Raw genomic sequence first — 1,133,336 nt, 5'->3', positions numbered from 1 at the left:
GTGGAAGGAGCCCGGAGTGCAGGGAGCGGCCTCTCGTAAGCCTCTGGCTCGAGATCCCCTGAGAGTGGGAACAGGGACTCTAGAGGTCAGAGGGCACAAGTGCCAAGTCAGTGATGGTGGGTATGGCCCTGGAGCTGGCGTCAGACAGCGGCGGGTGCAGGCAGGTGGTTCTGGAACAGCTGGTGAGCAGTCAGCGGCTGGCAGCAGGTGCAGGAGATAGTACAGGAACGGCTGGCAGGCGGGCAACAGGCAGCAGCGGTCACAGAAGGCACACTGGAGCGGCTGGCAGGCGGTAACTGACGACAGTGGTCACAGATGGCAGACTGGATCAGCTGGCAAACAGCAGGGTCAAACACAGGCCGGGTCGTCAACGGGCAGGCAGCAGAAGTACCGAAGGAGAAGGCAGAAGCGTGGTCAGGAAGTCCGAGGGTCAAGGCTGGCAGCAAGCAGGAGTAATCAGGAACAGGCCGGGTAGATCAGAGGCAGGAACAATCAGGTTAGCAGAGGTAACTCACAGGAACGCTGTAGACAGAACAGCACCGGGCCACTAGAATGGATTCCTTAAAAAGCCCTCTGGGCGCCAAGAACGGTCGCACGGCGTGCCCGCGCGCGCCCACGTGAAACCGTGCAACCGTTCGTGACCCCGCGCACCCGCGTGCGCACGTTCGCAACCTCGCGCACCCGCGTGCGCTCGTTTGTACCTGCTCGCACCCGCGTGCGTCCGTTCGCGCTAACGCGCGCCCAGGAAGACCTATTAGCGCTCAACGGACCAATTCTGTGAATAGGTCTTCCATGGGCCGCTGGATCTCGGGAACGACCATGACATTGCCCCCCCCCCAAGGGGCAGCCTCCGGATGCCCAATTGAGCCATTTTACTCGGATGGGCCCTCTCAAAGGCGAGAATCAGTCTTCTGGCATGAATGTTAGATTCAGGTTCCCAAGAATTTTCTTCGGGTCCATACCCTTTCCACTTCACCAGGAATTGAACTTGATTCCGTTTACGCCTACAGTCCAAGATAGATTCCACCTCGTACTCGACTTCACCGTCGATGATCACAGGTTCAGGTGGAACAACCCTCAAAGGGATCCGGGACGGCTGGTTTGAGTAAAGCTACATGAAATACGGGGTGAATCCGGAACGATTCTGGCAGTTTTAGCTCAAATGCTACGTCATTTATCTTCTTCACAATTGGGAAGGGACCCACAAACCTTGGCCCCAACTTTTTAGTAGGACAGGCCATCTTTAGGTTCAACGTGGAGAGCCAAACCTGGTCCCCAACTTTGAGTTCAAGTTCCCCCCTTCTCCTCCTGTCAAAGACTTCTTTATTATATCTTTGGGTCTTTGCCATGGTCTCCTGCAGCAGTCTGTTATTGGAGCTGAAAAAGTCAATACTCTCCTGGACCGCTGGTACCGGGCTTTCAGGCAGGTCTTGGGACAGAAATGAGGGATGGAAGCCGTAGTTAGCGAAGAACGGGGACTGACTTGTGGCAGAGTGGATGGAGTTATTGTAAGCAAATTCTGCTAACGGGAGCAAAGGAGCCCAGTCATCCTGAGAAAAAGACGAGAAACAGCGCAGGTACTGCTCCAGCGTCTGGTTCGTCCGTTCTGTTTGCCCATTGGTCTGTGGGTGGTAAGCAGATGAGAGACAAAGATCAATCTTCAAGGCCCTGCAAAGTGCTCTCCAGAATTTAGACGTGAATTGCACTCCCCGATCAGAAGTAATGTTTGCGGGAACGCCATGTAGCCTCACAATTTCTTTAATAAATACCTCGGCTGTTTCCGCAGCGGAGGGGGTGGCCTTCATCGGCAAGAAGTGGGCCATCTTGGTTAGCCTTTCCACTACCACAAAGATTGTGGAATAGCCTTCTGATGGTGGAAGCTCTACGATAAAGTCCATTGATATCATCCGCCAAGGCCTCTCTGGGACAGGTAATGGTTTCATCAGACCCCAGGCCCTGGACTTGTTGTTTTTGTTCCGGATGCAGATGACACATGCCTCCACGTACTTCTTACAGTCAGACTTCAACTGGGGCCACCAAAAGGTGCGCTGAACCAATTCGGTGGTCTTAAGGGCTCCGAAATGGCCGGCCAGCGGGTGATCATGGCATGCAGTGAGGACTGGCACCCGAGTCTCCTGGGGAACAAAAATTTTGCCTTCATACCAGAGAAGTTCGTCTTTGGCCAGAAGTGTGACGTTAGGTGGAGGAGTGGCACCAGCGGAAGCTTGCTTGATCAGAGACAGCAGATCTGTTTGAAGGAGAAGAAAGTTCCCTGAGGTCAGGATGGTATCTGGATGTGGAGAAGTCTCTGGCTCGTTGAACATTCGGGACAGGGCGTCCGGTTTGGTATTCTTGGACCCCGGGCGATAAGTTATATGAAATGAAAACCGGGAAAAGAAAAGAGCCCATCTGGCCTGACGTGGCCTCAACCTCTTGGCGGACTTCAAATACTCCAGATTTTTATGATCTGTGTAAATAAGGATTGGATGTGTGGCCCCCTCCAGTAGGTAGCGCCATTCTTCGAGGGCCACTTTAATGGCTAATAGCTCCCGATCTCCGACGTCGTAATTCGCCTCTGCTTCGGATAGCTTGCGGGAAAAGAATGCGACTGTGTGCAAACGGGACCTAAGCCCATGTCTCTGGGATAGAATCGCCCCAACCGCAATCTCAGAGGCATCGACCTCTAGAATATAAGGCCGGGTCGGGTCAGGGTGCTTGAGAATAGAGGCCGACACAAACAAGTTCTTCAGAGTAGAGAAGGCTTCCTGAGCCTCTGGGGACCATTGAAACTTCAGACCCTGCCTGGTCAGTTTTGTGATGGGGGCTATAATAGTGGAAAATCCTCTAATAAATTTCCTATAAAAATTCGCAAATCCAACGAATCGCTGGACCCCTTTTCTGTCAGTGGGAGCAGGCCAATCACGGATAGCGGAGATCTTCTGAGGGTCCATCTCGATGCCATCTACAGAAATTACCAGCCCCAGAAATTGAATGCTTTGTTGTTGGAAAGTACATTTCTCCGGTTTGGCATATAGCCCGTGAAGTCGGAGTCGGAATAGTACTTTCCTGACATGTTCCCGGTGTTCTGCCAGGGAGGAGGAGAAGATCAGGATGTGGTCCAGATAGGTAATGACGAACAGGTCTAGGTAGTCTCTGAAGATGTCGTTGATGAAGTGCTGGAATGTGGCGGGAGCGTTACATAAACCGAAGGGCATGACCAGGTACTCAAAATGCCCGAAGCGAGTACGGAAGGCAGTCTTCCACTCGTCGCCATCACGGATGCGGACCAGATTGTAGGCCCCCCGGAGATCCAGCTTCGAAAATACTGCTGCTGACCCCAGTCTTTGGAAGAGTTCCAGCACAAGTGGTAGAGGATAACGATTCTTAATAGTTATCTTGTTAAGGGCCTGGTAGTCAACGCAGGGGCGCAGGGTCTGGTCCTTCTTTTCCACGAAAAAGATTCCCGCTCCCGCCGGTGAAGTAGAGGGATGTATAAATCCCTTCCTTAGATTATCATCCAGGTAAGTCTTCAAAGCCACCAACTCAGTCTCTGATAGTGGGAAAATTCTCCCAAAGGGGATTTCTGCCCCTGGAAGTAATTCAATAGGACAGTCATATGGCCTGTGAGGGGGTAAGGTCTCCGCACCCATTTTACTAAACACATCCAGGTAATCATGGTAGGCAGGTGGTACAGCTTGGCGGTTTTCTGCGTCAACTTCCAGGCAGAGCAACGAAGAGGAGGCCTGGTTGGTTCCCGACAAGCAGTGCTGGAGACAGTAAGGTGAGAGGAATCTTAATTCCCCGGTGGACCAGTCAATAAGGGGGTTATGTGCCTTTAGCCAGGGCATGCCGAGAATGATAGGGAAGAGGGGAGAAGTAATAACATCCAGACAGAGCAACTCTTGGTGGATCCCGGCAATAGAGGTCAATAAGGGCTGAGTCTCCTGGGTTACAGGACCGGACTTGAGAGTAGAACCATCGGCCAGATGTATAGAAAGTCCCCTTGCCCTGGGCCGGAGAGGGATGTTATGTCTTGTGGTGAAAGATAAGTCCATAAAGCCACTGCAAGCTCCCGAATCAATAATGGCGTTGGTCTGGACGTTCCCTCCTGGTAGCTGCAAGGAAATGGACACAGTCAAATGGGAGGTAGTACTAGGACAGTCTAACGTAAGGGCAGGAGACACGGAGAGGCACTTACGGAGCTTGGCAGGGCAACTACGCACAAAGTGTCCAGACCCTCCACAGTATAAGCAGAGATTTCCCTCCCGACGGCGTTGGCGTTCTTCTGGCATTAAGGAAGGCCTAAGTAGGCCCAGCTGCATGGGCTCGGGGAGATCCTGATTCGGCGTGGTGACAGCGGGAGAGGCAGGATGAGGAGAGCTGGGGACCCGAGGAAGCATCCACACCGGACGAGGAATTGTTGAGGACCGCTCCAGACGGCGTTCCCTCAGCCTCCTATCTATTTGGATAGCTAGCTCCACCAATGCTTCTAAAGTCTCTGGAATGCCCACTCGGGCAAGCTCGTCCTTTAAGGGTTCCGATAGGCCCATACGGAACTGATAGCGTAATGCTGCATTGTTCCAATCTGTGTCGGAACTCCAGCGTCGGAATTCCGACACATAGTCCTCTACAGGTCGGCGGCCTTGCTGTAGTGAGTGCAGGGCTGCTTCAGCGGTGGCGGTTAATTGTGGGTCTTCATATAACCGTGACATGGCCCGAAAGAAGATGTCCAGGGTTTCAAGGGAAGGATCCTTCTTCTCTAGTAAGCGGTGGGCCCAGGACTGAGGTTTGCCAGTTAGTAGAGAGATGACATAACCCACCTTGGTGGCCTCAAGGGAAAAGGTCCTGGGCTGGAGAGCGAAGAAAAGTTCACACGAATTGCGAAAAGTCCGGAACTTTCCACGATCTCCAGAGAATCTCTCGGGTGTGGGCACCCTGGGTTCGGGGGGCAGCATCACTACAGAAGGAGTAGCAGAAGTCCCGGAAGCAGCTGGAGAGGCAGTAGACAGGGCCTGGACCCGTTGACTATAGCCCTCCTGTAAACTCTTCACCGCTTGAGTGAGTCCTGCGAGGTGGCGGCAAAGTTCGTCCATAGGAGAGGCTCCCTGCGTGGGCTCGGACATGGCTGTTCTGTACTGTCACGTACCTGGTGGAAGGAGCCCGGAGTGCAGGGAGCGGCCTCTCGTAAGCCTCTGGCTCGAGATCCCCTGAGAGTGGGAACAGGGACTCTAGAGGTCAGAGGGCACAAGTGCCAAGTCAGTGATGGTGGGTATGGCCCTGGAGCTGGCGTCAGACAGCGGCGGGTGCAGGCAGGTGGTTCTGGAACAGCTGGTGAGCAGTCAGCGGCTGGCAGCAGGTGCAGGAGATAGTACAGGAACGGCTGGCAGGCGGGCAACAGGCAGCAGCGGTCACAGAAGGCAGACTGGAGCGGCTGGCAGGCGGTAACTGACGACAGTGGTCACAGATGGCAGACTGGATCAGCTGGCAAACAGCAGGGTCAAACACAGGCCGGGTCGTCAACGGGCAGGCAGCAGAAGTACCGAAGGAGAAGGCAGAAGCGTGGTCAGGAAGTCCGAGGGTCAAGGCTGGCAGCAAGCAGGAGTAATCAGGAACAGGCCGGGTAGATCAGAGGCAGGAACAATCAGGTTAGCAGAGGTAACTCACAGGAACGCTGTAGACAGAACAGCACCGGGCCACTAGAATGGATTCCTTAAAAAGTCCTCTGGGCGCCAAGAACAGTCGCACGGCGTGCCCGCGCGCGCCCACGTGAAACCGTGCAACCGTTCGTGACCCGCGTGCGTCCGTTCGCGCTAACGCGCGCCCAGGAAGACCTATTAGCGCTCAACGGACCAATTCTGTGAATAGGTCTTCCATGGGCCGCTGGATCTCGGGAACGACCATGACACTGCCACTTATATAGGGACAAGGGGCGGTGTCACATGGCTTTATGTCACATGGGTTGGTGTCACATGGTGACCCCGCCCCCTTACGATGTCATAGTCCCCATGTGACATCAACCCATGTGACCAACCCATGTGACATAAAGCCATGTGACACCGCCCCTTGTCCCTATATAAGTGGCCGCGCAGTGCGTCCCTGGCATTCCGGCCGGAGAGATCGTCGAGGCAACATCTCCTGGAGAAGAAGAAGAAGAAGAAGAAAAAGAAGAACGGAAGGCGGCGGCGGCGGCAACAGAAGACCGGGCCACCGCCTGTAAAAGAGCTATAAGAAGGCGCGGTGGCCCGGCAGAAGAACCGAAGAGGGGGACAAGACCCCCGAAGTCGGGAGAAGAGGCCGGCGGCGAGGAAGAAAGCCGGACTCCTCCGCTAGCAAAAGAGCTACAAGAAGATAGCGGAGGAGTCCGGCGAGAAGACCCCCGAAGACGGAAGACCCCCGGAGCTGTGCAATAAAGTATTTTATCTCGTGTGTTGTGTTTTTTTTGGTACTTTTATTTTACAGGTGAATGGGTAGGGGTACATTGTACCCCATACTCATTCACATAGGGTGGGGGGCCGGTATCTGGGGGCCCCCTTATTAAAGGGGGCTCCCGGATTCCGATAAGCCCCCCGCCCGCAGACCCCGACAACCAACGGCCAGGGTTGTCGGGAAGAGGCCCTTGTCCTCATCAACATGGGGACAAGGTGCTTTGGGGTGGGGGGGCCGCGCGGCCCCCCTTCCCCAAGGCACCCCCCCATGTTGAGGGCACGCGGCCTGGTACGGCTCAGGAGGGGGGGGGCGCTCGCTCGCCCCCCTTTCCTGGCCGGCCGGGTAGCGTGCTCGGACAAGGGTCTGTTGTGGACTTGGGGGGGACCCCCACGCTGATTTTTTTCGGCGTTGGGGTTCCCCTTTAAGTCCATACCAGGCAGCGGGGCCAGCGACGTCTCCTTCGCAGGCCCCGCCTACCTGGATACCCGCTCAAAATGAGCGGACTTTTCTCCGGGCGGGAAAAGTCCGCTCATTTCAAAAGTATGGCGGACTGGCATACACACGGGCGGATTGTCCGCCGAAATGCGAGTATGACGGACAGTATTTCGAACATTCCGAAATACTTAGTCCGCCGTACTGCACGCTGAAAAAGTCCGCTGAAGCCCACACACGAGCGGACTGTCCGCTGAAATGTGTTTCGGCGGACTAAGTAGGCCATACAGTCCGCCCGTGTGTACGCGGCATCAGAGGCGCTGCTCAGCCATAGTCCGTAGGTGCACTGCCCACTGACTCCTGCCAGTGCCCAAGTTTCAGCTGGCGTATTGTGACTTGTGGTTGCTAGACGCGGAGCAGCCCTAGCTGAGCAACCAATTACTCAGGCATATGCAGGACACGGCTGCTAACGGGAACGGAGTTTCTGTTGTGGAAAAAGTACAGGAACTCCGTTCCCATACGTACAGTGCCTTGTGAAAGTATTTGGCCCCCTTGAACTTTTCAACCTTTTGCCACTTTTCAAACATAAAGATATAAAATTTAAATTTTTTGTGAAGAATCACCAACAAGTGGGACACAATTGTGAAGTGGAACGAAATCTATTGGATATTTTAAACTTTTTTAGCAAATAAAAAACTGAAAAGTGGTGCGTGCAAAATTATTCGGCCCCTTTACTTTCAGAGCAGCAAACTCACTCCAGAAGTTCAGCGAGGGGGGGCGTGACCGGAAGTCGACCCGGATGGCAGCCTAAGTCTCCTGCTCTCCCACCAGCCTCAGCTATACCGCACCTAAGGGGAGAATCCAGCTCCATCCGATGGGGAAATCTAGGGCTACACGGTCCTCCAGCTCCAGGGGACCTCCCGCACCGTCGTTGGGCACTGCCACGGACCTCCGATCCTTCTTTTCCACGACGGAGCTCCCGACCGACGGACCTCCCAAAATGGCGCCGGCGGCCGCAGCCGCGCCGGCGCGGGCTCCTTCTCCAGCCCGCAGGGCCCATCCGCACATCCAGCACGGACCGAGGGATCGAGGACCACCGCGGATGACATCCCCGGGCCCGGAGGCCTTCGGTGCGGTGAGTCGAACCCCGGTCCCGCCCGCCTCCGAGGCCGCCCAGCTAGGCCTGCGGCCTACCACGCCGCCGCCAGGGCACAAGACCAGGCCCTCCCTGGGACCCTCTCTATCCCCATGCTGCACGGCACCGCAGTCCCCCCACCGCACGTCCGCGGCTTTAGACGCCGGCGAGGAGTTCCTGAGCGGGACTGGACAGATCAGGGAGGGGGGTGGACTAGGCCTGGGGCCCTCTGGCAGTAGGTCCCCCCCACCTCCGGACACTCAGTGCTCATTGGCTTTGCCCAGGCTGCTCCGGACGCCCCCGGACTCCAGTGCTGGGTCCGAGGGGTCCCCCCTCTCTTTTGCAGCCGAGGACTTTCCTGCCCTCCCCCCCCCTGAGGAGCCCCTGATCTGGGCGTACCGGGGGCCCGGGGGAATGGACGGACCCCTGCTGAACCCTGACTCGGGGTCGCCCCCACCTAAGTCCCAGAGGCTGGGCACCTCGGGGCACCCCTCCCCCCCACGCGGTTGCGGGGAACGACCAGGGATGACGGCTTATCCGGGGGGGTCCGCAGCCCTTCCACCCCAGGACACCAGGGGACGACACCAGCCACCTCCCTTGGCCCATGCTTCAGAGTGGCCGGGGGTCTGGGATTCTCTCCCTGAGCATGCCCCCCCCTCACGTACTGCAGGCCCCGTGGACCCTAGGCCACTGTCGCCACGTCATCACACAGACCGGGACGACCCGGGAGACATGACCACAACACCACCGTACCCTCAGTGGCAATTATACTTACAAGCGATCCCTACCAAAGAGGATTTTAAACAACTGATTGAAGATGTCAAATCCACGTGTCGGGCGGAAATACAAACGCTCCATTCGGGCCTTAAGCACCTTGCGGACAGGGTGGAGATGGCTGAAGAGGAGATACAAGAAACCAAAATTGCGGTCCACAAAACCCAAACGCAAGGGGCTGAACACCATCTGCTCCTGAGAGATATGCAGCGCCATGTGGAGGACTTAGACAACAGGGGGCGCCGGCACAACATCAGAGTGCGTGGGGTTCCGGAGTCGGAGGGCCCAGAGGACGCTCAGATTATCTTGCAGGAACTATTCAACACTCTCCTCGGAGAACCCCCCACTAAATTTATTGAGATGGATAGAGCTCATAGGGCCCTACGCCCCAAAAATGCTACTTCTGGCCCCAGGGACTTTATTTGCAGAGTCAACTCGTTCCACCTCAAGGAGGATATCCTGCGACAAGCCCGTTTAGCCCGTGAGGTGTCTTTCCGGAACCACCCAGTGCAACTCTTTCCGGACCTCTCCTGGATTAAGCTGCAAAAACGTAGACTTCTCCAACCCTTGCTCCGTACCCTGCAAGACGCCCAGATCCAGTACCGCTGGGGTTTCCCATTTAGCCTCACTGCCAAACATCAGGGTAAATCGGCCTCTCTGAGGTACCCTGAAGATCTGCCGACTTTTTGTGAGGATCTGGGCATCCGCCCACCCCGGCTTCCCGATTGGGACCTCATCGCTACTCAACCCACCCCTCCGACGCTGTGGCAAAAAGTTCCCCCACGCCAACGACCCAGAAACCGGGAAACGCAAAACAAACCTAAGAGACAAGGCCCTGGCTGAGGATCCCGGCCCTTCATCCCCCTTTTTTCTTTTCCAAGTGACTCTTAACTTTTCTCATCACTGCCTGGTTGGCCCTCCGCGACCTGTTGCCGGTGGAGATGAAGATTTGCAGCGTCCCGGACCGCTCAGCGGCGTAGTGCTCAGACGTTGTTTTGCCCTGGTTCTAGTTGCACTCATTACCCTTTCCCCTTTGGTGCCTTTTCAACAATCTACCGCACTTAGGCTGCTGGTTGGGAGATTCGGGAGAGTGGGTTCCCCCTTGCTCTCACGACCCTCCCTCTAACCCTTTTTTTTTGGGTTGTTTTTCCTTTTTCGTTACTTTATTCATCTTATTTATACTTTAGTGATTTTGCTCCTGTTCAAGTTTTTACACATATTAAGCTCCTCTATTCCTCCTTAGGACCTGAATGAGGAGACCTGGACTCCTATGCGGCCGCCGGGCCCAGGCCTTGTGCGCTGGGTCCGGTGGCCCCCTGGGAATCCGTGTAGTCCCGGATAACTTTTTTACCCGGGGCCGTATATTGCCCTATGTTTGGTCCGGTTATGGGCCCATGTTTTCATTGCAATGCCTTTTTTGTTGTACTAATGTTTTTCTCCCTTCTCTCACTTTCTACCTCCCCCTCTCTTCTCTCCTCTGTCTTCCTTCCGCTGCCTGCAGGGATCGGACACGTAGTGGCGGGGCCCTACGACCGGACAGCGTCTGCTCCTGGCTCCTGGCGGTCCATCTTGGACGTGGTGGTCGGGTAAGATTTACTAAACACAGACCGCTCCCCTACCCCCCCCCCCACCCCCCCCGGACTTGACTGATGGCTAAGATTCTATCTATGAATGTTCACGGCTTAAATTCAAACAGGAAACGGCATCTGGCACTAAGGGAGTTTAAACAGTCGGGAGCGGATATTATCCTGGTTCAGGAAACGCACTTTGACAGGGGGGGATCTTTTGCCTTCGCCTCCAGGAGCTTTCCGCTTGTGTATCTATCCTCGGGGTCCCACAAGAGAGCGGGGGTGGCTGTCCTGATCCGACAAGGAGCACCCTTTACCTATGTTGATCACTACAGCGATCCTCGGGGGGGCTTCCTGATACTTAAGGGTACGTGGCAGTCACGGCCGATCACCCTGTGTACGCTATACGCCCCTAATGTCCATCAGCATAGCTTCCTCTCCAGGGTTTTTGCACGGCTATTTAAGGAAGACCACGGTTATTTGGTGGTGGGAGGAGACTTTAATCTGGCTCACTCGGCCACGGCTGATCGGCAGACAGCGCCCACCCGCGTGCCCTCGCCTAGAGCCCTCCGGGATTCGAGGCTTTTTCGGCAACTCACTCGCCGCTATGCACTGTTTGACGCTTGGCGAGCTCTCCGGCCCGGGGATCGGCAGTACACATACTACTCAGCCCCTCACCACATGCACTCTCGGATTGACTATTTTTTCACTAATAATGCTACATTTGCCGCATCTATCCTGCCGATCTCCTGGTCGGACCATGCCCCGATCTTACTCACCCTAGATTTAGGCCCCCCGATAACTCGGCCATATAATTGGAAGCTGAACACTTTCCTTCTTCAGCACCTTCCCTCTCAATCGGAATTAGCCTTGACCCTGCGTCACTATTTTGCTGAGAATTTGACCCCAGACGTCCCCCTCTCCACTGTGTGGGAAGCCCACAAGGCGGTGATGCGGGGTAGATGCATTGCGCTTTCCTCGGCCTTGAAGCGAGACGTCGCGGCCACCAAGCTTAACACCGAGAAGGAACTTAGACAGTTAGAGCAGAAACTGCAGGCCTCACCGACGGTACCACTCCTTAAGAAAATTGTTAATTTGCGAATGGCGCTGGCGGACCTGGCGCTTCGCCGTGTTGAGAAAGCCCTTCTGAGGATCAAACAGACATACTATGACAGGGGCAATAAAGCACACTCCCTTCTAGCGCGGAAGCTCAAAGACAAAACCCTTCTCTCTGCCCCACACCAGATAAAAACTAGATCTAATGCGGTTGTCTCCCACCCCAAAGACATAGTTGATACGTTTGCGGGCTTTTACGCGGAGCTCTATAATAGTCCTGACATCCCTAGCAACCCTGTGTCGCTGGAGGTCTCACAGCGTATACAGCAGTACTTGTCCGACAGCGCCATTCCCAAAATTAGAGATTCGGACTTGCTCATTTTGAACAAGCCCGTCACGGAAGACGAAGTGGGAGAGACCATTCAATCCCTCCCCGCACATAAGTCCCCAGGCCCAGACGGGCTGCCCTACGAATATTACAAAGCATTTTCCCCCCTCTTAACTCCGCATATGAGCAGACTCTTTAATGCTTTTCTACAGAAAACACCCGTCCCCTCAGATATGCAACGTTCCTTCCTTACCTTAATCCCCAAGCCAGATAAGGACCCCATCCACTGTGCGAATTATAGACCCATTGCGCTGCTGAACGCGGACCTAAAAATTTTTACTAAATTGCTATCTCTGCGCCTTAACAAGGTCCTACCCTCTTTGATCCATAAGGACCAGGTGGGCTTTGTCCCCCTCCGACAAGCGGGGGATAACACCCGGAAGGTGATAGACCTGGTCGAGGTGGCGAACAGGGAGGGAGTGCCGTCCCTGCTCCTGAGCTTGGACGCAGAAAAAGCATTTGATAGACTGGGTTGGCCCTTCCTCTTCGCCACCCTGACCCACATAGGGATGGAGGGACCTTTTCTGCGAGCCATACAACATCTTTACTCCGACCCGTCTTCTCAAGTGAAGACTCCCTTTGCCACCTCTTCCCCCTTTTCCATCTCCAACGGCACGCGTCAGGGATGCCCGCTGTCACCCCTACTATTTGCCCTCTGTATTGAACCCCTGGCGGCGTCTATCAGGCGGAACCAGGCTATAAGAGGGGTTCCGGTGCGAGGCCAGGAGTTTAAGATCTCGCTATTTGCGGACGACGTAATTCTCACTCTTACCCAACCCAGAATATCCCTGCCCAACCTGCATATGGAGCTGGATCGTTACAGTGCGCTATCAGGTTACAAACTTAATGCGTCGAAATCCGAAGCCCTTCCGATTAACATTCCACCGTTGGAGGTGGAACACCTACGATCCAACTTTCCCTACCATTGGAGGTCCACCTCCCTTCGATACCTGGGGGTAAACATCACCCCAACCTATACCTCCCTTTATCAGGCAAACTACCCATCCCTCTATGGAGATATTAGGCGTCTCTTGCTACAGTGGCGGAAACACCAGATATCTCTGCTTGGTAGAATAGCCTCTGTGAAGATGGCTATCCTCCCGAAACTCCTCTATCTTTTTCAGACCCTCCCCATTCCAGTCCCCTCCTCTCACCTGAAAAAATTGCAAAGGGACCTACTTCGATTTGTATGGAATCATAAAAGGCACAGGATACCTCGTTCGGTCATGACCGCCTCCAAATCGGATGGGGGGTTAGCGTTCCCGGACCTAGTCAGATATTATCAGGCTGCCCAACTCCGCGCGGTCGCCTCTTGGACTACCCAGAGGCCTCACAATCGCTGGTCGGAAATTGAATCCCGGTGGTTGGCCCCTACACACCCTAATAGTATGCTCTGGGGTGCGGCGGCAGTGATTCCTCAGTCCCAATTGTTGGGCCCTATGTCCCACCTGCAGAACCTATGGCGTAGGTCTTCCAAGGCATTTGCCCTGACCTCAGCTAAATCGCTCCTGACCTCTTTTATATCCAACCCTCGAGTGCCAGATAGCCTATCTCGCCAGATGCAACACCCCTGGTCCTCCCGGAACCTTTTCCAGCTGAGATCTCTGGTGGATCCCAGATCTAGGAGACTACTGACTTACACTGAAATCCAATCCCGGTTTGACCTCCCCCGGCAGAGCTTCTATAGTTACTTACAAATCCGTCACTTTGCCCAGACCATCTCCTCAGACCTCCGTTTCTCCCCGCCTACCATGTTTGAAATAGTAATCTCATCAGGTACGGCACAGAAGGGGATGATATCGGATATTTATAAAATAATTAACGCCTTTCCTATGGGTCTTAACGGCAAACATGCATATATGCTTAAATGGGAGGAGGCTCTGGGTGAAGTGTTCACGGAGGAGCAATGGCGGGTGATTTGGTCACAGGCATCCAAGAGCTCCATGTGTACGCTCTACCGGGAGAATGCATACAAAATATTGTTCTTCTGGTACATGACCCCAGATGTCCTGCACGCTATTTACCCTTCTACAACAGACCGGTGCTGGCGCTGTGTGGGGCATAAGGGCACCCTCTTGCATATATACTGGCAATGCCCTCGTATAGTCCCTTTCTGGACGGAAGTCCGTACGCTCTTGGCCAGTATCCTGGACCAACCCCTGGACTTACACCCAAAGCACTTTTTACTGGGAGTCCCTTTCCCCAAATTGTCCAAATCCCTACAGAAATTATCCCGCCATATCTTGACCGCAGCGAGGTGTCTGGTTGCTCTCCACTGGAAAAAAACACACCCCCCTACCCCGGACGCATTATACGCCCGCATTAGAGATGTGGAGCTTATGGAGAGGATGACCGCCAGGATACAGGACCGGCTGGAAGCGCATGACGTAGTCTGGAACCCCTGGAATCTTAAGGACGATCGACCCTGACAGGCAAGCGGAAGTTTTCGGATGACTACCCACCCCTACCCCCTCCCTTTCCTCTCTACCTTTCTTTCTATCCTTAGGTATCCCTTTCCTCTCTCTTTTTATCTATCTTCTCTCTTTTTCCCTTCTTCCTTTCTCTTATGCCTATCATTCTTCCAGACCCCCCCCCCCCCTGAGGGGGGGTGTTTGTTTGGGTTAAAGTGTATTATAAGTGTCTTACATTATTCGTTGCCACACGTATCCTCGGATTGCAACTCTGGATTGGTGGTTAAGTCTTGAGGATAGGTCTATTACTGGTTGGACTGTATCCCTGTTTTACATGTGTTGCAGAACATGCTGTCTGTGAATAGCTCTACCTGGCCTGGCTTGTACCTGCTCCAGGTGGCTGTATTACGTAGGCCAATATGCTTTTATGGTATGTTCTCCCCTGTAATTTTTCTGATCCCTTTCTTCCGCTCCCCCAATGCTGAACTGAAGTGTTTGACGTGTAATGTTTCACTTTAAAATAATAAAAAAGTTATTTGACCCAGAAGTTCAGCGAGGATCTCTGAATGATCCAATGTTGTCGTAAATGACTGATGGTGATAAATAGAATCCACCTGTGTGTAATCAAGTCTCTGTATAAATGCACCTGCTCTGTGATAGTCTCAGGGTTCTGTTGAAAGCGCAGAGAGCATCATGAAGACCAAGGAACACACCAGGCAGGTCCGTAATACTGTTGTGGAGAAGTTTAAAGCCGGATTTGGATACAAAAAGATTTCCCAAGCTTTAAACATCCCAAGGAGCACTGTGCAAGCGATCATTTTGAAATGGAAGGAGTATCAGACCACTGCAAATCTACCAAGACCTGGCCATCCCTCTAAACTTTCAGCTCAGACAAGGAGAAGACTGATCAGAGATGCCCATGATCACTCTGGATGAACTGCAGAGAACTACAGCTGAGGTGGGAGAGTCTGTCCATAGGACAACAATCAGTCGTACACTGCACAAATCTGGCCTTTATGGAAGAGTGGCAAGAAGAAAGCCATTTCTCAAAGATATCCATAAAAAGTCTCGTCTAAAGTTTGCCACAAGCCACCTGGGAGACACACCAAACATGTGGAAGAAGGTGCTCTGGTCAAATGAAACCAAAATCAAACTTTTTGCCCACAATGCAAAACGATATGTTTGGCGTAAAAGCAACACAGCTCATCACCCTCAACACACCATCCCCACTGTCAAACATGGTGGTGGCGGCATCATGGTTTGGGCCTGCTTTTCTTCAGCAGGGACAGGGAAGATGGTTAAAATTGAGGGGAAGATGGATGCAGCCAAATACAGGACCATTCTGGATGAAAACCTGTTGGAGTCTGCAAAAGACCTGAAACTGGGACGGAGATTTATCTTCCAACAAGACAATGATCCCAAACATACAGCAAAATCTACAAAGGGATGGTTCACAAATAAACGTATCCAGGTGTTAGAATGGCCAAGTCAAAGTCCAGACCTGAATCCAATCGAGAATATGTGGAAAGAGCTGAAAACTGCTGTTCACAAACGCTCTCCATCCAACCTCATTGAGCTCGAGCTGTTTTGCAAGGAAGAATGGGCAAGAATTTCAGTCTCTCGATGTGCAAAACTGATAGAGACATACCCCAAGCGACTTGCAGCTGTAATCGCAGCAAAAGGTGGCTCTACAAAGTATTAACGCAAGGGGGCCGAATAATTTTGCACACCCCACTTTTCATTTTTTTATTAGTTAAAAAAGTTTCAAAAATCCAATAGATTTCGTTCCACTTCACAATTGTGTGCCACTTGTTGGTGATTCTTCACAAAAAATAAACATTTTATATCTTTATGTTTGAAGCCTGAAATGTGGCAAAAGGTTGAAAAGTTCAAGGGGGCCGAATACTTTCGCAAGGCACTGTGTATATATATATATATATATATATATATATATATATATATATATATATATATATATATACAGTATATATACACACACACACACACATGCCTTTTTTCTGCAGCCTCAGCTGAACTGGGCAGTGAATGAATGGGAAGTTTTTTGTGCAGAGCGGCTTCCTGTTCATTCACAAATGGGAGCATAGTAAACTGTGTTTACTATGCTTCAGTTATACATGAACATAGTGAGTGTGTTAATTTAGAAAAGGAAGGTGCTGGTAAATGACATCTTTACTAGTCCCTTCCCCCACTCTACATCCTGAAAAATCCCCCCCCCCCCAGCAGCTAGGGGCAGAGGACAGGAGGGAAGTCAGCAGCAGCACTGCAGGGCGGGGGGGGGGGGGAACACAGGGGAAACCCAGCCAGGTCAGCGATTTTACCACCCTCAGACTGCGCCCCCTTAAACTAACACAGCGGCCAGAGGTCACCCTTAAACTAACTCAGCGGCCAGAGGTGTTGTGAACATTTCACATAATTGCAGGGCAGATGAATGGTTCACGGTTGGGGGGCAATACTGCCCACCAAATGCGATGAAGTTTATCATTTTTGAATAAGAGCTGCTGTTCTTGTACAGGGGTACATTGGTGATTGTTTTCCACTTATGCCCCATACACACGGTCTGAGATTCTGACCACAAAATCCGTCGGATTTATTCAGACGGATTTTGGCCAAAACTTGTCTTGCATAAACACTGTCGCACAAAGTTATCGGAAAATCCAATCGTTCAGAACGAGGTGACGTAGAACACGTACAACGGGACTATAAAGAGGCCAGTAGCCAATAGCTTTCATCTCCAAATTTTTTCTGAGCATGCCTGGCACTTTGCGCGTCGGAATTCTCTACACACGATCGGATTTTGTTGTCGGAAAATTTTAGATCCAGCTCTCAAACTTTTTCCATCGGAAATTCCGACAGAAAAAGTCCAATAGAGCCCACACACACAATCGGATTTTCCGACAACATAATCCGATCTGACTTTTTCCGTCGGAATTTCGGACCGTGTGTATGGGGCATTAGGTATGCATGAATTGTAATAAACGCAATACCATTAAAACGGGTTATTTTTTAGTAGAGTAGTGGCCCAGACAGCCATCTTGAAATTCCAGTTTTACATCACCACCCCCATGGCCATAACAACTCTCATTCAGCTTTATTCCTGCTGGTTGCATTCGCATACAGAAAGTTCCCGCACTCTAAAAGTACCCGGGGCACTCTACAAGTTGAAACGAGGTATATGCAGATACCTCCAGGTGTTTTCTTTTAGAATCTTCCCTCACATGCATAACTTTATCCGAGTGACATGGGACTGCTCAGCCCTCCACCTCCATACTGCACCAAAAATTATAAGAACAGTAGTAAATATTAAATAATTAAACACCATCCACAAATATGCCTTTTCAAGGCTGTGTCCCTTTTTTGAAGTTACGCTATAAAGTAAATAAATTGAACAGTTTAAGAACATAAAGCAAAGACCTAGCCAAAAAGTTCTATCACCAGTCCATACAACAACGTTGTCCACCCACCTTGTGGGGGACATTACCCCATAGAGAGTGCCACAGTGAAATATTGGAGGGAGAATGAGATGCTCACTGACTTGCTGACAGAAAATTCTGAGGGCAATTAACGATTATCAGAGAAATTATAAAGTCTTTGAAGTCTGGTCATTGGTTTATCTTCCTGACAAACATAAAGGGCCAATGACAGGTCTGTAAACGTGAGATTTTCCTCAGAAACAACCTTGCTTCTTAAGGTTCAGCCCATCAATTACGGTCTCACAATTAAAAAAAAAAAAAAGAGAGAGAGCGGGACATTTTTTTAGCCACAGCAATATCACCTCTTTCAAGGAAAAGTGTTAAACACCGGGACCCTTTCAGGAATACTTTGAGAAAACACTGTGACTCTTCCAGGAATATTTTAGGAAAGCAATTGAAATTACAATTTTTATTTTATATTTTTCTTCATTTTTGTGCCTTACCCACCAAATAATTAATCCCATCATTTTGTGATTGTCACAAATCAACCACTAGGACAGGGATATGCAATTAGCTGACCTCCGGCTGTTGCAAAACTACAAGTCCCATCATACCTCTGCTTCTGTGTGTCATGCTTGTGGCTGTCAGAGTCTTGCTATGCCTCATGGGATTTGTAGTTCTGCAACAGCTGGAGGTCCGCTAATTGCATATCCCTGCACTAGGAGATATGTTCATTATCTTCTCAATTTAAGGACTACTTTGGCTAGTAAAACTCTGCCCAAACATTATTTATCATTTTGGGTGGAGTGCAGCACGGTTTGTCTGCCCCAGGTGCATATCTACAGAAAATAGTGCCGAATGCAATCACTAAAATTGTGCCACTGTTCAAACACTTGACATGGACTGAAGGACATAGACATCTGCACTGGTCAACAATGTGACCCTCTCCTTGGCGCAGCAATGAAGTTCCCCCTTCACATCAGGAGCAACCCTTCACATTAGAAGCCCCCTCTTACATTAGAGTCGCCATCCCCCCCCCCCCATTCATATTAAAGCCCCCTTTGTGAGTTTGATATCTAGAAACTGCCTTGACTACCATCAATCCACCCGCATCCCCCTCATCCCTTTCCTTCCCATCATCCTCCCCCCTCTTTTCTCTCTTCGTTCTTTGTCACTCTTTCCTTTTATAACTCTATTGTGTCATTTGAATATCTATATCTTTGTTTACTCAAATGCTCACTCAGACCCAGGCCCTTACATAGTTTATTTGCTGTAGCCCTTTCAATTGAACTCCCTTATCCTGGAGGTCTACGGGTGTTAATTGTTTGCTTGAACTGATACGCATGTGAGCACATACACACTGTAACAATATTTTTTTCTGATTATTTCTGTATGTTCTGTTTGCTATTTCTCAAAATAAACAGATATTAAACACATCAAAGCCCCCTTTTCACATCAGAGTCCCAAAGGTCCAGGAGTCTCCCCTTTACATCATATCACATTCCCCCCTTAATATCACAGGCCCCCTTTAATACTCCCTTTACATCAGTGTCTGTAGTCCCCTTTTCACATCATGGACAGAGGGTAGGACCTGCACAACTATGCAAGATGACCAGTGCATCAGTGGTGTCTAGGTTGCAGGGAGATCCTAGGAACCAGAGGATGACAGTGGCAGAGGCAGGGGGAAGAAAGTTTTGTCAGTGAGGCCTGATTGAACCTCTCTCAGGTTTTAATTTATTTCTGTGTCCTGCTGGAGATCATTTCTGTCATCTTTGAAATGCTGTCTGTTTCGCCGTCAGGGTTCACAAATGAGACCCAGCCCCATACGCCAGGAGCTGTTTCCCTCCATTTTCCTCCTGCAGCTGCTGAAAGCCTGCTTCTCCTCCTCTCCCTCCAGCCAGCATTCGGCTTTCCTTGCCCATCCTCCCGTCAGCACATAACGGGTTAATACCTCCTGTTATGTGCTGACGTGAGGATTGGCCAGGAAAGGAAAATTACGGGTTATTTGATAACAATTTTCCATTCTCCTGGCCCATCCTCCCGTCAGCACATAACAGGAGGTATTAACCCGTTATGTGCTGACGTGAGGATGGGCCATGGTAGAGATAAGTTCCTGTATATGCCACCCCCTTCTTCCCTCCTGCCCAAGTTACTTGTTTCCTGCTGCCTAGGCCTCATGTGCTCCTCTTGTCCCCCCCCCCCAACCACCACAGCGCTGCTGGCTTCCCTCCTCTTCTCTCCTGCTGGCTGTTGAAGAAGGAGCCAGTAAATATGTTTGGCCTCTTCCGTTTCTCAATGAACACAGTGAGTGATCACTACCGATCGATCATGTGTCCATTCATAACAGAAGCATAGTAAACTGTCTGTTACTGTGTTTCAGGTTGTGAATGAACTAGAAGCTCTGTACAGAGCTATTTCTGTTCATTCATTCTGTGCTGCTGAATTTGCATAGATGGAGATTGAGAGCTGTGTTCTAAATCTCCTTTCTCTGCCTCAAAGGTGAAACATCAGAGGTCTGTTTAGACCCCTGATATTTCACCAAAGCCCCCCAACAGGGCTGCAAAAAAAAATTGTAAAAAAAATAAATAATAAGAAAAATAAAAAAACTACTAACACTCCACTGCCCTACTGACACCATCCACAAAGTCCACTGCTCTGCTGAATGGTGTCAGCAGGACAGATGTTGGTGTCAGTAGGACATTGGATAGTGGATGACACTATCCACTGTCCTACTGACACCAGTCTCTGCCCTACTGACACCATTCACTGCTCTACTGACATGGTACACTACCCTACTGCCACGTCCACTGCTTTACTGATGCCATCCACTGCTCTATTGACAGAATCAAATGCCCTTTTAACACCATCCACTGCCCTACTGACACCGTCCACTGCTCTACTGACTGACACTCTCCATTTTTAAGGTAGGCTAAGTTTATATTTTTACAGTGACACTTGTTTTATTATATTTCTCTAAGTTTTCCTATTTATTTAGGCCTTCATTTCTCTCTAAAAAAAAATAAAAAAAGGATGCCGCACCCGGTGATCTCTTTCATGAACAACATGATTTCTTTCATGTTGTTGAGGTAGATCTCCACCTCTCAAAGATTGCCTACCCCTGCTACAAGGTATTCAAAAGAATTGAAGAGGTATGTCAAAATGTGGGCACTTTCTCCAAAATCGTTTGTATTACCCTTTCAAAATGTAACTAAAGGTCAGAATTAACTCTTTAGCCACTAGGAGTATCTTGGCACATGTTGGAAGCATCAGGTGGTAGTGGGGGGCCCCAGGTCACATTTTGCATAGGGGCCCAGAAGCTTCAAGCTATGCCTCTGTCACGGTTTGAATTCTATGTTCGATTTTAGGATGTACATGAGAATTACGTATGATATTTCCCAAACCAAGACCGCAATCACAGTGAGAATTTCATTAATCCCTTCATCCACCCTCAATTTTCCTACTGTCAAAAGCTAAAATTGATTTGGCTACATTAGTTATTAGAAAATCAAGCAAACGTTCCAAAAATGAATCTTCTCAAATAATATTCTACTGGTGTATGATCATGTTTAGGGGGGAGAATATGGCACTTCAAGAGATGCAGATTACAGACTAAATGATGACGTGTCAACCAACAATCTTATTTTCCCACTTGAGAATTAGCTATAGTCACCCAGTGTTTACAGGCTGGGAGAAGGGCAGCGACACCATCAGTTCAATTGAAAAGCTGAGACACTCCAGGCAGTGCAACGTAAAAGAGGTGTGGAAATCACAAACGTTGCTGAAAAGAATCACAAATATTTTTAAAGTAGGCAGTCCATATTTTTTAGAATCTGCATTTTTTGGTTTTACAAGAGTTCAGCCTTAATATTCTCCCTAAGGGTGAGGAGAGTCACTGATCAAACAGGTTTGAAAACCTGTCCGAATGCTACTATTCCCCTTCCCCCATTACTATTGACCAGAACTGGAACAGTCAATCAAGCTGAACCTTTCCTGTCTATGGAGCACTTTGACATCAGTTACCAGAGGGTGGCCAGATTTTGCCAATCATCCTTCTACAGTATGGCTGTGGGCACCCTAGCTGGGTTGGTCAAGGGCGCAGTCTCTCAACTATGTATGTATCAAGGGGAACTTCTGCTAGATTATAGGGTACTTCAGATTGTTAAAGTGGAACTAAACCCTCCTGTAGCCAAGGAAGCTGCCATCTTAGCTTCTGTTTGATCTGAAGTTGCCATGGTGCTTAACATGTGATCAGCTATGACCAGAGGTTTTTCAATAGATTGACAGTCTGGTTGAGAGCACCAGAAAATGTGTCAGTTGTCAATCATAGCATGCCTTGAATGTAACTCTTTTGGGAAACCATTAAATCAATGGGATCAGTTCAGCTGTAAGGTAAATGTATCATATCAGCATACAGACTTTAAAAAAGAAAAATGTTTCTGAAAACAGACCTAGGAAACATTTAACAATTTAAAACCACAAGGACTAGTTGGACAACATTTAGTATGTACTGGCAAAAAGGCAGCCCAATGATGATTTTTTTTAATGACTTGAATGTATGAATGGGGGAATCCTCTTTTGAGCTTTTGCATTCTGACAGTGGGCAGTCCTGAGAATACACTGATCAGTGCCACTGGCTATAGCCAACAGCCCTGATCGAGCAGAAATTTTCCAACAGGGTGGTTGTACAGAAGCTGATCAATAGATTAATTTCTGTACAACCACCCTGCCCATACATTGATCAAAATTTGGCCAGTCCATGCTGAACCGACCAAATTTCTATCCATTTTTGGCTTCATCACAAAGAAAGGGTACATGAAATATATAATCACACACACCAGGGTTCATTTGATGTACCAATTTATATGGTTGAGAAACACTGGGAGAGAGGAATGCTTAAGAAAATAACACTATTGTGTCCTAAATACATGGAGCATTTTCTAGCAGTTCACAGAAGATAGCTTGGAAGATAAGATTGTTTGTGCTTTAGTTCACAAATGACAGGTATAGCAGCATTGGCAGTTCTTTTTTTTTTTTACTTTAAATGGATTCCAGACCAGGGGAATTTATACCCAATGGGGAGTATGGGAACAAAATATTTGAGGTATAGGCCTAGATCACTTTATAATTTAAAAGAAAACTGAAACAAGATTATCTACATTATTGAACCTGAATCAAAGTGGGATAATCAACTTGATGTATTATTACCTAAATTTATGGGCGTATATTTCTGTGCCCAGGATACAAATAGGGTTGCCACCTCATCCTTTTAAACCCAAACACATATTACACAGGTTCTGAGGCTAATTAAATGCAGATAAGGCAGGCATGTACTGGCCATTGGGACTACCGGGAGTTTCCCGGTGGGCCGATAGCTAAGTGGGCCACTCTGATGTAAGGGGGCTGGTGATGGGACACTCTGATCTAAGGGGGCTGCTGATGGGACACTCTGATGTAAGGGGGTGCTGATGGGACATTCTGATGTAAGAGGGTGGTGATGGGACACTCTGATGTAAGAGGGTGCTGATGGGACACTCTGATGTAAGGGAGTGCTGATGGGACACTCTGATGTAAGGGGGTGCTGATGGGACACTCTGATGTAAGGGGGCTGGTAATGGGACACTCTGTTGTAAGGGGGCTGGTGATGGGGCACTCTGATGCAAGGGAGTGCTGATGGGACACTCAAAATGTAAGTGGGTCGGTCTGGATGAAGTCCAGGGCCAAATTTCTGTCCCAGTCCAGCCCTGAGATAAGGCAACAAGTGAGTTTAATTACCACCTTAATCAGCCACAGAACCTGTGTAATTAATATGTGTTCAGGTTTAAAGGGATGAGGTGGAAACTCTAGATACAAAGCTACTTATTACAGCCGACCATAACAATGAATGGCTGTATGAGGCTGTAAGCGGGTTTATGCCACTACTTGTGTAAATTGGTGCATGTATATGGGCTTATAATCAGGGGGTATGTATGGCTTTACTATGGTCGACTGTACATGGCAGCTGTGTATTTTGAATGTGGAAATATGCAACTTATGCTATATGGCCTCAGGTGCCCGTGTACATGAGGCCTAATTGTATCCTAATTGCACAAAAACAGCAAAAATCTTGATAGTTGTAGCTAGTTTGTGGGAGGGGTAAAGAGTTAGATGATTGACACTTCTTCCATGTTCCCCTCCTTGTTGAGCACCAAGTATGGGTCACATAGGAGGGTGGGTTCTTATGGGCTATGCTAGGCACCTTGTACTGGGTCACTGCCTTGCACATGGGGTACCTTAATTTGAACAAAAGACTAGACTCTAGTTGACTCCCTCAATGTATAACACCATGGTCACTGATGCATTTAGGAGGGACTTCACTGAGCCAATGCCCTTTTCAACCTTTCCAGTGTATCTCCTTACTCCCAGTAATGGAATGCGGCCCTGCCATGCACCTAGCCCCATGCAAGCACTTAACCCTTCCTCTTCTGTACCTGTGCGCAGGCTGCGGTGCTGTAAGTGCACTTGTAGTGCAAAGTGGATTTGCCTTTCATAAATAACCCCCTATGTGTGCCAGTTAATTTGCAAAAACTTTACTGGAAATTTGTGGAATATATGGCAAAGTGCACAGTCTCTTCCTTACATCCCTAACTCAGGCTTTGTAGCTGCACCACCATACCTGCACAGGATAGAGTCCATTGCGGCATAGTCTATATTGGGGCTCTGGCTCTATGAATGACCAGGGCAGCAATGACGTCACGTGGGAGCTCTGAAGGTACAGCATGGGTATGCTGTCCCTTCAGAGTGCATGCACCAGTAAGGTCACTGCATGCTGTGTGAATATCTCCTAAACAGTGCAAGTTCGGGAGATATTCACTGTACCTACAGGTAAGCCTTTTTATAGGCTTACCTGTAGGTACAAGTTAAAAAGTGGACTTTACTTCCACTTTACTGCTTACAAGTTTGTGCATTCATAAAAATCTTACCACCCCTTTAGTTGTTCTATTCCTAGCTGTCCATATGTAAAGCAAAACTAAGCTACTGACATCTATAGAAGTCATTCTGGTACCCAATAAGGTTGGTGAGGAGAAGACATTCTGGGCACCCCAAAAGGGGCTTGTAATAATAAAAGTTTAGCAAACCCTGTGTGATACAATGTTTTTATTTTTTACAATTTCCACAGAATAATAGGTACTAAGGGAATGCAGTACGTTTTACACTGTATGAGCACATTCATTGTTTTACATTTTGAAACCTGTTGTACAACTTAAACATAGAAACAACATTTCTGTAGTTATGCAGGCCTTTGGCAATATTTCAGTTGCTGCAGTCATAAGCAAAAACTCTTGAGCTACTACATTCATCTAAGGAAGGAAATGTGAAGCACATTAGTGTGTCAAGACTAAGGAAAAAGTACACTATAACCATAAGCCACATCATTTCTATAATTTATATATGATATTGAAACGTTGGTATATTCCCTGCCCTTTTAATTTAGCAACCAGCCTAGAATATGTATTTACTTACTTTAGTCTCATGTGTTTTAATTGTTTAAGGCAGACCTCCAACCAAAACTGTTTTGATTTCATAAAGTAGGGAAGGGATACAACCTCATACAGGTTTTCACTGTTGCCTGTGTTCCTGTTTGGGAAATATACCCTTACTTCCTGTCCCACAGACAGCTGCTGCAGGAAAAGAAGGTAAGCAGAAATCTCCCAATGGCAAAACCTAACTTCATGACAACTAGTAACGCTGAATTTTACTATGAAGATAGTTTCCTTTCACTTCCAAATGTGTGTTTAGGACAGGACAGGAGAGAAGTTTCACCAGTGACACAGACAGCGGTTTTGGCTGTTGTTTCACTTGAATTGACTCTATTATTCTTTAGCTTTGTATATTGTTCAAACATTTATCTCCATGTAAATGCCAAGTTCTGCCCAACTCCTGTGACCATTACAAACAAAGGGATGGTGTTACACTTCCTGGGTGGATTTTCATTATGTAAAACTAGGTAAAAGTAACACCTTCATCGTGGCTTTGCAAGACAAAAGGAGATATAAACGTTTGAAGAAAATCTATCAATTGGCTCTCCAAAACATATAGGAAGCCTTTTACTGATTTACATCACCAATGCCCACAAAACCCAAAATTTCAGCTTTGAATAGAATTAGTTTAATGTAAGGAGCGACTGATAAATATAGATTTTTTAAGCTGAAACATTGTTCACATGGGTGTGCACAGTCAGGGCCTGAGGCACGAAGTGAAATGTTACTTGTCTCGTTTTACACATGAATATCCGCTCACATTTGTAGAAAAATTTTTTTTTTTTCCGTTTTATTCACTACTTTACCAAAGAGATAAATGATATTAGGCAAGAGTTGTGCATCAACAATCCGCTACCACAGAAGCCTCATGGTGACATACTGCCAACTGGCCAGGTATATAAACTGATTACTGTGTATTCCTGTCCAACACACATATACGCACCTTTATAACATATGGAAACATCCATATCATGTGGGTATAGGTTTGTGCATATAGAATTGTATTATTATTATTATTTTTTTTTTTTGGGTTGAACTAGATGGACTTGTGTCTTTTCTTTTTCTTCCTTGCTATAGACACTTATATAGTGGGGATTCCTTATCATTATCAAGAGGACTATGCTTCCCTCTGGTTTAAACCCCTCAAAAAGTGAAAACTAGTACATTGAGTATCTGCTATCATTATCAACAGGGTTTTGCTCCCCTCTGGTACGGAACCCTTCTGGGGGTAAAAACAGGAAGCCACCCTGATGGCTACAGCTATTCCACAGACAAATTATTCATGACAAGTGTGATCGTATGGACAGAAATATGTGAAATGTCCTGGAATTGATTAATAATCAATAGTTAAGCTGTCCATACATTATACAATTTTCCTATTAATTTTCCTTTAGATTTACTGTCAACTATGTAGTGCAAGAGATTGCCTGATTGCATAAAAATGTAAAGTGTTTAGGTTTGACCTCATATTATATGGTTTTAGAAAATCTAAAAGGAAATTGTACATGAAAATTGTATAATGTGTGGACAGTTACAATGCCATATTGGGGCTTACTGATGCAAAGCACCTTTAGTGATCTAATACATGTAAATTCATAAATGTCTGTCTTTAGGAATATTCAGTTGAAAATTTTAAATAAGAAAAGCCTGATCTTAAACATAAGTATCTACATTATTGTTCCATGTGTTCTTTGTAAAACAACTGATAATCCCACATGCCTATTCACGTTGTATAGATACATACTGTATAAGGACTAAAGAAGTCAATCGAAATAAAGTTTAAAATCTTCTTTATTGCACTCATGCATCCTTCCAAGGTTGTGTGCCCACAAAGGTATTCTGCATTGTTTATCAGATGTTAGTAAAGCAATGAGGATAATATCATTATTTATTTTTTTGTGGCGGGGGTGCATATTTATGGCTCCATTCCTCCAAAGACCATGCCAACAGTCTCTTTGGACTTACAAGGTCTACAACAAAGGATTGTCAAAGGGTATGTTTATTAGTGTAAAGAAAAGATAAATATACCTCGGGTTCCTTATACCATGATTTTCATAAATTGCCCCAGATTAATCCACAGGTATAGAATTTATGCAAGTTATGGTCACTGTACAATTGTACATGTAAATAGAGACTTGAATTCCCCCGTTGAATTTTGGAGAGATAACACCTATTTGACTGCATAACAAAGATCATTCAAGAGGACGCTTTGGGAAACACCTTGTGCAAATTCTATATTAGCAATTGTAGGCCTGAAAGCTGATAATAGAATTAACATACAAATAAAAACACTGCGTGGTGCTATTTTGTTGGTAAATACCACAGTCTGCACCACACAATCATGATGCTAATGGCACTTTACTAAAAACATTGGAACAGAAATCACTTTACAGTCTATCAACCATTTGTTGGTATGTTAGCAGACTCCTCATCCTGACCTAAACTTTAATTACATTTGAAACCATGAATATAATTTTACGCTGTCCCCAACTGAAAGAGATCATTAACTTGTGGAGCATAATGGTGTGCGACTCCTGTGCTACCACTTGTGCTCAGATTCAGCTAAACCATAAATATACATATACAAATATACAATACAATATAAATATACATATAAACTTGTGTGATATCAATAAGTTGCAGCATGGACTGTAAATGCATGTGGTATTCTCTTGTGACTATTTTGGTAATGTTCTCAAAGTAATGTAATTTTTCTTTTTCGCTGTATTTCGTGAAAATTCAATACAAACTATTTGGAAAAAAAAAAATAAGTTGCAGCATGCATCCAGTGGTGTTTAACCAATCACTGAAACTAAACATAACATAAAGATGCTGTCCATAGGAAGTGACATCATACCAGGAAGAACGGTAGCCTTGATATGCCTGTGTTATTTTTTATTGATGTAAGCAGCATTTTAACAACAGATAAAGCGGTTTTAAAACATATTACACTATTGGGCTATCCTCTCTGTCCCCAAATGTTATATGAGCACACCCCAATGTATGGGCCATATGTTCTTAAAGGGACCACAAACCCATTACTAAGGAGGATGATCTAGGTGGACAAGAATACCCTGGAGAGTGGAAGGCCTAACTATAGAGTCCTTTGGGTTCTTGGAACACCAGTCTGACGAGAAAAAAGCAAGTTGGATATCACTGTATATGCGTGTATACTACACCATTGAGGAGAGGGCACTGAAAGCACCAAGGTGTTTGGGAAGAGCCTTGAAGATTATTTTTAAGAGGAAGTCACATACATTACACGTTAATGAACTGTTATATAATTTTTCATTATTGGATTAACACGTATAAATTACTGTTTGGTACAATTGATTATTGCTGGTGATACACAGTTCATATTTTTATGTCATTATTTAGGTTAATTGGTAGCGTGGCATCTCTATGTTATATAACTCTTGGAGCATGTTAAGACTCTAATGCCCTGTACACACGGTCGGAAATTCTGACGGAAAAGGTCAGATCGGATTATATTGTCGGAAAATCCGATCGTGTGTGGGCTCTATCAGACTTTTTCCGTTGGAAATTCAGATGGAAAAAATTCGAGAGCAGGATCTCAAATTTTTCCGACAGAAAAATCAGATCAGACTTTTTCCGATCATTTGTAGAGAATTCCGATCAGACAAAGTGCCACGCATGCTCAGATCAAATTCCGAGACCAAAGCTATTGGCTACTAGCCTCAACGAAGTCCTGTTGTAACGAACGAACGTCATCACCTTCCGAACGATCGGATTATCCGACAACTTTGTCCGACTGTGTGTATGCAACACCAATTTAGGACAAAATCCGTTGGAAAAAATCCGACGGATTTTGTGGTCGGAATGTCCGACCGTGTGTACGGGGGCTTAGTCAAAACTAGCTATCAATATGTGACTAAGGAGATCCATGCTCAAAATTTTGTATATAATAATACTTTTCTTTAGCACACTAAGAAAATCAAATTCATTATGTCTTTGTATTAAATTATCAAAGAATTACAACAAAAAGTTTGGTAAAAGCATTTAAATGTGACAGGGCAGTGACAACTTCACCAAAGTACTTATACCCTTGCTCGGTGGCAATGGCTTTCCCTTCCTCTGCTCTCTATGGCAGGGGTCTCAAACTGGCGGCCCTCCAGCTGCTGTGGAACTACAAGTCCCATCATGCCTCTGCCTAGGGGAGACATGCTTTTAACTGTCAGCCTTACTATGCCTCATGGGAATTGTAGTTCTGCAACAGCTGGAGGGCCACCAGTTTGAGACCCCTGCTCTATGGGCATCGTGGCGGCTTCCGTTTCTTCCCCCCTCCTCGGTCGCCAATTGGGACTCTTCTCTTTTTGGCCAAATGGGTAAATATTTGCTTCTGATTGGCTGGATTGAGGATCAGTGTTTGTTCTACGTCACAAGCCTACCCAATTTTGAAGCCTATTAGAGCCAATGGCTCTAATCAGGTGCTTAAATTAAAAAAAACTGCCACTGTAATTCATGCGCCCAGCGTCCTGAAAGGGGCTGAATGCATGAATAGGGGGTGGCAGTGTCCTGTTAAAATAGCGACCGTGGATAGAGGCCGTCACGCTCCGGAGCCCCTAATGGATGGGCCACCACTGTAATATGTACTACAATTTCTATGAATCTTAGATTTGCCCAGATTTTAAATGGCAACATTGACGCTACAGCATTTGCATCATGCTATCCCAGAGAAACTCCTGCATTAAGGGCACTTTCACACTGAGGCGTGGGGGGCGTCGGTGGTAAAGCGCCTCACTTTTCGGCGTTTTAGCAGTGCTTTTTAGCCTCTAGCGGGGCACTTTTAACACCTGCTAGCAGCTAATAAAGGGGTTCTTAGTGGCGCTCATTCCTCCTCATTTGTTCCTTATTTTGGTCTGAGCTATATAGTTGTATATAAAATGCACTTTTTATCTATCAAAAAGTGTTTCCAGCACTAAACCTTTCATCTGATTTCTAAATTGCTGCATTTTTTTATTGCAAAAGCCAATATAAAGCAATAGTAGTGGTAAAAAAAATCACTTGTGGGTTTAACCAATCTTGTTTTTGTACAGTTCTCCTATATCTACGTGCATAGGGTGAATACAAAGATCTTTCCGTCTTTTTTGCTGTAACATTCAATTTGTTTGCTATCCTTTGTGTTCTCATAAATCCTAAAAAGCCTAATGTCTACTGATCTGGAAATCCCACATTGATTACGATATGTCCACAGGGAAGGTATATCAGAAAATCATTCTGCTAAATGAAAGTAGAAAAAAAAAAATCAAACCAAGGGTTTGGCTGGACTTCTGCTTCAAATGAGGAAATGTCTGCTATAACGGGACCCTATAGAGACAATAACCTTTTGGCAGCCAAAGTAACTTCCCTCGCTAGAATCACCTGTGTAAGATTTGATAATGTTCTTGTTTTACAGGTTCTAACCCAGCTTAGAGTTTAATGACAAGCTATAAGTAAGCTTATAGGGCAGTGATGGTGAACCTTGGCACCCCAGATGTTTTGGAACTACATTTCCCATGATGCTCAACCACAATGCAGAGTGCCAGAGCATCATGGGAAATGTAGTTCCAAAACATCTGGGGTGCCAAGGTTCGCCATCACTGTTATAGGGGATGGCTCATAACAGTACTGAGAAAGGCTGCCTCTTTTACGACTTGGCATTTTCCAGTTATAGCTTGGAAATTAAAGCACATAGTGCCCCACTATCAGAACTGATATTCTGATCAGTCATGCTGCTTATGAATTTTGCCTGCCCTTTGCCTTATGGGAACAGACAGGCAGCCTCTTTAGCCATCTTGCTACTAGTGATTTGTTTCCAGCCATTCGGAAATCATCTCTACATCCTTTGCATCACTTCACCTTCCCTTAGATTGTAAACTCTCTCAAGCAAGGCCTTCTCTGCCCTCTTGTAATGAACTGTATTGTTAAAGAGGAACTGCAGTCTGCTCACATAATTTGTAATAAAAACATCTTTGCCATTCTGAAGCTTCCTCCAAACACTTTGCATATTATATTATATATACTGTGATTCTGTACTTTCCAGATAGGTTGCAGAAATCTCCCTCCACTAAGTCTGGCTGCAGACATTGTAACTGTGGGCAGCTGAATCTGCTGCCTGTTCACTTCCTGGATTTACACACACAGCGGCATACCTCCAGCTCCTCTGCAGCCCTTCAGCTTTCATTGGCCCTCTTATGACTCGTTCCCGCTCGCTCCCTGGCAAACGCTCACAAGTGTGAGGCTGTGTTCTCATGAGCACGCAGCAGCTCACAGCAAGAATCCGGTGCGTCCTCATTCACCATTTCAGACGGAATTTTTGCCTGATTTCGGACCTGAAATGGACCAAAAGATGCACAAGGCTCCTGTGCAAATCACCCCAGAGCCGCTGTGGTGATATGTGAACCGGCTCCATAGAGAGCTGTCCTGCTGTGCGAATTAGGTGTGGGAAACCAACATACAATTCGCACTAGTGTGAACCCAGCCTGAGAGAGAGAGAGCTGTGCATGATGTCATAAGCCTAGGCTAATGACCGAAATAGAAACAAGAAGTGAGCTGTATAACGGAAAATTTACTATCAAATACTTACCGTATTTTTTCTCTACTGATAGACGCTATGGCAGCATACATGTGGGTTAGCCCCTCCTCCACTCCTACCCTATAGGACCCCTCTCCCATAAATCTTTTCTCCAAGTCAGCGACTGTGTTCCATAACTAGCCTACTCCAGACATTTGGGAGGGAACTCCTGTTGCCATGGAGTCTGTCAGGAAAAGAAAATTACAGTAAGTATTTGATAGGAAATTTTCAGTTTTCCTGACAGACTTCATTTTAACATACGTGTGGGAAATAACTCGCCATACACACCCGGGTGGGAAAAATGTTGAGCAAAGAAAGTTTAACACCATCAACCGACAGTACTTGTAAACCAAAATTAAATAAAGATGAGGCAGCTGGTTCAACAACATAATGGGACACAAACGTGTTCATAGACGACCAGGAAGCCACCCTGCAAATTATTTTGGGAGCTAGAAGCTGCCAAAGATGTAGACCCATTCCTGGTAGAGTGAGCAGGCACTACCTTCAAAGGAGACAAGTCCTTGGCTCTGTGAGCCTGTTGGATGACCTAGGCAATCCATGTTTGATGTGAGGTAAGTAAAGACAGCACAAGCCATTACTGTACAGAGGTCGTGTTCAGCACAAGCCATTACTGTACAGAACCCATGTTCATTGAATAATAACCATCAGGAAGAGGAAACACCACACAGGAAGTGAGTACAACAGAGATGCACCATAGAGTTACATTTAAAAAAACATAACATCAATGACAATCCGTGCCACAATCGCCCTAGATGAGGCAAGTTTCTCTGCCCTTTCTGGTAAAAGAGTGAACATGCGTTTTGAAGCCTGAAGGAAGGTGTATCTTGTAGATATGACTTCACAATATCTGAGGGATTCCTAAAATTGAAGGAAGGCACTGCTAGAAATCAAATCAGGATTCCCTGTTTTCTAGACATGCGCTTTAACCAATTAAGCCACATTGCGCTTTCTCCCACACAAGTTAGAACCCTAAGGTTGGCAGAACAATTTCTTGGCTTCCACTTAGACTGATGCACTCTTGGGAATTGAGCTAAGAGCATAGGTAATAGCACTGGTCAACTAGAAAGAATGCAAGAAAGTTCTCCATGACCAGTGAACCCTTCTCTAATGCCCTGTACACACAATCAGATTTTCTGACAACAAATGTTGGATGTGAGCTTGTTGGCGTAAAGTCCCACCATGTGTATGCTTCATCGAACATTTGTTGTTGGACTTTCCACCAACAAATGTTGGCTAGCAGGTTCTCAAATTTTCTGCAAACAAATGTTTGTTGTCTTTCTGGGCATGTGTACACAAGTCCGTCGGACAAAAGTCCATCATGCTCGGAATCAAGTACGAGCCAGAGATATAACTAGGGTTTGTAATGAAGATATCACATACGTCTTGTACGTCACTACGTTCATAATGGTTGGCCAACATTTGTGTGACCCTGTGTATGCAAGACAAGTTGGAGCCAACATCCTTCGAACAAAAATCCATGGTTTTGTTGTCGGAAAGTCCGATCGTGTGTACGAGGCATAAGGCTTTTTATGCCAAAGTGATAACCGGGAAAAGGCAAACTTGACAGGGAGGCCTCTAACTGATACACAGTCACTGGCTTGGAGCAAAGATTTATCAGAGAGGGGTCCTATAGGGAAGTAGTGGAGGTGGGGTTAACCCACATGTATGCTGCCATGGAGTCTGTCAGGAAAAGGTATTTACTGGCAGAAAAAAAAAATGTTCTACTATCCAAAGTTAAAACAACAAGGTCAGAGAAGAAAGTAAATGGAAAGTTGAAAGAATGACTGAAGGTCGGCTTTAAGCCTAGTACACACTGAGGGGCTGAACGAAAAAAAATGACAGCTCCAGACAGAGCCACTGTACTAACAGTCCGATGTTAGTACAGCAATGTCTCCCCCGTTGAGCTATTGTGTTCTTACAGGGGGATTCCTCTGGCTGAGAGCACTGATCAGGAATAGGGATGAGCTCAGGCGTGTTCGCATGGTCCACGTGTAGAGCCCGCCAGGAAGTCGGCACATCGCTGCGCTAATCACAGGCAGTGAGACATTGCCGATCTCTGCAGCCATGCATTGGGACAATGTCTCACTGATTAGTGCAGCGCTGCGCCAAATTCCTGGCGGGCTCTGCACTTGGACCATGCGAACACGCCTGAGCTCATCCCTAATCAGGAACCAGTCAGCTGCTGGTTTTCCAGCATGCTCATCGGACAGAAGATGCCGAATGGCTGTACACACGGGCCAATCGCAGGCTGCTTTTTATTGAAATAGCCGATGTGGCCAGACATTTGGCCCATGTGTACTAGGCTTAACTGTACTGTGTTGCTTTATTTTAAAAAGCACTGTGCAAACTGCTGGCACTATATAAATCCTGTAAAATAATAATTTAGATTGAATCAAAAAGTTACGATTCGTTTATCGCATTCTGTTACAGTGTATACTATTACTGTTGTAATATATACAATGAAAGTCAAATTTGAAAATGGCTAAATAATGTGTAGTATTTATTCCAATGCTTTAAAATGATTTCCTCTGATTTGTTTCATACTGTTTATTTAATATCTCTGTTTTCAAGAAAAATAAATAAAAAATCCTGGCACCTCACCTTATCGAGGTTTATGTGTGTTTTGTGTAACATTACTGATTGTGATGTAGCTGCAATTAGCATTTTCTTCCACAGACCCCATAGAGAGGCATATCTTACCTGGCTCAGGTGCGCTCAGCTGAGGTTCATTCACCAGCTGGACGTTCTCGGCCAATCACAGTGAAGCACATTCAGCGCGCTGCGCCTGTGATTTGCTAGTCCCAGCCCCGCCCCGCCCACCTGTGGACCTTTAAATCTCAGGCGCCGCATTAGCTGTTCTCTCTCTCCGCTTGCTCAGGAACCTTGCTTCTAGCAGAGCTGTCGTGTGTCCACCATGGGAAAGGAGAAGATCCACATTAACATCGTGGTTATTGGCCATGTCGATTCCGGCAAATCCACCACCACCGGGCACCTCATCTACAAATGCGGAGGCATCGACAAGAGAACCATCGAGAAGTTTGAGAAGGAAGCTGCGGAGGTAAGTAGCCGAGGGTTGTCATTCAGACGATTTCGGGCGGATCTGGTCTCCTGAGGTGTGACTGCAATCAGCTGGCTCTTGTGTTCTGTCTGTAGATGGGGAAAGGCTCCTTCAAGTACGCCTGGGTGCTGGACAAGCTGAAGGCTGAACGGGAACGTGGTATTACTATTGACATCTCCTTGTGGAAGTTCGAGACTGGCAAGTTCTACATCACCATCATTGATGCTCCTGGTCATAGGGACTTCATCAAGAACATGATCACCGGCACCTCCCAGGTAACTATGAGGACTCTTACATCAATCATTGAGAAGCTTTCACCCTAGATGAGGCTGGATCTCCTGGGTGGTATGCCTGAGGCTTTCATACCAGGTTGGCTTGTCCAAAATGTCCTGCAAAGGAATTCAGTTCTGATGGGGGGAGGTTTTTTTTCTCCAAACCCCCCCCCTTGAGATAACATGAGATCAAACCTTAAAGCCCTATATGCTAGCAGATTTTCTGATTTGTGTCTTCAGATTTACCAAAACCATGAGGTCAAACCTTAGGAGTTTCAATTTGTATGCAGTTGGCAGGCCCTTGCACTACATGGTTTTGGTAACTCTAAAGGGAATTGGACAAAATTGTATGAGGGTCTTAGGCTGGCCATACCCCCCCCCCCCCCCCCTTGTTTGGGTTTTGGTAAATTTTAAAGCAATTGAACAAGTTTGGCTAGCCTCAGCCCTTTTTTAGAACAAAAAATAGAGTGCAAAATCTGGTGCCTCTGAGCATGTTAACCAATCAGCTTGTTCAGTTAATCTTTTTCCAAAGAGTCTGGAAGCTGACTGGTTTCTATGTGGAACTGCACCAGAGTTTGCATTTCTGTTTTTAGTAAGTGTGATAACCAGGTAATTGCCATTTTCAAATGGTATGACCTGCTTCCTTTTGCTGAAGGTTCCCAAAAAACATACTTAATTCAAATCTGTTGAAGGACATTGGGATGATGGTGAATATCTAAGCTGGGCATGTATGGTTAGGTTAGAACTTTGTTCAGTCTTGCTTTGTATTGCAACTCTCAGAGAAAATTGAGTACTGTCCATGATACGATTTATTTTTTAATTTATATTTGCACTAACATACCCTGAAAGCTTGTCCTGAAATTGTATGTTCGTGCAAATAAAAAGTATCACGGACAGTACTCAATTTTCTTTGCCACAATTGCACTAATACGGCTACAATCACATTAAGTATTGCAATTCTCAAAATTTTTGAATGTTGTAAAGACTTTAGTCTTTGGGATGAAACTAGTCAAACATCATGTGAATTTTCCTATCTTGGGTTTTTTTTATATTTTTTTCTGGTCAAACGAATGTTTGACTCATGAATTAAAAAAAAAAAAAAAATTCCTTCTAGGAATTTGAAGTTTTTAGCACTATGGCCAACTTTAATCTGCTCACTTCCTTCTATGCTGCATATCTGCTTAAGGTGGAGGTGGTGTGGCTGTAAGGCCTCATACACACTGGATGACACCAGTAGCTTTAACTGTAGATTGCTGTACAAAAATGTTTAACTTTTTTGCAACACTATACGCCCCTAAAATTTCCCATGGCTTTTTTGGGTGTTTTCAGTTGAAACTCCTCTTCACACCCACTAGTTTTTTTTTATGGTGAAATTATACTTTTATATAATTGTGCTTAACTTTAAGCTTTTTTTTATTTTTTTTTCCCCCTTCATGCATGCAGCTGAGCCTGATCAGCAATGTGCATGAGAGCAGAAGCTGTCCTTGGTCTCCTTTATTGGCTGAGACATGGCAGCAGCCATTGGCTTCTGATGCTCTGTCCCCTAAGAGCATATATGAATGGCCCTATGGCAAGCTGCTTGCTGTGGGGGCCCTGGGCAGGGATCAGGAGTGCTAGCAGGAGACAAGTTTGGGGCTGCTCTGTGCAAGGACATTGCACAGAGCAGGTAAATGTAACTATTTTATATATTTAACTGCCTTTTCAAACTCTTTAAAATGGTATTAAAGGCATAGATTTCAGCTTGACAGTTCTTACCAGGTGTGGCATTTCATTTTTACTTGGTGATTCTGGCAAAGCAGCAGTTGGAGGGTAGAGTGCCATTAAAACCGACGGGTTGCTTTTATTAAACCTTTATCCCAAAAAACTGCTCTGTAACCACTGACTTTTTTTTTTTTTTTTTTTTTTTTTTTTTTTCTAATGTTATGCTTGCTCTGTGCAACAAAATTGCACAGCAGTTGCTTGCTACTTCATGGTGTCCCCTTCCAGCACGCTCTATGCTAAGGGACACCCATATAGGCTGTGCTTGCACAAAGTACAGGTAAACCATACCCCCATCCCTATGGATCCCACTGTTGCCTGTATCTCAGTGAATCCAGAAGGAGCAGGATTACAGCTGGGATAAAGGTCTCTATTGCTCCTCCAGTCAAGAGTAGGCACACTATAGCAGTGTTGCTGAAAGGGCCACCAGGTGAATATAGAGGAAGAAGCCTAAAAAAAGAGATGCAGCAGTAGTTTTAAAAGGCTCAAGTATTTGACCTTCATGCATTCTATACATGAAGGTAAACCTGTACAGAAATGCCTGCAGTGTTGCCTGAGCCTTGGTTCTCGCTGGCTGAGACAGTAGCCATTGGCTCCCACTGTCAATAACAGCCAGTGAGCTGTGGCAACAGGGCTGAGCTGCACTCCGTGTGAATGGACACACGAACGGTGGCTCTGGAGCAAGCCTGCTCAGGGGGATGAGACAGACCAGACAGGAAAGGGGATCAGTGCTACACTGTGCAAAACTATTGCACAGAGCAGTTAACATGTAGGTTTAAAAAATCACTTTAAATGTTTTGGGTCTAATGCTGCTTTAAATCTGAAGGTGGTGCCCTTAGTTCAAAGCCTACATGATAGAAGTTGAACCGCTTTGGTTTAATAGTAGGGGTCCATTTAAATGCACAACTAACTTGTAACGTAGTATTACTGTAAATTCAGCCAGATTCTCCTTGCACTGACTAGTAAAGAAATGAGCTTTGAATCAAATCTATTTTATTTCCTTTCCCTCCTAGGCTGACTGTGCAGTTCTTATTGTTGCTGCTGGCGTGGGAGAGTTTGAGGCTGGTATCTCAAAGAATGGTCAAACCAGAGAGCATGCCCTTCTTGCATTCACATTGGGAGTCAAACAGCTGATTATTGGTGTCAACAAAATGGATTCCACAGAGCCACCTTACAACCAGAAAAGGTTTGAAGAAATAACCAAAGAAGTTAGCTCGTACATCAAGAAAATTGGCTACAACCCAGCTACAGTAGCATTTGTGCCAATCTCTGGATGGCATGGTGACAATATGTTGGAGGCTAGCAGTAAGGTAAGTGTTTTTTTATTTATGGATAATCCTGTGTAATCTTTAAGCAGTCTCAATGGACAATTGGCTCACTTTCTACAGGCTTGACTGTAATGGCTACTATGGCTTATTTTTAGAGCACATGCTGGATGTGGTGGTCTAATGGCCATTGGGCCAAGCCTTTATCTTTAGCATGCTCTAATTTGTGTTGGGACTAATGACTAAGTCATTAGGTTTTTTTTTTTGTTTTTTTTTTTAATATGGATGGGTTAACAAACCCTTTACTTTTTAAACTATGCTGGCATAGTGCACTGTCAGTTTAAAGTGGAAGTAAACCCATCAATTTAAACCGTTAAAAAAAGGCTTGCTGGGAATGCTAACTGCACATTGGCTGTGCCCTCAGCCAAACTATCAAACCATCCAATGGCTGGTGTCATAAAGGGAGAATCACATCATAGCAGTTGAAGATTAAACAGAGGTAAAGATGGCAGCTTCCTTGGCTGAAAACGATGGAGTTTATTACCACTTTAAACGACCAGTGTAAATGCCTAGTCTGAGCTGTCTTTAGGCTGGTCACTCTGCCCTCTGACATTAGATGTGGAGGTCATGTGGCCATGTATTAGAGCTGTAAAGTGGCTGCAAGTGACATGACTGGCCTGAAGACAGTTCAAATTGGGTATTTACAGCACTTTAGCTGTGGGGGGAAGCACCCTGACAATGGTCAGAGCAGCACTGATTTTCAGTCTGTTTAGAGCCTATAAATGTTTAACCCCCAAACACTGAATTGTCAACCTTGGGACAGTAAGGTAGCACTCTTGTTAGTGGAAAGGGGCAATACTGTAAACCCAAGCTGCCATCAAGCTTTCAGGTATTAGTTTAAACCTGATGGGATTTCTGTGCAAACATTTCAGCTGCACATCATTGTAGCAGCTATCTGTATATCAAAACCTTGGGTTAAACAGACTTGCTCTTTCAGATGTCATGGTTCAAAGGATGGAAGATTGAAAGGAAAGAGGGAGGTGCCAATGGAGTTACACTGCTTGAAGCTCTAGATTCAATCTTGCCTCCCAGCCGACCCACAAACAAACCACTGCGCCTTCCTTTGCAAGATGTGTACAAGATTGGAGGTAAGTGTAAAGGAGAGACTTTAAAGTTTACTATCAAATACTGATCTCTGTGCTAGAACTCAATTCATCTCTTCTATAGGCATAGGCACAGTTCCAGTTGGAAGAGTGGAAACTGGTATCTTGAAGCCAGGCATGGTTGTGACATTTGCTCCTGGAAACGTGACTACAGAAGTAAAGTCTGTTGAAATGCATCATGAGGCTTTAACAGAGGCTTTACCTGGTGACAACGTAGGATTTAACGTCAAGAATATTTCTGTAAAAGATGTCAGGAGAGGCAATGTAGCTGGTGATAGCAAGAATGACCCTCCAATGGAGACTGGAGTCTTCACTTCTCAGGTAATTGTTCAGATTAGTGATGGGTTCCCCAATTGTGAAGGCATGCTGTTTTATATTTTAGTTGTTAAACCAAGGATGTTGGCTGACTTGCAGTCTGCTTTAACTGAACTTTCATTGAAATTGACTTCAGGCTGTGCTAAAATGTTTCTCAACTTGCATTCTACATCACATGTGGCCAAGATTCAAAGTATTTCCATGTGTTGGCTATTCCAATGGTATCTTGGTTTTACAAATGCAGACACTTCCTTCTGTGTTGGACCACACTAGAATGTGTGCAGGAGTGATGCAATATTAAGTAACGCTAAATGCAATGCAACTGTCCTTTAGGCTGTTCTGTACATTTAAAGTGTCAGTCACTCCATTACATTTTTGCTTGCTCTTATTGCTGTCACAAATGAACTGCATCCTTTTGATGGGTACTCTTTATGGAGAAATCTGGGGTCTAAGTCCCCAAACCCCTCAACATTTTGAATTCTCTTAAATGCAAATATATATAAGATTTGTGTATAATCTGCTACCATTTAAGGCTCCCTTAACTGACATTTTGCTTCAGGTTGCTACTTCAGACCCAGTCAGAGCAGATTCTGGCTTTGTTTGGGTTTTTGACTGGCTGATTGCTTGGCCCTCCCACTGCTTGTAATAGCAGAGTGGCTGGCCACATCAGTTAAGAGCCAACATGGGCTTTAAAACTGTATCGGGTGATGTGTAGCACCCCTTGATACAATATCAGTAAGTTGCGACTGATAATTCTTCAAGTGAAAATTGGCTTTTTTTTTTCTATGCAGCTAAACAAAACTAATGTTTAAGCCCCTACAAGAAATCTAACTGTATTTGAAGTGACATCTTATAGGAAAATGCCTATTTAAAAGGCTTTGAAACCTGAAATTGTTAATCTCTTGTGTCTTAAACTAACCAACTTTATCTTAAATTGTTTTTTTTTTTTTTTTGTAGGTGATCATTCTCAACCACCCTGGAACAATCAATCCTGGCTATGCCCCAGTCTTGGATTGTCACACAGCTCATATAGCCTGCAAGTTTGCAGAGCTGAAGTCAAAGATTGACCGTAGAACAGGAAAGCAGCTTGAGGATAACCCCAAAAGTCTGAAATCTGGAGATGCTGCAATTGTTGACATGGTTCCTGGAAAACCAATGTGTGTGGAATCATTCCAAGAATACCCCCCACTTGGTGTGTAACTTTATTTTTTTCCTGAAACCTAAAGTGAACTTCAAGTCTTAGTTTTGTTTGTGCCAGCTTGGCCCACCATTGCATAACATGGCAGGCCACTATTTGTGTGGCATAAACTGTGGCTACATACAGCATACCGCTGTTTTGGGTTCAAGCTGAGGCTTCCTGTCTGACATTCATAATACAAAGCTTCCTCAAGTCAGAAGTTGTGAAATTGGCCTGGCTCAGCCAATTGGAAAGCTCTCTGGCTGAGCATCAATCACTGTTTAAGTATGAGATGGGGTCTTGGTTTGCACCTGGGACACAGTGCAAACTACAGCCTCAGCTACATGGTTTACACTGAACATTCGGTGGCCTCATATGTTGGTGAGGAACAGTTTGTCTGGGCCATCTTGGTCTGGACAAATTAAGTGTCTCAAGCTGGAGATCTGGTTTAGGGGAGTGGGGTCTTAATATTGGACAAAGAATACTATTGCAAGCTCTGCAATACAATCTAAAAGTACTGTTAATTCCTTGATTAACATGACAACCCTTCTGGTATGAAGGTAAAGGCTACAGAACTGCTTCCTTACTGCATAACTTTGTCCTTTGTGGTGTTTTTATAGCATTTTTGACCTATTTGTAAATTCCCACAAACTACAACTTAAGTATAGTTGAGTTTCTTTGCATAGTAGCTCAATAAGGGCCTAAGTTTTATGTAATGTATCAGAACTTTTCAAATATCAAACCGCTTGCCAAACTAGACTAACTTTATTTATTTTTTTTGTCTCTACAGGTCGCTTTGCTGTTCGTGACATGAGGCAGACAGTGGCTGTTGGTGTCGTTAAAGCTGTAGAGAAGAAGGCAGCAGCTGTAGGCAAAGTGACAAAATCTGCCCAAAAAGCAAGCAAGAAGTGATCTTTTTCAATAGAGAAACAAATTCTAAGTTATTCTGTGATGTAAAAACGGTTAAATAAACAGGCAAAACTGTACATGGTCTTGTCTTTACTGTGTGGTAGCTTGGAATCTATAGGCTATAACTAGCTAATTCTAGAATCCTAGAAAAGATGCTTGGGACTTTAAAAAAGTTGGCTATGGGATGCTTAAAGCTGGGTACATTGTTCAAACTTTCAGCCAACGTATTTCCTGGATGCATGAATCTGCTTTTATGCTACAGATTAACATTTGGTTAACCTTGCTGAACCAGCCAATCACTTCGGTACTTGGCTTAACTGCAGCCCCTGATATCTCAAAAGCTGCATACATATTCAGTATGTATATAATGGGCGCTATGGCTTTAAAACTCATTGACCCACAATATAATTGTAAACTAAGCAGTCCTTGCATGTGATTGCTGCATTAATGGTGTGTGTGGGTTTTTGGTTTTCCCCCTTCCTCAAATCGCCTTTAGATTTACCAAAACTATTTGGACTCCTAGCTAGCCAAACGGGCAACTGTTTGTACAATCTCCTTTACACTTACCATCAGAGTGTATGGTGAGCTTTAGAGACTACCAGGGACACATTTCTGTCTTCAATATGACAGCTGTTACATAGGCTAATTGCTCAGCTCTAGCACACTAGCAAATGACTATGCAAGAGGCAACATACAAGCATCTTTTCAGACAAACTGGGGTTTGCTAAAGCTGCAGAGTGCAAACTCAGATCTACTTCATCGGCTTCCAGGTTTTATTACCAAACCTTTAAACAACTGGGGTTAGAAGCGGACTGGTTCCCATGCACAGCTGCCCCAGATTCTGAGTGCACCAGTTTAGTAAATTTACCCTACTGTGTATAGAGAACAGTGCTCACTGGCATTGGCAGATGTGGTACCTAGGTCAGATGGGGGAGGGGGGGGGGGAGGTGCCAAGTCCAGAATTAACTAACTTTTAATATCCCCAAATGAGATTAAAAACACAGAATCAAGGATAAGGGGCATAAAATGAATGTAGGAATCGGGTCATCAAAATGGGATGCGTTTTGGAACTATTTCCTGTTTGTGGTCCATGCTGGTTGTTCCCTCCCGCTGATGTAATTTCTGGGATTCATGCTCCACACTGACTCAGATGGCATGATTGCTTCACCAGTGTTCCCAGAGCCTGGGGTGTTCACCTACTGGTGGTTCTGGGACCTTCTGCTGCATATTGTTAGCCCCCTAGAAAGCTGATACACTGGGACCACCTGTTGCCAGATCACCTGCTTCATACATCCATGTTATACCTCTTATCCTTGATTCTGTAAGTGTTTTAATCTTGTTTGGGAATATTAAGTTTTTTTTTTTTTTTTTTTTTTTTATTTTGCACTTGGAGGCAGCTTTTTTTTTTTTTTTTTTTTTTTTTCTATTTGTACCCCTCTGAGTGCAGCCCTAAGTATTTAAAGACACTATCTGCCTGGTCCTGACATTCTGAGTGCCCTTGACATACTTTATATGTGGTAACTAGGTCATCAGCTGCATTGCTTATAATGGTTTTATGTCTTAAGACATGGTTCACACTATTGCGGGTGCAGGCATCACACTTGTTCCCACAGCCAAAATGCAGAGACTGCCATTTATTCCTAGTGGCACCCCGAACATGAATGTGGTGCAGGAGATCACATAATGCAAAAGCACCATGTGATTTCTTGGACCCTGCATTTTCAAAATGGTGCAAGTACCTTTTTTACCTGCTTGAATGGCGCATCTTGAAACCCAGGTCTGCTTTGGTATCTTTGCCTGGGAGAGATCTTGTTGATGCAGTAGAACTACCTTGTGTCTTGTTGCTATGCTCCATAGTACATGTCCTTTGACATGAAACTATCTTCCTCAACATGGCAGTAGTTTGGCTGTTCTCACCAGTTTTAAGCCTCCTGCATATCTGTTTTAGTTGGGGCCTGTTCACACCACACAGTGGGATGTAGTTGAATGCACTCAAATGGCATAGTCCACAATAAAACCAATCATCCTATGGGCATAGCTCACATTAGTGCAGTCAAAGGTAGAGCATGCTGTAAATTTTCCACATGCAAAAAATGCCTGGGCAAAGAAGGAAGTGACATCACAGGACAAATGCAGATAGGAAAAGCACATCAACTGCATGCAAACATGCATCAAATGCATGCAATTTCTAGTGTGAATAGGCCGTTAATGGTTTCAGCATGCATATAATTAGATTATACCAAGCACGTGTTGAGGATTAGAATCTGTTGTATGATTAACACGCAAGTGACTTGGCACAAATAATAATTTGAAGCCATAGGGTAGTCACACCAAATTGGTTTATTTTTCTTTTTGCTCACTTTGCATTTTATAAATTGGTAGATCAAAATATAAAGTGTTCTTTACAGCTTTTCTGCACACCTGCCTAAAACTTTTGCACAATACTGTACCTGTGTGAATGAGGCCTTAAGACAGATTACAAGATGTTAGCATATACTTGCATGAAGCTTATCTGACTTTTTGGCAAATGTTTACAGAGGCCTGTGCTTAAAGCTTCTATCTGAGCATAAATTTATTTATAAAAGTTCTGGTTAGATTTTAGTAAGCCACCTTCCAGTGTGGCAGTGCTTGGTCTTGTGCATGAAGTGAGCAGTCTACTATTTCTAATTGTGGCAGCATCACTGCTGCTTGAATTGTACACCCCCCCCCCTCATATCTGTGTACAGTGATGCTACATGGGGGGGCTTGGTAGGTCATATGATCAGACTCTGCTTCCTCCTTTCACCTGTCACAATCATCTCTTGGGCTCTAATCTTGGAAGATTCCAGTGTGCTTGAGCAGTTTTCATCCTCACAAACTGCTTATCTTGTCAGTATGTGTTGTGGAAGAATACAAGTTAGACAGCACAATAAAGAAGAAATTGTGACTGCAGACTGGACCTTTCAAGATGATACCCTTCTGCACAGACTGGTCAGGGAAGCTGTGTAGAAACTTGGGAAATAAACCTGCTAAAGAGGTTGGAGATAAAAATCGGCCAGAATAGTGCAATGCCTGCTACTTTATCCAGCTGTGACTGCTAATGGGGAGACCGAGCACACACCCCATGGGACAGTTAAAACATGCAATACATCATTAATTGACCTTACTAAAAAACATTAAAGGGGTTGTAAACCCTGGTGTATTTTCACATTAATGCATAAAGGTAAACTTTTAGCAGTGACCGCCCCCCGTTTATCTGAGCCTTCTAAATTTCCTAAGCAGAGACATGCTCTCCTTCTCTGCATGGGGTCATGGCTCTTGATTTGAAGATGGCAGCGCAGCCATTGGCTCCCGTTGCTGTCAATTAAATCCAATGGCGGCAGGGCCAAGTCCGGCATTCATGTCTATGTATGCAAATGCTGGACTCGGGTAGGCACCCGCAAGGTAACCCGCCGGGGAGAGAGCTTCTCCTAGGGGGTTATCTGATGCGAGGAGGAGCTGCCAAGGGACCCCAGAAGAGGATGATCGGGCCACTGTGTAAAATGAGCTGCACAGTGGAGGCAAGTATGTTATGTTTGTAAGGCTTCATGTTTTATTTTTCTAAAATGACATACTTTAATGTGGATCTAAACTCCATCTGAGCACCACAAACTGAACATCAAAAAATGAATAAATAGGGTTTCAAAGAAACTTGCACGTTCATGTATCCATTCTGTATTTTGTTGAGAAATCACTTTTAAAAATGCCCCCTAGAATTTCTGGCAGTGACCATCTTCAGTAAGGGCAATGGATTCCTGGAGAATTTACTTGCTAATCTGCCCTTAGCTCATGCAGGCAAGGATGGTGTTTAGATGAAGCCCTCCTCCAGATGAAAGAAAAAATCTCCTGGGATGTATCATTTTGACCTAAACCAGGAAGCAACTGAACAAATGTAAAAAATTTAATTAAAACAACTAAATCTACTTTCCTATCTACTAAAGCTAGTGTAAGGATTAAAAATAGTTAATGTTGGTTGAGCGTTTTTAGTTACATTTTTAGGGAATTAAGGATGAGCTACATTATTACTAGAAGGTCATTGTACCAGTGTGGAGGATGAGATTGTCAGCTGCGCTTCCCCCCCCCCCCCCCAACCTGTGATATATGCCCAGGGTACTCTGAATAGTCATAAAGCCCACTTGCAGCATATGAAAAATAGACTTTGTTACAGCTTTGGGTTTGACCAATGTGATTTTTATTTTTGCTCTACAAATTCACTAGAGATGTGCAGAATGGAAAAAATGTGTTTCTTTTCTAACAAACTACACATTTTCAGGATTCGAATTGGGTGAAAAATTTTCGATTGTTTCAAATTCTGTGTGAAGAATAGCTGGTTAAGGAGCTGGCTGCTGCATCCTTAACCAATGACTCAGCTGGCAGCGCATTTTCCTACTGACAGCTGAATGTATAAAAAAATTGCATGCCAGGCCCCCGGGTCTGGATTTTGAGGGGAACCCACCCAAAAAAAAAATCATACCAGACCCTTATTCAAGCATGCAGGTCAGATGTGCCCCATGTCCTCAACGTGGGGGGGGGGGGGTGCTTTTGGGCAAGGGGGCCCTGCCCAACCCAAAACTCTGTCCCAATATTGATGGGGACAAAGGCCTCTTCTCCACAGCCCTGGTTTGGCTAGTGGTTGTGGGAGTCTGTGGACAGGGGCTTATCTGAATCCTGCCCCCCCCCCCATGTGAATAAGTAGGGGTACATAGTACCCCTACTTATTCACCAAAAACGTTTAAAAAGAAATTAGTTTTTTACAATTCCTTTTTGTTAATTTTTTTTTAAATGTCCCTCAATGTAGATCCATCAATCACAATGCCCACCAGTGACCCAGAAAACCTTGGGTCCTGATGAAGGCTCCCACCGTCTGCCAGCTCTTAAGTAAGGGCCCGTCCCTTCTGGGTTTTTTTTTTTAGTTGAAACCACCATTTACTGTGGTCAGCACACATGGGGACACATGACCAGGCAGAATCAACCAAGTATTTTACAACGTAGATGGGGACACATTAGGCTGCAGAAGCACTATGCTATAGATCAGGCCTTAAAGAAACTAAAGCTTTTCCCTCCCCCTTTTTAAGGTTAAAACCACTTTAAAGGGTAATTCCACTTTTGTGGGAAAAAATAATAGGCAAATAAAAAAATATAATATAGCGTATACGATTGCGACATAAGTCATATTGTAATTGAATGTTATGAAATGACCTTTCCTTTTCAATTTGCAGCGCTGTAATTTTATGTAAAATGTAAGGCAATATGGTTTCCTGCAGGCGTTCTGTACACAGATGGTGTGCAGAACACCACCTAGAAATGTAATTTCCTGCTTGTGTGGCTCACTGACTTTTCATGAAGTCTGCACTAAGTTACAAGTCCAATTTTGAGCATCCCCTGCAACAAAAATGTCACTTTAGATGCGATTTCCCTTCGAGAGTATCTCACCAAAAGGAATGTAGACCTGGAAACTGTCCTCATTAGAGCCCTGCAGGTGCAGCAGCTGATTGATACTGTAATTATAAAACCACTCCCATACAGATTCACTGGACAAACCGCGATTTCTTTAGAATAACAAAAGGTAGGAATCTGCAAAACTGTTTGGGTGATCTGTGTACATTGCAAGGATTTTAACAGAGGGGAATGTGTTTTTTCTTTTCCTCAACAAAAGTGAAGTTACTCTGCATCCATCTAATCTTTAAAAGAGAAGTATGTTTTTTTGTCAAAGGCGTGCAAAACAAATTGCACTCCTGTCATCCATAGGAGAAGTACAGCCAAACAAATTTTGGCTATACATCTCCTTTTTAATGTTTTATGAGCATTACCCTAATTTGACCACAAGATGGCAATGTACGCAGGAATTATACATAGAAAATAACCCTCTTTCTAATCTTGCCCTTTTTTGTATAAAATTCCTTTTTTATAATAAGTGTAATAAATTCTACGTTAGATACATTGGTAACCTTTTTTTTTTTTTAGATTGTGTGGTGTGTTTTTTATTTATTTATTTATCTTTTATATAAAGGAATTCCTTTGTAAATAAAGACAGAGGTGGAATGTGTAGGATGGGGTTTGCGGTGATGTAACTTCAGCCATTTGGAGCGCAGGTGAAATGCAAACTGGCGTTCCTGTTTCTAGTCTTCTGTGGCTATTATGGAAGTTATAAATTGATTTGCATTTTAATTACTAAAATTAGCATTGGATCCCCTATCAATCAGTAAGATTACTGACTTCCGGGTGTCTTCTATACAGGTAACAAGCTGAGATTAGGAGTACTCTCTTTAAGAGAATGCTTGTAATCTCAGCTTGTTACCTGTATAAAGGACACCTGTCCATAGAAACAATCAGATTCCAATCTCTCCACCATGGCCAAGACCAAAGAGCTGACCCAGAATGTCAGGAACAAGATTGTAGACCTACACAAGGCTGGAATTGGCTACAAGACCATCGCCAAGCTGCTTGGTGAGAGGGTGAAGCGAGCGGTCGGTTTGATTATTTGTAAATGGAAGAAACGCAAAATAACTGTCAATCTCGCTCGGCCTGGGGCTGCATGCAAGATCTCACCTCGTAGAGTTTCAATGATCATGGGAACGGTGAGTAATAAGCCCAGAACTGCACAGGAGAATCTTGTCAATGATCTCAAGGCAGCTGGGACCATAGTCACCAAGAAAAAAATTGGTAACACTACGCCGTGAAGCACTGAAATCCTGCAGCGCCCGCAAGGTCCCAATGTCCCAAGAAAGCACATGCACAGGCCCATCTGAAGTCTGCTAATGAACATCTGAATGATTCAGAGGAGAACTGGGTAAGAGTGTTGTGGTCAGATGAGACAAATCAAGCTCTTTGGCTTCAACTCAACTTGCCGTGTTTGGAGGTAGAGAAATGCTGCCAATGACCCCAAAAATACCATCTCCCCCATCAAACATTGAGGTGGAAACATGCTTAGGACAGCTTCACTGTATCAAAGGGACAATGGACAGGGCCATGTACCGTCAATTCTTGGGTGATAACCTCCTTCCCTCAGTAAGGGCATTGAAAATGGGTAGCGGATGGGTATTCCAGCATTACAATGACCCAAAACACACCCAAAGGAGAGACCAAAGAAGAAACACATTAAGGTCTGGGTGCAGCCTAGCCGGTCTCCAGACCTTAATCCCATAGAAAATATGTGGAGGGAGCTGAAGGCTCAAGTTACCAAACTTCAGCCTCTAAACCTTAATGACTTGGAGAGAATCTACAAAGAGGAGTGGGACAAAATCTCTCCTGAGATGTGTGCAAACATGGTGGCCAACTGCAAGAATCATCTGAGCTCTGATTGCCAACACGGGTTTTGCCACCAAGCTTGTTTTGCGAAGGGGTCAAAACAGAAAATATCCTACCAAATACTAACCGTAATTTTCCTTTCCTGATGGGCTTCATGGCAGGATATGTGTGGGTTAACCCCACCTCCACTCCTCCCCTATAGGACCCCTCTCCACTCCTCCCCTATAGGACCCCTCTCCCATAAATCTTTGCTCCAAGCCAGCGGCCATGTTCCGTAACTAGCCTACTCCAGAAATTTGGGAGGGAACTCCTGCTGCCATGAAGTCTATCAGTAAGTATTTGATAGTAAATTTTCTGTTTTCCTGACAGACTCCATGACAACATACGTGTGGGAAATAACTTGCCATACAAACCCAGGTGGGCAAAATGTTGAGCAAAGAAAGTTTAACAATGTCAACCGACAGTACTTGAAGACCAAAATTAACTGAAGATGGGGCAGTTGGTTCAACACAGTAATGGGACACAAACCTGTTCATAGATGACCTGGAAACCATCCTGAAAATTACTTCGGGAGCTACATGATGCAAAGCTCCCCAAGATGTTTACCTACTCCTGGTCGGTGAGCAGACACTACCTCCAAAAGGAGCCAACCCTTGGCTCTGTGAGCCTGTTGGATGACCTAGGATATCCATGTTTGATGTGATGTAAGTAAAGACAGCACAAGCCATTACTGTACAGAAGCCATTCAAATATTTAGAAGGTGAATAAATCCTCACACTTACACCGTGTTAAATCACTATCCCCTTGTGGCGCTAAATGGGACAGATTAGTCCCCCAGTAAGAACTCCAAAAATATATAATGAAAGTATACAGAGTGGATTCATCAATCCCTATTCAATACACCTCAAATAAATATTGTATATATATACAAAAAAATCAAATCAATAAATGAAATATCAAGTGAACTTAATCACTCAAAAAGTGCAAAGACTAAATGAATATTTTCATATCCACTTAACATATGTGCATGTCCCCAAAGAAAAAAAAAAAAAAAAAAAAAAAAAAAAAAAAAAAAACTGTTCAAACAAATATGCATACAGTGTCTGCCCTCCTTTACATGTGTTTATAACATACAGCAAAAGCAGGTTAATTTAAAGTGAAAAAAGAAGAACAATTTCTTAACATATAAGTGAAAAAGTCCTCAATAGAAGTATCCCAAAGTAGAACGACAGGTGGTGATAAATGAACAAATCAGCACGCCCTTCTCCTATGTGCTTTCTTATCAGTGTCCCCAGACGATGAAAACTCCTTCACCACACCACTAGTGACCCCCTATGGATGGAGCACTCACCAAATAGATTGCCTAGTACTCTCGCACCAGGCTCAACAGGCGTTTCAAATAGCTTAATTGGGAATCACAGATGTCCAGCACACAATATCCAGAGAGTGTTACTTCCCTTTTGCAGATTCAAATAGGATTGACTCCCCAAGTTCCTCAAAAAGAAAAACAGAGGCTTCCCATGGTGTAATACTATAAACCACTTTAATAGCACACTTAAAAGCCACTTGGTAATGCACTCACATGTAAAAAGATTATAAAAAGCACTTCAAAGTCACTGCAATAATTCACATCAGCAAAAACTTCACTCAAAGGCATTGGTGGTTACAGTGGATACTGGTCACAGTTAGCAGTGTCAGTGGTATCTCTCACCCCTCCTTCAGCTGTGTGGTACCCTACAGCCAGACTCTCAATGACACTCTCTCTCCAATCCTGTTCCTCGTGTAAGAGGCACACACACTTCAGCCTTGTTTGCAGAGTTTGATACAATCAATGGTTGCCAGATAGCCACGCCCCCGACATGTTTCGTCACTAGGACTTATTCATGGGATTGGCTATCTGGATCTCAATACCTCCTTTTATTCTAATGGCAACCATCCCTAAATGAGAGTCACAGCTGCTCTTCACAAGGTGACTCCCAGTTCTCTCCTCCCACCAATCTGAATGCTCGGGTACACCCACCTCTCCATCAGAGTCCTCCTCCAATGTCCAGAGCCAATCCGGTTGCATTATATCCGAGGGGTTGTGAGCCAGCAGCTATAACAAATCCCAGCTCATATGCATCCGGCGGCGCCTGTACAAGTCTCCTCCCCCCTTGCTGTGCTTCAAAACACCCCACAAGGTGTCCCCACCCCCACTCCGATAATTCACCCCGCCCCCCATTACACAACCCGGTGTGCCGAACAAATAGTAAGCCCGCGTGTGCGCAAATGCTAACTCCCTCCTCACCATCCCTAAGCGACGTCAGCACGCACGCCCTAGCTCAACGTTCCACCCGCCACGGGGGCACTCATCGTTAGATCCGATCGTGCCACCACTGCGCATGCGTCGACACCTCACTCGCGCTTGCGCAGATACTGTCCACCTCCCAGATCATCAACTGACGTCAGCTCACAACTTCCAGCCCCTCGCTCCACCCACCGCATGGGCTTTCTACATCAGGGACAGCCTCGCCCCCCACTGCGCAAGCGTCACTTACTCCCTTTCTAAACTACGAAGTGAAAAAAGGTTATCAATACCGCTCGTCCTCCCAACCCTTCGGATCTCTCCCCAGACATCCGAAAACCTCCTCCTGTGTCACCGCGCACGCGCACCTCGGATGTCAATCCGACAGCATTAATTCACACAGCAGGGAGCTAGTATCACCTCCAATTCACAGATGTCCACTCGAATCACGGGATTCAGTCAGATCAATCAGTCATCCTTCATATAGTACAGCTGTAAAGTCCCTACCATTCCCATATAGGTGGCTATACCAAACCATATACTGACCCTCCTCCCAATAATTCACCAAGTGTTATAGTAGAGGTGAAAAAAAGGGGTGATGTTAGTAGTTATAACATAACTCTCATCTCCCTATCCCCATTAGGATGCCTACAGTATCTCTATGTCGCCATTGCCTTAGAGTTCACATAATACATGTTCCATCATTTATATCATGCAATCATAAATGCAAATGACAATAAGTTAATATGCATCACATCTTTCTAAAACCAATAAATTAAATATTTATCTATATTTGCAGCTGATTACAAAAGTTATCATATGTACCCCCATCAATCTGGTGTATGAACACCTATATACACCTCACCACTCCATAAATCTTGATCTCAGAGTACATATGGTTCACCTTATTCACCTATCCGCATAGTATAGACTAAAATTATCAATCTCAATGGATATCACTATTGGTCATTCTTCATCAAACCCATTGGGCCTATTGGGCAAATAATCCAGACGTTTCTATAAATGGTTTCCTATAGCCCATTTGTACTTAATAGATTACTCCAGACGTTTCTATAAATTATTTCCTATAACCCACATGATCTTGCAATCATTGGTGGGTTTTAATTCCCCACAAGCCTGTGATCCTACTAAATCAGAGAGGTCAATTCAAATGACAACGCGAAAACGCAAAAAAGGGAATCACTCCTTTCCTATCCTTACACTGCAGTATTATGAGTTATTGATAAAGCTATTCACATCTAATTCGATGTTCATACCCCTCGGCGTCAGGCTCTTCATCAGAAAGATCCATTTGGTTTCTCTCTGCGAGAGTTCCCTCACCCGATTCGAGCCCCTCCATGAGGGGTGTACGTGATCTATACCGCAGAATTGTAAAAGGCTAGGATCTTGATGGTGATGTTCTTTAAAGTGTAAGGATACGCTATGGTCTTGGTACCCCTTGCGAATGTTAGTCAAATGTTCGGAGATGCGAACTCTCAATAGCCTCTTGGTACGACCCACATAGTATAACTTACAGGGACACCACAATAAGTATACCACATATGGGATATTACATGTCATAAATTCCTCTATGTGGAAGGTTTCGCCCACTCCATTAGTCACCTCAGTGATCCCCCTACTCAGATTCCTCACGGTTTTACAACAAATACATCTCCTACATGAGAAGAATCCCTTCAATTCCTTTGATATTGTCTGTCTGATCGGGGGATCAATTATTTTTTTAACGATTTTATCCCCTATGCTCGGGGCCTTTCTGTAAATAAACTTGGGATAGTCTGGAAGGCACAAGCCCAAATGTTTATCTCTCCCAAGAATATACCAATGTTTGGCAAAGATGTGTTCAATTTCCTTATACTGATGATGGAATCCCGATAAAAACTTAAACTGATGCTGTGTGTCCCCTTCCTTCTTACGTGGCTCAAGGCAAACTTCCCTAGGTGTATTAGCCACCTCTTTAATGGTCATATCCAGAATGGTTGCACTATATCCTTTCTGTATAAATCTCTTTCTCAGGACCTCAGATTGGGTTAGATAATCCTCATCAGTGGTGCAATTGCGACGTACCCTCAAGAATTGTCCTCTCGGAATGTTCTTAATCCAAGAGGGGTGATGCCCACTTCTCGTAGATAAGAAACTATTCCGATCGGTGGCTTTAAAGAAGACCGTAGTTTTCATTACACCTCCCTTTCTTTCAATAATAAGGTCCAAAAAATTAACACATTTTGAACTGATGTTATAATCCAGTACAATATTATTGGGGTTGGAATTCAATTTCCTGATAAATTCTCTAACTGATGGTTCAGTACCCACCCAAATAAAGAATAAGTCGTCTATAAACCTACGATAAAATAATAATTGTTGAGGTTTGTTCTGAAAAACGAACCTATCCTCCCACTCAGCCATGAACAGGTTGGCGAGGCTCGGGGCATACTTAGCCCCCATTGCCACACCAACCCGCTGAGAGTAGAACATGCCCCCATACCAAAAGTAGTTGTGGGTCATGCAAAACTCCAAAGCATGACCCACAAATACCTTCCGGGAATGGGAGACATCCTCCCTCCTACTCATCGCCCAATTGAGGGCTAGTAGGGCATCCTCGTGTTGGATAATAGTGTATAGGCTGGATACATCAGCTGTTACTAGGAAGACCTCGGCCATCAGGGGGACAGAAATATCACCCAATGATTTCAAGAGATCGGTGGTATCCCTTAAAAAAGCTCGTGTGTCTCTTACACTAGGCTGGAGGAATTTATCCAAATATTCCCCCAGCCTAGCTGTCACCGAGCCAATCCCGTTCACAATTGGGCGTGGAGGCGGAGCCTCCAAATTCTTGTGGATCTTGGGTAAGGTATAGATCACTGGAATACGGCAAAAACTAGGGGTTAAATATCTAGCTTCCCTGCCACTCAGTACCCCCTTCCCATAACCCCACTGGATTAGGGCCTCCAACTGGCTTTGGTATTGATTAGTGGGGTCTGCATCCAACTTCCTGTAGGTGTTGGTGTCACTCAATAGGTCCCTCAATTGATTATCATAAAAGGCACTATCCAGGATGACAACCCCACCCCCCTTATCAGCCGGTCGAATGATAATTCCCTTCTTCTTTTCCAAGGATTTTATTCCATCTATAAAATGCCTCGCATTCACCCCTTTTTTTATGGGTAATTGTTCTAAATCATTCAGCACCAAATTTTTAAACACCTCAACGAAGTGATTGCTCACAATCTGGGGATTAAATAAAGAGCGGTTTTTTAAACCACTGTCACTCTGCAGAGGCCTTAAATTCGCCTCTGAGTGTGTTTTACTGGGGTGCATTAGAAAATATTTTTTAATATTTAAACTGCGTGTATACTTCTGAATATCCATGTACACTTCGAATTTGTTCATGATTTTTTTCGGGGCACATTTGAGACCCGTATTCAAAATGTGCAATTCATTAGTATTTAATTCTACCTCACTTAAATTAAAGATTCCATCATTCAGTTGTCCCTCAATCTCTTTCTTGGATTGTTTGCGCCTTCCTGCCCGGCATCCCCTCCGTCTCTTACAGTTGGTGGGTTTTGTTGGTAAGGTACATTCTTCAAATCTTTGTGTCCCCCTGATCCTCGTCCTCTCATAGTCCCACCTCCCCTGCCCCCTCTCCCCCTCTGCTCTGGAAAAGGTGGAGGAGGAGGGTGTTGAGGGGGATATGAATTACCACTATATCTCCTTCCCCTATCATCCTGTCTCAAAGGGGTAAATCTATTATACAATGATATAGGGGGATCTCTCGGTGTACCGTATCCCTCTTGCGGCCATCTCTGATCTATATAGGGTGCATAGTTTGTCGGGTAACCATACCCATCCATCTGTGGGGGCTGGTGGTCAAAATATCTGGGTGGGTACCCCTCCATTGGTGGTAATCTCGGTGACTGGTACCCCCCCTGAGGTTCCGACCTCCTCTGTTGGATATTAGTGTAAGTTGGTCTCAAGACCTGGGAAGCACCTGTTTTATTAACAGTATTTTTCATGGTGGTTTTTCCTTTCCCCTCTTGGGTTTTAACCCCCTGGGTCTGCCTTACACTTGATACATTACTATCCCCAGAAGATTCCTGCTCATTAGTTGTAGTTGTTTCCTTAGTCTGCCACGCATAAATTTTATTATTCTTAAAATCTGTTGTATCTCTATTATACTTTTTCACTTTCTTCTTCTGAATATCCCTATCCCATTTTTCCAATTTCTTCTTCATTATAGTATTGAATTCCTTCATTTGACTAGTATCGCCCAAGGGTTCCAATTTCACCTTCATTAATTCGATCTGTTCCTTTAATTTGACCAATTTGATTTCCTTTCTTTTTAAAACCAATAATTGTAGTTCCCTTCCCATTTTATTAAAAAAATTTAGCCATTCATCCATCAGGGACTGGTCATCCAGACCATCCTGTGGGGGAATGTCCCATCTCAAACTCCTAAAAATCAGCCCCTCCTTCAAGTACTGTTCAAACGTGAGCACATCCCACCAGGTTTTCACCTGCTTTTCTAATAGATGGTCAAGATTTTTGAGGAGCCCTGATAGGTCCTCTTCCTCCTCCATCATTTCGCAATTATTTGAAAACACACTCTCAAGATTAATTTGTCGTGATGCCAAATAATTAATGGCCTCCATCCTGCCTCAAAATGTGACAAAAATTATATTACACACTATCACCCACAAAATTGGCCAGTGATAATAATATTAAAAGGTGTAGCAAGTGAATAAATCCCCCCGGCTGCTCGTGTTTAAATTGAAATATAACAGAAAATACTACACACATCAAATACCGCCACCTAGTGTGTAAACACTGCGCCAGCACCCAACCTCCCCCCAGCTGCCACTTGTTTGTATATTATTCAAATATTTAGAAGGTGAATAAATCCTCACACTTACACCGTGTTAAATCACTATCCCCTTGTGGCGCTAAATGGGACAGATTAGTCCCCCAGTAAGAACTCCAAAAATATATAATGAAAGTATACAGAGTGGATTCATCAATCCCTATTCAATACACCTCAAATAAATATTGTATATATATACAAAAAAATCAAATCAATAAATGAAATATCAAGTGAACTTAATCACTCAAAAAGTGCAAAGACTAAATGAATATTTTCATATCCACTTAACATATGTGCATGTCCCCAAAGAAAAAAAAAAAAAAAAAAAAAAAAAAACTGTTCAAACAAATATGCATACAGTGTCTGCCCTCCTTTACATGTGTTTATAACATACAGCAAAAGCAGGTTAATTTAAAGTGAAAAAAGAAGAACAATTTCTTAACATATAAGTGAAAAAGTCCTCAATAGAAGTATCCCAAAGTAGAACGACAGGTGGTGATAAATGAACAAATCAGCACGCCCTTCTCCTATGTGCTTTCTTATCAGTGTCCCCAGACGATGAAAACTCCTTCACCACACCACTAGTGACCCCCTATGGATGGAGCACTCACCAAATAGATTGCCTAGTACTCTCGCACCAGGCTCAACAGGCGTTTCAAATAGCTTAATTGGGAATCACAGATGTCCAGCACACAATATCCAGAGAGTGTTACTTCCCTTTTGCAGATTCAAATAGGATTGACTCCCCAAGTTCCTCAAAAAGAAAAACAGAGGCTTCCCATGGTGTAATACTATAAACCACTTTAATAGCACACTTAAAAGCCACTTGGTAATGCACTCACATGTAAAAAGATTATAAAAAGCACTTCAAAGTCACTGCAATAATTCACATCAGCAAAAACTTCACTCAAAGGCATTGGTGGTTACAGTGGATACTGGTCACAGTTAGCAGTGTCAGTGATATCTCTCACCCCTCCTTCAGCTGTGTGGTACCCTACAGCCAGACTCTCAATGACACTCTCTCTCCAATCCTGTTCCTCGTGTAAGAGGCACACACACTTCAGCCTTGTTTGCAGAGTTTGATACAATCAATGGTTGCCAGATAGCCACGCCCCCGACATGTTTCGTCACTAGGACTTATTCATGGGATTGGCTATCTGGATCTCAATACCTCCTTTTATTCTAATGGCAACCATCCCTAAATGAGAGTCACAGCTGCTCTTCACAAGGTGACTCCCAGTTCTCTCCTCCCACCAATCTGAATGCTCGGGTACACCCACCTCTCCATCAGAGTCCTCCTCCAATGTCCAGAGCCAATCCGGTTGCATTATATCCGAGGGGTTGTGAGCCAGCAGCTATAACAAATCCCAGCTCATATGCATCCGGCGGCGCCTGTACAAGTCTCCTCCCCCCTTGCTGTGCTTCAAAACACCCCACAAGGTGTCCCCACCCCCACTCCGATAATTCACCCCGCCCCCCATTACACAACCCGGTGTGCCGAACAAATAGTAAGCCCGCGTGTGCGCAAATGCTAACTCCCTCCTCACCATCCCTAAGCGACGTCAGCACGCACGCCCTAGCTCAACGTTCCACCCGCCACGGGGGCACTCATCGTTAGATCCGATCGTGCCACCACTGCGCATGCGTCGACACCTCACTCGCGCTTGCGCAGATACTGTCCACCTCCCAGATCATCAACTGACGTCAGCTCACAACTTCCAGCCCCTCGCTCCACCCACCGCATGGGCTTTCTACATCAGGGACAGCCTCGCCCCCCACTGCGCAAGCGTCACTTACTCCCTTTCTAAACTACGAAGTGAAAAAAGGTTATCAATACCGCTCGTCCTCCCAACCCTTCGGATCTCTCCCCAGACATCCGAAAACCTCCTCCTGTGTCACCGCGCACGCGCACCTCGGATGTCAATCCGACAGCATTAATTCACACAGCAGGGAGCTAGTATCACCTCCAATTCACAGATGTCCACTCGAATCACGGGATTCAGTCAGATCAATCAGTCATCCTTCATATAGTACAGCTGTAAAGTCCCTACCATTCCCATATAGGTGGCTATACCAAACCATATACTGACCCTCCTCCCAATAATTCACCAAGTGTTATAGTAGAGGTGAAAAAAAGGGGTGATGTTAGTAGTTATAACATAACTCTCATCTCCCTATCCCCATTAGGATGCCTACAGTATCTCTATGTCGCCATTGCCTTAGTGTATCCAGCCTATACACTATTATCCAACACGAGGATGCCCTACTAGCCCTCAATTGGGCGATGAGTAGGAGGGAGGATGTCTCCCATTCCCGGAAGGTATTTGTGGGTCATGCTTTGGAGTTTTGCATGACCCACAACTACTTTTGGTATGGGGGCATGTTCTACTCTCAGCGGGTTGGTGTGGCAATGGGGGCTAAGTATGCCCCGAGCCTCGCCAACCTGTTCATGGCTGAGTGGGAGGATAGGTTCGTTTTTCAGAACAAACCTCAACAATTATTATTTTATCGTAGGTTTATAGACGACTTATTCTTTATTTGGGTGGGTACTGAACCATCAGTTAGAGAATTTATCAGGAAATTGAATTCCAACCCCAATAATATTGTACTGGATTATAACATCAGTTCAAAATGTGTTAATTTTTTGGACCTTATTATTGAAAGAAAGGGAGGTGTAATGAAAACTACGGTCTTCTTTAAAGCCACCGATCGGAATAGTTTCTTATCTACGAGAAGTGGGCATCACCCCTCTTGGATTAAGAACATTCCGAGAGGACAATTCTTGAGGGTACGTCGCAATTGCACCACTGATGAGGATTATCTAACCCAATCTGAGGTCCTGAGAAAGAGATTTATACAGAAAGGATATAGTGCAACCATTCTGGATATGACCATTAAAGAGGTGGCTAATACACCTAGGGAAGTTTGCCTTGAGCCACGTAAGAAGGAAGGGGACACACAGCATCAGTTTAAGTTTTTATCGGGATTCCATCATCAGTATAAGGAAATTGAACACATCTTTGCCAAACATTGGTATATTCTTGGGAGAGATAAACATTTGGGCTTGTGCCTTCCAGACTATCCCAAGTTTATTTACAGAAAGGCCCCGAGCATAGGGGATAAAATCGTTAAAAAAATAATTGATCCCCCGATCAGACAGACAATATCAAAGGAATTGAAGGGATTCTTCTCATGTAGGAGATGTATTTGTTGTAAAACCGTGAGGAATCTGAGTAGGGGGATCACTGAGGTGACTAATGGAGTGGGCGAAACCTTCCACATAGAGGAATTTATGACATGTAATATCCCATATGTGGTATACTTATTGTGGTGTCCCTGTAAGTTATACTATGTGGGTCGTACCAAGAGGCTATTGAGAGTTCGCATCTCCGAACATTTGACTAACATTCGCAAGGGGTACCAAGACCATAGCGTATCCTTACACTTTAAAGAACATCACCATCAAGATCCTAGCCTTTTACAATTCTGCGGTATAGATCACGTACACCCCTCATGGAGGGGCTCGAATCGGGTGAGGGAACTCTCGCAGAGAGAAACCAAATGGATCTTTCTGATGAAGAGCCTGACGCCGAGGGGTATGAACATCGAATTAGATGTGAATAGCTTTATCAATAACTCATAATACTGCAGTGTAAGGATAGGAAAGGAGTGATTCCCTTTTTTGCGTTTTCGCGTTGTCATTTGAATTGACCTCTCTGATTTAGTAGGATCACAGGCTTGTGGGGAATTAAAACCCACCAATGATTGCAAGATCATGTGGGTTATAGGAAATAATTTATAGAAACGTCTGGAGTAATCTATTAAGTACAAATGGGCTATAGGAAACCATTTATAGAAACGTCTGGATTATTTGCCCAATAGGCCCAATGGGTTTGATGAAGAATGACCAATAGTGATATCCATTGAGATTGATAATTTTAGTCTATACTATGCGGATAGGTGAATAAGGTGAACCATATGTACTCTGAGATCAAGATTTATGGAGTGGTGAGGTGTATATAGGTGTTCATACACCAGATTGATGGGGGTACATATGATAACTTTTGTAATCAGCTGCAAATATAGATAAATATTTAATTTATTGGTTTTAGAAAGATGTGATGCATATTAACTTATTGTCATTTGCATTTATGATTGCATGATATAAATGATGGAACATGTATTATGTGAACTCTAAGGCAATGGCGACATAGAGATACTGTAGGCATCCTAATGGGGATAGGGAGATGAGAGTTATGTTATAACTACTAACATCACCCCTTTTTTTCACCTCTACTATAACACTTGGTGAATTATTGGGAGGAGGGTCAGTATATGGTTTGGTATAGCCACCTATATGGGAATGGTAGGGACTTTACAGCTGTACTATATGAAGGATGACTGATTGATCTGACTGAATCCCGTGATTCGAGTGGACATCTGTGAATTGGAGGTGATACTAGCTCCCTGCTGTGTGAATTAATGCTGTCGGATTGACATCCGAGGTGCGCGTGCGCGGTGACACAGGAGGAGGTTTTCGGATGTCTGGGGAGAGATCCGAAGGGTTGGGAGGACGAGCGGTATTGATAACCTTTTTTCACTTCGTAGTTTAGAAAGGGAGTAAGTGACGCTTGCGCAGTGGGGGGCGAGGCTGTCCCTGATGTAGAAAGCCCATGCGGTGGGTGGAGCGAGGGGCTGGAAGTTGTGAGCTGACGTCAGTTGATGATCTGGGAGGTGGACAGTATCTGCGCAAGCGCGAGTGAGGTGTCGACGCATGCGCAGTGGTGGCACGATCGGATCTAACGATGAGTGCCCCCGTGGCGGGTGGAACGTTGAGCTAGGGCGTGCGTGCTGACGTCGCTTAGGGATGGTGAGGAGGGAGTTAGCATTTGCGCACACGCGGGCTTACTATTTGTTCGGCACACCGGGTTGTGTAATGGGGGGCGGGGTGAATTATCGGAGTGGGGGTGGGGACACCTTGTGGGGTGTTTTGAAGCACAGCAAGGGGGGAGGAGACTTGTACAGGCGCCGCCGGATGCATATGAGCTGGGATTTGTTATAGCTGCTGGCTCACAACCCCTCGGATATAATGCAACCGGATTGGCTCTGGACATTGGAGGAGGACTCTGATGGAGAGGTGGGTGTACCCGAGCATTCAGATTGGTGGGAGGAGAGAACTGGGAGTCACCTTGTGAAGAGCAGCTGTGACTCTCATTTAGGGATGGTTGCCATTAGAATAAAAGGAGGTATTGAGATCCAGATAGCCAATCCCATGAATAAGTCCTAGTGACGAAACATGTCGGGGGCGTGGCTATCTGGCAACCATTGATTGTATCAAACTCTGCAAACAAGGCTGAAGTGTGTGTGCCTCTTACACGAGGAACAGGATTGGAGAGAGAGTGTCATTGAGAGTCTGGCTGTAGGGTACCACACAGCTGAAGGAGGGGTGAGAGATATCACTGACACTGCTAACTGTGACCAGTATCCACTGTAACCACCAATGCCTTTGAGTGAAGTTTTTGCTGATGTGAATTATTGCAGTGACTTTGAAGTGCTTTTTATAATCTTTTTACATGTGAGTGCATTACCAAGTGGCTTTTAAGTGTGCTATTAAAGTGGTTTATAGTATTACACCATGGGAAGCCTCTGTTTTTCTTTTTGAGGAACTTGGGGAGTCAATCCTATTTGAATCTGCAAAAGGGAAGTAACACTCTCTGGATATTGTGTGCTGGACATCTGTGATTCCCAATTAAGCTATTTGAAACGCCTGTTGAGCCTGGTGCGAGAGTACTAGGCAATCTATTTGGTGAGTGCTCCATCCATAGGGGGTCACTAGTGGTGTGGTGAAGGAGTTTTCATCGTCTGGGGACACTGATAAGAAAGCACATAGGAGAAGGGCGTGCTGATTTGTTCATTTATCACCACCTGTCGTTCTACTTTGGGATACTTCTATTGAGGACTTTTTCACTTATATGTTAAGAAATTGTTCTTCTTTTTTCACTTTAAATTAACCTGCTTTTGCTGTATGTTATAAACACATGTAAAGGAGGGCAGACACTGTATGCATATTTGTTTGAACAGTTTTTTTTTTTTTTTTTTTTTTTTTTTCTTTGGGGACATGCACATATGTTAAGTGGATATGAAAATATTCATTTAGTCTTTGCACTTTTTGAGTGATTAAGTTCACTTGATATTTCATTTATTGATTTGATTTTTTTGTATATATATACAATATTTATTTGAGGTGTATTGAATAGGGATTGATGAATCCACTCTGTATACTTTCATTATATATTTTTGGAGTTCTTACTGGGGGACTAATCTGTCCCATTTAGCGCCACAAGGGGATAGTGATTTAACACGGTGTAAGTGTGAGGATTTATTCACCTTCTAAATATTTGAATAATATACAAACAAGTGGCAGCTGGGGGGAGGTTGGGTGCTGGCGCAGTGTTTACACACTAGGTGGCGGTATTTGATGTGTGTAGTATTTTCTGTACAGAAGCCATGTTTATTGAATAATAACCAGCAGGAACAGAAAACACCACACAGAAAGTGAGTACAACAGAGATGCAGCATATAGTTGCATTTAAAGAAACATACCATCCATTATAATCCTTGCCACAATCACCCTAGATGGGGCATGTTTCTCTGTCCTTTCTGGCAAAAGAATGAACAGGCATTCTAAAGCCTGAAGGAAGCTGTAACTTATAGCTATGACTTCACAATATCCTAAAATTGAAGGAAGGCACTACTTCAAATCAGGATCCCCTGTTTACTAGACATGCTCTTTATCTAACTAAGCCACAGCGTGCTTTCTCCCAAGCAAGATAGAACCCTAAGGTTGGCAGAACAATTTCTTGGCTCCCATGTACACTGATGCACCCTTGGGAAATGAGTCAAGAGCATAGGAAATAACACCACTTGACTGGAAAGAATGTAAGCAAGTTCTCCATGACCAGTGAACCCATCTCTAAGGTTTTTAATGCCAATGTGATAACTGGGAAAAGGCAAACTTGACAGAAGCCTCTAAGAGAGACAGCCCTAGAACACTCCGCTCCAATTCCCAAGGGGAATTGAGAACAAGAGGGAGAAATCCGAGGTCTGAGCCTAGCTGCCTCCTTGTTGGAGAATTGTTTGACAGGAAAGATGCCTAGACCGGAAAACACCTGTGAAGGCCAATAAAGCTGACACTTGAACTCTGAGGGAGCTGACAGATAGAACCAGAACTCAATCTGACTGGAGGAAGCCTATAATATTTAAAACGTCTAGATTACCACATGATCTGTCAGCAGCAGACATGTATTGAACAACTTTGACCAGATTCTCCCATCAACTTTGTCTGCGTTCATTCTTCTAGTATTCGAGAGAGAGGAGATATCTCTGGAAGAGCAGCCAAGGAGCTCCAATCTCGAGAACCAGACCATCAGACTCAACCATGCTAGACATGGATGTAGAATTATACTCCGTGACAGAATGCCTGGCCTGAGGAGAAGGTGAACTGGGTTCCAGAAGCTGAACTGTGCTAGCCAGGGGAACCATGACCTAATTGGTCGATAAGGCATCACTGCCACTAACACCACATCCTCTGTTCGGAGTCTTTGTAAAAAGCCCAAGGTTGACCAGGACTGGAAGAAATGCATAGGTCCTAAGGCATTTCCAATGATCCATCAGGGCATCTGCACCTCCAGTTGTAGAGAAAATTCATTGTGGACTCTGGAAAGAAAAGCCATTAGAACATTTTAGACTCTGGAAACATATGCCGCTGAGCTGTAGGCTTGATTCTTCTGACCCCTAGACATAATTGGCTCCGCTTCCTGTAATAGAGAACAGGCTGTGAGTCTCCAGGCTGTCTTTTAATGTAGAAGACCACCATAGTGTTAACTAACCTAAGAGCACTGAGGCTCCCTTTGTTATATGATAAAAGGGTTGAAATCTGCTTCCTGGCTCCCACTGCTGGAGAAACCCCTTCCAAAAAGGCTGCCATCTCCAGCTTCCACTTGATCCTCGGACAACATAGTGCCAATCATTTTAAACACTGAAAGGTGCGCAAGTGGGAAGAAGATCGGGGCAGGAGTATTCAAATCTAGGGATGAGCTGAAAACTCCCACGGTTCGGTTCACTGCAGAACATGTAAACAGGCAAAAAATTTGTGCAAGCACCGCTAAAGTCTATGGGACGCGAATGTGAAAAATCAAAAGTGTTCATTTTAAAGGCTTATATACAAGCTATTGCCATAAAAAGTGTTTGGGGACCAGGATCCTGCCACAGGGGACATGTATCAATGCAAAAAAAGTTTTAAAAACCAATCTTTTTTCAGGAGCAGTGATTTTAATAATGCTTAAAGAGGAGCTGCACCTAAAAAAAAAATATTAAAAGCCAGCAGCTACTAATATTGCAGCTGCTGACTTTTAATAAAATCACACTTACCTGTCCCAGGTTCCAGCGATGTCGGCGGCAGATGACGAGCGATCGCTCGTCTCGCTGCTGCCACCGCCGCCATCCTCTGTCAGGGAATCGGGAAGTGAAGCATTACAGCTTCACTGCCCGGTTCCCTACTGCGCATGCGCGAGTCGCGCTGCGCGTCTCTTATGGTCCCCCGCTGTGTCTCTGGGAACTGTGTGTTTCCCAGAACACAACGGGGGGGGCGGAGCGTCTGCGGGGGTCTGCGGCGGTCTGGCCGGAAGTGGGTGCAGTTACCTGGATTATCCAGGTAACTGCACCCCCCTCCCCCCTGAAAGGTGCCGATTGTGGCACCGGAGGGGGGGAGGGATAAGATTAGCGGAACTTCCCCTTTAGGGTGAAGAACCGCTTTAACTGCTTCAGATCCGTGCTATAGCCGAATGACGGCTACATTGCGGATCTACTTTGCCGGGAGTAAGTCTATTGACATCCTTCCCTTTGCAGGCTCGGCATGCGCGGTGTATGCTGTGATCACCTGAGTCAATGAGACTGATCACAGATCCGAGTAAGGGGTTGATCCTGGTCCCTTACCACGTGATCAGCTGTCAGCCAATGACAGTTGATCAAATGATGTAAACAGATCTGTTTTTTTTTCTTCTCACGCTGACAACGTGAGAGAAAAAAAAGCCGATCACCAGCTTTTGTTTGAAGGGACATCGGTCCCGAAGAGAAAGAGCCTCATATGTGCCCACCAGTACCGCCTGCCAGTGCCGGGAATCAGTGCCCACAGTATGTAAGAGCCACCTATCAATGTCCACCAGTGGTGGCAATCAGTGCCACCTAGCAGTGCTGCCTCAGTGTCACCTACCAGTGCCTATCAGTGCCCATCACTGCCACCCATCACTTGTGCCACCTATCAGTGCCCACCAGTGCCGCCTATTAGTGCACATCAGTGTAGCCTTGTCAAAATCACTAGGGTATGTAAACTTTTGATCAGGGTAATTCGGGTAGTTTCTGTTTTCATTATGATTTAAAAAGAGTAAACACAGTTGACTGATAATAAATGTCTTCAGCCAAACACTAACCATGAGTGAAAGAAAAGTTTTTGTGTTATCATTCATATTCTCTGAAAAATGACCAAGAAATCATAAATTCTGCCAGGGTATGTAAACTTGAGCACAACTGTGTATGTATATGTATATATATATATATATATTGTAATGTTCGGGGGACCAGGTAGACCGCAGGACACAGGCTTTTCATACAACAAACGGTTTATTAACTTAAATAGCTTTACAGCAGCCAAAAACAAAAGGAAAAAGATTTGTAGTCTCACCGACTTGCAAAGTCCAGAACAGCTGTCCTTATCAGAAACAGAGCTTGGTCTTGATGGCAGGTAGCTTCTCCTGCCAGGAGCCTTCCAAACAGGACACTGCTGTCCACTTCATTTGCTGCAACCCAAAACAAACGCCAAACACCATCCACCATGTGTTCTCCACTCCTCCACACACATCTACAACTTCCTGTCTTGCCTTTTAAAGACACTTCCTCTAACAGGTGGGTTAATCAATTTTCATTCCCTAAAGAGAGCACAACCCAAACAGAGGGGAAATATAGCGTCCTTCCAGGACCCAGCCACGGCGTCCATTACATATCCCCCCCCTGTGCCCCAACGCCAAGGAGGTGGAGGCAACAGTGGAGCTCAAACAATGGACTCGGGAGAGGGCATCTGCGTTTTGATGCAGTCTCCCGGGCCTATGCTCCACTACAAACTTAAATTCCTGGAGTGCCAGGAACCACCGGGTAACCCTGGCATTAGTCCCTTTTCCCTGTCTCAGCCATGTTAAAGGGGCATGGTCAGAAATCAACCTAAACTTCCTCCCCAAAAGGTAATATCTGAGGGATTCCAGAGCCCACTTAATGGCCAGACACTCTCGTTCAATTATGGCATAGTTTTTCTCCGCTGGTGTTAACTTCCTGCTGAGGAAGACTATCGGGTGTTCCTCGCCATGAATAACCTGTGACAACACCGCTCCCAATCCTACATCGGAAGCATCAGTCTGGACAATAAATTCTTTTGAAAAATTGGGTGCTACAAGGACAGGGTGTTGGCACAGCGCCGACTTGAGCTCCAAAAAAGCCTTTTCAGCGTCTGCATTCCACTCCACCATGACCGATTTCCGACCCTTAGTCAGATCGGTCAACGGAGCCGCCAACGTGGCAAAGTTGGGGACAAACCTCCTGTAGTATCCCACCATGCCCAGGAATGCACATACCTGCTTTTTTGTGAGGGGGCGGGGCCAATTCTGTATAGCCTCTATCTTGTTGACCTGAGGTTTCACTACCCCTCTACCCACGATATAACCCAGGTATTTCACCTCCTCCATTCCCAAAGCACATTTTTCAGGGTTTATTGTAAACCCCTCCTTCCAAAGAGAGTCCAGCACTGCCTGCACTTTGGGCAAATGTGATTCCCAGTCTTTGCTAAAAATGACTATATCGTCCAAGTATACTGAGGCATACTTCCGGTGAGGTCGTAAAATCCTATCCATTGCTCTCTGGAAAGTGGCTGGAGCAGTTTGCAATCCAAAAGGCATCCTTTTGTACTGAAAACTCCCCTCTGGGGTAGAAAAAGCAGTTTTCTCTCTAGCAGCCTTAGTCAACGGTATTTGCCAATACCCCTTGGTAAGGTCTAACGTAGTGATATACCTGGCTGGACCTAGTCTCTCGATAAGCTCATCTACCCGGGGCATAGGGTAGGCATCAAACCGGGAAACTTCATTAAGTTTCCGGAAATCATTGCAGAATCGCAGAGTCCCGTTGGGCTTCGGTACCAACACAATCGGGCTCGACCACTCACTCTGCGATTCCTCAATAATCCCTAGGTCTAACATCTTTTTTACTTCCTCTGAAACGGCCTTCCTTTGAGCCTCTGGAATGCGGTAGGGCCGGACAAAAACTTTGACTCCTGGTTCTGTGACAATATCATGCTCTACGACACTAGTGAGCCCGGGCAAGTCTGAAAATTTTTCTTTATTTCTCTGCAAGAACTCCTTTGCCTGCTGACTTTGGGTTTTAGACAGGGTATTTGCTATTTGGACACTCTCCACCCCAACCCGAGGCTCAAGTTTTGTACTAGCCAGGGAGGTCGCTGGTTCCCTGTCTGTCCAGGGCTTTAACAAGTTTACATGATATATCTGGAAGGGTTTCCTCTTGCCTGGTTGGTGGACTCTATAATTTACCTCTCCCATTTTTTCTACAACCTCGAAAGGGCCTTGCCATCTGGCCAAGAATTTACTTTCCACAGTGGGAATCAACACTGCTACTCGATCCCCCACTTGAAAGTTCCTAATTTTGGCTGCCCTATTATAGACCTGTCGTTGAGCCTCCTGGGCTTTTTGTAAGTGTTCCTTAACTAGCGGCATCACAGTTCGGATCCTCTCCTGCATTTGAGAGACATATTCAAGAACACTTTTATGCTGGATTGGTTCACTTTCCCATTCTTCTTTAACAAAGTCCAGTAGTCCGCGAGGTCTCCGCCCATATACCAACTCAAAGGGCGAAAACCCAGTGGAGGCCTGGGGCACTTCTCGGATAGCGAACAGGAGAGCTGGTAACAGGCAGTCCCAGTCTTTCCCATCCCTTTGTACCACTCTCTTGAGCATAGACTTAAGGGTCTTATTAAAACGTTCTACCAATCCATCTGTTTGGGGATGGTAGACCGATGTGCGCAGCTGTTTAATCTGGAACAGTTTGCATACATCAGCCATAACCTTCGACATAAACGGGGTGCCCTGGTCTGTGAGTATTTCCTTGGGAAAACCTGTCCGTGTAAACAACTGGAATAACTCTCGTGCAATAGCCTTAGAGGAGGTATTCCGCAGGGGTAGCGCCTCAGGATATCGAGTGGCATAGTCAAGGATCACTAGTATGTAAGAATGACCTCGAGCCGACTTTACCAAGGGACCCACTATATCCATGGCTATCCTCTCGAATGGGACCTCAATTATGGGTAGAGGGACCAACGGGCTCCGGAAATGGGTCGCCGGAGCGGTCAACTGACAGGTGGGACAAGAGGTACAGTATCTCCTTACCTCTGCTTTCAAGCCTGGCCAGTAAAACCGGTCGGCGATCCGTGCCTCCGTCTTTTCAACTCCCAGGTGTCCCCCTAACACATCATCATGGGCCAGGTCCAGGACCTTGCGTCTATATTGTTGGGGTACCAATAATTGTTCTACCACATTTTCTCTCACTTTAGTAACCCGATAAAGCAATTCATTACGTATTGAAAAATGTGGCCACCGCTCATTAGCACCTGGCTCTTGGGGCTCCCCATTTATTACTACAACCTGTTCCCGTGCCCTGGCCAAAGTGGGGTCCTGCATCTGGGCAGTACCAAATGCCCCCTGGGGAACACCCAAATCTGGCAAGTCAGGGGTAGAGGCCATTTCCTCATCATCTTCCCCCAGCATTACCTGAAGCGGGGAAGGTTCCCCCCCCTCAGTGTTCAGGTAGGTCTGAGAACCCCACATATTGACATCTTTAACAGAATCAGCACTATTTTCATCATTATTAACCAAAGTCTTGGCGTTTTTATCAACTGAGTCCATATTATGAACATGTGGCATCTCAGGGTTATTACCCTCTACAACAGGAACAGAGAGACTAGTTTCTTCCCAGTCTCTGGACCTTTCAGATAGTTCTCCTTGTCTCCAAAGTTTTGCAAATAATGGACAGTCTCGTCCTATGATAACGTCATGTACCAAGTTCTTTACCACCCCCACCTCTTGAGTACCAGTGCCACATGCTGTGGAGATGGACACCGAGATGAGAGGGTACTCTCTAGTGTCCCCATGAATGCACACAACCCGCAAAATTTTGCTTACCGGACCGATCTTCCCAATTACTCTAGGGTGAACCAGGGTTACCATGCTTCCAGAGTCCAGCAAGGCCCATGCAGGGTGGTGGTTCACTTGGACTTCACACTCAAAATTCCTCTCTCCAAGGTCAAGATGTGTTGTACACGATTTATGGGCATAAAAAGACCCCCTCCGAAGAACCCCGCATTCCATGGGTTCTTCCTGCAATGGGCAGTGGGCCCGGGTATGGCCCCAGGCATGACATCGCCAACATTGTACATCCCCTCCTCTCCGATCAGGAACAGGTCGCTGAGGGGGTAACGGGTGTGACTCTTGGCCTTCCGGGGTGTTGGTTCCAGGGCTCCTGGGGACATCCGTTCGAAGGGCGGCAGTTGATCGGAAGGGCCGTGGCAGACTGGGCCCTTGACGCTTGGTGGGGCCAAGCAGATCCTCCACCACCGTATATCGTTCCACCATCTCAACAAGGCCGTTCGCGGTTTTGGGGTCGCCATGACTGACCCACCGTTGAAGGTCATCTGGCAGTGACCTTAAGTACCGGTCCAGCACGATCCGCTCCACAATTTGGGGGCCAGACAACACTTCGGGCTGCAGCCATTTTTTTACTAGTTGCACCAGGTCATGCATTTGAGATCGCGGTGGCCGGTTTGAACGATACTTCCATTGGTGCACTCGTTGGGCCCGAACGGCCGTAGTCACCCCCAACCGAGCCAGTATTTCTGCCTTTAGTTTTTGATAATTTTTAGCATCTTCTGGTGGTAGGTCAAAATAGGCTTTTTGAGGATCTCCGGTGAGGAAAGGAGCAATTAAGCCGGCCCACTGGTCCTGGGGCCACCCTTCTCTCTCTGCCGTCCTCTCAAATGTTGCCAGAAACGCCTCTACGTCATCACTCGGGGACAACTTCTGCAAGAAATGGCTTGCCCTTATGGTCACCTGGTTGCCAGGGGCAACGGCCACTTGTTCACGGCCCTGAGAAAGCTGCTGCACTGCTTCTTTTAAGGCCGCCATCTGATCCTGCATAACCCCTTGTTGGGTCGCTTGCTGGGCTGCTAACTGGGCCACCAACAGGCGAGTATTTTCTTGCTGCAAAGCCAGTGCCTCGTTGTGCTGCGTTGCTAAGCGCTGATTAGCTTCCTCATGGCGGGTCTGCGCTTGTATATTCGCCAAGGACAGCTGTTTAATTAGCTCCTCCATGGTTTCAGCTTTCCGCAGTTGTGCAGCTTTAACCCAGGACATAAATTCACTGTACTGTCCCTTTAAATGTCAGTTCAAATCCACAAAAAAAAAAATAGCAAGAAAAAATGCCTGTTACTTTGTCCTGCCCGCATTAGAGCACCACTTGTAATGTTCGGGGGACCAGGTAGACCGCAGGACACAGGCTTTTCATACAACAAACGGTTTATTAACTTAAATAGCTTTACAGCAGCCAAAAACAAAAGGAAAAAGATTTGTAGTCTCACCGACTTGCAAAGTCCAGAACAGCTGTCCTTATCAGAAACAGAGCTTGGTCTTGATGGCAGGTAGCTTCTCCTGCCAGGAGCCTTCCAAACAGGACACTGCTGTCCACTTAATTTGCTGCAACCCAAAACAAACGCCAAACACCATCCACCATGTGTTCTCCACTCCTCCACACACATCTACAACTTCCTGTCTTGCCTTTTAAAGACACTTCCTCTAACAGGTGGGTTAATCAATTTTCATTCCCTAAAGAGAGCACAACCCAAACAGAGGGGAAATATAGCGTCCTTCCAGGACCCAGCCACGGCGTCCATTACAATATATATATATATATATATATATATCTCAAATACACTGCCACTAATTGAATAACTGCCTGCTTAATCTAACTCAAGCTATCTCTCTGTCCACGCCAACAACACTACACACAGCCGCTATGTAAGCAGCCTTATATAGTGTGGGGTGTGGACCCTGCCTTTGGCCAATTATGGCTCTCCCAGCAGAGTGCGATGTGATTGGCCAAAGCATGCAGGTCAGGTGCATGCTTTGACCAATCATCATACAGCAATGCAAGGCGACCCGGCAGTGCATTATATGGGGAGTTCCACGGCACGGCATTTCCTGTGAACGCTCCATATGTTCGATCCGTTTTAGAACAAACACCCGATGTTTGAGTCGAACCGCAAGCTCATCCCTATTCAGATCCAAAACATCAGGATCCAGAGCCAAGGCAATGATCCAAGATTATATTGAACTGAGCCCGAGTCCCATAAAGGACTGAATGGACTACAGGTGTCCGGTAGGTAGGCAGGCGTATGCTCCTTGTTGTGATAAAGACCATAACAACCCATAAGACCCTGAAAACACACAGGGTGATGTTGAAAGCCTGAATGGCTGGAGCTGAAGATGGTCTTGACCTACAGTGAACTAAAGAAACTTGCAGTAGTCTTCTACAATGGGCACATGAAGGTAAGCATCTTAAGTCTCTTGGAAACAAGCCAGTCACTGTGGGCTGGTTTCCGGTGCTATCCGGCTTACCAAAAGATGAAGCTCCCTAAAAGAGAATGCTACACTATGCCTATTCGAGGCAGGAACAGCAAGCCCAGGCCCCAGCCATAGCACTCACTTTGCCGTAACTGACAAGAGGATAACCCGCTTTGTGGCTGATGCCATTTGGAGTCTTATCATGGAAAACGGAACCAGCTCTGACTCCTGACCTATAGAGTTTCTGAAAATGCTCCTGAATACTGCGTCCACATTCTCCATCCACATTTCCATCCTTTTCAATATGGCCACAAGAGCCCATACCGACTTTCGAGTTATTCGATGCATCTTCCAAGGAAGAGCAACATGTTTGCTCGCCTCATCAAGGCCTCAGCCATTTAGAGAGGCAGCCTTTAGATGGTTCACATCCTTATCTCTAAAAGGATAGAGCTTGCCCATCTTGCTCAGAAGGGAGGAATATCTCGTGACCTTGCTCCACTTATCCAAAATGATGTCCCCTAGTTCTGTCAAGAATAAGAATTGAGAACACTATCTCTACAGCTATTTCTCAAAGTCTTGAGATTCAGACTGTGAACCCAATCCGACTCCGAGAGCAGCCCCAATCCAACTTTACAGTCTCTGGATCAAAGTTGCATCAAAAGTCGCATCAAAGTAGCGCAGGAACCCCTCAAAGTCGCTGCCACTCTAAGCTGGATAGATTGGAACGGGTGCCATTGAACATAGTTTCATAGTTAGTTAGGTTGAATAAAGACACCAGTCCATCCAGTTCAACCTGAGTGAGTGTCTACAATTGTCCCTTTTCCCTGTACATTGCTATACCCACATTGGTCCCTATCCTCAAGGAGCCCACAATCCAAGGTCCCCATTCATATACTAGGGCCAATTTTGGACAGAAGCCAGAAGCCAATTAACCTACCTGCATGTCTTTGGATTGTGGGAGGAAACCAGAGTACCCGGAGGAAACCCATGCAGGCACAGGGAGAACATGCAAACTCCAGGCAGGTAGCGTCGTGGTTGGGATTTGAACCAGCGACCTTCTTACTGCTAGGTGAGAGTGCTAACCACTACACCACTGTGCCACCCAACTCAATAGACTGTGACCCGCCATGCGACCTCATGTACCTATAGTTGCATGACAAGTCGCACTAGTGGAAACGGAGCCCAAAGGTGCTTACAGAACTAAAGCCGCGTACACATGGGCGGACTGTCTGTCCAACTTAGTCCGCTGAAACACATTTCAGCGGACAGTCCGCTCGTGTGTGGGCTTCAGCTGACTTTTTCAGCGTGCAGTCTGGCGGACTAAGTATTTCGGAATTTCCGTAATATTGTCCGTCCAACTTTGGTTTCAGCGGACAGTCCGCTCGTGAGTAGGCTAGTCGGACGGACTAAGTATGACGCATGCCCAGAAAGCATTTACAGGGCGGAAGCGCTCGGTCTTGTAAAACTAGTGTTCGTATTGAAGCTAGCATATTCGTCATGCTGCTAATTTTGTGTTTTTTTAATATAGCCCATTCTTTTCTTCTTCATAATGCAAGAAAAGTGAAGTAGCTTTGCTGCTTATATTCACACAGAGTTATCCCAAATGTTTTTTTATTCATCCTCATCCTATGATTAATATTGCAATTTGTAAAAAAAAAAAAAAATAATAAAATATATATATTTATTTATTTTTATTTTTTTGTGGGGGGGGGGGGTTGAAACAAGATGGACTTGCGTTTTTTTTTGGCCAAGCAGGACTATGTAAGTAGAGATAGATAGATAGATAGATACCCAAACCAGCATTTTAGTTTACACATGATTGAATGTTCAAAATCAGCAGAGCTTCCCCCTCATTTCAAATGTTAAGCCTCAAATTTACAGCGACTGCACTTCCAAGTGCACTTGCAGTGCTTTAAAAATTGCACTTGAAGTTAGCATATTTATATTAACATGAACGTGTGTTTTGTAAATAACCCCCAGAGTCTTTTGACATGTACCTGCCTACTCACAAATAAACTCTGTTTTTTTAAGCCAAAATAACAAATAAAAAAACATACAATATTTTTGGAAATAATAAATATTTATTTTTTGTCAGAACAAAACAAAATCAAGAGGGAGGCAACACTGGAGACAATTTTGAAGTTTGTGAAGCCTTTTGTCCCCCAGGCACACATCAAGTGAGTGGCCACCAAAATTCAGAACCTGTGTAACATGTAAATAGGGAGCACAACATGGTCCTAGAATCCCAAAGACCAGGAACAGCAGCAGATGAGATCTATGTCCCCAGACTGTGGTACTACAACAGCCTGCGTCTTCTGTCAGAGATCCTCCTCCTCTGTGTTGTACAGTCTGGTGGTCGGTATTAGCTCACCCGTCAGACCCCGTTGAATCGTGTCAAAAAAAAATGGCTTCGCACAAGTTGCGCTGTGCCTTCTCCATTTCTAGCAACTTGCTTGCCAAATATGTACCGTAGGCCTCCTCAGGATTGGGGGGTTTGCTCAGCACTTGGGTGGCTTGGCGTATAAGTGCCAATGACTCCTCCTCTGTCTGCGTCATCCTCCTGGGCCTTTTGCTGGCTAGGCGGAGGGGAGGGACCTGACTTTCGGTCCGACTCCTGCTGGGCCCAGCTAGCTCCTGTGTGTGGCTGGTCCCGGCCTCCTCCTCCATACCACTGGTCCCGGCCTCCTCCTGGGTGAGCTCATCCTGTGTAAAAAACAAAGAAATCAATAAATAAAATATGTCTATATTTTGAAATCATCAATCACTAACAATTTTACAGTTCTCACTTGCAAATACATTTGTCTTGAAATACAAAAGGCTATCATTTTGACACCATCATTTTTCCATCAGTTCACCAAGATTTGAGCCACATTTGTGGAAACTACTGTATCCTTATATCTAATTTAATTTGTGATGAAATCCTAGATTTGGAAGCAATTCAAACATTGAACTTTACATCATTAATATTTGAGCAATCCTAACTTTAGAAACTAAAATATACCTGGCTCCAGCTGGGCGCATCAACTTCGTCCAGCAAGGAAGGGTCTGGATCTTCCTGGGATGGCTCACCTGAGGTGGAGGGAAGGGTAGACGGAAGAGTGGAAAGTGACTGCCTGGCTTCTGACGGGTCATCCAGAAAACACAGCCTGTCGTAATACCACAGCCTAGGTACATAGATCTGATCTGCTGCTGCTCCTGATGTTTGGGAGTCTAGGACCTTTTTGCGCTCCCGCCTATACATGTTACGCAGGCTCTGAATTTTGGAGCTCACAAAGTTAAGGTCTGCCTGGGGGAGTCGGGTTTTCACAAACTGCAAAATTGTCCCCAGTGTCTTCCTCCGGCCAGGACGGTTGAAATATTGTGGGTGCTTGGAATCCCACAGGCTCCTGTGCATCTCCAACATATCGATAAATGTGGAGAGGAAGGCCTCCTCCTTAAAGGGGTCTGGAGTATACTTTTGCATTTTGCTTTCTGTAAAAAACACAAAAAAAAACATAAATACTAATGTCAGACCAAATGCACACTATTTATATTGTGACAATGTAGGCGAGACACACACTACACCCACACTACCACACACACTACCCCCCAACACACACTACCCCCCACACACACACTACCCCCCCACACACACTACCCCCCCCCACACACACCACCCCCCCCCACACACACCACCCCCACACACACTACCCCCCCACACACACTACCCCCCCACACACACTACCCCCCCCCCACACACACTACCCCCCCACACACACACTACCCCCCCACACACACACTACCCCCCCACACACACACTACCCCCCCACACACACACTACCCCCCACACACACACTACCCCTCCACACACACTACCCCCCCATACACCCACCCCCACCCCCACACACACTACCACACACACACACACTACCCCCCCACACACACACACACTACCCCCCCATACACCCACCCCCACACTACCACACAAAACACCAACCCTACTCAACCACCAACCCACATAAAAATCAATTAACCATCAACAAGGTGAAATCTCACTATATACATTCCTAACGCAGGCTTAAAATTAAAATAAAATATAAAAGATAACCATCTTACCGTCGCGTGTAGCACTCGCTGCTTCCGTTCGGACAAACGTACGGCCTCGCGGTAACGCTTTATATACAGCGCATGCGTTCAAGCTCCGCCTGCGTCGCCCACGTTGCCCGCCCCTGACGTTCCGTGTGACCGTATTTCCCCGCCCCTTTTACCCTCGTTCCGCTGTGGGAGAGTGATAGATGGAAATGGCGGACGGAATTTCAGTGAGCAGCGCGGAGGAAAGCCCTCAACCCCATGCTTCCGGAGCAAGGAAGAGGTATAAGGCCACAAACATGGCCTTTGAAGAGATGGTGGAGATGGTGGATATATTGAGAAGGGAGGATTACGATGGGGAAAATGGCCCGTATCCCAAACCCAATATCCGCAAAAACGGCATCATGAACCTAGTTGTCGAAACTTTGCACAGCAAATTTGGGGTCCGAAGAGGCAAGGATCAGCCCTGGAAACGATGGTCCGACATCAAATCCAGGGAGCCGGACCAATACAGGAGAATCAAAAAGGCCCTGAAAAAAAGTGAGTACTCCGCGCTTATCGTGACGGTCGGACATAATCGTTCGTATAGGTGTATACGATATATTTAATGAGCGAATATGCTTATTCGTATATGTGGACGTAAATAGCATGAATTTGTATATGGTGTAAATTTATCTGGTGTTGGATTAGATTTTAATTAGTTATTAATTTTTTTGTATTGTTCATGATAAACTGAATTGTCACACTCAGTTTAGGATATAAATTTTTAATAAAGTTTCATAAATTTATTCAGTGTAATGTAGTCTAAAGAAAAAAATGAGACAGATAGATAGATAGATAGATAGATAGATAGATAGATAGATAGATAGATAGATAGATAGATAGATAGATAGATAAAATGCTGGTTCAACATCTGGACTGGGAATCATTTAGTGTAGTTTGGGACATCATAGAACATTTTTTGACATAATCACACACAGGTACTCCAGGGGATGATTCGAGTGTGTCCGTCTGTGAAACTTGGACAAAAGATATAAAGTATCGCAGTTTGGTTAAAGGCTAGGTTCACATTGCTGCAATGTACGAGATCGAATGTGATTTGCACCGCACTGCAGTGCAAATCACATGTGATCTCTGTGTGATGCGATTTCAGCCATACATATAGTATGGCTGAATTCGCATCGCATCCGGCCCAAACTTGTACATGGCCCTTTTTTTAGTCCACAGCCGAATCGGATCACATGGGTGTTCACACCATGTGGTCCGATTCCTGTCCGAGTTTAAAGATTGCACTGTGATATGAGAAATAATTTGGAGGTGTCAATAAAACTTTACACTGACACTCCCAGCAGGTCACATAGGGCAGTGTGAACTGCCTCCGGGAGGCATGCGATGCGTGAAACCACAGTAGATTTGCAGCGTTCGCACATCGCAGCAGTCTGAACACAGCCTAACTAAAAAAAATGTAGTTTTAATGATGTATTAAACTAGGATCTTGTAATAACCAGCTAATAATTGTACACCACTTCAAACCAATGTTTCAGATTCCAATTTCTGAACTCAAATATCACTATGCTTAAAAGTATACCTTTTTTTTTTCTTTTTTTTCATTCTCATAGGGGAACAAAGACTCAGACAAGAGGCGGAGCAGCCCAGGACCCCCCGACCTCACCAGCCTGATTGGGCAGTTAGCCCAAGCCCAGTGTCCGAGATGGAGCTGCCCAGCCCAGTGTCCGAGAGGGAGCAGCCCAGCCCAGTGTCCGAGAGGGAGCAGCCCAGCCCAGTGTCCGAGCTGGATCAGCCCAGCCCAGGGCTAGATGTGGAGGAGGAAGAGGTGGTGGAGATACGCACCCCACAAAGTGAGTGTCTGACAACCCAGCTTAAGGTAAACAATTAATGGCTGTATATTTTAACCAATTTTTTATCTACACATGTTTTTAGGTGATGATCTGGTTGTGGAGGAACAAGCCGTGGAGCCATTTACAACTGATAGTGCCCAGAGACTCATTGGTCAGATCATGGCCTGGAATGGCAAGATCGATTTGATGCAGAACAACATGATTGCCATGCAATGAGAACTGGACACTATGAGGCAGGAAATGAAGAACATGATCAATGTTTTAGGGAGAATCTAAGCCCCTTTTCCCTAAAACGAAAGATCATGTTCTTCATTTCCTTGTCAAAAAGTTTTTAATGTTTTTAGAGGCCAAATTTTGAAGATGCACACGGTGTGTCAACATATGCTATGTGCCATCAGAGGATCGCAATGGACGCATTTTGTGTTTGCAAACCCTTCCTCATTCTAGTATGTGAGAGGAAGGGATTGCACCCACCAAACATGTCCATTGATCACTCATGATGGTAGATAGCACATGTTGACATTACCAATTTTTGGTGTGCATCTTCAAAATTTGGCTTTACCCCTTGTTTTCTGTAAATAGTTAAAAATTTGATTTTATGTATTTTTTTTATAATTTTATTTTATTTATATATATATATATATATATATATATATATATATATATATTTATTTATGTTTCCCAAAAAAAAATTTTTACAAAAAAAAAACAAAACAAAAAGAAAAATATCTAAAAAAAGAGGCACTGGTTGGAATGTGCACTATTAAAAATTAAAAAAAAAGATGTGTGTGTGTGTGTGTCTACTTCTTTCAATACTCAATACCAGTTTGGGAAGTCATTTTGTGTTTTCTGTCACAAAGGGCCTTATTTACTATTGGCAAAAACCACTTTGCAATACAAATGCACTAGGACAGGAATATGCAATTAGTGGAAATCCAGCTGTTGCAGAACTACAAGTCCCATGAAGCATAGCAAGACTGACAGCCACAAGCATGAGACCCAGAGGCATGATTGACTTGACTTTTGCACCAGCTGGAGGTTGGCCAATTGCATATCCCTGAATTAGGAGAATGTAGGAGACAAGCACCGTGAAAAGCAAACAAGAACCAAACTTAAAAATTTGAACAGACAATACATATTTCAAGAAAAATACATTTTTATTGGTCAGCCGGCATTGGAATAGCCCCCCTACCATTAAAATAGCTGACATACCGGTCACGCACCTCACGTGCTGTTTGGGGGGCTAAGCCAGGATGGGCATGATCCAGCCCTGTGAGTTCAGGTAATATTAGTCCGGCCTCAGGCCCAATTGGTTGCAGGTACTGGTTTCCTGAAAGTTTGCGTAGAAAATTGTGCAAAATGCAGCAACAAAGAATTACATAGTTCAGTTTATACTCTGCTAAGTTGATTGCTGTCATAAACAGACGGAACCGGCTGGCCATAATACCAAAGGCATTCTCCACAACCCTTCTTGCTCTGGCCAGCCGGTAATTAAAAACACTCCTCTCCGGGGTGAGGGTCCTTTGGGGGAAGGGTTTCATCAGATGGTCACTCAGACCGAACGCTTCATCAGCAATAAACACAAACGGTAGACCCTCAACATTCTCGGCATCTGGTGGCAAGTCCAGGCCACCAGTGATGAGACGGTGGCAGAACTCGGTCTGCCTAAAGACTCCTCCGTCAGACATCCGGCCGTTCTTCCCCACATCCACATACAGGAAGTCACATTGTGCTGACACCACCGCCATTAACACCACACTATGGAACCCCTTATAATTCCAATAGTAGGACCCCGAATGGGGTGGGGGCACAATCCTCACATGTTTCCCGTCGATCGCCCCTCCACAGTTGGGAAAGTCCCAACGGGCAGCGAATTGGGAAGCCACAGTCTGCCATTCCTGTGGCGTGGAAGGAAACTGAGGAGTCAAACACAGAAAAAAAAAAAAAATTAGTCATTAAATCCAAACAATGCATAACAAATAAAACTCAAAAACATTTTGGAACAACAGTTAAACAGAAATATTGAAAAAGTTTTTTATTAAACAAAAAAAAAAAAGACGGCCCAATTCACAGATTACTCAGCCCTCTGATGGACATAAGTTAGGTGGGTGAGTGGGGTGGGGGCCTAATTAATGAGTATACAATCCCTGCAACCAATTTGAGTGGGGTGGGGGCCTAATTAATGAGTATACAATCCATATATATATATATATATATATATATATATATACATACACACACACACACACACACACATACACACAAAGGGTGTATACAAAGAGTATACAAAGGGTGGGGGGGCAGTAAAATAGTACAATGGAGCTGACAATATGAATTAGAGAAAAACAGTCTCGGCTGTGGGTGTATAGGGGCCCAGGATTGCATGCTGGGGACGTTAGTGAAAGCAAATATGCACGTGGGACACAAAAAGGTAAAAAGCTCAAAAAAATGACACAAAAAAAAAAAAAATATATACATAAAAAAAAAAAAAAAAAATGCATGCATTCATATAAAGGGGACATTCACAGCATATTCCTGTCATGGATATTAAAAGTCATGATGAAATTAATACAAACATACAATGCATATAATGCAATATTAAAAGAACAAACTTACCTTCATATATTCCTTCTGCAGGACCCGAATAATGGCAGAACAGGTCTCTGGAATAATGATCCCCAGAGCCTGGGGGGAGATGCCTGTCGAGAACTTGAGGTCCTGAAGGCTTCTCCCTGTCGCCAAGTAGCGCAACGTGGCGATGAGCCTCTGCTCCGGAGTGATGGCTTGCTGCATGCAGGTATCCTGCCTGCTGATATAAGGGGTCAGCAAAGCCAGCAGACGGTGAAAAACGGGGTCCGTCATCCTGAGATAATTCCTGAAATCATCAGGATTATTCTCACGGATCTCACGGAGTAAAGGCATATGCGAGAATTGGTCACGCTGGCGCAACCAATTCTTTGTCCATGAACTCCTCCTCACCCTGTTCACAGACTGGGCTCGGGTCAAAGTATTAACCCCAACACCAAGCCCCAATATAGCACGAACTCGTTCCCGAGTACGTCCACTCTCCATGGCTTAGAAACGGTCGGCTGGACAAACAAGCTCAACTGAACGCACTGAAGAACAGCCAGACCTATGAAGAACGACCTGAAACCCAGAAACGAGCGGACCAGAAGCGCCTAACAATAGGTACCAACTGATCCACGCGTACCGAAAGACAGATACAAACCTCACAGGTAGACTGCGCCGCAGTAAACGGACAAATTAAGCTGAAGTCTGAAAAGCGCGAATCGTCTCTAACCAAACTTCTACTAACGCAAAGTCAGCAGAAGGAGCCCAAAGGGTGCTTTGCTGTGTCTTGGACTTCCTATTTCTAGTCCTGTCGTACGTGCTGTACGTCATCGCGCAAGCTTTCGGCGGACTGTTTGGCTATCCGTGTGTGGTCAAGTCCGTTCATTCGAAAGTATGACGGACTGTCCGTCGGATTGTCTGACGGACTTAGTTGGCCAGACAGTCCGCCCGTGTGTACGCGGCTTTACTCTTGCCAAGGAGACTCTACCTTGGTTGGGACAGTTCCAGTTCTTCCTGGTCATCCTAGTGGGAGAACACGCCACAATGGATGTTGGACTTTGTGTGTGGTTTGTATCCCACTCTTTAAGGGATTCTTGCATCACGTGCCTCACTTAGGGATTCAGTTTTCTGAAAAACACCACCGCCTGGGCTTAGCATGGCTCACACAGAGACTTGCCCTCTGGGACCAGAGTCCCGCACCCTCAGCAGGCTCCCTCCTTGGAGCAGCTGACATAGAGGTGGGTGCATAGAGGAGGATTCAGAGCTTCTGCTATGAAGGCTGGACCTTGATGGTGACCTTTGACAAATCCATCTGAAGAAAAATGTTGTGACCCAATGATGTCTTTATCATCTTGTGCTGTGTATTGTCAACCTTGCTTTTGACCTAGAAAGAATCACAAAAGCAAAATAGAATAGAAAGGAAATGGTTAAAAAACTGAAAAGCATACCCAGGTCAGCAAGGAAAGGAAAGGGTTAAACCCACCCTCTCAACCTGCTGCACCGGAGCAGGGCAGGGGGGAGGTGGTAATCAGTGATACATCCACAGTGTGAAACTGCATAGGTGATCAAATCATAGCAGAATCACACAGAGGCAGCCTATAAGGGTGTTAGTGCAGAGCATACACAGCATTTAAGGAAACTGCTGCAATCTGCCGATTGCTGATTGAATTTCTCCCCTGAAATTATGCCCCCCGCAGTGTGCATGCGCTGGGCCCATGGGCAGGAGCAACCCAGGGACACCCGGCTGGAAGAGAAAGCAGAGGCTTGGAACGCAGATGCGTTCCAGCTGCCATAGACTGGAGGACACTAGAGCCAGAGAAGTAAAACCCATCAGGGTTTACTTCATCTTTAAGAGTTCCCTTCACTGGAACTAAGAGGTCAAGCCCAACCCCAGAAAAACAACCCTGCACCATAATCCCCCCTCCACCAAATGATTTGGACCAGTGCACAAAGCACTGGGGTGGAGGACTGGCCCGTACAGAGTCCTGACCTTAACAAAACAGAACACCTTGGGGATGAATTAGAGCGGAGACTGTAAGGCAGGCCTTCTCGTCCAACATCACTGCCTGACCTCACAAATGCACTTATAGGAGAATGGTCAAACATTCCCATAGAGACACTCCTAAACCTTGTGGACAGCCTTCCCAGAAGAGTTGAAGCTGTTATAGCTGCAAAGGGTGGGCCAAATTAATTTTGAATCCTATGGATTAAGACTGGGATGCTATTACAGTTCATGTGCGTATAAAGGCAGGCGTCCCAATACTTCAGACAATATATTCTATATTGCTTGTGACACTGAGCATGGCTATGGAATTAGGGCTGGTTCACACCACAGAGATGCAGACAACATGTGTGAGGCTGCCCGCTGGCTAAGTGGTTTGCAATTCCATCTAGCAGCCAGGGGCGTAACTATAGGGGGTGCAGCAGTTGCGACTGCAACCGGGCCCTGTGATGCAGGGGGCCCATGCAGCCCCCTCTACATATGGCCGGCAGCAGCATAGGTAGCTAGGGGTACCAGTGCACCATGCACACGGGTGGCTGGAGGTGGAGGGTGACTAGCAGAGCTCCATGCTCGACTATCGCACTGGCTGCTCTTTAGTTGTGCATTCCCTGCATGACCTGTGTCCTCGGCCGGCTCCTCAGAGTACCCCTCTCCTGCCCCATGCATTGCCGCTCAGTCCGATGTCTGTTCTCCCCAGCCAGAGTCCCGCCCCCCCCCCGAGTCCGGCCCACACTGCACTGCATACTTCTCCCGGGTAAACAAACTTTAAGCACACAGATGCAGTGCATCCCTATGAGAGCTGTCTCCCCGGAGGACACTGCAGGCTTGTCTGCCAGCCCCCCTCCTCCCCCGTCATACACAGATGATGAAAGGTCTTTCTGGGAGATATGCTGATCGCCCATCCAGCACACTGGATGGAGCCCAGACCAACATGGATGAGTGCGTGGCCTACAGCTTGGTCATGGTGAGTGAGAGGACCCCATCCCCCACACACCATTACATACCCCCTCCATCTCCCCCTGGGCACAGGGACCCCTTCTCACGTGGGGACAGGGACCCCCACCTCCCCTGGGGACAGGGACCCCCACCTCCCCTGGGGACAGGGACCCCCACCTCCCCTGGGGACAGGGACCCCTTCTCACCTGGGGGCAGTAACTTCATCTGCCCTGGAGAAATGGACCTCATCTCTTCTGGGGACGGGGACCTCAACCTGCCTAGGGACAGTCCCCCAATGGGGCACCTAAAAATAAAAAATCAAATAATTTAAAAAAACTACTGATACCAGTGGTGGAACTACAGGGCTCACAAAGGTCATACCTGTGACCAGGCCCTGGAGTTCCACCGCCGGACTCGGAGGGAAGGGCCCTGGCTGGGGTTCAGGGGGGCCCTTCATGGTTTCTTGCATCGGGGCCCTGAAGGTTCTAGTTACGCCACTGCTAGCAGCACTGGGCTTGCTGGTTTACTGTAATTTCCCAACATGCTAATGTTTGTGTTGAAGTTTATATGTTCTCCCTGTGTGGGTTTCTCACCACAATCCAAAGACATACTGGTATTTTATTTGTCTCCTGTCAAAATAGTCTCTAATGTAAGAAAGTTAGTTTTGGACTTTAGATTGAAAGTTCATTGCAGCCAGGGACTGATGTTAATGTTTGTTAGCACTAATTATGCCCAAGGACTTGGACATTTAAAATTGTAGGGTTTACATTGCACAGGTACATATGCTTACAAAACTGTTGCTTTGTTTATGTGCATGCAAATGGACTTCTTTGGCCTGTAGTTGGAGATTTGATGCACATAGCCAAGGGCTAACACAGTTGCAAATAGCATTATGTGTTCCTGCCCATCAGGTGCAATCACTTTAGACATACACGAAGAGACAGATTGAAAGATACTGGTAGGCATGTACTTTTATTGGGCATATGTCAGTGTGCTAACAAAACAAGCTATCTTATATAAAGGGCTGCAGTGGGCGGGTTGGTTTTGGCCTGACAAGGCCAGGTTTTTTTTGCTGTGATTTGTGGGGGAGAAGAAATGATATTGAGCATATTGACAAATGCCCAACTAGGGCTGTTTGTTTGCTGAAATCCTTGTGCATTTTTTCCATCAAAAGTGGGTTTATGTGGCCATTCTGTCAATGTTGTGTGTGTGCATTGTTCCTGTCTGACCATTTAAGCATAATTTGGGAGCATCTGCTGACCTTCTACACTTTGATCTCATTGCTTAATCATGTACATAGAAATGCAGCTTTCAGCAGAACATGGTCACCTATGTATGTATGTGTGGATTGTGGGCTGGTGGTGGGTGCCCTTTTTAATATTATGTTGGAATGCTTTTTAAGAATTATTATTATTATTATACAGGATTTATATAGTGCCAACAATTTACATAGCACTTTACAATATAAAAGGGAGATAATCCAGTTATAATACAATAAAATACAAGAGGGCTAAGAGGGCCCTGCTCAGAAGAGTTTACAGTCTAGAATAGAATAGAATAGAATAGTGACTGCTGAGTATGGTTCTATAATCTTGCAGATAAAAATGTGGGCTTGTGGGAGAGTAGTTGTAGTATGAAATATTACCTGTTATATTCTGAAAGTAAAGCTGTGTCCACTCTAAAGCCCCATACACACTATCAGATTTTCTGCTGATTTTTTCCTTCAGATTTACCAAAACCATGTAGTGCAAGGGCCTGCCTGATTGCATACACAATGAAACTCCTAAGGTTTGACCTCATATTATATGGTTTTGGTAAATCTGAAGGAAAAAATTAGCAGAAAATCTGATAGTGTGTATGGGGCTTAAGATTTAGACAAATTTTAGATTGCAAGATCCTATGAGCATGGCCCTTAAACCCCAATTGCTAATGGTTTTGCTAAATGTAGCACCATATATCCTGTAGATAGCTAACAGATGAATGTACATCATTTTGTTTCTGCTGGCAAAATAAAAGTACATAATTGAGTGTGTGTGTGTGTTTTCCCTTTCTTTCTTCTTTTTAATTTGTTTTGGGGAAGTGCAATATCTTTATTTTATCTCTATATGTATTTGTGCATCAAAAAAAGAATCTCTTCCGCACACCTGCAAGTAAATGATAAAGGTGGAACCTTTATGTAGAACAACTGTGGAGAATTGCAGGTAATGAATTCAGCTGGTGGATAGGCAGTGTTGCATGTGTTAGCCCTTGTTCACATTGGTGCGATTTGACATGTAAAATCTGTGGCAATTGCGCCGTTCTAATTGGTGCCGTGCCACAATCTCCAAAAGTAGTCCCTTCACTACTTTGGTGTGACTTTCATGTGACTTGAGGTACACAGGGCGCAATATTACACAGGCATTCCTAGAAGTTGGGGCCAAGTTGCAGCAGCAAAAAAGTGTGACTTTTAGGTCTCTGCAGTGTGAATGAGATTCATGGATAAAACCTTTGAATTGGGCACTATTCTCACTTGTGCATCCTGCAAGTGGGTCAGATTTGTACCTGTACTACTTTGGTTTGAATTTAATGCGACTTGAGGTCCATATATCGTAAGATTACACAGGCATTGGTCACACAAGTGCAAATAGGGCCTAATTCAAAGGTGTTATCAATGAATCTCATTAGGTTCCCTATCATACTTGGCTTACTTTTCATATAACATGAGGCCCATAAATCCCCTTTCACACCTGACAGTCCCACGATTTTGCAGTGCTTTTTGCCACAAATTTGATGTAAGTTGAGTTGAGAGGTATCTTAATATAGCATGGTCTTACCCCGTAGGGTCCCGACACGCATAGCAGAGTTCCTGGCAAGAGAGGGAACAGAAGCAGCACAAAGCGGCAGAAGGGTAGAAGAGAGAGACTACGCAGGAAAAAGTCTGCGTGAAAAGCCAAGTCTTCAGTAGCCCGTGGAAGACCGGAATAGTGGGGGCCTCCTGCAACTCGACAGGGAGGCTATTCCATAGTACGGCACTCTGGTGGGAGAAGGCCTGACCACCACGCCGGATCTTCTTGGCACCGAGATTTAGAGGATTTCTCTACTGGTAGATCGGAGTGATCTGACAAGAGCTCGTTTATGAAAACGAGAGCAGAGATAGCTTGTGGCCAGGCCTCTCATAATCTTAAATATAATACAACCTACCTTAAATAAGATAGTGGACCAGCAGCCAATGCAAGGTGCAGAGGATAGGGGTGATATTATGATCCCTCAACGGGACATCCATGAGTAACCTAGCTGTAGCATTTTGAATAAGTTGAAGCTTCTTCACTAGCATATTTGGCAATCCCAGATAAAGAGAATTGCAGTAGTCTAGGCAGTAGGGATGAGCCGAACACCCCCCGGTTCGGTTCGCACCAGAACTTTCGAACGGACCCCCACGTTCGTTACGAACGTTAGAACCCCATTGAAGTCTATGGGACTCGAACGTTCGAAATGGAAAGTGCTAATTTTAAAGGCTAATATGCAAGATATTGTCCTAAAAAGGGTTTGGGGACCTGACTCCTGCCTCAGGGGACATAGGTCAATGCAAAAAAAAGTTTTAAAAACTGCCGTTTTGGCGGGAGCACTGATTTTAATGACGATTAAAGTGAAAAAAAAAGTGAAATATTCCTTTAAATATGGTGCCTGGGGGGTGTCTGTAGTATGCCTGTGAAGTGCCACGTGTTTCCCGTGTTTAGAACAGTCCCTGCACAAAATGACATTAAACGGAAATAACACCATTTAAAACTGCTTGCGGTTTTAATGTTATATCTGGTTCCTGCAATATGGTTGAAAAACATTGAGAAAAATGGCATGGGTAGCCCTCCCTGCCCATTATCAGCCTATTTGGGTCTTGTACGCATATTAAGGGGAACCCTGTACCCATATTAAAAAAAGGAAATGCGTGTGGCCCCCAGGCCCTATATACTCAGAACAGCAGTATACAGGCGGTGCAAACAAGACAGGGACTGTGTAGGTTTGTTGTGTTAAGTTGAATCTGTTTGTAATTTTCAACTGGTACATTTTTAAAGTGTAGCTCCAGTCAAAAAAACTATTTTTAAGCTTTTTGGAAAACATAGGGAAGGGTTATCACCCCTGTATAATTTGTTTTGTCGTCCATCTTTTTTCATCTCACTTGCTGCTGTCTCCTTGCGTTTGCAAGTAGGAGATGTTTGTAAGTTGGATGTTTGAAAGTAGGGGCCTGCCCTATATGCTCTGCAGAAATGGCGGAACAAGGTGTTGGTTTTGCCACAACATTGTAAGCCCTCAAAGTGACTCTTGGTGGGCGCTGGAGCGCCCTGCTGTGAACGATTATATCAAGAATTGTAATTACATGCCATTGTTGAACAGTGGTTGAAAAATTGACCTTTGGTGGTTGTGGTGCTGGTGCCACAACACTATAAGTCCTCACCGTTACTCTGGGTGGGCACAGGAAGGGGCCCTCCTGTGAAATATTATATCAAGAATTGTAATTACATGTCCCTGTTAAACAGGGGCAGAAAAATTGGGCCTTAGGCACTGGTGCCACCACACTGCAACCTCTGCCATATACTCTAGTTTTAATGCAGGAATTAGCCCTGCTGCAAAGCATTGCATCAAAAATTGTACTTAAACGCCCCTGTTAAACAGGGGCAGAAAAATTGGGCCTTAGGCACTGGTGCCACCACACTGCAACCTCTGCCATATACTCTAGTTTTAATGCAGGAATTAGCCCTGCTGCAAAGCATTGCAGCAAAAATTGTACTTAAACGCCCCTGTTAAACAGGGGCAGAAAAATTGGGCCTTAGGCACTGGTGCTGGTGCCACCACACTGCAACCTCTGCCATATACTCTAGTTTTATTGCAGGAATTAGCATTGCATCAAAAATTGTAATTAAACGCCCCTGTTAAACAGGGGCAGAAAAATTGGGCTGCTGGCATCACCCAGAACCAAAAATGTTCTTCCAACATATCAGCGGAGGAGGAAGAGGATAGACAATCAACATAACAGGACAGTCACTCAGCATCAGCATAGGCAGTCTTGAAGGGATGTGGTATTTCAAAAAAAATTATTCGGTTACATCAGCTTCAGGTGCTTGGTAGCTGTGGGTGATCCAAGACTGATTCATCTTGATGAAGGTCAGTCGATCAACTAATTCGGTGGACAGGCGCACCCTGTGATCAGTAACAAAGCCACCAGCAGCACTGAAGGTGCGTTCCGAAAGAACGCTGGATGCAGGACAGGCCAGTAGCTCAATTGCATACTGTGCAAGCTCTGGCCAGTGATCCATCCTCAAGACCCAGTAAGCCAGAGGATTTTCGGTGGGAAAGGTGTCCAAGTCTGACCTTGCCCCTAGGTATTCCTGCACCATGTAAATTAGACGCTGGCGATGGGTGCTGGAACCAATCATACCTTGGGGCTGCGGACTAAAAAATTGTCTGAAAGCATCAGTCAGACGGCCACCTTCTCCACCGCTCCTTCTGACCGATGCCTCAGCAACACGTTGTCCAGGACCAGGAGTTTGTAACCTCCCAGTCTCTGGGAACGCGTTGCACAGAGCTTTCTGCAAGGCCTCCCGGAGATGTCTCATCCTCTGCTCCCTCTGCGATGGCAAGATAAGGTCGGCAACCTTACCCTTGTACCGTGGATCAAGGAGAGTGGCCAGCCAGTAATGGTCCCTCTCCTTGATCCGAAGAATACGAGGATCCTTCCGCAGGCTTTGCAGGATCAGGGAGGCCATGCAGCGTAGGTTAGCTGAGGCATTCGGTCCGGAGTCCTCTGGGTCACTAAGGACAACATGATCCGCAGCTACCTCCTCCCAGCCACGTACAAGTCCACGTGTTTCTTGGGACTGTAAATCATCCCTATAAGACTGCTGCTGCTGCTGCTGCTGCTGCTGCTGAGTGCCAGCCTCCATCTCCATGCTGACACAATCATCCTCCTCCTCCTCTTCCTCCTCCTCATCCTCTTCCTGTGTGATGGGTGGCACAGCAGGAACACTGTCTGGATAAAGGGGGCCTTGAGAGGCAAGGAAGTCCTCCTCTTCCTGCCTCTGTTCTGCCTCAAGTGCCCTGTCCATTATTCCACGCAGCGTATGCTCCAAGAGGTGGACAAGAGGTACATTGTCACTGATGCATGCACTGTCACTGCTCACCATCCTTGTGGCCTCCTCAAACGGTGACAGGACAGTGCATGCATCCCTGATCATGCCCCACTGGCGTGGTGAGAAAAAACCAAGCTCTCCTGACCCTGTCCTGGTGCCGTAGTCGCACAGGTACTCATTGATGGCCCTCTGCTGCGTGTGCAGCCGCTGCAGCATGGCCAATGTTGAGTTCCATCTGGTGGGCATGTCACATATAAGGCGGTTCTTGGGCAGGTTCAACTCCTTTTGGAGCTCAGCCAGCCGAGCACAGGCATTAAATGATCGGCGGAAATGCACACAGACTTTCCTGGCCTGCTTCAGGACATCATGTAAGCCGGGGTACCTGCCCAAGAACCGCTGCACCACCAGGTTAAGGACGTGAGCTACACAGGGCACATGGGTCAGTTGTCCCTGTCGGAGGGCGGAGAGGAGGTTGGTGCCATTGTCGCAAACCACCATTCCTGGCTTAAGCTGGCGTGGCGTCAACCACCTCTCGGCCTGCCCCTGCAGAGCTGACAAAACATCCGCCCCAGTGTGGCTCCTGTCCCCCAAACAAACCAGCGCAAGCACGGCATGGCATCGTTTTGCCTGCGTACTTGCGTAGCCCCTGGAACGCCTACGGAGCACCGCTGGTTCTGAGGACAGAGCACTGGAAGAGGCCATGGAGGAAGAAGAAGAGGAGGGGGTGGAGGAGAGAGGTGTGTCACAACCAATAGTAGCATTTTGGAGGCGTGGTGGCGGAACAACCTCCAACACTACTGCACCTCCTGCATCCTTCCCAGCAGCCAGAAGAGTGACCCAATGGGCCGTGAAAGACAGGTAACGTCCCTGTCCATGCCTGCTGGACCATGAGTCAGCGGTAATATGCACCTTACCGCTGACCGCCCTGTCCAGCGAGGCAAGGACATTGCCTTCCACATGCCGGTAGAGAGCCGGAATCGCCTTCCGTGAGAAAAAGTGGCGTTTGGGGACCTGCCACTGAGGAACCGCACATTGTACAAACTCACGGAAGGGGGTCTACCAACTAAAAAGGCAGCAGTTGAAGTGCTAGCAATTTAGCCAAGCTAGCATTCAACCGCTGGGCATGTGGATGGCTGGGAGTAAACTTCTTCCGCCGGTCCAGCAGCTGGGGCAGGGACATTTGCCTGCTATAATCGGACGTGGGTGTACCACTAGCAGAGTTCCCGGAAGCACTTGTCTGTGACACACCTAATTCTACACCTTCATTCCTCTCAGAGCAGGTTTCAGAGAGGACTGAAGGTCTAGTGGGGTTGGAGATGCCAGCTGATGAGGAGCAAGGAGAGGTCCACTTTGTTCTTTGGTGTGGGTCTTTGAGGTACGCTTGCCAACGAGCTGCATGGCAGGTCAACATATGTCTGGTGCATATGTGGTGCCCAAGCGGCTGATGTTTTGGCCACGTGAGATACGCTTGAGACATATGTTGCAAATAGCAGCGGTGCGATCTGATGCACTCGTCTCAAAAAAGGCCCACACCAAAGAACTTTTAGAATAACGTGCAGAGGAAGCGCTCTGCGCAGGCGGAGCTCTGCGGTGTGATTCAATCGGTGTGCTGCCCCTAAGCTGGCCCCCGGAGGGCATCCTGCCTCGTTGGACATGTGCCTCCTCCTCCTCCCTCCTTCCAGGCACCCACGTGGAGTCAGTGCCCTCATCATCCCCTCCCTCTTCATCGCTGTAGCAAACCTGGCAGTATGCTGCAGCTTGTGGAACATGACTGCCAGATTGCTGTCCTTCTTGAGCATCCCCTCTCTCTGCGCTCACGCTACTGCCTTCCTCTAGCTGAGTGTCATCATCAGAGCCCACCAAACACTGGGCATCCTCCTGGAGCATGTACCCAACACTGTGCTCAAAGAGTTCAGGAGACTCCTCAGGAGGACGTGGTGGGTCTAGGGAAGGAGTCACTGATGATGACATTGAGAGGAGGGAAGACGATGCATTGGCAGCTGCTTTGCTACTACCCTGAGACTGGGTGAGAGAGGATGAGGAGGATGAAGAGGGCTTGGTCATCCACTCTACCAAGTCGTTGGCATGTTGCGGTTCAACATGTCCAGCTGCAGAAAAGAAGGACAAGCATGTCCCATGGCCACGTGCTGATGACAATGCACCGCGTCCACCACCAGCACTGTTGTCTCTAGACACAGAGCCTGCTTGCCCTCTTTTATCGGCTCGCGCCTGTCTGCCTCTCCTTGCTGGCCTTCCAGACATGGTAATGGCCTGAAGGGAGTTGGGTAAAACAGTAGTTGGGTAGTTTATATTGTGCTGGAGGCACACAACACCCACTAACTCCTGCAGATGCCTTTTTTTATAGAACAGCAGAGATAAAGGGGTATATACAGATGTATACTGTGCTGTGCTGGAGGCACACACAACTTCCAATAACTCCTGCAGATGGCAATTGGGCTCAAATAGAGAACAGCTATGTAGGTGGATTATAGCGGTATGTACTGGGTACAGAGCACGCAGACAGCACGCACTATCTCCTAACACTACTGACTGCAAGCTCTATTATTAAAGATGGACCACTAGCTATATAGGTGAGGTGAATATCGTGGTGTATACTGCGGTCAGGGCACGCAGACAATAACCAGAAAACAGCAGAGATAAAGGGGTATATACAGATGTATACTGTGCTGTGCTGGAGGCACACACAACTTCCAATAACTCCTGCAGATGGCAATTGGGCTCAAATAGAGAACAGCTATGTAGGTGGATTATAGCGGTATGTACTGGGTACAGAGCACGCAGACAGCACGCACTATCTCCTAACACTACTGACTGCAAGCTCTATTATTAAAGATATATAAATATAGTGAAGTGAATAGTGAATATAGTGGTGTATACTGCGGTCAGGGCACAGACAATAACCACTACACAACAGCAAGATAGGAAATCAGCCAAAAACGATCGGTGTGTACTGTGTTGAAGGTACACAGAACACCCACTGCTTCAGACGCCAACACACTACACGAGGCCGCCGCTATGGCGGCCTTATATAGTGTGGGGCGTGCACTACACAGCCTGAGCTATGATTGGCCACAGGCAGGATGCCTGTGGCCAATCATGGCTCTCCTCGCTGCTGGCGCTGCGATTGGCCAAGCATGCGGGGTCACAGTGCTTGCTTGGCCAATCATGAGCCAGCAATGCACTGCGCCATCGCAGTGCATTGTGGGCCGTGCGCGCCACACGAATTTTGACGCGAACGGACCAAGAGTTCGAATTTCGCCGAACGGACGAACAGCCAATGTTCGAGTCGAACGTACGTTCGACTCGAAAACGAAGCTCATCCCTACTAGGCAGCTACCTATCGTGGCTAGGGTGCCCACGTGTCCCGGATTGCCCGAGATTGTCCCGCAATGGACATCTCTGTCCCTGGTCCCGGGCACCTTCATTCCGGGACAATACAGTGTCCCGGAATTAAATAGTGAACACAGCCAGTGCAGCCATCCTACTAACTTCATTACTGGTTGCTAGGGCTGGCCCCGTCTGGCGTCTAGTAACCAGTGACGTCAGCACAGTGAGGCTGGGAGCGAACCCCGCGCCTAATGCTGCCCTGCTCCCTCCACCCACCTCGGCACCCGGCGGCATGCAGCAGGGAGTCAGAACAGTGTCTCCCGAGTCCCTGACCAGCCCACCCGCTGTGTGTGTCAGCCTGCCCCACTGCTGCTACTGATGGGGTGGCAGGCGGTGGGTCTGATTACCAGTGATGACAGTGCCAGGAAGCAGGAGTGGCAGAGGCTGCCAGGCTGACCCCAGAGGAGCACAAAGTATCCAGACTCCAGTCTCGGAACTCCTCCTCACTGCACTTTACCGCAAAGACTGAGAGCAAGTGGCACCGACAAGGAGCTGCAGTAAGCCACACAGGCAGGGGTGGTACAAGGAGTGGGTGGAAGGGGCACCTGCCCTGGGTGGTTTTCCAATATGCAGTGAGGGGGGCGCATTGGGAGCTTCCATGGTTCTCCTGCCTCATTGCCAGGAGTGACTGTTGTTCTCCCTCATTCTCGGCACTGTAACATCCTCACTCTGTCTTATCTCCCAGTCTCTTATCTGTGCAGTTATAAATCTGTCTCCTGTAGTCTGTGCCATGCCCACTGTGTGCTTCTACACTGCACATGGAGGAATGCCACCCTAGCTGAGCTCTCCTGGGGTCCTGAGCAGTGAATAGTGATTACAGAGAACCAATTGTTTAGCAGCAGCCGACAGAGACAAGAACAGCTGAAAGATCCATTCCCTTTAATCACTACTGCACTGCCTAAGATAGGGCTCTGAAATTCTGAACACCTCTGTGCTCCCCCTTCTCCCTCCAGTTATTGGATACTAAGTCCACTGTGGGTTCCTAACCCCCAGCTCCCAGAGGAGGACAGAACTTCCCTTGTTACACACTTGCTCCTCATCCAATCTCCCACTGTGAGCTACAGCCATGCTGCTTAAGGTAGAGGGCACACTAATGTAAAGGGGGAAGGAGGGGGACAAACTAATGTAAGGAGGGGGCGCTCTTATGTAGGGAGGGGGCACACTAATGTAAGAAGCGGGTCACACTAATGTAAGGAGGGGGCGCTCTTATGTAAGGGCGGGCACACTAATGCAAGGAGGGGGTGCTTTTATGTAAGAAGGGGGCACACTAATGTAAAGGGGGAAGGAGGGGGGCAAACTAATGTAAGGAGGGGGTGCTCTTATGTAAGGAGGGGGCGCTCTTATGTAAGGAGAGGGCACACTAATGTAAGAAGCGGGGCACACTAATGTAAGGAGGGGCACTTTTATGTAAGGAGGGGGTGCTTTTATGTAAGAAAGGGGCACACTAATGTAAAAAGCGGGGCACACTAATGTAAGGAGGGGGCGCTCTTATGTAAGAAAGGGGGCACACTAATGTAAGAAGCGGGGCACACTAATGTGCCCCCTTACATCCTCCAGAGAGTCCCCTTACAACCCTGGGAATGCCACTTAGTACAGTAGTACTAAGGGGGCACCCTGGAGGAGGATGTAAGGGGGGGATAGACCTGCTGTACTCCCTGCGGTAGTCCCTATGAAAAGTGATCCTAGTACCCACTTATGATCTTGCACACAGGCCCACTGATTTAATAATATGCCACTGCCCCAGCCTCAAAAATTGGCCAAAAAAAAAAAGTATCAAAAATTATCTTTTTTTTTGGGGGGGGGGGGGAATGGAAGTCTGGAAATGTGGTCACCCTAATCATGGCACAGGTGACAGTTTTTCTGTTCAAGATATCCAGATATTTAAACAGCCCCCTCAGGAGTTTTAGCTGCCAGTGACATTCACTGACAACCTTTTTTACCTGAGGAGCCAGGGTTAAACCTGAGTCTAGGTTGAATCCCAGATCACGGACCTGGGGGGCCACCTCCACAGCAGGATCAAAGGAGGGAGGTCAAGGTGGAATATCTGGGGGGGGGGGTGGCCAGATCGCTGAAGATGATTTGAAGCAATGCCAGTGTAAACTTGAGGTCTATGGATGCAGGAGTCGCAGGACAAGTCGCACAAGTGTGAAAGGGGCCTTAGGGCCGGTTCACACTGCTGTGCTGTCCGACATCGGATGTGATTTGCCTGGCACTGCAAATCAAATGCGATGTCTGTGTGATGCAAACTCAGCCATACAGATTGTATGGTTGAATTTGCATCACATTTGGACCAGACTCGCAAAGGACCCTTTTTTGGTCCTCAGCATAATCGGATCGCATGCGTGTTGAATTTGCAGTTCGCTTGCGATATGTGAATTGATTTGTTATGTCGTTAACTTTCTACTGACACTCCCAGCAGTTCGCAGTGTAGCCTGCGAGTTGTATGCGATGCGGGAACCCACAATGGATTCACAAGGTTCCCGCATCACTCCAGTGTGAACTGGCCCTGACCCTAGGTTCACACCAATGCATTTTTTAGTGCATTTTGCAGTTAGCAGAAACACTCTACAGTCCATTTAACATGGTTTCCTATGGTACTAGTTCACATCTATGTGTTTTGCGGCCAGTGCGTTTTTGGAAACAGCCAGGGACTTTTTTCACACGTAAGGCAATGGAACCACACCAGAAACGCAACTGTTGTGTTTGTGATGCCATTTTTGATGTGTTTTGCAGTTCTAATTTTAACACTGTATATAGCTGGTTGCTAACCAGGGAGCCGGGAAGCCAGCCGTCGTGTCCTTAACAACCAATGAGTCATCAGTTGTCAGCAGCTTCCCCATTGAAAGGAAAAAAAAATTGGCAGCCAAAAAAAATATCTTGCAAATGCATGGGGTCCCTCCCCAGGTCTATACCAGGCTCTTCGGCTCTGGTATGGATTCGGAGGGGACCCCCACGCTATTTTTTAAGCATTTTGGTGTGGAGGGTCCCCTCTGAATCCAAACCATACAGTATTTTTTTGCAATTTTTCTTTTTCTTTTTTTGGCTACCATTTTTTTTTTTACATTTAGTAGGGAAGCCGCTGACAGCTGATGGCTCATTGGTTGTTAAGGATGCGACAACGGGTTTCCTGGCCCCCCGGTTAGCAACCTGCTATATACATTGTTAAAATAAGAACCGCAAAACACATAAAAAATTCTATACCAGGCCCTTTGGGTCTAGTATGGATTTGGAGGGGACCCCTCACGCCAAAATTAGAAAAAGAATGGCGTGGAGTTCCCCCCAGGTCTATACCAGGCCCTTCGGGTCTAGTGTGGACCTGGAGGGAACCCCCCATGCCAAAAGTAAAAAACAAAATGGCGTGAGCATGCAACCTATCAGGTTGTAGGAAAAGAGGGAGGGTGAGCGATTTTGGGGGGGGGGGGCGGGGTTCCCCTTAATATTCATGCCAGGATTCCACAATACATTATAGCAGCAAGCAGTTTTGAGACATTTTTTCCTTTAGAAATGTCATTTTGCTGCGGTAGTGTTCTAAACATGAGAAAGATGCGCTACTTTACAGGCATACTAAGGACACCTCCCAAGCACAATATTTAAAGGAATTTTTAATTTTTATTGTTTCATTATTAAAATCACTGCTCCTGAAAAAAATTTCAGTTTTAAAAACATTTTTTCCAATTGATACATTTGGGGCATTTCCAATTGGGGCATGACCCAGGTCTCCATACACTTTTTAATGCAAAGAACTTGCATATAAGCCTTCAGTGAGAAATTTTGATTTTGCAGGTTCGAGCCCCATCGACTTCCACTATTCTCCCATATGTGATCTGACAGGCATGTTCGCCGGCAATAGCGCTGCTTTCCATTTGCATTTGTGCCTAGTTTCAGAGAGTTGAAGCCTTAATTGTGCGCTATTTTCCGGGACTGCAGGATCATTTATTGGCGCTATAATTAATGACCCCCCCATATTTTTTACTTTTTGCTATAATAAATATCCCACATTTAAAAAACAAAAAGAAATAAAAAAATGTATTCATCAGTTTAGGCCAATATGTATTCTTCTACATATTTTTGGTAAAATAAAATCTCAAAAAATGGATATTGATTGGTTTGTGCAAGCTATAGTGTCTACAAAATAGGGGGTAGATTTATGGAATTTTTTTCTTTTTTTTTTTTTTACTAGTAATGGTGGTGGTGGTTCTTAAAAGAGCTGCCGTACATATACGACGATTCGCGCAAGAGAGACATCCTGCTGCCATATATGTACAGGAGCCAGTCGGGAAGTGGTTAAAGACAAACCCACTTTCATAGAATTGTTAATATACAGTATTTCACAAAAGTGAGTACACCCCTCACATTTTTGTAAATATTTTATTATATCTTTTCATGTGACAACTCTGAAGTAATGACACTTTACTACAATGTAAACTAGTGAGTGTACAGCTTGTATAATGCTCCGTACACACAATCTGAATTTTGGTCGGAAAAATCTCTGATGATTTTCCAGATGGAATTCCGACGAGATTTCGCTCAAGCTGTCTTGCATACCCACGGTGATGCCAAATTTCGACTGTCAAGAATGTGGTGACGTCCAACAGGTACGACGGGACTAGAAAAAGGGAGTTCAATAGCCAGTATCCAATAGCTTCCATCTCGTATTTGAATCTGACATGCATGAGTTTTTGCACGTTGGAATTGCATACACACAAACGCATTTTCGGATTTTCCGACTGAAAAATTTAAAACATGCTCTCAAACTTTTGCTGGCCGAAAGAGTCCAATGGAGCATACACAAGATCGCATTTTCCGACCAAAAGCTGTCATCGGTCTTTTGCTGGCCGAATTTCCAATCGTGTGTACACGGCATTACAATGTAAATTTGCTGTCCCCTTAAAATAACTAAACACACAGCCTTTAAATAGGAACTGAAGTCTGCTCACAAAATTTGTAATAAAAACATCTTTGCTATTCTGAAGCTTCCCTCCAACCACTTTGCATATTATTTTATATATACTGTGATTCTGTACTTGCCAAATATACTGCAGAAATCTCCCTCCTTACACTAAGTCTGACTGCATTCATTTTAACTGTGGGCAGCTGAAGTTGCTGCCTGTTCATTTCCTGGATTTACACAGACACACCTCCAGCTCACATTGGCCCTCTTATGACTCATCCCCCCTCCCTTCCTGGCAAACTCTCATAAGAGTGAGAGAGAGACAGATGTGCATGGTGTCATAAGCCTAGGCTTTTTTCCAGGCAAGAAATAGGAAGTGGGCTGTATAAGGTATTTACTGGCACAATTTTTTTTTTTTTTATTATCCAAAGTTAAAACAACAAGGGCAGAAGATTTAATAGGCGGAAAGATGAAAAAATTATTGAAGTTCCACTTTAATGTCTAAACCGCTGAGTACAAATGTGAGTACACCCCTAAATAAAAATGTCCAAATTGGGCCCAATTAGCCATTTTCCCTCCCCGGTGTCATGTGACTCATTAGTGTTACAAGGTCTCAGGTGTGAATGTGGAGCAGGTGTGTTAAATTGGGGAGCAGAAGTTTGGAGTACAACAGCGCTTTATTGATTGACGCACCTATGCACAATATACATGGACGTTTTTCACATTTGATGTTTCTTGTCACTCATTATGTTGATTGCCTTATGATGTTATTGTGAGCGTTGTAATTATATGTTATCTACAGTTGAACCTTGTATTACGAGCATAATCTGTTCCAGGAGAAAATTCATTCCGCATTGATTTCTATTGCATGAAATACCGTATGTGGCCAGAGGTGAGGGGGCACTCTGAAACCCTTGGGAATGGAGTATTTCTGAGTGTTTCAGAATTGCTCCGGGTGTCACCGGTGCCCCCGCACCTCTGGCCAAATGCGGTACTGCACATCACAGAGGCTTGAATCCTGCTATTTTTGTGAGGCAATACTCGCAAACCGAGTCAGGATTTAAAAATAAGAATTGCTTTTGTTGCAAAACGTTAGTTAAACGTATTACTTGCAATCCGAGGTTCCACTGTATAACTTTTTCTTTCATTCAAGTGAATAGCACTTTGTGTACAGCAGCAGCTATCACTATTATATATTATATTTTTTCATTAATATTATTTACTTTCAGTGTAAGTATAAATATATATATATATATATATTTTTTTTTATATCTTTTTTTTTCTACATAAAAACCTAGGCTATAAGAAGATTGCCAAGTCCCTGAAACTGAGCTGCAGCATGGTGGCCAAGACCATACAGTGGTTTAACAGGACAGGTTCTACTCAGAACAGGCCTCGCCATGGTTGACCAAAGAAGTTGAGTGCATGTGCTCAGCGTCATATCCAGAGGTTGTCTTTGGGAAATAGATGTATCAGTGCTGGCAGTATTGCTGCAGAGGTTGAAGGGGCAGGGATCCGCCTGTCAGTGCTCAGACCATACGCCGTACACTGCATCAAATTGGTCTGCATGGCTGTCATCCCAGAAGGAAACCTCTTCTAAAGATGATGCACAAAAAAGCCTGCAAACTGTTTGCTGAAGACAAACAGACTAAGGACAGGGATTACTGGAACCATGTCCTGTGGTCTGATGAGACCAAGATAAACGTATTTGGTTCCGATGGTGTCAAGAGTGTGTGGCGGCAACTAGGAGAGGAGTACAAAGACAAGTGTGTCTTGCCTACAGTTAAGCATGGTGGTGGGAGTGTCATGGTCAGGGGCTGCATGAGTGCTGCTGACACTGGGGAGCTACAATTCATTGAGAGAACCATGAATGTCAACATGTACTGTGACATACTGAAGCAGAAGATCCCCTAACTTCAGAGACTGGGCCGCCAGGCAGTATTCCAACATGAGGACGACCCTAAGACCCCTTTCACACCAGGGCGTTTTGCAGACGCTATAGCGTTAGAAATAGCGCCTGCAATCTGCCCTAAAAAAGCTGCACCATTGTTTGTAGCCCGAGGGCTTTCACACTACAGCGGTGCGCTGGCAGGACGTCAGGGAAAAGTCCTGCCAGCAGCTTCTTTGGAGCCGTGAAGGAGCGGTGTGTTTACCGCTCCTCCTCCGCTGCTCCCCATTGAAATCAAAGGGGCAGCGCTGTAATACCGCTGGCAAAACGCCGCTATTGCGTCCGTATTGCCGGTGGTTTTAAAAAAGCGCAGCAAATCCGCCGCAAATCTGGCGGTAAAACGCTGCTAAAAATAGTGCAGTTTTACCACCCACGCTATGGGTGGTGTGGTGTGAAAGGGGTCTAAACACACCTCCAAGATGACCACTGCCTTGCTAAAGAAGCTGAGGGCAAAGGTGATGGACTGACCAAGCATGTCTCCAGACCTAAACCCTATTGAACATCTGTGAGGCATCCTCAAACCGAAGGTGGAAGAGCGCAAGGTCTCTAACATCCACCAGCTCTGTGATGTCCTCATAGAGGAGTGGAAGAGGACTCCAGTGACAACCTGTGAAGCTCTGGTGAACGCTTTGCTGGCGGTATAGCTGCGCTGCCCCATTGATTTCAATGGGTAGGAGCGGGTTAGGAGCGGTGAATACACTGCTCCTTCAACGCTCCAAAGATGCTGCTAGCAGGACTTTTTTACCGTCCTGCTAGCGTACCGCTCCAGTGTGAAAGCCCTCCTGGAGTGAAAGGAGCCGCTTTTTTCAGCTGCTATACAGGCGCTATTTTTAGCGCTGTAGCGCCTGCAAAATGCCTCAGTGTGAAAGGGGCCTAAATGACTTTAATATGTGTGGAGCAGCTGGTAGTGAGACCGAAGTCTAAAAAAGTGTAAAAGGAACTAGATAAATAATAATTTCATACCACGCTCTACAAACAATCAATTAATATAAGCATAGAAAATATATTATATGGTTAAATAATAGTGTTCATATGCAAAAATTCACATCAAATGTGTAATGTCCGTAAAAAACCCACCACCAGAAATCTTCAATTGGGTGACATAGTGAAGAATCCTTAGTTGCTAGGTGAGGTAAGTGCCATCTTCCACCAGAATCAAGCATACATCCTACTCACCAGACCATCGTGACACCCATTACAGGTACGATAGACACCAATGATCAGTAACATGGATCAAAAAAAGGGAAAAAGGAACTCCTCATGGTGTAGTATATAAAGATTTAACTGTCAAAAATGGCATATAACATTTAAAAATTGAAACCTCGGTTTACCCAGTAAAAAGACACGCAGGTACGCCGTTTGTGTTGCACCTGCGCTCCAACAAGCGGAAGTAACGCGTCATGCACTAAGCTCCCAACGCGTTTCATCAGCAACGTCTGACGTCATCAGGGATCATGTGATCGGACCCGTCACTTGCTCGTATTTATACAATGCTGCACACTGGATATCCAATCCACTCCCATCCTCGATATTCATTAAAACTATATAGAGAACTACAATGGATATAAATGACAATAAAAACTAGTCTTCACTTTACCTTACTATTAAATAAAAAAACTGGACATTAAAGACAAAATATAATGAAAAATCTAATAAATAAAAAGAAAATATATATAAAAACATCTGACACCCTCGAGTGGTGGCCTAAAGAATAGCAACTTGGAAATTCAAAATAGTATATGCACTCATCCTCCGAAACGCCATCTTGTGGATGAACAGAATATTGCCCCCACATTACTAAACCATATACTCAGGAATGGAGTAAGTTGAAACACCATAACAAATTAATAGTTGGAAATGTAACAATTCAGATATATATCCACATGAACGTTATCAGGTTTTAAAGTATTAATTCTGTAAATCCATTCCGTTTCATTTTTTGACACTTTTTGTTTCATATTGCCCCTTCCGTCAATGCGGCAGGACCCTATCAATAAAACAAAAAGAGACCAAACTAGGGTCCCGTTGTGGTAAATTCTAAATGGTTGGACAAGCTATGTTTTGGAAACCCATTCTTGATGTCATTAAGATGCTCGTTAATTCTAATTCCTAGCTTCTTGGTTGTGTGCCTCACGTATTGGAGCCCGCATGGACAGGAAATCAGGTAGGTAACAAAGGTGAAATCATATAAAATTAACTGATCGATATTAAATTGTTTCCCATTACTTAAAGATGCAAAGGACTCTATCTTTTTCTTTGCAATTTGTGTGGCCCTACAGACCTTACATCTTTTACAGTGAAAGAAACCAGTAACATCTAAACCGTATTAATCTTTTTGGGGGGGATTATAGAAGTTAGGTGAAATCCTATTTCTTACTATAGAGGCTTTTCGATAGATAAAGGCGGGTTCTCTACGGAGAATGTGTAAACGTATTTAACCTCTTGCTTGCTGGGCACTTAAACCCCCCTCCTATCCAGACCAATTTTCAGCTTTCAGTGCTGTCGCCCTTTGAATGACAATTGCGCGCTCATGCTACACTGTACCCAAACAAAATGTTTAACATTTTGTTCCCACAAATAGAGCTTTCTTTTGGTGGTAATTGATCACCTCTGCGGTTTTTATTTTTTGCTAAACAAACTAAAAAAGAACAACATTTTTGAAAAAAACGTTTTTCTTTGTTTCGGTTATAACATTTTGTTTTCTTTTTTACTGACGGGCACTGATGAGTTGGCACTGATGCGGATGCACTGATATGTAGAATTGATGGGCACTGATATGCGGCACTGCTATGCAGCACTGATGGGCACCAATAGGTGGCACTGATATGTAGCACTGATGGGCACTGACTGGCAGCACTGATGGGCACTGACAGGCGGCTGTGATGGGCACTGAGAGGCGGCTGTGATGGGCACTGACAGGCAGCCCTGATTGGCAGATAGGCGGTACTAATTGGCACTGACAGGTGGCACTGATGGGCAGCACTGATGTTGAGCTACTGACAGATTTTACTGCTGGGCACTGACTGGCACTGATATGGGCACTGATTGGCACTTTGATGGGCACTGTGAGCTGTGTTTTAATTGGGGGGACTGACTGACAGCTGAAGGGGCACATCAGAGGTGTTGTGGCACATCTGAGGGGGCTGTGCTGATAATCAATGTGCTGATTATCAGCACAGACCCCCCCCCCGACAGGGAGAGCTCTCCCTATCAGCACGAGCCGAGAAATTTTGTTTACCACACTTCGTGGTTCTCGCGATGATCAGCTGTGACCAATCCTCTGACAGAGGCTTCTTATCATGATCGGAGATGCGGGGTGTCAGACTGACACACTGCACTCGCGGGCGCGCGTCGGCATGTTGTCCTGCTGGACGTCATATGATGCCCAGTCAGGATAACACAACCACTTCCTGGACGTCATTCTGCATACGGCACGCAGGAAGTGGTTAAAAAAAAACTAAAAAAAATAAAAGTCCCTAAATCTTTCCCATAGTTTGTAGACGCAATAACTTTTGCATAAACCAATCAATATATGCCTATTCTGATTTTTTTTTAACCAAAAATATGTAGAAGAATATATATCGGCTTAAGCTGATGAATACATTTTTTTAGGTATATTTATTATAGCAAAAAGTAAAGAAAATTGTTTTTTTTTTTCAAAATTGTTGGTCTTTTTTTGTTTATAGCGCAAACAATAAGAACTGCAGAGGTGATCAAATACCACCAAAACAAAGTTATATTTGTGGGGAAAAAATATGTCAATTTTTTTGGCAACAACGTCGCACAACCGCGCAATTGTCAGTTAAAGTGACCCAGTGCTGTATTGCAAAAAATGCTCTGGTCAAGTGGTTAAAGAAAAAAATTAATTGCACAGCTAAAGTATTCTGGTTTGGCATCCTATCCAATTCATGCACCCCCACCACAGTTTCCATTGTATTTCCATTTTTTTTTTATATTCTTTATTTATTTCAATACTTTATCATTACAAAAAAAAAGAAAAGGAACAAAAGGGAAAGGGAAAGCGGTCTTGCCCTTTCCCTGCTACATTAGGTGAAAACCTATGTAAATTCTTTACTTTACAGATTTCCCTTTTCTAACCTCCCCCTTCTACCGCCCCCACTTATCCCCCCTCTTTTGAGAAGAGAAGTAAACACCTTCCCCACTGCCTCCCCTACAATCCAAACACCTCACTGTATTTCCTCGTTAGCTTAAATGTTTTCCATCTCTCCCACCTCCCGTGAGGCTCCCGACTTTCACTCTCCTCACCTGCCCTGAGCCCTTCCATTATATATATTTTATCTATTTTCTCAACCCATTCCCTTATTTTAGGGCCCTCTACTTCCTTCCATTTTTTCAGGATCAGACTCTTTGCAGCATTTATCAGATAGATTGTCAGGGAGTTGCTATATTCTTTTAATTGAGAGATAAAAAAATCTACCAACAATTCAAGAAAACTACCATCACATCCCAATATAAAAGAACCAATAGAAAAAGTAAAAGATGCCCCAAGGGATTGTATGGGTGGGGTTAATAAATTAATCAGTACAAAAATAATTTTTTATATATTAAAAATATAACATTTTATTCATAAATTACAATACATAATAACAACAAAGAAAACAATATATATGCAGAAACTCTTGCAGGATGTAAAAGGGTAAACTCTAAGATGTAAGAGCCTCATCCAATATACTACTGATATCCAACATGTTTCGGATTATTATTTATATGTCCAATTCCTTCTTCAGGGTAGGGATGAGCCAAACACCCCCTGGTTCGCTTCGCACCAGAACTTTTGAACAGACCGAAAATTCGTATGAACTTTAGAACCCCATTAAAGTCTATGGGACTCGAACGTTCGAAATCAAAAGTGCTAATGGCTTTAATGGCTAATATGCAAGATATTGTCCTAAAATGGGTTTGGGGACCTGGCTCCTGCCCCAGGGGACATCGGTCAATGTCAATTTTTTTTTAAAACTGATGTTTTTTTCAGGAGCACTGAATTTAATGACGATTAAAGTGAAAAGAAAAGTAAAATATTCCTTTAAATATCATGCCTGGGGGGTGTCTATAGTATGCCTGTGAAGTGGCACATGTTTCCCGTGTTTAGAACAGTCCCTGCACAAAATGACATTTAACGGAAAAAAAAAAGAAAATTGTACCATACTTACCGTAATTTTCTTTTCCTGGTGCCTATCCATGGCAGCATACCTGTGACAAGCTCCGCCTTGGCTCCTCCCTCAGGACTAGTGAATATTATAAAAGAAATGGTTAGCGCAGCCCCAGCATTCTCCGTAATATAGAATACCGAGGGTGGGATTGTATGCTGCCATGGATAGGCACCAGGAAAAGAAAATTACGGTAAGTATGGTACAATTTTCTGTTTTCCTGGTGCCTCCATGGCAGCATACCTGTGACAAATAACTAGCTAAAGATGGGTGGGATGATGCTTATAAATAATAATTTCTTTAAAATACCTTCTAAGAAGCAAAAGCTGATGTGACTGCCTATCTGCCAAACTCCACTGATGAGAGAGCTCCTGGGTCCACCCTGTAATGTTTCAGAAACGTATGTTGGAACGACCAAGTCGCTGCCCTACAAATAGTTTCAATTGACACATTCGCTCTTACCACCCAAGAGGCAGAAACCGCTCTGGTGGAGTGCGCCCTGACCGCCGAAGGGGGGTTCCAGCCCATTTGTCCTGTACACCTTGTGGATGAGTTTAATGATCCATGAGTCAATCGTTCTTGCTGATGCCTCCTTGCCTTTGTTTTTTATCCCAGGGAATTATAAACAGCCTGATGGATCCCCTGAATGATGCTGTGGCCTGCAGATAGCATCTCAAAGTGGAGGCAATGTCTAGCTCATGAAGAGAGCCAGAGTCCTGGTCCGAAAATGTTGGGAGTGCCCAAGGTTCCGACATGTTCAAGGATGATGCGACCTTGGGAATAAATCCTCGCACTGTTCTAAGTTCTACTCTGACCGGATAGAATATGATGTGATTATGATCTGTTCCTAAAGCTTGGGGCTTTGAAACCCGTCTGCCAGAGGTTATAGCTATCAGGAAGGCTAGCTTCAAGGTTAGACTCCAAAGCGATGCTGACTCCGAAGGGGCAAAAGATGGATTGGCTAAGGACGATAAGGATGATAGCAAGGTCCCAAGTGGGAAAAGATTGTTTAGTTGGCGGTCGGATCTTTTTGACAGCTTTGAAGAACTGGATTATTAATGGATCCTCGGCCCATCTTCTACTGGTTGCTGCTGAAATCGCTGATACCTGTACCTTTAGTGTACCTCTTGCAAGGCCTAGGTCTAGGCCTGCCTGCAAAAACTCAGGAATTTGAGAGGATGATGGGGAACCTGGATCACAGCTTCTGCCAAGCATGAAGGCCCTGAACTTGTTTCACACTTTATCGTATATGCCGTTTGTGGATGGTTTTCTTGCTTTGAGCAGGGTTGCGATCACTTTATTGGAACACCCTAGGGATTGGAACCTTTCCCTTTCAGCTGCCAGATGTGACGGTCCAGCCTGCGGGGATCTGGATGGGTGTGACATCCTTGCGACAGGAGAAGAGGTATTATTGGAACCTTGACTGGAGGCCGGGTACTCAGATACACTGCTGAGGGGAATTGGCCAGTACGGTAGGACCACTATCACCGTCGTGGTTTCCGTCATAAGTCTTGACAAGAATCTTGGAATGAGAGGCCGTGGAGGGAAGGCATAGGCCCGGTTGCATGCCCAGGGGGCTGAGAGGGCATCTATTGCCTCCGCCTGGGGGTGAGGAAGCCTTGAGATGAACCTTGGGAGTTTGGTATTGAATGCTGTTGCAAATAGGTCTAGCTCGAGGGGACCCCACTAGTTCACTATCCAGTCAAAAATCTCCGGGTGTAGAGACCATTCGTTGGCATCCACGAACCTGTGGAAAAGGCTGTTGGCCCTCGAGTTGAGATGACCGGGCAGATAGACTGCCCTCAGGCCCTTTAGATTCCTTTCTGCACAGAGGATTATGGGTTCCATCTCCTTCAGGAGGGACCTGCTGTGTGTTCCCCCTTGCCGGTGTACATAAGATACCGCAGCCCTGTTGTTCATTCGGAGGAGAACTGGTTTCCCTGTAATCTCGAACTCTAGGGATAGAAATGCAAGGTAGGCCACTCTTGACCTCCAGGACATTTGACACCAAGCCTGCTGTATGGAAGGACCATCTTCCCTGCACTGAGATCTGGTTGCAGTGTGCTCCCCAACCTGCTGCACTGGCATCGGTAGTAATTGTGATCCAGTCGACATGCCCTAACGGGCGCGGTTTCAGAAGTGTCTGTTTCTTCATCCACCAACGTAGACTCCTGAGCATCAAGGTCGTCAAGTGTATGGTTTGGGATAGATACCGTCTGTTCCGCAGTCTCAAGAACTCCAGTTGGAAATGTCTCAAATGCCAATGGGCCCAGGTGACCATAGGGATACATGACGACATCTGGCCTATCAGGCTCAAACAGTTTGAGGCTGTCAGGTAGGATCTCGTACTCACTTTCTTCATTTGTTGAATAATGGATGTCACCTTCTGAGGTGGGAGAGCCCCTGTTCCGTTCCTTTTATTGAACAGAGCGCCCAAATAAACCATCTCCTGGGTTGGAGAAAGGTGACTTTTCTCCTGGTTTATCTTCCATTCCGAATTCTGCTAGAGTTGTCAAAAGAATGTTCCTGTGTTCCACTAACTGGGCTGGATCCTTCGCCAGGAGTAGAATGTCGTCCAAGTAGTGGCATACCTGAAGCCCCAATTCCCTCAGAGGGGTTATGATGGCAATCAGGGTCTTTGTGACGTGCAGAGGCCAAATAGATCTCAGATACTAATGGAACGGAGGGAGTATGGGTATACGCAGGTAAGCGTCCTGCAAGCCTATTGACAACATCCAGTCCGCTGGTTGGACTACATGAATAATCATCTGTAGTGACTCCATTTTGAATTTTTCTAGGAAGATATAGCGGTTTAGTCTTTTTAGGTCTATCACGGGTCTCCACCCTCCATTTCTCTTGGGGACTAAAAACAGGGTGGAGTAAAAACCCGAAAATCTCTGTAATGGAGGCACTGGGACTACTGCTTGCTGTTCCTGCAAGGAGAGAAGAAATCGCTGTAGCGCTTCGGCTTTTTTTTTTTTTTGGGGAACCTTGACACCCTTTTCGGGGAGAAGAAGTCCTTGGGAGGTTTGTCTAGGAACGACCAGAAATGGCTGTATTTGACTGTGGAGACTACCCAAGGATCCCTGCACTTTTGTTCCCAAATCTTTGAGAAGTGTTTTAACCAGGCCCCCATAGCTTGGGCTGGCCTGGCGTCAAAAGGATTTAGTGGAATCCTGTGGGGTAGGCACTGGTCTCTGCCTTCGGGTCTTGAGGAACTTGGACTGTGTGCTTTTCCAAGAGCATTGCCCTTGCGGAGCAACGAATTGAATCAATGGCGGCTTCACCAATAAAGTCTGCTGAGAGCTTCAGCTCCTCCAAGGCCTTGATTATATCCTCCTCTGGGATTTCCTGTTGGACTGCCGAATCTATATTATTCATCCAGACACGTAGTGCATTTGACACTGATGTCAGAGCTATTGCAGATTTACAGGCGTTGCCTGCCATCTGGTAAGCCTTTTTGGATCGAGATCCATCCTTCAGTCCAGTGGGACCTTAAAGAAGTTGAGTCTTCCAGGGGCAAAGTGACATTCTTTGCCAACCTTACCACTGCTGCATCGACCACTGGAGAACCCTCCAGCATTGCGGAATCAGCCTCTGAGAGAGGGTATAACGTTTCCAACTGATTAATGGAGAATCTTTCTCTGTCTTTTTCCACTTTCCTCAATCACATCCATGATCTCGTCCATGAGAGGGAAAAAGGATATCTGGCATTTGAGAAAGGGGAAGTACGATTTAGACTTTTTAACCTCTATGTTGGTCTCTTCCCAGCCGATCTCTTGTTTAACTGCCTGTACAGAAGGCTGTACCGTGGCGAAAGCAAAGCCAGAGGCATCTAGGTCATCAGATGATTCCACTGAGATGGCATTCTCTTCCTGATGTTTTAGAGGAAGATGCAGGCGTCAGACAAGAAATTCCACTTGTGGACGGCCCGGGAATGGGAGCCTCAGCCGTTTGCTCCTGAGGAGGAGATGCTGGTTGTTGCATCGGCATTGTAGCTACCAATTCCGCAAGGGAATCCTTTACTGCTTTCTTAAGTAGGTCCGCCACTTGGAGACTTTCAGATTCTCTGTCCGTTGCATAGTCCCTGAGGCAATTTAGACAGATCAGTTTGTCTGGAAGTGGGGTAGCCCCACAGGCCTGACATCTTGGAGATCTAGGTCTCGGGGAGCATGAATGATGGTGCTTTTTGGCCGATGCTTTCCTGCCACTTCTATAATCCCCATGCCTGGATGACCTGTCTCTGCTGTGACTAGAGTCATCATCGTCTCCATGTTGCCTTGAGGTCCTCTTAGACGTCTTCTGGCATACAGGACTGAAATACATAAAAGTACCAGCCACAGTGCACTCTTTTATTTTTATTTTTTAAAAGTGTATCAACTTACCTGGACGTAGGTCCTTACCTCAGGTGTAGAGTAGGATCTTGTGCGGGTGGCAAATGGCTCATACTAGACGGATTAGCAGAAGCAGCAGCTAAGAAAAGAGTTTTAGAGGAGAAAAATCAACCCGCCATGTCCTGACTTGGTAAAAGTGAAATTACCTCTATAAATAATGGGTTCTCTACGTTTTGTCTTTTTTTTTTTTTTTTTTTTTTAGAACCCAGATGAACATCTATTTAAATAATTTTATTTATATAATAATTTAATATATTTTATATTATTTAATTAATTGCTCCCTTTTTTTTTTACATTTATTTATTTATTTTACCTAAAAGGAATGGGTATTTGCTCCCTGGAGCTCTCAGACGCAGTTCTCCCTGCAGCCACAGGCGTCCCACTTTGGCCGACAGGGAGATAAATAGTGGAACAGGAGAGGCCGGGCATGCCTCTATCCTGTCCTTAACGTTTTAATGGCATAGTTGTCACCATGCCCTTATCCAAAATGGCCGCGGCGGCCCCCGGAACTACTGCGCATGCGCTGACCGGCAGAACGGAAACCCGGAAGCCTCGCACCGCCGGCGTATGCGCAGAGCACGGCGGGGAACGCCGAGGGGGCGAATAAAGTGCCGGGGCTGAGCGCGCGTGGCTCCTACGGAGCTGACAATGGCAGGGGCTAGGAGAGGGGTTTTCCCTCTGAAAGAAACAACAAAAAAATAAAAGAAAAATGAGAGGTCAAAAGAAAGACAGAAATGGAAAGTTGAGGAGGGGAAGACAGAGAGGGAAGAGGAAAGAGAAAGGAGAAAGAAAAAAACAAAGATGTAAAACCTAAAAGGGGAAGGAAAGAAGGAGGAAAAGAAGAAGGGGAGAGAGAGGGGAAAAAAAAAAGAAATGTAGAAATAGCTGCTGCCTCTGTTACCATGAATGAGCTGGTGCCTGATCAACTTGCAGATAAAGCTCTTACTTAAGAGACAAACTGCTTGTCCCAAAAGATCCTACAGACGGGACTTCCAACCTTATAAGCGCCTTTAGCTGCCCAAGAGAAGGAACTGCGTCCGGGAGAGGCTTGAACCCGGACGGAAGCTGCCGAATGCAGAAGGTAAGGACGCCGACCAGAATTCACTGGTATGAGGAAAAAAAGGAGAATGCTGGGGCTGCGCTAACCATTTCTTTTATAATATTCACTAGTCCTGAGGGAGGAGCCAAGGGGGAGCTTGTCACAGGTATGCTGCCATGAAGGCACCAGGAAAATCATTAAAACTGCTTGCGTTTTAATGTCATGTCTGGTTCTGGCAATATGGATGAAAATCATTGAGAAAAATGGCATGGGTAGCCCCCCCTGCCCATTACCAGCCCCTTTGGGTCTTGTACGGATATTAAGGGGAACCCGTACCCAAATTAAAAAAGTAAAGGCGTGGGGCCCCCAGGCCATATATCCTCAGAACAGCAGTATACAGGCGGTGCAAACAAGACAGGGACTGTGTAGGTTTGTTGCGTTAAGTAGAATCTGTTTGTAATTTTGAACTGGTACATTTTTAAAGTGTAGCTCCAGTCAAAAAATCTAAGCTTTAAACTTTTTGGAAAACATAGGGAAGGGTTATCACCCCTGTTTTTTTCATCTCCCTTCCTGTTGTCTCCTTCCGTTTGCAAGTAAGAGACGTTTGTAAGTTGGATGTTTGAAAGTAGGGGCCTGCCCTATATGCTCTGCAGAAATGTGGGCCTAAGGTGATGGTGTTGCCACAACACTGTAAGCCCTCAAAGTGACTCTTGGGGGGCGCTGGAGAACCCTGCTGTGAACGATTATATCAAGAATTGTAATTACATGCCATTGTTGACCAGTGGTAGAAAAATTAGGCCTTTGGTGGTTGTGGTGGTGGTGCCACAACACTATAAGTCCTCGCAGTTACTCTCGGTGGGCGCAGGAAGGGACCCTGCTGTAAAATATTATATCAAGAATTGTAATTACATGCCCCTGTTAAACAGGGGCTGAAAAATTGGGCCTTAGGCACTGGTGCTGGTGCCATGACACTGCAACCTCTCCCAGATACTCTAGTTGGAGTGCAGGAATGAGCCCTGCTGCAAAGCATTGCATCAAAAATTGTAATTACATGCCCCTGTTAAACAGGGGCTGAAAAATTGGGCCTTAGCCACTGGTGACGTCACCCAGAACCAAAAATGTTCTTCCAAGCTATCAGCAGGATCATTGAGGAGGAAGAGGATAGTCAGTCAACATAACAGGACATTCACTTAGCATCAGCATAGGCAGTCTTGAAGGGTAGTGACATTTGAAAAAAAAAATATTCGGTTACATCAGCTTCAGGTGCTTGGTAGCTGGTGGTGATCCAAGACTGATTCATCTTTATGAAGGTCGGTTGATCAACCGAGTTGGTGGACAGGCACACCCTGTGATCGGTTACAAAGCCTCTAGCAGCATTGAAGGTGCGTTCCGAAAGAACGCTGGATGCAGGACAGGCCAGTAGCTCAATTGCATACTGTGCAAGCTCTGGCCAGTGATCCATCTTCAAGACCCAGTAAGCCAGAGGATTTTCGGTGGGAAAGGTGTCCAAGTCTAACCTTGCCTCTTGGTATTCCTGCACCATGTAAATAAGACGCTGGCGATGGTTACTGGAACCGATCATACCTTGGGGCTGCGGACTAAAAAATTGTCTTCACGCATCGGTCAGACGGCCACCTTCTCCACCACTCCTTCTGTGACTGACCGAAGCCTCAGCAACACGTTGTCCAGGACCAGGAGTTTGTAACCCGTTCCTCCTGTCCTCCAGTCTCTGGGAATGCGTTGCACAGACCTTTCTGCAAGGCCTCACGGAGATGTCTTATCCTCTGCTCCCTCTGCCACGGCAAGATAAGGTCCGCAACCTTACCCTTGTACCGTGGATCAAGGAGAGTGGCCAGCCAGTAATGGTCCCTCTCCTTGATCCGAAGAATACGAGGATCCTTCTGCAGGCTTTGCAGGATCAGGGAGGCCATGCAGCGTAGGTTAGCTGAGGCATTCGGTCTGGAGTCCTCTGGGTCACTAAGGACAACATGATCCGCAGCTACCTCCTCCCAGCCACGTACAAGTCCACGTGTTTCTTGGGACTGTAAATCATCCCTACAAGACTGCTGCTGCTGCTGCTGCTGCTGCTGCTGATGCTGAGTGCCAGGCTCCACCTCCATGCTGACACAATCCTCCTTCTCGTCCTCTTCCAGTGTTATGGGTGGGACAGCAGGAACACTGTTTGGATAAAGGGAGCCTTGAGAAGCAAGTCCTCCTCTTCCTGCCTCTGTTCTGCCTCAAGTGCCCTGTCCATTATTCCATGCAGCATATGCTCCAACACGTAGACAAGATATACAGTGTCACTGATGCATGCACTGTCACTGCTCACCATCCTCGTGGCCTCCTCAAATGGTGGCAGGACAGTGCATGCATCCCTGATCATGCCCCACTGGCATGGTGAAAAAAAAACATTGAGTTACACCTGGTGGGCATTTCACATATAAGGCGGTTCTTGGGCAGGTTCAACTCCTTTTGGAGCTCAGCCAGCTGAGCACTGGCATTATATGATTGGCAGAAATGCACACAGACTTTCCTGGCCTGCCTCAGGACACCCTGTAAGCCCGGGTACTTGCCCAAGAACCGCTGCACCACCAGGTTAAGGACATGAGCCACACAGGGCACATGGGTCAGTTGTCCCTGTCGGAGGGCGGAGAGGAGGTTGGTGCCATTGTCGCAAACCACCATTCCTGGCTTAAGCTGGCGTGGCGCCAACCACCTTGGCGCCTACCCCTGCTGCTGCCCCTGCAGAGCTGACAAAGTATCTGCCCCAGTGTGACTCCTGTTCCCCAAACAAACCAGTGCAAGCACGGCATTGCATCTTTTTGCCTGCGTACTTGCATAGCCCCTTGAACGCCTACGGAGCACCGCTGGTTCCGATGACAAAGCACTGGAAGAGGCCATGGAGGAAGAATAACAGGAGGGGGTGGAGAGAGGTGTGTCACAACCAGTAGTAGCATTTTGGAGGCGTGGTGGGAGAACAACCTCCAACACTAATGCACCTTGTCCTTCATCCTTCCCAGCTGCCAGAAGAGTGAGCCAATGGGCCGTGAAAGATAGGTAACCTCCCTGTCCATGCCTGCTGGACCATGAGTCAGCGGTAATATGCACCTTACCGCTGACCGCTCTGTCCTGCGAGGCATGGACATTGCCTTCCACATGCTGGTAGAGAGACGGAATCGCCTTCTGTGAGAAAAAGTGGCGTTTGGGAAGCTGCCACTGAGGAACCACACATTGCACAAACTCACGGAAGGGGGCCGAGTCTACCAATTGAAAAGGCAGCAGTTGAAGTGCTAGCAATTTAGCCAAGATAGCATTCAACCGCTGGGCATGTGGTGTCTGGGAGTGAACTTCTTTAGACGATCAAGCAGCTGCGGCAGGGAAATTTGCCTGCTACAGTCGGACATCGGTGTACTGTTATCAGAGTGCCCGCAAGTACTTGGCTGTGACACACCTAATTCTACACCTTCATTACTCTCAGTGCAGGTTTCAGAGAGGACTGAAGGTCTAGTGGGGTTGGAGATCCCAGCTGATGAGGAGCAAGGAGAGATTCGCTTTGTTCTTTAGTGTGGGTCTTTAAGGTAGGCTTGCCAACGAGCTGCATGGCAGGTCAACATATGTCTGGTCAAGCATGTGGTGCCCAACCGGCTGATGTTTTAGCCATGCGAGATACACTTGAGACATATGTTGCAAATAGCAGCGGTGTGATCTGATGCACTGGTCTCAAAAAAAGCCCACACCAAAGAACTTTTGGAATAACGCGCAGAGGCAGTGCCGTGCACAGGCGGAGCTCTGCGGTGTGATTCAGTCGGTGTGCTGCCCCTAAGCTGGCCCCGGGAGGGCATCCTGCCTCGTTGGAGATGTGCCTCCTCCTCTCAGGCACCCATGTGGAGTCAGTGACCTCATCGTCCCCTCCCTCTTCATCACTGGAGCAAACCTGGCAGTATGCTGCAGCTGATGGAACATGACTGCCAGTTTGCTCTCCTTCTTGAGCATCCCCTCTCTCTGCGCTCATGCTACTGCCTTCCTTAAGCTGGGTATCATCATCAGAGCCTTCAAAACGCTTTGCATCCTCCTGGAGCATGTACCCAACACTGTGCTCAAACAGTTTGGGGGACTCCTCAGGAGAACACGGTGGGTCTAGGGAAGGAGTGACTGATGACATTGAGACGAGGGAAGAGGACACGTTGGCAGCTGCTTTTCTAGTACCCTGAGCCTGGGTGAGAGAGGATGAAGAGGATGAGGAGGGCTTGTTCATCCACTCTACCAAGTCTTCGGCATGATGCGGCTCAACACGTCCAGCTGCCGAAAATAAGGACAAGCGTGTCCCATGGCCACGTGCTGATGACGATGCACCGCGTCCATGACCAGCATTTTTGTCTCTAAACACAGAGCCTGCTTGCCCTATTTTAAAGGCTTGTGACTGTCTGCCTCTCCTTGTTGGCCTTCCAGACATAGTAATGGCCTGCAGGGAGATGGGAAAACCAGCAATTGGGTAGCTTTAGGTGCACACTGAGCAGATGACACAGTACAGCGACTGTAATTACTGCAGCTGCCTGCCTGTGTTACAGAAACAGAACAACACCAGCAATAAGGGGTAGCTTCAGGTGTATACTGTGCAGGAGGCACACAACACCCACTGTAAATGCTGCAGATGCCTGTATTACAGAAACAGAACACCAGCAATAAAGGGTATCTTCAGGTGTATACTCTGCAAGAGGCACACAACACCCACTTTAACTGCTGCAGATGCCTGTATTACAGAACACCAGCAATAAGGGGTATCTTCAGGTGTATACTGTGCAGGAGGCACACAACACCCACTGTAAATGCTACAGATGCCTGTATTACAGAAACAGAACACCAGTAATAAAGGGTAGGTTCAGGTGTATACTGTGCAGGAGGCACACAACACCCACTTTAACTGCTGCAGATGCCTGTATTACAGAACACCAGCAATAAGGGGTATCTTCAGGTGTATACTGTGCAGGAGGCACACAACACCCACTGTAAATGCTACAGATGCCTGTATTACAGAAACAGAACACCAGTAATAAAGGGTAGGTTCAGGTGTATACTGTGCAGGAGGCACACAACACCCACTTTAACTGCTGCAGATGCCTGTATTACAGAACACCAGCAATAAGGGGTATCTTCAGGTGTATACTGTGCAGGAGGCACACAACACCCACTGTAAATGCTACAGATGCCTGTATTACAGAAACAGAACACCAGTAATAAAGGGTAGGTTCAGGTGTATACTGTGCAGGAGGCACACAACACCCACTTTAACTGCTGCAGATGCCTGTATTACAGAAACAGAACACCAGTAATAAAGGGTAGGTTCAGGTGTATACTGTGCAGGAGGCACACAACACCCACTTTAACTGCTGCAGATGCCTGTATTACAGAAACAGAACACCAGTAATAAAGGGTAGCTTCAGGTGTATACTGTGCAGAAGGCACACAACACCCACTGTAACAGCGCTAAAGACACTGTCCCTGCCTATCGTCCTCTTTCCCTGACCGCTGCAACACACTGGCGCTGGCGGCCTTATATAGTGTACTAAACCCCCCTGAGCTATCCTGCCTGCCTGTGGCCAATTATGGCTCTCCTCGCTGCCGGCGCTGTGATTGACCAAGCATGCCAAGCAGGGTCACAGTGCATGCTTGGCCAAAAAGTGGGCGACTATCACTTTAACCACTTCGCATCCAGGCCAATTCTGACATTTCTCTCCTACATGTAAAATTCATAATTTTTTTGCTAGATAATTACATAGAACCCCCAAACATTATATATGTTTTTTTAGCAAAGACCCTAGAGAATACAATGGCGGTTGTTGCAACTTTTTATCTCGCACAGTATTTACGCAGCAATTTTTTGAGCGCGTTTTTTTCAGAAAAAAAAACTGTTTCATGCTTAAAAAAAACAGTAAAGTTATTCAAATTTTTTTGCATAATGTGATAGATGAAGATACGCCGAGTAAATAGATACCCAGCATGTCACGCTTCAAAATTGCACGCACTTGTGGAATGGCGCCAAACTTTGGTATTTAAAAATCCCCATAGGCGACGCTTTAAACGATTTTACTGGTTACATGTTTTGCGTTACAGAGGAAGTCTATGGCTAGAATTATTGCTCTCACTCTAACGTTTGCGACGATACCTCACATGTGTGGTTTGCACGCTGTTTTCATATGTGGGCGGGACTTACGTATGCGTTCGCTTCTGCGTACAAGCTCACGGGGACAGGGGCACTTTCATTTATTTTTTTATTGCTAATTTTACTTTTATTTTTTTAGTTTGACACTTAAAAAAAATAAAATAAAAAATTGGATTACTTTTATTCCTATTACAAGGAATGTAAACATCCCTTGTAATAGGAATATGGCACGATTGGACCTATTTACAGTGAGATATGGGGTCAATAAGACCCCATATCTCACCTCTAGGCTGAGAAGCCTAAAATAAAAAAAAAATGATCAAGGCTTCCCAGCCAAGGTGGCGCCGTTATTTTGAATGCAGAGGCCGGACGTGACCTCATAACATCGCACCCGGCCTCCGAACGATCATAGAGACTCCGGGGACCATCTGGTCCACCAGAAATCTCTATGGTATCATCCGGGGGGCGGCGGATCCTGTGACCGACTCACCGATGGAAGCAGTGAGTCGGTAGAAGCACCGGAGGGTGGCGGGGGGACGTCCCCTCCCGCCGCCCGTAAGAATGATCAAGCGGCGGAACAGCCGCTATGATCGTTCTTATGGTGTAGGGAATCGCCGGCTGAAAATGCTGATATCTGAATGATGTCTGTGGCCTGAGGCATCATTTAGATATAACCACCGAAAGCCAAGGCCGTCCCTGGAAGTGGTTAAATCACGGCCACGGAACTTCAAAACTTCAATCTCACACACTATAGCTTGTGATATGCGTTGTAGCATTTTACCTGGGGGTTTTCGCTTACATGTAGCTGGTCCTTGAAGACACAGCGATTTCTTATTTCCATCTCCCTTGGCCGTGATTTCAAGTGATAGTCGCCCACGTTTTGGCTACTGTCTACATTACTGTGTTTCATCTGGTGTGGGGATTTTGCCAACCCCGTCTTCTGATGGCTTCAGAAACATTGTAGAGTCTATAATTAATTAACTCCCAGCTATTGACATTAATCTGGAAACCGAAGTTTTGGAGTTCTACCTGTTTTTAATGAATATTGTCCTGCCTTCTAATTTCTTAACCACTTGCTTACAGGGCACTTAAACACCTTCCTGCCCAGACCAATTTTCAGCTTTCGGTGCTCTCACAATTTGAATGACAATTACTCAGTCATGCAACACTGTACCCAAATGAATTTTTTGTCCTTTTTTTCCCACAAATAGAGCTTTCTTTTGGTGGTATTTGATCACCTCTGGGGTTTTTATTTTTTGCGCTATAAATGAAAAAAGACCGAAAATTTTGAAAAAAAACGCATATTTCTTTGTTTCTGTGACAGAATTATGCAAATTATTAATTTTTCTTCATAAATTTTGGTCACAATTTATACTGCTACATGTCTTTGGTAAAAATAACCCAAATTAGTGGATATTATTTGGTCTTTGTGAAAGTTAGAGCGTCTACAAGCTGTGGTGCGAATCGCACAAAATTGATCACATCTGATGTACTGGTGGCCTATCTCGCTTCTTGTGACCCGAACAAGCCAGGAAAGTACAAATACCCCCCAAATTACCCCTTTTTGGAAAGTAGACATTCCAAGGTATTTAGTAAGAGGTATAGTGAGCTTTTTGATGTTGTCATTTTTTTCCCACAATTCTTTGCAAAATTAAGATTTTTCATTTTTTTTTTTTCTCCACAAAATTGTCATTGTAATAGGTTATTTCTCTCACGTGGCATGTGTATACCACAAATGACACCCCCCAAAAAATTCTGCTACTCCTCCTGAGTATTACAATACCACATGTGTGGGACTTTTTCACAGCCTGGCCACATAGAGAGGCCCAACATGCAGGTAGCGCCATCATGTGTTCTAGGAACATAAGTTACACATCTAACTTGTTGACTATTTATTACACTTTTGAAGCACCAGGACAATGACACGTGACACTGATGACAGATGGCACTGATACGTGGCAATGATGACAGGTGGCACTGATGACAGATGGCACTAATATGTGGCACTGATGACAGATGGCACTAATATGTGGCACTGATGACGCGTGGCACTTATACGTGGCACTGATGACACGTGGCACTAATACGTGGCACTGATGACACGTGGCACTGAAACGTGGCACCGATGACGGATGGCACTAATACGTGGCACTAATATGTGCCACCGATGACAGATGGCACTAATACATGGCACCGATGACGCGTGACACTGATGACAGATGGCACTGATAAGTGGCATTGATGACACGTGACACTGACAACAGATGGCACGTGACACTGACAGGTGGCACTGATGACAAATGGCACTGATACGTGGCACTGATGACAGATGGCACTATGTGGCACTGATGACACGTGGCACTGACGGCAGGTGGCACTGGGGGCAGGTGGCACTGGGGGCAGGTGGCACTGACGGCAGGTGGCACTGGGGTGGATGGCACTGGGGGCAGGTAGCACTGGGGTGGATGGCACTGGGGGCAGGTAGCACTGGGGTGGATGGCACTAGGGGCAGGTAGCACTGGGGTGGATGGCACTAGGGGCAGGTAGCACTGGGGTGGATGGCACTGGGGGCAGGTAGCACTGGGGTGGATGGCACTGGGGGCAGGTAGCACTGGGGTGGATGGCACTGGGGCAGATGGCACTGCTGGGGGCGGATGGCACTGCTGGGAGCGGATGGCACTGCTGGGGGCGGATGGCACTTTTTATTTCATTTTTTTAATTTATTTTTTTTCCACAATCAGAACGGCTGCCGCTGCAGCCGTTCATCTCTCCCCTCTCGCACTGTCTGTGCGAGGAAGGAGAGCGGCGCTGCGAGATGATCTCATATGTTTACATATGAGATCATCTCCCATTGGACACGCCGATCACTCTGTAAACGGCCGCTGTGATTGGCCGTTTACAGCGATCTGTGTTTGCCTGTCCCCGGGGGACACGGCGAACACAGAACTTCCGCGATGCGCGCCCGCGGCGGCGCGCATTGCGGAAGTAAACATCAGGCCGTCCAGGGACGACCGCCCGGACGAACGCGCCTGCTCTACGGCCGTCATTCGGCTATAGGGCGGGCGCGAGGAGGTTAATATTGCAGTCTCTCTTTGAGATCCCTGTTGTTATTATGTATTGTAATTTATGAATAAAAAATCTTGTTATATTTTTAATATATAAAAAATTATTTTTGTACTAATTAATTTATTAACCCCACCCATACAATCTCTTGGAGCATCTTTTCCTATTGGTTCTTTTCTTTTAATGGGGTGTATCCCCATTGAATAGACATACCCAGGGATCTTCTGGAGTTGTAGTTCCATTTTAACCACTTACTGACCAGCTGCTGTAATTATACCGCGGCAGATTGTTGCGTTCCCGCGAACCGCCGTAGTTGTACGTTGGCCCCTTTTAACAGCTATAGTGGATGTGCACGCTGCACGGCGGGGGAGCTGATGCATGTGGCCAGCGGCCATGATGTCCACCAGCCACCCGTGATCACTCCACAGAGAGGCAGAACAGGGATCTGTCAATGTAAACAAACAGATCTCCGTTTTGTCAGGGGAGTAGAGTGCAATTGTCTGTTCCTAGTGATCAGGAACAGCGATCTCTCTACTTCCAGTCAGTCCCATCCCCCCACAGTTAGAAACACCTCCCAGGGAACACATTTAACCCCTTGATCGCCACCCATGTGTTAACCCCTTCCCTGCCAGTGTAATTTATACAGTAATCAGTGCATTTTTATAAAACTGATTGCTGTATAAATGTCACTGGTCCCAAAAAAGTGTCTGATCTGTCCGCCGCAATGTCGCAGTCCCACTAAAAATTGCTGATTACCGCCATTACTAGTAAAAAAAAAAAAAATTATAATAAAAATTACATAAATCTATCCCCTATTTTGTAGACGCTATAACTTTTGCCAAATCAATCAATATACGCTTATTTTGATTTTTTTTTACCAAAAATATGTAGAAGAATACGTATCATCCTAAACTGATGAAGAAATTTTTTTTATACATTTTTGGGGATATTTATTATAGCAAAATGTAAAAAAATATTGTTCCTTTTTCAAAATTGTTGCTCTTTTTTTGTTTATAGCGCAAAAAATAAAAAAACACAGAGGTGATCAAATACCACCAAAACAAAGCTCTAGTTGTGGGGGGAAAAAGACGTCAATTTTGTTTGGCTACAATGTTACACAGTGTCGTATTGCGTGGTCATTAAGAAGGTAAATCCGGTCTGTAAGTGGTTAACGTGCGCCTGCCACGATTATAAACTATCGGGCTTCCACAGGAGAACCTATCCCCTCATCCACTGAACGTTCAGTGGTGGAAGGAACGTTCCGCCCTCTGTTGCTGGGATACAAAAACTATCACTCCACCATTCAGCTTTTCCTGTCAACTCTTGGGAACTTCCGCCAATCACGTGCTACGACGGGAAGCTAACGAGAAGAGCGACTTCGCGCAATTACATCACAGCGCGGTATAAAAGGCAGGATCGGAAATCTCGCGATCTCTTCCCTTCTCCCAACATGGCGGTGAGTGTACGCGGCAACGGAGGATACCGGCTGCTGTAATCCGCTGCAATCCTCCCGCTGTGATAATAGCGGGCGGCTCGGCTTTGTGTTAGTGCTGTGTAGCCTCCTGCCGGCCTCGGGCGCCCTATTATTGTATGACTGAGAGTGAGGAAAGGGGGTTGTAGCGGTGGCTGGGCCTAGTGTGTCTATACATGTCACCTCTCATGACACTGCGACTAGCAATGCCTCCCTAGGGCTGCTCTGTTCTACAGCTGTCTTGTTGGCCTGCTAGTCTGGAATGAAGTGAAGGCTCTTGGAACATGTGTTTGTAGTGTTAGTGTCTCTAGATGAGAGAGGAAAGCTGGGCTTTATACATTGGAGATCTAATGATCTCATGTATAGCTATGCTGTATGTATGTGATGTAGAATGGTATTTAAGGGGCACCCCTAGAGAAAATGTGCTGTGCCCACATCTCAGATGTCCTGGACTTGCTGTGATGGTTGTGCTCTGCTGGTCCCCTGTACTGCTGATGTGATCAGGACATGATCAGACTTGTCCCATACTGCAGTCTGCATGTTGGCATTGGACCCTTCCTCTGGATGCAGCAGACCCAACCATGTTAGGATTAGTGTGTTTTAGTTTTTTTTTATTTTGGTGGTATTCCATTGATGCCAGATGCAGTGGGATACGATTTTGAATACATGCCCACTGCATGGGTTGTTTAAACACACACACACCACACACACCCATGCAAACTCCTAGGAGAACATATTGCAGTTGTGCATAGCAAAATGCATACTTTTTGCTGGAGATGGGTGCTTACTCTGCTCTATAAAGAGGATCTTGTCTTGTAAACGCAAATTATAAAAGTCAGCAGCTACAAATACTGTAGCTGCTCACTTAAACAAAAAAAGTATCTGTCCCATGATCCAGCAATGACTTCACCTGAGCTAGCTATTTGCTGATATTCAGGCGCAGGCATCCTAACTGTGGGAAACCAACTGACTCCTTGTGGCTTCACAGCCAACTATGCCCTGTGATGGGTCCTGCAGTCTCCTGTGACATGTCCCAGGAATATGGGGGGGCCTCGTCAATCTGTTCAGGAGCGGGTACCTGTCAAGATCGGTTACCCCCCCCCCCCCCCCCAAAAATACATTCCAAATATGGGAGAGGGGAAAAGCAGGACTTCCTCTTTTGGGAGAGGTTATGCTTTAATTAGATTACTCTTAAATGGTGTGAATTAAATTTATCTTCAAGTATACCTAAAGGCAACTTTTTTGTTTTACATATGGCAGGGAGAGGGATTTAAACACCTGTTGTGGTGTTTTTTTTTTTTTTTTTTGTGGTTTGTGCCACTGTTAAGGCCATTCCTCCTTTTCTCCTGCTTACCGTTATCATTCAGTGTAAATAAAATCCTTAATTTTGGGTTGTCTCTAGAAAAGTAAGAGATGTTCTAATGGGGGACGCTGGTTCTGGTGAGCAAAGTGATTTTCTTTGCAGAGATTTCCTTTCACTTCCTGATTGACTATGGGACAGGAAGTGAAGGGAAATCTCCAAAATGGCATACAGATGGCAAAAAACGGACACGTTTTTATAACCCTTGCTCTGTCCAAAATGAAGAGAAGTTTTGTCTATAGTTCTACGTTTTTAATATGGAGTTTCACCTAAAACAGGAAGTTCTACTTTTTCCCTTCTGTGCAGTACTTGGGGAGCAGTTGCATAATTCTGACAGTTACCAGCCCCTACCTCTGCTGTTCTTGCCTTTGTGAGGTACAGAGGTTCAGCCCCCTTCCCACCTGGGACACGTCCCAAGAGTCTGCGGGGACCATTTAGAAGGTACCGCATGTCTCACGCATGCGCAGTATAAAGCTGTTGTAAAAAAGTCTCTCCTGGCTTTCCACAAGCAAGGCAAGATGGTGGTGCCAGATACCAGCCCAGGGATCCAATGCTATCACCCAGGGCGGTTCACCAGTCCTGGGGTAAGTATATATGAAAATTCAGCAGCTGCAGTATTTTGGTTCTGCTGACTTAACTTTTATGTAAATGATTGTAGATCCTCTTTAATCTCAATTACTTGGAGCAGAGTGAGATGCCTGGTATACTAAAGCGGAGTTCCAGCCTGTAAATTTTAACTAGCTGCTGAGTTTTAATATGCCACTTGCCTGTCCAGGTTAACCCTCAATGTTGCCAATTCATTCATTGGCTTTGGGTGTAGGCACTGGCATCTTTGATATGGGGAACTGGAGGTAAAGCCTTGCAGCTTCAGATTTTTAACTGCAAATACACCAGTTGTACTGCGCTTCCTGAATGGTCCCACTGTCTTTTTTTTATTTTTTTTACTTGTCTCCAGGAGGGGGAGAGAGGAGCTGTATATTTTGTTGATCGCTGTGTGGTCTTACCCACAAGAGGAAGTTGGGTACCTGGTGCCAAATATAGCAGTGGAGGGTTCGAACAAGCTGAGCTCTACTTTATAACACTTTATTGATAATGCTAAAATGATATAAGCTGGCTTTCAATTATGTTTTATTCCACAGCTTAAGTGTGTTTTAACACTGATATGCTTTTCCCTAGGAAAAATCAGAGAAAGAAAATCCCATGCGTGATCTGCGAATCCGCAAGCTCTGCCTCAATATCTGCGTTGGAGAGAGTGGTGACAGACTGACCCGGGCGGCCAAAGTGCTGGAGCAGCTCACTGGGCAGACACCTGTCTTCTCCAAAGGTAAGCTACTTCCTCTGCAGGGAGGTCAGGTTTGCTTATGAAGTGCTGCACAATGGATGTGCAATACTGTTGGCCTGGTGTTTTTTTTGGGGGGGGGGGAGGGGAGGCGAGGCTATGTTCTGTGGCTAACATTTTATCTATAGTTCAGAGAAGTTTTGGGGTTTACCAAAAAACCTTTATGAGCCTGGGTGGATGCATCGATCTGAAACTGCACTGAGAGCTGAGCAATTAAATGCTGCTAATCACTCAAATCTCCCTGTGTTCTGAGCGGAGAGCCGTGACTGTCAATCGCAAACTTTGTTCTGCACCGCCAATGCTTACTCGAGTGTCAGGCTGGGGCTCCCAGCGGCACAGCCGAGAGGCTGAATCAGCTGCTGGTCCAGGCATCTGGGTGGGTAGGTCCCAACTGTAAAGTCAGGATCTTCCCCAGCCTGAACTAGATGAATGATGTCAGTCAACAGCAGGCTTAAGCCTGCTGTAGGCTGAAAATGGGTCATGAGTGCAGAACGAACTGCACTCCTGTGATCAATAGATTTGCTGCTAAAAAGCTTTGATCATCCTTCTCCTTGTAAGTAACCCTTCACTAATTCTCTTCTGCTTTGCCCTGGTCTGTTGGAGGCAATGTTTCAGTGTGATTTTAATCTTCCGTATACGGACATGCAACAGGTATTTGGCACCTAGCAGTGACCTGTGGCAATTGCGCATGCTATCATGCAGCTTAAAAATCGGTGAACAAGAGTTTCAGGATGGCGGTGTGGAAATGGGGGCGGCAAAGGAGGACTTGACTCCATGGGCTATAGCACTGTTTTTTTTTTTTTTTTTTGTTTCCCTGATCTTTGGCTGGCTTCACACCTATGCGTTTTTAGTACATTTTGTAGATTTGCACTACAGTCAGTACAGTTACTGTGGTGCAAAAAAAAGCACTAAAAATGCATAGGTGTGAATACAGCCTTTGAGGATATCCATCTGAAAGATGATTGGCTCCACCTTTTTAACAGGATTTACAAGCACAGAAATTGTTTAAAAGTAACTCCCCTGTCCTGAGTTTCATTGTATAGTGTATGAAGAGGACGTTTAGTTTTGCCTGGTTAGTTAAGGTCCTCTTTAAGCAGGTGTAATCTATCCACTAGAGGATCTCCCACTCCTGAGGAGAGATCTACAACTGATATGCTAAGTTGGCTGTATGGTGCATCAAGCCCTAAAAATGAGTTGCATTTCTTTTGTTTAAAAATAACATTTTATACTTGCCTGCTCTGTGCAGTGGTTTTGCACACAGCAGCCTAGATCCTTTGCTTGGGTCCCTCTTTGGCTCTCCTGGACCCTCCCTGCTGCTTGGTCCCGCAGCTTGCTATGGGGTCGCCTGAGCCGCAGATCCATGTCCATTCAGGCACCGAGGTGGCTTGGCCCCACGTCGCTGGATCGAGATGGGCTCAAATAAGTATTGGGTGTGGGGGGGGGGGGGGGGGGGGCTGATTTCATTTATCCACCTGATTTTTGGACAAATTACGATTGGTTTGCATGTCAGTGTAATTTTTTATTTATTCTACAGCTCGTTACACCGTGAGATCTTTTGGAATTAGGAGAAATGAAAAGATTGCAGTTCACTGTACTGTCAGAGGAGCCAAAGCAGAAGAGATCTTGGAGAAAGGGCTTAAGGTAAATCAAAATTTCAAATAGGCCTGCTGTGTTGTGCTTTAGTGCAGCTTTTGGAATTTCACTTAAATGCCAGCTAAGTAGGGCTGCAGAAGCATGGTTTTTCAGCTCCTTGCTGGACATCCCATCAGCTGCTGTCATGATCATCGTTTAGTGTGTTTTCTAGAACACTGCTTCTCAACTCCAGTCCTCAAGGCACCCGAACAGGTCATGTTTTCAGGATTGCCCTCAGATGAAACTGCTGTGGTAATTACTAAGGCAGTGAAACTGATCAAATCACCTGTCCAAAATGGAAAGCCTGCAAACATGACCTTTTGGGGCGCCTTGGATTGGAGTTGAGAATCATTCTAAGATCTCTAAAAGTGCAAAAAATCTAATTGGAAGTATCTGGTGCTTAAAGACAGATTTCCTTTTTTGGTAATGGTCATGACTTAAAGCGCAACTAAAGGCAGTTTATATTCTATTCCTAAAACAGTCCCGTCCACATCCAGTAGCTTCTGTTTTTCATCCATATTCAATGGCTGGCGTGGGATGACATCGCTGTGCAGGAGCTGTCATTCTGGCACATAGGGATAGGACTGTGCATCGACAGCTCAGTTTAAATGCCAAGGGATGCTGCAAACAGGCAGGTAAGTCTTTATTGCAGATAAGACCTTGCATGTCTCTTATGCAATAAATACCTGCCTGTAAACAGTGGAACTTATGAATTCTCCAGCCGTGGCTGAAAAAAAGCAGCTCAGATTTCTATACTCAGACAATCTCCCATGCTGTCACCATATCAAATGACTGAGCGATCACTTGTAAACCGGCGTCGTGACGCGGGTTCCTCTCTCCCCTCCCTGTACTCATCTGTACGGTGCAGCGGACAGAGGATGGAAGCAGCACCGTGGGCTGGATCTGTAGTGCCCATAGTGCTGCTCTGCGATGCCCAGGCATGCTCTGCGATTATTACAGTAGGGGAGATTGTGGATATTACACTGGGGACTATATGGTGGTGGAATTTTCAGGTTTTTGCAAATTCAATTATTTGCTGAACCAAAAAATGATCCGTTCCGTGAGTTGTGTTTTTTTGATCTGTTGACCCCTATCATTCACTGTAGTTGCCATTGCCTTACATACTACTTGCTAGTTCAAGACTGTCAGCTCACTTAAGCTATTCCCTAAGCAGAGATCATAGACTAGTGGGGTTTGTAAAAATTGTTAAATATGTTGGCTTTTCTATACATGAGTGTAAAATGTGGTATTTAAGTCTTAATTTCATTGGTCACTTTTTTTGTGTACAGGTCAGAGAATATGAACTGAGGAAGAATAACTTCTCTGAAACTGGAAACTTTGGCTTTGGTATCCAGGAGCACATTGATCTGGGGATTAAATATGACCCAAGCATTGGAATCTACGGGCTGGATTTCTATGTGGTATGTATAATTCAGTACACATCTATAGTTTTATCCTTCGTGTATGGAAGATGGCACTGTAGTTTAAAATAAGTACCCTTTCTCCCACTCATGTGACCCAGCTCTTTCCCAGCCTGTATGCAGGGAAAGTCCATCTAAATCTGCTAGTGCCTCTAATACTACCTCCTCCCCACATTGACAATACTTGCTGCCTGAAGGTCTCTTGCACCTTCATCTAGAGTGGAGATGCCCTTAGTCAGGTAGTGTTACTGATCTTATCACTAGGTAGGTGGTGAGCCATTAAATATGTGGGCAGCCACCACATTAAGGAATAGCAAGCTGCATTCTCTTTGAATTTGGGTTTAATTCTGCTTTCAGCAGTGTTGAGTTTTTTTTTTTTGTTTTTTTTTCCCCCAGTATAGGAGCCTGGGACCCACCGCACAAGGTTGGGCTGGCTGCCCCTTCCTCTTGTGCTGAATGATCCCAGAAGCTGTAGATTTAGCTACTTAAAGGGTAAGTTCACCTTTACAGAAAAATCTATGGTGAACTTACAGCAGCTTAATCTACAAAATGTACCCCGTCAGGAGGTATGTTTAGGAACATTGGTTGGCACCAACCAACTACAATCAGAACCCAGGTAGCCTGTCCTGTCGGCAGGGAAGCATGATGGCTGCAGAGATTTCTAAGCCCAGGACCCATGAAGTGGCTATAGCAGGGCTCAGAATAGGAGATTGCTGTGCTCCAGGTCTGGGGGGTGGCATTTCTGTAAAGATGAACTTGCCCTTTCAGTAGTTTAAAAGTCGTTGCCAGGAAAGCATCTGATTAAACTGATCTTTTGATCATCTTTTCTTAATTTTTTGGAAAGCATAGGGAACAGGGCTGTTTGATCCCTGACCTCTCAATGGAGTACCTGTCACACACAAGGGATGTTTATGTTTTGTCATGGCAATAAAGTTGAATCAAATTTTTGTTTTTTTAATTATAAAAAAAATACCCTTGCATAAGTAGGTCCTGCACACAAGTGAAAGGTGATCTTTTGTGTGTGAGGCATCTATGCGAATGTCAGAGCAATAAGTTTGGCTCATGTTTAACTCTAAACTAGTAACCCATACATTTTTAGGTACCATAGTTGGCATTTCAGTTGTGCACAATTTTAAACATAGCTTATTAATCGTCAATCGTTATCGCTTTATTTTTTTTCCCCCCCGTGGTGATCTTGATGTTTCACGATTCTTTCTATGCAGAGAATTGTCTGCTCTTCTGAAGCCATAGAAAAAAAGACCAGGCAGTCTGCCATGAATTGACAATGGTAGTGAAACTTGAGTATAGACATTGTAACAATTTGTCAAAGGAATAGACTTGTGTAAATGAGGAAAGTTTAACCATTTAAACACATATATATATATATAAAAAATTTGTAGAGCATAAAATGGTGGTTGTTGCAATATTTCAAATGTAATTTTTTGGAAAAACCTACTTTAATGAATTAAAAGAATCCGTAAAGTTGTCCCTTTTTTGTATAATGCAAAAGATTTTGTCAAGAGTCGTAATCTTCTAAGAAAAAAAATCGGGATTCTCATTTTGGCCAGAATAGTGCAGCTCTAGTATCTACTCAGTGCAACATAATCTTTATTATCCTGGGGATACTTGGATTGAGCCTAGTAGCCCCTTTTTGCTTTTTGATTCATATCTCTACCTGCTGCAAAACTTCGGAGTGCATTGAATTGATATTTGCCCTTGCTGCAAGACCTTCACAAGCCTATATATTATACGTTCACACATTCTGGTGACAATTGGCTATCGAATAATTTGCTGAAAGCCCAAGACAGCCTGCATATAAGAAATGCCACTCCATATTTGCAGGAGAGTGTCAAACAAGTTAACCACTTAAGTAAGCTCTTGTGCTCTTCATTGGAGTCTGAAGTTCACACTTTTCCTTTCAGATTGCAGTGATAGTGGAATGTAACACTGAAGTAGGCAGTGGCACACCATAGCCTTGGGGTGTCTGAATGCACCTTGTGAGGTTACTTTTCAGTGTGTATCTGGCTTAGCCACTTGCCGTCTTTATACGTTCGAATCGCCATACTTGTATGGGGGCTCGCACGGTTTCGGGCTTGTGCCAGTGGTGCTCTTGCAGCAAGTTTGCCAGCGGGTCAGGTGGACTCCATCTGCTGGTGTCCTGTGAGTGCCTAGTACAGAGGTAGAACGGGGATCTGCCAGTGTAAACAAGCGGATCCCTGTTCTGGTGAGACATGTCAGATCTGTTCCCAGTGATCTGTCGTGTCCCAGTGATCCTATTACTAGTAAAGACAAGAAAAATGTCCCTAAATCTATCCCATAGTTTGTAGACATGATAACTCTTTGTGCAAACCAATCAATATGTGCATGCATGCCCTAAACTGACTAGACAGTGGCCTACCAGTACGTTACTTTGCCTACAGCAGCTGCCTGTATGCAGAACAATGTGGACGTCAAGTCGTTAATGCAAATCTGTTACTTTGCCCATTGTAAACAGTTTCTTGTACAACTTTTTTGAATGTACTGGTGTTAAATGTTGACCTTGAATCTGACTAGGATTAACGTGGTTACCCCTATGTGTGAACTGACTAGGCTCAAATGATAGATGAAATAAACCCTACATAATTGGTATCTGTTCATCTGCATGCTTTTCTTTGCAGCTGTTCAAAGCTGAGCATTTATGCAGCTTGTCTGAGCTTTCAGGTGGCAGGGAGCCGAAGTTCCCTCTGCAGACAGAAATGACACTTGCTATAGAAGGTTTTTTTTTTTATACATGATCAGCTTTGGTCTCATCTGTTAAACTTCAACTCACAGCATATTCTGTAACAGCCCTCAATTCCCACTCCTGCTTGCATTTGGCAAGTGGAAATAACCGAGGGTGAGTGTGGGATGCCTCGGTGGGGGGGCTGGGTTAAATTGGAGCCGTTCTCCAAGCGATCGGCCAGGAAACTGGAGTGGAGCTGGCTGGATAAGAGCAGGGTTCTCCCGCTGTAACACCTTGGATCTGAAATGCTGGTTCTGTCAAACAAAATCCATTCCTCCTGCCCTGGATCCTATGATGCAGCACCCTCGTCCAATGCTGGGAAATATTAGTGTAATGTCTATCATGGGAGCTGTCCATGAGGCGGTACTTTGCCAGCGCTGGAGATCACCTCTGTGATGCCTGTGTGCTGAAGGGCACTGAACATTTATGTTTGTAACCTAATTCTGTATGAAAAAAGTTGTTGAGATAATTACGAGGGTCTGTTTAGGGGTAGGGTAGGGGGTAACTGGTGGCAAGTAACTGTAAACCCTTACAAATTACACTGTTTAGGAGATATCCCCTGTATCAGCATGTGCCAATGTCACCGACACTAAAGCAAAGGCTCGTTCATATAAAAAATAAATGTGGAGCTAACTGCAATAAGGAAAAGTGAGTGGTCAAGCTGAATAAAATAAACAAAAAATCAGCAGTGTAACATCACCAGACTGACTAAATCCAAATTTCACACTGCCTTTTTGTTTTCAGCTTGACCACTCACTTTTCCTTACTGCAGTTAGCACCACTTTTTTTTTATTTATTTTTTTTTATTGCTTTTTGTGTGGGAACACTTTTGGCAGCTTGTTGGTCTGCGTGGATTTGCTTTAGCTGTTCACTCTGGTTTTGTGCATTAGTCTGCCTTTAGTTTAATGGCTTGTTCATGCTGTTGCTTCAACTACTTTAAGACCTGGCTAGTAGCTCGGGACTTGAAATTTTGAGCCCTGTTCTAAAACAATGGAAGACTCTTCAGAAACATGGCCTCTTTATGGGTACAGAAGGATAGTTTGGAAAGCATTGCCTGTGACTAGGATAAGATTCTGGTTGGGTTCTTTAGGTACTGGACTATGCTTTTGGTCCTTGCATTTTTATTCAAATAGCCTTTTTTTTTTTTTTTTGTACACCACTTTAGTTTTAAATTTCTTGGCGGTTTTTACTCTTATAGGTTCTTGGCCGTCCAGGCTTCAGCATTGCTGACAAAAAGCGCAAGACTGGTGTCATTGGTGCCAAGCATCGGATTGGCAAAGAGGAGGCCATGCGTTGGTTCCAGCAGAAGGTAAATTGTAGAGCTTTTTAAGTTTAGACTGCAAGTATTGTATAGTCCTTTTTATAGATCTTCTTCTAATGTTTCCACTAAACTTTTTAAATTTTAGTCAAATTTATATGCAATTTCATCTCTCAGCCTGTGGATGGTGCTCTAGGCTTCCCTTAATAGCTATCCTTTGCTACTTTTCTGAAATACTCAGTTTACAGAATGTTAGTTACTGACAGTCAAACCCATTTAAATGAATATTGTAGATGCACTCCTCCACCCATGGGCCTGGGGAGGTGAACAAATTATGTGCCATGTATCACTATCTGCTCTGAAACAGCTGGCTTTAAAAATGGTGTCTAGTAAAAAAAACTTGCTTCAAACTGATGTATATGATATTGAACTGAGACTTTTTAAAGAACACAACTCTGTCCAAAAAAGGGCGGGGGGAACAAAGGACTGGCGTAAATGAATTTACTTCTAAATCCCATGTCAGATGAAAAGTCCCTTTTTTAAGTAAATCTTATTCTATTAAGTACACAATAGCTCACAAGGTCACAATTTTAGCTAAAGTTTTATTCCCTACTAGTATGGTCAGGTATTGCCAAATAGAAACACGAGCAGCAATAATTCTGACTTGTGCTACATAAAGTACAGCTTATTTACTTGGCTGTTTGGATGATAGTCTTGACAACTTTGTCCAATTCTGTTGGTGGGTCTGCCTGAGAATAGATGGAATGTGCAGTGTTAGTTTGTAAAAGTTTCCCATTTTTAAATGACATTTCAATGTTGGCAGCTTTTAGAACAATGCACTGAACTGATTAAGATTTGGTCAGAACGGTGCAGGCCCTAGTGCTGCGGAGATGCCTTAATGCTAGGCATGACTTTTGAAATGAGGGTTGTGTGTCCCTCTTATGAACTAGTTTCCTCAAATCACACTTTAATAGAAGGCAGTTCCAAGAGTAATACTGTTAATCTTGAGGGTTGCGTGCTTTCAAGGCTAGCCATACATATTTTTGAGAGCCCGCTCACATTGGGGGTAATGTGCAGTAAGATATGCACTTTCCTGCATCTACTACTGGTGTCATGCCCAGGCACCCTGGGGTTTTCTTTGTGGGTGCATTGCTAAAATTGTATACAAGCCAGCGTGTGGCTGAAGACTGCCTTTTAGTTGTACAAAGCCACACTGTTTCATTGTGCACCAAAACAGTGGCCATTGCTTAGTTTTCAGCTGGTGGGGGTTTTACTTTTACCCCCTTTATAATTACTATGTTTAACTGCCTCATGCCCACCATGACGTGACAGAATTTGAGCAGGTATATCTGAATGGTGCCTGTAGCTACAGATGTCGTTGAGATATTGAAGTTTTCAGTTGTTTATTCCCTACACCATAAGAACGATCATAGTGGCTGTTCCGCCACTTGATCATTCTTATGGAAGGTGAGAGGGGACATGTCTGAACCCTCCCTGCCCTTCGGAGCTGCTACTAACTCGCTGCTATGATCAGTGAGTCGGACAGAGGATCTGCCTGCCCCGCATGTTGCTCATAGAGATTTCCGGTGGACCAGAAAGTCACTGGAGTCTCTATGATCATCCGAGGCCGGGTGTGATGTTATGTCATGCCCGGCCTCTGCATTCAAAAAAAACCTTGCCGCTTTGGCTTGGAAGCGGTGATTGGTTTATTTTATTTCAGGCTTCCAGCCTAGTTGTGAGATGTGGGGTCTTATTGAACCCCATATCTTTCTATAAAGACCTATCATATCATTCTTGTTACAAGGGATGTTTACATTCCTTGTAATAGGAATAAAAGTAATCAAAATTTTTAGTCAAAATAAAATGTAATTTAACTTTTTTTTTTTTTTTTTTTTTGTGTCCGTGTGCTTGCATGCATATGTTCTGCCCACATGAAAACTGTTCAAACCATACATGTGAGCTATCTGTGAACGTTGGCATGAGAGAAATTTTGTCCCTAGACCCCCTGTAACTCAAAACATGTAATCAGTAAAAATTTCAAGCGTCGCCTATGGAAATTTTTAAGTACCGAACTTTAAAGCCATTCCACGAGCGTGTGCAATTTTGAAGCATAACATGTTGGGTATCTATTTACTCAGCGTAACTTCATCTTTTACAAAAAAAAATTGGGCTAACTTTTTAATTTTCTAGCAAAATATGATTTTTAAATGTAGGAGAGAAATGTCAGAATTGGCCTGGGTGGCAAGGGGTTAAAGTAGCATTTATTGCAAAACTTTCATTTTGGCTAGCATAAAGGAGGGCAGAAACCACTGATTTATTTTTTGCCATTTGTGTCCCATTGGGGAGATTTCCTTCACTTCTGTCAGCTACTTCAGTGATCGCCACTTGTCAAGTGGAGTGGGTTCAGTGTTTGGCTTGTCTGATGCATTTGTAAATGGGTCATCTGCTCAGCACAGGCACTATTCAGAGAATGCTTCTGCATTCATCCAGAAATTGCAAAGCATTCTGAGGCTGATTGGATGACGTGGAGCAGTAATGTCACCACCTCTACCCATTGGGGGAATTCTTTTTTTTTTTTTTTTTTTATTTATTTATTTTTTTTTTTCCCCACTTTCTTTCACAACTCAAAGCATTCAGACATCTGTGCCTGACTGGCTGACCATCTGTATTCACAGTGCATCAAGCTGGCCTCTTAGCACAGAACTCCGATGCAAGTGGTGATCACGGAAGTAGCCTAGTCTACCAGCTAGTGATTTTCCAATTCCTGGGGAATTGGACCAATGTAAATGTGTTTTACCTGACATTTTGCTTTTTAAACAGCTTCAGCTCTGTATGTAGCAAGATCCTGTTAGCAGTCTGTTCAAATTGGCAATGGTCTCTCCCTGTAAGATGTTTGACATCCCAAACTGGGGTAGAATGTTACTTTTGGGAAAACTGCTTGAAGTGTGTGCAGACTTAAATGTTGTAAAGAATGCTCTTATGAAAGCTAAATTTTTGTGTACAAGGTCTTAATGACTGGGTTTCTTTTGTACATTTGGATACCTGGCTTCTTGTATTGTCAACCCCGATTGTGATCAAACGACCCTTTGTTGCGCCATTTAAAAAAAGCCAGTAGCTATAATTGACCTTGCTCCAGCACTTTGATTAAGTTTGGAATCAAAAATCAGATTTTGAAATTGTGTGACTTCACTTGTTAGTGCGACTTGCTGACATCTGATTAATTTCATGCATGGTTGCCTATGCAAGTCACACCTGAAATTGCCAAAAATAGTGTCAGAACTTTTTCTAATCGGTGTGGCATAGATTTAAATGGTTCAATTGCCGACAATGCTGTGTGACTTGTCATGCGATTTGGAACTGCCAAATTGTATGACAATTTGCACCAGTGTGAAGGGGGGCTATTCAATGAAGATTTATGATTCAGAGTAGAATTTGTCTCCTGCTAAACAAAAGCATCTGACTGCCAGGTGACTCCCATTTTCAGACCACATATGGCAGCCTGTATTTCTCATGACAGGTTTACTTGGTGTCTTCTATTGGTAAGAGGTATAACCTTTAATAGCCATACATTTTAAATGTTCTGTTGGCAAATGTATAACTCGTTCTTGAGTCTAACAGTTTTCTTTTTTTTTTTTTTCTAGTATGATGGCATCATTCTCCCTGGAAAGTGAGCTGCTTCAGTTACTAAAAAAATTCAATAAAATTTTCTGACAAAACTTACCGTTGTCCTTTTATTTAAACCGGTTTTCTTTAAACAGTCATGTTTTAATGCAAAAGTTGGGTGATCTGTCATTTTTTTTTTTTTTTTTAAACCTGTCTCTACATTGTGACATTTTGAGAATGTTTTGTAGAAACATACATTTTACCTTTCAAGATCAATAACTACCAGTTGTTAGCTATACCTGGGGATTGCACTGTAATTATGAGTTGCGCTTGTTATAGTAACCAGTCTCCCACCTGGGATGAGAATAGGAGAAATAATTGCGGGTCTTGAAGTGCAAGTTCTGTCAAGAGGACTGCCACATGTTGCTATGGTGTCCCTTTCCCTGATGATATGAGATGTCACAAACCACTAGTAACTTTCAGCTTCAATTACTCGTGCCCTTCCATTAGGCTTATTGTATTTTTGGACAGATTTCCACATTTAAATTTTTGTAACAGCCAAACCTGCACAGAATCCAAGGAAAGTGCTGTTTTTTTTACCACTTGCCATCTGGCCAATTCTGACTTTTTTGCATGCATATAAAAAGCACTTTTTTATTTTTTTTCCTAGAAAATTACTTGGAACCCCTAAACTTTTTTTTTTTTTTTTTTGTAGACAAAGTTTTAAGAGTTACCAATTTAGCAATACACGAGGCCTGGTGCTAGAATTGTTCTTACTATTTCTTTTGTGGTGATACTTCATATCATTCTTGTAAAAGTGATTGAGTGGCTGCATAGCTGCTCGGATCACATTTACTTTGTAAAGAATCGCCAGCAGGAAAGTAATACCAGGGTCATGGTGGTAGCTGCAGCCACAATCTTGCTCTCATCTCCTGTGTATACTTATGGCAGAATGCTGTTGAAAAAAACAGTAATAGTTCTTTGCCTCTATATTAAGATGAAACATAGAAGCTGTCTTAAGACTCGTCTCTTGAAATGTCTTCCAGTGCTTATGCTGTGGAACAGGAATGCAACTAGTGCAGCCTGCTCTGCATACTTGAAGCAGAACTGTAGGTCCATGCATTTCTTGCACCATAATGGTCAAGTATGTTTAGACTTTTTTTTTATATTGGCAGACTTTTTTTCTTCTTGCAGTGCTTACAGGACAGAACTGTTACTCATCAGTCTATCTGCTTCTATCTTCTGGTCTTCTAGATTCCTTGCACTCCTACTTCCACTTTGTGGCAAATTATAAACTGCTGCACACATGTACTTGAGGTTAACACTCTAGTTCTAACAGATGCTGGGTATGGTTTGTGCTGCACTACATGTGTGCTTCATACAATGTACACTATTGAAGAGAATTTTTTTCCAGAAGATACTCCTGCTAAACGCTTGCCTTGTTTGTGTGTGTGTTTTTTTTTTTTTTTTTTTTTTTTTGACTGTTAATGTAAATACACAAATCTTCTCCTCTCCAGAGAGATACTTGACATATCCCTTGAAGAGCAAAGCTTGCTGGTAATTTGTGCTAGGCATACATTCTTACTGAATTTGGGCTGAGCCAGGTGAAATACTCTGCCAAATAGTGGCTGCATTCATCAGATGCAACCACTGGTCAGGTATTCAGACAGCTGCTGCACCCTAGATTAACTGCAGGAGGGGGGTTTCCAGAAGGCAATATGAAACTACCCATGCACAGCCTAAACTTTTCAATGACTGTTACAATTTCTACCTGGATGAGCTAAACCAGGACTACATCCTTTCGGTATTTATGTAGCTGTTGCTGTCTGAAAGAAATAGCTGGCAGTGGAGATTCCTGACCATGTGTGGCTAGAGGAATTTTTTTTTTTTTTTTCCATTCACCTTGGAGGCTGAGAAATTGAAGACTGGGTTCTCGTACATGGGAACCAGTGCAATTTTTCTGTGCGTCTCCCTAAATTGCATGGCTCGCTGTTCACCCCCCCCCCCCATGTGAACTGCTGTGGGTGTCAATAGAAAGTTGATGACCACCCCCAAATTGGTTTGTAGTGGGAACTGTCAAATGGTACAGGAATTGGGTTACATGGGTGTGAATGCCCATGCCATCAGATTCTAGTGCAGACCGAAAAAGTCCTGCACAATTGTGGTGGTAATGTGATTTCAGTTAGTTTGTATGGCTGAGTTCACATCGCATGGTATCTGCACAGCAATGTGGTGCGACTCACATGTGATTCTGTGTCACCAGTGTGAACCCAGCCTAAATGCTAAATCTAGCTTTAGTAATCCCAACTGCTTAGCTGTTTTGCTGCCTGGTCCCCTGCTGAGGTGCTTCTGCGAGCCCTTATGTTGTGGTATTCTGATGTGATGTAGGGGACTGGTGTAGAAAACTATTGTGACCCAGGGAACTGGGCATTTAGCACTCCTGCCAGTGTTAAGCTGCCCAATGCTTTTCTTTTTTCCTCCTGCTAGGTGATGAAAAAAACCTAACAAATGCCTCTGTCCATACTTAACAGCACTCAACATACAGTGCCTACATCTGATTGAATGCAGGAGCTGTTCAGTTGAGATTTTAAATCTGCCTCTTTCACTTTATCAATGGAAGGATGTTGGAGGGGCAGGTACAACAAGGCCACCCACAGTGACTTTAGGTGGCTCATTAGGAACTGGCACAACATGTTTAGTGTTAACCTATAACTGCTAGGGATTGACAGTTCACCTTTTGCAACATGTATGCCTGTATTTAGGATGTAACATGATGTAACTGTTTCCCTTTCTGCAAGCAGGTGCTGGACTGTTCCCCACAGCTACTGTTCCATTTAAATTGCAATGGCTATGTGGGGCTGCTCCTGCACATCTGTCACTTATTTACAGGGATCTGTGAACTAACTACGGGTCCTATTTGCCATGGCTTGTAGTTGGCAGGCTTGCTTGTTAAATTCTCCTCCAGGTCTTCAAGTGACAATCTGAACAGTGGTACACCTAGAGTTTGCAGGTGCCTGCTGTTGTACCAGTCATCCACAAATTGTGGATGCAATGAGTTACATGTTCCATTGGGCTCTGTTCACATTTGGGATCTTGGGCAAAATCTCCAACTCTGCCCATGACCTCATATATAGCAACTGTAAAATGTTAGGTTTTATTCATTTTCAGTAATACTAAAAAAAAAAAAAAATAACTTGTGGTTTTGCAAACTATTGTGCAGAAAATGACAATGCCAGTCACCCAAAAAAGTTCACTTTTGTTTTTAGGTGTTGAACTTCATGTTTGTTTTTTTTCTAATAATCACAGCACAACCTCACTACATTTTTAGTTACCATGGAATTGTGATTGCAGTGCAATTTTGAGCTTGTGGGTAGACCTTAAATGGCAAAAGTGAATGGGGCCTTTAATAAAAAAAAATGTATATGCCCTCTTTATATACCTTTCTAAAGTGAGCCTAGCTTTGCAAGGTTCTTAAACATATCTGCAAGCTTAGATTGGCTGGCTATCTAACCCCTTAAAACTGCTATTGGCTAAAAATGGCTAGGAGGTTAAAAAAAAAAAAGCAGTGTTTGGTCTTTATCGTAGAAGTTTTTAAGTTGAGACTAAGTAGTTATCTGTGTCTTGGCTAGCAATCAATGAATGAAACGGTTTCACAATAGAGTTCATTCTTCCTCGAAGGGCTGTTACCTGCTCTTCAGTGAGAACAGTCATGTCTAAGAGTCCAGTATTAAATAAAAAAATAAAACTGCCTCCCAAAGCATCTGTATTTAAAAATGGTTGACAGGTCCGCTTTAATGCTCTCTGTCAATGAAAAGGCTAGGGGGCGGTTTGCCAGTACCAAATATGGCAACCTGCACGCCTTCCCATTGCGTCTAGGATCAGACACGTCACGTCGCAAGTTCCGGTTCCATTAACTTGGATAGCTGGCGATGCTGGGGAATGTGGATTAAATGTAACTTCCGGTGCGCTTACCTGCCAGAACTAAAGATGGCGGAATCCGTGGTGGAAGTTGTGGAGAAGCTGCAGTCAAGACTCTCGGCCAGTGCTGACCCTAAGAAGGTACGATTTAGTATATGGACAGCAGCCCGAGTAAAGGCAGGGAGAGCAGGGCAGGATGGCCGCAGTGTGCGTGTGGATCGTGTGATCAGGATTTGTGTGTGTACAGATGATACACTGAGTGACCGGGGGGTGGGGGGGCTCGGAACACTCCAGCTAATGGTGTGCTGTTACCGGGTAGTGTGAGCGGGGTACTACATCCCTGTAAGTGTGTGTGGAGGCCCGGAGCCATGTCCTTGCACAGGGACCCTGATCCGGCCATATGCTGGAGGCTGACCAGACACACAGCTCCCCTGATGTGCCTGGTGAGGGCTCACTTACTAAAGTACCTTCATCAAACTTTATCAACACACAACTCTTCAGGACAACTCCCATCATCCTCTGATCTCCTAAACTACAAGATGTTAGCTCCAGCATTTAGATTTCTCTGGGTTCATGTAAAGTGTTGGCTCATTCACACCATAGTATATGTATGCAGCGACATGCGTTCTTACACTTGTACTGTAATGTTGTTTTATTTACTTTACACTGCTGCATTGCTTAAACCGTCATTTATTCATCTTTTGTTTACTGCTAACATGTGACACATTATAGTGCGTCAGAACGCCCGGCCCAAACAGACACTACTTGTCCTGTTTTATTTAACGCAAAGTGTTGCTTTGGGGTGAATGGAACCAGATTGCATTGGAACACAGTCGAGTGATGTTACAGGTCCAAAGCCCAACTCTAGAAAGCAATAAGATATGAATCACGTGTGTGTGTATGCTGAAGGAGGGCTGCGTTTACCAGCACTAGTGTTAATGCACCCCTGTGCAGGTGGTGCCATTCACTTCAGTTGGGACACAGCGCTGCCCCCAGTTTGACATCTGTGGTACACAGCCCCAAAGGCACGCTATCAGCTTGGGTCTGTGTTCCAATTGAAATGAATGGGACTGCCTGCACAGGGATGCATGGAACACGCTGGCATACACTATAGTACGCCTGTGTGGGTGAGACCTAAACCTTCCAAAGCCTCATTCCCTCCTAGTTTAAAAAAAAAAAAGTAAGCGTAGGTAAAGCCAAACTTTGGACTAAAGTCGCCCATGCCACCTTCTCTAACAAACAGGATTTCGACTGGCATGGCTGTGAGCTTGGGTCTGTGCAGCCTCTGTGTCCCAACTGATCCAGGGATGCATGGAACAAGTTGGCATACACTATAGTACGCCCCTGCGGATGAGACCTAAACCTTCCAAAGCCTCGTTCTCTCCTAGTTTTTAAAAATAATTTTCAGTGTAGGTAAAGCCCAACTCTGGGTAAAAGAAGTCCCCCATTTCACCCACTCTAACTAATGGAATTTCCACTGGCACAGTTATCAGCTTGTGTCTGTGCAGCTGCTGCATCCCAATTGAAATGAATGGGACTGCCTGCACAGGGATGTATGGAACACGTTGACTATAGTACACCTGTGTGGATGAAGTCTAAAACTTCCAAAGCCCCTTTTCCTCGTAGTTTAAAAATAAATAAATTTCAGCATTGGTAAAGCTCAACTTTGGGAAAAAGAAGTCCTCCCCCATCCCACCCATATTACCAAAAGTATTTGGATGCCTGCCTTTACACACACATGAACTTTAATGGCATCTCAGTCTTAGTCCGTAGGGTTCAATATTGAGTTGGCCCACCCTTTGCAGCTATAACAGCTTCAACTCTTCTGGGAAGGCTGTACACAAGGTTTAGGAGTGTGTCTATGAGAATGTTTGACCATTCTTCCAGAAGCGCATTTGTGAGGTCAGGCACTGATGTGGACGAGAAGGCCTGGCTCGCAGTCTCAGCTCGAATTCATTCCAGGTTGAGGTCAGGACTGTTCAAGCCAGAGTCCTGACATCAGCAAGAAAACAAGGTCTATAAAGATGTGGTTGGGGTGGAGGAACTTGACTGACCTGCACAGAGTCCTGACCTCAACCCGATGAAACCCCTTTGGGATGTGTTAGAGCGGAGACTGCGAGCCAGGCCTTCTTGTCCACATCAGTACCTGACCTCACAAATGTGCTTCTGGAAGGATGGTCAAAAATTCCCATGGACACACTCCTAAACTTTGTGGACAGCCTTCCCAGAAGAATTGAAGCTGTTATAGTTGCAAAGGGTGGACCAACTCAATATTGAACCCAACGGACTAAGACTGGGATGCCATTAAAGTTCATGTAAAGGCAGGTGTCCCAATACTTTTGGCAATATAGTCTAAGTACCTGTAATAAATAAAGCCTAGGTTGCATAATTGGGTCCCAAGTCTCCTCTCCTGTTTACAGGAAGCATGGACCTCCTTTGGCCCAACTCTGGGCAGAAGTTAAAGTGATTGTAAACAATCACCTTGTGAAACAACCCATTCAATTTAAAATGGAAATGAAAGGTGAAAAATCATTTTTGTATAGATATAAAAAACATTATAAGCATAAGCACTTTTCCCCCCTTAAATAAGTGATCTCATTCCCTCTGTTCTCAGCTGTATAAGAGCTGGTGGAAGAGGAGAAGGAGCATACTGATCATCTCTGTGAATGACTGTGCAGTGGGGGCATGTCAGGACAAGTCTGATCATTAGAGAAGAGCACACTGAGTTCCCAGCATAGCTAGACTACTGACCATGGTGTGCTCTCCTGCTTAGTGTGGTCAGTTAATATGAAAGAAGGGGGACTGGTAGGAACACCAGGGATGCCACACAAAGGTAGCAATACAAAGAGAACCAGATACGTTCCCATACAAGTACATAGTACAGCAGGCACATATCGGGTATGTGAAATTGTGGGTTATCATATTCTTTAAATCCCAATCACTAAAAGTCTCGGGGAATTTTGAAAATGTATTGGTTACATTTTAAATCTGCAATTTTTTATTAAAATGCCTGGTAATTTTACCATGACGTTCCTGACTCGGGCACCTCCTATTTAAAGTGACAACACTCTGCTCCTGTCTTCTAATTGCTCTGCTGCGTTGTCATCCTGCCACATGCCCTCAGGGAAGGCTATAAGTAGCTGTGCTAATGCACAATAATACTTGGCCCTTTTCACAGTAAGGAAGGCTGCCCTGAGAAATGCCATGCATCTGCCGGTGGAGTATACTTGTAGGCAGAAAGTGGTTGCAAAGAAGCTGAAAGAAATTGGTAAGATTGAGAAATTAAAAACAATGTTGTCTAAAAGGGAAAAAAAAACACAAATGGTTTTAGCAAACTAAATGTCATGCACTTAGGGGTGAGCTGAGCATTTAGCCCTGGTGCACGGGGCTCTGGCTTTTAGACATGGGCAGAGGGCACTGGTGCCTCGTCAAGCCCGTCAAACTCTGAGAGGCTGACAGCTGTTGCCACTGGATGGGGCAGCTAGCGGTACTTACTCCAAGAGCAGTATGTGCTCAGACATAAATGTCTAGAATGCAAGAAGGCAATAGCAGAGAGATAGACAGGCTGCCAGCAGCAAGGTTGGGCTAGACATCTGTGCCATCTGCTCATCCACTCACTGCTTAATGCCATCAAATAGCTGGTGTCATAGCTCACCACGTGCAACACCATCACTGGCTGAGATGGCAACTTCCTCGGCTGTAAAGGATTAGGAGGCTCCAGGTCTGCTTTTGGTTGGTCAGAGTGGTCACGTACCAATCAGAATTGCTCTGATCTGTCTCTGAATCTTTAAAGCGTTTGTTACCCCAGCACTTCATATTCCTGATATGTGCCTGCTGTACCACGTACTTGTATGAGAAAGTATTCTGTTCTCTTTGTATTGCTTCCTTTATGTGAAATCCCTGGTGTACCTGCCAGTCCCTCTGCTTTCCTGTTAACAGCTGACCACACTAAGCAGGAGAGCACATTGTGGTCCATTCTCTAGCTATGCTTGAAACGCTGTATGCTCTCCCGTATTGATCAGACTTGTCCTGAAACATCCCCCCAGATCCACAAGCATTCATGCTGTTTCTCCTTCCCCAGCTCTTATGCAGCTGAAAATAGAGGAAATGCGATCACTTATAAAAAAGAAAAAAGGGGGTGAAGGTATTTTATAATGTGTGTGTGTGTGTGTGTGTGTGTATATACACACACACACACACACACACACACACACACACACGTTTTGCATTTCATTTCTATTTTAAACTGAATGGGTTGTTTTACAAGGTAATCAATTACAATCACTGTAAGGAAAATAGGGGAGGACTAGCTGGACTTTCATATGCCCAGACCACTGCACCATCTGCATGGGAGGTGGTAGCTAAGTGCAGCAGGGACTGGCGGAGTGAAGAGTGTGTAGGGCAGGGATTTTGAACTCAATTTCATCACAGGCTGCATCAGCATTGTGCTGATGGTGCGTGGTCTGAAGGGGGACCAGAGGAGGCTGGAGTCAGCTGCCAGGGTCTGCTAAACGCTGATACCAGGGGAGGCAGAGATGAGGAGGTGCTGTGGTTGCACAGAGAGATGCAGGATCTGGAGGAGGAGTTCTGTCCTCCCCTCTGCTGCCAACTTCTGAGACAAGGGTGTGGGATGGGCAGGGATGAGGTGGTGTCACAGTGGCAGGAGAGGTGAAATTGCCTGGTGGCCTGGTTTTTGCACATGTGATGTAAAGTGTTATTTCACCTTTTCAAACTTACACTTTAAAGAACGAAAGGAATGAGTTGTAACCTATGCTATATACAGTAAGCCGTGTCCTCTTCTGGCAGTTGCTAGAGTCACTCCCCCTCTGTTCACTAAGCACAGAGAGACTTTTCTCTGCCATTCAGGAGAATCCTTTTCAGTGAATACAAGTGTTTTCTGGATGGCTTAGGCAGAGATTATTATACCATCAGCCCCTCCTCTCTGCCTCAGCCACCCAGAAAATGCCTTGTATCCTTTAAAAGAATACAAGGATTCTCCTGAATGGTAGAGGTGCAGGAGCAAGCATCTCTGTGTTTAATTCACAGAGGGGAAGTCGCTCAGGCACCAGGTGGAAGAGGATGCCACATACTTTATGTGGTATAGGGTACGACTGAACCACAGTGAGGTGGTATGTGCAAAATTTGTTTGAGCCAAGCTGGATGAAAGTAAGTGTTTAAACTAATCTCCTCTTTGGAAGTAGACCTTCTCTGACAGAAGCATAGGGTTGCCACTGCTGACATTCTTCTCGTCTAGCAATTAATACTTTAAGGTTGATTTACTATGGGAAAATAGGCTGTTCACTTTGCAAGGGAATTTTTAAAGCTTATTGAATGTGGTGAGATTTCACTTTGCAAAAAAAAAAAAATGGTCTTTTTATTTACACATGATTGGATGATTTTGTCAGAGCTTCACCCCATTCACTAAGCTCTGTGGAAAATCCCCTTGCAGATTGCAACTTCCCCTGCAAAGTAAACAGTCTATTTGCCTTAAGAAATCAACCCCCTTGAGTCACTACCATGGAACAGCTGTGAATATTGGAAAAGTCAGAGTACATGTAGGAGGGTAGAAGTCCATTTTTTGCTTACTTTTGCCAGGTCTTTGGCTCAAAGAATTGAAACCAGAAAGTCTGCTTTATGAGCATTCGACTAAATTTACAGAATGGAAAATGGCAGAGGCAACCTTCATAATTCTTTCAGAAAAGGTTTGTTAAAAGCCCAACTCTGGGCTCGGCTCCAGCCAGCCTCTTTTTTACAGGAGGGCTTCTGCATATATGTATTACTTTGTTGTTGTTGTTATATAATTGCCTTTTCCAGATATCTTCAGGCTGGTCATGTTATGGGCCGGTGTTGTGTCGAATACTGTCCCCCGTCGGATAGTGTCCACCCTGTACTTATGCAGTAAGGAGGACAAGGAGACGCCGAATATGAACTTGAGTCCAAGTTCAAGCCCCACCATCCAAATGGACATAGTTAAAATGAAAAATTGCAGAGCGAGGCCGTGCCCGAAGTGTGGCGAGCGGCCCTGTTACTAAGTGCTAAAGTATGTCCACTTGCATGGTGGGGCTTGAACCTGGACTCGGGGCAGAAGGTATTAGCAAGTGGGCAGGCGCCGCTCATCTTCAGAGACTTTTGGCGTCTCGTCCTCCGTGCTGCGCAAGCACTGCGCCTGCACAGTACGGGGTAGACACTATCCGATGTGGCGACAGTTTTTGGCAGAACACCGGTTCTTCCTCTTTACCTCTTCTCCAGCTTGGGGCAGTTCATTTCTGATGCAGAGAGTGGCGCTGAAGTAATGACATCAGTGATCGTCTCTATTTTTAATACACTTTGAAAAAAGGGCGCTTTGGTGTTGCCCTTAAGGGGGTGGGACCATGAAATACTTTCATAGTATATCCACATCTGGGTTGAATGACTCCCTCTGGGATCCTGAGGACATCTTGTGGTGAAAGAGAATTACTACAGCTCACTGCTTTTGATTAAAGGAGAGTATTGCAGTCTGAGCTGCCTTTTTTTGTTTTTCTTTTTTAAGCTGTGTCTGAAACAGTGTTTTGATTTATGTATATTCATTTTCATTTTGGACCTGTAGATGCCCTTTCCTGTGTTTTTTATTTTTTATTTTTTTATTTTTAGGCCATCACTTTCTGCTTTGCTGAAAAAAAGTCTATTTGTGGCGTTAAAATAGCTCGGGCTCCAATTAGCAAACACAGCGGAATCTGATCCCCCTTTCTGCCTGTTCTGTTCAGATGGACAGTACAGTTTCAATTGGAGAGAGGGAGCCTAAAAGTAAACTGCTGCCACTGTGTTTTTTTTAGAGCACCAATGCTTGCTCTGTAAATCCTGTGAATGCTGCACACTGCATTAAATTTTTATTTGTAAAACAAATAACTTATAAAATAGTTGTAATATCGTAAATGTAAATTTAAACATGTAACCTAAAAAAAAATCCTGTGAATGCTGCACACTGCTTTTAAGGTTTATTTGTAAAACAAATACGATAACTTATAAAATAGTTGTAATATCTTAAACATTTAAAAATGTAACCTAAAAAAAATCCTCCTATTCCAGCCAAGTGTGGGAAGGTAGGCAGGACTACGTCATATCAGAGCCTTCATTTCTCTCATGCGCTTGGCTGGGTCACTGAAATCAAGAGACTGCACAGACAAGAGTTGACATTGTGCCCTTAGTTGTCTGAATGACGATAGCTAGTGGGAGGGCTTGGGCTTGCTCGTTCCCAGGCTTCTGTGCACCCAGTACAAATATATCTTAAAAAAGCCATGTGAATATTTAGTGGGGGCACACAAAAAAGTTAATTTGTTTTGGAAAAACGTGCTCTGTCCTTGCAAATCAAAGAAATCTAAGAATAAAGGTGTTTTAAAAAGTAAATAAATGTTTGTGCAGTAAAAAAAATAAAAATAATAATTTAATGAAAAATAATGGTTAAAAATTTGAAATATTCATTAAAAGAAATCATCATAAAGTGAACAAAGTGCAAAGCTATTTTAGAGCAGAGTTAACTAATTTTTAATAAGGGACTATATTTAAAACATTACTTATGAAGCAAAGTAACAGTAATTTTCTTACATGGTATTTCTAACTAAAACAAAAGAATACCCTCCTATGTGAAAATTTCTTGCACCACTTTAAAATATACAAAATATAAAAAAAAATGAGAAATTGCACATATTATAAATAGCTACTGTTATACATTGCATCTGGAAAGTATTCACAGCGCTTCACTTTTTCCACATTTTGTTATGTTGCAGCCTTATTCCAAAATTAATCAAATTCAGTGTTTTCCTCAAAATTCTACAAACGATACCCCATAATGACAACATGAAAGGAAGTTTGTTTGAAATCTTTGCAAATTTTATTAAAAATAATAAACAAAATAAATCCCCTTTACATAAGTATTCACAGCCTTTTCTCAATACTTTGTTGAAGCGCCTTTGGCGCCAATTACAGCCTCAAGTCTTTTTGAGTATGATGCTAAGAGCTTAGCACACTTATTTTTGGGCAGTTTCTCCTATTCTGCTTTGCAGGAGCTCTCAAGCTCCATCAGGTTGTATGGGGAGCGTCGGTACAGAGCAATTTTCAGATCTCTCCAGAGATGTTCAATCAGGTTCAAGTCTGGACTCTGGCTGGGTCACTCAAGGACATTCACAGAGTTGTCCCGTAGCCATGTGGTCATTGTCCTGTTGAAAAATGAACCTTCGCCTCAGTCTGAGGTCCAGAGCACTCTGGAGCAGGTTTGTATCAAGGATGTCTCTGTACATTGCTGCATTCATCTTTCCCTCGATCCTGACTAGTCTCCCAGTTCCTGCCACTAAAAAAAACCCCCAAAGCATGCTGCTACAACCACTGCACTTCACTGTAGGGATGGTATTGGCCAGGTGATGAGTGGTGCCCGATTTCCTCCAGACATGACGCTTGCCATTCAGGCCAAAAAGTTCAATCTTTATTTTATCAGACTGGAGAATTTTATTTCTATGGTCTAAGTGTCCTTCAGGTGCCTTTTGGCAAACTCAAGGCGGCTGTCATTTGCCTTTTACTGAGGAGTGGCTCCGTCTGGCCACTCTACCATACAGGCTTGACTGGTGGACTGCTGCAGAAATGGTTGTTCTTCTGGAAGGTTCTCTCTCCATTGACAGAGCGTCAGTGTTTCTCTGAGTGTCCATTGAGTTCTTTGTCATTTCCCTGACTAAGGTCCTTCTCCCCCGATTGCTCAGTTTGGCGCGGCAGCCCACTCTAGGAAGACTCTTGGTGTTTCTAAATGTCTTCCATTTACAAATGATGGAGGCCACTGTGCTCATTGGGACCTTCAATGCTGCAGTCATTTTTTTTTTTGTTTGTTTATTTTTCATTTTTTTTATTATTAATTTGCAAAGATTTCAAACAAACTTCTTTCACGTTGTCATTATGGGGCATTGTTTGTAGAATTTTGAGGAAAATAATGAATTTAATCTATTTTGGAATAAGGCTGTAACATAACAAAATGTGAAAAAATTAAGAATTGTGAATACTTTATGGATGCACTGTACTCTTAAAGCGGTGTTCCACCTGGGAAAAAAAAAATGAAGTCAGCCGCTACAAATACTGCAGCTCCTGACTTTTAAAATGAGGACACTTACCTGTCCATGGCACAGTGATGTCCTCAAAAGGTGCCAAATGCGACACCTGAGGGGGAGCAATCCGGACAGTGGAAGTTCCCTTTTTGGGTGGTACTCCACTTTAAAGAATACAGTCATTCCTAGTGAAGCAGTACTAGTGGAGTTTTACTCCACTGGTACTGCCATACAGTTCACTACCTGGGAGGCACCATCTTGGCTATTGATGGGGTATCTGTGAGACTTGCATGAATTGATTTACATGCATTTTAATATTGTTACATTGCTTATTCCTTGTCTCATTGTCTGTTTTTTTTTTTTTTTTTTTTTTTTCCTCCTTCATATACATGTGACCTGGGTCATACGACCATGAGATTTGTATTGAATCTGCCAATGCTGGTTATTAGGCACTTTGGTACTGATACATTGGCACAGTGTTTTTCTTTTAATTGTTTTTATGTTTGCATTTCTTTGAGTGTATTATTGCACTAAACCTTTTATCATAGATACAATTTGTATAGTAACTTTTTATATATTATATGGTGGTGCAGTGTTTTTGTATAAAGGGTATTCTTTTGTTTCTGTGGATTGTGTTTCCCTCTGTTGCGTGCAAAATCACTCTTGCGGGTTTTCTGTAGAGTATACCGTACATGGTATTTCCAAATGAAGCTTGTGAATTGTTTAGAACACAGTTCAGAAGCTCAGTATTGCAAAGCAGTGTCTGCAGCTGCTGCTGTGATACAAAGCAAAGTCCCAGCTGTTATTCTGACAGCTGGGAGTTGCCTGCAAGAGTAGTGCTAAGTACATTTTCAGCAAGTACAGCAAATACTTGCTGATCTTGTTCAAAATCTTTCTGTGGACTAAACATAAATCTCAAAAAATCTCAGCTTTCCTTATCAATCTTTGAACTACAAAGCAATGCCCCTCCTTGTAATAGTGAGGAGGAAAGGATGATGTATAGTTCAAATCAAGAGAGCAATGGGGTGACAGGGACCTCCATAGAAACAGGGCAGAGAGTGATTGTCACCCTAGAACAGTGTGTGTATGTGTGTGTTAGTTATTGGCCAAAACAGGTGAAAATAAAGGAAATAAAATTCCTAAAAAGTGTGCTAATAGCGTTTTTCAAGCTTCTAGGAGCAGAAAAAAAAATGTTTTGGAGAGAGATTTTCCAATAGAAAAAAGCCGTCAGCTCCTAATCGCTGCTAAGCACTGGCTTCCAGTGTGTGTTTTATTTTTATTTTTTCTTTCTTTCTTCTATATTAACCAGGGGCCCGCTGGCATCCTTAACAACCAGTGTATAGCTGGTTATTCAGGAGTGGGCCAGCAAGCTGTGTCCTTAACAACAGATGACTCTTTAACTTTCAAGGTCAACAGCTGAATGTAAACTAAACCTTTGCCGTCAATAAAAAAATTGAGATAAAAACAGTGTGAGCCCCCATTCCCCTCAATCCATGCCAGGCCCTTTGGGTCCCCATGTGGAGGGAATATGGCCTGGTATAGTTCATGGGGAGGGGGGTGCATGCTCAGATAAGGGTTTGTTATGGATTTTGGGGGAGACCTCATACCATTGGAAAAATAAAATTGGCATGGGGTTCCCCTTAAAATTCATACCAGACTTGAAGGGCCTAGTATAAATTTGGGGGGGGGGGGCGGCACCCCATGCTGTCTTTTTCTCAATTTATTTTTTTATTGCTGTCAGTTGTTTTAGGTTTATTTTATAAAAAAAACAAATACCTGCTCTGTGTAGTGGTTTTGCACAGAGCAGCCCCAATCCTCCTCTTCTAGGATTCACCACTGGCGCTCCAGGCCCCTCCCTCCTGCCTAGTGCCCCTATAGCAAGCGGCTCCTGAGCTGCTGCTCCGTGTGTCCATTCACACATGGAGCGTGGCTCGATCCTGCCCCTGCTCTCTCCTCATTCAATCACTGCTTGTGATTGACAGTAGCGGGAGCCAATTGCTACTGTTGCTGTTTCAACCAATGAGAAGGGAGAGGATCAAGAGAGCCGAGGCATATTGATGGATCGAGATGGGGCTCAGGTAAGTTTTGCACATAGAAGGTTTTTTACCTTCATGCATAGAATGTGTGAAAGTGGTTGTAAACCCTCCCCCACAACTTTGTCCCATGTAAATCAACATAAAAAACCCCAATGAACACCACTTGTAGATATCTCCTTACTTGCTTAGTATTGTTGTAATCCTTTTTGTTCTTTAGAATGATGTCACTGAGCATGCCCAGATCTCCCCTGATTTACGGCACACTCTCTGTGTGCTTATCTATCTGTTACCAGGACTTCCTACAGCACACCACTGATATCCCAGGAGACTTCATAATCACTCAGAGCTTCCTCCTACACCCCATGTGACCATGTGACCTCACATGCAGTGTAAAGCAGGGCATGGGACAGCATTACTGCAGACTTATCAGCTGAAGCTGATAGGACTCACACAGGCAAACACCAGATAATCAGCACAAGTAAATACTATGAAATAAAACAAGTAAGCTATGAACAGGGAAGCAGGGTTGCCATAGAAACATTGGATTGAGAAGGAGGCTTGGTTAACAGTACAGGAAGTGCTCAATGTAAGGGTGGAAATACACTCCACTGTGGACTCAGAAAACAATACTTAAGATGGCGCTGCCTAACCCCTGGGAAAAAGTTTTTTTAAAGTTACAGTTACAGTAAGTAATATGCAATTTGGGCTGGATTACAGTGACTATAGTTTGATAATTACTTATTATAATGGACTAAGTGAAAAGAAGCATCAGAGTGGGAGAATTTACTTCCTCTTGAAGGCTAAAAACCTTGAGCCTTTACAACCTCTTTAACGACATTTGCGACCATGTGCAATAACACAATGCAAAGTGTGAATGGGCCCTGTATGTTTTCACCTGTAGCTTGACTAGTTCCAGCGATAGACAGTTCAAAGTGCAAGTGACATTGACCAAATGCTAAATGCACTCTTTTTTTTGCTTCATTTGCAGAACAGCTCATCATGTTGGAGAATCCCTGTGACTAATTTTGGATCAATCTCATTTTCATACATATGGGCTAGCAATATTTCTTCATGATAATATGTAGAGATTGGTTATTCACTGTATATTTGGCAACTTCTGGACATGTGTAACAACTACTTCCATTTTGTTTTCTTTTGCAGCTTCTGAAGACACTGAAGAGATTATCAGAACTGCCTATTACATTTGACATATTGGTGGTAAGGTTATTCATATTTTATGCTACTTTTTGTTATGTAATGTATACATTAGTAAAATAATAAGCATTGTATTGATTACGTGAGCTGTTAATTATTCCTCTTCATACCTTTCAGTGGGGACTGATGGTGCTGACCTCACTTGAAAATGCTATTTACCTGGTTGTAATGCTTATTCCCTGGACCCTATACTTCCAGTGACTAAGAACAAGTATGCAGGCAAGGTCTACTTGCTGCGGTCCCTTTTATTTTATTTTTTATTTTTTGGGCAGTGAAGCTTTTAGACACACCTAGTCAAATTGCATATTTAATAGTTACTGCTTCCATATTTATTTTAGTACAGTAAAAGTCTTTAAAGAGGAAGTAAACCCTGATGGGTTTACTTCCTCTTTGATTCCCTGCAAAGGTAAAGCATAATGGACTACTATGCATCGCATAGTAGTCCATTATGTGTCACTTACCTGACACAATCACTGCTGTCCCCTTGTGTACAAAGCCTCCATCTTCTTGGTGGGTCTCACTGCTCCGGCGATGTCATTCGACGGAGCCGTGATGACGTCACTCCCGCGCATGCGCACGGGAGCCGCCACTTGCGGCACATTTCCGTTAATAGCGGCGCTCTCAGTGCAGCTGCGCGCCGCACTGACATTTGGCAAATATCTCCTAAACCGTGTAGGTTTAGGAGGTATTTCTTGGACCTACAGGTAAGCCTTAATCTAGGCTTACCTGTAGGTCAAAGTGGTTTGTAAGGGTTTACCACCACTTTAACAGGGGACTTTATGTTTCTGTGATAAAACTGAAGTTTGAGAGGAGCATTTTATCCTATGTCTTGTCTGTTATGTGTTTAATGTAGGACACTGGGATAGGGAAGACGGTTAATGGACTGCGGAAACATGAGTTTGTAGGAGAGCTTGCAAAAAACTTGGTTGCTCAGTGGAAGAAATTAGTGCCCCAGGAGATCCCAAGGTAACACTGAATTATATATAAGAACATAACTACTATTCTGGTAGCTAAAGAATGCAAGGCTGGTTTTAACATCCATACTGTATAATTAATATTTACCTTTCTATACATTTTCATATATAGAACTGCTGAACCCGAGGAGCGGGAGTACATTAAAAGCAGTTCTAAGAAAAGACCCCGATCCCGTTCCCCATCTCCAGAAGAAGACCTCAATGAATATGAAAATGAATTTGATGACAGTTACAGGTCACCTAGTGGATCAGGAAAAGAACAGTATTCAGACCAAGAGGATTCTGAAGATGGCAGAGGTTATTCTCCCGAACCCACCTATAGTTCACCAAATGTATCCAGCGACAGAGTCCTCAACTTTTCCCACAAACTAAGCAAAGATCAGAAATCATCCCATAAAGAAAAGCACAAGTCAGAGACTAAAAGTCACAATCCAGAGAAAAAGAAAGAAAAAACATCTTTAAAGGAAATGCCTGACTTTCCATCTTATTCTGGAAGCAGCCGAGAGAAGCTGCCATCTCCAGAGAGCAGAGAGCACAGCCATAAAAAGGAAAAACATAGGCACACCGTTTCAAAGAACCAATCGGAGGATGTTTTAGATAGTAAAAAAATTAAATATCATGAAAAAGCAAAATCTGATAAACATAAAATGGACCATGAAAAAGGCAGAATGTCAGAAAAGGATCATGAGCCACCACACAGAGAAAAATCAGAGAAGAGTAAAAATAAAATGAAACCGAGTGAACAAGGATCTCGGGAAAAGAAATCCATCAAGATCTCTGTTCCACCAGCAGAACCAGGCTTGGATGAGGATTTTGAGAAACCAACTATGTCTTTTGAATCCTATCTGAGCTATGACCTTCCCCAGAAGAAGAAGAAAAAAAACATTCAGAAACCGGTATCAAGTGCACCTGAAAAGAGCAATAAGAAAGTGAGTGATGGCAGAACAGAACGTAAGGAAGTTTCCAAACATAAATCAAAGGCATCCTCTGACAGACAGGACAAAAAGGAAGCCTCATTAGCCTTTCTAAGCAAGGTCAGATATTATGTCTTCTTAAATACTACTTTGGTTTTGTTTGACAAGTACAGTAACAGAATCCGCTTTATTGGCCAAGTATGTACAGGCATACAAGGAATTTGCCTTTGGTTTAATTTTTATTTTTTTATTTTTTTGGCTCTTAGTGTATTTTGCATATGTGTGTGCCCACACACATACACTATATTACCAAAAGTATTGGGACGCCAGTCTTATTTTGTAGTGTTCAGTATTGAGTTGGCCCCACCCTTTGCCGCTATAACAGCTTCAATTTTTCTGGGAAGGTTGTCCACAAGATTTAGGAGTGTGTCTATGGCAATGTTTGACCATTCTTCCAGAAGTGCATTTGTGAGGTCAGGCACTGAAGTGAATTTGAAGTCCTGGCTCACAGTCTCCACTCCAATTCATCCCAAAGGTGTTCTATCCGTGTGTGTCCCAATACTTTTGATAATCTAGTGTATATACTCTTACGCATATTTACACACACACTGAAACAACTACCCAATATGCAAGTCTTAGTTAAACAAACAGTCATTATATAAATATCTCAGCACTATACAAACGGACAATGTCTATCAGTGTGAGATCTGTCAACATCTAAAAGCTGAAGTAGTACAAACCGTGAAAAATGGCAATTGAGCAGACAGGGGAAGTACATTTTTTGCTGGATTTTGACAGTGTTAGATGTCCACTGCAGGTACTAGGAAATGGGTCCTAGAAATCTTAAGCACATGCCAACCGACGCACGCCGATGTACGTTGGCAGAATGGCACTGACCGGCAAATGGGCGTACAGGTACGTCCCTTTAAATTTGCTGCCATGCCAACACGTGCGCGCTGGTCGGAACCTCCGTGAGTCCGATCGAGGGTCCCGTGGACTCTTTTGCCGCGGGGATACCCGCGACCGACTCACGGGGAGGAAGAACGGGGAAATGCTAATGTAAACAAGAATCTCCCCGTTCTGCCTTGTGACACTGTCGCTGATCTCTGCTCCGTGTGATCGGAGCAGAGATCAGTGACGTGTCATAGACAGCCACGCCCCCCCCCCCCCCCCCCCCCAGTTAGAAACATGCCCTAGGACACTTTTAACCCCTACACTGCCACCTCCTGGTTAACCCCTTCACTGCCAGTGTCATTTACACAGGAATCAGTGCATTTGTGTAGCACTGATTGCTGTATAAATGATAATGGTCTCAAAAATTTCCGATGTGTCCGCCATAATGTCGCAGTCACGATAAAAATTGCTGATCGCCGCCATTACTAGTAAAAAATAAAATAAAAATATTAATAAAAATGCCATAAAACTATCCCCTGTTTTGTAAACGCTATAACGTTTGCGCAAACCAATCAATAATCACTTATTGCGATTTTTTTTTTTTTGTTTTTTTTGTTTTTTTTTACCAAAATATGTAGAAGAATACATATCGGCCTAAACTGAGGAAAAAAAGTGTTTTATATATTTTTTGGTTTATAGCACAAAAAAATAAAACCCGCAGAGGTAATCAAATAACACCAAAAGAAAGCTCTATTTGGTGGGGGGGGGGGGAGAACGTCAATTTTGTTTGGGAGCCACGTCGCATGGTCACGCAGTTGTCAGTTAAAGCGACGAAGTGCTGAATCACAAAAAGTGCTCTGGTCTTTGGCCTGCAAAATGGTCTGGGGCTTAAGTGGTTAAAGGAGAAGTTTTGTGTTTAACCACTTGCTTACAGGGCACTTAAACCCCCCTCCTATCCAGACCAATTTTCAGCTTTCAGCACTGATGCACTTTGAATGACAATTATGCGGTCATACAACACTGTACCCAAACTACATTTTTATAATTTTTTTCCCACAAATAAAGCTTTCTTTTGGTGGTATTTGATCACCTGTGCGTTTTTTTTTTTTTGTTAAAAAAAATGTAAAAAGACAAATTAAAAAAAATAAAAAATTTTTATTTTTATTTTGTTATACAATTTTAAAACCAGGTAATTTTTGCCCGTCATTGATGTACGCTGATGAGGCAGCAGTGATGGACACTGATAGGCAGCACTTCTAGGTGGCACTTGTGGGCATTGATAGGTGGCACTTGTGGGCACTGTCAGGTGGCATAAATGAGGCATAATCGCCTCTTCCTCTTTGGGACCGATGTCCCTTTCAGATTAGCTGGTGATCAGCTTTTTTTTCTCCTGTCAGCGTGAGGAGAAAAAAAAACGATCACCGAGCTTTTGTTTTGATTATGTGATCAGCTGTCATTGGCTGACAGCTGATCACATGGTAAGGGGCCAGGACCGGCCCCTTAATCGGATCGGTGATCATCTGAGCCTCATTGACTGCGATCAGTGTGCGTGCACAGGGGAGGCCATCATATGATGGCCTCCCAGGAATTCAGATCTTGCTCTGTGGCCGTTATTCGGCTATAGCGTGGATGTCAAGTGGTTAACAAAAAAACAAATGCACATACTCCATTCTATGCTGCAGCATTGGTGTAATGCTGCAGCAGTCCCACACTGGCTCTAAGAGTGAAGAGAAGTGATCATCAGTCGCTCCTCCAGCACACTTGGCTGGGGATGAGGTAGATACAGCTGGCTCTGGTTCTCAGCTGTGTGCTGAGAGGCAGAGCCAGCTGTCATTCGGGCAGCTGGCTGGATCTTGGGGGGAACATGCAAACTAGGCAGGTAGTGTCGTGGTTGGGATTTGAACCAGCAACCCTTCTTACTGCTAGGTGAAAGTGCTTACCACTACACCACTGTGGTTTGTTTGTTCTTCTACCTGTTAGCAAATAGTTTTTTTTTTTTTTTTGTGACCCATACCCCGAGCTCTCACACAATGATCTCTCAGCATGGTAATCTTATGTTCCCTGTACTTCCCAATCCGTTTCAGCTTAGTAAATCTGTGTGATTAAAAAAAAAAAAAAAAATGTGCCATTTGAATATTGGACTGGCACAACACATCTTGAACATCTGATTGGTTCCATAGATTTTCCATGTTATGCCAGTACTGTTAGGGTGTCGTATGCCTGATAACGTTATGCTATTTTGTATTTATTAATCAATGTGTATTGCTATTCAAAACAGAAATGTAATGTATGGGTAAAATCAGCAGGTTCAGTCACTCAGCAGCTTCTGAAATTCTCTACAGCAAACCCAACAGTAAGCTGACCTTAACGTGTGGTCCAAGTGAGCTGCAACAAGAGGCTAATCCAGTACATTTCATATTGCTATATATCAAAATGTAGCTTTTGTTGCTATAGCTTTATATTCTGTATGTATTACAATGCAGATAGACGAGGTTCCGGTTTTACCTGACATTCCACTACCTATGATCCAGCCAAATTATCGTCCTCTTCCTTCAATCGAACCTGTTCTGTTCTCACCTCAGAAAAAGAAAGGTAACATAGAAGAATTATATAGCTAAATGAAAATAAGTTTGCATTTGTGATGGGTATATGTATTATGAACCAAAACCTAATTTCTGTGTTTCTTTTTAGCTCCACTTTTGTCCATTAGTGAAGAAGACGAGAGTACTGGATTTACTGGCCGTAGATTTAACTCCAAAATGCAGGTGTATTCTGGATCTAAAACTACCTATTTGCCTAAGATGATGTCCCTTTATGAACAGTGTATCCGTGTTCTGGCTAATAACATAGACTGTGAGTACCATGTGAGGTTATTTATGATGTATTGGAGCATTATAGAGTCTGCATACAGAGAGGCTTTTCTGGGAACGTAGATTATTTAAGTCTGGGAAATTCACGTGTTGTGTTTTATTTCATTTTTTTTGTCTATTTTTTATTTTTTTTCCTGAAGGCATGAGAGTGCCCTTACGTAAATGTGGTGATTTGTCATCTCTATGTAAACATCTGATTATCACTGTGATGAGCAGAGGTTACTGTAGTTCAGCAGTTCCTAAACTTTTTGGCATTGGGGACCGGTTTCATGAAACAAAACTTTGCCAAAGGGTGGTTGGGCAGTTGGGTTCTGATTTGCCGGGGCAATGGCTAGTGTTAGCGCTTAAATCATCACAACACCATGGTTGATATGGAGTCAGGATGATTGAAGTGCATTATTTTTTTTATAACCAAGTTTATTATGTCAAAGAAAAAAAAAACAAGAAAAAGTGCATACATATTATTACATACAGCCAAAGTGTCACTGATATCAGAAGGGTGTACAGTAAGTAGAGTACAGCCAGTTCAAAACTGGTGTCATGAATAAAAAACATTTGTAAAAAGCATCAAAAACAGGGAGAGAGCAATAGCTGGTCCCGACCATGTGGGTCAGCTAGACCTAAACCAAAACACACAGTTAGGGGCAAACCATCCAACTGGCAACATAGATTCAAAATGCCTTACGTACAAGTATCAGAGTCTTGTAACCAACGATCTCATATTCTGTCGTATTTAGCCGGGCATTCCGTTAATATACATAACCTTTTTATATGGCATTATTTCTATTATTACATTGTAATATAAAATGAAATCGTTCAATTCACCATAATTCATAATCAGTGGGAACCCTGAGTGTGTCACTTGCCATTGTTGCCTGCCACCAGATGCAGCTTGTCACTTGCCTGAAAGACTCACAACTTCTCTTTGCCTCCTCCTAGTGCAAGAGTGGGTAAACCGGCACATTAGAGCTGCAACTAACGATTAATTTGTCTGTTGACTAATCTGTCGATTATTTTTTCGATTAGTCAACGACTATCCGATTATTTTTATTTTTTTAATGAATCTAGTGGGTTTTTTTTTATTTAGTTAATTAATCCTTTGGATAACCTTTTTTTTTCTATGTACTTATTTTTTGTAAGATAAAACAATATAACTAGTACATAGATATATATATTATATATAAGTATTATATTCTTACCTTTTTTTTTATGTACTTATTTTTTGTAAAGTTAAGATAAAAGAATATATATGTACGGCTGGGTACGGCAGAGCATGGCTGGGTAGGGGACGGCAGAGCAATGAGCATGGCTGGGGACGGCAGAGCAATGAGCATGGCCGGGGACGGCAGAGCAATGAGCATGGCCGGGGACGGCAGAGCAATGAGCATGGCCGGGGACGGCAGAGCAATGAGCATGGCCGGGGACGGCAGAGCAATCAGCATGGCCGGGGACGGCAGAGCATGGCTAGGCAGGGTATTGCTGGGTACTTCAGTGTATGGAGGGATGGCTACTTCCATCCGATCTCTCCCCTCCACTGTACAGATTAGTACAGAGAGGGGAGAGAGGAACCGGCGTCATGACATGATGCCGTTTTGTTTACAAGTGATCGCTCCGTCGGAGCAATCACAGTGTAAACAGCCTGGGTGTAGAAAGATGGCCGCCGCTTCGGAGCTAGGCCGAAGCCGCGGCCTTTCCTAAGGCCGAGACCGCGGATCGCGGCATGCGCTGATCCGAGAGGGGTGACCCATTCGGATCAGGGATTGGTGACGGGTGCACCCCTAGGGACGGCAGCATGGAGGGGGAGAAGAGAGGGGGACGGCGGCACGGAGGGGGAGAAGAGAAGGGGACGGCAGCATGGAGGAGAGCTGTAGATACTGAGAGATACTAAGCACTGTGATGCATCGACGCCCTGCACGCACGTCGACTTATTTTTGTAGTCAACGTAATCGATTACGCCGACTCATCGTGGCAGCTCTACGGCACATGCTCAGTTTCTGGGTCCTATCCCACAGTGAGGGCGGAACAGCGATGATGCAGACGGCGAGAGATGATGTCATCTCTCTGCTTGCTCGCCGTACCTCATGCAGTGCAGCCTTTGCGGCCCAGCTGCAAAGAAGGTCAGCAGCCTGGGGGTTGGGGACCCCCGCTGTAGTTGATATGGGCTCTTGTATTAGCATACTAATAATACATACATACATTTTCCACATAAACTGTTACAAATTGCAAGTATTTTCTTTACTCACATCATGCATTATTTATTCTTTTTTTTTTTTTTTTTTATTATTATTATTTATTTATTTTTCCAGCTATCTATGAAGTAGGAGGTGTACCATATTCAGTGCTTGAGCCAGTTTTCGAGAAGTGCACCCCAGAGCAGTTGTATCGGATTGAAGAATGTAATCATGTGAGTGTTTTCTTGAGTACATTTTAGATTATACTATGTAAGCTTGTAAAAATTGGAAAACTTGGTAAAATACATTCAGATAACAGAGCACATAGAAGAATGGGTATAATGAAAGCTTTGGTTGAAGTTAACCAATGAACACAGAGGAAACAAATCTGAAAGAAAGCAAACTGGTTTGAGATGTATTCTGTATTTATTCCTTAGTTGTGTGGGTTTTTTTTTTTGCAATGCCAGGGAAATCGATACATGCACACAAATAGTCTCTGAGAGAAGTGGAGCACTGGGTTTTTATTTAAATACGCAGCTTAGAGCAACAAAAATGCCTTGACATGTTTAGCACTATGGTCACTTGCCATTGTTGCCTGCCACCAGATGCAGCTTGTCACTTGCCTGAAAGACTCACACCTGATCTTCAGGTCTGCTGTATAAAAGATTAACCTAAATTTCTAGCACCATTCTTATTCCTCAATCTTTTTTTTTTTTTCATCAAACTTGTCTACATTGCTGCTAGAGCGGCTTCCTTTGATTGCAGCTATCCAGCATAGCCATTTTGAGAATGGCCTTTTGGATGCTTAGGTCTTGGACTGGATGATGCAGGACTGGACTGGACGATGCAGGGATAGTCTAAGGCCGCGTACACACGCGGGGACTGTTCGGCCAACTTTGTCCGCTGAACAGTGTTTCGGCGGACAGTCCGCCCGTGTGTGGGCTTTCAGCGGACAGTTTCAGCGAACAGTCCGCTGAACAAGGTTTTTCGGAAATTCCGAAAAACTGTCCGCTGAAACTTTGTTTCAGCGAACAGTCCCCTCGTGTGTAGGCTTGTTCGTCAAACTAAGTTCCGCGCATGCTCAGAAAGGATTTACACGCCGAAAATTATAATGCAGTGTATAGGACGTCGTATTTTTCGTCCCGTCGTACGTGCCGTTCACGTCATCGCGCACGGTTTCAGCAAACTGTTCGTTCGTCGTGTGTGGCCATGTCCGTCCATGCTAATTTTGAGCGGACTGTTTGCTGAAACTGACGGACAAAGTTGGGCGAACAGTCCCCGCGTGTGTACGCGGCCTAAGAGTGACTTTCGGGCATTGTGATCTACATAGAGCATTCTCTAGACTCTGTTCTGGTAACACATTAGCTCCTGAATTGTTTTCAGAGCTGTTGGTTTTACCCCAGTGCTTGCCCTGTCTTTGAAGTCTCTCTCTCTGAGTAGGCCAGTCAGTTCGAGCATCGGGAGCTACCTCGTTTACCTTAATAGACGGGCCCCTTTTAATTCTCCACTTTCTGCCGGTTTCCATCACAAAATGAATTATTGTGTGGGAATGAGCACTGACATCATCCACAGGGTGCAGTATCATGCTTGAACGCTTTCCTTCCATACAGTGTCAAGGAAGCATATCTCCACTGCTGCTCCCGCTTGCAAAGAGCCACGTTGAACTCTGATGTTCTGTCTATTCCTGCTGCCTACCTACAGTTACTTTGGTCATCTGATCCTCATCTGCTACCAAAATCCTGGTGTATTCTGTCTTCTGAGTGCTCTTGGGCTCTGTCAGGTATGTCCATTTCTTCTGCGTTTTCACTACTGCCAAGCAGGACTTTTTTTGGCCCAAATAACCCAGTTGTTTGAGTCTGCAAAGGCCACAAGCACATTCCCTCGCTTTTCTCTGCAGATTCTGTTTCTGATTTAGACGTTTCTACACAGAGAATCTGATTTTGAGTCACTCTAGTCTTTGCCAGTCTAGCTTGTCCTGGATGAATTGCACTTATCTGCTAATAGTCCCAAATTAATAGAGACCGCCGTAGCACTTTTTGAAGCGCTATGCACAACTCTGAAACTGGATAATTCACCTGTTGCTTCTGCTGGTGCTGTTTCCAGTCTGGGCCTATCCCCACTGTGGATCCAGCAGTGTTCTTCCTTAATCATGCAGCCACCACATTGGTGGAAAATGCAGCTGTCTTTAAAGGACCTAACCTATAAGCAGTTGGAAGCCATTTTGTGAAAACTGCTCTTGCTGGTGGGTCCTGCTCTTCATCTCATCTTGGCTGTGATTTTAGTTTTGCAGACTATGGTTGACTGGTCAAAATCCCTTTAAAGTAATCTTACCACTGCTGTGGTTTGGTCTCAACTATAAGAATGCTTGGAGCAAATGGATGCACCCTTAAACTTCAGTTGTGATGGTTCTGGCTTATCTCCCGCATAGGTCTTGTGTCATTACACATTCATAGGAAACGGTTTAAAGTTCTGGATTGTGAAACCTGCATCTAAAAAGTGTCTCGTCCGCATGGTCTTTGAGAAACAAAGTCTGTTTGAATCTACGCTTGATATCATTGTTTAGGATGCTACTGGTGGCGAAAGCCACCATCTTCCTCAGCAGAGGAAGGCCAAGGAATAGACTGCAAAGTCGTCTTCTCCTTCCTTATCTGTTAAAGAAATTTCCTAGTAGTTAATCCGCTCTCAGGCCTTCCTCATCAAGACTACCCAAACTTTGCTCCCAGTCCACCCACATGGTGTGGGGCTCAAAATCTAGCAAATCCTCAGACAGTTAGACATGTCTTCCTCTACGTGAAGATACGCACCCTTTGTCTATAACGGAAGAGAAGTCTGTTAACTTTTGCGGATGCTTGGACAGTTTGCATTTTAGATGTACAGGCGATGGTATCTCAGGACTACAAAGTGTAGTTTTGTTCCATGTCCTATCCTCAGTTTCTCACTTCCAAAGTCCTGTGTCACTGAACAGATAAACATATTTCTATGGAGCCTTTTGGGGTCTCCTCAACCAAGCTTTCATTGCCCCAGATCTGTGATTGGTTTAAATTATTTCTCTATTGTTCATTGACAGACACAGCAGCTTTTCTTGACCTTAGGGTTATATCAACCCTTTAGGAGAGGACTAGACAGAAAGTGTTAAAAACAGCAACACTTGCACAGTACCACCCAGGGGGCTGTCCTACTGGCTATAACCCCTCACACTGCATCCAGCAGCTCAGTTTTTCTGCCTAGTATAGGAGAAGAACCTGGCTCCCGATGGGACCATTGGTCCTGGGAATTTCTTTCTTTTTTTCTACATTTTTGATTCCTGTGATCTTCAATCAACAGCCGGGCTGGGTGATAGGCTGGATAATATAGATCCTTGTAGTCTCCCCGGGCCTGGCCATCGAGCGCGGGCAGGCCCTAGCTACGCGCTGGGTCAGCCACGACATGCCCCATCTATTCCAGGAGTGGCCCGGTGAGCTATATGCTCCGGGACACACATATGACCAGGCTACTGCTGTCTGTGTCACAGTGTGCCGTGCCCGGCAGCCACCCTGTACTGCTTGGGTGATGGGTCTGTCCATGGAATGCGTCCTGCAGAAGTATGGTTCCACCTGTCTCTGCAGGATGGAGCAGCTGGGCATTCCCTTGGAGGTAGACTAGGGGGTCTCTCACTCCCTCTTTCTTTTCTCCCTGTCCTTTCCCTCCTCCCCATGCTAAGGGCCGCTGTTTGACTGGGCTCTTGGGGGTGTGGTGCATATTCCTGCCGGGAGAACCCCCGGGGGGGGGGGCTCTGGGTCCTGGCAGGGGGCTACGCTGGTTATTGGGGTCCACTCATCCTCTTCCCTTTTTTCTGGGCCACGGTGGGTGTCTGTACTGTGTGAGCCATGTGGGGAGGCCGCCATGTGCTGTGTGAGCCATGTGGGGAGGCCACCATGCGCTCCATGGCCATTTTCCTCGGGCAGCGGCCATTTTGTGGTAGCCAAAGTTAGTTTTTCACCTTCAGCTATTTTCTACTAGTTTGGCGGCCATTTTCTTGGCCCTCTCAGACGTTTTTTTGCTGAGGCAGCCGGCGGCCATTTTCTAGTAGCCTCAGGTGGTTTTGCCTCTAGCACTGGGCGCTTGTTTTCTTCTAGAACAGCGCGCTTCTACACAGACACCTTGTGGATGGCACAGGGGAGAGCGGGCAGCAGCACAGCACAGTACCTGGGTCAGGGTGGCGAACCCTGCGGGGGGGGGGCAATCAGTTTGTGCAGCTAGGAGGGTGGACTTTTGTTTGACTTTCCTTTGGTCCCTAAGTGGACAGGTGAGTGTGGGTCCGCATAGCGTCAGAAGCTGGTGCTTCTTTCCCAGACATCCCTATGATTGCAACTGGTTCCCCTGTACCTGCGATGCCTATGGATGCTCTGTCGGCAGTCCTGGAGGCCTTTGTTGCTAGGGTGGAAGTGGCATGCAGGCGCAAGGGGGGTAAAAAACGCCTCTCCCCCCACCGTCTTCTGGGGAAAGCTCTGATTCAGACTCAGGCCCTGCTGTGACAGGCGTCCACTGTTCTGATGTATCAGAGGATGCAGACCAGGACTGTTCGGACAGTGAGGATGACTCCATGTCCGGGTCAGCGCAGAAAAAGGTGCTTGTAGGAGCACTTATTACATCAGTGCGGGATACCCTAAAAATGGAGGATACGGCGGGTGCATCTACAGAGGTGTCGGTCCCTTTCGGGTCCCACAAGTCGGTCCGCACTCCTAAGGTGTTACCTTACCTAACTTATTTTGATACGTTTATTTACAAGGAATGGGGAAAACCGCAGCGGGCCTTTTCAGTCCCGAAACGCATGGCGGTGCGTTACCCCTTTGAGAAGCATTTCCTGAAGAAATGGACATCTCCTCCGACTGTTGACCCCCCGGTATCCAGGTTAAATAAGGTAACCACGATTCCAGTGGAAGGAACGCCTGCTTTCAAGGACCCTGCCGACAGAAGGGCCGAGGCGGTTGTCTGGTCCATGTTTACCATGGTGGGGTCAGCATTGCTGCCAGTGTTAGCCACGGCCCTGGTATCGCAGGCGCTGACTAAATGGGCTAAATTGTTGTACCGTGAATTGGAGAAGCAACAGACTTCCCCGGTCTGCGTGGAGCTGGTAGACCAGTTGGTGCAGGGCCTTAAGTTTGTCTGTGATGTGGCCTTAGATACGCCCCCCCCCTTGCTTTTTTTCCACTCAGAAGGGGATTTTTCATCCGTCCGGGTCGGCAGGTAAGCGTTCCCAGTCCAACAAGGTGCCTGCTGAGGGACAAAAGCGTCCCTCGTTTCGCAAGCCAAACAAGCCTGCAAGCAAATCTGTTATTGCATGAAGGTTTGCCTCTGCCCGACTCTTGGGTGGGGGGTCGCCTTCGGGAGTTTGCAGCTCGGTGGACCTCCCTGCTTTCCGACCAGTGGGTCTGCGAACTGCTTTCCTCAGGGTACAAGATAGAGTTTCTTTCTTGTCCGCCAAACAGATTTTTTTCTCTCCAACCTTCATCTTCTTCCGGCTCGTCGGGAGGCCCTGTTTGGGCCAGTACAGGACCTGGTGCTGCACGGGGTGATAGTTCCTGTACCAACACCCGAAAGGTTTCAAGGGTTCTACTCCAATCTGTTTGTAGTCCCAAACAAGGAAGGGGTCCGTTCGGTCCTGGACCTCAAGGCCCTTAACCGCTTTGTGAAAGTACAAAGGTTCAGGATGGAATCAGTTCGCTTAGTGGTCGCTGCACTCCATCAGGGGGATTTTCTAGCCTCCCTGGACATCAAGGACGCATACTTGCATGTCCCCATATGCATCAAGCATCAGAGGTTTCTGCGTTTTGCGGTCGGAGAAGAGCACTACCAATTTGTAGCTCTCCCTTTTGGGACCAAGAGTCTTCACCAAGGAGCTAGCCCCAATTTTGGCTTTGCTGAGGCAGCAAGGGATCGCAATCATGGGTTACCTGGACGACCTCCTTCTGAGGGCAGCTTCCGCCACAGAATTAAGAAAGGATGTGGCAATCGCCATGCACACTCTTTGGGAGTTTGGTTGGGTACTGAACCTACAGAAGTCGGTGTTGGTGCCGACTCAATGCCTGGAGTACCTGGGCTTGCTTCTGGAATCCTCAGAGGCTAGAATCTTTCTCCCTTCGGACAAGTTGCAGACTCTTAAGGCTGCGGTAAAGCTGTTGGCGTCCCGCAGGTGGGGGTCGCTGCGTTTTTGCATGCAAGTCCTGGGTCTAATGGTAGCCACTTTTGAGGCAGTAACGTACGCTTAATTCCAGACTTGAGTCTTGCAAAAAGAGAGAGAATTTGTCCAAATGGGACAAATCTCTGTTGTCCCTGGATTGTCAAATTCGGGCGAACCAGCTAGTCAGGGATTCCCTGCTCTGGTGGCTGAGGTCGCCAGCCCTTCAGTCCGGGAAGTCGTTCCTTCCTCTTCATTGGACGGTGATCACAACGGACGCCAGCCTGACCGGTTGGGGGGGGGGGAGTTTGGGGCGTACAGTCAGCCCAGGGTCAGTGGACCCAGGAAGAATCCCGCCTGCCGATCAATGTACTAGAGCTCTCCACATGGTCGCAGAGGCGTCCGGTCAGGATCCAGTTGGACAACACCAGGGCGGTGGCATATATCAACCAGCTCGGCTGCAGCACTGGAGGTCGCTCACATCCTGCGGTGAGCAGAGTGGCTCGTGACGGCTCTGTCGGGCGTAGAAAACTGGCAAGCAGACTACCTAAGTCGTCAGATGCTGGACCAAGGGGAATGCTCGCTACATTCAGATGTATTTTGGCTCCTTTGCATAATGTGGGGCACACCAGATGTGGATCTCCTGGCTTCTTGACTCAATCAGAAGGTACAGAGGTTTGTGGCCAGGTCAAAGGATCCATGGGCGGATGCGGCAGACGCATTGGTGGCTCCATGGGGACATTATTGGCTGATTTATGCCCCCCCCCCCCTCAAACTTCTACCACCTCTGCTTCGCAGAATGGAGGCCGAGGGGATTCCAGTGATTCTGATTGCCCCAGATTGGCCTCAGCGTCCGTGGTACGTCGACATAGTACGAATGGTGGCGGATGTTCCTTGGCGGCTGCCGATGCGAGAGGACCTTCTGTCGCAAGGTCCAATGTTTCATCCTGCTTTAACTGCATGGCTGTTGAAAGCCAGGTGCTAAGGGACCAAGGTCTGTCGGATTCGGTAATATACACTATGTTGAGGGCACGGAAGTCATCTTCTCGAAAGATTTATCATCGTACGTGGAAGGCCTACATCTCCACGTGTGAGGAGATGGGTGGCATTCGTGTACATATTCACTTTCCAGGATTCCTCTGTTTTTGCATTGAGGAGTGGATCAGAAACTTGCATTAAGCACCATTAAGGGGCAGATATCAGCTTTGGCTCTCTTTTTTCAGCCACCCTTGGAAGCTCGTTCATTGGTGAGTACGTTTTTGTTCAGGGGTTCGACATGTGGCCCCTCTGATTCGGCCACCGCTACCTTCATGGGATTTGAATCTGGTGCTCTAGGTGCTTCAGAAACCGTCATTTGAAAACATTAGGGAGATTCCCTTATTGACACTCTCTCAGAAGGTGGTCTTTCTAGTGGCCATTACATCTGTCAGGAGGGTTTCTGAGTTGGCGGCCTTGTCTTGCAAGTCTCCCTACTTGATCGTCCACAAGGAAAAGGCGGTGCTACGTCCGCAGCCTTCGTTTCTTCCAAAGGTTGTTTCGGCCTTTCATCTATATGAGGACATTGTCCTTATGTCCTCGGCTGTCACACCCTAAAGAGGCATTCCCTGGATGTGGTCCAGGCTCTGCGGGTGTATCTGTCCACTCTGGCTCCTTTTCGGAGGTCGGACAGGTGTTGTGTCAGTGGCTAGTCCAAAGAACTGATTGGCGGTCTCATCGGCCACCGATCAGACAGACTGTAGTTCAGACTTATGCCAAAAGGGGACGGGCGCCTCCCTTTCCTGCCACGGCGCATTCTACCAGGGCAATTGGTGCCTCTTGGGCTTTCTAACATCAAGCGTGTTTCTCAGGTGTGTAAGGAAGCGACCTGGTGGTCCGTTCACACTTTTACAAAATTTTACAAGGTTGATGTGAGTGCATCTTTGGATGCTTGCTTCAGCCGCAAGGTTTTGCAGATGGCTGTTTAAGGTTGCAACTCCTCCGTTGAGGAGCTCTGGCTGTTTTGGGTGGAGTTATTGTTGTTTGCTCTTCCCTCCCCTCGTTACTTTGACACTGGGGACATCTTTAAAGAAGATCTGCTGTGTCCGTCAATGAACGATAGAGAAAATAGGATTTTTGTACTCACCGTAAAATCCTTTTCTCTGAAGTTCATTGATTTCTGTTTGTACCTCATATTTCTGTTTGTACTGCTTTTGACGAACTGAGCTGCTGGATGCAGTGTGAGGAGTTAGAGCCAGTAGGACCGCCCCTCTGGGCGGTACTGTGCAAGTGTTGCTGTTTTTAACACTTTCTGCCTAGTCCTCTCCTAATGGGGCGATCTAACCCTAAGGTCAAGAAGAGCTGCTATGTCAGTCAATGAACTTCAGAGAAAAGGATTTTACGGTACAAAATACAAAGTACAAAAATCCTATTTTTACTCCAGTCTGGTCACCATTCCCAAACCCACATCTGCCCTATCTTGGATTCCAGTACTTTGAAGGTTTTTCAGCTTTGCTTTGCTGTGGGCACCCTATAACTACCAATTGATTGCCCTGCCCTTCATCCTCTTGTCTGCACCTCAAGTGTTTACCAAGGAGCTGGTCCTAGAATTAGGTCTACTGCACTCTCATAGTATCTCCATTGTGTGTTACTTATACGATAATCTGTTGAGGAAATAGTAGGTGCAGGCTCTGTTGGAAACATAGCCTTGACTGTCAAGATGATGCTGCGGTTTAGATGGTTTCTGAACCCTCAGAAATTGGCACTGGAACCTACTCCTTGTTCTGATGATCTGCGTCTAGTCCTAGACACAGTTCAGGTCAGTGTTTCTGCCACAGGAAAATCGACAGACTCTCTCTGATCTCAGGTTCAGGCTCCCCAGTCCAGGAGTCATGGGATTCTTTTTTTATGAGAGCCTTGGGCCTGATGGTAGCCTCCTTTTTAAGGCAGTCCCATTTGTGCAGATTCACTCCAAACTTCTACAAACATTCTTTCATCGGGGGGCAAGTCTATCAAGTCTTTGGACAGCCCAATATGTTTGGAACAGAGGGCCAGGTTTCCTGGCTTGGTGGCTCAGGAATCCTGCTCTGGAATTGGGGAACACTTTCTGTCCAATCTTCTGTAAGATTCTCTTGAAGGATGCCAGCCTGTTGGGCTAGGGAGAAAGGAGTCCTGGGCTCCCTGTTTGTGCAGGGTGAAAGAATACTACAACCTAACTTATAACAAGTTAATGGTACCTTTCTATTATTAAGGATGTACTGCTTATGTAAATTGGTATATAAAGTGTAGCGCTAAATGGGATAGTCTGGTTAGAATGTGCCAGGACCACCTACCGTATATACTCGAGTATAAGCCGAGATTTTCAGCCTCTTTTTTGAGGCTGAAAGTGCCCCCCTCGGCTTATACTCGAGTCATCGCTGTCTGCCCGCTCGATCAGCGTGTCGAGCAGACAGACAGCGGCCATTCTAGAATTCAAAAGCCGCGCCTCCGGCTCCGCCTTCGCCTGTGATAGGCGGAACACTGAATTTCCCAGCAGCCTGTGTTCCGCCTATCACGGGCATCGTCTCATCCTCGTACTACGGACGAGGATGAGACGATGCCCGTGATAGGCGGAACACAGGCTGCTGGGAAATTGAGTGTTCCGCCTATCACGGACATCCGATAGGCGGAACAGCAGTCAGTGGGAAATTGAGTGTTCCGCCTATCACCGACGGAGGCGCGGCTTTTGAATCCTAGAATGGCCGCCGACGAAGAGCTGAAGGACGGAGGCTCGGCTCGGGACGGGACGGGCCGGGCCGGGCCGGGACGGGACGCAGGCTGGACGGGACGCAGGCTGGACGGGACGCAGGCTGGACGGGACGCAGGCTGGACGGGACGCAGGCTGGACGGACGCAGGCAGGCTGGACACAGGTAGGCTGCACGGACACACACACACACACACACACACACACACACACACACACACACACACACGCACGCATGGACACACACACACACACACACACACACACACACACACACGGATGCATGGACACACACACACACGGATGCATGGACACACACACAGGGATGGATGGACCCACAGGGATGGACGGACACACAGGGATGGACAGGCATGTCTCACCCTCGGCTTATACACGAGTCAATAATTTTTTCCAGTTTTTTGGGGGTAAATTGGGGGCCTCGGCTTATATTCGGGTCGGCCTATACTCGAGTATATACGGTAACTTGCAAAAGTGCAAAAAAATATATTGATATAATAAACTAGTGACTTGTACTAGAGTGATATTAAATAAGATTACAAAAATATTATAATGCCAAATTCAAAAGCACAAAGAATGTGATCAGTGCAAAAAATGTAATTGAAAGATACATAATTGTAACCCATACAGGTATTAACATCTCACATGTATAAACCTGAAAATAGGCTGGTAGTGAACTTGCACAGAAAACTAAATTATTACAACATAGATGAGTATAAAACGTGCAGAAAAGTCTTTATGTGAAAAAGTCCAACATGCAAAAATCACACGTGGTTTGATTTTTGGCATTCCTCTGGACCCCAAAAGATGTATGTTGACGCGCAATCGCTAATGTGACAGTACCACCACCTGTAAAGATGTGAGCTTACCGAATAGCTCAGACCCAAAAGAACCTACGTTCTGTGAGTTAATAGAGCGTAGAAGTGTCAGCTGGCAACATAGGATGCGATATCTGGAACTGCTTCCCCAAACCTTTAAAAAAGGACCGTATCCACACAGGGGTCAAATTTCAACCGGTATAATGGAAAAGGATAGAGAAGACCATATAGCGTAATTCCATATGACAACGAAAAGTTTATTAAAAAGTAACACACTTACATTTTAAAAGTGTTTCAAGCGCTTGTAAAAGAATTTTGGCGGCAGTGAAGTCCATCTGACACGTTTCGTCTCAGTAGACTTCGTCTGAGGTGTCCCTCCACTGCAGCCTTACATTTATACAAATATTAGACCCCTCTAATGAGAATCCAGCTGATGGTGTACTGCTTATGTATAATACTCCTATACTAACCTGTGCTGGCACTCTATGTTCCACACTTCCAAACACACTCCAGGTACAGAAATCCTCCAGCAGAAGCCATAGATACACTGGTGGCTTTGTGGGATTGGTACACCGTGATCTATACTTTCCCTCCCCTGAAGCTTCTTCCTTGTGTGCTTTGCATGATCGCGATGGAGGGCATTATGGTGAATCTCATTGCTCTAGACTTTTGTGTTTTTAGGGAATGATTTACTTTGCTTCGCGGTTGCTGGCTTTATCAGCATGGATGTTAAATCCCAGGTTTTGAAAGACCTCTCTGATACTTTGATTCCTACAATACTAAAACCTAGGAGTATGAGTCTCCTGTTTTTTTTTCCTCTGACTCTAGGATTTGGATCTGGTTCTCATCTGTTCTTCAGAAACTGCTGTTTTAACACTTTTGAGACATCCATCTCTCTATTCTCACCCAGAAGTTGGTTTTCTTTGTAGTCATCGCTTCTACTAGGTCTGAACTGAGGCCTTATCCTACAAGGAACCCTTTCTGTTTCCACATTTTTCTGTTGTTGTCTTGTCTTTTCTTGGACTAGTTGGCATTTGTTTTCTATGTTGCCCACCCTAAAAGCATGTAGAAGCTGACCTAGAGGGGTGTGTGTTTATTTATTTTTTATTTTTTTTAATGCGGTCAACATTTACACCAAAGAGGTTTCTTATCGTACGTCATGGGACACAGAGCCATAGTACTTAGTATGTGGGTTTAATAGGCCACCTTCAAATGCTGGACACTGGCATGCCCTAAATTAAAAAGTGCCCTCCCTATATAATCCCTCCCACTGGTGGGGGGTACCTCAGTTTTTTTCGCCAGTGTCTAAGGTGTTGGTCACGAATAAAGATGTGCTGTGCTGAGCTCTGGAGCAATCCTTGCTGGGGCTAACCATGCTGACTGGATCCATTTAAAGTGTCTCTTTTGGCCAAATTGAATGGTATCCAGGCCTCGTATCCGAAGATACAAGGTTTTGCCTGTGAATGCTTCTCTTTTAGAGAGCTGGACCCTGGGATACAGTACTTTTTGGTAGTGAGGCCATGAAGTTTTATTGGCAGGGTGCTGTTGCAGGCCCAGGATAGTGGGTTTTCTCTAGGATCCCCTGCTCCTGAAGGTTTATCAGAACCCACCGTGAAGAGTGAAGATTGGGTCTGTTGGTTTACCACAGAAAACCCTGCGGCGGGAAAGGTAAGGGAAGTTTTCTAAGAAATTTTCAAATTTTCTTATGAATGTCTCCTTTAAAATTGTAGATGTTGTCATGCCTATGTAGTTTCCACTGGGAGCTGTATTGAGCGCTTCTCAGAAAGCCACGATGTGATCCAGGAAGCAGAAAGCTCTTCCTCCGAACGACAGCAAGCCCTGCGGTAAGCCTGGGGGGGGTCCTCTCCCCACCAGACACCCCATGTGCAGCCTGTTTTCCCCCCCTCTTCTGGGGGGGGGGGAGAGCACCATTTTAAATAAATAAAAATAAAGAACGCCATGAATGGACGCCGCTCAATGTCTTCCAGCTCCCCCCCTCACCATGCCTGTCTCTGCCTGGGATGCGCTATAGGGTCAGCTTCGTGGGGAAATCGCTTTTTTTTTAAAAAAACTGAGAGGGGCCGTGGATGGCGGGGGCATGGCTTAGCGTTGTGTGGGCATCCTTCAACGTCCAGTGCAGAAAGGGAGGCTTTTAAAAAAAGGCACCTTTGTGTGTGTTTATGTTGCTGGAGGGACACAGCAGCAGAGGGGGTTTTTAAAAGGTTTGGTGACACAGGCATTCCCTTTGACATATTTACGGCATCAGGCTGAGCATTAATAGCAGCGATTAAGCTGGACTATTGTCCATGCAGTTGATGCACTCCTTCTGGTAGTACCTCTGCTTTGTGCATCGGCTATGACCCGAAGGGGTGTAAAAAAAAACACCTCAAAAGGGCCTCTAGTAAGACTACTACAGTCACACGGCAGTCTAGAAACATCTAAAAAAAGATGTCCTTATGCCCTGAGAGTGATATGGCTGATCAGAGTGAGCGAGCCATCAGGAGGGTCAAATGTTGCAGCTGCTCTTGACACTGCAGCCCCTATGTATATTACCCAGGAGATTTTTTCTTCAACCATTTTAAGCTTGGAGCAAAAAATTGCTGCTTTAATCGCATCCCAGAGTCGGACTAAGCATAGCAGGTCCCCGTCCATTGCTCAGGACTCCCATTCTAAGTAGCAAGAGAAAATGATTTGCCTTCTAAGGACCAGGAAGAGGCTAATGTCTCTGCGTCTTAGGAACCTGATACAGAAATATCAGGTCTGCAGGAAAGATTGCTGGTAAATCTCTCACTGGGTTGTCTGCTCTACTTTTTCGCTGCCAGCAGCACAGTCAGTTGATGAGCCCACGTCTGGTTTGGATTCACTAAAGCCTCCCCAATCTGATCATTCTTTTCCTATCCATGCATGGCTATGGAAGCTTATGTATTCTGAATGGGAGCACCCAGATAAACAATTTTTCCCTCCAAATAAGTTTTCTATACTTTATCCTATGGAGGAAGACTTTTATAAAAAATGAGGTTCTCCAGCAATTGACGCTGCTGTATCCTCTGTAAATAAAAACCTGACTTGTCCAGTTGACAATGCTCAGATGTTAAAGGATCGAACAGATAAAAAGTTGGAATTCCCTTTTAAGAACTATATTTCTCTAATGCCGCGTACACACGATCGAAGTGTCCAGCAGGCTTGGTCCGGCAAACAATCCACCGGACTTTGTAACGAACAGACTTGGCCACACATGGACACTCGGAAAGTCCGGCGATTTCTAACGCGATGACGTACAGCACGTACGACGAGACTAGAAAAAGGAAGTTCAATAGCCAGTAGCCAATAGCTTCCTTCTCGTACTTGCTTCAGAGCATGTGTCATTCTAAGTCCGCCGGACTAGCACACTGACAAACGGATTGCCCGCTGAAAGTCAAGTCCGGCGGACAAATTTTGAGTCAAAACTACTTTCTAAGTCTGCCGGACTTTACGATGAAAAATTCAGCTGGAGCCCACACACAATCGAATTGTCCGGCGTACTGTGGTCTGGCGCAGTGTGTACGCGGGATCACAGGTTCAGTTGTTCAACCTGCACTGGCAGTGATCGGAGTATCTCAGTCCTTAATGGACCAGTTTACAGATGTACTCAGTTATTCCTGATCAGCAGGCCCATGATTTGGCCGGTATATCAGAAGAATTGTGTTTCACAGTAGATGCTATAAGAGATTCTATTCTGCAGGCATCACGGCTTATGCTAGGGTTGGTACATGTGCGTAGAATTCTATGGTTGAAAAATTGGTCGGCCAAAGCGCTATGCAAAAAGCTCTTGGCCAGTTTCCCTTTTCATGGTGGACGATTGTTCGGAGATGATCTGTATAAGTATATCCAAAGAATTTCTAATGGGAAAAGTTCCCCTTTACCGGTCAAGAAAAAGTTTAAACATTTTACTTTTAAACGTACTTCTTCAGTGCCAGGGGCAGCTGCCTCCAGGCAGTCTCGACGGCCTTCACCGTCAGATTCTAGAGGTAAACTTCTCGGTCAGCCCCGGGGCCAAAAGAGGACCCCCACAAAACAAAATACTAAAGCCTCCTTATGAAGGGACGCTCGCTCGGGTGGGGGGGAAGGCTTCTACATTTTTCAAGAGTCTGGCAGGAACATTGTCAAGACAGATAGGTGGCTTCCTCAAATTCTCTAGGTTACAAACTAGAGTTCCCGAGAGTTCCCGTATCCCCGTTTTCTCAGATCAAACTTTCCCAAAGATCCAATGAAAAATAAGTCTCTTTCTAGATCTGGATCATCTCTTATCTCAAGGGGTGATATCAGAAGTCCCTTTAGAAGGGCGAGGTTTGGGTTTTTATTCAAACCTGTTCATAGTTCCAAAACCAAACGGGCATGTCAGACCCATTTTAGATCTCAAACATCTAAACCAGTTTATAAACATCCGTTGGAGTCAATCCAATCTGTAGTCGTCTTCCTACAAGGATGACTTCTGGCGTCAGTCGACATCAAGGATGCTTATCTCCATGTGCCGATTTTCCCTGCTCATCAGAAATTTCTGCGATTCGAGGTAGAAAATCATTACTTTCAGTTTGTATCTCTACCTTTCAGACTAGCTACTGCACCTCGAGTGTTTACAAAGATCCTGGCTCCTCTTTTAGACAGGTTAAGGGCCAAAAGTATAACAATACTAGCCTACTTAGACAATCTACCCTTGATAGATCAATCGGTAGCCCGCTTAAACCAAACTTTGGTCACCACAGTCAGCTACCTGGAAGACCTAGGTTGGATTCTCAACCTAGAAAAATCCTCCTTAAAATCTTCAAGGAGATTGCAGTACTTGGGGCTGATCGTAGATACAGGTAAAAAGAGGGTGTTTCTGCCCCAGGAAAGGATCAGTTCCATAAAGGAACTGATCCAGGTGGTCAGATCAAAGAAGAATCCTTCTGTTCGTCTTTGCATGAAAAGATGGTGACTTCTTTCGAGGCCGTTCCTTATGAGCAGTTTTATTTGAGACTGCTACAAAACTATCCTATCTACTTGGAACAAGAAGATACATGCTCTGGACTTTCCAATGCATTTATCCCCCAGTGTGTTTCAGAGCCTCAATTGGTGGTTGATATCCAAGAATGTTCAAAAGGGGAAATCCTTTCTGCCAGTCACCTGGAAGGTGGTAACAGATGCCAACCTTTTAGGCTGGAGAGCAGTCCTGGAAGAAGCGTGGATCTCTTTGCGTCCAGGTTCAACAACAAGATCGACAACTTTGTGTCAAGGACAAGGAATCCGATGGCATGCGGAACAGATGCCTTGGTCTTTCCTTGGGATCAGTTCTCACTGATCTATGCATACCCTCCTGTTCTGCTTCTGCGGCTTCTTCACATGATCAAGCAAGTAGGGAAGGAGATGATTCTTGTGGCCCAGGATATATTGGTTTGCAGAGATCATAAAAATTATGGTAGGGGACCCTTGGACCCTAACACTGTGGCCAGACCTTCTCTTGCCTGGTCCGTTATTTCATCCTACCTTACAAAAGCTAAATTTGATGTTTTGGCTATTGAGATCCACATTCTAAAGGACATTGGGCTGTCAACTTCAGTAGTTTAATGCTGGGAAGCCAGCCTCTAGAATCATATACTATAGAGTCTGGAAGGCATATGTCTCCTGTTGTGAATCCAGGGGTTGGCACCCCAGAAAATATGTCATGGGTAGGATCCTTGAATTCTTATAAATGGGATTAGATATGAAGCTGGCCTTGAGTACTATCAAAGACCAGGTGTCAGCCTTATCAATGTTTTTTCAACGACCACTTGCCTCATATTCTCTAGTTCGTAATTTTGTTCAGGGGGTAACATGGCTTAATCCCCCAGTTAGATCCCCCTTGAACCATTGGGACCTAAATTTAGTCCTATTGGCTTTACAAATGCAGCCTTTTGAGCCTATTCGAGATATTCCCTTGTTCCTCTTGACAAGGAAATTTGTTTTCTTGGTTGCCATATCTACTGCTAGAAGAGTATCGGAGTTGGCTGCTCTTTCTTGTAAAGAGCCACATTTGATTCTGCATAAAGATAAGGTTGTATTACGACCTCATCCTAAATTCCTACCGAAAGTAGTATCAGGTTTTCATTTAAACCAAGATATTGTCCTGCCTTCTTTTTTTCCAGAGCCTCATTCTGTGAAGGAAAAATCACTACATTTTCTTGATGTAGTGAGAGTGATCAAGGTCTATTTGAAAGTGACCGCTCAGATTCGTAAAACGGATGTTTTGTTTGTTGCCAGACGGTCCTAAATGAGGGCAGGCCGTGTCGAAATCTACTATTTATAAATGGATTGGTCAAGTGATTGTTCAAGCCTATGGTTTAAAGAGGAAAATTCCTCCTTTTCAATATAAAGCGCTAGGGCTGTTAGTGCTTCTAGGGCAGTGCATCACCAAGCCTCCTTGGCTCAGATCTGCAAGGCCGCAACTTGGTCTTCAGTCCACACGTTTACCAAATTCTATCAAGTTGATGTGAGAGGTCATGAGGATAGCACTTTTGGGAGCAGTGTACTGCAGGCTGCAGTAGAAGTTCTCTGGCCTCTTTGTGCCCTAGTTTTGTTGTGTCCCCTCCCTTCAATTGGCATTGCGACGGGACATCCCACATAAGTACTATGGCTCTGTGTCCCACGATGTACGATAAGAAAATAGTATTTTTAAAACGGCTTACCTGTAAAATCCTTTTCTTTGAGGTACATCACGGGACACAGACGGTGGCCTATTAAACCCACATAGTAAGTACTATGGCTCAGTGTCCTGTGATGTACCTCAAAGAAAAGGATTTTACAGGTAGGCTGTTTTAAAAATCTTATTTTTTCCTCCCTGTCCCAGTGAGAGGAAGTGATAGGAAATCTCCCCCCTAGGGACAGTAGTAGTGGTAGAATGGGTAAAGTTTAGAGCCTCCTGTGACATTTTATTGCTGTATACAGTGCCTTGCAAAAGTATTTACCCCCTTGGCATTTTTCATGTTCTGTTGCCTCACAACTTGGAATTAACATGGATTGTTTGAGAATTTGCATAATTTAATTTACATAACATCATTTAATTTACAGAACATGCCCACAACTTTGAAGATGATGTTTTTTTTTGTTTTTTTATATTGTGAAGCGAACAACAAATAGGACAAAATAACTGAAAAAGTCAGTGTGCATAACTATTCACCCCCTAAAGTCAATACTTTGTAGAGCCACCTTTTGTGGCTATCACAGCTCCAAGTCACTTTGGATAAATCTCTATGAGCTTCCCACATCTTACCACTGAGATTTTTTGCTCATTCCTCCTTGCAAAATTGCTCTGGCTCCTTCAAGTTGGATTGTATGCTCTTGTGAACAGCAATCTTTAAGCCTGACCACAGATTTTCTATTGGATTGAGGCCTGGGCTTTGCCTAGGCCATTTCAACACATTTACAGGTTTCCCCTTAAACCACTCAAGTGTTGTTTTAGCAGTGTGTTTGGGGTCATTATCCTGCTAGAGGGTGAACCTCTGTCCTAGCCTCAAATCACACAGAGAGCGGTACAGGTTTTGCCCAAGACAATCCCTGTATTTAGCACCATCCATCTTTCCCTCAACTCTGACCAGTTTCCCAATCCGACTGCTGAAAAACATCCCCACAGTATGATGCTGTCAACACCATGTTTCACTGTGGGGATGGTGTTCTTTGGGTGATGTAATGTGTTGGGTTTGCACCAGACATAGTGTTTTCTTTGGCCAAAAAGTTAAATTTTAGTCTCATCAGACGAGAGCACCTTCCTCCATACATTTTAGGAGGCTCCCACATGACTTTTTGCAAACTCAAAACGTGCCATTTAACTTTTTGCTGAAAGTAATGGCTTTCTTCTGGTCACTTTGCCATAAAGCCCAACTCTATGGAGCGTATGGCTTATTGTTGTCCTATGAACAGATACTCAAGTGTCTGCTGTGGAACTCTATAGCTCCTCCAGGGTTACCGTAGGTCTCTGGGCTGCCTCTCTGATTAATGCCCTCCTTGCCCGGTCCGTGGATGAATACTTTTGCAAAGCACTGTATATCTTCCTATTTTGGTGACATCATTCTCTGGATTTCTTTACTGATGTCACAAAGGAGAGGAACTTAGTAGAAATCTTCATAATATGATTCACAGACAGCAATCAAAACCTGATTTTAAACTGATTCAAGGAAGCATCCTGAATAGTTCTAGTTTACCTTAAGCTGACTATATTTTTTTTTGTAGGTATTAGTGGAAGACACAGATCAACTCTGGAGGAATCATTGTCAGCGAGACTTCAAAAAAGAGAATCCAGGAGAATATGAGTCCTGGAGAGAATTGTACCTTCGATTGCATGAGGCCCGAGAAAAGAGACTTCAAACCTTAACTGAAAACATTCGCTCTGCCCATGCAAATAAACCAAAAGGTAATGAAGCTTATTCTAAACTATAGAATAAAATATAATCCGCGCAAATAAGGGCTAAAAAATATGTGCAAATATCCCACAATACTTCTTATTTGCCTTGTTTTTGTTTATTATTTTACTCGGTTACAATATGTATATGAGTGATTGCGCTGCACCTGTTATTTGCACTTTATTCTAAAATACTGCATTTAGATTCTGGCACTTTGGCTACAGCAGTTAATACATTTCTTCTTACACCTTTTTTACTGAATAAGCCCATGACCAAAGAAGTGTTTGCGTGCATGTGTGTGCAAGGAACAACAAGATACCAATGCTCCAAAGCACAAAGTATATGGAATACATAAAACATGCATTTTGACAAGCCATATCTCACCTTTTTTTTTTTTTTATCATTTTGGCTGTGCTTTACTGAAATGCCAGTCCTGTCAATTTAAAGAAAACTAGCCACAAATGGGCATTTTGTACCAGCTTGATTATTGAAGTTTGTATTCTTAAGATGCAGTGCAGCTTTAACTCTCAGGGGGATAGGTATTTTTCATATTATTTTGTTGTATTTTCTCCCTCAGTAAATAAGTTCCACAGCTCACTGTTAAGTTGTAAGGCCCCCACAGAGGCCGTCTTAACTGCTGCCTCAACATTGTGCTGATTTAATACTTTTCAAACTAAGGTACCATCAGGTTTATATGAAAGAAAACGAAAGGCTTTGTTAATCAGCAGTTTTTAGCTGGCCTTAGACTGCATGAATTTCAGCCGATTCCTATGACTCAGCTGACTTTTGCTCTGTGGTTGGCCCTACCAATACCGCCCACTTCGACAAACTTCAGTTGAGAAATCAAATGAGTCAGGCAGTAAAAAGGTGGCTGAACAGCCAATCCGATGCAATCACTGTTTGGGTACTCTGACACTTGCGGGTGCCTACTGTCAGAGTGCTTTAGCCATCAGAAGGAAATTCATCCATCCAAGCTATTTGGCATGGATGGGGTAATCTATGGATTTCTTTACATTCTGAAATCGGGCTGATAGTCATTTGTATTCTCAGCACAGAAATAATATCAGGACACACAACTATCCAAGAGAGGTGAGGAAGCACAGTATAACCATTTAAAAGAGGAATTTACTGGTTCTCTTTATTACCATTTGACCTACTAACTGGACAAGTTCCTCTGAATATGCATGCATGTAGATATTTTATCTCTATAGCTTCAGATCTAAATCGAGGACTCCTCTCTTACTCTGGCCGACACTAACAAATTATGTGTTTGATGAATTTGTGAACCTCAATTATGTATATGTTAGATGCTCTCATAACAGTGTCATGGGCTTCAAGATGTTAAGGTATACAAGAAGTGAAAGTGAGGAGATTGTTTGTTTGGCTTTTATTCTCTTTATTATGACTGAAAAGTATTGACCACAGGTGAGTATCTGGCCAATCTGTGGTTTCAAAAGTATGATTAAAAGTGATATAAATGATTACTAAAAACCACAAACGGCAAGAAAAAAAGTATAATATGGAATTAGCTGACTTGGTTGTCCCTGCTCCAAGTCATAATGAGTTAATATGAACCGCATACTAGCTTATTATGAAATACTTACTTTAGAACGAGGCCCCGACAGCTGGCCCGACCCACGCCGAGGGAGCTGACATGTTCCCTCGGCATGTCTTCCGGGTATCGCGGCTTCAGCACTGTGAGTGGCTGGAGCCGCGATATTGTCACTCACGCATGTGTGTGGGAGATGTCTTTCCAGCAGGGTCCGGCGCCTGCCAGACTTTCAGCCAAGAATCCCCTGTGCACATGCGCCGCTGCAGTTATTTTTTTTTTTACCTACAGGTAAGCCTTATTATGGGCTTACCTGTAGGTTAAACTTACCAAAAAGACTATACAACCGCTTTAAAGCCCAATTGTACTTTCAGATTAAGGCCGGGTTCACACTATAGCGATGCGGGAACGCCGCGAATCCGCAGCGTTTACCCGCATCGCACACCTCCCGCCGGCAGTTCACACTGCCCTATGCGGACGGCTGGGAGGGTCAATGTTATGTTAATGACACCCCCAGATCCGTCCGCATATCGCAGTGCGATCTGCCGACTCGCACAGGAATCGGATCGCATGGTGTGAACCCCCATGCGATCCGATTCTGTTGCGGACCCAAAAAAGGGTCCTGTGCGAGTTTGCTGCGGGAGCGCTGCGAATTCAGCCATACTATCTGTATGGCTGAACTCGCATCGCTACGGAGATCGGATGTGATTTGCTGTGCGACTCACATCCGGATCTCCCCCCCGCAGCGGTGTGAACCGGGCCTAAAAGTTTATATACATTTCAGGTGCCTCATAACAAAAAGGTTCTTTGTAAAGCAGCCATGCCCTGGCTTGAGTTGAAAAGCTTGTCCCCTGCTGGCAGCTGCAGAAGGGGACCATTACTTTTGTATGGAAGCTGTGGTCTTATTGTAGAGGTTCAACACAACACTCCCCCTACTAATTCAGACCTGTAGCTCTGAAATTAGCAAAGCTCACACTGATTGCAAAGCTCAGATTCTGACTTGGTAGGAGATGTGTCAGACCTCAGCAGAGAAAACAAACACGGTTTCTTCACAGATAGCAATGGTCCCACACTGCAGTATGCTGATCTTTTCTACTCAAACTATGACTGATTTTTGAAGAAAATAAACTGTAAGACTTTGCACAACTTTTCCTTTGTAACTGAAATGTATTTGGTTAAACTGAAAGTTCAGTTGGGTTTTAAATGCCAGGTAGTTCCGAGTTTCAGTAAGGCTCCGACGTCTTGTAGAGTCTGATGAAGCTTGCATATGTGTGCATGAGAGATAGATATTTATATCTATACAGCAGGATGCACTCAACTGATACTGACAGTGGTTAATAATGCACGAGACAGGGATGCCCAGGAACAGTCCAGGCAGGTCTGTTTTGGAATTTTATTCAGCAAGGCATATAAACATTTTCACTGCAGGAGGGCTTTGTATAACAAGCCCAGAGTATAAAACAAAACCTCTGCTCTTCTGAGCTGCTAACTAAATTTGTCAGTTCCTGACTTAAGCTGGCCATAGATGGTTCATTTGACAAGCAGATTCCTCCATCCACACAAACAAGATGGATGGAGGTTCCCTCCGCTGTGACATTCTGTCAGAATACACAGGGCTGCAGCCACTGATCACCAAAGTTTTCCAACTTCTCCATTTGACAGAAGTCCATTTAACAATTTTATTCTGTGGAACAGGGACAGCCACACTGATCGTAATTTGGGCATCCCTGCTGAACCAGCTAAATGTCAATCCATCTATAGCCAGCCCTCTTACAGGGTTCCCCAAAGCAAACAAGTGGGAGGGAGAGTACGAGGTCTGGCCAACAGGTTATATGTGGACCTCAAAATAGACTGAAAACTCTACAAAGCCTTCAGGCTCCAGGACATAGACCAGAACTTATTAACATTGCAGAAAACAAAATTACAATTTCTTAGTTGTACATCACAGGATTAAGAGGACTTAATATTTATGAGTACTTGGGTTATGTTGCTACCTTGAGGTGAGTGGGCACTTGCCAAAAAAGGCAGAAATCCTATTCAGGCATACCCCTCCAGCTCATTTAAATTTCAGGTTTTAGCTGGTGTTCTTGCGTGATGAATGTGCCTACAGATGTCTCTGGATAGCATCTTTCAGGGACTTGGTTCCTGATTTTCTGGCTTATTCCTAATATTCCTGCTGGAGTAGGGGAGGGCTTCACTAAGGTTGTTTGCTACAGTCAGATGGCCAATAAGGACTGTACCCAGACACTGCATGCAAATAATTGTGATGGCCTGTAATTTTGCCAATTGTCACTGACTCCTGCAGACAGCGTTCTCCAAGGTAGTGCACTCAGTGACTTTGCTGATAGGGTACTTTACAGGTCCAGGGCAGTGATCCTCCTGAAGGGAAGTAGAGTTCCGGACAGCCCTGCAGGGCATGGTTGTTGTGAAGTGTGAATATTAGCCCTCCTTGTGCTTCAGCAGGACTGGTGAACGCCTCTAATATAGTGGAGCATGTAGCAGTTTTTACCCAAGAAATTTATTTATTTATTTATTTATTTGTGCAAAGTGGATATAGTGTGTTAGTATAGCTCAACGGGGATGGACCAGTGTGGGCATTGGTCTCCAGGCCACAGAAACAAATGCAATCTGTCTCCTGGTATACCAGGGGTTTGCTGGCTGTTGACCTGGCCATTTTCTACTTGAATAAGACCCCGATGGTCCCACTGAATTAGGTCCTTAAAGACCCACTTTAGGACATCCACTCTGGTGGGAGCAGCTCTGTAGCTTGTGATGGGTGTTTGCCAGACCCTTCAGAGAATCTGACCTAAAAAGCCGGTAAACTACCAGCCTGCACGGCATTTATCTCTTTTGAAAAAAACATTAGTAAACTCAACTGCCTCTAAACTACTATAAATAACTGAGTGTACATGTACACATAAGTTAACATAGTGGAGAGTTCAGGGGCTGCTAAAAAAAAAATGCCCTAACTGCTCCTAAAGGTGAGTTTGGCAGCTGCAGTGTACATAAAGCCTAAATTGTTCAATATTTCCTTGTGTTAACCTATCCTATTGTGGGTTAATACCACAATTCCAGTGCTGTAAATTTAGTGCAAATACAGTGGGTAATAGCAGCAATTCTTGATGTGTCCCATATGGAGATTGATACCACACTCCTAGTGCTGTCAATTCAATCATACAGGTGCCTTTTTAAAGTGTCCACGGTTGTTCATTTTGTGTTGGGGGCTGCATTTTGGATTTTATTTCAGTCTGGTGTAGAGATGTTTCTGACTTTAAGTACCATAAAGGAACAAATTTTGGCCTTCGCTTTTCTGTCAGATTAATCACATCTCATTTCATGTCTCTGTAGGACCTTAACTTGGTCTTGTCTGTTTTGTAGACTTCTCCTTTTGAACCTTTCTTAAAGATTCCCTTTTAGAAAGGTTGTCTTTCTACCACAAGGCTGTTAGGCTGTTTCTTTTAGCTAAGTTCACCTCTGCTCACAGGATCTCTGAGTTGGCTGTGCTTTTATTTATGTATTTTTTCGTTTTTTTTCCCTAGGATAAGGTGGTGTTGAGGCATCAGTCTGCTTTTCTACAGAAGGTGGTTTCTTTGTTCCACCTCAATAATATTTTGTGTTGCCATATTTGTGTAACCAATCTTAAGAATCAGGGAGGCATTTTTGCTCTTTGAATGTTTTTCAAGCTGTTTGAATTTATCTGAAGTCTACAGCTTTGTTTTGACAGTATGATTCCCTGTTTGTTCTGCTTGAGGGTGCTTACAAGGTCAAGCTCGGTTCACACAGGGGGCGACACGACTTGCTGCGCCGCGACCTGCCGCGACCTCAGCGGCGACTTGCAAACGACTTCTGTATAGAAGTCAATGCAAGTCGCCCGAGGTCGCCCCAAAAGTAGTACAGGAACCTTTTTTCTAAGTCGGAGCGACTCGAGTCGCTCCTCTTAGAACGGTTCCGTAGTACAGAACGGGGGCGACTTGTCAGGTCTCGGCGCGGCAAGTCGTGTCGCCCCCTGTGTGAACCGAGCCTTAGGCTGCTTGTCAATCCACTATTTATTTTCAGGTGGATTTGTCAACTTGTTTATCAGACCTGATTGCCATGTTGCCCACCACTGATGTTCGGTGCTTTGGGACGTCCCAAGTAGTCATGAAAATGAAGTCATGTGATGTTCTTGGTGTACATCACAGGGCACAGATCACTTCCCTCATTGCTTGCTACAAAACTGAGGCTTAGTTGAGTTGGGAGGGTTATGGGTGGATATACCTGCCTTCACTTCCATTCACTTGAACCAAAGTTGTCATATGAAGTCCTCTGTGTCCTGTGATGTACTCCAAGAAAAGTAGTTTTACAGGGAAACAAAAATTCTAATATTTTTTCTACAACATCAGTCCATTCCCTGGAGCCTCTCGCCATCTGCAGAAGAGAAACCTACTGTAGGTGACACACATACCCAGGTGTTCACAATTCTGCAAGCCAGTTTCTCACAGCTATACATACATACATACATACATACATACACAATACAGTATTATGGAGTCAACTGTAAGTAATTCTCTGGGCCTCACAGTGATTTTGCCGGTAGTCATAATGCCCCTTTATTGTTTCTGAATACAGTACGACAAGCAAAAATGGCCTTTGTAAATACAGAAGTGAAACCCCCACGAGATGTGCGCAGAAGACAAGAAAAGTTTGGAACTGGAGCAGCAGTTGTCAATGAGAAGATCAGGTATGGGGTTAAAACGATTAGGTAATCAGATGTATTCAGACAGCATAAAGTAAAATTCCTGACCATGATATGTTTATCTCACTTTAGGATTAAGCCGTTTACTCCATTTAGCAGCAGCAGCAGCAGCATTAGTAGTAGTAACAACCATGTGACCTCTGAGGAGTCACGCTCATATGAAGAACCTAGCACCAGCTGTACCGTGTCACCACCACCACCGAGCAGTGTTCAGTCTGGACATCATGATTCACGTAAACCACAAGTCAAGAGTAAGTTCCTATGAGATAAGTAGTGAAAAAGCAAGTCCTACATAATTTGTTTTCACCTGTTTCTAAGAAAAAATGCATATTTTTAGATTAAATGTGTCATCATTCAGATTCCTGAAGAAAAAAAAAGTACTAAATTAAATGTACAGTATATCCTGCTCATTGACATTTATAGATTTTTGCTTTGATTTAGTTTCAGCTGCTTTTTTGTTGAATGCTTAAGTGTGTGTATTGTACCAACTTCTTTTCTTTTATTTTTCAGAAGTTGCTCCAATGATGGCCAAAACAATAAAAGCTTTCAAGAACAGGTTTTCACGGCGATAAAGTACAGGGAAAAAAAAAATGAACTTTGGTGTTGTGATGGGGGAGGGATAACACAGAATAGGGAGCTGTTGCTTTTATAAGATGGGGCTCCTGGAACGGTGCTTCCCTCCACCCTACCTTTCTCCTTTCCCCAGTTGCCGAATATTTTACGTCTTGGTGACACGTGTTTTACTACATGTTTCATTCGTCATATGTATAGTTCTGCGGAGTATCCAGTTATTCCATTTTATTGACTCTTGTTTAGACAACGACTTGTCCCCTCCTTTTGATGTGCAGAGCACAGCGATAGCTCCTGTTTTTATCTGGATTTTTTCACTCTTGGGCTTTATGAAGAGAGGGTACAAAGACCGGTTTATGTGCAGTATCATGTGAAATTCATTAGTGTGTCCCCTCAAAGCTTGGAAAATCTTGTTGCTCTGGATTACTGCATACCATTTCCCAACGGTCTTCAATATAAGCCCATCTGTGATTGCAAACTGTATTTGACAGATATCCACGAGTTGGTCAAATGTTTATTGGCAATGTCACTTCAACTGAGTCTATAATCCCAATAAGATAACTCATTTAAAGTCAGTTTCTGCACTAATTGGGAAAAAAAAAGTTTCAAAAGTTTAAACTGTTAAATCTGTTTGAAATGTCTTTATTCATCCCTGTAGATGATTTGACCTCTATCTTAGGTTCCTTTGTAATTTTTCAAATTACATTTTTTGGATACCCATGTACCGAGCATTCTTGTTGTGAAACAAATGTTTCAGTTTTGCAGTGTCATGTATTGATAAGAATTATTTTACAGAGACCTTTTCAGTGACATAGGATTTTATGACATGCATCCAATACATACAGTTGTATGAAAAGTTTGTGAACCCTTAGAAAGTTTCTATATTTTTGAATGAGTGGATCTTAAAATATGTTGTGATTTTTTTTTTTTTTTATTCCGGAACCTTATTTGATAAAAAAAAACAACAAAAAAAAAAAAACAGTTTACATGTAAAATCATTAAAGGGATTGAAGGGATTAAATAGATAAGTGACTCTGCCTCTTTGAAAGAAAAAACAATTAACACATATAATAACGTACAGGCACCAAGAGATGCCTGGAGCAGCTTTGAGTGTCTCTGCTGTCGCCAGATGGTAGGCTGATCTGATTGGGAAAAGCTTTGGGATTCCTGATAATGCTGGAGATAGCCTGCCAGTGGAACAACCCATCATAGTGATGGGCCAATAGGGAGTAATAGGGGTGGGAGCTCCTCTTTATTTTCTCCTCTCTCTGCTATATGCATGAATCACTTTTGGCAGTTTTTTTCTGACTCCTCAGGCTCCTGAGAGACAGTCCGCCCACCCTCCAGCACACAACAGGTGACTCCTAGCCCTATGGCTCTGTATATTTTTCTATGAGCTTTGTAAGCTTGTGTAGAGTAGGGTGCATACATTTCCTCCAATCAGCTCACAGATATCGGGGAACTCTATGCTCTAGCCCTGCAGTGTGTGTGACATTAGATCCCCGCCCCCTGCTGCTGGAGCTGAGAAAGAAAATCCTTTGATCTGTGTACAATCTACAGAAGAAATAGCTGCAGATAAATGGGTACAACGTATGTAGGAGGATTTGCATCATCTGTGTATCACCTGAGGCTAGTCACTTCACTGAGTATATATAAAGGTTTACAACCACACAAAGTGATGGGACTGAAAGCTGCTGTGTCAATTGTTTCAGCCACTTATTTGAATTTGTGGTTTCCTGCCATATAGGAACAAAAACCTCAACATTTTGGTTACCTGTGCGTGAGAACAGTTCATTATTTTTTATTTTTTAGTTCACTAGTTAAATAGAAAAGTTTTATTTATTTGTTCACTAATAGGATACCAAGGTAAAATTTCTGCATTTATGACTTCAGAAATCAAGAAAATTTCTAGGGGTTCACAATCTTTTTATAACCTACTTTTATCCCAAGTTTTGTAGCTTGAATAGATTTCAATTTTTTATTTCAATATTTTAATGAACTTCTTTTTTTTTATTTTTTTTAATAGTTTCCACGTCTCAATAATTTATTTTTACTGAAAAATTATTAAAAGGTATTGTGCACTTTGCATCAGTTTAAGTGCAATTGTATTTTCAAACAAAAAGATTTCAAGGGCAGGTTGACTACCATTTTGAAGCCCAGAAACTACACCATTGGCCTTAGCATCAGTAAATATACTGCAACTTTGTAGCTTAGATATGTCGATAACACAGCTTCCCACGTGCTGCCTTCTCTCCATAAATGCACATTTTCAATGAGAGACCCCAGTGCAGGGCTGCAGAAAGGCAGGTGCTCTAGAAAGTAATTAGTCCACACAGTTCCCATGCTGAAGTAATGACAGGACTAACATTTCTTTATATGGCCTTTCCTCGTCTGTATTGCCATGCATTTTCCGTGCTGAAATTAGTTTTTTATAGAGTGGGCTGAGCTGAGCAAACCAAACAATGCAAGGGGTATCTGTGTTATAGATGAATGCATGCAATGTTGATGCAGAGGCCATTGGTGGGTGGTTGCTGAGTTTTATCATAAAAGTGAATCTGCCCTGAAAGAGAAACGTTGGCCAAAACATATTTCCAACCATTTATCATGGACACTGCCTGCCTGTATAACTTATTTTTCTGTGCATCCAGTCTTTGGTTCAGTCAGTGTTCTTTGTGTTCCTTATCATGCTTTCTGACATGCCTGAATGCTTTCTGCTTCCTACAGCCCCTCCCTCATTTCTAACACTGTTTTTTAGATTTTTTTTGGGGGGGGGGGGGGGGGGTGTAGATCGGTACTAAAGAGGCCATTCACCATCTTCTGTCTTATTTCAGCAACCAAGACAATCCTTTCCACTATGAATCCAATTTAAAATAGAGGTTGATGTTCAGGAAATGACGTTAATTTATTAGGAAGAAGCATTACTTATTATTACACAGTACAGTATACACATATACGTCTCTTCTTCTCTGTGTATTCTAAACCCCCACTTTGGAAGTTCTTAGTAATATTTAGCAATTTCCTAGACCTAAATGGTCCATTAACCTAGGTCAGCTGTGAATTGATTCTGGATTCTGTAGTTTTCTTGACATTATACTGAAATCAATAGGGAGGGGCTGTAGAGGACTCTTGTATTTCATGTGAGCTCTTGCTTTATGTAAATAAAACAACAAAAACGTAAGAAAAAAAACTCTGGTCTATTGAAGGATACAGTAAGTCTTACCTTTAGGTTCACTGCCACCTACAGGAGACTGGACACCGGCAATAAAAACTGCAGGCCAGCACAGGATAACCCCTCCCTCTACCAGCATGCCTCAGTTTCTTGGTGCCCTGGGGGGGTGGATGTTTTTTTTTTTTGTTTTTTTTTTTGTTTTTTTTTTTGTTTTTGTTTTTGTTTTTTGTTTTTTTTGTTTTTTGTTTTTTTAGCTCTGTTGTGTAACTTGATTATACTACCATCACTTTGTTATTTTATTCAAGACTCTTTCAATTACTTCTAGAGTGCTGGTCTCTGTGATGCAGTTCTCTAGTGCAGCTTTCATCAGCCTGACTTTTGGAGTGCTGCAACCAGACCCTGCTAGACTGCATGTGCGGGTGGGTTAGCCTGGACACTGGGTTCTGTGTAAGGTGATTTCCAGGCTCCATTCTGGCACAACTTGGCTGCAGAGCCCTTTTCAGATCCAGAGCTCTTGGCACTGCCTAGTGCTTGGCCAGTCTCTGATAACCCACTCTGAGTAGAGTGAACATGCTGAGATCCAGGGGCTACCTCACTTGCTTGGATTGCCGGGTGCCTTTACTTAATCTGACTTATTGCCAGTTTCTATCATGGAAAGGATTAATGCTGAGAGGCTGAGCACAGAAGTTATCTGCTGGGTGGAGTGTCAAGGGAGCATTCCACACTCTTTCCCTCCATTCCGTGCCAAGGAAGCATCTCCCAGCTGCTGATCCTTCATTGCAATAAGACATGCGGAACTCTTTCCTTTGGTTTTGTTTCTGCTGCCTGTCTTTAGAAACCATGATCGCCTCCAGGAATTCAACCCTCATCTGCTACCAGCTGTTTGGGTTTCATAAGTACCTAAGGCCTTGCCTTGTATCCTGAGCTTACATTGCTTAAGTTCCACATGGTTCTTCTAGATACAGAGACTACTTTCACACTTAAGCGGCGGCCGCATAAGCGGTAAAGCACTGTTAGTTTTAGCAGTGCTTTTCGACCACTAGCAGGGCGCATTTAAACCCCGATAGTGTCCAGAAAAGGGTGCAGACTGCCGCTGCCGAATTGCTTTGCAGGCGCTTCAGCAGTGCTGGCCATTGATTTCAATGGCAGGGGCATTTTGGAAGCAGTGTATTCACTGCTCCTAAACTGCCCTAAAGATGCTGCTTGCAGGACTTTTTCTAGAGTCCTGCAAGTGCACCGCTCCAATGTGAAAGCACTTGGGCACTTTACAGGCATTTTGCAGGTTTTTAGTGCTAAAACGCCTGTAAAGTAACTCAGTGTGAAAGTGGTCAGAGGGAAACATACTCTACTAATAGCTCTGCAGTTGCTTGCAGCATGCCTAATGATGTGGCTAATATCTGCAGCCTTGGAATCATGTTGCCTTCTTTGGAATCTTCCTTTGCTTCATCGGATGTCTTAAGCTTTTTTTCCCTTTCACAAAATGTTTTTACTACAATCGTGCAAGATATTATGATCCGAATCACCCAGCCATTTACTGACTGTGATGGCAGAGGCCACAAGCATGCTTCTGCATTTTCACCAGTAGACTCTATATCTAATCTGCCCATGGCCTCACCCATTGGACACTGAGACTCTTGATATCAAGTCAATCCAATCCTTACTGGACTAGCTTGCTTCTGAACATTTACAGTCTTCTACATTAACACCCGAATTAAAGGACTGTTTTGGGCACTTATTGATGCAGTGCCTGCCACTCTGAAACTAGAGACCAGCCTGTTGCTTTGCCATGGCTATTCCCTGTCTTGGGTCTTTTAGAACCCCTGGGACTACAAAGAATTTCCTGGTGCATATGCTGTTCCAAGCCTTCCTCTGCGAAGATGGGAAGAACGTTTAGTCCTTCCCCGTTATTAGCCCTGTACTTTGTTGTACAGGACTTTGTTAAAAATTGGTCTGCAACTGCTGTGTGTTAATCTAGAAGTAGCCACTTTAACAAAGCAATTATTGTTCTGAAGGGGGATGGGCAAAAATGATATGCGGTTGGACACCTTCTCTAAAGTTCTGTTTATGCTGGCAGGTGTTGCTCTTCACCCTGCCTTAGTTTTGACTTTGCATTGTCAATATTTGGCTTTCTGGGTAAATCCTTTTCAAAAAGGATCTGGTCTCTGCTGCGGTTAATCCCTTGGTCATCTAACTATGGAGCAAATGATTGTTGCTTTAAGCTATAGTTGTGGCTGGCTACTGAAGATTTCCCAGATCATCTCCGCCACAGCACTCCTGTCATTATACCTGCAGAGGAACCAACATCTAAAAAATGCCAGCTACACATGGCCTTCAACAGACAATGTCTATTCAAATCTACTCAGGATACCATTATCAAGGACGCTAATAGCATTCATCTTCCTCAGCCAGAAAAGCCTAAGGCACAGCCTACGAGGAGTGATCCCTCATTGGAGGTTTGGAAAATTCCTTTTTTTACACTTACTCTGGCAACCTTTCAAGTCCAAGCCCCCTAGGCTTGGCTCCCTATCTACTCACAAGGTTTGGAGCTCAAAGTCTGTCAAAAACAGAGGAACCTTCTCAGTAGTTCCAGTTGGGGGGGGCTGGATGTTATTCTTGTGGACACTGGCAGCTTTCATCTCAGATGCTGGAGTGCAGTGAGGTTACCAGGGATAACAAGCTAGAATTTCGCTCCCAGCCCGCTCCATGGTTTCTCAGTCCTAACCTTTATGTGATACTGCACTGATTCGCAGATCTCCAGCCCCTGTTACTGCAACCTGTTCACAGCTCCCAAACACAATGTTCCCTATCTTGGATCTCCAAAGCACTGAATGTAGTCACCAGGAAAACTTTCTGGCTTCTGTGTACACTAAGGACACATACATTGGTTGTCCCCATTTTTTCACGCACACCAGTTTTTCTTACTTTGCTATGGATTTTCTGCACTTTCAGTTTGTGGCCCTGCCTTGCCTCACTTCTGTACCTTGGTTGTTCACGAAGGTTCTAGCCCTTTTGCACCCTAATGGCATCCTCTTTGTCAGATATTTGGACAACCTGTTAAGTAAATAGTTGCAGCAAACTCTGTCAGACAATGTAGCCTTTCCAGTCATTACAACAGTGCTTGGTTCAGATCATCACTTGGGAGTATCTGGGTCTAGGCCTAGGTGCAGCTCAGGCCAGAATATTTTTCTCTCAGTAGAAATTTAATTCTCCACTTCCAGACTCGTGCTTGCAGTTCAGGAGTCATTTAAGTTTCTGCTTTTGTGTGAAAGTCCTGGTTTAGATGCCCCCTAGACTCCTACAGTGCAATATTTTGTTGTTGAGAAAGGTGAAAAAGCCGATCCATTAAAAATTGAAGACCAGGTTGACCCTTGCTTGATGGCACAGGAATCCAGGAAGTCCTTTCATCCCATATTTCGAAAGATTCCCATGATCCATGCCAACCATTTGGGCCGGAAGGAGTCTTGGGCACCCTGTTGGTGTAGGAGACTTGGTCATTAAAGTTCTGGGACTTTGATTTCACCGTCCCCCTGTGTTGTTGGAACACCCTGCTGGAGCGTCACCCGATCCTGTTTGTGTCAAATAATACCACAGCAGTGGCACAAACAGAAGTCTCACTGCGACAGTTAGGGACAAGGTGGAGCTGAGGCCCAGCACTTCCCTCCTATCTAAGGTAGTAGGCGGCCTTTCACCTCAACCAGGACACCGCTCCATCCCTCCCTCCAGCTTGAGTTCACCAGAAGGACATTTCTCTCCATTGCCTGCATGTGGTTCAGGCCATCAATATCTATTTTTGTTACTGCTTTTTTCAGACAGGGCAGCACAGTGGTGTAGTGGTTAGCACTTTCACCTAGCAGCAATACGGTTGCTGGTTCAAATCCCGACCACGACACTATCTGCCTGGAGTTTGCATGTTCTCCCTGTGCCTGCGTGGTTTTCCTCCGGGTATTCCGGTTTCCTCCCACACTCCAAAGACATGCTGGTAGGTTAATTAGACCCTGTCCAAAAAAATTGGCCATAATATGTGTATGTGTATGTCAATGTTGTAAGTGTGTCGGGACTCTACAGGTTAAAGGACCGCATAAATAGCTGCAGATGGACACCGGTGGCAAGAAAAAAAAGCGCCCTGAGGCGATTCAGTTCGTATAGGTAGCGCTATACAAGTCATTCATTCATTCAGACTTATTGTCTTTTTGTCATCCCGAATGGTCCTGTAGGGGGGCATCATGTTCTCATTTCACCATCTCCGGGTGACTTAAACACACCATCATTCAAGCTTATGGATTTGGTGACACATGGTATCATGTTCTCGCTTTCTCTACCAGGTTGATGTTCTCATTTGATGCCAACTTTGGGTGTAACGTCCTTTTTAGATGGCTTTTTAAGCTGCAGCCCTTCCTTGGTCTGTGTTTTATTTTTTTGTTTTTACCCTGTTTTGACTGTTTTCTGTGTTGCCATCCCCACAGTTGGACCAATTTTGGACACCAGAAAGGTTAGACTTCCTGTGGCCCTCAATTGACAAGAAATAGGATTTTTGTACGCACCGTAAAATCCTTTTCTTGGAGTCCATTGAGGGACATAAGTCCCACCCCTCTGTGTTTTTTTTTTTTTTTTTGTTATCATGGTTTGTTACAAAAACTGACATATGATGCAGGGTTTATCCTGGGCTGGCCAACAGTTTTTTTTTTTTTTGTGAGTTTCCAGTCCTCTGCAAGCAGCACTATAACCAGATGGTGTAACACTTGCTGTGTTCTTTAATGGACTCCAAGAAAAGGATTTTTACGGTGAGTACAAAAATCCTATTTTTGTGGTTTCAAGGAGATTAAATATTTTAATTAGACTTCTGTATGCAAATAATTTTATCTGGCTCTTAATAAAATGTGAATACTGCAAAACGTATGTGTCTTCATTGTTTAGTAGTTTCAAGTTATATTTCTGTACACAAAAGACCTGAAGACCTGGTGCTAATTATGTAGATACTGTAATCATGTGACAGGCCAATCCAATGCAGTTTTTGCACCTTTTGACAGTAAAATAATCTGCCAAGGATAAAGGTGCCTATACAGCTATAAACTGAGTTGCCAAAGGTTTCTCTTTTCAGTGGTGTATGTCTCAGTGTGCATCAGATTTAACCTTTCCTGGTTATGGCTACATTTTGAGAGTAATGATTATTCCATTGTGATGGCAACAAGAGAAATGGTTATTTAAGAGCTACATAAAGTTGCAAATGCAGCTTTTAAACTGTTGCACTTTCCATCCTACTGAACAATATCCAATGTAATAGCTATAAGGGCAGAAATGCATTGTTATATGTAGTGTGCATGGCAGGGATCAAGCATGAAGTAGACATTTCATCATTTAGCACACCCAGTTTGATTAGTTTAGGAAGAGCTTTTAGTAGCTTAAAGATCCCTTTGTGGTGCTGCTTGTTGGTGACATAAGTTAGACCACTTAGGTATATTTTGGGATAGGTATGCTTTAAATGTCAGTCTGTTCTGTTGCATACCTCACTTTCATATTACATGGGCCTGTCCTGTAGTGAAGCTATATTGATTAGATGTCACTAATTTCCTGTGAAGTACTTGTTTGTCTACCTACAATTTGTTCCTTGTATTGGATGCAGTCCAATATGTCACTACAGGACACAGCTTGACGTGGGCCTGGCTAATAGAACTACAGCCCATGGTGGGAACACAATACCCAACAATATCATTTGTGAAGATTGTTATAGGCCATAATGCAAAGATCATAGGATTAGGTGGCAGGAGAGGTGAGTATTAAAGAGACTCCATCACCTTACCCATGTATGGAAAAGTCACAGTGTTTGTGTAAAGACCTCGAATCCTGGTCCCCCGGAGGACTCGCCTTGTTGGCACTCCCATGCCAATCATGCTTCTTTTGCCAGTAGAAAAAATCCCTGGTCTTTTCAGGGGCATGTGACCTCCTCCCCTGTGACAGTGCCCAGGTTAGACCTGGGCACTGTCACATGACTGAGGGAGTAATGTCACTTCTTCCCTTAGCATCCACCCCCACCAGCCATCCAGTTTTTTTTTTTTTTTTTTAGCGCCAGCCACAACAGAAAACATATGAGCAAATAAAGATTTGGATAGCCGCACTCAAAAAATAGTAGTTTCCTTTATTGAAGATAAAGTCCGTACAAAAACATTAAAATTGCAAACTGCTAACGCGTTTCACACCAATCTTACTGGTGCTTAATCCTAGCTAATGCAAACGTTAGCAGTGTGCAATTTTTAATCTGTTTTTGTACGAACTGTATCTTCAATAAAGGAAACAACTATTTTTGGAGTGGGGCTATCCGGATCTTTATTTGCTCATATGCTTTCTACATACTGCCAGCACCCTTAGCAAGGTAGGTGTTATTCAGTTACAGACGCCGCCTAGAGCAAGTTCTCTGATCAGGAAGGAAGCAAAGACAAGGTAAGTTTCAGGGGCGCAGGATGTGCCTTTTTCAGTTACTGTCACTTTGTCTTGCAAAGTCTCTTTAACCACTTGCTTACTGGGCACTTAAACCCCCCTCAGTCCCAGACCAATTTTCAGCTTTCAGCGCTGATGCACTTTGAATGACAATTGCGCGGGCATACAACACTGTACCCAAATGACATTTTTATAATTTTTTTCCCACAAATAGAGCTTTCTTTTGGTGGTATTTAATCACAGCTCGGAGTTTTATTTTTTGCTAAACAAACAAAAAAAGATGCAAAAAAAAAAAAATCATGTTTAATAGTTTGTTATAAAATTTTGCAAACAGGTCATTTTTCTCCTTCATTGAAGTGCGCTGATGAGGCGGCACTGATAGCTGCACTGGTGGGCACTGATAGGCTGCACTGGTGGGCACTGGTGGGCACTGATAGGCATAGTTAAGGCGGCACTAATAGGCACAGATAAGGCGGCACCGATGGGCACAGATAAGGCGGCACTGATGGGCAAAGACGGGCACAGATAAGATGGCATGGATGGGTGGCACTAAGGGGCACTGATAGATGGGACTGATGGGCACTGATAGGTGGCACTGCTGGGCACGGATATGTGGCACTGGGGTGCAGCACCTTTGTTGAGGCAGATTGAGGGCACTGTGGGCACTGCTGGGTGGCACTGACAGGGGGGACACATTTTTTATTAATGTGACAAAGCAGAGGGCAGGTGGGCACTGGCAGGGGGCAGGTGGGCACTGGCAGGGCTGGCCGTGATCGGGACTGATGTCCCGATCACGGCTGCCAGTGATCAGCTTTTTTTTTTCTCCTCGCGCTATCAGCGCGAGGAGGAATAATAGCCGATTACCGGCTCCGTTATATCACATGATCAGCGGTCATTGGCTGACAGCTGATCACGTGATAAGGGGTCGGGATCGACCCCTTGCACGGATCGGTGATCAGGAGAGTCTCGTAGACTCGCCGATCACAGAGCGCGCCGCGCGTGCCCCTCAGGGGGTGCGCAGGCCGCTCGTGCACGGGACTACGTCAATAGACGTAGTCCCGGCAAAGGAGACCCGCGCTGTAGCCGTCATTCGGCTATAGCGTGGGTCTCAAGTGGTTAAAGCCCAATTTACCATTTAGCTTAAGTTAGCTAAATAAATTCCAGGTACATCAAAACAAAAGTTGTTAAATGTCTTAAAACCCCATTCACACGGATGCACTTTTCAGGCTTTTTAGTGCTAAAAATAGTCCCTGTAAAGCGCCTCTCATACCTTCCCAGTGTGAGCCGAGTGCTTTCACACTAGGGCCGTACACTTACGGGACAGGAAAAAAGTCCTGCAAGCAGCATCTTTGGGGCAGTGTGGGAGCACTGTATACAGCGCTCCTACCCCGCTCCTACCCCGCCCCTGCCCACTGAAATTTATTGGGCAGTGCTTCAGAGTTTGACTTTTCTGAGCTGAAGGCTTATTCAAGGTCTGTGCCTTGAATTGTTTACCCCTTTCTTAGTGATATTACAACAGGAGAATGTGTGCATCAGAAATGTCTGTACTAGACATGATAACTACATATTCATTTACATTAACCTACAGAAAAGTGACTGTATAACAATCTTGTTGGGAGAGTGGGTATGATCTATTCGGCAGCAAGTAAACAAGTCCCTAAAGTTGATGTGTTAAAAGTAGAAAAAATGGTCAAGCGTAGAAATTTGAGTGACTTGGACAAGGGCCAAATTGTAGTGGCTAGATGATTGGGTCAGCGCATCTCCAAAACTGCAGCTCTTGTGGGATGTCCCCAGTGTGTTACCAAAAGTGGTCCAAGGAAGGAGAACCAGCAACAGGGTCATGGGCAGTCAAGGCTTATTGATGTATGTGGGAAGCGAAGCAATAGAAATTTCTGAAAAATATAATGTTGATTTTGATCGAAAAGGGTAGCAGAACAGACAGTGCATTGCAGTTTCTTGAGTATAAGAATGTGTATCCGCAGACCGGTCAGGGTGCCCATGCTGACCTGTGTCCACAGGCAAAGGTGCCTACAATAGGCACATGAGCATCAGAACTGGACGACAGAGCAGTGGAAGAAGGTGACACCCTCAGATGATGGCATTGATGATGAAACATGTCAGCTTTGGGCCAAACGACTGCTGGTTGTGACATCAGCGCGCAGATTGGGACATGGCTTTCGCTATCGCTAAAGAGCAGAGCAGCGTGCGGTAGGAGACACCGCCTGTGTTGTTCCCCCGTCTGGGTGTATATTGATTCCATTGATGTATTGCTGATATGATATGTGTTTGTAGTAAGTGCAATTCCTAAAAGGGGGCGTGTTTTCATTTAATAAAACATTTTAAATGGAATTACGCTATGGAACCTTCTTCTTTTGCTTTGGAATGAGCCAATTAGCATGAGATCCATCCCCTGGCCTGCGATTGCCTAATAAGCTGAAATCCATCCAGAGTGAACATCCCTGATTGGTGTTGATGCCTATTTTCCAGCATTGTTTGATAAGAGTTTAATCACAAGGGGATTCATCTAACCCCCCCTCTTCTCACTTGTGAAGTTGTTATATATTATAATTATGAGAGAGTTTGAAATAACCGATAAATTGCAGATCAGAACAGACTTTTTTGGCACGTGCACCTTGTATGATAAAGAACATCTGTATTGTGTTTATATGTAGCACTGCCTTGTTTATGTCGTTTTTATGTATGTACTTTTGATACTTGCTGTACAGCAGGTTGAGTAGTAGCAGCTTCAGCCTTAATTGGCCACGATCTTTTACCCATTAAGGGTTTTATATGTGTTTCACCTAATCCATAAGCGCTTGTGTGTTTGGAAGGGCTGGTTTTGGAAAGTGGAAGAAGGTGGCCTGGTCTGATGTGTTCTTCAATTTTTTAATTCAACAATGAGTTTGTGGCGTTAACTCCAGATCTCAGTCCAAAAGAGCTTTTGTGGTAGGTGCAGGAAAAACAAGTCCACTCCATGGAGGCCTCACCATGCAACTTACATGACCTATGGGATCTGCTGCTGATGACTTGATGTCAGATACCACAGAATACCCTCAATGGAGTTCATGCCTTGATGGTTGGTGGTCGTCATGCTATGGCTGATCAGTGTATAAACTTTATTAGGACTAAAAAATATTTTCTTTTTAAGGCTACTAAATACAAAATGCTGGATATTATATGAGACATTTGTATTCTCTGCCAGCAGGTTTAGCTTAAGGCACCGTTTCACACTTTCCAACTCTCCCCTTTTCTCTGTTCTGAGTAAGTGCGTTTTTTTTTTTTTAAAGCTAATTCCTGTCTACCTGCACTCCCTCCAGCATCGCCTACATATTATTGCTCTGGACTGGCTTACTGATAGTGACAGTTGTGAACCATGCCTGTGCAATGGGAGCCCCCACTAAACGCTAGTGTAAAAGGGTGGTTCCACTGAGCACTAATGGAAATTTAAGCTTTTAATAGGGTGCAAAAGGCAGCTAGCACCAATTTGCCAATGAAGGAGACTGCTGGTGGAATGTGGGGTTCCCTTTTTCTAGGGCCCTATGGTTTCAATTGTATCCTTGATTCCACTGGCACCATGAACAGCAAGGAGAGATCAGAACAATAAAAGAGAACTGTATCTGCACAATGGCACAGTGTCCGAATCTGGAATAGGGAGTGTGAAAGGGTGCTTGAGGGATGTTTGCTGAATATAGGCCAAAGTGACTGTGGTAATAATAGTGATCGTATTTGGTTGTAATTAGATGGTTTGAATGTGCCTTTGCTATTGTAATTATTAAACTATAGCCTTTTAAACTGCACTCATATGTGAGCCCCACCCACCTTATCAAATATGATTATATATTTGCTTTCTGGCTGTGCAGGAAAAGAAGCTTGGCCTTCATCATATGTTAAAAAATTCAGCAATCAGGATTATGTAATATGTAGCATTTATAGTTCTGCAGTCGGGAACATGTAGAGTGCAGTGGTCAGGAATATCTATAGTACAGCACAATTTACAGAGTTCAGTTGTCAGGAGTGTATATATATATTATTTAAAGTACAGCTTGCAGAGTGCAGTGCTAAGGGGTTTGTAATGCACAACAATGTTGACAGAGTGCAACAGCTAGAAGTATGTAATGTACAGTTTACAAAGGGCAGGGGTTAGGGATATGTAACATACAGCACATTTAACAGAGTTAAGCCATTAGAAGTACAAACTTACAAAGTGTGGTAGCGAGAAGTATTTAATGCACAGCACAGCTTACAGAGTTTAGAAGTCAGGAGTATGTGGAGAGTGTGCACTGTGCAGAGAGCCATACTATATTGATGGGTCTGTGGTATAAGCACCCTGTCACCCCAACATTGAAATAGCCAGTATCTCCCTATCTGATCATTTATACAAGCATCCTGCATCTTCATGCACCAAATTTCACAACCAGTGTGGTGTCTAGTAATGAGGGAGCAGAAACAGGCGTAAAATACAAATCAAGGGACTCCCCATGCCACAATTTTTCAGTGAAATCTCTGCAGTCCTAACAGGAAACCTCTACCTGCTGATTCTCTATGGCAGCCTTCCTTTTTTTCTTTTTCTTTTTTGTACCTCTTTACAGTAGCAGTTGGTGTACATCCCCTCTAATATAATCCTCATATATACTAGTTTCCAGTAAAAAAAAAAAAAAAACTCTCTAATAAAAGTTACATTATCTTCTTTTATTTATTTTTTTCAAAAGATTTTATCGAAAGGAAACAAACGGCAAATACAAGATAGTGAGCCAGCAGGAAAAATCTGCGCCACTCAACGGGTTACATTTTCCCAACAGGTGAAAATCTTATTAAAGAAAATAATTAGCTTATGGGGACAAGAGGATCCCAGGTGTCTGGGGGTAGGCCTCATGCAATTTTTGAAGACACAGGTGTGCCCAGCCTATTGCATTAGGGTGTGCACCCCAAAGCTCAAGCACGTGTGTGTGTGTGTGTGTGTGTGTGTGTGTATGTATATATATATATATATATATATATCGATATATATATATATATATATATATATATATATAATTTTTATTTTATTTATACTAGTTATGGCAGCGATCAGCAAATTGTAACAACAAGGGGCAGCACAGTGGTGTAGTGGTTAGCACTTTCACCTAGCAGCAATAGGGTTGCTGGTTCAAATCCTGACCACAACACTATCTGCCTGGAGTTTGCATGTTCTCCCTGTGCCTGCGTGGGTTTCCTCCGGGTACTCCGGTTTCCTCCCACACTCCAAAGACATGCTGGTAGGTTAATTAGACCCTGTCCAAAAAAGAATTGGCCATAATATGTGTATGTGTATGTCAATGTTGTAAGTGTGTCGGGACTCTACAGGTTAAAGGACCGCATAAATAGCTGCAGATGGACACCGGTGGCAAGAAAAAGCGCCCTGAGGCGATTCAGTTCGTATAGGTAGCGCTATATAAGTCATTCATTCATTCATTCATTCATTCATATTGGGGCAGATTGACACTTAAGATGCTTTGTGGGAACCAGTGACACTATTCCAGTGATCAGTGCTAAAAATATTCACTGTTAATGCACTAATGACACTGGCAGGGAAGGGGTTAAACATCTATGGTGATCAAAGGGTTAAATGTGTGCTTAACCAATGTTTTTGTGTGTACTGTGGTGATTTTACTTAAGGGTTGTGCTGGTTTTTATTCCCTGCTTTGCAGGGGAAAAAAATACAGCACATCCCTGCTGACAGGACAGAGCCCTGTCTTGTTTACATAGGCAGCTCTCTGTTCTGTCTTTGGCCTGGTTCACACCTATGCAATTTTTAGTGCATTTTCAGTTTTGCAGAAACACACTACAGTCCATTTAACATGGCTTCCTACGGGTCATGTTAACGTCTCTGTGCATTTTATGGAAAGGGCCAGGGACTTTTTCCTGTTTTTTTGTTCCATAGAATTCAATGGATCAAAAATGTGTATTGAAAAACGCAAAATGCACCTGGAATATGCAAACAGCAAACTGCATGGGTGTGAACCAGGTCTTTCCCCTTGCTGATCGGCTTGTGCTGTGAATAATCTCACCACAAGTTCCTACGCGGAAGAACAGACTCGTGTATATTTATGTGATTCGGCTCAGCCAGCCGTACTAGAAAAGTAAGGTTGCATTAACACCTGAGCATTTCAAATTTGTGCGTTTTTACAGCGATTTTGTTTAGGTCACCAATGTCTAAGGCAGAAAAACGCCTGTAAACTGCCTCAAAGAATCTCATGTTCTTTTTTGAGCCTAGGGCGTTTTTCAGGTGTTTTGCTTCAGGTGACACAATGCTCAGATGTGAACAGATGCCATTGATATGAATGGGATTTTGCTTGTTGGGCATTTTTCATGTGTTTTACGAGCATTTTATGAGCTGAAGATGCTCAGGTGTGAATGCAGCCTAAAGCTACCATGTGCGGTTGGCAAGTGGATACAGTTTATTCAGCAGCAACATTAAAGATGAGTTCCCCTTAAAATAAAAATAAAAAAAATAAGTCAGCAGCTACAAATACTCCAGCTGCTGACTTTTAATAATCTGAAACTTACCTGTCCCAGGGTCCAGTGATGCGGGGGAACGAAGCCCCCAGCCGGCATTCTAACTGTGGGCACTGTGAAGCCACAGCCGGGCACCCACTGCGCATGCGCGAGTGGCGCCGTGATTGGCCGTGCAGTCATCTGGGACCTGTCACGTGTCCCAGGTGACTGACAGGAGCGAGGGGGCAGAGCTGAGCCCTTCCTGTGCTGAGAAGAAGTGACAGCAAGAGCCCAGGCACTAAAGGAGGCAGACTATGAGGGACCCCCTAGCAACAGGCATTTAGAGGTGAGTTAAAAAAAAATCCAAATTTTTTTTTTTTTTAGGAATTTTGATAAATTTTTATTTTTTTCTGTGCAACACCACTTTAAGTAAAGGAAATAGTGCTGACTTCTATAAAGGTAATTATGTAAACAGAAGATCAGGGTGATGAGATATTTAGAAAATTCTAAAAGTAGGGTACTGCCGCCATGTTTGTAACAAAGAGAAAACAGATGCTTTTTGGAGAAATGCAATACAGTTCATTTAACATGGTTTCCTATGGGGCACGTTCACATCTATGCTTTTTTCAGCCACTGTGTTTTTGGAAAGGTTCAGGGACCTTTTTTAAATGCCAAACGGGGCTTTTTTGATTCACTAGACTTCAATGGAGAAGCTGCAAAAAAGCATGTAGTGTTTCTTCTGCGATTTGTGTTTTTTAATCTGCCCACCAACAAATTGGCCAAAAAAAAAAAAAAATGCATATTTTGAATTTATTGCATTTTGACCAACAAGATTTTTATGTTTGGGCGCTTCCACTACCTCTAGGTCCAGGGTGTTGCGATGGGGACTCATTGTGCCCCGTCGTATCCAAACCTGTACATGGAGGGTGGGAGCACAACCTGTTTTCTTGTGATGACCTGCACGATAGCCTGAACAAGGTACTTGTCTGGCACAAGTTTATAGATGCCGTTTTCATCATCTGGACAGGATGCAGAAATAAGGAACTCTCTTTTCTGGATATCCTTAAACAAAACAATTTCAATCTTAAATTTGCCTTGACCAGCCATCAACACAAGGGGCAGAATGTCTCATAGTGACGTCATGGGGCGGCCATGCCCCATGGTTATATAAGAAATGGCAGACAGTGGAAATGACATGAGTGGAGCCAGTGTCGGAGGAGGACCGAGTTGGCGGGGGACAAGACCAGAGGAAGAACTCACGTTGGAGCTATGACAGGGGACATTCTTAATTTTTAATAAAGCACTTGTCAAAAACCCCATACTTATTCACACGGGGGGGTCCACTTCTTAAAGGGGGCTTCAAGATTATGATAAGCCCCCTGCCCATAGAGCCACACAACCACCATCCAAAGTTGTGAGGAAGAGCTTGTTGTCCCCCCCCCCCCACCCACCCCTTTCCTGACCTGCCGGGCTGCATGGTCAGATAAGAGTCTGGTACGGATTTTGGGGGGGGGGGACCTCATGCCATTTTATTTATTTTTATTTTGCTATGGAGTTTCTGCTCAAGATTCATAAGACTCAAAGGACCTGGTATGGTCGGATCAAAGTCAAAACCCATTCATTGAAGTCGGACATGAAGCCATCTAGGGTTGTCACCTCATCCCTTTAAAATAAAACACATATTAATTACACAGGTTCAGGGACTAATTTAAACGCTTAGCGATCAGCCTTCATCATCCTGAGGCAGGTTGACATGGCTGCTCAAATCGCCGTAGGTGCACGTTGGCTGCTTTAAGAGCTATAGGGGGCGCAACACTGGAGCCGATGTGCGTGGCTGATGGCTGTGATGTCTGCTGGGGACCCGCAATTGCTCCTCAGAGAGTCAGAATGGGAATCTGTCAATGTAAACAGACAGATCCCCATTCTGTCAGGGAAGTAGAGAGAGATCTGCTGTTCCTAGTGATCAGGAGCAGCGATCTCTCTACTCCCTGTCAATACACTGTTCCCACCGTTAGAAACACCACCATTACTAGTTAAATAAAAAAATTATAATAAAAATGCCATAAGTCTAGCCCCTTATTTGTAGAACTTTTGCGCAAACCAATCAATATACACTTATTGCAAATTTTTTACCAAAAATATGTAGAAGAATACATATTGGCCAAAACTGAGGAAGATGTTTTTTTTTTTATATTGTTTTTGGATATCTATTGTAGCAAAAAATATATATATATTTTTTTTCAAAATTATCGCTCTTTTTTGTTTATGGTGCAAAAAAACAAAAACGCAGAGGTGATCAAATACCACCAAAAGAAAGCTTTATGTGTGGGAAAAATGGACATCAATTTTGTTTGGGTATAATGTTCACTACTGCACAATTGTCAGTTAAATCGATGCAGTGCCATATCGCAAAAAATGGCCTGGTCATTAAGGGGGCAAATCCTTCAGGGATTGGAGCGGTTAATGCAGGTAAGGCACTAAGACCCCTTTCACACTGGAGGCGTTGTTCGGGCGCTTTATTGCAAAAAAAAAAAGCCTCATCTGCAATCTCCGTGTGAAAGCCTGAGTGTTTAACACTGGGGCGCTGCACTGGCAGAACGTCAAAAAAAAAAAGTCCTGCAAGCAGCTTCTTTGCAGGGCTTTAGGAGCATGAATACACCGCTCCTAAAGCGCCCCTGCCCATTGAAATGGGGCGGTCTGTGCTGATTATCAGCACAGCACACCTGAGGATACCCACACTGGACCACCAGGTATGACACCCATGGCCACCAGGGATGCCAATCAGGCATCACTGATTGGCAGGCATTATTGTTTGGCACTGATTGGCATCCATCAGTGACCATCTGTGCCGCCTTTCAGTGCCATCTATGTGCAAACATCAGTGCTGCATATTAGTGACACATATTAGTGCCCATCAGTGCCACCTCATCGGTAGCGATCAGTGCTCATCGATGAAGGAGAAAACGCACTTATTTACAAAGTTTTGTAACAGAAACAAAAAAAAGATTTTTTTTCAAAATTTTCTGGCTTTTTTTTTTATTTGTTTAGCAGAAAATAAAAATTCCAGAGGTGATCAAATACCACCAAAAGAAAGCTATATTTGTGGGAACAAAATGATAAAAATTTAATTTGGGTACAGTGTAGCATGACCGCGCAATTGTCATTCAAAGTGCGACAGTGCTGAAAGCTGAAAATTGGTCTGGGCAGTTGCCCAGTATTGAAGTGGTTAAAGCGGTAGTAAACCCGCACATTTTTTTTTTTTTAAACCTGCAAAGCAAAAGGCATAATGAGCTAGTATGCACCGCATACTAGCTCATTATGAAATACTTACCTTAGAACGAGGCCCCGACATCTGGCCCGATCCACGCCGAGGGAGCTGACATGCTCCCTCTGCGTTTCTTCCGGGTATCGCGGCTCCGGCGCTGTGAGTGGCCGGAGCCGCGATATCGTCACTCCCGCGCATGCGCGCGGGAGATTTCAGTCCGGCCGCTGCCGGATTTTGACGGCGAGAAACCCCTTGTGCGCATGCGCCGCTGCAGTCAGCGGCGCATACCGAGGGGAATATCTCCTAAACCGTACAGGTTTAGGAGATATTTTTTTTACCTACAGGTAAGCCTTATTATAGGCTTTCCTGTAGGTAAAAGTTAAAAATGTGGGTATACAACCCCTTTAATAGTGTCCAATCAGTCCTCCCGCACCATAGATAGTACACCTGAAAGCTCAACTGGTCAATTGTACTAACCTGGAAACGCGTGCCTCCGCCACCTACTGGCTAACTGTTCACATTGTGACCAGGTTCTACATCGCTTCCTGCGAGTAGCAGCATGGCTACGTCGTGGATAGTTCTATGCATTAGGCGTACCAAGATGGCGGCGCGTTGGTTAGTTCTAGTATTAGGCGTACCAAGATGGCGGCGTCGTGGTTAGTTCTATTATGTATTAGGCGTACTAAGATGGCGGCGTCGCAGCTAACAGAGTGCTGGATATGTCACACGGGCACAGTCATGGCGGGGGCTGCTCTTGCAGTGCTGAGCGATCTGACGGCCCGGAACGTGGTTTGGAGTATGGACTTTATCAGAAGATTGACCTGGAAAAATTACAGTGTCTGAATGAGAGTGAGGAGGGAAGCGGCAAGACAGTGTTCAGAGCCTGGGAGGAGCGGGGGGACCGGAGCCGGGTAATGTCACCCATCTGCCTCTTCTTATGGCTGTTTGTTTATTAGAAGTTAGAAGGGAAGCTTGTATTACAAAGGCCTGATAGTTATTGTTTAGCATGTCTGGCCCACAAAGCAAACGTTTTAAAATACCATTCAAATTGTTTTCTTTATCTCTGAATGCAAAACAAGAAAAAACTACTTTTGTTCCTGCGAGCTGATAACTTCCTGTGCTGTCTGCATCTATCCATCACATTGAGGACTACAGAATGTCCTAAAAAATAGGAGATGGGAGGGTTCCATTGTCCTGATACAGTATGGTTGTCTTAGGCCTCATGCACACGAGACGCAGATGAAACCTCTGTTAAAAAAAAGCTGAAACGCGCGTTTAGAAACGCGCGTTTTGCCACGTTTGCATGTCGCGTTTAGACGCGTTTGCGTTTAGACGCGTTTATAAAGATAACATCATGTAGACCCTCCCCAAGCTCTCAAAGCATTTTTTTTAACTATTTCTGCTATTTTGATCAGAGTGAGCAGCAGCAGCATAGAGAGCAGTTGTACACTTGCATTTGCCGTGTCACTTGCCACGGCACCTGCCACAAGTTGTGGATTGTCCACTTGCCACGTCACTTGCCACAAGTTGGGGATTGTCCACTTGCCACATCACCTGCCACGTCACCTGCCACAAATTGTGGATTGTCCACTTGCCACGTCACTTGCCACATCACCTGCCACGTCACTTGCCACGAGATGTGGATTGTCCACTTTCCACGTCATCTGCCATGCCACCTGCCACAAGCTGTGGATTGTCCACTTGCCATGTCACCAGCCACATCACCTGCCACAAGTTGTGGATTGTCTACTTGCCGCGTCACTTGCCACATCACCTGCCACGTCACTTGCCACGTCACCTGCCACAAGTTGTGGATTGTTCACTTGCCACGTCACCTGCCACGTCACCTGCCACAAGTTGTGGATTGTCCACTTGCCACGTCACTTGCCACAAGCTGTGGATTGTCCACTTGCCACGTCACCTGCCACATCACTTGCCACGTCACCTGCCACAAGTTTTGGATTGTCCACTTGCCACGTCACTTGCCACGTCAGCTGCCACGTCACTTGCCACGAGATGTGGATTGTCCACTTTCCACGTCATCTGCCATGCCACCTGCCACAAGCTGTGGATTGTCCACTTGACACGTCACCAGCCACATCACCTGCCACAAGTTGTGGATTGTCCACTTGCCACGTGACTTGCCACATCACCTGCCACGTCACTTGCCACATCACCTGCCACAAGTTGTGGATTGTCTACTTGCCGCGTCACTTGCCACTTCACCTGCCACGTCACTTGCCACGTCACCTGCCACAAGTTGTGGATTGTTCACTTGCCACGTCACCTGCCACAAGTTGTGGATTGTCCACTTGCCACGTCACTTGCCACAAGCTGTGGATTGTCCACTTGCCACATCACTTGCCACGTCACCTGCCACGTCACTTGCCACGTCACCTGCCACAAGTTTTGGATTGTCCACTTGCCACGTCAGCTGCCACGTCACTTGCCACATCACCTGCCACGTCACCTGCCACAAGTTGTGGATTGTCCACTTGCCACGTCACTTGCCACATCACCTGCCACGTCACTTGCCACGAGATGTGGATTGTCCACTTGCCATGTCACTTGCCACGTCACTTGCCACGTCACCTGCCACGTCACTTGCCACGTCAGCTGCCACGTCACTTGCCACAAGATGTGGATTGTCCACTTGTCACATCACCTGCCACATCACTTGCCACATCACCTGCCACAAGTTGTGGATTGTCCACTTGCCACATCACCTGCCACGTCACCTGCCACAAATTGTGGATTGTCCACTTGCCACGTCATTTGCCACATCACCTGCCACGTCACTTGCCACGAGATGTGGATTGTCCACTTTCCACGTCATCTGCCATGCCACCTGCCACAAGCTGTGGATTGTCCACTTGCCACGTCACCAGCCACATCACCTGCCACAAGTTGTGGATTGTCTACTTGCCGCGTTACTTGCCACATCACCTGCCACGTCACTTGCCACGTCACCTGCCACAAGTTGTGGATTGTTCACTTGCCACGTCACCTGCCACAAGTTGTGGATTGTCTACTTGCCGCGTCACTTGCCACATCACCTGCCACGTCACTTGCCACGTCACCTGCCACAAGTTGTGGATTGTTCACTTGCCACGTCACCTGCCACGTTACCTGCCACAAGTTGTGGATTGTCCACTTGCCACGTCACTTGCCACAAGCTGTGGATTGTCCACTTGCCACATCACTTGCCACGTCACCTGCCACGTCACTTGCCACGTCACCTGCCACGTCACCTGCCACGTCACCTGCCACAAGTTTTGGATTGTCCACTTGCCACGTCACTTGCCACGTCAGCTGCCACGTCACTTGCCACGAGATGTGGATTGTCCACTTTCCACGTCATCTGCCATGCCACCTGCTACAAGCTGTGGATTGTCCACTTGACACGTCACCAGCCACATCACCTGCCACAAGTTGTGGATTGTCCACTTGCCACGTGACTTGCCACATCACCTGCCACGTCACTTGCCACAAGTTGTGGATTGTCTACTTGCCGCGTCACTTGCCACTTCACCTGCCACGTCACTTGCCACGTCACCTGCCACAAGCTGTGGATTGTTCACTTGCCACGTCACCTGCCACGTCACCTGCCACAAGTTGTGGATTGTCCACTTGCCACGTCACTTGCCACAAGCTGTGGATTTTCCACTTGCCACGTCACCTGCCACGTCACCTGCCACGTCACCTGCCACGTCACTTGCCACGTCACCTGCCACAAGTTTTGGATTGTCCACTTGCCACGTCACTTGCCACATCACCTGCCACAAGTTGTGGATTGTCCACTTGCCACGTCACTTGCCACATCACCTGCCACGTCACTTGCCACGAGATGTGGATTGTCCACTTGCCATGTCACTTGCCACGTCACCTGCCACGTCACTTGCCACGTCAGCTGCCACGTCACTTGCCACAAGATGTGGATTGTCCACTTGTCACATCACCTGCCACATCACTTGCCACATCACCTGCCACAAGTTGTGGATTGTCCACTTGCCACGTCACTTGCCACATCACCTGCCACGTCACTTGCCACAAGATGTGGATTGTCCACTTTCCACGTCACCTGCCATGCCATCTGCCACAAGTTGTGGATTGTCCACTTACCACGTCACCAGCCACATCACCTGCCACAAGTTGTGGATTGTCCACTTGCCACACCACTTTCCACGTCACCTGCCACGTCACCTGCCACAAGATGTGGATTGTCCACTTGCCACGTCACCAGCCACATCACCTGCCACAAGTTGTGGATTGTCCACTTGCCACGTCCCTTGCCACGTCCCCTGCCACGTCACCTGCCACAAGTGGATTGTCCACTTGCCACATCACTTGCCACATCACCTGCCACAAGTGGATTGTCCACTTGCCATGTCACTTGCCACGTCACTTGCCACGTCACCTGCCACAAGTTATGGATTGTCCACTTGCCACGTCACATGCCAGTCACCTGCCACAAGTTGTTGATTTTCCACTTGCCACGTCACCTGCCAAGTCACTTGCCGCGTCACCTGCCAGGTCACTTGCCACGTCACCTGCCACAAGTTGTCTATTGTCCACTTGCCACGTCACATGCCAGTCACCTGCCACATGTTGTTGATTTTCCACTTGCCACGTCACCTGCCAAGTCACTTGCCGCATCACCTGCCAGGTCACTTGCCACGTCACCTGCCACAAGTTGTCTATTGTCCACTTTCCACGTCACTTGCCACTTCACCTGCCACGTCACTTGCCACAAGTTGTGGATTGTCCACTTGCCACATCACTTGCCACCTGCCATGTCACTTGCCACAAGTTGTGGATTGTCCACTTGCCACGTCACTTGCCACAAGTTGTGGATTGTCCACTTGCAATTGCAATTGTTTAAAATATTTTTCTAATGGTTTTTCATCATTTGCAATCATTTTTGAGATTTTTAATGTAAAAAAAAAGGTCACCTTTAAAAACGCATATAAACGCAAACGCGGCTAAACGCGGTAGCGGCGTTTTGCCGCGTTTTACCGCGTTTTGCCGCGTTTTGCGTCTGAAACGCAGAAATTTTTGTTTCTGAACGCATTTTTTTGCTTCTGGAAAAACGAGATTAAACGCAACTGCATATAAACGGAAAAAAACGAGACTGTGTGCATGGACACATAGGATAACATTGAATGAGTTCAGGTGCAGTTGAAAAAACTGTCCAACTGCATCTGAACGCGCGTTTAACTGCTTCTCGTGTGCATGAGGCTTTAGGAGCAAACGTGTGTTGCCAGTGTCATGTCACATTCGGCTACCCATCACATTTTGCTACCCGCTGGAGTGTGCATGCGCAACGCCACCATACGCGTTCCAACAGAGGGCCCCTTGCGGGCTCGCTTTGCTCGCCACACTTCGAGCACGGCCTCACTTTGCTTGGAATAAATATAATCAAACTCTATGTCCACTTGGATGGTGGGGTTTGAATTTGGACTCGGGTGGAACGCATACGAAACAATGGCAAAATCAAAAGGGAGGGGGATCTGAATACAGGCACTACAGCTAGGACTCATTACCAGGACTGATAAGGTCTCCTGCATGCTGGGGCTCTTCTAAACTCTTTTTCTCCTGGCAGGAGGAAAGCTGCTGCAAAAAATGCTCCTTGTGCCCCTTTCAAACGGGCTGTCCAATCAGGTCCGCCTGTCAGTTTTTCAGGACAGACCTGATCGGACCGTCCATCCTACTCTATGGCGCGGCGGATGTCAGCGGTGACCTGTCCACTGACACCTGCCGCCATTTAATCATGCCCACAAAAAAAACAGATGGATGGAGGTCTTATTTTCCATCCATTTGATTGGATCGCCTGTCCGTTTCCATCCGATTTCCCCATAGAGGAGAGCGAGACTGTGTCCGCTCTGTAAAGCAGAGTAGACACAGACAGACCTGTCAGTTGGCTGCTTAGCTGGGATCAGTAGAGCAATCTGCTAAACAAGTGGAATCTGCCCATGTGGAATTAAGGCTAAGCCTTGTTTTTTTGTTTTTTTCCCCAAGCGTGTTAAACTCTTGTAAACCCCTATAGTGTACATGGATACATAGGGCTCATGCACACTGCAACTCAAAAAAAGCTGTTTTTACAGGCATTTGAACTTTTATTTCAGCTTGAAAAAGCTTGTACTTTTTTTGTGCTCCTTGTACACATTTTTATTAAGCTTCTTCAAGCTCCTTGTGAGCTTTTTTGAGCATAAGTGTTTTTTTTTTCCCCACAAGCCCTCATAGATAGTATTTTCTTAACCGCTGGAACAAATGTTTTCAAGCTTTTTTAGCTCTTTGGGGCACTAGCTTTTCCCCAAAACACAAGTTTTGTGGGTTTTTTCTGCCTGTATGGGTATATGCCTGAAAAAGCCATAGTGTGTATGGACGCATTTGCTAACCTGGAAGGGAGTTTCCAGGCAGAAAAAATGAGAGCTAAAAAGCCTGTAGGAGCCACTTGTTTGAGCTGCGGTGTACATGAGCTCTTAGGCCAGGGTCTGCAACCCATCGATCGCAAGCTACCTGTCGACCGTGGGTAGATGACAAGTAGACTGGGAACAGGTCTGCGCCACCGACCCTACCTCCTGCTGCTGGTCTCTCTGCCCTCAGCCTCCTCTGCTGAGCCTTCGGTCCTCCTGTCTCCCTCCCCCTCCTCCCTTCGCTGCTGTCATCAGTGCACAGGTAGGATGCTATGGAACACTGCAATGGGAGGAGGAGGGGGGGCATTACTGTGTGTGTGTGTGTGTGTGTGTGTGTGTGTGTGAAGGGGGCAGTGGACACTTCTATGGGCAGAGCCACCCCCATTGCAGTGTCCTCTACCACCATTTACATCACCCCCCCACCCCAATCCCTGCATTCTGAGCGTAGCGCACTCCTGATCCCTGCATTCTCTTGTTTAAAAAGTGGGGGGTGTGTGTATATATATATATATATATATATGTGTGTGTGTGTGTGTGTGTGTGTGTATGTATGTATATATAACATTTTGTGTAGCAATATGGACTACCATTGCAACGAACAGCTTTTCTTTTCCCTGCTTATCTGTATAGCATATTATCCCCCGAGTGCTCAGCGTTACTAGACTCCCATCATATTTGTGAGCCCAACCAAAGGGATTATTTCATCAGATGGCTGTTCCCCCTGCACGACTATACACCCGGACTACATATTCCAGGGATCTTTGCTACCACCAGGGAGATTGCTGGGGAAAGCTATAAAAGTAGCCAGAGACCCACCCCATGCTTTCTTCCTCCTGGGCCTCCTTTTTGAAGGATCTTTCCGTGCAGGGAGAGTAAGGTCATGGCATACTACGTGGTCCACAGATTTCCATCCTGACTGAGAAGGGGTCCAGCGTTGCCTGCTGCGCTTCTGACATCTGATCAGCACCACCTCCTACAGTGCTGCAACCTATGCTTTGTAACGGGTGATCATCACAAGCAGATCCGCAATCAGGGTGTCCATCCCAGATTCGCTAGCTGAAAAGCATCAAATTGGCCTGGTCGTTGGTGAGAGGGCCACTGCCCATCTTTGCAAACCTTTCCTTTGTTGTTTCACTGGAATGCTGTGCACAGACAGCTTTACCTTGGGTACACTTCACTGCACCTTTATTTGAACACTTGTACATAAGCATCTTTAGCTACAGTCATCACAAGATATACTACCACTCTGTTACTACACCTTATTGAATATAATTAACAAGCTCTGACTGCTGGTGAAGACCATCAGATCTGCAATGGGGACATTCTGTCATTGCTACTTAAAGCGGAGGTCCACCCTAAAGTGGACCTTCCGCTCATCGGAACCCTCCCCCCCTCCGGTGCCACAATCGGCACCTTTCAGGGGGGAGGGGGTGCAGTTACCTGGATAATTCAGGTAACTGCACCCACTTCCGGGATAGCTCTCTGCAGAAAGGGGCGTAACTTACGCCCCTTTCCGCAAGTGCCCGCCCCCTTCCCGCAAGTGCCCCGCTGCCTGCTGGGAAACACACAGATCCCAGAGGCAGCGGGGAGCGTCCTTATTGCGCAGCGCGATTCGCGCATGCACAGTAGGGAACCGGGAAATGAAGCCGAAAGGCTCCATTTCCTGATTCCCATACCCAAGATGGCGGCGGCAGGACCCGAGAAACGATCTACAGATCGGCTTCGGGTGCCGACATCGTGGGCGCGCTGGACAGGTAAGTGTCACTATTTTAAAAGTCAGCGGCTGCAGTATTTGTAGCTGCTGGCTTTTAAAAAAAAAAAAAAAAAAACGTGGAGTCCCGGTGGACTCCCGCTTTAAAGGGCCCTCATACCATTCTTGTTTAGCACCATCTTTCATTGGGATCAAAGGTTTAACAGGCTGGCCTGGGTTTGCTCTCTAGAAATATTGTCAGAATTGATGCTTAAAGTTTGTTTATCCCTTCAGGTTATGTTCCAGTGGTACTCTATTGTACATACGGTATGTCACAAAAGTGAGTACACCCCTCACATTTTTGTAAATATTTTATTACCGTATATACTCGAGTATAGGCCGACCCGAATATAAGCCGAGGCCCCCAATTTACCCCCAAAAAACTGGAAAAAATTATTGACTCGTGTATAAGCCGAGGGTGAGACATGCCTGTCCATCCCTGTGTGTCCGTCCATCCCTGTGGGTCCATCCATCCCTGTGTGTGTGTCCATGCATCCGTGTGTGTGTGTGTGTGTGTGTCCATGCATCCGTGTGTGTGTGTGTGTGTGTGTGTGTGTGTGTGTGTCCGTGCAGCCTGCCTGTGTCCGTCCAGCCTGCGTCCCGTCCAGCCTGCGTCCCGTCCAGCCTGCGTCCCGTCCCGGCCCGGCCCGGCCCGGCCCGTCCCGAGCCGAGCCTCCGTCCTTCAGCTCTTCGTCGGCAGCCATTCTAGGATTCAAAAGCCGCGCCTCCGTCGGTGATAGGCGGAACACTCAATTTCCCACTGACTGCTGTTCCGCCTATCGGATGTCCGTGATAGGCGGAACACTCAATTTCCCAGCAGCCTGTGTTCCGCCTATCACGGGCATCGTCTCATCCTCGTCCGTAGTACGAGGATGAGACGATGTCCGTGATAGGCGGAACACAGGCTGCTGGGAAATTCAGTGTTCCGCCTATCACAGGCGAAGGCGGAGGCGGAGGCGGAGGCGCGGCGTTTGAATGTTAGAATGGCCGCTGTCTGTCTGCTCGATACGCTGATCGAGCAGGCAGACAGCGATGACTCGAGTATAAGCCGAGGGGGGCACTTTCAGCCTCAAAAAAGAGGCTGAAAATCTCGGCTTATACTCGAGTATATACGGTAAATCTTTTCATGTGACAATACTGAAGAAATGACACTTTGCTACAATGTAAAGTAGTGAGTGTACAGCTTGTAAAACAGTGTCAATTTGCTGTCCCCTCAAAATAACTTAACACACAGCTATTAATGTCTAAACCGCTGGCAACAAAAGTCAGTACACCCCTAAGTGAAAATGTCCAAATTGGGAACAATTACCATTTTGCCCCCCCCCCATTTTCATGTGACTAGTTAGTGTTACAGGGTCTTAGGTGTGAATGGGGAGCAGGTGTGTTAAATTTGGTGTTATTGCTCTTACTCTATCATACTGGTCACTGGAAGTTCAACATGGCACCTCATGGCAAAGAGCTCTGAGGATCTGAATTAAAGAATTGTTGCTCTATGTAAAGCTGGCCCCTAGGCTATAAAAAAAGATTGCCAAGACACTGAAACTGAGCTGCAGCATGGTGGCCAAGACCATAAAGCAGTTGAACAGGACAGGTTCCGCTCAGAACAGGTCTTGCCATAGTCAAGAAGTTGAGTGCATGTGCTCAGCGTCATATCCAGAGGTTGTCTTTGGGAAACAGACATATGAGTGCTGCCAGAATTGCTGCAAAGGTTGAAGGGGTGGGGGGGATCAGCTTGACGGTGCTCAGACCATATGCTGCACGTTGCATCAAATTGGTCTGCATGGCTGTCATCCCAAAAGGAATCAAACCGTTTGCTGAAGACAAGCAGACTAAGGACATGGATTACTGTTGTCTGAGGAGACCAAGATAAACTTATTGAGTTCAGATGGTGTCAAGCATGTGTGGTGGCAACCAAGTGAGGAGTACAAAAACAAGTGTCTTACCTACAGTCAAGTATGGTGGTGGGAGTGTCATGGTCGGGGTTTGCATGAGTGCTGCCGGCACTGGGGAGCTACAATTCATTGAGGGAACTATGAATGCCAACATGTACTGTGACATACTGAAGCAGGGCATGATCCCTCCCTTCAGAGACTTGGCTGTAGGGCAGTACTCCAACATAACGACCCCAAACACACCTCCAAGACGACCACTGCCTTGCTAAAGAAGCTGAGGGTAAAGGCTATTGGGCATCTTTAAACAGAAGGTGGAGGAGCGCAAGGTCTCTAACATCCACCGACTCTGTGATGTCATGAAGGAGTGGAAGAGTAATCCAGTGGCAACCTGTGAAGCTCTGGTGAACTCCATGCCCAAGAGGGTTAAGGCAGTGCTGGAAAATAATGGTGGCCAAAATATTGACACTTTGGGCCCAATTTGGACATTTTCACTTACGGGTGTAGTTATTTTGACGGGACAGCAAATTTACATTGTTATACAAGCTGTACACTCACTACATTGTAGCAAAGTATAATTTCTTCAGTGTTGTCATATGAAAAGATATAATAAAATATTTACAAAAATGTGAGGGGTGTACTCACTTTTGTGAAATACTGTATGTGTATATAATATTCTGTTGCCATCTGTATTAACTGGCATTTAAAGAGGAAGTAAACCCCAATGGGTTTTACTTCCTCTTTTGCTTGCTGCAAAGCCTGCAAATGAAAAGCATAATGGGCTAATATGCATCACATACTAGCCCATTATGTGCTACTTACCTGCAAAAGAATCCAGCGTTGTCCTTTGTGTAGGCAGCGTCCATCTTCTGGCCCCTCTTCCTTCTGGGCCACGGACTCCGGCTCTGTGATTCGGCAAAGCCGCATGACGTCACTCCCACGCATGCACACTGGAGTCGCGATTAACGGCACAGGCTAGGGAAGAAATGGCACTTAGTTTTGTTCCTTCCCCGCGCATGTGAGATATTTCCACTACCTATAGGTAAGCCTTATTCTAGGCCTACCTATAGGTAGAAGTCCAAAAAGAGGGTTTGCAACCACTTTAACCACTTGCCGACCGCCGCACGCCGATGTACGTCGGCAGAATGGCACGGGCAGGCATAAGGGCTTACATGTACGTCCCTTGCCTCCCGCGGGTCGGGGGCCCGATCGGGCCCCCGCCCGGTGCCTGCGGCGGTCGGTATTCGTTCGGGAGCGATCCCGGACGAGGGGACGGCCATTCATTCATGGCCACCCCCTCGCGATCGCTCCCGGCGAATGAAATTGTCCGGTGACATCACTTCCTCTCCTGTAATGTAAACACAGGAGAGGAAGTGATGTATTCTCTCCTCCGTGTCGGTAGTTTTCGTTCCGGCACCGAGGAGAGAGCATCGGTGAGTTGCACAAGCACTACACTACACAGTAGAACATGCCAGGCACACTCACACCCCCCCTTTACCCCCCGATCACCCCCCAATTACCCCTGCCCCCCCAGTCACAGTGACACCAATTGCTTTTTTTTTTTTTTTTTGCATTGGTGTCATTTGTGACTGTAATAACTGTTAGGGCAGTTAGGGTTAGCCCCCTTTAGTTCTAATGTGCCCCCCTAACCCCCCCAATAAAGGTTTAACCCCGTGATCACCCCCCGTCGCCAGTGTCACTAAGGCAGGGTTCACATTGCAGCGGTTTATGAGAACGAATGTGATTCGCACCGCACTGCAGTGCAAATCACATCCGATCTCTGTGCGATTCGAGTTCAGCCATTCGCCGCACCCGCCGCAAATTCGCACGGGACCCTTTTTTTGGCCCGCAGCAGAATCGGATCGCATGGGTGTTCACACCATGCGATCCGAGTTTGCAGATCGCACTGCGATATGCGAACTGATCTGGGGGTGTCAGTAACATTTCACTGACACTCCCAGCAGTTCGCATAGGGCAGTGTGAACTGCCGCCGGGAGGCATGCGATGCGGGAACCCGCCGCGGATTCGTGGCGTTTCCGCATCGCTCCAGTGTGAACCCAGCCTAATAAGCGATCATTTTTCTGATCGCCGTATTAGTGTCACAGGTGACGCTAGTTAGGCAGGTAGGTATTTAGGTTCGCCGCAGCTTTTTGTAGCGCCAGGGACCCCCATATACTACCGCATAAAGCCCCCTGATTGCCCCCTAGTTAACCCTTTCACCAGTGATCACCATATAACTGTTACAGGTGACGCTGGTTGGTTAGTTATTTTTTTATAGTTTCAGGGCACCCGCCATTTATTACCTAATAAAGGTTTAACCCCCTGATCACCCGGCGGGTGTCATTTGTGACTGTAATAACTGTTAGGGCAGTTAGGGTTAGCCCCCTTTAGTTCTAAGGTACCCCCCTAACCCCCCCAATAAAGGTTTAACCCCGTGATCACCCCCCGTCGCCAGTGTCACTAAGGCTGGGTTCACATTGCAGCGGTTTATGAGAACGGATGTGATTCGCACCGCACTGCAGTGCAAATCACATCCGATCTCTGTGCGATTCCAGTTCAGCCATACAGATAGTATGGCTGAATTCGTGTCGCACCCGCCGCAAACTCGCACGGGACCCTTTTTTTGGTCCGCAGCAGAATCGGATCGCATGGTGCGGACCAAAAAAAGTGTGTAGCCATACTATCGCACTGCGATATGCGAACTGATCTGGGGGTGTCATTAACATTTCACTGACACTCCCAGCAGTTCGCATAGGGCAGTGTGAACTGCCGCCGGGAGGCATGCGATGCGGGAACCCGCCGCGCATTCGTGGCGTTCCCGCATCGCTCCAGTGTGAACCCAGCCTAATAAGCGATCGTTTTTCTGATCGCTGTATTAGTGTCACAGGTGACGCTAGTTAGGCAGGTAGGTATTTAGGTTCGCCGCAGCTTTTTATAGCGCCAGGGACCCCCATATACTACCGCATAAAGCCCCCTGATTGCCCCCTAGTTAACCCTTTCACCAGTGATCACCATATAACTGTTACAGGTGACGCTGATTGGTTAGTTATTTTTTTTATAGTTTCAGGGCACCCGCCATTTATTACCTAGTCTCACTAGTGTACCCCTAAATTTAGGGGTGTCTACTTTCCAAAATGGGGTCATTTGGGGGGGGTTTGTGCCATCTTGGCATTTTATGGCCTTCAAAACTGTAACGCCCTTAGAAAGCCTGAAGGCGGTGCTTGGTTTTCGGGGCCCCGTACGCGGCTAGGCTCCCAAAAAGTCCCACATATGTGGTATCCCCGTACTCAGGAGAAGCAGCAGAATTTATTTTGGGGTGTCATTTCACATATGCCCATGGCATGCGTGAGCAATATATCATTTAGTGACAACTTTGTGAAAAAAAAAAAAAAAAAGTTTGTAATTCTCCCGCAACTTGTGGCAAAATATAAAATATTCCATGGACTCAACATGCCTCTCAGCAAATAGCTTGGGGTGTCTACTTTCTAAAATGGGGTCATTTGTGGGGGTTTTGTGCCATCTTGGCATTTTATGGCCTTCAAAACTGTAATAGGTAGTGAGGAGTGAAGTCAAATATTTACGCCCTTAGAAAACCTGAAGGCGGTTCTTGGCTTTCGGGGCCCCGTACGCGGCTAGGCTCCCAAAAAGTCCCACATATGTGGTATCCCCGTACTCAGGAGAAGCAGCAGAATTTATTTTGTGGTGTCATTTCACATATGCCCATAGCATGTGTGAGCAATATATCATTTAGTGACAACTTTGTGAAAAAAAAAAAAAATTAAAGTTTGTAATTTTCCCGCAACTTGTGGCAAAATATAAAATATTCCATGGACTCAAAATGCCTCTCAGCAAATAGCTTGGGGTGTCTACTTTCTAAAATGGGGTCATTTGTGGGGGTTTTGTGCCATCTTGGCATTTTATGGCCTTCAAAACTGTAATAGGTAGTGAGGCGTGAAATCAAAAATTTACGCCCTTAGAAAGCCTGAAGGCGGTGCTTGGTTTTCGGGGCCCCGTACGCGGCTAGGCTCCCAAAAAGTCCCACATATGTGGTATCCCCGTACTCAGGAGAAGCAGCAGAATTTATTTTGGGGTGTCATTTCACATATGCCCATAGCATGTGTGAGCAATATATCATTTAGTGACAACTTTGTGTAAAAAAAAAAAAAAATTTTTTTTTGTCATTATTCAATCGCTTGAGGCAAAAAAATAAAATATTCAATGGGCTCAACATGCCACTTATCAATTTCCTCAGGGTGTCTACTTTCCAAAATGGGGTCATTTGGGGGGGTTTTGTACTGCCCTGCCATTTTAGCACCTCAAGAAATGAGATAGGCAGTCGTAAACTAAAAGCTGCGTAAATTCCAGAAAACGTACCTTAGTTTGTAGATGTGACAACTTTTGCGCAAACCAATAAATATACAATTATTGACTTTTTTTTTACCAAAGACATGTGGCTGAATACATTTGGCCTAAATGTATGACTAAAATTGAGTTTATTGGATTTTTCTAATAACAAAAAGTAGAAAATATCATTTTTTTTCAAAATTTGCGGTCTTTTTACAGTTTATATCGCAAAAAATAAAAATCGCAGAGGCAATCAAATACCATCAAAAGAAAGCTCTATTTGTGGGAAGAAAAGGACGCAAATTTTGTTTGGGTACAACATTGCATGACCGCGCAATTACCAGTTAAAGCAGCGCAGTGCCAAATTGTAAAAAGACCTCTGGTCATTTACCAGCAAAATGGTCCGGTCTGAAAGTGGTTAACCACTTCAGATCCGCGCTATTGCCAAATGACGGCATTAGCGCGGACCTACATTTTCAGGACTACGTCTATTGACGTCGTCCTGGCTACGAGCGGCCTGCGCGCCCCCTGAGGGGCGCGCGCGGCGCGCTCTGTGATCGGCGAGTCCGTGAGACTCGCCTGATCACCGATCCGTGTAAGGGGTCGATCCCGACCCCTTATCACGTGATCAGCTGTCAGCCAATGACAGCTGATCATGTGATAGAACGGAGCCGGTAATCGGCTATTATTCCTCCTCGCGCTGACAGCGCGAGGAGAGAAAAAAAAAGCCGATCACCGGCGGCCGTGATCGGGACATCAGTCCCGATCACGGCCATCAATACAAGGGACCACCTGCCACCTGCCTGTGCCCACCTGCCTCCCGCAGTGCCATCCTGAAGTAAAATAAAAGAAAAAGTAAGTGCCCCCCGTCAGTGCCCCCTGTCAGTGCCCATAGTGCCCACAGTGCCACCCACAGTGCCACCCACAGTGCCACCCACAGTGCCACCCACAGTGCCACCCACAGTGCCACCCAATCTGCCTCAAAGGTGCTGCACCCCAGTGCCGCCCATCAGTGCCCAGCAGTGCCGCCCATCAGTGCCCAGCAGTGCCACCTATCAGAGCCACCTATCAGTGCCACCTATCAGTGCCTATCAGTCCCATCTATCTGTGGTACCTATCAGTGCCACCCATCCGTGCCACTTATCCGTGCCACCCATCCGTGCCATCTTATCTGTGCCCATCTTTGCCCATCAGTGCCGCCTTATCTGTGCCCATCGGTGCCGCCTTATCTGTGCCTATTAGTGCCGCCTTAACTATGCCTATCAGTGCCCACCAGTGCAGCCCATCAGTGCCCACCAATGCAGCCCATCAGTGCCCACCAATGCAGCCTATCAGTGCCGCCTAATCAGCGCACTTCAATGAAGGAGAAAAATGACCCGTTTGCAAAATTTTATAACAAACTATTAAAACATGATTTTTTTTTTTTTTTTTTTTGCATCTTTTTTTGTTTGTTTAGCAAAAAATAAAACTCCGAGCTGTAACTAAATACCACCAAAAGAAAGCTCTATTTGTGGGAAAAAAATGATAAAAATTTCATTTGGGTACAGTGTTGTATGACCGCGTAATTGTCACTCAAAGTGCATCAGCGCTGAAAGCTGAAAATTGGTCTGGGACTGAGGGGGGTTTAAGTGCCCAGTAAGCAAGTGGTTAAAGAAAAGTCATTTGGATGAGCTTGTGCTGCTGTCCCAAACTAAGTTGAATTTTCACCTCTCTTGTACAACCACATCTTAACTGAGGGATTCCAGTAAAATTATCAGAATATAACAGTCTTGAGTGTTGTCTTATTGTTTAAAGTGATTGTAAACCCTCCCCCACAACTTTGTCCTATGTAAATCAGCATAAAAAATCTTAATGAACACTGCTTGTAGATATCTCCTTACTTGCTTAGTATTGTTGTAATCCTTGTTGTTCTGTAGAATGAAGTCACTGAGCATGCCCAGATCTCCCCTGATTTATGGCACACTCTCTGTCTTATCTATCTGTTATCAGGACTTCCTACAGCACACAACACTTAACTCCCAGGAGACTTCAGAGACACTCAGAGCTTCCTCCTACACACCATGTGACATGACATACAAAGTAAACCTGGCCATTACTGCAGTCTTATCAGCGAAAGCTGATAAGACTTGTGAAGGGAAACATTAGACATCAGCACAAGTAAATACTATGAAATAAAACAAGTAAGCTATGAACAGGGAAGCAGGGTTGCCATAGAAATGGATTGAGAAGGAGGCTTGGTTAACAGTACAGGAAGTGCTCAATGTAAGGGCGGAAATAAACTCCACTGTGAACTCAGAAAACAATAATTAAGATGGCGCTGCCTAACCCCCGGAAACAAGTTTTTTTAAAGTTTCTTTAAACTGTAAGTAATATGCAATTTGGGCTGGATTACAGTGGCTATAGTCTGATAATTACTTATTATAATGGACTAAATGAAGAGAAACATCAGAGTGGGAGAGTTTGCTTCCTCTTTAAAGGTGTTGCAATGATGTCTGAACCCAGAGTGTCAGGTGGGTTGGAATGTTCACAGGGTCATGGCGATGCAGATGAGCAGGTAAATCCAAGCAGTCCTCAAGGGAACCCTGGTATATATGAAGAAAGGCCATCAATTAGAGTCCTTTAGTGAATATCAATAATAATTAAAAAAAACAGGAGAGGGGGCGCCTCTGAGTATATATTAACAAATATTTATATAGAAAAAAATATCCACTCACATGGAAGACTGCAAAGTAATATCCACTCACATGGAAGACTGCAAAGTTGAGTTCAGGTGCATCTCTGGACTGAAGTGAAGGAGGAGGACTACAGGTCACAGTGAGTCCATGGAATGCTGGCACCACATCAGATCCAACGTGGATGGGGTGGGAATGGCTGAGCACAGCAAGTTATCTTTCAGTTGTCCAGGTGACGCGTTTGAGTTTACTCGCTATTGGTGGAGGAATAGCTGCATTCCTTTCAAGGCTTGAAAAAGGAGACACACACTGTGCCTTGGCTCCACCCTCCCCTCTCTCTGCTTGCATGATTTGATTGGCAGCAGGAGCCAATGGTTCCCACTGCCTCAGCAAAGTCTGGGAACAGGGAGAGAGCTACCACAGACAGGCACAGTGATAGTTCGAGTGGAGACTCGGGTAAGTATTTAGGGTGATGAGGGGGCAATAATGCTACTGGGACATTTTTTACCTTAATGCAGGGAATACATTAGGGAAGAAAATGTAGAACCACTTTAGCATCATCTAGTGGCCAAATCGAACCTTCCCTACCTCCCTTTTTCTTTTTTATAGCCCCACTCAGGGATAATCCCCAGGTAAAAAAACAACCCTATATAAAAGCCCTTTTTACTTCCTTGAAGCAGAGCTAAACTCTGCGATACTTCAGCTGTCCAATGTCCCTTGCCAGCAGCAGCATCTGTTACCCAGCTTCTTCCAGATGCAGGGCTGCAGCCATCTTTGTTTGTTGATGCAGTATGACATCATCCTGCAGGTTGTTCATCCCAGCATGCAGGGGCAGTGTTGGAATGTAAATGGAGCTGCTCTGTGTACATTCTGAAGACTGCATGCAAGCAGGCTTTTATGGTAGAAGAGACACGCAATAAGCTTCTGCAATAAACTGCCTTTACCCACCTGTTTGCAGTCTTCTCCAGTGCTGTAGACTGAGCTGTGCATGCGCAGCTCAGCTTACAGTGCCATGCCGGAAGCTCATCCTATACTGGCCAATGAAGAGGCCTGAAGACTGGCACTCAGAAAAAGATGCCGGTGATGGAACGTTGAACTGGTAGGTATTAATACCTTTAGTTCCGCATTAAGCCAGCAGTCATGTGATGATACAGCCCTGAGGCTTCTCCTCTTGCTTACCTCCTGCTTCACTAGTCCATGTTACTGCATGGAAGATGTCTACACTTTCTGTTGGTTGTCTGTCAGGAATTGGGGTCCTCTCAAGAACCAAAAGAGGACTAACATCAGCATTACATTGCTGAATTAGCAGTCCCTATCAGCAGAACCAGCAACAGCAACGGACTTGGATGGGGAACTTAGGGGAGTATAGTTGCCGATCTCGTCATTGAACTGCTCCCCCCCATCACAGAACACAATGCATTGTGTACATGTTCTGTGAATGGCGGTGGGTGGTTAGCACAACTTTTCTCAGTAGCAATAGCTACTGTTAAAGTGGTTGTAAACCCTTACAAACCACTTTGACCTAAAGGTAAGCCTACATTAAGGCTTACCTGTAGGTCCAAGAAATATCTCCTAAACCTATACGGTTTAGGAGATATTTCCAAAAAGTCAGCCACTGCCGTAGACAGCGGTGCACTGGTCAGGCCGCAGATCGCGGCGATATGCCGCGAGTGTCGGCTCCTGTGCGCATGCGCGGGAGTGACGTCATCGCTGCTCTGGTGAATCACAGCGCCGGAGCAGCGAGACCCGGAAGTCACTCCGGGATCCATGGCAGTGGCAGACATGAAGACGGAGGACCGCTTCGGGGGCTTTGTTCTCAGGTAAGTTATTCATAATGAGCTAGTATGCTATGCATACTAGCTCATTATGCCTTTGCCTTGCAGGTTGCTTCCCCCCCCCCCCCCATGGGTTTACAACCACTTTAACCTTCATAGCAGTGGAGTTAGCTGCTGAGGACATTATTGAGGAACTCCTGAAGGAGGCACTGAACAGAAGACTTTTATTAGAAGCAGCCTCCTACAGGTAATGGAATGCATGTTACTATGAACAACTAATGTATTTTGGTGCTATATCCCAACAGAGAATAAAAAAACTTCAGCTATAAAGTGAACTAACAAAAAAAAAAAAAAATTACTCCCATTTGGAAACAATGGAGAGGAGTTAGAACACCTGTCAGTTTTCATTGCTGGCTGTGTTGGGGAGATTCATTCTTTCTATTTGTCACGTTTACGGTTATCACCGAAAGTGAAAGTTATAGAAAATCTAAAATTTTGGGTTGACATCAGAACAGTAATAGGGGATACATCTTCCAATGGGGACACTAGTTCTAGTGACGCACTTGTATTTCATCTTGCTTCCTGTTTTTACTATGGGACAGGAAGTGAAGGAAAATCTCTTACTCTATCTCTTACTCTATCCATAATGAAAAAAAGTTTTGTCTTTAATTCTACTTTAAGCTGGTCATATATGGATCAAAATTTGACTGGTTCAGTAGAGACTGGCTGAATTTGCTTACTTTGAAAATATGAGCCTATCCCCAGTCTATCCCCGCAGTTGAATCTGCTGTTTTTTGGCTCTTTATAACAGTCAACAGGGGAAATGATGCATACGTTTGCTGCTGATTACAAAATTTGGGCACCCGTTAAATGTGGATGTTCCAGAAAGGTAGCTGTACACTGCATGGTGTAGACTTGAGTAGTCTGCCCATCCATTGCTTGATTCCATTCTCAGATCTGCTTTTGAAACCGTATTCAAGCAACTAATCAGCACAGTTAAACTCGGCACCATCCAGTGGCCAGCAAAGGAAAACATGCTTGCATAAAGTGTTGCCAGGTACATGATCTTTCACTCATCGTTGCTTACACTGTTTGCTCTCAGTGCATCTGAATGTGTGTCTACAATGGGATATTAAGAAAGCAGTATGAATTTTAGATCCAGGCATAAAGGAAATTGATGTGGCTGGAGATCTCTGGAATGATTCTAAAGTATTATGGGACTAAGTGTACACAGAATTGTAACAAAACCTTATAAAACAGCTGAAACTTGAAGCATTTACGACATGTTTGTTTTTTATCTACTCTTTAGTGTCACTGCATATAACGGCTGCCTTCATAGTGTTTGTCTCTTTTCTTTTTTTCTTCAGTTTGTAGAAAGTGATGAAGATGAGGAATTACTTTTCAACATTCCGTAAGTATGATTTATTACATTTCATCCTGTGTACCTTCCTATGTTTCCCACTTTTTAATAACTGCGGACGTTCTTGTTAGGTTCACAGGGAATGTAAAATTGAAAGGTATTATAATCATCGGGGAGGACAGCGATGCTCACCCTTCAGAGATGAGATTGTGAGTATCATAGCAAAAAATATATATTTTTATTCTTTCTCTGGATCAGTGTTTCTCTACCTTTTTTTTTTTTTTTTTTTTTTCATTCAAGGCACCCTTTAAAATTATGCACAATCTCGAGGCACACCAATTCAAAAATGTAGGACATTCTAGGACACCCGTCATTAGAGGTCATTTATTTTTCCAAAGAGAACACACCTTTGCACACTGGTACAGAAGACTAGTATCCAGTGTTTCTCTTCTCCCTCTGTTTCTCTCCCTTAGGGCCGGTTCACACAGCGAGGCGCGGCGAGGCGTCTCCGACTTACCTCGCCGCGACCTGCGGGGAGCTCAGCGGCGACTTGCAGAGGACTTCTGTATAGAAGTCAATGCAAGTCGCCCCCGAAGTCGCCCCGAAGTAGTACAGGAACCTTTTTTCTGAGTCGGAGCGACTCGAGTCGCTCCTCTCAGAACGGTTCCATAGTACTGAATGGGGGCGACTTGCGGGAGCGAGGCGAGGCGAGCCGTGTCGCCTCGCCTCGCTGTGTGAACCGGCCCTAACTCAGCTAATGTTACCTTAGTGCTGATAAAGAAGGGCAAACAAGGATGCTGTGCAGGCACCCGGGTCCCCCATATCAATTGACATCATTGGTTATTAGGACGCCAGCGGCTAGAAGGTTCTAATGGTGCACAAAACCTTTGGCTTTGTGTTACTAAATGGCAGGCTTGAGCTACAATCCTACAACAGTCCTTATGAATAAGACTGCAGCCTTGCTAATGGACTAGCAGTTAAAAGCAAAATTAAACTGCTGTCCTGTGATGTCATGCATAAATTGAGCACCAACCACAAGCCTGAATAAATAGCTGTAATATTTATGGACCAAGTCATTGAGCATGTAAAAACACTTAGATAAATAGGCACATTAACTATGCGACTTCTATTATTTTTCTTTTTTTGTAAGGCAGAGTTCTAGTCTTACCCTGTTCTGTCCCAACACTGAAGAAATGGCTGCTCTCCAAGATCCATCAAAATTCTTATTTAATAACGAACATCCCAAGTGTTACAGACAGTTCAAATGGTAGACGCGTTTCACACACTAACAGGTGCGCTTATTCATCAGTAATGAAGCAGCGCACCTGCTAGTGTGTGAAACGCGTCTACTATTTGAACTGTCTGTAACACTTGGGTTGTTCGTTATTACCGTATATACTCGAGTATAAGCCGAGATTTTCAGCCTCTTTTTTGAGGCTGAAAGTGCCCCCCTCGGCTTATACTCGAGTCATCGCTGTCTGTCTGCCCGATCAGCGTGTCGAGCAGACAGACAGCGGCCATTCTAGGATTCAAAGGCCGCGCCTCCGTCTCCGCCTTCGCCTGTGATGGGCGGAACACTGAATTTCCCAGCAGTCTGTGTTCCGCCTATCACGGACGTCCTCTCATCCTCGTCCGTAGTATGAGGATGAGCGGACGTCCATGATAGGCGGACCACTGACTGCTGGGAAATTGAGTGTTCCGCCTATCACGGACATCCGATAGGCGGAACACTCAATTTCCCAGCAGTCAGTGGGAAATTGAGTGTTCCGCCTATCACCGACGGAGGCGCGGCTTTTGAATCCTAGAATGGCCACCGACGAAGAGCTGCGGGACGGGCCGGGACGCAGGCCGGGACGGGCCGGGACGCAGGCCGGGACGGGACGCAGGCCGGGACGCAGGCCGGGACGCAGGCCGGGACGGGACGCAGGCCGGGACGGGACGCAGGCCGGGACGGGACGCAGGCCGGGACGGGACGCAGGCCGGGACGGGACGCAGGCCGGGACGGACACAGGCCGGGACGGACACAGGCCGGGACGGACACAGGCCGGGACGGACACAGGCCGGGACGGACACAGGCCGGGACGGACACAGGCCGGGACGGACACAGGCTGGACGGACACAGGCTGGACGGACACAGGCTGGACGGACACAGGCTGGACGGACACAGGCTGGACGGACACAGGCTGGACGGACACAGGCTGGACGGACACAGGCTGGACGGACACAGGCTGGACGGACACAGGCTGGACGGACACAGGCTGGACGGACACAGGCTGGACGGACACAGGCTGGACGGACACAGGCTGGACGGACACAGGCTGGACGGACACAGGCTGGACGGACACAGGCTGGACGGACACAGGCTGGACGGACACAGGCTGGACGGACACAGGCTGGACGGACACAGGCTGGACGGACACAGGCTGGACGGACACAGGCTGGACGGACACAGGCTGGACGGACACAGGCTGGACGGACACAGGCTGGACGGACACAGGCTGGACGGACACAGGCTGGACGGACACAGGCTGGACGGACACAGGCTGGACGGACACAGGCTGGACGGACACAGGCTGGACGGACACAGGCTGGACGGACACAGGCTGGACGGACACAGGCTGGACGGACACAGGCTGGACGGACACAGGCTGGACGGACACAGGCTGGACGGACACAGGCTGGACGGACACAGGCTGGCTGCACGGACACAGGCTGGACGGACACAGGCTGGCTGCACGGACACAGGCTGGACGGACACAGGCTGGCTGCACGGACACAGGCTGGACGGACACAGGCTGGCTGCACGGACACAGGCTGGACGGACACAGGCTGGCTGCACGGACACAGGCTGGACGGACACAGGCTGGCTGCACGGACACAGGCTGGACGGACACAGGCTGGCTGCACGGACACAGGCTGGACGGACACACACACACACACACACACACACACACACACACACACACACACACACACACACACACACACACACACACACACACACACACACACACACACACACACACACACACACACACACACAGATGGATGCACACACAGGGATGGATGGACACACACACACACACACACGGATGCATGCACACACAGGGATGGATGGACACACACGGATGCATGGACACACACACACACACACACACACACACACGGATGCATGCACACACAGGGATGGATGGACACACACGGATGCATGGACACACACACACACACGGATGCATGCACACACACAGGGATGGATGGACACACACACACACGGATGCATGGACACACACACACACACACGGATGCATGGACACACACACACACACACGGATGCATGGACACACACAGGGATGGACGACACACAGGGATGGACAGGCATGTCTCACCCTCGGCTTATACACGAGTCAATAATTTTTTCCAGTTTTTTGGGGGTAAATTGGGGACCTCGGCTTATATTCGGGTCGGCCTATACTCGAGTATATACGGTAAATAAGAATTTTGATGGATCTTCGAGTGCAACCATTTCTTCAGTGTTGATCGTATGCGGAGGCGGGCACCTGTGATATCATTAGGCTTCCTGTCTCACCTGGAGCAGCAAGTTCTTTTGTTTGGCTGTTCTGTCCCATCTGCTGGTGCTTGGGGGAATTCTATGCTGCTCTTTAATTGTCCCCTCCCTCCTGTCCCCATTAATCAAGATAAGGAAGGGAACAACACCTCTCCAGGCAGGTCAGCCGAGAATAAAACCTCTCCTCCAGTTCAGAAGCCACAGGTGCTGACAATGTGTATAGCAATGTAAATAGGGAGAAAATTCTGGACAGCCGCTCTCCAAAAATTGCCTTCTATTCCAAAAAAGTATCACAAAATACAAGCCACAGCAGGACGGATAAAAGAGCTGACACATTTCACACTACAAACAGTGCTTACTTATAGTGAGTAAGCATTGTTTGTATTTTTATCCATTCTGCTGTGGCTTGTATTTTGTGATCCTGTTTTTTTAATAAAATGCAGTTTTTGGAGTGCGGCTGTCCAGAATTTTGTCTTTCCTGTCCCCATTGCGGCCTCTGAATCTTCATTGGAGAACATTGCTCTGTCCTTTTTGGTGACAATGGAAAATTTCAGTGTTAGGCTATACTGTTATGTGGAACCACTTCACATTTTTGTCAGTTCTAAGTTCTTTTTTTTTTTTTTTTTGAATTCTTTATTTAGTTTTCTTTTTTTTTTCCTTACACATAGAATAAGACAAAAAATACAATGAAAATACATTCAATCCATATCTCATTCTTTTCTTAAAATCTTTTACAAACGTACAAAATAAACATTTCCTATCCCTCTTCCACCCCGTCCCCGTCTTGCAGTGGGTTCGGAGAGATATCCACCCTAGCCAACCCTATGTATATCATACCCGGACTTATTTTACCATTTCTTCTACATACCTCCATGATTTTTTAAATTCTATCCATGCTACCCATTTATCCTTACGCCCCTCTCCAGCTACCCATTCTTCCTCCTCTCCCTCTGAGCATTCCATATTCTGTATTTCATTTACCCTAAGTATCCAGTCCCGTATCTTAGGACTGTCCGTCTCCCCCCATTTTTTAGGGATTAGGCTTTTCGCGGCGCTGAGCAGAATGGGGATTAAAGAGGACACATATTGCCTCACAGAGCTTTCGGTCCCGTGAAACAATACAGTCCAGGGGTCTTCTGCTATGTCTTTATTTGTTACGACTTTTATTATCTCTAACACCTCCTTCCAATACTTTTTAATATTCGGGCAATCCCACCAGATGTGAGCCATGGTTCCTATTGTCTTGCACCCCCGCCAACACTCTGGGGATTGCGCGGTTACGAATTTACCTAGTTTGTCTGGGGTCGCATACCACCTTGCGAGGCACTTATAATTTAATTCAGTCAACTTGTGGTTAACCGTCGCACTGTGCGTTAGTTTCATTATTTTCTCCATTGTCTGTATACAACATCGAGTCCCCAGCTCTCTTTCCCATTTTTTAATGTAAGGCGGACCATCCCGACCTTCCCCCGCAGATAGAATTTTATATATTCGACCTATGTTATTTTTTGATTTATCTCTACGGCAAAGCCGCTCGAGAGGCCTATAATCTTCCTCGCTTCTAATTGGATGGGGCAATTTTAAAATAAAATGTCTTAACTGAAGGTACCTCCAAGTGTCTATACGCATAAGTTCCGTGTTCGTCCTTAGTGCTTGAAACGTGTTTATTTTACCTCTGTAAATAATATCTTTTACTTGTGCATTGTTATTTATTATCCAATTTCCCCCCACCTCCTGCTTCCCCGGCATAAAAAAATCGTTGTCTTTTAAAAAAAATCAAAGGTGAATTATAACTCCATTTGTTTTGTGCATGTGTTCTGTCCCATAATCTAAGAGCAATCCGTGTTATTTCATGTGTATTTGGCCCTACTGACCTATATTGAGGAGGATTCCAAATAATTCGTCCTAACTGTGCTTGACTCATTGCCTTTTCTACTTTTACCCACCTTTTGTTATTTACCTCTTTTCCCCATTCCACCACTCGAGTAAGTACCACCGCGTTATAGTATTTTTTGAAATCCGGAACGGCAAGGCCCCCCTTTTTTTTTTCTCTGCTCAGTACCGCGAAGGCTATTCTTGGTTTTTTATGTTGCCAAATATACCTTGAGATCAACCCCTTTAAAGTCCTGAAGAATACTGGGGGGAGCGATATGGTCAGCATTTGGAACTTATATAGAATCTTTGGGGTCAAAACCATTTTGACCGCATTGACCCACCCTAACCAAGAGAGGTGGCTTATTGTAATTTTTTTTAATTCTCTCTTGGTTTCCTCCAATAGGGGAATGTAGTTGTTAACATATATTTTCTTAATAGTGTTGGAGAGGTAGACTCCTAGATATTTGATCTCCTTTCGCCATGGAAACCTAAATTCCTCCTGGAGTCTTATCTTTTCCTGTCCTTCAATGTTGATATTTAGGACTTCGGACTTGTTGAGGTTAATTTTTAAATTCGAAAATTCCCCATAGCCTCAACAAGTTCGGAATCGTGATCCTTGGGTTGGAGATATAGAACAACACATCATCCGCATATGCTGCGAGTTTGTGCTCTTCCTCTCCAACCGTGATCCCTTTTATGTCTGGGTTCTCTCGGATAGAGGCCAGTAATGGTTCCATGGACAGGACAAATAAAAGTGGGGACAACGGACACCCCTGTCTGGTGCCGTTCTCCATTTGAAAAAGGGAGGAAGACATCCCATTCACTTTTACTGACGCCTGAGGGTGATTATATAACACCTTGATCCATTGGATCAATCTTGGTCACAGACCCATCACTTTCAGAGTTTCAAACATGAGTCCCCAGTCTACCCTGTCGAATGCTTTTTCAGCATCTATCGACAGGAGTAGTCCTGGGGACCCATTCGTTTTTAAGGCCTGTAGAAGGAGCACCGAGCGTACTCCGTTGTCCCTACCTTCCCTCTCAGGGATAAATCCGACCTGGTCCGGGTGCACCAGATCGGACATCCTGTCCTTCAGCCTCGAAGCTAAGACCTTGGCAAATAATTTGGTGTCAGCGTTTAGTAAGGCTATTGGCCTGTAACTAGAGCACAGTGTACTATCCTTGCCCTCCTTTAGCAACACCGTAATTGAAGCCCGCAGGGCCTCTCCTCCCATCCCAAAATCTTTACCTAAGCCATTCATATACTTACAAAGCTTGGGGACCAGGGTCTCTTTGTATTTTTTCAGATACGAAATCGTGAAACCGTCTGGTCCCGGGCTTTTCCCGGAGGCGGTATCTTTCAACGCCTTGTAGATCTCTTCTTCTGTAATGGGTCTGTCTAAGTTACATCTATCGTTCTCATCTAAAGTCGGTAATTTCACTTTGTTCAGGAATTCCTTAATTTTATCTATTTTCCCTTCATCTTTTGCCCCTTTCTGGCCTATGTTGTACAGAGCTTCGTAGTATTGCTTAAACACTTCCGATATCTCCCTGGATGTGTGGGTCATCTTCCCATTCTTATCTTGTATTTTATCTATAAAATTATTCCCACTCTTCCTTTTCAGCTGTCTAGCTAGATGTCTACTTATTTTATTTCCCAGGTAATACCTCTCTCTGGTTCTCCTATCCAATGTCCTTTTTGAGTCCTGTTCCATCATGTCTTTAAGTTCATCTCTCTTAGTCACCAATCGATGGAAATATTTCTGCTGTTGCCCCCCTGTTTTTTTATGGGCCTGTTCTAGTTTATAAACCTCTTCTTTTAGACTTTCAATTTTTTCTAGTCTTTCTTTTTTTTTCCTTGTGCCCATGGAGATGAGGATACCCCTGATGTATACTTTATGTGCCTCCCATAAAGTGGCACCTGAGATTTCTTCTGTATCATTAACAGAGAAATAAAATTCAATTTCCCTTAATACTGCCTCCGCAATTTTCTCATCCTGCAAGAGGCTCTCGTTCAGGCGCCACGTGAACGGTAGCCTCTGCATTCCGAGTATCCTCATCCTCACTGACACCGGAGCATGATCTGACAGTGTAACTATTCCAATCTTGGATTCCATCACGAGATCCAACAGCCTATGGTCGACCAGTATGTGATCCAACCGGGAGTACGTCCCGTGCACGGGGGAAAAAAAGGTGTAATCTTTTTTTTTATCGTGCTGCAACCTCCATACGTCCATCATTTGGTGTTGTTTCAACCAAAGTTTAATCATCTTCCGTGCCTTCATATTTAACCCCCTAGCACGGGACGTACTATCCCAAGATGGGTCCATACAAAAGTTGAAATCGCCTGCAAGGACCACATCCCCCATCTTAAAATCCTCTAACTTCCCCAATACTATCTTCAAATATCTTATAGGGTTTTTGTTGGGGCAGTATACATTTGCTAGGGTGAGAATCTTATCCCCTAATTTTCCCTTTACAAACAAGTAACGGCCATCGGGGTCTGTCTTCCTGTCCATCACTGTGAACTTTATACCTTTCTCAAACCCGATTGCCACTCCCTTAGCCCTCTTTATCGGCGAGTCCCCATATAGCCAGTTTGGATAATTAGCCGAGTATAGTTTAATATTTGAATCTTGCGACAAGTGAGTCTCCTGCAGAAATACCACCTCCGCTCTGTACTGCTGTAATTCCTTTAACAATTTGTGCCTCTTACCCACAGAATTCAGACCCTTTACGTTATAAGACAAGAAATTTACATCTATCATTTAAATTTTTCCGGTTAGAAGTGAAGCGAGATCTGTAATACCTTGGTTGACTCTGCAAGACACCTCCCCCCCCCCCCGACCTCCCCCCCCTCCCTACCTTCCATCATCCCCCCCTCCCAACCTCCCGCCCCCTGGCCAATTCCTGGCCTCTATTCTGCAGCTGAGGATCTCCTCCATTCTGCAGACTTCTCCCACTAGGGTGTGACTCCGACTAAGGCCCCCCGTGTCTGGGTCCCCCCGACCACCTTCCCCTAAGGGGGAAGTGGGTCCCCTCGCGGATGGGGTATGATGTCCCGGGGTCCCACATGATCCTTCCACCACCCTCTTGCCTCCAACCTCCCACCCCTCTCCCCCCCCCCCCCCCCCCTCCACCCCAGAGAAAAAAGGGGAAGAAGATAAGAAAAAGAGAAGCAGAAAACACACAGAAGTAAGCCGCAAGAAAAAAACCATCCAAATGTCATACTCCCCCATCAAAGTCCCCCACGTAAGTCCATTAGGGAACTTTGAGGATCGTTGGGACTGGGATCCCTAGATTATTGCAGAAAACCTCCAGCTCATCAAGGAATTTTAATCTAAATGTTCTTCCATCTCTTTGGACCAATAGGGCCGCAGGAAATCCCCAGCTGTATCTGATATTTGCCGCTCTCAATAGTTCTAATAAAGGTTTTAAAAGTCTCCTCCGGGCCAGTGTTCCTGCCGACAGGTCAGAGAAAATCTGTATAGAGACCCCTTCATATTGTAACGGGGGTAACCCCTTAATCCTACTCCATATCTTGGCTTTGTCTTCATAGTGGCAAAATTTTATGATTACGTCTCTCGGGACCTCTTCCCTCAGACCTGGGGGTTTCCTCACCCTGTGTACCCGATCGATCTTTAAGACCTCTCCTACTTCTTTTCCCAAAATGGGGTTAAAAATTTTTCCCATCTTAACCCCTAGATCTTCTCCCTGTTGTTCAGGCAATGCTCTGACCCTCAGATTTTGCCGTCTATTCTGGTTTTCTTGCTCGTCCAGTTTATACAGGGTGTCCCGCTGATCCATTTGCAATTTCTTAACTTGCGTTTGCAGTTCTAATATTTCCTGGGCCTGTTTTCCTGTTAGTTCCTCTGCCTCTTCCACTCTCCTCAGTAGATGGCCCATATCCATCCTGACATTTGAAATTTCTACTTTGATGGTATTTTCAAGTTTGGCGAACATTTCCAACATTTCACTTTTTGTGGGGATTTGGGCGATATCCCTCTGTCCCCGCAAATGACCATCCATTTCTGAGTCCGATTCCTCCCCTGAATTAGCTCCCGGGGCCCCTGCTGTCTTGGATCCTTCTCTCTTTTTCTCCTTTACCCCCTGCTGCTTTTTTTCTATTCCGGGGCTTTTTAAACTGGTTTCCTTCAAGTACTTCTGAATCGTACTTGTATTCAGGTTCTCTTTTGGTTCATGCACCTTTTGATTTCTTCCCCTCATGTTTCCCCCTTTTGTCCTTTGCCTCCCCAGGTTTATTAAGGCGGAAAAAACAACACACAAAAAAAAAAAAAAAAAAAGGAAAAAACAGTTCTTTGTTCTTTGTTCAGTCTCTCCTTAGTTGTGGCACCTGCCCTGCGCTGAAAGCTCCAGCCTCAGATCCGCTTTCACCTGCTCTGTGATTTTAAGCGGGGGGAACCCTCCCATCTAGCTTTTACTGCGATTTCGCATGCAATCAAGATAAGAATTGCAGTGCGCTTCCACAGCAAGGGCCACACATTGTCCCGCTTAGCATTCCGGCGATTGACCACTGTACTTTGTACTCAGGGCAGATACATCAATTTGTAGGTATATAACATCTTACACGTCATTTATAATCACATTCCGTTTAATCCTGTTTTACATCTTGATCTTTAATATATAATCCTCTGGCCTCAGTTCACTGAGACCCTGCTGTTCCACTCCTCACTCCCCAGAGTCTCACCAGCCCGGGTCTCCGTGGGCATTCAACAGGTGTTAATCAGATCAAGATCGGGTAAAGTTCTACGTATATTCAGCAACTGTAGTTCAGAGTAAACAATCAAAAAAGAATAAATACCTGGGGAGGGAGAGGAATCTTATAGGGTGCTTATAGGGTGCTCCATCCTTTAGTCGGCGTTCCGAATAGCGCTCCTCTGCCCACACCGCCTCCGAAGGGGAGAAAGCAGCGAGTGTCCGCTTAAAGCTCCGCTATCTTCCAGTGCTTCAGGGTTAACTTGAGGCTTTAATGTGATTTATCTATCCGCCTGGTCCTGGAGCATGGCTGAGCTCGTTTCCTCTTTGGGTCTTGTGTATGTACAGCAAGCGCTTTACCGGGATGTAGAGGGAGAAATCGGCGATTTCTTGCCGGTCTGTTAAAGCCCCGACACATTAAGGTTGTGCTCTCCTGCTCATACCCGCTGTATGCTTAGGGATGCGGGAGGGATGGGATGGTACGGACCGGGCGGCTTCATACATGGAGCTCGGCGTCCTTTCCCCTCGCGCTGCTCCAGCTGATCGGCGGGACCGCCCCCATCTGCTCACACTAGCGCCGTCATCGGGTCCCTCCCCTCTCTCACGGACAGCTCTCCATCACCCCCAGTTCTAAGTTCTAACCACTTTATTTTCCTGTACAGTAAAACCTTGGTTTGAGAGTAACTTGGTTTGAGAGCGTTTTGCAAGACAAGCAAAATTTTTAAATAAATTTTGACTTGATATAAAAGCAATGACTTAATATAAGAGTACCGTCATGTCACAACTGTGTATAAAAGAGAAGAGAGGCGCCTCCAAGTGTAGCAATATGGTTACATTTAATGAAGGTACAACATATTGGTACACTTAGACCCCTTTCACACTGAGCTGCCCAGGCGTCAGCGGTAGAACGCAGATTTACCGTCATTTTAGCGGCTCTATTCAGCCACTAGCAGGGCAGTTTTAACCCCCGCTAGTGTCCGAAAAGGGGTTAAATCCACCCACAAAATGCAGCCGCAGCGATGCTTTGCTGGCAGTATAGCAGCGCGGCCCCATTGTTTTCAATGGGTAGGGGCGCTTTAGGAGCGACGAATTCACTGCTCCTAATGCGCTCCAAAGAAGCTGCTGGCAGGACTTTTTTTTTTTTTTGATGCCCTGCCAGCGCAATGCTCCAGCCGCTGTTTTAGGGCGCTTTGCAGGTGCTATTTTTTTTTTTACGCTATAGCGACTGCAAAGCACCTCAATGGGAAAGGGGTTTAAGGTGCTTTTATACTCCTGTAGCTCCTGCTGGATTTTGCTTCTACTTCCCGTGTGAAAGCTGCCGTTTTGTGGATGGACATTTTACGGTTACACAACCTATCACATTACTATATTGTTTTTATATGGACTAGAAACTGAAGAACCTATGAATAAATGGTTTTGGAACAAATCATCTGAGTTTCCATTTTTCTTATGGGGAAATTTGCTTTGATATAGAAGTGCTTTGGATTCCAAGCATGTTTCTGGAACAAATTATGCTCGCATTCCAAGGTTTTACTGTATTAATGGGAAATGATGGTTTATTGCAATTAGGGACTAAGTTCATATTTATTGCATGTATCCTTTAGTATGCATTATACACTCTTACAATACCACTGGTCTACATTTGTTGCTGCCCAGCTTGTCCCGCATCGCATAGCCTCTATCCAAAAGCTTTTATGCTGTACTTTTGTTCACACAGCAGCTTCCATTCACTTCAGTAGGAAGCCCTTCTGTAGGTCTGCCAAGCTGCTGGTCTATAAGTCTGTAAGCCTATATAAACACTTGTCCCTATAATTTCCCCTAGGTTTAAGAACCTTCCTCACATGAGCTTTGATGACGCTGGAAGGGAGGCAGACCAGGTCTTTAACCTAAACATTGATACCACTGGAGATCTGGAGTATCAGACAAAGTAGGTATTGCCATCACATATGTGTATTAGCCTTGAAAGAGTTTTCTACCGTCAGCCTATGTTGTGGAAAAATCCTCTGCTGCCTTAGGTCAAATGACTAGCATCATTTTTACCCCCACCAAATATCCTTTTGCAGTGTGCCAGTAAGCAGCTCCAATCCTACTACCACTTTAGAGGTTTTTTCTTTTTGTGTGACATGTGACAACAAAACTTCAGTAAATATTGCTTTCATAAGGTTACTGATGCATAATACTGTAAAAACAAAAGATTTCAAATGGTAATAGCTACTGAGTTGAGTACCAGCTCAATCCAAAAAGCTGGTTGCTGTTTAGAAAAACACGATCAATACTAGTTATTACAGCACAGGCAGTGGAAAGGGCTTTCACCTCCTAGTCTGGTGATTTGAGTCTTAGAAATCATTGGATATAGAGGTTGTCTTCTAACCACTTAGTATCTACACACTAGGCCTTGGCCTCTTAAAGAGGTTGTAAACCTCAGACATGAAATACGAACAAAGCATATCCCCCTATAGTGTGTACTTGTCTCAAGAACACTATAGGGTTGATTTACTAAAGGCAAATCCACTGTGCACTACAAGTTCACTTGCTGTAGTTCTGAGCGGAAATCTGAAATGAGGGGAAGCTCTGCTGATTTATATAATTGAATCGCATACAAACAAAAATGCTGTTTTTTCTTTCCTTTGCATGTCCTCCTCAGAGCTACAGCGACTGCACTTTCAAGTGCACTTGTAGTGCACAGTGGATTTGCCTTTAGTAAATAACCCCCTATATGTCACTTTTGTCTTCTGCTTTGTTCCTCTATTGGCATGAATCACTTTTGTGTTTTCCTGACACCAAGAGAAAAATTGTGACGGGAGGGATCTCCAGATGATTGACAGCCTCACTCTGTTCCTGTGTGATGTGTGGAGGGGGGAGTATCCCTTCTACCAATCGGCACTAAGAGCTCTCCTTACTGAGCTATGCGGAGTAAACCTCAGCTCTCCAACTCCATTTTTCTGAAATTTCAGACAAGCTTTAAAAACTTTGAAAGGATGTAGAGAAGAGGAGACTGAAGATAAAGAAGTACAGCTTATGTGGGAGGATTTGTTTCATCTGTGTATCACCTGAGGCCAGTCACTTCATTGGTTTACAACTACTTTAAGACTAAAAGTGGCATCTGTCTTAATTTATGTTGAAGTGGAACTAAACCCCTCCTATTTTTACATCTGAAGACCGTGCCATTTTAGCCTCTGTTCTGGTCTGCAGTTGCCATGGTCCTGCTCACACGAGCATCTATGACACCAACCACTTGAGGGTTTGAAATTTGTTTGACAGTTAACATAAGCAGTGTGACAGCTGTCACCAGAGGCATATCTAGTATGTAGCATACATTGTGTATGGGTTAGTAGGCAGAATGTAAATGAAAACATTGGTATGTTTGATAAATAATTAAAAATATATATATATATATTTATCGTACTTTACGGGACACAGACCCACGGTAATTACTGGATGGGTTATATGGTACCTTCAGGTGATTAGACACTGGTACACACTAGACAGGAAGTTCAATTCCCCATATAACTCCTCCCCTTACCAGGAGTACCTCCGTTTTTTCGCCAGTGTCTTAGGTGTTGGTCACAAGTAAAGATTTGCTGTGCTGAGCTCCGCTGGAATATTCATTGCTGGGGTAAGCTATGAACCCGGATCCAAGTGTCTTTTACAGGCCGAATTGAATGGTACCTGGGCTTCATGTCGGAAGAAACAAGGTTTTGCCTGTAATGCTTCTCTTTTTAGAGAGCTGGACCCCGGGATCCAGTATTTGTTGTTTTTCAGCCATATTCCTTGCGGGGTGCTTTACAGGTCCAGGGGTGTGGATCCCCCGATACAAAGGGGCCTTGGTCCCTGAAGGTTTTTTTAATGGAGCCCACTGTGAGGGGTGAAGATTGGGTCTGTTTTACCACAGAACCCTTCAGCTGGATAAGGTAAGGGAGATTCCTAAGGAATTTTTCTAATTCTTGTGGGTTTTCTCCTTAAAGTAAATGTCATGCCTATAGTCACCACCAGGGGCTGTCTAGAGCATGTACCTGATTCCATGCTTGTCAGTCTCGCTCTGCACGCTTCCTTCAGCCCAAGCCCCAGCTAAGACATGGGAAGGGTTTTTTTTTTCTCCTTGGAATGTCCCCCCACCTGGATAGCTTCACTCCAGGAGGCAGAGAGAGCATGGCTCAGTCAGCGGTGTGCTGCCGCCATAACAGTGGTTCTCCATTGGAAGCTCTCCTCCACCCCGACCCTCCTCCACATGCGATCCGGTTGGACCGGAGCCCGCTTGCGCGGGAAAACTGTCTCTATTTTGAAAAAGATGAAGGGTGCGTGGTGGGTGGTCAGAGGAAGGGGGTGGGGCTAGTCAACATCAGTGTCCACAATGCAGGCTGTGTAAGCTATAAAGTGCACCTTTTTCAGGTGCATACAGCTGAAGGAGGGACAGAGCAGACAGGTGACATGTCAGTGTTGGTGACACAAGAATTCTCAGGGCACATTTACTTAAGCATCAGGCTGAGCTTAATAGTGGCAGTTGCTGGACTATTGCTCAACAGTGGGTGCAGTTTTTTTTTTTTTTTTTTTTTTTTTTTTTTTTTTGCAGTACCTCTGTGTTCGTGCTCAGCACTATGACCAGAGGGGGTGGGACAAATACCACAAAAACCAAGGGGACGCCCTAAGGACCCTCCCTCAGCATCACCACCCCCCTCTGAAAGATCGAGGGAGGCTGGTCAGAGTGAGCCATCTGGGTCATCAGGGGCTGCAATTGCTTCCGACACTTCAGCCCCTGTCTATATAACTGAGGAGGTTTCTCCTCGGCTATGAGTGGATTGGAGGAAAGGTTAGCGGCTTTAATCGCACCAGAGTGGAAGAAAACTCATTGGGTCCCTTTCTACCACCCAGGATTCTCAAACGGAGGAACAGTGGGGGGGGAGGGGGGGTGAATCCCCCTCAAGGGACCATGGAGAGACTGATGACTCCTTTTGTAAAGGATCAAGTGGGGAAAGACCTTCAGCTTCACATGCTGAGAAGTTGATGTGGCATTCTCATACTGAAATGGTCCGCTCCACATTTAAGCTACCCTTAACTGAGTCGGTTGAAAAACCCACTCCTTGTTTGGGTTCACTAAAGCCTCCTCAAGTTTTGCGTGCCTTTCCTGTCCATTCGTTGCTGGAAAAGCTTATGTATTGTGAGTGGGATCACCCAGATAAGCATTTTTTCCCTCCTAAAAAGCTTTTTAACACTTTATCCTATGGAAGAAAAATTTACTAAGATGTGGAGAATACCAGCAATTGATGCTGATTTATCCTCTGTCAACCGGACAAGTCAAACTTTTATTCACAATGCACAAATGCTTAGGGATCCAACTGTTAAAATATTGGAATTCCTGTTAAAACCTTTTTTCCTTGGCAGGTTCAGTGGCTCAACCTACAGTGGCGGCAGTTGGGGTATGTCAATCCTTGAGAGACCATTTGAAACAGGTGCTCAAAGTTTTCCCTGAACAGCAGGCCCAGGAGTTAGCCGCACTGCCAGCGACTTTGTGTTTTGCAATTGATGCAATCAGAGATTCTATTCTTCAAACCTCTCGCCTTGCGCTTGGGTTGGTACATATGCATAGAATCTTATGGTTGAAAAGTAGGTCAGCCGAAGCGCCATGCAAAAAGCTGTTGGCTGGTTTTCCTTTCCACTGTGAAAAGCTGTTTGAGGATTATTTGGACAGCTATATCCAAAAATATCAAGTGGGGGAAAATGGGAAAAGTACCCCATCATTCAGAAAAAGAGTAAATGTCCCTCATTTAAACAGGCTCTTTCTCCAGTGCCAGGGGCATCAGCCTCCAGGCAGTTATGACGGCATCCACAGTTGGATTCAAGAGGTAAACCTCAGGGTCAACCCCAGGGACAAAAGAAATCCTGGGGGAGGAAACCCACAAAACAAAATGTTAAAGCCTCTTTATGAAGGGGCGCCCCCGCTCGTTCAAGTGGGGGGAAGACTTCTGCAGTTCTCAAGGGTTCCGAGATGTCTCTCTTTCTAGTGTTAGACCAACTTTTATCACAAAAAGTTATCATGGTGGTCCCAATGGAAGAGCAGGGGTTGGGGTTTTATTCAAACCTTTTCACGGTACCAAAACCAAATGAAGATGTCAGACCTATTCTAGAGCTCAAAGATCTAAACCGGTTCCTGAAAATTCGCTCTTTTCGCATGGAATCAATCCGATCAGTAGTCTCCATCCTACAAGGAGGAGAACTACTGGCATCAATCAACATCAAGGATGCATACCTGCATGTACCTATTCTACTCGCCCACCAGAAATATCTGCGTTTCGAAGTAGAAAAACGTAATTTTCAGTTTGTAACCCTGTCTTTCAGTCTAGATACTGCACCTCGGTTGTTTACAAAACTTCTGGCCAGATTAAGGACTCAAGGTATACCGATAATAGCATACCTAGAGGACATGCTCTTGATAGACCAGTTGGTAGCCTGCTTGGACCAAAGCATGGTCACCACAGTCAACTTTAGTAAAAGGAAAAAACCACGCTGGAACAAAAACGAAATCTAACAAAAGCTGCAACACAACATGAGATACGCACAAATGCAAATAGAAAAACAAAAAATGTCTGCGCTCTAAACAAACTAAATAATGCAGATACTATTAAATAATATATACGAGAATATTGTAAAGTTAAAAATCTGTGAATGAACACCGATGAATCTAATAAGTGATCAATAAAGGTGTAAAAAATCCAATGTGAAAAAAACACAAAACTCCAAAACGTCTATCAGATTGATGCAGATAACAACTTATATTCAGTTCCAAAATTCTTGTGACTTTTCTGTTAAAACAAATTGTGACTTAATTTGTGAACCCACATTATGTGCTTACCAACTGGCAGGCAACCAATGCCTATAACTAGCGCCCAGCCAGGGCCTTTTCTTCAAAAGGTATCCAGTCCTGGTCCAGTCAGCATGTCTGTGGAGAGATTTCCCAACCTGAACAGCAGCAGACCCGGGTGCCAGATGCAGGCTCGAATGCAGCTCAGTGTATGGCGGATTGAACGTGGCCCAGAAAAAAACAATGGCAGACATCCATAGGTAAAAGCCGTAGGTAATTTATTCAAATTAAAAATACAAACAGTGCCAAATAAGCGAAAACGGCATAAAAAAAAGTGTAAATATATGTATTTTGCGGCCGGCCGGCTACAGTACACACGTCCGTGCTAGAGAACGGGACGTAGCGCTCTGTGACGTCAGTACGTCGCTCCTCCCACCACAGTCAACTACCTGGAATACCTAGGTTGGGTCCTCAACCTAGAGAAATCTTCTCGAACGCCAGTAAGGAGATTAGAGTACTTGGGTCTGGTTATAGATACAGCCCAGAAGAGGGTGTTCTTATCCCAGGCAAAGATCAGCGCCATAAAGGAGCTGGTTCATGTGGTCAGGGCAAAGAAGGGTCCTTCTATTTGCCTTTTTGTATAAGGTTGTTGGGGAAGACGGCTTCATTCAAAGTAGTTCCCTATGCTCAGTTTCATTTGAGACTGCTGCAAAACAGTATCCTGTCGGCCTGGAACAAGAAGGTCCAAGCACTAGATTTTCCGATGTGTTTGTCACCAAAAGTGCGCCAGAGCCTCAGTTGGTGGAGGACATCCGAGAATCTGCAGAATGAGAAATCCTCCTTACCAGTTACCTGGAAGGTGGTAATGGATGCCAGCCTTTCAGGTTGGGGAGCAGTTCTGGAAGAGGTGTATGTCCAAGGAAAATGGTCCAGAACCTAGCCCTAAGGGCCTGGACATTTAGGTTGCGGAATTCTCCTGTCAGGATTCAGTTCGAAAATGCCACAGCAGTGGCTTATAGCCATCACCAAGGTGGCACCAGAAGTCAGGCAGCCCAGGGAGAGGTAAACCATATCCTAACCTAGGCAGAAAAGCATGTGCCGTGCATATCGGCAATCTTCATTTCAGGGGTAGAGAACTGGCAGATGGACTACTTAAGTCGCCAGCAGTTGTTCCCTGGGGAATGGTCCCTTCACCCCGACATCTTTCTGGCTATATGCCAAAGATGGGGGATTCCGGACATAGATCTGTTTGCATCCAGGTTCAACAACAAAGTCGACAACTTTGTGCCAAGAGCTGAAGTTACATCAGTGAGGAGAGCTCTGAGAGCTGAATGGAGGGACAGGACTCCCCTCTTCACACAGGAACAGAGCTGAGGCTGTCAATCAGCTGGAGGTCCCTCCCCTGTCGTCATTTTTCACTTGGTGTCTGGAAAATTCATTAAGTGATTCATGTTGACAGCAAAGGAATGAGACAGCAGACACAAATGACACTTGGTGCTCTGGATTGAGACAAGCACACAGTATAGAGGGATATGCTTTGTTCATATTTCATGTCTGAGGTCTAGAAACACTTTAAAGCAGTTGTAAACCAATGTTAAAAAAAAAGATACCTGCAAGGCAATGGCATAATATGCTAGTATGCATTGCATAATAACACATTATGAAATCCCTTGGAACGAAGCTCTCCACTGCTGTAAAGTCACCACAGAGGGCTTACACGTTCCCCCTGTCTGTCAAGCTCCGGATGTGCTACTGGCCAGAGCCACGATGACATCACTTCCGCAAGCCACCGTTTCTGGCACAGGCTCTGAAGGTCAGGCACTGTAAGCCGTACCTTCAACGCGCATGTGCCAATTATGTCATCAGCTGCATTCACTCTGACTACCCCCTAAACTGTGCAAGTTTAGGAGATATTCGCAGTACTTACGGGTAAGCCTTATTATAGGCTTACCTGTAGGTACAAGTGGTAGTACAGGGTTTACTACTATTGTAAAGCAGAGTTCCACCCATATAAATTTCAGCAGCTACAAAAAGTGAAAAGTGTAGTCCCTGACTTTTAATAATCGGACACTCGCCTGTCCCACAGTCCAGCAATACAGGTGAACGAAGCCTCGCTCCTCTCCACGGCGTCGGCATTCTGACTGTGGGCACCTGGCTGTGGCTTCACAACCAGGCACGCACATCGCATGCGTGAGATGCGCTGTGATTGGCAAGGCAATCTTCTGGGAGAAGTGAATTTCCTTCTGGTGCCGTGGAGCCCTGGGAGGAAGTGGGAGCTGGGTGCCTCTAAAAAGAGGGTATCCGCGCCCCCCCCCCCTAAAAAATGACATGCCAAATGTGACGTGTCAGGGGTCACCTTCACTTAAAGCAAAAGTTTAATTTTTGGGTGGAACTCCGCTTTAAGTTAAGTGGATGGAAAATCACTAAGGTTAAATTCATCCAGGCACTGGGTGCAAAGGGCTTCCAAAATCAGTTTTAAGGCAACCATTTGGCCCATGCTGCTGTCGCTATCTACATTTTATTATGTTTGTCTGCCATGTGGTGCACTGAAAAAAGTACAGCACCCATACACAACCGCAACACAGTGGTGTAAACCAGGCACATAGACACAGGCATTTTCCCTTGTCTTGTCTTGAACCCCCTTCCCTTCTGGACCATTCTAGGCCACATGCCCTCAACATGGGGGGGATTAGGACAAGAGCCTCGTCTCCACAACCCAGGCCTGTAGGTGGGGAGGCTTATGTGACTATGTAAGGGGTACTCCTACTCATTCACAAAAAATGGACCCTAGAAATACACACAAACAAGTGCTTTAAAAAAAAAAAAAAATGTTCCACTATATATGTCCATAGTGCATAATGTTAAAAAGTGATACAGGTCCATGTCAATAATGAACAATACACGCCGACCCATTGACAGAAGGAGAAAAAAAAACACTGGCTGAAACATGTTTGATCCCATTGCTTCCATCTCTGGGTCAGGCAAAAGTAAACAGAGGTGGGGTCACTTGGGTGACATAATTGATCATTATGTGACAGGCACCTAGACAACCAAACTGAACATGCCCTCTCCACACAGCTAAGTTGGTGGATGTGGACAATGCTGGGGACTGAAAAAATTATTGGTGGTTGCTTATTCTGGGAAACAAATGCAGATGCAGCTTATCAGGCTTTTGCCATCAAAAGTCAATTGGCAGGGTTAGACCATTATTGCTTATTACATGCACCTCAAACATTCCATCCATGATCAAACATCTAGTGTGTGTATATCAGAGTCATATTTTTCCATGTAATTATTTTGTCGGTGTTAGAAATCTCGAGATTTTAAAGTGGTAGTAAACCCGCACATTAAAAAAAAAAAGGAAAAAAAAAAACCCTGCAAGGCAAAGGTATAATGAGCTAGTATGTAGCTCATTATCAAATACTTACCTCAGAACGAAGCCCCCGTATCTGTGCCTGGTCCACGCCGAGGGAGTTGACATCTTGCCCTCGGCGTGTCTTCCGGGTTCGCGGCACCGCCGATGTGAGTGGCCAGAGCCGCAATGACGTCACTCCCACGCACGCAGGCGTTTTCTTCCGGCAAGGTCCGGCAACGCTGCTGGACCTTCAGCTGGGGCATTCAGAGCATATGCGCCGCTGACGTCAGCAGCTGCGTGCATAGGGAAATGATCACTTAGGAGATATAAATTTTTCCTACAGATAAGCCTTATTATAGGCTTACCTGTAGGTAAAAGTGTACAATTTGAGTGTACAACCGCTTTAAGTGCTCACATCACACTTATTGTATTTTCTTCTGAGTTAAAAGCCAGCCATCTTATAAAACAATTTCTAAGTACTGTCAGGGTACCTATTTAAAATTGTCTCTTCATATAAAGGTAATGTTTCTGTGTTTTTGATTTTGTTTTAGAATATCCCGGTTTTCCAGTGTATCTCATTTGTCTATCCATATTTCTAAGAATTTTGGGGCTGAAAACACAAAGATTTTCTACATTGGCTTAAGAGGAGAATGGACAGAGGTAAAACATTTGCATGCATTTTCCAAAACTTTTGGGTAAATCATGGAATAGATTAGGCTTCATATTAAACGGTTAAAATCGCACATTGCCTGATCTCTGAAGGGAGCTCCATCCTCTGGGTAAAGATTACACGTATTATTCCCACCCCCACCATTCTCTCTCTAGAATAGACCACGTGTTTATGTTGAGAAAACATCCCCCCTTAGTGGTATCTACTTCTATTCTTGCCGCCCCATGGTCAGATCATGATCCTGTCTTGGTTGTTTGCCATTCTATTCTTGATAAACCTCAACACTAACCCTGGGTTATGAACGACTCGTTACTGTCCCTCAAGGAGGTCCAGTCCAATATCTTGAAAACTTCTATGGAATACTTCTGCATCAATGCAGGCTCGGTGTCCTCTCCTGTAACTCTCTGGGAGGCATACAAGGCAGTTCTCAGGGGCCACATTATACAGTTTGAGAGAGAGAACGCCTCCTAAAACAGGACCTAGAGGCACGTCTGGAGGTAAACTCCACTGCTTTTAAACAGGCCCCTACTCCCACCAACCGTAAAAACTTAGACCAAGCCCAATCATCAGAGCTGGATCTTTGTCTCACTGACGGGGCTGAGCATGTAATGCACTGGTTCCACCAGAAATGGTATGCTAAGGTGAATAGGCCGAATCAGATGTTGGCTAACAGGCTACGCACTCTCGCTCTTAAATGTACCCTTCTTACTCTACGTACTCAACATAATGTGTTCACTGGTAATCCAGTGCGAATCTTGGGGAGGAATTTCACCACCGCTTTACCACATCGTATACGGCCCCATCCCAGATGTGTAGTAGGGACACTGATACCTTTCTGAGTTGCGTTTCGCTCCCCACATTGTTGAAACTCATATGTCCCTAATGGACTGAGATATTCAAGTCTCGGAGGTCCTCCAATGTATTAAGGACCTGAAAGTGGGCAAACAACCTGGCCCAGACGGCTTTACAGTACTTTATTATAGGAAGTTAGTTGACGTTCTAGCCCCACATCTGACAGCTATGTATAATTCCGTTAAAAACGGCCAAAACTTTCCATCAGACCTCTTAACCGCTAACATAGTGATGCTTCCTAAACCTGACTGTGATCACTCTTCTTGGGCTAACTATAGACCAATTTCTCTTATTAATATAGATATGAAAATTCTGACAAAAATCCTGGCCAATCGCTTAAACGCTTTCCTTCTCCGTTTTGTCAAGAAGGATCAAGTTGGCTTTGTTCCACAAAGACAAGCAGGGGAAGCTGTTCGGCACATACTGCAGTTAAAGCATATAGCCCCTAGTTGCTCTTTGGAATCAATGCTTCTGTCTCTTAATGTGAATAAGGCATTTGATACTTTGTCCTGGCCGTATCTTATGTCTGTACTAAGCCATTGTGGTTTCGGAGCCTAATTTTTGCAAAGGATGACAGTGTGTTATATGACTCTCCCTTGGCTAAAATGAAATACTATGGATTTGAGTCATCTGTCCTTTTAATATTGGGAGGGGTACCCGTCAAGGTTGCCCACTCTCACCACTTCTGTTTTGGCTCTGGACCCCTTGGCGGAGGCGGTTTGTTCGCATCCATATATATTTTACTAAATTTAACTTCCCTCAGACTCTCCCTACCAAACCTATTCTCTTTTAGACACCTTTGCTTCCCTCTCGGGACTAAGTGTTAAGCCTTCTAAATCCAAGGCTTTGTCGGGCAAACCCTTTCCTCCAGTGCTGACAGATTTGAAATTGGCTTTTCCATTTCACTGGCTTTTCCTCCTTGCCCTACTTCAGAATTCGTCTAACCACCTAAACAAACATAAATGATCAAAGGTTTGGTGTTACCCCAACATCACCTCCATCCCGAATTCAGTACATATATACAAGGGGTTTGCCCTGGGACTTTGATTTAGGTGAATATGGCTAGTCAAGAAACATGTCATGGAAGTAAAATGTGTTTTTATTACAGTTGTTTCGCATCTGAAACAGCAATAACTACAGGCCGATAAAATATGCATATAATGTGGACAAGAAACAATCCACATACGTAGTAAAGCAATACATTATATACCAATATACAAACATCAAAGAAATTTTAAAGCATGAGGAGTAGTACCCAACAGCGCTTTGCGAGACCACGCTCTCTCTTCAGGGGTAAATGCTTTGCTAAATCTGTAATGCAAGTAGTAAATCAAATGAATGAGTGTATGTTGCTTCAAATAGACAGAAAGGTGAGTAATCACTGGGGTCAGGCTAGGGGCCCCATACTCACCAATGGGCTGGTCCAGGCCATCAGTCGCTGATTCCACCGGAGGCAGCAACAAACATCCAGCACGGGAGCTGAGGAAGAGAAAAAAGGGGCTGTATCAGGCCAACTTTCCACCCTTGCTCAAAAGATTGTCTATGTTATCCTCCTGGTCCCATTTTACCTTTGTCTTGGTTTGGTAGAATAAGTGCAGTTTGCATGTCTTACCTTCTGAAATTACTTTATTTTCCCTCACCATCTTTCAAGACAGCCACAATGAGAGACCTTGGCTTCTCCCCTTCCTAGGAAACACTGCTCCAGTCCCAGGGACGCGGTGGGGTACATACCTGACTGCACAGTCCACCACCCCATCTTCGCCGAGTGTGGGGGGAAGATGCAGGGGCTCGCCACAGGGAGGCAGCTCCATTCTCCCTGTACACGGGTGCAGGCCGCATTGGAACCAAGCAGGCCGAGTGACAGGCGATGTAATTTCTGGCAGAGGGTGATGTTTCCTTTTGACCCCCGACTTCCGGTTCCGGGTTGTGGTGCTGATAGCGGGCCAGGCGCAGACTGGAGAAGAGCCGGGAACGCGGCACAGGCAGCTTGAGACTCCACAGCAACCACCAGCGCGCCCATGTCTGAAGTGGATGCCCAGACAGCGCGCAGTGATGCTAGCTCCAGCCATCCAAAGGTAAGGGTTCCTCTTTATCTAGGATCCCCCCCCTCCCCACGGACGGTTTCTAGTAAGGGGGTGGTCCCTATGGGTGGTCAGAGGGGGTAGGCTCCGGTCCATACCTTTTTTATAAAAGGCCTGCAGCACTCCTCAGAGTTGTAACCTGTATGTACTAAGGGGTGAAAGGTGATGATATTTATTCTTACATGTATTCCAGAAAGCTACTGATAAATCAAGATCGTCTGAGAGAGTGCGTTTCTTGTAGGGATACCCTAAGGGAATCTTGGACAAAAGTATTATGAGAAGGCTGTATAGATGCATTAGTGAGAGAAAGGGCACCAGAGCAGGAATCTGGATTAGCAGCTTCAGTGAAGGTATGTTCCTCCACTTTTCAGTCGTTTAAATCCTTGTTTGAAGGGTTTCAGCTTCCTACAAATCCTTCACCTGCACCCCAAATTACAACCCATCCACAAGCACAGGGCTCTGCACCTTCCCAACCAGCCGCCCTTGCCAAGGCGAGACTAGGGAGGAGCCGGATAATGTGACCTCAGGTTCCCAGAAATAATCGGAGGGGGAGGACCGGGGCGGGGAGTCCAGGAAACCTTCAAGATATAAGCTTTCCCTAGAAGAGGTAGAGGACCTCTTGGGGGCAATCCTCATCACCCCTAATCTTCACAAAGGTCATGGCAGATGCCATAGCCTTTCTGCGGCTCAAAGGAGTCTCAATAATTGCATATCTGGATGACCTGCTCCTCTTCACAGCATCTGAGAGTTGAGAGTTTTACAGAAATTGGACAAGGTAGTGGCCTCTCTCTAGAAAAACCAGCAGGTCTGTATAAGGTCAGCAATGTCAACTCTGGGTCTGCTAACTTCAACCATCCCAGAAGTACAGTGGGCAGGGCTACATTTCCGTCCCCTTCAAACCTTTGTCCTAAAAATATGGGACCACAGACAGGAGTCGTTAGACGCCTTAGTATATATTCCACCTCAGGTAAAAAGATCCTCTGTTGCTGGAGAGAAATGGTAACCCTGTCACATGGTCATCTGTGGCTCATCCCGGTGTCCAGGGTGGTGACCATGGATGCAAGCGGCAAAGGCAGGGTGCACACTTAGGAACCCTACTGGCACAGGGCATCTGAAGGGGCGAGGAGCTCAAAAGGTTGTCCAATTGGAAGAAACTGAAAGCCATTGGGTTGGCACTCAGGTCCTTCAGGAGGGCATTACAAGGCCACCACATTCAAGTGCACTCAGACAACTCCTCGGTGGTTGCTTATGTAAACAAGCAAGGCGGCACGAGGAGAAGAATCCTGTTGACCCTGGCAACAGAAGTCATGAGCTGGACCGAGACCAACGCACTATCCCTAACGGCGGTTTATCTAAAAGGGGAAAAGAATGTAGTGGCGGACTTTCTCAGCAGAAAACAGCTGAGAGAGGGCGATTAGGTCCTCAACCAAAAGATGGGGATCCCCGGAGGTGGACCTCTTCACATCAAAGGACAACGCAAAAAACCCACTTTCTTTTCCTTAAACAGGTGGGAAGATGCGCTAGGGGTGGATGCTCTAACACAGAACTGGCATTTCACAAAATGTTCTGCCTTCTCGCCACCGGTCTTGCTACCGGCAGTGCTGAGAAAATTTCAAGCAGAACATCTCTCTGATCTCGGTGGCACTGCATTGGCCCGAAAGGTCCCAGTTCTCAGTCCTCAAACATTTAGCAGTAGAAACCGTGTGGTTCCTACCACTCCAATAGCAGAGAGGAGGAGATGCGCCCGATCTATAAAAAGGTCTGGGTATGCTTTAATGAATGGTATGCAGGAAACTCCTTCGAGGTGCAGAGCCCCATAGCAGTTTTGGAGTTTTTGCAGTGCAGGGGTAGATAAAGGGTTAGCCATGAGTACCCTAAAGAGCCAAGTATCAGCACTTGGTGACTATTTGGAAAGACCTCTGGCCGCCAACCCTGATTTTTCAGAGCACTAGGGAGGCAGAGGTCAGTTCAAGGCCCACCCTTCCCCAAGTGGGACCTATCTTTGGTCCTACAGGCCCTAACGGAGCCCCCATTTGAACCTTTAGAGGATTGTTCTCTAAAGGATCTTACTTTTAAGACAATATTTTAAGTAGAGGCCTTGTCAGTCAGAGACCCCCTTTTTGTGTTGTATTTCCGGACGGGGTAGTTTTCAAAATGGATCCGGGATTCTTACCTAAAGTGGCTTTAAAGTTTCATAGGAGATAGTTTTACCCACTTTCTGCCCTAATCCCTCAGGAGAAAGGGAGTTTAAATTCCACACATTAGATGTAAGTAGATGTATCCTGCAGTACTTGGAGCTGACGAAAGAAGTAAGGAAGTCCGATTCCTTGTTTGTTTTGTTTTCTGGGGCAAGAAAGGTGTATAAAGCGTCCAGACACACTATTGCCAGATGGCTCAGGGTAACCATTGGCCAGGCCTATATGTTAGCAGGAAAGGAAGTTCCTGTTGGTATAAAAGCACACTACTAGGGCAATGGCAGCTTCTCAAGCAGAAAAGGCTGGAGTGATGCCAGAGCAAATTTGCAAAGCAGCAATGTGGTCCAGTTTCGCCACCTTTTGTAAAACATTACAGGATGGATCTGGTGTCGGCAAATGAGAAAGCTTTTGGGTGAAATGTTTTGCAAGCTGTAGTCCCTCCCTAAGTGGTAAGTGCTTGTTTATCCTCTCATTGTGGCTGTCCTGAAAGACGGTGAGGGAAAATCTAAAGTTACCCTTACAGGTAACATCTTTTCCAATAGTCTTTCAGGACAGCACTAGTTACCTACCCGAATTTATGGGGGGCCTTGAGGAAGAACTCAACACAGATATAGTAGTAACATGTGATGGTATGTTATTAATGTGTTATTGTGTCTCCCCATCTGGCCAGAAGTGCTCTTAGGAAAAAACTGAAGTCCGTAGGGGGGAAGTCGGTATTTTATGGGCTGGCGGCAGTGTTTCCTAAGAAGGGGAGGGGCCAAGGTCTCATTGTGGCTGTCCTGAAAGACTACTGGAAAAGAAGTTACTGATCAGTGCAACTTTAATTTTTTTTTAGTTTTGCCCATTCTAGTCCCTTCATATTTTACGTATACATCAATGTAAGTGTCTACAATTTATATGAGGATCCACCCGTCCTCAAATTAGTAAACAAATCTTGTCACATACCGAGACAGAGGGAGATCAGAAGAGTGGGATAGGAAGGGGATGAAGGGGTTACAAAAAGGTTCTCGCAGTCAGTGGAAATGAATAAGTGGGTCTGCAGCTTCTGTTCACCATTCACAATTTACTCCTTCCTTTTTCTTCTTTCTTCTTCTTCTTCTTCTTCTTCTTCTTCTTCTTCTTTTTTTATTTTTTTTATTTTTATTTTTTTAAATCAGATGCTTTTTTATTGAAATTTTAGAAGCAGTAAATACAAACAACCCATTAACTCGCTAAAAGTAGTACATACAGAGATAATATGGAAGAGGTCTGTTGTATAGAAGTAGCATAATAGCGTACAATGCAGTGTTGCACGATTTGTTACAGACACACAATATTTTTCCCATCAACCCATTGTCATAAGTTCAAGAACAAATACGAGATATTCTCAGCATAATCTGATATACTAATAACCGAAAACCAACTTGTACATTTTCTGGTGCACTGGAACCATATTTATGCCTTTATAACTTGGCTCCTTCAGACTGGTATTATGAGAGGTCATTATTAAACAGCATTACCACATATAGAATGAACAGAGCGCTAGAGGTGGTACAGTAGAGCATGTTGTGCAGGTCGCCCCTAGACTATTGTAGTAATTTATTTAAATCAAGAGCTGTGGGGCCATGCCTGGGGTGGCTAATCACGTTCTAAATCTTTTTGAATTTTGCGAGGCAGTTTCTATGCAGGAATAAAAGTTTTTCTCTGGATAAGGTGTCATTTACTTGTCTTCCTTCCTCTTTTGTAAGAAGGGGAGGGATCAACCATGTAAAAAAAATAACGTGATTACTATGATTGGTCATTGCCGTGATTAGAAAGTAGTGAGTGTCATGAGAAGGGGAAACTTTTATTGTGAATAAACTACGATAAATTGAAAGAATATAAGTATAATAAAAGAGAATATATAAAGGAAAAAGAAAGCAAGAAAAGGAAAGGAGGAAAAGTATATGCATATGATGGTTGAGCAGCCCAGTTAATTTCACGTGAGTGGGATAATGAACAGGTGGCTAACCCTGGGCATGTATGCTTTAACTGGGGTAACCAATATAACAGATCGGCTGCCTACTGATGCATGAAAAAAAAAAAAGAAAGTAGTGAGTGTCTTAGATTGGTTTGGTACACTGTTTCTGTGTACACAATGATTAGTAGGCTCAACAATCACCTAATGGCTATCCAGTGCAATTTATTAGCCACCTTCCTCCTTCTGAGTGGACGTTCAGGAACGTCCCTCAGAAGGAGGGGGATCACGTGCGCCTGTGCAGCAGCGCAATCCAGATTTGCTTGTTTCACCCGAACACGGCGCATCTCCGATCGGCAGGAGGGCTCTGTGATTGGCCCTCCTGATCTCATGATGGCTGTGTCCAATCAGAGCCATCATGTGATGTAAATAGAGAGCTGGTTGCTAGGGGATCGGCTCTCTTCTCCTCACACAGAAGTTGTCAGTGAGGAGAGCAGATCGCTGCAGCCAGCCGGTGATCAGTGAGTATGAGCTTTTTTTTTTTACACACTGATCACCGGCCCAGTGTTCTCACACATGTAAACACACAATGTCCCCAAAATACTGTCCCCACATATGTACCACTAAAATCATATGTCCCAATGATCATCTGTGCACATCTGTAGATCACACAAACCAATTATTATACACTTAATGGGATTTTTTTTTTTTTTTTTACCAAAGACATGTAGTAGAATACATTTTGGCTTACATTTATGACAAAATTTGATTTTATTGGATCTATTTTAAAACAAAGTAGAAAATAATTAATTTTTATTTATTTTTTCAAAATTTCTGCTCACTTTTTTGCTTATATAGCACAAAAAAATTATGAATAAATACCACCAAAATAAAGCTCTATTTGTGTGAACAAAATGATAAAAATTTAATTTGGGTACAGTGTTGCATGACCGTGCAATTCTTATTGAAAGTGCAAGAGCGCTGAAAGCTGAAAACTGGCCTGGAAGGAAAGGGGTGAAAGTGCCCAGTATTGAAGTGGTTAGAAAAAAAAAAAAAAGCATTGGTTAAACAACCATTGTCCAATCTGCCAGGCTTAGGCTTCCAGTGAGACCCATAAGGGGGTAGCATGACTGTAATATTCATTCTCATTGAACTGGATGAAAATAACTGCCACTTCTTTTTTTTTTTTTTTTTTTTTAAATAAGATTCCTAACCCTGTTGCATTAGCTTTGTGGATTGACTATCATCATTTATTAGATAAAACATGTTTGGATTACAATTGTCTTTTGTTTACATTGCAGGCTCATCGACACGGAGTGACCATCTGTAACTATGAGTCTGCAGCTAATCCAGCAGATCACAAAGTAACCCAAATGAATCCTCAATCGCATTTTATTTCCTAATGTCATAATAATGTTCCTTGGCTTAACAAATTAGCTTTTATTTCCACATGATTTCTGCTGTTTATGAATTTGTTCAAATAAAAACGCCTCAAGTTGATACAATGTATGTGCCCTTATATTTATTATTTGTTACAGGTATTTATATAACATCCACAATTTACGTGATATATTATTAAACATGGCATGTAATAGAATACACTGCATTATAGCGTAGAGTTTGTTTGAACCATTCATCCTTGTACCAACCCCCTAAATCCTATCAATATGATGTGAAGCAGCCAAGCAAATTATACCCTTATGTATAAAGTCGTAAATGTGACATTCACTAAATGTTAACTGCAGGTGAATCTTCATGGGCACTTGTTTTGAACTCTCAGGGATAAATTAACTTGCTATGAATGTTTTTTGAATGTCACATTAAGGGCCCAGTCATACAACAAATGGTATGGAGCAATGCACTAAACATGTTTCTGTGTCCTCACTGTCTTTGGATGCCAAGCATAAAAACACAGTATAATTACTTGTAGACAGACACTAAAGAATGCAAAGGAATGTGAATACAAGGCAATAATGCCTTATAAATAAAAATGGAACAGCCATCTAGCATGAATTTATGAGAGTCTGAACCAGAGGAATGGAAAATGTGTATCTTAACTTCAACTGTGCGGCTGGAAAGGGGAGCAATAAAGCAAACCTGTTGCTTTACCCTACACAGGCTAACCACAGCTAAAGCAAACCTGCTGTTGCCCCTCTTTCCAGTAGCACGTGTTCACCTTACATTCTTTGTTACTGCACCAATTAGCCAAAGGCAAGAAAGAAAATACTAGGTATTTTGGGTATAGAGCTCTATATCACTCAGTACATGTGGCAGCCCCTGGTAGTTGACCCTGTGTTGTTACATGGGGGGTCGGGAGACTCCACATCCCTGTGTAAGCTATGAGTAGAGTGTGAAGGCGCTTAAAGCATTTGTTAACCCTAAAAATAAAGATCCTGTTCCCTTAAAGCATGTTATGCAGCACAGTGCTTGTGCTGTGTCATTTGGACCCCTCTATCGCCTACAATACCTGGCTGATCCTGCCTGGCTATAACCCTCCCTTCTGCAAACAAACCAGGATAATCATGGCTGCTGAGCCCTGACATCGTGGTTCGTTTGCATGATTCCGTCCTGTGTCCTTTTCCCCCCTCCCCTCCTGCTGCTCTCACTTCAGCTATTAAATGCTGCCATCCTCTCTAGCATAATTGTCCCTGTCCCGGTGTTCTGTAAAAAAAAAAAAAAACTGCACGATTGTACCTGTATGAGCTCCGTGAGCTCAGCTGATTGTCAGCGGCTCAGCACTCTCTCTCCTCTCTCCTTGGCTGACATCAGTGGCTGGTCTCGGCCCCACCCACTGCAGCCTTGAGCCAGAGAGACCAGGGAGGAGAGAAATCAGTTGAGCGGCGGGAGCGGAGCTCATACAGGTACAATCCTGCATTTATTTTTTTTATTTTTTTTTAACAGAACCCAGGCACAGGGACAATTATTATAATGCTGCAGAGTGGATGGCAGCATTTAATAAAAGTTAAGTTGGTTAACAACCACATTAAGTCAGCCATACATGGATCGAAATTCAGCTGGTTCAGCAGCGACCGGACAAATGCCAATCTATGTATGGAACCCTGGTTGTGCAGAAGTCAATATACAGATCAACTTTTGTAAAACCAGCCTGTCGGATAAATGCCAGTCGATCAGCACTGCTGGCTCACTAAAAAAGAATATATGGTGTTTTGTGAATGGACATAGGGGTGGGTAAACGACACAATTCCTTTTACTATATAAGAGCTGGTGCTATAAATCAGTGCCGGAAGAGCACTGTGTGCGTTTATAAAACTGTCCTTTTGTGAACTGCAATGCAAAGTGAACTGCAATGGTTTGTAGAAGGTGATAAAAGTTCCTTTGTCGTCTTGGTCTTCAGCTAGCTCAGGGTATTAGACTGCAGTATTTGTAAATCCAACAGAGAAACAAGTAGACAGCAGGCTATAGGATAAGTGATGTGCTGATAATTGTGTACTTGCAAAACAGAAGGCACTTGTAGTATTTTCTCCTTAGCAGTGGATGTGATGCAGCATTAACTTTATAGCACAGGGAAGGCAACCCTGAAGTTCCACTGTATGCAGCCTATGGATAAGTGAGATCACTCCTGTGGGATTACAAGTCTCACCAGCAGTCTACAGACAATTTACTTAGTCAACAGTACACTTTACGTGGGCAGGTGCCTTTTTCACCAAGTAGACCCAGAGGCTGTGAGGCTCCGTCCAGTCTCTCCTCCTGGTGTCTCAGTCTGATGAAAGATGGCTCTGCCACGCTGTATCGCTCTTCCGGAAAGCTGAGGTGCAGATGGCTTCAATTGCTCTGAAGCGCAGACCGATCCTCCTGCTCGATCAGCAGGGCCGTTCACAAGGATCCCTCTGGGGCAGACGATCCGCTCTCCGCTGTAGGCCCCAGGCGCTCCCAGACCTGGGCCCGCACACAGACCTCCTGCTGTGTGTTGAACGGTGTCTGGAAAGACCGAAAGCATGCCATGCCTATCCTTTTATCTGCTTACCTAGCAGGCTGTTCTGTGCCTCGGAATTGTGGGTAGCTAAACTGGGCATTGCGGGTCAGTAGTTCCCAGATTGATTTTAGCACAAGAGTGACTTCTTCATTAAACTATATCTCCCATAATGCTTTGTAACACTGCTTCACAGAAACTGTTCACAGAAACTAAACAAAAGTCTCAATAGCATTAAAAGGACACTAGAGGGAGCAAGAACATCACATTAGTTAGCATGATAACTTGGTCACTACCCTGGCGCTACACTTACCTCCTCTGTGCAGTTGGTTTTGCACAGAGCAGCCGGGATCCACCTCTTCTCTGGTCCCTCTTTGCTGCTCTTAGCCCCTCCCTCCATTGAGTGCCCCTCAGCCAACAGCTTGCTACAGGGGACACCCAAACCGAGTCAGAGCTCCGTGTATCCATTCACACACGGAGCTCCGTCCTGGCCCATCCCCCCCTCTCCCCTGATTGGCTGGCTGACTGACTTTGACAGCCACGGGAGCCAATGGTACTGCTGCTCTGTCGCAGGCAATCAGGAGGAGTGTATTGATGGCTGAGGGGATTGTGGACATTGCTGGAGAGAGGAGTAGGTAATGGGGGGGGGGGGGGGGGCTGCTACACACAGAATGCATTAAGATAAAAAAACTGCCTTTACAACTCCTTTAACCCCAAATAAAGTTCAGCTGTTCTAGTAGATCTTTCCTGACATTTTCTTAGTCGTATTCTATAGCAAAAGCCATGGTTCGCAGAGAGCTTCCAAAGCATCAGAGGGATCTCAATGTTAAAAGGTATCAGTCAGGAGAAGGGTACAAAATAATTTCCAAGGCATTAAATATACCATGGTAGAAGTGGAGAACATATGGCACAAAATTTACTTTACAAAGAACTTGACATCCTGTCCAAAATTTATGAAAAGATGAGAAGAAAACTGATTAGGGAGGCCTACAGCAACATTAAATGAGCTGCAGGAATATCTGGCAAGTACTGGCTGTGTGGTACATGTGAAAACAATCTCGTATTCTTCATATATCTGGGCTATGGGGTAGAGTGACAAGACAGAAGCCTTTTCTTAGGAAGAAAAACATCCAAGCTGGCTAAATTTTGCAAAAACACATCTGAAGTCTCCCAAAAGAATGTGGAAAAATGTGTTATGGTCTGATGAAACCAAAGTTTAACCTTTTGGCCATAATTCCAAAAGATATGTTTGGCACAAAAACAACACTGTGCATGGCCAAAAGAACACCATAACCACCGTGGAGCATTGTGGTGGCAGCATCATGCTTCGGGGGTGTTTTTCTTCAGCTGGAACAGGGGCCTTAGTCAAGGTAGAGGGAATTATGAACAGTTCCAAATACCAGTCAATATTGGCACAAAACCTTCAGGCTTCTGCTAGAAAGCTGAACATGAAGAAGAGGAACTTCATCTTTGAACATTAGAACAACCCAAAACCTACATCCAAATCAAAACTTCACCAGGAGAAGAAGAAAGTTTTGGAATTTCCCAGACAGAGTCCGGACCTGAATCTGATTTAAAATCTGTGGGGTGATCTGAGGAGGGCCCTCGCAATCTGACAGATTTGGAGTGTTTTTGCAAAGAAGAGCGGGCAAATATTGCTAAGTAAAGATGTGCCACGCTGATAGACTCTTACCCAAAAAGACCGAGTGCTGTAAAAAAATCAAAAGGTTCTTCAACAAAGTATTAGTTTAAGGGTGTGCACACTTATGCAAATATATTATTTTAGTATTTTATTTTTACTTTCCTCCACCTAAATGATTTCAGCTTGTTGTTTAACTGAGTTGTACAGTTTATAGGTCACAGTAAAAGTGGAAACAGTTCTGAAATGATTTATGTTTGTCTCATTTTTTGACATCACAGAAACCTGACATTTTAACAGGGGTGTATAGACTTTTTATATCCACCCTGTGTGGATCTTTGTTACACAGAAGGAAGCATGTTTAAGAGTAGTTTGATTTTGCAATGAATTCTACATTAAAGCATTTCTAAAGACCATATTTTTTTAAATAAAATAACAAACACAAACACTCACTAGCTCTGTGCAATGGTATTGCACAGAGTGGCCCTGAAGCGCTTGTTCTGGGTTCTCCCATGGGCAATCTCAGCTCTTCTTCTTCTGCTCCCATAGCAAGTCGCTTGCTGTGTGCACAGACGTGCAGGCTTGCCCCCAAGCCATGCTGTGTGCGTCCATAGACATGCAGCACGACACAGCTCCACTCTTTGTTCACAGGTTTTTACTGAAAGCAGCAGGAGTCAGTCTCAGTGAGAACATGGAGAGGGGAAGAGAAGACCGGCAGCTGGGCACAGCACTGGCTTGATGTAGGACTCGGGTAACTGTTTGGGAAGACTGCTGACATGTAGGAAACATGCACTGACCAGCCCTTGGAGTACAGTGCTGTCTTTTCTGCAGCCAATTTTTCTCAACACAGCAGATCGCTGGTTCTTTTAATCCCAGATTTAGGAGCTGGCTGTGACTTGCTGATGTCTCAATCTACACTGTGCATGGGTGAAACTTGTCAGTACAGTGAGACTAGGCCAGCAGCCTCCTGAGACATGTGATGTGTCCCAGGAGGCTGTGGGGAAAATGCAAGCAGATGTCTTTCTTAGGTCGAAAAAAAGGAACACATCTATTGCTTTCAATATGATATCTGTGTGGGTGTGGGTCCCTGGATGGAACACAGTGCAACCTGTGTGACTGAGGCCATAGTCGAGGGGGGGGGGGAGTGTGAGCAGTACTTTTTGGGTGATGGTCTGCTTTGACCCTTTTGCTGTCATTGATGCATGGTGTGTAAGTCTGACAAGCCTGTCAACCCTGGGGTGGAGGCAAACAGGGGGGGCTGTAAGCACCTCCAGTACATTCTACCTACTCTGTTTCCCCGAAAATAAGACCTAGCATGATTGTCGATGATGGCTGCAATATAAGCCCTACCCCCCCAAATAAGCCCTAGTTAAAGTCCTTGTAGGTCTTATTTTCAGGGTAGGGCTTATTTTCGGGGGAAACAGGGTAGGGCTTATATTGCAACCATCACTGACAATCATGCTAGGTCTTATTTTTGGGGAACCAGGGTAGTAGAATATGGTATTACATCACTTCTGTGTTGGGCTGTCACTTTCCATGGCTGCTGTGGCCATGGAAGAAGCCAATGCAGCACAATCAGTGCTCTATTAACTTTGATGAAAAGCAGGTGAGATTCTTGAATTGAAACAAACCCTGATGTCTCATTAAGGCCTCTTTCCATTGACCGATCCGTTCAGGTCCGCCTGTCAGTTTTTTTAGGCAGACCTGAACGGATGCTCCATAGACCTCTATGTAGCATCGGATGTCAGCGGTGACATGTCCGCTGACATCCGACCCGCTCCGATATGAAAAAGTGTGACGGAGGAAAAACCTACTTTTCCATCCGTCATCAGACCAGGTGACGACGGACTCTACGGTCCGTCGTCATCCGATCTCCCATAGGGGAGAGCGGTGCTCTGACAGGTCCTCCCTGCGCAGTGTGCAGAAACGGACCTGTCATCTTCCTGCTCAGCTTCCTGCTCCTGCTGAGCAAGCAGATGTTCACGGGGCGGATCAGCACAGATCCTTCCCATGTGAAAGAGCCCTAAAGAGAACCTGTCACAGCCAAATGATATCGCACATGGGATTTTTGGTCCCCTATATAATGAAAAAACAATAAAATCACACCCAAACACTTAACCCCCCCCCCACAAACAAACATAAAGACCCATGTGGGAGCACCTACAACATTGATTGCATTACACATCAACATGCATGTTGGAGTGACAGCAATACTTCTGAGTCCATTATGTATGGTTATCTCTAAACTGATGACCTGAAAGAGTTTAAGTGCTGCCTATGGAAAGTTCTGGGTACTGAAGTGTGCCACTGTTTCATGGGTACACACAATTTTACAGCTTGACCTGTTGTTGGGTATCTGATAAATCAATGTAACCAAATTTTTTTATATTTTAGCAAAGAATTACTGTATGTAATAAATTGCATGTGTGTGCCCTAAAATGAACTTTAGCGTATATTTAGTGAAAACCTGCTTTTGATAAGCTGTTGCGCTAATCTCATGTGGCATAAACATTTGGAACTACCACTATTTCATTCTCCAGGGTGTCCGATCTCAGAAAACAGATCATGTTTGGGGGGGGGGGGGGTTTAAATTGAACTTGGGGTCTAATATTATTTTTAACCACTTCCCGATCGTGCTATAGTTGAAAGACGGCTACAGCATGGTTCTCCAGTTCTGGGAGGGTGTCCATGGATGTCCTCCCAGAACCCCATCTCCCGCACACCCCCTCTGTGAAAGCTGTGTCTGTTGAAGCCAGCTGATCAAAGATTGTGGTTATAAGGGGCAATCACAGTGACCCTTTACCATGTGATCAGGTATGTCTATGTGAATAAAAGACAGCCGATAACTGGCAAGTCTGACAGTACATTTTTTACACTGATAGGCCTCTTGCACACGATACTCCTGTTTGAGCATCTATTTTTTCAGCTGTTTTTATTTTTAATGTATTTGTACATATTTTCGCGCATTTCCATGCGCATGCGCTCAAACATAATCTCGCATTCACAATATGTTAATCGACATAAGGCGTAAATTACTGACCAAAAATTGAAATTTTTCTATTTTTTTTATTTTTGTTTAACAAAGAATACATGGTGCTTGTTTAGGTGCCTGTGTGAATAGACACATCACAATTAATGGGCTGTATTTTAGCTCAGTGAAATATAAGCTGTACTGAGCTTTTTGAAGCTGAAGGCCATAATCAGGGCACTGATCATCTACCCATCAGTGCAGCCTCATTAGTGCCACTTCATCAGTACACACAAGTGCAAACTCATCAGTACTGCTTCCTCAGTACACATTAGTGCAGCTTCATCAGTACTCATCAGTGCAGCCTTATTAGTGTCACTTCATCAGTACACACGAGTGCAGCCTTATCAGTGCAACTTCATCAGTACACATCAGTGCTGCCTTATTAGTGTCACTTCATCAGTACACACGAGTGCTGTTACATCAGTGCAGCCTCATTAGTGCCGCTTGATCAGAACACATCAGTATAGTGCTGCCTTATTAGTGTCACTTCATCATTACACACAACTGCAGCCTCATCAGTGCTGCTTCCTCAGTACACATCAGTGCAGCCTCATCAGTGAAGAAGAAAAATTACTTATTTGCAAAATGTTATTTTGTGTGTTTAGCAAACAAAAACAGTGGTAATTAAATACCACCAAAAGATCGCTATTTGTGTGAAACAAATGATAAAAATGTCATGAGTACAGTGTTGCATGACCGCGCAATTGTCATTCAAAGTGTGACAATGCTGAAAGATGAAAATTGGTCTGAGCAGGAAGGGGCTAAAATTGCCTGGTATTGAATTAGTTAAACGTGTGTGTGTGTGGGGGGTCTGCAAGCAAAAAGGATTAAATTGTAATCTACAGTGGCCATACTAAGCCAAACAACAGGTTGACTTTACAGCAGGCACATTTGCCAGTCACAAGACCAGAGGCATGTCACGTTATAATAGGTAGAGCGTGTATGTACAAGGTAAAAGTTCTGCAGGAGAAGAAATAAAAAAAAAAAAAAAAAAAAAAGGTCGCCTGTCTACTTCCGCCACACACAACATGGCCGCTCAGATGCCCTCAATCACAGGGCCGTGACGTTGGGGAAAGCCGTGATCACGTGACATGCGCCGGGGTTAGATCCGCTTAGCGGCTGCGGCTCATTGTTTCTCCGCGAGAGGTCAGAGGTCACCGGGGCGGTGTGTGACATCACTCCGGTGCATGTGCGGAAACAACATGTCTGTGCCGTTACTCACCGACGCTGTGACCGTACCCGGAGGGGAACGAGAGACTGCGGCGGTAAGACACGTTAGTGGGCTGGGGAGCATGTGGGGTGAGCGCAGTCAGGGCGGCCTTATGTCCTGTGTATAATAAGTGTGTGAGGGGACTGCGCTCCTCGGTCACTGTGTGCTAATAGGACTTGTCAGGGCGGGGGCAGTGTTCTCATCATTCCCTAATACTGTACATGGACCCTTCTCATGACTGTACCCCTTCTACCAACAGGTGATCTTCCTGCACGGCCTGGGTGATAACGGGTAAGTGGCATGTCTCCTTCCCTCCTGCCTGTGATGGAATGGCTGTGTCATCCCTGTTGTATAGGGTTTTGGGTGTGTACATAATACAGACACTGCTCATCTAATCCCTGACAAACTCAGGGTTACACCATTGCAGTGGGAAATGTGCCTTCATCTAAAGCTTGGGGCTCATTTACAATGATATTAAACCTTTACCACCTCAATAGCGGGCACTTTCACCCCCCCCCCCTGCCCAAGCCAATGTTCAGCGTTCAGTCCTATCACACTTTGACAATTTTATGGTCATGCAGCAATGTACCCAAATTTATCATTTTTTGAGACAGAGCCTTCTTGTGGTATTTAATCGCCACTGGGTTTTTTATTCTTTGCTTACTAAACGAAAAAAAAAGCATAGAATAATAAGAATAAAAGAAATGAAAAACAGTATAGAATTAATAAGAATAAGAATTTTTTTTTCTCCTGTCCCGATGGGGCTGCCCTGATGAGCGGGGAGCCGGAGGTGCTGCACCGATGATCGCACACATAGGTTGGACTTGCGTCTTTTTTTTTTTCCAACCTCACCAGCTATGTAACCACTTGCAGACCAGCCGCTGTACTTTTACTGTGGTAGGTCGGCTCTCCTGCATGAACTGACTTACCTGTACTTTGGTCCGTACATGAGATTGGGGGCGTGGGTCCAGTGGACTCGATGGCAGCCCGCGATTGTTGTGCACAGAGGCAGAACAGGGATCTGCCTTTGTAAACAAGGCGGATCCCCCTTCTGACAGGGGACATGTCAGAGATCTTCTGTTCCCAGTGATCAGGAACAGTGATCTGTCATGTCCCTGGAAGCCCAACTCCCCCCCTACAGTTAGAACACACCCAGGAAACACAGTTAACCCCTTGATCACCCCTAGTGTTAACCCCTTCCCCTGCCAGTATCATTTTTACATTGATCAGTGCATTTTATAGCACTGATCAATGTAATAATGTCACTGGTCCCCAAAAAGTGTAATTTGGGGTCAGATTTGTCTGCCGCAAAGTCGCAGTCCCGCTAGAAATCGCAGGTCGCCAACATTGGCAGTAAAAAAAAAAAATGTCCATAACTCTATCCTGTAGTTTTGTAGATAACTTTTGCGCAAACCAACCAATATAGGCTTATTGCGTTTTTTTTTTTTTTTTTGTTTTGTTTTTATTTTTTTACCAAAAATATGTAGGATACATATTGGCCTAAATTTATGAAGAAATTTAGTTTTTTTTTTTTTTTTTTATAGTGCAAAAAAACGCAGAGGTGATCAAATGGCAGCAAAAGAAAGCTCTATTTGTTGGAAAGAAAGGACATAAATTTTGTTTGGGTACAAAGTCACACGACCGCACAATTTTCAGTTAAAGCGACTCCGTGCCGTATTGCAAAAAAAAGGCCTGGTCATTAAGGGGGCAAATCCTTCCGGGACTGAAGTGGTTAAAGAGGGATTCCACCTACAAAAAAAAATATTAAAAGCCAGCAGCTATAAATACTACAGCTACTGACTTTTAATAAATGGACACTCACCTGTCCCGGGTTCCAGCGATGCAGAGGCCGATCGATCGTTCGGCTCTCGGCTGCTGCCACCACCATTCTAGGTGAGGGAATCAGGAAGTGAAGCGAATCAGCTTCACTTCCCGGTTCCCTACTGCGCATGCGCGAGTCGCGCAGCGCAATAGGAATTCTCCGCGCTGTCTCTGAGACCCGTGTGTGTCCCAGCAGACAGCGCGGCAGGACAGGAAATAGCGTAGACTCCCACGGGATTCTATGCCCAGAAGTGGGTGTAAATACCTGTCTTTGACAGGTATCTCCACCCCCCTCCCCCCTGAAAGGTGCCAATTGTGACACCGGAGGGGGGGAGGGTTTCCGATCAGCGGAGGTTCCACTTTAGGGTGGAACCCCGCTTTAAGGTCACATGGTTTTCCAGCATAGTAAGAAAAACCATTTACAAGGCTACTCAGCCCCTTTAGACCTCCTGTACACTGCTGCTGGTAAACGGACATTTAGGAGAAGTTGTGCATTTTTTTTTCAGCTGCTCCGGAACTCTCCTCTGTTATCTTATCAGTTAATGTACACAGGGTCCTCTATAGTCCTTTCTGGGCAGTTAAGAAGCATTTTATGGAACGCAAAAAAATGCCTTCAGGACCGATGTTCAGAGGCATTTGAAACGCCAAACGCCTGTAACAGCTTGTAAACATGGTAACTCGTGATTAGCCTTGTTTTTGTTTAACAAGCATTTTTTATTTTTGACTATTTGAAAAAAAAAGGAAACTAAATGCAAATGCGGCAAAGTGTATTAAGCCTTATGTACACGGGACATTCTCCTGAATGATTTAACTTGACAGGTAGTAACTGTTTTTTGCTGCATTTAGCCACGTTTTTTTTTTTTCAAATAGTCAAAAATTAAAAACGCCTATAAACAAAACGTGGCTAAGTGCAAATTATCACATTTACAATCTGTTACAGGCGTTTGGCATTTCAAATGCCTCTGAACATCTGTCCTGAATGCATTTTTTTTTGCTTTCCAAAAAAGACTCTAAACTCAACTGCCTAGAAACTACTATAAACGACCCCGTGTACATGTACTGGTAAGATAACTATTGCCTTTTTTCCAGCGGATCGGTTTGGTTCGGTACGCTACACTATTTTGAGTGTTTCCATTATGAAAGCCGCCCTTACAATCGAACCACACCGCACCATTCAGGGTCCTGCTTCAGATGTGGGGCCATAGAAAATGGTCCGGTATGGTTAGAGCGGAGCTACTGGCATCACACAATACATTCCACTAATTGGCAGACAGAAAAACGTCAATGCTCACGTCAAAGGCATTTTTTCTAAACCCTGTATGGCCCCTGGTGGTCCGACTTGCAGTGGAAACACTCACCTGAATAGGCCGTACCATTCTAACCCTTCCAAACTGTTCCGACCTTAACCGTTCCACTCAGTGGAAATGAGGCAATAGAGGAGAGTTCAGGGGCAGCTGAAAAAAAATGCCCAACTGCTCCTAAACGTCTGTTTATCAGCAGCAGTGTACATGAAGCCTAACCCTTGTGGGTGTTACTAATAAATGCTATGTTTGGGCTCATCTCTTCTTGTCTGCTCCCATTTATATGTTGGAATCCCAAGTCCAGTGCATTGTAAACGAGAAGAAGAAGAGCAAGGGCACTCCTCTGTTACCACATGGAGGGGCCTTAAATAGGGATCAACCGATTATTGCAGGCCGATATTACTTCAAGGGGTTTTACTGAGGTGATGCTTGCACTTGCAGGCATCACCCGGGTACTGTTCTTTAGAGTGGCTGGTCGGCTTTATTGTAATAACCAGGGTGGTTCAGCAGCCGCTCAGCTGATATTACAAATGGTGGTAGGGGACATCCCTCGCCCTGGGCGATCCCATCCCATGATTCGTTCAGGTCTCGGATCTAGTAACCCGGAAGTGATGTCATGACCTCCCTTTCCCGGATTACTGGCGTCTTAAAAGCACCAGTTTTAAAGTATTTATAATCGCGGATCTTGACGTTTTGAATACTTTCAAGTGCAGTGGAGGGATTTGGGGTCTTATAGACCCCAGATTCCTCCATTAAGAGTACCTATCGCCACCTGTTACTGTCACAAGGGATGTTTATTTTCCTTGTGACAGCAATAACAGTAAAAATGTTTTCTTTTAAATATACAGAATATCGGTAAACAGTATTTGCCTGAGGGGTTGCCGAAATATTGTATCTGCACCGATAAAACAATATCAGTCGATCCCTAGTCTTAAATATTGGTTCACATTTTGCATTGCAGCGTACCTACATACCAGAGTAAGGGCTGATATGAAGGCCTTTGTTTTTTTGTGGGTTTGAAATGCCATCAAATGCAGATCTACAAAATCCTATCGATTTTCATTGGGCAGTACACATGGCAGTTCTGAGGCTGAATTTATGCTGCTTTGCCTACGCTGCCTGTCTGTTGATGCTTATCCTATTAAGATTTGTTTGAACTGCAGGAATAGCAGGTAAAACATGGCCTTCTCAAGTCAACCCATTTTTTTTTTTCATTTGAATGCTGCTGTGTTTATTTGACTGGAAGAAGGAATGTTTGACTACAGCACTCTTTAACACAAACCCCTAAAGCAGGGGTCTCAAACTGGTGGCCCTCCAGCTGTTGCAAAACTACTAGTCCCATGAGGCATTGCGAGGCTAACAGCTACAAGCATGACTCCCACAGGCAGAGGGGTGATGGGATTTGTACCAACCAACCAATCAAGCCCCCTTTTTAAATAGTTTTTTGCTTTACAATGATTTTGGGAAGTACATTTTGCAGTGGCCTTTGAAAAAAGGCCCATGTTATGATTGGTTTACAGTATGTGGGGAGAAATGATTGTAGGTGAATGTGTGATATATATATGAATTTGTTTGGCCAGATTTTGTTCAAATAGTACATTAATTTGCTCTTTTTTGCTACTACTTAGACATGGCTGGGCTGAATCATTGTCTGCCATTAAACTGCCCTATGTGAAGTACATATGTCCACATGCGTGAGTATTGTTTGTTTAATTTTTTTATGTTGCCGCTAATCAAAACAATTCTATATTTTGTGTATCGGAAGTGTACATTTGTGTTACTTTTAGTCTTATTCTTTTTAGGGCTGCAACTAACAATTATTTTCATAATCGATTAGTTGGCCGATTATTGTTTTGATTAATCGGTGAATAACCTTAAAAAAGAAAACAAAAAAAAAGTGGTGTATAATTTAGTTAATATGTAACGATTAAAAAAAAAAAGCCATTTATTCTTAAATATCTCTATGTAGTGGTAAATATAAATAACCAACTATATGGTTAGAGAGCAAAATCTCTAATCCACTCTGAGAACAACAGACAGAAGAGAGATACTGTATATACTATTAGAGGAGATCTTCCCTCAAAAAAAAAAAAAAAATTTTAAGAACATTTGTTCGATTTTCTAATCAATAGTGGGGTCAAATCGATATTCATTTTCAACCACAGTGACGGGTAAATTTGGAAAACTTCTTGGTGAAAGGAATTTTCAGACAGTGTATGTGAATTTTGTTCAGAAATGGCATTCATTTTAAAAACAGAATGTTAAAAACAAGTGAAAATTTCAAAGCAACATTCTTTCAGCGAATGTACAAAGATTTTTCGTCTGAAAATTGATCCGCGTGGCCAGCATATGCAGTTTGCTTTTGATCTGTTTCTGCAGTGCTTTTTGCTGTACGTTTTGATTTTTGCGCACGTGATTTTGCTGTGATTTGAGTTTTTGCATTTTTTTGGGCCGATTTGTTGGGCAAATTAAAAAACACAATTTGCTGCAAAAACCATTACATTCTTTTCTGCAGCTTCTCCATTGAAGTACATTGAACTAAAAAAGCGTTTTGTTTTGCGTTTAAAAAAAAAAAAAAAAAAAGTCCCCGACTGTTTCCAAATACACAGCGGCTGAAAAAAGCATAGATGTGAATGTGTCCCATAGGAAACCATGTAAATGAACTGTAGTGTGTTTCTGCAAAAAGCACAAAAAACACATAGATGTGAACCAGGTCTAAGATGTTTAGTAACATAACTGTGTTAAAAAAAAACTAAAAGTAGCCCTTTATACTACAACAAAAAGCAGATAATCACTACTGTAATGGGTTAAATTTTTTTAACTGTAGATCGGTGAAAGTGGTATCTACAGTAGCGATTGCTATTTTTGTACTATAAAGGGCTCATTTTTTATTTTTTTTTAACCCCATTATGTTACTGGCCGATTAATCGATTATGAAAATAGTAATCGATTAATTTCATAATCGATTTGTTGTTGATCGATTCGTTGTTTCAGCCCTAATTCTTTTAATACTTTAATGGTGCAAAATTAGGAATTACAGTACGCAAAATCTAAAAGTATACACACAGGTCACGATGAACAGTGGGTTTCAAAACAAAATTAGTTTAAAAGAGAAGTATGGGCTTTGCACCAAAAAAACAACAAAAAAACACGCCTTTTATACTTGCATAGGTGGATACATCATTGATCTGATGCTGCATCTGTCCCCAGTCGGCTCTGCAGTGAGTACCAAGCGATTAAACACTGCTGATTACTCAGTTCTCCCCCTCCACTCTAAGCAGGGAACTGGGACTGTCAGTATCCAGCTTCTGCTCCTCCAGCGCTCACTGGAGCACTGGGCTTTGGTTGGCTCAGGATCTTGAGGGGCCACTTAGTCTGAGCCAGGTGCCTGTCTAGACAGGCTTCTGGGTGGATCCTGACCATGTGGTCAGGATCTTTTCAGAGCCTGGACTGGCTCTGTGACATCAGCCAACAGTGAACTTTAGCCCGCTGATGGCTGAAAACTGTTCACAGGAGTGCAGAACATACTGCACGCCTCTGATCCATAGGAGAAGTACAGGCATAAAAGATTTAGCTGTACTTCTCCCTTTTAATGCTTTTATAAAACATGACTTTTGTTATAGTATTACATGCTTTACACAAATGATGGATTATGAATTATGTGTATGACCAGCCTTAGACCAAAAAGAACCAACCAGTGAATAACTCGATGCATTTTTCTACCTGCAGACCGCGTATTCCAGTAACTCTAAACATGAAGATGGTGATGCCAGCATGGTATGTATGTGTTCTTCACCAGTGCATCTCTAGCATGTTTGTAGATGTTTCTCATTCCTGAAGATTTGTTTTTCTATTACTGCAGGTTTGATTTGATGGGACTGAGTCCTGATGCCCCAGAAGATGAGGCAGGCATTAAGAAAGCTACAGATAGCAGTAAGTACAGATTCGCTGGCCCAAAACTGCTAATCGTCAAGAACAGATTGAGCGTCACGTCCCCAAAAAATGTCTAATAGGTTATGCATATACTTAAACATATTTGTTCCTCTGGAAAGCAATCCACTGCTTTTCAGAGGGACAGCAAGAGCTTCTGTGCATCTAAATAAGTCCTGTTTAAAGTGTTATGTGGGTGATGTCTTGTTTTGGTGGCATTTATTGAATGTTAATGTTATCTTTTCTGTTTCAGTCAAGAGTATTATTGAGCATGAAGTGAAGAATGGAATTCCTGCTAATAGAATTGTTCTCGGAGGATTCTCTCAGGTACTTGTCTGAGTGATAGAGTGGGTAAAAAGCTGTATATTTCCTCTTGTTGTATCAAGAACTCTATTCTTTAGTTTGTGAAAGTAAGATCGAAGCTGAATTTCAGGCACATACAAAAATGAATGCCATTGTGTATATCATTTTATTAATATTAAACACAAAACCAAAAATGTATTGTATTACAGCTAAAGATGAGGCGTTTTCACAAACGGCACAGCAGAGCCCGCCAGGAAGTCCGCAATGCACAATGCGCTAATTGCAAACAGTGAGATGTTGTCCCGATGCACGGCTGCAAAGATTGGGAAATGTCTCACTGCCTGTGATCAGCGCTGTGCAGTGCCGACTTCCTGGCGGGCTCTGCACGTGCTATTTGCGAACACACCTGAGCTCACCCTTACAGCTTACCAATCATTAGATGTGGTGGCTGCAGCAGCTTTTTTCTTTGGCTTTTCCCCTCTGTTTTCACCTGGTGATCTGACCAGTAGCACACCACCTATATCAGTGAGACAATTCTGGAGGAAGGAGCAGAAGAGGTAGAGAAGAACGCAGCATTGAAGCCAAACTCTGGCTCACAGTTTATAATCCGTTAAAGCAAACTGTTTTTTCCTTTTTAAGATGGTTTTACATGAATAAATAAAAGCTGATCATTTTAATTACCTTTGTCAGTTTTAAGTGGTTTGTCTTATCTATGTAAACTGATACATTCTGCTGGAGAGTTTGCTCTGTGAATAACAGACTTACTGGATTACCAGATGAAAATATAAAGCCTAAGAAGCAAACTAACATAGCCATCACATATAAGAATTGGTATGCTGCAACATAATGTTTGCTTTAGGCTTTAATACTACTTAGAAGTCCTTCTTCTTCCCCTTTTTTACATACAACAACAGTAAGTACTTGGCTCTGTCTTGATGTCAGCACTCGGATAGGGAAAATGAGGGGCAACGCTCGAAACTAATCTGGCTTGGCTGTTTAGACATGTCCTGACATGGAACAGAAGGAAAGACTACTGTATTCCTTAACTAAAACACAAAAGGTGTTTCAATCAGAAAAGTAGCCCAGAATTTTTTTTTACAAATCGTTCGATCTAAAAGACAGAATTTTTGAAAGGTAATAATGTGCCACAACTGTGAGTGTCGCATTTGGCTCAAAATTACAGGGCAGCTCCACTCACTTGAATGAATCGCGTTTAACATTAATGCTGCTGGGGTTGATAGGGTATTGTTTTTGCCACAACGCAACTGTCGCTGTGTATAGAGCTCTCAGGTCACCATTAGACAGTGTGGCGGTGTGAGGTAGAACAGCATAAACCACTCCAGGTTACATGTGATTAAAAAAAAAAAAAAGTTATTATACTTGTTCAATCTCTCTCTTTTAGCTATATTTTGAGATGAGTTGGACTACAGAACATGATAAAGGACTTTGACTGTTGCCAGCAAACGGGCTGCTTTTTTTTTTTTTTCCCAACTGCTTAAAGTTGTCTCTTTTTGCCTTTGTTTAGACCAGTGTTTCTCAACTCCAATCCTCAAGGCGCCCCAATAGGTCATATATTCAGAATTTTTCTTAGATGAAACGGCTGTGGTAATTGCTAAGGCAGTGAAAGGAATCCAATCACCTGTGCAAAATAATGGAAAGCCTAAAAACGTGACCTGTTGGGGCGCCTTGAGGACAGGAGTTGAGAAACGCTGGTTTAGAACCGTTGTGTTTTTTTTTTTGTTTGTTTTTTTTTGCCATCCTCTTGAAATTGAGCTTAACCACTTTAGGACCCTAATGAAATGTATGCACGTTCTTGTTCATTTACATGCATAAGTACCTGGTCTCTCTATTGGCCACCTGTAAGCTTCGGTCATACTGGGAGCAGACTTTCTATCAATCAAGTTGTGCTACATTGCACAGTACTGCTAGACTACCTTTCTGAATATGTGTACAGGATTGCAGAACAGAAGGATGAGCTCAATCATTTTCTGTTTCTTCTGCCCAGTCATTAGGCTGGGGTTGGGCGTGGATGAACAGAATTAGAATTAAAGCAGAACTACACTGCATCTGAGCACCACAAACCAAAAATGCTATTTAATTAATGTTTAATATCCAAAGAAAACCTACCTACCTACCCACCCATCCATGTCTCCATGCTTTAGTTTGCTGAAATCACTTTAAAAAACACCCTTTAGCATTTCTGATTAATGTTTAAAATGGGAAAATATATCATGTTTTCTTATCTATTTACTAAGGCTAGCAGCATAAGGATGAGAAATCTGTAATGTTGATTGAGAAAGTGAAGTTCAAGTTATGGTTAAATACAATTCTATGCATAACCCTTTCCTTTCTCGGTTGATAAAGGTGCAGAAACACAACTACTGTAAAATGTATGGCATATTATATTTCCATGTGTTCTTCATCAAAGTACCTTTCCCCCCATTTGTTTTTGTTCAGGGTGGTGCCCTGTCTTTGTATACGGCTTTGACCTGTCAACATAAACTTGCTGGTGTAGTTGGACTTAGCTGTTGGTTGCCTCTTCACAAGACATTCCCTCAGGTAATGCAGGATGTGTTTTTTCAGAGTGCATAAACATGAGTTTGTGAATACATTTATGAAAATATTTTATTCTACATAAAAATGTCTCCTAAGAGTATATAGGGTGGGGCAGGCAAAGAGATGTTGGAGCACATAGTTTTCTCTTGTCCACAGGACACCAAGGAACCTGACAACCATCTGATATAAAACCGGTGAATGCTTCTGCTTTGTTTCAGGTTTTAGGAGATTAATTATTTTGAAGTTCACTTACATGTGGATCCCAAAATACTTCCAGCTTTGCTTTACATTGTCTTCAGCTATCTTTGTTGGCACACAGAATGTAATGAGCAATTGACTATTCTTTCCACTCCATCTTTTGCTCCTGACGTAGGCTACCCTGATCTCTGCCAGTGCAAGATGCTGCTGCCCCCGTATTGCAGCCTACAAATTGATTATAAGTGACATTTAAGCAGCCTTGGCCAATCAGCAGCTCTTGAGCACTTTAAATGAATGAGTGAAATGAATCCCTTCTCATTCCTCACATTTTGTGAGTTTGTGTTCAACTAAGATATGGCCAAAGCTTTGGTTCTTCTGCACATTTGTTAATTTTGTTTAAAGGATGGACCTTCTGAGCAAAAACTGCTTTCCCTCTTGTTGATCTTGGCTTACACCAGAGTTGGGGTCGTTAACGCTTTCATGGTATGACATGCTACCTGTTTTTGACCGCGAGTTTGTGGCTAAGTGTAAACTCACAATTTTTCTTCTCGGAACATGGTGTTTTGTATTTTATGAAAACCATTTTCAGTTAACAAAGGAAATGTGCAGATTTCTCATTAAATGGATTGGGCCAGAGGTGCATGCACCAAGCCGTCTGAGCAGGACATGTCTGCCTAACGCTCCACATCTACTGGGACCCAACAGACTTGTATCCCAGAGTCTTGCCTGAATACAGCCTCATCAGCGTATCCAGCTCCTTGCTGTGACCCCCAGGAACAGACTGAGATGTACAGCAGAAAGAAAATGAAGCTGAAATCGAGAACGATCCAGGAAGCACTGACGAGAGCCGCCGTCTTCCTGATCTGAGCTGCCACACACACAGAAACAGACCCAGACTCCAACTACCAGACTGAACGGTGAGTCGGACTCTGAATTCGGGTTGAACCCCATAGCCCTACAGAATGCTTCATCCACATCTGACCTGCTAAGGCAATTTGAGTGGGTTCTCAATAAAGCCCTGCAAAACACTTCAGAGATCATTACTGACAAACTTGTGTGGGAGATTCGTGACGTGGGTCGTCACACTTCTATCCTAGAGAAAAGGGTAGATGAACTGGATATCATCACCAATAATTATGAGGAAGAACTGGAGACCTTATGGGAGGAAACTCCATCCCTCCAAGCCCGCCTCGAGGACTTTGGGAATAGGGCCAGGAGATCTAACCTCTGTGTCTGAGGTATCCCTGAGGCGGTAGAAGACCTCCAATCCACCATTACAGCACTCTTTCAGTAACTTGCCTCATCAATTCCCATAGAACGCCTGGAAATGGACAGGATTCCCAGATCTCTGCCCCCCCCGTAAGGAAAATGGACGCCCCAGGGATATAGTCATAATACTGCATTATTTCTAGGGTTGAAACGAACGATTATTTTCATAATCGATTAGTTGGCCGATTATTATTTAGATTAATCGGTCAATAACCTTTAAAAAAAAAAAATGTGGGTAAAATCAACGTTCATTTTCAACCACAGTGACGGGAAAATTTGGAAATAATAGAAAACTTCTTGGTCAAAGGAATTTTCAGACAGTGTATGTGGTTTTTGTTCAGAAATGAAGTGAAAATTTCAAACAACATTCTTTCATTCAGCGAATGTACAAAGATTTTTCAGCTGAATATTCTCACCAGAAAATTGATCTGGATGGCCAGCATGAGGCTCGGTACACACCTATGCAGTTTCTGCAGTGCTTTTTGCTGTGTGTTTTGATTTTTGCTCTCGTGATTTTACTGCAGTTTTTTGCATTTATTTTTTTGGGCAGATTAAAAAAACACAAATTGCTGCAAAAACGCATTACATTTATTTTTTTTTATTTTATTTTTTCTGCAGCTTCTCCATTGAAGTATATTGAACCAAAAAAGCACCATTTTGCGTTAAAAGTCCCTGACCCTTTCCAAATATGCAGCGGCTGAAAAAAGCACAGATATGACCGTGTCCCACAGGAAACCATTTAAATGAACTGTAGTGCGTTTCTGCAAAAAGCACCAAAAAACATATAGATGTGAACCAGGCCTAAGACGTTTGGTAACATAATGGGGTTAAAAAGACTAAAATTAGCCCTTTTTATAGTACAAAAATGCAGATAATCACTACTGTAAGGGGTTCATTTTTTTACCGTAGAACAGTGAAAGTGATATTTACAGTAGTGATTATATTTTTGTACTATAAAGGGCTCATTTTATTTTTATTTTTTTTTTTTTTTTAACCCCATTATGTTACTGCCAGATTAACAGATTATGAAAATAGTAATCGATTAATTTCATAATCGATTAGTTGTTGATTAATCGATTAATTATTTCGGCACCAAGGAACATGGAAGCAGCCTGCAAGAAAGACTCCCTGATGTTCCAAGGCCACTGTTGGCAAGTTTTAGAGGACCTCTCCCAGCTGACCTTCACCAAAAGAAAAGCAATGAAAATGCATTTGCTCATCCTCCAACACCACCGCATTGCATATCGCTGGAGTTTCCCCATTGCCATCCGCTTCTCCCACAAAGGAACCTCGTATATGTGCAAATCAGCAGAAGACCTCCGCCTGTCAACACCTGAAACCACCACAGAGGGATCCAAGCACTGGGCACCATCTTGCTCCCCCAAAAAGCTACAAGACTCTCCTGAACACCAGGCCCATTCTAGCATCCACAAGATGGGTCACTTCGCCTCACCAGCCCCGGAGGATCCAATTTGACTGACTCCTCTCTACAGGGTGATATCCTACTTTGACTGCCCCCTTGCTCGCACAGCAGTCCCATGGCCAATGCCACTTAAAAGTAACTATACTCAGTTTTTGAGTGGGGTTCTTATCCTGATGGACACACCAACCCTGTTTTTACAATATGTTATTGTCTTATGTTCAGAAGGGATTTGGTGTCTTAATACCTTCCGCCAGGCCTCCAGACCAGGGTAATTAGACCCCGGGTCTGAATGCCCAGGGTACCATTGCTTCACTTATTGTTCTCTGAGGATACCGATTTCCACCGTTCCCTTACCCATACCCATTTTTGGCGATCTGAATACTTTGAAGTGCAAAGGAGGGATTGGAGGTCTTTGAGTACCTGTCGTCACCTATTATTACTGTCGCAAGGGATTTTTACATTCCTTGTGACAGCAATAAAAGTGATCAATTTTATTTATTTTTGAAAACGCAATATAATAATATAAAAATAAATAAAAGTAAAAACAAAAAATTTTTTTAAGCGCCCCCGCAAGCTCGTACAGCAAAGAAAATGCATACGGGAGCCACGCCCACATATGTAAATGATGTTCAAATTACACGCGAGGTATCGCCTCGATCGTCAGAGCAAGAGCAATCATTCTACATCTCCTCCTCTGTAACGCTTACCTGGTAACCGTAAAAAAAATGTAAAGCATCGCCTATGGAGATTTACTGTAGTTTGTCACCATTCCACGAGTGCCTGCAATTATAAAGCATTACATGTTTGGTATCTATTTACTCAGCGTAACATCTTTCACATTTATATAAAAAAAATTGGGCTAACTTTACAGTTTCGATTTTTTTTTTTTTATTCATGAAAGTGTCCCATTTCCCAAAAAGTTGCATTTAAAACACTGCTGCACAAATACCGTTTGACATAAAATATTGAAAAAATCGCCATTTTATTATCTAGATTCTCAGATAGATAGAGATATACATGTATCTATCTATCTATCTATTATAATATAGTGTTTGGGAGTTCTAAGTAATTTTCCAGCAAAAAAAATACGGTTTTTAACTTGTAAGCACCAAATGTCAGCAAGGGGTTTAGGTGTGAAAGGGTTAACTATCCCACACCTAGCGCTTATTCTATCTCATTATCAACTTGGTCCCTCTCACACTGATTTTTTTTTTTTTTTTTTTTATAACAAACATGTTATACTTACCTCCACTGTGCAGCTCTGTTTGCACAGAGTGGCCCCGAACCTGCTCTTCTGGGGTCCCTCGGTGGCTGTTTGCCCCGAACCTGCTTCCTCCTGCAGGTAATTCTCACATTAATGCGAGCTCCCTTGCATGGTGAGAAGCACCTGCGGGCGCGCTCCCATGATACAGCCGGCGACTATAGCCGCTCGCTGTATTACACGGCCCCGCCCACGGCGCGCTGCGTCATTGGATGTGATTAACGGCAGCGCCAATAGCTGCGCAGCTTTCAATCCATCCACTCCAGCCGATCGGCGGCCAGGCTGAGCGGCGAAGAGGATGGCGGGGGCGAGCGCGGGATTTTCGAGGGGTCAGGTAAGTAAAACGGGGGGGGGGGGACTGGGGGTGCCGGCAGTGTGAGATATTTTTTCACCTTAATGCATAGAATGCATTAAGGTGAAAAAACATTTACCTTTATAACCCCTTTAAGTTAAACTATACCGTTTATTTTTCATTGTTGACAGATTTCGATCTCCTCAGTCTGAAGCACATCTCTTAAGATGTATATTGTATCACTTAACAGCCCTATAAGCTGTCACATACTAATAGTTCTACATTTTGAGAAGCATTGTTATCTCTGCTTATAACCATATCTTTATTACAAATGTTATTGGAACTAAACCTTTTACTGTACTGAAACAATTAGTAAAAAAAAAGTTTGAACACAAAATGGTTGGGATCTCCTTTGTTGCTTTTTGCTTTTTGTTTTGTTTTGTGTTCTGTGTTGCCAAATGTCAAACTGAGGAGGTATTTTCATTTTCCCACACTGCCTCCTGCTAGACTATACCTTTTTAACATATCTCCTGTCTTTCTCATGTACTCAAAAATATTTTTGATACACAAAATTCTACTTTTATGCCACTAATTTCTTACATTGCGTTGCTGTTCCTCGAACAGCCACCTCCTTTAATAATTTGTAAATGTTGAAGTTATTCCTCTTACAAGTAGAGTTCCTAATGCAATGACTTTGTCATTCAACTTATGACTACTGTCATCCAGATAGTACACAAATACTTAGTCCCCCAACACAACCGTATAGGTACAATTTATTATTTAGGACTGCTTTCCAGTCCTCTGCTTAGATCACGCAAAACACAATCTACAGATCATATCATATGTGCTCGTAATAAATACTCAGAGCCCCATAATTGCCTTTTCAGCAGGGTCAAATGATGACTAGGCAGCTCATATGGTATCTTGTATGACTTTAAGAATCATATGAAGAAAGCTGAATATGCTAAGTTGGTTGAATTGGCTAGTTGAGCTTTATTCTCTTAGATTGCTGTGCTGTCTCTGAAGATCTTTTTGTCAGGGAGCAGGTCTTGTGCTTTGCCTTGCCTATGCAGTGTAAAAGGCTACAACAGATAAATATACTTGCTTTCTTTTTGCTCCCCTGTCGATCCGATCGACTGCCAGGAATGGAAAGAAAGCAGATATGAGTAATGGCTACGGACCATTGGTGATTTACGTGACACCACTGAGGGCAATGCTGTCACATGAAGTGAGTCACGCTCTTCCATACCTTCATGTAATTGGTGTTTCTTTCCACTTCTGGCACTGAACTTGGTGATGGGGGTACTAAAGAAACATTAGCATATTCTGCTAGTGATGGGTTTAAAGTTAACCTGTGTTTTGCCTTGAATGGGAAAGGCACAAGTTTGTTTTATGGAATATGTATGCAGGAACTGCGAACTATCCAACAGCATCCAATATTCTCCATGTAAAAGGGGGTAGTAATTTTTACCATGTGAGTATGGCATTCACTGGCTATCCTTGTTAGAGATCTGCCTTGTAAGTACTGCCTGATCTTTTTTGACTTCATCACAATATAAATAAAGTCTGACATATATTGCCAGGTCATTCTTAGCCCAGATTATAACTACAGAATATCCTATTAACAGACAGTTTTTTTATGTCCGTTTTAATATAATTGTAGGCAGCATGCAGTGTAAATAAGGAAATCTCCATCCTGCAATGTCATGGAGAGGCAGATCCTATGATTCCCGTCCGCTTTGGAGCACTCACCTCAGAGAAACTGAAGTCTGTAGTGGCCCCTTCAAAAGTCCAGTTTAAAACATATCATGGAGTCATGCACAACACTAATCAAGAGGTAAGGACCCTTTTGCAGTATCAAGTAGTAGCATAAGCTCTGATCATATTATGAATGCATTGTTTACCTGCTTAGTTTTCTTTTCTGTATTTTTAATGTGATCTGGTTAGAGCTAACATGCTTGTATGTCGGCATCATGCCAGTCGGCAGTAATAATTTTTTTTCCTGTGATGCATGTTCAACCTGCAAGCCAGCCTTTTGAATTTTAAAGACTGAGTTCACCTTTTTGAAAAAATAAAAGGCAGGAAAAAAAATGTGCTTTTGGGTTTTTTATTTTATTTTTTTCAGAGGAGTCTGCAGAGCATTGCACTTGTCATCAGTATATTGCGGGTGCAATGTCAGACTCCTGCAGAAATGTTCCCCAGCTTTGTCTTCATATTTGTCTGCGATTTTTGAAATGTGACAGTGGGTGGGGAGGGGGTACCGACAAGAGCTGAAGCATGTTGCACCCTAAATATGGGTGTAACATGTCGCATGCTTGAAAAGGTGAACATATCCTTTCAATCCAAAAACACTTTTTATGTATTGATAATGTAAAATACACCATACTGGCTGGAAATATGATGGTCCCCTTCAAATTTGTTTCTTAGTACTACCAAAAACACTTTTTTTTTGTTGTTTTTGTTTTGTTATTTTTGCATATGGATAGTTTTTTGCACTATAATTAGAGCAATCACATGTTTAGATACACCTATTGCTGGCTAAGCGTGGCACAAAATTGTATTTATTTTGACAAAATGTAGCTTTGCCCTTCCTCTTAAAGCTTAATCTGCATAGCTTAGTGGCAGGGTTTCCATGAAAATATTTTGTACATGCTTATCTTTGGCATTAGGGGATTAACTAACACAAATTTCCATGAGAGACTAATATCAGGCAATCTGTCCTACATAACAGTGTAATAGAGTAAACGGGAAAATAGGCCAGCCCAAAATTGGCCTTAAAATCAATAACTACATTTTTAAATATAATAGGAAAGACGTAAATACATATGAAACCAGGGGGGAAACGCTTGAGCACGCAGAACTGTGGAACTAGATCCACATACTTTTAAGTTTTATTGGAGTTGCACTATAAAGGTCCATACATACGATCAGACATTTTTGACAACAAACATGCAAATTAGCTGTTTTGGAGCAACATCCGACCGTGTGTACGCTCCATCGGACAAACTTTTTTGGTTTTCATCTGACTTTTGTTGGCTGTGCGAACGGACAAACTTTCTGGCAACAAAAGTCCGATGGAGCAAAGTCTGATCGTGTGTACAGAAAACCATAGGACTTTTGTACAAAGTACAAACACACATGCTCAGAACCAATGCAAAAGATCAGACAACAATACAGAAGTTGACCAAAGGTGGCGGTAAAGAGCAGAAAAACCACGTGATTTGGTGAAAGTTGGCTGAAAAAGTCCTGCTGTGTGTATGCAATACAAGTTCAGGGCCGACGCCCTTTGTACAAAAATCCAAGGGAAAGTTTGTACAAAGTCCTATCGTGTGTATGAGGCTTAAAGTGAAATTTTTCATGGCAGGCCAACTTCTCCCATGCATCATTTTCTTTATTAAAAAAAAAAATTGTTGAAAAAAATCTCTGGATAAAAACCGCTGGTAATAGCTTTTTGTAGCAGCGTTTAGGAGTCCCACAAATACATGTTGATCCTACCAGTGAAGTCCATCTAAGGCTTCCTGTGATACTGCCCACCTCCTGAATTCAGAGCAGAGGGGCCACTCCTATGTAGGCTGCTATGTAGCCTATGTAGGCTGCTTGAACTACATAGGGATGAGATGATGTTACAGGGGGCATAGCTATCAGCATTGCCACCACTGATTGATTTACAAGCATGTAACCTGTCAGTCATTACTTGTCCGCACCTAGTCCTGCCCACTGCTTTCTGGATTGGTGATGAAACTCTCACACTGTGACGTAGTGTCTGGGAGGGGGTGTGTGAGACACAAAGGAGGATTTGGCTCAGTCATCAAAAGTAAAGGATGTTTTTGATTACATTGTAAAATTTTTGCATCACGTAGAAACTGGATTTGGACTTGTTTAGACTATCATACAGGGAGCCTTTAGTTGCACTTTAATGAGAAGTGGACATTTTTGTATATTTTCTCTGCAGTTGGTATACATATCTCTATAAATCGTGATGGTGAGGGCTCTTTATTTGACTCAACTTCATTGAGCCTCCATGCTTAACAACTGTAGAGATGATTTATCTGCTTACAAGGATGGTTTTCAGAGTACAACAACTCAGACTTGGAAGGAAGGAGCACTAAAACACAACCAGCATGTAGCATTTCAAAGCAAGAAGCTCAGCTTAAATTTGTAACAAACAAATGTGGCTGCCCCCATTTTTTTAATAATTGAGAGAGATATATATATATATATATATATATATATATATATTATTTTTTAGAGCAAGAGCATTCCTTGATAACAGTATTTACTTATTTTACAAGCATGTATAAAATGTAGTTGTACAGTTGTACAGTTCTTCCTAATTTCTATTTTTAAATATGGTTGTAGGAAATGATGGCAGTGAAAGACTTCTTGGAGAAGGTGATCCCACGAGTGTAACTCGGATGATTCCACTGCAGGAAACCGCTACTAGGCCTCACCTCCAGTGTTTCCTCCCTGAACCCTTGTCCTCTTACCCTCACACCCCCACTCTGTGCTGGTTAATGATACAAGTATTATCTGTCCTGTCAGATTTGATTGGAGCTGTTTAAGGTACAGGGTGGGGGTTGCTGCTCTTGCACCCATTCCATGATACCTGCCAAGGGCAGGCCTTGTCATTGCTGCTTCACAGATCCTCCTAGTGTTACATTTCATATTCTGTTGTCACAGTGGCTTACCTGTTGACAGCAGAAAACCATCATATACCTCAGAGGAGCAGCTGAGTGTGGAGATGTGAATGTACCTTAAACACTCCGTCCTTTCAGGAGCAGAGCTCAGGGCCACTACAGCTGGTACTGTGCCCCAATGTAGGTATTTTTCACAGTCATCTGTCCCTGCTCTAGACTGGTGTTATGCTTTTGGCCATTCATCCTTGCTCTCTGAGCTCTGGTCATGTATTTGTAAGGTTAAGCATGAACGGGGAAGAGAGTTTACCTTCCAAAGCAGCATTACCGTCTATATAAAGGTTTTTTTTTGTTCTTGTTTTTTTTTAAATTCACAATAAAAAGCCTTCTACCCATTTTGGTCTGTGGTTCATGCACATACTTTGATAACAAACATTTTCTTTGTAGCTTTCTCCCAAAGTTTGTGTAGCAAGCTGTGTATGTTTTGCTGGTTATACATATTCTGTCCCTTACTGATCCCTTGAATGAACTGGGGCTATGCTGTCTTCTAAATGATGATGATTTTCGCACCCTTTTCTGCAAGCAGCTGTGCTTTACCAATTGCATGGTTTGCTGAATTATGATTTGTTTTTTTTACTTCTAAAAGTGTTCCTGAAAAAAGTGAGTGATACAGGGACTCGTGATGAGTTAAACCTTGCCTGAATTTTTTTTATTTATTTTTGTAACAAATAGAGCTTTCTTTTGGTGGTATGTAATTACCACTGGGTTTTTTATTTTTTGCTAAACAAAAAAGACCAAATATTTTGAAACGGATGTGCGCTGATGAAGTGGATCATCAGGCACTGATCATCAGGAAACTGGTGAACAGTGTCCTGATAATCAGTGTAGATGGTTCCTCTACCCCTAGCCAGTTACCGACCTCTCCTCTCTTCGTGAAGAAAGGAATGCCAAAACCTGGCAAGTGTGTCTACATTTTTATCATCTGTGATTGGACGTGGTATTCTAGGGGGAAAAAAAATCACAAGCCTTTTAACCACTTCAGCCCTGGAATTTTACCCTCTTCCTGACCAGGCCATTTTTTGCAATACAACACTGCGTTGCTTTAACTGTAAATTGCGCAGTCATGCAACACTGTACCCAAATAAAATGTATGTGTTTTTTCCCACAAATAGAGCTTTCTTTTGGTGCTATCTGATCACCTCTGCAGTTGTTATTTTTGCGACATTTTTGAAAAAATAAAAACATTTTTTACTTTCTGATATAAAACATACCCAATCAAAAAATGTTAATTAAATTTCTTCATTAATTTAGGTCAATATGTATTCTGCTACATGTTTTTGGTAAAAAAAAAGAAAAAAAATCACAATAAGTGTATATTGATTAGTTTATGCAAAAGTTATAGCGTCTACAAACTATGGGATATTTTTATGGCTTTATTGTTTTACTGGTAATGGCAGCAGTCAGCAATTTCTTTTTTTTTTTTTTTTTTTTTTAGCAGGACTGCGACAGATTGGACACCTAATTGACACTTTTTAGGGACCAGTGACATTATTACAGTGATCAGTGCTAAAAAAAATGCACGGTTACTGTACTAATGACACTGGCAGGAAAGGGATTAACGGGGGAGATTAAAGGGTTAAGTTTGTCCCTAGGGGGTGCTTTCTAATTGTGGGGTATGTGCTTTGAATAAAGGAAAAACAGATCCATGTTTCTACTTGGCAGAAACACAAGATCTCCATTTTCCCCTCTGACAGAATGGCGATCTTTCTTGTTTACATAGGCATACCGCCGTTCTGCCTCTCCTTGGAACGATTGGTGGGTCCTGGCAGACATTGTGTCCTCCAGACCTGCTGATTGGCTCCCGCTGTGTCCAAAGGAAAAAACGCCTACAGGTATGTGATTTTGCACTTAAGAGCCGTCCTGCTGCAGTATCTGCATGTGGGGCGGTCCTTAAGCGGTTAATATCACTTTAATCTACATTTATTGATTAGATATACTTGACCCTGACAATCAGCATAACCAGCTGTGTAAAGACGCCTCTACTGCAGTTAGGTCATTCAACCAAGTCCTGTACCTACCCCATCCTGTGCAGACTGAAGAGCCTATTTCGGTCATTCTGATATACCTATCCATGTCAGTTTTTAGTACATAAGCACTATAGCACAACTGATTAGCTCTCAGTCTGAACTGTGCTGTATTGGGGACTGCAAAAGTTTGATATCAAGTCTAATTTCTTTTAATTTTATTCAAATAATACCTTGTGATCCTGTCATGAGGGTCCTTGTTAAGGCACTTTTTGTTATGGGGTAGCAACTGTGCTGCTGTGTTGTCACCTTGTCCTGTGCGCACCTTGTGGAGAATACAGCCATCCAAGCATACACCCATTTTGGAGACTAGTCCACTGTTGCCACTATGACCAAAACATTCCGGAGCAATGATGTGGAGCCAACACTGTAGTGAAAGAATGTAGACAAGAGGTGGGAGAGAAAGGAAAAAGAAGGTGAAAACAAGTATTTTATTAAATAAATACAAAGATGGCAATAACGGTACAGAGCAAACTAAATGGCATCCATTTATGGGTTTACAGTTGTTTTTTTTTTTTTTTTTAAGTAAGATGTGGTTTACTAAAAAAAAAAAAAAAAATAATCTGTCTTGTTTTTCTGCGCTTTGTGCACCAGACACTTCCTGTATGGCATGTGATGTTTGCTTTACTTGCATATCTTTTCAGGAAACTATGTTTCGTATGTTGCCGTGCTCGTCATGCTTTTTTCCTTTCTACTGGCTGTTTTTTGGCCATGTCTTCTGAAAGCAGTCATTTTAAAGATGCCAACCGATACTATCAGCAACAGTTTACTCTATTTTAAACTAAGTGCAAGCACAGTCATTTTTGTGGAATGGTTCCACTAAACCCAAAACAATATTTAAAGATATAGGGAAGAAACAAACAGGGGACTGGAGGGTAACCAACCCCCGGGACTTTTAAGATGGTACCCAATGTCACAAACAAAAATAAAATCAATATAGTTTTATTGAAAATACAAATATATAAAACATTTCCAGAAGAGGAAAAGGTGTATAAACATTATGTAGCAAACTTAATTGTAACTTAATTGTAATCTCCAAATTGGACAGTTTTGTTACTATCCGTTTATGCTCAAAATACTCAAGTTTATCTTAAACTCAATAATTTGTATTCATTTCTTGCTTGTTTATAATAATGACCCTGCCTTGATAATTTCATCCGATAAGGATTGTATCTGCCTTGACCAACAGACTAGAGCAGATACTGTAGTGGAATAAATCTATATGTGTTTCGAATTCCGCGGGATGCATTCAATACTCAAATTTATTGATTATTTTTGTATATTTTTCAGTTTTTCTATATATCTGTGCATGCTGCAATGTCCTGAAGAAGCTCAGAAGAGCGAAAATGTAGAGAGAAAAATGCAGCACATATAATGTACAAATTTGGTAATGTGTGGAGTTCCGTGTGATTCTGCACCAGTTTTTGTATGTTTAGATTTGCTATGTAATGTTTATACACCTTTTCCTCTTCTGGAAATGTTTTATATATTTGTATTTTCAATAAAACTATATTGATTTTATTCTCTGTTTGTGACATTGGGTACCATCTTAAAAGTCCCGGGGGTTGGTTACCCTCCAGTCCCCTGTTTGTTTCTTCCCTATATCTTTAAATATTTACTAATTGGGATGTGGTACCATTTTATTTTTTGATCAAACCCCATCTATATAAATCTTTTATATGTAAACCCAAAACAAGTTGTTGTGTTTTTATTTTTTTATTTTATTTTTTCTCCTGTGAGTTAGTTACTACTAATTGCTCTATTCTAAAATGTAGGTTTGTGTTTTTCCTGCCGTGTGTGGCTTTTTCGTGCTTGATGGTCTTGCAACACATACATTATTGTGTATGTAAACCTTTTAACAATTAACTTTTCCTGGTGCCTTTATGGCAGCATATGCATGGTTGGTTGCTCCACCCCCGGCCAACCCACAGGACCATTATAACTTTATAAAAGAGAGCGAGGCCCCCATTCTCTTTTCTGTCCTCAAGGCCACACAAGATCATGGATTCGTCAATCCTTGCCTCACCCAAAAAAATTGGTGCTGGTATTCCGGTTCATGCTCTCCTGAGATGAGGTCCCGCCACTTGGGCTGCTAAATGTGCAGAGGAGTGGGGGGAGCCATTTTTTCTGTGGATCTTTTTGGGGCAGTGTATGTAGGACTGTGTGATAGCTGTGAGTGATCCGCCTGCTTCTTTTTCTTCCTGGATGGTGCCTCCCACCTGCTGTACTGCTTGCTTGCCATCCTACTGCCTAGAGGAGCCAGCATGAAGAATTTTGTTTAGTAGTACATACTTTTTAAAGGGCCAGTGTGCTGCATTTTCTTTTTCTATGCTGACGCTCCGTTTTGCTCTCTGTCTTCCCTTAGCTTCTTCACAGTTTGCCGCCGCACTTCTCAGCATCCCTCTAGATATGGGGCTGCATACCTCATATTGGTGAGTAAAATAAAGAGCAGGGCACCAGCACTCTTCTTGCAGAAGATCCAATAGCTGTGGCCATCCACATTCTTTGTATTCTGCTCAAAGATCACATGACTTGGCACATCATGCTGCTAGGTGCTCTGGGTCTTCCCACAGTGTGTCCAGACCCCATGAGAAGGCCTGTTGGGCCTGCACTAAGCAGACGCTGCCCAACAAACTGGTCTGCGAGAGCTGTTTTTGGAAGCCTCTAGAGACCAGCCAGGAGAAAGAAACCAGAAACAATGGCATCTATGAAGAATATGATCCAAGACTCCATCAAAGAGTTGGCCTTTTCTCAGGGATTAATAGACCGACAGATACATCTGCTGACCAGGGGGACTTGGCTACAGCTTCAGAGAATGAAATAGCAGAGGATTCCTCTACATGCCTCGACTTTACCATTATTGACCCCTTTATAACTGCGGTGAAAGAATCTATACAATGGGAAGAATCTGAGCCTCCGCCAAAGTTGTGGAGATTCTTCCATCGTCTCAAAAAGAAATCTTCAACTTTCCCCTTGATAGATGAGATAAAAGACGTTGTTCTTTAAGAGTGGAGGAAAGTTGACAAGAGAACGGTACCATTCAACTGTTACCAAAAGCTTTATCAAACTAACCAAAATTTTAATTGCTGCCAATTCTTTTGTTTACATTCATGTCAGCTGATGTCATAGGTTGTTTAGGATGAGCCAGCCAACTTGCTGGCCTGCTCATTAACAACCAGTTAAACTGCGAAACGCCAGCACACAAAAGGGGCAAACGCCAGAAAACAATCTCATATCAAGCCTTTTTTTTTCAGCTCCTAGTGTGCATGGAGCCCAAATGACTTTTTGTGTTTAGATCCACTTTAAATGCATCTTTGTTGCGTGGACAAATGCAGGCCATGTTGCCAAAACCCCCTTCTTTTTCTTTTTTTTTCTTTTTTTCTTTACATAACGAGTTTGTGTGATATAGCCATATTGTAAAATAGAGGTTTCTCAGGCATTTGCTCTTGCTGTAAAATGTACAAAAATGCCTGATGTGTGGCCAAACCTTGGAAATAGATTCCTAAAATCGAACATAATCATATGGGCATCTACTCTTTCTGTAGCAAAACAGAGTAAAACATTACTGCGCTCCACAAACGAATGCATTCGTGTCCAGTCAAGCTTAATGAAAGAATATAGTTGTAAGGGTCGGGGCTGGCACCAGTATAAGGCAGCTACCTGAGGGCGACAGGAGAAGGGGGGGGGGGGCAAAGCCAGGGGTTCCCCATGAGGTGCTTATCTTGGTGCTGCTCGCAACTGTACCCAGTTCAGCATACTGACAGGCAGCACAGCCCGGGCCTGGGCGCTGTTAACTTCACCCACTTGCTCTCCTCCTCCTTCCTCCCTCCTCCTCCTCAAGATCTTGCCATACCTTCTCTGTGGAAGAGAGCTGCTTCTAGCTTTATGGTGTCAGAATCTGTCTGTGAATGAAATACTTGTATAGCGCACAATGCGCTGAATTGCCTCAAGGCGCTGTGGCGAGCTTTGATCATCAGCTAGAAGAGGAAGGTCTTGAGTTTTTTCCTAAAAGCCAGGTGATTTTCTTCCAGGCGGATGTTGATTGGTAGAGCATTCCATAGCCGAGGACCTTGAACAGCGAATCTCCGATCCCCCTTGGATTTATACCGGGCTTTGGGCACGACGACAAGGATTTTGTTGGCTGATCGAAGACTGCGGTTTGGTGTGTAATGATTTATTTTCTCCATTAGGTATTGCGGAGCTTCTCTATGCACGCGTTTGTGGGTGAGGCAAAGGGTCTTGAACATGAATATGATCTGATTTTTTTAACGTTAGCCAATGTAAGCCTCTCAGCGAAGGAGCGATGGATTCCCAGGGTTTTTTCCCTGTTATCAGCCTTGCCGCCGTGTTTTGGATCAGTTGTAATCGCGCAAGTTGATATTGTGGTAATCCTATGTAAAGCGAGTTTGCGTAGTCCAGTCGTGAATTAATGATTGTTCCAACTACCACTGCTTTGTCATTCTTTGGGATAAAAGGGATGAGTCTGCAAAGCAGATGGTGAGATCCACTGACTACTGCTCCTATTTGCGCATCCATTGACATTTGTGCGTCTAAAATAACCCCAAGACTCTTAGCCTTGGTCTTTGGGGGGATAGTCTGCCCAAAGACGGTGAGTGGAGACCAGGAAGTTTTGGTTACGGGCTTGTGATTTGGGTGTAAGATAATAAGCTCTGTCTTTGATTTGTTGAGTTGGAGGGAGTTAGTGGTCATCCAGTCCTCTATTGATTTGAGGCAGTTTTAAAGTTGTTGGTGGTGATCTTTTTTTCCGTTGATCCGTAAATAAAGTTGTGTGTCGTCAGCGTAAGAGTGGAAGCAGAGATCTGAGCATCTGATGATTTGGAGGAGTGGGCGGATGTAAATGTTTAAGAGAACAGGTGACAAAGGAGAGCCTTGAGGGACTCCGCAGGTGACTGCCCGGGATTCAGAGAGGAATTTTCCTAGTTTCACTGTCTGTGACCGATTTCCTAGGAAGGATGCGAACCATTGGAGATCTACGTCTTGGACTCCGGCTACTTCTGTGAGACGGACGAGTAGAGTATTGTGGTCTACTGTATCAAACGCTGCGCTTAGGTCTAACAGTACGAGAAGACACAGCTCTCCATCATCCGCTTCTTCGAGGGTGTCGTCCCAAATCTTAAGGAGTGCTGTTTCTGTTCCATGACCCGGGCGGAAGCCTGAGTGTGGCGGGTCCAGGAGTTTGTGATTATCCAGGTGGAGTTGTAGCTGATGTACTACAGCTTTCTCCATGATCTTCGAAATGGTGTTGAGGCTCGTAATTTGCCTACGGTTGTTTGGGTCTTGAGGGTCCAGGTTTGGTTTCTTGAGTAGAGGTTTGAGGATGCTGGGAACAATCCCTTCTTGGAATGATCGGTTTATGAGGTGGGTTATGGTTGGAGCCACGATGTCGGAGCATTCTTTCAGTAGTTCAGTTGAATAATTATTGTACCAGTCCTGCCCTTGTGCCATGCCCGCAGTCTCTGACCAACCATCTCTTGTGCCATGCCTGCAGTCTCTGACCTTCTTTTGTATCGTATGAAGGTAAATTGGGTATCTGGTGCTCCAGGAGGCAATGTCCTTAGTTTGTAATAATGTACATTTGATTAGTTTAGTCTTTAGGTAAAAACAAAGTTGAACCACAGTAAGTGGGTGGTTTAAAAAGAGGCAGCCATCCTTAGAGTGTCCATCAACTCTGCAAAACATATAAAAGAAACAAGAGGGGGCTCTCTAAGTGTAGTATTAAAACAGTGTCATTTATTGCACAAAATTAAAGAGGAAGTAAACCCCGATGAGTTTACTTCCTCTTTTTTTTCCCTGCAAAGGTAAAGCATAATGGACTACTATGCATCGCATAGTAGCCCATTATGTGTCACTTACCTGACACAGGAGCCAGCGAAGTCGCTGCTGTCCCCTGTAGTCCGCCGCATCCATCTTGCTGGTGGCGTCTCGCAGCTCCGCCGCTGTCATTCGGCGAAGCCGCGATGACGTCACTCCCGCGCATGCGCACGGGAGTCGACAAATGCGGCAGCTCCATTCTTGGAACTGCCGCGCTCAGTGCGCCTGCGCGCCGCTGTCTACGGCGCATGCGCCGTAGACAGCGGTGCCCGTTTTCTGGCAAATATCTCCTAAACCATATAGGTTTAGGAGATATTGCTTGGACCTACAGGTAAGCCTTAATCTAGGCTTACCTGTAGGTCAAAGTGGTTTGTAAGGGTTTACAACCACTTTAAAAACACTTACAAGATGTGAGTGGGAGTCATGCTCGTCATACGTATGTAGTCTTGGCAGTTCTACTGCGTCACACACGCTCCTCGCACGATCCGGGTAGCTGTGAAAGGTTCTGGTGTGATGTTGTGCTGATATACAACATCACACCAGAACCTTTCCCAGCTACCCGGATCGTGCACAACATCACACCAGAAACCTTTCGCACCTACCCGGATTGTGCGAAGGAGCATATGGGACGCAGTAGAACTGCCAGGACTACATACTTATGACAAGCATGACTCCCACTCATATCTTGTAAGTGTTTTTAATATTGCGCAATAAATAAATTAATACTACACTTAGAGAGGTGCCTCCCCCCCTTGTTTCTTTTATCTCTTGTGCCATGCCCGCCGTCTCTACCCATCTCTTGTGCCATGTCTGCAGTCTCTGACCAACAATATCATGCCATGTCTGCAGTCTCTAACCATCTCTTGTGCCATGCCTGCAGTCTCTGTCTCACAATAATACAGAACATATTAAAATTCTGTCCTATCCTTATGAATTTGAAATCTTAATGTGTGCTTTATTTCTCTGTTATCTCCTCGCCCATTAGAGAGGATAAGCCAAAATCGCTGTCCAATGAGAGAATGGAAACAGATAAGTGTAATAGTTAAATTTCTAAACCAGGAAGATACATATTTAATCATTAACTATGTGTCACCTGTTTGTGCAGTTTTTTTAAATGTGTCAAAATTACAAGATTGAGGAGGGGGGGGGAGAGGGGGTTGCAGATCGGTGTGTGTTTTTATAGACGTACACAGCCCTGCTTGGGAGCATCTATGCATGTGTGCTCCCACACACAGATGAGGAAGAATGGAGAGGGCCAGTGGGGGAATCCAGAAGAGAAGGTAAGAGGCCGCAATACCTCCTGAGTTTCTAAAAATCGCCAAAAAATTACTGGCCCTTCACTTGCGCATTTCATATTTTTGAGTATGTCCATTCATTTGCAATGGGTCCTCCATGCATATTTACAGTGCATTACTTTATTTTTCTTCTCAGGTCACTGCAAATTAATGGATGTGTTCCTAATGCATATGTTTTCAGTGTGGTGAACATCAGATTCATTTGTTCTCTCTATGCATGCGCATTGGGCTATGACTGACAATGGGCATACACTGCCATGCTCTGAGAAGTGTAAATGTGGCTTCTTTTTTTTTTTTTTTGCTTTCTTGCAACATGAGTACCAAAATCGTATCTCTCTTTAGATTTTCACTCACTGCTTGTGCCAAAGTCTGTAGAGTTAGAAGGCCAGTCATGCCCAGCTCTGTCCAGGGTTAATGCAATGGTCCTTCTTGGACCAAGGGTGCTAAAGAGAATGTAGGGTAGCATTTCTTGTGTTACAGTATTAAGACCGTTAAAATAGCAGACAGATTCCAGCACCAAACTCTTAGTTCAAGGAAATGAATAGCCATTTAACTGAGTTTACAGAACAGAGGAAAGTATACTACTGCCTGTTATAATGTTTGCTTAAAGTGGGGCTTGGTACAATGACATGATGATGTTATGTAAAATTTTAACTTGTTCACGTTTTTTGTGTTTAAGATGTCCGTTTTCGCTTTAAAAATGTACTTTTAAATCTTTTTATCGTTGGTTCTCATCTTGCCTGCGGGCATGTGAAGCCCACAGGCATCCTCTTCCCGGGATACAGTGCCGCTGATCGACCAGCATGCACTGCGCGTTGTATCCCCGAATTCGCGCATGCGCAGTAACTTTCATTAGAAGCGCCGTCAACAGCTTAGGTTGCCATCGCAACGGGCGGCATTGTCAGAAGTCCTGCCCCGTTGTGATGGCAACAGAGCTGAGCCAGGCTGCCGCACTGAATCCTGGGAACAATGACACAAGCTCCCAGGATCCAGTGCGGCTCTAAGGAAATGACAAAATAGCCGCAATATCCACGCCCATATCCGAAGACTACACATACAGGAAGTACAGAAGATTATAATCACAACTAAGGTACAGTGGAAAAAAAAAAGTTAAGTTTTTACATTATGACATGAAGTTAATGGTATAGGTCTAATGTGTTAAAATCGGGTGGAGCTCTGCTTTAAATCGTTGCAATGTATGTAACTGCTTTTGGAGGATATATGCCCGCAATGGTTTTGCACAGAGCAACCCTGGTCCTCTTTTTCCCCTTAATGTCTTTCAGGACAGCACCTGAGTGACTCTGCACATTGCCAATAGGAAACACCTCTTCTACCAATGTTTAAAAGGAGGCGCCTTTCTACATATTGCCAGTTTTTGTGTTTCCTCCGGAGGGAACACTTTGTGGGGAAGTCAGGGCTCGTAAGTGCTGTATTCAAAGCCCAGGTTTTCTGCTCCACCAACGGTGTGTGTTTTTTTTTTTTTTTTTTTTTTTTTTTTTTTTTTTTTTACATACCTTATGAGAGCTGTTGCTCCAATTCCACAGCTATGGTAAAGACTTCTGGCTGGGCTCCTTCTCTCCTTCCTTTGGGCGCAGGGAGAGTCTGGACTGCCGTGGGCGTCACTCCTAGGCGGCAAGGCACAGGTGGTTACCGTTCTTTTCATTTTTCCTCGGTACCGCTGCCTATTGCCTGTGATGCCGTCGCCATCTTGGGCAGGGTAGGCTGTGTTCTATCAGCCGGAAGTGAGGCATCCGGAGGGGGTGGCATCCACGGAGCAGGTGTATGGTGTCATTTCCACCAGAAATCACAGAGTGAGAAGGGAGGAACGGAGCTGGTGGTTCCGATCTGGTGCAGTGGTGATATTGGAGTCTGGAACCGGCATCTAGCCACACACAGCAGCGCTCCTCGATGGAACCCATGGCAGCAGCAAGTGGGACAGGCACCAGCAAGGGGCAGTTGGATACTGTCCTCCTTTTTACTGTGGGGTTTCTCTCTCATGGCAGGGGCCTGTCTGGGCACATGAGGCGGCTCTGGTTCTCACTGTGCACCTGTAGTGAACCTTCTTGTAAAAAAGGACAGGTTGTCTCACTGGGATGGTTTCCTTTTTCCCTTGTTTTGTCTCACGGCAGGCCAAGAGCTCTGATCCAGTGGCAAAATGAAATGTCCTTCGTGTAAAGCAAAACTACCTGAAGGATGGAAGAAGACTTTATTTCAATCCTGTATTGATTCGCTAGTTAAAGAAGAAGCTTCTTCCACTTGCAGCCATTTAATCGCATCTGTCAAGAAAGAACTTGATGCGACTATTCAATCTTTTCGCTCTTCTCTAGCAAACCCAGCCCTGAGTCGGTCTTCTGCCTCCCAGTATTCTCAGAGCTCACTGATAGTCCCGACAGTGGAGACTGAGGCATCTCTTACCCAAGAGGGACATTCCTCCTCCCCCCCTCTAGAGGAGAATCTGATGATGATGAGGAGGAGGAGGAGGAGGAAGGAGAAAATTTACCTACTAAGTATAAGTTGTCTTTAGAACAAGTAGATGGCCTGTTAAAAGCACTCTATACCACACTGGGACTAGAAGAGGAAAGAAAGGAGTTATCGCTGCATGACAAAATGTATGCGGGGCTCAGCGAACAAATAAAATCGCAGCTTCCCGGTACACTCAGTTATTTCAGAGGCTATTAAGAAAGAGTGGTCAGAGCCAGAGAGAAAACCTTTCTTAAAGCCTTTAAAAGGCATTTTCCTTTTGATGAGGACCCAGCGGCGGTTTGGAATAAAAGTCCCAAACTGGATGCCGCTTTCTCCCAAGTCTCGAGATCAACGGATTTGGCATTTGAGGACATGGGGGTTTAAGATAAGAGGATGGATCAGCTGCTTAAAAGGGCTTGGCAATCCGTCATGGGCAATCTCAAACCTGCTATGGCGACTACTGTCATCTCCAGGAATATGGAGTTTTGGTTGAATCAACTTTAAAGCCCATATTTCGGCAGACTCTCCAAAACAAGAAATTTTGGATTCCTGCTCGACCCTGTCAGCCGCTGTAGCCTTTATTTCTGATGCCTTAGTGGAATCAATCAAAATGACAGCTAGATCTGCAGCCTTAACTAACTCGGCCAGAAGGGCTGTGTTTGAAAACTTGGCCAGAAGACGCAGCAGCCAAAAATAAGGTGTGCGTGATACCGTTCCTGGGGGGACTTGCTTTTTGGTCCTGACTTAGATGCAGTTCTAGCTAGGACAGCTCATAAAAAGAAGTCTTTCCCTATCAAAAAGAAACAGGCAGTTAAGCGTTTTTTTTTCATTCCCTAAGGGCTCGAGAACAAAAAGAAAAGAAAAAATTGGTCATCAAAAAAAAAAAGGAAAGGGAAATGTCCTTTTCCATCCTCCTGCGGCCTCCGGTAAAATGCAATGACTTTTACCTTCCAGTGGAGGGAAGGCTTCAAAGTTTCCTCCCCCTTTGGGCCAGCATGTCAAAAAGTCAATATATTTTGGACATGCTGTCCCAAGGTTACAGAATAGAGTTTTCGGGATCACCCTCCAGAAAGATTCTTTGTGACAAACCTTCCAAGGGAGTTAACAAAGGCCCTGGCTATGAAGAACCTTTTAAAGAATCTGAGGCACCAGAGGGGCGTGATGCCAATATCTCCAGAGGAACAGGGTCAAGGATTCTATTCATACACATTTCTGATAAGAAAACCATCCGGAAACTTCTGTCTAATTCTCAACCTGAAACCATTAAACAAGTCAGTACTATACAAAATCTTCATGGTCAAGAACATGCTGACCAAAAAATGCTTTATGGCATCAATTGACCTGAGGGATGCTTACCTTCATATTCCTATAGCACCTCAATCCCAGAAATTCCTGAGGTTTGCGGTGAATATAGGCAAGGAAATTATACATCTTCAGTTCATGGCCCTTCCCTTCGGTCTGTCGTCAGCTCTGCATATTTTTACGAAAATAATGGCGAAAGCCCTCGTCCCTCTTTGTCTCCTGGGCATTGCGGTAATCCCATATGTGGACGACCTACCCCTTCAAAAATCTAATTTCATTCCAGCTCAGCAAGTACTTTTTCTGGGATACCTGATAAATTCAGTAAAACAAAAGATTTTTCTCCCAGAAGAGAAAAAGATCAAGGTCCAGAGGGTAGTAACGGCACTTCAAACAAATCGGCAGATTTCAGTTCGAAAGGTTATGTCGGCTTTGGGAAAATTAACCTCTTCTATGCCAGCCATCCAATGGGCAAGGCTGCATTTTCAGGCCTCTCCAGAGGTTCCTTCTGAGAACATGGAACAACAGGACAGAGAGTCTTCATGAGAAGATAAAGATCCCCACCAGAGTTAAACGTTCGCTTTGGTGGCTAAAAGTCATGTAGTACTAAAAAGAGGTCGTCTTTGGTCCTTTCCGACCAAAAAAGTGGTCACAACAGACGCCAGTATGCAGGGATGGGGGGCCCACATGGGTCAGGATTTGGCACAGGGGACATGGTCCCAGGCCGAGGCTGTAAAATCAGCAAATTGGAGAGAACTAAAAGAGGTCGCCCTAGCATTAGCTGTCTTCTCTCCAAACCACCTAGGTTGCCGCATCCAGATTCTTTTAGACAATGCCACCACCGTGGCCTACCTGAACAAACAGGGAGGCACAAGAAGCAGAACTCTTCACTTTCTGTCAGTAGAGATTCTGGAGTGGGCGGAAAACCCACTTACTATTTTTATTAGCAGTCCATCTCAAGGGCACTTTAAACAAAGTAGTGGAATATGTGAGCCGACAGAAGGCTCAGGAAGCAGAGTGGAGCCTAAACGCAGAGGTGTTTGCATTGATCACCAGGACTTCGGGCCTTCCACAAGTAGACCGATTTGCTTCAAGACAAAACACACAGCTCCCACAATTTTTCTCCCTTCAGAGAGACGATGGCTCTCAGGGGATAAACGCTCTGGCACACCCATGGAATATTTGTCTGGGGTATGCTTTTCCCCCTTTTCAGTTGATTCCACTGGTGTTGAGGAAAATGCTAAAAGAGAGAGTATCAGTAATCTTGATTACTCCTTTTTGGCCAAAGAGAGCTTGGTTTTCCACAGTTCTACAGTTGGCAATCAAACCATATTGGCAACTTCCGGTCAGCCAGGATTTGTTGATTCAGGGGCCAGTACTTCATCCGGATGTAGCCAGGTTAAAACTAACTGCCTGGTATCTGAAGAGCAGTTGTTAAGAAGCAAAGGCTTTTCAGAACAATAACCACGTTAAAGAGGAAGTAAACCCTTCCAAACAACTTGGACCTATAGGTAAGCCTAGATTAAGGCTTACCTGTAGGTCCAAGCAATATCTCCTAAACCTATATGGTTTAGGAGATATTTGCCCGAAAATGGGCACCGCTGTCTACGGCGCATGCGCCGTAGACAGCGGCGCGCATGCGCACTAAATGCGGCAAATCCAAGAATGGATTTGCCAAATTTGTCGACTCCCGTGCGCATGCGCGGGAGTGACGTCATCGCGGCTTCGCCGTATGACAGCGGCGGAGCTGCGAGGCGCGACTCCCGTGCGCATGCGCGGGAGTGACGTCATCGCGGTTGCGCCGCTGTGATTCGTCGGAGCTGCGAGACGCCACAAGCAACATGGATGCGGCGGACTACAGGGGACAGCGGCGACTTCGCTGGCTCCTGTGTCAGGTAAGTGACACATAATGAGCTACTATGCGATGCATAGTAGTCCATTATGCTTTACCTTTGCAGGGAAAAAAAGAGGAAGTAAACCCATCAGGGTTTACTTCCTCTTTAATTTCCAGTAGGAAACGGGTAACTAGAGCTATTTATGCAAAGGTATGGAATGTCTATGTTTCTTTCTGTCATTCAGAACATAGGGATGTTAAAGGCATTGGGGGTTACTTACTAAATGAAAATCCACTTTGCACTGCAAGTGCACTCGGAAGTAAAGTCGCTGTAGATCATGCAAGGAAAATAAACAGCATTTTAGCTTGCACATGATTGGATCATAAAATCAGCAGAGCTTCCACTCATTTCAGATCTACCTCTTAGATTTAGAACAACTGCACTTCCAAGTGCACTTTCAGTGCAAAGTGGATTTGCCTTTGTAAATAACCCCCATTGTCTCAGTACAGTATTGGAGTTTTTGCAAAAAGGTGCAGACAAAGGTCTTGCAGTCAGCACTCTTAAAGTGCAAGTGGCCACATTAGGAATTTATCTGGAGAGATCCTTGTCTTCAGAAACTCTGATCATGAGATTTTTCAAAGCACTTTCCAGGTCAAGACCGCTATCAAGGTGGGGAAATGTGTATTTTGTGTTTTTATTTTTTTATTTTATTTTTTTGGTTTGCAATGTATATATTAAGCAAAGGGGAGGGGGGGACAATAATTGATAATACTCTATACAATTTATACACATTATCTGTTTTTTGTTTTTTTGTTTGTTTTTTTTTGCTTCACTGAGATAGGACAGGAGGTGGGTTGATATAGAAGAACCCTCACGAATCACATTAATGTAATACACAGGTTCACCTATATTTTATGTATTTTTTTTTTTGCTGTTTGTTGGTTTTTTGGGAAAAAGGAGGAATTCAAGGGGAGGGCTATATTTCCCTCCTCTTGAATTCCTCCTTTTTCCCAAAAAACCAACAAACAGCAAAAAAAAAAATACATAAAATATAGGTGAACCTGTGTATTACATTAATGTGATTCGTGAGGGTTCTTCTATATCAACCCACCTCCTGTCCTATCTCAGTGAAGCAAAAAAAAACAAACAAAAAAACAAAAAAACAAAAAACAGATACTTATGAAAAGGAGAACGGAGGACCTGGAAGGGGGATGGGGGTGGGCATGAATTTGTAAATGCCAGGGATATGGAAACATAAAACGGTCAGATTGGGAAAGTTATCCAGTAAAGTAAAAAGAAACAAAGATGACTGACACAGCTCTAAAATATCTGGGCAACTACATTCCGCTGGACATCACGCACATTCTTGCTAAATCCCCCCCCCCCCCCCTTTTAACTAAGTTGTGCAATCTACTACACAAATGGCACTCAGGCTTCCACTCCTGGTCCGGGAGATGTAATCTCATTAAAATTAATATACTACCTAAATTTAATTACTTATTCCAAGCCCTTCCGATTCAGATCCCGTCTGCATTTTTTAAACAGACGCAGTCCCTGATCACTCATTTTATCTGGGCCTATAAGAAACCCAGACTCAAAAGACCACAGCTGCCGCTCTCTAAACGGCAGGGGGGATTGACACTCCCCAATCTAAGACGACATTACCTGGCCTCCCACCTTGGGCGGATCTTAGACTGGAACTGTAATAATACCACCAAACTCTGGGTTCAAATAGAACAGTCCCAAACCTGTATTCCTGTGAAGAGCGCCCTTTGGTCTTACAAGGATTTACCTTCAACACTGAAATCGCACCCTACTATAGGGACCTCGTTAAAACTCAGTTACTCGGCTGCTATCCAACAAGAACTAACTTCTTTGACTTCACCTCTGTTCCCTATCCTTGGCCATCCTAGGTTCGAACCAGGGATTCACTCTGCAGAGTATAACCACCTCCGAAACTCCAATTTGGACCATGCGGCTAAATTTGTTCTTGAGGGAATATGGCCCTCCCTTCCGACCCTGACTGATCCAGCGGGAACCTTTCAGTTACCTTTTTGGAGAGCGGCTCAACTACATAATTTTCTTCACTCCATTCCCAACCCTCAGAATTTTACTAGACAACTGATGGAGTTTGAGAAACTTTATACGGGGAAGGTCCTTTGGTCCATATCCTTTCTCAAACGTACACCTTGCTGAACACTCCGATAGACCACCCACATCTATCCTGCTTATCGAGCTGGGAGAGGAATCTTCACTGCTCTTTCTCCTTGGCTCAAAGACAACGTATCACTGCACTGTCTCTTAAAACCTCACTCTGCACCAGAATACAGGAGATGAATTTTAAACTTCTTACCCGGTGGTACTTGACACCATCCAGACTACATAGATACTTCTCCTCTTCCTCTGACAGATGTTGGCACTGTGGAAGATAGGAGGGCATGCTAATTCACATCTTTTGGTCTTGCTCCAAACTGACAGACTTCTGGAAAAAGGTCCGTCGTATAACACAAAATTTTACAGAATTCCCTGTCCCGGAGGAGGCAGCGTTCTTTCTGTTGCACCATTCACAGATCCTCATTAAGACATAAAGAAAGTCGCTCTTAAGACACTTATTAAATGCAGCCAAATCCTGCATTCCCCTCTATTGGAAACAAAGCACCACCCAGTCCATCGCACACTGGCTTAGGAAATTAGAGGAGATTAAGAAGATGGAGGACCTGATCCTCACGGCACAAAATAAGAGATTTTCCAAAAAACCTGGGATCAATGGAATATCTTTATATTCTCTTCTGAGGGACGCCGTCTCCTATCATCATAGTGCATTATTCATCAGCCCTTCCAGCCCTTGGGTAACAGCTACCATCGTGTCTCCTCCCCATCCCTCTCCGCCTTCCCATTCCTCCCCCCTTTTCTTTTCTCCCCCTTTTTTTTTCTTTTCTTTCCTCTCTTCTCTTTTTTCCCCCTTTTTTCTTATGCTCTTCCCCCTCTCTGCTCCTCCCCCTACTCCACCTTCTAAAGAATAGTAAAAAGTCGGGAAGGACGGCCCCCGACCCCCTTCGAGTAATGGGCCCGAGGCCTTGGGTCCCATGAGCTTCTTCTTTCCCTCATGATAAGCATTAAAGGGTTATGTTGTAATGGAATATAACCTCAATTGCTGACAAATGTGTAACGTGATTTGATTATGATTTATTTTGTTCCATTCATTCTCTACGTATAATGTGGGGACCGTCTTCCCCCGTTTGGTGTTGAATAAAGTTATATTTGAAAAAAAAAGAAACAAAGATGATGGGAAAGAATATATTGAGGTCATAAAACTGTGAAATGATAATTGTGGAGGGCACTGGGTGTGATCTGAATGCACTGACTCATACCTGCGTGCTTGACTGTACCCCCCCCCCATACTAAACACCTCTCCTCCGGGTGGAGGGAAAGCCGGTGGCGTTGGGGATTTTTTTTTGTTTTTTCTCTTATATTCACAGACCGACACAGCTCCTCTCTGTAACAAAATGGGTTGTCAGCCCTATCACTGGAGATTACTAGGCAAAGTTGTAATACAACACTTCAGAACTTTTAGTTCCACCCAGGGGGCGGTCCCTAGGCTACAACCCCCACAGCCTGCCCTAGCAGACTCAGTTTTATTTTGCCTAGTGAAGGAGGTGCACCTAGGAACCCTGCGGGCCCATAGGTCCATGTTTTTTGATGCAGAAGTTTGCTTTTTGCGCAAGATGAACGATCCTGTGATCTTCTATCAACAGCCGGCTGGGTGACAGGCTGGTTCACTTATCCTTTTAGTCTCCCCAGTCCGGCCACCGAACATGTGCAGGTCGCAGCTATGGCTTGGCAGGCCATGACATACCTCAGCTCCAGAGGTGGTCGGTGAGCTTTTATGCTCCGGGGCATACATGTGACCGGGCTACTGATGTCTGGCTCACAGTATGCCGAGGCCAACAGCCACCCTGTACTGATCAGTGAGTGGGTGTGTAATGGAATGTCTCCCAGCTCTTTAGGACTGGTAAGTACAGCTCTCTCTGCTTCGGTGGGGCTGAGCAGCTGGGCATTCCCTGGGAGATCGATTCGGGGGCCACCTCACCTCCCTCTCCTCTGTCCCTATCTTCCCTCTATCCCCCCTCCAGTGGGGGGGGGGGGGGTCGCTGCATGTGTCTGCTGAGCGGTGTGTGTAATCTATGCAGGGGCTCTCTGTGGACTTTCACCTGTCATGGGGGGGCTGAACGGATAGCGGTGGTCCTGGGTCCTGTGTGGGGGTCCCTGGAAGGTGCCTGTGAGGTTTTACTGTGTTGGGCCAGCGCTGTGACTCTGCAGGGGGTGTTTTATTTTCACTTCATGGTGATATCTGGCGGCCATTTTAGGTATGGGCAGAGCAGGTTGTCTGTGGGCTTCAGCTGCCATTTTCTGTGAGTTTTCCTATTCAGGACACTGGCGGACATTTTCCGGAGGCCTGAGTACGTTCGTTCAGTGTTCTCTAGCAGCAGCATGATATGTGCTTTCACAGCCTTGCTCCTGTGGTTCCTGTCTGTCTACAGGATGCCGGGCGGCCATTTTCCTAAAGCCTGAGCATGCTGTACAGATCGTGTCAGCGCTCATTTCCATGGCTGCTGCTGACACTGTTTTTTGTCCCTCTGCGCTTGGGAACCCCTGGGGGCTGCAGGCATCGCTTTGTATTCAGCACAGAACTCCTCAGGGTGGTGAGTCCGGAAGGTAGGAGCCCCCCAGTCAGTGGCAGCAGGAGGGTGGGACCTTTCACTGTCCTAAGTCCCCTTCAGGTGGCAGACAGGGTAGGGTCAGCATGGCTTCAGAAACTGGTGTTTCTTCCCCCGAAATCCAGGCAGTTGCAACCGGATCACCTGTGGACTGCGCAGTGCCCATAGACACCCTGACGGCGGTCCTCAATTCGTTGTTGCTAGGATGGAGGCGGTGCGTGGGAAGAAAGGTGCATTAAAGATGCCCCTGCCCCCCGTCCTCTTGGGAGAGCTCCAATGCAGACTCGGGTCCTGCTGCGGCTGGTGACCCCTGCTCTGTCCTATCGGATGACGCTGACCAGGACCGTTCGGACAGTGAGGATGAGTCCCCGTCCGGGTCCGTGCATGACAAAGCACTTGTTTGAGCACTTATCACAGCTGTGTGTGATACCCTGAAGATTCAGGAGCCAGCAGATCCCTCTGCGGATGTAACGGTCCCTTTTGGGTCCCGCAAGCCAGCATGTTCACCTAAGGTGTTCCCGTATCTGACTTATTTTGACATGTTCATTTACAGAGAATGGGGTTGAGCGCAATGGACCTTTTCGGTCCCCAAAAACATGGCGATGCGTTACCCCTTTGAGGAAAGCCTTCTTAAAAAATGGTCGTCTCCTCCAGTTGTGGACCCCCCAGTATCCAGGTTAAATAAGTGACCACAAACCCGGTAGAAGGGACTCCTGCATTTTAGGATCCCCCAGGACAGGAAGGCCAAGGCAGTGACTTGTTTCTTGTTTACGGTTGTGGGGTCCGCCATGCGACCAGTACTGGCATCCGCACTAGTGTCGCAGACACTGACTGAGTGGGCAAAACTTTTTCATCACGAATTGAGAGAGCAACAGGCTTCTCCTGTCTGCGTGGAACTAGCAGACCAACTAGTGCAAGGCCTTAAGTACGTCTGTGATGCGTCCCTGGATACTCTCCCGTTGTTATCCAGGGCTTCAGTGTCAGCTGTGGTGCTGAGGTGCCTAATCTGGTTAGAATGCTGGTCTGCCGACCAGGCATCCCAAAAAGCCCTGACGGATCTTCCCTTCCTTGGCGACAGGCTCTTTGGATGACATTATTAAAAATGCCACTGGTGGTAAGAGTACACTACTCCCACAGGCCAAGAAGCCTAAGGAGCTACGCCGTAGGCAAGGGCCCTTTTTTCCGCTCACAAATGGCTTTTTCATCCGCCTGGAGCTTCGTCAATTTGTCCCCAGCCCGACAGGACGGCCACGGACGGACAAAAGCGTCCCTGGCACCGCAAGCCTAGCAAGACTGTGACAAAAAGTGCTACCACAAGAAGGTTCGCCCCCACCCTTGTTTTCGGGTGGGGGGGGCAGTCTTCGGGAGTTTGCAGTCCGATGGTCCTCTCGACTGTCCGACTGATGGGTTTGCGATCTGATTTCCTCCGGCTACAAGATAGAGTTCCTCTCTTGGTCACAGAAAAGATTCATCCCCTCCAGCATACCCGGTTCGCCGGGAGGCCCTCTTGGGGGCAGTAAGGGACCTGCTGAGTCGCGGTGTGGTTGTACCGGTTCCGGACTCGGAACATTTCCAGGGATTCTACTCAAATATGTTTGTAGTTCCCAAAAAGGAAGGGGTACGTCTAATCTTGGACCTAAAAGCTCTCAATCACTTTGTAAAAGTGCAGAGATTCAGAATGGAATCAGTTCGCTTGGTAGTCGCTGCACTCCATCAAGGGAACTTCCTGGCATCTTTAGACATCCAGGATGCGTACCTGCACGTACCCAATTTGGGTGGCTGTTGAACCTAAAGAAGTCGGTGTTGGTGCCGACCTAGCGTCTGGAGTACCTAGGCTTGCTGCTGGACTCCTTGGAAGCGAGAGTGTTCTCCCTTCTGACAAACTGCAGACTCTCAGATCCCCGGGTACATTGCTGATGAACCGTCAGTGGTTGTCGCTTCGCTTTTGCATGCGAGTCCTGGGGCTCATGGTGGCCTCCTTCGAGGCGGTACCGTTTGCCCGGTTCCATACCAGAGTCCTGCAGTAGGAGATTTTGTCAAAATGGGACAAATCTCAGTTGTCCTTGGATCCCCAGATCCAGGTGAGCCAGTCAGTCAAAGACTCACTGATCTGGGGGTTGAGGTCCCCGATTTAGTCAGGAAAATCTTTCCTACCTCTGAAGTGGACAGTGATCACAACGGATGCCAGCCTATCCAGCTGGGGTGGAGTGATGGGGGTTCAGTCGGCTCAGGGCCTCTGGTCGATGGAAGAATCCAGGTTGCCGATTAGGGATGAGCCGAACACCCCCCGGTTCCGTTCGCACCAGAACTTTCGAACGGACCCCAAATTCGTACGAACGTTAGAACCCCATTGAAGTCTATGGGACTCGAACGTTTGAAATTAAAAGTGCTAATTTTAACGGCTAATATGCAAGATACTGTCCTAAAAAGAGTTTGGGGACCTGGCTCCTGCCCCAGGGGACATGGGTCAATGCAAAAAAAAGTTTTAAAAACGGCAGTTTTGGCGGGAGCACTGATTTTAATCACGATTAAAGTGGAAAAAAAAAGTGAAATATTCCTTTAAATATGGTGCCTGGGGGGTGCCTGTAGTATGCCTGTGAAGTGCCACGTTTTTCCCGTGTTTAGAACAGTCCCTGCACAAAATGACATTTAACGGAAATAACGTCATTTAAAGCTGCTTGCGGTTTTAATGTTATATCTGGTTCCTGCAATATGGTTGAAAAACCATTGAGAAAAATGGCATGGGTAGCCCTCCCTGCCCATTACCAGCCCCTTTGGGTCTGTCTTGTACGCATATAAAGGGGAACCCCATACCCATATTAAAAAAAGGAAATGCGTGTGGCCCCCAGGCCCTATATACTCAGAACAGCAGTATACAGGCGGTGCAAACAAGACAGGGACTGTGTAGGTTTGTTGTGTTAAGTTGAATCTGTTTGTAATTTTCAACTGGTACATTTTTAAAGTGTAGCTCCAGTCAAAAAAAATTTTTTAAGCTTTTTGGAAAACATAGGGAAGGGTTATCACCCCTGTATAATTTGTTTTGTCGTCCATCTTTTTTCATCTCACTTGCTGTTGTCTCCTTCCGTTTGCAAGTAGGAGATGTTTGTAAGTTGGATGTTTGAAAGTAGGGGCCTGCCCTATATGCTCTGCAGAAATGGCGGAACAAGGTGTTGGTTTTGCCACAACATTGTAAGCCCTCAAAGTGACTCTTGGTGGGCGCTGGAGCGCCCTGCTGTGAACGATTATATCAAGAATTGTAATTACATGCCATTGTTGAACAGTGGTAGAAAAATTGACCTTTGGTGGTTGTGGTGCTGGTGCCACAACACTATAAGTCCTCACAGTTACTCTGGGTGGGCACAGGAACGGGCCCTCCTGTGAAATATTATATCAAGAATTGTAATTACATGTCCCTGTTAAACAGGGGCAGAAAAATTGGGCCTTAGGCACTGGTGCTGGTGCCACGACACTGCAACCTATATTGTGCTAGAGGCACACAACACCCACTAACTCCTGCAGATGCCTTTATTATAGAACACCAGAGATAAAGGGGTATATACAGATGTATACTGTGCTGTGCTGGAGGCACACACAACTTCCAATAACTCCTGCAGATGGCAAGTGGGCTCAAATAGAGAACAGCTATGCAGGTGGATATAGCGGTATGTACTGGGTACAGAGCACGCAGACAGCACGCACTAGCTCCTAACACTACTGACTGCAAGCTCTATTATAAAAGATAGATCACTAGCTATATAGGTGAGGTGAATATAGCGGTGTATACTGCGGTCAGGGCACGCAGACAACAACCACTACACAACAGCAAGATCGAAAATCGGCCGAAAACGATCGGTGTGTACTGTGTTGAAGGTACACAGAACACCCACTGCTTCAGACGCCAACACACTACACAAGGCCGCCGCGCTGGCGGCCTTATATAGTGTGGGGCGTGCACTACACAGCCTGAGCTATGATTGGCCACTGGCATCCTGCCTGTGGCCAATCATGGCTCTCCTCGCTGCTGGCTCTGTGATTGGCCAAGCATGCAGGGTCACAGTGCATGCTTGGCCAATCATGAGCCAGCAATGCACTGCGCCATCGCAGTGCATTGTGGGCCGTGAGCGCCACACGAATTTGGCGCGAACGGACCAAAATGTTCGGACTTCGCCGAACGGACGAACAGCCGATGTTCGAGTCGAACGTATGTTCGACTCGAACACGAAGCTCATCCCTATTGCCGATCAATCTGCTCGAATTGAGAGCGATTAGGCTGTGCCTATCCACATGATCAATGAAACTGAAAGGAAGTTTGATCAGGATCCAATCAGACAACGCCACCGCGGTGGCATACGTCAATCACCAAGGGGGAACAAGAAGCTCAGCCGCTGCTCGGGAGGTCGCTCACATACTTCGGTGGACAGAGCGACATGTACCGGCCCTGTCGGCCATTTACACTCCCGCAGTGGAAAACTGGCATGTGGACTATCTGAGTTGCCAGATGCTGGACCCAGGAGAATGGGCATTGCATCCGGAGGTTTCAGGTCACTGTGCCTGAGGTGGGGCACACCAGACGTGGATCTTCTGGCCTCCCGTCTCAATCGGAAGGTGCCAAGATTCGTGTCCAGGACAAGAGATCCATGGGCAGACTCGTCGGGCATGCTGGTGGCTCCGTGGGATCAGTACTAGCTGATCTCTGCCTTTCCTCCACTAAAACAGTTGCCACGCCTGCTTCACAGTGTGAAGCCGAGGGGATCCTAGTATTACTGGTTGCACCAGAATGCCCTCAGTGTCCTTGGTATGCAGATCTGGTGCGTTTGGTGGCAGACGCTCCCTGGCGACTGCTGTTGCGGGAGGACCTTCTGGTTTAAGGTCTGATTCTTCATTCTGCTTTACCATCGTTGGTTTTAACGGCATGGCTGTTGAGAGCCAGGTGTTGGGGAACCGGGGTTTGTCGGAATCGGGGGATCCCAACCATGTTGAGAGCATGAAAATCTTCCTTTTGGAAGATATACCAGCGTACCTGGAAGGCCTATATCTCCATGTGTGAGGAGAAGGATGGCATCAGCGCTCCTTTTCCACATCCAGGATCCTGCTGTTTCTTCAGCAAGGAGTAGACCAGAAATTGGCACTGAGCACCATTAAAGGACAAATTTCAGCTTTGGCTGTCTTCTTTTCAGCGACCCCTGGCATCTCACTCGTTAGTGAGTACTTTTGTTCAGGGGATTCGTCATGTAGTCCCTCCGTTGCGTCCACCGTTACCCCCTTGGGATTTGAACCTGGTGTTATCGGCGCTTCAATAACCGCCGTTTGAAAATATCAGGGAGATTCCTCAGAAAGTGGTCTTTCTTGTGGCCATCGCATCGGCCAGGAGGGTTTCAGAACTGGTGGCCTTGTCTTGCAAGTACCTTTCTACTAAATGCAGTCTCGGCTTTTCATATCAATGAGGACATTGTGTTGCCATCTCTGTGTCCTAAGCTGAAACATCCTAAGGAAGTGGCCCATTACACTCTGGATGTGGTTCGGGCTCTTAGGATGTACGGTGGCTGGTCCAAAGAAAGGCATGGCGGTCTCGTTGGCCACCATTTCCAGGTGGATCAGACAGATTGTAGTACAAGCCTATGCCTTGAAGGGGCAGGTGCCCCCCTTTACGGTCATGGCCCACTCCACGAGGGCAATTGGAATGTCTTGGGCTTTCTGACACCAGGCGCCTGTCGTTCAGGTGTGTAAGGTGGTGACTTGGTCGTCTGGCCACACGTTTACCAAATTTTACAGGGTAGACGTCAGTGCATCGGCTGATGCCTGTTTTGGCCGCAAAGTTTTGCAGGCGGTTGTGTAGTTGCAATTAAAAATGCAAAATATTATTTTTCCTGGTTTTTCAATAAAAACACAGTACTTTTTTTTTGAGTGATCACTCCTGTTGAGGATACCCTGATTTTAATGCACGGTTGCATTACTTCCACAGTTTTGGTGCGGTTTTTGGGTAATCACTCCTGTTGAGGATACCCTGATTTTTGTGGTGGTTTTTCCATGCACTGTTTGGTGGGTAGAGTTTCACTAGTTCCCACTTGCCATGGTGGATGAAGTTTTATGCTGTTTTCCCACCCCTCGTTTGGCACTGCTTGGGGACGTCCCATTTTGTTACGGAGAGGAGCTGTGTCGGTTGGGGAATATAAGAGAAAATAGGATTTTTTTGTACTCACCGTAAAATCCTTTTCTCTGTAATTCACCGACCGACACAGCACCCGCCCCTCCTTTTTCTCTTTACGTTATACTGCTTGTTGATGTACTGAGTCTGCTAGGGCAGGCTGTGGGGATTGTAGCCTAGGGACCGCCCCCTGGGTGGAACTAAAAGTTCTGAAGTGTTGTATTACAACTTTGCCTAGTAATCTCCAGTGATAGGGTTGACAACCCATTTTGTTACAGAGAGGAGCTGTGTCGGTCAGTGAATTACAGAGAAAGGGATTTTACAGTAAGTACAAAAAATCCTATTTTTTCATCGTAAAAGACTGGTCTGTATTTACACTTAGTCAACTACGTACTTGGGGGTGGGGTGGGAGGAAAGGATTTTCTTTTTTTCCCCTCTCTCTCCTTGGGTGTCCCTTGGCCTCCCCCCTCCTCTACTCCCTGTCAGATTTAAAAGTACATAGAAATAACAAGAATTAATTTCACATCGTATAACGTCAAGGAGGGATTAAATATCCCAGAGAAACGGATAAGTGTGTTGGCGGAGTTGAGGAGACTTAAATCCCAAGTCATCTTATAAGAGACAAAATTCCATGGCATAAAAACTATGGCTTCCCCAATATATATCATAGTACTCACAGAATTCTAAATCTTGGGTGGTTTCCATTTTAATAACAGGACAGATACCATGAAAGGAAACGTAATTACTGATGAGGAGTGTCGTCTCCTTATAGTGAAGGATATGATAGGTTCCCAAAAAATTCTGAGCGATACGCTAAACGTCACCTCGTGTTTGTAACGGTTCCAGGAGAACGGGTCTGTCTGCGTGCGTCCGGCCGGCGCAACGGACTCAAGGCTTTCTGATCTTTTATACACTGTAAGTGCAATTTTATTTTTTTATCTCTGGTAATAAAGGGTTTTACACTATTTGGAGTTCTATCTCTCTTTTATGGCTTTGATGTCTCCACCCTGAGTCCTTTTGGATCTATAAGAAAGACCCCTGGGAGTATTTACTTTACAACCCTTATTTGGAGTGGTGATGCAGGGAGAGCATTAAGGACCCCGCCAGGCTGGAAGACGTGCTCATAGCTAAAGGCCTTCTGTGACCCTCTGTAGTGGGGGGTCATGCCCTTCTGGTAAGCGGCAAATTTAATTGTGTTTCGGTGGTGGCTCAAGCACTATTGCAATGGACCCAGTAATGGATCTTTTCTGAATCTTTATGTTTCATTTGTGGAGGACTTTTGTTCACAGTTTTCTATAAAAAGTAGTCTACTGTGACTTATACACTTGGACTTGGACTTACTGTTCATACACTGGGTGTGTGTTTTGTGCAGAGTTTTTTTTCATATAGGTATTTGTTATGTGATTCTATACTGCAAGGAATGAGTGTTTTTGTATTTATAACCTATATATGTTTTTGCTATCTAATACACAAGGGTACACTATTTTATGTGTAGAGGATATTAACTGTTCACGATTTTTAAATTTTTGCACTATTTGATATTTATATAAGTTAGCGCGGCTTAGTATATTTTTTGTTTTGTTTTCCCAAAAAATTACGTTGGTAAATCTATACTTACCAAACAAATTAGCTGGAAGACTATCTGCAACAACATAAGGAGGTAATTCTAGTGGTGCGAGGCGACTAAAAGCATCATCGGATCTTTCATATGTAAATTAAGAAAAGCAAAAAAATGTTTTTACAAGGGCTGCAACTGATAGATAGTTGGAGGACTGTTCATGCACAGGACAGGGATTATACATTTTTTCGGCACAATATAAGTCCTATTCCAGAATTGACTATATTCTGGTCTCCCAAAAGAAATATAATCACATCCTTAAAAAAAAGCTATGATTGGATCATTTACTTTATCTGACCATGCCCCGACAACTTGCATGGTTGAAATGGGGGAGGGAGAACCCAGAGAATGGCAACGAGGAATGGTTTTACAGGTGCAGGCCACTGATTTTGTTTTTCCCCTACTCATCTTTTCTGACTGTTTTTCACTAGTTTTGGCTAGGGTCAGTGTTACTACTGGTAGTTTGAGCTTCCAACTCTTCCAGCATGGCACATCAATACATGCCATTGCCAGAAGGTTTGCTGTGTCTCCCAGCACAGCCTCAAGAGCATGGCGGAGATACCTAGAGACATGCAGTTACTCTAGGAGAGCTGGACAGGGCCTTAGAAGGTCTTTAACCCATCAGCAGGACCAGTATCTGCTCCTTTGTGCAAGGAGGAACAGGATGAACACTGCCAGAGCCCTACAAAATGACCTCCAGCAGGCCACTGGTGTGAATATCTCTGACCAAACAATCAGAAACAGACTTCATGGGAAGTTGGCCTGAGGGCCCGACCTCTTCTAGTGGACGCTGTGCTTGCTGTTTGGCCCCATGGCATTTGCCATTGAACATCAGAAGTGGCAGATCTGCCACTGGTGCCCTGTGCTTTTCACAGATGAGAGCAGGTTCACCGTGAGCACCTGTGACAGACATTAAAGGGTCTGGAGAAGCCGAAGAGAACGTAATGCTGCCTGCAACATCGTTCAGCATGACTGGTTTGGTGGTGGGACAGTGATGGCCTGGGGAGGCATATCTAAGGAGGAACGCACAGACCTCTACAGGCACAATAGCACCCTGACTGCCATTAGGTATCGGGATGAAATCCTTGGACCCATTGTCAGATCCTATGCTGGTGCACAACAATGCCCAACCTCAGGTGGCGAGAGTATGCAGCCAGTTCCTGAAAGATGAAGAAATTTAATAGCCCCCACGCTCAGCTGCCCTAAATCCAATTGAAGATCTCTGGGACATGTGGGAACATGTTTTGGTCCATTCAAAGCCGCCAGGTTGCACTTCCGTCTGTTCAGGAGATGCCCTGGTCCAGATCTGGGAGGAAATACACCAGGACACCATCCATCGTCTCATTAGGAGCATGCTCGGAGGTTGTTAGGCATGTATAGAAGTATGTGGGGGCCATACAAAGTACCATTTTGAGTTGCTTCAATGAAATTTCAGCAAAATGGACTAGCCTGTTGCATCTTTTTTTTTTTTATTTACATTTTTGAGGTGTCTTTAAATTCAGCCCTCTGTAGGTTTTAATTTCTATCAAAAAAATGTGGCATCCTTTTGTAATATATTACCCAGTCCATATCAGTATAGATATCCAGCATGCTATTTTTTCCCCATTGAGATCTCAAGGGTTTTCAAAATGTTCCTTTAAATATTTTTGCGCAGTGCATATTTACTATGTTTTGTTAGTCATTCATCCCCTCCAGAAGTCAGCTCTGAATGACTGACTCTAAATCATGCATTTCCTCCTTCCCACATCCAAAGGCAAATTAATCCATCCTGATCACACCATCCCTCTCCTTCTCTGGTTTTCCAATATCTGACACTCCCACACAATGGTGATGATTTCACTACTGCACGCATCTTTTTGCCTTTTCTCCAGCCGCTAATTATTCTCTTTCAAATAAAAAAAAAAGGTAATAAGCAACAGACGTTTGCAATCCATCAGCAGCTCCCAATACCACCAATGAATACTCCATAAACCTCAAAGTAAGTAATCCAAAGCCATCACAAAGTACCATACTCGGCATATAAAAGGAAGATGGGACATACATCACTTCTATTAGCTATACCACTCAAGGCACATATGCCTTGGGTAGTAATTAACTACTTCAGTACAATGCACTTCCACCCCTTTCCTGCCCAGGCCAAACTTTCAGCTTTCACCTCTGTCGCATTTTCAATGACAATTGCGCGGTCATGCAACGCTGTACTCGCACAAAATTTTCCCCATTTGAGACAGATAGTGCTTTATTTTGGTGGCATTTAAATAATTTTTTTTTTTTTGCTAAACAAAATGGGAAAAAAAAAAGGCTGGTGGGCACCGATAATCAGTGCAGATTCCCATCATGAGCTGCTTATCGGTTCTCCTCTACTGACACCCTGTCAGCGTGGGCACTTCCTAGTTATGCTGTGATTGAACACAGCTGATCACATTGTAAAGAGCCTACATCATAGAGATCAGAGATGCAGTGTGTCGGAGTGATACATCATGCTGCATACCCCTGGGGGCCTGCCTGAGTAGCTTGTTCTGAAGGACAAGGACACACACAAATTTTAGTTTTCATTGCAGAGAGATCACATTGCAAAGACAAGTGCAACATTTTCCAGTCGCGGAAGACCCCTTTGTCAGGCATGTGATGAAGGGGTCCTGTGCTGCTCTGAAACGTTGCACTTGTCTTTAAAGTGATCTGTCTGCAATATAGAACCTTTGGACAGTGGATGTAGATCCTTGGTGTGCTGGCAAATAAATACGCTTTCTTGCTGTGTCCAGGATCCAGCTGGTAATTGCTACAGCCCCATACCCTTGGGGAGCCTGGTTTTCCAGGAATGTGTGCGATAGGAAAATAGACCAGATTTTTATGAAGGACGTCAAGCCAGAACGGGTGAGCTACCACCCGGCTGTTATTTTGCTATAGGCCAGGATGTGGTTTTTTTAAAAAAAAAAAAAAAAAAAAAAAAACAAAACACACACACACACACACACACAACACTCTACACCTAGGCTAATTGACCCAATTTGTGGTGGGATATACATTATTATGGAAACCATTTTTTTTACAATTATAAGAAATGTAGAAGGTATGGAAATGGTATCTAGGTTCAAGGAAACACTGGAATTTATCATCTGTTCTTGGTAGGACTAGAAGACAGTTTTTTTTGTTTTGTTTTTTGCCTGTATAACCCAGTTATCCTAAAAGCAAATCTTAACTGCTTTCTGATGACAGGCTTTACAAATATTGTGAAATGATCATTTAATAGCCAAAACAAAAAAAAAAAAAAATCAATTGTTTATAAATATTTTTTTTTCTACCGTCATGCAATTAGCATCATAACCATTCCTCAGGATACAATGTATTTGATTAAATTTTACAAGAATATGACAGCAGATGTTGATTTTAAAAGTTTCGTCATAACAAGGTTTTGTTTTTTCTTCCTTAATTACAAAAATGTTCATCAATCACAAAATGTCCAGATTATTGTTCCTTTACAACCGTTGTGAAATTACATGCAGGAGGTAGAAGTGATGTTATGAGCAAATGGCCCTTGTACTGCATGAGGTCCTGAGATTTGGTTTGAAAGTCTAGAAGTAATTTGTAGTACTATATGAAAAACTCTTGTCCAGATTATAAATAAGTATTAGTGAAGTAGGTAAAAAAAAAAAAATAGTAAGGGAGAAATCTGTAAACATTGCTTCTCATGATTCAGTGCTAAACCCAGTTGGATTGAAGGACTGCCACCGCCACAAATCTTCACCTGTAAAAAACAAAAAAAATGGATTAGCTTTTGGAAGATTAACATTCAATTTCGGTAGTCAAAATTCTGTTCTCTGCAGTTGAATATGACCTCAGATAAACCATATCCTGGATAGATAAGAACCTCCACAGACATTCATTTACAAAATCAGTACAAAACAGTGAGTGCTAGTTAAAAAGATACAGCTGGCACTGAAAGGTGAACAGACAATCCTCAAACAAGCAATTTAGACAAAAAAAAAAAAAAGTGCGGTAATGAAAACAAAGTATATAAATGAAAAAAGTCCATATCTGCACAGTCCCAGGTCAATAAAACTAACAAAGATGACTTTGTAGGGCTTCCAAACATCCACAAAGACAAGGAAGACAGTTGCCTCTCCCATCATCTATGGAGTTTCTCTAAAAACTACCAGCCATTAAATACTCATGCTGTTTCAATACCTTAGTATATAAAAAAAATAAAAGAGCCAAGTTCATATTGCAAAATGTTTTGGCCTAAATTAAATGTTTCCCCCCCCCCCCCCCCCCCAAAATATCACTGCAGAAAATTTAATACCAATAAACAGCATTTTATATTCATTTGCAGTTTTTTTGTAACTTACACATTCTGTCCAAGCCAAATTCTGCCTTCCAGCCAAGGTCATCTTTAGCCAGGGTTGGATCTGCATAGCATGTTGCAATGTCCCCGTCCCTTCTTGGTGCAATTTTATATGGAATCTTAGGACACAAGCACACATTGCATCACTTCTAAAACATTGTTTATGTAATACAAATAGTTTGCCAAAAACGATAAAAATAAAATAAAAAGTGCAGCTTGTGCTGCAATACTCCATTGGCTATATTACCAATAAAACCAGTGCCCTGCACTCACATCAATGATGCAGAGAGTGGTCCTAAAGTCATCACATCAGTGATGCTCTCTGCTTCATTGAGGTGCGCCCACTGCCAAAAAAGACAGGGGATCTTACATAATTGGCCTAAAGATACCTGAAAAAATAAATAAATACAGCCGGGGTAAAGGGGTGGATAAGTACTCAATTTGTGTATGTATAAAATTATATTTCTTTACAATGTCAAGGTTTATCAGTCAGCTTGAACAGATCAAGGTTTAACCGTCTGGTAATAAAGTTGTAAACAAAAAAAAAAAAAGGGAAGAAGAAATGAAATATAGCATGTTTGGCTACATAGAGACCAACCTTTTTGCCCGATGCACGTTCCATGGCCACCACCATCTGCAGTACAGAGTATCCTACTCCGGTGCCAAGATTATATACCTGCAAAGCATAAACCATAAGCAGTCTTCCAATTTAAAAATGTAAAGGATGCTCTGCTGTGGCTTCAAAAATGAACAACTGTTTTAAGGCAGCTGAATATGCACACTAATACTACATGATGTTGGGGAGTTATATATATTATTTTTTGACCAGCTGCCACCAATTTATAGATTATATTTTAATGCACACACTCTCCATGTGCCAGAATGGCCTGATGACTTAAACCCTTTAAAACATTATTTTCTTTAAGAGGAACTATAGCAGAGAACAATGCTAGCTGAAACTTTTGCACAGTATTAGCTCAACTGTATAGATACAATTGCATTAAAAAGTAATTTTGTAAAATAGAGCTATATCAGAATATGAAAACAAGATAATAGCCGCCATAGGCTTGTTTTGACCCACTAACACAATTGGGACACATTCTTAGCCATCAAAGGGCATTACATGTAAACCAGCCTCTTTTACAGGTGGACTAGTATGCGAGAATTGTGCCTCTACAATTACATTTCCATTTTTTCCTTCTTTTGTATGCTACTGTTCACAGTCAAATAGTTACCTGGGTGTGGCCTGGGACGAAGCTCAGGTAACCCATAGAAAATCAAGTCCAAATACCCAGGTATTTTGCACTGTAAAATTGTTCTGTACATTTCCTGCATTTAGTCATTGTTTGCCCAAAGCCTGGATGCAAGTCTCTTGTAATTCCTGTAGCATCCTGCTTGTGGCACCTGTACCAACTTTATTTATTTTAATATATCCATAGTTTGCTATTCGTACTTCTCCTATCCAAAATGATCTTAAATTTTTATTATAATATATATATATATATATATATATATATATATATATATATATATACACACATATATACATATACACACACACTTTTTTTTTTTTTTTTTTTAAAGAAATGCAGTATGGAAAATGAAGACTCACCTTACAGCTACTACTGGTCTGCAGCTTATTGAGAGCAGCAATGTGACCCTTAGCCAGATCTACTATGTGAATGTAATCTCGGACCCCTGAAAAAAAAAAAGACATCCAGAATGTATTATAGTCAAAATACAATAAAACTGCTGGGCTTTAGAAGGCAATCCTCATTACTACATTTTCTATTTCAATAATTTTTATTGTTTTCCAATAAATAAAAAAGGTTTTTATTTACTCCTTTATTTTTTTACAGAAATAGGTCATTACTGCATTTTAACTCTAAGTGGAGTACATGTGAAATGCATACATACTGTGCTTTTCGCAAAAAAATAAATAAAATAAAAATCTATTTCTTTCCATCCACCCCTGTGATCTGTGAGTTACACACCTCTGCCACACAGCATAGTTCTTCCTGACAGGGAAGGGGAACAGATTTTTCTACTGTCATTTAGTGCCGGGGATCTACTAACTGGGTAGTGAAAGGAGAAGAGACAAACTGACACCTGTATCTCTATTGCCCTGCTCTCTCATCCCATCAGCATGTTCTTTACTGTATATTGCAACACAATTTACTGGGTCCTTTGTGCTGCTTATCCCTCACCCAGTCTGAGGTCTGCTGTACAAAGGATTGCATAGGGCTAATTCAGGTACACAGTTTCTTGAAATTAATGAATCTAAATATATATTAAATGATTACAGAGCTGCATTCATTTGTGTATTTTATATCTGCCCAAAGTTCAACTTTAACTAATGTTACGCTATTTCATTAAAGCCAATCCAATATTTCAATTTATTTTCTAGTTATATAGACTAGGAACAATTGACTGAAATGTGATTTATTGAAAAAGGCAAATGAGGGGACACTGTGGTTAGGTTGCCTCAGAAGGAGGATCCATGACCCTGCATTCACAGATCTGCTCAGTCTTCCTAACAAAATCAGAGCTAGGCATCATTCAAACTGAAAGACTGAGGATATCTTATGGGGAAAAGGTATAACTGCAGGGACAGGACTTCTTGTTACAGGGCGATAGTCCACTAGTTGTGCTACTGAATCATCCTATCTGTATCCTATTCCTGGTAAATAATGCAAGCGGTCATTTTTGACACACATTGCAGACATGATCCACCGTTATCACCATCGGGAGGCCCATCAATGAAGTGCAGTCAAAGTTGAAGTGACTACATGCAGACAGGAAGTGGCTGAATGATACTAGAGGAGATCCGTAAAAAAAAAAAAAAAAAAAAAAAAAACAAAAAAAAAAGGAGGGGGGGGGGGGTGCAGAACCCATATTTCATTGCAAAGGCAATTCAGGATGCACCATACTTTAGCAAACTAAAAACATCACACAGGATGTAATCTAACCCATACTGCTTACCTGTCCCATCTGGTGTATTGTAGTCATTTCCAAAGACATTCAGGTGCTCCCGTCTTCCAACAGCAACCTGAATAACAGGCAAAATGTGGGTTATGCCCATTTTACCCCAGCTTTCTTGCAGACTTCAAAGCCTAAGATTTTTCACCAACATACATAAATATTTCTTTCAACTGTGTGCTGAACAAGGAGCCACTCTGCTTCCAAAAGTCCAGAGTATAAATATTACCGTATTTATTGACGTATAACATGCACCTTAACTTTAAGATGGAAGTTTTGGGGGGGGGGGGGGGGGAACCCTTTCCACAGCCCCTTGCGTAGTACACAGACCCTTTTCATTATAAAGGAGCCCCACACTCCCAGGAAACTGGCCTTCAGTCTCCTGTGACAGCACTGCCAGCATTCTCTAAAGTTGAGAAAACATCACTGTCAGCCCCTTCCACACTGCTCCTCCTGTGTTACTCATTGTAAATCAAGGCTTCTAAATACCTCAATTAACACTGCGCTTTCATCGACCCAGTCATGTGACTGCTCTCCTCCCTTTCACTGATGCTCATGTGACTGCTCTCCGCCTCCAAATAAAAAGCTAGGAGGAGCGGTATATGAGAAAGGACTGGCAGTAATGTTTTCTTAACTTTAAAGTATGCTGGCAGCGCTGTCCCAGGACCAGGAGAGGCGGGGTGGCCAGCCTGACCCCCCCTCAATGGGTGGCACCCAGGGGCGGACCGCCCGATCCCCGCCCCATGTTGGTAAAAAAAAAAAAAAAAAAAATTAAAAAAAAAATGATAATCAGTGTACAGGCACAGTTTTCCCTTCTATTTTCAGGGGGGTGTTTTATACACCGACAAATAAGTATATGATACAGGGAAAAGTCCACCAGCTCTTCTGCATTTCACTCCAGCAGGAGCTTAGACATGATGGTTGGTAAGTGGGATACAGAACTGATGATATTTAAATATTGTACGAGAAAAAATAAAATAAAAAAATTTGCTGCCATGTACAAAACATTGAAAATATTATTTTGATGTGTCAGACGTATTGGTTTATTGAACATATCTTAGCTATTAGTTTATTATACACAGCCATTGCTGAAATCACAGGAACATATGTTTGGCTGCTCCAACAACTCACACTGTATGTATTTCCATTACGTACAAACCTGCGAGACATATGGCATCAAATTATTTGGAATGCCCTGAGGATCTTCTCCAATACGACCAGATATGTGGGCTCCGATGGGGTTAAAATACCGCAGGAGAATGGCACTCCATTCCTAAAAAGACATAGATCATATTATTTCACCCATTGAAAATGAACCACACCACACAATTTGTTCACTGAAGCCAAACTTTGATTATATACTAAAAAAGCATAGGAGACTTTGGATTAAAATTTCAAAAAGGAGACGTTAGGCATGGTGAGCTTTGTATATTCTCAGTATAGGTTTCCATTAAAGCAGAAACACACACACACACACACACACACACACATATTCCCAGATAGCTAAAAAGGATATAAATCGACTTTGTGTGTACAAAGTGCCTTTGCAAACCCAGGTGTTAGCTTGTAAAGAATAATAACACACACACACACACACACACACACACCTCTGTCCTGCACATAGCAGGTCCCATCCACTACAGACTGCCTGCAGAAGACCAGTTACTTGATTTAAGGAGACAGCAGAAGTAGTGACTGGTCTTTATCACAGGAATCTCTTGCACAAAGGCAAAACACAGACGTGCTGTCCAAATTTGGACGAAATACACAAAGCCCACCAAGATTTAACTAAAAATGCACCACGTGACTTTTGTATTAAGACAGTAGTTGATAATCTGAGTTCAGTTGTAAAGGTTTATCACTCACCGCATCAGCTTTGCACTGATCCTGGATTATTTCCTCAATGAAATATTTTGTTTTTCCATATGGATTTGTGCACCCACCGACTGGGTGCTTTTCATCTAACGGAAGGTACTTGGGGTCACCGTAGACTGTTGCAGAGCTGCTGAACACTATTTTCTTTACACCATGAGCATTCATTATCTGGAAGCAGAAATTAAAACAATTCAATGATCTATTGTATCCTAAGAACTTAAACACTGGTCATTTTGCAACACGTAGGTATTCAGGACATGGCGATTGCCGTACCAATATGAAAAAACCAAAAAGATTTCCTTTAGACATACTTAAAAAAAAAAAGGGAGGTGGATATATTTGGTCTTTTTTTCTAGAATAATCAGTAAGCTCTTTTTATAGGATCAATATATGTAAATGTGATACAAGAAAAAAAAAATCCAAAATGGCCACAGTAGGTTTGTAGACCCCAAAAAGCTAAGCAGAGAGCCCTGGCCATTAGACTCTCTGAGAGCTATAACAAACAATCAGTGGACATAAGCCTCTAACATCCTGGTGCCCAACCTGTGAACTAGGGGCCCTTTGTCACTCTGACCATCTCATGTGTCTACATCTATATATTGTGGACTAACCCTTGAATACTACAGCGCTTGCGATTCAGGCTGGATTCACACCAATGCATTTTTAATGCTTTTCGCATTCTGCAGATTTGCACTACAGAACGTGTTCCATAGGAAAAAAATTGTAAATGGGCTGTAGTGCAAATCTGCAAAATGCAAAAAGCACTAAAACTGCACAGGTGTGAATCCAGCCTCACTCAGTATTACGCATCATAAACTAACAACTCTTAATTACTAAAATCAGCAAGAACTGCCTAAAAGGAAGCCTATATTTTATATTATTATATTAATCAACACAACGGCAAAACACTCACCTCCAAGAGTTGGATTGTGCCAGTAAGATTCACCTTATAATACATCAATGGCTTCTCCACAGACTCTCCAACTGCTTTCAGGCCAGCAAAATGCATAACAGCAGAGAACTTGTGCTGGAGAGAGGATAAAGCACACATATTACATTATCAAAAAAAGATTTTAAGCTCTCAAAAGCCAGGCTCACCTAACCCTCTAGTATTAAATTGTATTGTAACTGCACTTTGTGATATAAAGCAGCCTTTCTCAACCGATGTGCCGCCAGAGGTTCTCAGGTGTGCTGCGAGATCATGGTAGAGAAGGGCTGTTAGATGAGCCCGATCTCCCGATCCCCTGCCAAACTGTACAACGGCACTGTGAGGGAGCTTGGTCAGCCTCAAAGTGAAAGTCAGGCAGGGTGAGTGTTTGTCTGTCCAGCCATGTGGGTGCACATGTGTGTCTGCACGTATCTGTATGTGTGCATGTGCTTTTTAGGGCATGTCTGTGATAGCAGCAGGGACTGCAGCTCCTCTGAAAAGCAATGCATGCTCAGATTGCTTCTTAGAGGCATTTGGCAGGTGGTAGAGAGGCAATTTGTTGCCTCCTCACCACCTGTTTTAAGCCCGTAAATGCAGCACCACCCCACTTGCAACCGTGTAATGCACATAGTTGGGGGTGGTTGCAGTTACAGCCCCATTCACGCTTGGTATACCTCCTGCTGCAGCCACAGCAGGTAAAGGGGGAGCAGTTGGGGTGATAAATCAGCTCAACTATGTGGTTTTACCACCCACTCCCCGACATGTAAAACAAGCCCTTGGTTCACATCTGTGTGGATGTGTGCTGCATGTAGGGCAGCCCATTGATTGCAGTGGGCTTCCCTACCCACAGAAATGCAGGGAAAGAAGTCCCCAACCCTCTTTTTTATATTCACTGCACCATTTTTGCCAATGTGTGAGGTACCATTAAGCATTAATGGTAACCCTAAAGAGCAGAGCATTTGTGAATGTCTGGAACGAGTGTGGGTTTTTGCACATATTCCACAACACTAACGTGAACCAAGCCTTGAACATGGGTGCCTCAAGACTGAAAATATTTTTCAAGGGCGTCCCAACTGGAAAAGGTTGAGAGTTGAGAAACACCGATATAAAAGTGCTGCACAAACTGTTGGTGCTAAGTAAATCCTGTATAATAATAAACAACTTTTCTGTACACGTTTTCAAGGTAGTCTCCAAGAAATACTCACATTTCATTGGGGGAAAAAAATAAAATTAAAAATAAAAAACCACCACACACAAAATATACCAACTATTTATAGAAACTAAAGAATAAAAAATAAATTAAAAAAGGCATTTCTCCATTCAGCCGCCCCGTGAGATGGTCGCGGGTATGCCCATGGGGATAGAGTCTGCTGGACCCGCAACCGGACTCACTGGGGTCCCGACCGGCACGCGCGGTGCGCTCACGATGGCAGGGCGGCATTAAAGATTGGACGTACCTGTACGTCAATATGTCTGCCTGTGCCATTCTGCTGACGTACATCGGCGTGCGCCGGTCGGGAACCATTTAAACAGAGGCAAAGATAGCAGCTTCCTTGGCTGAAAACGATAGGGGAGTTTACTTCCACTTCAACAGAATCTAGCACATCTGTGCATACTTATAGTAGCAAATAAGCATCTCATTTTAGCTTGTTCAGTTAGGCTTTGAAAATGCTAGAAGAGGTTTGCCGTGCACAACTGCTCCAGATTCTGGCTGCTCCACTAAATTATCATCAGAGTGCTTTAAATACTACATGTACCTCCAGTAAGGGTTTTAATCTACCGTAAACACTGATGATTAAAAATGTACCTTGTCAAACAAACTGTTCAGGGCAGCCCGGTCTAGCATATCCACCTCTTCAAACTCAATCTTCTTGTTGCCTACAATTTCTTGCACTCTCTGCAGACTTTCAGGAAGACCATTGACCCCTTGCAGGAATTAAGAGAGTGATTATTCCAGATAGTCATTTATTACACCCTGGTTACAACTTCCCAGCTAGCTCCAATATAAAATGAAAAACTGTTATAATACATATTAGAAAGACAAACAGAATACGTCTACACAGTATTCATTAATCAATAAGATTATGTTTTTCATCACATACATATCTAGGATAAGGTTCAGGTTCCCTTAAATAAAATAAAAATTATATGCATTGTCATTCATCCCAAAGATGTTCTATGGGGTTGAGGTCAGGACTCTGTGCAAGCCAGTCAAGTTCCTCTACCCCAAACTCACTCATCCATGTCTTTATGGACCTTACTTTGTGCACTGGTTCACAGTCATGTTGGAACAGGAAGGGGCCATCCCCAAACTGTTCCCACAAAGTTGGGAGCAGGAAATTGTCCAAAATGTCTTGGTATGCGGACTCTTTAAGAGTTCCCTTCTTTGGCACTAAGGGACCAAGCCCAGCCCCTGAAAAACAACCCCACACCATAATCCCCCCTCCACCAAATAATTAGGACTCATGCACAAACAAGGTCCATAAAGACATGGATGAGCAAGTTTGGGGTGGAGGAACTTGACTGGCCTGCAGAAAGTCCTGACCTCAACCTGATAGAACACATTTGGGATGAATTAGAGCAGAGACTTTTTGTCAACATCAGTTCCTGACCTCACAGATACACTTCTGGAAAAATGGTCAAACAATCCCATAGACACACTCCTAAACCTTGTGGACAGCCTTCCCAGAAGAGTTGAAACGGTTATAGCTGCAAAGGGTGGGCCAGCTCAATATTGAAGAGTTCATGTAAAAGGCAGGTGTCCCAATTATAATATTATATATACACACACACATACATAAGCCAAACGTTGTCCACCTAAACTACCTCACAAATTCACAGTGTCCTCCTTAATCCCCATAATTAAAAACCTTTACACTACGGTGTCATCTGCGGTCTCTTAATTCATTTAGTAAAACACCAGTCCCTACTCTTTACTATTCTCTAGTACATTTGTGCCAGTTCTTCCACATTAAAAATGTCCTGCTGCTGGCAAAATTTACACTGCTGTATCCAGGGCAGTCTTTAAGGCAGGGCAAAAGGGGCAGCTGCCCTGGGCCCTGTCATTGTTGTGGGGCCCAAGGCAGCTGCCTCATACTTGTCAACTATCTCAGTTTACATTCCCTTGTCCATTGAGGTTTTAGCCCCGTGCTGTGTCCTGATATCTCAGTGTGAAGTGCTGCTACTAATGCTGCCCAGCTCTGCCCTACTGTTGTGTACAGATGACTCACCTGCCGACCCTGTGTTTACATGTAAATAACCGGCATTTATATATAAATAGCAGTGACATGCATATGTAAATAGCTGAGGCCAACGGCATTGATATGTAAATAAAGGCAGTATTCATATGTATATCATGCCCCCCCTGCAGTGAGAAGATGATGTGCTGTAACCTATAGCAACCAGTGAGCAGTATTACTGTACAGTAATCTCTAGCAGCCAATCAACAAGCAGAAATCATGTGCTGTAGCCTCTAGCAACTAAACAGTGAACCTTAAGGAGTGCTGTAACCTCTAGCAACCAGTCAGTAAGCAGTAATGATATGCTGTAACCTCTGGCAACCAATCGCAATCGCTGTCTGATCTGATACAGTAAACTGATTTTAAGTCTAGCTGCTATTTATTGTATGTCTCAGAGAAGGTGGAGAGCGAAATTGCATGGGGGGGGGCCCTAAGAAAATTTTTGCCCAGGGCCCAATCAATATTAAAGACGGCCCTGGCTGTATCATCTGCAGTCTCCTAATTTTTAATGAGAGCATGACAGAAATTAGCCAGTGGTAGGATGGTTTTACATCAGTGAGGACAGGGTGAGCCACAGCAAACTACTAGCCAATATTTATCCTGCAGTGAAACAAGTCTTCAACATTTTGATAAAAAAAATGAATACGTAACCCAAGCCAATAGTACAAGAAAATAAACAAACATTCTACAGCTAAATATGTGCTGCAAGGGATATGCTGTTGCGATATGCTGAGACTGCCTGCAAAAACTTTACTGTTGTGTATTTTCAGTCTTACCCTTGAAGCCACATGACAGACCTGCTCTACTGTGTTTTTGCCCTCAAAAACGCCAGAATTTAAACAAGGTTTACCCTTATAGACTTCAATAAGATTTGCCATTAAGTTCACGTTCACTGAATTTTGAGCAAGATTTGTTGGAACGCTGGGCAAATTGATCCCAGGCAGGACACAGAAAATCTCATGATTAAAAACCATTGAAATATTCCAATTATGCAAAAATAAAACATTAAAATTAAAAAATAGTTTGCTATGGTCTGGCTTACCTCGAATAGCATTGTGGAAATTATCAAGGACTACTGGTTCATATCCAGCTTCCAGCAGTTCCAGGACACAGTGACTACCAATGTAACCAGCACCTCCAGTCACCAACACCTTCCCAGTCATTGTACTACCTGTTTAGAAAACACGAGAGAAAAAGAGAAAAATGTTCTGTTAAAAAGGGGAGAAACTCACTGAATAGATTAACTGGCTCAAGATGCTGGCAGCAGAACCTTAATTAAAAACATGAATCTAGCTGTTGACTCCCGCACAGCCAATAAAATGCACAAAGAAGTAGTGTTCCTTGAAGAAACTTTTATAGAGATGGTTGACCAAATGAAAATCATGCCACATGGAGGATTAAAAAAAAAAAAAAAAAAAACTCAGCTTACTGAAACCAGCACGTACACCCTGGCCAAGTTACTTCTAAAATGAATCACCTACTGTATGCATTACATCCAGCTATTAAACCAGTGCTTCCAGAATATCAATCATTATTAAAAAAGGGAGGAGGATGCATTAAGAGAGCCTGACTGAGAACAGCTAAAAGAGCCACAATGGTGGTGTGCAATCCTCATTTGTAAGTACTCTTAAGATAATGACATATCCCTTCTTTGCTGGAAGGCACAATGTAAATACTAAAATCAACAGATTCATGGTATTACATTATGTTTAAAAAACACAACCAAAAACATGGATATTAGCAATTTGATTGTACAGCTGAAGAAGATTATACAATTAACTATGTAGTGCAAGGGCCTGCCTGCATTACATGGTTTGCTTAGGTGTGTCCTCCCATTACAAAGCTTTGATCAATCTAAAAAGGAGATTGTACAATCAGGTTGTACAGAGCATGGCCACCTATAACACCTTGGCAACATTAGCCCAGATGAGGATATACAGGTTATACTGGTAGAAGACGAACATCGTTAACAAATATAACCATGGTATTGTTGTGAATGCGTGGTACGTAAATTTTAATTTAAAAAGGGGTACATTTAAATAAAATATAATTTAGTGTTTGGCGAATGGTAAATTATAAATAAAAGGGTCGTTTCTGAATATAGGTACAGTGGATTTACAGTGCCTCTAGCCAATTACAGCAATAACTAAATAAAAATATGAATTTTGTTCAGACAATCAGTTGTAAACCACAACAATTTCCTGAGTTCTTAATCTATGAGGAATTCTTATCAATGTATAAATATCTCCCAATTAAATTAATAAGTAAATAGTTGCATTAATATACAAGTATAATTAATTATACAATGCCGGAATTTCTAGTAGATAATATTTCATAAACATAATCAAAGACATCAAAGCAACAACAAAACAAATTTTCTTAATATTTGAAAAATAACCCCGGGGCAGCCCCAACCAACTATTTAAAAAGGGGGTGGTTAACCCGGTTTTAAATAAATAATAATAAAAAAAATTATTATCTCTTGTTGCTTGTAAGACAATTTTCTGGACTTTCTCCGGCTGGAAGAAAGGCGGAAAATATCTATCTGTTGGCTCCTCAAGATATAGATTATTAATTTAAAAAGTCCTAACTTAAAAGGGGATATCAAATTGCAGTGGACAATAGACAATTTCTCAGGGACCACAATAGCCAATTTAGTTGCAATATATTTGTTTTGTCCAATGAGATAGGGAGTGGTCAATTATCGCCAAGCTTCGTGTTCGTTCAGAAAGTATTATCGTGTGGGTGGGTGTGGTCTCCCTCAAATCATGTGCGTTTCTGCTTTTAATGGGGTGCAATCCCATTGTTGAATTATCACCCATATTCGGAACCAATCAATCAAAAGATGGTAAACATGAGGTGGAGAGGTAACTGTCCTAATTCTCACCCGCCCATTTGTGATCACGGTAAATGTGTAATCAGAACAATGGTGTCTAGTATCATTATGAATTGTATTTTAATATGGTTCATATTCCTGTGATATGGTGATTGCTTGCCTTTATGACCTTTTTATTCCCTGCCCCATCCCGGGCACTGGCTAGAAGAAATTTAGACCTAACAAAATATACTGATATTGTCAGAGATTTATGGGATCAAACACAACCTTTCAACCATATTTATACAAGGACTTGATACCAGTATTATATGTGGATGACTCCAGTATTATTGATATTTTTGTATATCCAGGATAATACATGAAAATTATATATTTTTTTTTCTTGGTATATAATTTACTGGTGTCTGATTTTGTTCTATACGTCAGTTGTGTCAATACTATGTTCTTATTGGAGGTGCAACCTTGTTCTTGACACAACGGGCAGTTTACATGGACCTTCCTAGATATCCTGATCTCAAAACACCAGGTCACAGCATTGTCCATTGGGGTTGTGTAAAGTAGCACCATTGTTCAGGTCTCATATAACACACACACACACACACACACACACACACACACACACACACACGAGCTTGCATACTAAATTTCCACTTGAGTATAATTCAATCATCCTTTCCTCTGGTCTGGAATCTCCTTGACTGTGTAGATTTTATGAATTATAAAAATTCTTACGTAGCCACGCCATGACAGTATAGACCTGCCCACTCAATAGACAATTTGCATAATCCATCCTGAAACATTATCTCAAAGGTCACAGGGTGGAGCAGGTGCTACTGATGATTACATGTATTTCCTGCATATCCCACTTATTTCCTGCATGTTAATGGTGTTCTGCAATGCTGAGTCAGCCAACCATTCCCATAGGAACAGTTTTTAAGCACAATTTTGACACACACACACACACACACACACACACCAGAAGTTCTGCTTGTAGGAACCACTTAGTTACTTGCTATATATGTTTTTGCCTTTGGTACCAAAATCAAAATATAAAAGAGCTGAGCTCTGAATGGCTGCCAAGTGAGCTAGGTAGAACTTGCCTGTATACTTCTACCAACAATCCGTGTATAAAGTAAACTGGTCAGCATCAACCATGCTTTACAAATGGGGCAGGACAGTGGCTAAGTGGTTAGCGCTTCCTCCTAGCAGCACTAGGGCCGCTGGTGATGTGGACATATTGAAATACATATTTATATAAAGGAACCATTGTGAGGACTCCAATTATTTGTTCCCGAGAGGATGAATGCAAGCACTTACCATGCCCAGTCAAAATTATATATATTAATGGTATTATGAGCTATGGGCCTGGTTTGTGCTTACAAGAGTACAGAAGCATCTGCTGGGGCCTTCAACATTCAAGTGATATGCATTGCAATAGAGGTTATCCTTTTGTCTTTAGGGTTAATGGGCAGACAGTGTGTTAAGCAAGTATGGTGTACACCCATCCATTACAGTTGTGTCTCTTGGGTGAAGAAATGTAACTTGTATGGCCTCATGTGACCATGTGTATGAGGCCTTAGCAAGCATTTAACTTTGAGGCTGGATGTGCGTGTGAGAGATAGATAGAATAAAATTGGATGTGGGTTTCTCCACATCCAAATCGCATGACAGGAGACTGTCACAAGCTCTCAAAGGAGCTGATTCACACAGCTCCGGGGCCAATGGACGGGGCCGTGTATTGTAAAATCTTGGATGAGAACCTTCTTCACTCAGCAAGGACACTGAAGATGGGCCTTCCAGCATGACAATGACCCAAAACATACCGCCAAGGCAACAAAGGAGCGGCTCAAGAAGAAGCACATTGAGGTCATGGAGTGGCCTAGCCAATCTCCAGACCTTAATCCTATAGAAAATTTATGGAGGGAGCTGAAACTGAGTTGCCAAGCGACAGCCAAGAAACCTTAAGGATATCAAGAATTTCTGTAAAGAATGGACCAAAATCCCTCCCGAGATGTGTGCAAACCTGCTAACCAACTACAAGAAATATTTTGCCTCTGTGCTTGCCAACAAGAGTTTCTCCATCAAGTACTAAGTCATGCTTTGCTTGGGGGGTCAAATACTTATTTTACGTGCTGAACTGCAACTCCATTTAGAACATTTGTATTTATGAATTTTTGATTGATATTCTGTCTCTAGCATTTAAAATACACCTATGATAAAAATTTATAGGCCCTTAATTTCTTTACAAGTGGCAAAGCTCACAAAATCTGCAGGGGATCAAATAATTGGTTTCCCCACTGTACATATAGGGGGAGATTTAGTAAAACTGGTGCGTGTAACATTTTGGTGCAGCTTTGAATAGTAACCAATTTGTTTCCAGGTTTTATTGTCAAAGCTTCCATCCCGACACTAAAATCTCTGCATCTACAGACATCCACGATCTAACACTAACCTATCTGTCCCTATAAAGAAGGAATCAGTATACATACCTTTTCTGAAGCCAATCTGGTCCGGTCTCCAGTGGCGGAAGCTCTGCAGGAGGAGTTAGCCAACAACGGCTGTGAAATTAATGGGAAGTCATGTCACTCAGACTTACTATGGGGCTTCCATTATAGGCTAACTCCTCTGCACCCGCCTCCACAGCAAAGCCACAGCTGACAGCTCAGCGTAGGATCAGGTCAGTTTGGCTTCAGAAAAGGTATGTATACTGATTTCTTCTTTACAGGGCTAGATAGGTTAGTGTTAGATCGTGGATGTCTGTAGATGCAAGGATTTTAGTGTTAGGTTGACTTATACTTAGGCTCCTTTCACACATGCAGACCATTGGTCCGTTTTTTATCCATTGACGGATAAAAAAACAAAAAACAAAAAAAAAAAAAAACACATCAATGCATCTCCATGGAAAAACGGATGTAAATGGATGATCATCCGTTTACATGCGCATCTGTCAACACCTGTTTTTTTTAAATGGATCAAAGCCCTATTTTTCTTCCATTCGAAAAACAGAAGTAAACTGACAAACGGTCCGCACTTGTAATGGGAAACTAAAAACAAACAAAAAACAACACTGATGAGAAATGAATGAGCAGCTGATGAAAAACTGGATGAGCAGCTGATGAAATACTTCATGCATTTTGAAGCGACGTAACTGATGGAATGAATGGTCTGCATGTGTGAAAGGGACCTAACTGAATAAGCTGACATTAGAAGCTCATTGGCTACAATGCACAGCCTCACCAGATTATCAGGGCTCCAGTAAATCAATCCCACTGATCTCTTTTTTGAGGTCTCGTTCACACCATATGTACATGAAATCTGATGGGAAAAACGACAGCAGTTTTCATGCACGTCAGTTATGTGCCCTATTCACTCCAATGTTAATGTCAGGTCAGTCTCCCCCCCCCCCCCCCCAGAAAAAAAAATGCACTTGATACCAGTGTTGTGGTGTGAACAGGGCAGATAGAGAGCAATTTTTTTTTTTTTGTGCCCTTGTAGAACGCATGCAGAAAAACTGACGTCTCTGCACTATGGTGTGAATGAGCCCTAAATAATCACATGTCCACTGGAGCCCCATCCACCCATTCCCATATACTGCATGATACACAGCAGAGCAAGGAGGAAATGCTCTGCTGTCAATCAAGATCCCTGAGCCACCCTGAATCTGTCATGTCGGAATATCATGTGGGGAGGATCTCTGAAGGAAAGAGAACGTTCACGGCTTTCCTCTGAAAGAATCCAGAGCATGCCCAGAACAAGTGGCAACACAAGTGGGCAGAGCAACCTCAATAGTGCTGCCACTCTGAAAAAGGGAGCCGACTGAATCACCAGGTATTTACAGCACAAAAAAAAAAAAAAAAAAAAGAGAAGAAGAAGAAGACCAAACAACAACAAAAACCCAACAACAACCTAAACAATCTATGTATGAAGTCAGGCAGGCATTACATTATGATTACATGGTAGATCTAAAGGGGTTGTAAAAGTTCAGGGTTTTTTTTGGGAGGACCTCCGCTTTTAAGGTAAAAAACCTTTGAGGGTTTACAACCCCTTTAATTGTAGAGTCACTATAGTATGCAGCATCCAATATTAGGCACAACTCTAGACGTTGTATATTCACAGGTGTACCAAGCATCTGGATTAGATTGTCAGCTCCTTGTCCCAGGGATGTGATTTATACTGCTCAGAGGGGGTTTAGCTAGGTTGCTGCATTGTAACCCCAGGGGCCCATCTGTATGCCTTGCTATGACACTTCTGGGTCCCTTCAGTACAATTGGATTAGAGAATAAATTGTCGGTGCAGCCTGATTGGTTCAGAATCGTTTCCCCTGTGACTGTGATTAGGACTAATCAATGGAAGTTGCCTTCCACGGTAATCGGCTCCCTGTACTCATTACAATACAATCAGACATCCACTAACTATGGCTTGGATTATGATCACCCTGCTTCTGAGTACCAGGAACACAATGCCCGCTCTCACCCTCCCCTGTGTGTGGATGGTCGGCTCACCTGGTGTCAGGTCTACAGATTAACCTCTAGTCTGTCACTCGCTGGACTCTGACGGCTCAGTGCAGTCTCTTTAACTTCCCAGGGAGGCAGAGCGCGGATTGGCTGCTTTTAAGACAGTGGGCGGGGATCGGCATAGATTATGAATAAGAACAAAACGATCGTTCTCCTGGCTACAAATCCCCGCCTACTCACCGATCACCACGCCTCCCATTCATTCCGCCCGTCTACGTGGAGGTTACACGTTCCTATGCATCGTCATCCGCCTGCGTCCTATATCCTGATTCCTGATAGACGATTGTACAGCGGAGGGACAGTCAGCCATCTGAGCCACGCCTTTCCTTGTCATGTGACTCGTAGCTCTGTACTACACTGTACACCAGAGGTGGTCTGTTCTTTTGATAATGGAGAGTACATATAATATATAGGGAATATATTGCTACGGTAGGTGACAAGAGAATGTCAAACATTGCAGGCATGTTACACAAGATGGTCAGATGCAACAGGCATGCAATAGTTGTTGGACACAGTAATACACTGTACAATCTGATTGTACAACCTCATAGCTCTAGAGTAGGGATGAGCTCAGGCGTGTTCGCATGGAATATGTGCAGAGCCTGCCAGGAAGTCGGCGCAGCGCTGCACTAATCACAGGCAGTGAGATATTTCCCGATCTCTGCAGCCGCACATCGGGGAAATGTCTCCCTGCCTGTGATTAGCGCAGCGCTGCGCCGACTTCCTGGCAGGCTCTGCACGTGGAATATGTGAACACGCTTGAGCTCATCTTTACTCTAGGGTTGCCACATCATCCCTTTAATCCAGGACCCTACATAGCTCCCAACTGTCCCCGATTTCAAAGGAACTGTCCCTGATTTCAAGCAATGTCCCTCTTTCCTCCTCATTTGTCCCTCATTTTGATCTGATCTATATAGTTGTATATAAAATGTACTTTTTATCTATCAAAAAGTGTTTCCCAGTGCTAAACCTTTCATCCAATTTCTAAATTGCTGCATTTGTACATTTTAAAAGCCAATATAAAAGGAATAGTAGTGGTAAAAAATGCCCTTGTGGATTTAATTGACCTTTTTTTGGTTAATTCTCCTTTTTAAGGTGGTGTGGCAGCGGGCGTGTCCTGTGCCAACGTATGTTTGTTTAGTAGGTGTCCCTCATTCCCGTCTCAAAATGTTGGGAGGTATGCATTCCTCCTTTAGATATATTGTCAACTATGTAGTATAAGAATCTTCCTGATTAGAGACAACAGTTGTTTACATTTGTCTTCATATAGTTTTGGTAATGCCAAATGAGATTGTACAATCAGATTTTATACTGTATGGCAAGGTTAGATCTACTTTCGACAGAGTTATCCACTTCCCCCCTGGAAGATATAAAGTGCATTGAAAAAGTATTCATACCCCTTGAAATTTTCCACATTTTGTCATGTTGCAGCCAAAAACATAAATGTATTTTATTGGGATTTTATGTGATAGATCAACACAAAGTGGCACATAATTGTGAAGTGGGAGGAAAATGATAAATTGTTTTCAAAATTGTTTACAAATAAATATCTGAAAAGTGTGCAATGTGAAAAGTGCAAGTCAATACTTTGTAGAACTGCATTTCCCTGCAATTCTTATGGGGATGTCTCTACAAGCTTTACACATCTAGAGAGTGAAAATTTTGCCCATTCTTCTTTGAAAAATAGCTCAAGCTCTGTCAGATTGGATGGAGAGCATCTGTGATCAGCAAATTTCCAAGTCTTACCACAGATTCTCAATTGGATTTAAGAATGGACTTTGATTGGGCCATTCTAACACATGAATATGCTTTGTTATAAACCATTCCATTGTAGCTCTGGCTGTATGTTTAGGGTTGTTGTCCTGGAATGTGAACCACCTCCCCAGTCTCATGACTTTTGCAGACTGTAACAGGTTTTCTTCTAATGCCACATACACACGACCGGACATTCCGGCAGAAAAGGTCTGACGGTCTTCCCGACAGAGTTGCGACGGACTTCCGACTAAACTGACTTGCCCACACACGTCCGTCGGACCAGCATACAAACTGTTTTCCCGATAGCAATTGATTCCATCTGACAGATTTGAAACATGTTCTATTTCTAGGTCCATCGGAATTTTTGAAGAAAAAAGTCAGATGAAGCTTACACACGATTGTAATATCCGACGGAATGATTCCGTCTGACCTTTTCTGCCAGAAAGTCCGGTCGTTTGTGCGCGGCATAAGATTACCCTGTATTTGACTCCATCCACCTTCCCATCAACTCTGACCAGCTTCCCTGTCCCTACTGAAGAAAAGCATCTCCACAACATAATGCTGCCACCACCATGTTTCACTGTTGGGATGGTGTGTTCAGGATGACGTGCAGTGTTACTTTTCGGCCACACATAGCGTCTTGCTTTTAGGCCAAAAAGTTCAATTTGGTCTCATTTGACATCCATGTGTTTGCTGTGTCCCCCACATGGCTTCTTGCAAAGTGCAAATGGGACTTCTTATGGCTTTTTTTCAACAATGGCTTTCTTCTTGCCACTCCTCCATGAAGGCCAGATTTGTGGAGTGCACCACTAATAGCTGTTCACCCACCTAATTTGTGGATCTGTGCAGCTTCTCCAGAGTTACCATGGGCCTCTTGGCTGCTTCTCTGATTAAAGCTCTCCTTGCCCGGCCTGTCAGTTTAGGTGGATGGCCATGTCTTGGTAGGTTTGCAGTTATGCCATACTCTCTGTTTTCGGAATAATGAATTGAAATGAATTGAACAGTGCTCTGTGAGATGTTCAAAGCTTGGGATATTTTTTATATAACCTAACCCTGATTTAAACTTTTCCACAACTTTATCCTAACCTGTCTGGTGTGTTCCTTGGCCTTCAGGATGCTGTTTGTGCACTAAGGTTCTCTAACAAACCTCTGAGGGCTTCACAGAACAGCTGTATTTATGCTGAGAAAATTACACACAGGTGGACTCTATTTGCTAATTAGGTGACTTCTGAAGGCAATTGGTTCCACTAGATTTTAGTTAGGCCCTTTCTCACTTGTGCGACTTTTTCTGCGACTTTGAACATCAGAGTCGCATGACATGTCATACCCCCATGATTCCCAATAATAATCATTCATATCTCTGTGTCTTCAAGTCGCACTTCAAATTAGTCCCTGTACTACCTTGGTCAGACTTTGATGGGAGTTGAAGTCCATAGATCTCGAGTTTACACTAGCATTCCCTAAAATTGTGGCCGCAAAATCACACGACTTTCGAGTCAAGGCAGTGTCAAAGGGGCCTTTATGTTGGTCTATCACATAAAATCCCAATAAAATACATTTACGTTTTTGGTTGTAACCTTACAAAATGTGGAAAATTTCAAGGGGTATGAAGAATTGTCAAGGCACCGTATCCACCTTCATGACCAGGCCATTTTTTGCTATGTGGTGCTGCACTACTTTAACTGACAATTGCGCAGTCATGCAACTCTGTACCCAAACCAAATGTATATCTTTTTTTATTTTTGTCATGCAAATGGAGCTCTCTTTTGGTGGTATTTGATCTCCTCTGGATTTTTTATACAAGAAAAAAAAAATGACAATTTTGAAAAAAAAAATACGTTTTGCTATAAAACTTATAATTTCTCAAGTCATCTTCCAGGACGGCACACCTGAGAGATGAGAGGCTCCTCCCTACAGGAAACGCAATCAATCGACAGCTGTTTTAAGTCCCCACCCTTCCCCTTGATCCTCAGTTTTTTGATTGTGTTTCTCCCTACATAGCGAAACTGTTTGTTTTTTTTCCAAATGACCCGAAACCTGGGGCTGGTGGTCTCCCCCTGGGAGCCAGACCACAAGCTTAGGAAGCCTCTGGGTCTGGTAGGATATTCTTGTCCTTCCTGGGGGTTCCCCTATCTTTTCTTTAGGAGGGGGCAGCAGAAATTGGAAGAGCCCCCCCGAGAGCTGAAGGACCCTGGGTACAGTGGTGTACCCAGAACTTCAGGGGCCATTATCCTGTCTCCCCTCCTTACCTGTCCAGGTGGCTGTTCAGACGGGGGTGCTGGCCATCGGTTCTTTCCAGGGGGATCGTGTCCCCGACTCCTGGGCCCCCGGTAGCTCGTGTGGACTGCCGGAGAGGACGCAGCAACAAGCACCCGCGTCATTTTCAAATGGCCGCGGCGTTCTTACCCAGGAGGGAAGGCTGAAAGTCAGCAGGAGCAGGCGCCCACATCCTCCTTTCGCTAGAGCAAGGAGGCACCAGTTCACTACAGTGGATGTCTGCCTTAACCACCTCAGATGGGAATGAGGAACGGAAGGCATTGCCCCCCCTGTCAGAGATGCTGTATGGTGGACAGGTGGTGCAGAGGAAGGAGTGTGCCTAAACCACCTCAGATGGGAAAGAGGTGAGTAGGCCATTGCTCCCCTTCCCTTCCCCTCCCCTTCCTCGTGTATATACTGACTGGTGCAGTGCAGAACCTGGGATCGGGATACAAATAGCCCAGACGCCACTGCTAAAACCACCAGCCACAGCTCCCTCTTACAGCAGAGACACTGTGGTTATCACAGCAGTAGGTTGCCAGCCTCTCCCTACATGCCCAGTTGTGGTACATTAGTAGGGATGAATATAGCGTACAGAGGGGACCTGGTAGATATAAAGTTACTTACAGGCCAGGTATACCACTGAACAAGTTATTAATTGGGCAGTGGTTGGTGGATTCAGAAGCTCCCCTGGTTAGCAGGTGCACTAGGTTAGCGGCCCTATTAGCCCAGCTGCTAGGAATCTGAAGTTGCTTCAAGATGCTTAAAAGCTGACCTAACATTCAAGGATGGGCAGGGACCAAGCTTCTGTGTGGCACAGTAGGGGTTCCCTTGTGACAGATCCTCCTTTTTGGGGGTTGCTTGCTATAGGTAACTTTCACAAGCTCCAACCTCCCACTCCACCTTTACACTGTGGTTATATTATAGTGTAGGAGGTAAGAAAAAACTTTTTTGTTGGTTTGGGCTACAATCCACCCAGTGGTAGATCTAAAGGCGATTCACCATAGATCGCTTCCTACCTCCTTTTAATTGAGGATTTTCTGTGCAAACCTATGCAAGGGCTACATACTTGCTTGTTTGAAGCCTGCAAGTAGCTATTTACCCCCAGGCTAAATTGGTAACCACCTCTTCTAGAGGCTGTCTTAAACTGGTCTCTAGGGCTGAGCTCATTGAGACTTTAGTTGCTAATCAGCCCCACCTGGGTATGAGCTGGCTAGCGTTTGCTCAGTCTATGGAGGTAAGGTAGGACAACAACTACTATAGTAGGGTGTCCAACCATTTTAGGATTTGTTCCTTCACTGGTGGTAAAGGTTTAGTATCTACAGCCCATGCTATGCCTATGAAATAAATTGCCTGTTGGTTATTTCATAAAGGGATAGACCATGACTCCTCATTGGCTGCACACCAGTAGACCTCAGTAGTGAAGGTTTGTCCTTGCTGGGATGTTTTTGTGGCACAGCAGAAATACACATTGAGATTTGTGACATCTCTGCTCATAAGGGCTATATTGCTGTACATCAGAAATGTACTGCACTGATGCTTGTTTGCTGTCCTTTATATCCTAAAGCAGTGATGGCGAACCTTTTTGAGCCCGAGTGCCTAAACTGCAACACAAAACCAACGTATTCATTTCAAAGTGCCAACATATACAGAACTTGATGAGCGTGTGCTGTGATGTCTGGGGGTGAACATGGGACACATCAGAAACCGTTGTGCATTCACTATGTAGTCATAGCATTTTGTACAAGAAGATCTAAAACTAGAACACATTCTGACAAAAGTTAAATTTTTTGGAAGCTGTCCTAGCATTGTGCAATCAAATTCCAGGATCATTATTCTACTAACTATATATTAAAGAGGAAGTAAACCCTGATGGGTTTACTTCCTCTTTTTTTCCCTGCAAAGGTAAAGCATAATGGACTACTGTGCATCGCATAGTAGCTCATTATGTGTCATTTACCTGACACAGGAGCCAGCGAAGTCGCCGCTGATCCCTGTAGTCCGCCGCATCCATCTTGCTGGTGGCGTCTCGCAGCTCCGACCAATGACAGCGGCGAAGCCGCGATGACGTCACTCCCGCGCATGCGCACAGGAGTCGCGTCTCGCAGCTCCGCCTCTGCCATTTGGCAAAGCCGCGATGACGTCACTCCCGCGCATGCGCACGGGAGTCGACGAATTAGGCAAATCCATTCTTGGATTTGCCGCATTTAGTGCGCCTGCGCGCCGCTGTCTACGGCGCATGCGCCGTAGACAGCGGTGCCCATTTTCGGGCAAATATCTCCTAAACCATATAGGTTTAGGAGATATTGCTTGGACCTACAGGTAAGCCTTAATCTAGGCTTACCTGTAGGTCAAAGTGGTTTAAAGGGGTTTACTTCCTCTTTAATATTCAATACAGTCAAGTTGCATGACAGGTGCACTTTAAATGACTAGTTGTTGAGTAGAAGCACCGACTGGATGATAAAGAAATCCTGTTACAGGGGTGACATGCAACCAGCAACTCTCCAGCTGCAGCAGAACTTCCAGTCCCCCCATGCCCTGCTGGTACACATTATCCACTCTTTGCTTGCCAAGGTATGTTGAGATCTGTAGTTCTACTCCAGCTGAAGACGTACTGGTTGCTCTGTATTGCTGTAGCAGAAGACTACTTGAAAAATCTCTCATTCCTGACTATGTTCACAGTCCTATATGTCCAGGAAACATCCTTCAGAACGGAAACACTCAAGGACAACTGTAGCAAAAATGCTTTACCAATGTAGTTCACTCCACAATGCTGTGCAGTTCATTGCAGGTCGAATGCAAACTCCCAGCAGCTCTACAGCTCTTCCCTGTATGATGCCAGTGATTCTGGACTGTCTCATGTGACTTGTCTCATGAAATACAGGGGGATGGCAGAGACTAAAACCATATGTATTTACATCTCGCTGTACTGCAGTGGTCTTTGCTAAATCTAGCAGGCTTTCCCAGCCAGATAAACCTGAATAGCCAACACAAAGTATCATCAAAGCTCATATCCTACAGAAAATGCTTCCAACAGCTTTGATAGAGAGTAACACAGACAGCATATACACAACATTATTCTGACCATACCCTTCCATATTTTGTGGCAATGTTGGGAACAAGAAAAAAAAAAAAGAAAAGAAAGGTCCCCTTACTTTAACAACGCTTGCCACAGCACTCCAATAATACACCCATCAGCTGACTCAGTTCCCAGGCTCAAGAATGACCTGTGATTGGGCATCTTCCCCACCACAACCCAGAGCGACTCTTCATCCAGTCCACGCCCATCCTAGACACGGCCCCCCATTGGCTCAATTCCCACCTCATGTTCCACCTGCCATCCAACCCAGAGCAACCCTTCATCTCATCCACGCCCATCCTAGACACATCACTTCTGCCCCAGAGACTTGTGGGAAATGTAGTTCTATGGGGAGGGGAGCTGTGCACAAAATACACGTACAGGATTTTCTCACGTGCCCACAGAGAGGGCTTGGCGTGCCAGCTGTGACACACGTGCCATAGGTTCTCCATCACTGTCCTAAAGGTACTGCTTTGTTTGGCTACAGATCAGAAAAATACAACAGTGAAGGTGGTCTGTACTTTCTGGTTTTGTGCTGCACAGCAGAAACGCACATCATTGAGTCTGGTGGCGTTGTGCTCATTCAGACAGTGCTATTAACGGCAATGGCTGCTGAGTTTAAGCATGCGATTTGACATGTTGAGTCGCATGACAGATCATTTCAATATGGATGTGCTATCTCTATTCAGAGTGTTGTATTGTTGCACATCAGACATATACAGGATTAAGGTCTGTGGGGTTTTGTGTCCTATATTACTGCCTTATCAGAAAGGCAGCAGTGAAAATTGATGGTTCAAATTTGTTGGGCTACATAGCAGAAATACAAATGGAACCCCTGCCAGGTATAGTACATATACTGCCTTTGGTAATCCGTGTAGCACCACAAAGTGGTGTCATGCCGATTTTAGCCATGATATTTGACAGGTTGAGTCGCAAGGCCAAATCGCTTCAATATGGATGTGCTATCTCTATTCAGAATTGTTATATTGTTGCACATCAGACATATACAAGATTGAAGGTTGTTTGTCCTTTTTTATGTCTTGCATATACTGCCTTATTGGCTGCATATCAGAAAGGACACAGCAGTGACGGTTGCTTGTCCTTTTCTGATTTTGTTTTTGCTGCTCAGCTGAGACACACATTGAGGATGGTGGCATCTCTGCTGAGTATTGGTATATTCCTACACCTCAGACATACACAAAGATTGAATGTTTGTGTCCTGTATGTCCTATATTTACTGCCTTATCGCTTGTATATCAGGCACAGCAGTGAGCAGTGTTTCTCATTGGTCTACCTTTCTGCATCTTAGGGATACACAACAGGGGGTTGTTGGCTGCACACCTCCAGGGAGTCACAGCATTGGGGACCCCTCACTTGTTTTTTTTTTTTTTCCCAGCGACCTGTGTAATCTTGAGGTCTGTGGATCCAGGAATCAGGGACTGCTGGAGTCGCACAGACACAAATGGTACCCATTGGAAGCCGTAGTGTATGACTTCTCATGCGTCTTGCAGTCCCAAGTCGCAGGTTGGGTCGCACGGGTGTGGGAGCCCTAAGCTTATCTGTCCCTTCTGGTTGAGGTTTTGCTACACAGCAGGAATACTCATCATGGCGTTGTCTTATTTTGCAGCAGATCAGAAAGATTACAGCTATAAAGGCTGTCTGTCTTTTTCCTCAGTGTCTGCTTTTATGTTGTTGCACAGCAGGAATACTCAAGATTGAAGCTTGTTGGTGCTTTCTGTTTCATATTGCCTTACTGCTCTTCAGAAAAACACAAAGCTGCAGTTTGCTTGTGTCCTTTCTCAGTGTTGGTTCTATCTGAACTACACTACAGAAGTGCATGACAGAGAGGATTGTCTTGTGTTCCATATTTTGCCCTGTGGCATAGCAGAAATGCACAACACGGGAGTTGGTGTTCATATTGATCTTATAACTGTATTTGGTGGTTTGTCAGAAATACGCAACATAGAAGTTTGGGTCTTTCTGTCTTTATATTTATAGCCTTGTTTTGCTGTAAAACACAACAGTAAAGGGAGTTCCTGTCCTTTCTGTATTTATATATCAGTTATGACCTAGCTAGCTGCACTTCAGAAATACGCAGCATTTCGGGTTTGCTTGTGTCTTAATGTTTTTACATCTTGGCAGCACATCAGAAAACCAGACTGTGAGGACTGTTTGTCTACATTGAGGTTCAGATTTAGGTCTCTTCCCATATTTGATATATCGGTTTAGCTAGTCACACTTAGGTACACAACATTGTTGTCTATGCTTGTGTCCTTTCTGTCTAAATCCATTGTGCCGTGCCCACAATCTATGATCTTTTTATTTGTGATATTAATAATACATGTATCACTTTTTGTATTTTAGCCTTCTTTTCCATGGAGGGGCCAGGAGTTCAGGCTGCAGATGCCACATGTCAGAAAACCTCGACCCCTTACATTCAGGGATGCCAGAACCATTTCCTAGGGTTGAAGCCCTGTAGGGTTATGGGACACTGGAGGAAGGGGATAATGAATCGCCCTGTTTAATAAGAACTTGGAGAGTTCTGTTCAGAGGAGTATTAGGGCCTGAAGATGAAGTATAAAGATGTATACCCGATCGAATAGGTTCAGCTCGGTGCATGGCCTTCATTTCGCCCTTTTAGCAAAACTAAACTTAGCAATATGGGTAGTCTACTCCTTCTAGGGACTTTAATCTCTTGAAGTAGGCTCTCAGGTGTAAGTAAAGCCATAGATTGGGCATGCCTTAAACCCAGGGATCAAGCTTCTGTTAATCTATTACACTTAAAGTGGGAGTCCGCCGGGAGTGCGCGTTTTTCTTTTTTTTTAAAAGCCAGCAGCTACAAATACTGCAGCTGCTGACTTTTAAAATAGTGACACTTACCTGTCCAGCGCGCCCGCGATGTCGGCACCCGAAGCCGGTCTCTCGGGTGCTGCCGCCGCCATCTTGGGTATGGGAATCAGGAAGTGGAGCCTTTCGGCTTCATTTCCCGGTTCCCTACTGCGCATTCGCGAGTCGCTGCGCAATGAGGTTGGACCCGCTGCCTCGGGGATCTGTGTGTGTCCCAGCAGGCAGCGGGGGACTTTCGGAAAGGGGCGTAAATTACGCCCCTTTTCGCAGAGAGCTATCCAGGAAGTGGGTGCAGATATCTGTACTGTACAGGTACCTGCACCCCCCTCCCCCCTGAAAGATGCCAATTGTGGCGCCAGAGGGGGGGAGGATTCCAATGAGCGGAAGGTCCACTTTAGGGTGGACCTCCGCTTTAAGTAGGCTTCCCTTTAGTCCTTGGTGACGTAAAGATAAAAAGGAACAAAAAAGGTTGTCTGTCAGGGCCCCCCCCCCCCTTTTTTTGCAGTTTTATTTCCCTGTTTAGTATTAAGGCCGGGCCTGGACCAACTATTGTAGCATCTGCAGAGAGCGCATTTCAACCCGCACTCTGCTGAAAATGGGTCACCGGAGTGCAAAACAAACTGCACTCCTGTGATCCATAGGAGAAGTACAGCCAGACAGTCTAAAAATACAGATTATTAAATGTATAAGGAACTAACATGAGGAGCTGATAGATTTTCCAATTTTTGTTTTAATGCTTTTCGATATTTTCTTTGCAGTGCTTCCTTTGTGTGAAATACCTGGTGACCCTGCCAGTCCCCTTGCTTTCCTACTTCAAACTGATCACCCTAGGCATGACAACTCATACATCCCAGTATGATCAGTTTTCTGGGTGTGCTGGGAGCACAGCCTGCCTGTCCTCCGATGGTCAGACTTATGCTGACTCACCCCCTTACAGCCATTTACTAAAAGGATCGCAATACTGATGTTTTTTTTGCCTCTTGCTGACACACCTCCCTGCAGTCTTCACCCCCACCTCTCCAAGCCTAATATGCAGCTGAGAACAGAGTTCATATGATCACTTATAAAAAAAATACAAAAATGTTTGGCCTTTCATTTCTATTTTAAAGTAAATGGGTTGTTTTACAAAGCAAGGGTTCATATATACATTAAAAGCCTGCATACCCTTCTATTTCATTCTATTTTTAATGGTTGAGTAATTTAGCTTCAATAAAGATGTTACAACACATTTTGCCCGATTGGCCCCTTTTAAAATAGCGTGTCCCTGGTTCAGGAAAGCCTTGCAACAATTTCACAAAGCTTTCTGATATTTGCACCAAATTCAGGTATTTCTTACTAATTGCAACTCTTAGAATCTGTTAAAAGAATTACCACCAGTTTGCAGATAAGCAAACTGGTAGTAATTAAGACCAACTAGTGAGATGTTAGGGCCGGTTCACACAGCGAGGCGCGGCGAGGCGTCTCCGACTTGCCTCGCCGCGACCTGCGGGGACCTCAGCGGCGACTTGCAGAGGACTTCTGTATAGAAGTCAATGCAAGTCGCCACCCGAAGTCGCCTGAAAGTAGTACAGGAACCTTTTTTCTGAGTCGGAGCGACTCGAGTCGCTCCTCTCAGAACGGTTCCATTGTACAGAACTGGGGCGACTTGCGGGAGCGAGGCGAGCCGTGTCGCCTCGCATCGCCTCGCTGTGTGAACCGGCCCTTAGTGATCAGAGTGGGACACATGGTTGTTATGATGCCAGCAGCCACGAGCATTGTAGCAACTGATAAGTCATCCCCGGTCCAATTCAGCTGTCTGCCAAGAGATTCCCCAGCTGAAATCAGAAAGTAAGCAAAGGGGAAGAATGCTATTGACATCATTGTTCAGATATGGACAAGGACATGTCTGAATGGGGGTGACTCATGCGTTACTATGATGTTGCATACCTCCCAACCTTTTGAGATGGGAATTAGGCACACCTATCAGCAAAAGTATGCAAGCATAAGACACACACCCTGGCACGTCCCCTTAAAGGAGAATTGTACAAAAAACAAGATTGGTTAACCACTTTCAGACCGGACCATTTTGCTGGTAAATGACCAGAGGTCTTTTTACACTTTGGCACTGCGCTGCTTTAACTGGTAATTGCGCGGTCATGCAATGTTGTACCCAAACAAAATTTGCGTCCTTTTCTTCCCACAAATAGAGCTTTCTTTTGATGGTATTTGATTGCCTCTGCGATTTTTATTTTTTGCGATATAAACGTAAAAAGACCGCAAATTTTGAAAAAAAATGATATTTTCTACTTTTTGTTATTAGAAAAATCCAATAAACTCAATTTTAGTCATACATTTAGGCCAAAATGTATTCAGCCACATGTCTTTGGTAAAAAAAAAGTCAATAATTGTATATTTATTGGTTTGCGCAAAAGTTGTCACATCTACAAACTAAGGTACGTTTTCTGGAATTTACGCAGCTTTTAGTTTACGACTGTCTATCTCATTTCTTGAGGTGCTAAAATGACAGGGCAGTACAAAACCCCCCCAAATGACCCCATTTTGGAAAGTAGACCCCCTAAGGAAATTGATAAGAGGCATGTTGAGCCCATTGAATATTTTATTTTTTTGCCTCAAGCGATTGAATAATGACAAAAAAAAAATTTTTTTTTTTTTTTTACACAAAGTTGTCACTAAATGATATATTGCTCACACATGCTATGGGCGTATGTGAAATGACACCCCAAAATAAATTCTGCTGCTTCTCCTGAGTACGGGGATACCACATATGTGGGACTTTTTGGGAGCCTAGCCGCGTACAGGGCCCCGAAAACCAAGCACCGCCTTCAGGCTTTCTAAGGGCGTAAATTTTTGATTTCACGCCTCACTACCTATTACAGTTTTGAAGGCCATAAAATGCCAAGATGGCACAAAACCCCCACAAATGACCCCATTTTAGAAAATAGACACCCCAAGCTATTTGCTGAGAGGCATGTTGAGTCCATGGAATATTTTATATTTTGCCACAAGTTGCGGGAAAATTACAAACTTTTTTTTTTTTTTTTTTTTTTTCACAAAGTTGTCACTAAATGATATATTGCTCATGCATGCCATGGGCATATGTGAAATGACACCCCAAAATAAATTCTGCTGCTTCTCCTGAGTACGGGGATACCACATATGTGGGACTTTTTGGGAGCCTAGCCGCGTACGGGGCCCCGAAAACCAAGCACCGCCTTCAGGCTTTCTAAGGGCGTAATTTTTTGAGTTCACTTCTCACTACCTATTACAGTTTTGAAGGCCATAAAATGCCAAGATGGCACAAAACCCCCACAAATGACCCCATTTTAGAAAGTAGACACCCCAAGCTATTTGCTGAGAGGCATGTTGAGTCCATGGAATATTTTATATTTTGCCACAAGTTGCGGGAAAATTACAAACTTTTTTTTTTTTTCACAAAGTTGTCACTAAATGATATATTGCTCACGCATGCCATGGGCATATGTGAAATGACACCCCAAAATAAATTCTGCTGCTTCTCCTGAGTACGGGGATACCACATATGTGGGACTTTTTGGGAGCCTAGCCGCGTACGGGGCCCCAAAAACCAAGCACCGCCTTCAGGCTTTCTAAGGGCGTTACAGTTTTGAAGGCCATAAAATGCCAAGATGGCACAAACCCCCCCCCCCAAATGACCCCATTTTAGAAAGTAGACACCCCTAAATTTAGGGGTACACTAGTGAGACTAGGTAATAAATGGCGGGTGCCCTGAAACTATAAAAAAATAACTAACCAACCAGCGTCACCTGTAACAGTTATATGGTGATCACTGGTGAAAGGGTTAACTAGGGGGCAATCAGGGGGCTTTATGCGGTAGTATATGGGGGTCCCTGGCGCTATAAAAAGCTGCGGCGAACCTAAATACCTACCTGCCTAACTAGCGTCACCTGTGACACTAATACAGCGATCAGAAAAACGATCGCTTATTAGGCTGGGTTCACACTGGAGCGATGCGGGAACGCCACGAATGCGCGGCGGGTTCCCGCATCGCATGCCTCCCGGCGGCAGTTCACACTGCCCTATGCGAACTGCTGGGAGTGTCAGTGAAATGTTAATGACACCCCCAGATCAGTTCGCATATCGCAGTGCGATCTGCAAACTTGGATCGCATGGTGTGAACACCCATGCGATCCGATTCTGCTGCGGACCAAAAAAAGGGTCCCGTGCGAGTTTGCGGCGGGTGCGGCGGGTGCGACACGAATTCAGCCATACTATCTGTATAGCTGAACTCGAATCGCACAGAGATCGGATGTGATTTGCACTGCAGTGCGGTGCGAATCACATCCGTTCTCATAAACCGCTGCAATGTGAACCCAGCCTTAGTGACACTGGCGACGGGGGGTGATCACGGGGTTAAACCTTTATTGGGGGGGTTAGGGGGGTACCTTAGAACTAAAGGGGGCTAACCCTAACTGCCCTAACAGTTATTAGTCACAAATGACACCTGCCGGGTGATCAGGGGGTTAAACCTTTATTAGGTAATAAATGGCGGGTGCCCTGAAACTATAAAAAAATAACTAACCAACCAGCGTCACCTGTAACAGTTATATGGTGATCACTGGTGAAAGGGTTAACTAGGGGGCAATCAGGGGGCTTTATGCGGTAGTATATGGGGGTCCCTAGCGCTATAAAAAGCTGCGGCGAACCTAAATACCTACCTGCCTAACTAGCGTCACCTGTGACACTAATACGGCGATCAGAAAAATGATCGCTTATTAGGCTGGGTTCACACTGGAGCGATGCGGAAACGCCGCGAATCCGCGGCGGGTTCCCGCATCGCATGCCTCCCGGCGGCAGTTCACACTGCCCTATGCGAACTGCTGGGAGTGTCAGTGAAATGTTACTGACACCCCCAGATCAGTTCGCATATCGCAGTGCGATCTGCAAACTCGGATCGCATGGTGTGAACACCCATGCGATCCGATTCTGCTGCGGGCCAAAAAAAGGGTCCCGTGCGAATTTGCGGCGGGTGCGGCGGGTGTGGCGGGTGCGGCGGGTGCGGCGAATGGCTGAACTCGAATCGCACAGAGATCGGATGTGATTTGCACTGCAGTGCGGTGCGAATCACATTCGTTCTCATAAACCGCTGCAATGTGAACCCAGCCTTAGTGACACTGGCGACGGGGGGTGATCACGGGGTTAAACCTTTATTGGGGGGGTTAGGGGGGTACATTAGAACTAAAGGGGGCTAACCCTAACTGCCCTAACAGTTATTACAGTCACAAATGACACCAATGCAAAAAAAAAAAAAAAAAAAAAAAAAATGACATTGGTGTCACTGTGACTGGGGGGCAGGGGTAATTGGGGGGGTGATCGGGGGGTAAAGGGGGGGTGTGAGTGTGCCTGGCATGTTCTACTGTGTGTGGGATGTGTTGGTGCAACTCACTGATCCGCTCTCCTCCGTGTCGGAACGAAAAATACCGACACGGAGGAGAGAATACATCACTTCCTCTCCTGTGTTTACATTACAGGAGAGGAAGTGATGTCACCGGGGATTTCCATTCGTCGGGAGCGATCGCGAGGGGGTGGCCATGAATGAATGGCCGTCCCCTCGTCCGGGATCGCTCCCGAACGAAAACCGACCGCCGCAGGCACCGGGCGGGGGCCCGATCGGGCCCCCGACCCGCGGGAGGCAAAGCACGTACATGTACGTGCTTATGCCTGCCCGTGCCATTCTGATGACGTACATCGGCGTGAGGCGGTCGGCAAGTGGTTAAACCCACAAGTGCTTTTTTTACCACTATTATTCCTTTTATATTGGCTTTTGAAATTTTACAAATGCAGCGATTTAGAAATTGGATGAAAGGTTTAAAACTGGAAAACACTTTTTGATAAAAAGTATATTTTATATAAATCTATATAGATCAAACCAAAATGAGGGACAGATGAGGAGGAATGAGGGACAGGTGGACATTGCTCCAAATCAGGGAGAGTCCCTCGAAATCCGGGACATTTGGAAGCTATGATGTCAGCTACACAGCCAACATTGTCCTAGCTATCAGGGGGGTGAACATTCACTGAGATGGAGTGCCTATGGTATGGACACTCTAGTCTCAGTGCCTTCCCCTCCATTGGACATATTCAAGTGCCTGTTTCTGACAGGTACATGATTGTGTCACCTCTATGCCAACAGCCAACATTTCTAAACAATGTATATGACACTGTTTAGAAATTCTACTGACTGGGAGGTCTGACTCCACTCAGTCAAAAACAAAAAGCATTTTGGCATATCAACAGGTGTTATGAGCTAGAATACCTTTTAGAAATTACTTGAGAAGACAGTGTTCCAATGCAGGCTACACAGCGCTCTCATCTCCCAGCTATAGGAACAGGTTCTCTGTGGTCGTGAGTTGCTGAACATGCAGCCAGAATTTTGATTTCCAAAAGAAATAAAAAATTAGCTGAGTGGATGATTTCAATAACAATCTGGAACCATTCAGTGGGCAGATCATGGCACTTTCACACCCAGCTTCATATAATAGATCAGCCTTTCTCAACCTTTTCAACACAGAGGAACCCTGGAAATAATTCTCTGGTCTTTGGGAACCCCTGCTAAAAATTAAAATCTACACATTAGTGTGATGGCCAATGAGAAGGAGGCTTCTTACACTTGTAGTTATGGGGAATAATTACCCCCTTACAGATAACTAAAAAGATCAATGGTGTCCTTGAGAACTTGCCTTAGAGGCAGAAATTGACCATTGCTAAGGGAACCCCTAGCCATCTCTAGAGGAACCCAAGGGTTCCACAGAACCCTGGTTGAGAAACCATGTAATAGATGATCAAAAAGCAGTGAATCTCCCTAAGAGAAAAATATCACAACAAGCAAAAAAGTTAGATTAGATAGTTACAATGTTTATAATTAAAAAAAATTAAGTCTAATAATTGATAAATAGTGACAATATACTGGAAGTGTAAAAGTGTTTATAATACAACTTTCGTAATTCAAACTACTAAAATTATTTATCAACAACTTACTAAAAAAAAAAAAACTAATTACCAAAAATAAACAAAAATTGGACAATGATCCATCAGTAGTCAACCTTTTAATATTATTTTTTAAAAATCATTCTTTGCTTTTTATTTAACCCTTTCCTTTTTTTTTTTTTAAACATGAGTTCTTTTTATTGAAAAAGGAGGTACGGTACATACAGAAAAACAAATGTGGTCTTCATCAAATCATATTATAATCACAGGTGCACTCATCACACACAATGTATATACATGTCTCGCATAGATATTCAAGTCAGTATATGGTATGGAATGGTTACCGGATCCAGATCATCTCCTCCAGAAATCCACCCACCCCTCCCCTTCCCATCCCCACCCGCCCATACCCAACTCTTCTGCTAAGTCCTATCAAATAGTACCAAACAATACTCCGCAAGGGGTAGATTAAGTTATGCATGTTGCAGGGTTTTTAAGCCACCTGTCCCAGATCCGCTCATATTTGGAAGGGCATCCCCTGTGGAGGTATAAAAGTTTCTTAAAAGGCAAGACACCATTGATGTCCCCAAGCCATTGGGAGACCGTTGGAGGGTCAGATCTCATCCAGACTCTGGCAATCATTTTCCGAGCAGAAAATAGGGTTTCATGTAAAAATATTTTAGTGTATTTGTTCAAAGCCGTGTCTGGGAAAATACCCAAAAGACACAGCTTCGGCTGAAGTGTAACTGGGGAACCCATCGTATCATGGAGAAACCTCACCACCTGGGACCAATACGCTTGAATTTTAGGACATTCCCAGAGAAGATGAAAAAAGGTGCCAGACGCTCGCGCACACATAGGGCAAGTGCCAGGGCACGCGCGCCTGTACCTGGAGACCGTGAGCGGCGTGAGATACGCTTTGTGCGTTATAAAAATTTGAGTTAACCGGTCAGAAAGTTTGGGCGAAACTAGTTTACAGGTTTCCAGCGCATCACTCCATTCATCATCAGTGATAGGCCCCAACTCCCCCACCCACCTATTTTTAAGTAAGAAGGCAGCTACAGTCATGGAAGGGAGTGATAGCATAGCGTAAAATTGTGAAATAAATTTTTTGGGATCTGGGTTTTTAATTGCCGCCATCAATGGATTGGGGGGTACAAATGGGTCACCCATGGGGAATTGGGCACGGTAGGCATGTCGAATCTGCAGATATCTGTAATAAAAGTGATTCGGGAGCCCGTATTCTGCCTGTAGGGCAGAAAAGGGTTTCAGCTTTCCATCAGTAAGCATGTGAGACATGTAAAATATGCCCTTCCCGCACCATGATCCGCTATCCACAATCCGTCTGAATTCTGGGAGGCACCAATTATGACATATGGGGGTGTATTCATGCAGGGACGGAAGGCACAACTTCAGAGAGGCAATTCGCCACACCCTCCTGTAATGGTAAAGAAGAGATGTGGCAGACTCCCTCCCCCCTCCGGCCCCCCAACAATCGCCACCATCGGGTCTGAGGTAGGCCTGATCCATGACGGGCACAGAAAGTGTAAGAACCTGTCTTTGTCTGTTTTATCTATATGGAACATTTGCGACAACTGAGAAGCTATATAATAGACATTAAAGTCCGGCATTGCCAGTCCCGCTAGGTCAGTGGGTAGGTGTAATTTCTGCCATGCTAGTTTGTGCCTACTATTACCCCACACAAAGGGTTTCAAGAGGGCCTCTATCACCTTAAAATGTTTAAGAACCAGGTAGATGGGGGAGTGCCAAAGCATGTACAAAATTTTAGGAAGGAGAACCATCTTGATCAGATTTGTACGCCCCATGACCCCCAGGGGAAGGCGGGCCCAAAGCTGTGTCTTCTGTTTAATCAGGTCAAGCAAAGGAGTTATGTTAAGTTTAATATAATCTGACGGGGATCTGGAAGTCATGATACCAAGATATTTAAGCGTGTCCACCCTCTGCAAAGGAAGCAGAGCTCTGTCTCTAGGGGGCGGGAAACTGTCCAGGGGCAAAATCTGTGACTTGTCCCAGTTAATTTTTAGACCAGAAAACTTGCCGAAGTCTTCTATCAGTGTCAAAGCAAGGGGGAGTGATTGAGTCGAATCGTTCAGGTACAGTAGGGTATCATCAGCATAAGTGCTGATCTTCTCCACTATCCCACCCTTACACAAACCCACTATGCCCACGTGTTCACGTATTGCCATAGCCAATGGCTCCGCCACCAAAGCATACAGTAAGGGCAACAAGGGGCACCCCTGTCTAGTCCCTCTAGACAGGGGAAACTGCTCTGAGGGCCAGCCATTCGCCAAGACCTTGGCCACCGGATTCTGATAAAGCAGTTGGATCCACCTAATAAATTTAGGCCCTATACCGAACCGAGCCAAGCAAGACCATAGGTATCTCCACTCAACAGAATCAAAAGCCTTGGCGGTGTCCAAGGCGACTATTATCCTAGAGCCGGGATCGTCATGGGGGGTCTGGAGATTGATAAACAGTCTGCGGAGGTTAAACGACGTGTTTCTACCGGGCATGAATCCCGCTTGATCCGCATGGATCAGCGAAAGGATTACTTTATTGAGTCGGATGGCAAGAACCTTAGCGAGTATCTTAACATCTACCTGCAAGAGGGAAATAGGGCGATAAGATTCCGGGAGATGCGGGTCCTTTACAGGTTTAGGGATTAACACAGAAGTCGCCTCCGTCATAGACATTGGAAGTTCGGCGTGCTGAAATATGGACTCATAGAGCAGCTTAGGGGCCAGTAATTCTATGTAAGTAGAGTAAAATTCTATCGGTAAGCCATCTGAGCCCGGGGCCTTGGATGACGGGAATGTAGCAATAGCTGAAACTATTTCGTCCTGAGTCAGAGGTGCCTCCAGCCCAGAGACCTGTTCCTCAGTCAATTGGGGGAACTGCAGTCCATTCAAGAAAGATTCCATCAGGGAGGGATCGGTCGAGGCAGTAGAGGTGTACAGAGAGGTAAAGAAGTCATGGAACATCTGCGTGACCCGTATAGGATCAGTCTCAAGTACACCCTGTCGCGAGCTGAGGGAGATCACCACAGGAGGTCTCTCCTCACCATGAACTAAATAAGCCAATAGTTTCCCCGCTCGCTCACCATGCTCAAACGACCTCTGCCTGAGAAAGAACAGCTTCTGTTTGGATTTTTCATAAAGCAATAGGTCAAGTGTTCTAGAGCAAAGCCTAAGACTATCTGCCTTTTCTGCCGAAGGGTCACGCATAAAGTCCTGTTCCAGTGTCTGAAGAGTATGTGTTGCCTCAGCTACATTAGCAGCAGAAGATCGCTTTACCCGGTTAATTTGGGTCTGCAAGGTCATTCTAGCATGAAGTTTAAAAGCCTCCCAAACTACATACGGTCTGGCCGATCCCTCGTTAGCCTCAAAAAAAGCCCGCCATCCCGATTCAAGGTCCCCATCGTCAGGAAGGAGAGTTAGCCAGAAGGGATTAAGGCGCTAAGTCGTCAGGGGGTGAGTATGCCGTAGGGAGAGCGTCGCCCAGTAGGGACAGTGGTCAGAGAGCGATCTGGGGTGCAGGCCCACATCAGCAAGTCTAGACAGGAGGGATGTGGAGAAGAGTATAAGGTCTATGCGGGACATAGAGTGATGAGCAGCGGAGAAACGTGAAAACGCGTTGAGTTGGATGCCTAGTTCGCCACGAGTCCATCAGGTGGAAATCGCGGAGAAGTCTGGCAAACCTGGTCAGGGAGGGGCTCGGGGTGCCTCGAGAGGGGTCCGCCATCCTATCTAGGGACCTGTCTAACACATTATTAAAATCCCCCATCCACACCACTGAGGCAGCGGGATGAAGAGCCATATAATTAAATCCCTCAGACAGCACACCAAACTGGAATGGTGGGGGCACATAAAAAGCCATTATAAGAAACATATCCCCATGCAGTTTTGCCTTAAGAAATACAAATCTACCCAAGGGGTCAATGACCGAATCCTGGAGCTTAAAGTGTGTGTGTTTAGCTATCAGGAGGGAGACACCCCTGGAATGGGTAGTATGAACAGAATGATACCCCCAGCCTATCCAAGGACGCCGGAGCGCCCTGAGCATAGGACCCTCAGCATGTGTTTCCACTAAGGCCACCACATCTGCCTTCATTTTTTTGAGCTGCCCGAAAACGGCTGACCGCTTAATAGGGTCCCCCAGTCCCCTCACGTTCCATGTAAGGAATTTCAGTGTGGCCATGGGTGCTTATCAATCAGTGGTGAGACTCCAGGAGACTGATCAACCCACAAGGACAGAGCAACCAAGACCCGCCCCCCCCGAATAAAGGAGGGCCCCACCCCCCCTGCCAGACATACATTGTACCATAGAAAACAATCATAGTAAAACTCAAAAAAAACTTGTTTACCCCATAAAAACCATACATCCCCCCCTCCCCGCCCTGCACTGGCCCCAATTAGTGCGGGCATTGACCCCAAACTGCCAACAGGGCATAAACAATGTCCAACTCGGAAAGGAACAACACCGCAACTGGGAATCACCCATAGAGACAGGAGGAGAAAAAAACAAGGCGTTATGCCGGTTGTTCCAGTCCGAGAGGTGCATAGTAAAACGTAGGGCGAAACTTCGCTGTATTATGTGACACTATAGGACTGTGCTCACAGAGCAAAGTGAGCTTGCTGGTTAGTTGGTCCCCTCCGCCGGCCAGGAGGGCGCAGAAAAATACATTTCTATAATAAGTAGTAAAAAAAACCAAAGTTAAAGTTTCAACACAGACAGGTAGCCGTAGTACACAGTGAGAGAACACAGGGCTCCGCAGGAAGCAGGGGACTTCTTCCATCCAAGCCGTCAGGCAAGGTAACTAAAACTGCCCCATTACCATCCTGCATAGGACGCCAGACCAGAGTCAGGAGTTCCAGCACATACAGGGTGGGGGACCCTGCCCCCATTCTCTTAGGCAGCAGTATTATCCAGTGAAAGGTGTGTCTAAGCGGACAGGTGCCCCGTCACAACATGGCCGGTCCAGCCATGCGTGCACGCCAATGAGAATGTTAAGTCACATAAAGCAAAACGGAAACAGTCAGCATCACAACATTTTAGGTCTGGAAGCAGTGTGTCTAGTAAGAAGAACTGACAGGCCATTGCATAGTCAGTAAGGAGGTGTATAGACACGGCCCCAATCCAGGGAAATAAACACAGTCAGGAGTGTGTAGGTGGAAAAAGAAAGGGCATTTTCATCTTTGCACATATACTCATCTGCCAGCATCCCGACGCTCCAGCCACGACAGCACTGTCTCAGGATCCTCAAAAAAGTGGGCCCGGTCCGTGCCTTCCACACGCAGACGAGCAGGAAATAACATGGCATACTTTTATATTCTTGATGCGCAGGCGTCTTTTCACTTCCATAAAACTTTTGCGTTTTTTCTGAACTTCAGAGGAGAAATCAGGGAAAACCGCTACGGTTTTGTTTTCAAAAGGGATATTCCCCTTTTCCCTGCTGAGCCGAAGGATGGTGTCTCTATCCCTAAATTTTAGGAATTTGGCAATAAAAGTGCGGGGAGGCGCCCCCCGGGGGGGGAGGCTTACCTGACAGCCTATGTGCGCGTTCCACCGCAAACATGGGGGAGAATGAGTCCCTTCCATATGTATCCACAAGTAACTTTTCCAAATAAGTTGGGGGGTCTCTGCCCTCCACCCCCTCAGGCAGGCCTATGAAACGCAGGTTACATCTGCGAATCCTGTTCTCAATGTCATCCTGTTTCTGAAGGATTTGATGTACTTGGTGCTGCATGGCCTCTGAGGAGATCTGCAGGGGGGGGGGGGGAGTCTTCTACATTACTCAGGCGGGTTTCAACTTCAGTGACCCTCTCCCTAAGCTTCTGAAAGTCTTGCCGAACCAGCGATATATCTACCTTTACCTCCTCAATCCTGGCTGTGAGGTTAGTCTGGCAGTTCGTTACCGCTTCCTGGCAGGCCGTAATAGCATCGAGGAGCCTGTTCATGTCTGCGCTCCGCGTGTCCTCCTCCCCCTGTATGGCGGCACCATCTTGGTCTGCGGGGCCTGGTCCTTCATGCCTGAATTGTGACAATCTGGCGGCCGCTGCACTGTTCCGTTTCGTCGGCGACATGTGCCCCGCGGTTGTCCGGTCAGCGGAGCGATCAGAGCGGAGAAAAAAAAAGGCAATCTGCGTCTCAGGATAGGTGTTCAGGATATGCGGCCGGCGGAGCTCAGCTCACATGCGTCCTATCTCATGCCGCTCCAGGCCACGCCCTTTCCTTTTTTATTTAATATAAATGTATATATCAGAAGCTAACAGTAGGAAGGGGGGAAAAAAACCCGCACATACCCATAATAATGGGAAATAGCTCTGTGCACAACCAGAAAATTTAATTTTCATTCATAAAATACATAATTTTGTTCTGTTCTATTCTTTGTTACGTTAATTCATTTTCGGTTAATTCATTATTTCTGTAGAGTGTCAACATTCGTTGTACCGAATTGATTTGTTTTGTATGTATACTGATTCAATTTGATATGTATGTGTATATATATTTGTGATAATGATTTGTAGTTTGGAAAGTCGTTTGTTTATTGAATCCATTAACACACACAATGACAATATCTCTTCTCCTCTGCTCAAATACAATACAACACCTCTCATTCAGTTCTCAGGAATGCACTTTGCCAGTAATCCAACCTCAAGCACAAAATTAATTAGCTGATTGGACTGTAAGTGCCAGTTCACACAGGGGTGGCTTCAAAGTCGGGGCAACTTCAGAGCGCCTTGCAAAACAACTTCTGTATGGAAGTCAATGCAAGCTGCTCCGAAGTCGTAGTACAGGAACCTTTTTCTAAGTCGGAGCGACTTGATTCGCTCCTATTAGAACAGTTCCATTGCAATGCATGGAGCGCCAATTGTCAGGCGGCTAAGTCTGAGTTGACCTTTTGTTTCATTAGACCTTTAACGAATGAACAAATCATGTCATATAATTTGTTATTTTTCGCTATAATTTCTTTCTTATTAGTTGAAGTTAGTTATTTTATTGTTCGGCCCTTTGACTGCATCTGAATGTCCAAAAGATGCAAAATTCAGCCAAATTTTGATTAGTTACAAAACAGATTGCAAATGTCTAATGAGAAACATCCCATTCAAAGTTAGAACCAATGGGTCAAAAAGTAAATATTATTTTGGACGCCACCTCCAACCCAAAACGTGTTGCAAACCCTGACCTGAAACACTGGGCAAACACTTTTGCCTTAACAGAAACGTGGAGATGTAAACATAATGTGAACAAATCCTTTTTTTAAATTTATCAGCGACTCAAAAATCGAGCTCACGTATAGATTTAGCCTTTGGCAGTGCCCCGGTTATCTCTAAATTGTCAGGGGCCTCGTAGTTTCCTGCTGGACTGTCTGATCTTTCTCCACTGGAGATACGCTTCACTGTGGGGAAGCAGAGACATCCAGGTACTTAGAGATTAGCTCCTCGTTGGGTCCAGAATGACAGTCGATGAAGTTGTTTCCCCACTCCAAGATTCTTATTAGTCAACTAATGTCAACACTGCCTCCCCCCGAAATGCTGTGGGATGCCTTCAAAGTGACTACCAGGGGGCATTATATATCTGCTATCAAGGCAGTTAGAACTGAGTATGCTTTACTCAATACTCAGCCAAAGAGTGCTGAGGTTGACGTGGCCGAGTCCTTTGCAGGGCACCCCACATAGGAAGCCTATCTTCATCTGGCACAGGCCAGAAGGGATTTGAATCTCCATTACACTACTCTTACACAGACTGATGTTAACTTGTTAGCAGGCAAAATGTTCGATTCCAAAGATGAATTCACTATATATGACAAGCAAACCACACATATCTTGATAGGAGGCATATAATTCAGAGGTGGACTTGCTGATGTTTTTGTTTCGGATCATTGTCGTGCTTCATAACCCAACTGCGCTTGAACTTGAGGTCAGGAACTGATGACCGGACATTTTCCTACAGGATTTTTTGGTAGAGTGCAGAATTCACGATTCCATAAATTATGGCAAGTCATCCAGGTCCTGCAAAACAGCCACAGAGCATCACACTACCACCACGTTTGACTGTTGGTATGATGTTCTTTTTATGAAATAAAGTATATAAATTATTAGTGCGCTAAAATCAATCCTCAATGCTCAATATTAGGGCTGAAACGATTAATCGACATTATCGATAATGAAAATCGTTGTCAACGATTTTCATTATCGATTAGTTAGTCCACACCATGCGATCCGTGGAGCGGTCCGTAGCTGCGGCCTTAGGAAAGGCCGCCGCTTCGGTCTAGCTCCGGAGCTGGCGGTCACTTTGGTACACCCAGCGGCGGTGTTGTAAATTGTAACCCCGTCACTTCTGGTGCGGCTCCGTCACTGAAACAGCTGACGGCGGCCCTTTACCGCGCATGCGCCACTTAAATGCTATTAACAGCGCATGCGCAGGATATTTCTTTAGCGGCAGAGAAAAATTATGGACTCAAGTGGGCGGAGACTTGCAGGGGTGGGCGGAGCTGGACAGATGGTTAGAACATCAGCAGTAGCCCCGCCCACCCCACTAACATGCCTCCAAATCGTGCATGCGCCGGATATTTGTTTACTGTCGAGAAATTATGGACGCAAGCTGCTATTAACAGCGCATGCGCGGGATATTTGTTTAGCGGTCGAGAAAAATGATGGACTCAAGCGGGCGTAGACTTGCTGGGAGGGAGAGATAGAGGGGAGCGGGGCCCCGTGCATAGCACTGACTACATGTACAGTACATTGTTCTGCCAATAAATACGCCTCACTGTGCCCAGAAAGTACTGTACATGTAGTCAGTGCAGTGCTGGCCCTGTCGAACGCGTTTCGTCATTGACGTCTTCAGCGGCGGTCAATGACGAAACGCGTTCGGAGCCACGCACACTACGTCACTTCCAGGTTGTCTCGAGCGGTTGGAGCGCACGCTGCGCATCCACCGAGCGGGCCCCGTAGCAATTTAAGATACATCATTGGAGATGACACATATGGCTCTACCCTAGGGGTATTTTATAATTGCGCATTTTTGTAAACGGGACAGTCTCTAATGAGATAGAGTTTACCCAAAGCAAATTGATTTATCGATCACAACTCAGGACTGATCCTGACCCTTTTTGGGATAGAGAGCCATCTGTGCATTTTTTGTTTTTGGTTTTGATTTTTACTTTCATTTTCATTTTTTTGTTTTTATTAATTTTTTTCTAATTTTTACTCTGATTCTGGAGCTTTGTGTATGAAAAAGGTTTTCACTGATATATATATATATATATATATATGTATATATAATATTTGATTTTAAGAATGTGTATGAAATTTGTTTATATATAATTTTTTGTGGAAATAAACGTTTTTTCTGCTAAAGTAAATTACGAGTGCTCCTCTCGAATTACATTTACATACTACACTATGGAGACTATTTTTTTCCTATGAGGGATAAACGGAACCTCTTTTGGATACGAAGGACTACATTGTATGTGGGCCAAGGAGCTGGAATTGCATAAGGCTGATTTAAAGGCAAAGTACCCCTGTAGGGGTGTATCCTTCTGGTGAGTGGGGAACCTTGCGGGGGAGCACGCAAGTCACTTGAAGGATACACAGCAAGCACGAAAGTCACCTTATGAATATAAATTTTTTGCTAGATTTGCACAATAGAAGATTTCCTACTGTGGACATTTAAGACTTTTTTTTCTTGTCTCTTTTTTCTTTTTCTTTTTTCTTTTCTTTTTTTGCTTTTTATTTATTTTTTGAGGGGTGTTTTTTGGCTGTACACATATATATTTTTTGATACATATATATATTTTTTTATATATTTTGGGATTATTTTTTTCTTCATCTAGAACTTTTACATGGACTCAAGTTTTGTATCATATACTTATATCCTGTGATATATTTTCTCCTGTCTATGGTATTAGGAATTTTGATATATATCCCACATATATATACCTATATAGGGTGGTTTGCTTTTATCCCCCTGTTTTTGGACTTTTTTCTTCTTTTTTCTTTTCTCTTGACGGTTTTTGCACTATTATGAAATTTGGAGTATATGTTTACAGAAATTTGCACTTTATAACTTGATTCACTTTGGTACATATATTTTCTTTGGTTTGTTTACATATGAGGTTTTACGAGTTGCTGGATAAGTTTACATGTAAAAATACCTATGCGATTTCAAGCCCAAGTCGCATAGAGTATCACATTATTTATTTGTATAGAGCTTTTGCACGCAGTACCTTTTAGAAATATAGAACCTGGTTTCTTTTGATACAAGTGAATATTTTCTGGATAAGTTTACATTTCACAATACTTATGCGATTTTATAAATCGCATAGAGTCTCACTGTATTTATTTTGTATAGAAATTTTGCACTCAGCACTTTTTGGGAATATTGAATCTTGTTTCTTTTGACACAAGCTAATTTTTTCAAAGTGTAGAAACAAGATATCTGAGATAGTTAGTTAGTTAGTTAGTTAGTTAGTTATTTTAGACACAGAAGGGCCCAATTTATGAAATTAATGTAACATTAGGATTGTTGGTGTCACCAGGGTGTACTATTATTTTTAACTTTTTTTTAATAAGAGGTAGCGCTAGATACCCCGTGTTTCAGATCTTTAAGTATATATATATATATATATATATATATATATATATATATATATATATATCTTTTGTTTATCTACCTATTTTTCCCTATTTTTACTGCCGTATTGAAACAAATATATAGTCTTCGTTTGGGCTTTTACAAAAAAATAAAATAAAATTCTCCAAGACACGTGAAGTCTTTCTAGATTTGTTTGTCCAACACAGTTTTTTTTTTTTTTTTCTTTCCTTCAGATATATAGGGGCAATTCTGAGAACAACAAGCAGTCCAGCTTTTAATCTTACTCAGTGACCTCAAACCAATCGATCAGCCCCCCAAAATTTTCCAACCTCAACTCATCCTGGTGTCCCCAGCAGGCTATTGCTCACTCCTTTTAAGCCTTTAAGCCTTCTCTGTATCAATTTCAGTCTATCAAATTTTCAACAGTTTATACCGGTTAGCCTTGGCTTTGAAAAGGAAAAAAAAAGAGAGAGAGGGAAGCTAAACTTCCAAGCAGTTTCAACCACAGTTCATAAGCTTTTTGTTAGCTACTTATCTGGATCAGCCGCTTGTAGGGGAGGGATGAGACCGAATCCTGCTGTCCCGCTGCAGCCCGGGGAGCTTCCTCCCGCCGATGTTGAGACTCTGATGCCTCGGGTCTCCCCGCTCCTCTCCATATTCCTCCGGGGGGGCTTCTTCGTCCGCTCGGCTCTCCTTCGGCATTTCTCTGCGTCTCTCGGTTGTCCAAGCACCTCCCGCCGGTCCTCTCAGCTCCGCCGTGTCAGACCAGGAGCCACAGCCTCGGATTGCCTCACCACAGGTCGCTGCCCTTCCCGACGGAACCTCCTGGCCTCCGGGGGCCGCCGCTACCAGGCACCACCAGGTGTCTCAGGTGTATGCTACTTGTTCCAGGTGTATGAAGGCATCCCTTTTTTTTTTTTTTTTTTTTTTAGCATCCTAGACCGGAGGGGAGAGGAGAGAGCAGTTACAAGCCCTCACGGCGTGCAGGCTCTCGGCGCCATATCAGACTCCTCACTCAAATTTCAAATAGACAAGCACAGAAAATAATAGAAAAAGATAATAGAATATACTAGAAAGAATATAACAATATAACCATTTTCCAAAATTTGGATTTTGAAAAGAATTAATTAAAAACTAAGTTCACTTCAAATGGAATTCGGAAAATGCTAATTAATTGGAAATCGAATAAACAAAGCAAATTCCGATAACGAATTAAACTAATTTAACTAAATGTATGTAAATAACAAATCAGAAAAAACAAAAACAAACGTTTTCATTCTGCACATGTCTTCTTACTGCTATATCATGCCCTTTCCAGAAAAATAGTGCTACTTTGCATTCAACATGATTTCAGGTCCTTTCTATAAAAAAGGCTCTTTTTGGTAGTAATATGGTTGTGTTTTTCAGTTCCTAGCAGTCTGCAAAGGCATCCAGTTGCCAACTATACAATGGTTATTATTATTTATTTATTTTTTTTATTCACGCTTTACCCTTCTCTAGTAGTGTTCTGTTCTGATGTCCAGCTCTTCTTCTATTTTTTTTTTTTTTCCTCTCTTCTACAAGAAGCACTGAAATAACTCTATTTGTGTTGTGACAACCACTGCCTGATTAGTATACATCATCAAACCACAAGATGTCACTATTCCTTCACAAATATTTCATGTGTGTAGGGATGTATTATTATTATTATTATTATTATTTTTATATTCTCTTGTTCTATTTTGTGATCTGTTAGAACAGGAGTGTCCAACCTTTTGACCTCCCTTGGCCTCATTGGAAGAGGAATTGTCTTGGACCGCATTTGCTGGGACATGGCAATCCATTAATTTAAATAGGCTGCTGTGCCTTTGTTTCAGGCAGGAAAAAGCTACCTGCACCATATTTGAACTGCAGCAGCCAGGAGATTGCATCGTGCTTCTCCACCATGCAATTTCCCATCGGTTCGAGCATTGCATTTTTAGATGGGTGGGGGTGCCATTAAGAATGACTGGCAGCCGTGCGCATCTGTAAAAAGCAGCATGTTTTGGCTGCGGGTTGTTGTGGGTGCTGGAACAGCTGCGATTCCCTAAGTGCCGTGTATTTCTGCTGCTCCATTCCTCTTTTATCAGCAGAGTCACGTCTGACACCTTCTCCGACACACGAAATAACATGAGCTGAAAATTTGTGTCAGGTAGTGAGCTTAGAGGGAGATTAGCAGGGAACTTGTCTATTCAGACTACAGCTCTGCATGTTCCTTCGTTCCTCTACCTATGTGGGGGGGGGGGGGGATGTGCATTTATTCCAATCAGCTCCCATACAGTGTAAGCCCAGACTCCCCACCCACTGCGGAATGAGGAAGAAAGACTTCAAACATAATGTAGAAAGAGAAAGACAGCAGATATACAAGTAATACGTATGTAGGAAGATTTGTTTCATCTCTGTGTATCATCTGAGGCTACTGACTTCACTGGGTATAGGAGAGGGTTCACAACCATTTTAGCCGCCCTCCCACCGTTAAATGACGGAGGGGCAATGGCACTCTCGTTCTGGGATGACATCATATGATCGCGGCCACGCTGTGTTGATAGGGCGTGGCGAGACCAAGATCTCTGTAAAGACCGGCTGTGATTGGAGATCATGTTAACCACTTCAGCCCCGGAAGAATTTACCCCCTTCCTGATGAGCACTTTTTGCGATTCGGCACTGCGTCGCTTTAACTGACAATTGCACAGTCGTGCGACGTGGCTCCCAAACAAAATTGACATCAATGCGCATGACTGCTGCCCATCAGTGCTGCCTATCTGTGCCGCCTATCAGTGCCCACTAGTGTCGCCTATCAGTGCTCGCCAGTGCCACCGATCAGTGCCCATAAGTGCGGCATATTAGTGCCTCCTCATCAGTTCCACCTCTTCAGTGCCCATAAGTGCCACCTTTTCAGTGCCCATCAGTGCAGCCTATCAGTGCCGTCTCATCAGCGCACATCAGTGAAGGAGAAAAATTACTTATTTACAAAATTTACTGATAGAAACAAAGAAAAACTTTCCTTTTTTTTTGTTTTTTTTTTCTTCAAGATTTTCTGCCTTTTTTTGTTTTTGTAAAAAATAAAAAAAAAACAGCAGTGATTAAATGCCACCAAAAGAAAGCTCTATTTGCGTGAAGAAAATTAAAAAAAGGTCACCTAGTTGCAGTGTAGCATGGCCATGCAATTGTCATTCAAATTGTGACAGCGCTGAAGCTGAAAAATGGCCTGGGCAGGAAGGGGTTGTAAGTGCCCTGTATTGAGGTGGTTAATATGTGCCCACAGATACGACCTACCTATAGACTCTTTTTTCCTTTATTATGTACCCACAGATACCATCTACATGTAGATCCTTTTCCATTAATATGTACCAACAGATAGTCAGACACCACCTACCTATGGACACTTCTCCTTTATTGTGTGCTCACAGATACCACTTACCTATAGACTTTTCTCATTTAATATGTACCCACAGATATCACCTACCTATAAAATCTTCTTCTTTATTATGTGCCCACAGATACCACCTACCTATAGACTGTTCTCCTTTGTTCTGTACCCTCAGATACTACAGTGGGGATAATATTTTTTGATCCTCTGCAGATTTTGTAGGTTTGCCCACTGACAAAGAAATGAAGGGTCCATAATTGTTATCATAGGTTTATTTTAAATGATAGAGACAGAATATCAACCAAAAATCCTGGAAAAACACATGATACCAATGCTATAAATTGAGTTGCAGTTCAGTGAGTAAACTAAGTATTTAATTCCCTACCAATCAACAATAATTCTGGCTCCCACAGACTGGCTACAATATGTGTGTCAAGCAGATTTTCGGAAAATATGAGAATGTCATCCAGATAGATGACCACAAACTGGTACAGTAGATCTCTGAAGATTTAATTGACAAAGTTCTGAAAAACAGCTGGAGCATTACACAAACCAAAAGGCATAATGCCCGTCCCTAGTGTTAAACGCAGTCTTCCATTCGTCACCTTCCCGTATTCGAATGAGATTGTATGCACCTCTGAGATCCAACTTGGTGAAAATGGAAGCCCCCTTCAATCTATTGAATAGCTCAGATAGTAGAGGTAAGGGGTATGGGTTTTTGATAGTCACTGCATTTAAACCTCGATAGTCTATGCAGGGTCTCAGGGTACCATCCTTTTTGGCAACGAAAAAGAACCTTGCTCCTGCAGGCGATGAGGATTTCCAGATGTAACCTCTCTCCAGATCCTCGGCGACATACTCAGACCTGGCCTGGGTCTCTGGACTGGACAGAGGGTAGGTATGACCCCTTGGCAGAGTTGCTCCAGGGACAAGGGCAATAGCACAGTCAAAAGACATGTGGGGAGGAAGCACCTCAGCAGACTTCTTACAGAACACATCCCCGTAATCACGGTATGCCGTGAGAAGATCAGAAGATATGGGTGTGGTAGCAATGGGAAGTCTCTCCTTGGGAAGACAGGAGGAGAAGCACGAAGGACCCCAAACCAGGATCTGCCCAGAAACCCAGTCCACATGTGGAGAGTGGAGATGTAGCCAAGGAAGGCCCAATACAATGGGGGTAGAGGCCTTGGGTAGAATGAGGAAGGAAATCCACTCCTGGTGGAGTATCCCTACCGACATCCTAATAGGTAGCATCTGGAAGCAGATAGGACCCCCTGGGAGCACAGTGCCATCAATTGTCAAGACTACCAGTGGTGTAGTGAGGGGAGAAAGGGTAAGCTTCATAGAAGAAACAGTTCTCCAGTCCATAAAATTGCCGACAGCCCTGGAGTCCAGATATGCTAGGACCGATTGGGGAGAAGTGCCTACATGGAGGAACACCGGAAGAAGACGAGAAGGTAATGTTTCTGGGTCCAATACTCCACCTTCCACATGTATTGGACCCAAGCGTTTCCCGGACGAAGCGAGCAGGAATCACAAAAATGACCCTTGCCCCCACAATAAAGACATAAGCCCAGAGTTTTGCGCCTAGCACGTTCTTCAGGGGTTAGTCTGGTCCGGCTCAGCTGCAAAGGTTCCTCAGCAGGCAGAGGATGCTCCACAGGATGACTGGGGAAGAGCTCCGGCTGACTAGGGCCCAGGGAGTGCTGGTGCCTTTTTCCTAGGGACCTCTCCTGGAAATCTGATTGCACAAGGAAATTATGTCGTCCAGACCGGCAGGGATGGCTCTTCCTGCTAATTCATCTTTCACTCAGAGAGGCCATGTAAAAAGGTTGCGACCAGGGCTTCACTGTTCCAGCTCAATTAGAGCTGTGAGGATATGGAACTGAAGTGCATATTGTCCCACTGAACAAGATTCTTGGCAAAGGCGTAAAAAGGGCACTAGCCGCTGAAGAACCCCGAGCTGGCTCCTCAAAGATGTTACAAAAGAGCTTCAAAAAGTCGGACAGGCTGGAAACCGCCGGATCTTTCTTCTCCCACAGGGGGGAAGCCCAGGCTAAAGCTTCACTGGAGAGGAGAGAAATTATATAGGCTACCTTAGCCCGATCAGACAGAAAGTTTTGAGGCTGGAGGTCAAAATGAATGGTGAATTGGCTGAGGAAGCCCCTGCAGGCCTTGGAGTCCCCAGAGAAACAGGATGGAGCTGGCAGTAATAATGAATGCGTGGCTGCGTCTGGTGCGATAGGTGCAGCCATTGATTGTACTCGCTGCTGCGGGTTCGTGGTTCCCAAGGCCTGAAGCTGCTCGAAGCGGAAACCCAGATCTTGAAGGAATCACATCATCTGATTAGATTCCTGGGTCTCGAGTCTGCGAACTATGCCCTGCAATGGATCGGCTGCAGGAAGCAGCACGTCAGCCGGGTCCATGACTGATCAAACTGTCAGGCCAGGTGACAGATGCACACTGTTGGGATCAGGGATGCACCGCAAGGTAGTGGACCCTACGGCTGACTGCTGTGGATGGGAGTCAGGGTGGTAAAGGAAGGCAGGGATTCTGGAAGACCAACATGGATCCCACCAGGGTTAGAGTGTAAGATTCTCTAGGGCGCGGAGTCTAAGAGTCAGCAGGTGTTCACCAGAGCCTCTAGTGGTGAGGATGGACTGGGCTTCAACTGGTTCCAGGTCACGACCCCCAGGGTCCCCTAGCTCATGCCCACAGTAGGCAACAGGAGGATAGGGATAGTAAGGGAATAAGCGAAGGTCGGGGCAACTAGCAGACCAGGACAACAGAGTACACGGCAAAGGTTCAGGGTCACAGGCAAACAGGGATAGTTGGGGACACGCCAAAAGGTCAGGGTCACAAGCAGACAGGAATAGTCGAGAACACATCAAGGTTGGAAACAGAGACCAATGTAGAGCACACGGCAAGAAGGAAACAGGAAGCCAAACACACAATGTTGATCAGCAGGGCTGGCCTGCAGTGCACAGGTTAATATAGAGTTCTCTGATAGGAGCTGGTGTGGAGCCATGCTTAGAGGAGAGATTATAAAAGCAGTAAGGTGAGAGTGGCTGATCTCTAGAGATGAACAAATATTGAGAGGTAAGCTGATCGACAAACTCTATTGCATAACCATGACAATGTGCTCATGTGGTACACAGGTATTAGTCTTAACCACAACTCATTATGTGTACAAAAGACGCCTGTACATAGAATCTTTTTTCCATTCAAACCTCACCATCATGGGCAATACCAAAGATCTTTCAAAGGACGTCAGCGGCAAGATTGTAGACCTGCTACATGAATGGGGTACAAGCAGTGGTGGCTTGTGGTTTTTTGTTTGGGGGGTGGCAAACAACCAAACCCCCCGGGGCAACTCAAAGCCACCCCCCACCCCTGCTGTCTGCCAGTCGGTCCACCGGCATTTACCCCATCTAGGCGGCAGGCATCCGAGGAGCAGTGGCAGGGATCAGGCATCCAAGGAATGGCAGGGATAGGCATCTGAGAAGTGGCAAGGGGATTGGACATCCAGGCATCAGTGGGGACTGGACATCCAGGCATCAGCCAGTGTCTCTTCTCCTCGCTTCCACCATGCATCTCCTCCCCTCCTCCTAGGCTCCCAATAGGATCACCTGTCCTTTCAGCCAATCGGGTGATGGGTATCAGACCCATTCCTCAATTGGCCAGGAGGAGGATCAGTGTTGCAACAGTGAATATACATTTGCTGTTGCAACACACCTGGGTGGGCTCCGGTCGATCTTTCTGCATCCCGAGCCTACCCTATTTTTAAGCCTATTTGGCTTAATCAGGTGCTTCAAAAAAAAAAACTGGCCGCTGTAATTAATGCAACGGTGCCCTGAAAGGGGCCAGATGCATGAATAGGGGGTGGCCGTGGCGGCCATGGATAGATTCATGCTATGCATGAATCTATCCATTGCATATAGGTGGTGGCGTGGTAGAGAGGGGGTGACGCCTGAGCGCCCCTAATGGATGGGCCGCCCCTTGGTACAAGAGCTTAAGGAAGAATCTTGAGACAAATTTTAGAGCGTATTTTCACAAATGAAAGAAATACAAAAAAAAAAACATCAATCTCCCTCAGTTTTTGCCTCGTGGTAAGGATGATCATGAGAAAAGTGAGGGATTAGCCCATAAACTACATGGGAGAAGCTTGTGAATGATCTCAAGGCAGTTGGAACCACAGTCCCCAAACAAACCATTGGTAACACAATACGCTGCCATGGATTGAAATCCTGCAGCACCCGTAAGGTCCCCCTCCTCAAGAAGTCACATGTACAGGCCAGTGGTGGCTGGTGAGGTTTTTGGATGAGGGGGGTGCCAGACTCCGCCCATCATTTTTGACCCTTCCCACTTCTCATAAACCACACCCATTATATAATCCACCCAATCCGTCCCCTGTATTCCACTTCCTTCCACCCATAGTGTCAGGAGTATACAGCTCAGATCACAGGACAGAGTATACAGTCCCAGCATCACAGGACAGGTTTTTTTTGCTGGAAAATTACTTAGAAACTCCCAAACATTATATATTGTGTTTTTTTCTAACACCCTAGAGAATAAAATAGTGGTCATTGCAATACTTATTTTCATACCAGTTTTGGTCTTACAAGCGCACTTTTTAAAAAAAAAAAATGCACTTTTTTTAATGAAAAAATAAAGTAAATTGATACCCAATATGTCACGCTTCTAAATTGCGCCCGCTCGTGTAATGACATCAAAGTTTTACCCTCAAAAATATCCATAGGCGACGTTTAAAAAATTCTACAGGTTGTATCTTTTGTGTTACAGAGAAGGTCTAGGGCTAGTATTATTGATCTCACTCTAATGATCGCGGAGATACCTCACGTGTGGTTTGACCACCGTTTTCATATGCGGACGCTACTTACGCTACTTACGTATGCGTTCGCTTCTGCACGTGAGCTCGTCGGGGCACTTTAAAAAAAAAAATCCTTTTTTTTTTTATTTTATTTTTTTTAACTGGTGTCACTTTTATTACTATTACAAGGAATGTAAGCATCCCTTGTAATATAAAAAAAGCATGACAGGTCCTCTTAAATATGAGATCTGGGGTCAAAAAGTCCTCAGATCTCATATTTGGACTAAAATGCAAAAAAGGTTTGTGAAATCAAGATGTATATCAGCATGGTAAAAATGCTCCACACTCCCCTATGTATGTTAGCAAAATCATTTAGTCTTTGCCAGCAAATGACTTGGAGTAACAAGCAGCAGACCATTTCATTTGTTTGCACTTTGCTGATAAGAATACCGCATGGCATGTTACATTACATCTCCTCCTGCAAGCATTGTTATGTTACTCCTGCTCCTCTAAAACATTTTAACCAGTTGCCGACCGCCGCACGACGATGTACGTCGACAGCATGGCACGGGCAGGCATATTGGCGTACATGTACGTCCCTGCCTTCCCGCGGGTCGGGGGCCCGAACCCCCACAATAAAGGTTTAACCCCGTGATCACCCCCCGTCGCCAGTGTCACTAAGGCTGGGTTCACATTGCAGCGGTTTATGAGAACGGATGTGATTCGCACCGCACTGCAGTGCAAATCACATCCGATCTCTGTGCGATTCGAGTTCAGCTATACAGATAGTATGGCTGAATTCGTGTCGCACCCGCCGCAAACTCGCACGGGACCCTTTTTTTGGTCCGCAGCAGAATCGGATCGCATGGGTGTTCACACCATGCGATCCAAGTTTGCAGATCGCACTGCGATATGCGAACTGATCTGGGGGTGTCATTAACATTTCACTGACACTCCCAGCAGTTCGCATAGGGCAGTGTGAACTGCCGCCGGGAGGCATGCGATGCGGGAAGCCGCCGCGCATTCGTGGCGTTCCCGCATCGCTCCAGTGTGAACCCAGCCTAATAAGCGATCGTTTTTCTGATCGCTGTATTAGTGTCACAGGTGACGCTAGTTAGGCAGGTAGGTATTTAGGTTCGCCGCAGCTTTTTATAGCGCCAGGGACCCCCATATACTACCGCATAAAGCCCCCTGATTGCCCCCTAGTTAACCCTTTCACCAGTGATCACCATATAACTGTTACAGGTGACGCTGGTTGGTTAGTTATTTTTTTATAGTTTCAGGGCACCCGCCATCTACTTTCCAAAATGGGGTCATTTGGGGGGGGTTTGTGCCATCTTGGCATTTTATGGCCTTCAAAACTGTAACACCCTTAGAAAGCCTGAAGGCGGTGCTTGGTTTTCGGGGCCCCGTACGCGGCTAGGCTCCCAAAAAGTCCCACATATGTGGTATCCCCGTACTCAGGAGAAGCAGCAGAATTTATTTTGGGGTGTCATTTCACATATGCCCATGGCATGCATGAGCAATATATCATTTAGTGACAACTTTGTGAAAAAAAAAAAAAAAAAGTTTGTAATTTTCCCACAACTTGTGGCAAAATATAAAATATTCCATGAACTCAACATGCCTCTCAGCAAATAGCTTGGGGTGTCTACTTTCTAAAATGGGGTCATTTGTGGGGGTTTTGTGCCATCTTGGCATTTTATGGCCTTCAAAACTGTAATAGGTAGTGAGAAGTGAACTCAAAAATTTACGCCCTTAGAAAGCCTGAAGGCGGTGCTTGGTTTTCGGGGCCCCGTACGCGGCTAGGCTCCCAAAAAGTCCCACATATGTGGTATCCCCGTACTCAGGAGAAGCAGCAGAATTTATTTTGGGGTGTCATTTCACATATGCCCATAGCATGTGTGAGCAATATATCATTTAGTGACAACTTTGTGTAAAAAAAAAATATATATTTTTTTTTTTTGTCATTATTCAATCGCTTGAGGCAAAAAAATAAAATATTCAATGGGCTCAACATGCCTCTTATCAATTTCCTTAGGGGGTCTACTTTCCAAAATGGGGTCATTTGGGGGGGTTTTGTACTGCCCTGCCAATTTAGCACCTCAAGAAATGAGATAGGCAGTCGTAAACTAAAAGCTGCGTAAATTCCAGAAAACGTACCTTAGTTTGTAGATGTGACAACTTTTGCGCAAACCAATAAATATACAATTATTGACTTTTTTTTTACCAAAGACATGTGGCTGAATACATTTTGGCCTAAATGTATGACTAAAATTTAGTTTATTGGATTTTTCTAATAACAAAAAGTAGAAAATATCATTTTTTTTCAAAATTTGCGGTCTTTTTACGTTTATATCGCAAAAAATAAAAATCGCAGAGGCAATCAAATACCATCAAAAGAAAGCTCTATTTGTGGGAAGAAAAGGACGCAAATTTTGTTTGGGTACAACATTGCATGACCGCGCAATTACCAGTTAAAGCAGCGCAGTGCCAAAGTGTAAAAAGACCTCTGGTCATTTACCAGCAAAATGGTCCGGTCTGAAAGTGGTTAAAATGGCTCACATATTACTGCTCAATGTGACTCAGTCTCTGAGTAAAGGGTCGCACTTTAAAATAGATTTTAACGTGATTAAATAGTTTTTTCCTCAGTGAGAACATTTACATTCTCCCTCACGTTACTGCAGCTCCGCTCTGAGGAACGGAGCCACCGACGTCACTTGAGGCTGCTTCACGAAACCCGGAAGTGACCTGGCTGGGTTTTAACAACAATGCCCCCGTCCATAGAATCACAGTGATTTTACGGGCGGAAGCTATTTGGCGTTCTGCATTGCACTGCAAGGCGGGTTAAATATCCGCGAATGAAGCGCCATGGATGCAATCTTGTTATTGCATCGACGTGGCGCTTCCCATAGTGCACTGCGACTGGCGCCTCAGTGCACTATGTTAAATTACTTTTTTTTTTGTTTTTGTTTTTATGTCTTAAAGGGGCCGTTTAAAAAAAAAAAAAATTCTGTGACTACACCGGGGGTGGCGCCGGGGGGCCCCTATGGATGGGTCGCCACTGGTACAGGCCTGTCTGAAGTTTGCCAATGAACAGCTAAACATTTCAGAGAAGGATTGGGAGAAAGTGCTGTGGTCAGATGAGACCAAAATTGAGCTGTTTGGCATTAACTCAACTCCCCTTGTTTGGAAGCAGAAAAATGCTGACTATGACCCTAAGAACACTATTCCTTCAGTCAAGGTGGAAACATTATGCTTTTGTGATGGACGGATCGGCCTCGTGGGGGGAGGGGGGGGCAGGTAAGTGTCCTTATTAAAAGTCAGCAGCTACAGTGTTTGTAGCTGCTGACTTTTGAAAAAGAACACATGGTGGCCAGTGGCGAGTCCTCAAGTGAGTCCTCACTTAAAGCGTTAGTAAAGCCTGTACTACCAGTTTTATCTACAGGCAAGCCTATAACAAGGCTTTGGCTCCATGCACACTGGAGCTCATAAACTGCAGTTTATTGGAGGTTTTTTTTAGCTTTAATGAGCAGTGGAGTTTATGGGCTTTTTTTTTGAACGCCAGAAATTCTCGTTCAAAGTGCTGTTTTTTCACCGCCAAAAAACGACAAAAAAACGACAAACGCAGATAAACGCTCATAAACACGTGTTAATTAGTGTTCAGCATTCTATTTTTTTCAATGCATTCTGGGAGTTTGGAATGCACTGTGGGATTTTTGGAGTATCCTCTGTATATTTTTATTAAAAACGCCCATAAACGCTAGTACAAAACGCAAGTTTTTCAACCAGCGTTTTCTCCCAGTCCAGAAAAAGCTTTTTTGAGCTTCAGTGTGCATGGAGCCTTACCTGTAGGTACTGTAAATATTTCCTAAACCTTCACAGTTTAAGAGATATTTATCATATACGCTTGCACCAACGTCAACAACGTCGCCTGTGTTGTGACTGCCAGCTCCCACTTTAATCCAGTGCTGTGCCCATCTATAGTGGCCATTTGATCCTGCTGTCAATTAAGTCCTGTGAGGGGCGGTGCCAAGCCACACTGTGTGTGTCTATGGATGTAGGCAGTGCAGCTCAGCATCAAGCTTGCAGATGTGCCACAAAAGGAAGTGTTTTTTACTATGGTGGCAAACCAAGAAGAGGAGGAGCCAGGGGCACCAGCGGGGGACCCCAGAAGAGGAGGAGCAGGGTTGCTCTGTGTAATTCCATTGCACAGAACAGGTAAGTATATCATGTTTGTTATTAAAAAAAAAAAAGAAACTTTAAAGTCACTTTAAGAAAAAGCCAATTATAAATCTTTCACATTCTGGATTAATAAAGGAATTTAGCGGCCCACTGGAGACTATATTGATGACATGATAAAGTGGGGCTAATGGATATGAGCATTGTGCACCTGTGTTATAATAGCATGCAAAAATCTAAAGAAAATACTGTAACAAACGTCTGTGGCTTTAGAAGCGGTGCCCACACTTCTAGGGAAACAGGTGCAACCAGATCAAGTTTAGAGAAAAAACAAACACCTGGCTGGTGTCTGTCACCTTGCAGCTCTATCAGGCGGGAAATCAGGAGGAAAGCAAAGCTATCAGGCTGCAACACAAACAATTCACAAGGCTTATGCTAGTCAGGGTGACATAGCAAGTTAACATATACAAGGATGTTATTTTAATTACTCGACTACCCAGCCTATTCTGACACTTCTCATATACGTGCAAATCAACATTTTTTAACTAGGCAATTACTTAGAACCCCCAAAAATTATGAATTTTCTGATAGCAAAGGCCCAAGAGAAAAAAATGTTTGGTAGTTGCAATTGGTTATGCCACAGGATGTTTGTACAGCGTTTTTTCAAACGCAAATTTTTGGGGGAAAATATGTACTCTCACTCTGACATTTACAGAAATACCTCACATGTGGTACAATCAACATTTACACATACACTATATTGTCAAAGGTATTGGGACACCTGCCTTTACACGCACATGATCTTTAATGGTATCCCAGTCTTAGTCCATAGGGTTCAATATTGAGTTGGCCCACCCTTTGCAGCTATAACAGCTCCAACTCTTCTGGGAAGGCTGTCCGCGAGGTTTAGGAGTGTGTCATTGGGAATGTTTAACCATTCTTCCAGAAGCACATTTTGTGAGGTCAGGCACTGATGTTTGACAAGAAGACTTGGCTCGCAGTCTCTGCTCTAAGGCTCCATGCACACTGAAGCTCAAAAAAGCTATTTCTGGACGCCAGATTACTGGCAGAAAACGCTGGTTGAAAAACCTGCTTTTAACAGCGTTTTATACTAGCGTTTATGAGCGTTTATGAGCGTTTTACAGCGTTAGCGTTAATGGGCGTTTTTTATAAAAATACACAGAGGACACTCCAAAAATCCCACAATGCATTGAAAAATAGAATGCCGAACACTAATGAACGAGCGTTTATGAGCGTTTACAAGCGTTTATCAGCGTTTGTCGTTTTTTGGCGCTGAAAAACGGCACTTTGAACGCGAATTTCTGGCGTTCAGAAAAAAGCCCATAAACTCCACTGCTCATTAAAGCTGAAAAACGTCCATGTGTGCATGGACACATAGGCTAACATAGAGTGGAGTTTATGGGCTTTTACAAAAAACGCCCAAACTCCAATAAACTGCAGTTTATCAGCTTCAGTGTGCATGGAGCCTAAGGCCCCATTCACATTCGAGTGATTATCTGCTTGAAGATTGAAGCTCAAAAACGCTGGAGGAGACAAAAATCTATTATTCTCTACGGAGATGGTTCACATCTCCACTCCAAGTCGCATGAAGCTCAAACAAGTTCTGGAGCTTTTTTTGTCGCTCGAATCGGGCCAATTTGTGCGTTTTTGGTGGCGTTTGTATTCCCATAGAAATTAATGGAAACGCGCCATTCACGTGTTTTTGCGCGTTTCTGTGTGTGTTTTTGCACAATTTTCTGCTCAAATGAAAAAAAGTAAAAAATTAAATAGTATTAATATAAGAATAAACAAATGTAAAATAAATACACAACTAAAAATCATCATAAATAAGTAAAACAATTGAATATTAGTGTGTGGTGTGGGATAAGTCCCATGAAAGTAGGACTTTAATGGATGTAAGGCTGACACTGAGGTGAGCACACAGTTGAGTAAAAATATAGTTTAATAAGTGTAAATCATTTAACTCGCATACAGAGATCCATATATATCATAATAGCACATAGCATAACAGTGAAAATCTACGCTTCTTCAGCGAATTTAACAGTACATCTAGTAATCATTATCACATTATGCTCATTGATCAATACAAACATCAAAAATTAATTTATTTACATAATATACACCAACTCATATTCTAAACATGCTCGCCAAATATATATATTTGGTGCGAGACTCCTACGTATTCGTACATATGAATAAAAAGCAATGTTAAACACTTGATAGAGTGTTATAAAGTGATATCCACACAAAGGATGATCAAATGATGGCTAACAAGTTTCGAGAGTTTTCCTCTTCATCAGAGCCTTAGAGGGCCAAATCTGATCTTTGTGTTATAATATGTATAAATAGATACAGGAGGCTGGATGGGTAGTGTAGCATAATACTAGATTTGTGGGCATATTCACCTTTGCTCTAGAAATTATCCTTACTATTTGTGAGGAAAGGACTGGAGAGCTGCGCAACAAGCACTATTAAATAACCAAAATAATATTAATTCATATAATCATAAGATAAATTACATAAAAAATTAATTTGAATCATGTGATAAATGACTCTGAATCCTCAAAATATTCTCATCAATCGAAAATAGATTTGCTTAAAAGTGACTTTAAGGCAAACAGTTCATCCACAGGAAAAAGAAAAACAACTCGCAGGAATAAGTCCTCTATATAAGTTCTTATCAGGACACCACGGTGATTCCACACAAAAGCAAGCAAGTGCCCGTCACCGAGAAGAGAATGTGCTTACCAGACAGCAAAACAAATGAAGCTTTTATTGTGAACCATCCGTGTTATTATTCGTACACCAAAACTTATGGATCAGCCCACCACAGGAATCTACAGCGTCACTTAAATCTCCCAAGATCAGCAATCCCAAACGGATATTTGCACTTTTGATAACTCAAAAAGAGGAGGAGGCCCTCATAGTGTAAAACCGATTTGTATATTTTATTAAAACAAAGTAAATAATTGTACTTGCAAAAACTTGCATCAAAAACGCATATGAGAAACAGTCAGAAAGCCGGCCGGCATTCGTTCGGGAGCCCGTCCTCCCCTCGTACAGCGTGGTGGCGTCACTGCGTGCCTTTCCAGATGCGTTTTGTCATAGATGACGTTGTCAAGCGATATTTCGCGCTTCCAAAATGATCATCAAAGATATTAATCTCGACTATGAGTGCCCCACCAGACAGGAATCCTCAGGATGTGGACACCGCTCTCCTAGACTTGGAGAGTCTGTATTTAGAAGGGGCTTGCAAGGACGTCACCATGGATAAAGAACTTGCGGATTATATGGAAAAAGAGATTATACACATGGACTTCATGCCTAAGTCCTCATTTTAACCCCATTGGGAAAAGGGTAAACATATACCCACATTCTACGAAGTTGTGATGAATGAGATTAAAAAGATATGCCAGAACTGCCACTCCAACAGTAAATCAGGGTACATTTTGAGTAATAATCATGAGGTACCAAACAAAATCATCGCAAAGTTTAAGGACAGGGAAGGCATCATTATCAGGCAGGCCGACAAAGGAGGAGGCCTAGTGATCCAGAATAGAGAAGACTATTTGACGGAGGCATTGAGACTCATAGGTGACAAAGATACTTATGAGAAGCTCCCAGCCGATCACTTACCAGGATACACAAACTACTCAATCGAGCTAAAAACAATGGCGTTAACACCAAAAGTGTACATACATTTCTAAACAAATCACACCCACTAACACCTCACTTTTATCATATCCCCAAGCAGGGGCATAACTATAGGGGGTGCAGCAGTTGCGACCGCAACTGGGCCCTGTGATGCAGGGGGCCCATGCAGCCCCCTCTACATATGGCCGGCAGCAGCATAGGCAGCTAGGGGTACCAGTGCACCATGCACACGGGTGGCTGGAGGTGGAGGGTGACTAACAGAGCTCCATGCTCGACTATCGCACTGGCTGCTCTTTAGTTGTGCATTCCCCGCATGACCCGTGTCCTCGGCCGGCTCCTCAGAGTACCCCTCTCCTGCTCCATGCATTGCCGCTCAGTCCGATGTCTGTTCTCCCCAGCCAGAGTCCCGCCCCCCCTGAGTCCGGCCCACACTGCACTGCATATTTGTCCCGGGTAAACAAACTTTAAGCACACAGATGTAGTGCAGCCCTATGAGAGCCCCCCGGAGGACACTGCAGGCTTGTCTGTCAGCCCCCCTCCTCCCCTGTCATACACAGATGATGAAAGGTCTTTCTGGGAGATATGCTGATCGTCCGTCCAGCACACTTCATGGAGCCCAGGCCAACATGGATGAGTGCGCGGCCTGCAGCTTGGTCATGGTGAGTGAGAGGACCCCATCCCCCACACACAATTACATACCCCCTCCATCTCCCCCTGGGGACAGGGACCCCTTCTCACGTGGGGACAGGGACCCCCACCTCCCCTGGGGACAGGGACCCCTTCTCAGCTAGGGGCAGTAACTTCATCTGCCCTGGAGAAAAGGACCTCATCTCTTCTGGGGACAGGGACCCCATCCTACCTAGGGACAGTCCCCCAATGGGGCACCTAAAAATAAAGAAAAACTACTGATACCAGTGGTGGAACTACAGGGCTCACAAAGATCATACCTGTGACCACGCCCTGGAGTTCCACCGCCGGACTCGGAGGGAAGGGCCCTGGCTGGGGTTCAGGGGGGGGGCCCTTCATGGTTTCTTGCATCGGGGCCCTGAAGGTTCTAGTTGCACCACTGTCCCCAAGATCCACAAAGATCAGAAGAATCCACTTGGAATACCCATTATTGCTGGGATAGACAGCTCGACAAGCAACAAAGAGTTCAGCTTGACTCATAACTATTTCTCCTATTTGGGAGAATTCTACAGGCAAGTAAGAGGGATATCCATGGGACCCAGATTTTCTCCAAGCTACTCAAATCTATTCATGGGCTTCTGGGGGGACCTATCGATCTGGGCACTTTTATTTCTTTTTTTTTTTTTTTTATGTAATTGTTTATTTAATTTACTTTTTTTCATGCTGTTGCTTTAATTTTTTTTGAACAACATCCCTTGTGATAGTTGGGACAGTAACAGGTACTCTTTACTGAGACATATAAAGTGGTCTATTAGACCCCAGGTCTCTCCTCTGCTCTCAATAACATAACAAACAAACATTAGTTTAATTAAATGCTTTCACAAGACAAATAATGGATTAGGTGGTTGCTGTGCGTGCAGGGGGAAGATGCGTCCACCTCACAGAGAAGCGCTCAGCTGCTGACTCAATTTTGTAGCTGGAGATCTGACCAGCTCCCCGCCCGAATCTTCACCCGAGCACGGTACCTCCGCTTGAATCTACACCCGAGCACAGGGCAGAGGGCACTGAGTGATTGAGGAGGGATGGAATGGGGGAAAAGAGATGAGCCACGGAAGTGATCCCTATATATGATACCCCTGGAAATCAACTGTCTGGGGAATCAGTGTCCCATTTATACAAGAGGCTTGACTAGACCCGTGGGGGTCACTGTATGAGGTGAGAGGCTGGGGCAAACTATTGTTACACAACGGATAGTGACACTAGGATGAATTGGATGTCTTCCTTTCTTTTCTGCACAAAGCACTTTATATATATCTTTATTCACTGCCCTTGATTGAATACTATTGAGCGGATGGTGACAACACTTCAGATGAATTTAATGTTTCCTGTTTATTTGCACAAGCACTTTTTATATAATTTTTTGAGAAGTAACTGTTTTTTCTTCCCTTTTTTGATCGGACATTTTGCTTGAGTTACTTATCATTATCTTGATTAGGGATAAGCCGAACACCCCCCGGTTCGGTTCGCACCAGAACTTTCGAACGGACCCCAAATTCATACGAACGTTAGAACCCCATTGAAGTCTATGGGACTCGAACGTTCAAAATTAAAAGTGCTAATTTTAACGGCTAATATGCAAAATACTGTCCTAAAAAGGGTTTGGGGACCTGGCTCCTGCCCCAGGGGACATGGGTCAATGCAAAAAAAAGTTTTGAAAATGGCCGTTTTGGCGGGAGCACTGATTTTAACCACTTGCAGACCGGACCATTTTGCTGGTCAAAGACCAGACCACTTTTTGCGATTCGGCACTGCGTCGCTTTAACTGACAATTGCGCGGTCGTGCGACGTGGCTCCCAAACAAAATTGACGTCCTTTTTTTTCCCACAAATAGAGCTTTCTTTTGGTGGTATTTGATCACCCCTGCGTTTTTTTTTTTTTTTGCGCTATAAACAAAAATAGAGCACCAATTTTGAAAAAAAACGCATTATTTTTTACTTTTTGTAATAATAAATATCCCCCAAAAATATATAAAAAAAACATTTTTTTTCCCTCAGTTTAGACCGATACGTATTCTTCTACATATTTTTGGTTAAAAAAATCACAATAAGCGATTATTGATTGGTTTGCGCAAAAGTTATAGCGTTTACAAAATAGGGATAGTTTTATAGCATTTTTATTAATAATTTTTTTTTTTTTTTTTTTTTTTTTTTTTACTAGTAATGGCGGCGATCAGCGATTTTTTGTGACTGCGACATTGTGGGGGACCCATCGGACATTTTTGACACATTTTTGGGACCATTGTAATTTATACAGTAATCACTGCTATATAAATGCAGTGATTCCTGTGTAAATGACACTGGCAGTGAAGGGGTTAACCAGTGGGAGGCAGTGTAGGGGTTAAGTGTTCCTAGGGGTGTGTTACTAACTCTGGGGGGGTTGGGCTTTCATTTAGTGAACACTGATCTCTGCTCCAATCACATGGAGCAGAGATCAGCGTCACTAGTTGCTAGGCAGAATGGAGAAATGCTGTTTACACGGCATTTCCTCCATTCGGCCGCTCCGTGAGACGATCGTGGGGATGCCCGCGGCGATCGAGTCCGCGGGTCCCGCGACCGGACTCGCGGGGGTCCCGACCAGCGTGGGAGCGCGCCGCCGGTGGCGCGCTCCCGATGGCAGGGCGGCATTGAATATTAGACGTACCTGTACGTCGTGCGCTGGTCGGTAAGTGGTTAATGACGATTAAAGTGGAAAAAAAAGTGAAATATTCCTTTAAGTATCGTGCCTGGGGGGTGTCTGTAGTATGCCTGTGAAGTGCCACGTGCTTTTCCGTGTTTAGAACAGTCCCTGCACAAAATTACATTTAACGGAAATAACGTCATTTAAAACTGCTTGCGGTTTTAATGTTATATCTGGTTCCTGCAATATGGTTGAAAATCATTGAGAAAATGGCATGGGTAGCCCTCCCTGCCCATTACCAGCTCCTTTGGGTCTTGTACGCATATTAAGGGGAACCCCGTACCCATATTAAAAAAAGGAAATACGTGTGGCCCCCAAGCGCTATATACTCAGAACAGCAGTATACAGGCGGTGCAAACAAGACAGGGACTGTGTAGGTTTGTTGTGTTAAGTTGAATCTGTTTGTAATTTTCAACTGGAACATTTTTAAAGTGTAGCTCAATCTCCTAACACAGACTGAAAGCTCTATTTAAAACGAGCAAGATAGTTAGCTATATAGGTGGATATAGTGGTGTATACTGCGTTCAGAGCACGCAGACAGCACGCACAATCTCCTAACACTGACTGAAAGCTCTATTATAAAAGATAGATATATTGCTAGATATATAGGTGAATATAGCGGTGTATACTGCGGTCAGGGCACGCAGACAACAACCACTACAGAAGAGCAAGAATGAAAAATCGGCCGATAACGATCGGTGTATACTGTGTTGAAGGTACACAGAACACCCACTAACTGCTACAGACGCCAACACACTACACAAGGCCACCGCGCTGGCGGCCTTATATAGTGTGGGGCGTGTACTACACAGCCTGAGCTACGATTGGCCACAGGCATCCTGCCTGTGGCCAATAATGGCTCTCCTCGCTGCCAGCGCTGTGATTGGCCAAGCATGTGGGGTCACAGTGCATGCTTGGCCAATCATGAGCCAGCAATGCACTGCACCATCGCAGTGCATTGTGGGCCGTGAGCGCCACATGAATTTGGCGCGAACGGCCCATAACGTTCGGAATTCGCCGAACGGGTGAACAGCCGCTGTTCGAGTCGAACGTATACACGAAGCTCATCCCTAATCTTGATGCATCCTGCACTTTTGGAACTTTTTTCAACAGTTATATATACGATTTGTTATGAATTTCTTCTGATCACTGTACTTTTGAATATTGCACCTTGTAGTTAGAAATTATTGTTTATATTGAATATGCGCCACATTATTTTCCTTTATTCAAGTAGTGGATTGTAAACAACAAACCGAAACTGGAAGTGACAAAATCCTCATTGCTTCCAGTTTCATAGATCACAGAGATGATCAAGGAACTTCTGTTCCTCCCTCATCTCTATGGTCAGCTTGTGGAACCCCTGGTTTCAGTCCCAGGCTTCCCGGTGGAACAAGAGAGCCAGGAAAAGTGGGGGGAAAATGGGGGAATTATCTTCCTCCACACTTAAAAGCATTTTAGTGGCTATTTAGCTGCTCAGATCTTTTACATTATCCAGCATGCCCTGCTAAAAAAGGATACCAGGGTCATGACTGCAGCTGCAACCACAGCCCTGGTATAACCACTTAAACCAGGGGACATACGGGTACATCCATCTGGGGCAAGTGGTTAAAAAATGAAGTAGGAACAATCCTGTCTATAAGTCTAAAGCACTACACACTATCAGATTTTCTGCTGATTTTTGTCTTCAGATTTACCAAAACCATGTAGTGCAAGGGCCTGCCTGATTGCATACAAATTGAAACTCCTAATATATATACCTTTTATTATATGGTTTTGGTAAATCTGAAGGCACAAATCAGCAAAAAATCTGATAGTGTGTATGGGACTTAAGAAGGTTCTCATTGGTTCAGATTATAATATAGCTTATAGCTAGTAGTAGTTAGTCTCTTCCTTCCATGAGATTGCGAGAAGAACTTTTTTTTTGATACACAATAAAATTTGCTCTTCCTTTAATATCTCTAGAGATTTCTGGAAACTGTATACTTGGGTAATAATCACTGCAGTCAGTTGCTAGTGCTATGGTATGTCTAAATTATTTTATAAATAACCTATGCTACAATTATTTGCAAAGGCTTTCAGTGACAATATCATCTTTATTTTTTTAACTAATATTTTGACATTAAATATTTTTAAATTAGATAGTATAGCCTTCAAGGAGGAGTAAACCTAAAAAAAACACTGTCACTAGCAGCTCATCAACAATTCTGAATAGCTAACCCTTTCTGGGTTGGTTATAGGAGGTTAGCGTGAACGGCTACCCCCAATACCCCCACACCAAACTTCTTGACTTCTATGAATAGCTGATGTTTCAGACAGACTGAAGATTTCTTTGACCAATAGACCAGAAAACTGATTGTGAAATTTTTTATAATAAATGTAATTTCATAGTAAGCTAAAATATGACCCAGACTGCTTTGTCAGCATTACAAGTATGTGCAAATTGAGGAAGAGATATATTTATCACGTGGAAAAATATTAAATAGTCATTTAGGGAAAATTATAAATAAGCCCAGGTTCACACTAAGCTGTGGGAATGAATCCGTACGAGTTCAGCTGAACTTGCACAATTTCACTCCTGCGTGTCAGTCCCGATTTCGGGCCGCAATTTCAGAGACATCTGTGCATGTCAATGTAAATCTCAGCCCAAATCGCAAAAAGATGCGGCGTTGCACCGTTTATTACGGTGCCATTGACGGCAATTGCCGCCGATTTGACATGTCAAATCACATGTCAAAATGCTCCAGTGTGAACCAGGGCTAAAGAATACAAAAAAAATGGGGTGATGGGTGGGGCTGGGCCTGAGCTCATATAAAAGTTTCGCCTGAGCTAAAATTTGTGCCTTTTGAAGAACAGCGTCTGGAAGAGTTGCCCACCCTCCTGTCCTGTATGTGGTATGTCGCTTTATCAGCTTTTTTTTTTTACCTTGCCACCATTAAAAGTTGCTGTAATGGCCTATGCCCTTAAAGCGGAGTTCCACCCAAAAGTGGAACTTCGGCTCGCCTGTCTCCTCCACCCTTCAGTGCCACACTTGGCACCTTTCGGGGGGGGGGGGGGGGATGGAGATGGTACCTGTCCCCACTTTTGCTAGACCTTGCCGTGGCGAGGTACATCAGAAGTCCAGCTCCCTCCTCCGCTGCTGGGCCAGTAAGAGAGTGCAGCGTGCGTCACACATGCGCAGTATAGGCCTGGCCGTGAAGCCAAAAAAAATCTAAGAAAACTACCGCGCTAGATCCAAATACGTGAAAATGTTAAAGAAGCTGCAAATAAACACCATCAAATATCCTTATGGCTAGCATGAAATAATATAAAAAATAAAGTTGCGCTAATGAATATATAAATGAAAATCACAGTGTGAATAATAAATGACAATAAGAAAAAGTCAAAATAAACCAATCAGTTAAATTGCCCTTTTTTGGTTAACGTGCGATAAACCCAAATATTTGTGATTCAAATGTCCTTGATAGAAACACTGTAGATGGAAACAATATGCAGGTGAACCCCAGCATCAATATTCAGCAGGAACCAAATCCTTTCAATGATAGTATCTGAGGGTCCTTACCGGATCGGTTGGACTCTCATATGAGCGTAGTCAACTGGGCAGACAGACACAGTCCTCTGCAGGACACTAGGAGCTTCTGGAGACACAAATTCGGCACGTTAACCAAAAAGGACAATTTAACTGATTGGTTTATTTTGACTTTTTCTTATTTTCATTTATATATTCATTAGCGCAACTTTATTTTTTATATTATTTCATGCTGGCCCTGAAGCCGCAATGCTTCAATGGCAATGACAGCACCCAACAGTTGATGGAACAGTAATGTCAAATAAAGTAATGGCAAGGTAATTTTAAAGTATAATTAAAGTCTTTTTTTTGCTTTGGATGGAGTGCAGAGGGATTGGAACCTGTCAGATGTTATTGCTGTCTGTACCCTACGCTAAAGAATATGTAAAGGTTCAATTAAAAAAACAAAAAAAAAATGTCATAATTACCTCCTCTGTGCAGTTGGTTTTGCACAGAGTGGCCCTTATTTGGGATCCCACAGTGGTGCTCCTCTTCGAGTGCCATGTTGGAGAGCCACTCTCCCTCTAGCAATCCTGCAGGCACGCTTCCGTGTCCTGCTGCTGCATCTATTGACACAGACAACAGGACTCGGCCCTGCCCTCGGCTCCCGCTGCTGTCAATTAAATCCAATGACGCCGGAGCCGGGGGGCGAGGCCAAGTCCTGCTGTCTGTGTCAATGGATGCAGCAGCAGGACAACGGAGGCGTGCCCACAGGAGGCTGCAGTACTATCAATCTATCCAATCAGGACCTGAGACACCGGCTGGAGCTGGAGTGCAAAGAATTCCCTTAATTTGCAGAGATTTCCTCTTACTTCCTTTTTGGCTATGGGTCAGGAAGTGAAGGGAAATCTCCGCAAGGGGACAAACATGTCCAAAACAAAAATCTGACAAAAAAAATCTGACAGGATTTATAACCCTGCCTAAAAATCTAAAATGAAAAATAATTTTTTTTACCTATAGTTCTACTTTAACATGTTCTCACAGTACAACTGTGAATGGCACTGGTTAAAATTGTTTAAGTTGGAAAATTGTCTGTGTTTGAAATTAAATAAAGCTGTGGCCTTGCCCTTTCCAACCTAATTGTTCTACATGTGGTTTCTGTTATAACGTTAATGAATTATCAGTTGGTTTTCCAGGCCTATGCTCCTCAGCAGTCATGGAGGAAAGGAGCATTGATAGCGGTGAAAAGACATACAAGAAAAAAGAACCTTGATGTAGGCACAGCGGCATACGCATGTACAGTATTTGCAAATATGTGCAAACAAAACCTCCTGTTTTTTAGCATGAATTGTTAGACAGAGTTTTTTTTTTGCCAGCTAGTAGGTAAGCGTGCTGGGGAATCGTTGTTTATGATGTGTATTGGCCTTCCATGTGCACCTTACTGCAAAGGCTAATAAAAGGTTGGAGTGGTTTCTAATTTTTTCTACTCTCATGTAACGTGCCTTCTGTGCTAACCCCTGTGCTCTGCCCTGCTGGCTCCCTGCACTCTGTCCTGATAAACCCCTGTACACTGCTTATCTCAAGTTCAACCCAGAACTGAGCATCTGTGCAGAAAAAGGTAAGCGCAAGTTTCACATTAACCTGATGCGCACCGCCCCGCGAAAAATTTACTGCGGCAGGATCAGGTACAGGTATGGGATTCTGCACTTCCGGGTCTGGGGCGCGCCGATGGCAAATTACTCTCACTGTGATTGGACACAGTGGGAGCCAATCAGCAGGTCTGGCAGATGCGATTTCCACCGGGACACTCTGAACGTTCAAGGCACAAGCATGTAAAAAAGGCAAGTGATCTTATGTATCTTCTAAGGAAAAACAGCGGTCTCTGCCTCCCCACAGTACAACAATCACCCCCTCCCCCCCAGATGGAAAGCACTCCATAGGAACATATTTAACCGTTTGATCGCCTGATGTTAACACCTTCCGTGCCAGTGTTATTAGTACAATGACAGTGCATACTTTTTAGCACTGATCACTTTATTAGTGTCACTGGTCCCCAAAAAGTGCCAAAAGTGTCAGTTGTCTGATTTGTCTCCCGCAATATCGCAGTCCCACTATAAGTCTCTGATAGCCGCCATTATTAGTAAAAAAAAAAAAAAAAAAAAATCTATCCCATTTGTAGATGCTATAACTTTTACGCAAACCAATCAATATATGCTCATTGGGATTTTTTACCAGAAATATGTAGCAAAATACATATTGGCCTAAATTTTATGAAGAAATTCGATTTTTTTAAATTTTTTTTATTGGATATGTTTTATAGCAGAAAGTATAAAAATTGTTTTTATTTTTTCTAAATTGTCATCCAGGGGTCTCCAGACTTTCTAAATAAAGGGCCAGACTGTAGCCATTGGGAATAGGAAATGTCCTAGCATCAGTGGGTATAAACAATGCCACATCTTTGGTGTCAGTGAGAGAAATTTTGCGCCATCATTGGTGTCGTTGGGAGGAATTGTGCCCTATTATTGGTGTCACTAGGCTCCGTTATTGGTGTCACTGGGAGGAATTGTGCCCCTTCATTGGTGTCATTGGGCTCCATTGTTGGTCTCACTGGGAGGATTTGCACCCCATCAATGGTGTCCCTGGGCCCTATTGTTGGTGTCATTGGGAGGATTTGTGCCCCATCATTGGGTTTTTTGGGAGGAATTGTGATCTTTTGTTGGGGTCAGATAGGGGAATTGTGCCATATCATTGGTGTCATTGGCCCCATTGGGAGGAATTGTGCCCCATTGTTGGTGTCATTTGGTCCTATTGCTGGTGTCATTAGGAGGAATTGTGCCCCATCGTTGGAGTCATTGGAAAAGAATTGTGCACCTTTTTTGGTGTCAGATGGGGAGAATTGTGCACCATTGCTTGTGTCAGTGGATGAAATAGTGCCCCAAGGGCTGGATAAAAGCAAGCAAAGGGCCACATCTTCCCCCGAGCTGCATTTTTAGAGACCACTGATCTAAACCATTCCATTGTAGCTCTGGCTGTATGTTTAGGGTCTTTGTCCTGCTGGAAAGTAAACCTCCGCCCCAGTCTCAAGTCTTTTGCAGACTCCAATGCTGCGTACACATGACTGGACTTTCCGTCAAACTAGGTCCGACGGTCTTTCCGACTGACTTTTGGTGGAGTTGGCCACTCACGAATGGACTAAGTTTGTTTGAAAGTCTGTTCGTTTTGAACGTGATGACGTAAGACGGGACTAAAAAAGAAGTTCAATAGCCAGTAGCCAATAGCTTCCCTTGCATCGTATTTGGTCCGTCGGACCAGCATACAGACGAACGGTTTTCCCGATAGGAATTGAGTCCGTCGGACAGATTTGAAACATGTTCTATTTCTAGGTCCGTCTGAATTTTTAACGAAAAACGATCAGATTAGCCCACACACGATTAGATTGTCCGAATGTCCGACGGACTGATTCCGTCAGACCTAGTCTGCCGGAAAGTCCGGTCGTGTGTACGCGGCATTACAGGTTTTCTTCTAAGATTGCCCTATTTGGCTCCATCCATCTTCTCATCAACTGTGATCAGCTTCCCTGTCCCTGCTGAAGAAAAGTATCCCCACATGATGTTGCCACCACCATGTTTCATGGTGGGGATATTGTGTTCAGGGTGATGTGCAGTGTTAGTTTTCCGCCACTCAAAGCGTTTTGCATTTAGGCCTAAAAGTTCAATTTTGGTCCCCCACGTGGTTTCTCGTAAACTGTAAACGGGACTTCAGATGGCTTTCTTTCAACCATGGCTTTCTTCTTGTCACTCTTCCATAAAGGATAGATTTGTAGAGCGCACAACTAATAGTTGTTCTGTGGACAGATTCTCCCACCTGAGCTGTGTATCTCTGCAGCTCCTCCAGACTTACCATGGGCCTCTTGGCTGCTTCTCTGAGTAATGCTCTCCTGGCCCGGCCTGTCAGTTTAGGTGGACGGCCATGTCTTGGTAGGTTTGCAGTTGGGCCGTACTCTTTTGATTTTCGGATGATGGATTGAACAGTGCTCAAAGCTTGGGATGTTCAAAGCTTGGGATATTTTTTTATAACCTAACCCTGCTTTAAACTTCTCCACAACGTTATCCCTGACCTGTCTGGTGTGTTCCTTGGCTTTCATGATGCTGTTTGTTCACTAAGGTTCTCTAACAAACCTATGAAGGCTTCATTAAATGCATGCCACACTTTTCAGATATTTATTTGTAAAACTTTTTGAAAACCATTTATCATTTTCCTTCCACTTTGTGTTGGTCTATCACATAAAATCCCAATAAAATACATTTACGCTTTTGGTTGTAACATGACAAAATGTGGAAAAGGGGTTTAAGGGGTTTAAGGGGTAAGAATACTTTTTTCAAGGCACTATATTTACACATCTCCCATTTAAAAAGCACAAAATTAAAAAAAAACACTTTATTTCATTTGTAAATAACTTTTCAGTGATTTATACCAGAATCATAATTTTAGTGTCATTTTAAACAGGACAAATTACAGAATAAAATGTGGCCATTTTATGTGCAGTAACACATTTATTTTTAACCACTTCAGCGCCAGAAGATTTTAACCCCTTCCTGACCAGAGCATTTTTTGCGATCCAGCACTGCATCGCTTTATCTGACAATTGTGCAGTCGTGTGACGCTGTACCCAAACAAAAGTGACAGGCTTTTTTTCCCCACAAATTTCTTTCTCAGTTTAGGCTGATATGTATTCTTCTACATATTTTTGGTAAAAAAAAAAAAAAATCGCAATAAGAGTATATTAATTGGTTTGCGCAAAAAAGTCTACAAAATAGGGGATAGATTTATGGAATTTTTATTATTAATTTTTTTAGTAATGGCGGCGATCTGCCATTTTTATCATGACTGCGACATTATGGTGGAAACATCAGACACTTTTGACACTATTTTGGGACTATTGTCATTTATACAGCTATCAGTGCTATAAAAATGCACTGATTACTGTGTAAATGACACTGACAGGGAAGGGGTTAAACACTAGGGGGCGATCAAGCGGTTAAGTGTGTCCTAGGAAGGTGTTCTAACTGTAGGGGGGTGGGCTACCACTGACATGACAGCAATCGCTGCTCCCGATGACAGGGGGCAGTAGATCCCTGTCATGTCACAAGGCAGAACAGGGAAATGCCTTGTTTACAAAGGCATCTCCCTGATTTGCCTCTCCACACCGCAATCGTGGGCTGCGAGCGAACACTGAGTTCCCGGGACCCGCGGGCGTACACACACCTGATAGGTGGCAACTTCAAAGGGACGTACAGGTACGCCCATTTGCCTGCCTGTGCCATTCTGCCAACGCACATCTGTGTGTGGCGGTTGGCAAGTGGTTAAACTAACACTGTTCAATAAAAAAGAAAAAATTGTGTTTTGTTTAAGTTTATTGCATTTTATTGTTTAGAGATTGCGGGAAAAATAATCATTGCTGCAAGACAATATAATGAAAAGAAAGCCTTGTTGTCCTTAACCACTTGCCGACCGAGCCATAGCCGAAAGACCACTACAGCGAGGTTGGGTTTTTCTGGGAGGGCGTCCATGGACGTCCTTCCAGAATCTTGTTCTCGTGCGCCCCCTGGGGCATGCTCCCGCAAACATCCGTGACCATCAGGTCTTTATCACGGATCGCGGTAAAAGGCCGCTGGTAGCGGTCACTTAAAAACAAACCGGCATCATGTCATGACGCTGGTGCCTCCCTCCCCCCTCTGTACGGATCAGTACATTGTGAGAGGAGAGAGAGAGAGAGATTGCAGAAGCGCTGTGGGCTGAATGTATAGTGCCCATAGCGCTGCTCTGTGACAATACTCTGCCCATACTGTGCAATACTCTGCAACACTGTGCAATACTCTGAAATACTCTGAAAAACTCTGCAATACTCTGCCAATACTCACCAATACTCTGCAATAAATTTTAACAGAAACAAAGATTTTTTTTTTTTTTTTAACCGAATTTTCAGTCAGAACGATCGGATTTTCTTACAACTTTGTCCGAACGTATGTATGCAACACCAGTTTCAGACAAAATCCGTCGGAAAAAATCCAATGGATTTTGTGGTCAGAATGTCTGACCGTGCGTACAAGGCATAATAACGGGAATGGGGGCATGGAAGATAGTCGCTCTCTTTTATAGAGTTATTATGGTCCTGTGGGTTGGCTGGGGGTGGCACAGCTAACTATGCGTATGCTACCATGGATAGGCACCAGGAAAGGAAAATGACAGAAGGGTAAGTATTCAATTTTCTGTTATTCCATCTGTGGATAAAGGTGAAACGCCTTCTACATTCATAGGTGGGTGCCCACAAGTAATACCATGATGCTTAGCTAATGGACGTTTGGTGTCAAAAATGACTCCTATCAATATGGGTGTGAAGTAAATTAGCCTAAATCTGCAAATGTAACATTTGAAAAAATAAAAATATTGTGACCAATATCTTCCAATATTCAATATTGGCCCTTGAATATTTTCCTTTTTTTATTATTCACTGCCAGAAAATTGAATCTGCATTTTTTTCAATGTTCTCAGTAGATTGAGGGTTACCAAATATACAGTATTTATCTCTGTTGCATTTTCTCAGGTTTAGAGGATTATGATCAACCATTTATTTAACATGATGCCTTGAAGAAGGATGACAGACTCTAATTGGGACTCCTCTGTCTAAACACACAGAGGACAAATGTAATCTTGATCTTCAAAATAATCCTACAATTAGCATTGAATCAATTTTGCAGTGGTTTAAAGCAATCTAAAGCATAATCCATAGATGGATTGAAATGTTAAAACATCTATGGCTGTCCTTGTTTAAAAACTTCAAAAGAACAGGAATGTTGGAATATTTTTGTTTGATCAGCACTTCAGACAATTGGCTGATCAGTGTATTCTGACAGTAGAGGAGTCCCTGCTGTCAGAATTCAAAATAGCGCAGTGGGAAAGATTCCTCTTTTCACCTTGAATGTGTGGATGGAGAAATCCGTTATTTTTCTTTTGCTTGCTGATTAGGAAAAAACAAAAGAACCATGTTGCTTTTGGCACAATTCATTGTTAATGGCACCCCAAACAAATACAGCAGATGTGTTTTTGCATGTGTCAAACATTGTGTGAAGGTCAAATGCAAAAAAGGTGCAGGAACTTCTTACATACATAGAACAGCCAATTTAGAATACAACGCATGAAAAAACACAAGTTCATGCAGTGCTGAGATGTGATTGCAGCCTAATGTTAGATAGTGGAAGACATTTTATTGTGCAGCAAATTTAGAATCACATCAGGAAATTCCCTTGACAAAAGCAGAAGTGCATACTCATTACTGACCAGGGATCTCTGTGTCAGATCTCCACATTTTTGGGAATAGTGAGTATTGCGTATGTCAGTTCATACACGGTCGCAACATTTTGTAACCCCAAAAACGTACTTCATATACAATTTTAACAATTTGAACAATCTGTAGGGTTTTGGAGATATTCACATGCATGCAGCCGCTGACATCAGAGGCGTGTATGCTGTGAATGACCAGCTGAAGGTCCGGTACACTCTGCCGGATCTTGCCGGGAAGAAGACTCCCACGTGCATGCGCAGGAGAGACGTCATCGCGGCTCTGGCCATTCACAGAGCCGGTGCTTTGAACCTGGAAGACACAAAATGTCAGCTCCCACGGCGTGGACCGCCTGCGATATGGGGACCTCGTTCTAAGATAAGTGTTTTCATAATGAGCTAGTATGCAGTGCATACTACCTCATTATGCCTTTGTCTTACAGGTTTTTTTCTTTTTCTGTGGGTATACAACCACTTTAAGCAACTTTTTATCTTTTTGCCAGCAGAGGGGAAGTTGGAGGTTTGTTTCCAAGAGGATAATAGTACTTACTGTATGTAGCAAATGCTAATATAGTGTATTCCAGTGGCCAGGCTATTCTGGCATGGTAAAAAAAAAAATTAACCAAGATAGCCCAAACTACTTGCCCACTGGGCACTTATACCCCCTTTCTAATACAAAATAGAGCTTTCTTTTGGTGGTATTTAATCATCATTGGGTTTTTTATTTTTTGCGCTATAAAAGGTATTTAGTAAGAGGCATGGTGAATTTTTTTAAAGTTGTACATTTTTTTACCACAATTCTTTGCAAATTCAAGATTTATTTTCCCCACAAAATTGTCATATTAACAGGTTATTTCTCTCACATGGCATATGAATATTTGCAAGTACACCTGAAAACACATTCTGCTACTCCTCCTGTGTATGGCAATACCACATGTGTGAGACTTTTGCACAGCCTGGCCACATACAGAGGCCCAACATGCAGGGAAAACCATCAGGTGTTCTGTGGACATAAATTACACATCTAATTTCTTGACTACCTATTACCTTTTTGAAGGCCCTGGAGCACCAGGACAATGGAAATACCCACAAAATGACCCCATGTTGGAAAGCAAACATCCCAACACATAATCTCTGAGGCATAAAGAGTTTTTTTTCACTGTAGGGGCACTAATGTGGCACTGATGTAGCACGGCTGAGCACTGTGATGGCACTGATGTGGCACGGATTAGTGCTGTGATGGCACTGATGTGGTAGGGTAAGCACTGTGATGGCACAGGTGAGCATTGTGATGGCACTGATGTAGCATGAGTGAGCACTGTGATGGCACTGATGTGGCACGGCTAAGCACTGTGATGGCACTGTTGAGGCATGGATGAGCACTGTGATGGCATTGATGTGGCACAGGTGAGCACTGTGATGACACTGTAATGGCATGGATGAGCACTGTGATGACACTGATGTGGCATAGATGAGCACTGATGTGGATGAGCACTGTGGTAGCAATGATGTGGCACGGATGAGCACTGTGATGGCACAGAATAGCACTGTGATGGCACGGATGTGACACAAATGAGGCATGGATGAGCACTGATGGGAATGGATGAGGCATGAATTAGCATAGATGGGCACTGATGTGGCAAGAATGAGCACTGATGTGACATGGCCATCTTGGACACTCCTGGCTGCGGGAGGACATCAATAAACCCCTTGCACAGAGCAGGTAAGTATAACATGTATGTTATTTAAAATAATAAAAAATCTAACCTTTACAATCACTTTAAGAATGGCAGAATTACCCCAGTCCAGTTAAATTCGATGGGGAAGGAGAGTGTTGCAGAGATGTGGGTAATTTAATCCATATGACGTGGCACTGCCCCAAATTATTCAGGTATTGGAGAGATTTCACTGACATTATTTCCTCAGTATTCACAATTACTGTCCCTTTGGATTGTATTGTTTATCTCTTGGGTGTAGTAGATGAGGAAAGTTTTACGCCACCAACTCATATTGTAGTCCTTTGAATTTTGTATGTTGCCCACTCATTTTTGGATGTGGCCCCACATTTCAACTAAGAAACACTGGGTCAATCAAGTTAACTCCCTCCTGGTATGTGAAAATTGACATGCCAGCATAGAAATGCTCACCTGAAATTCTTTTCTATTTGGCAGGAGCGCATGGATACTGTAGGTCTAGCCCCCCCCCCCCCTGGTTCTTCATAGGCTCATGCAGGTGTGACAGGTCTCACACTTCTGGATCATATTTGTGTGTTGATCTCCTGTCTAGTGTCCAAGAGAGTGAAGAGGATGTAGAGAGTGTCATTATTGTTCTATTTTACTATTATTTTGTCTTTAAAGAGGAAGTAAACCCTGATGGATTTACTTCCACTTTGATTCCCTGCAAAGGTAAAGCATAATGGACTACTATGCATCGCATAGTAGTCCATTATGTGTCACTTACCTGACACCGCTGTCCCCTGTAGTCCGGAGCCTCCATCTTTTTGGTGGGTCTCGCTGCTCCGGCGCTGTCATTCGTCGGAGCCGCAATGACATCACTCCCACGCATACGCACGGGAGCCGCCACTCGCGGCATATCGCCGTTAACTGCGGCGCCCTCAGTGCGCCTGCGCGCCGCTGTCTATGGCGCATGCACCGTAGACAGCGGTGCCTGTCTTTCGGTAAATATCTCCTAAACAGTGTAGGTTTAAGAGATATTTCTTGGACCTACAGGTAAGCCTTAATCTAGGCTTACCTGTAGGTCAAAGTGGTTTGTAAGGGTTTACAACCACTTTGACATCTTCTATCCACAGGATAACAGATATACTTGCCATGGACTATTTGTTGAATACATTATTATTATATTTTTTGGTTGTTTCTTTTACTTTCTTTTACTTTTTTTATTTTCTCTTTTGTTTTGTATGACTGTGATGTCTTCTCTTTCCCATGTATCTTGGGAAAGCTCTACATACACTGAATTGGTATTTTAATTCTGATATGCTGTACACTGTATATTCTTTGGGAAGATGGATGTATACACTCGATCTACGTATATTGTCTTTTAACAATTCATGTATGGGTTTAAAACTTTTTTTCCCGATTTAAAAACAGAATGGCAGAGCAAGATGGTAGGCAGATCATCCCAATTTTGGGACAAATTAAGCACCAATTACTTTAGACTTGGTTCACACCTAATACCAATGTGGCTCCCAGCAGGGGTCCGGTGCATCCTGGTTCATCATTTCAGGTCCGATTTCAGTCTGAATTTTTGGCTGAATTCGGACCTGAAACGGACCAAAAGACCCACAGGGCTCCTGTGCAAATTCACACCAGAGCCGCATCGGAGATATGTGAACCGGGTCCTAAGAGAGCCGTTCACAATCTCTTGCTATTCGCAATAGTGTGAACCCAGCCTTAAGGGTTCATGCACATGGACTATTATAAGCATGTTTTATACCTAGTGTAAAAGAGAAACCGCCATCAGCCAGACTCCACTCCAGTTAGTCTAGTGAATGGTGCTGTGCTGCTTATAAACAAAATGAATGTAACCCACGTGCAATATTGAAAAATGAAATTATATGTGCAACTTCTGCAATGATGTATATATGTGTAAACATATCAATAGAATTGTGCAAATGAAGCAATCAATTAAACGTGCAAAAAAATGTGAAAATTCAATATATATACATAAAATAATGAAGTATTCACTAGTCTAAACCAAATTGTATGACTTCCTTTGATCTACCGTGCCTTGAAAAAAGTATTCACACCCCTTGAAATTTTCCACATTTGGTCATGTTGCAACCAAAAATGTAAATGTATTTTATTGGGATTTTATGTGATAGACCAACGCAAAGTGGCACATAATTGTGAAGTGGAAAGAAAATCATAAATCGTTTTTAAGATATGTGAAAAGTGTGGTGTGCATTTGTATTGAGTCAATACTTTGAAGAACCACCTTTCTCTGCAATTACAGCTGCAAGTCTTTTTAGGGATGTCTCTACCAGCTTTGCACATCTAGAGAGTGAAATGTTAGCCCATTCTTCTCTGCAGAATAGCTCAAGCTCTGTCAGACTGGATGGAGAATGTCTGTGAACAGCAATTTTCAAGCCTAGGTCTGGACTTAGACTGGGCCATGCTAACACATGAATATGCTTTGATCTATACCATTCCATTGTAGCTCTGGCTGTATATTTAGGGTTGTTGTCCTGCTGGAAGGTGAACCTCTGGCCCAGTCTCAAGTCTTTTGCAGACTAACAGGTTTTCTTCTAAGATTGCCCTGTATTTGGCTCCATCCATCTTCCCATCAACTCTGACCAGCTTCATTGTCTCCGCTTTAGAAAAGCATCTTCACAACATGATGCCGCCACCACCATGTTTTACGGTGGGAATAGTGTGTTCAGGGTGATGTCCAGTGCTTTTGTCTGCATGCAAATTGGAACTGCCAAAAATCACGCATGCTCGGAAACAATTTGACGCATGCTCGGAAGCATTGAACTTAATTTTCTCGGCTCATTGTAGTAGTGTACAACACCACGTTCTTGACGGTCGAAAGTTCACAGAACTTTTCTGGGACCGTGTGTATGCAAGGCAAGCTTGAGCGGAATTCCGTTGGAAAAACTATCCAAGTTTTTTCTGATGGAATTTTTGATTGTGTGTATGGGGCATTAGTTTTCCACCACACATAGCATTTTCCTTTTAAGCCAAAAAGTTAAATTTTGATGACATCTGACCAGAGCACCTTTTTCCACATGTTTGCTGTGTCCCCCACATGGCTTCTTGCAAACTGCAAACAGGAATTCTTATGGCTTTTTCTTTCAACAATGGCTTTCTTCTTGCCACTCTCGCATAAAGGCCAGATTTGTGGAGTGCACGACTAATGGTGCATACAAAAAAAAAAGAGGGGGAATTGGGGAGTGGGCACTTTCAATGAAGCCCGGATCACGATCGGCATTCTCGTTGGAAAAAGATATGACGGCTTTTCTGACAGGATTCCACTCAAGTTTGCCTTGCATACACACGGTCACGCAAAACTTTGTTGAAATTACAACCATCAAGAATGTGGTGATGTACAACACTACGACAAGCCGAGAAAATTGAGTTCAATGCTTCCGAAAATGCGTCGAATGGTTTCCGAGTATGCGTAGGAATTTTGCACGTCGGAATTGTCACAGACGATCGCATTTTCGGATAGGAACTTTTCCGGACCGAAAAATTTAGAGCATGCTCTCAATCTTTTGCTGGCTGGAATTCGGCCAGCAAAAGACCGATGGAGCATACACACGGTCGCATTTTCCGGCAAAAAACTCTCATCAGTCTTTTGCGGGCTGAAATTCCGATCATGTATATATGGACAGATTCACCCACCTGAGCTGTGGATCTCTGAAGCTCCTTCAGAGTTACCATTGGCCTCTTGGCTGCTTCTCTGGTTAATGCTCTCCTTGACTGGCCTGTTTGTTTAGTTGGACGGCCATGTCTTGGTAGGTTTGCAGTTGTGCCGTACTCTATCCATTTTTGGATGATGGATTGAACAGTGCTCCGTGAGATGTTCAAAGCTTGTTTTTTATTTATTTATTTATTTTGTTTTGTTTGTTTTTTAACCTAACCCTGATTTAAACTTCTCCACAACTTTATCCCTGGTCTGTCTGTTGTGTTTCTTGGCCTTCATGATGCTGTTTTTTTTTATAACTAAGTTTCTCTAACAAACCTCTGAGGGCTTCACAGAACAGCTGTATTTATACTGAGATTAATTTACATATAGGTGGACTCTATTTACTAATTAGGTGACTTGTGAAGGCAATTGATTCCACTAGATTTTAGTTAGGGGTATCAGAGTATAGGAGGCTGAATACAAATGCACGCCACACTTTTCAGATATTTATTTGTAAAACATTTTGAAAGCCATTTATCATTTCCCTTCCCACTTCACAATTATGTGCCTTTTTGTGTTGGTCTATTACATAAAATCCCAATAAAATACATTTATGTTTTGATTGTAACATGACAAAATGTGGAAAATTTCAATAAAAAGTAAGTGTGGATGAAAAGTCTCTTGTATTCTTTCTTTCTTTCCCATCACCTTTTATATGAATAATGCTTCTGTGTTGTCTGTGCATATATCTCACTACTGTGCTCACAAATCTCTCATATTCTATATACTTGTATTTAAAGCATGTACTAGTAATCCTCCAAAATGTCACTGTCCACTCCCCACTAGGGACCCTCCAAAGATAGCTCCTAGTTTCTTGGTCTAGGTCATGGGTAATTTATCCTTTAGGCTGGGTTCACACTGCTGCGGTGATGAGATCAGATGTGATTCGCACCGCACTGCAGTGCAAATCGCATCCGATCACTGTGCGATGTGAGTTCAGCCATACAGATAGTATGGCTGAATTCGCATCGCATCCGGCCCAAACTCGCACAGGACCCTTTTTTTGGTCCACAGCAGAATCGGATCGCATAGGTGTTCACACGATGCGATCCGATTCCTGTCTGAGTTTTCAGATCGCACTGCGATATGCAAACTGATTTGGGGGTGTCATTAACGTTTCACTGACACTCCCAGCAGTTTGCATAGGGCAGTGTGAACTTCCGCCGGGAGGCATGCGATGCGAGAACCCGCAGCGGATTTGCGGTGTTCCCGCATCGCAGCAGTGTGAACCCAGCTTTAACCACTTGCCTATGGGGCACTTTAAGCCCTGTCTTGCCCAGGCCAAGTTTCAACTTTCAGCGCTTTTGCAATTGCATGGTCGTGCAACACTATACCCAAATGAAAATTAAAAAAAAAAATTCACAAAATAAAGCTTTCTTTTGGTGATATTTAATCACTGGTGTTTTTTTTTTATTTATATTTTTTACTAAAAAGAGAAAAAAAGACCGATCATTTTGAAAAAAAAAAATTTTCTTTGTTTCTGTCAGTCATTTTTCTCTTTCCCTTATGTGCACTGATAGGCTGCACTGGTGAGGAGGCACTAATATGCTTCAGTGATAGGTGGTACTGGTGGGCATGGAAAGGTGGCACTGAAAAGCAGCACTGACTGGCATCACTTATGGGCACTGATTGGTGTCACTAAGGGGCACTGATTAGTGTCACTGATGGGGCTTTACTGTAATCAGGGAACTGATGATCAGTGTGTATCTAATTACCTATCCTGGTCTCCCCTGCAAGGAGATGCCGGTGATCGGCTCTCCTCACCACACACTCTGTCAGTGTGAGACGAGGAGAGCCAATAAACGGCACGTCCACATTTACATGTGGCCGTCTGTAATTAGACATAGTCGATCACATGGTTAAAAAGCCACTTCATTCAGCCACGCTGCTGCCCCTGCAGGCGCACAAGAGCGGCCGTTCTGGGGCACCGTCATATGACATTATCCCAGAACGAGAGCTGCACTGCTTTGCAGTCATTTGACGGTGGGCAAGTGGTTAAGATACTCTTAGAAGGAAAAAAATCAAAATGGAAGGTGAGCACACCTAGTGAATTACCAACGATAATTTCATAATAAAAAATTGTATAAAAGTGGATACTCGCAAAATGCAACTGCCAATAAGCTCTGAGAAAGGGGATGCGCCCCCAAAGCGCATCAGCTGTACCCCGTGTCCTGTGCATGTCCATACACCTTGTAAATTTATGGCTTATTGGCAGTTGTATTTTGCTGACAGCGCGAGGAGAAAAAAAAAGAGCTGATCACCGGCGGCCATGATCAGGACATCGGTCCCGATCACGGCCAGCTTACCAGTGCCCACCTGCCCCCTGCCAGTGCCACCTCAGTGAATAAAAAGTGCCCCCATCAGTGCCCATAGTGCCACCCATCAGTGCCCACAGTGCCACCCATCAGTGCCCACAATCTGCCTTAACAATGGTGCTTCACCCTAGTGCCACATATTCGTGCCCATCAGTATCATCTACCAGTGCCCATCAGTGCCGCCCAGCAGTGCCACCTATCAGTGCCCATCAGTCCCATCTATCAGTGGTACCTATTAGTGCCACCCATCCGTGCCATCTTATCTGTGCCCATCTTTGCCCATCAGTGCCGCCTTATCTGTGCCCATCAGTACTGCCTTATCTGTGTCTATTAGTGCTGCCTTAACTATGCCTATCAGTGCCCCCCAGTGCAGCCTATCAGTGCCCACCAGTGCCGCCTCATCAGCGCACTTCAATGAAGGAGAAAAATGACCTGTTTGCAAAATTTTATAACAAACTATTAAACATGATTTTTTTTTTTTTTTTTTTTTTATTTTGCATCTTTTTTTGTTTGTTTAGCAAAAAATAAAACTCCCAGCTGTAATTAAATACCACCAAAAGAAAGCTCTATTTGTGGGGAAAAAATGATAAAAATTTAATTTGGGTACAGTGTTGTATGGCCACGCAATTGTCATTCAAAGTGCATCAGCGCTGAAAGCTGAAAATTGGTCTGGGCAGGAGGGGGGTTTAAGTGCCCAGTAAGCAAGTGGTTAAGCTAAACTTACAATGTTAAAACCTATATAATTGCATAGAATACCAGTTACTGGATTACGCTTGCGTCACTTCCAGTTTCCTGTCTGCCTCTGCTCATGTCCTACACATTATCTTGATGTGAATTTATCAGGTCATACTGTCCCCTGATAAAGTCACGGTGATGTAACGCGTGGGGTGTATGGTCCCACAACCATAGTGTTACTCTGGCACCCCTAGTATGCCACACCCAGGGGGCACTTAACACTGTGGGCCTGCTGCCTTCCCAGCCCTCAGCCAAGCAAGGTAGCACAGTTCACATCAGGAAACACTGGGCCCTTCAGAATCCCCCAAACCCGGGAATTACTCCTGAACCCCACCTTACCCAGTGGGCACTTTGGTTTGTGTTTCCAAGTGAAGGAGCCCTCAGGATAGAGTAAGAGCTGGTTCACACCACGTAAATGCATTCTAGATCCGTTCCTGATGCCTTTTTTGCATACGTGTTTTTAGCATGTTCCGGTTTGTTTTTATGATGCGTTTCTGGATGCATTCCAGATGCTTTTTTCCTGTTTTTTTTTTTTTTTCACTGTACTGGAATCCGGTGCTTTTTCTTGTGTCCCACTACATTTTAATGTGTTTTACCACGTTCCGTTCCATACACAGTCCAGTGCAGGAAAATTGCAGCATCTTTTTTTTTCTGGCATTGTAAGCACTGGTGTGAACTATGCCATTGAAAGCCATATAACCTACTTTCCATGCATTTTTGATGCAGGAAAAAAAATGCACTGGACTGCATGTGGTGTGAACTGGCCCTAAAATGGGTTATAACCCCTGTCAAGTTTTGTTTTTTTCTTTTCCTATTTGTGTCCCATGGGGGAGATTACCCTTCACTCCCTGTCCTATAGCTTTTTGCCCTACCCACACCTAACAACTGTATTTTTATTTCCTCCATCAGCTCACCTCCCACAGTTATTACCTTTTGTTTCCACTTGACCCTCCCTTCTAGATTGTAAACTCTAACAAGCAGGGCCCTCTGATCCCTCCTGTATTGAATTGTATTGTAACTGTAATGTCTGCCCTCATGTTGTAAAGCGCTGTGCAAACTGTTGGCGCTATATAAATCCTGTATAATGATATAGCTAAAACAGGAAGTGGGAGGAAATCCCTGGCTGTCACCAGAACTAGGATCTCTATTGGAAGGTTTCCTTCATTCCTGTTCTGGTGACAATCTAAATTGTGGCTTTCACTATGGTGATAACAGTAAACGGCATTGGCACTCCCTAATTGTGAACATAGACAGCAATACAACCTGACAGGTGTTCTAATCCCTCAGCAATCTATACAAAACAACAAAAAAAAAGGTGTGCCTTCGGTTACACATTGTCTTTTTTATTCATTGTCTAGTATATGATTTACATTTCAGGTACAGAGTTGCTTTTATTGTTTTCTGTGTGAGCAAAGTACAAGCCCTCTAATGAATGATCACATAGAAGCAGACAAGGCTTGTTGTCGCCTATGTCCAGAGCCATCCAATGAGATGCGTCCATTGCGTACAGGGCGGGGCTTGGTGTATGATGAACACAGAAGGGCGGTGACTACAGGTTTAAATAAGAGCCGCTCTTCCGGTCCCATGACAGGCTCCGCAGAATCAGCTGAGACCCTGTTATAATGGGGATGGCTGCTGTTAGTTGTGCCAGCCTATTGGTGTGCCTGTGCGCCCTGCAGAGCGGGGTCGCCTCACGGTACACCCCTGATTGGGACTCCATAGACAAGCGCCCCCTGCCGGCCTGGTTCGATGAGGCGAAGTTCGGTATCTTCCTGCACTGGGGGGTGTTCTCGGTGCCGTCGTTCGGCAGTGAGTGGTTCTGGTGGAACTGGCGGCAGGAGAAGAGCAAGTCCTATGTGGACTTCATGACTAAGAACTATCCGCCCGGCTTCTCGTACGCAGACTTCGCCCCGCAATTCACCGCCGAGTTCTTCGACCCGGACGCGTGGGCTGAGCTCTTCCAGCGGGCCGGGGCTAGGTGAGTGTACTCTATACTATAGCCTATCAGGGCACCCGGCTCAGGGGATGTGGAGGAACTCTACCAGGAAGTGGTGTTAGGACTAGTCCCTGTATTCTACCTCTCACCGGCTCCGACATTGAGCAATAGTGTGGAGGCGTGGCTACTGCTTTCTCAACTTCCTATTGGTCAGTCTGAGGTGTTGAGCCAATAGGGATGCTGTACAAGGTGTGTTGGGATGTAGGTGAAATGGAGGATGCTGCAGGTGGTCCTCGTAGGTTTGCACTGTTGTTCTGCAGGTACATGCATTCCTACCTTGTGTTAGGACAGCTCCTTAACCACTTCACCCCAGAACATTAACCACTTTCAGACCATTTTGCTGGCCAAAGACCAGACCACTTTTCACGATTTGGCACTGTGTCACTTTAACGGACAATTGCATGGTCGTGTAATGTGGCTACCAAACAAAATTTATTTATTTTTTTTTCCCCCCACAAATGGCTTTCTTTTGGTGGTATTTGATGACCTCTGCAGTTTTTATTCTTTGCACTACAAACAAAAAAAAGCAACAATTTTGAAAAAAAAAAAAGTGTGCATGTGTTTTTACTTTTTGCAATAATATTCCCCAAAAATGTATTTAAAAAAAAAAAAAAACTGGGAGCAGAGATCAGCGTCACTGTTGCTAGCCAGAACAGGGAGATGCTTGTTTACTTTAGCATCTCCCCGTGAGACGATTGTGGGTATCCCCATGGCGATCGAGTGCGCAGGACCTGCAATCGAACTCACAGAGGTCCCGACTGGCATGCGTACGATGGCATGGCGGCAAATTTTAAAGGGATGTACTTGTATGCCCATTTGCCTGTCCGTGCCATTCTGCCGACGTATATCGGCGTGCGCCGGTCGGGAAGTGGTTAACCCCCCCCCCCCCCCCCCTTCATTACTAGGCCATTTTTGCAATATGGCACTGCGTTACTTTGTCGTGAATGATAAAATCTCATTATACAGGATTTATATAGCGCTGACCATTTACACATTCGCTTTACAATGTAGGCGGGCAGTACAAGTACAATACGCTTTAACCTCCTCCTGCCCGCCCTATAGACGAATGATGGCGAAGCACAGTGGCTCTTGTTCTGGGACGCTGTCACCCAGTTTAGCCACAACCCCCTTTTACCCATGTGATCGGCTGTGTCACGTGTAAACAAGGTGATGCCATTTATCAGCTCTCCTCACTTGACAGTGTGAAGAGAGCCAATCAGTGGTATCTCACTGGGGGCATGTGTAAAGGTAATCCAGGCACTGATCATCAGTGCTGTAATTACAATACAGCTCTAAAAGTGCCCATCAGTGAGGCATATCAGTGCCACCTATCGGTTTTAGGGTTCCCACCTCATCCCCAAGCCAAACACATATGAATTACACATGTTCTGGGGCTAATTGAATGCAAATACAGCACCATGTGAGTTAATAGCCACCTTAACCAGCCTCAGAACCTGTGTAATTAATGTGTTCAAGTTTAACCGCTTGCGGACCAGCCGCTGCAGTTTTATGGTGGCAGGTTGGCTCCGCTGCGTGAAATGGCGTTATATTACATGATATATTACATGATCTCATCAGGCTTGCATAGCAGACGCTCGCACACCGAGAGCTCTGTGAGTCCGACCGCAGGTCCCGCCGACTCGCTGTCCTCGGATACCCACGATCATTCTGCCTAGTGACAGTACACTGATCACAGCTCCCTGTAATCAGGAGAGGTGATTAGTGTTCTGTCACAGCTAGTCTATCCCCCCTACAGTTAAAATCACTCCCTATGACACATTTAACCCCTACAGCGCTCCCTCCTGGTTAATCTCTTCACTGCCAGTGACATTTTTACAGTAATCAATGCAATTTTATAGCAATGACAATGGCCCCAAAAATGTGTCAAGTGCCTGCCATAATGTTGCAGTCACAATAAAAATCGCTGATTGCCGCCATTACTAGTATAAAAAATAAATTTATAAAAATGCCATAAAACTCACCTATTTTGTAGCCGCTATAACTTTTGCGCAAACCAGTCAAATGCTTATTGCGATTTTATAAATTTTTTTTTTTTTTTTTACCAAAAATATGTAGAAGAATACGTATCATCTTAAACTGAGGATAAGTTTTTAGTTTTTTTTGGGGAATATTTATTATAGTAAAAAAAAAAAAAAATTATATATATATATATATATATATATATATATATATATATATATATATATATATATAAATATAATTTTTTTTTTTTTTTTACTATAATAAATATTCCCCAAAAAAAACTAAAAACTTATCCTCAGTTTAAGATGATACGTATTCTTCTACATATTTTTGGTAAAAAAAAAAAAAAAAAATTTATTATATATATATATATATATATATATATATATATATATATATATATATATATATATATATATATATATATATATATATATATATATATATATAAATAAATTTTTTTTTTTTTTTTTTTTTTAATTGTTATTTTTGTTTATAGCGCAAAAAATAAAAACTGCAGAGGTGATCAAATACCACCAAAAAAAAGCTCTATTTGTGGGGAAAAAAAGGGCGTCAATTTTGTTTGGAAGCCAAGTTGCACAAACGCGCAATTGTCAGTTAAAGCAATGCAGTGCCGAATTGCAAAAAGTCCTCCGGGCTGAAGTGGTTAAAGGGATGAGGTGGCAACCCTACTATTAGTGCCTCCTAATCAGTGTTCATCAATGAAGCCTCATCAATGAAAGAGAAAAATTACTTATTTACCAAATTTTCTGCCAGAACCAAACTTTTTTTTTTTTTTTTTTACTCAAATGTTTGATCTTTGTTACCAGCGGTGATTAAATACCACCAAAAGGTTCTAGTTGTGGGAAGAAAATGATAAAACATTTACATGGGTACAGTGTTGCATGACCGTGCAATTGTCATTCAAAGTGTGACCGCTAGAGATTTCATTTCATCTGAAAATGGTGTTATTGGCATTCAGGCGGCAATGGGCGCTAAGAGAAAAAAGGTGCCGATAATGGCACCAAAAAAATCACGTGATTTTGCTGCCAATTTGCAGTGATTTTTACTGTGAATTTGCTGTGACTTTTCGCAGCTTTTACTGTGCTTATGGTGTGGTCATGTGACTTTAAAACTGTAGCACGGGTACGTTAATAATGCATTCTTGCTGCGTTTTCAATGTATTTCAACAGAGGGATGTTTTGTTTTATTTTTTGATTCTTTTTTGTTTTTTTTTCTGACCAAAATTTGCAGCAAGCAGGATTTTTAACACCACAATGAATTTGCAGATGACACTAAGCTAAGCAGGGCAATAACTTCTCCGCAGGATGTGGAAACCTTACAAGAAGATCTGAACTAATTAATGGGATGGGCAACAACATGGCAAATTAGGTTTAATGTAGAAAAATGCAAAATAATGCATTGGTGTGGCAAAAATGTGAATGTAATCTATGGGGAAATCTAGGACTAAACTTGTTCTCTCTGGAGAAGAAACGCTTGAGAGGGGATATGATTTCAATTTACAAATACCATACTGGTGACCCCACAATAGAGATTCAACTTTTTCACGGAAGGAAGTTTAATAAGACATGTGGACACTCATTACAATTGGAAGAAAAGAGGTTTAACCTTAAACTAAGTAGAGGGCTCTTTACTGTAAGAGTGGCACGGATGTGGAATTCCCTTCCACAGGCAGTGGTCTCAGCGGAGAGCATGGATCGATAGGTCTCACTGCTCCGCCGCTGTCATTCGGTGAAGCCGCGTTGACGTCACTCCTGCGCACACGGGAGCCGCCACTCGCTGCATATCGCCGTTGACCGCGGCACGCTCAGTGCACCTGTGCGCCGCTGTCTACGGCGCATGCCTTTCGGCAAATATCTCCTAAACCGTGTAGGTTTAGGAGATATTTCTTGGACCTACAGATAAGCCTTAATCTAGGCTTACCTGTAGGTCAAAGCGTGTTGTAAGGGTTTACAACCACTTTAATTCTTTTTCCCATTCTTTGATAAAATAAGGTGTTATAAAATTCTGTTCGTAAAGACATTAATTTGTATATTTGGGATAATAGATGGCTACGTTTTTGATAGTGTCATACACATTTTCTGAAATATGGTTAGGGAGTTCTGAGATCTTGAGTTTCAATTTTTTTTAAGTTTTGCATTTGTTTATTTCCATCCTGCCAACCTCATGTTCCCCTGTGATGATACCAATGCTACTTGGGAGATTAATATGCCCCCAGGGGCAAATTTTATGCCAGGGACTTTCGGCGGAATTCCGATGGATTTTCCGAATGAACGGACTTGGCCACACACAATCACACCAAAGTCCCACGGATTCGAGCGTGATGACGTACGACTGGACTAGAACAAGGAAGTTCATAGCCAGTAGCAAATGTCTGCCCTAGTGTCGGTTTTTGTCTGTCGGACTAGCATATACACAAGCGGATATCTCAATAGGAACTGGATCCGGCGGAGTTCCGGCGAAAAAAAATTTGAAACATGTTCTATTTCTAAAGTCCGTCAGATTTTTGGACAGCAAAGGTCCGATGGAGCCCTCACAATATCGAATTGTCCGCCGGATTCGTTCCGTCGGCTCTTTGCTGTCAAAAAGTCCAGTCGTGTGTATGTGGCATAAGACATAGTATTCGCATGGACCAAATGCTCCCTTTTTTCCTCTCCAGGAGGAAACCATGGGTAACCTCCCAACGGGGTCAGTGGGGATATTCTCGGGGCGTATTTGCCATTTTTATTCTATCCCATATTGCCAGTGTATTTTGCGTTAATGGGGATGTCCATCTGGATCAGTCCTTTATCTTTGGTTGGTATCCATGGTGCTCCTGCTAGATCTGTCTGCCATATTTTTCTCAATCACAACCCACACTTTATTTTCAGTATCATGACACCAGTTTAAGATGCGTACTAACGACATTGCTCTTTTTTACTTCTGCATAAGTTGTTATATGCTATACTATACTTTATGTATGTTTTAAAAAAGATCTGGGGGAGTATTATATTCATTTTGAGGGTATTTATCCTACCAAACACTGTTGATTGCCCTTCCCTTCTGTGCAGGTCCTCTGTTATTTCAGTGAGCAGGGAACCGTAATTTCGTTCATATAGGAGTTTTTCTTCTGCGGTTACCGGTATATGTACTCCTAGATAAAATGTCTACACCCTGTTCCATATAAACTGGTAATTCTTTTGCATGAGGGTGGTAGATGACTTTTTTATTTTTTTTATTTTATTTTTTATAATGTCCCATACCTCCGTACTGCCTGCATCAGTACCTTTATGGATTCTTGCGGTTTTGAGAGAAAGAATAGTAGGTCATCAGCATATGCTGATACTTTATGCTCTCTTGGGCCAATTACCACTCCAAATATTCCTTTGTTTTCCCTTATTCTACATAGAAATGGTTCCAACACAAGGGCAAAGAGAATCAGGGACAATGGGCAACCCTGTCTCGTGCCATTCCATATGTCAAAGCAACCTGACAGGGTCCTGTTGACCTTGCCCTTGGGTCCGCGTATAATGCGGATACCCAGCCCATCACCCGTTCTCCCAGACCTATTCCCTTTTAGTACTTCCATCATAAATGTCCAGTTTACTCTATCAAATGCCTTTTCGGCGTCCATTGATGGCACTACTCTTGGTGTCTTTTTGGGTCCATTCTGAATCCAATGGAGCACATGAAGGGCTCGGATAGTATTATCTTTTGTTTCTCATCCCATCATGAACCCCCACCTATATTATCAAAATGTACTAGCTGTGTTACTTTGTCCTGCAATCTAGTTGCTAATATCTTTGCTAGTAGTTTAATATCTGAATTTAAAAGGGAAATGGGACTATAATTTGCACAGTATTGTGGGTCTTTCCCAGGTTTTGGTATTGTCACAAAAGCCAGTAATGCTTCTGGGGGTAACGGATTGGTAGCTGTAATTTTGTTAATTTACAGCTAAATAACGCATGAAACCGTTGGTTACAAGGTGACAACTGTATGCACACAATACCTGGTGACGCAGTTCCTGCCATAACCAGCCCCTTTTTTTTGAGGTGAGTTCAAACCCCTTACATTGTATATCATAATCTTCAATGAGTTGGCCATCATATTGCAAAAATACAAACAATTGTACACTTCTTGCCGTCTATCCTTTTTTATTTTATTTTTTTCTATTAGGGAATCTAAAAATCTTAATCCACCACAATATAACACTCTCTTTTTAAGAGTGCAGCAACTATTAGGATGATTATCCCTTCTGGGTTCGCCTTGACCCTCCCACCCATCTGCTTGGTGCAGATTTTCCAGTCCCTCGTCGGGACCCTCCTAATTATAATACAATGGGGTTTCTCATCCAGTATACCCCAGACCATTCTTTATAGATTCTCTTATAGGGCTGCTTCCTTTATCTTAATACGCTCTTATTTTCAGTTCTGTGTCACTATGGAGGGGGGGGGGGGCGCCATTTTATATAATATATCAAAAAATTATTTTCCCTCCTTTTGTCCACCCTTCTGTAATGTAATTATGCTACCCCCCCCCCCCCCCCCTACATTCTAAAGTGCTGCGCAAACTTGGAGATGTATAAATCGTGAATAATATAGTAGTCAATGTGAGGGATGAACAGATGGTGGATTAGGAGCTTTGTGGTGACACTGGTTAGGAAGAGGTGTATCTTGGAGATAGTGAGAGTCCAGAAGCAATGAAGTGGACCCTTATGGCCCCTTTCCATTATCCGTTATTCTACTCTTATTCCTTACATTTACCCATGACCCTTTTGATGAGGCTCATCTGCTCCAGACACCTCCAGGGAATGAAAGGGGGATGCCGATTGTAAGCAGGACACATACACCAGCAGAGCCGGAGACGCAATTATAAGATGACCACCAGGGGATCTATAATGGTTTCCATACCAAAGGCATATATTCACATGCTGTTACCTTACAGCAGTAAGGTAAGGGAACACCCATATATTAAGCTTCACGGAGGATAAGAAGTCACCCATTACCAGTATTGCACCGCAGAACACCAGCGATCACCAGCACTTTATTTTCGTTTTATACAGTCCCTATATATGCGGAGATAGCGTGTGTGTGTGTGTGTGTATATGTGTAATAAAAAAAAAAAAAAAAAAATATATATATATATATATATATATATATATATATATATATATATATATATATATATATATTACATTCTTTGGATTTTTTTTATTCTATTCTCTTTATTGTTATCGGTTTTACCTATTGGATAATATGTGACATCTGCACTTTATATGTTCATGTGTTTGTTTACCACAAGTATTGCCTCTTACGGTGCTTTTAGTGTTTCTCACATTTATTTATGTACAGCGCATCACTATCCTTTACTTTACTTGTGGGCAGTCCTTGCCAAATTTGGCCTAGGTCCCAAATTCCAAATATGGATCAAAATGTATGCCCCCCCCAGCTAGAGTATACACGAACACCTGCTTATCAGATCCTTTCCCACTGAATCAAGGCAGGGTTGCCCTTTCTCTGGTGCTATTCGCTCTGGCAATGGAACACCTAGCCGCCCTTTTCAGAACAGACAGAGGTAAAGGGTATTCGGTGGGGATCGTTGAAGAAAAACTTTCCCTCTATGCAGACGATGCTCTGCTGATCTAGCAGATCCGTCCATGTTACTGCGCAGAGCCCTAACCCTATTCGATCAATTTAGCGACCTCGTTTACCGATAAACTGGGACAAATCGGTGCTATTTCCCCCCCCCCCCCCCCCGCCCCATGATTGACTATCCAGATACCCAGATGCAACTCCTGTGGGTCCACCACATCAAATATCTGGGGGTCAAAGTTATCAACAAAAAAAGCTGACTATGCAACGCACAACCTGAATCCTCTAATGGATCAGTTCACCACTAAATGTAATGCCTGGCGCTCACCCTGGTAGGTAGTCAATTTGATAAAGATGTTTTTGCCCAAGTTTCTCTGCTTCTTTAGAAACACAATGATATACATCCCCAGGACCTTCTTTAGGTGTCTGGAGGGGATATTGAAGACCTTTGTCTGGGCTGGGAGGCCCCTCAGGGTGGCAACGCGCATCCTCTATCTCCCTCTTTTGGGTGGTGGGCTGGTGCTCCTTAACTTCCTTATTTATTAATGGGCTGCTGTGATTGTCACTATCCATTGGTGGTTTGCCCAGACAGAATCTAGCAGTTATTCTGGAAGTGGCCACGCTGGGGTCCAACGCAGCACTCGGTAATCTTGTCTTCTGAGGAAGACAGGCTTCCCCTTATATGATCGTGCCTATGCTGAACCACTGTTGGTGTTTGGCAAGAGTCCAGAACAATCTGCAAGAAACCCTCTCGGTCTCTCCCCACATGCCATTGTGGACCAATCCAATACTCCCCCCCCCCCCCCCCCCCCCCCCCACTTCAATTCCCTACAGGACTCCTCATCGTGGGCACGAAAGGGTATTCTCACCATAAAACCTATATCTAAATATGGCAAACTAATGACTTTCCCCAAACTGAGAGCCCTTTATCCAATTATCTCATTTTGCTAGCAAAAAATGATTTTTAACTTGTAAACGACAAGTGAAAAATACTTGTTTACATACTTGTAAAAAAAAAATGGGCTTGGTCTTAAAGTGTGTGTGTGTGTGTGTGTGTTTTCAAAGCCCTCCAACCGGGATGTATGTGAACCACATAAACATGCCACAAGACTTGCATCATGAAATGGACTTGACGTGTGCCCTGGTCAGTATATCAAAAAAGGGGGCAGAAACATTCAGGTAGGGTTCAAAGCACTTTATTAGTTTAGTGTTATTTTACTGTTTTTGTCTTGAACGGATTGATGTTGACCCCGGGGCCAGATTGCTGGGTTTTGGATGCTGTGAGGTGGAGAATGAAATTTATCTTTTGAAGCGAGCCAGGTAACGTCTACACAGTTCCTGGCTGGCAGGGCTATTATAGGTAAACTCTCTTGGGCCACAGAAACCGTAGTAGGCCAGGTAGATGGCTGCTTGAATGACCATGCTGGGAAGAAAGCCAAACTGGGAACGAGAGAAGATGGATGAAATGTCTCTGAAGATGGTACTCATGATGAGCAAGTTTATGGAGTTGGCTTTGGGCTACTGCTTCTGAATGCCACATGGAAATGGCTCGGATCACATGGGTTGCAAACAGTGATGGCTTTGTGAGATCCTGTAAGGCAAGGAAGTGTTGGATGTCGGTTAAGTATATTCTGATGGTGTTGTGTGAGAGCCAATTGTGTGATAATATGAAATGAAAGCTAGTATGTGCTTAGTGTCTGTGTTTAATGTTGCCACAGGGCAGGATGCCAGAAACTTGCAGAAGGTGTTCCAAGCTGTGTGGTAGGCCATCAGTGTGTTGAGGGATAAGGATTGATTGAGCTGGGTCATGCTGTGAAGGTACTGCTTTAATCCAATTTCAGCTGAGAAAAAGTTGTAATAAGAGATGATGTTGGGTCAGCTCTGGGTTTTTGCTGGAAAGATGAAATGAAGTTAAAACGGAACAGTGCGTCTGTTGCACATGCCCAGAATGTATGTGCAGTGCACATTGAACTTATGCTGCAGGTATAATTGTACCAGCCTTCGTAGGAAGGACATAATCGGGAGCAACTTGGACCTGTCCTTGTTAACGATATCAGCAGTGACCTGGTTGTTGGTGGTGAAAGTCACAGTTTGTCTGGCCCAGGTATGGGGCCCCAGACCAAGAGGCGTGAAATAAGATTGTCCCTGGGTAATAATTCTCATTTTGAAGTTGAGGATCCCTGAGAGGGATTGAAGCTATTAGTACACACCTGTGCACAGGTAAAGTCCATGAAGAACCTGATACGGGTTGGTTTGTTGGGAGGCAAGCTGGCCTGCATGGAACAAATGTCAAGGTTGACCCCCAAAGAAGGGGATAGTGTGCTGGGCCTTACACTTTGTTTTCCTATGGGCACATTGAGATACCCAAACACCTCTCTTAACCTATTTAGGTCTACCAGGGGCATGCTAGGCTGTTAAATTAGCAGGAAGTCATCCAGATAATAAATGACCCTCTGGCACTAGGCTTGGTGCCACAGCATCCATGTGAGGGACTGTGCGAAGGAGCCACAGGCTGCTTTTAGATCCTAAGGTCAGTTTAGTGGCAAAGTAATGACTCCATTTAATGCTGTGCCAGAACCAGAGGGATGGTTAGAAGCTTAAATGCGTCTGATATGTCTGCTTTAGAAAGCCAGGCGCTTGTGCCTATTTTGAGAATGGCCTGGATCGCCATGTCGACTGAAGCATATTTTGGGGAGAATTCTTCCTCCAAGGAATTCAAACCCTGGATGAGGGAAGAATGAGGCGCAGACAGGTCATACACCAAACAAATTTTATGTGAAGCTGAGAAATGACCGAGGACACTGACTGAAGAGACACTTGCTGGGTGCTGGACCTGTCTGTCACTGGTGGTGGGAAGAGGCGGCTAAAGAGCTCCGCTTTCCTGGCTGTAGCAGTGAAGGGCACGCCCCTGCGCCTTAGTTCCGCTGTAACTTGGATGGTCCATGCCCTGAGGGAATGCACGCTGCCACTCTCTGAAACTGGAGAGGGTGATAGAGAGGCAGATGTAAGGTCTTTGCTGCTGGCCTGTGACATGGCTCTGGCTGAATTGTGCCCTAGTTGCAATGTCCTGGTTTTTGAGGTTGAAAGCTGTCAACTGGAACCTGGGGGAATAACGTCCAACCTGGTGCAAGGTGGAACTACCTGAACTTGACTGGCCCAAGGGGAAATTACAGACAACAGTGAGTTTGGCTGGGCAATTCTAGCAGCTTTATTTTCTTTCTTTGAAACAAATTAAGAGTTTCCTTGGCTTGGTGTTTGGGATCATTGTCTTGTCAAAATGTCCACCCTTGTTTTCAGCTTCATCATCCCTTTTTTTTTATTTATTTTTTTAACACATAACATTTCTGAACTTATTTGTTTGTTTTCTTGTGGATTACCGACTTGGTGAAAAGTTCACGTCAATGGCACGTGTGTGTGTGTGTGTGTGTGTGTGTGTGTTCAGACGGTCTTGGCTTGGTGTTGAATGGCTTCTATTGTTTGGAATCAGTATAATCAGTTTATCACGTGACAGAGAATCGGGTTGCTGATCCTGTTGAACAGGACAGACCTTCCTAAAGGTAAAGAGGGGACTTGCCAAGCTTTTGAAAAACACCTGTCCTCAACAGCCTTGCATGAAACAAAGGAAAAGATTTCTTCCACCACCATACTTCCCCCCCCCCCCCCCCCCCTTTTTTATTTTATTTTTATTTTGCTAGTCACTCAAAGCTGTTGTAACTTTTACAGTGAAACAAATTTGACCTTGGATGAATGTACAGGTGCTTCTCAAAATTTAGAATATCATCAAAAAGTTAATTTTATTTCAGTAATTCAATAAGTAGAATAATCTATATAATATAGGCACACACTGTGATATATTTTCAAGCACATCTTTCTTTTAATTTAGATTACTACATAAGATCAATTTACTTTTTCTGTGTTTAAAAAAAAAAAAAAAAAATACTGAAAAGTGTGTCCATGTACAGTATAGCATGCACTTAATACTTGGTCAGGGTTCCTTTTGCATGCATTACTGCATCAATGCGGCGTGGCATGAGGTGATCAGCGTGTGGCACTGCTGAGGTGTTGTGGAAGCCCAGGTTGCTTTGATAGCGGTCTTCAGCTTGTTTGCATTGTTGAATCTGGTGTCTTATTCCTTTTGACAATATCCCACAGATTCTCTATGGGATTTCGGTCAGGCGAGTTTGCTGGCCAGTCGAGCTCAGTGTTACCACGATCATTAAACCAGGTGTTGGTACTGGAAAATGAAATCGGCATCTCCATAAAACTGGTAGTAAGCGAGAAGGGCTGCACTGACTTTGGACTTGATAAAACAGTGGACCAACACCAGCAGATGACATGGCTCCCCGAATCATCACTGACTGTGGAAACTTCACACTGGACCTCTTGCGACTTGGATTCCACTTTTTCTGCAGACTCTGGAACATTGGTTTCCAAATGAAATGCAAATTTTACTGTCGTCCAAAAAGAGGACTTTGGACCACTGCGCAACAATTCAGTTCTTTTTCTCCTTAGCCCAGGTAAGACGCTTATGATGTCTCTGGTTCAGGAATGACTTGACACAGAGAATGCATTGTAGTCTGTATACGTCTGTGTGGTGGGCTCTTGAAGCACCGACACCAGCCGTAGTCCAGTTCTTGTGAATCTCCCCTGAATTCTTGCATGGTCCTTTGCTTCACAAGCCTCTAGGCTGCAGTTATCCCTGTTTTTCTCCTTCCACTCAACTTTTTTCATTAAATGCTTAGATACAGCACTCTGAACAGCCAGCTTCTTTAGCAATGACCTTTTGTGACTTGCCCTACTGTCTTCTGGACAACTGTCAAGTCAGCAGTCCTCCCCCATGATTGTGTAAACTAGTGAACCAGACAGACATTTTGCAGCCATGAGTGGTTACAAGAATATGAGCTGTAGTCCTAAAGTGTCTCATTTGTCTCATTAAATTTTTATTTATTTTTTCTCACTTAATTACGGCTAGAGCAGCGGTCTCCAAACTTTTTACTTCGAGGGCCACATTCTATATTTTCCACACATTCGTGGGCCAGAAAAAGAATTTATAAATAAATCCACAGTAGAATAGAATTTTACTTTGCTGACAGCAGGACTGGATGGTGTTCCTGTATCTGCTGGCACCTAAATGCTGAAGCATCATGCAGTGGGGCTAAACTTCCAGCGTACATGAGGCTTTACATCCGGGTCCCCATCACTCATCAGGGTATCACTACAAATTGGTGGCCCCATTAGAACCCCCCACATTTGTGTCCCCATCCATCTGAGTCTCCCTGCACATTTGCGTCCTAATCACAGCCCACCCCTGCCTGCATATTTGTGTTTGCATCAGAGACATCACCTCTCCTTCCGCATGTTTGTGTCCCCATCAGCCCCCCCCTTCTCACATGTTGGTGTCACCATAAGAGCCACCAGCCCCCTCCCACGTTTGTGTTGCCATCAGCCCCCCCCCTTGCCGGGGGAGAATATGCAGCGCAGGTTCCACAACTAACAGGTGGACTAAGGACTCCAGCTGCGGGCCAGAGGGGAAGACTAGAACTCCTGTCAGATTTGTCTGTCCCTATTGCATGTTTCCTCATTTCCTGCGTGGTGAAACCATTATCGTCAGAACAGATTGAGGGAAATGTCGCTCAAATGAAATCGGATGTTAAAACATGTCATGAGTTCTAGTCCTTTCCTGCTCTTGACATACACTTCAATAGGAATCCATGGCCCAATTTTGGTCGACCTGGGTCAGGATAATTATGATTATTCTTCATCTCTGGTATTGTATAAAGTTAGGACATGGACAAGTGTTGGTCAACTTACAAGGTATAAGGGCTTTCAATTGTGGACTTGCCAAAGTAGTATATTGGGACTGAGTCTGCTGAAGCAAGCATATAAACAATATTTTAACAGCTGACGTAGATGTGCTTTACTTGTATCCTAAAAAGGAACTATAGACACCAGATGATGATCAGATAAATGTCCGCAATCTAGTTGCTGAAATATCATCTCAGGCATGTTTATTTCTGCATTGGCCAAATATACTGTATATGCCTATTCTTATGACGGAAGGAAGAGGAAAGTAGGACGATGGTACAGACCCATCTTATTCTAAGGGGGGGGGGGGAATCCAACAAAGTCCAACTTGTTGATGCTTCTCCTGAGCAGGTCACCCAGAGCAGTTAGTGTACAGATGTGACAGTATCCTGAGCTCACATATTGGTGGATGACCATGGGCAGGAAAGCCAGAAATTACAATAAGGTATTGCAAGCAAATCCATACTCTAAGGGGGTGTGGTCTGACTATGGAGGAGTGAAGATGTGCCACTCTCGAGCCCTGTCCAGTCTGCAGCTTAATTGGCAGCTACAGGGGTGATTCTCCTGCTGATAAAGATTTTTTTTATTTATTTTTATTTTTTTTTGCCACACCATCGGCAGGCATCCTCACAGCCACAACAGTCACACCGGGCTCACTAGAATCCTTCTTCCCAAAAGTCGTCGGCAGCAGAGTGGGAAATCCAAGATGGTGGCAGCATGAGCAGCACCATGAGGGTTCGCCTGCACTGTCTCCTAGAAATTCTCAATGGCCTCACAACATAAAAAAAATTATAATTTACAAATGGAACATTACATCATGCACCATCATCTCCATGGAATGTGAGATAAATCTTTGGAAAATCTGGTCCCCAACCAGAACTCTCAAAGAAAGGGGGGAGAACAAGGGGACTATTGCGATGCACGTCACAACGTATAAAGACAATAGAAGAACAATTATATAAAAATATATACATTTAATTATTTGAATATAAAACCATTGACAATACAAAATAAACAGAGGCTCCTGTAAGCGGTGAAGTATTTCGACTAGTTTCGCTTTTCATTATGCATTATATACACACACACAAAAATAATAATAATAATATTTAGGATTTATATAGTGCCAACAGTTTGTGCAGCGCTTTACATGAGTGCAGACAGCACACTCTTACAATACAAATCAATATAGGAGGGATCAGACACACACGTATACACAAACACACACCTACTATACCTAGCTTGGATGTGCTTTGTTACCAACATAAAAGACTAACAAAATAGAAGAAAAAATACCCCCATCAAGACTGGGTTCACACTGATGCAATTGCAGACGTCGCATGCGATTCCCACTGCATTCCGCATGCAATGCCTGTGCGCAGTGTGAATTCAGCCATACAGTTTGGCTGAAATCGCATTGCATTTCCACCAAAATGGTGGAAGCAGATCACAAGGGCGTTCAGACCCCGGCGATCGGATTTCAAAGTTTGCACCCCTGATTTGGTGGGGGTGTCAAACTTTATGTTGAAAGCTGCAGCGGTGCACAGTGTGAACTGGCTGTGATTGTGATGCGGTGCAGGAGCCCATACAGGACCCGCTGTAGTTCTCACAGCGCATCAGTGTATAACCAAGTGTGAGATCAATCTAAACCACCACTGTTTGACTATTAACATTAAACATGCTTGATTGTGCTCATATGAGTGGAGGTGGGTGACTGGTGAGATCAGGAGAGATGCTACATAAGAAAAGGGGGGGGGGGGGGGGACAAAAGAGAGGGGAAAGGGAGAAAGAGCCCTTTCTTTGCTTTGAGAGTTCTGGTTGGGGACCAGATTTTCCAAAGATTTATCTCGCTGCACTGTCTCCTAGGGTGGTAAGCCACTTTACATCTTGACAGCTGGAGAGCACTACATGCTTCAGACAGGGACTACAGCTATTACTCAGTGCATAATATTATATTCATTCAGTCTGTAGATATATATCTCTATGTTCTGTTTTCCAAAGTAAAGATTACATTAAACTGCATACCCTAAAAGGCTCCTAGGGAAGAGCATTTTCTTTCTGCGTATGCTGCAGCATTTCACTGGAAATGCTCCATGCTGTGGTGAGATTTTATAATTTTCATTATAAAAAAAATTAAGAGTGCAATATGGAGTCTCCGATGGTCTGTGTGTTCACTGCATAACACTTCACAAAACACTCGAGTAGAAAACATGACCTATGCCAGGTCATGTTACTGGTTTCCTTCTGTTCCAGGGAACAGGTTCCCACCCTACCAATTATGATGGGACCAAAATTTAAATATTTGTCCTAAAAGCAAAACGCTATGTGTGGTGAAAAATTAACACTGCACATCACCCTGAACACAACATCCTCAAACATGAAATGTGGCAGCATCATGTTGTGGGAAAGATTTTCTTTAGCAGGGACAGGTAAGCTGGTCAGAGTTGATGGGAAGATGGATGGAGCCGAACACGGGGAACTCTTAAGCCCCATACACACTATCCGTTTTTTCTTCTTCTGAGTCTTTCCTTCAGATTTACCAAAACCATATAATATGAGGTCAAACCTTAGGTGTTTCAATTTGTATGCAATCAGGCAGGCCCTTCTACTACATGGTTTTGGTAAACCTGAAGGAAAAACTCTGCAGAAAATCTGATAGTGTGTATGGGGCTTTAGAAGAAAACCTGTTGGTCTGCAAAAGACTTCACTGGTGTGGAGGTTCACCTTCCAGCAGGACAACATCCCTCAACATACTGCCAGAGCTACAATGGAATGGCTTGGATCAAAGCATATTCATGTGTTAGGATGGCCTTAAATCCAATTGAGAATCTGTGGCAAGACTTGAAAATAGCTGTTCAGATGCTCTCCATCCAACCTGACAGAGCTTGAGCTATTTTGCAAAGAATGGGCAAAAAGTCACTCTAGATGTGCAAAGCTGGTAGAGACATCCCCAAAAAAGACTTTCAGCTTTAATTGCAGTCAAAGGTGGTTCTACAAAGTATTGACTTGAGGGCTGAATACAAATGCGCGCCACACTTTTTTCAGATAATTATTTTATTTTTATTTTTTTACAAATGATTATTTTCCTTCCACTTCACAATTTTATGTGCCACTTTTTGTTGGTCAATCACAGCAAATATTCAGTTTGAGTTCAGCGCTGCTTTAACCACTTTCAGACCGGACCATTTTGCTGGTAAATGACCAGAGGTCTTTTTACACTTTGGCACTGCGCTGCTTTAACTGGTAATTGCGCGGTCATGCAATGTTGTACCCAAACAAAATTTGCGTCCTTTTCTTCCCACAAATAGAGCTTTCTTTTGATGGTATTTGATTGCCTCTGCGATTTTTATTTTTTGCGATATAAACGTAAAAAGACCGCAAATTTTGAAAAAAAATGATATTTTCTACTTTTTGTTATTAGAAAAATCCAATAAACTCAATTTTAGTCATACATTTAGGCCAAAATGTATTCAGCCACATGTCTTTGGTAAAAAAAAAGTCAATAATTGTATATTTATTGGTTTGCGCAAAAGTTGTCACATCTACAAACTAAGGTACGTTTTCTGGAATTTACGCAGCTTTTAGTTTACGACTGCCTATCTCATTTCTTGAGGTGCTAAAATGGCAGGGCAGTACAAAACCCCCCCAAATGACCCCATTTTGGAAAGTAGACCCCCTAAGGAAATTGATAAGAGGCATGTTGAGCCCATTGAATATTTTATTTTTTTGCCTCAAGCGATTGAATAATGACAAAAAAAAAATTTTTTTTTTTTTTTTACACAAAGTTGTCACTAAATGATATATTGCTCACACATGCTATGGGCGTATGTGAAATGACACCCCAAAATAAATTCTGCTGCTTCTCCTGAGTACGGGGATACCACATATGTGGGACTTTTTGGGAGCCTAGCCGCGTACGGGGCCCCGAAAACCAAGCACCGCCTACAGGCTTTCTAAGGGCGTACATTTTTGAGTTCACTTCTCACTACCTATTACAGTTTTGAAGGCCATAAAATGCCAAGATGGCACAAAACCCCCACAAATGACCCCATTTTAGAAAGTAGACACCCCAAGCTATTTGCTGAGAGGCATGTTGAGTCCATGGAATATTTTATATTTTGCCACAAGTTGCGGGAAAATTACAAACTTTTTTTTTTTTTTTTTTTTTTTTTTTTCACAAAGTTGTCACTAAATGATATATTGCTCACGCATGCCATGGGCATATGTGAAATGACACCCCAAAATAAATTCTGCTGCTTCTCCTGAGTACGGGGATACCACATATGTGGGACTTTTTGGGAGCCTAGCCGCGTACGGGGCCCCGAAAACCAAGCACCGCCTTCAGGCTTTCTAAGGGCGTTACAGTTTTGAAGGCCATAAAATGCCAAGATGGCACAAACCCCCCCCCAAATGACCCCATTTTGGAAAGTAGACACCCCTAAATTTAGGGGTACACTAGTGAGACTAGGTAATAAATGGCGGGTGCCCTGAAACTATAAAAAAATAACTAACCAACCAGCGTCACCTGTAACAGTTATATGGTGATCACAGGTGAAAGGGTTAACTAGGGGGCAATCAGGGGGCTTTATGCGGTAGTATATGGGGGTCCCTGGCGCTATAAAAAGCTGCGGCGAACCTAAATACCTACCTGCCTAACTAGCGTCACCTGTGACACTAATACGGCGATCAGAAAAATGATCGCTTATTAGGCTGGGTTCACACTGGAGCGATGCGGAAACGCCGCGAATCCGCGGCGGGTTCCCGCATCGCATGCCTCCCGGCGGCAGTTCACACTGCCCTATGCGAACTGCTGGGAGTGTCAGTGAAATGTTACTGACACCCCCAGATCAGTTCGCATATCGCAGTGCGATCTGCAAACTCGGATCGCATGGTGTGAACACCCATGCGATCCGATTCTGCTGCGGGCCAAAAAAAGGGTCCCGTGCGAATTTGCGGCGGGTGCGGCGGGTGTGGCGGGTGCGGCGAATGGCTGAACTCGAATCGCACAGAGATCGGATGTGATTTGCACTGCAGTGCGGTGCGAATCACATTCGTTCTCATAAACCGCTGCAATGTGAACCCAGCCTTAGTGACACTGGCGACGGGGGGTGATCACGGGGTTAAACCTTTATTGGGGGGGTTAGGGGGGTACATTAGAACTAAAGGGGGCTAACCCTAACTGCCCTAACAGTTATTACAGTCACAAATGACACCAATGCAAAAAAAAAAAAAAAAAAAAAAAATGACATTGGTGTCACTGTGACTGGGGGGCAGGGGTAATTGGGGGGGTGATCGGGGGGTAAAGGGGGGGTGTGAGTGTGCCTGGCATGTTCTACTGTGTGTGTAGAGTGTTGGTGCAACTTACTGATCCGCTCTCCTCCGTGTCGGAACGAAAAATACCGACACGGAGGAGAGAATACATCACTTCCTCTCCTGTGTTTACATTACAGGAGAGGAAGTGATGTCACCGGGGATTTCTATTCGTCGGGAGCGATCGCGAGGGGGTGGCCATGAATGAATGGCCGTCCCCTCGTCCGGGATCGCTCCCGAACGAATACCGACCGCCGCAGGCACCGGGCGGGGGCCCGATCGGGCCCCCGACCCGCGGGAGGCAAGGGACGTACATGTATGTCCTTATGCCTGCCCGTGCCATTGTACCGACGTACATCGGCGTGCGGCGGTCGGCAACTGGTTAAAGTATTTTCTCTAACCTGTTCCTTTATAGGAATTTAAGTGGATGGTAGGGGTAGCAAAGGCGGTATTTTTATTTCTGCCTACAAGTAAGCTTTATTATGAATAACACGCACGATCAGGAGATATTCTAGGGAGTAGCAGCCAATGTCATTGGCACATTCGCTCTGAAGAAATGGCATACCGGTGCCATTCCTTCAGAGCCCTTTGCCACAGCCAGGACGCCTGCATGCATGCAAGTGACATCATCGCAGTTTGGTCATTCAAGAGGATTCAGCCTGCGAACCCGGAAGGAAGACGGGTTAAAAAATGGAAGCCTCTGCAGCGGTGACCGCACACTGCTGAAGGGCTTAGTTTCAAGGGAAGTCTTTCATGATGTGTGCTATGCATACTAGCACAGGGGTGTGTTTTTTTTTTTTTTTTTTTTTTTTTTTTTTTTTTTTTTTTTTTACAAAGCCATTACTATTGCTTCAGGGCCTAGTACACACCACTTGTGTGCACTGATCGTGAGATTGTCGGCAGACAGTTTTTAGTCACAAAATGGCCGGCTTCTATCAGGACAGCTGCCATACACATGGGCCGACTGTTGGCTGATTTTCTATTGACCCGGCCAATGCCCATGTGTACTAGGCTTTAGATTCATTAACAAACACTAAGGCAGACTTGAGTGAGCCAGTTTGCAAAGGTGTGTGTGTGTGTGTGTGTGTGGGTGTTTGTTTTTGTTTTTTTTTTTTTTTTTTTTTTTTTTTTGTCCAGTGTTGGTTTTAAACCAGGGGTCTCCAAACTTTTCAAACAAAGGGCCACTTTATTGTCCTTCAGACTTGAGGAGGGCCGGATTGTGGCCAGTAGGGGCAGGAAAAATGTCACAGGCCCAGCATCGGTGAGAATAAATATGGCCTCAGGGTTGGTGGTCAATAAGAAGAGTAGTAGTCACCCTTATAGTAGGAGGAATAGTATCCCATCATTGGTGTCAGTGGAAGATATAGTACCTTATTGTTGGTGTCAGTGAAGGAATAGTGCCTCATATCAGTGGAAGGAATTGTGCCCCAAGGGCCGAATAAGGGCAAGCAAAGGGCCACATCTGGCCGCAGTTTGGAGACCTCTGGTTTAAACCATGAGAAAACAAGTGCATGATAGACACCGCCCCCTTATTTGCACTGTATGTGATGGTAAATGAGCTTTTGAAGGTTGATTTTAAAGCTCACTGTACAATCTCCTCCTTTTAGATCTATGGAGTACAAGGCCCTGCCTGATTTAATGATTTGATTTGAATGGTTTTAGGTATGTCCTATTGCCTAGTTTTGATAAGTGTAAAGATTTGTAAAGTGTGTGTGTGTGTGTGTGTGTGTGTGTGACCAGGCACTTCAGAGTGGGAGACTGACTGGGTATTCTGTTATGGTGCTTTGCATGTGCACAGAACAGGACATTTACTGAAAGTTTGCAGATATAAACCTTTTGACCACAGCCCAGTGTTTTTGTAATTTCCTTACCTCGGCTTCTCTGTAACCGTTTCTTTGAACCTTTTTGTGCGGCAGATGAGTGTTACAAAACGATTATTTATTTTTTCATCATTGTTCCTCATTCTTACTATTGGCATTACTTAACCAAATGTCTTCTCTTGCTTAGGTATGTTGTTTTGACGACAAAACACCATGAAGGTTTCACTAACTGGGGCTCTCCTGTTTCCTGGAACTGGAATGCTGTAGACACTGGTCCACATCGTGACTTAGTAGGAGACTTGGGAGGAGCATTGAAGAAGAGGTTTGTTTTGCTTAATAGAATTTGCTTCACGGCTTCTTGTAAACCACCACCCAACATCTGTTATTCAGTGGCTGGCATTGTTAAAGATAATAAAATAATTTATAATACTTTTTTTTTTTTTCCCTCCTAGAAACCTGCGTTATGGACTGTATCATTCCTTGTTGGAATGGTTTCATCCCTTGTATTTATTAGACAAAAAGAATGGCTTCAAAACACAGTATTTTGTGTTTTCAAAGACTATGCCCGAGCTGTATGATTTGGTAACAAGGTAACCATAGCTTTATAAGCAAATGCAATGTATTTGTTATTTTGAATTCATTTAAAGTAACGAAAGACAAAACTTATCTGCTTGGGACTGCATCTGTTCCACAGCTATCAGATTTTAACAGAGGGCTGTCTGTGCAGCCACTGCATCTGCCTTCGCTTCTATAGGCTGCCTGCGTGGAGCTCGGGGTTTATGCTTGCTACTTTATGCAAAATGGGGAGGGGGGGGGGGGGCAGTTCTACTTTAAAGCACCGCATATATTTTTAATAGCAAGATCTCTGAAACTGCAAGTAAAAAAGTGTGCATGCATACTTGCTAATCTGCTCAAGAAATATGTAAATTTAGGTGCTTGCAACTTTAAAATTCTATTTTGACAACCGTATATGTGCTCAAACGCAATAGTCCATAGACTAAGACTATCCATAGCACAAAGTTAGAGGTTTTTCCACACTTGGATAGAAATGTTTTTTTGTGACCGTTCACTCAAAACCAAATGCTGGTGCCACCACTTGAAGTGTGAAATGCTCACTCATTAGGAAATGATCAACTCGGGAAGGTCAATCCTGTGCTTTATATGAAAGCAGGAGAAATTCCACAGTTCTTGATACAGTCCTTTTTTCTTATTTGGATTCACTGCAATGGTTGCCAGTTTAAACCTCCATCGCTCCTCCACAGCTCACAAGAGATGCCAAGCAACATGAGAAATGCTCATAATGTAGTATATTTTATTACCATAAAAATCCCATTAAAAGCCAACATCTATTGCATTTATTCTTGCTGATAAGTGCACCAAAGTATACAGCCCGATGACCAATAATGGGAGGCCATTCTGCTCCACTCCTATGGGGAAGGCTTGCGTTCCAAGCGTGGGAAGTACGAGCCTGGACAGGACAGCGGTGATTACTGAAAGTGATGACCAAAGCCCGCCTCAACGCATTTACGCTGGAAGCTCTTGTGATAGAGGGGTTTTTTTTTTTTTTTTTTTTTTTTTTTTTTTAATAAAATTTTGTTTATTAAAAAAAAAAATTGTTTTCCAAAAAACACATACATACAACAAGAGCTGGGCCCTGTTTACATAACAGCAGCCCAACCAACTGGCCGCGCAGGGCCTAACATCTTAGTGATAACAATTCTCTACTAACTAGCCCCACCCCTCACCCCCATTTTGTCACAGCTCAGCCCCTCTATTATGCGGATTACAACCTTGGATCTAGGTTCCCTCAACCTCTGGTTAAATGATACCTGTATGCGTACAAGTTCAGTATCCCCGGCTCCAGTTTTGTAGTTATTTGTTACACTTTATTTATTGCCCACTTTATTGTCTCCACTCTACCATCTCGTTGGCTTCCTCAGTTCTGTGTTCCCATGCTTTCCCCCTCCAATGTATGGCCCCAGAATCCCAGGAATTCCTCACTCGGCCTACTGTATTTTCCGATTCGTACCAAGCCCTCCAGACCTTATCAAATTTCTTCCCACTTCCCCCTCACCCTGTTTGCGATGAAGGTTTAAACTGGGCAACCATTGTTGTGAACCCAAAGGAAAGAGTGTGGAATTTCTCCTGTTATTATAAAATGCATATGTGAGCACTTCATGTGGTGGCACCAGCGGTAGGTTTTGAGTGAAAAACTGAACCATTTGCATCCAGGTGTGGGGGATCCACTAACTCTTTGCTATGGACTTTTCTTAGTCTATGAACTATTGATCATACTGTTTATGTATAATTTCAGGTGTGTGTGTGTGTGTGTGTGTGTGTTTAAAATTTTGAGCAGGTTTAAAGTGTATTACACAAAGGGCAGCGGCAAATTCTTTTTCATTCTGTTTGTTGTCACTTTGCACTAAATTTTAGATTAGTTTTGTTATGGTGCCTTACCTTTCACCTATAATTTATACTTGCTAATCGGTTGCTGCCTCTTTTACATTGCTCGCATATGTTATTCACGTGTCATATTGCCTATTTTCTTCCTTTGCAATAAAAAAGTGAAGTGCTACCACCTGAGGAAAGTTATGTAATCATTGCCTCACAGAATGGTTCTTTAACCACTTCAGCCCTGGAGGATTTGACAGCTCAATAACCAGAGGACTTTTTACAACTTAGCACTGCGCTGCTTTAACTGGTAATTGCGCATTCATGCAATGTTGTACCCAAATGAAATATGCTTCCCCGACCCAAAATATTCGGCCACATGTCGTTGGTTTAAAAAAAAAAGTCAAGCGTATATTGGTTTGCACAAAAGTTAGTGTCTACAAACTGGGGTACGTTTTCTGGAATTTACGCAGCTTTTAGTTTGACTGCCTATCGCCTTTATTGAGGTGCTGAAATGGCAGGGCAGTACAAACCCCCCGACCCCATTTTGAAAAATAGAGACCCCAAGGAAACTGCTGAGAGGCATGTTGAGCCCATTGAATTATTTTTTTTTCTCGTCACAAGTGATTGAAAAATGCTGAAAAAAGGCTGTCACTAAATGATATATATTTCTCACACATGACATGGCTATATGTGGAATTACACCCCAAAATACATTCTACTGCTTCTCCTGAGTATGGGGATACCTCTTGTGAGCCATTTTTATTTATTTTTTATTTTGGAGCCTAGCCACGTGCAGGATTTCTAAGAGTGTAAATGTTTGATACCACTCATCACTACATGTCACGGTTTCGAAGGCCATAAAATGCCAAGATGGCACAAGCTATCTGATGAGAGGCATGTTGAGTATTTTGCATTTTTTTTATTTTTGGGGAAAAAAATAGATTTGAAAAATACTCACCATGCCTTTTAGCAAATACCTTATGCTATCTGGACATTTCAAGGCCTCCGTAACTGTGATGGGTATTGAGGCGTAAAATCACAAGCCTGAAGGTGGTGCTTGGTTTTTGGGGTCCTGTACATGGCTAGGCTCCCAAAAAGTCTCACAAAGGAGAAGCAGCAGAATATATTTTGGGGTGTAATTCCACACATAACCATGCCATGTTTGAACAATATCATTTAGTGACAACTTTGTGTGTAGTAAAAAATAATAATAATTTTCCCGAAAACTGTGGCAAAATATCAAATATTTCATGGACACAACATGCCACTCAATAAAAAGCTTGAAGTTTCTTCTTTCCAAAATGGGGTCACGGGGGGGGGGGGGGGGGGTTGTTTTATCATGACCATTTCAGGGCCTCCAAAACTGATAGGTAGTGGGGAAGTGAAATCGCCATTTTACGCCCTTAGCCTGAAGGTGGTGATTGGTTTTTGGTGTCCTGTACACTGCTGGGCTCCAAAGTCGCACATGTGGTATTTTGGGGTGTAATTCCACATATGCCCACGGCATGTTTGAGCAATAGATCATTTAGTGACAACTTTGTGCATTTTCCTGCAACTTGTGGCAAAATATAAAATGTTCCATCGACTCAACATGCCCCTCAAATAGCTTGGGGTGTCTACTTTCCAAAAATGGGGAGAAGATTTATTTATTTTTTGAACTGTCCTGGCATTTTATGCACAACATTTGTAAGCTTATGTCACACATCACCCATTCTTCTAACCACTTGAAACCAAGCCCTTTCTGACACTTTTTGTTTACATGAGAAATCTTTTCTTGCAAAAAAAAAAATTAAAAAAAAAATTAATTTGAACCCCCAAACATTATTTTATATAATTTTTAAAGCAAAGGCCCAACAGATTAAAATGGTGGGTGTTGCTTTTTTTTTTGGGTGGGGTGGGAGAGACTGTAAACTGAACGTTGTAGATTAGGATCTCTCAAAATGTGATGGCCATCACGTCTTTCGAGACCCTGTTAGTGTTCCTATGACTGTGTGGCGCTGAACCCTACGTTAATACTCAACTAGTGTGTGGTAGCGTTTGAAACAATTGCCAATGCAGAGACCAGGTTGGTCAGGACAGGAGGGACAATAAAAGCAGGTGTCGGGTCTAAATCCACATTTACTGCAGACCCAACATCCTCTTTGGGTAGAGGTACCAGGGAGGACATAAGGAAAATGCCTCTGGCTCACTGAATTTATGTTGGGAATTTGGGCAAGAGCACCGTCTGGAAATAGAAGGGCTCTGACGATCTATTCCTGGAATTTAAGGATCCAGTCCATCCTGAAGCTTTGTATAGCACAAAAGTGTTCAGAGCCAATTGAAATAAAATAAACAGACTTTTTTTTTTTTTTTTTTTTTGTGTACCAGTGTCTGGTCTTATGGCCAATTGGGTACGGCGCCAACAATTGGTTAAGGTTGTATTCGTGGACACAGAGTTGTTTCTCCGCAACACCAGTCGCCCTTCACTTCACTGCCAACAAGTTATTACACTTCAAGCAGGCTCTATCCCCGCATCTAAGTGGGGATTCTACAAGCCGCTGGGGGAAGCCCTGGTGATTATATTTCACAGTGCCACATACGCCAATTCCATAAACAAAAAAGTGACTAAAGTGTTACGCTCGTGTGATAATTGTCCACGTACAAGTGGTACCCCTTTGCGAAGGGTGATGCCAAGTCCCACAGTATCTTACCATAACTCCCTATGTAGTCTGGGCAGTTCTCTGGCTCTACGTGACTATCTTTCCCTCATTAACCATAAAACTATATGTATAGCCTGTTTCCCTGTCACAGAGCTTATACATCTTGACCCTGTATCTGGCACGCTTGCTGGGAAGATACTGTTTGCTAGACAAGCGGCCAGAAAGCTTAATAAGGAACTTCTCTACGCAGACAACTTGATCGGGAGTAAACAAGGCTGCAAAACGTTGGTTCAACTGGTTTACGAGGTGCCAAATTTTGTAGAGCCGATCAAAACACTGGCATATGGTAAATTGGGTCAGTGGACCAATATGACCAAAACTCACTCTTTTTAGTTATGCCCATGAGGGATAGGCCCAGAAAGGTCTTAAAATCGGAAACCATAATTGGTTTCCAATCTCTGGCAAGGGTCAGCTGGGGGTTAGCGGCGATGACTTGACCAGCATACAAATTGCTTTGATCCACAATAGATCTGTAGAGATCTTTGGTGAAAAAGGCGAATAAAAATCAAGTGACGTAAAATCAACTGTTTCTACCTGAATGTGGGAAGTACGGGTGCTGCAGAAGTGGTGCGCTCCCAATTAGGATTGGCGAATGCAGCAGGAAGGGCACTATGGGCTCGACAGGCCTGTGTTTTGTCTTCTTGGTAGCAGTGGGACACTAGTCGTGATTGCCACCTCGCCGGCTTGAACTGCACTTATGGGACTCTCCACGTCACCAACTGTTACTGTAGTGCTGGATGTACTAGACTTCTGATGTTTGCCAGTTCACCAGACAGATGAACGGCGCTAGTACTTGCTCTGCTCCATACGAGAACTCTGACCTGATCTTAACTCTGCCGACAGTTGTGGTCCCATGCCATCTGTCAGGGTGCCACTGCTGTCTACAGGTTCGTATTCTGAGCCTGAATCTGACAGATGAGTGACTTCCTCTTCACTATCTGTCATGCTCAGAAATATGTCGGCCTCTTCACTACTGTACCTTCGATTTGACATTTTGGTCTCTAGATGTACTGGTACAGTAGTAAGATACGCAAGGAAAAAAAGCACCTGACTGTCAGCGACTGTTTCAAATGCTGCCAAAAGAAAACTGTTAGCGATCAAAGGGATTAGGCCTGACTCTGCGAACGCTGCAGTTGTGTTTTTTGTAAGTGACAGTGATCGCTTTGAGGCTGGGATGGGCTGGGCTGGGCTGGGCTTGGTGGAGGGGCTAAACGCAGTTGCTAGCATGTATCTGGGCTGATCCCGCTAACGCTGCATTTTTGGGAACCCTAAACTGCTGGGGACGCTAGTATAGATCTGATCAGATATTGCTCTGTTCAGGCACTTTACTACTAAGGGAGGCATATCGTGCGTGGGTGTTAGCGCTACTGGCACTGCCTGGGGCGATGCAGACCCTATCTGACGCTAAAACGTAACTTTGATCACCCGCCGGGTGATCAGGGGGTTAAACCTTTATTGGGTAAAATACGGCGGGTGCTCTGACGCAGATTTGTCACTAATGGCACCAGTACAGCAATCCAAAAAAATTGGAATGCTGTACTAGATGATACAGTAACAGGGAGCGAAGGGGTTAACTGGGGCTTGACCTGGTGTCAGTGTAGTGCTGTGCACTTCCTCTGGTATGTCTTCTCTCCTGAGTCTGGAATGGAAAAGACTGACACGAGGAGACATGACATCACTTCCCCTGTCAGTGTTTACAGTTGTTCAGACAGGGGAAGGATCTCATTCACAAGGTCCAGGCCAGACTTCATTGGCCTGGGCCTAGAGATTGATCGGTTCTGGATCGACTCCGATCCTTATGGCCAGCGGGGGGGAGCGCACTACGACTCTTCGCACAGCAGGGCCAACCTGCCGCAGTATAGCTGCGGCGGCTGGTCTGGAACTGGTTAACTTTGCCTGTCAGGAACTAGGCATGTATTAGGACTGTTCTATCCTAATCCTTAATTTCTTCTGCTCCCATCTCATCCAATTGTTGATTTACTAAATGCAGCTGTCAACTAATTGAGATAACCGAACATCATTTTCTTGACAAGTGTATTGTTCAAATTGGGTGGGTGTGGTTTCATTAGTGCTGAGATTTAACTTTTAAAATGAATGGCATACTTTAAGCTGCTGAACTAGGCTTTAGGCTGGGTTCACATCTCCATGTGGAGCAGCTCACAGCAAGGGTCTGGTGCGTCGTCCCTGTTCACCTCTTCAGGTCTTATTTTGGTCTGAATTTTTGGCTGATATCTGACCTAAAAAAGACCAGAAGACCAACAGGACCCCTGTGCAATTAGCTCCGCAGCTGTCCCAGAGCTGTGTGAACCGGCTCCATTGAAAGCCAGTCACAGGCTCCTGACATATGAATTGCAAGCAGGGGAAACCCACATCCAATTTGTATCAGTGTGAACTAGGCCTTACTGTGAGTTCTGAGCCTCCAGCGTTTTGCTTTTTTTTTTTTTTTTTTTTTTTAATATGCAGAGTCTCCAATTTCGAAGTAATGGACACCGTTTTACTAAGAATGTTTATAGGAGGAGTGATGACTGACTTATCTTTATGAATTCCATATATTACATATACAATTTTTATTTATTTTTTTATTTTTATTTTTTTATTTAAGATACCAGCCAGATTTGCTTTGGTCTGATGGTGACTGGGAATCGCCAGATACTTACTGGAACTCTACTGACTTTCTGGCATGGCTTTACAATGACAGCCCTGTTAAGGTATGTGTGTTTGGTTTTGTTTTTTCCTGCCTATATTGCTTTCATTTTTAGGATATGGTCATCTCTAGAGATCCACATCGAACAATATGCCACATATATAAATGTTTCAGTTTTTTCACATTTTGCAATCTAGGTTATGAATATTTGATTAGTTGATGTGGGGAATCTGGCTACTTGAGGGTTATTTTAAGTATAACCTATATACTTTATGTACAGTGCTGTGCAAGCTGTTGGTGCTATATAAATCCTAAATAATTATAGAATCATAATTAATCAAACTGTCATTGATATTGTACATTTTTAGTTCTAATTTTATTACATTTATTTTTAGGACAAAGTTGTGGTGAATGACCGTTGGGGAAGTAACTGTTCTTGCCATCATGGAGGTTATTATAACTGTGCTGATAAGTTTAGTCCTTCTACATTGCCTGACCACAAATGGGAGAAATGCACTTCCGTGGACTACTATTCATGGGGTTATCGACGCAACATGCAGTTGTCTCAGATTATGAATGAAGCAAACATCATCTCTGTGAGTAAAATGCATTTTTTGTTTTTGTTTTGAGGAACACATGCATTTAAAAAAATTGTGTGTGGTTTGTATATATTATCTCCCAAAGTGAGTACACCTCTCATATTTTTGGTAGCCTCCTTGGCGGTATTCCTGAGTCTGGCTCGGGGTAAGATTTAAATACCATAAGCGGTATTCCCGAGCCAGACTCGGGACCGCATCGCTGGATCCATGGAGGGGTTTACTTACCTTGGTATAAAAAATGGTGAAAAGAAATTGTGCTATGGATAAAGCCGATGTGTTAGTGGTATGAGCTGCCTCTACCTAATATTACCACCCACTGGGTGAAAATATGTTGGATGTAAGGGAAAGAAAGCAAATCTGGCGCTATACCTTTTTTTTTAAGATTTAAATATTGGTACGGAATAGGGAAAAAATGATGCACCTATTCGTTCACCTATGGTGTCGCAGTGGTGCTAAAAGATTAAAAATGTGTAAACACAAGTGGGATTATAAATAAACATAAGTGTTTCATGAAGTCATATTGGTGAATAAAATGTTAATAAAAGAAAAATATATGCGTGAAAAAATATGTATATGTGAGAGAAAAAAAAAATATAGATATAGAGAGATGGAGATCTATCCGGTGAGAGTATATCCTTTGCAGTCACACTATACAATTCTTATGCGAAAGTGCATACATAAAATTGGTAAGTAACGATACAATTAGGGCTGAAACAACTAATCGATTAATCGACAACTAATCGATTATGAAATTAATCGATTACTATTTTCATAATCGATTAATCGGCCTGTAACATAATGGGGTTAAAAAAAACTAAAATGAGCCCTTTATAGTACAAAAATCACTACTGTAAATATTACTTTCACTGTTCTACAGCAAAAATTGAACCCCTTCCAGTAGTGATTATCTGCTTTTTTTTTTGTTTGTTTTTTTTTTTTTTTTGTATTATAAAGGGCTAATTCTAGTCTTTTTAACCCCATTATGTTAATAAACATCTTAGACCTGGTTCACATCTATATGTTTGTTGGTGCTTTTTGCAGAAACGCACTACAGTTCATTTACATGGTTTTCTATGGGACACGTTCACATCTGAAAGGGTCAGGGACTTTTAACGCGAAACGGTGCTTTTTTTGGTTCAATGGAGAAGCTGCAGAAAAGCATGTAATGCATTTTTGCAGCAATTTGTGTTTTTTAATCTGCCCAAAAAAATGCAAAAAAACGCAAATTGCAGTAAAATCACGTGCGCAAAAATCAAAACACACAGCAGAAATAGATCAAAAGCAAAAACCGCATAGGTGTGTACCGAGACTTATGCTGGCCTCACTAATCAATTTTCAGGTGAGAATATTCAGATGAAAAATCTTTGCACATTTGCTGAATGAAAGAATTTTGTTTGAAATTTTCAGTTAATTTCTGAACAAAAACCACATACATTGTCTGAAAATTCCTTTGACCAAGAAGTTTTCTATTATTTCCAAATTTTCCCGTCACTGTGGTTGAAAATGAACGTCAATTTGACCCACTTTTTTTTTTTTTTTTTTTTTTTTTTTTTAGGTTATTAATCGAAACAATAATCGGCCAACTAATCGATTATGAAAATAATCGTTAGTTGCAGCCCTAGATACAATCAACTATCAGAAAATGCAGGCTGTGAAAACATTCAATAGACAATCAAGTCCTCAGGTGTGCAGGTGCAAGAAAGCACAAAGTTTCCAAAAGTCCCAAATGATTGTACAGATCATTTGTGCAGGAGATGTGTAACTAATAATGAAGATCTTCCCAGTGCGCGTGACAAAAAGTGGTAATGCCCTCACCAGACACCCTGCCCCTGCAGGGGTAGTATAGCCTCCACAGTGTGAGCCCCTGTGCTGCTGTTTGGTTCTCTGGGGGGTTCGTTTGTCATCCGCTGGGGGTCATTTGTTTAAGTTCTCAATAAAAAAGTTTCCATAGTGTAAACCATTTCAGTATAAGGTACTTTATTGGGTAAATGAATTGTACTCACATTTAGCAAAGTAAAAACATGGCAAAAGCATAAAACCGTCCTATGGCTGCTACAGCTGATGGTGGATATTGCACATCCCGTGGCCATGCCCTACGCGTTTCGTCACACCAACATCATCTGGACCCCCCCCCCCGAGAACCAAACACTTTTTACTTTTAGCCACTTCAGTCCCGGAAGATTTCCTGCATAATGACCAGGCCATTTTTTGTGATATGGCACTGCGTCGCTTTAACAATTGTGCGGTCCTGCAACGTTGTACCCAAACTATATATATATATATATATATATATATATATATATATATATATATATATATATATATATATATATATATATATATATATATATATATACACACACACTTTCTTTTGGTGATTTTTGATCACCTCTGCGGCTTTTATATTTTGCGCTATAAACAAGTAACAATTTTGGGGGAAATAACAAAACTTTTTGCTATAATCTCCCCAAAAAACATTTTTAAACAAATTTCTTCATCAGTTTAGGCCAATATTTATTTATCCTCCATATTTCTGTAATAAAAAAAGTTTGGTTTGCGCAAAAGTTATAGCGTCTACAAAATGGGGGGGGATTTTTTTTTTAAACCAGTAATTGCGGTGATTTGCGGCAGACAGATTGGACACTTGACACAATTTTGGGATCAGTGCTATAAAAATGCACTGATTACTGTGTAACCTGGCAGGGAAGGGGTTAACATTAGGAGGGTGATCAAGGGGTTAAATGTTTCTTACTATGGGAGGAGACCTATTGCTGTTTTGTAATTGCTACAAACAGCAGATCTGGCTCTAGTGCCCATCAGCTATGCGCATCGGGTCCCCCGTTGTGCATGCCTGCTATGTCTTTTAAAGGAGCCGACTTGCCCATATGGTGATTTCACACGAATGTGCCACTTTGCCAATGTATATTGGCGTGAGATGGTCGGCAAGTGGTTAAGGCCTTTATTGGCTAGTAATGCAGTGGAGTACTTCAATGCCTGCGATGAAGCATTGTCCTGCATAAGTATCTTGGTCTCCTTGAAAGATGCAGACTTTCCTGTACCACTGCTCGAAGAAAGTGTCGGTCTAAAAACTGGCAGTAGGTTTGGGAGTTGATGTTTTTTGGGGGTTTTTTTTTTTTTGGAGTCTATCTTCAACCCAAAAAGGTCCAACTAGCTCATCTTTAATTATACCAGTAATACCCCACCTCCATCTTGCTGGCATTTGAGTCAAAGTGGAGTTCTGTGACCATTACTGAGCACTGAATACTTTGTACTGGGCACTCCAGGTAGGTTGCAGTTCTGGAATATGACAGCACTGGAGATGATAGGTTCCTGGCAGCTGCACATTTTGATTCTTCTCAAAACATTGACAGTTTATTATTATTATTATTTTTTTGGCCTATTTTTTTGCCTGAGGGAAAGAAGCTGCCCAATAATTATGCACACCTTGATTAGGGTGTTTGGTCTCCTTAGGCCAAACCCTCCCTCATTGCACAAAAATGCAAAAATTATATGCCTAAATCCAATAAGCATTCATGTTTGTTCATGAGCATTCATGTTTATACAGCTTGGAGTTGGACAACATGCATAAAAATTATGATTTTAGTCTAAACACTTTTGGGGTTTGAAAGATGAACACTTGGTGATAAAGATTTTCCACAAGACACAAACTTGTCTTTTTCTGCTTTGTGCCACGTTGAAATGAACCTCATCAAGTGCCCCCCCCCCTTTTTTTTTTTTTTTTTTTTTTAAGCCTTCTCTTTTGGAATATATCAGGCGTGCACAAACACACCTGTTGGACTTATAGTGAGGGGAAAGTATTTGAGCCCCTGTTTTTGTATGTTTGACCACTGACAAATGACCAGTCTATAATTTTAATGGTAGTTTTATTTTAACAGTGAGGTAAAATAACAAATATCCAGAAACTCATTTCAAAAATGTTTTTTTATATATTTTGATCTGCATTTTAATGAGTGAAATAGGATCAAATGCTTATCAATCAGCAAGATTTCTGGCTCCCAGGTGTCCTCTAAACAAGTACCAAGCTGGGATTAGGTGCACTCAGAGTGCTCCTAACCTCCGCTTGTTACCTGTTAAGACACCTGTCCGCAGAAGCAATCGTATTCCAATCTCTCCACCATGGCCAAAATCAAAGCCCTGTCCAAGGATGTCAGGGATAAGATTGCAGACCTACACAAGATCATAGCCAAGCAGCTTGATGAATGGGTGACAACAGTTGATGTGATTATTCGCAAATGGAAGAAACCCAAAATGACCGTCAATCTCCCTCTGTCTGGGGCTCCATGCAAGATCTCGCCTCATATCATTTCATTGATCATGAGGAATCAGCCCAGAACTACACGGGAGAATTTCTTCAATGGTCTCAAGGCAGCTGGGACCATAGTCGCCAAGAAAACACACTACGCCGTGAAGGACTGAAATCCTGCAGCACCCGCAAGGTCCTCCTGCTCAAAGTACATGTACAGGCCTGTCTGAAGTTTGCTAATAAACGTCTGATTCAGAAAACTGGGTGAAAGTGTTGTGGATAGATGAGACCATGATCTTTGGCCGCAACTTGCCATGTTTGGAGGAGAAATGCTGCCTATGACCCCAGGAACACCATCCCCACCGTCAAACATGGAGGTGGAAACATTATGCTTTGGTGCGTTTTCTGCTAAGGGGACAGGGCAACTTCACTGCACCAAAGGGATGATGGACAGGGTTATGTACCATCAAATCTTGGGTGAGAACCTCCTTTCCTCAACTAGGGCATTGAAAATGGGTTGTGGATGGATATTCCAGCATGACAATGACCCAAGAAGCACATTAAGGTCCTGGAGGGGCTAAGCCAGTCTCCAGACCTTAATCCTATAGAAAATAGGTGGAGGGAGCTGAAGGTTCGAGTTTCCAAACTTCAGCCTCAAAACCTTAATGACTTGGAGAGGATCTGCAAAGAAGAATTGGACAATTTCCTCCTGAGATGTGTGCAAACCCGGTGGCCAACTACAAGAAATGCTGACCACCTGTGATTGCCAACAAGGGTTTTGCCACCAAGTACTAAGTCATGTTTTAGGAAGGGGTCAAATACTTATTTCACTCATTAAAATGAAAATGAAGTCTTTAACTTTTTTGAAATGCATTTTTCTGGATGTTCTGTTTCTCAGTTAACATAAACCTACCATTAAAATTAGACTAATCATTCCGGTTCGGGGCAGAGAATTTAAAATATCACTTTTCGCAGACGTCGTCATCCTCACCCTGACCCAGCCTAGGACCTCACTGCCCAATTTACACGCAGAACTTAGCCGATACGGGGCGATCTCGGGTTACAAAATCAATGCATTCAAGTCAGTAGCCCTCCCACTTAATATACTGCCAGCTGAAGGGGCCCATCTGCGTTCGGCATTCCCCTACCGTTGGGAGAATTCTTCTCTTAAATACTTAGGGGTTCAACTTACCCCCTCCTTCCCCCCCCCCCCTCCTTATAGGAAGATCAGGGGACTTATCCATAAATGGAAGGCACACCATATCTCTCACGGGACGGATCACATCCATTAAAATGGTAATTCTCCCCAAACTCCTCTATCTATTTCAGACACTGCCTGTCCCGATCCCCTACGCGCACCTTCGTATGCTCCAGAAAGACTTGCTGAAATTTGTGTGGAACTTAAAAAAAACATCGGGTCCCTGGCTCGGTCCTAACTGCCTTGCGGTCGGACGGCGGTTTGGCATTCCCTGACTTGGTTAAGTACTATCAGGCGGCACAGCTTCGGGCTATAGTCTCATGGTTCCCACAACGATCGTATAACAAGTGGTCGGAGATAGAAAATTTTGGCTAGCTCCGGTACACCCGAACAGTCTGCTCTGGGGGGGCGAATGTAGCGATTGAAACTAATCGGTTGTTGGGCCCGATGGCCCAACTCCGTCAGCTCTGGCAGAAGCTGTCCCGTCAATGCAAGCTACACTCGGCGTCATCCTTGATGACCTCGTTCCTTTGTAACCCCATGCTCCCGGACAGCCTGACTCGCCAGATGTCATGGCCCTGGGCATCCCGAGGTCTATTTCACCTGGGACACCTGATAGACCCCAGTTCGAGAAGAATGCTTTCTTTCTCGGAGCTCCAGGCCAAACATGACCTCCCCCGACAGACGTTCTACAGTTACCTCCAAATCAGACACTTTGCGCAATCCATAGCCCCGAGACTCCAATTCTCCCCGCCTTCCCCATTTAAACTGATTATATTGGATGGATGGAATCGCAGGGGGTTAATTTCGGACCTCTACCACATTCTCAGCTCACACCACTCCCAGATGAGGGGCAAGCACAAGTACACGTTGAGATGGGAGAGGGAACTAGGCAAGGAACTCTCACCTGAGGATTGGCAGGCGGCTAAATCTTCTCTATGCACCCTTTATAAGGAAAATGCCTATAAAATACTCTTCCATTGGTACCGGACCCCAGAGGTACTCCACAAAATATACCCTTCCACCTCTGATCGTTGCTGGCGCTGCCTGAAAGCCAGGGGTACCCTGTTCCATATATACTGGACTTGCCCCTTGATATCCCCTTTCTGGATATTGACCCAACAGCTCCTTGTCTGTTTGCTGGAGGTGCCCGCCCCACTTGAACCCAAGTTCTTCCTATTCGGCCTGTCCCGACTTAAAATGGCTAAACCGTCCCTGAAGATTTTAAGACACATTCTCACGGCAGCCCATTGCCTGATGGCCCTTAATTGGAAAAGCCAAACGGCCCCAACTATGGAAGCCCTTTACTCTAGGATAAAGGACATAGAACTCATGGAAAGAATGACTGCCAGAATACGGGACAGGCTGGAGGAATTAGATTTGGTTTGGGGGAGATGGCGGCTGCTGGAGGACTAAGGGCGCACCGAGGGAGGTATGACGACGTGGATCTCTGGCTTTCTTTTTCCTATCTCTTTTCTGCCTTTCTTCTGCTTGGCCGACCAAACTATTGAAATCTGCTGTATGTGCCCGAGACCCGTTACCACATATAGCGTTTATCCCTGACCCTGCAATGTTTTGTAATTGCACTGCTGCTACTGGGCTTCTGTAATGCTTATTTCCCTATGCAACTACCGAAAAATAAATAAAATAAAAATTAGACTAATCTTTCCTTTCAGTGAGGAAACTACTACAATGTAGTAATTGCATATTTGAAAGGCCTAGCTTTTACCTGGCACTTCTGTACACCTAGAACATGCCTGTTTCCAATGAACAAGCACATTCTCCTGTGTTCCATAATAAAGGAATGCAATTGGTAAAAAAAATTAAAAAATCTTTACTCTGTGCTGTCTTGCCTAGGAGTTTGTCCAACTTTTGTTTTAAACACTAAAGTTTTATTATATTGACTCTTTCACCTAATAGCGCTTGATCTGTGACACCAATTTATCTTGGCTCTTAGTTTATATAAAACGGACCCTACCAAATTATGAACAATAGATAATCTAATGTAATATATTATGACCTACAATTTCTAAAATGTTCCTATATTGCCTCTCAGGACCTTGTTCAGACTGTGAGTTATGGAGGAAATTATCTCTTAAATGTGGGACCCAGCAAAGAGGGCTTGATTATGCCAATTTTTCAAGAGAGACTTCTCAATGTAGGAAAATGGATGGACATAAATGGCGAGGCAATTTATGCATCTAAACCTTGGCGGGTACAGCGAGAAAATACCACTTGCAGCATTTGGTAAGTGTTGTACAAACCATATGAACACATGTATCAGCTACTCGGGGGTAAGGATGCTAGCAACAGCTTGCATTACAGTCAAAAGCTGTTGGTGTATGGGGTACAGTATCATACATAGTGATGTTCTTATCTCAGAAAATACATTTGCTTCCAGGAATAGAGCTGTGGAAGATTTCAGTGCAGGATATGAGTTATAATGGCCATATTTACAGGTTCACCTTTTTAAATGCAGAATGACCATGCTTGACTGAAACTGTAAAATGTAACATGCAGTTTTTGCATTTCCGAATATTACTGGGTTAGTATGAATGCCCTATTTATCACAGACAAATCAAAGTTTTCCATCTCCATTTCTCAAATAGTATTGAATAAGGTGAATTTTTTTTAACAAGGTCATTTTTTTCTCAGGTACACTTCCAAGGGATCAGTTGTATATGGCATCTTTCTAACATGGCCTGAAGGAAATCAGATAAAATTGGTTTCACCAAAAGCCTCTCCAAATGCTAATGTGAGTATTTATATTTTATATGTAATATACATTTTTGGATATTAAAGTGGAGGCCCAGTACAATCTTTATCTTGGATAGTTGGTAAGGTATAGAAAATCTTTTGCATTTTTAACCTCCCTGGCGGTAATCCCGAGTCTGGCTCAGGTTAGGATTTTACTATAAGCGGTAACCCCGAGCCAGACTCGGGATCGCATCGCTGGATACAGGGAGAGGTTACTTACCTTGTCCCCTGGATCCAGTGATGTCCTCCGCGCTGTGTGATCGAGCTGTCCTCCACTCGATTCACACAGTGCCCGAATGCCGCCAAGCTTCCCGGCGACGTTACGGCGCACGGGAGCGGAGATCGGCGCCAAATTCAAAAAAGTTAAAATACACAAAACACACAGTACTGTAATCTTACAGATTACAGTACTGTATAAAAAAATACACACCCCCTTTGTCCCTAGTGGTCTGTGTAGTGCCCTGCATGCACTTTTATATTATAAATACAGTTTTTTTTCTGCCTGGAATTTGGAGATTGCCCATAGCAACCAAAAAGCGTCCCTTTATGTCAAAAGTGATTTTAGACCAACTAGAAAATAGCGATAATAAATTGGAATCCCTTGCAGAATTGAGCAATTTGTGGGGAAATTCGTCATCAAACACTAAATCTAATGACAGCGACAATTCTGCAAATGAGCAAATTTCAGTGTTTTTGTATTTGATTACATAGATGAATAATTTTTATTATTGTATTCTAAACTTTATCATACCCAGGATATCTGCTAGACTCTGGTTTGAACAGATTTAAGAGTTATTCCCAAGAATTACAGGACTATATCAATATAAAACGCCAAAATTCCATGCAAAGTAATTGTACCGCTTTCAGCACCTAAAACCAGAATGAATCGTACCGCCAGGGAGGTTAATTGAGATCATCCCTGTTAAGAGATCCCTTCACTAACAGTTGTATACAAAGTAGAACAGGAAGTACATCTTCTGCATTTCACTGGAGGAAGAGTGCAGTCAAATTTTTTTAAAAGCAGAGGTGTAAAAAAAATATATATATATATTCCAAGCTAGATCACCTAGAGATGTGTGTGTTCTGATCACAAGGTCATGTTTGTTTTGTATGTGGCTTTTGTTTTGCAGGAAATCTTATTTTCATAATACAGAAGTATATTTTTTATAAGTAATTTTGAGCTCTTTGGTCACCTTTTTCACTTGTTTATTGAATTGCTGCCTGCAGGTGACCATGTTGGGTCTCACTGGAGAACTGCAGTGGAAACCGGACCCAGAGTCGGGGATCATTGTTCAGCTGCCATCCATTCCTCCTGGCATCTTTCCTGTGGAATTTGGCTGGACATTAAGACTGAATGGAGTAAATTGAGTTTTTTAACGAAAAATAGCTGGTTGCATATAATAAGGGCAACTAAATGAAATCGGAGTATTTCATACAATCATCGAGACTGAAATTGTCGGTAAAGTGTCTTTTGCTGCTAAAGATGTGGTTAATCTGATCTAAAACTGTTTATCATTAGACTTGGATGTATTTTCTCACATTTCAAGGGAAATGTTGCTGCCTTCAGATTGGGGTGTTTTCTGGATCTAGGGAGTTATGAAGTTTTTTTATTGAGTCTGAATTAAATATGTACACTTTTTTTTATTTTTTATTTTTTTTATTTTTTAATATTCCACTATATCCCTGAATGGTTGGTATTCTTAATGTGAATTGCATTGTAAGACCTGATAGCCATTCTTTGTGGCTCATTCACACTTCTGAATTTAAGGAAAATTTCCAGGTGTAATTTGTAATTTTAAATAGTTAGGGCTGAGTTGATCCAAACAGACTTTCTATTAATGGATGATGCGGCCACTGTGTCTGCTGTAATATACTGTAGCAACTTTAGTAAGAGGCGCTGTGTTCCAGCTGCAGTACAGGCAACTTCCTGTCTGCTGCTGGCTGCGTGCTTCTCCCTTTTAAGGTGAAGCCTTGCATTTTTATTAAATACAGAGCTCCCTCTGGAAACTGATGTCTTCTGCCCACCTCTCGACCTTGGCCAACTGGAGTAAGGATTGTATTGATAAAAATACAAGGCTTCTTTTGAATAGCAAATAAGCACTCATCCTCACTCTTTAATTCCAGCTGCAGACAGTAAGTTAACCTTACTGCTCTGGAGACACAGCACTGCTTCTCTATGTAGCAAGAGCTACTACAGTCCATTAGAGCATGTAAAAGTGTCACATGCGTCACGTTCTTTAATGGAAATATATTTAGGCCAGCTTGGCACAAGCAAACGATTTACATTTTGGTAAAATATGCAGGCATTTTAATCTAGCTTTTGTGTATCTCCATATGCTGCAGTGTATTGTATTTTATTTTATGGTTCAGATATACTGAAAAGGTTAAAAGTTAAAAGCTATTTTATGAGTGTGAATGGCCCTTCAGACTTGCTAACTTGGAGTAAACCTGGGAGCAATATGGGGGCTGCCATTGATCGGTTACTTGGCTGGTAAGCTGATCCAGTAGCTTTAATCATTTCTGAGACACTGATTTAGAATAAATTTTCAGATTGAGAAGGTGAGCAAAAGGTGAGAACACCTTATCTGCTTACGTGTTGCAGGTTGAGGATTTAAAATGTGCAACAATGACAACTTGCATTTTCAGGTGCAGAGGTCTGCATAAATGCATTGTTTTTATGAGAGGTGTCTTGGTAGTTAAGTCGATCAGAGGAACAAGGAACAAAAGGCTTTATGTGATCTGTTCTTTTATGCCTTAAGGTGATTGCAGGTTGGTTCTGCTTACATAGAAGCCCCTTTGATACAAATTTTGATAGTAAATGACGTGGGTGTGTTGGCTGATCATTGCACATTCCTAAAGGTCAGCACATGTTTTTCAGGGTTTTCATTTTACATATTGCTAATAAAATGCCTATCTGGTTATCTTAGTATTTTTATTTTGTGTTCATTTTTGTGTTGTGCAGGACTGTGCAAAGCTAATGTACAAACTGAAACATTTATTGTTTTGTTTTTTTCATAACAATCTGTGAAAAATAAAATAAAAGCTGATTGGTTTGACTTGCTGTATTGACTTACTGTATTGACTTGCTGTACTTTTCTATCTTAATTCCCTTGTTGCTTCCTATGGGACACAGCAGACCTCCTGAAGCAGAAGCCTTTCTTCTAGAAGAAAAAAAGTTCACCCCCTGTGGGTAAACCTCTTGAACAGAAAGCTGAAACTTCAGTCTGCCCACTGGTTCCTTGTTGTGATGAAACTGAAGATTTTCAGTGCAGATCTTTTTTTGTTAACTACCTTAATCAGAACCTAGCTTTGCCTTGTGAGCTTAGCCAAAAGTTAATTGTACAACACATAACTTTAATCTTGGGTTAAATACCGCTACCTTCCGGTGATTAGATGCTGGCAAAATCCCAAAAATATATTGCCCCACCACAGTTGTGTTTTTTTTTTTTTTTTTTTTTTTTTTTTTTGCTAGTGTCCTCTCAGATGACACAGCTCTCAACTTACACATTTGAAGTGTGTGTGTGTGTGTGTGTGTGTGTGTGTGATATAGATAGATATATATATATATATATATATAGATAGATATATAGATATAGAGATATAGATATAGATATAGATATAGAGATATAGATATAGATAGATATATATCTCTATCTATCTAATTTTTACATACACGATTATTTTCATAATCTATTAGTTGGCCGATTGTTTCGATTAATAACCTTAAAAAAAAAAAAGTGTGGTGTATAATTTAGTTACTATATCAAGTTTTAAAAAGGCAATTTATTCTTAAATATCTCTATGCAGTGGTAAATATAAATAACCAACTATATGGTTAGGGAGCAAAATATCTAATCCCCTCTGAGAATAACCGAGATATACTATTAGAGGGTGAATCTGGTAAATATCATCAGACTCGGATCACTTTTTTAAAAAAATTTTTATTAAAGTCTTCCTTCAAAAAATTTAATTTTAAGAACCGTTCTATTTTCTAATCGTTAGTGGGGTCAAATCGACATTAATGTTGAACCACAGTGACGGGAAAATTTGGAAATAGAAAACTGCTTGGTAAAAGGAATTTGCAGAGAGTGTATGTGGTTTTCATTGAAATTTTCACTTTAACATTGTTTTTAAAATGAATTATTTCTGAAACATTCTTTCATTCAGCGACTGTAAAGATTTTTCATCTGAATATTCTCGTCTGAAAATTGATCTGTGTGGCCAGCATAAGGCTCGGTACACACCTATGCTGTTTGTTTTTGAGCTGTTTCTGTGGTGCTTTTTGCTGTGTGATTTTTGCACACGTGATTTTGCTGCGATTTGCATCTTTTGCATTTATATTTTTTGCCCAATTTGTTGTTGGGCAGAATAAAAAACACAAATTGCTGCAAAAATGTATTTTATGCTTCTCTGCAGCTTCTCTATTGAAGTATATTGAACCAAAAAATCAGTTTTGCATGAACGTGTCCCATAGGAAATCATGTAAATTAACTGTAGTGCGTTTCTGCAAAAAATAGATGTGAACCAGGTCTAAGACGTTTAACATAATGGGGTTTAAAAAAAACTAAAATTAGCCCTTTATTGATCCTGCCCTGGGGACTGGCATGATACCCTTTAATGGGGTGAACTTTACCTCGACACATGGCCACCATTAAATTTTTGACCTGGAACGTTCGTGGGGTCCGGGACAAGCTTAAGAGCATGGCAGTATTTGGTTGCCTCCAATCCTACCAGGCAGACATAATAATACTAGTCGAGACACATGTCACCGGCCAACTTCAGCTGGCATTGAGACGCCCGTGGATAGGGTGGGCATAGTATGCTACGCATACTCCCATGGTGTATCCATTTTAATAGCCAAGACAACGCAATTCAATCTATCTGTGCAAACGGATCCCCAGGGCCGGTTAATTTTTATTTTTATTTTTTAACATTGCACCATGTACGGTAAACAATATCACATCCTGGCCTTTTATATACCACCTCCATATACTCCTAGCCTGGTGACCGTGGGTTTGTCTTGTATGGCACAGCATCCTACTACCCCAGCCATCTGGCTTGGGGATTTTAATATGGTTCTGAACCCAACCAAGGACAGACTGCACCCAAATCTGATTACACCACTTCCCAATGCCTCTCGACTGGGCCGCACACTCACTGAATTCTCCCTGACTGACACATGGCACTATAAACACCCTGACGATCGGACCTTCTCATGTTTTTCAGCAAGACTCTACTATGTCCCAAATAGATTATATTATTGTCTCGGATGTGCTGCTCCCCCAGTTGGAAGATGCGGGATACCATGCGAGGTCACTGTTGGATCACGTATGTGGTGCCTTTATTGCTTTTGGTTGACAGCAGCGGGGGAGCAAGATGATATAGCGGGGGAATGTCAGGATTATTTTAACACTAATAGGGGTACGGTGTCTATGGGTATGGTATGGGAGGCATTCAAAATACATGCCTGATCTACTCTGTCTAGGCGAATTAACATTTTGAAAGTCCTCCAAATTGCTGCTCCAACAGGCGTCGGAGAAACTAGAATCCACAACACGTCAATTCTTCTCAAACCCTACACTGGCTAATGTCTCGTCACTCAAGCTTGAGACATGTATAGTTAACCAATTACATTACGAGCAAGCCAAACAAATTTTTTTTTTTTTTTTTTTAAATCGCATGTGATTGAACAGAGTGAGTGGGCGAGCAGACTTCTTGCCTACCTGGCTCATCACGACGCCAGGCCGCCTGTGGTGATATCCTTACTGGACTCACAGGAACAACATCTCAGCAACTGATGTTGGATCTGAAATGAGGGTGTTCTATTACGTTGGACCTTTACACCTCCCAAGTGGAGGTCACAGCACAGGAGACTCAGGCCTTCCTACAACATATATCATTTCCCCAACTATCTGAAACCCAGATTGCAGAGTTAGAGGCCCCTATCACCAGTGACAAGGTTGCTTTGGCAATAGCGTCCCTGGTGGCAGCTAAAGCTCCGGCCCAAAATATTAGGGATAATAATTGGATTAAGCCGGGTAACTAATTCACCCGGATCATACAGGGTTTATGCCCAGAAAGAATACAGCTATGAATAGCCGTAGGCTCCACATGAACATTCTGGCATGCCATGAGTCAGTGGGTAATAGGGCAGTGATAACATTAGATGCCGCTAATGCATTTGATGCTATGGAATGGGAGTATCTATTGGAATGCCTCAGGGGATTTGGTTTTGGCCCAAATTCAATAAATGGATTAGACTACTGTACTTTTTCCCAGAGGCCCAAGTGGCGGTGAATGGGCAGTTGTCTGACCCCCCCCCCCCCCCCCCCCTGGGGCAGGGGACTCGACAGGGCTGCCCATTGTCCCCATACTATACGCCAGAGCTGCTTGCCATATCCCTTAGAACAAATGCAAATATCCATGGTCTTCGGATGGGTTCCCTGGTAGAGACGTGAGCATATATGGGGATGACATGCTCCTGTATTTGGAGGACACGGGTCCATCCTTACAGGCTGCCCTCCAGACCATTGAAGACTTTTGAAAACACACTCAGGACTATGCATAAATTTGGTAAAGTCGCAGATCCTACCTCTGGATGTGTCCCCGCCTACACGCTGCATCTCTCTCCCACTGCATAGGGTTTCATCCATACAGTATTTAGGTATACAGATCACCAGAGATCCCTTAGAGCAGTGATGGCGAACCTTGGCACCCCAGATGTTTTGGAACTACATTTCCCATGATGCTCTACTACACTGCAGAAGGCACAAGCATCATGGGAAATGTAGTTCCAAAACATCTGGGGTGCCAAGGTTCGCCATCACTGCCTTAGAGTATCTCTCCAACAACATAGAGCCGCTGTTCTCCTACCTGAAAGCTAGGACGCAATCCTGGGTCCGACTCCCATTGGGAGTGATGGGGAGGATCAATCTGGTAAAAATGATTGTTACCAAAATTTCTCTATAAATTTTAGCACTTACCAATACTTATCCCCTTAAAAATCTTCAAAACACTGGATAACATCCTTAATACTTTTATCTGGGGCTCCAGTAGGCATAAGCTGGCATGGAACACTCTAAAAATCCGACTGATCTGGAAGGAGCGGCACTTCCATTCTTACTACATAGCTGCCCAGTTGTCCCATTTTTACCACCTACATAAGACGGATAGACCCAGGTAACAAGCGTTGACATGCAAGAGACCGAATAGCCGCACACACTCCCCTCTGCAAGTATTGTTTAGAGGTAGAGGGTGAGTGGAGGGTCAAAATTCTCTACACCACAAGCGTATATGGGAGATTGTACTTAAAATTACTGACTGGTGCTGCCTTTGTGCACTCGCACATGCCCCTCTGGCACAATCCTCAACTAAGGGAGTTGTTTGGTAAAAAAAATTTGCCTCTTATAGTACAAAAAAAAAAGCATATAATCACTACTGTAAAGGTTTTTTTTTTTTTTTTTTTACTGTAGAACTGTGAAAGTAATATTTACAGTAGCGATTATTTGCTCTTTTAACTAAAGGGCTTTTTTTTTTTTCTTTAACCCCATTGTTACTGGCCAATTAATCGATTTATGAAATTAATAGATTATTATTTTCATATCTATTAGTTATCGATTAGTTGGTGTGTGTGTATATATGTGTGTGTGTGTGTGTGTGTGTATGTATGTATGTATGTATATATATATATATATGTATGTATGTATGTATGTATGTATGTATGTATGTATGTATGTATGTATGTATGTATGTATGTATGTATGTGTGTGTGTGTGTGTGTGTGTGTGTGTGTGTGTATATAATATATACACACACAGCTTAAAGTGGTTGTAAACCCTTACAAACCACTTTGACCTACAGGTAAGCCTAGATTAAGGCTTACCTGTAGGTCCAAGAAATATCTCCTAAACTTATATGGTTTAGGAGATATTTGCCCGAAAACAGGCACTGCTGTCTACGGCGCATGCAGGCGCACTGAGCGCGGCATTCTCAATGACGGAGCTGCCGCGCGTGTCGGCTCCCGTGCGCGGGAGTGACGTCATCGCGGCTTCGCCGAATGACAGCGGCGGAGCTGCGAGACCCCACCAAGAAGATGGATGCGGCGGACTACAGGGGACAGCAGTGACATCGCTGGCTCCTGTGTCAGGTAAGTGACACATAATGGGCTACTATGCGATGCATAGTAGTCCATTATGCTTTGCCTTTGCAGGGAATGAAAGAGGAAGTAAACTCATCAGGGTTTACTTCCTCTTTAAGGTGACCTGGTCACACGTGGCCATTGCCGCTCCTGCTTTGCTACAAGTCTGAGTGCCCTCTATTGGTAATGTCTCTGTGCAGTAGCCTATGTTAATACTGTTGCACAGAGCCAGTAAACTCTCTCCTGCACGGCAATTGACCCCTGAGTAACCCTTGCTAGTATCTGCTCACTTGCATACTGTTTGGCCTACATCACAAATGGCCCCAACCCCCTCTGTTCTTCAGTCGGTTCAAAATAAACCCTGCTGGGACTTGGTCATAAAGCTATGCATGCAAGACCAAGCCCGTAAGGGCCAGTAATCCCTCCTAAATTGCAGTCAGTCGGTAAGTAACCCTTGCGCATGCTATTATTCGTATGGCCCTATCCTCTGCAATTGGTGTGCATGTATCCGTTGTGGCTATTGTCTCACTTAAATTCTGTTTGTATGCTGACTTATGGTGTCCTGGAAATGCACAGCCATTGGCCCCTTTTGATCTTAAGTCCGTATCAGCAGGGAACTCACTGACTGTGTTGCTTCCGTACTGGTTGTATGGTGGCCTATGATCTGTATTAACCTCCTGCCCCTTCTTGTAGGAGGGTTATGTGCATCCCCTTTTTCCTAATGTTTCCCTGGTTACTGTTGGTATAGAGGCCTATGTACCATTGACCGTTCTTGCTCAGCATTGAGTCTGTGTGGTTTGTAAGTATCCCTTGGTGGTACTATTTCAAGGGTTTACCATATATGAAGTGGCTAATAGTAATCTAATCATGACCAACAAATGTCGTCCCCTGCTGCACTGCAGTGGGTCTCAAGCGACCCCCCCCTGTGGTGTTGTCTCATGAGTATACAGATTAGGCCACTATGCTATGTTGACCTCGCTGTGACTGCCGTTTAACTCTGCCCAATTTGCAGTTGATCTGTGAGTAGCCCTTGTTTGTGATATCTCACTCGCACACTGTTGTTGACTTGGTTACAATGGCCATTGCTCCTCCTGCTTTGCAGTAGGTTCATGAGTGACCCTTGTGGGTACAGTTGCACTTGTATATTATTTGGTATGACGGCTTAGGATGCTTTAGGCACGTATGGACTTTTAACTCCTCCCGCTCTGTGGTTGGTCTGCACAACTCGGGCTGCTACACAAAAAACAAGGGAAAGAAAACCTAAGATGGCCTAATCACAAATGGCCTTTTAGCCCTCCTGTTGGCGGTGCATCAGATAACCTTGCTGGTATGGTTTATATACCATTCTCCGGACATACTAGGTCATAAACCCCTCTGCTTCGGAGTTGGTTAACAGTCACTTTTTTTGCTGTTGCTGACTCCTTTTCTCTGTATTTCTCGGCATCTCAACTCTGGAGAATTGTCTTCATTCTGAGGTATTTAACATCTCTCTCTGTCCAAGGTTTAGGGTGCCAGATGTGGATCTCCCCCCTCCTAGTGTCCAGGTTTAGCCACAATCACTGGATTGCCTCTGGCCCCTGGAATACCCTAGCTTTAGCATTGGATGCTATGGTACTGCCATGGGTTAAGTTCATCCTGACTTACTCTTGGGGCCCAACTTCTCAAAGTGTCTACAGTTTCCTCTTGCATGAATTTAGGTTGTGTTTTTTGTATGGTTGCAGATGGGGATTCTTTTCCAGGCTTTACTCTCTTGTAGGAATCAGGTCTTCTCCATTCTGGTCTGGATCAGTGTTTCGCCTCTCAATCACTTCAAAACTGAGCTAAATGTAAATGGTTTATGTTTTTTAACTTTTATTACTAGGGATGAGCAACATCCCTTGTGAGGGCATGGGCTTTGGCAGGCTCACTTTATGGAGCGATCTGGGGTCTTTTAAACGCCAGATCTTGCCTCTGACCTCCAAAGCATCTGATCCAACTGAGACCCCTTTCTACCACCTGTGGTTGAGTGGCTGTATAGCTGCTTGCATCACTTTTACCAGATAGGCAATCTCTTCCTAAAATAAACCATACTAGGATCATGGTTGTATCCTCACCTATGATCCTGCTATAACTTCCTCCAGTACGAGGCTGTATATATATATATATCTATATATATATCTATATATATATATATATATATATATATATGCAGACGGCAGTATTGAGGTGGTTAAGTACTATTGTGAGGCTAATTTTGGCCTAGCCTCTTCTTTCCGAGACTGCTTGCCCCGTTACTGTTTTGTGAATTTTTTTTTTTTTTTTTTTTACAGTATATTGCTTGCAGTTGTTCCTACTGACTGAGCCCAAGCTGGTTTTCGATCGGTTCCTAGGCAGAAAGCACGCTGCACAACAATACTGAGCTCTGCTACAGCAGGAGCCCATGCAACATGTATGTGTGGCTTTGGAATACGGCTGAGCACTAGCTCCTCTGATGTTGGAGGTGAGTGCCTAATGTATGCTGCAGCTTGTCAACTTTCCAGAAGGGGGGGGGGATGTTAGCAATATGGGAGTTTTTCTTCCAGGGCTTTGGGAGTGCTGCAAATGGTCTACAGGCTTGGCAGTTAGTTTTAGGTATTTTTTTCAAAACTGTTAAATATACTTTGAGTAGTTCCTGACTACATAGTGAATTTTATTAAAACATGCCTATAGTTTACATTCACATTTAGAAGCAAGTTTGAAACCCTGCATTTCATTGAGTTTGGGAGCAATTTGAAAGACAGCTGTGTGGTTCATGTACAGATATCTATTGAAATCACCCCTGAAGTTTTCAAAATGAGTTCCTGCACTACTTTTGGCAATCAGTGTGGTGCTGCAAAGAGATTCGGAAGGTGCTGTTGCCGACAATAGGCTGTGATTTGGTATGTGACATTACCCCGATGTGATCAAGATGTTAAAAGCAGTGGAGAAAATGGTCTACACCCTCTTTAAGATACTATCACCCACTGCCACCAGGCAGCTTAGTACTGAAACCCTCTGTGGTAAATATGCTAAGCAGGTCATCCTAAAGCCTCATACACTAGTATGTTTTTCTTTTCATTCAACCCAGTAGGGTTGAACAAAAAAAACCTGATCACTGAGGAGCTGCTGTACTGATGTTAGTACAGCAATCCCCTGCTGTGCTATTGTGTTCTGACAGGGGTATGGCCGTTGACTGAGAGCGCTGAGTGGGTCTCGGGTCAGTAGACTTTCTTTTTGATCATGTTCCTTCGAGAAAAGCCAGCTCGGCTGCAGTACACATGGGCTGAATGCTGCATGGCATTTGGCTGCTGTGTACTAGGCTCTGGTGATTTGATCTCCCACCTATCAAATGTTGATGCCATCTTCTGATGCAGAGCCAGTGGTGTGGAAAATTAACCACCAATACTGAGCTTTCTTCTTTTAGCTGGCCACCAACGTTGGGTCATTCTTTCTCACACTGTCCACTAATGCTGGGGCATTTAATAAATCCATTAATGTAGGTGGAGGGTGCATCTCTTGAGGATACTGGGGTCTGTGATGTTTTTCAAGTATATATGAAGCCTTTTTTTTTTTTTTTTTTTCAGTTTTGGCCACCATTTCCAATTGTAAAGACTTATATTGATACACATTTGTCCCTGTGACTGGTTACCTCATTGGAAGGGTTAGCCTCACATACTTTGCCCACTCAAATGAAGAAGAAAATGTTGGCTTTCCCATTACATTCTGCGCCAGAGACAATGGTCATCAGCTGAAACATAACAGCAATAAAAACCCGACAGGTTCCATTCGATCTAAAATGAAAAAGGTTGGCTTTCCCTTAAGCCACCACTCTTTGGAACATAAGTCATCAAGGACAGGAGTTGGCAGTTACTGGATTAGTAGACAGCCTAAGGTTTTTAAGTTCCTGCTGCATTCTCTACCTGACAGATCTTGGGAGAAATCATTGGACAGGTTTAATAACGTCATCTGCTAGGTGTGTTATCTCCTAGATTGGTTTGTGTTGCCCCACCTTTTTCCATAAGCAGAAAAACTTGACCAAGCTGTGATCATGCAACTGCCTTGTGATTGGGCAGCTAGACTTCATTTGGCAGGAATAGCTGCTTAAACAGAAACTAAAGGAAAACTACTTGATATAGAGCTATCCAGTGTTATACTGCATTCAAGGGTCCCTTTACATATTCAACCTTCCTATGATGGTCTAAATTAAAAGGAGCATACTGTACTTTTTGTAAAAAAATAATATTCAGATAAGCTAAATGATTCCTTGAGGTAATCGTTATATAAAACATTTGTAAATCACAATACATTTGGCTTGTAAATTTGCGTTTGAGAGTAGCTTGGAATCCAGTTGTCTCTACTGTAAAATACATTTATTCTGGTTTTCTTAAGTAGTTGGGGATATATAAATAATTGTTTTATTTGACATAGTCCTGTTCTATGTTCAGCCTTAACAACCATCAGATATAAGGTGTGATTGGAAGAGTAGTGAGCCAGCTTTATAAATGAATTTGAGTGTAGATGGTACTCTAGGCTCTTCAGTTCTATTTATGCCTGCGCAGTGCACTTAAATAAAAAAAAAAATCCAGATACTTGTAAATAAAACACTGTTTTTGGCAGTTCATCTTTCAGGTGAAAGACTAACACTCACATCCTCTGTATCCAACTATAAAAATGTGGCTTATTTGCCTGGGCTGATCTCATTACGTTATAGTACTCCAGTATCTAAATAATCCCTCCCCTCTTCATGTTCACAAGTCTGAACATGACGTCTAGGCCCAAATTTTGGACACCATGAAATCTTGCTCACTAATGCACCCGCAGTGGAAAGCAATACTATACCTGTACATGGCACCTCACTGATTAGCACAAATATTTCCAATTAAATGTTTCCAAGGCTGTTTAGAAACAAGCTCATTTTTACACACCTGCCCCATTGTTCATAGGATTTATTATACCTGTGTTTTTTTTTTTTTTTTTTTTAAACAGACCATTCCCTTGAACCTCTCCTTAACTTGAAACCATCGACTATCTCCAAATGCCAGTTTAGATGTCTGACAGCTTTGAAAAAAAATAGTGAGATATGGCTCTCCAACACTATAGATGTTGCAGAAGTTAAATCCAGGATGCAATTGACAGCCATTCTGCAAGGCACAATGCCAAGATTCCAAAGGGATTGGAACCATGGGCCACCTATTTTTTACCTGCAGACTTTGATCACTGTCTTTTTAACTTTACCAAACATGTTCTCTTTATCTTTTCTATACTACCTAGGCCTTTAAAACTCTACCTTGGCCAGATCCCACTTCCCATCCGTGACCTCTTCCTTTTTTTTTTTTTTCCTTCCCTTAATTATCTTAGGACCTCTCCTTTGGTCAAGTTCTCTTCCTTTAATAAATACTACTCTTAAAAAAAAAAAGTAAACCTTGGTTTGTTACAAAAGCAAATACAACTTGGATACTTAAAACTCTTTAATAAAAACTAACTGAACAAGGAAAAAAAAGTCCCAAATGCTGCACTTTTATCAAAACACATGTTCTATAGAGTTCACTGATAATGCACCTAAAACACATCTAAAATGGAATTTACCATGCAGATGTGATCTGGCCCTTAGGCCCGGTTCACACTTGTGCGATGCAAGAACCCTGCAAATCAACTGCAGGTTCCCGCATTGCACCGGACACGCACAGCAGTTCACACTGCCATATGTGAACTGCTGGGGAGTGTCATATGTTAACGACACCCCCATTTCAGCTCGCATATCGCACTGCGAATTGACAGTTCGGACATGAATAGGATCGCATATGTGTGAACACACATGTGGTCCGAACAGAAAAAAAGGGTCTTGTGTGTGTTTGGACCGAATGCTGTGCGATATCAGCCATACTATCTGTATGGCTGACATTGCACTGCACAGGCATCGCATGTAATGTGAACAGCAGTGCACTGTGAATTACATGCGATGTCTGGCATCGCACAAGTGTGAACCGGGCCTTCGTGTGTAAGGCTGGCCACGGATGAGAAACTGTCTCATGGAGAGCACAGTGAGATCACCACCAAATTGGAAATATTCTGTAATAAGCACTTCCAAATGTGATTTCTTCCTGCACAGTTGTCAGATTATAACCGTTTTGACAGAGTAATGTCAGAATGGTAGAATTTTTTTTAAAATAAATAAATATCCCTGCCCCCAACCTCTGATTGAATTGTAAAGGAGAAACAACATTAAATTAGCTAATCTGTCAGTCTCTATCTATCACAATGTTCCTTATTAGCGCATGAATAATGCAACACAACTTTTTGCTGCTTCCTGATACCAGCTCTGCTGTACAGAGGATGCAAAAGACAGATACCAAGTAAAAAAAAAATCAAATAATTAGACTACCAGTTGCATTTAAAGGAGAAGTCCAGCCTGAGCTTATTTAACTGGGCAGAGAGCGGGCTGAAGTCCGCTCTCTGCTGATGTCACAGGAAACAGTCCAGGCACTGCGTCATCATGACAAAGTCTGGATCCACCAGGTACCTGGACTGATACCCATCTTAGGCTCTCAGTGGGCCACTGTGAGCCTGAGATGGCTGCCCCTCCACAGCTCAGTGCTCCAGTGAGTGTGGGGCAGGGGCAGAGAGTTGCTGATTGACAGTCAGCGGCTCACTGAGCCATCGGTGATGTTTGATCATTCGGTTCTCAGTGCAGAGGTGGCGGGGGACTGATGTGGCATTCACCTATGTAAGTATGAAACTGCAAAAAAAAACATACTTCTCTTTTAAAAAATACACTTGATTGATTTTTTTTTTTTTTTTTATAAATACATGCAAGATTTGGTGTTTTGTGTGTTTTTTGTTTTTTTTAAAGTGATTGTAAAGTCTTGTTTTAAAAACGAAACAAACATGTTATACTTGCTTCCTCTGTGCAGTTGATTTTGCACAGAGCAGCCCAGATCCTTCTCTTCTCGGGTGCCTCTTTGGCACTCCTGGCCCCTACCCCCCCCCCCCCCTGTTGGATGCCCCCACAGCAAGCACCTTGCTTAGGGGCACCTGAGCCGAGCCACCAATCCCTGTGTCCATTCAGAAATGGAGTCATTCTCTCTTCATTGACTGGCTGACTGACTGACTTTAACAGCAGCAGGAGCCAATGGTGCCACACTGCTTTCTCAGCCAATAAAATTGGCATCCCGGCAGCCGAGACACTCCTGCAATATCGCTGGATCTAGATGGAACTCAGGTAAGTATTAAGGGGGCTGCTGCACACAGAAGGCTTTTTATCTTAATGCATTAAGATAAAAATCCTGCTGTCTTTACCACAACGTTAACTCTGAAAGTGGTCTCTCTTGCTAGGTATAGGGTAGGCACAGTGTTGTCTTGAACATGCCAGCGAAACTGCTTGCTAAAAACTTTTTGGGTTACAGTGTTTACCTCTGCCAGGGATGGCATAAAAAAACATGTCTCTAACCTTCAACCGAAAAATCTTTAAAAATGACTAAGATACAGTGGCTTCTTTAGCAATTAAATCTTGTCAATGATTCATTCCTTGGCATCTTCATCCACCTAGGATATTCAAAAAACAAAACAAAAACAACCAAATGTGACATTTTACTTCCTGCAAGCAGAGCTCCGAATACATTATTTTTACAGTGTTTGTCAGAACAACTTGAGAAATATTTCCTGCGTATGTGATTTGCTCATGGTTTTTCCTGGGAGACTGCACAGAACTTGATGTAAATTACGGGCATTCTCTGTCCTGTCCTTTTTTACTGTGATCCTTTTATCTCTGACAGTAGTTTGACAATAGAGCTGCAAGGGTTCTGTAGTTGTAATGTCTCTTAGTACACCACTAGGCTTGATTAAAAGATTACCTTATGCAGACTCTCCCACTTATCAGTGAGTTTTATTAGGTTGCTGGTTTGCCTGTCTCATTAACTCCAGGAATGAAGAATGTAATAAATCCTTGCAAAGCATATAATTGCCATGGAGAGAATTGTTTCAACAAAGGTGGAGTTGTGATTAAACTATGTCTTGAGATGTAAGCTTTGCTTTCTATATATAGATTGTAAAAAAAAAAGTCAGCTTATAACTTAAAGCTAGCACTTTATGAAGATGGGCCAAAATGTAAAACTTGATGGTGTTCTTAGGAGTCCAAGGCATTAGGTGAATGGCAACAGCAGGGAGAAGTCTTCAAAATCCTTCACATATTGACGTCATGCCATTTCACAAACAAGCTTGATCCCCATCTGCATATCATTACAGCAACTCCTTAAATACTTTACAAAATAATTTTTCTATTTTCAGTTTTGCTGCATATTCTGTCCCTTTTATAGTCATTTAACAATACTCCGAAAAGTCATCGTCCACATAATTTGAGGGGAACCAACCAACCTGGAAAAATAATGAAAGTCATGATATTAACAAATACACAGATGTTTTGCACAATTTTATGTTAAAGCTCAGCAATCTAGAAGTGATGGGGTTCAACCCTGCTTGAAAAGGAATATCATATTGCTAATTAATTTTAAATCAACTATAAATCCCAAGGATTGATGGTTTTACAAGATTAGTTAATCCTATGGGCAGTCCAGTCCTTGATAACCTATTTGGTAATACTAAAATTAGAGCAGACTGTGGTCTGGTGTTTTATTGAGTTTAGAAGGGGAAATAGTCTTGTTCATACTGAACATGGAGGGGACAATTGTCTGATGCATTCTGAGGGGACAATGGTCTAATGTCTATTGAAGTCAGTAGGGCTGGTGCATATGAAAACTGAAGAGGAAAATAGTTTGATGCATACTGAACTTGGAGTAGCTAGTGATCTGATGAGCACAAAATTGAAGCAGACAAGAGTCTTATACATACATAAAGAGGAACATAAGACAAGAGAAAAATAAATACTGTAGCTGTTGACTTTTAATAAACAAGTACTGGGAATTCAAGTGTGGGAAGTTGGCTGTGACTCTCCACTGGCTCAGAGCCAGCTACCTACTGCGTGAGTCGCGCTGCACTTTCTGAATGGACCTGCAGCCTCCTGGAATCTGTGTTGTGTCCCAGGAGGTTAGGGGCAGGGCGAACTTTTGCTCGGAATAAAAATAAAACCGATTTCCATTAAAGGCAGAGGGGGGTAGGAGGAGTAAAGTTAGCAGAACTTATGATGTTATGTGAAGTTCTGCTTTAAAGATGAATTTCAGGTAACCTGTGGTCAAAATGCAGCAGGGAGCCAGTACAGGACCCAGAAACTACTACAGTGATTTCCAGCTTCCAGAGGGATGCCACAGGTATGGCACATACTGTACATGTATATTGGCCCAAGCTGGAGCAATGTTAAAATTGCAATACCTGGAATTCAGCTTTAACTTGGAGGGGACAGTGGTCTGATGCACACTGATCAGGAGAGGACAATAGTCTGATGCATACTGAACTTAGAGGAGATAATAGTATGACACATACTAAACTTGGATGACAATAGGGGGCAGTGGTCTGATGCATTTTAAATGCAGAGGTGATAGTGGCATAATGCATATTGAACATGGAGAGGACATGCTAAACAGTGGTCTGATACCTGTTTACTGGTCATATTTAAGTGTGGTAAAATATAATTTACAATTACATATCCCTCTTCATAGATTGAGTACTAACTTAGCATTGAAGTTGATTGGTTAGGATTGATTACTATACATTGAAAACTAAAATATAGCCAAGTGATCCTCAGTCAACCACTAAAAGTATTGTCATGCATAGAAACTATCTTACCTTGCCATAAACTTCACCTTTCCACCATCCTTGGTGTCCTTTCTTGCTGAGAATCCTGATGACATCTCCTTCCTTTAAACTTAGTTCAGTTCTGTCTCTCGCACAGAAGTCATAACGTGCTCGAGCTGATCCAAAGTATTTCATCCTCTTATCTATTACAGGAGTTTATATAAAAGATGTTCTGAATGATAGCAGTCATCAATACACCTGTTCCCACCGCAAAACTAAGACAAACTAAGAAACAAATGTGCGCAAATGTCCATTTACATATAGTGCAGAGCAAAAATGCGAGAATATGTTTTTGAGAGTGCACGTGAAATTGCGCGCAAATACATAAAAAAAATTGAAAAAGTAGATACTCAAATGGGAGTATTGGGTGCAAGAGGCCTAAATATGCTTAAAGATGTTTACTTCACTACAGATGGCACTGTGTCCATTGAAGCCAACCCTCCACAAAAAGGCAACAATAATTTCCCATATTTGTGCCTTTTTGTTCTACAGCCAACATATTAATGTTGAATATGTCACCTACAACAGGCCTTCCGTTTACTGAGATTATTCCGTGTACCTTTCTCTGAACCTACAGTTGAATAAGGGCCATGCTTCCACTGCTAGGCTGTGTCCCTCTAAACTTATCACAATTTTTTAATAACATGGGAATTTCAATTAGTGATAAAAGTGGACAGGTTTTGAAACAACACTGAGAAAAAAAGTTGAGCTTGAAGTGTTACTAAATCCAGGGCCCTGCATTAACACTATCTGGTCTCCCACAGTACACAGGACATGAGAATGCAATTATTTTAGTAAATATAAACCGCTAAATACCTTTTATCATCAGCAGTTAATAGCAGTCTTGTGACTTCTATCGGTGTCCAGCCAAGCACTGGTTAAAGCTTGTAGGAGGAGACTTCTGACTGTCCTATAAGACTGCAAGACCCCTGACTCTCTGTCTGGGCAGTGCTGATTGGCCTTGTGGTGATCACATGCACCCTCCCAAGAAAACAAAAACCTCTCTAGCAATACACACCAAACTGAGCATGTGCGGCCTGACTCCAAAGACTCTGTGTTATCAGGAAATTATTAGGGGACAGTGGAAGGAGGATCAGAGAAGACAGGCTCAAACAGCCTTTTTACACAATGCAGAGAATTAACCCCTCTATTCCACAGTGAGTATAACAAGCATGCTTTACTGCATATACAGACTGATTTTACTGTAGTGGGTTTAGTAACACTTTAAATTAAACAAAATATCACATGTACTACACTGGGCCAGTAAATATAATGACTAAGGTGTTCTGTTTTTAACCACAAGCTGCATTTTGTACCCAAACAGCCTTGCCCCACACTCCAGGCATGAGAGGGAGGTTACAGAGCACAGAATAATGTGATAAAAGACTGCAGTTTTCCTCAGATCACTAGAGACGATTGACTAATCTACCTGCATGAAATTACAAAAAATCAAACAATAAAGCCCATGATAGTCTACTGATTGACTTGTTGTCTATAGTTGTTTTAAATAAGGATTACTCCAATAGTTTTGTGTCTGCTGGCTGCCTTCTCAGTTATCTGTCGTGTGAACCATTTGCCATAAATCAGAAATATGTTTTTACATACCATCTGCTGCCATTCTAGAGGTTTCTTTCCCTTCTGGTTCTTTGAAAGGAAACTGAAGCAGTGTATCCAAAAGCTTAAAGCAATCTTTTAATGAGTTATGTTGGTAAAACCCAACCAATTCCTGCAAGAAACATATACACATATCAGTGAAAGTAGTGTCTATTTAACAGTTTAGTCATCATGTCAACCTTACTGTTAGGCCCCTTTCACACGGGCGGATAGAATTGTGCTTTTAGCTGCAGACAGATAAAGTTATCTACTGCAGCTAAACTCACACAATGCTCTCCTATGGCCCCATTCAGACACTGCATTTAGCAACGGTTTCGTTACATGCGGTTTAGAAAAAAAAAAATTTGACTGCGTTCAGGAATGATTTAGCGCAGCTACCTGCAAATAACTGCACTATTAAAATAAATTTGAATGCGTCCAGGAACGATTTAGCGCAGCTATCTGCACACAACTGTACTCCTGCAGATAGTAGCGGCAACAAAGAAAGAAAAACAACAGGAAGCACATCAGAAATGGCAAGAATGTTACAACGCAGAGAAACGCAGCTCTGAATTTCAAAATAACAAAACATGATTTTAACAGCGGCAGAACAGCCCCCCGTCTGAAAGGGGTCCAAGGCCGAGTTACATAATGCAAACTTAAATGAACCATGTCTTCATGTTTAGACAGAGACACAGTATTTGTTAACCTCATAATGGTCCCATTTCATGTGATTGGAAATGCTTATATCTTGCACTGTAGCTGTACCACTAAGGTCGGCCATACACAGAGTGAAATTCTTTCCTGCAACCACAGTGTTGATGTGGGAATCCCTCCTGCAGGGCCATTCTCTTCTCCTGGCAGGTGGGCGGGCAAAAGAAGTGAAGAAGCCTATAGCTGCTGCTAGCAATAAGTGCAAAAGAATCCGGCAGGCTGGTTGTACCCAAGTTGATCAATTAATCAACTTGGTACATTCAGCCTGCCCATTAACACTTCAAACCTTGACATGTTCCTGCTGAACCGGCCAAGATTTGCACCGTCTAAGGCAGGCCATAGATTATGCAATTTTTCTTTCCTTCCACAAGTGGAAGGAAAAAAAAAATGCTTTATTCCATGATCAACACAGTCAGTGTTGATGGAGGAATCCCTCCGACAATGCTATTATGTTCTGCCAGTGGGGAGCCTACCCTGCCGGCAAAACATAATGATTAGTGTTGCTGGCTATAACCGACAGCACTAATCGATTGGGGAAAACTCAACAGGCTGGGAGTTCGACTTTTGTACAACCAGGGTGCCCATACATGGACTGAAACTCAGACAGTCTTTGCTGAACTTGGAAAATGTGAACAAAGGCTTGACTGTCAAACATTGTATAAGAATAAACTTGACTAATAACCTAACCGCATATGGCAGTGGCAAAGCTAGACATTCTTTCACCCAGGGCAAACACCCAAAAGAGTTCTCCATCTGGGTAGCAATACAGCCGATTGGCTGGCCGGTGCCCAGTATCGGTGAGTGAATGAGGACTGACATTTGACCTCACTGCTGAATGTGCTGTTGCACACATAGTTTGAAGGCCTACACAATCACCATATAGGTGAGGTTTGAATGAGGCAATTTCAAGCCTCACTTCCATAGTGGATTAGGAGAGGGGCACTGCCAGGAAAGGAGCAGTGAGCCAAGAAGTGTGCCTTTAATATGGTCAGCTTCTATGTGCTCTTTTCTTTCCCCGTGGCGCCCCTTCTAATCCGCCACGGAGTTGAGGATTGAAATTGCCTCATTCTACAGTCATGGCTGGCTTATTGAAGGCCTGTCCCACAGGGCTGTTTTTTTTTTTTTGTTTTGTGGCGAATGCAGCAATTTCAATCCTCACCTCCAGTCAGTGCCATCTTAATAGCATCAAAAGTAATGCACTGGGGCCCCTACTAGGGAGATGGTGACCTGTTGCGCATTACGTACACCGTGGCAAAAAGCTGGTGTGGGCTTTTTAGTCTGATTAGAAACAACAAAAACACAAGGAAGGAATTATACCAAATTAAATTCACCCCCTGCACACACTGTCTACACACTGCCCCTCTTATCCCCTGTATTCATTTTTTAATTATTTTATTTACATTTTTTTAATTATCTGTTAACATTTTTTACCATTTTTTTTTTCACAACGCTGTTGCGGGTCTTAGGTGAGACAGTTCCAAACAGACCCCCTATGTCTCACTTTTGCCACAGAGAAAGGGAGTGGGGACATAGATTATACAATCCCTTTTACTGCAGCCTCTTCTGCATTGGAGAAGAATGAATAGGAAGCGCTCCGAGGCTTCCTGTTCATTCACAAACTAAATACCCTAACTACAAGTGGAGTCTGCAATCTAATATGTTCAGACAATATTTTATACATTGTAAAGTAATATTCTGTGCTTAGTATAAATCTCCCTCAAATTATATCAATCTTCAACAATTCCAATAGCTGCAATCACTGTATTACACATAACAATACATATATATATATATATATATATATATATATATATATATATATAGGTGAAGTATGTTACGTTGTAATTTAAAGTGCATATAAGTGCCTTATATTCATAGTTAGTCTGGTTGAAAGAAGACACAAGTTCAACCAATAGAAGGAAAAAAATAAATAAATGATACAATCCTATATATACGCAAACTTTTACCCACAGTTGATCCGGTAGAAGGCAAAAAAAAAACAATAAAGCATGATCCAACTTGCTCCAGCAGGGGAAAATATTCCTTCCTGATCCCCCAGGAGGCAATCAGATTATTCCTGGATAAACTTTACATATAAATATTAGTTTCCAGTTATATTAAGTGTATCTAGGAATGAATCCAGGCCTTTCTTAAAGCGGAGTTCCACCCACTTTTGAGAGGTGGTCTTGAATGAAAGACCACCCCTCATTTTTGGATATAATTTTTTTTTTTCTTCTAACATACCTTTTTTATGAAGCTACAAAATTTGCGGGTGGAACACTGCTTTAAAATAATCTGAGTTGTCCAGAACCACCTCTTGAGGGAGCCTATTCCACATCTCTTACTGTGAAGAAGCCTTTCCATATTTGTAGATGAAATCTCTTTTCCTCCAGACGTAAAGAATGATAGGGCTATGGAATAGGCGGTGGGGGAGTCACAGGGGTGAAAATGGTTATAAAACTGTTGGATAGTGATTTACAGTGGACTGAAAAAGCACCTATATACCCCCTGAAATCCTCCACACCCCGCCAAGCCACAACCAAAAATGCAAATGTATCTCAATCAAGAAGTGAAAAATAAATAAATATAATATCAAAATATATACACACGTGACATGTAAATATACCTATAACCAATTCATCATAATATATACTAATTCAATAAATGAAACAATAATAATTCCAAATTCCATGTGCTGTAATATGGAAAAAAGGAGAAAAAATTATGTAAAAAAATCATAAAATGAATGGGGATAATTAAATAGGAAAATAACAGTGCACCTCCTAAGGCCTCATGTATACTGCTGCTGGTAAATGGACGTTGCAGAGGCAGTTGGCCGGCTTTTTTCAGCTGCCCCTAAACTCATCCAATGTCATCTTATGTGTACATGTAAACAAGTTTGTTTAATGTTGTTTTTAGGCAGTTGAGCTTAGAGGCCTTTTTTGAAAGCAAAAAAATGAGTTCAGACGCTGAGTTTAGAGGAAATTCAAGCGCCAAACGTTCTAAACGCGGTAACTTGCGTTTAGCCATGTTTCATTTAACAGTGTTTTTCATTTTTGGCTATTTTGAAAAAAAAAAATTTTTATTCAAACGCTTCTAAACACAAGCAAGGCTAAACGCGACAAAACGGACGTTTTAAACGTGGGTTACTATCTGTCAAGTTAAATCGTTCAGGAGAGGTTGTAAAAACATCCCATGTACATTAAGCCTAAGCCCTTGTACACACGGTCGGAGATTCCGACGGAATGTGTCCGATCGGACCGTATTGTCGGATAATCCGACTGTGTGTGGTCTCCATTGGACTGTTTCCGTCGGAATACCTGATGGACCAAGTTTTCCAACTTGTCTATAAAATTTTCCGACAACATGCTCCGATCGGACATACTCCGATCGTGTGTAGCCTACTCAGACGGACAAAGTGCCACGCATGCTCAGATCAAATTCCTAGACCAAAGCTATTGGCTACTAGCCTGAACGTATTCCCGTCGTAACGAAATAACGTCATTACGTTATGTACAATCGGATTTTCCGACAACTTTGTCCGACCGTGTGTATGCAACAGTTTCGGACAAAATCTGTCGGACAAAATTCAACGGATTTGGTTGTCAGAATGTCCGACCGTGTGTACAAGGACTAAGATTTGTGTGCTTCTAGTGATCACCCAACAGTGCTTCACTCAAAACAGATAAAATCGTCATCTTACCAGATAATATGACCTCATTACAGGTCTAACTTTAGCTTAGTGAGAACAGCCCTCACTTAGGGTATAGTCACATGGCTCCAATCCAAACATCACTCAAGGTTTTAGATAGCAGTATGACTTCTTAATGTAGATCCCCACAAACACCTTCTGTGGAAATGCTAGGGCAGCATGCTCATAACATATGGAGCAGGATTTACATAGAGAGAGGAAGAGGAATGCTCATTGTGCAATGCCCAAAAAAACATTTTATTATAAAAAGACATATGCTCACAAGCACAATATGCAATCAGGCATTAAGTACAAGAAATTGCCCAGCGCCGTGGTGGGCATGCTGACGTCACCACTACAACCTTTGCCCCTGCGTTAGTGGAGCACTGTTATTTTCCTATTTAATTATCACCATTCATTTTGGGACTTTTTTTTACATATTTTTTCTCAATATTATAGCACATGGACTTTATGAATATGGGATTATTATCATTCAATTCATTCAATTAGTGTATATTATGATGATTTTTTTATATGTTTATTTACAGGTCATGTGTGAATATATATTTTGATATATTTTATACATATATGTTAGAATAGAAGGTGGTTTACTTACTGGAAGTCCCTTGAAGCCTTTCTTTTCCGTGAGTCTCCAGATCCCTTCCTGAACAGTTACTTTCATGTGTTTTATTTCCTGGTTAAACCTAAACACAATAAAAAAAGTTAAAGGAGTTGTAAAGGCAGAAGGTTTTTTATCGTAATGCATTAAGCCAAAAAACACTTTCTGTGTGTAGCAGCCCCTCCCCTCCCCCCCGATCCCCTAATACTTCTGAGGTCCATCTCTCTCCAGCGATGTCCACGAGCGTATAAGCCGCCCGGAATGGCTGAGACACAGCAGTGGTGCCATTGGCTCCCATGGCCATCAATCAAAGCCAGTCAGCCAATCAGGGGAGAGGGCCAGGTCAGGACTCCGTGCCTGAATGGATACACGGAACTGCAGCTCGGCTCCAGTGCCCCCATAGAGAGCTACTGGTTGAGGGGGCACTCGATAGGAGGGAGGGGCCAGGAGCAGCAAAACCAACTGCACAGAGCAGGTAAGTATAATATGTTTGTCATTCTTTTTGTTTTTTAAAACAAGATTTTACAATCACTTTAAGAGGGCAAATGTCATTCTGTGTTAACTATATTTGGTGCCTTTGCAGTCTGTGCTAGGGCGCAAAAGGACAAAGGGATGCCACTGGAAAAGAAGAGATCATGAAATCAGCATATCTTGAACTTAATTGTATTTACTTATTTAATTCATTCATTTATTATTATTTAGGAGTGCAACATTTTTTAGATTTTTAAACTATAATCGTTATACCTTGGGCCCTTAATCTGGCTAGAGGAGGGGCCAGAACATTTGTAAACACTCAAGGTGCAGGGGAGGATGCCATTGTAGAGATGAGTAGGCTTTCCAGAGCTTGAGGGAGGCCCTTTTTTGGGGGGGTGTTTCAACCCCCCCTTCTGACTTTAGCCCGATGCACAAAGCAGCAGGTACTACCAGAAGAAATGCGTCCAGCCATTGAGCAACAGTCCAGCCACTGCCACTGCTATTGATGATCAGCCTGATGCTTATAGTGAATGTGTCGGGGAATGGCTGTGTCACCAACCTCTTATATGCCCCTTTTTGCTATTGTGTCCCTCCGACATCTGCAGCCAGTAAAAATTAAGCTTTTAAAAATTATTCCCACACTTGACATTGGGGGATGCTGTGCTAAGCCCCTTCCATCACATCACGGCCCCCTTCTCTTTTCAAAAGAGGGTTTTCCCACGTGAGCGCGGGCCTCCAATCCGATGGGATCGGCGTGTGTGTGGGGGGGGGTATGGTGAGGGGGAGACCTGTAACAAGCCGCTGTGCAGGGGCGGTGATAAAACGGAGTGGCAGAGGGGGAGAGCTTTGTCCAGGTGGGGGGTTTTTTGTGGAAGAAATTCCCCCCAAACTTACAGGAGGTTTGAGCTGCTTGCCAGAGGGAAGCCTGCTGCTTCTGTGACACAGCGTGATGTTTGAGGAAAGCATGACAAGGTACGCACTCTATACAGCCCCCAGTGGTGACCTTTTTAAAGGAGACATTTCATAAGAATATTTAAAAAATTCCTTAGAAACCTCCACTTACCTTTCCCGCCGCAGGGCTTTATGTGTTAAAAAACAAACAGACCTGATCTTCACCTTTCACGGTGGGCTCCGTTACAGAACCTTCAGGAACTGGGGACCCACGGGGAACCCACACTCCTGAACCCGTAAAACACCCCACCAGAAAAAAATCAAAGCTCTAGATCCCGCGGTCCAGCTCTCTTAAAAAGAGAAGCGTTACAGGCAAAACCTCGTTTCTTCCGCCATGAGGTCTGGGTACCATTCAATTCAGCCTGAAAAGACACTTTGAATGGATCCAGCTGCATAGCTGGCCCCAGCAAGGATTGCTCCAGTGGAACTCAGCACAGAACATCTTTACTCGTGACCAACACCTTAGACACTGGCGAAAAAACTGAGGTACTCTCAGTAGTGGGAGGGGGTATATAGGTAGTGGACTTCCTGTCTTGGAGCGTGCCAGTGTCCATCACCTGAAGGTGGCCTATAACCCACATAGTAACAACTATGGCTCTGTGTCCCGTGATGTACAATAAGAAATAGGCCCTGTGAGGTTCAAAGAAGATTAATGTTGGAGAGTTGGCAATTTGACAGGAAAGCTGGAACACAGAGCAACATTTAACATGAGATACATATGTAGAACAGTTTTCTTACTTGAGACTTATTGCAAATTCTCCTGAGTCTTTTGTTCTTTGTCTGACCAAAAAAGTCCCATCAGAACGACTGGCTAATAATACTTCTGCTTCTTTTCTTTCCATGCCACCAGCATACCTTTAAAGTACAGAAGATCATTTCCATTATATTTCCAATCAAAATTAATGCCAATCTGTCTTTAGCATCCAATATAAACAAAGCTCTTACCAAGAATATAATGAGAGATCAGGTAATGGATGCTGTTGAGAAAATATCAATATCTACATTAGAAGTAGTATAATACAGGCATACATGTTATTACAGTCTGCATTTACCCAATGGACCATAAACTGTATGTTAATAGGCAATGCCACAGTTAATGTATGTCATGTGAACCATATCATTTGTATAATTTGCAAATGTATGTCAATGGAACCTAACACATTGAAGTTGATTTACTATAGGCAAATAGACCGTGGGGGGGGGGGGGGTTTACTAAAACTGGTGCACTCGAATCTGATGCAGTTGTGCATGGTAGCCAATCGGCTTCAGCTTGTTTAGTTAAAGCGGGAACAAACCCGCTGACTTTTTTTTTTTTACAGACTTGTAAGGCAAAATGCACAATGAGCTAGTATGCACCGAATGCTAGCTCATTATGAAATACTTACCTTAGAAGGAGGCCCCGACATCTCACCCGATCCACACCGAGAGAGCTGACATGTTCCCTCATCGTGTCTTCTAGGTATGCCGTCACTCCCGCGCGTGTGCGTGGGGGATTTCTTTCTGCCAGGGTCCGGCCTCTGCCCGGCTTTCAGCCGAGAATCCCCTGTGCGCATGCGCTGCTGCAGTCAGCGCCTCATTGCGAGGGGAATATCTCCTAAACCATACAGATATAGGAGATATTTTTTTACCTACAGGTAAGCCTTATTATAGGCTTACCTGTAGGTAAAAGTTCAAAAAAAGACTATACAATCGCTTTAAAGAGGAAGTAAACCCTGATGGGTTTACTTCCTCTTTCATTCCCTGCAAAGGCAAAGCATAATGGACTACTATGCATCGCATAGTAGCCCATTATGTGTCACTTACCTGACACAGGAGCCAGCGATGTCACCGCTGTCCCCTGTAGTCCGGCGCATCCATCTTTTCGGTGGGGTCTGGCAGCTCCGCCACTGTCATTCGGCGGAGCCGCGATGACGTCACTACCGCGCATGCGCATGGGAGCCGACACGCGCGGCAGCTCCGTTGTTGGAAATGCCGCGCTCAGTGCGCCTGCGCGCCGCTGTCTACGGTGCATGCGCCGTAGACAGCGGTGCCTGTCTTCGGGCAAATATCTCCTAAACCGTATAGGTTTAGGAGATATTTCTTGGACCTACAGGTAAGCCTTAATCTAGGCTTACCTGTAGGTCAAAGTGGTTTGTAAGGGTTTACAACCACTTTAAGCTTTGACAATAAAACCTGAAAGCTTAACGGTTTCTATACAGAGCTGCACCAGATTTTGCACACTCCAGTTTTAGTAAATCTCCCCGTGTGTACTGTGCAAGCATAATTGCACTAATTTTCCCCAGAGCTTAGTGAATATGGCGAAGCTTCACTTTGTAAAGAATGCCCAATCAGGTACAAGGAAAATAAAAACTGAATTAACTTTAAAAAAAACTATAGCAGATCTTAACCACTTGCCGACCGCCGCACGACGATGTACGTCGACAGAATGGCACGGGCAGGCATAAGGGCTTACATGTACGTCCTTGCCTGCCCGCCGGTCGGGGGCCCGATCGGGCCCCCGCCCGGTGCCTGCGGCGGTCGGTGTTCGTTCGGGAGCGATCCCGGACGAGGGGACGGCCATTCATTCATGGCCACCCCCTCGCGATCGCTCCCGACGAATGAAAATGTCCCGTGACATCACTTCCTCTCCTGTAATGTAAACACAGGAGAGGAAGTGATGTATTCTCTCCTCCGTGTCGGTATTTTTTGTTCCGGCACCGAGGAGAGAGCATCGGTGAGTTGCACAAGCACTACACTACACAGTAGAACATGCCAGGCACACTCACACCCCCCCTTTACCCCCCGATCACCCCCCAATTACCCCTGCCCCCCCAGTCACAGTGACACCAATTGCTTTTTTTTTTTTTTGCATTGGTGTCATTTGTGACTGTAATAACTGTTAGGGCAGTTAGGGTTAGCCACCTTTAGTTCTAAGGTACCCCCCTAACCCCCCCAATAAAGGTTTAACCCCGTGATCACCCCCCGTCGCCAGTGTCACTAAGGCTGGGTTCACATTGCAGCGGTTTATGAGAACGGATGTGATTCGCACCGCACTGCAGTGCAAATCACATCCGATCTCTGTGCGATTCGAGTTCAGCCATACAGATAGTATGGCTGAATTCGTGTCGCACCCGCCGCACCCGCCGCAAACTCGCACGGGACCCTTTTTTTGGTCCGCAGCAGAATCGGATCGCATGGGTGTTCACACCATGTGATCCGAGTTTGCAGATCGCACTGCGATATGCGAACTGATCTGGGGGTGTCATTAACATTTCACTGACACTCCCAGCAGTTCGCATAGGGCAGTGTGAACTGCCGCCGGGAGGCATGTGATGCGGGAACCCGCCGCGCATTCGTGGCGTTCCCACATCGCTCCAGTGTGAACCCAGCCTAATAAGCAATCGTTTTTCTGATCACTGTATTATTGTCACAGGTGACGCTAGTTAGGCAGGTAGGTATTTAGGTTCGCCGCAGCTTTTTATAGCGCCAGGGACCCCCATATACTACCGCATAAAGCCCCCTGATTGCCCCCTAGTTAACCCTTTCACCAGTGATCACCATATAACTGTTACAGGTGACGCTGGTTGGTTAGTTATTTTTTTTATAGTTTCAGGGCACCCGCCATTTATTACCTAGTCTCACTAGTGTACCCCTAAATTTAGGGGTGTCTACTTTCCAAAATGGGGTCATTTGGGGGGGGTTTGTGCCATCTTGGCATTTTATGGCCTTCAAAACTGTAACGCCCTTAGAAAGCCTGAAGGCGGTGCTTGGTTTTCGGGGCCCCGTACGCGGCTAGGCTCCCAAAAAGTCCCACATATATGGTATCCCCGTACTCAGGAGAAGCAGCAGAATTTATTTTGGGGTGTCATTTCACATATGCCCATGGCATGCGTGAGCAATATATCATTTAGTGACAACTTTGTGAAAAAAAAAAAAGTTTGTAATTTTCCCGCAACTTGTGGCAAAATATAAAATATTCCATGGACTCAACATGCCTCTCAGCAAATAGCTTGGGGTGTCTACTTTCTAAAATGGGGTCATTTGTGGGGGTTTTGTGCCATCTTGGCATTTTATGGCCTTCAAAACTGTAATAGGTAGTGAGAAGTGAAATCAAAAATTTACGCCCTTAGAAAGCCTGAAGGCGGTGCTTGATTTTCGGGGCCCCGTACGCGGCTAGGCTCCCAAAAAGTCCCACATATGCGGTATCCCCGTACTCAGGAGAAGCAGCAGAATTTATTTTGGGGTGTCATTTCACATATGCCCATAGCATGTGTGAGCAATATATCATTTAGTGACAACTTTGTGTAAAAAAAAAAAAAAAAATATTTTTTGTCATTATTCAATCGCTTGAGGCAAAAAAATAAAATATTCAATGGGCTCAACATGCCACTTATCAATTTCCTTAGGGTGTCTACTTTCCAAAATGGGGTCATTTGGGGGGGTTTTGTACTGCCCTGCCATTTTAGCACCTCAAGAAATGAGATAGGCAGTCGTAAACTAAAAGCTGCGTAAATTCCAGAAAACGTACCTTAGTTTGTAGATGTGACAACTTTTGCGCAAACCAATAAATATACAATTATTTTTTTTTTTTTACCAAAGACATGTGGCTGAATACATTTTGGCCTAAATGTATGACTAAAATTGAGTTTATTGGATTTTTCTAATAACAAAAAGTAGAAAATATCATTTTTTTTCAAAATTTGCGGTCTTTTTACGTTTATATCGCAAAAAATAAAAATCGCAGAGGCAATCAAATACCATCAAAAGAAAGCTCTATTTGTGGGAAGAAAAGGACGCAAATTTTGTTTGGGTACAACATTGCATGACCGCGCAATTACCAGTTAAAGCAGCGCAGTGCCAAATTGTAAAAAGACTTCTGGTCATTTACCAGCAAAATGGTCCGGTCTGAAGGTGGTTAACCATATTCACTAAGCGCTGGGAAAAATGAGTGCAACTGCACATGCAAAGTGCACAGTATTTTTGCCTTTAGTAAATCAACCCCAATGCATGTATCGGCAGTGTTACAAATAGGTCTATCACCAATCATTAATCGGTTTCATAAATGAGGCTCTCGGATTCCTACTGTATTCAATTATATGTTGCAAAGTGCTGCATAAACTGTTGGCACTATATAAATCCTGTATAATAATGATCTCTGGGATGTGGTGCACTATTTACCTACCGACACCATTGTCAATATAAGCACACCAATCATAAATAAGTAACATGGTCCACCAAAAAAACCCCATTCACAATTGAAACATCACTTACAGATATATAGGGCTTGACATGACTGCATGGGAAGAAACCAAGCTCGTAGGTGGAAGTATTGCGACCCTAAAACAGATAATTGAGCTTTTTTAAGTTTGTGAAACCACAAAATAAAATTACAGTTATCCATAGAAATTAGAGTTTTCCTTTCATCTGCCTAGAATCTGGTGTTACAGATTCCTACATTTTTAGTGTTGTGTTCATCTCTCAGGTATGCTTTCCTGTGTGCTTTTTTTTCCAAGAGAAAACTATAAAGGTTTCTAGTAAACATTATGTTTTTTAACATTAATAAACTGTTTATTTTCATAGTTATGTGTAAAATTATTATTTTTTGTACCATTTTTTATAAGGTGTAATCATGGAACTGCTTACTAAGAATGCTGGGTTTGCTAATAACAAAGTGTGTAAAGCCTCGTACACATGATAAGAATATCGGCTATATGATCGCCTGTTTTGTTTTATATGCTAGTCTTATATTAAAAATGAAGGGGTTACTAAAGTTATGAAAATTCTCATATGACAGAATACAACTTCGGAAGTGATGTAATGTGTTGTATTGTATTGTAATATATTCTTTTGTTTCAGAGCATGTGTGGTCTTGGTCTTCCTATTTATTTTTCGGATGAACACTGTACTGATTAAATTAAAATCATTTGTTGAGGTATCGTACGAGATTTTTTTTTGCATTTGTCCCTTTGGATAATTTCACATGAGCTGAGCTGTTGTGATCAGCTCTCCAAAGCTATTTACTAACAATCAGATTATTATATGATTGCTTTGAAAGCGTTATTTTTATTCAGATTTTCTGATCATGTGTACTAGGCATTTATGGCTAACTGTATTGACTCATTGGTTAAGACACTGCTATCTGTTAGTAGAGAGGAAGGAATTGTTTCCCTTTTCTGAATTATCTGAATTATGTTTTTTTTTGAGTAATGAACATTATAGATTCCAATTAACCAACTAATCAGGGCTTAGCTTCCATCCTAACCTGGAAAGTTATATATGTAATCTTAGAGGATGCAGCCACCACCACTTCGCGCTTCCTTTGGACTATTGTTTGCACATGAGCACTTGACTAGATCAGATAACAGATACACAAAGGCTCTGCTTGAGCAACAGGTAGCAGCTACCCCCTAGTCTTCCAAAGGCGTCATATCAGTGCTAGTGTATCTGGGTGTGCTGCCGACTGCATGTGCCTCTCCCCTTTCACTTCACTCTCCCTATCGTCATTGTGCTGCAGCAGTTGCCTCTCAACCTTAACTTGCATGCTATGTGAGCAGAGTGGGCTGTGTGTGAAATCCTTCCTCCTTGTGGCAGTGGACTTGAGCCAATCAGAGAGTAGGAGAACAGTAGGAGCCAATGAGGGCATCAGAAAGAGGATTTGCTGTGCAGAGGTGGATCATGGGATATGTCATCTTTAAAGAGGCACTGCTCAATGCAAGTGACTGGACACTAATGGCTGCTTTTTGCTATGTACCACCACTTTAGAGAGGATCCGATTGCAAGGATCTGACTGTGAGGGGCCGGTTGTGTGGACTGAGACTTCTGGGACAACTGATCACTAAGTGGTTTGTACCTGATCTGTTGCATACTGGGAGCAGTGAGCAGAACTATCGAGCTTAACCCCTTGTTGCCAGCAGTTAATGCTTACTGAGATTGCCCCTTATTCCACAGCCCATCAGCCATCCTTTGTGTACAGCAAACATTGTCAATTAGATGCAAGGTACTTTACAGTCACCTACAGGAGTATCCCTTTGCCAGTAATGCTCCCACCTGCTATTGAGTGCTAAGAAATTCAGTGAGGTTTCTTTTATGCCAGTCATGCTTTCACAGGTTGATGCTATTTTTCTGGATACTGTGTGAATTAGTGTAATGAGGCTTAGTCTTATTAAAACTTAAGTTGATGGCAGTAAGTGAGGGTAACCTGCCTGTCAGTTCATCTGACGTATTCTGTTGTCTTGCTTATTTGTTTTATGCATTGCATTTGCTTACCCTAATAATACATTCATCTCATTAATTCTCAAGTTGTGGTCTATTTTTCTGTGTACCATCATAAAGCAGTAGAATATTAACGTTTATTCTACAGAGGTGTGAGTAACCTATAACAAGGTGTGATGGTGGGGCTTGAGTGGGTTATAGAGTCGTGACATGGAACAGAGGATCCATCGTGCGTAGCACCACATTACTTAGAAAATAATTTGATTTATAATGATAAATATGTGACACAGTCATCAAAAATGATACTCCAAAACGTGATGATACAACACAAAAATGCACACTGCAACTGAAATCAGAAGACGTACCTCCCACCAGTTCTGTTCAGCTTCTGCTTTTGTCAGTTCTATGACATCCCCCTTTTGCATTTTCAGCGGTGGACCAAATGCAATAGGCGGCGGAGGAATTCCGAAGTATTCTTGACATGTTTCCATCTTTGTAAGACCTGAAATTGACAGACGGACTCTGATGTATTGGGGAATCAGGTTTAGTTTATCTGTGAGCAGCCAAAACACCACCATTAAAGCTGGCTATAGCAAAGAACATTTAAAAAAAAAAGAAGAGTGATCTGCCTTTCCATTTAAATTATGGGCCAGAAGCTTTTACAGTCACCCCATTTGGGTCTGGCTAGTGGGACAAAATAGTTTATTCATTTTTTCTCCCAAAAAACAATATAGCAGTGTTCTATATGAAATACTTAAAGAGGAATAGGGATTTAAAATCCCCAGACCACTGTCCTGGTTGCTTGGGCACTGACAGTTCATCACTGATGGAGGTAAGTACAGTGAGAAATGGGGAGGGGGGGGGTGCTGTAGGGTATTAGTTCACCTTTTAATTTTTTCTGAAAGGTGAACTAACCCTTCAACTGATCTGTCAGTGGAAATTCAGTTAAATAATGCTTGTAACTATCCAGTTTTTATTTCTTTTCAAGCATTTTTATATATGAATTGCATTGCAGTTATTGTTCTCCTAAGTGCAAATAAACAACAGGGTATTATCACATATATATATTATCATGGTTATTGCAGTAAAGCATTTCAAAGCAGTTCACACATGGGCCAAAACTGTCCAGATTGCATTATGGTGTGATCCAACTATTTTACTTCTTAAGGACCCATGCACACTGGGTGTTTAGCCCCAGTGCATGAGGCTCTGGTGTTTAGGTGTGGGTGGAAGGTACTAGATTTGAAGGCAGTATGCACTTAGGGACAAATGCTCAGAACACAGACTGCTTGCATTCCGGGCAGTTGTCCCTGAGCGCATACTGCCCTAAGCATTAGTAGCACTATCCGTCCCTCATAGACTTTTACAGGCTGCCGGGAGCAGGGCTGGAAAATGGGCATGTACCTTCCAACTGGACCACACTGTTTCATCTCCATAAACCCACCTTGTGCTCACGCAGAGAGCACAGAAAGTTATCAGCTCACAAGATATCTAGTAAAATCAACAGGTATTTTTTTGTATTTATTAAACACATACTGTATAACAAAACACTTCAATTTTACATTTGACAGACTTTAGGGAGAAAATAAAGGGAGAAAACAAAGGGAGAAAATAATAGAAGTTTATTGTTAGGGTTTACATACACTTTAACACTAGTGACAACAAATACACAGGTCAATTCATGGCGGAGAAAGCATCTTTTACTGACAATAATTCACTTTATATACGGGCATCAAGATATTTTCTTAGCACACTACTACTGTGGAACATGCTAGTAAGTATAAAGTAAGTCATAAAATGACTACTTAATAAAAGATTTTTTTTAAACTGAATGGATCATAATTACCAGTATACATTTTGGTTGCAATCGAAGTGTACTATCTAGGCAGATGCGATGACAAACTATAAATTTGTAAATTTTTTTTTTTTTTTTTTTTTAATAACTTACCTGGATCTATTCTTTTATTTGATGGTCCACGGCCCTGTATGCAAATTACATATTTATGTTATTACTAGTGCCTTTTTCACAACACATCATTTCACTAATCACCAAATACAGTATATTACTTGGTTTTCTCCAACTGCTTACAAACTCCTTTTACGTTCCCATTTATTAACTTTGAAAAAAACATTCCATCAAATATGACATTCAGATCATTTATTTTCAGATTATTTTGTGTAACTATCTTTTATGCATTCTACTACTTCACTTATGCTGTTACATTCACATTTACATTTCTTCTAATGCTTTTGCTCCACTTATTTTTTTGTATTCTGCCTTTATTTATTGTAACCTCTTACACACATTCTCCAGTTCATCACACTTTGTCTTATAAGCACTATTGTGTACCTTTTTAGTAGACAATGGACCACTGTCTGCAAAAAAATAAAAAATAAAATAAGTTGTTTTAATACCTTAATTCTGTAATACAAATAATTACAATAATTATAAAATAAGGAACGAACATGAATCCTGCTGCCTGGCTGAGCCAGTTTAACAATTAAATAGATTGACTGCACTAATGATATTGTGCATATCATTTGCTGGGAATCTCCATAATCCTTCCAATCTTTGGTATCTGATTAAATGTATAGAAATGTATCTATCACAACTTAGCCCTTACCTTGCCTCCCACAGCATGACACTCGGCCCAAGCATTCCTTGTGTGCAGGAGCTCTGCAATTGGAACATCTGTATCCCTGGAAGAATATTCCCCTGTAGGTGCCAAAGAAGAACATGTAAGACTAGTTGACAATGGAGCAGTAAGTGCTCCATCACATATATCCTCTTCTCTTACCTTAATAGCATTTGACAGGCCTTGCACGTAGCTGTGCTTTCAAATGAATACATTTGAAAATCATGTCCATTTGCATGAGCATGGTCTGGGTGCACGTTGGATCTGTAGGAAAAGATATGCTAGTAATTCTCACATTTATTGATTCATAAGAAACAAACTACTGCTGAGCTATTTGAAAGCTCAGTTTCAAAGTCAGACATTTTCTATTTCATATTTCCAGTATAGGCTGGAAAAAAAAAAAGTAAGTAAGGTTCAGCGCAACCAATTATGTTTTTTTAGTGGCTCATACCAGGCTTTCATGGGCAATGCTGAATGCTTCCCACATCAGCATCCAGGTAAGGTACCAATAATAATACCTTAGAATCTTTGAGGTGGTTTTACTAAAGGCAAGTATACGGTTTACTAAAGGCAATCATGTGCAAGTAAAAATGCTGTTTTTTTATTTTCCTTGCCCCGATTATGTATTTTTTTACAGAGTGAAGCTGTAACACATTTACTAAGCTCTGGGAAAAATGAATGCAACTGCACTTGCAAAGTGCACAGTCATTTCAAGTAAAACCACCACATTGTGTGTGAACCAAGTTTTTGCTCTGTCAAGAATAATGATAAAATGTGTCTAGTATCTGTGCACAGCAACCATATTTCCTGGTGCCTCCATGGCAGCATACCTGTGATAAGCTTTGCCTTAGCTCCGCCCTCACGACCAGTGAATATTGTAAAAGACAAGGATTAGTACACTCCCAGCATTTCCCTTTTTTTTCTCTCATACCTCATGGTCAGTGAATGGTGGTTGAACATCCCTTACCTCTGCAGTCAGCAGCGTCCAGCTGGGTTCAAGCCTCTCCCAGGTGCAGCTAAATGCGCTGATAAGATAGGTAGTCCCTTCTGTGGGCCTTTTGGGACAGCAGTTGTCTCTTAACTAAGAGCTTCTATCTGCATTTATATACTGGCATTTGCTCAAGCCTGCAGCAGAGAAAGCAGCTATATCTATTTTTCACTTAGCTTTATCCTTCCATTTCTCCCTCCTGTCATCTATTCTCTCTCACTTTCATTTCTTTGCGTTCCTCTCTCTTTTTCATTTTCTTCCTCCCCACCACCTTCCCCTCCTTGTGATATTGTACCTTCATTCCTGGTTGCTAAAGTGGGGGGCATGCACCTCGCGCCAGCTTTTTTGAGTCCCTCAGTGTCTTCCTGCCCACTCTGGAGCCGGCTTGGTGGGCTGGGCTGAGTTGGGCGGGCTGCATAGGTCCTAGTGCCGCTGGCCGCACTTGCATGGTCTGGCCTGAGGTTGTGACAGCCATCTTGAATAGGGGCAAATTTTACATTTTTTTGCCCTTGTCAAAATTATTTTTCAGAGAGTTGTATCTTCCACAGATGTCCCTCCCCTCTCCATAGTTTATTACTGGGGGCTTTCAGCATGGCATCCTCTTGTCATCTGAGGAGGTTGCCTATGTGGTGATCTCTTGGAGAGGACCCTGTTTTTTTTTTCCAACGGTAAATGTAATTTCTTTCTTTTTTTTTTTACCCAGAAATACCTTTTTCTTGCTCCTGCTGAAATACCAGTCACTAACTCCTTTATCCTTCTCTAGCTGCTTTTTCTGTCTGCTGCCTAAAATAAGCATTACGCCACCTGAACAAGACCCTCTCCAACATTTAAGGTAGGGACCATTGTCCAGGTGAGAGAAAAAAAGAGAGCACTTATGCTGGTACGTTTATGTGTTTCAGCCTTGTACACCAGAAGAAGTCCAAGCGGACATCAAGATGACATAAACAAACCTATGAAGGCCCCAACCAGGGCACACCATCCAGATTAGAATACCATGCAATTGACGAGGGTTCATCCATGAAAAGACATAGTTCTTCACATTCACCAACTCGCAAATCCCTAAATGCCGAGCATGCGGAGTCATCCAATTACCAGCCAATTGGTCTACAAAAGCTGTTTTAGAGTCTGTGCAGCAGACAGAGAGTCAGAGGGTTAACAGGTAAGCTGTCCTACTCAAAAGATGGGCAGGAGTTACATAGCGGAATGAGCATCAGCAGTTCCATTGCAGCAATTAACTCAATCTCCTCCAGAGAAGTTAACTCTTCCTGGCCCATCCTTGAGAGAATCCTCTCACCATGCAGCAAATATCCCTCCTAGACATCTGGATGATAGTGGGCCATCTGAGGATGCCTCGGCCCTCGTACTTAAACCTTTTCCTAGTTCAGCCCTATGTCCAGGCTGTAAAGCCAGCTATTGGCTGGGAGGAAGCCAACACTACATCGGAGAAGTCAAAGATGTACTTCCTAATTTCTAAAGAAGCAGGTTTCCTTCTTTCGGCTTTGTTTCCACTAGTCCGACTTGTCATGCGACTTTGAACTTCAGAGTCGCATGACAGGTCTTACCCCATGATTTTCAATGAGCACCATTCATATCTGTGCGACTTTAACCGATTCGCACCCGCCCTATAGCCGAAAGACGGCTACAGAGCGGACACTAACTGCCGGGAGGGCGTCCCTGGATGTCCTCCTATTTACTTCCCCTCTAAGCGCCGCCGTGGGCGCGCATCGGGGAAGTTCTGTGCTGGCTGTGTCCCTCAGACACAGCCAGTCACAGATCGCTGTAAACGGCCAATCACAGCGGCCGTTTACAGCGTGCTCAGCATGTCCAATGAGAGACACAGACAGCGTGTGAGAAGGGAGAAATGAACGGCTGCAGTGGCTGTAGGTTAAAAAAAAAAAAAGTGCCATCCGCCCCAGTGCCATCCTCCCCCAGTGCCATCTGCCCCAGTGCCATCCTCGCCCAGTGCCATCCTCACCCAGAGCCATCCGCCCTAGTGCCATCCTCCCCAGTGCCACCTGCCCCCAGTGCCACCTGTTAGTGCTATCTGTCCGCAGTGCCACCTGTTGTCAGTGCCATGTGTCCCCAGTGCCATCTGTCATCAGTGCCACATATAAGTGCCACCTGTCATCAGTGCCACGTATAAGTGCCATCTGTCATCAGTGCCACGTGTCATCAGTGCCACATATTAGTGCCATCTGTCATCAGTGCCACATATTAGTGCCATCTGTCATCAGTGCCACATATCCGTGCCATTTGTCATCAGTGCCACCTGTCAGTGTCACATGTCATCTGTTGTCAGTGTCACGTGTCATCAATGCCACTTATCAGTGCCATCTGTCATCAGTGTCACGCGTCATCGGTGCCACGTATTAGTGCCATCTGTCATCAGTGCCACGTATTAGTGCCACGTGTCATAAGTGCCACATATTAGTGCCATCTGTCATCAGTGCCAAGTGTCATCAGTGCCACGTTAAAGTGTCATCAGTGCCATCTGTCATCAGTGTCACTTGTCATTGTCCTGGTGCTCCAGGGCCTTCAAAAGCGTAATAGGTAGTCAACAAGTTAGATGTGTAATTTATGCTCCTAGAACACGTGATGGCGCTCCCTGCATGTTGGGCCTCTCTATGTGGCCAGGCTGTGAAAAAGTCCCACACATGTGGTATTGTAATACTCAGGAGGAGTAGCAGAATTTTTTTGGGGGTGTCATTTGTGGTATACACATGCCATGTGAGAGAAAACCTATTACAATGACAATTTTGTGGAAAAAAAATAAAAACTAATAAAAAATCTTAATTTTTTGAATTGTGGGAAAAAATGACAACATCAAAAAGCTCACTATGCCTCTTACTAAATACCTTGGAATGTCTACTTTCCAAAAAGGGGTAATTTGGGGGGTATTTGTACTTTCCTGGCTTGTTCGGGTCGCAAGAAGCGAGATAGGCCACCAGTACATCAGATGTGATCAATTTTGTATGATTCGCACCACAGTTTGTAGACTCTCTAACCAAATAATATCCACTAATTTGGGTTATTTTTTACCAAAGACATGTAGCAGTATAAATTGTGGCCAAAATTTATGAAGAAAAATTAATAATTTGCATAATTTTGTCACAGAAACAAAGAAATATGTGTTTTTTTTCAAAATTTTAAGTCTTTTTTCATTTATAGCGCAAAAAATAAAAACCCCAGAGGTGATCAAATACCACCAAAAGAAAGCTCTATTTGTGGGGAAAAAAAGGACAAAAAATTCATTTGGGTACAGTGTTGCATGACTGAGTAATTGTCATTCAAAATGTGAGATCACCGAAAGCTGAAAATTGGTCTGGGCAGGAGGGGTGTTTAAGTGCCCAGTAGGCAAGTGGTTAAGTCACAGCGACATCAAAGTAGTTCCTGAAGTACTTTGGTCCCACTTTGATGCGACTTGAGGTCCAGAGACCTCAAGAGTACACAGGCATTGTTTCAAGTCGCATCAAAATCACGGCAAAAAATCCTGCAACTTTCAGGTCACAATAGTGGAAACATAGGCTTACTCTGATGGATGATGTCAGAGACATTGTGGAAGAGGAAAAAAAAATCCTCTAAATTGCTTAGGAAAATGTTATCCACTGTCAGAAACAAGATTCTGCAATGCCAGACGGTCTACCGGAGGTAGACACGGCAGTGGTTCGTATAACAAAGAATTTTATCTCACCAGTCAATGATTCAGCCTCAATTGAGGATCAGTAAAGCCCCATACACACTATCAGTTTTTCCTTCAGGTTTACCAAAACCATGTAGTACAAGGGCCTGCCTGATTGCATTCAAACTGAAACTCCTAAGGTTTGACCTCATATTATATGGTTTTGGTAAATCTGAAGGAAAAACTCAGCAGAAAAACTGATAGTGTGTATGGGGCTTCAGACAAACGAATAGTCCCCAACTTAAAGGAGATTACCAAATGGTGGGTAAATGCCTGCAAGTCAGGAATTGCCTTATATGTATCCAAAGCCCTGCGGGCATGAACCGAAGAGATGGAAACAGTGATTCATCAAAATGTCCCTAGGGAAAATATAGTCAAGGCTTTGGATGAATTATGGCTCTCAGCAGACTTCACCGGTGAGACGGTGATGATACAATTCGATACTTCACAAGATCAATGTCACTACTTGTGATAACCATATGGGTATGGTGGTCAGAACTACGGCCAGCTGACACTGTGTCAAAACAAAATTAGTTTAAATACAATTTTTTCAATGGTAAATCACTCTTTGAAGGAAGGTTACAGAAAGCCATTTCCCACATCACAGGAGTAAATTCATACAGAACAGCAGAATTAGACATATGCGGGGATTCTGGGATGCTTACTTGCAGGCACCCATACTAAACCTGTTACAGAAGTATCTGAGTTTTCAGTCGACCAGGTCCATCTACAATTCCAGTCTCCCCTTTCGACCCTGCACTTCCCTCAGAGCCCTCACAAGGGCTCTGATCACTATCCAAGCTTCTTTACAAGAGTTGGGTCTCAGTTCTTATCACTAACAAGACGATATCCTCCTTTTATCAAAAGATCCAGCCCAGCTAGTGGAACACAGGTGGATGCTGTGGCCTACACTATCAACATACGGTTGGATGGTAAATCATCAAACAGGTCATCTTTTCTCCAGTCTAGGTGCCTTATTCAACACCGCAAAAGGGACAGTGTCCCTGCCATCTCAGAAAGTGTGGGCGATCGTTCAGAAAGTAAGAAGAGTGAGGACATGGTCCTACCTAACAGCCATTAGCTAACTCAATTTAATAGGGATTTTTGTATATTTGTATGCAGATGGTCCTGTGGACACATTAATACCTCAGGCAACTTTTATCTAGAATTCCTGAAGCAATAGAACAAACCACCTATCCTAGTCTATATATCAAACAAGTTTGATGAACAGGGGTCTGCACTAGTGGACAAAGAGGGAGATGCCAGTAAAGACACATCCATTAAGGCATATCTTCTGGACCACAGTTACCACAGACAACAATGCAATAGGCTAGGATGCACATTGCAACCAGATGTTGGTTCAAGAGAGATGGGCGTTCAGTGTGGCAGACATCATCGAAAATATCTTGGAAATCCAGGCAGCTTATCTCGCATCAACAGCATTTTCTCTCTCTGATCAAGGACAAATCAGTTCTGATTCAGATAGCGCTGCAATATCATACATACATCACAAAGGCAGAACCCCCAACAGTTCCTTACTAAGGGAAGTGGAACCCATCTTCATTTGGGCAGAGGGGAATCTGAAGGACCTAAGAGTAGTCTATCTTCCAGCTCACTTAAACATAAACGTCAATCACCTATGCCAAGGATTCCTGGATCCCAACAAATGGTCCCTATAACCGAAGTTATTCACTTGGGTTGTGGGCCAGTGGACGTTTCCTGAACTGCATCCTTTTGCTACAGCAAGCAATACCAAGCTGCAGAGGTTTGTTTTGCATCTACCTCACCCTTGGGCAGAAGCAATAGATGCCCTGTCAAGTCCTTGGGCATGCAATCTAATTTAGGCCTCCTACCTCTAAAATTCTTCAGAGACTTGCAATATCGACAATAGCGGTAAAAGCAGTCCTGCAATATTTGCAGTGAGACCCATAATTCCCTAGGGCAATATATCTTAGAGTCCAGCCTCTGGTAAATATCCTTCTGATACCCTTTCTTCTGGCTTGAGGCATTACACCCATCAAAATCCTCATCGATTGAACCTTCACGTTAAAATGATAAAACACAGAGGCTTTAATCATTAGGATGTTCCTCCAGAGTTGTTTCAACTCTGCTCAAAGCACAGGAGCCTTCAACAAACAATATGTATGACAAGGTTTGGAATAAGTTTATCTATCTTTCGCTAATGGCAAAACTTCAATCCTGATGTATTAGGATTAAGCAATTTAAAGGTATAGCCGGTGGCAATCTCTGCTGTGACCACAGGAGATGGGCTGAAGATCCTTTAATAATCGAATTCTTCAAAACAGTCAAGAAGATAAGCCCACCCATTAAAACAAATCTTTCCCACTTGTGATCTCTCTATCGCTCTGGAGCCCTTTTCCAAACAGCCTTTTGCCCCATCTCATTCAACATCCTTGTGGATTCTCACTTGGAAACTATTTTTCTTTGTGGCGATTGCATCGGGCTGGGGAGTATCAGAACTTCAGGCTCTGGGATCAGAAGACAATAATATTATTTTCTGTACTTGGATAGAGTGGAACTTAGAACAGTACATGGATTCATCTCTAAGTTCTCCTCTTCTACTATCTCTGAGCCTTGGGCCCTGCCAATCTTTTCAGATCCAATTTCGACCTTCTTCACAAAGACGATATTACTTCAGTACTAAGACACTATATTCAAGCCACAACTCCCTTCAGACTTTCAGCTAACCTTTTTGTAACACCCCAAAAAAACCACAGGGGCGGAAGCCTCCAGAATGTGACTCTCCGGACATTCCGAAAACTGCAGTATCCATCATACCTAGTCATGTCTGTGAATATCAGAGCTTTAAAATACCTCATCGGACATGTGGTTCTGTGGCAGCTGGGAAGCCATAGTTTGCAGATCCCTGCTCGATTATAATAGTTTCATGGATAATCAAATTGGTTTATGAAGGCGTACAGAGCTAGGGGTCTAGAACCCCCTCTTCAGTTGGGCTGTATGCCATCTGGTTGTTTTCTGCTTCTTGGACAGTCAGAGCAGACGTATCCATCAAAACAATATAAAGGGTAGCATCATGGTCATCCCAACATGCGTTTACAAGACATTACAGAGTAGACCCAGCAGCTTTTCCACCTATAGAAACTGGCAGAGAGGCTATTAGGCCAGCATTTGGCTATTTTAAATCCTTTTTCAAATAAATCTTTTACTATGCATCTTCCCACCCATTTCAGCTAGTTATTTGTCACAAGTATGCTGCCATGGAGGCACCAGGAAAACAGAAAATTGTTTCATACTTACCGTAATTTTATTTTCCTGGTGCTTATCCATGGCAGCATACAGTCCCACCCTCGATATACTATATTATGTAGAATGCTGGGAGGAGCCAAGGCGGAGCTTGTCACAGGCATGCTGCCATGGATAGGCACCAGAAAAATAAAATTACAGTAAGTATGAAACAATTTTCTACCTTGCACTAGATTTCCCAAATCATTTTCAATTTATTAGGTTTTCATGAATATTAGACAATAAAGCGGAACTTCACTTTCTCAATCAATATTGACTATTTTTAATCTTCATGCTGTTTTTTTTTAATTTCTTCAGTTATTTCCTGGTTTCCAAGCCTAGATAAATGATGTCATACATCCGAGGATAATCCTTTAATATATCCAGTGACTGATCATAAAACAATGTGACAATCCTCCACCAGATAAAGTCCTTTGTGGAAAAATAAATGGGCTAATATCTCCTCACAACCCGATCAAGCGACTCCACTCCTCGTTTCCTCATTAATAGGATAATAGATTACGTCCTCACCTAGGCCCATGTGAATATGAAACAGGCTGATATCTCCTCATTACCTGGACAGACAGCTCCAATCCTTCTCTCCTGTTTCTTGTGATAAATGGTCTCGAACTCACAAAAAATAAAAGAAAACAACTCATATATAATAATAAATTCAGTTCACCACCTCCCTAGGTGAGACTCCGATGTACATCACTGAACTCTATTCCTCCCCTAAACGTGTGTCGCAACGTGACAGGCTTCCTCAGTAGGCGCCTACATTTATCACAAGAAATAGGCAAGCTGTCTGTCCAAGTGATGAGGAGATATCAGCCTGCTTCCTATTCACACAGAGATAATAGATCACACGTGATCTATTATCCCATTAATGAGGAAACGAGGAGTGGAGTCACTTAATCGTGTTGTGAGGGGATATTACTCATTTATATTTACACGGAGGTGAGCAGGTACTTTATCTGGTGGAGGATCGTCACATTGTTTTATGATCAGTCACTGGATATATTGAAGGATTATTTACGGAGGAATTTAGAATAATGAATTCACAGAGGACTTTACATATTTATTTATAGTTTTTTGGGATTTAAATTCACAATATATTAATACTTTTTATTTTTGCTGTTCTACACGGATTTATATAATTTATTTTGTTAAGTTGTTGTGAAATCCCTTACACAGTGGTTGGCAGGTCAGCAATTTTTCATATATATATATATATATATATATATATATATATATATATATATATATATATTTTTTTTTTTTAATATATAGATTTTTTGTCATCTCTTGCGCTGATTGTTACATTCTTTTTTTATACATCAGAGGAGTCTTCAGGAGGTGAGTAGGGGTTTTCTCAGCTAGGCACATCCTCCTGTCTTGAGTACCTGGTGAGATATCTTGGGTCCTGGGTCTGCACACTTGCTGATACTCATATGATGGGTTCAACCTCTTTTTGATAGATTTTTTGCTTAAAAATATGGGCAATGTCACAAGGGCACTGAAAAATGCAAAAGTTGGCAGGGGAACCTGGAACTCCCAGGTGAATAAGAACAAAGTCAATAAAAATGGCATGGGATTCTCAGTGCTGGGGTATTCTAGACATAAAAAAGCCAGGGGGCAGGGCATTTCACCAGGCTTCAACTCTATCACTTGAGTGGGAAAATAGGGTGCAATCCATGCACTTTTCTATACAATAAAATGCCTTGTTGTCATACACTTACACAGCCATTTCAAATTGCTCCATCCACTTCTTCTTTAAATCTCTTGTCTTGAAATAGAGTTCATATCCTAAGCAGGCTCGGGCATCAATCAGATAGAACATGTGAGCCCACTGAAAAAGAATTTTATGCAAGATAAGCTTTGTTTTATTGAATCACAGACTTCTTTTTTCAGTATGCTGTTGGTTCTGTGACATTCCCCCATCTAATGTATTTTCCTAACTGTATATTATGGCAAGCATTTTACAGTATTTCATATAAAAAAAAAAAAATACAAGCTTGTTACTCTACTACCCCCTTTTCTACTGGGCACCCTTTAGGTAATTAATTGGAATTGGCTTCCCATTGAAACTTGGTCACTTAATAAAATGCTGGCGAAAATAGAATTTCAAAAAAAATATTTTTTAAGTGAGAGAGATTGAGAAACTATATTTCTATAGAACCACCTTATTCTTGACTATTAAGCAATAAAAAAGATATAGTTGATGACGGTCTACCTTTTTATTGTCTCTGTCTCCAGAGGGGTCATCACGGATTTCATAATTTTGAAGTTTTATAAATTCCTTCAGGTCATATGTATCTCCTTTTCTCTTACATATTAACAGTGCCCGATCCAAAAGAAAGGCATACCTGAGAAGTCCAGAAAAAGATCTGAATAAGTAAGTGTGTTTGGCTATTTGATGAAATACACTCATGCAGAATATTATGTTTTGATAAACCAACAGACATAGATTTACATGATTCTTTACAGGTAAAAGGAGGCAGTAAAATACAAGTTGACTAAATAGGCTGTGGGCTACATTACAGCTTTTACTTTGCAGTATATTTCAATACAATCTATGCATTATTGAAATATGAATAATAATAATAGCTTAAAGGCTCATTTAAAAAATGTATTCTTTTGGATATGAACTGCACTTAAATGAACTGTATGTAAAAAAAATAAAAATCTGTTTTGTGAACAGCAACATCAGATTTGAGTTGTAATTTTCCAATGGAAGGTAGAAAGGGAGAAAGGGAGAAGAAGCATCTGATTGATTGCTATAGACGGTAGACTCTTGATGCAGCACTAAACATGAGTAGTATCTCCAGTCCAAAGGACAAACAGCACAGTTCATGGGACATATTCTGGTTCTGAAAAGGTTGTCTGATCTTTAAAAGGAGAAGTAAAACCAAAGCTCCTTTGGTTGTACTTCTCCTGTGAATCCCAAGAGTGCAGTTCGTTTTGCACTCCTGTGACCCATTTTTAGCAGACAGCAGGCTGAAGTCCACTGTTTGCTGAGGTCACAGTGCTGGTCCAGGCTCAGAAAAGATTGCGACCATATGGTTGGGATTCACCCATATACCTGGACTGATGTTATCTCAAATAGTGCCCTCTGTCGAAAAATGCCCGCTCCGGCCTGCACATGGACAGTACGGAACGACACAACAGCCGATTTCCTGATCAGCTGTTGTGACGGAGCATATGCAGTCAGGCGGACACAATAACCAACGAGTGCCGAGGGACAGAATTATTCTCCAATTCTGCCCCCGCACTTGCGGGGCATGTTCAGTGTTGTGAAGGGCGTGTTTTTTTGTGTTGATGGGCGGGTTCAGTGCTGCAAAGGGACAATGTTTATATAATTTGTATGATTCCACGCTTAGGTGTAGGCTGGGCTGCTGCCACCCCCAAATGGCTCCAATAATGGAGCAACAGTGGAATTTAAAAGATAGATAAAGGGGTAGGTGGCGCTGCCCATCACCTAAAGAGTGAACCTGCAAAGGTGAGTCACACTTCTCAGGTGAAAGTGCAAGTGCTGGATAGGGATTAAAGTGTATCAGTAATGTAAATATTATTGATTTGAACTCATCTAAACATTGACATTAAAACTTAATATACAGAACTTATAATGTGCAGGAAAATTTGTATGTGATACTCTTAATAAGTGTTAATTAGTGCTAATTCTCTGGGGTTTTCATATAATCACAAGCACACAGTACTGTGAAAATGAAACGTATATAAAAAACTAAATCAATGTATTTCATCAGAAAAATAAAAAAAATTTAAAAAAATTTAAAAGACAGTCCATATGTAAAAAAATACATATGCAAGTTGGAAGATTGCCAAGTGACTTGTGCAGATTTCCAAATTGACTTGTGCGTATACTTAATCACAGATCATGTGCAAGAAGTGAAGTGACATCTGTGTTCCCCTTCAGTTCCAACTGACCAGATCCTTGCACCCCTGCAGGGGTAAACTGCATAGAGTAGGTTTAGTTGTGATATCCAGAAAAATCACCTCCTCCGTGGCACATCAAAACCGTGGGGTAACCTCATATGCATAAAAGAGATGGGCACTCATAGTGTAAAACCGAATGGTTTAGATTTACTGTGGTAATGCATTAAAAGCAAGGCATACCATAGCCAAATAGCATAAAAAACTGTGACAGTTCAAGAGATCCAAGCGTGCGTGCGTTCCACAGGCCGCAACAACGCAAACTGGAAGTGACATGGGTATGTACTAGGCTCCACCTAGAGGTGGAGCCTAGTACGCCTAGAGGTGAAGTCTAGTACACACCCACGTCACTTCCAGTTTGCACCCACTGTGTTCTGATGAGACCAAGATAAACTTATTTGGTTCAGATGGTGTCAAGCGTGTGTGGAAGCAACCAGGTGAGCAAAACAAAGACAAGTGTGTCTTGCCTACAATCAAGCATGGTGTTGGGAGTGTCATGGTCTGAGGCTGCATGAGTACTACCGACACCAGGGAGCTACAGTTCATTGGGGGCACCATGAATGCCAACATGTACTGTGACATACTGAAGCTGAGCATGATCCCCTGCCTACAGAGACTGGGCCACAGGGCAGTATTTCAACATGATAACAACCCCAAACACACCTCCAAGATGATCACTGGCTTGCTAACGAAGCTGAGGGTAAAGGTGATGGACTGGCCAAGCATGTCTCCAGACCTAAACCCTATTGAGCATATGTGGGGCATCCTCAAACAGAAGGTGGAGGAGCCCGAGGTCTCTAACATCCACCAGCTCTGCAATGTCGTTATGGAGGAGGTAGGAACACAACCTCTTTCCAACATAAAGCCCAGTGATGCACCTTTCTGGACCCTCTGCTTCTTAAAAGCAGAGTGTGGGAGTCCTTATTGACCACTGAGGCTCTCACATTGGACTGTTAAATATGGTTCAACTCCAGAAAGGAGTGAAGCTTAAAGTATAATTGAAGTCAAAACTTTTTTTTTTTAGTTTTGGATAGAGTGGAGAGGGATTAGAACACTTGCCAGTTTTCTTACTGACTGTGCACCCATTAGGGAGAATCACCCTCTCTAGTTGTCATGTTTTGTCATTATTATTGGGTTGTTCCCAGAAAAGTAATAGAGGGGAAATCTTCCAATGGGGACACTAGTTCTGGTGACCTCGGGGTCCCCAAGGAATTCCCTAAATTTTTAAGGGATTTCTTCTCACTTCTTGTTTAACCACTTGCTTCCCCACCCATAGTCAAATGATGTCTGCATGTCGGGAGCTGATGCGCGTGCCTGGTGGCCGTGATGTCCGCTGGGCACCCGCAGGTAACATAGCAGGGATGTGGATCTCTGTGTGTGTTTTAAATTGGGATATTTATTATAGCAAAATGTTAAAAATATAGTTTTTTTTCAAACTTGTCACTTTTCTTTTTTTTTATAGCGCAAGAAATAAAAACCTCCAAGGGGATCAAATACTACAAAAAGAAAGCTCTATTTGCGGGAAAAAATTTGGGTACAGTGTTGCATGACCGCGCAATTGTGGTTAACTATAGGACAGGAAGTAAAGGGAAATCTCTGCAATGGGGCACAGATGGTGAAAAAATATCTGACAGGGGTTATAACCTTACCTTACTCTTTCCCAAATGAAAAAAATTCTTTGCCTATAGTTCCACTTTAACACCTTAGCTCATGTAGAAATCAAGCCCCTGTATAAAGAGTAAGGCCGCGTACACACAAGAGGATTGTCCGTCCAACTTAGTCCGCTGAAACGTGTTTCAGCGGACAATCCGCTCGTGTGTGGGCTTCAGCGGACTTTTTCAGCGGACAGTCTGGCGGACTAAGTCTTTCGGAATTTCCGTAATATTGTCCGTCCAAACTTGGTTTCAGCGGACAGTCCGCTCGTGAGTAGGCTAGTTCGACGGACTAAGTATGGCGCATGCTCAGAAAGGATTTACACGGCCGAAGGTTGCATTGCAGTGTATTGGACGTCGAATTTCTAGTCCCGTCGTACGTGCCGTACACGTCATCGCGCAAGCTTTCAGCGGACTGTCTGTTCGTCGTGTGTGGTCAAGTCCGTTCATTCAAAAGTAGGACGGACTGTCTGTCGGATTGTCTGACGGACTTAGTTGGACGGATAGTCCGCCCGTGTGTACGCGGCCTAAGCCTTAGATTCAAGGTGCCCCGATGTCCAAAGAAAACTAGTTGATTAACAAACCTACTTGAAGGCACTACAAACTGCTTCCATTTTGTAGCTATTGTTAATTTAATAACCTTTGATCACCTTGCATGTTCACTAAAGGGGCTGCCTCACTATAATGATAATACATGACGTTGTACATATTGCAACATGTCCCACATTACTTTGCTATGGTATCATCTGATGTGCATTTTTCTTTTGTATAGAGCTACATTTCTCCAACACTACCAATTACTATTTATCAAAGAAATTCCCAGACCTTTGTTTATTTCACAGCTTTTAGAAAACTAGCTGGCTTCATTTCATTCATTATTTTTTTATCTTGGTACTTCACCTCATCCTTCCCTTTACCGAAAACTAGCCACGTTTCTCTATCATGGATCCACTGTGAATAGAGAAATATGCGTTTACCTGTCAAGTTTTGACTTTTTTTCTGACGTAATAATCTTCAATTCACCATCTGTCTTTGGTCTTCCATATAGTGCCAGAGATTCTGTCTAAAGAAGCAAAATTACATTGAGTCAAAATGCTGACCATCTTCCCATGAGACAATAGTGAGGGCACTCATCTGACCTTTATTCGTTCTAATTCTACTGTTTCCTCAGATTCCCATCTCACTGATTAAATTCATTTTAACAAAACCATCACGGTTTTAAATTTAATTAACTAGGAAACTTCAGGCAATATATTTATGTTATATTATAAGGTTTCATAATATTTTCTGTGTTTAAATCTTCTATAGATATAGCCAATTTTCATTCAAGAACATACATTTCCAGGAGTGTTTGGCAAATTTCTTTCTGCTCAGATACCCTAATTTTAATGCCCATCTGTATTTATTAGCAGGATAAAAATACATTTTAACTAGAGCTTGAGTTTCGGCACCTAAATAAACTTAAAGCGAACCTTTACTTAAAGCCGATCTTTGAGGAACTTTACAAGTCTGAATGAAAAATTAATGGTGTGGCATAATGTGTTTGAACAGTTTAATTAAAAAAAAAAATCCACCTTTTGTCATAAAACAAAACAAAACAATCCAGTCAGTTGACTTTACCCAGACAGAGAATGTCATCAGTCTGCTGCAGGCATTTCTGCAGTCTCCCCCACCGATCAGACTTCAATATTGTAAAGTAAGTCAAAAGTCACAAGTTGAGAGGCTGCAGTAGAATCTGATCTGTGGCAGACATTTGTGAACACTAGCCATTAACTGCTCCAACACCAGAATTTACATATCTATGTCAACTCTGAACCAGCATCTCTAGGGAGCACATGATAATTTTAAATAACGATGATGTCATCCTTCTTGAGAAAAAAAAAAGCAGAAAAGGGCTTTTTTGGGAGGATGGGGTAATTTATGAGCTTTGAGAGAGGGACTAAATCTCTTTAAGTGTTATAACTACACAGTCCTTAGCATACTTAGCATGTATACACGTAATATGAAAAAAATATCTGACGTTAGGTCCATTTTAAGCTAAACTGTTTCAAATTTCTTTTTATTTATATTTTAAAACATACATCATCTTAACATTTATCTAATGATACATCATACATCATATTAGCATTTATCCACAATTCAACACTCGAACACTCCTTCCCATAATAGAAAAAAAAAATGTAAATTAAAAAAAAAAAAAAAAAATGTCCTCTCTTTCTCGCTCCATTTTTTAGTCGATTATCTTTATCTATTGCTATTTGTTCGAATTTAGTTATTTGTCTGTTAATTCTCGTTTTAATTGGATCAATAAACATTCTTAATTGAAGATATTGTAGCCATTTGTTTTTAAATTCTTGTCCCAGATCCTGGAATATTGGCATTTTGCCGTCCACCAAGATTTGTATTACCCGTTCATGCTCCAATATATTCCATTTTAGGTATTTTGTAACTTTTAGTGGTGGCTCAAATTCAGGATTGGAAAATAATGGAGTCATAGGTCCTATTATAGAAGATAGGTTTCCTTTTTTTAGTGTGGCATCCCAGGCTTTTAATGTGGTTTTTACAAAAATTGGTAATTCCTTTTCTTTCGGTCTTAAATTAGGTTTTATCCATGGTAGATGTTTTCTTTTTATCCCTACCATATCTTCCTCTAAATTAACCCATTGTTTATTGTTCGCATTGTGCTGCCAATCTATTATTCTCATCAATGATGCTGCTTGCAGATATTTAAAAAAAATCAGGTAATGCTAATCCTCAATTTTTTTTGATCTAATTAGTGTTTCTCTGCTTACTATAGGAGTTTTGTGGGACCATATAAAACTTCCCACCGCCTTTCTCAGGTCCCTCATAAGTCTTTTTGATGGTATTATAGGTACCGTTTGAAAAATATACAACATTATTGGCAATATTTCCATCTTTACAATAGTTATTTTCCCTAACCATGAATATGTTATTTTGTCATATTTTTCTAAAAAATGTTTTATCTTATAAACTGTCGTATTATAATTCATATCTTGCAGTTGCTTTAAATCTTTGGGAATATGTATTCCCAAATATTTAATCGCGTCCTGTTTCCATTTAAATGAGAAGTCCTTTTGTAGTACTGTTTGTATATTTTCCTCTAACATAATGCTCATCAACTCAGAATTATCATAATTTACTTTAAAATTACTCAGTACCCCAAAGCTATTCAGTTCTTTTATTAAATTTGGGATTGTTATTGTAGGATTAGTTACATATAATAGTAGGTAATCTGCATATGCAGCCATTTTATATTCCTTACCCTTAACCTTTATCCCTTTAATGTCCTTATTTTCTCTTATGGCTTCCATAAGATGCTCCATCACTATTACATATAGCAATGGGGATAAGGGACATCCCTGTCGTGTTCCATTTAAGATCTTTATATATTCTGATAAAATTCAATTTGTTCTAACTTTGCTCTTGAGTTATTGTATAATGCAATAATCCTTCCTAGCATTTTTGTTCCTATTCCTATCTGCTTTAATGCTTCTTCCAAGAACGAAATCTCTTTAAGTGTTATAACTACACAGTACTTAGCATGTATATACGCAATATGAAAAAAATATCTGACGTTAGGTCCATTTTAAGCTTAACTGTATTCCCGAGCCCAAGGCAGGCCATAAACAGTGTGAATTTCCTTCCTGCAACTGTGAGTTGCAGGAAAGTAATTCACACGATTCCCCCATCAACACAGACTGTTCTGACGGGGGAATCCCTCCTGCCGAGCCATTGTCTGCTCATGGAGAGGGCAGGCAGGGGAAGCCATCCCCACCAGGACAAGACAGTGATTATTGCTAGCGGCCATAGCAGCCACTAGCAATATTTGCAAGTGAATCCAGCAGAGTTAATTTTCCCTTTTCTATGTTCCCTTTTCATCTACCTAAACCAAGTTTTGAAAGGATGTTTGCATTTTCAATCAAAACAATATGATTTAATCATCACAGGCTTACCAAATGTTCAATAGATAACTGGAAGGTGGTAAGTTGCTTCAATGTCTCATTGTCCCTTTTAACCTCATTAACACATTGAGCCAAATCCTAGGGAGAAACCACATACATATTTTACATATTAACAGAATTTTTCATACATATACAATAGTATAGCTAAGAATTTCAGGTTAGTTGGTTAGTTTATAATGCTCCAGCACTGAACATTTTAGTTCAATATTCTATACACATTACATATATTCTTTACCCTCATGGCATCCAGTGCTTGCTTTAAATTCTCCTTCTCTGTTGGTTCCACTGTGTGTTTTACCAGCTCCTGCATGGAATAGGCAGAAATCTATGAGAACTTGGGCTATATAAGTACTGTAGCTCAGTAGACATTCATCATAATAAACAGATATTAGTACCTGCAGCAAAAGATGATACTTTAAAACTCGTTGCATGGGCACCATCAACAAATCCCGTAGAGAGAACCGACCATTATTTGCTCTTTGAGAACATTCCTGCAAAACCAGTGATATATCTGCTTTAGGTCTTTTGCATAAATGGAAATGTTAACTAGAACATTTATAAAATATGCCTGGTTGCATTGCTAACTGAAATAAAGTTACCCAATAGACATGAGATTATTGGTGCCCGATTCAGCTGATTATTGTGAGACCAGCCAGTGATTATACTGTATATCATACTATACATGTAGACAATACGTGAACTGCAGATACCACTTGGCTAACCGATATCAGTGAAAATCAGTTTTCTGGCATAGATTCCAAGATTCTGGGATTTAGTAGGACACATGTCAACTTTGCCAAACCACATTTCTTCAAGTACAAAGTTACTTCTTCCTTGCTATGGATAAAAAAAAAAACTGGTGTTTCCCAGCTCACAGTCTAGGCATCCTAGAACACATGAACTCTAGTTGCCAATCATAACTGCATAACCCCAAGTGTTTGGGACATTTCCAGAAGTATCAAAACTTCTATTTCTATGTACACAAATAATTAAATTTGTTTCAGATCTAAACTCATTTACAATACAAACAATGGCTTTAATTTATGAATCAGGAATATGCATGGATTTGTTTCCCCTATTGATTTTCTTTCACTTTGTATTTATTGGGGGGGGGGGGGAAATGAAGGCGTTACCGATACATAGTATACAGAAAGATACAAAAATAAAGATAAAGGAACAACACTCAATACAGGGGTCTCTCTCCCAAAACCAATAGCTGTGAAAAATAACCACTTCAGCCTTTGTAAAGAAAATAAACCAAGACAAGCAAATGGGTATGCAAAAATAAGGAGGAAGGGGGACAAACATTGTCCATTAGAACAGGAGTTACCCGATTGGTAAATGATAAGATGGTATCATAGGAAGACCAGGGAGATAACCCCCCACTAAAACTCATGCTCCTCTGGAACCTAAAAAGGGAGTCCTTAAAGATATAGACATTTGTGCTTATTACGTCTTCATTCCCTCCTCTGAAATATTAGAATATGCACCATTTGCTATTCAAGAGAGCAGAAAAAGAAAAATCCAAAAGGAAAAGAAAATTGGAGTAAGAAGAAGAGAAGAAAGGAAAGAAAGGCAGAAAGAGAAAGCCGGGAAATAGGGGAAAGGAGGGGAACAAGATCAGGAGGAAGAGGAGGAAAATCCCCCGTCTTGCTCCATCCTGCCCCAGGGGCCCATAAGATACATGACAGGCAGAGTGGAGCCTAATGTGTATCTAAAAAATGGGACCCCATTTATTTTCTTTACCCCAACTATGCTGCCTTTTCCACCCCCTCCACCTTTCATAGAAGACATACTACAGCTTAAGCATTACTACTCTACCCAAATAAAAAGGTTTTGCCATTAAATGAAAGTCAAACTCTATATTTTAATCAGAACTGTATTTTTCATGATCACTAGTTGGCTTTCTGTTGGCATTTAGAAACTGGAGTCCAGTTTAGAAAGAGATATCAAAGTCACTTCACATTGAAGAAAAATGGCATGGCCCCCCACCGGTCCATTACCAGGCCCTTTTAAAAAAACAATTGCGTGGGGGTCCCCCCAAAATCCACGCCAGGCCCTTCAGGTCTGGTATGAATTTTAAGGGGAACCTCGAGCCAAAATTTTTAAAAATAGTGTAGGGGTCCCCCCCAAAATCTAAGCCAGTGACATTTATACAGTAGTCAGTGGCTATTTTTAGCTCTGAACGCTGTATAAATGTCAGTGGTCTCGAAAAGGTGTCAAAAGTGTCCGATCTGTCTGCCGCAATCCCAATAAAAATCGCAGATTGCCACCATAATAAGTAAAAAAAAAAAATAATAATAATAAAAATGCCATAAATATATCCTCTATATTGTAGACGCTATAACTTGTACGCTTATTGTGAATTTTTTTACCAAAAATATGTAGAAGAATACATATCGGCCAAAACTGAGGAAGAAATCATTTTTTTATATTTTTTGGGGGGATATTTATTATAGCAAAAAGTTAAAAATATTGTTTATTTTTTTCAAAATTTCTGCTCTTTTTTTGTTTATAGCGCAAAAAATAAAAATCGCAGAGGTCATCAAATACCATCAAGAGAAAGCTCTATTTGTGGGAAAAAAAGGACATCAATTTTGTTTGGGTACAACTTTGCGCGACCGTGCAATTGTCAGTTAAACCAAATCGCAAAAAATGGTCTGGTAAGGAGGGGGGCAAATCCTTCCAGGCTGTAGTGGTTCAAAAAAAAAAAGTCCCACGGTGTCCATTCATCTTCAATCATATTGCCGACGACCTGAGAAAAAGAACAAAAAAAACCTGAAAAACACCACCTTGATGGGAGGCTCCCGCCGACTGGAGCCTTTTTGCACTGACAGCTCTTATATAGATGAGGGCAGGACCACCCGATGATGTAAGCAGGTGACCCCGCCCTTTCTGACGCCATGTGACGTCACATAACGTCAGAGGGGGTGGGGGTACCGTTTACCTCTCCAGATGGCCCCGCCCTCAGCTATATAACAGCTGTCAATGCAAAAAGTGTGCATTCGCGGGATGCCTCCCATCGAGTTTTTCCGTTTTTTTTTTCTCAGTCCGTCGGTGCTGTGATCGAAGATGGATGGACATCGCAGAACTTGTCCCAAACTGACTCCTGTCATTTTTACTTTTTTGACACTTTTTTGGTAAATGTACCCGATACCCATTCACATAGGGGGGCTGGGATCTGGGGGCTTCCAGATTCCGATAAGCCCCCCGGTCGCAGACCCTCACAATCACTGGGAAAGGGTTGTGGGGAAGAGGCCCTTGTCCCCATCAACATGGGGATAATGTGTTTTGGGGGACCCCAAAACACCCTCCCCATGTTGAAGGCATGTGGCCTGGTACGGTTCAGGAGGGGGGCTGCTCTCTTGCCTCCCCCTTTTCCTGCAGCCTGCCAGGTTGCATGCTGGTCTACATTTTGGCATGGGGTTCCCCTTAATATCCATACCAGACCTGAAGAGCCTGGTATGGATTTTAGGGAGGACCCCAACGCCATTTTTTTTTAAATTTTGGTGTGGGGTTCCCCTTAATATCCATACCAGACCTGAAGGGCCTGGTATAAATTTTGGGGGAGGGGGGCCACGCCATTTTTTTTAAAAATGTGGTGCAGTCTTCCCCTTAATAGCCATACCAGACCCAAAGGGCCTGATAATGGACTGGGTGGGGCCACGACTCACACTGTCTTTTTAAATTATTTTTAGCTATATTTCTGGGATCCAGCAATACATTACAGCCACGTGCAGTTTTAAATGACATTTGTTCCTTTACACATGTCAATTTGCTGCTCCCATTCATAAACCTATGTACGGCTGCTATGTAAGCAGCTTAACATAGTGTGGGGCATGGACAGGTGCATGCTTTGGCCAATCAGCAGCTGGCAATGCACTGCGATCTCACAGTGCATTGACGGTCTCATAGTTCTTTATGGGGCATTCAGAGGGCACTCAAATTTCCCACAAATGCCCCATAATGTTCTAAATTCGGCGAACGGGCAAACAAAAAAGACTTTTCAAAAAAGAGTACCCATCACTACCTATTGCTATCATAGGGGATATTTACATTCACTGAGATAACAATAAAAATGATAAAAAAAAAAATATATATATATATGAAAGGAACAGTTTAAAAAAAAATAAAGCAAAGGAAAAAAAAAAAGCACCCCTGTCTCCCCCCTGCTCTCAAGCGTCGGTCTGCCGTCATATGTAAACAACATGTGAGGTATCAGTGCGAAGGTCAGAACGAGGGCAGTAATTTTAGCAGTAGACCTCCTCTGTAAATCGTATGTAAAGTGGTAACCTGTAAAGGATTTTAAAGATGTATGTAGTTTGTCGCACGTTGGTGCGCAATTTTAAAGCATCATATATGTTTGGTATCCATGTACTCGGCCTAAGATCATCTTTTTTATTTCATCAAACGTAATATAGTGTGTTTTAGTGCATTAAAATTAAAAGTATGTTTTTTCCCCAAAAAATGCGTTTGAAAAATCGCTGCGCAAATACTGTGTGAAAAAAATGAAATACCCACCATTTTAATCTGTAGGGCCTTTGCTTTAAAAAAATATATATAATGTTTGGGGGTTCAAAGTAATTTTCGTGCAAAAAAAAATATATATTTTTTCATGTAAAACAAAGTGCGTCAGGAAGGGCTTTGTCTTCAAGTGGTTAGAAGAGTGGGTGATGTGTGACATCAGCTTCTAAATGTTGTGCATAAAATGCCAGGACAGTTCAAACCCCCCCCCCCCCCCCCCAAATGACCCAATTTAGGAAAGTAGACACCCCAAGCTATTTGCTGAGAGGCATGTTAAGTCCATAGAATATTCTGTATTTTGCCACAAGTTGCAGGAAAAAAATACACTTTTTTTTTTTTTTTGCACAAAGTTGTCACTAAATGATATATTTCTCAAACATGCCATGGGAATATGTAGAATTACACCCCAAAATACATTCTGTTGCTTCTCCTGAGTATGGGGATACTACATGTGTGAGACTTTTTGGGAGCCTAGCTGTGTATGGGACTCCAAAAACCAAGCACCGCCTTCAGGCTTTCTAAGGGTGTAAATTTTTGATTTCACTCCTCACTACCTATCACAGTTTAAGAGGCCATGGAATGCCCAGATAGCACAAACCCCCCTCAAATGACCCCATTTTGGAAAGTAGACACCCCAAGCTATTTGCTGAGAGGTATGGTGAGTATTTTGCAGACCTCGCTTTTGTCACAAAATTTCAAAAATTGAAAAAAGAAAAAAAAATGATTTTCTTTCTTAATTTTCAAAAACAAATGACTGCACAATTACCAGTTAAAGCAGCGCAGTGCCAAATTGTAAAAAGTCCTCTGGTCTTTAGGCAGCCAAATGGTCCGGGGCTTAAGTGGTTAATTAGCACTGAACTCTTATCAAATGTAAAGCTTTATCTATATCATAAACGCATCATTAGGCACAAAATATTATCCCCACAAACCTTTTAACAATACAATGCACAATAAAATCTGGAGAACATGTTCAGTTTGTCTTATCACAAATTACCTCAAGCTTCATCTTGACATCTTCGTGTTCATGTGATGTTTGATCCAACATTTTAGAGGCAGATTCTACTTGACTACAGTATGTACCATAAATTAGAAACCTGTTGGATGGAAATACCATATATGTAGGTGTTGCTTTTAAGGAATATATTTCATAATCCCAAAACGAAATACTAGTAAGTGTAAAGAACATTAGGATTGTTAAATTTGTGTAATGTACATAACAGTTATATGGCAGTCACCTAAATGTACATAGATTGGTTTAGAAAATAATCTAGCCATCAAAAGATCATCCATAAACCTGAAAAATATATAATCACAGTTTCATGTGATTACACGCTTGGGTTTATACCCATGCAGTGGTACATTATCTAAACGTTTCATGATATAAAATTACAGTAACTATTATGAGATGATACTCTGTTTGTGCTATCACAAAAGCTGAACAGCCCATGTAACTGTGTCCACTATGAATATGAAATACACATCTACCTAATATTCATATGTCGAAAAGGGAAGGAACACTTTCTGGTTCTTATGAAAGTTTACACAAACATAGACAGAAAAATAAATTATCAAAGCGTAGTAGAAGAAAAACAGCTTCAATTTTGAATGTTAGAATATATCCTTTTGACTATGATTTACACATTGTGGAGAGTCTACCTGGAGCAAAGCTTAGATGGGGTTTATTTAAAGTGTTTGTTACGGCAACACTTCAAATTCCTGATATGTGCCTGCTGTACCATGTACTTGCATGAAAAAGTATCCTGTTGTCTTTGTATCACTTCCTTGGTGTGAAATCCCTGGTGTTCCTGCCAGTCCCTTTGCGTTCCTATTAAAAACTGACCACACTAAGCATGATAGCACAGCGTGGTCACTTCTCTAGCTATGCTAGGAACTCTGTGTACTCTCCTCCAATGATCAGATTTTTCCTGACGTGCCCCCGCTTCACAGCCATTCACTGGCAAGCTCAGTGTGCTGCTGCTTCTCCACCCTCCAGGTCGTATGCAGCTGAGAACAGAGGGAATGTGATCACTTACAAAAAAGGGAAAAACAAATATTTATAATTTTTTTATATCTATACAAAAAGGCTTTGCATTTCATTTCTATTTTAAACTGTGTTGTTTTACAAAGTGATTGTTTATAAACACTTTAAAAAGGGAAATACCTCACTTTACAGCCCTCCCTACTAGGGCTCATTCACAAAGGTGGCAGCCCTTGCTGCACCTATGAAAAGTGATCCGAGGTGGATTGCTTTTCAGAGAGTGGTACAGGAGCAGCTGTTAGGCATGCAAGAAGCCATTCTGTTACCTCCTAAATGCCTGGTTATTTTGACAGCTGAATGGGCCTTTTGAATGCAAAAACCATATTGAAACTGCGAGCCTACCCCATCTGGCCGCTGTTGCATTTTTAGGGGAGAAGCAGTAAAATGGTAGTTCAACTGCCTATTTTTACTGACAACACTGTGAATGACAACTTAAAGGGGTTTTAAAACCTTCTGTAGTGATTCAGCCCTCCGGTGCCCCCATTTTACTTACCTGAACCTGGTTTTCTTCTCCCCGGGGACAAGCACACCATCTCTAGCTGATGTCTCATGTACTGATTGGATAGATTGATAGCAGCGCAGCCATTGGCTCCTGCTGCTGTCAATCAAATCCAATGATACAGGCGCTGGGGGCGGGGCAGAGTCCTGCTTCCTGTGTCAATGCACACAAAAGGAGGAATTGGGAGCGCGCGCGTTCTCCCCCAGAAGAGGATCGGGACCACTCTGTGCAAAACAAATTTAACAGTGGAGGTAAGTATGACACAGTGGAGGTATTTAAAAAACAAACAAACAAGGGTTTAGTAACCCTTTAAACAGTTGAGCTAAGAGAGACAGATGCTGTGGGTGCAGAGGAGAGAGCCATTTGTAAGCCTGGGCTCCAGACTCCTTGTGCAATAAACTTTACAAACTAAAGCACAGTTAGGGATGAGCTTCGTGTTCGAGTCGAACATATGTTCGACTCGAACATCGGCTGTTTGCCCGTTCGGCGAATTCCGAACGTTATGGGCCATTCGCGCCAAATTCGTGTGGCGCTCACGGCCCACAATGCACTGCGATGGCGCAGTGCATTGCTGGCTCATGATTGGCCAAGCATGCACTGTGACCCCGCATGCTTGGCCAATCACAGCGCCGGCAGCGAGGAGAGCCATGATTGGCCACAGGCAGGATGCCTGTGGCCAATCATAGCTCAGGCTGTGTAGTACACGCCCCACACTATATAAGGCCGCCAGCGCGGCGGCCGTGTGTAGTGTGTTGGCGTCTGAAGCAGTTAGTGGGTGTTCTGTGTACCTTCAACACAGTATACACCGATCGTTATCGGCCGATTTTTTGTTCTTGTTCTTCTGTAGTGGTTGTTGTCTGCGTGCCCTGACGGTATTATACATCGCTATATTCACCTATATAGCTAGCGATATATCTATCTTTTATAATAGAGCTTGCAGTCAATGTTAGGAGCTTGTGCGTGCTGTCTGCGTGCTCTGAACCCAGTATACACCACTATATCCACCTATATAGCAAACTATCTTGCTCGTTTTAAATAGAGCTTGCAGTCAGCGGTAGGAGCTTGTGCGTGCTGTCTGCGTGCTCTGAACCCAGTATACACCGCTATATCCACCTATATAGCAAACTATCTTGCTCGTTTTAAATAGAGCTTGCAGTCAGCGGTAGGAGCTTGTGCGTGCTGTCTGCGTGCTCTGAACCCAGTATACACCGCTATATCCACCTATATAGCAAACTATCTTGCTCGTTTTAAATAGAGCTTGCAGTCAGCGGTCAGAGCTTGTGCGTGCTGTCTGCATGCTCTGAACCCAGTATACACCGCTATATCCACCTATATAGCAAACTATCTTGCTCGTTTTAAATAGAGCTTGCAGTCAGCGGTAGGAGCTTGTGCGTGCTGTCTGCGTGCTCTGAACCCAGTATACACCGCTATATCTACCTATATAACAAACTATCTTGCTCGTTTTAAATAGAGCTTGCAGTCAGCGGTAGGAGCTTGTGCGTGCTGTGTGCGTGCGATGAACCCAGTATACACCACTATATCCACCTATATAGCAAACTATCTTGCTCGTTTTAAATAGAGCTTGCAGTCAGCGGTAGGAGCTTGTGCGTGCTGTTTGCGTGCTCCGAACCCAGTATACACCGCTATATCCACCTATATAGCAAACTATCTTGCTCGTTTTAAATAGAGCTTGCAGTCAGCGGTAGGAGCTTGTGCGTGCTGTCTGCGTGCTCTGAACCCAGTATACACCGCTATATCCACCTACATAGCTCTTCTCTATTTGAGCCATCTGCCATCTGCAGGAGTTAGTGGAAGTTGTGTGTGCCTCCAGCACAATATACACTACCCAATTGCTGTTTTTCCCAACTCCCTTAGGCCATTACCATGTCTGGAAGGCCAGCAAGGAGAGGCAGACAGGCGCGAGCCGATAAAAGAGGGCAAGCAGGCTCTGTGTCTAGAGACAATAGTGCTGGTCGTGGACGCGGTGCATCGTCATCATCAGCACGTGGCCATGGGACACGCTTGTCCTTCTTTTCGGCAGCTGGACATGTTGAGCCGCAACATGCCAACGACTTGGTAGAGTGGATGACCAAGCCCTCTTCATCCTCCTCATCCTCTCTCACCCAGTTTAGGGTACTAGCAAAGCAGCTGCCAACGTATCGTCTTCCCTCCTCTCAATGTCATCATCAGTGACTCCTTCCCTAGACCCACCACGTCCTCCTGAGAAGTCTCATGAACTCTTTGAGCACAGTGTTGGGTACATGCTCCAGGAGGATGCCCAGTGTTTTGTAGGCTCTGATGATGATACTCAGCTAGAGGAAGGCAGTAGCATTAATGCAGAGAGAGGGGATGCTCAAGAAGGACAGCAATCTGGCAGTCATGTTCCACAAGCTGCAGCATACTGCCAGGTTTGCTCCAGCGATGAAGAGGGAGGGGATGTTGAGGGCACTGACTCCACGTGGGTGCCTGGTAGGAGAGAGGAGGAGGAGGAGGCACATGTCCAACGAGGCAGGATGCCCTCTGGGGGCCAGCTTAGGGGCAGCACACCGACTGAATCACACCGCAGAGCTCCGCCTGTGCAGGGCGCTGCCTCTGCGCGTTATTCTAAAAGTTCTTTGGTGTGGGCCTTTTTTGAGACGAGTGCATCAGATCGCACCGCTGCTATTTGCAACATATGTCTCAAGCGTATCTCGCGTGGCCAAAACATCAGCCGCTTGGGCACCACATGCTTGACCAGACATATGTTGACCTGCCATGCAGCTCGTTGGCAAGCGTACCTCAAAGACCCACACCAAAGAACAAAGCGGACCTCTCCTTGCTCCTCATCAGCTGGGATCTCCAACCCCACTAGACCTTCAGTCCTCTCTGAAACCTGCTCTGAGAGGAATGAAGGTGTAGAATTAGGTGTGTCACAGCCAAGTGCTTCCGGGCACTCTGCTAGCAGTACACCCACGTCTGATTATAGCAGGCAAATGTCCCTGCCCCAGCTGCTGGACCGGCGAAAGAAGTTTACTCCCAGCCATCCACATGCCCAGCGGTTGAATGCTAGCTTGGCTAAATTGCTAGCACTTCAACTGCTGTCTTTTCAGTTGGTAGACTCGGCCCCCTTCAGTGAGTTTGTACAATGTGCGGTTCCTCAGTGGCAGGTCCCCAAACGCCACTTTTTCTCACGGAAGGCGATTCCGGCTCTCTACCGGCATGTGGAAGGCAATGTCCTTGCCTCGCTGGACAGGGCGGTCAGCGGTAAGGTGCATATTACCGCTGACTCATGGTCCAGCAGGCATAGACAGGGACGTTACCTGTCTTTCACAGCCCATTGGGTCACTCTTCTGGCAGCTGGGAAGGATGCAGGACAAGGTGCAGTAGTGTTGGAGGTTGTTCCGCCACCACGCCTCCAAAATGCTACTATTGGTTGTGACACACCTCTCTCCTCCACCCTCTCCTCTTCTTCTTCCTCCATGGCCTCTTCCAGTGCTCTTTCCTCAGAACCAGCGGTGCTCCATAGGCGTTCCAGGGGCTACGCAAGTACGCAGGCAAAACGATGCCATGCCGTGCTTGCACTGGTTTGTTTGGGGGACAGGAGCCACACTGGGGCGGATGTTTTGTCAGCTCTGCAGGGGCAGGCCGAGAGGTGGTTGACGCCACGCCAGCTTAAGCCAGGAATGGTGGTTTGCGACAATAGCACCAACCTCCTCTCCGCCCTCCGACAGGGACAACTGACCCATGTGCCCTGTGTAGCTCATGTCCTTAACCTGGTGGTGCAGCGGTTCTTGGGCAGGTACCCGGGCTTACAGGATGTCCTGAAGCAGGCCAGGAAAGTCTGTGTGCATTTCCGCTGATCATTTAATGCCTGTGCTCGGCTGGCTGAGCTCCAAAAGGAGTTGAACCTGCCCAAGAACCGCCTTATATGTGACATGCCCACCAGGTGGAACTCAACGTTGGCCATGCTGCAGCGGCTGCATACACAGCAGAGGGCCATCAGTGAGTACCTGTGTGACTACGGCACCAGGACAGGGTCAGGGGAGCTCGTTTTTTTCTCACCACGCCAGTGGGGCATGATCAGGGATGCATGCACTGTCCTGTCACCGTTTGAGGAGGCCACAAGTATGGTGAGCAGTGACAGTGCATGCATCAGTGACACTGTACCTCTTGTCCACCTCTTGGAGCATATGCTGCATGGAATAATGGACAGGGCACTTGAGGCAGAACAGAGGCAGGAAGAGGAGGACTTCCTTGCCTCTCAAGGCCCCCTTTATCCAGACAGTGTTCCTGTTGTGCCATCCATCACACAGGAAGAGGATGAGGAGGAGGAGGATGAGGAGGAGGAGGATGATTGTGTCAGCATGGAGGTGGAGGCTGGCACTCAGCATCAGCAGCAGTCTTGTAGGGATGATTTACAGTCCCAAGAAACCCGTGGACTTGGCTGGGAGGAGGTAGCTGCGGATCATGTTGTCCTTAGTGACCCAGAGGACTCCGGACCTAATGACTCAGCTAACCTACGCTGCATGGCCTCCCTGATCCTGCAAAGCCTGCGGAAGGATCCTCGTATTCTTCGGATCAAGGAGAGGGACCATTACTGGCTGGCCACTCTCCTTGATCCACGGTACAAGGGCAAGGTTGCCGACCTTATCTTGCCATCGCAGAGGGAGCAGAGGATGAGACATCCCTGGGAGGCCTTGCAGAAAGATCTGTGCAACGCGTTCCCAGAGAATGGGAGGTTACAAACTCCTGGTCCTGGACAACGTGTTGCTGAGGCATCGGTCAGAAGGAGCGGTGGAGAAGGTGGCCGTCTGATTGTTGCTTTCAGACAATTTTTTAGTCGCAGCCCCAAGGTATGATCGGTTCCAGCAACCATCGCCAGCGTCTGATTTACATGGTGCAGGAATACCTAGGGTCAGACTTGGACACCTTTCCCACCGAAAATCCTCTGGCTTACTGGGTCTTGAGGATGGATCACTGGCCAGAGCTTGCACAGTATGCAATTGAGCTACTGGCCTGTCCTGCATCCAGCGTTCTTTCGGAACGCACCTTCAGTGCTGCTGGTGGCTTTGTTACCGATCACAGGGTGCGCCTGTCCACCGAATCAGTTGATCTACTGACCTTCATCAAGATGAATCAGTCTTGGATCACCCACAGCTACCAAGCACCTGAAGCTGATGTAACAGAATAATTTTTTTTGAAATATCACATCCCTTCAAGACTGCCTATGCTTATGCTGAGTGACTGTCCTGTTATGTTGATTGTCTATCCTCTTCCTCCTCCGCTGATATGTTGGAAGAACATTTCTGGTTCTGGGTGATGCCATCAGCCCAATTTTTCTGCCCCTGTTTAACAGGGGGGTTTATTTACAATTTTTTATGCAAAGCTTTGCAGCAGGGATAATTCCTGCACTACAACTAGAGTATATGGGAGAGGTTGCAGTGTGGTGGCACCAGCACCAGTGCCTAAGGCCCAATTTTTCTGCCCCTGTTTAACAGGGGCGTTTAATTAAAATTTTTGATGCAATACTTTGCAGCAGGGCTAATTCCTGCAATAAAAATAGAGTATATGGGAGAGGTTGCAGTGTCGTGGCACCAGCACCAGTGCATAAGGCCCAATTTTTCTGCCCCTGTTTAACAGGGACATGTAATTACAATTCTTGATATAATATTTCACAGGAGGGCCCGTTCCTGTGCCCACCCAGAGTAACTGTGAGGACTTATAGTGTTGTGGCACCAGCACCACAACCACCAAAGGTCAATTTTTCTACCACTGTTCAACAATGGCATGTAATTACAATTCTTGATATAATCGTTCACAGCAGGGCGCTCCAGCGCCCACCAAGAGTCACTTTGAGGGCTTACAATGTTGTGGCAAAACCAACACCAACAACAAGACAACAGCAAGTGAGATGAAAAAAGATGGACGACAAAACTAATTATACAGGGGTGATAACCCTTCCCTATGTTTTCCAAAAAGCTTAAAAGTAGTTTTTTTGACTGGAGCTACACTTTAAAAATGTACCAGTTGAAAATTACAAACAGATTCAACTTAACACAACAAACCTACACAGTCCCTGTCTTGTTTGCACCGCCTGTATACTGCTGTTCTGAGTATATAGGGCCTGGGGGCCACACGCATTTCCTTTTTTTAATATGGGTACGGGGTTCCCCTTAATATGCGTACAAGACCCAAAGGGGCTGGTAATGGGCAGGGAGGGCTACCCATGCCATTTTTCTCAATGATTTTCAACCATATTGCAGGAACCAGATATAACATTAAAACCGCAAGCAGTTTTAAATGATGCTATTTCCGTTAAATGTAATTTTGTGCATGGACTGTTCTAAACACGGGAAACACGTGGCACTTCACAGGCATACTACAGACACCCCCCAGGCACAATATTTAAAGGAATATTTCACTTTTTTTTTCACTTTAATCGCCATTAAAATCAGTGCTCCCGCCAAAACGGCCATTTTTAAAAACATTTTAGGCATTGACCCATGTCCCCTGGGGCAGGAGCCAGGTCCCCAATCCCTTTTTAGGACAGCATCTTGCATATTAGCCGTTAAAATTAGCACGTTTAATTTCAACCGTTCGAGTCCCATAGACTTCAATGGGGTTCTAAAGTTCATACGAATTTGGGGTCCGTTCGAAAGTTCTGGTGCGAACCGAACCGGGGGGTGTTCGGCTCATCCCTAAGCACAGTACTATGCTGCTGAAAAGAAGCAGATACATGTTTTGTTTGCTCTGAAGAAAATACCAGTCTTGTGCTTTCTGACAAATAAAGCAGATTTTACGTTTATAGAACTGTGTTGTAGATGCATGTTTTCCAGTCTAAACCTGAAAACTTATAAAGATCTTACTTTTCCTTATTGCGGAGGAAGACTTGATACAAATTCTGTGTGTTCTTGGGTGAGATGCACGACTTCATTTCTGTCAAAAAGTCTTGATGAAGTTTTCGTAGATCCTGAAACAGAAAAAGATTAAGTATTTACTCACTGTATTGCGGGATATATTTAAATTTCATGCTCCAGGCCACCTGTTGATTGCAGTTGGTAGGTAACTTGTTTGCTGCACCGCCCCCCCCCCCCCTCCAATTAAACTTAACCTTCCATGTTCAGTCTCTTATGGCATGGAGTTGGTAGACCCTGAATGTTGGATGGTAAATCCTCCTAAAAACTGGGTGCCCTTTGTGCCAGGCCGCAGTCAGAATGATGCTTAAACTGAATTGACATTTACAGGTGTGGGATTATAAAAGCTCTGCAATGTCATCATTACCTCTTTTTTGGGGTTTTTTCCTGTCTTTTATATGCAGTGCACCACACTACTTTGCTGGCTCTATTGTCAGTCTGAGAACTCAGGCTGTGAATGATGTCACAGGGAGCGGAAAAATGGGCAGCACGGGATGGGAACCGTCAGTCATCCTGCAATGGCGCAAATGATCTTGGAGGTCTGCAGAAATAAGTGCAAGGGCTTTGTAGTGCGGTGGAGCGCTACATATGAGAGGATATGGAAGAAGTTAGTTTTGTTTGCTCAACAAAAGCTTTCTCTCCCATGTGCCCTGCTCTAGCCAATATCCTGGACATTTTGCAATCAGCACTAGAGGTTGGTATGGTATACAATTCACTTCAAGGTACAGATCTCTACCTTATCTTTCACAGGCTGCAGATGGGTGCAAAAGCCAGTGACCAGATGCTTCTTGCAGGTGACAAACTATATGACCTTGAGGGAAATCCTTGTTCCCTCTGTGGAACTTGGATATGAGAGCACCCTTTGCTCCAATGGTTTAAATTCCATTGCAGTACCTTATTGTAAAACTAGTTCTTCTGACACAACTACTATAGACAAAAGGATGTTGAAGATTGCAACACTCTCCTGCAAGGACCCTTCGGTGTCTTTTTTTCTTTACTTTTTTTACCAGAGATAGGGATTCTACAGTTATCTCCAAAATTAAATTTTAAAATGGTATCCAGTTTCCAGCAAAACTAGGAAGTAGTCAGTGGCAGCTGTTTTTTTGGGGGGGGGGGGCAGCAAACAACTGAACCCCCCACTGCAGAAACTCAAACCCCCCACCGGTCCCCCAACCCCCTCCCTCCGATGTCCGCCGGTCGGTCCACCAGCACTTACACCATCTAGGTGGCAGGGATTTGTCATCCATGGAGTGACAGTGGGGAACGGGGAGTCATAGAACGGTGGCTGGGATCGGACATCCAGACATCGGTGGGGACCGGGCGGCTCTTCTCCTCCTCGCTTCTGTTATGCATCTCCTCCCCTCCTCCTAGGCATCCAAAAGGATCACTTGTCCTTTTAGCCAATCGGGTGATGGGTATCAGTCCCGCTTCCCGATTGGCCGGAAGGACAGTTGGCGGCTGCGGCAGCCATGGATAGATTCATGCAATACATGAATCTATCCATTACTCATATAAGGGGTGGGGAGGAGAGAGGGGGCAGTGCCCAGGTGCCCCTAATGGATGGGCCATCACTGGAAGTAGTCCCTCTGTGTTTTGACACGAGAGTCACTGCAGGAAGACTTCAGTTCCTTACACATATCAAGTTACTAACAGTGTTCTTGGTCAAAAGAGGAAAGTGGACAATCTTTTTATTTAGCCATCAGGTCCTCAAGAGTCATCCACTTTTGGGTACCAGGGTCATTAGATTGGCATGCTTCCTGCAGGCCTTTCTGCTCTGAAACAATTGCAAGCTTATTTGACTAGAAGGGTGGCAGCCTTGGGGCACTTATGCCAGACTTCCATGGAAGCTATATGTAAGGGCTAGCTTGGAGGTCTTGTGCACTAAATGTGCAGTAAGCAAGTTTGGGACAAGATAGATAAATCCTTTTTGGCTTTGGCAGCTTTTCTTTGATTGAGTCTCTTTTCATTTGTTCTCTCCCATCCATTTATTCAGCTATGGTATATCCCATTGTGAGCTGACATGAGGTGGGCCAGGAAAAACGGAAAATTGTTATCAAATACAGTGGTGTGAAAAAGTGTTTGCCCCCTTCCTCATTTCCTGTTCCTTTGCATGTTTGTCACACTTAAGTGTTTCGGAACATCAAACCAATTTAAACAATAGTCAAGGACAACACAAGTAAACACAAAATGCAATTTATAAATAAAGGTGTTTATTATTAAAGGTGAAAAAAAATCCAAACCATCATGGCCATGTGTGAAAAAGTGATTGCCCCCCTTGTTAAAACATACTATAACTGTGGTTGTCCACACCTGAGTTCAATTTCTCTAGCCTCACCCAGGCCTGATTATTGCCACACCTGTTCACAATCAAGGCATCACTTAAATAGGAGCTGCTTGACACAGTAAAGTCCACCAGAAGATCCTTAAAAGCTACACATCATGCCGAGACCCAAAGAAATTCAGGAACAATTGAGAAAGAAAGTAATTGAGATCTATCAGTCTGGAAAGGGTTATAAAACCATTTCCAAAGCTTTGGGAATCCAGCGAACGACAGTGAGAGCCATTATCCACAAATGGCGAAGACATGGAACAGTGGTGAACCTTCCCAGGAGTGGCCGGCCGCCCAAAATTACCCCAAGAGCGCAGCGACGACTCATCCAAGAGGTCACAAAAGACCCCACAACAACGTCCAAGGAACTGCAGGCCTCACTTGCCTCAGTTAAGGTCAGCGTTCATGCCTCCACCATCAGGAAAAGACTGGGCAAAAATGGCCTGCATGGCAGAGTTCCAAGGAGAAAACCACTGCTGAGCAAAAAGAACATCAAAGCTCGTCTCAATTTCTCCACAACATGATCCCCAAGACTTTTGGGACAACATTCTGTGGACCAATGAGACAAAAGTGGAACTCTTTGGAAGGTGTGTGTCCAAGTATATCTGGCGTAGAAGGAACACTGCATTTCATAAAAAGAACATTATACCAACAGTAAAATATGGTGGTGGTAGTGTGATGGTCTGGGGCTGTTTTGCTGCTTCAGGACCTGGAAGACTTGCCGTGATAAAAGGAACTATGAATTCTGCTGTCTACCAAGAGATCCTGAAGGAGAATGTCCGACCATCTGTTCGTGTACTCAAGCTGAAACGAACTTGGGTTCTGCAGCAGGACAATGATCCTAAACACACCAGCAAGTCCACCACCGAATGGCTGAAGAAAAACAAAATGAAGACTTTGGAGTGGCCTAGCCAAAGTCCTGACCTGAATCCTATTGAGATGTTGTGGTATGACCTTAAAAAGGCCGTTCATGCTCGAAAACCCTCTAATGTAACTGAATTAGGACAATTCTGCAAAGATGAGTGGGCCAAAATTCCTCCAGGACGCTGTAAAAGCCTCATTGCACGTTATCGCAAACGCTTTTTTGCAGTTGTTGCTGCTAAGGGTGGCCCAACCAGTTATTAGGTTTAGGGGGCAATCACTTTTTCACACAGGACCATGATGGTTTGGATTTTTTTTCACCTTTAATAATAAACACCTTCATTTACAAATTGCATTTTGTGTTTACTTGTGTTGTCCTTGACTATTGTTTAAATTGGTTTGATGTTCCGAAACACTTAAGTGTGACAAACATGCAAAGGAACAGGAAATGAGGAAGGGGGCAAACACTTTTTCACACCACTGTACTTACCAGAATTGACCTATCCTGGCCCATCCTCATTTCAGCACAGGACTCCCTCTCTAGTGGCCTGTCGCAGGCTAGGTTATCGAACACCTTCATTGGGGGAGGGGTTGCCTTTTTTACAGTGCCTTGCAAAAGTATTCACCCCCTTTGGCATTTTTCATGTTTTGTTGCCTCACAAACTGGAATTAACATGGATTGTTTGAGGATTTGCATAATTAAATTTACAGAATAAGCAAACAACAAATAGTACAAAATACTTTGTAGAGCCACCTCCTTTTGCAGCTATCACAGCTCCAAGTCGCTTTGAATAAGTCTCTATGAGCTTCCCACATCTTACTACTGTGATTTTTGCCAATTCCTCCTTGCAAAACTGCTCCAGCTCCTTCAAGTTGGATGGTTTGCACTTGTGAACAGTAATCTTTTTTTTTTTAAAACATCTTTTTATTGATTTGTACAAAACAACATACACAACCAAACAGACATACTTTGGTCTTACACGGCAAGTTGGAGTCTTCGCAGGGATTCCATAGGGTAGTTCCTTACAAGAATAACAGGCACATAACCAGTATTATGAATGTCATACAACATCACAGACTCCCAGGATTCTGGGTGTCATGGCAACAGTTCATGACAGCAGTACAACCAGCCTTTTCAGTATACACCATGGAATTTGTGTGGGATCTACCTGGATCGGGCACTACTAGGCGACCTCCAAAGCAGTGGAGGGATCAGCCAACCATTTAGACAAGGTTTTATCATACTTGCTGGGGCAGCCTCTATTGGTGTAGGTATCCTTGTATAGCAGTAGGCTATTATTAATGAGTTGTTTCCACAGGGAAAGAGGAGGGGGGGGTTGGTTTGCGCCAACTGAGGGCTATGGCTTTGCAGGCGTAAAACAATAGGAGACCCACAAGTGTACGACCCACCACCGTGGGGATTAGTTGTTCAACTAGACCCAATAGACAAATTGCCATTGTTGGCTGCAGTGATATTGAAGTAACCTGTGTGATGAAGGCTAGAATCTCATGCCAGTAGCAAACAATTAGTAGGTAGGTCCAGAAGATGTGGGCAAAGTCCGCAGGAATTCCGCCACATCTCCAATACCCAGGAGGGGAATCCGGGTGCATTTTATGCAACCTGTGGGGAGTAAAGTATGCCCGGTGGACGATCTTAAATTGGATCAGGTGGTCTCTCAGAGAGACCAAGGATTTAAAAGGGAAATCCCAAACGTCATCCCAATCATCATTGTCCAGATCAGGGATGTCGCCAGACCATTTAGCTCTTAGCTTATCTAATGCCGGGAGATAAGTGATAAGCAGGTGGGAATACAATTGGGAAGTGGGTTTTTGTGCACAGTCAGCCCTAAGGAGATTCTCCAGGGAAGACTGAACTAGCTCAGGAGGGGAGCCGGAGAAATGGCTACTGAAGGCGTGGGAGAGTTGGAGATATTTAACAAAAATAGGACCGCTGCACATTAAAGTCTGAGTGTAATTTGGAAAGCTGGATCAGGGAGTGGTCGGAAACAATCTGCGAGATCATTTTAATGTGGAATTTGGTCCAGGCCTGAGGCTCCGGTAATTTATAAATGTGTTCCAGGGTAGGGTTTCGCCAGAGGGGGGCACTAGGCGAAATTTCCTGTTTAGGATATTTTGCGCATTGAAGGCATCAGTGGATAGGGGGAACCAGAGCCTCGAAAAAGCAAAAATTTTAGTGCCTCAAGAGTCCGGATTAAGCCACCAGGCAGCCATGACTAGCTGGGTGGCTAAGAAGTATTTATATAAATTTATATAAATCCGGGCACGCCAAGCCGCCTCGAGAGATCGGGCGCGTCAGTGTGGTCCAGCTATAGCGGGGAGACTGGGAACCCCACAAAAAGGAGGCGATGTAAACGTGTGAAAAAAGTTTTTGGTAACCACTGGGGAGAGTGGCGAAATAGGTATGTGAACTTAGGTAACAGTTTCATTTTAAACAAATTTATACATCCCATCAAGGAAAGTGGTAATGACTCCCACGCCTTCAGTCTTAGTCGAGCTTCCTGAACTACCGGGGAAAGGTTAAGGGGTATGTAATCCGAGGCCTGTCTGGAGACCACCACTCCCAAACACTTGAAGGATGCGACCCATTGGAGGAGAGTGTCAGGAGGAGCCGTGGTTCGGGCCACCGGGTCTATGGGGAATAAGAGGGATTTTGTCCAGTTAACTTTGAGACTCGCGACAGAGGAAAAGGAGTCAAGGAACTTTAGTGCTCCCTCAAGTGATGGACCCGCATCATTGAGAAAAAGTAGTAGGTCGTCCGCGTAAAGGGCGACCCTTTCCTCCAACCAACTGATCCGCAGCCCCCTAACACATGGGGAGATGCGGAGGGCCTCCGCAAGCGGCTCCATCGCAATGGCGAATAGGGCTGGAGAGAGAGGGCAGTCCTGTCGCCTACCCCTGGATAAACTGAAAGACCGTGACAGACCCCCCCAGCTTAATGGCAGAGGTGGGTTACGGTAAAGGACCCTGATCCACTCGATAAAAACTAGGGGAAATCCCATTCGCCGGAGGACCTCCCAGAGAAAAGGCCGCGTCGAAGGCCTTCTCAATATCAAGAGAGGCCACCACCCTGGACCCCATATTGAGATGTTGTGCGTGTATATTGGTGAACAGGCGTCTCATGTTGACATCCATTGCTCTGTTGGCCATAAAACCAGTCTGGTCAGTCTCGATAATAGTGGGCAGTAGGGGCTGCAGTCCCAGGGTCAATAATTTGGTGAGGATCTTGAAATTTGTGTTGAGTAAGGCAATAGGCCTGTAGGAAGCACAGGCCATGGGATCTTTAGGAGGTTTCTGGATGAGAACAATGTGGGCATGGCCCATGGAGTCCGGAAGGGCACCATCAGCCAAACAGTGATTAAAAAGTTGAGCCAACCTGGGAGCCAGCAGGTCCCCATGAGTCTTGCAAAACTCGATGGGGAGCCCGTGCGGGCCCGGAGACCTCCCATCTGGGAAGGACCCCAATGCCCTCAGTACCTCCTCTGTAGCAATCGGTCTGACCAGGGACTCCCTCTCCTCATCAGAAAGCCAACCCAATGCCAAGGGGTCCAGCCAGGGTGCAAGGTCTTGTGGCTGGAAATCCGATGGCAGAGCAGAGGTATAGATGGAGATGTAATATTGGTGGAATACCTCTAGTATCTCCGGCAAGGAGGAGGCCGATTCACCCAAAGGGGACACTACACTGGGGATTGCTGTCAAGGGTTTATCATGTTGCGCCAACATTGCCAGGAGGCAGCCGTTCCGGTCTCCCTGCTCCAAAAAAAGGCGGTCGAGTCCGGTAAAGGTCCAGTCTAGTCACCTCAGTAAGGTGGAGGTGTAGTTCACGTTTTGCTGCATTGAGGGAGTCAAAATTTGTATTTGAGGGGTCGGCGGCATACATGTCTGACTGGGATTGCGCTGCAGCCTGCAAGTTGGCAGTGATAGTGGTTTGCTCCCTCCGAAGCCCAGCAATGGAGGAGATATACTGCCCCCTGGTAAAAGCCTTAAAGGCGTCCCAGGTCACGGTTGTGGAGGAGGTCCCCGTGTTAAGGTCCCAAAATTCTGTCAGTTGTGGGGGAATGGTATGTGCGAGGTCCGCATGGGAGATCCAGTGGGCCAAGCGCCAAAGGGACGAGGAACGAGAGGACGGGGAACGAATGTTAAGAAGTAGGGAACAGTGGTCTGAGAGACCGCTGGACAAGTAGGAAGCGTCTAGTACATCTGTCAGCATAGTCGGGTTGGCAAAGGCTAGATCTATATGGGAAGAGGTTTTATGCATGTTAGAGAAATATGAGTATGCCCTGGTCATGGGATGTAGCAATCTCCACACTTCCGACACACCCAGTGTCTCTACCCATGTGTGTAGTTCAGTGGAGGATTGTTTTGGGGAGGTAGGCCTATTCAGGTCCGGAGCCAGAATGGAGTTAAAATCACCCATGAGCAGCAATTTGGCCGGGCAGTACGGGGTAATTTTATCCAAAATGGTGTAAAGCAGTGGTCATCAACCCTGTCCTCGGGGCCCACTAACAGGCCAGGTTTTATGTATTACCTTGGGGAGATGCAGACTAGAATTCTGCAATCACTGAGCAGCAAATGATATCACCTGTGATGTAGTTCAGTTATCTTGCAAACCTGGCCTGTCAGTGGGCCCTGAGGACAGGGTTGATGACCACTGGTGTAAAGGACAGAGGGGGAGAAAGGAGGGGGGACGTAAACACCCACCACAATGTATCAAATACCCCAGACAGTGAACACTAGGATCACATATTTACCCTGGGGGTCAGTGTGAACATGTTCAATTACACATGGGAAGGATTTACTAACTAGGATGGTGACCCCTCTGGCATACGTTGAGTAAGAGGCATGAAAGGCTCTCTGGATCCATGTTTTTTTCAAAGCGAGTAGTTTGCTGCCCATGAGGTATGTTTCTTTGAGAATTACAATATGTGGGGAGTGCAATTTAAGGTATTTGAAGAGCACCGCTCTTTTAAACTTAGAGTTAAGGCCCCGGACATTCCAGGACAGTGCACTGTAGGTGGGGGTGTCATGTCCCTTCATTGTACTGGGGTTTGGTGGGGGAAAAGAGGAGGGCTGAAACAGGGTAGTGTACACCCCAGGAGCAGCAATGATCCAGGGAACCCGCGCCAGGTTAAGGGAAGACCAGTGGAAGACCAAAAAAAACATATGAACATAAACAGTAACAAAACCTCTAAACAATACCTTTGATGACACCGAGGTGTCGAACCTGCCCTCATCTGATGACATCCCGAAAAACTGGGAAGTGATCAGATCAGGCCTATACCCAGAACTTACCAACATCGAACCCTTTTTACTAAGGTAGTAATGTCATGTCCTGGACCAAGAAACAAGGGAGGGGGGTGTCGCCGTAACCGGCAAGCGTCCTAGCCGGGACTTAGGTAAGGGAAGGGGAAGTACCCCGGAGAGGACTTGGGGGAGTCCTCGCTGGGGGTTGAGGACTAAAGTCCGCACAAGGGTTGAGGGAGCTCCTCAAGCAGGAGGGGTTGAGCTCAGTTCCATGGGCAAAGGGGTGTAGGTGGTAGGGTCAGGATGATGTCGAAGCACAGCAAGGAAGACAGTCATGGGACCTGAGAGTAAGGAGTGCTGATGGACAACAAGGGACCCGAAGGTAGATCAATAGGGGAGAGAAAGATACTCAGTTATACTCCACAGGATGTGTGTCCCTCACGGTTCCATTTGGCATCATGGCACTAGCGTGTGTCCAACCACGCTGCGGCAGCCTCGAGGGTGTCAAAAAAGCGGGTGTGGTCTCCATCGGTGACCCTCAGCTTGCTGGGATACAGGAGGCCAAAACGTATTCCCTTTTCCCGAAGGTGACGTCGGACATCAGTGAATGACTTACGGCGTTGCTGTACCTCCTGGGAGAAGTCAGGAAAGAACGACAGTTTGGTGTTTTCATACTTAATTTCCGGCATGGCTCGTGCCGCCGCCAGGATGTGATCGCGATAGGTCAGTAAACGCAGGAGGAAGGGATGTGGAGGGGCCCCCGGTCTAGGCGGGAGTGGCGGGACCCTGTGGGCTCTTTCAACCACGAAGGTGGGCGGCGTAGCACCCAAGTTAAACAGGGTGGACAAAAGCTGTTCAGTAAACTCAGCCGGCTTGGGTCCCTCAGCTCTCTCGGGTAAGCCAAGTGTGCGGATGTTGTTGCGCCTGAGGCCAGGGCCAGATTAAGAACATCATGGGCCTGGTGCTGAGGATTTTGGTGGGGCCTTTTATGAACAATAAATAAATAAAAATGCAAACTATTTTTTGTTATAACAAATTCAATTAAAGAGAGAGAGGGAGGATGAGAGAGAGAGAAAGACAGAGAGAGAGAAAGGGGATGAAGGAGGTGTGAGGGGTAAGGGCGGGAGGATGAGAGAGAAAGGGGGGGATAGGAGAGAGAGGATGCACATGAGCATGTGTGGGAGTGACATCAACGCAGCCTGGCCAAGGCAAGTGACCGAAGGCACAGAACCCAGAAGGAAGACCGGGTGAAGATGGAAGTGCCCGGGCCCCGCCAGATTGATCACAGCACAGCACTGGAGGGCTCAGTCTGACAATTTAAGTGTACCCTAATGTGCTAATATGCTGTGCATACTTGTACATTATGGCATAACCTACCCCAGGGCCTCTAAAATGTAGTAATGTTAGAAAAGTTTACTACTGCTTTAATATCACAGGAGCCTCTCATGGGGCCCCTACTTACCCTGTGGCCCTTGGGCAGTGCCTAAGTGCATAGTTGTCAACATTTGAAAAATAATTTCAGCGACACTTTTTTTTACAAGTGCTATATTTAGAGTAGCTGACATCCCCTATGTTCCTCTATACATCACAATAGTAATTGCAAAATGAAATAAGTACTAATAATGGGGAAGAACAAATATGAGAACTGTGAGATTTTCTTTAGTTGAACTGACAAAAGTGCCCATTCTAGAGCTGGTAACATTGAGGATATTCAGTATAATTTTAAAGAACAGTTTTTGTGGGTAAGAGGCATATTGGAGGAGTATGGATGGTATAAAAGGGGGAAGTATGTGCAGGTGAGGGAGAGGAATGTGGAGGGTCTAACAGTGGGCAGTATGTACATGAGAGGAGTGCGAAGGGTATGACAGTGGGCAGTATGCACAGCAGAGGAGTGTAGAGGGTATGACATTGGGCACTATGTATAGGAGAGGAGTGTGGAGGGTATGACAGTGAGTAGTATGTACAGGAGAGGAGTGCGAAAGGTATGACAGTGGGCAGTATGCACAGCAGAGGAGTGTAGAGGGTATGACATTGGGCACTATGTATAGGAGAGGAGTGTGGAGGGTATGACAGTGAGTAGTATGTACAGGAGAGGAGTGTTGGAGGTATGACAGTGGGCACTATGTATAGGAGAGGAGTTTGGAGGGTATGACAGGGGGCACTATGTATAGGAGAGAAGTGTTGGAGGTATGACAGTGGGCACTATATATAGGAGAGGAGTGTGGAGGGTATAACAGTGGGCACTATGTATAGGAGAGAAGTGTTGGAGGTATGACAGTGGGCACTATGTATAGGAGAGGAGTGTGGAGGGTATGACAGTGAGTAGTATGTACAGGAGAGGAGTGTGGAGGGTATGACGGTGGGCACTATGTATAGGAGAGGAGTGTGGAGGGTACGACAGTGGGCACTATGTACAGGAGAGAAGTGTATGACAGCGGGCACTATGTATAGGAGAGGAGTGTGTAGGATATGACAGCGGGCGTTATGTATAGGAGAGAAGTATTGGAGGTATGACAGTGGGCACTATGTATTGGAGAGGAGTGTGGAGGGTATGACAGTGAGTAGTATGTACAGGAGAGGAGTGTGGAGAGTATGACAGTGGGCACTATGTATAGGAGAGAAGTGTGGAGAGTATGACAGTGGGCACTATGTATAGGAGAGGAGGATGAAGTAATCTGGGAAGGAAAAATGTAAAGGTTTGTGGAAGGATGTTTAGGGGCTGTGTAGTGGTTTAGAGGGCCATACATGGATTTAAATTACACCAATTAAGCAGAGACCAGCCATAGTCGATCTATGTATGGGCTAGCTGGTTTTACACAAGTCAACCTATTAACTGACTTGAGTACAACCAGCCTGTCAGGTTTTCCCCAAAACAATCAGTGCTGCCAGCTATAGTTAGCAACACTAATCATTGTATTCACTGGCAGAACACAATAACACTGCGGGAGTGATTGCCCCATTCACAGGTCAGCAGGTGAGAGGGTGTGTGGGGACAGGCTGGGGAGAGATACTAGTCAGTCCCTGGGTAGGCACTGGTTAGTATCAGAGCCAGATATACACAGGTTACATACGCCACGATTGTTAGAGCGAGAGCAATAATTCTAGCACTAGACCTCCTCTGTAACTCTAAACATGTAACCTGTAAAAAAATGTAAAGCATCGCTTAGTACACAACAAAAAATCGTGCTAACTTTAGTGTTTTTTTTGTGAATGAAACAGTTTCTTTCCAAAAAAAACGTTTGAAAAATTGCTGCGCAAATATCGTGTAACATAAAAAGTTGCAAAGACCACAATTTTATTCCATAGGGTGTCTGCTAAAAATATATATAATGCTTGGGGGTTCTGAGTAATTTTCTAGCATAAACAATGATGATTTTTACATGTAGGAGAGAAGTCTCAGAATGGGCCTGGGTGGCAAGGGGTTAATTATCATAAGTAATATACAAATAATTATTATTAAGCACTGTGAGGTCATCCTCTCCGTCTGCTGCAGAGTGTTCCAGCTTGTATTTAAACTGGCCGCTCTGTATGTAGCTTCTGACAGGCTATGGAAGGAGCCCAGTATCTCTGGAACCATAAATGATAGAAGCCCCATATTTTAACCAGTGCTGGGGTTGGTATTTAGCTACCAAATTTGGGGTCTCTGTGACTCCTGATCGCCGAGCTACAATCCTCAAAGTCAATCTTTTTCTTTTTTGATTTTTTTTTTTTTTTGGGCAAATGGGCCTATCTTGAGAAAGGGGCCTGGAGCTGCAGCTCCAATAGCCCCTATGTTAATCCGGCCCTGCCTGAGGCGATTTTCAGTATCGATAGCTCGCTCTTGGAGCGCCTTCACCTCTCTCGAATCCGACCGAACCTGTCCTCCACCTCCGCTATGCGGCATCGAAACTTATCCATATCTTGACGGATGAGGCCGACATCCATAGTCAGGAAATCAATCTTAGTAGTTAGGGTCTCTTTGCATGCCGTGATGGCCACCAGGATCTCTGCTCCCGTGGGGGACTCCGCTGCCCCAGACTCAGCGGTCGTTGATGTCGCCGCCGCCATGGTGGCCGCCGCCCCGACAACGCAGCCACCAGGGAAGCCGGGTGAGAGTTCTTGCTTTTGTGTTTCGAGTGGGAGCAGTGGGTCTTAGGGGGGCCCATCCGCAATGCGGCCCGATCCAGGACTGGGCCTCACGTCTGGCAAGGGGCGGCAGGCGGGCACCAGGGTCTAGAAGGCAGAATACTTGGAATGCCGGCAGCCTCCCAGCCACAGAGCCAGGGCAATCCTCTGTGGCAGCACTATTGGGCACCAGGCTCCAGGAGGCAGGATAGACGGTGCCCCTGTGAAATCCTCAGTGAGGGGGTCAGAGCCAGCCCCAGAGAGAAGCTCTACTAGGATAGGGGGGCTCCCAAAGGAATAGTCCTGCTACCCCAAGTCACAGTACCTGTTATAGAGGATGTGCTGGGTGCCCCAGGCCACAGGATGCAGGGATGGCCACCTATACAGCTCTTCCGGAGGTTTCCAGAGTCCTCACACCGACCAATCGCTCCGCCGGGTTGCCGCCGCAGACTTGGATGGAGCAGCCGCCGTCCGGCCAGGTGTAGCCAGCACCCAAGCCCGGGGATGTTGGAGGCCCCACAGGCCTCAAGATGGCGGCAGCCGCGGTGGCAGGGAACGGCCCCGACCGGGCCTTTCGCAGTTCCCAGCCACTAGATGATGTCCCCGCCCATTATGGTGTCACAGTCCCAGAGGATGCTGGGACTGTGACATCATAATAGGCGGGGACATCATCCGGTGATGTCCCTATATAAGTCGCCGCACGTCGCGTCCGTGCCATTGTGAGCGGAGGATGCGACGAGGAAACATCTGAAGAGAAGAAAAGAACAGAAGACGGCGAAAGCGGCGACAGAAGACTGGGCCACCGCCTGTAAAAGAGCTAGAAGAAGGCGCGGTGGCCCGGCAAGAAGAACCAAAGAGGGGGACAAGAACCCCGAAGAGGGGGACAAGACCCCCGAAGCCGGAAGAAGAGGGCGGCGGCGGCGAAGAAGAAAGCCGGGCTCCTCCGCTAGCAAAAGAGCTAGCAGAAGATAGCGGAGGAGTGCGGCGAGAAGACCCCCGAAGACGGAAGACTCCCGGAGCTGTGCAATAAACTATTTTAACCAACCCTTGTGTGTTGTGTTTTTTTTTTTACTTTTTTCCACAGGTGAATGGGTAGGGGTACATTGTACCCCATACTCATTCACATAGGGTGGGGGGCCGGGGGCCCCCTTATGAAAGGGGGCTCCCGGATTCCGATAAGCCCCCCGCCCGCAGACCCCGACAACCAACGGCCAGGGTTGTCGGGAAGAGGCCCTTGTCCTCATCAACATGGGGACAAAGTGCTTTGGGGTGGGAGGGGCCGCACGGCCCCCCCTTCCCTAAGGCACCCCCCATGTTGAGGGCACGCGGCCTGGTACGGTTCAGGAGGGGGGGCGCTCGCCCGTCCCCCCCTTTCCTGGCCGGCCGGGTAGCGTGCTCGGACAAGGGTCTGATGTGGACTTAGGGGGGGACCCCCACGCCGATTTTTCGGCGTAGGGACTCCCCTTTAAGTTCATACCAGGTGACAGGGCCAGCAACGCCTCCTTCGCTGGCCCTGGCTACCTGGAGACGTGCTCAAAATGAGCGGAGTTTCCTCTGCGTGTGTGGGCGAGTCCGTTCATTTCAAAAGTACGGCGGATAGTCAGGCGGACTTAGTACGCCGTATTAGTCCGCTAAAAAAGTGCTGTGTGTGGGCAAGTAGCCCGTTCGGAAAGTCCGGCGGACAGTACGGTGGGAAGTCCGCCGGAATAAGTCCGTCCGATAGTCCGCTACGTGTGTATGCGCCATAAGTATTTGATAACAATGTTCTGTTGTCTTTAAATAATATGACCCTTTTTATTTGATTTCAGAATACTTTCTTGCAACCTGAAAAAGCTATAACAACAACTTGCAATGATTTCTAGGTAACCCTCACTGGCCAGGCATGTTCCCAATCGGTCAGTTATTGATTTGCCAAAGAAAAGTAAACGAAAATGCCAACATCGGACTTTGGTAAGCTACAAAGAACTCAAAGGCTTTCATCTGTGTGGGACCTTCAGCAGCACATTTTTCTATGCTAAAGATTGGTACCCACATGGGAGTAACTTGCAATTCATAGTCCTTTACAAAACCTACCTTTGGTCATCATCATCTTTTGAATACAAGCGTCAACACTCAAATATCAAAGCAGCCTACCGTAGCTAAATAGATTCTGACTAAACCCTCTTACACCAAAACCACAAATCTAAACCACTCTGCAGCTACTGACATCAGAAATATACATACATACACAGTATCTCACAAAAGTGAGTACACCCCTCATATTTTTGTAAATATTTTATTATATCTTTTCATGTGACAACACTGAAGAAATTACACTTTGCTACAATGTAGAGTATTGATTGTACAGCTTGTATAACAGTGCAAATTTGCTATCCCCTCAAAATAACTCAACACACAACCATTAATGTCTAAACCGCTGGCAACAAAAGTGAATATACCCCTAAGTGAAAATGTGCAAATTGGACCCAAAGTGTCAATATTTTGTGTGGCCACCATTATTTTCCAGCAGTGCCTTAAGCCTCTTGGAGTCAACCAGAGATTCACAGGTTGCCACTGGAGCCCATTTCCACTTCTCCATAATGACATCACTGAGCTGGTGGATGTTAGAAACCTTGCGATCCTCCACCTTCTGTTTGAGGATGCCCCACAGATGCTCAATAGGGTTTAGGTCTGGAGACATACTTAGCCAGTCCATCACCTTTACCCTCAGCATCTTTAGCAAGGCAGTGGTCATCTTGGAGGTGTGTTTAGGTCCGTTATCATGTTGGAATACTGCCCTGTGGCCCAATCTCTGAAGGGAGGGGATTGTGCTCCGTTTCAGTAGGTCACAGTACATTTTGGCATTCATGGTTCCCTCAATGAACTGTAGCTCCCCAGTGCCGGCAGCACTCACGCAACCCCAGACCACGACACTCCCACAACCATGCTTGATTGTAGGCAAGACACATTTGTCTTTGTACTCCTCACCTGGTTGCTGCCACACATGCTCAACACCATCTAAACCAGATAAATTTATCTTGGTCTCATCAGACCACAGGACATGGTTCCAGTAATCCATGTCCTTAGTTTGCTTGCCTTCAGCAAACTGTTTCTGGGCTTTCTTGTGCATCATCTTTAGAAGAGGCTTCCTTCTGGGATGACAGACATGCAGACCACTTCTATGCAGTGTGACCCTCCACCCCCTCAACCTCTGCATTAATGCTGGCAGCACTCATAAGTCTATTTCTCAAAGGCAACCTCGGCATATGACTCTGAGTATGTTCACTCAACTTCTTTGGTCGACCATGGCAAGGCCTGTTCTGAGTGGAGCCTGTCCTGTTAAACTGCTGTATGGTCTTGGCCACCATGCTGTAGCTCAGTTTCAGGGTATTGCCAATTTTCTTATAGCCTAAGCCTAATCTTTATGTAGAACAACAATTCTATTTTTCAGATCCTCATCTTTGCCATGTGACCAGTATGAAAGAGTGAGAGTGATAACACCAAATTTAACACACCTGCTCCCCATTCACATGAGACCTTGTAACACTAACGGGTCACATGACACCGGGGAGGGAAAATGGCTAATTGGGCCCAATTTTTCACTTAGCGGTGTACTCACTTTTGTTGCCAGCAGTTTAAACATTAATGGCTGTGTGTTGAGTTATTTTGAGGGGACAGCAAATTTACACTGTTATACAAGCTGTACACTCACTACTTTACATTGTAGCAAAATGTAAGTTCTTCAATGTTGTCACATGAAAAGATATAATAAAATATTTACAAAAATGTAAGGGGTGTACTCACTTTTGTAAAATACTGTGTGTGTACATATATGAGAAGCAGCATAAAAACTCATCCTAGCATAATGTTGACATTTCAAGTATGTGTCTCTCTGCTGGGTCCCAACTATCTCTCTGAAAAGAGTATGTGCAGCACAATGGTGATGTCCCAGCTACATTTACAAGGTAATATTGAGTCTGCAAAGGGATTTGGTGCACACCCAGTACATTTTATCTTTTGTGACTATTTAAAAATATATTTGAATAAACGTTTTTGTTCCTTGAGCTCACCTTTAAAAAAAACAGTCATAGAACTTTGTGGGTTTTGTGTCGTGCAATAGTAGAGGAGTCAGGGGCATACCTAGAGCATTTGGCACCCGGGGCAGATCCTATATCTGCCCCCCCCCCCCCATTTTAAATGAAAAAACACCCACGATTTATTTTCCATTTTTTCAAGAATATTTATTATATACACAGCACATATCTGCATTCTGTACCCTGTATACAGCACATATCTGCATCCTGTATATAGCACATATCTGCATTCTGCACCCTGTATATAGCATGCGCCTGTATTCTGCATTCTGCACCCTGTATATAGCACATATCTGCACCCTGTATATAGCATGTGCCTGTATTCTGCACATATCTGCATTCTGCACCCTGTATATAGCTCATATCTGCATTCTGCACCCTGTATACAGCTCATATCTGCATTCTGCACCCTGTATACAGCTCATATCTGCATTCTGCACCCTGTATACAGCTCATATCTGCATTCTGCACCCTGTATACAGCTCATATCTGCATTCTGCACCCTGTATACAGCTCATATCTGCATTCTGCACCCTGTATACAGCTCATATCTGCATTCTGCACCCTGTATACAGCACATATCTGCATTCTGCACCCTGCATACAGCACATATCTACATTCTGCACCCTGTATACAGCACATATCTGCATTCTGAACCCCCCCCCCATCAGGTCAGCTACACTATACACATGGCAGGGGGAGGGGGTGATGGACACAGCAGTCACCCTGACCCCCCCCCTCTCAGACCAGCACAGGGTAGACAATACTCCAGTCTCTTCTTACATCAAACCCCCCCCCCCCCCCAATCAGCTACACTATACACATGGCAGGAGGAGGGGGACACAGCAATCACTCTGACCCCCCCCCCCCCCCCGACCAGCACATGGCAGGGGTAGACACACTCCTCCAGCCCCTTCTTACATCAACCCCCCCAATCAGGTCAGACAGCTACACAATACACATGGCAGGGGGAGGGAGTGGTGGACATGGCATTCACAGTCACTGACCCACCCCCCCATCTTAGACCAGCACAGGGGTAGCCTCTTCTTACATCAATCCCCCCCCCCCCCTCTGCTCACCACCTCGGGCTCTCAGTCAGCTAGGGAGGACTCTGTAATCACTGTGTGGAAGCAGCCGCCCAAGCGGAGAGAGATGAGACAGACACACACAGGCAGCAGCAGTGGTGGGTGGAGGCGGAGCTAGCAGGAGGGAATACAGTCCCTCACTGAACAGTCTGGAACAGTCCATTGTGGCCATGGCACGGGGGGGGGGGGTGTTCTAAAAAAAAATAAAGTGAAAATGAGCAACCAGAGACAGCAGGGATGCCCTTGATATGATCTGACGTGTCACCCCGACTTGGGTGCGGAATTCACCCCCATATCAAAGTCACTTGGCCACTGACACCCCCCAAAAGTGTGGCACCTGGGGCGGACCGCACCCACCGCCCCCTTATTGGTACGCCCCTGAGAGGAGTGCTCTATTTTTCAATGTATGCTATGTGAGGTTCCCTAAAGCATAAACTTTTCTTTAATCAGATTTTTATTTTCAAATTTTCACTGCATTAATCAATGCTAAATGTTTGGAGTGTAAGTGATACCCTTACTGGCAAACTTATGTTTTTAAAGATGGAAGGTTAAGAAAGGGAAGGGCAATAAACCAACATTAATATGTAGAATAGGAAAGAGATACCAGCAAACATAAAACATTATCTTAAATAATGCAGTGAAAAAAAGGACAGCAGTTAGAATGTGTCATGCATTACGGTGAGTACCCTTTTTTGGAACATTGCTGTTCAGTCATGTTGTGATCACTTTACAAATACTGATAAAAACACAAACTAATTGCATGCAAAAATGTATAATGCTTTAGTGTGTAAAGATGTATTTTAATGGTAATATGAGATGAAGAACACACAAACATACACACACATTTTGAGTGATCATGCTTTTTCTTTCTTTTTATGATCCCACTGTTGGAGCAAATTTGAGGTACCATATCCCATTTTTTTGCAGTAATACTTTAGCAGTGGGTATGGAGCCCGCTTAATGTGGAAAACATAATTTAAAGGAACTGTCATTTGTGCTATGTAAAGCTCACGCAAAAATTGAAAAATATATACATTTCTAGCTCAGCATATAGTTACCTCTATGTTGATGAAGATACTGGTCTTTTCACTTTCAGTTAGGAATGTCTGAAGGGGCTTCATAAAGAACTGAAAAAAAGAACATTCTAGTTTCACTTTTACAAGATAGTAGCCATTTTACTATTTAAACAGTGATCTGGTTCTTGGGAGTGAAGGATGTGGGGAGGGCAGAAGTAAGACATGTGAAATGGTGTTGGCAAGTCTCAGGATTAGTTGTGGGCAACAAGGATCAAGAACATGATGGACAGAGGGAAGGGTGACTAGGTAGAGAGAAAAATATAAAAGAGAACTTGAACAGGCCATTTATGAAGCCTGTCAATTTTTTTTATTTTATTTTTAGTAGGCAGCATACTTCATCTACTGCTGTATATGTTGTTACCTGACAGATGGATCCAAGTGTATCTGAGTACTTTTCTTCTGTCTGGTACAGTTCCTGGAGGCAGCATCTTTTCATATCTTCTGTAGTCATTTTCTATTAAGAATCAGAGATCAGAAAGAGTCTCCCGACTATGGTTTCTTGCACTCTCTATACACCCAGCCTGCATTTCTTATACCCCCATAAAAACCATAGATCTATGCTTACCACATCTTTTTTTGGAGCAGGTTGGTCATCATTCATGAGAACCTCATATATTTCATTGCCTTCTTCTTCATCCATATCAACACAGTCATAGAGATCCTCATCTTCTTCTCCTGTGTCACTGTTTGAGATGAAAGAATGGGATTACTATGATGTAATGACAGAATTAGACCCCCCCCCCCCCCCGCCAAGGAACTGTACAGATGTAAACACCTGTACAGTGCCTTAAAAAAAGTATTTATACCCCTTGACATTTTTTACATTTTGGCATGTTACAATCAAAAACGCAAATGTATTTTATTGGGATTTTATGTGATGGACCAACACAAAGTGGCGCATAATTGTGAAGTGGAAGGAAAATGATAAATGGTTTTCACATTTCTTTTTACAAATAAATATGTGAAAAGTGTGGCGTGCATTTGTATTCAGCCCCCCTGAGTCAATACTTTGTAGATCCAACTTTCATTGCAATTACAGCTGCAAGTCTTTGTGGGTATTTCTCTACAAGCTTTGCACATCTAGAGAGTGACATTTTGCCCATTTTTCTTTGCAAAATAGCTCAAGCTCTGTCAAGTTGTATGAAGAGCGTCTGTAAACAGCAATTTTCAAGTCTTGCTACAAATTCTCAATTGGATTTAGGTTTGGAAATAAGACACATTGGTCTTGGCATGGACGTCCACACATAGATCTTTGGCATCTGGACGATTGTTTATTTGTTTTATTGTAATGTTTTGTGTCTGTTGTCTTGTGCTGTGTGTTGCCATATCTAGAGACTATTCGACACAGTAATCGCTGGATATTTGTCATGTTATCAGTGTCATAACTAGGGTTGTGCCGATACCAAGTATTTGCACAAGTATCGGTACTTGTGCAAATGCACTGATACCTGAAACCGATACTTTCAGGTTCTGCTCTTTGAGCTTTCATTGGGTCTCCCCAGTGTTAAAGATGTCCGATAATTGTAGCTGTCAAAAAAAAAAAAAGAAGCCGGCAATGTTTATTACATTGCTCAGCCCTAAAACACCAAAAAAAAAAAAAGAAACATTGTTTCTTTTTGGAAGAAAGGAGATCAGGCAGGGGAGTCTGATACAATAAAGCACCTCATCCCTGGATTGGTAGTTAGAAGGAATAGTATTGGGGGGATGGGATTATTACGGTGCCTATTTATCTAGCAAGCATAGCACCGTAATAATCCCATCCCCCCAATACTATTCCTTCTATTGTTTCTTTTTGTATATTTCTGTTTCTTCATCTGCAGATCAAAGGGATGAACAAATGTCTCTTTTTTGACCCCTTAATAATGCTCAATTTACTCTAATCAGCCTTAATTCCCTATTCTGCTCCATTTAATTATTATTTTCCTGCTTTTTTCTTTTGTTCACTGTTCACATCTATTTTATAAACGATAAACAATTAAAACTTTTTTTTTGTTTGCTTTGTTAGTAAATATTTTTAAGCAAGCAAACATTAACATATATTTACACATTGGAAAAGTGCTAAATTAAAAAAAAAATCTATTTATTTCATTTGTAAATAACTTTTCAATGCTTTGTACAATGGCTGACAGCTGAAGTTAAAACAAAACAGTACCGGTAGGTATCAGTAATTTGTAGCGGCGAGTACTAAATAGAAAGTATTGGTACTTGTACTCATTGTAAAAAAAATTGTATCGGTGCATCCCTAGTCATAACTATCATCTCCCATTGGGGAGAATAATTATATTTGAATTCATTCATAAATATATCATATTTTTCCCTACATTGTAAGCTGTGTCACTCATTTGGTCCTCTGGTTCCTTACACTCTTGATAAGGACAACTCAGTTTTTATATATATATACACGCAGCTTTCTTGACTAAAGTGACGCTATCGATACTCGGTAAACAATGTTACGTGGATATTATTGCACCTAAGTTAAAGACCTTTTTTCTCTTTTTTGGTTCATATAGACCTGGACTTTGGGCAATTCTAACACATGTATATACTTTGATCAAAACCATTCCATTGTAGCTCTGGCGGTATGTTTAGGGTCATTGTCCTGCTGCAAGGTGAATCTCCGCCCCAGTCTCAAGTCTTGTGCAGATTCTAACAGGTTTTCTTCTAAGATTGCCCTGTATTTGGCTCCATCCATCTTCCCAACAACTCTGACCATCTTCCCTGTCCCTACTAAAGAAAAGCATCCTCACAACATGATGCTGCCCCCACCATGTTTCTCGGTGGGGGTGGTGTGTTCAGGGTGATGTGCAGTGTTAGTTTTCCACCACGCATAGCATTTTTCTTTTAGGACATTTAGGGATTGATGTTATCGCAACTTGGCCATTCAAACAGCCAAAGCCCGTGAACACATAAGTTAGACAGGATGAAGATGGAAGCCCATCTTCAGTGCATCACTAAAGGACTTTGTTTTATGGTAAGTCTTTCATAATACGCTAACATGTGATGCATTATGCTCTTAACTTGCAGGGGGATGATTTTTTTTTTCTGTTTTCTTGTGGTTTACTATATGATAAGGCTTACTTACTCCATCTTATCGGAGAGACCACTGTAAATTTCATCGTCATTCTCTAGATCCTCAGTAGGAAATGGTCTGGCAAGAAAAATAAAAGGATATAATATTGGTAAATGAAATCCAGTTTTGAAAAAGCAGTTCCAGTGCAAAAAGCAAGACATCAAACCTGTGATACATACATAAACCCTTTACTCTGAGCAATCTGAGACCAGGATAACATAGACAGAGTGTTGATAACCTGCAATTGAATAACAATAGAGTGAGTATTTCACCTACAGTACAGTTTACTTGTTATAAACAACATATCCTTTTTACTAAAATCCTGCTGCAGAATTATTGCAGAATTATTTTTGTGAAAATATGCATGTCCGCATGGGTGAACACACATACTTTTGACAAAGGAGGCAGCAAGCTCTCACATTGGCTTCTTTTGAGGTAAAATTATACCAGTTGGGAAGAGAATAGCCACCTGGCCAATAAATCCTGCTACTGAAAAGGTATTGTTCAGGAGACATTAGGTTTAGCCTTATAGAGACATACAATCATTTTTCTTAAACTGTTGGATCAGGCATAAGTCTGTAAGCTCCTTAAAAGACACCAATAGTCTCTATAATTGCTATTGTTATCTATGTGAAATCGATTAACATAAAGCCAAATTCTAGGCTTTTTTTTTTAATGCCCCTGAGTAGGTTTTAAAAAGGAAGCAACACCCACCTTCAATCCGGAGCTGTTCCCTGACATAATCTCTTTTTGTCACAAGATGTCCTCAATCTTCTGGGCTAAATGATGCCTGGAGCCATTTTTATTCATAAGACTGAGGACATACTATGAGTTCAAGGTTTTGTGGGGTCAACACAGTCCCCTGCATTCACTGTGTGATAGTGTAGGGAGTGGCGCTGACATCATCACATCAATGTCACTTTCTGTATCATTGAAGGCCACCAAGCTTTGAGATGTGGTGAAGATGAGGAGGACCCTGTGGGATCACATGCCCAGCTTGAAGACACCTGGAAAATGTGAGTATAAATAGACCTGGGGGGCTTTGAGGAGTGGAGGGGAGCACTGAGTACATAAATTTAACCTTTTGAATTGTTTTACTTCTCTTCAGTAATGAATGATAACAAGTGAACATTTTATCTTGACAAAGACCTGGGGAATAGCTGTTTCATAATTATAAAAGTTTATTTTTCTTTCTTACTTTAGATGTTGATAATACAGTGATATGGTAATGCTGACACGGCCCTTTAGATTCAATGAGTGTGTGAATTTTAATGATTGACCCCTTTTTTAACAATGTGCAATTTGTTTATATGTTATTATTACAATTATTACTGTCTTATGAGCAATGGATACCTGCATATCTCATAGCACTAGGATTCTAGGCATAACCACGGGTTATATTCTGCTATCTTCAGGATGCAGGGGCATCCCCCATAAAACCCCTTCCACTCCCAACTATCATAATTTTCTTTTGTGTCCTTAGGTGATAGAAGTCTTCTGTCTCCTGAGAGAAGCTCATCTCTTATGTGGTGAGTGACTTCTTTTATCAAGCTTTCTGATTGTGCCATTACCTATGTGCCCTCCTCCTGCAGCTTCTGGATCAGTTAACTCCTCAGCTGAACCTTGGGAGGCTGTACCAGATCCTGCTTAGAGAAGATGCAGGGCCAGTGCTTTGGCACTGGCTCAAGCATGCGTGTCCACCTTGACTCATGGTTAAGCATTATGCTAAGAAATATCATATTGAGCAGGGTTTCCTACAGAAATAGATAGTCCTTGATAATGAACCAGCTATTTCTTCTCTTAATAACTAACATTAACAGTCCAGATAGAAGATAATCCTGTTTATGGATGCAGTGGACAGTAATAGAGGCGAAACCCTCCAATGGAGGCACTAGCTCTGGTGACCTGGGTGGCCCATAATAAGCAGGGATTTCCTCTTACTTCCTTTTTTGGCTATGGGACAGGATGTGAAGGTAAATATCCCCAATGGGACAAAGATGGCAAAAATAAATCTTACAGGGGTTATAATCCTTCCTTGCGTTATCCAAAATGGAAAAAGTTTTGCCTATGATTCTACTTTATGGATTATATTGCTACCCATTTTGATGCAGTATTCAGAATTGGTTCCCTAAACTTGCCCAAACCTACAAAGACTTTCCCAACCCACTTGCTCTCAGAGTCTCTCTTGTACAGTGACTGGTCTCACTCTGAAAAACTATTTTTTTTAAGAGTTTTGATCAGCAATATCCTATTGAGGAGGGTTTCCTACAAGAAATAGTAGAGATACAGATAGTCCTTGATATTGAACCAGCCATTTCTTGTCTTAAAGTGTTTGTAAACTTAAAACAAAATCCATTGCACTGGCTCTTTATTGTATTTATGTGTGTTTTTTTCATAAAATTATTAATAATTTTATTATTATAAATTATTTTAATCGTGTCTGTGGTTCTTACCTGGTTGATCCTGTCTGTGCCCCTCTGCCTGACAGTTAACTGACCACAGTAAGCATGGCAGCTGAGCTGTGTGGTCAGTTCATGTTTCTGTGCTCTTGCACAGCATCCCTGTATCTTCAGTGGTCAGTGTAAGACCACGCCCATTGCCCATCCTTCCTGCCTTGACTGATGGCAGCAGCTTCCCCATCCAGCCCATGTTCTTTGTGAAGAGGTTGGTGAAAGGGGGAAGTGATGTAATGCCGCCAGGTATCATTGCCTTGGAAATATGGACCGGTGGCAAATATAATTTACTTCAATGACTTAGATGTCACATTATGACACACCCACCTGCAGGTCTGTAAATCGCTCAGGAACATACAGCGATCATGTGACCTGCCCTTTGAAAACCAGAAAATTCATTAGAGGCAAGTTTTTTTTTAAAGAAACGTGGACTTATGATGAGCTTAGATTTAGCGACTGTAAAATGTTTTTTACACTGCTTAAATTTAGAACCACTTTAATAAGACATGACATTAACAATCCAGGTAGAACATAATCCTGTGTTTATGAAAGCAGTGGACAAAAGGTTAGATGCTCCTTTTAAGATCCTCTTTTCTTTGGCAGGCCCTATTACCTATGGTTGACTTTGTGGCTGCCTGCCAGCCCCTTGCTGTCTGGACTAAGTGTATGGCCTAGAGATTAGAGTTTTTGGACTCCCATCTCCTCCTTGCTTCATGCTCTCGAATTAGCCTCCATCCAAAGATAATCCTCTTGCTGTTGTTCAGCAGCTCTTTTCTCAGTGGACCAATTCCCCAGTCCTGAATAAGAAGCACTTTCAGGGATACTAATTGAACCTGTTCATAGTTCTCAAGGTAAATTGAGTCCTTCAGCCCATTCTGCATCTTGGTCTGGTGGTAGCCACCTTTTAGGCAGTGCCTTATGCCCTGTTTTATTCAAGGCCATTGCAATTCAACATAATGGAAACGTGAGACAGACAGGATCGGTCCTTGGACTACTTCATGCATCTGACTTATAGGTGCAGACTTTCCCTATCATGGTGGATTTCCAACCTGTGGATAAAGTCATGGAACCCTTTCCCCCAAAGACATGGAAGATTCTCATGATAGATGCCAGCCTATCAGGGTGAGGAGCAGTCCTAAGAAATCGAAATTCTTATTAACATTCTGGAGTTCAAGGCAATTCACCTGTCCCTTTAACGCTTGACCTCTCAGCTAGCCAGAATTCAGTCATCAATACCATGCTAGTGATCTACATTAATGAGGCACCAGAAGTCGTGCCATTAAAAGAAGTTCTTTAGGATTGAGATAGAAGGCGTTCAGGTGATTCTCTTTGTACTGAGCTGCCCCAGGTAGACAAAGTATCCAGAAATACTCAGACTCCTGGGCAGACTTTCCGATCCATCTATTACACCTAAAAGGCATACTTTGTGTGTTGTGAGGCAAGAAATTTCCATTATAGGAAGTACGCCGTGGGACGCATTCCTGTCCTTTCTCCAGTCTGGTCTGGATAACCATCTGAACCTGAGTACTATCAAGGGGATAAATCTCAGTTCTGGCCAATTTGTTTCAGAGACCGTTGCCCTCTTATTCCATTGTTAAGGCCTTTTGTGATGCACACATTTCTCCCCCTGTACTTTACCCTGGTTCTTTCAGTCCTTAAGGAATAGACTGGCCCTATTAGGGATATTCCCTTATCTGACCTCACTCGCTTCACTGGACTTTCACAATGTTTTCACCTCAGTAAGAAGGATCTTCGAGTTAGTAGCCTTATTCTGTAAAGAGCCTTTCCTACTGTTACACAGGAACAAGGCTACCCTGAGGCCTACAGCCTCATTTCTCCCTAAGGTGGTTTCCTCCTTGCACCTCTGCCAGGATATTGTCCTCCCATCCTTATTTTCTGCTCCAAAAATCCCAAGGAAATTTCTCTCCAATGTTGTGACATAGTGCGTGCAGTGAGAATTTTGGCAGGGGGCTCCTTGCGCCACCATTGCTAGGTGACTTGGACAAGTCATTATTTGAGCCTATAGTCTAAAGCAGGGATATGCAATTAGCGGACCTCCAGTTATTGCAGAAATACAAGTCCCATGAGGCATAGCAAGACTCTGACAGCCACGAGCATGACACCGAGAGGGATGATGGGACTTGTAGTTTTGCAATAGCTGGGGGTCCACTAATTGTATATCCCTGGTCTAAAGGATAAAGTTCCTCACTTGTCTGCTGATGTGCAATTGGCCATATCTGTTAATGCTTCATAGGTTCAGATATGCACAAGGGTTCATTGGTTCTTCTATTCACAAGCTTGTTAAGTTTTACCACATGGATGTTCAGGACTTCTCTGATGGAAGTTTCAGGTGTAAGCTGCTTTTCCCTCAGTTGGACTGGTTTTGGATTTCCCATGGTTATGACTAAGATCTTGTATCCTGTACTGTAAGACTAAGAAAATAGGATTTTTTGACTGACCAGTAAAATATGTTTATTGTAGTACAGTACAGGACATGGGTCACTCCCCTCTGTTCTTTAGCATCTTTTCTAATTGCTTATTATAAAACTGAGGCTTGCTAGGAGTGGGAGATATTTATATGGGGTTATGTCCCTGTAGCTTTCATTTTTGGCAGTGTCCAATCACCTTTTTTTATTGGTAAATCAAAAATCCTATTTGATTACTTGTTGACTCTGGCAGTTTCAGACCTTTCTTAGCTCTTCTTGTAATAGTGTGAAATCAACAATCACAGGCCCCTAATGGTGCCGTAACATTGTCCCCCTATATCAAGAGCTCCTGTACTGGGAGTACAGTACAACATGCTGACACACATTGTGTCTGCAATGACCCACTGGCTGTCAATCATTGAATACTGTGACCCCGCAATGGAAAATAAAAAAGCAAAGGAGCCTGGGAACTGTAATGATGAAGCCAACAATGGCATGATTAGTACCCAAGACCTGCTGTGGCTTCTTTCTGCTTGCAGTCCAGAAGAAAGCAACTCAGAGGTCACATGAAAAATAACTAAAATGAGGAAAGAAACGATTTTATTCTTTTAATTTTCTGAAGCTTTTTTAAATTGCCTTCACTGCAAAGTCATTAGTGTGGGAGGACAGGATTAACAGATGCTTTAAAGATGACTATATGACATTACTCTAGGGCCTGTGTCAACAGGCTTTGTTTGCATAAGAACTGCTTTTATACCCATACAACTCTATAAGAATACAACAGCAGCACAATTGCACCTGTCATCGAATTCTGAATGATCTCATAAGCATATGAAACTGATTAAAAGCGAACTGCGTTTGCATACTGAAACAGCCCAAAGTTTGTCAATAGTGGCTTTCATAGAGAGAATTATAGTGGCTGGTATTGATGTCCTCCTATTCAAAGCACTGGTTGCATGGATGTTGCTGGTTTCAGTACTTCCTAAATTACTGACCTGGAACATGCATGTAAAATGTTTTAGTTTTTTTGGTGGGAGGAGTGAAATCTAAGCAGTCTAACACACTTTGAAATGCTGTGCCCTCTTTCGTGATTGTTAAGATGAACTAAGCAAAATGTCATCACTTTGGACTGTTGAGCTTGTGTGTCTTCTCTATTCAGAAGTGATGCTGTGAGACGGAGTTTCCCAGCAGTAACAAAAAGGGTACGACTCAACAGGAAGTGAGTGAAACCCACACGGGAACTGAAACAGCCTGTGTCTCGCTGTAGGTTCACATAGCACATAAACCTCTGTAAATGTAAAACACTCCCCATGGTAATTTAAAGTGGTATAAAAAACAGAAGCAAACATTTATTGTATTGCAGCTTGACAATTCTTAGATGTAATGCTTACAATCATTTTATTTTTTAGGCTTTCTTTCTTCTATTTTCACCTACTGATCCAACCAGTAAGCCTGTTGTTTTTCAAAAGAATAAGCTCTCCAGCAGAATATATCAGTTACAAAGATGAGACAAACCATTTAACACTGACCGAGATGCTTACAATGATCAGTTTTTATTGATTTATGTAAAGCCTTCATCCAAAAAAAACTGCTTTATGTAACTGCTTATAAAATATTAGCTGGAGTTTGAGCTTCAATTTGTTAGTGTATTTAAATCTGCTAGTACATTTAACAATCCCCGCCCCCCAGACGGACATTGCTGCTGCTGAAAGGTGCCCCCTGTGCTCATTTATCCAGAGTGGGGGCAACTTCAATACAGGAGGTGTGTTACTGGCCAGATCACCAGGTGAAAACAGAGGAAAATAAAACCAATGCAGGAAACACATCTAATGATTGGTAAGGTGCAATATATTATATTTTCAGTTTTGTGTTCAATACTGCTTTAATGTACTGACAAAATAAGCAGACTAAAGTTTCAGGCATTATACAAATTCACCAACACTCTTTTATTAAAGTCATTTTGTTTATGAAATTCTTTAATCAGGCTAGATATGTGTAAAGTTATTATTTTTTTTAAATACTACATTACACTTATTTTCATATTTGTCAGTAATTGTTTTTTTTTTTTATTATTTATATCAGTGGTTGGTACCTGTCTACGTTTATGGGGCGTCCTGTGATCAGAGGCATGAATGTCCCTGACACCTAGGAATATGGTGGTTCTTGTATTATACCATTAGCTAAGGCTAGGTTCACACTTGTATGGCTGGGTTCCTACAGCAGGTCTGCAATTGTTCCCGCAACCACCCACACAGAAAAATGCAGGGGATCCCCACTGGGAACAGCACTGCACTTGCAGGCCACATTTTCAAAAAGGAAGTGGGACCCTAGCCTAAGTGGATGTGGTTGTTCTTTATCCTCAATGTCAGGTCTTCTGGAACCCTGACACTCAGGTAAAGCAAGAAAGGGGAAAAAAATAAAAAATAAGAGAAAGGAGAAGGGAGGTTTCACGTGCCTAAAAGCATGCCATGGTTTCCAATGTGTGTGGGTTTCATTAAATATCAATGGCACCCTCATGTGTTTGCTAAAGAGCAACATGTCTTGGCTACGGGTGCAGGAAGATGTGCGACTTACAGACTTCACCACACCTGCAATAGTGTGAACCTAAGACAGTGAAGCAGCATAGTCAAATAACACCACGGCTTCCTCCATACGCACAATCAATAAGCTGATACTTTGCAACACTTTCGCAATACAAAAAACATTTATTGCAAAGTTGACATGGGGCACTTAAGCTGGTCATACACTGTTAGTTTGTTTTTTCATTTTAGTCTGCAGGGGCCAAAAGAGCAGGCCACGGCGACAAATTAGTCTAGTTAATCAGAACCCCAGCAGAAATTTGCACAATATATGGCACAATGTTAGCAGGAGATCTGGGACACATGGCCTGGATTCCAGGGTCTAGCAACTCGGATTCATATTAAGGGAATCACTCTTTATTGGGGAGTAAGAGATGCTCACATCTGTATAAAATAGCCTAGAACCATTTTATTATTATAATATATATATATATATATATATATATATATATATATATATATATATACACTATTCTCAAAACTGTTTTATTAGTGTCTGTATTATTATTTGGTATGTTATTTATTTTGTATTTATTTTTGTTATTTTAAATTTGTTTTATCATTTTATTGTTGCCTATTGTCTTTAAGAACTCTCCATGCACAAACATCTTCCAAATAAACACTGCTATTTTCACTCTAACTTCCTGGCTTTACTATAGGGATATATTAATTTGGGCATAAACTCCCATGGTTGACATTTACCTATACAGTGCCTTGAAAAAGTATTCATACCCCTTGAAATTTTCCACATTTTGTTAAGTTGCAACCAAAGATGTACATTTATTTTATTGGGATTTTATGTGATAGAACAACACATAATTGTGAAGTGGATGGAAAATTATAAATGGTTTTCAAATATTTTTACAAATAAATACCTCAAAAGTGTAGTGTGCATTTGTATTCAGTCTCTTTACTTTGATATCCCTAACTAGAATCTAGTGGAACCAATTGCCTTCAGAAGTCACCTAATTAGTAAATAGAGTCCACCTGTGTGTAATTTAATCTCAGTATAAAATAAATCTGTTTTGTGAAGCCCTCTCAGGGGTTTGTTAGAGAACAAACAGCATCATGAAGGCCAAGGAACACACCAGACCGGTCAGGGATAAAGTTGTGGAGAAGTTTAAAGCAGGGTTAGGTAATAAAAAAATATCCCAAGCTTTGAACATCTAATGGAGCAGTGTTCAATCCATCATCCGAAAATGGCAAGAGTATGGCACAACTGCAAACTTACCAAGACGTCCACCTAAACTCACAGGCCAGGCAAGAAGAGCATTAATCAGAGAAGCAGCCAAGAGGCCCATGGTAACTCTGGAGGAGCTGCAGAGATCCACAGTTAAGGTCCACAGCCTAATCTTAGAAGAAAACTTGATGGAGTCTGCAAAAGATTTGAGACTGGGGCTGAGGTTCACCTTCCAGCAGGACAACGACCCTTAACATACAGCCAGAGCTACAATGGAATGGTTTAGCTCAAGGCATATTCATTTTGCAAAGAAAAAAAATGCAAAGAAGAAGGCAAAAATGTCATTATCTAGATGTGCAAAGCTGGTAGACACATACCGAAAAAGAATTGCAGCTGTAATTGCAGAGAAAGGTGGTTCTACAAAGTATTGACTCAGGGGGGCTGAATACAAACACATGTCACAATTTTTAGATATTTAAAAAAAAAAACTTTGAAAACCATTTAGCATTTTCCTTCCACTTCACATTTATGTGCCACTTTGTGTTGGTTTATCACATAAAATCCCAATAAAATACATTTACGTTCTTGGTTGTAACATGATAGAATGTGGAAAATTTCAAGGTGTATGAATAATTTTTCAAGGCACCATAGGTAAGCCTATAGTAAGGCTTCCTTACAGGTACATAAATATCTCCTAAGCATGCACCATTTAGAAGATATTTAAAGCGGTTGTATACTCTATTTTTCACTTTTACTTACAGGTAAGCCTATAATAAGGCTTAGCTGTAGGTAAAAAAAAAAATCTCCTAAACCTGTATGGTTTAGGAGATATTCCCCTGGCAATGAGCCACTGATTGCAGTGGCACATGTGCACAGGGGTTTCTCAGCTGGAAGCCCGGCAGACGCCAGACCCCGCTGGAAAGAAATCTCCCACGCGCATGCACGGGAGTGACGATATCGCCGCTCCAGCCACTCACATCGCCGGAGCCGCGATATCTGTAAGACACGCCGAGGGAACATGTCAGCTCCCTCGACATGTATCGGGCGAGATGTCAGGGCCTCGTTCTAAGGTAAGTATTGCATAATGAGCTAGTATGCCTTTTCCCGGGCAAGTATGAAAAAAAATAAAAAAAATTCAGTGGGTTTACTACCGCTTTAATTCTGAATGGGCCAGTGACCATGAGGCTCCTGCGCGCATGCGTCGTCATCGTGACACGGCCAATCAGAGGGCTGGAGGACATGAAACCAGAAGGAAGATGGGTGAAGAATGGAAGCCCTGTCACCGATGACAGTTGGTCGCTTGAGGGTTTTCGTTCTAAGGTAAGTTTCACATAATATGCACATTATAACGTTACCTTGCAGGTTTAAAAACAAAAAAGCATGGCGGTTTACTACCGCTTTAATGATCTAGTTCAGGCTGAAGGAAACTCACTATTTAACTACTTAACAACCGGACCATAGCCAAATGAGGGCTACAGGGCGGTTTCTTAACCATGGGAGGACGTACTATAACGTCCTCCCAGAATTCCGCTCTTGCGCACCCCCACAGGAACCGGCGCATCACGGATCACGGTAAATGGCTGCTCATCACGGCCATTTACCACGTGATCGCTCCATCAAATGATGTTATGATGCCGGTTCCTCCCTCCCCTCTCTGTACCGATCGGTACAGTGAAAGGGGAGAGATCGGTGTCAGCAGCGCTGCTCGCCGACAATTAACCCCGCAATTCCCTGCCAATACTCTGCAATACCCAGCAATGCCCTGCCAATGCTCTGCAATACCAGAGTGCCCACAACACTGCTCGCCGACAATTAACCCCACAATTCCCTGCCAATACTCTGCAATACCCAGCAATGCCCTGCCAATACTCTGCAATGCCCTGCCAATACTCTGCAATACCTAGCAATACACTGTAATAGCCTGTAATACCCTGTCAATACTCTGCCATAAATTGCCATAACTAGCCATACTCGGTGATACCCAGCCATACTCTGTGATACGGTGCAATACCCAGCCATACCCTGCAATACCCAGCCATACTCGGTGATACCCTGCAATGCCCTGCCAATACTCTGCAATGCCCTGCCAATACTCTGCAATACCCAGCAATACACTGTAATACCCTGTCAATACTCTGCCATAAATTGCCATACCCAGCCATACTCGGTGATACGGTGCAATACCCAGCCATACTCGGTGATACCCTGCAATACCCAGCCATACTCGGTGATACCCTGCAATACCCAGCCATACTCGGTGATACCCTGCAATACCCAGCCATAGTCGGTGATACCCTGCGATACTCTGCAATACCCAGCCATACTCGGCCATGCTCAGCCATACTCTGTGATACCCTGCAATACTCAGCCATACTCGGTGATACCTAGCCATGCTCGGCCATGCTCAGCCATGCTTGGATGTACTCGGCCTCTGTATGTTGCCAGGCTTTGGAAGTCTCGCACATGTGGTATCGCCGTACTCAGGAGGAGTAGGAGAATCTATTTTGGGGTGTCATTTTTGGTATGTACATGCTATGTGTTAGAAATATTGTATAAATGGACAACTTTGTGTTAAAAAAAAAAAAAAAAGAAGCATTTTAACCACTTCCCACCCGCCGGCTGTCATATGAAGTCCTTGACTTGTCCTTGACTGTGCGGGGATATCTGAATGATGGGTGTAGCTAAATATCAGCTTTTTCAGCCGGCGATTCCCTACACCATAAGAATGATCATATCGGCTGTTCCGCTGCTTGATCGTTCTTACAGGAGGTGAGAGGGGATGCCCCCCCTCCCGCCGCCCTCCAGTGCTTCTACCGACTCCTCAATACGATCAAAGCCAGAATCATTTTTAAATTTTTTTTATTTCATGCTTCCCAGCCTAGAGGTGAGATGTGGAGTCTTATTGGCCCCATATCTCACTGTAAAGAGGACCTGTCATGCCATATTCCTATTACAAGGGGTTTACATTCCTTGTAATAGGAATAAAAATGATCAAAAATTTTTTGGGGGGGGAAAAAAGTGTCAAACTAAAATAAATAAAGTAAAATGAACAATAATAATAAAAAAAAATTAAAGCGCTCCCTGTCCCCGTGAGCTGGCATGCAGAAGCGAACGCATATGTAAGTCCCGCCCACATATGAAAACGGTGTTCAAACCACACATGTGAGGTATCACTGCGAATGTTAGAGCGAGAGCAATAATTTTGGCCCTAGACCTCCTCTGTAACTCAAAACCTGTAACCAGTAAAAAAATTAAAACGTCGCCTATGGGGATTTTTAAGTAGCGACGTTTGGCGCCATTCCATGCAATTTTGAAGGGTGACATGTTAGGTATCTATTTACTCAGCGTAACTTCCTCTTTCACATAATGCAAAAACATTGGGCTAACTTTACTGTTTTGTTATTTTTTTAAGCAAAAAAATGTTTTTTTTCCAAAAAAAAAAACGTTCGAAAACTTGCTGCGCAAATATCGTGTGAGATAAAAATATGCAACGACCACCATTGTATTTTCTAGGGTCTTTGCTAAAAAAACATATATAATGTTTTGGGTTTCTATGTCATTTTCTAGCAAATAAATTATGATTTTTACATGTAGAAGAGAAATGTCAGAATTGTCCTGGGTGCTCCAGAACGCCTGATGGTGCTCCCTATATGTTGAGCTTCTGTATGTGGCCACACTGTGTAAAAGTCTCACACATGTGGTATTGCCATACTCTGGAGTAATAGCAGAATGTGTTTTGGGGTGTAATTTGTGGTATGCATATGCTGTGTGTGAGAAATAACCTGATAATATGATAATTTGGTGGACAAAAAATCCTGATTTTGCAAAGAATTGTGGGAAAAAATTACAACTTCAAAAAACTCATCATGCCTCTTACTAAATACCTTGGAATGTCTTCTTTCCAAAAAGGGGTCATTTGGGGGGTATTTGTACTTTTCTGGCATGTTAGGGTCTCAAGAAATGAGTCAGTACTTCAGGTGTGATAAATTTTCAGATATTGGCACCATAGCTTGTGGACTCTATAACTTTCACAAAGACCAAATAATATCCACCAATTTGTACTTATTTTTACCAAAGATATGTAGTAGTATAAATTATGGCCAAAATTTATGAAGAAAAATTACTAATCTGCTAAATTTTATAACAGAAACAAAGAAAATTTTATTTATTTTTTTACAGAATTTTCAGTCTTTTTTCTGTTATAGCACAAAAAATTTAAAACACAGCGGTGATTAAATACCACCAAAAGAAAGCTCTATTTGTGTGAAAAAAAGGACAACAATTTCATATGGGTACAGTGTTGCATGACTGAGTAATTGTCATTCAAGATGTAAGAGCAGCGAAAGCTGAAAATTGGTCTGGTTATTAAGGGGGTTTAAGTGCCCAGTGGTCAAGTGGTTAAGTAACCTAAATACGGCTGGTTAAAAGAAAAGCAGTTTTTGTGGAATCGTTTGATGAGGAGAGTATTCTCATTGGCATTGAATAATCAATTAAACAATTTTCTAAATTCTTATTCATTTCAAATGTTTACCTTGGCAAAGTCTTTCACATCAAATAGGTCAAAAGCCTCAAAAAGATCTACCCTACGCATCCCAAACTTTTCACAGCAGGTAGACAGAAATGTTCGGATATTCTTCAAACAAAGGAACTGCAAAGAGAAAGTCAATTTTAGCAAACAGCCACTAACATATAATATATCAATTCACTTCTAGTTACATTAAAGCAGAAATACACCTTAAAAACTAAAATGTACAAGCAGGGTTTGGTAGAACAGAATCTGGTATAGTGGGGGAGTTTATCAAAACTGGAGTAGACAGACTCTGGAGCAGCTGTGTCTGGCAACCAGCTCCTATCTTCAGCTTGTTCACTTAAAGGACAAGTTCACCTTTGTAAACAAATATTAAATGCACATAGTTTTAAAGGAACAAAAATTTGCTTTTTTTTTTTATTGGGAGCCTTTAAAAGCATCAGTAACATGTTACCCCCTGAATACGGATGTGACATGTTGGTGAACTTATCCTTTAAAGGGGTTGTAAACCCTTAGAGCCGGTTCACACAGCGGGCGATGCGAGGCGACACGACTCGCCTCGCCTCGGTCTCGCAAGTCGCCCCCGTTCTGTACAATGGAACCGTTCTGAGAGGAGCGACTCGAGTCGCTCCGACTCAGAAAAAAGGTTCCTGTACTACTTTTGGGCGACCTCGGGGCGACTTGCATTGACTTCTATACAGAAGTCATCTGTAAGTTGCCGCTGAGGTCGCGGCAGGTCGCGGCGAGGCAAGTCGGAGTCGCCTCGCCTCGCCTGCAGTGTGAACCGGCCCTCATGGTTTTTCAGTATGACATATTTGTTATTAAAAACAAATTTAAGTGTGACATATTTGTTATAAAAAAAAAAAAAAACAACCCCTTTAAGCTTTGAAAAACAGTTTTGACTATTTCTGCTCTTTTTGTATTTATGGTAATATAATTTGAGGTACTATTGCAATGCTTACTTTAAAATAAGTTTTTACGTGATTTAAAACTTTGGTTCGGTTTTCAAAATTATTACTACTGTATGAAATCTAGCAATACATAGATTGGCCACTAGAGGGAACATAGATACATTTTGTGGTAACTCTGCCTCTTTTCTTTACAACTGTTCAGATAAGATCAGCCACACATGGAGTGCATTGTTTTCAATTACGTATCCGATTTATAAACATGCACAACAGCATTGTGAGAAGATGCAGTAAAGTCCCATATACACAGGCAGAATGTCGGGAGACATTTGCCAGTTCAAAAAGAAACGACTGATATTCTGCCCATGTGTATGTCGGTCTGTCCGGATATGCTGCATGTGTATGCTGGAAAACCAGCAGCCGACTCAGTCAGAACACAACAGTTCAGCGGGGGAGATTGTTGGAATAACCTCACATACCGTATTTATCGGCGTATAACACACACTTTTTCCCCTTAAAATCGGGAGAAAATCATGGGTGCGTGTTATACTCCGATCCCCCCCGCCGATCTGCACTCTTTAGAGCGCCGCCGACATTTACCGAGCTGAGCCGAGTGTACTGTGTACTCGGCTCCGCTCTCAGTCACGCCCAGTCCCGCCTCCTTGCCTTTACGTCCCGCCATTGGCCCGGTGTTGTGTCCATCACAGGAGCCAGGACAAGGGGGCATTACTGCGAGCAGAGCCGAGTAGCCGAGTAGCCGAGTACCCTCGGCTCGGTCTATGTCGGTGGCGGGAGGAGCCGAAGATCTCGACGGCGGCGGTGGGAGGGGCCGAAGATCTCGACGGCGGCGGCGGGAGGAGCCGAAGATCGCGGCGGGAGGAGCCGAAGATGGCGGCGGCGGTAAATTTAAAACTAACCATACTGCAATTTTGTGGAAGGCTGCAGGGGGACAGTGTAGGGCTGCAGGGGGACAGTGTAAGGCTGCAGGGGGACAGTGTAAGGCTGCAGGGGGACAGTGGAGGGCTGCAGGGGGACAGTGGAGGGCTGCAGGGGGACAGTGTAAGGCTGCAGGGGGACAGTGGAGGGCTGCAGGGGGACAGTGGAGGGCTGCAGGGGGACAGTGGAGGGCTGCAGGGGGACAGTAGAAGGCTACATTGATGGGCATTTAAAATGTAAGGTTTTTTTCCTTAAACTTGCCTCCTAAAAGTTTTTTTCCTTAAACTTCCCTCCTAAACTTGGGGTGCGTGTTATACGCCGATAAATACGGTAGTTAGTACAGCGTCTCCGACCGGAGCTGTCAGTTTTTTTCATGCAACCTCCCCAAAAAAAAATAAAAAATCGTTTTTACCCAGCTCTTTAAGCACAGCTATTGAGTAGCATAGTAAATCAGGAAGTGAAAACTACATATAAAATGAGCAAATATGGCTGTGCTTATGTACATACAACATTACAGATTCTAATCGCTTTTTAACATTTTTTAAATACACATGAAGAAATTCATAAAACATTAACCAGCTTGCTCTTGGGGTTTTTTTTTTTTTTTTTAAGTGAATATTTATTGAAGTTAAAAAAAAGTTAAGTGCCAACTTAATGGAAAAGACATTAAGTTAATTAACACCATGTTTAGAATTTCTACTGAGACCATACCTCAGAACCATCCTGCTTTGTGATAAACTTTTTCTCAGAAGGCAAAAAATGGTTAGCCTGGTTGGCAGGGTAGGATTTGGTTTAAGTAATAGAGATTGTATACTGAAATGTGATAAATACACCAAATTTAAAATTGCCAAACATGGGTCAGTTATTGACAAGATATAGTACAAAGAGAAAGTATAGTATCTCACAAAAGTGAGTACACCTCTCACATTTTTGTAAATATTTTATTATATTTTTCCATGCGACAACACTGAAGAAATTACACTTTGCTACAATGTAAAGTAGTGAGTGTACAGCTTGTATAACAGTGTAAATTTGCTGTCCCCTCAAAATAACTGTGAATACACCCCTAAGTGAAAATGTCCAAATTGGGCCTTATTAGCCATTTTCCTTCCCCGGTGTAATGTGACTCATTAGTGTTACAAGGTGAATGGGGAGCAGGTGTGTTAAATCTGGTGTTATCGTTCTCTCTCTCTCATCCTGGTCATTCAACATGGCACCTCATGGCAAAGAACTCTCTGAGGTTCTGGAAAAAAGAATGGTTGCTCTACATAAAGATGGCCTATGCTATAAGAAGATTGCCAAGACCTTGAAACTGAGCTGCAGCATGGTGGCCAAGACCATACAGTGGTTTAACAGGACAGGTTCCACTCAGAACAGTCCTCACCATGGTTGACCAAAGAATTTGAGTGCATGTGCTCAGTGTCATATCCAGAGGTTATCTTTGGGAAATAGATGTATGCGTACTGCCAGCATTGCTGCAGAGGTTGAAGGGGTGGGGGGGGGGGGGGGGTGTCAGCCTGTCAGTGCTCAGACCATACGCTGCACACTGCATCAAATTGGTTTGCATGACTATCGTCCCAGGAGGAAGCCTATACTAAAGATGATGCGCAAGAAAGCCCACAAACAGTTTGATGAAGACAAGCAGACTAAGGACAAGGATTACTGTAACCATGTACTGTGGTCTGATGAGACCAAGATAAACTTATTTGGTTCAGATGGTGTCAAGCGTGTGTGGCTACAACCAGTTGAGGAGTACAAAGTGTGTCTTGCCTACAGTCAAGCATGGGGATGGGAGTGTCATGGTCTGGGGCTGCATGAGTGCTACTGGCACTGGGGAGCGACAGTTCTTTGAGGAAACCATGAAAGCCAACATGTACTGTGACATACTGAAGCAGAGCATGATCCCCTCCCTTGAGAGACTGGGCCGCAGGGAAGTATTCAAACATGATAACGACCCCAAACACACCTCCAAGATGACCACTGCCTTGCTAAAGAAGATGAGGGTAAAGGTGATGGACTGGCCAAGCATGTCTCCAGACCTAAACCCTATTGAGCCTCTGTGGGGCATTCTAAAACGGAAGGTGGAGGAATGCAAGGTCTTTAACATCCACCAGTTCTGTGATGTCATCATGGAGGAGTGGAAGAGGAGTCCAGTGGCCACCTGTGAAGCTCTGATGAACTCCATACCCAAAAGGGTTAAGGCAGTGCTGGAAAATAATGGTGGCCACACAAAATATTGACACTTTGGGCCCAATTTGGGCATTTTCATTTAGGGGTGTACTCACCTTTATTGCCAGCGGTTTAGAGATTATTGGTTGTGTGTTGAGTTATTTTGAGGGGACAGCAAATTTACACTGTTATGCAAGCTGTACACTCACTACTTTACATTGTAAAAAAAGTGTATTTTTTTTCAGTATTGTCACATGAAAATATATAATATAATATTTACAAAAATGGGGGCTACTTACGTTTGTGAGATACTGTATATCACCTTAGACATCTTGATACACAGCTCCATTGTAACAGATAAATGATAACTTCTACTTAGTCTAACTGATTTGAAATGGAAAAGAAAAAAAAAAAAACTTACCTATTCACATGCCAATCTGGTTTTCTGTGCTCTAAAGTGCACAATCTCTGTGCTCCACAATTTCGACTAGTTACCAAAATTAAGGTCAAACCATCATGGGACAAAGTTGTGTTAAAATGCAATTTTATTCTTTTAGTATTGTTGATTACAAGACGTTTTAAGAACAAAATTAAGTCTTAACAAAACTTTGTCTCAGGATGTGCAGGTAATTGTTTTGGAACCTTGTCTGACAGCTAATTAATTTTCTAGGTCCTCATCTAATATTTTCAAATGTTCTTTCAGCTGTTCAGCATAATTAAAATTGTTGATATGGCAAATCCTTCATATGAGTAAAAGAGAGCTGTAGAATGACCTTTGTCATTGAGTAGTAATGGTGAGATTCAGGGCTTTTTTTTTTAGAGACTAGGTGCAGGAACTCCCCAATTCTGAGCCATGCTTCGTTTCTGCCCCCTACTCACCTCTGAGCACCATCCCTTGGTTCCACCTCCTACCCACCTTCCAGTACCACTTTGATAGGACACAGAACCAAGTATCCTTTTTGTGCTACTAAGTGATTTGCATGGAATTTGGTAATGATAACAAGAAAGACAGTCAAATAGATCCCTTGCAGTAAGCAACAATACCCCACCTTAGCAACAATAGGTCCCCCACACAATAGAACCCCCCCAGCAACAATGGACCCCCTGCAACAAAATACCTCCCCAGCAGCAACAACAGAGCTCCAACAAAGCAGAATCATAGACCCTCCAGCAGCAAGCAACAATAGACCTTTCCCTTAACAGTAGATCCCTCTCAGCAACAATAGACCCCCTTGCAAAAATAGATGATCCTCTCCAGCAACAATATATCCCCAGCAGCAATAGACCCTCCAGCACACCTTGCCATTATTGTGTTCCTCCACCTTCCCGCTTAAAAAAAAGCCCTGGTGAGATTTAAAGCAGAGGTCCATGCACCACTGCAAAAATTAAAAGCCAGCAGCTGCACATACTGCAGCTGCTGACTTTTAATAATCAAGCACTTACCTATCCTGGAGTCCAGCGATGTTGGCACCACAGCTGATGTTTCCATCAGCTGTCGCGTGTTGCTGTCTCCATTGCAAGTAAGGGTACCCGGCAGTGTAGCCTTACGGCTTCACGTCTGGAACCCTACTGTGCATGAGCGAGGCTCCGCTCCTCTCTCCTACTGTCCCGCTGGCCGGGGAAAGAGGAGGGAGCCCCAGCGATGATGCAAATACCCATGGCTGAGGCTCTCAGAAGTGGGGGCAGGATACCTGTGAAAGACAGGTATCTTGTCCCCCCTCCCCACCGAAAGGTGTCAAAGGCACCGGAGGGGGGAAGAAGTACAATGAGCGGAAGTTCCACTTTTGGGTGGAACGCCGCTTTAATAAGTGTACATAATTTGCTTCCATCTTTTCGATAAGGCCTCAATAACTCAGACAACCTTAAAGTGGTTCTAAAGCCTAAAGGTTTTTTTTTTTTTACCTTAAAATGAATTTGCTGCAATAAGGTAAAAAAAACTTCAGTATGCAGCTCCCCTCTTCAGACTCCCCTTATACTTATCTGACCTTGATCTCAATCCAGCAATATGCACAAGAATAGAGGCTGTATGTGATGTCACATAGAAGCATCTGGAATGGATGTGTAATGATGAACTCAGGTCAGGGGTATTTTCTAAAAGGAATGGGCCGGTGTGCAGGATCATAAGTTGGGTCCCCGCTGCTGAGAAAAAGTGCGGAGCTCTGTGCCACAGGAACAATTGGGTGTGATTTTCACTGCGCTGAATACTGGGTGTGTCTTAAAGGGACACAGAGTGAAGGGGTTTAGTAGTAAGTGACGCAAAGGTTCAGGAATAATTTCAACAAAGTTCCCAGAAGCTTAACAGTAATTCTACAAACTGTCACCTGATTGGGGTTTTCTCAATCACAGTGAAATGCCTTCTTTCTGAGATTGGTAGTGGCAAAATTTAAGTGGGTCATCTTCCTCCAGATGGTGGGTGGGGCTAGCAGGACTGCGATTGGATTTAACAGGGGGCCATGACAGTCCTCCTTCTCCTGGAAACAAGGACCGCCCCCCCAGCAGAACTGCACCCAATCTCTTTCCCATCACAAAAGCAGACGATCGCAAAAGAGGCTTTGCGTGCCACTTGTGGCACCAGTGTCGGGGGTTGCCTACGCCTACCCCTGTCTTATACATTCTTGTTCAATAGATTTTTATGTGACTTTATACTTCTATATGTAGCATATGTATCACACATCAGTCTGTGAACTCTGATGGATGGCCACAATCTTTCATTAGCACCCATCACATGAATACGGAATATTCAAAAGCAGGTGTTTATATTACATACTTATGTTTCTCAACTATCATGGCGTGTGCCCAAGTTTAATCATGAACCATTTTCTCTCTAGAAAATTGCAAGGTAGATTTCAAACTAACAGGAAATTGGCAGGATATAGAGAACCAAGAGCTTTGTAAACCCCTAGATATAATGATTTATGGCTACTGGGAGCAAGGGGAGAGTCTTATTTTATTAGAAATTGCAGAGGCAACTATTCAAGGAAGAAAAGCACATGTATGGAACTAAAAAGGTTTGGATTTTTCTTGGATTTCTTTTATATGTGCACTAAGACTAAGTAAATTAAGCTTAGCTTTGATGGAAGGATATTTGCAATATTAGGTTTTCTGGGATTTTGGCAGTCATTTCCACAAGCATACTAAAACAATAAAAAGACTATGCTGTCTCTTTAATTTCAAGTGTTACTAAACCCAGGACCCTGCATTCACTATATCTGGTCTCCCATAGTACACAGAACATGGAAATACAAATATTTTAGTAAATATAAACTGCTAAATACCTTTTCTCATCAGCAGTTGAACACTCTTGTGACTTCTGTGACATCAGTGTCCAGCCAAGCACTGGTTAAAGCTTGTAGAAGGAGTTTTCTGACTGTCTTATGAGACTGCAAGACCCCTGACCCTCTGTCTGGACAGTGCTGATTGGCCCTGTACTGATCACATGCATCCTCCATGGGGAAAAAAAAACCATCTCTAGCAATACACACCAAACTGAGCATGTGCAGCCTTACTCCATAGACTCTGTGTTATCAGGAAATTATTAGGGGACTGTGGAAGGAGGGGAGGATCAGAGAAGTTGAGATGAAACAGCCTTTTTATGCAATGAGGAGGATTAACCCCTTAGGTTCCACAGTGAGTATAACAAGCATGCTTTACCACACATACAGACTGATTTTACTGTTGTTGGTTTAGTAGCACTTTAAATCAGCTTAAAGCGGCTGTATACCTGCAAAAGGCATAATGAGCACTGCATACTAGCTCATTATGAAATGCATACCTTAGAAAAGTGTTGGCATCGCATCCCGGTCACTGCAGAGGGAGCTGACATTTTTCTCTCTGCGTTTCTTCCGGGTTCACAGCTCCAGCCACGATGTCACTTCTGCGCATGCGTGCAGGGGTCTTATTTCCGGCAAGGAGCTCAGATTTTACAGCAGCATCCACTGGATCTTCAGAGCACATGCGCCGCTGACGTCAGCGGCTGCAAGGTGAATATCTCCTAAGCCGTATAGGTTTAGGAGATATTCATTTTACCTACAGTTATGTCTTATTATAGGCTTACCTGTAGGTAAAAGAAAATCACAAAGCGGGGTATACAACAGATTTAACCTAAAACTGGATTTTTATTTTGTGTGAATGATTAAGGATGTATTTCACTGATTTCCTATATAGCTAGGAACACTACACAATCTCATTGTACAATCTCTGTACAACCTTTTTAGAGTTACCAAAATTATGTAATGTAAACAAAATGTATTTAATTATTTACATTTATTTAAAGGGGATTTTAGTTTAAGATTGTATAATGTATGGTCAGCTTTAGTGCAACATCCTTGAAGCACAAAAAAAAATGTTTCCGGCTGAGACCCTGAGATTTATATACACACACACACACATATATATATACACACACACACACACACACACACCTATATATAGGTTCAGAAGCAGAGAAAAATGTGTGTGTATATGAAGTCTGAGGTTGCTTATACTCCTCTGCACTGTCCCCATTCTGATCAGTTGTCACATTGAAGAACAATGTTATATAAGTGGGCTGCCATTGACAGGCAGTGGCTACAGCTATGTGGTCAGTGTATTCAGTCCTTCCTGCACACGTAATAAAAAAAAAATTTCAGTTACTAATGTGGTTCTTCAGCCTTAAAAAAAAAAAGTCAGTAGCTACAAATACTGTAGCTGCTGACTTCTAATTCTAGGACGCCTGTCCAGGGGTCACCTGAACTGCTTCTTCATTGGTCTTTGGGTCCCAGCACCGGTGTTTCATCAGATTAGGCGACCCATCAGATTTTGAAATGGAAGTGACATTCCATCTCTCCATCTCTGCCATCTTGCTACACCCCACACTCGTCCACAGTAAGGATACAGTGAGAAGGTGACAAGCTGACATCTTGTTACACCCACCGGAGTCTGGCATTTCACACTTATTTTTACCACTAAACGGAGCTTATATAGTGAAATACAGTATTTGGAAATCCATATGACTGTTTTAATGTTGAATGATGCCACAACCAAAAGGAAACTTGAAACCATTCAAAAGGTGCAAAAGAGGCAAACAGTGGGAGGCTGCAAAAAATCTGGCAGCCTCCCCTGTGCCAGTACCTGTAGAAATGGAGGTCCAAAGAGTCTCCTGGAAGGCATTTAACCCCTATAAGGAGCAAACAGGAGATGTGGAAAAACTTTGAACACCAATGCGAGCTGTTGGAAGTTCCAAACGGGCCCAGTTCTGCATTTCCCCCTGCCTCCCAGAGACTTCTTTCAAAATGTTTGCGCACCACCCAACTGTCCATATTGTGTCCCCGATGACTAGCAGGGGGGGAAAGCAGCCTTCTGTGAAGAGATTATTCAAGTGATCCTGAAGGACCAGTTCTTTTTCAGATGTCCTCCTGAGCATCCAGCAGTGGGTGCATGAATGGAAACCGGCTACTCTAAAGGAAGAAAAAACCTTAACTAATGAAACCCTCATGATTAATCCTTAATGGAAGAAGACAGCTGCCGAGTTGCCCCAAGTTGCCAGGATTCCCAACCCTGCATGTATGCCCTATATGCCGCCCCCCCATTGGCTGAGACCCAAACAGCGCCCCCTCAGCACATGTTCTTATAAAAATCCAACCCCCCCCCCCCCACAGTGGGCATCCAGGCCTAGCATTGAAAGGCACTCTTATAGCTGTAGGCAAACCAGTCACCATCAGGCCAGTCTCCCTACTCTCTCAAACCGATACACTTTGTGGACATGTATCAGGCTCCTGAGGATCAGCCTTCCACCCTTCTGAACTGTAGCACCCCTCCCACTAACAAAGATAAACCTACAGGGTTCTTCGGCCTACAAACCATTGCAGTCCCCACCTCGATTCCTTATGGGAATCATATGGCAGCACAAGGTTATTGTGGTTGGGCAAAAGGCTGTTGGAGTTCAAGAATCAGGGTTTCCTCACTATTTTGGACCCACAAATGGTGCACCCTGGTGCTACCCAGCCAAGCCCTGGCTTAGTAATTGACATGGACTTTCACTGTATTGTTCATTTAAGCACAAGAGACTCCATTTTGTTCACGCTGTTAAAATGTGTTCTGTAACCTTCACCTAACACACAGACACATCTTCTGCTAGAAGCTCTCTCTGTCTCTACTCCCCCCCTCCCCTCTCAAGGTTTTACTTTTGCAATTGTTCTAGCTTTTAATAATATATTTCTATTTGTTAGCTTTTAATAACAGCTCACACCACACCTTTCTTATCTATGTATAAAATAACATGTAATAATAAACGTTGCCACTGAACAGACATTTTTAGCACAGTGATTGCGTCCTGTGAATCTGTTACTGCAGCTGCAGTATTACTTTCTGTTTTTAGAGTCCCAATCAGAACTAATTCCATAACAGTTGGTAAATCAACCAGTAGTTTGGCAGAGTCTGCAGACATCATTGGGAACGCAGACCTCTAAATGCCAGATAGGTAAGCTATCCTTAAGTTTGCTATACTTCTGCCTTTCCTATGTATCCTATCTGTCGGTTCTCATTGAAACCAGACCACTCTCGGACCTTTCTGGTTGGGTAACGTGCATGTGTGAATGTGTTTGTGTCCCCCTTCATGGGTTGGACTGTGTGTGGATAGGGAGAATCCTCTGCAGTTTCCTGCATTGACTCCTTGTGGGTGACCTGGGTCATCCAGAGGCACATGGTAGGGTCAGATAAAACCCACAGAGAAGAGACGAGGAGGGTCTCTTAATGAGTGTTTTGTCTATTGTCATAAACCCCTTCTATCCACATAGATAAGTGGAGACTATTCTTGTAAATCTACAGATTTGCTGTACTATTTGTTTTAGAGGCAAGACGGTATAGTCACAAGTAGAGAAGACTGGCCAGTCATTATGGGCATTAAATTAAATAAGGGAATGAAGGGTGAGAGGCCTTAAGAAAATGCCCAGCGCAAGATGAGCACTAGAGAATATATGAACCGAAGGTAGGGTCATGCCTATACTGAGCCCTTAGATAAATGGGTAGAATGGAAAAAAGGAACAGCTAAACCTTTAAAATCTGAAGGGACTTTTGATTTACAAGTATGGGAAACTTTTCTACACGATTATGGCTCACTAATATGCAGTGAAGGAACGTGGAGATTAGCCTGCACATGGGAGACAGAAGCTAAAGTAGCAAATCAAACTGGCTTGACAGAGATGTTTAATAAAAGTACTGCCCAAATTTACTAAGTTTGACCAGAAGACTCTATAGAGGAGGACCCCCCCCCCCCCCACCTTATCTGGCTGCCAGTTTGGCTTTAAGGGGTCCATCAGCAAAAGCACAAGAACTTACACATCAGATTTTCTGCTGATTTTTGTCTTCAGATTTACCAAAACCATGTAGTGCAAGGGCCTGCCTGATTGCATACAAACTCCTAAGGTTTGACCTCATATTATATGGTTTTGGTAAATCTGAAGACAAAAATCAGCAGAAAATCTGATAGTGTGTATGGGGCTTAAGTCTCAAATTAAATGGAATGCACCTTTTAGTCCCCAAGAATTGAGAGCCATATTAGAATCCAATTGGGTTTGCAAACAAACTTAGTGCTGCACAGGAAGCATATAAGGCTTCTGCTACTGACATTCATCAGCTTCTTATTAAAGCAATGGGAAGCAACATGACTGGCTATATACTTAAAGGGGTTGTAAACCTTCGTGTTTTTTCCTCTTAATGCATCCTATGCATTAAGAGGAAAAAACACCTGGCAGTAACCGGCCCCCCAGCCCCCCCGTTTTACTTACCTTAGCCCTGGAACTTTACCCGACAGAGACACGCTGTCTCTCTGCAGGGGGTTCTCTGCTCTAGATTGGATAGATTGGTAGCAGGGCAGCCATTGGCTCCCGATGCTGTCAATTAAATCCAATGATGCGGGCGCCGGGGGGGCGGGCAGAGTCATACATTTGTCGGCTATGGATGCCAAATGCTGGACTCGGGAGCACGCCCACAAGGGAACCCCCACAGGAGGACGGTTCCCCCAGGGGGTTATCTGATGCGGGGAGGAACCGAGGGAATCTCCAGGGGGATCCCAAAAGACCAGGTTCGGGGCCATTCTGTGCAAAACGAGCTGCAGGTAAGTATGATATGTTTGTTATTTTTTTTTTTAAAAACCCTCACAATCACTTTAAAGAATGTGGTGTAGACGTCACAAATCTAGATAAGATGGTTAGTGGACGGAAGGTATGTGAAAAATTTAAGGCAAAATTTCCCCAAATATATGGACAAACCAGACATGCTGAATTTATGAATGCTAAGCAAGGTAAAGAGAAAGCCACAGGGGCTTTTTGGAGGCAAGTAAAGCGATATGGCTGAGGAAGCAGGCCTTAAAATAGAGGAAGAGAGAAGAGAAGGCGGGAGAAACTGCAAGTCTATCTACACAGCTGGTGAAACAAAGCTTTCTTGTTAGTTTAATACCCCAGTTGAAAGAAGAGTTGTTCACAGCAAGGCCTAAGGCAGGCAATATGTCCATTTGAGACCTTCTGCCTATCCTGTTATCCATAGAAAACAGGATTAATCAAAAAGACAGAAAACCCAAGGTTATGTACATGGGGAAGCAGAGAGGAAGAGGCAAAGGCAACTTCAGAAATCATGGCAATCGGGAACCAATTATATACTACAGTTGTAATGGGGACGGACACAAAATTCTGCCATCTTCCTGACTGTAGACTGAAAAGGAGCTTAGAGGCACCTCACGATGATCCCAGTTCTCTGCAAAAAGCAGTGGATCAGGCATAGGAAAATGGCATGCCAGTATCATCATGTTAAATAGGGGAGACAATGACCCCACGGCCAGAGTAAATTTACTAAGTATTTTTACAAGAACTCCCCTATCCTGGAATTAACCTGTTTCAGAGATACTGGTTCAAGCCAAAGTGTTTTTAATATAGAGGATTCACCTCCAGGATTATTATCTACAAATGTTATCTCTCGTGTTGGCCTAACCGGGATCTCTACCAAGCGACTTAAACTCAGGCTAGGACAGGAAACAGAAATTGTCACTTAAGTGTTAGTTTCAGACACAGTTCCTACCAATCTTTTGGGAGCTGACATTTTGAACCAAATTTTTGCAAACAGACTGCACTTCTACAGGAGTCCAAGTGGTCAGTAGTCTGTCAGGAGTATTTTTAATTCAAGACTCCACTCCGCCATTTCCACCAGAATTAGAAGTGATTCCCACTGATTTATGGGCCACCAGCAAATATTATGTAGGTCTGCTGGACCGCACTCCAGTTATGATAAAAAGTAAACCAGGATCCCATCTCCCACAGATTAAACAGTACCCACTGAGTATTGCTCAGACTGAAGGGATAAAGGATCAGATCATTCAACTGAAAGCAGCACGGGTTGTACCCATTAAGTCCCAAGCCAATAAACCGCTGTTCCCAATTTCAAAGAAGCCAGACAAGAAGGGTGGGCAAGTGACATACCGCATGGTGCATGATTTGAGAGCCATTAATGTGGAAGTAAACTCCCCTGTCGTTTTCAGCCAAGGAAGCTGCCATCTTTGCCTCTGTTTAATCTTCAACAGCTATGGTGCTGCACATGTGATTTGTTATGACAACCAGCCATTGGATGGTTTGATAGTTTGGCTGAGAGCACAGCCAATGTACAGTTAGCATTCCTGGCATGCCTTTTTTTTTTTACCTGTTTAAATCGATGGGTTTACTTCCACTTTAACAATATAACTGAGGCAGATATCCCAATCGTGCCCAACCCCCGCACTTTACTAAGTGGAATACCTGCCTTCAGCACCTATTTTACAGTGATTGATCTTGCAAATACTTTATTTTCGATGCCCCTGCACCCAGATTGCTGGCACCTTTTTTTTATTTACCCATAATGCCCAAAAGTTAGCATGGACAAGATTGCCCCAAGGCTGTGTGAGCAGCCCCTCTGAATATAATACTGCGTTAAAACAAGTATTGGACCAATGGTCCCCCTCACACCCAAACAGTTTTGCTTCAGTATATAGACTATTTGCTTATTTGTTCTGATACAAAGGACATTTGTAGCAGAGAAACAGTAAGCCTTGTCATGTTTCTCTATAACAGTAACAACAAAGTTAGCAAAGATAAGCTACAATACTGCCAAGAGAAAGTGATCCTCTTGAGCCACTGCATTTCACATGCAATCCTTCACCTAACCCCAGAGTTAAAACTCTACAAAAATTTGAAAAGCCAAGAAATGTACGGCAACTATATGCCTTCCTGGGGTTAGTAGGATATTGTAGGGACTGGATTCCAAATGCATCAGAATTTATGGCTCCTCTATATGAGGCTACCCCTAGAAACCCTTTCAAACTCACATGGGACAATGAATTGCAGATGAAGGAGCTTATTAAAATTTTGTCTGAAGCTCCTGCCATTGGACTTCCTGACTATACTAATACTTTCTCATTGTTCTGTCATGAAGTCAATGCATTTGCTGCAGGTGTACTCACCCAGCTACATGGAGACAAACAGAGGCCTGTGATGTATGTGTATCAGCCTCATTAGACCCTGTCATCAAAGGCTCCCCCAGTTGTATGTGAGCCATAGCAGCCTGCAGTTTGCTGCTAGACAAAGTAACTGAGCTTGTACTGGATTCTGCTCTGACTCTGTATGTGCCACATGCAGTACAGGAAATCATGAATCAAGTAAATACCAGAAATGTGTCTGCCAGTAGATTTGACAAGTGCCAGTCTGCTCTTTTTGCTACATCGAATTTAACAATCAAATGATGTGTTACTTTAAATCCGGCTACTTTTCTTCCTATAATTGATGAGGATGTAACAAATGGTACTGATGTAGAGCCTATGAGTTTTTCTCACAATTGAATGGTTCTGGGGAGGTAGAAAGGGCCTCTGTCACACCAGTAAAAGATGAGCCTTTATCAGATTGTGACACACACTTATTCGTAGGTGATTCCAGATTTTACACTGATGGTCAGCCACACACAGGGTTTGCTGTAACCACTACAGACACTATTTTACATCGGGAAGCATTGATACCCCAGATGTCAGCACCGGAAGTGGAGTTGTGTGAGGTAGTCAAAGCATGTAATCTCCTAGAAAATCAAAGGGGAAACGTTTACACTGACAGCAGATATGAATTTAGAGTAGTTCAAGATTTTGAGCATATTTGGAAAGCACAGAACTTTCTGACTAGTGCAGGGAAGCCAGTGAGATGTGCAATACTAAATAGAGCCGCTATTCGAGGCCTCCCAGAAACCAGAAGTCATCTTGCTAAGGGCGCGATGGTGGCACTTACTGACTGCTATTGGATAGCACCTGGATTTAGTGCAGTTGCAGACAGATTTTATGTTTCTTGTCACACTTGTGCTCTGGGAGGCCTGTTCATGTTCCCCAAAAGCATTCTCCACTAAGCCAGATTTCCCTTTCCAAAGAATTCAAATAGACCACATTTAGATGCCGAGAATAGGCACCTATGAGTATGCTCTTGTGTTTTGACATGTTTTCAGGTTGGTCTGAGTGCTGGCCAGTAGCTAAAGTAAATGCAAAAACAACAGCAAAGACATTTTTGAATGAAATAGTTTGTAGATATGGAGCTCCTGAAACTATTGAGGGTGACAGAGGAACCCATTTTACTGGGGAAGTAATGAAAGAGGTAATGGAAGCCCTTCTCATACAGCAAGCTTTCCATACACCTTATCATCCACAAAGTAGTGGTAAAGTTAAGAGACTTAATGTAATTTTGAAAAACGTGCAAAAATTAAAGCAGTTATAGGAAAAGGATGGGTGGAAGCTTTCCTATTAGCCCTATATTCTGTACGAATTACCCCTATACAACCACATGGGCTGTCCCCCTATGAGATTTTATTTCGGGGGCCACCCAAAACAGGGCTATATTTTCCCCAACAGTTGCAGGCTTCTAACTTTAGTCTGTTAAAATAGGTTCAGATTTTGCAAACAACATTAAATAAAATACATGAAGGTGTTTATAAATCTATCCCCGGAATCCCTTTCAGGTATTCAAGAATCCAACCAGGTGACTGGGTGGTGGTCAAGCAACACGTCAGAAAGCCACTAGAACCAAAATTTGACAGACCACATTTGGTGCTTTTGACAACAATTCCGCTGTCAAGTTGTAAGGAAAGCCCACCTGGATTTAGGCCAAGAAAATCCTGAAGTGATAATACCCTTTAAAAAAAATATGATGATGTTTCTTTTCTTTTTGTTGTTTGAGAGAACTGAAACATGGGAAAATAACCCTTTCATCCAAATGTTAAAATTGTATGCAACCCATAGCAATGCTAGTAACTGCTGGGTCTTCTCACTTACATCCCCAAACAGGGACAATACCTATGATAGCAATGCCTCTCAACTTCACTGATCTAAACAGGACCAGAATAAATGGTTCATACCTAGTCTCCACAGCTAATGAGCAAAGATCAGTAACTTTGATGGTTTCAAAACAGACACTCCACAGATTTGTCTAAACATTACATGCCCGTTTAACACTAAATGTACATGGTTGGGCAATTCAGATTGCACTGGAGAAAGGATTACAGTTTATGGAGGAAACTATGGTCAATATTATATTCCAGATCCAGAACTAAATAGAACCCTTTAAAGTACAAATTGCTCACAGTTCTCAATATGTGAAAATATCGGTTACCTGAGATTCCATGTTATTGCTTCCAGTTTTTTAGGAGCAGGTATACCATCCATACGTAGAGGGTTATATTATATGTGGAGATAAAGCTTACGCATGGCTTCCTGCTAATGCAATTACAGGTACATGTTATATTGAGAAGTTAGCACCTACTTTGGCTGTTCACAAAGATACAGTGCGACCAGATCAAAGTCCAGAATACCCTTTAGTGTTCAAAAGAGAGCTGTTCACTGAAGGTGACAAGACATGGTCATGGTTCCCTTCCTGGACAGGATGGGGAATTGAAAAGAATAAATAATTGCACTAGAATTGTAGATGAGATTATTAACCTTACTACCACTGATATACTGTAAGTTTATTAAGTGAAGAAATGTCTCATCTTAAAGTAGTATTAGAGCATAGATTAATGCTAAATCATCTCACTGCAGCTGAAGGTGGGATGTGTAAGGTATTTTACACTGACTGTTGTATATACAGTACCTTGCAAATGTATTCACCCCCCTTGGCGTTTTACCTATTTTCTACATTACAGCTTTTAGTTCAATGTTTTTTTTTATCTGAATTATATGCGATAGATCAGAACACAATAGTCTGGTGAAGTAAAATTAGAAAAATATATACAACTATTTTTCAGAAATAAAAAATTGATAATTGGCATGTGCGTATGTATTAACCCCCTTGTTATGAAGCCCAGAAAAAGCTCTGGTGCAACCAATTAACTTCTGAAGTCACATAATTAGTGAAATGATGTCCATCTGTGAGCACGCTAAGTGTCACGTGATTTGTCATTACATATATACACACCTTTTTGAAAGGCCCCAGAGGCTGCAACACCTAAGCAAGAGGCACCACTAACCAAACACTGCCATGAAGACCAAGGAACTCTCCAAACAAGTAAGGGACAATGTTGTTGAGAAGTACAAGTCAGGGTTAGGTTATAAAAAAATATCCACCAAATCTTTGATGATCCCTAAGAGCACAATTAAATCTATGATAACCAAATGGAACGAACATGGCAGAACAGCAAACCTGCCAAGAGATGGCCGCACACCAAAACTCACAGACCGGGAAAAGAGGGCATTAATCAGAGAGGCAGCACAGAGACATAAGGTAACCCTGGAGGAGCTGCAGAATTCCACAGCAGAGACTGGAGTATCTGTACATAGGATGACAATAAGCCGTATGCTCCAAAGAGTTGGGCTTCATGACAGAGTGGCCAGAAGAAAGCCATTACTTTAATCAAAAAACAAAATTGCATATTTTGAGTATGCGAAAAGGCACGTGGGAGAATCCCAAAATGTATGGAGGAAGGTGCTCTGGTCTGATGAGACTAAAATTTAACTTTTTGGCCATCAAAGAAAACGCTATGTCTTGCGTAAACCCAACACATCACATCAGCTAAAGAACACCATCCCCACAGACAAACATGGTGGTGGCAGCATCATGCTGTAGGGATGTTTTTCAGCAGTTGGGACTGGGAAACTGGTCAGAGTTGAGGGAAAGATGGATGGTGCTAAATACAGGGATATTCTTGAGCAAAACATCTACCACTCTGTGTGTGATTTGAGGCTAGGATGGAGGTTCCCCTTCCAGCAGGACAATGACCCCAAACACACTGCTAAAGCAACACTTAAGTGGTTTAAGGAGCAACATGTAAATGTGTTCGAATGGCCTAGTCAAAACCCAGACTTCAATCCAATAGGAAATCTGTGGTCAGACTTAAAGATTGCGCATCATCCAACTTGAAGGAGCCAGAGCAGTTTTGCAAGGAGAAATGGGAAAAAATCTCAGTGGTAAGATGTGGCAAGCTCATAGAGACTTATCCAAAGTGACTTGGAGCTGTGATAGCCGCAAAAGATATCTCTACAAAGTATTGACTTCAGGGGGGTGAATAGTTATGCACATTGACATTTTCTGTTATTTTGTCCTATTTGTTGTTTGCTTCACAATAAAAAAAAAAAAACATCTTCCAAGTTGTGGGCATGTTTTGTAAATTAAATGATGCAAATCCTCAAACAATCCATGTTAATGCTAGGTTGTAAGGCAACAAAACACGAAAAATGCCAAAGGGGTGAATACTTTTGCAAGGCACTGTACATTTCTGATAATGAGGACATTATTAAAAGACATATTGCTAAGATAAGATAACTACAGAATAAGGCCAGAGATATTGCTAAAGGTGGATGAAATTATTTTTTAATAACACCTCACACCACCCCTTTCTTATCTATGTATAAAATAACATGTAATAATAAACTTTGGCACTGAATGGACAATTTAAACAAAGTGATTACATCCTGTGAATCTGTTCCTGCTGCTGCAGTATTATCTTCTGTTTTTAGCATCCCAATCAGAAATAATTCCATAACAGTAATACAATTAGCTGAGGGCATTAAGCACTTCATCTCTATGGCTACTGCCAACTTGAACTATGGGCTGGGGCCTAAACACTGCAGTTTGGGAGTAATGGGAGGATTACCAGCAGATGTACTCCTTTGGAATGATGTGGCAACCTCCAGTGTCACTTTGTTGGAACTGTCATGCAAAGCCAGGCCCACCCTGGAGCCAACAAGAGAGACAATGACCCTAACCCAGCAGGTGGAACGCTGACACCTGTGGTGAGTGACTCTTCCTCAGCTTCTGCTGCTAGTGGGGTAACCGGGACCAGGACCAGTTTAAGGAGGACTTGGTCATCTACCCTGCCTTGACAAATTTCTGTACAAGGGTAGGGCTGACTGGCCATGAAGCAAACAAAAATATAGTGCAGGACAATGGGTTGCTGTACCGAACTGTAGAGACAGCTTCAGAGGGCAGACAACAACTTATAGTGCCCTAGTGATTTTGTACCCAACTTTGCACAATGTCCATCACATTCTCATGGATGGCGTCAAGGGAAGCTATGGAAAGGGAAGAAACTAGCCCAATCCTTCTATTGGCCTAGAAAGTCCAAATCGGTAGCTCACTACTGTTGCATCTGTGATACCTGTTAGCACCAAGGGAGGACCAGCAGCCATTGAGCCCCATTAGAAGGGTAGGTAAAGATCCCATTAGTTCAGCTTTAAGTAGTGTTCATCTGGTACGTCTTTGGTACAGTGCACAGTTTGGATCACTTGATGATTAAGTCTAATGTGATTTTACAAGTCTCGCTGGCCCTCATAAATGGCTTGTAGTATTCCTTAATAGTTCCAGTAGTAAATTGAGGGCTCTCAGCTGCTAGTGCACTCCACCTTTCCCATCTGGCCAGCTATCTGGCACATGGGGATCGGACTGGAGCTGTAAATTGAGCAGCACATGCACAGCTCTTCTTACATGCTGCAAAATTCTGAGAGCATGCAGGCAAGCATATTTTAGAGAGACGGTGCATGTCCTAACAGGATAATTTTAGTCCTGCTTTAAGTATTTTTCTCTCTTACGGCTCATGCACAGACGTATAGAAACTCAAAAGGACTCAAGTTTAAATTCTCTGTGCTTTCCTGTGCCTGGAGAGTCGAGAGGTGGCACATACAGCCAGCCATACAAATTAATGGCTGTACCTGGCAGACGGTTGATGCACAAAAGCATCAAACAGGAACTGCAAGGCACTGTTTCAATTCTCCTGCACAGCTCCTCCAATCTTCAGATCAAATGTATGTTAGCCCTAACAATAAACTCATATACAGTACTGTGAAAAAGATTTAGACAGGCATGAAGAAATTCTGTAAAGTAAGAATGCTTTCAAAAACATATATCCAAAATCCATAGTAAACGAACAGAGGAAAAATGTTCAAACCAGTATCGATTCTTACACTAAGTCACTGATTTTGAAGGATTATAGTCAGGTGAATGATTAACCAATCATACCAAGCAGGTGCTAATTGATCATCAAATTCAAATGTATTTTGAAACACAGTTATTAACTGAAACAAACAGCTGTGCAGAAGACTTAAAGGAACAGCCAAACTCTGCTAAGTTGAGGTTATAGAAGTTTTATATCCCAGGTCATACACCATGGTAATACTAAGCACAGCAGCAAGACACAAGGTAGTTATACATTCAGAAATGCCTCTCTGAAGAAAAGATTTCAAAGCAGACTGGGGTTTCAGGATGTGCTGTTCAAGTTCCTTTGAAGTAGCACAAAGAAAAAGGGCAACATTGAGGGCCATGGACGCAGTGGTTGGCCAAGGAAACTTAAAGCAGCAGATGAAAGGCACATCATGTTTACTTCCCTTTGACACTGGAAGATGTCCAGCAGTGCCATCAGCACAGAACTGGTGGAAACCAGTGGGACTTAGGTACACTCATCTTACTGTCTGGAGAAGTCTGGCCAGAAGTGGTCTTCGTGGAAGAATTGAGGCCAAAAAGTAATACCTCTGACATGTGAACAAGGCTAAGTGACTCGACTATGCACAAAAACATAGGAACCGTGGTGCAGAAAAATAGCAATAAGTGCTCTGGACTTATGAGTCAAAATTTTAAATATTTAGCTGTAGCAGGAGGCAGTTTGCTTGCCAAAGGGCTGGAGAGCGGTGCGATAATGAGTCTGCAGGCAACAGTGAAGCAATGTGGAGGTTCCTTACAAATTTGGGACTGCATTTCTGCAAATGGAGTTAGAGATTTGGTCAGGATCAGTGGTATCCTCAATGTTGAGAAATATAGTCAGCTACTTATAATTCATGCCATACCATCAGGGAGATGCGTGATTGGCCCCAAATTTATTCTGCAGCAGCCCAAACATACAGCCAATGTCATTATGAACTATCTTCAGTGTAAAGAACAAGCAGTCCTAGAAATTGATTGTCTGGCTCCCACAGAGGCCTTGAAAAAGTGTGTGCAAGTTTACCTAAAAAAATGTATGCTGTTTTGAAGGTAAAGGATGGTCACACCAAATATTGATTTGATTTAGATTTCTCCACTTCATTTACTTTCCATTTTTCTTAATTGATAAAAAAGGTTATTAACACTTATATTTCAGAAAGCATTCTTAATTTACAGTATTTTTTCACACCTACCTAAAAGTTTTGCGTACTACCTTTTGCCCTATTAAACATATGATTCAAAGTGTTCTATCTGTGCAATAATTGCAAAGAAAACCTACCGTATATACTCGAGTATAAGCCGAGATTTTCAGCCTCTTTTTTGAGGCTGAAAGTGCCCCCCTCGGCTTATACTCGAGTCATCGCTGTCTGCCCGCTCGATCAGCGTGTCGAGCAGACAGACAGCGGCCATTCTATAATTCAAAAGCCGCGCCTCCGGCTCCGCCTTCGCCTGTGATAGGCGGAACACTAAATTTCCCAGCAGCCTGTGTTCCGCCTATCACGGGCATCGTCTCATCCTCGTACTACGGACGAGGATGAGACGATGCCCGTGATAGGCGGAACACAGGCTGCTGGGAAATTGAGTGTTCCGCCTATCACGGACATCCGATAGGCGGAACAGCAGTCAGTGGGAAATTGAGTGTTCCGCCTATCACCGACGGAGGCGCGGCTTTTGAATCCTAGAATGGCCGCCGACGAAGAGCTGAAGGACGGAGGCTCGGCTCGGGACGGGACGGGCCGGGCCGGGACGGGCCGGGCCGGGACGGGACGCAGGCTGGACGGGACGCAGGCTGGACGGGACGCAGGCTGGACGGACACAGGCAGGCTGGACACAGGTAGGCTGCACGGACACACACACACACACACACACACACACACACACACACACACACGGATGCATGGACACACACACACACACACACACACGGATGCATGGACACACACACACACACACGGATGCATGGACACACACACAGGGATGGATGGACCCACAGGGATGGACGGACACACAGGGATGGACAGGCATGTCTCACACTCGGCTTATACACGAGTCAATAATTTTTTCCAGTTTTTTGGGGGTAAATTGGGGGCCTCGGCTTATATTCGGGTCGGCCTATACTCGAGTATATACGGTATTAAAAAGTAGCTCTGTCCTGCGTCATCTTCACAGTTCCTGTGCTCTCTCAAGGAGTCCAATTAGCCCTCCCAATTCTTTTAATGAACTACAGAACAATTAGTGTCTATGTTGTAGAGATTAGAGGAGTGGGAGGATTTAAGTAGTCTAGGAAAGACAACTGGGCAAAGCGGACAACTCATTTTGCAAAAAAATGTGTTATCAGCCCTCAACATGACTTAAGAGTTGCGTGTATTTATGACAGTTATTTTTCTGTACTTGCAACATCTTTAAAGGAATAAAACTCAATTAAATGGGCATGCATGGCAGAGATGTACTGAATATGTTTTATTTCTATTTTGCCCGATATAAACTTTTAATGGTACATTTTCTTTATAGAGGTATATACAGCAGACCAACAAGTGGAACAACTAAAGAGGGACAGAGGGATTTGGCTTCAAATGGAAGCCATGAGGGAAAAAAAAACATTTTAGAAAAGCTCTTCAATGGACACTGCAACAAGTTATTATTATTTTTTTTCAGGAAAGTTGGGAAGTACTGGAACTTCTGACAAGTTATGCCGCGTACACACGAGCGGACTGTAAGGCATACTTAGTCCGTCATACAATCTGACGGACAGTCCGTCATACTTTCGACTGAACGGACTTGACCACACACGGATGCACAAACAGTCCGTCGAAAGCTTGCGCGATGACGTGTACAGCACGTACGACGGGACTAGAAATAGGAAATCCAATACACAGCAAAGCACCCTTCCGCCGTGTAAATCCTTTCTGAGCATGCGCCATTCTTAGTCCATCGAACTAGCCTACTGACGAGCGGATTGTCCGCTGAAACCAAAGTACGACGGACAGAATTTCGAAAAATCCGAAATACTTAGTATGCCAGACTGCACGCTGAAAAAGTCAGCTGAAGCCCACACACGAGCGGACTGTCCGCTGAAATGTGTTTCGACGGACTAAGTACGCCATACAGTCCGCCCGTGTGTACGCGGCATTATTCTTACTGTGTCTTTCTTTCCTGGTGAGAAATTGTCCCTACTTTGTTACCCTGCAGACAAAAAGAAAGTTGTAGCCCCAGATGATGTCACCCTCTCCTAGGCAAGGATTCTGGGGTATAAGGAAAGTCCTTTTTAATTATTTTTTTTTTTTCATTTCTTTTATGGACTTCACCAAATGTTTTTGCATTTGGAATGGTGGTGGTGGTTGGCTCCAAGTTAAAAAGATTTTGCATTTTTTAAGGGTCTTAGCCTTCACATTTTTCACACACTGGAAACTTTGCATGACCTGTCTTGTAATGATATGCACGGTCAATCACACAACACAAAAGGATAGACTACAGATGAACTCAAAATGAACACTATGTAAATAGAACATTTGGCAAGCATTGTGATCTCACCAGATCCTAGGAAACCAAGTTCTAATACACAATAATATAAAAAATAAAATAATCTCTCTTCTTAAAGAGAACGTATAATTTTTTTGAATATTGTTCAGAGTTAAAGAATGAAATAATTATGGTTTATAGAGTACATAGCTTAAAGCACAACTCCAGAAAATTGACAAAATCTACCTTTGCAGGCTCCCCGTCCCCTGCTCCTCCCTACTCTCCAAGTCCAGTCATGAAACCAACATGGATATCTTCAATTTTTTGTTTTCTTGGGAGACTCCTGCATTTGAGTTAATTAATTGAACTCTGGCCAAGGCAACTTTGAAGGGTTTTCACCTTGTTTTGATGTCTCGATTTTTGATAAATTACAAAGAATGCACAATAATCATTAGATGGCAGCCTGCTATGCATGTCTTATCAGGCCACAAAATAATCAACCTAATAAAAGATGTTTGTACAAACAAGAAAATTTGCGTTGCTCCAAGTTTGTGTTTGTGGAAGAAATGTGAAGACATCAGCCTTTTTAGAAAAAAACAATAGTGATGAGCCAGGGAAGTTTCATGCAAGAAAGTCTGCTTTCTCCTGAGCAGGCTAAGCCATGGAGTGTTGGCAATTGAGGTGCTTAAAAACATTTGAACCAACTATAAGCAACTCTAGGATCACAAATAGATAAAAAAAATCTCTTGATAACTTGTAAAAGCTACAAACTTATACATCTCATTGGATGATATTGCATCTAATCCTAGTTTCTGGTGACACTTGTCTCTAGGAATGTCCCAGGTAGGGTTGCCATATGTCCGGAATTCACCGGGACAGTCCTGGTGTCGGTACACCTGAAACCCCGACGCATACCCCCCAATAGTCCTCAGATTTCAAATGAATCTGTCCTGCAGACCTGGACTCAAGTCCTGGAGCAAGTGTAGGAGCAAGTTCTGGCACTAGGCTCAACTTGGTGAGATATCCTCAATGATTGCAACATGTGCTCTCACACAATGCACCCAGTAAGGATTCCTGTTGGCCGCGCCTGCCTGTCCTCTGGCTTCTCCCCCACCTCATTCACTTTTGCGGTCATTGGTTGCTAGGACTGCCATCATTCTAGCAAAAGGTGACTGTTCACAGTGGAAGGAAAATAACACTTTGTAGAGTTGCTTCACCTCCCAGCTCCATCCCCCAACTCCGGCTCCCACTTCCTGGCTTGCAGTGGCTGCCACCTCGTAAGGCGATCTAATGGTGGTCTTTAAGGGGCAGGGCCGCTGATATAAGGGGGTCCCTGATCTAATGAGGGTCTCTAAGGGAGGATTCTGATCTAATAGCTGGTCTCTATGGGTGGGATTCTAATATAAGGGGGCTCTGATCTAATGGGGGTCAGTAAGGAGGATGCTTCTATAAAGGTGACTCTGATATAATTTGGGTTATCTAAGGCTACATTCACACTGGCAATTAGGGCCAGTGTGAATAGTAGCTAGTGGCAGGAATCAGAGATTGCTGCTGTGGCTAAGTGCTGCCACCGGCCCTGTTCATTATGAAGGCAATTGCTGGCTATGTGGACAGTAGCAATTAATGGAGGTGGCCAGTGACCTATTATTATAATGAATGGAGCGGATGGCCGCACCTAGCTACTATTCTAACTGGCCCTAATCTCTGGCGTGAATGTAGCTATTGGGGGGGGGGGGGTGCTGATATAAGGAAACTCTGATCTAATGGGGGAGAGTATCCAAGTAGGGGTGCCTATGTAAAGGGACCATGATCTAATGGGGGGTACTATGGGGGGGGGGGGGAATATTTGGCCGTGCATCGATTAAGTGGGTTTGGCTTAAGAAGAAAATGTGGCAACCATAGTCCTAGTTTTTTTTTTTTTTTTTTAAGTGTTTAGACAATAAGATCTATTGGTTTCTGTATGTTCCTTGAATTGTTAAAATCTTGTAATGTTCTCTGGCATTCTGCTGAGGGGTGTTATTCTGAATATAAATATACTGCAGATAATGTAATAGGGCACATAATACTTCATGGCTCTCCAAGATGGTGTTACGAGCCTGGAAGTGCAGTCTCAGCTACAGTGTTCCTGAAACTATTTACAACATTGGTAATAGGAGTCTCATTTCCTATAACAGATTTGATAAATGAGCTATTTGAGGAAGTAGACAACATTAACATTCTTTAGGTTTGCATGGAATGTAAAATATGTTCACTACATGCTTTTTGTTCCCTCTTTGGAAGGGGGTTTGTGTGTTTTTTAAAACTGGGAAGTATAATAGTATAATTTCCTGATGTTCAACTCATTTGTGCTACCTGGCAGAGTAATGTATCTAATTTCATTCATTGCAATCAGAAGCTGCTGCCAATACACTTAAACACACATTCAATTCCAGCTCCATCCAAAAGTGCAATCTTCATGGTCCATAGTTAGTTGAATCACATAGCTGGAATATTATAGCTCTTGGGCACTTCATTGGGAAAGATACACTCAAGATATTCCAGTTCCACTAAATTACGACAGCTGATGATGACATCATATTTCCCTGTTTGAGCCTCCATAATACAAAATGAACATAAAAATTAAGCTTATAATCTAAACATAAAATAATCTCTCTTCTTAAAGAGAACGTATAATGCTTTGTATATTGCTCAGAGTTAAAGAATGAAAGAATTATAGTTTATAGCGCACATAGCTTAAAGCACAGCTCCAGAAAATTGACAAAATCTACCTTTGCAGGCTTCCCTTCCCCTGCCAAATGTAATACTCGTTAGGTCTAGGGGTAGCTGTTACTGCTGCATTACTTACCTTACACCTGCCCTGGCAGGTTCCAGCGCTCCCTACTCTCCAAGTTCAGTCATGAAACCAACATGGATATCTTAAATTTTGTGTTTTCTTGGGAGACTCCTGCATTTGAGTTAATTGAACTCTGGCCAAAGCAACTTTGAAGGGTTTCCACCTTGTTTAGATGTCATGATTTTTGATAAATTACAAAGAATGCACAATAAACATTAGATGGCAGCCTGCTATGCATGTCTTATCAGGCCACAAAATAATCTCCCTAATAAAAGATGTTTGTACAAACAAGAACATTTGCATTGCTCCAAGTTTGTGGAAGAAATGTGAGGACATCAGCCTTTTTGGAGAAAACAATAGTGATGAGCCAGGGAAATTTCATACAAGCAAAACCGCTTTCTCCCGAGCAGGCTAAGCCATGGAGTGTTGGCAAATGAAGTGCTTAAAAAACATTTGATCCAACTATAAGCAACCAGAGAGGTTGTATGTTCTCCATTGCCTGTAGGCAACACATGCTATGTGTGAAAAGAATGGAGAATTGTGGCAAGATTTGATAACTCTTGGATCACAAATAGATAAAAAAAATCTCTTGATAACTTGTAAAATCTACATATGTATAGATCTCATTGGATGATATTGCATCTAATCCTAGTCTCTGGTGACACTTGTCTCTAGGAATATCCCAGGTAGGGTTGTCATCTCTCCGGAATTCACCCGGACAGTCCTGGTGTTGGTCCACCTGAAACCCCGACACATACCCCCTAATCGTCCTCAGATTTCAAGTGAATCTGTCCTGCAGACCTGGACTCAAGTCCTGGAGCAAGTGTAGGAGCAAGTTCTGGCACTAGGCTCAACTCAGTGAGATATCTTCAATGAGTGCAACATGTGCTCTCACACAATGCACCCAGTAAGGATTCCTGTTGGCGGCGCCTGCCTGTGATCTGGCTTCTCCCCCGCCTTATTCACTTTTGCGGTCATTGGTTGCTAGGACCGCTAGCGTTCTAGCAAATAATGACGTACTTTGCCACTGTTCACAGTAGGATAGCAATTTGTAGAGTTGCTTCACCCCCCCAGCTCCATCCCCAAACTCTGGATCTCACTTCCTGGCTTGCAGTGGAAGATTCTAAACGCAAACGTGGCAAAACAGACGTTTTTAAACTTCGGTTACTATCTGTCAAGTTAAATCGTTCAGCAGAGGTTGTAAAACGTCCCGTGTACATTAAGCCTAATTACTAAGGCAGTGAAACTGATCAAATCACCTGTGCAAAATAATGGTAAGCCTGAAAACATGACCTATTGGGGTGCCTTGAGGACTGGAATTGAGAAACACTGGTCCAGCCTGTGGTATGTTCTATTATTGAACTGTCTGATATATAGCACTTCTGAATTGTTTTGCAGACACTAAAATGCCTGACCTGACATCATGAGGCATGCTATTAAAGAGGAAGGCGACCTAATGGATTCTGAAAAAGCTCAGAAGTTTGCTGTTCATCCCATCAAATTCAGGAACTGGCCACAGAGCTCACCAAGGTGCAATCTCCTTCCCCTACTACCACTGACAATACTTTGCCACCTGAACCTAAGATTCCTTTGCCGAATTGTTTTTCTAGTGATCGTAAGAAGTTGTGCAACTTTAAGAACAGTTGCAAATTATATACAGTAATAATAATAATATAATTATAATCCCCCCCCCCCAGACCTGGGCCTATAGTCTTGAACCAAACCATTCTGCCCTGTTAACTGTAGTTGCCTTTTTTGAAGCAGTGGGCTTGCTGTATGATGACCTAGATCAGTGATGGTGAAACTTGGCACCCCAGATTTTGGAACTACATTTCCCATGATGCTCATGCACTCTGCAGTGTATTTGAGCATCATGGGAAATGCAGTTCCAAAACATCTGGAGTGCCAAGGTTCGCCATCACTGACCTAGATCATGCTGCTGCTGAAACAGCCCTGCATAATTTACATCAAGGTGCCAACTCCACAGATATTTTGTTCAGAGATTTGCTGAATGGCCCCACAATCTTGATGGAATAACACAGTGATCCGCAGCCAATTCTGAATTGGCCTGAGGCAATTAAAAACCTTTTGGTTAACTACCCCTAGCCAGCTTCATGGGGGAGGCCATTATATTGGCCATCAGAATTGACTATCTTCAGCAGGAAAGGAGACTGAAACTTAGCACAGCTGAGGCAAAACCTGTGCCTTCTTTGACATCAAATTCCTTCCCCTTCAGTGCCATGTCTGAGGAGGAACCTGTGCAGCTAGGTTCCACTTGTTTATCTGCTCAGGAACACACTCGCCCTTGGGACTTGTGGCCTCAAGTGTCATATGCTTTGTTCTCGTTCCACACCTAGGTGATTGTGAAGAGGTCACCTTAGGCCTATTTTTATCTCCGCAAGAGGGCAATCACTATGGGTCTGAGTCTAATGAGCTACTGGCCTTTGTGGATTCTGCTGAAACTTCTACTGATCCATCTCTGGTCACCCGATTGCCTCTGAAAACTCATGCTCTGGATTGTCCTGCTCGCCTGATTTCTGTGGATAATTAGCCTCTCTCACAAGGCCAAGTGCTACTGGCCACTGAGCCAGCTACAAGTAGCTGTCGATAAATTTGTTTTGTTCGAAAATGAATTCGTATTTTGTAATTCGTGTCCGAAATTCAATTCCGATTCGTACGAAATACGAATTTACGTTGGATTCGTAAACTTTTCGCAAAATAACAAAAGTTCGTTATGATGAATTTATCATGAGGGGCTTCCACAATCACTGTGCTGACTTCCTGGGTTTTTAACCTTTAGGTTCGTTAACTTTTCGTAAAAATAACGAATGTTTGTTATGATGAATCATTAAGAGGGGTTCCCACCATCCCTGTGCTGTGCTGACTTCCTCTGATTGGTGAACAAAACACCAGTCACGTTTCTGTTGTAATGGAATTTGGACCGGAAATGTTGTATTTCCTATAAAATTCGTAAGCATAGAAATTCCTATAGGGTTCCCACCATCCCTGTGCTGAGTTCTCGGGTCTGAATGTACATCCGCTGTGCCCATTATGAGGGGTTCCTGCCATCTCTGTGCTGACTGCCTCAGATTGCTGAACAAAACACCAGTCACATTTCTGTTAATTTGGATCCGAAATTTGTTAACGAAATTTTGTATAAAATTCTTAAGCATAGAAATTCCCATAGGGTTCCTACCATCCCTGTGCTGTGTTCCTGGGTCTGAGTGTATACCCGCTGTGCCCATTATGAGGGGTTCCCACCATCCCTGTGCTGTGCTGACTTTCTGGGGTTTTTAACTTTTAGGTTCGTTAACTTTTCGTAACAATTGCGAATGTTTGTTACGAATCTGGATACCATATTTTGTATTTCGTACAGAATTCATATGCATAAAAATTTGTATTTCGGTTTCGTACCAATTTTCCATTTGTATGGAACTAATCGCACATGTCTAGCTACAAGTAGGTCCTTCATACTGGGAGAAGGTATTGTATACATGATCAAACAATCCGATGGAAAAGTCTGCCGTCTTCGGGGGTCTTCTCGCCGGACTCCTCCGCTATCTTCTGCTAGCTCTTTTACTAGCGGAGGAGCTCGGCTTTCTTCTTCGCCGCCGCCCTCTTCTTCCGACTTCAGGGGTCTTGTCCCTCTCTTCGGTTCTTCTTGCCGGGCCACTGCGCCTTCTTCTAGCTCTTTTACAAGCAGTGGCCCGGTCTTCTGTCGCCGCTGTCTTCTGGCCTTCTGATCTTCTCTTCTCTTCTTGAGCTGTTGCCTCTTCGCTGTCTCTGGTCACAATGACAGGGACGCCGAAAAAGTGCCGTGTGTGGGCAGGTAGCTCGTTCAGAAAGCCCGGCGCACAGTCCGGCAGTTTGTCCGCCAGACTAAGTCCGCCGGATAGTCTAATACGTGTGTACGTGGCATGACCCTATTAAATAATTACATTGGACCAGTGGGATTCTTCTCTTTATCTCTTACAGATATTATATTACCCTATCCATTACTTTATGAATAATCACCTTTGATATGTTTTATGTATGTTAACAATATATTTACTGTATGTAATAGGGTACTAGTGGCTAATCCTCTGGTAGGATCTCAAGTCTTATAGACTTGGGATCCTACCAGAGGATTAGCCACTGTATACTTTACATTTTAATTTTTTAGACATATTTTGCATTGAATAAAATGTAAAAACAAAACAGTGCTGGTGTTGGCATTCCTGAGAGTCTAAGCATCATAAAAATACCACCTTCCCTTTTTCTTTGTTCAAATAGATGTGGTCTGCGTTTACACCTAATGGCAGCTATATGAAATTAAACATTATTGATATTGTTCTGATGTTTGGTTGCCATGTTTTTCCTATGGTTTCGTACTTCCTCAATAACGATAAAACAAGCATGCAGAAGTGGAGCTCTGACTTCCCTTGGTAAATACTTATTCCAGGTTAGTGACTCAGCACCAAAGCCATCAGATCCCTGGTGCCCAACCTGTGGCCCTTTAGGCTGGGTTCACATATATGCGGCCACGGTTTCAGTGTGGTAATCCAGTGCATTTCTGTTCCCCCGGTTCAGGTGCAAATTTGTACCCGAGATCTCACCTGAATCAGAGCTAAAAATGCACAGGACCCTTTTTGAAATCGCACCGCACATGTGTGAACCGGGTGCATTAAAATTCGTTCACATTGACGTTATGCGGGGGGGAAAAATGCATCAAATTTGCATACGTGTCAACCCAGCCTGAATAAACAATGTGTGGTCCTCCAACCTCAGCAGTTTCTAGTGGGAGCACCTATTAGGGTAATAGCGGTGATCTTTACTAGCCACATGTAACATGTTCCCAGTTTCATATTGTCTTCTGCAGCATATCCCCAGTCATAAATGTATCCTGTCCAAACTCTCTGACCATCATTTCCTCTATTAGGTCTCCAGTTCCTGACAGTCCTCTCAAGCATTACATAAACTACATTACCAAAAGTAATGTTACGCCTGCCTTTACACGCACATGAACTTTAATGGAATTCCAGTCTTAGTCTGTAGGGTTCAATATTGAGTTGGCCCACCCTTTGCAGCTATAACGGCTTCAACTCTTCTGGGAAGGCTGTCCACAAGGTTTAGGAGTGTGTCTATGGGAATGTTTGACCATTCTTCCAGAAGCCCATTTGTGAGGTCCGGCACTGATGTTGGACGAGGAGTGGCTCGAAGTCTCTGCTCCAACTCATCCCAAAGGTGTTCTATGGGGCTGAGGTCAGGACTCTGTGTGGGCCAGTCAAGTTTATGCACCCCAAACTCCCTCATCCATGTCTTTATGGACCTTGCTTTGTGCACTAGTCAAAATCATTTGGTGGAGGGGCATTACGGTGTGGGGTTGTTTTTTCAGGGGTTTGGCTTGACCCCTTAGTTCCAGTGAAGGGAACTCTTTAGGCGTCAGCATACCAAGACATTTTGGACAATTTTATGCTCCCAACTTTGTGGGAACAGTTTGGGGATGGCCCCTTCCTGTTCCAACATGACTGCACACCAGTGCGCAAAGAAAGGTCCATAAAGACATGGATGAGTGAGTTTGGGGTGGGGGAAATTGACTGGCCTGCACAGAGTCCTGACCTCTACCCGATAGAACACCTTTGATATGAATTAGAGTGGAGACTGCAAGCCAGGACTTCTTGTCCAACATCAGTGTCTGCCCTCACAAACGAGCTTCTAGAAGAATGGTGAAACATTCCCATAGACACACTCCTAAACTTTGTGGGCAGCTTCCCAGAAGAGTTGAAGCTGTTATAGGATGGCCCAACTCAATATTGAACCCTACGGACTAAAGCCGCGTACACACGGGCGGACTGTATGGCCTACTTAGTCCGTCATACAATCCGACGGACAGTCCGTCATACTTTCGAATGAACGGACTTGACCACACACGGATGCACAAACAGTCCGTTGAAAGCTTGCGCGATGACGTGTACAGTACGTACGACGGGACTAGAAATAGGAAGTCCAATACACAGCAATGCACCCTTCCACCGTGTAAATCCTTTCTGAGCATGCGCCATTCTTAGTCCATCGAACTAGCCTACTGACGAGCGGATTGTCCGCTGAAACCAAAGTATGACGGACAGAATTTCGAAAAATCCGAAATACTTAGTACGCCAGACTGCACGCTGAAAAAGTCCGCTGAAGCCCACACACGAGCGGACTGTCCGCTGAAATGTGTTTCGATGGACTAAGTAGGCCATACAGTCCGCCCGTGTGTACGCGGCATAAGACTGTGATCGCATTAAAGTTCATGTGCGTGTAAAGGCAGGCGTCACAATACTTTTAATAATATAGTGTATATTGAACATTATTAGTGGCCCTTTGGTGATATCTGGGACACATTTGAGCCCCCCTTTAACTCATAAGTTTACAGCCGCTGCATTAGATCTAGTTCATACTTTTCTAGAAAATAAAATATTGAAAGTGGCCTGAACGTCGCACTTTAACCACTTGACCTCTGGAAGATTTACCCTCCAGCCCTTCATGACCAGGCGATACAGCACTGCGTTAATTTAACTGACAATTGTGCGGTCATGCGACGACGTACCCAAATAAAATCTATGTTCTTTTTTCTTTTGGTGGTATTTGATCACCTCTGCAGTTTTTTTTATAAACACAAAAAGACCGATAATTTTGAAAAAAAAATATATTTTTTTACTTTCTGATATAAAACCTATCCAATAAAAAAAAAGTCAAAAAAAAATTAAATTTCTTCATCAATTTAGGCCAATATGTATTCTGCTACATATTGTTGGTAAAAAAAAAAATCCCAATTAGCATATATTGATTGGTTTTTGCAAAAGTTATAGCGTCTACTGCTATAGGGCAGCCCTTAAGTCAGGGGTGCCCAACCAGTGGCCCAGGGGGCCACATGTGGCCTGTGGAGCCCTCTGATGTGGCCTGTGACCACCTTCTGTGGGATGGCAGATTGGCAAGCCCAGACCATAGGTTGCAGACCTGCCATCCCAGAGCATCTGTGTTGTTAATGAAGCCGGCAAAGCAAGCAGCTGTGGATCAGAGCTGTATAAGCTGATGCTTCCTGTATAGCGCAGTCTCTTGCCACAGGCGGAGTGATACCAAATGCACTCTGCCGGGGACAGCAACAGCAGGCGATACCTGAATGGAAGACTTATTAAAGGTCAGTTTATTACTAAAATTGCAGTGTATATATGGGCATATCTGCACATTGGTTACTGGGCTGCTTTCAAACTGATCCTCCGATGCAGTGCACCTTCAGTTTACCTGCACTGAGCCATAGACTTCTGTTATTACCTGTGGGTTTGGTGAGCTTTCAGAAAGTGCACCACACCTGCAGGATATAATAAGAAGTCTACGGCAAAGTGTAGCTAACCCACAGGAAAGACACGGGTGCACTGCGCTGCATTAGTGTGAAAGGGGCCTTTCACACAATCGGCCCAACTAAAATCGAGCCCTCCATTCACCTCTATGAAATTGCAGATATAAACAGATTTGTGTCCTCCTTTTACACCCGCCTACCTACAATCTGATTTGCTAAAAAAAAAAAAAAAAAAGTGTTAGCTGGCGTTTGGCTTCAATTTGTTAGTGTATTTAAATCTGCTAGCACATCTAATACTCCCCTCCCCCCAGATAGACAATGCTGCTGTTTAAAGGTGCCCCTTGTGCTCCGGCACTCTAATATAAGTGTGTTACAGGCCAGATCGGAAAACCGAGGGGGGAAAAAAATAAATAAATTTGAAAAGAAAACTGATGCAGCTACCACATATGATTGGTAAGCTGCAATATATTGCATTTTTAGTTTTGGGTTTAAATCCATTTTAACCACTCGCCTACGGGGCACTTTAACCTCCTTCCTGCCCAGGGAAATTTTTCATGTTTTAGGGCTGTCGCACTTTGAACAACAATTGCACAGTCAGGCAACATTGTACCCTCAAGAAATTTTTCGAGACAGATAGAGCTTTCTTTTGGTGGTATTTAATCACCACTGGGTTTTTATTTATTTTCTTGCTATACTAAAGACTGAAAATAAAATAAAAAATTTAAAAAACTTTCTTCAATTATGCAAATAAGTAATTTTTCTTCTTCATTGATGGGCACTGATGAACACTAATGGGGCTACACTGATAATCAGTGTAAACTGTCCCCCGTCATGGGGTAGCTGGTTATCGGCTTTCCTTTGCTCACACAGTGACAGCGCTGAAGAAAGGAAATGCCGATAACCAGCATTTGTTTACATGATCAGCTGTAATTGGACACAGCTGATCACATGGTAAAGGGCTGTGGCGTCCAAAGAACACAGCGATCACAGAGCGCGCCCCGAAGGGCGAGGTCCTTGGAGGATGTCAATAGATGCCCTCCCAGAACTGGACAGCCGCACTGTAGGCGTCTTTCCGATATAGCGCGGTCGGCAAGTGATTAAACCCAAAAGCATACAGTTATATTGCATCGTACCAGTTCTTAGATGTGTTGGTTTTCTTTTTTAGGGTTACTTTCTTCTATTTTCATCTGGTGGTCCAGCTAGCAAATGTGCTCTTTTTCTCAGCACAAAACTCACCAGAATGTATCAGTTTACATGGCTGAGACAAACCACTGACAGGGGTGCTTACAACGATCAGCTTATATTTATTCATGCAAAACCTTTATCCCAAAAAGGAAAAAGAAAAGGTTTGCTGTAATAGCTTATGAAGTGTGAGCTGCGGTTTGGCTTAGTGGTTCTTAATCTAATATATTTAACATTCCCCTTCCCCCAGACTGACAATGCTGCTGTGTCTTCTCTCCTCCAAAGTTGTGTCAGACTAATAAAGGAGGTGTGTTACTGGCTGGATCACCAGGTGAAAACGGGGGAGCTAAAGAAAAGAAAACTGATGCAGCCACCACCTCTAAATGATTAATAAGCTGCAATATATTATATTTTTGGTTTTGGGTTTAGTACCGCTTTAACAATTCACCGTAAGTCGATCCCTCTGTATAAATAGATGGGGTTTTCTTAACCTGTCTGTGGATGTGCTCCTTCTACTTGCTTGCACTGCTGTTGATTTTTAGGCATCTGTGGAGCTTCTGGGAAACACCTGGTGACACCATGCCAGTAGAACAGGAACTGATGGGAACCCTCCAAGACAGACACAGAGAGCAGTAAACTCTAGCGCCCCTGACAGCTTTTTACTGATTATACTAATCTTTGACCCTGTTAAATATTTTCCCTTCCAGGTGACAACATTGTGACCAGGATAGGAAATCTTCCTAGCAAGACCTCAGATATCATTACAACATGGAAGAGCCTTTTATCAATTCCTACTTCCAATGGATGAAGTTGCATTTAACAAAGTAGTCTACATTCACACTGGTGATTTAGGCCGGTTCAAATTGCAGTGCCAGGAATCTTCTGATTGCTGCTGCACGCTGCCAGCCCCGTTCAATATAACAGCAGGTCGCCGGTGACCTCAGCTATTCGTGGCCATCAGCCCAGCTAGCCATTACCTGTTGTGTGTCCAGCAGTGATCACTACAGGTAATCGCTGGCTGCGTGGACATCCAAAAATAGCTGCAGCCGCCAGCGAGCTGCTATTATGTTAGTGGATGGAGCAGTGGCTGCAGCTTTGATTCGCTGCTGCTGCAATCTGCATCGGCCTAAATTGCCAATGTGAATGGAGGCTAAGGGCCGAGGTGCTTTTGTCAAAGTGTATACTAAACAACCTGTTTATGGGATGTCCACAGATTTGTACCGCATATTAAAGAAAATTGATAAAAGAGAAAGTACACTACCAGAAGAAATGCATATTTCACAGAATTACACACCTAACCTTACCTACAGAGTGTAATTCCCCATATTCTGCACATTTAAAGCAGGTTTAACATCTAATTTTATTATACTAAACCTAAGTTATTTTTACCTGGCTCTGTGCAAGGTTATTGCACAGCAGCCCTTTACTTTCTCTTCTGAGGTCCCCTGTCTGCACTATACACTCCTGCAATATTCTCTACATCCAAAGTACAGAATTGAAAAAGCTTGTTTGAGCATTCAGAAAAAAGTGGGCGGAGAGCTGAAGTTGCACTGCAGAGCTCAGTGAGGAGAGCTCTGATTGGAGGAAAGGGACACACTCGTCGTCACACAGGAACAGAGCTGATGCTATCAATCAGCAGAAGCTCCCTGCCTCCCTCCCGTCAGCCCTTTTCTTTTGGTGTCAGGAAAATTTGTCAGAAGTGATTCATGATGATAGCAGAGGAGTGAAGCAGCAGACAGAAACGACACAAAGGCTGGATTCATCCTAGTGCGCATTGGATGCGGGTTTCCCAGCATCCAATTCGCACAGCAGGAGATCTGTGAACTGGCTACATAGAGAGCTGGTCACAATCTCGGCAGCGGCTCCAGTGTGATTTGCACAGGAGCCTAGTGTGTCTTTTGGTCCATTTCAGGTCCGAATTCATGCAAAAATTCTGCCTGAAATCAGACCTTACATGGTGAATGGAGCCGCACCGGACCCCTGCTGTGAGCCGCTGCGTGCTCAGATGTGAACCCAGCCTTACTGCTCTGGATTGAGAGAAGTACACACTATAGAAGGATGTGCTCTTTGTCCATATTCAAGCTAACCCTGATTTAAACTTCTAATTGCCGTACTACCGCTTTGCAATCACATGCATTGCATGGCAATCATGGGTTTAAATCAGATGCAGAAGTGGTAAAAACACATCTTAACTATGGGGTTTTACCACCCCTAAACTACAAATGTAAATTAACCCTTACTGTTGTGAGCCCCCTATAAGGCTGTTTTTAGATGGATGTGCTGCGGTGGATCTACACTGCCGGTGCAGAGCAACGCATCTGCGACCGTCCTGGGTTAGCTGTGCTTTGCCATAAACTTCTATTAAATCCTGCATCTGGAAAGTGCACTAAACCTGCAGGATCTAACTGAAGTCTATGGCTAAGCGCAGCAAACCTGCAGGAAAGCTGCAGGTACATTGCACCTGCGGTGTGGGTAAACTGCAGTCCATCAGTGTGAAAGCAGCCCTATACTACCATTGTGCCCGGTGTATTGCCTCACACTGATCTATAGATTTCTGCTATCCTGCTGCTGGCATCACTCTGGAGACTGCTATCCGGGGTAAGAGGTGGAGTGCAGTTGGTATCACTCTGCATGGGACAGGAGCCAGCACTACAGAGGAGGCATTGGCTGATGCAGCTCGTGTACCCTACTACAGCTCCAACTTTACAAGTAGTCCCTCTGCATTGCACTGTGATGCTCTTGGATGGCAGGTCAGCAAGCCCAGACCGTGATTTACCAGTCACATGTCCGTGGTCTATTGGTTGCTGACCTCCACATTAACACAACCTATTCATTTCAAATGGGCTGCTAGCACACAAACTATACCTTCAGTATACCTTTTTCCCAATGCAATGTACCACAAGGCAGAGATATGCATTGTACTGCACTGCCATTCAAGGCCATTGAGATGTGCTTACAAGGTGCACTGGGGTGCCACCGACAATAAAAGTTTTACTGCATGTACTGCAAAGCAAAAAACAGGGCCTCAGAGACTGCTTTCTAAAAACATGTCTACAAAGACAGAATAATTATATTCAGCAAATTTAGTCTTGATTTCCAACGGTAGAGGACCAGCTAGTACATATTGTTTAGCAATGTTCTTCCCCAAAGTATAACACAGTGATGAATAATAGTAGGATGTACAGTATTACATAAAAGTGGATACTATATTTTCAATAATATTACGCAAAAGAGGATTCCGTGCTTGTAAATTGTATTGCCACATCAGTGATATACCAAAATGTTGGACAGGGTATACACACAGTATGCATTTAAACAAAAGGTTTGACATACCTGTGACATTTGAGGCCGCACATTGATTTCACCCAGATTGACACTGTGAGGCATCAGGTTGTTGAGTAGCTGGCAGATTAGGACCCCATCTCGTAAGGCTTGAGCCAGGTCACACACCTGGGCAGTGTCTAGTGTCACACGATGATTAGGAGGGAGCACTCGGCACTCAATCAGCCATCGGGCACAGTGCCTCCACAACTCCATATCTGCCACTGCGCCCAAATGTGGGGGGGGGCAGGGCACAAAGGATAGAGAGATATCAGGAGACAAAGGCGGGTAATGTAAAGATGCACCTGATCAAACAGTGATCGAGCCAAAAAACAGAGGCTACAAGAAAAAGGCAGCACAAATTGCCTTCTGTAGAGGGAACTTTGCAGATTGATAGGAGATATGATGAAAAGAAGTCAGAGATCGCAGAGACGCAGTCAGGCTCATAAGACTGAAAAGACTGTTCCGGTATCTAAAGAGGAAGAACCTTCTGTTACTTCCTCTTCTGCAACTGTCATAATGTGCATGTGTAAACTGTGCAAAAAAAAAAAAAAAACTTTTTTCAAGTCAGTCATTTATAACACATTCTGTAAATGGGAACACATTTGGATCTATTCCGGCGTACAGTTTGCCACACATATACCTAGGAAGGCCCAAATGTGGAGTAGCTGTAACCCCTGGGACTCACTAGGAAATATACCAACAGTTCTTAATGCACATATATTCAGTACCTCTCTGTCAAAAAAAATGTATATAATAATGGTATAAATAATGCAGCACGGCAGCCCTTTTTGTGTTCTAGCACTTTTGTATAACAAAAGCTTATTGTTATAGGGTGCCATACATGAAGTGACAATGAGGTTGATCTTCTAGATTGTAAGCTCTGAGCAGGGCCTTCTGATCCCTCCTGTATTGAATTGTATTGTAACTGTACTGTCTTTCCCGATGTTGTAAAGCACTGCGCAAACTGTTGGCGCTATATAAATCCTGTATAATAATAAAAATAATTTACAGTACTAAAGAAGATTCACTTTGCAAAGTGAAAACCTCTGTGCAATGCGTGTCATTTCAGTGCCCTCTTGTGATAATCTGGGGAGAGAACACACAAAATAATGAAGTCCTATAACAATCAATGCAAAATTAAATGAAGCAAAAGGATCCAGATTATGGGATGCCTTCTACATAATTCATGCCAGTGCGTGTATAATACGAAGCATAATGTGTGCAGATTGGTATGAGCTGCCCCTAACAAAGTAATTCTGAACCCATCGTTGTCACCCATTGAGCTTGTATGTACAGGTTTTTTTCTTTGCTTTCTGTCAAGGAAGGACAGTGTCGATTTGTAACTAATTGGGAGACAAATTTTAACATCTTACTGTCCACATATCGCATATGTGCAGAGGCAGGATGGGTGGGCCTTAATGTATACATGTTGCACATACAGAATGCATCCATGGTGGATGAAGTTTCTGTGCTGACAGCACACACCTAGCATAGTGACTGGGCAGTCACAGACAGCTTCTGGCCCCCGTTTATGATCGAGGGCCAACTGGATGGGCTTCCAAACACGTGACCACCATGATAGCCAATAACAATGATCACGTGATCGTGAAATCTATCCTGTCTCCTGACATCAACTTAAAGGGCTGCTGGGAGGTGAAGGAGTTAAAGTAGATTTCCGCTTAAAGTCAAATATGAGAAAACTCTACGATAGGTTTCTTGTGTGTTCCCATTCATACAGCATAGGTAAAAAAAAATTCTATAATTCATACCTTTTAGATGTTTCTCAGGAGGTGTCATGGCTGACTCCAAAGGTTTTTGAACAATGAGAGAGTGAGCCTGTCATAAAACATGCAGTAAGCTAAGCCTTTACACCTTTAATGCTTTGTTAGGACAGAGAGTGTTCAAATCTAGTTACAATTGGTAATGAAGATCTGCTTGCACAATACAGACAGGGTTAAAATCATGACTTTCCAGTCCCCTCAAACAAAGAGCACTACCTAGTATTTTTCCTAGCTGGAAAGTCCAGAACAGGTCAAAACCTAAAAAAAGGTAAGCTGCTATGTGAAAGGGGACATGTGAATAATGCTCCAAAAGTGGAAATAAACTTTAGCCAAAGTTTTTCTTTACTTTAGGAAAAGAGGTTTACATCACATGATTAAAAACTGTTGTAAGCAGCCCCGTCAGCGTAATATCATTTTTCCCAATCCCTCTGTTATTTTTGCTGGACAGTTTGGCCTGTTATAAGAAGTAGAAAAATATCTTTTAGAATTTGTTTTGGAGGTTGAAAGACAAGTTTTATTTCAGTTTGTGACCCTATTAGAAAGGGTTTCTCTCTCCTTTCTCTGCGACACCTATACTAGAAATGTGAGGGAGCAGTAGTCACCCAGACAGGAAGGCACAGACACCAATAAATACACATTGCCAAAATATCTATCCCTTTACCACAATGCTAAAGGTGTGTTTCTGTCTGTGTTGGAGCGATTTCCTACTGCTTCTTGTCCTTACAGGAAAAGAGTAGTAATCTATTGTATAGGCAAACAGATGGCAATCAAAACGGAGCCTCTAACTCTTCTGTCCAAAATTGGATACATTTTGCCCTGTAGTTAAGCTTTAGGCATTGGCTGTTAATCCAGCTAGTAGCTCTGTTCTTTGGCTGGCGTTTCACTTTAATGGTTTCAACGTATTAGGCAGATTTAGACTACTGCGCTTTGGCTACTGATTTAATGGAGCATATAAGAGATTACAGAATAGGTCTGTAAATTGGGTTGCTGCTAATTATTTAGCAAACTCGTTTTTCTGGGATGTAATAAAGTACTTTCACACTGGAGCGGTGTGCTGGCAGGACAATAAAAAAAAAGTCCTGAAAGCCGCATCTTTGAGGCGCTTTAGGAGTGGCGTATACACCGCTCCTAAAGCACCACTGTCCATTGAAATCAAATGGGCAGCAGCGGCAAAGCACCACTGCAGTGGTGCTTTCCAGGCACTTTTAACTCTCTTTAAGCTCTTAAAAGCACCCCGCTAGCGGCCGAAAGGCACTGCTAAAATTACGGTTTACCGCCGTCGCCCCAGCGCCTCAGTGTGAAAGTGCCCTTAGTGTTTAGCACTGCTTATATATTGTTGAGCTAATCTAGGAAACAAACAGGAAAGTGAAATATTTAAACATGAATTAAAGAATAAGCACTTGATTAAATTACAAGGCAGTAAAAGCATTACTTTTTTGTATGAACCCGTTGTCAGTGGCAGACCAGGTAAAAAGGACAGATACCGCTAAGACAGACAGAAGAATGTTTTCAGGCAACAATCAAGAGTAGAATGTCTTAGGCTTACAAAATATTATATACAACCCCAAGTACAAAAAAGTTGGGACGTTTTGTAAACCTGTATTTTATTCACAATAGAAAATAGAAAACATATAAATGTTCAAACTGAGAAAACTTTACCATTTTAAAAGTAGAAAAATAAGGTCATTTTGAAACACGTCTCAAAAAAGTTAGGACAGGGCACCAAAAGACTGGCAAAGCAAGTGAAACTAACAAGGAAGAGCTGGAAGAACCATTACAACTAATTAGGTTGATTGGCAACAGGTCAGTAACATGATTGGGTATAAAAAGAGCATCTTATAGAGGCAGTGTGTCTCAGAAGTAAAGATGGGCACAGGTTCACCAATCTGTTAAAAGCCGTGTTCAAATTTTTTTGTAAAACCTAAAATCTTTCAATAAGAACTATATGGTCAAAAAAAAATCAACCTGTGTCTAAAGGTATGCAGTACATATCAAAAGATTCCAAGAAGGAATCTCTGGAGAAATCTCTGTGCTCAAGGGACAAGGCCTAAATGCAATATTGGATGCCTCTGAACTTCAGGCCCTCAGGTGGCACTGAATTAAAAACAGGCATGATTCTGTGATAGACATTGATGCATGGGCTAAGGAATACTTCCAAAAATCACTGTCTGCGAACATGGTTCGCCATGCCATCCAAAAATGCAAGCTAAAGCTCTATTATGCAAACAAGATATCTGAGTGAATATGATCCAAAATTGCTCCCATCTTCTTCAGGCCTAAGCTCATTTAAAATAGTCCGTTACAAACTGGAAAACTGTTCTGAGGTCAGGCAAATAAAAATAAGACATTCTTTTTGGCAACCATGGACACAGCATCCTCCAGACTAAAGAGGAGATGGACCTTCTGGCTTGTTATCAGTGCTCAGTTCAAAAGCCTGGATCTCTGATGGTATGGGGGTTCATTAGTGCGTATGAAATGTGCTGCTTACACATCTAAAAATACATCATCAATGCTGAAAGATATATCCAGGTTTAGAGCAGCATATGCTCCCATCCAGACAATGCCCTGCATATTTTAGCAGGACATTACTACTGCATACTGCATCTACGATAACAGCATGACTTTGTAGTAGAAGAGACTGGCCTGCCTGCACATCTTGAAACAAAAAATGCAATAAAGACCCAGGACTGTTGGGCAGTTAGAATGGGACAACATTCCTCTCCCAACTCCAGAAACTGGTCTCCTCAGTTCCCAGATGTTTACAGAGTGTTGTTAAAAGAAGATAGGATGCTACACTATGGTAAACGTCGCCTTGTCGTGTACCGTCACAAAGTACTTACCAGGAATGCAGATTTTTCTTTTACTCAAGAATATGCAGAGCTTGTTTACGCACCTGTGTGTACAGGCACATTTTAAACAATGAGCTGCATTTTAGATGAGTAGAAAAGAAAAAAAGCTGTACTGAGCTTTTTCAAGCTGCAGTGCGCAAGAGGCCTTATTTTCCAGGATCTAGCAACTGGAGGGCACTCAGACGTTTAATTGGAGTCTCTTTCAGTGAGAACTCAATGTGTATGTACATACAATTAGCTAAATGTCTTTATTCGCAGGGTTTGTAATTTTTGAGCTGCTTAAAAATGTTAGAACCAAAAAAGCTACATGATATATGGCACAGACAAATAAAACATAGTAGTCAAAGAGCTCCTGTTGTAAGGAGCCCTATGATTTCTAAAGGTAGCTCTGTAAATATGCACTTGTATAAGGATGTGCCCGATAGAGATGTTTACTGGACCACAAAACAGGCTGTACTGGCAATTTGAAAAATATACATATATGAAAAAGAAAAACAAAAAAACAACACTTACTAAAGAACCCAGTATGTTGTGTTATGCTTGAGATGCTAGTCTATTGAATGAATATTGTTTTGGCTTTTTTATGGCGACACTTTGTAACCTTGTGCTAAAATGAATAAAAAGAATTTAAACACAAAAGAATCCAGAACAGAAATAACCCTGGCTCTTATGTGCGAACAGTCAAAGCTGCTCTTCCAGGAGCATGTTTACATTACCAAAGTAGGAAAGTATTACTTATTGTCACTTGGCCAATGTGTTTAGAAGTTATCTACAATCACATTTGATGTAATCATGTTATATTTTAAACATAAAACCATTATAGATAGATTTCAGGGTACATATATTTTCAATGTATTTTTCATTACCCTTCTTAAAAGACAGAGAAAACACTGACACAAGGTATACTTGATGTTACTGCAAGCAATTTTAATACAAAATGTGTTGTTTATTTAACAGTTCATTGGTACAGCATTATTTTCTGTTGCAAACTAGTTGAGAAAATCACACAGCAGCCTGTTAGAACAGGATGTAATGACAGGTAACAGGAGGGATCCATGTGTGCTCTACCACTTCCACTCCACAGGGTTAGCCTGCCGGAGGGAACCCATAGACACATTTGAGGGAGGAACTTTACTGGTGAGTTCCATTTCACTGATGCACAACTGTGATTGTTTGTCTACCGAAATGAACATGTCACACAAATCCTAAGTGGAATGACCATTAAATAATAAATAAGAATATACTAGGCAGATAAATAAAACAAATGTAGTTTACAATAAGAAAAATCAAATGAACCTGGGATGAGTGCAAAATGGCTGTGAAGACGCATATGCTATTCTATGCTGCACCAGGATTTGGAATTTACTGTCACGCTAATGGCTGCTCCCAAAAGGTTAAATGTCCTTTTCAAAGGCAGTTGCTGTAAATGACTTGATAATTGGTACTGTAAGGTCAAAGCAGAGTGTGCAAGTGCTGTCAATTCAGAAAGCCCTAATGGTATTAAAAGAATTCTTTTGTCAGTCTCTGTTCCCTCTGCAGCTTAATAAAGTACTGTTCATATACAAAACAGAGGATTTCCCTATTAAAGTTTAGTAGTGTTGTCCTAGGATACCAACCCTAAAAAAAGGGTCTTCTACCCTGCAGAGTCAGAACATTAGTTGTCTACACTCCTTTCACAATCCATCTTTCTACGAGAGCCCCTGAATCTTCCCAGGAATTCACACAAGGCTTGTTTTATCTACAGAAATATTCACATGGAAGTATTAAGGTACAAAAACAAAAGAAACAGATAAGGCAGTTATAAACATCTTTTTCGTGTACATGTATAGACGATAGAAATTTCCCCACTTAGAACTAGCGTACATCCAGATGTACAGTGCATGTTATAAAAACAAAGCTTATGGTCTGCCCCACTGGCGGGCTTGTTGCTCTTGTGCCCAATGTTCTCTTCAGGTAGGACTATCTCTTTGTGCCCGAAGTTTTAGGAGTGCTGGTAATTTTCTTTGACATGGTGGGGATTTTGGAGGGTTTAGACAGTCCTCTGCGGGAAGGTCCACCAGTAGCACTGCTCTCTGAGGTGTCTGAGCAGGCTGACTGAGTCTCTAATAGGTCAAAGTCGGACGCGTCACTTCCTCTCCGACTGCTGGCTCGGCTTCCAGTTCGGCTTCCAGCGCGACTACTACTTTTCTTCGGGTCTAGATCAGAAGATTGAAAACATGAAACCAAAAATTGGAATGCAGCCAAGGACCAATAGACAAACTAGTTTACTTATTGTGAAAAAAAAGAGGAAGTTGGTATTCTCTGTAATATCCCTTTCTTGGATCCACTGAGGGATACAGGAATTTTGAACCTGTTGAGTTATACTGTAATCTCCAGGAGAATTAAACACTGGCTAAAAAAGTGAGTTTTAACCCGTTTGACCGTTTTGATTGTGACTACAGTTATACAAAAAGTCTATTTTATTATGTATTTGACCACTTTTTAACATTCAAACATGTTACATAGAAGCTCAATATTACACTCGGGAAATGGAGCGTGCTATTTGTGCTATCCTGAAGCATTTTCTTTATGACGTTCGTATTTGTTTTTTTACATTTTTGGCTTGTTTGTAATAATCTGATTGAAAAACAAAAAAAAGGCAAACAACTTGTGGTTGAGATCAATATACCCCCTCCAACTCCCGGTATGCCTCCGTTTTGTGGCAAGCCAGTATCAAGAAGCATGATTGTAGACACACAGGGGCGGGACCCAAGTACCTCAATGGATTTCAAGAATGGCATTTTTCAGCAAGTAGAAAAAAAAATATTTTTTCGTCCATTGGGAGACACATGAATTCTGAAACTGTTAGGACATTCCAAAAGCAGTCAAACTGTAGGGGTGAAAAAAGCAAACAAATGCTAACATGTCCAATGTAAAAAAGGGCCTGGGGGGACTGCCTGCTGCTCGAAAAGCTGCCTGAAGAACCTTACTCCCAAAGCTGGCATCTGATGAGGCCTGAACATCCACCTGGTACAACTTTCAGAACATGTGAACAAAAGAAGGTTGCAGCTATTCCAGTCTAAGAAACAGTAGCCTGATGCTGCAGAACTCAAGAGGCACTCAGAAGTCTTGTGGAGTGTGTCTTTACAGGAAAGTATAGAACCTGATCCTTAAGACCATAAACTTGACAAATGGACTGGTTGAACCACTGGGAAATAGTGGAAAAGGAAGCTGGTTCACCTTTAAGAGTAACCTCAGGAATGAAAAAGAGAGTGTCAATCTTTATGAAGGAAGCAGAGGCAAGGTAAACTCTCATAGCATAAACTACATCCAAGCAATGGAGGGGGCTATCCTTCTGATAAACTGGAGCTGCACAGAGAGACAGAATAACGATGCCTGGTTGAGGTGAAAGGCTAAAACTACGTGAGGTAGGTAGGAACTTCTGGGCCTAAACACCACGTTGCCCTTGTATAAAACTAAAAAGGGGAATATCCCTTTGGTCCAACAAAGAATTTATGAAGTGCAAACAGAATGAAATTTAGATCCCGAGGCTCACAGGGCAATGCACATAGGGAACCACGCTACGCAAGGGTCTTGGTCAATGAGAAGCCAGTAGTATCTGGAATAAAACTGCAAGAGACCTATCCCTTGATGGTGTTAAAGGTTAAATGCTAGTCCATTTAACTAGCATTTAACATTTAGCAAGGATTTGTCGCAAAGTGAATTTCCTAGGGTGCGGATTTTTCACCTTGCACCAAGCAAAGTGTGTCTATTATATAGGGTAATGCACCTTGTGGGAAGTGGCCAGGCTACTCTTGGGACTGAAAAAACAGTCTGTGAGCATTTGAAGTTTCTTCTGTGGAAGAGAATCTCTGTCTTGAACTGTATCTAGGAGCATACCCAGATATCCAAAGCAGTGAGTTGGTTCTAGTGGTGACTTCTGAAGTTTCATTACCCAACTGAACCTTTGTAGGGTTTGGGCTATGCTGTCTAACAAAACCCGCACCAACTGTTCCTTCTGCAGGAGGTTGTCTTGATATCTTTCCTTGGGCCTCTCTAAAGCTGGCTACACATTATACAATTTTCTTGTACAATACAAATCCTTTTCGCAAGTGAAATAGCTTTTATATAGACACATATTTCATCTATTTAACAGTGCAGGCGGGGTGAGGTTGTTGTCTTCCCCCCATGTTTCCCAGGGTCACCCGCTTGTAATGGGAGCCTGATACCATATCTACCTGCTTCAGTATGGAGAGGAGGAAACTGAGGAACACGTGTTTATTGATCTTTTTTCTGCACTAAATGAAATTAGAAGCAAAGGTGATTTTGCCACTTCCTGTTTTAGAGCTTCACTACAGCCAGGGAAGTATGCAACTAAGATCCCTTGCTTGGTTAGATGCTTTAAAAGGAATGTCTCCATAAAGAGTACCTGTCATCTGCCCAGTGCTGTCTCATGAGGTTTTGTTAACCCCTTGTTATAGCAATAATGTTTAATAAAAAAATAAAAGTAAAAAAAATAATATCAAAATGTATTCAATTAAAAAAAAAAAAAAAAATTATTCGCAGCCCCCATTGCCCCGCTCACACCCACAAACGCGTGCCTGGGGTGTGCACATGTATTTAAACCACAATTGCACCACACATGTGGTACTGCCATGAATGTCAAAGTGAGAGCAATAATCCTAGCACTAGAGCTCATGGATAACGCCAAACTGTTGAGCAGTAAAGGCTTTTAAATTGGCACAGATTTTGCAATATCACAGGCACACATACTGTTAAGACCTGACACGTCTGGTATCTATTTTACTCGGGGCAACCACATCTTTTATATTTTACCAAAAATTTGGTATTATATTGAATGTGTTTGCACTAAAATAAATTTTATTATATTTGTTCTTGAAAAAAATTAATTTTTGTCAATAATGAGAGGTCAAATTCCTTGTTTAACTTTGAGTGATCATTTTGGCCAACTGTACTGTACAGTGGATATGACAGCAACCAGTCAAATGCAACATATATTTGAGAGCAAGAACTGAGCTTAGCTGTGGTAAGCCAAATGGCTGTGATTATGTACTTGTAGCTTGTAACAAACCTGTGAAACCGTGTGCTTACACTTACCAGGTCTGCTTGATTTGGCACCAGAAGGTGTGGCTGTATCTCCTGTGAGGGATGACCGGCTTGTGTGGATGACTGCTTTCTTCATTTTACTGCTCTGAGCCGGTGTAACCTTAAAATATATATATATAGTAACAATTGTTAAAAGGTTTTGAAATGATAATGTAGACTTGACAGCCAAATTATTAAATCACCGTTTTTCATTTCTCTGCAGCCCTTCAGGGGAATTTAGGACTAATAATTTACCATGCTGGACTCAATTTCAAGTCTTTGCTACATCGGTCAAAAGAGACACAAATGTAGCTTGCCCAGCAGCCTCCCTTAAACCATTCACTATAAGGTCCCTTTCACACTGCTTAACCAACTGGGTCTGCCCGTCCGTTTTTCAGGCAGATCCGATCGGACCATCCTTTGCTCTCTAAGGAGCGGTGGATGGCATCGGTCATGTGTCTGTTTACACAACCCGACATCTGAGCCAATCCTGCCTACTAAAAACATGTGGATCAGACTGAATGCCAGTCGGATGGAAATGGACAGGTGGTCCGTTTCCATCCAAAAGCCCATAGAGGAAAGCAGACCGTGTCTGTATCAGAGGAGTGGACGCGGACCTGTCATCCACCTGCTCAGCAGGTATCACCAGAGAGATCCCATACTAAGCGGGCAAATCCAGTGGCGGACTCCACCAGTGTGAAAAGGACCATAAAGAACACTGCCAGCAGACAATAATTTAGCAGGAATACTATGGCATCTTAAAAACACAAGACATAAGATGTTAGAAAATACTTTTATTCTTCTACACATAGGGGACAAGTTGGGCATATCCTGGGCTGGCCTACAGTTTATATACAAATATATATATATATTTTTGTTTTTGCCGGTGTCCAATCCTCCTGACCTGAAGGTGAAAGACTTGCTATGTTTATCAAAAAAAAAAAAAAAAAAGTTTTGTTGCTAGTTCTAAAGTTATACCGCACACACGCCCATTTCTCCTCTCCACCATTCACAAAACTAGTATTACTATTCCACCACAATGCATCATGTGTGAGTGAGCAGTGGAGATACTGGCATTTAACTGCTTCTCCATTCACAGAAGGCGCTGTAGAAGCCTGCAGATAATCGGATACACACTATTGCACACTACTAATATTTTTGTGCTGTATCCACCCCCCCAAAATAATACTAAACTTCAGAGCTTTAAGGATAAAACCATTAGCGGATAGCAGTGTCCTTATCTGGAATCACAGACTAGAATTACCGTATATACTCGAGTATAAGCCGAGATTTTCAGCCCCTTTTTTTAGGCTGAAAGTGCCCCCCTCGGCTTATACTCGAGTCACGCAGATCAGGTAGGCAGACGGCGGCCATTCCACTATTCAAAAGCCGCGCCTCCCTGTCTGTGATAGGCGGAACACTCAATTTCCCAGCAGTCAGTGTTCTGCCTATCACGGACATTCTCATACTACGGACGAGGATGAGAGGATGTCCGTGATAGGCGGAACACTGACTGCTGGGAAATTGAGTGTTCCGCCTATCACAGACAGAGAGGCGCGGCTTTTGAACAGTGGAATGGCCGCCGTCTGTCAGACGAGGAGGAGAGGTGCGGCATGGCACACAGAGGCTGCAGATTGGCACAGGTAGGCTGCGATGGACACAGGGATGGACGGGACACAGGGATGGACGGGACACAGGGATGGACGGGACACAGGGATGGACGGGACACAGGGATGGACGGGACACAGGGATGGACGGGACACAGGGATGGGATGGACACAGGGATGGACACAGGGAGGGACACAGGGATGGACACAGGGATGGACACAGGGAGGGACACAGGGAGGGACACAGGGAGGGACACAGGGAGGGACACAGGGAGGGACACAGGGATGGACACAGGGATGGACACAGGGATGGACACAGGGAGGTATGCAGCTGCAGATGGGCATTGTTGACCCTCTTTTCCACTCTTTTAAGCTGTAACAGTAGCTGCTGCATGTCTCACCCTCGGCTTATACACGAGTCAATAAGTTTTCCCAGTTTTTTTGTGGTAAATTAGGGGCCTCGGCTTATATTCGGATCTCCCTGTCTGTGATAGGCGGAACACTCAATTTCCCAGCAGTCAGTGTTCCGCCTATCACGGACATTCTCATACTACGGACGAGGATGAGAGGATGTCCGTGATAGGCGGAACACTGACTGCTGGGAAATTGAGTGTTCCGCCTATCACAGACAGAGAGGCGCGGCTTTTGAACAGTGGAATGGCCGCCGTCTGTCAGACGAGGAGGAGAGGTGCGGCATGGCACACAGAGGCTGCAGATTGGCACAGGTAGGCTGCGATGGACACAGGGATGGACGGGACACAGGGATGGACGGGACACAGGGATGGACGGGACACAGGGATGGACGGGACACAGGGATGGACGGGACACAGGGATGGACGGGACACAGGGATGGACGGGACACAGGGATGGGATGGACACAGGGATGGGATGGACACAGGGATGGACACAGGGATGGACACAGGGAGGGACACAGGGAGGGACACAGGGAGGGACACAGGGAGGGACACAGGGAGGGACACAGGGAGGGACACAGGGAGGGACACAGGGATGGACACAGGGATGGACACAGGGAGGTATGCAGCTGCAGATGGGCATTGTTGACCCTCTTTTCCACTCTTTTAAGCTGTAACAGTAGCTGCTGCATGTCTCACCCTCGGCTTATACACGAGTCAATAAGTTTTCCCAGTTTTTTTGTGGTAAATTAGGGGCCTCGGCTTATATTCGGATCGACCTATACTCGAGTATATACGGTACGTGTAAAAACTTCTCCACGTATTCACAACCCTAGACAGCATTACTGTTATACTGTAGTCTTTTATTTAATAAAAAAACACCACTTACAGCAAAGCAGCAGAGAAACAAATATATTGCAGAGCTTACTTTATTAATTGATATGATTAGCAAAATAGGTGGCTAGCCTCTAATAATCTACAAGAACAAAAGAACAAAGCTGGAGGTTCTGACACACTTTACTGTGTTAAACAACCAGTTTTATTAACAAGCCAATTGTTTTCATTTTATTGAAACCCATTAATTAACATTTAGTAGTACAATGGGCATTTAAAAGAAAATCTTAATTCTATAGTGGCGTGTCACATTTTATTCTATACATTTAAAGTAGAGATTGTATTGATTGGTACTGTAGGTATATAAAAATAACTTTTTTTTTATTTTTTTTAGAGATAAGCAGAAAATGCCATGCTATCAGTGTTTTGTTACATGGATATGCTGCATACAGATAAAAGCTATTCACTCCAGCATGCACTGCAAATTGATTGCAACAATCTTAATCGCATGGTGAACACCACCAATCTGTTAGAATTAAGATGCAGAAAAACAGAATAAAATCGCAGTGTAATTAAAATCATGCATACATGTAAAGTGGAACAACCCATGGTAATTTTAGTAAAGACAGGCTTTTTTTTTTTCTTTTTTTTTTTTCAGTCGGTGCTTCTGATGACATGCCTTTAATCCTTGAATATTAGAGTGAAAATAAATCATAATAGAAAATCATACTAATTGAAGATACACAGTACAGTGTTTCTATTCATTCACGATGGTTAGCAGAGGAAACATGGTGATGGAACAAGGTGTTAACAGAGAAATGAATGATAGAAGGGAAATGTGTGGATTCTCCATGGGCTGGAGGACCATACTCTACCTCACATGATGAAATCTGGTAGTCTGAGTAGTCGGAGCCCCTAGAGGGCGTGCTAGCCTTGCTGTTTACAAGCCAGGGCTTCTCGTAACAGCGAGATATCTGTTGTGGAGTCTGTGAAAGGGGCAACACCACACAGGATGGAGTGGGGAAATGAGTGAAGATGAAGAAGGGAAATGAGTTTCCAATAGAAGATAAACAGTACAATGACAAAAAAAAAAAAAAAAAACACAAGCACAAATAAAGAAAAACAAAGCAAAAAATAAATAAATAAAAAATGAAGGCAGGCACAACCCGCCACAATATGGAAATGTTATACAGGCAAGACTGTTTATTATTGTATTTTTGATGTAATGTATCCCACTACACAACACCGTACATTTAATTCATTAGAACTATTATATTGCTCCTTGTAGGGGCCCATATATCAAAGTGATACAAAGTCAAGTTGCTTTCTACATGACCAGACTGGTGCATAGTGTGGTCAAGAGCTCAGAGTAAACTTCAGGTGGTTTTTGTACTAGGAAATGTCAGCCACTTTGTGTGTGTGGCTGAACCATAGTGTAGGGTGCAGTGTATTCCTAGTAACAATAGATCAAAAAGAAAAAGAAATACCGCGCTAAACCTAAATCTACACTAGTAAAACTAAAAATCGCTGCAGCTTAGTTTTACAAGATACACGTAAACGCAATAAGATAAAAGGAAAAAGCCGCGCACATACATAAATACTTTAAATAAATTAAATATAAACACCTTTGAGTGATTAATTGATTGCAATAATAGTTAGAAAAATTGATCTACCCCTCTAATAAACCAAACATAACATAATTTATAAAAAGAATTATAAATATTTTTCGAATTTCATTATTAAATACTTGTCATTTATAATTCTTTTTATAAATTATGTTATGTTTGCAGTGTATTCCTGCTTGTAGAAGCTGGAAAACAAGTTTAAGGATTTTACAGGTGTTTACAGGATGAAAAAAATAAACAAAAAAACATCACCAGCGCATTAAGAGGAGCTTTTTGGACATAAATGCGCATAAACACTAGATGTGTACCCTTTTGATATTAATATTTTAATACACTAGAAAGATAATAGTTCTCTCTTGGAAAAACCTACACCTCCCGTTGCTCAGGCTTGGAAGGCACTTGTCAATAAAGCTCTACCTCTGTATAGAGCCACATATACTAATAGGGGAATACCCAACAAATCTGAGAAGGTGTGGGTTGGGTGGACGAACAGTGTATCTACAGTGTGTGAATAATTAGGTATGATATATGACTCCTAGTAGTAACAATATCTTATACGTAAAAAGTTGATACTGTTATTGTGGGGTTTGCTTTGAGATTCCCTAGATGTAGGTTGGTTACTTATGCACTGAAGTCAGGGTCTATTGACTGAAATTGTTTGGATCCATTAAATACTATCAGATCTGGGAGCTGGTTGAAGTCACATTAGATGAAAACGAATCTGGGATAAATGTGATGTAGAAGCTCTGCTATTATAGATGTATAGTGAAAGCCTTGGACATACACTAATGACCTAGTGCTGAAGTGTCATATGTTGAGTGTGTTATGCATCGCCTGGAATCGGGCTGATTTTAAAAGTAGTTTTTTTTTCTTTGTATTGTTATGGAAACTCAAATAAAAAGAATTTTCCAAAAAAACAAAAACAAAAAACAAAACAAACAAAAAAACACCACTAGATGTGTTTAACCACTTGCCTACAGGGCACTTACACCCCTTCTACCCAGACTTTCAGTGCTATCGCACTTTGAATGACAAATTGCGCGGTCATGCTACACTACACCCAAATGAAATTTTTATAATTTACTTCACACAAATAGAGCTTTCTTTTGGTGGTATTTAATCACTGCTGTTTTTTTTATTCCCCCCCCCCAAAAAAAAGAGACCAAAAAATGTGCAAAAAATGTATTTTACTTAGTTTGTCAGCAAATTTTGTAATTAATTGTTCTCCTTCACTGACATGCGGTGATGAGGAGGCACTGATGGGCATTTATGGGCACTGATATGCCACACTTATGGGCACTGATAGGCAGCACTAATGGGCACTAATAGGTGGCAGTGATGGACAGCAGTGATGGGCAGGGCTGATAGCCAGCACTGACTGGCATCACTAATTTGCACTGATTGGTGGCACTTGTGGGCAGCGGTGGGAACTGATTGCTGGCACTGATGGTGCTAGTGTAATCAGGGCACCGATGATCAGTGCCCTGATTACATGTTTAGATGTCTCCTGTGAGGAGATGCCGCTCATTGTCTCTCCTCACTCTGTCAGTGTGAGGTGGGGAGCTCTGATTACCGGCATCTCCGTGTTTACATGTGACTGGCTGTGATTGGACACAGCAGATCACATGGTTAAAGAGCAACGGATGTGGCTCTTTACAGAGATCAGGGGTCGCACCGTGTCCTAGCAACACGGTGCAGCCGTGCGAGAACGAGAGCCATACTGCCTCGCTGTCATTTGACATCTTCACAATTGTGTGCCACTTTGTATTGGTCTATCACATAAAATCCCAATAAAAAATTTTTGTTTTTGGTTGTAACATAACAAAATGTGTAAAATTTCAAGGGGGTGTGAATACTTTTTCAAGGCACTATACAGTGCATTTTATATGAAAAGTAAGAGAGTGTATGGCTTGATCACTGCATTCCACAGGCACTGCACTATGTCTTGCCAGCTGACACACAAAACACAGCAAATATAGTTAGCAACAAGAAAGTTTATATACACGCAGTTGGTCAGAGAGCAGTACAAAGCTCACACTGGAAACACACTGTGTATCTTGTGTTATATCTCTATTTACATACAAGAATGTTTTTGCCCAGGGCACGGCCAGGCCTTACCTTTGAGCCACTGGCAGGAGTGGCAGGTGAAGATGGGACGGATGTACAGCTGTGGTTACTCTGGCTGGCACTGGAGCTGGACCGTGTTGGTGAGGCAGTCCTGGAAGACGGTTTAGACCTTCGCCCTCGGGACCTAAACGGGGTCATTCCTTGGGATACCCCTTCAGGAAGTATAAACTTCTCTCGCAGCTCTAGATTTGTCCTTCCCCTTGCTGTTCAAAAGAAAAGCAAAAAAAAGTAAGCATTTTCTGCATTACTCCTGTGGTCTTTTTTAAAAAGGCAAAGCTCAATCCGCATAGCAGCCAGAGATCATCTTTTATCAATTTAAATGATGAATGAACAGAGAAAGATGCTTTCCGACAGGTTACTGCATTTTGTGTATTGTTCTTTGCCTTAATAAATAAACCCATCAGTTTCATAAATTGGACACACAGAGCTTTTTCACAGGCATAGCACATAAAACAAGTTTAGTTCCGCAGCACACAAGATTATTAATAAGCACAAACCATAAGACCAAAGAGACTGTTAACTTAGTTTAACTGAAGCCATAAAGTATTAATCAAAGCCATATAAACCATCTTCATAATAAAGCAGACACAAAATAATATGTCAGCTGAGTAACTATCAGACATCTGGGAAAAGTATAAAATTTCACTTCATAATAACTACAAGACTAAGGTTTAAAAAAAAATCAGGGCACCTTGCAAATGGTCAAGAATGTGAAAAAACACAGTCATTAAACACAAGTCAATGACATGCTGCAGCTAAATGATATCTGTATAAAACTTTTGAAAACTATATGCAATGTAATATTGGATTACGGCCCGTGTGTAAAAAAAACAAAAACAAAAAAAACCACGGTCTTTTGTTCTTAAGGGGTAAGAGTAAACCCTTACAACGTTTCAATAACTCTGATCTACCTGCTTCCCGACCACCTCACGCAGATATACTGTGGCAGAAGGGCATGTACAGGCAGAATCACCTACCTGTACATTGCCCTTTAAGAGGCGGCTTGTGGGCGTGCTCCCACTGGGAGCGCCGTGAGTGTGATCGTGGGTCCTGTGGACTCTATGTCCGCTGGGATACCCGCGATCGTTTCACAGAGAGGAACAATGGGGAAATGCTAATGTAAGCAAGCATACTGCCACTAATAATGTCACTACTGACACTAATCACAGCTCCCTGTGATCGGGAGCGGTGATCAGTGTCATGTCACACACAGCGTGCGCCCCCCCAGTTAGAATCACTCCCTAGGACACACTTAACCCCTACAACGCCACCTAGTGGTTAACCCCTTCACTGCCAGTCATATTTACATTGTAATCGATGCATTTTTAATTGCACTGATCGCTGTATAAATGTGAATGGTCCCAAAACCACACTAAAAGTGTCCGATGTGTCCGCCATAATGTCGCAGTTACTAGTAAAAAAAAATATATATCAAAAATGGCATAAAACTATCCCTTATTTTGTAGATGCTATAACTTTTGCGCAAAACAAACGCTTTTTGCGATTTTTTTTTACCAAAAATATGTAGAAGAATACGTATCGACCTAAACTGGGGATATTTATTATAGCAAAAAGTAAAAAATAATGCGTTTTTTTCCAAAATTTACACAATTTTTTTGTTTATAGCACAAAAAATAAAAAGTGCAGAGGTGATCAAATACCACAAAAATAAAGCTCTATTTACGGGGAAAAATTTTGTTTGGGAGCCACGTCGCATGACAGCGCAATTGTCAGTTAAAGCGACTCAGTGGCGAATCGCAAAAAGTGCTCTGGTCTTTGGCCAGCCGAATGGTCCAAGTGGCTAGTTTAGTAATCTTTAAATGGTGTAACACGATTTTATTATTCTCTAACCAAAATCATTTAATACTAAAGTTGCATATGAGGCATTCGGTAGTTTTAATGTATGATGTCGTCAATTTCAATTTTTGCCACAGTCCGGTCATTTTGAAATGGTTTCTCTGGTTATAAAGACAAGCACTTCTACAAAAGTCAGAGCAATTACCCAAACCTATGGAAGAGACGGAATCGGTTCTCTTTAATTTAGTCCCTGGATGGTGAACTAAAAAGAATAAAAAAAAAGAGGTGCACAGGGAAAAAGGGATGAGAGGTAAGGCATGCAAAATGTATAGCTAAGTCCAGCCAATGAAAGTACCATATTTATCGGCATATAACACACACTTTTCCTCCCTGAAAACAGAGGGTAAACAGTGCCTGTGTGTTATACCCCGATGCTATGTTTTACCAATGGGGTTCGGGTGGTCCACACCAGGATCCACCCTTTGGGGGGGGGGAGGGGGGGGGGGAGGGGGAGGGGGAGGGGGAGGTGGTGTCAAGGTTGCCCGCCCCGCCTGCATATTCTAAAGTTAATAGAAAAAAAATCACTTGCCAGCCCCTTCTCCTACACGGCTCTTCCTGTGTCAGTGTCAATATAAAATAAAGCTTGTAAACCTCTCAATAGCTCAATTTTTATTCTGGCTGCTCTCCTCCTCCTTCTCCTAGCTTTAGATAGGAGGAGGAAAGCGGTCACATGACCATTTATGTAATGTCAGAGAGAGCAGTCATGTGACCAGGGCAGTGGAAAAAACTGAGCTATTGAGGTATATGGAAGCTTAATTTTACAATATGAGTGACACAGGAGGATCAGTGTGGAAGGGGCTTGCAGTGATTTTTTTCTTAACTGTAGAGAAAGCTGGCAGCACTGTCCCAAGAGCCTGGGGGTCTCCTGGGTGTGCAGGGGGTGGGGGGCTGTGAATTTTTTTCCCCTAAAGTTTCCTCTTAAAATTGGGGTGCGTGTTATAGGCAGATAAATACGGTACTTAAATGGTATACATGGGGATGTGATGCATAGCAAAGAACAAAGTCTTAGCTGGAAATATTGGATGTTTCATTAACATGTTATTAAAGTCAGCACATGCTGCATAACACCAGCATCAGCCTGTGGACACATGCACCACCACCGACAGTAAGAAAGGTAGAAAGGTACAAACATAAAGATTTATATTTCCTCCACACAAATATCTAGATAAATAAATAAATTATAACTACCTGCTAATTATAATTAACTACCCCCCCCCCCCCCCCAACAACTTACACCTTCTTTACTTTTAGTTGGTTTTACACTGCCCTCTTCTGGTATGATATAAAATGCACAGCTTGAAAGAACCAATGTTAGAACAAAAGAATAGTGTCCTTTTGTTTACAGACTTTTCTGTCCTTCCTTAGATGCAAAATGCTCCATCTTGGGGGCAATATAAATTCCTTCGATATTTATCATTTAAGACAAACCTGAGATCCGTTTACTAGGCAAAGTAACAGTGCTTCCCTCTGATACCACATCACATTTCCCCTTCTGCTGTAATTCTCTGAAAATCCATTGCAAATACTGACATAATGAGAGTGTATGACTAATAACTAGAGGTATGGAACTTTTACTAGAGCTGAAGTTGCAGAGAGTGGTGGGAACATATATAATGTATATATACACTCACCGGTCACTTTATTTGGTACACCTGTTCAATTACTTGGTAACACAAATTGCTGATCAGTCAATCACATGGCAGCAACTCCATACATGTAGGCATCTAGACGTGGTGAAGACGACTTGCTGACATTCAAACTGAGCATCAGAATGGTGAAGAAAGTGACCTTGAACGTGGCATAGTTGTTGGTGCCAGACGGGCTGGTCTCAATATTTCAAAAACTGCTGATCTACTGGGATTTTCACATACAACCATCTCTAAGGTTTACAGAGAATGGTCCGGAAAAGAGAAAATATCCAGTGAGTGGCAGTGGTGTGGACAAGAATGCCCGGTTGATGTCAGAGGAGAATGGGCAGACTGGTTTGAGATGATAGAAAGGCAAAACCCACTGTAATAACCACTCGTTACAACCAAGGTATGGAGAATGCCATCTCTGGACACACAACACATTGAACCTTGAAGAAGATGGGCTACAGCAGCAGAAGACCACACTGGGTGCTACTAATGTCAGCTAAGAACAGGAAACTGAGGCTACAATTCACGTGGGGTCACCAAAATTGGACAATAGAAGACTGAAAAAACGGTGCCTGGTCTGGCGAGTTTTGATTTCAGTGGCAACATTTAGATGGTAGGGTCAGAATCTGGCTTAACATGAAAGAATGGATCATGTGGGGGATATTTTCTGGGCACCCTTTAGGCCCCTTAGTACCAATTAAGCATCGTTTAGACACTACGGCCTACCTGAGTATTGTTTCTGACCATGTCCACCCCTTTATGACCACAGTGTTCCCATCTACTGATGGCTACTTCCAGCAAGATAATACACCATGTCACAAAGCTCAAATAATCTTAAACTGTTTTCTTGAACGTGACAATGAGTTCACTGTACTCCAATGGCCTCCAGTCACCAGATCTCAATCCAATAGAGTACCTTTGAGATGTGGTGGAACGGGAGATTTGCATCGTGGATGTGCAACCGACAAATCTTCAGCAACTATGTGATGCTATCATGTCAATATGGACCAAAATCTCAGAGGAATGTTTTCAACACCTTGTTGAATCTATGCCAGGAAGAAATGCCAGGCAGTTCGGAAGGCAGTTCGGAAGGCAAAGGGGAGTCCAACCCCTTTAATGCAACTTTGCCGAGTAAAAATATTACAAGTAAAAATGTAATTACTATTCTCTACGCTTATAAGAGATGGACTTTTTCCAGATAAGAATTTTTCTAAAAAATTATTTCCCCCTTTCACTGTATGTAAAATGTCCACGAACAACAATACCAAATGCTGACTGAAGAATGGAAGTCTGGAAGAATTTTACAGCTAAAGCAGCCCATAGATCAGTCACTTATTTTCATTCAACCAGCGGGTTGAACGAAAAAAAAAAAAAAAAGTTTCCACATCCAGACATTCGATATGGATTTGGGGAATTCTTTGTATTGTGACAGCCGGGAGACTTCCCTGCTGTCAGAATACACTGATAAGCGCCGCAGACTGAGCGGGGGAAAACCCAACAGGGTGCTTGTGCAGAAGTCAATCAGTAGAACGATTTCTGTAAAACCAAAGTGCTCATACATGGATTGAATTTTGTTCCTGCTGAACTGGCCAAATTTCGAGCCATGTATGTCCAGCTTAAGGCCTTTGCAATCACAGTGAAACTGCTTTATCGAGGTGCGAACACTTGAGAATACCAATAGACCCAGATGTTTAAACATTTCTAAAAGTATAGCTGCCTCGCTGTTCACATAGGCCAGGCTGAAGGATAAATTGTCTTCCATTAACTGCCACAATACCCAAAGTTGGGTTAGCACAGTTCGTGTTAAATGGTATAAAAAAGATGCAACTTAGAATATATGTCAAATAACTCTTTAAATGAAACAAATTCTATTCTTCCAACATAACATTTATAAGATTAGAGTCTCACTATAAGCAAATGGCCAGTTTCCAATAATGGTCTGCATAACAGAATATAACAAATTTGCTGTAATCTGTGGATTCTTTCCTTGCTTTGTTATTTATAGATTAAAGTTCTGTTTTTATTGCCTCCGAGGGGCAAAGAATGACACTGCTCATGTCAAAGAAGAATGCAAGAGCAGACTATATTGCTCAAACATTTAGTTCGAGCAATATACAGTTATTCTTCTGAACAGTTATTCTTCTGAACCTGCAGCATGTTAAAAAGGCATAAAACATGAAGAAATGTGCATGTACTGCTGAAATGTAGGAAAATAGGAATTTGTACCAACTAAAAATTGTTTTACTTGGAATCCATTGAAGGATACAGGAGTCTTTCACTTTCAGGTTATACTGCTGCCCTACTGGAGGTCTCGACACTAGTTTGGGCAACACAAACAAATGCCAACAGACCCAACAAAGAAACAGGAAATGGGGAACTGCCTGTAGCTCAAACAGCACCTTCAATGACCTTACACCTGAAGCCTTGCAAATAAGTGAAACCGTTGTTTGATGGCGAAAAGCCCAAAAAGTACTTACAGATCTAGTAACACATTTAGAGGAAGGGGTGGGACCCAATTCTTGAGACAATAAGCATACAAGCATGGATGATGGTGTGCCTGTGCCAACTAGACTTGATGGAATGAGAATCCGAAAAGATTTACAGACGTCCTGAAAGTAGGAGTATCTGAGATATAGACTCTCACAGTCTGAACTACATCCAGATAATGTAGGGAAATTTCTTTTGGATAAACTGGAGCTGAACAGAAAGCTCAAAAACGATGTGATGGTTTAGGTGAAAGGTTTAAAGGACCTTAAGAAAGAAGGAAAACCTAAGCCTTAATACTACCAGGCTCTAATGCAAAATCAGAAGGGGGTTAACTGCAGGGCAGGACAACAAGCTTAGAAACTCGCCTTGTGGAGGTAATGGTAATAAGGAATACCAACTTACGGGTCAGAGTAGAGAGAGGAAAATCTCTAATGGGTTCAAATGGTGGTTTCTGAAGCAAAAAGCGAACTGAACCAGATTTAGATTGCATACAGCCATGGGGCTACTACACGAGAGACTACCTGTACAAATGTCTTAATCAAATAGTAAGAAGCCAAGGTCTCTGAAACAAAACAGAAGGGGAAGGAACCTTATCGTAGAGAGAACGAACAGCCAAACGTTGGCCCAGTCTCACCTGCAACACAGGTCCTGGAACACCATAAGGAGGACACTCCCTGGTTAGCCTGCCAATTATCTGGATCTGAAGGTTAAAGATACATCTGAAACACTGTCATGTCTTCACAGTCAAATAATGTTGTCAGACAGAGCCTCCGCTGACTGTTGCCTCAACGGGCGGTCGACTAATTATGTTGCAATGGGCACAATGAACACCTGAGCTTTGGACAAGATGCTGAAGGGCAGGGCCCATGAAACTACAGTGTAGGGGTCTCACAGAGAAACGTAGTAAACACTGATGTGCTGGAAAGATAGCAATGATTCCTCAATTTAGAACACACAAGGGCGCTCAATGGAAACCTGCTAATCTGTGCAGTGACACTGGAAAGGTTGGAGGTGGGAAACCAAGGAAAGGGGCAGGGACCCACAAACTCCAGCTTGTAGCATTTGGATTACACCTTATGCACCCAGGTGTCTGAGATGCAAGCAGTCCAGGTGTCTGGAAAGGTTGACAAACATTTCCTCCCCAATTCTGTAAAGGAAGGAGTGTCCGATGATTTGGTGGACTTTGAGCCCTAGACCTTGCAGGTGGATTGGGAACCAAGCTTCGGGTGGCTGGACGAGGATGGTAAAGGAGTGGAGAAACAAAAAATACATTTCTAAACCAAAAAGAGGACAGGACTTTGCAGCAGGTCCCTTAGGCTTCTATCTGCTTGTGGCATCAGCAGTCAGAGTGAGCAAAAAACTGTGATCTGTGCTAATAAGTCTTGCATATCTGTAGTAAAACCCAAAGCTTAGAGGGCAGAGAAACTGGCCACATCAGACATAGCTACGGACTCTGAAGATGGAATAAGACTCTAGAAGCAGATTCTGCCACCTGTTCAGAATTATGTAGCAGTATAGCAAAATAAGGCTCAGAGATGACGCAAGGCCTCGGCTATTGCAAAACCAAGACAGCTAGTAACAAGTCAGGAGTCAGATAGGCAGAGATGACCAAAGTCAATTTAAGCAGTCAGTGGGAGTGGATTTTCAAACTGAAGTTCCACATGAGTCTTTGCAAAGCATGAGGAGCAGCAGTGCTATGCTCTGCACCCAGCAGATGATGTCAGTTCCACAGCAGTAACCTCTTCCATGGTAGAAAGCAGAAAGAATCAGGATTTTTTTTTAAAGGTGCCCAGCGGTCTAATATACTTCAAGAAAGCTCCAGGTGCTCAGGTGGACTGGCCCCACTGACAAAGTTTTTAGAGACAGTGCAGTAGGTGAAGAACCAGTAGCTTGACCTGAAAAAGCGCTCCAATGTTTTATTTTATTTTAACCTGGAGTATGGAAAGCACCCTATGCAGAGTTCAGTGCCTTAGAGTTATTTCCAGGCTTTGTCCACAATGTCTAGTCCAGCAGGATCCAGACACAACACTCTAAAAACAAGGCAGAGGACAGCCACACTGGATTGCTACAATCAGAGACACTCTTATCTACACTGCTGCTAGAGCTAGTCTTGACTGAAGAAAACAATTTTGGAGGAGGAAAAAAGGTGCTAGTAAATCTAGGTTAGCCTTTTTACATAACAGAGCTGAAGAAAACACATCTATCCTTGGATACTAGAAAATGCTGGTAGTAGGAGGGCTTATCCTGGGCTGGACTAAAGTTTTTTGTTTGCCAGTGCCCAATTCCCCTGCCGCAAAAAAAAAAAAAAAAAGTGAAAGACTTCCTGTGTACCTCAATGAATGAGAAAGAAATATGTTTTTACATTTGAACTTAATTTTTTTTTTTATTATATTCTTTTAATTAACGGGGAGTACTTTTTGTCAGGGGGTACAAGGCAATGTGTTCAGCCCCCTACCATGCAACCCTAGGGGCCCGAAAGGCCAATGGCTGGGGTTAGGAACAGCCAAGTGGGAGGTGAGACTAGCCTTAGCCCTGTGCAGGCTTTGACTTTCTCCCAAAGTATAATTCTGCATAGGAATATCCCACACCTGGTATCAAAAATATTTGAATTACATGATTTTTTTACTTTTACACTTATACTTTATTTTAAGCTATATTGAACAAACTTTATTAATAGTTTGTGAGAGGATCCACTTTCAATACAAAATAAAATAGCATTAATGACTACATAGATAATGTACCACAAAAGAAGTATATGTCATTGCGTCGCCTCTATCATTGCTGCTTTAAGTAAAACAGTCAGTAAAGGCTATTAAAACATGCTACTCACTTGCCCCTAATTATAAAATGGAGCACAAGTGTCTTACTGGTCCCACAATGATGTTGTATGTATAAGTAAATTGATATATACAGTCAATCATACAGAAAGTCAATATTGCCTAGTTAACATCATCTTCATCCCACTGAAGAAATGCTCACCTCGGCAAGGATCATTCTTCACCAAAAATTCGTCTAGAGCCATCCAGCCTCCACCAACTCGGACCATCACTGTGCTGCGCAGTATACGAACCAACCGTAACTGTTGCGAGTCTCCAAACTGTGAAACCAGGTAAAATATTTACTAACATAGAGACAGTCATAACATATGCATTAAAAGAAACCTGTCATGAAAGAAACAGGATGTCATTGATGACTTCTTGGCCTTTATCCTGGCTGTCAAGCTAATCCAACAGCTCAGGATCCTTCGCATGCTTGCAACAGATACAGCCACTTTAACCACTTAAGTCAACAATGTCAACTCCGGTGTACCTCACATGATAGGTTTCTATTAAGTAAACTATGTTACCCATACACCAATTCAGACATATATAAATTAATATATATGTAATCAATATGTGCGTCATGTAGATCCATGCGTGCACAGGCACATATTACTATGCTAGAAATGAGCAGATCTGAAGCAGCAGCATCAAGTATTTGACAATGAGCACTGCACTTTCAGGTGACACTCGTCTTACTCCTCAAATCTGCAAGGATGTGAATGTACTCATCCATATCTATTGAATCCAGACTCTAAAATTAGTTATGAAAATGGAGGTTAGCATCCACTTTGTGCATTGGAGGAATAATTCAGCCCCAATACTAAATCTTTGTAAAATTACTGCTGGTTACATGCTTTTGCAGTTGTCAGGCTAATGGGATCCACACTGGTAGAGCTAAATCACGAAAACCAAAAGTGACCATGGTTGGCATCAACAAGCAAAAATAGCCAACAAATCATTTCATTTCACATTGATGGATAAAACTCTGTACTTTGATGCAAACCGTTACACATTATTGTTTACAAGAGTCTAATGGTAAAATAATTTTAGCAGAAGGTATGTTTTTATTTGTTGTTTTTTTTTTTAGTCACTGATAGCTGGTCACATTTGCAAATTATTTAAAAGATTAGCTCACAGGTAGCTGCCAATCAGCCATCAGCTGCAATGATCACCACAAATGATATATGAAAATTTAATCCAAACACCTTGGAGAATCAAAGTCACTGTTTTGTCTGACATGCAGACCATTTCACTGTGTATGAAACATCCGCATTTAGTTTTGTGGGTTTGTTATTAGTGTGAGAGAAGGTCTGTATACAGTTCTTAAACAGCATCAATTAATCTACAGTGATTGAACAAATTAATTCCAGTTTATCACGGCAAGAGAAAAGAAATTAATTTAGTACACAGCATGTGATTATTTGGGAAGCGAAAGGCAGCAGTAGAGTGCACTGTACCTGGTTGCCTAGGAAGAACTACATGAAAGAGCACAAGGAGAAAGAAAGAAAACTCTTTAGTTTCATAAATACTGCAATTGCACACAAAGAACGGCATATTAGTATCACAAATGTATAAACAACTGGACAGAGTGGACTAGAAAAGGCAAAAAGCAGTTGGTTTTTAAGCATTTTTTTCAGCAAAACTATGCTTTGCACAACAGTGGGGGGTTTAGTTATCTATTTGAAAAATGTCTATAGTGCCCCAAAGCCACAAATCATATTTAACAACTTTTTATTCTATAGTTGTTATTTTCAAGTTTTAATTTAATTGGCTGCTCTGGGGCAATACTCAGAATTTGTTTGTAGGACATGATGGCAACTATAATTCTCTCTCTCTCTATATATATATACACACACAGTATATATGTTGATTTAATATTTTGGAATGCAAAATCTGATGCAGCTGTGCATGGGCACAAAACAAAGGACCATATAGCATACAATTGGGCCATATTTTATCTCCAGAGTCAGAAGGTGCATTGCACAGCTGCTGCTAGTCAGTCTGCACAAAATAATTGTCAGGCCGCTGTACGCATATATACACAAATCTGAGTGGGTATATGCATACAGGGAATACAGGGATGTATGCGCCTCCCCAACTGTAGACAGTTTAACTCGGGAAGATGCATAAAGCTCTGTATGCATGCGCAACCTGGTCATTTGGGGTGTGCACAAGAACACAAACACACCAAAATTCGTTCCACTACTACATGAGCTTGTGGAACATCCAATTGTTAAATTATGGAGCTTAAAATTGAACAAACCCTTCCCCTTCTGCATTCTTAAACTATTGCCATTGATATAAGCCAACATTCTTCCCCCAGCGATATAATAGTTTCCACACATCTCAGAAGGCTTTTCGCAATTTTTGAACTGTGTTTGTGGGAAAGTGTCCATTGAGCCAAAAAAAAAAAAAAAAAAAAAAAAAAAAAAAAACACACTCAATCCATATGTATGTTACTCTACATGGATTGAATATAAAACTATTAAAAGGAAAAATATTAAAAAAGAAAAACGTGTGATGATGATGATATACAAGACGACCTGGACTGCAATCGGAGGGGTGGCCATACACTTTTGGCCCAATAGGTAGATATGATGTCTGTTAACCACAAACTTTTGGCCATACACAAGGGAATAGCTGCCAGCTTTTTTCTTGAGAAGAGTGAAAAGCCAAATATATAATTAAACAGATAACACATATGAACGAATGGATTTATTTACACTCATCTATTTTGATACCAAAGCAGGGCTGTATAATCATACAGTGTATTATTTTTATTTGGAAACGAATTGCTGAAATGATAGATATACATTTCTGATATTGCAGTGTTCTACCCTGCTACCAAAGAAGCTAACGTCTGCTGGTTACAAGTGCCCCTATGCTTACAGAAGCTACTAACGGCTTTGTGTGGATTACTTGAACTGTCACTGTATGTCCGATTACCTTCTTTTTTTTGCATATAAATGTGCTGCTGTTGTGGCTGTGTGTTTACAACTAAAAAAGTTAATAAAAAAATATCTGATTTAAATAAAAAAGGAGGGGTGTACAATTGATAATCATCTGAAAACTGTCCTGAAGCAGAATGGGCTTCCTCAGTGTTAGCAGTATCATCTCTGATCATTGCAATAATGTAGCTTCTTATTTGAAGGTTCTCCCAGAAAATCTGTGAAAGGATAAACAACTAAAACAAATAAATAATACTATACTCACTCTATATTTATTCTCTCCAATCTGCTCCACCTGGAATCTCTTTGCACATTTGCACTGTGCAACTTGCCTGGTGACCTGAAAAGAGAATAGATGTAAACCTAAATATTTGAACAGGAAATCTAGGGGTGCTGTGGTAAGAGAAGTCACTAAAATACCTCATCCTCAATCTTATCTGCATCAGTAGTTGGCCGGTAGGCATCTTTGTTGGGATGAAGGGCAGCTACAAACTCATAATAATCTATGTATCCATCGCCATCCTGGTCAAAGATATCTGCTACTGCTGTCATTTCAAGTTTTGTAGTTGGAAATTCTGTGAAAGACATAGCACACTTAGAATAATCAAAGGAAACATAGTCCTGAAATACAACTCTGATAAAGTTTTAACCCCTTATGATCATTGTGCATGCAACATTTGTTATTGCTTAGCCACCTACTGGAAGCTAATATTCCATCAATAAATTCTTGTCTAGTAATCTTCCCATCTTGGTCCTTATCGATTCTTCGGAAGAAGTCCATAACTCGAGATTTTTTATGATTCATCCAACGCATGTACTTCTTTCTCCAGATGTCAAAATCAAAATTGGCAAATTCCTTCAACTAAGAACATAAAACAATGAGTTGTTAAATGGTACATCATTTTTTTGGTTAATATTTTCTGGTAGACAAAAATGGAAAATTCTGAAGTGCAGGACATATCTCCTACCTCCTCCAGTCTGTCCAGAGCATCGTTAAGCTTCCGCTGTCTGTCCAAGGCCAGCAGCCAAACCTGCTGCCATCGTGCAGACAACTGATTGATCCTCGGATTCTTGGTCTCAGATTGAGACAGGAGAGGTAATACAGGTGGAGTGGATTGCACTGGAGGTTTTCCTGGAATGAAAGTAATGTTAACAATGGTTATAACGTGGCAAATTTTTAAATGTACATACAAAAGCAAGATTTTCAAACTGAAATTAATAGTAAAATAACAATTGATCTACAAGATACTGTATGCATATGCCAAATGCTACCCAATTAAACACACAAAGTGCTTATTGGTAAGCATAAAGGTATATGTCACGACGTTGTTTGTTTTCCTCAGAACTAGGGTTTGGTCATAAATACTGAACATATGCGCCCGAAGCCATTCTACATTATTTCCTATTAAAGATTAAACTATCAGTACAAGATGTGCTTAGAATTAGCAATGCACACTCACTGCTTCGTGTTTTATCGTTGAATGATGCATGGTTAGGATCCGTTGTCTTTCTTTTGTATGTCTTTGTGACTCGATCTACATCGGGCTGCTTCTGAGTCATTTCCTCCATAAATAGCTGTCAATGAAAAGCAGCAATAATCAGAACGAGCATTATGAAGATATTTATTTCAGTGAAAAGTTTAGTCATAACCCTAGAAGCTATGGGCTACTATGCTGACATAAGTTTAGTTAATTTTCTCTGCTGGTTTATACATTCTAACACAATATAAATTCCATTCTAGAAAACTGAGATGAGTCAGGACTACATCACCAATACTCTTACCTGGTGTTCTGAAATTAGAGCCTTGACCTGGTCAATGTTTTGAGGCATAGGCTCTTGATCTCGCTGTATCAGAGTAGTCTCAGCCCATTGGATCCAAGTTAACAATTCATCAAGGAGGTCAGAATTGGCCAAAAGCTCAGAGAGTGCTGCCTGCAGCCTCTGTTGGTGCTGGTTACCCCAAGTCAGTACCTTTAAACAAAGCAAGGGAACAAGTAGTTTAGTTTAATACCTCTTTAACATTCAAAAGGTGCTTGTAAAAACTGCAATACAGTTAGGGCCATATATATTTGGGCACAATTTTCGATTTTTTCAGGTATTTACCAAAAAATATTCAAGCTATAGTTATATAATGGATGAAAGTGTATACTCTCGGGTTTAATTTGAGGGTATGTTCATACAAATCGGAGCAAGAGTTTAGGAATAACAGCTCTTAAGAATAGCCATCCCCCTTTTTTAAGGGACCAAAAGTAATTGGAAAATTGAATCAAAAGCGGTTTCATGGCCAGGTGTGGGCTACTTCTTCATTATTTCTTCATCAATTAAGCAGGCCCATGCAAGTGAAACAGGCCATTGAAAGGCTTCAAAAACGAAACAAATCCATCAGAGACATAGCAGCAACATTGGGAGTGGCCAAATCAACAGTTTCGTACATTCTGAGGAAAGAAGAACACACTGGTGAGCTCAGCAACATAAAAAGGCCTGGACGTCCATGGAAGATAACAGTAGTGGATGATGGCAGGATCCTCTCTATGGTAAAAAAAAAACCATTCACAACATCCAGACAAGTGAAGGACATTCTCCAAGAGGTGGACATATCATTATCAAAGTCTACAATCGAGAGAAGACTTCACAAGATCAAATACAGAGGGTTCACCACAAGGTGCAAACCATTCATAAGCCTGAAGAATAGAAAAGCCAGATTAGACTTTGCCAAAAAACATCTAAAAAAGCCAGACCAGTTCTGGAAAAGCATTCTTTAGATGGATGAAACTAAGATTAATCTACACCAGAATAACGGGAAGAAAAAAGTGTGGAAAATTCTTGGAACAGCTCACGATCCAAAGCACACAACATCATCTGTAAAACATGGTGGAAGCAGTGTTATAAAATGGGCATGCATGGCTTAGAGGGGCACTGGGTCATTGGTGTTCATGGATGATGTGACAGAAGAAGCCAAGTGAATTCTGCAGTGTTTAGAGATATACTGTCAGCCCATATTTCAGCCAAATGCAGCAAAGTTGATTGGATGGCGCTTCACAGTACAGATGGACAATGATCCAAAACACACTGCAAAAGCAACCAAGGAGCGTTTGACGGAAAAGAAATGGAATATTCTGCAATAGCCGAGTCAATCACCCAATCTCAACCCAATTGAACATGCATTTCACTTACTGAAGGCAAAACTAAAAGCAGAAAGCTCCACAAACAAAAAACAACTGAAGACAGCTGCAGTTAGAGCCCAGCAAAGCCTCAAAAAGGAGGAAACCCAATCTTTGGTAATGCCCATAGGTTCCAGACTTCAGACAGTCATTGCCAGTAAAAGATTCTGAACAAAATATTAAAAATTTACATTTTATATTATTTATTTGTCCAATTACATTTGAGCCCCTGAAAATGGGGGGACGGTGTATAAAAATGATTGCAGTTCCTAAAATTGTATTTGATATTTATGTTCAATCCCTTGAATTAAAGCTGAAAGTCTGAACTTCAAATTAATTTGGATTTTTTAATTTTAATTTTTTTCTGGTGGCATACAGAGCCAAAAGTATGAAAATAGTGCCTGTGTCAAAATATATATGGCCCTAACTGTATAAAAATACACAATTTAACTGCAAAATAAAAGCCAATAGTATGTGACAAATGCAGGTGTAAGTGCTGAAATCAATAGATTGTGTTTAGCAGAAATTGTTTCTAATTGATAGATTCTGGGATTGCTAAATACTAAAAGATCTCTTACCTCCTCAAATCTTGCCCGTATAATAGTAATCCAGTGCTTGACAGTGGTGATACAGTCTGGATGGCACACAGTCAGTATTGCCTCCCCCATGCTGACTGCGGTGTTTACATCTACTTGTTTCTCCTCTACTTTCTTCATGAACTCCTTAATAAAAATATGACAAAATGAGTTAGAAGATTAGAGTAACAGGTGAAATAGCCTTCTAGCAGGCATGCAATAAAACTGGACCAAATCGATTAAACTTGATCTAGTATATATAATATTTACTGTTTTCTGACCTTGTGAATATCAATGAGGGACTGCAAAGCCTCTGCATCATCAGGAAGAGCACCACGAAAACGTAAAGTCTGTTCAGCCTCTGAAAGCCACTCAAGCAGCATGTGAACAGTACTACGGAACTCCTCAGCCTAAAAAAAATTCATTCATCTCATTATTTTCCAGATTGTTAAAGGTGTGTGTAAATTTTATTTATTTAACGTGAAGTCACTGACCTGCTTCAGAGCTAGCTCCAAGCGGGTTTGTTTGGACACAGAAAGTTTGCATACAGTGTCCCATCTTGTGCTGAGTTCCTGGAGCTGAACCTTGACCCATGTAGTGTCTTCCCTACTGCTCTCCAGCAGTTCCTTGGCAGATCGCTTCAGAGCTTGAACACTGCTTGTTCTTTTCCCTAGTTCCTTCTGGAAGACCTATTGAAATAAAGAAATTATAAATTAGTATAGCATAAAGGCTGAAGTATTATTTTGTTATAGCTATACATACATGGGTGATGCATGGTGAATGTCAATTAATAGCAACTTTTGAATAGATTACACAACCATAACGGTTAAGAAGCATCTTAAAGAGAAAGCAAAGACAAAGTGATAGTGTCTGCTCATGGCCAACCATACAACACTGATCCCAAAAAATGTGAGATGCTGCATAAAATCAGCATAGAAATGGATTACAATGATTTGCAAATCTCAAACCCATATTTTGTTTATTATAGAAAAAAGAAAACGTATTGAATGTTAAAACTGAGTCAATGTAGCATTTTAAGAAAAAAAATAGGGTAATTTTGTAATTGATTGCAGCAACAAGTTTTAAAAAAACTAAAAAGTGGTAATAACAAGGAACAACTGGAAGAACAGTTCAGCAACACGATTGGGTATAAAAATGAGCATCTTAGTCCAAGTGTCTCAAAAGTAAGGATGGGCGCATATATATATATATATATATATATATATATATATATATATATATACACACACACACACACACACACATGATGTTTACATAAATCCCATATATATTTTTAGCATTGAATATCTTAGCATTTTATATGTAATATGACTGAAATATTCCATCAACTCCCCCTTAGTAACATATGCTATTGAGGAGCAATGTACAGTTTGACCATTTTGTTCCATTTTATATTTTTTCATTGATTTTAAATTCCTCTTTTTATATGTACTTTTGTGGTGTCCTGCTGTATTTGTCTTGACGTTTATCGTGTGCGGGCTGTATCCCGCAAGGTCTTTATGTTTACTGTGCAGTTCAATGCCCATGGATCATACTACTTCCTGGGCTGCTGCAGCATTGTTTTTCATCCCTCATCACTGCCCATAGCCCCACCCACAGCTCAGCCTATAGACTATAAGAAGCTTACTGTAGCTTCTATAAACCTGTTGTCATTGGCTTGAAGAAGGAACCAATCAGTAGTTCCGAAAAAACGTGTCCCATTTTGATAACATATTTCCTGTTTGCGGTTCACGCTGGCTGTCATCCCCTCCCACTGAAGTCATTTCCAGGATTCATGCTCCACGCTAAGACAACGCGATTGCTTCACCAGTGTTCCCAGAGCATGGGGTGTTCACCTGCTGGTTATCCTGGGACCTTCTGCTGCTGCATATCATAATCCCTGGAAAGCTGTGATACACTGAGACCTCCTGATGCCTGATCACCCGCTTCATACATCCATGTTATGCCTCTCTTATCCTTGATTCTGTAAGTGTTTTTAATCTTGTTTGGGGATATTAATATTTTTAATTCTGCACTTAGAGGTGCCTTTTTTTTTCTTTCATCTACATCTATGACAACAGCATAGCTTCTTAGTAGGAGAGTCTGGGCGCTTAAACTGGCCTACAGTCCAGACCTTTTACCAATTAAAATATTTGGCCCATCTTCAAAACTGAAAATATGACAAAGACGACCCAGGATTGTTGAGCAGCTAGAATCCTATATCAGGCAGGAATGGGACAACATTCCTCTCCCAAAACTCCAGAAACTGGTGTCCTTAGCTCCCAGATACTTAGAGTGTTGTTAAAAGAAGAGAGGATGCTACACCATGGTAAACATGGCCCTGTGCCAACTTTTTTGACACATCTTGCTGCCATCAATCTCAAAACAACTTTATTTTTTCCTAAAATGGTAGATTTTTTCAGTTTAAATTTATTTGATACATTTTTTTATTTCCATAATTAATTGTTATTAAAGTGGTTGTTAAGCCATTCTAACCTGTTTGCACCATCAGCACTGCCTTCTATTGTAGTGTCCCCCCCTCTGTGTGTAATTTTTAAAAATAAACGCTAAAAAAAAAAACTAATTTCAGAGCCAAGGTCCTGTCTCGTGTCTGGCCGAATCTTTCCTTTCCTCCTCTGAGAGATGCAGCGGGCAGGGCCAAGATTCCCCCACTGGTGGGGAGGAAGAGCGATCCAGCCGGCCATGTGATCACGATCTCCGCTCTGAAATTAGGTATTTGTAGCATTTATTTTTATAAATCATACAGGGGGGGGGGGGGGACAGTACAATAGGAGGAAGCATGGATGGTGCATACAGGTTAGTGTTAATCAGGCAGCAGGGGTGCTTTACTGTGAGGAGCTGACAGGCAGGGAGGGGATGGGGGAAGAGACAAGAGAGCAGGTTGCGGATGATGGAGGCACGTAAGCTAACCACAGTGCCGGGGCTTAGCAGTCATGATAAACCGTGGTCAGTTTACAGAGGGGAGGACATGAATCATGAACTATCCAGAGATAGGAAGGAATCAAACTATCCAGAGAAATCCATCATGGGGGAGCTTCAAAACTTGATATGTTTTCCATCATGAATAAAATATACAGTAGGTTCATGAGATTTGAAAATCTTTGCATGCTGTTTTTATATAGATTTTACAGTGTCTCAACATTTTTTTTATTGGGGTTGTACTTACTCAGCCACAGTCCCTTAATGTCTTTTTACTGCAGAATCCCACCCTGGCTAAGTTCTGGTGTCAGCTAGTTTTGGAGCTTAGATAGGTAGATGATGTCATGTTCCCCCAATTGTGACATTTGTTAGGCCTGGTGATTGGCTGGCTGGACGTCTTTTGCTTTCTTACATGCCGAAGCAAGGAAATAAGGAAGCCCACGTGATTGTGTGGCTCAGTAGGTATAACTGTCTAGGGGGATAGATCAATTGATACTACACTTTAGCCTTCACATTCTTACTTTATGAGCATCCATCAGGTTCATTACAAGATCCAAGTCTCCATGTACAGGTTGATCTTCAGCCAGCTGGGGCTCTACTTTATACAGCCAATCCACCAGGGCCTGCAGGGCATCCATAAACTGTCCAGAGAAAAGCAATGCTTCCTCCAGCTTATGCTGCCTGCAAAGAAAACCCAGGGAAAACTGTTAACTCAAGTAAGAATGCTGTTACAAAACAAAATTACTTGGCATATAATGGTCATGATAACTTCTATCAAGCATTAATTAGGTTTGCAGGTAATCTTTGCTAATTTCAGCACTGGTGAAAATTACCTTTCTACAGATTTTCCACACACAGTGTCCCATTTATCCCTCACTTCTCCAAGGAGGTGATCTAATTTCTGTACATCATCGTTTAATGAGGCCTTTTCTTTCAATGCACGTCCTGTTCTTACAGTTGTGTCATAAACAGGCTGTTTACTTCCTAAAGTTTTTTGGAATTCCTATAGTGTCAAAGGAAGAAAGGGAAATGGTCACTGATCCCTTGGGTGGCAACAGTGTATATTCAATTTTGTGAATGTCAAAGAAAAACAAGCACACATAATGACATATTATATATGCACACACAAACCAAAAACATATACAACACAAAGGACATCATTTTACTTTGTGCTTAGTAAGCTGTAGCTTGATTTTATCTGGATCATTAGAGATGTCCATGTCAGAGTCTAGGTGATTCTCTGCCTCTTCCAACCAGTCAACCAGTTTCTTCCAGGCTTCATGGAACTGAAACATAAGAAGCATGGCCAATTTAGCAACAAGAAACAAATAACATTTTAACCTGGTGACACAATAGGGGTCACCCGGACAAAGACCAAGTGTGACAACTTTCCCGTGATCTGCTGTAGTTTAGACAATGTACTCAAAACATGGCCAAGTAATAGTATAACATACATCAATATAATACATTTATACTTTTTCTATATACAGGAGAAGACAAAATAATACAACAGGTAAAATTTATTTTTCAAAATACAAACCTGTTTTGCTCTTTTTCTAGCATCGTCTAAAGATCTTCCTCTGTCCACTGATCGTTGAACCACCTTTTCCCAGCGGGACTGAACACTAAGCAGAAGGTTCTTAATCAGGACCACATCCTGCTTCTGGCTGAGAAATTTCAGCTGGTTCCCAGTTTTGTCCAACTCAATAATTTGCTCTCGATGAACATTAACTTCATTTACAAAAATCTGTCATGAAATAGGTAAAGAATAGTAGTTGTAGCATTGTCTACGCAAGCAAAGTGAGTAAGGGGCGTTTATTAAAGTTCCTTTTTGGCAAAGTGCGACCCTACTTTTATCCCTTCTCCACCTCCCAAACCCATCCTGCAGGGTTTTTATTTTCTCGTACATATAGATACATGGTTTATAAGGTTTAAAAAAAAAAAAAAAAGACACAAGGCCATCAAGGTCAACCTAGATGTGTGTGTGATTGTTATCCTCTAACAATTCCCATAGCTCCAAGTTCCCCACCTAGGTGTCAGGAGACCAATATTCATACAGTTAATGCTCACACTCATACTAATGCAGCCAATGCTCATATTCATATGCTTGTGTACATGTGCAGCTCTTCCGTTGCTGACCCAGCCTTATTTTGACCTCGCTTTGTGGATTCTGGACTCTGACCTTGGCTTGCTTCTGACCACGCTCTGCCGTCTTCCTGGTACTGAATTCAGCCTGCTGCTTGACTATGCTTGTTCCTGTTCCCAGTGTATGACTCTGGCTTGGCTACTGATTATGTGATTGCTGTTCATCTGTGCTGACCCTGACTTGCCATCTGACTACGTCCTTGAACTCGACTGGTACCCGCATCTATCTCTGCCTGCCCGTACATCCTTGGCCCTCCTCTGGTGTGCCTGCATTGTTGCTGACTACAGTCTGGAGACTACCGCTACCCCATTACCAGGGCCTGTACTTCTTTGTGTCCTGTGCCCCCTGTTGCCACACTCACGGGTACTTGCACCAGAGCTGCACGGGGAAGCCCTATTGTCACTTTGGCCTCCAACCAAGACATGGGACACCATGATTCTAACTATCACCGTTACTGGGTGCAGGGGCCACTGATATATTATTGCAGGTGGTCCTTTGCTAATGTCCCCTTGCACTAATGCCACTCCACTTCTGGATCCTGAAAAAACCCTCACCCTATAGACCTATAAAACCCCCTATAGACAGTCAGTAGTAAGTGTCCACATCATAATGACATGGACACCTAAAGAAGGACCCAACCTAATGTAAACTAAGAAAGAATACTTGGGGCAGGAGAATCACATGGCCATTAAATTTGGTAAGTAAAATTAGCATTTTGATAGGGTTTATTTTTATTTTTTAATGACAGAGATCAGTTAGAGAGAGGTTTGAAGGGATATAATATTACCCTGGAGATGGGGATGCGGACAGCGATTTGTTAAAGGGAGGTGGAGGGTGGGAATTTGGATCGTTTTATCCCAGAGATAGGCTTTAGGAAACCTACCTTATGTTCATCAATTTGGAATAGAACAGTGTCTAGAATGAGACTTGGGGGAGGTGCTACATTCAGGCTCTGCTCAGCTTGTGTCAGCCAGTTGATAAAGTCTTGTAATGAATTCTGGAAGTCTGTAGCCAAACTAAAAGCTTCTTCTAGTTTTCCCTGTGGGCAAAAATTGATAAGATATAACATATGCAGATTGAAGCTACAAGACCAAAGCCACCCATCATTAGGCATTTAATAGATTTCAATTCTGAAACATGTCCACGGTTGTGGATTACCTTCCTCTCTTCCACCTTATTGTTAATGTTTTGCCACTTTCTCTTCAGTATGTTCACAGTCTGCTCGGTGACAGAACTGGCTGCATCTTCCCGGCTGAGTAACATTAATTGTCCCTTGTCTAGAAGCTGTTTATATAGTTCCTCATTGTATTTGACCTCAGCATATAACTCCTATGAGAAAATATTTAACAAACTATGTTAGAATGTGAAACGTGCTTGAAGTAAAGAAAGACATAACTGAACATATGCAAAACCAAATGAAGCAAAAAAGAAAAACTGAGTACTTCAATTCAAAGAGGTGATCATAAAAGCAAATAGATGCACGCAAAACTTTGACTAGGTGCATGATAGGTAATAAGATAAAAGTTTTATGTAGCCAAAACAATATAGTGATTGATTACAATTTAGGTATATATATATATATATATATATATATATATATATATATATATATATATATATATATATATATATCGTACAACAAAGCATCAATACATTTTGCATGGCTTTTATGGAATTTTTAAACACTACAATGTACAAGAATACATGTTTAACCACTTGAAGCGCAGGGCAATTTTTTAAATTTTCAATAATTTTCACTTATTGCTAGAAAATTATTTTAAACACCCAAATAATTCTATATCTTCAAGGGCCCTGTAGAATAAAATAGCTGCAGTTAAAATTCATTATGTAGCATTTTTTCCCAGTTGTTTATTGATCACATACTTGTATTTTCATGCACACAAACAAAATAGAATACACATTTTAAAAATATAAAAAAGAGGGTTGTGTCTAGTAAATAGATACCAAACGTATCAAGCTTTAACCACTTGCTTACTGGGCACTTAAACCCCCTTCCTGCCCAGGCCAATTTTTAGCGCTGTCACCCTTTGAATGACAATTGCGTGGTCATGCAACACTGTAGTTTTGGTGGCTCAGAAGTTGGTTTTACCAAGATTGTATGGTCAGACTGAGTGACATAATGACAAAAGTGACAAAAATCTGCCTTAGCTGTTAGGCCACTTGTTGTGATAGAGCAAGAATCGGATGCAGAAGCCAGTCTTAAAATCAAGTCCTGTTCTGGTACAAGGGAAGCATCATCACTATGAGACTGACTGTTGTGCGGGAGCTTTGGCAGAGTGAATATTTCCACTTTGCTAAGGGTGAGGGTGATGTCTGAGAAGCAAAATGCAGTAACCTGTGTGGTGGCCATTCTGTAGCGAAGCCTTGGGCATTTTTATTTCCTTTGCAGCTTTAGGTACATAACTTATTAGTAATGAAATATGTCCCACGTTGTGCAGGCTGCCAGATTCCGAAGAAATCTTCACTGCAGGGCTGTCCTAACCTCTTCCTGCTGCTGACATTTTGGCACTGTAGATGTTAACAGTTTTCCCACGCATGCCCCCTCCTGCCCATTCCTCTATTGAGAAAAGTTCTTTCACTGATCACACTGCCTGTAACATGATCTGTAAATAGGGAAGAGAAATCTGGGAATGGTCACAGTCTGCCCTATTCACATATCGTGTTTTAAATTATGCTTGATTGCTGCTTTTTGGGCAGGGAGTAGCAGAATGACAGCTTTTAAACCGGAAGAGACAAAATGCTTGTCTAGTCCAAGTTTGTTAGTTGCAGGGAAGATTGGGGAACAGACTTCCTCTACTCAGCATCCTGACAGAACTGGATGAATGGGAGAGCCTAGGATCCAGCATGGGTGGCTGAAAAGCCAGTCGTTGGCTGAAAAGAACTAGACCAAGCTCACGGCTGTAGCCCTGTGCTTGTTTTAACCGCTTCAGCCCTGGAAGATTTTACCCCCTTCCTGACCACAGCACTTTTTACAATTTGGCACTGCGCTGCTTTAACGGACAATTGAGTGGTCGTTCGACGCTGCATCCAAACGACATTTGCGTAATTTTTTCCCCACAAATAGAGCTTTCTTTTGATGGTCATTGATAATCTCTGCGTTTTTTATTTTTTGCTCTATAGTAACAATTTAGAAAAAAAAAACAAGTTTTTTACTTTTTGCTATAATAAAGGTCCCCCAATTTTAAAAAAACTAAATTTTTTCATCAGTTTAGGCCAATATATATTCTTCTACATATTTTTGGTAAAAAGAGAGAGAAAAGGAAAAAGAAAAAAAATCGCAATAAGTTTATATTGATTGGTTTGCGCAAAAGTGATAGCATCTGCAAATTATGGGAAAGATTTATGGCATTTTTATAATTTTTTATTTTACTAGTAATGGCGGTGATCTGCGATTTTTAGCGGTACTGCAACATTGCGATGGACAGATCGGAGACTTTTGGGACCATTGGCATTTATACAGCGATCAGTGCTATAAAAACACACCGATTACTGTGTAAATGCCACTGGCAGGGAAGGGATTAACACTAGGGAGCAATCAAGGGGTTAACTGTGTGTTCCCTCACTGTGTTCTAACTGTATGGGGATAGGATTGACTAGGAAAGGAGCCATATTGTTTTTCCTACTTAGGAGTAAACTATATGGCTCCTCTCCTCTGACAGCACAGGAATGTGTGTGTTTACAAACACAAATCCCCGTGCTGGTGCCTGCGATCACCTGTGGCCGGCAGCGATTGGCCACGCGCATCCGGTCTTCCAGCATGCAGTGGGCACACGCCCTCTGGTGGCCAAAAAAAGGGTAGGACGAATCCGTACGGGATTTCGGCCAGGAGAGACATTGTGCCGCAGTATATCTGCGTGACACGGTTGGCAAGTGGTTAAGTACTTGAAGTCCAGGCCATTTATATGGGGCCTATGCATGGCAAGTGGTAAAAAATCTTTACAACAGTCGGATGCAGGGGGACAGCTCTGAACATATAACATGTAGGATGGATACAGCAACAAAAGACACTAGCACGTTCCAACACTAAGAACAATACTTACTAAACTCCTTACTGAAGGTTTGCATCAAATTGTTTTGACCACAAAAGAATTCTAGCTGTTCTGAAAACATTGGGGGTGTTACCTGCTCATAAATCAATGCACCTAATAAAATTACCACAAGGTTATTTCCTACATAGTGTCCTCACCATGTGCGCATGCAGCTGCTCTCGAGCTGTCTCTGGTAGTCCACCAGTGGGCTTTGCTGCCGATAGCTGGCTTTCTATTCTGTTCTCCCACTGGATGAAATCTTCAATTTCCCCTGTGAATCCTTGAGCCTAAAAAAGGAAGAATAACACGTCCCAGGTCATACCACAAAACTTTGCAGTTTTTTGTGCCTTATTATGGCTGCCACTGAATAACTGAAGTTGCACACACCTGCTGAAGAGCCATATCTAGTTGCTGCTCTCTTTCTTCTGTTTTCTGTAGTACAGACTCCCATGAATTGTCCAGCGTTACCAGCTTAGCTCTAAGGCTGTTAGCATCATCTCGAGCACTAGACTCCAGCAGCTCATTGCCAGCTTTATTCACAGTTTGCACTGTGCTTGCATGAGCAAGCACATCATTTTTCAGCACCTGTAAATTCAGAAAGGATGCGAGTAACAACAAACAGTGCTCGAACATAGGAAATTGGTTGCTATATCTAACTGAGTGAATCGTAAACAAAAACAACTTTGTCCCATGCTTTATTCTACAAAATCATTACATGATGCATCTTGCTTTACACATCATGCCCAATGTGCTTTGTATAAATCAATAAAAAAGGGGTTATTCTGTTGCTCTGTCAGTCATTGGGGCCAACTACCTTTGGAAGCTAGCTTAGCAATAGGGATGAGCTCAGGCCTGGTCGCATGGAACAAGTGCAGAGCCCGCCAGGAAGTCGGTACAGCGCTGCAATAATCACAGGCAGTGAGACATTGCCCGATCTCTGCAGCCGCGCATCGGGGCAATGTCTCATTGACTGTGATTAGCGCAGAGCTGCACCGACTTCCTGGCGGACTCTGCGCGTGTCCATGCAAACACGCCTGAGCTCATCCCTACTTAGCAGTGGTATATACAGCCAACAGTAGAAGGGAGTACTCAAATATAATACCTAGTCCTTTATAGGACAGGATTGTCCCTCTGCTACAGAAGTTATCATGGAGGAATCTGAATAGAGAACAGCACAAAGCACAGCTATGAAAAACAGGAAACAAAGGTCTTTTTGACAGGTTGATCTGACTAAAATGTAATGGTACATACATTATCCTAATGACAAATTTACTTTGAATTGTCAAAGACTTAACCACTTGCTTACTGGGCACAATTGTGGGGTCATACTACACTGTACCCAAATAAAATTGTTATCTTTTTCACACAAATCAAGCTTTCTATTGGTGGTATATAATTGCTAGGGTTTTTTTTTTTTTTCCTAAATAAAATGAAAAAGGACCAAAAAAAAAAAAAAACTTTCAATGTTTGTTATAAAATTTTGAAAACAGGTAATTTTTCCCCTTCACTGATGTGCGCTGATGAAGCTGCGCTGATGGGCACTGATCTGTGGCAGTGATTGTGAGACACTGATTGATGGGCATTGACTGACGGCACTGGTGGGCATTGATGGGTGGCACAGTGGGCACTGGCAGGCACAGAAAATGCGGCCGCGGCTGTGTGAGAGACCAATGCCCCTCTGACAGAAGCCGGTGATTGTTTTATCTTTTCCCCTCACGCTGGCAGAGCGAGGGGAAAAAAAAATACCGATTACCATCTTCTGTTTACATCATGTGATCAGTCATAATTGGCTGAGAGCTGATCACGTGGTAAGGGACCGGGATCAACCCCTTACTCTCATCTGTGATCAGCTGAGTCTCAGACTCGGTGATTACAGAGCACAACCCACAGACAGCGCTTGCTTGAGGGGGCTTCCATGGACGCCCTCCTGGCAATTAAGGCCTACGCTGTAGCAGTCTTTCGGCTATAGCGCAGGCAGTTAAACAAGATCATCAGCTGCATCAGCCACACAAACACTATTCACTGGACTAAACAAAAACAGGGCACTATTTACGCTATAACAGTAACATTAGTTTCATAAAGACTTACATGGTGCTTTGCAAGCTCAACCTCAATGATTTTGGGATCACCGCTAATGGGCTTCTGAGCATCCAGAAGTTCCTCTGTGTGTGTCAGCCAGGACATTACTTCAGCCAGCGCATGCTGAAATTGGCCAAGAGCTAGTAGAGCAGCCTCAAGCTTGTGCTATGGATACACAGGCACAAAGTTAGCAGAAATTACAGTTAACATATCCAAATACAACATCCCAATGAACTCACTCCCCACCTGTCTGTGTGTGATCTTCTCTCCAAGATTCTCCCATAAATGTTTCAACTCTGTAAGTGGCCCTTTGATGATGTCCCGATCGGTGTCGTCAATGGCTTTTTTCAGCATCAGTTCCCCTTGATGATTCAACTTCTCCATTTCAATCTGCTGCTGATAAACCTCCACCTTAAACTCCTGCCAACAAAAGCATCACATTTGTAAATACAAATTTTACATAAGCCACAGAAACCATAAAATATACTGTAGCTCATTTATTTCTACCAAGAGCTTTATATTAAAAGTCTAGCTTACCTTCATCTCATTGATCTGCTCTTTCACTGTACTGATATCAGTTCCCACAGGAGGCATATCACAAAGTTTTATAACAGCATTGTCCAGCCAGTCAAACATTGCCTAGAACATAGGAAAAAGTAGTTTTCTTACCATTCAGTATAATCTACCTTCTTCTCAGAATTATCAGATAGGGATACATATGAAATGGGTTCTGCTGTGCAGTGGAAAAAAAAAAAAAAAAAAACGGTACTACTTTCTAAATACTGCTGATCGCAGCCTGGCATATCTCTATGCTAACTTGTTAAACAGGAATTTCTGTTCTGCTAGTAATATGTTGTGTGATACAAGAAATACCATAAGGCACACCACTACTAAAAAGCTTCTAATAACAAAGTACAAACAGTATGAGAAACACAAAAAAAAAAAAAAAAAGAGCGATAAAGGACTCTCAAAGTTTATGTTGGCATCTTGATGTCATGAAAGTGTACAGTGCCTTGAAAAAGTATTCATACACCTTTAAATTTTACACATTTTGTCACGTTATAACCAAAAACGTAAATGTATTTTATTTGTTTTTTTGTGATAGATCAACACAAAGTGGCACATAATTGTGAACTGGAAGGAAAATTATAAATGGTTTACAAAATCTAGTGGAACCAACTGCCTTCAGAAGTCACCTAATTAGTAAATAAGAGTCAATGTGTGTAAATTAATCTCAGTATAAATACAGCAGTTCTGTGAAGCCCTCAGAGGTTTGTTAGAGAATCTTAGTGAACAAACAGCATCGTGAAGGCCAAGGAACACACCAGACAGGTTAGGGATGAAGTTATGGAGAAGTTTAAAGTAGGGTTAGGTTATAAAAAAATATCCCAAGCTTTGAACAACTCACAGAGCACGGCACAACTGCAAACCTACCAATACAGGGCCATTCACCTAAACTGATAGCCTGGGCAAGGAGAGCATTAGGTAGACAAGCAGCCAAAAGACCATGGCAGCTCAAGTGGGAGAATCTGTCCACAGGACAACGATTAGTCATGCACTCCACAAACCTGGCCTTTATGGAAGAGTGGCAAGAAGAAAGCCATTGTTTAAAGAAAGCTATAGGAAGTCCCGTTGCAGTTTGTGAGAAGCCATCTGGGGGCATAGCAAACATGTGGAAGAAGGTGCTCTGGTCAGATGAGACCAAAATATTACTTTTTGGCCTAAAGGCAAATTGTCATGTGTGGCAGAAAACTAACACTGCACATCACCCTGAACACTATCCCCACTGTGAAACATGGTGGTGGCAGCATCATGTTGTAGGGATGCTTTTCTTCAGCAGGGACAGGGAAACTGGTCAGAGTTGATGGGAAGGTGGATGGAGCCAAATACAGGGCAATCTTAGAAGAAAATCTGTTAAGCCCCTTTCACACTGCCGGCGCCCTTGCGGCAGCGGTAAAGCGGCACTATTTTTAGGGCTGCTTTACCGTTGTTTTAGCGGCGCTATTTGGCTGCTTGCGGGGTGGTTTTAACCCCCCACTAGTGGCTGAGAAAGGGATAAAAGTCACAGCAAATCGCTGCTACAATGGCTGTCCCATCGATTTGGCATCCTGCCAGCACACCGCTCCAGTGTGAAAGCCCTCAGGGGTCTCACATTAGAGAGACAGCAGCGGCCATTTCACGGCGCTTTTGCATGCGCTATTTTTAGCACTGTATTGCCTGCAAAGCGCCCCAGTGTGAAAAGGGTCTTAGAGTCTGCAAAAGACTTAAGACTGGGGCAGAGAGTCACCTTCCAGCAGGACGACGACAATAAACATACAGCTAGAGTTACAATGTAATGGTTTAGCTCAAAGTATATGCATGTTTTAGAATGGCCCAGTCAAAGTCCAGACCTAAATCCAATTAAGAATTTGTGGCAAGACGTGAAAATTGCCATTCACAGACGCTCTCCATCCAATCTGACGAGCTTGAGCTATTTTGCAAAGAAAAATGGACAAAAATGTCACTCCCTAGATGTCCAAAGCTGGTAGAGACATCCTCAAAAAGACTTGCAGCTGTAATTGCAGAAAAAGGTGGTTCTACAAAATATTGACTTAGGGTGGCTAATACAAATGCATGGCACACTTTTCACATTTGTAAAAAAAAAAATGGGAACCATTTATAATTTTCTTTTGACTTCACAATCATATGCCACTTTGTGTTGGTCCATCACATAAAATCCCAATAAAATACATTAACGTTACTGGTTGTAACATGACAAAATGTGGAAAATGTCAAGGGGAATGAAAACATTTACAAGGCACTGTAAAGGATAACTAAGTGTTGTTGAAAAAACATCCCCCCTCCTCTTAGATCTCTTCAGTTCCTCCAGAGTTACCATGGGCCTCTTGGCTGCTTCTCTACTTAATGCTCTGCTTGCATAGCATTTATAAAGTAGCAGTGGAAAAAAAGATTCTTTAATCTGCTCCAATGCAGTCACATGATTGAGAAGCAGCAGGTCTCCTAGGTCAGGGAGCACTTAACGGCTCTTAATTCCTACAGCTGTGACTTCACTTGCCAACTTCCATTGCAAATTCATTTTCAGAGTACCCTCCCCACCCCTGCATCCACCACTCTAACATATAGGAACCGAAGCTTAGGTGTCACGTGGCAGGACTGCAGCGCAATTATCTTTTATAGGCAGGGAAGGTTTTTCACACCACTTATAATAAAGCCTTTACTTTCACTTTAAATCTGTGTCGATTAGGGAACAGCATAAAAATAATAGCAATGTGTTTTTCTTTAAGGCTCTACTGAGAAAAAAGCTACAACTGCAATGCCAATGTCTTCAAACTGTGTACTGAGAGTACTGACCTACAAGAAATATCACAGGGAAGGTCTGTGTCCTTTATTTCCAATATCACACACATAAAATGTAGGCACTTCAAAAGTGGTTTATTCACACTTTGCCTCTGAAGTCCGGTTAGAGGCAATCCAGCGCATTGCATGGTTTACTCCCCCTCACCAAGTTTATGGATTAATACATTCAAATCTGTACACTACAGCCCTGTTCTGGTGTGAATTGAGAGACAATGGTTTTCTATGTGCCTTTCTGGTAACCTGCATTGATCCAGTGGATTACCCAGATCACTAAACACAGTGTAAACAAGCCCTTAACCTTGGGATTTGGGGTAGTATGAAGACTTTTGTGGCAAAATACCTGTAAAGTGTCCTGGTACTGTACTGAATGAGCCATTGCATCTCTAAGCTTCTCCAGGCGCTCTGTCCAAGTTTTCTTCAAATTTTCCCAGGCAGTGTTCATCTGAGGGGAGGGGGAGAAACAAGTTCCTTTAGAAAGGTGCCAGAAGATGTACAATATATTTAAAAAATAAAGACCATCTCTGCATAAGCGTTAAAAAAATATATTTATATTTACCTAGGATCGATGCTGCATATTTCCCCTTCCAGGTCTGCAGCGAGAACTGAGTGATCAAAGACCACTGATCACTCAGTTTTCCACCTACACTCTGAGTGACAGCTCTCTTCTCACTGGAGCACTGGGCTGTGAAGGGCCCAGGCTCTCTGTGCATCATTGACAGGCTGAGCCAGGTGCTGGTCCAGGCTGCTGGGTGGATTCCAAACACATGGTCAAATCTTTTCAGAGCCTGGACCGGCTGAGCGATGTCAGCTGACAGTAGACTTTAGCCCACTGTCAGCAGAAAACAGGTCACAGGAGTGCAGAACGAACTGCAAGTCCTATGATCCATAGGAGAAGTATAGCTAAAAAAAAAAAGCTTTGACTATATTTCTCCTTTATGTTTCAGAAAGTTCACACTAAACTAAGCATGATTTAAGAATGTTAATTATCCAAATGAGCAGGGAATTTAAGACATCTGCAAAGGAACTGTGTTAGTATTGAGACTGGACACCAACTGTCCCTGTAGGGACAAAGAATGTCTGGGCTGCCAGATGTTTTTAGCATTAAAGAATTCATTCCTGCATTTGGTTTTGAAACTATAAGTTTTAGTAAAAAGCATACATTAAAAAAAAAACTGAATATAAAGAAGTTTATGCTGAAAACCCCTTTAGCTAAAGGGTTTTGAATTGAATTTACATTGCAACTTCCTGTAATTAACCTGGAGATTGATAACGTTGCAAAGAAAGTAGCTCACAGCCAATTAACCATCTACATTTAATATCTAAAGATCTACAAAGCAAGTCCAGCTAAAATATATATTTTTTTGGTTTGATTCGGAAAGTTATGTTTTTATTGCCATGTATGTCCCTATGAGGAAGATTTCACCCTCATTTCTCCTATTGGCCACACAGGAAGTGAGGCGTTCCCCCCCAGTGGGTGCAAAGACAACAAAAATTTGGCAAAGTTTTCAAACTTCCACACACATCATAAAAAGTTTATTACGGTCTTTATCCTTGTTGAAGAGATTTTGCTCACAAAACAAAAAGAGAAAATCTCCCCAATTACTTTAGAAACAGCAGTAAAATCCTTGCAGCGTTGCAAACCCTTTTCCACTTTGTCCAAAAAAACAAGACTATATGCAATCATTTTTGCAGCAAATAGCATTATATTTGCTAATGACATAGGCAAGTTGTGCTTTTTGAGCATTAATGCTGTACAGTGAAGGTGTTTTACTCTTCTTTTTAAGTATAAAGCTGGCCATACATTAGCAGATTTTAGAACAAATATTCATACAAAATTTCTAATCACTACATTTGATGACATGACAAATGTTGTTTGAAAGTACTTAAAAAAAAACCTCTTGCTTTCACTTTTAGATTATTTTGGAGTAAATAGACTTTCAAAACATTTACTGTTAGAAATTTGAAAAACATTGCCCATCTTGTCAATTTGACCCCACCAACGATTAGAAAATCAAACGAATATTCCTAAAATGAACAAGTTCTACAAGGGCATGGTTTGCTTTGGTCTGCACAGATAGTTTGAAAGCAATGTATTATGTGATCTTGCATCTCAGCAGACCCTTCTAGGAATAAAGTCCATACATAGGCTTTGCCATGATATAAATATCATATAAGTAGAATAGAATGTCACACCTCCTCAATGCTTTTCTTGACTTCTGGTTTTTCTGTCTCTCCACAAGCAAATATGAGGTCTGCTCCAAGAATACGTATAAACTCCAGTTCCTCATGGAGTCCATCAGTCTCCTCTTTAATGGTCTGCAAACAAACATAAAATTGCATTTACTGCCTGCTGTGAGTCCTATATAGAAAGAAGAGTAAAAAGAACCATTTCCAGATGTTGCTTACATCTGCAGCCTCAATCTGCTGTTTTATCATTGATGGGTCAATACCGGGACTTTCCAGATCATGAACAATCTCATGAGTGTCTTTGATGGTTGTCAACAGTGCATTCATATCTAGCCAAAACTTTTCTGCCAACTCAAGGACGTCTAAGTATTTCATCTCCCGTTCATCTACTCTAGCTTTGATGTCCTCCCAGGTGAATACTAACTGGTCCAGTTTATCCTGAATGGCTGAAACAAACAGAAACAATATATTTATAAGTATTAAACAAGTCCAATATTTTACACCTTAGAGCAAAGTAGATGTATTAGTGATTTAGGTTGATACTTTTAAGATGCATGTAAAATGAAAGCAACTTAGTAATGATCAACTATGGCAAGCAAAACACAAATTCCAACTTGGTGACTCATATGTAAAGCAGAACCATACAAGATTTAAAGTAAAAGAAAGCCATGAAAGACACTGGGGTAGATTTACTAAAACCTGAGGATGCAAAATCTGGCTTCTATGCAGAGCTGTACCAATCAGCTTCCAGGTTTTATTGCCAAAGCTTAACTAAACAAGGTGAAGTTAGAAGCCGATTGGATACCACGCACAGCTGCACCAGATTTTACACTTTCCAGTTTTAGTAAATCAACCTCATTGGGTACAATTATAAGGAACAGTTACTATGTGCTTTACCAAAAAGCTCTATCTTAAGTTCATCTGTCCACAAGACATTTTCCCAGGATTTTTGGCTTACTCAAGTACATTTTGGCAAACTGCTTTCAGGTGTGATTTTTATATTGCCCACACCTGTTACTTGCCCCAGGTGAGTTTAAAGGAGCATCACATGCTTGAAACAATCTTATTTACCCACAATTTTGAATGGGTGCCAAGAATTTTGGCCAGACCATTTTTGGAATTTTGTGTGACATTATGTCCAAATTGCTTTTTTTTTTCTCCCTTTTTTTGTTTTGTTCCAATACACACAAAGGGAATAAACACGTGTATAGCAAAACATGTGTTACTGCAATACTTTTCTGTGAGAAATACTTGATTTTATGGAAAATTTTCTGCATAAGAATTTTTTTTAGTAAAGGTGAACTAACCCTTTAATGTGGGCGAAAAAGTTATAGCATTTATATTGCTAATGTAACAAGGGTGCTAGGCTTATTACAATATTGCATTTTTAAACAAAGGTGCAATTGTCCGTTAAATGGATTTATGTTATAATAGAGTTATAGAAGAACTTGCACCCACCCCCAATTTTGGTAACTGGCCTTCTGAATGAAAGGGACTAGAAGAACAATTTTTTTCTGCTCATAGGAACCACTCCATTTACCCCTTGTGCTACCTTAAAACCTTTCTGGTCATGTAAAAGGCCATTAAAATCTTCATGGCCAGACCAACTATACATAGGACAAGCTCATTTGGCGATTTTACAAATAATCAATATATTGAGTACTGAAATGCGTAATCTATTTTGTACAGTTAATACTACTCTAAATGGTTTTAAAAAATCATATTTTCCTATATAACCTGAATACAGAGCTCCCCATGTGTACAGTATGTGTAGGCTGTGATACACATCAGGGGTTTAGGGTTAAAAAACAAATGCCTATATAGTATATTTCTACATATGAAAGCTGAACTCCAGGATAAACAAAACTGTCCAAAGTCATGTGTATTTGTAATTGAATCTTTGTGTCCTTTGTGTATTTCTTCCAGATTTGTGTAGTGATCCAGTGTAAAACGTTGCCTCTGTGCAGGAGCTTCCTGTAATAAAGACCACTCACTGCTGCCCTCTATCCTTGCGCAGTAGGACTGGTCTGCTTGAGAAATCCACCTCCTCCCCCCTACAGTTTTCTGCAAGCAGCCTGCAGTGGGTGGAGTCTGGATCCCCCCTACAATTCTGCTCTTTGCAGAAACTACATACAGCAAAGGTGTCACTGCCACTTTAAAATATATCATCTGGGTTTGTAAAGGCATTTGAAGCACACAAAGTTGATTTATATTTGTGGCCAAGAAGGAATATATCTGAATAAAAAAAACGTAAGTCTTTGGTTCAGCTTTAAGAATTGTCTAGGATTGTATGGTCTTTGCAATGGCTGCAATTCATTGATGATTAGTTTGAAAAAAAAATAAAAAATTTACATAGAACACTAATAAATGAAACACTGATCTAACACTAACCAGTTACCTCAATGATTTTTTTTTTATAACTTTATTCATGTTAAACTTTATTTTTTCATCTAAATTTCTTCTATATACACTTTTTACATTGCATGTGACTTTCAAACAGGTCTTCACACATCACAACTGTGACTGCTTTGAGTGAGAGGAAAAATAATGTGACAGGCAGCATGGAAAGTTTATTTGACCACTTGAGCTCCGGAAGATCCCCGCCCCCGACCAGGCCATTTTTTGCGAAATGGCACTGCATTATTTTAACTGACAATTGCGTAGCAGTGTGACACTACCCAAATGCATTTTTTGTCCTTTCCCCGCCACAAATAGAGCTTTCTTTTGGTGATATTTGATCCCCTCTGTGTTTTTTTTAATTTTTTGCTATAAACAAAAAAAGTCCAACAATTAAAAAAAAAAAAAAAGTTTTTTTTACATTCTGCTATAAAAACATAGCCAATAAAACATGTAAACAATCGAATTTCTTCATCAATTTAGACCAATATGTATTCTGCTACATATTTTTGGGGAAAAAAACAAAAAACACAAATATAAGCATATATTCATTGGTTTGCGCAAAAGTTATAGTGTCTACAAACTATGGGATATTTTTATTTATAATTTTTTTTTTTTTTTACTATTAATGCCAGCAATCAGCTACTTATAGCGTATAAGGAAAAACCCTTAAAAATGTGACTTTAACGGTACTGGGTTATTGTTCTATCAAGTAAATGAGTATCGTTTCTTGGTAATGTAAAAGTTAACAAATCTTTATTAATACAAATTTTGTAAAACATTACAATACATTTTTAAAATTGATAGGAGGTTCTTGATACTGTACTCAAGTTGGAATCTACAAAAAACAAGAATCAAAATAGCTGGGTGTTTGGCAACTTCCATTCTTGTTTTTTGTCTATTCCAACTTAAGTACAGTTATAAGAACCCCCTTTCTAGCAATTTTAAAATTTTACTATAATATTTTACACAATTTGTATTAATAAAGATTTGTTAACTTTTACATTACCAAGAAACAATTCTCATTCCCTTGATATACCAATGACCCAGTACCGTTAAATCCCATTTTCTGAGGGCCTTTCCGTATACATGTAATTGAAGGACATTGGTATTCCATTAGATACCATTTCTATTTTGCAGTGACCTATAACGGGACTGTGATACTGCAGTGAACAAATCGGACATCTGACCCTTTTTGGGGACCAGTGACACTAATACAGTGAACAGTGCTATTAAAATATGCACTGTCACTGTCTGGGAAGAGGTTAACATTAGGGGCGATAAAAGGGATAACTGTGCCTAGGTTGTGCTTACTCACTGTGGGGGAGTGGCTTTGACCAGTGGAAGGCAAAGATCCGTGTTCATGCTTAGCAGATAGAACCACAGTCTGCCTTGTTCTATATAGGCAGACCGTCGTTAGGCTCTTGTCATCAGTGGGTGCTGGCGGACATAGAGTCGGTGGTACCCGCTGCTGGGCTCCCGCTGTGTACAATTACAGCGCAAGTAGGTTGCTGGCAGCATGCACCCCAGACCTGGAAGCGTCAGATCACGTACTATATATCTACGGTGGGCAGTCCGCAAGTGGTTAAATACTTTCTCTGTTCTGTACTCTGTGCTCACCAGGATTGGATAAACATGGTGATAACATGATTGATCACTGATGACACTAAATGGCCATGGACAGGGATCAAATTTTGTTGTGTGGCTGGCTCCGTCGGCACCGTCTGGCTTGACAAAAGTCGGTTTTTACATCAACTTTTTTCAAAGGAGCAGGGCACAAAATTCTGAGAAACAAACCAGGCCTACATAAATTCTGTCCAGTACTGTTGCTGTTAGCGTATCCTGGCAGCTGCGGGTGCTGGCTGTCAAAGCACAATAACTGGTACTACAGATTTGTCCAGCCATGCCATTTAGTGTAGATGAGGGAATCAAGTAATTTCTTTTGTTCATGCAGCAGCACTAAATGAGAAAAATCTTAACGTGTATGGACAGTTTAACAGGAGCATTTGCCAGTTACCCGTTTAATAAAGTAAATTATATCCCACTTTTGCATTTAATTAGTCAGTGGTATATCAACAGAAAATCTGAATATTTATCTATAAAGATGACATTTGCTGGCCAACGTGAAAATAACTATTTTTAGTTCCCATGGGGAACTGAATTTGTGATTAGCAAGTTAAGCAAATTTACAAATTATGTTTAACATCTCAGAAGCTTGAGACATACTGTGCTTCCATCAAAGTAGAGGAATATCCCAAATTGCAGTTACCATAGCAACCTGGCTTTCAGCTCTGTACCACTTTGACACACAGAAATAACAAAACAATTATATTTGTCATCATTATGGGGGTGACCAACCTTTGGCTGCAGGATCCGTGTCTGCTCCTTGTGAACGGCTGATAAGCTCCTCTCCACGATGTTTTAGGGCCTCAAATGATGGCTGCAGTTTTTCAAGTTCCATGAGGGTATTCTTGTTCTCACTAATGCAATCTCGAATTTTCTCCACTTCAGCAGGTATCAAAGGTGGCATATTTAGACGAGATGCCATGCTCTCCAGAGTTTCCAACATGGGCCCGATTTTGTCATGGAACTGGGAGGGAAAAAAAAAAAAAAAGCGGAATGAAAATGAAGATGCCCCAAAAACACATGGCAAAAGGAAAGCACAGTGTAGGTAGTCACTGGTAAGGTATAGGATAGAAGACTAATGAAGCGGGATGACACTTACCTCCACAATCTGAAATGCAGAGAAGTCAGGCCGACAAGGATATGTTACCATGGCAGCACAACAGAAAGTTAACACATTCCACAAGGAAAGGGAGGTGATGTGAATGAGAGGAGAGATGGGGGGGTTAGTGTAGCATGAACCACAGCAACTCAACAATGCAAACACGTTAACACATGAGCAAACCATGAAAACAAGCACATGTCTGATGTATGGAACTAGTGGGAGAGGAGTCTACAGAGGATGAAGAACAATATTGTTACGATATCAGATACAGGGCAAAGGTTAACCACCTATTCAATAGGCAACATCCAGAACTTGAAAATTTAATATATAGTTATTTTATCTCCTTACTATAATTATGCATTCTGTCAGAAAGCGTTGATAAGCACAAACATTTTGGGCAGCCAAGGCACTTTTGCTTTGCAGTTCTGGGGTCTTTTCACGCAACCTTTGTACCACATTAGTGTGTCCTACTTGTATCTGCATTGGTTTTCTTCCAAAGCTCAAAGACACACTTACAGTTTAACTGGCTTCTGGTCAAACTGGCCTTACAGTGGGAAGGGGCCATAGACTGTAAGCCCCTTTATAATCATGGAACGACAAAGTTTTAATGTACTCTCCAAAGTGATTTATGAACATGGGGAATACCCAGGCAATGTTTTCATTAGTATGCTATATTTGTTAACTGCCAAGACATTACAGGGGCTAGGGTTATGATCACCAGCATGCATGTACAGTTTTCCACTCACTCAAGTGATTTGATTTTCTATTTCACCTTGAAAACCAGGCTGCTCTATAGACCAACACTAAACCTAGGCTAATATTTAGTTTTAAGTGGCTGCAAGGACTATATTCATTGCAGGTAACCACAGCAGATCCAGGCACTGGTGTTAACTGCTAATCTATAATGACAAAACAAATATAGTTATATCATGCTAAAATACCTGAGAGGCTTGAGCGAGCGCGTCATCCAGTGTCATGGCCATTTTGCGCACTTCCTCCTTAATTGCCAGGTACATGTGCTCGGCTTTAGTGTATTTTTCTTGCACGGCTTCTCCTTCTTTAGGATTCAACTCACACAAATGTGGCCCAATCTTCAGCAGCTTATCAATGTGTGGTTTGTGTTCAGCCACTGCTTCTCTCAGTTGCTGTAATTGTAATAAACCAGTAAATGTAAAACATTTCTTTTCCCAAATGATTTTTCTTAAAGCATAAAATTCACCCATTGCCAAAAAATGAAAAAAGATGCCCCTTCTGAAAGCAGCCCAACTCCGTCTGTTTGCGGTGTAAGAGTTTTTGCTCGCTTTTTTACCTGTTGTGTGGTTTTCAGATATTGGCACCTCATCGCATACTTGAACTCGGTCCGTCCCTATGCCCCTTTAGCTTTGCTCTATGGGGTGTGGCGGCGTGTCGCGACCAATTTAGATGCTCCTATGTGACTATTTTAGGCCGGACACGAGTCCACCATTGTTATGTCCCTATGTAACTCTTCACATGTCTTTGTACTATTATTGGCAGATTTATGCTATCTTTGTATTGTCTCACTGATGTGAAATTTTTTCAATAAACCTTTTGTAAAAGAAAATGAAAAAAGATGAACTCCAAATATCCTGGTCGCTCCTGCTGCACATAGCAATTGTGATGCCCCATGCTGCTGGTGACGCAGCCTGTACGCAATAATACACAACCCCAGAGTGAATATTCATCATAATACTTTCAATGGCAGGGGCTCATTGGTCAGTGCAGCCATGTGGCCATGCTGACCGATGAGAAGCTGTAGGTGTCCCAGAAGAAAGAAGCGCTTTACATTGCGAGTATTATGATGGACACTTACCTTAGGGCTGTGTGTTGTGGTGTCTTCTACACCAGCAACAAGGTGCATTGCAGATGCTGCGTGCAGCAGGGTCTGGAGGGGAGGCCAGGATATTTGTAATTACTTAATCTTTTCATGAAACGGCAAACTTACCTTTTAACAACAACAAAAACTAAAACTTGTGTTGTATAGCTGTGACAAAAGGAAACAAGTTTATGGAAAGTTAAACTAGGCTGGCAGTCAATGTCATGAGATTGACTGCATTTTGGAGCCTAATCCAGGAGATATTATTGGTCTAATTGCCATCCTGTGTCTTGGGAAATCAAACATTGCTTCTGGACTGTCTTAAAAATAGCATATATTGCGTGGAGAAAAAAAAAAAAAAAAAAGAAGAAAGCTAAGGTGCCCTACCCTTATCTCTTCCTGCTGCTGCCTTAGCATGTCATGGTCAACAGCTGGTGGTGGCAGCTGAGAAATGGTGGTCTTCATTTCCTCAATCCAGGGATTTAATTCTTCATAAGTTTCCCAGAACTGATTCAGTAAGGCCTGGGCCCGTTCCAGACGTGCAGAGCGCTCAGAATTTAAGTGGCTCACATCCTCATACTGCTGCAGAAGTGACTTTGTTTTTTCCTAAAAGAAAAGAAAAAAAAAAAAAAAGAGGAAAAGAAAAAGAAAAGATTGATTCAGAGCAGATCATCCTTCAGTGTTGGAAAACAACAAGCCCTACAGGTATCATAGCGCTTACTTTTAAAGTGGCTTTCTGCTCATCCCCACAAGTACCCAGAATATCTTCCTGTGTACTGATAAGCTCATCAATGGAATCCTTATGGCGAATAATGTCAACAGTGAATGCCTGCATAGAAATAGTATTCAGTTATAAAGACATAGCATCACCAGTTTAGTAACAGTTACCATGCCCAAAATTCCTAAATCTTCTGGCTTATATTTTCATTGCATGCAACTCCTGCCAACAGAAATGAATGAAATATTGCACAACACTTCACTCATATCTTTCTTCGCAATGGTCCATTATTAACCATTTCATGCTAGAATGGAACACAAACCAGAGTGCCACGAAAAAAATCACCCCGACCTTTCCAAAAGGACTTCAAATCTGATCTGGGTTAATGTGTGCATCAAGATTATCTTTTACAACTTGCATAAAAAGCACCAAATAAAAAAAAAAAAAAAAAAAAAAAACTGGGCATGCCTACTGACACAAGATTGAAATAGCAGAACGTTTATGTACCTATTAGTCAAAAATGTAATTGAAATCTACATTCATAGGCTCTTCCAATTCTCCCCTCTTTCCTTACCACCACAAGACTATAAATTAGGATGCATAAAAGGAAAACTAGCAACATTATTGTTATCACATAACAATCATTACTTTATAGAATAAGACAATGTATGCTGCACAAGGTTTAAAATAATAAACATCTATGTGATGGATCAGCATGAATCGTACCTTCTGCACCTGGAGTTGGGCTGTGGTCTGATCCTGTTCCAAACAGACTGGACCAAGTGCCAAAAGTTTTCTCCTGGTCTCAGCCACCCAGGCTAACTCTGCGTCAGCAGCTTGCTCATACTGGCAGGAAAGGAGCAAAGACGGAGGAGGACAATGAAGCGCATACATTGCAGACACACTGGACAATTAAACTTGCAACAAAAAATGCTCTGGTTAAAGTGTGAGTCGCCTTTCAAATCACTTTAGTTTACCAGTCTACCGTACTTAAAATACAAAGACATAAGTTAACCATTCTAATGTCCTGATATATTCCTGCTAATCCACTGTATTGGAGCAACAGAAAGATTATATTCTGCTTTGTATGTAAACTGGTTCTATTTGTTCTATAAAATGGATGTGCTATAAGGGTAACAGAATGGTGTAGAGGTATCTGGAAAGCACAAGAAGAATCAGAAAGACAGTACCCTTAATACATTTGAGACAGCAACACCACCTATATTTATCAAAATGTCCCCCTCTCATTCACCCACTGCAACAGGTAGGTTGAAAGAGAATCTAATTGCTTGCTGTGGCTAAAGTGTATCTAAAGCCAAAACTATTAGGGGAGGGTAAAACGGCTCTCAGTTTTTTTTGCCATCTGTATACTAATAGCGATATTTCCCTTCACTTCTTGTCCTGTAGACTTAACAGAAAATTAGATGATATTTTTCCAGTATGAGGAATATCTCTAGATAGCTGTGATGGGAACAAGCGTCCCCGATTGAAAAATTTTCCCCTGTACAGTAAAACCTTGGATTGTGAGCAAAATTAGTTCTGGAAGCACTTGTATATCAAAGCAAATTTCCACATAACAAATAATGAAAACTCATGAATAAATGGTTGTGGAACGAATCATCCAAGTCCTTCAGTTTATAGTCCATAAAAAGATTACAGCAATGTGATAGGTTGTGTAACCATAAAATGTCCATCCACAAATGGAAGCCTCCACAAGGGGATTAGAAGCAAAATCCAACAGGAGCTGCAGAGTGTGAAAGAGAAGAGAGGCGCCTCTAAGTGTAGCATTATGGTTACATTTAATAAAGGTACAACAATTAGAAACTCACATGGTTAATGATTAAAACAGGCACATCTAAGTAAGCATTCATCCGGGGTAAAGCTTTCCACATAGACCATCCTCCTCACCACTGTCAGTCTGCAATCGTGACCGGGAAGACTACCCTGCAGTGGAGTGAACTGAAAGCGAGGCTTGAATCGCTCGTGGAGCTCAGTGACGAAGGGATGACAATGGTGCGGAGGATGGTCTGTGTGGACAGCTTTACCCCAGATGCCTGCATACTTAGATGTGCCTGTTGTAATCATCAACCATGTGAGTTGCTAAATGTTGTACCTTTATTAAATGTAACCATATTGCTACACTTAGAGGCATCTCACTTAGACTGGGTTCTGACATGACACTGCTTGTATATCAAGTCAAGTTTTATATATAAAAGTTATTGTCAATCCAAGGTTTTACTGTATTCTTGTTCTAGTGAAAACTCAATATTTAGGTTTACTCTTACTTCTCATTCCCAGTACTGGTGGTGATCAGGACAATCAAAGAGTATATCTCATTTGCATGGACACAGACAGCAAACAAAAAACTGACAATGGTTCTAATCCCTCAACACTGCATTCAATTCTAAAAAAAAGTTTTGCCTTTATTATACTTGAGCCAGACATTTCTCCTTCCTAGAAAATACATGCCCTCTAAAAACAGTCATTTCAAAAAAGCAGGTGTGGAATATAGGCATCACCATTCTTTTATTTTAATGACAAAGGTTTTACGGTATAATGAAAAAGGGTGTTGATCCTTGTCTTTCCTCTTCTTGTGTTTACTAAGCCCTGTCTCCACAATCTTTTTATATGGTGACTGTAAAGCTGGCCTTACATTAGAATAACTTAATTTGAAAAAAATGTGTTTCAGGACCAATTTTTTATTAAACAGTATGTGGAGTTAAACTGACACTCATTTTTGATCGCAGTGATGAGAACATTTTTAAGGAGCAAAATTACATTTTTTACATTTTTTTAAATTGATCTATAAATAGAGAATGGGCAAATGAATGAACTGTCTTCTCTATTCATAGATGTTATTGTACAGCTTCTATGATTGGAGGAGGTGAGGGGAAAGAGCGGGCATATTTAGCACTCTTGATGAGTGCCTGTCATAGGCTAATACAGGAACCAGCAGCACAAGGGACACATTCTATCGACAAGTAGTGTCCCTTGTGTTAATTTTATTTTTTTAAATTGAGACTAAAAACTTCGGCTTTAAAGTGATTGTAAAGGCTCATTTCTTTTCTAAATAACATGTCATACCTCCACTGTGCAGTTAGTTTTGCACAGAGTGGCCCCAATTATCCTCTTCTGGGGTCCCCTGGCGGTGCTATCAGCTCCTCCCCGGATCGTATAACCCCCTAGGAGAATTGCGATCCCTGGGGGTTACCTTACAGGCGTGCTCCCGAGTCCAGCATTTGTGTCCATAGATGCAGAATGCAGGACTCAACCCCACTCCCTGCGTCACTGGATCTGATTGACAGAAGCGGGTGCCAATGGCTACGCTGCTATCAATCTAACCAATCAAGAGCTGAGAGCCCGGGGCAGAGATGGTGAGCTCGTCTCTGCCGAGGGAACAAACAGATGAGTAAAATGGGGGCTGGGGGGATATTCACTGTCAGAAGTTTTTTCACCTTAATGCAAAAAACATGAGGGTTTACAATCCCTTTAAGTTAAACTAATTAAAAGTTTTAAACTCTCCTAGGAGTTGATAACAAGTGCATTCAGGTTCCATCACGCAGGTATAAGTTAGCTGTTTGAGCAGCATTGGAGTTCCAAAAGCAGAGGTGCTCTTTAATGCAATTGCTAACCTAATGTGTTTTACCAAACCTAATGCAGTTCAGTTTTGGGCCACGAGTTCACAAAAAGAATATGGGGGAACTGGAGAAAGTGCAGAGAAGGGCAACCAAACTGATAGGCATGGAGGAGCTCAGCTATGAGGAAAGATTAGAGGAACGAAATTCATGCTCTCAAGAATAGGCGATAAGGGGGATATGATCAACATGAATAAATACATAAGTGGTTCATATAGTGAACTTGATGTAGTTATTCACTTTAAGGTCATCACAGAGAACAAGGGGGCACTCTTTACTACTGGAGGAAAAGAGACTTAATCTCCAAATACAGAAAGCTTTCTTTACAGTAAGAGCTGTGAAAATGTGGCATAGACCAATTCAAGAGCTGGTTCAGTCCAGCTCCGTAGATTGCTTTAAAAAAGGCCTGGATTATTTCCTAAATGTACATAATATAACTGAGTACTAATAATAATAATAATAATAATAATAATAATAGGTAAAGTTGATCTAGGAAATATACGATTTCCTCTTGGGGGATCAAGATTTTTTTTCCCCTGCTGGAGCAAATTGGATCGGGATTTGCCATTTTTTTTTTTTTGCCTTCCTCTGGATCAACTGTGGGTAAAGAATTGTGTATATATGATTATATAATATTTTCCTCCTTTTATTGGTTGAACTAGATGGACTTGTGTCTTTTTTTCAACTGGACAAACTATGTAATTATAAGTCAGCACTTGGCTTCGGACCCTTCCATTCATCTCTCTTGACCAGTCATAGGTATGGATTAATACCGATGTGCAAAAGGCAAGGCCAAATGCTGACTTCAAGGAAAATGTTGTTATCTGCATAACAGAACCTCCTTGCTCTTGATGATCCAAAGCTGCTTAGGTAACTAGCTAAACATGTGAATGCACATGTAACTGTCTGTTGTTGACTCATTTTGGCAGGGTAAAGCATTTATTATAATATTAGTAAATCTATATACGTTATTGCAAAGAGGAGCGAGGACAAAAAGCTGCATGGAAACTAACCAAGATACATCTCTTATGCCGCGTACACACGATAGGACTATCCGGCGTACTTTTTCCGGCGGACAAACCGCCGGACTTTGAAGCAGAGGCCCGCCGGACTTTCTGAAGGAGCAGACCTGCCCACACATGACCGAACTTTTTCGGTGGACTAGGTGTGGCGGACAAGACGCCGGACTGTGGCGGGTATCCACTGGACTTTTGAAATGAACTGACTTGCCCACACACGGAGGAAAGTCCGTTAATTTTGAACGTGACTCTAGGTAGACAGGACTAGCGAAGGAAGTCAATGTCGCCGGTCCCATCACCCGGTATGGACTTACCCCCCCCTCCTGAGCCATACCAGGCCGTGTGCCCTCAACATCGGGGGGTGCTTTGGGGAAAGGGGGGCCCTTCCCATGTTGATGAGGACAAGGGCCTCTTCTCGACAACGCTGGCTATTGGTTGTCGGGGTCTGCGGTGGGGGTCTTATGGGAATCCCCAGATACCGGCCCCCCACCCTACGTGAATGAGTATTGGGGTACCCATTCACCTGGGGGAAAAAAAGTGTAAAGAAAAAAAAAAACACAACACATTTTTAAAATAATTTATTGCACAACTCCGGTGGTCTTCCGTCTTGGGGGGGTCTTCTTGTTGGACTCCTCCGCTATCTTCTGCTCTTTTACTAGCGAAGGAGCCCGGCTTTCTTCTTCGACGTCGCGGTCCGGGGGGTCTTCTTCCGACTTCGGGGGTCTTGTTCCCATCTTTGGTTCTTCTTGCCGGGCCACCGCTTTCTTCTTCCAGCTCTTTTACTAGCGGTGGCCCGGTCTTCTGTCACTGCCTTCTCCTCTTCTTCCTTGAGATGTTGACTCAATGCTCTCTATGGCTGCAATGACAGGTGTTTTGTGCGGCGACTTATATAGGGACAAGGTGCAGGGTCACCGGGTGATGTCATGTGGTGACCACGCCCTCTTATGTCACAGTCCCGGAGGATGCTGGGACTGTGACATCATAAGGGGGCGGGGGGTCACCATGTGACATCACCCAGTGATCCCGCCCATTGTCCCTATATAAGTCACCACACAACGCGTCCCTGTCATTGCGGCCAGAGAGAGCGTCGAGACAACATCTCAAGGAAGAAGAGAAGGCGGCAACAGAAGACCAGGCCACCGCTAGTAAAAGAGCTGGAAGAAGAAAACGGAGGGCCCGGCAAGAAGACCCCAAGAGGGGGACAAGACCGACGGCAGTGGCGACGAAGAAGAAAGTCGGGCTCCTCCGCTAGTAAAAGAGCTAGCAGAAGATAGCGGAGGAGTCCGACGAGAAGACCCCCAAGAAGGAAGAAGACCCCTGGAGCTGTGCAATAAATTATTTTAAAAACATGTGTTGTGTTTTTTTCTTTACACTTTTTTCACCAGGCGAATGGGTAGGGGTACATGGTACCCCAATACTCATTCACATAGGGTGGGGGGGCCAGTATCTGGGGCCCCCCTTATTAAAGGGGGCTTCCGTATTCCGATAAGCCCCCCACCCGCAGACCCCGACAACCAACGGCCAGGGTTTTCGGCAGGAGGCCCTTGTCCTCATCAACATGGGGACAAGGTGCTTTCGGGTGGGGGGCTGCAGGGCCCCTCCTTCCCCAAAGCACCCCCCACACGCGGCCTGATACGGCTCAGGAGGGGGGGGGCGCTCGTTTGTCCCCATCCCCTTTCCTGACCAGCCGGGCTGCGCGCTCAGATAAGGGTCTGATATGGACTATGGACGAACTGCAGAGTCCGGCGGACAATTTTGAGTTAAAACTTTTAAGTCTGCCAGACTTTTGGAAAGAAAAAGTCAGCTGGAGCCCACACACGGGCGGATTGTCCGGCGGACACTGGTCCCCCGGATAGTCTGACCATGTGTAGGCGGCATTACAGATGTGACCGCAGAAAACTGAAATCTATGCAGATGCCACAGATTGATGTACTTTGAACATGGTCACTGCTCCCTGCACTCCCCTCAATGTATATGCCAAATAATAGTAAACCTTTCAGGGCAAAGAAAAGTAGCCTTTAGACCCCTTTCACACCACACTGCCGATAGCGTGGCCGTTAAAACGCTGCTATTTTTAGCGGCGTGTTACCGCCAGATTTGCGGCGGTAAAGCGCCCCGCTAGCGGCCGAGAAAGGGTTAAATACCGCCGGCGTTTTTACAGCACTGCCCCATTGATTGCAATGGGGAGCAGCGGTAAACACACTGCTCCTTCACTCCTCCAAAGAAGCTGCTGGCAGGACTTTTCCCGGACATCCTGCCAGCGCACTGCTGTAGTGTGAAAGCCCTCTGGTCTTTCACATTACATACAATGGTGCAGCTTCTTTAGGTCGGATTGCAGGCGCTATTTCTAACGCTATAGCGCCTGCAAAACGCCCTGGTGTGAAAGGGGTCTAAAATGGAAGGAATGCATTTAAACAAAAGACTACGAGCATGTAGGCTATTAAAACAGAAGAGACATGCAATGTCTACAATAAATTACATCTATCTGCCTGCTCGAAGTTTTTTGCGGCAAGTAAACAGATGCACAGCTTACATTGCCAGGAGTGTCACTGTGTGCCAGGATGCCCAATTCCTGCACAAGAGTTATATTATTCCCTAGGTAGCCAATGGAGATGCCCGAATATCGGCACCTGGGGAGGAGATGTGAGAGACCTGGACCGTTAGAAAGCAGGTAAATTTAATGCCTATATTTAACAGTTTCCCAAAACAGTTACATGCATAGCATGCCTCCATTGATAACTGTTACAGTTACTAGTGTGCTTATGTTAGCTCTCAAACAAACTACCAAGCCATCAAATGGCTGGTATCTTTGATAACATGTATAGCACCATGGCAACTGCAGATCAACACAGAGGCTAAAATGGCAGCTTCCTTGGCTGTAAAAGATAGATGGGTTTAGTTCCGCATTAACTGTATGCCATTGAAAAAAAATGAAACACATATGCCAATAGATCTAAAAACACAAGCAAGCAGCCACACAGTTTACTGCACAAAGACTGCCTACTGCTTCTCAGCACCCTGTCATCAGGAAACAAATTTCAAAACAGCCACAACTACATATAAAGCTAACTAAATATGCACTCTATGACATTACAGAACATATAAAATACTAAACAAAAACAGTTATACAAGAAGCAAAAAATCGAAAGACATGTACATATCCTGAGGGCTGAGCTGGATGGAATCAACCAGTAATAATACACTGCTTATTGTTTGATTACATCAGTCAATCCTATGGCACATATTGCACTGCCCTTAAACACACTTACATACAGCGGTTAAAGCATTAAACACATCACCATTTTACTAGGTAAATATAGTTGTATACAACCCATGCAATCCATACATACAAAGAAACTAAATCAAATAAGTTCAGAAATTAAGTTACCGTATATACTCGAGTATAGGCCGACCCGAATATAAGCCGAGGCCCCCAATTTACCCCCAAAAAAACTGGCAAACTTATTGACTCGTGTATAAGCCGAGGGTAAGACATGCCTGTCCATCCCTGTGTGTGTGTCCGTCCATCCCTGTGTGTCCGTCCATCCCTGTGTGTCCGTCCATCCATCCCTGTGTGTGTGTGTCTCCATCCATCCATCCATCCCTGTGTGTGTGTGTCTCCATCCATCCATCCATCCCTGTGTGTCCGTCCATCCCTGTGTGTCCGTCCATCCCTGTGTGTCCGTCCATCCATCCCTGTGTGTGTGTGTGTCCATCCATCCATCCATCCCTGTGTGTGTGTGTCTCCATCCATCCATCCATCCATCCCTGTGTGTGTGTGTCTCCATCCATCCCTGTGTGTGTGTGTGTATCCATCCGTGTGTGTGTGTGTGTGTGTGTGTGTGTGTGTGTGTGTGTGTGTGTGTCCAGCCTACCTGTGTCCCGAGCCTTTGTCCCGAGCCTCCGTCCCGTGCCGAGCCTCCTTGCCTCCGTGCCTCGCCGCCGTGCCTTGCCTCCGTCCCGTCCCGTCCCGTGCCGTGCCTTGCCTTGCCTCCGTCCCGTGCCCTCTTCGTTCGTCGGCGCCTCGGCGGCCATTGTAAAATTCAAAAGCTGCGCCGCCGCCTTCGCCTGTGATAGGCGGAACACTGAATTTCCCAGCAGCCTGTGTTCCGCCTATCACGTACATCGTATCATCCTCGTCCGTAGTACGAGGATGATACGATGTCCGTGATAGGCGGAACACAGGCTGCTGGGAAATTCAGTGTTCCGCCTATCACAGGCGAAGGCGGAGCCGGAGGCGCGGCTTTTGAACTATAGAATGGCCGCTGTCTGTCTGCTCGACACGCTGATCGAGCGGGCAGACAGCGATGACTCGAGTATAAGCCGAGGGGGGCACTTTCAGCCTCAAAAAAGAGGCTGAAAATCTCGGCTTATACTCGAGTATATACGGTATGTGTAATAAAATGGAATGACACGGGGAAAAAAGTATTGATCACGCTAACCAATTTTTATTTAAATACTTCGTACAAAATCCTTTGTTGGTAATGATAGCTTCAAGATGCCTCCTATATGGGTAAACTAGTCACATGGATTGCTCAGGTGTGATTTTGGTCCATTCTTCCAAAGTCCTCAAATTTTAAAGGTTTCGTGGGCCTCTTCTATGAACTCTGAATCTTTAGTTCTTTCTATAGATTTTCTATTGTAGTTAAGTCAGGTGACTGGCTAGGCCATTCTAGCAGCTTTATTTTCTCTTTCTTTGAAACCAATTGATTGCTTCCTTGGCTTTGTGTTTGGGACCATCTTACTGAAATGTCTACCCTCATTTCATCTTTATCATCCTGTTGGATGGCAGCAGATTTTTAGCAAGAATGTCTTGGTCCATTTTTCCATTCATCCTTCCTTCAATGATATAAAGTTTGCCAGTACTGTATTCTGAAAAATCCTGCCACACCATGATGTTCACACCTCCAAACTTCACTGTTGGTGTGGGTGTTTTTGGGGTGATGTGCAGTGACATTTGGCCTCCAAACATGGTGTGTATTATGGCATCCAAAGAGTTCAATTTTGGTCTCATCTGACCAGATGATATTCTCCCAGTATTTCACAGACTTGTCTAAATGTTGTGCATCAAACTTTAAACAAGCTTTTTCTTCAGCAATGAAGTCTTGTGTGGTGAGTGTGCATACAGACCATAGCACTTGAGTGCATTACATATTGTTTTCTTTGAAACAATTGTATTTGCTAATTCCAGGTCTTTCTCAAGCTCTCCACAACTGACCCTTGGCTCTTGGTCAACACTTCTGATAATTCTTTTCACTCCTCTGTTAGAAAACTTGTGAGGAGCACCTGGTTGTGGCTGGTTTATGGTGAAATTTTGTTCTTTCCACTTCTGGATTATGGCCCCAACAGTGCTCACTGGAACATTCAGAAGTTTAGAAATCTTCTGTAACAATGACATCAGTATGTTTTGCAACAATAAGTTTGAGAAGGTCTCGAGAGATCTCTTTGCTTTTACCCATGAGATGTTTCTTGTGTGACACCTTGGTAATGAGACACCTTTTTATAGGCCATCAGTTGAGACTGAACCAGCTGATATTAATTTGTACTGATAAGGGGCAGGATTGCTTTTTAATTACCAATAGATTTCAGCTGGTGTTTTGGCTTTCCATTACTTTTTGCACCTCCCTTTTTCATGTGTTCAATACTTTTTCCCTGTGCCATTCCATTTTATTACACATAACTTAATTTCTGAACTTATTTGTTTTAGTTTCTTTGTATGTATGGATCGCATGGGTTGTTACTGACATGTGGTGAAAATTTCATGTCAATAGCACCTAGAAATAGATTTACCTAGAAAAATGGTGACGTGCTCAATACTTATTTTACCCACTGTATTACCAATTGCTTATCAAGGTTCGACTCCCTCTACAACTAATAAGTGTAAAACTTAGCCATGTTATTTGTATCTTATCATTAAACCCAATTCATCTTCTTTCTTTTTAGACTCAGTCTATTCATATTCAAAGACTGGAAGACTGTAAAACAGAGTTGTCTAAATGTGCACACAGCAGATAATTTATGTGTACCTGTGGGGCTAATAAGATGGATGCTGAGCTGTCAATGGACCTATGCTGTTTGACTGATGTCTCTAGGTAATAACAACGCCTCAGCTTATACATTTTCAAAAGGTTCTCTGGTGGTAGCTAGCACTAGGTTGATGATCTAATACTGTGCAGTCTTTGAGGGCAGTTTATAGCACAGAGTGATTTAAAAAATGTAGGTAAAAATAAATGCACAAGGACATATTAAATGGAAGAATGAATAGCATGGAATGGAGCGCAAGAGGCCACAATTCCAGCTGTGCCTCATATGGTCTGATAAGCTGGTGTGCATTTATTGAGAAAATGGTATCACTCTACCATTTACAAACATTTACATATTTTGATACACATGTTCACATTTATACCTTCACAAACATATGCTTAGCAAAAGAAAAAAAACATATTGACATATTGTAATGAGCAATTAAACACTATCACAGCCACCAGGTCAGCCCTGTTCTGCTCCATGTATTATATACTCAACTGAAGAGGAAAAGCCAGGATGCATGCTTTACATAGTTGGTTGAAAAAAGACAAGTCCATCCAGTTCAATATGTGTCCAACATGATCCACCTATTCTATAGTGTGGCAAGTACTAGATGCCAGCTCCTGTGATGTAGCAAGATAAGCTTGCCCCCTTCAGTTTAGCATACAAATGCTATCAATTGTCATCAATGGGGTGGCTGTATTGGAGTTGTAAGTAACATTTATTTTTATTTTTTTCAGTTAAATGTTTATTTTTAGGATGGGGCTTAAGTACTTACCTGTTGTGATCTTTGAATAGCAGCATCAATCTGATCCACTCTGTGTGCAATAGTGGAACTGACAGATCTATACTGCTCATTAGCATCTGAGACAAGCTTGTCTAAACCTTCCCTTGCTCTCCAGGGTACCAGTTCCAATAAGGCACTGCCAACTTCATTTATAGTATCAAGGACAATGCGATATTCCATAGCCTCTGTCTTTAACTCCTGAAGTAAAATGACATTTTATCAATGGTTAGCATAAAAGTACAAATAAGCAAAAGAAATATGTTAAATAGGTCTAAAAAAGCATTCACAATGCTTCTAAAGAAACGTGACCACATTTCACTAGAAAGTTTTATACCTTTTGCCTTTGCTGGAATTGTGGAATTTGATCTCCAGCAGGGGACTGTCCACTTGTTTGAGCAAGTTCTTCCTCCACCCGCCCCAGCCAGTTGGTAAGCTCCTCATGAGTGGTTTGGAACTTACTGGCCAACTGCAGGGCCTGTTCTAGTGTTTTGAGAGATTTTCCGCTTGATGCTATGATGTCAGAGTAACGTGTTTTAATACCATCCAATTTCTCTTGGATAAGGAGGACCTCTTCACCTACAATGAAAACATTAGAATAATAGCAACTGGAAACCTCACTGCCAGTCCATACAGTGATCATTAATATTGCACTCTTTCCTGGCTACATTAAAGTGAAACATCAGCCAAAACCCTTCTCTACCTACCTCACAAAAAAAAAAAAAAAAAAGAATGCTTTTTACTGAGGTCTGTCTCCCTGTACTGTGTCCATGCAGAAAGTAAGGGAACATCTCCCCTATCTACAGTATAAAAAAACATGCTTTATTGTGTGACAAAATATAAATCTAATAAAAAGATGCACTCACAAACGTCCACATAAAAAAAAAAAAAGCTTTGGCACAATCATCAGAATCTGTGCAAGGTTGACGCCAGTGAGATGACAAGTCTGCTGCAGCGGTTAGGGTGAGCTGCCATGAAGCCGTCACAAGGTGAACAAGCAGTCAGGGGAGCTGTCAGATGCCTGCGACGAGGGAGCCAATCTGAATTACGTTTTGGTGCCTAACTCCCACCCCCTCAGCCTCTGATGAAGGCGGGAGATTTGTTTTGTTACACAATAAATGGAATTTCACTATTGGCAGCTTGGCGCCTCTCTCTCATCACCTTCTTCTTTTGCAGTGTCCATGTTCCCAGCACGCTCCAAAAGGCAGCCTTGATAATCCCAATAGTGTTTGTTGTTGACTATCTAATACCCCCAAGCACATACCTCCGGGATGTTTTTTAAATGTAAGATTCACATTTAACGTCAATGAGTTTACATGCTTGTTATATGCACACCCGACAGCTTACTGATTAGTAGCCTCCTATTTGATTTCACCTCCTATACATCATTTCATTTTATACAATTATCCACAGTTATCAGCAAGTGCAGCACTGAGTACAAAGTGGTTTTCTAAAAAAATCCTTTGGCTATACATCCACTTTTAAACTTAACACTGAACCACTCATTACCTGTTGTTTGCTTGAGCAGAGCCTGTCCATTTTTAACTGCTTGGTCCACGTTCCTTTTTCTATTAACAATCTCTTCACTAAGGTTCTGGGCAAAGAAGAAAACATCAAATTGGAAACATCAATTGAAAAAGGACCAGTCTAGTAAGCTACATTTTGGTTAAATCATTAATTTGGGAAAAGGTGGCAAGTGTGTTACTTGGTAGTGCCTTCTGACACTGCTTGGTTGCTGCACTGCAAAAATCATTTCAATGATTTCCCAGCCACTAATCTAGAATAAGTATGCAATTAAGCAAACAGTTGTACATGACCCGGTTCTGCTCCACAAAGTGTGTGTGGGCCACAACTTAAAGGGGAAGTATAAGATGTAAATAAAAAAATACATACATACTCATCTATATGGCTGCAGCACTGATCCGATGCTGCAGCTGTCCCCCACTGGCTCTAAGAGCGATCACACAACAGATGATCGCTCTGTTCTTAGTCTCCACTGAGTGGAGAGCTGGTGACTGTCAGTCATCACTCTGCTCCCTCCCCGCTCACTGGAGCACTGGGCAGTGGAGGGGGCAGGAGCATCCGGCTCAGCCCCTCAGTGGCTCACTGAGAGGCTGAGCCAGGTGCCGGTCCAGGCATGTGGACAGATCCCAACATAACTGTGGCGATCTTGCTCGAGCCTGGACAGGCTCTGTAACTTCAGCCTGCTGTCTGCTGAAAATGAGTCACGGGAGTGCAGAGCTAACTGCACTCCTGTGATCCCCAGAAGTACAGCCAAACAAGCTTTGGCTGTACTTCAAACATTAGGAAAGCAAGTAGAAACTGACTGAATGATCATGATGGCAGATGTATACTGACAAAAAGCTATGAAAGCTACTGTGGAAGCTAAAAAACCTAACTATGTACTACAAATTTGCCTTGATACAAGGTCTGTAACACAAACGCTTTGTATAGTAAAAAACTGTATCTTTCTTTGACATCTACCAAGTGGCACCCATGGCTCATATTTGACCGATGTTTAAACAGTTGGAAACCCCTGCTTTGTCTAGTTCACTACGTAGTCACTTGTGCCAGACTTCTTAAGAGGGGATGCAAATGCTTGAATGGAAAATAAAATCACTGCATACGGAAACTTGCCTAAACAATGAAAGTGAAGATGAATAGTATATATAAAACTGAATATGTCACTCAGAAGTGAGATCATGAGAAATTGCACTGCCTGTCTATTGCTTGGTTAATGTACCAAGGCTCCCCAGCATAGCTAATATCTTCTGGTTAATGTACAGCTGCATTATGACTAATTAACCCAACAATTGGATCAGTGCTGGCACCAAAAAGATTTTTTATAGAGGATTTAATAATTTGTCAAGAGCAAAGCAGCTTAAAACAATGATGTAATCACATTGCTATAAAAAAAATATCAGGTCAGATGGAATTGCTCCAGAGAAACTAAAATCCAAAAAGCAAGCCTATTGAGAAGCAATAGAAGGTCAGCACAATTAAACTGACTTTTTCCCAATAGAAAGTGCAGTCAGTTAATAGCCCATGCAAACAAATTGTTAGAATAAATGTCAATGAAAAATGTGAAATAAAATATGCAAAATCATAAATGAATAAAAAAAAAAAAAAAAAAAACAGCAAAGAAATAATCAAGAGATAAACTTAAAATGGTGTACCCTTTGGTCAGTGTGTTGTTTCTGCAGGACCTCCAGCTTGTAATCCTTCACAGAGACAGAGCTCAGTTTGTCCTCTACTTCTGCCAGCCAGTTTAGGACTTCCACTTCGTCCTCTCCGAAAAGCCTAGCATTGCTCAGAGCTTGCCCCAATAAGGCACCTTTTCTACTGCACAGATCCTGCACCTCACTGTATCGAGAGTGCAGGAAGTCTAGCTTGCGTGCCAACCTATCTTGCTCAGCTTTGCAGCAGAGGGCAGAGAGGGAGTCCACTAGCCTTTCCGCTTGATGTACATCAGGCTCATGGACTGCTATGTCTTCCTCTAGGCTCTGTGAGTAACCCGGAAAGAACCCACCAAATGACAGAAGGGAAATTGGCAAAAAAAATTAAAATAAAAGGAAAACACAAATGAAAAAAATGATTACAATGAACCAAATTATAAAACTTAAAATAAACAAAACAATACATAAGAAAAAAAAAATGAACAAATGGATAAACAATGTATTAAACAGTCAATAAAAAAAAAAATGAAGAAATATTTGAACTATACAACAAAAAAAAGTCTATAATCGTATTTTCCCCCCCCCTAACTTGTTGATTCCTCCATTAGCACACCCCCCCCTACCTTGTGACGTAAGATCTGTTGTTGAATTTTGCCTGTCTGTGTACCGATTGGCTCAGAATTTGCCAATTTCTTCTCTGTGGTAGACAGCCAGTCAAATATAGGCTCGGTCGTCTCATGAAATTGTTTGGCTAAAACCAATATGTCATCAAGTTGTTTCTGCCTGTAGGAAGACCATAATACAGAGTCATTTAGTGGAATAATAGTGGTTTTGTATTAATACATAATCAGAAAAGAACATGTCATCAAGTTGTTCCAGCCATTATACAGACCACACAGCAATTATTTCCAAAAATGATAGTTTAATATTTATACCCATCAGGAAGCTTGTTAAAGAGGATAGTTGAGGTTCTTAGTTAGGGATGCTTTCCTTTTATGGCACTATTTTAGGTTTAAAATGGACAAAGCACTAAAATTTACACTTCACATGGTTCAAGAGGCCACAGATCAATGTTACTGAATAATTACTAAGGGCCAGTTCACACCACATGCAGTCCAGTGCGTTTTTTTATGCATCAAAAACACATGGAAAGTAGGTCATACGTTTTCAATGGCATAGCTCACACTAGTGCCCCACTAGTGCTTGCAGTTACAGTGCGCTCCAGTTTCAGAAAAAAAAGTAGAACACGTTGCATTTTTCCTGCACTGGAACGCTGTAAAACGCACCAAAAATGCACTGGAACGCACTTAAACACACCAAAAACGAACTGGAGCACACATGACCTTATTTAAGGTTAAAAAACTTGGAAAAAATGCACTGGACCGCATCAAAAACGCACTGGAACCTATCAAAAAAACGCCAAAAGCCCACATGTGGAAAAGCAACTGGAACGCACTTCTATGGTGTGAACTGGCCCTAAATCTTAAATATACAGTGTATATACATATATATATACACACACACACACACACACAGTTGTGCTCAAATGTTTTCACCCCCTGGCACAAAGCGTGAAATGTTGGCATTGATATTGAAACTATGACTGATCATGCCAAAAAAACACTGTCTTTTATTTAGGGTTAGTGATCATATAAAACAATTATCACACAGTTATTTGGCTCATTTTAAATCCTAATGATGACAGAAATCATCCAAAATGGCCCTAATCAAAAGTTTACATACCCCGGAATGTTTGGCCTTGGTACAGTTGCACAAGGTGACACACACAGGTTAAAATGGCAATTAAAGGTTCATTGCTCACATCTGTTGCAATTAGTGTCTGTATATAAATAGCCAATTAGTTTGTTTGTGGATACACTGAGCAGTCTAGATACTGAGCAGAAAAGAACTGTCAAAAGAACTGCGTAACAAAGTAATGGAACTTTAAAAAGATGGAAAAGGATATAAAAAGATATCCAAATTCTTGGATATGCCAGTCAGTCAGTCAGTGCTCATAACTTATTAAGTGCAAAATTTGATACCAAACCAAGCTCAGGTAGACCAAGAAAGATTCCAACCATAAGACCCCTTTCACACCAGGGCGTTTTGCAGGCGCTATAGCATTAGAAATAGCGCCTGCAATCTGCCCTAAAAAAGCTGCATCATTGTCTGTAGTGTGAAAGCCCGAGGGCTTTCACACTACAGCAGTGCGCTGGCAGGACGTCAGGGAAAAGTCCTGCCAGCAGCTTCTTTGGAGTGGTGTGTTTACCGCTGCTCCCCATTGAAATCAGCGGGGCAGCTCTGTAATACCACCAGCAAAACGGCGCTATTGCGGTGTATTGCTGGCAGTTTTAACCCTCTCTCGGGGGGTGGGGGGGGGGTAAAGGTGCCCCGCTAGTGGCTGAAATGCGCCGCAAATCGGGCGGTAAAACGCCGCTAAAAATGGCGCCGTTTTACCACCGACGCTATGGGCGGTGTGGTGTGAAAGGGGTCTTACTGCCAGAATAATTGTTCAAAATACAAAGAAAAACCCACAGGTAACCTCGGGAGAAATATAGGCTGCTCTGGAAAAAGACAGTGTGGTTGTTTTTCGGGAGCACAGTACGATACTTGAAGAAGACTTTACTGCACCAACGCCACAAAAAGGCCTGATTATAATATGCCCGACAACACCTTGACACACCTCACTTGGCTTTTCTTGTGGCTGCAATCTTTCTTGGCCTACCTGCCTTGGCATGGTATCAAGAGATCCCCTGAATTTTCCACTTAAGTGATTGAAAAGTACCGAGTGGCAAATTCAAGGATTTGCATGTGTTTTAAATCCTTTTCCACCTTTTTAAAATTTCATTACCTTCTTATGCAAGTCTTTTGACAGTTCTTTTCTGCTCCCAATGGCTCGATATTTAGAGTGCTCAGTGCATTCACACGAGAGCTAACAAGCTCATTGACTATGTATACACAGGCACTAGTTGCAATTAACTATAAGCCACTGATGTGGAAAATTAACCTTTAATTGCCATTTTAACCTGTGTGTGTCACCTTGTGTGTCTGTACCAAGGCCAAACATTGCAGGGTATATACATTTTTGATTAGGGCCATTTTAGTGATTTCGGTTATCAATACGATTTAAAAAGGAGCCAAGCAACTCTGTGATAAAAAAATGGCTTCATATTATCACTATCCCTAAATAAGAGACCGTTTTTTGTCATGATCAGTCATATTTCTAATATCAATGCCAAGATTTCACAGTTTATGCCAGGGTATGCAAACATTTGAGCACAACTTTATATTTAAAAAAACTGCTGTTCTGCGGCTGCCAATCACTATCGTAAAGTCTCTATTGTTTTCAATCAATAGTGAGATAATAGGAAAGAATACTCCATACACGAAGCAAATTATAACCCACAAATCAAAACAAGGCTTTATTATACAGACACATATTGATAAGCCCGCTACAAACACTTGAACTGCATTCACATACTTATGTAATATTAAAATTCTACAGTTCCACATTACTACTGCATAAAAAGTGTTATGACACTAACTGGATAGTAGGCAAGTAATGTACCAGATCATACCATTATTGCCATATTTGCTCCTTCAAAAAAAAAAAATATATATATATTTTCCAGTGTAAAAAAATAAAAAAAATAAAAGTAGTTGCCCACTGCCATGAGATAGAGCTTGGTGTCCAAACAACCTATAACAAGCTGCAGCAGTGATATTTAAAGAGTTGGGGCAATTTAAGAAAGTCTACTTTTGCACCAGAACGTCTATAGGCTCTGGTATCAACTATAAAGAGGATGCCTGTAAAAGATCCAAGTACAATTCAGCACCCTGTTGTTGCAGTTTCCACTATGCAGTGCAGGGGAAGTCTTTGGCCACTTTCACACCGATGTGCTTTTGCTGCTCTAAAACACAGCTTAAAGCGGACCTTCAGTCATTTTTTTCAACTTTCCATCTATTAAATCTTCTGCCCTTGTTTTAACTTTGGATAATAAAACATTTTTTTTCTGCCAGTAAATACCTTATACAGTCCACTACCTGTTTCTTGTCTTCAAAAAAAGCCCAGGCTTATCACATCATGCACAGCTCTCTTTCTCACTTGTGAGAGTTTGCCAGGAAGGGAGGGGGGATGAGTCATAAGAAGGCCAATAAGAGCTGCAGGGCTGCAGAGCTGGAGGTGTGCCTCTGTGTAAATCTAGGAAGTGAACAGGCAGCAGCTTCAGCTGCCCACAATTAAAATGGATGAAGCTAGACTGGAGTGGAGGGAGATTTCTGCACCATATTTGGCAAGTACAGAATCACAGTATATATAAAATAAGTTTGTAAATGGATAGAAAACTGGCTAAAAGATTTTATTCAGAGATTAGTGGTTAATGATCCTTTGTCTGAATGGTCTAAGGTTTTCAGTGGTATACCCCAAGGTTCAGTGTTGGGACCCTTGATTTTTCTAAAAAATCTTCATTAAATTTTCAGTTTCACATAAAGCTGTACACAACATGTCAAACACAACGTGTCGCGCCTATTAACCACTTGAGACCCGCGCTATAGCCGAATGACGGCTACAACGCGGATCTCCTTTGCCGGGACTACGTCTACGCCCTGAGGGGCGCGCGCGGCGCGCTCTGTGATCGGCGAGTCTACGAGACTCGCCTGATCACCGATCCGTGCAAGGGGTCGATCCCGACCCCTTATCACGTGATCAGCTGTCAGCCAATGACAGCTGATCATGTGATATAACGGAGCCGGTAATCGGCTATTATTCGGCTATTATTCCTGTCAGCTGTCAGCGCGAGGAGAAAAAAAAAAGCCGATCACTGGCGGCCGTGATCGGGACATCAGTCCCGATCACAGCCAGCCCTGCCAGTGCCCACCTGCCCCCTGCCAGTGCCCACCTGCCCCCTGCTTTGCCACATTAATAAAAAATGTGTCCCCCCCTGTCAGTGCCACCCAGCAGTGCCCACAGTGCCACCCAGCAGTGCCCACAGTGCCACCCAGCAGTGCCCACTTTTTTTGTTTGTTTAGCAAAAAATAAAACTCCCAGCTGTAATTAAATACCACCAAAAGAAAGCTCTATTTGTGGGAAAAAAAATGATAAAAATTTCCTTTGGGTACAGTGTTGTATGCCCGCGCAATTGTCATTCAAAGTGCATCAGCGCTGAAAGGTGAAAATTGGTCTGGGACTGAGGGGGGTTTAAGTGCCCAGTAAGCAAGTGGTTAATTAACAAGTCTCCATCTGCACGGGTTGGTGGTATCTTCCATTGATACCATTTTATATAATCGGATACAGCTGTAGCCCACGCAAGGGCAAGACCACCAGGTCACATTCTCATACAGCAGCATATAACACAAGAACCAAACAAAACAATCTACTAAGCTACTACCCCAGTGTGGGGAGAGGGTTCAGTTCAGGATTAGCTATGCTCAAACCTGGGATATCAGGATACAAATGTTTAAATCGGAGCTAAGTGAGTGGTCAGAGACTATGTTTTAACTAGAGTAGCCTTAATCCCCACTTGCTGTAGTGGCATAATCGAGCCAACATGCCCAAACCTTATTCAATTTATTGGGGCAACCCCTGTTCGCATAAGTGGCCTTACACAGGGGCAGAGTTGCATTTATCAGTCCCATCCAGAATTGGACAGGAGGGGATGAATGCTTCCAATTCATTGTGATGGCTTTGCGAGTGTAAAACAGTAATAGGTTGATAAGTATTCTCCAGGCCATGGTCACTGACAGTTGCTCAACCAGACCTAACAAGCAATATCTTGGGTTGCATGGTATGTGAAGCTTGGTTACACTTTTAATCACTTGAAAGACCTCTTGCTAGTATTGTTGTATTGCTGGGCAGCTCCAAAAGATATGGTGCGTACATCTCCAACACAGTGGGGAATGTGCTGCAGACATCCTGTGGAACCTGTGAGGTGTATAGTATGCTCTGTGCAAAATTTTATATTAAGCCATCTTATCCCTGGCTGAGACCGGGGGGATAATCACAAATCTCCCTCCAGTCCTCCTCATCCAGTTGCTCAGGACTAGCAGCCACTAGTAGGTAGCCATAGAGTTGAGATGTGGGCTTCCCCAAGTCTTTCACTCAGAGGGTAGATTCCAATTCTGAGTATGTCAAAGTTACCAGTTGACCCAGAAATTGCCACCTGAAGGCATGAGCAATCTGGAGGTATCTAAAATGTGCTTGTGTGGGTACATTAAATTTTGATTTCAGAGTATTGAAAGAAGACAACATAGTGTTAGTGATATGTTCTGGCTTCACAATTTGGTGTTTGGCCCAAGCCTGTGGGTCTGGGATGGTGTAGACATGTGGGAGATTGGGGTTCAGCCACAATGGGGTGTGTGGAGAAAACAAATTATGCTGGGGTGTCTGCAGGGCTTCACTCATTTTCCATGCTTTTATGGTGGTGCTCATGGAGGGAGTGAGGTGGGGAGCGGTTTTCTTGCCCCTAAACAACAACCCCTGTAAGGCCTCCAGAGATTTGACTATGGCTGCCTCCAGCACTATAGCAGAAAAGGTTAGATCAGGTTGAAGCCACTAGTGGGTAGTCAGTAGCTGGGCAGCCAGGAAATACTTATAGCAGTCAGGAAGAGCCAATACCCCCCATCCACCGGCCTAGTCAAGGTAGTATATTTGTATCTGGGTGATTTTAAACCCGAGCTAAAGGACGTGAAAAGTCGTTTAATGGAGTTAAAGAGTTTTTTGGAGAGCTACTGAGGAGAGTTCCTAAAAATGTATGTGAATTTGGGGAGGACCTTCATTTTTAGGAAGTTAATGCGTCACAGTTAGTGAGAGGGGAAGGTTGCCCAATGCTTTTCATTTGGTTTTATCCCCAGCTAGTACAGGATCCAGGTTGAGTCTCAAAGTCCTTACTATGTCTGGATATCACAATTCCCAAATAAGTAAAGTGGTCCACCCACTGCAGCAGGAGAGATGGGGATGAGGAAGATCTAGCCCCCTCATCCACCGGAAACAGTTGGGATTCGTGCCAATTCACCCGTACACCCGTGAAGGCTGATAAAGTGTTCATAATGCTGAGGGCACCCTGCAGAGAGGCTCCAGCATCATTCAAGAAAAGCAGCAAGTCATCGGCATAGAGAGGCATTCTCTCCTCCAACCATCCTACCTGTAGGCTGCGACTCTCAGATGAAATTTTGAGGGCTTCAGAGATGGGTTCCATGGCTAGGGCAAAGAGGGCCAGGAGAGAGGGCATCCCTGTCTGGTACCCCTATGCAGGGGAAAGGGGGCAGATAGCAAGCCGTTAAGCCTTATGCTTGCCAGAGGGCCTGTGTAGAGCATGCGTACCCATACAATACATTTTAGTGGGAATCCCTTGCTCCTCATCACCTCCCATAAATACGGCCATTCCACAGTATCAAATGCCTTTTCCATGTCTAGGGTGGCAATCGTTCTAGTGCCCTGATTTGTGTGGGGGGCATAGATATTGGAGAATAGTCTGTGTATGTTGATATCTGTGGACCTTCCTGGCATAAAGCCTGTTTCATCTGGGTCTACAGGGGATTTTATAACTTTGTTCAGTCTGGTGGCAAATAACTTGGTAAGGATCTTCAGATCACAATTGAGAAGTGCAATTGGTCTGTATGAGGCGCACAGCTTGGGATCCTTATTGGGCTGAGGTATTAGGATGATATGGGCTTCTTTCATGGAGGGGTTAAAGAGGCTGTTAGTAGACAGAATGTGAACAACTCGGCCAGTCTTGGAGCAAGCAATTTGGTGTGAGCTCTATAGAATTCGATGGCTAAGCCATCAGGGCCCGGGCCTTACCTGTTGGGAAAGACAGTATATGGCAAGTGTGATTTCTTCCAGGGGGTGGTCTGCAACCCGAAAATTCCTCTCAGACTTGGAGAGCCAGCCCAAACTTTTGTTGCAGTGAATAGACCCCATCACCGTGCTTTGCCTTTACAGCAGCCGCAGCAGAGATATACTGTCCCCTGCTGTGAGCCTTGAATGCATTACATGGCACCTCTGGGGGAGGTCGACTAAACATTAATTTGCATTAATACTCCAGCACTCCACCAAGTATTCCTTCAATTCAGAGGGGAGTCTGTCTTGAACCGACTCATGGGTAATCCAATGAGGTTGCAATCTCCAAAAGGCTCTATTGCGTGTTTTTGGGGTTCTAATGGTCAATTTCAGCGGATTATGATCTGGGAGGCCAGAAGGAAGAAAACATGCCTCTTGGATCTCATTAAGGAGGGCTGTATTTGTAAATGCCAAGTGCCTATACGTGACGAGGTCTTAAAGGTGGTAGAGAAACAGGAGTAAGTTCTGTCATGAGGATGTAACCATCTCCATACCTTTGTAAAAGTGAGGGCCTATCCAAATCTCTTGATAAGGTGGCGTTGAAGTCACCCATGAACAGAACCTGGGCAGGGCAATGCGGAGTCAACCATTCATATAGAGGGTACAAGGACTGCACCTGACTAGGAGAGCCGCCATGCCGCAGTATAACTGGGCTGGCTGGTTGGCAAGTAAAAAAAGGCCTGGATTCTTTCCAAATACATAGTATAATGTAGCCCTCTGGAGAAAATTGGATCATGCTTTGCAGGGTTTTCTTTTGCCTTCCAATGGATCAACTGTAGGTAGGATTATGCATATAAAAGTTTTCTATTTGCGTGCCTGTGTATTTATTTTTTTTGTGTTAGTTGAACTGGATGGATGTCTTTTTTCAACCAGATTAACTATGCAACATCAGTGTGCTGCAGGTGCAGTGAGTTTAAAAAAGTCCTGCATGCTGCATCTTTGGTGCCATGTTTCGAAAGTGCACCAAAGAACAAATGTCTCACTGAAATCAATGGGAAACGCATCAAAAAACACATCACAGTTGCATTTTTGGTCCGCTTTGTAAGCCACAAGTCCATGTTTTATGGGTGAAGGCTGGGAGTCAGGCAACCAGAAAACGCAACAAAAACGCATTAAAACACAATATTTGTGTTTCCAAAACGCATACCACATTTTAAGGAGTAAATGGGCTCTTCAGGAAGGCAACAAGCTTTTATCTAACACCCTAGAGAAAGATTTAATGCAGATATTCATTAAAACAAAAGATAATTATTGCTTTCAGTTGAAAAGATTAGTAACAGCTTCATTCATTTCTTACATGCATTATGTAATCAAAATTACATATATTATGAACCCTACCAATAGAATTGCCACAGCTGTTTTTATGAGTCCCCTCAAACAGTTTTATTGCCTGTTCATCCCATCACTTCAAAAGTAGAAGTTAGAGGGGACAAGCGATATAACACTGCCAATGGTCAGCTTCTTTTCATATGGTTGAAACACGATTTCCTAAAGAACTTTTTTTTTTCTGTAACTGGTTAGAAATAGTCAGCTGGAGTTGGGATTTTATTTTCTTATATTTTATTTACCACTTACCACCTCCTGAAGAATTTACCCCCTTCATGACCAGAACACGTGTTGCTATTCAGCACTACTCTAACTGGCAATTGCTCAGCCATGCAACACAACACTAAATTTATTTTAAAAAAAAATATTTTGGTGATATTTAATCACCGCTGGGTTTTCCATTTGTTGCTATATAAATGAAAAATCTAAATTTAGAGAAAAAAAAAAAAAGGTTCTGTTATAAAATTATGCAAACAAATAATCTTTCTTCATAAGTTTAGGGAATGTATCCTGCTACATCTCTTGTACATATAACCCCAAATCAGTGTGTGTGTATATTATGTGTATATTATGTGTATATTATGTGTATATTATATGTATATTATATTGAGAAAAAACATTACAGGGGCGGGCTGTACAGTGACTGATAACCGTGACGGACAATCAAAGGCCATCACAGCAACCAGGTGATCAGGCACTGGGACTTTAGTATGAGTCCTGGCACTCTTGGTGAGAGCCCCATCTCTGTGCTGGAGGCACTCTGGGCAGTGTGCTCTCAGCACAGACAGAGCTGCTCATAAATGAGGCCCAATGGATAAAAAAAAAACTTCCATGAAGCTTATTATATGAGTTTGGTTGTTACTAAGACTACCTTGTCCACATGGAAACAAGGCTTCTATGAGATTTCACTGCAGATTGTCACCCTGTTAAAGGAAAAATAAAAATATTGGAAAAATATTGGACCTAATGACGGGATCAATAGGTGATAAAACCATGTTAGAGACTTCATTATCTAAGACTAACAGCTTGTTAATTCAGAAAATGTCAAAAAGATTATATATCAATTTAAATGAACTTAAAGTGGTTCTAAATCCTAAACACCTTTTACCTTAATGCATTTCCCACATTAATATAAAAAATGTTTAGGCATCAGTTCCACCCCCTCATTACTACTTTCCCTTCCCGAGCCCTCACTCGATCCAGCGCTGTGCCCGCGTGTAGCAGCTTTCCCTGCGCTCACAGGCTTTGCTGAGGCAGTGGGAGCCAATGGCTTCCGCTGCTGTTAGTAAAATTATGTGATGAATAAGCAAGAGGCTAAGCCGAGCCATGCAGTTTGTGTCTATGGATGCATGCAGCGCAACTCAGGATAAAGCCCATAAGTGTGCCACAATAGGAAGCCGCACACCCAGAAAAGGAAGAGCCAAGAGAGCTGGCGGAGGACCTGAGAAGATGATGATTGGAGCCACTCTGCAATTCAATTGCATAGAGCAGGCACGTATACTATATTTTCTATTTTAAAACAAATACTTTACAATCTCTAACATACAGGAGGTAGCAAAACTCATATTTTGGACTTCACTATGGGCTAGCATCCCCCCCCCCCCCTTTGGAAGCATCAAGGTGGCAATATGATGCCTGTATTCGTTTTCTAATTCAAGGCTTTTTTCCCTTTGTTTTCACCTGGTGATCTAGCCAGTAACACATCTCCTGTATCAAGAGTGCTTCCACTCTGGATGAAGGAGCACATGGAGCACCTTTGAACAGCAGCATTGTGAATTTGGAGGGAGGGGAGTTGAAGCTGTACTAGAAAATTTAGATACACTAACAAATTTAAGCCAAACTCCAGTGCACACTGCAGTTACGGCAAGCTTATTCTGTTGAAAAACAATTAACTTACTGGCTGGATCACCAGAAAATAAAGCAAATAAAGCCTAAAAAGGAAAACTACAGCCATCACATCTAAGAATTGGTGAACTGCAATATAATAAGTGTTTGCTTCTGGGTTTAATACCACTTTAACTACTGGGGGGCCCACCTTTCCACATACAGAACATCATAGTAAAAACGAAATATACCGAAACTAACTATATTTTTGATGCAAAAATTTGAAGAAAAAAGGAGCCAGAGTAAAGAATTAGGTTATGCTTTTTTGGTTGCATAACAGGCTTATCTCGCAATATGAGAAAAGAGAGAAAGGTAACCTGCATATGTACTGAGCAGATCTGCAAAGTAACTGACTATACCTTGTTTGTGCCTTTTGCAGCAGGGAAGACCACCTCTCCTTGAGTGTTTCTAGCTGACGGCTTATCTTTTCCTTGTCAGCAGGGTCAGCTCCCTCTGCTATTCTTGCCCCTTCAGCCTGGATCATGTCCACAGTAGCCCTTCGGTCTTCCAAAAGATGCTGCAGGAGCTATTAAATGGAAAGAAAAAGGAGATAATCACATTACTAATTGACAGTTACTTATATGTTCTCGTGCCATAAGAAGTTGTGGATTCTGCTGCCAAATCAGACTTCAATTCTTCTGTGAGTATGGGAATCAAACAATTTTTTAATTAATCAACTGTAATAGCTGCTAAACATTCCCAGCAGTTTTTTTTTTATGTATGCAGGTTTGACAGTATTTAGTCATGTACCTTTTGCTCTTGGATTTGAGCTTTCACCACTTTGTACTCTGCAGATGGTGGTTTCTGGTTGGCAATCAGGTCTTCTGTGTCAGTGAGCCAGCTAAGCAGAGGTTCCAGAGCATCCTGGAACTTCCCACAATGCAGAAGGGCCTCCTGCAGCTGTGTCACCCTCTCTGCCACCTGTATAAAAATATTTTATTACATATTATTTATAACAGTTGATGAGGTAGAGGGTGAAAAAGGGGTCTAGCATTTTTTCATACATGAATGTGATTTAACAGTTGGCTTGGAAAAGCAGTTTCAAGCTGTACAAGTCAGATGGTCTCATCTCTTACACCCACACACTGTCTATCTCACTGGAAATTAAATCTAAATCCTCCCACCACATCTCTGTGCAATATAAGGGGTCTACTTTACTTCTGCTAAGATCGGCTGTCAGAACAAGAGAAATATTATGTGCTACTTGCACTTTTCATTTTCCACCTGCTGATTCACACAACAGCAATGCCACAAGCACACAGTACATATATGCTCACCTTCTTGTTTAGTGTGTTCCATCTTGCATTTAGTTCTTCGGTGTCGTGTTCTAATCCATGCACATCAGAGTTTTTGTCTGCACTTTGAATCAGACCCTGGCCAATGCCATTCACTTGTTGCAGCTTCAGCTGAAGAGAGTCCACCTTTTCCTTCTGGAAAACCTTAAAAAGAAAACAAAATAAACTAAATGACAAAGAATTGCAGTTGTGAATGGTCCTCTCAGATATGGTTACAATGCAAAAAAAATAATTCTCCAATAGCAATATTTGTCAGCAACACCGAAAAAACATCAGAAATACAGGCTGTCTTATAGAGGTGTAGGTTCAAACTATCTAGACTATGCAAAGAAAAAAAAAAGAAAAGGATGGTAATATACAGTAGACAATAAATGGCTATTTCTATTGCCACTGGGAAAAGCACTAAGGCTTGAAAGTTCAAAGCAATGGCAAGCTACTATTTTATTTTTCTTGGTTCAAGTTCATATAATGCAGCCCCATAATCTCTCTATATGTAACAGATTTAATTTCAGGGATAGTGAGTAAAAAAAAAAGAAAAGCCATTAATTTAAAATATTACTGAAAATAGATCATGCGCCACTTCACAGATTGCTACAATATAAAATCGCCAGATTTAGTATAGAAAAACTTTATTAGATATGCTCACTTTTGTAAACAGGACACTCGTGTTAATATCTATCAAAGTATTTGTTGAAGATGACCATAATACTTTTTACATAGCAATCAATGCATACAATCAATGCAGAATTAAATCAGCAGCTTGGCCCACCTCCTCCTCCCTCCCCTTCTGCCAGGCCAGTGAGAGAGTGCAGCGTGCTTTGTGAATGCGCAGTAGGGACTCGGTCGTGAAGCTGAAAAGCTAGACTGCAGGGTTCCCTTACCCGCAATGACAGCAGCAGCACCCGACTAGGCGAGGTGTGCCAACATCGCTGGACTCCAGGACAGGTAAGTGTGTCCTAATATTAAAATTCAGCAGCTACAGAATTTGTAGCTGCTGGCTTTTAATTTTTAACGGGGCGGGCCGAACTCTGCTTTAAAGTGAAAACTTAACACCAAGTTCACTATATGGACCACTTATGTATTTGTACATGTTGATCATATCCCTCTTGATCGTCTCTTCTCAAGAGGGAATAAATTCAGTTCCTTTAATCTTTCCTCATAGCGGAGTTCCTCCATGCCTCCTATCAGTTTAGTTGCCCTTTTCTGGACTTTCTCCAGTTCCCTGATATCCTTTTTATGAACTGGTGCCCAACACTATACTGCATATTTCCATACATTTCATGAGTGTTTTAACGCACTTGCAAAATGCAGGTCAGTGCATAGACCCATTAAAAACAATTGTTCTTACTGCAACACTGTATTGTCTTGAAATGCAACATGTATACATTTTAATGCAATGGAGGTCAAATGCAGCATTGCGGTGTGAACAGGTCACATAAACAATTGTGTTGTATGTGTCTATGCGTTTACTGGCAATTTTCAAGTGTGCTAAAAACACAAATCAGCATGACAAAACGTGCATAAAATGGATAGAAATATGCACCCATTTCCCAACTCAGTGTAAATTCAGCCTAACAGGAAGAAATGCTTGGCAACAAACTAAAAAGCGAATATCGCTATTTCATAGCACACACTCTCACTCAGCACTGCATGCTAATCTTTCACTGAAAGAAGGATGATATCACTTTAATGAATTGTTTAAAAGGCAGGGTCAGATCACAGATGACAGCAAGGATGACATCATGAGAGGAACACACAGGAAAGATATTTTCAGAACAAGATTTATGTCTACTTCAATCCCGAAGACAGAAACAGTGCCATTGTATGGAACAAAAAAATAACTGGATTTCTCTTCTCCAAAAAAGGACCCTCCAGGCAGGTTGTTCACAGAAAACGTTAGCCAGTGAAAGTTCTGCCTGTCCTTGTCTGCATAATGTTCTGCCAGAATACGCATTTTTTTTTTTGCCTAACTCAGCCCACTTGTAAAACACAACACACCTCTGTGTGATGAACTTTTGTCATTCAGAGGTTTTCTCCGCTATGCCCACCACTTTGAGTAGCCAGACACTGCTCCCGTTTATTTCTGCTGAATTGGACAACATTGGTGAACAGCCCTGTTGGCAGCATCCAGACCAACAAACTTCAATCTGAAAGTCAAAGGAGCCAGAGGGGAAATTCTTGGACATTCTGTGGCTGCGGCAAATCAGGTGCAGTTACTGTTCAGGTGTTCCAAGAGCAAAGAGCAGTGGCTTTCAGAATACTATAGCCAGCGAGAATGATTCCTCCAAGACCAGTGTAGGTAGTGAACGGTATAGCCTTCATTTATTTTTACATCTGAGTGAAAAGTTCACTGCTTAGCCCGGTTTTTTTTTTTTTTTTTTTCAAGGCACACAAACACCTTTAGATTATTTTCAGAGAATCGATACTTAATAGTGAACATGGATTTCTGTAGCCAAGGACATTCACAAGGTGGATGAAGGCTTGCAATGGATGAAAAACATACTAAATGGTATAAAAGCAGCATAAAGTAAATGTCTCTAGATCCCGATGCCCAATATGTGGCCTGTGGGCTGCTGGGCACCACATCGTCAGGTGAGTGGCAGCTCCAGCACCTACAGTGAAAGAAAGATGCTGTATTCTCTGCCCACAGTACAAGAAAAGCCCTGGCCTGGAGGGAAAGCGAGGTGAGGGGAGGTGTGAATAGATAGTCAATGGGACCAATAGTCACTAATGCAGAATGGAGGAATGGGGGGGGGGAGTTGGTTAACATTCCATGCCATGACTAACAATGCAGGGGGGGGGGGGGAAATGCTGGGGCTATTATTGCAGTCACTGACAGTAGTGTTGGGGGCTGTTATTACATCTGCTACATCAATATTGGGCGTTATTAACGCATCCACTGACAACAATCTTGGGGTTATTATTGCATCCGCTGACACCAATGTTGGGGGTTAATATTGCATCTGCTGTCACCAATGTTGGAGTTAATTATTCCAGGGTTAATAGTTCTAACACCAGTGCTGGGGGCTATTATTGCAGTCACTGACATTAGCGTGGGGGCTGTTATTGTATCTGCCAACACCAATGTTGGGTGTTATTGCTGCATCCACTGACACCAATCCTGGTGTTAAGGCCTTCACTGACAACAATGTTCAGAGCTATTATTACATGCACTGGCAGCAATGTTGGGGGGTTATTACGACATCCACTGACACCAGTGTTGAGAGTTGTGTCCACTGACAACAAAGCTGGGGGTTATTGTACTCCAACTTTTTTAATGTGCATTGGGAAATAATGCAGAACTCTAAGCGGTGAAGTGCTAAAATGCTCTACCATTGTGCAGCCCTCCAGAAGTGTTGAGGGCCGTACCTGAGGCCCTCCAACTTTCAAGTGGACCATCACTGCTCTAGATGCATCACCCAAAAACTCTTGTCTTCTTCATTATGAATTGTGACATGGACAGGACACAGTCCTGAAAGTGTACAGTAGGTTAATCTCAAGGACCCGGCAAAGCAAATCCTGTGAGACTTCCCCCTGCAGCAAAGAAAATTTGCTGTCATTGTCTGAATGTAACATTTCAAAAGGAAAAGAGAATGCCAGACAATGTTCACTTTTTAATGAATGCTTTTTATTTCAACACAAGCTACTATTTATATAATTAATCAGCCTACAATGGCATGCCTCTCTTCTCTGACCAATATGTGAGCCATTCCACAGGGAACCTTCATGCCCCCCCCCACCATGATACAATGAGTCACAAAGCGCCTGTCACACAGAAAACCAACAAATGCACATGTTATTTATAGGACATGCAGAGCTTGGAAGCTTTGTAGTGACACTACAGGCATCCGATAGAAAATTTGTACTTGCTAGTTTATAGTCTTGCTATTGTACATGTATGTGGACAGAATTCCAGAATGCCATAAGCAGCATGTATGATAAAAAATATTTTAGAATTGAATTGTTATTTACAGAATCAACAGAAAAAAGTGATTGGGTGGTGATCTCAACCCAAGACGGGTGAAGAAATTAACCCATTAGTGATTATCGGATACTTATATGAGACCTGGTAAGGCTATTTTAACTACTTCCATGACCAGGCCATTTTTTGCTATTCAGCACTGTGCTACTTTAACTGGCAATTGCGTTGTCGCGCAACACTGTATGCAAATTACATTTATATATATTTTTTCCACAAAAATAGAGCTTTCTCTTGCTGGTATTTGATTATGTGATCATGATATACAAGTGAAAAATATTTTATACGGTCTATTATAAAACAAATCTGATAAAATCAAGTTTCTTGATAAAAATATGCCAAAATGTATTCTGCTACATGTCTTTGGTAAAAAAAATCCCAATAAGTGTATATTAATTGGTTTGTGTAAAAGTGTTATAGCATCTACAAGATATCGGATAAATATTTTAAAATTGATCAATCCTGATGTACTGATGACCTAATTTCTGGAGGCCTTTAAAATGCCAGGATAGCGCAAATACCCCCCAAAATGACCCCTATTTGGAAAGGAGACAGTAAAAGTCATGGCGAGTTTTTGGGAAATTTTTTGAATTAAGAAATTCAATACAATTTTTTATATACTGTCATCAGTGCAGTACCATCATAATCATATGAATGGTAGGTATGGTATGGTAGTGATCAGGTATACTGACTGGTAACATTCTGTAACGTGTGAAGAAATGTTATAAAAAAAAAAAAAAAAAAAAAAGAAGAAGAAAACTTTTTTTTTTTTTTTTTTTTTTACATGGTCATTGCTTATACTGTGAAGATCACTGTATAAGCCATAGTTTTAGCCGTCATAAATGGGTTACCCAGCTTTCTTTTGGTTGTGATCGGTTATTGACTACAGCTAATCACATTGTACAGGTAGCCGGGTACTATGTGATTGCTGTGGGTCAATCACAGATCACAACAGGAAGAAAAGCTGCTTATGAATGGAAAAACATTCATGACAGGTTGTTTACATTGTTATGTGATTACTATGACTAATCATAGCGATCACATGATACCCGGTTACTGATTACTGGTAACTGTAATCCACTGTGTCTGGAGTAGGGGCGCAGTCCGTATCCCTAACCCAAAGCAGGCACAATAATGCACATGTACATGATTGTGCTGCTCCAACGCAGTATAATTACTGTGGCGGGTCGGCAAGTGGTTAAAAAAAAACAGTGAAATCTGTGTGTGTCAAGGTTTGTGTTGTCCACCAATATGGAGGAAAAGAAAACAGTCTCAGAAAAGTCCCAAAAACATCTTAAAATGTGTGCTCACAACAAATGTACGTATGGTGCTGCTGCACTATAACTCAACCAAGTAGGGAGGTGCCATCAGCACATCAGCTTGCTCAAAGCAAGTTATTTGTCATATGTCAAATTGGGAAAGAAACATTGTGGAGCCACCAAAAGATGCCTTCCTCAGACAGCAGTGACAATATCTATTGGTACAAACAGTCCTTAATAGTATACAAAAGTCGATAGCAAGAAACACCCTCCCGAATTATCAATGACAACTAGTACAAAATGAACAAACACAAAAGTAAAGACATAAAGAAGGAGTCCTTTGGTATCTTTAAAAAAATGCTATACCACATGTGACAAATAAAAACTGTCTGGTGGCATCTCTTTACTATGTTAGATAATATTTAATCCCCTACCCATAATGAGCTCCAGCTGCAATGGGCTTAACCTTTTTAACCAATGCAGATAAATTAAACTTGAAGGAATGCAATCTTCAAATACAAGGGAATGTAGGTAAGGTAATGCCTGAAACTTGCATGTAAGATTGTAATAACTTACATTCCTCACATTAAAAGTGTTGGGTCTGCATCCCACCTGTAATACAACCTATGTTAACTAGCAACTAACTAAAGCCTAAAACACAGGGCACAATGGTCACCATAGCTCATTCCTGTTTTTGGGACAGTTCACATCTTTGCATTTTTTTAAACCACTTTCTGCATTTATGGTTAATTTTCCTGCAAGAGTTTCAGCCACACATAAAAAATAAAATAAAAGGAAAAGAAGCGTATAGGGCTTATTCACATCATATCATGTCAAGGTCTATGGCAGGCTGCGGCTGGACAGGGATGAAAGCATTCTCTGATTGGACAAGGTAGAGTGTGTGATGTCACCGCCTTGCTTCTTTACTTCATCCATTCACAGAACGCTGTGCAATCATTAAGAAAACGCAAAGCGTTTTCTGATCGGAGCCTGTGTCAACCAGGTGACCACCTGTATTCTGTAAGAAACCGGGCAGCCACTCAGCATGGGACCTGGAAGCATGTGCCTACTATAGTGATTTCCAGCTTGCAAGGGAATAGACCAGCTATTGTATAAACATAGTTACATTGATCCAGCTTGGACCAATGTAACTATGCAAAATATCCATACCTGGAAATCCGCTTTGCTCCCATTCATACATCACCTAGTGGGAACCGTTGTTCCCGCTCACAATTTCCAAATTTCCGTGGGTCGCACATAGAATGGCCCTATACAAGGACAAACACGCCAAAGAAGCCCCTGAACCTTTTTGGGTGACTAGCTTTGCACTGTCAATTGTGGCAAATTGCACAATGTTTAGGGTGCCATTAAAGGATAAGTTCACCTTTGGGAACATGTTTGGCCCATTTTTTGGGTGTAACATGTTCCCAATGTTGCAGCGTCCCCCCCCAATCTGCTGCCTGTAGTGACAGCAAGCCAAGATCTGGTATCGATTTTAAGGGGAATCCCCAAGCCCAAAAAATGGCGCTGGGGTCCCCCCAAATCCATACCCGACCCTTATCCAGGTAAGCAGCCTGGTAGGTCAGGATAGGGAGTGGGGACAAGCAAGTGTCCCCCCCCCCCCCCCCGAACCATACTAGGCTACATATCCTCAACATGAGGGGGTGGGTGCTTTGGTGGTGGGGTGGCCACCCCCCCCAAAAGCACCTTGTCACCATGTTGATGGAGACAAGGGTCTCTTCCCAACAACCCTGGCTAGTGGTTTCGGGGGCTGCAGGCGAGGGTGCGTATCAGAATCTGGAAGCCCCCTTTAACAAGGGGGCCCCAGGATCCTGGACCCCACCCTATGTGAATAGGTACGGGGTACACACATAGGGTGGGGGGGGCAGGATTTTGGGGCCCACTTGTGAAAGGGGGCTTCCAGATTCCGATAAGCCCTCCCCCGTCCACAGACCCCAACAACCACCGGCCAGGATTGTCAGAAAGAGGCCCTTGTCCAAATCAACATGGGGACAAGGTGCTTTTGGGGGGAGGGGGCCCTGCCACAAAGCACCCACCCCCCATGTTGAGGGCATGTGGCCTGGTATGGCACGCTCGTCCCCACCACCCTCAGATAAGGGTCTGGTATGGATTTTTTTTTTGCCATGGAGTTTCCTCTGAAGATTCATACCAGACTCAAAGAGGCTGGTACTGTCTGGATCAAAGTCAGATTCTGTTCATTGAAGTCAGACTTCAAGTCACAGGGATCCACAGTCATATAACCGTCATGTCATACCAGTGTGATCCGAGCCATAAGAATGAATGGCACTCAAAACCGCATTATGCATTCTTTGCTGCAATTTTAGTGCGCTTTGGAATAGATAACAGTAAAGCAAAGTGTGACTGCAGCCTTCGTATGTCACTAGTAGAATCACCAGGTGAAAATAAAAGCCGACTAAAGTTTAAAAAAAAATGCAGCCATCAAATCTGAGGACCGATGAGCTGAAATATTCTTCTTTTGTTTGGATACGCTTTTAGCTTTAGGAATGGTAAACAATAGCTCACACCAATGATGAGTTACAAACAGTGAGAGTGAGAAAGCTACCAGCATATCATTTAAAAAGCAGGAACAGTCATGAAATATAAGAGCACTAAAACGTTTAACTCATTTCCATTAAAGGTAACAGAGGCAAGCAATATTGTGGAACACAGCAGTGCAGGGAACCATGGCCTGGAGCAGAAGCAAAAGAACATTTAAACAACTAAGATTACATAAACTGAGTGCTATGTACACAGATCTGCACTTCGGATAGGTTAGCTTTGTATTTAGCAACTAGCTTGTCATTCAGTGAGGAAGTGTAAAGAATTCAGATTTGTTTATTCACTACATATGAGGTACTTGACCTTGGTTACAGGAAAGGAAAATCCTTTACTAGAAGAAATATTGATAGAAGTTACATTTCTGCATTACCACACAGTACTTTTTAGAACAATGGATTGAAATGACAGTCTTGTGGACCTCCTTTTTTAGCTCAAATGCATGTTCTGTTATTCCATAAATCCAAAATGGCAAGCTGTTTTTTTACTGCATGCTTATTGATGAGAAGGACAATTGCCAACAGAATTATCTATATTGTTTAAATACAACAGTTATCTTGCTCCTAGACATTCTTGGAGCAGCAGATTATTCTGTACTTGATGTGCTGGAGCTCTCCGCCTACATCATGCTATGAAAAGCACTGTGCACTAGTGATCTATAATTAACCATTGGGTGAACAAACTGTATGCTAATCAGGAATGTAGTCATCTCTGCCGTTATGTAATCAGTGGGTCCTATCCATTTCTTGGAGGTTCAGGCAATTGATAAACTTTGGGCACTAAGCCTTCAACAAGATCAATCCCCTTTTATATTACAATGCTGGAGATAGTTTGAGCTGGTAAAGCTGCAAAGGTTGTCACGGGCCATCTAAACCAACCTTTAATTGCCAGCCCACTGAAACTTTGTAAATGTTACCCAAGTTATATTGGTTTATCTGCAGTCTTCTCGTATCTACATCCAGCAAAGTCCAGAATTTATAAAGCTTATCAGAGAGCTCAGAAAAAAGGGAGCGGAAAGCTGATTTTACACTCTGCAGAGCTCAGTGAGGAGAGAACTGACTGGAGGGAAGGGACATCCACCTCCACATAGCACACAGGAACAGAGCCGAGGCTGTCAATCAGCTCGAGATCCCTTTTCCTGTCACCTTTTTTTCTCTTGGTGTCAGGAAAAATTGGCAGAAGTGATTCACGCTGATCACAGAGGAATAAAGCAGCAGACAGAAATAACACTTAGTGCTTTCATTTGAGACAAGCACACACTATAGGGGGATATGCAGTGTTCATATTTCATATCTGAAGTTTTCAACCACTGTAGCATGGATCACTGCATGACACATATGGGTCCTGTATCACAATGCCATTGCCAGGGGCTGTAGTGACTGTCCCACAGCCACAAATTATTTAGATTTATTTAATGACCATTCTGATAATCTCACACATGAGTCTTAATTATTTAGTAATGCAGGGATGGAAAAAGTAGAATTCAAAGGCATATCTGGTACTCACAAAGCTCTTTTAAGGAACCATGTGACACATCTTATGCCTTTGAATGAAAAAGTTTAACATTTGGGGAGCCCCTGTAACATCTGCATTTACTACCCGCCCGCTGGGATTTCTACAGGACTAAAATATGTACATAAAAGTGCTGCAAAAACACAAACCTAAAAACATTCATATTTGTAAAATGTACTTGGTGTCAGTGTGATGTTAGTAGCAGCATAAATGAACACTTTGACACCTATAAAATATCTGTAAAAACACAAGTTAGGTATAGGTTTGTTACCTCTTTATCTGAAGCAGTTTCATCTGATGAGCCATAAGACAAAGGGCTTGAATCCACACAAACTTGTGAAGAGGTGGCATCTGTACAGGTGGCATCTTCAGACAAGTAGCCCACAGCCTGGAAACCCCCTCCTTTTGCTGGTTGCAGACCATTGTCTGTTGTATTTACAGACACAGAGCAGCTGTCACTCACTTCTGACAGCTGAGCGCATGCACATGGTCCTTCAGATGCAAGCTCTAGGTGGGTGTTGTTCTGATCTGAAAGAAGGAAAATTTGTGCCTCTGTCGCAGCCTCAGAATCACACAGATTTTCATCGGCCTGTGTTTTGCAGCTGGTGTCCATGCAGTAATTTTCACCTGGCTGTACAAACTCCTCATTTTGTGAATCTGCATAATGTATAGGTGACATGGAGTCGGGGGTACTTTCAGATGCTGTACTGTACTCAGAGCAATCTTCATGGGATGCATGAAGATCCAAGCAAGGCATATTGACCTGATGCTCAGTATCAGATGGAAGGAAGTCCTGGGAAGCTACAACTAGAGAGTCTTCAGTGTCTCCACAACTTCTTAAGGAACTGTCACCTAAAGCCAGATTGGAGGCACTTTCAGCCCCAGCAAAGCAATCATGTTCATCTGCCTGCCCCAAAGTACCAGAATCCAAGCTTGGATTAAGACCAATTAATGTTTCCGAATTCTGAATTTCAGAAATGGCATCATGTGATAAGGCAGATGGGCAATTTGTAAAAACAAACAACTGTGATTCATTTATATCATAAGGTGGACAACCTGCCCCTTCACATGTTGGAGTTTCATTTGTCTGAGAACAATCCCTTTGAGTTTCCATCAAGCCAGGCTCCAAGGGAAAATCCTCAACTGTCTCAGTACCTGAAGATTCCTGAATATTTACCTCTAAACAAGTGGTAACCACAGTTGACTTATCTAGAGCATCACAGACGGTAACTATATCCGAGTCCCCTGTAGCTGGTGCCTCTAGTTCTGTCATGCTAATCTCTTTATGTGTAATACCACTGTCAACAAGTAAATAGTGCTCAGAACAGTTTTCATAAACGGCTTCATCAACAACCCCCGCTATGTCGCTATCCTTTTCTAATTCTTGTAGTTTTTCTTCAGAAGTGAAAGTCTGCATACTGCACATACACGTTTCACTTTTTGCTACATCTGGAAGTATATTACTCCCTTCTGTGCTAGAGATGACCATTTCCCCACCATCTGAAACGTCATCACAGGAATCTGCAGAGATCAAATCGGTGCTCTGAAAGGATGCTTCACAGGTCCAAGATTCATCTGGCTGCTCTGAGCTGCCCAAACATGAATCCCGTTCTGTGTCACATACAGGTGAGTGCGAGTCGGTGTAATAAACTTGTAGAAGGGGCTCTGATGACTCCTCTTTCCCTCCTTTTGAAGGGAAATCAATTGCATCCTGGGAATGTAACTCCGGTTCTGAAAATTCAGTGCTTGGTTTACATTCATTACTACTAGATAAAGGTTGAGAAAGGGATGTTTCCAGCAGTGATGCAAAATGGTCCGGCAAATTCCCACAAGTATTTGTCCCTTCCTGATCTGTGTCGGCAGAGGTCACTACTTCCTCTGGATTATTGACAGAACACTGATCTGTTACATTAGCTGGACAAGTGTTTACTTCCACTTCTTTACAATCTGTTATAAAGTCCTGTGTTTCTGTGACAGGCACGTCAGCTACAATGGAAACCGTCTCACCAACGCAATCAACTTCTGACTGATCACTACTGTTGAGAACAAAGGTCATACATTCATCCTTGGTTAGGGAAGAGTTCTCTTCTACTCTATCTAGCTCCGGACTATCCCTGTCCTGAGTAGTTTTGTGCAAATTACTAGACATTGTATGTGGTACATTCATGGGATTTACATTGTTTTCCTCCAGCCCTGAAACGGATTCCTGAAGCTCAGAAGATTCCTCATCTTCTGTCAGACACTGTTGCTCCAGATCCAGGAACAACTGGTCAGAGTCGGTGTCTGAATCACTGTAGCTGCCCAGTTTATGGTAGCGCCGCCTTGCCATTTTTGCAGCACTAACAGCTGAGTAACAGCTGTACTCGTGGTTTGATTCTTCTGAAACAGGCCAGTGACTAGACTCTGAAGATATTTTATCATCAAGAAAGGCTGAGAGAGAATCAATATTGCTAGTCAAGCCTTTTATATCTGGCAAACTGTTATCAGAAATAACGGGGCTCATTTCCTTCGCTTTGCCCAACAACATATTCCTGGCACCGTCTGTTACCATAGAAGAACAAGCACCTTCCTGCTTTGTGTCTTCCCACTCCTCTTCTGCTTCCATGAGTATTTTCCGTTCATCCTCCTCAAACTTCAGTTCTGATTCAGTTTTCTGTCTCAAATTTGGCACAATAAGAAAATCGGAGGATTCATCCAACACTTCATCGCTTAAACATGGGGACAGAGGCAGAGTTTCAATGATGCATTCCTCATAAACCATTTCACTGGCTTTATGATGACTATCGCTCACACTTCCCTTGATAAAGCTCTTTAATGCCCTTGGCCAGGTGGCACTAGGGAAGCTATGCCCAGGTTTTGAACGAGTGCTTAGACTAGTTGCATTTTCTTGCGCTAGCAATGGATCATTTTCATACTCGCTGTCATTGTAATAATCAAAACTCTGAACATGCTGGCATCGGGAGTCTGAGGTATGTTCCAGGCTCTGGTTTGCAGACACAGCAGAAGAGAGTGGTGGAATTCTGCTCTGGTCAGATGTGGATGACACGGATCCGGTTTGTTCGCAAGAAGAGTGTTTGGTGCTGTCAGGTAGCAGCTGGCTGAACTCGGTTTTGTCATGCAGGGAATGGTTTGAGGTGCCTGCCTCTGATACCTCACTTAAAGAAGCTTCTATACGTTCTGAAAAGTCAGGGAAATTTGGTGGCATAAAGGCTTTCCAGGACCTGCGGTTAACATTTTCCTTTCGGTCGGGATTTGGCCTTCGGCGTGGTGGCACAGGTGCGGACTTCAGGGTATCGTTGCTCAGTTTAAGTGCATCAAAAATGACTCGCTCGTCTAACTTTTTTGTTTCCAAGGATTTGGCATCAGGGGGATTGGATGTTCCCAGGGTACCATTACTTGATAAAGTGCCTATTTCTGTTCTGTCTATGGTAGTCTTGGAGGGCTGACTAAGCTTGCAGCCCTGGTCAATCTGCTCATTTATCCTCATGGTATCATAGATAGACCTCTGAGGAACATAGCAGTCCTCGATATAACCGTCCTCCTCCTCTCCTTTCCCCAAACATGATGGGTTTTGGCGCAAACAGTCTGGGCGGCTAAGTGGTTTCCCCATCGTATGCACCCAGTTTTTATCGAAGTATCAGTCTTCGATTTATATCCATAAAATATATTGACTGATAGTCAAGATTTTGTAATCCATGGTGGCAGCATCTCTGTACACAAGTAGATAGAAATGTATAAAAGTATCAAGTGCAGCAGGAGACCATAGTGAAGGGCAAAGAGTCCCAAAAAAAAAAAAGAGAAACAAAAATACAATCCAAAGCGTTATCTGGGATGAATCCAGTAAGGAGAGGCCCGTGTGGCCCTCAGATGATAACCATTGGCAGAGGTGATGGCTGGAAGCTGAGCCATGGTGCTGTGCTGCCTGTGTGAGCCAGCCCTGGTCCAGCAGGGAGCCCAGGAATGGGGGTGTTATGATTTGAAATGAGCCTGTGAGCGGATATTCCTGGAAGTTCACACACAGGAAGTTCTTTAATAGGGGTAAAGTCGGCCGCTTCCTGTGAGAGGCACATCATGGCATTGTGTGCTGGCTGGAGGCACTCTCCCAGCACAGAGGACCCCAATCGCAGTCTTTCTCCCAGCCTCTTTGTGCACACACACGGTGACAGAGGACCGATCGCTCCTGTCACCCCTCCAACTCTCTGCGATCGGGCTTTGTCTGGCGCTGTGTAGAAGATAGCCGCCGATGTCCCCTCTCCCGGTGATCAGCTCCTTCAGCCGCTTGATTGAAGCGAGAGGAAAAAAAAAAAACTTCTGCGAACAAAGAGCTTGATCGGCGGCAGAGAGACTGGGGGAGGTGGTGGGGGCGATCCGAGGAGGGCGACGTGCAGATTCTTCCTCCCAGATGTCAGCGATTGTCAGGATCTTCCCCCCCACCAGGATGGATGTGTACACGGCGCTGGAAGAATAAAGTCTGCGGGAATCGGGATGAGAGGAGCCCCCCACTTCCCCGGGCACCGCCTCCACCACCCAGCACCGCCTTCACCATTGACACCGCCTCGAACAGCGACGATCGCCGCCTCTGGCTGGCACTGGCTGCACGGCGATGGATGGCAGACCCCCTAATAATCATCCAGGGAACAGCAGCAGCAGGTGTCAGCCCATTGTGTGCAGAGCTCGGCACACACTTTACAATCTCCGATCTGGGGGCACAGGATGGACACATCGCTGCCATGTGTGTACAGACATCCATGCAGCTGAAATAACACGCCTCACTAGACAGGAGTGTAGAGGAAACAGCTCCGATCCCTACTCCAGGAATGTCTGGAATCCTCCACAATCAGCCCACACACCATTCTTCCTGCACACTGCAAACACAGTCAGGGGCTACTAAACCACCAAACATGAGAACACTGCAGCTTACCAATTATCACATGTGGCTGCATTAGTTTTCTTTTTACCCTTTCATTTTCACCTACTGATCCGGCAACTAACAAATTCCTGTCTATGGTGTCCCCACTCCGGATGGAGGAGCAATGGAGACACCATTGCCAGTCTTGGGAGAGGATAGTGTTAGTGGAATTCTGGCTTAAAGTGATTGTAAACCTCACACATGAAATATGAACAAAGCACATCCCTCAATAGCAGGGGTCTCCAAACTGCAGCCCCAGATCCAGATGTGGCACTTTGCTAGACTTAATCCAGCCCTTGGCACACTATTCCTCTCACTAACACCAACAATGGGGCACTAGATCTCCCACCGATACCAATGATGGAATACTATTCCTCCTACTAATATAGGGGCACTACTTCTATCGACCACAATCCCCTGAGGCCATATTTATTGTCACTGATGCTGGGCCTGTACATTTTATGCTCTTTTTTTTAATAGCGTTTCACGAGCTGAAAACACTTAGGTGTGAATACAGCCTGAGTGTCTAGCATTTTAAAGAAGTAGTATACTTCCTCTGCAAACTTTTACCTATGTACAGTTTAGGAGATATTTCCAGTGCATGCAGCCAGTGACATCATTCTGAAGGAACGGTTCACGTCTGCCATTCCTTCCAAGCTCGTGCCGTGAACGGCGGCTCCGCACTCATGTGCAGGAGTGATGTCATCACAGCTTTGGCTAATCACAGCACCTGAGCCCGCAAACCCGGGAGAAGCTCCTGGAAAGATGTTGGCCGTGACAGCGGTGTGCAGGGACTGCTGCAACAGCTTCATTTTAAGATATTTCATAATGAGCATACCAGCCCATTATGCCTTTGTCCTGAAGGTTTTTTTTGGGGGGGGGGGGGGGGGGGGGGGGGGTTCAGCGGTTTATTTTTTGCAATTAATGCATTCTATACAAAGTGCTTGTAATGGTAAATTAAAAAAACAAAACAAAAAAACCCATGCCTTTATTACCTGCTCTGTGCAATGGAATTGCACAGAGTGGCCGCAAACCTCTTTTTGGGTCCCCCGCTGGCACCCCTGGCCCCTCCCCTCTGTCCAGTGCCACCACTGACACAGACAGCGGGACTCGGCCCCATCCCCTCATCACTGGCTTTGATTGACAGCACCGGGAGCCAACAACTCCCGATCCCCCAGCAAAGCCAGCGAGACCCATTAGTGAGGGGAGAGAAGAGCAGCAGACGTGCACGGCGCTGGATTGAATGATGGTCCATGGCTTACTATTGTGGGGGGAGGGTCAAGGAGCACAGGGAGAAGACCCCAAAAGAGAAGGATCAGGGCTGCTCTGTGCAAAACCCCTACATAGAGCAGGTAAGTATAACATATTTATTAAAAAAATACAATTTTATCCCTTAGAATAACATGATGACCATTTTGTTATATTAAGCCCACTGAACTAACAAGTTCCCCCATCGACAAAAACAAGGTGGGTGGAGGACTCCTCTACAACCCCCTCCCTGCTTTCTTACTGCACTGCACATGATGTAGTGTGCCAGCTTGGTAACTAGCAGGACAAGGCCTATGGATGGAGGAAGGTTTGTTGTATATCATTACATCCTCTGAACCCCAATTCGGGGATCCTCTGGGTCCTATTCTTGAAGGTTGCTCCCTTATTTGTCTTTCATGGACTATAATGCTAACCAATTTACCCACCACATATAGCAACTATGTTCTTGTATACTGAAATTAGCCCACCAAAAACTGACCTGCCACAAAGAGAAGACAATGTATCTCAAAGTGTCAATTAAAAAGTGTATCCAAATTGTTAATATATTACCAGTCCAGATGTGGTGGCTACATTAGATTACAGTGCAGAAATACCAGATGATCTTGCCAGTAATGTACTTGTCACTTCCTAGTGAGTCATATACCATGTTATTTCTCCTTTGTAAACTGCTAGTCCCATTAATCCACCATATTATGAAGAGGAACAAAAGCAGATACATCTAAATTTCAGCATGTGTGCCAACCATGGGCGCCTCCATAGATACCATGGAAAAGTGAGTGTAGACAAAGGACAGGAAGGGAAGTTATTCACAGGATAGATGGGTGCATATGAGGGTTGGGAAAAAACACCTAATGCAGGCACCACATCTCAGGACTAGTTTGGTTGCAATATGTTACCATTTTAGTTTATTTTTTTCTGGTTTAGGTGCGCTTTAACAACTCCAATGCATAGAAAATGATCTGTTACAGCCAAGTGTAGATGCCAGCAAGCTTTTTATATCCAAACCATTGGCAGAGAACAGCAGGTAACAAAAGCTCGGACTCCATAAATAAAGCGGAACTGAACCCAATGCTTTAAGGCAAAGTTCATACTGGCATTAAAAGCAGACGTTTGAGAGGCGTTAAAAATGCTCCATAAACGCCTATGCACAAGATAGACAGTGTTGTTTCCAATGCTGTATCCTGGCCTAGGGCAGCACTTTGAAGGGGGGCAGCACGGAAAGAGCCCCTGCCGGTTTGCACTGTTAGTGTAGCACCAGTCTTAAGGGGGCAGACTGGGCTGAGAGGCAAATAAGTCTAGCGTGCCCCTAAAAGTGGCCACACTGCTTCCGGTATGTGGGTGGCCAGCATTCCTCGACTTCTAATTTTGACTGTCCTATCATCCTGGGCCACAAACTTTCCTCACTCTGCTATATGTTTTCTGCTGCACCATTGGCATGGTTATATCTTCTTAGTCCTCTCCATAAAATTATCAGAAATTTGTTCTTAAAGTAGAACTATAGGCAACACTTTTATTTTTCATTTTGGAAAGAGTAAGGGAGGGTTATAGCCCATCAGTTTATTTTTATTTTTTACCATCCCTGTCCCATTGCAGGGATTTCCCTTCACTTCCTGCCATATAAACAAACAGGAAGTGAGAGGAAATCTATGCAAATTAAGGGAATCCATTGCCCCGCCCCCTCAGAACTAGTGTCCCCACTTGGAAATTTCAGGGCAGGTCTTAAACAGCAAGGGGTGGGTCATATTTAAATTAGGAGTGCACGAGTTTAGTCAGGCCTAGGGCAGCACAAAACCGTTTGAAGCCTTTCAACTCTATAACGCTTTGCAAATCCTCTGGCAGGCAGTTGCGGTGCTGTTGTGAGGCGTTTAGATTAGTTCATTAACTGTAACAGAATAGGCATTTGTGTAATGGTTTTAACATGCCTTAATGCTCAAACGCTTCAAAACTGCCCATAGGGCATTTGGGGAGCATTTTTAACTCATCATTAAAGCTTGTAAAATGCCAGTCTAATGCCTATACTGAAGCTCATTAACACGAGACTAACGGTATAGGAGCGTTTGTTAAGTGGCAGAAATGTAGCCAAGTGTGAACATACCCAAACTGTTTGGCAAAAGAAAATGTAAGTTGCAAATGTTTCTTAAAATGTTATTAAATCAATAATCAAACCTAGCAATGTTGTTTTTTGCAGTGTTTTCATTTCCATTCTGCCTACTGGTGCATGCAGGGTTTGTATGCTACAGTTAAAGTATGTCCCTGGTGATAACTGTCAGTTACCAGCGTGCTTATGTCAGCTCATAACTGATCTTTCAATTGTCTCAAAAGGCTGATTTCATAGCAGGTCATGTGAACAGCACAATGACAACTGCAGATCTAATTAGAGACTAAGATGGTGCCACCTTTGGCAAATAGGAGGGTTTAGCAACACTTTAAATGCTGACTTCCACTGATAGCTTGAATTTTGAATCTGGGCTGGGCTTTTACAGAGTGCTTGCTATACATGGGAGCTGTATTGTAGTTAGGAAAGGCTGAGGCGTGTGGCCAGTGCTGGAGAAGAGCTGCGTTGGGTTTCTCCAAGCAGTAGCTTTTTTTTTTTTTTTACTGTTTTTTTTCAATCCACATATAACAGTCTTTCAGAAGAACAATTTATATTCCACATAATCACCAGATTTAGGACCCATTGACTCTATCACATTATGGTAATACACATAGCAACACAATTTATATGCACTGGTGCAATGCAGTGCCATTCACTCTGGAATGGCAACTTAACACAATTTGCCAATAGACAAGTAGGGCAGTGCAGGCCAACACACAAATGTGCAGTGTGGTGCACTGCTAAAAATGCTGCATGCACAATTTTTTTATTCCTTTGTGGTGCATTGTTCAGCCCATTTAAATGTATGGTCTGCTTTAACACAATGCACTTTATCGAACCTGCGTTTAACACACCGCAGCAGACCAGGCTGATGAGCGTTTCCTTTGTTCTTGTGCAGGCCTAAAGCAAAGACAGCTGTGAAACAATGTGGATAATTCTAATGATATTAAACTACATTAAAATATGTTACAAATAAGTTACACAATCAAAGGAATAATCTGCCAGACATGTTTTCTTTCAAACATTTTTGATACATCTCCAGTAGGTCAGAGTTACAGGAAAATAGTCAGTCAGTGATTTCTACTACACACCGTCAACCATGCAAGCTCAGGCTAACCCAAGTGTGCATGTTTATGAAGGCGGTACGGAAAATAGCCAGGCACTTATGATGGTGGATTATCTTGGGACGCTAGTCAGTCCACCAAACAAGAACTTATTTTCTAAATTCTATGGACCCCAAATATTTCATTCTACAGAAATTTCAAAGTATGACATTCACACTACTTCTAACCAAAACAAGATTTCTACATAAAGTAATAAGATACGTATATGTGTCTTTAGAAAAAAGGCAGTGGAAAAACTTACCGTATATACTCGAGTATAAGCCGAGATTTTCAGCCTCTTTTTTGAGGCTGAAAGTGCCCCCCTCGGCTTATACTCGAGTCATCGCCGTCTGTCTGCCCGAACAGCGTGTCGAGCAGACAGACAGCGGCCATTCTAACTTTCAAAAGCCGCGCCTCCCTGTCTGTGATAGGCGGAACACAATTTCCCAGCAGTCTGTGTTCCGCCTATCACGGACATCCGCTCATCCTCATACTACGGACGAGGATAAGAGGATGTCCGTGATAGGCGGAACACAGACTGCTGGGAAATTGTGTTCCGCCTATCACAGACAGGGAGGCGCGGCATTTGAACAGGGGAATGGGCGCCGACGAAGAGCGGTGATCCTGGGACGGGACCGGACGGAGGCTCGGCTTCGGGACGGGACGGGACCGGACGGAGTCTCGGGACGGGACGGGACCGGACGGAGTCTCGGGACGGGACGGGACGGGACGGAGGCTCGGGACCGGACGGAGGCTCGGGACACAGGTAGGCTGGACACACAAGGCCACACACACACACACACACACACACACACACGGATGGACACACACACACACAGGGATGGATGGACACACACACACACAGGGATGGATGGATGGATGGACACACACACACAGGGATGGACAGGCATATCTCACCCTCGGCTTATACACGAGTCAATAGGTTTCCCAGTTTTTTGGGGGTAAATTGGGGGCCTCGGCTTATACTCGGGTCGGCCTATACTCGAGTATATACGGTACATTAGGTGAAATTGTCAGCAGGTAAAATTTTATTGGCAGAAAAGATAGCAATGGGAGGGAGAATGGACATTGTATTGCTGGAGGAAAGCCAGCCATACTGTCCAATTATGCGGTGTATACTTGCACATTTTGTCAAGTTTTCTGAGGGCACCAAGGGGATAGAGTTCAGCTTTAATTGCAAGACAGTACTAAGTAGGTTACTTTGTGGGTTACGCACTAAATCCACATCAAACAACATGGTCACAAGATATTACAGAAAACACTATTGTGATACGACAACACAATAAATGCATTAAAGTAAATTAAATGCATTAAAGTCAAGACTTTTTTTTTACCTTAATGCATTCACTGCAATAAGGTAAAAAAATGTTCCAATATTTGTAAATACCTACCCGAGTCCTCACTTAATCCAAGGCTGTGCCCATCTGTAGGGGCTCTCTCCCTGCATTCACAGGACAGAGTAGCTGCACGGGAAACCATTGACTCCTGCTGCTGTCAATCAAATGCTGTAAATCAGATGGGGGGGGGGGGCAAGCTATGCAATTGAGTGTCTATGGATGCACACAACCTGGATTGGAAGCAAGTCTGCGTGTCTGCCCCATAGCAAACAGTTTGCTATGGTGACAGACACTGAAGAGGGGGGGGGGAGCCAAGTGCGCCAGCGGGGGACCGCTGAAGAGGAACCGAGAGTGCCAGGGGAGGAAGGGGGTCATAGAAGAAGAGGTTCGGGGGTAATTTTTTGTTATTTGAAAGGAGAAAAAACAAACAAAAAGCCTTTAAACCACTTTGGTTTTGGATAGAGTGAGAAAAAATAAGAACCACTTGGGTCTTTATAGCTTTCTATATCCATTTTGGTCACCTGGGTCAATTTTCCCAGGTGACCATTGTCAATTGTTAAGAAAATGAAGAAAAACATAGAATTTAATGGTTGTCACTGCAATGGGAGTAGAGAGGATATTTTTTAAAGTGGACATTTGTTTCAATGAGAGCAGTCAGAGGTGGGATTCCTCCTTTTTTTTATGGGTGCTCGTACTGTTCTGTTGTGGAGCCAAGAAGTCCAAATCTCCCCATTGAGATCACTGACAGACATTCTAAATCTTCTCACTGTCCAAAACAGCAAAAACAAATCTATATTTTTATATATAAATATATACACACGTTATAACATATATATATATATATATATATATATATATATATATATACACATACACACACATATACACACATACACACACACACACATACATACATACATACAATATATATATATATATAAAAAATGGAAACTGAATATTTGATGTCACTGTTATTTCATTGTTAACAGCAATTGGGAATTTGAAATTTTATCTGATTCATATTTTATTGTCACTGAAAACCTTTCTTCTCAGATTCCTAGCATATCTTGTCTGAATATGTCCGGCTCAGAACCTATGTGTATGACAGCAGCCTATCCTAGGCTTGGACTACATGGCAAGTTATAAACAGCAATGTCACAGCTGCTTTGCTCCATACAAACTGACAGCTGTGTGAAGTTGGGTGTGTCAGGAATCCAGAGTCGGATACAGAAGCATGAACAAGCACTTAAATACACAATCATCCTCCTGTACAAAAAATCCTCTATATTCATACCCAGGATTCACAAAACTACTAAGCCTTATCCACCCCATAATAGTGCTTGGGTGTTAGAATAAAACAGCAATCCATGCATTTCACATTGGAATACAGTAATTGACAATTAATATCTCTAGTGCCTGTGTTTTGCATAGCAAAACATTAACACTTTAAAATGGTAGTAAAGTCCTTTTGTTTATCTTGTACCTAGAGGTAAGCTTATAATAAGGCTTACCTCTAGGTACTGTAAATATCTCATAAACGTGCACTGTTTAGGAGATAATTACTTGTTTAGCTACTGGTATCGTCACCAGCATACACGCACTGTGCTCTCACTGGACGGCATGCCATCTATTCAGAGAGCTGTGCCACAGCAGTGACTCCTGTGTGCATGTGCAAGTATGATGTTATCACAGCTCGGCCATTTAAACAGCTGGAGCGAGCGAACCTGGAAAGAAGACTGAATGATACCTGCTTCCTCAAGGTCCCTTTTGAGCCTTCCAAATGTAGACTTTCTAAAAGTTTTACAATTCTGTGGACTAGCAAGGTCAGTCATCACATCCCTATCTGAACACACATATATATATATATATATATATATACACACACATACATACATACATACATATACATATATATATATATCTCAGTTTAATGCATTGATGAATGCATTTAAAGTGTCAGCATTCATATTCACTCATTCATATGTAGTGGAAATGCTCCAAGAGCCTTAGATACTGGGTAGATATACTGAATACAATAAACTTGGCATTCGGAGCATCTCTCCCAATGGATAGTAAGTTATGTGTAATGGGGTTACGTGGAATATGAAGTTGTGCCTCCAGCTACACAGACAGCGGTCCAGCATTGCCCCCATTATGCTCAAACTTACAGCCCAGAAATGGTTATCTTCTTTACTATCATCTTATTTAGAATGGTTGAAAGATGTTAATATCACACTAGTGAGAGAGAAATGTACATGTGAGATGGGAACGTGTAAAGAAATTTGATAAATTGTGGAAACCTTGGCTAGATGCCCCAGAACTGGCACCTGGATCTTCTGCAATTATCGATATACTTGTTATATAGTTATAGTATTGTAGTATTGTTACCCTACTAAGAAAAAAACAGATCCTCTCCCCTCAAAAGCATGAACAACACTGTGCTTCTGCTGTATAATTTGGCCCTTTTCTTCACCTAAAAAAAACCTGGCTGATCCTGCCTGGTTCAGCCCTTCCCCGTAAACTGACCACGGTTTATCATGGCTGCTGAGCCCTGACACCATGGTCAGTTTATGTGCCTCCACCATCTGCAGCTCTCCCCCACCTCCCCTACCCCCCCCCCCCCCCCATCTGTCAGCTCTGTCCACTCCTCAGCCCTCCCTTCCTGCTGCTATCATAACTACACTATAAACATATAATTCCCTCTGTAAAATAAACACTCTGTGCCCCAGTGTCTGTGGTATATAAAACTGTACCTTATATTAGAGCATCTCCCAGCACTCATGTGACTCCTCAGCTCTCTCCCCTCCCCAGCTGATGTCAGTGGGAGTGCTTGGCCCGCCCACTATAGCTGTCAGCCGAGGAGTCGCATGAGAGCCGGGAGACACTCTGAGACCCTGGGGCACAATGTTATATTACAGAGGGGATTGTATGGTTATAGTGTAGTGGCTTAATAACCACTTTAGGTTTTTGTAGTATTTATTGCTTCGAGAGAAAATGGAAATATTGTGCCTTAACTTGGATAATATTGAACACGTTTATAGAAGAAATTTAGAAGGATTATAAAAGGATTTTATTTTTAGAAAAGTAGTTGAAAGCTATACATTTGTAAGTGTGATTTGGAGAATGATGGTTTGCTATAATGGTATATTTTTATAAGGGATTAGGAGATCAACAGTTGGGGGGGGTATCTCTTGGGAGAGTATAAATGTATACAGTGTGTGTGTGTGTATGTAATTAAAATAATTTTTTTCAAAAGAAAGGATTTGAAGAATATATGAACTACTAGCACATAGGATCCCCTCAATACCTCATCTGTACACACATCAAAAAAAAACAATTGTCATATGTTACACTGGTTTCGATGGTGGGGTATGGCGCTAGAACTCTATGCCTTTCCCAAATCAGGTGGTTGATCTATTTCACCGGTATTGCCAAGTTTGTTTATGTTATTATGGTAAAAGCAAAGAAACACATGGGGGTTATTTATGAAGGCAAATCCACTTTGCACTGCAAGTGCACTTGGAAGTGCAGTCACTCTAAATCTGAGGGGTAGATCTGAAATGAGGGGAAGCTCTGCTGATTTTATCATCCAATCATGTGTAAGCTAAAATGCTGTTTTTTATTTTCCTTGCATGTCCCCCTCGGATCTACAGCGACTTTACTTCCAAGTGCACTTGCAGTGCAAAGTGGATTTTCCTTTAGTAAATAACCCCCAATGTATAAACAGAATAGATTTTCATAGCAAAAACGACATATTAAGAACTCAACACGACACCTACAAAAGGCGCTAAGCCATATTTTCTGGGTAGATGGGGTTTAAGCCAGAGGAAGACAAGAAATAAATCACAAGAGGAAATCAAGAGCCAGCAGGATGAGCATTCTACTATCTTCTTTTGGAAACTACTAATATTAATAATTTTTGGAAATGGATAAACAGTTTCGCTATTGTGAGTATTAGCTCAGACGCTATATAATTATAGTATTTAATAATTATTAAATATATAAAGGCCTATAATTAGCCGGCAGTAGAGGACTCTTTTTATTACAGTTTCCTTTTGTGCACTCCATATACTGTATATCAAATAGGCACAAACAATGAAAGATATGGTATAGGAAATATAGGGTAATTCGGTATAACTTTATTCCATATTATTATTGGCCTTCGATCGAGTTAAACATCTAGAACATGTACTTACAGCCTTTTTTTTTTTTTTTTACATCACATATCGATTTTATAGTTCTTTAGGAAGATTTATATACTGGTTTATTGGCCCTAGTTACAGCTGTAGGATAGCCATATAATATCACACCCAAATTACAGATGCAGTGTCTATTCTATGTAATGGACATATTCATCTCAGTACTATTCACCATATTATTATAATCCATTTTTAAATCTTTCATAAAACAAATGCTCATCCTGCTGCCTATGGATACCCTCTTGTGACTCCCTTCCTACCTCCTGTGGGCAGGGAGGTCACACTTAGGCACTTTGGAATATATACGGTACAGCACCTTTGTAATTGTTAGGTCAAGTTAAAAATACTGCACATCATTCATATCATGCAAATCTATTCTGTTTATACTAAAATACGTTTCTTTGTTTTACACATAATAGTATAAGCAGACCTACCACTAATGATCACACAGATCAACCTGATCCGAGAAAGGTGTAGAGAGCTTGCCCTACCTAATCATTGAAATCCGTGTAACATATGAGATTGTTGTAATATGTACGGGTGGGATACTGTGTGGGGGCAGCTCACATATTCAAATGATTTTGATACTTTGGAAATGTATTATTCAACCTTTAAAAAAAAAAAAATAGAAACTTTTTAATAATTTGTGTGTCAGTCAATTTGATCACTGTAGCATCTGAGAGGTCCCAGTTATAAGTTTAGTTTAGATTGGAAGCCCCCACTGTCACTGCTTGGGCCTTGCTAGAGGTTATGAGCATATACCATACCAGACAGTTTTGGTTTCCCTGGAGACTGTAGCAGCACATTGAGAGGTGGACAGCATTATGGTAAATGTAGGTTATGGTGCCTAATACCGCCTCCAGTTTTGAGTTACGCCTGTAGCCTTCATATGTTCTAATTTGTGCAGGATATGGGTAATATGTCATATCTGTCATTCATTAGGCAGTATTTAAAAATAGAAGACGACTTGGATGAACGTATGAACTTTTGTCAACAACTGGTGCTTTCCAGTTCATGAGACAAATAGCGTTTCTATAGTAACAAATCTGCTATTTAATATTTTTTTTAAACTTGAAGATTGTGAATATGGACACTGAAGTGAGCCTTCCTTACATGGCGACCCTAACTATAGTCATTTCAGTGAAGGTCTGACTAATTTTGTGAGTCAGAAACTCAAGTTCTAACAGTAGGATATGCTTCCACATAAAGACAAAGAGGGAAAGGAAAAACCTGACACCATCATATGCCATTTTACTTGTATCATCTATTCTGTACAATCCTGTTTACAGAGGACAATATGCTGAACAATTCAGCATTGCTTCAAAAGCCACTGTCATTAACATTCACAGGAGCTGTCGCTATTGTGTTAGATCACCTAACCTAGATTTCTTGACCGTAGGCAGTCTGTAAAAGGCTGGGTCAAATTCACTTGCTTTCACTAAATGAACAACTTTCTCTCTGTCTAAAAGAAAATAAAGCGGCAGCAAGGTTGGATCATCAGCACGCTAGAATTGGGTGAATGCCTAATGGCATGGCATGAATCAACAATCACAGATGTCCTCAAGCAAACAGCTCGGGGTGTACAGTACTTCACAGTATATAAGCTCCTTCTTACTGCAAAACACTTATAATGGTTCTAAAGGCAGAAGGTTGTTTATCTTAATGTTTTCTCTGCATTAAGGTAACAAAAAAAAAAAAACCTACCATGATCAGCTCCCTCATTCCCCCTAAATACTTACCCGAATCCTCTTTCGATCCAGAGCTGCAAGTCTGCAGCTCTCTCCCTCTACACACAGGACACAGAGGTAGCAGTGGGAGCCATTGGCTCCTTCTGCAGTCAATCAAATCCAGTGAGGAGGGAGCGGAGGGACGCATCAAGCTGCCCTGTGTGCGTATATGGATGCACACTGCCCGGCTTGGGAGAGCTCCTGCATGAGTGCCCCCACAGCACCCAGAAGTAGAGGTAAGGGGCTGATCTGTGCAATAGCATTTAGCAGAGAAGTATACTATGTTTATTATTTAAAGAAAAAAAACACTTTAAAAACGACATCCCACAATTGTGGAGTACCAAGATGCCCCAGGTTTGTTCTAGCATATTATTCCCAACATACATGTTCCTGAATAAACGGCTGTGTGTTAGAGCTTCACATTTCTGGCCAAAATTAGTATCACTATTTTTTTTTTTCTTAAAATAAAGATCACAATTCTCGCAGCGTAGCATCATCTTTCATATTATACAAAAAAATGGGGCTAACGTTACCGTCTGATTTTTTAAAAATTCATTAAAGTGTATTTTTTTCCCCAAAAAATTGCGTTTGAAAGACCGCTGCGCAAATACAGTGCGACATAAAATATTGCAACAACCACCATTTTATTTTCTAGGGTTTCTGCTAAAAAAAAATATATAATAATGTTTGGGGGTTGCAAGTAATTTTCTAACAAAAATAATGATTTAAACTTGAAACCAACAAGCGGCAGAAAAAGGTTTAGTGTTTAAGTGGTTAACCACTTCTGCCCCAGAAGGTTTTGCCCCCTTAATGACTAGGCCATTTTTACGATACGGCACTGCATCGCTTTAACTGACAATTGCGCGGTCATGCGGCACTACTCAAAAAAAAAAAAAACTGACGTGCTTTTTTTTCCCACAAATAGAGCTTTCTTTTGGTGGTATTTGATCACATCGGCAGTTTTTATTTTTGGCGCTATAAACAAAAGAGAGCGACAATTTTGAAAAAAAATATATATATTTGTTACTTTTTGCTATAATAAATGTCCCAAATTTTTTTTTTAAAAACAAATTTCTTCATCAGTTTAGGCCAATATGTATTCTTCTATTTTTGGTTAAAAAAAATAAATAAAAAATTATTGCAATAAGCATATATTCATTGGTTTGTGCAAATGTTATAGCATCTAGAAAATAGGATAGATTTTTGGCATTTTTATAAATTTTCTTTTTCTTTTTACTAGTAATGGCGGCGATCTGCGATTTTTAGTGCGACTTTGACATTGTGGCGGACAGATGGGACACTTTTGACACCTTTTTGGGACCAGTGACATGTATACAGCGATCAGAGCTAAAAATAGCCACTGATTACTGTATAAATGTCACTGGCAAAGAATAGGTTAACACTAGGGGGCGATCAAGGGGTTAAGTGTGTCCTAGGGAGGTGTTTATAACTGTGGGGGCAGTGTACTGACTGGGAGTAGAGAGACATCGCTGTTTCTAATCCCTAGAAACAGCAGATGTCTCTCCTCTCTCTTACAGGACAGGGGGTATGTTTACATTGACAGATTCCCGGTTCTCCCTCTCTCAGAAGCGATTGCAGGTGTGTGGCGAACTTTGCGGCCGCCAGGCATGTTCATCAGCTTCTACGCCACATGGCGGGCGCTCGCCTAAGTCTATTTAAAGGGCCGACATACAACTACGGCAATTTGCCCAGGAGAGTCAAACTTTCCTCATTTACACAGAAGTTAATTCCTTTGATCTAAAGGACAATATGTTACAATTTTTATAGTTAGCTCAGCAGCTGAGGAATGTTGTGATACTTAGCAGACTGCCCAGTTTTTTTTTTGACAGCTGTCGGCTTCAGCAGAGAATTCTCTGCCAGAAAGAATCGTGAAAAATGCTTTGTCAAGATCGTGAGGGGGGGAAAAGATTGCGATCTCGATTCTTAACGATTAATCGTGCAGCTCTACTGTGTATGTAGACGGGTGCTGCAGCAACTGTCAGATGGAAATGAAGACAATGTGGAAGAATGTTGACAGCATACCGAAGACCTGTCACATGCCTGATGAAGAGGTCCTGCAAAGCTGAAAAATTTTGCTTCTGCTGTAAATATCTGATTGCGGATTAAAGCTTTGGACTCAATTTTGGAAATCTGTGCTGTTCTGGTGATATTCTTTCACCCCAGTATTGTTGCATTCTGCTCACACTTCTAAAGTGGAAAAGACACAAAAGTGCACACCCCCTCCGACAACAACAGTGCACTTTTCATTTGTCAGTTCACAGTGACCGCCTCTATACAGTGGGGAAAATTACTTACAAAGAAATTTAGGTGTATTTTAAATGATAAAGACAGAATATCAAACAAAAATACAGAAAAAAACACAATACAAATGTTATACATTGAGATCAGTGAGTAAAATAAGTATTTGATTCCCTACCAACAAACAATAATTCTGGCTCCCACAGACTGGCTACAGTATGTGCTCATGTGGTCCTGTCAATTTAAGAAGGTGCTCCCAACAACAACTCGTTACGTGTCTAAAAGACACCTGCTGACAGAAACTCTTTCTTCCATTCAAACCTCACCATCATGGGCAAGACCAAAGAATTGTCAAAGGACGTCAGGGACAAGATTGTAAACCTGCACAAGGCTGGAATAGGCTACAAGACCATCAGCAAGAACCTTGGTGAGAAGAAGACAAGTGTTGGAACGATTCATCGCAAATGGAGGAAATACAAAATAACCATCAATCACCCTCAATCTGGAGCTTCATGCAAGATTTCGTTTGTGTATGATCTCAAGGTAGTTGGGACCACAGTCACCAAACAAACCATTGGTAACATAATACACCACCATTGATTGAAATCCTTCAGTGCCCGTAAGGTCACCCCTTTCAAGAAGGCACATGTACAGGCCCGTCTGATGTTTGCCAATGAACATCTAAAAGGATTCCAAAAAATGACTGCTGTGGTCAGATGAGACCAAAATGTAACTCTTTGGCATTAACTCAAGATGTTTGGAGGAAGAAAAATGCTGACTGTGATCCTAATGCCGCGTACACACGATCAAACAAGCGGGTGGAAAAGTCCGACAAACTGAAGTCCGCCGGACAATCCCCCCCCCCCCGTGTGTAGCCTCCGGCATACTTTTTTGACCCGAAAGTACGGCGGACTTAGAAAGTAGTTTTGCACTCCAATCTTCCCACCGGACTCGCATTTCGGCGGACAATCCGAGCGTGTGTATGCCAGTCCGCCGTACTTTTGAAATGAGTGGACTTTTCCCGCCCGGACAAAAGTCAGCTCATTTCGAGCGGGTCTCCAGGTAGGCAGGGCCCGCGAAGGAGACGATGCTGGCCCCGCCACCTGGTATGGACTTAAAGGGGAACCCCAACGCCGAAAAAAATCGGCGTGGGGGTCTCCCCAGGTCCACATCAGACCCTTGTCCGAGCACGCTGCCCGGCCGGCCAGGAAAGGGGGGGACGAGTGAGAGCCCTCCCCTCCTGAGCCGTACCAGGCCGCGTGTCCCCAACATGGGGGGTGCCTTGGGGAAGGGGGGCCCGTGCGGCCCCCTCACCCCAAAGCACCTTGTCCCCATGTTGATGAAGACAAGGGCCTCTTCCCGACAACCCTGGCCGTTGATTGTCGGGGTCTGCGGGCGGGGGGCTTAATAAGGGGGCACCCGGATACCGGCCCCCCACCCTATGTGAATGAGTATGGGGTACAATGTACCCCTACCCATTCACCTGTAAAATAAAGTACAAAAAAAACCACAACACACAATAATAAAAAAATAGTTTATTGCACAGCTCCGGGGGTCTTCCGTCTTCAGGGGGTCTTCTCGCCGGACTCCTCCGCTATCTTCTTCTAGCTCTTTTGCTAGCAGAGGAGCCCGGCTTTCTTCCTCGCCGCCGGCCTCTTCTTCCGACTTTGGGGGTCTTGACCCCCTCTTCGGTTCTTCTGCCGGGCCACCGCGCCTTCTTATAGCTCTTTTACAGGCGGTGGCCCGGTCTTCTGTCGCTGCCGCCTTCCGTCCTTCTTCTCCTGGAGATGTTGACTCAACGCTCTCTCCGGCCGCAATGCCAGGGACGCGCTGCGTGGCGACTTATATAGGGACAAGGGGCGGGGTCATTGGTTGATGTCACATGGGTTGAGGTCACATGGCGACCCTGCCCCCTTATGATGTCACAGTCCCGGAGGATGCTGGGACTGTCGCCATGTGACATCAACCCATGTGACATCAGCCCTTGTCCCTATATAAATCGCCGCGCAGCGCGTCCCTGGCATTGCGGCCGGAGAGAGCGTCGAGTCAACATCGCCAGGAGAAGAAGAAGAAGAACGGAAGGCGGCGACAGAAGACCATGCCACCGCGCCTGTAAAAGAGCTATAAGAAGGCGCGGTGGCCCGGCGGAAGAACCGAAAAGGGGGACAAGACCCCCAAAGTCGGAAGAAGAGGCCGGCGGCGAGGAAGAAAGCCAGGCTTCTCCGCTAGTAAAAGAGCTAGAAGAAGATAGTGGAGGAGTCCGGCGAGAAGACCCCCGAAGACGGAAGACCCCCGGAGCTGTGCAATAAACTATTTTATCTTGTGTGTTGTGTTTTTTTTGTACTTTATTTTTCAGGTGAATGGGTAGGGGTACATTGTACCCCATACTCATTCACATAGGGTGGGGGCCGGGTATCTGGGGGGCCCCCTTATTAAAGGGGGCTCCTGGATTCCGATAAGCCCCCCGCCCGCAGACCCCGACAACCAACGGCCAGGGTTGTCGGGAAGAGGCCCTTGTCCTCATCAACATGGGGACAAGGTGCTTTGGGGTGGGGGGGCTGCACGGCCCCCCTTCCCCAAGGCACCCCCCATGTTGAGGGCACGTGGCCTGGTACAGCTCAGGAGGGGGGCCGCTCGCTCGTCCCCCCCTTTCCTGGCCGGCCGGGTAGCGTGCTCGGACAAGGGTCTGATGTGGACCTGCGGGGACCCCCACGCCGATTTTTTTTCGGCGTTGGGGTTCCCCTTTAAGTCCATACCAGGTGGCGGGGCCAGCGATGTCTCCTTCGCGGGCCCCGCCTACCGGGAAACGCGCTCGAAATGACCGGACTTTCCTCCGCGTGTGTGGGCGAGTCCGTTCATTTCAAAAGTACGGCGGACTTAGTACGCCGTATTAGTCCGCTAAAAAGTGCCGTGTGTGGGCAAGTAGCTTGTTCGGAAAGTCCGCCAGACTAAGTCCGTTGGATAGTGCGCTACGTGTGTACGCAGCATTAGAACACCATCCCTATAGTCAAGCACGGAGGTAGAGGTAAAGGCTTTGGGGCTGCTTCTCTGCTAAAGGTACAGGCCAACTTTGCCGCATTTACCAAACCAAAGTGTAGCGCTTAACAAAGTTATGAATAATCTAGTTAGTGCATCATCATACAATTTAACCCAAACACCTTAGGTGTGAAAATTCTTAAAAAAGTACATAGAAATAAAAAAATACACTTCCAAAAAAAATATAAATGAATTAAAAGTCTCTATGTAAAAAGTTGATCCAATCCAAACGTGAAATACGGGTCACCATCCACCTTCTTAAATGAGGCTAGCATGCAGACACCCTGTGATATTCCCGTCACCTTTAGAAGTAAAGGCTTACCAGATAGTATGGATCCAAACGAATATATATTCGAAGGATCATGCAAGCTTATAACTTAGAAGGCGAGATTTGCAGGTGTAGATTTTCAGGGAAGTAACAAGTCAGACTCCTCATATAGTTGTCCCAACTAGTTGTTAAATCCACATCGGTACACTCCAGCTCAAAATGTTGAACTCATACAAAGGAAAATAAGGAGCCACAATAGTGTAAATCCGTTTAAGAGAAAAAATTTAATAAAAAAGTAATGAACTCACATGTAACCAAAGAAATCAAGCGCTTATTCCATAAAAACAGTGCTACAGCAGTAGTCCCGACGCGTTTCGTCCTCTACAGACGTCAACTTTGCCGCATTGAGGGGGTCAAGAGATGGGGCCATGTATTGTAAAATCTTTGATGAGAACTTTCTTCCTTCAGCCAGAACACTGAAGATGGGTCGTGAAAGCGTCTTCCAGCATCACAATGACCCCAAAAATACCACCAAGGCAGCAGGAGTAGCTCAAGATGTAGCACATTAAGGTCATGTTGCCTAGCCAGTCTCCAGACCTTAATCCTATAGAAAAGTTATGGAGAGAGCTGAAGTTTTGCGTTGCCAAATGAGTCAAGAAACTTTAAGAATTTAGTGAAGATCTGTAAAGAAGAGTGGACCAAAATCCCTCCTGAGATGTGTGGAAACCTGGTAACCAACTACAAGAAAGGTCTTACCCCGGTGCTTGCCAACAAGGGTTTTGCTTGGGGGGTCAAATACTTATTTTATTCACTGAACTGCAACTCAATTGATAGCATTTGTATCATGTGTTTTTTTCAAAATTTTGTGTTGCGTCTCTATCATTTAAAATACACCTATAAAAAAAATTATAGACCCTTAATTTTTTTTTGTAAGTGGGCTAATTTAGAAAATCTGTGGGTGATCAAATAATTATTTACTGGCTATACTTCATCTTTCATGCAGTTTCCATAGTCTTTATTCCACTGACTATCTAAATGTCACCTGCAGCTGGCTTCCACATCCTGATGCTCTGTGGTCCAGTGATGACATCTGCGCCTCAATTCATGCACATGCTGCATCATTACACTCTTGCAAAAATTTTAGAAATCGTGCAAGATCTTAAGGGAAAAGGCTTTTTCCCCCCCCTTCAATAGACAAGTGTCTACGTGGTGCGACACATGTACAAAATGAGGCACTGGAGTCATGCACCTCATCTCGTACATGCGTTGCATGACAATGGCAATACACTCATCTGTCAGCCATTTTCTTTTTATTTAACAGATGTCGCACTTTAGAAACAAGAACTCACTGGAGGAACTTGTGATGTTGCCTTTCCAGGATGCACCTGTGAGGTCAAAGCTACATCACCAGTGCCTCAGGGAAACCAGGAAGTGTGATCAAGGCAATTTCAAATTTGGCCATAATATGTTTAGTTTTTAAATAAATGCAATGTGCTTTTAATTTACCAAGCAGATCTGCATGTATCTCTTTTTATAATGCTTAAATAGGGAAAGGTCCGCTTTATTGTGAATGCCCAGTGTGGCTCAGGTGTTGCAGGTGGTGTTTGGGCCAGAGCTGCAGGACAAACATGGAGGTAAGTACTGAACTAACTGGCTTAGCCTCAGACACGGGAAAATCTACCTTGTATCCCCTTTTTGCACACAAGTGTACTTAGCCTTTAGGGAACAAACGGACAATTGTTACCAAATCCAGATAATCAAATAGCCACCATTTCTAGATTTACTTTCACAGCAGACGACTGTGTTGCAGAGCAACGGTGTTTCGGAAAAGTAGCAAATGGACAGAATCAATTTTTTCATGTATCCACTATGGTTTCCCTAGTAATATGCTGGTAATAAGGAACATATGTACTATTTATTCTTTCCATTCAAAAGCACTTACAACAAGGCCTGATATGCAGTAAAGGTTCCAGGGCTGTAGCCTAAACATGCCCTCCTTTAGCTTTTTAAGTGTCTGCAATTCTCAACGTTCAGATACCAGATACTGGGCTTCCGGCTCTGGAGTCTTAGCTATGGCTTATACCCTTTTAATATGCACCTTTCTGTACTTAGGGGTAACTCCACTTTCATGAAAACATGTAGCAAACAAAAATAATATAGCGTATGTAATTGCTACACAAGCCATAATATAACTGGATGTTATTAAAAATTACCTTTTGAAAAAAATTACCTTTCCTTTTTACTCGCCAGCTTTGTAATTTTCTGTAAAACTCAAAGCAATATGGCAACCTAGAGGCCTTCTGTACACAGTTAGTGTATAGAACTTCGTCAGAATTGTCTTTTCCTGCTTGCATGATTGGCTCACTGACTTCCCAGATGTCTACGCTAAGATACAAAGTACAATTACTAGCATCCTCTGCAACAGAAATGTCATCTATAGTGAGATACTCCCTAAGGGTTAATCACTTCTAAAACAATGATACTGCAACGTTTGTAATAAGAACCATGAAAGTACATAAGCAGATTCAAATTAGCCAGTCACTCCCTTTCAGAATCAGTACCCAAAAGACAAGCAGATTTTTCTTCAGAGCAGAAACAGGTAGGAACCTTCAACATTTGTTAAAATCTGTGCAGTGTACATTGATCACTTTGAGGGGATTGTTTTTTTGTTTCTCAACAAAAGTGGAGTTCCACTTTAAACTTGTGCTCGAGAGGTGTGTGCATACCAGAGCTCTAACTTCAGGGCTGCATGTGTTTATCTCTGTCAGTGGTTTTTAATAAAAAGCACAGGCACATTTAACTTTTTTTTTACATATTCTTTGTAGTGCAGAAGTTTTCCTGCTCTCTGCTGCATCCCACACATTCCTACTGGCCCATCACTATGATGACCTGCCTCATCACCTAATGAAATGTGCATAATGCTCTTAGCAGGGCAGGCCAGCTTGGACACTACAAGAAAGTGCTGTAACCCTTAATATTCAGAATGGAGATGAGATTTAGGTATAATTTAGACCTTACAAAATCGAAAGTCACTTTAATGTCCACTATAGTACCTAGAGAATGACAGACTTCCTTTACCTTCTTTGTATAAAGTATTAATAATAAGGTCTCATGCATACCAGGATGTTGTCTCCCCCCCCCCCCCCCCAAGACACCTTTGCTCCGGGGGGAGTAAAAATCAGCTTAAAGATGCACCTAAAGCTGAGTTTTTCAAACGTGTTTAAAGAGTGTTTTGACAACTTTTGGCCATTCATTAATTCTATTGTCAAGAATATTAATTTAGGCAGGCTACTGGAATGGACGAACACTCAAGTGCTAAACATGCCTACGCGTTTAGGTGCATTCATTTTATTCTGCCCAGAAATGCTGCTCTCCTGAACACGCTGCGCTGGTGGTGCATTTTTTTTCTATTTCAGCTTCAAGTGCTACTCTTCTAATACGCCTGTAAACATCACCTATGTGTGCAGGGCCACATAGGCCAACACAGAGTGCGTTTAGAGGCTGTGTTTTTACCCCCTGTGTGCGTGAGGCCTAATAGTTTCACTAGACAGGATATTAGGGAAAATCAATGGACAACATTAAAATGCTGACAGAAGTTAAAGCCGATTTGTGTCTGTGACCCTGCTGAAAGGCTTACTTTCATTCCCTGGCCTAGTGAGATATTTTTAACAGGGGAAGAAGCGAGGAGAAATCTCCCCAAACAGAGTTCCAGTAAAAAATTGACAGATTTCAACTTTTACCAGTTGACAGCTTTCTTCTACTTTTGGATAGTGTGTGTAAAACGCTTTAACCACTTGCTGACCGCACCCTAGAGCAGTTTTACTGCTACAGGGTGGCAGCTGTGCACCAGATCACGTGTATATATACACGATACCGGACTTCCACCAGTAGGGCCTCCGGCAGGCCACTTCTCCAGAAGCCGATCTGTGGGTGCCGGGCACTCAATGTCCTCCGGCATCCCCTGATCTTTGGCAATACATAGAGAACTGAGATATGCCTATGTAAACAAGGTATATCTTAGTTCTGATGGGGAAAGTTATGAATTCTGTGTTCCTGCAAAGCAGAGACTAGAATCCATTACTTCCGCTAGTAAAAGTAGCACACAGTTAACACAAACACTGGCTAGGCACACAGTTAACCCTTTGATCACCCTAGATGTTTAACCCCTTCCCAGTGAGTCATTAGTACAGTGACAGTGTATATTTTTAACACTGATCACTGTATTTCTGCCACCAGTTCCATGTAAAGCGTAAAAAGTGTCAGAATGTGCGGCGCAATATCACAGTCCTGCTATAAGTCGCTGATCACCGCCCTTACTAATATAAAAAAAAATCCATAAATAGTTTGTAGACGCTAGAACATTCATGTAAACCAATCAATATATACGCTTTTTGGGCATATGAAGTAGAATACATATTGGCCTAAATTTACGAATTCGATTTTAAAACATTTTTTTTATAGGATGTGTTTATAGCAGAAAGTAAAACCTTTTTTCAAATGGCACAAAAACAAATCAACACAGTGTATTGTAGTGTTTGGGTACAGTGAAGCATGGCCACGCAATCAGTTAAAGCAACGCAGTGCCGTATAGCAAAAAAAATGGCCAGGTCATTAAGGAGCGTAAATTTTCCGGAGGTCAAGTGGGTAAATTTAGCAGAAAACTACTACTCACAAACAAAAGTTGCAGAAAAATAATCTGAAAAGGTATAACTGCTGCTCAGAGCAACAAATCAGATGTTTGCTTTTTTCCCTACACTGCAGCTAGAAGTGGGACAAGCACTGTGTAGAAGAAAAGCACAGCAGTTTCTTTGGCAGTTACCTCTAGGCTTTCAGCCCATTTACAAAACAAGAAATTATACAGATTAGTTTTCCCTTTTAGAAAGTAATCCAACTTATTTTACAGACAACAAAAAAAAAAAAAAAAAGGTTTATCACAAAGGTGGCAAACATTAAAACTTGTGGTTTATAGCACTTGGCAATGTATCACTGTGCAGAAAAGAGCAGCATTCATTTCCCGATAGCAATCTATCGGCTAGGAGCAGCCTGTACATGGTGATGTTGGCTATCAGAACGATCTGTTTCCATTATAATTTGTACGTAATAATGTGTTCTCTGCCCTCTCTTGAATCATTCATAGGTTATAGATTTACATTCCTGCTGTACATGGAGCTGTGTCCAGTATGTGTCTGTCTTGTCAGGGGAAACTATAGGTTTCCTTTAAAGGGCTAAGAAGTCACAACTTCCTGGCACCATGAATACATATATATCCATGGAGATTCATCTAAACATCTCTAGGTCTCCAAGTCTGCTTTCTGGCACAGCTTGACTTCTACGTAATCAATGTAAAACCACATTCTTTTCCTGCTATTGTCTCCACTTCCCATGAGCTCAGACGCTGCCCTCCCTAACTTCAAAAATGTAGACAGTAAGCCATGAACTGGGAAGTGCTCCTGAGCTAAACACTACAAACACAAAGCATATTTACTAAGCACGCATGGAAAACCACTTCTAAGTAGAGCTGCACGATTCTGGAAAAATTAGAATCACAATTTTTTTGCTTATAATAAAGATCACGATTCTCAGCGTAACATCATCTTTTTTTTTTTTATTAATTGAAGCTTGAAAGATCGCTGCGCAAATAGTGCGACATACAATATTGCAATGACCGCCATTTTATTCTCTATGGTCTCTGCTAAAATATATATATCATTTTTGGGGGTCCTAAGTAATCAGAAAATGCAGATTTTGACATGTAAGCAACAAGTGTCAGAAAAAGGCTTGGTCTTTAAGTGGTTAAACTGACCTCATTTACAGACTGAAGTTCATCCCTTTGAACTAAAAGAACAAAATGTTACAAATGTTTCCTTTTAACGTTCAGCGCAGAGCAATGTTGATAAACATTTGCTGGATAGGTGTGTTTTTTTTTTTTGACAGCTGTGAGTGAGCAGAGAACGGCTCTACACTTGTTACATGAATGAATTGTGGAAATGCCGGATTAAGATTGTGAGGGGGTTGAATCGAGATCATGTTTTTTTTAATGATTAAAAATCGTGCAGCTCTAATTTTAAGGCCTTAAAGCGTCAGTAAGCTCCTTAATGTTTTTACCAACAAGCAATCTTATAATAAAGCTTACCTGTAGGTAAAATGAATATCTTCTAAATTGCACCATTTAGGTTGATATTTCAGTGAGCAGCAGCCGGTGATATCACTGGCTCATGCATTCTGAAGGAATGGCATGCTCGTGCTGTTCCTTCAGAGCTTTGTGCCGTGGTGGAGACCTGCGCAGTGACATCATTGCAGCTTGGCCATTCAAGCAGCTGCAGCCCACGAACCCGGAAGCCTCTGCAGTGGTGACCGTGCACTGCTGGAGGGCTTAGTTTCAAGGTAAGTATTTCATAATGTGCTAGCATGTGATGTATACTAGCACATTATGGCCTTATCTTGCAGGGAGAACTTTTTTCTTTTTAGTTTACTACCGCTTGAAAGAGTTACTAAACCCAGAACCTGCATTCACTATATCTGGTCTCCCACATGCAATCATTTTAGTAAATATAAACTGATAATGTTTTTTTCATCAGCAGTATATAGCAGTCTTATGACATCTATCAGTTTCTAGTAAACCTTGTAGGAGGAGTTTTCATTCTACTCTGATCCTCTGTCTGGACATATCTGATTGGCCCTGTACTGATCACATGCACCCTCCCAAAACAAAAACAAAACAAACTTTCTAGCAATACACACCAAACTGAGCATGTGCAGCCCATCCACTGGCTCTGTAAATATCAGGTTATTTTTTTTGAAACAGTGGAAGAGGATCAGAGAGAGAGGATTAAAACAGAGGATTAACCCCTTAGGTTCCACAGTGAGTATAACAAGCATGTTTACTGCATATACAGACTGATTTTACTGTTGTGGGTTTAGTAACACTTTAACAGCATGACAGGGAGATTTACTAAAACTAGAGAGTGCAAAATCTGCACAGAAATCAATCAGCCGCTGGGTTTTATTGTCAAGGCTTAATTGAACAAGCTGAAGTTATACGCTAATTGGCTACCATGCACAGCTGCACCAGGTCCAGGGTGCTCCGGTTATTAAATCTCCCCCTCAATCAGATTTTCTGCAGATTTTTTCCTTCAGATTTACCAAAACCATATTATATGAGGTCAAACCTTAAGTGTTTCAATGTGTATGCAATCAGGCAGGTCCTTGCACTACATGGACATGCCTGGTTGGTTCCTTCTCGGCGAACCAGGAGAAGGAACCAACCGGCCCTGGATGCTGACCATATAGATTTCGAGCAGGCCAGATGATCCCCGGAGACTCTATGATCCTTCAGAGGCTGGGCGTGATTTACCGTATGACGTCCCGCCCGGCCTCGGCATTTGAAAAAATGCCGCCACTGTTTTATCAGAGTCAGCAACCTGTCAGAATTTGTAACGTAGGTAACGTTCCGTCACCGCCATCTTGCTACATCCCGCACTCGTCCACAGTAAGGATACAGTGAGAAGGTGGCAAGCGGACATCTTGTTACACCCACCGGAGTCTGGCATTTCACATTTACTTTAAGCACTAGAACTCATATAGTGACAGTGTTTAACTCCGTCTGACTGTTTTGATGTTGAATTGTAAAAGCAGCGGCAGGCCAGCTGATCTCCCAGTTTGCTGATCTGACAGAACAACGCTGATTTTACAATTCATCATCAAAACAGTCATACGGATTTACAAATACTGTAGTTCACTATATAAGCTCAAGCTGGTAAAAATAAGTGTGAAATGCCAGACTCCAGTGGGTATAACAAGATGTCCGCTTGCAAGGCCGGTGCTACCACTAGGCAAACTAGGCATCTGCCCAGGGTGCCCTGCTGCCTAGGGCGTCCAGCCATTGGTGTTCCTACTCTCTTCTCCCTGCAGCAAGCAGCTAAGTCTCAGCATCAACAGGTAGCCGCCACTCCATTTGCACAGTGTCAGAAGTGCAGAGCACTGTGTCTGTGTCCTGACTCCTGAATGAATAGAAACAAGCAGATTCATTGATGGGCGCCGGTGAGGCCGCATTTGGTGGGCGCCGGTGAGGCCGCATTTGGTGGGCGCCGGTCAGGCTCCATTGACGGGCGCCGGTCAGGCCCCATTGACGGGCGCCGGTCAGGCCCCATTGACGGGCGCCGGTCAGGCCCCATTGACGGGCGCCGGTCAGGCCCCATTGACGGGCGCCGCTCAGGCCCCATTGACGGGCGCCGCTCAGGCCCCATTGACGGGCGCCGCTCAGGCCCCATTGACGGGCGCCGCTCAGGCTCCATTGACGGGCGCTGGTGAGGTTTTTCGTTAAAAAGGTGGGGTACACATGGGCAGGGCAAAGAGGGTGGAGTCAGGGGTGGAGCCAGGGGGCGGTAAAATTAAGTTTTGCCTAGGGTGTCAAAAATACTTGCACCAGTTCTGTCCACTTGCCACCATTTCACTGTATCCTTACGGTGGACGAGTTCTGCGTGCAGCAAGATGGTGGCGACAGAACGTCACTTCCATTTCAAAATCTGATGGGTCGCCTAATCTGCTGAAACACCGCCTCGGCTGTGAAGCTAAGATCTTTTTTTGTATTTACATTTTTTTAGGCTTCCTAGCCTAGAGGTGAGATACGGGGACTTAGTGACCCCATATTTCGCTGTAAAGAGGACCTGTCAAGCACTCTGCCTATTACAAGGGATGTTTACATTCCTTGTAATAGAAATAAAAGCATTAAAAAAAACAATTTAAAAAGAAAGTGTCAAAATAGAAAAAAGTAAACTAACGAGAAAAAAAATTTAATAATTTAAAGCGCCCCTGTCCACGCATACTCGCTCGCAGAAGCAAACGCATCCGTAAGACGCTCCCACTAGTGTGAACAGCATTCAAATCACACGTGAGCAATAATTCTAGCTCTAGACCTCCTTCTGCAACATGAAAACATGTAATCTGTAAAAAATGTTTTAAAGCGTTGCCTATGGGGATTTTTAAGTACCGAAGTTTGCCGCCATTCCACGAGCATGTACAATTTTGAAGCGTGACATGTTGGGTATCTGTTTATTCGGCGTAACATCATCTTTCACATTATACAAAAAAAATTGGGCTAACTATACTGTTTTTTTTAATGCATGAAAAATTTCTGCGCAAATACCGTGCGAGATAAAAAGTTGCAACGACCGCAATCTTATTCTTTAGGGTGTCTGCTAAAAAAATATATATAATGTTTGGGGGTACTGTGTAATTTTCTAGCAAAAAAAATAATGATTTTTACATGTAGAATGTAAAATGAAATGTCAGAATTGGCCTAAGTGGCAAGTGGTTAAAGCAATTTTATAAAAATATATAAATTAAAAAAAAAAAACAAAAAAAAAAAAAAAAACTTATGTTACATTTATACAATGTATTAATCGCAGCCGTGTTTGACTTTGCATGTATGGTTTAGTGCGAAACAACATTAATAAATCAGAATCAATATGTGAGCAGTCTGCAAGCTTCAGAATATTGTAATTTGGTGAATGAGGCACGAGGGCCAATATTTTTTAATATTCGAATCCTGCTAGTTTTTAACAGCATGAATTTATGCTAAAATGTGAGATAATTCTGTGCGTGATAGAGGAAAAGAAGGGGGGGGGGTTCTAGCTATAGCAACCATTTAATGTATTATCACATAATACAAGCCATATACCAGCAGGTTGCTAGTCTCTCACATGAACTTCATAACAATTATATCAAGTACTGACATCACTACCAGTATTTCAATGATCAAAAAAGAGAAGGAGCAGAAAGAGGTTTAATGTGCAAAAGGAGCCTAGTTCTAACATCACCTAAATATGTTGCACACCCTGACAATATAAACTGGCCATCTAATCAAAATATATACATAAGCACAGAATACCAAATAACGAGATATAGACAGCTGAAATTATGTGCAAAGATTATGAAAAACTGATTATTACAGCAAAACTTCTGTAATAATCAAGCTTGGCTGCATCCCCTCCTACCAAATACATCTCCCTGTTGGCATATGTGGCTGTCCACCACATCCGCTCAGGAAAATAGAGCCGAACTTGTCTTTTACTGGCAAAAATGAAATTTGAAAATGAAATTTGCAGCTGTGTATATCTCTGAAAATAATAATTATTTTTCATGTATTTGTAGGAAGTGCTTAGACTGAATTCTCAGAAAATTAGCTCCTGATAGATCACTTCAGGCTCTCCCCTATACTGTTTAAAATCCAGGAATACATGGTCTCGCCCTGCTCTGCACATGCTCAGTTGCTCTCTATTTTTAGGCATTGTGAATAATTTTTAGAAGCAGATCTGATGACAGCCTAAAGATTTACTGCTGTCCAGGGTCTCAGAGCTTCAGCAAAATGGAAGCCTCCAGCAAGAACAAACAGTAGCGATGCTGAAGGCAATTTACAGCACACATGAATTTTGGTAGCATAATCATTAATGTGGAATGTATGTTCCTTGCTAAAGAACATTATTTTTATCAGGTTATGAGTAAAGTTCCACTTTAAGCAATTAGGCTGCTCTACTAGCCTTCTAAATATTTTAAAGGAAATCCAAAATATTTTTTTACAACATCTTAAAACTAATCAAAATTAGTACCTTAAAATCTTCCAACTGCTGCTTAATCGCTTCAACTTCAGTTCCAACGACCTCCTGCAAAGCATTGCTGCCCTCTGCTGCCACGATCTGATATATCAGCTCCTTCAGTTTAACGCTGAAGTCCTCCACTCTCCCTAGAGTAGCATCTAACTGCTCCTGTCTATTTTTGCCACGTTCAGACAGCTTAGCGCATTGCTTATTTAAATTTCCAAGCTCTCGCAATAATCCAATGAGGTCAGGACCTCCTTCGTTCTCTAACATATCTCTGCATTTCTTTTCTGAACATTCAATATCAAATTTTAGGCCATGGAGCAATTCTAGAAACTTCTGGACAACTTCAGTTTGAGATTTCAGGCTGTCTACATCCCGAGCTACTGGGCCCATGTTGTCAAGTTCATCATCCAAGTCAGCAAGATTAGAAAAAATTTCTCTAACATGAGCATGAAATTGACCAATTCCTTGCAGTTTTTGCTCCATACTGCTACAGCATTCATTAACTTCCTGTTTTACATTCTCAAAATTCTGCTGCACATCCTCTGCTTGATGTAAAAGACGAGAGGCATCTGAGCCTTTTGGGGCATCTTCTGTCAAACCTTGGATTAAGTTTTTCAAATACTGAACCTGTGTCTCTAAATTCTGCAGCATGTCCTGCTGAGTTTTCATGTTCTCTAAATTCTTACTGCTGCATGATTGAGGACCCAGAGCTGCATAAATTTCCAGGTGGTGTTTTGCTCCATCAAGTTTCTTATCTATATTTTTAAAACTATCATTTAGTTCCTTAAGTCTCAGTGACATTTCCTCAATGGACTCAGCTTTGATATGCAGCTGTTCCGTAATACTGTCCATCTTCTGATTTAGCCTGGCTCTTTCCTCCAAGATTTCTTGGTCATCGACCTCAGCCGATTCGATCAGAAGATCAGCTGTGCTGTTCATCATCTCCACCAAAGAACGTTTCTTGTCTATTTCACTTTCAAGAACCTTTGCCCTAAGAAGCTGGGCTTCAAGTTGGACAGGGTCAATAGTAACTTCCATTTCTTTCATTTGGGTCTCACAGTCTTCCAGCCAAGGAACCAAATCTTCCACATGTCTACCAAATTTTTGGGCTTTCTGCAAACAGTCCTTCAGTTTGTTTTGTCTTTCTGATGTCTTCTTTCCCAGCTCTTCCCAGTTTGCTTTCAGATTTATTAGTTGATTCTGTAGGGCAGTCTTCTCATCCCCAGGCTGCGAAGACAGGAGCAGAGATTCACCTTCAGCAACAATCATTTCATAAGAGCCGGTGTTCTGGTTAAGACTTTTTTGGAACTCCTCCTGGTCTTGAAGAAGTTTTTGTAACTTTTCCAGTTTGGATGACACTGGGGGGCTTTTGGCCTGTTGCATTGACTTTTCATCCAACCAATTTCTCAGTTCATCAAACATCTGTTGAAACTGCTGGGAACTGGCAAGTGCCGTCTGTAACCTATTCACGCGATCCGCTGCAAAACATAAGACTCAGGGTCACTTTCTTTACAAGCAATACTTTTATGGAATTTACCCTGCCCTTATTAAATACATGACATTACCTACAAAAAAATATTGGTTAAAAAAAAACAAAAAACAAAAGAAACACTCAATTATTATTAACCTGCTAAATCTTCCATTCCTTTAAGCGGAAGTGCCATAGTGTCAAGTCGTTTTTGAAGTTCATCTTTGAGGTATGGTTCTGCCACAAGTGCAGATAGCTCATTGCATAGAATTTGTGCTTCTGCAACTTCCTGAGTGAGGTTTTCCAGATCTGAGCGAATGCCACTAGTTTCCTGCAACTGCTGCTTTACAGCATCGGGCTGAGTGCTGACCGCTGGCTGTGTGCTCAGTTTCTTGCCTGCCTGCTTTATTTTGTCAGTTAGGCCTTGCAGAACCTCTTGATACTGCGCACTTTTCACTGCAGCTTGGTCAATGTGTTCAGCTCTGGAATTCAGACGACTGGTCAGGTCTGTCCATTTCTTATTAATTTCATTGAAGTCTTCCTCCACTTGGCTGGTGGATGGAGACTCATCACCAGGTCCTGTTAGGATACCATAGGCTGCATGCTTTAGTTCTTCATACTGAGCTTTGCGTGCTTCAAATTCCTTTAGCATAAACTGTAACAGAAATAACAACGCAGTGTTTGTATAAAATGACAGATCAGAATACACAAAGTTAAGAAACAACAGAGCAGAATTCATAAATCACTAAGCCACGTTCAAAAGAGGATAACACCTGTCTGCTTATAACTCAACCATTCAATCATCAATAAACCAGATAATATACAGCCCAGCTTGGAGGGGTCTTACTTGTCCCTTACTATAAATTACATGCGCTGGTAGATTGGTATTAATGATAGCAACTAAAAATTAATACATATTTATTGCATGCCAAGGTACAATGCAGACATTGTCCTACTCTCTAGCAACATTAAACACACTTCTTCTGGAATCTTACTGCGATAGGCCACTAGTCTAGACATAAACAATAAAGCAGATGCCCTTTTTTAAAAACATTTTTTTAACTGTACCGTTTTACATGGGCATATTATAACCGCACTATTTAATGTGCGTGTCTCTCTCTCTATATATATATATATATATATATATATATATATATATATAGATATATATATATATCTATATATCTCTCTCTCTCTATCTATCTATATATATATATATACACACACACACACACACACACACACACACACACACACACACACACACACATTATATACACTTGTGACTTGTCACACTTATTCTCACGTGAATTCATAATTGCTCTGGCATTTATTTAGGATCTAAAATCCATAACTGCTTAAGCTCTGTTATTTACAGTTCAAGAAAAGTCAAAGAAGTCTTGATTCAATGTGCACATTCACACAAATGAGAAAAACTGATTACTCACAAATACAGTTTTTATATAAAGCATTTTTTTCTGATATACTGATTATATAATGGCTAATAATGAACATCTGAAAAAAATCTGGAGTTACGAAGTTCCAACATGCTGAAAAAAATGTACTTGCATTTAAAAGACAATATTAATACTAATATTTAAAGCTGGACTCTGGGCTCCACAAAAAATATTGCCTGCATATGTAATTCCCATAAAATCTGTAATGGAGGGTGTGAAGTGCATGTGCAGCTACGTACACAAAATTACAGCCTTCCTCTGACTGCAGCTTTTAGTACTTATCTGCACTTTGCAAGTCTTATTTCCTACATGCCTCACTGCTACTCAAGATCACAAAGGAGGTGAGGATACGTTTTGTTTCATGTGGCTTCTAGAGGCATCACTGCAGGCTAATGCTAATCATTTTACCCTCCCTTCTGATGCCCCAACAAATACGCTCTTGTCCCGAGGATTGTGAAGGGCAGAACATGGGCCAAGATGAGGCTCTGTATAGTACCTCCCCATCCTTTTCCGGTTCATGAGAGCGCTATGGTTTATGGGCTATGTAGTTTGCATGCAGTGCAACATAACCCATTGCATGTACCTTATAATATTAATATTTTTCCAACTCCTTCTCCAGCTGGTATGACAATCATCACTTTAAAACATGACTACACAGTTTCAGAGGCTGTGTAACAGCTTCATGTGAGTGAGCGCAATGGTGAACACTCATTGGCCATAAAACTGCACCGACCAATGAAAATTCTTTTGAGGCCCTTTCTGTTCTGGGATGAAATCCAGGAAAAAAGAGATTCTAATTGTATTCACAAACTCCATTTTACATGGCACTTTTTAGGTACACTCAACAACTATTACAACAGTAAATATATCTTCTAAAGTGTAAGAGTTTTATTAATAATGCATCACATTAAGTATAAGATTGAAAACCAATCATTACGCCTGATTCTCAATCAATACATATTCAATTGATTACAATAGTCAGAGAGTTCATAACCAGCTTTCAATTTCATTGCAAGTTAGTTTGCCTTTTAATTTTTTGTGAAAAAGCAAACTAAATTTTAGGGATGATAGGTTTACAGGTATCAAATTACTATATACATTTTACCATGAAAAAATACATCTCAGGCTAGGCCCACGTTGAATGCTGTAGTCAACAGCAACCAATAAGAATTCACTCTGCTGAACTCAGGCTAGTACAAGATGGATTGGGATTGGTTGAAGAACTTCTACATTAACACCTTCAAAGGTGTTCTCTTTATTGAATACGGCTTATTTAGTAAAACACTCCAAAGACATGCTGGTAGGTTAATTAGACCTTGTCTTAAAGAAAAAAAAAATTGGCCTTAATATGTGTATGTGAATGTTGTATGTGTTTGTAAGCGTGTCAGGACCTTACAGGGTAAAGGACCACGCAAAGCTGCAGATGGACTCTGGTGGCAAGAAAGCGCCCTGAGGCGATTCAGTTCACATAGGTAGCGCTATACAAGTCACTCATTCATTCATTAACACAGCAGTGTTCAGGTGTCATGTTGGTGTCAATCTATGTTACACACCATTATTATCAGTTAAATCCTAGATATTTCCCTTACCTGAACCTGCTGCTTCTGTGCATTCAGCATGTTGGGATCAATGGATAGAGGTCCCAAGACACTCATCATCAGCTCCTTCTCTGTTAACCATGGACGCAGCTGAGAGCCAGCAGTTTGGAACAAGGCTAGTTGGTTAGCAGATTCTTCCAGCTTCTGCTGGCGTTCTGAGGTTACTTGGTTAGCTCGATCCCACTGACTGTCTGAATAAGGAAGGCAATACAGAAACCTTATATTCCTGCACAACTTGGCAAAAAGAATTGCTTAAACTTTTTCCACATTATGTGTAACATCAGTTCAAGAAGGCCCACACATTTTGATAAATGAATGAAACATACTGTCCACCAGGTGTGAACATGCTGCATTTGTAAAGCTTTCAATAGTTTAATAAAAGACCAAGCAAGTTACAATTCAAAAAAATATTCTAAAGTACAAAAATGCACTAAATTGAGCTCGGTTTCACAATACCGCAACTGTGGTTTGGCCGCAGTGTACTTGCATTTTTTGTGCATGTTACCCTTGGTTTCCCATAGATTTCTATTATGTCCCGTGTTTTTGGAGCATTTTTTAAAAGCACACCAAGGGTTCCGAATGCTGCATTTTGATGTGCTTTTAGAAAACGTGCCAAAAATGAAGAACGTGATAGAAGTCTATGGGAAACTGCAGATGACCTTCACAAAAACTGAGTACACTGCTCTCACCCATACTGCAGTGCGGTATTTCATTGCGATTGGGCTTCTGGTTTTCTGTTTTCTGAGCGGTTTTGGATCTACCTGGTAATTTACAAGAAGCTGCAGTCCCTCTGAAAATACAAGCCTATTAGAAATGATTCCTTGTTATGTGTGCCCTCATCTTAACTTATTCTTTGAACTTGGCTGACTGGAATTTGGCAACCTAGCACTTATGCACTATTTGTGGTTTGTGTTTTTTTTTTTTTTGTATAATTTTTGAGTTCTATTCTAAAAAAAACAAACAAAAAAAAAAAACAACTATTGGTTATATGGTTATAGAAGCACCTTAAGTGCAATGTTCATTAACCCAAATGCAGCTATTAAAAAAAAAAATTTAATTCAGAGCAGTGCGGTATGGATTTTGGATGATTACTGTGAATACAGCATGCCCAGACCTCCCAGTCGCTCTCTTTCTAGTACAGGCAGTTCCTGAGTTATAAGCATCTGACTTACATAAGACTCATACTTCGGAATGGAGGCAGTGTGACAGCATGCTGGTCCTAGAAATCGCCGGTGTCAATCTTGCTGCTCACTGCATTCTACCACCTACTGTCCGGCGGACCCGTCAGCAATCCCACATCAATGCATGGCCAGTTAACCCTTCCCTAAGCTATCCAAAACTTAAAAAGTAATATTTTGGCTGGAGTTGAACTTAAAAAATAATGTTTTACCTATTCCAACTTACATACAAATTCAAATTAAGAACAAACCTACAGAACCTATGTGTAACCCCTTTCTCCTGTATGTCTTTTAGGCCCCTTTCACACTGAGGCAGTGGGTGCATTGGTGGTAAAGCACCGTTATTTTTAGCGGCACTTTCCTGACAATTTTCCAGCGCTATACGGCCGCTAGTGGGGGTAAAAGCGCCCTGCTAGCGGCCGCGTAGCATTGCAAAATTGGCAGGAAATCGCAGCTAAAAATAGCGGTGATTTACCGCCGATACTCCCACTACCTCAGTGCAAAAGGTGCCTAAAAGAAAAAAAGACATACAGGAGAAAGGGTTAAAACCACCCGCACAGCGCTGCTGCAGCAGCGCTTTGCCGGCAATATAGCCGTGCTGCCCATTGATTTCAATGGGCAGAAGCGGTGGAGGAGCAATATGCACACCGCTCCTTCACCACTCCAAAAATGCGGCTAGCAGTACTTTTTCTAGCGTTCTGTCAGTGCACCACTCCAGTGTGAAAGTTCTTGGGGCTTTCACATTGGAGACACAGGAGCAGCTCTTTCAGGGTGCTCTGCAGGCGCCATTTTTAACGCTGTAGCACTTGCAACGTGCCCCAGTGTGAAAAGAGTCTTAGTGAGAAACAGTTTGATAACTTCCTGTGAGTGTGTGGAGAGGCTTTTGGAGATGAAAGCAGCAGTATGTTTGCAGGGAAAGAAATGCTGGATTGGAATTCAGTGCAGCAGAGGTAGCCCACTACAGGAATTTTAGGGCATATATTAGGTTTCTGGAAAATCTAAAGATATTCTTCTGCACATGCAGAATTTGTAAAAGGGATAAAGCATTGGGAATTATATTGCAGAGATATACTCCATACTTCTCAATAAAACATTCTAAAACAGAGCCAGTTGGCATTATGTGCAAATGTCACACTATACTAAACACAATCCAGAACTGCTCAGCTGCAGAGCCTTTTATTGCCATAAAATTACTCTAAACAGCAGCATAAAGACATTTTAATGACAGTGTGGCTCTCGACTCTGTTTCCTTCATACTTCTCTACCAACCACTCAATTACAAGTTCCCAAAATCAACATGACCCTGGACATACCCTTCTTCACTAAACATGTATATATAGTGCGCGTTCTTTTTGTTTCTCAGACTCTTCATTTTTGGGTACCATGTTAAAAGAAACGATACACAGTGCCTTGCGAAAGTATTCGGCCCCCTTGAACTTTTCAACCTTTTGCCACATTTCAGGCTTCAAACAAAGATATACAATTTTTATTTTTTGTGAAGAATCACCAACAAGTGGGACACAATTGTGAAGTGGAATGAAATCTATTGGATTTTTGAAACTTTTTTAACTAATAAAAAAATGAAAAGTGGGGCGTGCAAAAAATTATTCGGCCCCCTTGCGTTAATACTTTGTAGAGCCCCCTTTTGCTGCGATTACAGCTGCAAGTCGCTTGGGGTATGTCTCTATTAGTTTTGCACATCGAGAGACTGAAATTCTGGCCCATTCTTCCTTGCAAAACAGCTCAAGCTCAGTGAGGTTGGATGGAGAGCGTTTGTGAACAGCAGTTTTCAGCTCTTTCCACAGATTCTCCATTGGATTCAGGTCTGGACTTTGGCTTGACCATTCTAACACCTGGATACGTTTATTTGTGAACCATTCCTTTGTAGATTTTGCTGTATGTTTGGGATCATTGTCTTGTTGGAAGATAAATCTCTGTCCCAGTTTCAGGTCTTTTGCAGACTCCAACAGGTTTTCATCCAGAATGGTCCTGTATTTGGCTGCATCCATCTTCCCCTCAATTTTAACCATCTTCCCTGTCCCTGCTGAAGAAAAGCAGGCCCAAACCATGATGCTGCCACCACCATGTTTGACAGTGGGGATGGTGTGTTGAGGGTGATGAGCTGTGTTGCTTTGACGCCAAACATATCGTTTTGCATTGTGGGCAAAAAGTTCGATTTTGGTTTCATCTGACCAGAGCACCTTCTTCCACATGTTTGGTGTGTCTCCCAGGTGGCTTGTGGCAAACTTTAGACGAGACTTTTTATGGATATCTTTGAGAAATGGCTTTCTTCTTGCCACTCTTCCATAAAGGCCAGATTTGTGCAGTGTACGACTGATTGTTGTCCTATGGACAAACTCTCCCACCTCAGCTGTTCTCTGCAGTTCATCCAGAGTGATCATGGGCCTCTTGGCTGCATCTCTGATCAGTCTTCTCCTTGTCTGAGCTGAAAGTTTAGAGGGACAGGCAGGTCTTGGTAGATTTGCAGTGGTCTGATACTCCTTCCATTTCAAAATGATCGCTTGCACAGTGCTCCTTGGGATGTTTAAAGCTTGGGAAATCTTTTTGTATCCAAATCCGGCTTTAAAACTTCTCCACAACAGTATTACGGACCTGCCTGGTGTGTTCCTTGGTCTTCATGATGCTCTCTGCGCTTTCAACAGAACCCTGAGACTATCACAGAGCAGGTGCATTTATACAGAGACTTGATTACACACAGGTGGATTCTATTTATCACCATCAGTCATTTACGACAACATTGGATCATTCAGAGATCCTCGCTGAACTTCTGGAGTGAGTTTGCTGCACTGAAAGTAAAGGGGCCGAATAATTTTGCACGCACCACTTTTCAGTTTTTTATTTGCTAAAAAAGTTTAAAATATCCAATAGATTTCGTTCCACTTCACAATTGTGTCCCACTTGTTGGTGATTCTTCACAAAAAATAAAAATTTTATATCTTTATGTTTGAAGCCTGAAATGTGGCAAAAGGTTGAAAAGTTCAAGGGGGCCGAATACTTTCGCAAGGCACTGTACAAAGCAAGCTAAATGATCTTAGAAACGTATGTCTTTACAAAAGACAAGCAGTCTGAACCTGCTTTGTGCTGTTCATTTTGAAAATGTCCATAACCCATGTTGACAATTGGTGGGAGAGGCAAGACAGTAGCACAGTTTGTTCAGTAGGACCAGGACAAATTAATTCTAGTATGGAAGGCTGGCACATAAAATTAAACGGGAACTTCAATTTAAAAGCTAAGTTCATATTTTTTGTTTTGTTCTAAAATCTCAGCTTCCCTTTGTACCAATATACCATTAATGTACTTCGATTGCAATAAAGAAAAAGCCCTCTCTATATTCTAGAGTAGGCTTTACCTCAGCCTCCAGTCTGTTCTTTTATCCATCCTTTGGGACACCATTACAGTGAGGAAGTACTTCAGCAGCTGACCTCATTAACACACAACATGCACATACCCTCCCCCTCTAGGAGATTGCTCCTGCCCATCTCTGGAGATACATGCAGTCATCAATGAGCCCCATTCTCCCTGAGTACACAGTGAGTGTCTTCTGCTGATTGACAAATTTGGACATTACCTTCTTCTTGCATAGATTGTTCATTTGGCAGAGAGTGCAGGAGCTGAGCAGTCACATAACAGCCTATGTGGAGCAGAGCAGTAGTATTGACAATACTGTAGGAGAAGTTTTTCCCTGGAAGTCTAAAAAGCTCACCAAACACTATACACTCTGATTGTACAATCTCCTTTAGCTCTATTAACTATGTAGTGCAAGGGCCTGTCTAATTTTAGCAAATCTAAAGGAGATTGCACAATCAGATTGTATAGGTTATGGCCACCAAACTAGTCGTGCTTTCAGTGCCAATTAATTGTTAACGGCAACCCAAACGCAGAAGCAAGCGCACAATTCGCCACATGCAAAAATGTGTAACAAACTTGGCAAAATGCACAATAAAAAAATGTGCAAACTACAACACACCAAAATGCCACATGAGCTACTTTGCCACATTTTTTGCATGTTGGGCAGCCCATTGAAATCAACAGGCTTACCTATACGTTTAATGGGAAAAAAAATACTCCCACTACCCTGGATGTGAATGGGGTCTGAAAATTTAACTTGGCGGGTTTACAAAAGAACAGGTGAGTGTCCCCGCCCACTACTGCCTATGTACTTGTATAAAGTTGGCCATACACTATGCAATCGGATTATACATACTCTGTTCAATTGCCTTTAGATTTACCACAACTAAGGAAAAAGAGGACCATTCTGAAAAATCCATTCAATTTCTATCAAATCAGGTAGGTCCTTGTTGCTGGCAGATATGGCAACCTTAAAGGAAGTAGTAGGAAAATGGGTGGAAATAATAAAAAAGAGGTGGTCTTAGTAATGAGGTAGGTGTGGTCCAAAGAGGTAAACAACCTTATTCTGTAATGCAGTAAGATAGTGCAAGATGGGACATGGAATTTCCTGGAAGGTTACAGATTGCGCAGATTCAAAGCTGCCATGGACTAGGTAAGAGATAAGTACATTGGGATGGCTTGGGCAGAAAAGACATTGGATAAGGCTTAGGTGAACTTAGCATCCTGCAGCTATATAATAAAGGCTGAGTAAATATTAAACATGGTAGCCATAAAATCCATGGATTATCAACACTTAAGATCTTAACATCTGTAGTTTTTAGCAAACTCTGTTTCTTTTATACCTCCAAGAAGTATTTTTTTGCGCAGGAAAGGTATTTGGACTAATAAAAAGACCCAGATACAAACTCTCCATATTTCTATCATCAAAGTCATACTTACTAAGATTTTCCAGCATCTGCCTCCAGTTCTCAGCCTCAGGAGAGTTAGGATGTTTCTCTAGCAAATCTTTTAGCTCAGCTTTGAGCTTTTTCACTTTTTCAGAACTCTGCTCTAGTTCAGATATGAACTCCTGAAAAAAAACATTAGAAATGTGTCAGCCAGCTGACACCAAGCCAGCAAAGTTACACTGCATAACCACTAAAAATGCTGCCAATTACAACTGTTCTCCAGAGGCGATAAAACATGCATACTTGATTGAATAATGAATTTCACATTCACTGGAATGTCTTAATTCTAACATTCAACCCACTTAAAGGGGAATGCACCACATACTAGAACATTATGGCAGTCAAATGTGGTCCTCCAGTGCTGCAATGACAGTGCTCCCGCGTGTGTCCATCTTTTCCCGGTCTTATTTCTGGGTTTGGTCTGCTCAGCAGCTTGAATGGCCAGGCCAAGATGAAGTCACTCCTGCACATGTGCATAGGACTCGCATCATCATGGCATAGCGAGGTGCCATAAATGAATGCTGTTCTGAGCATGCGCAGCTTAGTGTACATTATTAACACTGATGGGCAGGGAGAAGTAGTTATGACAGAAGAAACCAATAACGTCTCTTCTGTCATAAAAACCCTAATTGTGAACCATTTCAAACGGTTTAGCCTTAATTTCACTTTAAACAAAACTTCTAATGGTAAAAGGTCTGTCATAACACATTTCAGTTTCTCAGTAACTTAACAAATACATTGACCCACATACAATATTCGTCACTAGTCATATAAAGGTAATTTAGCTATTTTATGTTAAACTTCACAATGTTTAAATAAATTGGCTTTACATTTATGTACTCCTATATATTATAGTGGTCTTTGCACAGAACCATATATCCCACTCAAGTGTTAACTCCAACCTTACTTTCAGTCTTGCACAGGCTCCTCTCCTGTACTGAAATTGTCCACTCTAATGTCACTGCACATACACAGTGTGTATTAGAAGCTGCAGAAAGCCAGACAGGGACTACCTAATTTCCTAGCTGGAGGACTTCCAAAATCACCTGGCTCTTCACATCCCTGGCCTACCCCATTCATTCACTAAATTTACACTTTTTGTCTTTTTTTCTTCCGATCATAAGGTTGAGCATCATGTTTTGACATTTCCTAGAGCAAGTTGCATCTGGGCTCAGTGCACATGAGAGCAGTACTGAGGTAGGATGCTAGCTCCTTCCACCAACCATGATCGGTCTACATTGCATAATGAGGCACAAAGACCTAGTCATGATATCTAGGTCTACATATAATGCATGTAATGAAAATTGAATGCAAAAACTCTGTGAGCCTCTACCCTGGAACAAGCATATGCATATCAGGGGTCATTATTGATTGATGCACATGCTTGTTCCAGGTCAATCACAGTCAGGGAGCCAAATGAGGAGAGCATAAAAGGTGGGGCCAAGCTTCCCAGTGTGTGTGAATTAACAATGTCCATTCACAGGAATGTAGCTTGGGAGTGAACTTCCTTGAGTGTCCCCATAGCAAAAGGCTGGTTATTGGGGGCACTCGGCAGAAGGGAGGAGCCGGGACCAATGGTAGGAGACCCAAAAGGGTGATGATCGGAGCTGCTCTGTGGAAAACCATTGCACAGAGCAGGTAAGCATAAGGCCCCTTTTATTTCATCAGTTCAGTCACGTCAAAACGGATAAAGTTTTCATCTGTTTTTCATCAGTGCTCATCAGTTGTTTTTTTTTACATCCATTAACAAACGCAAAAAAAAAAAGGATGAAAAACTGACCATTTTTCAGTATACATACGTTTTTCCATCGATAGAAAAATAGAGCTTTGATCAGTTTTAAAAAACGGATGACGGATGCAGATATAAACTGATGTAAATGGATGATCATCCATTTACATCTGTTTTTCCATAGAGATGCATTGCTGTCCGTTTTTCATCCATCAACGGATGGATGGATGGAAAACGGACAAAGTGACACCATGTGTGAAAGGGGCCTCACATATTTGTAATAAAAAAAATAAAATAAAAAAAAACTGGAAACCTTTAGAATCACTTTTGTTAGTCAAGAGCCAATAGAACCAAGTAAACTTATTTTAAGAAAAGTTTAATTGTTATATGTGATCTCTAAAGCAAGGGTGCACAAATTATTACCTTGTTCTGTTCAGCCTGGGCTCTAACTATCTCAGACTTCTTTGGTGACACATTGGCTGCAGTTATAATTTGTTCTTTGGACTCTAACCACTTCAACATCTGGTTTGTTTCTTGTTGAACCTTCTGTATTTTTTCCAGCATAGTGGACAACTGTTCTTCTCGATTTCTCAGTACCAATCCTAAATGTTCATACTTTTGGCTGATCTCAGAGACATCACACTGGATGCCAGTCAAATCTAGCAGAAAGGGACGTGATTAGTGAAGGCAGAATAATTTTTTCAGCATGAATTAACTCATTTTAAGACACAGCAGCACATAGACAATCTCACCTTGGCAGGTATGATATCCATTAACATTCCCTAAACTGCTCACTGAGGCCATCAGCACAGAACCTGAACAGGACAAGGAGGCAAAGCAAGCACATCACAAACACATTAGGATTACAGACACACAGCAAGAAAAGATTATTAAACAGACATTGCAAAAGCTTGGTATTTTTCATTTGGCATTGTCTTAACATTGAACCCTTCTCAGAAGGTTGTAATTAACAAAAATGACATACAGCAAACACCGCACAATGCAGAATCAACATCCCGATTCCATCACTATGCACTATACTAAAAATTTAAATCCTAATGTCAGTGTCAGGAAAGCAAAGCATGTAATGGATATTCTCAGGACACAAAGCATCTACACACAGGATCAAATAGGTAGACTGAGTAGCTCTATCAGATCTTAAGAAATGATAAACTGTAAGGAAATGTCAAGAATCTGCCAAGTAATAACACTCTCCCAATGACCACTAACTTAGGTAATCACTGTGACTATATAAACAATAGAAACCATAGGATGTCAACAAATATTTATGCACTGACAGGTAACCCTAAAAACAGATGATCCAAACCATACCAGAAAATAACACTAGTTGATTATTTCTTGTTTTGTGGTTAATTCTAGCTAGTGATTCTGACACCTTAAGTAGAAAAGATGTAGCTGGATAGCCGCACTCCAAATTATTCAACTTTATTTCAAAAAATTTGAAATAAAGTTGAATAATTTGGAGTGCGGCTATCCAGCTACATATTTTCTACTTCAGTTCCTGTTGCAAACAGAGCCAGCACCCTGTGGGATTGTGGAGACAGCTGTTTTGGGAGAAGTCATTACCTTAGAGCGGTAATTCTTTGATTCTGACACCTTGCTACTAGAATCCAAGATTTTCCTGGGAATTGCCAACTTCTATTCAAAAATAGGACTCAATTCACATGCAATAGCACAGATGTTATTTTCAGCCTAGCGATTGCCGTTTTCCCTTGTCTCTGGTTTACAGTGCTCAATAATAATGATCATTAAAGCAGTATTAAACCCAAAACCATAAATGTAATAAACTGCAGCTTACTAAACCTGACTTGTGGTGGCTGCATTCGTTTTCTATTTTTAGGCTTTTTCCCTCTTTTCTTACCTGGCGAACTGGCCAGTAACACACCTTCTGTATTAGAGGGTCCCCACTCTGAATGAAGGCGCACAGGGGGCATCTTTGAACACCAGCATTGTTAGGCTGGAGGAGGTGAGTGTTAGATGGACTAGCAGATTTAGATACACTAAAAAACAAATCAAAGCCAAACTCTAGCTCACACTGCAGTTACAGCAACAGTTTTTTTTTCTTTTGGGATAAAGGTTTACATGAATGAATAAATAAAAGCTGATTATTGTAAGAATCCCTGACAGTGATGAGACAAACCATTTACCACTGACTGCTACATTGTTTTTTTTTTTTTAACAGAACAAGCACTACCACCAATTAGTGGCTGGATCACCAGGTGAAAATAAAGAAAACTAAAACTAAAAAAGAAAAAGCAGCCATGATATCTAAGAACTGACAAGATGCAATATAATAAATGTTTGCTTTTAGGTTTAATACTGCTTAAAGAACTATCATTATAGCTGAGTGAATTGAACCTATAGTAATATATATATGTAAAACAGCTATAAAAACACAATTTCATCTAAAAGGTCAGATATTAGCCTGAAGTGGAAAAGGTGAACACTTGAAAGAAATAGTGGCTCTGTGCCACTATGTGGAGAGTTCAGAAGAAAGCAAATATATACATTTGTAAACACACCGTGAGGTCCTAGTAATCCAGTCTATAATTAGTACTGTGCTAAACTATCCCCATTTCTAATTTATTATTTAATTTTATTGACAAAATTGTTTATTTAGGTTATTTATTTAGATTTATTTGCAATGACAGCAGAAGCCCCGTAAGCGCAATCCGCACCAACATGATATTCCGTACTAAAAAAAAGGGTGATCTGCACATGTATACAGGCAGCCACAGCTTAATTAACAAACACAGCATATGCATAATATTTATATCAGCAACCATAAATTTAGGTAAAGGAAATCCTCTATAATTGACAGTTTATTAGCAGGAGTTTTCCTAGTTTACTGTAATTTGAATGAGTGCCATACAAAAGAAGGCACATAAAACTGTAATGGCAGAAGAGGTATGAGATTTTGCAGGACCAACAGATAACAAAATGAAACAGGCATTATACAAAGATAGCAGATTAAACAAAATAACAGACGGTATACAGAGTAGCAAGCATAAAAAATTTAAGGTAAGAAAAAAAAAAAAAAAGAGAAGTAAGCAGTTTCTACAGCTGGTGCTGGATTCACTGTGGTTTTTGGTGATGGATGGACACTGATATTGATTCATTATCACATTGTTTGTGGTCAACTTTACACAGATGAACATAATCCATATGGATCAATTTACGGACTTTATATTTATTATTTAGCATGATTCAAATTTTTCTTTATTCCTTTTTCTGTATATATACATATGTCCGTCGGGAAGTGGTTAAATCAGAACTTCAAACACACACATAAACAAATCATTTTATCAGCCATAAGATGTAGAATTCTGTTCAGTCCTGAGATTCACACACTGCTGCCACATGGCACAGCCACCAATTCCATGGTTAATTTCTACAGTGTTTGTTTACAGCCTCCTCATAGGACAATGAATCATAAATGTGGCAATGCTGCTTATATGCTATCCAATGATCAGGCTGGATTTGGAGTTGCAAGATAGTAAAATGTAAAGCTAACCCAAGAAACACCAGTGTCATCTACCTGGTTATGCTGTGTGTTACAGAGGATTAAACATGAATGCCTGATCAAAATGCCACTTCATGTACAACTGCATATCGAGGTGTTTATCTGGAATTTAGCTTTAAGAAATGAAAGCGAGAAAGGGATATGAGTGGTAGAGTGGAAGCATGACAAAGTGGCTGAAAGGAACCAGAAAAATGAAATGCAGAAAAAAATTGGATGGAATAAAAAAGCATGCCTTGAAACAAGATGTACAGAATTCAGTCAGCCCTCACCTTTCTGCAGTTGGCTTTCAGCTGCAGTGATCTCCACAATTCTGCTCTCAAGTTCAGATCCCTTTTGTGTGATCTCCTCTACAAGTGGGCCTTTTACTTTCCACTCTTTCAAGAGGTCCTGTGGAGTATACAATGGCAATATATTACCTGCAGTACATACAGACAAGCAGGGATTTTTTTTCCCCCTCAGAGAACAGGTGCAGAAACGCAACAACAAAGCCCTTCCCCCGTGCTACCTCAAAGGGTGGGTGTGACCAAATAGAAAAGTGAGAGGACCTTAAAGTAACGCACAGAGTTGGACCCCTTTCACACCAGGGAGTTTTGCAGGCGCTATAGTGAAATAGTGCCCGCAATCCGCCCCGTTCAGGGCTTTCACACTACAGTGGTGCGCTGGCAGGACGTCAGGGAAAAGTCCTGCCAGCAGCTTCTTTGGAGCGGTGAAGGAGCGGTGTGTTTACAGCTCCTCCACCGCTGCTCCCCATTGAAATCAATAAGGCAACGCTGTAATACCGCTGGCAAAACGCCGATATTGCGGCGTATTGCCGGCGGTTTTAACCCTTTCTCGGCCGCTAGCGGGGGTAAAAGCCGGCGGTAAAGCGCCGCTAAAAATAGTGGCGTTTTACCGCCCACGCTATGGGCGGTGTGGTGTGAAAGGGGTCTAAAGGACAATGCAGAGATCAAAAGTACATGATGCACAGAATGTAGGGGTAAGTAATGTAGAGAGTGCAGGGATCAGGAGTAAATAATGCAGAGTGTGCAATAAGTGATGCCCAGGCCACTGTACAGAATACAGACAAAAATGAACCCCTCTAGCCAGTACAAACCCCTCTCCTCAAGTCCATATCCACCCCAGCTCAGATCTTACCCAGCAGCCCCAATCCCCTCTCCACGTGCAGTAAAAGCTCCCCCCACAGCCCTAAAGCTTGATTCACATGGGTAATTTGATCTGTGCCCTGTTTACCCACACAGGGATGCACAGGTGTTCCATGCATTCCCATAAAAGCAGTCCCATTGGTGGCTGCATGGACACAGTCGCTGTTTCCCAATATGGCATCCACGTGGGTGCTTGTCCCTGGACTCACCCCGAGTGCTCCGGGGCTGTACACCTTGCACCAATGTCACATTGAGAACAGCAGCTGTGTCGGTAAAACCCATTTGTCCCAACAGATAATGGGACTTCTGGCACAGGAATGTATGGAACACCTAAAAATCCTTGTTTCAGTAAAACACTGCCCTGCATGAGGCACAGATAATCACTCAGTTTGAAACCCCCAGTCCACTCCCTGTGTAGAAACTATTATCTCCCAGCTTTCTGTAAAATAAAGTTAGTTCTAGAAGAAACTGCTGAGCCACATACACTAGGTCACACTGAAAAGTCTTACTGTACAAAGGGCTCCATCTTGCTCCCTCGTTCTTCTGCTGTGTGTAAAGCCTGCTATTTACTTCTACTCATTATTCTAATGTACCAGTATCAAAGAAAGTACCTGTGCACACTGGAGGGGAGAAGAGGCCACCAGCAGCGTTCAGCCTGTTGCCGCCCATTGGTAGGCATAACTAGAGCAGGAGGAGTGCAATGTCACATCACTCCGCCTCTCCTGCCTGCCGAAGCCCATAGTCTGCAGACCTCACTGAACACCAACGATGGGTTGCCGGTGTTCTGACAAAATATCAGCATCTACTGGATTGAGGTACCACCTCCTCACCTACTTTCACGGCCCGCCCCCTCCTCTGCTGTTATGGAGATATGCAGGACAGGGAGGATTTTGTGTGGGAGAGCTGCGCTGTCACTTGGAGACACAGGAACAGAGCTCCAGTGTTAGTGACAGCAGTGAGCGGCAGCACGGAGCCAGTGCCAGAGGTGGTGAAACGCTGTTCCGCCACATTCCGACAGAAAAAAAGGCCTGCAGACAAGTACTAAACAAAGCAATTAGGTGCCTAAATTATATACAATTATGCTCATAAGTTTACATACCCTGGCAGAATTTATGATTTCTTGGCCATTTTTTTTAGAGAATATAAATAATAACACAAAAAAAATTTATTTCGCTCATGGTGTTTGGCTGAAGCCATTTCTTATCAGTCAACTGTGTTTACTCTTTTTAAAATCATAAACACAACAGAAACTACCCAAATGACCCTGATCAAAAGTTTTCATACCCCAGTTCTGGTAAAGCTGATCAATCTTCTTGGCAAAAAGCCTCCAGTACCTGTAAATTCTTGGGCTGTCTTGCATGAACTGCATGTTTGAGATCTCCCCAGAGCGGCTCAGGAGATGGCCACTCCTGAACCTTCACTTTATTCTGCTGTAGCCAATGACAGGTGGACTTGGCCTTGTGTTTTGAATCATTGTCATGTTGGCATGTCCAATTACGTCCCATGCGCAGCTTCCTGGCTGCATTCATCATGCCATCAATTTTGACCAAATTTCCTGTGCCTTTGTAGCTCACACATCCCCAAAACATCAGCGATCTACCTCCGTGTTTCACAGTAGGAATGGTGTACCTTTCATCATAGGCCTTGTTGACTCCTCTCCAAATGAAGCGTTTATGGTTGTGGCCAAATGACTGTGCCAGAAGGTTTGAGGGCTGGTCTCTGTGCTGTTTTGTGCATTGTAAGCGGGATATTTTGTGGCATTTGCGTAGTAATGGCTTTCTTTCTAGCGACTTGACCATGCAGCCCATCTTTCTTCAAGTGCCCCCTTATTGTGCATCTTGAAGCAGCCACACTACATCGCTGCATCCTGAACAATTTTCCTGGCAGTTGTGGCTGAAATTTTAGTTGGTCTACCTGACCGTGGTTTGGTTTCAAAAGAACCCCTAATTTGCCACTTCTTAATTAGAGTTTGAACACTACTGATTGGCATTCTCAATTCCTTGGAAATCTTTTTATATCCCTTTCCTGTTTTATACAGTTCAACTTACTTTTCCCGCTGATTCTTTGACAATTCTTTTGCTTTCCCCATGACTCAGAATCTAGAAACGTCAGGGCAGCACAAGATGAAAAGATGTCAGGAGTGCAGAAACCCATTGACCTTTTATACACACACACTAATTACAAGCATACAGATTACAGGTGAAGATGGTTACCTTTTCTTAGTCATTCAAACCCCTTTGTGTCAACTTGTGTGCATTTTATCAGGCCAAAATCACCAGGGTATGTAAACTTTTGAACAGGGTAATTCGGGTAGTTTCTGTTGTGATTAGGATTTAAAAAGTGTAAACACAGTTGATTGATAATAAATTGCTTCAGCCAAACACAACCACGAGTGAAAGAAAAGTTTTTATGTTATTCATATTCTCTGAAAAATGGTCAAGAAATCCAATTCTGCCAGGGATGTAAACTTATGAGCACAACTGTACATAGTTTTTAAACCTATGCAAAAAAACAAGGCCAGCATTCTAGCATACCATTAAGGGCTCATTTACACTAAAATCAGTCAAAAACATTTATAAAGTACCAAGTGTACATCATTGCGGTGCTTTCATTTGCCACTCAAATAAGTACAGTATGCTGCATTTTTAGCATGTAAATGTACTAGAACACACATGAACCCCCAAACTCATGCAAACGCCACACAGTGAAATAAAGCCTTAAGGGCGTGTAATTAACCTATAGCATTAACATACAATTTGGATGGGTTGTACAGGCATTCATGTTCTGTCAGGCAACACTCTTCAAACGCCCTATGAGATATGTTTTTATTATTTTGTACAAGGCTAAAATAATCACTTTTAATGCGTTGCAACAGCACCATAAACATACTGTAAACGCCATAGGTGCGTTTACAGTGTGCATGTAGTGCGTTTCAATAGTGAATGGAGGCAGTTGCAAAGTGTCAACATCTGCCAAACTCTGTAGGCAGCAGTTTTTTTTTTTTGCCTCACCGCAAACCAAGGCAACGCTAACACTGCAGTGTGAACACCTTCATTCGCTCCCTATTTTAACAATTTTGAATGGCATTGACCACCTTTTTTCAATGCCTGTGTGAAAGAGCCCTAAAAGCACACTGCAAGTGCATTAAAAATCAATGTAACCACACATGCAGAACTACTGAATGCAGGCAATGTGGTGTAAATGAGCCCCAAACGTTTGTCAGAGATCTTCACATAATTTCAGATACAATATTTTAAACTGTTACTAATTAATGCAGCAACCTGAATGAAAATCTGGTAATCTGAAAAAAAAATAAAAAATTTGTGTTGTCAATCAACCCAAGTTGTGTCTCAAGTGTTACTCTTTTCACTGAGAAAAAACAAAACAAAAAAAACAACAACTTTGTGATGTCCTCTCTAGAAGATTATTTCTTACGGTAAGGGCTCTTTCACACGGGTCAGATCAGTGATGATCCGCCCCATGGACATCCGCTTGCTCAGCGGGGATCACTGTCGATCCCCGTTAAGCAGGAAGATAACAGGTCTGTCTCTGCACACTGTGCAGGAAGGGACCTGTCAGAGTGCCGCTCTCCCCTATGGGAGATTGGATGACGCTGGACCACAGAGTCAGTCATCACCCGATCCAATCACGGATGGAAAATTTGTTTTTTCCGCCGTCGCACTTTTTCGGATCGGAGCGGGTCAGATGTCAGCAGACATATTACCGCTGACATCCGATGCTCCATAGACCTCTATAGAGCATCTGTTCAGGTCCGCCTAAAAAACTGACAGGTGGACCTGAACGGATCAGTCGTGTGAAAGAGGCCTTTGGCTTCTAGCATCAGTGTACCTGACCTATTAGAGCATGGGTCTATTGCAGGGGTCTCCAAACTTTGTAAACAAGAGGCCAGTTTATTGCTCTTCAGACTTTAGGGGGGCAGAACTATGGTCAGCGGTTGTGGAAAGTTTTACTGGCATCAGTGGGAGAAAACATCACCACATTTGGTATTAGGGAGAGGAATAGTGCCTCATCATTGGTATCATTGGGAAGATTAGTGCCCCATTGTAGGTGTCAGAGGGAGAAATTATGCCCCATCATTGATGGCAGAATACAGTCTAGTATCAGTGGGAGGATAAATGAGTGCCCTAAGGGCCAGATAAAGGCAAGCAAAGGGCCGCAGTTTGGAGATTCATTCATCAATAATAATCTAAGAGGTTGCTTTGATATAATCAGAAAGCATCCTATTCGATCAAAGGTCTGATAATTTATGATAAAGTGCTAGTCCCACAATGGGTATTCACTATGGGAACTTGGTTTTATTGGTTGTAGAAAAACACTGTTCTAGTATAAAAAATTATTGACTCTCTGATTAACTGGCCATAACCTCAGGCCCATCTTTGCTAATCTCTGATGCAAAGACTACATTTTACACAATACCCATGCTTTTTTTATAGCTTCTTACAGACATTTATTAAATACCCAGACAAATTATCTGAATTGTACAAAGGATTAGTATATTTCTTAACAAGTAGCAATGCTAAAACAGACAAATTACTTAATAGTCAGACAATATTAAATTCAGGCAGTATACTGCATTTTGAAGCAATTAGATCTAAACCTGTACAATTCAGCAAAGACTTTAAATTTGTGTTACCTGGACTTGTTGTAGCCTGATCTGGATCTCCATTGATCCAAGAGATTCTTCTGTTGAAGGAACATTCTCTTCATTGTCTTTCAGCCATTTTCTCAGGACACTAACCAACCTTTGGAACATCTCTAATTCTTCCTGACAAGACAAGGCTTCCCTCGCCCTAGCATTAAACAGACTGAGTAAATGGGGGGGGAAAAAAGGGACCATCGCACCAAGGTAACAATTTGCTTTGGAAAATTACCTCTCGCTTGCAGCTTCTTGGAGATCCTGAAATTCTTTTTTCAGCAATTGCACCTTCTGTAAGTGCTCAGAGGAGTCCAGCAGCACAGGGCATGTACTCAGCTCTTTTGCAAGCTGTTCCAGGGTAAACAAATGCTCTGTCTGCTGCTTTATCTCTGCATTTAATTCCTAACATAAAAATAAAACTTTAGTCATTATCTGTGAAGTGGTTTTGCACAATATACACATTAATATGTTCTGGTACATATACATTACATTAATAAAAACAAACCTGGATTTGTTCTGAGAACTGGGCAATGTCCTTGTCTGGCTGGTTTCCTGAGGCTAGTAACTGGGATTTGGTTGTTTTGAAATCATGTAGTCCATCTGAAATCTGTTCATATCTTTCCACTTGTGGTAGGACCTCTTTAAGGGCAGTCTCCTGCTGAATCTGCTGCTCACATACTTTATTAAAACGTGCAGTGACATCAGCCAATTTGTTCTGAAGAGCAGTTGCTGCAGCACTGTCTGCAGTCTCCATAAATTTCACTACCATTTCTCCAGTGGCATCCAGGCTTCCCCTCCTGCTTCCAATGTCCTGTTTCAGTTTCTAGAAGGCATAACCAATGGCCAAGCATAAAGTACTACAATAACTTAGGACAATAATTTAGGAATAACTAAAGCAATTTGGGCCCCATTGGGGAGACTTGTCCATTTCTCTACATGTTTACCACATTATAGCAACTGACCGTACACCATCCAGTAAGGCATTAAAAGTACTGGTGTAAGACGGACAGTTGATTAACTAAAGCAATAAAAAAAAATGACAGGGGTTCTAAACCTTCACCACTCTCCAAAACAAAAAGTTTTAACTTTAAATACTATAATATATTTTTTTATTAAACTCCATTATGAAGTGCAATACAGTACATCTGCTTTAATATTTATTTCTAATATTTCTAGTTGGTCTGCTGTTTAAAAGTCTTGCATATTTTTTGATGGACAGTCAATGTCCTTGCCTTTGTGTTTTTAAAGGAGAAGCTTACCTTTTGAGGAAAAATAATATATGCACAATTGAATTTACAGGTAACCAACTTTCCTTATTCTAAAACATATAGTACAGGACACAGGTTTGTGATTCATTGACCTTGGGATATGCAATGAATAAGGATAGGCAACAAACAAGGCAGTCAGAACTGTGCCAACAAGCCCAACCGTTCCAAGTCCAGGATTTATACAGCTTGTCTAAGCTGTCAACAAAAAGGGGGCAGAGAGCTAAAGTTACACTCTGCAGAGCTCAGCAAGGAGAGCTCTGAGAGCCAATTGGAGGGAAGGGATACACCACTCTCCACACAGCACACAGGAACAGAGCTGAGGCCGTCAATCAGCTGGAGGTCCCTCCTGTCAACTTTTTTTCTCTTGTCATCAGAAAGACGTGCATCAGAAACCACTCTTGCTGATAGCAGAGGAACAAAACAGCAGACAGAAATCACACCTAAGGCGGTACTAAACCACAGAACCCCCACCCCAAAAAAATAAAAAAACAGCAAGACAATAGCATAATGTGCTAGTATGCATCGAGGCTCCGGCCACACGCTGTGAGTGGCCAGAGCCGCAATGACATCCTTCTCCCACATGCGCACGGGAGTCCTCCGTTCCAGCACGAGCCCCCGGACCATCAGCGGCTGCATGAAGGGTGAATATCTCCCAAACCATAGAGGTTTAGGTGATATTAATTTTACCTACAGGCAAGCCTCATTATAGGCTTACCAGTAGGTAAAAATGACCAAGCAGGCAATACAACAGCTTTAATGCTCTTAATGGAGACAAGTACACACTATAGAGGGATAGGCTTTGTTCATATTTCATGTCTGAGGTTTACAACCACTTTAATACCGTGTAAGTGAAAAAAAAAAAACATTCTCAATTTCCTTATAGCTATAACATATTGAATACCATTCAGGATACACAAATTGCTTAAAACAAATATTAGATATTTTGTCTTATATTTACTGGGGACTACAGTACAGTCAAAGAAAACAGGGTGACCCTTGTCTTACCTGTCCATGTCCCTGGCCCCTATATAGGGTCTACGCTTCACCCATCACAGTGGGCAGGGTCTGGGTTATATAGGGATGGACCACAGTTCTGGACCTATATAGCAGCCTGCAACAGACTATACACACACAAGTGCTGAGGTGAGTGCTCTAGCAGCATCCAGTTCCAAGCCATCCCCACAGCATAAAGTCCGGGTATGGCTTCCAAGGTTTTACTGAGGTTGCATGGATATGGATGGACAGCTTCTATGGTTGTATTAGAAAACAATGAAGTATTGATTGAAAAATCCAAAGTAACATTATAAACTAGTTGCACCAAGAGTGATTTTTACATAGGGGTCCATCACCTTAGGACAGTATCACACACTGAGAACTCAAAGAGAGGAATAGAGTTAAAGGAGGCATGTCCTCAAAACCTGTGACCATCCCATCACCCGAGGGTACTAGCCTATAACCTAAGCTCTATGAATATCAAGCCGGTGTCCTGTAATGTATGATTATAAGATTATTTTTCCATAACTGTGCATTCTTTTAATCCTTAGTACTCAACCTCCATGTCTTCGTAAATTCTGCAAGCTTAGTTTGGCAGCTGCCTTTATTACAATGCCAATGCTACAACAAAAACACTTTTGATACTCTATTATTTTAATATTCTATAAAAAACACTTACAATATTTTGTGCAAGAGCCTCCTGAATGGATGATGAGGACATGGATGCTTGTTTTTGGCTCTCTAGTGTCTTTTCCATTCCTTCCAACCAGTGTAGAAGGTTATCCAAACCTTCTTGAACACTCTGTGACTGGGCTACTGACTTCTGCAGTAAATCTGTGTGATCGGACATCTTGCTAGAAAGGCTTTGGAACCGACTTTCGATGGAGTCTATAAAGAACAAAAAAATCTCATGTAAAAATACTGTAAGACAGCATTTACCTTTTAAAGTTAGGATTTTTGGTTTACCTGTAAAATCCTTTTCTTAGAGTACATCACAGGACACAGAGGATTTAACAGTCATTATTAAATTGGATATGCTGCCATTTTCAGATGAATGGATACTGGCCCGGGCATAAGCTCAGCTAAGACTCAGTTTTGTAGCAAGAATTGAGAAACATAAATCCTAATTTCTTTATCCTACCTCACAGGACACAGAGGCGTTAATAGTCATTGCTACATGTGTTTTACCAAAACAATGAATTTGGGGGGAAGGCAATACAGAAACAAGTCCAACAAGCCAAAATCCCAAGGAAAAAAAGGAGAAACCCCTTACATATCAAGATCCTTCATCCTTAACTTGTGTCTGCAGAGGCAAAAAACATCAAAACATGTAAAAAGAAGCCCAGGTAATAGCCTTACAAACTTGAACAACAGAAGCTTGATGCCCAGAAAGCACTGACACGTCTAGCAAAATGAGCCTTAACTGGGAATGAAGGAACCTCACCCATGATCCCATCGACCAGAGAAATGAGCTGATCAATTCACCTAGAAATAGTGGAGTTGGATGCAGATTGACCTTTATGAGGCAAGGCAAAGCAAAGAGCCTCGCCCTTGATCCCATAGACCTGAGAATTGATCTGAAGAATACACCTAGAAATAGTGGATTTAGATGCAGCCTGACTCTTACAGGGGGCAAAACAAATAGAATCAGACTGTTGAAGCAAAGGCATAGACTTTAGATAAATGTGAAGAACTCAAAGCACCTTCTCTAGTCCTGAAAGGGGTAGGAATCACAAAGTCTAAAACATCAATTTCTCAGGAACTGGGCTTCAACAGCCATGCCGTCAAAGCCAGCAACTGTCAGGCAGGATGGAATACTGGACCCTGAGATAGCAGGTGCAGTTGATATTGAAGAGCCCACAGCTTGGCCTGCCATGAGGTCTACAATGTTTGCATACCAAAGTGAACCAGATTACCAGAAGGTCCTACACCCTTATCCTGTGTAACAGGCAAGAAAGGAGTTGAAGAGGAAAGGCATAGATCAAAAGAAAACCGATCCCAGAAAGTCACCTGTGCATCCACCGCCATGGCTATGATTCCTGGTATGTGACGCAAAGTTGTCCAGTTTGTTGTTGAATCTTGATTCCAAGAGATACACATCTCTTATTATCAAGAGACAAACATTCCCCATAGATAAATCTCTGCAAACACCTCAAAGATCCCATTCCCTCAGATTCAGTTGTTGATGGCTGAGAAAGCCAGTTTCCCATGTCTGGAATGTGCATGTTGGAGCAGGCCAGAATGTGACGTTATGCCCAAAACAAGATTGGGTTCCCTTCTCCCTGAGCAGCTTGACTTCTTGTCCCTACTTAATGTTTCATGTATGTCACCACAGTGGCATTGTCTGACAAGGCTTCTACCATCATCAGGAAGTTGTGTATCAGTCTTCATCGCAATTGCTCTCATAGCAAGTTGTCTGGTAGCCCACAATGGGAATCTCTCACAGAACAATCAAAGAACCGGAGTTGTAAATTTTCAGGACTTTATTGCGCCCCAGGATATCTACAATAGGCTAGACATGCCCAATTGGCTTGGGAACCTCGAAACAGGTTGGGTAAAAGCCTTGAGACATCTCCTCTACCAGCACAGGTGAAATCACCCCTATAGACAGTAGTTTTCCTAGGACATGAAGAGGGGAAGTAGTGAATTTCCGGCTTGGAGCGAGTGTGTCCCTTAATGAACAGAAGGATTTACCTGCAGGGACTGGAGGGCTTTGTGTTCCAGATCTTACAAAACTGGAATATGGGCTTTTATTTGGCACCTGAGGGCTGGTTGTTTACGAAAGGAGTTCCTCTTGGACTCTGACCTGTAAACTTTACCTTCCTTTTTGGGTGTAAGAGAGTACTCTTCTCCGCAGTCTGCTTGTTAGACCTTTTGAGAAGAAATTATATCATCTTTTTAATTTTTATATACAATCAGCCCCATGAGAGAAAGGTGAAAAAACTAAGAATCAACACTCGCTGAAAGGTGGAGGTGGAGAGCAGCAGGATCAACCAGATTTTTTCAGAATACAGAAAACGAATGTCATAGCGGTGGAGTGAATATGAACAGCATGTGTAATACAAGCATTTATTGCAAGTTTTTTATGATGTGGGTTTAGTGACACTTTAAGGGCTCGGCACACTCCTACAGCAGCCACTGCAGGCTGCAGAGCCTCTCCCATCGGAGAGAACAACAACTTAAAGAAACTTTAAACCTCTGATCTGTGGAATGTGTAAAGACCAGGACATCATCCACCAGGACTTTCAGCATCTTATTCAAATAGGAAACAGCTGGGTCAACGAGATGGTGAACCCCATATTTTGTAGAATTCATTTTCCATGGAGTTAAAAAAACGAAAAAAAAAAAAAATGTGAAGTGTGCGTTAAACCAAAATTATAACAAAAATTATACAGCTGCTAGCAAAAGGCAATATACAAAGTCCTTCAAATCAATAAACATACAAAATGTGCAAAAAAATTAATAAATTATATATATATATATATATATATATATATATATATATATATATATATATATATATATATATATTTTTTTTTTTTTTTTTTCTGTATTATTACAAAAAAGCACAAATCATCCAGTGATTCAACTTAGTAGGTGCAAGAATGTTCAGCCAATATAAAGATTGAAGGCTTACCGGAATTATTGGCTACACAATTAAATGTAGCATACACGCATGAATTACGCCAATCCTGTGGAGTTGGTGTGTCCTCTCCTCTATCCTTATTTGTGAAACTCCAAGTGTATCAAAAAAGAAGAAAAAACTTGTATGGTGCAATATTATTACAATATCGATAATTACACCCAAGTGGATATCACTCCATACAAAATAACAGTGCAAACTCCGATCACCAACCTTCACCGGTTATCACCCCCATACAATGCGCACTCACCAAAAAAGAATCTTTTTAATGCAACAAGGGCGAAGTTAGGAATATCTGCAGGTTCCAAACCAGAAATTCTTCCCAATCTTTCTCACTTTAACATGGCAGAGCTCCATTTCATATGTCCACACATACCAAAGGTAATAAACAAAACATGCCGCATAGTGCAGTATTTATTGGAACATTCAATTAAAAACAAAACAGGTATGATATATATATGAAATCAATGTGACAAGCCACTAAACTTACATCCGACACCGCCAACCGGACCTCCGATGTGGTGGAGCAACGTTCTGCCTCTAATGTGTATTGCAGAGGCCATACTTATGTGATCCATCTAGGAAGTGTAAATCACATGTCTTCCTTCATGGGGTACATGGGTAAACTATTTTGATGGTGAAAACACCTGCTCCGGGTAAGCACAATTTGAATAAGGCAAGTAAGTGTACACTGGAAAAAGGACTTTTCCTAAACACATTTTTTTGGCATCTGCCAGGACCCAAAACCAAGGAGATGATGATTCAGGTAGTGGCAACCTAAGGTTAATGTGACACATCCAATATGAGGCCCACTATGGCCTTCTGTGTCTGAGAAAACCCTGGACCCAGAAATTATTCTGAAGAGCCCTCATCTACAGCAGGATTCCTGAACCTCAACGGCTTCCACTTCTACGTCCTCTCCAGAGGAGCTTCCACTGATGCTTCTGTGATAAAAATGTGGATTTGGCACCTCACAAGGCTGCATGAAAGGCAACACTGCCATGTGTTACATAATTCAACCATGACCGTATACAATAATAGGAGACATAACAGTGAATCCCTTTACATCTTTCCAGGAAGGCATCTCATACAATCAAGTGACTTTTCAGAACATTTTTATCAGTCCACTGAAAGGACACCAGACCTAAACCATTAACCCTATTAACCCAATACACATTTCCATCTCACTCCGGTTGCACAAGAACAGTTTTTTTTGGGTTGCGTGGAAAAACAAAACGAAAAAAAAAAAAAACTGACAGGTCGGAGACACCGTACTAATCATTGATTTCAACATCCCTGCTAATACAAACACTCCTGCTACTTCTAAACTTCTTAGTCTAACCTCTTCATTTGACCTGAAGCAATGGGTACAGGCTTCTACTCATTCTGATGGCAACACCCTTGACCTTGTATTCTCCTACCTTTGCACTCCATGCAACTTCTCAAATAATCCTTCTCCTCTTTCCGACCATCACCTAATTAATTTCTCTCTCTCTCCCTGTCTTCCAACACCTTTCCCTCCAATCGTCTAACCATCACCCGTAGAAACTTTTGCACATTCAACTCTTCCCTCCTCTATTCTGCTGCTGACCACCTCTATGGCAAAATCTCTCCCCTGTCCTGCCCCAACCAAGCCACTTCCATCTACAATAAAACCCTGTCCTCCACCCTGGACAAGCTCGCTCCAATCACTACACGCAGAATCAGACCTCGACCCCTACAACCCTGGCAAACAGATGACACTAGAATTCTCAAAAAACTAAGTCGCTCTCTTAAGCGTCTGTGGCACAAGACCAAGTCTCTCAAAGACTTCAACCAATACAAATCTGCCCTCCAAAAATACTACTCTTTCCTCCACACTGCCAAGCAGACCTACTTTACAACTCTTATTAAAAAACCTTCTCGTCCAGTCCCCGTAAACTTTTCTCTACGTTCAACTCTCTACTCTGTCCTCCGCCGCCTCCACCCACTGACTTACTCACTGCCCAGGAGATTCTCTAACCCACATCTTCAATCTCTCACTCACCTCTGGCATTTTCCCCAATGCTCTAAAACATGCACTGGTCACCCCCATACTTAAAAAGCCATCCTTGGACCCTACCAATCCTAACAATCTATGCCCTATCTCCTTGCTCCCATTTTCCTCTCAACTCCTTGAGCGCCTGGTTTACAACCGAGTGACTACCTCATTAAAAACAACCTTCTTGATCCCCTTCAATCTGGATTTCGCCCTCAACACTCAACAGAAACTGCTCTTTTAAAACTCACAAATGACCTACTAACTGCAAAAACCAACGGACACTATTCTGTACTCCTACTTCGGGACCTTTCAGCTGCCTTTGACCACCCGCTCCTCCTCGAAAAACATTACTCCCTTGGTCTCCGTGACTGTGCTCTTCAGTGGCTCTCATCCTACCTATCCCAACGCACCTTCAGTGTCACTTACAATTCTACTTCCTCCACTCTTCTTCCCTTCTCTGTCGGAGTCCCCAAAGGTTCTGTTCTCGGACCTCTTTTATTTTCAATCTACACCTCTTCCCTGGGTCAGCTAATCTCACGGCTTTCAATATCATTTCTACGCTGACGACACACAAATCTATCTCTCCACCCCTCAACTCACTCAATCAGTCTCCTCACGGATCACCAACTTATTAACAGACATATCTGTATGGATGTCACAACACTTCCTTAAACTCAACTTGTCCAAAACCAAACTTATAATATTTCCTCCCCCACGCGCTTCTTCCCCTGACTTCTCTGTCAAGAGTAATGGCACCCCATAATAATAATCATAATAATAATAATAATAATCCCCCCATCCCCACATGTCAGGGTGCTAGGTGTTATCCTGGACTCTGAACTCTCCTTTCAGCCCCACATCCAATCACTTTCCAAAGCTTGCCGCCTCCACCTCTGCAACATCTCTAAACTACGTCCCTTTCTAACCAATGAAACCACAAAGCTGATTCACTCCCTGGTTATCTCTCGCCTTGACTACTGCAACTCCCTCCTCATTGGTTCACCTTTAAATAGACTATATCCTCTTTAGTCCATCATGAATGCTGCTGCCAGACTCATACACCTTACAAACCGCACAGTGTCTGCTACCCCTCTCTGCCAATCCCTCCATTGGCTGCCACTTGCCCAACAAATTAAATTCAAAATACTAACACTTACTTACAAAGCCATCCACGACTCTGCCCCCAGCTACATCACTAGCCTAGTCTCAAAATACCAACCTAATCGCCCACTTCGTTCCTCCCAAGACCTCCTCCTGCTCTCTAGCTCCCTCATCATCTCCTCCCATATCCGCCTACAGGACTTCTCCCGAGCCTCGCCCATCCTCTGGAACTGACTACCCCAATCTGTCAGACTGTCTCCAAATTTATCCACTTTTAGGCGATCCCTGAAAGCTTTCCTCTTCAGAGAAGCCTATCCTGCCTCCATCTAACAACTTCACTATTGTCTCCATTAGCTCCTTCCCCACAGCTATTACCCTTTTGTATAACTTGACCCTCTCTACTAGATTGTAAGCTCTAACGAGCAGGGCCCTCTGATTCCCTTTGTCTTAAATTGTATTGTATTGTATTGTATTGTATTGTAATGTCTACCCCAACATTGTAAAGTGCTGCGTAAACTGTTGGCTCTATATAAATCCTGTATAATAATAATAATAATAATCATGCGAGGTTAGTCCAGAGATCTTCCTTGCTGAGCTGTTGTGTTCTGGCAGGGGGGTGGCCCCCTGCCAGAACACTCCGCTCAGCGATCTGTTTGCAAATTGATTGGCTGCTGGTTTTCCAGCATGCACGGCTGGCTTCTGTCGGACAGACCACAATACACACACCATAACTGGCAAATGCCTCCTGACATTCTGCCCGTGTGTAAGGGGCTACGTTTAGTAATTAGGAGAGCATGCAGATAGCCTCTTCACTAATCCGCCGACCTAAATAACTTAGATAGGGTAGTCAGCAAATACACATTGCTTTCTATCTTTTCTAGCAGAATTAAAAACTTCAGTGAAAACTCCTAAACTGATAATGATACAACCAGAATAAGGACATATTTACCTGAAGCAGTTAGTAGAAGCATTTTAAGCAGATACACCACTATATTAGAAAATACGGAAGTAAAACAGGACACAATTCCTCTCTCCGCTAGTTGAAATAGGCACCCATCATAGTTGGATTTAAAAATAAATTCCATGCTAGACACCAATATACCAGTTTACAACCTGTACATATTCTAAGATATTAATATCTGTATAAAACAGTATTGTAGGGTGTGGCCACTGCATGGTTATAAATCTGCGACATCCCATGGGCCACTTGTCAGACCTCCAAATTGGTCAGATAACGTCTGTCAACACCCTCCTCTCAGACCTGAAAAGTGGGGCTGCATCCAGAGTCTTGAGCTCTCCTTCAAAACAAGGAATACCTGTCAAGACTTATGAAAGCCACTGTACCATCTTGCATGTTGATTGGACTTTGCTGAACCAGGATAAGTATTTTTAATTCTTCAACCCTTTGTTTTCTGCTGCATTAGTGTTTTTTTTCCTTTGTAATACTCTTTTTCTGTAAATATTTTATTTGCATTATTTTTTTCTTAATTGTCTTTTTGTTATGAAGCGATATTTCAAAATCGTTAAAATGGTCTCTAATGCACTAATGCAGAACTTAAAGAAGCCCCATCTCTGAAGAGCGCTACTATATGGAAAATCTCTGGATATACCTGTCTGTGATGACAATATGTGTTACAGATGTTTACTTAACATCACAATTGTCATTGCTGTTCTTGTGAAGGATTGATAGGCCAAAAGCTATCTGGTGGAAGCTCGGAGGTTAAAGGGTTAATTGCGTAGTTAACCAAACCCAGTGGCATTCTAAGTCTGTTGGCACTTAGATTGTGGACCCGCATGTAGGAAAATCTTTGTGCAAGGTTTGGCTAAGACTGGCATTGTTTCATAGCAGTGACAACATAGTGTAAGGTTGACAAGCCATTTCTCGTACGTTAGTGCTTACTCTATATAGTGATTAGCCTCATGCAAAGTCCCGCCGACCAAACTTTCTCTTTCTGTTCAAATTTGGGATGGAGGTCAATTACTTATGGTGCCTTGGACCACAACATTTTCTCTTACGTTAGTGAAGGTGGCAGTGCTCTGATTCCGCATCTGTCAAAGCCTCATCCTCCTGCAAAAAGGGAGAAGGAGAGTGCTCATGTTTGCATCATAGTCGTTCCAGGCTAGTAGGAACCTCTGAGAGCTGATCTCACCAGCCAGAAATGGTTGCAGAGAATTCCTCCCTAGACACAAAGGAAGGGAAGGATTGTGCCCCTGAAACAGTGATGATAACACATAAGGGCAAGGATTCAGAGCTAATCTGGCCCATAGGAGAGCCACTGCATAGCAAACTTTGCAGGGGGACCTCCCTACCAGAAATCTGGGAGCCCTGATTGTCCTCCATACCTCTCTGCCAGTAAGATGAAAAATAAGTTGCTGAGGGATAATAGGCTGGTAACTGAACAGGGAGCAGTCATTCAGCTGAGAGGAGTGCTGGCCTATGCAAAAAAAACTGAAGTGACAGCCCCTTTAATTGTTGTGCACTGATGGACAGAAGTAAGCACAGTTAGTGGTCATGGAAGTCAGGATGGCTAAGCTATCAGGTGGATGCTGTTTGAGTTGTGTGAGCAAGGATCCCTACAGGAGGGGATTGGGAGACAAAATTAATATCTGGCCTCTTTTAAACACGGACACAGCTTGTAGATCACTTCATTGGGGAAAAGCACATGTCCTGATGCAATCTTGTGCTCTAAAAAACTGCACACAGAACACTAAGCAGGGACATGCCACATTTCAACAGAGAGGTACTTACCAGTCCGCGCTGCAATGCCTAGTAGGCCCAACGTTCACCCAGCACAGTGGGAATTCCTCAAAGGCCTTCAGGGACTAGACCCCTCTTCTAGGCGTATCACTATGCTGGACCTATGGTGCACCATGCCAGCAAAATCACTGGGTACCCTCTACATCAGAGGTCAATGCCTGCACTGAAGGGCCCATTACAGACCGCCCCTGCTCTTTTATGCAGGTTCGGGTACAGCTGCTCATGACCTGCTGACCCTGTGATCGATCCAAACAGGTTCTACCTCCACTCCTACAAGATCTAAGGAACAGGTCCAGAGATGTAGGAACAAAGTCTCTGAAAAGAGAGACTCAGGGAAGCATCCATTACTTTCAGACACTAGCACAAAACTGAGGTGGGAGAAGTTATGCTTGGGCAGAGAACCTTTTTCATTTTTTTTTCTTTCTGGCCACTCTATTCATCTAAAGGTGGCAACATAACCCATGTAGAAATTACTATTAACACCTCTGTGTCCTGTGATAAACGATAAAGAAATACATTGTTGGTCAAGTTATGTACTAACCAGCTGTTGCCTGAATCTTTTTGCAGTCTGGCAGTGGATCTTCTTGAATCTCCAATAGACCACGTAGAGCCTTTTGAACTTTGTCAACCTGTACTTGGTGCTCTGCAAGATCGCACTGCATGTTCTGAGAAGAATGACAAAAGCACATCAAAATAAGTGATACCACCTAAAAGGCAGAATCCGAATGTCAAAGCCGTCTTTTGGCACGGGCATCAGTGCGGCAAGCGAGGGAAATAATTGGAACAGATCCTTTGGTGGCTCAACCTGCAGCAGCTGAAAGCTGCCATCACTTCCCCCTCCTTTCAGCTACTGCAGGATGAGCCAAAAAAAGATTGCTACCAGTAATTTCCCCTACCCACTGCATTGACACTATCTCTGCATAGGCCCCCTTGTATAGACCGCCACCACCCCCCCACCAGCAACAGCAGGCACACAAGGGTATCTTCAGAATCAAGTGTGGGGAAGGGGCCAGTAATGTAATTTACCATCCCCTTCCTTTTCTAAGTGAACATAGTGAGTGATCAGTACCGATCATGCACTGCATTTATTCATAAAAAAATATATAATAATGTTCTCTATGCTTCAGTTTATGAATTAACAGAAGCCTCTGTCTCCTGTTAATTCATCTGCAGTGCAGCTGGGGCTACAGAAAGGAACTGGGGAATGTTTCCTTAACCCCTTTCTCCACCTCAAAAGTAAGACTTCCTGATATCTCACCAAAGACCCCCTAACAGTGTTGTGAAAAAAAAAAAAAAGTAAAAAACATTATTAGCTTAAAACAAATTCAAAATAACTAAAAACAAAAATTAAATTTGTAAAAAAAAAAAAAAAAAAAAAAAAAAAAAAAAAAAAAAGAAAAAGCAGACCAAAATTTCTAATCAGACTATAAAGCCATACCCAATATGTATAATAATTTAGCCACACATACTGTTTGCATGGTCAACATCTTTCTGGTAGGGGACACCTTGCATTAGTTTACCCAGGGGCACATGGCACTGCCCAATGTATGTAATTTTCCTTAAAAATATACTAAACTATGGTTTAAAAAAACTAATTTTATTCATGTTTGTATTCTTAACTCACAGTACCTTCTATGGTGCTAAATTCCTTTTTTTTTTTTCAAGGGATAATGGGCTACGAACTATGGAATTTGCAGTGTACATGCCCTCAACTAATGTGCACTGCTAGTTTCAAATAAAGGGAGGGGAACATGGAGAAGCTTGGGAGCTCACAGAGGACAAGGAGGCAGAAAAACACACAAATCAAAAGATTTCATATAAAATACATTACTTAGCCACAACGTAGTGGATTTGTATAAATCCTTTTTGGAGAATAAGGATATTATTTACTGTTACTAGCGCCTGTGATAAGATATTCTTACCTTGGCCTTGTCTAGCTGGGCCTGTAAAGCTACTGGATTAGATGCTACTGGTTCAAAAAGCATCTTCTCCACAGTTAACTCAGTGTTTTGCAGCCAGTCTAAAGCTGCATCAGAGCCCTCCTGGAACTGCTGGTACCGGTTCAACAAAGAATTCAAGTGAGTTCCAAGTTTGGAGCACTGCAATAACACAAAGACAAAAAAGAGCATGGTATGCACAATTAAAAAAATAAAATAACATAAGCATATGTATAGTAATGGATAACGAACACTTGAAGAAGTCCTGTTTAACAGAATAAATGCAATGGTGGCAAAAGTAGGGTACACACTAGCTGAAAACTCATGCTAAATGGGCCGATCTTCAGTAAGAGTTTACAGCTGTCTGTCCGTCAGAAGCGGATCTAAGGACCGGCTTTTGTCGAAGGGACATGCTGGAAAACCAGTTTGCATTCAATGGCTTCCCCCTGTTAGAATACAAAGACAGAGGGGGGGGGGGACCAACATCGATATTGTTGGGTTATTTTTTGGTCAGGCTGCTGGGTTGAAAAAAAAAAAAATTAAAATTTGAAGTGTGTACCTGGCTAAACTGCTCTTACTGAGATCAGTACAGCCAATACTAAACAGGTTTACCTTGGAATGCAAGGCACTGTATCTCTTAGAGGCATCTTCAAGTTTGCTTTTCACCAAAGCTGCTGCCACTCCCACGTCTTCACTGGACTGCTCAAGAGCTGCTTTTTCTGCTTCAATCGCTTTCTGTCCAGCAATAGTAATATAGCGCAGATCTCCTTTGTGTGAGATCACATCTTCTGAAAAGTCTGCTTGCTGCTGAAGCAAATTACGCAAGGCTTCACAGTCTGTTTCACCCTTCTGCATCTTATCCAACTGCTCTTTACTTTGTTGAAGCCATGTCTCAAATTCTCCATGATCGTGAATGAAATTCTGCAGGTCATCTCGCAGTCCTTGTGCATGCTTCAGTTGTAACTGTGCCTGGGACAGAGACGCAGCATACTCTTCCTTCAAGCGTGCAAGCTGGTTTTGCAAGCGCTCGCGCTCTTCTGGTGTCAAAGTGCTTCCATGTTTATCCAAGAAATCTTGTGCGGATTGTATGGTCAGGATGAAGTTCTGCTGCTGGCCTAACATTTCTTGGTGGTGAATCTAAAATAAAAAATACAAAGAAATGTTGTAACATGTATATGCTTATCCAACTACCTACCATCCCCTCTCAGTGTCAGAGAGGCCCCTAACCTAGACTTTCATTATACAGGGCAGTTCCAACAGTCTGACATAAATTAAGTGCTGTATGACACTTTAACCAGTCGCTTCCAAAGCCTATTCTGACACATCTCACATAAGTGTAAATATCTGTTGTTTTTTTGCTCGAAAATTACTTAGAACCCCCAAATAGTATATATATTTTTATTCAGGGGCCCTAGAGAATAAAATGGTGGGTGTTGCAATTTTTTTTTATGTCACACGTTATTTGTGCAGCGATTTTTCAAATGCAATTTTTTTGGAAAAAATACACTTTAGTGAACTATAATGCACAAAAACACAATATAATACACAACTGTTTGATAAAATATAAAAGATGATGTTACGCCAAGTAAATAGATACCCAACATTTTATGCTTTTTAGCCACTAGGATGGATCTTACATGAAAAAACATTGATCATTGTAAAAAAAAACTATACTGGGATCTTAGCTGGAGTTGCAGTCATGGCCCCAGTATAACCACATCAACCAAAGGATGTATTAGCTATGTCCTTTTGGGGGAAGTAGTTATTCAAGACTAGAGATGGGCTCAGGCGTGTTCGAAACCCCACATGCCCGATCCCGCCAGGAAGCCAACACTGCACAGACATTTCCTGGTCCGTAGCTGCAGAGATCAGGAAAGGTCTCACTGTCTGATTAGCCCTGTGCAGCGTCAGCTTCCTGACGGGATCGGGTATGTGGGGTTTCGAACACGCCCAAGCCCATCTCTATTCAAGACTGAGAATTTATGAAAAGATACTTCCACACACTGGAAAATATATTGGTTACCAGCAGACCTGGGTTATAAATTCTAGTCCTTATTCCAACTATGTTGCAAATTGGAAGGGTGAACATCCTGCCCAGAACATGGAGGGCAAGTGTAGGAATAGGATTTGCCACTATAAAAAGTAGAAGGCCAGGTTTCAGATGTCATTTCATTCACTTATTTTATGATCCAAGAATTTTCTTCATATTATCCATCATAGCAGCATTCAAAGATTGGTTCAACAAAATCATGAGAACTAGCTATAAGCTGCTATTTTCTCCTCACAATGCTCGCACCTATATTTCGATTCAGAAAGATAAAGTTTTGCTCATAAGTTTACACACCCTGGCAGAATTTATGATTTCTTGGCCATTTTTCAGAGAATATGAATGATAACACAAAAACTTTTCTTTCACTCATGGTTAGTGTTTGGCTGAAGCCATTTATTATCAATCAACTATGTTTACTCTTTTTAAATCATAATGGCAACAGAAACTACCCAAATGACCCTGATCAAAAGTTTACATACCCCAGTTCTTAATACAGTGTATTGCCCCCTTTAACATCAATGACAGCTTGAAGTCTTTTGTGGTATTTGTGGATGAGGCTCTTTATCTTCTCAGATGGTAAAGCTGCCCATTCCTTTTGGCAAAAAGCCTCCAGTTCCTGTAAATTCTTGGGCTGTCTTGCATGAACTGCACGTTTGAAATCTCCCCAGAGTGGCTCCATGATATTGAGGTCAGGCGACTGAGATGGCCACTCCAGAACCTTCACTTTATTCTGCTGTAGCCAATGACAGGTATACTTGGCCTTGTGTTTTGGATCATTGTCATGTTGGAATGTCCAAGTACATTCCATGCGCAGCTTCCTGGCTAAGAAATGCAAAATGTTCCTCCAGTATTTTCTGATAACATACCGTATATACTCGAGTATAGGTCGATCCGAATATAAGCCGAGGCCCCTAATTTACCACAAAAAAATGGGAAAACTTATTGACTCGTGTATAAGCCGAGGGTGAGACATGCCCGTCCAGCCCTGTGTGTCCGTCCAGCCCTGTGTGTCCGTCCAGCCCTGTGTGTCCGTCCAGCCCTGTGTGTCCGTCCAGCCCTGTGTGTCCAGCCTACCTGTGTCCAGAGCCTGCGTCCCAAGCCTGTGTGCTTCTGCCATGCCAGGATCGCCGCTCTTCTCGTCTGACAGACGGCGTCGGCGCCTCGGCGGCCATTCCACTGTTCAAAAGCCGCGCCTCCGTCTGTGATAGGCGGAACACTCAATTTCCCAGCAGTCTGTGTTCCGCCTATCACGGACATCCTCTCATCCTCGTCCGTAGTATGAGGATGAGCGGATGTCTGCTGACTGCTGGGAAATTGAGTGTTCCGCCTATCACAGACTGGGAGGCGCGGCTTTTGAATAGTTAAATGGCCGCCGTCTGTCTGCTCGACACGCTGATCGGGTAGACAGACGGCGGTGACTCGAGTATAAGCCGAGGGGGGCACTTTCAGCCTCAAAAAAGAGGCTGAAAATCTCGGCTTATACTCGAGTATATACGGTACTGCATTCATCTTGCCAACAATTTTGACCAAATTTCCTGTAGCTCACACATTCCCAAAACATCAGCTCCATTTTAGTTGGTCTACCTGATTGTGGCTTCAACAGAACCCCTAATTTTCCACTTCTTGATAAGAGTTTGAACACTACTGATTGGCATTCTCAATTCCTTGGGTATATTTTTATATCACTTTCCTGTTTTATACAGCTCAACTACCTTTTCCCGCTGATCCTTTGACAATTCTTTTGTCTTACCCATGACCCGGGAATCCAGAAACGTCATTGCAGCACTGGATGAAAGATGCAAGGGTCTGTCAGGAGTCCAGAAACGCATTGACCTTTTATACACACACTAATTACAAGGAAACAGATCACAGGTGAGGATGTTTACCTTTAATAGTCATTCAAACCCCTTTGTTGTCAGCTTGTGTGCATGTTATCAGGCCATACTCACTAGGGTATGTAAACTTCTGATCAAGGTCATTTGGGTAGTTTCTGTTGCCATGAGGATTTAAAAAGAATAAACACAATTGCTTGATAATAAATGGCTTCAGCCAAACACAACCATGAGTGAAAAATGTTTTGTGTTATCATTCATATTCTCTGAAAAATGGCCAAGAAACCATAAAATTCTGCCAGGGTATATAAACTAATGAGCACAACGGTTACTTTAATATTTATGATATAAAAACAAATAAAATATATATTTATCTATGGGGTGTGTGTGTGTGTGTGCAGCCATCACATAACCGTTCCCTTACCCACCTTTCTCTTCTCATAAAGGTTATTGATGATGTCAGTGGCATCTCCCATGGTAGGACATTTGTCTGATAACTCATTACTACCAGAAACCCGTCCATCAGGAATGCTGCCTTTCTGCAGGCTACTTTTAGATGGCACAATAGGAAGCACCTGGCACAGAAGACTCTCAATCTTTCCCAGATTTTTTTGCAACTCCTCTGCCGTTTTAGACTAAGAAAAAACAGAAAACAAAGAGATTTTGTGAAACCCAAATAAACCAGACAAAACATGTAGCAGGCAAATATTTTACCCAAAACAGTCAATGAACCTGTAAAAAATCATTACCTTTTTGGTCTCCTCTAAAAGGGCTGTGCTCACTGCAGACTCTAACTGCCTCTCTGTCTCCCCTGTTTTCTGCAAAAGAGACTGATATTGTTCTTTAGCCTTCTGGAGTTTTTTCTTAAATACTTCAAGATCTTTAGGGTCCATCTTGTTCTTGTTTTCCTCAAGGAAGCCCTCTGCAGCTTTAATGATACTAGCAAACTTGTTTGCTTTAGTTTGCACATCATTATTGAGCTCCTGGTTTAGGGAAACAAATTTTCAGTAAAATTCTACTGAACTATGCTTTAAAAATAATTTGAAATTAAGAATCACATTCAAACTTATAAGAGCCATTAGGAGCAGAAATAAAAATAGAAATGCAAGGTGAGATATGATAGAAATGACAGGTAGAAAGTGAAACTGGTATTTAAAGCCAAGTTTAGTCAAAAACATCTAAAAGGACATATCAGTTTGATGCGTCTCTTGTGCTGCTGCCTCCAGTGTAGCAGAGGTTGAGGGACAGGCTAAGGAACCGGTCATTTACACTCTTCAAGAATGCTATGTTCCCCCTTTCCGCACACCTCCTCCATTTATAGAAGCTGTACTATAGCTTCTATGAATGAAAAACAATCTCTGAATGGAGGAGGCAGACTTTTTTCACCCACTTGACCTCCTTTCAGAGAATGTTTTTTTATTTTTATTTATTGACTAAGCATGTGGAGGATGGTCTATGTGGACAGCTTTACACCGAATGCCTGCATACTTAGCCTGTTTTAATCATCAACCATGTGACTTGCTAAATATTGTACCTTTGTTAAATGTAACCATATTGCTACACTTAGAGGGGCCTCTCTTCTCTTTTATACTCAGTTGTGACATGACGCGATTTGTATATCACAACATTGCTTCTAGATCAAGTCAAAATTTAGCTAAAAATTTTGCTTGCCTTGCCAAACGCTCTCAAACCAAGGTTTTACAGTACTCTTGGCCTTCACTTAAATTCTCTAAGGCCCCTTTCACACAGGACGGATCAGTAATGATCCGCCCCGTGATGATCCGCTTGCTCAGTGGGAATGGCTCCGTTGTCCCCGCTGAGCCGGCGGATAACAGGGCGGTCCCTGCACACTGTGCAGGGACTGCCCTGTCAGCTCTCCTCTATGGGGGATCGGATGAGCACGGACCGTCTGTCCGTGTTAATCCGATCCGCTCTGCAGACGGATAGAAAAATAGGATTTTCCTCCATCTGCAGAATCAGACAATTGCGGAGGCGGACGATATCAGGTGTCTGCGGATGTTCAGCCGCAGACACCCGCTATCCCATAGGAATGCATGTATGTCCATATTTCATCCGCAAACGGATGGATGAAATACGGACATAATGTCTGCATGTGTGAAAGGGGTCTAACACAAACATACTAAAGACTAATGCCATCCTGCAATCCTACAGGTTGCTTTACCATTCTGCACTTTTTACATTAGAACTGTTGTATTGTAATACTACATAAGCCTCACTGTGAACTCTATATACCGTTAAAGTTGCTAATCAAAATTATGAAGAAGATCATAAAACAGAACGCTGCGTTAGTGTGTAACCAACTTTATTTTAAGATTATGAAATTTGGGAACTGTATAACTATCACCATACCTGCATGCTTTTATACTGATCTTGAAGGCTGCACACATCTTGAGATCTTGGGCCGCTTTGGTGCTCATGTACAGCCTTTTCTGTCAATTCTGCCCACGAGCTCAGTTCGTCTAGTCCCTGAGAACAAGCCAACTGCTGCTCCTTTAGTGTCTAAAATAAAGGAAGGTTTTTAAAGCATTTAGCCATGTCCTCACAGACCAGTAAGAAAGCACAGAGGTGGAAGCACAGACATCATAGTTTCCAGATTTAAAGCAGATTTCTTTACAAATGTTACTAGTAAAAAAATGTTTAAAGGTGAGAAAATGTGTGCCTTAATATCCTGGGTTAATGATTATCTGGAGGTATGATAATCTAGTGCCTGCTCCTCTGTACAACAAAAGTCCCTGCCTGCTAGATGAGCACGATGTGTCCTTTCAATATATTACAAACACATCCTGGTCACAATTATTTGCATATGGATACAGCATTTGATTCTGAATTTAGAGGACATGCCAGATTCAGGCTCACTGCAGCCTGCAGAGAAATCCTTCACTGTTATAAGATATAAACCTAAAAAAAGCAAAGCAAACAAGAAGTTAAATACAGACACATAACAAAAAGACTGTAGACAATGTTAATACAAACATTAAAAAACGCTGAAAATTTTCTTACTGACAGTTATTGGCAAAGGGCTATGGACTTTATTGTGATTTAGGAAAAGGTTTAGGGCATTTGGTTTCTTCACCAATATCTTTTAATAAACACATAATTCCTTATTTGAAAAAGGGATAAAGAGGATGGGGATGCAAATATGGTGTAGTTTCTTACAAACATTTCACAGAACCAAAGGGGGCAAATCACACTGCACTATAGACAGATTAGCAACTGTAGCTTAAAGCGAAACTTCAGAAAATCAAGTCCTGCTAGATCTCTTCAGGCTGGCCTGTTTTGCAGGTATAACTATGAAAAACATAAAAAATAAGTGTCTATACTGTGTAAAATCCAGAATACACTGTCTCACCCTGTTCTGCACATGCTCAGTTGCGCTCTATCTTTGGGCACTGCAGTTTGTTGAGGCCTATCTGATAATAGCCTTAAAGCGGAATGCAACCCTCCTATCCTTTACACAGCCAAGGAAGCTGCTTCTGTTTGATTTTGCAGCACACGCCAATTCTGGTAGCATAATTATTAGTATGAAATGTATGCTCTAGAGGTCGACCGATATGGGTTTTTCTCTGGCCGATGCCGATGCCGATATTTAGAAATCATGGCGGCCGATAGCCGATATATGATGCCGATTTTTTTGGGCCGATATGTTAGGCCGATTTTATTTTATTTATTTCCTTTTTTATTATATTATTATTTTTTTTAATCCCCCTTGATCTAACACACCTTTCCCACTGGGGCGTTTTTCAGGCGCTTTTGGGCTAAAAATAGCGCCTGTAAAGTGCCTGCAAAATGGCTCCCCTGCAGTCTGTGTGAAAGACAGAGTGCTTTCACACTGAGGCGATGCGCTGGCAGGATCTTAAAAAAAAAAGTCCTGCAAGCAGCACATTTGGAGTGGTGTATACCGCTCCTCCACCACTCCTGCCCATTGATATGAATGGGCACCACTGCCGAAGCGCATGCAATGCGATTTGGCAGCAGTGCTTCATGGGCGCATTTAACCTCTTCCTTGGCCGCTAGCTGGGTTATATGTGCCCCACTAGCAGCCAAATAGCACCGCTAAAATGATGGTAAAGAGCCGCTAAAACTTGCGTTTTACCATCAACGCCTGCCCGCTCCAGTGTGAAAGCAGTCTTCATAAGTGATACAGAAAATTTCTTACATTTAATCATTAAACAAAACAAAACCTCCAATCAGTTTACTTGTATGTATGACTTAGATAAAAAAAAAAAACCTATATATTAAATAAAAACAGGTAGTCAAAACTTTTGGACAAAAAAAAAAAAAAAAGTGGGCTAACTTTACTGTTTTTATTTTATTTTTATTTTTTAAATAGTGTATTTTTTTCCCAAAAAAATGCATTTGAAAGACCTCTGTGCAAATGCCGTGTGACATAAAATATTGCAACAACCGCTATTTTATTCCCTAGGATCTCTGCTAAAAAAATATATATAATTTTTGGGGGGTCTAAGTGATTTTCTGGCAGAAAATACAGGATTTTTACTTGTAAGCAACAAGTGTCAGAAAAGATTTAGTCTTTAAATGGTTAAACTGAGAACTTCTACACACAGAGATAACTTCATTCATTCAAGTGTAAACATTGTATCATTTTGTTCTTTTCTTGGCAGCCTGCCCAGAGAGGAGGAAAGGGTTTCTATGACGACTCAGGCAACTTACACTGACTTCTATACAGAAGTCATTTCAAAGTCCTGCTGCAGTTCTAAATCGGCTTTTTATCAGCACAATCGGCCGATGCCGATTATTTAAAAAACGGCAAATATCGGCCGATATATCGGTCGACCTCTAGTATGCTCCTTGCTAAAGAACGTTTTTTTTTTTATCAAGTTGTTATGGGTAATGTTCCGCTTTAACTGCTCAACTGAACACTGAATTTCACAAAGTAAAGGCTTGTGAAATGCATTCAACTATCAGTCTGTAGCACCAAAAGTAAAAAAAAAAAAAAAATAAGATTATTTTCATTCAAATTCAGAGGTCGGATCAATGTAACTTTCTTCCAGGTCTGAATTACATGTTTTTCTGATGATTCAAGTCCTTCACATCACAGCCCCCCTCTCCTCTTATCACAATTCCATTCTTACATCAGTGTCCACTTCACAGTACTGTTCTGAAGGCACGATGAGTGATCATGAGTCATATTATTGCTTAGTTCTCGATCTTAGAGCCAACAGGAGACAGCTGCAGGATGAGACCGATGCTGCAGCATAAAGGGGAGTATGTTTTTTTTTATTTTTTTATATATTTAGACATATATCTATATACAGTATCTCACAAAAGTGAGTACACCCCTCACATTTTTGTAAATAGTTTATTATCTCTTTTTCTCATGTGACAACATTGAAGAAATGACACTTTGCTACAATGTAAAGTAGTGAGGGTACAGCTTGTATAACAGTGTAAATTTGCTGTCCCCTCAAAATAACTCAACACACAGCCATTAATGTCTAAACCGCTGGCAACAAAAGTGAGTACACCCCTAAGTGAAAATGTCCAAATTAGGCCCAATACGTCAATATTTTGTGTAGCCACCATTATTTTCTAGCACTGCCTTAACCCTCTTGGGCATGGAGTTCATCAGAGCTTCACAGGTTGCCACTGGAGTCTCTTGCACTCCTCCAGGATGACATCACGGAGCTGGTGGATGTTGGAGACCTTGTGCTCCTCCACGTTTGAAGATGCCCCACAGATACTCAATAGGGTTTAGGTCTAGAGACATGCTTGGCCAGTCCTTTACCTTTACCCTTATCTTCTTTAGCAAGGCAGAGGTCATCTTGGAAGTCATTATGTTTGGGGTCATTATCATGTTGGAATACTGCACTGCGGCCCAGTCTCCGAAGGAAGGGGATCACGCTCTGCTTCAGTATGTCACAGTATGTTGGCATTCATGGTTTCCTCAATGAACTATAGCTCCCCAGTGCCGATGTTGTGACATATTCAGTCCGGCCATCGAAAATTGTCTGCCAAGGACTGCGCAGGCGCAGCGCTTGTGCAGTATGGAGCAGAAGGAGATTCGGAAAATCTCCAAAGATGAACGCCGCATGCGCCGTGAGTCGAGGTGCAAGCCCCCCATCCAAGTGGACATAGGGCTGCACATATTACAGGGCTGCTCGCCACGCTTCGGACACAGCCTCGCTTTGCTCGCCATGCTTCGGGCACGGCATCGCTTTGCTCGGCTCTTTTTATTCTAACTCTATATCCACTTGGATGGTGGGGCTAGAACCTGGACTCACGGCGCAGGCGCCATTCATCTTCGGCTATTTTCGGAATCTGCTTGTCCTGTATATTGCGCATGCGCAGTACACAGCGGACACTATCCAACAGGACACCGGCAGCACTCATGCAGCCCCAGACCATGACACTCCCACCATCATGCTTGACTGTAGGCATGACACACTTGTCTTTGTGCTCCTCACCTGGTTGCCGTCACACACGCTTGACACCATCTGAATCAAAGAAGTTTATCTTGGTCTCATCAGATCACAGGAATATGGTTCCAGTAATCCATGTCCTTAGTCTGCATGTCTTCAGCAAACTGTTTACGGGCTTTTTCACTTAGGAGTGTACTCACTTTTGTTGCCAGTGGTTTAGACATTAATGGCTGTGTTGAGTAATTTTGAGGGGAAGGCAAATTTACACTGTTATACAAGCTGTTCACTCACTACTTTACATTGTAGCAAAGTGTCATTTCTTCAGTGTTGTCACATGAAAAGATATAATAAAATATTTACAAAAACATGAGGGGTGTACTCACTTTTGTGAGATACTGTATATAGATATATATCTATCTAGAGAATTCCAGGCAAAACTACTCTTAAAAATGCTCTCCCTCCTAACACCTGCTCTTTCCAACTGGTAAAAGAAAGATCTGTATGCGTACATATTTTACTTTCTGTCCGGCCACATGATCCACCTCCCCTCGGCCAGTCAGCAGTGGCTGCAGGGGAGAAGAGAAAGCACTGGCAACGGATTGACCATAGGAGCTTTTGGGTGACGTCACTGCTCCCTGGCATTACCAGCTGTTGTCGAGCACCTTTTCCTCTCCCTTGTAGTCGGTGCTGGCTGACACAGAGGAGATCATGTGACTGGACCAGAGCAATCTGGAAATGGGTAACTATACAGATCCTTCCTATACTGGTTAGTCAGAATAGGTGTTAGGAGGGGGTTAGGAGCACTTTTTTTTTGTATAATCTTTTAGTTTTACAAAAACAAAAGAGAAAAGGCACATACAGTGAGGGGAAAAAAGTATTTGATCCCCTTCTGATTTTGTACGTTTGCCCACTGACAAAGAAACGATCAGTCTATAATTTTAATGGTAGGTTTATTTTAACAGTGAGGCAGAACAAAAATGATTTGCATTTTAATGAGTGAAATAAGTATTTGCCCCCCTATCAATCATGAAAAACAAAGACAGAACATACCATAGCTCAACTTACCAACTGGTCTGCTAACTGACCAAATTAACCTGTCCAACAGTCTGCGTTAAAAACAGGGGTTTAGTTAGCACACATTTGCAAATGCATGCATAAGCTGCAAGGCCTCTTCACGGCACCCTGTGTATGCTTGTAGTCCTAACGCTAATGAATTTAGGTTTATAAGCGTCTCCACAATGGAAGCACATGCATTAAATTCATTAGCGTTAGGACTGCAAGTATACTCAGGGTGCCGTGAAGAGGCCTTGCAGCTTATGCATGCGTTTGCAAATGTGTGCTAACTAAACCCCTGTTTTTAACGCAGACTGTTGGACAGGTTAATTTGGTCAGTTAGCAGACTGGTTGGTAAGTTGAGCTATGGTTTGTTCTGTCTGTTTTTCATGTGTGTGCCCTTCCATGTGATCCTTGCTGTGAAGGCCAGTTATAGGTGGGGGCAGGGACCTTTTGGTTGTTACCCCTATCAATCATCAAGATTTCTGGCTCCCAGGTGTTTTCTATATAGGTAATGAGCTGAGATCAGGGGCACTCTCTTAATTAGAGGTCGACCGATATGGGTTTTTCTCTGGCCGATATTTAGAAATCGCCACGGCCGATGGCTGATATATAATGCCAATTTTTTATTTATTTTTTTCCCCCTTTTTTTCCCCTTCATCTCATAAAATCTAAGTTAGACACCTTTAACATTGGGGCGTTTTCAGACGCTTTTGGGCTAAAAATAGTGTCTGCAATTTGCCTTCAAAACGGCTCCCCTGCAGTCTGTGTGAAAGCCCGAGTGCTTTCACAATGAGGAGATGCGCTGGCAGGACGTTAAAAAAAATCCTGCAAGCAGCATCTTTGGAGCTTTGTAAACCGCTCCTCCACCACTCCTGCCCATTGAAATGAATAGGCACTGCTGCCGAAGCGCATGCAATTTGGCAGCAGCGCTTCACAAGCGCATTTAACTCCTTCCTCGGCCACTAGCTAGGTTATGAGGGCCCCGCTAGCAGCCGAATAGCGCCGCTAAAATGACGGTAAAGCGCCGATTAAACTAGCAGCGTTTTACCGTCCACGCTCCAGCGTGAAAGCAGCCTTCAGCAATAAGTGATACAGAAAATTTCTTACATTTAAACATTAAACAAAACAAACCTCCAATCAGTTCACTTGTATGTATAATTTTGATTAAAAAAAAGCAACTATATTTTAAATACACAAAAACAGGTACTCAACTTTTAGACGAAAAAAAAAAGGGCTAACTTTACTGTTTTTTTTTTTGTTTTTTGTTTTTTTAAATCAGTGTATTTTTTCCAAAAAAATAGTGTTTGAAAGACCCCTACGCAAATACCGCTTCTAATAAAATATTCGCTATTTTATTCCCAAGGGTCTCTGCTAAAAAAATATATATAATTTTTGGGGGTTCTAAGTGATTTTCTAGCAGAAAATACAGGATTTTTACTTGTAAGCAACAAGTGTCAGAAAAGATTTAGTCTTTAAATGGTTAAACTGAGAACTCTACACACAGAGTTCAGTCCATTGAAGAAGAAACATTGTATCTCTTTGATCTTTTCTTGGCAGACTGCCCAGAGAGGAGGAAAGTCTCTTCACTGATAAACTTCAGGCAACTTACATTGACTTCTATTACATTAGTCTTTTGCAAGTCACCCTGAACATATAATCAGCCTTTTTATCAGCACAATCGGCCAATGCCGATTAATTAAAAAATGACAAATATCAGCATCGGATATCGGTCGACCTCTACTCTTAATGGAAATGTTCCTAATCTCAGCTTGTTACTTGTATAAAAGACACCTGTCCACAGAACCAATCTCTCCACCATGGCCAAGACCAAAGAGCTGTCCAAGGATGTCAGGGACAAGAATGTAGACCTACACAAGGCTGGAATGGGCTACAAGACCAATCGCTAAGCAGCTTGGTGAGAGGGCGACGACAGTCGGTGCGATTATTCGCAAAGGGAAGAAACACAAAATAAATGTCAATCTTCCTTGCCCTGGGGCTCCATGATGGATCTCAACTCGTGGAGTTTCAATGATCATTAGGATGGTGATGAATCAGCCCAGACCTACAGGAAAGAATCTTGTCAATGATCTCAAGGCAGCTGGGGCCTTAGTCACCAAGAAAACAATTGGTAACACGTTACGCCGCAAACTACTGAAATCCTGCAGCGCCCTCAAGGCCCCCCTGCTCAAGAAAGCACATGTACAGGCCCGTCTGGAGTTTGCTAATGAACTGGGTGACAGTGTTGTGTTCAGATGAGACCAAAATAAAGATTTTTTACATCAACTCAACTTGCCATGCTTGGAGGAGGAGGAATGCTGCCTAAGACTGGAGGTGAAATCATTATACTTTGGGGGGGGGGGGGGGGGTATTTTTCTACTAAGCGGACAGGACAACTTCACTGCATTAAAGGGATGATGGAAGGGGCCATGCACTGTCAGATCCTGGGCAAGAACCTCCTTCCCTCAGCCAGGGCATTGAAAACGGGTCGTGGATGGGTATTCCAGAATTACAATCACCCAAAACACGCAACCAAGACTACAAAGGAATGGCTCAAGAAGAAGCACATTAAGGTCCTGGAGTGGCCTAGCCAGTCTCCAGATGTTAATCCCATAGAAAATACGTGGAGGGAGCTGAAAGTTCGAGTTACCATACGTCAGCCTCAAAACCTTAATGACTTGGAGAGGATCTGCAAAGAGGATTGGGACAAAATTCCTCCTGAGATGGGTGCAAACTTGGTGGCCAACTACAAGAAATGTCCGACCTCTGTGTTATTGCCAACAAGGGTTTTGCCACCAAGTACTAAGTTATGTTTTGTGAAGGGGTTAAATACTTATTTTACTCATTAAAATGCAAATACATTTTTAACTTTTTTGAAATGTGTTTTTCTGGATTTTTTTTATGTTATTCAGACTCAATGTTAAAATAAACCTACCATTAAAATTTATAATTTCTTTGTCAGTGCCAGTGAGCAAACGTACAAAATCAACATGGGTTCAAATACTTTTTCCCTCACTGTGTTCACATTGTCCTGTTAATAGACAACTGTTGTGTCACAGAATTCATAGAACCTGTCTTCTGAAATTCAGAAGGGGGAGCCAGTACAGGAATTACAGCTTGAACCAACACGGTATCAAAAAAAGAGAGAGGCAGAATTTACAATAGAATAGATTTTTCAAGTAAGCTAAAAATTGTTTGTACTGCTATTGCAATGATGATGTTATAGAATTATATGCGGTGACCATAGATTACATTTAAAGTCTATTCAAGCAGTGTACATAGCGGTCAATGAAGAAAAATAGTTGGGTAACCATTGCATATTTAGGACTACAGCCAGCCATGAGTCTGAATACTCAAAGCTGCACCTCTAGGTATGATTTATTTGCATAGTTAAATTTAGTTTCATAAAGATCACACAGGTATATCATGCATGCTGGACCAATGTAACCATGCAAAAAAAAAAAAAAAGTCTGCAATGCAGCTTCAAATGTACAATAGTGCTTGCTAAAAAGTTTCACACCCAAAACAATCTTATATTGATCAATTCTGTCTCAAAGCAAGCCAATGCTAAACAGGAGCAATGAGACAGTTCTTGCCACAGATTCATCGCAAGGTTACAGCTTGAGTCATAAAAGGTCTCCTTTAGCTGCTCTAAAGTTGAACTGCAACTGAATAAAACCTGACCCTTATCGCTTCTTTCTTTGTCTGCTTAAAATAAAAATATTGCTGGTCTTCAGTAATAAGTCTGTTGCAAAACTTGCAAATCTGTCACAATTGTCCACCCAGGAATTCAGACACAGGGACTATGAATACATTAAGACTTTGCTACCTGACAGGCAGCCTTTAAATTCAACTGTGTCACTAATTTAAACATTTTTTATTATTTACTAGTTCATTATGGGGTTTTTTCACTCATGTCAAACTGCTTACAGTGCCATGAGAGGCAGCATTTCTCAATATGCAATGGGCTGTTGCTATAACAAAGATTAAAAGAGATGTATGGGTTTTTTTTTTTTTTTATTCATAGTAACCCAGGTGGATGCAGCATCAGGCCAATGCTGCATCTGTCCCCCAGCACCTCTAACACTGAGAATACAGCGATCAAACATTGCCAATCGCTCGGTTCTCACAGCTCCTAGAGCAAAGAGCTGCTGACTGAGTCAGCAGCTTTCCGTTCTGCCCCCTCCTCGCTCACTGGAGTGCTGGGCTGTGGACCAGGCGGCAGTGGCCGGCTCAGGCTCTCAGTGGGTCGCTGAGAGGCTGAGCCAGATGCCGGTCCAGGCATGTGGGCGGATCCCAACTCCATAGCTCGGACCGACTGTGAGGTCAGCAGAGAGTGGGCTTCAGCCTGCTCTCTGCTGAAAAAGGGTCACAGGGCTGTACACTTGTGAGCTTTGGCTGTACTTCTCCTTTAAGCAGCTCGTCAGGACCCAAGTATAGTTTATAATGGATACAATTTGAGTGGAGAACTGATCTTGCAAGACTTGATTTTCTTTGAATTTTATTATTAATTTTGGATTGCATCATGTGTATGCATACAATTTTAGGGTGTAAAGGACAATAAAAGGATTGGGTTTGGATAAATGTTCCAGCACTTATTTTTTAATACACACAAACTCTGTTCTCACAAGTGATTTATTGATGATGTGGTCACTCCCACTACACTTTTTGTTAATAACCTCTTGTCGATCTCGGCGGTTTCATAAACAAACTATGCTTTCTACTGGTACTTTCTGTTCAGTTTCAACCCTTTCAATCCCATCAAGCTGATGCAGGCTGGGTAGAGTAGCTGAGCAGTGGAACACTACCGCGGATGCTTAGTTGTATATACGGACATGTCATCTGCTGTGCACACTCAAAAATGTAATGCAAAATGTTCTTATTTTAATAAGAAGTGTTCTCCAATATGGCCTAATGCTCACAGATATTATAATGCAGTGCACATAAAAACTTACTGCAGCAGCCACTGCTGTTTCCCATTCATACAGTAACAACTTCCATGGAGTAGCTAAAATAATATAGATTTGTTTTTTCATTAGGATTAGATCAGGTAGGGAAATGGCTCTGGAGAAGATCTACTGTCACGCAGGGGTAGAAGAAAGCAACAGTTTTCATATCACACACAGCGTGCTTGAGATGCTAATGAACTCGGTAAGCAGTGAGAGCTTTGCAGGATAGGAAATGTACTGTCTGACCTTGACTTCCATGCTGTGCTTCACCAGTCGTTCACGGGATTGCAGAATTTCATTTCTTGCCACCATTGTCTCAGAGAGCTCTCGAAAGGACCTCTGTAGATCATTAAGAAGACGAAGCAATACGCGACTTTGTTGAGGTGTCAAATCTTGGGCTTGCTCAGAGATAAATAACTGAATTTCAAAAGCTATGTTCTCCAGTTCTAGCTTGGTGTCTGCCACAGGCTGCCTCAGGCTCTGTAATATAGACAGATGTACTAATGTTAAGACACTGGATACATTTATCAATAAGTCGTTTGGAAGCACCACCTGTTTCCAAAAGCAGCCATTTTACTTGTATACCTCTCCAATATAGCTATAGAATGGAAAATGCTGGTTGCTATGGGCAGCACACCATTTTTAATTTTTTTTATGTAGTCATTCCCATTTATGCGCTAAAGAGAACAGATATAAAGGGGCACAGGCAGCTATAAAAACTGACAGGTATTTAAATCCCTCTTCACTCTATCCAAGACTAAAGAAAATGTTTTACCTTTAACACTTAAATGCCCTTTAACCCGTAGTGACTTACACTATGATACAAAACAAAGCATGTTTCAAAATTATAAATTTAGTCTTACTATACAACGCGCAAAGCGCTTACCCCAACTTGTTCATGCCCTGACTTAGTTGGGGTAGGCGGAACGCTTTGGTGGGGGTGGGCCAGCCAGATCTCTTGACATTTGACCTCTGCGGGACACGCCTGCTGACCTTTGGGGGAGGTCCCTATTCCAATCCCTGAGTCCTAACCTTGTTCTTCCAGGGAAAACCCTAACCCCCAACCCAAACCCCCAACCCAAACCCCCAACCCAAACCCCCAACCCAAATGAGCAAAAAAGTGCTACAGATGCACATAGTGCTTGTGGTACTGTTAATTGTTAAAGGCACCCAAAAACGAGTAACAATTGCGTGTTTTGTTGCACAACAAATGCACAAGACTCACTGCCTGAAAAAGGTACAGGAGCTTGATTGGCAAGAGTTTTGCGTATAGGGCAGCCCATTCAACTAAATGGGCTGCCCTAAGCTGTAATGCAAAAAATCTGAGAAAGAATGTGAATTGGCATAGAGCACTGATGTCAATAGGGCCTTAAGTAGAATTCCAGCAAAACTACTCTTAAACGCTCCCAACCCTTAGGCGCTAGCCAACTCCTCATTTTTGCAACTTGTCCCAGTGACCCAACGAACCTGAACATCTGAATCTTTTCCTGTCATTTTTCGATTGAGGAGCCCTCTAGTCTTCATATTTTATAAATGGATGTGATGGCAAAATCACGTGCTATTTAACGGTATTAACATCCTTTCTTCTTTTCACTCCTCCTACTCGTGGATATATATATATATATATATATATATATATATATATATATATATATATATATTTGTTTGTAAGGGGGAGGGTGTGTGGGGATAGTGTCAGTGTGTTTTTGTTTTTTTCATATACAATTTTTTTTTATTATTATTATTTATTGCAATTTTTTTTATCAGCCCTGTTGGGGGGGGGGGGGGGGCTATGGTGAGATATCAAGGGTCTTAACAGACTTCTGACATCTCCCATTTGAGACAGGGAAAGGGACTGGGGACAGAGATTCCCCAGTCCCTTTCTCTGCAGCCTCTGCTGCACTGTTAATGAATGGAGAGAAGACAGCGGCTTCTCTCCATTCATTAACTGAGACATCGTAATCACAGGAGGTTACAATGTTTCAGTTATGTAAATGGACAGTGTCAGCGGTCACTGACTCTGTCCATTCTGAAAACGAAGGAGCTGGGTTTACCGGCTTCTACCTCCACTCTACATCCTGAGATACCGAGGGGGAGAAGAGAGGGGGACAGATGCACGGAGGGGGGAGAAGAGAGGGGTACGGAAGCACGGAGGGGGGAGAAGAGAGGGGGACGGAAGCACGGAGGGGGGAGAAGAGAGAGGGACGGCAGCACGGAGGGGGGAGAAGAGAGAGGGACGGCAGCACGGAGGGGGGAGAAGAGAGAGGGACGGCAGCACGGAGGGGGGAGAAGAGAGAGGGACGGCAGCACGGAGGGGGGAGAAGAGAGAGAGACGGCAGCACGGAGGGGGGAGAAGAGAGAGGGACGGCAGCACGGAGGGGGGAGAAGAGAGAGGGACGGCAGCACGGAGGGGGGAGAAGAGAGAGGGACGGCAGCACGGAGGGGGAGAAGAGAGAGGGACAGCAGCACGGAGGGGGAGAAGAGAGGGGGACGGCAGCACGGAGGGGGAGAAGAGAGGGGGACGGCAGCACGGAGGGGGAGAAGAGAGGGGGACGGCAGCACGGAGGGGGAGAAGAGAGGGGGACGGCAGCACGGAGGGGGAGAAGAGAGGGGGACGGCAGCACGGAGGGGGAGAAGAGAAGGGGACGGCAGCATGTGGGGGGAGAAGAGAAGGGGAATGCAGCATGTGGGGGGAGAAGAGAGGGGGGCGGCAGCATGGAGGGGGAGAAGAGAGGGGGACACGGAGCAGGATGAGAGAAGCACCGCGCCTAAAGCCACGGTGGGGATGTGGACCTGCAACTCTTGCTGTGTGACGCATCGACGCCTTGCATGCACGTCGACGTATTTTCATAGTAGACGTAATCGATTACATCGACTCGTCATGGCAGCTCTACTGTGAGGGGGGGGCTAAAGCCCTGCTGTCATACCCACAGCTTGGGCGGCAGTGCGGAGGTTATACTGATTCTGAATAATATGGTATAATTTCAGTGTACTTAAAAGTTGTTTCCCTGTTGCTAGGGAACCTATGGATACCAGTAAGCATGCTTACAGTATGTACGTTTCTCTAAAGTGGTTTGTCTCCTTTTTCTATGTAATTTTCTACCACATGGAGTATAGCACCCCTTTTTTTGCATGCTAGCTTTGTGATTGTACACTTGAAGTTACTGAGATGTACGCACCTGTAATTCACACACTATTTGCATTGTACTTTACAGTGAGGGGGGAAAAAGTATTTGATCCCCTGCTGATTTAGTTTGGTTGCCCACTGACAAACAAAATGATCAGTCTATAATTTTAATAGTAGGGTTTTTTATTTCTTTTGCTTTTTTTTTTTTTTTTTTTTTCTCAACAGTGAGAGACAGAACAACAAAAATATCCAGAAAAACGCATTAAAAAAAACGTTATTCATCAATTTGCATTTTAATGAGTGAAACAAGTATTTGATCCTCTATCAATCAGCAAGATTTCTGGCTCCACTTCTATACAGCTACCAAGCTGAGATTAGGAGCACTATCTCAAGGGGAGTGCTCCTAATCTCATCTTGTTACCCGTATAACAGACACCTGTCCACAGAAGCAATCAATCAGATTTCAAGGCCAAGACCAAAGAGCTGTCCAAGGATGTCAAGGACAAGATTTTAGACCTACATAAGACTGGAATGGGCTACAGGACCATCACCAACAGTTTGGGTGACAACAGATGGTGTGATTATTCGCAAATGGAAGAAATACAAAATAACTGTCAATTTCCCTCAGTCTGGGGCTCCATGCAAGATCTCATCTCGTGGAGTTTCAATGTTCATCAGAACAGTGACAAATCAGTCCAGAACTACACGGGACAATCTTGTCAATGATCTCAAGGCAGCTGAGGCCATACCAAGAAAACATATTGGTAAAACACTATGCTGCCAGCGACTAAAATCCTGCAGCACCGGCAAGGTCCCCCTACTCAAGAAAGCATGTATACAGGCTCATCTGAAGTTTGCTAATGAACATCTGAATGAGTCAGAGGAGAACTGGGTGAAAGTGTTGTGGTCATGAGAGGAGACCAAAATCGAACTCATTGGCATCAACTCAACTCGTCGTGTTTAGAGGAATGCTGCCCCCATGAACACCAGTCCCACCGTCAAACATGGAGAGGGAAACCTTATGCTTTGCGGGTGTTTTCTGCTAGAGGAACAGTACGACTTCACTGCATCAAAAGGGACAATGGACGGGGCCATGTACCATCAAATCTTGAGTGAGAACCTTCTTCCCTCAGCCAGGGCATTGAAAATGGGTCATGGATGGGTATTCCTGCATGATAATGACCCAAAACACATGGCCAAGGCAACAAAGGAGTAGCTCAAAAAGAAACACATTAAAGTAAAGTTCCACCCATTTAAAATTCAGCAGCTACAAAGAGTGTAGCTGCTGACTTTTAATAATCAGACACTCACCTGTCCCACGGTCTAGCAATGCAGGCGCACAAAGCCTCGCTCCTCTCCCCCTTCTCTCTACGGTGCGGCATCCTAACTGTGGGCGCCTGGCTGCGGCTTCACAGAGGGGAGTGCACTGCGAATGGCCGGGCAATCTTCTGGTACCTGACACGTGTCCCAGAAGATTGCAGGAAGGGACAGGGGAGAGGTGAATTTCCTTTAGGCACCGCAGAGCCAGAGGAAGAAGTGGGAGCTTGGTGTCAGGAGTTCCATTTTTGGGTGGAACTCCAGTTTAAGGTCCTGAAGTGGCCTAGCCAGACCTTAATCCCACAAAAAAATATGTGGAGGGAGCCGAAGGTTCGAGCTGCCAAACATCAGCCTCGGAACCTTAATGAGTTGGAGAGGATCTGCATAGAGAAGTGGGACAAAACCCCTCCTGAGATGTGTGCAAACCTGGTAGCCAACTTCAAGAAACGTCTGACCTCTGATTGCCAACAAGGGTTTAGCCTTACCAAGTCACGTTCTGCTAAGGGGTCAAATGCTCATTTCACGCATTAAAATGCAAATCAATTTATAGCTTTTTTTTTAAAATGCTTTTTTCTGGATTTTTGTGTTATTCTGTCTCTCACTGTTAAAATAAATCTACCATTAAAATTATAGACTGATCCTTTCATTGTCAGTGGGCAAACTTACAAAATCAGAAGGGGATCAAATACTCTTTTCCCCCTCACTGTATGTGCCTTTTTTTTCTTTTGTTTTTGTTAAACTAAAATAAAGATTATACAAAAAAAAAGTGCTCCTAACCCCCTCCTAACACCTATTCTAACTAACCAGTATAGGAAGGATCTGTATAATTACCCATTTTCAGATTGCTCTGGTCCAGTCGCATGATCTCCCGTGTCAGCCAGCGCTGACTACAAGGGAGAGGAAAAGGTGCTCGACAACAGCTGGTAATGCCAGGGAGCGGTGACGTCACCCAAAAGCTCCTATGGCCAATCCGTTGCCATCGCTTTCTCTTCTCCCCTGCAGCCACTGCTGACTGGCAGAGGGGAGCTGGATCAAGTGGCCGGACAGAAAGTAAAATATGTACGCATACAGATCTTTCTTTTACCGGTTGGAAAGAGTAGGTGTTAGGAGGGGGAAGAGCATTTTTAAGAGTAGTTTTGCTGGAATTCTACTTTAAACATTGCTGACTATGCTGGAAACATGACACTTGTTTTACAGGAATTACCTCTATACGATCTATCGGACTTTGCAATGTAGATTCTAGTCCTGAATCATTTGTCTCCTCACAATCCAGTGATTCAGAAGTTTCCTTCACCCACTGAAGAAGGGAAATGAGCTTGCTTTCCAGCTCTGTGTGTTGTGCCAAGACTTTCACCTGTGAACAAAATATTTAATCTGGCTTTATCTTGACATTTACTTAAAAACACGCAACTCACAACATCCAGGAACCCAAGCATTTGCACCATAGCAAGTAACCATATAAGTATTTATTTAAAGAAAAACATTTGAGACAGCAAATAACTATACAGACCTTTTCTTGCTCCAGCATGGACTGCAGATGTTTGACACGCGTTTGTGATATATTTTTGATGGAATTAAGAGACTTTTCCAAATTCTTGGCATCTTTCTCTAAAGCTCGAAGAAGCTGTGCTGGAACATGTGGAGGCTGTTCAGCAACAATCTGACTAACAAATTCAAGCTCTTGGGCCACTGGGGACTCCAAATCCTTTAATTCTTGATCAAGCACCTGCAGACAGCAAGGAATGAGCACAATGCGAGTATGAAAAAAAATAATTAACAATATTAAGAGTTTTTGTCAAATTTTATTTTTGAACCACTTGCCCACTGGGCACTTAAACCCCATTCCTAACCAGACCAGCTTTCGGTGTTCGCACACTTTGAATGAGAATTACTCAGTCATGCAACACTGTACCCATATGAAATGTTTGTCATTTTGTTCACACAATTAGACCTTTATTTTGGTGGTATTTAATCACTGCTGGGTTTTTTATTTTTTGCATTATAAATCAAAAAATACTGAAAAGTCTTTGTTTCTGTTAAAATGTAGCAAATTAGTAATTTTCCTTCATACATTTTAGCCAAAATTTACACTGCTACATATCTTTGGTAAAAATAATCAATATTGATGTATATTATTTGGTTGGTGAGAAAGTTAGAGAGTCCACAAGCTATGGTGCCAATCTCTGAAAACTGATCACACCTGAAGTACTGTTGGCCCATCTCATTTCTTGAGACCCTAACAATACAGAAAAGTACAAATACCCCCAAATGATTTCCTGTCTACCCGGCGCTCAGTCACACAGTCCCGCCCCCTGGCCCAGCATTGGACCACTGTTCTGTTTATCATATGAGTTGGATGGGACTGTGAGTGAGTGTGGGGTACACAGAGATCACGGATCCGTATAATCCAGCAGTGGCGAGGCTGCACTGATCGGCAAAGGCAAGGACACTGCAGACTGAAATGATGAGCATATTAGAGGTTGTGGACACTAAACAGGCTGAAACGATGGGCATATTAGGGGCTGCAGATGGGCATTAAGAGGCTGCAATGATGGACATATTAGAGGCTGCAGATGGGCACTGATCAAGCTGCAACGATGGGCACTGATCAGGATACAATTATGGGCACTGGGGAGGCAGCAGATGGGCATTGATCATGCTGCATTGATGGGCATTGGCGAGGCTGCAGATGGGCAGTGATAAGGCTGCATTGATGGGCACTGATCCTTATTTTGCTTCAAATTTATGTTTTTTTCCTGAAACTTCCCTCGTAAAGTTAGGGTGCGTGTTATACGCCGATAAATATGGCATTTTTTTTTTTATTACTATATTTGACCCAGTTTTTCTTTAATAATAATAAAAAAATTAAAAATAAAAAAACCACAGGAGATATTTATTGCCATTTACCATCAAATGAAGGTCCAATTTATCATAAACATGACAAGGTATAATTCAGATGATTGAAAAGGCAAAGGTACAGTAGTTGCAATGATATGTATGGTTTTACTAAGAGCCTTTCACACTGAGGCAGTTTTCACGTGTTTTAGCACTAGAAATAGCACCTGTAAAAATGCACGCAAACTGCCTCAAATGCCGCCTGAATGTGAATGCCTAATGTGAAAGCCTGAGTGCTATCACACAGGGACAGTGCACTTGTGGGACATTAGAAAAAGTCATGCAAGCAGCATCTTTGGGGCGGTTTGGGAGCACTGTATACAGCGCTCCCAAAACGCCCATACCCATTGCAATCAATGGGCAGCATTTTGGAATCGCCTGAAAAGCGCTTCTGGAGTGCAACACAGGCATTTTAACCCCTTCTTTGGGGTTAAAAGTGCCCCTCTAGTGGCCAAAAAGCACTGCTTAAACAGCGGTAACGCACGGGCGGCCCCAGTGTGAAAGGGCTCAAACACATGCCAAAGATTCAAAATTGGTTTCAAGTATTAAGGTTTGTCCCTTTTGAGAGCAATAAAGTTCATAAAAAGGACAGTGTAAAAAAGAAAAAAATTCAATAAAAATAATTTTTTCACATTTTTTTTTAAAGCAACCCCATCCCCCTGTGCTTCGAATGCATGTGTAGCTCCACAAACACATGTACTTGACAATCACACATCTGCAGCGAATGTCAGAGTGAGAACAATGATAATGGCATCAGACTTCATGTGTAAGGCCTCCTGCATATGATACTCCCGTTTGAGCATCTACTTATCCAGAAGTTTTTTTTTTGTATGTACCTGCATGTATTTTTACATTTGTATAAGTTCACACAATCCTGCGTGCATTTTCGTGCAAACTTATGCTCGTGTTCTTGTTCTGCAGTATATAAATGGGCATATGCGCACATTTGTGTGCAATCGCACATATTTGCATGCATGTGGCATAAATTACTGACCAAAAATGCAGATTTTTCTATTTTTTTTAAGTGAAGAATGCACGACGCTTGTTTACACACCTGTGTGCAATGACACATTACAATTAATGGGCTGCATTTTAGCTCAGTAAAAGCAGGTGCTAAAGTAACATGTTACACCCTGAATATGGGTATAACTTGTTACAAATGGTGAACTTATTGTTTAGTGCAGAGAATGCTGGCACATAATTGTGAAGTGGAAGGAAAAATGATAAAATGGTTTTAATTTTTTTTACAAACAAATGTAAAAAATGGAAAATTGTATACTCACCTTTCCGTAATTTTCCTTTCCTGACGCATCTTCATGGCAGCACACACTGGGTTGTGACTCCGCCCCCACAACCTGACAGGATTAGATTAACTATAAATTTGAAGGGGAGACACCCTGCTGCATTCTCTGTAAATATCATCACAAAAGAAACAGGGAGGGCAACTGTGTGCTGCCATGAAGATGCGTCAGGAAAGGAAAATTACGGAAAGGTGAGTATACAATTTTCCATTTTCCTGACGCCTTCATGGCAGCACACACTGGGTAATAACTCGCCAGTTGGGTGGGTGCAAGTAAATAATATTTATTTCTTATAATGCTGAAGAATTGGCTCTAATGACGGATCTGCCGAAGTCGGCCATGGATAAATGAGCAGAATCCACCTTGTAGTGGGAAATAAAGGTATTCCTGGAGGACCACGTTGCTGCCCTGCATATTGTCTCTGGTGAGACCCTGCAATACGCTGCCCAAGAGGTAGCCACTGCCCTAGTTGAATGAGCCCTGATGTCTTCAAGAATCGCCGTATGCTGGGTGGAGTAAGCTTTTTTTTTTTTTTGCAAATATCTGTTTTATTGGTTTTATATCACATGAATACAGAAACAGAAAATAGAGGATAGACCCACAAATCCCGGTCCCAAGAGGTCAGATACAGAAACGTACATACAGAAAAAAAAAAAAAAAGGTAACTTCTACAAGCGAACACAGGACACCCTCTCTACCAGCTATAACACATTGGCATGTGAGTAATATTGTCCATAGTACAGTTCTCTTACGCCAGGCTCTCATATTGTCCACGCCCCTCTGACACGCAGATCCTAGAAGGTCGGCGATCCGTGGGCCTCACCGAAGAGGAAAGAGTAAAGACTGAGAAGAGAGTGAAGATGGGAAAGAGAGGAGAAGGGGAGAAAAGGCAGAAGAGGGAGGAGAGGGGGTGGGTGGAGACGGGATAGGAAAGATAAGTGGGGAAAAATCGGGTCAAGGGAGGGAGGGGGGGGGGGGGGGAAGGGGGATGGGAAACAATTCTGGACATGGCCCCTGAAACAGCCAGGTTCACAGAACCAGAGCTTATCCAATCCTAACATTAACTAGTTTGACCCAAACCAAGGAGGGTTTTGCCCTCTTCTGAATATTTAAAAATATTCCAGTGGGTCCATGTTTTCTGATACACCTCGTTTTTGTTATTCGCGGTCATTATCAGATCTTCCATTCTATTAATTTCTTCTACTTTTTCAGCCAGAGTGTTATAGTAGGGGGGTTTTGCTGTTTCCAGAGTAAGGGAATACAGGACTTGGCAGCATTCACCAGATGACGTAGGACAGCTTTTTTGTACGTTTTGACAGACATGGTAGAGACATGCAACAGAAAGAAAGCGGGATCCTCCGGGATTATGAAATCCGTAAACTTTTGAGAGATCGAGCGGACTGTCGTCCAGAAGGAGGTTAATTTGGAACATGACCAGAAAATGTGTAGGATCGTACCCTTGCTCGTCCCACACCTCCAGCATCTATCCGATGCCTCGGGGAAGATAGTTTGGAGTCTGCTGGGTGTCAGATACCATCTCGTCAAAATCTTATAGTTATTTTCCTGTGTTTTGGTGCAGATTGAGGATTTAAAGGACAAGTGGATCATATTCTGTATTTGTGTTGCCGTGAACTTACACTGCAGATCAGTTTCCCATTGTCTGATGCTGGGTAACAAAGGCTGGGTAGGGGGGGTGTTCAGCAGATTGTATGTCTTGGACAGCGTATGTGGGAGGGGTTCCACCTCTGAACATAACTCTTCAAAAGTCGTAAGTTGCCTAGCATATGCTTGCGGGTCCCTCAAGGTTTGAAGGAAATGGTGTAGTTGTACTGCCGGCCAGAAGGTAAGTCTATAAAGGCCTAAGGGGTCCATCAGTTCCGCAATGGTAGGCCATCTGTCCTGCCTCACGAAACCTGATGCCACGGTCCTGTCGGTGTCTCTTAAAGTCCGGAAGTGTGCGGTTGACATGCCCGGTGGAAAGCTAGGGTTCCCTAAGATAGGGGTCAGAGGAGAAGTCCGAGTGGTTTGCTGTGTCTTCAGGATAGCTTTTGCACTTTGTGTCAGAGTGTTTCCAATCAGGGGATGTGTCTTAAGGTCAGTTGGGATCCCATCCCAGCACCAGAGTGCCCTATTTAGGGGGATGGTGGATTGCTCCTGTTCTATCTGGGCCCACAGCTTCAGTGCCCCGTGCCGTTGCCAATCGACGACTCTGGCCAATTGAACCGCCAAGTAGTAGCCTCTGACATCCGGGAGGGCGAGGCCTCCCAAATGTTTGGGCGCAGTCAATTGTGAGCGCTTGATGCGGGGTTTCCTGTGGGCCCAGACAAACTCCGCAAACAAAGCCTGCACTCTTTTAAAGAATGTGCACGGTATAGCCACCGGTAGGGCCTGAAAGAGGTAGAGGTATTTTGGGAGTATACTCATCTTTACTAGGTTACATCTCCCAAACCAGGAGATTAGGTTCGTCTGCCATTTAGACAATAATACTTTAGTAGTTGTAAGCAGGGGCGGGAAGTTCAGCTCATATATTCGCGAAAGGTCGGCCGGAATTTTCGTGCCAAGATAAGTCAGTGCTGTAGATGTCCACTTAAATCGAAAGTCAGTTTGCATCGTCCGTAGAGTGTTTGGCGGTATCGCTATCCCCATCGCTTTCGATTTCGTGAAATTAATCTGTAGATTGGACATAGTCCCATAGATCTCAAATTGGTTAAGCAAGTTCGGGAGAGATATTGCTGGGTTTGTCAGTGTAAATAAGAGGTCGTCTGCGTACGCCGCAATTTTGTGTTGCATTTTACCAACCCGTATGCCCTGGACGTCGGGGTTCAGTCTGATCGTGGCCAGAAATGGTTCCAAGGAGATAGCAAACAGCAAGGGGGAGAGTGGGCAACCCTGTCTAGTGCCATTTGTAATCTGGAAGGAATCGGACAATATCCCATTTGCCTTTACCTGTGCCGAGGGGTTAGAGTACACTCCCGCTATGCGGCGCAACATCACCTCCCCCAGCCCCACCTGTCTCAGGACGGAGAACATGTACGACCAGTCCACCCGGTCGAACGCCTTCTCTGCGTCCGTGTTAAGAAGGACACAGGGTGTGCCGCTAGAGCGGGCTATGTGTATTAGGTTAAGCACCTTGGACGTGCTATCCCTTGCTTCTCGCGCGGGTATAAATCCCACCTGGTCTAGATGTACTATCAGTGAGACTTGCTGGGCCAGGCGGGTGGCCAAAATCTTGGTGTACAGCTTCAGGTCCGTGTTTAGGAGCGAGATGGGCCTGTAGCTACTGCACAACATATAGGGTCTTTCCCGTCTTTATGTATGACCGAGATGTGAGCTTTTAGTGTGTCCCTGGCGAAAACCGAACCCGAGTCTAATGCATGAAACAATTGTAGCAGACGGGGACCCAGAATTGGCAGCAGTGTTCTGTAATATTGTGTGGTGTAGCCGTCCGGCCCCGGTGCTTTCCCCGGTTTCATAGAGCTCAACGCTTTCTGGAGCTCCATTAGAGTGATGGGTGAGTCTAACTCTTCCCGGATTTCTGGAGGCAGTGATGGCACTTGGGACTCCCTAATGTAGTCCATGTCGGCCCGAGGCGACCCAGGTGACTGCAAATTATATAGTTGAGAGTAAAATTCACCAAATTCCTGAGTAATCTGCTCTGGGAGGGTCAGTTGTTGCCCGTCAGTCCTGGACACCCTGGGGATATAGGAGGAAAGTTTATGGTCCCGCACTTGTTTCGCCAACAGTCTCCCACACTTGTTCCCGGATTCATAATTCGCCTTACGGCAAAACTGTAACGCCGCTTTGGCCTTATACCACAGCAGATCAGTAATCTGTCCTCTAACCGTTGCCAGGTCCGCTTCCGTCGCTCGGGATGGGGCGTGTTTATGCCGAGCTTCTAGGGCGTCTAATTTTTGCAGCAGTTGGGTAAGATGTTTTGCTCGTTCCCTTTTAATACGGGCACCATGTTTAATCAGGATGCCCCTAATGACTGGCTTGTGGGCCTCCCACAGCACGCCGGGATCGCAATCCGGCCTGTCATTCGACTGGAAGTACAGGTCGAGTTCTCTGGACACCTCTGCCAATACCTCCGGAGTCTGTAGCAGACTCTCGTTGAGGCGCCAGAACCGTCGCCTAGGTGACGCGGTACCAACTAAGGAATAGGTAAGGAGAATAGGGGCGTGATCGGACCAGGTAATGTGTCCAATCGATGTAGCACTTACTGCATGCAATTGGCCATGGGGAATCATAAAGTAGTCTATTCTAGTATAGACTCTGTGCGGGGGAGAATAGAACGTGTAGTCCCTTTCACCAGAATGGAGTAATCTCCATACATCAATTAATTGGGCTCTATGAAATCTTTTGGCGATACGTTTAAGGTGACTTGGGGGAATCGAAGATTTACCCGTAGAGGTGTCCGTGGACGGTATTAATGGGACATTGAAGTCCCCGCCTAGTATCAAGTGGCCCTGCTGAAAGCTCTGTAGTTTGTTCAGCGTGGTTTCCAGGAATGCAGCCTGACCATCATTCGGGGCGTAGACAGTAGCTAGTGTTATTTGCGTTTCTCCCACCAGCCCCTTGAGAAACAGATAGCGTCCCAAGGGGTCTGCCATGGTAGCCTGGGTGCGCCATGGGATATGCTTAGAGAGTAAGATGGATACCCCTCTGGATCTAGCCGATGGGTTAGTAGAGTGGAAAGCCAAGGGGAAGTGGTTATTTTGTAAATAATTCAGTTTGTCAGATCTGAAATGTGTCTCTTGGATGAACGCGATGTCAGTAAACGTTTTTTTGAGATCATGCAATAACATCCGCCTTTTCTCCGGCGTGTTAAGCCCTCTGGCGTTGAGGGATAACACCCGTACAGCGTCCAGGGCCATGTCCAGGGCAGGAGGGAAGGGAGGAGGAAGAAAAGGAGGGAGGACGGGTGAGAGCAGTCAAGGGAAGGGGGGGGAGGGAAGGGGGGATATGGGGCAAGGGTAGCTGGTAGGTGGGCTTAGCTGAGATTAGGGAAGGGGTAGAAAAATCGGGAGGATGCAGAGGAGGAGAGTATTCCGAACAAGGGAGACGGAAAAGTACAGGGGTAGATAGAGGAGAGAAGAGTGTAGAGAAAGAGATAAGAGAAAAGGGAAAAGAACTACAGCCACTATACCTTGGCCCGGGGGCCTAAGTTCGTGCAACTGCACGGATCTAGCATATATCTTACTCAGGTGCATCCCGAGCGGATATGCAATCCTAATTGGGGGAAGAGGGAGGGCAGGGCTCCATAGATGAGCTCCCGAAACGCCCCCCCACCCGACCGCGTCTATTCGTACGACATTCAGTCAAACATACGCAGCAGCAAGGAAGAAACAATCAGTTTTACTCAGAATGTGACAGACAAGAAAAAAAACAAAACAAAAGAAAAAACAAAACTGCGAACTCAACTTGTAAACCTGAGCCTGCAAGCAGGGCACTGGGATCTAACAGATAATAAAACTGTACACCCCCACATTACCGCCACAACTCCTGCCCCCTCTCCCCTGACCCCGCACTCCCCCCAAATGTCCATCTTCACAGCAAAGTCCGTGTCGCTGCCCTCCGCCTGCACGAACAGTTCCAATGGATGGTAACTTGTAATGGTATACACGCTTCTCAGGCAAAGCTGAAGCTAGGGTTGGTCTCTGCCCGCAATTGGCACCCCTGCAGGTCTCCAAAGAACCTACTAGTACGTGAGTGAGTGAGGATCATCTGTCCGCCATGCTGGACAGACGGCAGCAGGCGACAAAAAACCAGTGAAGGGGGGCACAGGGATCGTGAGGCGTGAGAATCCTTCCCGTTCCCCAGCGCGGCTTCGGACAGACATCGCCCACAGGGAGTAAAAGAAACAGGGGGGTGGTAGGGGTCCACTGAAGCATGGCAGGGGCAAAACAATTGGCAATGCAACCAGGGAATGTACTTACAGCCTCATTGAGTTATGTTTCCCGACTTCCCTCCGCAGAGAGTGCTCTCGCACGACGGCGGCTGCTCGGCTGACCTGGGATAGGCCCTGCTCTCCGCTGGGCCGGCTGGTCTAGGCGCGCTGGGAACCGGGGGATGAGTGCCAGCCAGTTGGGGACTGTTATCGGCTCCACCTCCAGGAAGGCAAACAAAGCTGGGAGTGATGCAGGGTTCCGGAGTGTAAAGGACCGCTGGTCTCTCCGGAAAGTTACAGAAAACGGATAACCCCATCTGTAGGTGAAGTTCTGTCGCCTGGCGAGATCCAGCAGGGGCTTGAGAAGTGCTCTGCGTTGCAGCGTCGCGCGAGAGGGTCTGGGAGAATTTTAACTGCTGCCCCATCAAAGTCAGGAACTCCTGATTCCCACGCTTTCCTCACGATTTGCTCCTTAAGCGTGTAGTGATGGATCCTGCAGATCACATCTCTGGGCCGTTCTGGGTTGGGAGATCTGGGTCCAAGTGCCCTGTGTATTCGGTCCAGCGTCATTCTGTCAGGCAGCTCCACACCTGCGATACTGCGGAAGATGGCCAGAGCTGTATCGTTCAGGTCTTCCCCCCCCCCGTGGCCTCCGGGAGTCCGCGGAGCCGGACATTATTCCTCCGGCTCCGGTCTTCCAGGTCTTCCTGGTGAAGCTGCTGGTCGATTAACATCTCCATCTGTAGCTCTTGCCTCTCCTCCAGGGCCGCCACACGAAGGTCTATAGCTGCCACAGAAGATTCCCCCCCTGTCACCCTGGCCGCAAGATTGCGTACGTCCGTTCTCACCGCCGCCATCTCTGCTCTATGGGCCGCCTCCACCGTGTCGATCAATGCTACAATATCTGCTCTGGTGGGTAACGCCTGAATCAGGGAGCGGAGTTCTGTGTCCGCCTGGAGGGAGAGCGAGGAAGGTTGCTGGTAGCTACCCGAGGCACAGTGCAGGTCTGGCGGCGTGTCATGAAACGTGTCGTCCGGCTCCCTCTCTGACTGCGGAGAGCCCGGACAGTCCTCACGTGCGGCCGCCATATTTGCCTCCGGAGTGTGCCGCTGTGGGAGCTGGAAAAACCGTCTCAGGTCGCCAGGAGCCGGGGTTTTTGGCGAGGGGTGGCTAGGTTTGCTCTGTCGCTGTGAGGGTTTCTTCCTTGAGGAGGGCATGCTGCGATGGGTAAGGTATATCGGTCGGGTCAACCGGGAGACGGCCGGGAGCTCCAGACAACACGTCTCTACCCAGCCATGCCCAGGCCACGCCCCCCTAGCTATGGAGTAAGCTTTTTTAATGGTTCTGACTAACCAGGATGCAATAGTGCATGAGGAGGCGGCTTGCCCACGCCTGGTTCCATGGAGAATGATCAAAAGAGAGTTTGTTTTCCTAAAAGAGGTGGTAGCAGTTAAGTAGTTCATGATGGTTGTTTTGACATCTAGTGGATGAGGATTACCCTGATCGTCCGTGAAGGATGGAAGGATGATGGTTGTAATGGAAGGAAGTTGCCACTTTGGGTATGAAGTGTTCGGAAGGTCTGAGGACTACTTTGTCAGGAAAGAGAACTAACTTAATGCTTGGATCTCCGACACTCTCCTAGCTGATGTAATCACAATGAGAAAAGACAGTTTTAAAGTCAAGTCCCATAAAGAGATTGTTCCATTTGAAACTAACGGAGGAGAAGCGAAAGCATGGAGAACTATTGAAAGATCCCATAATGGAAAGACTGGCCTCCTGAGGGGTTTAATGTTTAGATAGGCTCTGTAAATTGGATTACCAATGGGTGGAATGCCCACTTAGTATCTGTTTTAGCTGACAGAGCTGATACCTGAACCTTTAGGGTACTTAAGCTTAGACCCTTGTTGACCCCCGACTGGAGGAATTCCAGGACCTGAGAGGGTTGCCGAGAAAGGGAATTCTATCCTTTCTGTTGTGCCATGAAGCAGAATCTTCCCCAAACCTTTGAATAGATGGTATTGGTAGTAGCTTTCCTGGCTTGCATCAGGGTTGACTTCATGAGAACAGCCTTGCGCTCTTAGTCTAGCCCTCTCAATCTCCAGGCCATCAGGTGCAATTTCTCTGATGCAGGATGTAAAAATTGACCTTGAGACAAAAGATCTGGAGTTATTGGTAGAGGAACTGGAGGTTGAAGGCTGAGCTGTAAGTCGTGAACCACGGCCTCCCCGGCCACAGTGGAATAATTGTAAATGCCGTCACCGAGGATCTCCTAAGCCTGGATAGGAACCTCACAATTAACGGAGTTGGAGGGAATATATACTCCAACTTGAAGTTCCATGGGTGAACTAGACAGTCCACTCCCTCCACCGATGGGAATGAACCTCTTGACAGGAATCTGTGGCACTTGGTATTCATCCGAGTGGCTGCTAAATCTACTTCCGGCGTTCCCCAGATTTCCGTAAGGAGGGAGAAAGTCAGAGGGTTCAACCACCACTCGTTGTTGGATAGCGTTTCTCGACTCAGACAGTCGGGTAGTATGTTCTGTGCCGCTGGGACATACACTGCTTTTAAACTTGTTAGATGTATCTGAGCCCATTACAAGATGGGCCGAACTTCTTCCATCAAGGTGGCACTCCTGGTACCCCCTTGCTTCTGAACATAAGACACTGCTACTTGGTTGTCCATTCGAATGAGCACATTCTTGTCCGTCAGAAATGGTGCAAATGCCCTTAAGGCATAAATGGCTTCCCTGAGCTCCAAAATGTTCGAGACCAAACCTTGAGCCTGAATATGCCACTGGCCCTGGGCTGCCTGGTCTTGATAGTGGGCCCCCCAACCGCTCTGGCAGGCATCCGAAGTGACTACTTCCGGGTCTGGAGGGACTATCGGTTTGTATTTCCTGAGATTGCTCGGGCGCGTCCACCACCATATCGATTGCTTCACCGATCTGGAGATGAAGATGGGCTGACGCATTGAGACTCCATCCCACTGCCTGAGGAATGAGTTCTGTAAGGTTCTCATGTGTCACTGTGCCCATCGCACCATGGGTATGGTTGCTGACATGGACCCTAGTACACTCAGACAGGCTCTGGCTGGTAAGTGATTCCTTGATAGCAGCTTCTGCATTTTCTGTATCAGAGGCCGGATCTTCTCTTGTGGGAGCTGTATCTTGTTTGTTTTGGTGTTTAGATCTGCCCCTAAAAATATCATATTTTGTGTGGGTCGCAGACAGCTCTTTTCCCAATTGATTATCCACCACTTCTGGAGGGTTGTAAGGAGGATCTCTCGGTGATGAATCAACGTCTCTTGATCCTTTGCTAAAAGTAGGATGTCGTCCAGATAATGGTGGACGCGTAATCCCTTTTCTTTGAGGAAAGCCACCAACGGTAACAATACTTTTGTAAATGTCCTGGGTGCCGAAGAGATGCCGAATGGGAGGCACTGGAATTGGAAATGATGTTGGTTTATGGCTAACCGGAGAAACTTTTGAAAGGCCGGATGAATTGGTATATGCAGATAAGCGTCCGATAAATCTATTGAAAGCATCCAATCGCCCAGATTTATTGCTAGAAGTATGGATTGAAGGTTTTCTATTTTGAAAGCCTCCACTTTGATATCCTTGTTGAGCATCTTGAGGTCTAATACAGGACGCAAATCCCCTGTCTTTTAGCAGAAACAAGGAAGAGTAGAACCCTCTTCCCTTTTGGCATGATGGGACCTCCAGGATCGCTCCCTTTTGTTTCAATTCTGCTACGTACTTTACTAGCAGAATCCTTTGGGGTACTGAGGATGGTACTCTGGTTGCCTGGAAATGATTTGGTGGGAGTCTGTTTTTGAATTTCCACCTGTGTCCGAATCGGATTGTGGACAATGTCCATAAATCCTTTATATGGTCTGACTAGATCTTGGTGAAGTTCCTTCTTTTCCCCTGCCGGGGTGGCCTTAGATTTCTGTATCCTTAGAAAAGAAGGTTTTGTGTTTTTCCAGTCCCTTCTAAATTCCCTACCAGGAGAGTAGGACCTGGACTCTCTATATTTGTCCGGAAGATTACGTCTGTAAACACGTCCCTTCTGCGTCTTGGGTCTCCTGTCGGAGGGGGATCAGGCCTGACTTCCCTCCTGTTACCTTGGATATGGCAGAGTCTAACTTGGCACCGAACAGATTTGCGCCATCATATGGAATTCTGCACCAATTTATTTTTGATGCTGTATCGGCCATCCACGGTTTGAGCCATAGCGCTCTTCTCGCTGTTACGGAGACCAGCATAGCCTTGGCTGAAGATCTTATAATATCTGCTGATGCCTCTGCTAGCTTGACTTCTTGCAGAGAGGAAATAATCTTTCCCATTTCAATGCCATCCTGTAGGTCTTTTTCTATTTTAGATGCCCATCCTGAGATGGCTGTGGCCACTGCTGCTGTGGTAATTGCTGGTCTACAGGCTCCCCCAGCCATGGAATATGCCTTCTTCAATTCTAGGTCCATCTTTCGGTCGAGCACATCCTGAAAGGAAATAGCATCCTCGATTGGTAGTGTGACGTGGCGGGTGAGGCACATTAATGAGGAATCGATGATGGGAGCATTAATTAAAGGCTTCACTTTTGACTCTTTTAAAGGGTACATCTTGGCTAATCTGTTTGTAAGACTAGATCTTTTGTCAGACCTCTCCCACTCGTCTTTAATGAGATCCTCCAGCTCCACTATAAATGGGAAGGATAACGGATCTCTTTTTAGGTTTGGAAAATATTTCCGTATTTTCTGAGGTTCCGCCGCATTATCTTGCCAGCCGAATGCTTCTTTAACGCCCTTTGCAAAGGGTTCCACCAGGGAAAAATCAAAGCCCACTGACATCTCCTGACCCTCATCTTCAGAGGAAGATTGTGATGCCTGAGTGAGATGGGGGTCTGCTGAAGATGTACTGGCAGCAGCTCTCTCTAATGCTGGTGTTGTTGTTTCCAGTATGGACTCCTGCACTGATTCTCTTATGAGGTCTGTAGCAATTCTTGCGTCTGCGACAGGCAAGTTATCTGGCAGTGCCAGAGCGCGGCATACCCAGCAAGCGTTTGCTGCAGGTTGGGTGTGGCGGCTTTGACATTGTGAGGAAGGAGATCTCCTGCGACTTGATCGACTGTGGCGTGAGTAGCTATGTTGTGAGTGGCTGTGTCTTCAGTGCCATGAAGGAGATCTTGAGTGGCTCCTGCGGGACATCCTGCTAGACCTATGGCTAGACCTTCTCCCATGGCTGGAACTTGCGCCTCTTGATCTAGACGGGCTGCCAAAAAAATGCAGCATTTAACGTCTGGCACTCTTTTTTTCTCCCCTTCAATACTTACCTTGCCCGGTAAAGCCTCTTACCTAACTTGCTGATGGTGGTCTGCGTGGGCAGTGGACTCCATAGAAAAAAAGGGGTGAAGGACAGTCTGAGATATAGAGAGAAATAATGTGTACATATATGCATATATATATATATATATATATATATATATATATATATATATATATATATATATATATATATATATATATATATATACACACACACATATATACATACACAATTCACTTATAAATATAAATATATATATTATTTATTAACAAAGTTTATCTGCAAGAAACAATATAATAACAATAATAATAATATATATAGGAGTCCCACAGGGACTTACCTGGAGACTGCAGAGTGATCTACATGCAGAGGCAGCAACCTTCCTTAAGTTTTGCAGATTGCACAGCAGAATCACAGAGAAATACAGCTCTGTATTTGAAAATAGCGCCATTGTGGCGGCTAATTGACGCTCTGCGCATGCACAGAAGCGTCCCGAGTGTTCCGGCACCATTTTGGATAAGGGAACACACACTGAAAACATAGGGGGAAGAAAAGAAAAAAAAACACTAGCACTGCACGTGCTCAGAGTGGCCGAACGGCGCCATCTAGGCTGAAATTACAGCATAGAGAAAACACCACTGAAGGAGAAACAAACGGCGGCCATGACAGGGGACTACAAGAGACAGCAATCCCAAAGGTAGAGAAAAAAAGGGAATATAAACCACCACTTACTATAGGAATAAAAGATGGATATTATTTAAATAAGAGGAATTAATAGGCAAAGGAAGAAGGGGAGTCCACTGCAAAGGTAAAAAAGCTTCTTTAAAGCTTTGGTAATGCCAGAAATCCAGTAGCCCCTTGAGACCACCAGAGTGGGGGTTCCCTCCATAGAAGCTCCTTTAGAGACTGTACAGGAGGGACTTCCAAACAGGAGAGGCTTGAACCTGCTGAGGCGAATGCGGTAGAGGCTTATTCATCTGTAACAGGAAAACTCCGTCCGTCCAACCTGTCAGGTGAGGATAAAAAAGAGAATGCAGCAGGGTGTCTCCCCTTCAAATTTATAGTTAATCTAATCCTGTCAGGTTGTGGGGGCGGAGTCACAACCCAGTGTGTGCTGCCATGAAGGCGTCAGGAAAGTCTGATGTGCATACTCCTAACTAAAATCTAGTGGAACCAATTGCCTTCAGAAGTCACCTAATTAGTATGTAGAGTCCACCTGTGTGTAATTTAATCTCAGTATAAATACAGCTGTTCTGTGAAGCCCCCAGAGGTTTGTTAAAGAAACTTAGCGAAGCTCATGTACTTTGTTTGAGCTTCAGGCATTTTGCGTCAGGCAACAGAACGCTCAGATGTGAACATGGGCCATGTAAATAAATGGGATTTGCTCGTTGGGCGTTTTTGGGGGGGACGCTACGCGCCGGGCTCGGGGGGGCGCTACGCGCCGGGCTCGGGGGGGACGCTACGCGCCGGGCTCGGGGGGGGGGGAGGGGACGCTACGCGCCGGGCTCGGGGGGGGGGGGGGAGGGGACGCTACGCGCCGGGCTCGGGGGGGAGGGGACGCTACGCGCCGGGCTCGGGGGGGGGGAGGGGACGCTACGCGCCGGGCTCGGGGGGGGAGGGGACGCTACGCGCCGGGCTCGGGGGGGAGGGGACGCTACGCGCCGGGCTCGGGGGGGGGGGGAGGGGACGCTAAGCGCCGGGCTCGGGGGGGGAGGGGACGCTACGCGCCGGGCTCGGGGGGAGCGGACGCTACGCGCCGGGCTCGGGGGGGAGGGGACGCTACGCGCCGGGCTCGGGGGGGGAGGGGACGCTACGCGCCGGGCTGGGGGGGACGCTACGCGCCGGGCTGGGGGGGACGCTACGCGCCGGGCTCAGGGGGGGGACGCTACGCGCCGGGCTCGGGGGGGGGGGGGACGCTACGCGCCGGGCTCGGGGGGGGGGGACGCTACGCGCCGGGCTCGGGGGGGGAGACGCTACGCGCCGGGCTCGGGGATGGGAGGACGCCACGTACAGGGTGCAGGGCTCGGGAGGACGCCACGTACAGGGTGCAGGGCTCGGGAGGACGCCACGTACAGGGTGCAGGGCTCGGGAGGACGCCACGTACAGGGTGCAGGGCTCGGGAGGACGCCACGTACAGGGTGCAGGGCTCGGGAGGACGCCACGTACAGGGTGCAGGGCTCGGGAGGACGCCACGTACAGGGTGCAGGGCTCGGGAGGACGCCACGTACAGGGTGCAGGGCTCGGGAGGACGCCACGTACAGGGTGCAGGGCTCCGGAGGACGCCACGTACAGGGTGCAGGGCTCCGGAGGACGCCACGTACAGGGTGCAGGGCTCCGGAGGACGCCACGTACAGGGTGCAGGGCTCGGGAGGACGCCACGTACAGGGCTCGGGAGGACGCCACGTACAGGGCTCGGGAGGACGCCACGTACAGGGTGCAGGGCACATGCTATGTACAGAGAGCACGGCCCAAGAGGATGCTACGTACAGAGAGCACGGCTTAAGAGGATGCTACGTACAGAGAGCACGGCTCAAGAGAATGCTACGCACAGAGAGCACGGCTCAAGAGGATGCTACGCACAGAGAGCACGGCTCAAGAGGATGCTACGTACAGAGAGCACGGCTCAAGAGGATGCTACGTACAGAGAGCACGGCTCAAGAGGATGCTACGTACAGAGAGCACGGCTCAAGAGGATGCTACGTACAGAGAGCACGGCTCAAGAGGATGCTACGTACAGAGAGCACGGCTCAAGAGGATGCTACGTACAGAGAGCACGGCTCAAGAGGATGCTACGTACAGAGAGCACGGCTCAAGAGGATGCTACGTACAGAGAGCACGGCTCAAGAGGATGCTACGTACAGAGAGCACGGCTCAAGAGGATGCTACGTACAGAGAGCACGGCTCAAGAGGATGCTACGTACAGAGAGCACGGCTCAAGAGGATGCTATGTACAGAGAGCACGGTTAAGGAGGATGCTACGTACAGAGAGCACGGTTGCGAATTGGTCGATTCTCTTGAATAGATTGCACGACATGAGGAGGGAGAGATAGGACAGAGGGAAAGTTCACGTTAGTTTTATTGAGATTCGGGTTTCTTGCATACAAGTGGCTGAGCCCATTCTGTGTAATTGCCACTGAATTTACCCTGTCCAGGCAGCCCAGGTGAACTGAACAGCCTGTCACTGACATGAATGATTGTATGTTGCTTACTCATGTTTATGATTGCACCACTGTGGTTCTCAACCTTTCTAGTGCCGCGATCCCTTGATAAAATTTTCCAAGCTGTGGGGACCTCTAACAATAAAATTAATTTTGTGACGTGGATTGTCAGCACCTAAGGCAAGACAAGTCATTTTCTGCCCTAACCCATGGACATTTAGGGCTTCCCGAGTCCCTTCCACTTGTACAGTATTAAAACCCCTTATTGTAACACGTTAGAATGTACGTCTCTTTGTTCTCCTTTCTTTACCTTTTATCTCTCTCTATCCTAATTTCTTGTTTTCTTTCCCCCCCTATCCCTCTCTCTAGCTGTATTTCTTGTTCTTTCTCTCCCTTTTTCTTTGTTCCTCGCCCTCTTTTCCTCTCCCTTCCATGTATTCTCAATTTTTTTTCCTTTTCTTACTCCTCGCTGGGGGAATGAGTGGCAGTGCTGGCAGGGAGTTGGGATGAGTGGCAATGTGGGGGTGGCTCTGATCAGCCAACTTACGTGCTCTTGATCAAGGTCACCTGCTGATCTGAGAACTGTAGTGGGGACTTTTAATGGCAACTATAATCACAGGTAGTGTTACTGTGTCGCTGACTTTGTGGTGTTTCGTAGCAGTGACACCTATGCCGAAGTCAGAAGATAGGGTCTCCTGCAGCCCTTACACTTCACATTCCTCGCCAGTCAGCTGACTGCTAGTGTCAGTCTCCCCGCTATGCCATGAATCGAATGGGCGGCTGTGAAGAGGCCAAGTAGGCGTTCGCGGACTCCAGGAACAGCCCAGCTGGGCGGCCACAGGCTCCAGGGACAGCCCTGTTGGGGGCTGCAAAAAAAGGCTGGGAGAGCGGGGCGGGGCTTCAGGAAAAGCTCAGGATTCGGTGACCCCTGGCAAATCATCAATCGACCCCCAGGTTGAGAACCACTGGTATAAAGGAATACAGCAGCATACAATCATTCATGTCAATGACAGGGTGTACACTGCACCTGGACTGTCTGGATGAAGGAAATTCCAAGCAATTACACAGAATAGGCTCAGCCACATGTGTGGAAGAGACCTGGCTAGTTTCTAAAGAGTGGGGAAACAGCGTTAGAATAACACCAGAGTACAAAATCCTTTTTTCAATCTATGCCTCTTGTACTGTGACACCAGCAATGTTTATGTCAAAGATCAGTCAAGTGGATGGATGGACAGAACACACAGAGATCCAGCATTCTTTTCTCCCTGTCAGAAACTCTCTAATGAACCATGATTTGTGCTGGCAGAAAGCAATGCATGTGCTTTATGCTCGCTCTGTCCCACAGAGGAGCTTTACCAAAAGCCTTGCAACAGAATACAACCTGGCTGGTCTTGGTCTCTGGAGCTCTATTAACTTTCACTATCCCACACTATGGAAACCAGCATGTTCTTTTCATGCTGCCAGAAGCTGTAGCTCTTCCTCTCTCTCTCTCTCTCTCTCTTTAGACCAAGAGTCCCCAGCTTCCAGGCATCAGTACAGGAATTGCAGGTAGAATTAAAACAAAAAAAAAACAAAAAAAACACAGTGACACATACAAGAACTGGTACGTGAGTTTTGGAGGTGCTGTGGGGGCGCTTAAAGAATTTGAGGGTGCTTTTTTCACCCACAAGCTCCTATTTGGCACTGCCCCTGGGTGCAGAGGACTAAAAATAATTGTTAAATGCATCACTTCTCCCCAGCTCCTCCTTTAACCAACAGAAGCCTTAAAACTACCCTTTGCATAGTCTGGAACGGTGTTACATAAACTCCTCTTTAAGGTGTCCTCAAGATATTTCATGCTGTGCTCCCTCTGCAAGGACAGGGTAAGTCCTGAGACTTTCCCCTTGTAACGGTGTTCAAGGAGGATTGCCAACCAATAATGTCCCTTCTCCTTGATGCCATGATGCCTCAGGTTCTTTTGCAGGCTTTGTAAAATAAGGGAGCCCACGCACCGCAAGAGGCATGAGAAGCAGAGTCCTCTGGGTCACTGAGAATTACGCCATCTCGAACTGCCTCCTCCCAGCCACATACTACTCGCAAGGTTTCTGGGGACAAAAAACATCTCTTAAGGTTTGACGTATGTCTTCTGCTGCTTCAATGCCTCAAACTACCAGAACCCTCCTTTCCTCTTGTGTGTTCTGTGGTGTTGCAAGAAAGGTGTCAGCATAAAGTGGGCCTTGACAGAAAAGGAAGTTCTCCTCTTCCTCCCGCTGCTCTGGTTTGAGTACCCCGTTCATAACACCACACAGAGTATGCTCCAGCAGGGACACAAGAGGGATAGTGTCACTGATGCATGCATTGTCACTGCTCACCATCCTTGTCGCCTCCTCAAATGGCAACAGTACAGTGCATGTATCCTTTATCAGCAGCCGTTGATGTGGGGGGTGAAAAGCTGAGCTCTCGAGCCTCTCCTTTAATCATACTCACACAGGTACTTGTTGATGGCCCTCTGCTGCATGTGCAGCCACTGTAGCATTGCCAAAATTGGGTTCCATCTGGTGGGCATGTCACAAATCAGGCGGTTGATGGTTAGGTGGAATTCCTACTGAATTACAGCCAACAAAACACTGGCTGTGTATGACCACCTAAAATGGCTACAGACTGTTCTGGCCTGCCTTAGAAGATCTTACAACCCTGGGTACCTTTTTAAGAAACGCCGTACCACCAAATTGAAGACATGTGCCAGGCATGGTACGTGTGTCAACTTCCCCTGTGGAAGGGCGGACAGGTGGTTAGTGCCATTATTGCACACTGCCATTCCTGGCTCAAGCTGCCGTGGCGTTAACCACCTCTAGGCCTGCCCCTGCAGAGCTGAAAGAATCTCTGCTCCAGTGTAGCTCCTGTCCCCTAGACAGACCAGCTGAAGCACTGCATGGCATCTTTTAGCCTGAATAATTGAATAGCCTTTTGAACACATAGGGTGTGGGTACTGGTGGTTCATAGGACAATTCAGGGGAGGGCATAGGGGAAAAGGAGGGGGTGGAGCTGATAGATCTCACATCATAACAGCCAGAGGTATGGAGACACGGCAGCAAAACAAGCTTCACCACTGAGCCCTGTCCTGCATCCTTCCTAGTGGCAAGCAGAGTTAATCAGTGTGCTTTAAATGAAATATATCGTCCCTGACATGCTTACTGGACCACGTGTCAGCTGGAATGGCCTTAAGTGCAAAGCAATCTGGACAAGCTGGAATTTAAACGCTGGGCATGTGGGTGGCAGGGAGTATATTTATTTTTTTCCGCAGCAGCTGGGGCAAAGACATTTGCCTGCTATACCTAATGGTGTGCTGCTGGCAGACGTGTTACAAGGACATGCGACACACTTTGCTATACCATCATCCCTGTCAGTAGAGGCTGCTGAGAGGTCATGAGATGTCATGAGATATAGCGGGGGGAAGAGATGAAAGGTGAGGACTCAGAGTGAGGAGGAGAATTGTGTCCCTTTTGTGTGGCTTTTAGGTGCTCTTGCCAACGGGCTAAGTGGTGGGAAGTTAAATGCCTTTGCAAGCATGTGCTACCCAACACGCTGGTGTTTTTAGCACACTTGAACTGCTTGCGGGAGAGATTGCAAATTGCAACAGTGTGATCAACTGCACATGTGCCAAAAAAGGTCCCCCCTGCTGAGCGGTGGAAAGTGGGCCGGGAGATAACAGCTTCACAATCTGATGGAATAGGGTGGCTGCTCTCTGCTGTTCCATGATGGCTGCCTCTGGAGGACATCCTGCATTGTTGGGGTTGTGTCCCCCTCCCCCCCTCTCACTTTCCTCTTCTGCTTTATCAGGCACCCAAGTCACATCAGTAAACTCTTCATCATTCCCTCCATCCTTATCCTCACTGGAGCCAACTTGGCAATACGCTGCGGCTGGGAGAACATTGCTGCCAATTTGTTTATTTTGTGTTCAAAAAATCAGCTGACTTCTCAGTGCATGATGCTGGGGCTAGGGCAGGAGTAGCTATGGACAAAGAGGCAGAATAAGCAGCTCTGGCAGCGGTGATGGACTGCGCACTAGTGTTAGCTTGGGGGATAGTGGACGAGGAGGATTTAGTAAGCCAGTCCACCACCTCCTCTGCATGCTGTGGCTGGATAGCACAGGAAACATTACTAAACAGAGACAAACGTGTCCTGCCTGAGAACAGACCACTTCCACCTTTGCCTGTGGACAAAGACGCTGCTGGCCCCCTCGTAGTGGCATGGGAATGTCTGCATCTCCTTGTTGGGCTCCCAGACATGATGTGGGGGGAACTTATTACCTAAATTTAATAGATACAGTACTAGGAAATGGGTGATTGGATGCACTTCACCACTGATCGAAATGTTAAAGAGAAGAAAAAAAAAAAAGAAAGAAAGAAAAGTGGGAACATCAGCGTCACAGTAAGAAGAATTGTTGCTTACAAGTTAAAGCGGGAGTCCGCCGGGACTCCGCGTTTTTTTTTTTTTTTTTTAAAGCCAGCAGCTACAAATACTGCAGCTGCTGACTTTTAAAATAGTGACACTTACCTGTCCAGCGCGCCCGCGATGTCGGCACCCGAAGCCGATCTCTCGATAGTCCCTCGGGTGCTGCCGCCGCCATCTTGGGTATGGGAATCAGGAAGTGGAGCCTTTCGGCTTCATTTCCTGGTTCCCTACTGCGCATGCGCGAGTCGCGCTGCGCAATAAGGATGGACCCGCTGCCTCTGGGATCTGTGCGTTTCCCAGCAGGCGACTTTCGGAAAGGGGCGTAATCTACGCCCCTTTCCGCAGAGAGCTATTCCGGAAGTGGGTGCAGATACCTGTACTGTACAGGTACCTGCACCCCCCTCCCCCCTGAAAGGTGCCAATTGTGGCGCCGGAGGGGGGGGGGGGTTCCGATGAGCAGAAGGTCCACTTTAGGGTGGACCTCCGCTTTAAAAAAGGGGGGCAGGCAAGGGACAAAAAAAAAAATGCAGCAACCAACAAAAAAAAGGGGGGGGGGGGGGATACAGCACTGTATGTTATGTATTGCTGTCAAACATTGCACTACACTAAACACAGTACACTACAGCCGTGGCCAAAAGTTTTGAGAAGGACACAAATATTAATTTTCACAAACTCTGCTGGCTCAATGTTTATGATGGCAACTTGCATATACTATAGAATGTTATGAAGAGAGATCAGATAAATTGCAAAGTCGCCCCTTTACCATGAAAATTAACATAATCGATAAAAAACATTTCCACTGCATTTGTGAAGAAAGATTCAGGGTGCCCAAGAAAGTCCAGCTAACGCCAGGATTGTCTCCTACAGGAGATTCAGCTGTGGGATCGGGGCACCACCAGTGTAGAGCTTGCTCAGGAATAGCAGCAGGCAGACGTTGCGCACACACAGTGGGGCGAAGAGTTCTGGAGGATGGCCCGATGTCAAGAAGGGCAGCAAAGAAGCCACTTCTCTCCAGGAAAAACATCAGGGACAGACTGATAATCTGCAAAAGGTATGGGGATTGGACTGCTGAGGACTGGGGTCAAGTAATTTTCTCAAATGAATCCCCTTTTTGATTGTTTGGAACATCCAGAAAAAACCTTGTCCAGAGAAGAAAAGGGTCAGTGCTACCATAAGTCCTGTGTCATGCCAACAGCAAAGCATCCTGAGACCATTCATGTGTGGGTTTGCTTCTCAGCCAATGGAGTGGGGCTCACAATTTTGCCCAAGAACACAGCCATGAATAAAGAATGATACAAAAACATTATACGAGAGGACCTTCTCCCAACCATCCAAAAACAGTTTGGTGATGAACAATGCCTATTCCAGCATGATGGAGCACCTTGCTCCCTTGAGAACTAAAGCCCCTTTCACACTTGTGCAACCTGTCCAGCAACTTGGGATTGCAAAGTCACATGACAAGTCGTACCCCATGGTTTCCAATGAGTGTCGTTCATATCCGTGCGTCTTCAAGTCCCTGCACTACTTGGGTCTCACTTTGATGCGACTTGAGGTCCATAGACCTCAAGATTACACAGGTATTACTTTAAATCGTGGCCTTGGGAACAAAACATCACATTTTTGGGTCCACAGCCAAAAAAACTCCCCAGACCTTAATCCCATTGATAACATGTGGTCAATCCCCAAGAGGCAGGTGAACAAAAAAACCCCCACAAATTCTGACAAACTCCAAACATGGGCTGCCATCAGTCAGGATATGGGCCCAGAAGTCGATTGACAGTCAGCCAGAGTGAATTACAGAGGTCTTGAAAAAGAAGGGTCAACACAAAAAATATTGACTCTTTGCAGAAACTTAATGTAATTGTCAATAAAAGCCTTTGACTCTTCTAAAATGCTTGTAATTATACTTCAGTATACCATGGTAAAATCTGAAAAAAATATCTAAAAACACTGAAGCAGCAGACTTTGTAAAAAATATTATTTGTGTCATTGTCAAAACGTTTGGCCACGGCTATACACTCACACTATACACACACACTACACTGACACACTACACTCAGAGTCAAAATAACATACTAGCTAGTAGCTAACTAAGCCCTGCTCTCTCCATGCTAACAACATACTGCAAAAGGTTCCTGTGGGAAGGAACCTTTTATAGCGTGGGGTGGGGACTATGAGCACTGAGCCATGATTGGGCAAAGTCATCATGGCTTTTTCCAATCAGGGCTCTGTATTCTGATTGGGCAGTAATCAGTGCATTTTTATAGAACTGATCGCTGTATAAAATGACAATGTTCCCAAAATATTGTCAAAAGTGTCTGATGTGTCCGCCATAACGTTGCAGTCCCGCTAAAAATTGCAGATTGCCACCATGACTAATAAAAAATAAAAAAATTAAAACTAAAAATGCCATAAAACTATCCCCTATTTTGTAGACGCTATAACGTTTGCGCAAACCAATCAATAAGCGCGTATTGCGATTTTTTTTTTTTTTTACCAAAAATATGTAGAAGAATACATATCAGCCTAAACTGAGGGAAAAAAAAAATTGTTTTTTTATGTGTGTCCAATCACAGCCATCACAATGTAAACAGAGACGCATGTCTCTGTGACAGTGCTCAGTGAGAGCTTAGCGCGGAGGGGGGGGGGATGATTTTACACAGAGAGCTGTTACAGATCACCCCACGAACAGTACACCAAGCACCACTGATACCCCTTGTCCCTATACACATATAGGTGTCACCATAAAACATCTGTCTGCCCCCCCATCACTGCAAACACCAAATAAACACTGATTTCGGTTATTTTTACCAAAGAAATGTAGCAGTATTATTTTTGGTCAAAATGCATCAAGAGAAATTACTTATTTCCTAAATTTTATAATAGAAACTAAGAAAATTTCATTTTTTAATAACATTTCGGTCTTTTTTTTATTTGTAGCGTAAAAAATAAAAACCCCAGTGGTAATTAAATACCACCAAAAAAAAGCTCTATTTGTGTGAAAAAAATTGATAAAAATGTAATTTGGGTACAGTGTTACATGACTGCACAATTCTCATTCAAAGTGTGACAGCCCTGTAAGCTGAAAATTGGTATAGGAAGGAGGGGGGTGAGTGTGCCCAGTATTGCAGAGGTTAACCGCTTGCTGACCAGCCACCGTCATTTTACTGTGGCAGGTTGGCACGATCTCGCAAACCGTCGTAGCTATACGTCAGCTCATAGGATCGTGATAGCAGGCTCACGCGCCGTCTGCTGCACAACGGGGGTGTCGATGCATGTGGCCGGCGGTCGAGATGACCACCGGCCACGAGCGAACATGAGAGATAGAACAGAGATGAGTGTGTGTAAACACACACTTCCCTGTTCTGTTCTGAGAGGAATGACAGATCGTGTGTTCCTATTAGCTAGGAACTACGATCTGTCAAATCCTCTAGTCAGTCCCCTTCCCCTTCAGTTAGAAACAAACATTAAGGAACGCAGTTAACCCCTTGATCGCCCCCTAGCGTTAACCACTTTCCTGCCAGTGAAATTTTTACAGTAATCATTGCAATTCTTATAGCACCAATTGCTGTATAATTGCCTATGGTCGCAAAAATGTGTCAAAAATGTCCGATACGTCCGCCATAATGTTGCAGTCCTGATAAAAAATCACAGATCGCCGCCATTACTAGTAAAAAAAATAAAAAATAAATAACAAAAACGCTATAAATCTATCCCCTATTGTGTAGACGTTATAACTTTTGTTATAAACGTCTTATTGTGATTTTTGTTTACCAAAAATATGTAGAAGAACACATATCGGCCTAAACTGAGAAAAAAAATAGTTAGAAAAAAAAAAATTGAGATATCCATTATAGCAAAAAAATACAAAATATTGTGTTTTTTTCCAAATTATCACTCTTTTTTTATTTATAGTATATAAAAATAAAAACCGCAGAGGCAATCAAATACCCCCAAAAGAAAGCTCTATTTGTGGGAAAAAAAGGATGTAAATTTTGTTTGGGTGCAGCGTTGCGCGACCGCTCAATTGTCAGTTAAAGCGACGCAGTGCTGAATCGCAAAAAATGGCTCGGTCATTCAGCAGCCAAATTTTCTGGGGCTGAAGTGGCTAAAGAAGGTTTAGAATCACTTTATTTGTATACTATTAGAAGAAAACATTATGTGAGTACATACAAATTTATAGGTGCGATAGGAAAGCTTAATTTACTCAATAAGGAAAATCAATCAATATTTTACCTTTGCCTGTCTTAACTTCTCTTCAACATCTTGAAGACCTGGTGAAACATGACTCAGGGGCCCAAGTTTTATTTCTATGTTTCGAAGCATTGATAGGAAACAAACAAGGTTTTCCTCATGTTCAAGGCAGGCTTGTTTCCTCCGTGCATCCTGAAAAGTCTAAACAAGTTTTACAGACAGCCATTATTCTGTGTTCCAGATGTAAACATGGTGAACATAACAGACTGGGAAAAAATTAACTGATGTACAGATAATTAAAGAGCGTTATAAAACTGTACAAACTGTCATTCCTAAGGTAGAACTCTAGGCAAACAATCAAATAAGTCAGTAAGTATTTGTAACTGCGATTTCAACTTTTTTTTTTTTACTTTATGGTCATGCAGGCGGGACAAAGTTCCTGAAATTCATCTTTGTGGCTCATGGCACATGTAGTTTGGAAAAAAATGAATATGCTGCATTTTTCCTATAACAGAGCAGACCTTAATGCACAATTGGCTAAGTGGCATAAATGACTGAAATTCATGGCTACAACCATTATCCTAAATTGAGGGATAACAATTATTTTCAGGGTTTGTGGTGGAATAAGACAGGTAAATAAATACCTTCTGTTCTGAGAAGGCTCTGCTATGCTTCACAATGGTTCATCTGAGGACCTATTGGTTTCTTTTGGCTAATCTCACCATAAACTGTTCAGTTACACATCTTTATGCTTTAGATATTTGACTTCCTATGTCACCGCTTTTCTTCCAGGCTCTTTACTGGACAGTAAATCAGGACTTTCATACCTGTCACATGTGCAGACTAGAGAGCAATAATATTAATCTAAGAAGTAGCAAAAGTGATCCTACTGGCTAGCAGAGGTGAGTCTGTATCATTTTTTTCCTAGAGTTATATCTTAGCCATAAACTATTGCTATTTCTGTACAATTTTTTTGATCTCCTTTCCCCATGACAATAGTGATTTGGTACTGGGGGATTGGTCTTTCACTGCAATCTAATAGATAAAGAAATAAGGGAGGTTAATGTCTTACAGAATGGAATCCAAAATCTGTTTAGCCCCATTGATATCAACTTGTCTTTTGTTTACTAAGCAAATGCTTTTACACCCTAAACGCTGGTACACACGGGCCGAATATTGTCAGTTTCAACAGAAACTATCTGACATGCAGCCAGTTTATATAGCAGCCTGTCCAGCTTCTGTCGAAGGGGCATGCTGGAAATACAGCAGCCTGCTGGTATCCAATGGCTGACAGCGCTGATCAGTATGTCTTGGCAAGGGGGCAGTGCCACCGTCAGAACACAATCGTACTAAAATCACTTGTGTTAGGACAGTGATCTGTCAGGTTTTTTTTGGGACATTGCTTCTACAGTACAGTTACACCCTCTTCAACTCTATGGGATGTTAGTTTACAGACATTGGCAACCTAGACTAGACTAGCACTAGATTTTACCAGACTCCAGAAGCTGTCACTGTCAGAGAAGGTAAGGCTGGCAACAATATACAATTTTCTTGTACAATTTTTTATTAGATTTACCAATACCATTTAATATGAGGTCAAACTTAAACATTTCCAATTCGTATGCAATCAGGCAGGCCCTTGCACTACATTGTTGAAGGTTAATCTAAAGGAAACTGAAAAAAATAATTGTATAAGAAAATTGTATAATGTAGGGCCAGTATAAAGCTGACCATAGATGGAGTGACTTTCTTTCCCTCAACCACAGGTTGTGGGAAAGAAAATCGCTTAATTCCTCCATCAAAGTAAATGTTGATGGGGGAATGCCTACTGCAGAGCCACAGTGATTACTGCTAGTGATAATCATAGGTAAAATCCAGCAGGTAGGCTGTACCAAAGTTGATCAACTTGGGTACATTCAGCCTGCTCATACATTGTTCGAATCTCGGCTGGTTGCTGCTGAACTGGCCAAGATTCAAATAGTCTATGGACAGCTTAAGTAAGCCCGTGCAAGAGGTTAATATGATTGCTTAGCTTGGTGTAGTTAATCTTTTTGTTTTAGTATTTAGGCTTTTTTAAGATAATGGATAAACTAGTCCTTTAAATTTCAAACCTGCCCTTATTTTTGCTTCCCCAACATAGTATTATAAAAAATTCAGCAAATTACTATTTGTAAAACTTTGCACGCCTGCTTGAATTAATTTATCCATAGCACCTACATTTACTAAAATCCCATCATACACTATAAAAAGAGTGCTTACCTTGGGTATTTCCTCTGTCAATGGTGTGGCCGATTCCTGTATTTCACAACTGCCGTGTTCTTTTATTGATGAGGTAATATGTTCTAATGCAGGTATGGGATGATCTTGCCATATATTTGATCTCTCCCCATTTTGTCTGGTTTCCTTTACTGAAGATTGGTCAATGTTGTGTAGTCTACTGTTCCCTTTAGACTCTTGCTGCTGACCAACATTGTGTGTAGAAGTTTTCCTTGAGTCTTGTACAGGCTGACTGGAAGTCATTAGCACTTTTTGCTGTAAAACTGCAGTTGCATTTTTGTTAGCATGATCAGAAACACTAACGAGTGACTGTGAGCCAATTTTGCTGAAGGCATCCTTTTTATTTTTTGAAGCTGTTTGATCTTGTAATACCAGATCTTGGTCTATGAATGCAACCTGTTGACTAAAAGAGAATTTTTTGGGTGATTCTGCAAAATATCTGGGCTCTACTGGGATACCATCTAAAATGCCCCTTTCTTGTCCAGAAATTAAGTTGTTTTCTTGGGAAGGAATTTCAACATCTGGCAAAATCTTTTGAATAACTTGCTTTTCTGAAACAAATTCAATGCCATCTACGTTTTTCTCTTCTTTTTCTGCTGCATTGATAGGGACTTCATCAATGGGAGAATTCTGGGTCTGAACTTGCCAGCTTTGTTCATGAATCTTTATGAAATCTTGGACTCTGTTCCCATGAAAATCAGTTACCACTTCCTCAGAGCATATGTTGCCATCTGATTTCAAAGCCAGTGAGCTATAATTTGTACTTTCAATTGCATGCTTGTCTGCTTCTAGAATATCATGAACTTTCTGGGCATCTGCCTTATCCAAACATTCCTTACCCAGCAAAGTTTTATTTAATGCCATAGCATTATTGGTTATTGATTCAGCCTTTTGCTCCATTTCACCAACTGCCTTCTGAATGAATGGTGTAGGTGTCTCTTCACTGACTTTAGAGGAGCCATTTATGTACTCATCCTGCTCATTCATCTCAATAATGCTTGTGTTATTTATTCCAACTGTATGGGAACTAATGCTACCTATTGATGGTTCCGTCTTAAAATCCATCTGTGGTTTTAAAGAGGACATTTTAACATCCAGATTTTGAACATCCTTTGGTATGCTTGACTTTTGGGTTTTAAGTTCTGCTTCTGTTCTAGATGGCACATTAACGTATTCTAAATCTGTTAAGTGACTTTTGGATTGAGCCTCTTCACTCCGATGAACAAGTGGAATTGTTGTATCATCAGTATGCTCTTTAGCACTGTGATCTGGACTTTCACCTTGCAGGTCACAAATGTTTTTCACTTGCGCATGCTGTTTTGATGGAAATGCCAATTTGAATTCACCATCCTTAGGTGCACATGTGGATTGGAATTCATGTTTTTCTAGTAAACTAAGCTCTACATATTTTTGTCCAGTCTGAACATCAATTTTACATTTCTTCAACAAGTCTATGTATGGTAAAACATTGCTCTCCGGTCTAGAGCCTAGTTGAATTGTGTAATCAGCACCTTGGCTTCCTTCAGTGCTTCCTCTTGATGGTTGTAAGTTCCCTGACAGATACAGACATTCAAACTCTGAGAGCTCCTCAAATAAATCCTGATCAATCAGTCCAAGTTTAAGAGAATCAATCACAGAAAACCTCATCCCTGATAAATGATGAATGACTCCTCCATCTTGTATTTGTTTGGTTAACAAACGTATAGCATCAGGCTTGCTAATAAGACGTTGACGGATTGCCTCTACAACAGACAAGGGCTTCCTAGATTTTGTATCTGTGATCCCTGTAGTTTCTATCTGCAGGCCCAAGAGTTTTTCTTTGGTAGTTCTGTCTGTACTTTTTCCTTTATAAACTTTCTCCAACTTAATAAGCTCATCTTTGTCAGAAGAATTTATCAAGTTTGAACTGGATGCTAGTGTGACAGATATTCTCTTGCCCCTCTTCACATCACATACACCACCAGTGATGACCTGAACTTCTAAAATCTTTTTGGCTATGTGTTTATTAATGAGGCCAGATTTCAGTGACTCTTGAACAGAATAAACTTTACTCTTTTTAATATCCACAATGCCACTTACTGACTTGTCAGAGGAGAAAACTTTTTGTAGAAGATTTTCATCCATTAGGCCTTCATCTATCACTTCCTGAATTGTTAAAGCTTCATATGTTTGAGAGTCAAAGAACCCCGAAAACAGCCGTATTCTCTCCATAAGCTTTAAAGCAGTGTGGCTAGAGATGACACCCAATGCCACAGCATCATTAAGGAGAAGTTTACATCCTGAATTTGTATCAACAATTCCTCCATTTATTAGCTGGTCAGACAAAATAGATAAAGTATGCTCCTCTTCCATGTCAGAGGGATAATCATCAGCAGCAACTTTTGCAAAAGCTAACGAACTATCCATTTCACTGAATGCTAATGCAGTTTCAAGTGGGTATTTAGTCACCGAAGGTGCAACATTTGAATCTAAAATGGATGAGGCCTCTGGGACAGATTTTTCTGTACTACTAAATGTAAATTCCATTGGAAAATCAGTATCATCTGGTACACTGTCAGACAATGATGCAGTCAGTGTTTGGTCAACAGCTGAAGCCTTTCCAACAGAAGACATGTCTGGCATTGATAGAATAGTAATAGTGCTGCTATTGGAAAGTACAGAAAGCTCAGATTTAGCTATGTCATCTTCTTTAAGGGCTCCCAAATATGTTATCTCAGCATTTTCCTTATTATAATTAGCGACATTATGTAAAATTGCTTGTTCATCTTGAGTATGGAGTACATTTGTAAACACAGAAGTTGTTTCCTCACATGCTTTGAGATGACCTGGACTTGAAGACATATTGTCCTCTCCTGGTAGACATAAATTTGTCTTTTGCTCATTTACGCTGTCTGAGTTTAAGTCTGCAATCGCAGCCAGAAGTCCAGGATTTCTTGTCTGCTCTTGATCTTGACACTTTTTCTTGGCAATGTCTTCCACGTCAAAACTTTCTTCACTGGAAATGTTTCTATCCTCCCGCAGGAATAACTCAGCTGCTTGGTTTTCTCTGCTGTCAATAAGCAGCATTCTTTGTCCATTATGAATGTTTATGTAACTCAAGTGCTTCAAATTAAACATCAGTCTTCCTTCGTCCTCCGATTGTGAATGTGTGTGCATTTTCCAAGCAGTGCTATCAACAGGATATAAACTGCTAGTACCAGATACCGGTGCTGGCTGGGCTCCAGACTCTCTGATGTTTTCTGCTGCCAGACTGTGTGCTATATCAGGAATAGTGATGGATCTTAACATTTTGACATGGCTTTCACTCAAAATACCACACTTTATAGCTCTGTCCCAAGAAATTACTTCTCTGTTTTCTGATATGTAAGGACATTGAATTCTATGTCTGTTGACAAAAGTTTTCATAGCCAGGTCACTAGAAACAATGCCATCCTGAATGGCATCTGATACTGAAAGGACTTTGCCTGTTTCTGGCCAAAGAAAGCCTCTAAAGGAAGACATTGACTCAATTACAAGAAGGGCAAGCTTTGGCGTAACAAGGTTGCGTTTTACTGCCTCATCCAATGAAAATCTTTTACCAGTTATGACATCTATAATACCCCCATCTTGAAGCTGTCTTCTTAGCAGATCACAAGCCATATCTTTGTCCATCAGATGGCAACTCAATGCTTCATCCACACCAAGTCTATGACCAGTTTTGACATCCACAATTCCACCAGTAAACAACTGGGCCTCCAGCAGCCTTACAGCTACTTGCCTATCAATAAGTCCTTCTAGCACTGCGTTGAAGATGCTGACTTTTTTGCCCGATTTCAGACACACATCACCATCTGCTAACTGCTTAACTGGAAGAAGTCTCAGCCCAGTGGACTCATAAATAATGCACCTCTCCATGATTTCAGCCAGACTTGCTCGCTGTGCTGTATTTGGGTCAATTATATTTTTTGGGGAAGTCTCCAACTTTTCCTTCAGACCACTAACAAGCAACACATTTTTAGTGGACTTGTCTAAATCATCCAGTTCACCGGTGGAAGTTAATCTAAACATACCACATGCCAAGTAAACATGCAGTATTTTTAGTGCAATATTTTCACATATTTTCCCTTCTTTTGTAGCTGTAATGAGAGGCAGAATTCTTTCTTTTACAGTTTTATATGTTTCTAACAATGCATTAGCTCTGCTCAAATCCTGAAGACAGTGGAATAATCGAAGATCAATTAAATTTCTGTCAAGCGCTTCTTCCAATTTCAGTCTTTCATCAGTCTCAGACATAACCGAGCCAGTGAGGACAAGCTGAGCTTCCAGAAGTATGAGGCCAGTATCTTGGTCAATGAGACCTTTCTGCATAGCGCAGAAAATTGAAAAAATTTCCATAGAACCCAGGTCTATAACTCCAGCAATGGCAAGGCACTCCTAGAAGAAGAGAAGAACTTTGTTAAGGCCTGCACTCATTGGCAACAACAAGAACAGACATAGTAGCAGACAAAAAAGGAAAAAAAAAAAAAATCAAATTTCAAGATGAGCCAACTATATAAGTAAATCTACCACCATAAAGGGTACAAGAAAGACGCCATGCATTTCAAAGCGTACACAGAGAACAGGATAGAAATTGTAGCAAGCACCAGCTATGTGCTAAGCTGCAGCAAACGGTAATCAGTACTTAATTTAGAACACAATTGGGTGAAAAGGAAAAAACACAAAAATAATAATTGCATAAATCTTAGTAATTAAGTCAAAACAAAACCCCACCACCAGATGTTTAATATAGGTAAAATACATTGTTTGATCAGTCACAATCCATGCAACTTATAGTTAAAGAATCATATTTCTTGAGACAAATTTGATCAAGAGGGCACTATAGCACAATATCTTTTAGCAACTTGCTAGGTCTGGCAGTTGACTAGCTGAATTTAATACCTTACGAATTGTGCCTACATGCATTGCATCAGAAATCACAGAAAAAAAGTGAAGCCAGATAACATGCAACATAAAAAAAAAAAAAAAAAAAAAAAAAAGAGATAAACATAAAAGGTGTTTACTTACCAGAAGTGAGGGGAGTGCCATGGAAAGGCAAGACACAAGAGAACCTTACGCGGAGATGTGTAACACACAGGAAAAGCTTTGGTGTTAGCGTCCAGCATGCCAGCATTGTTTGCAAAACATAATCCCCACATATGGGGATGGTCCACTCCTCTTTTTTGTTTTGAGACACAGGGGATCATGTGTACCCCCCGGTTGGTTAGTTAAACTGATAAGCGGGGATGCTAGTTAATTACTTTTAAGACATAAGTAGGACACATCGTGCTCAGTACAAAAAAAAACGTTTACATTGTTAATTGTGCTGCAACGTACAAGAATTGTTAAAAGCAAACAAGAAATTGGTTAAAAGTACAATAAACTTTCTTAGAAGTCCATGGCAGACCTTACGGCCAATTTGGACATTCACATGCATACATAAAGACAGCTAAAACAATGTGAAGACAAACAGTTAAGATGTGTGATTGACACAATGTCCACAGAAAAGGCACAACAAACTTGATCTACTTAACTACTTAGAAGATAAAACAATGTGAAAAGTGAGAGGTGCAGAAATCCAAATCAGACTACAGAACAGCTTCGAATATTGCATGAGGCAAATTTAGGATATTTTAGTTCAAGTATTAAGTCGTCATTGATTCCAATAAAACTAAAATCCTTTGCGACAGGACCAAATTATCAAGGATTATTTAATTAAAATTCTCATGCAAAAACTATGGAAATTATTTAATGGACAGTCAGAATCTCAGTGATTCTGCACTAGTTCTATTTGGTTACTCAGAACCAAAACAGTAGTGGTTCCTAGAAAAAGTAAATTAATGAAATAGAACCTCTCACTCCTCCTTGTGCATATACAAACAAATGACAGTCCAGCTGTGTTAAGCAACTGGTAATTCACAATCTAAATGTCATCTATGTGATATAATGGGATATATATATAAACATTCATACTGCTGTATATGGATGAAATGTGGTAAGAAGAATACCTTTTGCTCAGCTTCCCGAGCAAGCTCAGTATGAAGCTCCTGTATCTGGTTACCAGACTCTTCACAAAGTCGGTTGTATGTTGCCTTTAATTCCTGGATCTGAGTAGATATCTGTTCCCTCTCCTCAGGTGACAATCTGTTGACAGGAAATATGTAAACTGAAATTGAACAGTTCGATGCACATGACAACGCAGAACCATACAGAGCACCCCAGTACTTACTTATCCCCATTCTTGGCCAGGAAGATCTGAATGGATTTCACAGCTTCTGAAATATTCTCCTTTTTTGAGAGCAGTTCTGCACTTAGCATCTAAGAGACAGATTTTAAGGACATTGAAATGGATTCAAAATTAAAATCTGTTAGGTCTTCTAGCTCCAAAAGTGAAATTTAAAACAAAGCTACACTTACAAGGGCCCTATCTGACCATGAATATTTATCATTTTCGTGAATTCCTGTATTATCAACAAAAGCACAGTGTTTAGATAGAATTAACTCAATGGTTTTGTGTTGAATAGCATGAGTATCCTAGAAAACTACGTTTGTAAGGTTTGCAACACAAATTGAGAAGCCTCCAGACAAAAAGGTATCTGCTTGAATAGATCAAATCTTAAAATGTATTTTCTAAAGCAGCCCATAGATGATTTGATTTTCTTTCCTTCCACATTGGGTTGTAGGAAGGAAAATCGTTCAATTTCCCCATTAACACGTAGGTGTGTGTGTGTGTGTGGGTGTGGGGGTGTGGGTGTGGGTGTGTGGGTGTGTGTAGGGAGCCTCTGTGGCCGACTAATGAGCAGTTTTTTGACTGTACAAACTAGTGTGGTGCTCCCATCTTTTCATTTTTTTGTTTGGTAAACTTTTTTTTTATTAAACTAGAAAACAATAAAAAGATCAATAGGTTTGACATTCACCAGTATGCATAAAAACTAATAGGAAAAAAAAAATACTATAAAAATTTATCTTAAGCCCAGTTATGTTTTTATTTAGTTCATTCTAGTGGAGTGGGAACCTCTGTCAGATTTTGAGTCTGTGTGCCTGTCCTGATGATCACTGTCTTCCACAAAGTGAGGGAAGACCCAAAATTTTGAGTTGAAACTAGAAGAGGCATGAAGGGGAAAATCCCATTGGAAAAATGTATCCCAGTAGCAACAGAGTAAAAGAGGATTTCCTTTCCTTTAGAGGTAGTGTATTTCCTCTCACTATCTCAAGACAGGATAACAATCTAATCTATTTAAACTAAACTATTCAAACTTTAGATATACCTTATTAACAATGCATTTATTGGCCTAAAAAATGATGCAGTATGGCATGTACCTGTTTTTCTGATATGGATTTCTTTAGATCAGCACTGTCCACATCTCGTGTACTTGATACAGCCTGAGCAATTCCTGCTACCCAGCCAGCAAGCTGTTTCAAACCTTCAACCTGCTTCTCCTTTTCTTCCTCAATAACTTTCTGGAAATACAAAAAAAAAATCCATTCTAGTGAAAATTGTTAACCTAAAAAGTGACAGCTGAACTAACCTTAAAGTGGTAGTAAAGTCAGTAATTAAAAAAAAAAACACTGCTGACAGGCAGGCTTTTTATAACAGAAGAGACCCTAGAGGTCTCTTCTGTTATAAATGTCCCCCCTGCCTGTCAACAGGTAATGTCACCTGAGCCGCAGCACAGCTCAGACCACATTTACAGCCCGCTCAGTGTGCCGTGGCATCGGGACTTTTGCCCTCATGCATAGGAGTGACGTCACCCGGGCCCAGCCAATCAAGCAGCCTAAAATACAAAACCTGTAAGGAAGACCGGGTGAAGAAGGAAGCACTGGGAACCGGGAAGAGCCCTGCCAGCGCATTGCTGGAGGGCTCTATTTGTAGGCAAGTCTGTTATAATGTCCTAGAATGCAGTGCATACTAGTACATTATGACCTAAAATGACTTGCAAGGGGATTTATTTTTTATTTTTCTCTTAAGACTTTACTACCACTTTAACAGGTAATTAAAGTGATTGTAAATGATCACCCTGTAAAACAAGTGACCAACCCATTCAGTTGAAATTAGAAATGAAAGGCAAAACAATAGTGTAAAGATATATATAAAAACACACACACACACACACACAACTATAAATACCCTCTCTCTCCCCTTTTTTTTTTAAACAAATTTTTATTTAAGAAAAGAAGGCAGTTTCCAAGTTAAGTAGGAGAACATACACATAAAAATGCAAGCACAAAATAGATCCATCAGTATCCAATTACCAACACAGTAATCTAGGTCTGATCACATTCCCTCTTTTCTCAGCAGCATAGGAGCTGGGGGGGCGGAGACACAGAAGCATACTGCTAGAGAACTGACCACGCTGTCCTCTCCTGCTTAGCGTGGTCAGTTAATAGGAAAGCAGAGGGATTGGCAGGAACACCAGGGATTTTACAAAAAGAAAGCAATACAAAGAGAACAGGATACTTTTTCATACAAAGTACATGGTACAATAGGCACATATCAGGAATATGAAATGTTGGGGTAACTAACACTTTAAATATAAAGAAATGTTAGTCTACAAGGCTTTACCTCTTCGCCTTCTAATCTCCGTAGAGAGTCACTGATGTATTTCACATGCTGAGTAGTCAAAGTCACCAGAGCAGTGTAGCGGGTACGCAGATCCATGAACTGGGAAATAAATTAGGTCAGTGTGGAGTCATTCAGAGAACCGGAAAAACATACACAAAACATAGTAGCAGCTGCCTCTGCTTACCTCTTGAGTTATTATGTCCGAAGATGACAACATTCGTCTTCGTTTCATTGGAGACTTCTGTTGCGATTCTACAAAAGCCTTATATGTCATCAGCTGCAGTTCATAGTCCTGTGTCAGAAAACAGTTTTTTTTAGATAGATATAGAAATGGCTCATTACATCTTACATATAATAGTATAAGATATAAGAAGTGTGTTAAGTTTTATGTCACTAACCTTTACAGAAATGGAATATTGCTGTGAAAAAGTCTGACATTCATCCAGACGTGACCGATTCTGCTCTATTTCAGCAACTAGAGCCTTAGAAGGGAAAATATAAATATATGATAAAGTATTGATACAGTGCTCTAATAAAAATGACTAAACTAATGGAGATTTGCTTTATAAGGTTGTAGAACACTTTCAATTCTATTCTGATACTATGGGGGAGATTTACTAAAGCCGATGCACACAGAATCTGGTGCAGCTCTTCATATTAACTAATCAGCTTCTAAGTTTAGCCCCTGCTCATAGCGGAGTGACTTGTCAAATTGTATGACAAGTCGCCCCCTATTGTCGGCAATGGCCCTTTTCAAATCGGTGCAACGTCGACTTTGCGATGCCGCATCTAATTGAAAAAGTAGTTCCTGCACTACTTTTGTCAATTTCATGTATGAAGCCACACAGTTGTCTTCCAAGTCACACCTGGAGTCACACTGACATTCAGCTTTGAAGTTCAAAGCCACATTCAATGTGAACAGGGCATATTATTAACACTTAATTGAACAAGTTATAAGTTGATTGGCTACTATGCACAGCTGCACCAGGTTCTGTGTGCACCAGTTTTTGTAAATCCTCCCAGCCTGAAAGGTGCCAGTTCCTGGGAAAATAGAAGCAAATCTTCTGGATATTCAACTGTATGTAACATACTGAAGTATAAGCTAAAGTATGAACTTATACTGGAAAACCCTTTTTTGAATATAATCCGCAGAAAGTAATTCTGCTGCAAATAAGTACAGGCAGTCTCCAGGTTCTAAAAAAAAAAAAAAAAAAAAAAAAAAAAAAATGTAGGTCCTGTAGGTTTGCTCTTAAGTTGAATTTGTATGCAAGTTGGAACAGGTACACCTTTTAAGTGCCATTCCAGCCCAAAAAAATATATTTCAATTTTGGATAGCACAGCAAAGGTTTAACTAGCCATGCAGTGATGTGCGATTGCTGACAGGTCTGACGGACAGTAGGTGGCAGCATGCCGTGAGCAGCAAGATGGCCGTCAGTGGTTTTCGGGACCAGCGGGACATAACGCTACCTCTGTTCTTAAAGTGGATGTAAAACAGATTCATGAAATTTGAGCTGGGCACATATATCTGCAGTACTTTCTTATCTCTCCTCAAAGCACTAAGTCCCCTGGCTTTCTGCTGCTCCGTTCTTCTCTTACACATGAAAAAACATGCCTGAAATTTGTGTCAGGGTGGGTGCTATAAACAGATTAGCAGAAAGCTGCTTTAGTCACAGGACAGTTCTGAAATTCTCTGCCTATCTGGAGGGGAGTGTGTGCCTTTGCTCCAATCAGCTGTTTCCCAGTGTAATAAAAGACTTTTCCTCATTCTGCACTGTGAGAGGAGAAAATTCTAACACTAGCTGCACTTTCTAAACAGTATAAAAGCTGAAGACAGCAGATATACATACAAAACTTATGTAAGAGGACTTGTTTCATCTTTGTGAATCATCGGAGTCTGTTCACTTCATTGGGTATATGTGAGGGTTTACATACACTTTAAAACAAGTTGTATGCAAGTAGAATGTTTGTAACTCTGGGAGTGCCTGTATATGGCTTTTAATGTTCAAAACCACAACCAAATACGAAATGTAATCATAAGTAACGTTCTCCCCACTTTCATAAGAAAGATACAAAGTTTTAGATTTCTGGCCGTCCCCCCCCCCATTCTCAGTCTTACAGGTTAAATACTCCTTTACCCAAATAGTATATATTTTTTTTCGTTACTTAAAACTACATCGTGTCTACACTTACCAGTTTGGGACGGCAGTCATTACCCTTCAGGAAACGTGCTTGGAGTCATTGCTCCGCACTATTTCCATTCCTAAGACATACTCTCTATTGTGCCAGGCTGTACGTGCACCTCTTCCTGCAAGCCTAAGTGCAGGGAACGTTGGACGATTGATGTTCCTAACCTGGACAATGACGACTGGGATTATGCTTTTCAGTACCTTGTCTCCGTAAGAGATAGATTGATTCAATTTAAAAAAGTGTTCACCGCAGTTGATAGGACCTTCTTTGCCTAGCCAATACCTTACACCTTCAAAACTTCACTGCTACTATATACACCATATGTATTGAGGAAACTGAATACAGGATGTTTCACACGTAATCTGACTATTATATTGTTGTAAGTGTTAACACGTGTCTCACCATGCAACTCATTGTATATGGGATGTCCGATCTAAAAACTCATTGGTAACATCGTCACCAACACCTGACATTTCCTGTGAAAATTTATTATTTGTAATTAGAACAAAGTGTTCACTGCATTTACTTGCGAAAGTCCCGGCATGGGTGCAAAAATTTGGGCCTACTGGTTCCTCGCTATTCCAGCCCACATGCAGACTTTGAAGTTGCCCCATAATTACCGACTGTTGGACTTGAGTCTTCCAATTTATCTCTATGGTGACGGCTATTACAGAGGCCCTGCGAGTTGAAGGTCTGCTTACTGGGCCTGATGGATCCCTTAGCCCCCCACAAAGGTATTGCGTGTGAATTTGAGTATGCTGTAAGATTATGCTAGAAAGCTTATAGTTTTGCACTGGAAATAGTCTAATCCCCTTACCTGCAGTACTGGAAATCTTTGGATAATTCAGTGCTGTCCCTGTACAAGGCTTCTTATGGCACTAGAGGTTGTCCAATTAAATTTGACAAAATCTGGAACAAAATCTGGAACCCATGGTTGGAGCACCCTGAAACTATTACAGAACCATCAAAGTTACCGTCCTCCCAAGGTCCTTTTAATGGTGTCCCAAGCCCACTTTTGCTAAAGCCTCAGAGCTTCCTATTTCTTAACCGCGTCTTTGTTTGAGTGACAGTGCCCCTCGTTTACCTGATTTTCAGCTTCTATGATTGTGGAATCTTGAAGATCTGTTGTTATCCCTCCTGTCCTATGATGCTGAATGCATCAATCTCTCCTAATCGTGTCTTACCATAAGAACTTTATGCACGCCCCCACATTGGTAGTTCAAGCAACCTGCTTCGTCTGTAATTGTAGAGCTGTATCTATGTTATTGAATGTAATATTTGCATTGATATTTTTTTTTGGGGGGGGGGGGGGGTTGTTTTTCTCTCTGGTAGTGGTTTCCTCAACTGACTTTTGCTGTAATTTAAATATTCAATAAAAAAATAAAATCTATTAAAAAAAAAAAGTTTTAGATTTTTCCTGTGTTGTGTTAAGAGAGGTTTACCATTTGTTGATTGAGTTGCTCTGACAAGACTCTTCTGTCCTCTGACTGCCCTGGTTTCATCATTTCCTGCTGTGCTTTAGTTGCTTCTATCCACTGCACCAGGCTATCATGGTGCCTTCTGTAATTTTTCAGCACATCTTTGATTGCTGCAAGCTCCAATTGCCTGAAAAAAAACAAAAAAAAACAAAACAGTAAAATTACAAATCACAATTTAAATGTTTTAATTAAAACCTAAAGCAGGAATTTCAGCTGCTTAGATTTTCCTTCTCCTGTTCCTCCTTTCCCCTTTCATCAACATGTTAATGAAATATTTAAACAAAGACTTTACATTATTACATCCTAGGGGTGCAACGGATCAAAAATCTCACGGATCGGATCATTTTTCGGATCAGCAAATAATAATTGAAATTGCAAAAACCTGTGAAAATTCCACCGCCATATAGTCCCCACTGTAATATCCACGTCATCTCCCCCACTGTAATATTGGCAGGGTATGGCAGGGTACTGGCAGGGTATGGCAGAGTATTGGCAGGGTACTGGCAGGGTACTGGCAGGGTACTGGCAGGGTACTGGCAGGGTATTGCAGGTGCGGGCCGCACCCGGGTGACACCCGTGGGTAGTGGCACCGCCAACACCGCCTGCTGCACTGTGTACCGTGTCCCTCAGTGGAGCTGAATGAAGCCGCCTCCCCCTCCTCTCTGTTTACAGCCACAGAGGAGGAGCCGCCCGCGCTCAAGGGGCACACACCGCTGTGTGTGTATAATTACTGCTGTTCTGATGTCTGCACTGAGGGAGGGGGGGGGGGGGGGGGGGAGTCTGCACTGAGGGAGGGGGGGGGGGGAGTCTGCACTGAGGGAGGGGGGGGGGGGGGAGTCTGCACTGAGGGAGGGGGGGGGGGGGAGTCTGCACTGAGGGAGGGGGGGGGGGGGGAGTCTGCACTGAGGGAGGGGGGGGGGGGGAGTCTGCACTGAGGGAGGGGGGGGGGGGGGAGTCTGCACTGAGGGAGGGGGGGGGGGGGAGTCTGCACTGAGGGAGGGGGGGGGGGAGTCTGCACTGAGGGAGGGGGGGGGGGAGTCTGCACTGAGGGAGGGGGGGGGAGTCTGCACTGAGGGAGGGGGGGGAGTCTGCACTGAGGGAGGGGGGGGAGTCTGCACTGAGGGAGGGGGGGGAGTCTGCACTGAGGGAGGGGGGGGGAGTCTGCACTGAGGGAGGGGGGGGGAGTCTGCACTGAGGGAGGGGGGGGAGTCTGCACTGAGGGAGGGGGGGGGAGTCTGCACTGAGGGAGGGGGGGGGAGTCTGCACTGAGGGAGGGGGGGGGGAGTCTGCACTGAGGGAGGGGGGGGAGTCTGCACTGAGGGAGGGGGGGGAGTCTGCACTGAGGGAGGGGGGGGAGTCTGCACTGAGGGAGGGGGGGGAGTCTGCACTGAGGGAGGGGGGGGGGAGTCTGCACTGAGGGAGGGGGGGGGGGAGTCTGCACTGAGGGAGGGGGGGGGGGAGTCTGCACTGAGGGGGGGGGGGGGGAGTCTGCACTGAGGGGGGGGGGGAGTCTGCACTGAGGGGGGGGGGGGGAGTCTGCACTGAGGGAGGGGGGGGGAGTCTGCACTGAGGGAGGGGGGGGGAGTCTGCACTGAGGGAGGGGGGGGGGAGTCTGCACTGAGGGAGGGGGGGGGGAGTCTGCACTGAGGGAGGGGGGGGGGAGTCTGCACTGAGGGAGGGGGGGGGGGAGTCTGCACTGAGGGAGGGGGGGGGGAGTCTGCACTGAGGGAGGGGGGGGGGGAGTCTGCACTGAGGGAGGGGGGGGGAAGTCTGCACTGAGGGAGGGGGGGGAAGTCTGCACTGAGGGAGGGGGGGGAAGTCTGCACTGAGGGGGGGGGGGGGAGTCTGCACTGAGGGAGGGGGGGGATATCTGCACTGAGGGAGGAAGGGGGGAGTCTGCACTGAGGGGGGATATCTGCACTGAGGGAGGGAGGGGGGAGTCTGCACTGAGGGGGGGATATCTGCACTGAGGGAGGGAGGGGATATCTGCACTGAGGGAGGGGTGTCTGCACTGAGCGGGGTGTCTGTTCTGTTGGGGGGTCTACACTGGGGGCGGTGTCTGTTCTGTTGGGGGGTCTACACTGGTGGGGTGTCTGTTCTGTTGGAGGGTCTACACTGGTGGGGTGTCTGCACTGAGAGGGGGGGGGGTGTATGCACTGAGAGGGGGGGGGGTGTATGCACTGAGGGGGGGGGGTTTCACTGAGGGGGGGTGTTCACTGAGGGGGGGGGGGTGTCTGTACCAATGTGGGTGTCTACAGCGAGGTGGGGGTGTCTGTACTGAGGTGGGGGTCTCTGTACCGATGGGAGGGTCTCCACCGAGGTGGGGGTTTCTGTACTGATGGAGGGGTCTGAACTGAAGGGGTGTATATATACTCAAAGAACATACCCCAGTTAAAATTCTTTCGGCGGTACATTGATGATTTGGTGATCCTATGGGATGGGACGCCAGAAGATTTTGAAAGATTTCTATTAAACCTGAACAACAATAAGTATGGCCTAACTTTCAGCGGTAAATGCGATAAACAAAAGATAGAATTTTTAGATTTAGAAATCTTTAAGAAAAATGATGTCCTTCAAACAAAAACATTTTTCAAAGAAACGGATAGAAATAGTTATATCCCCACTTCAAGTTGCCATCATCCAAAATGGAAAGCAAATATTCCAAAAGGACAGCTTCTAAGAATTAAGAGAAATTGCAACTCGATGGAGGATTTTTCTTCACAAGCAGACAAATTGGTTGCACAATTTATCGAAAAGGGATACAAACATGAATCGCTGGTTAAAATAAAAAATGAAGTTGGGAATATTGATAGAAATACCCTGTTAAATAAACCGACAAAAGAAAAACAGAAATTTGACTTAGCATTCATCACTGGATATAATGCACAGTATTATGAAATAGAGAAAATAGTAAAAAAATATTGGCCTATTCTCCAGGAAGACAAGATCCTGTCAACAATCCTCCCAAAGAAACCAAAATTTATATATAGGAGAGCGCCGACACTACGAAACATGCTAGCACATAATGTGATTGATGGCCCTAAAAATAGTACCTTTCTGGAAGAACTGAAAGGGTTCTATAAGTGCAATAAATGTTTGGCCTGTAGGGCTAGTAAACCCCAACCTCGAAGGAAGAAGACTTTTAGATCTAAAACGGATCATATAGAACATAAAATCAAAGAACTTATTACATGCCGCAGCACACACGTCACATATGTGCTGGAATGCCCCTGCAACTTGCAATATGTGGGTAGAACCACCAGACCACTATACATTAGGATTAGGGAACATGTAAATAACATTAGGAAGGGGTTCCCTAACCACAATGTATCCAGACATTTTGATCTTTTTCATCAAAGGGATCCCTCCAAAATGATATTCTATGGAATTGATTGTATAAAGAAAAATTGGAGAGGAGGCAACATGACCACCCTTATATCTCAGAACGAGACTAGTTGGATATATAGACTGAACACCCTGGCCCCCAAAGGGCTTAACATCGATATAGATCTTAATTGCTTTATAGCAAATCCATAGATATCGAGGTGGGATACATATATGATTAGAGTTTTTCTCAAGTCATAAGCAATGTAAGGAAGGTACATTTATGCATGCATCTACTACCTTTGTCTGGTAGGAAAAAAACATTTCCGCAATAAAGGATGTTTTACCAGATAATATCTAGGTTTGTCCCTCTGTGTAAAACAAAGTTTGTTTTACCAGATAACGTCTGGGTTTCTCTTCCCCAGTGTGTGCATGTGTCTACTTGTATACAATGAGGGAGATGCAATCTGGTAAAATGTATATACACATATGTACAGATTTCATCTGGCTTTCTAGCAGAACGAGTCAAAGAACTTATAAAAGACTCTTTATTAATGTTCTACCATCTAAATTCAATATCAACGGACATTAAGATGGAGTGATTAAAATTGTCCTTTGGAAATTTTATATCATAATATCGAAAATATAGAATATGTGTAAAGGGTGAGACCTAATAGGCATGTCAGTAAATCATTTAGGAATTAAATAAATGTGATTTATTATGGTTATAATAGGGGTTTTTTTGTTCCCCCATCTGAGGTTTATAGAGTAATATCTGAGGATGAAGAATCTGATATAGTCCTAAAGTAGGCAAAAGGTTTCAAGGTATCATGTGAGGTCCTTTTATTTAAAATTAACCTATCCCTTGTTCGCCATAAGTTTTACAAGGTAGTATCTGGGATGAATAATTGGAAGTCCTGTGAGGGACATCGGATGTGGATTAATAAGTTGGCAAAAGATTCCAAATGACAGTGTGGAGTGTATAGTTTAAATTATCATATCCCTTGTTCACTATGAGGTTCATAAGATAATATCTGGGGATTTCTTGTAAGAGGTATCAGATGGAAATAAAAATAAAATAGAAATAATTCCTCGCTGGTTTGCAAACAGCTTTGAGGGATCATCCGAGCCTAATCACAAATGAAAGAAATCTAAACAACAAAAAGGGAAGTGCCCCTTTTTTTTGGGCACAATAAGATTACCGTATATACTCGAGTATAAGCCGAGATTTTCAGCCTCTTTTTTGAGGCTGAAAGTGCCCCCCTCGGCTTATACTCGAGTCATCGCTGTCTGCCCGCTCGATCAGCGTGTCGAGCAGACAGACAGCGGCCATTCTACAATTCAAAAGCCGCGCCTCCGGCTCCGCCTTCGCCTGTGATAGGCGGAACACTGAATTTCCCAGCAGCCTGTGTTCCGCCTATCACGGACATCGTATCATCCTCGTACTACGGACGAGGATGATACGAAGGCAGTGATAGGCGGAACACAGGCTGCTGGGAAATTCAGTGTTCCGCCTATCACAGGCGAAGGAGGAGGCGCGGCTTTTGAATTTTACAATGGCCGCCGAAGAGGGCACGGGACGGAGGCAAGGCAAGGCAAGGCAAGGCACGGCACGGGACGGGACGGGGGCAAGGCAAGGCACGACACGACGGCAAGGCACGGCACGGCACGGGACGGAACGGAGGCAAGGAGGCAAGGCACGGGACGGAGGCTCGGGACAAAGGTAGGCTGGACACACACACACACACACACACACACACACACACACAGGGATGGGTGGATGGATGGAGACACACACAGGGATGGGTGGATGGATGGAGACACACACACACAGGGATGGATGGATGGATGGATGGAGACACACACACACAGGAATGGATGGACACACACACACACAGGGATGGATGGACGGACACACAGGGATGGACGGACACACAGGGATGGACGGACACACAGGGATGGACGGACACACACACAGGGATGGACAGGCATGTCTCACCCTCGGCTTATACACGAGTCAATAAGTTTGCCAGCTTTTTTGGGGGTAAATTGGGGGCCTCGGCTTATATTCGGGTCGGCCTATACTCGAGTATATACGGTAATACATATGAATATCAGTAAGGTAATAAGCTATAGGTTAAAATAAGTAACTCCTCGGTGCGTGATTTTTTCTCTTCCCGGTTTTTTCTCTTTCCGGGTTTTTTCTCTCTTTTTTTCCCTTTTTTTCCTCATTTTGGACATGACAAGGAACAGTGAGATAGTAATTACTACCACCCGTTGTGCCCCGATTTTACGATCGGTGGGGTTTATGAGTATAAATATTAGGTATATAGAAACTGGCCCGTTAGGTATAATGAGGAACGTAGATGTAAACAAACCTGTAACCCCACCCTAGTCCAGCTATTGGTTGGCGTCTGGCAATGGGAGGTACAGGTATCTTCAAATACGTGGTTGTGAGTGTGTGTAGTATCGCTGCTGAGGACGTCTATGACGAAACGCGTACAGCGTCATTACGCACACCACGTCACTTCCGGTGCGCCTGACCCGTTGGAGCGCAGCTGGAACGCACGCCGCTCGCTCAGAGGGATTTCGCAAACCGGAGTGCTGTTTTTGCATCGTGGCCTTTGCATTTTTTCTGCTTATATTTGTGCAAAGATGCCCAACATCTAAAAGCTAAACAATACTAATCTCAGCATATGAGTAGCCTTATAGAGCCTGGAAAACGGTACCCCCTAAAGAGAGATCAGAGCTCCCCAACCACAGAAGGAGGGTGTATACTTAGGGGTATAGGCCTCATATGACGGAGTACAGCGCTGCTATACATAAGTATATAAAGTAGGACTGTATTGTTGCTTTCTTATACAATTTTTTTATATATTTTTATATCTTTATATTTTATTTTTTATTTTTATTTCTATTTTTATTATTGCCAGTCTTTTTGAATTTTTTGATTTTTTATATCTTCTGAAGTGTATGACTGCTATACATATATAAGGATAAAGAATTTTTTTGCAGTGCAACTGTTATAGATTGCAATGTTGTGGAAAATCTAAAAAGACTTTTTTGTACAAAGTGTTGTGCAGAAATCTCTGTGGCATATGGAAAAGCTTTTTAATTATATATTTTTTGTAATAATTTTCCTGCAATAAAGCATGTTTTAAGTGGTTACCAGTCTCCCACCATATATACATACTTATAAAGAAAATTTTTCTTTTTTTAAGTAAAAAAATTTTTTTGTAGCCTGCTCCCCTTCCCCCCAACTTAAGTATTTAGTAAACCAAAATACTACACCATGAGTGGATTTTTTTCATTTTGAGGAACTACTGGCGGACAAAGGAGTTTTTTCTCCCATCTCTTTTAAAAAACCCTGGAGAGGACCTGTTGAAGACAGAGCCAAGCAGTGGGATCCTCAATAAAGTGGAACACAGATTACAGGCGTGTAACCCCCTAGGGGGTGCGTGGATTCGGTGAGTGGGGACCCTTGAGGGGGAAAAGCACGGAAGTCACCAATAAACAGGCATAATCACAAAAGTCACCTTTCTGTCACTTGAAGCAGAATAATTGTACTTCTGGGAATACTTGAAGAAAGACTATCTTTGGACACTATATATATGATTTTGTATATGTTCACATTTATTTTTTCACATTTCCTGTTTTTTGTTTTTTGCTTTTTTTGTTTATAAGGATTTTTTTTGGTTTTGAATAAGGTTGCATTTTTTAGGTTTTGGTGGTACACACAAATTTAGCTATTAAGGCTTGGGGGCCTTTATAGTATAATAATTTAACAATTAGCACAAGGATTGTACACGTATAGTGGAGGTATAGATGTTATACTTCCCATATATATAGGGATTTTTTTCACCATTACAGAATAGTGTGAATATTATTCAGTATCTGATTTTCTGTGTTTTGGGTATGGCTTTTGTTTTTCAGCTCTTTTGAAACCAGTGAATTTATATGTGGTAATTATTAGAAGTGGTGTATAGTCACATTTGGTTGGATTAAGGATATATATATACACATAGCCTTTAGGGATAATAAACGGTTAAGGCAGGTTCGGATTGAACACCAGCCTGAGGTAGCGCCAACAGCCCACAACAATTATTGAAGGGGTGTCTGTACTGAGGGGGGAGGTTTATACCGAGATAAGTAGGTCTATATTGATGGAGGGTGGTCTGTATTGAGGGAAGGGGATCTATACTGCGGGAGAAGGGTCTGTAGTTAGTGGAGGGGGGTCTGTACTGAGGGGGGACTATAGTTGGTGGGGGGTTGACACCATTTTTTTTTTTTTCGCACCGGGTGACACCAACCCTAGTGACGCCACTGTGTACTGAGCAAGATTACAGGCAACGCTGTAATTAAAAATAGATTAAGAAAAAAAACCTTGCTTCCAACTGGGTGTGCACTCCACTCCACCGTTCTCGAAGTTTGGAGGTCTTTTCCTGATACTGGTCTACATCTGGATTGCGGTCTTGTGTTTTCTGATTTAAACGATCTCTCACTTCTCTAGCTTTAGCAACATCTTCTTCCAATGAAGAAATTATATTATCCTTCTCCGCTGCCTCTCTCTTCCATTGCTGAAAAAAAAGGCGAAAACGAATATTACCAACAGTTCTACATTGCTTTTTAAACATAAATCTCACAGACCCCTTACCTGTAACAAGACTTCTTGACACTGAATAGCTGCTGGATCTGCTGGGATAGTATCTTCCTGACTCAAACGGGCCTCATATCCTTTCACCAGAGCTTCTGCTCCTTGCAGACTACGAATAACCACATCTACTGTCTTCAGCCTAACAAAACAAAAATATATTATCAACTAGCTCTTAAAGCAGCATGCAAGTCATTCCCATAAACATAGCTATAAATGTAGACAATTCAGCAACTAAAAGGATTATATTTGTGTCTTAAAAGACATTCTCTAACATAGCTCCACAACATGGTTGGGGAGTAAAGCACATACATTTGTCTGATATTCTCTTTAAAAACAACCAGTCAAGACTAAAATAGGATTTTTGTATTCATCACAAAATTCTTTTCCTAGGGGTCTACTGAGGAGCACAAGTAGTATTTAAGCTTCAGGTTATTCTGCCACCTATAGGATGATTGGACACTGGCAAAAGAACAAAACCTGTAGACTAACTCAGGAAAAACCTTCCACTACCAGCATGCCTCTGTTTTGTAGCAAAGCAGTACCAAGAGCATACTCAAAAACACAGAGGTAGGACTGTGTCCCTGAATTGTAAGCAGAAAAATCCTATTTTCTTTCTCAGCCCTGCCCCCCTCTGACACCACGGGGAAAGCCATAGGGAAGTCCCCGTGCGTCAGAGGGGGCGGGTGGCCCCGCCCTCAATTATATAAGAGCTGTCACCTGAACAGAAGCGTCACACAGCAGGAGACTCTCATTGGATCGTCCGGAGGACGAAGCAGGGAAGAAGAAGCCAGAGGTAGAAGCAGAGGAAGATAGGAGGAAGAAGCGGGGGAAGAACAAGATGGAGGAAGAAGTAGAAAACCAAAGGAAGAACAGAAGAAGATGGAAGAAGACATTAATAAAGTATTTAAAAATTTTTTTTGATTCTAGCCTCCATCATCACCAAGGGGAAAAGCACCTCATCCCAATTAGAATATTTTAAATAATGGAAATAAAAATCCTCTTTTTCTTTTGGTTTTTCCATTATTTAAAATACATTAATAAAGTAATTGTCAAAAATTGACTATTGTCTTTAACATTTTTGACACTTTTTGTGAAATGGTAGCCCATTACCAATTCACAGAGGGGGGGGATCCCCTTTTTAAAGGGGGATTTTAGATTCCGATAAGCCCCCCGCCCGCAGACCCCCACAACCATCGGGCAAGGGTTGTGGGGATGAGGCCCTTCTCATCAACATGGGGACAAGGTGCTTTGGGGGAGCTACCCCAAAGCACCCTCCCCATGTTGAGGGCATGTGGCCTGGTACGGTTCAGGAGGGGAAGCGCGCTCTCTCTCGCTCAGATAAGAGTCTGGAATGGATTTTTGGAGGGACCCCACGCCCTTTTTTTTCATTTTAGCACGGGGTTCCCCTTAAAATCCATACCATTTTGGGTCTGGTATGGATTTTGAGGGGCACCCCACTTTTTTTTTATTTTGGTGCTGGGTTCCTCTCTTAATATCCATACCAGACCTGAAGGGCCTGGTATGGAATTTGGGGGGGGACCCCGACACATTTTATTTTTTTTTGTAAATTTTGGTTCAGGGTTCCCCTGTGGGGGAATCCCATGCCATTTTTTTCAATGACTTTTATGTGTATTCCCGGGACCGACAATTCATTATAACCGCGAGTAGTTTTAAATTACTTTTTTTCTTTTAGAAATTTAATTTTGCTCTCAGACTGTTCTAAACACAGGAAACCTGCGCCACTTTACAGGCATACTATAGACACCCTCCAGTACGAAGTTTAAGGCTGGATTCACATCTATGCAGTTTTAGTGCTTTTTGCATTTTGCACTACAGACCATTTAACACGGTTTCCTATGGAACACGTTCTGTTGTGCAAATCTGCAAAATGCAAAAAGCACTAAAAATGCATAGGTGTGAATCCAGCCTAAAGGAATATTTCACTTTTATTGTTTCACTTTAAGCATTATTAAAATCACTGCTCCCGAAAAAAACGTCAGTTTTTAAAACTTTTTTTTGCATTGATACATGTCCCCTGGGGCAGGACCCGGGTCCCCAAATACTTTTTATGCTAATAACTTGCATATAAGCCGTTAAAATTAGCACTTTTGATTATTCATGTTCCTGTCCCATAGACTAACGGTGTTCGAACAAGTTTTTTGCCTGTTCGCATGTTCTGGATGCAACCCAAACCAGGGGGTGTTCGGCTCATCGCTAGGGGTGACACAGGAAGGTTGGTAGTGAGAAATGAAGAGCAAATCTCGTTTTAAGCTCTGGGAGATCATCTCCAACACCCAAGAGTCAGAGACAGAAAGCTTTCCAAGAATCTGCAAAGCATAACATCTGGAAAGTGGGGGTGCACCTTCATGCAGGATTAAGGCAGACAATGCGTGACACCTTGGACAGGGAGCAAAGTTTGGAGGGGGGGGGGGGTCTTGACATGGGGTTAAGAGAGTAGAGAAACAAAAAGGACCTTCCTCAACAGATAAGGCAGATAAGGCAGATTAAGTCTGCTCTTTAAAGTGGGGTGCCCCTAAAAAAATAAAAATAAATTAAAAGTCAGCAGCTACAAATACTAATAATCGGACACTTAGCTGTCCCAGGGTATGCGGGGGAACGAAACCCCTCTCGTTTCCCGCTATGCTTGCGGCGCCGACATTGTTACTGTGGGCATCCAGCTGTGGCTTCACAGCCGGGCACCCACTGCACATGCGCGAGCGGCGCAGGGCTCAGTGATACGCCGCACAGTCATCTGGGACACGTGACAGGGCCCAGATCAGTGTGCAGCGCAATGGGAAGTGATGTCACCAGCCCGGGCAATGAAGAAGGCAGACTACGAGGGACCCCCTAACAAACAGGCACTTAGAGGTGAGTAAAAAAAATTTTTTTTTTTTTAAATTTTAAACTATTTTTTATTTTTTGGTGGCAACACCACTTTAAGATTGAGTTTTTTCTTTATGCTTAAGTGATTTTGCCACCAGTAGCATCCTTAAAGATGAGTTCCAGCCGTTTCTGTGTTTCTGATCCCTCCTGTAATGAACTGTATTGTAATTCTAACTGTGCTCCCATGTTGTAAAGCGCTGTGAAAACTTTTGGCACTATATAAATCCTGAATAATAATAATAATTAAAAGTCAGCAGCTACAAAAAGTGTAGCTACTGACTTTTAATAAACAGACACTTACCTGTCCCATGATCTAGCAATGTGGCTGTCTGAAACCTCGCTTCTCTCCCTCTCTTCCCTGCAGCACCGGCATTGCAAGTGTGTGCACCCGGCTGTGACACTTGTGGCTTCACAATTGGTTGTCCACTGCACGAGTCGTACTGTGTGTCCTGAATGGCCGGGCAATCTTCTGGGACCTGTGACATGCCCAGAAGATTGTAGGGAGAGAGGGGAAGAAGAACTTTCGCTTGTGGTGCCACGAGTGGAATTGAGAGCTGGGTACCTGTCAAAACTAGGTAGACGCCCCCCCCCCCCCAAAAGGCATGCCAAATGTGGCATGTCAGGAGGTCAGAGGGTCAGGGTTCCTTAAAGCTGAAGTTCCACTTTTGGGTGGTACTCCGCTTTAATTTTATTGTCAAGGGCTTGTCTACAGAAACACTGCCCTTCAAAGGCAATGTGGTTTAAATGTTTTTACACAAGGTTTATGCATTCCAGCACTTTATCCAGAGTGCCCTATACCTATGAAATTACATGGGAAACAGGCAAGAAAGGAGATGGCAGGCTTCTAGCAAACCACAGCAGCTGAAATATAACACTACAGGCATCTGATCCACACCTTTTTTAAGAGTGACCATACACATTGCAATATAACAATACATTATTTGTACAATTAACTATAGATATACGAAAACCATATGAAGATATATATAATCTAGTGAACCAATTTGTATCCAAACAGGTAGGCCCTCGCACTACATAGGTGTTGATGGATCTAGGCGATTAAACAATCAGATTGTAACGTGTGTGTTAAGCGTGACCTCAGCAGTGGTCAGATCTTTTTTTGGTTATTTTGATCAGTCAAGTATTGTTTGACAAAGTAAGGTCACAGACAGAATTAGGTAAAGGGCAGAGTCTCTAGCAAGAACAGAGCTCTAGAAAAGACTTCCAATCGCTTATTGGTTGAGTCCTTAAAGGCAGGTGTGTCCTCTACCAGAATGATAAGTGACTGATTAAGGCAAGACACTGCCAGATCCACAGTGGGAACAGATTACTTTCTGAACGCAATCATCAATAAAATGGATACAAAGTTATGCATTGGGGGGGGGGATCAAACAACTTGACAGAATGATTTCAATCACCATAGAGACATAATAGTTTTAAATGACTCAAGGTTGAAGACAGCACTGGTAGAAGAAATAGGCAGATACTGTAGTTTCAGGGTGGAGAACACTATATCAATAAGACCCCTTTCACACTGGGCCATGGCCACGTTTGTGGTAAAGCACCCCTTTACTCCTGTGTTTCAGCACTTCCAAAGTGCTTTTCAGGCGCATCGGAAACGCTGCCCATTCATTGCAATGGCTCTAACACCCCACAAAGATGCTGCTTTCAGGACCTTTTGCGAACGTCCCGCAAGCACACCACTCAGGTGTGAAAGCACCCACTGCAGAGAATGGGAGGCAGTTTCAGGAGCTTTACAGGTGCTATTTCTAATGCTAAAACGCCTGAAAACTGCCTCAGTGTGAAAGGGGTCTAAGAGCTAAGAGTCTCTTTAAATTTAGGAGTAACAGCTGTGACTCTTCGGGGTCAAGTTCACTAGTCTTAAAGAGTAGAGCAAGTTAGAATCAGAGTCTCTGCGGCAGATGGCTACACTGCTAAGACCTTGGGGAAATCAGATACAGAATCAACAAGACAGAGCGCATGTAAATCAAAGTCAGCAAATAACTGGGTAATTTAGATCATAAAATCTTGCATGACCATGGTAAAAACCTTAGCGGAGAGGATCCAGCCACACCCAATGAAGCCAAGGAGGACCCCAAGGACCAACAAAATCAAAAAAACTAAAAAGATACCACTCCAAACCATCCCTATCTATATACCTACCTCATATTTCAGGAACCAGATGTTCTCCAGCTTCATCTGGAAAGCAGTCTGTCCCAGGATAAAATATCAAACTCTTTCCCTTCCGAAAGCTGTGGGAGGGGCTGGAGTCCCAGATGCTTCTTTGTACCACAAGGCAGGGGTGCTCACTCGTATTGTTGACTGGTTTCACCATTCTTCATCCAGACTCTGGGTCCAATTGGAAGGCCACCTAAACTCGATTGAGCACTGTGCTTTGCCGTGGACCCCATTGGTTTATTGTAAAGCTCCATCGCTGCTTAGCAACCTTACCCGCCAAACAATCCAAATCTGAGACCGATTGATATCAGCGGGTGCCTTATACAAACAATTGGGACCCATGACTCCCTTCTTTGGACCCCTACTTTCCCACCAGCTGTATGTGGGTCGAGGTTTGGACCTTGGCATAAGAAAGACTGTAGACGACTTGCCCAAGTCCTTCATGAAGACCCGTCCCTGCGGACAGACTCTCCTCCCCGGTCAGCCTCTTCTCTTCTAATGCCAACGCCTTGTCTGATATTTTATCTGAACAGACAGGATTCAAAGATATATTCCTACAGACTGATCCCCCAACACATGTAGTCTCACAACTTTTCTCCCTACTGCTCAATGCTTCCTCTTTCGACCTCCCATCATACACGCAGACTGGGAGACAGAGCTGCAACACACTATATCATGCATAGACCGGAAAAAATGCTTCTGACGCATAAGCTCTCTTTAGCGACCAAGACCCAAGAAAAGGTGTTCACGTTAGTAACTAGATGGTACAGATGCCAAATGATCATCAGACATTTTCACCCATCTTTCCCAGATACCTGTTGGAGATGTCTGGCTTCCAGAGGCACCTTGCCCACATCTGGTGGGATTGCCCTCCTGTAAGGAAATTCTGGCAATCAATTTTTGATCTGTACTGTAGGCTGATGGCAACCTCCATTCAACCCTCACCAGAGATGGCCCTTCTATCTATGATCCTGGGATTGTAGATGTGTGCGGGGAGTCTACTGATATCACGACTCCACCCACTGAGCCCTGGAAAACAGACCCACCCACAAAATCTGCAGTTTTTCGGGGGGACATTTGACAGATAAGTAAACATGCAGGAGGCATGTATATCCTTCTAGATAACCAACATTGCAGTAGTTTGCAAGTAGTCCTTTGCAGTAGGATGAGAGTGGGTTTACATCCACTTTAAGGAAAGCAAAAAAATGCATTCAGGACAGATGTTCAGAGGCATTTGAAACGTCAAACGCCTGTAACAGCTTGTAAATGCGGTAACTAGCATTTAGCCACGTTTCATTTACAGGCGTTTTCATTTTTGGCTATTTAAAGAAAAAAAAAACACCCTGCTAAACACATACGCGGCAAAACGCTGCTAAATACAGCATGTGAACACCGCTAAACGGATGTTTTAAACGTGGGTTACTACCTGTCAAGTTAAATAGTTCAGGAGAGGTTGTAATAACGTCCTGTGTATATGAAGCCTAAGAGAGGGAATCTTACCACTTATAAAAAAGGTTGTATAATATTTTTTTATATCTATACACAAATGTTTTGTTTTTCATTTCTACTTTAGGCTGGGTTCACACCGCTGCAGCAGCAAGAACCGGATGGGATTCGCACTGCACTGCAGTGCAAATCACATCCGATCTCTGTGCGATGCGAGTTCAGCCATACAGATAGTATGGCTGAATTCGCATCACACCCGCCGCAAACTCTCACGGGACCCTTTTTTTGGTCCGCAGCAGAATCGGATTGCATGGGTGTTCACACCATGCGATCCGATTCCTGTCCGAGTTTGCAGATCGCACTGCGATATGCGAACTGATCTGGGGGTGTCATTAACATTTCACTGACACTCCCAGCAGTCCGCATAGGGCAGTGTGAACTGCCGGCGGGAGGCATGCGATGCGGGAAAACGCAGCGGATTTGCGGCGTTCCCGCATCGTTCCGGTGTGAACCCAGCCTTAAACTGAATAGGTTGTTTTATAAGGTGATCTTTTACAATCACTTTAAAAACTTAATGCATCTCTCAATGAATGACAAATAAGAAGTGTCACTGCAGACTTGTCTTTCAAGGTGAAAGCTTGGCAGCTGTCCTCCTGACCCTGCCTTTACTGAATAGTAAGAAGCTGGGATGAAAACTGGACTGAAAAGTTGTGGGTGCCATCGACTCTTGCCTTAATGTGCAAATATGCAACACATATACACACATCTCCCCAAGTGTCCTGCTCCAGCAATGTAAGATGCATGCTGCAACTTCCCTATTGTTCTTATGGGTGCATAGTTGAGTCTTCAGTCACCTCGCTGACTGGCCTGGGATGACGTAACTTCATGCAGGTGCATGGCAGTCACTTTGTCCTAGCACACACAGTATGCTAAGATTCAACACTAAACTGTATACATTCTGGCATGGAGCTCTGCCCATATAATACAAACATACTTTGGGTTTTAAATTTACAATGTTGGGTTGAATCCTTTTGTTTAAAGGCATGTGTCAAGATCTTTACTGCCACAGTCATTACAAAGAAGTCTCCCTCAACCTGGATCATTCCACATAAAAGTAAAAAAGTATCTAGGAGTAAGACACAAGTGACTAAGGTAAGTGAAGCAGGGAATCCAGATTCAGAGTTTATACTACGAGAGTCCTCTTGTTCTTGCTGCCATCTACAGAAATTGGAGTATCATTTTTGTGAGAAATAACTATTTAAAGTGATTGTAAAGGTTTGCTTTTTTTTTGTATTTTAAAATAACAAACATGTAATACTTACCTGTTCTGTTCAAGGGTTTTCCACAGAGCAGCCCCGATCCTCCTCTTCTGGGGTGCCCCGGCAGCGCTCCTGGCTCCTCCTCTTCACTGGGTGCCCCCACAGAAAGCCGCTTTCCCTGCGGACACCCGTGCGGGTGTGCTCACGGGTCCCGCTGCTGCATCTATTGACACAGACAGCAGGACTCAGCCCCTCGCCCCCAGCTCCCGTGTGACAGGATTTGATTGACAGCAGCAGCGAAAGCCAATGGCTCCTGCTGCTATCAATCTATCCAAGGAGGATCTGAGATAGCAACTGGAGTCGCTGGGCCCGTGCACATTGCTGGAGCGATCGGGTTCAGGTAATAAATAAAAAAAATGGGGGGGGGGGGGGGGCTCTGGGAGCAGCTGCAGCACAGGAGTTTTTTCACCTTAATGCATAGAATGCATTAAGGTGAAAAACCATGGGGCTTTACAACCCCTTTAAACAGGTCGAACAGAGTTTAAATGGTCTCGATGTTCGAAAGAGGAACACAATTATTAAGGCTACATAAGCCCTGGATTGGACCAGATTTGGATACCATTTTTGAGTATTACAAAGCACTCACTTTTCCAGGAAAACAGAAGACAAGCCGTATACATGGTCCATTTTCCCAACCAGCAGGTCTAGCTGTGAGCGAACATTTGGAGTACTGGAGCCAGAGGGAGACATGTTGAGGAAATGGTCACAGCGCTCAGAAACCAGTGACAGTTCAGATTTTAACCTCTTCAGTTCCTCCTGCATCCTCTACAGATAACAAGCAAGAGACCATAATCGGTGAAAAGAACAAAGCTATGCAAGGACAATTTTACTAGTTAAAGTAGTACCAACCTCTTGTTCAGATATCTGGACAGTGCTTTCATGCACAGCATCCAAATCGCTACCCAAGGCAATCTGTAATCTTTTCACCAGCCGCTGTTCACAATCCTCCAAGTGCAAACGAATGTTTTGAAGTTCTGACAAGTAGGTCTTTGCCACAGACTCGTCTTTATCTTCTGCAAAAGGGATACAGAGATCATGTCTTTTTCTACCAGTCATAAAAAAACTTAGCAAAGGTCAAATAATTAAATTAGGAGGGGCCAGGCGCTACCTATAGTAACTAAGAAGGGATATGTACAAATATGTGTAAAACCATAAAGATATAACCCCACATACAGCACCGCCAGCTAGAAAATTACCAATAGAAAATTGGGGGTGAGACCCCTCACCAAACTGTAAATAGTTGCAAGAAAGGAGTAGACAGAGCGACTAAACAAGATCTTATAACTGTGCTCCAATAGTGTATGGTAAAATTCAGTATATGATAGGGGAATGTTACAGGCTATAGTGATATAGCTATCATATACTGAATTTTACCATACACTACTCCTAATTTAATTATTTGACCTTTGCCTTTACTTGCGATCTTCTTTAGGACTGCAAGATATAGGGGTGGCGACACTGTTTCCAGTGTTATTTTACACTGTGGCCTGGCAGTACCCCCATAGCGCGGTCTGGTCTCGTGAGACCTGTGTTTATTATTAATAAAAAACTTAGCGCTGGTAAACCAAAACACAATATAAAAAAAAAAAAGGCCCCATCACAAAGTTTCCCCGCATTAATGTTTAGGTTATCTGGCATCAATAAAAACATATAAAAGAAGACAGGGTTAAGAAAAAGGTTGCAATATTGTAGATAAATTATAATAACCTGCAATTAAAAGCAAGACTCCGAATGCCAGCAGTTTGCCTACAGTCAAAATGGCAAGCACTTTCACCCAGTAAAATTAAAGGGGTTGTAAAGGTAAATGCTTTTTTACCTTAATGCATTCTATGCATTAAGGTGAAAAAACATCTGATAGTGCCTGCGTCCCCAGCCCCCCGTTTTACTTACCTCACCCCTCGAAAGTCCCGCGCTCATCCCCCGACATCCTTTCCACCGTTCAGCCTGGCCGCTGATTGGCTGGATGGAAAGCAGCGCAGCCATTGGCTCGCGCTGCTGTCAATCACATCCACTGACGTGGAGCGCCGGGGGCGGGGCCGTGTGATACAGCGAGCGGCTACAGCCGCCGGCTGTATCACGGGAGCGCGCCCGCAGATGCTTCTCACCATGCGAGGGAGCTCACATGAACGTGAGAAGCACCTGCAGGAGGAAGCCGAGAAAGCCGCCGAGGGACCCCAGAAGAGCAGGTTCGGGGCCACTCTGTGCAAAACGAGCTGCACAGTGGAGGTAAGTATAACATGTTTGCTATTTTTTTATTTTATTCACTTTACAATGCCTTTAGGTTCTCCAACACTATGTAAGTGTGCTACAATACAAAGCAACCATAATCAACTAATAAGGGCAAGTAGAAGCACATGGTTCAGCCAGAGAATTCATGTCTTTGTCACTTTACCGAAAAACCTAATAATTTTTTTTTTTAATACTCAGCAGGTTTTTTGTTTAAATGTGATCCTTTAATTATATGTTTTCCTGTCCTAATTTATTCTGTCCCTTACCAGTCTCAATAACGTTCACAAGCTTTCTGCATTGCTCCTTACAATCCTCCACCTCTTTTTCCATGTTCAGACGATCAGTAGGTGAGAACATTTGGGAGTCTTTGCTGTCCTCCATGTAATCATCTAAATGTGACTGAAGACTGGATAGTGTCTGTAGCCTCTCCGACAGAGGAAGGACCCTAAGCTGAAGGTAGAGAATGACCCATCAGAAAAAAAACATACTTAGATAGTGAAAGATTTGACCATCATACATCCAGACAACTCACCTTGTCTGCATTCCAACTCTGAACCAAATCAATGTCTTTCCGCAAATAATGCCATGATATTAAACTCTTTGTGTTTACGTGTAACTGATGCCAAAGAGCCATGACTTTCTGATAAAGCTGCTCCACTCTGCAATATGCAAAACGGGTCATGAGAACACAAACAATCATAAGCTTCAAAGATCTAGTCCACAAAAAAATATTTAATTTACCTGCTAGCCATTTCCATTGCTTCTTTGTTCAGTGGAGGGATAAGGAAACATACAGATGGCACCATGGCCTCATTTCCAGTAGTGCTAATCACTTTCCACTTTGTCCTCTGAGTGTTATCTTCAAGTACACATTCCTCATTTCTGCTGATCGTAATCTGACAAGTAGTAGAAGTACTATGTTATTAATCCTGATAAAATCCCATTTAACCTTAAGCCTGGTATACACTATAGTTTTTTTTCCCCATATCGCCGCAACACTCCGATCAGCAATCCCAGTGATTGGCTGGGGGCGTCGGTCGGCTTAGGTCGGACAGATCAACATACACACAGGTCAAATAGTGACTGGGTTTTTTTTTTTTGTTTTGTTTTCTTGAACCGGCCACTGTCTCCTGACATTCGGCCCATGTGCACCCGCCTCCTTTAGACCAGAACCCTAAAAGTTATTCAAGAAATGCAACAGATTGGTTTAAAAAAAAAAAAAAAAAAAAGTGGAAAGAGACACTTACAGCAGCTCAGAAATCCTACCTCTATTTGCTTATAGTCACATATTGCTTTGATAGGCAGAGTGCCACTTAAACTATGTTCGGGATTCCTGGGCTTCAGCTGAACAATGTTCTTGGATCTTCCCATAAGGCTGGCAACGGTGCTTCTAGACTGGATGAGTTGCTCCTTCTCATCCTAGAGAGAATTCACATTATTTGTGAGCAACATTCCCTTAACAAGCAACACACACACACACATTCTAACAAGACATGACAGAAAATGGCGGTGGTTCATCTCACCATGGAATCTTGCAACATGTCTTCCAGACGGTTCATACTAGTACTACGATCACTTGAATACTTCCTCTTAATTAACTCCTGGAGATTCTTAAGATAAACCTCTGAATCTCGGACATCGCTAAAAAACTGTAGGATGATCACCCAATTATGATTCAATTACTAGGAAGGCTTTAATGATACAGATCTCAAAAAGTTACATAAACATTCAAAAAAATGTTTTACCTGGAAATAAGCAGAATTCTCCCTTATATGTTGCTCCACACAAAGACATAACTGCTGGACCCACTGCCACTGGGAAACAACTGCTGCACTGTATGCCTAGAGTTAGACCAACAATGCAATAACAATTAAGTTTAGAATGACAAGATTGTGAACATGCTGGACTTCTGAAAACAGGAACCTGTCTACATAATTATTACTACATTTTGTATGAAAAGGTCACCAACACAAAAACATTTTTTCAGAGAGCATGAACTGTATGACAACACATAGCACTAAGACCAAGAAACAACAGGTCAGAAAAAAATGTGAAGACACTGGGTTTCCTAAAGTTTGTGCTGTCCAAAATTATGTTAACCACTTGTTTACTGGGCACTTAAACCCCCTCCTGCCCAGACCAATTTTCAGCTTTCAGAGCTGTCATTCTGTGAATGACAATTGCACGGTCATGCAACACTACCCAAATTAAATTTTTATAATTTTTTTTCACACAAATAGAGCTTTCTTTTCGTGGTTTTGTGTGCACTGGTAGGTGGAACTGATGAGCGTATGGCTGCTCTCCTTGATTAGGACCAATGTCCCTCTGACAGCTGCCGGTGATCTTTTTTTTTTTTCTCTTCACGTTATCAACGTGAGGAGAAAAAATATCCAATTACTGGCTTTGTTTACATCATATGATCAGCTGTCATTGGCTGACAGATGATCACTTGGTAAGGGGTCAGGATCGACTCTCGGACTCGCTGATCACAAAACGTGCCGTATGCGCCCTGCAGGGGGTTCATAGGTCGCACGAGCACGAAAGGACATTTACTGACACCCTCTCAACAAAGTAGGTCCATGCTGTGGCCATCATTCGGCTATAGCGCGGATCTGAAGCGGTTAATCCAATTATTATTCTATTCAAAAATGTATAGCATCACATTTTTTTTTTTAAACAACAAGGTAGCCATTATCTGAGTTTGTGTAATTTACTCACAGTGTACTTTTAACCCCGCTGATACAATAGCACACCCTCCTATATGAAACAAAATCAAACCATGGATTTTCAACCTTACAGAATTTTTTGAGCTCTGTGAGACATAAGAAAATCTTTACCCCCAAATACTTTCTGAATGGCAACTTTAGGCAGCTAGTGGAGTTACCTACCCACTATACTTAAAACCAAGAAGTCCTGTTTAAAACATCCTCAATGCGGTCCCTTTGAATGAAAGTAAGACCTAACAAGGACCCTACTGAAATTCTTAATTACCACCCAATTTCACTGATAAAATAAGATTTAAAGATCATTACAAAACTTTTGGCCTCTCGCATTAGTGCCTTTTTATCACAATATATCCACAAGAATCAGTCGGGATTTATCGCAGAGCGCCAGGCGCTAGATCATATTCGTAGAACCATAACCCTCATTTCAACTGTACGCTCAAACTGCGATGCTCTACTCACCCGGGAACTTTTTCTCCTTTCATTAGACCTCAATAAGGTTTTTGATAGTTTAAATTGGAATTACCTTTTTGCTACTCTAGAGACCCTAGGTTTTGGCTCTACGCTCCTTTACTTGCTGAAGGCGTTACATAGCTCCCCAGTAGCCCAAGTCTCCATTAAAGGTCACAGATCATCACTATTCCCTATTAAACGTGGCACAAGGGCTGTCCATTCTCCCCTTTACTCTTTGTATTGGCAATAGAACCCCCAGCTATGGCGATTAGTTCCCACCCTAACATTCAAGGTATTCATTGTGGACAACAGGAACATAAATGTGCTTTATTTGCCAATGATTTCCTTATGTATATCACTCACCCTCGAGTGACTCTACCTAATTTGCTATTTTTGCTGGACCATTTCTCACAACTCTCTGGCCTGTCTCTAAATTCTCATAAAACAATAGCATTTAATGTTTCGCTATCCACTGCTATAGTACAGACCCTTCGTAATACTTATAGTTTTAAGTGGACCCACCACTCCCTCCCATACTTAGGGGTTCAGTTGACATCTTCTATTGAAACAATCTACAAGGCAAATTACCCCCCATTATTTAAAAAAACTTAGGGAGGACCTTAGTTGTTGGGCAGACTATTCCCTTTCATGGTTTGGCAGAATCAACTCAATCAAAATGACTCCTTTACTACTTTAGAACTTTAGCGGTGGCAATCCCAAGGGGAGATTTACAACATCTACAAGCTGAAGTGCTGCTCTTCGTGTGGGGTAACAAGAGGCCTCAGAAGCAAAAACGAATGCTTTATATCCCAAAATGTATCTAAAGTTTTCATCAATACAACTCAAGGCTAATAGAGGCTAATTATAAAACACTCCAACGTGGGTACCTGGTTCCGACTAGGATAGCCAAAATGCATCTTTCCACTTCGTCAAATTGTTTCCAACAGTGCAGCCAGTTGGGGGCGATGAACCATATTTGGTGGCAATGCCCCCTCGTGAGTAGGTTCTGGATTTGAATATTTAATCTAATAAACTCAGTGATGGGGGTGAACAATCACAGTTCTCCAGGAGCAGCTCTTTTTCACAAACTGCCCGATGAAGTACCCAGAAAATCAGTGAAATTGATTACTTATATATTGCTGGCAGCGAGAATTACAATTGCTAGGCACTGGAAGCAGTCGGTTATTCCACTTGATTACGTTAGAAGTAAACTCAATTGGATCATGGTGAATGATAAACTCACTTATATACTTTGTAATAGTTCCCAAAAAATTACTAAGACATTGGACCTGTGGATCAGCTATGTCTCGACTCCCTAATGAACTCTGGGATGATCCGCTCCTCCTTTTTCTTCCTCTCCTCCTTTTTCCCCTCATTATTTCCTTCCTTTTCTGGTATCTAGAGGTATGGTACATTTGGTTATGGGGCCTCACACAGTATTGAGTCCTACGATAATTTCAGGGATCACTGCCGGGAATTTTCAGCGCCTCCTTACCCATTACTTTCATCCCCCCTTCCTCTATACAATGTCCTTGTTCCTGCTCTCCATCATCCACAGTAATATTCCTGATTACCAATGAGAATTAATTGTTCAGTTCCATTATTACTCGGATTATGTTATGTTTTTTGTTTCCCCCCTTTTTTTTCTGACTGTGATCGTTTGATGATGGATAGTACATTCAACCCTTTTCTTTTCTTTGCTTAAAACATGCTTTTTTAATGTAATGTTGGATGACAGTTATCTTTTGTGGTCATACCTTTCATGTCTCTGTATGTTGACAACCTGAGAATTGACTTTGTTCCAATAATATGTCTTTTCCTACCATATTTTGTTTCTTTTCCAATAAAAATATTGAAATCTAAAACATCCTCAAAATTACCACAGAATTACAGAAAAGTTGGGAAGCTGTGTAAAAATCTACATAAAAGCAGAAAGCAATTATTTTCAAATGACAAAAACACATTTTATTCACAATAGTGAATAGAAAACCTACCAAAAGTTTAAAGTGAGAAATTGTACCATTTTAAAGGGGGGAAAAAAAAAAGATAATGGCAGCAACACAAATTAAAAAGGTTAGGACAGGGCCACAAAAGGCTGGCAAAGTAAGTGGAACTAACAAGGAAGAACATTTAAACAACAGAGTAGGTTATTAGGCAACAGGTCAGTAACATGATTGGGTAAAAAGGATTTTTGTACTCACCATAAAATCCATTTCAAAAACTTGGCTACGCCCATCGGCCATCCTCAGCTGGTATATAACCCCCTGCCTGCTATAGATGCAGTTTGGTATCAAAGAGTATTAGAAGTATCAAAAAGGGATGGTCGCTGTGTCCGTCAAACTCAGAGAAATGGATTTTTCGAGAATACAAAAATCCTATTTTGTCCTTAGTGCATCGATGGACACAGCACTCCATCTCCACTAATCTTGACTATAGGGACCACCAAAAGCAGATATTCATGCTTGATGACAGAAGGCCCAAGAGTACTAAGTGTCCGAGTAGAATGCGCCGTGACAGGGAAAGGAAGAACCCGACCTTTAATAGAATAGGTCCGAGTCCCCATCTGTCTGATCCATTTGGAGATGGTAGACGAAGAAGCAGCCAGCCCTTTCCTTGGGCCCTATGTAACCACAAAAAGGGAGTCTGACCTCCGAAAAGATTCCGTGGCTGCCAGATACACCTGAACCGCTCAAACCACATTCAAGGCATGCAACGCAAATTCCTTGGGATGAGCCAGCTTGGGACACAAGGAAGGCAACACAATGTCCTCATTCAAATGGAAGCCCAAGACAACTTTAGGTAGTAACGATGGACAGGAACGAAGAACCACCTTATCTCTGTGGACCACCAAATAGAGAGTACAACAGGATAATGCCACCGACACCCTATGGGCAAATGTAATAGCCACCAAGAATGCCACCTTCTGGGTCAACATAGGCAAGGGAATCTCCCAAATATCTCAAATGGAGGTTTCTGGAGAACCGAGAGCAAATACCATGGCAGCAAAAGAGACTGTACAGACGGAGCCACATGTCAAACTTCCTGAATGAAGGTGCGAACTAAGGAGTGCATGGCTAGGGGTCACTGAAGGAAGATTACTAAGGCAGACACCTTCCCCTTAATGGTACTCAAGGCCAACTTCTGCTCAATACCCCGTTGCAGAAAGGGCAAGATTGGAACGACAGAAAAGGAGTGAGGACTAGTGGCAATCGTCTCACAAGAAATGTACGCTTTCCACATACGATGGTATATCTTGCTAAAAGTCTACTTCCTTGCCTTCAACATAGTAGGGATCACTGATCCAGAAAAAACGCTCTCCCTCAGTACCTGCTTTTCAACAGCCAAGCCATCAAATCCAGAAAATGTAAAGCAGGGTGGAAAGCTCAGCCCTAGAGGCAACTGGTCCTCTCTGAGAGGTAGCCCCAAAGGACATTTACAGCCACCAGAATGACTAGAAGATCTTTGCCTCAATCCTTCGCAGGAACCACAGAAGAAGCTTGAGAAGAAGGTGGTATTGGCCTCACAGTAGCACTAGGACGACTGCGGCGTCTACCAGAGGAACCTGTGACTGAGGCACGAACCTTGGTATCTTCCTGTTGAACTGAACCTGCTGAAGGAGTGAAGGAGCCACGTACAGGCCTGTGCAAAATGGAACTGCCTTGAAGGTGGACACCACCAGGACCAGTACCTGTATTAAGTCAGGAGAGAAGACTGCCTGTGTGACAGCAGCCAGCAAATTACGGCCTGTGGTTCCCAAAGTTTGAGCAGGGGACTTTGGGTAGTTCAGATATCACCCAAACCTTTGCAGGAATTATAGCCGCACAAGGAGACTCGGGGCCTAAAAACCCAGAAACTGAAAAACTCTGCCACTTTTCTTTGGTACCCCCAAAAGGATCATTTCATGGATCTCCTTGAGGTTCACAAAGGAGGTCCAAGCGAGGAAACCAGCAAAAGATGTGCCACCCACCCCAGTTATGGGTGAGGGTAGACCTGTAGACCTTCGTGCGAAAGGGGTTTGATCTGTTGGTCCAGAGAAGCCAGCTATAGGCTTACCAGATCAAGGTTGCTTGGAACTTCCAGGGGAAGACTTGAAAGATCTATTTCCCTCACCTGCAGGCCCGGAAGCACAAAACAATTTTTTTATGGGCTGAGGAGGGGGGCCCGCATTTGTGCCAAGGCTCCTTGCCTTTCCCAGACTTTGGCAGGAAGGTACTCTTCCCCCTGTGAGACCCTTAATGATGTCTTTCAAAGGCGATCGCCGTGAAAGGGCAGAGATGAGATGAGAACTTTCTTGGAGGCTTGGTCTGCAGAACAATTCCTAATCCACAGCTTAATCACTACCAGTGGAACTTTTAGCTTGGACAGCACGGGAGCCGCACCCAAGGATGCATTACATATAAACTGCACCCCCTGGGCCAACGAGGCGTCTTGTGTGTACCAAAGGGACAGCCACGTCCGTGGCCACATCCTCCATTTTTAAAGTCTCATGCACTGCAGTAACAAGTGCGTCCACCAGCATTTTCTCATTTGCTGCCATGACCGTGGAGGAGTCATCCTCACTATCGGATGGATCAGGGAGCGTGGAATCAAGTCCCACTGGACAGGCCACATCCATCATGGCACCAACTCAGAATTCGATGAGACAGACTGAGCAGGAGAAGGCGGAGGAGGCTTCCTGACAGGTCTTTGCCCACTCACCATTTCCACTCAGGATACAAAGGGCTGTAGGACTGCCAACAGCGTAGTTATGGGAAGCTGGGGTTTCCGAGGGACCTGATGCCTCCATGGAGGATGCCAGTGGGGGAGATGTGATCCTGAGGATCCATAAGGATAAGGGGGACCCCACAGCAACAAAAATGTTTTGGCAACGCTAAGGACCCCCTACACTCAGGACAATAGGCCCTTGCTAGCAGAGAGAGGGACTCCCAAAGACTCCCCACTACCAAGCCAGAGGAGTGCCGTATGTTGGGAACCATCAGCTTGCCACGTGTGTCCATACAGTTCACTATATCCGGTAGAGGAGGAAGAGGAAGGAAGGAGGAAGAGAAGGCCTGGAAAGGCCTGGCTTTGCCTGCCTCCAGCATCATGTCAGACCAATGCAAAACGTCCGCCGTGACATCACAGGCTACAAAAACATGGCCGTCCAGAGACCAAACCAAAGGAAAAAGGGCACCCGCTGCTGGAGACAAAAACCACAAGAAAATGGCTGTCATGTGCCCACGAGACTCCCTAGGGGAAAGAAAAAACAAATGGGTGAGAAGCTGACTGCAGGGGAAAGGCCAAACACTGTAAAATGGCACCGGTGCGCACTCTGCACTGGGACTACACCCCCCTCCCAAAAGGTACTGCAAACCACAAGAGCCCCCCCCCGGGAACATCCACAGAGGGGGGATAAATAAGGGGGGACCCAGCTTAACTGAGGGATTTAGGATGGGAGAAGGAAAACCTACAGGCAGGTCCGATCGTCCCTGGAGGGTACCCGTGTCCACCTTACCCCGCACAAATAAGGAGAGGGGGGACTGTACTTCCCAACTCCATAGATGAGGGTGTCGCTCCAGACAGAACCCCTTCCCGCCAAAGTGGGGACTGTCGGCCAGGGGGGCACTGTGACTCGGACCAGAGCGTGGTCATACATTTAACTCGTGGGCCAAGCCTCCATCCATTGAGGCTATGTCACAGCCTACCTAGCACGTAGCTGCAATCTGCACGTGCTCACTGCCCGGACTTGGGGCACCACTGGATCTAGATATCCAGCCTGTCCTCCAGCTCGGCAATTGATTGTATATCTTCCAGGAAAAAAAAAAAAAATGAAAAAATGGAAGGAGAAAAAAATTGCTAGGACCAAAATATCCCAGCAGAGAGTCTAGGTCTTTACTCCTAACTAGACAGAAAAAAACTGAATGCCTATAGCAGGGAGGGGGGTTATATACCAGCTGAGGACAGCCCATGGGCATAGCCAATTTTTTTGTTCTGCCTAATCCTACTCCTGCAGAGGTCGATGTAACCCTATAGTCAAGATTAATGAAGCGCTGTGTTCATCAATGAACTAAAGAGAAAAGAGTATCTTACAGAGTCAGAGGGGTTGATTTACTAAAACCAGAGAGTGTAAAATATGGTGCAGTTCTGCATGGAAACCAATCAGCTTCCAGGTTATTTTGTCAAAGCCTAATTGAACAAGCTGAAGTTAGAAGCTGATTGGCCTCCATGCATAGCTGCATGAGATTTTGCACTCCGGTTTTAGTAAAATCCCAGAGTGTCTCAGAAGTAAAGATTGCAGAGGTTCGCTTGTAATATTTCCTCCTTCCCGGTCCCGTCCCCCCCTGTATGACTTTACCATTAGGATCAACAGCATAACCATTGGTCCCTCCACACAAGCCAGGGTGCTTGGCGTAATCCTTGACTCCGACCTCTCCTTCAGCCCCCACATCCAATCACTGGCTAAATCCTGCGGCCTTAACCTTCGCAACTCCAGAATTCGACCCTTCCTAACGACACCACAAAGCAACTTATTCATTCCTTGATTATTTCCCGCCTTGACTACTGCAACTCTCTCCTTAATGGCCTACCCTTACGCAAGCTATCCCCCTTCAGTCTATTATGAATGCTGCCTTGGCTTTTTACCTATTTTATTACATGAATTATATGTGATGGATCAGAACACAATAGTCTAAGCTGGTGAAGTAAAAGTAGAAAAATATATACATAAAACTATTTTTGAGAAATAAAAAAACTGATAATTGGCATGTGTGTGTATGTATTCACCCCCTTTGTTATGAAGCCCATAAAAAGCTCTGGTGCAACCAAATACCTTCAGAAGTCACATAATTAGTGAAATAATGTCCACCTGAGTGCAATCTAAGTGTCACATGATCTGTCAATACATATACACACACTTTTTTGAAAGGCCCCAGAGGCTGCAACAGCTAAGCAAGAGGCACCACTAACCAAACACTGCCATGAAGACCAAGGAACTCTCCAAACAAGTAAGGGACAATGTTGTTGAGAAGTACAAGTCAGGGTTAGGTTATAAAAAAAAAATATTGAAAATCTTTGATGATCCCTAGGAGCACTATCAAATCTATCATAACCAAATGGAAAGAACATGACACAACAGCAAACCTGCAAAGAGACGGCTGCACCCCAAAACTTACGGACCGGGCAAAGAGGGCATTAATGAGAGAGGCAGCACAGAGACCTAAGGTAACCCTGGAGGAGCTGCAGAGTTCCACATCAGAGACTGGATTATCTGTACATAGGACGACAATAAGCCATAAGCTCCATAGAGCATGGCTTTATGGCAGAGTGGTCAGAAGAAAGCCATTACTTAAAAAAAAAAAAAAAAAAAAAGACATTTTGAGTTTGTGAAAAGGCATGTGGGAGACGCCCAAAATGTATGGAGGAAGGTGCTCTGGTAAAATTGAACTTTTTGGCCATCAAAGAAAAAGCTATGTCTGGCACAAACCCAACACATCACATCACCCAAAGAACATGCTGTGGGGATGTTTTTCAGCAGTTGGACTGGGAAACTAATATAAAAATAAAGTTGTGCTAGAAAATGTGAAATGAGAGTGAATATCATAGTGAAAACATGAAAAAAAACCTCACAACAAAAAATCTAATTAAACCCATCAATTGAATTGTCCTTTCTGGTTTACATGTAATAAAACACAAAAAAATAGTGATTCTAATGTCCTTGATAGGAATACACCAGATGAGAGAGATATTCAGACTGGGAAACTGGTCGGGGTTGAGGGAAAGATGGATGGTGCTAAATACAGGGATATTCTTGAGCAAAACCTGTGCCACTCTGTGTGTGATTTGAGGCTAGGACAGGAGGTTCACCTGCCAGCATGACAATGACCCCAAACACACTGCTAAAGCAACACTTCAGTGGTTTAAGGGGAAACATGTAAATGTGTGGGAATGGCCTAGGCAAAACCCAGACCTCAATCCAATAGAAAATCTGTGGTCAGACTTAAAGATTGCTGTTCACAAGCGCAAATCATCCACCTTGAAGGAGCTGGAGCAGTTTTGCCAGGAGGAACGGGCAAAAATCCCACTGGTAAGATGTGGCAAGCTCATAGAGACTTATCCAAAGTCACTTGGAGCGAAGATAGCCGCAAAAGGTAGCTTTACAAAGTATTAACTTTAGAGGGGTGAATAGTTATGCACATTGACTTTTTCTGTTATTTTGTCCTATTTGTTGTTTGCTGCACAATAAAAAAAAAAAAAAAACATGGTCCAAGTTGTGGGTATGTTCTGTACATGAAATTATGCAAATCCACAAGCAATCCATGTTAATTGTAAGCTGTGAGGCAACAAAACACAAAAAATGCCAAGGGGGATGAATACTTTTGCAAGGCACTGTAGCATTTTAAGTTTGTGGTGCTCAGATAAAGTTTAGTTCTGCTTTAGCCACAAAGCCATACAAAAAAGCAAACATTCTTGTTGCCAAGTAGCGCTTACACATACCTCCACGGTTTGTTTTGCTGGATGATTTTCGAGGGACAAGAGTTCAGCTGTCTCTTGCAAAGACTGGATAACATCCTGCTTCTGTTCTAGCTCTTCAGTCAGTTCCTGGGGAATATAAAATAATGTTTTTACTACCTAGACCTTCAAATTTCAAGGCAATGCCAAGCTCAAACCCAAATCACACAAGATGGCTTGCTGTGATAAATACACAAAATTAAACAGGGAATATGCCAGTTCAATCATGCAAAGAGAAATTTGACGACATAAAAATCTGTATTGTTTCAGGTTAAACTTACAGCAAAGTATTCTTTTTTTGCCTCCATGTTAGAATTTCCATCACTCCAGTCATAAGCCAACTCCTCCTCTTCCTTCTCATTTAGCCAAATAATTTGTGCAGTCGCTCGAGACACAAACTCATAAAGGCTCTCCAAGTGACGTAAACGGGAACTACTGGTCTCCTACAGCACAAACAGTAGTGATTATACAATCTTTAGGCCATGACAAAAAAAAAAAGTGTCATGTCACTGGACGATTTACCCCCTTTCACAACCAGGCAATTTTTGGGGGGCGATATGGCACTGCGTTATTTTAACTGACAATTGTGTGGTTGTAAGACATTGTACCCAAATAAAATTTATGTCATTTTTTTTTTTTTCACAAATAGAGCTTTCATTTGGTGGTAGTTGATCACCACTTTTTTTTGCACTATAAAACAAAAAATAAAACAATTTTGGGTGAGGAGAAAAAAAAATTAAAAAAAACAATATTTTTTAATTTCTGCTATACAAAATATACAATAAAAAGTGTTAAAAAAATGTCTTCCTAAATTTAGGACAATGTATAATCTGCTACATGTTTTTTGGCATAAAAGAATTCAGTAAGCGTATATCGATTGGTTTATCCAAACGTTATAGCGTCTACAAACTATTAAATATATTTATAGATTTTTTATTTATTTATTTTTTCATACTAGTAATGGTGGTGATCAGCAACATATAGCGATATTGCAGTGGACAACTGACACTTTGCGCGAACTGATACAGAGATCAGTGCTAAAACTATGTACAGTCACTGTACTAATGAAACTGGCTGGGCAGGGGTTAAACATTTTGCAGGGACACAAAATCCATACCTTCCCCCCTGTCAGAACAGAGATCTGCCTTGTTCAGATCTCCGTTCTGTCTCTGCCTGAGAATCGGTGGGTGCCGGCAAACATCCATTGAACAGCACCTTCAGATCGGCTTTTGTTGTGAATAGTCACAGCAAAAGCGGCACGCCCCTGCGGGTAGAAGTGCAAAAAAAACTCGGATTGCGAGTAACTTTGTTTACGAGCGTTTCGCAATACAAGCTGTTTTTTTTAATCGAATTGCGAGGGGTTGTCTCGCAAGACGAGCAGGATTCAAGCCTCTGGGGTGTGCAGTACTGTATGTGGCCAGAGGTGCCCAAGAGTGTTATTCCAACATTCCCATATAGTGAACATCAATCAATACATCAGTACATCAAAAGCTTACCCTTAGTTTGCAGTACTGCATTTCAAGCTTGCTTAAAGTCTCTTTATAACTACTGCGAAAATTTGGAGACATTTTAACCTGTCAAGACAGAAGTCCGTGAAACATGAACGTTTGGGCCACTCATTCTAAATTAATAATAAAATGGAGAGCGAATAATAAATATCACATATAAAAGAAAATCGTGCAAACATTAACTTGCCTTTTAAATTATGTTATCTTGTATATGGTCCTTAGCAAAATCCTTAAAGCAGTTTGTGCAGCTTTACAGTAGTAATTACTCATTCACAATGAGACACTAACCTCGTAGCTTCTAGCTTCTCGCAGACTTGAGTTCAGCTCCTCCACACTTGCATGGACTTGGCGCTGAATTTCCAGCTGTGACTCCACACTGGGAAGATCACTGCCCCACTCGGCTCGCTCCAGTTTCAACTGAAAAATTGAGTATCATTCAGTGAGATGAATAATAGGATTTTTTCATCATACTTACCTGTAAAATCCTTTTCTGAGTATATCATGGGACACAGAGTCAGGCTAATATTCATTATCTGCTGGGACGTCCCAGAGCAATAGCCTTGAGGGGAGGGAAACACCCTGCCAAGCAATAGCCATCAGAACTTATACAGCAGTCCGCAGTACACTGCCCAGGAGGTTCCTACACCCCTGGTAGAATGAGCTCCCACCCTAAAAGGGAGGAGCTTTATGTTTTAGACTGTAGGCCTGAATGATTGACGGAACCAATTTGCAATGGAAGCCATGGAAGCCCCTCCCTTCTTGAGTACTTTTGTTTTAAGCAAAAAAGGGGTCTGATCTGCAGATAAACCTTGACTGCCCAGACAACATCCAATGAATGCAGTCGTCTCTCTTCCGCCGAACGAGGCTGAGAGAAAAAAGGCGGCAAAATAATGTCCCGATTTAAATGAAAGGCCAACACCACTTTTGGCAAAAAGGACGGAACAGGTTGTAAAACGACCCTGTCGTGGTGAAAGATCAATTATGGTTCTCTGCACGAAAGGGCCGCCAACTCCAACACCCTTCTAGCTGAGGTGATGGCCATCAGGAAAGGCTAGCTTGCGTGACAGCAAGTCTAATGGAATTTCCTTGATAGGTTCAAATGGTTGTTTTTGTCACACAGACAGCACCACATTCAAGTCCCAAGAACACATAGGTGACCTAATGGGGAGGGGAGGGAGAAGCAAGAGAGTTGCCCCTTGTATAAAGGTTTGCATCCGTGAATGGGAGGCTAAAAGCCATTGGAAGAATACTGATCGGGCCAAAACTTGACCTCTGATAGTACTCAAAGCCAATTTGATTTCCACAGCTAACTATAGAAAAGAGACAATTCTCCCAATCACGTATTTCCGAGGATGCCATTTTCTGGCTTCACACCAAGCAATATAAGTCTTCCAGACCTTATGATAAATTTTCCTAGTGACAGTTTTTCTAGCATTCACTGGGGTAGACACTACTGGTCCCGAAATGCAACAGTCCTTTAACACCCTGGCTTCAATAGCCATGCCGTCAAATTTAGAGACTGTAAATTGGGGTGGAATATAGGACCTTGAGACATTAGATTGGGGCGACGTGGAAGCGTCCAAGGCCTGTCTATTGTCAGTCTCACAATCTCTGTGAACCAGGGCCTTCTGGGCCAGGCTGGTGCCACCAGAATGACTGGAACACCCTCTCTCCGAATCCTGCACAACAAATGTGGAAGGAGAGGGATCAGGGGGAAAGCATAAACCAGGGAGTACTCGCTCCATGGAGCTATCAGAGCATCTGCTCTGATTGCCAGAGGATCTCTTGTCTGGGACACAAATTGCTGTAGCTTGTTGTTGAACCTGGATGCCAATAGGTCGACCTCTGGCCATCCCCAACCCTGGCAAATTTCCTGGAGCACCCCTGGGTCTAAGGACCAATCCCCCAGGCAGATCTGCTGGCGGCTGAGATAATCTGCCTTCTCTACTCATGGGATATGGACTGCTGACAGAATCGGCACATGTCCCTCTGTCCAGGCTAGGAGCTGAACGACTCCTGGTATCACCCTGGTGGTTTATATAGGCCACTGTAGTGGCATTGTGGGCCTGAACCCTGATGGGACAGTCCTGAAGCTCCACCGTTCAGTACCGTAGGTCCAGATGTAGTGCCAGTAATTCCAGTACATTGATGGGCAGGATCTGTTCTGTCCCTGACCATTTACCCTGAGCTGTGAGCCCTTCTAGGGTCGCTCCCCAGCCTGAGAGACTGGCATCTGTAGTCAGTACTCTCCAAGTTACCGGGAGAAATTATTTTCCCTTTCTTAGGTTCTGATCCTGCAACCACCAGTTTAGGCTTAAGCATGCCTGAAGAGATAAGCACATTGGATAATCCAAGGCTTTTCCTCTTCTGATCCAGGCCAACAAGATGTCTTGTTGAAAGGCCTGCAATGGAACTGGGCATAGGGCACTCCCTCGGAGGAGAATACCATCCTCCCTAGAATACTCATATAGAGCTGAATGGAGAGTTGTCTGGTGCCCCTTATCTGACGCAACTGAACCTTCAGGCACAGATACTTACAGGTGGCAAGAATACTCTTGCTTGAACAGTATCTAGGATCAGACCTAAATACTTTAAACTTTGAGCTGGTTTCAAGGCTGACTGTTCAGTATTCATGATCCTGCCTAAGCTTTTCAAATATCGCACTGTGCATATTATGCTCTGTTCTACACCCTGTGATGAGTGATCTTTGAGCAGGAAGACGTCCACATACCTGAGCACTAGGATTCCTTAGGCCCTTAAAAGACCTTGTGCTAGGACCTTTGTGAACACCCGGGGAGCTGTAGCCAGCCCAAAGGGTAGAGCCACAAACTGAAAATGACGTTCCTCTAATGCAAAATGTAGGAACCTCTGGTGAGGCTGAAAGATAGGTATGTGTAAATACGGGTCTTTTATGGAGGCTAGGAAGTCTCCCTTTGGAGTGAGGCTACTACTGAGCGGACAGATTCCATCCGAAAGGACTGTATCAGTAGATACTGGTTCAGGGATCTTAGGTCCAAAATGAGCCTTGTGTCCCCATTTGGTTTCTGAACCATAAACAGGTTTGAGTAAAACCCTGTGCCTCTTTTGGATACTGAAACCGTGACAAACAATCCTTGATGCACTAGATTATGTAGTGCCTGAAGCAATACATTTCTTTTTGGAGGATCTGAGGGAATGCTGGATCTTAAAAACCTCTGAGGGGGAACCCCTTGCAACTCCAGCTTGTAACCGAGAGATATAATTGAAGTGACCTACTCGTCCTGAATTATTGCTCTCCAAATGTCTGCAAAGTGCAGCAGCCTTCCCTCCACACGTTGGTGTGGGGGCGTTCCCTCCAAAAGGAGGTCTTGGTGCTAAGCAAAGATGTGCAAACAGCACTTGCAGAGCCCGCCAGGAAGACGGCACTGCACAGTGCTAATCACAGGCAGTGAGACATTGTCCCTATGCATGGCTGCAGAGATCGGGAAATATCTCACTGCTTGTGATTAGGGCTCCGCAGTGCCAACTTCCTGGCGGGCTCTGCACGTGCTGTTTGCGAACACGCCTGAGCTCATTCTTAGTGCTGAGTTTAGAAAGATTTTGGACCCAGGGCTACTTATGGCCCTAGCGCCCTGTTGGTGGCAGAATCGCCTTGACGCTGAGACATTAGAGAAAGCAGTCCCTGAGGTTTTAAACAAGGGATGTCTGGTGCTTTCCTTCACAGGAGGTAGAGAACTCTTCCCTCCGGAAATCTTTTGGATACATTTGTACAAATGATCACCAAATAAACATTCCCCATGAAAAGGGAAATCTGCCAATAACTTTTTACAAGGAAGCTCGGCTGACCAGTTCTTAAGCCACAAGTCTGCACATATGTACAAACGAGAGAGCCAAAATGAGAAACCTGCTGTAATGAATCCTTTAAGGCGTCAATAGCAAAACACAGTTCTCGAAAAATATCCATTGTACTTTCAGGCAGATCATCCTCCTGGTTAGGCCATTTGACCTGATCCTTTACGGACTGGCAAATACCAATTGCTGCAACAGCTGGCTGAATAGCTGAACTGGCTAAAGAAAAGGAAGCCTTTAATGACGACTCCAGTTTATTGTCAACAGGGTCTTTCAAGCCCTGTGCATTATCCACTGGACATGTTAAGTTCTTGTTTGAGGAAGAGAATGCTACATCTACTGCTGGCATGCTCCATTTTTTAACAAAATTTTCATCCATGGGATATAAAAGGGAAAACCTCTTATGCCGTGTACACACGAGCGGAATGTCCAACAGAAAATGTCAGACGGAATCTTTTCATTGTATATTCTGTTTCTGTGTATGCCTCATTGGACTTTTTTTTTTTTTTTTTATTCTGACGGACCTAGAAATAGAACATGTTTTAAATGTTTCCGAAGGAAACAATTCCTATTGGGAAAACCATCTGTATGCTGTTCCAATGGACCAAAAATGACACATTCTCTGAAGCAAGTACGAGGTTATTGGCTACTGGCTATTGAACTTCCTTTTTCTAGGCCCGTCACCATGTTCTTAACGATTGGACTTCGGTGTGATCCTGTGTACGCACGACAGTTTCAGCGGAACTCTTCAGAAAAACCTTCAGAGTTTATTCTGATGGGAAAACCGGTCGTGTATGAGGCATTAGGAGGAACAAAAATCCTATCAGGATGTTCCAAATCAGCAAACACCGCCTGTTCCAACTGTTGGTGTAGGGGGAAAGCCTGTACAGCCTGAAGAGGCCTCAGGTACCCCAAGAGGATCAGGGGGCCTCAGTCACCGCTGCAAGAGGCAACTTAAAGGCAGAATGAACAAATTCGGTCAGAGTCAGGATCAAAAGCATCTGAGACTAAGAGGCAGATATTTTCTTGTCCGGATTGCTCAGAAGCAGACTCATCTGCCAGGCCCACCACCGAATCCGGAGCTTTAAGCTCTTCCACATCTTCAAACCATTCCTGCTGCAGACTAGGATGCTCAGGGGAAGGAGATAGGTCATGCTTCCCACTACCCTGCGGGGTGGAGGCAAATATGTCAACAATCCTGTGTTCTAACCCGGCTAGGGCCGAGGACAGTTCATCCTTGGTGATAAAGGGTGAAGCAGCAGCGTTGACTGTAGGCACAATATCAGATATGCCCAGCGGCTCAGATTGCCTGAAAGCCTCTGGTCTTTCAGGGGATACAACACTAGGGATACAACTAGGTTCATCGGGTACTAGGCGTGCCCTTCCCTGTAGTGTTAGTCCCGTGCCTCTTTTTTGAAGACATTTACCAGCCACAAAAAGAGTACTTGTGTGTGGTATTAAAACACCTCAGTAGGGAGACCCTTTAAAAGGGCTCGCCAAGCCCCTATGTAACAATCCTGCTAAGCAACTTTAGCCTGCCAAGCAACATTCAGTGATTCACGTGACCCGGGTAAGGAAAAATTAACCGCTGCAAGTGTCTGTTCAAAGCCTGCTCTGTGTCCCACAGCCCCCTTCTGGAAGCACGCACGTTTGGCCTACACAGCCTAAATAAGCTGGGTATGTACGGGAACGTTCTGTGCATAAAAAACAGCCAGACACAAGCAAAACAAATAAAAAAAAATAAAAAAAAATGGTACACTTTGCAAACACCCACAGCTAGCCCAAAACTCCCCTGTCTGGTCACCGCACACAGGTGTTCAGCCTCTAGCTAGCTTAATTGATTGTTACAATCACTGGGACAACCCACAATAATAACTAAAGGGGTTTCACTTACCCATCCAGGTACAGGGCAGCTTAGAAACTAAGAGCCCAATCTTCACCCTCCCCGGCATGTTCCTGTCACTTGAGGATCTTCAAGGACTGGGTACCCTTTTCATGTTTAGGATCCTCTCCCTTGGACCTGTACAGCCCCCTGCAGGAAAGCCTTAGAGCTGTGGTGTCCAGGATTCCACTTTGCAGGGTCCAGCGACCGGAGGCCGCATTGCAGGCAAAACCTTGCAGGATCTTGAGTCTTTGTTGCGAGGTACCATTTATCTAAGCATATAGAGCCTGTGTCAAATAGATCTGATTGGTCAATCCCTTGATTCATTTAAGAACCGTTTGTGGGACAAGAGACCTGGAGCTCAGAGAGCTCAAACAAACCGTGCCATCCACCTTGCAGACACTGGTAAAAAACGAAAGTGCTTCTAGTGTGGGAGGGATTATATAGGGGATCACTTCCCATCTAAAGACCTTTGGACCTAGAGACCTAATGAATATTAGCCTGACTCTGTGTCACATGATGTATGAAAAAGAAATCACAGATATTCTTTCTATACCACATGGATCCTGGTTCAGTTGGTCAAACAATATAACCAAGAAAATAATTATCTCCGTAGACTGATTAGCTCACCTGCATTTCTTCTACCCATGCAAGAAGCTCATAGACAAATCTGAGGCTACCCTCATCTTCAGAAGATGACAGCGTGAGGAGTTCTGCTCTGCTCATTGGTTTCCGAAACCATGATGTGGAAGAAGGTGCTGAAGTATTAAGGGTTTGCTGGTGAGATGTGTTCTTGGATGTGGAAGTTTGTAGATCGGAGTTGAAGAGGTTCCCTCTCCTATACAAGTTGGAGTACTCAAGCCTGAGTGTCAGAAGTTCATCCTGAATCCTCAAAACTCTAAAAAACAGACAATAATTATATTAATTTATACGGATCTAAAAGTCAAGCAATACCTTTCAAAAGTAGTATTAGCTTCGCTACCTCCAATTCTCCCACTCTTCACCCCCAGATGGTCCAATTTGCACTAGAGGACCCCCTCAGATCGGACTGTGCCAGGAAGCTCACCTCGCAACCTATACACTCATTTGATAATGACCTCTCTTCCTACTCTAGAGAACAACTGAGAAATCAATGGTTGTACGACATCCCAGACTTTGACCACGATTGGAACGACATCTGGGACTTCCCTTATATCTCCCTTGTCTAAGAGATCGATTGATCCAGTTCAAGATGGTCCACTGTGCATATTTTACCCCACACAGACTACAAAAAATTAATCCCAACTCCCCCTTTTGGTGCTGCCGTTGTGGGGGGGACTCCCAGAGACTTTGCCCATATTTTCTGGACTTGCCCAGCCATTGCTGGGTACTGGAAAGAGATGTTAACTTTCATAACTCAGGTCACCACTATACCATTACAACCCTCTATGTCAATTTGCATGCTGGGCTTGATAGAGAATTTGATTTCCACAGTAGCTGGACCCACTCTAGTTGGATTACTTCTATTCTATGCCCACAAAGCCATAGCCATCAGCTGGTGCAAACCTACTCCCCCTCCTCTTTCCCCTTGGAAACAGCTAGTCAACAATAGCTTACCCCTGTATAAGGATACATATGCTAATAGAGGCTGCCCTCAAAAATATAATAAGATCAGGTCCAAGTGGCTGGCAGGCCCAGCCACTGCTGCTGACACACTAAAATAAACCCGGCATCTCGGATACACCTTGCCAAATGCTAGTCGTATACTGCTGAAATATGATGTCTTGTTTTGATACGTACATCCAAGACCTATGCTGAACCATCACCTCAGGAGTCAATATGTTATAGTCATCGAGATGACCCATACTATCAGTTCTGTTTTGTATACCCGATTGTCAGAAAACGTGTCCCTTGCAGGGGCCACCCCTTATACCTTTCATAACCAATGTATGTTATTTTGTGTTCTGAAAACCAATAATTTTTCAAAGTAGTATTAGCATCATTCCTTTTTATATACATGCAAATTGAGTCAAGCTGCCTCACCATTGCCATCAATGCAGCAGCCTCACCATTGCCATCAGTGCAGCCTGATTGCTGCCCATCTGCAGCCTAAAGGGGACAGGGATGTGGGCGGGATGAGCGCTGACAGGTTACATAGAGTGAGAATCTACTATGATAGAACAGTGGTCCAATGGTGGCCCAGGAAACAGGACTTCCTATTACAGAGGTCACCAAGTAAACAGGAGATTCTCACTGTATGTAATCTGACGGCACTTGTCCCCCCGTCCCCTCCAAGGCAGCTAAAATTGAAGTATTGGCGTATAACACGCACACGCTATTGGCACCCGATTTTCATGGTAAAAAAGTGAGTGTTATATGCCAATAAATACAGTAATTGTAGCCATCAAAGTACAGAAAAAAGTAATGTTTGTTAGACTTTTTTTTAAATCTATGCCTTAATTTTCTGTCACTTTCCATATTTTGTTTGCATGTGCCAAAAGTCAGAGTGCAAACTGTGTATGGTACTCAATCAGCTTCTAACTTCAGCTTGTTCGACTAAGCTTTGACCAAAAAAAAAACCTGGAAGATGATTGGTTTCTATGCAGAGCTGCACCAGATTTTACACTCTCGAACTTTAGAAAATCAACACCTATAGTTTTAAAGCATGCTCGGCTCTGCGCTTGCATATAAAGTCAACCTTTAACACAGTATTGCAATACTGAAGATAGTAGGCATCCCAGAGAGATACTGCTAACTGTTATAATTATAGTGCCCCATCACCCCCATGATGTGCTTTTGGGGCCTCCCAAATAAATCCTAGATATGGAAAATGGGTGCGCATACGTATACAAACCACCTCATCTTACAATGCAATGCTAAGTGTTTGTACGATCAACTGTGAGTCTTTCTGGAAAGCCAGTATTTGAACAGAATCTTCCAGGGTGAGGATGGCATTAGCAGGGTGTCTACTATCCACACCTTTCATTTGGAAGGCCAATTTACAAGTTTAACTCTGTTTACAGGTCCTTACCAAAAAATAACAATTCCAGTACTGTAGCTAGTATTTTTAAAGTCTGTAACTCTTGATAAATTTATGAAGGCATGAAAACATTTCATGTATATCATATCTTAGGAGCCATTTTAAACAAAAGCAATTATGTCACATAAATATGTGTCCACCGTCATTTCCCTTAGCGCACATGTATAAATAAAAATTGTAATACGAGTAGCAGCTGCTAATAAATTTCACATAAAACCATAAAATATGCTTTGTCTACCAAAATAGAAAAAGCTTTAGCAGAGCTGCCATAAAATCTCAAACACAAAGTCATATGATTCCTTTCATCCAAGTGAGGTGTTAATTTGAACTCTCATATAGGGGCAGGAAACAATGATCAAAGTTGCTTCAAAAATCCCATCACCACACCTCATGGGGAACCCGACAAGGCGAGCCCATCGTTGGTCATCTCCTGACTCTAATCCTACAATAAAATATCTAGGGCTTCATTAGTTACAGAGTTACGCTATGAGACGAATTGTTTCCTTTGCTGGGTACTTCTGACGAGGGGAGGTTCCTTATATCTGACTCCTGGTGGAGAGGTTCCCTGTGCTTAAGGTGTAGTGGATACCTGTTTGGAGGAGGATTCCAGCTGGACAAAGTGGTTGATTCCAAGGCGTGATTTAAACTTACATCTGGCGATTGTAAGACCTATAGGAATTGGGACCCCACGCGGTGTGGTGATGGGACCTTTGAAGCAACTTTGATCGTTTCCTGTGCTATATTAGAGTTCAAATTGACTATGAACTCACTTGGATGAAAGGAATCATATGACTTTGTGTTTGAGATTTTATGGCAGCGCTGTAAAAGTTTTTTATATGTTAAGACCTATAGGCTTGGCTAGTAAGGCAGTCTAAAGAGAACTAAGAATGAAGGCTGGGAACACAGGAGCCAAATATCGGCCAGTATCAGTCTATTCAACAGGAACTGGCAACATTAGGTCACTGTGTGTAGCTCTCATTCCGACAGAAGCCATTCCAATGACCGGCTTTTGTCAAAGGGACATGCTGGAAAACCAGAATCTGATCAGAGCTCACAATTAATGGCTGTGAATGCTGATCAATGTGCTCTGGAGAGAGGGCAGACCACCTTTTAGAAAACAAAGGCACAGCAGGGGAGATCGGCAGATTAACATCTAGTGTGTTAGTATGGCGATCTGTCAGCCTTCTTTTCGTTCAACCCGCTGGGTTAAAAGGAAAAAAAAAAGCTTTTAGGCGTGAACCTGGCTTAAAGAGGGCCGCCACCTGAAAAAAAATTATTAAAAGCCAGCAGCTACAAATACTGCAGCTGCGGACTTTTAATAAATAGACACTTACCTGTTCCAGGGTCCAGCGACGTCGGCAGCAGATGAAGAACAATCGCTCGTCTCTCGGCTGCCCCCGCCACCATCCTCTGTCAGGGAATCAGAAAGTGCTATTCCCGGAAGTGGGTATCTGCACCCCCCCTTCCCCCTGAAAGGTGCCAATTGTGGTACTGGTGGGGGGGGGGGGGGGGGGTTCCAATGAGCAGAACTTCCACTTGAGGGTGGAACTCCGCTTTAAGAGTATATCGATGTCAGACCAATCAAAAGAAGATCTCCAAGAAGTCACTATAGGCCATTGCACTTTTTGCCCTTCTATGTGAAAAAGGCCACTACTGCTAAGACTAAATGGCACACAAAAGTTATACAAAGGTTTCAGGGAAGAGTGCATATAGCAAAGTCTTTGTGTTCCTATCAGATGAAAAACATTCTTGATGTATCACCAAGGCCATAGGACACATTAAACACCATGCATTTAGCACTCATTTCCTCATTAATACTCATAACACTCTGCCAAACGACTCACTTATTGTGTATTACCTGAAAGCTAATTCCTCCACCTGGAAGTATTTTTCATCTCTCAGGATCTGCACATCTGCCTGCAGCTGTCGCAGAACACCTTCACTCTCCTGAAGGAAATGGAGCACCTCTTCCTCTTGCTGAGTTTTCTGGCCACATTCAACATTCGCGGCATCCTGAAAAATGTCAAAATACCACCTTAGGAATTGGTAGAAAAGAGATTAACCTTACAGCAGAAAAATTTATTAAAAAGGAACTGCAGTCTGCTCACAAATATTTGTGATAAAAACACCTTTGCCATTCTGAAGCTTCCCTCAAACCACTTTGCATATTATTTTTATACATACTGGGATTCTGTATTTGCCAAATATACTGCAGAAATCTCCCTCCACTAAGTTTGGCTGCAATCATTTTAACTGTGGGCACTTTCTGGATTTACACAAAGGCACACCTCAAGCTCTGCAGCTCTTGGCCCTCTTGTGACTCTTCCTCCCCCGCCCCCTTTCCTGGAAAACTCTAAAGCGAGTGAGAGAGTTGTGCATGATGTCATAAGCCTAAGGAAATGGGCTGTATAAGGTATTTATTGGCAGGAAAAAGCGTTCCTCTGTGCAAGGCATGAGAGACATCCATATGCCTTGCACAGAGGAACGCTCATCCGACAAGGAAACAGGTTCAGGGGCTTTACTCTGAGCTTCCCCCCTTGGTTTACCCCTCGTGGATGGGACGAGGTACTCTGGGGTGCAGCAAAGATACTTGTTACTAGGGATGCACCGAATGGGTTTTTTGGTGCCGAAACCGATACCGAAAATGAAAAATACACTAGGGCGAAAACCGAAACCGAAACAGCACCGATACCGAAAATGACTGTTTTTAAAAAATATTTTTATACAGGAGGTGGTCAGAGACTGGGGACATGGTACAGGAGGTAGTCAGAGACTGGGGACATGGTACAGGAGGTGGTCAGAGACTGCGGACATGGTACAGGAGGTGGTCAGAGACTGCGGACATGGTACAGGAGGTGGTCAGAGACTGCGGACATGGTACAGGAGGTGGTCAGAGACTGCGGACATGGTACAGGAGGTGGTCAGAGACTGCGGACATGGTACAGGAGGTGGTCAGAGACTGCGGACATGGTACAGGAGGTGGTCAGAGACTGCGGACATGGTACAGGAGGTGGTCAGAGACTGCGGACATGGTACAGGAGGTGGTCAGAGACTGCGGACATGGTACAGGAGGTGGTGGTGGTCAGAGACTGCGGACATGGTACAGGAGGTGGTCAGAGACTGCGGACATGGTACAGGAGGTGGTCAGAGACTGCGGACATGGTACAGGAGGTGGTCAGAGACTGCGGACATGGTACAGGAGGTGGTCAGAGACTGCGGACATGGTACAGGAGATGGTCAGAGACAGAGGACATGGTACAGGAGGTGGTCAGAGACTGGCGACATGATAAAAGAGATAAGTGCAGCCAGCGATTCCCCCCAGTGATGCAGCCAGCGATGCCCCCTGCGATGCAGCCAGCGATGCCCCCCAGCGATGCCCCCCGGCGATGCCCCCCAGCGATGCCCCCCAGCGATGCCCCCCAGCGATGCCCCCCAGCGATGCAGCAAAGAGAGCCGTCTGGTTGAATAGAGCGCCGGGAACATCACAGCTTTAATTTCAATAGCTGTGTGTTCTCCCTCGCGCGCCGTCACACACAGCCCCTCCCCCTTGTCCAGGCACTTTGATAGACAGATCACCCGTCCAATCTGGACAGGTGATCTGTCTATCAAAGTTCCCCGAGCAAGGGAGAGGGGCTGTGTGTGACGGCGCACGACAGAGAACACACAGCTATTGAAATTAAAGCTGTGATGTTCCTGGCGCTCTATTCAACCAGACGGCGGAGGCTCTCCTGCGCTATACACCCCCATCATGGGCGGCACCAGGGACGGGGGCGGAGTTCCACCCCAGGCCCCACCCCATTTTTGGCCGTTTTTTTCCTTTCGGCAAATTGCCGAAAAGGGCATTTTCGGCCAATATGTTTCGGCGGCTGAAATTTCGTTGCATCCCTACTTGTTACTGTACCTCTAATTGATTACGAAAGTAAACTGCATTACCCCTGTGTTCAATCCTCTCTCCCCCTCACGGATATTGTTTGGGCAAGATGTTCCTGGATGATAGATGCAGGATAATACAGACTTGCGCTGCACTTCCTATATATGGAAACATCAGCCCGGTGATACATCTACACGTACTTTGAGCTATTCCTCCATGCAAGATATCAGAAATATCAATATGTCATCGAATTTATGCGCTTCACCCCTGATGAAAGTTCTGTGATACCAGCAACTAGAAACGCGACGGGTATTGGTGATATAAGAAGAGTATTTTAATTATCTATTCTTTTTGCTTGTTTTATTGAGTCATGTGTTTGTGTACTTGTAGACAAACCATGTAGACACTAGTGGTCTGGGTGTTTGTTTGGTTATATTTTGTATTCATGCTGTAACCACAAATAAAAGTGTATACGTTTTAATTTTTGATTGGCGTTGGTGGTCATTTAAAAATCCCACCCAATTAGGGTTTTTTCTTCTTTTCCAATCTATCAGGGATGCGACCACCTCGTCAAATTGTTTGACCCATTGTCAGCCCCCTTCTATTATATCACTTACTGATTGTAGTGTATTCCTTGCTAGCGTCAGCTTTTCTTCACAAGTCAGGCAACCATTCTGGATCTTGTTCGCAATGTGCAGGAGCAGTTCAAGTCTGAAGATGAAGAACAATCCATGGTTACTCAATGTATACATGAAAAATATGTATATATGAAAAATATCAATAATCACACTAGAAAACCTACCTCTCTACTGCTGGTCGCAAGACTTTCTCCCTCTCCAGCATAGATAGTATGAGTTTTCCCCACAGTTCCTCCACATCATTAGGATGAAAGGATGGCGGGAGCTTGATGCGGCCAAATTCAATCCAAGTCTTATATAGGTAACAAAGTGAAAATATAAACAATTAAATTCACGTGTAAAATCCACTATGCCTGTAAAATATAACTAAATGCTAATGGGCATTTTATTTCTGCCTCTACTGCTTGTAGAGGCAATGGCTCCCATGGCTGTGTCTCTGCCAATGAGGCGGCAGAGAGCCGGAAGAGCGGCAGTTCTCATGCACATAACTGGATCGAGATGAGGCTCTGGTAAGTATTGGTCAAAGACCACAGTAAAAAGCAGCATAAAACATTGATTAAAGTGAAATCTAAATCTTTTGTAACGCCTAGTACACACGGGCCATCGTCCTGTTCAAAAGAAACTGGGCGACAGTCGGCCCATGTGTACTGGAGTCGGTCCGTCAGAAGCTGGTCGGTCACCTTTCACAATAGAACAGCAGGGAAGATCGCTGTACTAACATCAGATAGTTAGCACAACAGCTCCTCCTGAGCTGTCAGGTTTGTGGGTTTTTTTTTTTGTTCAACCCAGCAGGGCTGAACAAAATAAAAACTACTGTGTATTAGGCTTAAGTGTACACAGATTTACGTCTACAGGGTTCAAAATGTCTCAAAAAAGCACTAATGAGCCCAATAACCTCTTGATCACTGCATGGGTAACTGAAGATAACAGAAAAGGGAAAAAAATTGTGACAAAAAGATAGAAATAATCGAGCACAGTACAAAATGTGCAGGACCAAAACTAAAAAAATTTGAATAAGACAACATAAATAATAATAAAGTGGAAAAAATGATCTAGGTACAAGAGAAACCATGAAAATGAAAGCCAAAGTCAGCCACTGAATAGCTAACAGATAAATCTAAACATTTACCTGTAACATCTGATATATCTTCTGTATTTGGGCTTTCTCTAGCTCTTTTGCAGGAATTTCAGTTTCTTTTACATGTACATACTGATTATAAAGTGCCTTTAAAGAAAAAAAATTAAATATGTAAATGTGTACAGTGTTCCGAGGCATACCTTCCTCTATATGATGGCCAGTGTCACCCAAATTACCTTTAACTCCACAGGGTTCTGTGGGAATGATTTGTCAGACATCAATAGTACATGTTGTCGGATCCACTGTGTAAGGGACATAACTCTTTCCTGATATTCCAGCCAGCGAGAATCCACTTCCTACAAGAAGCAAAGCATAGGTATAAACAGCTAACCACTGCCAAGGCCTCTAAATAACATCAAGGTCAGAGATGTGCAGCAAAACACAGCAACCACCCACCATTATTCTTTTCAGATTTTTTATTCCAATCAGCCAAATAAAGCTGATTTGTGATTAGACGCCCTTAGCACATCGGTCTTTCAGTACTTTTTTCATAATGAGAACTTACAGTAGCACTGATCCCCTCTCCTCCTTCTGGGACTTTGGGAAAGCCATCATATATAGAAGAGACATACGTGATCACAGACTTCTCATCTGGTGAAGCTACATCCACGTCTAAAAGAGCATAAAAAAAAACATAAGTAAAACCAGCCTCTTCCTAAAAATTTGTAGAGACTTCCAATAAAGCTGCACATACCTTCAGAATCTAATAATCTAGTGACACCCAGGCTCTCCGCTATTTCAAATGCTTGCTCTAGGTTTTCCCGGTTACTCTGAATTTCTACTTTTTGCATGTCTACCAGGTCAGGTCTGAAGGAAAGAGCACAAAGGTTAGATCTCTTCTTTACAGTAAGTAGCACATAGGAAATAAAGATGTACCTACCTATACCGGTGTATAATGGCATTGAACATTTTGCCATCACTCCAGCAGGAAGTAAAGTTGGTGCACTTCACCCCAACATATCCCGCCGTCACCTTCTGCGTCCATAGGAGCAGCTTCTCCTTGGCAGACATATCTCCTGATTCCCCGCTAACATAAATATCAGAGATCTGCAGAAAGTGAGATTACAAACCTTATCAGTTCTGTAACACTGCTCTTTCTTCCCTCACACTGCATAAATTAAAGTGTGAGGATTCACACCAACTACATGTTCTGAATATGTGCTGAGATCATTTTCACAAAACCCGTCCTATAAAGGAGTTTACTACTGCACATTTCTTAACAGAAAACATTTTGAAACAAATTTATTCAACGACTGCTCCCAGTGAATGAAAATCATGTCTGACAATGCATGTCTGTGTACTGTTCTAGAATATTAAATCGCAATGTACAATAAGGAGACTATGAGGAACAGGAGGGTGCTCTGAGAAATCCCACCTTCTCTGAGTGTGACAGGGGCTCACTGCAGTATCCGGAAGATGAGAGGTCAGGTCCCCAGGAATGCGTGCTGGGTATTGCTTTTGGAGTTTTAACCTTTCCTTGGAAAGACAATCGGAGGTCAGTTTCTGCACTACAGACGGTCCGGATGCTGACAGCATTTTCCAGAGCTCCATCACTGACAGGAATTAGAACAGCTCTGCTATTGCCGGCACAGTCAAACCCCACCATGGTGCTGATTGATCGCTGCTTCTGGTCTGCTGGGTTGTCCACTATATGAGCTATAACTGTGGTTCCTGCTGGTGGAGATTCCGGAGTAGGTAAGGGAGTCAGTAGCTGAGCTCTGTGTACAATCCCATGCAATGTCTCTCTCACCTGAAGCAGTCTCCCCCCTTCTTCCTCATCATCCTGTATAGTGTGTGAGCTTTCAGCAACTTCAATAGGTGCAGGTGTATTGCTAAATAAATCCTGAGTCTCTAGGTTTTCCACCTTCTGAGGAGCCATTGCATCCCTTTCTTCAGACTGATCTTTTTTCTTCCTCCTGAAGCGTTTTTTTTTTTTCCCAGACTGGGGCTCCTTCTCTGTCCCTGGTCTTGGCTCCTTCGGCTTCCGAACACAGCTGACAGAATTCCCCATGTCTCCAGTGCATTTATACAGCATTGACGATGCTGGCATCCAGAAAGGAAGAGGGCTCACACCTCACGGCATCACCTTCCGCTTGTAATTTACATGTCCATACATTCTCCTCTCTCATCCCAGCAACTGATGCATGCCTAAGACAGACATCTTACAGACTGAGACATCTCCCTGCATCTCCCTCTGCAGTGTTCAGATCACAGGCACCTTACATCAAGCCTACAGCTGATTGGATGCGCCTTTCTCTGTATTAGTGAGGTAGCTTAACCCCACCCTGCATGGGTTGAGGAGGGGGAGAAATGGCTCAGGAGGGTGGGGAGTAAAGAGCATTGTGCAATAAAACCGAAGATGCTACGTGAAGCTTATACAAAGGACCTCAGATGCACACACAAAAACTTCAAGTATGAAGGGAATAAACATATTCTCATGCTAGATAATTAGTCAAATGATTTTATTTATGGACTTTGTTCATGTCTTTCCCAAGTCTATATATTTTTATTATACGATGAAATCTCCTTAAGTTATTAAAAAAATAAAACCATGTTATAGCTTTACAGGGAAAAATAGTAAAATTTTGGCTAAGGCAATGAACATGTATAGGTTTTATGTTGTATGTAACACACATAATTGTAAATGCTGTTCTGCTTCCTGAAATGTATTGATCTCCAGCGTGCTAATACAGCAACAAGCTCACCATTTATACCAGTGTCTGCTAACAAATATTACATTACAATGCCTCAACCAAAGTCACACAAGCAAATTGTAGGGCTGGTTTACACAGAAGCCAATAAAATCACAAGCATTAAATCCCATGCCCGTCTCAGCACATTCAAAAGAACTAAAGGGGGCTGCACTGGTGCCAGTCACCAGTAAGCCCAATAAACTGTAGCCATTGAAGAACAATTTGTCTCTCATCTTCAGTGACAGGCTCAATGGACATGTAAATAGATTCACAAATAACACTGGCTGAACATTTGATTACATACAGTATATGCAGACTTGCTTTACAGAGAATCATAAAATATATGAATCACAATGATTTGGCTTCCTAAATGGTGTGATTCATTATGCATCACAAAGCCCTGTATGCAAATATTTAGGGGAAAAACTATTTGGCACCTTGCATTAGCTATATGATTCTCTATTGCTTCACATCATTCCTGATCATCATGCCACTTTTCATTTACTATGTCACTGTTTTTAAACATTTCATCATACAAAACAGCAATGGTACTTATTAAAAAGTGTTTGCATAAAGAAATGGATTCAGCCTTTCCCCAAGACCATAAAGGATATCCCTATCTACTTAAAGCAGTTCTTTGCCCTGTTTAAAAAATTTTTACAGTCTATCTGTGCAAACTGGGCAAAAAGCAAATGTTATTACGCTATACCCTGTGCTGTTCGTTTATTATTGATTTTAAATGGAACATACCGCTGTTGGCAAAATTTGGCAAACTGTCAGAATTTGTAACGGAATTGACATTCTGTCGCCGCCATCTTGCTACACCCCGGACTCCTCCACAGTAAGGATACACTGAGACAGGGACAAGCGGACATCTTGTTACACCCACCGAAATTTTGCATTTCAGAGTTATTTTCAACAGAGCTAATATGGTGAAATACAGTAGTTGTAAACAGTCTGACGGATTTCTATGTTGAATTATAAAAGCAACGGTCTTCTGTCAGATTAGCAAACCTGTTTGCCGAATCTTTTAAAATGTAACATGGAAATTTAAATACTGTATTTCACTTTATAAGCGGTTTACTGTTAAAAATAAGTGTGAAAAGCAAATCTCTGGTGGGTGTAACAAGATGTCCATTTGCCCCCTTCTCAGTGTATCCTTATTGTGGAGGAATGCGGGGTGTAACAAAATGCCGCCAACAAAACGTCACTTCTACTACACATTCTGACAGGTTGCCTAATCTGATGAAACACCCCATTTGGCCACTAGATAGTGCTCAGTCATTTTTTATAATACCTACATCTAGTGGCCAAATGCTGTATTTTCCCATTTAAAATCAATGATTTACAATCAAAAGCACAGGCTATAGCCTAATAACATTCACTTATGGGACTTAGACACCTTCTGGCAAAGCCAATTTTCAGCGCTGTCGCAATTTAAATGACAATTGCGCGGTCAGGCTACAATGTAGCTAAACACATTTTTTTATCATTTTTTTCCCACAAATAGAGCTTTCTTTTGGTGGTATTTGACCACCGAAAATTTTGAAAAAAAACACACAAAGTTTTTCTTTGTTTCTGTTAAATGTTTTTGTAAATAAGTAAGTTTTTTCTTCAATGACAGGCATGGATATGGCTGCACCGACGGGCACGGATATGGCTGCACCGACGGGCACGGATATGGCTGCACCGACGGGCACGGATATGGCAGCACTGATAGGCAGCACTGGTATGTGGCACTGATGGGCACTCATAGGCGGCACTGATGGGCACTCATAGGCGGCACTGATGGGCACTCATAGGCGGCACTGAAAGGTGGGATGGATGTGCACTGATGGGCGGCATTGATTGGCATTACTCAAATCATGCATTACTTAAAGGTGCCACAAATGGGCACTGACTGGCACATGTGGGTTGCCATGGGGGGATGTAGCTGGCCATCCACATGTTGGGGGCTTCTCTGGTGGTCCTGGTGGCTTCCATGGTGGTCCAGTGTGGGCATCAACGGGGGGCTGTGCTGATAAACAATTAGCGCAGATTCCCCCCCATCAGGAGAGCCGCCAATCGGCAGGCCGCAGTACACTGAGGCTGAAAGCTGAATTTTGTGAACGTATGCACTGAAAGACCAGGTAGCAGGCTTACAAATCTGATCCACAGATGCCTGGCGGCGAAAAGCCCAGGAGGGTTCCTACACCCCTGGTAGAATGAGCTCTCAGCTTTACGTTTCAGGCCATAGGCCTTAATGACCAATTGACGGACCCAATTGGCACTGGAAGCAGTGGAAGCTGCCGGCCCCTTCTTGGGTTCTTTTGGTAAAACAAAAAAGGATATGGTGAAAAAAATTAGACCTTATGGTGAAAATTTAAAATGAAGAGCTGCAGCCTCTATCAATAAACTCACCCAAAGGTAAATCTAGAAGAAAAGTGAAAAGGAGGGGGATAGGTATGGCGCTGCTTAAGAGGTGACCTACAACCTCTAAATACTTGTGGGGTGTGTTTCACTGGTACGTTTATTGCAAAAAGTGGCTAAAAGTGCAGAAAATATCTGGAGCGGTCAGAGGACGCCCCATTGACGAAATGTGTGGGGCGGGACTATACAGCGTCATTGCATCACTTCCGGTTTCGAGCCGTGGAACGTAGATCGCATCGGTTTCCCGTTTTTAAATACGGTTTGAATGATTTTTATTAAATGTGAGTACCCACCAGTATTAATACATTTTTGGATATTAGTACAGTATCACACTATGGAGTCTCTTTCCTCTCTACATGTAGGCAACATCTAAGAGGTTAACAGTGAGGAGACCACTTACATCGCAGACAAGGAGGCACTTGGAGAACACAGGACAGGAAGTTTCCTCCCACTCCACAGTGGCTTATACTGTGAAGGTGAAATACCGCCTTGTGGGGTGAATAGTAGTGAGTGCGTTTATTATGGGGCACGGTTTTCCAAAAAGCACAGAACAATTTGAAGGAGCACATTGTCACTTTATTGGACTTCTTTTCTACACCAGGGTTTAAAGACAGTATATGCATATTTCTGAACCCAGTTTCACAGTAACAATATACACCAGTCATATATGTTGGATTTTTTGCATAGAAAGGTCACTTTGAATTGCAGGTTTTGCACAGGATTGTGTTTATTTATTTTATTTTTTGTTTGAACATAACAATATGCATTATATATAAGCAGTTAGGAAGTTTTGTGAATATACAAATATTTATTTTCTGCACTTTTAGTCACTTTTTGCACTAAATGCACCCGTGACACACCCCCCTCAAGTATTTAGAGGTTGTAGGTCACCTCTTAAGAGCAGAGCCATACCTATTACCTCCTTTTCACAAAACAAAAAAGGAGTCTAATCTTTGGATCTCTGCAGATCTAAACAAATAAACCTTGACTGTCCAGACAACGTCCAAGGAATGCAGTTGTCTCTCTTTTCGCAGAATAAGGCTGAAAGAAAAAAGAAGGCAAAATAATATCCTGATTTAAATGAAAGGCTGACACCACTTTTGGCAAAAAGAATGGAATGGGTCATAACACGACCCTGTCGTGGTGAAGGATCAGGTATGGTTCTCTGCACGAAAGGGCCGCCAACTCTGACACCCGTCTAGCCGAAGTGATGGCCATCAAGAAGGCTAGCTTGCGTGACAGCAAATCGAATGGAATTTCCTTGATAGGCTCAAATGGTTGTTTTTCTAACACAGACAGCACCAAGTCCCAAGGACACATAGTTGACCTAATGGGGAGAAGCAAATGAGTTGCCCCCTGCATAAAGGTTCGGACCAGCGAATGGGAGGCTAAAGGCCTTTGGAAGAATACTGACAGGGCTGAAATCTGACCACTGATTGTACTCAAAGCCAATCTGATTTCCACAGCTGACTATAGAAAAGAGACAATTCTCCCAATCACGTATTTCAGAGGATGCCATTTTCTGGCTTTACACCAAGCAATATAAGTCTTCCAGATCTTATGATAGATCTTCCTAGTGACAGATTTTCTAGCATTCATTAAGGTATACACTACTGGTCCCGAGATGCCACGGTCCTTTAACACCCTGGCTTCAATAGTCATGCTGTCAAATTTAGAGACTGTAAGATTGGGGTGACATGGAAGCGACCAAGGCTTGTCTAGTGTCTATTGTGTCTCACAATCTCTGGAGACCAGGGCCTTTTGGGCCAGGCTGGTGCCACCAGAATGACTGGAACACCCTTCTCTCCGAATCCTGCGCAACAAATGTAGAAGGAGATGGATCGGGGGAAAAGCATAAAACCATGGAATACTGGCTCCTTGGAACTACCATAGCATCTGCTCCAATGCCAGAGGATCCCTAGTTCAGGACACAAACTGTTGTAATGCTGGCAAATTTCCTGGGTGTAGGGACCATTCTCCCGGGCAGATCTGCTGGCGGCTGAGATAATCTGCCTTCCAGTTCTCTACTCCTGGGATATGGACTGTCGATAGAATCGGCACATGTCCCTCTGCCCAGGCTAGTATGTGGTTCACCTACTTCAGAGCTGAAGGACTAATGGTACCGCCTTGGTGGTTTATATAGGCCCCTACAGTGGCATTGTCGGACTGAACCCTGATAGGGCAGTCCTGAAACTCCACCGTCCAGGACCGTAGGGCCAGACGTACTGCCCGTAACTCCAGGACATTGATGGGCAGGATCTGTTCTGTCCTTGACCATTTCCCCTGAGCTGTGAGCCCCTCTAGGGTTGCTCCCCAGCCTGAGAGACTGGCATCTATGGTCAGTACCCTCCAAGTTCCCGGGAGGAAGGATCTTCACTTTTGCAGGTTCTGATTATGCAACTGCCAGTTTAGCCTCAAGTGTGCCCGAGGAGATAACAACATTGGATAATCCAGGACTTGTCCTCTCCTGTTCCAAGCCAACAAGATGTCTTGTTGTATAGGCCTGGAATGGAACTGGACATAGGGCACTGCCTCAGAGGACACCATCCTTCCTAGAAGACTCATACAGAGCTAAATGGAGAGCGGTCTGGTGCCCTTTACCTGATGCACCTGACCCTTCAAGTGCACAGATCCTTACGGGTGGCAAAAATACCATTGCTTGGACCGTATTTAGGATCAAACCTAAATACTTTAGACTTTGAGCTGGTCTCAAGACTGACTTTTTGGTATTTATGACCCAGCCTAAGCTTTCCAAATACCACACTGTGCAGGTTATGCTCTGTTCTAGAGCTTGTAGTGAGTGATCTCTGAACAGGAGGTCATCCAGATACCAGAGGACAAAGATTCCTTGGGCCCTTAAAATACCCAGTACCGGTGCTAGGACCTTTATGAACACCTGGAGAGCTGTGGCAAGCCCAGGGCTTTTTCTGGCCCTGGCTCTAGCACCCTGTTGGTGGCGGAATTGCCTTGGCACTGAGACACCCAGGGAAGCAGTCCCTGGAGGTTTTAAAACGGGGGACGCCTGATGCTTCTCTTCATCAGAAGTAGAGAACTCTTCCCTCTGGAAATCTTTTGGATATATTTGTCCAAATCATCTCCAAATGTTCCTTGTGAAAGGGTAAACCTGCCAATAACTTCTTACAAGGAAGCTCGGCTGACTAGCTCCTAAGCCACAAAACTCTGCGCATAAGTACAGACAAGAGAGCCAAAACAAGAAACCTGCTGTATTGAATCCTTTAAAAATGTATCAACAGCAAAATACAGTGCTCAAGGAATATCTGTCTTATTTTCAGCAAGATCATCCTCCTGGCTAGGCCTGTCAGGCCGTCTGACCTGATCCTTTATGGACTGGCAGATACCAATTGCTGCAACAGCTGGCTGAATAGCTGAACTGGCCAAAGAAAAGGAAGACTTTAATAATAACTCCAATCTCTTGTCAACAGGGTTATTCAAGCCCTGTGAATTATCTACTGCACAAGTTAAGTTCTTGTTTAAGGAAGAGACTGTTGCATCTACGGCTGGCATGCTCCACTTCTTGATGAACTTTTCATCCATGGGATATAAAAGGGAAAACCTCTTAGGAGGAACAAATATCCTGTCAGGATGTTCCCAATCAGCATACACCGCCTGTTCCAACAGTGGGTGTAAGGGGAAAGCCTGTGGGGCTTGAAGATGCCTCGTCACCTTGCGGGATGGAGGCAATCATGCCAGCAATCTTGTGCTATAACCTGGATGGAGCCAAGGACAGTTCATCCTTGGTGATAAAGGGCGAAGCAGCAGCGTTCACCATCGGCACCATACCAGATAGGCGCAGCAGCTCAGATTGCCCGGAAGGTCTTTCAGGGGATAGAACACTAGGAATACGACTAGGTTCATCAGGAGCTACTGATGACATAGATGTGCCATTCCCTGTAGTTTTAGTCCCGCTACTTTTTTTAAAGATATTTACAAGCCACAAAAAGGGAGTAGCTGGATGTAGTATTAACACACCTCAGAAGGGAGACCCATTGATAGGGCTCATCAAGTCCCTATGCAACAATCCTGCCCCTTAGCCTGCCAAGCAACACCTTGTGACTCACGTGGCCCAGGTAAGGAGAAATGAACCTCTGAAAATGCCTGGTTCAAAGCCTGCTCTGTGTCCCATAGCTGCCTTCTGGAAAAATTATAAGCTGGCTGCGCACCGGACGTTGTGCGCACCGGACGTTCTGCGCATGCACGTGCGCGGTCCTGGCGAGCGGGCACGGCTGTGTTCGCATATGACACAAATCTTTGTGCACCCAGATTAGGCTATGGAACATGCGTGACTCAGAGCAAAGCCGCTTTGAGCTATGGCCGCCAAACAAACTGCTGAGCATTTTGACGAACGGACTTTAGCCTGAACAAAGATGCGCAATGGCGCCGCCTAAGGGTGTGACCAAAGTAAAAAACAGCCGGACACAAGCAAAAAAAAAAAAAAGTACACTTTACAAAATACCCACAGCTATCCCAAAACTCCCCTGTATGATCACAGGTATTATATACCTGTATTATATTAAAGGTGCCAATTATGGCACTGGAGGGGCGGAGGGTTCCGATGAGTGGAAGTTCCACTTTAGGGTGGAACTCCGCTTTAGATAAAGGTTTTTACAAAGGAAAATGAAGACAGAGGTTTTTGGAACAAATTCTACAAGACCAAAATCTGTACCTTAAAGCGGGAGTCCGCCGGGACTCCGCGTTTTTTTTTTTTTTTAAAAAGCCAGCAGCTACAAATACTGCAGCTGCTGACTTTTAAAATAGTGACACTTACCTGTCCAGCGCGCCCGCGATGTCGGCACCCAAAGCCGATCTCTAGATCATCTCTCGGGTGCTGCCACCGCCATCTTGGGTATGGGAATCAGGAAATGGGGCCTTTCGGCTTCATTTCCCGGTTCCCTACTGCGCATGCGCGAGTCGCACTGCGCAATAAGGACGGTCCCCGCTGCCTCTGGGATCTGTGTGTTTCCCAGCAGGCAGCGGGGCACTTGCGGAAAGGGCCGGGCACTTGCGGAAAGGGGCGTAATCTACGCCCCTTTCCGCAGAGAGCTATCCCGGAAGTGGGTGCAGATACCTGTACTGTACAGGTATCTGCACCCCCCTCCCCCCTGAAAGGTGACAATTGTGGCGCCGGAGGGGGGGGGGGGGGGGTTCAGATGAGCGGAAGGTCCACTTTAGGGTGGACCTCCGCTTTAAGGTCCCTTTCACACTGGGCTGTCCGTTTTGATGGACTCGCTTGCTCAGCAGGGATTGATTTCGTTGATCCCGCTGAGCCAGCAGATGACAGGTCTGTCTCTGCTCACTGTGCAGGGACAGACCTGTCACAGCCCCACTCTCCTCTATGGAGAATCGGATGTCCGTTTTTATCCGATGTGCCTGACGGATGGAAAATAAATAGGGTTTCCATCCATCTGCATTTAGCGGATCGGAGCGAATGTCAGTGGACATGTCACCTCTGACATCTGTCGCACCATAGAGATGCATGGAGCACCTGTTTAGGTCCGCCTGAAAAACTGATCTGAAAAACTGATCTGAAAAACCGTCAGGCCGACCTGAGTGGTCCGCATGCGTGAAAGAGTCCCAAGAGTTCTTAACCACTTTGCACCAGTGCTCCTGGCCCTTTAAGAGGTTTCAGATACCGGGAGGCAGGTCAGAGTTTATGATCATGTGATCGCCGTGATTTACTGTCATGCTGATCACATGATCAGAAAGCTTCCAATCACTTCTTGCTTTCCATTAGCCTCCAGTAACGGAGTCGGGAGAGCGCATGCTCTCGGCACAGCTGTGTCTGCTAATTGGTACACAAATATGTAGTCAAAGCCCACCCACTGAGAGGCCTCAAGTTTGCATACTTTGGGTGCCTAGGAGTTAAGTTCAAAATTCTGGTGAAGTCCTGATTCTAGAAAGGACAGAATGCAAGGAACAGACAATCTCTGACTGAAATACTGTGCTGACATCAAGAAAAGTAGGATTTTTTGGTACAATACTACATTTTTCTGAAATTGGCTTTTTTGGCATCAAGTAAGATTAACAGAATTAGAGATGTCTCTGTCAAAGGCATGGGTTTGAAAAGCCATACATTTTTTTTTTTTTAATCAGGAATGTAATGGAAATTTGTAGGTTCTGTATATAATTGTATTCTATTTTATATGTATTGCACAATGCCCTCACTGTGCACACGGCACTAACAATGTTTTCAGTACATGTTTTGCATTCTTTCGAGTTCTGATTAGAATAAGCCTGCCTATGTAACGCCCCGTTACCATAAACGTACAATTGTAATATTAATGTGATACCTACGTAATCATGTGTATAAAAGCCTTCAAATGCGTCATAATAAAGGAGAACGGTTATTTGGAAAGATGCTGAGCGTATCTTTTGTGTCTGTTCCCTACTGCAGTAGTTATTAATTTGGAACCACTAATCAATATGAGGATAGGAGTTGCCTATCATCAAAATATCCATTTCAGGTGGCGAAGCCAGCCCAGCAGGGGTTATCAGGTGACCCTGAGTATCCGAAACGAGGAGCTTGAGACGATCCGGGAATTTCTGATAATCAGCCGGCTGAGGTAAGCCTTTTGCTTACATTTGAGTTATCAGACTTCCTTGATCGGTAAGGCATTTTCGGGACAAAGGGTACCTATTTTACTCCCCTTAATCGAACTGTATTGATTAGTGGTTATATGTTATGTTGTCGCTGTCTACTGTCCGAGTGTTATAGAGAAAGGGAAGAATAGTGCTGTTCACAGGTATAATGTAGTACATCTGCTAGTTAAAGTAGTTTAGAGGCAAGAGGGTATAGGCACACGTAGAGAAGACTGGCCAGTCATTATGGGCATTAAATTAAGTAAGGGAATGATGGGTAAGAGACCCTCAAAAATGCCCAGCGCAAGAGGAGCGCTATATATGAACCGAAGGTGCGGTTCCGCCTATACTGAGCCCCTAGATTAATGGTTAAAGTGGACAGGGATCCACAATGGGTAACTGGGTTACCAAAGTCCACAGGGACAAAGAATCATGCAGAGTATACAGCTAGAGAAACAGCTATTTATGTGAGCAGGATGGATCAAGAGTGACATTAACACGAGACAGAAAGGGACTTTTTGATGTAAAGTTGTGGGATGAATTTGGGGTCAGGCACTACAACTAGTAAAGTCAAGAAACAGTAATGAGAGTTAAAACAGAATGCTTTATATGTTGTCAGAGAGGGAAGATGGGATGAGCACTATGGCTGCCCGTCTGATCATAGAAGGTACAGTATGTGAAGTATGGAATTACAATACATTGGATGCAAAGGATATCAGAACAAAATAAAGAAAGCAGAAATTTAAGCAAGGAAGTATTCAAAAAGCGTTAAAATAAAGAGAGAATGAAATGCATGTGTTGTGTACAAATGGGAATAATGTAAGCGATTTTAGAGCGATACTTATGTATGTTTGTGAATGCTGGAACCTGTAGTTCGATCGCTTGTGTCATGCACGCAAATGTGACCCCCTCCTTTGTGCTCTCCTGAAAGAATGTGGCTGACATGAGAGATTGGTGATAAGCTGGGAGGACACCATGCCAATTTCAGTTTTTTAGACAAAACATTTATAACAAAATGTGCCGGGTTAACGAATCTAATGATAAACAATGTGATCACAATTATTTTTGAATCTGTTTTCCAAATATGATAAAATGAAGGTTACATTTAACCATGTCTTACACTAATTGAATATCCTGTGATAGTGGAAACAGTGCATTAAAAAAAAAAAGAGAGAGAGAAATTGAGTAAAATTAAGTAATATGTCCCCCTTTAAGGACATTTATCTGTGCATATATATTAGTGTGTGATATTGAAATTATCATATGAGTATTAATTTCTAATATGAGTTTAACAATTTTATTAATAAATATAGATATATTGAAACTGGTTTAGACAACCTTTGGTTGGAAATGAAATACAGGTTAATGGGAAAATTGGTAAAAATGGAATTAGTTTAGATTAAGATTAAGATTTTATATTTATTGAGTGGAAAGTGAAAAAATTAAGATGAGGTTGTTAATTTGAATACAGCTGCAATAATGTTTAACAAAGCCAAGATGAATGGGATACATAAGGACGTTTTTCTACAGAAATTAAATCTTAAAGTCTGATAATGACTTGATGTGCGGTCCATGATGTGAGAGTAATGATAACATGTAAATATAACAGACCCATCACATCAAGTCCACACACCCTGTTAGGATAGCTGCTGCCTGCAGCCAGTTGGTTTATAGTTTTTGATGGCCGAGTGCTTTCTGGTCCATCATACATATTGTTGGTCCTTTTGTTTTTATGTATTTTTATTTTTGAAATCCAAAGCAGAATGTGTGGATTGTGAAATGATGTGTCCCTTTTCCTTATAATGCAGTGGGTATAAGTAGAAGAATACTTAGGGTTTATGGACATCTCTGCATGACTGCAGGGTATTCTTATCATTTATTATAATATTGCCAGGAAAAAGTTGTCTTTTTGAAACATGAAACTGGAGTTCTTACACAAACAGCATGATAGAAAACAAGCCATTGTTATATTTATGCAAGCTGGACCCAGTAATGAAGGGTTCACTCCGATGTATCAGAGCTGTAGCTTTATGCAAAGTTGCTATTAGACAAAGTTACAGATATTATTTTGGTTGAATATTTAATTTTTAATAGTCCGATATTCTGTACAGCAAATATATATAGCTAACTAAGTGTTTGCCTAATGAAAGGTTCAAAATATGAATTTGTTTTGTGTGTTTATGTACAAATCCAACAATGAAAAATGTGAACATTTGAATCCAGCCACCTTATTGCCTCTATTGGAGGAGGCTGGAGACAAAGAAAAAGCACACGTGTTAAATTGATGACGTGTGAATCAGCTGCTGTGAGCCCAGTGCAGGACACACTCCCAGAAGACCCGAGTATTTACTTTTTTGTAGTTTTATTCCTGGTTTTATACCGAGGATGAAGTTTATCACCCAGGATACCCTGTATTCAGAGTCATTGGATCCTTTTTCCCCAGCTCATGAAGCAGAGCTCCATGTTTTAGAAAAGCCTGTGAGCTATAAAGAGAGTATATATTTATATAGATAGTCAAGATATAGAGAGCTTTTGGTTGCATTTGAAGGGCCAGAAGTTTGTTTTTACTTCGGCAGGTAAACCAATCAAGCATGCCAAGTTAATTCGATCGGCTGTTTTCAGCCTTCCAGGTTCTTGCTGAGGTAGCCATACTAACAGTAAAACTCACACATGGAAGCAGACCAGGCGACTCTAAGGATGCTGCATTTACAGCCCCGGACACTTGCTGGGTCTGTGCAACTCACAGATTCCACCCTAGTTCTGGCCCAGTATAGCTGGGATTAATAATTCAACTTTAAGGACCCCAGAACGAGAAGCACAAGTGGTCCACAGAGGGCAACTTGTTACGAAACAGGACTTTGGAAAAGGTGATCATTTATGTTTGCCAGACACTCTTTTCCCTTCAGCTTGACACGTGGACCGTGTCATCAGTCACAAGCAGTTATGGCTGCCTTAGTAAATGAGCGTGGGATAGAGCCAGGGTTCTCCACAGTTGTTTTTATAACATACCACTTCTTGTTTTACCTGTTACCAAAGGTGTTACCAAAAGCTGAACATCCCTTCCAGAGATAACAAAAAGATATATCCAGATGCCCGAGTCAGGATCTTACGAGTATGTATTTTGTTTGTATGGACATGTTTTCTGGATGTCCAGTGGCAAATGCTACTGCAAAGGCCACAGTAAAAAAGTGTTATCAGAAGTAGTTTTTAAGCACAGAGTGCAGAATCTACAGAGAGTAACAGAGGAAATCATTTTTATAGGAGAGTCCTTACTAGAAGTTTTGAGGTTTTATTTTTTACACCCCCTGCTGTCTACAATGTAGCGGACAAAGTAGAGTAAGAAACTAGAAAACTTTTGCCTGAATGTTTTATTATATTTTATCAAGCCCGTAAGGGGATGTTGGACTCTCTCCCTATGGGAATTGGTTTGGGAGTGTGTTACTCGCTTGCTTATATTTTGTCTCAGCAGCTAAAGTTCTCCATTCGGATCTCACAGAGAATGTTGCTGATCTTTTAAGGTTTTTGACAAACTCATTTATGTGTTTTCTCCCCAATTCCAGATCCTAAAAGTTTGGAAGGATCTAAAACTAAAGCCAGTTGACTTGTGGATTGTTAAGAGACATTTATATATAAGGAAATGTTTGGAGACTCAATACAGCGTCTATTTCATGTACAGTTTTGCAAAACTTGAAGGAAAAGTGACCTGGATCTACACCAGACACTGTAATATGACTAAATGAAAGAAATCTCTGTGTTTGATTTGTTTCCCTCTTGCGATAACAGTCTATGGTACTTTTTGATTCAATTACTTTAATTGTAAGGGATACATATATTTGAAAAGTAGTTTAGCCATGTTGAAGTCATATTTGTCTTTTGTACCTCTTCCATTTTATGTAGAATTGTATGTGTTTACATGTGCTGATAAGTCAGCATACCAGCAATTAAGCTAGAAGGCCATTCTGGCCACAGGAGTGTACAGCCAGTACTCTGTAAATATGTCTTATCAATCATTTGTTTTTCACAGTGAAAAGTCGTTTTGTAATGAAAAAAGCTGCTCAGCTATTATTTTCTCCACAATGGAGTTTTTGCCTCTTTGGCCAGGACTACCTCCACCTAAGCGTGTGGAGGTTCCAGGTTAAAGGTGATAGCAGGTATGGTTAGTGATCAAAATATTGATCAAAAGAGAGGAGACTGTAATGGAAATTTGTAGGTTCTGTATATAATTGTATTCTATTTTATATGTATTGCACAATGCCCTCACTGTGCACACGGCACTAACAATGTTTTCAGTACATGTTTTGCATTCTTTCGAGTTCTGATTAGAATAAGCCTGCCTATGTAACGCCCCGTTACCATAAACGTACAATTGTAATATTAATGTGATACCTACGTAATCATGTGTATAAAAGCCTTCAAATGCGTCATAATAAAGGAGAACGGTTATTTGGAAAGATGCTGAGCGTATCTTTTGTGTCTGTTCCCTACTGCAGTAGTTATTAATTTGGAACCACTAATCAATATGAGGATAGGAGTTGCCTATCATCAAAATATCCATTTCAGGAACATTTTATTTTATTGAAAAGACAAAAGATATCACAGTGTACAGACAGCCGGCCTATAAGGCTAATATAAAATAGTGTAGGAGATGTAAAAAAGCTTTAGACATAATACATGGGGCATCCGCACCCAATTAGCAACTGTCCATACATACACAAACATCTGGTATATCAAAAATCTAAACACACAGTATAAAACAAAAGAAAGCCAATATAAAAATGAACAATACAACATACTGGAAAAACAACTGACCCTCTATAAGTAGACCAATAACCACACTGCGCTGGCACACTGGGACCAGACAATGAGACGAAACAGAACCCACTCTGCATCTTAACATAGTGGCATGTGCTTGCCCTGAAGCAATAACAGAATGTCTCACGGTACCCTCTAATGACACTACCAGCTAGAACCTGCAGCTCACAGACCCGGTGGGGAAACCTCCGCCCGTGCTATTAGTCCCACTAACGACAGACCAGAAAACTGCCACGGCTATAGAACATTGAGGCTCAGTAGAAAAGCACAGTTAAAGTATATCTTTGTATAGAAGCAGAAGGCCTCTCTCAGCAGAAGGGACCGGTTTATCACCGAAGGACACCAGCAAAAAATGAGACAGACAATGTTGGTAATAGCAGAGGTTACACTGGTTAGTGTCAAGCTTTGCGACCGTCTAATCACCTACTGGTGGAGTATAACCCAATAGTCTAAGAATTAACTCCCCTATGTCATGTGATGGATGAAAAGGAAAAAACTGAGCTCTCATGGAGCAGAGTAAGATTTCGGGGCTATAAACAAGGGGGCATATACAAAAGCTGTATTGTACAATTAAAATTGTACTTTTCTTCTGCGTGTTGCTGATGTAGAGTTCACCTCACTTCCTGCCTGCTAAAATATTGGCACATTATCATTTCCCTTTGCTACAATATGTGTTAAATGCAGAAACACCATACTGTTGTAGTTTATATTTGTGCCCACACTGATTTAATTAAATTCCCAATTCTATTAAACAGCTGTTTAAGTAGATATAAATCATAATAAAAACAATCTACATGTTCTCGCAATTCACTTACCTGAAAGTGAAGGATTATGGTCCAAATTAGCCCAAGGGTGAGTTTTGGGTTCCCATCAGTGATATCGTCATTCCGGATATTGACCAATTTCACCTATACACAAACATGTAAAATGGTATCTTCAAGATATTGCAGACCCTGTTAAAATTTTAACTCATTGCTGTCCTTCTATGACTTCTCAAAAATGACAGTATGTTTTTTTACTCAAAACATCAAAGTCCAAAGTGTCCACTTCACAGTAGCACTGTGATATACTGTGATATACCGTGGATACACTGTGGTTTAGGAGATATTTGCAGAAGTAGTGGCACCAATGTCTACGGCACATGCGCCGTAGACATCGGGCGCAGGCGTACTGAGCGTGCCGTTTCTAACAGCGATCATGCCATTAGTGGTGGCACCAGCACGCATGCGTGGGAGTGATGCCATCACGGCTCCGGCCAGTCACAGTGACGGTGCTGCGATACTTAGAAATCACTCTGGGATAGATGGTGAACGAGGGCCGATGCGTGGGCTTCGATCTCAGGTAAGTAATTCATAATGAGATAGTTACTTCCTAATTATTTCCTCTTGAACAGGTTTACGACCTCCAGACTCCTCAGACATTACTCCGCGTCACTTCTGGTCGTCACGTAGCCACACCCTGATGTGTTTTGTCACTTCCGATTTTATCACAACCCTGTGATACAGTCAGAAGTGACGAAAGGCGTCAGGGCAGAAGTAACAGCCAGACTGGAACCGGAAGTGACGTGGAGCACTGTCCAAGGAATCCGGAGGTGCCAAGACTGTTCGGTCCATCACCATGCTGGGTGATACCAGATGCAATTTTAACTTGATTACATTGATAAGCGCACGGTTGATTTTTAATTTGTGAATGGTTTTCCACATTTTTAAATAAAGGTCTATTTTATTGGTTACTGTACCATTGGAGGCATATTTTCTCATATGTGAATGACTAATTATGAGTCTGATGGAGAAACGTGGTGATGTTTACAGATCTGACAGCTGGCATTTAATCACACAAGTGAGAGTGGAAGGCATGGCACTCTGGTGAGTGCCTTTCTGTAGGGGAGAGGCATCACTTGAGCATGAGAGGTAGTGTGTTGATGAAGAATTGTTTGTTTTCTGGGGAAGATTGGATCACTATTTTTTACACTATTTATGGTGGACCTATTTAAAAGGGGATTATTTACACTATTTTGAAGACAAGTTTATCAAAGCACTACTGTGAATGGACACTTTGTAGTTTAGAATTTCTTGATTTATGGGATTAATAAATTTTATTCACACTTTTTTGATTGTTTGTTTATTTTGTGGTTTTATTTATTGAGATTTTACCATTTATAAAATTCTACAGACAACTGTGAAAAATCTAAAGGTTAATTCATTGGGTACCTCACAGTGCAGGAATTCATTTGCATTTATGTTTATTTACGGTTTACTTACAAAATGACCACAAGCACCGGGCAGAGGTTGCGGGGAATAGGCCCTTGGGCTTGTCAACTAGCTCTCCCACAACCAGCCTGAGCAGGAAGCGGTCACGTTTAGCAGCAGTAGTAATATCATTGTTAAATGTATCACTTTTTTCTGAAGCCAGAGGTTTGGAACAGCTGAACACCCATTTATTTTACCTGTTTGCCAAACTTCCAAATAAGCTAAATTTCATCCCAACATGAGTTTTTACTGCATCAGGAGCTCATTTCTATTACTGATTATTTCAGGACCGTATGACATATTAGGAAGGGGGAGTGCACTTTTCTGTGCAATCTGTTTTTGGCTCCATCTCCCTCCCTGCAGTCTCTGAGTTCCTTTACACTTTACCATAGCTCACAATATAGGAAAGTGTATGGCATTCCTGTGTAGCCTGCTGCTTGAGAAAAAGAAAGGCATATTTTAACCTCAAATGTTCCCTAAAGCTGCCTCCATTCCACTGTCATATCAAAAAGCTTTCCTTAGGCCTGCTGGTAGTTTCTAACCACAACTCTATTCAATCAGTCACTCTTAAACTGCCCCCTACAATAGAATCTCTGATGTGGCCGTGCAATAAAAAAAAAAAAAAAAACAGAATAAATACCTGAAGTGTTGGCTTCATAGCTAGCCACAGGTTTTAGATAAGGCTACTTAAAAGTCAGGAGAAAGTTTTTGAGACAGCCACAGTGATTAGTGTTTGGCAGGTGTGCATGCATGCACAAATACACAATTATTTCCCTAGCTATTTTACAGGAACTGCATGAAAAAAATAAGAAAGCCTGCGGGTCGATTGAAAAAACAAAACAAACTGATTTCTCCATCAACACAAACAAGGTGGATGGTGGATTCCCCCCCCCCCCTCCACTGGGATTCATCACTGTCAGAATACATTGATCAGCGGCTGCAGGTACTGATCGAAAAGGGTTTTTCCACCATGTTCCTACAACGCAAGTCAAACGACCAACTGACTTCTTTCGATCAGGGATGGCCACACACTGATCAAAATTCGGCTGGTCCCTGCTAAACTGGCTCAATTTTGATGTAGGGGGCCATAGAAGACATTTCACTTGAATGATGGAGTAGAACCCAAAAAATATGCATCTAGTAAAAAGAATGGTGTCTTCTTTGTGATAGTAAAGACAAAATTTGAGGCCATCACTCATGAATTACCTGACGTTGTTTGAGGAAATCCAGTGCAATTTGCACATTCTGAAGGCGGTGGAATCGCATCCTACCTTTCTCTCTGGGCTGCAAAGCAAGGTAAAGAATTAAAGACAAAGAACATAGAAAGACCGTATGAACCTGGAAAAGAGCAGCAAGCATACTAGAAGAGGTTAAAGAGCCAGAAAGTTAGAAATATGATGACAAAAGAACAGAAAGAAAGGGACCTACATAGAAGAGACACTAACAAAAACACAAATGTTTAAGAGGCATAAAAGATGAAAATAAAAATGTATATATAAAAAATAGACATAAGGGGTGGCAATGAAAAATTAGAAATAACAGTTGTGTATAAAAAAAAATAAAAATAAAATAAATAAAAATGCACAGCACTGTGAGGTAAGGACAAAAGCAAGTGACTACAAACAGACAATCAAGTAGTGGATGGTGGGAAGAAAATAATGATATGTGGATTAGGTGACAACTCACACCATTTGTCTCCCTATCTGGGTACAAAGCTATTGTTATTTGTAATTCATCCCGTGCAGTGACTGAGGGAAGGAGATGAACAAGCACATGTGATTACATGTACATGTTTTGAAGGTTCCCTTCATGCGCATGCTAAAAATCACACAGCACACATCCACCTCCCACAATGCTCCTGTGCTGTGCCCATAAGCAGATAGCCCAGTGCTGGAATCGATCCTCCCACTGGGTTAGCTGACAGAATGTTAGCTCTAGTGACATACAGCATCATCAGGGTTGTCCTCTGAATCCTCTCCCATCAAAAGGCGTCGGGATGGCTTACGGACGAGTCGTAGGCTCCGGGGAGCCTCAGGGTCCTTGTTCTGATGGACATGGCAATGAGACTGTGAGGACAAGGGAGTGAATCAATGGCAAAGCACACAAAGCATGCAAAAACAGATACTTACTAATCTAACGCCAGAAAGAACCTCCAAAAGGGAGATAAGATTGTGCCCATCCCGTAGATCTTCATATAGATCATTGATGTGCTTGCGAACCTGTCAAAATGAAAATTATTGCTGTCACTGGTGGCCCAGACATATGCACAATATAAAAAGGCAGACAGGTGAGCTTTGTTTAATATAGATAAATGCTTACTGTGTATTCTGTTTGCAAACCCTAAACCTCACATATCTTTCAGAGGTAACATCAGCTTTAAAGCCCATTTCAGACGGGGCACACCCTGTTCAGTGGGGGATCTCTCTGCTAATCCCTGCTGAGCAGGATGATGATGACAGGTCTGTGTCCCCTCCGCTATGTAGAGCGGACACAGACACAGCTCACTGTTATCTATGGTGCGTTTTCGAAAGGACTGCCTGTCCGTTTCCATCTGATCCATTCAGTTTGTTTTTAGTGGACCTGATCGGTTGCCTGCAGGTGTAAACAGACACATGGCCGCTGACATCAGCTGCTCCACAGAGAACAATGGGTGGTGCGATTGGGTCTGCCTGAAAAACAGGCAGGTGGACCCGATCGGTCCGCTGGTGTGAAAGAGCCCCAAGAACCAAGTTTTGTTCCTAAAGCATTTCCAAACCCAAGAACAAAATTGCCATATCTTGCAGGTTAACAGTCCTCACATGTGCTGGCTGCATTGACTTTATTTTATTTTTTTTTAGGTTTTTAATCCTTCATTTTCACCTTGTAATCTCACCTGTGCTAGGGTAACAACATTTGTTTGCTATAATTATGAAACAGCAGCATTGTCGCACAAATCTATACGTTTACATAACATGGAGTTTACATAACATAGGAGGCGTTCCAGTTTGCAGCATAAAACTATAAAGACTGATGACGTTTGACATTTCAGTTCAGCACACAAATTTCTGGCAGATCAATACCGTATATACTCGAGTATAGGCCGACCCGAATATAAGCCGAGGCCCCCAATTTACCCCCAAAAAAACTGGCAAACTTATTGACTCGTGTATAAGCCGAGGGTGAGACATGCCTGTCCATCCCTGTGTGTCCGTCCATCCCTGTGTGTCCGTCCATCCATCCCTGTGTGTGTGTGTGTCCATCCATCCATCCATCCCTGTGTGTGTGTGTGTCTCCATCCATCCATCCATCCATCCCTGTGTGTGTGTGTCTCCATCCATCCATCCATCCCTGTGTGTGTGTGTGTGTGTGTGTGTGTGTGTGTGTGTGTGTGTGTGTGTGTGTGTGTGTGTGTGTGTGTGTGTGTGTGTGTGTGTGTGTGTGTGTGTGTGTGTGTGTGTGTGTGTGTGTCCAGCCTACCTGTGTCCCGAGCCTTGCCTCCTTGCCTTGCCGCCGTGCCTTGCCTCCGTCCCGTCCCGTGCCGTGCCTTGCCTTGCCTCCGTCCCGTGCCCTCTTCGTCGGCGCCTCGGCGGCCATTGTAAAATTCAAAAGCTGCGCCGCCGCCTTCGCCTGTGATAGGCGGAACACTGAATTTCCCAGCAGCCTGTGTTCAGCCTATCACGTACATCGTATCATCCTCGTCCGTAGTACGAGGATGATACGATGTCCGTGATAGGCGGAACACAGGCTGCTGGGAAATTCAGTGTTCCGCCTATCACAGGCGAAGGCGGAGCCGGAGGCGCGGCTTTTGAATTATAGAATGGCCGCTGTCTGTCTGCTCGACACGCTGATCGAGCGGGCAGACAGCGATGACTCGAGTATAAGCCGAGGGGGGCACTTTCAGCCTCAAAAAAGAGGCTGAAAATCTCGGCTTATACTCGAGTATATACGGTAGGTATTTTTTTCTGTACTTGCAGAAAATGTACATTGCTCGAGAAAGAAAACCAGTGCAGCCACCACATACCACATCTAATGACTGGAAATCAGCAATTTTGTTCTTGGGTTAAGATATACTTGAAGTACTTTCAGGCCCCAGTAAAATTCTCCTAAAATACACCTCCCCCCCCCCCCCCCCCCCCCACCCAATTTTTCTTGCCTTACACAGATTACTCCACTTGTACAACTAATATACATTTGATTGCCTGCTTTGAAACACACTGCATTTTATTTAGTATGGTCATGCATAATATCTTATACAAATCAGTTGTACCACTGGTAGTTTTCCTAACCTCTGATTGTGGAATAGTGATATATAGCAAATAGTTGCTGTTTGGTGAAGATGATGTGAAGTATACACTGCTCCTTCGTAAACCCTCTCTTTCTTTTTTTTTTTTTTTCTTTTTTTATAGCTTAAGAGCTACTATATATGACCTGAACATAATTTCTTCATGACAGTGCATTGCGGTAAGAACAGCAATGATGGCTGAATCATGCAATAGTCCATGTAGCTCCAGCCTTATAGGATTTACTCCCCCCTCCCCTCTCCCACAAGTAATGCATGGTTTTAACTGTAGATATCTATTTAAAGTGGTTGTAAACCCTTACAACAAACTTTGACCTACAGGTAAGATTAGATTAAGGCTTACCTGTAGGTCTAAGAAATATATTGTAGGTTTAGGAGATATTTGCCGAAAGACAGGCACGCAGGCGCACTGAGCGTGCCGCAGTTAACCGCGATATGCCGCGAGTGGCGGCTCCCGTGTGCATGCGCGGGAGTGACGTAATGTCGGCTCCGACGAATGACAGCGCCGGAGCAGCGAGACCCACCAAGAAGATGGAGGCTCCGGACTACAGGGGACAGCGGTGACTTTGCTGGCTCCTGTGTCAAGTAAGTGACACATAATGGACTACTATGCGATGCATAGTAGTCCATTATGCTTTACCTTTGCAGGGAATCAAAGAGGAAGTAAACCCATCAGGGTTTACTTCCTCTTTAACCAATATAAACCTGCCAGAGGAAAGTAAATATATTTTCTTGTTTTATTTTCTAAACATATATTATACATGTTTTCCTTCAGCCCGCTGAAACTAAGTTTCCTACATTGATACAAACCTCGTCAGGACACTGTATTCTGACAGCAGCAACCATAGCTGTCAAAATACACTGATCAGTAGCTGCAGCTACTGAAGAAAATTTTTTCAGCGTGTCTCTTTAACAGACATCGATCAAATGATCCATTTCTGTTGAGCAGAAATGGCTATGCACTGTTCAAGTTTGGCCAGTCCTTGCTGAACCGGCCGAATTTCGAAAAGTATATGGTCAAGCTTTACTTTAAGAAGAGCAATTCTATCTATTCTACTAAAATTCAGGCAGGAAAAAAAAAAGATGATTTACCTTGATGAGATGTTTATTGACCCACTTAGTGAATGTTTTCTTCTGTACTCTGTCTCGTTCATCTGAAAAAAAGCAAGGAAGAAGTATAAGACACACTATCACCCAATTTAACAAACCCTTAACCAGTAAGGCCAGTGTGACCTCTCACCCTAGAGAGAGACTTTCTCCCACCCTCTGCAAGAGATTATGATAATCCAGCAAACCTTCCTACTGCAGCCCAATCTCTGCCTGGATTAAGCTGCAGTCACAATAATCCAAAGACAGAGTTTTGGGCTCAAATGCAGATAAGGGATGTATCGTAGAGGGTAGGGGCTTGAAGGAAGTAAAAAGCAAAAAAAAGCCCACTTAAGACCAGAATGACAAGCTGTCATATAGAAAACACACTGAAATAACAGGTTTGTCTTGTCTGAGCCTTCCTACCACCATCGTGACATGCACAAGTTTATCCTCAGGATGTGAACTCAGCAAACGGATTATTGCTAAACCTTCTGAGGTTTAGGCATGAGGGGAAGTGAAACAGGCAGCCTTCAATGCAAAAAGAGCACATTTCTTTCCCTCTTCCGAAGACATACTGACCCATGCAGCACATAAGGCACACCAGGTTGGAATTTGAGTGCTTCGGTCTCTTGACATGCCACATGTCAGAATTTTCGCAGCACCTTGCTTTCACTTAGGGGGACAGTCACTAAAGACTCCGGCAGCAGCAACCCTTCTCTAAGCTCCTCCTACATCCTGAATGGAACCCCACGTGAGTTCTGAAATTAGGGTGCAGAAATGCCAATCCTAGACATGCAGGAGCTAGGTGTTCTTCTGTGAGTTATCCTTTCCAAGCCAGGAAGCTGTTCCAGCCTGCGGCCACCTGAACTCATCATCATCATCATCCTCTTCAGGTATGCACCCGCCTCTTGCCCAGCAGGGATATTCTAAGGAAGCCCACCTTGATCCTCCCCCTATATCCACATCATCCCAAATACAGAAACAGCCTCTAGTCAAATGAAGAGACAAGATTGAGCACTGACACTTCTCCATAGAGAAATGTGGGGGAGGGATAAAAACACACTCTGCTATATACACTGATCCTGTGTCCAGCTTATCACAAGCTGAATTCCACACAAGGACATAGTGAGTGGCGCACATCCATCTGTCATCAGAGTACTATATAGGAGAGGCACACAGTTCACATCTTCGAAGAATATATGGCCATGTTCTACAGCAGGTCCAGGATACTGAACTATTATCACCTACCAATCATACCCATCTACAGTAAAAATAGATGTGTCCTTTCATTTCCTCATTTCAGCCTACTAAACCGCGTTTTCGACATTATAATATGAAAGCAGTATATAGCATACTATAATAATCTAGTGTAATATAATAAAGCCAACTATATAATAATACAATAGCTTTAAAAAATATATAATTTGGCTTAAATATACAGAATGTCTGATATACTTCCTTCTATTAACATCAAGGATTCCTCTATTCTAGTGAAGCCAAACAGTAGAAACTTCTTAAAGGGCCAGCTTACAAAAAAAAAGTATAACTGATCTATATAGACCAGTCATTTCTTATGCTTTTTTTTTTTGTTTTTTTACTTTCTATTTAAGAAAAAGCCTGAGCTCAGATTAAACTTTTTTTTTTTTGATAGAGTAAAGTGTTTTACCTTAATGCAGGGCTTTAATTTGCTTGAATCTAGGAGCCAGTTTGTGTAACATGTGTATCGCAATCAAGGTTCGCATGTGTTTACATTTGTACATGCATATATGTGGGGGGGGCCTAGAAAAAAAAATTGAGATGGGGAGGTTGTTTATGTGCTTGGATGCAACTATTTTTTACAATTAAAAAAAAATAATTTTTTTCATTGCATAGGGAACAAGTTGGTGACAGGTTCTCTTTAATGAGACATGCAGGGTCTAAAATTACCCTGCAGATATCCCCTAAACGTAATGCAGTTCAGATCTCACTGCATTACATTCTTTCCATGCTGGCTGGAGAAACTGTCAACGGGGACCGGAAAGTGAAGTAACACACGTCGCTTCCGGGTCAGGAACAAGATTGGAAGGAGAGCTGACATGTATCTGGTCTTCTAGCTACACTCTACCCTGTGGTGCCCACTATGCCAGTCCCGGGCCCACAGATGGGCAAGCGGGGGCCCAGGACACATAGTGGGTGGTGTACGAGGGGGCAGGCCCTTTTTCCAAGTGTGTGAAAGCAGTTGAGGGGTTGACAAGCTGTCTGACTGCTTCTTGACAAATGAGGTAAATGTATTTTAAAAAAACAAAAAAATTAAAAAAAAAACCTGCCCAGCACCCGGAACTGAATGCCCCCAGATTACGGGCGATACAAATTATGCATTCTTGCAAAAGTGAATGGGCTGACAAAAGGCCAGGTACCAGGACACAATTTCTAGCCGCCTGGGATTTTCTGGGGCTTGCTGAGCTCTGTCTTAATGCATTCCCAGCATTAAGGTAAAAAAACCTTTTTGGTGCAGCTTCCCCCCTGCCACCATACTAACCTGAGCCCCATCTCTATCCAAAGATGTACATGAGAGCGACAACGCTCTCCTATGGCTCTCTCTTCTCATTGGCTCAACACTGCAGAAGTAGCCATTGGCTCCTGCTGCTTTAAATTACAGCCAGTGAGTTCACGAGAGAGCTGGGGGGCATGAACGAGTGCCCCCATATCAAGAGGCTTGTTATTGGGGGCACTTTGGGGGGCGGGGGAGTGAGGACCACCAGTGGGGGACACAATAAGAGGATTAAGAGGATTGTGGTTGCTCTGTGCAAACCCATTGCACAGAGCAGGCAAGCGTTACATTTCGTTTTGTTTTTTTTTCCCTTTAAAATCATTTTTATGTCTCAACGTGGTAGATTTCCTATCCCTTCTTGTCACAAAGACAGCGGGCAAGAGTAGAAAAGAGAAAAATCACCCCACATGGGATGAAGATTACAGCAAAAAAAAGTCAAGCACTGGTGCAGAAGTCATTTGAAAAGGGTATATATGCCTCACTGGATTAAGATTTTAATAACAGGATCTGAAGATAATTCAAAAGCCTATAAAAGCACAAGGACAGGCATGACTACATGATACAAAAACAAAAAGGTGTGCTTAACAATCCCTATATAAACAAACAAAGCTGGACACATTCTGCCAATGGTGACTGAAAAAAAGTACAATCAGGATAATGTGCCCAATGCCAGTAAAATGCAATGTAGGTTGTGGGGCAGGTAATCAACAGAGGATGATGTGCAATCTGGCAGGTACTGAGCCAACAAGCTTCTACAGGAGGTGTGGGCTCTGGTTGGTGCCAAACAGTAGAGCACTGAACTCTCGGATTATGACCTGGCAACACCATTTTGAGTAGTGGCTACAGATTTTTCCCTGAAGGCTGATGAATTGTAAGGACCTACTCACTATCTCAGGTATGTGCACTGTATGGAACTGTGGTTCTATAGACAGGCTCTACACCTACATACATGTTGATACACACTAGAACAGCCTTTCTCAACCTTTTTACCCCAGAGGAAGCCTTGAAATAATTTTCAGGTATTGAGGAACCTCTGCCAAAAACAATTAATTAATCAGGGGTCAGTGAGAAAAATGCCCTCGGTAAGGAGTAAAGAATGCCCCTTGTAAAAGGGTGGTCAGAATGCCACCCTTACAGACCCCTAAAAGAGCATTGGTATCCTGCAGCTGGCTCTGCTAAGTGGTGTGGGTCCCAGAACTAGATAGGCATCCTCAGTTGGGGAGGTCATTCAGCCACAGCTCAAAAATGCCCTGGTACCCTCTGAAGGAATCATAGGGCTCAACGGAAACCATGTTGAGAATTGCTGCATTATTAACATTTTTAATTTATAGCTCATTTTACAAAGGCTTATTGAATGTTAGCATGCATTTTGCTTTTTTTTTTTTTTTTTGTTAAAAATGCTGCATTTTTTTAATGCTGAATTGTGAATTCAGGACTATTAATCTACATACAGATAGTCTGTGTCCCCTTTTTATTTAAAGAGACCCTGCCGTTATGTCCTACTTTACGTCCTACTCTGGCAACAAAATGCAGGCCGGTAATCTGTAGTAGGTATAATAAGGCTTCATTAACACTAGTGCAATTTCAGATGCGACTTAGGTCACACAGAATATCATGACAATAAAAATCACAGTGCCCAATCACATCCATGCGACTTAGCACAGAAAAGGTTTCCTGTACTACTTTGGTGTGATTCCAGTGCAATTTTGGCCCTATAGAATTTGCAGTCCTTATCAAAGTTGCACCCAACTTGCACTACATAATCTCATGGAAATTTGGATCAAAGTCGGATCACATCAGTGTGAATCTAGCCTTTGAATAGCACTCCCTGCTACACCAGTTTGAGAGCTATAATTTCAGAAATAGCAGCACTGCTACTCTGATAGAATATCATAGCTTTCTGTATTGTCGAATTGTTAAACTTTTGAAATTCGCTATGCGAATGGTCCTGTCAGCCTCCTGCATAGCATCCGTCAAGTGAAAAATCAAAAGAGCCGGATGCAAATTTTCAGATGAACAGCAGAACAACAATGGGCACAGTGGGAGTTTTGTCTATCAGCACTGTAAAAAAAAAAAAAATCTAACAGTGTATGGACAAGCTGAAATACGAGACCCCCAAATTCCACTCTCAGAAGAAAAAAGCCGCACTGCTTATGAAAAACATAGATTTTAAAGAATACAACATGAGAAAAAAAAATGAATACCCCAAGCCCAACTTGTGCGGCATGGGAGACCACATTTGATTTGGATAGGAATTGCACCACATTCCTATTCAAATCACATGTGGTTCTTTACAGTGCAATTTGAGCCCAATTTATTTTGTATGGGCTCACCACACGAAAAAGGTGCAGGCATATTTTTTTTTTTGCCACACTGAAATCGAATCACATCGGTGTTCCCACCCATGAAATCTAATTATTACAATCTCACTGCATTTTCCAACCTGTTTGGAGGTGTCATTAATTTAACATCAACACTGGTGACAGATCGCATGAATGGAGTGCAAATTCAATGCGGTGTGGGAAAGCCAGGATTCACTATGTTTCTCGCACCAAGTATAAATGAAATGGGCTAAAGTTGGCAAAAAATTTGCAGAATTTTGTTCAAAACAATTTTTGATTTTTTGAACAAAAGGAGCTTCTAACAGTGTATGTGGTTTTCAGTCTGGAAAGTTCACGAACAGCAAATCAAATGCTAACGCAAAAGTACCTTTGCATGGCATTTGTCAAATTATTAAAAGTACTGAGAAATGCTGTATGAACATTCAAAAACATCTTTAAAAAACCCATAAAAAAATAAAAAATAAATCCAAACTCAAAGCATCCCTCTAAAATGAAGATACCAGGTGAAATTGGTATATAAACCAACAATCACATGCAAATATTGTAATCACACTGTAAATTGATTGCCCTTGTAAACTTCCCAAAGTACTCTGAAAGGGCACCTACCAGAGGAGAACTTAGAAATTTAAAGTGTTTGTAAACATTACAAAATAAATAAAAAAATCACGTTAAGGCAAGATAAATTGTATTGTTGTCATACTGCAATATCACACACTTCATTCCATGTAGTATAATACCTGGTTGATCCTGCCTGTGCCCCTGTTCCTTGAGTAAAATGACCATGGCAATCATGGCTGCCTATCCTTGACAACCAGTTTACGTCTTTCGTCATACAGCTCTGTAAGAGCACAGCATGTCTATATCCCTCTTGCAAGCAATGCAGTCTTTGTAAAGCCGTACCCCTCAGCATCTCTCCTGCCTTGACAGACCAATGATTTCCCTGCAGCTGCTGCTCCCTTCCTCTTTGTTAAAACTGCTACTTATCAATTAGGTTATACTCCATTCAAAATATTTTAGTAAAAAGATTAAGGATTGTATTGCACATGTATAGGTTTGGGAAGATTGAAAACATTTGTTTATTTTGATGAAATATACATTTTTTTTATTTGACGTGACCAGCACAGCGCCAATCAGCACTGGTGTATTACCATGTATCAGTGAGGACCTCCTCCCAGAGTAGTCCCTTGTGCTCCGGAAAGAGAAAAAAATAAAAATAAAATCAAGTGACCGCACAGAAGTGTCACGTTTAAATATTTAGCAATGTTATTTAAAAATAAACACTGTCATTAATAAGTCCTTGTTGAGAGTTTACCCACTTAACCTTAGGTAACCTCATATGACATCCTTAGGTTGAAGTGGAGATATCTGAATGATGCCTGCAGGTTTTAGTTGGAGGAACAGTGCCCCACCAATGGTGTCAGTGGTGGGGTGGGGGAGTGTCTACTAATTGGTATCAGTTGGAGCAAAAGGAAAAAAAGGCAAGCAAAGGCCCACATCTGGGCCCCAGGGCCACAGTTTGGAGACCATTAATCTAAAATAATAAATAAAAATAGTGTTGCAATGCTTCAAAATAACTACCAATATTAGTGGTTATAAGAACATAAAAAATAAAATGGGATCTAAGGAAAAAAAGACCTTTCAATCCAGTGCTAGCCAAAGCCCCAATAAAAGGGCAGAAAATAGAATAAAAATAGGCAATGAAATGATATCTGTGACAAAGCTCTTTCACTTCACTGTGGTTGTGATATGACAGACCTACATTTTGTCACTTGAAGTAGAAGGACTTTGTCACAAGTATAATTTCATTGCTAGTTTTTTTATGTTTAGTTTTTTTTTTGCCATTTTATCTTAAGTTTTTCAACCAATAATTTTGGTAGTTATTTTGAAGTAGCGCAACACTATTTTTATTTATTATGTTAGGTTGCTATTACAATACACAATGAAATTGTATGCTATGGCCATAGAACTCCTCTAATGAACATACTCCAATCGGTTTTTTTTTTTGCACTACAAGTTTTTCTGTGTTAGAATACTAACACAAAGGCAAAAAAAAGAAAAGAAACTTAAAAATAAACGAATAAGGTCTGGGGAGTCCATACTGCTATAATGCTTCAATGAGGTATTGATGGCATCCACATGATAGTTTTACAAGTATTGTGGTATCTAACCACTTCCTCAGAAGATTGTCAAGTTGATCTAGTTATTACAACTAATAAAAAATATTCTTATTTTCAGTTGTTAGTTCATACAATATTTTCAACTGGTATCTACATTTCAGAGGTCCTCTCTATGAGTAAAGCTTCATTCACCCAAGAAGGGGCAGACAATCGTATTACTGACTACTGGGACACAGCGGGTGCACGGATAGCATCCTCCGTGCACACAGCCCCTTCCCGGGTGTATGGTTAGCCCCATGTGAATGAAACTTTACAGATGTATTTTAATTGTTTTTATATCTTAAAGTGTTGTATGTTTTCTCATATTATTTTTTTTTAAAATAATACATTTTACATGAGGAGTGCAGCCGATTTCTGTAAGGAAAGTCAGCCAGTGAGTTACAACACAATGGGGGTTATTTACGAAAGGCAACTCCACTTTGCACTATGAGTGCACTTGGAAGTGCAGTCACTGTAGATCTGAGGGGAAGCTCTGCTGTTTTTATCATCCAATCATGTGCAAGCTAAAATGCCATTTTTTTATTTTTCCTTGCATGTCCCCCTCAGATCTACAGTGACTGAACTTCCAAGTGCACTTGTAATGCAAGTGGATTTGCCTTTCGTAAATAACCCCCAAAGGCTGTTGTCTGATGGGATGACAGCAGTGCCAATGTACTGTATTTTTTTCCCCAACACACACCACATAATGCAGTGGTGTGAACCAGCCGGGTAGGAGGCAAGGCACTTTGTCTCGTCTTCCTGTGGAACTGCGCTGGAACAGGCCAACCAGCTCAGTTCTACCTTACCTAGTGTGAATGTATCCTTAATGCAATGTGTCCCTTGTGGTGCTTTGTCCTGGTTTAACAGAAATCTTCCTCCTTCGATGCCCTCCTGAACATTATGTTGACAGGTTTGGGAATTCAGATGAGGAAGAATTTCTGCTAAACCAGCACACAGCACTAAAAGGGACACGTCATATTTAAAGCAGGACTTTACCCAAAAGGGAGGAATGGGTACCTGGTTTTGACAAGTACTGTCAGATGCGCTGAGGCTTCACTGCCCTTTTCCCTTACTTGAGATATCCCGGAACCTGAATCCGAAGTCGATTGAAGAATCAGCTTGGGTGAGGATATCGCTGGATCCTTGGACAGGTAAGAGTTCTTATATTAACCATTTGCCGACTGCCTACCGCATATATACTGCGGCAATGCGGCTCAGCTGCGCAAACTGATGTGTCTATGTAAACAAGGCAGATCCCCATTCTGACAGTGAACAATACTGAGATTTGCTGTTCCTAGTGATCAGGAACAGCGATCTCTGTGTTGTCCCAGTGAGCCTATTACCCACACAGTTAAAACACACCCAGGGAACACAGTTCAGTGCATTTTATTATTTTTTTTAGCACTGATCACTGTAATAATGTCACTGGTCCCCAAAAAGTGACAATTGGGGTCAGATTTGTCCGCTGCAATCCCGTAAAAAAATAAAATAAAAACGCAGATCACCGCCATTATCAGTAAAAACAATAAAAAAATAAAAATAAAAATAAGAGTCCATTAATCTATCCCCTATTTTGTAGATGCTATAACTTTTGCACAAACCAATCAATATATGCTTTTTTTTTTTTTACAAAAATTTGTAGAAGAATACATATTGGCCTAAACTGATTCTTTTTGGATATGTATTATAGCAGAAAGCAAAAAAAATTAAATAAATATATATATATATATATATATATATATATATATATATATATATATATATATATATATATATATATATATATATATATATTTATTTATTTATTTATTTATTTATTTATTTATTTTTCAAATTTGTCAGTTTTTGTTTATAGTGCAAAAAATAAAAACCGAAGAGGTGATCAAATACCTACAAAGGAAAGTTCTATTTGTGGGAAAAAAAAAAAGGACATGAATTTTATTTGGGTACAGCATCGCACGGCCATGCAATTGTCTGTTAAAGTGACACAGTTTTGTATCACAAATAATGGCCTCGTCATTAAGGGAGTAAATCCTTCTGGGGCTGAAGTGATTAAAAGTCAACAGTTACAGGATTTGTAGCTGCCAATATTTATTTATTTTTTTGTTTGGGGGGAGCCTGGAGCTCCTCTTCAAGGTAAGTAAAAGCCCTTGTGTATTTATTTATTTTTGGTTACTAAAAATGCAAAAAAACTTTTTTTCGTTTTGGATGGAGAGGGATTAGAACACCTGTCAGTTTTTTTTTGCTATCTGTGCCCCATTAGGGAGATTCGCTCTCTCTATATGTCCTGTTTAACATCATAAGTGAAAGTGAAAGCCAGTTTTGGGTTGACATCAGAACAGTAATAGAGGGGAAATCGTCCAATGGAGACACTAGTTCTAATGACAACCCAGACTTTCCTCAATTTGGAGGGATTTTCTCTCACTTCCTGTTTTGGCTATGGGCCAGGAAGTGAAGAAAATTCTCCCCAATGGGACAGAGATGGCAAAAAAAAACAGAAAAAAAACAACACACACAAAACAAAATAACAGGGGTTAACATATCCTACACACACACACACACACACACACACAAAAAGTTTGCTTACGCGTCATTATTTTTGGCTAGGATATTAGTCAGAACTCCCAAACATGATATACTTATTAAAGCAGAGGCCCTAGAGTATAAATTGGTGGGTTTTGCCATTTTTTTTATGTGACACAATATTTTGCACAGCAGTTTTACAAAAGTACATTTTTATTTACATTTTAATGCAGAAGAAAAAACAATACATAACCCAATTTTTTTTGGTAAATTTTAAATGTTTTTTCTTTATCACTTTTATTGCTGTCACAAGGAATGTAAGTAGCCCTTGTGACAGATACTCAAATCCCTCCTCTGCACTTAAAAGCATTTGATCACACCAAGATCGGTAAGATCAAATGCCTTTACATTTTTATAAATGGCGCTGTGTACATCCGGGCAACCCGGAAGTGATATGATGTCATTGTTTCCGGGTTACTATACCTTAGAGCCCAACAAAGCGGATAGGGTCTCAAGGGTCGAGATTCTGGTACAGCTGCTGTGTTGGTGGGGACTGGTGGGGAAATCCGCTCCCGTTGCTAATCAGCCAGCAGCTATCATTCTGGATTAACCACATAAAGTCTAGCACGTACCAGGTTAAACATAGGCCTTAAAGAGGAGGTCCACACAAAAATGGAACTTCCGCTTTTCGGAACCCTCCCCCCCTCCGGTGTCACATTTGGCATCTTTCAGGGGGAAGGTAGATGCAGATACCTGTATAATAGAGGTCTTTGCACCCACTTCTGGGCATAGATAACTGTTTCACTTCCCGATTCCCTTGCCGAAGATGGCGACGGCAGCATTAGAGGACCGAGGAATGGTTCAGCCTCGGGTGCAGACAACGCGGTATTTGTAGCTGCTGACGTTTAAAAATAAAAATTTGGTGGACCTCCGCTTTAAGTCCTGTTGTGAGCTGACAACACACAGCATTTTAGTTGACAGATTGGTGTCAGCCTGCCACTGTTTTTTTACAAACGACTCAACCAATTCCACTTTCAAATCTCTACAATAATAATTAAAGCAGCATTCAACATAATTAAAGCAGCATTCAAGCCAACACCAAGAATTCAATATATTAGCCCTTCCTGTGGTGACTGTGTGGCATTAATTTTCTTTTTTTAAAGGTTATTAATCCCTCTTTCCACCTGGTGATTGGACCAGTAACATATCTCCTGTAACATACCTCCTCAGAGTGCCCCCACTCTGGATGAAGAAGCACAGGGGCACCAGCACTGACAGTCTGGGGGGGGGGGGGGGGTGTTAAATGTATTAGCAGATTTAGAACCACAAACAAATTGAAGCCAAACTCCATATCACACTTTATAAGCAGTTAGAGCAGGGCTTGACAAATTTTCTTTGCCATCACAGTGCCATCACATTTCAGTGCCATCACACCTTGAAAGACAATTCAGCGGTCATGCACCACTAGGGTCTCTGTTTTTTTAGTAGAGACCCTAGAGAATAAGATGGTGGTTGCTGCAATATTTTACGTCACACTGTATTTGCACAGCGGTCCTTCAACCACAATTTTTTGTTTTATTTTTAAAGTACACTTTAATAAAATTAAAAAAAGATAAACAGTAAAGTTAACCCAATTTTTATGTATAATGTAAAAGATAATGTTAAGCCACAAGAATCGTGATCTTTATTCTAAGCAAAAAAATTGTGATTCTCATTCCAGCCAGAATCATGCAGCACTACTGGCCGGATTACTGGATGGAAAGAAAGCCTAAAAAAAGAAAACAAATGCAGCCACCACGTCTTGGAGTTGGTAAGTTGGAATACAATAAATGTTTGCTTTTGGGTTGAATATTGCTTTAATGGCTAATCTACCCAATCTATTTGTAGTCTGTGTATAGAGGACAGCAACAAAATACTTTAAATTATATATTTAACAGACCAAAAAGGGCCAGATAAGATTATTGCTAAGATTTACAGTGCCCTGAAAAAGTATTCATACCCCTTGACAATTTCCACATTTTGTCATGTTACAACCAAAAACGTACCGTATTTATCAGCGTATAACACACTTTTTTCCCCCCCTTAAAATCAGGGAGAAATTGCGGGTGCGCGTTATACATCGATCCTCTGCCAATTGTGAGCCTGTAGGCGGCTTTCGGCCGCCCTCGGCAGCTTTTGCCCACCTTTGGCCGTTCTCAGCGGCCGAAAGCTGCCGAGAAGGGCCGAAGGCGGGCAAAAGCTGCCGAGAACGGCCGAAGGTAGTCAAACGCTGGTGAGAATGGCGGGAGGAGCAGGACATCCAGCTCTGTATCTCGGCAGCGCCATTTTTAAATGGCAAAGCTGAACATAAAACACTGACAAGGCTGCATGACAAAGTTGAATGACAAGGCTGTAATAAGGCTGCATTGATGGGCATTTAAATGCAAGTTTTTTTTCCTTAAAATTCCCTCCTAAACTTGGGGTGCGTGTTATACGCCGATAAATACGGTAAATGCATTTTATTGGGATTTTATGTGATAGACAAATTCACAAAGTGTGAATTAAATAATTGTGAAGTAAAACGAAAATGATAAATGGTTTTCAACATTTTTGTTACCAAGAAATATCTGAAAAGTGTGGCGTGCTTTTGTATTCAGCCCCCTTTACTCTGCTATCTCTAACTAATTGCCTTCAGAAGTCACCTAATTAGTTACAGTTAGTAATTACAGCTATTCTGTGAAGCCCTCAGAGGTTTGTTAGAGAACCTTAGTGAACAAACAGCATCATGAAGGCCAAGGAACACACCGGATAGGTCAGGGATAAAGTTGTGGGGAAGTTTAAAGCAGGGTTAGATTATAAAAAGAAAAAACTCCAAGCTTTGAACATCTCACAGAGCACTGTTCAATCCATCATCTGAAATTTTCCATCAGAAAAAACCTTGGATGGTTTTTATGACGGAATTCCGCTCAAGCTTGGCTTGCATACACACGGTCCCACAAGTTTTCGGAACTTTCGACCGCCAAGAACGCAGTGACGTACAACACTACGACGAGCCGAGAAAATTAAGTTCAATGCTTCCTCGCATGCGTCGAATTGTTTCTGAGCATGCGTAGGAATTTTGTGTGTCGGAATTGCTACAGACGATCAGAACTTTTTCCGACCGAAAAATTGAGAACATGCTCTCAATCTTTTGCTGGCTAGAATTCGGCAGGCAAAAGTCCGATGGAGCATATTTCCAACTGTGTGTACGCGGCATAACACTGCACCCTATACACTATGCACGCCACTTTTTTCACATATTTATTAGTAAAAAATGTTGAAAACCATTTATCATTTTCCTTTCACTTCACAATTATGTGCCACATTGTGTGGGTGTATCACATAAAATCCTAATAAAACGCTTACCTTTTTTTGGTTTTACCAAGACAAAATGTGGAAAATGTCAAGGGGTATGAATACTTTTTCAAGGAACTGTACATACAGTTTAGAGGAAACGTATGCTCACCCATGTACGGTAATGCAACAGGTTTGCTTTAATGCCCAGCCCCCCAGCAGTACATTCGTACCTTTGCTTCACTTGTCTTGCACTCCCTTTAGCCACTGGGAGAAAAGAAAATGCTCAGCACTTGGGGGTGTGGAGAAGCATGCGGCTCTTTTACACTTGCAGTGCTCTATGAAGAACGATCCACATTCAGATCGCTCAGAGAAAATTTAACAGGATATGAGAAAGTGTTATATTGTCTTCTCACTGCCTGTTTTAACGCCCTGAACCTCACACTTGCATGCCACAACCGTATGCACTGCACGCAGTTAAAGAGCAATGGTGGTGTGCTCCCATTAGGTAGAATGGGATACACTCAGAGGACGGGATCATTTCTGTGCCGTGGCAGGTGTACACTCCCTGCAGCTGCCTTTACAGCATCAGGGGAGCAGTTGGGGGGTGTAAAACCATGGATCAACCTCATGGGTTTAATAGAAACCCCCTCCTCCAACCACTAGTGTAAACAATGCTTTACTCCAAGTACTTGGCGGTTAACCCAGTTTCATCACATGAGAGTAGGGCGAGCCCTCAGCCCTATATAACCTCTGATTGGTGTGGGGCCTAAAGAGATTCTAAATGTTATGTAATGCTTTTTTTTTTTTTATAAACATGATTATACGTACTTGCTCTGTCCCTGCTGCCGCTCCTGGCTCCTCCTCTCTGATGAGTCCCCCGACAGAAAGCCACTTTCAATGGAGGAGCTCATGCAAGCTCGCTCTTGAGCCTTGTTGACTACATCTTTAGATATAGACAGCGGGACCTAACCCTCCACTACCTCCTCAATGGCTTTGATTGAGCTGTAGACAAGCACAGCGCTGGATCGAATGAGGGCTCAGTAAGTAAAAGAAGGGGGGGCTGGAGGTGAGCAGGGGATACTGATACCTAAACAGCAATGAATGCATTAAGCTGAAAAATGTTTAGGCTTCATAACCACTTTAAATGTGAAATCTATGTTTCCTTTACTTTAAATCTGTTGTTATAGTACACTTCGGACAAATAGGAAAAGCCTTGTATTTTTATCAATGAATGAAGGCGGCTTCCTTTGATTGGCTGGGGTGGAGATTCTGACATTATCCATCAACCTCTCCACCTCGGCTAATCAGAAACACCCTTTTATTCACTGATAATAATACAAAGCTTCTCCTGAATGGCAGAATGCACCACTACAGTGTAATGCAAAGGAAAGGTGAGCATTAGCAGCTGAGAAGAGGGACATCAAAGTTTGCCTCCATTTTTAAGAAAACCCACTTCCATTGTTGTAAACCGTCTTAAGCCCCGTATACACGATCAGAAAATCGTACGGAAAATACTGCTTTTGAATCGATCATACAATAATCTGATCTTTAGTACAGAACTCTCGAGAGATGATCATGACAGTTCATCCAATATTATTCTATGATCTACGGACGATCATTCATCTGTGTACCGGGCATTAGCAATTTTTTTACGTTTATTTTATATTAATATATTTTATTAACATCCTTATGTCTGGGTGTAGTGTGTAATTAATTTTATACTGTTGTGAACACAATATATTACCTACTACTATTACCTACTATATAATACACAATATATTACCTACTAATAATAAGAAGACTCTTCTCAATCATTATTGGTAGCCACAATCGATCCGATTCTGTTTGTGTGCTGAGGAACAGTTTTTTTCTAGTTCCTGACCAGCGCACGCCAATGTACGTTGGCAGAATGGCACGGGCAGGCATATTGGCGTACAGATACATCCAATCTTTAATGACGCCCTGCCATCACGAGCGCGGCACCGGCGCCGCGCTCACGTGCTGATCGGGACCCCCATGAGTCCAGTCACGGGTCCCGCGGATTCGATTGCCGCGGGCATACCCGCAATTGTCTCACGGGGCGGCTGAACGGAGAGATGCCGTTGTAAACAGCATCTCCTTGTTCTGCCTAGCAACAAGTGACGCTGATCTCTGCTCCATGTGATTGGAGCAGAAATCAGTGTTCACTAAAACAAAGCCCAGCCCCCCACAGTTAGGAACACTTAACCCCTACACTGCCACCTCCTGGTTAACCCCTTCACTGCCAGTGTCATTTACACAGGAATCACTGCATTTGTATAGCAGTGATTGCTGTATAAATGACAATGGTCCCAAAAATGTGTAAAAAATGTCAGACGTGTCTGCCATAATGTCGCAGTCACAATAAAAATCACTGATTGCTGCCATTATTAGTAAAAAAAAAAAAAAAAATATTAATAAAAATGCCATAAAACTATCCCCTATTTTGTAAACGCTATAACTTTTGCGCAAACCAATCAATAATAGCTTATTGCGATTTTTTTTACCAAAAATATGTAGAAGAATACGTATCGGCCTAAACTGAGGGGAAAAAAATGTTTTTTTATATATTTTTGGGGGATATTTATTATAACAAAAAGTAAAAAATAATGCGTTTTTTTCAAAATTGTTGCTCTATTTTTGTTTATAGCGCAAAAAATAAAAACCGCAGAGGTGATCAAATACCACCAAAAGAAAACTCTATTTGTGGGGAAAAAAAGGGACGTCAATTATGTTTGGGAGCCATGTTGCACGACCGCGCAATTGTCAGTTAAAGCGACGCAGTGCCGAATCACAAAAAGTGGTCTGGTCTTTGGCCAGCAAAATGGTCCGGGGCTGAAGTGGTTATACTCATGCCACTATTATTGGTAACACTTTCATATGTCCAATTAAGTCATGTGAACTGTAAACATTAATAACAGGTTCCATTTAGGCTACATGCACATGGGTGGTTCGGCCCATCAGCATCAAATCCAGGTGTTATACGCCTGGGGGGCATTGGTGCAGTGTCCAGGCTGGCAGCAAACTGTCAAAATCTATTACAGGTTGAAAAACATGGAGGCTGGAAGCTGAAGCGAGCGATACATGCATTTAGGGCTGTTTGTGATCAGGGACACTGAATTCCTGCAATTGGGTCATACCTCCCTGAACACATGTGGCCCAGAAAGCATACAGCTCTAAACACTTAGTACAGTGTCCAGACATTTTTGACAAGCTGCTGGCATGGCTGGCTGGACAATGCACCTATGCTTCCCAAGCACTCAAAAGTGCAGGGATTTGACCTGGACAGGCCAAACTACCTGTGTGCATAAGGCTTTAGGCTGGCCATACATTATACAATTTTCTTGTACACTTTTCCTTTAGATTTCCCAAAACCATATAATATGGTCAAACCTAAACACTTTCAATTTGTATGCAATTGGGCAGGCCCTTGTACTACATGGTTCACCGTAAATATAAAGGAAATTGAATAGGAAAATTGTATAATGTATGGCCAGCCTTAGTCAGAAATGTAAGTATTGACAAATTGCTTCCTGCTGACCCCTTTTATATGTATGGTATATATATAAAACATTTGCAATAAGTACCTATGCTGTTTAAAACACTCTCTCATTCTGTTCTGCGTAGCCTCAATTGCTTCTATTCTCTGCACTTTGCCGAAAATCCGAGCAGTGAGATAATCACTAGAGGGCGATTGGCTGACAGTGACAGAAGGAATACAGCTGCCTGTGCAGAGGAAGGACTGATTAGAGAGAACAAGGAAAGCAGGTGAGCTGACAGGACAAACGTATGCTGCTGGGGAGTCACAAAATTAAAAAAGTTAAGCAGGCCATAGGTGATAAAATTTTCTTCCCTGCAACCACTGGTTGCTTGATTCCCCCCATCAGCACAGTTGGTACTGAGGAGGGAATGCCTCCCACAGTGCCATTGTGTTTTGCTAGTGAGTAGTCTTCCCTGCCAGCAGAACACAATGATTACTGTTAGCGGCTATAGCCACAAATCGTAATCACATGCAAAAAAATCCAACAGGCTGGTTGTACTGAATTCGATTAGTCATAGTTGGTCATACACAGAGCAAGTTTCAGGCAGTTCCAGGTGAACTTGGCAAAATTTTCCTTGTGGGTGCCCTTGTCTGCACCCCCTGCCCAACATCCTTTGCTAGAAAAGCAATGGGACCAGGAAGAAAATTGTCTGTCAAATAGCACATCTGCATCCAATCAAAAGAAGGCACTGTCTGGGTATTCTGATAGCTGGCAGTGCTTGCTGTCAGAATACGATAGCTGCAGCATGAGATTTGTCCATCCTTGCTGTTTAGAGTAAATGAAGAAATCTACTTGATTTTTTTGGTCACATGTTTAAAAAAAATCTCTTTATATATCTTGAGCGTTAAGACCCCTTTCACACTGGAGGCGTTTTTCAGGTGCTTTAGCACTAAAAATAGCACATGTGAAGTGTCTGAAAAATGTCTCACCTGCAATCCCAGTGTGAAAGCCCGAGTGCTTTTATACTGGAGCGGTGCGCTGGCACGACGTCACAAAAAGGTCCAGCAAGCAGCATCTTTGAGGAGCTTTAGGAGAGGGGTATACCCCGCTCCTAGCGCGCCCCACCCATTGAAATCAATGGGCAGCACCTGCAATGTGCCTCGGCAGTAGCGCTTTTAACCCTTTATTCAGCCACTAGCGGGGGTTAAAAGCACCCCACTAGCGGCCGAAAAGAGCCTCTATAACGACAATAAAGCGCTGCTAAAACTAGCGGCTCTTCACCACCGCCGCACTGTCAGTGTGAAAGGACTCTAAATTTCCTCTCCCTGGGTGGCTAAGCCAACTCCTCCACTGCATATATGGAGGGTGTTTTTGTTGTTATTGCTGTCCTCATTTGGACTACAAACAATTTGTCTTTATTAGAAATTATAGTTTACAGAAGATATGAAGGAAGATCACATTGTATGCTTTCAGTTCAGCTCACATGAAATGAAAACACACTGCACTTCTAGCAAGATCAACATGTTTTCCTGTACTTGCTGAAAATCCTCTTAGGGTGCTTTTAACCCCCACTAGGGGCCGAAGGGTTAAAAGCGCTCGCAAAGTGCCGCTGCCGAGGCACTTTGCAGGTGCTGCCCATTAATTTCAATGGGCAGGGGCACTTTAGGAGCGGTGTATACAGTGCTCCTAAAGCGCCCCAAAGATGTGGCTTGCGGGACTTTTTTGTATTGTCCTGCCAGCACAGCAGCCCAGTGTGAAAGCACTTGGGATTTCACACTGGGATTGCAGACAAAGCATTTTTCAGGCGCTTTACAGGAGCTATTTTTAGCTCTAAACTGCCTGAAAAGCGCCTTCAGTGTGAAAGGGGTCTTAGGGCCAGTTCACACTACATGCAGTCCAGTGCGTTTTTGTTCTGCATCAAAAATGCATGGAAAGTAGGTTATATGGTTTCCAATGGCATAGTTCACACCAGTGCAATCAGTTCCAGGGCTTTTCAGTTCCAGAAAAAAAGTAGAACATGCTGCATTTTTCCTGAACTGTACTGGAACGCAGTAAAACGCATCAAAAATGCACTAGAATGCATCAAAAGTGCACTGGTAAAGTGATTAAAAAAAAATAAATCGCACAGTGTGTTCCTGTGTGATTCATGGTGTGAACCAGCCTAAAAGACTGCTAATCTGCAATCTGTTAGAGAGTCACTCTCTTTGTTCTGATGATCAGTGTCACTAGGACTAAAAGTGAGGGGAACATTTTTATACTCTCTCCAAACTTAAAAAAAAAAAGGAAGAAGGTTTGGGCTTTATATATACTCTAGCTTTCGGAACAAAGATCCTACAAAAGCTGGTCAGACTGATTACTCATTTCAATAATAAACTTTTCTTAGAGTTTTTCAGAAAACCACTAAAAATTGGAGCTCAACATCTAAACTTGTCTATATATATATATTTGTGAAAACCAAACTTTTCCTGTGTGCATGCTTCTGTTGTTCTATAGATAGAACGATGACATCATCGCAATGCAGACGCCAAGCAGAGCCGTGTGACGGTTGGTGGAGTAGCAGAGCTCTCTGCTGGTGACAAGCAGGAAAGCAGCCTGTAAACTCATTTTCCCCAAGGGCAAGTGTGAAAATGAAGATCACATTGTGCAGAGACAGGTCCTCCCTCTCACCAGTCTTACCTTCCCACACAATTGCTGCTCTCATTCTATACACGTGTATTTATGTTAACCTCTCTATCATACCTAAATATTCTTCATCAGTCCAAACTATAGTGGAGTTTACAGTTTGTGCTGACAAACTTTGAACTATGGCAGGGCTGAGTGGCCAGAGGAATTCCATACACAGTCACACTGCCCTTTTATACCGGTAGCCCCCAGAGGGTGTCACTAAGAATAAGTGATAATCCAGCAAATATACTGCACCAGGATATAAGCAATGAACGCAGCCACACTGACGTGTTCTGCAACTATAAAACTTCTTTATTACATGAAAGTCTTTTTCCTGCAGTTTCCACTAAATGACTCCTGAGAGGACACTGCTCCTAGTCAGAAGACATTCCACAAACTGGAACACCCTCAGAAAACACGTGCTGATGCCACAAAATGTTGTAATGATTCAGGCACAGGAAATGCCCATGCACAACGTGTACGATTCAATATCAAAATGCAAAAACATGTGAAAAAGATTATCTGTCCAACTGAAAAACTGACAGAACCCCGCTCTGCAAAACAACTTCATGTTTTTTTATGTTTTGTATTTTTACTGCTCAGCCAGCAGGCTGAACAAGCAAAAACCAACAGATTACTCCATCCACACAAGAGACGCGTGTCCATTTACATCCAATGCGATCCGCCAAAAACAGACGGATGAGGATACGGTCGCCATCCATTGGATGGCAGTTGGGTGTAACGTTTACATCTGGCAGCCTATAGGAGGAGGAGAGCAGTCTGTGCCCGCTCTACGTGAGTGGACTAGACACAGACCTGTCATCCGCCTGCTCAGAAGGGATCAGCGGAGAGATCCCCTGCTGAGCAAGCAGATCGCAGCAGCAGACCACCTCGTGTGAAAGGGGCCTTACCAACAATGGCTGCTTGCCGACCGCCCCACACTGCTGCAGGGTGGTCACTCTGTGCTGCGTCACATGATCTACGCTTCCAGGTAGGGGGCGTGTACCGCCCCCGCTGTGCTGTGATTTGTTACAGCACAAGCAGATGAGCGGGTCCAGGCCAATGGTTGATCGTCAGGACCTGCTGATTAGCTCTGTCATTCAGGGAAGGGAGCTCTGTGTGGTAAACCACAGACAGGCAATCTAGCCATTTTTTTTTTTAATTTCCCATTAACTCTTAGTAAAAGCTGTACATCACACACACTAAAAATTGTTAGGCACACATTTAACCCCTTGGTTGCCCCTATATGTTAACCCTTTCCCAGCCAGTGCCATGAGTGCAGTGGCAGTGTATAGTATTAGCACTGATCACTGTATTAATGTCAGTTAGGCTCCATTCACCCTTGAGCATTTTGAATCGTGGGCAGATTTACCGCGATTTGAAAGCGGCGATGTGTGAATGGGAAATCGCGGGACTCACAGTCGAGATGTCATTCATCTGAATGACACCTAAAATCAAGGTGTGGGTCTGCCGCGATAAATCACGCTGCAATCACAGTAACCCGCATTGTGGGAAGAACATCACCCAAAAGTAGCGCATTAACTTTTTTTGGCCGACATGCTTCCCATGATGCGGGTTGCCATGATCGCAGTGCAATTTATCACGCAACAATTGCGGCAGACTCGCACCACGATTTTTTGTGTCATTGAAATGAATGACATCTCAAAACGTGAGTCCCGTGATTTGTCATTCACATCGCAGCAAATCTGCCCGCAATTCAAAACGCTGAAGTGTGAATGGAGCCTTAGTGTACCACCCAGCTAGCATCAGATTACCCGACACATTATCACAGTCCCACTATATGTTGGTGATCACTGCAATTATTAGCATTTAAAAAAAATAAACAAAACTTCCAGTATATATACCAGACGCAATAACTTTTATGTAAACCAAATAATATACACTTATTTTGGTCTTTCTTACCAAAGACATGTAGCAGAATACATTTTGGCCTAAACTTAAGAAATTAGATTTGGTTTCATTTTTTATAGCAGACATTGTTTATAGCAGAAATGATCTGCCTTTTTTAGTTTAAATCGCAAAAAATGAAATAAAAAAATAAAAACTCAGGGGGGATCAAATACCACCAAAAGAAAGCTCTATTTGTGTGAAAAATTATGTAAATTTAATTTGTGCACAGGGTTGCATGACCGCGCAACTGCCAGTTGAAGTAGCGCAGTGCCACTTATCATGAAGGGGGTAAAATCTTCCAGAGGTCAAGTGGATAACATAGCGAGGGCCTATATAAACAACCCATTCTGGTAGGCTCTCTCACTATATGACTGTCTGCAAAATAAATGAGCGTGCTCGGGCATTACATTCATATTTTCTTAGAGCTGAACTCCCCAGCTCTGCAAGTTTTAAATGTGCCTTATGTCTAGGTGCTAGAAGAATGAGCAGTATTAAAGTAAAAATAGTATTAAACCCAAAACCAACAATTTTATATATTGCCGCTTAATCATTAGACATGGTGGCTGTATTAGTTTTCTTTATTAGGCTTTTTTATCCCCCGTTTTCACCTGATGATCTGTGCAGTAACACAACTCCTGTACTATACTGCACCCACTCTGGATGAAGGAGCACCTTCTGACAGCAGAATTTTCACTCTGAGAGAGGGGAGTTTTAGCTGTACTAACACATTTAAATACACTAACAAATTGAAGCCCAACTTCATAAGCAGTTACAGAAAACAGTTTTTTGAGGGGTTTTTTTGTACCGGTAGCCAGAGGGTGTGGGTTCCCACACCGTCAATGGCGGCGGCAGCAGCACCCAACATCAGCTGGAATGCCGACGTCACTGGATAGCAGGACAGGTAAGTGTCCCAATATTAAAAGTCATCAGCTACAGTATATTTAATTTTTGGCAGGGAAAGACCTGGACACGGCTTTAAAAGGGTTGTAAAGGCAGAAGGTTATTTTATCTTAATGCATTCAGATAAAAAAACCTGTGTGCAGCAGCCCCCCTAATACCTAACTGAGCCCATCTCGATCCATCGATGTTGCAGCAGTGTCTCGGCTGCCCAGGACTTCCCTTGGCTGAGGCGCCATTGGCTCCTGCTGCTGTCCAAGTCAATCAGCCAATTAAGAGAGAAAGGGGATGGGGCCAGGCCACGGGGGAGCTGTGGCTTGGCTCGGATGCCCCCAGAGCAAGCTGCTTGCTGTTAGGGGCACTTAACAGGAAAGAGAAGCCGGATGTACCAAACAGGGACCTGAGAAGAGAAGGATCAGGGCTGCTCTGTGCAAAACCACTGCACAGAGCAGGTAAGTATAACATGTTTGTTATTTTTAACAAAAATAAATAAAACATGAGACTTTAGTATTTTAGATGCATCAAAAAAGGTGTGTACTGTTTTGCAGTTAGTTTTCATTTAAAAAGCAGCCACATCCTAAATAGAATAGTCTATCCCTGCCAGCAGGCTTTAGAGAAGGACCCTTCTGTGTGGAAACAGTGGTCTCCAATTAGCAGGAAACCTGAACTATGCCGATTGCAGAGCTAAAGGTCCAACTCAGCAAAGGGTTTGTCAGACTTCTGTAGACAGACCACTGCTTCCACACAGTGAGCAAGGGTCTCTCTCTGCAGCTATCCAAAGAAAAGAAACCGTAGGACTTTGTACAACATTTGTTTGATGCATCTGACAGATGTTAATTGATTTAAACTTAGGTTTAATTGGACTTTAAGTAAGCTAATCCTATATAGACTTCCAAACAACCCAATGTATTTATAAATTATGAACAGAGAATGAACTGGGATGGAGCAGACTGGATGCTCAGCATCACCTGGAAGAATGGTCAAACATTCCCATAGACACACTCCTAAACCTCGTGGACAGCCTTCCCAGAAGAGTTGAAGCTGTTATAGCGCCAAAGGGTGGGACAACTCAATATTGAACCATACGGACAAAAGACTGGGATGCCATTAAAGTCAGGTGTCCGAAAACTTATGGTAATATAGTTTACATTTTCTATAATGCTGAGGACAGTAGAACTCAAACTGAGAAACAAAGGGAAACATGCGTAAGCCAACCAGGGGCAACAGCATTCCAGCTTTTTCAATCCAACAATGGAAGCATGTTTACAGAAGTAGAGAGCAGAGTAGTCACCTCGACAGTGTGCAAGTGCACTTTCATGGTACAGTCACCAAGCTGGGCCAGATTGGGGACTAAGCCATCTTGCTCAACTACAGTGGAGAAAAGTGAGGTCACCGATTTGGCCATGTTATCTGTCTTGCATGTCTGGATCACTTTCTGAATAAAACTGCAAACCTTTAGGCAGGTAAAACATTTCACAAATATGCAATTCAACTGTGCATTTAGCAGTTTCTGTTGGCTTGAAAGTTAACTTTCGCTTTAATAACAGAGCTATCTGTCTATTTCCAGTATGGAACAGCTTTGTGGTATAGTTAACTCACCATAAAACACCAAAGATCTATACAATAATATTTTATGACAGTGCATAGGATATGACTGTAATCAAGGCAAACAAAACGTTAAGACTAAGAACGAACGTTATAGCGATACCACTAGCTATATACCGCCAAATGTTTCTAAAAACTGTTGTGCCAGTATGGAGAGGAGCGCCTTCCTTATCTCACAGGGACACCTTGAGTTGCTGTGTATTGAAAACCATGTGACCGAGGACACACTAGTGGCCTAAACACAAAAAAGAAAAGCTAGACACAGTTGATAAATAATTTAAGACAAGTAATTTCACAAAACACTCCACAAAACAAATGAGAGTTGTGGGTGACAAGCTTTAAATAAAAGGAATACAAAAAAAATATAAGAGACACATAAATGTAGAAAGAAAAAAAAAGCAGAGAGCACATACAAATGTTAAAAAAGAGGCAAAACAACATAAGGAAAAGCCTCAATACAAACACCAGAGACAGAGGAAAAAGCAACATGCCAGCGTAGAAGGTTATGGGCTAAGGGTTTTTTTTGTTTGTTTTTTTATTAATTGAAGTGTATTCCAATATAAAGAAGCAATTCAACCTAATTTAACAGAAAAAAACTATTTAATTTAGGATTAATGAAACAGGAGAAAACGAGATAGAAGAGGTGAATGTGAGTTGACAATTTAAGCACTGGGAAAGGAGAGGGGTTGGAAAATGTGACCAAACCTAAAGGCCTAGTAGGCCAGTATCTGTTCACGAGGGTAGAAAACATGTACCGAAAAGAACATTTTTGCTTTCTGTCATACAACCTAGTTTATTCTTTTTCATGAAGCACAACTACACCTCAACAACCTCAACACCACCTGCCTGGAGTTTGCATGTTCTCCCTGTGCCTGCGTGGGTTTCCTCCGGGTACTCCAGTTTCCTCCCACAATCCAAAGACATGCAGGTAGGTTAATTGGCTTCTGTCCAAAATTGGCCCTAGTATATGAATGGGGACCTTGGATTGTGGGCTCCTTGAGGGTAATGTACAGGGATAGGAACAATTGTAGATACTCACTCAGGTTGAACTGGATGGACTGGTGTCTTTATTCAACCTAACTAACTATGAAACTATAACTAACTATGAAACTAGTGCAATTCTAGATCTGGTTTCTGCTATAGAAAGAGTAGAGGTTTTCCATGCTTTACAGTCTGCCTAGCGGCAGTAAGCATATGGACCACAAGTTGGAATTGAACCTTGAAGAGATCAGGTGGCCTGACACAAAGGAGGGTGTATTCTGCTCTAGGAAGGATCCCGTGTCCCATTAGCATTGTAAAAAGCGACAAAACATCCGTCCAGCATTGTTGTGCCACCAGGCACAACCACAAAATGTGTTAAAATGTTCCCAGTAGTCCATATCCCCTAAACACCAAGGAGATTAACCAGGTACAATACAAGTGATTCTGGTGGGTACTAAATACCTGCATGTCATGATCTTGTAAATGCTATCTACAGCCAGAACATCAAGTGGGCTACATTTCACAGTTACCCAGATTCAAGACCAAATATTCCTCATCTAAGTTCCTTCCCAAGTCTGTTGCCAACACTTAGGTGTATACTGGAAGCCGATATAGCAAGACAGCAAGGTAAAGATGAGTGATATCAAGCCCAAGTGTGGGTCAGTGCATGAGCACCGTACCAAGGGAGTTAAGAGTTGGGGGCCATTATGAAGTTTGAGATATTGTGTTATATAAATTACTTTATCTGGATGTATCTAAATAGTTCTAGTGATGGTAGGGTAGAGACAAAAGTGGTAAGCTTGAAAACCTGGGTTCATGCCTTCCACAATTCAGGCCCAAAAACTAGAAGTGGAGTGGGAAACTGGAGAGAAAGTTGGAGTACTAGATTTAATGGGTGACTGCAATTTTCTAAAGTATTTATGGGCATCCCAGACCTGCATGGTATGTTTCAGTATAGGAATGAATATCTTTGGTATGTCTGACGTTGAGCCACATAAGGTTGTCATTACAGACTGGTTCACATTTCATGGCTTCTAGGGCTACCCATATTGGGGTTTCCAATCATAACGTGTACTAGTAGGGCTGCTTGGTTGCCTTTGTTATACTTACCCAGACTAAGCACACAAAGAAATGCCCAGAGAATTTGAACTTGATATGGACCTGAAAATGGACCAAAAGATGTACAGGTCTCCTGTGCAATTCACACCAGAGATGCGTGAACCAGCTCCATAGAGTGTCGGTCACAATCTCCCGCTGTGCGATTTGGATGCGTATAAAAAGCTGCATTCGATTTGCACTGGTGTGAACCCAGCCTAAATAACACCTGTATTAGAGAATAAGGAGCCTGCTGCTACTGATCAATCTTTCTTAAAATGCTAACTGGCTGTGATGCTAATCCCAAGGCTTCAATGCTTCCCGCGGTACTAACCTGAACAAATAAACACTGTTCTAACATCAGTGACTTTCTAACATACATGCTTGTTTGGGGTCGGTGAAAAAAAAAAAAAAGGGGGGGTGTTGAAGGTAAAGAAAGCCAGCTAATTCGTTTTCTTGGAAAACGATAAACAATGGCAGCACTTTGTCATTGCATGCTTTCCTTTAACATAATAGGCAGACCAATGGTAGGAGGAACGAGAAAGTGGGGCAGGATTTCAGACATACTGCTTATGGTTATTCAAACGCCTCCTTTCAATTGGCTCAAAAGGAAAAAAAAAAAACTGTAGGTTATTGGACAGACAAGGAGGCAGGCAGGATATTTTACAGTGCTCTGAAGCTCAGTGGTCTAATGCACATCATAACAGTATACGGTATAAAACCTCAGCAAACTACAATGTACATGGAGAGGAAAAGAACTGACAATTCTGTGGCGTATTCACCAAAGAAATAAATGGTGACTAAAGCAGGAGAAGGGTTTGAAATAACATATACTAGGGCAAGGCTCTGTTCACACCTCGGCATTGCTATTTTACAGGCGTTTTTACAGAGTTTTGCAGCGTTTTCAAGGTTAAAATGTCACAATGTAAAAGCAGTAAAACGCCTGTAATCTGCCCAAAAAAAAAAAAAGCTTGTGTACTTTTTGGACAACGGACATTTGGCTTTAAGTGACACAATGCTTAGATGTGAACAGGGGCCATTAAAATGAATGGGATTTGTCATGTTGGGCATTTTTAGAGCTGAGGCTTAGAGCAGAAAAGTGCCCAAAAACACCCAGGTGTGAACGGGGCTTAGAGATTAATGCCTGAGAGTCAAAGAGAAAGTGCAAACACCAAAGGGTCACAGAGTGCACATAAACAGTGAAGAGCAATAGCACTGAATCCCAGAGAGAGCAGGAGAGAGTGACCACAGACACATAAGATCCAGAAGCTGAATACACAAATGCCTAGAAAAGGATGTACACACAAAAGCATACATATGCACACTAGATGTCAGTAAGATAGGTATAAATACACAACGGAAATGGTCATTTAGAACAGAGCAGTCACACATACTGGAAATGATACACAAATACAGTAAAAAGGGTCCTATTAGGCTGCCAAATGTTCCAACTATGCACAGGCAGTGTTGACACTTTTCTGAGAATAATTTCTGTGTGCAAAACCTTACATCCACACAATCCCTCAGATGTTCAAGGTACATGTACAAGGAAATAAAGAACAGGAGAGAAAAAGAAAGTTAGTGCTTGGGTCCAAAGTTATATGAGCCTGCGTTGATATACGAGACCGCAATGCAGATCGGGGGCGAGTGGGTACAATAGAGTGACGAGAGAAAGACTCAAAATTGTGTCATGGGGGAAGCTGATCATGTGTACACACATTATAGAACAAGGCACAAAGATACCAGCGCTGTAACGGCACACGATCAAATGTAGGAAAACAGCAGTTTTACTGTAAATGAAAAAAGAAAAAAAACACACTCATTAGTACAGAGGAGGCAGGTTTGTTGCCCTTGATATCTGCATTTTTAACTGATAACATATGGACCAGAATTTAATAAAACAGTATCTGCCAAAACTGCAAAAATGCCACATACAAAAATGACAGAAGACTAGTAGGTGCCCAAATTAAACACGTTTCTTTGGAGCTGGGGCTAATACCTGTAAGCACAGTCTGAAGATTAGTAGTCACTAAAACACCACTACTACCACAATGTTTCATCTTGGCATGGCAATGCTGTTCACATTAAAGCACAATGACATGGGTATGGGGATCCCTTTTTTGCAATGATGCCTACAGGAGCTTTGTTCAGATAAGGTGCTTCTGAAATATACTACAATAAAAATGATCATTACCCTGATTATTAAGCTGGATACATTTTTAGCATTTCTAGACAATGAGTACTGCTGCAGGGTAAAACAAGTATGACATCTTGAATTTATGGATGATAGATCTCATATATGTGCATATTTTGTATTTTACACATGCTCAAACATTTCCGTATATATGTATGTATCAATATCTGCCAAGAAAAATACTATATTTTGTCATTGGTGGTCTAGCATTCTTCAAACAAATGCAAAGAAACAACAAACACAGAGGACTGCGCCCAAACAGAATCATACATACTATATAAAGACCACATGAAAAATACACATACACAGATAGATTATAGTCATCAGATAGAGGGAAGCAAAGGCCCACAATGAATATTATATGAGAAGAATGACTTAGAAAAGGATAGATACAAATACATACCTTTAAGGTTATTTAGGTCCTGAAGAAACTTCTTGTAGTTGGAGATACTCATGACAACAGGTGTGCTTTCTACATTCAATGAGCAGCCTAACCTGTGTTACCCAGAGGTAAATGATCCCTATGTAGTCCAACCCCCCACCTCTAAGCAAACACACGGCCACTGCGCATAGAGAGGTCATACAACACTCAAAGAATTCCGCTAACCTCCGGTATAAATCTGCCAAAAATTGATTTAAAGCTAACTAGAATACCAATAACCACCCAGTGACAGTACGGAGTAACTATAACAAGCAAATGGAAGTTGTGCCTTTTACAATGTGAACTTTACTCTAACAAGGCTACTCATAACATTGAGCCTTAGGGTCACTGTAGAAAACAGACATAGCTCAGAGGTATTTACAGCACAAGGTGATCCGGAACTAGCACACCTCCCCCCATTGGCACACCTGAACACACAACCCTAGGATAAAGCAGTAAGCATCCAAGCAGTAGCATCCAGTGTAAGGACCAAGTGAATCTGCGGGAGGAAACGGTCCACACGTGTTGTAACTGAAGGCAAGAGGGGTGGGTCACTAGATTGGGTTTCTTCACCTGCTCCCAGACAGCTGGCAGATTCAGGAGGGAGATGTTCGCATGAATACCAGACTAAAGGATTAAGGCACAGACCCTTACAGCATGTCCCGAAAAGATCAAGATATCTGTCAAATACAGTATTACACACTAGGCTATAAAGCCACCAGGTCCCATAGGACCTATTTACAGGCACTCCACAGTAAGAGCTTCATCCCACCCAGAAAATACTGGAAACAGATGGGGGACAGAAAACTTTAAGGCAGACGTTTGGATATTTGTTCACTTAAAGACCTCTTTCACACCACGCGGGACGATCATTTCATCAGTTCAGTATCGATTTTTTTCAAAGAAAAAAGAGATGAAGATGAGCGACTGGTCAAATCGCATGACAGGCTGCCGCCTATTTCCGGCAGTCACTCTGTTCTAATTGGTGCGTTGCCAACTTTGCGGTTCTGTACCGATATGAAAAAGTAGTTCCTGTGCCTCTTTTGATGATGTCGTGTGCGACTTGCATAGACATCTGTGTATGAAGCCGCACAGATGTCTTCCAAGTCACATGACATGCAGCTTAGAAATTGTGACATTTTATATAAAGTCGCACAATTTCAAAAGGTGCAGTCAACTTGAACAGGGGCTCGGTTTTGTTATCAGTTTATTTACGTCCATCAACAATGCAAAAACTGACTGTCCGTCCGTTTACATCTGATTTTTGTCCGTTGCATTTTTTTAACCGCTTCAGCCCCGGAGCATTTTACCCCCCTTCCTGACCAAAGCACATTTTGTGATTCGACACTGCGTCGCTTTAACTGACATTTGTGCGGCTGTGCAACACTGCACCAAAACAAAATGGACGTCCTTTTTTTCCCCACAAATAGAGTTTTCTTTTGGTGGTATTTGATCACCTCTGCGGTTTTTATTTTTTGCACTATAAACAAAAAAACAAGAGTGACAATTTTGAAAAAAAAAATGCATTATTATTTTTTACTTTTTGCTATCCGTTTAGGCCGATATGTATTCTTCTACATATTTTTAGAAAAAAAGAAAAAAAAAATATATTGCAATGAGCGTATATTGATTGGTTTTGTGCAAAAGTTATAGTGTCAAATACAAAATAGGGGATAGATTATAGCATTTTTATTATTTTATTTTTTTTACTAGTAATGGCAGTGATCTGTGATTTTTCTCATGACTGATATTATGGGGGACACATCGGACAATTCTGACAAATTTCTGGGACCATTGGCATTAATACCGTGATCAATTCTATAAAAATGCATTGATCACTGTAAAAATGTCACTGGCAGTGTAGGGGTTAACACTAGGGGGCGATCAAAGCATCAATTGTGTTCCCTAGTGAGTGTTCTAACGGAAGGGGGAGGGGACTGATTACACAGAGATCCTGGTTCTCCCCGTGTTACGAGCAATCGCGGGAGCCCGGTAGTCACACTTGCAGCGGCTCCGGGGGGGGGGTGCGAGCTGTGGGAGTGTACCTAGTGGCCACCAGAGGGAGTGACGTAACATAACGGCGATTCACAAGCCATGTTGCCAAAGTACAATTGTGGTGGCTGGTCGGCAAGCGGTTAAAAGAAACAAAAATAGGGCTTTGATCAGATTTTAAAAAAAAAAAAAAAAACAGATGTAAATGGATAATTATCTGTTGACATATCCAGTTTTCCATAGACATGCATTGATGTCCGTTTTTCTTCCGTCAAAAGATGGATTAAAAAAAATGGACAAACGTTCTGCATGTGCGAAAGGTGGCCTAAAGCAGATCTTCACTGTATCCGAGCACCACAAACCAGAAACACTTTTTCATAGATTTGTAATATTCAAAGAAAACTCCTACATCCATCCATGTCTCCATGCTTTATTTTGTTGCGCAATCACTTTTAAATATACCCCCTAACATTTCTGGCTGTGGCCATTTTGAGTAAGGGCAAATGATTCATGTAGCATTTACTTCCTGAAATCCATCTGCCCTTAGCTCAAGTGTGAATGCAGGAGAGAGTGCTTAGCTGAGAAACCCCTCCTCCGCCCTCCTGAAGACTCTTGGGATGTATGATATCATTCGCCTAGGCATGGAAACCAAGAAGTAACCTGAAGAAATGTAACAAAAATAAGTTTAAAACAAGAAAATATGATACTGTATATTTTCCTATCCATTTACTAATACCAGCAGCAGGAGGATTAAAAACAATCAATGTTGATTGGGAGAGGGAAGTTCCACCAACACTGAAAGTCCATGTGTCAGAGAATATTTCTAGTCTAAAAGTATGTAAGTGCAATCTATTGTACAGGAGATAGGGAGGACAGCTAATCACCAAGAGCTGTATAGTTCATTTTACCACATGTATCAATATCTACAGATTCTACATAAAATTCTAATCCAGTCAAAATATTTTTGAAAGCTCTGGAAATGGTTAGAACCTCTAATTTTTACATCAGTCTATAAAACTGCCCTACTATATAGGTCTGACTGGATGTCACAGCAAGAAATGAAACTAAATCTTGTCAAAAGAATGGCAACAATTTTTTTCTTTTAAAGAGAGAAGGATTAGAAGCTCTTACCAGGCTGGTACTGCTTGGATGCAAGAAGAGCTGCACTCTGCCAATTCAGATTAAAAAAACCTTTTAGTTCAAACACGCGCCACCCCGACAGCCAGGTGCCTTTCCTTGGGTTGTGTGTTATTAATGCCATCCGATTTCCCACTGGGAAGTATTCATGTCTTCTCATGGCTTGTCCAAGTAACAAGTAAAAGGTCACAAAAGCGTGGGGAAAATTCCCCAAGGCAGTTTTTGTTTTTACTGCATTAATGTGACGGAAGGTAAAAACGTTACTAGTTGCTGTGGGTTATTGCAATTTGCATGTCATTACTCGCTGTACGGATTTATTAGATAAGAGCATTTATGTTCTTCTATTTCAGCTTTGGAGCCTTTCACACGGAGGTGCTTCAAAACTGCCCATAAAATCGATGAGCGCTTATGCAAGGCTTTTGAGGCGTTCGTTTTTTTAAGGACACGAGACTCAAAAAATGCTCCAAAAACCATTTTGAGGAGCTTTTCAGGCACGTCCCATTCATTTTCAATGGAGAGGGGTGTTTTTGAAGCGCTTGTTTTTTTCAGCACGCCAAACATGCGGCTTACATGATTTTTTGCACTGCTCCGCCAGCACACCACCCCAGTGTGAATTCATTGACTTTAAAAAGGAAGCAGCTTTCGTGAGCTTTTCAGGCGCTTTTTTTTTTTAGCATCAAAGTGTTTGAAAAGCACCTCAGTGTGAAAGAGCTCTTAGTAACACTATGGGTTAATTTACTAAAACTGGAGAGTGCAAAACCTGCATTGAAACCAATCAGCTTCCAGGTTTGCTTGTTTTTTCTCAAAGTGCCACTATCTCATCTTTATATCATCCTCTCTGTCAGATAAAAAGCTGCATCCTAGTGCCTGTGCTTTATAAAAAAAATATATATATTTCTACCTTTTTAAAAGAATCTCCCAGCAATCACATGAGTCTAGGCTCTCAAATCTCCCTGTGTGACATCTCCAGGGGGCGGGGTCGAGATTCCCCTGCTGATGTCAGCCAGGGAGGAGAGGAGCTAAGAGCCTGGAGTCACGTGACATGTGATCACTGTAAGACACTGTTAAAACTAGTAGAATTCTTTTTTTTATATATATAAAGCATAGATTTTTATTTGCCAGAGGGGATGATATACAGATCAGTTTGTTTTGAAGCAGTGGGGAGAGGAGCAGATCAGCGACAGTGAGAGATGACAGGTAGAGCAGGACAGAGGGAGACAGGAGAGCTGCACATGGCATACGTGCCTCCGTCATATGTTGACAGTGGTGTCAGGGCTCAGCAGCCCTGATATATCAGAGTCAGCGTACAGAGGGGAGGGTAGAAACTGGCAGGATCAGCCAGGTATTACAGGTGATACAGGGGGCCAAATGACACAGCGCAAGCACTGTGCTGTATAATATGCTTTTAAAGGAACAAGATCTTTATTTTTTTGGGTTAACGCTTTAATTGAACAAGCTGCAGTTAGAAGCTTGACTTCCATGCACAGCTGCACTCGATTTTACATTCTCCAGTTTTAGTAAATCAACCTCAAAGTATAGAACTAAGCGCTCATTTACATTGCCTGCGGCTTTGAAATTATGTGACTTCATCTGAAATCGCACGATTTCAAAGCTGCATGTCAGTACAACTTGGAAGACATCTTTACGGCTTCATGTACAGACGTCTATGCAAATCACACTCGAAATTGCAAAAAGTAGTGCAGGAACTACTTTTTCAAATCAATGCGGCACAACAAAGTCGGCATCACACTGATTCGAACAGTGCGACTGGCGACAATAGGTGCTAAAAAGGTGACAGGTCAAATCGCATGACATGTCGCTACAACCAATATCATCTATTAGATTCATATGTGTGTCATGGGGCTCTGGTGAGGCTATTTGAGTTTCCATTTCTGAGTTTCCATCTACCACCAAAATACTCTGGCTATTATAAAAGGGGTGCTCATCTTTTCTGGAGTATTCAGTTATGTATCATTACACAAGGGGCAACAGAAGGACACCTTAAAACATGCACAGGACATGAGGATTGATTTACTAAGATTGGAAAGTGCAAAATCTGGTGCAGCTGCGTATGGTAGCCAGCTTCTAAGTTCAGTTTATTCAATTAAGCTTTGACAAAAAAAACTGGAAGCTGATTGGTTTCTTTGCACAACTGCCACAGATTTTTTTGCACTCTCCAGTTTTAGTAAAATCGACCCTGCGGCAAACTTTTATGGTCACTTTCTTTAAAAAGGCTCAGCCACATTGAACTTGCTGAATGTCAACAGTAGGATTATGATCAGAGAACAGAAAATTCAATGATAAAAAGACTATTTGAAGTGATATGTAAACACGTAAAGGAAGGGCAAAGGCTACTACTGTGTACACTGTAGCTCACAAGGTTATATATAGATTACTGTGTTTACAATTATAGAGACATGGCAGTGTCATGCAATCAAAATCTCATCTACGTTTAATTAAATGGTCCACCCTGGAAAAACAAAATAATTTAGTGACATGTTTTAGGAGAAAGCATTCATAATTACAAGGAAACCCGAAAGATAAAAACACACAGGCCTCCATTGTTGCCTGCTCCTTCTGAAGAAGCTAGTTGAGTCCTTGACTAGGATGACTATAGATAAAGGGTCCTCTCACACCTAGATGTCTGGAATAGAGCTCTACTTATTTGCAGTTTTCAGTGCATGTTAAAATATGTGGGGGGTCAGTGGGAAGACTGCCCCTCTTATAGTGGTGATCAGAATTCTGCCCCTATAGACAGCTCAAAGAGCACTGGTGTCATGCAGCTGCCATTGACAAATGGCACTGGCCACAAGACTATGCAAGCACCAACCCATGAACGGTCAATCAGCCACAGCTCATGGAAATCATAGCAGTTTCTGGAGAACTTCCAGAGAACCCAGGTAAAAATGGCTCATCTTAAGCTGGCCATACACTGTTAGAATATCGCTTGGGAAAACCGTTCGAAAATTGTAAAATTTGTCGAACATGCATGCGAGAACACCAACATTGCATCAATAGATGTCGCCCAATATTAGACATATTAGCGATCGTTAACAACATAAATAGTACAATTGTCCTCGATCAATTATATAAGCAGTGTAAGTTATGTAACAAGGATTCGACTTTTGAGAATCCTCCCACGGAAACCCGTGGTTAGATTTTAACATGCGCAGTAAATTTTTCGAACTATTTTCGTTCGATTACACTACTAATCTTTCGAAAATCAATAGTTTTTGCGAAAAAAAAAAACCACACGTTGGGGGGGTTTTTTCGGCACAAAATTTGCATTTCGAGAATCGAAATGTAACCACTAACGTTTCGAATGTCGAACAATCGAGCGTAGCGGACGGTTTTCCGAATGATATTCTAACCGTGTATGGCCAGCTTAAGTCTGACAGCATCAGGGCTCAGAGGAAGCACATTCAAGTACTTTCCAATCCGGCTTTGCAATCAGAGGACGTAGATAGCACGTGTGGGGGGGGGGGGGTGAGCGATGCCAGGGGCAGAATGGTACGATTTGCTGGACGACCACAGCGTGGGCTATTTATTGATCACTGAGTAATTCTAGGGTGAACTCCTACTTTAAAAACAACAGTTGACTAATCAAAGTGGATAAATTCACTAATAAGAAAGCATTAAGTTACACATTAACCAACCTCACTGCTTGCCTGGAGGTTCAGGTTAAGCGCTTGGTTGATAGATAGTACTGCGTTTGGTAGAAATACATTGTATGGCTTGCCTTAGCCCCACAAGACCTCAACCACATTTAGAGACTGGTAAGCTGTAATATACTTAATTTTTGTTCTTGGCTTTAGATTTGCTTAAAGAGGAAGTAAACTTCCACCTTCCCTTGTTCATGCACGGGAATGACGTCACTGGGGCTTCGGCCAGTCACAGAGATGGAGTACACGAACCCAGAAGCAAGACGGGTGAAGATGGAAGCAGATTCCATCGCTGCAATGCATACTAGCGCATTATGCCTTTGTCTTGCAGGTAAGATAAAAAGAAAAGAACTCTTTACCGTCGGATTTGCGTCGCTATTCGGCCACTAGCAGGCGGTTTTACTCCCCGCTAGCATCCGGGAAAAGATTAAAAACCACCGCAAAGCCACGCTGCCCCATTGATTTCAATGGGCAGGAGCGGTATACACACCGCTCCAAATATGCTGCTAGCAGGACTTTTTTTTTTTTTACCAACCTGCCAGCACACCGCTCCAGTGTGAAATCCCAATAAGTGTATATTAGTTTTCATGAACGTGATAGCATCTACAAACTATGGGACATACTGGAATTTTTATTTATTTATACTAGTAAATGGCAGCGATCAGTGTCTTATAGCAGGACTGCGATAGTGTAGCAGCCAGTCTGACTATGTGGGAAACAGTGACACCAATACAGTGATCAGTGCTAAAAATATACACGGACACTGAACAAAAGACCAAGCCTGGGAAGGGGTTAACATCTAGGGCGATCAAGAGATTTAGGCTGCTTTCACACTGGGGAGGGCGGGCGTTGACGGTAAAATGCCACTAGTTTTGGGGGCGATTTACCGTTGTTTTAGCTGCTCTATTTGGCCGCTAGTGGGGCGGTTTTTACCCACGATAACGGCCAAATAAAGGGTTAAATGTGCATGTGTAGCACCGCTGCCGAAGCGATTTGCAAGTGTTCTGGCAGCGATGCCCATTCATTCCAATGGGCAGTAGATGCTGCTTGCAGGACAATTTCTAACGTCCTGCAAGTGCACTGACCCAGTGTGAAAGCACTCTGGCTTTCACACTGGGGATGCTTTTTTCAGGCGCTTTACAGACACTATTTCCAGCCAAAAAGTGCCTGAAAATGCCCTAGTGTGAAAAGGGTCTAAAGGTGGGCCTAACAGTGCTTGGTGCATTCACTAAGGCATGTGCCAGTTTTTATTCCCTGCTTTGCAGGGAAACAAAATCAGCACATCCCCACTGACAGGACATTCTGTATTGTTTACATTCACAGAGCTCTGTCCTGTCATCCTCTTCGCAGATCAGTGGGTGCCAGCAGTTAACCATTGGCTGGTACCCACTGATCGGCTTGTACTGTTACTAGTCACAGCACAGTCACTGTGACCCATACCCAGAACTGCTGGATCACATATCCAGTACAGGAGAGCTGCTTTGCCACCATACTTTTACATGAGGCGGTCGGCAGGCAGTTAAGACAAGTTTATTTAGCATGTATATAAACCTTTTGTTCTAAAGAACAAAAATATAATATATTGCAGCTTACTAGTCCTTAGATGTGGTGGCTGCGTTTGTTCTCGTCATCATTTTATCAGCGTTTTTTATATTTATTTTTACCTGGAAATCCTGCCAGTAACGCCTTCTGTCTAGAGCCCCATACACACTATCAGATTTTCTGCTGATTTTTTCCTTCAGATTTACCAAAACCATATAATATGAGGTCAAACCTTAGGAGTTTCAATGTGTATGCCAGTGTTTCTCAACTCCAGTCCTCAAGGCGCCCCAACAGGTCATGTTTTCATGCTTTCCATTACTTTGCACAGGTGATTTGATCAGTTTCACTGCCTTGGTAATTACCACAGCCAATTCGTCTGAGGGAAAGCTAGAAAACATGACCTGTTAGGGCACCTTAAGGACTGGAGTTGAGAAACACTGGTGTATGCAATCAGGCAGGCCCTCGCACTACATGGTTTTGGTAAAACTGATGACAAAAATCAGCAGAAAATCCAATAGTGTGTGTGGGGCTTTAGGGTGGCAATGCTCACGGGTGGAAGGAAAGAAAATTGCGTGATTATTTGATTAACACAGTAGGGGTCCTTTCACACAGGATGGATCCTTGATGATCCTGCCCCGTGAACATCCGCTTGCTCAGCAGGGAATGTTCCGTTGATCCCCGCTGAGCCAGCGGATGGCAGGGCGGTTACTGCACACTGTACAGGGATCACCCTGTCAGATCTCCGCTCTCCTCTATGGGGGAATCGGATGCACACGGACCGTCTGTCGGACCATAGCGGGGATGGATGATATCGGGTGTCAGCGGATGTTCATCCACCGAAAACCCGTTAAGCCATAGGGATGCATGCATGTCCGTATTTTATCTGAAAACAGATGATTGATTTGTGTACAACCAAGGTGCCCATACATGGATGGAAATTTGTCCGGTCCCTACTGAACCAGCTGAATTTCGATCCATGTATGACCAGCTTTACTTTGTGTGCATTTACACACAAACATTTATCAGTGATTATTCAAAGCTGTGCAGAACTTCTGTGCTGTCAGTGCACAGAACACATTTGTTTTCTAAAGGAAACTGATTAAAAATACATCCAGGATATATAAAAATACTATTACAAGAAATTTGATCAAGGCAATGATGATAAACTATATGTTTGGAACCAAACTGAGTTTCCCAATATCAAATTCCTTTGACTAAACCACATAGGAAATTCCCCAAATACAGATAACACACACAAAAACGAGCAAGATAAATATTTGTTTGAGTGTTACATAAACTAATGTGTATACTGTATAAACAAAAAATTACTTTTTAACCCTTGTTTGTTTAAAAAAACAAAAAAAAAAAAAAAAGTCCCAAAATATTTTTTTTCTTTTAATTTGGTTGCAAAAAATAAATAATAATAATAATAAAAAACAAAATAAAAAAACCCTATTCGTAAAAGATAACCTCTTTATTGAAGACCTGCTGTTCTCAGAATATCACAGAACTCTGCACACAGTAAACTTTTGCATCTGCTTATCTTGGAACTCTCAATGGGGAACAGTCCAAAAAAAATCCTATACACAAAGTAACTTTTAATACATAGTACATCAATCCATTTACTCTCAACTTAAAAAACCCAGAAGCATCCATCCAGTTACACACTTAATTCAGCAAGACAGCCGCAGCCCCACTCACTGTTAGACCTCCTCTGGGCTGGAATCTTGTCAAGACTTGGCCGCGCCTGCGCAGTGAGCCCTAATAGCCCCGTATAGGACTGCACTCCAAAACTGAGACACTCAAAATACAGTCCTATTCAAGTTCTATTGGGGTTCATTCTGTAAGCATGGCCAATGTTAAAGAAGAATTTCACCCAGAGAAAGTAAACAGCAGAAGAGGTCATTGCTGCCATGCTGCAATAAGTAAACAGCTGGGGGTTAGTTTAGATAAGGGGTCTACTGTTTACTACAAGTACACTTGTCCTTTTGACTGCTATTCTCTTAAAACCACTATTACCTCTCTCAGAGACCACAGTACTCTTCCTGACATTGCCTTCATCTGCTTTTCTTTCCAGAAGGACAGCACCATGTTTGTTCAAGCATTGTCCAGGATCGGCATCCAATTCCTGGACTAAGCTGACCCAGTCATGTAAAATCTGGTTTATGTGCAGTTATTAGCGGTGTTCACAAATATCTGACTGAGATCTATCTGCCCCTACAGTAGCTTCTCAGATTGTGACTTGCTACAAATTTACCATGCACAGCCCGAGTGATCACTGGGGAGAAGAGATTGCTTCCTCTTGATGCAACAGGCTGATTTTTGTTGATAAAATGTGACACCTTCCTAAACAATTTTACGGTTGTTGTAAATTATGACATACCAGGAACGTATTAAAGAGATTGCAAAGGATTTTTTTTTTTTTTAAATGATAAAAAAATTCAAAAAAACGTAACCGCTCTGGAGATTCTGGCTCCTCCAGCCTTTCCAGTGCCCTCGTAGCAAGCTGCTTGCTACAGTATGGTGGCACTTGTGTGGGCTTGATCCCAAGCCACATTATGTGCACGTCTTGACACACACAGTGTAGCTCGGCTCCACTCCCACTATTTCCTTATGATCAAAGCTCAAGATGGTTCTATAGAAATGAGATATGTTCATGAGTTTTCACAGCAAGATTAACATCACTGCTCAGTCATGGGAAACAAAATGGTCAAAGGCACTCTTAACCTTGCAGGTTTCCACTTCATTTTGATACTTTTTTTCTCTAGGTCAAAATGAAGTACATTTGGTTACATGTAGGGTAACATTTTTTGGATACAGTGTTTGCTACTATAAACGTATCTTCTGCAGTACTGGGCCAAAATACAGTTTGTTTGTTCAGAAATAGCACAGGCGTATTCCTCAAGTCATTTTTGCTAAATTCCAGTTGCAAAGTTGCTGGTTTTAATCATCCTAGACAGAGATCAGAACACATTCCCAGAGAATCAACTGCTGGGTTTGGCGAGACAAAGCAAATGAGTCACTAGAGCAAAACAGACCCAAACGAATGCATGTCTGCTGCACCATGTTATTAAATAACCCCAGTAAAAGGCACTCATTTAAGAGATTTAATAGATGCAATAAAGAATAATTGCTAATATGTCTACAAAATCTTGTGCTAATGTTTAACCAATAGCTACAAATATTTGTAAACACAAAAAACACTTGTTCCAATGAATATAATCAGTTGATTAGTGCACCTAAACATAGGATTTCAAAACGCAGTGTAGGCCTGCTTACCCACCATTATGTTTTCTACAATTGTACCTGGAGATCCTACCAGTGAGAAACTTGTTTCTACAACACCTTCTGGGCCACCAGCCTCTACTGGCCCTATCACTCTGTAAGGTGAGGAAGAAGGCATACAAGCTTACACATAAAGTGTGAGGATTGGCAGAGTAGGTTTTTGGGGCACTACTGAAGGTATTGGATGACAAATACAAACATCTCAAGGCATCTGCATTTTGTCTCAGCTGACACTCTGGAATTATTATAAAACTGACCAGATAACCTCTAAATTTAAGCACCAGGCAATATTTTTTTTTAGGTTCATATAGAATGGGAAAGGGCCCCTATTAAGCAATGACTAGAGGCATAATTATTTTTAATTACCCAAAAAGGGAAGTTCTGCTTTAAGGCCCACTAAGAAATGTACCTTTTTTTGGGGGGTGGGGGGGGGGGGGCAGGTACCTGGTTTTGACAAGTACCTGCTCTCACTTCTGCTTGGATCGCCACATTCTCCTTCCCCCCTCCCTCCTCGCAGTTCTTTGGGACACGTCACAGGTCCCAGAAGACTGTGGGATCCATTCATAATGTGCAGGGAGGCTCGTGCACGCGTAGCGGGGAACCAGCTGGGAAGCCGCAAGTGGTCACAGCTGGGTGCCCAAAGTTAAGGTGCCGATGCCAGGGACTGAGGTGAAATGGTCTGGCTGGTGAAATGGGCTCAGTTGAGCACAGCGCTGGATCCTGGGACAGGCAAGTGTCTGGTTAATAAAAGTTAGCAGCTACAGTTTTTGTAGCTGCTGGCTTTTAGATTTTACAAAAAATTATTGGAGCTCCTCCTAAAACAGGAACTTTACCCATAACAACGTGATCAAAAATAATGTTCTTTAGCAAGGAACATACATTCCACATTAATAATTTATGCTACCAAAACGAGTGTGTGCTGTATATTGCCTCCAGCATGGCTCCTGTGTCTTCTTGCTAGAGGCTGCCATTTTGCTGAAGCCCAGAGCCCCTGAACAGCAGTAAATCTTTAAGCTGTCAGCAGATTGGCCTCTAGTGGCTCTGATTTTCGGCACAATGCCAAAAATGGAGAGCAACTGAGCACGTGCAGAGCAGGGTGAGACAGTGTACAACTCGATTTTAAATAGTATAGGTACTTATTTTTTATGTTTTTCATCACTATATATGCAAGAAGGACCAGCATAAGGTGATCTAGAAGAACTTTATTTTCTAACTAAAGTTCCACTTTAAAGGAGATTGTAACCCTCCCTGTGTAAGTTGTACCTATAGGCAAGCCTTATTCTGGGCTTACCTATAGGTACCGTGAATATCTCCTAAACGTGCGCTGTTTAGGAGATATTTACTGTATACTGCACCGATGATGAGGTCATTGGCGCATGTGCTCTGAAAGAATGATCGCCCGTGCCATTTCTTCAGCAGCGTGTGCTGTGACCTGCAGCTCCCACGTACGAATGACATCACGGGGCCAGAGTCTGCGACCCCCCCCCCCCCCCCCCGGAATTAAGACGGGTGATGTATGCGGTCTGACGCGGGCTTCGTTTGCAAGTGTCACATAAATGTGCTAGTATGTGATGCATACTTGCACATTATGCCTTTACTTTGCAGGGAAGAAGAAAGAGGAAAAACCTTCAAAAGTTTACTTCCTTTTTCACTATAAATTATAGCAATCCCCCAGCGTTGACATAGCAAGACGCAGAGCATCTGCAGGTGAAAAGGGAAACAAACTGTGCTAAAATCATAAACTTCAATTCACTACATGAATAGGACTTCTTTAAAATCAATTTAAGTGAAAATCCAGAAAGTACAACGTGGGGTCAGTAGCAGTGCCTGTGCTGAGTAACTTTTATCACTCTGCATCTTGTATTAGCAGTCATATTTCAAATTTCACGACGTGCTCAAATGGCTTACCATGGCAAACTTCTTTGTAGTAATATTCTTATTCCATTCAAATTTCTAGATATGCAAATCTCCTGCAGGGGGCCATGTTTTAGAATCCTTCTGCATCACAAGTAGGGGCTCTCAGATCACCAAGAGAGTGGGGTATATTTTACAATCCTAGATACTGGATGCGAATGTCAAGAAAGATAATTGGCAATTATTGTCTCAACATATAAAACTGAAGTACCAGAAAGGATAGGAACTAATCTGAACACTGGTGTTCAGAAATCCATTATCCATTTATTTGCAGCCCTCAACAATGAATGGAATTGGTGAGGGTTTGATAAAGAAAATATAAATCCACAGCTGAAAATCTTCAATGAATTATTGGTAAATTGTAAGCTGTTCAAAATGTCAAAAGCAAGAAAATCACAATCGGCACACAAAGGAAGGAGGTACAGTAATATTTGCTTATGAAAAAAATCATTTTCATATGAATTCCTGGAATCTCGATTACTTTTTAGACTATATAAGGACACAAACAGCACCAGAGCGAAAGTGAAATTACTCCAAGTCTACCAATTCATTTTTATCAAAAACCTATACTGGAAATTGACATTTAATGCATCTATGCATAAAGCATTGTCCGATTCCTAAATTATGGAATGCAGTTATTCAAAGAATTGAAAATGACCAAGGGTTAAAACAAATTGAGCAGACACCAGAAATTCCAGTAGAGGGAGAGACTGAACAGCTGGGAATCCAATAACCAGTTGCTGGGGGCCCCATAACCAGCTGTTACACCAGTAAAACCAGTCACCCAACAGCTCATACCAATATGGCCAGTTCCTCAGTGACACTTCAAAGTCCAACCAAAGCCCCTTGATTTTTATCAAAGTGTAGAAAAGCTCCACTCCCAGACATTATTGGAAGGTTCATTACACAAGTCCCTTTATACCTGTCCCTAGTGTGCATTTTATTATTTCATCTCATTTTAAAGGATTAACGTTCCTTAGAAATTAAAGTGTATATTAAGTGCTTTCATTTTTCATTCAAACCATTCAAGACTCAGCGCTGAGTGGCAGGCTTGAATCTATATTTCTATACATAATGCATAGCTCACTTTAAAAAGTTATACAGTGTAAACAATGACTGGACAATAAATATTAAAATTCTCATGCACACAATTAAGGATAATAAAATGTGAGCTATTTAAAGAGGAGGTTCAGTCTGGACAAAAGAAATTCAAAGTCAGCAGCTACAAATCCTGTGGCTGCTGACTTAATAGGACACTTGCATTTTCAGGGATCCAGCACCATCCTCATTCAGGCTAGTTCTTCACTACCTTTAATTTTCCCGTCACTGGCATCCTAACTGTGGGCAGTCGGCTATGCAGCTTTTGGCTTCACAGCCAGCCACTGAGCCGTGCTGTGCTTTGTGAATGGTCACGCAGTCTTCTAGGGCCTGTGACATGTGCCAGAAGACTGCATGGGGGGGCATGGGGGTGGGGAAGAGAACTTCTGCTTGGATTGCTCAGTAATTCGAGTGGAAGCGGGTGCAGAACCTGTAAAAACTAGGTACCCCCCTCCTGAAAAATAACATGCCATATATGGGGAGAGGACGACCTAAAGCAGAGTTCAACTTTTACATACCATGCAGCGTTTGATGTTGAGCACTAACCAAAATGCAGTATTTAAAAAACAGACAGTAAAAGAAAAACAGAAATATTGGCACTGGAATGATGTACACAAGTATACAACATTCTTGGAAAAGGATTAGCTGAGATTTTAAAGAGTATTAATACCGTGTACACACGACCGGACTTTGACAGCAAAGTTCAGACGGAAAAAATCCGTCTGACAATTTGATTGAGTGTGGGCTTCATTGGACCTTTTCTGTCGAAAAATCTGACACTTTATAAAGTGAAAATCTTTCCGTTGGAACCAGTTCCCATCAAGAAACCCACTCGTCTGTATGCGGGTCCGACGGACCAACAACGACCCAAGAGCAGCTACTGGCTATTGAACTTCCTTTTTCTAGTCCTGTCATACATCATCGCGTTAAACGATCGGACTTTGGTGTGATCGTGTGTAGGGAAGTCCGTTTTAGTGGAACTCCATCAAAAAGTCCATCAGAGTTCATTCCGACGGAAAGTCCGGTCGTTTGTACACGGCATTAGAATGAAAATTAAAAATGTCACACTTGAAAAGAATAGGTTGTTTGACAACCTAGAGACAACACGATGAATACAGAAAAGTCACACTGTCACAACTGCACTATTTTATAGTGTTCGTGTGAATGTCTCTGCAGCTCTGAACAATTTTGAACTTGTACCATAAGCATCTACTTTACAAAATAAATAGCATTTTGCCAGTACAAAACACCCTTTTATATTAATGCACTCAATCCAAGGATTAGGGACAGTGCTTGTCTATTTATTAAGACCTGGTTCACACCAGTGCGATCTGTCATGCAATTTGACAGTTAAAAAGCACATGACAAGTCGCACCCCATTGTCATTAATGGAACCGTTCAAATAGTTGCAACTCAGCAACTTTGAAAAAGGTTCGCGCACAGATCAGCGGCTTTGAAATTACCTGTGGCTCCATAAGATCACCAAAGGTCTGCCATAATGGGAAGTGTCAGACTGTCAGAGAATGGAGACTTCCTAGAGGAGAGGATTAGTGGTGCACCAAAATTTCGGTATACAAAGTCATTGTGTTTACAACTTATTCAACGGTTATACTAATCACAATCACATAGCTGAGAAATAAAGGAATTGTCTTTAACTTAATATGTTCTGCCTCAGGAGTACTCCTAATGTACCTTCTGATATCCAAGTAACGCTATGAGTATTCATGTCCTCGTGTACTGCTAAACGTTGTATGTATCTCTCTCGTCAATTTTGACTCTCATAGGTGTTTTTTGGTCTGTAATTTAACATTGCAAAATTGAAAATAAAGAAGAAAAAAAAAAAAAAAAAAGTAGATTATAAAAATATATAATTTTTTTAAAAACCGTCAAGTTCGGTTTCGGCTAGGTGCATCCTGAATGTTCAGTTTCAGTATCAGAATTTTCATTTTGGTGCACCACTAGAGATGATGGTTAGAGACTGTGGACATGCTACAGGTTTGATTGGAGAGAGAAGACATGCTGCAGAAAACTGTGAAACATGGCGGACATGTTACATAAGGCCGTGAGAGATCGTTGTTATTAACCCTTTACGAATCAGTGTTCCTAATCTATAAACAGACTGCTGAGGTCCATTGGCCACACAGCAAGTACCAAAAGGTTGGGCACCAAAGAATTGAAAACTCTGTTGGGTTTTCCCTGCTGCATGTGTCTACAGTAGGGAGATCCAGCTCCACTATTTGTCCTGGGGACAGAACCAAGAGTTTAAGGTTGTCACTGGAAATAGACAAAGATGAAATGTTTTAATTGAGGGATCTGCTCTGGTGACAACTATCAAAAGGTGGGATTTTCCTTCACTTTAAGATAAATCCACTCATGTCCTGTTGTGCCGCTGGAACCTGAAGAGATGGGAAATCTCCCCAATCCTGAGACAGCACTAGAATCTTGACAAAGACTCTCTCCAAAGTTTACAAAGAGCTTTGACTGGTGTCCTACTTTATTTGGAAGTATGCCACGATGCCTAGAAGACTCGTGAATGCATTCTTTAGAATTTCACAAAGAATGTCCACCATTCTTGCAATAAAGCAGTCTTCTGGTTGCTAGATTTGGTTTACTTGGTTTTCTATTGTAGCCGTTTTCCTTGATTTCACAAGGAAGAAAGCCAAAGATTACTGTCACACTATCCTTTAATGAATATCAAAAATTAGAACTTGAGAAGGAAGCAATCCCCGCTTTCTGCTAAGAAAAAGAGCCTCAATATCTTAATGGATTTAATTAGCTTTAATGGTTGTCCGTACTTTAAAGTGGTAGTAAACCGCTGGGTGACTATTTTTTTTCTCCTGACCTGCGCGGTAAAGCCATAATGTGCTAGTATACATACAATTTACCTGAAATTTAAACTTACCTGAAAATGCAGCATTCTAGTGATGCGCTGTCGTTGCTGGAGGCCGCTTCCATCTTCATCCATCTTCCTTCTGGTTCGTGGGCTCTGGCTGTGTGACTGGCTGAAGCCGCAATGATGTCACTCCCACGCGTTACAGCACAGGATTCTGAAGGAACGGTGGCCGTTCCTGCAGAGCGGATGCATTGATGACATCATCGGTGCCCGTTTAGGAGAGATTTACAGTGCCTATAGGTAAGCCTTATCATAGGCTTACCTAAAGTACAAGTCAGAGATTGGAGTTTACAACCACTTTAAAGGTCTTAAAGCTGGCCACATATTTGGATGGTTATCATTAACAGATGTAGGCAAACAATATGGCCTCCCCACCCTTAGGCCTCATGCACACTAGGCTCTTCTGAATGTCTTTCTCTAAGAAGGAGAAACGCAGCCTTAAAAACTTGCTTTTCAAAGCGTTTCAATGTGTCAAGTGTTTTTACATTTATCCATTTCACCGGCCAGAAAATTTATTTATTCTAGCTATTGAAAATGAACAAATGCTCAAGCACTAAACGCACCTGCCGTTTTGATGCGTTTATGTGCATTGGGTGTTTTTTCTGCCCAAATGCCTCTCTCCTCAACGCGATTTTGGCGCATTCAAATATCTGCCCAAAATGCCACGGCCTGTAAATGCCTATGTATGCATGGACACATTGGCTAACAGAGGGGCAGGAGAAAAAAAATATATATATATTAAAACGGGTATTTGACAGTTGTAGTGTGCATGAGACCACATGTATTCTACAATCATGAAAAGTAGCATGTACTTTGACCAGTGGCACAACCGATGTTTGCAATGTAAATAAAGAACAAAGTGGTAAAAGGTAGAAAATTGTCAAGAGTATAGCAGTTACTGGATGACAGACATCTATTACTCAGAGTAGCTTTGTTCTATCACATTATAATACTGCTGCACAAAAAGGACACAGCCCTTTTCAAGTGAACCTTATCGGTTTGGCGTTAGGCTTCCATTGCACACAGTAAACTACATTAAGAGAAATGTTTTGCTTTCAACCAAATCGGATACGAAACTGATATTCTTGGAGACTAAATCAACCAGGAATAAATTCTCATGCACATATGACTGCGTGATGTCTGCACTTCCTGAAAATCTCATTACGCACTAGGCTTGCCTTCCTCAGCTGATCTCACTGACCAGACACACTCTGTTATGTTTTGGCTTAAATTCCTTTAATCATTAACACCAGGGGTTGGTTTCTGAGTATTTAGCCTGCTTGCCTAGCAGCATTGGAAGTTAAACCTTACTTGGGAAACAATCGTCATGGAGTCTGCATGGTGCACAGCATGCTAGTAGATTAACCAGCAACTGACTACATAGATTGAATGTCCCATTCTGCCATGGACTATTCTGGAAAGTGAAAGGATTTCAGGTAGAAGTTGAAAGTTCATGCTTTTATAAACACGAGCTATAAATCTAGACTTGTATCACTTTCTACAGAAACAGAAAACTACCCAAAGTTCACACTGGCAGAATGAAGACCCATGTCTAACCATTAACACCAACTAGTCAACTATTTTGCTGAGACTACATACTTGTCCTTTTACTAAGTGACTAGGTCTTGATCCATTTTCAATGAAGGTTATCAGTCAACTGGCTATGAACTACAAAGTCTCAGAGACATCTCTAAAATAAATGTAAAACTCAATAAATCACAACAGCGGACAAAAAGGTTAAAAAAAACATATTTTACCGGGGAGGTTTAAAGGAATCCAGTCCTGAGAAATATGGGAAGGCACCATGTGTGACCTCTTTCTGGTTGACCAGTCTCTAATACTACTTGTTCTGGCTTCAATAACTCGAGTCACTGACCCAAAAAAGTATTCAGGCTAGGAGTTCTGACCACTGCATGTGTGTTCTGTTATGGGGACTTGAAGACAGAGACGTCAGTTAGAGGCAATTAGCATTTTTGGAGGTGGATTAGGAAGAGCAGCCTTTAGATTTCTTTTAGTATAGTGTTTGTTTCCTTCTTTCGCATACCCCCATAAAAGGTTGCTTGCTATGAGAGTAGACACATAGGCTCATTTCAGAGCTGGGCTCTGTGTGTCTATAGACGCACATATTGTGACTGTGCCCCGCCTCCTGCTCCCTCATTACTGGATTTGATTGACAGCAGCAGGAGCCAATGGCTCCCACTGCTATCAGTCTGCCCTGTGAGACCAGGGAGGAGGAGAAGAAGAAAAAAAAAAAAAAAACACTGATGCAGAATGGCACAGGGCTGGGTTGATACAGGACTCAAGTATTTAGGGGCAGGCGGGGAAGAAAACAGACAGTAAAAAGGCGTTTTACCTTAATGCAGGTAATGCATTAAAGAAGTTGTAAAGCAGATTTATCATCTTAATCCATTCTATGCATCAAGATAAAAAGCCTTGTGTGTGTAGCAGCCTCCGCAGCACCCCCCAATATTGACCTGAGCCCCATCTCTGTCCAGCGGTCTCTAGGCTGTCCCTGACTCTCCCTCCCGATTGGCTGAGACACAGCAGTGGTGCCATTGGCTCAAGCGGCTCTCAAAGACAGTTAGCCAATCAGAAGAGAGATGGGGCGTGGCCGGATGGCAGCTCCGAGTCTAAATAGACACACGGAGCTCGGGTGTCCACATTGCTGTGGGGGCACTCGATAGAAAAGCAGGGCCAGGAGCAGTGAAGAGGGGCCCCTAGAAGAGGAGGATCCAGGCTCTTTTTTTTTTTTTTTATGATTTGTAAAAAGTAAAAATAAAAATAAAAAACTTGTGTCTTTAGAAAAATTAGATCCGGTAATGTTGATGAACATGCAGTATGATTCGCCACACAATAGTACAAAATTCAGATATTAGGCTCCTATAAATCATCTCAAAGAAACATATATGCAGTGGCCAAATACTGCCAATATACTAACAGAAACCTAAGATGACTCTCTGTACACATTTTCCAGAAGCTTCCATTTGTTAGCCACTACAAGTTGAGGTGTACATTATTGAAGGTTTCCAACAGATTTAGTAAGGGCTCATATCAGCAATAAGAAAGGCGTCTGAAGCCTTGAAGTCATCTCTGGCTGTCCAAAATGGAGGGAGGGGAAAATGTTAACAGTTTCTCTTTAAACATAATTCATTTAAAAATATCTAGATACGGGTAAATCAAACTGTGCACCAATAGCAAAGTGGCTGTTAGAATTACAAGCAACATTTCAGGCGGATATTAAAAATGCCTCTTATTACAGTGATAAATTCATCCAAAACCATTTTTTTTTTTGTAAATAATACAATCTGTAGTTTTGTTCCCACAGAACACACTGGAAATCAGACTGGGAGTGGAAGGTTTCTACTGTGAGCAATCGTGATCTTTTTATCACACAATGATGTCATCTCTGGAGAGGAAGATGTTTAGATAGAGGAGAATAATCGGGAGGACATCACCAATGTGATGACAGGTAACTAGGAAGCTGTGTAAGTAAAGGCTCTAAACAGCGGTGTCACACTCACAGGGAGGAGATCTAGAAAAAAAGTATGATTCACAGGAGTGACTGTACAAAATTAAAAAAATATATTTTGTCAAGTAAAGCAGTTTAAAAGATGAAAGTAGATTCTTCTTAAAAAGCGTTTGCCCGGAGTTCTGGTTTAAACCAGCATAAAATATATTATATATATTTATTATTTTTTTTATTTATATCGTTTTTTTTTTTTAGGTTTTTTTCTGCTGCCAATAGATCCAATCGGAACATTGTCAGCAATTGTCCATGAACTGTGCAACTTATGCTTTAAAGGGAGAGAGAAGGAAAAAAAAAAAAAAAAAAAAAAAAAAATCGCTTGAATTCCTGGCTCCATAATTAGTAATAGAAGAGGATCCTCATAACTCTCCTGATATAGCTGACACAATATCTCTGTCTCTGTATGGTCAGCCTTCACATTTAAACGCAAGGTTAGCTGTAGGCCAAATTTGTCCTTTACTCTTGCTTAATAATGGCTTCTCAGACAGCCGACTTGTTTGCAATATATTTTGATTTGACAGTGAGCCAAATGTACACTAATCCCAGTAACTTCCTTTCCTGTGTACAGTAGTTTCCTCACATGGGTTCTATTTTCTGATTAGCAGGAAGTGACCATTCCCTGAAGCATGTCTGGGGATTCTGCTGAGCCTCATACAACAATAACGCCACCTACCCAAAATACAAGCCTATAAAATCCAGTGACGTCCTTGTGTAGAAGAGAAGCTGACCCCATACTGGGAAACCGTCTACTTGACAACTGAAATCCGTATTTCAGATTTCCCAAAGTAAGCATTCTTCAACTGGAAGAAGGAACATCTATTCATTTACCAATTCCCTAGTGTACTGTAATTGACATTAGGAAGACAGCCTGTTAATGACATGCAGAGGACCAACAGGAAACCATTAACAAAAAAGTATTCACATATTGCTCTCTGTTAAAGGTTCTTCACACACACACCAAACATGTCACGTTGAATACGGTCTTCACAGTTAACTAACCATGAAATGTATAGTTTACTTTAACTGTCAGTTTTTTGGGAAACGACTACCATCACTATGCTGTAGTTCAAACATAGTAAACACATGCATTCAAGTGGTAATGCCAATGCATTTGAGCCTAAAGTTTGTCTACACAAGCCTAAAACAGAGAAGACAATTTGTCATCTATGGTATTTGTGGTAGATTAAAGGCGAAGTTCACCTTTGGAACATGTTACACCGGTATTTAGGGTGTAACACGTAACATGTTCAAACAGCACCCCCCCCCCCCCCCCCACATTCTCTGTGACAGCAGGCGGGTGTTCTTTCTTCTGCCCCACACCCACCGTCACATTTGAAAATCTGTGTGGCAGTGCAGGGCTCCACCCACACAGCCATGTCATTCATTCACAGGTATGAATGAATAGACTACAAGTCCTGTCTGCCACTGCAGCAGACAAATTGGTAGTTTAGATGGACCACGAGCATACTGATCAGCACATTCACAGTCCATTCATGCTTGAGGGAGGATGTGAAGAAGCCGGACGGGGCACCCGTGAGCCACTGATCGTGAGTATAATGCTTTGCAGTCTCCTGTGGGGAAAAATAATAAATGCACTTTTTTTTTTAATTGTAAAAATATGTGTATTTACTATTTTTCCCTGAAAAGATGAACTTATCTTTTGAGCAATAAAACAGCAATTATTCACCAAGTACTATTGTTATTAGAATCTAAAAAATGTATGGAGTACCAAAGCTTAAACTTGAAGAGTCACTCCAGCCACAACTAAAAGTTTAGAGTGGAAGGAAATCTAAAATTTTTAAAACTGTAAGCATGCAGCTCTTTAGTGCAGAAAAAACATGCTAGTCACACTTTCCTGCCCGTTTGCAGTCTTCTAATTTTTGTACACTGAGCTGCGCAGCACAAAGTGCATTTCCAGGACATTCCGAAATGACTGAAGCCTATGTGCATGCATAGGATGATGCCATGTCCTGCTGGCCAATCAAAAGGTAGAAAAAAAATCTGGCAACCAAAAATAATCAAGGGAGAAAAAAAAAAAAAAGTGTCCAGTGAGGGAAGTACATGTCACAGTTCTGAAGATGGATGGATTTTCCAGAATTCAATGCTGCTTTAAAAAAAAAAAAGAAGAAAAAAAAAAAAAACAACAAGCAGCCATACAATGAAGTTCGATGAGAAGCAGTTGAATCCTAAACTGTGCAAGGGTAATGGCAGCAAGGATGTGGAACTCCCTTCCACAGTTGGTGGCGTTAGTGGAGATAAATTCAAAACTTTTAGAAGTGTTTCTTAATAAAACAATAAAAAATAAATAAAAAAAAAAAACAGACACACACTCTCTCAGGCTACACTGAATGAATGGACTGGTGTCTTTCCTCCACCTTACCAGCTATAAAAAAATAAAATAAAAAAAAAAGGGGGGAAGAACACTTGGGACTTTAAATGAGGCTATGACCTGGTAAGGTTGGTTGCCTCCATTCCTATCTAAATTAACTTTGGTAATATATAATAGTAATTATAAAAAAAACAACATATAAAATATCAAATGCAATTCATAAAGAGCAATGTACCTACAATTAGGGCATTTGGCCACATGATTGCAAGCAATTGGTATCACATAATACATATACTAAAAAGTATATATCCAGTAAAAACACACAATGCATGTGAACACGGCATATTATAGCTCTATGCATTTTGTGGATTGATCCACTCTTCAGGAGCATGCATGCGAGTTGGATAAATGTAATATGATGGAGATAAATTCTAGTGGTCTGAAAAAGGAGAGAAAAAAAAAAAAAAAAAAAAAAAAAAAAAGGTATGCAGCAAGTACACTAAAAAATAAAAAACTGTATAGACTCCACTCTCTAAAGTATTTACAAAATATGTAAATCAATAATACACTCACTATCCCCGTCACCTGTGTATTACCACTGCGCTGAAAACACCCTCACCTCTAAGTCGCCACTTTAAAAATTATAAAATGTGCATAATGTTCCTTTGATTAAGTCAATTGAATGACAAAACATGTCGGGGCGTGGCTACTAGGCGAATAAGACATGCATGGGGCGTTGAACATCCTACATTTATCCTTACCAAGGTGACGGTGAAACAAAGGAGCGGTGAGAGATTGCTTAACAAACCCAGCATGTCCTGGGTCCGCTGTGACCATTAATACTTCGGCAACCAGCTGTGTAAAAGTGTGGTGTGGCTTCATATTTGGTGTGGTTACAAGTTTTAAAATGTGAGTGCAATTTGATAGGAGTTTTTTGATGTGTGATTAAAAAACTTTTTAAACGCTATCACGCTATGGGAGCAATTTTTTTTTATGTTGCATGAGAACACTTATATGAAACCGCCAAGAAAGCCAGCTTTTGAAGTGAAGGATTATACATTCCAGCTTACAACCCTACAAAAAGGGTAAAAGCGAACACGAAAGTGGGAGGCATATATAGTCGGCGAGTTTATTCACATGAGGGGAGAGGAATCACTTTTCACAGTGGTGTGGTGAAAGAATGTAGATGGGCGCTGCCTTCCAGTCCGAGAGACACTGATCATCATTTTTCACTACTTCTATTTGTTATGTGAAGCACGTTTTGAAGATTTATGGACTTTGTAACATTTTATGTACATTGGGTAGCGTTTTGAGAATTGTAACATTCCCGGAGGAAGTGGGTTTGTGTATGATTTATTGGATGGTGTGGTTAATCACTTGGTCGCAGGGTGATTTCATTTCATAGATTTATTTAATTCCTTATTTGTAGGTTATTTATTTATTTTGTCACGAGATATTTATTTATTTAATTTTATTTGTATCACTAAACACTTAATGAAATATGTTTAATTTTAGTGATATAGTTTTATAGGATTTAGTGGTAAAAATATATACTTTATTTAGCGTCACTTGTTAAAAGGAACATTATTTACAAAATATACCTGCAGGAGTATGGCACTAAAAGCCAGAGATCCCCTTAGGGCGGTGATGGCGAACCTTGGCACCCCAGATGTTTTGGAACTACATTTCCCATGATGCTCGTGCACTCTGCAGTGTAGTTGAGCATCATGGGAAATGTAGTTCCAAAACATCTGGAGTGCCAAGGTTCGCCATCACTGCCTTAGGGCATCTGAGGCAACATGGAAGGCCTATGGCCCAGCAAGGTTGACATCTAGGGAGGGCAACCTCCAAAGTTGAAATAGTCAAAAGTAACCATGAGTGCTGGAGCCATCAAAAAGGGTGCTACAGAAAAATTATATATTTAATTACAATGTGCAATATATGTCTTATACTCGGTAAAGGATAGAACAAGGGGAAAGTGAAGGGTATCAGTGAGGTCCAAGCTAGTATGTGTGAGAAGTGTTGAAATAATTGAAAATAAGAGATAAAATCACCAAGCAGAAGAGATGAGAATCAACCTAAAATGTGCCAATAAGAACTGCTGATAAAAGTGACAATTTACCTGAAACTAGTGCACAGAACCCTAAAAACCAGAGTGGTACATAAACCAGTGTCCTCAGCTCCCGCTACTGATGCCCTAAGGGGATCTCTGGCTCTTAGTGCCATACTCCTATCGTGCAGGTATATTTTGTAAATACTTTAGAGAGTGGAGTCTATACAGTTTTATTTTTTAGTATATTTACATACCCTTTTGTCCTTGGCAGGGTCAGACCACTAGAATTTATCAAATTACATTTATCCAACTCACGTGCATGCTCCTGAAGAGTGTATCAATCCACAAAATGCATAGAGCTATTATTATATGCCTCATGTATTAAATGTTTTTACTGGATATATATTTTTTAGTATATGTATCATGCAATACCAATTGTTTACAATCATGTGGCCAAATGCCCTCATTGTATGTACCATGTATAACACACACCCCAAGTTTAGGAGAGAAGTTTAAAGAAAAAAAAAAAAAGCTACATTTTAAATGCCCATCAATGCAGCCTTATCAGCATCCATCTGTAGCCTTGCACACTGTCCATCTGCAGCCTCGGCCAAAATTGCAGCAGGACAGGTTTTTAAATTTAGCGCCGCTGAGATACACAGATGTTGTGTATTCGGCTCCTCTAGGCTCCTCCCCGCTGTCTCTGAGGTCAATAGGAGCGCCGCCGACACATACCAAGTGTACTGTGTACTCGGCTCTGCTCGCAGTCACGCCCCGTCCCTCCCCTTGGCCTCGCCATTACGATGGACACAACACCAGTCCAATGGTGGTTACTGGGAGTAACTGAGCGGAGCCGAACCGAGCCAAGCCTAGCACACTCGGCTTGGCTCAGTCAATGTTGGTGGCACTTCTCTTGCCCTCACAGACAGCGGGGATCGGGGTATAACACGTACCCATGATTTCCCCCTGATTTTAAGGGGGGGGAGTGCGCTATACACTGATAAATACGGTATATTGATCTTTATGAATTGTATTGGATATTATATGTTGCGTTTTTTATGATTACTATTATATATTACTATACCAATTTCCAATATTGTATTGGATATTATATGTTGTTTTTTTATGATTACTATTATATATTACTATATCGATTTTCAATAAAATTGTACTAGTCACCTATGTGCTTCATTTAAAGTCCCATAGATGTATCATTTTGGGTTGTTATTTTTCTAATGAGGCCAGCCGGATTCCCCCATCCACACATTCAAAGTGGATGAATAAATCCTCCCCACTGTGCTATTGTGTTCTGACAACAGGACTTCTGTCAGAAGACAATGTTTAGCACTTACGCCAATTGGCTCCAAGCACTGATTGAACCAAAACAGTCCTGTTCAAGAGAAGTCCATCATTAGATCAACTCAAACAGGAACAGCCCATAGATGGATCAAAATTTGCTCAGTCCCTGTTGAACTGGCTAGAGTTTGATGGGCAAATCTACAAAATGTGTCTATCTTTGTAGGAAGTCAATATGTTTGAAGAATAATGCTTCTGTAATAGAGTAAACAGGGAATGACTGACAGAACTGCAGAATTGCAATGTGCACATCAACAGCTATATGCCAAAAAGGACAAGACAAGCAAAGTCACAGTAACTCTACTGTCACAATAAGTTAAAAGCATTACCAAAGCTCTACAAAATCATTTACAAATGCTACGATGCTGCAGTGCGACTCTACAATTTAATTTTTATCAGTCACTATTGGGTGACTTTAACCTTAGGTTCCCAGCTCTGAAAATATCCTGCTTTCTGGAAGTTGGGGGGGGGGGGGGGGGGGGAATACACTTGAGAGAAATGTATGTATAGTTACCTTGGGGATTGACACTACATAAACTGAAGGAGTGGACTTATCAGGCTGCTATGGGTATTTTTGTAAATAAATTTTTGTAAATATTTTATTATATCTTTTCATGTGACAACACTAGGGGTGCAATGGATCGTCACAGATCCGTGGTCCGAACGGGTCAGCCAGTTCGGATCGGCATACCACGCAATCCACGGAGCGTGGCTTAGGAAAAGCCGCGGCTTCGGCCTAGCTCCGGAGCAGCGCCCATCTTGGTAAACCGGTCGTCCGAGGTCTCGCCAGGAAGTAACGTTTCGTCCCTGCCATCTTGCTACACCCCACACTCCTGCACAGTAACGATAGTGAGAAGGGGGCAAGCCGACATCTTGTTACACCCACCGGATTTTTAGATTTCAGTTAAATTCAACACAAAACGGAGCTTATATGCTTAAATACAGTATTTGTAAATCCGGACTGTTTAGATTAACATTTTAAAAGCAGCAGCAAACCTGCTGACCTTACATAGTTGCTAATAGTTAAATGTGAAAATCAGAGGTGTTCTGTCACATTAGCAGGTTTGCTGCTGCTTTTAAAATTTTAACACAAATACTGTATTTACGGTAAGCATATAAACTCAGTTTTGTGTTGAATTTAACTGAAATCGAAAACTCCGGTGGGTGTAACAAGATTTGCCTTTTCTTTTTTGCTGATCCAAAAAATGATCCGATCCGTGACTCTGATCAGAGGAACGATCCGATCCTTGAGTTTTTTGATCCATTGCACCCCTAGACAACACCGAAGAAATTACACTTTGATACAATGTAAAGTAGTGAGTGTACAGCTTGTATAACAGTGTAAATTTGCTGCCCCCTGAAAATAACTCAACACACAGCCATTGATGTCTAAACCGTTCTCAACAAAAGTGAGTACACCCCTAAGTGAAAATATCCAAATTGGGCCCAATTAGCCATTTTCCCCGCCCAATGTCATGTGACTCAGTGTTACAAGGACTCAGGTGTGAATGGGGAGCAGGTGTGTTAAATTTGAGGTTATCCCTCTCACTTTCTCATACTGGTCACTGGAAGTTCAACATGACACCTCATGGCAAAGAACTAGGAGGATCTGAAAAAAAAAACAAAAAAAAACTGTTGCTCTAAAAATATGGCCTAGGATAGCGATGGGGAACTTTGGCACCCCAGATGTTTTGGAACTACATTCCATGATGCTCATGCACTCTGCAGTGTAGTCGAGCATCATGGGAAATGTAGTTCCAAAACATCTGGGGTGCCAAGGTTCACCATCACTGGCCTGGGCTAAAAGAAGATTGCCAAGACCCTGAAACTGAACTGCAGCACGGTGGCCAAGACCATACAGCGGTTTACCACGACAGGTTCCACTCAGAACAGGCCTCGCCATGGTAGATCAAAGAAGTTGAGTGCATATGCTCAGCGTAATATCCAGAGGATGTCTTTGGGAAATAGACGTATGAGTGCTTCCAGCATTGCTGCAGAGGTTGAAGGGGTGGGGGGTCCGCCCGTCAGTGCTCAGATCATATGCCACATACTGCATCAAATTGGTCTGCATGGCTGTTCATCCCAGAAGGAAGCCTCTTCTAAAGATAATGCACAAGAAAGCCTGCAAACAGTTTGCTGAAGACCAGCAGACTAAGGACATGGATTACTGGAACCATGTCCTGTGGTTTGATGAGACCAAGTTAAACGTATTTGGTTCAGATGTTGTCAAATGTGCGTGGCGGCAACCAGGTAAGGAGTACAAAGACAAGTGTGTCTTGCCTACAGTCAAGCATGGTGGTGGGAGTGTCATGGTCTGGGGCTGCACGAGTGCTGCCGGTACTGGGGAGATACAGTTCATAGAGGGAACAATGAATGTCAACATGTACTGTGACATACTGAAGCAAAGCATGATCCACTCCCCTTGGAGACTGGGCCGTAGGGCAGTATTCCAACATGATAACGACCCCAAACCCACCTCCAAGAAGACCGCTGTATTGCTAAAGAAGTTGAGGGTAATTTGTATGTGTAATGTTATATATACACACACACATACATACATACACACACACTTTTTCCACTGCCTCTAGCTATGCATCCAAATAAAACTGATTAGGTTTCCTAGTAACATCGTGTTCCAGCCACTGCTGTTCTTCAGGCACATAAGGCCTGGGGATTCTGCATTCCGATTTGATCAGACTTAGTCAGCATCTGATGAAAATCATTGCAGTCCCCCCGCATATTATAGTTCTTTGACAGATTAGGAAGATCTAGGAAGGAAGTGTCGGGACACACCTGGTTTACCCCTCTCAGCGTCTGTCCTGGGGGGGAAGACACACCTTTACTGCTCTGCCACACCTTCCAAGTCAGACACACTTTAAGCTTCAAGAGCCAAGGCTGACAACTTCTTTTGAATGCCATAATTTATATCATTAGGTACTGTGCGAAAAGTTGCTTATCTACATTGCTTTCAAATACCATGAGGGAATAAAATAGTACCGTTCAAATACCAATTAAGAAGCAAACTAATTCTAAAGAAATACCTGTCTCAGACTCTCCTTATAAAAACATATCAGAAAGAATGAAGAATGTTTCTCCTCTGCTGGTATACTGAGCACAATAGTTCCTTTCCTGGCACCACAAATCACACAGTGACTGACAATCCTTCCACATCCTTGCCAAACCCTACAGCTGTTGTCACAACTGGAAACAGAACATTCTTTAATCGGGCCAATATAACACACCCTACACTGTGCCACCTTTTTATTATTACACAAAATCATTCCTCTGGCCTGGCACTGAACACTCAGCAGCTGAGCCACAATTATAACATAAAGACACCTAGAAGACAAAATAAACACAGTGAAGATCTGAAAAGACACAAAGAATTTGAAGTCTGGGAGATGACCGACTTATGTGTTCCCATGACATTTATAATACAGCTTTACATGCTAAGGTTTTGTAAATTTACACTGTACTAGGAAAACTTTAGCCTTAACTGAAACAAAACGATCCAAATGAATTTGAAGTGCAGACTTCAATTCAAGGGGTTGAACATAAATATCAAGTACAAATTTTAGGAACAGCAACCATTTGTATACACAGTCCCCCCATTATCAGGCGCTCAAATGTAATTGGACAAATTAATTAAAACATAAATAAAATAAAAAAGTGTTCATTTTTAATATTTTGTGGAGAATCCTTTACTGACAATGACTGCCTGAAGTCTGGAACCCATTGACATTACCAAAGACTGGGTTTCCTCCTTTCTGATGCTTTGCCAGGCTCTAAATGCAGCAGTTGTTTGTGGGTCTTTCTGCCTTTAGTTTGATGATTGACTCGGCCAATGCAGAATATTCCACTTCTTTTCCTTCAAAAGCTCCTGGGTTGCTTTTGCAGTGTGTTTTGGATCATTGTCCATCTGTACTGTGAAGCGCCATCCAATCAACTTTGCTGCATTTGGCTGAATCTGGGCTTACAGTATGTCTCTAGTATGGTGCTTACAGATTTTTTGTCTGACAAAAGCTGGATATGCAGACTATAAAATTTTTGTCATACCTGAACTCAACATCCGATTTTAGTTTAACCACTTCCCACCTGTCAGCTATCATATGACGTCCTTGAGCCTGCAGCTACAGGCATCATTCAGATGATTTCTTTTTCAGCTGACGATTCCCTACACCACAAGAAGGATCATAGCGGCTGTTCAGGTGCTTGATTGTTCATACGGGTGGCGAGAGGGGACGCCTCCCCCTCCCACCGGCCCCAGATGTTTACCGTAGAGATTTCTGGAGGACCAGATAGTCGCCGTAGTCTCTATGATCATTTGGAGGCCGGGCACAATGTATGACATCACGCCCAGCCTCTGCATTCAAACAAATGGCACCGCCATTTCAGGCTTCCCAGCCTAGAGGTGAGATGTGGGATCTTATTGACCCCATATCTCACTAGGAAGAGGACCTGTCATGCCATATTCCTATTACAAAGGATGTTTACATTCCTTGTAATATGAATAAAAGTGATAAAAAAAAAAACGTAAAACCCAAAAAAATAAGTAAAATTAACAAAAAAAAATAAAAAATGTAAGCGCCCCTGTCCCCGTGTGCTTGCACGCAGAAGCAAATGCATACATAAGTCGTGCCCACATATGAAAACTATGTTCAAAGCACACGTGAGGTATCGCCGCAAGCGTTAGAGCGAGGGCGATAATTCTAGCTCTAGACCGCCTCTGTAACTCAAAACATATAACCAGTAAAAATTTTTAAAGCATCGTCAATGGGGATTTAAGTACCATATATTGGTGGCATTCTACGAGCGTGTGCAATTTTGAAGCATGACATGCTTGTTATTTACTCGGCGTAACTTCATCTTTCACATTATGCAAAACAAGTGGGTTAACGTTAACGTTTTTTTGTTTTTTTTAAACAATGAAACGGTTTTATTTCCAAAAATAAAATAAAAATGTGTTTGAAAAATTGCTGCGCAAATACCGTGCAAGATAAAAAGAATTGCCCTGGGTGGCAAGTGGTTAATTAGTACGGTTTTTGCCCGAAAAAAATTGTGAAAAGCAAGACTATGCATGCTCAGAAACTAAAAAGAATACATACAAAACTATTCAACATGACACCACTTCTGAAGTTGTATTCTGTCGTACGAGAATTTTCATATGGCGAGTAACCTCTCCACTTTCAATAAGACTATCATGCAACAAAACACGGGCAAACGGTCGTCCAAAAATCTGATCATGTGTACAAGGCTTTAGAATCAACTCCAGACCTTTTAGCTGCTTAATTGAGGAAAAAATACTGAAGGAGTAGCCCACACCTGGCCTAGAAACAGTTTTTGATTCAACTGTCCAATTACTTTCGTTCCCTTGAAAAAAAAAGGGGGGGGGGGGGGGGGGTGGCCATTCTTAAAGTGATTGTAAAGGTTTGTTTTTTTAACCACTTCATTACCCATGTATAGTCATATGACATCTGTAGGTGGGCTCTCCCATCCTGGGCAGGCGTCATATGACATCCTTGGCTTCCTGGCAGTGTAGGGGCCCGCCACGTCCCTCAGGAGGTGATGCACATGCCCGGCAGCTGCGATGACCGCAAGGCACCCACGATTGCTCGTCACAGAATAAAAGCACACAGATCCAAGTCCTGTCAGGGGAGAGCAGAGACAGATTGTGTGTTCCTAGTATATAGGAACACTGATCGGTCACCTCCCCCAGTTAGAATCACGCTCTAGGTAACACAGTTAACCCCTTGATTGAAATTTTTATTTATTTTTTTCAAAATAGCCAAAAATGAAAAACGCCTGTAAACGTACAGTTGCCACGTTTGAAATGCCTCTAAACAGCTTCTGAAGGCAGTTTTTTTGGGTTCTGTCTAGAAACGACCCTGTATACATGTACTTATAAGATAACAGAGGAGAGTTCAGGACCAGTTAAACCAAATGGCCAATTGCTCCTAAACATCCATTTAGCAGCAGCAGTGTACATGAGGCCCAGTGTGAAAGATCACAATATGTTAGCAACAATAGTCATTTAGAAAACCATGTTTGTGATTAGGCTCTGAAGGAAACAACCGTCCCCCAACTCTCACAATATATATATATATATATATATATATATATATATATATATATGTTAGTTCCAGACAATGACTCAGTGAGTACGTCTCGAATTATGTGTGACATATGGGTCTAGGAGAGACTTCTTTGCTCTTGGCCAAATCCCACAGGTGTTTTGTGACAGATATCCTTCTAAACAAAGAATGAAGATTACAAACACAATAAAGTTAAATGTAGCCCCTCTTAAGCGGTGCCATACAATTTTTTTTTTCACTTCAGCCTGCATGAATAAAAAATCTAACAGATTCTCCATCCATGCTAAAGCAGTGCAGATGGACAAATATCCTGTTGTGGCTATTGTATGCCGACACAGATTAGTGCTTGCATCTGCTTGGATGCAGGTGCTGTTTGGCCAACAATTTTCTGTCATTTTATTTTTTTTAATCCAGGGATTTCAAGCAGGAGGGTGCTGATAGGGCCACCCACTGAGTGAATTTCAGGGACTTCATCAAGAATCAGTCAAATCTTGCTCTGTGTATGGCTAGATTTAGGAATCAGCTTATCTAATCTAGGGGCAAATCAAATACCAATTACACTCGTGGGGTTAATTTACTAAAACTGGAGAGTGCAAAAACTGGCGCAGTTCTGCACAGAAATCAATCAGCTTCTTTAATTAAACAAGCTGAAGTTAGAAGCTGATTGGCTAACATGCACAGCTGCACCAGATTTTGCATTCTCCTGGTGTCCGCACTATGCCCTTCAGTTCCTGTCTAGTGACAGGCGTCAGAGCAGGATGTGAGTAGTAAACTCCCAAGCTATTAAAGTGTATGTAAAACCCAACCACGGGTTGTCAAACATAACATTTAGGCTTTATTCACACTGCTGTGGTACAAATTACAGCCATTTATGAGTATGACTGCTGCGCAAATTCACAGTGCAATTTTTGATTGCAATTCTAATGCAAATTTGACGTGAGGGGATTGGGCCACAGCTGCAATTGTATGTCTGTCCAATAGAATGTGAACACAGGATTGCAATTTTAATCCGGTCCCACTGAAGTCTAATGAGCCAAATTCTCACCTATAAAACTCGCACATAACCCTTTCTTTTTTTAGCCGCAATAGAGAATCTCACTGCATTGACGTGAACAGCCTTCATTGAAAACAATATTATTTCACATGACATGTGAATCAATGCATTTGGAACGGATGAAAATCGCATCAGAATTCACATCAGTGTGAACCGGACCAAAAAGCATTTTGTTGTATCTGTATAATTTCAAAGGAAAAAAAAAACAAACACAGTTGATCCTGTCAGAAATTCAGCACTGTTCCCTGTCTGCTGCACACGTCCAGTGTTATCTCAAGGAAAGTAATTAGCCCTCCTAGCTCCTATTATGAACTACAGAATTTTTGTCCATGTTGTGGAGATGTAGGAGTGGGTGATTTTGATTAGCAACGGAAAACTGAGCAGGGCTGACTACACGTAATCGATTCAAACCAACATATCAGATTTTTCATTCAGTTATTGCCAGAAATTATAGCCGCTAGCAATAATCACTGTTTTTTCCTGGCAGGGACGGCTCCCTATGCCTCTTCACTGGGATAACACAATAGATCTAGAGGAGGGTTTGCCCCATTAACAGACTGTGCTGATAGGGGAATTTAGCGATATTCCTCAATGTAATGCTAGGTTGCAGAAAAGAAAGTCGCACCATCTATGGCCAGCTTTAGTCCAAAATGTTCTGTGCTGTCAGCCTACATCAGGACTTAGGAGCAGAATACATTACTGGCAGATCAACGTGTATTTTTCTGTACCTTTTCAGACCATTTAATGAGATCAAATACAGGGAAATATGCTTATATTTCAAATATGTACTGCCTAGTTTTAAAATTCGATTTTGCCAGACATACAATTTTAAATGTTTTGTGCGGAGATTGGAATTAACAGCCTAAAAAACAGACTGGGACCACATTAGGTAGAAATTCTTAAACTGGCTAAAGGCCACAGAGAAAAAGAACAAACCATGGAAAGTGCAAAAAAAGTCCGGTTTGACATTCTTGGTTTATCACATACATCCTTAAAATGCCCATTAGCTTGACATTTTAAGACTAAGTGCTTGTTACATATGTACAGAATCCCTAGCTTACAGAAGTCTTGTTGCATTGCACTAAACACAAATCACTAAAACCTATATGCAAGAAAAAAGGATTCTACATGAATTTGCGACAGGTAGGAGGATGTGGTAAAAGCCAGTACTATGCTATTAGTTTTCTGGTGAGGTACAAGAGCTATGCAAGTGCTATATAAACTGCAGGAGTATACAGCTCCTCAGCCAATGCCCCGTAGAGACATATTAGTCGGCCTAATGGAACTTGTACTGTATAGGTCTGATCAATGACAGTTACTATATATCTCTCCAATATCTTACCAGCATAAAGTGTTGCTAAACCCACAACAGTAAAATGATAATCAGTCTGTATATGCATTAAATCATGCTCGTTATACTTGCTGTGGAACCCAAGAGGTTAATCCTGCATATTGTGTAAAAAGGCCGTTTGATCCTGCCTTCTCTTATCCTCCCCTTCTTCTACTGTCCCCAATCCATCTTCTGATAGTACAGAGCCTTGAAAGAACTCTGCACATGCTTTTTTTGGGGAGGGTGCATGTGATCAGCACTGTCTAGGCCAGTGATGGTGAACCTTGGCACCCCAGATGTTTTGGAACTACATTTCCCATGATGCTCAACTATACTGCAGAGTGCATGAGCATCATGGGAAATGTAGTTCCATAACATCTGGGGTGCCAAGGTTCATAATGACTGGTCTACACAGATGCTCAGGGGTCCTGCAAACTCATAGAAAAGTCAGAGGAGAATGAAAACGCCTCCTACGAGCTTTAAACAGTGCTTGGCTGACACTTAGGCTGGGTTCACACTGCAGCAAACTCCTGCTCACAGCGGGAGTCAGGGGCGTCTACATTCATCATTTCAGCCTGAATTTTTGTCTGAATTCGGACCTAAAATGGACCAATGGATGCACAGGACTCCTGTGCAATTCGCACCGGAGACACTGAAGATGTGAGAGCCAGTCACAATCTCCTGCTATGTGAATTGGATGCAGGGAAACCCACATCCAAGTCGCAACAGTGTGAACCCAGCCTGATAGAAGCCACAAGACTGCTATATACCGCTGATGAGAAAAGGCATTTAGCAACTTATATTTACTGTGGGAGACCAGATATAGTGAATGCGGGTCCTGGATTTAGTAACACTTTCATAGCATATGCAACAGGTCTCCATTCTCTATTTTACACTTGGGACATACCAGGGAGTCTTGTCTGCCCCAAGCAAAGAGTTGTACTGGTGTTATATACGACTGGTGCAGAATAAATGTTGGGATCGTTTCTGAGCAGCAGAGACCACTGGTTCAGATGTCAGGACTAGTTCCCAGTATTCTACATGAATAGCATCACCTCTGTCTGGGTTGTCCAGCAACCTAAACACACATGGCAAATCCTTAACACTTTCTTTTGTAATCCTAAAATGTTTGAAGTATTAGTGCTTGCACAAAATGACATGCATAACAATGGTGAAACCGAAGAAAACTCAGAATAAGCAGAATTCACCTGCTGTTTTGTATGATTGCTGAAAGTCTGTTACATTTTAAGTTGTTTTCTTCTCCCTCTTGTTATAATGGATAGACCAATGCCAAAAACAAATGATTTTTTTGTATCTTAAAAATACATCAATGTATCAAATGGATTCAAAGGTAACCTAACACAGAGGAGACCCCTGACCAACCTAAAGGATAACAGCAAGCATACAATATATTACGTTATGTTGCATAAACTTCATGTATTTAATCATTTTCAAATGGGCCAGATGATTAATCGCGTATATAAAACACAATTGGAGGCTATTTCCCTTTGTTAAACCTCTGAGATTAATCTCACAATCGCCTTGCATGGTAGAATGGTATACACTTCAAGATCTTTTAATCTCAGATTAAAAATCATTCATGTAGAGCAGACCTATAGAAACTGACACATTCACACAAAGCGCTTTTTGCCCATTACAGCATCAGCAAGGTCTAGGAAAATCATGTATTCCTTTTTTTCCATGGTACAGAGAAAACTGAGTAAGTTTGTTTATTAGTAGACAGGCCACTGGTTGGCATGATACATGGCTATGGCAGTGAGAATGTTACAAAAAAGAAAGAATTACAAAAGTAACGCCTGGACTAAATCATCAATGACTAATAGACTGGTTATATTACTGATACAAACCAATCCGGAAGTCTATAGAATTCTCATTTGTTTTATAGATGTTACATTATATATGATTGAGCAAAGTCCATGTTGAAGGCTTCTCCTGATAATGAGCCAAGTCATTTTCCATAAAGCTCACACACATCTGTCACAGCTTAATAAACCTGCACGTTTTCTAATGTAGGGTGCTGTGACTGACCCCAAACAACCTTATTCCATTCTTCTCAGCTACAAATGTCACTTGCTGCTACTATATTTACATTAGAAACAATGTTATGTGTTATTCCAATGAGGTTTACACAATTTCATCTTTTTTTCGGCTAGTAAAACACACTTGTTATTGTAGTGAAAGCTGACCTATAGTGCAAAACGTAATAGCAGATAACCCTCAAGTAGCATGTGGCTTCTAATCACTGTCAGGTGCCCGCTAAAAAAAAAAGGTAATGTGGGTGATGCCTAGTCACTGGTCATGTGATCTGTGATGGAGATTCTTAGAAAGGGTTATTCAGAGAGAACTGGCTAATTAGTGACTCAGCCTTAACAGTGAACCTTCCTGTAAGAATGAGTTCATGAGGCCAATGTCTTGTTCTGCTCAAATACCAAAACCTGTCATTTAAAAGTATATGTGCCCATGGTATATATTGCATTTACTAGCTCCTCCTTTCCTGCCTCATCAACATGAATGATGTTTTTAATTAAAACCTTTTTTTGTTGCATACTTTGTTTTAGACCCAGTGACATCATCATTGGGTCTCTGTGCTTCTATATGCAATGCAGGGAGATTATGACTGATGGGAGGGGCCTGAAGGGTGCTCTACATAGCTTCCTATAAACATCACTGCACCCTGCCTCAGTGTTCCTCCCAAGAGCCCTCAGCCCTGATACAAGCAGTGGTCTGGCTCTTGGGAGGTGTTGTGCAAATATCATTCTAGAACAGTGGTTCTTGACCTCAGTCCTCAAGTACCTCACACAGGCCATGTTTGCAGGTTTTCCTTTATCTTGCACGGGTGCTTTAATTCAGAGTCAATGGCTGGTATTTTGGACAGCTATTTTATCTAAGAGAAATTCCCAAAACATGGCCTGTTGGGGGTACTTGAGGACTGAGGTTGAGAACCACTGATCTAGAGGAGTGGCTGTTCTCACAAAGAATGCACTGAATATGCAGAATGCTTTAGACAACACCCACATGTAATGCTGAGCCTCTAGGACTGAAAAACTGAGATTCAATGAATGAAAGGGATGGGCCAGGTACAGCAAGGCCTTTCTCAACTTTTCCAACACAAAGGAACCCATGAAATACACTTTCTAGTCTCAGGGAACCCCTGCTAACAATGACTATATCTACAACTCATGATGCATTAGTTTGGAGGTCACTGGGAAGAATGACCCCCTTACAGATAGATAAAAAGACCAATGGTGTGAGTGGGAACTTATCCAAGAGGCAAACATTGCTCATAGTTCAAGAAACCCCTAGCAACCTTTAGAGGAACCCTAGAAACCCTGCTCTAGATGATGCTGGGCATCTGCCCACCAGGAAAAGAGATGGGCTCTGACTCGCGGCAGCTTCTAATGCATTTCTTAATGCAACAAGTCCAGAGCCTGTACAACTGTGCAAGACTAAAAGTAACTCTGCAATTCGGCTTTAAACAGCAAGTACATTTTTGTGGTACTTTCATATAGGTCTGCTATAAAGCTGTAATGTGTATTGAATTGCCTGCAGATGTCTGCTTCTGGTAAGAAAAGATATCCCTGCAGCCACCGCACACTGCCCTGATCGGTTACATTGTGGTGCTGTAAAGATTAACAGAAACTGTTAAAATTCGCAAAAGTTGCTCCAGCTGCCCCCTTCTGCTCCCTCCTCCATTCATATTACTATAATCACATAATGCATCACCTTCTGTGAATTGGCAATGGTGATGATGTCAGTCAGCTCCTCCTCCATTATGACGAGTTCTAGGAATGGTGGAATGAACAGAAGTGGGGCAGGTGGCTGACAACTTTTGTGATTAGTAGCAGCTTGTTAACCTTGGTAGCATCAGAAGACAGATGCCCAGGGCAGTATCCAGCGACTGGGAAGGAGACATTGCAAGAAGATTTTTTATCATTAGCAGACACCTGCAGGTAATGGAACAGACACCACTATACATAACTAATGTGTGGTACTGTATTCCAAAAAATAGAATAACTTCTAATAGTAATCATCTTCTATAAAAGTTATTGTTGGCAAAGTATTAGTATAGGTTTCTCGTCTAATATCCCTAGCACATGCAAACGCATTAGTTATACTAACACGTCAATGAGTAATGTGAAAATCCCCAAAAGTGGGCTGCAGCATCCACATTACTGACGTGAGGCCAAGAGCTGCAACCATTCAGCTGTTCCAGTTATGGCTGCACATTACAAATATTCCAATCATGATTCATCATTAACTCTTCCTGGCTGCTGTGCCTCTTTCCACTCTTCACATCTGCAAATACTGTTAACAGAGGACTGCACAACGCAATGAGGGCCTGTCACACTGCGCCAGTGATAAACCCAAAACACGGGTGCTTTTATCATGCGTTATACACCTTCATGTTGCGTGTTCCTGTTACACCCCTTATTCTTGCTGCTGCTACACCCTTGTTATACCTTTGCCTGTTAGAGCCCAAACTGTGTTACACCCAATGCTGCCTTGTGTTCCTGTTACACCCTACCTACAGTCATTCATTTACAGCTACATAAAGCACTGCGACACTATAGATCTGGGTAACTGCTGGTGGCTGGGTCCAGATTGCAACACTGGTTATAAATGAGAGTACTTCTTGGACGTTTTGAGCCCCTTTCACTCAGGCTTTCCAAGTTTCCCTGTCAGCGTTTCAGTCAGACAAGATTAGAAGTTCCATGCAGGTCTATGGGAGGTGGATGTTAGTGGACTTGTTTCAGTTTATATCCAACTACCTTCGAGTCCATGCAGGTCCAACAAAAAAAACAAAAAAAAAAACACAGAAAAGTGCTGTGTCCTTTACAGTTTCTGGGCCAAAGCGTGATGGGTCAAAGGTAGTCTAATGTAAACAGACTCAAGTCCATTTACATCTGGCTACCTATAGAGCCATCACAGGTCCGCCACAGTCTTTTCTCAAAATGCAGACAAAAACTGGACAGCATGAATATCACAAAACTGACACCCGTCCCATTCACCTCAATTACAGCACAGGATCTACTCATGGATCCCCTGTTGAATGGAGAGGAGCGCCCCGTGTCAAAGTAGCCCAACAGCCTAACGCTGGTCATACACTATACAACCTAACAGCACGGTCTCCTGTAGATTTACCAAACCTATATAATAATATGGGGACAAACCTTTTCATTGATTTGTTTCCAATCAGGCAATAGGCCTTGCACTACATATACAATCTGACAGTATAATTTCCTTTAACGTGACTTCTGATCAGGTCCACCTGTTTTCAGGCAGATCTGATCAGACCGTCGTCCATTCATCCCTATGGGCAGATGGGTGTAAATAGACTTGTGCCCGTTTACATCTGTCTACCTCCGATCTGATATACTATAAGGCCTATGGGCCAAATTCAGCCCACCAGGCCTTGCTATGAGGCCATTGCACCCATTTTTGCAGCTGGAACATGACAGAACTCCATTCCACCACCTCTGGCTCTCACCCTCCACTTTTGCTATCTGCTGTCACTCGTAAACAAAGAAGCACCCCTAAACCCCGCCCCCTGTACACAGTAAACAGTACATCTGTAAACAGCACACCCCTGTACACAGCACCCCCCCGTACATCTGTACACAGCCCCCCCCCATACACCTGTACACAGCCCCCCCCCCCCCATACACCTGTACACAGCCCCCCCCCCCATACACCTGTACACAGCCCCCCCCCCCATACATCTGTACACAGCCCCCCCCCCCATACATCTGTACACAGCCCCCCCCCCCATACATCTGTACACAGCCCCCCCCCCCCATACATCTGTACACAGCCCCCCCCCCCCATACATCTGTACACAGCCCCCCCCCCATACATCTGTACACAGCCCCCCCCCCCATACATCTGTACACAGCCCCCCCCCCCATACATCTGTACACAGCCCCCCCCATACATCTGTACACAGCCCCCCCCCATACATCTGTACACAGCCCCCCCCCATACATCTGTACACAGCCCCCCCCCCCATACATCTGTACACAGCCCCCCCCCCCATACATCTGTACACAGCCCCCCCCCCATACATCTGTACACAGCCCCCCCCCCATACATCTGTACACAGCCCCCCCCCCATACATCTGTACACAGCCCCCCCCCCATACATCTGTACACAGCCCCCCCCCCATACATCTGTACACAGCCCCCCCCCCATACATCTGTACACAGCCCCCCCCCCATACATCTGTACACAGCCCCCCCCCCATACATCTGTACACAGCCCCCCCCCCATACATCTGTACACAGCCCCCCCCCCATACATCTGTACACAGCCCCCCCCCCCATACATCTGTACACAGCCCCCCCCATACATCTGTACACAGCCCCCCCCCCCATACATCTGTACACAGCCCCCCCCCCCATACATCTGTACACAGCCCCCCCCCCATACATCTGTACACAGCCCCCCCCCCCATACATCTGTACACAGCCCCCCCCCCATACATCTGTACACAGCCCCCCCCCATACATCTGTACACAGCCCCCCCCCATACATCTGTACACAGCCCCCCCATACATCTGTACACAGCGCACCCCCTGTACACAGCGCACCCCCTGTACATCTGTACACAGCGCACCCCTGTACATCTGTACACAGCGCACCCCTGTACATCTGTACACAGCGCACCCCTGTACATCTGTACACAGCGCACCCCTGTACATCTGTACACAGCGCACCCCTGTACATCTGTACACAGCGCACCCCTGTACATCTGTACACAGCGCACCCCTGTACATCTGTACACAGCGCACCCCTGTACATCTGTACACAGCGCACCCCTGTACATCTGTACACAGCGCACCCCTGTACATCTGTACACAGCGCACCCCTGTACATCTGTACACAGCGCACCCCTGTACATCTGTACACAGCGCACCCCTGTACATCTGTACACAGCGCACCCCTGTACATCTGTACACAGCGCACCCCTGTACATCTGTACACAGCGCACCCCTGTACATCTGTACACAGCGCACCCCTGTACATCTGTACACAGCGCACCCCTGTACATCTGTACACAGCGCACCCCTGTACATCTGTACACAGCGCACCCCTGTACATCTGTACACAGCGCACCCCTGTACATCTGTACACAGCGCACCCCTGTACATCTGTACACAGCGCACCCCTGTACATCTGTACACAGCGCACCCCTGTACATCTGTACACAGCGCACCCCTGTACATCTGTACACAGCGCACCCCTGTACATCTGTACACAGCGCACCCCTGTACATCTGTACACAGCGCACCCCTGTACATCTGTACACAGCGCACCCCTGTACATCTGTACACAGCGCACCCCTGTACATCTGTACACAGCGCACCCCTGTACATCTGTACACAGCGCACCCCTGTACATCTGTACACAGCGCACCCCTGTACATCTGTACACAGCGCACCCCTGTACATCTGTACACAGCGCACCCCTGTACATCTGTACACAGCGCACCCCTGTACATCTGTACACAGCGCACCCCTGTACATCTGTACACAGCGCACCCCTGTACATCTGTACACAGCGCACCCCTGTACATCTGTACACAGCGCACCCCTGTACATCTGTACACAGCGCACCCCTGTACATCTGTACACAGCGCACCCCTGTACATCTGTACACAGCGCACCCCTGTACATCTGTACACAGCGCACCCCTGTACATCTGTACACAGCGCACCCCTGTACATCTGTACACAGCGCACCCCTGTACATCTGTACACAGCGCACCCCTGTACATCTGTACACAGCGCACCCCTGTACATCTGTACACAGCGCACCCCTGTACATCTGTACACAGCGCACCCCTGTACATCTGCACACAGCGCACCCCTGTACATCTGCACACAGCGCACCCCTGTACATCTGCACACAGCGCACCCCTGCACATCTGCACACAGCGCACCCCTGCACATCTGCACACAGCGCACCCCTGCACATCTGTACACAGCGCACCCCTGTACATCTGTACACAGCGCACCCCTGTACATCTGTACACAGCGCACCCCTGTACATCTGTACACAGCGCACCCCTGTACATCTGTACACAGCGCACCCCTGTACATCTGTACACAGCGCACCCCTGTACATCTGTACACAGCGCACCCCTGTACATCTGCACACAGCGCACCCCTGTACATCTGTACACAGCGCACCCCTGTACATCTGCACACAGCGCACCCCTGTACATCTGCACACAGCGCACCCCTGTACATCTGCACACAGCGCACCCCTGCACATCTGCACACAGCGCACCCCTGCACATCTGCACATAGCGCACCCCTGCACATCTGCACATAGCGCACCCCTGCACATCTGCACATAGCGCACCCCTGCGGATCCACTGCTAATCCGAACACAGCAAACTCCATATGAAAAGTGACTGTAGATCTCAAATCATCTATGTGAATGGATTGTTTAGGCTTGTCCTCATAGTTTTGGTAAATCTCACCACACACGTTATAATCTGACTGCACATTTTCCTTTGGATCTACCAAGTATACAGTGCAAGGGGGATGCCTGAGAGGACACAAACTGACTGGATTATTACAGTTTTGGTACATCTAAAAGTTGATTGTGCTGTCAGATTGTAACGTGTATGGTGTCCGTATGGGGATTGTACTGTGTATGGCCAGGTTGTATAGTGTATAGCAGCAGAAGGCTGGCTTCCCATGGTGTGTCAGTAATGAGATGGAAGTCGGTGCTGTCAGAGCTGAGTGTAGTAGGACTTGGCAGTGTCCCACCCAGGACTATTCCTTTCCAGTGTTTTCCTGTCACATCCCCTGTCATAGGCCTGTCACTGCCCTCAGCCTTCTCCTTATGAACACAGCAGCATCCATCCTAGAGGGAATGCTGCCAGCAGCCCCCCACGTCACATGCACAGCCGCCTGTACCTTTGTATCTCTCCAGCACTCCCTCATACGCCCGTACGAACTCGTTCTCCTGGTTCCGATCCACCGGGAGCTGCCCCGGGATATACCCGGACATGGCGACTTATCTTCCAGCTGTGTGCCCGGTGCCCGCCGGTCTGTCCTGTGCCTATGGATTCGACTTCCGGCTCCTGTCCCCGCCCCATCAGAGCTGAGGGAAGGGGACACCCAGCCGAGTGATAGGACAGTACACCTGGCAGTCTGGAGTGTGGGCGGACACACAGCGGACACTCGGGGAACTACCATCACACACAGCGAGGAGCATGGAGCCATCTAGAGGCAGCCGGCAGAATTACACCAGACCACACCAAAAAAGCTAAAAGCAAAACTTTTTTTTTTTTTTTTTTTTGTTCATTTTGAATAATTGGACCCCATACACACTATTAGATTTTTGTCTTCAGACTTACCAAAACCATATAATATGAGGTCAAACCTTAAGTGTTTCAATTTGTATGCAATAAGGCAGGCCCTTGCACTACATGGTTTTGGTAAATCTGAGGAGAAAAAGCTGCAGAAAATCTAAAAGTGTGTATGGGGCTTTAACCACTTAAGGACCAAGCTTCTTTCTGAGATTTGGTGTTTACAAGTTATTATTATTATTTTTATATAACCCCCAAACATTATACTTTTTTTTCTAACACCCTAGAGAATAAAATGGCGGTCGTTGCAATACTTTCTGTATTTGCACAGCAGTCTTTTGACTCTTTTTCAAATTAAAAAATAAGACAACAGTAAAGTTAGCCCAATTTTTTTTTTTTAAACATAGTTACATAGTAGGTGAGTTTGAAAAAAGAGTCCATCAAGTCCAACCTATGTGTGTGATTATATCTCAGTATTACATTGTATATCCCTGTATGTTGCGGTCATTCAGGTGCTTATCTAATTTTAGTTAGTTTTATTAGTTTTTTTTTTTTTAATTATCGATGCCCCCCGCTGAGACCACTGCCTGTGGAAGGGAATTCCACATCCTTGCCGCTCTTACAGTAAAGAACCCTCTACGTAGTTTAAGGTTAAACCTCTTTTCTTCTAATTTTAATGAGTGGCCACAAGTCTTGTTAAACTTTGAGAAAAAGTTTTATCCCTATTGAGGGGGGTCACCAGTATGGTATTTGTAGATTGAAATCATATCCCCTTTCGAGTGTCTCTTCTCCAGAGAGAATAAGTTCAGTGCTTGCAACCTTTCTTCATAACTAATATCCTCTAGACCCTTTATTAGCTTTGTTGCCCTTCTTTGTACTCGCTCCATTTCCAGTACATCCTTTATATTGTGAAAGATAATGTTAAGCCAAGTAAATTCATACCTAACATGTCACGCTTCAAAATTGCGCCCGCTAGTGGAATGGCGACAAACATTTCCCCTTAAAAATCTCCATAGGCGAAGTTTAAAAAATTCTACAGGTTGCATGTTTTGAGTTGCAGTGGAGGTCTAGAATTATTGCTCTAGCTCTACCGATCACGGTGATACCTCACATGTGTGGTTTGAACACTGTTTTCATGTGCAGGCGCTACTCACGTATGTGTTTACTTCTGCACGCAAGCTTGTCGGGATGGGGAGCATTTAAAAAAAAAAAATACCTATTTATTTTACCTTTATTTTTTATTTTTACACTGTTCTTTTAAAAAAAAAATTGTGTCACTTTTATTCCTATTACAATAGAAAATTGTAATAGAAAAAAAGTATGACCTCTTAAATTTGAGATCTGGGGTCAAAAACACCTCAGTTCTCATATTTACACTAAAATGCAAATAAAAAATAAAAAATCCCCCCCAAAAAAGTCCCTTTAAGAGCTGTGGGAGGAAGTGACATTTTTGACATTGCTTCCACCCTGCAATGGTATGGAGATGGGTGGGGGCCCTCTTACCCTCCATCTAGGGTTGCCACCTTTTCTTCAAGTCAAACCCGAACAGTTTTGTGGCCCACAGAAATTTCTTTTTTATAGTATAAGCTATACATATATTTTGCTACTAAATAACATTTCTAATCATATGTATATAAGTTAATAACAAAAGTCCTCTTTTACATCAGAGTCCACAGAGTTCCCCTTTTACCTCTGAACTCTGGGGACTCTGACATAAGGAATGCTCTGTGAACCCTGATTTATGGGGGAACACTGAGTACTCTGATGTACAGAGAGGACTCTGCTGTAAGGGGAAACACTGGTGTAAAGGGTAACTCTGATGTAAGGGGTGCTCTGAGAACCCTGATTTGACTTAGTGTACTCTCTCTGAGGAAGGAGAGGGAAGGGGGGAGACTTCATTCAGAGACAGGGATGGATGGTGAGCTCACTCACCCCTTGGCAGTCTGCACCTCTCATTCAGATGGATCTGAGGCTGCTGGACTTCAAATTTCCAGCCTCAACTTTCCTTTTCTGAGGCACAGCACCGGGGATTGGAGTGTGGGCAGACACAGAGGGGTAGGGATGGGTGGGAAGAGGTGCAGATCAAGCCCTCTCTCTTCTCCCGTCTGTATGTGTTGGTGGGGGGGTGGAGGGTATGGTTTGTTAGTGGTGGCTTTGGGCAGTGTGAAAGACAGTGTAACAGACACTCTCAGCAGTGAAAACTGCAGCCAGAAACCCTGCTGGGAAACCATAGTCCAGTCCAAATAATGTGTCCGGGTTTCAGACAGTCTGAAACCTGGACGCATGATTCCAAACCCGAACTGTCCGGGTGAATCCTGGACAGGTGGCAACCCTACCTCCATCGTCTCCATGCCCATGAAGGAGAAGGATCCGACGGCTCTGGCAAGCAGCGGAGGGCACCGGAGAGTGGTGGGCCCCCATCCCGCCACCGATAAAAGTGATCTTGCGGCAAATCCACTGCAGAGACCACTATTATCAGAAACCAGGCCGATTGCTGAAGAAGAGGATACTGGGGTTATGGCAGCTAGCTGCTACCATAACAATATTCCTCTTCAAAGTTAGGACATATATCAGCGTGCGGCAGTCCGTAAGTGGTTAAGGCTGGCCATACATTTTACAATCCCCTTGTACAATGTTCCTTCAGATTTACCAAAACCATAAAATATGAGGTCAAACCTAAACACTTTCAATTTGTATGCAATCAGGCGGGCCCTTGTACTACATAGTCAGAGGTAAAGCTGAGACCCCTTTCGCATTGAGGCAGTTTTCAGGTGTTTTAGCGGTAGAAATAGCATCTGTAAAAAGCGCCTGAAAACTGCTTCCCATTCATTACAATGAGCGCTTTGACACCTGGACGGTGCGCTTGCAGGACGTTAGGAAAAGTCCTGCAAGCAGCAATGAATGGGCAGCAATTCTGAAGCGCCTGAAAAGCTCTACAGAAGGGCCACAATATAGGAGTTTTTTTAGTTTTTTAACCCTTTTTTGGAGTTAAAAGCGCCCCACTAGAAAGGCAGCGCTTTACCACAAATGCACGGGTAGCCCCATAGTGAAAGGGCTTTAAAGGGAATTGAATAAAAAAATTGTATTATCTATGGCCAGCCTAAAGAAAAGTTATAACACTTGTCAGGTTTTTGTCATCTGTTTCCTATTGGGGAGATTTCCCCTCACTTCCTGTTCCATAGCCAAAACAGGAAGTGAGAGCAAATCTTTCCAAGTGATAGAATCTCTGGTTATAACCAGGGTCATCAGAACAAGTGTCCCCATTGGAAGATTTCCCTTCTATTCCTGTTTTGGGGGGTCAACCCAACATTTGGGATTTACTTTTACTTTCACTCTCATTGATAAAGGCAGAAATAGAGAGGGTGAATCTCCATTTCGAGGGCACAGACAGTAATAAAAATGGCGGAGAAAATGTTGGGTTGGTTTCCTTGATTACCCTGACTAGCCACTCCTATGAAGGGGAGGTGCACCAGGTTCTCAGGAGGTGCAATTAGTGATATCAGTTCAGGTATTTATTGAGCTGAAGGAGTATTTGCTGTTAGGCTCTAAGGAAGAAGGTCTCCTGCATGGTCTCCTGCATGGTCTCCTGCATGGTCTCCTGCATGGTCTCCTGCATGGTCTCCTGCATGGTCTCCTGCATGGTCTCTGCTACATACTGGAGATTGCTGGTCTCAGGATTGTATAGCCATGAGATGGTGGCCTGCTTTCGCGTATTTATTTCTACATGCTTGTGAGTCGTTTTTTATCTTTTTTTTACAAAAAAATTCACTTGGGATAATGCACTAGGCTGGTGTATCCTCTTTTCTTTTATCATTCTAGAGTTATAAAAACTGACAGCTGTTTTAATCCACTATATTCAAAATTCAAATGACTTTGTGTATACTTCTAAAGTAGAATTAAATGTAAAAAGAGTAAGGGAAGGTTATAACCAGTGTCCATTTTTTGCCATCTGTGTCCCATTGGGGAGATTTCCCTTTACTTCCTGTCCCATAGCCAAAGAAGAAGTGAGAGGAAATCCCTACAAGTGAGAGAATCTTGGGATGTTGCTAGAACTGGTGCCATTGGAAAAGTTCCCATTTTAATACTATATTGTGTGTAACACCCTCTAGTGTGTGCAATTGGCGGTGAGAGTAGGCAAACTATACTCTGGCTCATGTTAGCATGTGAGTCTGCAATTGGATCAGGGTTACAAAAGGTTAGGACTGGGTGACTCATCCTGGCAGCTCTCTGGTGTCTCTCCATGTTTCTAGAACGTTGGAAAACTTTCTAGAAGATAGAGGGCGACAGCTAGGAGGGGTTGCCTTGAATATTTAGGTGCCCAGGAGTGGGCCTAGCAGGGGACTAAGGAGCCCTTAAATAGCAATGTGCCATGTCAGTCAGGGAGTCGGGTGGAAGATGGAGAAGTAGTGCAGAGAAGTCTGTTGGTGGCCCTTATAGGAACCCCTGCTCGGTGGGGGGGGGGGGGGTTTACTTTGGGCTGGAGCTCGGGAGGCTGGCCTGGAAGGATCCCACCACAGGAGGCAGTTGGAGGGATTCAAGCCTGAGAGGCAGCAAGGTGAGACAGTGAGAGGATTAGTGCAGGGACTGACAAGGGGTAGAGCCTGCCAGCTGTAGCAGTGTTCTCCTGAAGACAGCATTGTGGCAAATCTTCATCCAACCTTGCCCTGGGGAGTCTCCATGTGTGTGTCAGGCAGGAGGACTGGGAAGAGAAAGCAGCCATGTGGGCAGGTGGCAGCCAGGAGGTGGGCTAGAATTTCTGCAAGCAGTAGACCTGAGATCAGTGTCTAGGGGGGAACAGAAGGTTGTGTGAGGTGCTATTCACTCCATATGTACTACTTTACCAAGGGACTGAGATTTCCTAGCCTGTAATGGACTGTTGCTGAACCTGCTAAAGACCGTTCCTTCCTCCAGGAGTGATCCAGTGGAAGCTGTGCAAGGGAACCAAGTTTGTGCAGGAGGAAGGAAGAAGGGGAATCTTTAAATAGGGAGGAAGTTGTCCCTGGTTTTGTTGGACATTTTCAAGTTGGGCATCTTATAATCCCTTACCCCATCCAAGTTATCATCTTCTAATAATACAACAAGCAAAAGGACAGTTTTCTGTGTCTGGATGCTAGAAGGAAATGCTGTGTGACTGGCTGTGCAGCAGTGGGGAACCCTGGCATCAGCAACTCCTATGGGGTAATGCTACATGTGTACTACCTAAAATGTAGCATTTTATTTCTCAGTGATTATAAACTGGACACAGAGGGTCAATCTCCCTAACGAGGGCACAGACAGCAATAAGAACTGACAAGGGTTCTAATACCTCTTCACTCTATCCAAAAGTTAAGTGTTGCCTTTAGTTATAATTTAAACTTCTGGGCTCAACATGACACATGACTTCACTACCCAAGCCATTTTAAATTGAATGTTATTAAAGTGGAGCTTTTCAGTACTTTTACAGTTCTGCTTGCATACATTCTCAGCATGTCACAACATATAGCTGTAACCTGTAACCATTTTCAAAAAAGCTGCTTCCATCACAAACATCAATATCAACTGGGGAAAGTAATAAACACAATTATTGCGCTGGTAGGACACCAAAGCTGCTGGCAACCGCACAATAAGATGGATTGTGAGTAACAAATATAAGTAAAAAGTTGTAGGGCTGAACAATAAATGATAAGAAAAATTAAATGTGACAAATAATATAGTCTATATAGCAAAAATAGTTCATATTGTTATCCACGGTAACCAAACAAGGTGCAAATTCCATTGGATAGAAACGTGCGTGATATGCATCCAATCGGCATGAATGTGACAAATCAATAAATCAGTGAACCAAGAGCACTTCCAACAAAAAATCAAAAGGGTTGCCGCCTTACCAGAAACAGTACACTCTATGTTATAAGAGTCACAAGCGCTGTATGCAAACCCAAAATAGGAAGTCCAATATTTGTCCCCTCCTTATTTTAATTCTTTAAGGTATGCGGTCAAACATGGTGGTATGCCATTACATATCCTAGTCAATGAAATCCATTAATAGACAATAATACAACTATGTCAAAGTATCAATGAAATAACAGGGAAGGTTCCAATATAGCAATATAAGGTCAACTGTGGGCAATAGCCTCTACAACACAAGTATCCTGTTTTATAAACTGTAGTGTTGTGGGCACCAAAAATCTACCCTCTTATGATGGTGAAGGTGGTATCATGGCTAATAATAAGGGTCACTCCATCATGGATGATAAACGGAAAACACCCACATGGTGTAAAACTGTAAACATATTTATTAAGACAGAATAGTGCTAGTAACTTACAGTATAGCAGATAAAATCCAGCATATAAACAGATATTTGTTCTAAATTCCTTGTGTTTTCAGTGTGTTTGGTGATGTCACAAGCATGGACTCCACCCTACGTGTTTCATAAGAATTGACATCAGCATTTTCCATTTATTCCCATGCTCATCATGATGGAGTGACACTTATTACTAACCATGATACCACCTTCACCATCATAAGAGGGGAGAAATATCAGACTTCCTATTTTGGGTTTACACACAGCACTTCTGACTCTTATAACATCCACTGTTTCTGGTAAGGAGGCAATATTACTTTGGCAGGGTTCTAACCCTTTGCTACTCCATCTAATACCCAAAATCTATTTGTTCTGACTACACATATAAATTAAGTGCTGAGCAATATTCATACAATCATGCCACCATAAGGCTGGCCGTAGACGGAAGATGTTCTTAGCTGCAACCACAGGGTCCCAATTCCAGACATTGTTGACGGTGGAATCCCTCCGGGAATAAAGCCTGTGTTTTCCTGGCATGGGGTGGGGGAAGCCATCCCTGCTAGGAGAACATGGCGATTATTGATTGCTAATGGCTATAACAGGCGCTAGCAATAATAGCATGTAAAATCTGACAGCCTGGTTATACCCAAGTTGATCAATGGTTTAACTTCGGTACATTCAGCCTGCCCTTACATAGTTAGAATCTCAGCCAGTTCCTCCTGAACCAGCTGAGATTTGAATCATCTATGGCAGGGATATGCAATTAGTGGACCTCCAGCTGTTGCAAAACTACAATTCCCATCACGCCTCTGCCTCTGGGAGTCATGGTTGTGGCTGTCAAAGTCTTGCTATGCCTGATGGGAGTTGTAGTTATGCAACAGCTGGTCCGCTAATTGCATATCACTGATCTATGGCCAGCTTTAAGCCAGTAATACAGTACATGGATCAAAATTTGGGTGGTTCAGCAAGGAAAGGACAAATTTTGATCCATGTATGGGTAGTGTGGTTTTACAGAAGTCAATTCCTCTTGCTTGATTAGTGCCACTGGCTATACCCTGCAACTCCGATCAGTGTATTCTAAGGGTGGAGAAGTCTCCCAGCTGTCAAAATACAATAGCTCCTTTGAGAGGAATCCCCGATCCACCTCAAATGTGTGGATGAGGGAATCAAGTCATTTTATTCTGGTTAAATTAAAAAAATGACTCATCTATGGCCTGCCTAAATATGCACTCAATGGCAACAGTTGTCCATTGCAAATTCCAGACTTGCCAACTGCTGGAGAAGAAGTCTAATGGAGCCATGTTGAATCACAGGACAGTTTTAACCTCTACACGTGGTAGAAATCCTTATGAATTTTATGTTGGATACAACAGAACACTTTAAATGCTGCAGCTTACCAGTCCTTAGATATGGTTAGGGTAAACTCCCCTCCCCTCCCACCTCCTGTAAGAATGCCTTCAGCGTATTCAGGGCAGTCTTTAATATTGATTGGGCCCTGGGCAAAACTTTTCTTGGGGGGCCCCTCCCCCCCATGCAGTTTTGCTCTCCGTCTGCTCTGAGACATACAATAAATATCAAAATCAGTTTACTGAATCAGATCAGGCAGCTATTGCGATTGGTTCCAAGTTACAGTGTACCATTACCGCTCACAGACTGGTTGCTAGAGGTTACAGCACACATTACGGCTCACTGATTAGTTGCTAGAGGTTACAGCACATGATTTCTGCTTGCTGATTGGTTGCTAGAGATTACTGTGGATATGACCTCAGGGGGGCATGATATAAATGTCCATGCCACCGGCCACCCCTATTTACATATAAATGCTGGTAATTTACATGTAAACACAGGGTCTGCAGGTGAGTCATCTGTACACAACAATAGGGCAGAGTTGGGCAGAATTAGTAGCAGCACTTCACACTGAGATATCAGGACACAGCACAGGACTAAAACCTCAAGGGACAAGGGAATTTAAACCAGGATAGTTGGCAAGTATGAGGCAGCTGCGTTGGGCCCCACAACAATGACAGGGCCCAGGGCAGCTGCCCCTTTTGCCCTGCCTTAAAAACGGCCCTAAGCGTATTCAAAAATACATTGTTCCAATGCATCTTATTTAGTGCTTTTATGTGAACAAAGGTGTCATTTATACCAGTGGTCATCAACCCTGTCCTCAGGACCCACTAACAGGCCAGGTTTGCAAGATAACTGAAATACACCACAGGTGATATCTTTTGCTGCTCAGTGATTGCACTATTCTAGTCTGCATCTCCCCAAGGTAATACATAAAACCTGGCCTGTTAGTGGGCCCATTCCAGCAACCTTACAAATAATACAAAGCACTTTTAATCAAAATGTATGGACTTGACCCTTTTTGATTCTTGTTTTTCCCCTAATTATCTCCCTCTTTCCCTTCTCCCCTTGGCTGTTTCATTTTTCACCTTTTTGTATTTACACCCTTTTGTATATTGAGGTGTATTTTCTTTTCTTTCTGGTACAAGTGGGCATTTTTGTGTTCGCCTAGGGCAGAAGAAGAGCCAGGCACACCTGTGGTGTTGGTTGCATTTGTTTTGTATTTCATTTCTTTCTTTATGCCCACTGTTGATCCTGCCAGTAGCATACTGTACTTCCTGCCCTAAGGTGAAAACGCTCACTAATGCCGCGTACACACAAGTGGAATGTCCAACAGAAAAAAAGACAGGAGCTTTTCATCGGACCGTGTGTGGGCCTCATCTGACTTTTTACGCCGAAAAATTCTGACGGACCTAGAAATAGAACTAAATCTTTCCGACTGAACCAATTCCTATCGGGAAAACCGCTCGTCTGTATGCTGTTCAGATGGACCAAAAACCACGCATGCTCTGAAGCAAGTACGAGACGGAAGCTATTGGCTACTGGCTATTGAACTTCCTTTTTCTAGTCCCGTTGTATGTGCTGTACGTCACTGCGTTCTTGACGGTCAGACTTTGGTGTGATTGTGTGTAGGCAAGACAGTTTCAGCGGAACTCTGTTGGAACTCCGTCGGAAAAACCTTCAGAGATTATTCCGACGGGAAAACCAGTCGTGTGTACAGGGCATCACTGTACTGTATCTATGAGGAAGCATCGCTGTCTTTCTTGCATAGGACATGTTAGGACTACAAAACACCTCCCCTTTGTTATCAAACAGATATGCAGTAATGAAATGTTCTCAATGGAAAATTTACAAGACCAAAAAGGAGAAAATAAGAAAAGTTCATTGGGTGGGTTTACATACACTTTAAAGTGTATCTAAACCCAAGTACATAACTTTATTATAGTGCATTTTAGTAATCCCCAAATGTAATGGCTACATTTGAATTATCTCTTCTGGATTATATGCCTTTACTTTCACTGGTGATCCTTCCAATAACACACTTCCTGTCCTAAGATTAATATCCTCACTCATCATACTGTATTGAGCAGCATTGTCCCCCTAGGATAGGAAGCCAGTTAGGGCTACAGAACAACTTCCCTCTCTTGATCTCCACAACAATGTGGAGGTGTTCTGTAATCCACAGAGAACTAGCAACAATTCTAACTGATTAACAGTTAGAAGAGGCAGAGAGCACAGGAAGCCATGAGTTCCCTAGATTTCTGGCAGGATCAACAGGCATATTTGCACTTTTCAAACAGATATAAACTAAACCATTTCAACGGTATGTTTACCAAACTCAATACCAGCATGTTATACCCTCTTATCTTCCTGGTCATTTTCTGTACTGTGATAGTTTAACTGGCAATTGCTTAGTCATAAAACACTGTTCCTAAATAAATTTATGCCATTTATTTTTAGCCATGTAGCGCTTTCTCTTTGCGGTATTAAAGTGGGAGTAAACTCCCATCTCTGACTTGTACCTATAGGTAAGGCTTACCTAATAGGCACTGTAAATGTCTCCTAAATATGTGTACACTGTTTAGGAGATATTCACTGTATATGCAGCCGATGACACCACGGGCGCATACACTCTGAAGGAAGGCTGCGCTGTAAACGGCAGCTCCCCTGTGCATGCATGGGAGGGATGTCATCGTGGCTCTGGCCAGTTACATAACCAGAGTCCGCGGACCCGGTAGAAAGAACAGGTGAAGTTGGAAGCAGCCTCCAGTGGTGACAACGCATCGATAGAGGGCTTAGTTTTTAGGCAAGTTTCACATAATGTGCTAGTATTTAATGCATACTAGCACATTATGAAATTACCTTTCATGTCAGAAAAAAAAAATGCTCAGTGGTTTACTACCGCTTTATAAGCCAGTGGGACAATTAACCAGTTCCCGACCAGCTCACGCAGATATACTGCGGCAGAATGACTCTCCTGGGCGAAATCCCATATGGGCAATTCCTACCCGTTTTCGACCACCAGAGGGTGCACGTGCTGCACAGCGGAGGACCCGATGCGCGTGGCTTGCATGCACGATCACGTGCACGAGCACCAGCACAGGGATTTCTGTGTGGAAACTCACATATCCCTGTGCTGTCAGAGGAGAGGAGCCATATTGTTTGTTCCTACTAAGTAGGAAAAACTATGTCTCCTCTCCTAGTCACTCCCATCCCCCCACATTTAGAATCGCTCCCTAGGACACACAGTTAACCAGTTGATCGCCCCTTAGTGTTAACCCCTTCCCTGCCAGTGACATTTACACAGTAATCAGTGCATTTTTATAGCACTGATTGCTGTAATTGTCACATCAGTCCCAAAAAAGTGTCAAGTGTCCGATCTGTCTGCCATAATGTCACAGTTTAAAAATTGCAGAACGCCGCCATTACTAATAAAAAATAAAAAAAATTATAAAAATGGCATAAATCTTTTCCATAGCTTGTAGCTGCTATAACTTTTTGCGTAAACCAATAACCAGTAAACCAATCGCTTATTGCGATTATATTTATTTATTTTTGTAAAAAAAATAAAAATTTGGGAATATTTATTATAGCAAAAAGTAAAAGATATATATATATATATATATATATATATATATATATATATATATATATATATAATTTATTTATTTCAAAATTATCGCCTTTTTTTCTTGTTTGCAAAACATACAGAGGTGATCAAATACCACCAAAAGAAAGCTCTATTTGTGGGGAAAAGAGGACACAAATTTTGTTTGGGTACAGTGTCGCACGACTGCGCAATTGTCAGTTAAAATGACGCAGTGCCAAATTGTAAAAAATGCTCTGGTCTGGAAGGGGGTAAAATCTTCTGGGGCTGAAGTGGTTAAAGAAAAATTTGAAGAAAAAACCTGTCCCCCTGACTGAAGTGGCAAATAAGAGAAGTTTATTGCTAGGGTCTATTCACATCAGCCGCTGCATTTTTTTTATTTTTTGCTTGCTGCTGTAAACCAACTTCCTGTTAGAGGGTGGCTATGTTCATTCTCCATGACCCTGCTGTATGTAGGAACATAGCCGCCATTCTTTCTCACTCCAGGGATTGACTATAGACTGGGGACTGTGGACAGTGATATTTGTTGTGTGCATAGAGTGGTGTACATGACCGCAACAAACATGCACTGTTCACCCCAAATAAAGGTGAGGAGGAAAAGGAAATATTCGGAAGCTCATATAGGATTTTACAAGGAGGGAGAAAAACACAGAAAGAAATGATTTAATGAAAAACAGATTACAGGGCCAATAAATAGGATATCGTTTAGTGTTACTTTAATTGTTAGGGTTAAAACACTTGTAGCACTTACCCCCGAAGGAGCGGCTGAAATTTTCCTGGGCTTACCGATTACCTCCTCCAGCTCGTACTCCTTGCCCTTGTCTAGGGGTTCCCAGGGTTGATAACCCAGTAACTGTAGAGACTGACACTTGAATTCCTTATTTTTATTTTGCATAAAACGGTTGAACAAACTCAGTCTCTAAGTTGGGAATAGAGGGTATCAAGGTAGAGTTTAGCTCAGGTGCTTGGAACTGCTGACTTCAATAAAAGTCTCTCTCTATGTACACAATCCAGGGAACAGCTCCAGGGAACAACTCCGTCGCTGAGAATGCCGCGCTCAGTGCGCCTGCGCGCCGCTGTCTACGGCGCATGCACCGTAGACAGCGGTGCCTATTTTCAGGCAAATATCTCCTAAACCATATAGGTTTAGGAGATATTGCTTGGACCTACAGGTAAGCCTTAATCTAGGCTTACCTGTAGGTCAAAGTGGTTTGTAAGGGTTTACAACCACTTTAACTGTTGGATAAATCCTTAAGTTTTGGGTTTAGCAGCCAACAGGTAATTCTAGCTTTTCAAAGTCTTTCATGCAGACATGGTTGGAAACTTAATTACAACTGGAAGGGTAGAAGTAGGAACTTTTCTTACTGTACCAGAATCTTTCAGCCGGTCTGGCGATACCATAAGAATTGTGGATTCAATCAATGTCCATGGCAGCTCTGCTTCCAGGCTCTTACTGAGCAGCCAGCCTTGTGCATGGCTCTCTTACAAAAGAGTCCTCCCCTGGTCACGTATAGAGTTGCTAGGCCTCTCCAAAACCCAAGACGGCACCGGAACACCTTAGAATCCTCCTTCCAGTTACTGCACCTCAAACAGTTCTGAGGCTCGGAAATGGATGGATCCGCACCCCAGGCCATAAGGGCCCCTGGGGGCTGGTCAGGAGGACCAGGACTATGGAGTCAGCAATAACTTCTGGACCGAAACCCCCGAACCACGTGACTTCAGCACCTTAAGTACCCCTTCGCCAATTACACAGTGAGACAAACTCCCACTGATTGGTTCCGAGATAGAGATTGGAACCCAATGCGTCCAACCAGACTGTGTTCTCCAGCCTCCCACAGGTGTACAACCCCTATGACCAGGCAGAACTTCTATACAGCCCAGCCAAACTGATGCCAAATTACAATTTAGCACAATTAGCCCCAAAACTCATTACAGTTTTGGGCAAAAAAACTAAATTTAACATATAGCGCGTACTCGTTAGGAGTACCGGCGTTACACAGTTCAACTATAAAAAAAAGAAATTGAAATTTTTTTTTTTTAAACTATATTTATTTATACCTGGCTGGGTCACTAAACCAGTGGCAGCTGATCAAAATGAATGCAGCAGACACTTATAACCAGCCAGCTATTCTGTTCCCCACTTGTGCCAAAAATCCAGAGATATCAGTAATAAATTTATGTATCTTCACGAAATTGTATTTTATTACTTCCTTCCTGCCCACAAGCAGTTGTTCAACCTTAGCACAGATGACTGTCTACACTAAATACCAACATCATTCCTCATCTATGTGTGTCTCAAGCATGTTCTAGAACAGGGGTAGACAACCTGGGGCCCTCCAGCTGTTGCAGAACTACAAGTTCTATCATGCCTCTGGGAGTAATTGTAACTGCCAGCCTTGCAATGCCTCATGGGAAATGTAGCTCCACAGGTTTCCTAACCCTATTCTAGAAAGGGGAGAGAACAATAGGGTTAATACTTTATATTTATATCATATTTAATATTTCACTACCCCTAATTACTTTTCTTCAAGTGCTTTGTTTCCTATGTTTACATTCCTTTTATGAATATAGATATAATCTACAGATCTGTATCACAAGCCACTGCACGCAAGAAATTGGTATGATGCCCCACCCAATCACTTTCAGCTATGTGCAGGCCCCATTTTTATAGGGGTCAGGTATGCTGGATAAGCTGACACAAAATGTATTTCATAAAACTCCCACTTACTAGTGAAATGCAAATAAAAGTGTATGTAACCTCTGACAATACATGTCTCTTATTTGCTCCCTTAGGCTGGGTCCAAACTTGGACAATGCAGGAACCAGCGGGATTCCAGTGCCTGTTCCTTCATTGCAGCTCAGTCGCAGGCAGTTCACACTGCACTCTGCGAACCACTGCGAGTGTCAATGTAAAGTTAATGACACCCTGAGATCGGTTTGCAGTGCAAACTGTCAAATGGTACAGGATTCCAGTGCGGGCCAAAAAAAGGATCCTGCACCATTTTGGTGTGAATGCAATGCGATTTCAGCCATACGGTTTGTATGCTTGTAGCTTTTCATCCAGCCATTGGTGGCAATGTGCTCTCTGGCCAGGGGGGTAGAGCTTACCTTCCTGTATTTGGTCTGGGCCCTATCAGTTCAACAGGGAACCATGGGGGCAGGGAGCCTTAAAATATCTTTTGGTGCATGTAGGGCCAACTATGGGGGGGTACTTCCTGTAAGGGGCCTTGACAGCAGGGGTGTCTGTGTGTGTCTCTCTCTCCAGCAACTGAAAGCTGGTTTCTCCTCTTGTCCCTCCCGCCAGCTCTCAGCTACTGGAGAGAGAGACAGACACAGTGGGTCATTCTGTAAATGTCCATCACCCCGCTGCTTTTTTTTTGGGGGGGGGGGGCTGTATGAGTCCCTGTGATTTCTATCGACAGCCCTGGGTGCATGCTCCTGACAAGCTAAAGTTACTAAAGTGAACTGATGGGGCCTGGGCAGTGATGTACATAGGAGGTGCAAGGGTGTGGTCTGTACCAGGTACCTGCAGTCTGTCAGTGATGGCCAGTCACGTGACATGTTTGTGTTTTGTGTTGCTACCAGGCAGACTGAAGTGGTGCTGTATTGCAGTGCCACTTGTGCCTATCTGACAGCTACAGTTCAGTGCCAAGGGAAGGCTCCTCCTCGATTCCAGTCACATGACATGACCAAGGGGAGAACTTCCTTCACTCTGAACTGCTGCTAACCGATAAAGAGATCTGTACTAAGAAAAGGGGTGGGGGGTCTGTACTGGGGAGTGTTTGTACTAGGGAGATCTGTACTGAGGGAGTCTGTACTAAGGGGTTATTCTAAGAGGGGGGTGTCTTTACTGGGAAATTGTCTTTACTGGGGGGTTCTGTACTGAGGGCTTGTGCTGAGAAGGGGGGTGTTATACTGGGGGGTAGGACTGTACTGAGGGGCTAGGCTTGGAGGGTTGATCTCTAATGAAGTGCTGTACTAGGGAGGTTCTGTACTGAGGGGTTAGGATAGGGAGGGGTTTGCATTGAGGGGTTAGGCAGGAAGGGGAGGGCTCGCATCTGTACTGAGAAAATTCAAGTTGGATGAAGGAATCACTCCCACTAAGCTATTGTGTGCTGATGGCACGGAGTCTTCTCTGCTGTCAGAATACACTGATCAACGTTGCCGACTATAGGCGGCGTGTATTATCCATGTTTGTCTGGATTTAGACTTATTTAGACTAATTACTTACTTTACTTATTAGACTATTTATCCACAGTCATCTTTCAAGTTTTAGATACGACCTCTTAAGCCTAATCACAACGGTATGATAATCTGATCGTTGGTACACAACTTTCATCCAAAATTATCCGACAGTACAAACACGAAAATTTGTCGTACGATACCAGATCGTACGATTTTCCTTTTAATCAGTACAGTGTTCGTCCGAAAATAAAGTACAATACATTACATCACTTCAACATTTTTATTCTGTCCTTTTATTCTGTTCTGAGAATTTTCATAACTTTAGTAACCTCTTAATTTCTGATATTAAATTAGCATGCAAAAAAAAAAAAATGGCCAATCATTTGTCCGATAATCTCATTGTGTGTACCAGGCTTTAGACCAAAATGAGCATAAGTAGAAAACGAGGGGTGTGTAGAGGTAGATTACTCTTGTTTACATTCTTATCACTTCAATCTCCGGTAGTTGTTTGAAGCTACAGTAAAAAACATGTATTATCGTTGGGCTGATCTTTTAATGTCTTCCTTCCAGCTTATCTTGGCAATTATGTTTTTTTTACTTATTGCCATGACACGATGTCATGGATTGTGAGGTATTTTCAAAGGATACAATTGCATGAACAAAAGAAAAGACATCAGTTTCAATAGGCAGAAGAGCCCAGATTTCAAATGCCCAGACTCTATATCAGCTTGTGTGGGCAGTAAGAGATAATCTTCCAAGGAGGGAAGTGCACCAGGTGCAAAAAGTTGGACTAACCCTTTAAACTTTCAGCAACATTTAAGCTCTTTTTTTTTTCGTTTAGCTGGCTAAATGGAAAAAAACAACAATCCATCTATGGCCAGCTTTAGAGGTAAGTGAAAGTCTTCTAATGGGGGCACCTGTTCTGGTAATAACTGTCTAATGCCACGTATACATGATCGGACATTGAGTGGACATTCCGACAAACAAAATCCATGGATTTTTACCAACGGATGTTGGCTCAAACTTGCATACACATGGTCACAAAAAGTTGGTCGGAAATTGCGAACGTCGAGAACGCTGTGACGTACAGCACGCACGACGAGCCAAGAAAAATGAAGTTCAATAGCCGGTGCTGCTCTTCTGCTTGATTTCGAGCATGCAAGGAACTTTGTGTGTCGGAATTGTGTACACAGGATCAGAATTTCCAACAACGGATTTTTTTGTCGGAAAATTTGAGATCCAGATCTCAAATTTTGTGTGTCCGAAATTCTGAAATCTTCAGTTACATATTTGAGAACATACAGTAAATTGAAAAGCAAAAAAAAGACCAGTCGGAAGATGTGATAATTTCTTACAAAAGGTCCAAGATGACCATAGGACTATCCCTACAAATTTGGTCAGATAAATGGGTACCGTATTACGTTTTTAGGTACCAGGAAACTGCTTATTTGATAAGGGAAAGCTGGTGAAAATGTATATTTAAATGGACTCTTATGGTTTCCCAAAGGATAATGTCGCTTCCAGGAGTGTCTGCTCACATTGTACTCAGTCCCAATTTATGAATATGCATATTTGCCAATTATGATGTGTATGGTAAAAACTATAATTTGTCAGTCAACCATTTCCCCCATGTCTAGACACCAAAGTGTTTGTAAAGACAAAACCTTTTTTTTTTTTTTTTTTTTTAGTTTTGGGTATTGTGGAGAAGGGATAGACCCTCTTCCATTAATGTTTTTTTTTTTTTTTTTCATGGTTTGTGTCATTAGAAATCCTACAATTTTAGAACTGCTATCAGAGCAAGAAGTCAAGAGACATCTTTCAATGGGAACAGAGGTTCTGGTAACATCTGCCAAAAGCTGGGTTACATACTGCTTAGTCTTTCTCTTTTTTTTTTTTTCTGGGCTGAACAAAAAAAATAACATATTTCTGCATCTACACAGGTACGGTGGATGAGGAATCTCCCCTACTGGGACATTGTATTACGAGAGTGGGACTCTCCACTGTCAGAATATACTGATCAGCTAAGCTGACTGGTGGAAAGCCGCTCATCAAAGAATGTTTTCCAGCAGGTCCATTTTGACAGAAGTCGATAAAACAGGGAAGGATATACACAGATTGAAATCCCTGCTGAACAGACAGAATTTTGATCCATGTGTTCTTGATTTAAAGTGGAGTTTAGCCTGGGGGAAAAAAATTAAGTCAGCAGCTACAAATACTGTAGCTGCTGATTTTTAATATATGGACGCTTACGTATCCAGGGAGTCCGCAATGTTGGCAGCCCACACGATTTTCAGATTCACAGCCGGTTCCCTACTGCTCATGCATGAAGCGTGCTGCACTTTCTAACTGGCCCGGTGGCAGAGGAAGGAGGAGGGGGGCCCGAATTTTCGAGGGAGACGGCACAATGCTGCAGTCTCCCCAAAGGGGGGAAGGGTACCTCTCAAACAGGTACCCATTCCCCCATCCCCCACTCAAAGGTGCCAAACGTGGCACTGGAGGGGGGGGCACCGATAAGACGAAGTTCCATGTTTGGGTGGAACTCTGCTTTAAGATAGGAATTGCCCTCACTTTGGGGAGCTTTCATCTCACTGTTTGTTGCGGTGTTGCAGAAAGTGAAGGGAAATCTACCAAGCAGGACATCCGAAATCCAGATTGAAAAAAAAAAAAAAACCTGATATGCATACTGTGACCCATAACAACTGATCAAAGTTCCTTTTAATGAAGTCGGAGGTACAAAAAGTATTGTAACTGCTTTCTATAAGTACTGAACTTTATAGCAGAAGTTCTGCTATATACTGTATATTTATTACTTTTTTATTTTATTTTTTTTCTTGAATAAACCTATGGTCCATTACTATCTGGATCTAGTAGCAGCCTATTAAACTGATGACTTAATTAAATCTATAGTCTACATGGCAGGAGACATTCTATCTGCACCTCCCCTGCAATCCTCTGAGATCCAAGACACAGAAGTTGTAGGGTTTCCTAGCAACTTGTGAATAGGGAAGGCTTACATGATAGTCAGTTTAGCATTCAGCTAACGTAGTTGAGGTTGAATGCTGTGTCTGGCAATTGGATAAGCATATGTTTGTGACGAAGTGACAGATATACCTCAGCCATGTTCAACATGAAAAAAGGCAATAAACTGTCAAATGTTTTTCTAATTAACAAGGTGGAATCAATAAATATGTTGATTTTTATTTGTACATTTTATTTATACCAATTTGTATAACAGACCTAAAAGATTAATTCTGACATAAAAAGGGACAGAAGGCTTAAAGTCCGATGAAGAGGCCAATAGGAGCTATGGGCAGAACCCTGGGAATCGTACTAATATCTTGCTTTGGAAGGATGAGAGAATAACTAGAAAATGGTATGTCTATCCTCTTACTCCATATAATTACCTATTCTATACATTTAAGCCTCACAAAGCCAACTATATTTATAAGTAGACAAGTATACAATTTTCTAGCTTTCCTGGTAGAAGCATGGCAGTAAGCAATGAAAACAAGTAAGGGTGATGCAGAAAATATTTAGTGGACATTCACAAAACTGAAGACTGGAGAACAATTCTCCTGACTTGGACCACTTTCAGAGATGCAAGGTTTACCCCATAATGGAATAAGAAGGTGCCATATGATGCACTACCCTGTAGATGGAAGAGCCATTATTTACCTATTCTCAGGGCCCCCTGGTCTGGTCACGTGATCTTGCCAGTGGCTGACTTCAGTGGAGTGAAGAAAGCACCGACAATGAATGGAATGTCTGGCGGTGACCTCACCCATGGGCTAATTATGGGGCATCTATTGTAGACTGTCCCTTGTCTCGCCTGAAACCAGCCGCTAGGAGCCAGTCATGTGACCAGACCACCCTGAGAATAGGTGATTATATGCATCTATCTTCTACAGGGTAGTTATTATAGGAATTGGAAGGGAGGAGGAGGGGGGGGTCTGGTGAAGTAGTTTTAAGCTTAGTTCTAGCCTGGAATTCAACTTTAAGGTTGGCTGGAGAATTGATCCTTTAGTGACATTGATTATTTTGGATTGCCTTCCTTACTCAAGATGCTATTCTCCTTGCAGAAGCTGAATGCCTTTTTTTTAATATATATATTTTTATTGAAACAAAGTACTATAATAATCATCTCCAATTTGGAGAACATTAACATATATCAATGTATATTCCTTTTTTACTTCTACATTGTACAAATTTTAATGTCTACAAATACCTTGTTTTTTCTACTTATATTTATATACAAATGAAATAAATAACAACAAAAAAAAAACCCTGGCATTAAATCCTACCTCTCCAATAAAAGAGGGTGTGAAAAGGAAAGACAACAACGAAAGGAGAAAAAAAAAATGGAGAAATTTCCCCATGTTATAATTAAGGATGAACACTGTTCATCTTCAAAAAGTTGAGTATGTGTAACATTTAAGGATGGGTGCATTTTAACTTAAAAGAAAAAAAGAAAAAAGCCTGTGTTTTAATTAGGGACAAACACTGTTCATCTACAATTCCTCATATGCGCAGTGAAAATTAATTATAACTTGTTCATACCAAACATTATATAAACCTTAAAAAACATTTACAATATAAATTAAAAAAAAAAAGTTTTTTTTGGGCGAAACCTGTGTTGCATACACACGGTCGCACAAAGTTGTCGGAAAATCCGATCGTTTTGAACTAGGTGACGTCAAACACGTACTCGTCTCTTAGTTTATTCTGAGTAAGCGTGCCACTTTGTCCGTCGGAATTGTCTACACACGATCGGAATTTATGCAATCGGATTTTGTTGTTGGAAAATTTTAGATCCTGCTCTCAAACTTTGTGCTCGGGAAAACCCGTCAGAAAAAGTCCGATAGAGCCCACACACGATCAGATTTTCCGACAACATAATCCAATCTGACTTTTTCCATCGGAATTTCCGACCGTATGTATGGGGCATAAAGTGATCTATATTTAGTGCATATTCCTTAACAGCCCCTTTTTAAGAAGAAGGAAAAAAAATATATATTTCCCTTTCCCCCTATCCCTCTTCCCCTCCCTCTCTCATCTCCTCCCTTCTAACAACTATATAAGGGGATCACTAGTAACCCTAGTCAGCCGATATTTCTCTTGAGTGATACATCCAACCTGCCCATATATCTTTAAACATATCCTTTTCATCCTTAAATGTAAATACCCATTGTTCCGCCTCCATTATTGCATTAACCTCCTTTTTCTCTAGAGCCTTGGTAATAATTATTTTGCTGCATTCAAATAATAAGGTGTAATGCTTTTTTTTAATATAATTTTTTAGAACACGGCATCCCATGAAACAGGAAGTGTAAAGGAGTAACTTCTATGGGTCTAATTGTGAGTTGTTTAATCCATGGTGCAATTGAATCCCAAAATGGTTTAATCTTGGGGCATGCCCACCATATATGGGTGTACGTGCCCCATTGTCCACAACCTCTCCAGCATCGATCATCTCTTGTCAGGTATATTTGTGCTAGGCATATGGGAGTCCAATACCGTCTGGTTAAGAATTTATATGACATCTCCTGTATTTGGGAACTTATAGAGGAGGACTGGGTCCCTTTTAATCAATCTCTTAACTTGTAAAGATGTAAAATTACACACCAGCTCTCTTTCCCATTCTCTAACAAAATATGGAGTTGAAATGTATTGCCCACTAAGGACCAGTCTATACATTTGAGCTATTAGGCATCCAGATTCTGATATATGAATACAACAATTCAAATGCAGTTAACAAGCTGAAAGGTCTTACTCTAGGTTTCAATTTATCAAAGAAATCTGTCATCTGGCGATGTCTCCATCAAGTTAAAGGTAAACTCCCCAGGAGATGTCAGCTCCAAAAGGGGGACAATTTACCCCTTGGAGCGAACTTTGCTCATGTTGTGTACCCATCTGTACCCCATACTCCCAGTTTTCTAAGTTCTTCCCCTGGGAAGAACCAAGGATATCCTCCCATTGCGGGCAAAGGAGATGCCTGCAGGGCCAGGTTGCCCCTTATATTCATTTTATCCCATATTGCAAGGATTGCAAGGATGTCAACGTTAAGGGAGATATCCATTCCGAAAGACCCCTTGACACTCTCGGAATCCAAGGTGTCCCAGCCAAGTTCCTACATATCAGGAAGCCCGACCCCTCCCTCCCACTTAGGTCTGCACAGTATATCATAAGCCAGTCTGTTTGTTTATCATTCCATACAATTCATACAATTCAGAATGTTTATCATTCCATACAAAAGTCATAAAGGCTCTGCACATGCATTTAAACAAGATTTGTGGGATTGCAATTGGTATTGTGTATATAGGGTATATATTAACCTAGGTAAAATTATAATTTTAAGAGCATTCACCCTCCCAAACCATATAATTTTATATCCCTCCCACCTCTGCGATTCCTTCATTATTCCTGTCAACAAAAGACTATAGTTAAGGTCATATAAAAGCCTTGGGTAATATAAATGCCCAGATACAATAAATAGTCTAGACGCCAAATAAAGGGAAAGGACCTTAGCAGGGATGTTGCCACATCCAGGGGGCACATGAATTGGCATAATTATCTTAAAGTCAGACAGCCTGTATCTATCAACCTCGGACATAAAAGCGCCTAAGGACACCCGAGGGTCGAGAGATAAAATAATAAATCATCTGCGTAGGCTGACACCTTATGTTCCACTGCCCCAATACAAATCCCTGAGATCTCCTCCCTTCCCCTGACCATACAAAGAAAGGGCTCCAGGAACAAGGCAAACAGCAATGGGGACAGAGGACACCCTTGTCTAGTCCCATTGCATATGCCAATATAGTCCAAAAGTGTACTGTTCACCTTTTACTCTTGCTCTGGGGCCAGTGTATAGTGCTGAAACCCAACCCATCATCCTATCCCCTAGGCCCATCCCCTTCAACACCTCTCTCATAAAAGGCCCAATTTACCCTATCAAATGCTTTCTCAGCATCCACTGATATTACTGCTCGTGGAGTTTGTTCGGGTCCATTTTGAGCCCAGTGAAGAATATGAAGAGCTCGGATTGTGTTATTTCTAGCTTCTCGATTCTTCATAAAGCCAGCCTGGTCCAGGTGAATACATTTCACCACGTGCTCCTGTAATCTAAGGGCCAATATTTTAGAAAAGATTTTTAGTATCTGAGTTAAGAAGGGATATGGGCCTATAGTTGGCACAATATTGTGGATCCTTCCCAGATTTCGGAAAGGACCACCACATGGGCCAATACAGCTTCTAAGGGCAAGGGTTAGAACCAATGATGAAGTAACGATAACTGCAAAGAGGATATATCATAGTTGAAATTTTTTTTTTATAATATACATTCGTGAAGCCATCCGGCCCAGGGCTCTTACCTAATGGTAATGTAGCTATTACTTTACCCAATTCCTCTATAGTAATTGGACATTCCATTTCTTCCAAGGCCGCAGATGGCAAAACAAGCTTCGCAGCTTCCTTAAGATAAGCTTTTGTCACCTCTACTTGTTCTCCGCCCGCAGCATTCAAAGGAGAGGAAACATTATATAAATATGTATAAAAACAGTGGAATTCAGCCACTATTTTTTTCCTATTTACCAGTAGAGAATGTACGTAATGAGATTCTTGTTGTTTCTTTAATTGTCTTGCCAACAACCAACCACAATTATTTCCTTGCTCATAAAATGATGGGCAAAATATCTATACCTATCTTTGGTATTTTGAACCCAGACACCATGACAGCTTCATTTGCAGGGTCTCCAATACTTGGGCATCTACAAGATCAAAGTGTGTCTTTTGTCTGACTTCAAGTTTATGAATTATATCTAACAGATCTTGAATCTCTTTCTGTTTCTCTTTTTGGGGGATATACCGAGCTAAAGTAAAACAGTAAATAATGTGTAGGACTGCAGAGACTAACCAAGTGATATAAAGAAGGTAAACCTACATTAAACAAAACAAATCTCACTAGTCTCACAAGGTGATTCTAAACTTGTGCAATTGTTTTTTTGTTTTTTTTATCCATTTATAAGTAGCTATTTGGCTTTCTTTTTTTTTTTTTATCATGGGGATCAGACAGATAGCTATTTACCACAATATTGTATCAGTTTTAAGTTCCAGGAGTGTGAGAAGGCATTTGCTCCTTCTGTTTAAGATACTCTCCCAGGCCACAATACACTTGCACTTGGTGATGAATGCAGATGCCACCAGATCTATTTTGATGTACTCCCAGTGACTGCATGTCTGAAGGAATCCTTCTGCTTCAGGGACCATTTGTGGCTACCCATTATTTCCTGGCTCAGGGAATCCACCAGGGAATTCTAAGGACTAGGAATGTAAGTGGCTCACCTGTCTGTCAGGTTCTTCTGTGCTCACAGCATGAATGGTGTCACCTCCCCAAAAGGAAGGAGCTGCGAGTGCCCCCTTGATGGTGTATATACGAGAGAGCTGTCTTGTTGTGCAGTTTGAACCTCATAGCATTCCCTGTAATGTAAGTTGCAAAGACCTTCAGGTCCAGGATGTTACACACGTACTGCCTCTGAGCTAGCTGATTGTGCATATGGGTACCCCAGCATGACCGGTGTCTAATGTAACAGTGGTCCAGAACCAAGGGTGCAATTTGTGACAATTCCTCGGGTTGGACCCTTATACAGCATATGTAGTGCTTCATGGAAGGTTTAAGCAGATGTGCTGAAGAAGTGAGTTTTTTGGCACTGCCTCAGGAACTCCACCTGAACTAAACTGAGATTTCAATGAGCACATATGATCATGGGGATCACCGATATCCTTGTACCGGTTACACAGAGGCACTGTGATGCTGATAAATGGTGACTGGATAGTTATGCCTGCACACTGGTGAAAGCAGATGAGATCAAGAGCTTTGAAGGTGATGTGACCGTAGATCATTCATTAACTGCTTTATGTCTACCTGCAGTTCTACAATTTTCTGTACTGAATCTAGGACTGCTTCCAAAGAGATCATCCTGTGAGACAGGACAGGACTAGCTAACTCCAGTTGATGAGCCATCCAATTTTCTCCAAGGCTTGAATCAACAGGCCCCTGTGTTCCAGGAGAGTCGTGCAATACTAAGTGACCAAGAAAATCTTATCCAAGTAATGGTTAACCAGTGCCCCCTTCTAACAGAGGGCTATTACTGGAAGAAGCAGTGATGATGACATGTCAAACGGGAAAGGGAAGAATTGTAGATGTATGAGAAAGATTGATAGATTGATGAAAAAATGTATGAAATTTTGGATCTAGCAGGATGTATAAACAGGTTTTAGAGAGAACAACTTACAGTGTAACTAAAGGCAAAACTTTTTTTTTTCAAGTTGGATAGAGTAAGGGAGGGTTGTAACCTTTTTTTTCCCCATCTGTATCCAATGGGGGAGATTTCCCTTTTACTTCCTGTCCCATAGCTAAATCAGGAAGTGAGAAGAAATCCTTACAAAGTGAGGGAATGTCAGCCTGTCACCAGGATCACCTGAACTAGTGTCTCAATCTGAAGATTTCCCCTCTATTGCTGTTCTGGTGTCAAACCAGATGGGATTTTCTTTTACTTTCACTTTCAATAATAAAGGTAAAGGGGACAAATGGAGATCTCCCTAATAGGGGCACAGATGGCAATAAAACCGACATGTGTTCTAATCACTCTCTACTCCATTAAAAAAAAAAAAAAAAAGTTGCCTTTAGTTACACTTTAAAGAAACCAGTTGCTGGTGTGGACAGCATGCACCTAATTTGGAAAGACTGCATTTTGATTCTTCTGCTTAAAGTTTTTAATTCTAACTACAATCTGATGTTCCCAGTGTTTTCTTTTACTAAGTCAAGGAACTACTGTAATATTTCCTCTGACACTCAAGCCTGAGCATGCAAATCCAAAAAACTGATTCTGGGTCACTGAGATGGAGGTCACCTTGCCCTTTGCTATTTTCAGGAGTGATTGTGTGACTCTAGTTCTTCTCTTTCTGGTCCATACAATTTGGCCTCCTTCAACCTGTCACTGGCCCGCCACCTCTGTGAAGACTGTTGCTGTTTCTCCGATCTCTTGTCATGCGTGATAAGCCTGGTCTTGCCCCTGGTGACTTTGATATAGCTGAATTAATCTTGCTTTCAAACAGTAAAGACCCCTCGAAGGGAATCTTCACCAATTATTCTTGGATGAGAGATCAGCTGACCATGGCTCGGCAAAGTGCTCTTCTAACAGTGCCAGCAAGAAGGAGGAGGTAGAGGGGGAAGCTGCAACTTAACCAAATGGAAAAACAACTTAACCAAACATTTCACATAAAGAGCTACAAGTTCAAGAACAATATTAAAGGCAACATGGCCTGACTAGCCTACATCAGCCCTTGAATCACAGGTACTGTAGCTGACAACTTCTAAGGGAATCATATGCTGGACATCGAAGACCACTAGAATGGGGCTACACACATATACTGACATTTAAAAGCTGTATAGTGAGGACTTAAACCAGGAAAGGGACACAACCAGGGTGGAAAACTGCAGGAAATTGTTCAAGTAAGGGTAAAAAAATAAAAGGTTAATGTTTGAAGCTGTGAGCAGTGAGAACGGGAAGAGGAATGCAGGCAGCTGGGTGGAGTTATTGGGCAGTTGGTCTTATGGGGTACAAGGAGGCGATATTTCCCACGAGTATACTGCCATGCTTGTGACAGGAAATGGTTTTTGCAATGAGCAGACAGATGGGGCAATGAACACCACATACATTGTAAAGCAGCTGATTTGCACTAATTCAAACTTTTCTATTGTGGCAGTAAAATACCCGATGACTAGATCAAAACTTGTGCGTCAGGGATTGACTCATTCATTCCTCAGAACAAATATGTTGAATCTTGACAGGTCCTACCTTTGCTTATCACATTACAAACATAAATGTTTCTGAATCTGCATGGCAACTAGACTCTGGAAATTAGAAGAGTGAAAATTCCATTGTACAATATACTAGCAGAATTCAGAAAGAAATTAATTAAATTCATTCATTGCAGGGATCTCCCTGATTTTGCATCTTTTATTTTATGGCTCATTACTCCATCAGTTATCAGGGAGGGAGGTCTAACATAAAGAAGCAATGCTTTGCTTCTCTACCAATATGGCTACCTCCACGCAGAGATGTACAACTAAACAAGGTATGGTCTTTGGGGAAAAAAAAACAGCTTTAAAAACTCAATGGGCAATACTGGTGACTAGTCTTTTGTCCTTTCTTTTTTCCGGGCACAGATGATGCAGAATAGGTCACCTTTTAAGGGGGAACTTCATCCACCACATGTTTCTGCCCTATCTGTATGCCCAGTCTCCTACAAGACCCAATGACTGTTTTGACATACCTCCAGGCAACAGGCGGTGCCAATCACAACTGGGTACTCCTCTATGGTGCACACAACTTCCATACAGACAGTTTCATCTAAATGTAAAAGTATTAGTTGCAAAGACTGCCCCCTCCCTGTGCGCACCGAATCCTGGGACGCAGGAATTTCTGGGGTGTATGAAGGTAAAATCGATATTACATGCTAGAGGGGTATCTTTTAAAGGCCCATTCGCACATTACTGCAATGCAAGTTTTGAATGGCACCCCACCGCACATTACCAGTGAGCCTCAACAGACATGCATTTTAGCACACACAAAGCATGGATGTGAACCATCTGTGCATTGTAGCATGGTGCACTAAAAAAGGCTAAAGAGTGGTTTGATTTTTTTTTTCTGTTTTAAGCTTTGCAGTCAGCTTGGTATTAACAGTAGTGAATAGTATGCATGGACCCTTAAGTGAATCTGGGCATGGGCCAGGAATCACACTTTTCAATGTAGTGTTCTGACAGATCATATGGGACAGATGAGAAGAAGGAGAGGTTGTGATAGATATTTACACTGGCCTGTAACAGAGTAAGAGGCAGTCACAGGTTGTTGCACTGTGTAAGACAACCTTCATACACAGCTAACAACATGAAGGCTATCATGCAGGCACCAAAGATTATGCCTGAACAAAGACTGAAAAAGCCTTCCAATCAGAAAGGAATATGAAAGCATTGTTCAAAGAAGTAATAAATACCTACATTTTACTTACATATGCATGCACTTAAAATGTATGTAAAGCCAAAACTTTTTTAATGGAATGCATATGGGTCAGAACTTCTGTCAGCTTGTTTTTGCTGTCTGTGTCCCCCAAAGGGGAGATTCACCCTCTCTTTTTTGTGTTAATGACCCCTGTCTTTGGTACACAATTTGATGAGAAATCCAACATTTTTTAGTTTTCATAGGAGTAGGTGGTGCAAGAAATTCTTACAATAAGGGCAGCTTCTCACTGTTCCACTGTGTTTTGGCCTCAGTGCAGCATGCCCACCTTTTTGTGTGGGTTAGTTATGCTTTCCCATAGACTTCTACTATGTACATGGTTTTGGTGAGCTTTCTGAAAACGCACCAAAACTGTAGGACATAATAGAAGTCTATAGGAAAGCACAGCTAACCCGCACAAAAAACGCGGGTACACTACGCTGCACTCACACTGTGGACAGAGCGCAGCAGGGGCCCTAAAGAAATCTGTTCCGAGACACAGATGAAGCTCATTTACTTTTGCTTCAACTTCAACACACATTAAAGCGCCTACCACTTCAAAGTGCTTTTTTGATGTGTTTTCATGCTTCTACAATGCTTTGGTGATGCTTCGGTGGTGATTCGATGATGATTCAGTGGTGCTTTTTTGGAGGTTTCGTGAAGCTTGGCAGATGCTCTGTGTGTTGATGTCTGTTGATACCTGCAATACTTCCAAAAGCAAAGCGAGGCTAAAGCTGAATTTAAAGCCTCTCAAAAGCTGCAGGTGCTTCAAGTGAGCCTTTTCATAGACTTTTATGAAGGTTTTGAAGATGGTTTGAAGCGCAACTAATGGGACATATGGTATGATTTTTGAAGCGAAACCTTAGCAAGGCAAAAGCAAGGTGTAAACGGGACTGTAAACAAACCATTTTATTTAGTGACAGGAGCTTTGGCTGGCGTTCAGAGAGCTTTAAAAAAGCGTGGTCGAAAGCCTTGTTTTGAAGCAAGTGTAAACTAGCCCATACAGTATCTTCTTAATCTGGAAAGATCTCTTACTTCTTGCTGTGTCTCTGGGACAGGCAGTGATTGGAAATCTCCCTAAAAGGACACGAATAACAACTTAAATTTTCCCTACTCTATTTATACTTTAACCCATCATGATGTCACTTTAAAATGCTTGAGGAACCTGGAAAGTCTCGTGAGGACACCTGATAGATATTTGTGGCAGCCAATGGGCAGTGCCCAGGTCACTGGGTAGAGTCTTAGGCACTGCAGACACACTACAATAAATAGGAGAAAATGGAAGACCTGGTACTAGGTAAGTAATTGGGGCTTTTAGGAAGATATTCTAACAAATAACAAATATATATTAGTTACAGGGAGGTGGAGTTGGAGAGTTTTTGTTCTCTTCCTGGAGATCAGCTTTAAGTTAACGAATACTGTTCATCATGACTCATTGCAAAACATCAAAAAATAAAACATCCTGCATACTTCCAGTTTCAAACATCCTGCGTCCTGAAAAGACCTTCATCCTGGATTCGTCTCACTGCACTGATAATAAAGTAGTTAACCTCAGATCATGAGCTTTCCCATAGCAAGCTCATATATAATAATTTTGAATATGTGCTCCTTATGTGCCTACAAGTACTTCTGTCAGATTCAAGGTGTAACTTTAGATAAATGAAACCTAGTATACCCAAGGTGTGCTCTATAAAAATACACTAGATAGGGAATTTTACTAATGTCATAGGAATCACTTACTCAGTTACAAGGATATTTTAAAGTGTATGTAAAAAAATAAAATGTGTATATAAAGCTGGCCATACATGTACAGACAGTCCCTGAGTTATGAACACAATGAGAACTGTAGGTTTGTTCGTAAGTGGAATTTGTGTGTAAGTCGGGGCACTGCTTGTATATGTAACTTCCGCCTGGGCAGGGATGTGGGATGTTCTGGGCACTTCTGGGGCTCTTCTGGCCATGCAGTACATGTAGTACTGCAGTGTGGGATGTGGCAATATAGCTGCTCGGGGGTATCCAGGAAAAGCGTGGAGCACAAGCGGCCGGCATTGAGGCCGTTCGTAAGTAGGAGTCGTTCATAACTTGGGTGTTCGTAGTATGAGGATGAGCTGATGTCCGTGATAGGCGGAACACTGACTGCTGGGAAATTGAGTGTTCCGCCTATCACAGACAGGGAGGCGCAGCTTTTGAACAGTGGAATGGCCGCCGTCTGTCACAGACGAGGAGGAGAGGTGCGGCTTTTGAATCCTGGAATGGCCGCCGTATGTTTTTATGACATGCTGATCGGTGCAAAATGGTACACGGAGCTGCAGATGGGCACAGAGCTGCAGAAGGACACAGAGGCTGCAGATTGGCACACGGAGGCATGCACAGGACACAGGTAGGCTGCAATGGACACAGGGAGGTACACAGGGAGGTATGCAGCTGCAGATGGGCATTGTTGACCCTCTTTTCCACTCTTTTAAGCTGTAACAGTAGCTGCTGCATGTCTCATCTTCGGCTTATACACAAGTCAATAAGTTTTCCCAGTTTTTTTGTGGTAAATTAGGGGCCTCGGCTTATATTCGAGTCGACCTATACTCGAGTATATACGGTAGCTGTCCAAAATACCAAGCCACTGACTCTGATTTAAAGCACCTATGCAACTCTTTTGTGTGGATGAAGTAGCCTGTTCATTTTATTTATTTATTTTTTTGTGCAGCCCACTGGCTGAATGAATAAAAAACGATCTGTCTATGGCCAGCTTAAGATTCCTGTCAGGTTTTTATTTTACTTTTTAGTCCAGTTAAGGAGACTTCTCTATACCTCCTGTCCCCGTGATACAACATAAATTGAGAAGGAATCTCCCCATTTAGTTGCCACCAGAACCAATATTCCCATTGGAAAATTTCCCTTCAACCTACATTTCTGTGACGACTCAAAAGTTTTGGATTTCTAGTCACTTTCTGTCCTGTAACGATGCCCAGCAGGACAAATGGACAGGGTGAATTTCCCCAGCATGGACACAGACCTCAATAATAATCCAACAGGGGTTCTAATCCTTCCACATACTATCCATAATAAAAACGAAAGGTTTTGGATATACATTCATTTAAAATACCCATAGAGATAGGATGATGATCATCCTGCAATGCTTGCTATGACTGCATTGGGGTATGATGATATACATGTACACTAGGTGACTTCAGCACCATAGATTTATATTGTTTCCCCCCTCCGAGGCAATTAGGACTTTGGGATATCCTTCTAATAATAATGTATATTCTAAGGCAAGCCATACATGGGTCAAATTTTCTTTCCAAATTCGTTTGAAAATCTTTACCAACCATTAGTGGTCTGCAGCAACAGCCAATTTTGTGGCCATGGAATTTGAGAAATTGGGCATGTTGGAAATTTGTTTAAAAATTAACTATTTTCTTATCTATGATGGATGGGAGAAATGTGCAAGAAATGTAATCGAAAAAGAAATGTGCATGTGCAAGAAAAGAACATATCCGGAAAGAAAAAAAGATTCCCAGTCACGAAAATTCTTTTTTGTAGAAACATGAGGTGAAATTGAAGGCTTGGTTTGCCAAATTTCGAAATTAATGGTGGCACCATCGGATCACAAAATGCACAAAAGTTCTGATTTTCAAAACAGAATTCTTTCAAAAACTGACCATGTATGGCCAGCCTTAGCCCCCATGCCATACATTCCACAAAACGTTATAAAAATCCCCTGTTCCTTATTTTATATTTTATAATCTCTTTCAGTAATTATTAGGCTCATTAGTTTATTTGTTTCTATTCCCCATACTCATGACTGTGCCCTGAAAGATTAGCAATTACTTAGTCACCTAAGCAAGCCAAGTGTAAAGGGAATCTCCATTCAAACTTGAGTACCAGGTGCTGTTTGTGGGAGTCAAAGTGCCAATGCTAATGAGGCTTGGAAGGGGGCTAACATCACATTGGTTCCCAGTAAAACCTTGTTCACAGAAGTGCATTTTTATCTGTGTATGTCATGTTGTATTAACCTCTCTGTGCCATCCTTGTACATTTTTTGCTAGGTTTTACTCAAGAATGGTAGGCCGCTTATTTTTACACTTGATGTTAGAGGTTTTTATTTATAAGTGGTGCGAGCCGCTGGCGTACACAAAGAAGGAAGTGGTGCTAATGTGCTGTAAATTATGCATCTCACCAGTTACTTTTTTTCAACTTTATTAAAATGTCACAAAGCAAAATTTCCTTCATCTCTGTTCACTGCAGTGGGTTGCAATGCAGTGTAATGCGTCGCAACATGCTGTTTTAAGCACACCTCTGCAGCATGATGGTGTGATTTGAGCTAATATGACATGAGGCAAATTGCCTTCTCTGTGTGTTGGGGATACATTTGGCAGGACTGCTCGGCACATCCCAATGCATATGGCGTTAACAGGCTCTTAAAGGGTTAGTTTACCTTTACCATAAAGTTTACCTAGACAGGTAAGGGGCATCTGTAGATCAAAACAAACTGTACAGCTATGACCAAAGTTAAACAATGCCCTTGCTTTAGGCGTGGGCCAATTTACGAACCTCCATAAGCCTGGCTGAAAAACTCCCAGAGATGGCGTCAGCCATCCTGCTTTGTTACTAAGAGATTGCTAAGACACTTTCAATTGAATCAAACCACCTCACAAATGCTCTTTCATTCCTGTCATGGTAGCTCTGAGCTCAGTGATGCTGTGACAGAGGTGATAATGAATCACACACGTCCCAGGGTTTGAGAGCTTGTGCCTGTGATGGTGGGGGTGAGCTTTAACAACTAGGAGTGCCTTCAGGCTGGGTTCACACCATTGCGAATTGGATGGGGGTTCCCCCCATCCAATTCGCAATAGCAGGAGATTTTGACCGGCTCTCTATGGAGCCGGTTCACATATCTCCGCAGCGGGTCCACGGCGTGCGGCGACTTATATAGGGACATCGCCAGATGATGTCCCCGCCCATTATGATGTCACAGTCCCAGCATCCTCTGGGACTGTGACATCATAATGGGCGGGGACATCATCCTTATTAAAGGGGGCTCCCGGATTCCGATAAGCCCCCCGCCCACAGACCCCGGCAACCAACGGCCAGGGTTGTCAGGAAGAGGCCCTTGTCCTCATCAACATGGGGACAAGGTGCTTTGGGGTGGGGGGGCACGGCCCCCCCTTCCCCAAACCGCCCCCCACCCATGTTGAGGGCGCGCGGCCTGGTACGGCTCAGGATATGATTCGGCGTAGGGCTTCCCTTTTAACTCCATACCAGGTGACAGGGCCAGCAACGCCTCCTTCGCTGGTCCCGGCTACCTGGAGCCGCTCTCATAATGAGCGGACTTTTCTCTGTGTGGGAAAAGTCTGTTCATTTCAAAAGTACGGGCGGATTGTCCGGCGGACCGGATTGTTTGATCGTGTGTACGCGGCATAAGGCACACCTGTGCAATAATCATGCTGTCTAATCCGCATCTTGATATGCCACACCTGTGAGGTGGATGGATTATCTCAGTAAAGGAGAAGTACTCACTAACACAGATTTAGACAGATTTGTGAACAATATTTGAGAGAAATAGGCCTTTTGTGTACATAGAAAAAGTCGTAGATCTTTGAGTTCAGCTCATGATAAATAGCGGCAAACACAAGTGTTGCGTTTATAATTTTGCTCAGTGTAAATGGAAGCTTAACCAGGTATCCAAAATCCCCTTACAGACAATTCTGATATTGATCTTTAAAGGTAAAGTGAAATAGTCCGGAGAACATTACTAGATGGCAAAAACTGAGCCTAATAGGATGACATAGTAAAACTAGCTGAAGGACAAACATTTTCAGGCGGCAACTATAATCTAGAATGAAAGACATACGTTTCTTCCTGATGACAATTGAGCCTCAAATATTTTCTATGGCTTATCAGGAAAAAAAAATCGAACTATTTTACATTTTCAATAAAAAAAAAAAAAACAACACACAATACAATATTAATATAATGTAATTAATATATATAGCATGAAAAGTTGGTTAGATCTTCCTAGTTCAGTTAACAGATTTTAGACAGATTGCCATGGGCAGTAAACTCTAAGGCCATCACACTCCAAAGGACCACTTGCCAACCACTAATACATGTGCTGAGTACACCCCATCAGACCCAATGAAGATGGCGCTAAGCAGGGACAGCAATCCATTTAGCAGCCACTGTGAACCCAACCTTATGCATCTTTCAAACTGAAGATCCTTTTTAACCACTTGCCTACTGGGCACTTAAACACCCCTCGTGACCAGACCAATTTTCAGCTTTCGGTGCTCTCACACTTTGAATGACAATTACTCAGTCATGTAACACTGTACCCAATTTTTTGTCCTTTTTTTCCCAGAAATAGAGCTTCCTTTTGGTGGTATTTGATCACCTCTGTGTTTTTTATTTTTTGCGCTATAAATGAAAAAAGACCGAAAATGTAAAAAAAAAAACAAATTTTTCTTTGTTTCTGTGATAACATTTTGCAAATTATAATTTTTTTTTTAATGAATTTTGGCCACAATTTATACTGCTACACTGGTACACTGCTACACTGGTAAAAATAACCCAAATTAGTGGATATTATTTGGTCTTTGTGAAAGTTAGAGAGTCTACAAGCTGTGGTGCAAATCATACAAAATTGATCACATCTGATGTACTGATGGCCTATCTCATTTCTTGCGACCTGAACAAGCCAGGAAAGTACAAATACCCCCCAAATGACCCATTTTTTGAAACTAGACATTCCAAGGTATTTAGTAAGAGGCATAGTGAGCTTTTTGGTGTTGTAATTTTTTTCCCACAATTCTTTGTAAAATGAAGATTTATTTTTTATTTTTTTATTTTTCACAAAATTGTCATTGTAATAGGTTATTTCTCTCACATGGCATGTGTATACCACAGATGACACCCCAAAATCCAGGGGACACAGCCAGCACCGAACTTCCCCGATGCGTGCTAAACAGGTGTCCGCTCTGCAGCCGTCTTTTGGCTATAGAGCAGACGCCTAGTGGTTAAAAAAACTGCAGTTTTGCCCATCCATACATTCGAGGTGGATAGGGAAATCCGCCCTGCTGTATGTTTGTATTTTAACAGTGGGACTCTTCTGCTATCAGAATACACTGATCAGCACTGCAGCCCATTGGCTACATGCACTGATCGAATGCTGGTTTTCTAATGTCTGGTTTCTGAACAGACAGACAGGGCTACACACAGATCTAAATGCACCCAGTTCCTGCTGAATCGACCAAATTTCAATCCATGTATGGCCAGCTTAAGGCCTCATTCAGACAGGTGCTGGCATTTGTACTGTATGCAAGAGGCGTTTGTTTTGGCATTTGCTGGGTGCAGGAAGCCTATGGAGATGGATGCTAATTCAGCAGCAGAACATGTCAAAAACAAAGTGTCATGAAAGAATTGGTGCATGACCCCAACACACACACTGTCAAACGAGGCTTTGTTCATATAGCCGCTGCATCACAGGCTTCCAGCATGCAGCTGGGGGCAGATACAGATGCCAGGACAAAAGCCTCCTGCAAGCAATACGGGTGCCAGCGCCTGTCTCAATTAGGCCAAAATACATATAAATACAGGTTTTACATTGCCAGTGTGAATAAGGCCTAAGAAAACAAAAAGAACTAATGCTTGAGCTTTTCGACCATCTACAGGCAATAGAGAGTTGTCCTATGTGCAGGCAGGATTTATTCATCCTCTAACTTGTTTTTCAATTGCGCTATCTATGGACATGTACGTTTAGTCCAGCCATTATGTGGTTACTCTAATGCCGCATACACACAACTGGACTTTCTGGCAGACTAGGTCCGACGGAATCAGTCTGTCAGACAATCCAATCGTGTGTGGGCTACTCTGATCATTTTTCGTGAAAAAAATTTGACGGACCTAGAAATAGAACGGGAAAACCGTTCGTCTGTATGCTGATCTGATGGACCACTATTGGCTACTGGCTATTGAACTTCCTTTTTTAGTCCCGTCTTACGTCATCACGTTCAAAACTAACAGACTTTCGAACGGACTTAGTGCGTTCATGTGTGGGCAAGTCCGTTCGTTCGGACGGTCCGTCGGAACTCTGCCAAAAGTCAGTCGGGAAGACCGTCGGACCTAGTCTGCTGGAAAGTCCAGTCGTGTGTACGTGGCATTAGCAGATCCTGCTAAAAAAAGTTGCTGAAATAAATAACAGGTGATTTTGCTCAGGACAGATTTCTGAGCAATATCTGTTCTTTGTTTTTTTTTTTTATCTTTATGTTTTTCATACATACAAAAAGTGAAGATAAACATAAAACAATGTATGTAAGGCTGGGTTACCACGAAGTTGATCCATTGGATGGACTTCACTAGCTTAGCGGGAGATCAATCCGTTAATCCCTGCTGAGCAGGCGGATGACAGGTCTGTCTCTGTTCACTGTGCAGGGATGGACCTGTCACAGCCCCATTGATCTCTATGGGAAGAGCGGATGAAAACAGCCTGTCCGTTTTTCATCCAATCTGATCTGCTGGATGGATGGCGAAGATATTGCCATCTGTCTGTTTTGAGCGGATCTTAGCGGATCAGATGGCTGGCGGGTGTCAGTGGACTCATCTCTGCTGACATCTGCCTGCCCATAGAAGTCAATAGGTGGCCCGCTCAGATCTGCCTGAAAAATGGAGAGGTGGATCCGAGCGGGTTGATCATGTGAAAGGGGCCTAATGTGTAAGTATAAAAACATATACAAAAATATATATATATATTAATATTTTGTTCTTTCACAATTTTATTATCTTTTTACATAGATTTGTTTTCCAATTCAGCGCTACACTATTTGTTGTTTTATATTTGTTGAACTTTGTTTGTTTGAACTGTTGGCAGCTATTTTTTCACTTTGTGTTGGTTTAGCATAGCGTGGTGTTTTCCCCCCTTTTCTATTGTTGTTTTATATACAAAAATAAACAAAATGCATCTTGGTTCAGATGTATAAAATAATAAGCACAATTCACCTCCATCAGCTAGGGAAAGGCAACCGTTAAGCTACACTTAAAGCTGATGTAAACCCTCACATATACCCAGTGACGTGAACAGCCTCAGATACATAGAAATTAAACAAATCTCCCTACATACGTTTTACATGTATATCTGCTGTCTTCAGCTGTATATATATATATATATATATATATATACAAAATATATCCTTTAGAAAGTGTAAATTGTGTTACAGACTTTTCTCTTCCTGTTTAGAACCGGGAGTGGATTATTGGCATACAGCCAAGACAGCTGATTGGAGGAAAGGCACACACCCCCACTCCACATAGGCAAAGGAAGAAAGCAATGTGCAGAGCTCAGCTCTGACAAGCCAAGCTGTCTGCTAATCTATTTATAGCAACCTCCCAGGACACAAATTTCAGGCTGCTTTTATCTCATGTGTCAGAGAGCTTGTCAGAAGTTATCAGGCTGATAACAGAGCTACTGAGCAGGAGAAAGCCACTTGACTCAGTGCTTTGAAGAGAGATAAGAAAACACTACAGATTTATGTGCCCAGCTCAAATTTCATGAATCGGGTTTACATCCACTTTAAGCCTCATACACACAATGAGAATATTGGATGAATGCATGCTAGTCTCATATTAAAAATGAAGAGGTTACTTAACATTTACGAAACATTAGCGAAAATTCTCATATGACAGAATTCAACTTCAGAAGTAATGTAATGTATTGTATTGTACTTGTATTGTAATTTTGGACTAAAACTGCACTGATTACATTAAAATCGTATGATCTGTTATTATACGAGAAAATATTTTGTGTGTGTCCCTTCGGATTATTTCAGATGAACTATCGTGAGCTGAACAATCATATGATTGCTTCAGAAGTATTTTTCATTAGATTTTCTGTTCGTGTGTACTGGGCTTTATACATAACAACTAACCTCGCCCGCACATAAGACATACCGCATTTTTCGCTCCATAAGACGCCCCCTTTTCCCCTCAAAAAATGGGGGGGGAATGTATGTGCGTTTTATGGAGCAAATACTGACCAGGCCTCCGACCCCCCCCCCCCCCCCCACCGTCACCGCCATCGCCATGTTAGAGTACTGGGCCGGCCAACTCCGTCGAACGTCGGGCGATCTCCCGGCTGAGCCTGAGAAGCCCGAGTGGCCGAAGAGTACGGCTGTGGCTGCTCTGTCTTCTGTCTGACAGGCGGATGTGATGACATCCTCGCCAGGCACAGGTCGGGCTGCATTTCACAGGCACTGGTAAGGTTGCATTTCATGGGCACAGGTCAGGCTGCATTTCATGGGCACTGGTAAGGCTGCATTTAATTGGCACAAGTAAGGCTGCATTTCATTGGCACAGGTCAAGCAGCAGTTCATGGGCATTAGTAAGGCTGCATTTAATTGGCACAAGTAAGGCTGCATTTCATTGGCACAGGTCAAGCAGCAGTTCATGGGCATTAGTAAGGCTGCATTTCATGGGTAAATATTTTAGTACACCATTTGGTTCAGAATATTTTTCTTGTTTTCCTCCTCTAAAACCTAGGTGCGTCTTATGGTGTGAAAAATACGGTATCTGTTTCGATGTCAAACAGTCAACATTGAGCCACTGCAGCTTACAGTACACACTGATTCTATTCAATATAAGGTAAGTCTACCTAAGAATAAAGAAAAAGAAACGTGGGGGAACCAAGATAGCTATCCCATGGGAAAGAAGTCTAGCTGAGATCAGCTGCTAGTATAAGTGCTGCCTATAACCTCACCAGAGCCAGAATATACAAATATAATTGGTAATTATTATATAGGAAGAGTGTAGAAACCTGAACTATAGGCCCATTTTTTTTTATTATATTCCCCAATAGCCATAGAAAATATAAACCCTCTTTATTTGTACTAAATGTATTTCCAATCCCATTTAATACCTTGTAAAAATAGAAATGAAACAATCACTGTGCTGTGACCGTACAGCACGCAGAGCTGTGGGAGGGGCCCAGCAGGTCTGCCCACTACAGTCTGTCTGCAGTAGGCTACAGGAGGGGGTGGAGACCAGACCAGTCATCCTGCACAAAGAGAGAGAGAGCAGCGGTGATTGGTCTTTATTACAGGAAGCTCCTGCACAAACGCAAAGTTTCACCCTGGCTTACAGCACGCACGTGGAAAAAATATACAAAACACACCAAGGGTCAAGTAAGAATACATTGCTCTTGTATTTAGAAAAAAATGCATATTCCAGAGTTTAGCTTTAAAAAAGACACATAACAAAGCAGCAGCTTGAATATTTAGACATTCAAGAAAAAAAAATGGTGTTGACCCCTACTCTACACAAGAGTATATTTTCACACTTGTCACAAATTAAAAAAAATAATCTATTGATGGAGCAAGAACAACCAGTATAGCACACAAAAGCCACACCTATGAGGAAATCGCTCTGTATACTGTCTATTAAATAGGTGTTGCCTAGTATTTGTATAATGTGTTTTATATGAACACACAATACTAAAATGTGAACTAAAGTAAGAGCAAAAGTTCAAACAGACATTTAAGAAGGCTCCTGTGCCAATAACTTTGCATTAAATTGTAAGGTATCCAGGTAACACAAGGAATGACATGAAATAAGCAATTAGTTGCTGAAAGAGGCTTGTTGTCCTACACAAACCAGCACAACTATATTGTTTTCTGGTGTGGCTCAGGTTTTTTTCCGGTATAAACCAATTATAGAAAAACGATATACTCAAACACTGAAAGCGGAGCTTCACCCAAAAGGGGAAGTTCTCCTTTAAGTCCCCCTCCCCCTTTCTCTGCCATATTTGGTAGATCAAAAAATGACACCATTGGTGTCAGTAGGAGAAATACTGGCCCATTATTGGTGTCAGTGGGAGCAATAGTGCCCCACCATTGGTGTCAATTGGAGAAATGGTGCCACACCATTGGTTTCAGCGGGAGAAATAGTGCCCCATCATTGGTGTCAGTGGGAGGATCAGTGTCCCACCATTGGTGTCAGTGGGAATAATAGTGATCCATCTTTGGTGTCAGTGGGAGAAATAGTGCCCCATTGTGGGTGTCAGTGGAAGGAATAGTGCCCTATCACTGGTGTCAGTGGAAGAATAGTGCCCCAACACTGGTGTCTGTGGGAGGAATAGTGCCCCGTCTTTGGTGTCAGTTGCAGTGACACCAGTGACATCTTCTGGGACACACCACAGGTCCCAGAGGACTGCGGGACCATTTACAATGCGCAGTGTGGCTCGCACCTGCGCAGTGGTGAACTGCATGCATAGTGAAGAACTAGCTCAGGTGAGGTCGAAGCTGGATCCCTGGACAGGTAAGTGTCCTCTTGTTAAAAGTCAGCAGCTACAGGATTTGTAGCTGCTGACGTTTAACTTTTTTCTTCCAGAGTGAAGTATCTCTTAAATCATTACCCTTTAGACATATTCTGCAAATCATGAGGCATATACTAGTTTCAATCTAAAGTACTTTAAACAATCCATATCCGTTTTGCTTATTAAAAAACAATTCTAGTATATCTGAAAATTTTTCCTTGCTGTGGAGTTGCGCCCAAGCTTCCGGGGTTAAATAATGCTCATTTAAAGTATGTGTGAACACGCGATCTCTACTTTCAGCTGCATAAGAGGCTTGAGGAGCGGAGGGTGGGAGACTGCAGCGGGGGGGGGGGTGTCATCATGTGGCAGAGGGAGAGCAGCACACTGATCTTCCCAGGGAAGGGTTGTGAATGGAGGAGTGTCAGTACAAGTCTAACCATTGGAGTACAGGTAGTCTGTGTTCCCAAGTAGAATGCAAAGATGAAAACTGACCACCGTGGAATGGATATGCTTCCTTGCCTTTGTGTAGTCAGTTTGAAATAAGAAAACAGGGGGACTTGCTGGATCACCAGGTATTTCACACAAAGGAAACAATGCAAACAGAACAGATACATTTTTTATAAGCACATGATACAAGAGACATATCAGAGATATGAAATGTTGGGGTAACATAAAGTATACTTTATGTTTAGGGAAGAAAAAAGCATTTTGTATACCTGATCCTCCACTCCCCTGGCAGACAGTGGTCCCTCATATTTTGGTGGTGGGCTGTTCCTCTGAGTCATCCATTCTGATTCCGGGCTATGGTCCCTGGAACTAGTCTTGATAGGGAGAATATGCTGCGGGGTCCAGTCAAGAAGTGTGGAGAAGTGGAGGACCCAAATGGCGCAGCCCCACTGCAGAGAAGAACTTTGAAGTTCTCTGGAGTTGGGCTTTAAAGGATCAGTTCCCCAAAATCTTATTGTCTGTTGTATAAGCTGGAGCGTAAAACCATCTGACAGTTTCTCCTATTCCTCAGAGACTCTGTAAGTGTGTACAGCGGGTAAAATAAGTATTGAACACGTCACTATTTTTCTATGTAAATATATTTCTAAAGGTGCTATTGACAAGAAATTTTCGCCACATGTCGCTAACAACCAATGCAATCCATAAATACAAAGAAACCAAAATAATAAATTCAGAAATGAAGTTATGTGTAATAAAATGGAATGACACAGGGAAAAATAATTGAATACATTAAGAAAGGGAGGTGCAAAAAAGTAAGGAAAGCCAAAACACCCGCTGAAATCTATCAGTAATTAGAAAGTAATCCTGCCCCTTATCAGTACAAATTTAATATCAGCTGGTTCAGTCTCAACTGATGGCCTATAAAAAGGTGTCTCATTACCAAGGTGTCACAAAAGAAACATCTCATAATGGGTAAAATCAAAGGGCTCTCTTGAGACCTTCATAACCTTATTTTTGCAAAACATACTGATGGCATTGGTTACAGAAGGATTTCTAAACTGAATTTTCCAGTGAGCGCTGTTGGGGCCATAATCTGGAAGTGGAAAGAACATAATTTCACCATAAACCGGCCATGCCCAGGTGCTCCTCGCAAGATTTCTGACAGAGGAGTGAAAAGAATTATCAGAAGAGTTGTGCAAGAGCCAAGGACCAGTTGTGGAGAGCTTCATAAAGATCTGAGATTAGCAGGTACAATTGTTTCACAGAAAACATAAAGTAATGCATTCAACCGCCATGCCTATATGCAAGCTCACCATGCAAGACTCCATTGTTGAAGAAAAAGCATGCTGAAGTTTGTTTAAAGTTTGCTGCACAACATTTAGACAAGCCCGTGAAATACTGGGAGAATATAGTCTGGTCAGATGAGACCAAAATTGAACTCTTTGGATGCCATAATACACACCATATTTGGAGGTCAAATGGCACTGCACATCACCCCAGAAAACCCTATATCAACAGTAAAGTTTGGAGGTGGGAATATTATGGTGTGGGGCTGTTTTTCGGCATACGGTACTAGCAAACTTAATGTCTTGAAGGAAGGATGAATGGAAGAATGTACCAAGTCATTCTTGATAAAAAATCTGCAGCCATCTACCAGGATGATGAAGGTGAAACGAGGGTGGACATTTCAGTAAGACAATGAAAAGGACACAAAGCCAAGGAAACTCTCAGTTGGTTTCAAAGAAAGAAAATAAAGCTGCTAGAATGGCCTAGGCAATCACCTGACTTGAATACAATAGAAAATCTATGGAAAGAACTAAAGATCAATTCATAACCTTCGAGACATTCAGGATTTGAAGACTGTTTGTGAGGAATAATGGGCCAAAATCACACCTGAGCAATGCATGCGACTAGTTTCTCCATACAGGAGGCGTCTTGAAGCTGTCATTACCAACAAAGGATTTTGTATGAAGTATTAATTACATTTCAGTTAGCGTGTTCAATGTGTCATTCCATTATTTTACACATAACTTAATTTCTGAACTTTGTTTTTTCGGTTTCTTTGTATGTATGGATTGCAGGGGTTGATACCGACACGTGATGAAAATGTTCATATCAATAGCACCTTTAGAAGTATATTTACATTGAACAATGGTGACGTGCTCAATACTTATTTTACCTGCTGTATCTGTGCTTGAGTTCTTGGGTCTGAAGACCTGCTGTTGGCATATTGGGGGGTTCCCATGCTCCGTGTTGGACTATTTATTTATACTGTATTATGATTTATAATATTATAGTATACTAGTATACTAGCTCATTATGAAATACTTACCTTAGAATGAGGCGTCGGTATCTAATCCTGGTCCACGCTGAGGGAGCTGACATTTTTCCCTCAGCGTGTCTTTTGGGTTCGCGGCTCCGGTGCTGTGAGTGGCCGGAACTGCGATGACATCACTCCTGCGCATACGGTTTCTTCCTGGCAGTGTCTGCCGGACCTTCAGCCGGGCATTCACATCACATGCGCTGCTGACGTCAGCGGCTGCATGCAAAGGTTTAGGAGATATTAATTTTACCTACAGGTAAACCTTATTATAGGCTTACCTGAAGGTAAAAAATAATAATTAGGGTATACAACCACTTTATCCATCTCATAGTGACTGATTTCTTTGTACAGAATCTCCCACCAACTGCCATATTGTGTGATGTCTCTGTATACTGCATAACCTGTTACCAAAAGTCACATGCAATAATGTTTAATAACTGTCACAACTACTAAAGAAATTTTGAGCAGCTGAACATAGTAACTGATCAGCTTCTAACTTCAGCTTGTTCAGAACTAAACGTAACAAATAAAAAACTGCAAGCAGGCAACTCTTTTTTTTTGAAGAAAAGGCTTCCTATGTCCTTTCTGCAATAACAAACACTTTCCTGCCTGTTTTCAGTCTTCTATTTAATGCACACTGAGCAGTGCATGTCCAAGCAAACTCCGGCTGTGCTGGAAAGATGGACTCTAAGGCCAGCCAGTGAAGACAGACCAAGGTTGGCAACCAGCAGACAATGCCAGCAAAGGGACCCTTGAAGCTAAGGTAAATTTAGCCCTGCTTTAGGCTTTGAAAATGAAAGTTAGAAGCTGATTGTTTTGCCATGCACAGCGGCTCCAGTTTTAGTGAATTCTTTACGATTTAGGGTTGATTTACTAAAGGCAAATAGACTGTGCATGAGCAGTTGCTCCAGAGCTTAGTACATGAGCAGAAGCTCTACTGACTTCCATCATTCAATCATGCGCAAGCATAAATGCTGTTTTTTAACATTTCTTTGCATGTGATTGGGTATTCTTTTCAAACTGAAGCTTTACCTCACTTAATAAGCTCTGGAGCAACGGCACTTTGCAAAGTGCACAGTCTATTTGCCTTTAGTAAATCAACTCCTTTGTATGACCTGTCACCAACCAGTAGAAGTATCCCTGGTTGGTCACAGTAGATCAAGCATCTTTTATCAAGTGACACCTCTAAGGTCCCTTTAGCGGAACAATAGGGTTCGCCTGTCAGTTTTTCAGGCAGTCCCGATCAGACCCTCCAGTCTCCTCTATGGAGTGGTGGGTGTAAACGGACATGTGTCGGTTTACATCCTCTGACATACAATCCAATGCTATCTGTTAAAAAACAGTCGGCGGTCTGGCTGATCAAAAGGTGGTCCATTTACATCTGACCACCCATAGAGGAGAGCAGATTGTGTCTGTGTACACTCTACACACTTGCCTGACAAAGGGGCCTTGCGTAGCTCTGAAACATTGGCATATGTCAGGGTTAGGCAACCTTAAAGTGGTTGTAAACCCTTACAACCAACTTTGACCTACAGGTAAGCCGCGGTCAACGGCGATATGCCGCAAGTGGTGGCTCCCGTGCGCATGTGCGGGAGTGACCTCATCGCGGCTTCACCGAATGACAGCGGGGGAGCAGCGAGACCCACTGAGAAGATGGATGCGCCGGACTACAGGGGACAGCGGTGACTTCGCTGGCTCCTGTGTCAGGTAAGTGACACATAATGGATTACTATGCGATGCATAGTAGTCCATTATGCTTTACCTTTGCAGGGAATGAAAGAGGAAGTAAACCCATCAGGGTTTACTTCCTCTTTAAAGAGGTGGAGATTTATCTGAACAACATTAGAGAAGTCAAAGATCACCGGGCATAGGGGTTCATTTACTAAAACTGAAGAGTGCAAAATCTGGTGCAGCTCTGCATAGAAACCAATCAGCTTCCAGTTTTTTGTTTTTTTTTGTCAAAGTTGAATTGAGCAAGTTGAAGTTAGAAGCTGCCCATGCACAGCTGATTTTGCTCTCTACATTTTTAGTAAATCAACCCCACAGTGTCACCCAATGCATTCAGGAGTTTTGGTGCGCTTTCAGAAAGTGCACCAAACCCCCAGGATATAATAGAAGTCTAGGGCTAAGCGCAGCAAACCCACAGGAAAGCTGCACTGCATCAGTGGTGTGGGTAGACTGCAGCACATCAGTGTGAAAGCAGCCCTATATTATTATGCCCGGTGTATTGCCTCACACTGACCAGAAGATTTCTTCTTTCCTGCTGCAGGCACCACTCTGGTGACCGCTAGCCGGTGTAGTGTCATATTTTGCTCCCCATCGTAGAATGCTGTGGAAGTGGCGTTGCTGCGCATGCACAATGTGTTCCAAACACTTGCGCCATGCGTTCCAGAGGATTTGCCACAATGCAGTTCAGTGAAACCATCAGAAATGTCACGGAAGTGAGGGAAGGTAATCGTGACGTTAACTTTAGACAGAGTGACGTTAACATTAGAGAGAGTGGCAGAGAGAGAGCGGGTAACCATGGCTCGGGGAGGGGATTACCTCCCCTCACTTCCGTGACATTATCGGATGGTTTCACTGGTCTGCATTGTCGCAAATCCTTTGGAACGCATGGCGTAAGTGTTTGGAACACATCGCAAATGCGCAGTACGAAATTTCTGGCCGCAACGTCACTTCCGGAGCATTCTACGATGGGGAGTAAAATATGACACTACACCAGAACCAGAGGTGGATTGCAGTTGGTATCACTCCGCATGAGACAGGAGCCAGCACTACTGAGGAGGCATCAGCTTATGTGGCTCTTGCTCCCCACTACAGCTCCAACTTTACAAGTAGTCGCTCTGCATTGCACTCTGTTTGATGCTCTGGTATGGTGAGTCGGGAAGCCCAGACCGTGATCTACCAGTCAGCTGTCCACGATCCATATATGTGTTCCATGTGATCATATGAATAAAGCTTTGGACCCTTCTGAGGAATCCTTGTTGAGTTCAGGGCCGGTGTTACCACTAGGCAAACTAGGAATCTGCCTAGGGCGCACTGCTGCCTCGGGGTGCCGGGGCACTGGTTTCCCTCCGCATCTACATGCTCTGCAGGCTGCAGCATGTAACTAACTCAGTCTGACCAGTAGTATAATTAGTACAAAGATAATGAACCATATGGAGAAATTTTAAATTCTTGTAAAATGTTGCCAACATCCCAAAATTGGTTCTATAAGGACCCTCAACAGAGACACAAGTCACAGACACAGTGGGACTTTAAAGGCGAACAAGGAAAAACCTTTAAAGTCCAGCTGTACCGGGGGGTACTTGTGTCTCTCTTTTGAGGGTCCTTATAGAAAGTAATATAATTAGAGGCACAGCGCAGCACTGGAGCCAGCGCTAGAGGAAGCAGAGCCAATGCTGCCTGTATAGTGGTGCCTTCTGTCAAATGGGCAGGGGGAAAGGGGTGGAGTCAGGGGTGGGGCCAATGAAGATGGCAAAATTAGGTTTCGTCTAGGGCAGGGGTGCCCAACCTTTTGAAGAGGGAGGGCCACTTAAGCGACTTAAATAAATGCCAGAGGTGGTAGTAACGGCGCACACCTACTATTAATTATACTTGCAGCAGGCTCACCTGCTATTCATTACATTTTGTATTTCCAAGGATCTGTGTAAATGTGTAGGAAATTAGAAAGTGTGACTAAAAAATGTCTACGTGACAATATCTCTCATGAAATTATGAAAAATTATAATAAAAAAATGATAAAACTCAATAATAAAATAATAAAAAGTAAAATAGAATATAAAGAAACCAATATTGTATGAAAAAAAGCACAACAAATATTCTACACGTATAAATCGCTGGCAATATGCATAGGGGTATTATAAAGGCCCTACTTCACATATAAAGGTTATAATATACTTGTTGCGATATTAAAGGTGCAAATGTATAATAGTGCAAAACATTCATTGCAAAGTGCACGGTGCTTAGAAAAGTGCTATAATAACAATATCTTCTGTGAAAAAGTGCTGTGTGCTACTTAAAGTGCCATAGTTTATATATTTTCAGTCCTTATGTATTTATAAAGTCGCTAAATGGAAGCATGCGATTAATAAGTTGATATAAAGTGCTTCAGTTCTCAGTGGATTCCTGGATTGCAACCGGTGCGATTTTCGTGTATAAAGACAATAGTCCGCACTCACCAGGCTGCAGCATGTAACTAACTCAGTCTGACCAGTAGTATAATTAGTACAAAGATAATGAACCATACAGAGAAATTTTAAATTCTCGTAAAATGTTGCCAACATCCCAAAATTGGTTCTATAAGGACCCTCAACAGAGAGACACAAGTCACAGACACAGTGGGACTTTAAAGGCGAACAAGGAAAAACCTTTAAAGTCCAGCTGTACCGGGGGGTACTTGTGTCTCTCTTTTGAGGGTCCTTATAGAAAGTAATATAATTAGAGGCACAGCGCAGCACTGGAGCCAGCGCTAGAGGAAGCAGAGCCAATGCTGCCTGTATAGTGGTGCCTTCTGTCAAATGGGCAGGGGGAAAGGGGGTGGAGTCAGGGGTGGAGCCAATGAAGATGGCAAAATTAGGTTTCGTCTAGGGCAGGGGTGCCCAACCTTTTGAAGAGCGAGGGCCACTTAAGCGATTTGGTAACCGGTCGCGGGCCACAATGAGCAGAGCAGGCGGATGACACGGACACAGCCCACTCTACTCTATGGGTCCTCCGATCCGCACTGACGATCCCCTTCTGTTTTTGTTTTTTTGTTTGTTTTTTGCGAATCCGATTGGAGGTAGGCGGGTGTTAGCCCTTGTACACACGGTTGGAGAATCCGACGGAATGTGTCCTATCGGACCGTGTCATCGGATAATCCGACTGTGTGTGGTATGCATCGGACTGATTCCGTCGGAATATCCGTCGGACCCAATTTTCCAACATGTTGGAAATATTTCCCAACCAACTGGGCCGATCGGACATACTCCGATCATGTGTAGAGAATTTTGATCGGACCAAGTGCCACGCATGCTCGGATCAAATTCCTACATCAAAGCTATTGGCTACTAGCCTGAATGTAGTCCCATCGTAACGAAATTACGTCATCACGTTCTGAAAGATCGGATTTTTTCGCTAACTTTGTCCGACCGTGTGTATGCAACAGTTTCGGACAAGATCCGACGGACAAAATCCGATGGGCAAAATCCGACGGATTTGGTTGTGGAAATCTTCGACCGTGTGTACAGGGGCTAAAAGGACACAAATCTGTTTATATCTGCCATTTCATAGAGGTGAATGGAGGATCCGATTGAGTTAGACCGATTGTCTGAAAGAGGCCTTTCACACTAATGCAGCGCAGTGCACCTGTGTCTTTCCTGTGGGTTAGCTACACTTTGCCATAGACTTCTATTATATCCTGCAGGTGTGGTGCACTTTCTGAAAGCTCACCAAACCCGCAGGTAATAACAGAAGTCTATGCCTCAGTGCAGGTAAACTGAAGTTGCACTGCACAAGAGGATCAGTTTGAGAGCAGCCCAGTAACCAATGTGCAGATATGCCCATATATACACAGCAATTTTAATAATAAACTGACCTTTAATCAGTCTTCCATTCGGGTATCGCCTGCTGTTACTGTCCCCAGCAGAGTGCATTTGGCATCACTCCGCCTATGGCAAGAAACTGCGCTATACAGGAAGCATCATCTTTTACAGCTCTGCTCCACAGCTGCATGCTTTGCCAGCTTCATTAACAACACAAATGCTCTGAGATGGCAGGTCTGCAACCCATGATCTGGGCTTGTCAATCTGCCATCCTACAGAAGGAGGTTGCGGGCCACTTCAGAGGGCTCCGCGGGCCACATGTGGCCCCCGGGCCACTGGTTGGGCACCCTTGGTCTAGGGTGTCAAAAATCCTTGCACCAGCCCTGGTTGTGTTGATGACATTTCTTCACCCTGATTGTCTATGGTTTCCAACCGGTGGTCATTATAGCATCCAGCATCACTACAGCCATTTCCATGAACATGTGCATGGGGAATATTGGGTTTGTACTGTTCCTAGGAGGAGCAGACACAGATCAGTAATCCACATGCTCGGCTGGAATAAGCGGAAAGATTCCATACTGAGCATGTGGACTCCAATGGAGCCCACCCCGTGTGGGGGGGGCCAAGGCTGGGTTCACACTATTGCAAATTGGATGTGGGTTCCCCGCATCCAACTCGCAATAGCAGGAGATTTTGACATATCTTCGCTGCGGCTCCGATGCGAATTTGCACAGGAGCCCTGTGCGTCTTTTGGTCCATTTCAGGTCTGAATTCACCCAAAAATTTGGCCTGAAATCAGACCTGAAACTGTGAATGGGAACGCACCGGACCCCTGCTGTGAGCCGCATGCGGAGATAATGTGAACCCAGCCTGAGTGTTCTGTGTTCTTCTCTTATGAGACATAAGATTTTTTTCAACCTGTTGCTGACAACGTAATCAATGTAGCCACACCCTTTCTTTGAATTGGCTACATGCTGTTATCAGCCCATCGCTACTTCATCACCGTGATAAGCTTCTCCTTAGGTTGACATCTCTGCTCACAAACATATCACAAACAGTATCTCTAGCCTGATTTGCTGAACCAAGACAAAAATAAATATGCTAAACTGTCTAATAAAACTGTTGCTTGTTTAAAGTCCTTTCCGCCATGAAAAAAATAGTACTGTGTGTAGACCAAAAAATCCAGAACTGCAATTCTGTAGCAGAGATGAAGACACAGATGATGTCACAGTTTGGATGACTACATCTGCTAGGTGCAGGTACAAAACTACATAGGTCTGTTAATAAAGAGATGGCTCAGCACTAGCAAGCTCTATACAAAGTGACGAGGCTTTTTCATTTAAGTCAATTAGATTTTCACCCTGGAAGCCTGCTCTGGATAAAGATCAATATCAATTTTCCATAAGCTACCTGCATTAAAGGCATGCTGAGCAAATATTACAGGCAAGCTAAGAACAGGGTAGAACACCCAGAGGAATCCTTGTAAATGTGAAGCTGCATTCCTTGAGCCAAGGAAAGTGATTATGGCTGCAGCCCGTTGTGCAACGCTCCCTCCTACCCATTATGGAATTGCAGGATTAGATTTACTTCGTCATGTTTTGCGCAGTAATATGGGGGAACCAGGCACAGGAGTATACACAAGGGTAGCCAACACAGAACAAAGGAGGAAAGGGGTGGGAAGCTCCTTCCCCCCCTCCACAGAAATCTGAGTGGAGAGCTCAGTAACCATGGCAACAGGAAGAATGGCTGCTTAGACTTTAGTGTTGCCATGGAAACAGATAATGCAAAATGAGCCTTCTATCAGCATCTGCTTAAAAACCTCACTGATCTGACTTAGGGTCTATATGCTGGATACACAGGGGCAATTTTATAAAGCAGTGAATCTGACAATCCCCAAACGTTCATTGCAGATGAATCTTACAGGTGCATGTGTTAAAATGTATATTTAATCACCAAGATTGGAGTGAAAGTCACATTCAATGTTTTATAACAGTGGTCATCAACTCCTGTCATCAGGGCCAACTAACAGGCCAGGTTTTAAAGCGGGAGTCCGTCGGGACTCCGCATTTTTATTTTTTTTTAAAAGCCACAAATACTGCAGCTGCTGACTTTTAAAATAGTGACACTTACCTGTCCAGCGCGCCCGCGATGTCGGCACCAAAAGCCGATCTCTCGATCGTCTCTCGGGTGCTGCCGCCGCCATCTTGGGTATGGGAATCAGGAAGTGGAGCCTTTCGGCTTCATTTCCCGGTTCCCTACTGCGCATGCGCGAGTCGCGCTGCGCAATAAGGATGGACCCGCTGCCTCTGGGATCTGTGTGTTTCCCAGCAGGCAGCGGGGGGACTTTCGGAAAGGGGCGTAATCTACGCCCCTTTCCGCAGAGAGCTATCCCGGAAGTGGGTGCAGATACCTGTACTGTACAGGTACCTGTACCCCCCTCCCCCCTGAAAGGTGCCAATTGTGGCGCCGGAGGGGGGGAGGGTTCCGATGAGCGCAAGGTCCACTCTAGGGTGGACCTCCGCTTTAAGTATTGCCTTGGGGAGATGCAAACTAGACTATGGCAATCACTGAGCAGCAAATGATATCACCTGTGATGTATTTCAGTTATCTTGCAAACCTGGCCTGTTAGTGGGCCCTGAGGACAGGGTTAATGACCACTGCTTTATAAATATGCCCCGTGGTGTCATCCACCAGTTCAGTTCCATACAGCCTAAAGAAGAGTTCCGGGTATGGATATTTTTACATAGTTACATAGGACCAACTTGGACCAATGTACCTACAGTATGCATATACCATAGCTGGGGGATCCCTGAATAAGCTAGAAATCACTGTAGTAGGCACCGTTACTACCGCGTTCTCCCCTTCCGGGTCCTGTGCCGAGCAGGGGTCCTGCTGCACTCAGAATGAAGGAGGTCCCCCTTCGGAGATCGCTTTGCATTGTTTCAATGAAAGCAAAGCGATCTCTGTTTCTACGAGGTAGAAAGGTGAGGCGGTGATGTCTCACTCTCCACCTCCTCCAATCACAGAATGCTTTGCATTCATTGAGAACATGCAAAGCATTCTCCGAATGGCACCCATACCCAGCGAGTGACCCTCTGTGTTCACAATGCAGCAGGCTAGCCGCTTAGTTCGGAGTCTGAAAGAAAATGGAAATCACCGGAGTGGTGGTGACTACAACAGTAATTTCCAGCATCTAGAGGAGGGGTCTCAAACTGGCGGCCCTCCAGCAGTTGCAGAACTACAAGTCCCATGCCGGTGCCTGTGGGAGTCATGCTTGTAACCGTCAGCCTTGCAATGTCTCATTGGACTTGTAGTTCTGCAACAGCTGGAGGGCCACCAGTTTGAGACCTCTGATATAGAGGGATCCCACAATACATACATAGATGCATTGGTCCAGCCTGGTCTAATGTAAAATATTAATTCCTGGAATTCATTTTTTAAAGCATACTAAAAGACAAACCTTTTTTCTTTTAGTTTAGGACAGAGTAGCGAGGGATTAGAATGGATATCTGTCAGGTTTGTATTGCTGTCTGTGCCACTTTTAGGGAGATTTACTCATGTTTACTGAAAGCGAAAGTAAAGGAAAATCGAAATGTTGGGTTGTTACCAGAACAAGAATAGAGGGAAAACCTTCCTACGGTGACCCTAGTTCTGGTGACCTTGGTGACAACCAGGAACTCCCTCACTTTTGGAAGAATTTCCTCTCACTTCCTGTTTTGGCTGTGGAACAGGAATTGAGGGGAAATCTTCCCAATGCAACACAAGTGGCAACAGAATTGACATGGGGTATAATTCTCCCTTAGGCCCCTTTCACACATGCTCAAGTCCACCTGTCAGTTTTCTAGGCGGACCTAAACGGACGCTCCATGAAGTTCTATGGAGTGACGGATATCAGTGGTGACATGTCCGCTGACATCCGCTCCGCTAAATACAGACAGATGGAAACCCTATTTTCCATCTGTCTGGCGGATCGGATGAAAACAGACAGGCGGTCCGTTTTCATCTGATCCCCCATAGAGGAGAGCGGAGATCTGACAGGCCCATCACTGCACAGTGTGCAGAGACGGACCTGTCATCCGCCAGCTTAGTGGGGATCAACTGAGCGATCCCTGCTGAGCCAACGGAGTCAGTGAAAACGGACATTAATGTGTGAAAGAGGCCTCACTATATCCAAATTGAAAAACATAAATGTTCCTTTAGTTTTCCTTTAAGAATAATCCATGTTAATTGCATCTCATTCAGTCAAACTCACCTCTCAAAACAGGGAGGGATGTATAAACATTATTTGACAGTTATGGAATGTGAATTGCATATTTTGGATAAGCAATATGCTTTTAAAATGACATAAATGACAAGCACAGGTAGGTAGTGCAATGTCTATGTGGTTAAGTATATTAGCATACATGCTTGTTACTACAGGTAAGTTATAACTTATGAATGATGCACTCATATACATCATTCCCTTCAGTCAATGATCTGTGTAATCCTTTTGTTCTATTTCTTCTCGTGATCTTTTGGCACAAAAACAAAAACTTGTAATAACTTATTACCCTGCCAGCTAAACTGACATGGCTTCCAATAAACACCCTAGCCTATTAATTGGGAGGGTCTTTGCTACGCCCTTAAGAAAAACAAGATTTAATTATTTTCAATGTCCCTGGCTGAAGGAGACATGTAACCCTGTGTGATTGAAATTTGGAATAGAACTAAATGCAAAACTTTTTTTTTTTTTTTTTTATTTATTTTTGATAGAATAAGAGTTTTATTTTTTGTTTCCAAGCTAAAACAAGAAGTGAGAGGAAATCCCTCCAAAGTGAAAAAATCCCATCACCAGAACTAGTGTCCCTATTGGAAGATTTCCCCCTATTCTTGGTCTGATGACAATCCAAGATTGGGATTTTTCTTTCACTTTCACTCTCACTGATAATGACAAATAGAGAGGGCATCCACATAAAAAGAACTCACTGTGCTTAACCCAGCTGGACCCACTATCTGTGTGCAATAAGTGGTGCTACGGTAAAGGTTCCTGTATGCCTTATATACATACTTGCCAACTGTCCCGAATTTCCTGGGACATTTCTGGGATTTAGATCTTTGTCCCGGTCTTACGGCTTCCCATGAAATGTCCAGGGAAATCAGAGGTTTCCCAATTTTTCCTCACCGCTAGAGGTCCGCAGCCAGCACTGGTCAATTCTATCTCCATCACCATTTTACAGAACAGCTTATGAGGAAGAAACAAGAGGTGGAGCCCGGGTGGCAATGAAAGTGACTGCCAATATAAATGGAGTGCCAATAGAAATGTAGCTCTGCCTAGTGACACTGTCACTAGGCAGAACGGGGAGATGCTTGTTTACATTAGCATCTCCCCGTTCTTCCTTCCCATGAGACGATCGCAGGTATCCCGATAGCGATCGAGTCCGTGGGACCTGCGATCCAACTCACAGAGGTCCCAGCCAGCGTGAAAGTGATGGCACGGCGGAAAATTCAAAGGGATGTACTTGTACACCCATTTGCTTGTCCATGCTATTCTGCCGACGTACATCAGTGTGCGCAGGACGGGATCCGGCTAGTGACGCTACTGGTAACTGGGGACACCTGGTGTAAGGAGGGACTCAAATGGGGACAGCTGATGTAAGGAGTGACTCTGCTGGGGACACCTGATGTAAGGAGGGACTCTACTGGGGGCACCTGATTAATATAGTAATAACCATGGTGCCATGATGATTGAACCGCTAACACCAGGTGTTTAGAGTATCTCTATCTGCTGATTGTTAAACTTATGTAATACACACATTTCTATTGTGGTGTAGGACCTGGGCCTGCTGTCCCTCCATCAATCCTTTCCTTCCTTCTCCCTCCCTCCCTATCTCTTTCTTTCTCTCTCTCCCTCCTTCTTTCTCCCTTTCTTTCTCCCTCCATCACTCGTTCATCTCAGACTCTAACCACACCCCCAATTGAATCACGCCTCTTTAAGCCACGCCCAATATTTTTTTAAACCGCGCCACATTTTTCTTTCACTGCTATGCCATGCCTACAAACTAATGCCTCACCCCTAATTATGATAAGACTCCGCCTACAGGCAAAAATGTGTCCCTATACATTTTTTTACAATGTTGGCAACTATGTATATATCTGTCTGACAAGTAAATACTGGCACTCATTCTGACCTTGTAAATCTTTATTAAACACCCAGGTAAAAGTCACAGATGCAACAGTTCTGCATACAGAATTTCAATTCTACAGTATTATAGTATTTCATCTGTACTCTTGGCTGTTTGCCTGGAGTCCAGCTTTAGTTAAAACGGAACTAAACCCATCGATTAAACTGTTTCTAACAGCAGTTACATTCAAGACATGCTGTGAATGATAACTATCACAGTTGATTGTGCGCTCAACTGAACTGTCAAGCCAGCAAAAAGCTGGTGTCATAATGGCTTACATGTGCAGCATCATGGCAACTGCAGATCAAACAGGTGATGCTAAGATGGCATCCTCCTTATCTGTAAAAGATAGGGTTTAGTTCCACTTTGATGTTTACTTCACAGTCTTCACTACACATATACACTATACAGGCAGTCCCCGAGTTATGAATACCCGAGTTACGAACTACTCTTACTTATAAGCGGAGGTAGTGTGATGCCATTGCCGGCCGCTTGCGCTCCACACTGGCCCCGGATACCGCCGAGCAACCATCTTGTAGCGCCGGACACATCCCACACTGCAGCACTGCATGGCCACAAGAGCCTCAAATTGCATGACTCATATGCAGAAGTACCCGGACACAGGCTGGAGTTACACTTAGAAATGTACTGTTCCAACTTACAAACAAATTCGACATGAGAACAAACCTATTCATAACCTGGGGACCGCCTGTATTGCCAAAAATATTGGGACGCCTGCCTTTACACACACACAAACTATCACCCCAGTCTTAGTCTGTAGGGTTCAATATTGAGTTGCCCCACCAGCTATAACAACTTTGCTGACATCACAATTTCCCTTCTGGAAGAATGGTCAAACATTCCTATAGACACACTCCTAAACCTTGTGGACTGTCTTCCCAGAAGAGTTGGAGCTGTTATAGCTGCAAAGGATGGGCCAACTCAATATTGAACCCTACAGACGAAGACTGGGATGCCATTAAAGTTCATGTGTGTGTAAAGGCAGAGATCCCGATACTTTTGACAATATAGTGTATATTGTGCAAACAAATGGCCACTGCCCCCACCTACAACTGGCCTTTGCAGCAAGGAGCACATGAAAGGGCGACACATGTAAAATATAAACCAAACAAAATTCCCAGCTCAACTTTCCGACCAGCCTGCAACCAACCAAATTATCCCGTCTAACAGCATGCATTAAAAACAGGGATCTAGATTGCACACATTTGCAAATACATGCTTAAGCTGCAGAGGCACTTCATGGTATGGTTGCAGGTTGGTCAGTGGTTGAGATAGGTATTTTCTTTGGTTTTTGTTTGACGTGTGCCCCCCCCCCCCATGTGCTCCTTGCTGCGAAAGTCAGTTATAGGTGTAGGCAGTAGCCATTTGTTTGTACTGTTGAGGGGATGCATTAGACACCTTTACTGTCATTGTGCTATATACTGGGTGTTCAGTGAGCCCCTGTGCATTTAAGGAGGGATGAGCTCCCTCCAGGCTCACCTGCCCTCTGCCTATCCATTATAATGCATGTGCTTCCACTGTGGAGGCTCTCAAAATTTAGAGTCAGGACTGCAGATAATACTGGGGTGCCGTGAAGTGGCTCTGCAGCTTACGCATGTATTTGCAAACTAGACCCCTGTTTTAACATATACTGTCAGGCCGCGTACACACGCGCGGACTGTTCGCCCAACTTTGTCTGTCAAACAGTTTCGGCAAACAGTCCGCTCAAAATTAGCATGGACGGACATGGCCACACACGACGGACGAACAGTTTGCTGAAACCGTGCGCGATGACGTGAACGGCACGTACGACGGGACGAAAAATACGACGTCCTATACACTGCATTATAACTTTCGGCGTGTAAATCCTTTCTGAGCATGCGCGCAACTTAGTTTGACGAACAAGCCTACACACGAGCGGACTGTTCGCTGAAGCAAGGTTTCAGCGGACAGTTTTTTGGAAATTCCGTAAAACCTTGTTCGTCAAACTGTCCGCTGAAACTGTCCGCTGAAAGCCCACACACGAGCGGACTGTCCGCCCAAACACTGTTCAGCGGACAAAGTTGGGCGAACAGTCCGCCCGTGTGTACGCGGCCTCAGACAGGACAATTTGGTTGGTTGCAGGCTGGACGGTAAGTTGAGCTGGAAATTTTCTTTGTTTTTTGCTTGAAATATATATTGTACCTTGATGATTTCATAAGTGATGGATAACTCATCTCATAGCAAATCCAATCAATCATGCTTGTAAAGAAGCATGATTAGTGGAATTAGATTGTACATATACTGTATAGTTTGCTCAGCATGCACAGTGCTTCACTAAGAAGGACACTTAGCCAGGAGCATATACTGTATGTAATGGATAAAACAGTACTATTGAGCGGATAAATACATATTGTTGAAGTGACATTTGTTTTGTAATTTTAATATCAGTTGGCCTGTTAAAGGTATGACTTTACAAAGCATCTTGCCTTTCACTGCTCTAACATTTACCACTATGTATATTTTGAAAACAAAGGTCCATTTTCTTACCTGCCACCCTGACCACTGCTCTTTCTGCAGGGTCCAGGACAGAATCCTTGGTCTTCCTCTTTTTCTGCTCATGACGTGGCAAATTCCATGGAAGCGTGTCACCTGGTGGACAAGGGGACAAACTGCCAGACCGTTCACTCCGGCATGACCTCTCACTCCGATATGACCTCTCACTGAGGGTTTCCTCATCTGAAGATGACATGTCTCCTTGGAAGTGTGGGAGTCACTCTATGAATAGATAATGAATAGATATGAATAAAACTGTATATCAGACAGAGTTTTGTTTCTATTCTGCGGTATTGTTCCACATACTTATATATCATACCAATACAAATGGCATAGCTGCTAAGGATGGACTCTAGAAATATAATGAATACTGACACATTTGGAAGCATACAGACTAGGTTATATTCATACAGTCACAATTCCACAGCTTGTAGAGAACACATTAAGCTATATATTTTTTTTAATTTTGCAATGGCTACTGGCCCAAATGCAACTGCACTTCCCTCATCTGCTGCAGCGGGAGAGTTTTGTATCTAGCTGGGTGGAGCCTGATGAGAACTAGTTCCCCATCATGTCTGCTGCCTTTTGATTGACAGCAAGCAGTGGGAAGATCCTTAGCCAATAGACTGCTTGCTTTGAGCTAGAGAATCCGCCCACTGCCTGCTGTCAATCACGGTGATAGAGCAGACATGATGGGGAACTTGTGTTTCGGCTTCCTCATCCACTCACTGCAGTGTCACTGGTTGTTAGAAGGCTTTCAGTTGTGAAGGCGGCAACCTCCTTAACGGCCAGTGACAGGGAAGGGGTAGCGGCAGCAAATATGTGAACAGAGACAGGCACTCTGTCACTGGGTACAGAGACAGGTTCTTTGTCTATCTCTGTACACCAACTTAGAGTAGGTCTTAATTACCTCCAGTTTTGCTATCTAGTAATTGGAGGTAATTATTTTTTTTTTATTTGGTGTAGTAAAGAGGAATAAATGTTACCTTAGCTCCTGTCCCTAACTGGCGCCAGCATCTTCTGCTGTTCACTGATCTTTGGTCATCTTTATTGACCGGCTCAGGATGATGTTGATCCTGCACATTTGCAGGAGTCAGTCATCTCGGCACACAGAGACCAGGCTGGTGGTGTAAGCTGAGCTACACATGCGCAGCTTGGTTTACATGCCAGAGAATTCTCCAAGTAGAAAGACAGGTGTGTTTTATTGCAGAGGAGACATTGCATGTCTCTTCTGCAATGAAGTGCCTGCCTGCTCGCAGTTTTTGACAGCTGAAGTTTAGTTCCGCATTAATACCATGGCATTATAAAAGTGACTCTATTAGGAGCTACCTGAATCTGCTACACATGCCAGTAAAGTTACTAAGTTGGACAGAAGGGATTTTTGAATCTTATTCATCTGAAAATTTTAAAGGGATATAGCACCAGAAAAATTTTGGTAGGAATTTATTGAATTCCCCTGTATGTGTCTACTTCCAGCCTCTCCACTAAATGTTGCTGCCATTTTACAAAGTGCACACTGCTAAGCTGTGAACATCCATTCAGAAAAGGGTGGTTGTGCCTTCTGATGCCATGGAACTATTTGTGCTCATACAGGGGCAGTGTAGAGCAGGGCCCCATAGCATCAAAAGAAGAGAAATGATCAGTACACTAAGCCAAAATCCCTAAAGCCAGGATCAAAATTCAGCCAGTTCAGCAGGGATTGACCAAATTTCAATCCATGTATGGACAGGCTGGTTGTACAGTAGTCAATCTAACAATCGACTGCTGTACATCCAGCCTGTTGGATTTTCCTCATTCAATCAGGCCTGCCAGTTACAGTCTGCAATGCAGAGGTGTAACTATAACTTTCAGGGCCCTATTGCAAGAAACCATGAAAGGCCCCCCCAACCCTTGGTCCCGGGGCCCTTCCCTCCGAGCCTGGTACCCTTTACTCCAGTCATGGGCCCTTTATTATGGTTCCACAGCTGGACCCTTTTACATGATCTGCAGCAAGCCCTCCTGCTGTCTTGGGTAGATTTTCCACCTTTTCTTCAAGCCAAACCTGAACACTTTAGTGGTGCACAGCTAATTTTTAATTTTAGTATACACTATACATATTTTGTGATTTAAATAACATTTGTAATCATATAGATTTAATCACACGAGTCCCCCTTACATCAGAGTCCACAGAGTTCCCTCTTTACATCTGAATCCACAGAGTTCCCCTTTACATCTGAACTCGCAGAATTCCCCTTTACATCTGAATTTGCAGAGTTCCCCTTTACATCTAAACTTGCAGAGTTCCCCTTTACATCTGAACCCCGCAGAGTTCCCCTTTACATCTGAACCCCGCAGAGCTCCTCTTTACATCTGAACCCCGCAGAGTTCCTCTTTACATCTGAACTTGCAGAGTTCACCTTTACATCTGTACCCCGCAGAGTTCCCCTTTACATCTGAACTTTCAGAGTTCCCTTAAACTCTAAGCCCTTGTACACACGGTCGGAGAATCCGTCGGAATGTGTCCTATCGGACCGTGTTGTCGGATAATCCGACTGTGTGTGGTATGCATCAGACTGATTCCGTCCCGACCAACTGGTTCAGTCAGACATACTCTGATCATGTGTAGAGAATTTTGATCGGACCAAGTGCCACGCATGCTCAGATCAAATTCCTACATCAAAGCTATTGGCTACTAGCCTGAACGTAGTCCCATCGTAACGAAATTACGTCATCATGTTCTGAATGATCGGATTTTTCGACAACTTAGTCCGACCGTGTGTATGCAACAGTTTCGGACAAGATCTGACGGACAAAATCCAATGGACAAAATCCGACGGATTTGGTTGTCGAAATCTCCGACCGTGTGTACAGGGGCTAAGGGTGGACTCTGCAGACTCTGATGTGAAGGAGAATTCTGACTTTGATTTAAGGAGGAACACTAAGAACTCTGATGTAAGGAGTAGACTTTGATGTAAAGGGGAACACTGCAGACTCTGATGTAAAGAGTAACTCTGGTATAAGGGGGTCTCTGGTAACCACTTACATCATAGTTCCCAGCATTCCCCTCTAATCAGGGTTACCAGAATCCACTTTATATCAGAGTCCGCAGAGCCCCCCTTACACCAGAGTCTGCAGAATTTCACTGTACAGGGGAGCTCTGTGGACTTGTGTACTTAATTTAAAAAGAAACTCTGATGTAAGGGGTGCTCTGGGAACCCTGATTTAAGGGGGGTTCTGATGTAAGGAGAAATGCTGTGGACTCTAGTGTAAAGTGAAAATTTGATGTAAGGGGTCTCTGTTCACTAAAGCTCCTACTTACATCAGAGTCTGCAGAGCCCCCCTTACATCAGTCCGCAGCACCCCTTTTACATCAGAGTCCACAGAATTTCACTGTAAGTGGTAGCTCTGTTAACTGTAATGTAAAGGGAAACTCTGATGTGTAAGGGGTGCTCTGGGAAGGAGGAATGCTGCGGTCTGGACAGTGTTCACACCCTACGTGCATGAAAACTGATGGGAAAACCACACAGATTTCACTTGCAGGTTTACATCAGTTCACATCAGTTTGAATGTGCTTTTCAGTGAGTTTTCATGCACGTCAGTTATATGCCCTGTTCACACCAATGCAGGGGTGGACTGACAACTCATGGGGCCCCCGGGCAATAGGAGATTTGGGGCCCCCAGGCAATCCAAGATTATGGGGCCACACAGTATACACACACACAGTATACAATCACACAGTATACACAGACATGTTTCTATTGGCTGAGAAGGTACTGGAGAGGTAGGGCAGCTATAATCTCAGGATTTTTAGACCAAAAGGATGTCGGTAAGGGACATTTCAGACAGATGTAAAAAAAAAAACACAGATTTTTACATACTGTCTCTGGTTTTACTGAGGCTGGCAACCCTGATGGGGCCCCCTAGTGGCTCAGGGCCCTCAGGCAGTGCCCGAGTGGCCCAATGGTCAGTCTGTCCCTGCACCAATGTTGATAGTCAGTTTTTTCCGATGCAGAAAACCGCATACACATGGCAGATTCCTGCACAGAACAATTCTGCATGGTGAGGTGTGAACAGGGCAGAACAGTAGTAGAGAACAATAGTTTTCTTTGAGCCTGTGTAGAATGCATGCAGCAAAACTGGCGTCTCTGCACCATGGTGTGAACAAGGCCTCAGAGAGAGTGTAACAGACACTCTCTGCTTACAGCTGCACTCAGCAGCCCTGCCTTGAAGCCACAGTGAGAGCAACTGCCCCCCACAGTGGTAGAATGCCAGGGCCTGGTAGCAAGTGCGACCTTTGCCACTCTGGTAGTTCCGCCACTGCTGCAACGCTAATTTGTGTATTCTGATGGCAAGGACGTTTTCTTACTGATAGAGTACAATAGCTCAACAGGGAGGATTTCACCTTCCATCTCAAATGTGTAGATGGTGGGATGAAGTCTTTTTTTTTTCAATCTGCTGGTTGAATAAAAAACTTAAAAAAATTACTTATCAATGAGCTGCTGTTGTATGCCAGTGTATGTCATTTTCTTAAGCATACTGTATTCTTCCACAGTCTTTGATACATTTTAGAAGGCACTTTTAAGACCAGTGTGTAATATGTAAGAAGAGAATGTTTTCTATGACTTCCCATGATTAACTTTCTTATTGAAATGCATTTTAAATATAAAAGAAGAGTACTGTATAACATTGAATGGGGATACCATTCTAATAGATTCTATAATAAACACTAAAAATATAGATAATGTATCAAGTTTCTTGTTGAGTAAAAATGAATGAGAACAATTATTAATTTATAGTATTAATACTAATTAATTAATGTCAACAGAAATGAAGTGTAGAGGAAGCTGTCACTATGAAGTACCTGTTACCTCAAGCAGGCATAGCACAATATATAGAATAGTATTCTGTGCTTAATATATATATATATATATATATATATATATATATATATATATATATATATATATATATATATATATTTACATATATATATATTTACCCCATGGAATGTCAAAGGACAATATTAAAGTAGAACTATAGGCAAAACTTATTTTTTATTTTTATTTTGAAATAGGGCCCTGAAGGTTATAGTTACGCATTTGCGTTGCAGACTGTAGCCGGCAGTGCTGATCGAATGACGGAAATCCAACAGGCTGAATGTACAGAAGTCAATTGTTAGATATGTATGTGAATGTGAAGATTTTTTTTGGGCATTTAATAAGCTTGTATCAAGCTTTAGGCATCTGCTTCCAGGCTTCGCAAGGGGAGAGCATCAGTTCATAGAAGGAAAGCATTTCTTCAGGCATATAAATTTACACAAAAACTTACAGGAGCATTTATTGAAGTCTTTGCGGCCAAAAACTACTGAATACACTCAAAAAAGTTCATATACCTTTTTGAGCATAGGCCATAGAATGTAGAGTGACTCAGAATACAAGTGTGAACAGGGACAACTGGAAAAAATTAGACTCTGCATAGGGACACAAGCAGAAAAAAAGTTCAAGTGTGAATAAAGGCTTAATGATTAACAAACTCTTTGTCAGGGCTGGGCTCAGCCCTTCCTTCTCTGAGCTGGCCACTCAGCTGTCAGCTAATTACCAGCTCCTATCTCTCCACAGTTACTCAGCTGTTGATGATATCCTGCTGGTCAGTCCTGCCTACTAAAGCTGTCCAGTCCAGAGGATCTCTGTCTTTGCCTTGGTCAACATCACAGAGTCTATCTCATGTGTCTCTGTTTAAAGATTTGCTTTGCGGACATCCCTTCTGGCTCCAGATCCTGCTTGCTGTTCCACTACATCGATCCCTGACTTCTGGCTTGGCTGACTATCCGTTCCGGTTCCTGAACTTTGGCTATGTTTGACTATGTTTGTTCTTTTTACTTTATTATTAAACACGTGTGATTTAACTGTACTTCTGTCTGTGTCTGATTATATGGTTTCTGACACTTTTACTTAAAGTGTTTGTAAAGGCAATTCTTTTTTCTAAATAACAAACACATCTATACTTACCTACTCTTTGCAATCCTCCTCTTTTCAGGTCCCCCATCAGCACTCCTGGCTCATCCTCTCTTGCTGGTGCCCCCAATAGGAAACCGATTACCATGGACACTTCTGCGTCCATTACCACAGACAGTGGGACTTGCCTCCAACCCCACTCCCTCTTCAATGGCTGAGAGCGCTGACCAGTGTGTTCTGGTGGGGGGCACAATAGAACAGTGTGGGAGATCGATGTACTAACATTGGCTTGTTAGTACACCAGCTCCTCCTAAGCTCTTCTGTTTTTTTTTTTCGTTCAGCTCGCTGGATTGAACAAAAAAAAACTGCGATTTTTAGCAGGACTGCGAAATTGCGCCGTCAAATTTGACCCCAAATTACACTTTTTTGGGGACCAGTGACATTATTACATTGATCAGTGCTATAAAAATGCACTGATCAATGTAAAAATGACACTGGCAGGGAAGGGGTTAACACTAGGGGGCAATCAAGGGGTTAAGTGTGTTCCCTCAGCATGTTCTAACTGTAGGGGGGATGGGCTTACTGGGTCATGGTTCCCGATCCCTGGGAACAGTAGAACCTTGTCATGTCACTAGGTAGAACAGGGAAATGCCTTGTTTACATAGGCAGTTCCCCATTCTGCCTCTCCTCGCTGCGATCGCAGGCCACCAGCGGACATCAAATCCACGGGATCCATGGCATGCATGCGCCCACTATCCTGCTTTTACGGGCTGACATACAGGTACATCAGTTTGAGCAAGAGAGCCATTTTGCCGATGTATATCGGTGTGAGCCGGTCGGCAAGTGGGGGGATATGATCAACATGTATAAATACATAAGTGACCCATATAGTAAACTTGGTCATCACAGAGGACCAAGGGCACTCTTTACATCTAGAGGAAAAGCGATTTAATCTCCATACAGTGCCTTGAAAAAGTATTCATGCCTCTTGAAATTTTACACATTTTGTCATGTTACAACCAAAAACATCAATGTATTTTATTGGGATTTTATGTGATAGACCAACATAAAGTGGCACAGAAGTGAAGTGGAAGGAAAATGATAAATGGTTTTCACATTTTTTTACAAATAAATATATGATACGTGTATCAAGCATTTGTATTGAGCCCCCTTTATTCTGATACCCCTAACTAAAATCTAGTGGAACCAATTGCCTTCCAAAAGTCACCTAATTAGTAAATAGAGTCCACCTGTGTGTAGTTTAATCTCTGTATTAATACTGCTGTTCTGTGAAGCCCTCAGAGGTTTGTTAGAGAACCTTAGTGAACAAACACCATCATGAAGACCAAGGAACACACCAGACAGGTCAAGGATAAAGTTGTGGAGAAGTTTAAACCAGGGTTAGGTTATAGAAAAATATCCAAAGCTTTGAATATCTCACAGAGCACTGTTAAATCCATCATCCAAAAATGGAGTGTATGGCACAACTGCAAACCTACCAAGACATGGCCGTCCACCTAAACTGACAGGTCAGGAAAGGAGAGCATTAATCAGAGCAGGGCCCTCTGATTCCTCTTGTACCACATTGTAATGTAACTGTAATGTCTGCCCTCATTTTGTTAAGCGCTGCTCAAACTGTTGGTGCTATATAAATCCTGTATAATGTAGCAAGGTCCCCAGCCTCTTTCAGTCTAATGAGAACCTCTAGGGCCAGAGATTGCTGACATCCTTATGTATATGGTGGGTTGTGAGGCATAGTGGGTGTAAAGTAGTTAGAGTCAATGGGCGCCAGGCACTTCTTGAATGCAAAAGAGATTTTATTTTTCTTAACAGAACTTTGGAAGAGAGGGTTAGGGCCAGGACTGCCATGCAGGGAAAGGCATCCAGCAAGATGCCACATCTGCATGTGTAGAAATTCTGTCTCCCATGGCAATAGTCTTTAAGAGTTCTTAACACAAAGTGTAACAGTTCTTTTGCTTCCACTACAATCACTTCTTGTAGTTCTTCAGCCCACTAAGCTCCCAGTCTGCTTGCCACTCAAGATACTTCTCAAGCATCGCCACACTGGCCTGCTCAGTCTCTGGCTTGATACATGAGGCTGCTCTGCAAGCCACACCTCCGCTGGCTGGGTCCCTGGCTTGATACCCACTGAAGTTTCCAGATTCTTCCCTGTTCCCGGTTGGTGAGAATACTGCTCCGGTACTTGCTTCTGCTACTCACTGTGGTCCCTGGTAATAAGGTGGATGGTCCCATAGTGGTGACAGCTTCCCCTCTACATCCGGCCAGAAGAACCGCCACAGAACCATTGGACTTCAAGCTGCAATCTCAACCCTGCTCTGCTCTCTTGCTTCTGGATAGGCCCTCAGACAGCCCAGCAGCCAGATGTGCCCGGGATAGGCCCAAACTCCAGCCTAGCAGCCTGGGCAATACAACACACATCCAGCGGTCCAGGTGGCACAGACAGCGATCATCTGACTCCATCTAAATATATAGGCTCTCACAGCAGGCCCAGGGATCCAAGAAAACCCCTGCCCATTGGCTGAGGTATCCCATATATCCATATTCTGACCTTGCATTGCCCTTCTCTTATCTAATGCCACCAGGTACCTGGCCACCTAGCGGCAAAAGAGAGAAGTGCAGCAATTACAAACTGAGAATTAAATCAATTGATCCTCAACAATTAGCCAAGGCAGTTATACCTGGCAGATAAATTTAGAAGCAACCCTGCATAAACACCAGGGTGCTGCAATAATAATAATAATAATCAGAGAAGCAGCCAAGAGGCCCATGGTAAATCTAGAGGAGCTGCAGAGATCCACAGCTCAGATTTTAATTTATAAATACTGTACTGGTGACCCCATAATAGGGATAAAACTTTTTTGCGGAAGGGAGTTTAACAAGACTCATGGCCACTCATTAAAATTAGAAGAAACGAGGTGTAACCTTATACTACGTCGAGGGTTCTTAACTGTAAGAGCGGCAAGGATGTGGAATTCCCAGGTGGTGGTCTCAGCGGGAGGCATTGATAGTTTCAAAAAAACTATTAGATAAGCACCTGAACGACCGCAACATAGAGGGATATAGAAATGTAATACTGACATCTACCGTATATACTCGAGTATAGGCCGACCCGAATATAAGCCGAGGCCCCCAATTTACCACAAAAAAACTGGGAAACTTATTGACTCGTGTATAAGCCGAGGGTGAGACATCCCTGTGTCCATCCCTGCGTCCCGTCCATCCCTGTGTCCATTCCTGTGTCCCGTCCATCCCTGTGTCCATCCCTGTGTCCCGTCCGTCCCTGTGTCCATCCCTGTGTCCCGTCCGTCGCTGTTTCCCGTCCGTCGCTGTGTCCCGTCCGTCGCTGTGTCCCATCCATCGCTGTGTCCCGTCCATCCCTGCCTACCTGTGCCGATCTGCAGCCTCTGTGTGCCATGCTCTCCTCGTCTGACAGACGGCGGCCATTCCTCTGTTCAAAAGCCGCGCCTCCCTGTCTGTGATAGGCGGAACACTCAATTTCCCAGCAGTCAGTGTTCCGCCTATCACAGACATCCTCTCATCCTCGTCCGTAGTATGAGAATGAGCGGATGTCCGTGATAGGCGGAACACTGACTGCTGGGAAATTGAGTGTTCCGCCTATCACAGACAGGGAGGCGCGGCTTTTGAATAGTAGAATGGCCGCCGTCTGTCTGCTCGACACGCTGATCGGGCAGGCAGACGGCGATGACTCGAGTATAAGCCGAGGGGGGCACTTTCAGCCTCAAAAAAGAGGCTGAAAATCTCGGCTTATACTCGAGTATATACGGTAATCAGAAACATAGGTTGGACTTGATGGACTTGTGTCTTTTTTCAACCTCACCTATTATGTAACTATGTAAGAAATACTATGTAAGAAATCCTGAGGTGGGAGAATCTGTTCATAGGACAACTATTAGTCATGCACTCCACAAATCTGGCCTTTATGGAAGAGTGGCAAGAAGAAAGCCATTGTTGAAAGAAAGCCATAAGAAGTCCTGTTTTCAGTTTGCGAGAAGCCATGTGGGGGACACAGCAAACATGTGGGAGAAGGTGCTCTGATCAGATGGGACCAAAATTTTACTTTTTGGCCTAAAAGCAAAACGCTATGTGTGATAGAAAACTAACACTGCACATCACCCTGAACACACCATCCCCACTGTGAAACATGGTGGTGGCAGCATCATGTTGTGGGGATACTTTGCTTCAACAGGGGAGCTGATCAGAGTTGATGGGAAGATGAATGGAGCCAAATACAGGGCAATCTTATGCCGCGTACACACGACCAGACTTATGTCCGACAGACTTCCGAAGGAGTTCTGTCGGAGTTCTGACAGAGTTCTGACAAAGTTCTGACAGAGTTCTGACGGACTTTCCGAATGAGCGGACTTGGCCACACACAATCACACCAAACTCTGATGGATTCGAACGTGATGACGTACGACTAGACTCGAATAAGGAAGTTCATAGCCAGTAGCCAATAGCTGCCCTAGCGTCGGTTTTAGTCCGTCGGAATAGCATACACACAAGCAAATTTTTCGGTAGGAACTGGGTCCGGCGGAGTTCCGTCGGAAAAATTTGAAGCATGTTCCATTTTCTAAAGTCTGTCAGACTTTTGCGAATCAAAAGTCCGTTGCAGCCCACACACGATCGAATAGTCTGCCGGAATCATTCCGTCAGACTTTGGATGTTGAAAAGTCCGCTCGTGTGTACGGGGCTTTAGAAGAAAACCTGTTAGAATGTGCAAAAGACTTGAGACTGGGTTCACCTTCCAGCAGGACAACGGCCCTAAACATACAGCCAGAGCTACAATGGAATGGTTTAGATCAAAGCATATGCATGTGTTAGAATGGCCCACTCAAAGTCCACACTTAAATCCAATTGAGAATCTGTGGCAAGACTTGAAAATTGCTGTTGAAAGACACTCCCCATCCAATCTGGCAGAGCTTGAGCTATTTTGCAAAGAAGAATGGGCAAAAATGTCACTCTCTAGATGTGCAAAGCTGGTAGAGACATCCCCAAAAGACCTGCAGCTGTAATTGCAGAAAAAGGTGGTTCTACAAAGTATTGACTCAGGGGGGCTAAATACAAATGAATGCCACACATGTCACATTTATTTGTAAAAAAATGTTGAAAACCATTTATCATTTTCCTTCCACTTTACAATTATGTGCAACTTTGTGTTAGTCTATCACACAATATCCAAATAAAATACATTTACGTTTTTGGTTGGAACATGACAAAATGTGGAAAATTTCAAGGGGCATAAATACTTTTTCAAGACACTGTATATGGGAAGGCCTGGATTTTCCCTAAAAGCATATAATATAACTAGATTCTAATATTTTATAGGTAAGATTGATCCTGGGAATATCCAATTGCCTTTTGGGGGATCAGGAAGGATTTTTTTCCCTACAGGAGCAAATTGGATCTTGCTTTATTTTTATTTTTTGCCCTCCTCTGGATCCACTGTGGGTATAGGATAGTGTATATAGAGGTTTTCTATGTGTGTGTGTTTTTTTTTTTTCTGTGTTGGTTGAACTGGGTGGATAGAAAGAGGTATTGCACTTACATTTTATAAAATCGTATGCAAAGTTAAAAAAATGCAAGCTGGCCGGCTCTCAGTAACAGCCCGTGGTCTGGGACTTGCGTGTATTGCGGTTATGTCAGCACGTCGCTCCTACATATGCGTTTCGTCACACTTGACTTCGTCCTGTGTGAATATAAATTCTGAGGTATCTTCCTGACACTCATTGAAACTTCAGAAGTCCTGAAGTTTCACTGCTGAAGTTCCAAAGAGTGTCAGGAAGATACCTCAGAATTTATATCCACACAGCACAACGTCAGGTGTGACAAAACATGTAGGGAGGAGCAACGTGTTGACCTCACCCCTATACACAGAAGTCCCGGACCATGGGTTGTTACAGAGAGCCGGCTTGGTTTTTTTAACTTTGCATACAATGCTTTTATAAAATGTAAGTGCAATACCTCTTTCTACTCTTTGTGAAATAAATTTATTTACGGTTTTACGCTATGGGAGCTGTTTATCTCTCTTTTTTTGGAATACATCTGCTTTAACCTTCTTATATGAGCCATAAACCCCTGTGAAGACACTGGGATCCCTGCTGTGTGCAAATCAAAGGCCAGGGTTGGGTATCAAGCCACAGACATGTATGATCTCCTATAATAAGAGTTTTATAGGAGCCGGTAAGCGGAAGTTTGTGTGGAGATGGAAGGCTGATTTCTTTCTCTTATCGCCATTCTTGGGTGTTTGTTGTAATATTTACACAGTGGAGAAATACAATCAACTTTTATGGACTGTTTAATATTCACTATGTGATAATTCTTTGCACTTTATTGTTTTATTTAAATAAGGTTTTAGTACCTATTTGTCATAATTTTTACAGCGTGACTTGGTATTTAGAAATCACTTTTATTATTAAAGAGGGATTCAACCAAAAAAAATAAATATTAAAAGCCAGCAGCTATAAATACTACAGCTGCTGACTTTTAATAAATGGACACTCACCTGTCCCGGGTTCCAGCGATGCCGGCAGCCGAGGCCGATCGATCGCTCGGCTCTCGGCTGCTGCCGCCACCATTCTAGGTGAGGGAATCAGGAAGTGAAGCGAATCGGCTTCACTTCCCGGTTCCCTACTGCGCATGCGCGAGTTGCGCCGCGCAATAGGAAATCTCCGCGCTGTCACTGGGACCCGTGTGTGTCCCAGCAGACAGCGCGGCAGGGCAGGAAATGGCGTAGACTCCCACGGGAGTCTATGCCCGGAAGTGGGTGAAAATACCTGTCTTTGACAGGTATCTCCACCCCCCTCCCCCCTGAAAGGTGTAAATTGTGACACCGGAGGGGGGGAGGGATCCGATCAGCGGAGGTTCCACTTTAGGGTGGAATCCCGCTTTAAACAAGTGTGATTTAAAGTGTAAGTAACCCCCCCCCCCCCCATCGTTTTCAGCCAAGGAAGCTGCCATCTTTGCCTCTGTTTAATCTATTTAATCTACAACTTCCATGATGCTGCACATGTGATCAGTTATGTGACCAACCATTGGATGGTTTGACAGTCTGGTTGAGAGCACAACCAATGAGAGTGTTATATTTCCGGTACATGCCGTAAATGAAACTTTTTTTATGAATGGGTTTACTTCCTCTTTAACTGTACTTCTGTCTCGGTCTGATTCATGGTTTCTGACACAGAGAGCCGGAACGGGAATCTGTCACTGTAAATAAACAGATCCTCCTTCTGTCAGGGGAGTAGAGAAAGATTGTCTGTTCCTAGTGATTAGGAACTGCGATCTCTCTGTACTTCCTGTCAGTCCCCTCTCCCCACAGTTAGAAACACCTCCCTAGGACACACTTAACCCCTTGATCGCCCCCTAGTGTTATCCTCTTTCCTGCCAGTATAATTTATACAGTAAGCAGTGCATTTTTATAGCATTGATCACTGTATAAATGTCACTGGTCCCAAAAAAAATTTCAAAAGTGTCCGATCTGTCCACCCCAAATTTGCAGTCCCGCTAAAAATTGCTGATCACCATCATTGCTAGTAAAAAAAAAAAATAATAATAATAAAAACGCCATAAATCTATCCAATATTTTGTAGACGCTATAACTTTTGCGCAAACCTCAATATACACTTATTGCCTTTTTTTGTTTTTACCAAAAATATGTAGAAGATCACATATTAGCCTAAAATGATAAAGACTTTTTTTTTATTATTTTTTTTTTTTCTGTTTTATTATAACAGTAAAAAATATTGTTTTTTTTTCTAAATTGTTGGTCTTTTTTTGTTTATAGCGCAAAAAATAAAAACCGCAGAGGTGATCAAATACCACCAAAAGAAAGCTCTATTTGTGGGAAAAAAAGATCATCAATTTAGTTTGAGTACAATGTCGCACAACCACACAATTGTCAGTTAAATCAACTAGGTGCCGTATCGCAAAAAATGGTCTGGTCTTTAAAAAAAACTGTAGTTTTAGATAGAATAGGGGAGGCTTAGTACCCCTGTAAAGTTATTATTGGTATCCAATCTCTCTCTGGTAGAGAGATTTGCCATCACGACCTGTCCTGCTGATAATGTTTTAAAAGACAGGAAGTATAAGGAACCCTACAAAAGAAACCCAAATATAATTTTATATATATATATATATATATATATATATATATATATATATACATATATATATATATATATACATAAAGTAGCAGGGGGAAGCTAGAAACCCTGTTCTATTTCTGTCTCTGTTGCAGACTTTCCCTTACTTCCCATCTGTTCATAATTGTTGTCACTGTGACACAAAATGAGTGTAAAGCTCTTTGAACTGACACCTAAATAGCAGTAAAAAAACAGGCAGGCGTTCTAAGCAAGGAAAGGATTTTTGAAAACTCTTTTGACATATTGCCAATTTGATTCCAGAACACAAAATGAACTATTTTCAAGGCAACTTTATCATCTGCTTTCTGTAACTGAGATGAAAGTAAAACTGATTTGATAAATTGGTACGGGCATTCAGTGCAGCAGGATCCAGTACAGCTGGATGGTTGTAGCTACTTACCAACTACTCACGGAACAGTCTAGCCAGGGTTTAGGCTCATGGATAAAGGTATCTATGAGAATCTTAGCACAATGATCGAGAAACAAATACATGTCTGTAAACCCTCCCTGACTGCAGCCAACAGCCTCGGCCAAGCCCTCTCCGGGGAAGATTGTCATGTTTGTAGACTAATCATTCATGGGGCAGATCATATAACATATGGTCCATGTTCTAACTGCCAGTCATTATCTGAGGTAGGGCTAGGTTTGCCACCTGTCCGGGATTCACCCAGACAGACCGAGTTTTGAATCATGTGTCCAGGTTTCAGGCACAATGAAACCCGGACACATTATTCAGACCGGGCTGTGGCTCCCCAGGTAACCAAGATAGTCACACACAAATCTTTGGCCATCTGGAAGCTGTGGGTGGCTGTCTGGAGGCAGGTTCGGCATCACTGGGGGGCAGGATGATGATGTCAGCGGGAGCAATTTGTTCACTGCGGCACGATATGCGCACCACATTACTACTGTCCTTGGGGCACCCAAAGGTGTCCCAGGCCCTTAAAGAGTTTGGGTTTGGCTTGAAAAAAAGGTGTTAACCCTAGGTAGGCCCCCTGACACTGGTGCCTACCTCATTGCATACAAACTTAAGAAAATAGTTTTACCTGCTCTAAAAGATGATAGTTGGAACACACACTGCCTTAAAAACTCCAAATTAGAACCACTATTCTGTTGCTCTGAGGACCACTTCTTCATATGAACGTGGTTATTCCGTATGGGCTTGTTCACACAGGTTGCAGGCAAGTGCAGGTATTCTTTCCTCCTGTAGGTGGCACTGTGCCATTGCTCCATGAGAGAAGCATTTAATAAGGGAACTGGTCCCTCAGGCCAGTGGTTCTCCACCCCAGTCCTCGAGTACCAACAGGCCATGTTTGCAGGTTTTCCTTTATCTTGTATGGTACTTTAATTCAGAGTCAATGGCTGGTATTTTGGACAGCTATTTTAGCTAAGAGAAATTCCCAAAACATGGCCTGTTGTGGGTACTTGAGGACTAAGGTTGAGAACCATTGCCTCTATCAGCTCATAGATGATCTTATTTTCTTTTCTTCCATCATTGCTTGTATTCCTCCATCAACACAGTCAGCGTTAATGGGGGAATGCCTCCCACAGCGCCAATGTGTTCTTCCAGGCGGGAAGGATCCCTATAGCCGCCAGCAGTAATTAAATGAAAAAAAAAACAGACAGGATGGTTGTACCCAAGTCATTAAAAGGACCGACTTGGGTACAATCAGTCTGCCCATACATGGGTCAAATCTTGAATTAATGTATGGTTGGCTTTAGAGACTCCATCTGTTGTCTCTGGGAGAGAAGGTGCCCAGATGGATGCAGAGCACTCAAGAGACATACTGTAAGTGACCATTCTGTAGGGAAACCTTCTAAATAGGGTGGCCTCTGTCATTTAGGTGCATATTAAAGTGGTAGTAAAAACTTTTTATTTATTTGTACCTAGAGGTAAGCTTATAATAAAGCTTGCCTGTAGGGAAAATTAATATCTCCTAAACATGCATCGTTTAGGAGATATGCGGTATCTCTGCAGCCGGTGGCAGCACCGGCGCATGCACTCTGAAGGAAGGGCATACCCATGCCATTCCTTCAGAGCTGTGTGCCGTGGCCAAAACTCCCATGCGCATGCACGGGGATGACTTCATCATGGCTTGGCCAGTCAAGTGGCGAAAGTGCACAAACCCAGAAAGGAAGACTGGGTGAAGGTGGAAGCCTCTGCAGTGGTAACAGCACGCCACTAGAGGGCTTTGTTTCAAGTAAGTCTTTAATAATGTGCTAGTATGCGGTGCATACTAGCACATTACGATATTATTTTGCAGGAGAAAACTTTTTTTTTTTTTTTTTTTAAAGAAGAGTTTACTATCACTTTAAGTGGGTGGCAAGCTAGGGAAATTAACCTGTCTGATAGGGACAGTGCTTAGCACAGGAAAGGGCTCCTGTCGAAAAAGAATAGCAGAAGGAAGGCTCCTACAGTGTTTTACACACTCTGGAGTCTGAAACAGGATCACAAAGCTAGTTCAGATACCAGAAACAGCACATTTAGTGCAACTGAAAGGACACTACTATTCTTGTAACCTAAAACATTCTCCAGTAACGCATATTGTGAGACACTAAAATCTTTGGCTGCTTTATTACTGGATAGCCCTGTAACATTGGTTGCTCTTTTGTTGTTACCGCCAACTGCTTCAAAGCCAATACAAAATATTTGAGTGATCTCTAACATTGTGTTTGTGGTTCCTCATAGGTTGGGCACCTGACTTAGGCCTCACCTGCAATGTGGCCAAGGGGTGCTAAAGATGGTGGTTAATCCACGGTTTTACCGCTCTTAAACCGATCACTTTAAGAGTTACTTCACCCAGTGTTTTAGTAACTAAAAGTCAGCAGCTACAAATACTGTAACAGCTGACTTTAAAAAAATACTTACCAGCCCATGGAGCACAGGGCTTTCTTTTCGCAGCTGATTCTTCTCACATCAGCTGGATCCCTGGCACCACCATCTTGGATTTGAGAACCGGTTGTGACTTCCTGATGAATCACAGACAACTCCTTACTGCACATGCAAAAAAGATTGCATGGCACATTGAGCCTCCTTGGTTCTGTGATTTGTCCCCAAAGGCTGCACAAGGGGCGGGGGCAGCGAGACAAGGCAACTTCATCCTCACCTAGGGGGGGAATTAAAGTGGAACTGAAGTCTCCATACTTACCTGTCTTTGGGCCTCTTCATTGGTGGGTGGGGGCTGACATCACTTCTGTGCATGCGCAGGAGACCGTCATTCCGGCACTTTGACATCGGCCCGGCACTTTGAGATTACAGTAAATTTACAGTACCAGAGGAAACAGCGAGCAGGCATGTAGTGGCATTTTATTGCAGACATTGCATGTCTCTTCTACAATAAAAGTTTACCTGCTTGCAGTTTTTTTCAGCGGGACTTTAGTTCCGCTTTAAGGAAGTGGGAATGGGTACTAACAAAAAACTCACTCCCTCCAAAAAACCTTCAACTCTTGGGGGCTGCGCCCCCCCCCCCCCCCCCAAGCCAGCTGCCCCTATGAACATTGGGCCCATGCCTTTTGGCTCTCTGTGCTCTCCCTCCTTCTGTCATAACAGAGATCCTCCACACAGCAGGTTACACAGGATTGCTCTTGCAGCTGACAGTACACAGTCCCCCTGTCCACATTTCCAGGAGTTGATAGGGGCAGGTAATCAAGCTGTGTATTGGGAGGAATTGGGGGGGATTTGTAATTGGAGGGGGGATTAGGGGGGAGTATTTTTGCTAGAGGTTGGGATTTAGGAGGAAGTATTTGTACCTGGAGGAGAGAGGATTTACACTAGGAGTGGGGATTTGAGGGAGAGGTTTTGTGCTAGGAGTGGGGGATTTGGGGGGAGGATTTATACTAAGAGTAGGAATTTGGGAGAGGATTTACGCTAGGAGTGAGAATTTCTACAAGGATTGGGGATTTGGGTTTAGAATTTATACTAGGACTGGGGATTTGGGGGGGGGAGGGGATTTGTGCAAGGAGGGGGGATTTGGAAGGAAAGGAAATGTGTGCTAGGAGGGGTGATCTTTTTTTTTTGGGGCAAGGGAGATTTGTGGGAGATTGGGGGAGATTTGAGCTGGAAGGTGGGATTGAGGGGCCAAGATTTGTGCTGGGAGGGGGATTTGGACTGTAAGGATGGGGAATTTTTGCATTTTTGTTTGGGGCTTGCAAAGGGAATTTATGCTTAGGGGGTGAACGTGTTGATTAGTGCTGTTTGTTTGTTTTTTTCACCTTGAGTGCTAGATGACCTTGTCCCAGCACTGCCCTCACTGCTCAAAAGGCACTCAACAGATCTCCTCCATCCTACATAACACATAGTTGAGATAAGGTTCCCTTACAGACACAGACTTGATCTTCACAGTGTGTAGCTGGCTGCTATGTTGCAGTTCTGACCTGTAAAGCACTCTGATCAGATTGGCAGCTGCAGTAGCCAGCTACACAATGTGTGGAGGGATAGTGATCTCAGCTATGTACTGTGTAGGGAGGAGGAGCTCTGCCAGCAGTGACCCTGTCCTCACATCTGCTGACCACAGTCTTCCGCCAAGCTGACCCCTGTACCCTGCCCTGCTGACTCCAATCTTCTGTCCTGTTGACCCCTATCTAACCTCTGCCATGCTTACCCTTGTACACTGCCTTGATAACCCAATGTACATTGCTCTACAAACTGCCAACCCTATCCTCTGCCCTGCTGATCCCCTGTACAATGCTCTACGGACTCTTATACACTGCCCTGTCAACTTTGCATCCTCTGCCCCTTTGACATTATTTACTGCACCCCCAAATCAGACAGCCTAGATCCGACCCTGTGGGGAAGTGAGAGAATGAGTGGCACCTCACTTTTTGAGTTAAGTTCTGTTAAGCTGGACAGGTGGAGTTGTACTCATGCCCTTGAGAAAGTCACGTGATCAGTCGGGATGAGCCGGGTGACATCACTTCTGGTCGCGGCCGAAACCAGAAGTTTTGAATTTTATCGGTGCAGACTGTTCTTGTCTTATATTTAAATTAGTACTTTTTAATAAATTACCTTTTACGGAATTGCTGCACTATGGAGATCTCCTTTGTCTTATATGGCCCCTGAATGGAGGAGAGTGAGAAGAATGCATATGGTACAGTGGGAGAGCTCTGTATACTTATTATCCCCAATTGCTGCCTTTACACCTTGTTTCTGGTTTGGTGTAGCAAGTAGAGGAGAGGAGTGGAGATTGGAAGATGATCTGCCATTAAGGATTTATTTACCCAAAGTGCTGTTAGACCCGCTGTGGTCTTTGTTTAACTGCTTGCCGACCAGCCGCCGGTCGGCACTGCTGTGTGAATCGCCGTACATGTACGTCGGCCGCTTTAAGAGCTATAGGGGGTGCGTGCGCCCATGGTGCGACGCCGAAAGCAGACGCACGTGCCCGGCAGCCGTGGTGTCTGCCGGCGATCCTCAGAGAGCCAGAACGGGGATCTGTCAATGTAAACAGACAGATCCCCGTTCTTTCAGGGAAGTAGAGAGAGATCTGCTGTTCCTAGTGATCAGGAACAGCGATCTCTCTCTACTCCCACTCAGTGTGGTGGAGATTTTGAAATATAATATAATATTTATAGCAAGAAGCTTAAAGGAAAACATCAGTCCCCTCCCCCCACAGTTAGAAAAACCTCCCTAGGGAACACTTAACCCCTTGATAGCCCTAGAGTTTACCCCTTCCCTGCCAGTGTCATTTATACAGTAATCAGTGTTTTTATTTTAGCTCTAATCACTGTATAAATGTCAGTGGTCCCAAAAGAGTGTCAAAAGTGTCCGATCTGTCCGCCGCAATGTTGCAGTCCCACTAAAAATTGCTGCTCTCCACCATTACTAGTAAAAAAAAAAAATCGATTAGTAAAAATGCCATAAATATTTCCCCTATTTTGTAGACGCAATTTTTTCATACCAAAAATATGTAGAAAAATACATATTGGCCTAAACTGATGAAGATATTTGTTTTTTATAAAACATTTTGGGGATATTTATTATAACAAAAAGTAAAAAATATAGTTTTTTTCAAAATTGGCACTCTTTTTTTGTTTATAGCACAAAAAATAAAAATGCAGAGACATTAATTTTGTTTGGGTATAACGTCGCACGACTGCGCAATTGTCAGTTGAAACAACGCAGTGCCATATCGCAAAAAATGGCCTGGTCAGGATGTGGGTAAATCCTTCCGGGGCTGAAGTGGTTCAGTTGAGCAGCTGGGGCAAACTTCTGGTGGATTTTGGATGGTGGAAGCAAGTGTGACCACAATGTTTAAAAGTTGATGTTTTCCTCTGCACCTGATTTCCACATTTCTACTATCAATCACTGCAATATATTTTATATATTTATAATATCATTTATATATTCATAATATATATGCACATGCACTTTAATGTTTGAGCGCTATTTTTTTAACTATTATTTCACTAAATGGATTACAGTTATGGTCAAATCCTGATGTGAACCTTTGTAAAGGATTTAAAAACAATAGGGAATTCCCATAGCATATTTTCTTATCCATATGCCTTATCTGAGGACTAGGTCAGTAAAAATGGGATACCTGAACTGTGTGACTCGTCTCTAATTTCAGAGCCTTTCCATCCATAGGCTCCATTTCTGAGGGTATGTAAGTGGTGGTACCAGCGTACATGGTACTATGGTATAGAACAGTAATCTGCATGGTGACGTGTGATAAGGTATTGATTGGCTGAAAAATCCAGCATTCAGTAACCTTCCATGTTGAAGAATAAAATGATTTCACATGACATGGCGTTGGATCAGTCATGTTATAAATATGCTGGATGGTAGAATGACCTAGGTTAGATGACAAGGTATTCCCACGGTACATGTGACATGTAAGTAGATGTATGTAACATGAAGCAGAGCATCACCTGTAAAGTGGAAAGTTTACCCAATGCTGGTCTAGGTGGTGTACATACATGTTACATGCCAGCAAGCAGGATCTGTCACTATACAAAAACCTAGCACTGGGGAACTCCCTGGAGATAGGGGGTTGCAAGCTACAGGAAGATAAAAGCATTATTCTGGGAATGAATGGGATCCTGAAAATCATAATGACCCGGTGTATTCATTTGTATTTCAATAAGATCAAGCAGGTTGGAGGGATACAAAAAAACAAACAAACAAACAAGAAATGACACAGAAATGGCTAGTAATAAAAGCCTTCTGTATATGCTTCATGGTGACAGGGGTGGAGGGACATTACCATGATTCAGTGTTCTGTGGGACTGGATGACTCACACTACATATTAAATATATGATCTATCATACATGGTGGTAGATGATGACACATCAATGGTATTGGATTCCTGCACCATACATTGTAATAAGTGATGTTCCAATGCTATGGGCGGCAAGCACTTACCCCTATGTGAAAGGAGTATAAGGAATGTATAGGGGTTTTGTGAATCTGTGCTGAGACTGTCAATAAATAGAAACATCCAAGCGTGAAGGGTCTGCTACATCCACTCTTTGTCAGAAGATGTCTCATCCAGAGAGACCCCCAGGATCAGGGCACACAGAGGATCCAGGGAGACACAGAAGAATATGGCATCCAGGGATAACCTCAAAGGCATAGGACAGGTGCAGGCAGCCTGGCATCCATGAAGGAGGGCATCCAGAGACAGATGAAGCCTGTGTCCACACACAGCCAGCACAAAGCCTTGCATGCAGGAGAAAGAAATGAAATCTGCCAAGGCAGCAAAGGACAGATCTCCAAGATACAGAGGAAAAATAGAAATCACATCCACAAGCTTGCTAAGCCTGTCATCATCATCATCATCAGCAGCATCAGCAGCAGCAAAGGAAGATCACACCCACAGAAAGGCATCCAGACATAGGCATCCAGGCAGAAATCAGGGGCATCCAGATCTGGACATCACACACTTCCCGATGACTAGGAGAGATAGAGACCTCCCCACTCCTGTGCCGGTTTGTGCTCCCGATGGGGAGGAGCTGCTCTAGAAAGAGCCTCACCCAGATCTGCATGGAGGAGAGCTGGGCTGTCACCGGGGACACGTGTGTGTCTATATACTAGGTGGAGGACATCCATGTGCACAGCACACACACCTGCTTCTTCATCAACACATCTTAGGCAGGCCATACACTATACAATCTAATTGTTCAATCTTAGCTTTACTATAGGAGGACAAACCTAAACAATCTATTCAATTATTACCAATTCAGACTGGGTTCACACATATGCGAATTGGATGTGTGGGTTTCACCGCATCCAATTCGCATGACAGGCTCTCTATGGAGCCGGTTCACATAGCTCCTGGGCGGCCATGGTCCACATTTGGAAAGGGTCCTGTGCGTCTTCTGGTCTGGTTCAGGTGTAAGGCTGGGTTCACACCGCTGCGGCAGCGAGAACCGGATGTGATTCGCACCGCACTGCAGTGCAAATCACATCCGATCTCTGTGCGATGCGAGTTCAGCCATACAGATAGTATGGCTGAATTCACATCGCACCCGCCGCAAACTCGCACGGGACCCTTTTTTTGGTCCGCAGCAGAATCGGATCGCATGGGTGTTCACACCATGCGATCCGATTCCTGTGCGAGTTTGCAGATCGCACTGCGATATGCGAACTGATCTGGGGGTGTCATTAACATTTCACTGACACTCCCAGCAGTCCGCATAGGGCAGTGTGAACTGCCGGCGGGAGGAATGCGATGCGGGAAAACGCTGCGGATTCGCGGCGTTCCCGTATCGCTCCAGTGTGAACCCAGCCTAAATTTGGATCTGATTCGCACCTGACTCGGTGAACAGGGATGCACCGGACCCCTACTGTGAGACGGGGCAGCAGCATGTTCCAACGGAGCCTTGTGCCCCATACACACGATCTGAATTTTTTTTTTTTGCATGCTAGTCACATATCAAATCCGAAGAGTTTATTAAAGTGACGAAAATTCTCATACAACAGAATAAAAAATCGGAAGTGATGTCACGTGTTGTAGTGTATTTGTATTGTATTTTTAGACGACAACTGTACTGATTAAACGAAAATCATAGGATCTGGTATCGTACGAGAAATTTTTTCGTATTTGTTCGATCAGTAATACATACCTCCCAACTATTTGAGATGGCAATGAGGGACACCTATCAGCAAAAGTATGCAGGCATAGGACACACCCCCTGCCACACTCCCTTAAAGGAGAATTAAACAAAAAACAAGACTGGTTAAAGGGGTTGTAAAGGTAAAAGTATTTTCACCTTAATGCATTCTATGCATTAAGGTGAAAAAACATCTGACAATGCCGGCCCCCCCAGCCCCCCGTTTTACTTACCTGACCCCTCGAAAGTCCCGCGCTCCTCCCCCTGACGTCCTCTTCGCCACTCACCCTGGCCGTTGATTGGCTAGAGTGGATGGATTGAAAGCACTGCAGCCATTGGCTCGCGCTGCTGTCAATCACATCCAATGACGCGGCGCGCCGGGGTGGGGCCGAGTGATACAGCGAGCGGCTACTGCCGCCAGCTGTATCACGGGAGCACTCCCGCAAGCACCCCACACCATGCGAGGAAGCTCGCATGAAGGTGAGGGGGGGAGCCGAGACAGCCACCGAGGGACCCCAGAAGAGCAGGTTCGGGGCCACTCTGTGCAAAACAAGCTGCACAGTGGAGGTAAGTATATGTTTGTTATTTAAAAAAAAAAAAAAATCCTTTAGTGACCCTTTAAACCCACAAGTGCTTTTTTACCACTATTATTCCCACTATTATTCCTTTATATTGGCTTTTGGAATTTACAAATTCAGCAATTTAGAAATCAGATGAAAAGTTTAGTGCTGGAAACACTTTTTGATAGATAAAAAATGCATTTTATATACAACTATATAGCTCAGACCAAAATGAGGGACAAATGAGGAGGAATGAGGGACAGAGGGACATTGCTCCAAATCAGGGACAGTCCCTCCAAATCAGGGACAGTTGGGAGCTATGGGTAATATTGGATGAACTATCGTGATTGGCTCTCAAAAGCTCTGTACTAACGAACCGCTTATTGTATGATCGCGTCAAAAGCGGTATTTTTTTTCTTCAGATTTTTGGATTGTGTGTACAGCTCATTAGACTGGTCCTAAGGCTAGGTTCACATTAGTGTAGTGTCAGACATTGCATGTTATTCGCTGTGCAGGTCACATGCGATGTCTGTGCGATCCGAATTCAGCCATACACATTGTATGACTGAATTTGCATCACATTCGCACCAAAATGGTGCAGGACCCTGTTTTTGGTCCGCACTGGAATTGGATCAGACGGGTGTTCCCACCTATGCGATCTGATTCCTGCACCATTAGCCAGTTCGCAAACCGATCTGAGGGGGTCATTGACTTTGTACTGACATTTGCAGCAGTTCGTATAGGGCAGTGTGAACTGCCGGCAGGTGACATGCGATGCGGGAACCCATACTGGAATCGTTCTGGTTCCCATATCGCATATATGTGAACCAGGACTAACGTTACATAATCAATGGTAAATCTAAAGGAAATCATACAATCAGATTGTATAGTGCAGTATTTCTCAGCCAGGGTGTTGCAATCACAGGATCCAGTTTGTCCTGGTTAGGAGGAGGAGGGCTCTCAGCACCATTACAACCAGTGACACTCTAGGCTAGGTGCACAACGTCATTCCTTGCAGGGGTCCCTTTTAGATGCGCTAACTCCGCCGGAGGATCTGCCTCTTCAGCGGGCAATCTGTCCGCTGATCCCTGCAGAGCAGGCGGATGACAGGTTTGTATTCGCTCTGCTTACGCAGAGTAAGGACACAGCCCATCCTCGTCTATGGGCGGTCAGATGTAAATAGACCCCCCTGTCTGTTTACATCTGCCTGTCATCCAATCCGATCCCCCATCCATATATTTTTAGCAGTTGAGATCAGACGCAGGGGGTGTAAACAGACACATGTGCATTTATATTCACTGCTCTATAGAGTGCAATGAATGGTCCGATCGGGCCTGCCTGAAACATGGACAGGTGGACCATATCGGTCCACCCGAAAAATGGACAGGTGGACAGCGGCTGCCCTGCCTACACCATGGCAAAGCATGACACTCATCAAGGGCAGGAGGCATGCAGGGCCATGCCTCCTGCAGACCTCCTCCGCCTCCCTCCCTCTGCCGCACTACTGAAGCCTAAATGTAGGGCTTTGATGTGATGGGGGGCCTCCCATGTGATGAAGGGCCTTTGAAAAAGGAGGGGCCTCTAACATGAAGGGGTACTCCAATGTAAAGGGGGACCTCCAATGTGAAGGGGGCACTCCAATGTGAAGGGGGACTTCTGATGTGAAGTTAATTTCATCAAGACCATTCTGTGCACCGTTCATCCCAGGCTCAAGTTTCTCATTGATAATAACTTAGTATTTGTCTTTAACATTTTAGACTGGGTTGCCTCAAGATATTAAATCCTTAAAGGATGCCACAACTGAAAAAAGGTTAATAAACGCTGCTATAGTGTATGGTCAGCCTTATGGTAGACTGATGGGCCTTTCCATAAATGCTTTGCCCTCTTAATATATTAAATTGCTCAAACTGTCTAATTTGTAACACCGGCACTACCGTACGTTAGTGGCCTTAAAAGCAGAACTCCAGCTAAAAATAATATAAATTGAACAGCTCTATAAAAGCTAAAAAAAAAAAAAAAAAAGAAGCTTTTGCTGCAATATCCACCATATCCCAGTCTGGGGATTTCCGTTTTTTCTTACCATCAGATGTCTTCAGTCTGATGGCCAGCATCATTCGATCCACATGTTAGGGCCCAGGTAGCCCTGGCCCAGCCACAGCCCGTGATTGGGCAGTGAAAAGAGGAGCAGCACAGGGGTGGGCTCATCCAGTGCCCTGATTATCACTGCAGCCCCATCAGTGCAAATCCGTGCTGCCTAATCAGTGCACATCAGTGCAGCCTCATCAGCACGCATCATTGAAGGAGAAAAATTACCTGTTTGCAAAAGTCAGTGCTGTCTGATAGGCTGCACTGGTGGGCACTGATAATCACTGATCAGTGCCCTGATTATCAGTGCAGATGTCCCCTTTCACACTAGATGGTTACTGGCTCTCTCCACTCCTCACACATGAGAAAGGAAAGGAATGCTGATAACCAGCAATAGATACCCTCTCAGAAGTGGATGACTACACTGTAGCCATCATTTGGTTATATTATGGTCGGGAAATGGTTACATTTTGCCTTCTTTCGTTCTTCTGTTCCCCAAACATCAACAGAGATGAGCTAAAGTTCAGAATTCCCCGCCTTGCAGCTGCAAGTAACAAAAGAGCAGGGATTCTGGTGCCATCATAGACCTAATATACAGGCATACCCCACTTTTAAGTACACAATGGGGTTTATTTACTAAAGCTGGAAAGTGCAAAATCAGGCTCACTTCTGCATAGAAACCAATGAGCTTCCAGGTTTTATTACCAAAGCTTAATTGAGCAAGCTGGGGTTAGAAGCCATTGGTTTCTATGCAGAAGTGAGCCTGATTTTGCACTTTCCAGCTTTAGTAAATAAACCCCATTGCGTACTTAAAAGTGGGGTATGCCTGTAGTCATGTGGCCAGATTAGGACAATGGTGTCACGAGCATCCCTGCCCCTCTCATTGGAATGAACCTTAGCTCATCCTTACTCATCACATACTAATTTAAAAAAATTCTAAGCTTTTCTGTTTCTATTACATGCTTTATTTTACACCTAGTGCTGTCTTTACTAGGTCTTTGTGTTTTTCTATGCAATGCAGATCATGAATGGTGGAATGGGCCAGCAGGGTGCTATACATAGGAACCTAAAAACATCACTGAACCCTGCCTCAGTAGTCCTTTCAAGAGTCCTCAGACCTGATGCAAGCAAAAGACTTGTTCTCTGGACAAGTTATGCAAAAATCAAAATGTCTTAATTGGCGGATGTCGGTCTGGGGGAGTGGGCATTCCTAGGTAGGTTACATTTGCATGCAGACCACCACTCACATATGATGCTGAATTTACATAATTAAATAACTGAAATTCAATGAATATAAATGGAGGGGCCAGGAACGGTAGGTCTGGGAAACAAAGAGGTAAATGATGCTAGACATCCTCCAGCCAGAAAATGACTCAAGCACTATCTGATTGCAAAGTATAAGAAGTGTACCCTGGCTAGTAACATTGTGCACAAGGCTGTCTCTCCTAGTGCTTGTACATGGTCCTCTAGCACCTAAAGCTGAAATGTCAAAATGAACAGTGGCTAGGGCCACAACTGGAAAAAATTTGGCTCTATACAGCCTACTTGGTCCATGTCCAATCAAATGACAAGAGTGGGTGTTGAAACAAACATTTGTGATTTAGCCATAAGTAGCACAGCTAAGATTTCATTAAGGGCCTGTATGAATGGGCTTTTGTTCACTTCAAGGAGGTTTTAGCATACCAATACAAGTCACATAACCTGCTTCTAAATTCAAGGCATTTTTATTTTATCTTAAAGTGGCTGTAAACCCCCTACATATACTCAGTGAAGTGACTGGCCTCATGTAGTATACTGAGATAAAACAACATGTACCTGTTTATCTGCACCACTTTCTTCTCTACATCTGTTTTATTTAAAGGAATCTTTCAGAAAAAAGGGGGCAGGGAGTTGAAGTTACCCTCTGCAGAGTTCAGTGAGGGGAGGTATGAAAGCTGATTGGAGGGGAGGGAACAGACACCCCCCCCCCCCTTTTCACACAACACACAAAAACAGAGCCGAGACTGTCAATCAGCTGGAGGTCCCTCCTCTGACACAATTTTTCTCTTGGTGTCAGGAAAGCTTGTCAGAAGCAATTCATGCTAATGATTGCAGAGGAATGAAGCAGCAGGCAGAAATGACACTTAGTGCTCTTAACTAAATACACACTATAGAAGGATATGCTTTGTTCATATTTCATGTCCAAGGTTTACAACCATTGTAATGCATTCCCTACATTAAAGCGGAGTTCCACCCACATTTTTCACTCCTCATCATACAGCACTAATGTGCATCCTTAAAATGAATTGGTAATTTATTTATTTTTTTCTGTTCACTTACCTGATTTATGCCTATATCTAATTTCACTTCCATGGCCGCAGATATCATTTTCGGTTTCGCATTGGCTCCTGGGAGATCTTAGTCAGCTTGGCATGGTGTCTATGGAAATTTTGCCGTCAGCTTGGCATGGCTCCTGTAACATTTAACATTGGTGTCTATGGAAAATCTCAGTCATCTTCATTTGCTGTGGCAGGCCAAGCTGACCAAAATTGCACTGCACTGCACATGCGCGAGATCAGCAGGTGCATGCTGGGTATCCAGCATGCACGGATTCCAGGAAGGGGGACACTGCGGCTTCAGATGCCCACACTCAAGATGGCCGCACTGTGCAGAAACATCACAAACAAAAACCATGCTGCCCAGATAGAAAACTAAGCATAGTTTACAACATACCTTTGTTACATCACACGAGGCATGAGTATTCTAGGGGTATTCTTATCTTAAAAGTCATATTTCGGCCGGAACTCCGCTTTAAAGTAAAAAAAGTCCCAGTAGTTATATCGTTCTCCTACCATCCTAAACAAATACCTGAGTCCTTTCTCTTTCACTTCTTCCCTCTCACAGGACACAGAGGCAGTAGCAGGAGCCATTGGCACCTGCTGCTGTCAATCAAACCCTCTAAGGAGTGAACGGTGATGGGGCAGAGCCATGTTGTATGTGTTTATGGACACACACAGCCTAGCTCAGGAGCACGCTTGTCCAAGTGTCCTCATATTACACAGCTTGCTATGGGGTCAAAAGAGGAGGAGCGGAGAGCGCCGGCAGAGGAACCCAGAAGAGACCACTCTGTGCAATACCATTGCGCACAGCAGGCAAGTATAGCTTCTTCTTTTTATTTTGGAAGAAAAACTTTTATAACCGTTTTAATGGCTTTTGTTTTTCTCAAGTCAATTTTGTATTACCATGCAGGTCTGAATGAGGTCAAATTTAGGTTACGAACATCCACCAATGAATCCTAAAGTCTAAGGGCTCTTTCACACGGGGCGGATCAGTGATGATCCGCCCCATGGCTATCCGCTTGCTCAGTAGGGATTGCTCCGTCGATCCCCGCTGAGCAGGAAGATGACAGGTCTGTCTCTGCACACTGCGCAGGGACAGACCTATCAGAGCACCGCTCTCCCCTATGGGACCACAGAGTCCGTTGTCAGATGCGAGTCAGAGCGAGTCAGATGCCAGCAGACATGTCACCGCTGACATCCAACGCTCCATAGAGGTCTATGGAGCATCTGTTCAGGTCCGCCTGAAAAACTGACAGGTGGACCTGAACGGATCGGCCATGTGAAAGAGCCCTTACACACTATCAGATTTTCTGCTGAGTTTTTCCTTCAGATTTACCAAAACCATGTAGTGCAAGGACCGGCCTGATTGCATACAAACTGAAACGCCTAAGGTTTGACCTCATATTATATGGTTTTGGTAAATCTGAAGGAAAAAATCAGCAGAAAAACTGATAGTGTGTATGGGGCTTAGTCTCAGAAGCATCTCAAACTGATGCCATCGACTGAAGATTAAAGCCTGGTAATAGGGGCCCTAAAGCAGGTGAAATGCAGCTTGTATAACAGTGTAAATTTGCTGTCCCCTCAAAATAACTCAACGAATGTCTAAACTTCTGGCAACAAAAGTGGGCCCAATTAGCCATTTTCCCACCGAGGTGTCATGTGACTCATTAGTGTCACAAGGTCTCAGGTGTAAATTGGGAGCAGGTGTGATAAAGTTGGTGTTATCACTCTCACTCTCTCATATTGATCACTGGAAGATCAACATGGCACCTCATGGCAAAGAACTCTCAGAGGATCTGAAAAAAAGAAATGTTGTTCTACATAAAGATGATCTAGGCTATAAGAAGATTGCCAAGACCCTGAAACTGAGCTGCAGCATGGTGGGCAAGACCATACAGCGGTTTAACAGCACAGGTTCCACTCAGAACAGGCCTCGTCATGGTCGACCAAAGAAGTTGAGTGCACGTGCTCAGCATCATATCCAGAGGTTGTCTGTGGGAAATAGACATTTGATTGCTGCCAGCATTGCTGCAGAGGTTGAAGGGGTGGGGGGTTAGCCTGTCAGTGCTCAGACCATACGCCACACACTGCATCAAATTGGTCTGCATGGCTGTCGTCCCAGATGGAAACCTCTTCTAAAGATGATGCACAAGAAAGCCCACAGTTTGCTGAAGACAAGCAGACCAAGGACATGGATCACCGAGACCAAGATAAATATATTTGGTTCAGATGGTGTCAAGCGTGTGTGGCGGCAACCAGGTGAGGAGTACAAAGACAAGTGTGCCTTGCGCACAATCAAGCATGGTGGTGGGAGTGTCATGGTCTGGGGCTGCATGAGTGCTGCCCAGCACTGGGGAGCTACAGTTCATGGAGAGAACCATGAATGCCACATGTACTGTGACATACTGAACCCGAGCACGACCCCCTCCCTTCGGATTCCTCCCAGTATTCCAACATGATAATGACCCCAAACACACCTCCAAAATGACCACTGCCTTGCTAAAGAAGCTGAGGGTAAAGGTAATGGACTGGCCAAGCATGTCTCCAGACCTAAACCCTATTGAGCATCTGTGGGGCATCCTCAAATGGAAGGTGGAGGAGCGCAAGGTCTCTAACATCCACCAGTTCTGTGATGTTGTCATGGAGACGTGGAAGAGGACTCCAGTGGCAACCTGTGAAGCTCTGGCAAGCTCCACGCTCAAGAGGGTTAAAGAGGAAGTAAACCCTGATGGGTTTTACTTCCTCTTTCGTTTGCTGCAAACCCTGCAAAGTAAAAGCATAATGGCCTAGTATGCATTGCATACTAGCCCATTATGTGGCACTTACCTGCAAAGGAAGCATCCATCTTCACCCCTCTTCCTTCTGGGGCCGTGGACTCCGGCTCTGTTACTGGCTGGAGGTGACAGTCACAGCCTGGGCGCTATAGAACTGGCACAATCGTGCCCTTTCTTCAGTGCACATGCACCGATGGCGACGATGCAAGTGTATATGCTAAATATCTTCTAAACCATACAGGTTTAGAAGATATTTCCAGTACCTACAGGCACGCCTTATTATAGGCTTACCTGTAGGTAAGAGTGGTCTGTAAGAATTTATAACCACTTTAAGGCAGTGTTTGAAAATAATGATGACCACACAAAATATTGACACTTTGGGCCCAATTTGGACATTTTCACGTACGGGTGTACTTTTGTTGCTAACGGTTTAGACATTAAATGGCTGTATGTTGAGTTATTTTGAGGGGACAGCAAATTTACACTGTTATACACGCTGTACTCTCACTACTTTACATTGTAGCAAAGGGTCATTTCTTCAGTGTTGTCACATGAAAAGATATAATAAAATATTTACAAAAATGTGAGGGGTGTACTCACTTTTTTGAGATACTGTATCTAAATTCAGCAGATAATAGATGTTTGGAGAGGATCTTGAGAGGAGTCAGCAGACTCACTATAGATCACAAAACATGGATCTTTCCTTCATTTCTCTTGATTATTTATAAAGTAGCAATGAATATGAAGCAAACAGCAATGCTTCCTCCATAAACACATTGGTCTTTACTAAAACAAATTGCATTAACCTCTTGCCAACTGCGTAACCCATTTATGTGACAGCAGGACGGGTGGGTCTTAACACCCAGGCGTTGCACAAATGCATCCATGTAGCTCTAAGTTTCTGCCTTTGACAGCTCCCAGGCACTGTTTGTAATTACACAGGCTCCCGATCATATGACCACTGCAACAGCCAATCACATTGATCACGTGATCAGGAAGCTGTTTTATGCCTCCTAGCATTAATGCATTTTTAAAGGGCCACTAGGATGCTGAGGCAAGAAGTTAAAGGGTGGAGCTTGTACATAAGACTGTCATCTTTCAGGTGTGCCTAGAGTAGCACGTCATATAAGTATAGCCCTGATTACAATAAATCTAAAATTAAAATTTGTTTTAATCTTGCAATACTAGATAAGACCGATCATAACTACATATTTATATATAGTAGTAAACGAACAAACGGAGTTTGATTTTAGGAGAATTTTTGCTTTCTAATTCATTTGACAATATCGCACTGGCAGCCATGAAGTGACCCTAGGATTGCCCAGAGGGTTAAAGCTAAAGATTTACTTTAATGTGCCCCCTCAGTTATATTTGTGTACCTTCCTTTCATTCCTCTTGCAGAATTCCATGATGCCACCCTTGCATGCAGGGGCTAAATTTGTGTCTCCATACACTGTGTGCATCAATAGAAACACTCAGCACTCCCCCTGCTCTTCCCATCTCCTCCCCCCAAACTAACTCAAGGCAGAAAGACACCAGGAGCCAACAGCCTTGAAAGTTGTAAGTACAGGGATAAGGATGTTAAAAAAATAAATAGATTACTGGGGAATACATATTTTATTGCACTTCATGTGTTAGACTAAATAATGCTGAGGGTTTAATACTACTTTAAATACAGTAACCTAAGGAGTAAGAACTAAAGCGGCCTGGTTACAGAGGATAATAGGAATCATTGCATGTTGGGATGTTGATTGCTTGAACCACTACAGTAATATACAGTCATGCTCAAAAGTTTGCATACCCTGGCAGAAAGTGTGACATTTTGGCATGAATATTGAAAATATGACTGATCATGCCAAAATACTGTATTTTATTCAAGGATAGCAATCACATGAAGCCATTTATTATCACAGTTTTTTGGATCCTTTTTAAATCATAACAGAAATCACCAAAAAGGACCTGATAAAAATGTTATATACTCCGGAAGGTTTGGCCTGGGTACAGACACAGAAGGTGGCACACACAGATTAAAATGGCAATTAAAGGTTAGCTTCCCACATTGGTGGCTTTTTAATTTACAAAATAGTGTCTTTGTGTAAATAGTCAATGAGTTTGTTAGATGCACTAAGCAGGCTAGACACTGAAAAGAACAGTCAAAAGACCTGCGTAACAAGGTAATAAAACTTTACTAAGATGGAAAAGGATATAAAAAGATATCCAAAGCCTTGAATATGCCAGTCAGTACTGTTTAAACACTTATTAACCACTTGCCGACCAGCGCACTCCGATGTACGTCAGCATAATGAGGATGGTAGGCAAAAGGGCGTATAGGCTCCCTTTAAGAAGCGGTGTCGAGGGCTCGCTGCGGTGTCCATGACCATGGGTCCCGCAGACTTGATGTCCGCAATCGTGTCACGGAGAGGAAGAATGGGGAGATGCTTTTGTAAACAAAGCATTTCCCTGTCCTGCCTACTGACAGGACAGTGATCACAGCTCTCTCTCTCATTGAGAGCAGTGATCACTGTGCTGTGTGTTGAAGTCTAGCCCCCTAACAGTTAGAATCACTCCCTAGGACACACTTAACCCTTTCACTGTCATTTACACAGTAATCAATGCATTTTTATTGCATCGATCGCTGTATAAATGACAATGGTTCCAAAAATGTCCGATGTGTCCGTCTTAATGTCGCAGTCCCGAAAAATTTTAATTTTTTAAAAAATTTTTTTTTTTTGTAAAAGAAAGGATGCCATAAAACTATCCCCTATTTTGTAGACACTATAAATTCTGCGCAAACCAGTCAATATACGCTTATTGCGATTTTTTTTTAACCAAAAACATGTAGAAGAATGCATATCGGCCTATACTGAGGAAAGAGACTTTTTTTATTTTTGAGGGACATTTATTATAGCAAAAATTTAAAATGATTGCATTTTTTTCAAAATTGTTGCTCTTTTTGTTTATAGCGCAAAAAATAAAAACCGCAGAGGCAATCAAATACCACCAAAAGAAAACTCCGTTTGTGGGGAAAAAAAAAAAAAAAAAAAAAAAAGGACATACATTTTGTTTGGGTACAGTGTCACAAATGGGGGTAAAATCCTCCGGGGGTAAAGTGGTTAATTGGAAATCGTAGGCTTTTTTGGTACCAAGCCCAGGTCATGTAGACCAAGATAGATTGCAGTCACAGCTGGTGGTAGAATTACTCAGGATACAAAGAAAAACCCACAGATAACATCAGGAGAAATAAAGGCTGCTCTCCAAAAAGACAATGTGGTTGTTTTTAAAGGAGCACAATTCAAACGATACTTGAAAAAGAAGAGCTGCATGGTTGAGCTGCCAGAAGGAAGCCTTTACTACGCCAATGCCCCAAAAAAGCCAATGAGGCATGTCAAGGTGTTGTTGGGCATATTGTAACCAACTTTTTTGTGGAACCTGTACAGTAAATGCTTCTTTTTGGCAACTTGACCATGCAGCTCTTTTTTGTTCAAGTATCATCGCATTGTGTTCCTTAAAAACAACCACACCATCCTTTTACAGAGCAGCCTGCATTTCTCCTGATAAAATATGGGAAACTAACCTTTAATTGCCATTTTAACCTGTGTGTGCGCCACCTTCTGTGTCTGTACCAAGGCCAAACATTCCAGGGTATGTAACCTTTTTATCAGGGCCATTTGGGCAATTTCCAGTTATAATTTAAAAAGGATCCAAAAAACGATGTGATAATAAATGGCTTCATCTGATTGCTATCCTTAAAAAAAACAAAAAGACAGTTTTTGGGCATAACCAGTCATATTTTCAATATTAATGTCACAATTAATGCCAGGGTATGCAAACTTTTGAGCACAACTGTAGTATACAGTATACTGTTACAGTATGCATTTACCTTCAGGAATAAGATCTGTTAATGGTTTGCTTTATGGATTAGATGATGAGGCATTACATCTACATGGAGGCTTAGCTTTAAAGGTTACTTTGAGGTTGAAAGTTAATAACTACTACTTGTTCAGGATAATTCATTTATAAAGGCATTTGCCTAAGCCAACACAAAATCTACAGTGGTAGTAAAATGTTTGTGGGCATTTTCTGGATTTTTTTTATGAATGCCAATTTTATATTTTCATGGTAACGCACGTCCATGGCAGCTAGCTAAACGGGGCATGGACCTTGACTTGGGTAGAAGAAATGAGGGGAACTTATTTTGATCAATAAGACTGGTTGCAATATGTTCACAGCTCACACTACCTCTGGCTTACCACTAGAGGGAGACTCCACTTCACTCTGGTGCACTCCAGGGCTGGCTTTACACTATTGTGAATTGGATGCAGGTTACCCCACATCAAAATGAGCGCAGCAGGAGATTGTGACCAGCTCTCTATGGAACAGGTTCACACATCTCCGAAGCAGCTCTGTTGTGACTAACTAGTGGTGTGTGCCAGGCTTAATGGTTGGGGAGCAGACTAGCAATTAACACACACTACTAGGATTCCTCCAGCTATCCTATGAGCTAAAACCCCAGTGTTAATCACTCTTCCCACTGTCCACACACAACAAATGGTAGCTTGCCATCAACTAGCAGTTTGTCCGCAGACTGGTCTGCAAGGCAACCACACACACACACACACACAGATCTCCGTATGGCAGACCTGCTAATTTTTCAATCTGCCAACACACAGTGCAAGTACATACAGATTGGCAATGAACTGTCAAATCGTATGACAAATTGCACTTGTGTGAACCAGTTATAAAGGACACAAATGAGTGCAGATCTGTAAATACTTCAAAATGGATTTTTATTAGATCCAGGTACAGAGGCTCCCAGTCCACTTTGTACCAAATTTGTGGAAGGGAGACAGGAACATTCATTCACTTACTGTGGTCATGCCCCAAAGTACAGGGACTATGGACACAGATAGTAAGATTCCTCCATGAAGAAATGGGCTCTCCGGCCACGCTGAACCCAAAAATGTGCCTTTTAGGACTCTTGCCAGACTCGACCGACAGGTACATGAAGACATTTCTACACGAGACGTTATTCACAGCACGAAAGACAATAGCTAGGAAATGGATGAGGACTTGTCCCCCGAGCATTGCAGAATGGAAAGCAGAAATAAACAACACCCTCCCCTACAAAAAATGTATATACACCAATAGAGGATGTCCTGAGAAATACTACAAAATCTGGGACAGGTGGCTGCAGGAGTCTAGCACTTGTTCATAGCCTGTTTATGCACAATACATAGTAATGTAAATGACAAGTAGATCTTCCGGCCCATGGGTAGTGAAGTAACCCAAAACACTGACACAAGGTACCTTTTTGCTTTATTTATTTCATGCATAAAACGTGATGTGACATTGAAGATTTGAGATGGTTATACAATTGTTATTTGAGGATTTGTACGATATGTACCATTTTTGTAAATGTAATCTGTAACATGTATGCACTGTAAATCGAAATAAACCTGGTTGATTTAAAAAATAAAAAAAAATGGATTTTTATTTTTCACCCCCAAAAAAATAAGTGCACAGATTTTTGCAGGAAAAAAAAAAAAAAAAAGTGTATTTATTAGTTTTTGCGGAGCCCGCAAAGCATTGTGCACTGATGGGGTAAATGGAATCGCCATTTATCAAACATTTAGTCATGATGATCAAAACATGTATTCTGATTAAGCAGAGATACTTTACAAATGTTTAGTTATAGGATGTCGTTAAGCTGTTCTTGTGTTTGTGGTCAAATGCCATTCACACCTCCAGCTGTGAAAAGGCATTTTCCCAGAGAACCTGGAAGTGACGTCTAGGTGCAAAGTGACCATCTCTTTTTGAAAGTAAATAACCAACAAATTGATTAGGCCTACAAAGAGGCTCACAATGTACCCCCACTCCCTTTAGAATGTATAAATGTTTTTAGGCTCCCAGCCTCAGAGAGCAATTACTTCACCATGTGTACTGTATATGCTTGCTCCCCTGCCTATGGCTAAAACTATAGGCTTGAATATTAAATACATCTTTTTGAATGTGGTTCAGCAGTCAACATGTTATTGGAATCCCCTAAGTTCTGGGATTTCCCTATCAGGCACATAATCAGTGGATCTTGGGTGCAATGGCAGGCTCCTTACAGACTCTTCCTCCAGCTCTATGCCCGTTCCTCTGTACAGGCTTTCAGTTGCAGAACTGGAGGAAGTGTCAATGGGACTACGGGTGCACTTATTAACATACTTGTATTCTAATGAGGACTACAAGTCTGTCTGCTATGGTAGACAGATCTCTGAATGACTGTATGGGCCGATTTCAAAAGTGACTCGTGCTGTGGGGGAAAGGGGTGCAGCTTGAGGGGGAAAGGGAGGCCCATTTGCACCATGTTACACCCTAATTACATGTATAAGTGCAAAAGATAGTTAGCCGTTAACATATTGAGCACAATAAAACATTCTTCAGTAAACCATTTGTTAAAATTCTTGCCCTAGCACCTATTACAACTTTCAATGCTTCTGATGCCCGCTCTCTCAGTTCTGCTTCCCTGAACCTCTGGTTTTCACTGGAAAGAGTTAGTAGTGGGTATTGCAGCCCCAAGCAAGTCTGTTAGTTTGGAGAGGGGGAGCACGAAGGAGGTGCATTGGGTGCCTTGCCATCCTAGGCTACAAGGCTGTGTGTTTGTTAATGCAGCAGTCATGGCACCAGCTTAAGCTGGAACATTGGCAAGGGATTTAAAGTGTAAGTAAACCCCCCTATCGTTTTCAGCCAAGGAAGCTGCCATCTTTGCCTCCGTTTAATATAAAACTACCATGATGCTGCACATGTGATCAGTCATGACACCAGCCTTTGGATGGTTTAACAGTTTGTTTGTTTTTTGCCACCTCAGTGAGTTTATACAGGAGACTTAATTCACCTTAGAGCCCATCTTTATCTCCTCCCAGTTTACACATCATCGTGGCTTATTTAAATATTTTTCCTTTTTTACTTTGCTCTCTTCTTTTCCTTTTTATTTAAAAGAGTTGAAATACATCCGAAAACAGGTAAACAACCAAAATATCAAACCCCGCTACCTGGTATTCTTTTTTAACCTAACCACCATAGTTATTTACCTTATTCTACTCCTAGGTGTGTATATTCTTTTTTTTTTATTCTACCCACTTCACCCCTCCCCCACCCTCCTCTCAATCCCACCCCTACCCCCCAGCACATAAGGAGACACACTAAACAAAAAAGTACATAACAAGAGTGACTAGGAGAAATCTACAGACTGTAAGGGCAAACGTTTTATCGCAACTACTTATAGGGGAATTCCCAATTTCACCAATCCGGAGCCCCATACCCTTTCAAACTTCTTACTATTACCCTGCTTAATAAAAAAAAAAACTTTCATTACTAATTATTTTCATTATATTAGCCAGCCATATTTCAGGTAGTGGGCTAGAATGTGACTGCCAATTTTGGGCAATTAACTTCCTTGCCTGGAAAAGGCATCTAGTAACTGGTGTAAATGTGTTTTTGGGGATTTTATATCCCTCCGGTATAGCCAACAAGCAAGTCCTCACTGTTGCTTCCAATGTCAAACTGAAAATTCCATTTATATGACCTATAACCTGTGTCCAGTATCTAAAAAGTTTCGGACACCTCCAAAACATATGGATGAAATCTCCAACCTGGCCGCATCTAGGACACTATGGTTTAACAGTTTGATTGAGAGCACAACCAATGGGAGTGTTACATTTCCGGCATGCCCCGGAAATTAAACTGTTTTATGGATGGGTTTACTTCTGCTTTAAAGAAAGAGAAGCTGCATACTCAATAAGTGAATAAATCTGCTGCTTGAGGGGCTTGGAAAAAAATAAAAAAAGGAAGAGGGTTTAACCACTTCAATACCGGGCACTTAAACACCTTCCTGCCCAGACCAATTTTGAGCTTTCAGCACTGTCGCACTTTGAATGACAATTGCGCGATCATGCTACACTGTACCCAAATGAAATTTTTATAATTTTTTTCCCACAAATAGAGCTTTCTTTTGGTGGTATTTGATCACCTCTGCGGTTTTTATTTTTTGCTAAACAAATAAAAAAATACCGAAAATTTTGAAAAAAAAAATGTTTTTTTTTGTTTCAGTTTTCAAAACTTTGCAAATAAGTAAGTTTTCTCCTTCACTGATGGGCAATGATAAGGTGGCACTGATGGGCACCGATGAGGTGGCACCAATGAAGTGGCACTGATGAGGTGGCATTGATGGACACATATGTGGCACTGATAGGGGTCACTGATGGGTGGCACTGATGGGCGACACGGATGGGCACTGATAGGTGGCACAAATTGGCACGGATTGGCATGGATGGGCATGGATAGGTGGCACAGGTGGGCATGGGTAGGCGGCACAGGTGGGCATGGGTAGGCGGCACAGGTGGGCATGGGTAGGCACTGATAGGCGGCACAGATGGGAACTGATAGGCGGCATTGTATTATAATATATTGTACTAATGGATGCCAATCAGTGCCAATCAATAATGCATGCCAATCAGTGATGCCCATTGTGGGCACTGATTGGCATCCATTATGGTCACTGACTGGAATCTCTGGTGGTCTAGGGTGGCATACCTTGTCCTTGGCATCCCTGGTGGTCTGGTGGCGTCCCTGGTGGTCCAGTGTGGGCATCCTCGGGGGGGCTGTGCTGATAATCGATCAGCACAGACCCCCCTGTCAGAGGAGCAGCCAATCGGCTCTCCTCTACTCGCGTCTGACAGACGCGAGTGAGGAAAAGCCGATCACCGGCTTTTCCTATTTACACTGTGATCAGCCGTGATTGGACATGGCTGATCACGTGGTAAAGAGTCTCTGTCGGAGACTCTTTACCGAGATCGTAGTTGCCGGGTGTCAGACTGACACCCCGCAACAACGATCGCCGCGATGCGCGCCCCCGGGGGCGCGCAGCGGCTCATAATCCTGATCACGTCATATGACGTCCGGTCAGGATTATGAAACCACTTTGCCGCCGTCTATTTGCTATAGGGCAGGCGGCAAGTGGTTAACGTCACTTTAATTTGACTTGGAATCAGCCTGTTGCAGTCTCGTTGGGTAGGTGTCAGAGAGATCGGTTTATCAGTATGCTCCTTCTCTCTGTTCAGCCACAGGGCAGGGAGAAAGTGAAACCGCAGTAGAGAAAGATCAGATCTGCTGTAAGGCAGTACTGTGCTACCTGGGAGAGTGGTGTAAAAATCTCAGTTCTGGACAAAAGTACAAATCCTTCTGGCAGGTAAAAAATCTTTCATATATGTATTTAACCACTTCAGCCCCTGAAGATTTGGCTGCAGAATGACCAGGCCATTTTTTGCAATTCGGCACTACGTCACTTTAACTGACTCAAACAAAGTTGGTGTCTTTTTCCCCACAAATAGAACTTTCTTTTGGTGTTGTTTGATCGCCTCTGCAGTTATTTTTTGCGCTATAAAAAAATAAATAAAAAAAATTTTAAAAAAGAGCGGCAATTTTGAAATACAATATTTTGTACTTTTTGCTGTAATAATCTTTTTTTCCCCCTTTTTTTTTTTAAATCGCAATAAGCGTATATTGACCGGTTTGCACATAAGTTATCACATCTACAAAATAGGGGATAGATTTATAGCATTTTTTTTTGTTTTTTGCTAGTAATGGCGGCAATCTGCGATTTTTATCGCAACAATTTTGACACATTTTTGGACCTTTGGCATTTATACAGCGATCAGCGATTTAAAAATGCATTGATTACTGTAAAAATGTCACTGGCAGCGAAGAGGTTAACACTAGGGGGCGATCAAGGGGTTAACCGTTTCCTAGGAGGTGATTCTAACTGAAGCGGGAGTGGACCGACTAGAGGAAGTGACAGCGGGCACGCGTGTGCCTGCTATCCCAATCCCGCGAGCCAACATATTGCTACGACGGTTTGTGGGATCGTACCGACCTGTTGCAGTATAATGGCAGCTGGTCGGCAAGCGGTTAATCTGTGAATTTTGTCGTTTACATGCAGTTCAGCTTTAACGTTCTAAGGGACAGAAGAATAGCAATTGGACAGGCACCCTGTAACAAATCTGAAATGAGGTAAAAAGGCACACAGAAAGGGGTTCTGACTAAAAAGTTAAAAAAGGTAAGCAGTTAAAAAGAGTTGTTAAAGGCAGAAGTTTTTTTTAGCCTAATGCATTCTATGCATCAAGCTTAAAAAACCTGTGTGTGGCAGCCTCCCCAGCACCCCCTTATTACTTACCTGAGCCCCATCTCTCTCCAGCGATATCCACGAGTGTCTAAGCTGTCCGGGACACTCCTCCTGATTGGCCGAGACACAGCAGCAGCACCAATGGCTCTCGCGGCTGTCAGTCACTCAGCCAATTAGGTGATAGAGGGTCACGGAGCTAGGTTGGGGTTCTGTGTCTGAATGGATACACGGAACTCTGGCTCGGGTGCCCCCATGGAAAGCTGCTGCCTGAGGGGGCACTCGATAGGAGGGAGGGGCCAGGAGCAGCAAAGAGGGACCCGAGAAGAGGAGGATCTGTGCTGCTCTCTGCAAATCCAGCTGGGCAGAGGAGGCAAGTATAACATGTTTGTTAATTATTATTTTTTTGAACAAGACTTTAGAAACACTTTAAAGAGGAAGTAAACCCTGATGGGTTTACTTCCTCTTTTTTTCCCTGCAAAGGTAAAGCATAATGGACTACTATGCATCGCATAGTAGCTCATTATGTGTCACTTACCTGACACAGGAGCCAGCGAAGTCGCCGCTGATCCCTGTAGTCCGCCGCGTCCATCTTGCTGGTGGCGTCTCGCAGCTCCGATCAATGACAGCGGCGCAACCGCGATGACGTCACTCCCGCGCATGCGCACGGGAGTCGCGCCTCGCAGCTCCGTTGCTGTCATACGGCGAAGCCGCGATGACGTCACTCCCGCGCATGCGCACGGGAGTCGACAAATTTGGCAAATCCATTCTTGGATTTGCCGCATTTAGTGCGCCTACGCGCCGCTGTCTACGGCGCATGCGCCGTAGACAGCGGTGCCCATTTTCGGGCAAATATCTCCTAAACCATATAGGTTTAGGAGATATTGCTTGGACCTACAGGTAAGCCTTAATCTAGGCTTACCTATAGGTCCAAGTTGTTTGGAAGGGTTTACTTCCCTTTTAAATGATATTAAAATATATCTTCCTATACTTACCCGTTAAAGAATTTGTTATTATGTTCAGCCACTCCTGGTGGATCAGAATATTTCTTCTGTGCAGGGAGCGGGTAGGTAGTCAAGGAAGTAGTAATTCCAAATTAGGAAGCAGTAGATTAGTCTAATTCATTATGTGCTTCCTGCTTTAGTGACTGTGCTTCCTAATGTGCTACTATCCCATATGAAATGCACAGGGCAGCTGAAAGGGAATAAGATTATTCAAAAAAGGTTGACCTACCTAGGCTGTTCCAATATGGATGTTAGCTCATCTTGAGACCAAGTACAGATTATTTTCTGTCTGTACAAACAAAGGTGGTTATTTCCCATACATCAATGAACAGACACATTTACCAAAATAATGCAAGAAATATTTCCACAACAGCTGAAAAAAAAAAAACACACGTAAATAAACTTAATTAAAGCATTTTAATATACAGCACATTTGGCTGTCTTCAATAGTTTAGTCACAAAAACAAATAAAATAAAACAGGCTTTAATTTTATGCCATTATGGTCTGTTTTCCTCTTTACTGAAATCTGGAGCTTTGTATTTCCCTTCCTTCTCTAGCTTCTGCATCTGATCTTTGATGGCCTTCAAGCGCTGCAGCTGGAAGAAAGATGTGCACATTATACATTCTGCTGGGTCATACTGTGAAGATTGCCTACATTATAACATCTCGCTTTTTTTTTTTTTTTAACTGATCTTAAAAATGGGAAATGTCCTTTGTATGACCTATGTAATATTCCTTCCTCTGCTCAGGATTTCACCTAAAGTCACATTCATTTCTCTGCCATTTAAAAATTCGTAAAATGTGTAAGAATAAATACATTTAAAATGTTAACATGTGCATTTCACACAGCTGTATTTAAAATAAAATGTAAAATTAAAAGCACATCAAAACACTCATTAACACACATTTAAATAAATGCATCAAAACTCATTCATTTTCAAACATCCTCCTTGCTATTCACAAAACAAAGCCTAGGGGGTGCATGTTTTGTATATGGTGAGGAGGAGAGGGAGGCAGTGATGCGATTATAACATACATGTGTAAGAAAGTACAGTGGGAACTGTACCTGCATGTTAACAAGAACATTTGTGGCGTTAAGACAGTGTACATAGAATAGCAGGTGGCTTTAGAGGAGTGTTCAACTAATTTAACCCTGGTAAGCGTATTCTGCCTGGCACATGGCTTTAAAGTGAAACTTTAGGTAAATTGCAAAAAGGTGGGAACAGGCAGGATTTTTAATGCAGAAGAGTCATGCTTTGTTTATTCTGCATTAAACTTACCTCCCTGCCTTGTCCGTCCCTATACAGTGAGCTACCCACGTGCAGCTCACTGTACAGGTCCGGCAATATCAACTGAACTGCCGCACATGCGTGGGAGTGAGGTTATGTTGACCCGGCCAATGAAAGCAGCCAGTGTTCAACACCTGGAAGCCACAGCTCAGAGGTCAGCGGCCTGTGAGGCGCTCCAGGACCTCGCATCGAGTATAGTTCCACTTTAAAGAAAACCAGGAATACAGAGATATAAAGGGCAGCTACCACCAACTTGAATTTAAAAAAGGTACAAGCCCTGGGGTAGTCACCCTGATCCATCCTTTAATAGCTAAAGCTAGACACTCAAAACAAGATGGCTTTGCTGACTGTATATCTAGTCCTAGGTTTGGGACTCAGGAAATACTGAAGCAGTGATTAAAACAACGGTTCCAATCTTAGGGAAAACAAAAAAGTTAGCAATGGCAGATCCTCTTTTAGCCAGGATGGTTCCATCAAAACCATAATATGTCAATTTCATCTGCATTACCACTTACTGTTATATTTTGGAATGTACAAAACAGTTGCTACTAACAGCGTTTTGCATGTTAAGAAAAAAAATACCTGTCAGTCAATTTCACTGGAAATTACCTACTGGAAACTATTATAACTTTGGGTCAAATAAATCCTACTTTTAAGTTAAAGTGGTTGTAAAGGTTGCATTCTCTGCATCAAGCTAAAAAAAATATATAATAAATAAATATTTTAGGTGTAGCTACCCCCCTGCCCCACTCCTCCCTGGACACAGCCAATGGCTCCCGCTGCGGTCAATCAAATCCAGTGACAGGGGGGGCAGGGGCAAGCCCCACTGTGTGTCAATAGGGAGCAAGCTGCTTGCTGGGTGGGGTGGCACTTGAAGGCAGGAGAAGCCAGGAGTGTCGACAGTGGACCCCAGAATAGGAGGATTGAAGCTGCTCTGTGCAAAACAAATGCACAGAGGAGGCAAGTATAACATGTTATTAAAAAAAAAAAAAAATCCTTTAACATCACATTAAAGCAAACCTGTTATTTGCCCACTAAGCACAAAGCAACAGATTTAATGTGGTCCTGGCCAATGGCATATAATTCACATTCCTTCTATCCCCCAGTGTTCTGTTCAGCAAAATAGTGCTTCAAGTTGGTCTAGTAAAAGCTTACTCAAGCTGAGGACTGTCTCCCTTCCCCCAATTTAACAGCACTGTGCCAATCGCCAAGAATGAGTCACATGCTCTTCACACTTCAAGGGACTGGATTTTTTGTTTGCTCAAGACAGATGAATGTAGGGACAAGGAAAAAAGCGGAGAGTATGAGCTGTTGGGGGGGCGGGGCGAATAGGCATTAAACCAAACCTGTTACTTTGCCCTATCCTGGGCACTTGGGAGAGATCCATCACCTTTTTCTACTGTTGTATGGGTGCATAAATTCCCTTTACCTGGAGGCTAAACTGGACATCATGTATTTGCTTACATTATAATAGTATAAACTTCATCATGCACCCTGTATTGTAGATATCACTAGCACATCATATACTCAAACAAAAGGAACATTTCTGAGCTCTAATCAGCATCTGCTCAGTCTCCTAGCTTATTGCTTGCCTAAAAGAAGAAGCTGGTTAGAGAATCACCAGTTCAATAAAAGGAGAGTTCACTTTTACAAAAAATCTACCTATGCAGGTAAGGGATGTTTGTAGAGCTGCACGATTCTGGATAAAATGAGACTCACTATTTTTTTTCTTAGGAAAAAAAAAAAAATAAATAAAAAAAAGAAGAATTGGGCTAACTTTACGGTTTTATTTTTTTTAATTCCTCGAAGTGTATTTTTTCCAAAAAAATTGCTTTAAAAAAAAAAAAAAAAAAAAAAAAAAAAAGACTGCTGCGTAAATACAGGGTAACAAAATATTGCAATGACCGCCATTTTATTCTCCAGGGTCTCTGCTAAAAAAAATTATAAGGTGTGGGTATTCTAAGTAATTTTCTAGCAAAAAACACAGGATTTTAACTTGTAAGCAACAAGTGTCAGAAAAAGACTTAGGAGGTTATTTACAAAAGGCAAATCCACTTTGCACTGCAAGTGCACTTTCAAGTGCAGTTGCTCTCAATCTAAGGGGTAGATCTGAAATGAGGGGAAGCTCTGCCGATTTTATCATCCAATCATATGCAAGCTAAAATGCTGTTTTTTACTTTCCTTGCATGTCCCCCTCAGATCTACAGTGGCTTTTCTTTTAAGTGCACCTGCAGTGCAAAGTGGATTTTCCTTTAGTAAATAACCCCCCTAGTCTTTAACCACTTGCCTACTGGGCACTTAAAACCAATTCCCCCCATCCCCCCCCCCCCCACCCCAGACCAATTTTCAGCTTTCAGTGCTCTCACACTTTGAATGACAGACAATTACTTAGTCATGCAATACTGCACTCAAATTTTTTTTTTCTTAATTCCCCCCCCCCCCCATACAAACAGAGATTTCTTTTGGTGGTATTTGATCACCTCTGGGGTTTTTTATTTTTTGCCCTAGAAATAAAAAAAGACCAAAAATTTTGAAAAAAATAAATACATTTTTCTTGTTTCTGTGATAAAATTTTGCAAATTATAAATTTTTCTTCATACGTTTTGGCCACAATTTATACTGCTACATATCTTTGGTAAAAATAACCCAAATTAGTGAATATTATTTGGTCTTTGTGAAAGTTAGAGAGTCTACAAGCTGTGGTGCAAATCATAAAAAATTGATCACACCTGATGTACTGGTGGCCTATGCATGGTGAGGCTTTTGATGTCATTTTTTCCTCACAATTCTTTGCAAAATGAAGATTTTTTTTATTTTTTTTCCCCACAAAATTGTCATTGTAATAGGTTATTTCTCTCACATGGCATGTGTATGTCACAAATGATGCCCCAAAATACATTCTGCTCCTCCTCCTGAGTATTACAATGCCACATGTGTGGGACTTTTTCACAGCCTGGCCACACAGAGGCCCAACATGCAGGGAGCACCGTCACGTGTTCTAGGAGCATACATTACACATCTAACTTGTTGACTAATAAACTTTTGAAGGCCCTGAAATACCAGGACAATGACACGTGGCACTGGGGACGCATGGCACTGACAGGTACTGGTACTGTGGGCATTGTGTTAACTCACTATTTTGCACAGGTCGCTGTCCCTCCTCACACGTGGTCTGTGTGAGGAGGGAGAGCAGGCAATGAGAGATGATCTTATATGTTTACATATGAGATCGTCTCCCATTGGACACTCTGATCGAGTGCTAAATTGCCGCTGTGATTGGCCATTTAGCACGAATTGGGATTTTCTGTGTCCAAGGGACACAGCCAACACAGATTTCCGCCAGTGCGCAGGGAGGAAGTAAACAGGAGGACGTCCAGGGACGCCCTCCCGGCAATTGAGCGCTATGCTGTAGCCGTCTTTCAGCTATAGCGCAGGCACCTAGTGGTTAAGTAGTTAAACTGTCTTCATCATACCTTTGATCTCTAAGGCTCCGTTAACATGTCCGCGTTCTGAATTGTGGGTGCAATCGATAAGCAATAGAGGCAAATCGTGGGACGCCTGTGCACTCCCTGTTAATTTTAATAGCACCTCAAAATGGCGTGATTTTCCCGCAATTCTTTGGGCGACAATCATGGTAAAAACGTGTGTCCCGTGATTCTAATGCCGCGATTGTCACCCCCCATACGCGGAAATGTGAACGGAGCCTATAACAGAAGGATACAAATGTTTCTTTTTATCTCACTTTCAGCAGGCTGCTTTTTTTTGACAGCTTTGAGCAGAATTGCTCTGCACATGTTACATGAATCGTGGTAATGCTGGGATTAACCATTTGCCACCCATGGTACGTGTCAGGATGTCCTGGGGCTTCAGTGGTGATTTTTGAATGATGCCTGCAGCTACAGGCATCACCCAGATATTCTTTTTTGCCGGCGATACACCGTAAAAACAATGATAGTGGCTGTTAAGCCAATTGATTTTTTTTTTTTTTTTTTTTTTTTACAGGTGGCGGAAGGGGATGATCCCCCACCTCTCTCAGGTGCTCCACCGGCGGTCGGAGGCCCGAGCGCAACGTTATCCCAATTTTTTTTGTATAATTTCATAACTTTATGTTTTATTTATTTTTTATTTTTTTATTGAACTGGTGATTCCCACTGTTTTCTAGAGTCGTCCTTTTTGGATCACTGCAGCATTTGTGTGAAAGGTTAATGTTTGGAGTGCACCATACTCTATTCAATGAATGTAATACAGATAGCATGCCAACTTACTGTTTTAGATCTGTGCATACACTCCATAAAGTCCTCATATTCCAGCTTGCACTCCTTTTCTGCTCTGATTTTCCCAATGCCATGGGAGCACTCCACCCATTCTTTCTCAAATGCGTGGCAACGTCCAGCTAAATGATGTACCTGCTTACCACTCTGCAGCAGCAGCCATTTGTCTACATCAATGCCGAGTTTGCTCTGAAGATCAATAAATGGCATGACTGCAAAGTAACAGCAGCAGAAAATCAAGGGTTAGAAATGATATCAAGACTCACTTCAAACTGGTATTTTTATCTTTCACAAACAGTCGGAAGCTGTGAAACCCCTTTCACACTGTGAAGCATTGGCGGTAAAACACTGATATTTTTAGCGGCGTTTTACCGTCGGATTTGCGGTGCATTTCAGCCTCTAGCGGGGCGCTTTTAATCCCTGCTAGCGGCCGAGAAAGTGTTAAAACCGCCCGCAATAGCGGCCTTTTGCCAGTGGTATGGCCGCGCTGCCCCATTGATTTCAATAGGGAGCAGCAGTGGAGGATCGGTAAACACACCGTGTCAAAGAAGCTGCTGGCAGGACTTTTCCTGATTTCCTGCCAGTGCACCTCGGGCTCTCACACTGGAGCAGCTGTTTGAGGGTGGATTGCAAGTGCAATTTTTACCGCTATAGCGCCTGCAAAACGCCCTCTGTGTTTTTCAAGAATCAGTTACCAACTGAAAGCATATTAGGATGGACTGGTAAAATACTGACCCATATCAAACTAAGAGATAGAGAGATATTCAACCACTTCAGCCCCTGGAAGGATTTATCCCCCCTTCCTGACCAGGCTATTTTTTGCGATACGGCACTGCATCGCTTTAACTGACAATTGCAACAAAATTTTAGTATTTTCCCCCCCCCCCCACAAGTAGGGCTTTCTTCTGGTGGTATTTTAACACCTATGCATTTTTTTTTTTTTTTTTTTATTGTTTTATTTTTTTGTTTAAACGCAAAAAATGAGTGCCAATTTTGAAAAAAAACAATATTTTGTAGTTTTTGCTATAATATCCTAATTTAAAAAAAAAAAAAAAAAAAAAAAAAATTATATATATATATATATATATATATATATATATATATATATATATATATATATATATATATATATATATATATATATATATATATATATATATATATATATATATATATATATATATATATATAAATTTCCTCAATTTAGGCCGATATGTATTCTTCTGCATATTTTTGGTAAAAAAAAAATAAAAATAATCACAATATGCATGTATTGATTGGTTTGTGCAAAAGTTATAGCGTCTACAAAATAGGGGATAGCTTTTTTTTTTTTTTTTTTAAGTAATGGCGGTGATCTGCAATTTGAATTTGAATTTCACTGGTATAAGCAGGGCTCGACAAACCCCGGGCGCCTGGTCGCATTTGCGCCTAGAATTCGTGTCCTGGCGACTGGGGCAACGCTGCTGGGGTATCCCGTCTCCATTTGGACCCCGAACTCCGCCGCGCAATTGCATCGGGCCGCGCCGGCCAGTAATTGAGGCCGCGGCTTTGCGGCCTTCTAAAATCTTTCGGTAGTCTGGCGCCATCTTGTGGTGGATGTAGAAATTACACCCTATTCCAATAATGCTAATTCCTAATGGAGTGAAGCTCCCCTGCCTGTTTTTCACTGCCCGCCCATTTCCTTCCCAAAGTGAAGAGAAGGAAGTGATTGCGGGCGTCATCTGGCGCCTTTTGCCCAACGGTGAGTGTGGTGGCTGGTAAATGGCTTCTCATTATATTATATATATATTATTAATTAATTTATTAATTTAATTATATATATATATATATATATATATATATATATATATATATATATATATTTTTTTTTTTTTTTTTTGTAAAAAGTAAAAAAAAAAATATTATTTTAATTAAGGAAAAAAAAAGGGGGGGGGGGGGGGCTGCGGCGCTATCTTCCCCTCACTCGTCTCCATGTCAGGCCAGGGACAGGTCCGGATCGCCGTTACCGACCTGGCTCCTAACTTTTTAAGCTGGCTCCTAGATTCCAAGCAAATTTGTCAAGCCCTGGGTATAAGCAACCATTTTTACTGTGGGTTGTAAATAATAAGGGGGCGCTGTTAAAGTGAACCTTAGGTGATACAAAAAAAAGTGCTAGTGCTTAATAATACCTTAGACGCTCTTTAAAGTAAACCTTAAGTGATACAAATAAAGTGCTAGTGCTACTAAAGTAAGCCTTAAGTAATGCAGATAATGTGCTTAGTGCCTAAATAATACCACAGATCACGCCTAAATCAATACATACTCCAATGTACATTAAATAAATACAATCAATTTAAAGAAATGTCCATATAGATGAAGAGCAAAAATCTGAGTGAGTGAATCCTGTGCCCTGTCACCACTTGGAAATATTGCACAAACACGTCACCCGGTGGATTATGGTAAGTAGCCTACTCACCATGACTCCTTTATAGAAAAAGACAGGTCAGGTGAGGCTTTGGCAGGTTTGAGATACTGCCGACCTTGATGGAGAAATACTGCTTAGGTGCACCAGGACTGTTTCAATCCACATTTGCTCAGGAAAAAATAGAGAGAGAGAACGGGACCATGGCATAATATTATTTTATTTTTAAAATAAAATAAAAAACAAAAATGGCCAAATGGCCTCTTACTTTAAAAGTGCCTTGCCTCGGCACTAGAGGGAATGAGCGTGTCAGGCTGGGTGGGTTAGAAGTTAGCCGTTCCGCTCCCGCTGCTTGAATTGGCATGCATTCCACCCCCTGGACCTTGGAAACCAGAAGTTCGGACCAAACGATGTGACTGGGATGCGCCTCGACATACGTTTCGTCGTAATGACGTCAGGAAGCGTCCCAGTCACCTGACTAATGTTGTTTATATTTGGCCGCAAAGTCTGTGATTGGCTGGGGTTGAACTAATGCATTATCGCCATCTTGTGGACAAATAGAATAATGCTCCCAACAGCCTTTTCACAACACACCCAGCTTGATCACTATATATCGCATTAAAAAAATACAACTAAATTATAAATAATAATAATAATAATAAATCTCTCTCAGAAATATATTTATACTACTATCAATATATCAATTTTTTTTTATATAAAACTAAATTTGAATATATACACACACCCACACATATACATACACACACACCCCACCACATTAATTAATTAATAAACTTCCTTTACGTTTAGTGCCCATGCTAATAATCCTAAGGGGCACAATCAATTTTTTTTTAAAACAATTTAGGTCAACATCTATGTTTAAACCAGTGGGTTGCAAAGTGTCTAAGGTATATAACCATTTTGTTTCATTTTGTGAGACAGCTTTCATAAAATTAGTACCTCTCCAATGTTTTTTCACCTTGTCTATACCAAAAATAGTGGCTAAAATAGGTTCCCCATTATGATTTTTTTTAAATGGTTTGAAAGACTATGTTTCTTAAACCCATTTTTAATGTTTGTTAAGTGTTCGTTAATTCTAACATGTAGCTTGCGTTTAGTTCTGCCTACGTATTGTTTGGGGCGTGGGCATTGTATTACGTACGTGACATTTTCAGAATCACATGTAATTAGCGGTTTGATTTTGAATTTCTTCTTAGTTACCACGGATTGAAAACTTTCCATTTTCCTTTTAGGTCTCTTTGTGATCATACACCTAGTACAATAATGGAAACCCTCCATGTCCAAAAAAGTAGACATAATTTTGGGAGGGTCTGGTATATTTGGTGCAATTTTATTTCATAGGCCTGGGGCTCGCTTGTAAATAAATTATGGTTTCTTGGGCAATATCAGTTTCAAATCTTTGTCTTTTAAGAGGATAGGCCAATACGGTCTAAAAATCTTTTCTACCTCCCTATATTGGCGATTAAAGCCAGTTAGGAATGCTAAATCCCCTCTAAAAGGGTTTCTTTCCTTTTGTGGTTAAAAGACTTGCCCTATCCATATTCAGGACTTGTGTGCGGCATTGTGATAGCTTGTGGTGAATAGCCCTTTTCAATAAATTGGTCTGTGAGGATGGAGGATTGCACTTTATAGTCTTCTTCTACATTATTGCAATTCCTCCTAATCCTCATATATTGGCCCTTAGGGATTGCTGTGAGCCATTTAGGGTGATGACAGCTTTGGACAGATACGTATCCATTTCTGTTTCTTTAAAATGGGTACTGATACTTATTCTATTTCCCTTTACAGTTAGCACTAAATCTAAATAATTAATGGATGCAGAGTCACATGTAGCCCTAAACCTCAATCCATAACTGTTATTGTTCATCCATGTACCTCTTGTATAGTTTTAGACTACTACATTGTTGTAGTTCGATGACCTCCTGTTCCCACTTGTTTAGAACAAGGTTAGCCACGCTGGGATGCTTCATGATGACGTCATTACGACGAAACGTATGTCGAGGCGCATACTGGTCCCATCATTTGGTCCGAACTTCCGGTTTCCGAGGTCCAGGAGGTGGAACGCATGCCAATTCAAACAGTGGGAGCGGCACGGCTAACTTCTAACCCACCCGGCCTGACACGGTCATTCTTTCTAATGCCGAGGTAAGTTAGAGTTATTTTGTTTTTATGCAAATTTAAAAAATAAAACGATATTATGCCATGGTCTTGTTCTCTCTATATTTTTTCATGAGCAATCGTGGATTGAAACATCATTCTCCACTATTTCTCCATCAAGGTCGGCAGTTCCTCAAACCTGCCAAAGCCTCACCTGACCTGTCTTTTTCTATAAAGGAGTCATGGTGAGTAGGCTACTTACCATAATCCACCGGGTGACGTGTTTGTGCAATATTTCCAAGTGGTGACAGGGCACAGGATTCACTTACTCAGATTTTTGCTTTTCATCTATATGGACATTTCTTTAAAATGGATTGTATTTATTTAATGTACATTAGAGTATGTATTAATTTATGCGAGATCTGTGGTATGTTTTAAGCACTTTATCTGCATTACTTAAGGTTTTAGTAGCACTAGCACTTTATTTGTATCACTTAAGGTTTACTTCAAAGAGCGTCTGAGGTATTAAGCACTAGCACTTTTTTGTATCATCTAAGGTTCACTTTAACAGCGCCCCCTTATTATTTACAACCCACATCTCACGAAGACAGTTTATTCTCTTTGAGGGGAGCAGCTTATATATCACTATTTTGCATTGTTTGTTCAAGCGTGGGGTATTCCATTTTTGTTTTGTTTTTTTTCAACCATTTTACTGATAAAAACAGATTCATTCAGTGGCTATTGTTGCGATTAGCTGTGATTGGCCACAGCTAATCACATGGTACAGATGGGCTGTGGATTGGCCCTGTCTGTATCATGTGATCGCTGTGACCAATCACAGCCAGCAATACAATTGTACACAATGAATGGCATTAACCACTAGGCATCCGTGCTATAGCTGAAAGACGGCTGCAGCGCGGACACCAATTGCCGGGAGGCCGTCCCTGGCTCCCAAACAAAATTGACGCCCTTTTTTTCCCCCACAAATAGAGCTTTCTTTTGGTGGTATTTGATCACCCCTGTGGGGGGTTTTTTTTTTTTGAGCGAGAAACAAAAAATAAATAAAAAAGTGACAATTTTGAAAAAAAAAAAAAAAACACATTATTTTTTACTTTTTGCTATAATAAATATCCCCCAAAAATATATAAAAAAAAGAATTTTTTTTTCCTGAGTTTAGGCAGATACGTATTCTTCTACACATTTTTGGTAAAAAAAAAAAAAAAAAAAAAAAAAAAAGTACCAGTTACTTACCGGTAACTGTCTTTCTGGGAAATCTTCCAGGACGGCACACCTGAGAGATGAGAGGCTCCTCCCTACAGGAAACACAATCAATCGACAGCTGTTTTAAGTCCCCACCCTTCCCCTTGATCCTCAGTTTGTAGAGAAGTAACTCCTGAACCAGGTTCACAAGGGAAATCATTCCTCATAGGTACTCACCTTCTAGTGTTCTAGAATTTTCCCTCCTCCAACGGGCGGGAAGTAGGCCTGCCGTCCTGGAAGATTTCCCAGAAAGACAGTTACCGGTAAGTAACTGGTACTTTTCTCAAGTCATCTTCCAGGACGGCACACCTGAGAGGATAAACAAGTACTTCAGGCCTACCTTAGGGTGGGGCCACTGCAAAACCCTCTTGGCGAACCTTGGCTCTGCAGTGAGCTTTACCTCCATTCCATACGCTCATATGCTTGATGAAGGCATCTTAGCTGGATCATGCGGCTGATCTGCAGGTCTGCTCCACAGATGTTCCTGCCTTTTCCGCTTCAGATGCAGTATCTAGGTGAAATGGGCTCTTAAAAATGGAATCAGAAAACATGTTAAACTTGTAGGTTAGCAATGTTGCCTATCTCACACATCTAACAACCATGGCCTATTATGCCTGTAGGTGCTACTTAGAACCACTAAAAAGATAAATAAGAGACCTGTGTAAGACAAGGACACTACATTAATCAATAAGAGGGCCTGTCTTAACACTATCCTGTTGAGGGAAATAAAACTGCTTCCTTTTTATCTTTATGTCAGCAAAAGACTAAAGGGAAGCCTACTTAAGGGAAATAGATTAACAGAAGCTTGAACCCTGGGTTTAAGGCACGCCCCAATCTATGTCCTTACTTACGCCTGAGAGCCTTCTTCAGGAGATTAAAGTCCCTAGCAGGAGTAGACTACCCATATTGCTATGTCTAGTTTTGCTAAAAGGGCAAAATGAAGGCCATGCACCGAGCCGAAACCTATTCGATCGGGTATACATCTTTATACTTCATCCTTGGGCCCTAATACTCCTCTGAACAGAACTCTCCAAGTTCTTACTAAACAGGGCGATTCATTATCCCCTTCCTCCAGTGTCCCATAACCCTACAGGGCTTCAACCCTAGGAAATGGTTCTGGCATCCCTGAATGCAAGTGGTCAAGGTTTTCTGACATGTGGCAGCTGCAGCCCGAACTCCTGGCCCCTCCATGGAAAAGAAGGCTGAAATACAAAAAGGTGATACATGTATTATTAATATCACAAATAAAATGATCATAGATTGTGGGCACGGCACAATAGATTTAGACAGAAAGGACACAAGCATAGACAACAATGTTGTGTGCCTGAGTGTGACTAGCTAAACCAATATATCAAATATGGGAAGAGACCCAAATCTGAACCTCAACGTAGACAAACAGTCCTCATAGTCTGGTTTTCTGATGTGCTGCCAAGATGTAAAAACATTAAGACTCAAGCAAACCCTAAATGCTGCGTATTTCTTTAGTGCAGCTAGCTAGGTCATAACTGATATATAAATACGGAAAGGACAGGAACCCCCTTTACTGTTGTGCTTTACCTATGTACAGCAAAACAAGGCTATAAAGACAGAAAGACCCAAACTTCTATGTTGTGTATTTCTGACAAACCACCACAGTTATAAGATTAATATGAACACAAACTCCCGTGTTGTGCATTTTTGCTATGCCACAGGGAAAAATATGGAACACAAGACAATCCTTTCTGTCATGCACTTCTGTAGTGTAGTTCAGATAGAACCAACACTGAGAAAGGACACAAGCAACCTGCAGCATTGTGTTTTTCTGAAACAGAAAGCACCAACAAGCTTCAATCTTGAGTATTTCTGCTGTGCAACAACATAAAAGCAGACACTGAGGAAAAAGACAGACAGCCTTTGCAGCTGCAATCTTTCTGGTCTGCTGCAAAATAAAACAATAACGTCATGATGAGTATTCCTGCTGTGTAGCAAAACCTCAATCAGAAGGGACAGATAAGTTTAGGGTTCCCACACCTGTGCGACCCAACCTGCGACTTGGGACTGCAAGACGCATGAGAAGTCATATACTATGGCTTCCAATGGGTACCATTTGTGTCTGTGCGACACCAGCAGTCCCTGATTCCTGGATCCACAGACCTCAAGATTACACAGGTCGCAGGGAAAAAAACAAATAGCAATTTTCAGGTCGAACAAGTAAGGGGTCCCCAATGCTGTGACTCCCTGGAGGATTGCAGCCAACAAACCCCTGCTGTGTATCCCCAAGATGCAGAAAGGTAGATCCATGAGAAACACTGCTTAGCCTGATATACAAACAATAAGGCAGTAAATATAGGACATACAGGACACAAACATTCAATCTTTGTGTATGTCTGATGTGTAGTAATATACCAATACTGAGCAGAGAGGCCACCATCCTCAATGTGTCTCTCAGCTGAGCAGCAAAAACAAAATCAGAAAAAGACAAGCAACCTTCACTGCTGTGTCCTTTCTGATATGCAGCCAATAAGGCAGTATATGCAAGACATAAAAGGACAGACAACCTTCAATCTTGTATATGTCTGATGTGCAACAATATAACAATTCTGAATAGAGATAGCACATCCATATTGAAGCGATTTGGCCTTGCGACTCAACATGTCAAATCGCATTGGCTAAAATCAGCACAACACCACTTTTTGGTGCTACACGGATTACCAAAGGCAGTATATGTACTACACCTGGCAGGGGTTCAATTTGTATTTCTACTATGTAGCCCAACAAATTCGAACCATCAATTTTCACTGCTGCCTTTCTGATAAGGCAATAATACAGGACACAAAAACCTCACAGACCTTAATGCTGTATAAATCTGATGTGCAACAATAAAACACTATGAATAGAGATAGCACATCCATATTGAAATGATTTGTCATGCGACTCAACATGTCAAATCGCATGTTTAAACTCGGCAGCCATTGCTGTTAATAGCACTGTCTGAATCAGCACAGCGCCACGCAAATCAGGACCATCAGACTTCACTGCTGCCTTTCTGATAAGTAACCAACAAGGCAGTAAAACAGGACACAAAGCCCCACAGACAGACCTCAATCTTGTGTATGTCTGATGTGCAGCAATATAACCATTATGAGCAGAGATGTCACCAGACTCAATGATGTGCATTTCTGCTGTGCAACACAAAACCAGAAAGTACAGACCACCTTCACTGTTGTATTTTTCTGATCTGTAGCCAAACAAAGCAGTACCTTTAGTATATAAAGGACAGAAAACAAGCTTCAGTGCAGTGCATTTCTGATGTACAGCAATATAGTCCTTATTAAGCAGAGATGTCACAAATCTCAATGTGTATTTCTGCTGTGCCACAAAAACATCCCAGCAAGGACAAACTTTCACTACTGATCTACTGGTGTGCAGCCAATGAGGAGTCATGGTCTATCCCTTTATGAAATAACCAACAGGCAATTTATTTCATAGGCATAGCCTGGGCTGTAGATACTAAACCTTCACCACCAGTGAAGGAACAGATCCTAAAATGGTTGGACACCCTACTATTAGTAGTAGTTGTTGTCCTACCTTACCTCCATAGACTGAGCAAACGCTAGCCAGCACAAATCCAGGTGGTGCTGATTAGCAACTAAAGTCTCAATGAGCCCAGCCCTAGAGACCAATTTAAGACCTCTCTAGAAGAGGTGGTTACCAGTTTAGCCTGGGAGGTAAATAGCTATTTGCAGGCTTCAAACAATCAATTATGTAGCTCTTGCATAGGTTTGCACAGAAAATCCTCAATTAAAAGGATGTAGGGAGCGATCTATGGTGAATCGCCTTTAGATCTGCCACTGAGTGGATTGTAGCCCAAACCAATAAAAAAAGTTTCTTCTTACCTCCTACATTATAATATAAACACAGTGTAAAGGTGGAGTGGGAGGTTGGAGCTTATGAAAGTTAACTATAGCAGGCAACCCCCAAAAGGAGGATCTGTGACAAGGGAACCCCTACTGTGCCACACAGTAGCTTGGTCTCTGCCCATCCTTGAATGTTAGGTCAGCTTTTAAACATTGTGAAGCAACTTCAGATTCCTAGCAGCTGGGCTACTAGGGCCGGTAACCTAGTGCACCTGCTGACCAGGGGAGCTTCTGAATCCACCAACCACTGCCCAATTAATAACCTGTTCAGTGGTATACCTGGCCTGTAAGTAACTTTGTATCTACCAGGTCCCCTCTGTACGCTATATTCATCCCTACTAAATGTACCACAACTGGGCATGTAGGGAGAGGCTGGCAACCTACTGCTGCGATAACCACAGTGTCTCTGCTGTAAGAGGGAGCTGTGGCTGGTGGTTTTAGCAGTGGCGTCTGCGCTATTTGTATCCCGACCCCAAGTTCTGCACTGCACCAGTCAGTATATACACGGGGAAGGGGGAGCAATGGCCTACCTACCTCTTTCTCATCTGAGGTGGTTTAGGCACACTCGTTCCTCTGCACCACCTGTCCACCATACAGCTTCTCTGATGCAAGAGGGAGCTGCGGCTGGTGTTTTTAGCAGAAGCTTAAGGGCTATTTGAATCCAGACCCCAGGTGAGATCTCAAATGCCCAGAAACCCTCTGGCTGGAATTGGGGATTTTGCAGATAATTTCCCACGGCAAAAGGAAAGTAAAGTACTCACCGTTGTCGTCTTCCTCTTTTTGCCACAGCCAGCGGGCTTGCTTTTCCATCCTTATGGTCCACACGCAAGGAGGATAGCCTCCAACGTGCTCCCCCCCCCCAACTGCTGTCCCCATAGGGAGGTGCTAGGTTAGGCTGTGTCCTGCACTGTACCAGTCAGTCAGTCTATATACATGGGGGGGGGGGCAATGCCTTCCATTCCTCATTCCCATCTTCATATCTGAGGTGGTTAAGGCAGACATCCACCATAGTAAACTGGTGCCTCCTCGCTCTAGAGAAAGGAGGATGTGGGCGCCTGCTCCTACTGACTCTCAGCCTTCCCTCCTGGGTAAGAACGCCGCTGCCATTTTCCCGAAGTTTGAAAATGACGCGGGTGCTTGTTGCCACGCTCCCTCTCCGGCAGCCCACGCGAGCTACCGGGGACCCAGGAGTCGGGGACAAGATCCCCCTGGAAAGAACCGATGGCCAGCACCCCCGTCTGAACAGCCACCTGTACAGGTAAGGAGGGGGAGACAGGATAATGGCCCCTGAAGTTCTGGGTACACCACTGTACCCAGGGTCCTTCAGCTCTCAGGGCGGCTCTTCCAATTTCTGCTGCCCGCCCTGAGGAAAAGATAGGGGAACCCCCCAGGAAGGACAAGAATATCCTACCAGACCCAGAGGCTTCCCAGGCTTGTGGTCCGGCTCCCAGGGGGAGACCACCAGCCCCAGGCTTCGGGTCATTTGGAAAAAAACAAACAGTTTCGCTGTGTAGGGAGAAACACAATCAAAAACTGAGGATCAAGGGGAAGGGTGGGGACTTAAAACAGCTGTCGATTGATTGTGTTTCCTGTAGGGAGGAGCCTCTCATCTCTCAGGTGTGCCGTCCTGGAAGATGACTTGAGAAAATTGCAATAAGCGATTGATTGGTTTGCGCAAAATTTACATCGTTTACAAAATAGGGGATAGTTTTATGGCATTTTTATTAATATTTTTCTTTTTTTTTTTTTAAAGGGCGGCGATCACCGATTTTTATCGTGACTGCGACATTATGGCGGACACATCGGACATTTTTGGGACCATTGTCATTTATACAGCAATCAGTGCTATACAAATTCACCCAATCCTGTGTAAATTACACTGGCAGTGAAGGGGTTAATCACTAGGTGGCAGTGTAGGCGCAAGTGTGTCTTAGGGGCATGTTACTGTGGAGGGTGTGACTGTTTTACACATCACTGATCTCTGCTCCAATCACAGGGAGCAGAGATCAGTGTCACTGTTGCTAGGCAGAACAGGAAGATGCTCGTTTACTTTACCATCTCCCCGTCCTTCCTCCCCGTGAGATGATCGCGGGTATCTCCACGGCGATCGAGTCCGCAGGACCCGCAACCTGACTCACAGAGCTTCCCGCGGGTGCATGCCCCCGCCGCCTCTTAAAGGGCGACGTACAGGTACATGATTCTGCCTGTACATGCCCTTCTGTATACTGTTCACGTATATCGGCGTGAGGCGGTCGGGAAGCGGTGATCAGAGGTATACAAGCTGACTAATGATCATTACCTTGGGCATTCTATGAGATAGTGACTATGCCCTTTCCCTTTCCCCCTCCCACCATTGTCAGTTTAAGTGCCTCTGTCATCCACTGTCTCTCCCCCTCCCAGCTAGTGTCAGTGCCTCACCCCCTTGCTAAAATGACTTTGCAATTTTCATACAATACTCAGTGTTTGATAATGTTATGTGCCAAGTGTATTTGATTCATTACAAAAAAAAAATTCAGTTTTATACTTATTTTCACAGTGCCAATAAAGTGACTTTTTTTTTTTATAAAGCACATACACTGGGCACATATTATCGAACCCTGGGGATTATAACATAAAGTGGCTTTACAACCACTTTTAACAATCATGGCTATACTGCGGCTCCTCTGAAAAGCGATCCTTGGTGGATTGTTTGGAGGGCCTTTGACAGGTGGTGAATAGGCAATACATTACCTCTTTACCGCCTGCTTTAACCCTCAATATCATAGCCTAGTAAACCGCAACAGTGTGCACTGTATGCAGTTGCAGGGCCATTGTCGCACCCCCCCCCCATCCCTTGAATGGGACACATTTGATGGCAGTATTGTCTGCCCAAAAGGGACAGGTCATTTAATTTTTCGTTGCAGCATGTATACAGTACTGAGCGGCCATGCGTCGTTGCTTAGGTGCACAGTAAAACCTCAGCTTAACTGCATACTAAAGTATTGTTGTTAGGCTACATTCGTACTGGCGATTAGGGCCAGTGTGAGTAGTAGGGACAGGATTCCTGCTGCTGCTCTCAGTGGCTAGATGCAGCTGCAGGCCTCATTCACATGTTTCAGCCGCTAGCGGGGTGCCTTTATCCCCCCGCAAGCGGCCAAAGGGGTTAAAAGCGGCTGTGTTGCGGCGCTTCTGAAGAGCTTTTTAAAAGGCAACGCATTTTGGCACTCCAAAAGATGCTGATTGCAGGACTTTTTCTACCGCCCCGCAAGTACACCGCCCCAGTGTGAAAGCACTCAGGTTTTCACAGTCGGGCAGCATAGGATGCCATTGTCAGGTGCTATTTCTAGCGCTAAAAAAAAAAAAAACTGACCCCCCAAAAACTGCCTCAGTGTGAAAGGGGTCTAATGACAGGCATCCGGCATTTTGCATGCATCCAGCAATGATGACAGTAGGTAATCGCTGGCTGTGCTGAGAGCCAGTCATGGGAAACGGGGCCGGTGGCCCCATCTAGCCGCAGAAGGATTTGCCGCTACAATTCGCACCGGTCTTAATGACCCAATGTGAATGCAGCCCAAACAATCTGCTTGGAATACTAGGGAACCACTTATGTCCTGATCTCCTGAAGGCACAGGTGCTGGGTACCTATATAGAGTGCCTTGATATACAGGCTGTCAGTAAACAGATGTGTAGCTTTTCTAGTGCTCTTGAGACAAGTGTCACCTTCACATTGGCATCTTCTATGCACTGGTAATGAGCTGCCATGAGACCTGATCAGATACCAGGGAGCAGTACCTAAGATGAGCACTAGCACTCTACATGGCCTCCAGTCATACCTCCGTGACAAACCCATCGCCCACTACACACCCGGCTACAGGAGAATACGTGTCTATACACACCTCTGCACCCACCGCTGTAGGTCAAACCAACTATTCCCTCACCTCAGCAGCTCCGAACGTCCTCTACACCGACCCGTTCACGACGCAAAAAAAAACGTAAAGCGCCTGCTACGTGACACGCTAAAGAGCAGCCATCTTTGAAGAGGTCAACTGTATAAAACACAACGTTTGAAGCACAAAATTCAAGTCGTCTGCCGCGATTCTCGTATTAGCTCCAAATTCAATAACAAGCGTGACAATGAAATATAAGTTTGATTTCTATTACAACGTTTTGTTAGCGCACTAGGCAAAGCCCAAGAAATCGCACATTTTCTTTACAGCGCCCTCTAGCGTTTGGAGGGTCTTTAGAACCTTCATATACGTGTGAGAATTAGTTCAGAAGCAATGAGAGGCAGCACAGTACAGTCAGCAATAATAGCAGTAGACCAAAGATAATGCGACAGGTTTGAGGCTTGGAACATCTTGTTCTTACAGTCTCTGTATTCCCTTCCCTTAATCTATTGCTAAGGCCCAGGGCAGGTCCTAGTAATCAAACAGTATGTTATTGAAACTTTATTAACCACTTCAATACCAGGCACTTATACCCCCTCCTGCCCAGACCAATTTTCAGCTTTCAGCACTGTCGCACTTTGGATGACAATTGCACGGTCATGCTATAATGTACTGATACTCAATTTTTAATTATCAACAAATAAAAAAAAGTCAGAAAATTTTGAAAAAAAATGTTTTTGTTTGTTTCTGTTACAAAACTTTGTAAATAATTTTTCTCCTTCACTGATGGCCACTGATGGGGCTGCACTGATAAGTCAGCACTGATGGGCAACGATGAGGTGGCACTGATGATGGGCACTGATAGATGGCACTGATATGCAGCACTGATGAGCACTGAAAGGCAACACGGATGGGCACTGATAGGCGGCTCAGATGGGCACTGATAGGTGGCACTGTACACTAATAAATGTTACTGATGGATGCCAGTCAGTGCCAAAAAATAATGCCTGCCAATCAGTGATGCCCATTGTGGGAACTGATTGGCATCCCTGGTGGTCTAGGATGGCATACCTGGTGGTCCAGTGCTCTATGACAGTATTAAAAAGAAAGAAAAAGAAATCAGAGTTTACTTCTTGAAAGTAAAACTAAAGGCAATAAACCTGAACACCTATTAATTACACAAGTTCTGAGACTAATTTAATGCAGGTAGGGCTCTAAGTGAGTTTAATTACCAGCTTAACCACTTCCCACCCGGCCAATGCACATATACGGCCGGGTGGGAGCCGTCTACCTCTGATAGGACGTTCAGGAACGTCCATCAGAAGGAGCGGGATCGCGCGCGTGTGCCCGCGCAGCGGCGCGATCCCGATGCGCCCGTGTCACCCGGACACGGCGCATCTCAGATCGGCAGGAGGGCTCTCTGATTGGCCCTCCTGATCACATGACGGCCGTGTCCAATCATGGCCGTCATGTGATGTAAACAACCAGCCGGTTGCTAGGCAATCGGCTCCTCCTCTCCTCACACAGAAGTCATCGCTGAGGAGAGGAGAGCAGATCGCTGCAGCCGGCTGATGATCAGTGAGTATGAGCTGTTTTTTACAGCTTTTTACTCACTGATCACCAGTGTAGTGTAATACACAACACACCACACAGTATAAACACAGTCCCCACATATGTCCCCAAAACATACATGTCCCCAAAACATACATGTCCCCAAATAATAAAAACACATGTCCCTAATAATAAAAACATGTCCCCCACATATGTCCCACTAAAATCACATGTTCCAATGATTATCTGCACACGTATATACGTGATCACCTGCACACATATGTACATGATCATTTGCGTACATATGTCCGTGATCACACAAACCAATTATTATACACTTAACGGAATTTTTTTTACCAAAAACATGTAGCAGAATACATTTTGGCTTAAATTTATGACAAAATTTGATTTTATTGGATTTCTTTTAAAATAGAAAAAAGAAAATATAGTTTTTTTTCCAAATTTCCGCATTTTTGCGCTTATATCGCAAAAAATAAAAAACAGAGTAGTGAATAAATACCACCAAAATAAAGCTCTATTTGTGCGAACAAAATGATAAAAATTTCATTTGGGTACAGTGTAGCATGACCGCGCAATTGTCACTGAAAGCGCTAGAGCGATGAAAGCTGAAAATTGGGCTGGGAAGGAAGGGGGCGAAAGTGCCCTGTATTGTAGTGGTTAATCAGCCACAATAATTAATACACATTCATATTTAAAGGCCCTAGGCAAGACTTTTTTTTTTTTTTGGATAGAGTATTAGAGGATTATACCCACATGTCTGTGTCTCATTGGGTTAGATTTCCCCTCACTTCCTGTCCCATAGCCAAAACAGGAGGTGAGAGGAAATCCCTGCAAAGTGAAGAAATCTTGGGGTGGCACCAGAAGTAGTGTCCCCATTGGAAGATTTCCCCTCATACTCTTCTGGGGACAGCCAAAATTTGTGATTTCCTTTTACATTTACTCTTGGTGATAATGACAAATAGAGAGGGTGCATCTCTTTAACAGGGATCCAGATAGTGATAAAAACTGACAGGTGTTCTAATCCCTCTCCACTCTATCCAAAACTAAAAGATTTGCCTTTAGTTATACTTTGTGACAGAACCGTCCCAGCAACCCACTTGAGTGCTTCCGTCAGTATACCGCTTCCTCCAGTCTGGACATAGATACTAGATAATATAGTATACCATGTTTCCTTGAAAATAAGCCTGGGTCTTATATTCATTTTGGCCACCAAAAACACAGTAGGGCTTATTTTCAGGGTAGGGCTTGCCAATTATGTGCTGTCTTCTCCCCCCCCCCCCCCCCCCCCATCCCTCTCTGCCTGTCAGGAATCCCCAGTGTGAATAGTAAAAGGGGTTGTAAAATGCTAGTTTATGTAAAAGGTGTATGTTTCTGTAATCTAATCAAGTCACATACCTCCTTATAGCGCCACTCTGCGCTTCCATGACCTACCTGAGCTGTCTTCCCCGCTCTGAGCACTGCAGAGGTAAAAGGGCCAAGATCCTCCGCTGACAGCCAGGAGAAGAGAAGGGGAGAGCAACGGAGATCAGCTGAGCAGCACATCTATGGCCCGCTCTGAGCACTGCAGAAGGAGGGGGCCAAGATCCCCCGCTGACAGCCAGGAGAAGAGAAAGGGAGGGTAGCGGAGATCAGCTGAGCAGCGCTTCCATGACCCGCTTGGAGCACTGCAGAGGGAGGGAGGGCAGAGATCCCCTGCTGACAGCCAGGAGCAGAGAAAGGGAGAGCAGCGGAAATCAGCAGAGCAGTATTGACGAGGAAGGGGGGCCGACATCTCCCGCTAACAGCCAGGAGAAGAGAAGGGGAGAGTAGCGGAGATCAGCTGAACACCGAACAGTGCTATAAGAAGGTATTACAGAAGATTACAGAAGCACCTGTTACATAAGTGCTTTACAACCACTTTAAACTAGGGCTTATTTTTGAGGTAGAGCTTATATTGCAGCCCTCTCACAGTAGGTCTTATTTTCAGGGTAGGTCTTATTTTTTGGGGAAACACGGTAGTATACAAGACTAGCCAACAAATAGCTTGTATGAAAACTGGTAACTTTATTGAGCAAACTCACACAGAATATATATCCCACAGGAGGACATCCTGATCATATTACCCTAACAATACAAACTGCATACAGGAATATAATTACCATATCTAAATGACAACCAACATATACTACAAACATTAAGTTGATTAACGACTAGCCACCCAGACGATGTTGTGATTATTCAGATATCCCAATCCAAGTCAGATTTTCCAGCCCCAGGAACAATAGGTGAGTTAATTAGCACAATAAACACATAACAACAGTGATCTCACCCCACCTCAGACTAGTAGGCTACAGACTATAGCAGGAGATTTACTTTCAATAAACACAGTAGAGCAGACGACCCCAGACAGGTGGCTTGAGCTAATGACATCAACATCTGCTTTGAGTTTCACAGTGTGAAGCAGTCACTATAGGTAATGAGGCAGCTAGGCCCTAAACAGGGACCCCTGTGTGTCTTGGGAAGACATGGACTTGAACCCAAAAGAACATTACTCCAAGGATCTCCCAGGCATACACCTCACAAAGAGTAGTGTTCCCTTAAAGAGGAAGTAAACCCTTCCAAACAACTTGGACCTACAACTAGATTAAGGCTTACCTGTAGGTCCAAGCAATATCTCCTAAACCTATATGGTTTAGGAGATATTTGCCCGAAAATGGGCACCGCTGTCTACGGCGCATGCGCCGTAGACAGCGGCGCGCAGGCGCACTAAATGCGGCAAATCCATGAATGGATTTGCCTAATTTGTCGACTCCCGTGCGCATGCGCGGGAGTGACGTCATCACGGCTTCGCCGAGTGGCAGCGGCGGAGCTGCGAGACGCGACTCCCGTGCGCATGCGCGGGAGTGACGTCATCGCGGCTTCGCCGCTGTGATTCGTCGGAGCTGCGAGACGCCACCAGCAACATGGATGCGGCGGACTACAGGGATCAGCGGCGACTTCGCTGGCTCCTGTGTCAGGTAAGTGACACATAATGAGCTACTATGCGATGCATAGTAGTCCATTATGCTTTACCTTTGCAGGGAAAAAAAGAGGAAGTAAACCCATCAGGGTTTACTTCCTCTTTAAAAGGCAGGGCCCATAGTCAATAGGTAAGAGGCTAGCCTGCAGTCCTCTCTAAAAACCTCTGTCACATCCTTTGAAGTGACATTAAAGTCTGGTTAAAAGAAAATAACTGATGGAACCGAGCCAGTTCTCCAGGGTGTTTCGCATTGTACATTGTCAGTATTCCTGGGTCAGTACTCCATGTTTATCACTTTCTGTATTGATGCTGTTTATATGTACAAATGACAAACTTGTCTTCTTCTGTGTTGTTTAAAATTCTGAAAACCCCTAAATAAAGAATTAAAAAAAGTAGGTCCCTTTTATTGTTCTCAGCCTCCTACAAATCTCAAATTTCCTGTTTTTCTTTTTTTTTTGCTATCCAACTTCCTGTTAGAGAGTGGCTACGTTTATCCTCCATGATCCCCACATAGGAGCATAGCCACACTCTTTTGCTCGCTCCCAAATGGACTAGGGACTATGGGATTCTTAGTGTGCATGGTCATGGCATGGAAACATAAAAAAAATCTATAAATTATAAAATACACAATCAGTTAGACTCAAGTGAAGGTGGGGTTTCCCCAGAGAAGAGGAAAATGTTGACCATAGGTGGGAAATTAGTATGCAAACTCCCTTGTGTACAGAGCAGAAGTCTGGACAATGGTTTCACTCAAACCCCAGTGATGACCCAACTCACTCCCTGATATCATGTTAGTTTAGTGTGAAAACAGGTTGTCTATTTACTTTGATTAGACAGGGAACAGGACATATTCTCTAACAGATTGTTCCCTGGATTGTAAAACTATGGAACTTAACCCAAAAAGACAATAACCCCTTTTATCCAGGTGCACCATTAATAGATATCCATTGTCTACCCTCATTGTTCAAAGGATGAAGCTATCCCTCCCAGAGATATACAGCGTTGACTTAGCTTTTGCCTGGAACAATGGCGGAGACACCCAGTTTATTATACACCAAATGAAGTCCAGTTTCAGCTCAAACAGAAATTACAAAATATATATATTAAATTACTATGCTGTTATATACAAGAATCAATGTATGCCAGAAGTCATCCACATCTTATAAAAGAACTTTGGCACAATTATTATGAGGGAAAAAGGGTTTATTTGTTTTGTCCCGTGAATATACAACAGTCACAGTATATATACTAAAGGTCTCAATTTCTTATGACCAGCAAAGGACACGATATGGGGACAGCGAACCAAAGAGTTGTGAAGGTGGGCAATCACCAGGTTGCTGTAATATGAAACATTAACCACTTGCTTACTGGGCACTTAAACCCCCCTCAGTCCCAGACCAATTTTCAGCTTTCAGCGCTGATGCACTTTGAATGACAATTGTGCAGGCATACAACACTGTACCCAAATGAAATTTTTATCATTTTTTTCCCACAAATAGAGCTTTCTTTTGGTGGTATTTAATCACAGCTGGGAGTTTTATTTTTTGCTAAACAAACAAAAAAAGATGCAAAAAAAAAAAAATCATGTTAATGGCCCCTTTCACACGGGGCGGATCAGTAAAGATCCGCCCCGTGATGATCCGCTCGCTCAGCGGGGATCGCTCCGTTGTCCCCGCTGAGCCGGCTGCGGACAGGGCGGTCTCCGCACACTGTGCGGGGACCGCCCTGTCAGCTCTCCGCTCTCCTCTATGGGGATCGGACGAGCACGGACCGTGTGTCCGTGTTCATCCGATCCGCTCTGCAGACGGACAGAAAAATAGGATTTTCCTCCGTCTGCAGAATCGGACATTTGCGGAGGCGGACAATAGCGGGTGTCTGCGGATGCTCATCCGCAGACACCCGCTATCCCATAGGGATGAATGGATGTCCGTATTTCATCCGCAAACGGATGGATGAAATACGGACACATCATCCGCATGTGTGAAAGGGGCCTAATAGTTTGTTATAAAATTTTGCAAACAGGTCATTTTTCTCCTTCATTGAAGTGCACTGATGAGGCGGCACTGATAGGCTGCATTGGTGGGCACTGATGGGCTGCATTGGTGGGCACTGATGGGCTGCATTGGTGGGCACTGATAGGCTGCACTGGTGGGCACTGATAGGCATCGTTAAGGCGGCACTAATAGGCACAGATAAGGCGGCACTGATGGACACAGATAAGGCGGCACTGATGGGCAAAGATGGGCACAGATAAGATGGCACGGATGGGCACTGATAGGTACCACTGATAGATGGGACTGATGGGCACTGATAGGTGGCACTGATAGGTGGCTCTGATAGGTGGCACTGCTGGGCACTGATGGGCGGCACTGCTGGGCACTGATGGGCACTGGTAGATGACACTGATGGGCACGGATATGTGGCACTGGGGTGCAGCACCTTTGTTGAGGCAGATTGTGGGCACTGCTGAGTGGCACTGTGGGCACTGCTGGGTGGCACTGCTGGGTGGCACTGTGGGCACTGCTGGGTGGCACTATGGGCACTGCTGGGTGGCACTGACGGGGGGCACAAATTTTTTATTATGTATAGTTATGAGGGGGCAGGTGGGCACTGGCAGGGGGCAGATGGGCACTGGCAGGGCTGGCCGTGATCGGGACTGATGTCAGCGCGAGGAGGAATAATAGCCGATTACCGGCTCCGTTATATCACATGATCAGCTGTCATTGGCTGACAGCTGATCACGTGATAAGGGGTCGGGATCGACCCCTTGCACGGATCGGTGATCAGGTGAGTCTCATAGACTCGCCGATCACAGGGGGCGCGCAGGCCGCTCGTGCACGGGACTACGTCAATAGACGTAGTCCCGGCAAAGGAGATCCGCGCTGTAGCCGTCATTCGGCTATAGCGCGGGTCTCAAGTGGTTAAAATAGAGTTCATAATAATACCAGATGCAATTATAGGACAATCAAAATTCCTATTATACGACTGCAATGACCAGTGACTAGTGGGCCGATGAGAAAGGGACAGTTACAGCCTAAATTTGAAACCAACCAATCAAGACATGGTAAACATGAGGGGGAAGGTACAAATTCAAAACAATGGTACTCCACCCCATATAAGAGAGACACACATTATTCTAGACCAGGGGTCTCAAACTCAAATTACCTGATGGCCACAGGACAAGTTTTCATATGCCATTGGGGCCACATGCAAACTTTCAAACTTCAAAAACAACATTAAATTAGTATATCCAGTGGTAGTTACTGTTTGCTACCAGTCACTGCTCACTGCCAGATGCTTGGCAGTATTTGCTCTGCAGAAACCAGCAGGACCTACAGGTCAGCGGCCAGCTTGTGGGTCCTGCTGGGAGCTGGCTGTGGACTTGTGGGTCCTGCTGGGCACTGACCTATGGGTCCTGCTGGCTTGTGGGTCCTGCTGGCCTGTAGGTCATGGCCAGCATGACCACAGGTCACTGGACAGGGGTCAGCAGGATCCCACAGGTCAGTGGACAGTAGGATCCCACATGTCAGCAGCCAGCAGGATCACACAGGTCAGCGGGCCAACAGGATTTACAGGTTGCTTGGTGGTGTTGCCAGATGCTTGCCAGTGTTTGCTCTGCATAAGCCGGCAGGACGCACCGGTCAGTGGCCAGCAGGTCCCACAGGTTCACAGCCAGTGGATCCTGCTGGGAGTTGGCTGTATACCTGTGGGTCCTGCTGACCACTGACCTGTGGGTCCTGCTGGCTGCTGACCTGTGGATCCCGCTGGGAGCTGGCTGCGGACATGTGGGTCCTGCTGGCCACTGGCCATGGCCTATGGGTCCTGTAGGCCAGCAGCCAGCCACAGGTCAGCGGCCAGCAGGACCCAACAGGTCAGCAGCCAGCAGGACCCCACAGGTCAGCGGCAATCAGGACCCCACAAGTCAGCGGCCATCAGGACCCCACAAGTCAGCGGCCATCAGGACCCCACAGGTCAGCGGCCAGCAGGACCCACAGATCAGCGCCCAGCAGGACCCACAGGACCACAGCCAGCTCCCAGCAGGAGCCACAGGCCATGGGCACTTGGGCAGCTCCCAGTGTTGAGAGCTATTTTGAGGTTACTGGATGGGCACAGGGGCAGGGTAAATGAGATGTATAGGGGGGAGATAGATGGGATGATCATGTGGGGGTCAGCGGGGGGGGGGGGTGTCAGGGTCTCTCACTGTGACCTCAGCGATGGGCCAATGGCAGCTGCCAGCTCAAGTCCTCCTCCTTGCACGCTGAGCCAGTGACTCAGACTCAGCCATGACGTTGTCCAAGAAGATCCTACTGGGAGTTGTAGCTTGTTTCCTTTCACCAGGCTTGCTTCGCTCGCTGCTCTCCAGACTCCACCCGCCGGGTGCAGGGAGCTTGAGTGTGCAACCATGGACTACAACTCCCAGAAGCAACAGCGGCGGATGACACGTGACGTCACTGATGTCAGCTAGCCCTGACTTTCTCCAAGTCCACCAGAAAGAAAAAAAAAACATTGTAAGCAGGCGGCCGCTGTTATATAAGTTATACCTGCACGGCTTACCAGGAAATGTATCAGTATCCTGGTGGACCAGTCCTGCGGGCCAATTGTAACCACTCCTAGTGAGATACAGACTAAATATTTCAACTAACCTTTTTGCTCCAAAAACTATAGGGATTGTATTTTTACTGTTTGTTATTTGATATTATTATTTAAACTGTGCAGGGCAATTTATTTACTAAAGTTTTTATACATAGTCTGTCTATGTTATATGTTGAAATTGTGTATGGGTAAATTAGGTATAGATCTGTATTGAGGCTAAATTGGTTATTGTGGTGTTTCAGGGAAATGGTTTATTGTCCACCCTAATTTAACAGGTCTATTTGAAGTTAGGACTTATTTTTAAATTTTAGTAGCGTTTTTCGTTTTGCTCCTCAAGATACGTTCCTTTCTCTCCTCCGGCTGCGGAGAGTCAGAAATTGTTTTAAGAGTATTCGGGGTTCTTATTTTAATATTTTAAAGCATGATTAATCACCCTTTTTTTTTTAAACAATCTTTATTTATAGGAGACAGGGTATTACAGCTTGATATACAGTAAAAGAATGAAAAAAAAAAATGAAAATGAACAGAGAGGATAAACATTTGCTGTAGGTAATGCTGATACATAATACTCCAGTCGTCCCTTTTTTGTTTTTCACTTGTAGTGGGAACAAGAACATGAATAGTCAACAGTCATTAATTAACTTGGTACTGATTAGGTTATTGAGAGAGTATTTACCAGGTGACGGGTCAGCACGGTAGGTCAACTCGATTGTTGGGTAATCACCCTTTTTATAGTTGGTTGTAGCTGTCCCAGGTTTGGTCTTTGAAAGTTTAAATAAATTACCTTCCTATATCCTACTCACTCCGGGGGCAATATCCTTGACCTCGTTTTCTCTCACCTTTGCACTCCATGCAACCTCTCTAACTATCCATTCCCTCTCTCTGATCACCACCTTATTAGTTTCACTCTCTCCCTCTCCTTCACCTCCTCTCCCTCCAACCGCATTAAAGTTACCCGCAGAAACCTACGTCATCTCAAGCCTTCCCTTCTCTACTCTGCTCTTGACAACCTCCACGACAAAATCTCACCCCTATCCTGCACCAACCTAGCCACTTCTGTCTACAACACTTCACTTCTGGCCTCTCTGGACTCTCTGGCCCCCCTCACCACACACAGGATCAAGCCCCGACCCCTTCAACCTTGGCAAACAGATGTCACTAGAAGTTTGAAAAAACGTAGTCGTGCTCATGAGCGCCTGTGGCGCAAGACCAAGTCTCAGAGAGATTTCAACCAATATAAATCTGCCCTCCAAAACTACAATTCTAGCCTCCTCTCTGCCAAGCAGAACTATTTTATCACTCTCATCAGCAACCTATCATCCCGCCCCCGTCAACTCTTCTCTACTTTCAACTCTCTACTTCGTCCTCCACCACCTCCACCCACCAACTCACTCACTGCCCAGGAGATTGCTAATCACTTCAAACAGAAGATTGATACAATTCGCGCAGAGATCTCTACTGTTCTAATACCCCCCACGCTTTACACTTCATGCCCACAGTCACAATCATTACTTCCCTCTTTCAACCCCACCACTATAGACGAAGTTGCTAAACTACTTGGTAATGTCCACCTTACCACCTGCCCTCTGGATCCTGTTCCCTCGCAAATGCTACATTCACCCTCTGACTCTATGCTACACTCTCTAACTCACATCTTCAATCTCTCTCTCTTCTGGCATCTTCCCCAACTCTCTAAAACATGCACTTGTCAAACCCATACTTAAAAAACCCTCACTGGACCCATCCAATCTTAACAACCTACGCCCCATCTCCTTGCTCCCCTTTTTATCCAAACTACTCGAACGTCTGGTCTACAACCGACTGAGTGACCACCTCGCTGATAATGGCCTTCTTGATCCCCTTCAGTCTGGATTTCGTCCCCAACACTCCACAGAAACTGCTCTCCTAAAACTAACAAACGATCTACTAACGGCCAAAACCAATCGACATTATTCTGTACTCCTCCTCCTGGACCTCTCTGCTGCCTTTGATACAGTTGACCACCCCCTCCTTCTCAAAAAACTCCACACCTTTGGTCTCTGTGACCGTACTCTACAATGGTTCTCTTCCTACTTATCCAACCGCACCTTTAGCGTTTCTTACAACTCTACTTCCTCCTCTCCTCTTCCTTTCTCTGTTGGGGTCCCCCAAGGTTCTGTCCTTGGACCACTCCTATTTTCAATCTATACCTCCTCTCTGGGTCAACTGATAGCCTCCCATGGCTTCCAATACCACCTCTATGCTGACTACACCCAAATCTATCTCTCTACCCCTCAGCTCACTCCCTCTGTCTCCTCACGTATCACTAATTTACTATCAGAAATATCAGTCTGGATGTCACACCACTTCCTCAAAATCAATCTATCCAAAACCGAACTTATAATTTTTCCTCCCCCATATGCCCCTTCCCCTGATCTCACTGTCAAAATTGATGGCACAACCATAAGCCCATCCCCTCATGCCAAGATTCTAGGTGTAGTCTTGGACTCTGAACTCTCCTTCAAGCAACACATCCAATCACTGTCCAAATCTTGCCGCCTCAACCTCCGCAACATCTCCAAAATACGCCCCTTTCTAACCAATGAGACAACAAAGCTCTTAATTCACTCGCTGGTCATCTCTCGCCTTGACTACTGCAACTCCCTCCTCACTGGCTTACCTCTACATAGTCTAGCACCTCTTCAATCCATTATGAATGCCGCTGCCAGACTCATCCACCTTACCAATCGCTCGGTGTCTGCTACCCCTCTCTGTCAATCCCTCCACTGGCTCCCGCTCAGCCAAAGAATTAAATTCAAAATACTAACAATTACATACAAAGCCATCCACAACTCTGCCCCCAGCTACATCACTGGCTTAGTCTCTAAATACCAACCTACTCGTCCTCTTCGTTCCTCTCAAGACCTCCTGCTCTCTAGCTCCCTCATCACCTCCTCCCATACTCGCCTCCAGGACTTTTCCAAAGCCTCCCCAATCCTATGGAATGCCCTACCCCAATCTGTCCGCTTATCTCCTACTTTATTAGCTTTTAGACGATCCCTGAAAACGCTTCTCTTCAGAGAAGCCTACCCTACCCCCACCTAACTGTATTTTCATTTTCTCCATCAGCTCATCCCCCCACAGTTAAAACCTTTTGTTTCAACTTGACCCTCCCTTCTAGATTGTAAGCTCTAACGAGCAGGGCCCTCTGATCCCTCCTGTATCGATTCGTATTGTAAGTGTACTGTCTGCCCTCATATTGTAAAGCGCTGCGCAAACTGTTGGCGCTATATAAATCCTGAATAATAATAATAATAATAATAATAGTGTTGATGTCTTTGATTGCGTGTGTGAAATATTAATCACCAGTAATTCTGGTTTTGTATAAAATTGTATAATTATACTTGTCTTTTAATAAATAATATTTACTTATTAATTTAATTGGGAAATATTTATACGTTGGTAAGCAATCACCATAATTAACCACTTCAGCCCCAGAAGATTTGGCTGCTCAATGACCAGGCCATTTTTTTGCGATACTGCAATGCATAATTTTAACTGACAATTCCGCGGTCAGGCGACACTGTAACAAAAATAAAATTGACGTCTTTTTTGTCCCCACAAATAAAGCTTTTGGTGGTATTTGATCACCTCTTCACCTCTGCAGTTTTTATTTTTTGCCACTATAAACAAAAAAGGGACAATTTTGAAAAAAAACAATAACTTTAACTTTTTGCTATAATAAATATCCCAATTTTCAAAAAGAAAAACACACATTTTTTCCAGTTTAGGCCTATATGTATTCCTCTACATATTTTTGGTAAAAAAAAAAAAAAAATCACAATAAGCGTATATTGATTGGTTTGCACAAAAGTTATAGCGTCCACAAAATAGGGGATAGATTTATGGCATTTTTATTATTATTATTATTATTATTTTTCTTTACTAGTAATGGAAGCGATCAACTTTTATTTTTATTTTTTATTTTTTTAATCGGGACTGCGATATTGCGGTGGACAAATCTGACACTTTTGACACATTTTTGGGACCAGTGACATTTATACAGCGATCAGTGCTATAAAAATGCACTGATTACTGTATAAATGACACTGGCAGGGAAGGGGTTAACACTAGGGGGCGATCAAGGTGTTCCCTAGGTATGTTCTGACTGTAGGAGGAATGGGACTGACTACGGGAAAAGAGAGATCGGTGTTCATACTTAGTAATACATGGTGGATTACTTCCCCTCCTGCCCACCCCTTGTCCCGTCCCTGGGTGTACCTATAACAAACACCTATTATAACAATATAATAGAACATGTGGCTATGAGACCCAAAATGCTAAGCACTGCGCCCCTAGCCCACTCAGTTGTGTGACAATAACGAATTAATATTTGCTATTGTCTTCCTGATTCTCCTCCCGGTCAATCAGGAAGCAGGTCATCTGAGACCTGTCAACTGATTGGCCAAGAGGAGAAGCGATCCTATTGGCCGCCGAGGAGGAGGAGGGAGGAGACGCAGGGGAAGTCGCCATGAAGCACCAGGAGGAGGAGACGCAGGGTGAAGCTGCCATCCGCAGGAAGCACTGCCCGCAAACTAGATAGGTAAGTGCGGGGCTAGTGACCGACCAGGGAGGTAGACATTCTTGGCGGTGGGTGGATTGTTTGCTGCCGCCCCCTCCAAATATACCACCAGCGCCACTATCCACTAGTCATTATTACTCTTGGATCCTGAAAAGGTTGCTGTTTTCATCAGTGATACATTGGACCTCATTCACAAGGACGTACAGTACTTCAACCTACACCTGTGTCAGCTGTGCTTGCCAGCATGGGATAGACAGGCTTTCCGTGTAAGCAGTCCCATTCCTGTCAATTGTGATGTAGCGACTGCAAGGATACAGCTGTTTTATTCTCATGTGACAAGAAATAAAATAGATTATAGCGCACACATACAAAAATAACATTTAAATCTTGCAAGGCTATTTAAAAACACCTGAACATATTAAAAAATGTTGGGATTTGGCTACACTGTGGGGGTTATTTACTAAAGGAAAATCCAATTTGCACTGAAAGTGCACTTGGAAGTGCAGTCATTGTAGATCTGAGGGGGACATGCAAGGAAAATATAAAACAGCATTTTAGCTTGCACATGATTGGATGATAAAATCAGCAGAGCTTCGACTCATTTCAGATCTACCCCTTAGATTGAGAGTGAGGGTACTTTCAAGTGCACTTGCAGTGCAAAGTGGATTTGCCTTTAGTAAATAACCCTCTATATGTTTATATCGTGCTAAGAGAAACAAAAAAGAAAAAAAGGAAAAGGAGGGCGCACCAACCTAGTGCATTACCACTAATAGAGCTTTATTCAATAAAACACAGCAAAATATATACTCACAAACGAGTATTGATAGAAGGCATAACCAATAAAGCAGAATCCACTATCCCGAACATCGACAAGCCTGAACTTGGCGCAGAGTGGATCAAACGATACCCCAAAATGGCTGACGCAAGATTGCCCGTTTAGGCTCTGAAGAAAAGGGGTCTCCCCTGAAACGCGTCAGCCATTTTGGGTTATCGTTTGATCCACTCGACGTCAGGTCTAGGCTTGTCGATGTTCGGGATAGTGGATTCTGCTTTATTGGTTATGCCTTCTATCAATACTCATTTGTGAGTGTATATTTTGCTGTGTTTATTGAATAAAGCTCTATTAGTGATAATGCACTAGGTTGGTGCACCCTCCTTTTCTTTTAGTATCTGAATACCCATTATTCTGAGGAGGGCTGCAAGACGATAGACATTATTATGTGAAGCTGGTTACACCACATACTGAGGACCTAGACACCAGAGCGCAGAAGTTCTTTCTTTTCTTTTTTTGCATATCGTGCTAAGCCCACTTACTGCGTCAAAGTACCCCATTATCAGTGGGTCCTACACTAGTAATAGAATGACAGATCCTGCATCTCAACCATAGGAGACAAACTCCTCTTTATGGGAGAACTGAAAGGACTCCTCCTATAACACCGGTGGTCAGTTCTCCCATAAAGAGTTTGTATCTCATGGTTGAGACACAGGATCTTTCATTCTATTACTAGTGTAGGACCCACTGATAATCGGATACTTTGATGCAGTAAGTGGGCTTAGCACTATATGACCATATAGTGTGACCAAATCCCCATATTTTTGAATATGTTCAGGTGTTTTTAAATAGCCTTGCAGGATTTAAATGCCATATTTGTATATGTGCGATATAATCTATTTTGTTCAGTTTACGGTCTTATCGCAGCACCATCTTGAATGTAAATGTATTTTGTAGGGTGTGCCCCCAAGTATGATGTTTAAACACTGAAGAAATGACACTTTGCTACAATGTAAAGTCGTAAGTGTACAGCTTTTATAGGAGTGTAAATTTGCTGTCCCCTCAAAATAACTCAACACACAGCCATTAATGTCTTAACCGCTGGAAATAAAAGTGAGTACACCCCTAAGTGAAAATGTCTAAATTGAGCCCAAGGTATCAACATTTTGTGTAGCCACCAATTATTTTTCAACACTGCCTTAACCCTCTTAGGCATGGAGTTCACCAGAGCTTCACAATTTGCCACTGGAGTCCTCTTCCACTCCTCCATGACGATATCCTGGAGCTGGTGGATGTTAGAGACCTTGCGCTCCTCCACCTTCCATTTGAGGATGCCGCACAGATGCTCAATAGTGTTTAGGTCTGGAAACACGCTTGACCAGTCTATCACCTTTACCCTCAGCTTCTTTAGCAAGGCAGTGGTCATCTTGGAGGTGTGTTTGGGGTCGTTATCATGTTGGAATACTGCCCTGCGGCCCAGTCTCCGAAGGGAGGGGATCATGCTCTGCTTCAGTATGTCACAGTACATGTTGACATTCATGGTTCCCTCAATGAACTGTAGCTCCCCAGTGCTGGCAGCACTCATGCAGCCCCAGATCATGACACTCCCACCACCATGCTTGACTGTAGGCAAGACACACTTGTCTTTGTACTCCTCACCTGGTTGCTGCCACACACGCTTTACACCATCTGATCCAAATAAGTTTATCTTGGTCTCATTAGACCACAGGAAATGGTTCCAGTAATCTGTGTCCTTAGTCTGCTTGTCTTCAGCAAACTGAGGGTTTTCTTGTGCATCATCTTTAGAAGAGGCTTTCTTCTGGGATGACAGCCATTCAGACCAATTTGATGCAGCGTGCGGCGTATGGTCTGAGCACTGACAGGCTGACCCCCACCCCTTCAACCTCTGCAGAAATGCTGGCAGCACTCATACAACGAGTCACATGACCCCGGGAAGGACAAATGGCTAATTGGAGCCAATTTGGACATTTTCACTTAGGGGTGAGCTCACTTTTGTTGCCAGAGGTTTAGACATTAATGGCTGTGTGTTGAGTTATTTTCAGGGGACAGCAGATTTACACTATTATACGAGCTGTACACTCAGCAATTTACATTGTAGCAAAGTGTAATTTGTTCAGTATTGTCACATAAAAAAATATACTGTATTTATCAGCGTATAACACGCACTTTTTCCCCCTTAAGATAGGGGGAAAATCATGTGTGTGCCGATATATGCTGCCACCAAGGGGACGAGCGCTGCCCAAATAGAGCCGGATCTGCTGTGTACTCGGCTCAGTGTCACACTCAGTCCTGCACCTTGGACATCTCCTCACATTGACGTCCCGGCATTATGTCCATCATAGGATCCGGGCCAAGGGGAGGGACTGGGCGTGACGCGGAGCCGAATACACAGGAGATCCGGCTCTATTCCGACAGCGCTCGTCCCCTCTTTCCCCTCGAAGGCAGCTTTATTTCAGTAAGGCTGCAGATGGACACTGATCAAGCTGCAGTGAGGAGCAATGCTCCTGGGGAGCAATGATTAGGCTGCATATGGGCACTGATTATACTGCAGATGGGCACTAATTAGGCTACAGATGGGCACTGATTAGACTGCATATGGGCACTGATTATACTGCAGATGGGCACTAATTAGGCTGCAGATGGGCACTGATTAGACTGCATATTAGGGGTGTTGAAATTAATCACCGAATCCATGCATCGGCATTCGACCGTCCACGATGCGGCATCGATGCTGTAGCTTTAAGTAATCGATTATTGAGGATGACATCATCCTCGCGCCATGCCGCCACACCTCCAAATGGAACCGAAAGCAGCCGAAGCTTTCGCGCCATATTCTCCTGCCTCCCGCCTCCTGCTGACGTCATTCCCCTGTGTCGCGGCTCAGAGAGAGGAGAAGAAGACACCGGCCCGGCAGTCTGACCTCCTCCGAGTCCCAGTCCCCCCCAGAGCTTTCCTCCCAGTGGGCTGCCTTCCTCCCCAGGCCAGCACAGAGCACAGCACAGGCTGCCGCTGTTACAGGGGGAGACGGAGAGGGAGACCGACCGACCGTCAGTGCCACCGCCATCACCCGACTCAGGAGGACACAGTGACAGGAGTCAGGACTGGGAGAGGGACCCGAGCTAGGCCGCGCTGTCCTCACAAGCAGCAGAAGAGGAGAGGAGAGAGACCAGCTCCGTCCAGAGTCCAGAGCACCTGTGTGCCAGTGCCACTGCCAGTCAGATAAAGTGCCACACTACCTGCCTGTCACTCAGCTCAGAGTCAGTAGCATCATCAAATCAATCAGGTAGGTAACTGTCTGTGTCTTTGTCATTTGTCATGTAATGTTATTGTCACTATCACACACAGACACACACACACAGTGTGGAAGAACTAGTACAGTCACTAAACTTGTAATTCTTCTGTTCTGTCCTCTCAGATTCCAGTCCTCACTCACAGGCAGCAGCAGGAGAGGAGGAGAGAGAGACCTGCTCCAGCACCAGAACAGCACTGTGCTCGCTCAGCTCACTCATGGTCATGGTCATCATCATCATCACAGGTAGGGGTAACCAAACTCACTGTCTGTCTGAGTGTCTCTGTCACACACACTAGTCTAGTACTAGACTAAAAGAGGTGGTAGGGTAGGGTACGGTACTACTTACTAAAGTAAGATAAATTAATATATATAATCTAAAATAATAAAAATATCAAAATCTAATCTGTATTTGTCCTGTCAGTGTAAATTTAATATAAATGTCAAATTTTCACATTATACTAAAAAATTGGGCTAACTAACTACTTTACTGTTTTTTTTAAAATACATAAAACCATAATTTAATGAAATGGGGGCAGGAGGATGTTGGTGGGACACAGGGACAATGGGACAGTCACAGCGTGAGGTAGAATAGGATTTTTGTCAACTATTTGTTTAACATATCAGTAACAAGTTTGCTCTACTAGTATGATGTATGTATGTAATTGTATATGACATATACAATACATACATCATATACTACTAGTAGAGGAAACTTGTTACTTTTCTGGTGATCTCGTTGTGGCAGGCTTTAGGCTTAACCACTTAAAAAGAAGTTCTTTTTTTTTCTTTTCTTTTTTTAATACTGACAGAGTTTGTAGACATTGTCATCACCCCTGTCACAATTACATGGCAATGGCATGATGCTAGACTAGTAAAAATGGCAGAAGGAGACCAAAAAGAACGAGAAATAAAAAATGCACCTAGCTTTTTAAAAGCAAACATCTGGGCACATTTTGGCTTTTATGAACATGAACAAAGTGGGAAGCACGAATTGGACAAGTCATACGCTGTATGTAAAGCCTGTCACAAAAATTCAATATCTAGGGAATACTACTAATTTAAGAAACCATGCTACCCGTTTTCACTCAGAGATGCTAAAACCTACCACCACCACCAGTGCCAAGGAAAAAGACAGAGCTCAGCCAAGAATTGATGCAGCAATAATCTCAACTTTGCCGCCCAACTCTGAAAGGGCGAAGAGAATAACAAAAGCTGTAGCAACTTTCATAGCTAAGGACCTGCGCCCTTACTCTGTTGTGGACAACACTGGGTTTCGCTACCTGTTGAAGACGATAGAGCTGCGTTACAAGATCCCGTCACAAAGTCACTTTACACGAAACCAAAGCTCAGATAATTGCGTCAATGAGCCAAGCAAGTCGAGCCGCAATAACGTGTGATTCATGAACTTCAGTCACGACGGAGTCTTATGTTACAATAACAGCACATTACGTTAGCAAGGACTGGCAGATCATGTCGCATGTGCTACAAACGAGAGCCATTTATGAATCTCACACGGGTGCTCATCTGGCAGAGCTACTGTCTCGTGTTGTGGAAGAATGGCAACTGTCCGATAAATCTGTAGTGCTTGTGACCGAGAACGCGTCAAACATGATAGTTGCAGCTCAAGTTGGGAAATTCCCCCATGTGAAATGCTTCGCCCATACACTAAACCTTGCATCCCAGCGAACGCTGAAAGTGGCCACACTCTCCAGGCTTCTTGGCAGAGTGCGACGGATATCCACATTCTTTCACCGCAGCACTAGAGCAAGCCACTGTCTAAAAGAGAAACAGAAATGTCTTGGCCTGAAGAATCATAAGCTGATAACTGATGTGCCAACAAGATGGAACAGTGCATACGACATGGTCGAGAGGTTCTTAGAACAACAACCTGCAGTCTGTGCCACCTTGCTGTCTCCAGAAGTCAGAAAAGGAGAGTCCGATCTCTGTACTCTCAACGAAACAGATGTGTCAAATGCAGAGGACGCTGCGAGTGCATTAAAGCCAATTAAGGATGCAACCATGCTGATGTCAGAAGAGCGCAATCCAACAGTTTCTCTCATTGCCCCTCTAAATGCACAACTCCTCCAGAGCATGACAGACACACCATGATCCATGAATTAAAGAATGCCATCAGAACAGATCTCCAGAAGGGGTACAACAGTGAGGCAGAGAAGAAGATCCTTCATACAGCCTCTGCACTGGATCCTTGCTTTAAGTGACTGCCTTTTATCCTCACAGAGGAGGAGAGATTGGAGATATACAAAGGAGTGACTGAGGAGGCTGCATCCTTGGAGGTAATTAAACTTAATTTGAATTTCATCATGTTTCTTGAAACAAACTGGAACTGTGTGGTGTGGTGTAACTTGTAAGCCATGCTTCTGAATCTGATGTTATGCGGGAACTGCACCGTCCGTTTCCTGTGCTTTTTCATCACCCCATCTGAATCATAGGCAATTGACAATGTGTTTTATTTTTTATTTTTTTCTATTCTTTTTTTGTTCAAACACAGATTACATCTAGGACACATGATGATGAGGATGAAGTTGAAGTTCCTAGAAGAAAATAAACTCTGGAAGAAGAAGAAAGTTCACCCATCGAGGACAACCATTCTCCATCTCCTCCCAAAAGAAAGAGATCGCTGCTCATGACTTTGCTCGGACAGTCTTTCACTGACACTGAAGGTACAATAGAACCCAAGACCCCCTATGCCAAGGCTGAAGAGGAAATGGAAAAATATTGTAAAGCCCGACCTCTGCCTCTCACCGAGGACCCTTTGAACTGGTGGCGTGAGCATGAGGTCACATTTCCCCTCCTTTCTCAGCTGTCAAAGCAAGACTTGTGTATTCCAGGCACAAGCGTGTCTGCAGAGAGGGTTTTTTTCCACTGCAGGAGATGTGGTAACTGCAAAAAGAAGCACCCTCAAACCAGAGCATGTGGATCAGCTAGTGTTCTTACAGAAAAATCTACACATTCCCAAGTGCTAAGCAAGCAGCATTGCTTGCGCCTTGCAGTGATCCATTTTTGTTTTTTCTGTAATTTTTTTAGTGATGTTAGTCACATCCAGGAAGTGATGCTGTACTGTTGTTAGGTATCTGCCTGCCAGTGCCCCTGCCCTGCCCAGTGCCCACTGTCAGTCTGCCACACCAGCGGTGTTAATTGTATATATTTGTTGTTTATAGCACTGTCTGCCATTGAGATAATGATTTTGTTTTTTTGCAGATTTTCATTAAAAGGCCCTTTTTCCCTTTCCCTATTCCCCTTACCCTTTTCCCCTTTACCCTTTTCAACTTTACCCTTTTCCCCTTCCCCTATTCCTCTTCCCCTTTTTCCCTTCCCCCTTTCCCATTCCCCTTTTCCCCTCCCCCTTTTTCCCTTCCCCCTTCCCCTTTTCCCTATTCCCCTTGCCCTTTTTTCCTTGCCCTTTTCCCTTTCTTTCTTTCTCTCTCTCTATTTCTCTCCCTCTCTCTCTCTCTCTCTGGGCACTTGGGTATTAATCGTGATGCATCGTGATGCATCGCGGAATCGAATCGAAGACATGATAATCGTAATCGAATCGAATCGTGAGGTAAGTGAAGATGCGCACCCCTACTGCATATGGACACTGATTAGGCTGCAGATGGGCGCTGATTAAACTGCTTATAGGCACAGATCAGGCTGCACATGGGCACTGATTAGGCTGCAGATGGGCACTGATTAAACCGCTTATAGGCACAGTTCAGGCTGCAGATGGGCACTAATGAAGCTGCATTGATGCTCACTGACCATTATTTTGCTTCAAAGTGGTTTATTTTTTTTTAAAGTTTTTTTTCTGAAACTTCCCTCTTAAATTGGGGTGCGTGCTATATGCCAATAAATACGGTAATAAAATATTTACAAAAATGTGAGGCGTGTTCTGACTTTTGTGAGATACTGTATTTCTAATGGTGCTATTGACATGAAATGTTTACCACATGTTGGTAACAACCCATGCAATCCATATATACAAAGAAAACAAAACAAATTAGTTCAGAAATTAAGTTTTGTGTAATAAAATGGAATGACACAGGGAAAAAGTATTGAACACGCTAACTGAAATGTATTTAATACTTTGTACAAAATCCTTTGTCTGTAATGACAGGTTCAAGACACCTCCTGTATGGAGAAACTAGTCGCATGTATAGCTCAGGTGTGATTTTGTCCTCTTCTAGGAACTGATCTTTAGTTCTTTCAATAGATTTTTTGATGGATTCAAGACAGGTGATTGGCTAGGCCATTCTAGTAGCTTTATTTTTTTAAACCAATTGAGAGTTTCCTTGGCTTTGTGTTTGGGATAATTGTCTTGTTGAAATGTCCACCCTCGTTTCATCTTCATCATCCTGGTAGATGGGCAGCAGATTTTTTATAAAGAATGTCTTGGACATTTTTCTATTCATCCTTCCTTCAACGACATGAAGTTTGCCAGTACGGTATGCTGAAAAACAGCCCCACGCCATGAAGTTCCCACCTCCAAACATCATTGTTGGTATGGGTGTTTTGGAGTGATGTGCAGTGCCATTTGACCTCCAACTATGGTGTATTATGACATCAAAAGAGTTAAATTTTGGTCTCATGTGACCAGACTATATTCTCCCAGTATTTCACAGGCTTGTCTAAATGTCGTGCAGCAAACTTTAAATGAGCTTCAACTTGCTTTTTCTTCAGCAATGGAGTCTTGCGTGGTGAGCTTGCATACAGGCATGGTGGTTCAGTGCAATACTTATGTTTTTGAAACAATTCTACCTGCTAATTCCAGGTCTTTCTGAAGCTATCCACAACTGTTCCTTGGCTCTTGGACAACTCTTCTAATGATTCTTTTCACTCCTCAGAAATCTTACGAGGAGCACCTGGTCGTAGCTGGTTTATGATAAAATAATTTTCTTTCCACTTCTGGTTTATGGCCCCAACAGTGCTCGCTGGGACATTCAGAAGTTTAGAAATCCTTCTGTAACCAATGCCATCAGTATGTTTTGCAATAATAAAGTTGCAAAGGTCTTGAGAGAGCTCTTTGCTTTTACCCATCATGAGATGTTTCTTGTGTGACACCTTTTTATAGGCCATCCGTGGAGGTTGAACCGGCTGATATTAATTGATGAGGGACAGGATTGATTTCTTTATTACAAACGTTTTTTATTGGTTGTAGAATAACAAACATAACAACAGAAGCAGATACATTGCTGCATCAAAGGATTACAAGATGAACTTTATCCGGGGTGAGGTACCACCGCGTATGTAGTTTTACCACAGTGTCTTTTATAGCCATCGACCTGGAAAATCTATGCATATTCAGAATCATATCCCGCCAATCCTCAGATGAAAATTCTGTGGCAAGATCGGTTTCCCGTAAGCACATAGCCCTAGATTTCTCTGGTTGCTGGGTTTCGATAAGATCCTTATATAAGGTCGAAATAATGCCTCTATCCCTGGAATGGTGATAGCATATAGATTCAAATTGTGCACTAGTGGGAACATGAGAGGTTTTATAGTGTGAGTGGAAGAAATGGCGAATTTGAAGGAATTTATAAAACTCCCCCCTTGGTATCTCATGTTGTGATTGGAGCTGCGAGGAGGCGAAGTTGACGCTATGATTGCAAAGAGCCTGTAAAATGACCAAAGACTTCTGGATCCACCATCGGAAGGTGCTAGGAGATTCAAAAGCAAGGGGAAATCTCCCATCACCCAGAAATGATGCCAATCGGGGTCTATCAGGACGTAATTTAAGTTTGAGATGGTAAAGTGCCCAAAGATAAAAAGAGCGGCTCACAATAGTATTAAGGGGATCTAGGTCACCCGGCTTCAGCCCCTCCTGCCACAGGCAGGATTGATTTCTAATTACCGATAGATTTCAACTGTTGTCTTGGAAGTCCATGCCTTTTTGGGTCTCCCTTTCTTCTTGCGTTCAGTACTTTTTCCCTGTGTCATTCCATTTTATTATATATAATGTAATTTCTGAACTTATTTGTTTTGGTTTCTTTGTATGTTTAGATTGCATGGGTTGTTACTGACATGAGAAAATTTCATGTCAAGAACACCTTTGGAAATATATTTGCTTAGAAAAAATAGTGACATGTTCAATACTTATTTTGCCCACTATATCTTTCCAGATTATGCACACTAAAATATTTACACAATCTGTACTGATCAATTTTGACACAATGCAACATCTTAAACATGTTGTAAATGCCAAAGGCTCATCTACAGTGTGCTTGTGGTGCATTTCAGTATAAGTGAATGCAGGCCCTTGCAAGGTGTCAACACCTGCTGAATTCTGTAAGCACTGTTATTTTTGCCTTCCCGTGGAGCAAGGCAATGCTGCAGAGTGTACACCTCCATCTGCTCCTTATTTTAGCGCCATTGATAAATGGTTGGGAAGCAGTTAAAAAAAAAAAAATAAATAAAAAAAAATTATATATATATATATATATATATATATATATATATAAATAACTCAACTGTCTATTTTGAACACCTGTGTGAAAGGTAAATAACTGATAAGTAGCCATCAGTCTGCTGCACACAAGATAAAACATTTCCTTGGTCTCCTCACCCCAGTGATCACACAATATTTTTGGAATGCTGTAGAACGTCACAAGATGAGGCTGATCTGTCAGAAATTTGTGCGCGCAACCAAGAACTGCACAGACACCAGGAAATACATGACTGAGTCATCTCAGCTTAGGAAGTGGATCCTGACCCTAGATAATGCTTGAACAAAGATGGTGCCATCCTTCCAGGAAGAACTGTTTCATTATGGATGATGTGCGCAAGTAATTGGTGACATTTGGAGATATTTATTACCCATTACAGGATCCACAGTATTTCCCCTACAAATGTCTTTATCTGCTTTTCTAATGCTTGGTACACTTTAATGCAGTAGTAAACCTCCATTTCAATGGACAACATGCTGTCTATTAAGTGTGCAGTGCATATGCACTGGTGACATTACCAGCTGCTACAGTGTACATTAAGGAGATATTCACTGTAACTACAGTTAAAGCAGTTCTAAGGGCATTGTTACATTCTATGCTTTAAGGCAAAAACCTTCTGGGTGCAGCCCCCCCCCCCTTCCCCCACATTGGCTCCCATGGCTGTCACAACCAGCAAACCATAGAGATTCAGGGCCAAGTCATGCTCAATGTGGGAATGGGCAACGTCCATTCACAGGAGCGTGGCTCAGAAGAGAGCCTGCTTAAGTGCCCCCATGATGAGCATCTTACTATGGGGGGGGGGCTGCTTTGTGTAAAACCATGGCACAAAGCTAAGGGAAGTGTAACAGGTTTTTTTTATTTTATATAAACCACTTTAAGCCTCACCTGTAGTACAAGATAAAAAGCCGAGTTTACTACCACTTTAAAAAGTTAGTTAACCCTGAACCCTCCCCCCCATGGCAAAGGCATAATGAGCTAGTATGCATAGTATACTAGCTCATTATGAATAACTTACCCGAGATCGAAGCCCGCCCAAATTGGTCCTCGTTCTTAATCTCCACTGCTGCCATGTATCCTAGAGCGATTGCCGGGTCTCACGGCTCCAGTGCTGCGATTGGCCGGAGCTGCGATGACGTCACTGGCACATGCGTCAGCATGTTCGCCTTCACTTGCGGTGCGCCTACGCTGCAGACAGCAGTGCCCTTTTTTTGTAAAATCTTAACCTTACCGGTAGGTCAAAGCGGTCTGTAAGTGTTAACAACCACTTTAAGCTTTTAAATTGAACACTGCTACAAATCCATTTATAGGAGGTATAAATATTGCAGATGAGACTTTTCCTACCAGCAGAAAAGTGCTGACACACTGCTGCCTGGACATGTACAACCTTAAGTTTGTGCATATTTCCCTGTTAAGGAGCCATAGGTGTGATACATACATACATACATACATACATATTCTCTGCATGCTGGTACTTGCATAAACCGGTTTTACCTTAGCATGCATGTACAGCCATTCATGTCTAGGGGGGTGTTTGTACACAAAACCTGTGGCTCTTAGGATAAGACATAATATTCAAGTGTATTATGTTGAGCCTCCGCAGGCAGCTGTATGCATGAACCCAGACACTCCAAGTTCTTTATTTTATTTTTTTTAGACCCTAAATGGCAGCACCACTTGGCAGTGTTCAGTGGTCCCACTCCTCCTTCCCCCCCCCTCCCCCTTTTTACAGGCAATTGTGGGTATTGCACCCAAATCCAATATGGATTTGTGCAGATAGCAGCTTCGTGGTGGGTTATAACCAGGATGTAGTGATACAATCAGGTATAAGAAATAGATTCCCTTTTTTTTTTTTTAAAGAAGGGTATAGAAGATTAACAAAATTAAATATTTATTATAAATTAAACAAAAAAACAGCACATGGTCGCTTAACATGATTTATGTTGCGCATTTAAAAAACAAAGACTTAACTTTGGACCCACATGCTGGACAATGAAAAACAAAGAAATTAAAGACAGCTTTAAAGCACTGAGGTTGGATTGTAGCAGCTTAGATACTAGGTTGTGCAAATGCTGGAGTAAAGCAGAGAGAGTCTGAGATCTCCCAGCCACAGGACATCGGAGTGCAGACTGTTTCCTTCTCCTCAACTTTATATATGCCTTTCTTCAGTAGCTGAACTGCCTCCCTAAAAGAAAAAGGAAAAGATGTGTTACACCATCAGCCAGGAAACAAATTCAGCTTTACAACCAAGCTGTCAGATTTATAGACATTGAGATTACATATTCACAAAAGCTTTTCCTGCCCTTGGGATTACTCAGCTATTGGAAAGTTGTGGTTTATAAGAACACGAACTTATCTATAGCCTTTACCAAATTCCCCTCCCGCAGTAGGGCCTGCTCCCATTCCAGTATCAGTGTACAGATATAGCAAATGAAGCACAATTTCATTAAAAAAAAAAATGCCTCTAACCACTACAATACAGGGCACTTTCACCCCCTTCCTTCCCAGCCCAATTTTCATCGCTCTCGCACTTTTAATGACAATTGCGTGGTCATGCTACACTGTACCCAAATGAAAGGTTTATCATTTTGTTCGCACAAATAGATCTTTATTTTGGTGGTATTTATTCATGACTCCTTTTATTTTATTTGCGATATAAGCGCAAAAAAAAAAGTTTCTATTTTAAAAGAAATCCAATAAAATCGTCATAAATTTAAGCCAAAATGTATTCCGCTACATTTTTTTGGCAAAAAAAAAAAAAATTCCATTAAGTGTATAATTGGTTTGTGTGATCACGGACATATGTACGCAAATGATCATGTACATGTGTGCAGATAATCATTGGAACATGTGATTTTAGTGGGACATAATGTTTTTTTATTTGGGAACGTGTGTTTACACTAGACTGGTGATCAGTGAGTAAAAAGCTGTAAAAACAGCTCACTCACTGATCACCAGCCGGCTGCAGCGATCTGCTCTCCTCTGCAACAACTTCCGTGTGAGGAGAGGAGAGCCGATTGCCTAGCAACCGGCTGTTTGTTTACATCACATGACGGCCGTGATTGGACATGGCCGTCATGTGATCAGGAGGGCCAATCAGAGCACTCCTGCCGATCTGAGATGCGCCGTGTCCAAGTGACACGAGCACATCGAGATCGTGCTGCTGCATGGGCACGCGCGATCCCCCTCCTTCTGAAGGATGTTCCTGAAACGTCCTCTCAGAGGTAGAGAACTCCCACCCGGCCGTATATGTACATTGGCCAGGTGGGAAGTGGTTAACCACTTCAGCTCTGGAAGGTTTACCCCTTCATGATACGACACTGTTAAACTCATAATTGCGCAGTCGTGCTGTACCCAAATAAAATTGGTTTCTCTTCCCCCTCAATAGAGCAATTCATCACCTCTGGTTTCTATTCCCCCCCCCCCCCCTTAGTGCTATAAAACATTAGCACAATTAAAAAAAAAAAGTTTACATTTCTTCATCAATTTAGGCCAATATGTATTCTGCTACTTTACCCAAAAAGACCAAATAAGTGTATACTGGTTTGGGCAAAAGTTATAGCGTCTACAAACTATGGGATTCTCGCGCCATTTCAGTATAACCCCAGTTTTTAATAAGCATCTTTGAATTTGCATGCAATATTCAGCCCAAAGTGTGTATTGCGTGAATAAATACCAACAGTTTAAAAAAGATGGGGGAACCCACACCTCTGCTTAGGTACAAGTAAATGTTAAACTGCTTCACAGCTCCTTCTTCCCAACCCCCATTTAATGGTGATATTCTTACCAGGAAGCACGAGGCATGGCATAATGGATATCGGTTTTTTGAAAACCATTGAATGTGGATGAAGCTGCCACTGTGTAGGCCCCCATGTTTTCAAATAGTAGCCAATCGCCAACGTGTAGCTCAGGCAGCTGAAGACACTCAGCAATTTTATCCAGGCCATCACATGTTGGTCCCCATAAACTGCTTGTGTACACTGGCTGGTCCGGGGAAGGTTTCTGATAGAAAAGAAAGTGGACATGATTAAGTGAAAGATTACTAATTCTTTTAACAAGAGATAGAGAGCTAGATCTCTATCTCCTAAAAATAAAAAAAACACTACTATATGAAGTTTATTTTTTTTTTATTTTTTATTTTTTTTAATATATATATATATATATATATATATATATATATATAACCTTTACCTTTTGAAGGATGGGTTTAGGATGGGCATGATCAAAAAAGATGCAGTTGAAGGAACCATAAACACCATCATTAACATAGTACATGATGTTTTTGTTGGGACCGATTTCTTCATCTAAAAAATAAAATAAAAGTCCAGCATTAGGCTAGGTTCACATTTTCTTGCAAATTTTTTTGGCGTTTGATGCACTCTATTTGAAATCTATGAGATCAAAAACCACACCATTTTACACGAAGGGAAGACACACACACATACATTATATATATATATATATATATATATATATATATATATATATATATATCCTGCACAGGTGAAAAAGTGCCCATATCTACTCCGAGTCTATTGCATTGACATGTAATGCTGCATTGTGTGATAACACTTCACTGTGACCTTACCATCTGATCCGCAATTATCCAACTGCACCTCCTTCTTGGCAATTATGTTTACAGCCAAAGAGAAAGCAGATGCTACATAGTATCGTCCTGGCTCAGCGATTATCTGTACGGCAGAACCTTCTGGGAAGTACAAGTCCAGTGCTGGATTTATCACAGCTGCAATCTGTTGTAGAAAGACAAACTGGTTATCTCCCCTTTTCAAAATAATTTCTAATACATGTCAAGTGCTGTGAAAGATCTATTTCTTACCTCTTCAAATCGAACTTTGGCATCATCTGTCCCTGGGAATCCACCACCGATGTCCAGCAGCCACATCTTGTATCCAAACTCAGATGCCATTTCAAAGACTAGTCTAGCATCTGAAATAGACTGCACATATGCCTTGGAATCACAGCATCCACTGCCCACGTGAAAGCTGAAATGAAAAAAAAGTTTTAATTGAAGATATGGCCAAACATAAGTAGGTAGATATATAAAAAATGTATAAAGTAGGTTCCCACAACCCAACTTACCTGACACCAATAACATCAACATTGAGGTTCTTGGCCATTTCAAGAAGGCGTCTACATGACTTTAGGGGAGCACCAAACTTTACACTGAGGCGTGTAGAAGACTGGGAGTCATCTGTAGCTATGCGCAATACCATTCTGTTGGTAATAAAAAAAAAAATATAATAATTCTGCATCAGCTTTTTTTTTTCCTTCATAAAAGAAACAATCACCACCAATTCCCCCCCCCCCCCCCCCCCAACACCACACAAAGCAGCTTTGAACAATTCTGATAATAACATGGCAAGTACATACTTGGCATTCTGGTGATTACGTGAAACCTTGGACAGCTCCACTTCATTGTCAAAGGTCATCATCTGGACACCGTTTTTAGCAGCATACTTAATTTGGGATATTTGCTTACAAGGATTGGCATAAATAATGTTTTCTGATGTCACGCCAATGCTTTGGACTAGCTCAATCTCAGTCTGCAAAAAAAAAAAAAAAAATATTAAAAAAATTACAAAAGTGACACTTGTGGCAGACAGTAATGTAATGCTCATGTATCTTTTTTTAACCAAACAAAAAATGTATCCAAAATTACCTTGCTGGCACAATCAAATCCAGCACCCAGTTCAGCCAGAGTCTGCACCACACCTTTGCTGCTGTTGCATTTAATAGCATAGAAAGGTTTTACACGAGGGAGGGCCTTCAGGAAACGGATATGTTTCTTCACTACATCCCCCAGATCTGCCACAAAGAAAGCATCTCTATCCTCCTGCAAACAGATAAATGAGGAAAATAAGAAAAGGCTTTTCTACAACATGCTAGACCAAGCCTGCTACCAAAATATGCAAATGTGGTACAAATATTCAACAATACCCATTGATTAGATTCCTGAAAGCTATGGCTCTATTTTGTGGATGCTTACACCCACGCCAACAGTCACTGGAACATCACAGAGCTGCAGCCAGGGAGCAGCACAGAACCAAGACAAAACTACAACTCACCCATAACCTCTGGGAAGCCAAAATTCAGGCTGCAATCATTTTACATAACAATAAGGCTTGGATTCACACATATGCATGTTGTCCATTCTCCCCCCCCCTTTGTTTGGGAGAGATAGATATATATTTTTCATAATTGACTCTAAGGGCCCATGCCTTTTTTTTTTACAAGGCCGTGACCCAAAATTCATTACAGCCGCGATCAGAAATGTTATTTTGCTGTGGTAAGGGTTCTAAACATGGGTGGGGGGGGGGGGGGGGGGGGGAGTGCCACTTTACAGGCAACACACACACGGGTTCTTTAAAAATACAGCTGGAAGATTGGTTTAAATCTTTCACTTAAGAATGGGTGTAATAAAGAAGTATACAGTATAAAGGATACTTACAGTCTGGGAGACATCATTAATGATTTCCTCCATCAAATCTCTGGCAGCAAAGCCTTCCTCCACCATGGTGAAGTCTGATTCTTGGATGTATTGGGCCATTATGTTGCTTGAATGGGAGTCTACCGAACTCTTCAAAAACAGGTTGTTTAGAAGTATGCAACAGACTGCAAAAGAAAGACATTGCCGATTAGAAAATGTAACTAAACTAGAAAGGGAAAGATACAGAAAACTAGATCTGGTGTGGACACATGGTTGGAAGAATAAAACTGCAGGCAGTCTACAGAAGAAATATGCTGGGACTGATCAGATACAGTTGCATGCATTACAAAGTCATAAAAAAGGACTGCTTGTGAACAAATAGGGCTGATTTATGACAGCTGACAGATTGCTACAACTACAGCACACAGCAAAGGAGTTTATAAATAAAAAAAAAAAAAAAAAAAGGCGCACCATAGAATATAAAAAGTGCTTTGAGAGGTCTCTACAGCACAGTCCTCACCAATGCACCATTTACTGCTGGCGTATTCTAGCTACACATACACAACCTTTCAAGAAGCCCAAAACATCCTGCAATAGGAGGATGCACGAAAACCACCCTCCCCCCCGCTGATGCGCCAGATCATGAACCATTTAGTAATGCTGCCAAAAATAAGGCACAGTATGGTCTTAAAAGAGTATGGCCAAAGCTCCTTTGCCCCTACTTCACCTGTGGATCATAGGAATGTATTTAGCTCTGCACTCCTGTGACCCAGATTCAGCTGACAGTGAGCCAAAGTCCTCCACCAGCTGATGTCACTTAGCTGGTCCAAATTCTGAAGGGATGCCAGCCTTAATGTTAGGATTCAGCCAGATGCCTGACCGGAAGCAGGCTTAGCCTCTTACACCCCATTCACAACTTGCTGCATGTCTGCTCGTGATGGTGTAAGGGGAGAAGAAAAAAAAAAATTCAATATAAATAAAAGTCTTGCAAAATAGTTTGAAAGATTTTGCTGCACCGTGACGTGGCATTAGGGTGCCATTAAGATGTAATGGCATTGCAAGCCCATCCCGATTCCAAATAGCCAAGTGTGAATGGAGCCTAAGCAAGCCACTGGGAACCTGAGCCAGCCTCTCCCAACCCCCTCCACAGTCCAGCGCCTTGAGGCGATTCAGTTCGCATTTGCAACGCTATACAAATCATTCATTCAGCGCGCTCCAAGGGAGTGCTGAAGAGGCAGAACACAGAGCTGGTAACTGACAGCCACAGGCTCACTAAAGGCTGAGTGATCAGCGGTCTTTGATCGCTCATTTCTTGATCGTAAAAGACATGGAAGACAGATGCAGCATTGGACCAATTCCACATCCCCCTAGGGCAGTGATGGAAAACCTTGGCACCCCAGATGTTTTGGAACTACATTTCCCCATGATGCTCCACTATACTGCAGTGGATCAGCATGGGAAATGTAGTTCAAGGTTCACCATCACTGCCCCAGGGGAGAATTTTGAAATTCCCCACACTACAAAATTTTGAAGTTGATTCCATGGAAAAAAAATAAAAAATAAAAAGACAGCCCCCCCCCCCCCCCCATTTATAGTAGGGGGGGGAGAAAAAGAGAATATATATATATATATATATATATATATATATATATATATATATATATATATATATATATATATATATATATATATATATATATATATATATATATATATATATATACACACACACACACACACACAATGATGATAATTATAACAACCCATCTTTCCTGAGACTCAAAAGCCATCTGAAATCTGATCTGTCAGACATCAGGTGACCTCCTGAAATAGCTGACGTGTCAGGCTAATGGTAGCCAAGCGCACTAAGATAATAGATTTAGTTTCCAATCGATCTGATAGGAATAATCTATAGCAGACAACCCATTCAATCAATAACCCGAATACAGGGAAGTGGGTTTCAACAATTGTTAAGAAGCAATCAAATCTGTTTCCCAGCAGTAGCTCCTAATCGGATTGGATGTGGTTTCAAAAGATCTGTGCTGCTGACTAATCAGATTCTATCCTGACCAAATCAACTAACTCTGATAGAATTTGAGCATGATTCGAATGGAAGCCTACTTTCTATTGGTTGAATGTGAAGTCACTGGCTCTCAGAGGGCCCAGGGAGGCTCTGCGATGAATTCGGAGGACTTGAAGGAGCCCGGGCTAGCGATGTCGCCGCAGCTGGCGTCCTGTGTTCTCTGCTGGAAGACAAGGAGATGATCGGTCATCGCTATCAGGATCGGAGCACCAATATAGGTGAACTACCGCCAGGAGCCCCGCTTACCTTAACAAGCATTTACACGGCCGTTTCCCATTAAGGTCGGAATGAGTTAGAAGTGTTCGCCGCCTCTAAGCCCTCAGCCAAGTCCTCTCCGCAATGTGCGATCAATTTGTGTTCCTTAGTCCAGCGCATCCTCCTTATATCTCTCACCCGCAGCCATTATACGTGATGTCACGTTATTCCCAAGCAACTGGAGCATCAAAACGACCCCGCCCTTTTCCCGGACGTAGCCACGCCCCTTCCCAGGTCCCCTTTACATTCTTGTGCAATACGCAAATGCTGGGGTGGGCGGGGCATCATTGGGGATGGGAAATGGGGTGGTTCCGTACAGGGCACGTGATCATGACTCATAGACTGTAATATTTTTGAAAGATCACATGTTGGGTGGTGAAATCATGACGTGTTAGTTTATTTTCTATTATAATCTTTAAAGAGGAGAGCCAGCTTTAAAAAAAAAAATTTTTAAAGTCAGCAGCTGCAAACACTGTAGCTGCTGACTTAATAAGCACACTTACCTGTCCAGGGCGTCCGCGATGTTGGCCGTCCCTCGGCTGACCCATCCCTTGGCTCTCGGGTCCCGACGCCGCCATTCTAAGGGAAACAGGCAGTGGAGCCTTGCGGCTTCACTGCCCGTTTCCTACTGCGCATGCGCGAGTCGCGCAGCGCTTTATGAATGGGGCACGCTGTGTTCCGGGACACACAGTTCCTAGAACACAGCGTGACCCATTGCCGGAGGAGAGAAGACAGAACTTCACTGCGGAGGAGGAAAAGGCAGATTAGGATGATATGCCTAGCAACAGGCATTTCTGGTAAATTAAAAAAAAACAAAAAAAAACATTATTTTTTCTGATATTTTGCTAATTTTTAACTTTAAATCATAGCTCCCAGCTGTCCCTGCTTTGGAGGGACTGTCCCTGATTTGGAGCAACGTCCCTCTGTCCCTCATTCCACCTCATTTGTCCCTCATTTTGGTCTGATCTATATAGCTGTATATAATTTATCTTTTTATCTTTCAAAAAGTGTTTGCAGTGCTAAACCTTTCATCCAATTTCTAAATTGCTGCATTTGTACATTTTACAGAGGAAGTAAATTCATCAGGGTTTACTTCCTCTGTAAAAGGTAATGCATAATGGACTAATATGCATCGCATTGCATTTTTGAGATGGGATTGAGGGACACCTATCATAAGGTGACCAGATTTTTAAAATGAAATCCGGGGACATATTTTTTTTCTTTTACCAGTAATGGCAGCAATCAGTGACTCATAGTGACTCATAGTGGGACTGCGATATTGCAGTGGAAAAATCGGACACTAATGCTGCATACACACAACTGGTTTTCCCGTCAGAATAAACTCCGAAGGTTTTTCTGATGGTGTTCCGCTGGAACTGTCTTACCTACACATGATCACACCAAAGTCCGACCGTCTAGAACGTGGTGACGTATAACACGTACGACGGGACTAGAAAAAGGAAGTTCAATAGCCAATAGCTTCCATCTCATACTTGCTTCAGAGCATTGTTTTTGGACCGTTGGAACAGCATACAGACGAGCGGTTTTCCCCGATAGGAATTGGTTCCGTCGAAAATATATAAACCTGTTCTATTTCTAGGTCCGTCAGAATTTTCGAAAAAAAGAAAAGTCAGATGAGGCATACACATGATCGGAATATCCGATGAAAAGATTCCGTCTAACTTTTTCCGCTCGTGTGTACGCGGCATTAGTGACACTTTGTGGGAACCAGTGACACTAATACAGTGATCAGTGCTAAAAATATGCACTGTCACTGTACTAATGAAACTCGCTGGGAAGGGGATAACATCTAGAGCAATGAATGGGTTAAATGTGTGCCTAACAGGTGTTTTCTCACTGTGGGGGAGGTGCTAAGGGAAAACAGATCCCTGTACTTGCTTTGCAGGAACACAGGATCAATTTCTTCTACACTGACAGACTGGCGAACTTTACATAGGCAGACCACAAGGCGAGTTCGCCGGATCCACTGATTGGCTTCTGATACCCAGAAATGCAGGATCACGTATATAAGTGATCCTGCGCAGCGTGACCCTCCTGTAGCAGTAGATCTGCGATCGGAAACTGGTTAATATCATCAGCTTTATGATAACTCACAGGCAGCGGGCACTCTATCATGGCTCTGGCTGGCTCTGTCAGTGTCACATAACATGGCTGCTGGGTGCTGATTTTGTTAACTTATGACCAATAAGTGCCTGCTGCCTGTGAGCTCTGATACCATCCATTATGCCAGAGAGACAGACACAGTGCAATGTAGTCTATTCACAGACACCCCCAAAGCACACCTGTGTTGAAGCCTTGAAGGCACCAGCAGCACCATCATTGGATCTGCTTCCCCTCTATTCCTGCTGCTGGACATCATCAGCTGAGCTCAGCTGCCTCTCTCTGCCCGTCGCTGCCACCTGCCTCACAGCCTCTCAGGTCTCACTCTCCGGGCCCCCCACTACTACTGGGTGGAGAGCGGAGGAAAATTACTCTGCCGGGGAAGGCAAGGAGATAATCAGGTACTCGGCTGGCCGCTCTCCATTCTGTCAGGGGATGACACAGAGATCTTGTCTTTCTGCTATGCAGGAAGATGGATCTGTGTGTTGTCCCAGGCAGCCCATCCCCCATACAGTTAGTAAACACACCCAGGGAACATATTTAATCCCTTGATCGCCTCTGATGGTAACCCCTTCCCTGCCAGTGCCATTAGTACAATGTCAGTGCATATTTTTTAGCGCTACTCACTGTAATAATGTCACTGTTTCCTGAAAAAGTGTCAAAAATGTCAGTTAGGTGTCCTATTTGTCTGCCGCAATGTCGCAGTCCCGCTAAAAATCGCAGATCATCGCCATTACTAGTAAAAAAAAAAAAAAAATGCCATAAACGTATCCCCTATTTTGTGGATGCTATAACTTTTGCACAAACCAATCAATATACGCTTATTGGGGTGTTTTTTTTTTTTTTTTACCAAAAATATGTAGCAGAATACAAAATGGCCTAAATTGATAAAGAAATTAGATTTATTTTTTATTTTTATTGGGTATGTTTTATAGCAGAAAATAAAAAATATTTTTTTTTCAAAATTGTCGGCCATTTTTTGTTTATATCGCAAAAAATAAAAACAGCAGAGGTGATTAATAATACATACAAATTGAAAGTGTTTAGGTTTAACCTCATATTATATGATTTTGGTAAATTTCAAGGAATAAAAATAAAGAAAATTGTATAGTGTGTATCCAGCTTAGGCCTGATTCACACCTATGCATTTTTAATGCTTTCTGCATTTTGCAGATTTGCACTGCAGAATGTGTCCCATAGGAAATCATGTTAAATGGACTGTAGTGCAAATCTGCAAAATGCAAAAAGCACTAAAAATGCATAGGTGTGAATCAGGCTTAGTCCGTAGGGTTCAATATTGAGCTGGCACACCCTTTGCAGCTATAACAGCTTCAACTAGCGGTAGATCCCCTACATTGATGGTCCGATCCTGATCTTCTGGGAAGGCTTTCCACAAGGTTTAGGAGTGTGTCTATGGGAATCTTTGACCATTCTTACAGAAGCACATTTGTGAGGACCGGCACTGATGTTGGATGAGAAGGCCTGGCTCGCAGTCTTCAGTCTAATTCATCCCAAAGGTGTTCTATTGGGTTGAGGTCAGGACTCTGTGCAGGTCAGTCAAGTTCCTCCACCCCAAACTCACTCCTCCATGTGTTTATGGACCTTGCTTTGTGCACTGGTCCAAATAATTTGGTGGAGGGTGGATTGTGGTGTGGGGTTGTTTTTCGGGGGTTGAGCTTGGCCCCTTAGTTCCAGCGAAGGGAACTCTTAAGGTGTCAGCATACCAAGACATTTTGGATAATTTCACAACTTTGTAGGAACAGTTTGGGGATGGACCCTTCCCAGTGGTGGAATTATAGGGGTCGCCAAGATCGCCATGGCGACCGGGCCCCTTGCTGCAGGGGGCCCTCAGGCCCCCTGTACTCTTCCATAGGAGGGGAGGCTGAGAGGAGCTCCTCGATCATCAGCCGAACTGAAATCGGCTCTGTGCGGGAGCTCCTCACATTAGGGTAAAGTGTGTGCTCTTTGTCTCCCCCTACAGTGCAGTACCCGGCAGGAAGAGCCAAGGTACTGTAAATGTCTGCCGTTTTTTTTTTTTATAAGACTAGCTACTGCATTTGTGTGTGTGTGTGAGCATGCTTGTATGTGTATGTGTGAGCATGCTTGTATGTGTGTGTATGTGTGAGCATGCTTGTATGTGTGTGAGCATGCTTTTATGTGCGTTAGGGTTGCCACCTCATCCCTTTAAATCCGAACACATATGAATTACACAGGTTCTGAGGCTAATTTAATGCAGATAAGGCACCAAGTGAGTTTAATTACCACCTTAATCAGCCACAGAACCTGTGTAATCAATATGTGTTCGGGTTTAAAGGGATGAGGTGGTAACTCTAATGTGCGTGTGTGTGTGAGCATGCTTGTATGTGCGTGTGTGTGAGCATGCTTGTATGTGCGTGTGTGTGTGTGTGTGTGAGCATGCTTGTATGTGTGTGTGTGTGAGCATGCTTGTATGTGTGTGTGTGTGTGAGCATGCTTGTATGTATGTGTGTGTGTGAGCATGCTTGTATGTGTGTGTGTGAGCATGCTTGTATGTGCGTGTGTGAGCATGCTTGTATGTGCGTGTGTGAGCATGCTTGTATGTGCGTGTGTGAGCATGCTAGTATGTGCGTGTGTGAGCATGCTAGTATGTGTGTGTGTAAGCATGCTAGTATGTGTGTGTGAGCATGCTTGTATGTGCGTGCGTGCGTGTGTATGTGTGTGTGTGAGCATGCTTGTATGTGCGTGTGAGCATGCTTGTATGTATGTGCGTGTGAGCATGCTTGTATGTGTGTGTGTGTGTGTGAGCATGCTTGTATGTGCGTGTGTGAGCATACATGTATGGCTGTGTAAGCATGCTTGTATGTGTGTGTGAGCATGCTTGTATGTGCGTGTGTATGTGCGTGTGTGTGAGCATGCTTGTATGTGCGTGTGTGTGAGCATGCTTGTATGTGCGTGTGTGTGAGCATGCTTGTATGTGCGCGTGTGTGTGAGCATGCTTGTATGTGCGCGTGTGTGTGAGCATGCTTGTATGTGCGCGTGTGTGTGAGCATGCTTGTATGTGCGCGTGTGTGTGAGCATGCTTGTATGTGCGCGTGTGTGTGAGCATGCTTGTATGTGCGCGTGTGTGTGAGCATGCTTGTATGTGCGCGTGTGTGTGAGCATGCTTGTATGTGCGCGTGTGTGTGAGCATGCTTGTATGTGCGCGTGTGTGTGAGCATGCTTGTATGTGCGTGTGTGTGTGAGCATGCTTGTATGTATGTGCGTGTGAGCATTTGATTTTTTTTTTTTTTATACTAGTAATGGCAGTGATCAACAACTTATAACGGGACTGTGATGGGGAGGGGACTAACTAACTGTCACTGACTTCACTAGGATGTATGTTACTCCTAGTAGTAGTGTGACCCCACTCTGGATTAAGGAACGGATGAGGCACAGCAGACAGCAGCATTGTCACTCTGGAGGGGGGGGGGGGTTAAATATATTAGCAGATTTAAATACACAAACAAATAGAAGCCAAATGCCAGCTCACGCTTTATAATCCGTTACAGCAAACTGTTTTTTTTTCCCTTTTGGGATAATGGTTTCGCATGAATAAATATAAGCTGATAATTTTATTTAAGTGGTTTGTCTCATCCATATAAATGGATATATTCTGCAGGAGAGTTTGTGCTTTGAAAAACAGCAGACTTGCTGGCTGGATCGTTAGATGAAAATAGAAGAAAAAGCCTAAAAAATAAAAATGCAGCCATTATATCTAAGAATTGGTAAGCCGCAATATAAATGCTTGCTCTTGGGTTTAAATCTGCTTTAAATTGATGGGTTTAGTTCCACTTTAATATCGCTGCCATAGTCACATGTACCCCCTATATAAGCAGTACTTCCAGGAAATTCTTTATGAGGGGACAAAATATTCTTGCTGCAAAAAAAAAAAAAAATCAGTTAAAACCGACATTTATTTGGTAACAGGGCTTGCGTCACAACAAAAACCTGCATGAACTGGATGGAAACGTCCCACCTTGACATAATTATTGCCAAGCAATAGGAACTTGCTTCATCAGAATGGTGAGAAGAAGTAAGTTTGTGCAGAACAAAATGCTGAGTTTGCCATTTTTTTAATGCATGTATCTTTGTGATGATGATCAGGTATGATTTTTTCCTTTCTCGCACACTAGTGTGACTGAAGCCTAGATTGGGTAGGGTTTCTATTATCACATGCCATGTAGCATAAAGATCAATGAAGTTAAATTAGTCATGTTCATCCTGCTCCTCCCAGTGCCAATCCCACAGGTACTTATGGCCAACCAGCCAAAACCTGTATAAGGCTAGGTTTACATTGATGTGGTGCGAACCTGATGCAAGTTCACAGTGCGATTTCTAATGTGCATTAATGTGATTTCTGAGGGGATTTGGCATTTTCGCACCAAACCCCCACTAGACTCACAAAGGACCATTTTTTTTTTTTGACCATATGAGAATCGCACCGCATTGATGTGAACAACTTTCATAGCAAACAATGCTTTTTCAGATGAGATGCAAATCTATGCCTTTCAGATCGGATCTAATCCACATAGAAATCAGTATGGACCGGGACTAAATGTCCTATTTACAAAGCATATTTAGAGTTAAAGGATTACCAGGAATGGGTTCAGGAGCATGGTACACTTGGCTATACATCAGACAGTCTTTTGATAGAATCTTCTAGCCTACCTCATTGGATATCAATAGTTAATAGATAAAAATGAATAGTAGGCTGTTTAGGTAAGACCTCATGGTTTATATATGTTGGTTTATTTTGCAGATCTAATGGATCATATTTAACCACTTCAGCCCCGGAAGGATGTACCCCCTTCCTGGCCAGAGCACTTTTTGCGGTTGGGCACATCATCGCTTTAACTGACAATTTTGCGGTCCTGCGAAGTGGCACCCAAACAAAATTAAGGTCCTTTTTTCCCCATAAATAGAGCTTTCTTTTGGTGGTATTTGATCACCCCTGTGGTTTTAATTTTTTGCGCTATAAACAAAAAAAGAGCGACAATTTTGAAAAAAAAAAGCAATATTTTGAACTTTTTGCTATAATAAATATCCCCCAAAAATATATGAAAAACCCAATTTTTTCTTCAGTGTAGGCTGATATGTATTCTTCTACATATTTTTGGTAAAAAAAACGCAATATATTGATTGGTTTGTGCAAAATTATAGCGTCTACAAAATAGGGGATCGTTTTATGCCATTTTTAGTATTTTTTTTATTAGTAATGACGGTGATCTGTGATTTTTATCACGAGTGCGACAATATGGCAGACACATCGGACACTTTTGACACTATTTTGGGACCATTGTCATTTATTCAGCTATCAGTGCTATGAAAATGCATTGATTACTGTGTAAATGACACTAGCAGGGAAAGGGTTGTAAAGGTTCGCGTTTTTTCACCTTAATGCATCCTATGCATTAAGGTGAAAAAACATCCAACAATACCGGCCCCCCTAGCCCCCCTGTTTTATTTACCTAAGCCCATTCACCTGCTGCGCTCGCCCCCGATCTCCTCTACGCCCCTCAGCCTGGCTATCGATTGGCTAGAGTAGATGGATTGAAAGCAGTGCAGCCATTGGCTCGCGCTGCTGTCAATCACATCCAATAACGCGGCACGCTGGGAAGCAGGGCCAAGTAATACAGTGAGCGGCTATAGCCGCCGGCTGTATCACGGAAGCACACCCGCAAGAACTAACCACCATACGAGAGAGCTCGCATGAAAGTGCTTAGTTTTTGTGGGGAGGAGCCGAGACCGCCGCCGAGGGACCCCAAAAGACCAGGTTAGGGGCCACTCTGTGCAAAATAAGCTGCACAGTGGAGGTAAGTATAACATGTTTGTTATTAAAAAAAAAAAAGACCTTTACAACCCCTTTAAACACTAGTGGGCAATCAAGGGGTTAATAGTGTCCTAGGGAGTGATTCTAACTGTGAGGGGGATGGGCTACTACTCACATGACAGCGATTGCTGCTCCCAATGACAGGGAGCAATGATCTCTGTCATGTCACTAGGCAGAACGGGGAAATGCCTTTTTTATAAAAGCATCTCCCCGTTCTGCTGCTCAGTGACACGAACGCGGACACCCAGCAGACATCGAGTCCGTGGGAGCCCGCGGTCATGGAGCATGCAGCTGCGTGCACCCACAATGCCACTTCTTAAAGGGGACATACCTGTACACCCATTTGCCCAGCCGTGCCATTGTGCCGACGTATAGCGTCATGCGCTGGTCAGCATGTGGTTAAAGAGAATAAACCGTAAAGGTGGGTACACACTATAAGAAAATCGGAAGAAAAATTCCGTACGAGGAATGATCGTTCGATTTTCATATAGTGTGTCTACAACTTTCGACTTCTGATTCAGACTATCCGAACAAAAATTTCCTGAAGGGACAAACTCCAACTTTTTTCTAGTACGTAAGCATAACTAATGATTTTAGTTTAATGTGTAATGTGTTGAATGCGCCTTTGTCGTACGAGAATTTTAGTACTATTAGTACCATCCTCAGTTTCGATTTTCTGTAAAACATTGAGGAAAACCAGACAAATCGTTTGCCTGGTTTTCTTAGGCCGCGTACACACGGGCGGACTGTTCGCCCAACCTTGTCCGCTGAACAGTGTTTGGGCGGACAGTCCGCTCGTGTGTGGGGCTTCAGCGGACAGTTTCAGCGGACAGTTGGACGAACAAGGTCTTACGGAAATTCCGAAAAACTGTCCGCTGAAACAAGGTTTCAGCGGACTGTTCGCTCGTGTGTAGGCTTGTTCGGCCAACTAAGTCTCGCGCATGCTCAGAAAGGATTTACACGCCGAAAGCTATAATGCAGTGTATAGGACGTCGTATTTTTCGTCCCGTCGTACGTGCCGTTCACGTCATCGCGCACGGTTTCAGCAAACTGTTCGTCCGTCGTGTGTGGCCATGTCCGTCCATGCTAAGTTTGAGCGGACTGTTTGCCGAAACTGTTGGACGGACAAAGTTGGGCGAACAGTCCGCGCGTGTGTACGCGGCCTTACAGTTTGTGCTCAGCTTAAGTCCGGCCAAAATGTATGCAAGTCAATGTCCAACCCGATATTTTGCCAGCATGATCAGTGTCTGATTTTCGATCCCTACTAGTAAATTTCTAGTAACTTTGATGAGGTCTGAAATTCCTTAAAATGGACCTTTCAGTAACTTTAAAAGTTTGCATGAATAAATTCTACACATTACAATTTACCAACGATATACATTTTCATAAATGTTCTACATTTTTTCACTAAAATAACTGAACGAAACACTCCTGGTACCTAAAAAAAACTGAAAATTGTACCATACTTACCATAATTTTCTTTTCCTGGTGCCTATCCATGGCAGCATACCTGTGACAATCTCCGCCTTGGCTCCTCCCTCAGGACTAGTGAATATTATAAAAGAAATGGTTAGTACGGCCCCCGCATTCTCCGTAATATAGCATACCGAGGGTGGGATTGTATACTGTCATGGATAGGCAGCAGGAAAAGAAAATTACAGCATGGTACAATTTTCTGTTTTCCTGGTGCCTCCATGGCAGCATACCTGTGACAAATAACTAGCTGAGACGGGTGGGATGCTTAGAAGTTTATTTTAAAGAAATTATTATTTAGAAGAAGCGAAGGCCGAAGTAACTGCCTGTCTGCCAAACTCCACCGAAGAGAGAGCTCCTGGGTCTACCCTGTAATGTTTCAGAAACGTATGTTGGGACGACCAAGTCACTGCCCGTCAGATAGTTTCAATTGACACATTCGCTCTTGCTGCCCAAGAAGCAGAAACCGCTCGGGTGGAATGCGCCCTGACCGCCGAAGGGGGTTCCAGTCCCTTTGTCCTGTACACCTTGTGGATGAGTTTAACGATCCATGATGCAATCGTTCTTGCTAATGCCTCCTTGCCTTTGTTTTTACTCCAGGGAATTATAAACAGTCTGATGGAAGCCCGGAATGATGCTGTGGCCTGCAGATAGCATCTCAAAGTGGAGGCAATGTCTAGCTCATGAAGAGTCCTGTTCCGAAAATGTTGGGAGTTCCCAAGGTTCCGACATGTTCAAGGATGATGCGACCTTTGTAATGAATCCTCGCACTGTTCTGAGTTCTACTCTGTCTGGATAGAATATAATGTGATCATGATCTGCTCCTTAAGCTTGGAGCTCCGAAACCCGTCTGCCAGAGGTTATAGCTATCAGGAAGGCTAACTTCAAGGTTAGATTCCAGAGCGATGCCGACTGCGAAGGGGCAAAGGGTGGATTGGCCAAGGACTCCAGGATGACAGCAAGGTCCCAAGTGGGAAACAATTGTTTAGTTGGCGGTCGGATCTTTCTGACAGCTTTGAAGAACTGGATTAACAATGGATCCTCGGCCCATCTTCTACTGGTTGCTGCTGAGATCGCCGATACTTGCACCTTTAGTGTACCTAATGCAAGGCCTAGGTCCAGACCTGTCTGTAAAAACTCGAGAATTTGAGAGGATGATGGGGAAGCTGGATCACAGCTTCTGTCAAGCATGAAGGCCCTGAACTTGTTCCACACTTTATCGTATATGTCGTTTGTGGATGGTTTTCTTGCTTTGAGCAGGGTTGCGATCACTTTGTCGAAGCGCCCTAGGGATTGGAACCTTTTCCTTTCAGCTGCCAGATGTAAAGGTCCAGCCTGCGGGGATCTGGATGGGTTTGACACCCTTGCGACAGGAGAAGAGGTATTATTGGAACCTTGACTGGAGGCCGGGTGCTCAGATCCATTGCCATGGGGAACCAAGGACGTCTTGGCCAGTATGGTAGGACCGCTATTACCGTCGTGGTTTCCCTCACAAGTCTTGACAAGAACCTTGGAATGAGAGGCCGCGGAGGGAAGGCATAGGCCCGCTTGCACGCCCAAGGGGCTGAGAGGGCATCTATTGCCTCCGCCTGGGGGTGAGGAAGCCTCAAGATGAACCTTGGAAGCTTGGTGTTGAATGCTGTCGCAAAGAGGTCTAGCTCGAGGGGACCCCACTGGTTCACTATCCAGTTGAAAATCTCCGGGTGTAGAGACCATTCGTTGGTATCCAGGAACTTGCGGGAAAGGCTGTCAGCCCTCGAGTTCAGATGACCGGGCAGATAGACTGCCCTTAGGTCTTTCAGATTCCTTTCTGCCCAGAGGATTATGGGTTCCACCTCGTTCAGGAGGGACCTGCTGCACGTCCCCCCTTGTCGGTGCACATAAGATACCGCACAGGGGCGGATCCAGAGTCTAGTCTCGGGAGGGGCACTTCTATAAAATATGTTTTTTTGGGGGCAATTTATATGGGAAATGGCTGGTATTGGCACTTCAATCATTACGGCACCATGGTTGTTATGGTGTCAGGATGATTGAAGCACATTATTTCTATTAATACATTGTAATATAAAATAAAATGGTTCAACTCACCAAAATGCAGAATCAATGGGAGCCCTGAGGGTGTCTTTCGCCATGTCGCCTGCCACCAAATGCGGATTGTCACTTGCCACGTCACTTGTCACCAAATACGGATTGCTACTTGCCACGTAGCCTGCCACGCATTGCGGATTGTCACTTGCCACGTCACCTGCCACACATTGCGGATTGTCACTTGCCACATAGCCTGCCACACATTGCGGATTGTCACTTGCCACGTCGCCTGCCACACATTGCGGATTGCCACTTGCCACGTAGTCTGCCACACATTGCGGACTGTCACTTGCCACGTCACCTGCCACACATTGCTGATTGTCACTTGCCACGTAGCCTGCCACACATTGCGGATTGTCACTTGCCACACATTGCGGATTGCCACTTGCCACGTCACCTACCACACATTGCGGATTGTCACTTGCCATGTCACCTGCCACACATTGCGGATTGACATGTAGCCTGCCACACATTGCGGATTGCCACTTGCCACATAGCCTGCCACACATTGCGGATTGTCACTTGCCACGTCATCTGCCACACATTGCGGATTGTCACTTGCCACATAGCCTGCCACACATTGCGGATTGTCACTTGCCACATCGCCTGCCACACATTGCGGATTGCCACTTGCCACGTAGTCTGCCACACATTGCAGATTGTCACTTGCCACGTCACCTGCCACACATTGCTGATTGTCACTTGTCACGTCGCCTGCCACACATTGCGGATTGTCACTTGCCACGTCACCTACCACACATTGCGGATTGCCATGTAGCCTGCCACACATTGCGGATTGCCACTTGCCACGTAGCCTGCCACACATTGCGTATTGTCACCTACTGTGTCACTTTTCTGCTAAGGTATTCTTTTGTTGAGTTTACAGTGAAGATAGGCAGCAGAGAGATGATGTAATCTCTCTGCTGCACACAGCTTCCTGCACAGTGAGGGCGGAACTGGAGGGATGCAGGGCAGTGAGAGATAATGTCATCTTTCTGCTCCCCTGCCTTCCTGATTGGCCAGCAGCCCTCCTAAGCCGCCCAGCTGCCCCTCCCCTCACCCGTCCACTCTGCACAGTCACCCGCGGAACCGGGCGCGCTGGTACCCGCGGAACCGGCCGCGCTGGTACCCGCGGAACCGGCCGCGATTGTACCCGCGGAACCGGCCACGGGTACCCGCGGAACCGGCCGCGATTGTAACCGCGGAACTGGCCGCGCTTGCACCCGCTGGGCATATTCTCGGAGGGGGCAATTGCCCCGTTGCCCCCCCTGGATCCGCCGCTGATACCGCAGCCCTGTTGTCCATCCTGAGGAGAACTGGTTTCCCCGAAATCTCGAACTCTTGGGCTAGTAATGCAAGGTAGGCCGCTCTGAGCTCCAAGACATTTGACACCATGCCTGCTGTATGGATGACCATCTTCCTTGTACTGAGGTCTGGTTGCAGTGTGCTCCCCAACCAGCTGCACTGGCATTGGTAGTAATTGTGATCCAGTCGACATGCCCTAGCGGGCGTGATTTCAGAAGTGTCTGTTTCTTCATCCACCAATGTAGACTCCTGAGCATCAAGGTCGTCAAGTGTATGGGTTGGGATAGATACAGTTTGTTCCACAGTCTTAGGAACTCCAGCTGGAAATGTCTCAAATGCCAATGGGCCCAGGGGACCATAGGGATACATGACGACATCCTGCCTATCAGATTCAAGCAGTTTGAGGCTGTCAGGTAGGATCTCGTACTCACTCTCTTCATTTGCTGAATAATGGAAGTTGCCTTCTGAGGTGGGAGAGCCACTGTTCCGTTCCTTGTGTTGAACAGAGAGCCCAAATAGACCATCTCCTGGGTTGGAGAAAGGTGACTTTTCTCCTGGTTTATCTTCCATCCGAATTCCGTTAGCATCGTCAAAAGAATGCTCCTGTGTTTCACTAACTGGGCTGGATCCTTCGCCAGGAGTAGAAGGTCGTCCAAGTAGTGGTATAACTGAAGCCCCAATTCTCTCAGAGGGGCTATGATGGCAATCAGGGTCTTTGTGAAGACTCTTGGCGACGTGCAGAGGCCAAATGGAAGCCTCTGAAATTGGAGATGCACCTGCCCCACCGCGAATCTCAGATACTTCTGGAAAGGAGGGAGTATGGGTATATGCAGGTAAGCGTCCTGCAAGTCTATTGACAACATCCAGTCCCCTGGTTGGACTACACGAATAATCGTCTGTAGTGACTCCATCTTGAATTTTTCTAGAAAAATATAGCGATTTAGTCTTTTTAGGTCTATCACGGGTCTCCACCCTCCGTTTCTCTTGGGGACTAGAAACAGGGTGGAGTAAAAACCCGAAAATCTCTCTGATGGAGGCACTGGAACTACTGCTTGTTGCTCCTGCAGGGAGAGAAGAAATCGCTTTAGCGCTTCTGCTTTTTGGGGGGACCTTGACACCCTTGTCGGGCAGAAAAAGTCCTTGGGAGGTTTGTCTAGGAATGACCAGAAATGGCCGTGTTTGACCGTGGCAACTACCCAAGGATCCCTGCACTTTTGTTCCCAGATGTTTGAGAACTGTTTTAACCTGACCCCTACAGGGATCACTTGGGCTGGCCTGGCGTCAAAAGTATTTAGTTGAATCCTGTGGGGTAGGCACTGGTCTCTGTCTTCGGGTTTTGAGAAACGTAGACTGTGTGCTTTTCAAATTATGTCTGAAGCCTTTCCCTTGCCTGGACTGTCGGTAATCCTTATTTTTGGAGTATTGGAACCTGGGTGCGAATGACCTGGAGCGTCTGCATCCCCTGTCTTGAGGAAGTAGGCCTGATTTTCCGCCAGTGACCCGAGAGATGGCCTTGTCCAGCTTCTCCCCAAACAAGGCTTTACCGTCAAAAGATATCTTGCACCAGTTCTGCTTCGAGGCAATGTCCGCTGCCCACGGTTTCAGCCACAGGGCCCGTTTGGCCACTACTGAGTGGAGCATTGCCCTTGCGGAGCAACGAATTGAGTCAATGGCGGCTTCTCCAATAAAGTCTGCTGAGAGCTTCAGCTCATCTAAGGCCTTAATTATATCTTCCTTTAGGATGTCCTGTTGGATTGCCGACTCTGATGTCAGACACTGATGTCAGGGCTATCGCAGGCTTACAGGCGTTGCCTGCCATCTGATAAGCCTTCTTAAGGTCAAGGTCCATCCTTCTGTCCAGAGGATCCTTGAAAGAAGTTGAATTCTCCAGGGGCAAAGTGACATTCTTTGCCAGCCTTACCACTGCAGCATCGACCACTGGAGAACCCTCCAGCATTGCGGAATCCGCCTCTGAGAGAGGGTATAATTTTCCCAAGCGATTGGTGGAAAATCTCTTTTCTGTCCTCTTCCACTCTTCCTCGATCACTTCCTTGATCTCTTCCATAAGAGGGAAAAAGGAGATCTGGCGCTTGAGAAAGGGGAAGTATGATTTAGACTTCTAAACCTCCGCGTTGGACTCTTCCCAGCCGATCGCTGGTTTAACCGCCTGTACATAAGGCTAGACCATGGCGAAGGCAAAGCCGGAGGCATCTAGGTCATCAGATGATTCCTCTGAAATGGCAATCTCATCTTGATGCTTAGAGGAAGATGCAGGCATCGGATGAAAAATTCCACGCGTGGATGGCCCGGGAATGGAGGCCTCAGCCAACTGCTCCTGAGGAGGGGATGCTGGTTGTTGCGTCGGCATTGTAGCTACCAATTCCGCAAGGGAGTCTTACTGCCTTTTTAAGTAGATCCGCCACTTTGCAGACCCTCAGATTCTCTGTCCGCTGCATAGTCTCTAAGGCAATTTCAACAAATCAGTTTGTCTGGAAGTGGGGTACCTCCACAGGCCTGACATCTAGTGGGTCTAGGTCTCAGGGAGCCCAAATGATGGCGCTTCTTGGCCGAAGCTTTCCTGCCACATCTGCAATCCCCACGCCTGGGCGACCTGTCTCTACTGTGACTAGAGTCATCGTCGACTTCATATCGCCTTGAGGTCCTCTTAGACGTCTTCTGGCGTACAGGACTGAAATACATAAAAGTACCATCCTCAGTGCACTCTTTTTTTTTTTAAGATGACTTACCTGGACGTAGGTCCTTACCTTGGGAGTAGAGTAGGATCTTGTGCGGGCGGCGAAAGGCTCATGTTAGGCGGCTTAGCAGAGGCAACAGCTAGGAAAAGAGTCAGAGGAGAAGCATCAACTGGTCGTGCCCTAACTTACGAAGAAAGAGGGAATTTACCTGCATAAATAATGACTTCCTCCCTTTTTTTTTTTTTTTTGGAACCGCAAATGAACATTTAATTAATTCAATTTATTAATTTACATTTATATGGATAATTTTATATATATTATTTATTTATATTATTTAGATTATTTAATACAATATATATATATATTTATTTATTTGCCTACCTTTAGATGAATGGGTATAGCTTCCCTGGAGCTCTGAAGTGTAGTTCTCCCCACAGCCACAGGCATCCCACTGAGGCTATTAGGGAGATAAATAGGAGGAGGAGGGGTGGGGGCACGCCTGTGCTCCACCCCTGACGCTCTGAGGGCAGAGTCGACACCCTGCCCTCAGCAAAAATGGCCGCCATAGCCTCCGAATCCATCGCGCATGCGCCGACCGCCGAAAGACCCGCCTCGCCGGCGCATTCGCAGAAGACGGCGGGGAACGCCAATAGTAAATAAAAATACCGGCGCTGGGCACGCGCGAGCCGGTATTTTTATATAGGGAGCCTGAAGGACGGCAGGGGCGAGGGGGGGAGGGGGGGAGGGAGGGTCTCTGAAAAGAATGAGAGGCCAGGGAAAAGGAATAGAAAGCTGGGGAGAAGGAGGAAAAGAGAGAGGGAAGAGGAAAGAAAAAGGAGAGGCAAGAGACAGATTGTGTCCAGGGCCATCTTTAATATTGATTGGACCCTGGGCAAATGTTTTCTTGGCCCCCCCCCCCATGCAGTTTCGCTCTCCACCTGCTCTGAGACATACAATAAATAGCAGCTAGACTTAAAATCAGTTTACTGTATCAGATCAGGCAGCTATTGTGATTGGTTGCAAGAGGTTACAGCGTATCATTACCGCTTCCTGACTGGTAGATAGAGGTTACAGCACACATTACGGCTCACTGATTAGTTGTTAGAGGTTACAGCACATGATTTCGGCTTGTTGATTGGTTGCTAGAGATTATTGTACAGTAATACTGCTCACTGATTGGTTGCTGGAGGTTACAGCACATCATCTCCTCACTGCAGGGGGCATGATATACATATGGATGCCACCTTTATTTACATATCTATGCCGTTGAATGCAGCTATTTACATATGAATGTTTCCGATATTTACATATGATTGCCGGTTATTTACATGTAAACACAGGGTCTGCAGGTGAGTCATCTGTACACAACAATAGGGCAGAGCTGGGCAGCATTAGTAGCAGCACTTCACGCTGAGATATCAGGACACAGCACAGGACTAAAACTTCAAGGGACAAGGGAATTTAAACAGGGATAGTTGGCAAGTATGAGGCAGCTGCTTTGGGCCCCACAACAATGACAGGGCCCAGGGCAGCTGCCCTTTTGCCCTGCCTTAAAGACGGCCCTGCCTGTGTCCCCCCCCCCATGTAACCTGTGATCCCCCCTAATGCAGCCTCTGCCCCCCCAATGCAGCCTGCCTGTGTCCCATTAAATGCAGCCTGTGTACTTACCTTGCTGTTGTCCTCTCCAGTGGTGTGTCCTTCCACTGGCTCCGCTGATGGAGCGGCATGCTTCCTGGTTCCTCTCCCGGGCACAATGGGAGAGAGAGACAGGAAGTGACATCTAACTGAGGTCAGATGTCAATCAAATCTGAAGCGCCAAAGTAGCTTCCGCCCGGCACCTGTAGTATATGTTACTATGGCCAGGCGGACAGTGGCGGAATTATAGGGGTCGCCAAGATCGCCATGGCGACCGGGCCCCTTGCTGCAGGGGGCCCTCAGGCCCCCTGTACTCTTCAGTAGGAGGTGAGGCTGAGAGGAGCTCCTCGATCATCAGCCGAAATGAAATCGGCACTGTGCGGGAGCTCCTCACATTAGGGTAAAGTGTGTGCTCTTTGTCTCCCCCTACAGTGCAGTACCCGGCAGGAAGAGCCAAGGTACTGTAAATGTCTGCGTTTTTTTTTTTATAAGACTAGCTACTGCATTTGTGTTTATATGTGTGTGTGTGAGCATGCTTGTATGTGTGTGTGTGTGTGTGAGAGCATGCTTGTATGTGTGTGTGTGTGTGAGAGCATGCTTGTATGTGTGTGTGTGTGTGTGAGAGCATGCTTGTATGTGTGTGTGTGTGTGTGAGCATGCTTGTATGTGTGTGTGTGTGTGTGAGAGCATGCTTGTATGTGTGTGTGTGTGTGAGAGCATGCTTGTATGTGTGTGTGTGAGCATGCTTGTATGTATGTGTGTGTGTGTGTGTGAGAGCATGCTTGTATGTGTGTGAGCATGCTTGTATGTACTGTATGTGTGAGAGCATGCTTGTATGTGTATGTGTGAGCATGCTTGTATGTATGTGTGTGTGAGCATGCTTGTATGTGTGTGTGTGAGCATGCTTGTATGTATGTATGTGTGTGTGTGTGAGCATGCTTGTGTGTGTGTGAGCATGCTTGTATGTGTATGTGTGAGCATGCTTGTATGTGTGTGTGTGTGTGAGCATGCTTGTATGTGTGTGTGTGAGCATGCTTGTATGTATGTGCGTGTGAGCATGCATGTATGAGTGTGTGTGAGCATGCATGTATGTGTGTGTGTGAGCATGCTTGCATGTGTGTGTGTGTGTGTGAGCATGCTTGTATGTGCGTGTGTGAGCATGCTTGTATGTGTGTGTGAGCATGCTTGTATGTATGTGCGTGTGAGCATGCTTGTATGTATGTGTGTGAGCATGCTTGTATGTGTGCGTGTGAGCATGCTTGTATGTGCGTGTGTGAGCATGCATGTATGTGTGTGTGTGAGCATGCTTGTATGTGTGTGTGTGTGTGTGTGAGCATGCTTGTATGTGCGTGTGTGAGCATGCTTGTATGTGCGTGTGTGAGCATGCATGTATGTGTGTGTGTGAGCATGCTTGCATGTGTGTGGGTGTGTGTGTGAGCATGCTTGTATGTGCGTGTGTGAGCATGCTTGTATGTGTGTGTGTGTGTGTGTGTGTGTGTGTGTGTGTGTGTGAGCATGCTTGTATGTATGTGTGTGAGCATGCTTGTATGTGTGCGTGTGAGCATGCTTGTATGTGCATGTGTGAGCATGCTTGTATGTGCATGTGTGAGCATGCATGTATGTGCGTGTGTGAGCATGCTTGTATGTGTGTGTGTGTGTGTGTGTGTGTGTGTGTGTGAGAGCATGCATGTGTGTGTGTGTGTGTGAGCATGTATGTGTGTGTGAGCATGTATGTGTGTGTGAGCATGCTTGTATGTGTGTGTGTGTGTTCATATATGTATGTGTATGTATGCATGTGTGTGTGCGCATGTATGTGAGTGTGCATGTATGCATATGTATGTATGTGAATGTGCATGTGTTTATCAGTGGCGGTGCATCCAAAAGGGTGCACAGGTGCCATCCCCCCATTCCAGCCACACCCTCTATGACCAATGGATAGATTCATGCATAGCATAGCATGAATCTATCCATAGCCACTGCTGGCACCCCCCATATTTATGTGTCTGGTCCCTTTTGGGGTGCCGGGCGCCTGAATTACAGCGGCGGGGTTTTTTTTTTGCAGCACCTGATTAGAGCCATGGGCTCTAATAGGCTTCAAAATAGGTGAACTGCGAGCACCATGCTTGACGCTCACAGTCTACCCAGGTGTGTTAGAAAAGTGAATTAATATTCACTTTCCTAACACTGAACTGCCTCTCCACCAATCAGGTGTGCGGGTCTGTTACCCATCACCTGATTGGCTAAAACGATAGGCGCAGCTATTGGACGCCTATCAGGAGGAGAGGACAGGAGATGAGGATGGCAGGAGATGCATGGAGGACCCCGCTCATGGCCGTTACCCGCTGCCCCACCAAGACAGGGTAAGTGGCGGGCAGACAGCGAGCGGGTGGTGGGAATTCACAGTGGCAGCATTTGATGTGTACAGTGGCGGCCTTTGATGGGTACACTGGCAGCATTTGATGGGTACACTGGCAGCATTTGATGGGCACAGTGGCAGAGTTTGATGGGCACAGTGGCAGAGTTTGATGGGCACAGCGGCAGAGTTTGATGGGCACAGTGGTGACATTTGATGGTACAGTGGTGACATTTGATGGGCACAGTGGCTTTAATTGATGTTTTTTAAATCGGTTCCTTTATATGCGGCCACCCACTTGGGACTGGGTCCTGGTGTTCCACCATCGGGCTCGGAGAAAAGAGCCCTGTCCGGAGGTCGGGGTGGGGGGCCCTCCAAGGTTTCCTGCATCTGGGCCCTGAAGGTTCTAGTTACGCCACTGCAGGCGGATGCTACTCGGCGGTTCAGAAAATGCCGCAAGGCGGGCTAAATGCCCGCAAATGCAGGGCCGCGTCAGCAATCTCATGATTGCATAGACGTGGCGCATACCATAAGGGCACTGTGTACGGCGTCCGAACACAGTGCACTTAAGAAACTGTATTTTTTTTAAAGGGCCAGTAATAAATAAATAAATATACATATATATATATATTTTTTTTTGGCTGCCTGGAAGGGGGATTTCGGGAGTGACTTGCACAGACATCTGTGCATGAAGCCGCACGGATGTCTTCCAAGTCGCACCCGAAGTTGCACTGACATGCAGCTTGGAAATCGCATGACTTCAGATAAAGTTGCACGATTTCAAAAGCTGCAGTCAATGTGAACGAGGGGATTAACGACAAAGAAGAAAGGAAGAGCAGCATGCAGTGGGGCACACAGGCACCCAACATTCACGGAAGTCTCAGTTGCTTAGAAGGAGACTATAGCGTGTCAAGGGAGAAAAGACAGAAGACACAAGCTATGGAGAGAAAAGTTTAATGACTCTTCCTTTGTAAGGAACTGGTTTTAAGATTTGTTTTTGTTTTTTGTTTTTTGTTGCGGCAACAGTGTCAAAGCTATGTAACCTGTACTCCAGTGACTCAGATACAGAGAGTCAGCTGTAGGCAGGAAGGAGCATTTTCTGGTTCCTATCCATGGCAGCATATTCATGTGTATACTGCCATGGATAGGCATCAGGAAAGGAAAATTATAGAAAGGTAAGTATTCAATTTGTATTGTGGGTGTGGGAATGCATGATACACATTCCTACACCTCAGTGTTAATTTCGTCGACTAAAATGACTAAACATTTTAGTCAAGTAAATGATTACTATTTTAGTTGACTAAAATACGACTAAAACGAAAACAATTCAGATGACTAAAATATGACTAAAACTAAAATGGCATTTTAGTCAAAAGACCAAAATTGGAATAAAACTAAAATGTGATTTTAGTCAAAAAACTAAAACTAAATTGAAATTTGACTTCAAAATGAACAGTCTGTAGTGCATGTTCATACCTCAATACTCAATAACAGATTTTTCACTCCAGCAGTATATAATGAGTTTGGAAATTGTAGAGAAATGTTAACTAATGCATTACAATTTAATTACACCCATTATATTTTAGACGACTAAAATGAGTTTTAGTCTACTAAAATGTACTGAAATTTTAGTTGACTAAAAGGTAGGACATTTTAGTCTAATAAAATGTACTGGAGATTTAGTCGACTAAATATGACTAAAACTAAAACATTTGCAGAAGACTAAAATAGGACTAAGGCCGCGTACACACGCGGGGACTGTTCGCCCAACTTTGTCCGTCAAACAGTTTCGGCAAACAGTCCGCTCAAAATTAGCATGGACGGACATGGCCACACACGACGGACGAACAGTTTGCGGAAACCGTGCGCGATGACGTGAACGGCACGTACGACGGGACGAAAAATACGACGTCCTATACACTGCATTATAACTTTCGGCGTGTAAATCCTTTCTGAGCATGCGCGGAACTTAGTTTGACGAACAAGCCTACACACGAGGGGACTGTTCGCTGAAACAAGGTTTCAGCGGACAGTTTTTCGGAATTTCCGAAAAACCTTGTTCAGCGGACTGTTCGCTGAAACTGTCCGCTGAAAGCCCACACACGAGCGGACTGTTTGCCGAAACACTGTTCAGCGGACAAAGTTGGGCGAACAGTCCCCGCGTGTGTACGCGGCCTTAAACTAAAATTACATTTTAGTCCTAAGACTTATGCCCCATACACACGGTCGGACATTCCGACCACAAAATCCGTCTGATTTTTTTCAGACGGATTTTGTCCGAAACTTGTCTTGCATACACACGGTCGCACAAAGTTGTCGGAAAATCCAATAGTTCGGAACGAGGTGACGTAAAACAATTTTTTTCTGAGCATGCCTGGCACTTTGCCTGGCACTTTGTTCGTCGGAATTCTCTACACACGATCGTAAAAAGTCCGATCGAATTTAGTTGTCGGAAAATGTTAGATTCAGCTCTCAAACTTTTTCCGTCGGAAATTCCGACAGAAAAACCCGATAGAGCCCACACATGATCGGATTTTCCAACAACATAATCCGGTCGGACTTTATCCGTTGGAATTTCCGACCGTGTGTATGGGGCATAAGACTAAAATGAAATCGAAATTTGCTGCCAAAATTAACACTGATACACCTGTAGGTACCCGCAAGCGAAAATGCGCTGCAGTTTAGCAGTTGCAAAGGGATGCCAATAATTCTTAAAGCAGTATTAAACCCAGGGTCGGGACAAGGGGTGGGCAGGAGGGATGGCTGCCCCTGGCGCAATGGTTTATTGCAGGGGTAGGGGGCACCCTGACCCTAACCCTAAGGGAAAGGGGGGCGCAGTTTGGCGGCACTGATTAAACCCAAACACATTTTTTTTTATTGAAGCTTACCAATTCTTAGATGCAATGGCTACATTTGTTTCCTTTTTTTTTTTTAGGCTTTCTTTCTCCTATTTTCATCTGGTGATCCAGTCAGTAAGTCTGATGTTTTATTCAACAGAAAAGCTCTCTTGCAGTTAAAGGGATGAGACCATATAATACTGACATGGGGTGCTTACAATGATCAGCTTTTCTTTATTTATGTAAAACCTTTATCCCAAAAGGAAAAAAAAAAAAAAAAACTGTTGTAATTCATTATAAAGTATTAGCTGGAGTTCAGCTTCAATTTGATATTGTATTTAAATCTGTGAGTACTTCTATTACTCTCTAATACAGGAGTTGTGTTACTGTTACTGTGATCACCAAGTGAAAACAGAGGGAAAAAATACATAAATAAAGGAAACTAAGGCAGCCACCACATCTAATGATTACTAAGCTGTAATATAAGCAGATGACAGCATTGTTGGGGAGGTTCTGTGATATTTGTGAGAGGTAAGAAAAACATGTAAGTGCTTACACATTATATAATATACATGCACCTAGGTTACCATACTTTCTTCTAGGTCTTCTTTAAAGCGGAGGTCCACCCTAAAATGGACCACAATTGGCACCTTTCACGGGGGAGGGGGGTGCAGTTACCTGGATAATCCAGGTAACTGCACCCACTTCCGGGATAGCTCTCTGCGGAAAGGGGCGTAGATTACGCCCCTTTCCGCAAGTGCCCGCCCCCTTCTGCAAGTGCCCCGCTGCCTGCTGGGAAACACACAGATCCCAGAGGCAGCGGGGACCGTCCTTATTGCGCAGCGCGACTCGCGCATGCGCAGTAGGGAACCGGGAAATGAAGCCGAAAGGCTCCATTTCCTGATTCCCATACCCAAGATGGCGGCGGCAGCCCCCGAGTGACGATCTAGAGATCGGCTTCGGGTGCCGACATCGCGGGCGCGCTGGACAGGTAAGTGTCACTATTTTAAAAGTCAGCAGCTGCAGTATTTGTAGCTGCTGGCTTTTAAAAAAAAAAAAAAAACGTGGAGTCCCGGCGGACTCCCGCTTTAACCAGTTGTATTAGAATAGCAGCATGCATGCTTACAGTATGTTGACCTTACTTTAATTTGAGGATGGTGTTTATTTCTGTCATGGCAGTGTCATTCATTTCTATAGTGTCAGAGTTTTTATGCCAATATTTGGACTCATGTGCTACACAAAAAAAAAAATGTAAGTCAATGTGGTTGTCCTCTACTAGTAGCACAACAAAAAAACAACATTTGAAAGATCTGTTGTGGACACTGGAAACCAGATTAGGAACAGTTTGAACAGTCAAGAAAAGGCTTGGTCTAGATACAAAAAGCTATTGTCTGGCCTGACCAGTGTTGTCACTTGTCACATCTAGTTTGCCTAGAGACAAGGCCTAGCACATACCGTAGATCATTACTGTCATTTTATAAATTTTAATGGCAGGTAATAGAGCCTGGATTTTGGCCAGACCTGAAGGCACATTCCAAGCATCAAAGTTCTTTTTTTTTTTTTAGTTCCTACATGAGTACAGGGCTAAGAGGCAAGTACTGAGTACTGTACTGGTCTAATTCTGGCTAAAACAATAACAACTGTGAAAAAAATCTGTAGGCAATTTATGTAAAGAACACTTTTTCAGCGGCATCTGCAGTCTAGTCTATCAAAAAAAATGTCAATTCGTACATAGAGACAATCTAGATTTCAAGGCAATTTATGCACAGCAAATTAGATGTCTTTCAAAAAAGTGGAAAATCTTCAATGTCTTACATGCTTATTATCAACATGAGGAGTACTGCCCATCAGCTGTTTAAAAGTATACCTGTCATTAGAAAAATAAGCCAGGGCACCTCATCTGTAGCACTTAAAGTGTTACTAAACTCACAACCGTAAAATCAGCCTGTACAGTGCATCCGGAATGTATTCACACCGCTTCACTTTTTCCACATTTTGTTATGTTACAGCCTTATTCCAAAATTAATTATTTTCCTCAAAATTCTATAAACAATACCCCATAATGACAATGTGAAAGACATTTGTTTGAAATCTTTGCAAATTGGTAAAAATAAAAAATAAAAATCACATGTGCACAAGTATTCACAGCCTTTGCTAAATACTTTGTTGAAGCGCCTTTGGCACCAATTACAGCCTCAAGTTTTGTTGAGTATGATGCTACAAGCTTGGCACACCTATTTTTGGGCAGTTTCTCCCATTCTCCTTTGCAGGACCTCTCAAGCGCCATCAGGTTGTATGGGGAGTGTCCATGCACAGCCATTTTCAGATCTCTCCAGAGATATTCAATCAGGTTCATGTCTGGGCTCTGGCTGGGCCACTCAAAGACATTCAGAGTTGTCCCGTAGCCACCCCTTTGTTATCTGGGCTGCGTGCTTAGGGTCGTTTTCCTGTTGGGAGATGAACCTTTGCCTCAGTTTGAGGTCCAGAGCGCTCTGGAGCAGGTTTTCATGAACGATATCTCTGTACATTGCTGCATTCATCTTCCCCTTGATCCTGACTAGTCTCACAGTTTCTGCCGCTGAAAAACATCCCCACAGCATGATGTGTCATGAACCAGATGTGACCAGAACTGTGTGACTGCGACAAGTGAACCAGACACAAATAAGTGAAGGTAAATTTATTAAGCAAACGCATATAAATGTGAACACACCACCAATACAAACTAAGTGAACAAACTAACAACCAAACAGTGCAGATAAGCAAGTAAACCAGTATAATGTAACAAAAGGGGGAACCAGAATCGTAGTCAAGCCAGGCCGGGGTCATAAATAGGAGGTAAGCAGAATAGGGGGACAAGGAGAGAGGGAACAGGTACAAGAGGCAGGATACAGGAAACAGGGATCGGGGATCAGGTATCAGGTAACAGGTATCAGGTATCAGGTATCAGGTCAGGGCTCAAGGACAATACCAAGGCGAAGTGTATATGAACTTGCCGGGTATTTATAATGGCTGCTGTCAGTCATGTGACGCCTGACTGCAGAGGGCAATACCTGCTCCATACTGCCAGGATCCCTCCGCTGGTGGACACCAGTACTGCGGACCAAAGATGACATAATTCCAGCAGGAGACACCTGCTGGTGGATCGCAGTAATGCATGCCAAATGATTGATATTACCAGCGGAGGGAACCTTTCCTGACAGTACCCCCCCTCAAAGGAGCGACCTCCGGACGCTCCAACTAGCAGTTGCTGGGGAAAGTCCACTGCGTCAAGCTGGGCTATGGGCAAAGTCACATTAGGTTGGGTAACAGACACTTCAAGCAGGGCAGCAGACAGAACCACATCGGGCCGGGAAGCTGGCACGTCAGGCTGGAAGGCGGGCAGCGGCACGTCAGGCTGGAAGGCGGGCAGCGGCACGTCAGGCTGGAAGGCGGGCAGCGGCACGTCAGGCTGGAAGGCGGGCACATCAGGCTGGACAGCAGGCACATCAGACTGGAAGGCATCGGACTGCAAGGCCGGGACATCAGACTGGAAGGCGTCGGACTGCAAGGCCGGGACATCAGACTGGAAGGCGTCGGACTGCAGGGCCGGGACATCAGACTGGAAGGCGTCGGACTGCAGGGCCGGGACATCAGACTGGAAGGCGTCGGACTGCGAGGCCGGGACATCAGACTGGAAGGCGTCGGACTGCGAGGCCGGGACATCAGACTGGAAGGCATCAGACTGCGAGGCCGGGACATCAGACTGGAAGGCATCGGACTGCAAGGCCGGAACATCAGACTGGAAGGCATCAGACTGCAAGGCCGGAACATCAGACTGGAAGGCATCAGACTGCAAGGCCGGAACATCAGACTGGAAGGCATCAGACTGCAAGGCCGGGACATCAGACTGGAAGGCATCAGACTGCAAGGCCGGGACATCAGACTGGAAGGCCGGGGCATCAGACTGGAAGGCATCAGACTGGAAGGCCGGGGCATCAGACTGGAAGGCATCAGACTGGAAGGCCGGGGCATCAGACTGGAAGGCATCAGACTGGAAGGCCGGGGCATCAGACTGGAAGGCATCAGACTGGAAGGCCGGGGCATCAGACTGGAAGGCATCAGACTGGAAGGCCGGGGCATCAGACTGGAAGGCATCAGACTGGAAGGCCGGGGCATCAGACTGGAAGGCTTTAGACTGGAAGGCCGGGGCATCAGACTGGAAGGCATCGGACTGGAAGGCCGGGGCATCAGACTGGAAGGCATCGGACTGCAAGGCCGGAACATTACACTGGAAGGCATCAGACTGCAAGGCCGGAACATCACACTGGAAGGCATCAGACTGGAAGGCCGGAACATCACACTGGAAGGCATCAGACTGCAAGGCCGGGACATCAGACTGGAAGGCATCAGACTGGAAGGCCGGGACATCAGACTGGAGGGCATCAGACTGGAAGGCTGGGACATCAGACTGGAAGGCCGGGGCATCAGACTGGAAGGCCGGGGCATCAGACTGGAAGGCCGGGGCATCAGACTGCAAGGCCGGAACATCAGACTGGAAGGCATCAGACTGCAAGGCCGGAACATCAGACTGGAAGGCTTCAGACTGCAAGGCCGGAACATCAGACTGGAAGGCATCAGACTGGAAGGCCGGAACATCAGACTGGAAGGCATCAGACTGCAAGGCCGGGACATCAGACTGGAAGGCATCAGACTGGAAGGCCGGGACATCGGACTGCAAGACATCAGACTGCAAGACATCAGACTGGAAGGCCGGGACATCAGACTGCAAGACATCAGACTGGAAGGCCGGGACATCAGACTGCAAGATATCAGACTGGAAGGCCGAGACATCAGACTGCAAGACGTCAGACTGGAAGGCCGAGACATCAGACTGCAAGACGTCAGACTGGAAGGCCGAGACATCAGACTGCAAGACGTCAGACTGGAAGGCCGAGACATCAGACTGCAAGACGTCAGACTGGAAGGCCGAGACATCAGACTGCAAGATGTCAGGCTGGAAGGCGTCTGGCTGGAAGGCCGGGACATCAGGCTGGAAGGCGTCTGGCTGGAAGGCCGGGACATCAGGCTGGAAGGCGTCTGGCTGGAAGGCCGGGACATCAGGCTGGAAGGCGTCTGGCTGGAAGGCCGGGACATCAGGCTGGAAGGCGTCTGGCTGGAAGGCCGGGACATCAGGCTGGAAGGCGTCTGGCTGGAAGGCCGGGACATCAGGCTGGAAGGCGTCTGGCTGGAAGGCCGGGACATCAGGCTGGAAGGCGTCTGGCTGGAAGGCCGGGACATCAGGCTGGAAGGCGTCTGGCTGGAAGGCCGGGACATCAGGCTGGAAGGCGTCTGGCTGGAAGGCCGGGACATCAGGCTGGAAGGCGTCTGGCTGGAAGGCCGGGACATCAGGCTGGAAGGCGTCTGGCTGGAAGGCCGGGACATCAGGCTGGAAGGCGTCTGGCTGGAAGGCCGGGACATCAGGCTGGAAGGCGTCTGGCTGGAAGGCCGGGACATCAGGCTGGAAGGCGTCTGGCTGGAGGGCCGGACATCAGGCTGGAAGGCGTCTGGCTGGAGGGCCGGACATCAGGCTGGAAGGCGTCTGGCTGGAGGGCCGGGACATCAGGCTGGAAGGCGTCTGGCTGGAGGGCCGGGACATCAGGCTGGAAGGCGTCTGGCTGGAGGGCCGGGACATCAGGCTGGAAGGCGTCTGGCTGGAGGGCCGGGACATCAGGCTGGAAGGCGTCTGGCTGGAAGGCCGGGACATCAGGCTGGAAGGCGTCTGGCTGGAAGGCCGGGACATCAGGCTGGAAGGCGTCTGGCTGGAAGGCCGGGACATCAGGCTGGAAGGCGTCTGGCTGGAGGGCCGGGACATCAGGCTGGAAGGCGTCTGGCTGGAGGGCCGGGACATCAGGCTGGAAGGCGTCTGGCTGGAGGGCCGGGACATCAGGCTGGAAGGCGTCTGGCTGGAGGGCCGGGACATCAGGCTGGAAGGCGTCTGGCTGGAGGGCCGGGACATCAGGCTGGAAGGCGTCTGGCTGGAGGGCCGGGACATCAGGCTGGAAGGCGTCTGGCTGGAGGGCCGGGACATCAGGCTGGAAGGCGTCTGGCTGGAGGGCCGGGACATCAGGCTGGAAGGCGTCTGGCTGGAGGGCCGGGACATCAGGCTGGAAGGCGTCTGGCTGGAGGGCCGGGACATCAGGCTGGAAGGCGTCTGGCTGGAGGGCCGGGACATCAGGCTGGAAGGCGTCTGGCTGGAGGGCCGGGACATCAGGCTGGAAGGCGTCTGGCTGGAGGGCCGGGACATCAGGCTGGAAGGCGTCTGGCTGGAGGGCCGGGACATCAGGCTGGAAGGCGTCTGGCTGGAGGGCCGGGACATCAGGCTGGAAGGCGTCTGGCTGGAGGGCCGGGACATCAGGCTGGAAGGCGTCTGGCTGGAGGGCCGGGACATCAGGCTGGAAGGCGTCTGGCTGGAGGGCCGGGACATCAGGCTGGAAGGCGTCTGGCTGGAGGGCCGGGACATCAGGCTGGAAGGCGTCTGGCTGGAGGGCCGGGACATCAGGCTGGAAGGCGTCTGGCTGGAGGGCCGGGACATCAGGCTGGAAGGCGTCTGGCTGGAGGGCCGGGACATCAGGCTGGAAGGCGTCTGGCTGGAAGGCCGGGACATCAGGCTGGAAGGCGTCTGGCTGGAAGGCCGGGACATCAGGCTGGAAGGCGTCTGGCTGGAAGGCCGGGACATCAGGCTGGAAGGCGTCTGGCTGGAAGGCCGGGACATCAGGCTGGAAGGCGTCTGGCTGGAGGGCCGGGACATCAGGCTGGAAGGCGTCTGGCTGGAGGGCCGGGACATCAGGCTGGAAGGCGTCTGGCTGGAGGGCCGGGACATCAGGCTGGAAGGCGTCTGGCTGGAGGGCCGGGACATCAGGCTGGAAGGCGTCTGGCTGGAGGGCCGGGACATCAGGCTGGAAGGCGTCTGGCTGGAGGGCCGGGACATCAGGCTGGAAGGCGTCTGGCTGGAGGGCCGGGACATCAGGCTGGAAGGCGTCTGGCTGGAGGGCCGGGACATCAGGCTGGAAGGCGTCTGGCTGGAGGGCCGGGACATCAGGCTGGAAGGCGTCTGGCTGGAGGGCCGGGACATCAGGCTGGAAGGCGTCTGGCTGGAGGGCCGGGACATCAGGCTGGAAGGCGTCTGGCTGGAGGGCCGGGACATCAGGCTGGAAGGCGTCTGGCTGGAGGGCCGGGACATCAGGCTGGAAGGCGTCTGGCTGGAGGGCCGGGACATCAGGCTGGAAGGCGTCTGGCTGGAGGGCCGGGACATCAGGCTGGAAGGCGTCTGGCTGGAGGGCCGGGACATCAGGCTGGAAGGCGTCTGGCTGGAGGGCCGGGACATCAGGCTGGAAGGCGTCTGGCTGGAGGGCCGGGACATCAGGCTGGAAGGCGTCTGGCTGGAGGGCCGGGACATCAGGCTGGAAGGCGTCTGGCTGGAGGGCCGGGACATCAGGCTGGAAGGCGTCTGGCTGGAGGGCCGGGACATCAGGCTGGAAGGCGTCTGGCTGGAGGGCCGGGACATCAGGCTGGAAGGCGTCTGGCTGGAGGGCCGGGACATCAGGCTGGAAGGCGTCTGGCTGGAGGGCCGGGACATCAGGCTGGAAGGCGTCTGGCTGGAGGGCCGGGACATCAGGCTGGAAGGCGTCTGGCTGGAGGGCCGGGACATCAGGCTGGAAGGCGTCTGGCTGGAGGGCCGGGACATCAGGCTGGAAGGCGTCTGGCTGGAGGGCCGGGACATCAGGCTGGAAGGCGTCTGGCTGGAGGGCCGGGACATCAGGCTGGAAGGCGTCTGGCTGGAGGGCCGGGACATCAGGCTGGAAGGCGTCTGGCTGGAAGGCCGGGACATCAGGCTGGAAGGCGTCTGGCTGGAAGGCCGGGACATCAGGCTGGAAGGCGTCTGGCTGGAAGGCCGGGACATCAGGCTGGAAGGCGTCTGGCTGGAAGGCCGGGACATCAGGCTGGAAGGCGTCTGGCTGGAAGGCCGGGACATCAGGCTGGAAGGCGTCTGGCTGGAAGGCCGGGACATCAGGCTGGAAGGCGTCTGGCTGGAAGGCCGGGACATCAGGCTGGAAGGCGTCTGGCTGGAAGGCCGGGACATCAGGCTGGAAGGCGTCTGGCTGAAAGGCCGGGACATCAGGCTGGAAGGCGTCTGGCTGGAAGGCCGGGACATCAGGCTGGAAGGCGTCAGGCTGGAAGGCCGGGACATCAGGCTGGAAGACGTCAGGCTGGAAGGCCGGGACATCAGGCTGGAAGGCGTCAGGCTGGAAGGCCGGGACATCAGGCTGGAAGGCGTCAGGCTGGAAGGCCGGGACATCAGGCTGGAAGGCGTCAGGCTGGAAGGCCGGGACATCAGGCTGGAAGGCGTCAGGCTGGAAGGCCGGGACATCAGGCTGGAAGGCGTCAGGCTGGAAGGCCGGGACATCAGGCTGGAAGGCGTCAGGCTGGAACTCTGGCTCTGGCACTCCGGGCTGGAGCTCTGGCTCTGGTACTCCGGGCTGGAGCTCTGGCTCTGGCACTCCGGGCTGGAGCTCTGGCTCTGGCACTCCGGGCTGGAGCTCTGGCTCTGGCACTCCGGGCTGGGACAGTTTGGTAGATGTGGAGGCAGGTTGGGTTAATGGTAAGACCATTTTGGTTGGGAAAAACTTTCGTTTTTTCTTTGGCTTAGCCACTGAAGCTCTGTAGGTGACTACAGGACTGTAAATAAGGGGTGCAGCAGACTGGAAAGGAGGATTGTGATATGGCAGAGAAGAGGTACCAGTAGCTGGGGAAAGAACTTGTGGGTTTGTAGACAGCGGAGAGGAAGCAGGTGGGTTGAATGCAGGATAAGTACAGGGAGTAGAGACTGGATAGGAGTATTTGGTTGGGAGCAGCGTGTACTGGGGTGCAACTGAGGCTGACATGGCTGGTGGGGAAACATACTTTTGGGTAGGCTCATACCTGATGGCAGAGGTGGATTGTTTGGCTGGGGCTGATTGCACCATGTCAGACCATGCTGAAAGTATGGGTTGTACAAACTGAAGTTTTAAGCCTCCCTGTCTAACCAAAGACTGAGCAGATGCAATGCACTCAGCAATCACCTGTGGGGAACAGGCTGAGTAGTGTTCACAAAAATCAGAAGGATCATCTTCAAAAAGCCATACTAAAGATACAACCTGATTCATATCAAAAGGAGGAGTGAAATCATCACGGCCATCTGGGATACAAGGCAGGGCTAGCTCAGTACAGATCTTTATCAAAGGCTGCACCTCCTCAAACAATGTATAACCCTGATCGACCAGGGAGTGAGCCAAACGCATAGCTGCAAACAACTGGTCACTAGACCATCCTTTCAAAACCTGGCGGCAATAATCACCACTCTCAGATGCCAGCAGAGAAAAATAAATGATCTCATCAGCATTCATGTTTGCAACCAAACTAAAGCAAATGGTTCCCCTGTGCAGCCACTTCTGGTCAGGAATGGCCTTGGTATTCTGTCATGAACCAGATGTGACCAGAACTGTGTGACTGCGACAAGTGAACCAGACACAAATAAGTGAAGGTAAATTTATTAAGCAAACGCATATAAATGTGAACACACCACCAATACAAACTAAGTGAACAAATTAACAACCAAACAGTGCAGATAAGCAAGTAAACCAGTATAATGTAACAAAAGGGGGAACCAGAATCGTAGTCAAGCCAGGCCGGGGTCATAAATAGGAGGTAAGCAGAATAGGGGGACAAGGAGAGAGGGAACAGGTACAAGAGGCAGGATACAGGAAACAGGGATCGGGGATCGGGGATCGGGTATCGGGTATCAGGTATCAGGTATCAGGTATCAGGTATCAGGTATCAGGTATCAGGTATCAGGTATCAGGTATCAGGTATCAGGTATCAGGTATCAGGTCAGGGCTCAAGGACAATACCAAGGCGAAGTGTATATGAACTTGCCGGGTATTTATAATGGCTGCTGTCAGTCATGTGACACCTGACTGCAGAGGGCAATACCTGCTCCATACTGCCAGGATCCCTCCGCTGGTGGACACCAGTACTGCGGACCAAAGATGACATAATTCCAGCAGGAGACACCTGCTGGTGGATCGCAGTACTGCATGCCAAATGATTGATATTACCAGCGGAGGGAACCTTTCCTGACATGATGCTACCACCACCATGCTTCACTGTAGGGATGGTATTGACCATGATGAGTGGTGCCTGGTTTCCTCCAGACATGACACTTGCCATTCAGGCTAAAGACTTCAATCTTTGTTTAATCAGACCAGAGAATTTTGTTTCTCATATTCTGAGAGTCCTTCAGGTGCCTTTTGGCAAACTCCAGGTGGCTGTCATTTGCCTTTTACTGAGGAGTGGCTTCCGTCTGACCACTCTACCTCACAGGCCTGATTGGTGGACTGCTGCAGAGATGGTTGTTCTTCTGGAGGGTTCTGCTCTCTCCACAGAGAAACACTGGAGCTCTGTCAGAGTGACCACCAGGTTTTCGGTCACCTCCCTAACTAAGGCCCTTCTCCCTGATCACTCAGTTTGGCCGGGCGGCCACGCTAGGAAGAGTCCTGGAGGTTCCAAAGTTCTTCCATTTACGGGCGATGGAGGCCACTGTGCTCATTGGGACCTTTAATGCTGCAGACATTTTCCTGTACCCTTCCCCAGATATGCCCCTTGATACAATCTTGTCTCAGGGGTCTAAAGACAATTCCTTGTATACTTCATGGCTTACTTTGTGCTCTGACATGCACTGTTAAATGTGGGACCTTATATAGACAGGTGTGTGCCTTTCCAAATCATGTCCAATCAAATGAATTTACAACAGATGGACTCCAATCAAGTTGTAGAAACATTTCATGGATGATCAGTGGAAACAAGATGGACCTGAGCGCAATTTTGAGTGTTATTGAAATGGCTGAGAATACTTATGTACATGTGATTTTTAATTTTTTTATATATTAGCAAAGATTCCAAACAAACTTCTGTCATGTTATCATTATGGGGTATTGTTTAGAATTTTGATGAAAATATTTAATTTAATCAATTTTGGAATAAGGCTGTAATACTTTCTGGATGCACTGTGTATGCAGTAAAGCATGCTTGTTATACTCACTGTGGAACCTAAGGGGTTAATCCTCTGTATTGTGTAAAAAGGCTGTTTTTTTTTTAAATCAGGAAAAAAAAGGTTTATTAAAAGAATAATAGACATCCATTTGAAAATTGAATCTACATGTACATCAATCAGCTAACGTATATTGTAGAACAGTTCAAAATACATGCATCAGTAAGGCTGCTTTCACACTGGGGCGGTATTCAGGCGTTACAGCGCTATAAATAGCGCCTGTGTAACGCCTGAAAAAAACCGGCCCCTTTAACTCCAGTGTGAAAGCCGGAGGGCTTTCACACTGGAGCGATGCGCTGGCAGGACGGTGAAAAAAGTCCTGCTAGCCGCATCTTTGCAGCGGTGAAGGAGCGGTGTATTCACCGCTCCTATACCGCTGCTACCCATTGAAATCAATGGGACACCGCGGCAATACCGCCGGCAAAGCGCCGCTGCAGCGGCGCTTTGCGGGCGGGTTTAACCCCTTTTCGGCCGCTAGCGGGGGTTAAAACCACCCCGCTAGCGCCCGCACACCGCCGCTAAAACGACGGTAAAGCGCCGCTAAAAATAGCGGCGCTTTACCGCCGACGCTGCTCTCGCCCCAGTGTGAAAGCAGCCTTAGAATAGCCAAGAGCCATACCATGATATAAAATAATGACATGAATGTTCTTAATACAGGTAAAAAGGCTGTTTGATCCTGTCTTCTCTGATCCTCCTCTTCTTCCACAGTCCTCAATCTATCTCCTGATAAGACAGACAATGTAACCAGATAAAAGCGCCACAGGTTGGTTTGCCTACAATAATCTATAGGACTGCTGTTCTAATTATTGATAGCATCATTAAACAAAATAAATCAATGATAAGTAGAGTAGCGCAAGTCCTCACACCAAACTCTATACACAATACTAATAATGTGAAATATATATACCTGCACTAATTGCATATAATACCAGTTGTGCAAATATCGAAATAAAGTGCAAACATACAAATATTTGTATGTTTGCACTTTATTTGCATATTTGCACAATTAGTATTATATGCAATTCGTGTGAAAAAGTATTTGCCCCCTTTCTGATTTTTTATTTTTTGCATTTTTGTCACACTTAAGTGACTCAGATCATCAAACAAATGTTATTATTACACAAAGATAACCTGAGTAAATACAAAATGTAGTTTTTAAATGATGGTTTCATTTATTAAGGCAAAAAGGTGTCCAAACCTGCCTGGCTTTATGGGAAAAAATAACTGCCCCTAAACCTAATAACTGGTTGTGCCACCCTTGGCGATAAGAACTGCAATCAAGCATTTGCGATAACTAGCAATGAGCCTTTCACATTGTGTAGAAAAAAGTGCAGCGCTAAAATATATGAAGAAAATTGTTGGCCACAACTTACAAAAAAGTGCAAATTAGCGATCATATAATGTGAACAGTGTTACCATAAATCACATACAAAACAAAAAATGCTAAATACTGCAAAAAACTTGCATAAATCGCATATAAAATCACATATAAAATCGCATATAAGCCAAGAAATTGCTGAATACTGCAAATAAATAAAACTTGCATAGACCAAGCAAAACTAAGGAATATACAAGACCAAAAGATATATGGAGAGTGCTACTGGCATGGCACCACTCCCGTAACATTTAACATTGGTGTCTAATATCTAAATGAAGTCCATAAAAATGACAAAAAAATCTTCATATGAATATGAGACTTGGTGTGATTGCTTGACCTTGTCATACCTGTCACCTCTAATAAAAGGAAGGCTTACCGGGCCGCCAGCGACCCCGAGCGTGAATTGGATCACAGATCCCCAGAAATGAACTCCAGATCTCCAGGGCCTCCTTGATCTCCTGGGCGTCTCTTGTCAATGACCTCTGTGTCCCGGACAGTATCTCAATCACGGCAAGTATCCCAAGGGTTCAAAAGGTTGTGCTTTCACATTGCTGTGGGGCAATTTTGGCCCACTCTTCTTTGCAGAATTGTTTTATTTCAGCCACATTGGAGGGTTTTCCAGCATGAACAGCCCATGTAAGGTCTTGATACAGCATTTCAATTGGATTTAAGTCTGAGCTTTGACTAGGCTATTCCAAAACCTAAATTTTTCTTCGTTTGAACCATTTGGAGGTGGACTTGCTGTTGTGCTGTGTTTTGGATCATTGTCCTGCTGCATAACCCAAGTGCACTTGACTATGAGGTCACAAAATGATGGCCGGACATTCTACAAGCTTTAACCAGACACTGATAGAAGTCAAAAGACCGCTATTTACTGCTAATGAGAAAATGTATTTAGCAGTTTATATTTACTAAAATAATAATTGCATTTCCATGATCTGTGTACTGTGGGAGACCAGATATAGCGAATGCAGGGTCCTGGGTTTAGTAACACTTTAAGTAAAAAATAAAATAAAATTAAAAAACGTAAAAAAAGAACCAATAAATCAAGAAATTAAAATAATTTATACTATGTAATAAAAAAAACTCACTCTTGAAATGGAAATAAACATAATAGATAATAAAAGTAATAAGAAATGGTCAACAACTGAAAGAGTATGCCAATGCAAATCTGTTACATGCACAGTAAAGCTTGACTGTCGAGACGGTCTTTATCCGTTCAGTGTAAATATGTACATTTAAACTACACATGCTGCAAGTTGTGAAGCTGATGCCAGGGACTGTCTATAATGGAAAAGTGCAGTTGTTGATTGTTTCTGAATTTTTTTTTTCCCATAGTCCTAACATGAGAGTTGCCCTTGTCAGCTAGATAACATGTATGTGGGGTCAAACATTCAATTAAAAAAGGCAGATACTTGACCAATTTAAACCTCTCCCAATCACAAGGTCTTTTGGTGGTTGAATCATTCCTGCATGTTCAACTCCCTTTAATATCTGTAGCTCTAAAGCTCAACTTCAGACGAGTAACTGTAAAATATATATAAGTGTAGCGATGGTGGACTATCAGTGTAATTTTGTGTACTCTCTGCATTATTCCTTATCTATGGTTGTATCCCTTTGATGCTGGGCGCCAGTGACTGTCATCCTATCCGTGAGCCCAACCCAATGGATTGTGGGACTTAGTCTTTCTGACCTGCGATTCCATTACATAACTAAACATCAGGACTACACACCCCAGGGGTCCTTGCTACCATTCAAGGAGACTTCTGGGAGAAACTATAAAGGAGCTAGGAGATCCACCTCACACTTCTTCCTGGGCCTTGCGTGATGCACATCTCACTGTGACAAGGAGAGAGAGGTTGCGGCCTACTACACAGTGTTTAAAAGATTCCAGCCTGGCCTCAAAGGCCTTAAACATGCTTGCTGTTCATCAGACATCCACAACTCAGCAGCTTGACATCACGTTCGTCCACCTTCTGCACCTGTGAGTCATCGCAGGCGGCTTCATTGACGGATGTCTCTTCCAGGAGTGCTGCTTGTGAGGCATCTAGTTTGGTCCAGTATTTGGTGACAATGGTTAATGGGCAATTGTCCATCTTCTGCATTCTTGGTTACTTTATTGGGACACTGTGTACAGACACCTTTACCTTGGGAACACTTTACTGCACTTCTATTTGAACACTATACATAGACAGCTCTACCTACAACCATTTCAAGGAGTACCATTAGCCTGTTTAAGTCAGTCTGTCATTAGAACACTGTACCTTATTGGATATAATCTAACAAGCTCCAACTGCTGGTGAAGACTATCAAGCCTACACCTTGGACATTGCTGTTGTCGCTATTTAAAGGGCCCTACACTATCCTTATTCTGTCTGATATTCTGTCTTGTATCTTCATACTGTTAACTGTTCTTAAGCTGTCTTTTGGGGAACTCCTCTACCGAGTCTGGGCTGTTATTCAGAACTTGGTTTATCTATTGCCCTCTTTTGTAAATGAATACTACCATACTTACTCCAGTAAAAGCTGAAATGATATAAACATATTGACTTGTGACGTGCCATTTAAATGTGTTTGTGGAAAGATGTCTGAGCCCAGAGTGTCAGGTGCGTTGGAAGGTTCATAGGGTCACGGTGATGCAGATGAGCAGGTAAACCCAAGCAGTCCTGAAGGGGACCGTGCTACATATGGAAATGATTTAACCTACCAAGATTTCCCTACATTTTGTGTCCCATAGCCATAAGGAGGAGTCAAATAGGAAATTCCTCCAAAGTGAGGGAATTCCTGGTTGTCAAAGTAATGTGCTGCCCTATGTGTGTAGCACAAAACATGTGTAAAATGTACAAAAAAGTAAAACAAACAAGGTGTGTTCACTAAACGCTATGTGTGAACCAACCTAAAGCTGACCTTTAGACATAATAACTTCCATTTACATATATTCTTCATCAGCCATACAGGATATAAATCCATTTTATTGCAGCAAGCTCCTGCACAAAGGCAATTTTTAACATTGAGATCTGGAAAAAAAATGCACAGAGTACCCCAAGCTTCAAGTAATATTACACATCTCCTGGTACTTCAACAATATTTGCATATCCCAAGGTCAACTTTAAAGTGTATATTAAGAAAAACCTTATACTTAAGATGCCTGTCAATTTTCTGGCTGCCTGTGTCTCACTGGGGAGCTTTCCCTTCATTTTCTGGCCCAAAGACACAACATAAAGAAGAAAAAAATCCCTTCTTGGACTCAATTCACACTTGTACAATGTAGTGTTAATGCACACATACTGTATTAGCATATCCATGTCAATGCGTGTTATGTTGCACATTAAATTGTGTGGCATTAATTTAAAAAAAAAACATTTTTTTCCAATAAAGCATAACCCACGGTACTGTGTCAAAGTGCATTGTGGAATGCTTCAATTCAGGTGTGTAGGTGGTGTTTACCTTCAGTACATTGGAGTGCGCAGTTTACTGCAATGCATAGGTGTAAAGCCATCCTATGAGGGTTGTCACCAGAACTAGCGACCCCATTAGAAATAATTCACTCACTTCCTATCCCAGTGATTTTGGATTTACCATCTTTTTCTGTGCCAGAGTGGTCCCCGGGGCAAACAGAGAGGGTCAATCTCCCCAGTGAGAACATAGACAGGGTCAATAAAGTCTGACAGGGATTTCAATTCCTCCTCACTCTAGCCAATATAAGAAAGAAAAAATAGATTTTAGAGCAACATATAGTCTGACTGTCATGCTAATCCTCTGACTTCAATGCAAAGCTGTCCATAGAGCGTAGTGAGTGGTAACATGTGCACACGATCATACTGTAGTTCAGTATCATACTGGGGTTCATTTACTAGGAAAAAATTCAATTACTGGTCGCTATGCATTTGTTGTGTGTGAGAAATAACTTATTTTGACAATTTTGTGTAAAAAAAATAATAATAATTTCTTCATTTTCCAAAGAATTATGGGAAAAAATACAACTTAAAAAATCTCACCATGCCTCTTACTAAATACTTTGGAATGTCTACTTTCCAAAAAGGGGTCATTTCGGGGGGGTGGGGGGGGTTTATTTTCCTGACATTTCACGGCCTCAAGGGTTGAGATCAGGTGTGATCAATTTTAAATGTTGCAAAGCCAAGCTGACCAAGAATTTCCACAGACACCAATGTTAAATGTTACGGGAGTGGTGCCATGCCAAGCTGACCAAGATCTCCTAGGAGCCAATGCAAAACAGGGAATGACAGGCGTGGCTGCTAAAGGAGGAAGTGAAATTAGATATAGGCATCAATCAGGTAAGTGAACAAAAAATAAAATTAATTGCCAATATATTTTAAAGATGCACAAAGTGCTGAATGGTGAGGAGTGAAAAATGTGGGTGGAACTCCACTTTAAATGTTCAATACATGTAACTTTACAGAATAGCAGACTGTAATTCTCATTCATAAATGCATTTGTTAGCAAAAGAATAAAACTAACAAGAAATACTAATTGTAATATACATAAATAGATGCACACGAGGTAGAGCACATCTCACATAAAAATGTTTTATTCACATTCATGTGATCATGACTGCAGTGCAGTTTCATATAATAAACTTGGTAGCAATTGCCACTTGCAAATTCGCGGATATGCCAATTTGACATTTACAAAGGCACGCTTTTTCATTCCCATGTTCGCCTAGTTGTCTAAATTGGCTTAAAGCGGGAGTCCACCGGGACTCCGCGTTTTTTTTTTTTAAAGCCAGCAGCTACAAATACTGCAGCTGCTGACTTTTAAAATAGTGACACTTACCTGTCCAGCACGCCCGCGATGTCGGCACCCGAAGCCGATCGCTAGGTCGTCTGTCGGGTCCTGCCGCCCCCATCTTGGGTATGGGAATCAGGAAATGGAGCCTTTCGGCTTCATTTCCCGGTTCCCTACTGCGCATGCGCGAATTGCGCTGCGCAATAAGGACGCTCCCCGCTGCCTCTGGGAGCTGTGTGTTTCCCAGCAGGCAGCGGGGCACTTGCGGGAAGGGGCAGGCACTTGCGGAAAGGGGCGTAAGTTACGCCCCTTTCCGCAGAGAGCTGTCCCGGAAGTGGGTGCAGTTACCTGGATTATCCAGGTAACTGCACCCCCTCCCCCCTGAAAGGTGCCGATTGTGGCACCGGAGGGGGGGAGGGTTCCGATGAGCGGAAGGTCCACTTTAGGGTGGACCTCCGCTTTAACCACTTCAGCCCCAGAAGATTTTACCCCCCTTCCTGACCAGAGCACTTTTTGCGATTCGCCACTGCATCCCTTTAACTGTTAACTACGCGGTCGTACGACATTGCACCCAAACAAAACTGACTTCCTTTTTTTCCCACAAATAGAGCTTTCTTTTGGTGGTAATTGATTGCCTCTGACATTTTTATTTTTTGCGCTATAAACAAAAAAAGATTTTGAAAAAAACCCAACCCTATAATAATCTAAAAAAATCTCCTAAACCTGTACGGTTTAGGAGATATTCCCCTCGCAATGTGCCACTGACTGCAGCGGCGCATGCGCACAGGAGATTCTCGGCTGAAAGTCCGGCAGGAGCCGGACCCTGCCGGAAAGAAATCTCCCGCACGCACACACAGGAATTACGATTATGTGGCTCCGGCCACTCACGGCGCCGGCGCCGCGATACCCGGAAGAAACGCAGAGGGAGCTGACATGTTCGGTGGATTGGGCCAGATGTCAGGGCCTCATTCTAAGGTAAGTATTTCATAATGAGCTAGTATGTGGTGCATACTAGCTCATTATGCCTTTTCCTTTGCAGGTCAGGAAAAAAGAAAAACTTCAGCGGGTTTACTACCGCTTTAAGGACTGAGCCTCTTTCTGAGATTTGTTGTTTACAAGTTAAAATTTATTTTTTTCTAGAATGCTAGAACCCCCAAATATTATAATTTTTTTTCTAACATCCTAGAGAATAAAATGGCGGTCTTTGCAATACTTTCTTTCACATCGTATTTGCGCAGTGGTCTTACAAGCGCCCTTTTTTAAAAAAAAATACACTTTTTTAAATTAAAAAATAAGACAACAGTGGAGTTAGCAGTTTTTTTTATATTGTGAAAGATAATGTTACGCTGAGTTTATTGATACCAAACATGTCATGCTTCAAAATTGCACCCGCTCGTGAAATGGCGACAAACTTTTACCCTTAAAAATCTCCATAGGCGACGTTTAAAAAATTCTACAGGTTGCATGTTTTAAGTGACAGAGGAGGTCTAGGGCTAGAATTATTGCTCTCACTTTACTGAACGCGGCGATGCCTCACGTGTGGTTTGAACACCGTTTTTATATGCAGGCGCTACTCAGGTATGTCTTATTTTTTAATTCAAAAGTGTGTTTTTTCCAAAAAAGTGCGCTTGTAAGACCGCTGCGCAAATCCCACTATTTTATTCTCTAGGGTGTTAGCAAAAATTTTCAAGCAAAAAAAGCTTGTAAATAACAATTTTCAAAAAGAATCCTTAAAGAGGGGTTCCCATTTAAAAAAGGTCCCAGGGTCCAGCGATGCAGGGGATCAAAGCCCTGCTCGTCTCCCCCTCCGTTCGGCGGCGCCGGCATTGTAACTGTGGGCGCCCGACTGTGACTTCACATCCGGGCACCCACTGCGCATGCGCATGTGGCGCCGCATGCTGTGATTGGCCGCGCAATCATCTGGAACCTGTCACGTGTCCCAGATGATTGACAAGAGGGAGGGGGCAGAGCTGAACTCTTCCTGTGACGTCAAGAGCCCAGGCACTGAAGGAGGCAGACTATGAGGGACCCTCTTGCAACAGCCATTTAGAGGTGAGTAAAAAAAAAAATTCCATTTTTTTTTTTTATAAGGCACATTCATGATTTTTTTTTTTTTTTTTTTAGGGTGGAACACCACTTTAAGTGGTTAAGAATCATTTAAGCTATCATATTTTCTCCCCTAAACTGAAATACTATGTTTAGGGAAATAGAGGAGGCAGGGGGCACACAGACACACACAAACACAGTCCGGAAGAAAGAACAGGGACTAGAAATGGTTTTCTCATCTACCCGACTACTTTGCTCTCCAATAACACTTTACAGGCAGCTTTATATATTGGCTGACAACTATGTGCCCTTTGAGTGCACCTTCATGCTGGTTTAAAATGTGTTAACAGTTGCGCTTTGTCA

General features: G+C 43.4%; 11 protein-coding genes and 2 long non-coding RNA genes across 40 annotated transcripts; 8 read left to right on the top strand and 5 right to left on the bottom strand.

Moving 5' to 3' along the window:
- Positions 1-34,584: 34,584 nt before the first annotated feature.
- On the top strand, positions 34,585-41,727 carry LOC143982930 (elongation factor 1-alpha, oocyte form). Its single transcript, XM_077482075.1, has 7 exons — positions 34,585-34,791; positions 34,887-35,066; positions 37,835-38,131; positions 39,084-39,234; positions 39,314-39,570; positions 40,522-40,756; positions 41,532-41,727. The coding sequence occupies exons 1-7, from the start codon at positions 34,648-34,650 to the stop codon at positions 41,651-41,653; spliced, it is 1,386 nt and encodes a 461-aa protein (XP_077338201.1). The 5' UTR covers positions 34,585-34,647; the 3' UTR covers positions 41,654-41,727.
- Positions 41,728-120,727: 79,000 nt separating this feature from the next.
- RPL11 (ribosomal protein L11) lies at positions 120,728-134,364 on the top strand. The gene is made up of 6 exons (XM_077482074.1): positions 120,728-120,862; positions 123,414-123,561; positions 125,111-125,217; positions 126,498-126,629; positions 130,589-130,699; positions 134,290-134,364. The coding sequence occupies exons 1-6, from the start codon at positions 120,857-120,859 to the stop codon at positions 134,317-134,319; spliced, it is 534 nt and encodes a 177-aa protein (XP_077338200.1). The 5' UTR covers positions 120,728-120,856; the 3' UTR covers positions 134,320-134,364.
- Positions 134,365-138,157: 3,793 nt separating this feature from the next.
- Positions 138,158-187,620, top strand: ELOA (elongin A). The gene is made up of 11 exons (XM_077482072.1): positions 138,158-138,310; positions 150,429-150,485; positions 151,336-151,448; positions 151,569-152,490; positions 155,748-155,856; positions 155,956-156,117; positions 158,441-158,538; positions 177,238-177,418; positions 183,565-183,676; positions 183,764-183,942; positions 184,202-187,620. Exons 1-11 carry the CDS (start codon positions 138,191-138,193, stop codon positions 184,261-184,263), a joined length of 2,115 nt encoding a protein of 704 aa, XP_077338198.1. The 5' UTR covers positions 138,158-138,190; the 3' UTR covers positions 184,264-187,620.
- A 16,651-nt stretch (positions 187,621-204,271) lies between these two features.
- Positions 204,272-253,353, top strand: PITHD1 (PITH domain containing 1). Of its 2 annotated transcripts, XM_077482070.1 has the most exons (6): positions 204,273-204,512; positions 223,815-223,858; positions 223,939-224,016; positions 235,786-235,890; positions 244,666-244,774; positions 253,150-253,353. In XM_077482070.1, the coding sequence occupies exons 1-6, from the start codon at positions 204,321-204,323 to the stop codon at positions 253,249-253,251; spliced, it is 630 nt and encodes a 209-aa protein (XP_077338196.1). In that variant the 5' UTR covers positions 204,273-204,320; the 3' UTR covers positions 253,252-253,353. The 2 variants fall into 2 exon arrangements, with proteins under 2 accessions (XP_077338197.1, XP_077338196.1); XM_077482071.1 differs by lacking the exon at positions 223,939-224,016 and having other exon boundaries at positions 204,272-204,512.
- Positions 253,354-261,516: 8,163 nt separating this feature from the next.
- Positions 261,517-281,042, top strand: LYPLA2 (lysophospholipase 2). The gene is made up of 9 exons (XM_077482069.1): positions 261,517-261,714; positions 261,919-261,950; positions 266,410-266,475; positions 268,511-268,558; positions 268,644-268,714; positions 268,965-269,038; positions 271,472-271,573; positions 277,677-277,850; positions 280,373-281,042. Exons 1-9 carry the CDS (start codon positions 261,637-261,639, stop codon positions 280,421-280,423), a joined length of 696 nt encoding a protein of 231 aa, XP_077338195.1. The 5' UTR covers positions 261,517-261,636; the 3' UTR covers positions 280,424-281,042.
- A 30,155-nt stretch (positions 281,043-311,197) lies between these two features.
- Positions 311,198-328,785, bottom strand: GALE (UDP-galactose-4-epimerase). Its single transcript, XM_077482068.1, has 11 exons — positions 328,638-328,785; positions 322,342-322,470; positions 319,868-319,986; positions 318,046-318,159; positions 317,124-317,300; positions 316,417-316,530; positions 315,261-315,327; positions 313,891-313,976; positions 312,877-312,954; positions 312,283-312,397; positions 311,198-311,681 (listed from the first exon to the last, which is right to left on the bottom strand). The coding sequence occupies exons 2-11, from the start codon at positions 322,460-322,462 to the stop codon at positions 311,623-311,625; spliced, it is 1,050 nt and encodes a 349-aa protein (XP_077338194.1). The 5' UTR covers positions 322,463-322,470; positions 328,638-328,785; the 3' UTR covers positions 311,198-311,622.
- A 67,710-nt stretch (positions 328,786-396,495) lies between these two features.
- Positions 396,496-437,041, top strand: FUCA1 (alpha-L-fucosidase 1). Its single transcript, XM_077482067.1, has 8 exons — positions 396,496-396,903; positions 417,615-417,749; positions 417,880-418,017; positions 425,123-425,228; positions 425,560-425,760; positions 433,282-433,472; positions 433,881-433,980; positions 435,210-437,041. The coding sequence occupies exons 1-8, from the start codon at positions 396,548-396,550 to the stop codon at positions 435,348-435,350; spliced, it is 1,368 nt and encodes a 455-aa protein (XP_077338193.1). The 5' UTR covers positions 396,496-396,547; the 3' UTR covers positions 435,351-437,041.
- A 12,649-nt stretch (positions 437,042-449,690) lies between these two features.
- Positions 449,691-575,245, bottom strand: VAV1 (vav guanine nucleotide exchange factor 1). The gene is made up of 27 exons (XM_077482066.1): positions 574,795-575,245; positions 536,230-536,346; positions 523,240-523,298; positions 523,073-523,138; positions 520,556-520,673; positions 520,352-520,444; positions 519,973-520,041; positions 501,153-501,256; positions 492,765-492,864; positions 487,642-487,737; positions 487,482-487,550; positions 487,238-487,324; positions 484,241-484,326; positions 479,894-480,026; positions 479,400-479,509; positions 469,892-469,993; positions 469,718-469,809; positions 469,444-469,469; positions 469,042-469,075; positions 467,459-467,595; positions 465,153-465,218; positions 460,848-460,879; positions 460,641-460,757; positions 458,475-458,562; positions 453,466-453,586; positions 451,852-452,003; positions 449,691-450,486 (listed from the first exon to the last, which is right to left on the bottom strand). Exons 1-27 carry the CDS (start codon positions 574,996-574,998, stop codon positions 450,433-450,435), a joined length of 2,532 nt encoding a protein of 843 aa, XP_077338192.1. The 5' UTR covers positions 574,999-575,245; the 3' UTR covers positions 449,691-450,432.
- A 5,076-nt stretch (positions 575,246-580,321) lies between these two features.
- On the bottom strand, positions 580,322-997,316 carry MACF1 (microtubule actin crosslinking factor 1). 22 transcript variants are annotated; one of them, XM_077482044.1, is made up of 101 exons: positions 997,115-997,316; positions 867,625-867,686; positions 864,383-864,472; positions 864,200-864,298; positions 863,460-863,537; positions 860,820-860,912; positions 844,374-844,540; positions 844,188-844,300; positions 843,999-844,105; positions 843,670-843,789; positions 843,485-843,580; positions 842,520-842,647; positions 842,335-842,428; positions 839,705-839,859; positions 835,458-835,725; positions 829,406-829,534; positions 829,106-829,183; positions 827,891-828,052; positions 827,595-827,699; positions 817,692-817,787; positions 817,470-817,595; positions 817,213-817,365; positions 816,688-816,842; positions 816,479-816,605; positions 816,213-816,396; positions 814,567-814,730; positions 814,304-814,482; positions 805,892-806,030; positions 805,621-805,814; positions 797,878-798,040; positions 794,647-794,730; positions 794,433-794,540; positions 794,249-794,347; positions 793,006-793,146; positions 791,915-792,003; positions 791,694-791,829; positions 785,653-790,083; positions 783,436-783,594; positions 757,712-757,927; positions 757,406-757,555; positions 752,004-752,237; positions 741,725-741,874; positions 740,104-740,337; positions 739,783-739,989; positions 736,085-736,609; positions 735,458-735,634; positions 734,077-734,200; positions 724,693-724,901; positions 722,258-722,575; positions 721,988-722,154; positions 721,750-721,906; positions 716,223-716,340; positions 713,162-713,224; positions 712,833-713,068; positions 710,673-710,802; positions 704,677-704,876; positions 701,790-702,285; positions 700,169-701,640; positions 657,994-658,155; positions 657,467-657,637; positions 657,076-657,242; positions 646,293-646,452; positions 645,670-645,996; positions 644,003-644,087; positions 642,831-643,072; positions 642,488-642,694; positions 631,755-631,874; positions 631,032-631,139; positions 630,698-630,916; positions 629,418-629,621; positions 628,107-628,338; positions 623,571-623,797; positions 623,358-623,480; positions 621,505-621,606; positions 618,345-618,446; positions 618,054-618,227; positions 617,817-617,972; positions 616,116-616,313; positions 615,887-616,015; positions 612,838-613,008; positions 612,563-612,718; positions 611,074-611,280; positions 610,700-610,819; positions 610,367-610,536; positions 610,055-610,214; positions 607,088-607,282; positions 606,875-607,003; positions 606,597-606,740; positions 604,640-604,828; positions 604,318-604,432; positions 603,826-603,989; positions 603,557-603,719; positions 603,278-603,432; positions 603,123-603,197; positions 601,367-601,384; positions 600,067-600,184; positions 593,109-593,165; positions 591,098-591,309; positions 588,230-588,340; positions 584,513-584,621; positions 580,322-581,610 (listed from the first exon to the last, which is right to left on the bottom strand). In XM_077482044.1, the coding sequence occupies exons 1-101, from the start codon at positions 997,314-997,316 to the stop codon at positions 581,375-581,377; spliced, it is 21,645 nt and encodes a 7,214-aa protein (XP_077338170.1). In that variant the 3' UTR covers positions 580,322-581,374. The 22 variants fall into 22 exon arrangements, with proteins under 22 accessions (XP_077338170.1, XP_077338175.1, XP_077338180.1 ...); XM_077482049.1 differs by lacking the exon at positions 997,115-997,316 and adding an exon at positions 939,967-940,135; XM_077482054.1 differs by lacking the exon at positions 997,115-997,316 and adding an exon at positions 895,738-895,859.
- On the top strand, positions 868,294-922,366 carry LOC143982920 (uncharacterized). 4 transcript variants are annotated; one of them, XR_013274536.1, is made up of 6 exons: positions 868,294-868,514; positions 878,893-878,982; positions 884,133-884,273; positions 902,700-902,877; positions 916,604-916,747; positions 921,458-922,366. It is a non-coding gene; the product is annotated as an uncharacterized LOC143982920 (long non-coding RNA). The 4 variants fall into 4 exon arrangements; XR_013274535.1 differs by lacking the exon at positions 921,458-922,366 and having other exon boundaries at positions 916,604-916,928; XR_013274537.1 differs by lacking the exons at positions 884,133-884,273; positions 921,458-922,366 and having other exon boundaries at positions 916,604-916,928.
- Positions 983,534-997,391, top strand: LOC143982921 (uncharacterized). The gene is made up of 2 exons (XR_013274539.1): positions 983,534-983,665; positions 997,145-997,391. It is a non-coding gene; the product is annotated as an uncharacterized LOC143982921 (long non-coding RNA).
- Positions 997,392-1,039,588: 42,197 nt separating this feature from the next.
- NDUFS5 (NADH:ubiquinone oxidoreductase subunit S5) lies at positions 1,039,589-1,058,487 on the bottom strand. Of its 2 annotated transcripts, none has more exons than XM_077482040.1 (3): positions 1,058,339-1,058,487; positions 1,044,741-1,044,958; positions 1,039,589-1,039,782 (listed from the first exon to the last, which is right to left on the bottom strand). In XM_077482040.1, exons 2-3 carry the CDS (start codon positions 1,044,954-1,044,956, stop codon positions 1,039,684-1,039,686), a joined length of 315 nt encoding a protein of 104 aa, XP_077338166.1. In that variant the 5' UTR covers positions 1,044,957-1,044,958; positions 1,058,339-1,058,487; the 3' UTR covers positions 1,039,589-1,039,683. The 2 variants fall into 2 exon arrangements, with proteins under 2 accessions (XP_077338166.1, XP_077338167.1); XM_077482041.1 differs by having other exon boundaries at positions 1,058,297-1,058,435.
- A 25,923-nt stretch (positions 1,058,488-1,084,410) lies between these two features.
- On the bottom strand, positions 1,084,411-1,091,502 carry AZIN2 (antizyme inhibitor 2). 2 transcript variants are annotated; one of them, XM_077482037.1, is made up of 11 exons: positions 1,091,314-1,091,502; positions 1,091,106-1,091,230; positions 1,089,006-1,089,169; positions 1,088,217-1,088,390; positions 1,087,928-1,088,100; positions 1,087,637-1,087,771; positions 1,087,374-1,087,539; positions 1,087,125-1,087,287; positions 1,086,728-1,086,840; positions 1,086,324-1,086,538; positions 1,084,411-1,084,721 (listed from the first exon to the last, which is right to left on the bottom strand). In XM_077482037.1, exons 3-11 carry the CDS (start codon positions 1,089,102-1,089,104, stop codon positions 1,084,586-1,084,588), a joined length of 1,374 nt encoding a protein of 457 aa, XP_077338163.1. In that variant the 5' UTR covers positions 1,089,105-1,089,169; positions 1,091,106-1,091,230; positions 1,091,314-1,091,502; the 3' UTR covers positions 1,084,411-1,084,585. The 2 variants fall into 2 exon arrangements, with proteins under 2 accessions (XP_077338163.1, XP_077338165.1); XM_077482039.1 differs by having other exon boundaries at positions 1,091,106-1,091,227.
- Positions 1,091,503-1,133,336: the final 41,834 nt, after the last annotated feature.

This window comes from Lithobates pipiens, unplaced genomic scaffold (genome assembly GCF_037356315.1).
Source record: "Lithobates pipiens isolate NorthernLeopardFrog02 unplaced genomic scaffold, aLitPip1_a1.2 Scaffold_16, whole genome shotgun sequence".
NCBI lineage: Eukaryota > Metazoa > Chordata > Amphibia > Anura > Ranidae > Lithobates > Lithobates pipiens.
This window is presented reverse-complemented; position numbering and strand designations above follow the sequence as displayed.

What these genes read in the sequence shown, in the direction of transcription:
- LYPLA2 (XM_077482069.1), top strand. Translation starts at nt 261,637, where the DNA reads ATGTGCGGAAACAACATGTCTGTGCCGTTACTCACCGACGCTGTGACC. An exon ending in CACGGCCTGGGTGATAACGG is followed by an intron (nt 261,951 to 266,409) that starts GTAAGTGGCATG and finishes GCTACTACTTAG; the next exon opens with ACATGGCTGGGCTGAATCAT. An exon ending in TGCACAACACTAATCAAGAG is followed by an intron (nt 277,851 to 280,372) that starts GTAAGGACCCTT and finishes ATATGGTTGTAG; the next exon opens with GAAATGATGGCAGTGAAAGA.
- LOC143982930 (XM_077482075.1), top strand. Translation starts at nt 34,648, where the DNA reads ATGGGAAAGGAGAAGATCCACATTAACATCGTGGTTATTGGCCATGTC. An exon ending in TGTTGGAGGCTAGCAGTAAG is followed by an intron (nt 38,132 to 39,083) that starts GTAAGTGTTTTT and finishes TTGCTCTTTCAG; the next exon opens with ATGTCATGGTTCAAAGGATG. An exon ending in AGATGTGTACAAGATTGGAG is followed by an intron (nt 39,235 to 39,313) that starts GTAAGTGTAAAG and finishes TCTCTTCTATAG; the next exon opens with GCATAGGCACAGTTCCAGTT.
- GALE (XM_077482068.1), bottom strand. Translation starts at nt 322,462, where the DNA reads ATGACTGGGAAGGTGTTGGTGACTGGAGGTGCTGGTTACATTGGTAGT. An exon ending in GCACAATCCAACTCTTGGAG is followed by an intron (nt 317,301 to 318,045) that starts GTGAGTGTTTTG and finishes TTCTGCTTCCAG; the next exon opens with ATAATGAATGCTCATGGTGT. An exon ending in CAATACACCAGATGGGACAG is followed by an intron (nt 313,977 to 315,260) that starts GTAAGCAGTATG and finishes TTTTTTTTTCAG; the next exon opens with GGGTCCGAGATTACATTCAC.
- ELOA (XM_077482072.1), top strand. Translation starts at nt 138,191, where the DNA reads ATGTGGATTAAATGTAACTTCCGGTGCGCTTACCTGCCAGAACTAAAG. An exon ending in TTACATTTGACATATTGGTG is followed by an intron (nt 150,486 to 151,335) that starts GTAAGGTTATTC and finishes TGTTTAATGTAG; the next exon opens with GACACTGGGATAGGGAAGAC. An exon ending in GGATTGAAGAATGTAATCAT is followed by an intron (nt 158,539 to 177,237) that starts GTGAGTGTTTTC and finishes TTTTTTTTGTAG; the next exon opens with GTATTAGTGGAAGACACAGA.
- PITHD1 (XM_077482070.1), top strand. Translation starts at nt 204,321, where the DNA reads ATGTCACACGGGCACAGTCATGGCGGGGGCTGCTCTTGCAGTGCTGAG. An exon ending in AGCGGGGGGACCGGAGCCGG is followed by an intron (nt 204,513 to 223,814) that starts GTAATGTCACCC and finishes TTTTTTCTTCAG; the next exon opens with TTTGTAGAAAGTGATGAAGA. An exon ending in TAAGAGGAGAATGGACAGAG is followed by an intron (nt 244,775 to 253,149) that starts GTAAAACATTTG and finishes TTTACATTGCAG; the next exon opens with GCTCATCGACACGGAGTGAC.
- NDUFS5 (XM_077482040.1), bottom strand. Translation starts at nt 1,044,956, where the DNA reads ATGCCATTTATTGATCTTCAGAGCAAACTCGGCATTGATGTAGACAAA. An exon ending in GTATGCACAGATCTAAAACA is followed by an intron (nt 1,039,783 to 1,044,740) that starts GTAAGTTGGCAT and finishes TCTTTCTTCCAG; the next exon opens with CTGCAGCGCTTGAAGGCCAT.
- FUCA1 (XM_077482067.1), top strand. Translation starts at nt 396,548, where the DNA reads ATGGGGATGGCTGCTGTTAGTTGTGCCAGCCTATTGGTGTGCCTGTGC. An exon ending in TTCCAGCGGGCCGGGGCTAG is followed by an intron (nt 396,904 to 417,614) that starts GTGAGTGTACTC and finishes TCTCTTGCTTAG; the next exon opens with GTATGTTGTTTTGACGACAA. An exon ending in GGAGGAGCATTGAAGAAGAG is followed by an intron (nt 417,750 to 417,879) that starts GTTTGTTTTGCT and finishes TTTCCCTCCTAG; the next exon opens with AAACCTGCGTTATGGACTGT.
- RPL11 (XM_077482074.1), top strand. An exon ending in TCTTGGAGAAAGGGCTTAAG is followed by an intron (nt 125,218 to 126,497) that starts GTAAATCAAAAT and finishes TTTTGTGTACAG; the next exon opens with GTCAGAGAATATGAACTGAG. An exon ending in TGCGTTGGTTCCAGCAGAAG is followed by an intron (nt 130,700 to 134,289) that starts GTAAATTGTAGA and finishes TTTTTTTTCTAG; the next exon opens with TATGATGGCATCATTCTCCC.
- VAV1 (XM_077482066.1), bottom strand. Translation starts at nt 574,998, where the DNA reads ATGGAGTTGTGGAGGCACTGTGCCCGATGGCTGATTGAGTGCCGAGTG. An exon ending in GAGCAATTTGAAATGGCTGT is followed by an intron (nt 469,994 to 479,399) that starts GTAAGTGTATGA and finishes CTTTTCCTACAG; the next exon opens with ATCCAACGTGCACCCAGACC. An exon ending in GAATTTGCAATAAGTCTCAA is followed by an intron (nt 458,563 to 460,640) that starts GTAAGAAAACTG and finishes TATTGTGTTTAG; the next exon opens with GTTTAACCAGGAAATAAAAC.
- AZIN2 (XM_077482037.1), bottom strand. Translation starts at nt 1,089,104, where the DNA reads ATGGCCCAATACATCCAAGAATCAGACTTCACCATGGTGGAGGAAGGC. An exon ending in GTTGATGTTATTGGTGTCAG is followed by an intron (nt 1,087,540 to 1,087,636) that starts GTAAGTTGGGTT and finishes TTTTCATTTCAG; the next exon opens with CTTTCACGTGGGCAGTGGAT. An exon ending in GCCATGCCTCGTGCTTCCTG is followed by an intron (nt 1,084,722 to 1,086,323) that starts GTAAGAATATCA and finishes TTTTTCTTTTAG; the next exon opens with GGAGGCAGTTCAGCTACTGA.
- MACF1 (XM_077482042.1), bottom strand. Translation starts at nt 845,543, where the DNA reads ATGCCAGCATCGTCAATGCTGTATAAATGCACTGGAGACATGGGGAAT. An exon ending in TCAGGCTACAACAAGTCCAG is followed by an intron (nt 716,341 to 721,749) that starts GTAACACAAATT and finishes TATACTCCACAG; the next exon opens with GACCTCTTGAAAGAGTGGAA. An exon ending in TGTGGAAAATCTGTAGAAAG is followed by an intron (nt 610,215 to 610,366) that starts GTAATTTTCACC and finishes TTTTCTTTGCAG; the next exon opens with GCAGCATAAGCTGGAGGAAG.